General features: G+C 42.0%; 3 protein-coding genes and 2 non-coding genes across 14 annotated transcripts in view; 3 read left to right on the forward strand and 2 right to left on the reverse strand.

The window, feature by feature from the left end:
• The first annotated feature begins 16,738 nt into the window (after positions 1–16,738).
• LOC126416224 (sodium-dependent dopamine transporter) lies at positions 16,739–575,720 on the forward strand. 2 transcript variants are annotated; one of them, XM_050083832.1, is made up of 14 exons: positions 16,739–16,810; positions 250,545–250,723; positions 393,923–394,057; positions 430,823–430,977; positions 439,998–440,131; positions 443,992–444,130; positions 449,530–449,664; positions 476,123–476,226; positions 477,922–478,159; positions 495,873–496,001; positions 505,049–505,148; positions 543,227–543,327; positions 555,820–555,987; positions 573,548–575,720. In XM_050083832.1, exons 2-14 carry the CDS (start codon positions 250,570–250,572, stop codon positions 573,662–573,664), a joined length of 1,809 nt encoding a protein of 602 aa, XP_049939789.1. In that variant the 5' UTR covers positions 16,739–16,810; positions 250,545–250,569; the 3' UTR covers positions 573,665–575,720. The 2 variants fall into 2 exon arrangements, with proteins under 2 accessions (XP_049939789.1, XP_049939796.1); XM_050083839.1 differs by lacking the exons at positions 543,227–543,327; positions 573,548–575,720 and having other exon boundaries at positions 555,820–555,981.
• On the reverse strand, positions 102,894–102,967 carry Trnat-ugu (transfer RNA threonine (anticodon UGU)). Its single transcript has one exon. It is a non-coding gene; the product is annotated as a tRNA-Thr (tRNA).
• Positions 441,668–441,742, forward strand: Trnap-cgg (transfer RNA proline (anticodon CGG)). Its single transcript has one exon. It is a non-coding gene; the product is annotated as a tRNA-Pro (tRNA).
• A 13,074-nt stretch (positions 575,721–588,794) lies between the features above and the next one.
• On the forward strand, positions 588,795–673,130 carry LOC126455636 (MORN repeat-containing protein 3-like). The gene is made up of 6 exons (XM_050091404.1): positions 588,795–588,916; positions 592,458–592,606; positions 592,684–592,835; positions 610,088–610,247; positions 665,942–666,129; positions 672,906–673,130. Exons 1-6 carry the CDS (start codon positions 588,795–588,797, stop codon positions 673,128–673,130), a joined length of 996 nt encoding a protein of 331 aa, XP_049947361.1.
• Positions 673,131–691,909: 18,779 nt separating this feature from the next.
• Positions 691,910–1,153,433, reverse strand: part of LOC126416237 (calcium release-activated calcium channel protein 1-like) — a 563,134-nt gene continuing 101,610 nt past the window's right edge. The window contains exons 1-4 of one of the 9 annotated variants that reach the window (XM_050083901.1): positions 953,213–953,389; positions 838,718–838,848; positions 693,049–693,180; positions 691,910–692,684 (exon numbers count right to left, since the gene is read on the reverse strand). In XM_050083901.1, coding sequence (XP_049939858.1) covers positions 692,160–692,684; positions 693,049–693,180; positions 838,718–838,828 — 768 coding nt within the window. In that variant the 5' untranslated portion in view covers positions 838,829–838,848; positions 953,213–953,389 and the 3' untranslated portion in view covers positions 691,910–692,159. Of the gene's footprint in view, positions 692,685–693,048; positions 693,181–784,056; positions 784,084–784,393; positions 784,539–810,563; positions 813,611–818,927; positions 819,057–831,787; positions 831,899–838,717; positions 838,867–844,927; positions 845,139–953,212; positions 953,390–1,153,433 lie in introns of those variants that run through there. The other 8 variants (XM_050083886.1, XM_050083852.1, XM_050083870.1 and 5 more) reach the window with 8 other exon arrangements.

The following is a 1,153,433-nucleotide window of genomic DNA, read 5'->3' on the forward strand; positions in this document are numbered from 1 at the left end:
ACAACGGACGATCGAGAGAGACCTTATGACGACAACACGCAAGAAGCAACTGGGTGACAGAGACAACCGAACGAATCCAAGACGTCCACTAGTAATAAAAACAAAGAACGGTAAACACGCTGTCTGTTGTCGAGGCGATATGTCAAAACGCGCGCAACGATAAGACTCACTAGCTGAGCGAGAGGCAGGCGGTTTAATACACGATCAGGGGCGCCGCTATTGGCCGCTGGGACCACGTGTTCCACTGTGGCGCCCTAAGAATAAATGTGGGCCAGGCTTACGGCGCGATAGTGCAGACACCTCTAGTGGTCTTCGACATCCATGACGTCTGGCACGGATTCAAATTCTGCGGCGCGTGGTACCAGAGTATCAGTGTCGATAAGAGGCAAAAATCGTCGGGATTCTCGATTCCAGGAATAGATGAACCGTCTATATAAATAATTGGGTCGGTACGGAACCTCAGTGGGAAAGACCTACTCGCTCCTGGCCAGTTTTTGCTACACAGGCCTTATTTTATGAATGGATTCGTAAACAGTAAGACATATATCATTCTTCTCACACGAATTCTTCCTCGTCTTCAGGGTGAAGAGCCGCTAAGAACCAGAATGCTTATGTGGTGCCAACGTGATGAAAGTCCAATACATTATTCTTTGTGTGCACGTCATATTTTGGACCGAAGATATCCCGCCAACTGGATTAGTCGTGGAGGAACAGTAGAATGACCTACTCGGTGTTCGGAAAGCCATCTGGACCTTTTTCTTTGGGTATGCATGAAAGACGTCTGTATCACGATATTCCAACAACTCAGAGAACGAGCACGAACGTAGCGAACTTGCTTATAATTCAGCAGGTAACACTGGATTCAGCGGTGAATTCTTTGGTCCATCGCGTGGACCAGTGTATTGCTGTCTATGAACATCACTTTGAGCAACTTTGAATGTTCTACCCCTTTTTCGTTTCCACAGTGGATTCCAGTAATACAAGTGGTATTGAATATCCCCTTTTACGTTTGTTACTAAGTTGAATGTTGTTTTTGTGTGAATACGTGGCACGTTTTCTAATAGATACAGAAGAGAGGAAGTGGATTATCGAATAAAAAATATTGATTATTATTCAAAAAAGACTTCCTGCTGTTCAAAACTTCGTAACGAACAAAGACACAAGAAAGACTATCATGCTGGTTAATGTTCCCCTGTTAACCAAACAACACTTGTTTGACACCCTTTTTATTTTGCTTCTGGACCAAAAGCTATTTAGGGTGGTCAAGATAACTGTGAAAGGCCGTGTAGACAAGACGTCTTCTCGATGTATAAGGAAACGTCGCTGCAGAAAGTATAGGTAATTTGCAAAAAAAAAAATTATTCTTCCAATGTTTTGTTTGGCCAACGGTTTAATCAATAATTTACCTATTTATTCACTGCTAGCCAAAATTTTTTTCTGTAACGGGCTTAAAAACAACTTATCTTCATGTTTTCGTGTGTACTGCTAACGAAAATGTTAATTAAAATGCAAGATTAGCTCTCGTTTTGAAATTATGATAACTTCACGTTGTTGCTTACATTAGCTTATTCGAGTATTTAACCTGGAGTTATCCCTCGGAGAAATGTCACTGAAGGCGCGTTTGTAGTTTCCTGCTGGTGATTCCCTGATTAGTTTCCAAAGGTAATCTGCTAACACTGATGCACCCCACTTTCCCTGATATCACATTTCCCCGTCAGAAATTTGCTGGAGGAAACGTTCTCCGTGCTCGTCGGTTACAGCACGACAATTGTCAGGAGAGTAGTGCAAGTGGGAATTTAGGAAACGTGCAGTCTAAGAGATGATGCACCCCAGTCTATTGTGGCAGTGCAGATTTGCCATAAGGTCTTTTCTGCCCTCTTATTTCCTCAAAAGTTTGTTCACACTTGAATAAAGGCATCTCAAGCTAACTTTTCATCATCTGTCAGGATGATTTTGATATACTCATCTTTGTGCAACTTGCGTATCTCGGGACCCACGAAAATCTGTTCTTTTATTTCCGCTGCACTAAGACGTGGAAATTTTTCTCGCAAATAGAGAAATGCGTCCCCAGTTTTGTCCATGATCTTAGCGGAGTTTTTCGTTGAATCCAATTTTATATGAAGACCAAGGAGAATTATGATCTTGAATTCGACAGGTGTTTCGTGCATAACACTGTAAGATTCTGGTTCAGGTGATTGACGCTTAGACTAGTTTTTCTTTTTATAATGAAGTGCTTTGGCGTTACTGTTCCGGAGGTACCCGACACAATAGAATCTGGTGTAGCCGTGTTGTAGCCCAAGTAATATGCCTATGACTTTCAGATCCCCGGAAATCTGTCATTTGAACTTGCCATAGTTCAATCATAATAATTGCTTCATGCTATCATATGTTTTTTTCACGTAAGGTGTACACTAGTCGGAATCAGTGGTAATTCGTTCTCATTATGCAGCAGCACACACTTGAGACTTACTTCGCAGGAGTCGATGAACAACCGTAACTGATCACTTTTACAGTCAATGCCCTTAGCTGCCAATAGTCCCTGTACATCACTATATAACACCAAGTTCTTTTCACTTCCGTAAAATGGAAGAATGGGAAATGGTGGTTACGGAACGCAGTAGCGTTCTTACCAAGATAATTCCACTCTTTTAATTTTGACACCAACAACTCAGCTTTACCTTTCGGAAATTCCAGATCTCTCCCTAGGTCGTTAAGATCACACTTTGTTGGTCTGTGATTCTCTGTACATTCATCGTTACACAAATCCGGTTCTTTCGAAGAACTGAGTTTTGAAGACGATGGTGCAGCACTAGTTTCTCTTCCACATTCTTGAAACAATCCGAGCTTGTGCTCCGTCTCTAATGAACTCGTTGTCGACTGGGCGTCAAATCTTCCTTCCTTCCTTTCCTCAGTCTGTCGGTGAGCGCCGGCTATAATGTTTCGGCTCATCAATGTATGTGCATGCTATTAACGAACGTAATTTGGATGTGAAAAGCCGTAATATTTCAGCTTATATAGGGTCAGTCAGGGGGGAAAGGTACATGCTCTGGAGGGGGTGGTAGTATTAGTGATACTAAACAAAAATGTTCCTACGTGCATATGGCCTATCCCGCATTGTTTCCGAGATAGAACACATTTAATATCACTTTTGCACGTTTTTATTGAATAACTCGAAAACGGCATCCTCCAACGAAAACATGCCGCAGAACAAAATTAAACTACATTAAATTTCCTATAAAAATTGCTATTCATTTACTCTCCAGTATTAATATTTTGCACAAAGAGGATATCGAAAATCTCGCGCGACGCTCATGAGCCGTAGCTTAGGCAGTTTTTGTAGGGCAATTTGAGGTAGTTACCCCACTTGATAGACCACAAGTGTCTTGTATCAAATTGTTTGTCTCAGCTTCATCTACACTAGTGTGGTACGTTGTAAAGAATGACAATGTTTAATAATATAGAGAAGAAATAACATCATACATTAAATGTGGTCTTTCTCGGAAACCATGCAGTATAGGGCATATACGTCCATATGAAGTTTTTTGTTCAGAATCACTAATGCTATCACTCATCAAGGCTTGTACCTTGTCTCCAGGCTCACTCTGTATTTAAACGAGCGAGGTGGCGCAGTGGTTAGCACACTGGACACGCATTCGGGAGGACGACGGTTCAAACCCGCGTCCGGCCATCGGGATTTAGGTTTTCCGTGATTTCCCTAAATCCCTTCAGGCAAATGCCAGGATGGTTCCTTTGAAAGGGCACGCCAGACTTCCTTCCCTATCCTTCACTAATCCGATGGAACCGATGACATTGCTGGTTGGTCCCCTACCCCGAATCAACCAACCAACCCAACAACAGTGCCAACCTCAGCTGTATTGCAGCAGCACTGACGACAGACGAGCGCGGTATATAATAATTCAACAAGGCATACTCAGTGTTCGAGGCGGGTTAGCTTACTGAAACAGCGAACTCGGTGGTGCTGCACAGATTAGTGCAGCCAGGGGCATTGCAGATTTCCACACTGACAGTGGTGGTGGTGTTTTAGGGCATGTGACTGGTAGTGGCACACATGCACAACAAGCGCGCCGTCATTGTAAATGAATTATTCTTAGTCTCGCAGCTATGCCAGGACGATGTGGCTGTGCTGGTCGAGGATGCCAGATGGGCTTGCCAGCGGAAGTCACCAGTTCAGGGCAGCACAGGGCAACAGCAGTACAAATTAATTCCCTACCCGGACTTAGTGCCGAGCCGCAGCTGGCCATTCCAGGTCATCTCCAGGAGCATGGCTGACTCCTGACCAGGGGGCACGCCAGCTGTTGTCCAACATCGATGGATGGGCGTCTCAGCGTGGTGGGCATCCCCCACTGCGACGCGGTTTGGTGTCTCCAGAACCCACTGCAGATACGCCATCATCGAGTACACGCTGCTGGCGCAGGGACTATACAGCCAGCTTATGTAACGAGACCACTGGAATTCGTAGCTGCATCACCATTTATGGGTGTGCAGGCAAACAGCTCAGCAGAATTCAGCGGCTAGCTGGCCACTGACCAAGTGTATCGATCAGTGCTCATGCGACAGTAAAGAACTTGTTACATTCACAGTCTCTTTTCTCTGGAACCTCCTTGGCTCCCACCTCGTCTACACACCTGCTCACATGGTCCTGGCCCATAGCCACCCCACCCCTCACTAGGGGGCCTATAGTACGTTCCATTGATAGAAAGCACACATGAGAACACCCCAGACACCCAACGGTATGATGACAGTGAACCATCATCACTGGTTCAGCTGGGCATGGCGGTGATTGCTGGCGGCCACATCATGGAACCACACATTGCCTCACTGGCTAGGTCTTGTTGCACTTTCTGTGGACGACCCTGACTCCGTTGCTGGAAAACATGCCGTTGGTGCTATCAAGGGTTATGTGGCTAATATATTATGGTTCTCCAACTCACTTTCACATTTCCGTGCAGAGGCATCTTGATTACCCTGGTCGATGAATTGAACTAGGTGGTCTGGTTGCATGACACGCCCAATCTCAACTCTCTAGGTTTCCGTCTATGGGGCATCTGAAAGAAGTTGCGTAAGCGTAACCAATACTGGACACGCAGACTGCAACAACACATCCATTCTGACTGTGAAGCCATTCGATTGCAGGATGGCACATTTGAACATGAGCATCAGTCGCTGATGCATCATGTTCATGCATGCTTAGAGGCCCATGAGGATCACTTCGAACATATTGCGTCATAGAGTGGAAAAAGCACGTTGGGGAGTGTAGAGCAATATCAAGAAAGACAGATATTGTGAACATGCATTTGAAAGTGGACCAATGAGATAGTAGAATGCCACCTACGTCACATTCACGCCGTCTCCTTTCAGTGTTGCTGCTCGGGAGACGCCACATTGGCGTTCAGTTGAAGCCCACGTTTGGTGGGTTTCATTTTGTAACTTACGTGCCGGCCGATGTGGCCGTGCGGTTCTAGGCGCTTCAGTCTGGAACCGCGTGACCGCTACGGTCGCAGGTTCGAACCCTGCCTGGGGCATGGATGTGTGTGATGTCCTTAGGTTAGTTAGGTTTAAGTAGTTCTAAGTTCTAGGGGACTGATGACCTCAGATGTTAAGTCCCATAGTGCTCAGAGCCATTTGAACCATTTTTTTGTAGCTTACGTCCTATCAAGATATGTCGTTTCAAAGCACCAGAAAATGGAGGATCTCTCGAAACCGTCGTTTACTGGTAAGATTTCAAGTAATAACATGACGAGAAACGACATATTGGTTGTTAAAGAATTTCCGAACTGTAGCTTGCGTGTTGTGAATGTATGCATCTTCAAGGCAAAAACACATTGATGATCTATCAAACACATACTGCTCTTCGTGCGATTTGCTATAATTAAATGTCAGTTAATGACACATCTGCGACTGAAGCCTTCAGAAAACGGTAACACACAAGACAAGGTCATATACAGCAGCAGTGCAGCATAGCGTAAAGAATAGAGTAGCTGAGTTACAAAGGGAACTGTGATGTGTAGCTGGTTCGCGTTTTACGAAACCCAATTTTTTTACTCACCTTCGCCCTTTCTTATAGGTTCTGAGACTTTATTATTAATTTAATAGAAGCATATTATAGTATTTGATGTTTAATGTAAATCAAGTACGCTCTCTCTCTAGAGCGTGTTTGCTCGCTGGACTTGGCCTACAAGAGAACATTATCGGCTTACAGTAAGATTTTTGCACCTTCGTGTTTAACGTCTTGTATTTCACATGTTCTAAGCATTCTACTACTGAACGGAAACGGTGATGAAGTTCGTGTGACCTTAGGGTATTACTAAAAAGTGACAATGATGAAATATTTTTTATCTTATGTGGAGGACTATTTTAAATTTGTAGCACACTAATTGTAAAGGAACTTATAGAAACATATGTCGTTACTGGCTGGATATGGAACACTACATATAGAACAACATAACCAGAATGTGAATAATGGAGAATATGTGCAGTTCAATAGAGGTAACACAGGAATTTTACGCCCGTCCATTTCGTAAATGAAATGTGTGGCAGCTGCCGCTGGAGTGCTCAACGATCACATATACCATGTGAAGCCACACGTACCGTATGCACCGGTCGGGTCATTTCTGAGCCTCCAGCAGTGTGGTGGAGATGAAATCAGCGCGGTGCACGTTGAATACCATGGCTCTTGTAACGACGGTCTTATGCAGTCCTCACACAGAACGTGTTTCTTAATGCTAAGCACACCAGACTCGGTGTCAGTCGTGGTTGCTGCACGCTCTGAATCGATCTGCTACATCTCACGGAACGTGCTTCTCATCGTGAGTTGCGGCCTCAGCGCTCACCATCAGCAGTTCTCGGCTGCATATGGCGCAACAATCACGGAGTTCCTTAACGAAAATGGACGCGCATGAAATACCCACGTTAACTCAGTTAACAATTGTTGAAGAAGAGCGAAGAAAATCGCGAAGAAGATTCTGGACTCTTTGATGGCTTGAACAGCGAATTGCTGGTAGAGGAGACCACATAGTTCTACACAACGATCTGAGATACATACTAGTAGAAATTACTCCTTAACTCAACTGCGTCTTCATCCCATTTTCAGTTTTTAATAGAATATAGTTACAGTGTCAGTTTGCACTTGCATAATATCCATATTCTGGATGCTGCATTCATTACCGTTACTTCGAAGTAACTACTTCATCACATAGATTTAAGATCGAGATTAGTTTCGTAATTTCATTTGAATGGAAGAGATTTTTTTGAAGGTGCTCACCATCATTGAAAAAGATATTTAACAGCAAGATAGAAACATTAGGCAGTCCATAAAACCAAGAGGCAGGTATACATACAGAGTGTTTCCGTAAGAGCGTGAAAAAATGTGACAGGACATAGAAAATGCTCCACTGAACAATTTCAGGTACGGAACCTGGGGCCCGAGAAGCCAGCTTAAGAACATATGGAAGTAAGCTTGTCTATCGTTTTGTCTAGCATTATATTTTCTAGCTTATTTACAACTAACTTGCGCTCAAGTTTACACGAACAGTGCTGTTTATTTACATGTACATTCCTAATTTCTAGGAAACAAGGAGGACGAGCCTGATTACTAATAAGTCATGATGCAGGTTTTGTTTGCTTTACCATTCTATAAGGTGTCTCTGTTGTATCGTATTCCACGCAGACGTCCGCCACCTCGCCCCCTGCAGCTATGCAGACGGTGGCGCCCATGGAGGCTGAAGACGTGACGCCTGGGCCGCCCCCCCACTGCGGGGACAGCCGCAAGCACACGTGCTACGGCACCGTCCGGCTCCTCTCACGTTGAGAAGCCACCAAGGAAGAAGAGACGGTGCCTCCAACTCCCAGGAGTGCGTGACCTGTAGCCCGCCCTCAAGGCGACTGCGGCGGCTCTGCAGGATGGGTCCTGGGCCATCTTAGACAACCCGTACCCCTTTACCCCACCGGACCAGCCTAAGCCTTCCCTCCCCCACCGCCGGTACCGCTTCGGCCACTGGCTTTCCATCTGGGAGGAGGTGGTCACCCCGAAGGAACTAGCCATCATCAACTCCCACCCCGTGTACACGCCCCGCGACTGGGATGCACTGCCCGCCGTCGCAGAAGCTTGGCTACAGGAAGAGTACCGTTATGGAAGGAAGCAGGAAGACGCCGAGGCCAGGGCAGCCAGGGAAGAAATCGCACGCCAAAAACGCCAACGTTCCCAACACCAGTAGCGCATCTACGAGAAACATCCCGAGACGGGGCGGGACTCCTTGTCGACACCCACCGGCCAGCCACTTAGGGCGTTCGTTTTCCTCTTCTCTTACTGTCTCCTCTGACTATCCTTTCATCTTTCCTCTAAAAAAAAAAATTGCATATGTACACCGCCATGCCATTCCATACCGCCAACACTCCACTCGCCACACCGGCATGAGGAAGGCGAAGCGCACCAGCGCTAGAACTTCCTGATCACGTCGAGGGTCCACCCTCGCCTGTGCAGCGTCAGCGTCAGCGTCAGCACTTGCACAATTTCGCGGAAATCACCGACACGCATCTTGTGTACGGGGAAGTACGTTGCAATACTCTCGCTGAAAGACTGTACAGGGAGGCATCATACGTCACGACGGGAGTTTATTTCTCTCGAGGGATGAATGCGGGAGGTTGGTTTATTGGACAGAAGAAACGAGGAAGTTGGCAACACGAGCACCAATCGATTTTGAGGAAGAGGTGCTGGAACGTGTTGCAGCAGACCCCACTACAGGTACTACTCGCACTGCACGTGAAATGAGCGCAGAACATACTAGCGTGTGGCGAGTACTCTACGAACAACAATTACACCCATATCACCCACGAGTCAGTGCAATGCTTGTGTCAGTGGTTGCTCCAGCAATGGATTGATGGACGAGATTTCCTCCAAATCTTGCTGTTTACTGACAAGCCTCATTTGATCGTGATGGTATTTGGAACTCTAGGAACAGTCTTGTGTGGGATGAGGAAAACCCTCACGATGTAGCAGAGTCACACCATGAAATACGTTTTGCTATGAATATCTGGGCCGCTATTGCACGCGACAATCTCATTGGACCATATATTTCATCTGGACTTCTGAAAGGTCACCTGTAATTTAGATTCATGGAAAGAGTTGTTGGAGAACGTACCCTTGGCTGTTCGTGAGAGGATGTGAATACAATATGACGAAGCACATTTTGTAAGGTACAGTAAAAGTGGTACATTTACTGTGTCAGTGATGGTATTTGCAGTTAACTGTAACTAATGTGAATAAAAAAGTATACAATAATGTGATTTTATTCCTATTGTCTCCTTAAGCTGGCTTCTCCGAGCCCAGGTTCCCTACCTCAAATTGTTCAGTGCAGCATCCTCTATATCCTGTTAAATTTTTGCACACAAAGTTTCGTAGCAGCAAAAACTTTCAGTGTATAAGTTGTGTTTACTTTTTGACATAGACTGGCAATGACGTTAAGATTTCTGGCCACTGAGGAAACATTCCAGTCGTTGGCCTTCGCAGCAAGAATAACAGCAAATACGAGGGCAGTTCAATAAGTAATGCAACACATTTTTTCTCGGCCAATTTTGGTTGAAAAAACCGGAAATTTCTTGTGGAATATTTTCAAACATTCCCGCTTCGTCTCGTATAGTTTCATTGACTTCCGACAGGTGGCAGCGCTGTACGGAGCTGTTAAAATGGCGTCTGTAACGGATGTGCGTTACAAACAACGGGCAGTGATCGAGTTTCTTTTGGCGGAAAACCAGGGCATCTCAGATATTCATAGGCGCTTGCAGAATGTCTACGGTGATCTGGCAGTGGACAAAAGCACGGTGAGTCGTTGGGCAAAGCGTGTGTCATCATCGCCGCAAGGTCAAGCAAGACTGTCTGATCTCCCGCGTGCGGGCCGGTCGTGCACAGCTGTGACTCCTGCAATGGCGGAGCGTGCGAACACACTCGTTCGAGATGATCGACGGATCTCCATCAAACAACTCAGTGCTCAACTTGACATCTCTGTTGGTAGTGCTGTCATAATTGTTCACCAGTTGGGATATTCAAAGGTTTGTTCCCGCTGGGTCCCTCGTTGTCTAACCGAACACCATAAAGAGCAAAGGAGAACCATCTTTGCGGAATTGCTTGCTCGTCATGTGGCTGAGGGTGACAATTTCTTGTCAAAGATTGTTACAGGCGATGAAACATGGGTTCATCACTTCGAACCTGAAACAAAACGGCAATCAATGGAGTGGCGCCACACCCACTTCCCTACCAAGAAAAAGTTTAAAGCCATACCCTCAGCTGGTAAAGTCATGGTTGCAGTCTTCTGGGACGCTGAAGGGGTTATTCTGTTCGATGTCCTTCCCCATGGTCAAACGATCAACTCTGAAGTGTATTGTGCTACTCTTCAGAAATTGAAGAAACGACTTCAGCGTGTTCGTAGGCACAAAAATCTGAACGAACTTCTCCTTCTTCATGACAACGCAAGACCTCACACAAGTCTTCGCACCCGAGAGGAGCTCACAAAACTTCAGTGGACTGTTCTTCCTCATGCACCTTACAGCCCCGATCTCGCACCGTCCGATTTCCATATGTTTGGCCCAATGAAGGACGCAATCCGTGGGAGGCACTACGCGGATGATGAAGAAGTTATTGATGCAGTACGACGTTGGCTCCGACATTGACCAGTGGAATGGTACCGTGCAGGCATACAGGCCCTCATTTCAAGGTGGCGTAAGGCCGTAGCATTGAATGGAGATTACGTTGAAAAATAGTGTTGTGTAGCTAAGAGATTGGGGAATAACCTGGTGTATTTCAATGCTGAATAAAACAACCCCTGTTTCAGAAAAAAAATGTGTTGCATTACTTATTGAACTGCCCTCGTACATTATTTATAATAAATGACATCGACTATTCCAGTTAATACTTCTATTAAATTAATAAGCAGGACCCAGAATTTTTCACAAATCAAAAGACGAATAAAGAAAATTGGAAAGGAGATGGACGTAAACCACATCCCTCTCTCTTTAGAGCTCAGGACACTATCAGCCACGCTACGGCTTCCACACGGCAGCCAGGCTTCAGTATATGAATACAGTGAGGTGACAGAAGCCATGGGACAGCGATATGCACATATACAGACGACAGCAGTATCGTGTACAGAAGACATAAAAGGCAGTACATTGGCGGAGCTGTCCTTTGTACTCAGGTGATTCGTGTGAAAAAGTCTCCGACGTGATTTTTGGCCGTACGACGGGAATGACAGATTTTGATAGCGGAATGGTAGTTGTATCTGGACGCATGGGGCATTCCATTTCGGAAATCGTTAGGGAATTCAATATTCCAAGAACTAAAGAGGCAAGAGTGTGCCGAGGGTACCAAATTTCAGGCATTGCCTCTCACCATGTACAACGCAACGGTCGACGGCCTTTACTTAACGCCCAAGACCAGTGGCGTTTGCATAGAGGTCAATGCTAACAGACAAGCAACACTACGTGAAATAACCGCAGAAATCAATGTGGCACGTACGACGAACGAATCCGTTTGGATAGTGCAACGAAATTTGGCGTTAATAGGTTTTTGCAGCAGACGACTGACGCGAGTGCCTTTGCGAACAGCGTAACATCCCTGCTACGCCTCTCCTGGGCTCGTGACCATGTCGGTTGTATTTTAGACGACTGGGAAATCGTGGCCGGGTTAGATGGGTCCCTATTTCAGTTGGTAAGAGCTGGTAATAGATTTCGAGTGTGGCGCAGACCCCCAAAAAGCCATAGAGCCCAGGTGTCAACAACGCACTGTGAAAGCTGGTGGCGGCTCCATCATGGGGTGGGCTGTGTTTACGTGTATTGAACTGGGTACTGTGGGCCATCTGAACCGATCAGTGACTGGAAATAGTTATGCTGAGGTACTTGGAGATCATTTGCAGGCGAACGACGATGGCATTTTTATGGATGACAATGTGACATGTCTGGTTGTTCTTTGAAGAACATTCTGGCAATTCGCACTAATGCGATCTAGATAGTCCAACGTGAATCCCATCGAACAGGATGGAGAGGTCAGTTCGTGTACAAAGAGGAATACTTTCGCAATTATGGTCGGTTATAGAGGCAGTATGGCTCTAGGCCCTCTGTTGTTCTTGATCTACACTCCTGGAAATGGAAAAAAGAACACATTGACACCGGTGTGTCAGACCCACCATACTTGCTCCGGACACTGCGAGAGGGCTGTACAAGCAATGATCACACGCACGGCACAGCGGACACACCAGGAACCGCGGTGTTGGCCGTCGAATGGCGCTAGCTGCGCAGCATTTGTGCACCGCCGCCGTCAGTGTCAGCCAGTTTGCCGTGGCATACGGAGCTCCATCGCAGTCTTTAACACTGGTAGCATGCCGCGACAGCGTGGACGTGAACCGTATGTGCAGTTGACGGACTTTGAGCGAAGGCGTATAGTGGGTATGCGGGAGGCCGGGTGGACGTACCGCCGAATTGCTCAACACGTGGGGCGTGAGGTCTCCACAGTACATCGATGTTGTCGCCAGTGGTCGGCGGAAGGTGCACGTGCCCGTCGACCTGGGACCGGACCGCAGCGACGCACGGATGCACGCCAAGACCGTAGGATCCTACGCAGTGCCGTAGGGGACCGCACCGCCACTTCCCAGCAAATTAGGGACACTGTTGCTCCTGGGGTATCGGCGAGGACCATTCGCAACCGTCTCCATGAAGCTGGGCTACGGTCCCGCACACCGTTAGGCCGTCTTCCGCTCACGCCCCAACATCGTGCAGCCCGCCTCCAGTGGTGTCGCGACAGGCGTGAATGGAGGGACGAATGGAGACGTGTCGTGTTCAGCGATGAGAGTCGCTTCTGCCTTGGTGCCAATGATGGTCGTACGCGTGTTTGGCGCCGTGCAGGTGAGCGCCACAATCAGGACTGCATACGACCGAGGCACACAGGGCCAACACCCGGCATCATGGTGTGGGGAGCGATCTCCTACACTGGCCGTACACCACTGGTGATCGTCGAGGGGACACTGAATAGTGCACGGTACATCCAAACCGTCATCGAACCCATCGTTCTACCATTCCTAGACCGGCAAGGGAACTTGCTGTTCCAACAGGACAATGCACGTCCGCATGTATCCCGTGCCACCCAACGTGCTCTAGAAGGTGTAAGTCAACTACCCTGGCCAGCAAGATCTCCGGATCTGTCCCCCATTGAGCATGTTTGGGACTGGATGAAGCGTCGTCTCACGCGGTCTGCACGTCCAGCACGAACGCTGGTCCAACTGAGGCGCCAGGTGGAAATGGCATGGCAAGCCGTTCCACAGGACTACATCCAGCATCTCTACGATCGTCTCCATGGGAGAATAGCAGCCTGCATTGCTGCGAAAGGTGGATATACACTGTACTAGTGCCGACATTGTGCATGCTCTGTTGCCTGTGTCTATATGCCTGTGGTTCTGTCAGTGTGATCATGTGATGTATCTGACCCCAGGAATGTGTCAATAAAGTTTCCCCTTCCTGGGACAATGAATTCACGGTGTTCTTATTTCAATTTCCAGGAGTGTATATTAACGACATAGGAGACAATCTTAGTAGCCGTCTTAGACTGTTTGCAGATGATGCTGTCATTTACGGTCTTGTTAAGTCCAGATGATCAAAACGACTTGCAAAATGATTTACATAAGATATTTGTATGGTGCGAAAAGTGGCAATTGACCCTGAATTGTGAAGTTATTCACATGAGTACTAAAAGAAATCAGCTAAATTTCGATTACGCGGTAAGTCACACAAATCTGAAGGCTGTAAATTCAACTAAATACTTAGGGATTACGCGGGAGACGTGCCAGAGATAAATCCCTGCAGTCGCGCTATCCTCTGGGGATTACGCGGGAGGCGTGCCAGAGATAAATCCCTGCAGTCGCGCTATCCTCTGTGTCCTCTTTGGCTCAGATGGATAGAACGTCTGCCATGCAAGCAGGAGATCCCGGGTCCGAGTCCCATTTTAATCTGTCCGCGTTGACTTATGTCAACGTCTGTAAGCAGCTAAGGGTGTACATTTCATTGTAATTTCATGGTATCTGTTCTTTCGGACATGTCTGAAAGAACAGATACCATCTTAATAAATACAAATAACCTAAATTGGAACGGTCAAATGGTTGAAACGGCTCTGAGCACTATGGGACTGAACTTCTGAGGTCATCAGTCCCCTAGAACTTAGAATTACTTAAACCTAACTAACCTAAGGACATCACACACATCCATGCCCCAGGCAGGATTCGAACCTGCGACCGTAGCGGTCGCGCGGTTCCAGACTGTAGTGCTTAGAACCGCTCGGCTACTCCGGTCGGCTGGAACGGTCACATAGATAATAATGTGGGTAGAGCAAACCAAAGACTGCGATTCATTGGAAGAACACTTAGAAGGTGCAACTACTAAAGAGATTGCTTACACCACGCTTGTCCGCCCTATTCTGGAGTATTGCTATGCGGTGTGGGATCCGCATCAGGTGGGACTGACGGATGACACAGAAGAAGTACAAAGAAGGGCAGCTTGTTTTGTATAATCGCGAAATAGGCGAGATAGTGTCACAGACATGATACGTGAATTGGAGTGACAATCATTAAAACAAAGGCGTTTTTCGTCGGGACGGGATTTTCTCATGAAATTTCAATCACCAGTCTTCTCCTCTGTTTGCGAAAACATTCTGTTGGCACCCACCTACATAGGGAGAAATGATCATCACGATAAAATAAGAGAAATCAGGGCTCGCACAGGAAAATTTAAGTGCTCTTTTTTCCTGCGTGCCGTTCAAGAGTGCAACGGTAGAGAGACAGGTTGAAGGTGGTTCATTGAACCCTCTGCCAGGCACTTTATTGTGAATAGCAAAACTCTACCACCTGGTGAGCAAGATGTATGAGACAGGCGAAATACCCTCAGACTTCAAGAAGAATATAGTAATTCCAATCCCAAAGAAAGCAGGTGTTGACATATGTGAAAATTACCGAACAATCAGTTTAATAAGTTACAGCTGCAAAATACTAACGCGAATTCTTTACAGACGAATGGAAAAACTTGTAGAAGCCGACCTCGGGGAAGATCAGTTTGGATTCCGTAGAAATGTTGGAACACGTGAGGCATTACTGACCCTTCGACTTATCTTAGAAGCTAGATTAAGGAAAGGCAAACCTACGTTTCTAGCATTTGTAGACTTAGAGAAAGCTTTTGACAATGTTGAGTGGAAAACTCTCTTTCAAATTCTGAAGGTGGCAGCGTAAAATACAGGGAGCGAAAGGCTATTTACAATTTGTACAGAAACCAGATGGCAGTTATAAGAGTCGTGGGACATGAAAGGGAAGCAGTGGTTGGGAAGGGAGTGAGACAGGTTTGTAGCCTCTCCCCGATGTTATTCAATCTGTATATTGAGCAAGCAGTGAAGGAAACAAAAGAAAAATTCGGAGTAGGTATTCGGAGAATAAATAAAAACTTTAAGGTTCGCCGATGACATTGTTATTCTGTCAGACTTGGAAGAGCAACTGAACGGAATGGACAGTGTCATGAGAGGAGGATATAAGATGAACACCAACAAAAGCAAAACGAGGATAATGGAATATAGTCTAATTAAGTCGGGTGATGCTGAGGGAATTAGATTAGGAAATGAGACACTTAAAGTAGTAAAGGAATTTTGCTGTTTGGGGAGCAAAATAACTGATGATGTTCGAAGTAGAGAAGACACAAACTGTAGACTGACAATGGCAAGTAAAGCGTTTCTGAAGAAGAGAAATTTGTTAACATCGAGTATAGATTTAAGTGACAGGAAGTCGTTTCTGAAAGTATTTGTATGGAGTGTAGCCATGTATAGAAGTGAGACATGGACGACAACTAGTTTGGACAAGAAGAGAATAGAAGCTTTCGAAATGTGGTGCTACAGAAGAATGCTGAAGATTAGATGGGTAGATCATATAACTATTGAGGAGGTATTGAACAGGATTGGGGAGAAGAGAAGTTTGTGGCAAAACTTGACTAGAAGAAGGGATCGGTTGGTAGGACAAGTTCCGAGGCATCAAGGGATCACCAATTTAGTACTGGAAGGCAGCGTGGAAGGTAAAAACGTAGAGGGAGACCAAGAGATGAATACACTAAACAGATTCAGAAGGCTGTAGGTTGCAGTAGGTATTTGGAGATGAAGAATCTTGCACAGGATAGAGTAGCATGGAGAGCTGCATCAAACCAGTTTCAGGACTGAAGACCACAACAACAACAACAGCAGAGTAATTCACGTAGACGTCACGTTGATGTAGAATACTTCGTCAGGGGCTTCGAACGGTGAGTCCATGCTAAGTAGATATGTTGCTCTACGCCGGGCAAAAGTAGAGGTGTCCCGTGACTCGTGTCACCTCAGTGTGCAACACATATGGAAAGGGAAGTGGAGCAGCAGCTGAGCTGCGACACAGGAGGATGCCTTGGAGCGTAACGAGGCGCGCGTGTCCACGGTAACGAGCCGGCGGAAGGCGGAGGGCTTCCGGCGCCGGAGCCGTGGGGCTGTCGGGGGCGGCGCCGGAGGCTGCGCCGTGAGGCGGCGCGTGCGCGGGGCGGCGGCGGCGCGTGTATAGGGCGCGCGGCCGCGGCGGCAGCCCTCACACGGCGGCGAGCGGCCAGGCAGCGGGCAGCGGCAGCCGGAGAGCAGGACAGGCCAGCATGCGCGCTGGCGCCGCCCCCGGCCAGTCCGACTCCAGCTTCAGCCTGCTCATCACGCTCTGGCGCGCCATGCCGCCCCTCCTCCAGTAGCCGCACCGCCGCGCTCCACGCTCAGGTCAGTCGCCGCGAAACCGCAACAGAAAGAAAAACAAACTGGCCTGCTGCGAGCGGGGCTAGCACACTGAGGGTTCCGTACAAACTTTATTATATACATAAATATATAATTCTTACATTCCGGCACTCGAGAACCTCGGCCATTTTTGCCTGTTACCCACACTGGTACCGGCAAGATATCGATCCAGGCGATTCCAAGATTTTGTCGAACATTTTAATTTCAATAATATAAATGTGACTTTAAGTCATGCAGGTGGCAAGCGACCATTACTATAATAATCTGTAGTTCTCCGTTCAGGCTGACTGGGTAGCAATGGCAAAAGTAAAACATCAGGCAAGAAATGATTTTATTGCTCATATGACGCGTTTCGGAATTTAGCCATCATCAGATACCCACGAACGATTACTTCAAGTTTTATGTCTGCAAACGTTTGTTTCACAAACAACTTGAAACGCCATACCCATGTGCAATAATCGCTCCTGGGTATCTGAAGATGGATAAATTCCGAAACGTTTCGTATGAACAACGAAGTCATTCCTTGCAGGATGTTTCACATTTACCATTGCCACGCAGTCAGCCTGAATGCTGAACTACTGACTGTTTCAATTTCAAGTTTGACATCGTATAACAAATGACAAAAAACATTTCGGAATTTAGCCGTCATCAGATACCCAGGAACGATTACTGCAAGTTTTATGTCTGCAAACGTTTGTTCCACAAACAAATTGAAACGCCATATCCACGTGCAATAATCGCTCCTAGATATCTGAAGATGGATAAGTTTCCAAACGCTTCTTATGAACAACGAAGTTATTCCTTGCCTGGTGTTTGACTTTTACCATTGCGACGCAGTCAGCCAGAATGCAGAACTACTGACTGTTTCAATTTCAAGTTTGACATCGTATAACAAATGACAAAAAAACATTTTTTCGTGTCATATTATTACAAATTTACAGTTTTTGGATTTTTTCCTTTGGTTGTGCTGTGAAATCTTGATTCCTGCCAGATTTCATGATTGTAGTCCAAACGAAGTGTCCTATAGGACATCCTTGCAGGATGTTTGACTTTTACAATTGCGACGCAGTCAGCCTGAATGCAGAAATACTGACTGTTTCAATTTCAAGTTTGACATCGTATAACAAATGACAAAAAACGTTTCGGAATTTAGCCGTCATCAGATACACAGGAACGATTACTTCAAGTTTTATGTCTGCAAACGTTTGTTTCACAAACAACTTGAAACGCCATACCCATGTGCAATAATCGCTCCTGGGTATCTGAAGATGGATAAATTCCGAAACACTTCATATGAACAACGAAGTCATTCCTTGCAGGATGTTTCACTTTTACCATTGCCACGCAGTCAGCCTGAATGCTGAACTACTGACCGTTTCAATTCCAACTTCAACATCGTATAAAAAAAATGACAAAAAATATTTTTGTGTCTCATATTATTACAAATTTACAGTTTTTGGATTTTTTCCTTTGGTAGTACTGTGAAATCTTGATTCCTGCCAAATTTCATGATTGTAGTCCAAAGGAAGTGTCCTATAGGATTTGATGAGTAACTTTCCGAGTATCAAAATATGTGACATAAATGGCCGTACCTTTTAATTGCATTGACATAGAAGCTTCAATTTTCTTACACAACCGAATTATCACAAATTTACAGTTTTTGGATTGTTTCCTTTGGCTGTACTGTGAAATCTTGATTACTGCCAATTTTCACGATTATAGTTCTAAGGAAGTTCCTATAGGATTTGATAAGTAACTTTCCGAGTGTCAAAATAAATGACGTAAATGGCCGTATCTTTTAATTGCATTGACATAGAAGCTTCAATTTTCTTACACAACAAAGGAAAAGTAGGCCTTAGTGTGTGTCAAAAATTCCAACTTGATACATCTGGCCGTTCCTAAGGAAAATGAGTCTTTACAGACAGATGAACAGACAGAGTCAGTTCAGAAATCACAAAAATACTTTTTTTGGCGGCATATAATTATAAATTTACAGTTTTCAGATTTTTCTTTTGGTTGCATTGTGAAACCTTGCTCCTTTCCAAATTTTATGATTATAGTCTAACGGGAAGTACCATATAAGTTTCAATGAGTAAGTTTCCAACTATCAAAGCATATCACATTATTGACCGCATCTTTTAACTGCTTTGACTTAGAAGCTTCAATTCTTTTACATAGCCAAGGGACCATGGATTTTAGTATGTAACAAAAATTTCAACTTCGTATGTCTACCCATTCCTAAAAAATAAGGGACTTAATAGACGGACGAACAGACTGTGTGTCAGATAAGAAATGACGAAAACATTTTTCTGGTGTGATAATTACAGATTTACAGTTCTCAGATTTTTTCTTTTTTGCCAAATTTCGTGATTCTAGGCAAGGGGAAGTTCCCTATAGGTTTGGATGAGTGAGTTTACGAGTATTAAAATATGCCATAAATGGCCTTATCTTTTGATTTCATTGAATTAGCTTACATTCATTACACCGCCAAGAGACCGTAGGCCGCACTATGTGCCGTAAATTTCAATTTCATACGTCAACCCGTTCCTTGGGAAAAGAGATTTTAACAGTCGGACGGACGAACAGACAGACAGACGGACAACACACTGATACTATAAGTATTCTGCTTTTAGCGATTGAGTTAAGACTGGAAATGTTAAACGATCTATCGGCAATTTTTTCACAAAACGCCTTTTCAGTGCTGTTTTGTTTTCGCTACCTGCATGACCCTACACTTATTCCTACTGCCGAATCGTGGAGAATATCTTTCGGACATTCATTATTACGGAACTCGCCCAAATTTATGGTATATGCAGGGCTTGATCAGAAATGAAAGTGGCAGAAGTGGGAACTCCAGATGGCCGAACGTTTAGAAGAAAATTGTCCAAAAGCGAGTAGGTCTCTCACACTGACGGTACCATCCGAACTTAAAAATGTATATGTATAGTTAATCTAGCCTGAGAATCAAGAATCTTAACGATTTTTGCCTGTTATTGAAATCGATGTTGGCATCATATTGGCCTCAGGGATTCCGTGAACGTACCAAAATCTCTACAGCTACTCAGACTAGTGCGCACTTACAAAAAGAAGCGAACAGGGAACTTCAGCTTACGATCTAGAGGGAGAAGATTTAATAAAATATTTTTTGTTTGCGTACTAAAACATGACTACAACTTACGTTTTATGTTGGCATGCAATAATGTTCTTCTAGGCTTCTGACGGATGATGGATGGAATGCATCTTCAAAAGACAAAAAGATATTTTTATATGGTGTAACTATAATTTAACAAGTATCAGATTTTTTGCTTTACTTGCACTGCTAAATCCTTTTTCCTGCCGAATTTCATGATTGTAGGTCAACGGGAAATACCGTACAGGTTTTGATGAGTGAGTTTTCGATTATCAAAATGTGTGACAAAATGGCGTATCTTTTGATTGCTTTGACTTAGAATCTCAGAATTTTTATATCGCCATGAGAGCATAGATCTTAACATGCAACATAAATTAGAACTCGGAACATCTATTCATTCGTGAGAAAAAGGATTCTTAACAGTCGATTACACAGACAGACGGACACACAGACAACAAAGCGATACTGTAAGGCTTCCGTTTTTACGGATGTTATATATTGAGGGACGGAACCCTAAATACAGAAATTTTGGTACGGGTCGGGCAATATATGAACCATTTAAGTTAGCGTGGTGTCCACGCAGCGCTAGGCACAATGGAAAGGGAATGGAGCGATAATCCGAAGGTCGTGGGGTCGACTCTCTATGCGGAAGCTTTACTTTTGTTTTCAGGTTTTAAGTGACTTATACCGAAAATAAACAGAAATAATCGTCAGTATATTGCATTTATTAATATTTTCATGAAAGTTATTGAAACGAAAGGTAAAGGAAAAATTTGAAGTTGGTAATAAATTTCCAGGGACGGTTTGTAAAGGGTACACGAGAATTATTTTAATTTGGGGTGATATTTATGGTAAAGAAGGGGAAACAGTAATTTTCTCAGCATCGTACACACGTTACACATGGAACATTTTCACAACTACATGGGTGTTTTAAAGTTGATACAGAAAAACAAACGTGGTTTACATTCGTAAAAGATTCCCTCTCTTCGGAGAGATGGCAGCAAACCAGGTCGAAGTAAGTCCTGCATGGTTGAATTACAATCCCTAGTTGGGAAATTATTTGGAGAGCCTCGTGTACGCCGTAAGTATAATCCCTTCCTGGAAATTTTCCTTTGCCTTTCCTTTCCAGGTATTTTATGAAAATATTAATAAACACAATATACTGAGCATTACTTTGGTTTATATGCAGTGTTGAGAGTAAAAAAATGTTTCTGCACACGGACTCGACCCCACGACCCTCGGATTACCGTTCTCTACTCTTTCGGCTGCGCCAATCGCTGCCTGAAAATTACGCTAACATAAATAGCTTATGTCCGCCCAATCCGAGCGGAAAATGCTATATTTTTTCTAAATGCTTGGCCATCTGGTGCTCCTTCTACTGTCACTTTCATTTCTGGTCAAGCCCTGCGCATTCCATAAATTTGGATAAAATCGTCGATGACTAGTAGATGCCGTCCCGTTGTTAGTGCCAAGCAGTAACCTCTGCAGTTCGGAGTGCCATTCGTTACACTCTCCTCCGTTTTAGCTGATGGACAGTTCGTGTGGCAAGAACAATACATGTAGGCTTCTTTTGTATCAGTGAAACACCTCTTTAATGAAGGAGGTAATTTGGGTTCTGAAAATACTAAAAGCGGTTGGAGAAATGAACAGACAAAACAACTTGTGTCTGGAAAACGTTACGAATACCCATTTCTTCTTCAACAGCACAGGGAGTTCGACAGCAAACTGTGCAACATGAGATCCAAGAATGGAGTTGTGTTAGAAACGAAAGTCAATACTGAATTATATTTCCCTGGAATCAGTCTTATTATTCTTTTGTAAAAAATTTAAAATATTTGGTTTTCTGACGGTTGTAGTATTTGAAATATTACTGCTCAGATTCTGTACTTTATTATTACAAATAAAATCTAGTGTATGACTTGAAACAGAAGTTTTCTTATTGGCACTTCCAACGTTTTTAATAAATTATTTATTTTATGTTTGCCTGATCATTTTCTTCAGTGATGACGAGAGCATCATAATTCTGTGGTATCAGAATATCTTCTCAGTTTTTTAGATACAAATATGTTATAAAGAAAAGGAGGTACACTGGTTTTTGATTCTCCTTACAAATGTGAGATTAGGCACTTACTGTGTTTAACGTATCTACATCTACATTTATACTCCGCAAGCCACCCAACGGTGTGTGGCGGAGGGCACTTTACGTGCCACTATCATTACCTCCCTTTCCTGTTCCAGTCGCGTATGGTTCGCGGGAAGAACGACTGCCGGAAAGCCTCCGTGCGTGCTCGAATCTCTCTAATTTTACATTCGTGATCTCCTCGGGAGGTTTAAGTAGGGGGAAGCAATATATTCGATACCTCATCCAGAAACGCACGCTCTCGAAATCTGGACAGCAAGCTACACCGCGATGCAGAGCGCCTCTCTTGCAGACTCTGCCACTTGATTCCTACAGAGTTCAAAATGGTTCAAATGGCTCTGAGCACTATGGGACTTAACATCTTAGGTCATCAGTCCCCTAGAACTTAGAACTACTTAAACCTAACTAACCTAAGGACATCACACACATCCATGCCCGAGGCAGGATTCGAACCTGCGACCGTAGCAGTCCCGCGGTTCCGGACTGCAGCGCCTAGAACCGCACGGCCACCGCGGCCGGCCCTACAGAGTAGATTCTGGGTTTCCAGAAATGACATGATACACGAGCAAAAAACATGTTCTAAAATTCTACAACAGATCGATGTTAGAGATATAGGCCTATAGTTTTGCGCATCTGTTCGGCGACCCTTCTTGAAAACTGGAACTACCTGTGCTCTTTTCCAATCATTTGGAACCTTCCGTTCCTCTAGAGACTTGCGGTACACGTCTGTTAGAAGGGAGGCAAGTTCTTTCGCGTACTCTGTGTAGAATCGAATTGGTATCCCGTCAGGCCCAGTGGACTTTCCTCTGTTAAGTGATTTCTGTTGCTTTTCTATTCCTTGGACACTTACTTCGATGTCAGCCATTTTTTCGTTCGTGCGAGGATTTAGAGAAGGAACTGCTTATGTCTGAGCATTTTAAATAAATTGTTTCGTAACGGTTGCCATAACTAGAAATTTATTAAAAAACAAATCCATTTTCCACCGGGCTGGACGTTCAGCTAGGTATCCATTCTTAATGAATGGATACCTATGACGCTTAGAATCATATTGGCGTGACGGGGTGACGAAAATTGATGGAATGTGACGGCATGCCACCAAATATGAAACAGTCTGTCGTGGAGCTTATCGTTAAACTGGCTATCCTTTATGGCGCAGCTGCAGATAGTGTGATAATATGTTTTATATACTCGGAAGAAACAAACATCGCCGGCCGAAGTGGCCGCGCGGTTCTGGCGCTGCAGTCTGGAACCGCGAGACCGCTACGGTCGCAGGTTTGAATCCTGCCTCGGGCATGGATGTGTGTGATGTCCTTAGGTTAGTTAGGTTTAACTAGTTCTAAGTTCTAGGGGACTAATGACCTCAGCAGTTGAGTCCCATAGTGCTCAGAGCCATTTGAACCATTTTTTGAAAACAAACATCCAGGGGCTGAATTGGTCCAGTGGTTCCATGTGTTATCAATTCCAATGTCACGCACACGAGGAAGAATCGTAGAGGGCAGAGCACCTCCATCTTTTCACAGCACAATAAGTAACTTTCCAGCCAATTTACCATCCGGAGTAACAGTCGGCATAATTGTATATGAATGCGGTAAGATATTGGTGTTAGTTAATCTTGATACAACTCTCTTGGTACCTCTAATTTCCAGGGTTCCTTACATATGCATTTCCTCTTCAAGTCCCGGTTGTTCAGAGTTGAAACCAAATTCCTTACTGAACGGTGGGATAAGTTTGTTTATCTAACTACAAATTTTCTGGCCGATTCCGCATTTTGTTGTGCAGCGTCAAGGTGACACATTGTTTGAAATTTCGTTATCTTACATCGTCCATATCTGTAACACTGTATGAGTTCTATACAACCTTCCACTGCTTCCCTTGAAATCACTGTATTCTATGTCGCGCACAATATGATGTGCATAACGCAGTAGGTCACTGTCAGTCACGTCCTGTAAATTGAATCGAGTATCATTGAGACTTGGAAACAGAAGTTTTTGTAACAAGTTCGCCTTGTCCTCCCTTGAATATCCATAATTTTTGTTATGCACTATACGGTCATATTGCTGCGAACGTATTCGAAATCTGTTCATAATTATTTTTACTATGCTGCGGATGATCTTTCATGTACGTAATTATGTTTAGCACCCTCTCCTTGAACAAGCAGTGCCCTTTAATACGTTTCACTGGAGTCAGGATTTGTGGCTCCCTGTCGGACAATGATGATGGACTGCATGGCTCCGCACCTGCTTCAGTATCTCTTTCATTTATTAAGCACGTATCGCCATCATTGTATTCCTCATATTCGTTGACCGCACAGTCGAGCTATACGGCACCACATAGTCCACTCATTTTGCTGGAAAGCTAATATTTCTTCTGCGACTTCTTTCTCACTCTGAGAAATTCCTTGGGCTCCTTTCTGACGAAATGTCAACATTTCAACCACGGCAACTGTTGTTGTAGATATAATGCAGTGTTTGCTTTGTTCATAATTGCCATTGCCTGCTTCGTATCAACGCCGCTAACATTGCAGCACTGTTGTGATTTACTCGTCGGCTAAGCAGTTTCATCTGCGCTCCGTAGCCTCGTACTTTGCTCACCATTAGACATCTGCAATCCCGGCCCCTTTTGCCATTGGTAGCCAATATTGTGGCTGAACGGTAGACAATATGTGGGGCGTCGAACGCCGTGAACATCATTGGCCTATTGCGACCTCGCACTCAAGCGGTCCCTTATTAGTTCTCTAGGAAGATATGAGTTGCAGTGCGTCATTATAAATAGTGCATTATGTGTTTTATTCGGTAATCCACTTTCTCTGCTCAAGACCTGTACAAAAGCCTTATCACAGCGTGACATACTCGTGAACTCCACATCTACACTCCTGCAAATTGAAATAAGAACACCGTGAATTCATTGTCCCAGAGGGGAAACTTTATTGACACATTCCTGGGGTCAGATACATCACATGATCACACTGACAGAACCACAGGCACATAGACACAGGCAACAGAGCATGCACAATGTCGGCACTAGTACAGTGTATATCCACCTTTCGCAGCAATGCAGGCTGCTATTCTCCCATGGAGACGATCGTAGAGATGCTGGATGTAGTCCTGTGGAACGGCTTGCCATGCCATTTCCACCTGGCGCCTCAGTTGGACCAGCGTTCGTGCTGGACGTGCAGACCGCGTGAGACGACGCTTCATCCAGTCCCAAACATGCTCAATGGGGGACAGATCCGGAGATCTTGCTGGCCAGGGTAGTTGACTTACACCTTCTAGAGCACGTTGGGTGGCACGGGATACATGTACATGCGGACGAGCATTGTCCTGTTGGAACAGCAAGTTCCCTTGCCGGTCTAGGAATGGTAGAACGATGGGTTCGATGACGGTTTGGATGTACCGTGTATTCAGTGTCCCCTCGACGATCACCAGTGGTGTACGGCCAGTGTAGGAGATCGCTCCCCACACCATGATGCCGGGTGTTGGCCCTGTGTGCCTCGGTCGTATGCAGTCCTGATTGTGGCGCTCACCTGCACGGCGCCAAACACGCATACGACCATCATTGGCACCAAGGCAGAAGCGACTCTCATCGCTGAAGACGACACGTCTCCATTCGTCCCTCCATTCACGCCTGTCGCGACACCACTGGAGGCGGGCTGCACGATGTTGGGGCGTGAGCGGAAGACGGCCTAACGGTGTGCGGGACCGTAGCCCAGCTTCATGGAGACGGTTGCGAATGGTCCTCGCCGATACCCCAGGAGCAACAGTGTCCCTAATTTGCTGGGGCGTGGCGGTGCGGTCCCCTACGGCACTGCGTAGGATCCTACGGTCTTGGCGTGCATCCGTGCGTCGCTGCAGTCCGGTCCCAGGTCGACGGGCACGTGCACCTTTCGCCGACCACTGGCGACAACATCGATGTACTGTGGAGACCTCACGCCCCACGTGTTGAGCAATTCGGCGGTACGTCCACCCGGCCTCCCGCATGCCCACTATACGCCCTCGCTCAAAGTCCGTCAACTGCACATACGGTTCACGTCCACGCTGTCGCGGCATGCTACCAGTGTTAAAGACTGCGATGGAGCTCCGTATGCCACGGCAGACTGGCTGACACTGACGGCGGCGGTGCACAAATGCTGCGCAGCTAGCGCCATTCGACGGCCAACACCGCGGTTCCTGGTGTGTCCGCTGTGCCGTGCGTGTGATCATTGCTTGTACAGCCCTCTCGCAGTGTCCGGAGCAAGTATGGTGGGTCTGACACGCCGGTGTCAATGTGTTCTTTTCTCCATTTCCAGGAGTGTATATCTGTACAACGTAAGTCACCTTGCGGTTTGTGATGGAGAGTGTTATTGCTTCACCATTTCCCTGTTCCATTCACGAATGGACAGCGGGAAGAAAGACTGTCGGTGAGCATCCACACCCGCAACATTAATTTCTCTGTGAATTTTAAAATTTTCCCGGTAAATTGACTGTTCAAACTAATTTCGGGCTTGCAACCGGTCGTCGTTCAATACTTCGCACGATATTTCAACTGGGCACCTGCCAGTCATCTTCAGGTGAGCCGTCGCAGACTGGCGAAAACGTCCTCCGTTCCGCAATATATAGCGTACTGTAAGTATTCTGCGCATGCGTCGAAAACTTGATAGTTGAACCACGCTGCCGCTATATATTGCGGAACGGAGAACGTTTTCGCCAGTTTGCGACGGCTCACCTAAAGACGACTGGCAGGTGCCCAGTTGAAATATCGTGCGAAGTATTGAACGACGACCGGCTGCAAGCCCGAAATTTGTTTGAACATTAATTTCTCTATTTCTACCGTCGCGCTCGATTCGCGAGGCGTATTGTGCTAAGGTAGTAATATGCTGCCTGACCATTCTTCACACTTACTCTCTGGCAAAGTTAACAATAAACCACTCCGCGATCCACAACCACTCTCTTGGAGTGTCTGCCATTGAAGTTTGTTGAGCGAGAGTTTTTCCTTCTCCTCCATTAATCTTTAACTTGTAAGAGTCCCAGAATGTACTCAAGAATCGGTCGAAAGAGGATTTGATAAGCTACTTTTTTCATGGGTATATTACATTTCCTTGCAATTCTTTCAATGAATATCAGTCTGGTACCTGCTTTTCCTGCGCCTATTTTTACGCGCTCGTTCCACTTTAAATAGCTCCGAACGCTTACTCCTGGATATTAAGGGGGGATATAATGGATTTTCGTCCAAAAAATCGATTTTTCAAAAATATTATCTTCTTGATCTATACAATTTAATCTATGTCGTGTGTGAATTTTATCGTGATAGCAGCTTTAGAAATGCCTTTAAATTGTTAAACTGATTAACTCTGCACTGGCGGCCACTACCACCTTTTCCGACGTTTGGGAAACTGCTTGCTTCAGCGGAATTTCTGTCAGTATGAAGACTATTTTTTTCGATATCTTTGCCTGACATCTATGCCTTTGGCTGACATCTATATCTTTGCCTGAAAACTTTCTTGCCTGTGGTTTATTTACGTTTCTTTCTGACACATACTAGTAGGTGGAAGGTTGAATTCGCAAACTTTTAAGTGGAAGTCAAGATTTAGGAATATTGGGTGGTGGAAAAACTGTGTTTAGGAAAATGGAGGTTTCATGGAAATCGGTTCACCAACAAAAAAGAGGAATCATCTCGAAAGAAGCTTCAGCATCGAAATTTGGGACAACAAAATTGTACAGGTGCGTGAATGATGTTGATATGGATTCCACTGGATTCAGACTTATTGATTTAGAGCTTCTCTGCCAGGCTATAAAGCTTTCATGTTCATCTGTTAGCTGTAAAAATACGGAATGCATGGTTGTTGTTGAAGAAAGAGGAGTGGGAATAGCTTGTGATTTTAAATTAATTTATATTTCCTGTAGCTATGAATTGTCATTTGCCTCCTCCAAAAAAACTGACACTGGTGCCTATGAAAGCAATTATAGGTTAGCATATGCTCTGAGATTCCTTGGACAGGGCAGGGAAGGAGGTAATTTATTGTGTGGTTTTTTGGTTTTCTGAGCATGGCTCCACCTTGTGCAAGGTTTGAAAAAATAAATAAAGAAACGTCTGATGCTGTATGCCATACTGCCAAAGTTTCTTTGAAAAAAACAGTGGAGGAATTGTTGGAAATAAACGAAAAAGAAATAGATCCTTGGGTAGATATTCATGACAGTGAATCTCCTACAAATGTTACTGACCTGTGTGTGTCTGTAGATGGGACCTGGATAAGAGGGGTCACACATCTCTGTATCGAGTTGCATCTGTTATTGGTATTGACTCAGGTAAAATTTTAGATGTAGAAATTACGGCTAAATACTGCCAACAGTGTGCAACAAGGAAAACGTCCAACAATGAAGACAGTGACAAACTGTGCATGAAAAGCATGCAGTAGTATGCTCTAAAAATTATAGTGGCTCAAGTGGGGGCTTGGAGGCTGCTACAGTTGCGAGGATGTTCTCCAGATCTAAGGATCAGTATGGTGTTAAGACATACTAAATACCTTGGTGATGCGGACGCCTCTTCGTTAAAGCTGTAACAGATAAAAATCCGTAGAATACAACAATGGATAAGTTGGAATGAGTTAGCCACATCGAAAAGAGGCTTGGTGGTGGGCTCCCTCGCTTGCTGAAAGAGATGAAAGGTGAAGTACTTGAGGATGGAAAACCACTAGGACGAACAGACAGGCTTACTCTGAAAGAAGTTGATTCTCTTCAGTTATTTTATGGGAGAGCTATCAGGCAAAATATACATAATTTAGAGGCAATGAGGCGTGTTGTGTGGGCATTTTTTTTCCACAAACGTGTTGTGTGGGCAATTTTATTCCGCAAACAATCCACTGACCAAACATCAGCCGGCCGTTGAGGCCGTGCGGTTCTAGGCGCTACAGTCTGGAACCGAGCGACCGCTATGGTCGCAGGTTCGAATCCTGCCTCGGGCATGGATGTGTGTGATGTCCTTAGGTTAGTTAGGTTTAAGTAGTTCTAAGTTCTAGGCGACTGATGACCTCAGAAGTTAAGTCGCATAGTGCTCAGAGCCATTTTTGAACCAAACATCAATGCACAATCTGTGGACGGTGGTGTAAGTTCAACAACAGAAATGAAACTTATTCACATAAACACTCACTACCAGAACCTGTTATCAGTTCAATTAAGCCCACGTTCAGGTTTCTTGCAAACACAAAAAGTGTCTTCACGGAAAGACACAAAATGTAAATGAAAGCCTCAATAATTAAATTTGGATTAGATGCTCAAAAAGGACATTCTGTAGACTTGAAGTGCTCGAAATAGGCGTCTATGAAGCAGTTTTATGTTACAATAACGGAAATAATGGCAGTATTAAAGTACTGAAGAGAGTTGGTATAGATCCTGGTGTGTTTACAGCAGAAGCTTTTTACACCATCGACGAGAGCAGGGTCAAGAAAACTAACAGAACAGTACCTTACCTGCAAATACAGGCCAGGCAGATTCGAAGAGGAGAGAAGAGAAACCTGGAGGATGAGGAGTATCAGTATGGAGGATTTTAAAATTGAGGTACGTTTATTACATGTAGAAATATGAGAAGAAAATCTTTGAACCGCATTTTCTCTGTTTCACATTTTTTACTTTATTAGAAGTCTTTTCTCAAAAAGTATATGCGCTAATGCTATGAAATTATCAGGAACTGTTCGTAACGTGTTGCTGTCTTGCTGGAACTAAAAAATAAGAAATCCTGCAATTAAAACCTGATTTTTAGATGATTGTATGTAGAAAAAAGTTAATTTTGGATGAGCAAAATTAAAAACTCTGTCAATGATATAATTTGTACCATAAATTAAAAACTGTAGTTCAGTGGTCTTATAACATTCTCAGGTGACTACAATAAAATTCTCAGATTAATTGCATGATTAGAATTTGAGTTATGGCTTTTTATAAAAAAGACAATAACAAAATTGAAAATTCAAATTTCTGGCAAAATATTAATCCTGCATATTAAATATACGAAGTTAATTTGACATCTGACAAATTCCCCGTCTGCTAGTGACCCCTGAATCCAATCAAAAAACCTGGTCTGGTATTCCGTAAGCTCGTCTTTCGTACACTAGGCAACAATACAAAACTGTACTGAATACCTTCTGCAAGTCACGGAATACAGCATCAAGCTGGGTGTCATGGAATAATAAAGCTAACTGTTTACAAAAATCCATGCCGTTTCCTACAGTGAAGATTTTCGCTTTCCGGTAAGGTTAGGTTATAATGACCAGAACTGTGTCGAGCCGCCACCAAAAGACTACACACAACGCGTAAAAGAAGGCCACACCCGTGACTCCAACCCACGACCAAATGGTTGACGAAATCTCTCCGAGAACGGCGTGGCGAGAACGGCTAAATGAGGGCGCCGCAATGGTTAACGATTTTTATTGACTTTCCATCTCTTAACTGTTTGCTTATATCTGCTTTATAACGCTAATTTCTTTACCTGTTACTTGAGAATAATTTCAGAACAAGATGAAAAACTTTCTGACAGCAAATTATTAATTTTGGAGCAGACTTGTAGTACTTAGCAATACTTTACAATATACTCTGATGGATATGCTTCAACACTCTGCGTATCTCGAAAATATTAATTTTCATTGCCTGTGCACGTAACACCACAACAAAACATGTTATCCTAGCTTTCTGGACAGTAAAAGCAAAGAGACAGCATTTCAAGCAGAAACTAAATGCTAATGTCACAACTAAATGTGTTTATTGTTCAAAGAAGTATTAGCAATACGTATAAAAGAGTCTATTGTAAATCTGAAGTGAAAAAGTTAAGTTCTTACTAATGTTGAACTGAAATGAAAAAAATTAGACTTTTAAACTGGCATTAAGAACGCAAAAATACATTCAGCGCTGTTTTGTCTCCCATGTAAATTTAATGTCAGTTAATTGTAAAGAACGTACACATCAGGAAGGAGAAAAAAACAAACCTTGTTGTTTACATCAGCCGCGCGGGATTAGCCGAGCCGTCTAGGGCGCTGCAGTCATGGGCTGTGCGGCTGGTTCCGGCGGAGGTTCGAGTCCTTCCTCGGGCATGGGTGTGTGTGTTTGTCTTTAGGATAATTTAGGTTAAGTAGTGTGTAAGCTTAGGGACTGATGACCTTAGCAGTTAAGTTCTACGAGATTTCACATACATTTGAACATTTTTTTGTTTACATTAGTTACTGATTAAGGAAAGGTTAGACAACATATTGATTGACACGTTTGGCCTTATTCGCCAAGGCGAGTCGTCGGTAATCAAAGGGTAAACGGTCTTATGCCACTGGTGACATTAGTTTTCTGTGCATGGTTCGTCTACATTATGACCCGCTTTGTCTTTTAGTGATAGTTATGTGTGATCGCGACCATACACACAAAGAGATCAGCCGTTCTGTCACTGGCTAGTGAAGTGTTGAGGTACCTCGTGGCCGGCACTGGATCACTGCAGAGTTTCGCCGTTCAAGGCGTCAACGTCAACACTTTAAACTGCCTGCAGGATGAACACTGCTCTGGACTAAGTAGCATGATGTGGAAAACTTTGAGTCACGAAATTCTGGAAACGTTTTTAAACTAGCTATTGAGAACTGCTTACAGTTATTTACTAGATACGTCAAGTACGTCTCGACCTAAGGCTATGGACACTTGACTCAAACCTGTGGCGTGGAATTTGTTACAATTCTTCATCAGTTTTCTTTTTTTAAAGGGGTAAGGGGGGTATAGTAAGGACTTTTTAACAGCACACTCACACACACTGAAAGTAACGTCGTTGTTCCATTAGCCGCCTCTGTTCAAGAAATTCACACCATGACGACGCTTTCGAATGACGACACAAATAAATAATTACAAAATGTTGTGTGTGTATTCCAACAAACATTGCTACCATTGGACACATCAAGTTAAAATTTCCTTATCGCAAATTATAATGCATTTCTCTACATCTTAGACCCCAAGCGTTCCATATCAGATTATTTCCTCCACAGTCGCATAAAACGTTAGGAGCAGGTGTAAACAGTATTTTCATGCCTAAAACTACGGCACATCAACGACTTAATTCTCTCTTTGCTGTATTGAAATGTATGTTTTGCTTCTCTGTCCTGGAAAATTTTTCTCGGTTGTGTCGCTCGTGTGCAAATAACTGTGTGTTAACAGAGTTTATGTCTCTACCTCTTGCAATATTACAGAGAATGCTGTAAGCTTCCAATATCTGAAAATAAAATAAGCAGGAAGTTCTGATTAATTTTCAGATCATACATATCCTTCCAATGGCACAATTTGCGTCCAATGAAATCCGACTACCGTGTTCCTCTTAGCTTGCTCATTTCATACTATCAGTTCCCACTGTGTGACACAAACTGCCTCATGTCAGGAGCAATCTGCCACCTCAGCTACAAGAAAGAAATACATTTTTCCTAATTTGTTCTGCCTCAGAGTCATGATTATTTATAATATTAGAATGTGCGAAATCTGACTTTGTGATTAAAGATTAGTTTTAGTTGAGAGGAAAATGAAAAAAAAAGTATTTTTTCCGCATCCGTAAAGTTATACAAACATGCAGTTATGTGTATTTAAAAATATGCGTTATAAATACCATTATTATTTACGGAAGGATTCCTGGTTAGTAGTCAACACATTATTAGCAGTATTTTAATTTTAGCTATAAAATTTCAGCTGTGTATGCAGAGTTTTTTATATAATAAGAATTGACGATTATTAAAACTGTTTTAAAAATCAGTTTTTGTTTTGTAACCTACACCTGAAATGTTGGTCTATGAATACAAAATAAATATACTCCTGAGACTAATAAAACATTAAAATTAGAGAATGAAATTTTCACCCGGCAGCGGAGTGTGCGCTGATAAGAAACTTCCTGGCAGATTAAAACTGTGTACCGGACCGGTAGAGCACTTGCCCGCGAAAGTCAAAGGTCCCGAGTTAGAGTCTCGGTCCGGCACACAGTTTTCATCTGCCAGGAAGTTTAATAAAATTGGACGTTTTATGCGTCAAATTTTATCCTAATTGAGAATTATGTTTCAATTTGCACACAAGAATACCACCATTCAAAAATAGTTTTTTTAATTTTTTTATTTATAGTTATCACTCATCCCGCTAGTGTTATGGCGTCATCTACCTCACTCTACCTCATGTAAATCTTCGGATTGTTAAACAACTTTCACAACTAAGATCCGCAATATTCCATTTCAAATATTTCAATGTTTTAGGGACTGGTTTATTACTTGACCTGTTTAGAGTCGCTGCGGGAATAGTTTTGAGCACATTTCTATAAAATAGCAGCAGCGGGACTCGCAGGATACAGATTTAAATAGAATAAAGTATTACGTATTTAAATCACTCAAACGAATTTGGTCTCTATGTCATTCTGTATCACAACAGTTCAGTTATTTCCAATTCAGTCTTCAACAGTTTTGCCACAATCTGTGTTTCACTTTTACATAACGCTGTGCTCCAGACACCAACACATTCCTAAACTTCAGGCCAGTATATGGCGTAACCAGGTGTATATTCCTAATAAAGCGTCCTTTGCCTGTTAGCTTCATTGCTACGACAAGCTGAAAGAATGTTAACTTACTGATTTTACTCTATCCAAAAATTGCAATAACACGAAGTGCAGCAGTGACTGAAATGACCTATTTAAGAAGCCCTGAAACGAGTTTTTTCGAGTTTAAATTCTCATAAATACATACACCAAAAATTCAGTTGTGTTGTTTCTTGTTTAACTATATTCCATACATATTTAATTCAGTCATCCAAATTATTAATTTCTGACGTGGTGTGCATACATGTTATAAACAACTTGGGGCGATGTTTGTAGTATGCAACATTGCTTGTTCTTGTTAACATATTTCGTTTGCAAGATACTCTAGTCCCATTAGTGACGCATAGTTTCTGGAACTGCATTTTAACACTATTTGTAGTTACTTTCCTGTAAAAACTATTTTAAAATAATGACAAAAAGTTTTCCTTCATCTGAAATGTCAGCACCCCTCGCGGTTGACTGTGATTGTAAATTCCAAATTCTGTAAATGAATTGAAAGTTTTAAACAGTGTGCTTCATTAACCTAGTCGTTGAATTTCCGACGTTCTATCAATGAGAGGATACGTGGCTACCAAGGGAATCTCCGTCAGTTTATTATTGATAATTGTCGCGTTCCAGCAGCAATTCATTACTTATAGAAGATGCCAGCGACATCTTTGTCTACTTGAGTTTCCTTCTACCGACCTTTATTGGAAAGCTTCCTAACCAAAGCATAGAGTAGACGTCGGAATTACTTTCTCAAAGTTTTATCACCTGAGAAAGACAATATGAAAATGTTGTTAGTATTTACAGCCATTCTTCCTCAGTTGTTGCTTCAGTTTTGTTTATCACAAATATCGTCTTTTTCAAATGAAAATTTATTTTGTTTCTACACAAATACAAACATTGAGTTGCAATAGACGGAATTTTTCTTAACTCCCTGATAAACAGAAGTGACAATATGAGAACTTGCCTTTTACTCAAAAATTATTTTCTCAGATCGTCACCTATTATGCTGTCTCTCTTGGAGCACCCTTTAACTGCACGTTGACATCCCCTATCTGCGTTTTAGCACTCCCGCCTCGCTGCCACGCAACAGAAATGAGAGAGCCATCGTTTTGTAAAATTTCTTGTTTCTTTTCTGCTGTTCCTGTCCAGCGTCCTACATATTGTGCCATACATTGTTTTTTATTGAAAAATGCAACCTTTTGTGCAGACTTTCCTTCACACCTGTGTCTGACATTATGTCCAAGACATTCGAAGTGTATGGCTGTTCCAAAATCACCTCAGTGCTAATGCAGTCTTTCTACAGAAACGTCATGGTCTTGATTTTTGGAATTATATCTTTCAGAAATTTTGTTTAGCAGATGAGCGACCGTTTTATGAGACTGCTAAAACTGCCAAGTCATATCCGACTAACACGACATTCACTGTTTCTGCTGACTTAGCTGAATCCCGGTAGGAACTGTTGATTTACGTTCTCGAAGCATTTAGTCAATTTATAGAGTGAACGATACTGTTTACAGATGCCCAACTTGCCTAACTCTCTAGTTTACTGTGAGTATATTTGCTATACATGACTTGGAAAGCCATGGCGAAAAGCATTTTGCACAGATTTTGTCTTATGACTCTATCGGACGTTTTATGTAGTCAATGAATGGGATGTGTGTTTCCAAATTATATTGTCAGCGATTCTCAATCATATGTTTTATATTGTATACAGGGTCGACACACGAACCATCTTTGCGGAATCCGTTTTGATCTTCGTCCAACAGTACATCCGCAGCTTTTCTGTCTCGCATTGTAATCATTTTGGTATAGAGAAAATATCCCGTGTTCAGTAAACTGGTTTGTAGTTCTTCGGACTCATTTCACCGATTGAGAGTTCACCAAAAATTTCGTTAGCAGCTTCTGTACAAGTGCGAACAATATATGCACCGCATTGGGGAACTGCACTTCCGTCGTTGATAATGCTAGGCGAAGTGAGAACATCTCGTGGCTCATGTATAACACCATAGGCTTCCAAACACTGACGTCTTAAATAACGTGCCCAATCACTTGAGCAGGTATCATACGGTTCTCCGACGCATGCTCTTGTCTGCACTATGTGTATAACTAGACCCGTATTTACGCTCTATAGGACCTCTAGGCTGAGCCTATAGTGCGGGCCCTGCAACGGAATAACAAACCCGCAAAAATATCATTTTAGATCACTTATGTTTATAACTAGCTCTATCCTCGTGGTTCCGCCCGTTTGCGCATACTTCACATATATTTCATACACGCATTTATATTTCACATATATTTAACGTATTTCTCAGATATTTATTGATTATTTCCTCTGTATCTGTAGCGAATTTCGCTGTGCGTTTTCTTCTGACACTGAGGAAGCTTATAATTTGCCTGGGTAATAAATATGAAAAAATGGGTGTACAATGGTAAATCTTTTTAGGTTTGAAAATGGAACCAACATTTTTTACATTTATTATTTCCTCTCATTTCTTGACATTTTTTAACAGGATTTTCCATAATATTTGCATGCACCACTCCTCATCCCCCCCCCCCCATCCTCCAGGGTAGTATTGGTGTTTTACTCGAAAGAACTTTTACACAAATAATGAGTGATGCATACACCAAATTTTGATGTCTTTTTCCAGACGTGCCTGAGCTATGCTTTTACGTCACCACTTTTTACGTCAATAGTGAGTCATTAGTGTGTTAATAGTGCTCTACTCCCAAAGTGATTTTTTTCAGGATAGCAGATGATACATGTCCCAAGTTTAATGGAAACTGCTTCAGGCATTACAGAGATGCACTATGTGATTAAAAGTATCCGAATACCTGGCTTAAAATGACTTGCAAGTTCGTGGCGCCCTCCATCGGCGCTGCTGGAATTCAGTATGGTGTTGGCCCACCGTTAGCCTTGATGACAGCTTACACTCTCGCAGGCATACGTTCAATCAGGTGCTGGGAATAGCAGCCCATTCTTCACGGAGTGCTGCACTGAGGGGAGGTATCGATGTCGGTCGGTGAGGCCTGGCACGAAGTCGCCGTTCCAAAACATCCCAAAGGCGTTCTATAGGATTCAGGTCAGGACTCTGTGCAGACCAGTCCATTAGATAGATGTTATTGTCGTGTAACCACTCCGCCACAGACCGTGCATTATGAACAGGTGCTCGATCGTGTTGAAAGTTGCAATTGCTCTTCAACAGTGGGAAGCAAGAAGGTGCTTAAAACATCATTGTAGGCCTGTGCTGTGATAGTGCCATGCAAGACAATAAGGGGTGCTAGCCCCTCGATGAAAAATACGACCACACCATAACACCACAGCCTCCGAATTTTACTGTTGGCATTCGCCATGCTCAAACTCTGTCATCGGATCGCCACATTGTGTACCGTGATTCGTCACTCCACACAACGGTTTTCCGCTGTTCAATCGACCAATGTTTACGCTCCTTACACAAAGCGAGGCGTCGTTTGGCATTTACCGAAGTGGTGTGTGGCTTATGAGTAGCCGTTCGAACATGAAATCCAAGTTTTCTCACCTCCTGGGTAACTGTCATAGTACTTGCAGAGGATCCTGATGCAGTTTAGAATTCCTATGTGATGGTCTGGATAGATGTTTGCCTATTACACATTACGACCCGCTTCAACTGTCGGCGGTCTCTGTCAGTCAACAGACGAGGTCGGCCTGTACGCTTTTGTACTGTACGTGTCCCTTCACGTTTCCACTTGACTGTCACATCGTAAACAGTGGACCTAGGAATGACTAGGAGTGTGGAAATCTCGCGTACAGACATATGTCACAAGTGGACTCAATCACCTGACCACTTCCGAAATCCACGAGTTCCGCGGAACGCCCCATTCTGCTCTCTCACAGTAATTGGCAGCACAATGCACCTAATATCAAAAATGTTTGTTTTTGGGGGTGTCTGGATACTTTTGATCACATAGTGTATACTGATATCAAGTACTTTTACATTCACAGCTTATGACCCCCAATCCCCCTCCCGGGGGTGATAGGTCTGTTTTAGCCCCCCCCCCCCACAGTATTTTTATGCACATTATTATACAAATAACGAAAGTAATGAGTTGCGTATAATGTATATAAAAATTTGGTTTAAATTGCTCCAGCAGACGTTCCTGAGCTAAGCTTTTACGTCCCCCCCCCCCCCCCCCCCACTTTCATTCCCACCCATACTCCTATGGGATGCAGATGCTTCTTATTCCCACAACGCTTCTTTCCAGATAGTAAATGATGTGTATTTCAAGTTTCGTTGAAGTCGATCCAGTGGTTTAGAAGGAGACGTGAAATGCACATACATACACGCGCAACTGATACAGATTTCATAAAAATTTTCCATGCAATTGTGTGACTTAAGGAATTGATGAGATTAAAAAATAAAAAGAACTGAAGTCATTATGCTTTATTAACGTTACTATGAAGAATTATGTATTAAAAAAGGAGCAAAAAGTTGAATTTCACGTCCACGCAAAATCGGTATTTTAGTTTTAAAAAATGTCACGTTGTGAGAATAAACAATCGGCAACAGTGTAATTATTACGACTAAAATATTGTTTAGTAGAAATTATTCGTATTTTTATAAAAACGCTTTTGTTTGTTTGCTCTTAACACAGTATCTTGTTAGGGAATAGCTTTACCTCAACACGGATTTCCCCAGCTCCAGGAGTTAAAGAATTAGCATCTTTCAGCAGGAAGTAAAATATTTTGTGGGTCTTGATTTGTAAAAATGAGGTATGGAGGAAATTACCTTTTCACAAAATCGAAATCACTTCAAACGGCGAGGAAGCGCGGAGTTTGAGAGGGGAATGCTGAACTGTCCACTGCAATATTCAGCCGCATAAGCTCAAACAAAATAATCACGCACACGTCTTAAATGAATCTGACAAGGAGAGGTATCCAGGGATGGGATCAAGTTTTTGAGCCCCTCTATATGGTAATGTAAGTCAGGGTCCCACGTATCTCACCATGCAGCCTTTCACGCTGGTGGGCGCTCGTTTATTTGTAAACGGCGAAAAAAAAGGTATAATAATTTTGAGTGTTTGCTACAGCCGTAAAATTCATGGTAAATGGTGGCGTTGTAGCGTAGTGGCTTGACGTGCAATGGTCACGGGTTCGAAACCTCTCAGATGCTTTGAAACTTGTCTTGTATATTTATTGAAATGACTTTTATCATTATTTTTGTTCAATTACTTGGTTTAAATGTATTTTTTTTTAAATTTCTATTCCTTTGTTAAGTCACTTTAATTATCGAAGTAACTTTTAGATTTGCTCTTATTTTTTGTTCCTATCTTTTTCTATATTTGGAATCTTTATGCATGTGATTTCCATTATTTTTTTGTATTAATTTCGACTTAATTTCTTCCGTTTGATCATCTTACATTTTCGTCCATGTTATTACATTCATATGCGATTGCAGGGTTCCTCGGCGTCTTTCAGCTATGAGATCTTCACGAGTTATCACGGCTGATAACCCGTGAAGATTTCATTATTACATTCATTATTTCAATTTCTCATTTCGATTTTTAATCCTTTCTTTCGTTTAAATCTTCATCTGTCTCATTTTGTCCATAGCGCAACAGAAATTTATTTTTTTACCTCAATTTTTCGAATTTGTCGGCTAATGACTCTGTAAACTGAGAACTGCTCAACAATTTATCTCTGTGAAACAAACATACTGTGTCAGTAACATTTACAAAAACAAGTCATTGTAAGTACACCAAAGAAGAACACCTTCAGCCGACTGCTGCAAGAAGAAGTGTCCTAACGAATAACACATCGGATTATTTCTCTGATAAGTAGTCTTCACGCCACAGTTGATCAAAACAGACATCAACAAATTCAACGGCTAGATTTTTATGATATCTATCGAATAAATAAACTGATGATCGAACAGTTTAAAACAAGATCTAGTAACACATTTTACGGCCACAAGTAGTACTCATGCTGACGTGCTGAAAAAGGTTTCAAATGACAGATGAAAGGGGCATAGAGAGTAAACTTCCTCTTTAAGGAAGGAGAGCGGAATAATCCTAGCATTACTGAGATCTAGCCTTCCACCTACAGCATATAAATCATACGGTAAAATTATAAATAAAAGAGTAGGAACAGACTATGATTCTGTTTTAACTTAGGAACAATCACGAAACCGGGCGTTCTTATGGTATTCAGTGTAAAACAAACAACAAAAAAAGAGGAAATTTAATCTCAAGACTCGATTAAAATTTATAAATTTGGCAAAAAAATCCACTGTGTAGGCAGAAAGAAGCTGACGACCATCCAGAGAGCCTATACTAACACCATGATTATTGTATGGAGCGGAAGAAAGATGCAACCTGAGATACAGACAAATCAGGGAGCAAGATAAGGGTGTAGTAATCTTCAGTGATAGTTAACATCTAGTTTATACTAAATTAGAACAAAAGTAGGTCCCCCCTGTATACAAAAATTTGAAAACACACACACTACATGATCAAAATCAAGTAATGACAGAAAAAGTGAGGATAATCTGCAAATGAGTGTGTACAAACTACATCTCTTAACGTCCCAATAGAATTTAAAAATTTCAAACTAAAGTAATTACGCTCTTAGGAAAACCTTGGAGGAAGTAACACATTTCCAGTATCTTGAGCGTGGTATAATTAATGAGGGACAGATATACATAATTAATAAGACTAGAATATAAGCCGTACTCTCACAGAAGAAGCAAGGAAAGAGACTTAAATGAAATTTTGGCAGCTCCTACGTTATAATGTGGGCCGAGGAAGAAATACGAAATACAAACGTCCGAAATGATGTTCCGCAGACTGGTAAATGGAAAAATCAGTAATATCTCTATCGGGAAACGAGAAGAAATGCAACCGACAACAGAAAAGAAACAGTAAAGACAATAGAGGAAAAAAATGAAATGTGCATGTATTCTGAATGCCGGAATCAAGGATTTCAAAGGAAATCTTGCATTTAAATCCTGAGGAAGAAGGTAATATGTGGGTAGACCTAGATGACGAAGCCTGAACAGTCTATCGCAGCCTAAACCAGACAGGTAAGGTGAAAAAAAAGAAGTCAGTGACAGGCTGCATCATGAAACATAACTTGTAACAGTTCTGTAATATTTCAGAAACGGATCAATATTGAAATATTTCAGTTTATCGTTAGTAACGGCAAATACGTCAACTTACTTTAATTTCAGCGTAGCCTACATCTTCTTACTTTATACTAAAAAAATCACGTGTAATAGCAAAACTTTGTTAAAATTTTATTACAAAGGTGACTTTTCCAATATCCCGTGTCTAAAGAAACGTTGTAAAGGACGATCGTTGTCCAAGGCGCGGGTACCAAACATAATTACGGACATGGAAGATCATCCGCAGAATATAAAAAGAAAGCTGATTTCGAACAAGTCCTCAGCAATTTTACCGTATAGAGAATACGAAAAACTTCGGTTATTCAAGGAAGGAAGAAGTGCACTTCTTAATGAAACTGAGTTTACGTGTTTCAAGGCTGCTCGACTCAACGTACAGGATGTGCGCGACACAGATTACAGTGATTTCAACGTAAGCACTGGATGGTTGCATAACTTCAGACTGTACTGCGGAACTGGAAGACGTAAGATAACGAGATTTCAAACAATGCGTCAACTTGACGATGCACAGCAAAGTGCGGAATCGGTTCGACAATTTGTAGATGAGATAAACGAACTTATCTCGTCGTTCAGTAAGGAACTTGTTTTCTACTCCGAACAGTCGGGATTTGAAGAGGAAATGCATACAAAAGCAACTCTGGAAATTAGAGGTACCAAGAGTTGTATCAAGATCAACTAATATCAGTGCCTTAACGTACTCGTATACAATTATGGCGAATGTTAATTTGGATGGTAAATTGGCTGGAAAGTTATTTATTGTGCTGAAAGGAATTGGAGATGCTCTGCCCCCTACGATTCTTCCTTGTGTGCGTGATCGTGCAAGGGCAGATGGGAATATTTATGTCACAGCGAGCAAGAGTGGAGAGAAATACAACTATGGTATGAGCTGTGCTTTTGGCAATTACTTTTTCAAAATAACTTGCTTTTGCTTGATTCCTTGTCTGCATATAAAAATCCTCCTCCTCTAGAGCAAGCTATCCCTCAGGAAAAGTGTATGATATTGTAATTTCTACCACCTTGAACCATTGGAGAAATTCAGCCTCTGGATGCTTGCTTTTTTCCGTGCCTAGAAAACATAGTATCGCACTACCTGCAGCTACGCCTTAAAGGACAGCCAATTTCACGATAAGCTCCAAGACGAACTGTTTCGCATCCGGTTGCATGCCATCACATTCCATCAGTTTTCATCACCCCGTTACACCAGTATGATTCTATATGCATTCTTTAGGAGTGGATACCTAGCTGAACGTTCTGAACGATTTGTGTTCGCCTTCGATCTTGATGGTGCGAACCTTTGTGATAACTGTCAGCCGGCCGCAGTGGCCGAGCGGTTCTAGGCGCTACAGTCTGGAACCGCACGACCACTACGGTCGCAGGTTCGAATCCTGCCTCGGGCATGGATGTGTGTGATGTCCTTAGGTTAGTTAGGTTTAAGTAGTTCTAAGTTCTAGGGGACTTATGACCACAGCAGTTGAGTCCCATAGTGCTCAGAGCCATTTGAACCATTTTTGATAACTGTCACGCGGCATTTTTCATTCGTTAATGGTGCAAGTTAATGGATTGTTTTGAACTTTTTTAAATGTCTTCGATGTCCATTTTGTGAAGTGTAGGACACACATCCCATAGAAGGCTGATCTCTGCACCTCCAGGACTCTCAGTTTCTGTCGCCCTCCTGATGTATATGATGAGTCATCAGCAGCTAATATTTTTCCTATCATAATTTTCCAAGGAGTCTTACTACAGTTTGTACTCTCGACCTCGCACCCAAGGATTTTTTTGTTGCTAAAATGTTAAATTTGACTTTTATTGATCTAAATGTTGGACAACAGGTATTTATGGAAATTAGCGGTACAATTACGTCCACATCACTTAATAAAAAGGGGGAAGTCGATTTATTTATGAAATTTTTGAAAGGAAGCAATGCATAAAGCTACATTACATTTAGTAAAAACGTGAAAGTATTACGTGAACAATTTTGGAATTGTCATTTTCTCTTTTTCTAATAAAGTGACCCATCCAATCAAACCGTCACTATCCAGAACTTTCTTCCTAGAGGTCTGCGACAGTACTGATCTGCTAATGTTGCTTCTTGCATCGTGTCCAGTTTTCAGATATGACGTGGCAATGTACCTTCGAATATCTTTGATACTCCTAGCCTCCCGAGATGCTTTGCTGTAGAATACATTCGTGTTTATCACTGGCATTTGGCCAATACCATTTTTCCCACGAGCTAAGATTGTAAGATTTTCCGCCCATGGTGATCTGCGCGACACATATAATTGTTGTACTGACTCACCAAATAAGGCTGTTTGGGGACCCAAATTTGTTTTCACCGTTTCACAGGTGATGTCATAACATTCTATCGAGGTGATGTGATTGTGTCAAAATAGAAATAATAATATCCTCGGTCTTTCATTACTGAAATCTTGTCTGATTCAAACGGGAAATGAGCAGTCCCATTTGGTCTTGTAGTGCCTGTGGCACTGAATCGCACTAAAAAAATTATGAAAATATGTAGCATGGGTGTTCGGGTCAACGATAGAGTCTATAATTCCTATTCTAACTCAAGTTCTAAAACTTGAGAATCTTCTGTGACATCCCTCCGACAGTAAAGATCAAAGTTATAATAGTAGCCACCACTTCCACCAAATCCCAAAATTTACACCCAAATACTATGTGTTTCCCTTTTAGAAATTGCTTCAGGTAATGGCGACCATAATACTTGAGTTCATTTCATCCATGGAAAGATTTGGAAAAATATTCCATACTTCTGGATTTTTTATTCTAGAGGAAATCAGGTATCTGGCTTAGAACTCGCGATCACTTTACTGGCATTGGCTTCATTACTATCTACAAAATTAAGCATTGTTTTTAGCACTATTTATTTATTACGTGGCATGCCACTTTTTATAAGCAGTAACATCATGATGTCATTTTCCGATCAATAATCTCTGTGGTTGGGCAATGTGTGGTACCTTGATAAAATTATCAAACTAATAAAGATTATCATTTACTCAGGTAGAATAATGTTTTTTCGCAGTTTTACATACTTTACAGCCGTTTTCATAGCACTATACAGCAACTCATAACTAAGAGACTCTACGAAAGAGTTCACTGGGGTGTAATTTTGTAGGTCGTTCACAATATATTTCACGTTATTTTGTGCCAGAGTACCTGAAAATAGGATCTGTCTTAGATAAAGTATATTGCTGTTGTCTCATAGTTTTTCTGTTTGGACGATTGAATTGCGTTGGGAGTGAACTTCGTTTTCTTTGTCACTAGAGAATGATCCTCCGCAATGGCTTGGACTGTCGTCCTCTCGTACGTTGATTTCTACTCTCCCCGGGATACCCAGGTCCATAGGTCATCCTATTTCATCTGTCAGTTCTTATTGGGTGATGAAGACGTTATATCATGTCTCTCCACTCAACACAAGTATTCTGCAGCCTCCTCGATCAATTTGTAAGTTTTCTCGCGATATATATTACGATTTCGGAAAGAAAAGGAAATAGGACTCAGGTATTATAATAGCCCAGGGTCCGATTTAGATGACACTATTTCCAATTTGATCTTTTAGCACTAAGTTACGGGTTTTCACTGGGAATTTTTTGCAGCTGCCATGACTTTCAACATTTAAATATAAAATAATGTAATTTACTTACTCTCCTATTTCTCGCAAAGCGGGAAGTAAATCATGTTCACTGGTACAGATCACTGATATTGTCATGAAGCGTAATAAACATGGAACAAGAAGTTTAGTCTCGGAATAGACTGTAGTTACAGATGGAAGTGAGAGAGTACCAATGAATGAAGAGTTTTACTATGAAGCGTTCATTGTTGCATAATTCAACAATGAAAGCCACTGTACAAATAGGACGCAGGGCTCTATTGGACCATATATAATTGACACGTTTCCGTGGGCTACCAAGTTTTAACGCGTTTTCGTAGTCTCATGCGGCCTTCTACTAGCTGCAACCTTTCAGACGCTAGCCAAGGTCGGCGCCGCTCTCGCTGCTGTGGCCATGGAGCGGATACCGATAGAAACCGCATTTCTCACGGCTTTCGTAGCACGGGACTGTTCGGCTTGGACAGGTCCGTTGAGGCCACATTAGCCGCCCACACAGCGCGTAAAGTTAACGATAATGTAGCACCCGCTAAGTTAGCCACTAGGAGTAAGAACAATACATCTCTTAGCTCCATTTATGACATTCAGTTGCATACTGGGTAATCCAAAGGGGAAAGAAAAATTGACATTATTTAAAAATATGCCAGTAAAGCTATACGCTCACACAGCAGTGTACAAACGTTCATGGGATTTTAACACAGGACGTAGAAACTGCTGGGATTCAAATCCAGCTTTTAAAGGAAATCGGCAAACAAACTGGACTGCAGAAATCATTAAAAAAACAGAAGCAATGGCTAATACCAAAGGTGCCCCGCAGAACCCCGGACGAAATGTGGAGACTTTATCAGAGAAGAAAAAATATAAGTTTTGCGATATATTGATAATTTGTACCCTGGGCTGTCTAATTACAATTGAATGCAACACAAGTTTTGTGCCATACGCGTTTCGCCTCTCTTCACTGCAGAGCGTCTCCAGTGGCCTGGGATGTGTCACTGACGACGCCTTGTACAGAATAAATGCGTAACGAGTATGCTCGTAAAATTGCGTTTAATTCAGTTGTGATTAGAACTACCCAAATCAAAAGTTATCAACGTATCGTAATTTTATACGCAACTGACGACGAGAGGACTATAAAAGTCGAAAAAAACTTACGTTCCTGCTTGAAGTCATTGTGAAAGACAGGGCAAAGAAGCACTTCAGAAACGAAGATTTAAACTACAAATTGCCTATCAACTTCGTCCACGACCTACAAGAGAAAAATACTGCACAAAACAATAAGATACATCACTATGAAATAGTTCTGAAACAAGTAGTTATATATGCAATTGGAACCTTCTCTCTAAATGCAAATAAAGGCCTCCTCGACCAACGGGAGAAAGAAGAGCGCAGAATGAGAAGAAAGATCCAACAAGCGAAACTATGGCGAAATGGAGAAAATTACAAACACAATCCACATAAGACCTTTATGAACGCGCGGACAGCTAAAAATGGACGGCAACAGATTGACCCAGAAGATATTATACTTTCGTTATTCAAACCCGAAAGCCAGAATGCCCTGGTTTAGAAATACCAAAGAAGGCTTCCAGCTCTTGCAAATCAAACCTGAGGACGTCTGTGCGAACGATCTGTTCCGCAAGAAGATATTGATGAAAGGGCTACACCGAGACGAGCAAGCAAAAACAAGACACGCTGCTCCTGGGACTGAACTAAGCAAGCTCACTCAAAAAGAATGAAGAAGAAACCTGGGTTCAAAGAAAACAAAAGTTCACTGCCAAATGTAACAAGCCCTAACGTAGTCCTAGACAGTCCCAGCAAAATAAAGAAATAATAATAATAATAATAACAATAAAATATAACAACGGTATGTCACAATGAATATATGGAATTTAAGGAATGACAGTCTCATTAACATTGTGTGAAGCAATTTTCTCACTAGGCTCTTGTCGAATGTGAGTAACGACATCTAACAGAAATGAATGGCAGCTGTACAGCATGAATCAATGTGTAGAAGAAGTTGACTGATCAAAAGAAGAGCGAGAAATACCAGTGTAAGATTAGCAGATGAGATGGTAGGAAGAAAGATACAAAAATTGATGGGTTTACTGTGTGACCGAGGTAATGGTACCATGGCGGACAGAAGACAGGCAGCTGGGCTATGCCGAGAGGGAAGCTGCGACGATGATGACATACAGAGTTGTTATACTGTAATTAAACTTTCGCTACTTGAGCGACTGTAGACGGAAAACTATTTACCATATGGATACCCAACTTTACAAGAATGATGTTCAGATTGTGAGCTAGTGTTAGTGTCATGACTTACCATTATGCACCAGTACTGGTACGACGACGTAGCGAGGACTCACAGTCAGACTCCAAGGACCAAGGACATTCAGCGTTAGTGTGATCTGCTTCGCCAACATGTGATCCCTGTTCCACGGGAGAGAAATGCTTTGGACTCAGCTGTTGTCATGCACGATGGAGCCCACCTCACATTGCTCGTGAGGTCACTCGGTTACTCAGTAACTCATTTGGAGAAGCATTGGCCGATCGTTCCAAACTGTGCGGCGACCAAGATCACCAGATCTGAACCCGTGTGATTCTGGCTGTGGGTTACCTAAGAGACAGGATCTATCAACGGGACACTAACCCATGTGTAGGCTGAAGATGAGCATAGCGAGGAGGGTAGCCAACATTACACCTGAGATATTTCGGGCAACCGTAGAGCAATCTCTAGTGTGATTCCGGGTTGCCGTGGATGCAGATGGTCGGCACACTGGGCAACATTTGTAACCTGGAACGTTAACATGGTACGCAGTTAACAAATCTTACCCTCTCATGTGGAAATTAAAGTGTGTTTCTTTCAATGGTTTATTCATTATTTCTCTTCCGTATGTCAAAAAGGTTCAAATGGCTCTGAGCACTGTGGGATTTAACTTCTGAGGTCATCAGTCCCCTAGAACTTAGAACTACTTAAACCTAACTAACCTAAGGACATCACACACATCCATGTCAGAGGCAGGATTCGAACCTGCGACCGTAACGGTCGCGCGGTTCCAGACTGAAGCGCCTATAACCGCTCGGTCACAACACCGGCTTCCGTATGTCCTTACACAGTTTCGTTGTCCTACGATCACTAGTTTTTAACGGAGGTCCTCTTAACTAGCGAAAGTTTACTTATAACCACCCCGTATAAAGCCTTAATCTCCTCTCGAACACAGAATCGCTATTGATGAATCATAGTTTACAGCGTAAATTGTTCCAGAGCCGGTTGGCTGGAATGGAGGAGCAGATGGAGGAAGATTCGGTATTATTCAAAGTTACAGCATACAAGATGCTGAACGTGTCCGACCTTTTATTGCAGTTACTGAATGACGATAATAGTTTGATATATGAAGGAACATATTGAGGACACTAGTGACTAAGAAGTCTATGAAGAAAGCAGATTGTGTGAAAATCACGTCACCTGTCTAGCTACATCTCTTAAAAGTGAGTATAGGAATGAATGACGTGACCAAACAACCGAACGTTGCACACAGTCACTTATGAGACAATCACTAATGAACCAAAAAATTGTGACTACTATCCACCGCGAGACTGAATGCAGCCTGGTGTCACTGCGAGCACTTAACGCGGTAAGGAAAGTATAGACGGGGAGCAGAGGTGAATGAGAAATCTTTCTAGTGACGATATTGATCGCATATGGGGAAGTCCACTGCCGTAAGCAGCTTTGACGGAGGATCACGACATGGGAACAAACATCTCGGAAAAGACAAAGGTTGTCTTCCGTCGCGATGTACTGTTGTGAGCATCTATGGAAAATGGCTGAAGCACTCTGAAACCAGGAGTACCTGACAGTGTGTTGCACACCCACGCCCCATCACAGAGCATGGGGGTCAGAGACTTGACCGCTCTGTAAAGTAGCATAGGAGGCGATCTGTGGCAGATCTGACGTCAGAGGACAATGATGGTCCAGATAAGTTTTTCTGGGCATGCCATTCGCTGCACACGGTGAACACAGGGGCTCCGTAGCAGACGTCCCTCACATGTACCCACGTTAATCCAACGATATCGTCAATTACGACTGGCATGGGTTGGGATCATCAAGATTGGACCATGGATCAATGGAAATGTGGCACCTGGATAGATGAACTTCTTGTTACACCAGGTCAATGGTAATGTTTCGCGCCACTGACGCAGATTGAGGGGGGGCGGTATTATGCTATGGGGGACACTCACCTGGGCTTCGATAGGACTTGGGAAGTAAGCGAAGGCACCATGGTAATTGTTGACTACGTGAACATGTGCTCACCTGCATCCCTTCGTACTTGATGTCTCCCCCGACGGCAATGGCATTTTTCAGCAGGTAGCAATCTGTGCCAGAAGGCCAGAATATTTCGACAATGATTTGAGGAGCATGTTGGTGAAGTCATGTTGACGCTTTGGTCACCAAAGTCGCAAAATCTGAACGCAATGGAACACATCTGAAACGCTGTCGGGCGCCAGCTTCGAGCCTAGAAACCATCGGCCCCTTGATTTACGGGCACTGCGTGACCTGTACACATCTCTGGAAACGTACCAGGGATCCGCCGAATGCCACGCTAAATCCTACTGTACTGCGTATTCTCTTCCTTCCTTCTTTCTAAATATTTAATTTCGTTTTGTTTATTAATATCTCACTTGATTTTGTATTAGTTGTAAGTTTTTCTAATGCTGCTCAAAAAAAAGATATCAAATGGATCTAAACAAATAGAGCCCGCCTCCACGTGGCGGGACACGGGCAACGGTGTGAGTGGGGACGGGAGCCGGTGTGGTGTTACTTTCAGTCACACCGGACCCCGGACCCAGTCACAGCGGGTAAGTGGCAACATACGACCCACCATAAGAAATTAGACGGTGGGTCATAAAATATAAGCAGCTAGTGAAAAAAAAAAAAACCAAGAAAGTGTACTGCGTACTGAAGGTCGACCAACACACTAATAAGCATGTGTCATAAAGTTGCATCTCAGGCACTCATTCATAGCCAGATGGAATCGTCGGGAGTGTCCAGTATTTGTACTGTGTTGAACTACGTTTTGAGCTAAAGACTGGATTAAAGTATGTTTAATCTGAGATGTTAATATTTTTGAAAATTTTTGCTTTGCATCTAGGCAAGAGAAATTTGCTACATATTGCAACAGAGTGCTCTTCCCAATTTATATGTTCATCTAAGATTTTTGACAGAATACGCAGTTTCCATCGTTAACGCACGCTTATACAGTGGTGCCCTTTTCCGCTGTAAACAATTCGAATTATGGCAGTGAAACAAATTTTCGATACCAGGGTGTGGTCTGTAAGGGACGGACGGGGTGGAGGCTTAAGTGTTCTCTTCAGAAGAATCAGTACCTATGTGCTGCATTATGTTCCAAACTTCTCCTCCAGAGTATCACATTGAGTGAGCGTAAAGATGCAGGTAAGCTAGAGCTCTGCGTTCTGGGCCTAACCCAGTCAATCCGGCCAGGCCGATCGTCCTGGGCCTGCCGGAGTGGCCGTGCGTTCTAGGCGCTACAGTCTGGAGCCGAACGACCGCTATGGTCGCAGGTTCGAATCCTGCCTGGGGCATGGATGTGTGTGATGTCCTTAGGTTAGTTAGGTTTAAGTAGTTCTAAGTTCTAGGCGACTGATGACCTCAGAAGTTGAGTCGCATAGTGCTCAGAGCCATTTGAACCATTGATCGTCCTCTCATTCCCTGATAATAGCGTCACTGGATGCTGTACGGAGGGGCATAAGGTCAGTACTCCGCTCTCCCAGTCGTCGGGTATCTTGACTTTGAAACCGCCCCTAATCGTAAGTCCATCTTTGTAAAAGATGCTGGTTGAAATGTCGGTTGGTCAGTTTGAAGGAAACAGCGGTACACCTTAAGCCGTAAATTTCTAACTTTTTATTAAGCTACTGGTTTCGATATTACATTACGAGTCATCAGGCTCCTTGACAAAAGTAGACTGGATAAAATCCAACTGCATGTAGTCTTTGTAGGAGCCACAATAAGATAACCGGTGTCCACGATCTTTATATCACATTTCTGCAGAAGACGGTTATCTTATTGTGGCTCCTACAAATACTACACACAAATGGATCTTATGCGATGTAGTTTCGTTAAGGGCTCTAATAGCAATGTAATGTAATATCGAAACCGGCAGCGTAATAGAGTCCGAAATTTACGGCTAAAGGTGTACTGCTGTTTACTTCGGTACTAATCGGTCGAGTAGCTCCTCAGCTGGTCTCACAAGGCTGAGTGCACCCCATACCAGGCCTCCCATCAAGCAAACATCCGAAGCAATAACGGGAATGGAATGCGTGTCCTCCACATAGCATTCAGACACGATGACCACAGAGCTACGGACGTGGTCGGGAGTGGCGGTATAGAGCACTATTTGTGGTGGTCCGTACACCAGAGGGCGACGTTAAGGTCGATGGCTCCCTCGATGTTTTCTTTTATTTATTTTTATTTTTTTATTTTATTGAAGAGAAGGGTATATTTCAGGACTGGGTTTCAGCATCTTCCTTCTCTCATCTCATGCATTCTTCACTGACATAATTAGTCGAAGCAAGCAAGCTCGCCAAGTGAAGGCAACTGCTTTGTTGGCCAAACCATGCAGGGTCTCAGAGTCGCCGCATGAGTAATGCCCGAAAGGACAGACGCGGCCATGCAGGAAAGTACAATCATATCGTGTACCTGAGTCAGGAAATGGGCCTGTTAGCCGCAGGACAAGTTTCCGCACGGGTTGTGCGACGACGCCTGGAGCTGCTGATTTCTCTGACAGGAGACAGAACATCTATTGTCACGTCGGTCTGTCATACCCACAACTACAGAAACGAGCAACGGCGTTTCGGTAATCGAATTCTCCAACCTAATAGATGATTCCCCATGGACGATGGTTGTTAAATTAATGGTTAATACTTTTTAGTGGAAGCAGTTATTCGGACACTCCGTTCTTACGCCTTTTCCCCCTACTGGACAGGAATTATCGTTATTTTTGGGTCCCTCGTCATGTACTGAGGTATCGAGTTGCGTTTCTCAGGACCGATGTTTTCAGAATCCACGCTGGTTGCACTGTACATGGTGATAACGCTTCAGGTACGTAATTTACTTATAGACTTGACAATGAACTTTAAAATACACTTTAATGAGGACTAGTCTGTTAAACATCCTATGGACAGAAGAGACACATCCTTCATTTAATGTGGACTAGTGTCCCAATTGAAGCAGCACCAGTCAGCGAAAAATGTAGGTAATTCGGTAACAGACATTTCATTATTAAATAAAATCCCATGACCTACTAGGATTTTGTGAGGAAAGGAGTCAGTCTACGAGCAATTTTGTTTTCAAAATATTGAATTTTTTACGCTTTATGTTAGTTTTGATTCTACTATGTTGGGCCACCCTTCCATCAGAAGTGAAGGCAAACGCAGCTGGAAGTTGTTCGTATGGATATGGAATAACTACTAAATCAATCCTCAGTCTGCCCAGGTAATATCACGCATTTCTTTTTCTCTGCCTGAGACGATTTTTGTAGGTGTTGCTACTATGTATGGACGAATACTTAATACGTATTAATGAATCTATTGCATAGTTTTTTTTTATGTGATTACAGTCTTATTTACAATTTGCTGAACTTTATTTAGTATGGAATAAACAAATTTTCATAAGTAAATAATTTTTATGTGTACATATAACGAATTTTCCTCCACGAATCGACCAACAGCTAATGTTTTTCCACCGACCAATCTTACTGTAAACGAAGAGCCAAAGAATACTCAATTACCTATTGTCTCACGGAATATATGGAGCTACAGATAGCATAAAAGACAAAGTTTAATTTCTTTAACGGTGGGTACTTGCAGATGAAATGTTTTGTGGTTTGCAGTTTTAGCAGAAGCATTACTCGCTTTTTTATCATTTTTATTTGGCGGTATACACTAAATATCTTCTTACTGTAAAAACTAGTAACCGACCTCAATCGATTATTTAAAGAGTTAAACTGCCATTCTATATCACACCCTTTTAACAAATCTCAGTGTTTATGACGTCATACCTCCTCAACTATACCTCGTGCAATGACATAATTTTGCAGGTAATTTCAGTAGTATATGTGGATACTTTTGCAAAATGTATTTGCAAATAGATTTAGTAGTAAAGAAGTTATAAATTCAAATGTCATGCTGACGCTTTAATGCATGAACGGTGATAATATAGTACATCTATATCTATATGACTACTCTGAAACACAATAAACGCCCTGGCAGAGTGTTCTTCGAGCCATCTTCAAGCTGTTTCTCTACCGTTCCATTTTCGAAATGTGCAAGGGAAAAACGAACACCTAAATCTTTCCGTGACAGACCTGATTTCTTTTTTTAAAATGATCATTTCTTCCTATTTAGGTAGGAGCCAACAAAGAAAGCTGGTGATTGAAATTTAATGACAAGATCCTGTAGCAATAAAGAATGCCTTTGTTGTAATGATTGCCATCCCAATATGCGTATCATATCCGTCGGACTCTCTTTTTCGCGATAATACACAATGAACTGTCCTTCTTTGGACTTTTTAGATGTACTCCGTCAATCTTATCTAATGCGGATCCCACACCACACCCCAGTGGTGCTCCAGAAGAGGACGAACAAGCGTAGTGTAGGCAGTCTCTTTAGTAACCATTCGCATCTTCTCTGTGTTCTGCCAATAAATCGTAGTCTTAGGTTCGCTTTCCCCACAACATTATCTATACGAAATTTGTAAATTTGTCGTAAGGTTTTATGAGACCAAACTGCTGAGGTCGTCGGTCCCTAAGCTTACGCAGTACTTAATGTAACTTAAACTAACTTACACTAAGGACGACACACACACCCATGCCCGAGGGAGGACTGGACCTTCGACGGGCAGAGCCGCGTGGAACGTGACATGGCGCCTCAGACCGCTCGGCTACCGCACACGGCATCTATATGACTGTCTCAATTTAAACTATGTGTAATTGTAACCCCTAAGGATTTATTTAAATTAGTAGCCTTTGGATTTGTGCCATTTATCGCGTCACCGAAATTTAGTGGATTCTCTTTAGTACTCATGTGGATGACTTCACACTTTTCTTTAAACAGTCAAGTGTCACTTTTCGCACCTACATATACCGAGACTAAAACATTTTGCAACTGGTTTTGATCATCTGATGACTTAATGGGTCGGTAAATGACATCATCTACAAAAAAATCTAAGAGGGGTGCTCAGACTGTCTCCTAAATCGTTTATGCAGATCAGGAACAGCAGAAGCCTATAACACTTGCTTGGGGAACGCCACGTTATCACTTCTGTTTTACTCGATGGCGTCCCGTCAGTTACTACGAACCGTGACCTTTCTGACAAGAAATCACGATTCTTGTCCCCAATACCACATAGGCACGCAACTTGATTAGAAGTCGCTTGTGAGCAACAGTGTCCAAAGCCTTCTGGAAATCTAAAATATGGAATCAATTTGACATTTATTGGTTATTTGTTTGGTTATTTGTCAATAAGCCGTTTTCTTCGAAGTAATTCATAATGTTCGAACACAGAGTATGTTCCAAAATGCTACTGCAAATCGACATTAGTGTTATGTGACAAACCGTTCTTCTTTAATTATTTTGTAAGGGTGTCATGGAGAAAAAGCTTCGAAAAGATTTGAAATTATGTTGAAGTTTGTTGGGAAGTCACTGCCTTTTTGTGGACTTCCAAAAATATATGATAGTGTCAATAGACAAGCAATATAGCAAGAACTCGAAAGGGCTCAAGTTCCCAGAAAACTTATAAAACTGACACAGATATGCACCCAGGAGACAACATGTATGGTGAAAGTAAATGGAAACATATCAAAGACGTTCAAGGTGAGAACTAGAGTGCGACAAGGAGACTGCCTGTCCCCTCTCCTGTTTAACCTGGTACTGAAGAGAGACCAGAGAAAGGTAGCAAGCCTAGAGGCAGGAATATAGCTGGGAAGAAGGATCAACACCCTGTCCTAAGCGGATGATGTAGTTTTAATAGCAGAGAAAGAGCAAGACCTGGTTCAGCTGACAAGAACATTAATGGAAGAGGCAATGAGAGCAGGCCTGTAGTTGAATATGGATAAGACAAAATACCTCGTAGTCAGCAGAGAAAATGATGACAGATCCCTGAAAGTGGAGAACAAAGTCTTTGAAAGAGCAAAAGACTTTAAATATCTTGAGGGCTATACTCAATGAACTATCAGTTTAATAAGTCACGGCTGCAAAATACTAATGCGAATTCTTTACAGACGAATGTAAAACTGGTAGAAGCCGACCTCGGGGAAGATCAGTTTGGATTCCGTAGAAATGTTGGAACACGTGAGGCAATACTGACCCTACGGCTTATCTTAAAAGCTAGATTAAGAAAAGGCAAACCCATGTTTCTAGCATTTGTAGACTTAGAGAAAGCTTTTGACAATGTTGACTGGAATACTCTCTTTCAAATTCTGAAGGTGGCAAGGGTAAAACACAGGGAGCGAAAGGCTTTTTACAATTTGTACAGGAACCAGATGGCAGTTATAAGAGTCGAGGGACGTGAAAGAGAAGCAGTGGTTGGGAATGGAGTGAGACAGAATTGTAGCCTCTCCCCGATGTTATTCAACCTGTATACTGAGCAAGCAGTAAAGGAAACAAAAGAAAAATTCGGAGTAGGTATTAAAATCCATGGAGAAGAAATAAAAACTTTAAGGTTCGCCGATGACATTGTATTTTTGTCAGAGACAGCAAAGGACTTGAAAGAGCAGTTGAACGGAATGGACAGTGTATTGAAAGGAGGATATAAGATGAACGTCAACAAAAGAAAACGAGGATAATGGAATGTAGTCGAGTTAACTCGGGCGATGCTGAGGGAATTAGATTAGGAAATGAAACACTTAAAGTAGTAAAGGAGTTTTGCTATTTGGGGAGCAAAATAACTCATGATGGTCGAAGTAGAGAGGATATAAAATGTAGACTGGCAATGGCAAGGAAAGCGTTTAAGAAGAAGAGAAATTTGTTAACATCGAGTATAGATTAAAGTGTCAGGAAGTCGTTTCTGAAAGTACGAGTATTTGTATGGAGTGTAGCCATGTATGGAAGTGAAACATGGAAGATAAATAGTTTGGACAAGAAGAGAATAGAAGCTTTTGTGGTGCTACAGAAGAATGCTGAAATTAGATGGGTAGATCACATAACTAATGAGGAGGTATTGAATAGAATTGGGGAGAAGAGGAGTTTGTGGCACAACTTGACTAGAAGAAGGGATCGGTTGGTAGGACATGTTCTGAGACATCAAGGGATCACCAATTTAGTATTGGAGGGCAGCGTGGAGGGTAAAAATCGTAGAGGGGGACCAAGAGATGAATACACTAAGCAGATTCAGAAGGATGTCGGCTGCAGTAAGTACTGGGAGATGAAGCAGCTTGCACAGGACCGAGTAGCATGGAGAGCTGCATCAAACCAGTTTCAGGACTGAAGACAACAACAACAACATACTCAATGAAAGGAACGAGATAGACCAGAAAATTACCGCACGAATACAAGCAGGAAACAGGTCACGGTTTGCTCTGGGAAAGCTGTTAAAGTGCCGACTTCTATCCTCAAAGACCAAGATATACAAGACAATAATACAACGTGTAGTCTTACATGGAACAGAGACCTGGACCCTCACCAAAAAGATGGAAAGAAAACTCCTGACAATTGAGAATGCCATCCTCAGACAGATTTTTGGGCCAGTGAAGGATGGAGACGATTTGAGGAAAAGAAATAACTGTGAATTGCAGTAGCTGTACAAGTCGATGGACATCGTGGCAGTGATCAAAGAAAGAAGACTGAAGTGGTATGGACACGTAATGCGTCGAGAAGGCCAGATCATCAGGCAGGTAGTGGAGGAAGATATTAGAGGCAAAAGACCACGGGGAAGGCCACGACTCCGGTGGATTTATCAGGTAGGAGAGGACATGAGTACGCTGGGGCTGTCTGAAGAAGAATACATGGACCGAGGACGCCGGAGGAGGCTGATTGGTGAGGCCAAAGACCGACTGCGGTTTGTGTGGCCAACGCAGTAAGTAAGTAAGTTTGTTGGAAGTCGCTAAGTGCTCTCATTCTCAAATATTGGAGGGACATAATCTGGGTATTTAAAGTTTTAATCCGCCAGGAAGTTTCATAATCTGGGTAATTTGCAAGCCGTGAGTTATGCTGGCTGATGGCATATATGTATCCTCTAACTTTAATACTTGACTTACTGTGTTAAGCCTTTAATGTAAGATTTTACCTCTTAAGGAGCTGATTATGATAGCATTTTAAATTTTTAAATTCGGTCAATAATTATATGAAATAGTGTAATAATACTATAATTTTTTTTACCAATTCGATGCAATCTATACTCATTTGTTATTCGAGCTACCCATCTAATCTTCAAAATCCTTCTACAGTACCACAGTTCACAAGCTCCTACGCATTTTCTTCCTGTCTGAACTGCTTATTATCCACGTTTCACTTCCATGCGAGACTACACTCCAGACAAATACCGAAGAAAAGATTTCGTAACACTTAAACTGACATTAGATGCTAACAAATTCCTCTGCTTCAGAGATGCTTTTCTTGCTATTGTCAGTCAGCATTTTATTTGCTCTCTACTTCGGCCATAATCAGTTAGTTTACTGCTCATAAAAGCAAAAATCACCTACTGCTGTAATCTGATTCCCTCAACATCACTTGATTTAATTCTACTACATTCCATTACCCTTGTTTTGCTTTTGTTGATTTTCATCTCCCATTCTCTTTTTAAGAGACTGTCCATTCCATTCATCTGCTCTTCCAAGTCCTTTGCCACCTTTGAAAGAATTGCAGTGTCATTGCGGTACATGCAAGTTTTTATTTCTTCACAATGAAGATTAATTCCGTTTCCAAATTTCGCCTCGGTATTCTTCACAGCTCGCCCAATGCACAGACTGAATAGCATTGTCTGCCTGCCTTACCGACTTCTATCAACTACAGCTTCCTTTTCATGTCCGTCGACTGTTGTAACTGCAGTCTGGTTTCTGTACAACCTGCAAATTATCTTTCGCTCCCTGTATTTTATCTCTGCTACCTTCAAGTTTTCAAAGAGTGTAGTCCAGTCAGCATTGCAAGAAGCTTTTTCTAAATCTACAAATGCTATCTTCTAGGATAAGTCGTACGGTCAGTATAGCCTCGCGTGTTCTTCCATTTCTCCAGAACTCAAAATGATCTCCCCCGATGTCGACTTCTACCAGTTTTGCTATTTCTGTAAATAATTCGTGGTAATATTTTGAAACCACGACTTATTAAACTGAAACTTCTGTAGCATTCACACCTGTCAGCACCTACCTTCTTTGGAATAAAACACTTCCTGAAGTGTGAGGGTATTTCGTTTGTCTGAAGTATCTCGGACATCAGGTGGAATGATTTTGTCATGGCTGGCCGTCCCTAGAATCTTAATAATTCCGATGGAATCTTCAGGAGCATTGTTTCCAATTGGGTCTATCAGTGCTCTGCCAAATTCTTCTAGCAGTATCATATATGTAAATTTATTTTCACCTTCTTCCTCATCTCATTCTATAATACTGCTTTAAATTCATTTCCCATATACAGACCATCAAATTTAGTGCTTCCACCTTTCAGCTTACCCGTCTTTGCTCAATATTGGCTGAGCTCTTATGTCCATACAGCTAGTTCTCTTTTCTCCAAATGTCTCTTTAATTCTCCTTTAGGTCGCATTTATCTTTCCCCTAGTCGAGACTGCTTCCACAGCCTTTCATTTATCCCCTAGACGTTCTTGCTTAGCTACTTTGCACTTTCTGCCAAGCTACATTGTTAGACGTCTGTATTGCCTTTCGCCTGCTTTATTTGATGCCTTTATAATATTTTCTCCTTTCATAAGTTAAATTCAATGTATCTTGTGTTATCCAAGGATTTCTACTAGGCCTTGGCTTTTTACCTATGTGATTCTCTGTTGCCTTCAATATTCCACCTCTCAAAGCTATTTATTCATCTACTGTTGTATTCCTTTCCCCTGTTTCAGTCCAACGTTTCCTAATGCTTCCTTTGAAACTCTCAACAACCTCTGGTTCCTTCAAATTATCCAGGTCCTACCTCCTTAATTTCCCATCTTTTTGCAGTTTTTTCTCTTTTAATCAACAATTCATAACCAACGGCCAGGGTCCACAATTAACCTCGGCAATGTCTTGCAATTAAAATTTGGTTTCGAAAAGTCATTATGTCAACTTCAAAATTCCCAACGTCTCTTTTATGTGCATGACCTTCCTTCTTTGCTGAGTCTTAAACCAAGAGTTAGCGATGATTAAATTTCTCCGTGTGTAAAATTCTGTCACTTGGCTTCTTCTTTTATTACTTTACCCCTGTGTATGTTCTACTACTACTTATCCTTCCGTTTCTCTTTCTACTATCGGATTCCAATCACCCATCAAACTTAAATATTTGTCTCTCTTAGCTATCAGAACAATTTCCTTTATCTTATCTTGCGTTCTTTCATGCTCTTCGTAAACTGCGGAGCTAGTTGGCATACAAACCACCATACAGTACAGTACATCACAATATTGATATGGTGGCTTTTGGCTTCGTGTCTTTCTTGGCTACGATATTGCGTTCACTATATTGTCCACAGTAGCTTACTCGCGTTCCTATTTTTCTATTCATTATTAGGCTCACACTTGTATTACCCCTACATGATTTTGTGTTGATAATGCCGCAGTCACCTGACACGTAGGGCCGTTCTTCCAGCCATGGCACTTCAATACTTCCCACTACATACAGCGTCAATCTATCCGTTTCCTTTTTTCAAATTTTCTAACCTACCTGCAGGACTACGTGATGTAACATTGCAAGCTTCGACCCACAGAGTGCCAATCACCAATACGGCCTACCTGGCCTACTTACTGGTCGCGTGTATCTTGATTTCCTTACAACACAATCTATTGTACCCTTTATTGTGAAAGGGTACGTATTTTGTACCAATGATGGTTCACTTATTTGATGATGTAAACCAACGTAAGTTTCTGTGTTGTTTCCTTCGTACTGTAAGGCGCTTACCATTTTTTCTGTTACGTAATATTCGTTCTATCTTCTTACTTTCTATGTTTAAAATGTTTTGATGTTTATTCACTAGAAAATTTTATCTTTATTATATCTTCCATTCCGGAGTTACTCTCCTTCGATGCATTAGCACATTGTGCTTATCTTCCATATTTTGGTAAGTGATCTTCATCGGTTTCCGCCCTCGTCTCTAATTTGGTACTATATCTCACCACTCCAATTCTCTCACCTGTAGCATCATATATCATATGTTTTTTTCGGATTGCTAATTAATGAGGAAACATTTTCATGTGCTTGTCAGAGAATCTGTAGAACGAATCTTCAAATGGCTCTGAGCACTATGGGACTCAACTGCTGAGGTCATTAGTCCCCTAGAACTTAGAACTAGTTAAATCTAACTAACCTAAGGACATCACAAACATCCATGCCCGAGGCAGGATTCGAACCTGCGACCGTAGCGGTCTTGCGGTTCCAGACTGCAGCGCCTTTAACCGCACGGCCACTTCGGCCGGCAACGAATCTTCGACAAGTGTATTGTGTTTGTGTTTGTGTGCTTTTGTGTGTGTGTGTGTGTGTGTGTGTGTGCGCGCGCGCGCGCGCGCATGGATATTAAAAACCTTTGATGTATTCCAGCTCTGCTGATAGTGTCGATGAACTTCGGGAGCGCATTGTGGATCGCTGTCAATGTATTCAGAATGGCTAGAATTTTTGAACGTGTACGGTAATCGAAGAGGAGGCATGCTGAATCCTCCCTTGACATGAACGGTGGCCATTGGAGCACTCGTTGTAATGTGTTTGTCCTCAAGCTCATGTCTGCAGTTTGGATACTCTTTGTAAGGTGTTCATGTACTCAGTACTAATAAACCCCATCCGGTAAACCAATCGTTTCCGTACCAAGGTTTATTACTCGTAGGATGATCTGCATACATACATACATACATACGTACATCAGTCCTTGATCCATAGATCATGAAAACGACATTTCGTAATGATATGGAACGTGTCACTTTAACATAAGTTTTCTTTACACAAATTAATTAATCAATTAATTAATTTTGTTTTTACAGTTACTACTTCATTTCTAAGAATTCATCTATTGAGTAGACGGTGTTGCCATTCAGAAATTCTTGTAATTTGCTTTTAAATGTTGGTTGGCTATCTGTCAGAATTTTAATACTATTTGGCAAATGACCAAAGATTTTTGTGGCGGCATAATTCACCCCTTTCTGTGCCAAAGTGAGATTTAACCCAGAATAGTGAATATCATCCTTTCTTCTAGTGTTGTAGCTATGCACTTTGCTGTTATTTTTGAACTGGGATGGGTTATTAATGACAAATTTCATAAGTGAATATATCTATTGCGAAGGTGCTGTAGATATCCCGAGTTCCTTAAATAAATGTCTGCAATGTGATCTTGGGTGGGCTCCAGCTGTTATTATGAATATACGCTTTTGTGCAGTGAATACTTCCTCTCTTAATGACGAATTGCCCCAAAATATGATGCCATATGAAAGCAGTGAATGAAAATAGGCATAGTAGGTTAATTTACTGATATGTTTATCATCAAAATTTTAAATAACCCTAATAGTATAAGTACTGAACCTAACCCTTTCAGCAGATCATCGATGTGTTTCTTCCAATTCAATTTCTCATCAATGCACACACCCAGAAATTTTGAGTATTCTGCCTTAGCAATAGCTCCTTTCTTAGTCCTCTATTCGTTCCTTTCGTTTGTATTTATAATGGTCACGCAACCTACATGAATTCTTTAAAATACGAACACATTTTGTGCTTAAGCATCAAGGGACGCTAGTAAAGTTTCATTGAAACCAAGCCAAAACGTTTCTCAGTATCTCAGACACAGTAGTAATTCATTCTCGTTAGTTTATCCTGTTATTTAGTTCACCATTTGTAAATCCTCCATTGTGCTATATCTATTTCGAAGATCGGTTTAGTTGTTTGGACGATTAATATGTCTTGCTTTTTCTGTTAGGTTGGTGTTAATTTTAGGGAATATCTTTTAATTACTGGTGGAGGGTTATAGGTCTATAGTTTTTATGTCTTGTCTCTCTACTTTCTAGTTAAATAGAACAATTACAGTATTGCCCAGTGTTTGGCAATTGTCTTCCTCTCTAGACATTCTGTAAGAATATTTTAAGTTCTTATTTTATTACATTTCCTCCACCTTTAATTATTCATATTAAAACACTTTTAAGTCCATGCACATACTCTTTCTTAATACTCCAGTAGGTTTATACATCTCAACTGGTATTATTTCTGGAATGTCATTATTAATTATCTCTATTTCTGATTTATATGTTGGACTATACAACCATTGAAATGAATCACGGAATGTGCTGACATTTTCGTTTCAGTTGTTAGTTACTGTGTCATCTGCCAACTTATTTGATGATGTAAACCAGCGTAAGTTTCTGTGTTGTTTCCTTCGTACTGTAAGGCGCTTACCATTTTTTATGTTACGTAATATTCGTTCTATCTTCTTACTTTCTATGTTTAAAATGTTTTGATGTTTATTCACTAGAAAATTTTTTCTTTATAATATCTTCCATTCTGGAGTTACTCTCCTTCGATGCATTAGCACATTGTGCTTATCTTCCATATTTTGGTAAGTGATCTTCATCGGTTTCCGCCCTCATCTCTAATTTGGTACTATTTCTCACCACTCCAATTCTCTCACCTGTAGCATCATGTATCATATGTTTTTTCGGCTTGCTAATTAATGAGGAAACATTTAAATATTTCCATGAAACTACCCAGTCTTCTGAAGTCAGCTTTTAAAAATTAGTAGATTTTCCATAGAACTATCAAGTGTAGAGATCCCCACTGGGAAATTTTGAACTGTTTATGAGGAATCTGGATTCCTTACTGTGCTACCTGTCAGACAACAGCAAGCAGTTAATGGTTTGTGGTGCCTTCAACGTAGATTTTCTGAAGGGTTCTGACAGGAAAAATGATCAGAAACCTTATTTGGATCCTATAATTTGATCTCAGTAATTAACTTTCCAACATAAGTAGATAAAGACAGTAGGACTCTAATTGATAATGTTTTCTATGATGAATATCAAAGCAAGAAAATAACTGCTTATCCAGTAACAAACGTTCTCCCTGATCATGATGCACAGTTAGTTAGGATAAATAAAACAGTACCTCACGTTATGGATACTCCTGACTAGAAATCAGTTAGAATAACTGAAGACTCCAGGACAAATGTTTTTAAGAATAGCTTACAGGAGATGAGCTGGGGTGAAATTTATAATTAACCAAATGCTAATATAAAATTTAATCTATTCCATGATAAATTCATATATTTTTTTAAATAGATTTCAGCACAAGTTAATCAGAGAGAACGCTAAACAGCCATCTAAAAAACCATGGATCACTGGGGGATTAAGAATTTTGCGAAAGGAAAAGGGAAATGTATCTTCTGGCAAGAACAAGCAGGGTTCCTGTAGTAGCTGCGTGATACAAAAACTACTCGAAAGTGTTACAAAAGGTTATTAAATATCAAGGAACATGCACATGATGTCAGAAATCAATAATTCCGACAACAGACTTCAGGCTAAATGGAATGTAGTGAAACGAGAGACAGGATCACCAACTTCCTCTTATGAAATTAGGAAAATTATACATTCTCTCAAAAATAAAAGCTCATGTGGCTTTGATGGTGTTTCCAATAGAGCACTAAGGATTTGCTTCCATATCATAAGCACAGTCCTACCCGAAATATGTAATGTATCACTAACTCAAAGTATTTTCCAGAGAGATTGAAATATGTAGATAACAATCCCCTCTTTAAGAAAAATGATAAGAGAGATATCAGTAACTACCGACCTGTTCCACTGCTCACAAGATTTTCCAAAACTTTTGAGAAGGTGATATATTCTAGAACAGTATCTCACCTTAGCAACAACAATATCTTCAGCAGATCACAGTTTGGTTTTCAGAAGAGTTACTCTACTGAGAATGCCATTTACATGTTCACTTACCAGGTTTTACAAACATTAAATAATAAAATAGTGCTGGTTGGTATTTTATGTGAACCATCTATGACATTTGACTGTGTGAATTCTAGTGTATTCTAGTGGATAAATTGAAATTTTGTGAGATTGGTGGTACAGCCAATCAATGGATATTATCATAGCTAACAAAAAGAATGCAGAAATTTGTACTTAGTAATTTAGCGAATAAAATCTGGGGACATAGTTCTGACTGGGGAGAAATCGCTTATGAGGTTCCCCAAGGCTCAATCTTAGGTCCACTATCGTCCCTTATATATGTAAACGTTCTTCTGTCTAATATACAACAAACAGAATTAGTTGTTTTTGTACATGTCAGTAGTATTGTAATCAATCCAAGCATATGTACAGATACATAAGAAATGATAAACAAAGTTCTTAAAAGTATCATTGACTGGTTTTCTGTAAATGGTGTCATCCTCAATTTTAAAAAGACACATATTCAATTTTGCACATATAGAGGTACTACACCAATGATGAGTATAACACACGGTGAGGAAATAACAAATAGCTTGGAAACTTCAAAATTTTTATGTGTCCATACTGATGAGAATTTAAAGCTCCTTTTGGAACTCATAGAACAATTTAGTTGAGACACATTTGTTCTTACAATTATTGCAAATCTGGAGAAGAGACAAATCAATACGTTGACATATTATGCATATTTCCATTCAATAATTTCATATATTCATGTTCCGAGGTAAATCATCTTTAAGAAATAAAGTCTCCGTTGCGCAAAGACGTGCAGTAAGAATAATATGTGGTGCTCATTCACAGTATGTTTATTCTCTCATGATGTTTTTTTCTAAGTAATCCACTGCAGTTCAAAAGTAACAGTGATGTTCATAATTACAATACCAGAAGGAAAACTGACATTCATTACTCCACGTTAAGGTTGCCTTTAACACAAAAAGCGGGTGCACAACACTACAACAAAAATTTTTCATTACTTGCTGAATGATATAAAATGTGTGACAGACAGTAAAGTAAAATTGGAAAATAAACTGAGAGAGTTTCTCCTTGACAGCGCCTTCCATTCTGCAGAAGAACTTCTATTAGTGTAATGTGTAAAGAGTGGTGTGTAGGAATTAATAACTCACATCTGTATATATATTCAGAATGTAACCATATGTACAAATTAATTTGCGAAGTGAATGACTGGTTCCACATCGTTACGATGTATCGTGCAAAATAATCCATGGAACATGTAAATAACGAACTAATTAACTCCTGATATTGCCTGTTCGCTACTCTATTTGAATCTGCATTAAGTTGTACGAAGTTTTGAAACAATTACCTGAAAAAAAAAGACAACTGGCTTTAACGGGGGTGAAGCAATGGCTAAAAGTGAACGCTCTCATATATTTTACTTCAAATCAAAATAACACCGCTTGAATGCAACGAGCAAAACAGCGCGAACAGTTCGGGCGCGCCCAATACCGATAAACAAATAGTCATACAGATTTATGTCGCTATGTTTCGACGTTTTCGTGATAATGTGCGAGGAAATAGCTGACGAACGTGTTCGAGGTTTATGACCAAAGGTCCTTCCCCTTCCATACTTTATCAATCGTAACACTTTACGTTATCGTCATTTGCATAAGCGAAATAATAACAGTCATGGTAATCGCTGCACTTTCCAACAAAATACGCTCTAGAAATATTAACTTCCAAATGGGCAAAAACATTTGCAAGCGTTATATATGACTATAAACGTGAGCTGCTTAATGACGCAGCTTTATATTTAGAAAAGGTTTTTAATCAAATTCACACTGATCGAGGGAGCCTACGAACGGGTTCCTGCTTGGTAGGCTGTCATCTGGTAACAACTGATTAATGCCCACAAAACGCAGAAAAAACGAAACCTTGAAAACTAAATATATTATCGAGGCACAGAATTCTGATTCCCAGGAAAAAACCTATGTCCGGAAATTAATGGTTTGATCTCTGTGGTTGTAAGACGATATTCTATATTTCGCTCAGAAACCCACTAAGAGCGGCACACAGTAGAACGTAAGGAAACGGGTTCGAAACTGAGACCTTCAACTTTGCAGAGTATTCATCAGTGTTATATAGACTGGCGTACATGGTGAGAGACGGGGTCAAAAATATGGAAACATAGCGAGAGTCGTAGGCTTTAACATATATGCAGATGCTAGGTAAGCCCGCATGTTGTGCTGTCGTATTTGACCACAAGCAGTACCTGTGCAATGTCCTCGACAAGCAGCAAGTGTCAGTAGTGGACAGAACATCTACATCTACGTGATTACTCTGCTATTCACAATCAAGTGCCTGGCAGGGGGTTCAGTGAACCACCTTCAAGCTGTCTGTCTACCGTTCCACACTCGAACGGCGCGCGGGAAAAACGAGCATTTAAATTTTTCTGTGCGAGCCCTGATTTCTCTTATTTTATCGTGATGATCATTTCTCCCTACGTAGGTGGATGCCAACAGAATGTTTTCGCAATCGGAGGACAAAACTGGTGATTGAAATTTCTTAAGAAGATCCCGTCGCAACGAAAAACGCCAATGTTTTAACGATTGCCACTCCAATTCACGTATCATATCTGTGGCACTACCTCTCCTACTTCGCAATAATACAAAACTAGCTGTCCTTCTTTGAACTTTTTCAATGTCATCCGTCAGCCCCACCTGATGCGGATCCCACACCACACAGCAACACTCCAGAATAGGGCGGACAAGCGTGGTGTAAGCAGTCTCTTTGGTAGACCTGTTGCACCTTCTAAGTGTTCTGCCAGTGAATCGCAGTCTTTGGTTTGCTCCACCCGCAACACTATCTATGTGATCGTTCCAATTTAGGTTATTTGTAATTGTAATCCCTAAGTATTTTGTTCAATTTACAGCCTTCAGCTGTCACACAAGTGACTTATCGCGTAATCGAAATTTAGTGGGATTATTTTAGTACACTTCTCTTTATTCACGGTCCATTACTACTTTTCGCATCATACAGATATCTTATCTAAATCATTCTGCAATTCGTTTTGGTCATCTTGACTTAACAAGATCGTAAATGACAGTATCATCTGCAAAGAATCTAAGAGCACTATTCAGATTGTCTCCTATGTCGTTAATATAGATCAGGAACAACAGAGGGCCTATAATACTTCCTTGGGGAATGCCGGATATTACTTCTGTTTTACTCGAGGACTTTCCGTCTATTACTACGAACAGTGACCATTCTGACAGGAAATCACGAATCAAGTCGCACAGGTGAGGCGATATTCCATAGACACGCAGTTTGGTTAGAAGACACTTGTGAGGAACGGTGACGAATGCCTTCTGGAAATCTAAAAATATGGAATCAATTTATCCCCTATCGATAGCACTCATTACTTCATGAGTATAAAGAGCTAGTTGTGTTTCACAAGAACGATATTTTCTGAATCCTGCTGACTATGTGCCAATAAATCGTTTTCTTCGAAGTAATTCATAATATTCGAACACAGTATATGTTCCAAAACCCCACTGCAAATCGACGTTAGTGATATGGGTCTATAATTCAGCGGATTACTCCTACTTCCCTTTTTGGGTATTTTTGTGATTGGAGCACTCATCAGTGCGGATCTTTCTGTGAGCGAGCGGTTGAACATAATTACTAAATATGGAGCTATTGTATCAGCATACTCTGAAAGGAACCTGACTGGTGTGAGAACAGTGTTCTTCGTAGAAGTGAGTGCATTCTGTCGGAGCTCAGTGCATTCGAGAATGGAGAAACTGTTGGTGCTCGCATGACGGGTGCTTACATAATTAACGAAGCTGAAGTGTCTAATGTTTCAAGAGGTCTCACATCGAAGGTTTGTACCACATACAGGGAAAGCGGAGAAACATCATCGACTAAGACACAACGCCGACCAAAGTGTGTGTTGAGTGGCTGTGAGGGACGTCCATTGAAGTGGATTGCGACGAAAAATAAGAGATAAAACAGCTGCAGAAGTCATTGCAGAATTGAACGTCCCACTTGTGAACCCTGTCAGAACCAAAACAACACGAATGGAGCTCCACAAAAAGGGAATTACAGCACGAGTTGGAATTCCTAAACCACTCATCAGTGTTGTAAATGTCCGTAACAGGGAAACGTGGTGCCGATGCCATAAAACCTGGACAGTGGAACAGTGGAAGAACTCATTTGGTGGGACGAGTCTTATTGCACAGTGTTTCCCAATTCTGGCCGAGTTTGCGTCCAAAAGTGAAAAATGGCGAGGGTTCAGCGATGATTTGGACAGCCGTATCGCGGTATTCCATGGCATCCATGGTTACTCTGCAAGATCTCATTGCTACCAAGGATCATACGACAATTTTAGATGATCAGGTCCATCCCGTGGTGAAAATTTTGCACCCCATTGGTGAAGCTGTGTTCCAAGGCGACAGAGGCCACGTTCACGCAGCTCACGTCACTCAGGACTGGTTTTGTGAGTACGAGGAAGAGCTGTCGCATTTCCCCTGGCCACCACAGTTACCAGACCTAAATATTATTGAGCCTTTGTTGTCTACTTTGGCTAGAAAAATGGTTCAAATGGCTCTGAGCACTATGGGACTTAACATCTGAGGTCATCCGTCCCCTAGAACTTAGAACTACTTAAACCTAACTAACCTAAGGACATCACACACATCCATGCCCGAGGCACGATTCGAACCTGCGACCGTAGCGGTCGCGCGGTTTCAGACTGAAGTGGCAAGAACCGCTTGGCCACACCAGCCGGCTTTGGGCTAGAAGTGTGCATGATTGCTATCCACCTCCATCATCATTACCTGAAGGTGGTGCTATCTTACAGGAAGAATGGTATAAGATTCGCTTGAAAAACCATAAGAGATCTGTATTTATCCATTCCGAGACGACTGGAAGTTGTTTTGAATGTCATCGCGTTTCCTACACAGTATTTAACACGGTAATGTGTTGAGTTTGTGCTGTTTTCATATGTTTGTCCACCCCCTGTAAGTACGACTGTGCGTTAAATATTTCAGTCGCAGCGTAGATTTACTCGATAAGGCACTCTTCTGATGTTACTGGAGTGACATTCGCAAATGGCTTCATAATACCCGATATGAATAGTCAATAGGTGTAACATCTGGTAACCGCGTTTGGTATGGAACTTGTCTCCAAGCTCCACGCCGTCAGATTTCGATAAAAAAGTGGATTTTTTTCGTTTTACAACAACCTCATCTTCCAAATCGTAATGGCATTTCATCTCTGAGGAAAATGAGATAAATCCGCTCCATTGGTCTGGCTGGTATCAGATGCAGTCCAGTAATGTGATCGCAAGTTATTCCAGACCACACGTTTGCAATGAAACTGTGTTGATTTATTATTACGACTGTCATATCAAATGGTCAAAATGTTGACCTTGAGCACAAATACGCGCTACCAGTCGTTACCGTATAGACAATACTGAACACTGAATTTCTTAAGGACCTACCGCATCACTGGCTCGTGTCATGCTGGTAATATACTATCTGTCTTTGGAGTCACCGGCGTTTCCTTGTAGACCTCTTGTTTTAATTTTTCCCGCGGATAAAAGTCCGGATGTGTTGCGTCTGGGGGCTTCTCCCGAATGACCAATCCAACGATCTCCGAATATGCTGCAAGAATGACCTGTAATTGTTCGTACGGATGTGCGGCGTATCCGTCAAGTTGATAGCACACAGATTTACTTACGTCCATTGGGATGTTTTTCAATAACAGAAGCAGCATATTTGTTAGGAACTTTAGATATCTGTAGCTACTTAGAGTCCTGTCAATAAAACATGGACCAACAACGAAGCAATACTTTAAAAGTTCACACCGCGCGTAAACAAACGTAGAGGGAGAGAGAGAGAGAGAGAGAGAGAGAGAGAAAGGTCTAGATGGCTGTAGCTATTTAGAGTCCTATCGATAAAACAGGGGCGAACGATGCGATACTTTAAAAGTCCGTACCACACGTAGACAAACGTAGAGAGAGAGAGACAGAAAGAGAGAGAAAGAAAGAGAGAGAGAGACAGAGACAGAGAGAGGTCTCTCAGCCATCTTGAATTTTCGACAGACGAGTAGTGAGCATTGCGGAGATTGATTTCCCCATGATTTGTAAATGATGGTACATCCGTAAACCAAATCTTGCGTAGAAACGTCGCATCGCTTTGCAGTTGTAGACATCATTCCAAGAACTGGAACTCTTTTTAAGAGTTATTGCTTAAGAGGTATTGATGAAGCGAAGTACGTGATGAAATGTGTTGGTCTGTTGTATCTGGAGAATTGGTCTTCGGCTGATCCAACTCGTACCTTGAAGCTGTCTCGATGTGGAATGTGGACTGTGTGTTACCGCAGCTAAGATGTTAGTTATATTTCAGTTATAAACAACTGTTGTTTTTGTTTTCGTCTTACATTCTTCACGCTTTCAGTTTACTGAAATTTTTTATTATTTTTTGAAAGACGTATCGTGTGGGTTTGACACGAGCAGGGTACTTTTCAACATACAACAGTACCGCTGCTCTGATAATTTTCGTAAACAACCACTTTTTCGATTGCATTTGCACTGTGAAAGTTTGAGAGTCTTTCGAGTAAGTTGTCCGATCGCTGCAGTAGTAAAACACAAAGTGATGGGCATCAAGCGCAGAGGTAAACACGCGAACAGAACCTAAGTTACATGTGGGAGAGTAAGGCAGACCTTTCTGGAACCTCGTCTCCTTACGGTGTGACAGTGATTTATGACCCTGTTAACTTGTTACTATTTGATCCAGTTCCCACACATGATATATTACTGAAGTCCTGCCCCAAGGTTTTTTCCGAAGCCGCAGAAAAAGTATGTAAGAGTAGCTACATTGAAAAATAAATAAATAAACAAATAAATCGGTGTCGTTATTCGACATCAATAAACGTACGTAAGTAGAACTGAAAGTTAAAAAATAGCGGAAACCATAATCCGATGCTGAGTATGGATATGTTTTGAGTGACGTGGTTTAGTATGAGAGGACTATATTACTCATCTTTTTGCAGACAAAACAGCGCAGAATGAAACTATTGTGGTAAACTAACAGGTCCACGAATTACAAAAGAAGAAATTAAGAATGCTATTTTCCCAATGAAAATTAGTTAGACAAGTGGCCCAGAGGATGTTGCAGTAGAGTTGTTCAATCATTTTGATGAACAAAAAGCATTACTATCCTCTAAACAATATTCAGTATTAGATTATTATATTAGCCAAGCAGGAAGGAATTTTGAGAATGAGATTTTCCGTCTGCTGCGGAGTATGTACTGATATGAAACTTCCTGGCAGATTAAAACTGTGTGCCGGACCGAGACTCGAACTCGGGACCTTTGCCTTTCGCTAGCAAGTGTTCTAAGAAATTTTAATGTGAGACTTAAAGAACGCATTAGAGAGAGCGATTATAATCATTTAAGCTTGTTGCTACACACGAAAAATCCAAAATCATACTGCTAATACGATCGAAAATGCACTGCAGATTCTGCACAAAATACCAAAAGGTTTTGCAATGAACATTCTTGAAGAATTAGAAATCTATATGTACACGAGAAAATACACACAAGAAATATTAAAAGAACATTCAGAATTTAGATACAAATACTAACTCAAAAACTTTATAAAATGGGTAAATCTTAAGTAACGTATGCAACAACCAAAGAAATCGTAAAAAAATTTTAGTTAATGAAATAATGTCGCTGTCCTTTTGCACAAATTTGTAAACTTATAGCATCGTAAGAGTGGAACTGTCAAACTGCTGTCACGTCGCAATCAACATTTTATTTTCAATATCTTGACATCATTTACCATCTTACTGAACCACTGAAAACTATAAAACAGTGCACTAACGACGCAATATCGACGTCACTTCAATCAAGACCTGAGTAAAATACAGCTACTTTAATATAAATGACATTGGCACCTATACCTGTTCTCACCAAAATTGTAATTGTAGGTACCTAAAAAAGCCGATCAAGCCGAAACACTCTGTCGTAAATAAAGATTACTTACTATATGCAGCTATCTGGTGCATCCACTCTAATAATCATGTAGTTATCAGACCTATATTATGCTGCTGGCCCTAAATAAGAAAAAAAACTTTAATATGATTTTAGTTAGTTAGTGAGCGATTTTCTAAGAGTTCTCTAAGAATATTTCTCAAAATTATTCACCATATATTGTTTGATAAATGTGAAAATATTCTCAGTGACTCAGTTTGGCTTTACGTAAAAGTCAGGCACAAGCGAGTTTATAGTTACGACACGGTTGCCGGTGCAAAGTTTACTTGATAAGAACGTAGGCACGTGTCTGCGTTTTATTGATCGCTAAAAATCTTTGATAGAGTACAGTATAACTGAAAATCTTAAGAAAATGGACATTGATCCGAAACATCTTAGGTGCATAAAAATTAATACTGGAAACCAGAAGTCTGTATTAACAACATTCGATGTTCCGATGATACTTTGCTGATCGCAAACAGTACACAAGTTCTAGGAATAGTACTATACACTGTGGCTGAATGTAGCGAAAACTGTAGTCTGCCTATCAATGTTATGAAAAAAATACATGCTAATGATAAGAGAACCTAAAACATTTATAGGAACTGATGACCTAAGCAGTTTGGTCCCTTAGAAATTCACGCACATTTGAATATTTTAAAACATTTAATAACGCCACAATGTCAATTAATACTCTGCATATCGAACGAGTAAGAAAGTTTAAGCATCTTCGTACACGATCTTCTGATGACTGGACATCGGATATCGAAGAGAGGCCGTCCGCAATACGTTTATGATACTTCATCAAGTTAATAACAGGGCTGCAACCTAATTATGTTCAGTATTGGAATTTCACAAATTTTTAGAGTTCGATTCATAAAATGTTATGTCTGGTCAGCGCTGTTGTACGGAATGGAAGGCAGGATGTTAAAAGCCCCCTCCATGAAAGACATAGAGGCGTTTGAAATGTGGACCTATAGCTATTCCCCCAAAATTCCGTGGTAACCCGACTGCCAAAGGAAGACATTCTGCGTCAACTAAAAAAAATCTGTTTTTAATTATATCGAAAAGAACAAAAACTGCTTATTTGGGTCACCTAATGAGAAATTTAAAGCAACAATTACTGCAACGGCTCATTGAAGGGATAATAGAAGCCCGATGTGGAAGTGGATGCTATAACGATGGTATGGATTACCGTGTAAATGCCAGGAATGAGTTTCAGAAAGTGGAAATGGCATTTCCCGCAGCATATGTCATTGTACGAACTGCGCTTGAGTTCGTTTTGGTCGCATTTAATTTTATCAGAGCATGATTCGCCGAAGACAAATCTGCTCTGTAGAAACGGTTTTAGTGGAATTTTAATTCAATGAATTTTTAAAGCCATAGAAACAGGAGCTAAATCGCTGTGCTGCACACTAGTTAAATTGCCAACAATCTGTTCCGCACCGTTTAAGAATCCGTGTAGTTGCACACGTAATGTGAAGATATAACTTTGAAACATGAGGGGTTTCCATGAAATAAACGCCCTCATTAGCAATGTATTAAAATGATGAAAGGATCTCTGGTGTGTTCATATCCAGCAGATGCTCGTAAAAATCGTGGACTGAACCTGAATGGACCTTATTAATCTAACTCGGAACCAGTTTTCGTCTGTTTAACAACAGCATTTCATTGTTGTGAATGTCCTTCACCTCTCGCTATTGTTTGCAACGGCATTTTGTGTTATTTGTCATGCTCAGTGGTACTTAATTCAATGGCAGATTATAGAACAAGGAAATAAGATTAGAGTCTACCTTCCTGTTGATGACGCGGTCATTAGAGACGGAACACTAGCTCTGATTGGGGAAGAAATTAAATGAACCAAAGAAACAACGGCATTTATCTTAAGCTATTTGGGAAAACCAACGGAAAACTGAAATGGGTGGGAATTTGAAGCCTACCCTCCTGACGTGAGTCCACATCGCTAAGTTTGAGGAAATCTGTACCGGATTCCCTGCTCTGAAACCGACTAGATATTCGATACTGTTCATCTCGAGTACGTGAGGGGATCAGAGTGGTAATGAAGTTCATTCACATGATCGTGATACTATGCTCGAACAGAACGACCAATTCTAAATAAGAACACTATACCGCTTAGACCGTTTTAGAGATTGTTATCCATTCCATAGTACTTTCTTTTCTTGGGTCACCAATCTTCTGACTGGTTTGATGCGGGCCGCCACGGATCACTCGTACTCTCTTGTACCAACGTCACCTCAATCTAGTACTTCGAACCGACATCCGTAATTATTTGTTGGATGTATTCCGGTCTCCGTCTTCCCCTACAGTTTTACACTCTGCGGCTCCCTTAAGTACCAGACAACTTAACACATCTCCTATCATCCTGCCCCATCTTTTTGGTAATGTTTTCTACATGTTCTTTTCCTCGCCGATTCTGCAGAGTACCGCCTCATTTCTTATCCTCCTATAGCGACAGATGTCAAATTCTTTGATTCCCTTCATTTTCGGTTCTCCCACAGTCCACGATTCAATTCCATACGATACTGTGATCGAACGTACGTTCTCAGATATTTCTTTCTCAAATTAAGGCCGATATTAGTACGAGGCATGTTCAGAAAGTAGCTGTACTGTGATCATAACGGCCTGGGGTTTTTTTTTCTTGAGTGTTGGCAACACTGGGTAGTAGAGGGGGATCACATTACCAGAGCGAGCATCGCAGGAACACGGTAGTACGTAAATTCAAGTGCGAGCCACGTCTTGTGTTCCTCTTTTTACTACTGCAAGAATAACACCTACCGAAATATCTTGGTGCAAAAATTCGAGGAAACTATTATGAAGATGGCCGATTGACAGTGGATGAAATGTCTGCAATGTTTTCATACCTATCCAGAACTCTGTTACACGAGGCACTCACTGAATCTCTGGAATGCCGGAAACTGTGCGAAAGACGGGTCCCAAAACAACTGACAGAGTAGCGCATGAAAAATCGGGTCGGTAGTGCCCGCAAGTTTCTTGAATGACTCGAATTGGAAGAAGAGGTTTTTCTGAGGTTTATTGTGACTGGAGATGAAATGTGGGTGCCTCACGTCTGAGACAAAGAAACAGTCGTCACACCAATTCATCTACATCTACATTTATACTCCGCAAGCCACCCAACGGTGTGTGACGGAGGGCACTTTACTTGCCACTGTCGATACCTCCCTTTCCTGTTCCAGTCGTGTATGGTTCGCGGGAAGAACGACTGCCGGAAAGCCTCAGTGCGCGCTCGAATCTCTCTGATTTTACATTCGTGATCTCCTCGGGAGGTACAAGTAGGAGGAAGCAATATATTCGATACTTCATCCAGAAACGCACCCTCTCGAAACCTGGACAGCAAGCTACACCGCGATGCAGAGCGCCTCTCTTGCAGAGTCTGCCACTTGAGTTTGCTAAACATCTCCGTAACGCTATCACACTTACCGAATAACGCTGTGACGAAACGCGCCGCTCTTCTTTGGATCTTCTCTATCTCCTCTGTCAACCCGACCTGGTACGGATCCCACACTGATGATCAATACTCAAGTATAGGCCGAACGAGTGTTTTGTAAACCACCTCCTTTGTTGATAGACTACATTTTCTAAGGACTCTCCCAATGAATCTCAACCTGGCACCCGCCTTACCAACAATTAATTTTATATGATCATTCCACTTCAAATCGTTCCGCACGCATTCTCCTAGATATTTTACAGAAGTAACTGCTACCAGTGTTTGTTCCGCTATCATATAATCATACAATAAAGGATCCTTCTTTCTATGTATTCGCAATACATTACATTTGACTATGTTAAGGGTCAATTGCCACTCCCTGCACGAAGTGCCTATCTGCTACAGATCTTCCTGCATTTCGCTGCAATTTTCTAATGCTGCAACTTCTCTGTATACTACAGCATCATCTGCGAAAAACCGCATGTAACTTCCGACACTATGTACTAGGTCATTTATATATACTGTAAAAAGCAATGGTCCCATAACACTCCCCTGTGGCACGCCAGAGGTTACTTTAACGTCTGTAGACGTCTCTCCAAGGAGAACAACGTGCTGTGTTCTGTTTGATAAAAACTCTTCAATCCAGCCACACAGCTGGTCTGATATTCCGTAGGCTCTTACTTTGTTTATCAGGCGACAGTGCGGAACTGTATCGAACGCCTTCCGGAAGTCAAGGAAAATGGCATCTACCTGGGAACCTGCGTCTAATATTTTCTGGGTCTCATGAACAAAAAAAGCGACTTCGGTCTCATACGATCGCTTCCGGGATCCACGTTGATTCATACAGAGTAGATTCTGGGTTTCCAGAAATGACATGATACGCGATCAAAAAACATGTTCTAAAATTCTACAACAGATCGATGTCAGAGATATAGGTCTACAGTTTTGCGCATCTGCTCGACGACCCTTCTTGAAGATGGGACTACCTGTGCTCTTTTTCAATCATTTGGAACCTGCCGTCCCTATAGAAACTTGCGGTACACGGCTGTTAGAGAGGGGGGGGGGGCGGGGGGGGGGGGGCGCAAGTTATTTCGCGTGCTCTGTGTAGAATCGAATTGGTATCCCGTCAGGTCCAGTGGACTTTCCTCTGTTGAGTGGCTTCAGTAACTTTTCTATTCCCCATTGTCAAAAAATTGAAAACCATAATTGCGCGCAAATAAAGGACTCATTGTTTTGGGGCCGAAAAGGCATCTTTCTCTAATTTCTGCCTAAGGGGGGGGGGGAGACCATCAATGCACAACGATATTGTGAGACCTAAAAAACTAAAAAGGAGCATTTGAAACAAAATGAGGGCAATGCTGACGAGAGGAGAGTGCTCATTGCACGACAACGCCCGACCTCACACAGCCTTAGCCACCGAGCCGCTCTTGGAATTCATTTGGCCGGGATGTTTTGAACCACTTCCCAATTCTCCTGATTTTGCGCCTTCAGATTCATCTTCAGAGCTTCTGAGGTAAGGGAAGTAGCTGCCGGGAGAGTTCTTCGAGGAGGGCATAAAGAAGCTTGTGCCATGGCTCACCACATGCGCTGAACGGGATGGCGATTATGCGGAAAAGTACTCAGCAATATCCAGTAATTTTTTCAAATACACTTTTTATAAAAAAAATATAAAAATCTGGTGCAGTTACTTTCTGAACATGCCTCGTAGATACCAGCAGACTCTTTTTGGATCGAAATGCCCTTTTTAGCTTTGCTAGTCTGCTTATTATGTTCTCCTTGCTTCAACGGTCATATGTAGTTTTGGTTCAATTCTTGTATTGCGTGGTCTCCAGTTTTGATAAGTTCATCGCTAATCCGATTTCTGATGTTCTCCACTACTTTCGCCTTTCTTCGGTTTTCTCTTAATCCGTAGTAAGGTGGCGATTGGTGGGCGCCACCGGTCCTCTGTAAGTGTGGCCTTCGTTCATGCTAAAGCGATCAGCGTGTGAGGTGCTAGTGATACAGGGTATGTCACAGGAAATGGGGTTTTAGTATCTATAATTACTCGTGGTATGTCTATGCAGCCTACATCACTTACGAATCCTCCTATTGTTCTGTTGGTCTGTTGGGTAATAACTCCATTCTAAAATACAAGGCACGTCGTTGGTTGGTTGATTTAGGGGAGGGGCCCAAACAGCGAGCTCATTGGTCCCATTGGACTAGGGAAGGACGGGGAAGGAAGTCTGCCATGCCTTCTCAATAGAACCGTCCAGGCATTTGGCAAGGTACCTCGTGTGGCTAGTCCACCACGAAAGTCGTGAAATGCTGGAGTCAATAACCTTGGTAAAATATAAAATTCGATTGTAAATTAATTTATTTATTGTCATTAAATCGAAGGAAGGAACTTCTGAAAAACTGTCGCCTTTCTGCTTTTAGTAAAGCATTAGAGGATCACAAGGGTCACAATAATCTTTAGAAAGAGCTATGTAAGTAAGCAGTTAAACGCTAGGTTCTTAAGAGAATGTACTATAATTACTGAGACATACGACACCCTAAGTGAGTTTATATTAAACGGGTAGTTAGCAGCAGGAAATTATTGTACTTAGAAAAACGGTGTATATCGCAGATCACATTTATCGGTGACTGGTTTCAGCCCAAAGGCGGACCATCTTCAGACTGTATTCCAAAGCTAATGTGTGAACACGGATCCACGGAGCAGGGACTCCAGAGGACTGAAGTCTGAAGACAACATCTAGAGACTTTTGCAGTCCCTGTTCCGTGGAGCTGTCTCCGCACATCAGCTTTCGAGTACGATCTGATGAAGATGGTCCGCCTTTGGACTGAAACCGGTCACCATTAAACGAGATTTGTGCGCTCTACTTATGTAGCTACACGTGAATGCTAACTCTATATGCCATTCTGTGAATCTGTCTATGCCAGTGGAGACTGCCCTCGGTTAAGAGTTCTTTGTTCTGTTTTAGTATCAAAATATATCTCTTTGTGCTAATTTCTAAATCTCTTACTTGTGATGCGATTTATACCACCTTCAGCCAGTATCCATTCAATCAGAAGCTCGCTGCAAGTAGGGCTTTAGTCCATGCCTTCCCAAGATCTGATACTGGGTAGAATAATAACACGAGACCCCGATGGCCTATTAATATTTGTCTCTAGGGAAAGTTCATTCATGACACCTGGGATTCGAAAACTACAATTGTCAATTTAGATGTGTATACAGAATACAGGAAGAATAAATTATTAAATTTGTAAGTGATTTGGGGAGTATACAGGGTGTGAAATTTCTTCTGACAGGAACAATAATAGTAATTAGACTGGTCAACAAATCGAACTGAGCTTGATGGCAGACACAGCTATACCTTTCCATGTTGTTTCAGCACTATGCCAGGTAATTAGTAGTAATGGTTGGTGGATGGCGGATTGCTGATCCTTCGACAAACCACGACCAGATGTTTCCAGAGGGTGAGGGATCTGGAAAACATGCTGGTCAAGGTAACATTCGAAGACACACTATATAGCGAGGCAGGTCAAGATGTGGCGGGCAAACCGCGGTCTTGTCTTATTTTGTTGAAAGATAGCGTCAAGAAGACCTCGTAAGGAAGGCACAATATCCGACCATAACACGTCAGAAGTGTCGTTTATTTTGAATGAAATCGGATACAAATCAGAGCGCGCTTCTGACTTGTATCCTCTCTAAAGGACAGCTACAGGACAAGAATAACATTTTTGTTTTTATTTTATGATCGTAAGTCAATGACAAACAGAAGGGACTCGGCAGCAAAGATATATTTTGCTCAAGTGAGTGCCTAATTGGTTTCCAAAAGACATTAAAAAATAGAATAACGCTCCGAATAAACAGAAAATGCCAAATTCTTCAGTAACTATGGACATAGGAAAGACAACGAATTAATTTGCGTAGTAATTGCTAAACGATCCAGACAATAAACTTGCTTACATTCATGCAGAAGCTAAGAAGAGCTCCGGTAAGTTTATCTCTGACAAATTCAGGATCTCATTTAGATGTCCGTTTGAGAAGGTAAGGTTTCAAGCAATTTGCATTTTAAAGCAAGTCATTATTGACAGCTGTGCTTCAACAAACGTTTCGCTTTTGATTACAGGCAGGCGGTAATCTAAGGTCCGTTAGCGTATTTTTCTTTCTGATTCGCGTATCTCACTATCTATGCAGTTGCGTTTTTATACATACCATATCTTAAAGAATAGCAAGCAAGATACTACCTTTTCATATTTATTTGAGTAACACTATTTTAGTGTGTGTTGCACAAAGAAAATGTACTAGATTATATCTGTGATGCACTACAAAGGATAAAACTACTCTGACGTACAATAACTGAATGGGAAGATCTATTTGTATAAAGTTATGTAGGAATTTTATTGTTTTCATCGTGCAGGTTACCTATCCTAGAGCTTTCAGCTTGAAGGTGCTTGCAATACGATTCGGATGTCAGTGACCACACGTATATGCAATCATTACAGCCACAACCCCCAATTGATATACATAATAAGTAGCCAAATATTCGCCGAACAAAGAAAGTTTCGGACTCACAGAGCAATTAACCACTCTGTCATCTGTTTTGTCTCGTTTTTCCGACGATCAAACTTTTTATGAACGAAGCATTAGTTCTGGCGACTAAAAACTTGTAAACTACTAATGGTAACTTCACTTAGTGCTGCTATTGATGTTCACGTCTTGTTACAATAAAATATTTTACTCGTCATTCATTATATAGGTTAGTAATCACAGTTAATCGAAATAAATCTTTTATCCCAATATACTTTCTGTTCAATATTTTGTGATACACTTTCGTCCTAAGTAGAATGTATATGAAAAGAAAGGAATTAACTATCGAGGAGCTACACAGATCGTAATTTGTCATTCTTTCTTTCTTTTATTCGCATGTTTAAACCTATAGTCCAGAGTTACTCAATCCGGAGAGCAGGATAAAAGATGTAGGGGGCTTCAGAAAAGTTCATATGATTTCGCAAGACTATATTTTCTTCCTGAATGGAGAAAGGAACTTCGTGTAAATTTTAAATTACGCATCGAAATTCGAAGTTTGCCTTTGTGCGAGTCGTAAGTCGTCGGTTGTTTGTTGTGGTTGCCTCTAGAGCAGATAACTGGCTCGCTCGTTCATTGCCTGCTATGTGTCAAGTCGAGATGGAACAGCAATAATAATAATAATAATAAATAAAAAACAAAGGCCGTTCTCCATTTCAACAGGTGCAGTTCATTTAGAACTGTGCTGCGTGATTTTCGTGGAGAGTACGGCTCTGCACCTCCTAAGCCCAATGCATTCGGCGATGCCACCATCATTTTCAAGATTGTGGTTGTTTATGTGAGGGAAATTGACATGTCACCACCGTCTGCACATTCATGTCGCAGTGGACATTCAACTCACAGGGCGACCGCGCCCACTCGTCATCACTGATTTCGCTCAAGTTTATAGTATGTGTAGGGGTTGTCCAGAAATGAAAGAGACAGACACGGGAGCTCCAGATGCGAAGCGTTTAGAAAAAAATAGCATTTTTGACACGGGGCGGGGAAGGCATGAGCCATCTATTTTAGTGTATTTTCCAGGCAGCTGTTGGCGCTCTAGAAATAGTCCAGAAGGATAACCTGAAGGTCGTGGGGTCCAGCCATATGCGGAAACTCCTTTTAGTTTTAATTTTTACGTTACTTACACTGCAAATAAACCGAAATATCAACACAATAACCCACTCGTATTCAACGCATTCCGTTATAACCCTTTCTGGAAAATTACTGCCAACAGTTTACGTATACCTACAAGAGATTACTGGCTTTTTTAGACAGCAGATTCAAAGAACGGGGATGAGAACTCGTCAAGGTGCTGGACTGTCGTCATTACTTCCTCAAAATCTGGGAAACTCACAACATGCTTATTCAAAAAATTTTTAATTGGTGTAATGAAGCCTTGCGTACAGGAGAAGACATTTCTTCTGTTAATTGACTCGAAGAGGTGACAAACAAACCCACATTATATGATAAGATTTTTCAGTATGAAGAAGGATTGCCATAATGTATTATTAAACTGGTTCTCACCAAGTGCTCTCCGCTATTGCAACCCTGCGATATCTGCTTTTATCATCAGCTAAGGAATTTGATCGCAAGGCGTCAAAACTGCTGTTATCCATTCGAGAGAGAAAAACAAACAAACATCCCGAGAAGACTGATCAAAACAGTTCCGTTGTACATCACCAACTATCCTGCCCATTAATCGGTGAAATTCATGTCTTATCGTGTTCATGGTCATTCCAGTATTACAGGAATCACAACACGTTTTAAGTATTACAAATGTTCCATAAACTGTGCGATGAGAGCGAACCTTTTATGTAGTTGAGTGTACATTTATAGCTTTCCAAAAGGTTTTTGAGACCATTCCTCACAAGCGTCTTCTAATTAAATTGCGTGCGTATGAAGGATTATGTCAGTTGTGCGAATGGACTTGTGATTTGCTATAAGGAAGGCCACAGTTCGTAGTAATTAATTGTAAATCGTCGAGTAAACCAAAAGTGATATCAGGCATTCTCCAAGGAAGTGTTGCAGGCTCTCTATTGTTCCTAAACAATTGAGAAACAATCTGAGCACGGTATTAGATCGTTTTCAGATGTTGCTGTAGTTTCCCGTCTAGTTAAGTCATCAGAATATCAAAGCAAATTGCATAACTATTCAGACGAGTTAACTGCATACTGCGAAAGATCCTCTATAATAAAACTAAAAAAAAAATCATTAAATTTCGGTTGTATAGTAAATGACACAAATTTAAATGTTAATGATTCACTTAAATCCTTAGGGGTTAAGATTATGAGGAAATTAAACTGGGACTATCAAACAGAAAATATTATGGGAAAAGTTTTACTGGCGGAACACTATACTATAAATTTAGTAAAGATATTGTCTACACTTACGCTTGTCCGTCCTCTTCTCGAGTACTGTTGAGCGGACAGCATCCTTTCCACAAGGGATTGACAGAGAGCACCGAAAAATCCAAGAAAGGCATTTCATATGGTATTACCATGAAATAAGGGAGAGAGTCTCACGGAAATGATAAACGAGTTGGGGTGGCAATCATTAAAACAAAGGCACTAAAATATTTCGTGACTCCCATCTACATAGTAAGAAATGAAAATAGCAATAAAACGAAAGAAATAAGGGAAACGAGTGCTCGTGTGGAAAGATTTATGTGCTCATTTTTCTGACATGCTATTTGAGTGTGGAACGGTCGAGAAATGGTCTTAAAATGGTTGTATGAAACCACATAACAAATGCGGCAGAGAACGGCTTCGTAACATATGGTTTATCACTCTTTGTTCTGCCTGAAAAGAGTCAGCAGTCTCTGTTAGTGCAGTTTCCACGGTAGCAGCTAATATAAGAATGGAAAGTTTTACTTTGACCTCATCATAGCGAAGTCCGCCGGAAACATCAACAAGACTTTTGAACCTACACACTACATGAACGAAATATATTTTTTAAATGTTTGATATAGCGATAACACACTTGTGTGTGAGCGGCGTGGGTGTTCATCAGCTGTCATTGATAAAAGCGAGTTACGGGTGCTGATAGTGTACGGTACTGTAAGAACGCAGAGGTGGCGGTGGAGCTATTTATTTAACCATTTTCTAGCCCCTAAGAGTGTGAAAAATGTACTGTGGCTGGACCACTTCCACTGTCGAGAATGATAACTCATTCATTTGCGATAATATTTTTATGTGGGATTATTAATCAACAAAAAGGAGTAAAGCTGGTATTGGTCTTTCACGGAAATAAAAATTTGCCTTGGTTGAACAATTCCTTCACTTGAAATGAACTTGAATAATTTTGAAATAATATGGTCGCCATTCTAACTACACAAACTTTACCCACAATCAGTTGATTACGGGACTGGTGTATGTGGTTTACAATATAGCGTGAACACTTCGATTACATAATTTTGTTATCTTGCCTTGTGATATAAATAACTCTGCGATTACTGAATGTATCATGACTGAATCACCCTACTTACTAACTTTTATGCAACATTTGTAATACTTAAAACGTGTTGTGATTCCTGTAATACTGGAATGACCATGAACACGATAATACATGAATGCTGCAGCACATTAATGCTACTCTTCACAAATGTATTTTTAGAGAATTAAGCACAACAGAAATAATACTTCCAAACTACTGAAACTCACGATGGAAAGTCAATTGCTGGAACAACGCTGAAATACTGCTCACCAAGCGAACAAGACATAGAAATTTAGAAACAAAAGCAGCCAGCCTTCAAATAAAACGAAATAATTACCTCCAAATGAAAGAGTACTAAGATGGGTTGTTACTATGAAAATTTAGATTTACTCATGTGTTTTTCAAAGAAACTATACTTGATATAATTCTATCACATTCTGCTTCACGTTTGTGGTACTCGGTTATGCCAACAGTAACCTTGGCATCAGCAACCTTTACCGGGTAACAGTGTTATGGGTCAGTAATGTAGTCTACCACACAGTGTACACTGACACAAAAATTATATAATAGAAAAAATACTGTTTTCAGAAGAGTCACTGGGATCTACAGTTTAAATTATTGATCATTCTAAGCGTCAGTTTTGTGGTCTCGTAATGTTGGTGTTATCGAACAAAAACTTTATACGAACTGATTGGGCAATGCAACTCCCAAAACTAATAAAGAAATACCGTCACCGCAAAATACATTCAGCCCCTTAGGCACTGAATCCTCTGGCCCTGTTCAAAGCTGATAGTCTTGGTCCCTGTGCACATAACAAATAATTTAAATTGTCTTACCTCTAAAGCAGCAACGGTGGAACGCCATATGTTCTGGTCTCTCATAAAAAAAAAAAAAATGCTAGCTACAGGCTCAGCAGTGCGCAATGCGGGCCATTTTACTTGAAATGCACATGAAATTCTTTTGGTTGATAAACGAAAACACTTAAGAAAAATCCAACTTCTTTGAAAAGCGTATGACCTGGACAGGGAGGTGGTACTGATTATGGTGAATTACTAACTCTGAGGTTTTTAGCAAAATTATATTGCAAGGCCGGCCGGAGTGGCCGAGCGGTTCTAGGCGCTACAGTCTGGAACCGTGCGACCGCTACGGTCGCACGTTCGAATCCTGCCTCGGGCATGGATGTGTGTGATGTCCTTAGGTTAGTTCGGTTTAAGTAGCTCTAAGTTCTATGGGACTGATGACCTTAGAAGTTAAGTCCCATAGTGCTCAGAGCCATTTGAACCATTTTTTTTAATATTGCAAGTTAAGTTCGTATTTTCAAAAAACATCTGACAATTGAAGTTACATTGGTCAAAAAAGTATATCATATTTACTAACTGATTCACGAACAACGAGATTTCTACAGCAAGTATTATCTAACCTCATTAAACCAGCATAAATGCAGATCATCAAATTACATATAGCTCTGTTAACAAATCTTAGAAACAATACAAAAGTGAAATATCTAGTTAGCCTTTTTACCAAATCAGTTTACGTACATTCTGGGGTTACTGAACAATTACAAATTATCAGCCAACTCTTCTATACTAACACGCTGGCAAAAAAAATCATAGTTATTTAACATCTTTACCTTGCTTGCATGAAGACTCTGCTTCCCTGTTCAAGAATCTTGACATACCTACATAATCTAACTCTTGGTGGCTTCACAGAGCACACCACAAAAACTACCTACTTCATCCACTTTCACTCACAGATAGCTACCTACAATTACGAGCCAAGCGCTCTCTTACTGCAACACTACCATCTCAGACCACAAACACTATCTTTGGCTGTGCGGTTGTTCACAGTCAGCGATCTGCTTTATAAAACCTATCAGAGATATACATCGTTTATAATGTTATTATCATATTCGGGTGCCACATAAAAGTATGCCCCAGTAGACTCCTTTCACAACCCTCCAGCGGGGTTTAACAAATTGGCACATACTTGGAAGTACCTTGCACAACAAATGTGTGGTAAATTTATCTCATTACTGATAAGTAGAAATCTTGAGTAGTATAGAACAATTACAGTGTAGACCTAAAGACCATTATCAAGTAAAATGTTATGATTGTACAAAAAATCAAACTGTATAAAATCATTAAACTTGAAAAATTTGAGAGTGCTCAGGTGCACTGGTACGAATCATAATCTCGTTATATTATGAGTAAATTGTCTCGTAAACAAGGTTGCTGACAAATAAATCATGTAAGGCACAATCAGTGTACAAACATAATCGTCAAGATAATGGTATAGGGTTGGGCAAGGGAAAGGAAGAGTCTTGGCTGAAGCCTATGAGCATGTTGAAGTGACTGCATCATAAAGCCATTTTCATTTCTTTTTGCGGGTTCAACAATTCGGTAGTCACCAATGTGGATTGCATTCAGTGTACCAAGACATCTAACTCCTTATTAAGTTCTTCAGTCATGTGCAGAGATACAATAGGTACTCGGCAACAAACTACCAACAACCATAGTTTGCAATTATTGCATCATAATGTCAGTAACGTGATGACCTGTATCATCACTGCTCCATAATAGAGATTCTTCTGAGATCCAATGACATGTATAGTCACTTATGCTGAAGGATGAATACCAGTAATAAATTGCTCCAATACCATGAAAAGAGATAGGAAACTGGATAATGGAAGGTATGAAAAGGTAGCAAAGGTAAGGTAGTGGAACATAAACCATTTCTAGCTATGTCAACATCGAGTAATCTATCTGATCAGAAAATGTTCAGGATCCTAATGAAATTACAGACTGGCAGTAGCAACAATGCTTTATATCAAATTGAATAGGCAAAATTGAAAGTGAACTCTGAATAAGACAAAATCAATAAGTGTGGCATCAGGCTGCCAACTAGACATAGAACAGCCTAACATGACAGAGAACATCACTGGCTCATAACATTATTCTGCGGCTCTCAGTGGCCTTGTATATGCAATATTGTGACGCAATTACTTAAGAAAACCTAACTGTTAAATCAAGAATTGAATGGTTCCTGGTGGTCTTGTTCTTGGAATACATGTAAATCTTTATATTTAAAACAACTGTATATAAATATCAATCAGAGGCTCAAAGTGGCTTTTCTGCATTCATGAATGCTGATCTTAATAGGTATAAAATGATTGGGACTCCAAGTGGTATAGTACATGAAACACACGAAAGTCTTAATGTCTAAAACAACTGAATAGAAAATATCAATAGAGGCTCCAAGTGGCATTTCTGCATACATAAATGCTGATCTTAGTAGCTAAAAAATTGTTACATAAATCGTATTTGTGGCTCAAAGTGCCCTGTTTTTACATGAAATGAATGCTGACTTTAATAACTAAAAATGTGACAGAAAACATCTCTGTGGCTCAATGTGGCCCAATTTTAAATAGCATAAACATCAAAGCTGCGAAAGTATCGTAAAATATAATTTACTTATAACTTTAAATGGCACTCAGAGGCCTATGCATAATTCATAATGAGAATATGTAACTCGACATGGCTTTTACAAGACCGAAGTGCATAAACAGCAGTATTAAATAAAAGTATTTCTCTGTATGGCCTGTAGGAGTACATATTAGAGAACTAGAATCATAGAATCAATGTATGGCATAGTGTGAGTAAAGACACGATATTTATAGGTTGTGTAGCACCCTCGGGGCTTCATAAACTTTAGTTGCAAAAATGACTGCGTGGGCGCTGTGGCCTATTCTACACCTTATTTTAGATCTATGTGACGATGCTGTGCTGAATATATTTATATGTTTTGACGATGCCATTACGGCCTTATCACTTTAGGAACGTGGTGTAGAAAAAGATCTGAGGATGGTCATTACTGACTGGTCATCGTCAAAAGAATTGATATTGTGATCAAAGACTGGAATAAAAACATTTAACCTAACATTGTATAGATATCATACATATGTCATTTTGAAGAGAAACCCTGAAATTTTTTTTCTTGTATACCGCCACAGCGTAGTTTGGTAACTTGCCGATAGCCAGCGGTAGTTGCAAACATGGCCAGTTCAGACGCGGAGAGAGCTGTTACATGAAATGCCCTGCTCGATCACCAGATCTTACTCCGTGTGTCTTTATTCTGTGGGGACACATTAATGAGCGTGCGAAGACCGTGACCCGTTTCTCTGGCATGTCTTCTTATTCGTAGTACGTAAACATGTGAGGTACTGTTGTACATACTTCTTTTTTTGCCTTTACCTCCTTCCCCCCTCTCTGGACGGAATTTGTGTACACCAACAGTCTGTGTGTAATGTTATCCATGTGAAAGTGTGCGAATGTTTTCTGAACGTTCGCTAATCGTGTAAAAAAGGTAGGACGTGTGTACCAACCCGGTATTCATCTAGCAAGACGCGGGAAACCACCCACAAACCGCATCCATGCTGGTCGGTAGACCGATCCCCGTCGTTAATCAGCCAGGTGGATTTCATCCATATCCATCGCGCCTGTCCGAATCCCGGAAACGGCGTGAGAACACGCGCAATTTTCCCCAGGAGGGTATTGTAAAAAATGTTTGAATGTGTGTGAATTCCTAAGGGACCAAACTGCTGAGGTCATTGGTCCCTAGACTTACATGCTACTTAAACTAACTTTGAACTAACTTATGCGAAGAACAACACACACCCAAGCCCGAGGGAGGACTCGAACCTCCTGCGGGAGGTTCAGCGCAATCCGTGACGTGGCGCGCCTCTAACCGCCACTCCGCGCGGCTAGGGTATTATAAATACCTGTATATGTCAGGGTGTCAGCTTCAAACTACAGACTCTTTTGATTCAGAGAATGAAAAAAACGAGTGACGCAGACTTAGCGTGCACCGGAATTGTACTAGTTTCTTCAAACGGTTGTATGTATCTTCATAACACAAGGAATTGGACACATTAACTGAAAAGTCTGTACAACCGACTCCTAGAACTTGCAAATCCGTATGAAGCGCCCTGTAGGCTAATCAACCAAAACTCTCGTTTCGAAGCTACAAAACAACTCGAGTAACATAGGTAAGAAAAACAATGAGAAATCTATTGAGTTGAACTAGGAGCTTCTGCAGCTTCTCTGAGTCTCACGATGTCCAGAATGGAAACATCCGCCAGGCTGTGGCTAAGCCATGTCTCCGAAATATGCCAGGAGTGCTAGTCTGCAAGGTTCACAGAAGAGCTTCTGTGAAATTTGCAAGGTGGGAGACGAGGTACTGTCAGAATTGGAGCTGTGGGGACGGGTGATGAGACGTGCTTGGGTAGCTCAGTTGGTGGAGCACTTGCCTGCGAAAGGCAAAGGTCCCGAATTCGAGTCTCGGTCCGGAACACAGTTTTAATCTGCCAGGAAGTTTTACTCACGAAGTCTTTCGGAAGACGGATTATATTCTCAGTACTGTGGACTAATGTTTTGAAAGAATGATTGAATTCCCACCGAAGAAACTGTCAAAGCCGACAGACTTTTACGTAAGGAGCATTAAATAAATCAGTATTACCGCACTGGAAAAATGTGCAGCATCAAATGGCATCAATATTTGTTGACAAAAATTTCTTTGCTCCGGCACTGGGTTATCAGAGTATCATTAAACATTAGATATTTTTTCCAATAATTTTAAAAGAGAAATAAGACATTTTTCCTGCTGTTATCGAAGAAATGTAGTTGTTATGCCATCCGTGCAGTTATGACACGTCAGTTTCTTCAGTCAGGACAATCTCCGCTACAAAGATGTTAGGCGGACAGAGTACCACTGAACATAAGCAACTCGAACTTTCCCGACAGCCGAGGTACAGATAAATTGCCAGAAAGGCGTGGCAACACGTCACTATTATTAATGAGAATGAAAGTCACTCTGTTTACCATACAGTATACCGTGGGAATGTGATAACAGTCTGTTTTATCTGTAGGCACTCTCGCGTTTGCGATAACATTGTGTAATTATTTATCAGCAAACAGGTCAGCACACCGCTATGAATCAGTGCAACAACATTTCCTTTTGCTCGAAAAAACAACAAGGCTGGCTTGTGTTACACACAACAGCAACAGTTTTTCATCAGTCCTTTATTTCGAAATTCAAGACACAGAGAACAAAAACTGGCTCTGGGGCGTGTATATATATTCATTTGTGTCCAGATCATCACAATCAAAATTGTGTACCGACCAAATCTTCTGTTTCCCGTGGGGGGAGCAGGTTTCACAGCGCTTTTGACCAACGTCAACATGTGTGGAACGTTCCCTTAATCGGATTCAGGCACAGGAAGAACGTACATACAGGATCCATCGGTATAACAGTTGTAAATTGTCGCAGCTGTGTTGGGAAAGTACCACAGCTCCAAGCGCTAATAGAAAGCACTGATGCTCAAATCGTTATAGGCGCTGGGAGCTGGCTAAAGCCGGAGATAAGTTCAACCGAAATTTTTGCAAAAAATCTAACAGTGTTCCGAAAGGGTAGGCTAAACACAGTTGGCAGTGGCGTGTTTGTTGCTGTTAGAAGTAGTTTACCTTGTACCAAAATTGAAGTAGATAGTTCCTGTGAGTTACTATTGGCAGAGGTCATTCTTGGCAACCGGAATAAAATAATAACTGGATCCCTTTACCGACCTCCCAATTCAGATGCTACAATTGCTGAAAGGTTCAAAGAAAACTTTAGTTTAATTTCAAACACATACTCGACTCATACAATTATATTTGGTGGTGACTTTAATTTAACCTCCATATGCAGGCGAAAATACATGTTTAAATCTGGAGGTTACACATAAAACATCATCCGAAATCGCGCTAAATATATTCTCCGAAAGTTATTTCGAGCAGTTAGTTCATGAGTCCACGCGAATAGTAAACGGCTGTAAAACCATACTTGACGTCTTAGCAATAAATAATCCTGAGTTAATAACAAGTGGATACCGGGTTTAGTGCACACAGTGTTGTCGTAGCGAGACTGAATACTGTAACCCCCAAATCCTCCAAAAATAAACGAAAAACATACCTATTCAAAAAAGCAGATAAAAATTCACTTGACGCCTTCCTGAGATACAATCTCCACTCCTTCCAAATTAACAGTGTAATTCTGGACCAAATGTGGCTTGAATTCAAAGAAACAGTATCGGCAGAAATTGAGACATTTATACCAAATAAATTAACAAACGACGGAGCTGATCGCCTATGGTACACAAAATGGATCAGAACACTGTCGCAGAAACAACGAATTTAAACGGGCGAAAAATCTCCGAGATTGGCGACCTTTCACAGAAGCTCGAAATTTAGCGCGGATTTCAATGCGAGATGGTTATAATAGTTTCCACAACCAAACTTTAACTTGAAACCTGGCAGAAAACCCAAAGAGATTCTGGTCGTATGTGAAGTATGCTGGTTGCAAGACACAATTAATGCCTCCTCTGCGTAATAGCAATGGAAATACTATCGAAGACAGTGCTGCCAAAGCAGAGTTACTAAACACAGCCTTCCGAAATTCATTCACCAAAGAAGACGATGTAAGTATTCCAGAATTCGAATCAAGAACAGCTGCCAACTTGACCAACGTAGAATTAGATATCCTCGGATTAGTGTAGCAACTCAAATCACTCAACAGAAAAGGTCTTCCGGTCCAGACTGTATATGAGTTAGGTTCCTTTCAGAGTATGCTGATACAATAGCCCAGATCACGTGATCTGGGATAATAGCTCCATACTTAACCATATTATACAACTTTTAGCTCGACGAAGACTGGAAAGTTGCACAGGTCAAACCAATATTCAAGAAAGGTAGTAGGGGTAATCCACTAAATTACAGGCCCATATCATTAACGTCGATTTGCAGCGGGATTTTGGAACATGGATTGTTTTCGAATATTATGAATTACTTTGAAGAGAACGGTCTATTGACACACAGTCAACACGGATTTAGAAAACATCGTTCTCGTGAAACACAACCAGTTCTTTACTCGCATGAAGTGTTGAGTGCTATTGATAAGGGATTTCAAATTGATTCCGTATTTCTAGAAGGCTTTTCACACTGTATCACACAAGCGGTTTGCAGTGAAACTGGGTGCTTACGGAATATCGTCTCAGTTACGTAACTGGATTCGTGATTGCCTGTCAGAGAGGTCACAAAAATGGTTCAAATGGTTCTGAGCACTATGGGACTTAACATCTGAGGTCATCAGTCCCCTAGAACTTAGAACTAAGTAAACCTAACTAACCTAAAGACATCACACACATCCATGCCCGAGGCACGATTCGAACCTGCGACCGTAGCGGTCGCGCGGTTCCAGACTGAAGCGCCTAGAACCGCTCGGCCACACCGGCCGGCAGAAAGGTCACAGTTCGTAGTAATTAAATGAATGTCATCGAGTAAAACAGATGTGATTTCTGGTGTTCCCCAAGGCAGTGTTATAGGCTCTTTGCTGTTCCTTATCTATACGAGGGTGAGTCAAATGAAAACCTTAAATTTTTTTTAAGTATTATTTATTGGTCTGAAGTGGTACAAAGCTGTATCACTTTTCAACATAATCTCCCCCACGCAATACGCAAGTCCTCCAGCGCTTACAAAGTGCATAAATTCCTTTAGAAAAAAATTCTTTTCGTAGTCCGCGCAACCACTCATGCACCGCGTGGCGTACCTCTTCATCAGAACGAAACTTCTTTCCTCCCATTGCGTCTTTGAGTGGTCCAAACATACGGAAATCACTTGGTGATGAGGAATGGCGACATTCCTTGCTCGCTCTCTTCGTTTCCGGTTGGTGGAAGAGAACCCATGTTTCGTCCCCAGTAACGATTCTTGCAAGGAAGCCATCACCTTCTCGTTCAAAGCGCCGAAGAAGTTCTTCACAAGCATCAAAACTTCGTTCTCTCATTTCAGGAGTCAGCTGCCGTAGCACCCATCTTCCAGACACTGTGTGAAACTGGAGCACATCATGCACAATGTGGTGTGCTGACCCATGAGTAATCTGTAAACATGTTGCAGTGTCATTCAGTGTCATTCGGCGGTTTTCCTGCACTATGGCTTCAACTGCTGCATTGTTCTGTGGAGTCACAACTCGTTGTACCTGACCTGGACGAGGAGCATCTTCCACTGAAGTCACGCCATTTGCAAACTTCCTACTCCATTCGTAGACTTGCTGCTGTGTCAAACATGCATCACCATACTGAACCTTCATTCGTCGATGAATTTCAGTAGGTTTCACACCTTCACTACGCAAAAACCGAAGAACAGAACGCTGTTCTTCCCTGGTGCAAATAGCAAGTGGGGCGGCCATCTTTATACAGATACTGCGACGATATGTGTGCATCTGCACTATGCTGCCACCTACAGGCCATTCTGCACGCTGTTTGTAGCACGCTTACCAACTTACAGGATAACGGCGCGAAATTTCGATTTGTTATTACAAATTTAAGGTTTTCATTTGACTCAACCTCGTATAAACGATTTAGGGGACAATCTGAGCAGCCGTCTTAGCTTGTTTGCAGATTATACTGTCGTTTATCAACTAGAAAACACATCAGAAGCTCAAAACAAATTACAAAACAATTTAGAAAAGATATCTATATGGTACAAAAATTGGCAGTTGATCCTAAATAACGGAAAGTGTGAGATCATCCACATGAGTGCTAAAAGGAATCTGTTAAACTTCGGTTACACCATAAATCAGTCAAATCTAAAGGCCGTAAATTCAACTAAATATCTAGGAATTACAATTCGAACAACTTAAATTGGAAGGAACACATAGAAAATGTAGTGGGGAAGGCTAACCAAAGACTGCGGTTTATTGGCAAGACACTTAGATAACGTAACAGATCTACTAAGGAGACTGTCTACACTACGCTTGCCCGTCCTCTTTTAGACTACTGTTGTGCGGTGTAGGGTCCTTACCAGACAGTATTGACGGAGTACATCGAGAAAGTTCAGAGAAGGTCAGCACGTTTTGTACTATCGCGAAATAGGAAAGAGAGTGTCACTGAAATGATACAGGATTTGGGGCGGACATCATTAAAACAAAGGCGTTTTTCATTTCGGCGTAATCTTCTCACAAAATTTGAATTACCAATTTTTTTCTCCGAATGCAAAGATATTTTGTTGACGTCGACCTACATAGGGAGAATCGATCATCATAGTAAAATACGGAGCTCGCACGGAAAGGTATAGGTGTTCGTTTTTTTCGCGCGCTATATTAGATTGGAGTAATAGAGAATTGTTGTGAAGGTGGTTCGTAGAATCCTCTGCCAATCGCTTACATGTCATTTGCAGAGTATCCATGTAGATGTAGATGAATCCGTCAGGGCATACCACTGATGAGATGAATAAGCCAATCCAGATCCAAACTGTCAAACTCTTCAATGGCGATTCTGCGTAAGTTGCGCAGAGTATGTGGTCGTCGTCGACGCCCAAAAACAGCTCGTTTCAATCAGTCCTCCGCATGTTTAATTGGGGCCATATCCGAGGAAGAGGCAGGTCACTCCATTCTGGGATCCTAGCAAACTGAAGGAACATATTCACGGGCACAGCGCGATGTGCACTCTTGTTATCATCCAACAAGATGAAATCAACACCAATGTTGGCAATACGGTGCCACTATTTGTTGCAGAGTCTCGTCCCTATACCATAGAGCAGTGACACTGTTCACAACAACGACGATAGGTGTACGGTGCCTCCATGTACTGCCATCCGAGAACGTCATTCCACCACTACTCGTTGTTCGACATGTGAGACGTAGCCTGGAGCCGTTAGATATTACCAGGTTGTCTCCAAATACGTTGAGATTATCGGGGTAAAAACTGATCCGAGTTTCGTCCATAAATAACACTAGGCGTCGAGTCTGTGTGACTTTTTGCCCATCGGTAATGGAGCCCGAGGTGTTGTGGTGCACGACATCGCGCTCGCCATGGTCGTCGGAACTGGAGATTTGCAGCATGCAATCGTCTCCTAACAGTTTGATGAGATACATGACATTCTGCAGCCTCTTTGTATGCCGAAATCAGTTCTGGAGCACTCAGCTCACGATTCCTTTGACTCAAAAGTAGTAGTTATCGTTCATCCGGTGCAACTGCTAAATGTTGACGGCCCGTGCGGTGTAAGTCTTCAACACTACGTGTCAATTGGAACTGATTCAATGTACGTACCATATCAGTTTGACTCCGGTGCACACGTCGAGCAAATTTGCTTCTTGCACGTAATGTGATGATGGTGACCCAGTCACTCGTTGCTATTGTTGTTCTTGGGATTATGGATGTTCCATTTTCCAAGACTGTCCCACATGTCAAACAACGTAGTGGTGGAGTGCCATGGGAGAAGAGACAGAGGAAGACCGCGACAGATATGGGTAGCGTAACAGGCAATTCCTTCCTAATGCTTGAAGAGAAGATGAAAATGAAGTTATGGATGTTCACTTTACACTTCCATGGACGTGTCTAATGAGACCCTACTGCTGATTTATTTTCAACTGACAGGCTGGAATCCTTTCGAGTGTGGCGTTCTGTCCGTAGGTAGCACTCAACGTAACTGTGTGTATGTTTACAAACAACGTCAGGGGTGACCTTCCGATCGATAAATGAACTGTCAAAATAACAACACACATGCACGACGTATCTGGGTGATGCAAAACTTTTTGTCGATGTGTGTTCTTAGGATTATCGGGGATAACTCATTATCTTTTTCGTCAGCTTATTTTCTCATGAGATGGAGTAGATTATTTTACGTGTACGAAGTACAAGCTATCAAATTGGCAGTCTTCAAATTTGATCTTTTGCACTCGATTATTCTATTTTTGTATGCACCAGCAAGCTTTTTAAGAGTAAAGGCGTCTAGATCGCTTAATACACATCGCTGACCCAAAACATTATGCTCACTGTCCATAGCGAGATGGAATGTCGTCCAGTGGCGTTGGGGACATGACATGGTAATGAAAGTGCAGTGTATAAGCGAATCGGAGACGGATGGGGAATTTTCCTAGTGTCGATACAAACTGCAAATGAGGAAATCCACTGACAAAATCAGGTTTCTCAAGGTTCAGATTGTTATATCGACTGGCAACGAACATCTTGGAAGTCGTGAAGGTGCCCTACTATTGTAAGCATCTACTTACGGTGGCTGAAGGACGATGAAACCACGAGTAGGCGACAAAGTTTTGGACGTCCACGCCTTATCACAGATCGCTGAGGCCATAAACTTGCCCGTTCTGTAAAGCAGGGCAGGCGGCGATCTGTGTCAGACCAGAGTAAAATGCTGGTGGCGGCACAAGTGTCTCGGACCACTTTGTTAAACATGGAGCACCGCAGCAGGCGATCTCTGCACTGAGGTGGCAAAAGCCGTGGGGCAGCGATATGCACACTAACAGATAGCGGTAATATTGTGTGCGCAAGGTATAAGAGAGCAGCGCATTGACGAAGCTGTCATCTGTACTCAGGTGATTCACTTGAAAAGGTTTCCAACGTGGTTGTGACCACATAACGGTGATTGACAGACTATGAACGCAGAATGGGAATTGGATCTAGAAGCATGGGACTATGCCTGATGACATAATACTTTTGAGATACATTTTCTGTGTGGATTATATATTGAGATATACGTTTTGTGTTTGTTAGGATGTGAATTAAAGACCGCCCGGTTAGCCGATCCGTCTAATGCACGGCTTTCCGGAGCGGGAAGGAGCGCCTGGTCCCCGGCACGAATCCTCCTGGCGGACTTGTGTCGAGGTCCGGTGAGCCGGCCAGTCTGTGGATGGCTTTTAGGCGGTTTTCCATCTGCCTCGGCGAATGCGGGCTGGTTCCCCTTATTCCGCCTCAGCTACACTATGTCGGCAATTGCTGCGCAAACAAGTTATCCACGGACGCGTACACCACCATTACTCTACCACGCAAACATAGGGGTTACAATCGTCAGGTGTGAGACGTTCCCTGGGGGGGGGGGGGGGGGGGGGGGAGTCCACCGTGGGCCGAACCGCGCAATAACCCTGGGTTCGGTGTGGGGTGTCGGAGAGGTGGACTGCGGCAATCGTCGTGGGGTTGTGGACCACTGCGGCTGCGGCTGGGACGGAGCCTCTCCGTCGTTTCTAGGTCCCCGGTTTACATACAATACAATACAATGTGAATTAATAAGTTTATCTTGTTTATAGAACTTAATAATGGGAACTTAATAATGCGATCATGTCTATCTGAAACATATTGTGCGTTTATAATTAAATAAATCTGACAGCGCATTACAGTTGCACTATAGTTTCGTAACAGTTAAACATTGTTAATATTGATCATTGTAGCATTTCTCCTGTTCATTAACTGGGGCGTCTTATTTCGGTATCACGCTTTTTTTTCCCCATGCTATATAGTCCTTTAATGTTAATGGAATATCAGTTTGTCGTAATGTTCATGGTTCACTCACACGCACTATGAAGTGTTTTAAACAGTACATGGAGAGTAGTCGAGCTTTTTACTCAGACTTTTCCGTAAACTTCCAGGAACAGCACGATGACACTACAGCACCCACTGAGTGAAGCTGCAGTCTCGGAACAACGCAAATTCCTCAGAGAATACTCCCCTTTGAAATCCTGCTGATAGCGGCGCGTACAACGAAGAGGCCCAAAACTTCTTAGATTCCTCGGTCAAAGGAATGCGGATTTCTTATTTGTAGAACTTCGAAATTTGTGAAAAATGCTTTCCGGCTGAATATTCTTCAAAAGTCCTTGTTTTACTTTGTCACTCACCAGAAAGACCGCAGTCAGTGGCTAATGTAATCGGCAATAACCACAACATACATATTTATAACGAGTAACGCTTCTCAACAACCTACAAAAGTATTGTAACTTCAGAATATACGTATTCTATTCCTGTTCCTAACTTCGCATCCTTTTTCACACATAGCGCTGAGTAACGATATGAGCGTGTGCTTTTACTTCAACAGCAGTTTTTTTAACAAATAAGTGTAAGTGTGAGCAGTATAATTCTTGTGGAAATACTACAATAAGTCAGAAAATAAATTTTTCTCTCTCGACGTGTCGCTAAATATTCACACGTTGTACTTATTTTTCGGAGTACTCGCATTTCAGGTCAGTGTACTTTTTACAGCGATTCTGCAGTGAGATAAGATTGATTCTCATCCTTCATGCCTTTTTGTGCATTGCCATGATCCCTTAAGCACTACTCTGATGAAAGTTTTTTTTCTTGAGTGAGTAGATGGACCATCGTCTCAGACGCAACAACAAATCACCACAAACAGAGATGGATTCTCTTTAATATAATTCAGACATGGCTTATCAATTCGTTATTTTGCCATCATTCTCAAATATGGTGCCCATTTTGTAAAAAGTTTTTTTCGTAATTCATTTTTCATATAAAATATACATTATTTTATTATACCTGCCTATGTAATTAGTTACACAAATTTTCATTGCGGACCATCTAGTACTGTACTGAGCATTTTTTGATGTTTTCTTCTGGGATGAATGTTTTGGAATGTCCTTTACGTGGATCATCTCAAACAGTAGCGCAGTCACATCTGAAGCCAACCGCCCATTTACCGACCTTCAGAAATGAAGATGCAGATTGTTGATAAACGCTCATCAGTATCTAACTATCCGGTAATGGTAACCACTCTAAAGCAAAGAATTTTGTGACAGTAGGATGTTCCACTTCATCTTCTTAAAAAAAACGTGTAATCATACCTTCAGTATAAATCAAATTGACACGTGACTTACCTTATTGTGCAACATGACAAAAACAATATGTCATTGGTAACATGTGCAATGACGAGAAATTTTAGCTTTCCCGTAATACGCTAAATCATTTTAAAGGGTAATGTCATTTACACACTCAAACATCTCGGACAGATTACAGAGTATACGAGTTGCTTGTAATTTATTGGCTAATAACTTAAATACGTTCTCGTTGCATGTGTAAATATCCTTCCAAATATCGGAACTATTTAGAAATCCAAACTGTGATTTTGATAATATATTATTTGTAGTAAGATTTTTAGAAAACCCACCTCTATATTATCTTTACTACAGTTTTCGAGAATGATAGCAAAAGTGGCTCTTTGATATTTCTTTAGCTTCTTTCTCATGCGATTCTGCAGTGAGATAAGACTGATTCTCATCCTTCATGCCTTTCAGTGTTTTTCGGCCAGTTGGAAAATAATCCAGTGACGGATGACACAAATAACTTAATGTTACTAAATTCAGAAGAACACACTTTAATTGCCTCTATTGGTTTTTTATCGTAAACACTGGAATTTTTTGATTTTAAAGATTTTATGGTGGACATTATTTCATCTGGTGTAGTGGGAGATAATATTAATGTTCTTCAAATTATTTGTTACGACTAGCCTGAGATATTCCGTCTACTGAACTAACGAACCTATCGCTTCGGTAACAGTGATAAAATGTTTGTTAACAAGTTTTACGGCACAGGACACATCTCCTACTCATCTCTGGTTCCTCCAGTCTGTTCCCTTAGTATATTCCGTAGTGCCTGTATTTTGTAACTAACCTGATGTGACTACCTTCTTTTCACAATGCACTTCGTTTGCTGTCTGCATTATTATCTTCAATAGTTTGCAGAATTTCTTGTAAAGAGGTGCAATGTCAACATCAGAGCTATTCTTGACTGACAGGCACAGTGTCCTTTTTATCCTAATAGATGCCTTTGTTCCTTGACTAACCTATGGCCTTTTCTTACACAGTCTAATCTGGATTATTTTTGAGTGTAAATATTTTTCAAATAAAGTAAATAAGGCAATTAATAAATACGTTGTCATTTTCATTAGTATCATGAGCACTGTTCACAGCATTCTAGCTCATTTCTTTGCGGAGATTCGTAAAATAATCAATTTTTGGCTTACTGGATATCCTCTTGAACTCAGAGATTTAATAGATTTTGTGTCCTGATCAGCAGAGTATTTCACATAAGATAATGTATGTATTTGATCTGCCAGACCATTGACTGCTGGATTTGTAATATAATTTAGTTCATCAAAAGTTTGCTATAAATATATTATAATGACTGTTTTTCAGCAATTAGTTACGATAATTGACGGTATTCAGTAGGATTTAAACTGAAACGTAAAATAAGTGACTACATTAAATACTTTATGGAAGAGTCTCCAAGGATAGATATACTAATTTCTTTAGCGTCTTGCAGTTAAAAAGATCAATAAAGCTTCAAAATGCTTTATGAACAGATTACAGTTTCCTACTGGTGCTCGATATACACTTACTATTATAAAGAATTTGTAATGAAATCCTGCTTCTGTCGTACATGCTTCCACATGATGGTACAGGCTGCATTTATTTGTGCCCATATTCTTAAATTTGAAAAATCATGATAGACGTGGCAAATCCTCCTTCCTCCGTTTCTGCTCTAAAGAAGTAAGATGCTAATCCACATCGTAAAACACTGAACACAAGGTGTTCGGAGAGACTATTTTCATAAATGCAAATAAATAGTTCATTAACATTAATATTTTCTTGTTGAAACATCTAATGCAACAAAGGCCAATTTGTAACTGGGTAGAAATAAAATTCCTGGTGATTTTTGAAAATTTTTAGTTAATAGCTGTTTATGGGGATGTGGTATGCTAAAATTATCATGTGTAGTTTCTTTATCAAAAACTATTTGCTTAGATCTTGGTGTCTCTTAAAACTTTGTTTCTCTCTTTGTCCTTTCTGTCCCAAAAATCACACTGCTCTGGCACCTGTAACAACCCCTCTACCCCCCTCCGCCCTCCCGCTGCTATTAGCTAGGACAGTTTAGCCTTCCATTTCCTGTTGAGGTGACTACCATGTATAAAATTGTCACACCTACTGATGAAACGAACAGGAACCACACCCCGACATAAGCAGCCGATCCAACTCCAAAAGAACTTCTGAAAAAGGAACTCAAATGAAGTCAGTGATTACGCCCCAAAACAGATAAAAATTCAACACCAGGAGGTCTCTATGCTGACGCTATCTCTACACTGTGCTCAAGATCTCTGTCATACTATTGTCTGGCCAACCTACTACACTCAAGATATTTTCTTTGGTGAATTATTTAAAATTTGAGCCTAAATCCTCTTTCATCTGACCCAGACCACCACTTTTTTTTTTTAATGTAATCTGATATTCTGATCGTAGTTCATTCTGCAACAGTTAGCCTACACCCCTAGGATGAAAACCATCTAACGATGAAAGTATCTGTCTCTTAACTAACTTTGTTGCATTCTTATTGTACTTTTCAATTTCTAGGTGGAAGTTTGTTGTGTCCTGTCTAAACTTTCAACTACCTGAGGCACATCCGTTTCTAACTGAAGCAACAGGTCAAACTTATTTTTCACATTTACCACAAAGCTGTCAGGAGAAGTCCTATGCCTTTCTTTCCACTACCCGTTGCTAATTCCCATCTTTCTTTGCCCTTCTCCCTACTCAACCTGCGCAGATCGTTCAGACACCTATGTGTTTAAGCCTGAAGTACAGCAATTTCCCTTCCTGTTCTGCTATCTCCTTGCCTCTACTGCATGTCCTGCAAAAGCAATGACGAGCCTCATTTACTACCCCAATTCCTAGGTCACTACAATCACCCCACTGGAGAAAGACAAATAGTCATCACTCTGTCGTCTGGAACTAATAAATCTAAGCAAGACAAGCACTTTCCACTCAGGACAAATAATCATTTGACAATAACATATTAATTAAATTAATGAGAAATGAAAAACACATTTACAAAAATTTGGCTTACACGCAACTGTATGTAATGAAACAACTTGTGCTAATTTGCAGAATCAAACAAATTAATAGGTTGCACGAAACAAACACTAATACAACTATTAACTGTATGTACTGAACAGACTGAGATACCTGTTCACTGTTAAGACCTATATGTCAAGAATGTAAATACGTCTTACACTGATAGAGTAAACAGGGCTCTTGCAAAGTATTAGGTAGGTATATCAGGCATGTTTGGTGTGACCTTGTGTAAGGATAATATTCATCATTTTGCTTTGCAGCTCCTTGTATTGGCCGTGTTAGCAGTTAAAATTGTTGGATGTGAGGTCCAACAGTTATGCAAAACACCGTTTTTTCTCAGTACCCAAACATGTTTCGGCACCACAGTGCCATCATCAGTGGGTTTTCGTTTTTATTTATGCTGCAATGTGAACAAATGAACACTGACTGGGCTGGAACACACAACAAACCTCAATCACACTGCGTTTTGGTGAAGTGAAAGGTGTTTTACTATTATTTGTGCAAAATACTTATTATAGTTACGTGTGCATTACAACACCTCAGCATAATGCGGAGAATGGAAGTGCTTGCCACACGAAAACGTATGTAAAAACGAATATAGGCGCGAAAACATCGAGACAAACTAAATTACATTCTAGAAGGTAGGTTAACTCCCAGCAAAGAACTTTCTCATCAACATCGTTTGTTTGCAGATGACAAGCTACCTGTAGTAATTAACACACAAGTGATCCAGAAAATTCATGCACACCAAATGTAAAGGTATTTACAAAAAGAAACGGTGTGTTGTTTGAACTAAAGATATACATAATTTTATAATCATTTAACAAAAATGTTCACACTGCAGAATAAATAAAAACAAAAACCCACTGATGATGGCACAGTGGTGCCGAAACATGTTTGGGTGCTGAGAAAAATGGTGTTCTGCATAACTGGCGGACCTCACATCCAACAATAGTAAGAATAATGGTTGAATAAATATTAAAAGTTTATTGAATAGTAGACTAAAACGTTTGTGTTTCTCTACTTTCCCAATGCAAACATCCCCTCCAGAGAGCTACATTTCCGCTTTGTTTCCAATCTCGAAGGTTGTCCACAGACACACATGAAAGCTCACGCAATAAGATTTGTGAAACAGACTAAACTTCGTCGCGAAACAGGCAGCTGCCGCAGCCCTTTGGCTCGTCACGCGTTTTAAGGAAGCCAATATCGCGGTGCCTTGCTTCCGGAAATTGGTTAAGTCTCGGGAGAGACGCATTAAAGACTTGAGGCTACATCGAGCGCTTGAAGTTCCCGCGGAATCACTTAGGTCGCGCTGTTTACCGCGGCCGCCGCGACGCTTGCTCCTAATGCTCGCGGCACGTTTCGGGTTCCAGCTCCGTCCCTGAGGACGACCGGCATCGGGAGTGCATTAGTAACCGCTTCTCAAACAAGTGTGCCCCTAACAGCGTTTGGCAGACATAATAGCGCGAGATCTGCGACGAACAGCTAAGATTTCAATAAACACCATTCTGAGATGGACAGTTTCTACAATTCAACTTCGGTGACGCACGTTGCCGATTGTCTGTACAGTGTTCTTTGATCATTAAGACTTACGATAATAATTGCGGGTCTCTGTTTACGAGCCGCCACTGGCTTCAGTATGAAACCAGAAAACTCCGATTCTTTAAAGAATCGAACTCCCACACATAGAACAACTTCAAACGTCTGATTTTTTAACATACCCGTTAATGTGTTAAATATTTGCCTTTAAGAATGTAAGCGATAAAGTTTAGGAACTTAATGTATGAATGCAGAGTCTCGCGGCGATAACATTGAATAAAATGTTCTCGGGTTTCCAACCGCATTAATTGCTTAAACTACACGAGCTTTCGGCCAAGGAGTGCTTGGCCGAAAGCTCGAGTAGTTTTAAGAAATTGACGCGGTTGGATACCCGAGAACATTTAATTCAAGTTTAGGAACGGTTTGAAATTAGGCTTAAAGTTTGCTGGAAGTCAGTAAGTGTTGTCATTATGAAACACTGGAGGGATGCGAGGGGCATCCATAAAGCAATACAGCAGTTATATACGAAGACAGTAACTTGTTCTCGAAAGAACAGTTACTGTTGATGACCGTGCAGCTTTTCCCTGGAATAAATGATGACTATTTGAAAACCTCAGCTGCCGACAGGTGTTGTTGATATACCTCAATGTGGACAGCTGAAAATGTGTGCCCCGACCGGGACTCGAACCCAGGATCTCCTGCTTACATGGCAGACGCTCTATCCAGCTGAGCCACCGAGGACACAGATGAATAGCGCGACTGCAGGGACTTATCCCTTGCACGTTTCCCGTGAATAATGAGTGGGTGGGCAAATGTCTATAAGGTACAATACATATGTAGAATTGTGGACAGTTGGGAATGTGTCTCACGGGAAGCGTGCAAGGGATAAGTCCCTGCATTCTCGCTATTCGTCTGTGTCCTCGGTGGCTCAGATGGATGGAGCGCCTGCCATGTGAGCAGGAGATCCCGGGTTCGAGTACCGGTCGGGGCACACATTTTCAGCTGTCCACATCGAGGTATGTCAACAACACCTGTCGGCAGCTGAGGTTTTCAGTTAGTCATCATTTAATACAACAGTTGTTAAAAATCGAAAAATGAATAGATTTTAATGAAATTTACATGGTATGTGTCAAAATATTATTTCTCCACATAATCACTGCTGAGATCTTTGCACCTTTGAAGCCTGGGTACCACTTTTCGTATACGCTCATCGTATACCGTCTGCTCCAATTCCTGATGTCACTTACAGTCTTCGTGACCTCCACATCGTTCAAAAAGCGCTGTTCTCCAGATCAAGAATGTAGTGAAAAGATGGTAATCCGAAGGGGTCAGGTCGGGGGAGTAGGTGGGTGAGTGAGAAAGTTTCATCCAAACGACACAATCTGCTCATGAGTGACCTGGACGATATGGGGTCTGGTGATTTCACGAAGGAGTGGCACGTCACGATTCAGCATTCCCCTCCTTTTGTCTTTTTTTTCGTAGCTTTTGTAGGGTCTCAAACATGTAGTAGCGTTAATGGTGGTCCGTTTGGGAATGAAATCGACCAACAAGAACCCTTTCCGGTTCTAAAACATGGGCGCCACGGTTTTCCTCTGTGAAAATTGAACTTCGAAATTTTTAGAGGATGGAGGATGGGTATGCGTATGGCGCCACTGCAGAGACTGCCCTTTTGACTGAGGAGTGTGGTGACATATGAAGTTTCGTCCCCAGTCGCAATTGAGTCGGTATAAGATTCACCGTCATTTTGAAAATGTTTCAGAAATTCGCGTGCAACGGACACGCGATTTTCGCGTTGTTCCGGAGTCAACATTTTTGGCACCCCCCTCAGACACAACTTCTTAAACTCAAGTCTTTTTGACACGATTTCACCTAGGATACTTCGTGAAACTTGTGAAAACTTTATTTTAGGGACGTTATTTAAGGGACTTTATTTTAGGGACTCAAGAGTAATACGACGATCGTAGCGAACTTTTTCTTCAACGTGCTGCACAAGCTCTTCCGGAATGAAAGACGGTCCTTCTTTGTCGTGGGTGTTGAAGCATCCCCAACTCTCTTGTGGTTCACTTTTTAGGTACTCCACGTCGATGTCTGCTCGTAGATACGTATCGTCGGTAGGTTTTCCGGCTTTACTCCCCGACGTGACAGCGACGACTCTCCGATGAGGTGCGGGCCTTGTGTTTTGCTATTACTGCGAGTCTTGTAAATATCGCTTTTATTTAGTAATTTGCCCGGGTAAAACTCTCCACTTTTATGATTAAGACAGCCTGCTCCACCTTTCGGAGGGAGTTGGGACGTCAAAGAGTCACAAAAGTTCATATTAAGCAGTCCGTAAAACACGTAAACGTTCACTTCAGTAGTGTGTTAGTTAATGCCCACGCTTTCCACTAGATGGTGCTGACTTACTGCTGAATAGCTTTGGTTCCGTAAAACCTTCACTGATTAGTACTAGGTAAATGAAATAAGTACAACACTCTATATTCAAGGATTAAGATGGTGATGGATGATGGTCTATTTAAAAGGTTCCTAGCCTGTAGGAATCTAAATAGTCCGCAAATGCCGATATGCACGCGCTTTACGTCCAGATTCTCAACTAACGGCACACGACACTTTCAAAAGTCCACACGTTAATATCTGAATACCGGTATCTCTGAATTCACTCGCATCAGCAGATAATTTGAGTTTCTGTCGTCTATGTGTTCGTAAAGTTCCAATCCAGTCAGAGATCGTACACTACATCACTTTTAATATCCGTAATATTCTAACAGTTTATCGCGAATCGTAACGCGATAAAGTCCAATCTAATTATTGTCTCGCTGACTGACACGGGTTCCCCGCCCTTTAACGAAACAATCAAGGAAAAAAGGCGGCAATAATGATGATCAGGCCTTTTTATAGGTTTTTCATCTCAAGAGTTTAACGTCATTGCCTTCTCCATGACAGAGCTTCCGTGGCTTTGCTGTACTTAGACGTTAAACTACTTGCTGATATACTATAATTTTCATCTGCAATTACCGAACTCTGATTCTACACTATTTTCCCCTCTAAAAATTCTATTCTTAATTTTAAATTATTCTTTCTATAGCTTTTAACACTGTAAACTGAACCGAGGTGTTACAATGTCGGTACGGCCTTGCTTAAACAGCCTAACCCTTGGTAACATTATGATGATCTATTACCTCGGATTAGTTGTTTTTGTCAAGCTTTCGATGGATATTAGCCGCCTATTAGTTACGCAAGGTGAGGAACTAAATGACTGAAAGAATCACGCACCTTCTGTACACGAAACAAACGAAGGGCACATTGTATGACGTGTTATGCTGCTGAGACATTTAATAACTGACAGAGGCGCTCGATTGCTTCATTCGTCTGTTGCGAACCCCTGTACACCTCACGGTTTCAGCTCTGTAAGAGAAGTCCTTGTGTCTTGCACAACCCTTGTGTTGTTATTTTCCGGATGCACTTAGTATAATGTGGGTAATTTATTCTCTACTTTAAGAAAAAACTAGTTTTTCAAGCATCTCATTGTTTTGTTGCGAATACAGTTAGTAGCAAAAAAGTAATAAATTTATGTCCGATGATAAAGTTTGACTGCATGAATAGCGAAAATGTAATAAGCAATAAACTTATTTTCCTTTTTTTGTGGAGGGGGGGGGGGGGGGGCGTCAGCGAGGAAAATGTCCAAAAAGGTTTGAAATTATGTTTAAGGGTTGTTGGAAGTCGCAGACTGCTCTCATTTCAAATAATGGATGAAGGAAGTCGATGTATTTGCGCGCCGCCATTTACCCTGCCTAAGGACAAACACGTAACTTCCTACTGTAATACTTACGTTAGTGTACTAAACTTTTAACATAACGTTACACCTCTTAATGATTAGTTTATGACAGCATTTTAAATTTTTAGATTCGATCAATATTTTTTTGTGGAGGGGGGTGGGGAGTGGGGTGTTCAGGGGGATCATTAGTCTGAGTAGTCTGATGCGATCTGCTGCGAAATTCTCTCTTGTGTCAGCCTCATCATCTTCGAGCATCATTGGCACCGAATATCTTCAGTTATTCGCTGGACGTATTCACCTCTCTATCTTTCCCTACAGTTTTCACCCTCTGCAGCTTTCTCTAGTGCCACAGAAGTTATTCCAGATGTCTTAACACATGTAATACCATCATCCTGTCCCTTCTTCTTCTTAATGCTTTCCACAATTTGCTCTCCTCGCCGATTCTGCACAGGGCCTTTTCATTTCTTATCATTTTACTTAATTTTCAACATATTTCCAAATCACCACATCTCAAGACGCTGCGATTCACTTCTTTTCCAGTTTTCCCACAGTCCATGTTTCACTGCCATAAAATGCTGTGGTCTAATGTACACTCTCAAAAATTCCTTCCTCAAATTAAGGCCGATGTTTGACACTAGTAGACTTTTTTTGGAAGAAATGTCCTCTTTCCCAGCGCTCGTCTGCTTATTGTGCCCCATTGCTTCGACCGTCATGTGTTATTTTGTTTCCAATGTACCAATATTCCTTCACTTTGTATACTTGTTGGTCTCCAATTTTGATATTAAGTTTAGCGTTAACATGATTTCGGGTACTGCTCATTAGTTTCGCCTTTTTTTTAGGTTTACTCTCGAGTCACAGCGTGTGTTCATTAGACCAATCCATTGGACAAGTCCTGCCACTTTCTTCGTCATTTTCGCTGAGCTGTAGGTAAATATTCTAAAGTCACACAGCTCCATGTTCTCTGGGTCAGGAAAAGTGATACATTTAAAAGACAGAATTATTATCGTATTTATCATACTTGATTTATGGCACAGAAAGCTATGTAGATGTAACTTATACCGAATTTAATAGAAAGACATCACTCCTATTCAGTGCGACATACGATGACCAAACATGCATTGGTCGTTAGTTATGAAATAACCAGTTAATATCAATTGAATAACTTACCTGTTTACTTAATTATAGACTTTCTTACGGAACTTCTCTTACGAAATTCATACGCTGGGGCACTGTGCTTAATCAGTAGACGACAGGGTAATACAAAGAAACATTTAGATAGCAAAAAGTCAGTCTGAACGCTACAGGAATCAAATGTGAGACAGGCAATGTAAGCATTTCCCAGTCGAAAGTATCAAGTGGACGAAAAAGCTTGAAGACAGATTACCATACAATAATACACACTGAGAAGTTGAATGGAATGCATGGTATCTTGAAAAAGGTTATAAGATGAACATAAACATAACTAAAACAAGGTTAATGGAATGTAGTCAGCGAAATCAGGTAGCGTTGAGGAAATTAGATTAGTAAATTATACACTAAAATTGGTAGACCTGATTAGCTGCTATTTGGGCAGCAAAATAACTGACGATGCCCGAGGTAGACAGCATATAAAACGTACACTGGAAATAGTAAGAAAAGCATTTATATAAAAGAGGAATTCGTTAACTTCTAATATCAATTTGAGTATTAGGAAATCTGTTTGGAAGCCATTTGCTTGGAGTGGAGCTTTGTATGGAAGAGGGACGTGGACGATAAGCAGTTTAGAGAAGAAGTCTTGATTCTATAGAAGAATGTTGAAGATGGGATGAGAGGATGGGAGGAGGTTCTGCATCGAATTAAGGAAAGAAAAAATTTATGGGAGGACACGTCCTGAGACTTGAAGGAATCGTCAGTTTCGCAGTGGTGGGAAGTGTGGTAGATAAAAATTGTTGAGCGAGACCAAGAGATGAACCCAGAAAACTGGTTCAAATGGATGTAGGTTGTAATAGTTATTCGAAGATGGAGAAGCTCGCACCGAATACAGCAGCGTGAAGAGCTTTATCGAAACACTCTTCGGACTGAGGGTCACAACACAACACGACACTGTCAAGGAATTGTAAGTCAATCCACTGCCCAGGAGTACAATCTCTCGCTAAGCAATTTTCTCTGCTTCGTAGTACCTAACTTAATTGTTATTACCAACGCATTGGAGGTGTGTGACGCTGTGGTGTTAATACTGGACTCTCACTCAGGTGGAGTGGTGGTCAAATACCCATTCGACCATCCACCAGGTTTCTCGTGACGTCCAGAAACCAATTATGCAAATACGTAGTAAAGTGAAACACCTGCAGCCGTCGTTTTGATATTATTTTATTATATTGCAACCAGTTTCAGTGACTCAGTACATCATCTTCAGGGCTTAACTAACGCTGAGGGGATGAACTCCAATCGTATACACGATCCTATCAGTGGCCAACATCTATGAACTGGCTTCAGTAGAATACTGTAACAGCGATGTTTTGTTGATGGTTGTAGACACGCCATGGCTGTTACAGTATTCTACGGAAGCCGGTTTATAGATGTTGGCCTCTGAAGGAATCTTGCACACGTTTGGAGTTCACCCCCTCAACGTGAGTTAAGATCCAAAGATTATGTATTGGGTCACCGAAACTGGTTGCAATGTAATAAAATAACATCAAAACGACAGCTGCAGGTGTTTTATTTTATTACCTAAGTGAACGGCCGAAGTCCCGCAAGCCGACAGTCAGAAGAATAGACATAAAAAAATTATACAAATGCTAGAATGATTCCTCTATAAAAAACACAGCCGATTTCAAAAAAATGGTTCAAATGGCTCTGAGCACTATGGGACTCTACTGCTGTGGTCATAAGTCCCCTAGAACTTAGAACTACTTAAACCTAACTAACCTAAGGACATCACACACAGCCATGCCCGAGGCAGGATTCGAACCTGCGACCGTAGCGGTCGTGCGGTTCCAGACTGTAACGCCTTTAACCGCTCAGCCACTCCGGCCGGCGGCCGATTTCATTCATCATTCCGAGATTTTCCTGGATATCTACACTACTGGCCATTAAAATTGCTACACCTAGAAGAAATGCAGATGATAAACGGGTATTCATTGGATAAATATATTATACTAGAACTGACATGTGATTACATTTTCACGCAATTTGGGTGCATAGATCCTGAGAAATCAGTACCCAGAACAACCACTTCTGGTCGTAATAACGGCCTTGATACGCCTGGTCATTGAGTCAAACAGAACTTGGATGGCGTGTACAGGTACAGCTGACCATGCAGCTTCAACACGATGCCACAGTTCATCAAGAGTAGTGACTGGCGTATTGTGAAGAGCCAGTTGCTCGGCCACCATTGACCAGACGTTTTCAGTTCGTGGGAGATCTGGAGAATGTGCTGGTCAGGGCAGCAGTCGAACATTTTCTGTATCCAGAAAGGCCCGTACAGGAGCTGCAACGTGCGATCGTGCATTATCCTGCTGAAATGCAGGGTTTCGCAGGGATCGAATGAAGGGTAGAGCCACGGGTCGTAACACATCTGAAATGTAACGTGCACTGTTCAAATTGCCCTCAATGCGAACGAGAGGTGACCGAGACGTGTAACCGATGGCACCCCATACCATCACGCGGGGTGATACGCCAGTATGGCGATGACGAATACACGCTTCCAATGTGCGTTCATCGTGATGTCGCCAAACATGGATGCGACCATCATGATACTGTAAACAGAACCTGGATGCATCCAAAAAAATGAAGTTTTGCCATTCGTGCACCCAGGTTCGTCGTTGAGTACACCATCGCAGGCGCTCCTGTCTGTGATGCAGCGTCAAGGATAACAGCAGCCACGGTCTCCGAGGTGATAGTCCATGCTGCTGCAAACGTCGTCGAACTGTACGTGCAGATCGTTGTTGTCTTGCAAACGTTCCCATTTGTTGACTCAGGGATCGAGACGTGTCTGTACGATCCGTTACCGCCATGCGGATAAGATGCCTGTCATCCCGGCTGCTAGTGATACCAGGCCGTTGGGATCCAGCACGGCGTTCCGTATAACCCTCTTAAACCCACCGATTCCATATTCTGCTGACAGTCATTGGATATCGACCAACGCGAGCAGCAATGTCGCGATACGATTAACCCCAATCGCGATAGGCTACAATCCGACCTTTATCAAAGTCGGAAGCGGGATGGTACGCATTTCTCCACCGTACGCGAGGCACCACAACAACGTTTCACCAGGCAACGCCGGTCAACTGCTGTTTGTGTATGAGAAATCGGTTGGAAACTTTCCTCATGTCAGCACGTTGTAGGTGTCGCCACCGGCGCCAACCTGGTGTGAATGCTCTGAAAAGCTAATCATTTTCATATCACAGCATCTTCTTCCTGCCGGTTAAGTTTCGCGTCTGTAGCACGTCATCCTCGTGGTGTAGCAATTTTAATGGCCAGTAGTGTATTGACCCCATCGTCCACAGGATGTTAAACCCTAATCTTCTGTTCTTTGGCACCGTGACTCGATTTGTCTGTAGACAGTCGCACCGAAAACTGATGTCGACCAGGTTTGTTTACTTCGTATTATACAGTTTCCGGGAACGTGTATCATCTGTTTGCTCTTCCTGCTTCAGTTCGTGGTTTTTAAGGGTTTTTGTGCCAGCAACACTGGCACTAAGTTAGTGTGAGCGCTGAGCTCGAGTGTACGTGCGACCGGAGTGTGTCCGCTGACACAGTGGCTGAGGAGCCGCCGCCGTCATTTCCCGTTTACGGATAGCGCCAGGCCTCATCAGCCGGATTAGCCGCGCTAATAGCGCTGCCCGCCGGCGACGAGGTGGGCGATGGGTGGAAGGAGGGGGCAGAGTAAGCGGAGGGGGGTGGGTGCGTGCCGGAGGAGGAGGTGGATCCGCTGGACGACGTGTAGCGACATACTTCCAGAGTTGAGGTATCTCTCCTGAAAAAGAATCATTTAGGCAAGGTTACTAATACACTGCCTGACATAAAAAGCACGGCACCTACGAGGAGAGGAAGAAACAAAATGAAACTTCACTGTCTGAGAGGGGATGTGATGTTATTTGAGTGATAACGAAACCGATTTGAATTTACACGAAACTTTTCAGTACGAGCCTGCTTATCGGTTTGGCTTGGATCCATGCACTGATTCGTTTGTATCCTCTACTGAGGGAAGCTGGCCCACAACTTTTGTAATTGGTCCTACATACGCCGGATACTGGAACTAGGGTGGAGCTGATGCCCGAGCTGGGTCCACACATGCTCTGTTGGTACAGGTTCAAATGGCTCTGAGCACTATGGGACTTAACGTCCATCAGTCCCCTAGAACTACTTAAGCTTAACTAACCTAAGGACATCACACACATCCATGCCCGAGGCAGGATTCGAACCAGCGACCGTAGCAGTCGCGCGGTTCCAGACTGAAGCGCCTAGAACCGCCCGGCCACTCCGGCCGGCTGGTACAGGGAGTAGAAAGTTCATACACATACACTACTGGCCATTAAAATTGCTTCACCATGAAGATGACGTGCTACAGACGCGAAATTTAACCGAAAGGAAGAAGATGCTGTGATATGCGAATGATTAGCTTTTCAGAGCATTCACACCAGGTTGGCTCCGGTAGCGATACCTACAACTTGCTGACATGAGGAAAGTTTCCAACCCATTTCTCATAAGCAAACAGCAGTTAACCCGCGTTGCCTGGTGAAACGTTGTTGTGATGCCTCGTGTAAAGAGGAGAAATGCGTACCATCACGTTTCCGACTTTGATAAAGGTCGGATTGTAGCCTATCGCGATTGCGGTTTATCTTATCGCGATATAGCTGCTCGCGTTGGTCGAGATCCAATGACTGTTAGCAGAATATGGAATCGGTGGGATCTGGAGGGTAATACGGAACGCCCTGCTGGATCCCAACGGCCTCGTATCAGTAGCAGTCGAGATGACAGGCATCTCCTCCGTACGGCTGTTACGGATCGTGCAGCCACGTCTCGATCCCTGAGTCAACAGATGGGGACGTTTGCAAGTCAACAACCATCTGCACGAACAGTTCGACGACGTTTGCAGCAGCATGGACTATCAGTTCGGAGACCAAGGCTGCGGTTACCATAGAGGCTGCGTCACCGACAGGAGCACCTGCGATGGTGTACTCAACGACGAACTTGGATGCACGAATGGCAAAACGTCATTTTTTCGGATGAATCCAGGTTCTGTTTACAGCATCATTATGGTCGCATTCGTGTTTGGCGACATCGCTGTGAACGCACACTGGAAGCGTGTATTCGTCATCGCCTTACTGGCGTAACATGCGGCATGATGATATGGGGTGCCATTGGTTACATGTCTCGGTCACCTGTTGTTCGCACTGAGGGCAATTTGAACAGTGGACGTTACATTTCAGATGTGTTACGACCCGTGGCTCTACCCCTTATTCGATCCCCGCGAAACCCTACATTTCAGCAGGATAGAGCACGACCACATGTTGCAGGTCCTGTACGGGCCTTTCTGGATACAGAAAATGTTCGACTGCTGCCCTGGCCAGCACATTCTCCAGATCTCTCACCAATTGAAAACGTCTGGTCAATGGTGGCCGAATGGTTCAAATGGTTCAAATGGCTCTGAGCACTATGGGGCTTAACATCTTTGGTCATCAGTCCCCTAGAACTTAGAACTACTTAAACCTAACTAACCTACGGACACCACACACATCCATGCCCGAGGCAGGATTCGAACCTGCGACCGTAGCAGTCGCGGGGTTGCGGACTGAGCGCCTAGAGCCGCTAGACCACAGCGGCCGGAAATGGTGGCCGAACAACTGGCTCGTCACAATACGCCAGTCACTACTCTTGATGAACCGTGGTATCGAGTTGAAGCTGCATGGGCAGCTGTACCTGTGCACGGCATCCAAGCTCTTGTTGACTCAATACCCAGGCGCATCAAGGCCGTTATTACAGCCAGAGGTGGTTGTTCTGGGTACTGATTTCTCAGGGTCTATTGCGTGAAAATGTAATCACATGTCAGTTCTAGTATAATATATTTGTCCAATGAATACCATTTAATCATCTGCATTTCTTCTTGGTGTAGCAATCTTAATGGCCAGTAGTGTATGTGTCATGTTTGAGGCGAGCTTTGTGCTGTTGAAAAATTGCACAACTAACCGTCGCATGAGAGGTACAACACGAGGGCACAGGTGCTGCGATGTACAGTTTTACTGTCAGAGTTCTCTCAACCAAGCATGACTTGAAGTTCTACCCGAAGGCTCCCCACACCACGATGGCAGGAGTAACACCGCTGTGCCTCTCCAATACATTGGAGGAATGGGACCTCTCCCTGGGTCGCCACTATCCTACCCGACGATGGTCATCTGGGATAGAACACAAACATAGTTCATCACTGATACAATGCGACGCCATTCATCAGAAGCCGATGCTCCCTGGTGACGGCACCACTCTAAACACAGCTATTTGTGTTGTGGTGTTAATGGCAGCCTGGGATGGTGATTCCCTAGTCTGGCTACTGATTGTCTCCAACCAATTCTGTGGGATAACTCCTTCTCGGATAGTAGGCGTAGACGTGAAGAGCTACGATGCCTACCGTCACGTTACCATGCACTCCAACATCGGTCCCACAAATCTGCATATTGCGCTATTCCACTTGCTGGTCAAATGGATCCTACGGCGCTCACGCCCCTTATATACCCTATAAGGCCTGGTAACGACACAAAATACAAACAACACTACTGCACTGTGGCGGGCGTTCTACCTGTAACTCTAATGATTTATGTACTTGACAATGGTGCATACGTGATTTTCAAAGTCACCCTGATGTCCGACCATGTATCCTGGACGTGAAGTTTGATGCTGTAGTGTGATACGCATAGTTCTGCACTGTCTTTTTCAGTAAAATGGTTCAAATGGCTCTGAGCACTATGGGACCGAGGTCATCAGTCCCCTAGAACTTAGAACTACTTAAGCCTAACTAACCTAAGGACATCACACACATCCATGCCCGAGGCAGGATTCAAACCTGCGACCCTAGCACTCGCGCGGTTCCGGACTGAAGTGCCTAGAACCGCTCGGCCACCGCGGCCGGCGCTCAGTCAGTATCCGATGGTGTTCACGCCTCTTATATACCCCACCAGGCCTGGTAACAACACTAAATACGAACAAAGTACTGCACTGTGGCGGTCGTTCTGTCTGTCACTCTATGTTGTTGTTGTGGTCCTCAGTCCTGAGACTGGTTTGATGCAGCTCTCCATGCTACTCTATCCTGTGCAAGCTTCTTCATCTTCCAGTACCTACTGCAACCTGCATCCTTCTGTATCTGCTTAGTGTATTCATCTCTTGGTCTCCCTCTACGATTTTTACCCTCCACGCTACCCTCCAATACTAAACTGCTGATCCCTTGATGCCTCAGAACCTGTCCTACCAACCGATCCCTTCTTCTAGTTAAGTTGTGCCACAAACTTCTCTTCTCCCCAATCCTATTCAATACCTCCTCATTAGTTATATGATCTACCCATTTAATCTTCAGCATTCTTCTGTAGCACCACATTTCGAAAGCTTCTATTCTCTTCTTGTCCAAACTATTTATCCTCCATGTTTCACTTCCATACATGGCTACACTCCATACAATACTTTCAGAAACGACTTCCTGACACTTAAATCTATACTCGATGCTATCAAATTTCTCTTCTTCAGAAACGCTTTCCTTGTGATTGCCAGTCTACATTTTATATCCTCTCTACTTCGACCTTCATCAGTTATTTTGCTCCCCTAATGGCAAAACTCCTTTACTACTTTAAGTGTCTCATTTCCTAATCTAATTCATTCAGCATCACCCGATTTAATTCGACTACATTCCACTATATTCGTTTTGCTTTTGTTGATGTTAATCTTATATCCTCCTTTCAAGACACTATCCATTTCGTTCAACTGCTCTTCCAAATTCTTTGCTGTCTCTGACAGAATTACAATGTCATCGACAAACCTCAATTTTTTTATTTCTTCCTCATGGATTTTAATACCTACTCCGAATTTTTCTTTTGTTTCCTTCGCTGCTTGCTTAATATACAGATTGAATAACATCGGGGAGAGGCTACAACCCTGTCTCACTCCCTTCCCAACTACTGCTTCCCTTTCACGTCCCTCAACTCTTATAACTGCCATCTGGTTTCTGTACAAATTGTAAGTAGCCTTTCGCTCCCTGTATCGTCCCTAGTCTGGCTACTGATTGTCTCCAACCAATTCTGTGGGATAACTCCTTCTCGGATAGTAGGCGTAGACCTTCACGTTACCATGCACTCCAACATCGGTCCCACAAATCTGCATATTGCGCTATTCCACTTGCTGGTCAAATGGATCCTACGGCGCTCACGCTCAGTATACAGAATTTGAAAGAGAGTATTCCAGTCATCGTTGACAAAAGCTTTCTCTAAGTCTACAAATGCTAGAAACGTAGGTTTGCCTTTCCTGAATCTAGCTTATAAGATAAGTCGTAGAGTTAGTATTGCCTCACGTATTCCAATATTTCTACGAATCCAAACTGATCTTCCCCGAGGTCGGCTTCTACCAGTTTTACCATTCGTCTGTAAAGAATTCACGTTAATATTTTGCTTCCGTGACTTATTAAACTGATTGTTAGGTAATTTTCACATATATCAGCACCTGCTTTGTTTGGGATTGGAATTATTATATTCTTCTTGAAGTCTGAGGGTATTTCGCCTGTCTCATACATCTTGCTCACCAGGTGGTAGAGTTTTGTCAGGGCTGGCTCTCCCAAGGCCGTCAGTAGTTCTGATGGAATGTTGTCTACTCCCGGGGCCTTGTTTCGACTCAGGTCTTTCAGTGCTCTATCAAACTCTTCACGCAGTATCGTATCTCCCATTTCATCTTAATCTACATTCTCTTCCATTTCCATAATATTGTCCTCAAGTACATCGCCCTTGTATAGACCCTCTATATACTCCTTCCACCTTTCTGCTTTCCCTTCTTTGCTTGTAACTGGGTTTCCATCTGAGCTCTTGATATTCATACAAGTGATTCTCTTTTCTCCAAAGGTCTCTTTAGTTTTCCTGTAGGCGGTATCTATCTTACCCCTAGTGAGGTAAGCCTCTACATCCTTACATTTGTCCTCTAGCCATCCCTGCTTAGCCATTTTGCACTTCCTGCTAATCTCATTTTTGAGTCTTTTTTATTCCTTTTAAGCCTGCTTCATTTACTGCATTTTTATATTTTCTCCTTTCATCAATTAAATTCAATATCTCTTCTGTTACCCAAGGATTTCTACTAGCCCTCGTATTTTTACCTACTTGATCCTCTGCTGCCTTCACTACTTCATCTCTCAAAGCTACCCATTCTTCTTCTAGTGTATTTCTTTCCCCCATTCCTATCAATTGTTCCCTTATGCTCTCCCTGAGACTCTGTACAGCCTCTGGTTTAGTCAGTTTATTCAGGTCCCATCTCCTTAAATTCCTACCTTTTGCAGTTTCTTCAGTTTTAATCTACAGTTCATAACCAATAGATTGTGGTCAGAGTCCACATCTGCCCATGGAAATGTCTTACAATTTAAAACCTGGTTTCTAAATCTCTGTCTTGCCATTATATAATCTATCTGAAACCTGTCACTCTAATCATTTACATATCCGCCAGTGGTGGGTGCATGCACAAAGTTACACCGACTTCCGACCGTGTATCCTGGGTGGTAGGACGCTGAAAACATTATCATCGTTTGCTTTGTGCGCCATTGACATAATCACATTGCACATGCTCTTATTCACAAACAAATGCACCTATACATACATAGATATTCATATTTGTTGATCTAGGGGATATTGTTCCAGAACTTGATTATAAATACTACTCATTGGTCCGGTTTTTACCAAGGTTTCCAGAGGTTTTCCTTGATTGATGCTGGATCTGGCAATTCCCTACTGGATAATCCCCATTGGGACTCCATGTGTTCTATTAAAGTTGATCTGTATCATCCATGAGGCTGGAGATATACCACCAAAAAAATCCCGGAAAAATATCACATACACATTTTCAAACATCTGGAGGACAGATACTTGCTAGAACTGCCGCACAATCAGCTTAACTTCTCAAACATCCAAGTCGTTGGCAAGAATAATATACAAAGGAACGGTAAGGAAAATGAGAATCTCTTAGATAACCATCAGTTTACCTTTAGAGAATCTACAAATCACCAGAGAGGCAATTCTCACGTTGCCTTTGGCAACGGAAGCACGACGTAAGAAAAACAGAGACACGTACATAGGATTTGATGAACTAGAAAAAGCGTTCGACAATATAAAATGTTGCAGAATGTTCTTAATTCTTAACTCTCAGGAGAAACGATGTAAACTATAGGGATAGAAGTTTAACATACAACATGTACTAGTACTTAGAGGGAACATTAAGAATAAGAGACCAAGATCGAAGTGCTAGGATTACAAAGGATGAAACAGATATGCAGTCTTTCACCCTTGGTGTTCGATCTGTGCGTGGAAGAAGCAGTGAAGGAAATACAAGACTGGGATTAAAATGCACGATGAAAGGATGCTAATGATGAGATTCGCTGATGACATGGCAATCTTCAGTGAAAGTGAGAAAGAATTGCAGGCATTGACGAGAAATTTCGTGAAATGTACATTTTGAACACAGCATTTTGTGGAGCACTGCGTTTGAGACGTGATGCTATAGAAGGATGATTAATATTAAGTAGACTGATAAGATGAGAAGTATCGACGCCGGCCGCGGTGGTCTAGCGGTTCTAGGCGCTCAGTCCGGAACCGCGCGACTGCTACGGTCGCAGGTTCGAATCCTGCCTCGGGCATGGATGAGTGTGGTGTCCTTAGGTTAGTTAGGTTTAAGTAGTTCTAAGTTCTGATGACCACAGATGTTAAGTCCCATAGTGCTCAGAGCCATTTTTTGAAGTAACGAGGCTCTCCGCAGAAATGGCAACGGAAGATACGCGAGGAAAACATTGAAAAGAATATACTTGAGAAAGCTGTAGAGGGTAAATACGGTAGTGAAAGACAGAGATGGGAATATATACAAAAAATAATTGAGGACGTTGGGCGCAAGCACTACTATGAGATGAAGACGACACGGAAGAAAAAGTATTGCCGGACCGCATAACTCCATTCATAAGACTTGTTGCATTCTTTATAATTTTCCGTAGTGCTTAAATTATTGCCTGAACTGGGAATGGATACAAAACTGGAGTTATCGTGTACCCTGTTGTAACTGGAACTGGTGTGCTTACTCTGTGTTATTGTCACCAAAACTTTATAGGAACTGATTGGGCAATGTAAGTCCCAGTATCAATAAAGAAATACAGTCACTACAAAATACATTCAGCCCATTAGGTACTGAATCCTCTGGCCCTGTCCAATACTACCAACTTTGGTCTCCGTGCATAAGAAATAAATAAAATTGTCTTACCTATAAAGCAGCAACGGTGGATCACGTTATATTCTGCTCTTTCACGAAGAAGAATGAAATTTACTAGTTACAGGCTCAGCGGTGTGCAATTCTGGCCGTAATTCTTTAAAATATACATGAAATTATTTTGGCTGGTGAATGAAAACATTTAAGAAAAATTCAATATCTTCAGAATACATATGACCTGGACATGCAGCGGAATTGCTTCGGGTGAATTACCAACACTGACTTTTGCAATAGTGAAGTTGTATTCGAAGTTAAGTTTAGCTTTTCAAAACATCTGACAACTGAAGTTACATTACTCAGAAAAATTAAATCCTTTTTTTACTAAATGAAAACTTTTCTTTGCTGACTTAGTCACAAACAATGAGATTTGTACAGATGTGTCATCACTAAGAAGCATAACGACAAATTATCAAACTACGTATGCCTGTGTTAGCAAACCTAAGAATCACTACAAAAGCAATATCTTTGGCTCTGCTGTTGTGCAAAGTCAGTCATCCGCGTTGTAGAGCCCATGAGAGACATATTCTTACATTATATTTTAAAATAGTATCATTAAAATATTCGGGTACCACATATAAGTGTACCCCACTAGACTCCTTTCAGACTAATGTCCGAAACGCAAACACACACAAACAAAAATAAGGGAAAAACCGATAACCGCTCCAGACACATTCTTCATTCTTCGATGGATGTCTATCGGTATTTGTCCTTTAGCTGTCAAGAAAAGAGTAACAGCACGTTGGTCTCGTTTGGGAGCATTTGGTAATAACGTCGCCATAACTCATGTTTACGTATCTACCACACGCATGTCGGAATGACACGAATGCCACGCTAATCCCTTACTTACATGCCGGCGCTACGTTGCATAAACACTGCAGCAAGGCCCTAGATGCAAGAAGTACGATGATGTCAAAACAATGAAAGTCGATAAGGCATGTTTCATTAGCAAATATTTCCTCTTCTTTTTCCCAGTTTAGAGATCTGAAATTTTCCATCACAGTGAATGGGTACACATGGCTGAAATGTCAGCAGCCATGTTCGGTTTATTCGGTTGTCTCAAAACACATTTATTCCGACATATTAAGCGTTTTATTAAGTCATAAAGCTCAGCATTCGCTTGCCTCTCCGTTTGTGGATGTGTGTGTGTGTGTGTGTGTGTGTGTGTGTGTGTGTGTGTGTGTGTGTGTGTGTATGTGTCTGTGTGTGAGTGGGAGTGTGTGTGTGTATGTGTGTGTGTGTATGTATGTGTGTTTGTTTGTGGATGTGTGTGTACATGTTACTACGCCGTATTTAATTAGGTCTTTTATAACACACACATGAGGCCCGTTATCGCTGCACCCAGCCTCTCTGGTTTAAGAGCAGCCTTGTGTGTAGGAAGGGGCAGCGAACCTAAATGCGGCGCCGCGCGCTGAGGATTCCTTAATCCTGATTTAATTTGTATTATTCTGGGAGCCCGAAGAGAACGTCACGTTACACTTCCATTTCAGAATAAGAATTTAGGCGCTGTTTGCTTTTTTTAGTAGCTGGGGCAAAGAGTCATCTTGGTAGCTGTACAAAGAGAAAATGTAAAGGATAGACTGATTCCCAGTAAGCTATAAAATGAATACTGACACTCATTTAACCGTCCATTTCACCCACAGAAAACGGCTGAAGATATAGTACAAAGACAACCCTGAAACTTTGTAGCAGACTTCAGATCGCCGGCCGGTGTGGCCGAGCGGTTCTACGCGCTACAGTCTGGAACTGCGCGACCGCCACGGTCGCAGGTTCGAATCCTGCCTGGGGAATGGATGTGTGTAATGTCCTTAGGTTAGTTAGGTTTAAGTAGTTCTAAGTCTAGGGGACTGATGACCTCATAAGTTAAGTCCCATAGTGCTCAAAGCCATTTGAACCACTAGATTTCAGAACAGCGCACTCTCCGCTGCTGATTGAAAATTGATTCTGAAATGACGACTGAAGCTGTAGTATTTATGCATATGGAGTCCCCCCGTCGGCAGCAACCCCTTTTAAAATATGTACTGCTGGAACATCGACAAGCTATGTTATGCCACTGACGCCTGCTTAGCTCAGCAGAACTCAGTACAGCTTTCTCAGTTGAGAGACACCATAAAGAACCGTCGGGCACATCTCCGGGAAATGTGAGAGGATCGTTCCAACTGACGCTTTTGAATAAAGTCGATAACTTTCCGAGACTGTTCACACGCCAAAAAGTCGTGTAGAGCATATTGCGAAAACTGCTGCCAACTGTACTTCACAAAATGTCACTGGCTTATATATCAGGACCCAAAGCTTGTGCTTAGATTTGTTTTGGATAAGAATGTAATCGGCCATGACTTCCATTGCTCAAAGACTGACAGCCGATAAAATGCCAAAAACGTAATAAATGTAAGAAACTCTGGGAAATACTCGATACGTTTAAATTATATCACACCCGATCAACAATTTGAATCAATTGTAACTATCAAATACACTACTGACAAAAATTAACCGGGAACCTGCTAGTGGACGCTGTTGTGGTATGTGTCCACTCTTCGCCTTCATAAAGGGTTGAATTCTGCAGGGGACACTTTCAATGAAGTGTCTGATTGTATGTGGAGGAATGGCAGTCCATTCTTCCTCAAGAACCGAAACCAGAGCAGGTAGTAATGTTGGATGCTGGGGTCTGGAGCGAAGTCGACCTTCTAACCGATCACAAAGGTGTCGGGACTGTGGGCAGGACGGTCCGTTTCAGAAAAGTTATTGTCCACAAACCTTGACTCACAGACGCTGCTTTAAGACACGGTGCATTGTCATGCTAATACAATCATCGCTTCCGAAATTTTTCTCTGCCGTGCACAATACACATAGCTGTAAAATATGTTCATAACCTTCCGCGTTTAGCGTTTTCTTAAACGCAGTTGGGATCACACCCTGACGAGGAGCAAACCCATACCGTAACACCACCTCTTTCGTACTTCGCTGTTGGCACTACACATGATGGCAGGTAACGTTCTCCAGGCATTTTCCAAGTCCAAACCTTTCTACCTGATTTTTACAGGGTACAGCATGATTAATCACCCCAAATCATTCGTTTCCAGTCATCTACTGTCCATTAGCGTCGCTCTTGCTACCACCTTAAGCGTCATTCCAAAAACGTGTGGCTTATGAGGAGCTGCTCTACCACTGTGTCCCATTATTTTTTAACTCCCTGCTCACAGTAATTGTGCTCGCTGGACTGTTGGTAGCGCTTCGGAACTCACGAGTGATCCTTCCGATGGTTTCATGCGAGACTTTACAACCAGCGTCCACAATGTTCGACGGTCCCTGTTCGTCAGAACATGAGGCCTGATTGATCTTGATTTAACTGTGGTTCTTCCTTCGCTTATCCACCACACATTCACATCATCAACAGTAGACGTGGGCAGCTTTCGAAGCGCTGAAATGTCGCTGATTGATATGTTACTCCTGTGACACGCAGTGACTAATTCTAAGTCACTGAACTCTCCCCAATGATCCATTCTGCTGTAACTGCTTCTCCCTCTTTCTTTTATATCCGTAGGGCCACCTGTCTTGATGTCTAGTGGCCAATTCTATACTAATGGGGGTGTCGTTTGATCATATAGTCTACCTAAGGGCATTATTCAGGCGTGACATATGGATTTCGTCTTCGCCCACGTTTGTTTAATGATTTTTCTGCCGTTTCGCCGGGAGTGACATGGCTTTCGTCTTGGCACACGTTTGTTTAATGATTTTTCTGAGATTTCGCCTGCATGAATGGTTGGTTTCTCAAAGGTTCGTCCTCTATCGCTGGTGGCGAAACGTGACAAAAGTCATTAAACAAATGGTATCCGGGCCGGCCGGTGTGGCCGTGCGGTTAAAGGCGCTTCAGTCTGGAACCGCGTGACCGCTCCGGTCGCAGGTTCGAATCCTGCCTCGGGCATGGATGTGTGTGATGTCCTTAGGTTAGTTAGGTTTAAGCAGTTCTAAGTTCTAGGGGACTGATGACCACAGATGTTAAGTCCCATAGTGCTCAGAGCCATTTGAAATGGTATCCGAGACGAATACCAACAGGCAAAACAACCTAAAGTGAACGCAAAAGCCTCAACAGTTATGCTGTGACGCTCTTGTTGGGTACCTTAACGGAAAGTGGAACGTACGGATCACTGTATCTGAAACGTTTTCAATCTTTGACGCCCCACAGACCCAAACCATGAATTCCCAAACACTGCATTGTAAAGCGCCAGTTTATAGTCGCGCTCAAGATACCGAGCAGATACAGTACGTTTACAACAATAAGGTTGCCACACAACGGTAGCCTATTAGGCATGAGTCCTTTTTGCCTTGGTCCAAATTAGGGGGAATCTACTGAAGAAACACGCTAAGCAGCACCATCAGACCGCAGTGATCTGTGACCACGAAATGTGAAATCTTCACAGTAAACGACTGTGGCTATAAACGACGAGGAATTCATTGATTTAGCTACCACTGCTATTGTCGTTTATGTGGATGAAAGAAAACAGTAAGAAAGTGGCAGAGAAGACAGCTTTCAACTGGACAGCAGCTGAGTACTTTATAGCTTGTCCAAGAACTCTTGCTCGAAACTGGTGAGTGACGAAATTTTTTTAAATAAATGAGTCTACATACAGTACACTGCCCCATATGGCCACCTCAATGATTAGAAGACAGGACACAAAGAAGAGGCAGGCAAAACTCCGCGCAAGCGATTGACTGCTGCTCATCTTAACACTGCAGGTGGGTGTTCTTATGAGGAAATTAAATTCCTTACAGATATTTTACGCCGGCCGCTGTGGTTGAGCGGTTCTAGGTGCTTCATTCCGGAACCACGTGACTCTACGGTCGCAGGTTCGAATCCTGTGTCGAACATGGATGTGTGTGATGTCCTTAGGTTAGTTAGGTTTACATAGTTTTAAGTCTAGGGGACTGATGACCTCAGATGTTAAGTCCCATAGTTCTTAGAGCCATCTGAACCATCAGATATTTTACTTTTCTTTGAGGTAGATAAATCGTGCGCCCTGTCAAGTGCACTTTTGCAATATACAAAACATAGGAATATACACTGAAGAGCCAAAGAAACTGGTACACCTGCCTCATATGACGTAGGGCCCCCGCGAGCACGCAGACGTGCCGCAACACGACGTGACATGGACTCGACTAATGTCTGAAGTAGTGCTGGAGGGAACTGACACCATGAATCCTGCAGGGCTGTCAATAAATCCGTAAGGGTGCGAGGTGATGGAGATCTCTTCTGAACAGCACGTGCACTGCATCCCAGATACACTCAATAATGTTGATGTCTGGAGAGTTTGATGGCCAGGGGAAGTGTTTAAACTCAGAAGAGTGTTCCTGGAGCCACTCTGTAGCACTCTGGACGTGTGGGGTATCGGTGTTACATAGTCCTGCTGGGATTTCGCAAGTCCGTCGGAATGCACAATGGACATGAATGGATGCAGATGATCGGACACAATACTTACGTACGTGTCACCTGTCAGAGTCGTATCTAGAGGTAGCAGGGTTCGCATATCACTCCAACTGCACCTTTCTCACAGCATTACAGAGCGTCCATCAGCATGAACATTCCCCTGCTGACACGCAGGATCCATGGATTCATGAGATTGTCTCCTTACCCGAATACGTCCATCCACTCGATACAATTTGAAACGAGACTCGCCCGACCAGGCAACATGTTTCCAGTCATCAACAGTCCGGGTGGGGCGTAAAGCTTTGTGTCGTGCGGTCATCAAGGATACACTAGTGGGCCTTCGGCTCCGAAAGCCCATATCGATGATGTTTCGTCGAATGGTTCGCACGCTGACACTTGCTGATGGCCCAGTATTGAAATCTGCAGCAATTTGCGGAAGGGTTGCACTTGTGTCACGTTGAGCGATTCTCTTCGGTCGTCTGTTTCCAGCCGTAGATTTGATATTTTACTGGATTCCTGAAATTCGCGGTACACTGGTGAAATGGTCGTACGGAAAAACCCCACTTCATCGCTACCTCGGAGATGCTGTGTCCCATCGCTCGTGCGCCGACTAAGAAACCTCGTTCAAACTCACTTAAATCTTGATAACGTGCCACTGTACCAGCACTAACCGATGTGACAACTGCGCCAGACACTTGTTGTCTAATACAGGCTTTGCCGATCGCAGCGCCGTATTCTGCCTGTCTACATATATCTGTATTTGAATAAGCATGCCTAATCCAGTTTCTTTGGTGCTTCAGTGTATCAAAACTGTTTTTGTAATAACATATTAAATGTAGTTAAATAGTACAAAATTGATATAAATAACACAATTTCGAAATAATTATTAGGCAACAATAATGCCTCATCAACTGTGCAGATGAGACCTAGGCATACGCACAGCTAGCAAAGAAGTTCAAATTGCTCTGAGCACTATGCGACTTAACTTCTGAGGTCATCAGTCGCCTAGAACTTAGAACTAATTAAACCTGACTAACGTAAGGACATCACACACATCCATGCCCGAGGCAGGATTCGAACCTGCGACCGTAGCGGTCACGCGGTTCCAGACTGAAGCGCCTTTAACCGCACGGCCACACCGGCCGGCAGCAAAGAAGTAATGGTGCTTACGTAGACGTTATGGGTTTTACTTATTAAATTAATCTCGTGACGTCACCAGATTACAGCTTCTCTACAATACAGCAGCGCGAATGCCGCATTGCATATAAATGGCTGAGTGGGGGTTTAGGGGTGGGGTTTGGTGGCACAGAGGGTGGGGGGACGGTCGTTCAAGGGAGGCTGAGGCGAGATTCGGCACACGATGGCCAGGGGAGTGCGGCGGCTTTGGTGATAAAAAAGTACTTGTACTGATGACAGTGAAATATAATAAAGGCAGTTGCCTGAGATCTGGATATCAAGACCATAAAGATAAGAAAGTGCTGTTCCTGCAACGACATCCTTTGTTCCTAATCTGTCCTTCGCTACTTACTAATATGTGTGAAAGGTGCTTGCTTTTTGTTAATTTTCCTATTCGCTATTAATGTCAACTGAATCTACGAATGTGTAAAATGCAGCCGTGATTGTTTCCTCATTTGCGGTTGATGGAACAGCAGTTATCTGGTCAGTAAATATCCTAGAGGAGATGTTAAGATAGTGCATCTCTGTCACGAAAACTGCGTCACTTATTATTCCAGTAAGGGACCATAGAAGTTGGCAGCGATTGAAGTTTCTCTGCCCCATGTTCGCCAGTAGCATCATATGATAGTTTTTACAGACGGTGTGGAGTTGAAGACAGATTGTTTCAATCGGCTGACTATCTTTTTAACAGCTGATCTGCTTTTTCTAATGTGCCTTAGAAAGTTGTTGACTTTTACAGGAAGAATGGTTATCGACTGTACTCGGCTGATGGTCATGAAATGGATACCTATGTCCACATGATTACTCTCCAATTCACAATTAAATGCCTGGCAGAGGGTTCATCGAACCAACTTAAAGCTATTACCCTACCGTTCACTCTCGAGCAGCGCGCGCGAAAAACGAACACTTAAATCTTTGCGTGCGAACTCTGATTTGTGTATCACATCCGTGGCACTCTCTCCCTTATTTCGCGATAATACAAAACGAGCTGCCCTTAACTGTTTCGATGTCCTCTGTCAATCTTATCTTATCCGGATCCCATACCACAAAGCAATACTTCAGAAAAGGGCGGAAAGGTGTGGTGTAAGCAGTCTCTTTCGTAAGCCCGTTACACTTTCTAAGTGTTCTGTCAATAAATCTCAGTCTCTGGTGTCCTAAAAACAAGAGTAATTCCAAAATACAACCCACAACACAGTAAATACTATAGTTATTAACATACATCACATATTTGTTAGGCGACTGAGATTGTTACTTTAAGCGACGGTATTCCAATAATTAAACACCAATTCCAGTCACCTTTTCTATTTACTCATTTATATCCTGGGCCTTTTTAGAGTCGGGTCCCAGTTTTTGGCGAGCAGAGATTAAATTTTTTATCAGACTATGATTGAAATGGAAGAGATCGTTAATTTTACAGCAAATGGGACAGTTTGTGGTTCTTAGGAGAAAAATTAATACTTTGTACTTTGTTTTGATGAACTTTGTCTGTACACCTCCCATGGTTGTGTAATGTCTGTGTGTGTGTGTGTGCGTGTGTGTGTGTGTGTGTGTGTGTGTGCGTGTGTGTGTGTGTGTATGTGTATGCGTGTGTGTGTGTGAGTCTGCAAATGAGAGAGAGAGAGAGAGAGAAAAGCTGGTTATTGCAGTGTCTGTGTTGTTCAGAATTATGATGAAACGTTGCTCCGGGAAGTTCACATTCATTCCATGTCTATAAAACTCGTAGCCATTTTCAGGAAGTTCTTCCCATCAATGAATATTAAAACTTTACTTGTGACTGGTTCTGTCCGTCCACGACTGATCCTTCCATCCCATAAAATACACTCCTGGTCATTAAAATTGCTACACCACGAAGATGACGTGCTATAGACGCGAAATATAACCGACAGGAAGAAGATGCTGTGATATGAAAATGATTAGCTTTTCAGAGCATTCACACATGGTTGGCGCCGGTGGCGACACCTACAACGTGCTGAGATGAGGAAAGTTTCCAACCGATTTCTCGTACACAAACAGCAGTTGACCGGCGTTGCCTTGTGAAACGTTGTTGTGATGCCTCGTGTAACGAGGAAAAGTGCGTACCATCACGTTTCCGACTTTGATAAAGGTCGGATTGTAGTCAATCGCGATTGCGGTTTATCGTATCGCGACATTGCTGCTCACGTTGGTCGAGATCCAATGCCTGTTAGCAGAATATGGAATCGGTGGGTTCAGGAGGGTTATACGGAACGCCGTGCTGGATCCCAACGGCCTCGTATCACTAGCAGTCGAGATGACGGGCATCTTATCCGCATGGCTGTAACGGATCGTGCAGCCACGTCTCAACCCCTGTGTTTACAGATGGGGACGTTTGCAAGACAACAACCAACTGCACGAACAGTTCGACGACCTTTGTAGCAGAATGGACTATCAGCTCGGAGACCGTGGCTGCGGTTACCCTTGACTCTGCATCACAGACAGGAGCGCCTCCGATGGTGTACTCAACGACGATGGTCGCATCCGTGTTTGGCGACATCGCGGAGAACACACATTGGAAGCGTGTATTCTTCATCGCCATACTGGCGTATCACCAGGCGTGATGGTATGGGGTGCCATTGGTTACACGTTTCGGTCACCTCTTGTTCGCATTGACGGCGCTTTGAACAGCGGACGTTACATTTCAGATGTGTTACGACCCGTGGCTCTACCCTTTCATTCGATCCCTGTGAAACCCTACATTTCAGCAGGATAATGCACGACCGCATGTTGCAGGTCTTGTACGAGCCTTTCTGGATACAGAAAATGTTCGACTGCTGCCCTGGCCAGCATATTCTCCAGATCGCTCACCAATTGAAAACGTCTGGTCAATGGTGGCCGAGCAACTGGCTCGTCTCAATACGCCGGTCACTACTCTTGATGAACTGTGGTATAATACTGAAGCTGTATGGGCAGCTGTACCTGTACACGCCATCCAAGCTCTGTTTGACTCAATGCCCAGGTGTATCAAGGCCGTTATTACGGCCAGAGGTGGTTGTTGTGATTACTGAGTTCTCAGGATATATGCACCCAAATTGCGGGAAAATGGAATCACATATCAGTTCTAGTAAAATATATTTGTCCAATGAATACCCGTTTATCATCTGCATTTCTTCTTGGTGTAGCTATTAATGGCCTGTAGTGTATTAACTAACAGCATATGGAAACATGATAATTAAAAGCGTAACATTTTCTTGAAGACAAAACTGAATTAATGTAATGGATAGCCACAAATAAGAGACATTTTCCATCCCTTAATCACTTACCTTGTGTGAGAGGAATCTCAGATGGAGCGGCGCGCCTCGACGCAATGGATGCCCCTCATACGGGGAAGGTGAGCCTTCGCTTGATGGATTCTGGAGCAGCCGGAAATCCAGCTGGGCCGACGGAGTCACACCAATCGAGTTTTGACTCGGTACGAGACCTTTTGGTCTGCTGAACCGTTCATGTGTGCCAGCCTTTATGCTGATGGCTAGTGCGTTGTATAATTACTTACGATGCCAAACACAATCGGAAGAAAATGTGCCGCCACGTAAAGCCCAAATTATTCATTTACGAGCAGGATTTCCTCTTGAAAAATGGCCAGTTTGTCATCCGTTATGTGCTCTACCACGCCTGATAACTATGCTAAACACGAAGAACACTAATGCACTGAGGTGGCCGTTCTACCTGTCGCAGAGAATAGTGACGGTAATTACTTACATACCCACTGGTGGTGTGTATGTGCGCGAACTTAACATTGACATCCGAACACGTTTTGCGGGTGCTTCAGTTTTTTGGTCAGACAGTATAAATAGTAATTCTGGGAGTATTTGCACTACCTGTTACGTCATTAGGCAACTATCGTTCTCGCAAACAACAGGAAAATTAAAAAAAAAAAAAGCCGCGCTGGATTAGCCGAGCGGGCTAAGGCGCTGCAGTGATGGACTGTGCGGCTGGTCCCGGCGGAGGTTCGAGTCCTCCCTCGGGTATGGGTGTGTGTGTTTTTTTCCTTAGGATAATTTAGGTTAAATAGTGTGTAAGCTTAGGGGCTGATGACCTTAGCATTTAAGTCCCATAAGATTTCACACACATTAAAAAAAAAAAAAAACACTCAGGGACAGCAGGTGGAAGCACTAGCAGTGGAGTATATAAAGCATGTACTCTTTGTGGGGCATTCACAGCTGTCCTTAAAATTTTTCATGCTGAATAAACGCGCGCAAGTTGAACTTGACAAAGCCTTTATTTGGATAAAATCGTGTGCTTCACTCGTGATTCAGGATGTAAATCCCATATTCAGGTGCAAAAAAAAAAAAAAAAAAATATATATATATATATATATATATATACCAAATTACTTAACATTAAAAGTGACCAAACAAACGTGAACATCAGGTTACACCTTGATTACGCACGAGAAATTCGTACGAGTCATGCAAAAATCCAGCTAATTTATCAAGTAGTATGCGAGATCCCGTACGCGTGAGGCATGAAACAGTTATCTGAGTCAACCAGTACCACACCGGGTAAACAGGGAATAACCGAAGAAACACGAGTGTAACAGCAAATAAGCACACATTGACAGCCTAATGTAGCCTATGTACCAACTGCGAACGACTAGACACGTGGCATGGGCTTAAGAAATAAAAATGAAGGCGCAAAAGCAGTATGGTGGGTCTGACACACCGGTGTCAATGTGTTCTTTTTTCCATTTCCAGGAGTGTGTATATATATATATATATATATATATATATATATATATATATATATATATGAATATAATAGAGGGAAACATTCCACGTGGGAAAAATATATCTAAAAACAAAGATGATGAGACTTACCAAACAAAAGCGCTGGCAGGTCGATAGACACACAAACAAACACAAACATACACACAAAATTCAAGCTTTCGCAACAAACGGTTGCTTCATCGGGAAAGAGGGAAGGAGAGGGAAAGACGAAAGGATGTGGATTTTAAGGGAGAGGGTAAGGAGTCATTCCAATCCAGGGAGCGGAAAGACTTACCTTAGGGGGAAAAAAGGACAGGTATACACTCGCACACACACACATATCCATCCGCACATACACAGACACAAGCAGACATTTGTAAAGGCAAAGAGTTTGGGCAGAGATGTCAGTTGAGGCGGAAGTAAAGATGCAAAGATGTTGTTGAAAGACAGGTGAGGTATGAGTGGCGGCAACTTGAAATTAGCGGAGATCGAGGCCTGGCGTATAACGAGAAGAGAGGATATACTGAAGGGCAAGTTCCTATCTCCGGAGTTCTGACAGGTTGGTGTTAGTGGGAAGTATCCAGATAACCTGGACGGTGTAACACTGTGCCAAGATGTGCTGGCTGTGCACCAAGACATGTTTAGCCACAGGGTGATCCTCATTACCAACAAATGCATGTTGAATGTCTGACATTTCGTCTCCAGTATTTTCCTGAACATTATGAGTAATTCATGTCTTTGTTATTATGTTCTGATTTAAAATTTCAATAATTTATCTGGAAAAATACACTTTATAAACTCTTTGCAAATTTTGTGGTTTATGATCTTTTAATCTATTTAACAAAGAACCAAGAATAACTTGACCTCAAATTTAAGCAGAAATAGCACATCGCAAGGTATCAGCCCTATAAATCGATACGGCACGAAAATTTGGGCCATTATTCCTGATCCTATTGTGTGTTACGTTCTTTGGATTTTAAAGCTGCCGCTGTTGTATATTTGTAGAGATTCGTTCTTCTTCAACGTGACTGGCATGATTAAATTGTAAATCAAAAATAATTAACTGCATTTCATAATAATTCTTCAGTTGCTTACGTTATGATTTTGAGATGTACATATAGTTTCAGAATACCAAATTGAGACTGCTGTTAAAATAATATTAAATGTATGTATGTATGAGGTTGACATTTTCTTCTTCTACTTCTTCTTTTTCTTGTGCTTCTGTCCCACCTCGGCACTGGGTCGGTATGGTTAGTAACGGATTCGGCATGTTTAGTTTAAGGCAGAGATTACCCAAACTTTTCCTCTGATGGAACAATTTCAGAAACTTGCTACTTTGATGGAACACATTGCTTATTTTGAAAGCTATTAAAATTTTTAAAAATGATAATTTGTTTTATCTAGTGATTACTTCAATTTAAAATCATAATTAAATAACATGAGTCATAACAAAATTTTAAAAATTAATTAGTATCATCAAAATGCCGGAAGAAACCGCCATGTTATTAATGCTGTTTCACGGAGCACTTATTCACTTTCTGATGAACGCCAGTGTTTCGTGGAACACAGTTTGGGAAACTGTAAATCAAGAAATGGCCCGACACTCTTCTCGTCGCCACCCATTTACCCCTCGCGGTTGAATATGGAATATGTATATCCCAACTGCCTGCGCGTAGAGCTATTTAAGTGAAAGCGAGCGAAAGTTATCTGAATTTTTGGGAGTCACGTGACTGAGGGGGGACTCTGGTACCAATGCGATATTGACTTAAAGGGATATAGAAAACCGAATAAAAACTCGTATATCTTGGCTGGCCGGCACCCTAAAACTCGTCGTTAATTCGCCAGGTGGATTCTATTGGGGATCTACGTCTACATTTACATATGCATGGATACTCTGCAAATCACATTTAAGTGCCTGGGAGAGGGTTTATCAAACCACTTTGACAATTCTCTATTGTTCCTATCTCGTACAGCGCGCGGGAAGAACAAACCCCTATATCTTTCCGTACGAGCTCTGATTTCCCTTATTTTTATCATGGTGATCTATTCTCTCTATGTAGGTCGGTGTCAATAAAATATTCGGAGGAGGAAGTTGGCGACTGGAATTTCTTGAGAAGATTCCGCCTCAACGAAAAACGCCTTTGTTTTAATGATGTCCACCCGAAACTCTGTAGCATTTTAGTGACACTCTCTCCCCTATTTCGCGATGATACAAAACGTGCTGCCCTTCTTTGAACTCTTTCGATGTACTGCGTAGGTCCTATCTGGTAACGATCCCACAGCGCGCAGCAGTATTCTCAAAGAGGACGGACAAGCGTACTGTAGGCAGTCTCCTTAGTAGATCTGTTACATTTTTTAATTGTCCTGCAAGTAAAACACAGTCTTTGGTTAGCCTTTCCCACAACATTTTCTGTGTGTTCCTTCCAATTTAAGTTGTTCATAATTGTAATTCCTAGGTATTTAGTTGAATTTACGGCATTTAGATTTGACTGAGTTATCGTGTAGCCGAAGTTTAATGAATTTCTTTTAGCACTCATGTGGATGACCTCACAATTTGCGCACCATACAGATATCGTTTCTAAATCGTTTTGCAATTTGTTTTGATCTTCTGATGACCTTATTGGTCGATAAACGACGGCGTCATCTGTAAAAAGCCTAAGAAGGCTGCTCAGAGTGTCTCCCATATCTTTTATATAGATAAGGAACAGCAAAGGGCCTATAACACTACCTTGAGGAACGCCAGAAATCGCATCTGTTTTACTCGATGACTTTCCGTCAGTTACTACGAACTGTGACCACTCTGACATGAAATCACGAATCCAGTCACATAACTGAGACGATATTTCATAAGCAAGCAATTTCACTACAAGCCGCTTGTGTGTCACAGTGTCAAAAGCCTTCTGGAAATCCACACTTCCCGGTCCTGGAAACGGCACTTTATCACGCGCGGTTATTCGCACGGGTGAGTTTGGCGTATTAGGTACTCATATTAATCACTATTTTTCACATAGAATAACGCATTCTCAAACAATATTTCAAAAGTCGGGAATGAGATTTTCACTTTGCAGCGGAGTGTGCGCTGATATGAAACTTCCTGGCAGATTAAAACTGTGTGCCGGACCGAGACTCGAACTCGGGACCTTTGCCTTTCGCGGGCAAGTGCTCTACCAACTGAGCTACCCAAGCACGACTCACGCCCCGTTCCTCACAGCTTTACTTCCGCCAGTCGTTGGGCAGATGGGTCCACCTCCCCATCTAGCCTTCCATTGGCGTTAACATGCAGCGAATAGGGGGGCCTGGTTGGCACTCCGCTGTACAGTACTTCGCGTTCGGGCATCAGGCGGCTGCAGTGGGATGGAGCGAGTGACAAACAGCCGGTGAGCGAGAAAGTTTAAAAGTTGTACTTTCAGAAAGTCATAAAGGAATTATTGCCCAAATTTTCAAGCTGTGTCGATTGATGGGGCTGAAATCTAGCCTTAAAATATGAGGTTAAGTTGGTGACGTTTCCTTGTAATAGATGTCGCGGAAAAGAGTTTGATTATACAGCGTAGTTTTGATGTTCTCTTCTATCTTTCAGTTGTAGTTACAGTTGTAATACAGTACATTGTTCATTATTAGTCCCACGTTTTCCAGATGTTTTTACGAACATCAAATGGTTCAAATGGCTCTGAGCACTATGGGACTCAACTGCTGAGGTCATTAGTCCCCTAGAACTTAGAACTAGTTAAACCTAACTAACCTAAGGACATCACAAACATCCATGCCCGAGGCAGGATTCGAACCTGCGACCGTAGCGGTCTTGCGGTTCCAGACTGCAGCGCCTTTAACCGCACGGCCACTTCGGCCGGCTTTGACGAACATCATTCTGTTTGAAAAATCAAAATGATCAGATACACTTAATTAATTTTAAGCACTATTTCTTGACACTTTTTCATCAAAAGTATGCTTTCATTAACTTTACCCTCTTAGGTGCAGTATAATGTCATCATGTTTAAGTTATCTATCTCTGTTTTAATGGCTACTGTCACAGATACCAATATTGGACTTAAATGTTCATAATCGTTAAACGTTTCATTCATTTGATATGATCTCATATTTTATTTTCAGTAAATGCTGCAAATACTATTCCTTGCTGATTGAATGTGTTTAAAATTTGTTATTCTTTGTGATAATTCTTGTGAAACTGCAAGTTTCCAACTTAATTTTGTTTCAAATTCACTTATGTCTCTCCTTTTCGTATTGAGCGTGTGTAGTCCTCATGAATGTATTTTTGTTTTTATTTGCTTCTGAAGCAAATTTGTGAACTGCAAGTAATTGTAGTTTTACGAAAATTGCCTACCAGCCACCAATGTGGAGGTCAAGGATTTGTGATTGTAATTTACTCCCTCTAGAGGGTTGGTTTCGTATTGCTTGAAGAAAATCTTTAAGCTATGGGACACATTTTGTTTGGTTCTACCTATAAGGCCTGTCAGATTTCACTGTGCCTTCTTTATTACATTATTTTTTCTTTGCTGATATGTAATGTACATACCATATAGCCTTATTACATAAATAACACACCTGATGACTACAATATTTGTGTAAGGACACACAGAGAACATATCAGATAACAGACATACTAACATGTGTTGGTACTTTTAGATTATGAAGAAAGAATGCTAAATAATTCTCAATTTTTGCGGATTTGTTTTGGCACAGTAAATGTACCTTATGTTCACAATGATTTCATCTAAATAAATTTGATTTGTAGATTATTGAGGTTGAGTTAGTTATTGCCAAGATTTCTAAAGAAGCCCACTTTCTGAAGTAAACATTTAACATTTACATTTATTCCCATATGGGGTCCACATCCAACTGTGAAGCCTTCTAACATGCTCACTTTGTTAATTCCGTTTCCGTTTAAGTAGATCAAAGTTCACCTTTCAGTAATCTCTGTGATATAAAATATTTTTCTTTTTGGATTACATATGTTGTTAAACAATTCAGTCCAAAATGTAACTGCTGATACTCCACACACTGCTTTCGTTTTCCTAATATTTGTCGGTGTGTTTAAATATATCCAATAACAACTTGCAGACTAACCTTGGAGCTCTGTTGATTTATTTTAATTAAATGTTTATTACTTTATTCATTAATATTGTTGATTTGTAAAGAATTTAAAACAATTTGAAAAGAAAAATAGATTTGTTAATACTGCTTCTGAGACACACCCGAAACAAGCGTAGAAAAAAAAGACATACAAACTAGATCTTATAGTTTCTCATCATGAAAGAATGAATGTGATTAACTTGGATGTGCTTTGGAAACGTGCCTTGCAGCTGCATTAAAGAAATATGTGCGGCAACTAATGCGCCCCCTCACCTCCTCCCTCCCCCCATTACACAGAATATGACCATAAAACGTCAATACACACCAAAGTGCACTGTTTGTAAAATGGAAGGATAGCATGATGTACTTTTGAAATAAATACTGAAGAGTGCTTGCTGAAGTAATTATTTCACATCGATGATACCCGCTCTGTTTGGAAGCGTCCCTATGGCTGCATTTTTCCCGAGACTGTTGTTGGAACTCATTGAATAATACTGGATTTAGTACTAACGGGTTTGGGAGATGACTAAAACAAACAGATCAGAAAATAACACCAGATACTGCACAGTTGCTGGTGGAAAGAAAAGGCGCCGCTTTATACAGAAATACGTTAACACAAGAACGCGAACCAAGAAACGCAGACGCTATGACGCAGCAGTGATTATTGTCTACTGCCGTCTGTGTTATATGGACAGTAAATTTATATTTTTAGAGACAAATAAATAAACACGTACAGTGTAGGGCCAGTATGTTGTGTGGCTGTGTCACATTTCCGTATCTCGGCAGGAAGCAGAGCCGTTATTGTTACAGAGTATACGCACCGCTTCCAGCAATCTACATTTGTCAATATATTGATACTGCTGAATAAATGAAACAATGCGACGCTTGTCGACACGGTTCATATTTCATCCGCCGCCCGGACGATTAAAAATTCATGGACAGGTAATGGTAACCTGTAAATTATTGTCTGTCAAACAGCAAGTGGTCTGCAGCTACCAAATGAAGCTAAGTTTTTCAGTGGTGCAGGTATGTAAAATTGTACGCCGTTCCAAACGCGTGAAAACAAAACAAAAGCAAAAACAGGCTCGGTCAAAATAGATTCAAATAACAGCAAATCTTCCGGAAGCATCGGCTGACTAGCTGAGTGTGAACTAGATTCAGAATACTATTGCGATCCCTTGTTTTTGAAGCCGTTAGCGAGTAGCACCAAATAAATTTACATATCCAGAACGAGGGCCGAGGTAAGGTAGATTAACTTGTCTGACAGGCACGTAAAATGACGACTTATTCGAGTTGCAAAGTGCGATGGTAAGCTGGTACCTGCTAGAGGTGGGAACGTTTTTGATGCTGCACCGATTATGGTCTTTGGCGTATGTGGTCGTTATCTGACAAATAACACCATTCTGAATAACAGATACGGGAACAGTAGAGAAGCAAGTGCCTTTGATATGAGACGCAGACATCAGCAGTAGAGGCGAATGAGAAAAGAGTGACACATTGTCAACATGGCAACAAAATGAATACATCAGCAATAGACGTGAATGACAATAGAGTAATACATTTCCAACAAAATGAATCGCGTAACAGTCAGGTTTGTGTCTTCATTAATTGTCACCATTTTATTTATAGACTCCCCTGCGTGAGCTAAAAACAACCATTTTCGCACTGATAACGACAATGACTTGTGGGAAAATTACTCATCAAGACGACGGAAGTATTACTAAGCCTTGCTGGTCTATAATCACTCAGCAGTCGTACAACACTCAGGAGATTTATCCGCCCATGTTTATGGCGGTTGCCTTGCTCTCGACGGGATACGGCTTTCAATAGGATTTGAGAATGTTGTCTTTTATAACAGGGGCAATCGGGTTTTACTGCTGTGAAGATATGTGTTGATAGCATCCTCTGTGTACGCCAGATGTGTCAGAAAATTATCGGAAAAATTCAAGATCTTCATTTGATGTTTCTTGATATACAAAATGCCTATGATTCTGTGCCAAGGAAATTACTATGGGCAGCACTGAAAAGGTTGGAGTGGATGCTGCTGGTATAGTAGGAACCGTAGGAAGTGGTAATGTGCCGGGTTAACATTGATTCTGACATGTTCTTAAAACATATTTATTGACAATAAATTCCTACACAATGTTTACAAAAAACACATGTTGTGGAAACTCTTTAAATGGTAACCATTACAACACCCTTGATTAAATATTAACCTTGATCCAATACTGATGACAAATAGCGGCGACACAATGATGTCAAATTTAAGCTTAAGACTATAACAACAACATCAATTAAAAGTTTCAGCCTAAACTAGGTAACTGTTTGACATTATATATGAAGATAGTAACCGTGCTCGAAATAACAGATACCATTAATGATCGTACAGCTTCTCTAGAATAAATGATAGTTAGTTGGAACCCTCAGCTGCCGACAGGTGTCGTTGATATACCTCGATGGGAACATCTGAAAATGTGTGCCCCGAAAGGGACTCGAACCCGGGATCTCCTGCTTACATGGCAGACGCTCTACCCCTCCCCCCTTTTCTTTTTAGTAGATCTCATTTTGTTCTATAATGTTCGTTGAATTTGCTATGGGTGGACGTCCGATGACACCCGTTCAGGTTCTTCGTTGATCCGTTCATTCTGTTTTTTTTATTACAGAGGGTAGCTAACCCTCTGACCAAAAAAAAAAAAGTGGGGGTAGAGCGTCTGCCATGTAAGCAGGAGATCCCGGGTTCGAGTCCTGGTCGGGGTACACATTTTCAGCTGTCCCCACCGAGGTATATCAACAGCACCTGTCGGCAGCAGAGGGTTTCAACTAACCGTCATTAACTGACATTAAAATTTAAATCTCCAAATCCATCTTACAATGCGCACAGTAAACCCTTAAACAAAATTTATAATGATAAAATTTCTTCAATTAAAATTTCAAAACAGTCTTCAGATAAAATCAATTTAACAACATAACTTAAAATAGGCAATAACAATTCAAGCGGGCCCCCGCTCACAAGTTTTACGCATACCAGTTTCGCTCGTGGCACAATTTAAGATTTGCTCAAGAAGTGTGCCGAAGTACCACACAATTTCAAAACAAGCTTAGGCGCAGATCGCCTTCAGATGAACGCCAAATAAGGAGACACGAATTGTTCAATTACAAAAGGTGGTTACTTAACTCGAAGATTGGTCTGCAGAATCAGAATTCATCCACGGCTACCACAGTGGGTTTACAGTGGCGTAAGCTTGCAATCATATTTTATTTCACACTTCATACCTGTGTACCCTTCTTGGCGACACATTATACACATAATTAAACTGGCTTGATAAAACCTGAAACATAAATCAGTTACCACCGGTCCCACACATATACACAACACAAAATAGCAGAACAACTCAGCTTCCTTGGATCGAAAGAGTACTTGTCCATAAATGCAACCAAGGTACAGCGATAGTGTTGTGAAGTCTGTATAGACTTTCTAGTTTTACTTTGGCCGACGGTCTCTTCCGGACAACGGATACAGGATACGAAAGCGTATACACCGTTCACTGCCAACACGTCTAAGAACACCAGTACTGTGTGACCAGCGAATACTTGAATCCAGGAATGGTGTCTTTTTTATTTTATTTTTAATGGCCCTCAACCCCAACGAGGCCGCGCTGTCACTCCAGGTGCAGACAAAACGTTTTCCGACAAAAACGTGGATCTGTTCCCAGCACCGGCCCGGCTCGCCACATTCCAGGTGCCGCTGCTAACCCAGAAATTCTTCGTTAACCCGCACGCGCCGCCTAGCGGACCACGTTCTCATGACATGTTACTCCCTGGCAAAGGGAATCTATACAACCACCGACTCCACCAGAGGGGCACAAATTCGGGAAAATACAGAATAACTTTCGGGAGAGTTGGTGAATAGGATATACCACCAATGCAAGGCAGCTGTGATGGTAAGATATCAGGAGGTTTTGAAACAAGTGAAGGATTAACACAAGGATTTCTATGTCACCAACCCTATTTAAGATGTATTTGTCGTCCGCGATGGTCTAGCGGTTCTAGGCGCGCAGTCGGGAACCGCGCGACTGCTACGGTCGCAGGTTCGAATCCTGTCTCGGGCATGGATGTGTGTGATGTCCTTAGGTTAGTTAGGGTTAAGTAGTTCTAAGTTCTAGGGGACTGATGACCAAAGATGTTAAGTCCCATAGTGCTCAGAGCCATGTGAACCATGTAAGATGTATTTCGAAGTTGTTCTTGGTTACTGAAATAGACAGTGCAGAAGTTTACGTATCACACTAAAGCATCAAACTTCACGTTGGTTACTGTTTGTCGACGAACAAACACTTATGACTCCAGATAAGAATGATGCCATTTTATCAACTTAACTATTTAAAGCCGTTTTTCAAAACTTTTCGCAGAGGAAAATCGCACTGCAATACCTCCTTTAAATAGTCACAGGAACGACAAAACGGCTGAAATCGAAATAAGTTATCATGGAATCGAAAAGCGAATGAAATCGCTCAACAGAGAAAAGACCACTGGACCTCATGGGATGGCAATACGATTCTACACAGGGTTTTTCTGCTGACTGGAAAAAAACACAGGTCATTCCCGTTTTCAGGAAGGGTCGTCGAACAGGATCACAACACTACAGGCCTGTATCTCTGACGTCGAACAGCTGTAGTTTTTGGAACGTGTTTTATGATCATGTATTAGGACATTTCTGGTGACCGAAAATCTTGTCTGTGGGAATCAACATGGCTTCCAAAAAAAAAAAAAAAAAACCGATCGTGTGAACTCCAGTTCGCTCTGTTCGTTCACGAGACCCAGAAAGCAGTAGTTACATGCGCCCAGATAGATACTGTGACCCTTGATTTCTGGAAGGCGTTCGATGCACTTCCGCACTGGCGCCTAATGAACAAAATGCGATCTTACGGGGTATCAGACCAACTGTGTGACTGGACTGAAGAGATTCTAACAAACGTAACCCAGCGTGTGATTCTGAATGGTGAGAAGTCATCAGACGTAAAAGTAACTCCGGGTTTATCCCAAGGGGGTATTGTATGACTATTACCTTTCACAATATATATAAATGACATAGTAGAGTACGTCGGAAGCTATGTGAGGCTTTTCGTGTATGATGCTGTCGTATAGAGAGAAGTCGTAACGGCAGAAAACTGTAGCGAAACGTCCCCGATAGAACTTGTGTAGCAACAGCTCAGATGTCAAGGCCGTCCTTTTCCTTTTTCCAAAATATCAGTTACAACAGTTGTACGCAAGCTTCCCTCAGGAGAGAACACAAAGGCTTTATGGCAGCCTTCCCAAACGAATCAGAGCATGCATCCATGAAAAGGAGGTTTAACGTAATGTTGCTAAGATCTTTGTAAATTTCACTTGATATTGTAATCACTGCAATAATGATAGGTACCATCTCAATCGTGATTTCACTTGATACTGTAATCACTGCAATAATGTTAGGTACCCTCTCAATAGTGAAATTTCATTTATTTTCCTCCTTCCCTCATGCTGACACAATAGCTCCATACTTAGCAATCATATACAAACGATCACACTTCGAAAGATCCGTACCTAAAGACTGGGAAATTGCACAGGTCACACCCATGCCAAGAAAGGAAATACAAGTAAACCGCTGAATTACAGACATGTATCACTAATGTCGACGTGCAGTAGAATTTTGGGACATTTATTTTGTTCGAACATTATGAATTACCTATTGGAATAGGGTTTCATTGATAAATAGTCATCATGGATTCAGAAAATATTGTTCTCGTGAAACACAACTAGTTCTTTATTCTCGCGAAGTAATGAATGCTATTGACAAGGGATGTGAAATTGATTCCATATTTTTAGATTTCCAAAAGGCTTTCGACATCGTTCCTCACAAGTGTCTTCTTATCAAATTGTGTGCCTATGAAGTATCGCCTCAGTTGTGTGAGTTAATTCGTGGTTTCCTGTCAGAAAGGTCTCAGTTCGTAGTGATTGGCGGAAAGTCATCGAGTAAAATAGAAGTAGTACCTGACGTTCCACAGGGAAGTGTTATAGGCCCTCTGCTGTTCCTGATCTACATAAACGATTTAGGAAACAATCTGTGCAGCCCTCTTGGATTGTTTGCAAATGATGCAGTTACCAGCTTTTAAAGTTGTCAGATGATGAAAACCAATTGCAAAATGATTTAAACAACACATTTGTATGGTGCTAAAAGTGGGGCCGGCCGAAGTGGCCGTGCGGTTAAAGGCGCTGCAGTCTGGAACCGCAAGACCGCTACGGTCGCAGGTTCGAATCCTGCCTCGGGCATGGATGTTTGTGATGTCCTTAGGTTAGTTAGGTTTAACTAGTTCTAAGTTCTAGGGGACTAATGACCTCAGCAGTTGAGTCCCATAGTGCTCAGAGCCATTTGAACCATTTTTTTGCTAAAAGTGGCCATTGGCTCTAAATAATGAAAAGTGTGAAGTCATCCATCTCACCGATAAAAGGAAGCCGCTAAATTTTGGTTACACGATAAACCACACAAATCTAAAGGCTGTAAATTCAGTTAAATAGTTAGCGATTAGGATTACGATAATTTAAATTGGAACGGTCGCATAGATAATGTTGTGGGTGAAGCAAGCCGAAGACTGAGATTTATTGGCTGAATAGTTAGAAAATGCAACAGTGCTACTAAAGAGACTGCTTACATTACGCTTGTCCGCTCTCTTCTGGAGTATTGCTCTGCGTTGTAGGATCCGCGTCAACTAGTACTGACGGAGGAGGTTGAAAAATATCAAAGAAGGGCAGCACGTTATGTAGCATCGCGTAATAGGGGAGACAGTGCCACAGATACGATATGTGAAATGGGGTGGCATCATTAAAATGTAGGCGTTTTTTGTTGCGGCAGAATCTTCTCATGGAATTTCAGTCACCAATTTTCTCCTTCGATTGCGAAAATATACTGTTGACGCCCATCTACATAGGGGAAATGATGATCATGATAAAATAAAAGAAATCAGAGCTCGCACAGAAAGACTTAAATGCTCGTTTTTCGTGCGCGCCGTTCGAGAGTGGAACGATAGGGCAATAGCTTGACGTTGGTTGGGTGAGCTCTCTGCCGGACACTTAATTGTGAATTACAAAGTAATTATGTAATGTAAATTTGGATATAATGGGGTGATTCGCCTTTTTCTGTCGTGCAGTGTAATACCAGCTCCTTACGAATGCAGTCTGTGACACTCGTACAATAACAATGAGAAAGTGTCGAAATTGTCTGAAGCGACGCTGCAAAGCTTAGCAGCGCCATACGTAAGAAGCGCCAGCCGCAGCCGCAGCCGTCCCCAAGACGGAGCACGTGACCCGTGAAACGGCACGTGAGCGTCCCGCCTTAACAGCCTAAGCGCGGCTGCCGGCTGGCTCTTTTCACGGGGCCGCCCGACCACTCAGGGCGATTTGCGGAGCCGAGGGCCATCGCCGCCGCCACAGACGTTGCCGCCGCCTCAGCGCCGGCGCCTGTGAGTACGAAAGTGGCCGCCGCTGAAAGAGTGTTCCGATTATTGCTCAAGACGCGCCCACAGCTGATTGCCGACGGTCACCGCACGTCGTTGCCCGCGAGTATTAGTAAAGGCCACCTTTCATCTACGGTGCGGTGTTTCATATGTAAAGTCCCCCTGCAAGATCAAACCATTTGTCAAACTTTATTATATCTGTCAAGTATTTGACCTTGTAACGTGCTGTTTGAAGTGTTTTCCAGAAAATTTTGACAAGATGGCCGACATTGTTTGTCTCGATGTTTCATCGCATATGTTTAGCGAAAAATTATTTTATTACATTGTATCGTGCGTTTCCAGAACGATGATCAAGGATAAAAACAAAATGGCATTGGCAATTGCTAAAACGGTAGTGGCGTCGCATCTTCACAGCCAAACACTGAGGTGACAAAAGTCACGGGATACCTCCTAGTATCGTGTCGAACCTCCGTTTGCCTGACGTAGTGCAGCAATTCGACAGGTAATAATTTTTTTTCATAATGTGGAGCCACAGTCTTAATATATATCTTTAAAGTCAGTACAGCCATTACACTGTTTTTTATTTGCCGTGTTACATTTCTGCTTCAAAGCGCCATTATCAAGTGTCTAATAGCGTATTTTAAATACGACAGTACGCCATGTCAGGCACTGTATAACACTTAAAAGACTTGATAATGGCACTTTGAAGCCGAAATCATGATCGTGTAAATGTAACACTACAAATAAAAAACAGTCTAATGGCTTTTCTGACTTTAAAGAAACTCGACAGTGGCACGGGTTCAACAAGCCGTTGGAAATCCCCTGCAGAAATACTAAGCCATACTGCCTCTGCAGCCGTCTATAATTGCGAAATTATTGCCGGTGCAAGATTTTGTGCACGAACTGACCCCTGGATTCTATCCCATAAATGTTCACGTTCGGCGATCTGAGTGGCCAAATCATTCGCTCGAATTGTGCTGAATGTTCGTCAGACCAATCACGAATCACTGTGCCTTGGTGACATGGCGCATTGTCATCCATAAAAATTCCATAGTTGTTTGGGAACATGAAGTCCATGAATGGCTGCATATGGTCTCAAAGCAGCCGGACACAACCATTTCCAGTCAATGATCGGTCCAGCTGAACCAGAGGACCCAGTTCATTCCATGTAAACTCAGACCACACAGCGTCCAGCCTTCACCAGCTTGCACAGTGCCTTGTTGCCAACTTGGGTCCATGGCTTCGAGGGATCAGCGCCACTCTCTAACTCTACCATCAACTGTAACCAACTGAAATTAGGACTTACTGACCATGCCAAGGCTTTCCAGTCGTGTAGGGTCCAAATGTTATCGTCACTAGCGTAAGAGAGGCCCTGCAGTAGATGTAGTGCTGTTAGCAAAGGCACTGTCGCCGGTCGTCTTCTGCCATGCGAGGGGCGTTTGAAAAGTCCATGCAAAAATAAACACTACTTACGTGTTTGGGGTAAGCCTTTTTTATTTTTCGACATAGTCTCCTTTTAGACTTATATACTTCGTCCAACGCTGTTCTAGTTTGTTGATCCCTTCCGACTAATAAGGATTGTCCAAGTCTGCAAAATAGCTATTAGTTGCTGCAATCACCTCCTTGTTTGAATAAAATCTTTGTCCTGCTAGCCATTTCTTCAAAAATGGTTCAAATGGCTCTGAGCACTATGGGACTTAACATCTATGGTCATCAGTCCCCTAGAACTTAGAACTACTTAAACCTAACTAACCTAAGGACAGCACACAACACCCAGTCATCACGAGGCAGAGAAAATCCCTGACCCCGCCGGGAATCGAACCCGGGAACCCGGGCGCGGGAAGCGAGAACGCTACCGCACGACCACGAGCTGCGGACTTTCTTCAAATTGGGGAAGAAATAGTAGTCCGAGGGAGCCAAGTCTGGAGAATAGGGGGGATGTGAAACGAGTTGGAATCCTCTTTCCATTAATTTTGCGACCACAACTGCTGATGTGTGTGCTGGTGCATTGTCGTGGTGGAAAAGGACTTTTCTGCGGTCCAAACCCCGGCGTTTTCCTTGCAACTCGGTTTTCAGACAGTCCCATAACTATCAATAATATGCACCTGTAATAGTTTTACCCTTTTCCAGATAGTCGATGAGGGTTATCCCTTGCGAACCCCAACCTTTCCGGCCGAAGGACTGGTCTTCGCATTTTTTGGTACAGATTTTCCCTTGATTACCGATTGTTTAGATTGTTGTTTGATCTCAGGAGTACAGTAATGTATCCATGTTTCATCCACAGTGACGAAACGATGCTTTAAGTCCTGCGGATTCTTCCTGAACAGCTGCAAACCATCCTTGCAACACGTCACACGATTCTGTTTTTAGTCAAGCGTGAGCAATCGCGGAACCCCTCGTAGCCCATTAACGCCAAATTTGACCGCACTCTCCTAACGGATACCTTCGTCATACACCCCACATTGATTTTATTTCACGCAATGTTGCTTGTCTGTTAGCAATAAAAGCCCTACCCAAACGCCGCTTCTTTCGATCGAAGGCCGTCGGTCACTGCGTTATCCGTGGTGAGAGGTAATGTCTGAAATTTAGTGCTCTCGGCACACTCTTCACACGTCACTCTGGGAATATCGAATTCCCTAACGATTTTTGAAACGGAATGTCACATGCATCTAGCTACAACTAACATTCCGCGTTCACATCCTGTTAATAACCGTCGTGGGGCCATTATCACGTCTGAAATCTTTTCACATGAATCTCCTGAGTACAAATGACAGCTCAGTCAACACACTGCCGTTTTATACTTGTGTGCGCAATGCTACCGCCTGCTGTATATGTGCATATCGCTATCCTACGACTTTTGAGCTCAATGTACGATCAAGGATGAACGCAGAATATCACTGGCAATTACCAAAACGGTAGCGGTGTCGCATCTATCCCAGCCATATATTACGCAGGAAGAGATAAAAAGAAAATCAGTAATCTACTCATAGCATACAAGGGGGAGTGCAATGAAATAAAAAAAATCGAAGTTCTCCGGTTCTTCCATTAGAGGATGTGGGCTATATATTTTCACGTTGTGGTATTTTAATGAACTGTCATTAGAGGACCAAGCAGAAGAGAGTAAATTTTCGTATACTTGTATCTTCAGTTTCAATGTGAGAGCGAAGTACCGCTAGACAAAGCAAGTTACTGAAAGTTTCACTGTCCATCCTTGGAAAGTTGAGGTAATCATCAGGTTCTGAATCTAACATTTCCTTTAACGGGTTTCATGGTATATTTCTCTCTCATTTTAAACCATTCCCAGTACCAGCGTCTTGCTTTCTTCTTCCACTTTAAACACAGTGCCACAGTCAATATTAGAAAAACTTTATCTGCATTTGTTGTCATTAAGAAGACAACAAACACGAAAAGCGTCTGCTTCAAAAGTAATGTTAAATTGACAAATTTTGTTGTATATGTATGGGCTTGTTTGCCACATCCTTTACTAGATAGGAGGGAACTTGGAAAACAAGTTTGCTCTTTTGCGAAAGCCTTAAGAAATTATAAAAAGTTTCCTTGACCAGGCGAAGAAAATTGATGTAATCTCCTTAAGAAGATTTTCATGGATAAATGTGTATCACTTTAAGCCATTGCCTGGGTTACCGTCTTGTTTGCTTCTTTAACAGTGCGAGAGTCATCGCCAGAAATGCTTTGTCTGCAACTGAGGTCATTCTCACTACTGTCAAAATACGAACACGGACAACATCCTCTTCAAAGTCAGATTAAACCGGCAAACTTACTTTGTACGTGTGCGGCCTTGTTTGACAAATTCACAGCTATATAAGAGTGAATTTGACCAATAAGTTTGCTCGTTTAGGGGTCCTTAACTTTCGTGTCAGTTATTTGTCGGAAAAAATATCCGGAGCAGTCTTTTGTATGCACGGATCCACAACCACAATGAATTTCTTGAAGAAAGTCGTTTTCCTGCATGGGATGTTACTTGATTTTGAAATAAACACTTTATTTCATAGTTTAGCATATAGCTAATTTCTCCCCCTTGGCCATTATCAACCTAACTAGTAGTAAAACAATGCCAAGACAAGTCAGTTTGGAGAAGAAACGCGGTAGTTCTAATAGAAGTCAACTTCAGCCCTGAGAGCCTCCATTGTAACGTCCACAAACGTTGTATGAGTATAAGAAAATCGTGTTGGTATACTGTATATCTTCCGCTGCAGAGCTTACGGTGGTTTGCAAAACGTAACTGTAGACGAAAACACCGAAATAAGCGATGAGCAGGCAGGAAAAGGAGCGGCGTGACCTCGTAGTTGGATATTACACCATAAGTGTAACAGGCCAACGAGTTTGCAGACTGCTACACTGTGAGTGCAAACTGACCAGAAAGCAGCCACCACTAAGCACCATCAACGCGAGATAGCCTCCTGAAATAACAGTACTTAGGTCATTTCCAGGGTACTTGGGAATAGATGCTGCTATTGTGTAAGTACATGCCTTACTGTCATGTAAGTTGAGCCATCGTAACCTAGTTGTCACTTCCTTACGTTTTACTTTCTTATGTAACATTTTCCTTCTTTTCTTGCTTTCTTTGCGTGTATGCTTCAGTTTTATTTGGTCTGCCCACATTCGTTCCTTTTAATGTGTGTCAGGCCGCTGATGACCTCGACGTTGAGCGCCCATAAGCCCCAACACACACACACACACACACACACACACACACACACACACACACACCTAGTTGTCACGCCACAATAACTAATCACTTTATTACACACATTCATATAACAGTCACAGGGGAAACGGTATATTATGAACGCTTCTCACGCATAACTGAACTGGAAGTACGATCAGTGAAGCGTCAGTTTTCAAATGAACAATGCTACAGCAAAACAGATTATATCAGGTAAATATCTATCAGTACTAATGTATTCATAAATGAAAATCTGATAAGATAAATAAGTCCAAACTGTCTTTTCTAGCGTATTTCTCATCTCGCGGGTCCTCTGATTTCTCTTTTCGTTAATTTGTTGTTATTGTTAGGTGTTCTTGGACTCAATCGGATCACACAAACCTGCAACGTTTCAATCTTCGGACTTTCCAAGTAGCTCTCATTTTTTGTATGTGGATTCTTTTCCTTTCTCGCCAGCGGCTGTGGCCGAGAGGTTCTAGGCGCTTCAGTCTGGAACCGCGCTACTGCTACGGTCGCAGGTTCGAATCCTGCCTCGGGCATGGATGTGTGTAATGTCCTTAGGTTATTTAGGTTGAAGTAGTTCTAAGTCTAGGGGACTGATGATCTCACATTTTAAGTCCCATAGTGCTCACACCCATTTGAACCATTTGAATTTCCTTTCTCCAGTCCACTTTGTCCCTGGTCTGGCTATGACTATATTCTCTGGCAGTACTTCCTTTTCGCTAATTTTTTTTCTGTATTTGTTTCTGTTGAAAACATCTGATGGCCTTAAATGAGCCTTTTGTAATTCCTTTTTGACTTGTTGTATCCAGTGGGTGGTTTTGAGCTGTTTTATGTATGTCACAGTTTTGTGAGTGGGTCTTCTTGTTGGAGTCTGTGGCTAGGCCCATAAAATTTTGATCTTATTTTTAGAATGTCTGCAGTGACATTCGACACTTTTTCGAGGCTGTAGTTCGCTTCCATCTTCTGTTCTTTTAGGGCCCAGTATTTTCAGGCTTGATAACTGTGTTACGTGGCCTGTTTTTCGAGTGTATGGACACACATTTTTGGTTGTAGATATTGTAGCTTTGTTACAGGGCCTGAATTTTGTGTGTATGGACACACATTTTTTGTTGTAGATACTGTAGTTTTCATTTTAAGCTTTCTCAAGTTTTAACATCCGATTTTTCTACCCCGTTTCCTCTCTCCCAGTAGGTTCAAGAATTTCGCCTAAATACTTGAAGTATGAAAGTCTGTCTATTTGTCCATATTTTTTGATCAGTTTTTGAACAGGTTGTTTTGAACAAATGTAGGCCTATTTGATTTTATGGACGGATGATTCCTTTAGAGTTTCTATTTATTTGATTGCTGTCATCTCGTATCTGTTAGTATTGCCAGATCGCCCGTGAAAGCTAGGCAAGAAATTTGGATGTCAGTTTTGCGTACCTCAAGTCGTGTGGGTTTCCAATAGTTTTGTTTGTAAGGTCTTTTTCCCTCTCTCGGATCCCATTCTCAAAAACCAATTAAAGAGGACTGGAGACAAACCGTCGCCCAGCCGTACACTGGTTTTGATCAGACATGCTTTTGACATCTCACCCATGACTTTTACTTTGGAGGTTGTGTTGGTGAGTGTTTGTATGACGAGTTTTAGCATTTTCGGGCCGAGTTTTTATTCTTCGAGGATGATAAAGAGGGATTGGCGATCGATTGAATCATTCGTCTTCTTAAACTCCAAAAAGGAGCATGTGATCGGGCTGAACCTGAGCGCTTTGTATTTAACGGAGTTTTTAAATTGAATGTTTGTTGTATACAATCTCGACCAGTGCGGGAGACGGCTCGGTATTCACCAAATTTGTGAACGAGTTTTCCTGAACTCTTTGGCGGAGGAATACTAACAGAATTTTGTATATAATTGGAAGAAGGGAGGTTGGTCGACAGTTGTTTAATCTATTTTATTGCCCTTTTTATGCAGTTGGTGAATGAAGGCGCATTTCCAAATTTCAGGAAGTTTTTCAGTCTGCCAAATGTCTGTCATGATTTGTGTGAGTTATCTGAGGGAATTTTTCAGCAATTCAACTACCGAAGCTATGTTATTTTTAAGTTTGAGGATATGCCTGTGAATCATTTTTTGTGAGGACGGTGGGGATTCGGTGTGGGTGTAAGTGAAGATTTCCTTAGGGAATGTTGAGGGAGTCAGGGGCAGCTGAGGAGTTCAGAAGAATGTCGTGCGAGTTCCTGATACAGTTTTCATGATTGTTCCAGGTTAGCCTTCGGTCTGGTTTGGCTATCTATTTTTATTTTAGGGGAGATTGGAACGCCCTACTTTGACAATGTTAAATTTTGTTACCCGTATTTCAGAAACCACTGTAGCAGTGGCCATGAAAATTTTACAGGACGTTACACGTTGTGTTCTAGATGTGTGGAACTACGACCACTGCATTTCAACTAGTGGTTTGTGAAATACAATTTTTAAGTATACGGTTTAAATATTGCATAATTTTTTGTACTTTCTACAATTGTACCAAACATTATGTTTTGAGTTTAGTTCAGTAAACTCGGCTTATCTGTGTTGCAACTCCCTGAAAATTTGAGTATTCTTCTTCAAGCGGTTCCTGAGATTTAGGGAAAAATGCAGCTGAAAATGTAAATTTTCAGAAGTAGCTACTAAAGTTAGAAACCACTAAAACTTACTTCATTTATATTTCATGGTTCATTTTTACCCACTCAGAAGCACCCTGGAAAACTTTGTGTTTCATCCTCTTCATAGTTTTCCAGGGATATCGTTTTCTTCTTCCTCCTGGAATGCTTAATGGCTTTATCGATGCGAAACTTATCCGTCAGTTTGAAGATCTCTGACGCAGTTTGCTCCAGGAATAATTTCCATAAGCTGTAGCTCTAATGCTGCCATCATTAAAAGCAGTAACAGAATTACAGACTCCATCCCATTTTAGTACCTTTCTGCCCCCACTCCCTCCCCCCAAAAAATGGATATGGCGTGTCCAAATCAGATCGTTGAAAGATTCATTTGGATTCTGAGTCTGCTGATTTAGATATTTCAACAAGTTAGGATGTGTCAGTTCTCTGTAAATAGGGTGTATGACTTCCATGACTGTTTCTGGTATGGAATGTTTCTAGCTGTATGAAGTGTTCGAGTATTGGGCTTTCCGTTACTTACAACATTAATCTGCACTAGGAGCGCAAAGTTGATGTATTAGGTTGTCACCTATTGACGGTTTGCGGAAGAAGGTGGCCCGTACTGCCTGCCATATTCTGAACAAATCATCATTCTTATTCCTAATGGCCAACCCATTAGCATTGCTGCAATTTATCAATAATTTTCTGTGCCTGCCTACCTCTTATGGTTTTACCATCAGAAGGTTTCTTATTTCTCAGGCTTAATTTCAACCTCCTCAGCCTGGTGCCTATCTTCTTCTGGACTTGACCCACACGTTCCTGTTTTGTGATAATCTTATCACCACAAAAAAATGGTTCAAATGGCTCTGAGCACTGTGGGACTCAACATCTGAGGTCATCAGTCCCCTAGAACTTAGAACTACGTAAACCTAACTATCCTAAGGACATCACACACATCCATGCCCGAGGCAGGATTCGAACCTGCGACCGTAGCAGTCACGCGGTTCCGGACTGAAGTGCCTAGAACCGCACGGCCACCGCGGCCGGCTATCACCACAAGGCCGAACTGCTACCACACTATTGTATGCTATTCAGTCCGTATCACCTAAGAACATACAGTAACAAACAACTGTTACAATTCCATTGTCTAGAAATTTCAATAGCTGCTTAGGCCTCCATTCTACCATTTGGTCCTACATAGTTCCCAACACAGATGTGATCTGCCTGGTTCACTGATTTACATGTAAAACAATGTTTTATCATGATCTGAAATTCGATTACCTTTCCGGTATCCTTACTGGTGACCACAGAAACAGAATTATTAGAATTTCTAAATATTACGAGGCGTGTTTTTTAACTAAGTACCGTTTTGAAATTAAAAAAAGACGTGCTAAGATACCTCAATAATTTTATTTTTACATGAAAGCCTGTACCTCAATCTACACACTGACGCCATTACAGTCTGATTCTTCCTTGTTTACGTTGTGTACTGAGTGTTTAAGATGCCTCCGATAGTCGTGAGTCCCGCCGACTGTGAAGTACGGACTGTTATAAGATTTCTTAGTGCTAAAGGCCTAAAAGCGATCGATATTCATCGTGAGATCTGTGCAGTTTACGGAGAAAACATTATGAGTGATGGAATGGTAAGAGAGTGGGTGAGAGCATTTAAAGATGGCCGCACAAATGTGCATGATAAACAACGGAGTGGGCGTCCTTCGGTCGCTAATGAACGTTTGGTGCAGGAAGTGGACAATAAGGTGAGAGAAAACAGACGCTTTACGATTTCCTCTTTGCGGGATGACTTTCCTAATGTTTCTCGCAGTGTTTTGAATGGCATTGTGACCGAGTACTTGAATTACCGAAAACTGTGCGCACGTTGGGTACCGAAAATGTTGAAGGATGTGCACAAAACCAAACGTTTAGACAGTGCATTGACTTTCTTTGAGCGGTACCACAACGACGGTGACGATTTCTTAAGCCAAATTGTTACGGGCGATGAAACATGGGTGGCCTACGTCACACCAGAATCAAAGCAACAGTCCATGGAAGTTGAGCAAGGGCATCGTTTTGCTGCAAGACAATACCTGTCCGCGTGTGGCGAATCAGACCAAAGATCTCATCAAATCTTTTCGATGGGAAACTCTAGATCATCGCCGTGCAGCCCTGATCTTGCGCCCAGTGACTACCATCTGTTCCTGCACTTGAAGAAACACATGGGCTGTCAGCGTCTTCAAGACGATGACGAAGTCAAAACAGTGGTGATGCAGTGGTTAACAAGTCAGGCGGCAGACTTCTATGAGGAGGGTATTCAAAAACTGGTACAACATTATGACAAGTTCCTCAATATTGACGGAAATTATGTAGAAAAGTAGATTAAGGTACAGGCTTTCATGTAAAAATAAAATTATTGAGCTATGTTAGTGCGTCTTTTTTTAATTTCAAAGCAGTACTTACTTAAAAAACACGCCTCGTACATAGGTTTATATTATGAAAAGCGACTATATTGTTTATTACAGTGGTACCAATAGAATCCAGTCACATTAATGTGACCGCCTGTCAAAAGCCTGAATAACTATCTTTAGCAGCGCGGACCGTTGCAAGACGTGCAGGAAGAGAGTCAGTGAGGTTCTAGAAGGTACCGACAGAGGTATGGGGCCATGCCGATTCCAGTGCTGTGGCCATCTGCACAATGTTTCTCGGCTGATGATCCATGAAGCAAACAGTGCGATCAATGTGCTCCCACAGTTTCTCGATTGGGTTTAAATCCAGGGAGTTTGGTGGCAGAGAATTTACAGTACACTTATCGTGGTGCTCTTGGAATCATGCACGTACACGTTGCATTGTACTGCTGGTAGCTGCCGTCGTACCGAGGAAAAAGAAATAGCATGTAGGGGTCAACATGGTGACCAAGGGTAGATCATACTTGTTTTGATTCATTGTGCCCTCCAGAATAAAGAGATCACCTATAGAATGCCACGAAAACATTCCCAGACCATATCGTTTCCTTCTCTGGCCAGACAGTTCTGATGATTGTTGCAAGTTATTTGCTTTCAATCGTTTTACTCCGATGGAGCATGAAACGTGATTGTTCGGAAATGGCCAACTGTTGCCACTCAGTGGACAACGAGTTGGGGTATTCCAGCCTTCGTCACTGATGAACAGCAATCAGCATGAGTTCGTGAACGACGCTCCTGCTGCAGAGGCCTGTATACAGCAACGTTCACTGAACGGTCGCTGGAGAGACAGTGCTGGTACCACGTGGTTCATCTGGGCAGTCACTTGCTCAACAGATGCACGCCTATTCGCCCGCGCGCATCTGTGCAGCTCTCATTCACCCTTGTCACCCGCCGGCCGGAGTGGCCGAGCGGTTCTAGCACTACAGTCTGGAACCGCACGACCGCTACGGTCGAAGGTTCGAATCCTGCCTTGGGCATGGATGTGTGTGATGTCCTTAGGTTAGTTAGGTTTAAGTAGTTCAAAGTTCTAGGGGACTGATGACCACAGAAGTTAAGTCCCTTAGTGCTCAGAGCCATTTGAACCATTTGAACCTTGTCACCCACGGCCCGTGGTGCACCACAATTGCCTCGACGCCGGTTTTAGATAGCACCATTTTGCCTAGCACGCTCTACTTTAACTACGGTGGCATGCGAACGGTTTACAGACTTAGCTATTTCGGAAATGCTTAGACGCTTGCCCCAAAAACCAATGATCATGCCCTTTTGGATCTCAGAAAAGTTGCTCCGTTTTCGCGTAACAACGACGACTGCACTGTTTTCCGCGCCCCCCGGACACGCTTTATACACGCTCCACTGCCAGTGCTCCCACATGCCGTCTGTGACTGGTTATTGCACGCTGATGTCGAACATAGATGATGTCACGTTAATGTAACTTGACCGTGTAGTTTCGCCTTTGTCATAGTGTACTGCACAGTCTTCTACTCGTATATAAAAAGTTACCGACTTTAATTTATCTTGAAATAACGCGTGTAAAATGTCTAACTTTTTAAACAGTTGTAGACGATATTTAAAAAAGAACGAATAGAATACTTCCCATTCGAATTTGTAAGTGATTTATATACCATTTTATTAAGGAAACCGCAAATGTTTTGATCTCTCTATATATATGGCAAAACACCGACTGAATGACTCACCCACTCACTCACTCATCATCGCCCAGTCAAAGCCACTAATGATGATGATGATGATGTTTGGTTTGTGGGGCGCTCAACAGCGCGGTCATTAGCGCCCGTACAAATTTCCAGGTTTTTCTCAGCCCAATCTCGCCACTTCCACGAATGATGATGAAATGATGAGCACAACACAAACACCCAGTCATCTCGAGGCAAAACCACTAAGGACAGAAACTTGAAATTTGCAGAGGGTGTTGATCTTATACTGCAGACGTCGTTTAAGAAGGGTCTTTTCGGTATTCCATCCGTAAGGGAGTGAAATAGAGCATGAGAGATTTTTTAAAATTATGTCACTATTAAGGCAGTTTAGAAGCCAGACCTACAAAAACTGGTATTTGGTTCCTCGATCAGAAATGAAGAAATACGTGTTCCACTATTTCTGGAAGTTTAACCTCCATGTGAGTGAAATAGTTGGTGAAGTCTTTTTTTGTTTTGTTTTTAAGTGCGTCATTACTAAAGAACTACTAAAGTATTTTTAAAGCTGCACCTGAAAATTGCTGTTTGACTTCTCGCTTACAAATAAACTGATACATGTTTCAATATTTTTTTTCGAAATTCCACGCCTAATGAAGTGAAATAGGAGATGAAATATTTTATTGTGAAAGCATTTTTAAAGTTAAATAATTGAAAATTGGTATTTGGCTTCTCAGTTGGAAATCAAAAAGTACGTGTTTCACCAGTTTTCGAAATTCAATTCCAAAGGGAGCGAAATAGGTCCAGACTGATTCACTGTTTCATCATCACCCAGCCCAAACCGTTAAGTAGAGAAACTTGAAATTTGGAGAAGATTTGTATCTTGCGCTGTAGGCATAATTTAAGAAGGGATTGTTCGAATTTCAACTCCAAAGGTTTTCTGCAAATACGTCGCTATTATGGCAATTTTGAAGCTAGAAATACGAAAATTTGTATTTGGTTTCTCGGTCAGAAATAAAAAGTACGTAATCCAGCAATATTGAAATTCAACCACCAAGGGGGTAAAATAATGGGTGAAAGTTTTTTTGAAACTGAATCTTTATAAAAGAACCACATCTGATACTATTGGTATCAGACAACTTACTTTCAGAATTTTTGGAAATTCAACTTCCAACTGGAGTGAAATAGGGGATGAAAAGTTTTGTGAAATTATTTCATTATGAAAGCATTTTCAAAGTTAAATCTATGAAAATTTGTGTTTGGCTTCTCTGTTAGAAATTAAAAAAAAAACGTGTTTCACTGTTTTTAGAAATTCAATCCCTAAGGGGCTGAAGCAGGGGATGAAAAATTGTAAGAAAATATTTAGTTGTACTGAAAATTTTTTAACGCTAAATCTATAAAAATTGGTATTTTACATCTCGATTAGACATAAAGAAATAAATGTTACGGGAAGAAAGTTTCCACGGAAATATGACCACAAGAGCGCAAAAGGCAGGAACAGAACATTGGACTCCAGTTGCCAGAATCACATTTTGGTCAGAAGTACATTCGGAAAAGACCATACCTCAACGGCCTTAAATAGCGTGAAAAATTTAAAAAGTATTGTAGTTTGTGAACAACATAAAAATTCTATTCAAGAAACCATGCAGTTTATGCGAGCAAAGCAGTGGCGCTAAGCTGGTAATGGTATAAAACTCCTAAAATGATTCCCTTACTTTTGCGGCCATATATATGTGTGTGTGTGTGTGTGTGTGTTGCATGTTTTATTGTGTTTTCTGAGGCCAGGATATTGGACCAGCTCATCATTTGCCAAAATGCACGTAGAAATCTGACTACAAACCACATTCAAGCCAGCCAGTATACCAAAATAATGGGCGCTATCCACCATGGTGGTTCGATCCAGTTCTGGCTTGTTTTCTTGTCTCGCATGCTAACACCCCCCGCATTAAAATATAAGCTTACAAATATTTTCAAACTGTATAACAACGAAACAAAACTGAAGATCGTGTTGCGTAGACGTCGTAGCTTCGTACGCTACTTTTGTATAAGCGTTTTCTCTGTACTTCGTTTGTCTAAAAAGTTATATCCTTTTCTTTTTCACTGAAAGCTATTACTGTACATGCTTTCTTTGGATTTAGAAGGTACTCTGTTTCTGTTCTGAACATTAACTGCTAGAACAGTAATAGTTCGAACCACAATTCACCGAATCTTCCGGGTTACTTTTTCTTTGCTCTGTTGTATGTTCTGTAAACTGCTAGCACTCGGCGACGAGTCGCGGTATTGACTTTGGACGACCGTTAGCAGACTAATTAGAAAATACAGTTTCAGTCGCTATGGAGCAATGGTACACAGAGCATCGTATGTTCGCGACAGTGCAGTTCTATAGAACCAAGATTCTGTGGTCGCGGTTCAACGTCTTTCTTGTGGAAAGTTTAATGCGTCGAGATGCTGTCCCGGATCGAAACAGTATACGCCAATGGGTTGCAGCGTTTAGAAGTACTGAACCTGGTCCTCTCCGTTCAGTTCGAATCCTAAACAATAGCTAGGTGACAGGCTTTGTCACTGGGTATGTCACGCTGTTCGCTTCATCACACCTTACGTGATGAGCTCGAATTTAATACGAACAAAATAGTCATTGTCCAGCAACTAAGTGAAACGGATTTTGTGCAGCAGATAGAATTTTGTGATATAATGGACGCTATTCTTACGAAAGATGCAGATGTTCCAGTACGCATGAGTGACGAAGCCCATTTTTATCTGAATGGTTATGTTAACGTACAGAACTGTAGGTACTGGGCATCGGAGAACCCACCTGAACTACGCCAAAAACCTCTCCACAGCTCGTAAGTGACAGTGTGGTGCGGGATCTCCAAGACAGGAATTAATGTGATTCTTCAGTTTCTCCCGGCATATTTGTAGATCGAAAGTTAATCTGACTGACATGGTGCTGAGTGACGATGTGGTTTCAGTTCGGCAGAAGGGACTTAACTTTGCTCGCATCCCTAAGTGCACAGCGGTTGCGGACATCGTCAGCGCAGTTGAACAAGTTGCGACGCGACTACCGCTTGCAGCAGTGGAAGAAGTACGTCGCGAAACCTGCCGTGCTCTGACGAGAACTAAGCCTACAAAGTCAAGCATTGCCAGCAGAGAGCGGGTCGCGATTCGGGATCTGAGAGAGTGCCCTGAGATAGTTGTCTTACCTGCTGACAAAGGCAACGCTACTGATATTCTTTCCCACAAGAACTACATTGAGAAGATGCAGAGACTGTTAGATGACGACTCCTACAGGAAGATCAACGCTGACCCCACAAAGAACGTGGAGAACAAGACTAGGGCTCTTCTCAAGGACATGCATTTACCAGGAAACTGTTACTTGAAGTACTTGTACCGCCACCACTTTATGGTCTCCCTGAAGTTCACAAAGATGGGGCGCCGTGCGTCCCATTGTCAGCGATATTAGTGGACATACCTACTAGATGGCAAAATACCTGACGGAAATACTAAGCCCTTACGTGGGTAAATGCACTATCATATTCGCCATTCTGTGGATTTCGTAAAAAGCCTCGACAACTTCAGGATGAAAGAATCAGATATCCTGGCGAGTTTTGACGTCGTTTCGTTATTCTCCAGGCTACCTCTACGAAGTTCAAATGGCTCTGAGCACTATGGGACTTAACATCTGTGGTCATCTGTCCCCTAGAACTTAGAACTACTTAAACCTAACTAACCTAAGGACATCACACACATCCATGCCCGAGGCCGGATTCGAACCTGCGACCGTAGCAGTCGCGCGGTTCCGGACTGAGCGCCTGAACCGCTAGACCACCGCGGCCGGCACTACCTCTACGAGGGCAACTAGTGCTTATTGGTAAGGAAGTTGACGAGAAGACCGCCGAGCTTTACAGGCACGTTCTGACCTCCACGTATTTTCTGTTTAATGGAGAATATTAAGAACAAATGGAAGGGGTCGCAATGGGCGGTCCGCTCTCGCCTGTGGCCGCGAATTTCTATGCGGAGTACTTCGAGGAGGAAGCTCTGGCGTCATTCAAACGGAAACCCACCTTTTTTTCCATTACGTGGATGAGACGTTCGTCATCTGGCCCCTTGGAATGCATAGTCTCCTTGACGTCCTCACACCTTTGAACTCCATACGTCCTAACACGAGATTCACTATGGAGAGCGAAGCAGAGGGAAAGTTACCATTTCTGCACGCCGTGGTCAAGAGAAGACCTGATGGCACCCTAGGCCATGGTGTGTATCCGAAAAAAATGTACACTGACCTGTATTTGCAAGCAGAGAGCTGCCACTACCCTTCACAGAGGAATGGTGTACTAAAAACACTAATACAAAGAGTGAGCACCATTTCAGATGCAGGGAGTCTGCCTCAGGAGTTGGAACACCTCAGAACTGTACCCTGAAAAAACGGATACCCAGAATGACAGATTAGGAGCGCTCTCTGCCCCATCACAACGGTGCAATCTGTGGAGACGGAAGAAGCCAGGGAGAAAGAGGCAGCCACTGCTTTTATGCCGTTCACTGGCGCACTATCGGAAAAAATCGGACCATATTGAAGAAGCACCGAGTAAAAACCGTCTTTTCCCCGTACAATAGAACACGAGCATTATTTGGAGTATCAAAGACGACCTCTGTTTGCGGAAGGCCAGCGTATACCAGACTCCATGTCAGTGTGGGAAGACATATATTGGACAGACAGTACGCACCGTCGAAGATCGTTGCCGAGAGCACCAGAGGCACACTCAACTGATGTATTCCAACAAGTCAGCGGTCGCAGAGGAGACTTCCAAATACTGGGAGAGCGTCATTAGAGAGGCCATAGAAATTCGTATCAGGGTATATTTCATCAACTAAGATTGCGGCTGTAATCTTAGCTAGGCTTGGGTACCAGCACTGAGTTCAGTTAGGAAGACTCTCAGCAAACAAAACGATATGCTTACCAGGGCGGACAAGATAAGGTTTGTTTGGTCTTACTCTTTTTAAGAGAGAGGAACTTTAAATGCGAACATTTTAGGTTAGAATTTACCGTGACTATTATTGACATTAAATGAAACAACAAGTTCACTGTTACCAGTCACTGTTTATTTATCTCTACGACGCGAATGGCTCTGAGCTCTATGGGACTTAACATCTGTGGTCATCAGTCCCCTAGAACTTAGAACTGCTTAAACCTAACTAACCTAAGGACACCACACACATCCATGCCCGAGGCAGGATTCGAACCTGCGACCGTAGCAGTCGCGCGGTTCCGGACTGAGCGCCTACAACCGCTAGACCACCGCGGCCGGCTCTACGACGCGTTTCAAAGGTTTAAACCTCTTTAATCAGGTGAATTTAATTTTGTTACTATCACATTTGTGTGTGCGTTGTGTTACGATGTTTTGGAGAAACTTGTAGCACTGTCTAGTGGAGAAACCAAACACTATTTCAGAACATGGTTTTGGGTTTCTTTTGACAAAAAATTAAACGTCTATGTAACGGCAAACATAAAATAAGTAAAATAAAGTACTTCCAGTGGTCACAGGTTCCTTTCACAATCGTAAAACATCACATGTATACTGTCATATTTTGTAAAAAAATATGGCGTCGGAATCTATTGGGTGCACGGATCGTATAGCAGAAGAGAAGACATTGTCACTAAGTCCAAAGAATATATGTCCTAACGACATTATTACAGAATAATTTTTTTAAAGGATTTGGAGATGTTGTTTGAGGTGTTGAATACATTCGTTGAAATAAATACTCCAGGTGGTATATACAGGGTGTTACAAAAAGGTACAGCCAAACTTTCAGGAAACATTCCTCACACACAAATAAAAAAAAGACGTTATGTGGACATGTGTCCAGAAACGCTTAATTTCCATGTTATACCTCATTTTAGTTTCGTCAGTATGTGCTGTACTTCCTCGATTCACCGCCAGTTGGCCCAATTGAAGGAAGGTAATGTTGACTTCGGTGCTTGTGTTGGCATGCGACTCATTGCTCTACAGTACTACCATCAAGCACATCAGTACGTAGCATCAACAGGTTAGTGTTCATCACGAACGTGGTTTTGCAGTCAGTGCAAAGTTTACAAATGCGGAGTTGGCAGATGCCCATTTGATGTATGGATTAGCACGGGGCAATAGCCGTGGCGCGGTACATTTGTATCGAGACAGATTTCCAGAACGAAGGTGTCCCGACAGGAAGACGTTCGAAGCAACTGATCGGCGTCTTAGGGAGCACGGAACATTCCAGCCTATGACTCGTGACTGGGGAAGACCTAGAACGACGAGGACACCTGCAATGGACGAGGCAATTCTTCGTGCAGTTGACGATAACCCTAATGTCAGCGCCAGAGAAGTTGCTGCTGTACAAGGTAACGTTGACCACGTCACTGTATGGAGAGTGCTGCGGGAGAACCAGTTGTTTCCGTACCATGTACAGCGTGTGCAGGCACTATCAGCAGCTGACTGGCCTCCACGGGTACACTTCTGCGAATGGTTCATCCAACAATGTGTCAATCCTCATTTCAGTGCAAATGTTCTCTTTACGGATGAGGCTTCATTCCAACGTGATCAAATTGTAAAGTTTCACAATCAACATGTCTGGGCTGGCGAGAATCCGCACGCAATTGTGCAATCACGTCATCAACACAGATTTTCTGTGAACCTTTGGGCAGGCATTGTTGGTGATGTCTTGATTGGGCCCCATGTTCTTCCACCTACGGTCAATGGTGCACGTTATCATGATTTCATACGGGATACTCTACCTGTGCTCCTAGAACATGTGCATTTACAAGTACGACACAACATGTGATGGAGCTCCTGCACGTTTCAGTCGAAGTGTTCGTACGCTTCTCAACAACAGATTCGGTGACCGATGGATTGGTAGAAGCGGACCAATTCCATGGCCTCCACGCTCTCCTGACCTCAACCCTCTTGACTTTCATTTATGGGGGCATTTGAAAGCTCTTGTCTACGCAACCCCGGTACCAAATGTAGAGACTCTTCGTGCTCGTATTGTGGACGGCTGTGATACAATACGCTATTCTCCAGGGCTGCATCAGCGCATCAGGGATTCCATGCGACGGAGGGTGGATGCATGTATCCTCGCTGACGGAGGACATTTCCTGTAACAAAGTGTCTGAAGTCACGCTGGTACGTTCTGTTGCTGTGTGTTTCCATTCCATGATTAATGTGATTTGAAGAGAAGTAATAAAATGAGCTCTAACATGGAAAGTAAGCGTTTCCGGACACATGTCCACATAACATGTTTTCTTTCTTTGTGTGTGAGGAATGTTTCCTGAAAGTTTGGCCGTACCTTTTTGTAACACCCTGTAAATCCGATTTTGACAAGATAAAATAGCTTAAACTTCTTACTCATTTATACAATCAGGTGAAGTGTTAGAAACTTTAAGTACAATAATCATATTGGCTACAGTGGTAAAATTATACACAAATAACAACTTTGGTTGGGATTCGTAGATAGATATGAGAGGCTGGAGGCAGAGGGGGAGGAGGAGAAAGAGAAAGTGAGAGGGAGGGAGAGGATAGAAGAAGTGATTGTATGAGAGCAAACTTTACAAGGCAAGGGGTCTTAAGATTATATCTGTTACATGTAATAACTGCCTAAAGTTTGCGGTAATACATTGGTTAATGCTTAAAAATATGCAGATGAATGTGCAATTTGTGCCAGTAGTTGTACACATAGTTTCAAGCTGACAAGGGGTACAAGCTGTTGGTGTGATGATATATCTATAAATGAGGTCTATCTCTAGTACACTCGGGGGCTGTTGTGGTAACATAACTAAATATTTATGGTAAATATTAAGATCTGTGTGTGTGTGTGTGTGTGTGTGTGTGTGTGTGTGTGTTCTTTGCAATTTTTAATGACGCAGCCAGTTGCTGAAAACAGAGATGATACTATTGTAAATATTATCATTTTTGTCATTTAAGATGGAGGAACTGCTGTTACTGTGACATCAGCGCGCTGCGTCAGAATGTTAAAACAACTTTCTTCGTCCAGAAACATGAAAGACGTCGAGTGAACATGAAAGAAATGTGTTTCCAAGAGGCTGGTATCACAGCTCACACGACGAGAGCATCCGAGGAAGTGGTTCGACAAATGTTCCTAGGACATGTCATTCCACGATATGGTGAGCCTGCTTGGCACCCACGCTCACCCAGTCAATCGATCAGTGATTTATTTTGTGGAACTACTTGAAATAAAGACTGTACGTGAGCAACCCCCGCACAATCGGTGACCTCAAGACTTCCATCCGTCAGGAAATTGAAGCTGTGCCGAATGTAATGTTGGAGAGAGCCGTCCGTAACTTTCAGGAGAGGATTCAAATTTGCGTCCGGCAAGAAGGACATCATTTCAACGACATTATATTCCAAACCCAATTAAGTTACGTTGATTTCAAAAGTGCAATAAAAGTACTACTACGGAACGCAAGATTTTTTTCTCTTTAATAAAAACCGGAATTCAGTTATACAATAGTGAGAAACATACATTTTCTCTGTTCCACCCTGTATAAAACTTCCATGTTTTCTTTGTGCTGGGCGTTGCAACTGCTGCTGCCCCGTTACTCGAAAATAGCTAGATGGGGAAGCCACAGAAAAGAGACTCAGGCTCTGTCTAGCTCTAAGCACTATGGGACTTAACATCCGAGGTCATCAGTTCCCTAAACGTAGAACTACTTAAACCTAACTAACGTAAGGACTTCACACACCTCCATGCCCGAGGCAGGATTCGAACCTGCGACCGTAGCACCAGCGCAGTTCCGTACTGAAGCGCCTAGAACCGCTCGGTCACAACGGCCGGCTGCGACTCAGGCTCTATTTCTGCAGTGTTCTACAAGGATTCGTCTTTCGTCTTCGCCATGTCTCAAAAACAGCACCGAAACTCCGTCGCGTCACAGAAATGGCATTATTTAGTTTCAATATGCTGATTGACAGCTAGACTAACTCAAGCAAACCGTGCTTAAAGCCCCTGTGGTTCCCACTGCTTCGGCAATGCTTCATCAACCTTTTTGTAGACACACAGGCAATAATCATAAGAACATTCGAGGGTTCTATAACTAATAACAAAACAACTTCTAAAGTTGATGACGCGATATCGACTGAGAATTGACTGCATCGATCGATTAATGATAACCGAACAATTTTCATCAACCTATATGTGGTTCGCAAACACACTTTTCCTATATATCGAGGAAAAAAACTTTTTCGGTTGCCATTTATGTACCCATAAGGTAAGAGCTGTTCAACGAAAGCACCGCTGATGAAGCAACCAAGAAATCTGGCTGCAAAGCGGAAAACTGTGTTCGAGTCCCAGTTGCATTTTTTGTGGTAAGTTCCTGTGGGACCAAACTGCTGAAGTCATCGGTCCCTAGGCTTACACACTACTTCATTTAACTTACGCTAAGGACAACACGCACACCCGTGCCCGAGGGAGGACTCGAACCTCCGATGGGGATAATCAGTTGCATTCCGCAGGCTCTTTTTTTCGTTTTGAAATTGGTTGGAATAGGAGGGCTAATAAGGTAAATAAAGTAAAAGAGATTAACGACAAGGTAGGAAAATAAGTTGCTCAAACGATTTGTATTAGTAAAGAATTACAAATTTTGTTCTGGTCGCCTTACAATGACCCTTCCACTCTTTGTGTTACATGTCTTCAAATTTCACCATAATTCTGCCCAATGCTACCGTGGACGAGTCACGTGATGGGAAGGTCATCGAATCCATTCCAAGCTAGATTTCATCCCTTCTTTTTGACGCCTCCGCGGTGGAGGTCGCAGTTTTCTGAGTGGCCGAGGAAATCGTTGCAGACACACCGCAGCTCAGAATCTACACGAAAATGTCTCAGGGGGTGGAATAAAGGGCGTCAATAAAAACACGTTGATTCCCCCACGTCTGGTGGTTGAAAACGACAGTTTGCACTGCGATCAGCAATAAGACGACTTTCTTGACAATCTTCGACAGTGCTGATAGCCTACGGACGAATTAATCCTTCTCTATGGACATCGTGGGCTAGCAACCACACCCGTTGGGAGTTTAGTACGACCCGAATTTTTGCTGTGGTGTGATTTGTGGAACCACAAAGAACCGTTCAAAACCATTCGACGAAATTTGAGGTCGATCCGAAGCAGAAAAGGATGCTTGTTTTACCGTCACCACTTTTAATTTGAGTTTTACAATCTGTCTTTAATTGTGATTTAATTAATTCAGATTTCAACTGGCACGTAAAATACCATTGCACGCCATTTACTTCACTTGGGGCAACGATAAAAGTAATACTGGATCTCAAATGACACGTAACATGCCATTGCATGCTATTTACTTCACTTGCGGCAACGATAAACGTAATAACTGGAGCTCAAAAATTATCTTTGGCTTGGTCACTGAATTCTGCCTTTAATAAAATTGTTAAACTGTTGAAAAATTTCAAATAGTTCTTTACTAATTACTTTCCGAATAGCGACGGCCTACAGTTTACTTGAAAACAATCCGTTTGGTTTAATTCTCTGACTGCATTAATATTGACTTTAACTGCACGGTTCTCAAAGTTCGGAAAGAGACCAGATTTCTGAACAAATGAAAGTGATCGCAGGTTCTGTCGTATTTAATGAATGAAAGTTAATACTGTCGTAATTGGCAATTGGAATTAAACACTACACCCACTCGAAAAGCTCCATATTTAACTATCTTACATTTTGTAGTAGTTCTGAACTTTCATCTACACACAACTACAAAAGAATTCTGAAGGATAAAATCAGGTTTCACTTTCATTGTTTTACACAACTATCTACAAAATATAGTGCGATATTTCCCACTAAATCTCATGAGATAAACATATGCGAATGAAAATGGAATGGCCGATTTCGCAATCGTTTCTTCCTTTCATAACAGAGGACACATAAAGATCTTTGTTCTCTTTCTTTTACTTCAAAGTGATCGAAGTGCTATATTTATGATTGTCACCTTTTTATACAGACAATAAATATTTCACATTTTAATTATTATTTAACTTCATTCTAGTTACAATAGTGATGACTTGAATAGAAAAAGGGGAGAAAATGTCTTTAAATGGGTTGGCATAAAGGGCGTCAGTGACACCGCCTCTTCCCTTGAGGTGTCGATTCCCACATATTCAGCGACTGTAAACGACATTTCACAGCAAGACGACGTTCTTAACAATCTGACAGCCTACGGACGCTTCAACCTTCCTATAAGGACATCGTGGGCTAGCAAACATACTGAACATGATCGCACTACTTGGGAGTGCAGTGCCACCGCAATTTCTACTGTGTGGTACGGTATACAACAACAAACGACCGTTCAAAACCACTCGACAAAATTAGGAAGCGATCCGAAGCAGCAAAGCGTTCTTATGCTTTTTCAGTACTCCTATTTTGCGTGATCCTGTGGCATAATCACTGAGGGCCGCGACATTGACGCATACTTGAATAAAATTCAAATGATCCTTCTAAAACCCCACAGTTTGGCAGTAGTGTCAGTGCCACATGCTCGCGTTTATTGAGCACTTCACAGAAAAGTTCTTGAGAGAATCCTGGTCACTGGGATGGAGAGGTGTCGAGTGGTTGCCTACCTGCAGGCGTCTAGGACTCTCGTATGTGGATATAGAGATCGACTGTGATAGAAGCAAAGACGTGTTTCATCGTTACACGCCGATGAGTTGGCGTGACTTGTAGAGACTGATGGTATGTTGCGAACACATTGTCTCCTTTCAATTCGAAATGTCTCTCTAGGAATTTCTGACTTGGTATCACCACTGGCACTGCAGCGAGGAACTCGCAATTCGGCTTTAGGAATAATTCGATCCCGTGCCTCGGATTTCCTCTCCAGATCGCTCTCCACTTTTTTATTTTTGGACTCCGCCCTGCGCGGCGCGGGGTAGCGCGGTGTGGCGTGCGGGCGATCGAGCTATTTAGGTGCGGTGTGGTGGCAACAGTGGGTGGCAGTGACGCGCATGTGACGCCGACAATGGCGGGCTGCGGCGCGCGACAGCTGGCGGTGACGAGCGCATTGTGCGGCCGAGGCGAGGGCCCTCGGTCAGCGCACCGGCCGCCCGCCGCCCACGCGCCTCTGCCGCGCTGCGCCGGTCGCGCCACCTGCCCTGGGCTGCCCGCCGCCCACCACCGCCGCCCACCGGCCTATTCGGCGCGAAAACTCTTGAGCGGCCGCTGGAGAGGTGGCGGCCGTGTCAGCCACAGAGGCCGCTGGCTGCGCCCACGCGGGCCAGCTTCCCCCACCTGCCGCAGGCGCCGGCGCCGCCACGCGTCTTCATCGGACGAGACCGACTAGTGGCTCCCTCGTGGCGAGGCGTCGTTCAACTACCGAGTAACTGCAGCACCTATCGAGAAAACAATTTAAGGTCAATTCACACTGGACCTCATGTAGCTGAAATGCAGGGCCGTATTTAGGATGTACAGGCTTCTAGGCTGCATCTGTGCCGTTTGTGCCGCCAGTGGAAATTTTGCGACAACTACTCTGTGGAGAAGTTTTAGAATTAAAACTCTACAAGGTGAAAAGTATTTAAACCGACAAACTCTGGGAGGTTGTAGGGGACTACAAAACAAATATTTCTCCCTAATGTCGTTTTTTCCTATGAGGATTATTTAAACCGGTGGGGACCGTATTACGCTCTTCAGTTGTAGGCAACTGCTGTCCACCAGTGCAGTAGGATCCCTCTAAAACCCCACAGTTTCGCAGTAGTGTCAGTGCCACATGCTCACGTTTATTGAGCACTTTAAAAAGTACCTTCACAGAAAAACCCGTGAGAGAATCCTGGTCGCTGGGTTGGAGAGGTGTCGAGTGGTTGTCTGCCTGTAGGCGCCTAGGACTCTCGTGGATATAGAGATCGACTGTGAGAGAAGTGTTTCATTGTTACACGTCGATGAGTTAGCGTAACTTGTAGAGACTGATGGTATGATGCGAACATGTGGTCTCCTTTCAATTCGAAATATCTCTCTAGGAATTTCTGACTTGGTATCACCACTGGCAGTGCAGCGAGAAACTCGCAATTCGGCTTTAGGAATAATTCGATCCCGTGCATCATACGACCTTTGCTGCTGTGTACCAACGTCTGCGTGAGACCGGGTCATTTAGCAGATTACCTGGACAGGGACGCCGTCGCACGGTAAGAACGCTGCAATTTGAATAAGTTGTCTTGCATCATGTGGAGCGGGATCCTTCAATCAGCACTCGTGCAATTGCACGTAACATAGGGACGAATCAGACGAATGTAAGAACAGTCCTTCGAGAGCAATTGTTACGTCCATTTCGCTTACAGCGTGTCCAAAACCTGGAACCAGTTGATTATCCACCCAGAGCACAGTTTTCGCAGTGGTACCTGGAACAGTGTGAAATGCATCCTACGTTTCAGTCCTCTGTGTTGTTTACCGATGAAGCAACGTTCGGGAGTGATGGAGTCTTCAACACGCACAATTCGCATGTTTGGAGTGAGGATAACCTAGAGGCCACAGTTACTAGCGCTCATCAAGTGCGGTTCTTCGTCAATGTGTAAGTCGGTGTTGTTGGGGACTGTTTAATTGGGCCGTATCTGCTACCTAGGCCACTAAATGGCAGGCACTATTACAATTTTCTCGCCAGAGCATTGCCAGAATTGCTGGAAGACGTCCCGCTCCCTACAAAACAACGCATGTGGTTCCAACATGACGAGGCACCGGCACATTTTAGTCATCGTATGCGTCGATTCCTGAACCGACGGTTGCCAGAAACGTGGATTGGCAGAGGTGGTCCTGTACCATGGCCTGCTCGATCCCCAGATATGTCCCCTCTGGACTTTTCTGTGTTGGGAGAGATGCGCAACCTTGTTCACTCAACTCTTTTTGCATCAGAAGAGGATCTGGTTGCCCGGATAGTAGCAGCAGCAGGAACAATTTAGGATACTCCTGGGGTTTTTACCCGTGTCAGGCAGAACATGATCCGATGGTGTAACCTTTGCTTACGTGTCAACGGAGGAATTTTTGAAAATCTCCTGTAACTGAAATTGGGTTGTGTTAATGTGTTGTCTCTTGGTCATAAAAAAATGGAAAAGTGTTTGTTGGTTTAATTAATTTGCCACCAGAGAAATCTTCCTCTACCGGTTTAAATACTCCTTATAGGAAAAAATGACATTAGGGAAAAATATTTGCTTCGATGTCCCCTACAACCTCCCAGAGTTTGTCGGTTTAAATACTTTTCACCCTGTATAATGTGGCATTTAAGGTTTATTGCTCTACCGTATAACTTTTCCAAAAGCATTAATCGTAACAATCTGCATTGCAGTTAGTCACACTCTTAACTAGATAACATGTACAGCGCAACAGAGTTAAAGGATCAATTTTTCGAAAACTCGTGATTCCCAACCACTGCGACGCACGAGTTTGAAATTGGCTCAAAAGTGTCTGCAGCTTTCCTCTGTGATGGTACAAAAGCCCTTGGGTTCGACGAAGCTTCAAACAGCAAGCTGTCGACACACGAGGAAAAAAAGACCACAGTTCAGAAGTTCATGTGATGTGTAATGTGCGTTGATGGTGACACATTGGCATGAAAGTTAACCAACATTCTGCCCAACGCCACTGTGGGCGTGTCACACGATGGAAAGGTTGTCGCACCTCCTGTTACCCAATTTTCATCCCTTCTTTGGACGCCTCTTCAACAGAGGTCAGAACCGCGACCCACAGCGTTGAAATCACGCGATTTTCGAGAAAAACCGCCACTCAGAACCGACGCGAAAAGAACTCAGAGCCTCAATGAAACCACTCCTTTCGCTGGGGCGTTGATTCTCATACATTTCTCAGTCGAAAACGACAGTGAGCAATAGGAAGACGTTCTTCATGACCTTGGACATTGCTGACACCATCGGACGTTACAACCCTTGTTGTTGTTGTGGTCTTCAGTCCTGAGACTGGTTTGATGCAGCTCTCCATGCTACTCTATCCTGTGCAAGCTTCTTCATCTCCCAGTACCCACTGCAACCAACATCCTTCTGAATCTGCTTAGTGTATTCATCTCTTGGTCTCCCTCTACGATTTTTACCCTCCAGGCTGCCCTCCAACGCTAAATTTGTGATCCCTTGATGCCTCAAAACATGTACTACCAACCGATCCCTTCTTCTAGTCAAGTTGTGCCACAAACTTCTCTTCTCCCCAATCCTATTCAATACTTCCTCATTAGTTACGTGATCTACCCACCTTATCTTCAGCATTCTTCTGTAGCACCACATTTCGAAAGCTTCTATTCTCTTCTTGTCCAAACTGGTTATCGTCCATGTTTCACTTCCATACATGGCTACACTCCATACAAATACTTTCAGAAACGACTTCCTGACACTTAAATCTATACTCGATGTTAACAAATTTCTCTTCTTCAGAAACGATTTCCTTGCCATTGCCAGTCTACATTTTATATCCTCTCTACTTCGACCAGCGTCAGTTATTTTGCTCCCCAAATAGCAAAACTCCTTTACTACTTTAAGTGTATCATTTCCTAATCTAATCCCCTCAGCATCACCCGATTTAATTTGACTACATTCCATTATCCTCGTTTTGCTTTTGTTGATGTTCATCTTATATCCACCTTCCAAGACACTGTCCATTCCGTTCAACTGCTCTTCCAAGCCCTTTGCTGTCTCTGACAAAATTAGAATGTCATCGGCGAACCTCAAAGTTTTTACTTCTTCTCCATGAATTTTAATACCTACTCCGAATTTTTCTTTTGTTTCCTTTACTGCTTGCTCAATATACAGATTGAATAACATTGGGGAGAGGCTACAACCCTGTCTCACTCCCTTCCCAACCACTGCTTCCCTTTCATGCCCCTCGACTCTTATAACTGCCATCTGGTTTCTGTACAAATTGTAAATAGCCTTTCGCTCCCTGTATTTTACCTCTGCCACCTTCAGAATTTGAAGAGAGTATTCCAGTTAACGTTGTCAAAAGCTTTCTCTAAGTCTACAAATGCTAGAAACGTAGGTTTGCCTTTTCTTAATCTTTCTTCTAAGATAAGTCGTAAGGTTAGTATTGCCTAACGTGTTCCAACATTTCTACGGAATCCAAACTGATCTTCCCCGAGGTCCGCTTCTACCGGTTTTTCCTCTTTTTTTTCTTTTTTCCCTTCTCTAAGGAAATTATGGGGCTGCACCCTCAATGTCCGCAGCTCGTGGTAGTGCGGTAGCGTTCTCGCTTCGCGCGCCCGGGTTCCCGGGTTCGATTCCCGGAGGGGTCAGGGATTTTCTCTGCCTCGTGATGACTGGGTGTTGTGTGATGCCCTTAGGTTAGTTAGGTTTAACTAGTTCTAAGGTCTAGGGGACTGATGACTATAGCTCTTAAGTCCCATAGTGCTCAGAGTCATTTGAACCATTTTTTGCGCCCTCAATGACCACTCTGGGATGCAGCGCAACCGTTATTTTTGCTCTTTTGTGGAGGTTGGAGCCACTAGGGACTGTTCAACACAATTCGGCGATATCCGAAAGTGAACCAAAGCAGCAAAGCGTACTTATGCTTTTCCACCCTCCTATCTCGCGTTCTGTGGTGTGGTAATTGGGGGGACAATGAAACATGTAAGAATAAAATGGCAAAGGTTTCTGTAACAATCCTCAGTTTGAAAAACCCTCAGTCACATCCAAAAATGGTTCAAATGGTATGAAGATTGTAAATGTTCTCGAAAGAACAGATATAATTGATGACCGTGCAGTTTTTCTAGAATAAAAGATAATTAATTGAAACCCTGAGCTGCCGACAGGTGTTGTTGATATACCTCGATGGGGACAGCTGAAAATGTGTGTCCCGACCGGAACTCGAACCCGGGATCTCCTGCTTACATGGCAGACGCTCTATCCAATAGGAAAGCGTGCAAGGGGTAAGTCCCTGCAGTCGCGCTATTCATCTGTGTCCTCGGTGGCTCAGAAGGATAGAGGATCTGCCATGTAAGCACGAGATCCCGGGTTCGAGTCCCGATCGGGGCACACATTTTCAGCTGTCCCAATCGAGGTATATCAACAGCACCTGTCGGCAGCTAAGGGTTTCAATTAATTATCATTGGTTCAAATGGCTATAAGCGCTATGGGACTTAACATCTGAGGTCATCAGTCCCCTAGACTTAGAACTACTTAAACCTAACTAACTAACCTAAGGACATCACACACATCTATGTCCGAGGCAGGATTCGAACCTGAGACCGTAGCAGTAGCGCGGTTCCGGACTGAAGCGTCTAGAACTGCTGGGCCACAGCGGCTGGCTCAGTCGCATCCGCCCACCTTTCTTGAGCACCAGTCAAGTGCTCTTTCGCTGCTACACTACCGCCCTTGCGCCTGATATTACGCCATCCATAATCAGAGAGTGTCAGAGGGGTTACCAGTCTGCAAGTACCTAAGCATTCGTCACGGGTTCTGCCTGTACTGGTACATTTTTAAAGCTGTCAACAAAGGAGGGCAGGCGCCACCGAGTGTTTTGCAGAACTAGGGGGTCATAGAGGGACCCTTTGCTGTTTTATTCGTGCGTGTGTCAATGTCGCATCCCCAATGATCACGCCACAGGAGGACACAAAATATAAGCAGAGAAAAAAACATAAGCACCCTTAGCTGCTTCGGATCATGTTCAAATTTCGTCAAATGGTTATGAACAGTCTCTACTTCGATAGGGATGTAGCCCAACAGTGTCCTTAGAGAAGGGTTGAAACGAGCGAGGATGGTAGCTCGTCGCACTGTGAACCGTCGTTGGGAAGGGGTGCTTTCATTGATGCTCTTTATGCCACCTCCTGCGACCGTTTCGAACTGATTCTGAATGGAGATGTGTCTGGAATGTTTTCCTCGTCCTGCCATAAGAAACGGTGCGATTAGTGTTGGGCGTTGCGGTTCCGACCTCCATCGCACAGACGTCAAAGGAAGGGGTAAAATTTGGGTAAGCGGGCCTGTGACGACCTTCCCGTTGTGTGACACATCCACCGTGGCATTTAGCAGAATTGTGGTGAAATTTGGTGCCAATGTCACATGATTAACTCACACGAACTTCTGAGCTTTGGCCTCTTTCTCACATGTGTCGACACCTTGCCGTTTGAAGCGCCGTCGAGCCCGACGCATACCACGCTTTTACATCGTTACAGAGGAAGATTGTACGTACCTTTGAGCCAAATTTCAAATCCAAGTGTAGCAATAGGTGGAAATTACGGGGTTTCGAAAACGTGATCCTCTAATTAGGGGACACTTGGATGATGTCGTCCAGGATACCGAGCAGCATACATAGCACACGCCCGCTGGGCATTTTGATCACAATAGCCGTACATCAAAACGATATCGACCTTTTCCGCAATTGGTAAACGGTCCATTTTAACACGGGTAATGTATCACGATGCAAATACCGTCCAAACTGGCGGAATGTTACGTGATACCACGTACTTATACGTTTGTGACTATTACAGCGCCATCTATCACAAAGCGAAAAAAGTGGTCCAACTAAAACATTCATATTTCCTTACGCACTAGACGATTATGTAATAAAAAAATGGGGGTTCCTCTTTGAAAAAACGCAGTTGATACCCGTTTGACCTATGGCAGCGCCATCTAGCGAGCCAGCCATAGCGCCATCTGGTTTCCCCCTTCAAACTAGACGAGTTTCGTTCTTCGTAGTTTTTTCGTTTGATGCTTATTTCGTGAGATATTTGGCCCGGTCACTACCAATGGACCTCCCTGTATAAGAATGGACTGCTGATGAATAACGTCGCAATGTGTTTAGCGATGAATCGCGTTACTATACTATACCGGATGACTATCGTCGGTGAGTATGGTTGCGACAAGGTGAGAGACTCCATTCTTCAAATTTTTTGGAGAAGAACATCCATGTTACTCGTGGTGTCATGGTATCAGGCAGATAATGGCTGGTAGTGGTTGAGGGGACCCTGACGGCGCAACGGTGCGTCACAGATGTCCTCCAAGCGTGACGTTACCGTGGTGCCATTTTTCAACAAGATAATGCTCGTCCACACACTGCAAGTATCTCTAAGAACTATCTGCGTGATTCTGAGGTACTCCCGTGGGCAGCAACATCCCCAGATCTGCCCCGTATAGAACATTGGTGGGAACAGCTCGGATCTCAATTCTGTGGCAGGGTCAGTACCAGGGGTATCAAGGACCAGCTACAAAAGTTGTGGACCAGCTTGCCTCAGAAGATGATACAAATGCTTTATAACACCCTTGCCAACCGAATCACTATGTATCTAGGCCAGATAGGGTGCAATGTCATACTGGTAACTGGACTGGACAATTTGATTCAACTTTGTAATCGCCGAGCGATTCTAGGCGCTACAGTCTGGAACCGCGTGACCGCTACGGTCGCAGGTTCGAATCCTGCCTTGGGTATGGATGTGTGCGATGGCCTTAGGTTTAATTAGTTTTAAGTTCTAGGGGACTTCGGATAGCCTCGATAGTAAGTTTTCCGTATTAGACTTTGTCGTATACAATTTCCCATTTTAAATAATGTGACATTTGCTAGGGTGAAGTTTATTGCAGCATACTTTGAAATGCGTGTGACCTGTTCTGGTCGTATTGTGCTACCCTCTGCTGTCCTAGGCTGTATAAGTAAAAGAGCCACTCTTTCCATGATTTTTTTAGCAGACTTCATCTATCAATTTCACGTTTCAGTCACAAGTCTTCTGATTGGTTTGATGCTGTCTTTCATCTTTCCTATCCTGTGCTAATCTTTTCATCTTTTTATTTGAGTTTAATCCATTAATATTTTCTTCAAGCACAGGAACGGAGCTTGAAACTCAAGCAGAGGGTAGCACAATACGACCAGAACAGGTCACACGCATTTCAAAGTATGCTGCAATAAACTTCATCCTAGAAAATGTCACATTATTTAAAAAAATGCTTCAAATGGCTCTGAGCACTATGGGACTCAACTTCTGAGGTCATTAGTCCCCTAGAACTTAGAACTAGTTAAACCTAACTAACCTAAGGACATCACACACATCCATGCCCAAGGCAGGATTCGAACCTGCGACCGTAGCGGTCTCGCGGTTCCAGACTGCAGCGCCTGGAACCGCACGGCCACACATTATTTAAAATGGGAAATTGTATACTACAAAGTCTAATACGAAAAACTTACTATCGAGGCTATCCGCTCAGACAGTATCAACACCTTGTTCAAATGATGACGGTTTATCACGCTGGGTGTTATTATATGAAGTTCATATTTTTATTGTTTTTGCATTTGAATTTGTAATCGGTCTCGTCTGTTAAAACTAGATATAAATATCAGCGTAATGTAGTAAAAAGCTAAACAAGGACAAGCTGCGTTATTAAATCTCCACAAAACAGCACTTACATAACGCACAAATGAACCTTGCGTCCTTGCTTTATTCAGAATCAAAATTCCAAGTAAGTTACATTTACAACAGTGTAACTGTTAGGGCTTTACTTGATTGGCAATAAAAATTTGTAGGGGGATCAGGCGTCAATGGAAATCTGCACACCTTTCCTTGGTGTTTGCTGTGCTCGACCACAACTGGCAAGATATTTTTGGATTTCATCTTTTAAAGTGTACCAATTACGCTACTCTCTGCCCGTTTCCGGCCGTTGTGACCGAGCGGTTCTAGGCGCTTCAGTCCGGAACAGTGCTGCTGCTACAGTCGCAGATTCGAATCCTGCCTCGGGCATGGTTGTGTGTGATGTCTTTAAGTTAGCTAGGTTTAAGTAGTTCTACGTCTAGGGGACTGATCACCTCAGATGTTAAGTCCCACGGTGCTTAGAGCCATTTTTGTGCCCCTTTGTTCATAGCTTTCTCCATTAAACAGAAAATAAAGTAGTGGTCGAGACATAAACTGTTGAACTCGATGGTCTTCAAGTAAAATTTCTGACCAACGAGTTCCAGTAACTCTCTTAGCGGCTCCATGGTGAATGGCGAAACGACATCGAACCTCACCAGGATGTGTGAGTCCTTGAGCCGGAAGTTGTTGACGCCTTTTCATAAAGTCCACAGAATTTCGACGTGAAGCGGGCATTTACCCACACAAGCATTGGGTCTAATGAAGAAGACACTCAGCGATCACATGGGGGTGACGGGTGGAGCGGACAGAGCGCTTACACCCACGATGGTGCGGCCGGGTTGCGCCGATGGGAGTTGCCGGCCACGCTGACGCAATCACTCGTCGCCCGCCGACGCGCACGCTCGGGAGCGAACCGCGTATGGAGGGCACATAAGTCGACAGTACGCACCCAGGACATCAGCTGAATAAGAAATTACTCCACAACCAAACGTTAAATATCTAGGAATCTATCTAGATGAACTTCTAAATTGGAGGAAAAGCGCATCTGAAAAGATTAAACAAGCCGAAAGCTGACTTAACGTAATACATCTCATGAAATACCGAACACGTGGAATGGAACAACCAGTTGCCCTTCTTACATACAGGACATTTGTCCACCCCATTCTGGATTATGAATCTCATGCATGGATTACGTCATCTAACCGAACTAACAAAATTCTGTCTGCTGATCGGAGAATGCTCGGAGCAGCTGGAGATCTACGCTGTGACTTCCCTTGAAAAAATTCCTTTACGAAACGCATAAAACCCAAAATATGCTAGACACAATAAAAGAACAAATCACTAGATTGTACAATGGACTTTCAAAATCACTCTTGCAGCATGATCCTACAGGTTTTAATTTTCCGAAATACAAATATTTTTTTCCTCCCTACATTATTTTCCAAGTAGTGTCGAATTCACTCCAACAGAGTCCTCTGCAAAACGAAGAAATCAACAGATTGTCAACATATCAAGAATACCAACAAGGATTTGGGATTATGTATGCGGCCTGATATAGAAAGAACAAGCAATTAGTTCTCTACAATGACCAAATTTTCAAGTTATTCATCTTCTACAGAATTAGACAAAAATTTTCTACATAAACAAAATTCCAAGTTCACGATGTCACATTGTCGAGAGCACTGAGATAATATGAAAGTATATAAGCCTGAACAACAGGCAAACAATCCCAGCTGTGGTTTTTTCGGCCGAGAATTTTCTCTCAGCCGTAAGGCGAATATCGGGATTTGGAATCAAGAAAACTTAAGTAACAACACCTTCCTACCAATTGTCCATTTATGTACAATTAAAAATCCTACAAAATTAAATAAGCCTCCAAACACCCTTTGAAATGTTGCCACATCAGAACAAACTACAAATACTGTCTGAAATGGGCCATGCTCCCCTACAGTAGCCCACCATCTCCCTAAGAGATGAAATAGAAGATTTAAAACAAAATTTTAAAAAATAATGTTCATCAGCGCGCCGGAAGACGGCGCAATGTCTGATTGCCGAATATTGTGTCCGCTGGAAGCACAAACCGGAAGTGTTCGATCAACAAAATGCGGTTTTAGAAACTCGGTACGTAATTACATCGAAGACGTCTTATCGAACAGATTTCAGAAAGTCCCGAAACCACTATCCTATGCTGCGGTAAACCTCTATTATGACAACTTTTTGATTATCGTATACCATCAGGCACGAGAAGCTTTTGAACTATGATAATGATATATATACAGACATGAATATGAGGCGTACTCTAAATAACGTCAAAAACGCAAACTGAGAGATCTGATGATTGTTCAGTAAATTTTTTGTCCTTAATAACACAGCTCTACAAAATAAAATTTTTTTTTCGTTGCCAGGGAAGTTTGAACGAAAATGGGATATTGTTATGATACTCATTCCGAGTATATTTGTACTTTTTCCAAATTGGCTCTGGTTTTTGAGATATAGGTTATTTGTGGAAATGAGAGTTTCATGTGGATAATATCGACTGCAGGGTCCATATATGGTGTAATGTATTTGCTACCTGTTTTTTAATTAGTGATATTGTACTATCTTTATTAAACAATTGTGCTCAGGGAGCGCATCTGTGTGGTAGAGGATTACATCATGCAAACATCACACTGTCAGCATGTGTTCAGTCCTGTTGTGCGGTGCGTGTGTTGAAGATATTGAGGGTTGTGCAGATTTGAATTCGGCGTTACTCGACATTCATTTGTTGGCCGAGGTAATCCCCGCAACAGCCGATAGGTAGCGTTCAGTGTAAACATGAAAAATGGCGATGGTCGAAAGTCACACACATGTGCAGTGCAGCTTCAAGGAGATAGAACCTTTTCATCGTGACGTAGCAAATAAGAGGTGAGTATTCATTTCACACAAAACAATTAATGATGTTTGTTGGATGTGATTGACATGCAAATACAAGAAAGTTCTGCATAATATGTAGTATTTGTGCAATTTTGTTTTAGGAAAACATGAGTTCTTCACGCCGTCTTTGCGTGAACCATCCAGATGAGTTCTGATACATTTGTGGTGAATACGTTCTTCAAAAGAACAGGAAGAATATCACTCCTTTTGTGAAGGAAGCGTATCTGGCATATTTCGGAATTAAACTTGGAGATCAAGACAAGGCGTGGGCACCCCATAAAGTTTGTAAATGCTGTGTGGAGTGCTTACGGCAGTGGACAAAACGAAAAAGGAAAAGCTTAAACTTCGGAGTGCCTATGGTATGGCGAGAGCAGAAGAACCATACAGATGATTGCTATTTTTGCATTGTTAATGTGAAAGGTTTTAATAGGTTCAAAAAACGAAAGTGGGAATATCCCGATTTGGAGTCAGCAAGAAGACCGGTGGTGCACAGCAACGATGTTCCTGTACCAACCTTCACAACATTACCCACGCTAACACCATCAGATGACGATGTGCACGGCGAGTAATGTACAAGTAGTGGTTCGGAATACGAAGGACTTGAGACACAACCCCAGCAGTTCGACCAGAAGGAGCTCAGTGACTTGATACGAGAACTCAATCTTTCAAAGCAAGCATCAGAACTCTTAGCATCCAGGCTTAAGGAAAAGAACTGTCTTCATCCAAGTGTTAAAATAACAGCTTACCGGACGAGAGAAGAAAACCTTCTTCCATACTTCAACCAAGAAGAGGTTATAGTGTATTGCAGCAATATACCTGGACTTTTACTTGAATTGGGGCTGCCGGAATATAGACCAGAGGACTGGCGTCTCTTCATAGACAGTTCCACTAGAAGTTTAAAATGTGTTCTCCTACACAATGGCAATCGTTACGCATCTATTCCAACTGACCACTCAACAAAACTTTGTGAAGCATATGCTAACATCAAGATGGTTCTGCAGAAAATTCAGTATATGCAGCACCAGTGATTGATTTGTGTTGATTTGAAAATGGTGAACTTCTTGCTTGGACAACAAAGTGGATACACAAAGCACCCATGTTTTATCTGCATGTGGGATAGTAGGGCAAAGCACGAACATTGGAAGCAGAAAACATGGCCTCCAAGGGAACATATGGCTGTTGGTGAAGCAAACATCATTAATGAACCTCTGGTTAGTAGGGACAAGATTGTTCTTCCACCATTACATATTAAGTTAGGACTAATGAAGCAATTCACCAAAGCTTTAGACAGAAATGGTAATTGCTTCACATACATCTGCAATACGTTCCCTGGACTCAGTAGTGAAAAACTTAAGGCAGGAATATTTGATGGTCCTCAAATTCGCAGGCTCATCAACGATACCAATTTTACAAGTGTCATGACTGTCACTGAACCATCGGCCTGGAACAGTTTTGTCGCTGTTGTAAAATGTTTTTTGGGCAATCATAAAGCTCCCAATTACGAGGAACTGGTCAAAAACATGCTCACTAACTTTCAAAACTTAGGAGCTAACATGAGCATAAAATTGCACTTCCTTCACAGCCACTTGGATCGATTTCCTCGTAATCTAGGTGATTTCAGTGAGGAACAAGGAGAGCGGTTCCATCAAGATATGCAAGGAATAGAGGAAAGATATAAAGGAAGATGGGACAGGCATATGATGGCAGATTATTGCTGGAATCTGCAACGTGACTGTTCTGAAGAGACCTATAAAAGGAAAGCGTGCAGGAAGCGGTTCGTCATGGACGGAAAATGATATACTTATAGAGAAACTTTTCAATTATGTTTTATACGTGGACAAATGCCTATCAGGTTTTCATAGAAGCTATTTATAAAGATTATTTTCTTTTTTCATTGTAGTTTGTAGCGCTCGAGTTCAGTATTAGCAATTTTTTCTAATTTTTTGAATAAATCATGCATTATCTCAAAAACTAGAGCCAAACTGCATAAATGGTTGCTATATTCGTCCTCAGCACCACTAACCCATCCTAAAGCCACTCAAATATCCTTGGCAAGAAAATGAGTGTTGACCAGTGTAATAAAGCAGTATAGCGCACTCAACTTCAGAATTCATGTGTAGCGTTGGAACACATAGCTGTTAGACGTCTGAGCCACGACTTTCCATGGCACGGTTCGGGCAGGCCGATATTCATCATCGACGTCAGCGGACGCAATATCTGTATTTTAGTTCGAAAGGTTCCGAATAATCGCTGGCCGGAAAATGTGTTTGCGTTCGATGACGTTTCGATTCGTAGGGTTTCAACAGTTCTGCTTCATCCGATACGTGCTATGTTAGTGGTACTCATCCCACTGCCTCGATTTCCATTGTCCATAACAACAAACGCTTCAAACTGCAGTGATCAAGGCCATGCTGAGTATTTTCGAATATCAACTGGTACTCTGTTGATAACAGCACAGTTGTTGGACACTGAGGTGACGGCAGTTTAGCGGACAGATTCCAACAAGATGCTATAATGTAAAAGACGAAACGCTTCTGGAGCAAATAAAATACATTGCAGCAAGATCAAAACTTTTCAATTTATAAAGCGAATATCCAACGAAGTGTGTTGATTAGGAACACCATACAAAACAAAATGTGATTAAGACATCAGCGTACTGCTTCAGTACCAATCTCAACAACAACAGCTACAAGAGGAGAATTTACAGAGGGAGGTACAGATCCTCCTTCACCCTGCTGCAGATTCCTAATTTCACCTGGAGAATGCCAGAACATGTGCAGTAAGGAAACGAAAGCCTCCTTCGATAAACGATGTTTACCACATCCGCGTTCTTCGCGTTCGCCTGAAATTTCTGCCACCGTATATGTCTGTGTCGCGGTCCACCAGCAACCACTACTGACGCTTTGTGTATTCGCTTACATAACACTCGTAGCAACGATTCTTTAGTGTTGTTCGTCAGTGTGGAAGCCTTAGAAAGTTGGATAACTGGAGAGAGTCACAGAAAAAGAGACAGATAGATAGATAAAGATAGATAGATAGATAGTTAGAGAGAGAGAGAGAGAGAGAGAGAGAGAGAAAGAAGATTTTTAGACATCCAAGGCTCATCATGGTATGTTTAGTCAGCTGAATGCATATAAGACAGCTCGACAATCGGCAGTAGGAAAAACAACAGAGAGTCTTGTGCGCAACTTGAAAACTGACAGTTGCAGTTCCGTGAGGGTAAGTGCCAAGACATGTTAACAAATACGTCATCGTCTCCTATCGGCGTCCCAGGTAATGACGACGACCACTAAATTGGAAAAACTTGATGGGGTTCAGTCAATCATTCTTTATGAGTAGACATGCTGAATTACTGCCCGGAAAGGAAAAATGTAAAATAATTACTGATTAACTTCTCATCAAGGGCGCCCATATCCGGGGGCAACAAGGGCCTCCTGCCCCCGCGCCTGCCCCCCCCCCCTAATTCTCAGGCAAAGAAAAAAATGTAGTGTAGTCAGATGTTTTTCTTACGAGGAAATGATTTAAAAGCCGGTATTATGCAGGCTTTTAACAAGATCAGAACTGGAATTTTTTGTGGCTGCTAATAAGTCGCCATAAAAATATTAAAAATATTCCATATCCCAATGTGAAAATACCGAACTATCAGTTTAATAAGTCATGGCTGCAAAATACTAACGCGAATTCTTTACAGACGAATGGAAAAACTGATAGAAGCTGACCTCGGGGAAGGTCAGTTTGGATTCCGTGGAAATGTTGGAACACGTGAGGCAATACTGACCCTACGACTTATCTTAGAAGCTAGATTAAGGAAAGGCAAACCTACGTTTCTAGCATTTGTAGACTTAGAGAAAGCTTTTGACAATGTTGACTGGAATACTCTCTTTCAAATTCTGAAGGTGGCAGGGGTAAAATACCGGGAGCGAAAAGCTATTTACAATTTGTACAGAAACCAGATGGCAGTTATAAGAGTAGAGGGACATGAAAGGGAAGCAGTGGTTGGGAAGGGGGTGAGACAGGGTTGTAGCCTCTCCCCGATGTTATTCAATCTGTATATTGAGCAACCAGTGAAGGAAACAAAAGAAAAATTCGGAGTAGGTATTAAAATCCATGGAGAAGAAATAAAAACTTTGAGGTTCGCCGATGACATTGTAATTCTATCAGAGACAGCAAAGGACTTGGAAGAGCAGTTGAACGGAATAGACAGTGTCTTGAAAGGAGGGTATAAGATGAACATCAACAAAAGCAAAACAAGGATAATGGAATGCAGTCGAATTAAGTCGGGTGATGCTGAAGGAATTAGATTAGGAAATGAGACACTTAAAGTAGTAAAGGAGTTTTGCTATTTGGGGAGCAAAATAACTGATGATGGTCGAAGTAGAGAGGATATAAAATGTAGACTGACAATGGCAAGGAAAGCATTTCTTAAGAAGAGAAATTTGTTAACATCGAGTATTGATTTAAGTGTCAGGAAGTAGTTTCTGAAAGTATTTGTATGGAGTGTAGCCATGTATGGAAGTGAAACATGGACGATAAATAGTTTGGACAAAAAGAGAATAGAAGCTTTCGAAATGTGGTGCTACAGAAGAATGCTTGAGATTAGATGGGTAGATCACATAACTAATGAGGAAGTACTGAATAGGATTGGGGAGAAGAGAAGTTTGTGGCACAACTTGACTAGAAGAAGGGATCGGTTGGTAGGACATGTTCTGAGGCATCAAGGGATCACAAATTTAGTATTGGAGGGCAGCGTGGAGGGTAAAAATCGTAGAGGGAGACCAAGAGATGAATACACTAAGCAGATTCAGAAGGATGTAGGTTGCAGTAGGTACTGGGAGATGAAGAAGCTTGCACAGGATAGAGTAGCACGGAGGGCTTCATCAAACCAGTCTCAGGACTGAAGACCACAACAACAATCCCCAAGTCTAGATCCCCCCCCCCTTTCCCTCCCGGTACAAATTACCGCATTGGTACCCTTTCTTCTCATGGATGGGATTCTCAGCCATGTGATATACCGCAAAAAAGAAATGACAGTAACGATCTGTGAATGTACCTCCGAGCCAACTGCCTCGCATGTAAACAGTAGTTTACTGGGATTAGTGTTAAGGATGTTAACATAGTTAAAAGTCTCAGATGCGATCATGACATGAAGTAAGAATTTTAAAGTTTGACATGTCCTGAAGCACGGTCGTTGGCAGTATACCACATGACAATGGCCTCAAGGCCGAAATTGAAATTGTGAAAATAAATACTTTCTACAGTCAATGGCGAATATGATGTCTTTTAAAATAATACTGGTATATCACACATCTTTTGTCTTGCTTTACTTGTAGACTAATTTGTGCTGCTTCCTCCCATGGACTTCGACGCCTGACGACATTTCACGTTATCGAAGCTTTTCCCAGCATCGCACGTGCTACGAAGTGACTTTCTGCCTTTTTTTTATTTCCATTTCTTAGCGTGAAACCAGACTTGCTTCCAGCCACCTTGCCTGAAACCCAGCGTCGGCGAAGGGTGGCCTGTGCCTGGAATCAGAGCTCACCTGTATTGTCGCTCTTCCAGCTGGTGAGCGCGGGAGTCATTTGAGGCTGAGGACAATCGTGTTACCGCAGGCGCCATCAAAGCGGTTCCCATCCAGCGTGCCGTAATGCAGGGCTCGGGCGTCCCAGCGAAATGCCCCGTCCCTCAGCAGCTTCGGCCCCGAGCGACAGATCGAAAATTTCGGCCGTCCTCGGCCACGTTTATTGCGTGCTAACGCCGCTCACTTCCGCATCTCGTCGCTGAGTTTTTGAAGGGGCAAGGCTGTTAACAGCCAAGATGAATCTGAGATAAATTCCACGAAATACGCCCCGTTTTAATTTTCTTAGTGTAGTAACTACTACAGCAAGGCGTACCCTTATTATTTATCAATCGAAACACGAACTGTGAATGTTCTGTACTATGTATTTATCTTGTTAATCGCGTTAGGATTAAGAGGGCCGCGTCACACAGTTTCTTACAATAGCCTCTAATACGGTAGCATGTTGGGTGTACAGAGATTAGATTAGACCAAATTCCGTAGATCAATAATGAATTGATCTTCGAACATCGGGAATATTTAGGAAAAAATACATAATACATATTTACAGCGTAGTTGGAATGTTAATGGTTGTTCCACAAAGCCTAAATGAAATGTTAAAAACAGTAAAAGAATTCCGAATAATTTCATTTAAAAATAATACAAATTTCAACATAACAATTGATACATGCATAACACCGTCAAAAGAAATAATTTTACATTCACTAATTACACATGTCCTATTACTGAACAGAAGATGTGCACAGGTCAGAAGTTACACAGCACTTAAGTTTACACTAAGGTGACAAACGTCATGAGATACCTGCTAATATCGTGTCCTACCTCCTTATGCCCGGTTAGTGCAGCAACTCAACGTAGCATGGATTCTATAACTAGTTGGAAGTCACCTGAAGAAATATTGAACCATGTTGCCTCTACAAAATGTTCAAATGTGTGTGAAATCTTATGGGACTTTAACTGCTAAGGTCATCAGTCCCTAAGCTTACACACTACTTAACCTAAATTATCCTACGGACAAACACACACACCCATGACCGAAGGAGGACTCGAACCTCCGCCGGGACCAGCCGCACAATCCACGACTGCAGCGGCTTGGACCGCTCGGCTAATCCCGCGCGGCTTGCCTCTACAGCCAACCATAACTGCGAATGTGTTGCCGGTGCAGGATTTTGTTCTGTAACTGACCCCCGCCGCTATGTCGGGCGATTTGGGTGGCCAAATCTTTCGCTCAAACTGTCCAGAATGAGTCTCAAACCATTCACGAACAATGGTCCGGTGACATGTCGCACTGTCTATCATCATTTGAGAACATGAAGTCCATGAATCGCTGGAGATTGTCTTCCGGGCATTCAAATACGAATAAATGATGTGATGTGGTGACTCTCAACTACGTACCCTCAGACTCAAAGTAGAAATGTTAAAAGTTTTGGCTGATTTCGTTGGCTAGGGGCTGAGATACGTAGTTGCCGCATTACAAGTCAAATACTGCTGAGTCCACAGTATATAATGTGAATATACACTTGTACCGAATGGTCAAAGATTCCTATCACTCGGCTATTGCGAATGTAACGTAGAAATTTATGAATGAAAGATTGCAATGAAGTAGAATCTGGAGGTACAATCTTAACGACTTTAAATGATGAGTACGATAGTAAAAGTATTTTTGAGGATGCGGTATCTTTCTGCAAAACACTTATTGGTGTCGATGGTCCAGCAATTAAATAAAATATGAGTTGAACAACAGGGAAACAATAGATTCCTACTTCACGTAATTAGTTTCAAAAATGGTTCAAATGGCTCTGAGCACTATGGGACTTAACTTCTGAGGTCATCAGTCCCCTAGAACTTAGAACTACTTAAACCTAACTAACCTAAGGACATCACACGCATCCATGCCCGAGGCAGGATTCGAACCTGCGACCGTAGCGGTCACGCGGTTCCAGACTGTAGCGCCTGGAACCGCTCGGCCACCTCGGCCGGCTACGTAATTAGTTACGAGCAACAACATAGCGCGCGAGATATTCACTTCCAAACGCATACTACGTCTGCACTGCATAAACCACGAAAATCTCACATGTGCACAAGTCGGCACTATGAAATATTTATATCTCCCGCGGCCACGCGCAAACTGCTCCACACTCGAAGCCTATTCCGCGACTATCCGTCCAGCACCGTACTGTCCAGCACCTCCTGTGTCGTGTGCCGCACTGTTCAGAGCTCCTCGTGTCCTGTGCGACTGTCCCTCGCGCCACATTGTTCCAAACTGCCCCTCCATTTACTTCGGTAGTCGCCTCCCTTAGTAACGAGCGCTGTGGTTGGCTAGAGCGCTCCCTCCATGTCTCCAAGCCAATGTTCACTCACAAATGTATTGAAACACATATGAAATACTGGATTTACATTTAAATAACTTAAAATTAAATAAATATTCCTACGGCTGGACCATAAACACGTTCTAACACACATCATTAAATACATAAACAAATTAAATAAACGTATATCAAAGGAATAGAACAAAAGGTAGGGCAGTAGCCTAATGTCCATGTGCTTTCTAAAACACAGTAAATATTTAACCAATTTCTTCATGGATAGTATATATCGGATATAAACAAAGACATAGATGAATAAATATATTTATAAGCATTCTGCTGCCGTTTTTTTGTGCCACTGTGGAGTACTTATGGCCTGACGTGATTAATAGTAGTCGGACACTTTGACCTCCAATAACTCATGTACTATTCAAGTTACATGCCATAATTCATACCAATTTAGGTTTACACTAATATCTTTCTAAAGACACGTCGATTGACAAAATCGGATGAACCGTTTAGATTTTGGAAATTCGTTGCAGGGTATTACTTGTATAATTTATCAGCAATACTAAACTTTAATAAAGACATTGAAAATCTGATAACACCATCAGAATCGTCGTTCAAATAATGGTAATGTACATGTTTCTTTTTGAGGAATCATGATTCATCTGGCTACTATTAATTTCTGTACGAACTGTGAAATATCTGCCATTAAGGTTTCACAAAGTCCGCCATCTTTGGCACTCTCGGCGTACAAGTCTATTTCATCGACACAGCTTCACCAAGGAATTCCCAGCCACGTGGTCGATGGACCACACGCTGGGGATACCTCTCACGTTCAGCCAACATTCGGCACCATGTGGTTGCTGCGGGGTCGCGGTCCGCCGAGAAGCCCCCACGCAGCCACACCAACTCCGAACTTAGAATATTTCCAGGACGCCACAACTCGCCTGTTACCTCACACGCCTCCACTTATTAACATTCTGGCTTGCCAGAATATTCAGAAGAGGCACCCTTCAGTTCATACAAGTACATATAAAACAAATTCAAGAAACAGAATTTAATGATTAAAACGCCAGGCCAATAGTGTTCACAAATTTTTTGTAGTGGTGTGGGAGCAGCATGAATTTCGAAATAAACTTAAACTAACACAAATTATGAACGAAATGGCATATTAAATAAATATGTAGCCTTCAAAATTGCGTCTGCAACGGAAGTACGTTTCAAACAGAGAGCTGTCATTTAGTTTCTTTTGCGAAAAAGCAGGCATTTGCACAATGTTTACCTGGCAGTGAGCAAAAGCATGGTGAGTCGCTGGATGAGGCGACTGCCATTATCGCAACAAGGTCGCGCAGATCTGTTCGATCTCCCTCGAGACGGACGGCTGCACACAGTTGTGACTCCTGCAATGTTGGAACGTGCTGACACTCTCTTTTGAGGTGATTGACAGATCACAATGAAACACGTCGCCACTCAAGTGGACGTCTCTGTTGGTAGTGCATACGTTGTGTAGTTGTCCACCAGTTGGGATATTCCGAGGTGTGTGCTCGCTGGGTTCCTGGCCATCTAACAGAAGACCATAAGGAGCAACGAAGGGCCATCTGTGCGGAGTTGCTTTCGTGTTACGAGGTTGATTGTGACAATTGTTAGCCGAATATCATCACAGGCGATGAGACACGGGTTCATTGATGGGACTATCGGACTTAACATCTGAGGTCATCACTTCCCTAGACTTAGAACTACTTAAACCTAACTTACCTAAGGTCATCACACACATCCATGCCCCAGGCAGGATTCGAACCGACCTTAGCAGCAGCGCGGTCCCGGACTGAAGCTCCTAGAACTGCTCGGCCACAGCGGCCGGCTCACGGGTTCATTACTTCGAACCAGAACATATGGAGTGGCGCCTACCTCCTCTCCTCCGAAGGAAAAATTCAAAGGCACAATGTCTGCTGGTCAAGTCGGGGGCAACGGCTTTCTGGTAGTTCTAAGGGGTTATTCTGTTCGATGTCCTCCCTCGTGGCGCGACGATAAACTCTGAAGTGTATTGTGTTACCCTCAGGAAATTGAAGAAACGACTTCAGCGTGTTCGTCGCCACAAAGATGCAAAAGAACTGCTTCTTCTCCATGACAATTCAAGGCCTGATACAAGTCTGCGGACCCGAGGGGAGCTCACAAAAGTTCATTGGACTGTTCTTCCTCATCCACCTTACAGCCCAGGTCTCGCTCCTTCCAAGTTCCATCTGTTTGGCCCAATGAAGGATGAACTCAGCAGGAAACATTACGAAGATGATGGGGAGGTTACTAATGCAGCAAGACGTTGGCTCCGACTTCGATCAGTAGAATAGTACCATGCGGGCATACAGCCCCTCACAGTAAGGTGGCGTAAGGGCGCCACATTGAACGGAGATTATGTTGAAAATCGAGTTTTCTAGCCAAAAGAGTTGGGAGTAATATAGAGTAGTGGAGTCCTGAAGAAAACCAACCTCCTCTCGTACAGGCCATGATGTCCTCCGCGCGCAAACTATCTTGTTATTAAAAGCGAGTTGTGTGAGCGATGGAATCATCAGAAAAGAATTTTACGACCCTAACGTAAGATATCGATGCCACTTGTGCGTATAAAAACTGCAAAATGAGACAAGCGATTTTTGGCCGGAAGTTGTCAAACCACATAAAGATCAAGCTGAGGCAGAAAGAAAGATGATAAATTGTTTACCTCTTTCATTCAGGCATGTGCGAAACTAAAATGGCACAAGCTTTGGGATTTCATTTTGTAAAAGGAACAGTATAATACTTATCCTTAAAAGTAAACAAATATGAATAGGTACCTATTATATCGACCAGTGTAACATTAAGAATATACCAAAGACCTCATCATTCTTGTGGCTTACATTTAAGGTAGTTCTAATGACTTCACAGATGTGTGGCTATTATTTTAGTAGCTTTTCGAATAATTACCAAATAAATAAAAACCATGTTGCCCTCAATTCTCTCTCTCGCCACCAACAAATGGTTCAAATGGCTCTGAGAACTACGAGACTTAACATCTATGGTCATCAGTCCCCTAGAACTTAGAACTACTTAAACCTAACTAACCTAAGGACATCACACAACACCCAGTCATCACGAGGCAGAGAAAATCCCTGACCCCGCCGGGAATCGCCACCAACAAACTACACTACAAATTTTATCAGTTACCCCACATGGCACATCAACTGGACACTTTTACAATACACTAATGTCACTTTATCGACATTATATCTGTTACCCTTCGTTTGATAAAATCTCTGAGTACATATCAGAAACTAAGATATAACACCTGCTGAAATGTGCAATAAGTTAAAAACTGAAATACGCAAAATTAACGTTCCACAATAATATTTAATTTTTGTTTTGTTGCGAACTGGCTTTCGGCTTTCTAGCTCATCATTAGAAAACTTAAATCTCAACAAAAAACTCCACACATTAGGGGGAGCTCCTAGCTGGTTCTCAATGTTTTAGACTCTAAAAATATATCAGTCCCTAAACTCAGTCTGACTGCCTTAACATATTGTACTACATACGTCATATCTCGTCGAGGCAAAGATTTTCGTGACGGAATAATCCATGGAGTGTCTTCTGGAGGTAAAATGCTCGGCTGTGGCTGACTTAGTGGGCTGCTAAAGACGAGTGCGGCAATCATTTTTAACACACCTTTTACGTACTGTCCACGTTGTTTGACGATTGTAGGCTTTGCCACACAGGGAAAGTATCCTGTAGATTCCAGCACTCTGCAATACCAGATCGTTCTTTGCAGAAACGAAAAGACCACAAGTCTTTGTAAGTGGGCTGAGGACTATTTGACATACTGTTTCCTCAAGATTCTGCCTAATTTTTCGACGAAAAGTTGCCGAAGTGCAGGACAAACGCCCTGGGCTTGAACCGCTCCTTCTTCTCTTGATCTTGTTGGTGGTCACGTTGCTTCTTCCTTAAAGCGGCGCTGATCTGATGTGAAGGATATGTAGTATCTTTGAAGACAGATTGTAGGTATTCCAGCTGCTTTGAAAGACTGTCTCCATTAGACAGAACAAGTGCCCATTGCACCAACGTTCGAAGGACAGTCAGAGTTTGTGATGAGCGGTGGCGGGTCTGTATGTGTGGGCTTACGGTAAACGGAATAACCCAATGACTCATCCATCTTCTGACTGACTAAGACGTCGAGAAATGCAGACAGACTTCAGATGCTGCAAAAAGCGTGACAGTTGATCGCCGAGGGGCCACACTACAGAAGTATCATCGACATATCGCCAGAAGATTTTTCGTTTCAGTTCTGCGTAGTAAAGTGTCCTCTGCTCAAAGTCTCCCATGGGGAAGAAGACTACCCATGGCAACATAGTCAGTTTGCTCAAAATATTCATCTGTAAAGAAGATCATACAGGTCGCTAGTGCTACCTATTCTTGAATACTGCTCGAGCGTTTGGGATCCGTACCAGTTCGGATTGAAGGATGACATCAGAGCAATTCAAAGGCGCGTGCTAGATTTGTTAACGGTAGTTTCGAACAACACCTGAGTGTTACAGGGGTGCTTCGGGAACTCAAATGGGAATCTTGGAGAGAAGGCGACGTTCTTTCAGTGGAACACTATTGACAAAACTTAGAGAACCAGTATTTGAAGCTGACTGCCGAATGATTCACCTGCCACCAACATATATTGCGCCTAAGGACCACGAAGACAAGATACGAGAAATCTAGGCTCATACACAGGCATATAGACAGTCGTTTTCCCTCGCTAAAGGAAAGGAAATGACTAATAGTGGTACAGGGTATCTTATATCATATTCCAGATATCCACTTATTTTCTTACGTCAGTATGCTTGCTTTGTCACCAACGGCAGGCTTGCCCTACAAAATAATCCCAGCTGAATATCATAATTTTACATTACTACCATTTCTTGAGTTACATCGAATGAAACCTATGTGCCGACGACGCAGGCGCAATAAAAAATAAATAAAAAGATCGCGGCGTTTCTCGTATTCCCAAGCTTCGATGGTGGATCTCCCACGTATATTCTTTTCATTCTAGCGTGAAAGCTTGTAAACAGGCGTATATGAACGACAGTGAACACTTGTTAATTGCTCCGTGAATACTCGTTCGAGTGTGTCCGTTTCCATTCGTTTCGGTGTAATCCAGACATTGTGTGTTCTATGCTTACCAAGTATGAGTAGTCCGTAGAAAATCAACAGAACGGATGTATGACGGTCACCATTGGTCAGCGCTCCGGAATCCATACGCGCAAGCTTGTCAAGTTCTTTGTTAACGTCATTAAAGTCAGAGAACTCAGACAAAGACAAATGCGAGATTAGAAATCGCAGGAAGCGTGTGACGTGATACCTGCACTTGACACTGTCACATTGCAGAAGAAATTATCAAAAACCGGCCGGTAATCCACGTGCGATAACACGCTGCTTCCGGGTTTCGGGAGGCGCACCGGACGCGGACCAGCTCAGTTACACAATTCACGAACACTTATAGATCGGTCGCACACTTTCACACGAAGTAACATTAGAGCAGACAGTTGTGGTATACAAATTCTATCCTGGGTAGGGGGCGTGGGGTAGAGGATGGGAGGGGGGAGGGGGACTGGCTACAGGAAGGGTATCTGGCCACCCTCTGCCAATAAAATTGCCAAATACAGTAACTAACATGACGATCCCCTGAAAATAATGGATAATGTCAGCAAAAAGCAGAAGAGATTGACGAGATTACTACAAAATCACTCGCTGTGGTGCTTAAGTAACATATGGCGTAAGAATTCCATTAAAAGTCCACCTTCAGTCACAGACCGTTTTTTTTCAAGATGCACAATGCATATCATGTCCTCTCTTTCTAAGTCTTTCCATCAGTTTTTCTTCTATCACTGTAGCAGCAGTTTTCATTGGTCCTATTACATGTACCTGGGTTATTTACTACCCCTCACAGAAACAAGTAACTGACATCACGTAGTAATGCTATTGTAGGTTACTGTAGTTTTATTACTCGTGTTAGTAGTTTGTCATTGCACACATTTTCAAATATAAATGAACCATTGAGTACCAGCATACAAATACTCTGACAAAAAAAGTCACAACACCAAAAAATAAATAATGTATAGTAATGAAATTTCAGGAATGTATTTGTTTAGGCAATATAATTTAGTGATTAACGTTCCAAAATCACAGGGTAATGTACGTGAGAGATAAGCCATAGCAAATGTGAAATGTTGGTACATTAAGAAGCAGTGTAACCGCCAGAGCGTTGAATGCAAGCATGCAAAAATGGATGCGTTGTGTTGTACAGGGCGCGGTTGTCAGTTTCTGGGATGGCTTTCCGTGCCAGCTGCACTTAGTTGGGCAATACAGGGACGAAACATCCTGGCAGATTAAAACTGTGTGCCCGACCGAGACTCGAACTCGGGACCCTTGCCTTTCGCGGGCAAGTGCTCCACCAACTGAGCCACCGAAGCACGACCCACGCCCGGCACTCACAGCTTTACTTCTGCCAGTACCTCGTCTCTTACCCTCCAAACTTTACAGAAGCTCTCCTGCGAACCTTGCAGTTTCATATCAGCGCACACTCCGCTGCAGAGTGAAAATCTCATTCTGGAAATACAGGGACGGTTAATGCTGGGGTTGTCCGATGACGTCCCATATGAGCTTTATTGGAGACAGATCTGGTGATCGAGCAGGCCAAGGCAACATTTCGAGATTCTGTAGAGCATGTTATGGTTACAACAGCGGTATGTGGGCGAGAGTTATCCTGTTGGAAAACATCCCCTAGATTGCTGTTCATGAATGGTAGCACAACAGGTCGAATCACCAGATTGACTTACAAATTTGTAGTCAGGGTTCGTAACATAACCATGAGCGTACTCGTGCTGTCAACGAAATAGCACACCAGACTATAACTCCTGGAGTAGGTCCAGTGTGTCTGGCAAGCAGACAGGTTCGTTAAAAGCCCTCAACTGACCTCCTTCTAAACAACGCACAGTCATCACTGGCACCGAAGCAGAACCAACTTTCATCAGAAAACACAACAGATCACCACTCTGCCTTCCAATGAGCTCGTGCTTGACACTGCTGAAGTAGCAAATGGCAGTGGTTTTGGGTCAGCGAAATGCATGTTACAGGGCTTCTGGCTCGAAGCTGTCCTTGAAGTAATCGATTTGTGACAGTTCGTTGTGTTATTGTGGTGCCTACAGCTGTTCAGATCGCTGCTACATATTTACGTCAAGGATGGCTCCGAGCCAGACGCCCTGTAGTCTTCATTCCACTGACTGCAAACCACCACCATTTGTGACGTCGGTGGTGTCAAGCGAGAGCTCACTGGAGGGCAGGGTGGAGGTCTGTTGTGTTTACTGATGAAAGCTAGTTCTGCCTCTGTGCCACTTGTGGTAATGTGTTGGTTAGAAGGAGACCACTTGAGACCTTGCAACCAATCTGTCTTTGTACCAGTCACATTGGATCTACACCTGGAGTTATGGTCTGTGTTCTGATTTCAGCCCACTTTAACGATTAATTAATTACAGCCTAAGTCCGTATTTACTTATGAGCATAGTTTTTAGAAGGGAACGTAGTTCCATAGCTTTAGCTTGACCATGATAAAATCTAGCTATTACGTTTTTGTGTGTTCCAACTTTTGTGAAATGTAAGTTCTTTACTTTTTATTTTCGAAGAATGTGTTTTACTACTTTAAAATTATCGGATAACTTCAGAATTCAAACCCAATTTGAAATCATTTTCCGAGGCCCTCATTCTCGATAGTTCTACAAACAATCCTGTTGGAAGAACATCGGCAACTGAGCATTGTAGCAGAGGTTGAAAATACCGCTACAGTAATTTGCAACTGAAGCGGTATTTTTAACCTATGCTCGATAGTTCTGTCTTCTTTTTCCTTCGTATACAAGCTGTTTAATAACGATTAGATTTCTATTTCTTTTTACCGTTTTAATTTCTCAACTATTTATCATTGTTTGGAGAGCTAAAATAGAAAAATATTTCAACGGGTTTCTCGTCAATTTGAATTTAACCAGTGGTATCAGGAAACATACCCACTTCCGTAGCCAACGTCACTAACACTCGTTTGTGCCGTGGCGCTCGACCCGGAGGTAAGCCGGTTCGAATCCTGGTGGTGAATGAAATTTTCATTGCCAGTATTTGCCCGGTGAAGGAAGGAGAGCTGGTGGCGTAAATTTCCTAGTGACCAGTATTTGCACCAATGTGTTGGATTAAATTTCAAACCTGCCTGCAGTGTCTCATGAAGTGAAGGCACGTGACACTGTTGACGGTGATCGTCCGTCGGATGGGAATGTTCGAGAGAAGTAGGTTATGTGCCAGCACCGGGTTTACCCTCTCCTTTCCTTCCATCCATTACAACACAAACTCAACATTGCACTGTACAAGCACTCATAACAGTCAGCCACACGACACAGATACATGCTTTACACTTCATCAGAGGTCGGAGGAATGCAACGGCAAACCACCTCCACTAAGATCTCGCCGTGAGCGGCGATGTTGTGTTCCTGCATCTATTCCCTTACACTTATATCCTGAGTATGGGACTATTTATTATATTATAACAGAAAATATATCAATGACCTTTTAGAGACAGGGGTAAAATTTCATGGTGCATAAGAAGTGAAAATTGTTACTTCTCATATTTCCGTGGAAGTTGAATAGATAAAATACTGAAACTATGTTAGCACCCAGAAACTGATTTTGTTTTCATTAGTGGAAAGAATTTGCTGAATGAGCAAGAAATGATTAGATATAGTGAACCTCACACGGGCTGAGATTGAACGTAGTGATTTTTTCAGAAGTAAATTGGATTAAAATATAATCTTACACTCCAGGTGAGACGTAAGTACCTAGAGCGATTTGTTGCTGGAGTCTTATGCAACAGTTGTTTTGTGTCGCAGAAAGGGGGAGCCTGTAAATTATAACTATAATGAAAGCATGCAGAAACAGTTCAAGTTTGTGAGACATATTAGTACGCAATAACCAAAAACCTACATAAAAATGTCACTTTTGCAGAATTTCAATTGATTGGTTTTTGGGTTGTGAAGATTCAGCCATCTCATTATTAATGTCAGTTATGACGCTACGAAAGTAAGGGCAACACAACACCCAGTCCCCGAGTGGAGAAACTTTCCGACCTGGCCGGAAATCGAAACCGTACCCCTTCGTTTAGCAATCCGCCGCGCTAAACACACCCCTACCGAGGTGGACTTTAGTACAAAGTTCACATAACTGAGGATAACGAATAGGTCATCTCCTGGGAATTCTCTTTAATTATTATTCTTCATTTTGTTCCTGATTATTTCTCGTCATTAAATCTGTCCGGACGTCACAGGATATCCCTTCTGGTTCATCGTTGAATATTTGACTCAGTGTTATTTATATTACAAAGCGTAGCCAGCCCTCTGACAGAATACGCTGAGTGTCCGTGCCAGTGGTAGTTTGAAAGCCCGCAAAATTACCTCACATGTTGTTTTTGCCGATATCGAGGCAGTTTGCACCATACAGAGTGTTGTGCACATAACCAACCGACAACCTCATTCATGTAGTTAAACTCTTATTAAATGATGATATTACGGGATCGACAAAACTTAACACGGGCTTCCAGTGCTAAAGTGGCGTTTATTTAGTTCTGAAAACAACGATTTCACGTAGTGATACGGTGACGGAAGTGGAGAGAGTTATATTTATCAAACTTTGAGGGGATGTTTTTCACAGAACGAGTATTAATTGATTAAAGTTTCATTTCATTTGGAACCGATGAAAATCATCATCTAAATAGGAGGTGTCACTCAATGAGCGTGAATATCGTCTGTATTCGTTGTAGCACTGAATCAAAGAGCCCCCAGCGACACTTCAAGGAACCTCTTGTCATTACTGAAACACACGCCATGTTACTACAGATAGGTGAAGACTGTCTGCTGGAGGCTGACGAAAGAAAATCGCAACATCAGGAAGGAGTTGTGCGACATAAACGAAAGTTGGTAGGCGTCTTTCTACACTCATGCTCGTAAATTAAGGATAATTTCAGAATGTGGTGCCACACAATGTGGCACTAATGGCATAGGCACATAGGGAACACACACGACACAGATTTGAAAGTCCACGGTATTGGTGATAAGTTGAGAAAACAGCCCCGAAACACATGTGCTACAAAACGCCACTGTTTCCTGCGCATGTACCCCGACATCAATACAGGAAATGATCACCATGCACACGTACAAAGGCCGCACAACGGGTTGGCATACTCTGGATCAGGTATTCGAGCAGCTGCTGTGGTATAGCCTCCTATTATTGCATCAGTGCCTGTCGGAGCTCCTGAAGTGTTGTAGGGGTTTGAAGACGTGCAGCGATACGTCGACCGAGAGCATCCCAGACGTGCTCAATGGGGTTTAGGTCTGGAGAACAGGCAGGCCACTCCATTCGCCTGATATCTTCTGTTTCAAGATACTCCTCCACAATGGCAGCTGCGTGGGGCTGTGCGTTATCATCCATGAGGAGGAAGATGGGATCCACTACACCCCTGAAAAGGCGGACATACTGGTGCAAAATGACGTCCCGATTCACCTGACCTGTTACAGTTCCTCTGTCAAAGACATGTAGGGGTGTACGTGCACCAATCATAATCCCAACCTACACCATCAAACCACGACCTCCATAGAGGTCCCTTTCAAGGACATTAAGGGGTTGGTATCTGGTTCCTGGTTCACGCCAGATGAAAATCCGGCGAGAATCACCTGGACACGTCCGTGAACGTAACCTGGGACCACTGTTCCAATGACCATGTACTGTGTTCTTGACACCAGGCTTTACGGGCTGTACTGTGACCAGGGGTCAGTGGAATGCACCTTGCAGGTCTCCGGGTGAATAAACCATGTCAGTTCAGTCGTCTGTAGACTGTGTGTCTGGCGACAACTGTTTCAGTGGCTGCGGTAAGGTCCCGAGCAAGGCTACCTGCAGTACTCCGTGGCCGTCGGTGAGTATTGATGGTGAGATATCGGTCTTCTTGTGGTATTGTACACTGGTCGTCCCGTACTGTAGCGCCTGGACCCGTTTCCTGTCTGCTGGAATCGTTGCCATAATCTTCTGATCACACTTTGTGGCACACGGAGGACCAGTGCTACGACCTGCTGTGTTTGACCAGCCTCCAGTCGCCCTAGTATTCTACCCCCAATAACGTCAGCAATATGTGTTCTTTGAGCCATTTTCAACACACAGTCACCAATAGCACGTCTGAAAACGTCTACACACTTACTCGCTGCACCGTACTCTGACATGCACCAACACACCTCTGCGTATGTGGACTGCTGCCAGCGCCACTGCGCGACGACCGAAGGCCAAATGCACCGGATGGTCATACCCCGAGGATATTTAAACCCGCAAACCGCCCACCAGAGCGTTGTTTCACCATGTATCAGCATTATCTTTAATTTATGAGCATGAGTGTACATCTGGAAGATGATATCTGTTCAGAAGCCGCGCCAGTCGCATAACAGTGGCGCTAGTAGCTGTCACAAATGGTTTCCTTCGAGGACAGCTCAGGGCCTGACGCCCTGTTGCGTGCATTCCACTGACCCCAAAATACCGCCATTTACGACTTCAGTGGTATCAAGCGTGAGCTCGTTGGAGGCAGGTTGGAGGTCTGTTGTGTTTTCTGATGAAAGCCGGTTCTGCCTCGGTGCCAATGATGGCCATGTGGAGCATAGAAGGCCAGCCGAGAGCCTGCAACTAACCTGTCTGCTTGTAACACACCTACACCTACACCAGAAGTTATGGTCTGGTGTGCGATATCCTATGACAACAGGAGCACTCCCGTGGTTATCCTACGCGCCCTTGTTGCAAATTTGTACGTCAGTCTGGTGTTGTGCCGCCATTCATGAACAGCATTCCAGGGGATCTTTTCCAACAGGATAACGTTCGCCCACAAACCGCTGTTGTAGCGCAACATGCTCTGCACAGTGTCGACGTGTAGCCTTGGCCTGCTCAGTCACCAGATCCATCTCCAATCGAGCACATATGGGACGTCATAGAGCGACAACTCTGGCGTCATCCACAACCAACAGTAACCGTCGGTGTATTGACCGGCCAATTACAACAGGCATGGAACTCCATCCTACAAACTGACATCCGGGACCTGTACAAGATAATGCATGCTCGTTTGCATGCTTGCATTTGACATCCTGATGGTCACATTGGTTATTAAAGTACCGGCACTTCATATTTGCAATGGCTTATCTCGCACTTACGTTAACCTGTGATCTTGCAGTGTTAATCACTCAAATATATTACTTAGGCAAATGTATTCTCTAAATTTCATTACTCTGAATTAATTATCTTTTGATATTGTGTTTTTCCCCGTCGTTCAGAATAATGTTCCGGAGTAGTTCATTTTTTAAAAAGAAAGTTTTCCTTGCTCAGAATTGTAGTGTAAGAATAAATTGTGGTGCCGACCCACGATCATGCTGCAGAGATCTGTCTACTGGTTCACAGCAAATTTATGCCCTCATGGTGCTAGTTGTAAACAACCCCTACAGTTCAAAAGGGACAGTGACGTATTATCATGGTCAAAGTATTCGAACGATCTGAATTGTGTTCCTCCTGATTGTCATGCAGCCCACAATGCATTGCTGCATTACAGGTCCTCTAATCGCTATACGTTACAGGTTTGACTATACAAAATGGTTACCGTTACCACAAGAGACACTAGAGAACATTGCTCTTTATGGCAATCAGTCCACAAGTAAATTAATCAATATTTCATATATTTGAAAACACAATATTGGAAATGAGACAGTACTTAATGTTTGTAAATTCGACTTATTACAATGAGTGACATTTCAAAAGTATTTCCGCACTTATTAATATCCGAGACAAATACTACAACTGACTCCTTCACATAAATCGTTCAGTATTCCTGCCAAAACTAAATATTTCTATTAATAAGAGATTTCTAATGAATATCTGGACTCCGAAAGTTCTATGACTATTCGAAGTATTTTTGCTCTCAACCACATACTAACCATCGTTCGTGTAGCGAGTGGTTTTACCTAAACTGGTTAATGAACTAATAAGTTAAAAACGCGATTAACAGCGTCAAGGGCCCTATGGAAACTTCAGTATAATTTCACGCTACTCAGCGATACGTGGATCTATGTGCAGTACGAATATCACATATCGCCGGTCTAACGTTACACAAAGTGACGCTAAATATCTAAGGTATTCATTTGCATATACTTGGGTACATGTTTGAACTTTCAATGACATGATTTTTTTTGTTCTGGATCTGGACACAAACTCAGGACCCACAGCCATTGCTAATGAAGCAAAGCTTTCGTATCTCACCGAGACTAGATCATGGCAACAATCGTCATTACTGACTAGGCACCAAGAGACGTGAAATATCCAAGATTTCACTAGTATCACTTATCAACTCTGAACTTGGCGAAAAGTTTCGCACTGCACTGGAAATCCCACTAAGCACGTATCGTCCCTGAAATGACGACAATTCTTTCTCCTGAGTGGGATTCGAGCCCGGTACCTACCATCTTTGTTTTCTAGCCACGAACAGGCGTTAAATATCGATTGTTTTTCATCAGTCTCGAGATGCACATATGTTAAGTGTTTGCGATGAAGTGATCCATATTTTAGTGTCGGGTCAGGATTCGGGTCTTGGACTCCTAAGGTGTTGGCAACCTTGGGGGAAAACAACGAAATTATGGAATTATATAGTCCCTAGAGGGTCAAACCCACGAAAGAGGAGGTCTGAATTCGAATCTCACGAGGAGAACACGGTAAGTATCATAAACCGATTTCCGAGAAATTTCGCACAGTGGAAGAGGAGCCAAAACAAGCAAACACGTTTCTCGGCTTTTCCGTACATACTTGGCAGTTTCTGAGAAAACGACTGGCAAAGTTTTCGCGTAATTTAGATGCTTTTTATCGCGCGGGGTGTTCGGCCCAACTGGTGACTTAGTGGCTAGTGTCGCGGTTTCCCACTTTTGCATCCAGTGTTCGAAACCAGGTTGATGTTTTTACTTTATTTTATTTTTTTATTTATCTGCCCATGTCAATAAAATGCCGCGACACGAATATTTATTATCAACTTAAGAGGTACAAGTGGGTTATATTCTCAAATTACAGCTGGCTTTCACAATAAATGTCATACATGTGTAACACATGTGTGTATGTTATTTAAGCCGTTACGTTGTTTTTAGATCATCATATTTTTATATTTGATTCTTATATCAATTCTTAATTCTTATATTTTATTCGTACGTTTGTTTTTCAGGAAGATTTGGTGCACTTCCTCTGATGGAACCTATCGTAGAATCATTCGAAACATAGAAATTCCGAACACCACGAGTATCGCACGAAGGCACGTTTGTCACAGCGACATCTCTTCATATGAACCTCACTATGGAAAGAAACGTTGTTAACATTGCTGAAGAGTTCATGTATTGGCAATAATTTCGTAGCAAACCACGAATAATGGATCACTTTTCCGAAAACTAGCGCTTGCAACTGATGATAATAAATCAAAGATACGTTACGGGACGCCGGCCGCGGTGGTCTAGCGGTTCTAGGCGCTCAGTCCGGAACCGCGAGACTGCTACGGTCGCAGGTTCGAATCCTGCCTCGGGCATGGATGTGTGTGATGTCCTTAGGTTAGTTAGGTTTAAGTAGTTCTAAGTTCTAGGGGACTGATGACCACAGATGTTAAGTCCCATAGTGCTCAGAGCCATTGGCACATTGGTACGTTACGGGAACTTCACCGACAACAATTTCAAATAAATTTTCCATTCATTTATTTTTTTTCTTTTATTAAAATCATTCACCAGACATACAATTAGCCGATGAATAAGGAATTGTTATTTCAGTATACACTGGAAAACATTTGCCTACTAATCTTCTACAGACGTGGGTAGCTACTCGTAAATGAACAACAAAAATAAAAATAATAATCGGGTTTCGAATGCGGGGCGCAGAAGTGTGAGGCCGTGAGCTTACCCACTGTGTTAGCGCTTCGGTTGGACCGTTTCCTCGGTAAAATGCACATAAATTACCTAGAAGACAGTTGTTTTCTCAGAAAAGGTCGAATATCTACGAATAAGCTGAGACACGTGTTCCCTTATTTTGACCCCTCTTCCACTGAGCGAAGTTTCTGAGAAATCGGGTTGTGACACTTGCTCCTCGTCAGAGCAGCAACAAAATTTTCGACATCTCAAGATCGAATAAAATAAGAAATAAGTGCCCTGTGATATTACAGGACGATTATTACATTAAATAAAATTAAATTTCGAGCGTAAGAAATCTTACTGGTAGACTGTTTCTGTTTGCTGCAACTTCCACCTCCCTCAAGAGGTGCTCCAGTCGCTGACGAAGGAGGTCGAATTTATGTGGATTTCGAAAGACTGTGCAGTTCGACGTTTTTCACTTGGCGTTACAAGAGATGCAGGAAATCTGTTCCTGTGTGTGAAAAATGGGTGCCTGAAGCAGGAACCGAACCCTTACCTGACGCATAACAAACTAGTATCAGTCTACCAGATCACTGTAGTCCACAGTTGCAAGGCCGTTATTGTGCTGTATTGGAAGATGCACCACACGGTAAGAGAGTTCTTCCTCTCGGACTCTCCGGAGGTTTGTTCCAGCCTGTTCAATACACTCATTCCTGGCTGTGTTTTAGTTTTGTTCGACCACATCGTCATTCACCAGCTGTCTCACTTATTCATGCCTAACACATTCACAAATCCCACAATGCAATGATATTTTGTATCATATTGAAATAAGCGCTAAACCAATTTAAATGCGGATTCAACCGCTAATCGATTACGGTTAGTTTCTGACACTAGCACTGAAAAGAGCTTCCATGTTAGCCGTGACGAAGCCTCATCGACACTGTGAACGAGTGAACTATCAGCGAGCTTTTGACACGGACGTTATGCTGGTCTCGTGTTAATGGAATATAAAGACGCTTCTTGCCATCATACCTACGATTCGGAGTCGTTTGGAAATTTTCACTATTTCAACAAATTTCTTTCTTGGAAATTTTCATTCCTTCAACAAATTTCGGAAAAAGCCACAGCAGAGTATGAACTTGCCAGATAATTCGATTATTACTGTCATTATTAATATTATTTTCTTAATTCGGCTGCTGCGCAGATGAGCCTGCAAGAAGCATTTGATGGTTTTTAGTCATTTTTAGAAACCGTTGCCCGAAAACGTAATTATTTAGTTCTTTCCATATACAGGGAATAATTCTGATGTTAACACCAGACATCTACAATTATTCATAGCTCACACCAAAACTAAACGCAGTGTTGCAGGTGATGCGTGATAAAAAAAAAAAAATAAAAAAATAAAAAAAATGGTTTCAACGGCTCTGAACTCTATGGGACTCAACATCTGAGGTCATCAGTACCCTAGAACATAGAATTACTTAAACCTAACTAACCTAAGGACATCACACATATCCATGCCCGAGGCAGGATTCGAACCTGCGACCGCAGCAGTCGCGCGGTTCCGGACTGAAGCTCCTAGAACCGCTCGGCCACAGCGGCCGGCGTGATAACAGAAACAGTATTTATTAACTTCATTTTTTGCGCTTAGTAAAGACGCTTATAGAATGGTAAAAGTCGGAAGATCTTAATGTCTTCCATTAAATGTCATAGTCATTCTGTCCAGATAACTTGTTGGATTTTATGGACATCACCTATTCCAAATAGTATAGGAGGAAAATATTACAAAAGATCCCCTGTTTTCGTGGAAATAAACTCAAATTCAGGCCTTGAACGTAGTCCAAGTTCGCAATTTCGCAGTATTAGCTGAAACTGAGTGTCGACTTCAACTATGTAAAATATTTTTGTCCAACTGGAAACCACACATCTGACTCAGTGGGCTTAGAGTTAGTTGCCAACCAAAAATCTAGCTATGGAGAGCTCCAGGTTCAAACTGTGGTTTGCAGTGCGCTTTCCCTCAGAGAAGTACGAGGTTGACTTACTGGGCTCCATAGCTACACTATGAAAGTAATTTCGCCTGACAGCAGTAAATAAGTATTTTGTCCAACAGTTACCACTAGCTGTGTATCTATAGTTGTGGAACTCACTCATTAAAACCATGTTTGACCCGTAAGGTTATCCTAAAACATACGGGAGCGATTGTCAATCGAAGGTAGAGTCCATCCTCAAACTGATTCGTATTTACAATACTGAAGTTAGTTTAGACTGATTGTCGTTACCTTCCTCCGGCGAGCGTTCGAAGCTTACGTAAATCTACGTAACACTACGAATACTTTTGACTTTGCATTCCTGAAGTAAAATTTCACTGTTTAAAGAGATTAAAAATTTCAAGTACTGATAGTATTTGAACTCAGTATCTACGCTATTCTAGGACCCATGTACCCTGAAATGATGCGATACGATTTGTGATTCCACACCTTTGCATAGACACACAAAATAGCCAAAGGAACATAGTATGGATCGCCACGTGAGTCTAAATTTCGCTTGTAAAATTATCACTCCGAGATAATTCGAAACAGTGCCGTTTTTCACGAAAACATGAAGCTTACGGGCAGCCTCGGCAGCTGCCAAGACCCAACCTATTCGTTAGGTGGCAACAGACATAACTCTCCTCAGAGTTGTATGTCTGGCAGTCGACACAAACTAGTCACACTGCAGAATGCGGCAGTTGGTAGAGGAATGTTATCATCTGATAGTAAAGAAGCGCGTAGAAGTCTACTCATTATCCGCATTTCCTCTGTATACTAACATTATTGGGTTGGTATAGAAGTTCTTAGCGCTTTTCCGTAAGTTTAATAAACACAACAGATACACATAACGGAGATTATAGTCATAAATAGCATAATTCTCCTTCACGATTTACAACAGCCTGCTAACTCCGTGGTAACTTTTCCATTCCGCGACTGCAGAAATCAGGTGGTTTCGAGGCGAACGACTCTCGAGCAGTGTTCGGAACGCATCTTCATTCGGAAAGGAAGTTCCTAGAAGGTTGCTCGATAGAGAGCGGAAAAAATGATACCGTGACGGCGCAAGACCAGGTGACTAAGGTGGGTGCGGAATGACTTACCAACCCAACTCCTGTAAATGGTTTTTTATCAGTCTAGCAGAATGCGGACGGTTCACGCAGTCTTCCTGGTCGTTGTACTTGTATTACGTCTGCAAGACGTCTCAGTAATTGACAATTAATGTCAGCAGTGATGGTTACACCTCGGGGAAGCAATTTGTAGTGCACCAAACCGTCGGGTGCAGCTCCGAAATCTACCGCGGTCAGAAAAATGGTACCGAATCCTCCCAAGCTCGCATGCGTCTGATAAACGATGGGACCGAATCCTACCGTTTCAAGCAGGTAGAAGTTCTAAAAGTTATGAATACTCCAAGCAGGCAAAGGAAAGCATATGAAGTTACAGCAGAAGATGTAAAAATTTTTCGCGTGTATTGTGAGTATGTTTAAAAGTTTTATCTTTTATATTATTGAGATAAAGTCCAGCCAGCACAGTCCCGCTCAAGGTCACGCGCAAAGCGTGCACAAGTGAATCAATATTTTTTGTTTAAAACATGGGAGGTGTAGGAGAAGGAGATAAGGAACATGGCAGAGAGAATTATATTACTGTCTATAATACAACATACAATGTGTCAGTATGAGAGGATTCGGTCCTGTTACCTGCTTACCTGCCTGGTTTCGGGAGGATTCGGAGCTGCTGCCAAACCGTCGCTGTTTCACTAGATGCATAACGTCATCTATATCTACATGAACACTTTCAAATCACACTTAAGTGCCCCTCATACAGATACGCACAGGTCTTTGTACGGGGAGTTGCTGCTTTGTTTGGGCTCAACTCTTTTTTCTCTTCCTTATGTCAGCATAAGTACACAATTTCTGGTCTACAGTAACGACACAGGATTGGAATGGTCGGTGTAGTTCAGTAGCCAATTGATGCGAGCAAGCGGAGATGTAAAAATGGCCACCCGCCGATTTTTGTGCTTTTGGCTTAGAGCATGCGGTAACCACGCACCTGCTATTTGAACATTCCCCATTGCATGCAAATGTCACGTGATGGTGGAGTGATGACTGTTTATCACATCTGCCAGTGCCCGAGTACGCTGATGTGTGTCATTGTGGATTGTTGTGTTTAAACGATCTTCATCAAACCCTATAGGACTTTCTGAACGTGGAGTGTCACTCTGTCCAACGGCACTATCCACTTTATGGCTGCCTCCGCTGCTGTCACCCTTCTACTAAACCGAAATAGAAAATACTTCAGCCTGCCAGTGTGGCCGAGCGGTTCTAGGCGCTTCAGTCCGGAACCGCGCTACCGCTGCGGTCGCAGGTTCGGATCGTGCCTCAGGCATGGGTGTGTGTGATGTCCTTAGGTTAGTTAGGTTTAAGTAGTTCTAAGTTCTAGGGGACTGATGACCTCAGACGTTGTCCCATAGTGCTCAGAGCCATTTGAACCATTTGAAAAATATTTCGTAAATGTTCCGTTTCTCCACATGACATTCCATTTTCTGTCGTCCGCAACTCCACTCATTATCTCCAAATGACAAAAGAACGATATGTTAACTCAGATTTCAACAGTTAACTACAAATAAAAAACAACACTCGATAAATAAACGTATAGCAACCGGAATAGCAACATGCAAAACAAAATCTCTACGAACTAATGTATCAACCTATTATTTGTTTAAATGGATACCATCATTATTTCAAATTATATAGCGCCACTAATATCAGTCTACTGCAAAAATATTTTCGCGGCAGAGCTCTAGGCTAGATACGTACTAGTGAACGCTTTAGTGCTCCAGAGTCCGCCCCTGAAACGGCGGCCCCAGCCATTGGCTACGGCGATCCGCCGCTAACCTACGTCTTTTTGAACCTACTTAAGTCATCTCTTGGTTTCCCTCTACAATTTTGATCCACTCCCCCTCACACACACTTCCCTCCAGTACTAAATTGGCGATCTCTTGATGTCACTAATGTGTCCTATCAACCGATCCTTTCTTAAGTCAAGCTGCGTCATAAACTTCTGTTATCCCAAACTTTTATCAGTCTACGTGTTATATCCTCTCTACTTCGGCCACCATCAGTTATTTTACTACTCAAATACTAAAAATCGTCGACTACTTTTAGGTATCGTTTTCTATTCTAATTCCCTCAGCTTCGTCTGATTTAGTTCGACTTCATTCGTTTACCTTTATTTTGCTTTTGGTGATGTTAATCTTTTATTCTCTTTTCAAGACACTATCCATTCCGTTCAGCTACTCTTCGAAGTCCTTTGCTATCACTGACAGAAATACAATTTCATAAGCAAACTTCAAAGTTGTTTTTTCTTCTCTCTGAACTTTCATTCCTTTACCAAATTTTTCTTTGGTTCCCTTTACTTCTTGCTCAATGCACAGATTCAATGACGTCGGAGACAGGCTGTAACTCTGCCTTGCTCCCTTTTTATCCAATGCTTCGCTTTCATGCTCCTCGACTCTTATAACTCTACAAGTTGTAAATAGCCTTTCATTCCCTATAATTTTACTCCTTATAGCTTCCGAAATTCAAAGAATATATTCCATTCAACATTGTCTAAAGATTTCTCTAAGTCTACAAAAGTTATACACGTAGGTTTGCCTTTCTTTAACCTCTCTTCTAAGATAACAACGCCAAGCGTGTTCCATTATTTCTCGAGAACCCAAATTGATCTTCCCTGAGGTCGGCCTCCACCAGCCATTCTTCTGCAAATAATTCGTGTTAGTGTTTTACAACCATGCCGTATTAAGCTGGTAATTCAATAATATTTATCGTCAGAACCTGCCTTCTTTCTAATCTTTATTATTACATTCTTCTTGAAGTATGAGGATTTTTCGACCATCAGTAGAATCCTGCCAGTTTACTTCACAGTGGTAAAAAGTAATTCCTGTGTTCACACTGTAGAATCTTTTACCATATTAGTAATGTGAGACACTTCTTCTGTCCGATGCTACCCCTCAGCTATAATTCTTCTCTTCCATTAATTGTTCTAAAAACAAAATGGTCTACTTCAAATGCAGCGATATTGCTTCGTTTTTTTTTTAATACTCAGAAGTATCTCGAAAAAGTGGTTCTGGTGTATAGCGCTCTCTGATATATTCAGTCAGCTGCCTTTGTTTGTTATATGGTTATCTTTCTTCAAATACATGTAACAGATAAGAATAATTAATTTTTTTTCTGATAGTGTATTCACATTCCACAATGGATGCTGAGGGAATTAGATTAGGAAATGAGACACTTAAAGTAGTAAAGGCGTTTTGCTATTTGGGGAGCAGAGTAACTGATGATGGTCGAAGTAGTGAGGATATAAAATGTAGACTGGCAGTGGCAAGGAAAGCATTTCTGAAGAAGAGAAATTTTTTAACATCGTGTATGGATTTAAGTGTCAGGAAGTCATTTCTGAAAGTATTTGTATGGAGTGTAACCATGTATGGAAGTGAAACATGGACGATAAATAGTTTGGACAAGAAGAGACTAGAAGCTTTCGAAATGAGATGCTACAGAAGAATGCTGAAGGTTAGATGGGTAGATCAGATAACTAATGAGGAAGTATTGAATAGGATTGGGGAGAAGAGAAGTTTGTGGCACAACTTGACCAGAAGAAGGGATCGGTTGGCAGGACATGTTCTGAGGCATCAAGGGATCACCAGTTTAGTATTGGAGGGCAGCGTGGAGGGTAAAAATCGTAGAGGGAGACCAAGAGATGAATATACCAAGCAGATTCAGAAGGATGTAGGTTGCAATAGGTACTGGGAGATGAAGAAGCTTGCACAGGATAGAGTAGCATGGACAGCTGCATCAAACCAGTCTCAGGACTGAAGATCACAACAACAACAACAAGATTATTTTTGTGGTTGCTGCCCTTTTATTTCATCGAAGAACAGCTGACACAGATCGGAATTAATCGGTGTAGCATCGTCACAATGGATAAGTGCAACGTATTTTAAGTTTCATATATGTGTACATTAATCTATGAAAATTGCAGAGCGCAAACACTTCTGCAAGATTGAGAAGGCCAGATTCTCAGTTGAATGCCTGATTGTTCATGTTCGGTTCAGCGGGCTAGTCTGAGAAGGACTACTAGAACAACAGACACATAGACACGTCATGAAATTTGGAAGGATCGTCTCTAATCTGCTAAAGCAACACCTAAAATTGCAGATAATTTCTTAGCTGAGATAGGAAAAATACGAGTACATAGTGTTAATCATAAGTAAGTTATTGAAGTATTTATTTTTAGGACTAAAGGAATATTCATAATATTCAAGCACTTCAGAAATGGTTCGAATATCAACAAAAAAACTTATGATTTCGTCTAACGGTAGACTAAATAACACTGAGGATCTCTAGATGAACGTTGAAATAGATAGATGATGAGCCTACGCTATTGACGGATTTAGCATCATCCAAGCACGGACCACTTCCAGCTATCTTACTGAATGAATATAGATAGATTAACTATTAACACTAATGTAATTATTTGTCTAGTTACATAATTTATAACTGTTGATGTAGGATATGTGGTATGCGATATTTCCTGCTAGGCGTTGGAAGATGCTTTAAGGCAGCTCTCTGGTTGTGAAGAACTTTCAGTCTACTTTACATTGTTTTCACGCTTGCAGAAAACATGGAAATATCTGTTTGTGACCAGCTACCGTATAAGTGAAAGGTCATCTAATTGTCGAGTGGCTGCCTCCTTTCTTTTGTAGTACTAATCGGAACTGAGGACTACCGTTTTTGACACCTGGGAAGCGTTCTCAGACTACTAAATCCACGTACGTCGGTGCAATCTTTTGTTCCTTGAACTTCTTATCTTCAAAATGGTGGTAGTATCCCTTCTTTATATGTGAGAGAAATCATCTTTTTCGAATTACAAGAAGAATCAGACACAAAGAAGTTTGAAACTTTCTGGCAGATTAAAACTGTGTGCTCGACCGAGACTCGAACTCGGGACCTTTGCCTTTCGTGGGCAAGTGCTTTACCAACTGAGCTACCGAAGCACGACTCACGCCCGGTCTCACAGCTTCAATTCTGCCAGTATCTCGTCTCCTACCTTCCAAACTTTACAGAAGCTCTCCTGCGAACCTTGCAGAACTAGCACTCCTGAAAGAAAGGAGTGAAAGCTGTGAGACTGGGCGTGAATCGTGCTTCGGTAGCTCAGTTGGTAGAGCACTTGCCCGCGAAAGGCAAAGGTCCCGAGTTCGAGTCTCGGTCGGGCACACAGTTTTAATCTGCCAGGAAGTTTCATATCAGCGCACACTCCGCTGCAGAGTGAAAATCTCATGCTGGAAACAAAGAAGTTTGTTGTCTCATGATTGGGTCTGAATATAACGAGAGTATGGTGATAGAAATAAGAAAATTTCAAACAGATTCGTGTCCAATAAAGTATTTTAACGGAATATTGACGACTTACTTGAGCAACAGACGCTCTTGACACTCACTGTCGATGAGTAGTGTAATTAACCCGTGCAAAAGATGACATGATGTGTTTGCGTCCACTGATCAAGGAATGTGATGGAAACGAATAGATAGGGAGTGTGTGTTCGGAGATCTGAAGTAATGAGTGAAAGTCGACACTGTATAAGCAGGTCTAATAGATTATCCACTTAAATTTCTACCCCAAGATAAAAGATAGCCTCCCAGAGATACTATGACATACTAAAAAAATGAACGAATTATAGAAAAAGAATTCAGGAGCTATTTGAAAGAAAAAGGTCACCGTTGCTAAAAGGGTTTACTGATATGTGTTTAACTAGCTTCCTCCTCTTATGAAATAAAACTTGTTCCGCAACGTTTCAGAAAATACACATTTTCAGGATTCTGCAGCTTTAGATCCTTATGGTAGAATATTGGAGTTATACATCTTACCGACAACGAGTTTATTAGTGATGGAGTACAAGCTTAGACTGACAGACAATGGAAAAGGAAATCTGTCGTGTTTCATTTAACTGACAACCAGCGCAACACTTGGTGAAATTTATTGTTCTAGGCAGCAGTCAGAACACTTCGTAATTCATTCAGTAAGCCGCTTGACAGGTAGACAAATTAAAATGGCAATTGCCCACCAAGCAATTCGTTACATACTAGTATTGTAAGTACAACTTGATTACTCCCATATTATTTCACACTGACGAATACTTTTAAGCATAATAATTCAGGGTAAGTAGTGGCTGTTGAGTGAGAATATGAAACTGTAGTATCCTTAAACCGAAAGAAAATAGTTGTAACCACTGCTGCATAGAAGGCTCCTGCTCTTAATTTATGGTGTAGCTTGGGAGAGTTGTCGAAAACGATATTCCTTTCTACGGTTTACACTCTTAGTCTAGTTACTGAGGTGGTAATAAGACACGGAGCGAAGTTCATCCAGCTGCTTCGCACCATCGCGGCGCATGACCATTTATCAGTTTTGTTCAGGACTGACCTGGGCTAGCTCAGCTCACAACCCCCTAGGATTACTTCACGAAAAAGACTCTGAAAAGACTTAAAGAGATCATTGACGATAATAATTTGTGACTTGTTTGCATTTAGGGAAAAGTTATGGAAGCAATGAAGACAATAAGTAGAGTTTTTCAATAGTACGTGAAAAACGTATGGAAGGAAAAAAACGCGCGCTTGTTCATCATTTCATTTTTGAGCCTGTGTCAGAAGATATACATATATTTTTCTTGCGAATACACGTTTTAGTAACTGCTTGTTTATCGATTTTCCTTATGTCTCTACTTCCAACACTATGTTTCACAATATTGCGTGAGTCCTGAAATGCTATCAGTATGTGACACCGGATCACGCAGTCATTGTTGATGTTGGGTGAGTTTATTCTGCAGTCCTTTCTCTTTATAAGGGCAGACAGAATGCCCTTTTCTATTTTAATGTTATGGCAACCATAAGTACGACAAATGTGACGGATTCCATTGAAAAAAAAACACGTACAGATGTGAATATGGGCTCCAGCGGCCGAAAACGGCGACAGCAGGAGGGGAAAAAAAAACAAAAAAACAAAAAACGAACATCACCATCGAGATGCAAACACAAACTGCCATCACGTCAAATTTTCCAGAGATTAGGCACCCAACAGCAGTAAACGCACTGAAACAGAAAACCAAAGCAATGCTTCAAGAAAGCTGAGCAAAGCCACGTGGCTTTTGCACATTTGTTACACGGTTTACAAGAAGAAATATAATCAGAAATAGAGTAATGAAAAGTCATACAAAGAAGCACCAAATACAATAAAAAGAAAATTAGAATTGATTCCGAGATTTTAGATAGACTTCCTTCAGTAACGACAGGATCCATATCAACCGCCTACGCAGAGATAAATTACTAACAGAAGTAGAACATAAGATTTAGCAATAGGAAGAAGGATCCTACCCAACATGCGAGAAAACGGAATGTCAACAGTATATCGTAAGGTAGAACAAAGCACCAAAGAGTTACATTATTAACGCATTTCAACTAACTGACAGATAAAAAATAATGTGTGTTTTCACCTAGGAAGTTGAAGTAGCATTTTTGTGAATAGCACGTTCAACTTCCATGTTTCTCCTCCTTTTTCATGTAAATTTGGCGTTCCCACTGCAGACGGTGGCAAGTGATGATCGACACACATGGGCTGATCACAGGGAATAATACCACCTTAAAGAATGCACCTGCTCGCTCTTCTCGGTCATATGCCCCATCCCGTGGCTACAGCAGATGCACGCCGTAGATGGAATGTGGTTGACGTTCAATTCCTTCGCCGGCCGGTGTGGCCGAGCAGTTTTAGGCGCTTCAATCTGGAACCGCGCGATCGCTACGGTCGCAGGTTCGAATTCTGCCTCGGGCATGGATGCGTGTGATGTCCTTAGGTTCGTTAGTTTTAAGTAGTTCTAAGTTCTAGGGGACTGATGACCTCAGATGGTAAGTACCATAGTGCTCAGAGCCATTTGAACCCTTTGGACCAATTCCTTCGAATGTGTAATAGCAGAAGTCTGTTGTCAGTAGCCCTCTAGTAATCTTGTTTAAATACATTGGTTACAGCATCCATGACTAAAAGTTTTTGCTACAGTCTGTGAACAACACAAAGCTGGACATTTATGCATCTGGTCATCCCTGTCTGAGTTTGACCCATCTCTAATTTTCCAATGGCCATCCATTGCTGCTCGTCTGGCAAAATAAACCACTACGCCAATGGACCAAGTTATCAATGAAGGCTATTCGGAAAGTAAGATCCGATTGGGCGCCGAATGGAAATCACAGTGAAAATCTGATGAAGCTTCGCACAGATATGTTGGACAGTGTCTCTAGTAAACCCATCGATCGCATCACCTAGCTATTTTCAGTTCTGAATATACAGTATGCACGTAAAGATGCCTAGGTAATCAGTGTCTCCCGCAAAGCATGAAGACCTGGTGAGAGATTTCCTCTGATGTCATGCAGCCCACATAATATTACTGTCATGCGTTTCCTTCTTGATGAAAATTCTCGCCCGCATGCTGCAGGGGCAATGAAGATGCTCCAACATCGTTTTCGATGGGAGGTGTTTGATCACCCACGACACAGTCTGTAGCTGGCTCCCCCTGAGTTTCCTCTCTGCTCACATGAACCGCTGGCAATGAAGACAACATTTTCGCACAGGCAACGACCTATAAACCAACGTATAGAACTGTCGGAAATACAGGACCTGCCTTCTATGACAAGGATTCTGGGAAATTCGTACAACGCTACGACAAATGTCTAAGTCGGAGCGGCGACTATGTAGAGAAGTAGCTGGAAAGTACAGCTGACTGTTGTAAATAAAACTTTTTTTAAAATTTTCACAGTGGTTCCCATTTCGCGACCTATTGTACCTTACTTTCCGAATAGCCCTCGTACATCTACGTCTACATCTACAAACATATTCCACAAACCACCGCACTGTGCGTGGCGGAGGGTACCCTGTACCTCTACTAATCATTTCCTTTCCTGCTCCACTCGAAAGTACAGCGAGAGAAAAACAACTATTTGTCTCCGTATGAACCCAAATTTCTCGTATCTTGCCTTCGTGATCCCTACGCGAAATGTCTGTTTGCGGCAGCAGAATCGTTCTAGAGTCAACTACAGAGGCTGTTTCTCTAAATTTTCTCAATAGTGTCTCGAAAAGAACGTCTCCTTCCCTCTAGGGATTCTCATCTTACTATATTCCAGTGCCTGAATAGTTAAGAACAATGATGAAAAGTTCCTTCAGACACGCATGCATGTCCGAAGGAGCAGGCAATGTGGTGACTACAGCTGGTATGAAATACATTTAATCTGTTCGCAGTTGAGGATACGAACAATCATCAGCTGTATAAGGGAATGACGACATCGAAAATTTGTGCCGGACCGGCGCTCGAACCCGGATTTCCCGCTTTGCGCTAGCTGTCCCCTTAACCGCTTTGGTTATCCTGCACGATTCACGGCCACACCCAAACTTCCATACGTCGTCGTTCCTGTGTCCCAGCCAGTACTCGTAAACACATTATGTAATTCCTGTACAGGGGAGGACATTTTAACTGAAAGTTAATGCCTGGAATCTGCGGATAGATACGATATTGTAGTGCTTGTGTTGTTAAGAAGGATGATGTAATGTTCGTTCAGACATGCATGCGGGAAATACGGGTTCGAGTACCGGTCGGGCACAAATTGTCGTTATTCCCTCATACAGCTTGTGGTTGTTCGCATTCGTAACTGCGAATACATTTCATGTATTAATTCCCGAAGCATCTCCGTAACACTTACGTGTTGTTCGAACGTACCGGTAACAAATCTAGCAGCCCGCTTCTTGATTGCTTTGCTGTCTTCCTTTAATCCGACCTGGTACGGATCCCAAACATTGGAGTAGTACTCAAGAACAGGTCGAACAAGCGTCCTATAACTGGTCTCCTTTACTGATGCACCGCACTTTCCTAAAAAATTCTCCCAATACACCGAAGTCGACCTTCCGCCTTCCCTACTATTACCTACTACAATCCTCACATGCCCGTTCCATTTCATATCGCTTTGAAACCTTACGCCCAGATATTTAAACGACATGAGAGTGTGAAGCAGGCACTACTAATGCTGTATTCGAACATTACGGTTTTTTTTCTACTCGTCCGCATTAACTTTCATTTTTCCACATTTAGAGCTAGCTGCCATTAATGACAACAACTAGAAATTTTGTCTAAGTCATCTTGTGTCCTTCTACAGTCACTCAAGCTCTTCCCGTACACCACAGCATCATCAACAGAGAACTGCAGATTGCCGCCCACACCGCCAGCCATATCATGTAGCAGCGGTCCTGTCACACTTGCCTGGGACACTCCTGACGATACCCTCGTCTCGATGAAAACTCGCCGTCGAGGACGACGTACTGCCTTCTATTACTTAAGACGTCTTCGAGCCACTCACATTTCTGTGAACTTTTTCCTCATGCTCATACCTTCGTTAACAGTCAGCAGTGGAGCACCGTGTCAAATACTTTCCGGAAATCTAGAAATATGGACTCTGCCTGTTGCGCTCCATGCTTAGTTCGGAGTATATTATGTGAGAAAAGGGCAAACTGAGTTTCTTACGAATGATGCTCTGTGAAACCGTGATGATTCGTGGACCTAAGCCTCTTGGTTTCAAGATAATTTATTATATTCCAACTGAGAAAATGTTCAACGATTCTCGTGCAAACCAATGTTAGGGATATTGATGTGTAACTGTTCGGGTCCACTTTTTTACCATTGTTATATATCAGCATTTTTTTCCAGTGGCTTGAGATTTTGCGCTGGGCGAGAGATTGTCGATAAATGAAAGCTAAGTAAGACGCCTAGCTCTTCTTTGTGAAATCGAACTGGAATTCCATCCGGACCTGACGACTTATTTGTTATCAACTCTTTCAGTTGTTTCTCCACGACAGGGATCTATACTACGGTGTCGTTCGTACTGAACTCTGTGTGATGATCAAACGATGGTATGTTTCTACGATTCTTCTGCGTTAACGACTTCTTAAACGCGAAATTTAAGACTTCGGCTTTCGTTTTGCTATCTTCAACTGCCACAACAGATTGGTCAACGAGTGACTGGACGGAAGCCTTAGACCCGCTTAGAGTTTGTACAGAGGAGCAGAATTTTCTCGGGTTCTTGGCCAGATGTTTTGCTACGGTATGACTGTGTTAGTTGCTGTATGCTTCACACACCTAACTCTACTAACCTTTAACTGTCCTCATCTAACTGTCTTCATTCATTTCCCAGGACCAAGTGCCTTCCTAATGTAAGCCTTGTGTACAGAAATAAACTGCAGCGGCCCTAGTTGTTTACATTTGTTGAGCACAACACTACTCTGCTACCCATTTCAATTTGGTATCAATGACTCCACGCTCGTGGGAATATTTTAATTTTCTGTTAATCTGCGGAAACGAGGGCGTATACTGCAGTTTAGTAACTTTTAGGTGTATCTGTTTCAAAATACATTTTTTATTTTATTTTGCTGCCGATACAGAGACCCTTTACCTCTTTGAGTACCAGTGGTTTCTCCCTGAAACCACTATTTTATTTATTTATTGAGTACCCCTGCCTTCCGCATGGCACCACCGATGCTACTGCAAGGCAGAGACATCTAGTAGTACATATAATGAGATACTTCAACGAGTATAGTTGCACTGTAGCAGTCACATACAGCTTTCAAAGTAACAGTCTATGTGGAGATTTTGTTCCGTGATTGTCGGTGTTGCGACATGTGTTTTTTTTTTTTTTTTTTTTACAGTAATCATTTGAAGTAGATCGTTGATAGTGAAAGTAGGTATTTATAAGGTTACAGTAACGTAAATCTGAGTTTGTACTACCGCTATTATGAGTAGGTTCGAAACGAAACTGCTGGAGCAGCATGTACTTCTGATGTAAATTTATTAAATTTTAGACTCATTTACATGTTATATACGACAATGATTTGTTTTAGCGTTTCTGAGTTCATAGAAGTGACGAGACGTCGAACTGTGTCTAGTAAAATCACGCAATTTCTTTCGTATATAGGAGTGGTTCAAAACTGTATGTCCCATTGGTTCCGATACCACAACTTTAAAACAATTGATGTTTACTTTTTGCCTATTTCTTCTTGTATTCATTGCTTTCTATGATAATAAAGGTTAATTTTGTGAGAATTTTTAAATTTTTAAATTACATTCCAAAGTGAAACCACTGTCTTAAAATAAATGTTTACTATTGGCCAACTTCTTATATTCGTTGCTTCCTATAAAGATGAAGGCTAATTATGTGAGATGTAGCTGTATGATCAAGAGCTCAGATGACGAATTAATACTGAGCAGAGAAGGGAAAGCTGAAAGGTGGAAGGAATACATAAACAAACCTACGAACTATACTATAGCATTAAAAGGGGAAGTAGTTGAAGATGAGATGCGAGGTGTTATACTGCAAGAATAATCTGACAGAACACTGGAAGATGTAAGTGGAAATAAGATCTATGGAACTGACGAAATTCACTCAGATATTAGATATCCTTGGGAGAGCGAGGCATAAGAAAACTATTTCACCTTGTGAGCAAGATTCATGAGAAGGATACAATAGCTTCAGACCTGAAGAATAATCCAAAACTCCTGTTATCAAGAGGGAAGGTGCTGACAGATATGAATACTGTCGAAGCATTAGTTTAATAAGCCACGGTCGGGAGTTATTTACACGCTAGCTGCGCCCTGTGGTCTTACCGGCGGATAAACACTTATTTTTAAAGAAATGTTAGTGCCGAAACTAACTCACTACCCACGCGTATGTGACGTCAAAAATTTATCTCATGGATGTACTGAGGCGCGAGCCACTTGTGGGCCAGCTGACCACGCGACATTCAAAAAGCAAATTTTGAGACGACGGTAGAAGCTGACAGAATACGTACCGCTCACAACTTACCTGTTTCCGTAAGGAAAAAACTAATCCCTACGCTGAACTTGTTGCATCCATTTGGTAGTTAACTTCCACTGATGAGCTTTTCAGTCACGTTACGCATCCCACAGGAACAGTAGTCACGTTGAACATCCCATGCCAACAGTGATTTTTTTTTTTTTCGAAATAAAAGGTAGCCTAAATGCTGATTCAGGGTATAGACTGTCTCCATTTCAGAGTACATCCAAGTCCGTCTAGCCGCTTCTGCGTGAAAGAGTAACAAAGACTAACACGACGAAGAAAGAAAACAAGCAATTTCTAGTTCGGTGCAGCGCAAATTTTGTAATACAGTATTTGTACGTGCAAAGTCACCTGTCCTAACGTGCGTGCCCATTACCAGCGGATACGTTCGCATATCATAATCAACTCCAGCCTCACTAAATACCTACCACGTTTTACATGTAAAGGCACGGTGTTTCTCTGTCGTACAGCCTTTAAATTACACCGTAGTTGTGAGTCTTCAAGCGTCTCAGAAGGTGTAAGATATGCCTGACGCTCAGCGGCTAAAATGTAACGGGTTTATATGGAAGTATGGAGGATTGTATAAGGATTGTATGCATTACGTTGAATCGTATTGTGTAGCGTATATGAAACAATGAAAGTATTTTTGCAAATACGATACAGTTCAAAAGACAAAGAGTAAATAGCTTTTTCTGAGAGTAATTATTGCTCCACATTTCGCGTCATATTCTTCAAATCAGTAAATATATTGTACTGCACACTTTCTAAAGCAGCCTATGAGTTAATTCAGGGTATAAGCTAATCCCATTCCAAATTTCTTCCAAATCTGTCCAGCCGTTCCAGCGTAAAGAAGTAACAAACATACAAATTTTCGCATTTATAATGTATACGGGCAGAATGAAAAACCTCTAGAAGCCGACCACGGAAAAGATCAATTTGAGTTCCAGAGGCCGGCCGGTGTGGCCGTGCGGTTCTAGGCGCTTCAGTCTGGAACCGCGTGACCGCTACGGTCGCAGGTTCGAATCCTGCCTCGGGCATGGATGTGTGTGATGTCCTTAGGTTAGTTAGGTTTAAGTAGTTCTAAGTTCTAGGGGACTGATGACCACAGATGTTAAGTCTCATAGTGCTGAGAGCTATTTGAACCATTTTTTTGAGTTCCAGAGAAATGTGGGAATACGCGAGGCCATGCTGACACTAATTTTTATCAAGGAAGACGGGCTGAAGGAAGGCAAATTTGTTAGTTTAGAGAAAGCTTTTGACAATGTTGGCTTCGAAATTTTGAAACCAGGAGAGATAACATACGGGGAGTAAAAATTTATTTACAACTGAACTTACTAGAGCTGAAGAGCATGAAAAGAAAGTAGTAATTAAGAAGGGAGTGACGCGGGGTGGTAGCCTATCTCCTATGTTATTCAATCTGTACATTCATTAAGCACATTGTAAGTAAACCAACGTAAAATTTCGAAAGGGGATTAAGGTTCAAGGAGATGAAAGTTTTATGTCAATGACATTGTAATTCTGTCAGAGACGGCAGTTGAACGGGATGGATAGCGTCAGTAGGACGTTATACTATAAGTATCAACAAAAATAAAACAAAGGTAATGGAACGCGGTACAGTTAAACCGGGCGATGCTGAGGGAATTCGTAAATGAGACACTAAAGTAGTAGATGAGCTTTTTTTTCTATTTGGGCAGCCAAATAACACGATGGCCGAAGTAGAGGAAATATAAAATGATTACCGACGATAGCAAGAAAAGCATTTCTGAAAAAAGAGAGATCTGTTAACATCTAATATAATCAGAAGTTGAATTATGAAATAATTTCTACAGCTTCATTCACGTTTTACTCAAATTTAGTAAGTATGACGCGTTCCACCAGTCTTTTTCTGAAGGTGTTTGGAGTTAAGGCTTGTACAGAAGTGAAACGTGGGCGATAAGCAGTTCAGCAAGAAGAGAGTAGAAACTTTTGAAATTTGTTGCTACACAAGAATTGTGAAGACTAGCCTAGTAGAACGAATACCTATTGTTGTACTGAAGCAAATTGGGGAGAAAAGAAATTTATGGCTCAACATGAGTAAAAGAAGGGGTCGTTTAATGGGCCACGCTCTGAGGCGTCAACGAATTATCAGTTTGGTAATGGAGGGTAGCGTGACGTAGGGACGGGGAAAACCGAACGGTTTAAACCGATACCGGTATTTTATTTCTGAAAAACTGTTATTTTTCGGTATTTGTTTGATCTCGGTTATAACAGGTGTTTTTATTTTTTACTAATAACCGAGTAAAAAAACGAAATATCAATTAGCCACAGCAGCAATGTTAAATTTTTCGTTTTTTAATAAACTGTTTTGAAAGAACGAGTAATTTTTATCCGCCAAATTTGCATTGCGTGAAATATTACACTATTATTGAAAATGGTCAAAGCGACCAGTGTTATTATAATAACAATGCCGACAGAAACGAGCAACAAATATATGGTACAAGAATTGCCACAGCGTTGCTGAGACAAGAATGTGGCGTGGTCTGTTAGAAGGTACCCTCGCACATGCAGTGTGCAAGAGTTGCCCCAGACTTATCTGCAGTGGTAGTTTCTCCCTGTCGTTGTCGGACGTCAGTTGTATTACAGAATGGCATCATCCCTAGTCTGGAAATATTTTACGAAGTGTGGTATCAGTGAAGTGCAATGTCCCATTTACTTTAAAATATTAAAAAATGGGAGGTGCCACAACTAACTTGGGACATAAAGTCAGGAGGAAACTTAAAACTTAACGGTTCATTCAGAGTTTACCGTAAAAAAAGAAGGCAGCTGATCTGCTACGCCGGCCGCGGTGGCCGAGCGGTTCTAGGCTCTTCAGTCCGGAACCGCGCTACTGCTACGGTCGCAGGTTCGAATCCTGCCTCGGGCATGGATGTGTGTGATGTCCTTAAGTTAGTTAGGTTTAAGTTGTTCTAAGTTCTAGGGGACTGATTACCTCAGATGTTAAGTCCCGTATTGCTCAGAGCCATTTCAACCTTTTTTTGATCTGCTACACAGCATGTCTTTATCTGCTTTTAGCTCCTGAAAACGGACAAATTTACACGAAAAATGGAGATCTTCAACCTCATATTTCACCTTTTCGCACTGACTAATCGTAATGTCCAACTAGCGGTATGATCTCCGATTACAACATGATTTTTTACAGAGTTTAAAAAAAATTATAATCAATAGAAGAATACTGCTGACTTTTTGTAGTAGTCAAGCACTTATCACTTTTCGAGGAAAGCAGCGAACAGTGGACGGATTAAGTTTTTTATTTGCATATTTAATTTAATACTTTGATGTTACTTATCTTGAAACTCTTTGCTCGATTTCTACGTTTATTGCAGGTAATCATAAGAATAAAGAACCAAAAATCGTTTATCTCAGAAACCAGTTATTTTGAGTGGTTTTAACAGTCCGATTAAATTGGCGTTGAAAAGAAACCGATATGACCGAAAACTTTTTTTCAGCGGTTATTCCAACGGATAAATGGCATAAGCAGGTTCAAATATATGCAGGTTACAGTAGTTATTCTGAGATAAAGAGACCTGTACAGGATCAACTAACGTGAAACTTTTCACCAAACCAATCTTCGTATTGAGGACCACAACAACAACAATCCCTACAATGCCGATGAATTCAGTGCTAAAACACTTTTCTAAAACAAAGACCTGGAGTTGACAGAGTCACTATCAACTGATCGTTGGGGAGGCAACTAAGCTTGGGCTCGTTCCGTCAGCTAGCTTAAAGAAGCGTCCGAGACAGTTGCCCCAGAAGACTGATACACAGATCGACCCCTGCGGACACCACTTGAAAATACGTTATCCAGCTGCAGATACTCATTTTTGGTGTCAACAGGTCCTTATTTCCCAAAAACGTTTTTTTGACTTCTCATTTAACTTATGGAAGCCAGATGTGCTAACAAGGGGAGGCCACGACATTGGGATTTACTTCAAACTTTGTACACTTTTAGTAGGCCATTAAAACAACATAATGTGCAATAGTAAGATGCACTACTATTGAATTTGGGAGGAAATCACAAGAGAAGTTCTGCGTGTCCATTATGTAAGTGTTGTATCTACGCTAAGGTGCCGTCCGCAAAAAGTCATGTTAGACAACTGGCAAGCGTTCACGCTGTGCGAGAGGATCGTGAACGAGGCGACGATTCGAATTACCGCTGACGTTTGTTTTTTAATCTATGTTTTTTTTTCATCACTACCAACGGCCTTGCCGCAGTGGTAACACCGGTTCCCGTCAGATCACCGACGTTAAGTGCTGTCGGGCTGGGCTAGCACTTGGATGGGTGACCATCTGCCGAGCGCTGTTGGCAGGCGGGGTGCACTCAGCCCTTGTGAGGCAAACTGAGGAGCTACTTGACTGAGAAGTAGCGGTGTGCTGACCACATGCCCCTCCATATCCGCATCCAGTGACGCCTGTAGGCTGAGGATGACACGGCGGCCGGTCGGTGCCGTTGGGCCTTCCTAGGCCTGTTCGGACGGAGTATACTTTAGTTTTTTTTCATCACTGATCACTTATAATTTCATATGAGGTTCGAGAGTTAATACACTCCTGGAAATGGAAAAAAGAACACATTGACACCGGTGTGTCAGACCCACCATACTTGCTCCGGACACTGCGAGAGGGCTGTACAAGCAATGATCACACGCACGGCACAGCGGACACACCAGGAACCGCGGTGTTGGCCGTCGAATGGCGCTAGCTGCGCAGCATTTGTGCACCGCCGCCGTCAGTGTCAGCCAGTTTGCCGTGGCATACGGAGCTCCATCGCAGTCTTTAACACTGGTAGCATGCCGCGACAGCGTGGACGTGAACCGTATGTGCAGTTGACGGACTTTGAGCGAGGGCGTATAGTGGCATGCGGGAGGCCGGGTGGACGTACCGCCGAATTGCTCAACACGTGGGGCGTGAGGTCTCCACAGTACATCGATGTTGTCGCCAGTGGTCGGCGGAAGGTGCACGTGCCCGTCGACCTGGGACCGGACCGCAGCGACGCACGGATGCACGCCAAGACCGTAGGATCCTACGCAGTGCCGTAGGGGACCGCACCGCCACTTCCCAGCAAATTAGGGACACTGTTGCTCCTGGGGTATCGGCGAGGACCATTCGCAACCGTCTCCATGAAGCTGGGCTACGGTCCCGCACACCGTTAGGCCGTCTTCCGCTCACGCCCCAACATCGTGCAGCCCACCTCCAGCGGTGTCGCGGCAGGCGTGAATGGAGGGACGAATGGAGACGTGTCGTCTTCAGCGATGAGAGTCGCCTCTGCCTTGGTGCCAATGATGGTCGTATGCGTGTTTGGCGCCGTGCAGGTGAGCGCCACAATCAGGATTGCATACGACCGAGGCACACAGGGCCGACACCCGGCATCATGGTGTGGGGAGCGATCTCCTACACTGGCCGTACACCACTGGTGATCGTCGAGGGGACACTGAATAGTGCACGGTACATCCAAACCGTCATCGAACCCATCGTTCTACCATTCCTAGACCGGCAAGGGAACTTGCTGTTCCAACAGGACAATGCACGTCCGCTGTATCCCGTGCCACCCAACGTGCTCTAGAAGGTGTAAGTCAACTACCCTGGCCAGCAAGATCTCCGGATCTGTCCCCCATTGAGGATGTTTGGGACTGGATGAAGCGTCGTCTCACGCGGTCTGCACGTCCAGCACGAACGCTGGTCCAACTGAGGCGCCAGGTGGAAATGGCATGGCAAGCCGTTCCACAGGACTACATCCAGCATCTCTACGATCGTCTCCATGGGAGAATAGCAGCCTGCATTGCTGCGAAAGGTGGATATACACTGTACTAGTGCCGACATTGTGCATGCTCTGTTGCCTGTGTCTATGTGTCTGTGGTTCTGTCAGTGTGATCATGTGATGTATCTGACCCCAGGAATGTGTCAATAAAGTTTCCCCTTCCTGGGACAATGAATTCACGGTGTTCTTATTTCAATTTCCAGGAGTGTATAATTGAAAAAAACCAGGTGCATTTCCATGAAGTTGTGGATTTCATATTTTATTTGACTGTTTACTACTCGCAATTAAATTTTCAAGGACGAGGGACAGGCTTCGAAAGCCCAAGTCAAAACTCGATGAATAATGACGCGAATGGCATTATTCACAATCAATAATACAGTAACCACAAGGTGCCAGATCACAAGAGTAATGTACGAGGGTTGACTGAAAAGTAATGCCTCCAGCTTCGTAACCCTTCAACAGTTCGCAACATTGGTATGCGGCAGGTACTGGATTGTTCCGTAGCATCTTCTCTACAGCTCCAGTTGGTGGGAAGCCTTAGTATTGATCGGTTGTGTTGTTACAGTGTAAAGTATGGAACCCTGCGCAGACGTTCGGTCAATGCGATTTAAGCAACGTGCTGTCATTGAATTCTTGACAGCAGAAGGTGTCACCCCAAAGGAGATTCATCAGAGAATGAATTCAAAGATGTTGAGGTGGAAACATCTGACCTGCGTGACAAACAAAGAGTTGGTCGTCCTGTGACAGCAACCACAGAGTTGCACAAGCAAAATGTTGACAGATTGATTAAGAACGATCATATCACTCAGAGAGGAATTGCAAGCACAATCGGTATTTCACAAGAACGTGTGGGTCACATTATTGCTTTGTTTGGCCATCAGAAGATCTGTCCACTATGGGTACCCCGGATGCTGACTGCTAAAATGAAAGCGCACACACTTGTAATTTGCCAGGAACTTCTCTCGCATTACGAGAATGAAGGTGAAGGCTTTCTCTGTTCAATTGTGACAGGAGACGAAACGTAGGTACACCATTACGACCCGGAGACGAAACGTCAGTCTATGGAATATCGACACAAAGACTCGCTCCAGAAAAAAGAAATTAAAGACGCAGTTGGAAGAATCATGGCCACGGTGTTCTGGGACGCAGATGGCGTTATCCATGTTGATTTCCTTGATCGTGGAACAACAATAAATTCAGAGCGTTACATCACAACGCTGCGAACCCTGAAACGACGGTTAACAAGGGTCCGAAAGGAAAAGGGAAATTTTTCCTGCAGCATGACGATACGATACCACACACTTCACGTGCCACCACAGCAGAACTTCAGAGACTGAATCCCACCACGGTATGGCATCCTCCATACAGTCCAGATTTAGCACCGTCTGAAAAATATGGCCCTGAGCACTATGGGACTTAACATCTGAGGTCATCAGTCCCCTAGAACGTAGAACTACTTAAACCTAACTAACCTAAGGACATCACACACACCCATGCCCGAGGCAGGATTCGAACCTGCGACCGTAGCGGTCGCGCGGTTCCAGACTGAAGCGCCAAGAACCGCTCGGCCACATCGGCCGGCTAGAACCGTCTGACTTCCATCTGTTCCCGATAATGAAAGATGATGTGCGAGGACATCATTATGCATCTGATGAAGACGTTGAGAGAACTGTGAGACTGTGGCTGCAGAAACAGAGTGTGACCTTCTTCCGTGACGGCTTCAGAAAGTTTGTTGATCGTTGACAAAAATGTATTCAATTGGCTTGTGATTCTGTGGAAAAGTGAATATTGGTAATTAAAGATCACATTCTAAGGATTATTTCTGCGTTCGATTTATTAAAATATTCCCATTCAAAATCAATTAACGAAGATGAGGCATTACTTTTCATTCAACCCTAGTTCAATTACTCTTCGGATGTGCTTTCGACATCACACGCTGCAGGATGGTATTTGTCATACAGACATGGAAAACATAGATTAAAACTTCATGCAAATACATGTGGCTTTTTTCATTATATTACATCTCAAATGTCATATTAATTAAATAATGTGACCAGCGATGAAAAAATAGATTAATGAGGAATTTTGAATAAGTTTCGAACTGCCGCGTCGTACACATTCGTCTTATGAAGCTCGAATGACAGTCACCTGACTTCCAAGAGCTCTAACGTCCGGCACCTTCGCACAGATACATAAGGCACATGACAGACACGTAAAACTACTCAGAGTAGTTTATCTTACTACTTGCATACTAAGTTGTTTTAATGGCCTACTAAAGGTCTACAAAATCTGAAGTAAATCCGTGATGCTGACCTTGTAAGATTCTTGCAAAATACTCGTATATCTCTGCTCAAAATTCAGCACTATGCTCCGCCTTCATGGCCGTTAGCTGTGAAGTGAACTCAGAATAAAATCGTTAAAATACGAGTACAATTCCCGAAGTCGTTAGCTGCGAATATACACTACCGGCCATTAAAATTGCTACACTACGAAGATGACGTGCTAAAGATGCGAAATTTAACGGACAGGAAGAAGATGCTGTGATATGCAAATGATTAGCTTTTCAGAAAATTGACACAAGGTTGGCACCGGTGGCGACACCTACAACGTGCTGACATAAGGAAAGTTTCCAAATGATTTCTCATACGCAAACAGCAGTAGACCGGCGTTGCCTGGTGTAACGTTGTTGTGATGGCTCGTGTAAGGAGGAGAAATGCGTACTATCACGTTACGTATTGTAGCAAAAAAATGGCTCTGAGCACTACGGGACTTAACTGCTGAGGTCATTAGTCCCCTAGAACTTAGAACTAGTTAAACATAACTAACCTAAGGACATCACAAACATCCATGCCCGAGGCAGGATTCGAACCTGCGACCGTAGCGGTCTTGCGGCTCCAGACTGCAGCACCTTTAACCGCACGGCCACTTCGGCCGGCCCGTATTGTAGCCTTTCGCGATTGCGGTTTATCGTATCGCGACATTCCTGCTCGCGTTGGTCGAGATCCAATGACTGTTAGCAGAATATGGAATCGGTGGGTTCAGGAGGGTAATACGGAACACCGTGCTGGATCCCAACGGCCTCGTATCACTAGCAGCTGAGATGACAGGCATCTTATCCGCATGGCTGTAACGGATCGTGCAGCCACGTCTCGATCCCTGGGTCAACAGATGAGGAAGTTTGCAAGACAACAACCATCTGCACGAACAGTCTGACTATGTTTGCAGCAGCATAGACTATCAGCTCGGAGATCATGGCTGCGGTTACCCTTGACGTTGCATCACAGACAGGAGCGCCTGCGATGGTGTACTCAACGACGAACCTGACTGCACGAATGGCAAAACGTCATTTTTTCGGATGAATCCAGGTTCTGGTTACAGCATCATGATGGTCGCATCCGTGTTTGGCGACATCGCGGTGAACGCACATTGGAAGCGTGTATTCGTTATCGCCATACTGGCGTATCATCCGGCGTGATGGTATGGTGTGCCATTGGTTACACGTCTCGATCATCTCTTGTTCGCATTGACGGCACTTTGAACAGTGGACGTTACATTTCAGATGTGACACGACCAGTGGCTCTACCCTTCATTCGATCCCTGCGAAATCCTACATTTCAGCAGGATAATGCACGACCGCATCTTGCAGTTCCTGTACGGGCCTTTCTGGATACAGAAAATGTTCGACTGCTGCCCTGGCCAGCACATTCTGCAGATCTCTCACCAATTGAAGACGTCTGGTCAATGGTGGCCGAGCAACTGTCTCATCACAATACGCCAGTCACTACTCTTGATGATGTGTGGTATCGTGTTGAAGCTGCATGGGCAGCTGTACCTGTACACGCCATCCAAGCTCTGTTTGACTCAATGCCCAGGCGTATCGAGGCCGTTATTCCTGCGAGAGGTGGTTGTTCTGGGTAATGATTTCTGAGGATCTATGCATCCAAATCGCGTGAAAATGTAATCACATGTCAGTTCTAGTATAATATATTTGTCCAATGAATACCCGTTTCTCATCTGCATTTCTTCTTGGTGTAGCAATTTTCATGGCCAGTAGTGTATGTGGCTTTTCTGAGTGATGGGGGAAAGGTTTGGCCGCAGTTCGCCGCAGGGCGGAGGTAGCGCGGCGGGCACTGGATGGAGTGCAACGACGGCAGCGCCCGACCACGGCAGTGCCGGCACTCGGCACTCGCCAGAAATTGCATTGGCGCAGCGGCGCAGGTATTGAGTTAGGGCCGATCAAAGACGCGCCACATCCGGGAGGCCCCGTAATGGCAGCTGACCGCCTCGTAAACACCGCCTTCCTTAACTTTGCCGCCGCATCCGGGCCTCGCTGCCACACTCCGGAAATCCTCGCTCGGGCGCTCCTGACACTCCACCAATAGGCAGATAGTCGTTTTGTTTCAGTATTTTATACTTATTAAAATCCTGAGACGCCGTCGTTTGCAACACACGCAGCAGCTAGACGAGCTAGAACTGGCTGTCAGATGTCGACGAGTTTCTAGAAAGATGCTGCCTGTCCCGCTTCCCGCAGCTTTTAAGGTACGCCTGGAGGAGGATTCATGCCGCAATTGTAGACCTACAGTTATTCAAGCTGAGTAATTTGAAAACCTAATAGTTACACCAAGTACACTGAGGTGACAAGAATCATGGGATACTTCATAATATCGTGTGCGACCTCCTTTTGCTCGGTGTAGCACAACTACCGAGCGAGGTGGCGCAATGGCTAGCACACTGGACCCGCATTCAGGAGGACGACTGTTCAGTCCCCCGTCTGGCCAGCCTGATTTAGGTTTTCCGTGATTTCCCTAAATCGCTCCAGGTAAATTCCGGGATGGTTCCTTTGAAAGGGCACGGCCGACTTCCTTCCCCGTCCTTCCCTAATTCGATGAGACCGATGACATCGCTGTTTGGCCTCCTCCCCCAAAAAACCCAACCAACCCTCACAACAACTCGACGTGGGATGGGCTCAACAAGTCGTTGAACGAACCCTGCAGAAATATTTTGCCATGCTGCCTGTATAGCCGTCCGTAATTTGGAAACTTTGCCGCTGCAGGATTTTGTGCACAAACTGAGCTCTCCAATACGTCACATAAATGTTCGATGGGATTATGTTGGGCGATCTGGCTGGCCAAATCATTCTCTCGAACAGCCCAGAATATTCTTCAAATCAGTCGCGATCAACTGTGGCCAGGTGGCATGACATCGTTGTTTTGGAGCGTGAAGTCCATGAATGGCTGCAAATGATCTCCAAGAAGCCGAACATAACCATTTCCAGTCAATGATGGTTCAGTTAGACCATAGCATGCAGTACATTATGTGTAAACACTACCAAACGATCATGGAGCCACCTTCAGTTTGCACTAAGCCCTGCTGATAACTTTGCTCCGTGTCTTCGTGGGGTCCGCGCCACACTCGAAGTCTGTCAGCTCTTATGAGTTGAAATCGGGACTCGTATAACCACGCCATGGTTGTCCAGTCGTCTTGAGTCCAGGAGAGACGCTGCAGGGGATGTTAGCAAAGGCGCTGCCGTCGGTCGTCCTCTGCAACAACCCATTACTGCCAAATTTCCTCGCACTGTCCTAAAGGATACGTTCGCCATACGTCCCTTATTGATTTCTGTGGCTATTTCACGCGATGTTGCTTGTCTGTTAGGACTGACAACTCTACGCAAAAGCCACTGCTGGTAGTTGTTCAGTGAAGATCGTCGACCACTGCGTTATCTGTGATGAGGGGAAATGCCTGAAATTTGGCATTTACAGCAGTCCCTTGACACTGTTGATCTCGGAATATCGAATTCCCCAACGATTTTTGGAGGAAAAAAAAAAAAGATTCAAATGGCTCTAATCACTATGGTACTTAACACCTGAGGTCATCAGTCCCCTAGACTTAGAACTACTTATACCTAACTAACCTAAGGACATCACACACATTCATGCCCGAGGCAGGATTCGAATCTGCGACGGTAGCTGCAGCGCGGTTCCGGATTGAAGTGTCTAGAACCGCTCGGTCACAGCGGCCGGCGATTTCTGAAATGGAATGTGCCATGCATCTAGCTTCTACTACCATTCCGTGTTCGCAGTCTGCTAATTCTCGTCGTGCGGCCATAATAACGTTCGAAACCTTTTCACTGGAATCACATGAGTAAAAATGACAACTCTGACAATGCGCTGCTCTTTTACGCCTTGTGTAAGCGATGCCACCAACTGCATATGTGCATACCGCAATCCCATGCCTTTTGTCGTGTTGGTGTATAGATCAGGCCAAACAGCGGTATGTTGGGGCATTTACCGCAGGAACACTCCCGCATTATATTAGTCGTATTCCAGGAATCACACAGAGAGTGGTCTCTAGGATGTCGAAAGTAGTCGAAGATATACATTTTATTACATTCAAATATAACACATCACAAAAGACTACCTTATTACACTGCGATTTCTAATTATGAAATAACTTAAACATACTTTTTCAGTGTAGTAGACGGAGCTGTCCAAAAGAAATTTCTCCAATTCACTCTTAAATTCCACCACGTTATCAGAATAACGTTGAATGTTATCTGTCAAATTGTTAAATACATGTGTACCTATGCAGCTGACTCCTTTTTGTACGAATGTTAATCCACTGAAGTCTTTGTCGAGTTTGATTATGTCCCTACTCTTATATTAAAGCTTTTCACTTACTTTTGAGATATGAGAAATGATGATGATGACGATGATGTTTGGTTTGTGCGGCGATCAACTGCGCAGTTATCATAGCCAATACAAATTCCCAACCTTTGCTCAGTCCAATCTCGTCATCTTCATGAATGAAGATGAAATGATTAGGACAACACAAACACCCAGTCATCTCGAGGCAGGTAAAAATTCCTGACCCCGCCAGGAACGAACGAGGAACTCCGTGCTCGGAAAGCGATAACGCGAGACTACGAGCTGCGGACGAAGTGAGAAATATTGGTTACGACAGTGGACATTAATGGATAAATATATTGTGAAATGTGTATCAAACTACCAAATTTTATGAAGAGGTTTCTGCCGAATGTTCTCGAATTAACACCAGGTATAATGCTTACAACACGCTTCTGCACACTGAAAATACTGTCCCTGTAAATACTACAGACGCAGCAGAATTAAGATGCTTGAGTAACTCTGGGTGCCAGCCGCTGTGGCCGAGCGGTTTTAGGCGCTTCAGTCTTAGGTATAAGTAGTTCTAAGTTCTAGGGGACTGATGACCTCAGATGTTAAGTCCCATAGTGCTCAGAGCCAATGCTGGGCAGTGCGTTTTCCAATTAAGGTTGTGAGTTATCTGTAGCCGCAAAACTTTCTACTTCTTTTATGTCATTGTTTGAAGAAACTTAGTTTTTGTAGCTTGGGGAGTTCTGTGAGAACTATTGAGCTGTGTGTACGAGGGGCGTTCAGAAAGTAATGCCGGCCGGTGTGGCCGAGCGGTTCTAGGCGCTTCAGTCTAGAACCGCGCGACCGCTACGGTCCCAGGTTCGAATCCTGTCGCGGGCATGGCTGTGTGTGATGTCCTTAGATTAGTTAGGTTTAAGTAGTTCCAAGTTCTAGGGGACTGATGACCTCAGATGTTTAGTCCCATAGTGCTCAGAGCCATTTTCAGAAAGCAATGCAACACATTTTTTTTTCTCAAAGCAGGTTGCTTTTATTAAGGATTCCAGTACACAATATTATTCCCCATTCTTTTGGTTACAAAACCCCAGTTTTCAACATAATGCCCGTTAAATACGTCGGTCATACGCCAACTTACTGGTAGGGCCTGCATGCACGCATGGAACCACTCTACTGGTCGTCGTCGGGGCCAACATCTTGCTGCAGCAATAGCTCAGTTGCCAGTTGTGCAGCGCGGCATTTGACTGTGATCCGTCGCGCTGCGAATGAGAGTGTCCGCAGGATCCAATGCAGCACGTGGGAGACAGGACAAGTTTGCGCAATCTTTTTGCGATGATGACAGACACCTCTCCGAACGACTTTTATTCACTGCCAAGTCTCCATACATACTCTTCAAGGGTCTTTGAATATCGCGATACTGTGGTCTTCCACCAAAAGAAACTCATTGACAGCTCTCTGCTTGAAACGCGCCATCAGTTACAGACGCGTTTTTGAAGACTACGTACAGCGTAGCCACTCATCGGAACTTTATGATTCTATAAGTGCTGAAGCGGGAATATTCCACGATGTTCCACAACAAATTCCGCAATTTGTCAACCGAAATTGGACGAGAAAAAAGTTTATAGCATTACTTATTGAACGCCCCTCGTTCTTAGTCAGAATTGAGTGATAAGCCATTTTTCTTGAACCATCAGTTGATATTTTCGATTATTTCATTAGCTGCATTTTCAGTAAGGGGACTAGTACTACTTTTATTCATACACTATAGAAAATTTGCATCAATATGTAAGAAACTATCAGCCTCGATTGCGGTAATGAGACCAACCTTTACCTAGGTTTTAGCCAAAATAATTGAGACTTCTTCAGAAGACATACCTGACTCTATAATTTGTCCAAGAGGGCATGGTCTAGAATTAAAACTAAAACAGCCTGAACGGGTGTAGTCACATTTTAAAAATGCAGTCCATAAGTACTAAGTCATCACCAACACTTTACTTAAGCTCTGGCGTGCGCCTCGTCTCCATGGACGCCTTGCGGTGGGCCTCGGAAGCTCACGTGAAACTAAGTAGGACTAGATGACGCGCCGCAAATCAACGTGGTGGGGAACATTGCGCATGTCTAACTGAGACCATGACTGTCATAGATAAAAGACCAACACAGTTATATCTTAAAACAAATAACTTATAGAAAGGTTGAAAATCTTAAACATAATGCCTCTGCACCAGGTTATGGCTAAATGTAACGAACTATGCATAGATTTATATAAGTTCGAACACACTAACTCGAGTTACACTATTAGAATATATCGGCCCTTTCACAACGAATGCTGCATAGCGAACTCATCGTTATTAATGAAAGATGACATAGGACATAAAACAGCGAAACTGTAAGGCAATAATCTCGGTTAACCTGTACACAGATAGTCGAGTAGGTGTTTTTATCAGTTGACGCAGTTATACTTCTTATTGCTGACACGCACTGAATGAAGAATATTGTCAAGATTAATTTTTTAACTTATTACTAAAAATTATATTAGGAAATGAGACACTTAAAGTAGTAAAGGAGTCTTGCTATTTGGGCAGCAAAATCACTGATGATGGTCGAAGTAGAGAGGATATAAAATGTAGACTGGCAATGGCAAGGAAAGCGTTTCTGAAGAAGAGAAATTTGTTATCATCGAGCATAGATTTAAGTGTCAAGAAGTCGTTTCTGAAAGTATTTGTATGGAGTGTAGCCATGTATGGAAGTGAAACATGGACGATAAATAGTTTGGACAAGAAGAGAATAGAAGCTTTCGATATGTGGTGCTACAGAAGACTGCTGAAGATTAGATCACATAACTAATGAGGAGGTATTGAATAGAACTGGGGAGAAGAGGAGTTTGTGGCACAACTTGACAAGAAGAAGGGACCGGTTGGTAGGACATGTTCTGAGGTATCAAGGGATCACAAATTTAGCATTGGAGGGCAGCGTGGAGGGTAAAAATCGTAGAGGGAGACCAAGAGATGAATACACTAAGCAGATTCATAAGGATGTAGGTTGCAGTAAGTACTGGGAGATAAAGAAGTTTGTACAGGATAGAGTAGCATGGAGAGCTGCATCAAACCAGCCTCAGGACTGAAGACAACAACAACAACAACAACAACATTACTAAAAATAACACGATAACACGTGAGCGAACGAACAACGCCACTTCATCGCCATATAATAGAAATGACCAGAATAAGTCAAATTATGTTTTGAAAAAAATATGGTAATTTGCAGCGCGTTATATTGTCCTACTTAGTTTTCACGTGAGCTCCCGATGCCTACCGCACAGCGTCCATGGAGACGAGGCGCACGCCAGAGCTTAAAAGTTAAGTCTTGGTGTTGACTTGGTACTTATGTACCGCATTTTTAAAATGTGACTACGCCTATTCAGGCTGTTTTAGTTTTATTTCTAGACCATTTCCTCTTAGACAAATTATAGTTTGAGGTATATCTTCTGAAGATGGCTCAATTATTTGGGCTGAAACCTAGGTAAAGGTTGGCTTCATTACCGCAATCGAGGCTGATAGTTTCTTATATATTAGATTATCACGATTGCTGACTGGGCTGCAGAGTTGAAAGTGCAAAAATTTGCATCTTCTGAAGCAGAAAGTCGAACGTCATTTACGAGTATGTGTGTCAGTAACGCGGTTGGAACACTTGTACGGAATGAAGTTTCTGCGGAGAGACATTTCTACGGAGCCTGCGGCTCTTGCTAGGATAATCTGCTTTTCGCAGGTACGGGTACACTGAGAAGTGTACCAGTGTAGCACAGCGCGCTGTATTCTATGATACTATGCGATGATTCCCTAGAGGAGACATGGTCTTTGAGATAGTCTTTTCGGTCGTCATTAGCGAATAGTTTACAAATTTCAAGAGACATTTAGGTGACTTTGTGACGTTTCCAGGGAGCATCGGGAGGATGGGTATTCAAAGAACTGTGACCGACGCACGAACAACAGGGAACTAACATGCATCGAGATTAAGAAATAGTGCCTTGATAATGGCTAGGCACTAGCCGAAATCTGGATTTGCGTAATAAAACCTGCAACAAAAAAAGGCGTGCATTACATTACTTTTTAACATTTGCATCATTTCCAACGGTTGTGACGCTTTCTTCTTCACTATAATTCTTGTCTTTACGCCACACATGTTAGAAATGTTTCTAAGTTGCAGTACATTTGGAGTCGCTTTAACGCCTCTGCAATAGTCTCATCTGTCTTAACAACTGTCTTCTTTCCCCATCTAAATTTAAAATCAATCGATCAAACCGGTGGTCCTGGTATTTTGCGTCTCCTCGAAGATCTTATTGCTGACCAGTAAACAGTTTGACAGTTCCATCCTCCTGAGATATTAATGCGATGCCACCTTCCACTGCAGTTCCACGTATCTCTTGGAATGTGCCTGTTATCGAGCTACTGGTCCATAAAATATTCATAAAAGTCCTGAAGCTTTTTGGTTTTCAAGCGTTCTCTCCTGTATAGATAGCCAACCATCGTTCAACATTTGCAGGGAAAGATGCTCTAGAAGTGGAAACATTTTTATGTGACAGCATATTTTTTCGTATACCTTCGCGAACAAGGCCGCAACGCTGAAGTTGTTTCCATGAAAGTTGATTAAAATGATAACTTCAACCCATAATCTCTATTTAAAGAAGCAAACTTCTGGTTGATGGACAATAGCAATTTCGATGTCCATCGTGCGAGACGCAGGGAACCATCCAAAGTCTTTAGTTTTAATAGCTTGAAAAATCGACCATATCTCATAATACGTGAAAAAACAGCTACCATACACTAGTGTATAAACGGTTTTGTTCAGCATATTTTATGTATCCATGCTATTACAGCTTTCGAATTTACAGAATGAAGTGCTAATCAGAAGTGGTTGTTTTGATTGCCGTGGAGCCCTACCGTGAGAATATATTAAGTGATAAATTTTCATTAAGGGAACTTGGAAACTGCATAATGCCTGTCCAGAACCTGTGTACGCGACGTGTCTTGATATTTTGAAGGCTTGAGTTTTTGTTATTTTCTGTGTACCATACAGTTGTATCATGGTAAACGTGACCCAGTATTATAAGCACATTCACCATATCACAAAGTAAGAGTTGCGTCATCATTAGCACGAATGGGTACGTGGGCACGTTTGCCTGATACAGCTGCATATGTTTTTTAAGTCATCTGTCTTATGAGTGGTTTGATGCGGCCCACCACGAATTCCTCTCCTGTGCCAACCTCTTCGTCTCAGAGTAGCACTTGCTGCTTACGTCCTCAATTATTTGCTGGTTGTATTCCAATCTCTGTCTTCTTCTACAGTTTTTGCCCTCTACAGCTCCCTCTAGTACCATAGAAGTGATTTCCTGATGTCTTAACAGATGTTCTATCATCCTGTCGCTTCTCCTACTCCCTTCGTCTCCCATTTTGCGCAGAACCTCCTCATTCCTTACCTTATCAGTCCACCTAATTTTCAACATTCGTCCGTGGCACCACATCTAAAATGCTTCGATTCTCCTACTTTCCGGATTTCTCATATCCACCTTTCACTACCTTACAGTGCTGTGCTCCAAACGTACATTCTCAGAAATTTATTCCTCAAATTAAGCCTACTTTTGATACCAACGGACTTTTCTTGGTCAGGAATGCCCTCTTTACCAATGCTAGTCTGCTTTTGATGTCCTCCTTGCTCCATCCGTCATTGGTTATTTTGCTGCCTTGGTAGTAATGTTCCTTAACTTCATCCGCTTTGTGACCATCAACTGTAATGTTAAGTTTCCAGCTGTTCTCATTTCTGCTACTTCTCATTACTTTCGTCTTTCTCCGATTTACGCACAATCCATATTCTGCATTCTTTAGACTGTTCATTCCATTCAGCAGATCATGTAATTCTTCTTCACTTTCACTCAGGATAGCAATGTTATTAACAAATCGTATCACTGATACCCTTCACTGATACCCTTTCTGAACCTTTCTTTTATTTCCATAATTGCTTCTTCGACGTAAAGATTGAACAGTAGGGGAGAAAGATGGTTCAAATGGCTCTGAGCACTATGGGACTCAACTGCTGAGGTCATTAGTCCCCTAGAACTTAGAACTAGTTAAACCTAACTAACCTAAGGACATCACAAACATCCATGCCCGAGGCAGGATTCGAACCCGCGACCGTAGCGGTCTTGCGGTTCCAGACTGCAGCGCCTTTAACCGCACGGCCACTTCGGCCGGCTGGGGAGAAAGACTACATCACTGTCTTGCACCCTTCTTAATCCGAGCACTTCGTTCTTGGTCTTCCACTCTTTTTATTCCCTCTTGGCTCTTGTACATATTCCATGTTACCCGTCTCTCCCTGTAGCTTATCCCTATTTTCCTCAGAATTTCAAACACCTTGCACCACTGTATATTGTAGAACATTTTTCCCAGGTCGACAAATCCTATAAACATGTCTTGATTTTTCTTTAGTCTTGCATCCATTATCAACCGCAACGTCAGTATTGCCTCTCTGGTGCTTTTACCTTTCCTAAAGCCGCCGGCCAGTGTGGCCACGCGGTTAAAGGCGCTTCAGTCTGGAACCGCGCGACCGCTACGGTCGCAGGTTCGAATCCTGCCTCGGGCATGGACGTGTGTGATGTCCTTAAGTTAGTTCGGTTTAAGTAGTTCTAAGTTCTAGGGAACTCATGACCTCAGATGTTAAGTCCCATAGTGCTAAGAGCCATTTGAACCATTTTTTCCTAAAGCCAAACTGATTTTCATCTAACACATCCTCAGTTTTCTTTTCCATTCTTCTGTGCATTATTCTTGACACAAACTTGGTGGCATGAGCTGTTAAGCTGATTGTGCGATAATTCTCGCACTTGTCAGCTCTTGCAGTCTTCGGTATTCTGTGGATGATATTTCTCGGAAAGTCAGATAGCATGTCACCAGACTCTTATATTCTACACACCAATGTGAATAGTTGTTTTGTTGCCACTTCCCTCATACATCTGCGTGGTACACGGAAACTAACAGAAAATCAAGCTTTCAAAGCTGTCAAGAGACTTTCACTGTAAGTATTGCTGCTTATCATCCATTATGCATTTTCCAAACTTGATTTACCTTAATTTCCGTTACGAGTATGTTTCAACAAATTTTCAAGATAGGGCTCCAAAGCCATCACAACAATTAACGTCCGATTAGCAGTTCATCCTGTAATGCAACGATTTGACGACGAAGAAAAGTTAGAAACCGGTAATGGCACTGAAAAATAAAACGTGTTGATGAAAAGCGTCTGCATATTAATGCATGGTAGCTGTTTTTGTAACATATTTGATAACACAACCACGGAACCCTCACAACGTCAGTTACTGACAAAATAGTAAACGACCGAATCTTTCTGGTTTGTCGTTCTGTAGGAAAGCGTTTATAGCTGGAGTAGCGTTTGTTTCCCCCCAAGAAATTGTAGGATCGGCATGGGGCATAAACAGCTCTCCAAATTGGTTGTTCTAACTTTTGAATTTTCCACCCACAAAGAATGACGCAAAGCTGGCCGACACCAATATTCTCGCATTCAATCTCCTGTTGTCATCTGAAAGGAAAAAAAATTGCTGCCATCATTCATCAGTACTTTATTTTCTTGAAAGAACAGAATCCGTCGCATCTTGTGTGGTTCCCATATAGTTTTGCCTAATGCGTTGCAGCGATTGTTTCGCATATCTATGTCATGATAACGATGATACTAAGTCGTAGCTTTGGTTGGAGAGCTGTCCTATTTCTTCATTGTTAACTGATGAATTTGCACATTTTTTTGCACTTACAAATGTTTTCGCACTTCCTGTGCCGCTTCAAATGGCTCAAATGGCTCTGGGCACTACGGGACTGCCCGAGGCAGGATTCGAACCTGCGACCGTAGCGGTCGCGCGGTTCCAGACTGTAGCGCGTAGAACCGCTCGGCCACTTCGGCCGGCTGTGCCGCTTCATCTGGGATACAAACATTACTATCTTCACCAAAAACTGTGTTATTTTTAGTGTATAGTCTTCCTTTGCATTCATCTGTATATATAAGGAAAAATGTCCATTTGTTAATTTTTAATTCATACAAATCTACATTTGTTTGTATGTAATTCATACAAATATACATTTTTTTAATACTGATCTTTATGAAATTTTGCACACTTTGCCGTCAAGACAAGAGGAAGGTCACTATCCACATCAGATTTCGTACTCTGACTTGAAACATACATGTACATAATGTACTTTTTTCCTTTATTGTAATTTCATGCCTCAGCTGAGGCGGGCCGGCAGCGGCTATATAATGTATAAAGGAGAAAGGTTGTTACCAAAAATCTTTAAACTTTCTTGTCCGATTTACTTCAAATTTCTTCATGATTCTACTATGAACATTTGGAAGCATATACGCTATGTATTTTTTAATACACACTATATATTGTTACGAAACTTCTCGAAAAGCACTTTACCGATTTACTACAAAGTCCTTGGTCGATTTACTTCAAGTTTCTGCATTCACATGAAACAATGAAGAAAATTAAGGACATATTAAATGCCTAACATACGAAATATATCGCGTTAAACTGACTGTAAATCCTCTCGTGAGAATAAATCACAGCGGCAATACCCGTGTTGGAGATACTACCATTAGATGTCACTGGATCGCCGGACTAGCGAAAGTTGGAGAATTTGGCAGAGAAATGATTGTAAACTCTTATTAATTGATTAGTTGCCGTTGTTACATATGGCACATATCCTAGAAGATATTTTAGTCTGTGTTTCAAAGTTATTTTTATCATTAAAATCCACAGTGCCACAGAGACGCTAAAGCAGGTAGTCTATACAGTACCAACAAAAGTCACCAGACCGCGGGACAATCAAAATAAGACCACATCTGATTTCTTCACCCACACTTGCCGAACTGGAATTCGAACGTGTGGTTTACCAACAATGACCTCGATATCAATCGGAATTTTCCTCTTCTGTCTGATGTCCATCCACACTATGAAGCAGACAGTAAGACTCGTTGGAGGATCAGCAACAATCCAGTTCCGATAGTGTCGAGTAAAGTCACGCCTTTGTAATTTTTAGATGGATGCCAACAACATCCTTTCATTGGCCTAAAATGCAGCAAACTTCTGTGAACGGTTTAACTGTGTAATGTGTGATTGGACTCCTGTTTATTTGGATGCTGAGTCATTTTTATATACCATACCCGTCGGTCTTCAAATTCTGCCAGTCTGTAACAAGATAGCAGTTCTTGCACAACAACGATAACGCCTACTTCCTGTTCTTTGTATTGATATTTCTTACAAGATTGTAATAGCCCTAATGATATCGGTAACTGAATTCTTAAACAAGCTCTTCGTCAATACACTACTGGCCATTAAAATTGCTACACCACGAAGATGACGTGCTACAGATGCGAAATTTAACCGACAGGAAGAAGATGCTGTGATATGCAAATGATTAGTTTTTCAGAGCATTCACACAAGGTTGGCGCCGGTGGCGACACCTGCAACGTGCTGACATGGGGAAAGTTTCCAACCGATTTCTCATACACAAACAGCAGTTGACCGGCGTTGCCTGGTGAAACGTTGTTGTGATGCCTCGTGTAAGGAGGAGAAATGCGTACCATCAAGTTTCGCGCCTTTGATAAAGGTCGGATTGTACACTATAGCGATTGCAGTTTATCGTATCGCGACATGGCTGCTCGCGTTGGTCGAGATCCAATGACTGTTAGCAGAATATGGAATCCGTGGGTTCAGGAGGGTAATACGGAACGCCGTGCTGGATCCCAACGGCCTCGTATCGCTAGCAGTCGAGATGACAGGCATCTTATCCGCATGGCTGTAACGGATGGTGCAGCCACGTCTCGATCCCTGAGTCAACAGATGGGGACGTTTGCAAGACAACAACCATCTGCACGAACAGTTCGACGACGTTTGCAGCTCGTGACCATGGCTGCGGTTACCCTTGACGCTGCATCACAGACAGGAGCGCCTGCAATGGTGTACTCAGCGACGAACCTGGGTGCACGAATGGCAAAACGTCATTTTTCGGATGAATCCGGATTCTGTTTAGAGCATCATGATGGTCGCATCCGTGTTTGGCGACATCGCAGTGAACGCACATTGGAAGCATGTATTCGTTATCGCTATACTGGCGTATCACCCGGCGTGATGGTATGGGGTGCCATTGGTTACACGTCTCGGTCACCTCTTGTTGGCATTGACGGCACTTTGAACAACGGACGTTACATTTCCGATGTGTTACGATCCGTGGCTCTACCCTTCATTCGATGCCTGCGAAACCCTACATTTCAGCAGGATAATGCACGACCGCATGTTGCAGGTCCTGTGCGGGCCTTTCTGGATACAGAAAATGTTGGACTGCTGCCCTGGCCACCACATTCTCCAGATCTCTCACCAATTGAAGACGTCTGGTCAATGGTGGCCGAGCAACTGGCTCGTCGCAATACGCCAGTCACTACTCTTGATGAACTGTGGTATCGTGTTGGAACTGCATGGGCAGCTGTACCTGTACACGCCATCCAAGCTCTGTTTGACTCAATGCCCAGGCGTATCAAGGCCGTTATCACGGCCGAAGGTGGTTGTTCTGGGTACTGATTTCTCAGGATCTATGCACCCAAATTGCGTGAAAATGTAATCACATGTCAGTTCTAGTATAATATATTTGTCCAATGAATACATGTTTATCATCTGCATTACTTCTTGGTGTAGCTATTTTAATAGCCAGTAGTCTATATCTAGCAAGAGCACACAGTTGTTTAGGCACTGCACCCACATTCGGAACTAAAGGGGTTCAGTTGCAGTACTGGGTTTTCCGTGAGTTCTGTAAGCCACTAATACAAATACTCGGCTGTTCCTTGGAAACAGACACGGGCGATTTCTTTTTCTGTCCTTGTCCAACCCCATCTTGTGTTCCCTCTCCATTGATCTCGATGTCAAGGGTATCTTGGAAACACACCATTCTTCCTTGCTTTTTGTCATTGTGTCGGGTCATGATGAATAACTAGCACTGCCAAAAACCAAATGCGTAATGGTGCTGGTTTTATCCGGACCATGGATGGGAATGGGTCACTTAGCGCAGTCTGACATACGGACCGCGAAAATTGAATTAATAAGTCTGAGCGTTTGCAAGTGATGTGTGAGGACGTAGTTCGCACGCCGACGGAAGACATCAGACGTCCGGGGGCGGCCGCAATGTCGCCTGCCTGGCAGACCGGCTCCCGTCTTAACGCGCTTAGCCAGGTTGTCGGCGACTCCGGCAACGTAATTTGCTGTCGCAACACCTTGCCCTCTAGATATGGCGAGCCAAGGTGACGCTCCCCGCTGCTTGCCTGACTGACAACAGAACGGTGTCCTGCAAGAGGGCGGCTATTACTATTCAAGCTTCATATCTCAGAAGCATAAGGCAGCAGGTCGTCGAAGGTTAATATCCAGCAAGACAGTGTAATCTCTGGACTACAGTCTTCGGAGACTGGTAATGATATTTGACAATATTTACTTCTAAGCCACAAAGCATGTCTACATACACTGACGGAAAAAAAGTCCTAACTCAAAGAAGAAATTGTGCGGCATAAACGAAAGTTGGTGAGCACGGTTCTACATCCGAAAGATGATGCCTATTTAGATTTCACGGCAATAGCATAAGAGTGGCGCTAGTAATGCCAGTATGAGGGTGCATCTACATCTACATCTACATCTACACCTGACGGTGTGTGGCGGAGGGTACTTTCAGTACCTTTATCAGTTCTCCCTCCTATTCCAGTCTCGTATTGTTCGTGGAAAGAAAGATTGTCGGTATGCCTCTGTGTGGGCTCTAATCTCTCTGATTTTATCCTCATGGTCTCTTCGCGTGATATACGTAGGGGGGAGCAATATACTGCTTGATTCCTCGGTGAAGGTACGTTCTCGAAACTTCAACAAAAAGCCCGTACCGAGCTACTGAGCGTCTCTCCTGCAAAGTCTTCCACTGGAGTTTATCTATCATCTCCGTGACGCTTTCGCGATTACTAAATGATCTTGTAACGAAGCGCGCTTCTCTCCGTTGGATCTTCTCTATCTCTTCTATCAACCCTATCTGGTACGGATCCCACACTGGTGAGCAGTATTCAAGCAGTGGGCAAACAAGTGTACTGTAACTTACTTCCTTTGTTTTCGGATTGCATTTCCTTAGGATTCTTTCAATGAATCTCAGTCTGACATCTGCTTTACCGACGATCAACTTCATATGATCATTCCATTTTAAATCACTCCTAATGCCTACTCCCAGATAATTTATGGAATTAACTGCTTCCTGTTGCTGACCTGCTATATTGTAGCTAAATGATAAAGGATCTTTCTTTCTATGTATTCGCAGCACATTATAATTGTCTACATTGAGATTCAATTGCCATTCCCTGCACCATGCGTCAATTCGTTGCAGATCCTCGTGCATTTCAGTAAAATTTTCCATTGTTAGAACCTCTCGATATACCACAGCATCATCCGCAAAAAGCCTCAGTGAACTTCCGATGTTATCCACAAGGTTGTTTATGTATATTGTGAATAGCAACGGTCCTACGACACTCCCCTGCGGCACACCTGAAATCACTCTTACTTCGGAAGACTTCTCTCCATTGAGAATGAAATGCTCCGTTCTGTTATCTAGGAACTCTTCAATCCAATAGCCCATATGTTCTTACTTTGTTCATTAAACGACTGTGGGGAATTGTATCGAACGCCTTGCGGAAGTCAAGAAACACGGCATCTACCTGGGAACCCGTGTCAATGGCCCTCTGTGTCTCGTGGACGAGTAGCGCGAGCTGGGTTTCACACGATCGTCTTTTTCGAAACCCATGCTGATTTCTACAGAGTAGATATCTAGTCTCCAGGAAAGTCATTATACTCGAACATAATACGTGTTCCAAAATTCTAAAACTGATCGACGTTAGAGATATAGGTTTATATTTCTGCACATCTGTTCGACGTCCCTTCTTGAGAACGGGAATGACCTGTGCCCTTTTCCAATCCTTTGGAACGCTACGCTCTTCTAGAGACCTACGGTACACCGCTGCAAGAAGGGGGGCAAGTTCCTTCGCATACTCAGGTTTGTTCTAAATATACGCAGCAACGGACGTGACTGTCAGTTACCTTAGAGAGACGCTGGCGAATCGATATCAGTAAGAATGCCTTTAAGGCGACAAAGATGTCATTATTAACACCTCACTGATTTGAGCGTGGTCGTGCAATAGAGCTACGAGAAGCTGGATGTTCCTTCTGCGATGTTACAGAAAGACTTGACTGGAATGTAGCCTAGATGATTGCTGGCAGCGGTGCCACGAGAATGTACGTTCGTAAGAACAGTGGGCTCCGGACGACCACGTGGCACAACCGAGAGGGAAGACAGTCGTGTTCGGCTTATGGCCCTGGCGCATCTTACTGCATCTGCAGCAGCAATCTGACCGTTACTTCTAGGACAGCTCCGAGCCACACGCACTTGTAGCGTGCATTCGACTGACCCCAAACAACCGCCATTTGCGACTTCAGTGGTGTCAAGCGTGAGCTCATTGGAATGCAAGGTGGAGGTCTCTTGTGTTTCTGATGCCATGTTCTGCCTCGTTGCAAGTGATGCTCTTGTGTTGGTTAAAAGCACGCCAGTTTAGGGTCTGCAACCCACCTGTCTGCGTGCTGGACACACTTATCCTACATCTGGAGTTACTGTCTGCGATGCGAATTTGTATGACAGCAGAAGCACTCTCGTGGTTGTCCCACGAACCCTGACTCCATCTGGTGAGTCTACCTGTTGTGCTGCCATTCATGAACAGCATTAAAAAAAATGGCTCTGAGCACTATGGGACTTAACATCTATGGTCATCAGTCCCCTAGAACTTAGAACTACTTAAACCTAACTAGCCTAAGGACATCACACAACACCCAGCCATCACGAGGCAGAGAAAATCCCTGACCCCGCCGGGAATCGAACCCGGGAACCCGGGCGTGGAAAGAGAGAACGCTACCGCACGACCACGAGATGCTGGCGTCGGGCAGGTGTGGCCGTGCGGTTCTAGGCGCTACAGCCTGGAACTGCGTGACCGCTACGGTCGCAGGTTCGAATCCTGCCTCGGGCATGGATGTGAGTGATGTCCTTAGGTTAGTTACGTTGAAGTAGTTCTAAGTTCTAGGGGACTGATGACCTCAGAAGTTAAGTACCATAGTGCTCAGAGCCATTTGAACCCTGTAGTATATTACATTTTCGTACTGAATACAGGACTGCAGTGAGGAACCCACAACATACACTCCTGGAAATTGAAATAAGAACACCGTGAATTCATTGTCCCAGGAAGGGGAAACTTTATTGACACATTCCTGGGGTCAGATACATCACATGATCACACTGACAGAACCACAGGCACATAGACACAGGCAACAGAGCATGCACAATGTCGGCACTAGTACAGTGTATATCCACCTTTCGCAGCAATGCAGGCTGCTATTCTCCCATGGAGACGATCGTAGAGATGCTGGATGTAGTCCTGTGGAACGGCTTGCCATGCCATTTCCACCTGGCGCCTCAGTTGGACCAGCGTTCGTGCTGGACGTGCAGACCGCGTGAGACGACGCTTCATCCAGTCCCAAACATGCTCAATGGGGGACAGATCCGGAGATCTTGCTGGCCAGGGTAGTTGACTTACACCTTCTAGAGCACGTTGGGTGGCACGGGATACATGCGGACGTGCATTGTCCTTTAGGAACAGCAAGTTCCCTTGCCGGTCTAGGAATGGTAGAACGATGGGTTCGATGACGGTTTGGATGTACCGTGCACTATTCAGTGTCCCCTCGACGATCACCAGTGGTGTACGGCCAGTGTAGGAGATCGCTCCCCACACCATGATGCCGGGTGTTGGCCCTGTGTGCCTCGGTCGTATGCAGTCCTGATTGTGGCGCTCACCTGCACGGCGCCAAACACGCATACGACCATCATTGGCACCAAGGCAGAAGCGACTCTCATCGCTGAAGACGACACGTCTCCATTCGTCCCTCCATTCACGCCTGTCGCGACACCACTGGAGGCGGGCTGCACGATGTTGGGGCGTGAGCGGAAGACGGCCTAACGGTGTGCGGGACCGTAGCCCAGCTTCATGGAGACGGTTGCGAATGGTCCTCGCCGATACCCCAGGAGCAACAGTGTCCCTAATTTGCTGGGAAGTGGCGGTGCGGTCCCCTACGGCACTGCGTAGGATCCTACGGTCTTGGCGTGCATCCGTGCGTCGCTGCGGTCCGGTCCCAGGTCGACGGGCACGTGCACCTTCCACCGACCACTGGCGACAACATCGATGTACTGTGGAGACCTCACGCCCCACGTGTTGAGCAATTCGGCGGTACGTCCACCCGGCCTCCCGCATGCCCACTATACGCCCTCGCTCAAAGTCCGTCAACTGCACATACGGTTCACGTCCACGCTGTCGCGGCATGCTACCAGTGTTAAAGACTGCGATGGAGCTCCGTATGCCACGGCAAACTGGCTGACACTGACGGCGGCGGTGCACAAATGCTGCGCAGCTAGCGCCATTCGACGGCCAACACCGCGGTTCCTGGTGTGTCCGTTGTGCTGTGCGTGTGATCATTGCTTGTACAGCCCTCTCGCAGTGTCCGGAGCAAGTATGGTGGGTCTGACACACCGGTGTCAATGTGTTCTTTTTTCCATTTCCAGGAGTGTATTTGGAGCTGTAAACGTGTTACGGCTTCCTCGCTCGACTTGTGACACTGTCTGCTCAGTGGAACGTCTCTGCACTTGGCACTTGGCACTGTAAATTGTGACTGAAGGAACAAACGCGTTACAGCCACGAGCTACATCCACGAAGGTTACTATAAAGGGAGATGACGTTACATTTGCACAGGCATTGACTGACGCCAAGGGGAGTGGCAGCCCACCAGCTTTTCGTGATCAAAACAAGGATATCTCCCTTAAAACCTTGTGTGAAACTTGCCCTCTTTACTTAAAACCACTGAAATGACAGTCAGATCTGATTATACTTCCGTGGAGGAATACTCATAATCAGGCAGAAATTAATTTGTTGATGCGAAATTTCATTCGCTAAGCATTCGCTAAGCATTGACTATTTTAATTTAAGTTGGACTAATAGCTGTAAAGCTTAATAGTACAAACGGCACAAGACCATTCCGATCCTTTCACTATCAAAATATAAGATTTTCAGAATGTAGGCACTGCTAACAAGAATAATACACAGAAGAATAGAAAAGAAAATTGAGCATCCATTAGTTGACATTCAGTTTGGCTTTAGGAAAGGCAAGGCCACCAGAGCGTCAGTTCTGAATTTGCCGTCGATAAAGAAAGACTGAGGAAAAATCAAGACACGCTCATAGGATTTGTCGACCTGGAAAACGCCTTCGACAATGTAAAATGGTGCAAGATATTCGAAATTCTGAGAAAAATAGGAGTAAGCTTTAGGGAAAGACGGGTAATATACAGTATGAACGAGAACCAAGAGATAACAGTAAGACAGGAAGACCAAAAACGAAGTGCTTGGATTAAAAAGGGTGTAAGACAGAGCTGTAGTCTTTCGCCCCTACTGTTCAAACTATACATCGAAGATGCAATGACGGAAATAAAGCAAATGTTCAAGAGTGGGATTAAAATTCATGGTGAAAGGATGTCAATGGTAAGATTCGCTGATGACACTGCTATCCTCAGTGAAAGTGAAGAATAATTACAGGATCTGTTTAATGGAGTGAACAGTCTAGTATAGAACATAGATTGAGAGGAAATCAGAGAAAGACGAAAGTAATGAAAAGTAGCAGAAATGAGAACATTGAGAAACTTAACATCAGAACTGGGATCACGAAGTAGACGAAGTTAAGGAATTTTGCTACCTACGCAGCAAAAAATTCTGCCACCTACGCAGCAAAACCCATGACGAACGGAGCAAGGAGGACATAAGAAGCAGACAACCACTGGCATAAGAGGCATTCCTGGCCTAGAGGAGTCTGCTTTTGTCAAACATAGGCCTCAATTTTAGGAAGAAGTTTCGAATACGATACGTTTGGAGAACAGCACTGTAATGAAACGTGGACTGTGGGAAAACCGGAACAGAAGAGAACTGAAGTATTTGAGAGGTGGTGTTAGAAAAGTATTTTGAAAATCAGTTGGACTGATCAGATAAGGGATCCGAAGAATCAGCGTCGAAAGGAATGTATTGAAAACGGTAGGACAGCTGTTAAGACATCAGGGAATAACTTTAATGGTACTAGAGGGAGCTGTAGAGGGAAAAAGCTGTAGAGGAAGGCAGAGACTGCAACACATCCAGCAAATAATTGAGGATGTAGGTTGAAAGTGCAACTCTGAGATCAAAAGGTTGGTACTGGATAGGAATTCGTTGCGGGCCACGTCAAAGCAGTTAGAAAACATTACAATCATCAGTGCACATGTATTAAGCTATCATGTCTGTGAAAAGTAATTTCAACAACAAATGAGTTATACTCAATCACTAGTGCACATTTATTAAGCTATTATGTCTGTGAAAAGTAATTTCAACAACAAATTAGTTATACACTTAAATGTTCATTTTATATGCAACAAAACGATACTCCAGTGCTCCGTGAAAGTAAATCTTTATTTTACTTTCACAAACAAAACAAGCTTGCAAATTATCAACAGTGTAGTTTATGTCAAATCTAGTTTACTGTATTTCAAAAATAATTAGGTTTATGTATTTGCGCTTACTGTTGTTTCTGTGAGAAACGACTTTCAGCAGTCTCACTCCAATTGACACTTGGTAAGGAACAACTGCCAATTGCTACAGAACAGCCGGCAATTGCTACGGAACATCTGAGCAATGATAGTAAAATGAAATTTAGAGGGCGGGACGAGTTAACTGAAGCAAAACCTGTGCACGATCGCTCTGTGTGCAGTGGACAGTCCATGCAGTACGGTGTTTGACGAAGGTTGTGGAACCGATTAGTGTGACATTCCGTGTGGTGCGGAAACATGTCTGCAAGACGTCATTTGAGTGCTTACGATCGTGGATGAGTAGTTGGACGGATCGAAGCTGGTCAACGTGTCACTACAGTGCCTAAAGTAATGGGTGTGTCCAAAAGTGTCATCCAGCGGTGAAAAAGGTGGAAATGCTAGGCCAAAGCGCGCCGGTGGCTATACACGGACTGCCACGCCGCAAGAGATTATATTGGATTAGATTAGTTTTTCGTTCCATAGATCCGTGCTGAGGAGATCCTCGTGGATGTGGAACATGTCATTTTTTAAAGCTGAAATAACAATACTAATTGTATGAATATATACAATACATCATTTGTTTCTATTAAACAATTCGTCAATGGAGTAGAAGGAGTTGGCCACTAGTAAGTATTTCAAGCTCCTTTTAAACTGATCTTTATTTGTAACTGAAGAGCATCCATACATAGGTTTACTGGCGAAAAGGAACATACATCTCACTCCTAGGCAGATCGCTGCAAACCTTGCAATTGCTACTGGGCACACGTATCTCTGACAGAACCATTTCACGACGCACTTCAAATACGCTATCGTTGAGAAGAGGTCGTTGGTGTAGGAGCATATTGGCTAGGTTTCGCATCAATTGTCCAGAGTAATGTCCCCCGACGAACCCCGCTTCATTGTGACTAGTGTGTAGTAAGTTCAGCTCTCAGGCTTAATATTTTGAGGACAAAGCATGAATGGTAGTGGTAGATTTAATATTACTGAAATTATTACAACAAAAAGAAAATCATTGTAATAAAAACTGAATAGTTCTCATTGAAAACCAAAAACGAGATGAATCGTTGTTGAATTCTACCCTTTTAGAATAGGTACGAATCGGCAACAGTGTTATTTTAATCTTACTAACTACGATTGAAGTTTGTAATGGGGTCTTCATCCTTAACGTTCAATGATATGTTTTCAAAACAGACTTGGATTATTTATTTCAAGTGAGTTGCATCGAACCCATCATCGACATCTACTGTTATAAAATATTATTTTGTCGTTATTTCGTTAGTGGTCTGGTTCTCTTCTGTGGGATATGGTACTGGTCTCGAATCCTATTTTCGATACGAAGAAGCGTTAACTGGCGAAAGAACTGTGTTATTCGTGTGACTTCGATTATTGAAAGAAATAAAGTTTCTGAACTCTGAAACAGCTATATTCACTAATAGTCGTACGCACTGAAATATGAGCGCTAAATAGTTCTGCCTTCAGAAGTATTCTAAAGACACATCAGCTCGATTTACAATAGCTCTTCTGCGAAGAGTGTCCATTTACAGCTGCTCTTCCGCCAAGGCTGTCCATTTTCAACTAATCTCCCGCCAATACTCCGCACAACGAAGAGCGGAGATATAATATAAAATCAAAGAGTTTACAACTTTTTCGATGATAATCGCTGGTACAGCTTTGTAATAGTAAAACTGAATTTTAAAGAAATTTAAATGAAATGCTTCAACGTTAATACAGATGTGTATAATATGAATGTTTAAATATGAAACAACTATTTTCTTATGAATATGTGTATATGTCAAGTTATTTGTATTAAACTTTAGATATCGATACTCAGTGGTATCGTACATTACTTACTCACTCACTGGTCATACCGGACTCGAGAGTCCATTACCGCAGCAACGTATTTTCGCCATCTGTCCCTGTCTTGGGCTAGTTCCTTCCATTCCCCTTCAATACCTAGGCTCCTCAAATCAGCCTTCACATTGTCCTCCCATCTACGCCTCGGTCTCCCCACTGGACGTTTTCCCTCTAAGTGCCCGACCAGTACTCTGCGCGCTGCCCTGCTCTCATCCATTCGAGCTACGTGACCTGCCCATCGCAGCCTACGTGATTTAGTAATACTGATTATGTCAGGGCTTGAATAGAGCTCGTGAACCTCTTCGTTATGCAGTTTTCGCCACTTTCCGCTAATGTCATCCCTTTTTGTTCCGAAAATTTTCCTAAAAATTTTGTTTTCAAATACTCGAAACGGCTTTTCATTTTGCACAGTGAGAGACCAAGTCTCACACCCATACAGCATAACTGGTAGAATAATAGTTTTGTATATTGTAATCTTTAAATTCCTAGACAATATCCGTGATGAAAGTAATCTATTCAGTGAGAAGTAGCACGCATTTCCCGCTCGTAATCTCTTCTTCAGTTCGGATTCAATCTCATTTCTCGAAGTGATGTCCACGCCTAGATAGTTAAATGTGTTCACTTTTTCAAACTGCATGTATCCAACTCTTAACATTTCCTGATCTACTGCTGTTGGCATTCTAGTAATAACCGGGTATTTAGTTTTGTCTTCACTTATATCCTTAGACCTACACCTTCACTAGTCCTGATTAACGCATTCGCATTTGCTGTTACAAATTCTTTCCTATTGCTAATGATGTTTAGATCCTCTGCATACCCTAATATCTTAATATTTCCATTTAACTCCACACTCTCTGAATTATCTGCTCCCATTCGTACAATATATTCTAGGACTAAATTAAAAAGTAGCGGAGACAGGGCATCTCCCTGCTTAAGTCCGTTCTTTATTACAAATTCTTTTGACTCCAATTTCCCCACGCGTACTCTACCTTTTGTGTTTTTCAAACTCGCTTCTATAAGTCTAACATACTTCTTTGGTGTTCCATGTTCCAAAAGAATTCTGTACAATTTTGATTGTAATACTGAATGACATGCTTTTGTCGTACTTTTCTTATTGTGTTATTGACTTGATTTCATTAAAAGTGCAGATTGTGATCCATAACAGAGTTGTATATGAGGAACTGAGACTGTTGTGACCGAGAGTACTGTGATTAACTGTGAATATTCTGCATTGTCTGTCCCTGGCGTAAGAAAGTCTCACTTTCGTTTTTCCATCTTTCCCTTTTTTTGTTTCCCTTCGCCTCTCGTTCCTCCGCTTCGGCGTTGCGTTTGAGGTTCTTCTTTTTCTTCTTCCTCCCTGCGCGTTCCTGAAGGCCAGCGCACGCATCTGATGCGTGACAGGTGACTGGGTAACGCGTAATTCTCAGTCCCAGATCACCAGGTAGGGTTAGCGTGTACCCCCTGGTACAGGCCAGGCTCAGGGAGGGGTGATTGCCTGAGCTGCAACCTTCCCAAATTGCCGATCGGTCCCTCTGTCAGGTGTTCAGGAGGTGTGACCTGAGGTGTAAACGATCACCTAAGGCGGGTGTGCCCCCTTGTAAAGGGAGGCCCCAGTTGGAAGGAGCACATCACCAGAGACGCTGGCAATCATGGGGGATTTTCTCGCAATGAATCACTCGTCTTCCCAGTCCACATCTACAAAACGTAATGAGGCTAGCGATTCAAAAACCCTTCCCGCTGCACCGCTGTTCCTCATGGTCTCACTTGCTGAAAACAGTCAGTCCTTCACCACGGTCAATCCATTTATTATTCAGAAAGATGTTGATGCAGTTGCTGGCCTTGTGAAACCCTACTCTCGTTTATGGAATCTCATTTTGCTTAGAGACTGCTTCTGATTCTCAAGCACAACTACTATTTGACACCTCACTTCTTAATGGCTACCCTGTTTGTGTCGAGGCCCATATAATTTTGAATTCTTCTCGTGGTGTAATTTTCACCAGGCTACTCAATGATCTAACCAAGGACCGAAATCCAGTCTTACTTCTCTGAACAGGGTTTCATTGCCGTCCACCATGTAATGTAAAAGCTAGATTCCTCACCTTTGATAGAGTGGTGCTGCCATCCAAGATCAAAGCAGCCTATGAAATTATCACAGTCTGGCCGTACATTCCGAACCTGATGCGCTGCTACCAGTTTCATCGTTTCAACCACACTAGAACGTCTTGTCGACACCCAACCAAATGTGTAACTTATGGTATGGATGCACACAAGGACAATTGTCTGCCTCCTCCTCCGCACTGTATCAAGAGATAGAGAAGATCCAACGGAGAGCAGCGCGCTTCGTTACAGGATCATTTAGTAATCGCGAAAGCGTTACGGAGATGATAGATAAACTCCAGTGGAAGACTCTGCAGGAGAGACGCTCAGTAGCTCGGTACGGGCTTTTGTTAAAGTTTCGAGAACATACCTTCACCGAGGAGTCAAGCAGTATATTGCTCCCAACTACGTATATCTCACGAAGAGACCGTGAGGATAAAATCAGAGAGATTAGAGCCCACACAGAGGCATACCGACAATCCTTCTTTCCACGAACAATACGAGACTGGAATAGAAGGGAGAACCGATAGAGGTACTCAAGGTACCCTGCGCCACACACCGTCAGGTGGCTTGCGGAGTATGGATGTAGATGTAGTTGTAGATGTAGAACTGGGGCTGCTGTGTGCTCACCACGTGACGTGTGTGTTTGCAGCGCGCGGCCGCGGGTGCTGCCCGCCATGGAGCCCAAGAGCAGGTCGGCGGTGTCTGGGGAGGAGGACGGGCGCGAGACGTGGGGCAAGAAGGTCGACTTCCTGCTCTCCGTCATCGGGTTCGCCGTCGACCTCGCCAACGTCTGGCGCTTCCCCTACCTCTGCTACAAGAACGGCGGCGGTAAGTACACCTCACCGATGCCCGGCTCCACTCTGTCCGATGACGAGCAGAACGCGCTGGACCGTACCAAGTAATGGTCACTACACTACCCCCATAAAGAACTTAACCATTCATTTGGAGACAGTACTGATCGCTTGTGAATATTCTATGTGTATATGAAACCCGGGAGTTCTGCTACCATGCTGTGGAGTGTCGCTGTCCGAACACGTCTCCAATCGCTAAACCACACACAAACCTGTGGACTCCAATGAAAGACAAAGACATTAAAAGAGTCCGCGGCCGTAATGGCATTAGACAACATAATTATCCATCCCATCGCTTTTTTTGTATACACTTTGTAAGTAGGCTGTTTAGGTTTTTATGTTGGTAACGCCACGTAGCGCTCTATATGAAAATCACTGACTGTGCTGTGTGAAGGCTGTGGTTGGTTTGCATCGTTGGAGTATATGCTATTGTAGTGTTGGGCAGTTGGCTGTTAACGGCGCGTAGCGTTGCGCAGTTGGAGGTGAGCCGCCAGCAGTGGTGAATGTGGGGAGAGAGATGGCGGAATTTTGAGAGCGGACGATCAGGACGTGTGTCCATCAGAAAGAGTAAATTTGTAATATTGGATATCATGGACTGATATATATATTATGACTTTTGAACACTACTAAGGTAAATACATTGCTTGTTCTCTATCAAGGTCTTTCATTTGCTAACTATGCCTATCAGTAGTTAGTCCCTTCAGTAGTTTGAATCTTTTATTTAGCTGGCAGTAGTGGCGCTCGCTGCATTGCAGTAGTTAAAGTAACGAAGATTTTTGTGAGGTAAGTGATTTGTGAAACGTATAGGTTAATGTTAGTCGGCGCCATTCTTTTGTAGGGATTATTGAAAGTCAGATTGCGTTGCGCTAAAAATATTGGCTGTCAGTTTAGTGTTGATCAGAATACGTAAAGAGCGAAATGTCTGGGTACGTTCGGTTCTGCTCAGCTGTTTGGAAATCAAATAATGTAAGAGGTTTATCAGCACAGTAATTCATTAATTTTTCTAAGGGGAGGTTTCAACTTTACAGTTATATGCGTTCCACCTTTATGCAATCTTCAGACACAAATGAGAAACAGTTATCTTACAGAGCAAAAAGTATTAAATATTTTCAGGGTGAATATTAATAGAACTAACGAAGTGCAGGGACGGGTTCTTGACTGGAAATGGGGGAAAAAGATCCTATGAACATGTGTCCGGAAATGCACCGTCACCACGGTAGATAGCGCTGATGAATGGAAGTTCCTCTGACTACATACCGTGTACTCCTTGTGTGTTGCAGGCTGTGTGATTGATGCGGCATACTGTAAGCAGCAGAATGGTCCGGTATTCGTGCCGGGAACAAGCCGAGATGGTGTTTGTGTACGGTCAAGCGCATGGAAACGGTCGAGAGACAGGACTGCTGTACCAAAACAAGTACCCTCACAGACAGCAAACACATCGCACAACATTTCAAGCCCTTTTTGGGCGTTTGTATGATCATTGGTCATTTCAGACAAACGAATGCGCGTGGAGGCGGCGGACTGTGCGTACACTAGATTTTGAAGACCAGGTTCTACAGATTTTGAGACGAAGCCTAATACAAGCTTCAGGCAAGTGGCTTGCCAGTATGATGTAAGCCAAAGTACGATTATGTTGTAATCAGAGATCATACCACTATTTGGACATTACGAGTAGTCGGTGATAAAGAATGAAATACGAGTTTGAAGAATACTATTTGTCTAGTTAATTTGTCCGTTTTCAAGGGCTAGAAACAGAAAAAGACATGTTCTTTACAGGCAGCTGATCAACTATGAATGAACTGTTAATTTTTAAGTTTCCTCCTTTATTAGGTCACAAGTGTATTGTGCCTCCTCCCGTTTCTAATCTTTTAACTCAAATGGAGCACTGTACTTCATTGATACTGCACTTCCTAAACACTTCCAGACTAGGAATGGTGCCATTCTGTAATACAATTGATGTCCGAGGACGACACAGAAATTACCATATAGACCAGATCAGCCAATTCTTGCACACCCCATGTACACACGTCATAGGCCATACCACATGGTAACACGTTTCAGCAATGCCGTTCCAATTCTTATGCCATGTGTTTGTTGCTCGTTTCTGTCGGAATTGTTATTAAAATAGCACTGATCGCTTTTTCCATTTTCTATAATGAAGCAATAATTCAAAGCAAAGCAAATGTTACGAATAAAAATTACTCGTTGTGTAAAGAAGATATCTTTAAAAACCAAAAATTTAAGCATTGCTGTAATGACTAACTGATATTTCAGTTTTTTACCACATTATTAGTACAAAACTAAACCACCTGTTATATCCGAAAGCAAACACATACCGAAAAATGTTTATCGGTTTTTCAGATCCCTACGAAGAGCATGGCGGCGACATGGAGATATGTCCCATTTTCCCAGTGTTTGAAGAGGCACAGCGGTGTTACCCTTTGCGTCGTGGCATGAATAGCCATTCGGTATGACTTCATGTCACGGCTGGTACAGATTGAGGAAACTCTGACGCCACAACGATACATCACGGACTTTCCCCTGCATCCTCTCATGCGACAGCATCGTGCTGCCATTCGTGGTTCCATTTTTCAGGAGGACAACGTTCTATGGTCAGCAAAATTCCGGGATCTGTCCCCAACAGGAAATGTTCGGCCCAGCTCGATGTCAACTACCGTGCGAGGGGGCGCACTGGTTAGTTAGTGAGATGAACGTTCCAAGGATCATTTGAGCGATTCTGTTGTCGAAGTGACGTGGAACGTGTCAGTTTACAGGAAATGTGTACATGATTAGTGCTAACATCAATGAAGACATTATTTTTTAATCCTACTCATGCAACTGCATTTAAAACATGGTGCCACCATTAGTCTGGCTACTAATTCCTAAGTAGAAATTCGTCAACGGAATAGAAGGAGTTGCGCAGAAGATATGATTAAAAGTTATATTTAAAAATTGCCTTCCTACTTGTCAAACGTTTACTTATTGGGCAAAAGACAACAAAGATCTTTATTCCCTCTAGTGTAATAGACGTGGATATCACTGTTCTCAAATTGTGATGGATTATTTACTACCAATTTTAATAGTGATTGTATATATTGAGAAGGCGGAGTTAAAATGTCTAGCTCCTTGAAGAGTTACCTACATGAGTTTGTGGGTGAACACCACATATTGTTCTTGCTGCCCGCTTTTGTTCTATCACTACTTTCTTTCTATCAAATGAATTTCCCCAGAAAATTATTCCATAAGACATTGTTGAGTGGAAATAAGCAAAATATGTCAGGAGGTACATTCGTTTATTTCCAAGATTAGCAATTATGCCAAGAGTAAAAGTAGCTGAAGTTCATTGTTTGAGAAGCTCAGTAAAATGCCCCTTCCAGTTCATCTTTTCGTCAGTATGTGAACCCAAAAATTTGGAGTATTCTATTATTCTATCCTAATTACCGACTCCTGCTCATGTACTAATACAATTGTTAATATGGTGTACAAAATTGAATATAGCGTTTTTTTTTCAAAATTTAAGGAAAGTCCGTTTTCTGAGAACCACTTCATAATTCTTTGGAAAATATCATTTACCACCTCGTCTGTTACTTTCTCTCTAATGGGATTTATTAAGACACTACAATCGTCTGCACACTGGGCTTGCATTCGGGAGAACGTCGGTTCAGTTCCGCGTCCAGCCATCCAGATTTAGGTTTTCCGCGGTTTCGCTAAATCAGGTTTCATTGAAAGGACACGGCCGATATCCTGGCCCATCCTTGAAACATACTGCACTTGTGCTCCGTCTCTAATGATCTCGACGTGGACGGGACGTTAAACCCTATTCTTCCTTCCATCCTTTCGGATGTGTCATCATAGACGGTATCAACGACCAGTTACAACAGTTGTGGGCCAGCTTGCTTCAGGAGAGAATAAAACGATCCTATGAGACCCTTTCAAACGTGCGTCCAAGTCGAAGGGGAGCAACGTTATGTAGGTAAGCGGGCTGATACTGCCGAGTTATTTACAAAATTTGACTCGTTTTTGTTATCACTGAAATAACGTCACCTACCCTTGTGCCCATGAAGTTTCTTTGCGTTTCCTGCTCCCTTTCCAGGAGCTTCCCTTTTTTTTTTGTTAAGGAGTGTATTACAGTCGTTAATGGGCTTGGGGAGTGTATTACAGTCGTTAATGGACTTGGGTAGTGTATTACAGTCGTTAATGGGCTTGGGGAGGGTATTACAGTCGTTAATGGGCTTGGGGAGGGTATTACAGTTGTTAATGGGCTTGGGCTGGGAAATCGAATATGCCGATCACATCTCAACAAGAGGTTAGGTACAGTGTACAGTTCTCATGCCATAATTTATCTCAATCAATTAGAGAAGAGCGAAATCCTGTGATCTGTAGATGGTACATTGACTGCGAGGATTACTTTGTAGAGAAGTCACGATGTAGTTAAGAGAGAGTAAGGATGTACCTCCAGTGGCTCTGATAATTTCGCTAACACGTCCAGGAATGCATTTTATTGAGGAACAGTGTGACAGAGGACGGTATAAAGTGGATGTTGTCAATAATGTTCGATCTGGATGATTCTTCCGAGAGTTTTGTTAGAGTGAGAACTTATTTTCTTATGACACATTGTAACACTACATTATACAGACTTCCCGCAAAGGAGCTAGTTGAGGAAGTATGAAATATTTTGGCGAGCAAAACTAATCACTGAGTACTGTGCAAAGATTTGACTGCTTGTAAATTGATGCTGTCAGTATTTCTAATCGCAAGGTCGTTGGGTCCATATGGATGATGACTTTAAACGATAGTGTTTAGTATAAGTGAACTGAAGTAGCGCTCGTTGTACTTTCACTCGCAGCGCAAATTACGGTACAGCAAGCAATTGTGTAGCGTATAAGCAGCGAAAGATCCCGACGATTCCAGCTAACTGTGAAAATTGTCTACAACATTTGCTGGAACGGAAACGTACGTCTCTGGGTAGTTAAACAATTGTATACTCATGAATGAGACACACTAATTGTGAAAGCTCAATGGTGTGAAACATTCGCTGCTTTGTTTGCACTTTAGGCCCCACAGTCCAATATTTATTAGAAGACCTTTCCATTTTCCATTTCGGACGCTTTTATTGGTAACGTTGATTCTGTTCGTGTGATTTTAGTTATCGGCGCCAGTCAGTTCAGTTAATATACACTGAAGAGCCAAAACAACTGGTACACCTGCCTAATATCGTGTTCGGCCCCCGCAAGCACGCGGAAGTGCCGCAACACGACGTAGCATGGACTGAACTAATATATGAAGTAGTGCTGGAGCGACTTGACACCATGAATACTGCAGGACTGTCCATAAATCCGTAAGAGTAAGAGGGAGTGGAGATCTGTTCTCAACAGCAAGTTGCAAGGCATCCCAGATATGCTCAATAATGCTCACTTCTGGGGAGTTTGGTGGCCAGGGGAAGTGTTTAAAGTCACAAGAGTGTTCCTGGAGCCACTCTGTAGCAATTCTGGACGTGTGGGGTATCGCATTGTTCTGCTGGAATTACCCAAGTCCGTCGGAATGCATCATGGCCATGAATGGATGCTTATGTATGTGCCACCTGTCAGAGTCGTATCTAGACGTATCAGGCGTCCCATATCACTCCAACTGCACACACTCCCACACCATTACAAAGCGTGCACCAGCTTGAACAGTCCCCTGCTGACATGCAGGGTCCATGAATTCATGGGCCGGCCGCGGTGGTCTAGCGGTTCTAGGCGCGCAGTCCGGAACCGCGCGACTGCTACGGTCGCAGGTTCGAATCCTGCCTCGGGAATGGATGTGCGTGATGTCCTTAGGTTAGTTAGGTTTAAGTAGTTCTAAGTTCTAGGGGACTGATGACCACAGATGTTAAGTCCCATAGTGCTCAGAGCCATTTGAACCATGAATTCATGAGGTTGTCTCCATACGCGTACACGTCCACGCGCTCGATACAATTTGAAACGAGACTCGTCCGATCACGTAACACGTTTCCAGTCATTCGCAGTCCAATGTCGGTGTTGAGGGGCCCAGGCGAGGCTTAAAGCTTTCTGTCGTCCAGTCATCAAGGGTACACGAGTGGACCTTCGACTCCGAAAGCCCATATCGATGATGTTTCGTTGAATGTTTCGCACGCTGACACTTGTTAATGGCCCGGCATTGAAATCTGCAGCAGTTTGTGGAAGAGTTGCACTTCTCTCACATTGAACGATTCTCTTCAGTTGTCGTTGGTCAAGTTCTTGCAGGATCTTTTTACAGCCACAACGATGTCGGAGGTTTGATGTCTTACCGGATTCCTGATATTCACGGTACAATCGTGACATCCTCGTACGGGAAAGTCCCCACATCATCGCTACCTCGGAGACGCTGTGTCCCATCGCTCGTGCGCCGACGATAACACCACGTTCAAACTCACTTAAATCTTGATAACCTGCCACTGTAGCAGCAGTAACCGACCCAACGATTGCGCCAGACACTAGTTGTCTTACATAGGTGTTGCCGACCGCAGCGCTGTATTCTGTCTGTTTACATATCTTTCTATTTGAATACGCATGCCTACCGGTTTCTTTGGCGCTTCAGTGCATTTTGCGACGTAGTTAGTTACTTGGAAGTGAAGGATAAGTGTAATACATCACAATAAAATGTGTACAATAGAAAGGAGAAGTACCTTCGGAGTTTCTCTCTATTGTAATTAAGAGCTTGTATTTGGCACAAAAAGAACTGAGGGCTAATATTGCCAGCACCAATCAAATGCCTGCAGTTTATACCAAAATCAGCCTTGCTTCAATAGGAGGATCAGAAATGAATGCGAAAATAAACCATACGGGTTATTAGAACCACCAAGAAAGAGCGCTAAGAAATTTGGGAAGAAATCCATCGCTGTAAACAGCTTTCAAAAATCGGTAATTCTAAAAACGTCGGGGGACTTTTACATTGATTAAAAGACAGTTGCAACGGATAGTTTCGGCGTTACCCAAATTACTTATTGCTGTAAAACGGAAAATCCATTATCTCTGGCAGAAAGATATTTTGCACAAGACGGTGCGTGAAATGGGATTTACCTGAAAGTAAAAGGAATAATGTGGTAGAGGGAACTGATGTAATTAACTGATGACGCAAGTATTCGATACAAGTAAGGAAATTAAGAGAGTAAGACGGTAAGTTCTTTTAGATCAATAAAACTTGGCTGGACAACAAAGAACGGCGTTGAAACTGTAAGTAGAACTCCGTCAGATGCGGCACCGTAACAGACTGCCGCTGACAGGATGAGCTGCGATTGCGTTGCAGGCGCCTTGATGGGGAGGCAACCTGCAGCGTTCAATTGCGTGGCTTGTGGCTGCAGAGTAAGCAGCAGCCAAGACGCCATACCCTTCTCCCCTACGAAGGAGATGACAAAGCGGCTGTGACACAGTCGACGCCCAAGGATGCAGCAGAAATCACACGTGAGAACACACCAAGAAAGTGGGAATGTTTTGTCTGTATTAGTGTTTTAGCTCCACACCCAACAGAATAGTGAGCTGGAAAACCACTATGTTCTGACCACACTACCCTTCGTACCACCAAAGACACGTTTTCTAGATGGGGACGCAGGAAGTGCAGATATACCTCGCCTGTGAGATGTTGTGGAAGGATAACCTGTCCCATGAGACTGTCGCCTATCATCCTCGCCCCTACATTTATGCTGAATTGGTGCTGATAGTTGGCTGCCAGAATACCATCGGAATTCTCCATAATCTGCAGGGGTGTTGTGAAGATTGATGACACCGTCCATCATAGTCATGGTGGACTGAGCGACGAACGAGCGACAAAACTGTCGCTGTGGAGCAAGTCCTTAGATGAGAACGCCTGCACACGTTGGAAGTGGTATGGATAGTGACAGTTGTCGCACGTTTGCGAGTCTCCTGCCTGGTACTGATACCTGGGTCAGTGTGAAAGATCTGTCCCTTAGAAGTCATTTCTTGCCATATGCCCATATGCAAATTTTTACTCCTTATCCTCTCAAGGATCGTTTCTTGCAGTGTGTCCCAATTTAGCAAAACAGCCGAGTACTAAAAGCAAAACTTACCATATGAAAGGAAATCGATATACAGTATCTCGTCGAAAATACGAGTTTACAAGAGTACCACGCACTAGCGCTACATTTAGTGGCATAGTCTGCTTAAACAACGAGCTGTGGCCGTTAGGTATCGTTATAGTTGAAACGCTTTCGAGTCAAAAGCAAATTGTTCTCCTTAGTTATTTGAGCTTTCATTATCCAGTTTGTGCTGTAATTGATGAGTAAGCTTCTGGTTGATAAGCATACCTGTTCCTGAACCCATTCCGTCGTCTGATTTCCTTCCATCCGTGTATACTTCAACAGAATATTACTTACAAAATTGTCAAGGCTTTCGTGAGCACTTGTCGACAAATTGCCTGTTTGCTTCTGTCTGCCGGCCGGTGTGGCCGTGCGGTTCTAGGCGCTTCAGTCTGGAACCGCGTGACCTCTACGGTCGCAGATTTGAATCCTGCCTCGGGCATGGATGTGTGTGACGTCCTTAGGTTAGTTCGGTTTAAGTAGTTCCAAGTTCTAGGGGACTGATGACCACAGATGTTAAGTCCCATAGTGCACAGAGCCATTTGAATCATTTTGCTTCTGTCTCGGGTTCTTCGGACAACGTATGTTTGATGATTTTCTGACGTTTCGCTAGCACAAGCAGCTAGCGTTCTCAAAGCTTTATCCTCCATTGCTGGTGGTGGAATGGAGTCAAGCTCGTGGCCGCAGGTTATATGTACCTTGCGTAATAACATCCAAGGGCTTTTCCTTGGTCATTTCCGCTGCGGTTCTCCCCTTGCTAAGTGGAACGGTCCTTCTATGCAGCACGGGAACCAATGTTGCGTTTACTTTGAGGCTTTCTTCTTTCTTGTTATTGTCATGTTTGTGTATTTCTATGGCTTCCCTGAACAAGAGGATATAACAGCTCTTCTCTACAACCAGAATTTCCATGTCGGGGAATTTCAATATGTGGTCGGTCTCACATAGCGTGTGCTCCACCCTGCCCGATTTCTCTACCTGCCCCAACCTGCAATGCCGCTTATGTTCGGTGACCCTGGTGTTGATTGATCGTCCAGTCATTCCACATGCTCATGGTAGTCGCTATATTCCCTACATTACAAATGGGTCTCTTTTCACTTTTGCTGATTTGAGACACTCTTTGAACTTCTTTGTCGATTTATAAATACTCTTTACGCCGCGTTTGCGTAATATGCAGCCGATTCTGTCCGTATGAGGGAAAGGCCGTACCTGCCATTTCTTATCCCTATGTGTCACTTCGCTGAATGTTTGCTTCTGTGACACTTCTTATGTAACTGGTAGAGTACTCATTGCTCCTCAGAACGTTTCCTAGGTGTTGCATCTTGCGTCTGAGGTGCCGCGGCTGACATATTCGTCTTGCTCGGTTACGAACGTGTTAATCTGGCTCTTTCCTGGCTCGGGTGGTGATTTGATAGTTTGTGCAGGTATCGGATCATGCGTGTCGGATTTCGATACACGCTGTGTCCCAGCGTGACCAGCGCATCTAGAGAGGGTAGCTGTTAATCCTCTTCTACCTCCATGGTAAGTTTTGGCGTCGAGAATGTTCAGGTGTCTTAGGAAGTCACCGAGTTGTTCCTTACCATGACTCCACACAATGAAAGTATCATCGGCGTGTCTGTGCTACACCTTAGGCTTACAAGGTGCGAAGTCCAGCGTTTGTGCTTCGAATATTCCATGAAGAAGTTGGCCACCACTAGAGTAAGTGGACTTCCCACGGTGACACCTTCCATTGCTCATAGATGTTGCCATTCCACATGAAACAGCTCGTGTTGAGACGTGCATGCAAGATCGCGGTAATGTCTTGAGGAAAAATGAAACCAATATACTCGAGAATCACGGAATGGCACTTAAACAAACAAAGAAACAACATCAAAGCAGACTAGGACATCGTTTGGTTCAAGTTTTAGCTTCTTCAACTTCACAATGTATACATCGGTCTTTTCTACGTGCTGCTGGAGCAGAGAGGCCAAGTGTTTCGCCAGTTTATACGTCGGTGAGCCAGGGGCGCTGACAATCGGTCTTAATGGAACATTATTGTTATGGATCTTTGTTACACCATACATACAACCGAGATGACTATTTATGAACCGACAAAGAAGATCAAAGATGCTCTCAGATCGGCAAAAGAGAAAAGAGACCCATTTGCAATGCCGGGAATATATCGAATACCTTGTACATGTCGAAAAGTCTATGATAAATAAATGGACGATCAATCAGCAGCAGGATCACCGAACATAAGCGGCACTGCAGGTTGAGACAGGTAGAGAAATCGGGCTTGGTGGAGCACGCGCTATGTGATTCCGACCACATATTGAAATCCGCCGACATGGAACTTCTGGCTTTAGAGAAGAGCTGTTATATCCACTTGTCCAGGGAAGCTATAGAAATTCACAAAATGACAATAGCTTCAACAAGAAAGAAGAAAGCCTCGAAATTAGCGGTACCTGGGTTCCCGTGCTGCAGAGAAGGACCGTTCCAGGCAACAAGCGGAGAACCGCAGCGGAGATAACAACGGAAAAGCCCTTGGACGTTACTGCGCAAGGTACATATAATCTGCGGCCACGAGCTAAACTCTAGTACACCATCAGCAATCGAGGGCGCAGCTTTGACAACGTAAGAAAAATCATCAAACAAACATCATCCGAAGAACCCGAGACAGAAGCTTATAGGCAATTTGTTAGAACAGTACTTATTTTCTTCTTTTCCAGTTACTCTTGAAAAGTCTGCTGGGTGTGGGCAGCGTCTGTACCCTATGGCCATGTCTGTAGTCTGCCTGGACTGTTTAGATATCGCTGTGTCATAACATTTGGCTGTTTCTCGAATCTCAAAAGTTAGGGCTGTGAGGTCTGCTGACACACAAAGCGGTTCATTCATAGCGCCTGTACCGTGTGATTTCCATTCTGGCGGCAGTTTGAAAGAAAGAACCTCTGGAGGGGGGGGGGGGGGGGGGGGGGAGGAGGATGTTCACACAGTGGATCTAGAATGATACCGTGACCAAGGAACTGATTTTTACCGGCGAGAAATTGAACGATTGGTAGAACGATCCCACCGTTTTTGACAAAGACTTGGTGACTATGTTGAAAAACAGACATGTATCTGTGTCACTTTGAAGTGTAGCGTAGCATTCTATGAAAGTTAGTTGGGCTGGCACAATAATGTGTAATTTACTTCTTGAAGTCCCCTCGTGGACTTCACTCTTTTAATACACACTGTGGCTTCGTCCTTCTTCGTTATATCCTGGCAAAGAAACTACACAATATTTTCTTCTCCAGTCGTGTCCCTCTGCTTGGAGCCCTCAAAAATAGGATCCAAGTCATTAAACTTGCCGTATTAGCCCTTTCTTTATTTTCTTGCCCACCCTGCCATAACTGATAATAAAAATAGTCACAATGAAGTACATGAAAGTATCGACTTTGCCCACTAAAGTGGTTCTCTTCTTGAGAATGCTGATTTAAAATTATAATAGACCTCATATTCTAATTAATTTACTTGGAGACTGAACATATTAAACTTTGATTCAAACAGTAATTGTAAGGTTATATACCAATTAGATATTCCGATGTGGCACACTCTGCGTATTTGAGCTTTAACTCCCTCTTCATTGTCAGGTCACATACAAGTTCTAAAGGCTAATGCCGTGTCGATGCAACCACTCTCCTCTGTCAATGGCTGTTCGTTTTAGTTCCACGTAGTTATAACATGTTACAGGATGTGAGTCAATTATCTTCCCATTTTTCCTTTCCATTCTGCCCCCTAGTGGATCCACTGTCAATCAAACTTCACGAATTAGTGACAAGATAAACTTCCGTGACGTCACAGTAAGTTTTACGAGTAAAGATCGGATCAAGAGCTACACTGAAACTTTTGCAAAGTAATGACTGTGGAGTACAAGACTTCTAGGGTACAGCACTATGTTCGAATGTGGGAAAAATGAAATCGCCTCCTCAAAAAATGTGCTATAGTAGCTTACAAGGAAAGTGTTCCGACTCCCTAGCGGTTTGGATTTTATTCCAAAAATCACGCTAATGCTCGCTCTCGTCAATATGCCCACGGCATTCACCCGGGTCATATAGTCATTCCTCCGACAGCACATCTAGACTTTGTAGTGATGCGTATGGACTGAGGTGGTGTTGGGTAGTCTGTGAAGTGAGAAGTTATTGTTTCCAACGTAATCTAAGTGATCTCAAGAATGGACGTCGAATGTTCGGTACTGGACCGTGCTTATTTTATATTTAAAATCTCAAAAATTGTTGCGAAAACACAAGAAGAAAAAAAAATAGTTTGAAAACAGCTTCGACGAAAATACTGAAGATGCTTGGCTTTCAGATTAATTCTAGAGCTCTGTTCTTGAAAATTCATTAATTTCAGCTTCAATAGGAAAAAAATATCATGAGATTGCAGGTAAATTTGAAAAAAACACAAACTTTAAATCAAAATTAAATTTCTTGGGGACGACAAATTACATCCTAATTCAGCCAAAGAGGGTAGGCTGATTTCCTAAAATATTGCGTGAGTAACCCTGGTTAGTATAGGAAACACGCTAAACCAAAAACAACGTTTTTTATTGGTTCAAATGGCTCTGAGCACTATGGGACTTAACTTCTGGGGTCATCAGTCCCCTAGAACTTAGAAATACTTAAACCTAACTAACCTAAGGACATCACACACATCCATACCCGAGGAACGATTCGAACCTGCGACCGTAGCGGTCGAGCGGTTCCAGACTGTAGCGACTAGAACCGCTCGGCCACTCCGGCCGGCACGTTTTTTATTATTTTGCACCAAAAGTAAAATATTCAAAGAAACTCACTTGAAAAACGGATGTATAAAAGTTTTTTTTTGAGGCGCTCAGATGACATTAGGGTCGCAGATACGCTAGATTACATATCCCAAAAGCGAGAACTTCGCGGTTTCGGCCGGCCGTATATGATGCCGATAGTAGTTAGATGGTAATCGCTAAAAGTTCTCGTTTCTCAGATACGTATTCCATTCCTTTTGGTTCTCAAGAGCCGAGTTGTCGATTCCTTACTGTCTTTCCTAGTCTGAGGAGCACCAGTATCGCAAACCATAACGGACGTGGCGCGCACCATCCGTACGTTGTGGTAGCGGCGGCAGAAAGCAGCGTGGCAGCGTGGCAGGCCCACGGGCAGAGCCGTGGCTGGCTTTTACCGCCGCTGTCGTGGTTCCGGTCGTAGCCTTTCTGATTGATAGCGCCGCGGCCGGTCGATGTCTGTGCCGCCATATCGCATGCACACATATCAATCATTGTTCCTCTGCCTCCTCATCGTAATTAATATTACTTGCCGTACTTCATTCTGTAAAAAAAGAAACACTTAAGTACACCTTTATCATTAAAAAGGAATCTTGATACTGTCCAAGTCACTTGGTAAATGAGTTCGGTTAAATCATCTCGAAACCAAAATGTCCATGGTGAGGTGACAGCGCTGGCAGCGTTTATGAAGTAATACTAGCGCCTTAGCCGGCCGCTGTGGCCGAGCGGTTCTAGGCGCTTCAGTCCGGAACCGCGCCGCTGCCACGGTCGCAGGTTCGAATCCTGCCTCGGGCATGGATGTGTGGGGTGTCCTTAGGTTAGTTAGGTTTCCGTAGTTCTAAGTCTAGGGCACTGATGACCTCAGATGTAAAGTTCAAAATGGTTCAAATGACTCTGAGCACTATGGGACTTAACATCTGTGGTCATCAGTCCCCTAGAACTTAGAACTACTTAAACCTAACTATCCTAAGGACGTCACACACATCCATGCCCGAAGCAGGATTCGAACCTGCGACCGTAGCGGTCGCGCGGTTCCAGACTGAAGCGCCTATAACCGCTTGTCCACCACGGCCGGCTCAGATGTTGAGTCCCATAATGCTTAGAGTCATTTGGAGCCATGTTAATCATGGACTGTGCGGCTGGTCCCGGCGGAGGTTCGAGTCCCCCCTCGGGCATGGGTGTGTGTGTTTGTCCTTAGGATACTTTAGGTTAAGTAGTGTGTAAGCTTAGGGACTGATGATCTTAGCAGTTAAGTCCCATAAGATTTCACACACATTTGAACATTTTTTTCAAATGGCTCTGAGCACTATGGGACTTAACATCTGAGGTCATCAGTCCCCTAGAACTTAGAACTACTTAAACCTAACTAACCTAAGGACATCACACACATCCATGCCCGAGACAGGATTCGAACCTGCGACCGTAGCGGTCGCGCGGTTTCAGACTGAAGCGTCTAGAACCGCTCGGCCACACCGGCCGGCAAAATTTTTTTTTTTTTTTGAGCCATGTTAAGTCCCATAGTGCTTAGAGCCATTTGAACCATTTTGAACCAGTTGCTTGTACGAACACGTTATCTACTTGTTGTTTGCTTTACGCAGTTGACTGTGTTAGTCACTAGTTGACTGGTACCTCGTGTGCGCTACTACTTTATCGATCCCGTGAGTGCCTAAGGTGTGAGAATGTTTTCTTCGCATGCAGTAGCCATGTTCAGATAACAACGCACTTTAGAAAAGAAGTAATTACTTTTTATTTTTCTGGCAGGTGTATTGCCAAATGTGACTCCATAGCAACGGTCGCTAACGCATGGTTGTGCTATAGAGTTAAGCCTGGAGGAATGGGTACGAATCCTGATGGTGTAATAAACTTCTCCAGTTTATCATTGGCGTGGTAGAAGTGTACACTTCTCCATCACTAGACTGTGCACAAATGTGTTACACCAAATTCTAAACCTGTCCTCAGTGTTTCATCTGAGAACGTTGGCCCCAAACAGTGTTACTGAGAGATGCGGGTCCTAGCTTCTTGTCGGTAATCGTCCAGAACATCACAAACACCATCGGCACTACCACTAAGCGAGGCCGGACCTCACTACCTGAGTAACGCCCACGGATCCCATAAAGATGTGGTCCAAGTTCAAATTTGAGTTAGTTACTGGGCTCAAAACAAGCCAATACCATTTTGCGTTACTTTCTCTCTACACTTAAAACTGAATGTTTGTGCAGCTTCAAGAAATCACTATAGTTGCATCAGTTTGTCCACAGATGCAGGGTTAATAAGAGCAGAGCCAAGAAATATTTATCATAATAGAGTTTGTGACTACTTTTTATATTTTTGACATATTTAACATATATTTTATATTTAATAATTATATTTTTATTTCGTAATACCTTATTAGCAATTTTATAGTGTTAACAAATGTTTGATACTGTTTTCATGTGTGTTTTATTCGTATATTAGTAAAATTTTCAATTCTTTTTTCTCAGTGTAGATAACGGCATTTTGCAACTCTCGCTTAAATAATGACTCAAAGCCTTAGTCGCGGCTAGTGGGTGGATTTTAAGGCTGATTCGCGAAGAAAATAGGAGATACTTAAGGAAGTAACGAAAAAGGAGGCGGAATGACGCAGAATCTAAAACATATCTCTTTTTTTCGCTCGCATTTTACAATTTTTTTGGTTGCATTCCGGTAGGAAGTTAATTAACGAAAACCCGGTATCAATTATATGATTAAATAATGAAATATGTGTTCCTAATTAAGCACATGTCCGCCCCTGGTAGCTCAGTGGTCAGCGCGACGAAATGTCATACCTAACGGCCCGGGTTCGATTCCCGGCTGGGTCGGAGATTTTCTCAGCTCGGGGACTGGGTGTTGTGTTGTCCTTATGATCATAATTTCATCCCCATCGACACTCATGTCGCCGAAGTGGCGTCAGCTCGAAAGACTTGCACCAGGCGAACGATCTACGAGACGGGGGGCCCTAGGCACACGGCATTTCGATTAAGCACATAACCTGTGTAGTATCTTCCCTTTAAGAAAATTTCGGCCTGATTTCGCTGAACAAATTTATTTCATCCGAACGAAACTCAACATTCGGAAGAAACAGCTTGCCGCTTCTAAGACCGGGATTCAATAGCCCCAACAGTACTCTAGCCAACCTATGAAACGAAATTTCTTAACTCCGAACTTCTTTTTTATTTACCGTCACTTTTTCGGGATTTTGACCCAATGCGCTGCACCCTCGCCCGCCTCCCCCACTCCTACAGTCACGCTGCTGATGAATTCCGACAGGTGCTGGTAAATGTTTTTTCTTGTTACACAAGGTGTGACACCACATTCTCACATACAACAGACATACAGATGCGGTTTTTGAATGAGGAACTCTGTGCATAATCTTTCCTTACATACAGAATGGCACCCCTGAGCGGGTGAAATGAGGAATGAAAGGTTTTCTGAAAATTTGTTGCTAAAAGGCAAATTTGAAGCTAGACCTACGAAACTAGTATTTGGTTTCTCAGTCAGAAGTAAAAAACACATGTTTCAGCATTTTTGGAAATTCAACCACGAAGGGGGGAAAATAGTGTTTGAAAGATTTTGGAAAATAAATTCTTATTAAAGAAATACTAAAAATTTTTTAAAGCTACATAAATGGAAATTGGTATTTGACTTCTCAGTTAGAAATTTAAAAAAAGTGTTTCAGTGTTTTTGGTAATTGAACATCCTAAGGGAGTGATATAAGGGATGGAAAGTTTAATGAAATTATTTAATTATGAAAATGTTCTAAAAGCTAAATCTATGAAAATTTGTATTTGGATTCTCTGTTAGAAATTAAAGAATAGGTGTTTGACTGTTTTTGGAAATACAATCGCTAAGGTGGTGAAAGAGGAGTTGACAGTTTTTAAGAAAATATTTCGTTTTGAAGCTAAATCTGTGAAAATTGGTATTTCACTTCTAATTTAGAAATAAAAAAATGTATGTTAGGGGATGAAAGTTTCTATGGAAATATCACTACAAGAACGCGAAAGGTGTGATTAACAGAAACCTTGGACTCCAGCTACCAAAATCGCTTTCTGGTCAGAAGTACATTCGGACAGTACAATGACAGCTGCTAGATTGGATTGGATAAAAATTGGACTCAGTAAAAATTTGGGCTTTGTACGGGCGCTGATGACCGCGCAGTTGAGCGCCCCACAACTCAATCATCATCATCGGACAGTACAATGCTTCTCTGGCCTTAATTAGCCTGAAAAGTTTGGAAAGTGATGCAATTTGTGAACAACATAAGGCTGGCCCGTGTGACCGAGCGGTTCTAGGCACTTGAGCCCGGAACCGCGCGACCGCTACGGTCGCAGGTTCGAATCCTGCCTCGGTCATGGATGTATGTGATGTCCTTAGGTCGGTTAGGTTTAAGTAGTTCTACGTTCTAGGGGACTGATGACCTCAGATGTTGAGTCCCATAGTGCTCAGAGCCATTTGAACCATTTGAACAACATAAAAATTCGATCAAAGAAAAATGAATAAAATCTGTGCAGACCATACTCGTATAGTCTTCGCAAGCTAGTCCTTTACTTATTGAATCATGTGGTATACACCATGTCAGATTTACTTTTTCCGCATGCCGTCTTTACGGTGTTGCTAAGTTAGTGATCAGCTGTGTATAACACAAGAGAATGCTGAAAATAAGAAGACAGTGAGCCCCGCGACAGGGTGTATTCCTGGAGCGCGTGTGTCCTGTGTGGATGACGCCTACGCGGGGGGCGCTATTTGAGGGCTTGCACTTGCTCATCACGTGAGGGGGCCGGCGGCGTCTGTGAGGCGGGCGTGGCCCTTGTGGCGGTCAGTCGCCGGCCGCCCTCAGCGACGGCAATCGAGTTATCGCGGCCCAACTTCCTGGCCACACGGCTGCTCTTTGTGCCGGGCCACCGCGCCGCGCCGCGCCGTGTCCTCTGCCGCCGCGCCTACTCTCCCTGCTCCTGCCGTTTCGCCCCGGCGCGTTTCGAAACTCACACCACATACTTCTCTCTCTACTTTTTTATTCAGTTGTGTTGATTTACCAATCCTACAGGCTGTTTCCATGATGATAATACATGGTCTCATAAATTATCTTTACAAATGGTTCAAATGGCTCTAAGCACTATGGGACTTACCATCTGAGGTCATCAGTCCCCTAGACTTAGAACTACTTAAACCTATCTAACCTAAGGACATTACACAGCCATGCCCGAGGCAGGATTCGAACCTGCGACTGTAGCAGCATCGCGGTTCCGGACTGAAGCGCCTAGAACCGATTGGCCACAGCGGCCGGCAATCTTTACATCTCTACACTTTAACAACATTAAAACAGTATTAATTTTTAAGAACTGGGTTCCAAAATATGACACGAAGTGGATAAAGCTTTGTTTCCTCCATCCTGATTTAGGTTTTCCGTGATTTCCCTAAATCGCTCCAGGCAAATACCGGGATAGTTCCTTTGAAATGGGCACGGCCGACTTCCTTTCCCATCCTTCCCTAATCCGATGAGACCGATGACCTCGCTGTCTGGTCTCCTTGCCCAAACAACCCAAACCCAAACCCTTTGTTTCCTCATAAGTACTGGGTGATCAAAAAGTTAGTATAAATTTGAAAACTTAATAAACCACGGAATAATATACATAGAGAGGTAAAAATTGACACACGTGCTTGGAATGACATGGGGTTTTATTTCATTTCTTATAAAAGTGCGGGAAAATATTTCATAGACGTTGCTTAGGGATCGTCAGAAAACAAATGCTGCCTGCCACACCGATAGTTCGTCTTCTGCTTCTACGGATGCGGTGAATTACGACTGACAGTGCAACAAAAGCATGCATTCACCAAATAACTGTAATCCTGACGTTTGTGAAAAGAATTGTCAATACATTTCAAATGGCCACGTGTAATAGCAATAACCATCGCATTATTATTACGATTTTCGGAAAAAGTAGTTTACTTGTACTAGCACATGACGTATAATAACAATACAAGTCATTTTATTGTCAAAATCTATGCTTGATTTCAGGTATAAATGCGAAATACTGTCAGCTTCACTTCGCATAGCGCGTAATGACAAAGACTCGGATTGCTGAAACGAGCTTAGCTTGCTGCTCCGAGTCACGTGACTTAGATATTGGTTTCAAACATAAATACGGCAGAGATTGGTGCGTGCGCGGTCTACGTTGTTTATGCTCTATGGCCGAATGACTGACTCCCCAGTACTCGCGCATCGGCACCACTGCGCATGCGGCCGCAGATATACACAAGACGCTATATTCGTTGATTGGCGGCAAAGAGGTACAACACTTGCTGTGGCTCCGCCATCTGTCCACGCTGGAATATCGATGTATCACTGCGAGTTGTACTGTGACCACGGCTTTGTAAGTTTATTACAGAAAGTGTCGGAATCCATGATTTATCCAAGCTGAAGCTGCTATCTCTATTAATTAAATTCGTCGCCAATCGAATTTCAATTACTTCTTTCACTACTGAGTCCCATAAATTTGAAGTCCAGGCTAAAATTTCGACGTTTTCGTAGAGCATAGAGTACAGTGCTCTGCCACAACCGATTTATTAGGGTGTTACAGCCCGCTGTACCAGCGGTGTTCTGTGCACCTCTCATGGACTGTAGGTGTCGTGTGTTCGGCGTGTAAAAAGCCACACTCATAGGGAATCATGTAAACCGTAGGCTTCCGAAGCTCGAAATCACATTTAGTGGACTTCAGTCATTACGATGCAAAATCATGAAGATGGTATTCAATATTTCTCCATACACGCTCCAGGAATTCAATGGTGACATGCTCGAATGCAATGCGAATGCCTGCCTGACTTCAAGTCATTTGGGTCTGTAACGCTTTTTAGGAACATATAATCCTTTTTTTTTAATTGAGATATAGCAACAAGTCTAGTGGTTTGAAATTAGGTGATTGTCGCACCCACTGGATTGGACCGTCTCGTTCAACCCACCTCTCCAGAAACCTTTAATCCAGACTTTGAGGGACATTTAGGGACCACTGAGGCGATGTCCTACATTACTAGAATATTACGCCAGCTGCAGGAGTTCCATTTGTAATACAGGAAACTCTTATAACTTGTCCAGATAAACATCGCTGTTGACAGGAAACTCGCTGAAAGAGAACGGGCCAACGATGCAGTTACGCATAAAACCACACCACATACTGACCTCGTTACTGTCTGAATGCTGCGAAAAATGGCAGTTGTTTCTTAATATGAGTACAAAAAGAAATCCGTTAAATTTTTCACACGATAAGTCACACAAATTTAAAAGCTGTCAATTCGATGAATACCTAGAAACTACAATTACAGACAACTTAAGTTGGAAGGATCAGATAGATAATGTTGTGGGGAACGCAAACCAAAGACTGCGTTTTACTGGCAGAACACTAAGAAGATGCAATACGTCTTCTAAAGAGTATGCCCACACTACGCTTGTTCGTCCTCTACAGGGCTTTGTCGTACTGTATGGGGTCTTTATCAGATAGGACTGATGGAGGACATCGAAAAAGTTCAGAGAAGGGCAACTCGTTTTGTATTATCGCGAAATACAGGAGTGAGTGTCATGGGCATTATAAGTGAGTTGGGATGAGAAATCACAAGAAAGGTCTTTTTTGATGCGGCGAAACCTTTTCACAAAAGTTCAGTCACGAAAATATTTTACTGTCGTCAACCAACATAGGGAGAGATGATCACCATAAAAAAATAAGAGCAATCAATGCTCGTACAGAAAGATTTAAAATGTTCATTTTTCCCACGCGCTGTAAGAGAGAGAACGATAAAGAAATAGTTTGGAGGTGGTTCGAAGAACCCTCTGCCCGGCACTTCAGTGTGGATTGCAGGGTGATCATTTAGATATAGGTTAGGTGTATCTCTTTCTATTTCATTTGTAACTAGAGGACACTCTGAACCCCATATACGAACGTTATGACGGTTCTATTTGCCGGATATGCCGGCCGCGGTGGTCTAGCGGTTCAGGCGCTCAGTCCGGAACCGCGGGACTGCTACGGTCGCAGGTTCGAATCCTGCCTCGGGCGTGGATGTGTGTGATGTCCTGAGGTTAGTTAGGTTTAAGTAGTTCTAAGTTCTAGGGGACTGATGACCTCAGATGTTAAGTCCCATAGTGCTCAGAGCCATTTGAACCATTTAGTTTATCCTTTACGAATATGGAACACTGTGTATAAAGTATTCCAGAAATAACCGCAATTAATCGTCTTTTCCGATGCTTCAATTTTTGTATACAATATGCTGACTTCGCCGTGGCATCCTATGTCATGCGGCGTCATGCGGATGCAGTGTGGAGGGTCATGAGTCCAGCGCACCACTCTCCTGGTTGTCGTTGACATATAGACCTTGGGGCCACTATTACTCGGTCGAGTAGCACCTTAATTAGTATCACGTGGCTGAATGCACACCATTCTAGATCTCCTAGCAAGGAAAAAATCCCTGGCAATACAGGGAATGGAACGCAGGTCCTCCGCAGAGCAGACAGACGTGCTGACCATTCGGCTATACAAGCAGACTAGCTAGATCAGAGGCGATCAAAAGTTTCCGTTTGAGGACGTTTCTGCAGTGTACATGTACCGTAGCGTGACTCCGATGCGGATATACAGGGTGGTCCATTGATAGTGACTGGGCCAAATATTTCACGTAATAAGCGTCAAATGAAAAAACTACAAAGAACGAAAGAAACTCGTCTAGCTTGAAGGGGGAAACCAGATGGCGCTATGGTTTGCCCGCTAGATGGCGCTGCCACAGGTCAAACGGATATCAATTGAGTTTTTTTAAAAAATAAGAACCCCCATTTTTATTACATATTCGTGTAGTACGTAAAGAAATATGAATGTTTTAGTCGGACCACTTTTTTCGTTTTGTGATAGATGGCGCTGTAATAGTCACAAAAGTATAAGTGCGTGGTATCGCGTTGCATTCCGCCAGTGCGGACCGTATTTGCTTCGTGATACATTACCCGTGTTAAAATGGACTGTTTACCAATTGTGGAAAAGGTCGACATATTGTTGATGTATTGGTATTGTGATCAAAATGCCCAACGGGCGTGTGCTACGTATGCTGCTCGGTATTCTGGACGACATCATCCAAGTGTCCGGACCGTTCGCCAAATAGTTACGTTATTTAGGGAAACAGGAAGTGCTCAGCCACTTGTGAAACGTCAACCACGACCTGCAACAAATGACAAGGCCCAAGTAGGAGTTTTAGCTGCTGTCGCGGCTAATCCGCACATCAGTAGCAGACAAATTGCGCGAGAATCTGGAATCTCAAAAACGTCGGTGTTGAGAATGCTACATCAACATCGATTGCACCCGTACCATATTTCTATACTCCAGGAATTGCGTGGCGACGACTTTGAACGTCGTGTACAGTTCTGCCACTGGGCACAAGAGAAATTACGGGACGATAACAGATTTTTTGCACATGTTCTATTTAGCGACGAAGCGTCATTCACCAACAGCGGTAACGTAAACCGGCATAATATGCACTATTGGGCAACGGAAAATCCACGATGGCTGCGACAAGTGGAACATCAGCGACCTTTGCGGGTTAATGTATGGTGCGGCATTATGGGAGGAAGAGTAATTGGCCCCCATTTTATCGATGGCTCTCTAAATGGTGCAATGTATGCTGATTTCCTACGTAATGTTCTACCGATGTTACTACAAGATGTTTCACTGCATGACAGGATGGCGATGTATTTCCAGCATGATGGATGTCCAGCACATACCTCGCGTGCGCTTGAAGCGGTATTAAATAGCATATTTCATGACAGGTGGATTGGTCGTCGAAGCACCATATCATGGCCCGCACGTTCACTGGATCTGACGTCCCCGGATTTCTTTCTGTGGGGAAAGTTGAAGGATATTTGCTATCGTGATTCACCGACAACGCCTGACAACATGCGTCAGCGCATTGTCAATGCATGTGCGAACATTATGGAAGGCGAACTACTCGCTGTTGAGAGGAATGTCGTTACACGTATTGCCAAATGCATTGAGGTTGTCGGACATCATTTTGAGCATTTATTGCATTAATGTGGTATTTACAGGTAATCACGCTGTAACAGCATGCGTTCTCACAAATGATAAGTTCACAAAGGTACATGTATCACATTGGAACAACCGAAATAAAATGTTCAAACGTACCTACGTTCTGTATTTTAATTTAAAAAATCTACCTGCTTCCAACTGTTCGTATAAAATTGTGAGCCATATATTTGTGACTATTACATCGCCATGTATCACAAAGCGAAAAAAGTGGTCCAACTAAAACATTCATATTTCTTTACGTACTACTGGAATATGTAATAAAAAATGCGGGTTCCTATTTAAAAAAACGCAGTTGATATCCGTTTGACCTGTGGCAGCGCCATCTAGCGGGCTAACCATAGCGCCATTCGGTTTCCCCCTTCAAGCTGAACAAGTTTCGTTCTTTGTAGTTTTTTCGTGAGATATTTGGACCTGTCACGATCAATGGACCACCCTGTGTAAGCACAGACATGCAGGCAAGGTATTAGTGTGGCATTCGAATCTTTCCGATGTCCGCGCGATAAATGTAGAAAAATCAACTATAGCGTAGTTGTTCGTCCAAGCTGGGCCAACGTGATGTTATTCTTTCCTTGGCTGCCCAAGGAAGACTCCGGTAGACACCTATCGGAGAATGAAGAATGTGTATGACTGTCGAAAACCACCATTGTGGAACGGTGCGCCAAGTCCTGTGCTGATCCGGATTCGACACAAGACGCCGGTCGATCTGGGAAGGTAGCCTTATCCATTACGCAAACTCAAGTGGAAGACACTCGATCAGCAGCCCTCAATCCTGATATCTCGCTCTGCTATTACCATACTTTCTGTCCCTTAAAAAAGGCCTTGAAAGGTCGACGATTCGTATCGGACGAGAATGTGTAGCAGCCAGTTACGGACTTTTTCACACAGCAGGAGACGGTGTTTTACAAAACGGGTATATTCAACCTGGTGCGTCAGTGGGATGATTTCCACAATGCTCACGGCGATTTAGCCTTATTGGCATAACGATTCTGGAATGTACGACCTCCGAACGGAAACTTTTTGATTGCCAGTTGTAAAATGATGGTAACTGAAACGCGTTGCGAAGTTAGCAGGATCTATTTGTTGCAAGACGGGGCACATTCGCACACGCCTTAAGCTGTGGTGACCGAATTGGTGCTCCAGATGTCCCAGTTGATCGACCATCCTCCCTATTCACTTGAAACGCCCGTTTCAAAATACTATTTGTATCCTTACTAGTAAAACGCCTGAAGGGCAGGGAGAGCGATGTGTCCGATCGGCGTCAAGCCAGTCTACGTAGGAGACATTCAGAACGGACATGGCCTTCCTGGCCGCGACCTGAACAAGTGCGCGGCTGTCCTTCGTACGTGACGACAGCTCTGCAGCCGGCAGTTACCAAGTAGGAAAGCACGTGCTTCGACAGTTCAATTTTTATCTGCCAGACATCACGGAGGACACGGTACGTATCGAACGTCTTCCAGTTTTCAGCAACCTGACTGGCGACGTTGCCGTAAGGTTTATTGGAGGCCACGACAACCCGCAATGTTCGGAGGCCAAAACCAGCGTGATCAAACACGACAGCTCCCTTATGGCCGTCAGAGTATCGGAACTTGAGATCGCTAGTAGCATGGCGCAGCACAATGTCGGGGCACAGCTCTTCATTCGCCAGCTTTTTGTACACAATAGTATTAAGGACCGAATAATTAATTCCGAAAACATCTTTCGGCGGGAGATGCATTTATTCACGTTCAACTGCGTACGCTTTGAGTCGTTCATGATTCGAAGGAAACGTTAATTTAGTCGTGCCTTGGCGATAGGAAAATGTCACGATCGTCGGTCAATTGGGAGTCAAAGATAAGCCGCTAAGCGGAACTAAACAAACAGCGCCACAGGCAAGGCGCAAACAAGGCGTGCTCCCTCGCCATTGCCGAAAGCAGACTACCCCCAAATAACCGGTGCACTCGGCGGCAAAATACTAGAGATGAAAATTTCTTTCACCACCAGTATTAGAATCGGCCACCTGAGTCGAAAATCGCTGCAAAAATGTGCATTAGCGACGTCAACAACGGGTGCTGGTTTTGGAGGGGGTGGGGGGTTAATTGAATAAATGCAAACTGCAGAACTCTGGCTCTATTCGTTGTGTGCAAAACCAGCAACTTTTCTAATCCTCTCTTGTAAAATGTACCTGTCCACTATTCACCATTTACGTCCTTTGATGCCCAAGAGCAATCAGACAGGTTTTTGCTTCCGAATGGAGCCCTCTTCTAGACTGAAGAGTCAGAGAAACTGGTACACCTGTCTAATATCCTGTAGGGCCCCCGCGAGCACGCAGAAGTGCCGCAACAAGTATAATGTCTGAAGTAGTGCTGGAAGAAATTGACACCGTGAATCCTGTAAGGCTGTCCATAAATCCGTAAGAGCACGAGGGGATACAGATATCTTCTGAACAGTACGTTGCAACGGATCCCAGATATGCCCAATAATGTTCATGTCTGGGGAGTATGGTGGCCGGCGGAAGTGTGGATAGCAATGTGCGGGTGTTTGCTGATGATGCTGTGGTGTACGGGAAGGTGTCGTCGTTGAGTGACTGTAGGAGGATACAAGATGGCTTGGACAGGATTTGTGATTGGTGTAAAGAATGGCAGCTAACTCTAAATATAGATAAATGTAAATTAATGCAGATGAATAGGAAAAACAATCCCGCAATGTTTGAATACTCCATTAGTAGTGTAGCGCTTGACACAGTCACGTCGATTAAATATTTGGGAGTAACATTGCAGAGCGATATGAAGTGGGACAAGCATGTAATGGCAGTTATGGGGAATGCGGATAGTCGTCTTCGGTTCATTGGTAGAATTTTGGGAAGATGTGGTTCATCTGTAAAGGAGACTAATACGACCTCTTCTTGAGTACTACTCGAGCGTTTGGGATCCCTATCAGGTCGGAATGAGGGAGGACATAGAAGCAATTCAGAGGCGGGCTGCTAGATTTGTTACTGGTAGGTTTGATCCTCACGCGAGTGTTACGGAAATGCTTCAGGAACTCGGGTGGGAGTCTCTGGAGGAAAAGAGGCGCCCTTTTCGTGAATCGCTACTGAGGAAATTTAGAGAACCAACATTTGAGGCTGACTGCAGTACAATTTTACTGCCGCCAACTTACATTTCGCGGAAAGACCACAAAGATAAGATAAGAGGGATTAGGGCTCGTACAGAGGCATATAGGCAGTCATTTTTCCCTCGTTCTGTTTGGGAGTGGAACAGGGACGGAAGATGCTAGTTGTGGTACGAGGTACCCTCCGCCACCCACCGTATGGTGGATTTCGGAGTATGTATGTAGATGTAGATGGAACTCAGAAGAGCGTTCTTGGAGCCATTCTGTAGCAATTCTGGACGAGTGGGGAGTTGCAGTGTCCTACTGGGACTGCCCAAGTCCGTCGGAATGCACAACAGACACGAATAGATGCAGGTGATCAGACAGGACGCTTACGTACGTGTCGCCTGCCAGAGTCGTATCCAACCGCATCAGGGTTCCCATATCACTCCAACTTCACGCGCCCCGCACCATTACAGAGCGTCCACCAGCTTGAACAGTCCCCTACTGACATGCAGCGTCCATGGCTTCATGAGGTTGTTTCTATACCCGTACACGTCCATCCGCTCGATACAATTTGAAACGAGACTCGTCCGACCAGGCAACATGTTTCCACTCATCAACAGTCCAATGCCGGTGTTGACGGCTCCAAGCGAGGCGTAAAGCTTTGTGTCGTGCAGTCACCAAGGGTGCAAGAGTGGACCTTCGGCTCCGAAAGCCAATGTCGATCATGTTCCGCGATTTCGAAGGTCTTATGTGCTACCGCATTCATGATATTCACGGTACACTCGTGAAATGGTCATACAGGAAAATACACACTTTATCGCTGCCTCTGAGACGCTGTGTCCCGTCGCTCATGTGGCGACTCTAATAGCACGTCCAAACTCACTAAAATCTCGATAACCTACCATTATAGAAGCAGTAACGGATCTAACAATTGCGGTAGACACTTGTTGTCTTATATAGGCGTTGCCGACCGCAGCGCCGTATTCTGCCTGTTTATATACCTCTGTATTTGAATGTCTATGCCTGTACCCGTTTCTTTGGCGCTTCAGTGTATATCGCGTGGGTGTTACTTGTCCAACCTCTGCAGTAGTCTCCCAAGGTGCAGCGCGAAATGTGGGACAGCCAGTAAATCACTTTCTTCGGCGAGCAGCCGGGAAGCGAGATGGCGCCTCGTGCCGCGCTCCTTGGCGTCGTGATCGCAGAGAACGGCGCCAAAAATAGCTCGTTCGGCGAGTGCGGCAGGGTGTGACGGCACGGCCGGGCGGTAATTGTGCGCGCTAACAGCGTTACGCCGCCTGATTGCCGCACTGATAGCTCATTGAAACTTGCCGCCCCGCCCCCTACCGGCGCCGCTACCGCCCCCACGCACCGCCCCCACTGTGCCGCCGACACCTCGCCGCATCGGAAGATTAGCGGTGCCTGAAGACCTGGTGGTACAGAGTGCCGCCACAGTATCCTACATGTTCGCGATGTCCTGTCTCACTGCCAACAGCCAAACGTAGCAGTGCTACGTTCCCGCTTCCTTTCCGCACTCGAGGCAAGCGCACGGCACAAAGTGTTGCTTAGTCTCTTAAAAAAGCACAGTTGTGGAATCAGGGCGGCCGGCCGCGGTGGCCGAGCGGTTCTAGGCGGTCAATCCGGAACCGCGCGGCTGCTACGGTCGCAGGTTCGAATCCTGCCTCGGGCATGGATGTGTGTGATGTCCTTAGGTTAGTTAGGTTTAAGTAGTTCTAAGTTCTAGGGGACTGATGACCTCAGATGTTAAGTGCCATAGTGCTCAGAGCCATTTGAACCATTTGAATCAGAGCGCTATAGCGACTCCTGTGCGCAGTATAGGGATGGCGGTTACCGCTGAAACAACCTGTTTTCGGTTACACGGGTTCTTTTCGACGTCAGTTCAACCTGACTGTTAAAACCGCTCAAGATAACCTGTTTCTGAAATAACTGACGTTCGATTTTTGTCACTAAGTCCAGTAAAAAGCATAGACAGAGATTGAAAAAATCTAATGTGAAGTAGTCGGAGATCACGATCGTTATGTGGTTGAGGCTGCGGCAGAAATCGCTCTCACTGTCTCCAGACTGCGAAGATTAAGAAGACGGGTGGGGAGACAGCGAGACCGAAAGGTCACAAATTGCGTCACTTTTGACTGGCGTCATTTTCTCATCCAGAAGCAACCACAAAATTCTAGATACAAGATGTACAACTTTGCTTCCGCCGTTTTCTCCCCAACATTTGAGGCTTTAATAAAACATGTATCATTCAAAGTATTTTCCATCGTTGGCCACTACTTTCTCCCATCTTTCAGGCAGTGTACGATTACCGCGTCGAAGAAATTGTTCGTCTTTTGAAGCGATGCACGAATCGACCCAAATTGTAACTTCTTCAGGAGATCGGAAGTGTTGGTCAGCCAGGCCATGCGCCATTGATCTAAACAGGTGATACAGGGAGCTATGTCTGGCGAATACGGCGGATGGGGTAGGACTTCCCATTTTAATGTTTCCAAGTACGTTTTGACCTCATTGGCAACGCGGGGTCGAGTGTTGTTGTGCTGCAAAATCACTTTATTCGTCCCTCTCGCTGTACTGTGGCCGGTTGTCGTTTAATGCTCTGCTCAAACGCTTTAATTGTGTTCGATAACGAGCACCTGTGATTGTTTTACTTAGTTTCAACATCTCATAGTACACGACGCCGAGCTGGTCCCACCAAATGCAGAGTGTGATCTTGGAGCCATGAATATTGGATTTGGCCGTCGTCGTGCAAGCATGGCCGGGATATCCCCACGATTTCTTGCGTTTAGGGTTATCGTAATGAACCCATTCTTCGTCCCCGGTCACAATGTGATGCAGAAATCCCTTCCGTTTTTGACTCTGAAGCAACTGTTCACAAACACACAAACGCCGTTCAACGTCTCTTGGTTTCAGCTCACAGGGGGCCCAAGTTCCTTCTTTCTCAATCATGCCCATAGCCTTGAGACGTTTTGAAATGGCTTGCTGTGTCACTCACACTAATCGTGCCAATTCTTCTTGAGTTTGACGCGAGTCTTCACTCAGCAATGTCTCCAATTCCGCGTCTTCGAAAAAATTCTCTCTTCCACCACTATGGCGGTCTACGAAGTTAAAATCAGCATTCTTGAGGCGTTGAAACCACTCACGACAAGTTCTTTCACTAATAACATTCTTGCCATACGTACTGGAGAGCATTCGATGAAACTCAGCCGCTGTTTTCTTCATATTGAAACAAAACTGTAACACCTCCCGCAAATGACGAGAATGAGGCTCGCAAACTGACATTTTCAATCAAGAACAACTTAATGATCCAGACACAAATCGCCTAATGTTTGAATGAGGTTATGTCGACCGAAGTCCAAGCTAACTGTCTGACGTCTGCGATCTGTTTCTTTCGACCGCTACTTACCGTTGTCGCCACCTATCGGCAAACGGCGGAAGCAAAGTTGTACACCTTCTATATCAATCAAATTTACCTCCCTTTCCAAGGAATATTTTGGATGTTTTCTCCTCATATGATGTCGTACGTTTATTATGCTTTCTCTGGTATTTAGTCTCTTAAAGCAAATGAAGCGTTGTATTTCATTGCTGCCGCAGTTTGAAAGTATTTTTTAGGGATGGTATCGTTCTGCAATAAAAACTGATGCTCGAGGACGACAGCGAAAAACTGCCGTACAGACCAGGAGGGGGCAAGTCTTGCACCCTGCCAGCCAGGAACGGTGTCGCCAAACGTGTCCTTCGTTTGGTTTCCTAAAATCGGAGAGCGATCCACAAATTGGACATGGGGCGGTAGTAAGAATCGAACCAGAACCAAAGGATGAGCAGTCTCCTGCGCTACAAATTATGTTAAGAGAACAAATGATACTAGTAGTATCTGATGGATCGCTTGAATTTGTGCGCACAACGTCCATATTGCCTAACTTCATTTCTAATTAATTCGGGAACAGCGCAAAGAGCGAATTTTTTTCTTATCTATTATTTCTCAACACATCCTACCCTGTAACACCCTTACAAGCTTTTCAGACCTTTTCTGTCTACCCTCTATATGCCTTACATTACCCCTTCCTTCTCATATCACTATTTTCACAGCGACATAATGGGTTTTGTGGGGGATAACTTCCATGAATTAATCCCACGGAGCCAAGTGTGAGAATAATGCTCAACTTACTTTTCAAAACTCTTGAGAAAAAGTGTTGTGAAGTAACTGAGCTACCACAGTCGACGTATTACTTCAGAATACCTATATACAGGTAACTCGCTTCAACTGAATGACAATGATATAATTAATAGTACTTTATTAAGGAATCGATACAATTTGCATTGTTAAAATCTGAGTCCAGGTGCAATTTTCTCGCATATAAATAAACATTGGAAGTGGAAAACGCCCTAAGCGCCATATCCCACATCTGTCACGAGCATCAGAAAACGATGTATCTCTTTTTGTACATAACTTATTTGTATACAAAAATTGAAAATATATTTTGATACCACAGAATTATGCTTCACACCTCACATCTGCAAGAAATAATGAGACAAATCAGAAAATAAATGATTTATTGGGAAAGTTGTAAGTGCCGTGCTAGGAAAGGGAATGACTAGTAGTGGTGCAAGGTAGGCTCCGTCATGAACCACATGCGTAGTGTGTAAGTAGATGTAGATGTGGTGTAGGTCGTGAACCGCCACTGCTAATTTAAGTCTTGTCAGCGAAGTGGTGGTTATTCACCAGTCTTCTCCTAGTCTCCTTGTTAGCCTTGAAGTCCAGTTCTGTGAGACAAAAACTCTGAATTTTTTGCAAAATTGCTATGTATTTACGTTGTTCATAATATCGCAGAAACTACCGCTTAACAACACACTTATCCGTATCGTTAATGGTATATTTAATGTGCCCCCTTCTTCTTCTTTGGGGTATAACTTATAAACTATCTGTTCAAAAGTATCCGCATACCCATTAGTGGACATTAATGTGGGTGTATCCAGCGTTCGTCTTTCTGACGGCTTAAACTCGGCTGAGGACATTTTCAGTGAGGTGTCTGAACGTATGTGGAGGAACGGCAGCCCATTATTCCTCAAAAGCCGAAGCCAGAGGAGATAATTGATGTCGGATGCTGGGATCTGTAGCGAAGTTGACGTTCTGATACTTCCGAAATGGGTTACATTGGAGTTGAGGAGGGGACGAAGGGCAGGCCACTCCATTTCAGGAATATTATTATGCACAAACCATTGCGTCACAGATGCTGCGTTATGACATGTTGCATTATCACGCTGATACATTGTCTCAGAACAGTTCCGTTGCTGTAAACAGTACACAATGCTGTAAGCCGTGTTCATATCTTTTCGTACTGAGCGTTTTCTTAGGCGCAATTAGGGGTCCGCACCCCAAGGACGAAAACCCCCCATACTGTAACACCACCTCCTCCGTATTTCACTGCTGACACTACACGTGATAGCAGGTAACGTTCTCCAGGAATTCGGCAAACTCACACCTTCCATAGGATTGCAACAGGGTATTTTAACGCGATTCCAAATAACTCGTTTCACGTCATCCACCGTCGCGTGGCGTCGCTCTTCACACCACCTCAACCGTCGCTTACCATTGACTAGACAAACATGTGGCTTATGAGGAACTGTTCCACCATTGCACCACATTCTTTTCAACTCCCTACGCACAGTTATTCTGCTAGCTTGACTGCTAGGAGCACGTTGGAATTCACGACTGATACCCCAGCCCTGCCTGGTCTTGGTTTAGTTGTGGTTGTTCCTTCGCGTTTCCACTTCACAATCACATCACCAACAGTTGACCTGGGCGTCTTTAAAAGTGTTGAAATGTCCCTGATGGATTTGTTACCCGGATGATATCCAATGACTACTCCACATTTTAAGTTAGTGAGCTCTCCTGAGCAACACAGTCTGCTGTTATTGCTTCTCTACTGGCAACTTTTATATTGGCGGGTCCGCCCCTGCCGGCCGATGTGGCCGTGCGGTTCTAGGCGCTTCAGTCTGGAACCGCGTGACCGCTACGGTCGCAGGTTCGAATCCTGCCTCGGGCATGGATATGTGTGATGTCCTTAGGTTAGCTAGGTTTAAGTAGTTCTAAGTTCTAGGGGACTAATAACCTCAGATGTTGAGTCCCGTAGCGCACAGAGCCATTTTTGGTCCGCCTCTCATGTCGTCTAGCATACAACTCCGCTTTACATAGGGGTTTCTGGATACTTTGGATCGGATAGTTTATTTATATTAAGATGTAATCTTCGTCTCTGAATTATTATTAGCTTGTTCATAATATCTGTTGGTGATAATATGGTACTCAACTTCCCCCCTCAATCGTGTTAGTGCAGTCTCTGTTGGGCCCTGCTGTTTCATACACACATATCAAAAAAAGTTTTGCATCACCTCGGTTCCGAGAGTTTCGGAACCTGCACAGAAAATTGGAATAGAGATCAACATAAACATCATTTCCGCCCTTTTTATTGCTCATGAAAACCACACATTTCATGTTGTACTACCATACAGCGAGACCTTCAGAGGCGGTGGTCCAGATAACTGTACACACCAGTACCTCTAATACTCTTACACTTATGCATGCCTGTATTCGTCATGGCATACTACCCAAAAGTTGCCGGCCGCTGTGGCCCAGCGGTTCTAGGCGCTTCACTCCGGAACCGCGCTGCTGCTACGGTCGCAGGTTCGAATCCTGTCTCGGGCATGGATGTGTGTGGTGTCCTTAGATTAGTTAGGCTTAAGTAGTTCTAAGTCTACGGGTCTGATGACCTCAGATGTTACGTCCCATAGTGACTAGAGCCATTTGAACCATTTTTGAACCCAAAAGTTCATCAAGGCACTGTTGGTCAAGATTGTCCCACTCCTCAACGGCGATTCGGCGTAGATCCCTCAGAGTTGTTGATGGATCACGTCGTCCATAAAGAGTACGCGAAAGAGCTTGCCCCCCTTCTAACAGCCGTGTACCGCAAGTCTCTAGAGGAACGGAGGGTTCCAAATGATTGGAAAAGAGCACAGGTAGTCCCAGTCTTCAAGAAGGGTCGTCGAGCAGATGCGCAAAACTATAGACCTATATCTCTGATGTCGATCTGTTGTAGAATTTTAGAACATGTTTTTTGCTCGAGTATCATGTCGTTTTTGGAAACCCGGAATCTACTATGTAGGAATCAACATGGATTCCGGAAACAGCGATCGTGTGAGACCCAACTCGCTTTATTTGTTCATGAGGCCCAGAAAATATTAGATACAGGCTCCCAGGTAGATGCTATTTTTCTTGACTTCCGGAAGGCGTTCAGTACAGTTCCGCACTGTCGCCTGATAAACAAAGTAAGAGCCTACGGAATATCAGACCAGCTGTGTGGCTGGATTGAAGAGTTTTTAGCAAACAGAACACAGCATGTTGTTATCAATGGAGAGACGTCTACAGACGTTAAAGTAACCTCTGGCGGGCCACAGGGGAGTGTTATGGGACCATTGCTTTTCACAATATATATAAATGACCTAGTAGATAGTGTCGGAAGTTCCATGCGGCTTTTCGCGGATCATGCTGTAGTATACAGAGAAGTTGCAGCATTAGAAAATTGTAGCGAAATGCAGGAAGATCTGCAGCGGATAGGCACTTGGTGCAGGGAGTGGCAACTGTCCCTTAACATAGACAAATGTAATGTATTGCGAATGCATAGAAAGAAGGATCCTTTATTGTATGATTATATGATAGCGGAACAAACACTGGTAGCAGTTACTTCTGTAAAATATCTGGGAGTATGCGTGCGGAACGATTTGAAGTGGAATGATCATATAAAATTAATTGTTGGTAAGGCGGGTACCAGGTTGAGATTCATTGGGAGAGTGCATAGAAAATGTAGTCCATCAACAAAGGAGGTGGCTTACAAAACACTCGTTTGACCTATACTTGAGTATTGCTCATCAGTGTGGGATCCGTACCAGATCGGTTTGACGGAGGAGATAGAGAAGATCCAAAGAAGAGCGACGCGTTTTGTCACAGGGTTATTTGGTAACCGTGATAGCGTTACGGAGATGTTTAATAAACTCAAGTGGCAGACTCTGCAAGAGAGGCGCTCTGCATCGCGGTGTAGCTTGCTCGCCAGGTTTCGAGAGGGTGCGGATGAGGTATCGAACATATTGCTTCCCCCTACTTATACCTCCCGAGGAGATCACGAATGTAAAATTAGGGAGATTCGAGCGCGCACGGAGGCTTTCAGACAGTCGTTCTTCCCGCGAGCCATACGCGACTGGAACAGGAAAGGGAGGTAATGACAGTGGCACGTAAAGTGCCCTCCGCGACACACCGTTGGGTGGCTTGCGGAGTATAAATGTAGATGTAGATGTAGAGCCCTATTCAATCTATCCCAGGCATGTTCGATAGGGTTCATATCCGGAGAACATGCTGGCCACTCTAGTCGGGCGATTTCTTTATCCTGAAGGAAGTCATTCACAAGATGTGAACGATGCGGGCGCGAATTGTCGTCCATGAAGACGAATGCCTCACCTCTATGCTGCTGATATGGTTGCACTATCGGTCGGAGGATGGCATTTACGTATCGTACAGCCGTTACGCCGCCTTCCATGACCACCAGCGGCGTACGTCAGTGCCACATAATGTCACCCCAAAACAACAGTGAACCTCCACCTTGCTGCACTCGCTGGACAGTGTGTCTAAGGCGTTCAGCCTGACCGGATTGCCTCCAAACACGTCTCCGACGATTGTCTGGTTGAAGGCGTATGCGACACTCATCGGTGAAGAGAACGTGATGCCAATCCTGAGCGGCCCATTCGGCATGTTGTTGGACCCAACTGTACCACACTGCATGGTGTCGTGGTTGCAAAGATGGACTTCGCCATGGACGTCGGGAGTGAAGTTGTGCATCATGCAGCCTATTGCGCTCAGTTTGAGTCGTAACACGACGTCCTGTGGCTGCACGAAAAGCATTATTCATCATAATGGAGTTGCTGTCAGGGTTCCTCCGAGCCATAATCCATAGGTAGCGGTCATCCACTGCAGTAGTAGCCCTTGGGAGGCCTGAGCGAGGCGTGTCATCGACAGTTACTGTCTCTCTGTATCTCCTCCATATCCCAAAAACATCGCTTTGGTTCACTCCGAGACGACTGGACGCTTCCCTTGTTAAGAGCCCTTCCTGGCACAAATTAACAATTCGGGCGCGATCGAACGTGATATTGACCGTCTAGGCATGATTGAACTACAGACAACACGAGCAGTGCGCCTTGTTCCTGGTGGAATGACTGGAACTGACCGGCCTTCGGAACCCCTCTGTCTATTAGGCGCTGCTCACGCATGGTTGTTTACATCTTTGGGCGGGTTTACTGACATCTTTGAACAGTCAAAGGGAGTGTGTCTGTGACACACAGTCAACGTCTGTCTTCAGGAGTTATGGGAATCGGGGTGATGAAAAACTTTTTTTTGATATGTTTATAATGTTAGTGGATGTTCAGAAGTCCGGTCTAAGTATACTTCTGAGTAGGTGTCGTTCTTGTCTTCCTGGACATTCTTATCTTGTAACTTTTGAGAGCATTTCTCGTGGAGAAAGAGTCGTCTGACTAAAAGTAGTTTGACACTGGATTAAAAACAGTTTCGACAGCAATAAAATATTTATTTACAATGGTTACCGGTTTCGGTCAGAATGTGACCATCTTCAGACGCACAACATTGTGGTAGGGGGTATCGGTGGGTGGAGCAGATTTTATGACTACAATTGACGTTCTTGGAGTCGTAACACCTGCTCCGTCCACTGCCACCACCTACCATCATGGTATAAAAGGTCTGAAGATGGTCACGAGCAGTTGACGTTCATAGGATCATGATACTTGTCCGTCCATCGCCACCGCCTACCGTCATGGTGTAGAAGATCTGAAGATGGTCATAGCAGTTGACGTTCCTGGAGTCAGAACAGCTGCTCTGCCCACTGTCACTGTGTACCATCATGGTGTAGAACGTCTGAAGACGGTCATAGCAGTTGATGTTCGTAAAGTCATAGGACCTGCTCCATCACCGCCACCGCCTACAATCTGGGTGTAGAAGATATGCACATGGTCACGAGCGGCTGATGTTAGTGAAGCCGTAACACGTGCTCCGTCCACCACGACTGCCTACCATCATGATGTAAAAGGTCTGAAGTCATAGCAGCTGATGTTCGTGGAGTCATAACATCTGCTTCTTCCACTGCCACCAGCTACCATCATGGGGTAGAACGTCTTAAGAAAGTCAAATTCTGGCCGAAACTGGTAACCAATGTAATATTTTATCGAAGTCGAGACTGTATTTAATTCATTTTTGAAATTATTATCTTGACCACATGGCTGGATTTCGTGGTTCCCCATCTCCATCTGCCGACTCCCCTTCACAGAGCATGTAAAGAGGGTAATCTGTCAGGAAGTCTGACATTGTTTCTACTTTGCAAGAAGAAGAGGAGATGAAACCTCACACATGTAGCAGCAATAATTTGATGAATGCTGCTCCTGGGCGCACCTACAAATGGAGCATCAGAGCGACAAACATTGAGCAGCAAAACCCGACGGGTACATTTTTTTCTAATCAGTATGCCTCATAAAACCTGTCCGGACAAGTAGTGGACAATTTATCTAACTGAATTCCCAATTAAAAATCAGCGCTGCGCAAACACGGTTAAAACGAGCGTGGCGGTCACGTAATTATCTTCTGCGTGCGGGAGCGCCTGTCACGTGTGCTGCGGCGCAGCGCGCACGACGCATAATCACAGGCGTGCAGCCACTGCGCTGGCGGCAGCCGACGCCCCAAACGAACGTCGTTAGTGTTCCGCTGAAGCCAACCTGTTAGCGTGTTCTCCCTCTGCCAACTCCGCGTGTTGCTGTAGTGGTACGAAACTTAAACGATTATGAGACTTACGTCTGCTACAAGAATTTTCGGGAGAGCATCTTGAGAAATTAAACGGTTCTGATAATTTTACGGTGCAAGCTACGCCAACGACTGGGACTTCTGATGTTTTGTGTACGACGTAAAACATTGTCATCAATCACGATCGTATCTAGAACAACGGCCAATATGATTAACTCAGAAGTACTTTCCCCATTGTTGCGAAGCAGCTTCACCCTGCTATTTTCCTAGGGCCAGTACGACCCGAAAATAAATTAATCTTTCTGCTACTAATTTATATGTAATGTCTGGTGCTTGTAAATTTATGTATTTCTTTCTATTCATAATCACTTTCAATTTCTTCTTTTCAACAATAGACACTATCTTGCTGAAAATGTAAATGTTGGAGAGTAAGAAACTGGTTCCGTCCCATCGACTGTTGAAGGAAGACGTTATATTTTTGGCTCTTGCAATAAGTAGCGGTTTACTGTTATCATGGCAAAATAATGGCAAACAGAACATTAATTACAGGTAATAGGCAATGCATCTGATAGTGGGGAGGATATTTCAGAAGAAGGAAATCATAATAGTGAAGACAGCATTCACCCTATGTCAGAATCGGAAAACAATGCTTCAGATAATGAGGTTAGAGGTGGTGTGGGGCGGTGGGTAGAAAATTTACTGTTGTATAAATGTTTGAATGTTGAAACACTTCACGGCCGATTAACCATATGTGGGGCGGCGGGTGGAATTAGTTGTTATATATAAGTGTTCCTATTATTTATGCTGTTGTTTTGCAGTTCTCAACACTGGCTCTCTAACTACAATATTGGCAACCAGAAAGTGATTAGCAAAACGTGAAGCCTGTAATTAGAATTCCCAGTGCCCACTTCATCTGAGAAACACACTTATAGCTGCAGCTTATAGCTCTGAGGAATTAGGAGATTGTCTGGGATTCATAATCAAAAACGATTTTCTAAAATAGTTGAGTATATTCTGAAAGTCACAGATGAAAAAAAAAGAGAATCCACACAATCTGACTAACAGAGCAGTTCAGAGTCTAATGCGCTGATGCAACTATAACTGTCCAAATTAAATATTTAAATGAATGCTCGCCATAATTTGATGATAATGTTCATCAAACGCCACGCTAAATAATGGTAGAATGTCTGTCCCGCGACGGCACGTGAAAATACGACATACGCGAACTGAAGATATATCATTAAAGTCATCCCAGAATTAACACTTCACTCGAAAACGATTTCATGGTTACGCGTATCCCGAGTAACTTATTACGGCATCCGAGGCTGTTTATAGCAATGATACCGACGCGACGCGACTCCTGACACAGATGGTGTGCTATTCAGCGTCTGGAGAGAACTGGGGCCTTTCTTCCTCTCGCAGCGTTCTTATATATAAAGCCGCGAGCCGGCCGAAGTGGCCGTGCGGTTAAAGGCGCTGCAGTCTGGAACCGCAAGACCGCTACAGTCGCAGGTTCGAATCCTGCCTCGGGCATGGATGTTTGTGATGTCCTTAGGTTAGTTAGGTTTAACTAGTTCTAAGTTCTAGGGGACTAATGACCTCAGCAGTTGAATCCCATAGTGCTCAGAGCCATTTTTTTTTATAAAGCCGCGGTGCGGACGGCTAAGGGAACGCCTGATCAAATCGGCTCTCCCGACTAGCCGCTGGGCTAGTAATGCACCACTTTAAGTTATTGAATAAATCATAGCTTCTTTTGCTGATGGCCGATGAAGCTCTCAATTTAAATGTGCATTCAGCACACATGTAAGTAATCATAATAAAAGTTTAACGTGGCTAAGTTAAATATTTTGGGCGAGAGAATTAATTTAATTACACTACACGCAGTAGACGAGCTCTGAACTTGCTTTTTGGAGATACGCTATCACTATAGTTTTATAGTTATTCAAATGAAACTTCTCACATCTTTATGGTAATAGCGGATCTCCATTCTACTTAAATATAAACATCCTAGCCTTATTTATTAGCCTACTTAATCTATCTTGCTTCCTTAATTTTTAAGCCAAAAACCAGAAAATCATGAATTTCAATTAAAATCTTAATTTGTGAGATCCAGAAGACTGTTTCCATAATAATTATGAAAAAGGAATCTTTCTGTTGCGCCAATGATTTTTACAGAAAAACGTCCAAATTTCGAAAAGTTAAAGTTATCGAACTGATATTCAACACATATTGATTTAGTATTACTCCTGACATGCTAGAACCGTTTAAGGTTTTGCTTGATTTTTAAAGTATTGCGCAACATTTATGATGTCAGAGCTAGTTACAGCGGACTAGGCTGGCACACAATGGAAAAACTGATGTGAATTTACTACAGCGTGAGTAGGCTGCTTCCCTACAGTGGCACTACGCAAACTTAGAAGTAGTCCAACCGAAACTTTAACATACAAAAAACACCTTTCTAACTTGGTTCAAAAATGGTTCAAATGGCTCTGAGCACTATAGGACTTAACTTCTAAGGTTATCAGTCCCCAAGAACTAAGAACTACTTAAACCTAACTAACCTAAGGACACCACAAACATCCATGCCCGAGGCAGGATTCGAACCTGCGGCCGTAGCGGTCGCCCAGTTCTAACTTGGCCAAGAAGATACAAACACGAGTGAACCTTGTGAGAAAGCTGACAGGCAGTATATGGGGAGCAACCACATCAGTCCTCCGAGGAGCATCCCTTGCACTGGTATACTCTGCAGCAGAATACTGTGCACCAGTTTGGCTCCGAAGCGCCCACATAGTGAAAGTAGACGTCCAACTGAACTCAGTTACGAGAGTAATTAGTGGCACAGTCCGGTCTACGCCTTCTTGCTGGCTACCAGTGCTTTCAAACGTCTGTCCACCAGACCTCCGTCGAAAGGCTGCTCTATCACTGCCCAGGAAACGCCTCAAATCTAGAAGACCAGCATATCAAATGGGAGTCCAAATGCTATCCACAGGATTCGACCAGGACGCAGAGTGGAAACGTGAGTGGCAAGCTACAAGAACCCGAAACCACGAACTTGTAGACAATCCAACAGTTCCAGGTCCTGGCTTCCACCAACCAAGGGAGATGTGGGTGCAGTTAAACAGATATCGGACTGAAGAGGGTAGGTGCAAATACAACATGCACAAGTGGGGCGTTTCAAGTGACAGTGTGTGTGACTGCGGTGACACCCAAACAATGAGCCACATTGTGAATGAATGTCCAATCAGACGCTTCCCTCGTGGCATTGAGAAGCTCCATCAAGCATCCCACGAGGCACTCCGCTGGACCGAGTCCATCAGCATCTGAGTGTAGTCTGAGCCGTTTTAATACTTGTGTAATGTATATAATTTCACATGTTCATTTTTATACATATTTCTTTGTTTTGCTAAATGTGCATTACTGTAATTGATGCATACGATGATAATAATAATAACCGAAAGATAAGAACAGATTCAGCAACAACGAGGAGGTCAAAGAATTTGATGGGAATGTGGCTCAAATAACAAGATAAAGACCTCTTTGCATCAGGTATAAAAATATTGTTTCATTTTTGGGACAAATGTATTAGTATTGGGTATCACGTCGCGATAAAGTGAAAGTCTCATTTTGTAAAAATCGAGATTTATTGTGTATCAGTTTGTCTCTTTAATTATTGAATGTCTCTCATAGTTGAGTGCAACACTCATTGAACAGTACCAGCATCTAGACTTGCAAGTTGTTCCCCAAATAGCACGTTGAGGAATAAATGGATTAAGACAGTAAATGATTTTGCTATTTGTCTTCTAAGCTGAGTGGTGAGCGTGTCTGACTGCTGAACCTGTGTTGAATTCCTGGCACTACCAGCGATTTTTCATTGGTGGAAGGCTTCAGCTGGGGTGCACTCAGCTTCGTGACGGCAAGTGATGAGTTAACTAAATGATAATTAGCGTTGCGCAGGCCGGGAAAGCTGACAACGGCCAAGACAGCGGTGTGTAGACAAACTGTCTCTCGACGCCGCATCTAAATTATGCCATTGACAGAGAATGACGCGGCAGCTGGTCGGCGCTTTGTGAACCTTAGGACCGGAATGTGGAGTATGTAATAAAAAATATAAAACATTTTACTGACATCCGCACTGGTTGTTGCTACGTACGGGATAAAAGTCAGACTATTAACAAACAATCCGAACCGAACATCCCATTGAAACCAGCATGGATTCCGAAAACAGTAAGCATTCGAAATCATCAGATGAAGAAGTCGGGAGAACACAAATGGAACGCTGTAGGGTCGTTATTCACCACGATGTATATAAGCGATCTGGAAAATAACGTCGGAAACTGCGAAAGTTCAAATGGTTCAAATGGCTCTAAGCACTATGGGACTTAACATCTTAGGTCATCAGTCCCCTAGACTTAGAACTACGTAAACCTAACTAACCTAAGGACATCACACACATTCATGCCCGACGCAGGATTCGAACCTGCGACTATAGCAGCAGCGCGATTCCGGACTGAAGCGCCTAGAACCGCTCGGCCACAACGGCCGGCAAATGCTAAGGGTGTTCGCTGATATTGCTGTCGCATACGGGAAAGGCGCATCGCCAGAATAGTTTTGCGAAATGCGGGAAGCGTCGGTATCACGAACAAGGACTGACACTTAATTCTCAGTATAAATAAATGTTACATACACTGAGGCGCAGAAGTTCTGAGATAGCGATATGCACGTATACAAATCTCGGTGGCATCGCGTGGATGAGGTATAAAAGGGAAGACCATTGGCAGAACTGTCATTTGTCCTCAGGTGACTCATGTGTAAAGGTGTACGACGTGATTATGGTCGCTCAGCAGGAATTAACAGACTTTGAATGCGGAGTGGTAGTTGGAACTAGACGCGTGGGACGTGCCATTTCGGATATCGTTCGTGAATTCAATCTTCCTAGAACCACAGTGTCAAGAGTATGCCGAGAAGACCAAAATTTCATGCATTACTTCCCACACGAACAACGCAGTAGCCGACGGAGTTCACTTAACGACCGCGAGCAGCGACGTTTGTGTAGAGTTGTCTGTGCTAACAGACAAGCAAAGCTGCTCTTCCGGGCTTGTGATCATATCAGCTGTACCTAGACGATTGGAAAACCATGGCCGTGTCAGAAGAGTCCCGATGTCAGTTGGTAACAGCTAAAAGAAGGATTCGAGTGTGGCGCAGGCCCCACGAAGCCATAGACCGAAGTTGTCGACTAGGCATTGTGCAAGCTGGTAGTGGATCCACATTGGTGTAGGCTGTGTTATATGGAATGGACTGGTCCTCTCGTGCAACTAAACCGAAGACTGACTGGAAATGGTTATGTTCGGCTACCTGCAGACCATTTGCAGTCATTCACAGAGATGGTCCCAAACAATTACATCATGTCGTCGTGCCACAGTTGTTCGCAATTGTTTTGAAGAACATTCTGGGCAATTCGAGCGAATGCTTTGGCCACCAGACCACTCGGCATGAATCCTACCCACCGTTTATACGACGTAATAGCGAGGTCAGTTCGTGTACAACATCCCTCACCGGCAACAATTTATGGACGGCTATAGGGACAGCAAGGCTCAATATTCCTGCAGGGGAATTCCAACGACTTGCCATGTCGAGTTTCGGCACTACGCCGGGCAAAATACGGTCCGACAGGGTATCATAAGGTTTCCCGTGAGTTTCGACACCTCATTGTATTTGACTAACAGGCGAAAAGATTCATTATTGTTCTTTTACACTTTGTCGATAAATTCGTAGAAACCGCAACAACCATAAAATATCTATTAACGACCACATAAAAATTAGTTGTAGGAAAAGCAGATGTTCGCTTGTATTTCGTTGGAAGCATCCTAAAAAAATAAAATTCACCTACGAAACAAGCAAGTCACAGAATCCCCGTTTCACAGATTCTGTAGTGCTGCTATTCAGTTTGGGATCCTTCATAGAAGATCCAAAGCAGAGTAGCACGTTACTCCGCGGGTTCGCGTGGCAAGCACGAGTCCCAGGGTACTCATCGAACTCCTTTGGTAGACGCTACAAGAGACATGTCATGCAGCGAAAGGAGGTTTCCTGTTAAAATTCCGAGAGTAAGGTTCAGGAAGCACTATTACTGCCATAGATGATGCATTTATCTATGAAGAAGTGCTAGCTGATAACAATAGTCGTAGCATCCAAGTTTGGCAACGTACGTACAGCTTCATGCAGTGACTCGTGACTATCTTTCAAGGGCGAGGAATGTAAATTTGTGCAAAACACAAAACAGAGAAATTTATTAATTTTCACTAAATAACCAGGTTTACAAATTATTTTTCATCACTTTACGTTACTCTAATGTTTTTGATATCCTAAGTTCAGAAATGTTAAGGATTTCACTCTATCACGTAAGGTTTTTCACAAAGTAATGGTGAAGATCCATAAAATTTGTACAAAACCATTCAAAAAACTTTATTAAAAAACATGATAAAATACCTCACTCCTAATATTATAATGAAGTATTATACTCTTCAGGGCTAATCCAAAAGCAAAGATTTCAATGTTTCTTCTTTTCCCCCTCTCAAATTTCCATTGCGGTTTCTTCTGTGTCCAGAATGAAGCAGTAGTCAGCCAGCATGCTAACTTCCTCTCGGTCCTGACACTCCAATCCGTTTGCTGAATGTCTTAATGGAACCTTTCTCCCCGCTCCTCATTCACAGCACCTACATTTTCTAGAAAGTAGCTGACACGGGACTGCAGAAAGTGCAGCTTCAACCTCACTGAGGCATACAATACTTTGAGGTTATCCTGCAGTCTTCTTATGAATGCCCGTAATCAAGGTCTTTGCAGGTGCCAAGAAACCTGTTGACAACTTGTTTAAACCATATCCAAGATGGTCTTTAAATTTATTCATTTTGTCATCAAATGCTTTGTCTTTCATTAGTTTGTGAACGTCAGAGCAAACGAAAACCACTTTCTTTCATCTTAGCTACTGATAGCCGCCATATCTTATTTCCTGCATACTTGAATGTGTCACATCTTCTGGTAACGCTGCAATAAATTGTTTCATAATGCCATGTTTTATATAAAATAGAGGAAGAAGTTATGTTTTTGAGTCCATCTTTGAAACGAATAGTACGTTTTTCCCTCCAACTTCTGGCATTTTAACCGGTCAGATCTCTTGAGACCAGTGTTTATCTTTTATATGAACGTCCCATTTGCACAGGAACACTCGATGTGGTACCCATACTTGTTCTATTCTCCAGTATTCACGCCAAAGTAAGTAAACGACACTTCTCTGTCAAAGTCTAGGACAGTCAGCTACTGCTTTTTCACTACATGTTTGCCACAGATGTCAGAAGTGGTCCGGAGAATTAATATAACCTCTTGAAGCCATGGAATTCGAAAAGTAGGCACGAGTCAATTTATGCCCGTTGCTGGTTTGTGTGAAAGACGATACGAAAAACAAAATATACACGCTTCTACATTACAATTTCATTTAAATGTATGGGTAGCCGTATTATTGATTATAAAATTAAACACCTTTTTTGTATCGGATTACAGAGTAGACTTTCACAAAGCAAAAATGTCCATATTATAACGATTAAATACATTTTGCATACCTCACAGAAATTCTGAATTTGTTTGACTGAATATTCTAAAGACTTTAACTGAAACCAATATCCAAAAAATAAACCAAAATAAACCTTTACCAAAGAAAAACTTTCATTGTCTGTCAGGTGTAATCTACTACTCACTATTAGTCATATCCTGTAAATACCTTAGCTGAACAATAGCTAAGTCTCAGTTGTAGATAAGGTAAATGTCAGGATTCATTCATTGATAGCATTTTGGAAACTTATTTGCGATTGCTATGAGTGTAATGGTAATGGCGAAATTTTTAAATACCACGGACTCTTAAGTAAGATGTCAACATTACTACATTTTCCAATCACCAACGCTCTTCTTAAATCGCACTCAAGCATGACCACATCCAAACTGCTACTACTGATGCGTCTGAGCAAGCCACATCCCGCTACCTATTCCCCATTCCGATCTCCACTCTCTCCTCTCGCCCCCCCCCCCCCCTCACCACAAGAATGATCCCGTGTGCAGAGATCGAAGGTTCGAGTCCTCCGTCGGGCATGTGTGTGTGTGTGTGTGTGTGTGTGTGTGTGTGTGTGTGTGTGTGTGTTTCCCTTAAGTTTAGGTTAGTTTAAGTTAGATTAAGTAGTGTGTAAGCTTAGGGACCGATGACTTCAGCAGTTTGGTCTCATAAAACCTTACCACAAATTTTTCCGTGCAGTGTTAATTGGTCCCGATTTGATGCAGCTGCAGGACTCCGTATAAACAGTTTATTGCCCTTCTACTCAGCGGCGGATACTTAGGCATCGCCGTCGTTAATAGACTTACATGAACTACCCACATCACAACAAACAAATTACAATAATCTTTACAGATTCATACAGATTGTTTCAAGATGCTGTTCTATGGACAACAACGAATCAAATATATATCAAAACATATATAAATTTCAGGAGTTAAAGGTACAGTCGTTTAAAGTTGTCTCAGACTGTCATCCTAGAGCAATAGAATAGATAACTAAAATAATCGCTCTTGTCTCATTAAGTCCCTCTTTGTACAAGGTGGTTGAGGGGCTTCGGCTGTTCAATATAAAATGTAAAATAAAAACACCTTCAGCCGTCGCTAGCATAAATAAATTGCTCTCAAAATATAAAATGACGGAAAAAATCGAACACCAACAAATAGTTAATGTAGAGCAATGAAATTTCGGGAATAAATTTGCCTAGGCAACATATTTAAGTGATTAAAATTGCAAGTTCAAACGTCAATGTAAGCATGAAATAAGCCATTGCAAATGTGAAATGCTGATATGTTAACAACCGGCGTAACCGTCAGAATGTAAAATGCAAGTATGCAAACATGCATGCATTGTGTTTTACAAGTGCCGTACGTCAGTTAATAGTATGGAGTTCCATGCATGTTGCACCTGGTCGGTCAATATAAGGACAGCTAATGCTGTTTGTGGGTGACGCTGGTGTTCTCGTCCGATGATGTCCCATATGTGCTCGACTGGTGATCGAGCAGTCCAAGGCAACATGTCGACACTCTGCGGGAGCTTGTTGGTTTACAAAAGCGATATGTGGGCGAGCGTTATTCTGTTGGAAAACACTCTCGGGGAATGGTGTTCATGAATGAATGGCAGCACAACAGGTCGAATCACCAAACCGACGCACAAAGTTGCGGCCAGGGTGCGTGGGATAACCAGGAGAGCGCTCCTGTTGTGCAGATCATAGCTCCATGTGTAGGTCCAGTGTGTCTAGCACGCAGACAGGTTGTTTCTAGGTCCGCAATTGGCCTCCTAGCCAATAAACGGCCATCAATGACATTGAGACAGAACTAGGTTCCATCAGAGAATATAACACACCTCCACCCTGCCCACCAATGAGCTCTTGCTCGACACCACTGAAGTCGCAAATGGCGGTGGTTTGGGATCAGTGGAATGCAAGATACAGGGTGTCTGGCACGGAGCTATCCTTGAAGTTACGGATTTTTAGCAGTGCGGTGTGTGACTAGGGTGCCAAATGTTGTTTAAATTGCTGCTGCAGATGCAGTATGATGCGCCAGAGCCATACGCCAAACACGATGGCCGTCCGCAGTCGGATCTTCTTGTGACCGTACATTCTGCTGACACCGCTGCCGGTAATCATGTACAGTGGCTACATTCCTGCCCCAGTATCTCAGAAGGAACATCTAGCTTCTCGTAGCCCTGTTACACGACCTCGTTCAAAGTCATTGGCGTGGTGATAACGGCGTCTTTGTCGCATTAAAGGCAGTCATGACTAACATCAACTCACAACGTCCAATCTCAAAGGTAACTAATGCTCACGACCGTTTCAGCGTGTATTTAGACCTGATTTGCATCCGTAAAGTGGAGCTACTACCGCCATTCACATGCGACTGGCGAGACAATTGAACAGATATCATTTTATGTCTAACAGCTCTTTCTTGGTGTTGTGATTTTTTTTCCGTCACTTTATTACTTCCTGTCACAGATGACACAGTTATCTATGATCTGATAACAATAGTCGTAACATCCAGGTTGACATTCGCAATCTACAGTTTGATATCTGCATCAGTGAATGACTGACTCACACGGCGCATTCTAAGGATGTTTGAACGGTAAACACCCGAAATATTAGACGAAGTGAATTTTAGGTGGCTGCACAACCGAAACTTCATGGAGCACAAATTATAAAAAAAAAAAAAAAAAAATCTTCACTACACAGTTATCGACTCACTGGCAGTCAGTCATGTCCAGTGAATACCTGGACGTAATATTCTGTGTAAATATGCCACTGAATAATCGCTTAGTGTCAGTTGTAGGTAAGGGAAATGCCAGGCTTCTATTTATTTATTCCTGAAAACTACACCTGATTAAAACAGAGACTGTGGATGAAATACGTGTAAATCCCATCTTAAACCCTGCAGAGGTAGAAGGGACCCATATCAGGACAAAACAGCGAATGCGACCAGGAGGGTCATATACGAATAACGTAGCGTCATTTAGTTGAGGACTTCACAAGTCTAATGGTAATGGTGAAGTTTTTAAAAGCTCGGAGGATCTTATTAAAGACATCCACATTAACGCCTACTTAGGTCACCACCGCCCCTCTTAAGTCACACTCAAGCACGTCCATGCCCACATTCCCAGCACCACGTGGATGCCCTATAGAGTCAGTAGATTTGATGCATCAGCGTTATCCCGTAAAAACAGTCCGCCCCCGGTAGCTGAGTGGTCAGCGCTACAGAATGTCAATCCTAAGGGCCCGGGCTCGATTCCCGCCTGGGTCGAGATTTCCTCCTCTCAGGAACTGGGTGTTATGTTGTCCAAATCATCATCATTTCATCCCCATCGACGCGCAAGTCGCCGAAGTGGCGTCAGATCGAAAGACTTGCACCTGGCGAACGGTCTACCCGGCGGGAGGCCTTAGTCACATTACATTTATAGCAGTTTGATCCCATACGAACTTTCTACCACCACTACGACATCGACCTGGTTAACGGTCTTAAACGCAGCACTCACTTCACAACTGAAGGAAGTACAATAATATTTAAAACTTCAAAAGAATGTTTCAGGATGCAGCTATATAGGAAATTTCAGGTCAAATGTATTACAAAACACACCTAAATTTTAGGGGACTAAAGGTAGGACTGTTTGAACCTGTCTCATACCATCATCCTGGAACACTGGGAAAGGTAACTACACGTACTTTTTTCGGGTGTTGAGTTGTCTTGAATAATGAAACCAAAAACTTCTGATGAGGACTAATTCAAGAGGAATCGGTAACATCTATACAAAAATCAGTGATTGGGCTCTAAGGTAATAAAATACTCCATTAGAACGTAAATCGCGTTCGAAAATATAGAATAAGCGTCGCATTAGTTCCACGCCAAACGACAAAAAATTGCGATCAGTAAGTCCGTGTCTGTGATTTCTGCAAACTGTTAAATCCTATTTGAAGTGATCTATTGTATATCAGTTGTGGCAACTACACCAAATATAAATTCAGCTTTTCCACAGGCACAATGCGTAATTTAACGCCATAAGAATAATTTTTTAGAGGTTGCCTTAATTAAAAAATACGGCAACGGCCTTGCCGCAGTGGTTACAGCTGTTCCCGTGAGATCACCGAAGTTAAGCGCTGTCGCGCATGGTCGGCGCTTGGATGGATGACCATCCAGGCCGCCATGCGCTGTTGCCATTTTTCGGGGTGCACTCAGCCTCGAGATGCCAATTGAGGAGCTACTCGACCGAATAGTAGTGGCTTCGATCAAGAATACCGTCATAACGACCGGGAGAGCGGTGTGCTGATCCCATGCCCCTCCTATCCGCATCCTCCACGGAGGATGACACGGCGGTCGGATGGTCCCGCTAGGCCACTCGTGGTCTGAAGACGGACTGCTTAATTAAAATAAATGTAAATGTCGTGTGACTAGGGCCTTCCGTCGAGTGGACCGTTCGCCGGGTGCAAGTCTTTCGATTTGACGCCACTTCGGTGACTTGTGCGTCGATGTGGATGAAAGGTAATGATTAAGACAACACAACACCCAGTCCCTAAGCGAAGAAAATCTCCGACCCAGCCGGGAATCGAACCCGGGCCCTTAGGATTGACATTCAGTCGCGCTGACCACTTTTTTTCTTTTGTTCGATATTATTCGTTGCGTTTGGTCTGGACGGACGTTACAAGACATCCGTTCAAGTTGATCGTTGATTCCTTTGTTCAGTTTTTTTTATTACAGAGGGCGAGCAACCCTCTGACCGAACACGCTGAGCTACCGTGCTGGCTACCACTCAGCTACCGGGGGCGGTCGCCTTAATTAATTATTGCCAATAGTTTTACAAACATGTGTTTAGATTTATTTCCGTTCACGTTTCATCTAGCACTCTGTAATGTAATCACATATATTATTTTAAGAAATAATATACATGTTACACCAGCGACACTCATCTGTCACCGCCTGGCAGACTAGCGGCGCCCTGCCTGTTATGATACGCTCTGCTATGAGTGACGTAAGACAGATATATGTGACGAATAACTGTGTTTATATAACTGTTTTAATTCTGACATACTGATTTGTCAGTCTTCTAGTCTGTTATGTACCAGCAAATTCATGAGAATGATTACTTGTACTGCTATTTTAAGAAAGATGCAACAACCTGCCTGTCGAGGTATTGAAAGTTGCGAGCTCTATCTTCTTGTCTCGTGTTTTCTACTGAAAATCTCGTGCTTGTACTCTTGTTAACTTTACTATTACAGAGATCGCCTAAACTTTATTTTTTTTTTATTCGTCCTGTGCGCGACAAATAACTTACTTCATGATGCAATTTTGTCATATGATGACGTGATGGAGACCGTGGCTGTTGTTTGAAGACAAATGTTGATGGTGTTAGGACAGCAACCAGCCACAAATTTAATTTGAGTTCCTTTATTCAAAGGAACTCAAAGTAAATTTGTGGCTGGTTGGTGTCCTAACACCATCAACATTTACTTGGTCTTTCTACTGCCACTGCTTGATCTGCTGCATTCCATTATTTAACAAAAAACATTAAAAAACCTATTATTCATGCTGAGTGCAATGCATGTTCTGTATGGCGGCTCCTGCTGTTTCTGCGGCTGCTGCTGCTTACTACAACTGCATATAATTCAAGAAAAAGGGTTTGGTCAAATCTAAACTCGATAAATGATAACCCAAACAAAAACTATATTCTGAAAGCGATTCTTTCTCATTCAATTAACAAAAAGCTAGAAGCTCTTTGAACAATTGCTTCGTTTGTAAAACTGCCTCCAGTGGCATTAAAGCAATATTACAAATTAATCAAACTCTTGAGACAGACTGAAATACTTCTCAATTGAATACATAGTGAAACAATTCCTTGACAATTACAAAAGAAATCAATGACAAAAATCAACACTTAATCTAACAATGGTTTCCCCCTAAGAATTCAACTCCTATCACTATGAAAATTACCAGCTGCTGCTACGCACATACGCAAACCCTTTTCTTTAAATTAATAAGCGCGCTGCAAATTATAAAAAAATATCAACTAAATACCAAATCCTGTGTCGCTGCTGGCGGACACGGCAGTACGGCAGCTCGGCGACGACCCCTCGCCCAACATACGTGCGCACAACAGCAGGTGGGCTCCTACACTGGCTTCAAAACTGCCGCAAGTTAATCCGTGCGCTTCGAGGCGCGGCAACAATATCTTAGATTCCAGAGCTTGTGTATGCGCGCTGCAGCCAACCTTTACATCCTAAGAGAGTATTGCCAACTCTCATAACCCCCAACCTCATTTTGGTCGCCAGGTGAAAGTCGCGAGCTCTATCTTCTTATCTCGTGTTTTCTACTGAAAATCTCGTGCTTGTACTCTTGTTAACTTTACTATTACAGAGATCGCCAAAACTTTATTCTTTTTTTATTCGTCCTGTGCGCAACAAATAACTTTCTTGGTCTTTCTGCTGCCACTGTTTGATCTGCTGCGTTCCATTATTTAACAAAAACATAAATAAACCTATTATTCATGCTGAGTGCAATGCATGTTCTGTATGGCGGCTCCTTTAATTTTGCGGAGAAAGTATTGCCAACTCTCAGTATGTTGTACTTCTCATTTTTTTCCTTTTATGTTGTACCTGATACTGTATATTCCTGTATAAGTGCTTTACAGATATGAAGATTACCGAAACCGGTTATCGTAAATAAAGGTTATTATTAGCGATCTTGGCAGAAGTTTTTTTTCTCTAACGTATTATCACAGGTCGCCCCTTGCAACTCAAAATGAGTTAATTAAAAGATGGTAGCTATGTAGGTTTCATCTGGTACAGCGGCAAGCATCCAGTGCAACACTGCGCTAGACTAAACCGCACAGGACGTGGATCAGGTCGCTAATGAGAGGCCAGGCCGCGCACGGCAGCGGCGGCGTATGTGGCTGCCCCTGGCTCTTATGCCTCCCGCACAGCCTCTTTGCTGCACCGCCAGCAGCACACGCACGAGCGGTTAGCTGATGACGCCCTATGGAGTGCGCTAATAAGGTGCATTCACTTCACGGTATCGATCCCGCGGTCAGAGCTCAGCCGTCCAGCTCTGGCAGTAAACTATTAACATTCCTTTTCTTTCTCTTTTACAACAAATCAATTGTGCTTTTTTGTTGTGATCGACTTGTCAGAATATATAAGGTACCGACTGCAAACAAGGCTGACGGTGACAGGCGTGAATATTACCTAAACATCGATTTAATATGTCCTGGTTGCAAAATACAGGGTGGCGCACGAAATGTGTTACCAATTGTTTCTTTCACAACTTACGACGCTCATTAGATATCCAGCTGGGATCTCTACAGAAGTACCAGCAGAGCTTGGAAAAACAAATGAGTTACGAAATGACGTGTAATTTACGATACTGCCACTAGGAGAGTAGTAAGCGGCAATGGCTGACAATGGAAGACTGACGACACAACAACGATCGGCAATTGTGTTACTTTTTCATGAAACGAAAAGCCTTGTTGTGACTCAGAGGCGTTTTCGACAACAATTTAACACACGATGGGTCCCTTGCAAGAAGACCATCCACAGGTTGTACGATAAATTTCTACAGGAAGGAACAGTATTGAAAGCGACCTCGGCCTAAGCCTGTTTGTTCGCCGGAGAATATTGAAGCGGTTCGAGTTGCTGTACAGAGAAGTCCAGGGAAATCGTGTAGAAAGGCAGCAGTGCAACTGGGAATATCCAGTGTGCACAGAAGCTCACTGAAGAACAGAAGCAGCAGAGACTGTTTGCTCAGTGGGCGGAGGATAGGGAAGAAACTCTCAACAACGTTTGGTTTTCAGACGAGGCGCATTTTCATGTAGACGGTGTGGTTAACAAACAAAATGTACGCTTTTGGGCCACTGAAAACCCACAAGTGCTTCATGAACGACAACTTTATGCTCCGAGAATTATAGCGTGGGCAGCAATTTCCAGTCACGGACTTATTGGACCCTTTTTCTTTGAAGAAACTGTGAACAGCGAGCGTTATTTGAGCATGCTTCGCAATAGCTTCATTCCACAGCTTCTTGCTACTGCCTTGCCCTTCAACACGCAGTGGTTCATGCAAGATGGAGCAAGGCCACGTACTGCAAACACTGTGTTGGAGTTTTTACACGAGTATTTCGACATGCGGATCATTTCACTCAGGTGTCAAGGTCGCTTCAATGACGGACAAAATTGGCCCCCCAATAGTCCAGACCTCAACCCATGTGAATTTTTTTCTTTGGGGGTACCTAAAGGAAAACATCTTCCCGAAACGTCCACGTGATTTAATGGAGCTCCGAAGACTTATTCTTCAATCTTGCAGTGAAATTACGGAAGACATGTGCCGTAGGGTAATCACTAACTTCAGTATTCGTTTGAAGGAAGTTAGGAAACGAAATGGTGGACATATTAAGAATGTGCTGAGTTAGAACAAATCTCCCTGGACGGCTCTTCATTGTAGTATATGTTCCTTTCCGACTGTATTGACAATAAAGTTTATATTCAAAAACAAAATGGTAACACATTTCGTGCGCCACGCTGTACTATCACGAATTATTTACAAAAGAATGAAAAAACCGTTAGAAGCCGACGTCGAGAAGGATCAGTTGATGTTTCAGAGAAAGTTTGGAACACATGAGGTATGCTGACCCCACGATTTCCTTTACAAAACAGTTGAAGAAAGGCAAACCTGCATTTACGGTAAGAATTTTAAAATTTTTGTATCGTATTCTAAAGAAGAACTGCGAAATCTTCGACTGGATGCTGATATAGTGGTACTGAAGGCTAACAATGGCAATGGAACAGTACTGGTACCTAGTAGTCTGTATGTGAATAAAACGTATAATCTATTAAGTGATTCTACCTATAGTGTAGTCATCGACCAAAACAGAAGTAATATTGGGGTTGCACCAAGGATGTGTTATAAGCCCCCTGCTGTTCCTCTATATCTACATCTACATGGGTACTCCGCAAATCGCATTTAAATACCTGGCAGTGGGTTCATCGAACCACCTTCACATTTCTCTCTTATTCCAATCCCGCACAGCACGCGGAAAAACGAACACCTATATCTTTCCGCGCGAGCTCTGATTTCCATTATTTTATTATGGTGATCGTTTCTCCCTATGTAGGTCGGCGTCAACAAAATATTTTAGCATTCGGAGGAGAAAGTTGATGATTGAAATTTAGTGAGAAGATTCCGCCACAAAGAAAAACGTCTTTGTTTTAATGATGTCCACCCCAAATCCTGTATCATTTCAGAGACACCCTCTCCCCTATTTTGCGATAATACAAAAAGTCGTGCTCTTCTTTGAACTTTTTCGATGTACTCCGTCAATCATAGCTGGTAAGGATCCTGATTCGCTGATGACATTGCTGTCCCGAGTAAAAGTGAAGAAGAATTACATGATTTTCTACATGGAATGAACAATCTAATGAATACAGAATAAGGACTGAGAGTAAATCGAAGAAAGACGAAAGCAACGAAAGTAATGAGAAGTAGGAAAAATGAGAACAGCGAGTAAATTAACGTCAGAATTGATGGTCACGAAGGAGATGAAATTAAGGAAGTCTGCTACCTAGGCAGCAAAATAACCAATGACGGACGGAGCAAGGAGGAAATCGAAAGCAAACTAGTACTGGCCAAACGGGCATTCCTGGCCAAGAGAAGTCAACTAGTATCAAACATACGCTTTAACCTCAGTAAGAAATTTCTGAGAATGTGCGTTTGGAGCATTGTATGGTAGTGAAATACGGACTGTGGAAAACCGGAACAGAAGACAATCGAAGCATTTGAGATGTGGTGCCAGAGAAGAATTTTGAAAATTAGGTGGACTGCTAAGGTAAGGAATGAGGAGGTTCTGCGCAGAATCGGAGGAAAGAAATATTTGGAAAACACTGACAAGGAGAAGGGACAGGATGATATGTCATCTGTTAAGACATCAAGGACTGACTTCCATGGTACTAGAGGCAGCTGCAGAGGATAATAACTGTAGAGGAAGACAGAGATTGGAATACATTCAACAAATAATTGAGGACTTAGGTTGCAAGTGCTGCTCTGAGATGAAGAGGTTGGCACAGAAGAGGAATTCGTGGCGGGCCGCATCAAAGCAGTCAGGAGACGGATGAGCAAAAAAATAAATAAATAAATAAATAAAAATAAAAAAAACTAATGTGGCCCTATCAGTTAAAGCCAAAAACCAGGAAGTGGATACAGGAGAGAGCCCGTAGGCAAAATCCCAAGATTTTCTTCCCTTCGCTGGCAATATTTCATTGAAGATAGTCAGAATCCGCCAGAAATGTCTGGTTTAATTGGTTTACCACCCACGATCTAGAATTTCAGACGTTCTGGGATCAGTGAAGGACGATTTGCTATTACGCAAAACTGGAATTTTGAAAAAAACGTCGCCAGTGTATGGCGTACAAAGGCCACACCGCGTGAACCGTGGAAGAACGGTGTACTGAACATCAGCGCTGCCCTTGCCTTTTTGCAATCAATTAAGTATGCTTCTGTTGAACATTGAACCTTCACTACACATTGATTAGAATACCATAAAACAATTATTATAGCCACAACAACGTTTTTTGTGACTCCCTTGTTAAAGAATCCGTGGCAGTACTCATGGCGGAAAAAATGATGAACCGTGATAATGGCAACCAGTTCGGTAATAGGTGGAACCGGAATATCTCGATGACTTTTTTCAAAGGAAGGCGACAGAGTGAGCCGACTGCAATGGAGTTCAGTAATTTACTGGCAGAGCTGTACAGCTGAGCTTTGACCAATGGATCGATATTGTGAACTGAATGCAGCTTATTAGCACACGCCACAGCTCAGTTTCGCAGTTCCACCGGCGAGGGCGCTGTCCGCCGGGTCATGTGGTCAGTATGTCAGCAGGATCTTAACACATGCGCCGAATATACATAGCGCGCTAATAAATTGTGGGACAGAGGATGTCTTCACGTGAAGATGACCAGCAGGTGCCCTGTCGAAATATCGTGGAGTGTAGCAACGTACTTGTAGATTCAAAGAAAACTTGAAATTACAAAGTAAGTAGGAATAAAATACAGGAAGCAATGATTATCAACAACTTTTACAGAAATAAGATCGTAATAGGAGATGAAAATGAAGCGGTAGTTCAGATGGGGTTGAGACAGGTTTTGAGCCCAGCCCCGATTAGTTCAGTTTGTACAGATTAAGCGGTACGGAAACCAAGAAGAAATTTTAAAGGAAATGAAAGTTTAGGATTAATGAAATAAAAATTTTAAGGTTTTGCGCTATATTTTTGTCAGATACTCCACAGGGATTCGAATATCATTTGAAGGGAATAGATAGTGAGTCGTGCTTGTGTAGCTCAGTCGGTAGAGCACTTGCCCGCGAAAGGCAAAGGCCTCGAGTTCGAGTCTCGGTCCAGCACACAGTTTTAATCTGCCAGGAAGTTCCATATCAGCGCACACTCCGCTGCAGAGTGAAAATTTTATTCTGGAAACATCCCCAAGCTGTGGCTAAGCCTTGTCTCCACAATATCCTTTTTTCCAGGAGTGCTAGTTCTGCAATATTCGCAGAAGAGTTTCTGTGAAGTTTGGAAGGTAGGAGACGAGGTACTGGCAGAATTGAAGCTGTGGGGACGGGTCGGGAGTCGTGCTTGGGTAGCTCAGTCGGTAGAGCACTTGCCCGCGAAAGGCAAAGGCCCCGAGTTCGAGTCTCGGTCCAGCACACAGTTTTAATCTGCAAGGAAGTTCCATATCAGCGCACACTCCGCTGCAGAGTGAAAATCTCATTCCGGAAACCTTTTCTTTTTTTTAATTGACTAGTCATGCATTTATCGGTTTTACATCTTTGACCACTCTTTGAGTAAGTAAATTGTTGCAGGTTGTAACTATGCAGCCTAAAATTACTTTTAAGACAGAGCCCAATGGGAATAAAAGAAAAAAGGAAGAAGCAAGACTTGCATTATTCACAGCCATGCGTGCTAGTATACGTGTAGCCGACCATTTGAGAGAGGTAATTAATCACAGTCATGAAAAAGATATCGAAAAAGTTCAATTGCACCGACCTAAGTGCACCTTAGTTATAAAAAACGAGTTAGCGCCGCATTTCACTGACGTTCTAAAACAAAATTACAAAGACAACTATTTAGCTTATTAATTGATGAATCTACTGATATTGCTGTACATAAATACTTGGGATTGATTATAGTTTATTACAGTAAATTACGCCAAAAAATAGTATCTACGTAGCTTAATCTTGCTGAACTGGACGAGTGTAATGCTGAAGCTATTGTCTCTGCTATAAAGAAAACACTTCAGCGATTCGATTTGCGACTTGAAAATTTAATGGGTATTGGTAAAGATACTTCTTCCGACATGGAGTAAATAACGGAGTGTTTACGAAATTGAAAGAAGAGGTACCACCTAGTTTTAGTACGTTGCTTGTGACATTACTTGCAACAGGCGGTTTCAGCTGCTGAAAAAGAATTTTTACCGAGAAATTTGGAGTCCTTTATTAAAGAGATATTTGATTGGTTTAGTCGCTCCTCTTCCAGACGCAGTCATGGATTGTGCGGCTGGTCCCGGCGGAGGTTCAAGTCCTCCCTTGGGCATGGGTGTGTGTGTTTGTCCTTAGGGTAATTTAGATTAAGTCCCATAAGATTTCACGCACATTTGAACATTATTCCAGACAATCTCTTTATAAGGAGCTATACAAAACCATTAACGGTGGATAGACACCGTTAAATATAGTTCAAATCTGCCACAGAAGGTGGTTATCAATAGAATCCGCTATATTAAGAATATACACGCAATGGTCAGAGCTAAAAACACATTTTTCCGTATCTGAAGTGCGCGAAAAGTGTCACATGGCAGAGTTATTGCGCGCTACGTATGCGAACGAGATTAATTACGCATATATTTCATTTTTATATCCAATATTAACTGAAATAAACGCGGTCAATAAAATGGTAGAGTCGAAAGATACAGATCACACCAAGCTCTTGGATTAGTTGACCAACCTGATAGGTATACTTGTCAGCAAAATTACGTTACCTGCAAATAAACTTAATATTTTTACTCAAAGTATTCGTGATTTCTTCGATCGATGATGTTACCTTGGGATTCCGTTTTGAAAAGCAGTTGCTTGAAATGGGAGAAAAAGGATTACCACTGGAAGACGAAGAAATGTTGCGTAATCGGTGCATAACATTTATAGTAAGTCTGATTGAAGAAGTAAAAAACAGGTTAGCAGAAAATTTGACGTTGATGAAAAAATTTCCAGGGTAAGCGTTGAACGAGCACAACAAAGAAAATCTAATTGATATAATGGTTCCGTTCAATAAAAGTGTGTAATTTATAGCAAGAGTGGATTATCAGTGGCGAAAAATTCATTTATTTAACTGGAACAAGACCAAAGATACAAAAAAATTTTGGAATGAAGTACTGCATTTCAAAGATGCTCGGGGAATCCAGATTTGAGGAATTAGCGACTTTTGCGATTACTCTCCTAATACTGCCTCATTCCCACACCGATGTTGAGAGACTGTTTAGCAGTATAAATGTAATAAAAAACGAACAGAGGAATAGAATGGAGTTTTTAACTGCTATATTAAGAATACGCTGTGGTTTGAAGTTGGCAGGAAAATGCCGCAACAAATATGATATTCCAATAAACGTTGTAAATCAAATCGGTACCAGAGAATCGTTTCAGTCTGAAACCGACGACGACGACGATGATGATGATGATGCAGACAAAAATGATTCATCTGAAGAAGACGAATTCATTTAAATAATTAGCTGCTATTACAGGACTTTCTGTATCTTCCTGACCATGACTGATTTATTTATTGTATGTTCATTTAATGATTGTGAATATTTTATTACTTAACAATAAAGGAAATTAATTACTAATATACTTATTGTTTTCTTTTATAATAATGAAAAACTAGTGGAAATCTTAGCGAGTGTGAGGGTAGGCGCATTTTTTAGTGGTTTTCTGGTGGTTTTTGCACTTAAAACTGATGGGGAGCTTACTTTAACTGTTGACAATACTGCTCCTGACTGTCGGTTAGTATTGCGGGTAACAGTCAGGCTGGTATCCCACCACTATCCGGGCCGTTTCCAGTAACCACTTTGCTGGTTCAGAAGTACGAAGCAGAGTTCCCGCATACATACTTCTGAACAACACAGGCATTGCCATATCGTTTACGTCGCCAAAGGAGGAAGTCTAACGACGTCAGACCGGGCGAGCACCGACCGTGCTCCATATCTGTGAATAGGAGCAATTTCCAAACCTCCAGTTAATTGCAAATTCCGAATCATGTTTTTCAAAACCGGTTCGAAAAGAAGACCTCTCCGTATTCCTTCAACGCGTCGATACTCGCGAAAAGCAGCAGTGCTGTTGCTGTTGTTTTGATAAAACAGCTTTACGAGTAAAGCCCTGTTCAAGTTGTCCAGACCAACGTTGACTCCCTGGAACTGTAATTATGCTTGCGTTTCAACCCTACGTCGCCGTACCAGCGCCGGCGCCTTACGGCAAGTCGTGACACTAACACTACTAACAACGCAAATATTGCAGCGCACAGTCTGAGCATCGTTCCTAGAAAGTTAGGTACCCATATGGCAAATAGGTTTTCGCCTACGCTGGCCCAAGTAGCGAAAGTTTACTTATAGCCGCTCTGTATCTCTTGCTACTAAAGAATTACGGCTAGAACATCAAACGTGTTGGAACATCATCATTTGACGTTTTCTCCACGGGAACAATTTCTTATAACTAGGGCGAAGTATTTATCAAAAAACGTGTGTGCTTTTTCTCGTTCAACATATTATCAACGAATTGAAGACCGATCACGTGCTGTCCAGTTATGCCGTTTATGGCACACCACACATTCTTATTCAACTCTCGTTGGTTCAAAAATGGTTCAAATGGCTCTGAGCATTATGGGACTTAACATCTGAGGTCATCAGTCCCATAGACTTAGAACTACTTAGCCTAACTAACCTAAGGACATCACACACATCCATGCCCGAGGCAGGATTCGTACCTGTGACCGTAGCAGCAGCGCGGTTCCGGACTGAAGCGCCTAGAACCGCTCGGCCACAACGGCCGGCCTCTCGTTGGTTAAATACCTGAGAAAGCCAAAGGGATTTTCCATTGACCAGTAATGCATATTTCTCTAATTTACATTTCCATGATTTTCAAGCATGGTCTCGTCAATAAACAATACTTTCTCCACAAAATTATTGTCTTTCTTGAGAACCCTCTGACAGTATTCGAAACGACATTGAAAATCAATGCTCTGTAGCTCTTAGCGTAGAGAAATATGGAACGGGTGATATTTATACCTATGTAGAATACGCAGAACGAGTTTTTGACTGACATCTACCTCTGTTTGTACTTGAAAACTGTAATGCGAATTCACTGCAGCATCTGCAAGATCGCTACTTTTACAGTTTGATTGATATTAGTCTTTCGCAGTATGCATTTTCTTGGGGCAAACTTCCAGTCTCGCGGAGTCTTTTGATGGTTTCAACAAGAGTGGGACGAGATGGATGTCATCTACCTGGGAAAACGTTCCGCATACTGCTCTGCTGACCTTGACGTATGTTGATAACATTCAACCATGTCGACCAATTCTTCATTAATACCACTGCGCTCCAGAATACAGTTTATAGATTATAATTATTCGTCAATCTGAATGTTCTACGTAGAGAGTGATCCCCCGGCACATAACTCGTCTGAAGGGCAACACACAACTGACAATGTCTCTCTTGTATCGACGACAATGGTTTCCATCGAGAGTAACTTAAATATCACTTACCTATTGCTTCGGCGGCGCTGGTTACCGTAGAGTGCGAAGTAAATGTCCGCCTGGCGAAACATTCGACGGGCGTAACAACAGCACAAAAATTCCTATCGTCAATGAAGTTTTAGTGCGTGATTTCTTGTTAGAACTATAAAAGTGTTGTATCACTAAATTGACCTCATCGAGATGTGCCATTCTGGAGGAAAAAATATCATAGCTCTGTCCTCAAAAAAAAGTTGTTATCTGTTTCTCGGTTACTGATGGAGTTGTGAGACTGCATTGCTGTTTGTTTCATGAGGCCCTTGTCCCTACTCGTCGAGGTACAACTGATTACAAATGTCTTTAACGGGTCAAAGACAACTACAGGATAATACATTCGGCGCTTTATCCTGTATAATAAATAAGCGTGCCATGAATTTTCAATAAATAATTATTGATCGGGTTTACAGCATAAAACTTTATTAAACTAAAATTGCATTTTTCCAGACTAAATCTTATCTGCTACGTTGTTAATGTGCAATACGAATAATAGAGTGGCATGACACTGTACGGAAACAAACTTCGTGCTAGGGTATATAATCTGCAGCGGTATACTGACCTATATCTGCCAAACAATGAATAGGGTAGCTATATAGCTGGGCAGATATTTCTTAATGATTTGTGATAGTCGCAGCAGATAATTCTGGAAGACTTTTTAATAAACACGTTCTCCAACTGGAACTTGCAGGGTTAGACCTTCTCAAGTATTTAGTTCGAATCCCATAAAATGTTTAACAAACGTGCTCTCATTTCTCGAACGACATTGCACTTACGTAAGCACGATACGGTTTTGCGCAAACAAATCGTTTCCCTCGAGCTTCTCTGAAATTGCAAAATGGATTTTCCGTAATAGTTCGTTATTATTTTGCTTTGGTTTTCTGGGACAGCGTCTTCATTCGCCTACAGTAAGATGCCCGGGGAGCACCCTCCAGTTCACCGGAAGCGAAGCATTATTTTGAGCCCCGCGATTAAAATGTAATTTCCTGTGCTTCGGCTGCGCGTAGGGAGCGCCTCATTAGTTGTGGGATAAGCATAAGATCAGGTTCTCTGGCGTAAGTTTCCAATCTCTACAGTTAGGAGCTCGGGATTACCTAGATGCAAATACGGTAAAGTGAAACCTGTTTTGTTCATCAATTTAGGACTCCAGTTCTCTTAGGCTTGATATGCGTTTGTATTGTTTTTATCTGGTGCCGCAATAGACCGAGGTCATTCACTACTTATTATTTAAAGTGTTGTGATTGTAAACATCGTTGAACTTAGCAAATCTGCAAAATGATTTTTGTATTTGTGAGATAATGAAAGCGCAATATCAAGTAAAGAAAACGTACAATTTCGATGTTGCACATTATACGCTTAGTGGAGGAAGAAATACAGCCGAAATAGATAGCAACATTTGTGTTTTCTACAGGAAGATGGTTTCGATATCCAGTGGGCAGAGTGTGGAAGAAAATTTGGTGATCTAGTATAATGTATGGTTAATGCACAGCACAGGGAATATCTATGTCAAACGATCCAGCGCCTCTGTTGTCTCTTCGTGACTTCGTCACAGCCATGTACTTGCAGTTGTCAACAGTGCTGATGGTTACAGTGCTGAATTCGCCGATACGAATCGATGCTGGATTATGGACGTATCCGACAAATAATTTTCGTTCATTCCCATAGTGAAACAACGTCGTGAAACCTATTGTATCATCGGAATGATCACTACTAAAATGTCGTCAATAAGCAACAGCACATCTAACATGTCGCAGTACTTCTCAATAAAAATAACCAGCCAGCCAGTGGTTAGTGACGAATGTTTCGCCTAGGATAAATGTGTAATTGTCGTACGGCATTGTTCGCTGGGATATCCATGAGAACAGTAACCTTCAAACGTTTCTGCTCGAGAGCTGCTTATGTACCTACCTTGCTATTAATTGGTAATCTACATATATAAGTATGCTATAACCCCCAAATAGAAAAGCAATAGTAAGGGTGCGATAAGTTGACCGCCAGCCCCCGAGTACTGATCGGCAAAAGTCGTCGCCATTCGGAACACTTCGCGTCACTGCTCCCTGTTTCAGATTGCTGCCCGCCCACAGCGACACCAGAGTTGTGACACTGTAATTGCCTGACGATGTGTTGTGTCGTCTGTGTGAGCAGATGATTAATTGATTAATAACAGTAATTGTAGTGATATTTAAAGGCTTCATACAATATGAGAGACTATCACAAATTTTTACTAAACTTTTTGAATGTCATTTTTCTTCTTCTCAATGCGTTCTATTTCAACAGCCTTAATTTTGAGTTTACATTTCTTGCTGCATATTTGTGCCACATTTGAAGATGACCGTTACGATAATGATCATTTACGAATCCATGGTGCTACCGTTATACATTCACACCACAACAGGTGAATGATACGAGGCTAGGGTGACGAAACATCCCAGAAAACTGGGAGTCTCCCTGTTTCTCATTATACATATGGTGTCCCGAAAAAAAGTTTCGGAAGACTCAAAAACAGCAGAATTCAATTTCTAAAATATTTCATGAAACTATACAAAATTTTAGAGATTCTGATTGATTAAACGGAATACGACACAATAAATTAATACATTTCACCTCATTTCTCTAACCTCCATAGTCCCCCAGTAATCACAGTACCAATATTAACACAGCGAAACAATTTATTTTGAGCGGCCATGTGGCTAGAGAGTAGTAGTTGTATTGCTGTAACAGTTCCAGGTGCTACAACTCGAGAAGAGTTATGAAACCAGTCTCATTATCAAGCCTCTTGCCACTAACATTGTCAGAATAGTGTAGTTGTTGATGTCTGTCAAACAAGCCGTACCGGTGGCTTTTCGTATTAGTCGTTTTTGTTTGCAAAAAAAAAAAAGGTTCAAATGGCTCTGAGCACTATGGGACTTAACTGCTGTGGTCATGAGTCCCCTAGAAAAATGGTTCAAATGGCTCTGAGCTCTATGGGACTTAACTGTTGAGGTCATCAGTCCCCTAGCACTTAGAACTACTTAAACCTAACTAACCTAAGGACAACACACACATCCATGCCTGAGGCAGGATTCGAACCTGCGACCGTAGCGGTCGCGTGGTTCCAGACTGAAGCGCCTCGAACCGCTCGGCCACCCAGGCCGGTTTTTGTTTGCAACATCAGCCCATAACGCCAATATAGAAGAGTATTTTCGTTCATGAATATCCAATGAAGTAATGAAACGAACACAATGGACATGAACTCTCTTGAAGCACTCCTGCAGACCCTGTGCAACTACAAAATCGACGTACAGAAATCAAGAAGGCTGGAAGCAGTGAAAAATGCCCTTTTCTTCAAGGACAATCAACACCATCGAACAAGGGCTCAGTAATATTTAAAGCTTATGTTACTGCTATTTTATTAAAAGCTCGATAGTTATAATATTTTGAAAAATCTGTTATATAAATTTCTTTCTTGTTATATACGTTAAATATCATTAATTAAACAGATATTGTAGAAATAAATCCGATTACATTTGTTTTTATCCTTTTTACTAATAGTAAATAGAATATCATCGTGTTGGCAAAAATCTGTTAACAAAAGATTAATATTAAAAATTAAAAACACTGTTTGCATTTTTTCGGGGGGGCGACGGAGGAGGATGGGAGTCATTGGAGCCCTACTGGTTTGTTGTTGTGTTCTGGTTTTCTCCGAAAATGATTTGGTCACCCTGTACGAGGCACATGCGCCCTGGAGTTGTCACCTCTGAAAAACAAACAAGAAGATATTCCCCCTATCACCTCCCCTCACCCCGCGACGACATATCTATCTGTCCCTGCACCCAGCTTCGCCTATGAAGTGACCGGCCAACTTCTCGCGCGCCTACAATTAATATTCCTACAGTATATTTTTGATTTGACGAAGAAGTCAGAAACAGCCAACAGTTGCAAGTGGTAAGTACTTATACTCAACTGGATTGTGACGTATGTAAGTTATCCTTCTTCAGAACTGCAACATTTTAACACCTGTTATAAATGGAAATATATATTCGAAACCAGTAAAGAATAAATTTTTACCATTCACAAATGTTGGCTCTACCTGACTCCGTCTAATAAAATTATTGTGCAACTGCTGACAATGATCAGTCATGTTTTGTGATATTGAAATCCTCCAGTACAGAAATTTAAATTACCACACTCTCGGTTAACAACAGTATTGGATTTCGATGGATTTCTTCACTGAAGTCGAGTGCTGGTATTCGCGGTTTTGACAACAATTAGATTTTTAGCAATGTATTGTCGGGAACTGAGTATTGGTGTTTAATTCAATAATCGTTGTGGTAGCGTCGACCAACGACGGGATTCGCAACTGACAGAATATCTCAGAATGAGTGCCACCGTGTTTCCGAGAGTAGAAAAGAACATAAAATGCTGCTGATCAGTCTTTCAAAAACGAAAAGAAAGAATACGGTGGGCCTATCTAACTGGGTCCAGTTCATCTATGGAATTAAATTTCACCTGTCGTGTGTCGTCTTATAATATTCATGTCGCCTGACAGGAGCAAGAAAGAAAGGGATTCATTAGTAATTTGATCATTTTGAGTCACTATCAAAAATGAGTCTGGTATCAGCTTATTTTGTCTCTGGAGTTGATTTGAAAGATGAAGTAGTTGTAACATTAAAAAATCACGTTACATAACTCAAATTGCCACATAAAATACAGGGTGATTCAAAAAGAATACCACAACTTTAGGAATTTAAAACTCTGCAACGACAAAAGGCAGAGCTAAGCACTATCTGTCGGCGAATTAAGGGAGCTATAAAGTTTCATTTAGTAGTACATTTGTTCGCTTGAGGCGCTGTTGACTAGGCGTCAGCGTCAGTTGATGCTAAGATGGCGACCGCTCAACAGAAAGCTTTTTGTGTTATTGAGGACGGCAGAAGTGAATCGACGACAGATGTTCAGCGTGCATTTCGAACGAAGTATGGTGTTAAACCTCCTGATAGGTGGTGTATTAAACGTTGGTATAAACAGTTTACAGAGAATGGGTGTTTGTGCAAAGGGAAAAGTTCTGGACGGCCGAGAACGAGTGATGAAAATGTAGCACGCATCCAGCAAGCATTTGTTCGCAGCCCAGAAAAATCGACTCGCAGAGCTAGCAGAGAGCTGCAAGTTCCACAATCAACTGTATGGAGAGTGGCACTTATCTGTCCGTAACTACGAGGGTCAGTCAAAAAGTAATGCCTCCTTTTTTTTTCTACGTTTAATTGTCAGGAAATTTAAATGCAATTACATAGGTTGAAAACCACAACATTGAGGATCATTTTGTCATTTTTCAATGTAATCTCCGCCCATCTCTACAGTTTTGGTCCATCTTTGAACAAGGGCATGTATCCCAGCACGGTAAAAATCACAGCTCTGCTTCCTAAGCCATTGACGCACGGATGTTTTGACGGCCTCCTCATCTTCAAAATGAATCCCACGATGAGCTTCTTTTAGTGGCCCGAACAGATGGAAGTCTGATGGTGCCAGATCAGGGCTGTATGGGGGATGAGGCAAAACTTCCCATCCAATTTTGACAATCTCGTCAGAGGTGTGACGACTGGTGTGTGGTCTTGCATTGTCATGCAAAAGAAGAACATCTGCCATTGATTTTGTTGGGCGAACTCGCTGAAGACGTGCTTTAAGTTTGTTGAGGGTTGTGACGTATTGAACAGAATTTATTGTGCATCCCTGCTCCAAAAAATCAACCAGAATCACACCCTCTGTATCCCAGAAAACTGTTGCCATAACTTTCCCTGCCGATCGCACAGTTTTGAATTTTTTCTTCCTCGGCGAGCTTGTGTGACGCCACTCCATTGACCTCCTCTTTGATTCGGGTTCAAAAAAATGCACCCATGTTTCGTCCCCGGTCACAATTTTTTTCAGAAACTCATCTCCCTCCAAACGGAAGCGCTTCAAGTGTTGGGAGGCTATTGTTTTCCTTGCCTCTTTATTCTGATCGGTTAACATTCTTGGAACCCACCGTGCACAAACTTTTGAGTACCCCAATTGTTTAATAATCGTGATCACACTGCCTTTACTAAGAGAAATAATGCGACACACTTCATCTGCAGTCACCCGACGGTCACCACGAATGATGTCATCAACTTGCTGAATGTTGTGTGGAGTCACTGCACTCACCGGCCTGCCGCTCCGCTTTTCGTCAGTCAATGGTGTTTGCCCTTCAGCTTCCTTACAACGACGAACCCATCGTCTAACAGTGCTGACATCCACTGTCACAACACCATACACCTTCTTCAGTCTTTCATGAATGCGTATGGGCGTTTCACCTTCTGCATTCAAGAATTCAATCACACAACGGTGTCTCAAACGAACATCGATGTCGGCCATCTTACAAACTTCTGCTGTGCTGCCACCTGTTGACACAGAAAGTTACTACTGCAGTGGATTGCAGAAGAAGGTTTGAGGAATGGCGCCAAATTCAAATTTTTCACTTAACTTAATTTCTTTAAGTAGAAAAAAAATGGGAGGCATTACTTTTTGACCGACCCTCGTACTTGAACGTCAACTACCCGAGGCGATGGATCGGCCGCCAGGCAGCCCGTGACAGAGCACTTCATCACTGGCCTCCAAGAAGCCCTGATCTTACCCCCTGCGATTTTTTCTTATGGGGGTATGTTAAGGATATGGTGTTTCGGCCACCTCTCCCAGCCACCATTGATGATTTGAAACGAGAAATAACAGCAGCTATCCAAACTGTTATGCCTGATATGCTACAGAGAGTGTGGAACGAGTTGGAGTATCGGGTTGATATTGCTCGAGTGTCTGGAGGGGGCCATATTGAACATCTCTGAACTTGTTTTTGAGTGAAAAAAACCTTTTTAAATACTCTTTGTAATGATGTATAACAGAAGGTTATATTATGTTTCTTTCATTAAATACACATTTTTAAAATTGTGGTATTCTTTTTGAATCACCCTGTATTTTCTAATGACAAAAAGTCGATGAGCTCTTTCATTTCTTCTACCCCTCACATTCTGAAGGCTGTATAACAAAATACAGTTTTGTTATTAAATTTGGATTTTTTATTCATTGCTGCTGCAAAGCAAACTTAAATATAAAAATGAAAATGTTAATTAATGTCTCTTGAGATATACTTGTCGTCTATTTTTGCGTCGTTTCCACTGCATACGAGCCTCGCAGCATCTTGTAAATGACTGGACAATCGATTACGATATTTATTTTGCAAGTAATTCATTTTGGAAAAAGGAGCTTCACGAATATACGTTGAATGGAAACAATCAGTGCACAGTGTCAAACATTTTTATAATTGCTGCAGATAAGTACCGTATTTGAGGATGTCGGTCTCTGTAATGTACATTAACTAATCCATGTTACTTCCGTGACAAAATTTATACCATAGGAGCTTATCGGTACGAGACGCGCCGGCTGTTGTGGCCGAGCGGTTCTAGGCGCTACAATCAGGAACCACACTGCTGCTACGGTAGCAGGTTCGAATCCTGCCTCGGGCATGGATGTGTGTGATGTCCTTAGGTTATTTAGGTTTAAGTAGTTCTAACTTCTAGGGGACTGATGACCTCAGAAGTTAAGTCCCATAGTGCTCAGAGCCATTTGAACCATTTTTGGTACGAGTCGCGCACGCCCTTGAGTTGTCCGTACCGGAAGACAAACAATAAAACATACACCCTCTGACATCCTCTTACCTCCTAGTGGACACGTTGCTTACTCTCCTGCCCCGCCGGCCGAAGTGGCCGTGCGGTTAAAGGCGCTGCAGTCCGGAACCGCAAGACCGCTACGGTCGCAGGTTCGAATCCTGCCTCGGGCATGGATGTTCGTGATGTCCTTAGGTTAGTTAGGTTTAACTAGTTCTAAGTTCTAGGGGACTAATGACCTCAGCAGTTGAGTCCCATAGTGCTCAGAGCCATTTTTTCTCCTGCCCCTGAGGAAAACAGCCAGCTTATCTCAGCTCACAGCTATCAATTAAAATTAAGCACGTCTTAAAACGTTGCTGTCGCTGTAAGTATTTTTGTTTGTTATTGAGTAGGAAAACCACATATAAAGGAGCTTTCACCGTTGGTTGACATTTCTGGACTGAGCTGTTAGTTGTTAGATGGATATCATTATAAAACACGGTTGAGAACTGCGAACCGCAAGAATACAGGTATTTTTATCCAGCTAAAATAACTGGAATCCAATTACTAAAATTATGCGGTCACAAAGGAATCGACAAGCTCAGTCGATACTCAGTGATTAGATTGTTCTTACTTCGCCACTGAGGGCAGCACATACAACTTGGTTGCTTCGCGCATGTTACCTCCTAACGCATATGGCGTAAACCGTCAGTACGATTCGCATGCGCGGAATTCGCTATAGAGGATTGTCCATTGATCGTGACCGGGCCAAATATCTCACGAAATAACCGTCAAACGAAAGAACTACAAAGAACGAAACTTGTCTAGTTTGAAGGGGGAAACCAGATGGCGCTATGGTTGGCCCGCTAGATGGCGCTGCCATAGGTCAAACGGATATCAACTGCGTTTTTAAAAATAGGAGCCCAATTTTTATTACATATTCGTGTAGTACGTAAAGAAATATGAATGTTTTAGTTGGACCACTTTTTTCTCTTTGTGGTAGATGGCGCTGTAATGGTCACAAACATATGGCTCACAATTTTAGACAAACAGTTGGTAACAGGTAGGTTTTTCAAATTAAAATACAGAACGTAGGTACGTTTGAACATTTTATTTCTGTTTTTCCAATGTGATACATCAACCTTTGTGAAGTTATCATATCTGAGAAGGCATGCTGTTACAGCGTGATTACCTGTAAATACCACATTAATCCAATAAATGCTCAAAGTGATGTCCCTCAACCTCAATGCATTTGGCAATACGTGTAACGACATTCCTCTCAACAGCGAGTAGTTCGCCTTTCGTAATGTTCGCACATGCATTGACAAAGCGCTGACGCATGTTGTCAGGCGTTGTCGGTGGATCACGGTAGCAAATATCCTTCAACTTTCCCCACAGAAAGAAATCCGGTGACATCAGATTCGGTGAACGTGCTTCGACGACCAGTCCACCTGTCGTGAAATCAGCATATATTGCACCATTTAGAGAGCCATCGATAAAATGGGGGCCAATTATCCTTCCTCCCATAATGCCGCACCATACATTAACCCGCAAAGGTCGCTGATGTTCCACTTGCCACAGCCATCGTGGATTTTCCGTTGCCCAATAGTGCATATTATGCCGGTTTACGTTACCGCTGTTGGTGAATGACGCTTCGTCGCTAAATAGAACATGTGCAAAAAATCTGTTATCGTCCCGTAATTTCTCTTGTGCCCAGTGGCAGAACTGTACACGACGTTCAAAGTCGTCGCCACGCAATTCCTGGAGTATAGAAATATGGTACGGGTGCACCGACGTTTTTGAGATTCCAGATTCTCGCGCAATTTGTCTGCTACTGATGTGCGGATTAGCCGCGACAGCAGCTAAAACATCTACTTGGGCATCATCATTTGTTGCAGGCCGTGGTTGACGTTTCACATGTGGCTGAACACTTCCCGTTTACTTAAATAACGTAAATATCCGGCGAACGGTCCTGACACTTGGATGATGTCGTCCAGGATACCGAGCAGGATACATAGCACACAATAGCCATACATCAACACGATATCGACCTTTCCCGCGATTAGTAAACGGTCCATATTAACACGGGTAATGTATCACGAAGCAAATACTGTCCGCACTGGCGGAATGTTACGTGATACCACGTACTTATACGTTTGTGACTACTACAGCGCCATCTATCACAATGCGAAAAAAGTGGTCCAACTAAAACATTCATATTTCTTTACGTACTACGAGAATATATAATATAAATGGGGGTTCCTATTTAAAAAAACAAAAAACAAAAAAAAACGCAGTTGATATCCGTTTGACCTATTGTAGCACCATCTAGCGGGCCATCCATGGCGCCCTTTAAGCTAGACGAGTTTCGTTCTTTGTAGTTTTTTCGTTTGACGCTTATTTCGTGAGATATTTGGCCCGGTCACTATCAATGGACCAGCCTGTATATACCATGACTGGATCAGGTCTCTTCAGTGCTGCGAACAGAAACCAGACTGTCGCTGTGTTGCCGGCCGGTGTGGCCGTGCGGTTCTAAGCGCGTCAGTTTGGAACCGCGTGACCGCTACGGTCGCAGGTTCAAATCCTGCCTCGGGCATGGATGTGTGTGATGTCCTTAGGTTAGTTAGGTTTAAGTAGTTCTAAGTTCTAGGGGACTGATGACCTCAGTAGTTAAGTCCCATAGTGCTCAGAGCCATTTGTCGCTGTGTTGTTTAATTGTGCTTGTCTATTTCGTACGTGTTTTTATTCAGAAATACTGACCTCTTTGTTTTTCATGTTTCCTTCACAACTTATTCGCCATGTACCAGTTTTTAAAAGTCATTGTTTTATCACCTCTCTACTGTTCAATCTCCTCATTACGTTTTTTTTAACTATATCTGTAGGCTGCAGAGCGACGTATTACGCTGCTGCCTGCCCGCGCCCCCTCCGAGGGGGGGGGGGGGGAAATCGTAATACAATAAAAAAAAAGACAGATTTCTTCAGTCCTTCGTCCACTCACCTGAGGATGGCCGGATGTCTCTGGGCCGAAATATTGTGGCAGAATTTTGATGGGATCCGGTGACAAACCCGAAAATTACTTTAAGAAGAAATACCCTGGGAAAATTTCAGAAGTTATTAAAAGTTGGTAATATTTTTACCTGTAAATCTAATATGTGAACAGGGTGCGAAATGCTCATTTTCAATGCACTTGGTAAATCATTAACGTGTCTAATAACCGAATGAAATATTGTAGCGGAATCAGAATCAGGTAACATTTTTTGAAGGACGACATTTTCATCTTTCACTTTAAGCTTTACTTAAAAATCACTGTAAATGTTTATGTATCCTTACATACTGTATCGGAACTTGTATTAAGAATTTTTAAATTACCACGGAGATTATACACTCCTGGAAATTGAAATTCATTGTCCCAGGAAGGGGAAACTTTATTGACACATTCCTGGGGTCAGATACATCACATGATCACACTGACAGAACCACAGGCACATAGACACAGGCAGCAGAGCATGCACAATGTCGGCACTAGTACAGTGTATATCCACCTTTCGCAGCAATGCAGGCTGCTATTCTCCCATGGAGACGATCGTACAGATGCTGGATGTAGTCCTGTGGAACGGCTTGCCATGCCATTTCCACCTGGCGCCTCAGTTGGACCAGCGTTCGTGCTGGACGTGCAGACCGCGTGAGACGACGCTTCATCCAGTCCCAAACATGCTCAATGGGGGACAGATCCGGAGATCTTGCTGGCCAGGGTAGTTGACTTACACCTTCTAGAGCACGTTGGGTGGCACGGGATACATGCGGACGTGCATTGTCCTGTTGGAACAGCAAGTTCCCTTGCCGGTCTAGGAATGGTAGAACGATGGGTTCGATGACGGTTTGGATGTACCGTGCACTATTCAGTGTCCCCTCGACGATCACCAGTGGTGTACGGCCAGTGTAGGAGATCGCTCCCCACACCATGATGCCGGGTGTTGGCCCTGTGTGCCTCGGTCGTATGCAGTCCTGATTGTGGCGCTCACCTGCACGGCGCCAAACACGCATACGACCATAATTGGCACCAAGGCAGAAGCGACTCTCATCGCTGAAGACGACACGTCTCCATTCGTCCCTCCATTCACGCCTGTCGCGACACCACTGGAGGCGGGCTGCACGATGTTGGGGCGTGAGCGGAAGACGGCCTAACGGTGTGCGGGACCGTAGCCCAGCTTCATGGAGACGGTTGCGAATGGTCCTCGCCGATACCCCAGGAGCAACAGTGTCCCTAATTTGCTGGGAAGTGGCGGTGCGGTCCCCTACGGCACTGCGTAGGATCCTACGGTCTTGGCGTGCATCCGTGCGTCGCTGCGGTCCGGTCCCAGGTCGACGGGCACGTGCACCTTCCGCCGACCACTGGCGACAACATCGATGTACTGTGGACACCTCACGCCCCACGTGTTGAGCAATTCGGCGGTACGTCCACCCGGCCTCCCGCATGGCCACTATACGCCCTCGCTCAAAGTCCGTCAACTGCACATACGGTTCACGTCCACGCTGTCGCGGCATGCTACCAGTGTTAAAGACTGCGATGGAGCTCCGTATGCCACGGCAAACTGGCCGACACTGACGGCGGCGGTGCACAAATGCTGCGCAGCTAGCGCCATTCGACGGCCAACACCGCGGTTCCTGGTGTGTCCGCTGTGCCGTGCGTGTGATCATTGCGTGTACAGCCCTCTCGCAGTGTCCGGAGCAAGTATGGTGGGTCTGACACACCGGTGTCAACGTGTTCTTTTTTCCATTTCCAGGAGTGTATGTGATATTTCCTTCAGTGTTGCAACAAACTATCAGATTTCAAGTAGAGTTACAGTGTGCTGTTGTGCGTCCCTCGTAGTTTCTTGTACATCACTCGCTCTTGCACCGCATAAATCAAATGTCACATGGTGTCTGAGCAGCGCTTAGTAATGTATCCGAACTCTGTTGCGTATCGGGAACCTCGATCCCCTTCTAAAGCCATCATCGTTTGCCCAGATCTACTGATGATGATGACGACGATGATGACTATAATCCTATAGATTATCAGGCCACTGAAGACAACGACGTTAACAGTTCTTTTCTGATAGGCAGACGATTGGAACCTAATGACCAATTAGGATTCATTTGTAAGTTGCAGGTAAAAGTACTGATGACATATGAGAGTGCTAACAAGACTTCTGGGAATTTGCAGTCGCTATTTAGTTACGTGAGAATTTTAACCCTAGGACGCCTAAGGAGGGGGGGGGGGGTTCGTTGAACCCACAATTTTTTTATGTCCCCTGCTTTTGCCCAAGTAACTTTCATATTACATATACCCTTTGAGTTATTGTTTGTTGGCTATTTTATGAAACGCTAGTGTCAATATATTTTATAGAGAATTCCTGCTTTGAAAGAAAAAATAAATAAACTTATTATGGGTGCAACAAACCCCACCTTAGGCTTCCATGCTATAGAAAATTTCCCTTAGTAGGATTTCGTATTTCTCATCTCTACAACAATGCAACTTAGTTTCTTGTTGGTTGGTATTCTTGATATTCACAACAATCAGTTTACTTTCAGAGGAAGTGATTGTTGATTCAGTCAGCTGTTATTTATCTTGTAAACTTTCAGTGAGTTAGTGCAGTTCCCTACTGTTAACACACAGACTTAGAAATGACTAAAAGAATACGTGACTCGTCTTAAGAAAGAGATCTGAATGAAATTTCACATGAAGATTGTGACTCGGGGAGTGAAAGTGAATATGAGGATGGTGTTATGGAGTAAGATTCAGATCGGGAAAATGATGTGGATGTTAGAGAAGATGAAGATAGCGCAGCTTCAGGCAGTGACCATCAGGGTGTTATTGTGGCCAAGTCTGGAAGAAGGTACGTAACCACACAGCCTAGAATTCCTCGAAGGTCTGTTGCTAATATAGTAAGAGAGCAAGCAGGAGTAACTCCAGCTGGTGTTTGCCATTCACCTGGAGAAACCTTGAAGTTACTTCTTACGCCTGACATCATGGATGTTATAGTAAAACATTCAAATGAAGAGGAAGTTAGGTGAGATGTTACTTTGACTAATGAGAAAGAATTGTATGCCTTTATGGGAATCCTGATGCTTATGGGGGCAAATAAGGACAATTCTGTCAGTGTACACGATCTTTGGTCAGACCTAATGCGTCGGCCAGTTTACAAGGGTATTATGGCAAGAGAACGTTTCAAGGAGCTTATTGCAATCATAAGGTTTGATGACAAAAGTACCCGCCAGCTAAGAAGGGAAGCAGACAGGTTCACAGCAATCCGTGATGTTTTCAACAAATTGAATGATAGGTTTCCACTAATGCATAAACCAAGGGTCCACCTCACCATTGACGAGATGCTCAGATTGTTTAGAGGGCATGCCCCTTCAAAGTAATTATGAAGGATAAACTGGGCAAGTATGGCATCCTTATACGCATGATGTCCGATTCAGTTGACAGATATGTCTTGAATATGGAACCCTATGCAGGTAATGTTCAGAATTTGTCGAAACAAGAACGGGGTTCAGCAACTGTCGTCAAACGTCTGGTAGCACCTGTGAAAAATACTGGTCGAAATATTACTACAGACCGATACTACACATCGGTGGATTTGGCGGAAGAGTTATACCAAGACTACAAAGTTACTACAGTAGGAACTCTCCAGTCATGCAGGAAACATATTCCAGACATAATGAAGAACACATCAAATCGAGAGCTATATTCATCAATGTTCTTGTTCACAGACCCATCAACAAGTAGGCCTCCAGTAACTTTGGTGTCCTACATAGCAAAAACGAAACCAAGTAAAAACTTACTGATGTTGTCAACAATGCACCAAGATAAAGGCACTGTTGGAGGAGAGAAGAATAAAACTGAGATAAATGCATATTATAATTCCACTAAAGGTGGAATTGATACCATTGATCAAATGGCGCGTATGTACACGTGCAAGAGGGGAACAAAGAGGTGGTCTCTATCTGTATTTTACTCTCTCATCGACATTTGTGCTATCAATGCAACCACCATATTCATCCAGCAACATCCAAGATGGAATGAAAAGAAACACGAGAAACGGAAACTTTATCTTCTGTAAGCTGGGATGGAACTAGTGAAATTGCAGGTGGAAAAAAGAAGTGCCAATGCAAGAGGGTTATCTAACCAAATTGTTCAATCAATGGAGACTATTCTACAAAAGAAAATCAAAGAAGTGACAACAGAAGCACATCAGCCTCCTGCAGGGAAAGGTCGGTGCCATATATGTGTAAGAAAAGCTAAAACAAAGAAGCAGAAGTACAACAATCTAAGTAAACCCAAACAGTATTGTGGACAGTGTCATAAACATGTGTGTAACACACATACAGAAAAAATTGTGAAGTGTGTCCCTTGCCTTGAAGTTGAGGACGCAGAGTAGTCTATTGTATATGAAGAATCTGTATTTTGTATTGTAATATGTCAATTTTTTATTCACTCAATCCGATATTTATAACAATTAATAACATTTATAAACTGATGCCTTAGTTAAAATACATAAACCATTTTGAAAGTTGTAATTTTTCGTCAGTAAACTTATTTAATACCTGTGGGCTCGCCGAAACCCCCCCCCCCCTGCCCACCCTGAGGCATCCAAGTTAGAAAAAAAGGCTTGGGCGTCCTAGGGTTAAGTCGCACTACGAAGCGCGACAAAAAAAAAAGATGTTCAACTGGGCGGTGTTGCCGCCAGCAGCGGTATGGATCGGCCACGCGACTTTCCCCTCGGCTGCCGGGCAGGGGGTGAGGGGACACGCCCCCTAATTGCAGGTCCATTACGCTCTCCGGCGCCCAAGAACAATGTCGCTCACCTCGTCAGCCCACTCCTGACGCTCCTCAAAAGGTACGAATTTTTCAAAGGCGGTCTCGCCCTGCGGCTTCCGCGCGAACAGATAAATTGCCAGCGTCGAATTATGCCCTCTACCGTGTTATTAGTCATTTCGACCACATTCACGCATTCATCCTCCTTGCCGATATATAGGGTCGGTGTGTAAGTCCGCGATGTTCTTTGTTGTGTTGGCACCACTGCATTGTTAAGTCTTCATTTATCGTTATTCAATTGTTTTTCTTCAGTCTAGAGTTCTATTGTTGCGAACAGGGGCTTACATGTTGTTATCAGCTCGCTTTGGCCATTTTCAAGGCTAATTAGTATGACGTGTCAAGTAGAGGAAAATGAACCTACAATTTTACTCTTCGACTTTAATCGACGATCTAGTGCAGCAGAAGGCACGAGAGGCATTTGTGGTGACTACGCGAGGGATACATCTGATGAGGGGACGGGGCTGAAAATATATCTATTTAAAACAGCAGATAAAAATTCGCTTGATGCCTTGCTAAGAGACAGTCCCCATTCCTTCCAAGCTAATTACGTAAATGTAGACCAGATATGGCTCAAATTCAAAGATACACTATCGACAGCAATAGACAGATTCATACGGCATAATTTAATAAGAGACGGGACTGATCCACCACGGTACACAAAACACGTCAGAACACTGTTGCAGAACCAACGAAATAGAGTGCCAAATTCAGAAAAACGCAAAATCCCCAAGACTGACTAAGTTTCACGGAGGCTCGAAATTTAGTGCCGACGTCAATGCGACATGCTTTTAATAGTTTCGCCGGTCGTTGTGACCGAGCGATTCTACGCGCTTCAGCCCAGAACCGCGGTGCTGCTACGGTCGCAGGTTCGAATCCTGTCTCGGGCGTGGATGTGTGTGATGTCCTTACGTTAGTTAGGTTTAAGTAGTAATAAGTCTAGGGGACTGATGACCTCAGATGTTAAGTCCCGTAGTGCTTAGAGCCATTTATTTAATAGCTTCCACAATGAAACATTGTCTCAAAATCTGGTAGAAAACCCTAAGAGATTCTGGTCGTATGTAAAGTACACCAGTGGCAAAAAACGTCACTGCGCGATACGATGGAAATGTTACCGATGATGATACCACTAAAGCGGAGTTACTAAATACAGTTTTCCGTAATTCCTTCGCGAAAGAAGTCGAAGTAAATATTCCACAATTCGAAACCAGAACAGCTGTTAGCATAAGTGACATAAAAGTATATATCTTAGGTGTTGCGAAACAACTCAAATCACTTACGAAAGGCAAGTCTTCCGGTCCAGATAGTATACCAATCAAGTTCCTTTCAGAGTATGCACACCCAATAGCGCCTTTATTAGCAACCATATACAAACGCTCACTTGACGAAAGGTCTGTTCCTAAAGACTGGAAACTAGCACAGGTCACACCAATGTTCAAGAAAGGAAATAGAACCCATTGAATTACAGACCCCTATCACTGACCTCAATTTGCAGTAGGATTCTGGAGCATATACTGTACTCGAACATTATGAATCACCTTGAAAAAAATGACTTATTGATATATTGATTCAGAAAATATCGTTCTTGTGCTGTCGACAAGGGATCTCAGACCGATTCCATATTCCTAGATTTCCAGAAGGCTTTTGATACCGTTCTTCACAAGCGACTGTTAATCAAATTGCGTGCATATGGAGTATCGTTTCAGTTGTGTCACTGGATTCGTGATTTCCTCTCAGACAGGTCAGAGTTCGTAGTGATAGGCGGTAAATCATCGAGTAGAACAGAAGTGATATCTGGCGTTCCGCAAGGTAGTGTCATAGGCCCTCTGCTGTTCCTGATTTACATAAATGATCTAGGTGATAATCTGAGCAGCCCCCTTAGATTGTTTGCAGATGACGCTGTAATTTATCGTCTAGTAAAATCATCAGACGACCAATTCCAATTGCAAAATGATCTAGAGAGAATATCTGTATGGTGCGAAAAGTGGCAATTGGCACTAAACAAAGAAAAGTGCGAGGTCATCCAAATGGGTACTAAAAGAAATCCTATAGATTTAGGGCATACAATAAACCGCAAAAATCTAATAGCTGTCAATTCGACTAAAAACCTAGCAGTTACAAATACGAGCAACTTAAATTGGAAAGACCACATAGATAATATTGTGGGTAAGGCGAAACAAATTCTGCGCTTTGTTGGCAGAACACTTAGAGGATGCGACAAATCCACTAAAGAGACAGCCTACATTACACTTGTCCGTCCTCTGCTGGAATATTGCTGCAGGGTGTGGGATCCTTAACAGGTAGGATTGACGGAGGACATCGAAAAAGTGCAAAGAAGGGCAGTTCGTTTCGTGTTATCTCGCAATAGGGGTGTGCATGTCACTGATATGACACGCGAGTTGGGGTGGCAGTCACTGAAACAAAGGCGGTTTGCTTTGCGGCGAGATCTATTTACGAAATTTCAATCACCAACTTTCTCTACCGAATGCGAAAATATTTTGTTGACACCCACCTACGTAGGGAGAAATGATCATCATAATAAAATAAGAGAAATCAGAGCTCGAACGGAAATATTTAGGTGTTCCTTTTTCCCACGCGCCATTCGACAGTGGAATGGCAGAGAAGTAGTATGGAAATGGTTCGATGAACCCTCTGCCAGGCACTTAAGTGTGAATTCCAGAGTAACCACGTAGATGTAGAATAGCTTTTCCATTTTCGAGAAGGAAAATTAGACTTGTGTGATGAATCAAATTCTGGAAGACCGTCTCTTTTTAATGAAAATCGCCTAAACCAGTTGGTTCACAATGATCCTTGGCAGACAACGTGCGAATTGGTACGAATTATGGTTTGCGATCTCATGGTCATTGTGCCCCATTTTCATTCATGGATAAGGTGCAAAAATTGGATACATATGTACTATATATTTTAAGCCACTAACAAACATATGCGGAAAACCATATGTTTGTCTTTGCTCGTCTGAACGTTTGGCTTGTCGTAGGAACAGCATCTTCCTTGCGATCACCGTTACAGGTGGCGAAAAATGGAGCCTCTACCTGTACTTAAAGAAGCACCGAATGTGAATGATGATGTACACCCTCAATAAATCATGTTGTGTGTTTGGTGGAACCAAACATACTTGTACATTCTTCATCATGAACAGCTACTAAGCAATGGAAAAATAGAAGCTGCTTCTTATGAGAACACCTAAGATGAATTTGTGTTGCTACGAAAACAAAACACTTGGTAAACATGGCGTTGTTTCTACACGACAATGCATGGCATCATACGGCCATAATCACCACAGATGTGATTGCTGAACTTGGTTGAAAATCATTTTCCTCACCCTCCATATTCACCACACTTAGCCTCTTCTGATTATCTTTTCCGGACCCTCTAGCAACATTCAGGAACAAGTGTTGCGTGATGAAGCTTCTCGTGGTAACTGCTTGACAAATTTCTTCATCTCTAAACCACAGCAGTTCTATAGGAGAGGCATAGATTCCTATCTGAACGCTGACAGTCCGTCGCTGACAAAGATGGTGATTACTTAATTCAGTGGTCTTCTTGTTGCGTATTGTAATGTAGTGTATTTTATACTAGTAAAGTAAGATCATGAGGTTGTAAAACTTGAACGAAGTTATGCAGCGACGCAAGACAACTCTTGAGACCTCCCCACTATACCAACTGTAACCCCAAATGAAGGTACCACTGCATATTCTGTCAGGCTAATTGAAATCCTTTCATCTTCAAATTTCTACATTACAGCTATCAGTTTCGTTCCCCATATAGAACCCACATTCTACTTTATATCACGTCTTGTCCAATACCTTCTTCACCACCATCATTAACATCATCGAGCAGAGAAACACACATCACCGACTTCAAGTCACGTGTCTTTACTATTTTATAACCATTGATTTTATTTTTGTATTCATTTTATTTGTAACCAAAGCCTGATGGGCGGTTTGTTGGCCACTGCCAGATAACTTCCCAAGAGGGAAAATGTAAACAACAAACAAATGAAAAATACTTATTTTGCGATACCATGGACAATGCAAGTAACTAATAATGCAAAAATTTCACAGCTCTTGGCGTGTATACTGCATTTCAACGATAACAAAGCAACTCTGGAAAAAATTAGTCTCTACGTGGGATCAGCTTTAAACAGATATTATGAAAAGTGAACGATCATGTACAAATCCAAAGATGCGAAGGGATCACAGATTCATAAAACAAATAAAGCGTTGGAATTAAAAGGTGAAACTTCTTTATTTAAATGTGTGTGTCTGTACTTAAATTGCTGAATGATTGAGAAGACGAAACTTCCACGTTATTTGATTCTGAAACAGCTGAGAAAAACTGAACGTACTGAGCCTACTTTCTTTTTACATTTTCTTACCATGTCAACACTGACCCACAATATTCTAACGCAACACAATCTGACTGCTCAAAAAAAATTACAACCTGACTTCAAATAATTAATTCAAAAGAATGGCCCTCACTAAAAAGAAATCTTAACAATAACCTACACATTTCATTAAGCACTTACCTCACAAAAATATTCATTACGCGAACTACTGCAATACAGCGAGCGTCAATACTGCCAACCAAATAAAAGATTCTAACTACTAAAGCCACTAACTACTAATAGCCAAGTTAGCGAAGGAAAGATTTTGTTGCAAACCAAATAATGTATTTTTTACCTTAATAATGTGACATTCAGTTCAAACACGAATTTAAATCGTCATTGACATCCAGTATAAAGATATATAATCATGAATAATTTTCAATCTCCAAGTCGGATACTTCCAGATCGTTAGCCTACACTAACACTTCAGACCTCTACCCTCCATCAATGCTAACTTCTCACATCCATCACTGCTGGCTGTTCACCTCCAACTGCCCAACAGTACTTCCATCACTACTGGCGACTAACTTCCATCTGCCCTACACTATTGGCGATTATCTTCCATAACGAGTCCAACCAGCCAAACAGTCTCTTACAAAGAAAGCGCAGTCAGAGACCCAATGCAAAGCGTTACACAGCGCTGCCAACACAGAAGAAGCCCACTTACAAGCTGTCCACCTATAAGACGACTGGAGCATACACTGACACCATCACCATCCATCCCTTTGTTTCGCGACAGCCCTGTCACCCTACCCACGGCCTATGCTGGACTTGTCGTGCAGTAAGTGGTTCTTACTGTTACTTTTAAGGATTCTGTCCAAAAAGCTTCAGAAAGTAGTTCTACCTGTGACTTTTTACGTACGGATATTCTTATCGAAATTACTGTATTTCGCGTTAGTAACTAATGGCAAGGGAGGCCATTTCAGTTTTGCTCATCTTTATTTGTTGCGTAATGGAACTAAAGTTACATTGGAAACATTTATAGCGACGCTGTAGGCACTTTCGGTGCACTAAAGAATATCGATCTTGGGTCGGTAACCCGATAATTTAATACTTACCCAAGGTGAATATAAATGTCTTTAATTTATTTTTCTCCTTTTATTTATCACCTATCTCTCTTCCATGTTACATCAAGACTAGTACAGAATCTGTAAAAAGCATTGGATTCCACGCTTCAACGACGAACGCCAGTACTAATTTCTTTCGTGCTATTATGTGTTCGTTCCCCCCCCCCCACCCCACCCCCCCCCACCCCCTCCATGAACCATGGACCTTGCCGTTGGTGGGGAGATTTGCGAGCCTCAGCGATACAGAGCAGCCTTTTCAGTAGTTGCAGGGGCAACAGTCTGGATGATTGACTGATGTGGCATTGTAACACTAACCGAAACGGCCTTGTTGTGCTGGTGCTGCGACCGGCTGAAAGCAAGGGGAAACTACAGCCGTAATTTTTTCCGAGGGCATGCAGCTTTACTGTATGGTTAAATGATGATGGCGTCCTCTTGGGTAAAATATTTCGGAGGTAAAATAGTCCCCCATTCGGATCTCCGGGCGGGGACTACTCAGCAGGACATCGTTATCAGAAGAAAGAAAACTGGCGTTCTACGGATAGGAGCGTGGAATGTCAGATTCCTTAATCGGGCAGGTAGGTTAGAAAACTTAAAAACGGAAATGGACAGGTTAAAGTTAGATATAGTAGTAAATGGTGAACTTCGGTGGCAGGAGGTTCAAAATGGTTCAAATGGCTCTGAGCACTATGGCACTTAACATCTGAGGTCATCATTCCCCTAGAACTTAGAACTACTTAAACCTAACTAACCTAAGGACATCACACACATCCATGCCCGAGGCACGATTCGAGCCTGCGACCGTAGCAGTAGCGCGGTTCAGGACTGAAGCGCCTAGAACCGCTCGGCCATCGCGGCCGGCGGTGGCAGGAGGAACAAGACTTTTGGTCAGATGAGTATAGGGTTATAAATACAAAATCAGGTAGGGGTAATGCAGGAGCAGATATAATAATGAATAAAAAAATAGGAGTGCATGTAAGCTACTACCAAACAGCATAGTGAACGCATTATTGTGGCCAAGATAGACACAAAGCCCACGCCTACCACAGTAGTACAAGTTTATATGACAACTAGCTCCGCAGATGACGAAGAAATTGATGAAATGTATGACGAGATAAAAGAAATTATTCAGATAGTGAAGGGAGACGAAAATTTAATAGTCATGGGTGACTGGTATTCGATAGTAGGAAAAGAAAGAGAAGGAAACGTAGTAGCTGAATATGGAATGAGGGTAAGAAATGAAACAGGAAGCCGCCTGGTAGAATTTTGCACAGAGCATAACTTAATCATAGCTAACACATGGTTCAAGAATCATAAAAGAGGGTTGTATACATGGAAGAGGCCTGGTGATACTCTAAGGCTGCAGATAGAGTATATAATGGTAAGAGATTTGGGAACCAGGTTTTAAACTGTAAGATATTTCCAGGGGCAGATGTGGACTCTGACCACAATCTATTGGTTATGAACTGTAGATTAAAACTGAAGAAACTGCAAAAAGGTGGGAATTTAAGGAGATGGGATGTGGACAAACTGACAGAACCAGAGGTTGTAGAGAGTTTCAAGGAGTGCATTAGGGAACGATTGACAGGAATGAGGGAAAGAAATACAGTAGAAGAAGAACGGGTAGCTTTGAGGGATGAAATAGTGAAGGCAGCAGAGGGTCAAGTAGGCAAAAAGACGATGGCTAGTAGAAATCCTTGGGTAACAGAAGAAATATTGAATTTAACTGATGAAAGGAGAAAATATAAAAATGCAGTCAATGAAGCAGGCAAAAAGGAATTCAAACTTCGCAAAAATGAGATCGACAGGAAGTTCAAAATGGCTAAGCAGGGATGGCTAGAGGACGAATGTAAGGATGTAGAGGCTTATCTCACGAGGGGTAAGATAGACACTGCCTATAGGAAAATTAAAGAGACCTTTGGAGAAAAGAGAACCACTTGCATGAATTTCAAGAGCTCAGATGGAAACCCAGTTCTAAGCAAAGAAGGGAAAGCAGAAAAGTGGATGGAGTATATAGAGGGTCTATACAAGGGCGATGTACTTGAGGACAATATTATGGAAATGGAAGAGGATGTAGATGAAGATGAAATGGGAGATACTATACTGCGTGAAGAGTTTGACAGAGCACTGAAAGACCTAAGTCGAAACAAGGCCTCGGGAGTAGACAACATTCCATTAGAGCTACTGATAGCCTTCGGAGAACCAGCCCTGACAAAACTCTACTATCTGGTGAGCAAGATGTATGAGATAGGTGAAATACCCTAGGGCTTCAAGAAGAATATAATAATTCCAATCTCAAAGAAAGCAAGTGTTCTCAGCAACTGAAATCGGGATTCATTTGAGCAGACCACATTTTTACACTCGACTGGTGTCCAACCTACTGATCACCTGTGAAGGAGTGGCGTTGCAGGCGATGTCGTGTTGATACCAAAGGCCCTCGCTTTGGTCGTCTGTTGACATAATCCATTAAAGCCTAATTTCGCCGCACTGTCCTAACGGATACGTTCGTCGTACATCCCATATTGACTGCGTTTATTTCATACAGTGGTGCTTTTCTATTAGCATTGACAACTCTACGCAAGCGCTGGTGCTACTGGTCGTTAAGTGAAGGCCTTCGGCCAAGGTGTTATCCGTGGTGAGAGGTAAAGCCTGAAATTTGGTATGATCGCGTCACTCTTGACATTGTTGATCTCTGAATATTGAATTCGCTAATGATCTCCGAAACAGAATGTCCCATGCGACTAGCTCCAACTATCATTCCGCGTTCAAAGTCTGTTAATCACAGGTGTGCGGCCTTAAGCACGCCGGAAACTTTTCATATGAATCAGCTGAGTACAAATGCCGCCAATGTACAGCCCTTTGAAACCTTGTATAAGTGATACTACCGTCATCCGTATATGTGCATATGACTATCCCATGTCTTTTGTCACTTCATTGTAGACAGACCAATAATCATTTGAATTTAAAAAAATTGAGCTCACCAAATTGTGAGACATTGAGGCAGATGTGGATGGAGAAAACAAAACTCATAAAACTGGGCAAATCTGTAAGAAAGCTATAACCGTGTGTCATAACAACAGCACGTTGTCAGCTCATTATTGTGATAGATGAATTTAACACTACTTTCTCTACCTTGGACTTCATGTCACAACGTTATCCTGAGCTGGGGGTAGGCGTAATTTTGTGACAATATTGCAAATACCGAATATCTCTTTGCGCATAAAAACTTTACAGATACATAAACACTTTATTGCTATCACAATTATAAAGGATAGCGATAATCAGATTCCATATACGTCGAAATTAAAAGCCGCTGTATATATTTACATAAGTTCAGGCTACAAGAAGTGTTAAATGTGTCAAAAAGCTGTCCTGTTTTTAGAGTATGGAAAATTCATATTTTTATTTGTCTGTCACTTTATATTCCTCCTCCCTCCAATTAGATTCCAAATGTCGTTATCCAAGGAAGATGAAGCACTTTTCCGAAGAAACACAGGACCGAAAGCGTTTTTGATTGGTTGGTTGATTTGTCAGGAGGGGGGGGGGGGGGGGGGGGGACCAAATGCGAGGTTCAAATGGTTCAAAAGGCTCTGAGCACTATGGCACTTAACATCTGAGGCCATCAGTCCCCTAGAACTTAGAACTACTTAAACCTAACTAACCTAAGGACATCAAACACATCCATGCCGGAGGTAGGATTCGAACCTGCGACCGTAGCGGTCGCGCGGTTCTGAAGCGCCTAGAACCGCTCAAACAGCGAAGTCTTCGGTCCCATCGGATGAGGGAAGGGTGGGGAAGGAAATCGTTTGCGCCCTTTCCAAGAAACCATCATGGCATTTGCCTGAAGCGATTTAGTGAACTTACGGAAAATCTGAATCAGAATGACCGAACAAGGGTTTCAACCGTCGTCCTCCCGAATGTGAGTCCAGTGTGCTAACCAATGAGCCACGTTGCTCGGTACGAAAGCGTTATTAAGCCCTTGCGAATATGACTGCACTGTCTTAATGATGGTTTCCCTTGTCGGTTTGCTAACTGGTATGTATGAGAGCCGATTTTCCTTAGAATGTTGGTGCTGATGCAGAGTGTTTTAATGTGCCCTGGCCACTACAGTGACGTCCTGCCGTGCAACGAGATTTCCGTGGACAGCGGCCGCCCAACTGCAGCAGCACACCACGAAATGCAGACATTGGCCCGTGGGCGTTTGCAGAAGCGGCTCTGCCGCGGAATCCTCTGCCAATCAGATGCGGATTGGCATGCGGAGCCTCTGGGAGGCGTCAGCAGCACGGCCGCTGCCGGGAGGAAACAGATCCTCGCCTCGAGGAACACCGCCGATTCCAAGGGCTGAACTCGGCTCAAGGCCGAGTGTTTCAGGCTGACGGGTCGCATGAACTAGATACTTACACGTTGTAGCCTCCCAACAGATAAATTCCGTATGCCAAGTGTAACCTCCCAACAGATAAATTCCGTAACCTCGCAATAATAAGGTGACTAACCTCTCAATAAAAATGTGACTCAAATATTACCTTTCAACAAAAATCTCGTAATATAATCTTTCAATAATTTACTGACTTTGAATCTAAACTGGTAAATCTGGACGTCAGCAGTGCTGCGTCATGCCCCTGAAAAATCATTCTGAATAAACTGAAAATTCTTACCTCAATGATGTCGCCAGATAACGAGTATGTATCTGCTCCTATCTACATCTACATCTACATCTACATGATTACTCTGCAATTCACATTTATGTGCTTGGCAGACGGTTCATCGAACCACAATCATACTATCTCCCTATCATTCCACTCCCGAACAGCGCGGGGGAAAAACGAACACCTAAACCTTTCTGTTCGAGCTCGATTTCTCTTATTTTATTTTGGTGATCATTCCTACCTATGTAGGTTGGTCTCAACAAAATATTTTCGCATTCGGAAGAGAAAGTTGGTGACTGAAATTTCGTAAATAGATCTCGCCGCGACGAAAAACGTCTTTGCTTTAATGACTTCCATCCCAACTCGCGTATCATATCTACCACACTCTCTTCCCTATTACGTGATAATACAAAACGAGCTGCCCTTTTTTGCACCCTTTCGATGTCCTCCGTCAATCCCACCCGGTAAGGATCCCACACCGCGCAGCAATATTCTAACAGAGGACGAACGAGTGTAGTGTAAGTTGTCTCTTTAGTGGACTTGTTGCATATTCTAAGTGTCCTCGCAATGAAACGCAACCTTTGGCTCGCCTTCCCCACAATATTATCTATGTGGTCTTTCCAACTGAAGTTGTTCGTAATTTTTACACCCAGGTACTTAGTTGAATTGACAGCCTTGAGAATTGTACTATTTATCGAGTAATCGAATTGCAACGGATTTCTTTTGGAACTCATGTGGATTACCTCACACTTTTCGTTATTTAGCGTCAACTGCCACCTGCCACACCATACAGCAATCTTTTCTAAATCGCTTTGCAACTGATACTGGTCTTCGGATGACCTTACTAGACGGTAAATTACAGCATCATCTGCGAACAACCTAAGAGAACTGCTCAGATTGTCACCCAGGTCATTTATATAGATCAGGAACAGCAGAGGTCCCAGGACGCTTCCCTGGGGAACACCTGATATCACTTCAGTTTTACTTGATGATTTGCCGTCTATTGCTACGAACTGCGACCTTCCTGATAGGAAATCACGAATCCAGTCGCACAACTGAGACGATACCCGATAGGCCCGCAGCTGGATTAGAAGTCGCTTGTGAGGAACGGTGTCAAAAGCTTCCCGGAAATCTGGAAATACGGAATCAACTTGAGATCCCCTGTCGATAGCGGCCATTACTTCGTGCGAATAAAGAGCTAGCTGCGTTGCACAAGAACGATGTTTTCTGAAACCATGCTGATTACGTATCAATAGATCGTTCCCTTCGTGGTGATTCATAATGTCTGAATACAGTATATGCTCCAAAACCCTACTGCGAACCGACGTCAATGATATAGGTCTGTAGTTCAATGGATTACTCCTACTACCCTTCTTAAACACTGGTACGACCTGCGCAATTTTCCAATCTGTAGGTACAGGTCTATCGGTGAGCGAGCGGTTGTATATGATTGTTAAGTAGGGAGCTATTGTATCAGCGTAATCTGAAAGGAACCTAATCGGTATACAATCTGGATCTGAAGACTTGCCCGTATCAAGCGATTTGAGTTGCTTCGCAACCCCTAAGGTATCTACTTCTAAGAAACTTATGCTAGCAGCTGTTCGTGTTTCAAATTCTGGAATATTCCATTCGTCTTCCATGGTGAAGGACTTTCGGAAAACTGCGTTTAGTAACTCCGCTTTAGCGGCACAGTCGTCGGTAACAGTACCATCGGCACTGCGCAGCGAAGGTATTGACTGCGTCTTGCCGCTTGTGTACTTTACATACGACCAGAATTTCTTCGGATTTTCTACCAAATTTCGAGACAATGTTTCGTTGTGGAACCTATTAAAGGCATCTCGCATTGAACTCCGTGCCAAATTTCGCGCGTCTGTAAATTTTAGCCAATCTATAAGAAATTTTTCTGACACAGCCCAGTGGAATGCTGGCCACTAGATTTTGTTATGTATGAAAAACAACTGATTTTATTTACTATAATTGGCATGACTATGGATGGGAGAAATTAGTAAAAACTTTAAATTCAGATGAATGACTGTCAAAAGTTATCTTTATAAGAAAGATTATTATTCAAGGATTTTTGAAAAACATTTACATGTGACTTTGATATAACAGTAGTACAAAATTAGTTGTAGCAATTAACATATGCGCGCGGCAATAAACAATAATATTTTGCTTTTACCTTACGCTACATCGCTCAGCCACTGCCACTGTTCTCCACGACTGGCCTTGGTAATTCCATAATTCTGTTGCTCTTCTCGAGCTACAGACATCACTACTGACAACTCGACAACTGCTCTCTACGAGCGACCTGACCCAACCGCCCGACCGCGAGCTACAACCACTACTGCTGCCTTCACTGCTCTTTGGTCTGCGATTCTATTGTAGCTTACATATCGCAGGCAGCGCGTGAGCAATCCATCGAAGTTAAATCTGCTCGAGTGCGCTAGTAATAAAGTCCTTAGTCATGGACCCCTTAAAACGTAACAAATCACTATGAGGCTCCGAAATTTTTATCGAATCCTAGTGAGACCCAAGTTTCTCGCGCGACGACATACTTGCATAAAGTACACTGTCGGAAAAAAACGTTAACACCAAGAAAGAGTTTTGCGATAAAAACGAAAGTTGGTAGACATGTTTCTACATCTTAAAGACGAAGTCTATCCAAATCACGCGCCAATCGCGTAAGAGTGCCGCTGGTAGCGCCACCATGAGGGTGCAAATCAGGTTTGCTTTAAATGCATGTTGTAACGGTCGTGAGCGTCAGTTACCTTTGAGATTGGACGCGGTGAATGATGTTACAATGCCTTTAAAGCTTCAAATACGCCATTATCATCACCTCACTGAGTTTGAACGAGGTCGTGTAATAGGGCAACGAGCAGCTGCGTGTTCCTTCCAAAATATTGCATGAAGACTTGGCAGGAATAGAAATGCCATGTGGCTAGGGCCTCCCGTCAGGTAGACCGTTCGCCTGGTGCAAGTCTTTCGAGCTGACGCCACTTCGGCGACTTGCGTGTCGATGGGGATGAAATAATGATGATAAGGGCAACACAATACCCAGTCCCTGAGCGGAGAAAATCTCCGAACCAGCCGGGAATCGAACCCGGGTCGTTAGGTATGATATTCCGTCGCGCTGATCACTCAGCTACCATGGGCGGACTTGGCAGGAATGTAGCCACTGAACATGATTCCCAGCAGTGGTGGCCACGAGAATGTAACGGTCGCAAGAAGACCGGGCTCCGATGGAAGCTGGTTCTGCCTCTGTACCATTGATGGCTTTGTGTCGATTTGAAGGAGGTCAGTTGAGGCCCTTCGAGCAACCTATCTGCGTGCCAGACACACTGAACCTGCACCTGGAGTTCTAGTCTGGGGTGCGATTTCCTATCACAGCAGGAGCAATCTCGTGGTTATCACACGCACCATGACTGCCTTGACCTGCTCGATCACCAGATCCGTCTCCAATCGAGCACATGTTGTACATCGACTCCAGCGACATCCACAAACAGCATGAACCCTTCCTGTATTGACCGACCAAATGCAACAGGCATCCGTTACCTGTGCAACACAATACGTACACGCTGCGTGCTTGCATTCAACAGTGTGGCTATTACACGGGTTATTAATGTACCATCATTTCACATTTGCAATGGCTTATCTCTGGCTAACATTAACCCGTAATCTTGCCATGTTAATCACTTGGATATGTTACCTGGACAAATGTATTGCAAAAATCTCATTACTCTACATTAATTATTTTTTGATGTTGCTATTTTATACTATCAGTGTACTTTGTCTTCTTCTTCCATCGAATTAGAGTAAAAACTCTTACACTTCACTGCATCAAGAATACAAATAGAAATGCATTAGATGAAACAAATATATTGCCCCACTCATCAATCAGTTGGGAATTGGTCTCAAAGAGATTACTCATGTTAAAATGTGAAGCAGTAACTACAGTTCTGGATAACAGCTATCAAGCAGCATATTGACGCGTGTGCTCTCGTCGTTAAGATATTACAGACGTACTCGCCGTCTTGTTCAGAATCAAACGGACGTGGAAGTGTCATTAGCATCGCAGTCGTCGAACGTCACCATAACGAAGATCGTCCAATCACAGGAACCATTATTCGTCACACAGGCAATAACAGCAAAAGATGCGATTGTCAGTCGTTCTTGGCGAAGACGAAACCTAACGTTCTTACTCTAATTTGACGCAGGGAGAAGACTAATAGTACAGGGTGGCTGTAATTAAACTTCCGCTATTTGAGCCGGCGTGGATGGAAAACCATTTAATTTACGGATACCGTAAACAGGGTATGCTTTGACCGCCATGGTTACTTTGACCAGTCATACACCAAAGGTTTTACAGCTCTCTGCTTACTCTTAGTTCGGTGTTTAATGTATACTGTTTGGTGGTAAAATTTCATTAATATACGCTAAATGGCACCACGTAGTGCCGATTTTCTTGCACTGCGGTTGGTGAACATCTTGCGACTTATAATTATATACGAAAAATTATCTTAAAATATGTGCACAATCTAGAGATACCATTTAACTCCAAAGCGATCGGAGTTTTCAACCGTATCTTGTACGTTACTCGATCAATTCTCAAAACAGATCCCTGATTAGTTTTTCGTTCAAATGTATATATATGTCACTATGTTACGAATTCTCAGTTCACGTGCATGAATTCTCTTTTTCGGGGTTGCTCTGCTGGTCATTGTTACCACATGTTCACAGATACACGATTTGTTAAACAGTGCTGATGTCAATGACAGTGTGGAAATAATGAATGCATACATTAATCATTGTTCTACACAAGAAGACTCATTTGTAATTGTTAGTGTGCCTACAACGAGGAAAAACACGCCAGTCGCATACTACTCGAACTGCAAACCGTTGCGGTTCAGGCAATGATTCAAAAATAAAATATAATGTCAAATGCCTCCGGAAACAAGGAATGAAATTTATTTAACGACAAATACCAGGTACTGTTCGATAAATGAATGACAAATAACCGTAACTGTAACTCCAGTGGATGTTTCGCAAAGATGGTTTGTATCTAAGATGGATGAAATTGAAGCTATTATGCTCAGGTAAATTTGTAACTATGTGTGTACTAATCCATCCTAGTACTTCTCATTATATTCGTCATTTTGATGAAGGATGACACTGTTTGGTTTATGTTCTGCACTAGGTTTTTTTCTTTTATGGGACTTAATGAAGCACTTAAGAAAACTTTAGAGCAATGTATTTATTTGTGGACGGTGACAGTTCAAAAATGGTTCAAATGGCTCTGAGGACTATGTGACTTAACTTCTGAGGTCATCAGTCGCCTAGAACTTAGAACTAATTAAACCTAACTAACCTAAGGACATCACACACATCCATGCCCGAGGATTCGAACCTGCGACCGTAGCGGTCGCTCGGTTCCAGACTGTAGCGCCTAGAACCGCACGGCCACTCCGGCCGGCGGACGTATTTTTAAGTATTGACCACAAATAGAATGGTAGCTGACAGCTGTGGTGGAAGTACGGGTCGGTCAATGTATTGTCAAATCCATACAAACTTTGATTACCTACATTTTTTCCACTACTTCCTGTGCATTTTAGAAAATGTATTGCACTAATTCATATGTATCGTTTCACAGAAGCACATATGTTCATTAACGCAAATTTCACGGAAGTTACAAAACAGTAATCACATTTTAATCTGAAAATCGGTCAAAGTACATCCGTTTTATGGTACCCAACTGTATAGGAATGCTGTTTAGATTGTGCACTGCAGAATTTGCGTTGTTAGCAGTGCTCGTGCCATGACTTGCCGTAAGGCGCCGGTACTCATACAGTGCGCAGGGTTGAAACTAACATCAGTGTGAATTACAGTGGCAGCCAGTCAACACAGCTCTAGACAAAGTGTGCAGGGCTTTAGACGTAAAGCAGTTTTATCACAACAACAGCGATAGTGCTGTTGCTATTCGCGGGTATCGACACTTTGAAGAAACGAAGTTAGATCCTCTTTCCGTACCGGGATTGAAGAACATGATTCGGAAGTTGGAAATAGCTGGCGTCTTATTTTAATGTACATACACTGCGGTGACAAAAGTCATGGGATTCGTGAGGAGCGATCTGGGTGGCTAAATCATTCGCCCGAAAAAATTCCATCGCTGTTTGGGAACAAGAAGTCCATAAATGAGTGCAAATGGTCTCCAAGTAGCCAACTCCAATGTTACTTAAAATACATTGAATATACTGAGATGACAAAAGTCATCTGTTACCTACTAATATTGTGTCGGACCACCTTTTGCCCAGGGTAGTGCAAACAACTCAACGTGACATGGATTCAACAATTCGTCGGAAGTTCACTGCAAAAATATTGAGCCATGCTGCCCCTATAGCCGTCCATAGTTTGAAAGTGTTGCCAGTGTAGGGTTTTGTGTCATCAGTCCCCTAGAACTTAGAACTACTTAAACCTAACTAACCTAAGGACATCACACACATCCATGCCCGAGGCAGGATTCGAACCTGCGATCGTAGCGGTCGCGTGGTTCCAGACTGTAGCGCCTAGAACCCCTCGGCCACTCCGGCCGGCTGGTAAGGTCTGATCAACGTTAGCACTCCAACTAGTAAACACTGATTGCAGTCTACAACAGTGCAGACAGTGTACACCAGGCCTGCTCACGTCAATACATGGTTTCTGCATTGCATTACTGCACAAACAGACGTCTCCATTATGTCCCATTAATGTTCGATGGGATTCACGTCGCGCGATATGGGTGGCAAAATCATTTGCTCGAACAGTCCAGAATTTCTTCAAGCCAATCGCGAATAATTGTGGCCCAGTGACATGACTCTGTTGTTTAGGAACGTGAAGTCCTTGAATGGCTGCAGAGGGTCTCCAAGTAGCCAAACATAACCAATTCCAGTCAATGATCTTTTCAGCTGGACCAGAGGACCCAGTCCATTTCATGTAAACAAAGCCCATATCATTATGGAATCACCAGCAATTTGCACAGTGCCTTGTTGACAACGTGAGTCGATGGCTTCGTGGGAGGGGGGTCTGCGCCACGCTCGAACCTTACTATCAGCTCAGATCTGGACTCATCTGGACGGTTTTCCCTAGGGTCCAACCGGTATGGTCAGAAGCCCTGGAGAGATGCTGCAGGCGATATCGTGCTCTTAGCAAAGACACTCGACGTGGTCATCTGCTGCCGTAGCTCATTAACGCAATATTTCGCCACGCTATTCTAACAGATACGTTCGTCGTACGTCACACATTGATTTCTGCGGTTATTTCATGCAGTGTTACTTCTCTTTTAGCAGTGACAACTCTGCGCAAGCGCCACTGCCCTTGGTCGTTAAGTGAAGGCCGTGGCCATTGCATTGTGCATGGTAAAGCCTGAAATTAGGTATTCTCGGCAAGCTCTTGACACGGTGGATCTCGGAATGCTGAATCTCCTAACGGTTTCTGACGTGAACTGTCCCGTACGCCTAGCTCCAACTCCCGTTCCGCGTACAAAGTCTGTTAACACTTTGCCGTCCGCACGTCTCGTACAAATTGTAAGTAGGCTGTTTAGGTTTTCTTATTGGTAACGCCACGTAGCGCTCTGTATGAAAATCACTGGCTGTGCTGTGTGCAGTCTGTGGCTAGTTTGCATTGTTGTCTGCCATTGTAGTGTTGGGCAGCTGGATGTGAACAGCGCGTAGCGTTGCGCAGTTGGAGGTGAGCCGCCAGCAGTGGTGGATGTGGGGAGAGAGATGGCGGAATTTTGAGAGCGGATGATCTGGACGTGTGTCCATCAGAGACAGTAAATTTGTAAGACTGGATGTCATGAACTGATATATATATATATATATATATATATATATATATATATATATATATATATATATATATAATGACTTTTGAACACTATTAAGGTAAATACATTGTTTGTTCTTTATCAAAATCTTTCATTTGCTAACTATGCCTATCAGTAGTTAGTGCCTTCAGCAGTTTGAATCTTTTATTTAGCTGGCAGTAGTGACGCTCGCGGTATTGCAGTAGCTTGAGTAACGAAGATTTTTGTGAGGTAAGTGATTTGTGAAAGGTATAGTTTAATGTTAGTCAGGGCCATTCTTTTGTAGGGATTATTGAAAGTCAGATTGGGTTGCGCTAATAATATTGTGTGTCATTTTTGTGTTGATCAGAATAGGTAAAGAGCGAAATGCGAAATGTCTGAGTACGTTCAGTTCTGCTCAGCTGTTTGAAAATCAAATAACGTAGGGGCTTACCAGCACAGTAATTCATTAATTTTTCTAAGGGGACGTTACAAAATTTATTCGCTTGGCGCCGGCAGCGCTAAGACGGATTACTTGTCTTGTCGCCGGCCGCTTGTCACCTTCCCGTTGATGACAAGCTTCAAACACATTGACGTTTGCGCGCTTAAATTTTCCGGAAATCCACTGTTTTCCGTATCGTTCCACAAACTCGAATTTTCTTTTCCAATATCTTCTCTGCAAGTTCTACACTGGTATAATAATTATCCATGCAGAGGTGATGCCACTTTACATCAGAAGGTGTCAATAGTTCCGCCACTGTTTTTGCTAAAAGCTATCCAGCACTGGGATATACGAGGGTCACTCCAAAAGAAATGCACACTATTTTTTTTTCAATCCATCTTTTCTTCTGCATGTTTGAAAGTTTTACAGTGTGTAGATACATCCTTTAGGAACAATATTTTCATTTCTCCTCATAATTTTCATCCCTCTCAACTGCCTTAAGCCATCTTGGAACCAGTGCCTGTATGCCCGCGCGGTAAAATTCTGGACCAACCTGTTGGAGCCACTGTTTGGCAGCGTGCACAAGGGAGTCATCGTCTTCAAACCTTGTTCCACGAAGAGAGTCTTTCAGTTTCCCAGGGAGATGATAGTCACATGGAGCCGGGTCAGGACTGTAAGACGGGTGCTGTGTTGTCCATCCGAGTTTTGTGATCGCTTCCACGGTTTTTTGACTGACACGTGGCTGTACGTTGTCGTGTAACAGCAAAACATCCTGCTTTTGCCGATGTGGTCGAACACGACTCAGTCGAGCTTGAAGTTTCTTCAGTGTCGTCACATATGCATCAGAATTTATGGTGGTTCCACTTGGCACGATGTCCACAAGCAAGAGTCCTTCGGAATCGAAAAACACCATAGCCATAACTTTTCCAGCAGAAGGTGTGGTTTTGAATTTTTTTTCTTGGGTGAATTTCCATGATGCCATTCCATTGATTGCCTCTTCGTCTCTGGTGAAAAGCGATGGAGACATGTTTCATCACCTGTCACAATTCTTCCAAGAAATTCATCTTCACCATTCTTGTACTGTTCCAAAAGTTCGCTGCATTCCGTTTTTCTTGTTTCTTTGTGAGCCACTGTCAACATCCTGGGAACCCACCTGGCACAAACCTTTTTTAACGCCAACACTTTCAGTATTCTGCAAACACTTCACATAGCGTGACAATTCGTTCACTGTAATGCGTCTGTCAGCAGTCAGCAAGTCGTTAACTCTCTGCACATTGCCTGGAGTGTGTGCAATATGAGGCCTGCCGTTGCGAGGACAATCCTCAAAACTGCCGTGCCCACTTTCATCACGTAAGCTGCTTGCCCACCGACTAACTGTACTGTGATCGACAGCAGCACCTCCGTACACCTTTTTCAACCTCTTGTGGATGCTTCCCACTGTCTCGTTTTCACAGCACAGGAATCCTATGACAGCACGTTGCTTCTGACGAACGTCAAGTGTAGCAGCCATCTTGAAGACACGCTGTGATGGCGCCACTGGGAACAGGTTGAACTAAGTTTGAAAACAAGTAGGAAGAATGTGTCTACACACCGTAAAACTTTTACACATGCAGAATTAAAGCTGTATATTTACAAAAATAATGTACATTTCTTTTGGAGTAACCCTCGTATCTTGAATGAGGAAATGTATCCCATACTCGAAACACACAGCATCCGAATGAGTATGCTGTGTTTCGTAATTATCGACGGATTGTGAACTTTAAAATTTAACCGTCTACGCCACGGTATCATTCCCGCATCAATTGAGATGTTTTGACTTAAATGTTTCTTTAAACTTTTTGGAAAAATAATCAATTAAGAATTGCACTTTGACAAGCAGGTCAGCATTATACGGTTAATTGTTGCTGTCGGAAAAATGTAAAAATGACAATATTTGTCTGAATCGGTTGCGGGACATCGTTTTGCGAAATATCGGTGTGTCTGTCAACGGATTCGTTGACCAATAATCATCGACCCTTACTTTTTTTTACAATTTCCATAAGGATAGCAAGCCCAAACCATTTTCTATGTTCGTGTCCCGTAACGCCGACAAATTTGGCATTTTTAAAAATCCAGTTTCCTTCAATTGCAATTTTGACTGTAGTACTTGTTGGTTTCATTGATAATATATTCAAATAGCTCGTTCCCAATACATAATTCTACAATATCCTCGATGCTCTGTGTATCTTTGGGAAATACGAGGTGCATTCAAGTTCTAAGGCCTCCGATGTTTTTTCTCCGGACTGGAAAGAGATAGAAACATGCGCATTGTTTTAAAATGAGGCCGCGTTCATTGTCAATACGTCCCAGAGATGGCAGCACCGTATGGCAGATGGAATTTTACCGCCAGCGGCGAGAATGAGAACTGTTTTAAATACTTAAAATGGCGACGTTTTCCTTACTTGAACAGCATGCAATCATTCGTTTTCTGAATTTGCGTGGTGTGAAACCAATTGAAATTCATCGACAGTTGAAGGAGACATGTGGTGATGGAGTTATGGATGTGTCGAAAGTGCGTTCGTGGGTGCGACAGTTTAATGAAGGCAGAACATCGTGTGACAACACACCGAAACAACCTCGGGCTCGCACAAGCCGGTCTTACGACATGATCGAGAAAGTGGAGGTAATTGTTTTGGGGGATCGCCGAATGACTGTTGAACAGATCGCCTCCAGAGTTGGCATTTCTGTGGGTTCTGTGCACACAGTCCTGCATGACGACATGAAAATGCGAAAAGTGTCATCCAGGTGGGTGCCACGAATGCTGACGGCGACCACATGGCTGCCCGTGTGGCATGTTGCCAAGCAATGTTGGCGCGCAACGACAGCATGAATGGGACTTTCTTTTCGTCGGTTGTGACAATGGATGAGATGTGGATGCCATTTTTCAATCCAGAAACAAAGCGCCATCAGCTCAATGGAAGCACACAGATTCACCGCCACCAAAAAAATTTCGGGTAACCGCCAGTGCTGAAAAAATGATGGTGTCCATGTTCTGGGACAGCGAGGGCGTAATCCTTACCCATTGCGTTCCAAAGGGCACTACGGTGACAGGTGCATCCTACGAAAATGTTTTGAAGAACAAATTCCTTCCTGCACTGCAACAAAAACGTCCGGGAAGGACTGCGCGTGTGCTGTTTCACCAAGACAACGCACCCGCACATCGAGCTAACGTTACGCTACAGTTTCTTCGTGATAACAACTTTGAAGTGATTCCTCATGCTCCCTACTCACCTGACCTGGCTCCTAGTGACTTTTGGCTTTTTTCAACAATGAAAGACACTCTCCGAGGCCGCACATTCACCAGCCGTGCTGCTATTGCCTCAGCGATTTTCCAGTGGTCAAAACAGACTCCTAAAGAAGCCTTCGCCACTGCCATGGAATCATGGCGTCAGCGTTGTGAAAAATGTGTACGTCTGCAGGGCGATTACGTCGAGAAGTAACGCCAGTTTCATCGATTTCGGGTGAGTAGTTAATTAGAAAAAAAAATCGGTGGCCTTAGAACTTGAATGCACCTCGTATGTTTGGATCCAGGGAACCTTCAAATTTATTATTGGTTCTCGGTAAATCAAAGTCTGACCACTGTGCACTGTCTTCTTCGTCTGATTCAGCCGAATCTGTTGGCAATCGTAGCGTTCGCCGAATTCTTCTTGGACGTATTTCACTATCTTCCTACGATTCTTCTTAACGGGGGTAGGACGTCAAACGGGCCGACTTGGAGCAGGAGAGGTACCACAGGACATTTTAATTCCTACTGTCTATACTTCTACAAAGAAATTCATAAAACTTTCTCAGCATGACCAGAAAGGATTCAGGATTCACACTCGTTCCAGTGGGAGTTCAAAAACATAACAAAATAAATTTTTTTCACATGTCAAATTGCATCATTTTTTCACTTACTATTGCCAGCATGTGTTGCTATAGGTACATTTTTCTTCATAAGTAAGACAGATTCTTCGATGAATTTTGCACAGCACACAAACCATACTCTCAAGTGTATTAAACACTAGAACTTTCCAAATATATTAAAAACTGCGGTAAATATTCAGATGATAAACTGTAGAATTTGAGTTTTTTCAAAACATGAAGTTTAAAAAATAACAGCTCATTCATTTTTTCGTAAAGTAAAGAAATTCTAGAGTTTCATACCCCTGTAAGTATGGTTTGTATGCTGTGCAAAATTCGTCGAATAATCTCTACTATTTATGAAGAAAAGTGTACCTATAGTAACAAATGCAGCCAATAGTAAGTGAAAAAAATGATGAAATTTTAAACATAATAAAAACAAATTGTTACGTTTTTGAACTTCCACTGCCAAGAGTGTGAATCCTGAATCCTTTCTGGTCATGCTGATAAAGTTTTATGAATTTGTTTGTAAAAGTATAGACAGTAGAAGTTAAAATGTCCTGTGGTGCCTCTCCTGTTCCATGTTGGTCCGTTTGACGTCCTACCCCCCTTAACTTACATTTTTTTTATATTCAATGTCTTCTTCCGAATCGGCCAAGCCGTCCGGAACGTCAGACAAGACGTCCGCGCATTCTTCGTAAATAATCCTATTGTCTCTTTCGTCCGCCATGATGAAAGGGCACAAGTACTTATAAAAACAAAACACTTGTAGACGTGTTTAACTTATTGTTACCTAATCAAAACACCAACATAATGCAAAAGATACTAAAGTGCTGTCGCCGGACACTGCGCGATACTATGCTCACGACACCACTCTGGTGTCGCTGGCCACTGAGCGATACTATGCAGACGACACCACTGTGTTGTCGCCGGCCGTTGAGCACTATTTCGCGCATGACACTACTGTGGTGTCGCCGGGCCGCATAGTGTTAATTCCCGTTTGGCAACAATAATGACGTCTGAAAACTTTTCACGTGAATCACCTGAGTTCAAATGGCAGTTCCGCCAATGCGTTGCCCTTTTATACCTCTTGTACGTGATACTACCACTTTCTTATGTGCAAATTTTTTATTTTTTTATTTATTTATTGTTCCGTGGGACCAAATTAAGGAGAAGTCTCCATGGTCATGGAACGAGTCAATACATGAAATTATAACACGATAGTAGAAACAGATAAAATGAAATATAAAAAACATATTCAGGCGACAAGTCGTAAATTTAAATAAAGAAAATCGACAACGTAACACTGGAATTTGCTTAATTTTTGGCTCTTCCAGGAGCTCCTCGACAGAATAGAAGGAGTGAGCCATGAGGAAACTCTTCAGTTTGGGCTACTGCTAAGATTTTTGATTTCTTGTGGTAGCTTATTGAAAATGGATGCAGCTGAATACTGCACTCCTTTCTGCACAAGAGTCAAGGAAGTGCATTCCACATGCAGATTTGATTTCTGCCTAGTATTAACTGAGTGAAAGCTGCTAACTCTTGGGAATAGGCTAATATTGGTAACAACAAACGACATAAAAGAAAATATATACTGTGAGGGCAATGTCAGAATTTCCAGACTATTGAATAGGGGTCGACAAGAGATTCTCGAACGTACACCACATATAGCTCGAACAGCCCGTTTTTGAGCCAAAAATACCCTTTTTGAATCAGAAGAATTACCTCAAAAAATAATACCATAGAACATAAGCATACGAAAATATGCGAAGTAGACTACTTTTCGTGTTGAACTGTCACTTATTTCAGATACTGTTCTAATGGTAAATAAAGCAGCATTTAGTTTCTGAACAAGATCCTGGACATGGGCTTTCCACAACAGCTTACTATCTATCCGAACGCCTAGGAACTTGAACTGCTTCGTCTCGCTTATAATATGCCCATTCTGTCTGATGAAAATATCGGTTCTTGTTGAATTGTGAGTTAGAAACTATAAAAACTGAGTCTTACTGTGATTTAGCATCAAATTATTTTTCACAAGCCACTAACGTATTTCATGAACTAAATTATTTGATAATGTTTCAATATTACACACAAGACCCTTCACTACCAAGCTGGTGTCATCAGCAAACATAAATATTTTTGAATCACCTGTAATACTAGAAGGCATATCATTTATATAAATAAGAAACAGCAGTGGCCCCAGCACCGACCCTTGGGGAATGCCCGACTTAACAGTGCCCCATTGGGACTGAACATCACTACCACTCTCAATATTGCGGAGAATTACCTTCTGCTTTCTGTTCTTAAAGTAAGAGGCGAACCAATTGTAAGCTACACCCCTTACTCCATAATGGTTCAACTTCTGCAGTAATATTTTGAGGTCAACACAGTCAAAAGCTTTCGTTAAATCAAAGAAAACACCTAGTGTTCGCAACCTTTTATGTAATCCGTCCAAAACCTCACAGAGAAAAGAGAATATAGCATTTTCAATTGTTAAACCATTTCTAAAACCAAACTGTACATTTGACAGCAAATTATCCCATGGGTTTTGTCACCTCACTCTACATGCTGCGAGCATCAAACGCGTTAAAGCTGTTCACAACGCTTTGGGGACGCCATTAATCACTCCAGTGTACCGAGCTCCTGTTCAGAGCAAAGCTACAGTACTACGAATGACAACAAAAGGGTACACACGTCAGAGGCAGCACAGATTGGCTCCGGTCCTTTCACTGTGCGCTGAACGGATAGATGTGTTTCGTTAACGTACACCGGGACAACGAAACGCTTAACGCAGCCGTACCGGGCAGCGCGGTGTCGGCTGGCAGCAGATTATGCAGGCGCCACTGTGCCGTTAGAAAGCGGGTCCGCGCCGGAGGGACAGGGATCGCTGCGGCGGGCGCATTGTTCGGCGGGGGGTCGCGGCGCGCAAATTGCCCGGTAATTGAGCTCTTTGACTTGAGTGAGGCAAAGGCGCTACGCGGAGAGCCTGCCAGCGGCGCGCCCGGCAAATGGGGTGGTGCGCGGGCGCGCCGCTGGGGGCAGCACCGCCGCCTAAAAGCCGCGACACCCCACGCCGACACTCTTATTGTTATTGGATTTGATTCTTTCAGTTAAGAAAAAAAGACATCGAGGGAATACACAGAAAGGAGAAAGGAGGAAAAAAAAAGAGCCGACCGCGAATAACGCTTTTTCGGAGTGCTCGTATAGCTGCCGCGTTAAAGGCATCGATTTTACAACCCTCGTCTTAAGAGCGGAACACACTTCGCCTCTTAAAGACATTTCGTATTCATCGCGAGCAGAAGTCAGACACAACTTCTCCTGCGGCTCCGGTCTTAACTCCTACCCGCAATCGGCACATAAACCGGGGCGAAGGAGTGCTGCCCTCGAAGAAGGGTGGCCAAGGCCTCAGAGAGTCACGAATGCGTGAGCTAAACCGAACCCGTCTTCAAGGTTTCTGCCTCGAACGTTCGCTTGACAGATGCCGGTCTGCCATAACCCTTTCAGACAACATGGGCTTCCGTTTAAAACCACCTAGAATCTCTCATTTCGTGGCATATGCACAGTAGTTACATCTGTAGCCATCATTTACGTCTTCAGTAGATGCTGCACCTTGAACAACTTCGTATATTTTGAATTTTAGCAGTTATACGACCAAATATAGGAGCCATTTTTGTCTGTAGTGCACGATTATCTTTGTTTTCATATTGTTATTGTATCTTTCTCTATAAGGCTTGTGTTGCGCAGAGATTAGGTGCAGAAAAGTGTCCTGTTCAGATTTATACACTGTGTATTGCGGCAAAAATGATATTTATGTATTTATTTTCGTAATTATTGCGGTGGTTTTTTGAAACCACTGCATGTAAAACTGTTGCTCCTGTTAAAAACATACGACGGAAGCAAAGCATCACCAGTATATGGCACCTCAAGGAATTGTATACACTGTGGCATAAAGAAGGAACATGACGCAGATAGGAGTGTGCTCTCTGTCAAGTAGCCCTACGGCTAACTGCAGAAAGGAACTGGGTTTTGCCTCATCACCAAAAGTAACGACATTTCATGCACAGTTCATATGGTTCAAATGGTTCTGAACACTATGGGACTCAACATCTGAGGTCATCAGTCCCCTAGAACTTAGAACTACTTAAACCTAACTAACCTAAGGACATCACACACATCCATGCCCGAGGCAGGATTCGAACATGCGACCGTAGCGGTCGCACTGTTCCAGACTGTAGCGCCTAGAACCGCTCGGCCACCCTGTCCGGCGGTTCCATTTAAAACCACCCCATGTGTGTTCAATTAACGTATGTAACATATGTTTTTCACATTGGTCTGTCACAAAATATGTCTACTAATCCAATGAAAAAAGAAATTAAAAAAAATGATATTTTTATTCCGGATCTGAAAGGGTTAACGGGTTACGACAGCCACTACTTTTCTACGGAGCTATTTTTTAGATTGCCTAATTACGCACCACGCTCCACTACATACAAGACTCGCAAACTGGAAGACAAATGGAACCTCTAAAGCAGATAACTACATCTGGTTTGTGTATGAGATCTGGACATTGTGATCTCAACCAAGCTGCAGTATTGGGTAACGCGTTGAACTCCAGTCTGTCGGACGAAGGCGTAACCCATACTGGAATCGCATACTTCATGACAGTTGGCTTTATAGACCAGCCGTTCTGGCTGTGGTTTTATGTCGGCTTTCCAAAATCTGCAAATGGCAATCTATTTCTATGTCTTGGCCTCAGAAGTACAGCGTACTTTAAATTAAAACATGAAAACTCACAAAACGAGTTTACACGGTTCACAAATATATGGAGATTATTATCATATTGTTTCGTGTGAAAGGCTGTCGGCTAAAGAAAGACTGACTACATCAACAATGGAGGAACGTTGCAACGAAAACTGGAAGTATTTAAAAAAGCAGTTCTCCAATATGTTTGTCGCCTATTTATTGCGTTACACATGCTCCTAAGCCACTATTGCAAAGGTCGACACTAGTCCCACAGCTCAGACATCAGCTAACAAGGAACCCCTTGAGTGCGAGGTCGCAAGTTCAGTCATTAGTAAGGCTCACTTGAAAGTGCTCTGTTAACAATTATGTCAGGAAAAATATTAGCTGCTAATGACTCACCACGTGCATCAGGAGGTCGATAGAAAGTGAGTGTCCGCGGGGTGCAGAGATCCGCATTCTGTGGGGTGTATACAGAGTGTTACAAAAAGGTACGGCCAAACTTTCAGGAAACATTCCTCACACGCAAAGAAAGAAAATATGTTATGTGGACATGTGTCCGGAAACGCTTACTTTTCATGTTAGAGCTCATTTTATTACTTCTCTTCAAATCACATTAATCATGGAATGGAAACACACAGCAACAGAACGTACCAGCATGACTTCAAACACTTTGTTACAGGAAATGTTCAAAATGTCCTCCGTTAGCGAGGATACATGCATCCACCCTCCGTCGCATGGAATCCCTGATGCGCTGATGCAGCCCTGGAGAATGGCGTATTGTATCACAGCCGTCCACAATACGAGCACGAAGAGTCTCTACATTTGGTACCAGGGTTGCGCAGACAAGAGCTTTCAAATGCCCCCATAAATGAAAGTCAAGAGGGTTGACGTCAGAAGAGCGTGGAGGCCATGGAATTGGTCCGCCTCTGCCAATCCATCGGTCACCGAATCTGTTGTTGAGAAGCGTACGAACAAAAAATGGTTCAAATGGCTCTGAGCACTATGGGACTTAACAGCTATGGTCATCAGTCCCCTAGAACTTAGAACTACTTAAACCTAACTAACCTAGGGACATCACACAACACCCAGTCATCACGAGGCAGAGAAAATTCCTGCGTACGAACACTTCGACTGAAATGTGCAGGAGGTCCATCGTGCATGAACCACATGTTGTGTCGTACTTGTATAGGCACATGTTCTAGCAGCACAGGTAGAGTATCCCGTATGAAATCATGATAACGTGCTCCATTGAGCGTAGGTGGAAGAAACTAAAATGAGCTCTGACATGGAAATTAAGCGTTTCCGTACACATGTCCACGTAACATCTTTTCTTTATTTGTGTGAGGAATGTTTCCTGAAAGTTTGGCCGTACCTTTTTGTAACGCCCTGCATATTGCACTTCACAAAATGGACATCGTCGACATTCAAGAAATGTTCAAAACAAACCAAGAACAAAAAACGCGCCGGCCGGTGTGGCCGTGCGGTTCTGAGCGCTTCAGTCTGGAACCGCGTGACTGCTACGGTCGCAGGTTCGAATCCTGCCTCGGGCATGGATGTGTGTGATGTCCTTAGGTTAGTTAGGTTTAATTACTTCTAAGTTCTAGGCGACTGATGACCTCAGAAGTTAAGTCCCATAGTGCTCAGAGCCTTTTGAACCATTTGAGCAAAAAACGAAAAATGATGCGGCTCAGTGATCAAAAATGTTCGCACCATCAAGATCGAAGGCGAACTCCTTGAGAGTTACAAACCATCCAGGACGTTCAGCTATGTATACACTCTTAAAGAATGCGTATAGAATCGTCTTGGTGTAACGGAGTGATGAGAACTGATGGACTTTGATGGCATGCAACCGAATGCGGTACTGTCAATTTGTCGTCGAGCTTCTCGTGAAACTGGCTATCCTTTAAGGAGTAGCTGCAGATAGTGCGATAATATGTTTTATAGGCACGGAAAACACAAACTACCAGAGCCTGAATTCGTCCAGTGTTTCCACGTGGTACGAATTACAATGCCACACATTTTCAGGAGCGACATTTTGCTCTGAAGGACTATGATTTTTATACTTAGACCACGAATCAAGCAAAAGCAAGTTATTTTGGCCAGCCATTGGCCAAAAGCAGTGCTCATACGATGGTTGTAGTTCTCTTACGCCCATCTTCCCGCTCTTACTTGCTGTCATATAAATATTCAATACAGCCCTTGCAAGATCACTCACACGAGAAAGAATCGTAGGGGGTAGAGCACCTCCAACTTCTCCAGCACAGTAAATCACTTTCCAGCCAATTTACCATCTAGGGGGAACAGTCGACGTAATTGTGTACGGTTGCCCAAGGCACTGATCTTAGTTGATCTTGATACAACTCTCTTGATACCTCTACTTTCCAGCGTTCCTTTCATATGTATTTCATCTTCAAATTCCGATTGCTCTGAATTGATAAATTCCCTAATGAACGATAGGGTAAGTTTTTTTATCTCGTCTACAAATTTGTTGGCTGATTCCGCAGTTTGTGATGCATCGTCAAGTTGACGCTTTGTTTGAAATTTCATTATCTTACGTCTTCCAGTTCTGTAGCACTGTTCGATCTTACGCTGCTTCCCATGAAATCACTGTAATCTATGCCGCGTGCAATTTGCTGTGAATAAGTAGTAGGTCACTATCATGCACATCCAGTAAATTGTATCGAGCGGCCTTGAATCGCGCAGATACCCTTGAATATCCGTTGTCTACACGGTAATATTTCTGAGGACTTATTCGAAATCTGTTCGTAATTGTTTTTTACTATGCAGTGAATGCTCTTCCATACACTTAATTAAGTTTAGTACCCGCTCCTTGGGTAACGATTGTTCTTTACTATTTTCCACTGACTCGGGATTTGTGGCTCCCTGTCCGACAAGGATGATGAACAGCGTGGCTCGACACCTGTTTCAGTATCATTTTCACTTGTTAAACACGTATCGTCATCGTTGTACTCTGTAACGTCACCGGTTTTTCTATTTGGTAGTTGATTGATTAGTATTGATAGGCCCTGGCTAAAACTCGGCAATAGTCGGTAGAGCGATGACACTGTTATTAGGTAAAGAGGACGTTACAAAAAACAGTGCTGAACTGAACTCTCGACGTGTGCGTGATATTTACTTCACCAATTGTGACCAATATTACGCCACTCATCGTAATTAATTCGTTTATATTCGATGGTTTAACAGTTGCTATTAAAATGTTGTTGTTGTGTTGTTGTGGTCTTCAGTCCTGAGACTGGTTTGATGCAGCTCTCCATGCTACTCTATCCTGTGTATTCATCTCTTGGTCTCCCTCTACGATTTTTACCCTCCACGCTGCCCTCCAATACTAAATTTGTGATCCCTTGATACCTCAGAACATGTTCTACCAACCGATCCCTTCTTCTTGTCAAGTTGTGCCACAAACTTCTCTTCTCCCCAATCCTATTCAATACTTCCTCATTAGTTATGTGATCTAACCATCTAATCTTTAGCATTCTTCTGTAGCACCACATTTCGAAAGCTTCTATTCTCTTTTTGTCCAAACTAGTTATCGTCCATGTTTCACTTCCATACATGGCTACACTCCATAAAATACTTTCAGAAATGACTTCCTGACACTTAAACCTATACTCGATGTTAACAAATTTATCTTCTTCAGAAAAGCTTTCCTTTCCATTGCCAGTCTACATTTTATATCCTCTCTACTTCGACCATCATCAGTTATTTTGCTCCCCAAATAGCAAAACACTTTTACTACTTTAAGTGTCTCATTTCCTAATCTGATTCCCTCAGCATCATCCGACTTAATTCGACTACATTCCATTATCCTCGTTTTGCTTTTGTTGATGTTCATCTTATATCCTCCTTTCAAGACACTGTCCATTCCGTTCAACTGCTCTTCCAAGTCCTTTGCTGTCTCTGACAGAATTACAATGTCATCGGCGAACCTCAAAGTTTTTATTTCTTCTCCATGGATTTTAATACCTACTCCGAATTTTTCTTTCGTTTCCTTTACTGCTTGCTCAATAAACAGATTGAACAACATCGGGGAGAGGCTACAACCCTGTCTTACTCCCTTCCCAACCACTGCTTCCCTTTCATGTCCCTCGACTCTTATAACTGCCATCTGGTTTCTGTACAAATTGTAAATAGCCTTTCGCTCCCTGTATTTTACCCCTGCCACCTTTAGATTTTGAAAGAGAGTATTCCAGTCAGCATTGTCAAAAGCTTTCTCTAAGTCTACAAATGCTAGAAACGTAGGTTTGCCTTTCCTTAAACTTTCTTCTAAGATAAGTCGTAAGGTCAGTGTTGCCTCACGTGTTCCAGTGTTTCTACGGAATCCAAACTGATCTTCCCCGAGGTTGGCTTCTACTAGTTTTTCCATTGGTCTGTAAAGAATTCGTGTTAGTATTTTGCAGCTGTGACTTATTAAACTGATAGTTCGGTAATTTTCACATCTGTCAACACCTGCTTTCTTTGGGATTGGAATTATTATATTCTTCTTGAAGTCTGATGGTATTTCGCCTGTTTCATACATCTTGCTCACCAGATGGTAGAGTTTTGTCAGGACTGGCTCTCCCAGGGCCGTCAGTAGTTCCAATGGAATGTTGTCTACTCCCGGGGCCTTGTTTCGACTCAGGTCTTTCAGTGCTCTGTCAAACTCTTCACGCAGTATCGTATCTCCCATTTCATCTTCATCTACATCCTCTTCCATTTCCATAATATTGTCCTCAAATACATCGCCCTTGTATAGACCCTCTATATACTCCTTCCACCTTTCTGCTTTCACTTCTTTGGTTAGAACTAGGTTTCCATCTGAGCTCTTGATATTCATACAAGTCGTTCTCGTATCTCCTAAGGTCTCTTTAATTTTCCTGTAGGCAGTGTCTATCTTACCCCTAGTGAGATAAGTCTCTACATCCTTACATTTGTCCTCTAGCCATCCCTGCTTAGCCATTTTGCACTTCCTGTCGATCTCATTTTTGAGACGTTTGTATTCCTTTTTGCCTGCTTCATTTACTGCATTTTTATATTTTCTCCTTCATCAATTAAATTCAATATTTCTTCTGTTACCCAAGGATTTCTAGTAGCCCTCGTCTTTTTACCTACTTGATCCTCTGCTGCCTTCACTACTTCATCCCTCAAAGCTACCCATTCTTCTTCTACTGTATTTCTTTCCCCCATTCCTGTCAATTGTTCCCTTATGCTCTCTCTGAAACTCTGTACAATCTCTGGTTCTTTCAGTTTATTCAGGTCCCGTCTCCTTAAATTCCCACCTTTTTGCAGTTTCTTCAATTTTAATCTACAGTTCATAACCAATAGATTGTGGTCAGAGTCCACATCTGCCCCTGGAAATCTCTTACAATTTAAAACCTGGTTTCTAAATCTCTGTCTTACCATTATATAATCTATCTGATACTTTTTAGTATCTCCAGGGTTCTTCCATGTATACAACCTTCTTTCATGATTCTTAAACCAAGTGTTAGCTATGATTATGTTGTGCTCTGTTCAAAATTCTACCAGACGGCTTCCTCTTTCATTTCTTAGCCCCAATCCATATTCACCTACTACGTTTCCTTCTCTCCCTTTTCCTACTCTCGAATTCCAGTCACCCATGACTATTAAATTTTCGTCTCGCTTCGCTATCTGAATAATTTCTTTTATTTCATCATACATTTCTTCAATTTCTTCGTCATCTGAAGAGCTACTTGGCATATAAACTTGTACTACTATAGTAGGTGTGGGCTTCGTATCTATCTTGGCCACAATAATGCGTTCAGTATGCTGTTTGTAGTAGCTTACCCGCATACCTATTTTTCTATTCATTATTAAACCTACTCCTGCTTTACCCCTATTTGATTTTGTATTTATAACCCTGTAGTCACCTGGCCAGAAGTCTTGTTCCTCCTGCCACCGAACTTCACTAATTCCCACTATATCTAATTTTAACCTATCCATTTCCCTTTTTAAATTTTCTAACCTACCTGCCCGATTAAGGGATCTGACATTCCACGCTCCGATCCGTAGAATGCCAGTTTTCTTTCTCCTGATAACGACATCCTCTTGAGTAGTCCCCGCCCGTAGATCCGAATGGGGGACTATTTTACCTCCGGAATATTTTACCCAAGAGGACGCCATCATCATTTAATCATACAGTAAAGCTGCATGCCCTCGGGAAAAATTACGGCTGTAGTTTCCCCTTGCTTTCAACCGTTCGCAGTACCAGCACAGCAAGGCCGTTTTGGTTATTGTTACAAGGCCAGATTAGTCAATCATCCAGACTGTTGCCCTTGCAACTACTGAAAAGGCTGCTGCCCCTCTTCAGGAACCACACGTTTGTCTGGCCTCTCAACAGATACCCCTCCGTTGTGGTTGCACCTACGGTACAGCTATCTGTATCGCTGAGGCACGCAAGCCCCCCCACCAACGGCAAGGTCCATGGTGCATAAAATATTAATGATAAATTGAATTGAGTTCCACCGACACCAACTTCCCCATAGTTTGGTTGTAATTTCAAATTTCTAATAAGTCGTAACATTGCGATTGCTTCCCAACGTCAAAGAGTTTCTATATATGCGCCGAGCGCTTCAGTCAAATATTATCGCAGCACGCCAAAGATCACAGTTATGTCTCTAAACAATTTTGTAATTTGGAATCACCAATGCGTAAATTGGCACGAAAGGGTGGTTTATTTCACAATAACAATCACTTCCTAAGAAGGCCGTGAGGAAGAAGCTTTCCCAAGTGGTGGTAGTGGTGGTGGGGTGGGGGATTTATAAATTATCTGCTTTAAAACTATTGCCAAGTTCCAGATTCCATTTGCAATTACGAATGAAATTAATTGTCTATCATTGTTCAATGCGTAACTAGTGTTGAGTTCGAGTTATCCAATAAAAAAGGTTCATTTCGGTCTAATATCAGGTAGTCCTCTATCTGAATTCTAAACGATGTTGTAGTTGAAGTCAATGCATTGTTTCACTGCGTCATAGTAAATAACAATTATCAATCCTCGAAAACCAATCGAACCGCGCCTACATGTACGAGTTGTCAAACAAGTCTGACCAGCTTCGGCTAACACTCGTAACGTAGTGACAATGGAGCCATTACTCACGATTCTCAAAGAGTACTCACACGAAGTATTCTTTGAGATCGTTGGCTCTACTTCGCTAATTTTAATTAAAATGATTTTGCGATTTACTATGATTTTGAGTTTGAGTTTACGGAGATTCTATCTTTCTTTTGTAAGTTGATAAATTACTAAAAATAAGGTTCTTGTTTCAATTACTGGTTATTATCCAGATAATACTGTTAAATGGAACTTTAGTTACTTTTTCACTTTTCACGGAATTTGGAACTTGTTTTGGGGAAATTTTTGGGGTATTGGTTGCTAATTTTTCTTTTTTCATTTTTCGTCCGAGGAAGTGGCATTACAACTCATCATGTACATTGACAGCACAGTCGAGCATATACGACACCACACATCCCACTAACTCATTTTGCAGAAACGCTGACATTTCATCTGCCACTTGTTTCCCACACTGCGAAATTACTTGTGTTCCTTTCAGACAAAAGGTCAACTTCGACAACTGTTGTTGTAGATATAATGCAATGTTTGCTTCGTTTATCGTTGCCGTTGCTCTGCCTTGTATCTACACCACTGTCACTGTAGCACTGTTGAGAGTTTCTCGTCAACTAGGCAGTCCAACTACGCTCCGTAGCCTCATGCTGTCCTCCCCACTGGATACCTCCTGTCCCGCCTCCTGTTGCCATTGGCAGCCAATATTATGGTTTTATGATAGACAATATGTGAGGTGTCAAATGCCGTGAACATCATTGGTCTTTCGCTACCTCGCACTCAAGAGGTTCCTTGTAAGATTTTGACACAGCTCCAGCTAATGTAACAGAAAACCATACAGACGTTTCCTTCAACCACTAGAGGTAACTGAATAATTGTGGAACACGTTTTACACTCGCATGGTACAGCCTTTTTTGAAGGCCGAAGATCGACTCTATTAGAGTCAGAATGGCTTTGGCCAAGAGACATCTTTTGAAAACCAGCTTGTTCTGGTCGTAGAAAAAATCGAGAAGGCTATAGTTCATAACTGCCCAAACCACGGCTCACAACTATCGTCGTCCACAGAGGTTTTCGGGAACGTAATTTGAAACAGAGATTTTTTCTCGAAATCTGAAATTTTATCTAACCCAAGTAGTTGAGATCTTCAACTTTCATTTACTGGCGGGACTTAGGAGTGTCGGCAGATTCCTTTTTATGTAAGTCAACAGCCCATTAGACCTGTAGCGTCCAAAAGGTCCCATTATATGTACGAGGGCAGTTCAATAAGTAATGCAACACATTTTTTTTCTCGGCCAATTTTGGTTGAAAAAACCGGAAATTTCTTGTGGAATATTTTCAAACATTCCCGCTTCGTCTCGTATAGTTTCATTGACTTCCGACAGGTGACAGCGCTGTACGGAGCTGTTAAAATGGCGTCTGTAACGGATGTGCGTTGCAAACAATGGGCAGTGATCGAGTTTCTTTTGGCGAAAAACCAAGGCATCTCAGATATTCATAGGTGCTTGCAGAATGTCTACGGTGATCTGGCAGTGGACAAAAGCACGGTGAGTCGTTGGGCAAAGCGTTTGTCATCATCGCCGCAAGGTCAAGCAAGACTGTCTGATCTCCCGCGTGCGGGCCGGCCGTGCACAGCTGTGACTCCTGCAATGGCGGAGCGTGCGAACACACTCGTTCGAGATGATCGACGGATCACCATCAAACAACTCAGTGCTCAACTTGACATCTCTGTTGGTAGTGCTGTCACAATTGTTCACCAGTTGGGATATTCAAAGGTTTGTTCCCGCTGGGTCCCTCGTTGTCTAACCGAACACCATAAAGAGCAAAGGAGAACCATCTGTGCGGAATTGCTTGCTCGTCATGTGGCTGAGGGTGACAATTTCTTGTCAAAGATTGTTACAGGCGATGAAACATGGGTTCATCACTTCGAACCAGAAACAAAACGGCAGTCAATGGAGTGGCGCCACACCCACTCCCCTACCAAGAAAAAGTTTAAAGCCATACCCTCAGCCGGTAAAGTCATGGTTACAGTCTTCTGGGACGCTGAAGGGGTTATTCTGTTCGATGTCCTTCCCCATGGTCAAACGATCAACTATGAAGTGTATTGTGCTACTCTTCAGAAATTGAAGAAATGACTTCAGCATGTTCGTAGGCACAAAAATCTGAACGAACTTCTCCTTCATGACAACGCAAGACCTCACACAAGTCTTCGCACCCGAGAGGAGCTCACAAAACTTCATTGGACTGTTCTTCCTCATGCACCCTACAGCCCCGATCTCGCACCGTCGGATTTCCATATGTTTGGCCCAATGAAGGACGCAATCCGTGGGAGGCACTACGCGGATGATGAAGAAGTTATTGATGCAGTACGACGTTGGCTCCGACATCGACCAGTGGAATGGTACCGTGCAGGCATACAGGCCCTCATTTCAAGGTGGCGTAAGGCCGTAGCATTGAATGGAGATTACGTTGAAAAATAGTGTTGTGTAGCTAAAAGATTGGGGAATAACCTGGTGTATTTCAATGCTGAATAAAACAACCCCTGTTTCAGAAAAAAAATGTGTTGCATTACTCATTGAACTGCCCTCGTAGTTTGTGCTTCCTACGTTGCATGTCAGCACAGCCTGTACGCCATTCCAAAGCCTGTACATCAGCCTGGAATGTAAACAGCTGTACTGCAGATGCCTGCGTAGTGTGTGAAACAATGCTGCGAGGTTAATGTTACTTAAATGAAAGTAAGGTTTATATGTGAACTGAGGTGAGCGACAGTTTTTATGGAGTTACCTTTACACATACTAATGTTAGTTGGATAAAATATCAATACAGTTCTCTTGTAATATTCAATGATAACCAAAATATAACTGGAACTTAGCAGCACCCTCAAATTCAGAGAAGTGACACTTAGCAGCCCACTCAGATCCATAGAAGTGATTTCTCTTTCTTCCAAATTATCATGGAAGTGCAATACGCAGTGTATCTAAAAACTAGAAAGATGGAACAAAGGCTGAAATGGGGGCACTGATAGTTGTACAAGATTATAATGAACGCATGGGTGACGTAGATAAAAGCTGAAATGTTGAGGTCTCTTTGTGAAATTGGCAGAAACCGAAAAAAGTATTAGTACAATCTGTTTTATGCAGTGGTGGAAATGACCCTTATGAATTCCTATATTTCATAGTGAGACGTAAAAGGAACACTTCTATTGATTGAATTCAAACGTAGAACTACGCTTGATCAACCCATACGTGGAAAGTAAACGTCTAAAAAACGGGGAAGGGCCAAAACGGACCAAAATTCTCCTCTTTCAATTCCGAAGAGAAAAAATACAGCATTTTCCGTACCAAAAGATGTGCGTTTTCGGATTACAGGGTCTCACTGGCCAACATTAGTCAAGGCAGATGTTACCTTTGCTCATCTAAAAAGGTAGAATCGAGACCCCATTCAAAGTGTTTAGTGCGCAATATTTTTTGTGTGTTAATGATAAAAACTGTTTCATGAGTATCATCACAAGCAATAATCCTAACCCTATGATTCCTTTGGGACTTCTCAGTCCCTACTGTACGTCACCTGTAAAATTCTGTCGGGACTTGCAAGTGCTCTGAATACTGTACGCATTCTAAAGACTTTGTATCACTTTTAAATAAAATAATTTGCTATTAATTCAATAACAGTTCATCATCTACTAAAATAAAAATTTTGATTCCTCATTTTACATTTTTTACAATTACTGTAAATAAAGTGTTAAATTATGAACTGTTATAAATGAGACACTATGCGTCTGCTGATACATATGTTCTTTGTTGTTAATCTGTGCACGTTCTTTATTCTTGTTTCTGATATGTACGTTCTGTATATTCTGTGTGTGTTTTAGCGTAATAAAATATTTTTCGTGTGTTATTTCACATCGTGATCGCTTAACTGAAAATTAAAATAAAAATAACAACTTAAAGGCCCGTTAAATGCAGTTTCCTGATAGTTACGAAGCAAAGAAAAAATAATGAAAATAACGAAGTTCAGCAATGTATTCGAAACTGTAATCGTGGCATGAAATTCATTACTGAAAGGAAGAGAAAACTACAGTAGCTGTCGTTTTGTAATGAAAACATTTCGTCAACATGAAAAGTTGTGGGAATGCGCCTCGGGCGAAATAAAGGACGAGGCGAAAGTGTGTGATGCTAGAGCAAAAATAACACCGTCAGTTGCTCCAGCAATTTACGTGTACCTGTAGAACACAACGACAAATGAGGGCTGGGACACATTAAAACAGATACATAAGAATCAACACTTTACGGTAGAATTGTTTTACCGACTATGATTCTGACAACTCGCATGGAGAACTGTTCAGTAGAAGAATAACTATATAAAGCAATTTCCGCTTCTAGTGAGTTAAACGCTTTGAATTTTGAAGGGAAGGATGAGTGGGTAGGATAGATTTTATTGGCAAAAGTACCGAATGGCTAAAAACCAACACTTATGGGCCAAGACAATTTCAATATAGCTATAACCGGAGACTCTATAAAAACTAAATTGTTTATCGGGAGCGAAGTACGAAAATTGTTGGCATTCTATGAACAGTGACGTAGCTCATCAAATGAACAAGAAAGACAACAGAAACTTTGCACACAATTCCTCCCAAGGACCTAGATGCTATAATTGTTATAAGTGTGGTCATACTGCACGAAACTGTCGCAGCAAAACCAAAGGAAGTAGCAAGTCATTGGAAGAAACTTCAAATTACAAGACATTACTCACTAACGAAGGTAAAGCTATAAATAATGACTGGTGTAATCACTCTGAGCTTCAGCATACAATTCTAAATTCCTGTGTTCAATGAATTCATATGGATCGATGTTAACTTCATGAGTGGTAGCGACAAATGATGAGGATTTACCTCTTGAAGGAATTGGTGACATACATATTGAATCACTGGCCAGGAGAGAGAAAAGAGAGAAATTAAAGTAACAGATGTTCTTTGCGTGTCACAATTAAGTACGCATTTACTTTCTGTATGTAAGATAGAGGAAAAGGAACATTCCATCACCTTTGATTAACGAGGGTCTCGCATTTACAATAATGAAAGGAATCTATTTGCAGCAGCAACGCTTGATAATGGCATGTACAAACTGGACGAACCAGACAATTATTTAGTTAAAGCAAAGCTCATATCACTAATAAATGACGCGAACTTGTGGCTTGAGGTTTAGGACATTTGAGCCCTAACGGAATAAAAACTTTGCAGAAAAGTACCCCAAATTACACCACATATATTGGATATATTGCTTTTCCATGCTTGCTTTCTGAGATTCTTAGACGAGAGTAAGAGCCAGCCTTCAATTAATACATTCTGACTTCTGTCGTCCGGGGGAAACAAGGTCGAGTGGAGGTCTAGATATTTCCTGACAATAATAGACGACTATTCGACAAAGATATGTTTGCACACGCTTAGTGTAAAAAGTCAAGTACCAGAAATTATCAGAGATTTCAAGGGGCTGGCGAACAAAAAAGACTGTTAATAAAACTCGCGCTTTGCTCACCGACAGTGGAAAAGAATATATGAACCGAGAACTAGCACATTTCTTAAAGAATGAATGAATAATTACTCAAACAACAGTACCTTGCACACAGGAATAAAATGGAGTGGCGGAAAGGTGTAATAGAACATTAGTAGAAAAAGGAAGATGTTTATTATTTGATGCACGAATACCAAAAATATACTAGTCATTACGGCCGCTTACCTCATTAATAGATCGCCTACAAAATCCTTAAAAGGCATGACACCAGAACAAACACTTGTTGGGAAAAGCCCAGACTTTTGGTATGTAAAAATATTTGATAGCTAGGCCTTCCTTCCTCCACCTAATGCAAACAATGTAAGTGCGATGAGAAGAACATACTGGCAGGATATTGTGAACAGAGCAAGGCATACAAGCTGTTTCAGCCCAACCAACGAAAATTAATAAAGGCAAGAGACATGATAGGGTTCAAATGGTTCAAATGGCTCTAAGCACTATGGGACTTAACATCTGAGGTCATCAGTCCCCTACGACTTAGAACTACTTAAACCTAACTAACCTAAGGACATCACACACATCCATGTCCGAGACAGAATTCGCACCTGCGACCGTAACAGCAGCTCAGTTCCGGAATGAAGCGCCTAGAACCGCTCGGCCACAGCAGACATGATATATTGTTCAGAAAACTGATGATGTAATATTGCCTAAAAAATTCTCAGCGAGCGGAAAAGTTATTTATTCACAAGAGACGAAAGATACGAAATGATGCGAGATGACAGAAATAGTTGATCTGAGCCTATTACTAATAAAAATAACGAAGATTCTAGATATATTGTACACCATCGAGGTCAAATACCTGAAGGTCATCAAGAATTCCGAAACTAATAAAGGTGAATGATTAAGTGCCCTATTACTCTACAGACGCGCAAAATTCAGATCCTTCATTATTAAAAGAAGCTTTACAACGCAAAGTATCGCACAAATTGCTTCAGGCAGTTAAAGAACGGTTGCAGTCACACGCTGAAAATCACACACGAGGAAAGTCACTTTTGCCCTCAGATAAAAAGCTAACAAGCTCCAAATGGATTTTCAAAACTAAAAAGAATCTCCAAGAACACATTCGTAGATGCCAAGCACGGCCATCAGTTAAAGGATGTGCACAAATAAAGGTTTTAAACTATGAATAGACAAATGTTCCAGTAATCCTCTATAATCCCAGTTTATCTACTAAATATGACCTAGACACAGATCACGTAGAAGTCGTTATAGAACTCCTGCAAGTCGATCTGGAACAGGAAATTTATCTCAGAATCCTAGAGATTGGTTTTAGCACTAAAAACTGTTAAGGAAAAATGTATTATGGGGCTAAGGAAAGCAGTTTACAAACTAAAACAGGTTGTCGTAACTGGAGTATTAAGCTCAAAGAAGCACTCTTAAACTTGATCTTTTTTTTACTTACAGCATTCCCATATGTTTATCAGATGAATGATAGAAACAACAAATTAATTGTTACAGCATGTTGTTGACGGCATATTAATTTTCGGTAATAACCCACAAGGGAAGGAAAGCTTTAAAAAGAAATTCAACGCGCAATTTAAGTTGAAAGAGCTAGGGGAAGTATCAAATTGCTTGAGCAGCAGAATCACAAGAGATCTCGAAAGGAGATTATTATGGATGGATCAGTCTCATTACATAAAAAAATCCTAAGTACGAGTAAATACGACATTAAGGACTGCAATCCAGTGTCGACACCCCTGAACAGCAATCAAGTTAATATATGATATGAGCTCCAAGACATATGAAGAGAGAACACCCACGAAAATTGTCCCTACAGAGAGTCTGTAGATAGTTTGACGTGTGCGCGATTGAGAATAAAACCTGATCTCGCATGTGCAATCGCAGTCCCAAGTCGCTTCAGTAATGATCCAAGCAGAAAGTTAAAAGGGTTATGAGATGGTTTAGAGGAACTTAATCAGCAGTTTTCTAGGGAAGACAACCACAATGTCACTGGGTACAGTTATGCACCAGGCAGGAGACAAACAGTAAGTGAGACACTGGTTTCTGTTTCAATCGCAAGGAGCTGTTATTTCCTATTGCAGCAAGAAACAGCCTACAGTGGCTCTATCAACTACTAAAGCTTGTCAAGAGGCACTCTAACTACAAAGGTTAAAAAAAAAAGAAACTCTCTCTTTGCCCTGAAAGTAGCCCAATGTTGATGTTATAGTGATAACACAGGTGCGACTGACTTATCCAAAACAAATGGTTACAGTGGAAGAACCAAACAAACCGATATCAGACATCATTTTATTAGAGAAAAATAGACTCAGATCAAATTATAGTACAACAAATACCGACTGAAAAGACGCTCTCTAATGTCTTAAAAAAGACGCTCTCTAATGTCTTAACTAAGTCACTCTCGAGAACAAATCACCAATGACTAAGGAATTTGGACTGATAATATGAAGTTTCTGCAGACATTGATTCTAGTGGGAGTGTTGTAAGTGAGAAGTTATGCCTCTACTTTGTCGTTAATTCTAGGAAAGTTCTCTATTCTTGTTTCAGATGTGTGTGTTCTGTATATTCTGTGTGTGCATTAGTGTTACGAATTCTCGCGGGTTACTTCAGACCGTGGTCACTTTACTGAAAATTGAAGTAAAACCTACAAAGGAAAACTATATGCTTCTGGAGCCACATATTATAAGATTCAAAGAAGAATTGCACATTACGTCATGGGTTCGTCTGGTCCGCGAAAGAAAGCCAGGAATATGCTCAACCAACTGCAATTGTAAATCGTGCAAGACAGCGGATGGGCTTCATGAAGAGCCTTACCGCGCAAATTCCAAGAGTACACGTTCCAAAAACAATAAAGCAATGTGGTACTTCTTCCCAAAATGTCTTACTTAATGACTGTGAGGGCGTAACCTGAATAAATTTGAACTTTTACACTCAGGGAAGAATGGTAGTGATGCACGATTTGACTTCCACCACACGCAAGTTTCTTTTGCGATTTTTACTATTTGCGTAGCACCGATGTAATGAAATAGCACTGTAAGAGCAATTGCGATTATCTGATTTCCTTTCCGAAAACAACATGCAGATTAACGAGCAACATGCGCAGTTCATTAGAAAGGTTAGAGTTTCAAGTCTCGCAAACGATGAAGGTATAAAAGACGGAGCAGGAATACGTAGTCGAGGCAGATAACTCAAAAAAGGCACAGACTGTTTAAGTGACCATTGTAACATTAGTCTCTATTTCCTATACAATGTTTCTTCAGACTTCTGGTATACAGTAACCATTTACTTAACAGAGGAAATGTAAAGCTGTTTTGCAACTACTCTGTAATTCATATACACATAACACCAAGCCATTTGGTGTAATGTTTATAAAAAAATATAGCACTTAATAATTATCTAGAAATAATGAGAAAACTTTGTTTTCGATGGATTCCACATTAAATGACTCTCGATCAAAAACGACAGCACACTCATTGCTGCAGAGAAACTCTGGAAAAATTCCAAGGCGGCACACAAATTTGGTTTGGAATATCTTTACTGATAATGAATCTTGGGTTGATTCATATGATCCTGAAAACAAATGTCAATCGACTCAATGGGTTTTTCGTACAGAACCTAATCCTAATAAAAGTCTGACGAACTCACGGTGCTGTTATGAAGATGGTTGTTAGTTCTTTTTTTTAAAACTGGCCGTATTTTTACTATGGCATTAGAAGATAGACGTACCGTTACTGCCGGTTTGTACACAAATGTCTGTTGATCGGCCCAATACAGACAGAAGTGAAAAAAAAATTATTATGGATAACAGCAGGCTAATTTAGGAGTATTGCTTCCTATTGTAACATTTCCCCAACTGACTATGGTAAATCTACTTAAAATTTTTATTTAAGTGGTCAGTGAACGAGTCACTCGCTCGATAATTCGGTTATAGAATCAGATTTGTGCCTAACGGCTCATACATTCGATCGTGGAAGTACGCGTATCATGCGCTCCTCTACCTGAGTATGTCATTAAGGGAAAGTTATGATAGTGCCTAAGATTGTCTCAATTTGCTAGAAAAAATTCTTACCTCTCTGCGGCACTCGGACGTCCCCTCCTTCAATCTAGAAGTTCCATCACATTTCTTGATCTCTCCACATGGTTTGACATCAGAATTTTGATTCACTGTGAGTTGGAATATAGTGTAGTGCTGTATTCTCTGTAGAGAGTTGGAACAACTGAACTACATACTTATTAATTTTAAAAAAAATTGAAACTCTTTATGTTATCTGAAAATAGGTAAAAGTCATCCGGTAATTTCCATGATTTTCGTACTATAGCTACCACGTTCTTCGTCTAAATGCACTGCGTTTCTTTTTCACTGCGCGTAAAATTTACAACATCTCGGAAAAAATGGGAATACAGCAGTTTTTCTGGTAAGTGTGAATGCTACTTGTTACATATTGTAGATCTGAACAACCATGTACCATACGCTTTACGTTCAGAGAGCTAACAAGGCCGTCACCCTACGTCTTTTGAGTCCTCAGTCGATAACCGAAGAACTCGGATCGCTTCCAGACGGCCCAAGCTCTGCGGCCCGTCCGCTGCACAGCTCCTTTGACATAAACCGCTGCGGCCGAACACTGCCGATCAAAGGCTGACAACTCAATAGCTTTTGTCAAGACCGCGCCGACCACATCACTGCCATATGCGGCAAAATTCGCTGGCCTTTGACAGTGAAAGAGAGCCGTCGACGAGTTCTCTTCTGATTCACCTGATACCACACAAATTATTTCAATAATCCGGCTGAAGGATTCTCCTAAAGCGAAATTTAAGTCAAATATTCTTCATAGAAGCAACTGTTGTTTCCATAATTAACGATATTTCATTATTTCCAACAACGTGTGTATAGGCTTGCAGCTACAAGCTCCCGCCTACTTGTCACGTATGTTATTCTTCGTCTTCCTCGTGGCGGCTTGCTACCTAACGTCAGCGAGAGGTGCCGCGGCCTATAGTTGTGATGAGCGACCGTCCATGCGAGGCTGTGGACGGAGATGTGTAAATCCATCACATCTGAATCCCATTACCCTTGCTTCTTCAGAGATGCCCTTTCCCTGCAGTGGAAGCGCTCTGTCGCGGTCTCGAGCATAAGTGACAGGTGTAGCGCTGTAACGCAATATTTAGAGGAAATCCATAACTATTTCGCCGGCCGCGGTGGCCGAGCGGTTATAGGCGCTCAGTCCGGAACCGCGCGACTGCTACGGTCGCAGGTTCGAATCCTGCCTCGGGCATGGATGTGTGTGATGTCCTTAGGTTAGTTATGTTCAAGTAGTTCTAAGTTCTAGAGGACTGATGACCTCAGATGTTAAGTCCCATAGTGCTAAGAGCCATTTTTTAACTACTTCGCTTGCTTTAAAGAGCACACTTTAACTTTTTTAAGGGACTCCATTTAGTGATTCATGTGGTTTTTCACATCACATTTGACTGTACACTTAATACACTGCACAATATTATTTTTCAATGCTATTCTGCAATTGTGGGCAGATCTTTAATTACTTCCAATGCACATACGCGACCGCACTATAGCCCGCGTCAATGCAATCATAAACAATGTTTTTAATGTTATATCTTAACAATTAACGGAAATCACTACACTTTCTCCCACCCCTGCCCCCCGCTGCAGGACAGCTTTTATAATGCAACAATAAACATAACTCTCAGGAACCGGCACCGATATGTCTGTTCCTGCCGACATAAGGGAGCCTCTGCGTCACTCGTTCCAGCCAATTCCAGCCCAGGAATTTTTATTTACTATGTGTATTGGAGCCTTACTCAGCCAATAGTAAGCTTCTGAGATGGGTGACGCCATGACACCAGGCCACATCACTCAGGTGCCATGCTGGTGCTTCCATTCCGGCGCCATATCATCCCTCATGCAGACAATACGCTTCATGTGGTACTGCACAATCTTATAACGTCGTAGATACCTGATATCTAACACAAATGTCACAATTTGCGGAGAGATGTGGCACAATGTTTGTGACATTGGACTGTTACTTGGAGGAACACGAAACACAATGTAAATTCGAAGGCTTCAACGGCCGGTAATATTTTGAATAAAATAATTTTAGGCGTTGGGCCGCGTTATTGTAAAGTACTGAAACAGCTAAACTGCCAACGTGTCGACCGACTTGTTGCGGTCTTCTTCAGGGCGGCTCACCGTCCCCAAGAGGACGGCAGCAAGTCGGCCGACACGTAGACAGTTTAGCCAGTTTAGCTGGATTAGTATTTAACAATGACGCGGCCCAATACCCAAAGTTATTTTATTCACAGTGATCCACAATGGGTTGGCCACACAGGTGCCCGTCTGTGACTACCGATACGTTACTACTTAAAAATAGGCAATTTTTATAGGGAAAAATGAGTCGAGCATATTTTATAACTATGTACGTTCCTTCAGTTGAGTAATTAATGATATCGGATTAAGTGTTCGACATTTAAATTATCAGAAAGTAGTGTCATACGTAGTAGGCTGTGTTTTGCCGGTAATATACACTGTCAAATATCAATTAATTCCGTGATAAATGGTGTTTAAAAGTCATTGTCAATAAGTTAATTAACATATACTGCAGTTAAGTGAGTGCTGAGGATTTGTTTAAGTGGTAATATCACATAACTGAAACCCTAAGGCGAAGATCTAAGTTTTTCACTTCGTAATTATCGAAAATTGGTGTGGTGTAAAGTGTTTTAAGTGATTTAATTCCAGTTTTAAGCTTTTATTCTGTATTGTAATCCGTGGTAAGTGTGGTTGTTGCGGTAGAGTAGTCAGACACGGAGTGGCATGTGAAGATTGTAAGTAGGAGTTCCTTGCGGTGACTTTAGTGGAGAACTGAATGAGTAAGTCGATGAAGATACTTCATAGAAGAGTAGGCTCTGCAAAAGGGATGGGACAACTACTGAACAGGAAGCAAAACTTTGTGCCCTCCAGGCTAACTTAGATCACGCAAAAAGCTGAAAGGGGAAAACACTGGTAAAACTAATAAGTAACGGGCTAAAGGTGAACAGCTCTTCAACTTCATCTATATTTGATCTTCCAGTAGCCAATAAGTTTGACCTTTTACTTGAAGTAGGAGAGGAAGAAAATGGAAATTTGTGGTAAGGTCTTATGGGACCAAACTGCTGAGGACATCGGTCCCTAAGCTTACACACTATCTGACTTAAACTAACTAATGCTAAGGACGACACACACACCCATGCCCGAGGGAGGACTCGACTGGGGGAGCCGCGCGGACCGTGACACGACCCCCCAAGACCGCGCGGCTACCCCGCGCGGCTAGGAGAGGAAGAGCCCCATTCAGCTGTAGGTTACAGCAGGATGCAGTGACTGAGGATAGATCAGTAAGAAAATAAATTAGAATGAAAAGAGTCTTACTACTAGGCATATGACATGTTAGGATTGCAAACCAGATTGTAGTGAAACAACAGCTGTAACGTTTGTGAGATACAGAGGCGAGCGATTGTGCCGCGGGATTTACCCCATTTCACTGCTAGTAGCGCCACGTCACCATAACGCGGCTGCGGATAGCGCTCAAGTATTTCACCATAATTAAGAATAAAATTAAAAGTTAAATTGCTTTCTCAAGGTTTGCCAACATATACTTTAATGTAATAATGTTTTAAATGTCAAGTCTTAGAGTGATTAAATCAGTGGTTTTCATAAACACACTATGTGATCAAAAGTATCCAGACACCCCAGAAACATAGTTCTTGATATTTGGTGCACTGTGCAGCCACCTACTGCCACGTATTCCATATCACCGACCTCAGCAGTCATTAGACACCGTGAGAGAGTAGACTGGGGCACTCCGCGGAACTCACGGGCTTCCAACGTGGTCAGGTGATTGGGTGTCACTTGTGTCATACGTCTGTACGTGAGATTTCCACACTCCTAAACATCCCTAGGTCCACTGTTTTCGATGTGATAGTGAAGTGGAAACGTAAGGGAGACGTCCAGCACAAAAGCGTACAGGCCGACCTAGTCTGTTGACTGACACAGACCGTCAACAGTTGAAGAGGGTAGTAATGTGTAATAAGCAGACATCTATCCAGACACAGGAATTCCAAACTGCATCACGATCCACAGCAAGTGCTATGACAGTCAGACGGGAGGTGAGAAAACTTGGATTTCATGGTCGAGCGGCTGCTCATAAGCCACACATCACGCCGGTGAATGCCAAACGACACCTCGCTTGGTGTAAGGACCGTAAACATTGGACGATTGAACAGTGGAAAAACGTTGTGTGGAGTGACGAATAACGGTACACAATGTGGCGATCCGATGGGAGGGTGTGGATATGGCGAATGCCCGGTGAACGTCATCTGCCAGCCTGTGTAGTGTCAACAGTAAAATTCGGAGGCGGTGGTGTTATGCTGTGGTCCTGTTCTTCGTGAAGGGGAGCTTGCACCCTTGTTGTTTTGCGTGGCACTACCACAGCACAGGCCTGCATTGATGTTTTAAGCATCTTCTTGTTTCCCACTGTTGAAGCGCAATTCGGGGATGGTGATTGCATCTTTCAACACGATCGAGCACCTGTTCATAATGCACGGCCTGTGGAGGAGTGGTTCCACCACAGTCATTTAATAATACTGATTATGTCAGGGTTTGAATAGAGTTCGTGAACCTCTTAGTTATGCAGTTTTCGCCACTCTCCGCTAATGTCATCCCTTTTTGCTCCGAAAATTTTCCTCAAAATTTTGTTTTCAAATACTCGAAACGGCTTTCATTTTGCACAGTGAGAGGCCAAGTCTCACACCCATACAGCATAACTGGTAGAATAATAGTTTTGTATATTCTAATCTTTAAATTCCTAGACAATATCGGTGATGAAAGTAATCTATTCAGTGAGAAGGAGCACCCATTTCCCGCTCGTAATCCCTTCTTCAGTTCGGATTCAATGTCATTTCTCGAAGTGATGTCCATGCCTAGATACTTAAATGTGTTCAGTTTTTCAAACTGCATGTCTCCAACTCTTAACATTTCCTGATCTACTGATGTTGGCATTCTACTAGTAACAAGGTATTTAGTTTGTCTTCACTTATCCTTAGACCTACATCTTCACTAGTCTTGATTAACGCATTCGCATTTGCTGTTACAGATTCTTTCCTATCGCTAATGATGTTTAGATCATCTGCATACCCTAATATCTTAATATTTCCATTTAAATCCACACCCTCTGAATTATCTGCTGCCATTCGTACAATATATTCTAGGACTAAATTAAAAAGTAGCGGAGACAGCGCATCTCCCTGCTTAAGTCCGTTCGTTATTACATATTCTTCTGACTCCAATTTCCCCACGCGTACTCTACCTTTTGTGTTTTTCAAACTCGCTTCTATAAGTCTAACATACTTCTTTGGTATTCGAAGTTCCAAAAGAATTCTGTACAATTTTGATTGCAGTACTGAATCATATGCTTTGGTAAAATCAATGAAAAGATTATGAACTGGTTTATTGTATTCCCATTTATTTTCCAAAATTTGACGCAGGGCGAATATTTGGTCTATAGTTGATCTGTTCCTCCGAAAGCCGGCTTGGTAATCCCCCACAATGTCATCTGCATATGGTGTAAGCCTGCTTAGCAGAATATTTGATAAATTTTGGAACATACTGGTAACAGCGATATCCATCTACAATTACTACAATCCATTTTGTCTCCTTTCTTAAAAATTGGGATCAGAATAAACTCCTGCCGCTCTTCAGGTATCATCTCTGAGTTTCACACATTAGTTATCACTTTGTGAACTACTTCCACCAATTTCTATCCCCCATTTTTAACTAATTCTGCAGTTATACAATCTGATCCTGGTGCTTTATGGTTTTTCAATTTGTTGATTGCATATCTTACTTCCTTTAACGTTGGCTCAGGTATCTGGGGTTCTGCTGTATGTATTTCGTACGCCTGCTCATTTCCTGCTTCCTGGTGTACATTTAATAGATGCTCAAAATACGCCCTCCATTTACTTAATATAGCACTGTGGTCTGTCAGTATTCCCCCAGCATCCCCTCGAAGTGCATTTGGCCTAGCCTTGAAGCCCTTCCTATACCCATTTATGTCTAGGTAAAGTTCCCTGATGTTTTTTGTTTTACTGTTTGTTTCCATTTTTGTAATTTGATTGTTCAAATAATCCCTCTTCTTTGCCCGTAGCCTACGACCAACTTCCATTCTCAAGTTCAAGAACTTCTCTCGTTTTCTGTCTCCCATTCTATCGCAATCTAATCGCGCTTTTCTCCTTTCCTCTGCCAATTTCTTGCATTCCTGATCAAACCACTGTTTCCTCCTGTTCTTCTTAATTGTACAAACAGCCATGTAAAAAACAATGGCGCACTAGGGTGACTGAAGTATCTGTTGGTAAGGGAAAGCAAAGGTCCTGCAGTAGATGCCCACTGGGAAAATTACTCAAAATTATTACGAAAACTCATTAAAAAGTCAAGGAACGTACACATTATGTCAGAAATCAGCGATTATAACAATAGGCTAAAGTCTGTGTGGAATGTAGTGAAACAAGAGACAGGGCAACATGTCGCAGAACAGGATACCATCACTTCTTATTTAAATGGAAGGACTATAAATCTTCAGCATGTTTAACTATCATTTCTTAAACGTAATAGAAAATATAGAGACAAGCCGTTCTAGAGAAAAATCAAAGCAGAATACTGAAAACCAACTTAAATAAAATTCAATCACGTATATGTTTCACCCACTTCTCCTTTTGAAATTAAGAAAATTATACATTCTCTCACAAATAAGAGTTCATCTGTATTTGACGGTGTTTCTAATAGTGGACTGAAGAGTTGATCCCTTATAATAAGTGAATGGTTTTCAGCAAATGGTCGCTCTCTCAATTTCAAAAAGACGCAACAAAACTCAGTTCCGAATATCTAGAAGTAATACACCAATGATAATTAACACATATTGTCAAGAAAGGTGTCCAGCATGGAAGCCGCAAACTTCTCAGGTGTCCATATTAATGGGAATTTAAACTGGAAAAAACACATTCTTAAACTTCTAAAACAGGTCAGTTAAGCCACATTTGCTCTTCGAATCACTGCAAATCTTGGAGAAAGACAAACCAGTAATTTAATATATTTTGATTTTTTCATTCAATAACATCATCTAATTAACACATATTGTCAAGAAAGGTGTCCAGCATGGAAACTGCAAACTTCTCAGGTGTCCATATTAATGGGAATTTAAACTGGAAAAAACACATTCTTAAACTTCCAAAACAGGTCAGTTAAGCCACATTTGCTCTTCGAATCACTGCAAATCTTGGAGAAAGACAAACCAGTAATTTAATATATTTTGATTTTTTCATTCAATAACATCATCTAGAACAATGTTCTGGGGTCACTCATCTTTAAGAAAGAAAGTTTTCATTCCTCGAAAACTTGCTGCAAAAACAACATGTCGTGTTCGCCCACAGTTAACTTGTAGATACCTGTTTAAGGAGTTAGGTATTAGACTATTGCTTCGCAACATACATATTCCCTTATTAAAATTTGTTGAAAATTACTAACTACTGTTCGAAAGTAATACTGACGTACATAATTAAAATAAAAGAAGAAAAAATGACATTCCGCATCCTACACTAAGGTTGTATCTAGCACAAAAAGGGGTTATCAGTTCTGCCACTTCAATTTTTTGTCATTTATCTAATGATTTAAAATGTATAGCAGAAAAGAAAGCTAAATTTGAAAACGAACTGAGAAAGTTTCTCCTTGACGACTTCTATTTCCTAGAAGAATTTATATTTACGTATGTAATATGTAAAGGTTGTTCGTGGGAGTTACTAAGTCTCATCTGTATTTTAAAAAAAAACTGTGTGGTGCGTGTCCTGACGATTTCTTCAGCACACAACTCCTAATTTACTGTCAGCGCCTCATACAGCTGCTCGAGAGCTCCTTCTCTAAGATCTCACAAAACGAGATACTTTGATGGGTCCAACAATGTATTCGCATTTGGGAGAATGAAGCCTTAAATTCTCTATCCGTAAACTAATTTTCTTTGATGCTTCTAAATTGTTTGAGCCGAATTTCGGGAAAGTTCCTGAGATGCATAAACACTGATTTTGTCTACATCGCAATGTGTTCCTAAATTCTTATGATGCGTCCTAGCCGTAGTCATAATATAAAAATTATACCAGAAGTACTGATACAGTGTATCACATCAGCAACTATTTATAGTGTTCATAACTGGCTTAAGTGTCATATTAAGCGTTCTAGTGCTTATGAAAAAGTTTCTATAAGTATATCTCTTTCACTCACTGCACACCACTGATTGTAGCAATCGGATTACCTTTAACTAGATTCCTCTCCAAAAATAATACGTTCCAAACATCTCTAAATAATACAGGGTGCGTCAGTAACTATTGCCATCTAGAATATCTCCGAAACTATGATAGCGGCTGAAAAGTTTGTGGGACAGATGTTGCATGGGACAACGGGGACATAATACGACGTCGGTTTTTTGTAGCTAGGTGGGGTCGTGTCACAGATATGAAGGTCAATTTTGTTTTTTTATGTGATGTTACAATTTGGTACTTATTTTCTGATAGCACCTATCGAGACGAAGGCAATCATGTTTAACAGTAAGGTTAACGAAGGTCAGAAAGGAGGCATGAACGTCCATTTACAGAAGATGTTCGAAGTGAAGCGGTTCTAGGCGCTTCAGTCCAGAACCGCGCTGCTGCTGTGGTCGCAGGTTCGAATCCTGCCTCGGGCGTGAATGTGTGTGATGACCTTAGGTTAGTTAGGTTTAAATAGTTCTAAGTTCTAGGGGACTGATGACCTCAGAAGTTAAGTCCCATAGTATTAGAGCCATTTGAACCATTGGTATCAATGCAGTGCTGCAATCTTCTTATCATGGATTGAGTGGTACTCCTTATCACTTCGGCACTTATCGAAGCACATGCTCTGACAATTCTCTCTCGTATATCGTGCAAATAGTAAATATTCGCCGAATACGGCGTATCCATCTAACGTACCATTGACATGTAAACACCATTCGACGGTTCCGCAGTACAACACTGATAGGAACGGTAATTCTAGTATCGTCGAATCAAGCTAATGTGAATGATGTATTTCTTCGAAGAACAAGTTGATAGGCTTCTCATTTGCGGAGAATGTCAACGAAATTCAGTGAGAGCTAGAGACTTGTACACTGAACGACATCCTCATCGTACTCACCCCTACGCGTCGTACATTTAAATATGTGTATGAGAAATTGAGAAGAACTGTATCTTTAACGCATCGGAAACATATCCAGCAAAGGAAAGTTACTAACGAGGAAACGGAAACTGGTATTCTTTCCACTGTGGTTCGAGATCCTTGTGTTAGTTCGCGTCAAATCGCAAGGGAATCTGGCATGAGCCAGAGTAATGTTGCTCGTGTTGTGTATCGCCATAAATATCTTCCTTATCATATCAGTCTCCACCAAGAATTAACTAGTACGGATTATAGGCGTCGCATTGAATTCTGCCGATGGGTTAAACTTCAGATTCAGAGGAATGACTCATTTATTAATTTGATTTTATTTACTGACGAGGCTACATTCATGATCCCTGGAAATGTTAATTTGCATAGCACGTGTTACTGGGCAACCGAAAATCCATGTTGGCTCCAGCAAGTTGCACACCAGAAACCGTGGTCAGGGAATGTATGGTGTGGGATTCTGGAGGACAGAATTATAGGCCTCTATTTCATCGATGGAAATCGTAGTGGTAGGAAGTACACCACATTCCTACAAGAAACATTAGGACTGTTATTGGAAGAAATACCTTTAGGAACAAGGAACAGAATGTGGTATCAATACGAAGGGTGTCCGGCACATTTTTCGCTGATGGATGGAAATGAGTTGCAGAGACAATTCCCAAATCGATGGATTGAACGCGGAGGAATGTGTCGCGGCCGGCTGGTTCGCCAGGCTTGACGCCTCTGAATTTTTTCTTTTGGGGATTCCTAAAAGACATTGTTTATAAAGACGTTCCAACTACACCTGAAGATACGCGAGAGAGAATTGTCAGAGCATGTGCTTCGATAAGTGCCAATGTGATAAGTGTGGTGTCACCGCCAGACACCACACTTGCTAGGTGGTAGCCTTTAAATCGGCCGCGGTCCGTTAGTATACGTCGGACCCGCGTGTCGCCACTATCAGTGATTGCAGACCGAGCGCCGCCACACGGCAGGTCTAGAGGGACTTCCTAGCACTCGCCCAGTTGTACAGCCGACTTTGCTAGCGATGGTTCACTGACAAATTACGCTCTCATTTGCCGAGACGATAGTTAGCATAGCCTTCAGCTACGTCATTTGCTACGACCTAGCAAGGCGCCATTAACAATTGCTATTTATCTTGTGATGCATGTACCGTCAGACCGATGTTCACCAATTATGGATTCAAGTTAAGTATTCCAGAAGCCACGTACTTTTTTTACTAGACTCAACTCCTTTAACTGTTCCAGACCTCACGCCAGCCTGCGTGAGCTTAAACGCGTGCCTTTCGGCTATCTCATAGTGGCTTGGCTGTCTTGCCAAGTCACAACAATAAGGAATACCACTCAATCCATGATAAGAAGATTACAGCATTGCATTCATACCAATGGTCATCACTTCGAACACCTTCTGTGAATGGATGTTCATGCAATCTTTGTCACCTTCGTTGACCTTGAAAGACCTTACTGTTACACATCTTTGGATTCGTCTCGATAGCCGCTGTCAGAAAATAAGTACCAAACTATAGCAACCCATTTTTAAAAAAAGCTGACTTTCATATCTCTGGCCCGACCTCACCTAGCAACAAAAAACAACGTCATATTATGGCCCCCGTTGTCCCACGCAACTTTTGTCCCACAAACTTTTCAGCTCCTATCATAATTTCCGAGTTATTCTAGGTAGCAACAGTTAGTGACTCATCCAGTATAATGCCTTCTGTACTATCCCTGTTAAGACGAGCAGAAATTATTGCCTTTTGCATTTCGTGAGGGTTAGCAGCCAAATCTATGGTTTCACGAGTTCCAAGAACGCTATTGTAAAAGTCTAATAATTAAGAAGTTTATCCAATCAATGCTGTCGCTACACACTGACCAGCAGTTGCCTCAGTCATCCGCGTTCCCATTGGTCCTACGCTTTCTTCCTTTACCTGCAATCCTCCTGGCAGGACCTCATATTCACAGATATTCCATGATGTCAAGAGAAAACATCTCACTACTTTAACATACTCAGAAAGCCCTTAGAAAAGTATTCTTTGGCGCTTGAAACCTCCAGAACTCAACTCAAATTGACTTAGGGAAACGCTAGCCCGTCAGGTTACAGGTCGCAGAAAAAGTAAGTGTCTCACAGGAATGGCTTGATGGTGCTACTTCCGCAAGGATGTAAATCCACGGTACGTCAAGTGGGTTCAGAGTTGAGGAACTTATGCGTATATCGTGGTGATCTTTTGTGCCACATTTCATGTTCGAAAAGCCCCTGTCCGATCGAAAAATCTGGGTTGAATAACGTACTGCCATGAAAAACTGTCAGTCCACGACCAGAAAATATATATTAGAAACCATAAAATACATATAATTGAACATTATACTCCCGCTTCAATTATTCACCACATACGTTGCCTTCTAAAGTGGCCGGCAGGTGAAAGGCTAAATGGCTAAAATGGCTCTGAGCACGATGGGACTTAACATCTGAGGTCATCAGTCCCCTACAACTTAGAACTACTTAAACTTAACTAACCTAAGGACATCACACACATCGATGCCCGTGGAAGGATTCGAACCTGCGACCGTAGCGGTCGCGCGGTTCCAGACTGAAGCACCTAGAACCTCTCGGCCACACCCGCCGGCTGGTGAAAGTGCGTAGTAATGGCGTTGCATAGGATATGACCAAGACTAACACTGTTTCTTGTTTTCCACTACTTTTTCGTTAACCAACAAAAAGAAAGCTTTCAATTAATTCAGATGTCATCCTACCGTTTACTTACACTTACTGTGTCCGCCTCGGTAGCGTGGCGCGAATTCGCTCAAAGGGTTAGCTGCCCTCTTTAATAAAAAAAAACTGAGTGAACGGATCAACAAATATCCTGAACGGGTGTCATCAGACATCCGCCCCGAACGAATTCAACGTATTATATAGAACAAAATGAGATAAAAAAAGTGGCCAGTGTGGAAGAATGCTGTGCAACGGGGCTCGGGTTCGATTCCCGGCTGGGTTGGAGGTTTTTTAATATTATCCTTCATGGTTAAGGCCCAAGGGTAGGACACAATTGTGAGCTTAATTTCTTATGTTTCTATTACACCCTTAACTATTTTATTACACTGCAGAGTGGTACACACCTTGTTGTTCCCAGGTGGCTAGGCGACCAGAAAAGCCTGGTAATGGTTGTCGGCTGGTATTAAGTGATATCGAACTTCTCCCATTTTCAGTAATTAGTCACCGATGTTTCTTGAAAGTACATCAATCTGCAGACGATTTTGCAAAGATTTTTCTGTGTAACTTTCTAAGAGCTGATGGGGGGGGGGGGGGGGGGGAGGGGAGGGGGGGATTCCAAATGTATATGGATTACGTTTAAAAGGGCGTATAGTTCATGTAGTTTTACTTAGAAATCACTCAATCAAAAAACTGTGTATTACACGGGATAGTCGACACAAGAATGATATCAGAAGTAGACTGGCGCAGAAGAAGAAAGATAATTTCAGTAAAATAGCTGCACTGGTAGTAGATATTGATATGGGACTGAAATAGTTCTTGAAAGTATACAGCTAGAGCACAGTATAGTTTGGAAGTGAAACTTGAACCATTGAAAATCAAGCCAAGAAGAAACAGATAAAAGTTTAAAAGTGCTATAAATAATAAATGAGGATTGAAATTCTATGGACACTTACCATAAGAAGGAATATTCAGTGGCACACCCGCTACGGCATCCAGAAATAGTTCACGTTGGGTGAAAGAAGAAGTAGGAGGAGGGTGGGTGGGTGGGGGGGGGGGGGGACAGGCCTAGTACATGCAAAACAGAATACAATAGACGTTGGGCGTAACAGGTAGGCTATGCGGACATGAGAAGATGGAGGTAGACGCCAAACCATTCGAAAGACTGGAGAGAGAGAGAAAATTTATCATCTTTGCAAGTAATTCTGCAAACCTTCCAATATTTGCCAGTATTTCACAAAATATTGTTCAAATAAAATTACCCTCCCTACTACCTGAGTAAGTAAAGCTATCGCTATGCTATACACAGCACCGCATACTTGGAGAAAACTGCGTACTATCCAATTAGGTTTTCCGTATTTCGTCCCCGATGGAAGCAAACTGCAGAGAAATTATTATCTATGCGTCTTACTACATATTTGATCCAAACACGTGTCACGCAGAGAGATCAACTATATGAAATTTACTACACAAAATCACATTACGAAATTGTGAAGTATGGTTATGTGAGAAAAGCATTTCTTCTCCTCTGGGGTTTTGCACTGGTCGTCTTAGTGACACGCTTCTGCAGACAATGCTTCGAATTTTCCACCTTAGTCGGAGACAAGGTCGTGATTGTGAAATATTAGTAAAATATTAAAATCTGGCTCAACCACATGAAGTTCGTCATAAAAAAGCATGCTTCATCTTCGGATATCTTGTATCGCATGTTCTGCTGTGTGTTTACACGGGAGCGCCAGGATGATGATCAAGGTCTCCCAGTAAATAAGCAGCAGAATATGGGTTACGTGGTGGTAGTGCCAGCCGATGGAAGAAGACGATTTGAAGAAGGAAACATGCGCGCGTGTTTAACGGTACCAGCAGAATATGAAGAGATGTGAATGTAAAGTATGACAGAGAGTGGTTTGTCTGACGATTTTATTGGCATTTTAGTAATTTTTAAAAGGTGCTTGCATATCTTACCTGAATATGAGAGCCTACATTCGAATCAAGTAGTATGTCTTGTGAACTTGCCGCATAATTTAATATTTTACTACGTTGTCCTCATACAAATCTAGTAACTTGTCTTTGATGGAGTTTGGTCTGCTTCGTCACTTGGACTTCCTAGAAACTGTAGGTTCCTCCCCCCTCCCCCCCTGTGTGGAACTCAATGAATGAGAATGCATCCCTCCCTGGACATCACAGACAACAAGCAGGGTTAATTTTTCATGAAAATAGGTCGGGCTAATATTCAACATTGTAAGTTATTGTCTCGTTCTTGGCAGGGATGGTCGCACATCTTTACATTTATGCCCTTTAACTATACTTGCAGAAACGAAGAAGATTTATTAGTGAATCTTGTGGTCAAACTGCTTTACATTAGGCAGGTCTGCGAATCATAAATAAAAGAGAAACTGAAACACGACGGATTATTAATGGTAGCCAAATATCGTGACGCGTGATAAATGAATCATTGATTTATTTTTAACAGTTCTGAAGAAACAGACACTGGTGATGATCTTGCAGCTGTACTAAATTTACGATTTTTTTTCGCAACTGCGGAATCTTTTTTCCACTAGCTGCGTTAGGTATGAAGATATTACAAGAGAAATTGTACCGTACGAGAAGTCGAACTCAGATTTCCCACTTGGCGTTACGGTATACTACTTTGATTTCTTTAAAGTTTTCCTCATTTATTCATGTTATCCACTTAGATTTTTCACTTTTACGTTTTCTCGCGACTAAGACCGAGAGAGATAATGCCGCGGTTACGTCACTGGACCCGCTACCGGGATGAGTGTCGTTCGTGCCCTGTCCAGCAATCCAGACTCAGGTAACCCGCAGTATTCCTGACACCAATTAGGATGAAAACAGGGACGGTTCCTCTAAACGGGTGTGGCCTGTTTCTTTCACCATTCTTGCCCAAGACAAGAGTGTATTGCGACAATGATAACCTCATCAGTGACGGAACGTATTCCCTGATAATCCTTCTCTACATGAATGAGATTTTATTTCGAGTGCTATAGTGCTTTACTAGAACTCACGCTCCTGGAAGACAAAGGAACTAATTCACCCTATCAATTACAACAGGACTTGCAGCTCAACGTGAAATCCAATCAAGAAGGCCTTTAGCATTTAGGACTATAATTTATAAGAAATCTTCCCTTTACAAGTATTACCACTATTCCCACGGAACTGGCCCCATTCGATCATTCCTACTGAGATTGCCGTACGTCTGGGAGTCGCAGTTGGATCTTAATGCGTCAAAGAAGATCGCAAAGTTCTGTAAATTTTACTGACCTGGTATCTTCACTCCATATAGTGCACCGAAAGTCAAGGTGTCGGATCTTGATCAGGAACTGTTAGCTGAAATGAATTGCTAGTAACTGTGGCTAGGTGTAACCTGGTTGGTAGGTACTCAGAGAGCGCACATGATAAGGTGATGATTGTGGATGGGGACATAAACAGTTACTGTGAGTTGCACAATCAAACACACAACTTTATTTTTCTAAGAACCACTCATTTACACATTGCTTTAAAAGATCACAACTAAACAATACGGTTGAAGGCCTAGTTAAGGAACTTGAGATGCTTTCTGGGCTGAAGGCCCAAAACCACACCAAAAACAAGAAGGGCTGAAGGCCTGGCTTAGAAATAAAAAGCAATTAAAAATACAAGGTAATTTTTTTCCTTTAACAGAAAAAACATGCAATTGAAAACAATTAGTAGCTGAAGACCTACACTACACGTCTGAAGGACAACTATAATTAAAACACATTAATAAACAATTCTTCCAACCAAGAAATTTCTTTTTAAACTTACAACAGAACGGCTGAAAGCCTAATTAAAGAAATATTAACTTATTGCACTGCTGAAGGCCACAAACAAATTTGAAACAACGGCTGGAGGCCTGAACAACAAATCAGACAAACTATTTAAAATAAACCCTTTCCTCCTTATAAAAAATTTTCCTTTAAAGAATACACACAGCTGAAGGCCTTATTAAAAGGGGTTCACATAAATCCTCGGCTGAAGGCCACACATAACACATCGAACAACTAATGGCTTAGGGCCTGGATTACAAACAATTTCATATAGAACGAATTTTAAGGAAAACATTTTTTTCTTTTTTAAAATAAAATCAATCTTCAAAATTTTAATTTAACGTGGATGAAGGCCTTTCTGTAAAATTTAAAAAGAACTGAAATAATACACGGCCGATGGCCTCGCACAATACTTCAAACTAAAATGAAAATCACAATCTAAAACAAACAGATCAAGTGGTGCTCAGAAGTGTTCCAAGGGTCGGCCTGAGACGGTAGCTCAAACATAACGTGAGGTGAGACAGGCAGCCAAGAGTTGAAGTTAAACAATCGGATGGCAACCCAAACTAGGGATGGCCCAAGGACCGACCAACAGTTTAATCAATTCCCTTCCGTCCGACCAATGGCACAATGATGGAAAATTTCGGCCTAGGACGAGGATTACGTCTTCAGAAATTGGCGTTTAAAGAACGGCCCAGGGAGCAACAACCCGCAAATGAAGAAAGAGATGTCACAATAGTTGAGGCTTCATAACAGGTTAACTGATCACTCAACCCAGTGCCCCGGTTCGGTGGGCAATGGACTTCGTAGCTCTCGCAGCTAGCGCTTCGCAATCCAACAGCGCGTGCACGCCACCAGCGGTCCTGGTCTGGCCACGCGCCATGGAGATTTCCTCGCTGCTCCGCCCCAACCGACTGAACCAATCCAGCACGGAGATAGCATTAAATTAACTGCTCAGTCAAAACCACACAAGCTACACACAGTTCCGTGAAACACTTCCACAAGCAACTCGAACAATACTAAAACCAGACTGTGGAACAACAAGGACGAATCACAAGTCGACACACACAGAGAACCCAGAAGCGGTCGGCGACCAAATACATGTCGTCCGATGAGACTACCAACTGAACGACCAACCAAGGTCGTCCCCACTCAAGTCATGTGTGTCGACTACGGTCCGCCGAGTCATGGCTGTCCAACCCTCACTACTGCTCCGTGCCAACCGAACTCCCGACACACGACAAGCCGGAAATACTAGTGGTCGCTCCAAAGATAGTACGACAGTGCTCTTATCGATAAGTGCTGCTGCTGCCAAGCCAGCAACTTAGTGACGCCAGTAAATCGAATAAGAAACGGGACGGCAGTACCGCAAAGACAAGATGTCAACCAATAAACGGCTCGGCTCACTAGGTTATTCAGATTTAGTCAGAGTAATAAGTAACGCAGTCGAAATTTCACAAGGGATGTCAGTTATGTTATTCATGACATTGGCATTGCTCAAAGTAGCAAAACTACAGCGGGTCACAAAGTAGTGCGCTCACAACGATAAATGACCTACAGTTCACATGCAAAAATAATTCATGTATGTTACAAATACACTTTTCATGCACAAACAATAATAAAAAACTTTCCTAATAAGTATTGGCATTGCTTGCAGACTTACGACAACACCCGACTTCACTGCTGTCGGCAAGGCTGGCACACTGCGACTACCACCAGCTCAAATTAGTTCCTTGGGGTATTACTCATGTCAATCCGACAACGCACTACATGATTTGCGCTATTAATAACTTTTCTTTTATTCAAATGTTATTGTCAGATTATTTTTGCAGCCCACTGATCACATAGAACATTATGACCATCGACCTACTATCGATATTAACCCGTCCAGGCGACAGTGGCGTCACCTGGTGAGGAATGACTGCTGGACACGCGCACTGTTCATGTAGCATCAGCGAGAGTGCTGTCCGTAAGTAGGACGGGGAAGGCGCGCGAGCTATCTGAGTTCGACCGACGGCATATCGAGATATCCCGGAGGCTCGGCACGAGCATTTCGGAAACTACACGAGTTGTCGGATGTTCAGGGAATTCTGTGGTGAGTATCTTCAGCACATGGCGAAACCAAGGTGTAATCACGCCCAAACGTCGTAGGGTTGGGCGGCCTTCCACCATTAAAGATGTCGGACTGGTAAAATAGCACAGATGGCGAACTGTAGCGGAAATCACGTCAGACTTTAATGCTGGACAGAGTACAAGACTGCCTGAACACCAGTGCGCCGAAAACTCCTGACGACGAGCCTCCACAGCCGGCGACCCATGCATGTTCCCATGTTAACACGACGACATCGGCAACTACGACTGAAATGGGCAAGTGACAATCGGCACTGGACGTTGGTGCAGTGGTAGAGCATCGCACGGTCTGATGAATCCCGGTACCTTCTTCATCGTGCCGATGGGAGGACGCGAATCCGTCGTCTTCCAGGGGTACAGCTCTTCGACACCTGAACTGCGGGACGGAGAGAAGCTGACGGCGGCTCCATTATACCCTGGAGAACATTCACGGGGTCATCCATGGGTCCAGTGGAGCTCATGCAAGGCACCATGACGGCGAAGGAGTATCGTATACTAGTAGCAGACCACGTATGCTCCTTCATGGCGATCATGTTTCCCAACGGCAGTGGCATTTTTCAAGAAGATAATGTGCCATGTCACAAAGCCGGGAGTGTGATGGAGTGGTTCGAAAAACAGACGCGCATTCCAATTGATGTGGCCCCGCCAGCTCGCCAGATTTGAACCCGATCGAACACATCTGGGATGTGATTGAAAGTGGTATCAAAATTCATTGCCCACCTCTCCGGAAATTACGGGAATTACGAGGGTAATCCCAAAAGTAAGGTCTCCTATTTTTTATAAGTACATAGACCTGTTTATTTCTACAATGGTTTACATCAGTTTACAGCTTGAATATTTAGCTATTTTTCGACATAATCACCATTTCTGTCGAGTCATTTTTGTAGACGCTGTGGCAGTTTTGTATGCCCATGTCATAACAGCTCGCCGCCATGCTCTTCAGAATGTTATGAACCTGTTCTTTCACCTAGTTGTCAGAGCTGAATCGCTAGAACCACAATTAACGCTGACAGGTACTGTGAGACTCTGAAAAAACTCAAACCGCCAATTCAGAACAGAAGAGGAATGTTGACCAAGGGCGTTCACATTCTCCATGACAACGCTCGTCCACACGTCGCTCGGCAAACCGTTGCTCTCCTGCAGCAGTTTCAGTGGAGCATAATCACCCACCCACCGTACAGTCCTGACTTGGCGCCCAGTGACTATCACCCGTTCCCTGGGTTAAAAGAACACTTGACCGGAAAGCATGGGCATACAAAAACTGCCACAGCGTCTACAAAAATGCATCGACAGAAACGGTCATTATGTCGAAAAATAGCTAAATGTTCAAGCTGTAAACTGATGTAAACCATTGTAGAAATAAACAGGTCTATGTACTTATAAAAAATAGGAGACCTTACTTTTGGGATTACCCCCGTAGTTGACTTGTGTGTGCCGATGTGGTGCCAACTCCCTCCGGCGACCTACCAAGGTCTCATTGCTTACATGCCACGACGCGTCCAGGTGACTATCATACATGGTAGGGACTTCAGTGTAATCAAGACACGAAGGAATTAAAGACATTAGATACTAGTGGGCGTGATCTACATCAGCGAGACAAGCTTAAAATTTGTGCCACACCTGGATTCGAACCAGAGTCTCCTGCTTATTAGGCAGATGCGCTGACCACCGGACACAGTGGTCATCATAGCTGAACGGACTACCTTTAGCACGCTTCCCATCAGCCTAATTTCTCAACACACTACTCATGTAGATGCCTACTCATTAGCCTCATTACTCAAAGCAACTCGCTGACCCTCATAAGAGTTCGGGTTTGGTTGTATCGGCATGGAGAGATCATTGCCCGTCGTCACCTTAATTATATATGTGGTCCCTGATCTTTCGGACATGTCTGAAAGGACAGGTATCACATACGTGTTCAGCATAATTGTCACATGGATCCAACTAACACATGCTTTTTGTGTTACGTCTAAAAAAAGGCTGAAGGAACGTGCTGTTCTATGTCACGGTAACACTTGTGTTAGCAGTGTCATCTAACCACACCTATAAAAGTGCTATTTCTGTTCGTCTCTCATTGCGTATTTTCGCCCTTGAGTTTTGTACATCAAGAATTGCTGTTTGCGGCCTTGTTCAACTAATAGAAAGTACTGAGGTTATAAGTCTGAGCGCGCATACCAGATCGAAGTAGCCGAACAGGGCGTAGCGTTGCTCCACCGGTTCCAAGTCAGCTAAATGAAGGAGTTCACGGAACGATGGTGTCGTGTGCGTCCCTTGGTCGCATACACTGATCAATACTTCCTTATAATGCCAGCTGCCTGCTGTAACACGTAAGATGCTGTGAATGACAACAATATAAACATGGATGCAAGAGCCGTAAATGTTACGCATTTCTCACATATACATAGCATTTTCGGACATGTGAGTCGCGTTTAATACTAGAAACGTACATAAGATAAGCCTTGTAGCAGAACCTGTGTCATCTCTGTGTTATAGAAGTAAAAGTCTCGTTACTACATCTCTTCTACCCTCGACTTTTGAATTCAAAAGAATTTGGTAATATTTATTCGCCAACATCTCTTACAATATTACTCTGCAGCACGATTTTTCACATGGATCCAGCCAACACATGCTTTTTGTGACAAAGATATTACACCCAAACAAAGGACTGAAGGAGCGTACTGTTCTACACTACTGGCCATTAAAATTGCTACACCGAGAAGAAATGCAGATGATAAACGGGTATTCATTGGACAAATATATTATACTAGAACTGACATGTGATAACATTTTCACGCAATTTGGGTGCATAGATCCTGAGAAATCAGTACCCAGAACAACCACCTCTCGCCGTAATAACGGCCTTGATACGCCTGGGTACTGAGTCAAACAGAGCTTGGATGGAGTGTACAGGTACAGCTGCCCATGAAGCGTCAACACGATTCCACAGTTCATCAAGAGTAGTGACTGGCGTATTGTGACGTGCCAGTTGCCCGGCCACCATTGACCAGACGTTTTCAATTGGTGAGAGATCTGGAGAACGTGCTGGCCAGGGCAGCAGTCGAACATTTTCTGTATCCAGAAAAGCCCGTACAGGACATGCAACATGCGGTCATGCATTATCCTGCTGAAAGGTAGGGTTGCGCAGGGATCGAATGAAGGGTAGAGCCACGGGTCGTAACACATCTGAAATGTAACGTCCACTGTTCAAAGTGCCGTCAATGCGAACAAGAGGTGACCGAGACGTGTAACCAGTGGCACCCCATACCATCACGCTGGGTGATACGCCAGTATGGCGATGACGCATACACGCTTCCAATGTGCGTTCCTCGCGATGTCGCCAAAGACGGGTGCGACCATCATAATGTTGTAAACAGAACCTGGATTCATCCGAAAAAATGACTTTTTGCCATGCGTGCACCAAGGTTCGTCGTCGAGTACACCATCGCAGGCGCTCCTGTCAGTGATGCAGCGTCAAGGGTAACCGCGGCCACGGTCTCCGAGCTAATAGTCCATGCTGTTGCAAACGTCGTCGAACTGTTCGTGCAGATGGTTGTTGTCTTGAAAATGTCCCCATCTGTTGACTCGGGGATCGAGACGTGGCTGCACGATCCGTTACAGCCATGCGGATAAGATGCCTGTCATCGCGACACTAGTGATACGAGGCCGTTGGAATTCAGCACGGCGTTCCGTATTACCCTCCTGAAACCATCCATTTCATGTTCTGCTAACAGTCATTGGATCTCGACCAACGCCAGCAGCAATGTCGCGATACGATAAACCGCAATCGCGATAGGCTACAATCCCAACTTTATCAAAGTCGGAAACGTGATGGTACGCATTTCTCCTCCTTACACGAGGCATCACTACAACGTTTCTTCCCGCAACGTCGGTCAACTGCTGTTTGTGTATGAGAAATTGGTTGGAAACTTTCCTCATGTCAGCACGTTGTAAGTGTCGCCACCGGCGCCAACCTTGTGTGAATGCTCTGAAAAGCTAATCATTTGCATATCACAGCATCTTCAGCCTGTCGGTTAAATTTCGCGTCTGTAGCACATCATCTTCGTGGTGTAGCAATTTTAATGGCCGGTGGTGCGTGTGCGTGCCTCTTCTTTCGGATATATCCGAAAGGACAGATATCACATACGTATTCAGCATAACTGTCACATGGATCCAGCTAACACATGCTTTTTGTGTTACGTCTAAAAAAAGACTGAAGGAACGTGCTGTTCTATGTCACGGTAACACTTGTGTTACTAGTGTCGTCTAATCACACCCATAAAAGTGTTATTTCTGTTCGTGTCTCATTGTGTATTTTTGCCATTGAGTTTTGTACATCAAAAATTGCAGTTTGCGGCCTTGTTCAACTAATTAAAAGTACCGAGGTTGTAAGTCTGAGCGCTCGTACCAGATCCCAGTAGCCAAACAGGGCGTAGCCTTGCTCCACTAGTTCCACGTCAGCTAAATGAAGGAGTTTACCGAAGGATGGTGTCGTGTGCATTCCTTGGTCGCATACACTGATCAATACTTCCTTATAATGCCAGCTGTGTACTGTAACACGTACGATGCTCTGAATGACAACAATATAAACATGGATGCAATAGCCATAAATGTTACGCATTTCTCACGTATACGTAGCATTTTCGGACATATGAGTTGCGTTTAATACTACAAAAGTACATAAGATAAGCCTTGTAGCAGAACCTGTCATCTCTGTGTTATAGAATTAAAGACTCGTTGCTCCATCTCATCTACCCTCGACTTTTGAATTCAAAAGGATTTGGTAATATTTTTTTGGGCAACATCTCTTCCAATATTACTCTGCAGCACGATTTTTCACATGGACCCAGCCAACACATGCTTTTTGTGCCAAAGATGTTACACCTAAACAAAGGACTGAAGGAGCGTACTGTTCTACACTACTGGCCATTAAAATTGCTACACCAAGAAGAAATGCAGATGATAAACGGGTATTCATTGGACAAATAAATTATACTAGAACTGACATGTGATAACATTTTCACGCAATTTGGGTGCATAGATCCTGAGAAATCAGTACCCAGAACAACCACCTCTAGCCGTAATAACAGTTTGATACGCCTGGGCATTGAGTCAAACAGAGCTTGGATGGAGTGTACAGGTACAGCTGCCCATGCAGCTTCAACACGATACCGCAGTTCATCAAGAGCAGTGACTGGTGTATTGTGACGAGCCAGTTGCTCGGCCACCATTGACCAGACGTTTTCAATTGGTGAGAGATCTGGAGAATGTGTTGGCCAGGGCAGCAGTCGAACATTTTCTGTATCCAGAAAAGCCCGTACAGGACCTGCAACATGCGGTCGTGCCTTACCCTGCTGAAATGTAGGGTTTCGCAGGGATCGAATGAAGGGTAGAGCCACGGGTCGTAACACCGCTGAAATATAGCGTCCACTGTTCAAAGTGTCGTCAATGCGAACAAGAGCTGATCGAGACATGTAACCAATGGCACCCCATACCATCACGCCGGGTGATACACCAGTATGGCGATGACGAATACACTCTTCCAATGTGCGATCACCGCGATGTCGCCAAACACGGATGCGACCATCATGATGCTGTAAACAGAACCTGGATTCATCCGAAAAAATGACTTTTTGCCATTCGTGCACCCAGGTTCGTCGTTGAGTACACCATCGCAGACGCTCCTGTCTGTGAAGCAGCGTCGGTTTAATTTCGCGTCTGTAGCACTCATCTTCGTGGTGTAGCAATTTTAATGGCCAGTAGTGTATATCAAGATAACACTTGTATTTGCAGTGTCAGCTGACCACACCCATGATTTGTGATTTAAATATATAAATAAATAAAACTAAAAATAAAACACGTCTGGGGAGTGACAAAACTGAAGAGGAAGAAAATGACCCGACAAACGACATTTTAAAGCAGTTGCTTAATAGCTGATGTGGCCTGTTGCAGGTGCTTTCCTGGTGCCGTACTGCGTGATGTTGTTCGTGGGCGGCATCCCGCTGTTCTACATGGAGCTGGCACTGGGGCAGTTCCACCGCAAGGGCGCCATCACCTGCTGGGGGCGCATCGTGCCGCTGCTCAAAGGTACGTCACGTCCCCACCACGTCCGGCTCCTTTTAAACCCTTAAGACTGTTGACGAAGTGAGACACGACGTCAGGTAACATTAAGCTGTAATACTAACAAGTAGCCCTTACTGGGCTGTACGCTAAAAAGTCTCATGAAGATGAAAAATAAGTGATGTACAGCTTTAGTACACTCTTGTCGAAAAATACAGGCCAAACTCGAACTTCAGCACAAAATTTCGAAGGCTGTTACGAGAAACAGTGGGGCAACGGTCTTGCCGGAATGGATACATCGGTTCCCGTGAGATCACCGAAGTTAAGCGCTGTCGGGTGTGGTCGGCACTTGGATGGGTGACCATCCAGGCTGCCATGCACTGTTGCCATTTTTCGAGGTGCACTCAGCCTCGAGATGCCAATTGAGGAGCTACTCGACCGAATAGTAGCGGCTTCGGTCAAGAATACCATCATAACGACCGGGAGAGCGGTGTGCTGACCACACGCCCCTCCTATCCGCAGCCTCCACTGAGGATGACATGGCGGTCGGATGGTCCCGGTAGGCCGCTCGTGGCCTGAAGACGGAGTGATAACCTCCTCAGTCCCGAGCTTACAAGGCAATGATCCAAATCTCCTCAGTCCCGAGCTTACAAGGAAATGATCCAATTCGACATGTCGAAACCCACTGTGAAATTTTTCACACAGGAAGAATACGCAGAAAAAAATGCGCTGTCATAGGCACACTGCAAGTACTTTTTAAAAAAATTTACTCATTTTTGGCGCACAAAAACTGCTTATAAGGACGATTTGTACAGCCCTTCCTGCCTAGGGCGTAATTGGCGAATAAGCAGACGCAGCCGTAACATGAGAATGTAGCACCGCGTAGCGCGGAGTCTGAAGTGCGCATGGGTGAATTTTTAGCACTGAAACCACACTTAACCCGTCTCAAATCATTATTTTTTTTAATAACTGCAGTTCATATCGACAGCTAAATTGTTGCAGATGTAATTGTCTCACAAGTGACAAACAGAAGAAAGAAAATCAAGACAGTTACATTACAGACGACTTTCATCAATCGGGACTTTAATTTGTTGACATTAAGTATTTTATAACGATTCCTGCAGCAGTGTTCTTACGACAATTTTTCAATAATGCAAGTTTTGCTAACAATGAAACAGTTCCTTTTTTGTACCCTATAATTATCACAAAATTGCAACGTGTCTATTGGGGGACAAAAAGAAATATTTTCCTTACACCAAGCACAAAATATTAATGCACTCAGGCACTTCACAGTAATTACTAGTCTTATTTATACAGAATTGGAATGGAGTAAGAAATGGTCGTGGCTGTCATTCTGCATATTGTGCTGCGTACCAGGTGTATTTGATCAAATTCGTTAAATGTGGTGATGCAAACTGACAAAGCACAAAGGACTGAATTTTAACAAAACTGTTCATCTGATAAACCTGAAATGACAAAGAGATATTGGAAATTATATTGTGTGACAATTTTCTGAAAAATGCTTTATACTGTTGAAAACATTTTTTACCGAGAGGCTGAATCAGGATATTAGTTCCGGGTCGAATTCGAATTGTATTAACAGTGTTTGCGCCGTTCTCCTCGAATGAAACACTGAAAATTACTCTCTTACATTTTTCCAAATTTTGTAACATTGTTTGCAAGATTTTTGCTAGTAAACTGCCCTTTTTTTAATTTTAGTCCTAATTTGCCTTGATGTTCCTGAAGACAAAGACAAAGTTGCGGAAGCAGTAATCTACTGTTACTTATCACCGAAAGTGCTGTATTCGAATGTGTCATAGCTTTCACCGACTGCACAAGCGACTCTCTTTTTTTCCGCTCGAAATGATAAACTGCGGTGTGCACGAAACTGGACTGATTGGCTTTATATGCATATTTTAGGAGATAACAAGAAGCTTCATCTTTACGTCAGCTACGAATTTCTCTATAGTGTTATCTATTAATGACATCTCCTCTGCAAGTTTACTTGAGGTAAACTGCGTAATTTTGCGACTTGCTTTTCCATATAATTTCCTGAATATGTCTAACGATGTCGAAGAAGCCTGGTAATCAGCTACGTTCATTTCAAGTATAGTTCAGAGCGCCCAGTCTCGTAGATCTCCCTTGGTAACAGTGCACTGTAGTTGTAAATCTATTGAGCAGTGTTTCTTTCAGACACTTTCGAGTTTTATTTTGACGCATATTTTGTACTTCGTGTAAGTCTTTCTTCATTCATATACTGATGTTCAGATATTACGGAAGAAAACCTACTTTGCACATTACCTAAGTTTAAGCGTTTTCTCCCACTTCGTCTAACCAAAAGATATGCAGCGTTTGCTTTGTCACATGTTTTCTTTGGCCTTGGAAGGTAGTCTGTTATCGTTGTGGACGTTAATCAGCGCAACAATCATTGTACGAATTGCAGTTCACGGAATCGCCTGAGTTATTTCTTGTTTTTTTTTCCCCCTAAAACTCGAATTTCCACAATTTCTAACGAAATGTCGACATTCTTCGAATGAATGTCCAAGAAATTAACCAATAAATAACATATGTATGTCTTCAGGAGAAGTAGATGATTTCATCTGCACACCACATTCTTCATATTTCATCTTTGCAAAGTTAAAAACATTAATTGGATTCTACATTTTTGTGAAACTCTGGAACTGCACAAAGACACATGCTATTAGCAATCACTGTTATTTGTTATGTTATTTTAAATGAGTTGCACATTCGAGCTGATAGTAACTCTGAACAATTGTGTCAGGGAAACTGTCAATGGAAAGTGAAATTCGCGTTACAAATTAAGATCCCGTTGTACCGTGTTATTTGCATACCGATGTGTCATCGACCAAGGATATGTGCCTGCCGTGTTGCGCATGCACTGTATACTACAGCTACTATAGGGATGTACATTTCTCGCTTAGCGAACTACGAATTTGGCAGTTTTAAAAATTCTTTGAAAAATACTTGCTGTATGTCTTAGCAGCTAAAATTTTGACATTGTGTTCCTTTCGGTGCATTCTTCCCTACAAAAGATTTCGGGGCAGGTTTCAACATGTTGGACTGGACCATTCTCTTGTTAGATTTCATGACTGAAAAGTCCATTGCTCTGGGTCAAAATGAGATTCAAATAACTAAATATAAAATGGGTGTGATACACTAAAATTTTAGAACGTGTTCTATATGGATACTATTTCTGTTAGAAAAGCCGGCTGTAGTGGCCGAGCGGTTCTAGGCACTTCAGTGCGGAACCACGCTGCTGCTACGGTTGCAGGTTCGAATCCTGCCTTGGGCATGGATGTGTGTGATGTCCTTAGGTTAGTTAGGTTTAAGTAGTTCTAAGTCTAGAGGTCTGATGACCTCAGATGTTAAGTCCCATAGTGCTCAGAGCCATTTGAACCATTTTTTATGTTAGAAAATAACTGAAATAGTGCAATATTCAGGAAACCTCCACCCCAGTGGAAACACGAGAGCTTTTCATCACTAGCACACTCTGGGAAACTCTACATTTACATGTACTCAGAAAAAAAAATTAAATAAAAAAATATGAATACAGTGCCACTTGACTGTGAAAGTATGGGTCGTGTAGTCCCACCATTTCAGCGACAAAACTATGTCGCTGTAATGTTGGGATGAAATAAGCAATCATTTATTCCATAATGTACGGCACTGTTTCTCACGGCCGTGTCTCAACACATTGGTGTGTCACGAGAATTTTAATGTCCTCTAACCTTCTGCAGATAAAATATCTAGAACATAAAAAATTTATCGCCAAATCGTTTCTTGGAGTAGCCCAGTTTGCAAGAAATCGCCCGTCATTATACGTGATTACACGCATAATAGCAATAAATGTATTGCGTGTACTTTATGTGCGTGGTTTTTAGCATCTAGAAAACAGTCACATGCAGGTGTGTCGTGAAAGTGTGAAACGTACGTTGGTGAGCCCCAAAGGAAAGAAAGGTCGAGGGACGCGAGTGTAGGGTTTATTAAATATTACTGCATGTTCTAAACACATTCTAGTCCAAAATTACTAAAGATAAAAAGAAATTATATTTATTTCTGGCATACGTGCCGACACTGCGATAAACAGCTTTTTTAAGCACATGCTGCCGCCTACTGGGAATATGCAGAAACCAAAACAGGTAATGCACTAAAATCACATAGTGTAATGTACAGCTAGAGTCAGAACACCGTGTTTGGTTTATTCTCTGAGCTAGGAAAAAATAAAATTTGGATGCAGCAGTTACATCGTCAATTCAAAAAGTTTCGAGACTGATTTTATTCCTGCCGTATAAGTGGCGTCAGCGCAGTAACATGACAGCTTCAACCAAGAACAGTAAGCAACAGATGTGCATTCCACCAGTCACTTGTAAGTAGTGGACTTGCGACCGTTTGTTGTATCACAAATCGCATGGAGCAATGTTCTAAACATCTCTAAATCAAGTGTTCAAGACATTCTGCTGAATGATATTATGAAGAAAAGAAAAAGTGTTTGCTAAGTTCGTCGTGCACATCTTGACTGCCGAATAAAAGCAACGACGCATGGACGCCTGCCGCAAATTGATTGAAACGCAAAACGCAGACAAATATTTTCTGGGAAACATCATCACGGTTGACGATACTTGTTTTTATCAGTGCGAACTTACCACAAAACGACAAAGTACAGAAAAATGGGTCTCTGATCTTTCGCCAAGGCCAAAGGTGTTAATATGACGCTTGAGTTGAACTACATCCCAAACAGAGACTTTTCTGAAGTTTCACATAGCAATATGAACGTTCTGTGCTCTGTATTCAAGTAAGGGTAGACGATTTGGAACACATGAAGCATTAAACCTATTATAACTTTCATCAATTTTTTATGAATCCAGTCTGGAAACTTTTTGGACTGAGGAGGATAAGGGGCCTGTGGTCTCTGGTAATAATGTAATAATTTATTCGGTTTTTTACTCTATTTACCTTCATTTCAGTGAAAATACCTTTACAAAATGCCCTGTGTCTGTAATATGCATTTACCAAAACCTACAACACAAAATACAGGGAAATGCAACAACGCTTAGACGCAAATGTACGCACTGCTGGGAGCAACTCAGCATAGCTTCGTCGTGCCATTCTTCCACTGCATTCAGTTCAACTCTTCACCAGCAAACCTACACAAACATCCCTGTATCATTGTTAACGCACAACTAACACCGCCTGGAAAACCAAACGGAGAGAGATTCCGCAAAAAAAAAAACAACGAAATTTTGTCAGTGGAGCGGGGGTTCATTCTGTATAGCCGAATCAGGAAAACTGGGATATGGATGCAGAAAAGAAATGAAAGCAATAGGTATTGGTATCGGCACAAGAATACGACGTCTAACAATTTCGTGACAAAGTTCGCGTTTGTGTCCTGAAGGTCATGTTGTTAAACGGCGAGCGTAATCTTGATAACAGCATACCTAAATTTCAGTCTTCTGCTCACAGTAAGAGAACTGTTTCCAGAATGAGATTTTCACTCTGCAGCGGAGTGTGCGCTGATATGAATAATAATGTAATAATGTAATAATTTATTCGGTTTTTTACTCTATTTACCTTCATTTCAGTGAAAATACCTTTACAAAATGCCCTGTGTCTGTAATATGCATTTACCAAAACCTACAACACAAAATACAGGGAAATATCAGCGCACACTCCGCTGCAGAGTGAAAATCTCATTCTGGAAACATCCTCCAGGCTGTGGCAAAGCCATGTCTCCGCAATATCCTTTCTTTCAGGAGTGCTAGTTCTGCAAGGTTCGCAGGAGAGCTTCTGTAAAGTTCGGAAGGTAGGAGACGAGGTACTGGCAGAAGTAAAGCTGTGAGTACCGGGCGTGAGTCGTGCTTCGGTAGCTCAGTTGGTAGAGCACTTGCCCGCGAAAGGCAAAGGTCCCGAGTTCGAGTCTCGGTCGGGCACACAGTTTTAATCTGCCAGGAAGTTTCAAGAGAACTGTTGCTAGTACTGTGAAAGATGTTGGTCTGAAAATACCACTAGAGGCTGTGTCACAAGTTCCCATTCGTCAGAGACGTCCAGTATCAACGCACAACATGATGGCCAAAGGTCTCGACATCCCGACAGGACTAATTTTTGTTATCAGTGGCAAGACGTAATCGCAAATATCTGACGTTCAGTTGGCGTCAGGACTGTGACAGCAGCAGTGACGCTCATTTCAAGGCTAACATTGTCAGCCGCTCCAGACGGCTGGAATCTATGCAAGATAACTTGCATTTGTGTGCCGCTCTCCTTTGTACAGTGCCAGATATTGCTTTGGAAAAACTTGAAACACGATCACTTTAGTCATGCAAACATTATCCAAAGTGCCATGCGATCGCCCTCGATGTCCAGATTTATGGTATATGCAGGGCTTGACCAGAAATGAAAGTGTCAGAGGGAGTTCCAGATGGCCAAGTGCTTGGAAAAAACAGCATTTTTGGCACGAGTAGTGACAGACATGAGCCTTTTGTATTGCACTAGTTTCTAGGCAGCAATTGGCATAAGGCAAAGTTTTCGGAATTGTATTCCGAGCGTGGCGAGTTCGAGTCCCTATGCGACTTTTTTATTTGCATTTCTTATATCAGTTGTACTTCAAATCAAGCGAAGTAATGCTGAATATGTTGTAGCTATTAATATTTTCTTTAAAGGTATGAAACGCAAAGTAAAATGGAAAATTGTGATCGCAAATAAATTTCCAGGTGTACGCGAGAAGTTCATATATAATATTAAATTACTTTGTTCTTTTACAGTTGGTGATTTACACGTGCTGGGGTTATATTACACGCAAAAACTGGGGAACCTATCGTTTGCAGCTGCCAAGGGCTGCTCGAAGGCCAAAATAAAAGTAAGGAATATGAAGTAGTGTACGTTTCAATTTCTGTCCCTTTGTGGAAAGTTATAAGAAGAACCCATTCATCGAAATTATTTGCAATTGACAATTTCTTTTGCTTTTCATTTTCATGCCTTTTATGAAGGTCAATAAATGCAGCATATTGAGCATTATTTCGGTTTGTTTGCATCGTAACTTAAAAACTGAAAATACTGTCTGGAAACTAAGCTAACATATCTGGCTGATGCCTCGCTAGATCTGCGCCAAAAATGCTATATTTTCTAATCGCTTGCTATCTTCCGTCGCTTTCATTTCTAATCAAACCCTACATATACCATAAATTTGGACGAAATCGGTGATGACGAATAAGCGCGATCCTCTTGTTAGAGGCACATTGTGATGATGTAAGGAGACATAAACACCCTAACTGAAAGCAAGCCTGCGTTAAGTTTTAGGATTGCTCATATGCCATGCTAATGCTCAGTAAGCACTGCAGACTTAGGCTTATCCTTCAGCCTTATTTTCACAAGTAATGATCACTTTAGTTCATTTCCTATTAAATTCCACTTTCTCGACTAAGTTATTTTTGTTTAGTTTGTCTTCAGCTGCTCTGCTGAATGAAATCAGATGTCACCAATGTCACTTTAGTCTAACAAACCTCTATTCCGATTTTTCTCTCGATAAATCCACACACACATTTTTGCAAGCATGGTGAAATGGGTCTCAAATTATTCTTTTGTTTGTAAATGCTCCAATTTCGCTCCCCATATGAAATCAGTATTAATTAATTGCCAGAGTATAGAGATTATAAAAACACAATCTAAAGCAACTTCTCCTTACTCCAATTGTATACTGAGATTAATAATCCAATATAAAAAATTCTTCCCTATCACAGGTAAATATACACAAATATTCTGGTACCGGGAATAAGGAGTAAGAGTTGATGCTAGGAAACAAGTTACGGCAGGGCAAATTAACTAGTCCAATGTGAGCATATAACTCCAGTGACACACTAGAGCTCTGAGCTGACGCGGATATGACTAGAATAGGATGTATGATAACAATTTAGTAGTAATCTCAGAAGTCGACCCGTAGTTCAGTGGACCATAGAGGTATAATGCAGACATAGCTTTGAGAAAACCATATTATAGCCTATGAGTATTAACACTGTTGTATGATTTCTCATATTTTATTACCATGACTTGCTTCATATGTAGGAATAGAAACAGAAATAGTAGAATTAATTATCTTACATTTTTACACTATTGTTACAGAACACTTGCATACTTGAATTACACTTTGTATAGACACAGTTGGCGCTGATACAAGGGCTCTTCAGAAAATACTTAGCATGGAGAAACTCTCGTTCATGTTTCTTGTGCGGTGGGCTTTTTTTACGGATAGATGGGAATTCCTCGAGTCTTAAAGGACGTAGCGAGTTCTTCTTCACCTCAGTAATCATCCCGATATTACTGGATTAGAGCCAGCAATCGGAAAATCCACCATAAATGCCACGTGTCAGATAGTAAGAGTGATGGGTAACACCCTAAAATTCCATTTGACTCGTAGACGTACTCGAATTTTCATTCAACGAACCTCGGGATTGCACGTGCCCTTATCCTGGTACATACTTTCCAGAAGATAAAAGAGGGGTGGATAGAGTGGAAAGCGAGGTCTTCAGTTCCTGATCTCAAGAAGAACAACACCCCACATGAGTGAAGCATCGCTGACGTGTTGCCATTGTCCCCAGCCGCGTTTTGCTATTCAAACACGTCCGTCGCCTCCACCATTCGCGTACACCTGGTTGAAGTATCATGCATATTACCTGCTCGATGTCTCCTCAATTGAACCAAACCGACCGTTATGAAACGAATTATGCGGGCTCGAGCATAGCAGCTCATCTCTACCATAACACCTACCCTGAAATCAGGCCTGAGCTTGTTCCGCACAATGGGACAGTCCTCCTCACTTAATTTGTCGTGTTCATAACAGAAATAATCCCATCCTCTCATGAATGAAGTCATATGGTTTATTTGGTTCTAAGCTATTGTTTACTTAGCTCTAAGTTAGTTGCGCTAATTACTACCATTATTCATACAGATCAAAACTCCTTTATGGTGAAGAAATAACCTAAAATGAGCGGTATCAGTGATTTACAAGACACTGAGAGTCCTTCTGTAATATTTCTAGACTCGCTTTCATCCTGTATTTCTCATTGTTAGTCATTTCAAATACAATTCAACATCAAATTTACAAATGTTCGCAAATTACTCAAAAGCAAGTTTATTTTTATGTACGATTTTCATATCATCTTATAGCTATCGAAGGACGCATTAAGCTGATGTTTTCTCACGCATCAACTCCTCAGTTGGCGTTTCCACACTACACCGGTCCAACAAAAGTGATGGCGATACAAGAGACCCAGCCGCGGAGTTTCACATCTTACCCAATTGCACAAAGCAATGCTTCGCAGCATACCTATGTTATCGTTCTTAGATCTCACTCTTTGATAATCTTCATCGTACCCAAACCATCAATGTTCATGATGTGATTCACTCAGGCATAAAGCTATATATTTCCGCAGAGTTCATGATACCAGTCTCTTAAAGTGGAAACGTGAACCAAATTACAAGTCGCCCGTTCTAAAAAAATTGCAACACATTTATTTCTTACGAACTTGTCTTGGCTGGTGGCCGGATTCCATTAGTGTCATCTCATATCACGAGACCTCTTGGTTCCAGAGCCGATTGGTCCGTGGCTTTTTTGTGACGCATGACCTTCACCCCTTGTCTTGTTTTGCTGGAGGGCATAGCGACAAGCCTCAAAGCAGAACTTGAATACCTCGTTAAGCAGACTGTTTGCCCATAACTGACTGATAAGACAGTCGGAGACCTTTACCAGGGACATGCATGGGAAAAGATTGTGATCTTCTGACCAAAATTCGTGTTGATCACTACGTTAGTTTTCAGCTTTGTTGCGTTATTCTGACAATTTTTCTAGTATGGTGAATGAAAGAGGAAAGTTTTAAGTCTCGCGGCATTACTTATCCTTCCAAAATGAAACTTTCAACCTAGCGTTAGCTGAAACATCTCTAACAATTAAACTGTGTGGGGAATCAGGATTCTGATGCGATAGTATATCAGGAGCCACGAGAAAGGACTTTCCGAGCTTGAATCTCGGCCTGATGTATAAAGAATTGTATGAACATGTTGGATCATATCCGATGACAACGTCAGTTTGTCCACATGTTGTTAAGAACGTTTTTCTGACTTCTTCGTGCTACTAAAGAGAAGTTTTGCTACAAAAGAGTTTCTGTGTGGCTTAAAATAACAGTATTTTTGTCTCTGAGAGTATTCCATGATCTGATATTCTACATTCATTTTTAGTTGTTTGGATTTAAAATTTTTCTCCAATGAATTTGTCTTAATTACGTCTGAGTTAAAAGAGACGCAATATCTCTCCGTTACTGTTTCGACCTGGAATTATGACACAGTGTCCGTAAAAAAAAATCCATTAAATTTATACTGAACAGGGTGATACAATCTATAAATACGATTCCCGTTGCCGTAGTCTCAGGTTAAGACACCGTAACAGCAACAGGTGCGAATGCAACAAGTGAGGTGTCGTCTCACATCCGCCTCGCGACAACCTGTGGATGAGAGGATACGTTCTGCATTCAGAATAACTTGTTGCACAGTTGTAGGTTTTCGTTTTGCCCGCAAGCAATTACCCCAAACAAGAAAACGGATAACCAAAAGTTTCAAGAGCTAAGTCTGGCGAACGAGCCGGTCACGGCACATGTCCTCCGCGTCCAATCCAACGATTTGGAAATTGCCTCTGCAACTCATTTCTAGCCATCAGCGAAAAATATACCAGACACTCATCGTGTTAATACCATATTCTGTTCCTTGTTCCTAAGCATATTTCTTCCAATAACAGACCTAATGTCTCTTGCAGGAGTTAGGTGTACTTCCTACCATTAAGATTTCCTTCTATGAAATAGAGGCCTATAGTTCTGTCCTCCAGAATTCCACACCATACATTCAAACACCATGGTTTCTGGTGTGCAACTTGCTGCAGCCAACATGGATTTTCTGTTGCCCAGTAATGCATGTTATGCAAATTAACATTTCAATGGTTCGTGAATGTAGCCTCGTCAGCAAATAAAATCAAATTAATAAATGTGTCGTCCCTGTGAATCTGAAGTTGTGCCCATCGACAGAATTCAATGAGACGCATAGAATCCGTGCCAGTTAATTCTTGGTGGAGACTAATATGGTAAGGATGATATTTTTGGCGATGTAGAACACGAACAACATTGCTCTGGCTCAGGCCAGATTCCCTTGCGATTTTGCAATTTTGTCATATGATGACGTGGATGGAGACCGTGGCTGTTATTTGAAGGTAATTGTTGATGGTGTTGAGACAGCAACCAGCCACAAATTTATTTTAAGTTTCTTTATTCAAAAAGTACTGTTACCGGTTTCGAATCATTACAATTCATCGTCAGACGGCTGTCATGCTTTCATTAGAACATGTTCTGTGTTTTATTTACTGGTTAGTTATCTAAAATATAAATAATACATAATAATTATCAAGTCACACAGAAGGTTGAGTTACAGATTTGCATTGGGATGCAACTCATGTGCGACTTGACGCGAACTAACACAAGGATCTCGAACTACAGTGTCAAGGGTACCAATTTCCGGTCGGGCGCGGTGGTCTCGCGGTTCTAGGCGCTCAGTCCGGAACCGCGCGGCTGCTGCGGTCGCAGGTTCGAATCCTGCCTCGGGCATGGATGTGTGTGGTGTCCTTAGGTTAGTTAGGTTTAAGTAGTTCTAAGTTCTAGGGGGCTGATGACCACAGATGTTAAGTCCCATAGTGCTCAGAGCCATTTGAACCATTTTTGAACCAATTTCCGTTTCCTCGTTAGTAACCTTCCTTTGCCGGATATGCTTCCGATGCGTTAAAGATCTCGTTGCCCTCAATTTATCATACACATATTTAAATGTACGACGCGTAGAGTGAGTACGCTGAGGGTATCTTTCAGCGTATAAGTCTCCAGCTCTTACTAAATTTCGTTGGCACTCTCTGTAAATGAGAAGCATATCGACTTCTTCTTCGAAGCAATACATCATTCACATTCGCTTGATTCGACGATACTAGTCTTACCGTTCCAAGTAGTGTTGTACTGCGAAACGGTCGAATGCTGTCTGCATGTCAATGGCACGTTAGATGGATACGCCGTATTCGGCGAATATTTACTATTTGCACGATATACTAGAGAGAATTGTCAGAGCATGTGCTTCCATAAGTGCCGAAGTGAAAAGGAATACCACTCAATCCTTGATAAGATGATTGCAGCACTACATTGATACCAATGGTCATCACTTCGAACACCTTCTGTAAATGGACGTTCATGCCACATTTGTGACCTTCGTTGACCTTCAAAGACCTTACTGTTACACTGATAGGACTCGTCTTGATAGCCTCTATCAGAAAGTAAGTACCAAACTATAGCATCCCATTTACAAAAACAATTGGACCTTCATATCTCTGACGCAACCCCACCTAGCAACAAAAATCCAACGTCATTTTACGGCTCCCGTTGTCCCATGCAACATTTGTTCCACAAACTTTTCAGCTACTATCATACTTTCTAGGTGGCAATGGTTAGTGACTCGCCCTGTACATTCGGAACAGCGAAGGCTAAATCAATGAACGGTTCGACTGAAATGGGATGATACTATACACTGAAGAGCCAGAGAAACGGTGCACCTGCCTAATATCGTGTATGGCCCCCGTAAGCACACAGAAGTGCCGCAACACGACATGGCATGAACTCGTCTAATGTCTGAAGTACTGCTGGAGGGAACTGATACCATGAATCTTGCAGGGCTGTCCATAAATCCGTAAGAGTATTAGGGGGTGGAGATCTTTTCTGAACAGCACGTCGCAAGGGATTACAGATATGCTTAATAATGTTCATGTCTGGAGAGTTTGGTGCCCAGCCGTAGTGTTTAAACTCAGAAGAGTGTTCTTGGAGCTACTCTGTAGCGATTCTGGACGTGTGGAGTGTCGCAGTGTCCTGCTGGAATTGCCCAAGTCTTTCGGAATACACAATGGACACGAATGGATGCAGGTGATCAGACAGGATGCTTACGTACGTGATACCTGTCAGAGTCGTATCTAGACGTATCAGGGGTCCCGTATCACTCCAACGGCACGCGCTCCACACCATTACTGAGCCTCCACCAGCTTGAATAGTCCCCTGGTGACATGCAGGATCCATGGACTCATGAGGTTGTCTCTATACCCGTACACCTCCATCTGCTCGATACAATTTGAAACAAGACTCAAAATGGCTCTGAGCACTATGGGACTTAACATGTGAGGTCATCAGTCCCCTAGAACTTAGAACTACTTAAACCTAACTAACCTAAGGACATCACAAACACCCATGCCCGAGGCAGGATTCGAACCTGCGACCGTAGCGCCTAGAACCGCTCGACCACACCGGCCGGCTTGAAACAAGACTCGTCCGACCAGGGAACTGTTTCCAGTCATCAACAGTCCAATGTCGGTGTTGACGGGCTCAGGCGAGGCTTAAAGCTTTGTGTCGTACAGCCACCAAGGATGAACGAATGGGCCTTCGGCTCCGAAAGCCCATAGTGATGATGTTTCGTTGAATGCTTCACACGCTGACACTTGTTAATAGCCCAGCACTGAAATCTGCAGCAATTTGTGGAAGGGTTGCGCTTCTGTCACATTGAACGATTCTCTTTAGTCGTCGTTGGTCCCGTTCCTGCAGGATCTTTTGTCGGCTGCAGCGATGTCTGAGATTTGATGTTTTAGCGTATTCCTGATATTCACGGTACACTCGTAAATGGTCATACGGCAAAATCCCCACTTGATAGCTACCTCGGAGATGCTGTGTCCCATCGCTCTCACTTAAATCTTGATAACCTGCCATCGTGCGCCAGAAACTTGTCTTATATAGGCGTTGCCGACTGCACTACCGTATTCTGCCTGTTTACATATCTCTGTATTTGAATACGCATGCCTATACCAGTTTCTTCGGCGCTTCAGTGTAATAATATAATGTTAAACTGTCAGACCCTGCAGTTTTCCCAACCTGGAACTTACAATCTTGGATTTCTCTCCCTTTTACATGGCATGTCAGTATTTAAATGTAATATAGAAAATTAATTTTTTATTACTAGTGTTAAACAATATCGAAAGAGAAAAGTATTCAAAGAATGAATTTTCTTTTAAAAATAGTGCACATATAGCATCACGTATGAAATGTCTGATTTCATGCCGCTCGCCGCGAATTCCTCTCCTCTGCCAATTTCTTCATCCGCACTTGAACCTAACGTCCTCGATAATTACCTCTTGTATGCATTCCAATTCTGTCTTTCCCCACAGCTTGCCGCGCGGGGTAGCCGCGCTGTCTGAGGCGTCTTGTCACGGTCCGCGCGGTTGACCCCGTTGGAGGTTCGAGTTTTCCCTCGGGCATGGGTGTGTCTGTCGTCCTTAGTTTAAGTTAGATTAAGTAGTGTGTAAGCTTAGGAACCGACGACCTCAGCAGTTTGGTCCCATAAGACCTTACCACAAATTTCCAATTTTCCCCACCGCTTTTTACTATATGCAGCGCCCTCTAATATCATGAAACATATTCCCTGAAGTCTTAGTACATGCCCTACTTCTTGTAAATGTTTTCCACATGTGCCTCTCCTCCCCCATTCTGTGGACAGCCTCCTCATTTCTCGTCTTGTCAGTGCACCTAATTTTCAACAACCTTCTATACCATCGCGTCACAAATGCTTCGACTTTTTTCTTTTCTTGATTTTCCATAGCTTGTGATTTACTTCCATACAATGCTGTCTCCAGACAAATATTCTCAGAAATTTCTTCCACAAAGTAAGGCCAATGTTTGATACTAGAACAGTCCTTTTGGTCAGAAATTCCCTCTTTGGCTGTGCTAGTCTGCTTTTTATGTCTCCATGCTTCGTCCATCATATGTTATTTTGCTTGCAAGGTAGTTGAATTCCTTCACTTCGTCTACATCGCGGTCCAAAGACTGATATCAATTTTACCACTAATCTCACATTATCTGATACTCATTACCAACGTCTTCCTTCGGTTTATTCCCTGTCCACATTCCGTTCTCATTAGACTGTTCATTCTTTTCAGTACAGCCTGTAATTCTTCCACGCTTTGACTGAGGATAGCAATTTTGACAGCGAATTTCATCAGTAATATCCTTTTCTCCTGAATTCTAATCCAAATCCTGAAAGTTTTCTTGTCGACAAGTGATGATTGAAGGGATCGCCGTGTTAAGAAGAAATCTACGGATACCAGTCATTGGATGCTGGACCCTGTTTTGACTGCACCACAGATGAAATTCGTCCTACATGTCGGTCAGGGGGGCTCAAGATGGCGTAATGAACTGGAAACTTAGACGGCTGAAGACGTTTTGATTCGAAATTTTACATTTCTTCTATTTCCGCCATTGCTTCTTCGATGTAGAGACTGAACAGTAAAGGATAAAGACTTCAGCCCTGTCTTACAGCCTTTACCATGCGAGCACTTTGTTCTCGGTCTTCCATTCCTATTGTTCCATCTTGATTCTCACAACTATTGTGTGTTCCCTTTCTTTTCCTATAGCTTGCACAAAAGTTTCTCAGAATTTCGGACATCTTACACCATATCACACTATCGGGCGCTTTTTCTATGTCGACATATCCTATGAACGTGTCTTCATTTTTCTTATACCTTCCTTATATTACCAGACGCAACGTCAGAACTGCTTCTCTGGTGCCTTTACCTTTCCTAAGGCCAAGCTCATTGTCATCTAACAGACCTCCAGTTTTCTTTTCTATTCTTACGTACATTATTCTTGTCAGTAACTTAGATGCATGAGCTGTTAAGCTGACTGTGCGATAGTTCTCGCACTTATCTGCGCTTCCTATCATCGGGATGGTGTGGATGATATTTTTTCGAAAGTTTGATAATACACCTTCAGACTCATACATTCTTCATGTTGTTGTTGTAGTCTTCACCCAATTCCTCTAATTTCCGGGGAGGTGGGCGATGAACTCTGATGCCATGTTCAATCACATCCCAGAAGTGTTCGTTTGGGTTCATATCAGGCGAGTTGGAGGACTAGCACAGCAACTGAAACTCTCCACTGTCTTCCCTGGAACCACTCAGTCTCACTCCAGGCCTTGCGACATGGCGCATTGTCGTGATGAAAAATGTCACTGGCATCGGGAAACATGGTCGTCACGATGGAGTGTACGTGGTCTGCACCAGTGTAGGATACTCCTTGCCGTCATGGTGCTTTGCATGAGCTCCGCTGGAGCCATTGATGCCCACGTGAATGTTCCACAGAGCATAATGGAGCAGCTGCCAGCTTGTCTCCGTCCCGCAGTACCCGTGTCAAGGAGGTGTTCCCCTGCAAAAAGATGATATCACGTCCTCCCACCGACACGATGAAGAACGCATCGGGATTCATCAGACCATGCAACACTCTGCCAATGCGCCAACGTCCAGCGCCGATTGTCACGTGCAGATTTCAGTCGTAGTTGCCGATGTGGTGTTAGCATTGACGTATGCATGGGTTATTGGCTGCGGAGGTCCATCGTTAGAAGCGTTCGGTGCACTGTGTGTTCAGGCACACTCGTACTCTGCCCAGCATTAAAGTCTGATGTTAGCCTGTTTTACTAGTCTGCCCAGCATACGACGTCCGACATTTGTAATGAGGGCCGGCCGCCCTATCGCACGACGTCTGGACGTTGTTTCACCACATGTTGAAGATACTCATCGAACACCCGACAAGTTGTGCAGTTTCCGAAATGCTCGTGCTGAGCCCCCAGGCCATCACAATCTGCCCTCGGTCAAACTCAGATACATCGCGTGCCTTCCCCATTCTATACGCAGACAGCACAGCACGCTCACTGATACTCTCTGTACGAGCGTGAGTTTTTCTAGCAGCCATTCTTCGCCAGGTGACGCTGTTATCAACTGGACATGTTTACACTGACATTGGGTCGGTGGTCATTAGTGTTCTGACTGATCAATGTAGATATGAGTGATGTCTGTTCTGTCGGATATATCTCACACAACAGACACCACTCATACCTGTAATTCTATAGGTCGTGGTCATAATGTTCTGACTAATCGATGTAGATATGAATGGTGTCTGTTCTGTCGGATGTATCTGGCAGATCAGACACCACTCATATCTGGCCCGCATCTCGTGGTCGTGCGGTAGCGTTCTCGCTTCCCACGCCCGGGTTCCCGGGTTCGATTCCCGGCGGGGTCAGGGATTTTCTCTGCCTCGTGATGGCTGGGTGTTGTGTGCTGTCCTTAGGTTAGTTAGGTTTAAGTAGTTCTAAGTTCTAGGGGACTTATGACCACAGCAGTTGAGTCCCATAGTGCTCAGAGCCATTTGAACCACTCATATCTATAATTCTATGGGCGCGACGGCTGTTTCATGATAAAGTTTCAGTGCGGAGGCACAACCAATTTCTGAGTAGGGAGTTAATAGAAGGGGGGAGGGGTTCGTTGCGGTGCGGCGAGCGGCAAGATCGAAATTTGGGTCCGACGGAAATAGTGTCCTGATGGCCGATGCGGTTAAGGCAACCGTTGTAGAGAAACAGAGCATCCTGGTTAGAGTCCGGGTCTTACACCAATTTCCAGCTCTTGCTGTTGCACTGCCGCAATGTCCTGTGTTGCTGAAATTCCTTACTTCCTCCCTATCTCTTTCCCATTCCGTTTCCTTTCAGTTCCATTCACTCCAGGTTATTTATATTTTGCTTATGTGACACATAATCTCACAAAGTTTTTATGTCATTCAATCAGTTTCAAAATGTGCGTCTTTGGCGGCATGCACAAGATCCAGTCTGTATTCAGGCTCTGCCTACACTCGGCGCAACACATCTGGTGCTATAGTGCCAGTGGCAACAACGATTTGGTTTTTTAAATCGTTTATGTGACCACATCGTTGCTATACCCTCACAGAAAGAAGTCCAGCGTGGTGATGTCGTGACGCAGGAGACAAGGGAATTGGAACATCCCTGCCAATCCAGCGATCTGGACGCACCTGGTCTAGAACAGTTCCCACAATCTGAGCCCAGCGTGGTGATGCATCATCATGTTGGAAAGCGACTGTGTTTTGGCGCTCAGCCGGTTGTGGTAACGGAAACAGCTCCAGTATATCAAGGCGGTTGTTAGAATTAACTCTTTTTTCCTGAGAAAAAATGGTCCTGCGACGCGATCAACCATCAAACAACACCACACATTCACTTTCGGTCTGTCACCGTACATCTTCCATCACAATATGCCGATTGGTTGTGCTCGAGATGAGAACATCGTGTTTGTTTACCTTACCACAAACGTAGAAAGTTGCTTCGTCAGAAAATACTGTGTTGTTCGGAAAATATCTCTCGTTCTCTAAACGGTGAATAAAGTACACAGTGAATTGTATACGTTGTGGTTGTCGTCTGGTTTCATGTGTGCAACAGTTGCAATCGATATGGATACATCTGAAAATTCCCGGCGCACAGTCACCCTCGGGTACTTCTGCGGTGAGCACTGAAAAGCCAATTGTATCCGTTCTGTGTTTGCTTCACTTGTTTCAGGTCGTCCAGTACGATACTTCACATCAGCGCTCTGTACCACCTGCGCATTGACATCCACGATGGTGATTGCTTTCTATGCTGTGTTTGAAAACTCCTTTGAACCTGCGTGTCCGTTTTGGTCTGAATACGTCATTACACACATAGGGCCTTTTCTTGAACGGTTGTCATTGGTATTCACTCACGATAACCTGGAGCTCACACAAATTAAACATTTTGAGTTTATCTGTCACGTAGGCCAAATAGTGTGTATCTTAATTAGATTGGGTGCCATAACACACTGTAGCAGCAGTATATTCGTAGCTTTTCAGACACCCTGTATTTTTTCCACCTCTTCGTCTTCGGCTTGTGACACAGGCATATATCTCTTCACTATTGCTGTTAACGTTGGTCTGTTGTCGATTCTGATGAAAATAATTCTGTCTCCCAACTGTTCATAGTAACTGAGTCTCTGCCCTACATTTCTATTCATGAAGAAGGCTGCACCCGTTAAGGCACTCTCTGCTGCTGTTGATATTACCATGTATTCGTCTGGCCAGACATCCTTATCTTCTTTCCATTTAATTTCACTAATCTCATTACATCTGTACTGAGCCTTTGCATTTCCTTTTACAGGCTTTATAGCCTCGCTACAACATTATCACTTCTGACATTCCGCAATACGTCTCGTAGAATGTTACCCTTTCGTTGGTTATGCAACCAACTTTATTGTCACGACCCATTTCGCAGTCTCCCTCCCTGAAATCCGAATGAGGGACTAATCTAAAAACTTTTGCCAATGGAGAGACCAACATAACTCTTTTTCTGTTTGCATGTACTGTGGATACATATTGTGTGTCGTTAATTGTAGTAATTTTCATTGCCCTCTCTATCCTCTTGACGTTGATCATTCTTCCGCATTTTAGGGTCAGTTTTCTATCCCAGGGGCAAGAGGGTGCCCCCAAATCTCCATCCGCTTCTTCGCCCTATTTGGCAAGGCCGTTGGGAGAACAAGGGTGACTCCCTAAGTCAGAAGCCTTCGGCTGGCGTTGCTGATGATTTTTATTCAAAAGCAATGGCTGGGTCCGATCCTCGGACCCAGAACGTTTTGATCAGTAGTCAAAGACGCTATCCTTACCACGGTGAATTCGTTATAGTGTTCTAAAAGAAGACAATTTTCTGAAAATCCTGAAATTTTCTAATTCAGTTTTGTTCTTTACTATAAATTCATTCTTCCGTCGTGTCGGGTGAGGATGGTATGACAATGATATATTAGCCGTTGTTCTGCCAAACTCAATTTAAAAATCACCATACAATCTCAAAATATTTAAATAAATAGCTATTTCGGTATTTTTAAGTTATTAATAAATGCAGTTGTAGGGTTAAAAACTATTTGTTGCGTTTTCATAGAACAACTGATGATGGGAATCTTTATGATGAATATGAAACTCTTCGATGCACTGCATTAAACGAGTAGAACCTGCACCACCAGGACATAAATGTGAGAAAGGGTGGCAATGCAATTTGTGAGATGTTAAGTGGGGATGTACTAGAATATGGGAAAGTGCTAGAAAAAATTTGGGATTTTGGTTAAGCGTACTAAGATGGATGCCATGCAATGGTTATGGAAAGGAGAGAAAAGAAGAGGATTGGAAAGGAACACACAACCCTGGTGTAAGAAAGAATAGAGAGAGTGGACTGGAATTGACCAGAAGGATAGATGTAAGTGTGGATTTCGTTGACCGAGAGAATGAGGCTCTCAAGTTGAGAAAAGATAGAGAGTGCATGCTGGTGTAGGCTCGGTGAGTCTCATTAGTCCTAATTTGGCTTTATACCAGGATTGGGAACTAGAGAGGAAACGACAGTTTTCTTGGAATTGAATTTAAATGGCGTACAGGACAATCACCTTGTGAATGTTGCAGCTCTTATTTCCTCACTTGCTAAGAAAAACGGGAGAGGAATTCCGCCAAAAATCACTAGCCCAAAGAGAAAAAGTACTAAACGAATACATATTGTTCAAGAAGACCATCTTTCCCAAAATAGAAGAACTATATAAATAACCCCCACCCCAAAACTACACATGGTCACCCTCTAAAATTACATTACCTTCCCCATACTCCACATCATTCACTTTGTAACTCCCTCACGTTCTCTCTCTCTCTCTCTCTCTCTCTCTCTCTCTCTCTCTCTCTCTCTCCCTCCCTCTCTCTATCTGCCTCACACGCGCGCACCCACACACACACACACACACACACACACACACACACACACACACACAAAACTATACATGACAACTTCGGCAATCCTTTAGATTCACGCATAACATCCCAAAGAGGCAAGCCACGAAACAGATTAACACCAGATGTATCTTAAATGAACAACACATAATACCTCAATTCAGTGTTATATGTGTCAACTCTATAATGTATGCAAACTAATGTAAAATATTTGACTCTTAATAATAGCTCTTTTTACAAAAGCAAATGTTTCGTACCAAAAGTTCGTGTAAACCACACAAGAGGATAACATGTAAGTACAATTTTTCTGGAAGGAAATAAATAAATAAGCCCACTAAAGGTAGCACAAAAAGTTTAGAAACGTCTGTGGGTCAAAAATATACTATAAAACGGTATCTTGCATAACGCGGAATTCCTCGCCAGATAACGGATACCAAGAGATGTTCAGTACAGACAAAGACTGAGAGATATTTGTTGAGTCGATAAAGAATTCGATTAGGGGTTGGGAAGTGGATGTGGTAAGCGAGGCAGAGTGCATAGAGTTCATTGATTTGCAGGTACTCGTGGAAACTGGTGATGCAAATATCCAGGCGATCTTTTTTTTCTCCTTCATTGTAATTCATGCCCCTGTCCCATATGTGTGGCAGTGGCACAGTCCTCCGCTCTTCAGCTGAGTGGCTTTACAAAAAAATATAACAAGGAGAACTCATACATAAAAAGGGCGAAGAAAGTGGGATATAAAAACACAGTGAAGGGAGATAATGGAAGTTAAAATATATAGCAACATGGGGACATTCACTGGAGACACCAGACGATGCTGTCGGATCAAGGCTTTATACATGTGGAGCATGATGTTGTTGCTGTTGTCTTCAGTCCTGAGACTGGTTTGATGCAGCTCTCCATGCTACTCTATCCTGTGCAAGCTTCTTCATCTCGCAGTACTTACTGCAACCTACATCCTTCTGAATCTGCTTAGCGTATTCATCTCTTGGTCTCCCTCTACAATTTTTACCCTCCACGCTGCCCTCCAATGCTAAATTTGTGATCCCTCGATGCCTCAGAACATGTCCTACCAACTGGTCCCTCCTTCTTGTCAAATTGTGCCACAAACTCCTCTTCTCCCCAATTCTGTTCAATACTTCCTCATTAGTTACGTGATCCACCCATCTAATCTTCAGCATTCTTCTGTAACACCACATTTCGAAAGCTTCTATTCTCTTCCTGTCCAAACTATTTATCGTCCATGTTTCACTTCCATACGTGGCTACACTCCATACATATACTTTCAGAAACGACTTCCTGACACTTAAATCTATACTCGATGTTAACAAATTTTTCTTCTTCAGAAACGCTTTCCTTGCCATTGCCAGTCTACATTTTATATCCTCTTTACTTCGACCATCATCAGTTATTTTGCTCCCCAAATAGCAAAACTCCTTTACTACTTTAAGTGTCTCATTTCCTAATCTAATTCCCTCAGCATCACCCGACTTAATTCGACTACATTCCATTATCCTCGTTTTGCTTTTGTTGATGTTCATCTTATATCCTCCTTTCAAGACACTGTCCATTCCATTCAACTGCTCTTCCAAGTCCTTTGCTGTTTCTGACAAAATTACAATGTCATCGGCGAACCTCAACGTTTTTATTTCTTCTCCATGGACTTTGATACCTACTCCGAATTTTTCTTTCTTTTCCTTTACTGCTTGCTCAATATACAGATTGAATAACATCGGGGAGAGGCTACAACCCTGTCTCACTCCCTTCCCAACCGCTGCTTCCCTTTCAGGCCCCTCGACTCTAATAGCTGCCATCTGGTTTCTGTACAAATTGTAAATAGCCTTTCGCTCCCTGTATTTTACCCCTGCCACCGTTAGAATTTGAAAGAGAGTATCCCAGTCAACAGTGTCAAAAGCTTTCTCAAATTCCACAAACGCTAGAAATGTAGGTTTGCCTTTCCTTAATCTATTTTTGATGGAGGGATACAATGTCCATGTTCTGTGGGTCAGTAGTTTTAACCTGTCATGTCTATTAGATAGTTGCTGGGTGAGGTTTCTTCATTTTAGTTTGAGTTGTAAAGACGACGTCGATTTTGAACCGATGAGGGCACATGTGACATGTGGGGGAATGCTGATGTACTGATAATGGTTTCAACGTCTTCTGCTAACAGATAGCGTAGTGGTATAGATACCAGAGCGCCATCTGCATATACCCTTTAATAGGGAATGCTCACAGCCAGAAGGCTGAGTGTTGTCAGTTCACGACACGTGCTAGTCCACGTAAGAAGGACCGTTGCACGCACGCTGCTGAGGCGGCTGCAGGAGTTGACCAATCGCCTTCTGGTGGCGTTTGCCCCGCTGGGGGCCCTGTCGCTCACTCTGTTTATGACGACCCACCTAATGAAGGCGGCCATTTGAGTACGACGACCTGGGCTATGGAGGCAGGTCTACCAAGTATGATGCATCACGCCATGACAGCAGGACATTCGGTGGTGACAACCCAGGCTTTGGATTTGGCACATCCTGTTATGGCAACAACGAAGACTGACGGAGGGCCTGGGCTCCGGCTGCGGTCGACCATCTCACGCCCACCCACACCACGATTGAAGTCGGGCACCAGGTACAGCTCAGCAGACTAAGATCATACGATCACCGAAGGAGACAGGAAGATGAGGTATCAAAAGGCCAGAGACTTAGCCGCCCAGTGCAGCTTGGAAACAATTTATTACGATAAAGAGGAATCTTCTGAAGAACATAGCAAACACAGCCTGAGACCGGTGACTGAGCCAAACACTATGCAGTCAAACGATGGCGGTGATGACGACCAGGGTTTTCGAATTTTCAACCCTGGAAAGTTGTGACTGAAGAGAAAGAAAGTTCTCAAGATCTCAATCAAGTCTCCAGAAGGAAACAACCACTGCCGACCTCGAACAAATTCGACTCGTTTCCTGTCGAGGGCGACCAAATGGACTTGTTGACGACACACCTAACCACCGCTGCCTCAAGCACGATTCCACGTAGAAAATTACAAGCAACAAAAACACTGACTATGAAAATTCTGCCCATCACAATCCGGTATACAGGGGATATCAGACCCGAAACACGGAGTTGAAGAAATATGTCACTGAGTCCATCAGAACTGTCTATAAGGGTCACACAATTAAATATCATTTCGAGTCCTTGACCGACCAACGACTAGTATTGCGATTCTTCCAACAATCCAAGATTCCTTTCTTCACACACCAGTTGCCTGTGGACGAGGCTCTCGAGGTGGTCATAAAATACTGATCTGCCCAAATCACAGCCAAAGAAGTTGAAGCAGAACTCTGCACCAGGGGCTTCTCCCAAGCTGCCATTCATCAATTTAAGTCCAGAGACGACAAAACCTACAACCTTGTAGCACAGCCTGTCTACGGCGTCTCCCTGCCTGCAGGTCCAACTAACGACTCCATCTATGACATACCGGTATGTCACATAATTGATACGGTATAAGAATTAAAGTTGAAACCTACTGTGAAAAGCAGGGTCCCCCACCGAGTAAACGCTGTTTGAGATTCTTCCACACTGCCAACTGCTGTACCTTACCCCACAGATGTGCCAGGTGTGAGGGCATACTCCAGTCAAAGAGCTGTGAACAACCACCCACTCAAGAAGCAAAGAGCGCAGATTATGAAGGTGATCGTCCAGCTGCATAACATGGCTGCACCACGTTTCAGCGAGCTATAGGGTCTACACAGCACAGGGATAAGCGATCAGGGCATGAGAACAGGGAGGCAAAAAACTTGCGGCACAACAGATATCTCAAATCTAAAGGATTTCCCAACAATGCCAACTCGCCATGCTCGGGCCATGACGTCAACTAAATAAAACGTCTCACCGAGGGGATGGTCAAACCCGACCACTTCAAATAACGGACAACCAGCATTCGACTTCTCAGAACTTCAGGGAATATTTAGTAGCTTCAAGGACTTCATCACGTCACTGCAAACTGGGAACACCTTCACCAACATCAAAGATACTTTCGCAAATTTCAGGCTGCATCTACAACCTCAAGAACATGACCGGATACAGGACAGACTGAACGCACGGTCGTAGGGGAAGCACAGCAATCTTTCTCGAGAAATCCGTCACTCATGCACCAGCCACCCTCCCGCCGCTATCTACTTTGGAAGCCACAGCGGTCACCGTATCGACTTCCTACCGGATCTTCACATTGGTTGCTACATACCTTAACCCCCAGCGGACGTTTGAAGAGGATGATTTGCAAGCACTCTTCAACCATTATCCGAAGGTGCCATTGTGTTGTTATCTTAAGCTGGCTGCTGTGGCCGAGCGGATCTAGGCGCTTCAATGCGGAACCGCGCTGCTGCTACTGCCGCAGGCTCGAATGCTGCCTCGGGCGTGGATGTGTGTGATGTCCTTAGTTTAGTTAGGTTTAAGTAGTTCTAAGTCTAGGGGACTGATGACCTCAGATGTTAAGTCCCATAGTGCTTAGAACCATTTGAACCATTTGTTGTGATGTTAATGTCAAACGCTATACTTGGAACTCATCTTCACAATTAGAGGAACATCTGGAAGCGGTAACATTTGACCCAGGCGACCCACATTCCACAATCCAGATTTTTCGATCTTGCAGTGTTAAAGAACTTGAGGCTAAATCTCCTTTTACAAACTTGAAACGATTTGATGTCTGACCACCATCCTGTGGTTGGTGTGATATCAGAGGCTCGCTTCCATCTGCCTACCCCATCATCAACTCTAATCTACTGGAAACGATTTGATCGATGGCTTAGTAATAATGTTAATCATACTGAAGATGTCTCTCCAACCGAACAGATAGCTGATGCCACCTCTACTCTCTCAATAAAAACACAACACTCTTCCCAGCTGGTGTATGTCACAGTGGAACGACATACAACATAACGCAACAGCAGTTCATCACTGTGGCGAGAGTTGAAAGCACTCAAGAACAGAGTGAAGAGACGCTGACAACGGCTTCGAAATCCGGCTGACCGGAGAGAGGTAAAGAGACTCACGCAAGAAGTGCACAGACGGCAGTGGAATTACGGGAAGATATGATGGTTACCCTTGAGCTTCAGTCATGCGATTATTGGTGCTTGGTCCACTATCTTCGACATCTTAAATCACCTTCGAGGGCTCTTCAAGGTCCAACAGTCTCGTCTTTGACCTACTGGGGAAAGAAGAAATCTTTGCTTCCACCTTTGAAGCTCAAAACACACTAGACGACTTGAAAACGATGTGGATGCTGAACAGATTAGTCAGTGAGTTCAATAAATTCGGGAAGCGGACCAGCATGTGGATCCGGACCTCACAATGCGTGCAGATCTCTGGAAGGTCAGCAGACACTTGGGATCTCATTCTGCCCCTGTGCCAGACGTAAGTACAAACGCTCAATTTAAGCACATCCCACAGAAGCCTCTTGTACTCATCACAATGATCTATAATGGTTGTACGAGGATTGGCTACTACTCAGAATCCCTGGAAGATCCCCTATGTCATTCCACTCCCAAGCCAGGGAAAGGCCCAAGCCATCCCGCCAGTTACCAGCTGGTTAGCCTCTCACCGACGTCATCAAAAATGTTAGGACTCATCTTGATCCACTTACTACCTATCATCATGGACCACGATGTTATCAGAATGGATCACTTGCTTTTCAACCTTCTCTGTCGGCGGAACTCCAGTGCTTATGAGTCATGGAATACATCACATACAACCTCAACATCTCCAGCTATATGGCTGTCGTGTTTCTGGGCGTTGAGAAGGCTTTTTACTGTGTCTGGAGGCATAACCTGCTCCTAAAACTTAATTATCTACAACATTTCCCAGGCTACTGCATACGATTAATCAGCAGCTTTTTACAGAATTGGCTGATTATTGTTAAACTTAACACACAGCAGTCGAATTACAAACCTTCAGGAAGACCTTCCTCAAGGATTGGTCTTGTCATCAACTCTCTTCCTTGTGTACGTTAATGACTCACATGTGCTATCTCAAGTCATCTTAGCCGAGTTTTCAGATGACACTGCTCTGGTAACTAGCGGTAGACAGATAACTGCGGCAATCGGTCGACTGCAACGACAACTAGTGCTAACAGAAAAATGGGCCACAACCAACCACATTTGTCTCAAGACTGAAAAGATCACAGCAATCATTTTTACTCGCCAAAGGCCGAACCTGTGAGATGGACTCGTACTCTGGAACCAAGAACTCACATGGCCCATCAGAGTAAAGGACTTAGGGGTTACCCTTGATCATAATTTACTCTTTAAACTACACACCCAGTTCAACTTCTTCATGTATTGCACCAGCTATATCCTATTCTAGCCAGTGGGCAAATGAATGTCTGCACAAAAAGCAAGCTTTACAATGCAATGATCCTACCTGCGCTGTTATTTGGCTGTTCAACATGCGGTATTACCAGTCCCGCAAATCTGAGGCTCCTCCGGATAACTCAAAATCGGTGTTTACGATTTGTCTTTTGTGCTCCGTGATGAGTCCAGATCCACGACTTCCAACTTCAACTAGCGATGATCAGAGGACAAATCGAGAAGTCGATGCGGAAACTCTATACAAAAATCGATGCGTTACACCCTACAGCTCACCACCTCGACTACACTGCCTCGGTAGTTCCTGCATTGTGCCATCATATAAAGGTGCCTCGTGCCATTGTGGAGGAACTCCAATAACTACCAAACTGTTGTAAAAACGATCTTTGCAGGGCTCAAGGACCCTGAGCCCAAGTCCCTGCTTAAGCTTAAATAAAGTTTACCTAGACCCCCTAATCCTGTTCACCCTAGAAGTCCAGCCTCAAGGAAGGTAGCACTTTGGAAACACTAAACAGACATTAAAATAAAGGCTCAATAGGTTGCAAATGTGCAGAGCAAGCAGGCAACCAGGACACATAGATGCACTGTGGTTGCTATAACAAGCTGGGCGAATTTGAACAGGTTAAATTGTGGCCCTCAGAGAGGCGGGATGATTCCTTTGGAGAATTACCACACAAGTTGGACGTGCTGCTCAGTTGTGCAACGACGCTGGTATCAGTGGTCATGTGAACATTTCCACACGTGTAGAAGAAGTTCTGGATATCAATGTAGCACAGACGCCCGCCAGGTTCGTCGTAATATAAGGGCAGATCGTACAGCTACCACAACACAGATAAGACGGCTTGTGAGCCCAGACTTGTCAACACGAACGGTTACGAACCGGTTATTAGCAGTGGGACTATGGGCACACACAGCTCTCGTCCGTCTACTGCTTACACCACAGCATCGACGTACACGGCTCGATTGGTGACATCATTGGTTCACTTGAAAGTCGAAATGGTGCACCTTTGTCCTCAGCAATGAAAGCATATGCGGCCTGCACGCAAGTGATGGTTGTTCGTGCATATGACGTAGACCTGCTGAGCGCTGTCTCGTAGAGTGCATTCATCCAAGATGGCCTGGTCCCACCCCAGGGTCCCACCCCAGGCCTCATGATCTGGAGTGCGATAACCTACAACTCTCGTTTACCTTTGGTGTTTCTGGAGGGGACGCCAACCAGTACTCGGTACATGCAGAATGGTGTCAGATCCATTCTTTTGCCTTTCTTGTAACAAGAACATGATGTTCGCTCCAACAGGAAAATACTTGCCCACACACTGCCCGTGATACTCAACATGATTTGCAAGACGTGCAGGAACTTCCCTGGCCAGCTCCAGCTCGATATCCAGACAAATGGAGTATGTGTGGGTTGTGATGGGACGAGAAGTGACTCGTGTGACTCGTCAACCAACAACTCTTGCAGAACTACGAGGGGCGTTTGAAAAGTCCGTGCAAAGTCCGAGAGATGGCACCACTGGCGCGTATCGAGGTCATGTCTAGTTAGTAGCATCTTTGGAAAGAACGCACACCAAGTTTCAGTCATATTGGTCTATTTTTTGTGTTTGGCATACGTGTGAATCAAGGAAGTCGAGTGACTGTCAAAAATGGATGAAAAAGAATTTCGTGTGGTGATTAAACATTACTTTATGAAAGGCAAAACTCCTCAGGGGACTAAATAGAAGCTTCATAAACATTACAATGACTCTGCGCCTTCGATTAGAGCAGTTTATAAGTGGTTTCAAAATTTTTGGAGTGTCCAAATGGGCACAAGTGATGCTGAACGTTCTGGGCGCCCTGTGGAGATTACAACTCCAGAAATCATTGATAAAATCCATGATGTGGTGATGGATGACAGAAGAGTTAAGGTGCGTGAGATTGATAGTGCTGTGGGCATCTCGAATGAATGGGTACATAATATTTTGCATAAACATTTGGACATGAGAAGGCTGTCTACAAGATGGGTTCTGCGATTGTTCACGCTTGACCAAAAACGGAATCGTGTGAAATATTGCAAGGATGGTTTGCAGCTGTTCAGGACGAATCCGCAGGACTTTAATCGTCGTTTCTTCACTGTGAATGAAACATGGATACATTACTATACTCCTGAGGCAAAAGAACAATCTAAACAATGGGTTACCAAGGGAGAATCTGCACCAAAAAAGGCGAAGACCATTTTTTCGGCCGGAAAGGTTATGGCGACTGTCTTTTGGGATTCGCAAGGGATAATCCTCATCGACTATCTGGAAAAGAGTAAAACTATTACAGGTGCATATTATTCATCGTTATTGGACCGTCTGAAAACCGAGATGCAAGAAAAACGCCGGCGATTGGACTGCAAAAAAGTCCTTTTCCATCACGACAATGCAGCAGCACACGCAGTTGTGGTCGCAAAATTAATGGAAATAGGATTCCAACTCGTTTCACATCCCCCCTATTCTCCAGACTTGGCTCCCTCGGACTACTATTTGTTTCCCAATTTGAAGAAATGACTGGCGGGACAAAGATTTGATTGCAGCAACTAATAGCTGTTTTACAGACATGGACAATTCCTATCATTCGGAAGGGATCAACAAATTAGAACAGCGTTGGACCAAGTGTATAAGTCTAAAAGGAGACTATGTCGAAAAATAGAAAAGGTTTACCCCAAACACGTAAGTTGTTTTTATTTTTGCACGGACTTTTCAAACGCCCCGCGTACGTGAACAGGTCGAGCAGCGTGTGGCATAATGTATCCCAGGACAATATTCGCCATCTGTATGACCGACTGGATGCTGGAATCAGCGCTGGCACTGCTGCCCACACATTAATATGAGTGTTTCCGCATAGGTCGATACCTGATACCTTAGAACCGATTGTGCTATTGATCTGTAAATGTAGTCATTTCATGTACTCCACATGCACTGTTGCAGCAATAAACCTTGATTGAATTGGAAACTTCTAAAAGGGTGTATTAGTTTTTTCCGACAGTATGTTTTAGCTTACTAATACACTGCTGGCCACCGAAAATGCAACACCAAGAAAGACAAGAGGTAGCACAACAAAATTTATTTTGTAGATAACATGTTGACCAAGTATCAAATGATTACGTTTATAGACGTCTGTCACATGTGGTTCCTGCCAGAATCAGTAGCCAGAGTAGCCGCCATTGTTGGAGATCACCGCTGCCACACGTCTCGGCATTGAGTCAAAGAGACGTTGGATGTGTTCCTGGGGTACAGCAGCCCAAGCAGCTTCCACACGTTGTCAAAGATCATCTGGTGTGGCAGCTGGGGATGTAATCTGGGTCACTCGTTGAGCAACCATGGACCACATGTTTTCTATCGGCGAAAGATCCGGAGAGCGAGCCGGCCAGGGAAGCACTTCAATCTGGTTATTGACGAAGAACCTTTGGACAATGCGTGCCACGTGTGGTCGCGCATTATCCTGTTGAAATATGGCTGTGGCCGAGCCCTGAAGGTAAGGAAGGACAACTGGCTCCAGCACCTCGGATATGTAGCGCCGGCTATTTAAAGTACCGGCAATGCGTACTAGAGGCGTGCGAGAGTAATATCCAATACCCCCCCCCCCCCCCATACCACAATACCCGGTGCAAGACCAGTGTGGCGGTGCATAATGCAGCTGTCCAGCATCCTCTCTCCACGGTGTCTCCACACTCGAATCCGACCATCGTGGTGCTGCAGACAGAAGCGTGCCTCGTCAGTAAAGACAACGTCATTCCATTCTGCCGTCCACATCCGTCTGTCATCACACCATTGGCGACGGAGACGTCTGTGGTTCTGCGTCAATGGTAGACGAAGCAATGGACGTCTTGCGGACAGACCACTCTGCTGTAAACGGCGTCGAATGGTACGCGCAGACACTGGATGATGCGTTACAGACGCAATGCGCTGTGCTATGGTTCGGGATGTCACTGAGCGATCCGTCACTGCCATGCGCACAATTTGCCTATCAGCACGTGCAGTGGTGCACCGAGGTGAATGCGATCGACCACGTCGGTCCGTCGTACCCTCCTGCATCCAACGGTCACATATCCGCATTACAGTTGTTTGATTTCGTCCAACACGACTAGCGATTTCTCTGTATGATAATCCACAATCTCGGTAAGCCACTATCCTTCCTCTGTCGAACTCGGATACTTGATCAAACGATGTTCGCTGTTGTCTACGAGGCATAACTGATCGTCTTGTGAAACAACCACAAGGTAAACACACGTGCCGAACGTACACTCGTCGAAATCGCCAAGCCTTAAATGGCGTTATGAGGTGGCGCCACAGGCGCGCGTGATGTGCGTCTGCACTGAAATTCTAATCAGTTGCATATCTCATCGCTGCAAACCCATGGTGTAAATTTCACTTGATTCGGATGCTTCCTTCAGGGTGTTGCATTTACGGTGGCCAGCAGTGTAAATTAGATAGGATAGTCGTAAATTGTTAGATATGTTCCAGGTACGCATTTTGCCATATAACATCTAAGTATATTTTCATGAGATTTATCAAATTTCTTCTATTGACGGACAGTTTCGATTTTGGGATTTCCATAACATTTTCCCCAGAATCAAACATGCCTGTAGTTATTTGTGCTACCCATCTTTGCCTACTCTGGATGCCTCCTGTTATTCCAACCTGACACGGCAACACCACTCTCAGGCAGTGCTATAGAAAGTCTGTACACATGTTTTGAAACAACATCTTACATAGACATTTGTAGTCTCACAGTAGCCTTGAATACAGAATGAGATGTAAAACTTTGAACATAGCTGCTAAGGTTCAGTGACCGTGTCGGAATTACATTAGAACAAATAAGCCCTCGGTCACAAATATTAAGTCAGAATTGACCAGGTCATAGCTGACGTTTTCTTACGTTACAAAATGTATCTCTGTTTAAAGCAGATAAATATGTAACTTCATCCTATTATTATTAGTGCTTACGTTATGCCTGAATCAGCTTCATCACAATGTCATGTGTCTAATTTTGGATGTACAGTAGCCTAGTTGTTTCTGCGGTTACTAGATGGCGCTCGTAGCAACACCATGTTTACTTGCCCACACTTTCTAACGTGGGCACCTCAGTCTTGTTGCAACCCTTGTTCACTCAAGTACGAGCAGCCCTTAGCGGCTCGCCATCTTATTTACAACTATTCATGACGTCGCCTTTCCGTCTTAGATTTTTTTAAAAATGTGACTTGTAAGTACTGCATCTCTTTCCAGTCAGTACAAACTGTAATTTTATTAATGTATTATATACCTAATATGTTTTAGAACAGTTAATTTAATTCTGAAGACGACGCTCGTAGTAGCGTCGAAACCTGGTCAATTTTGACTTAATATTTGTGACCGAGGGCTTACTTGTTCTAATATTACAGAATGAGATGGTTCATTGGTCTTTTTGTGATCACTTTGAGCGCATTTCTTTAGATGTGTCCTTTTCCACTTTTCTGTGAGTGTGCTACCATTGCGTTTCTAATGAACTTACAGTGGACTCCTGTCTTCCTTCACTCGCGTTCACTAAAAAGCTCCGAGCATTAAGACACCAAAAATAGTTATCACGCAGTATTAATACCACTGAGGTGACGTCCTGAGAACCTCCTCTCGGGGACGGCCGTGCGGGCGGATGGCAGGACTGAGAGAGAGTGCGCGAGGAGAAAGAAGAAGTTTATCCGCGAGTTCCGGCCAGATGAATCCGCGTCCCGCGGGGCCGCTAAGGCGCTTTAGCTGCTCGGGCCAATTACGCGCGTGCCGGAACGGGAAGCGGGGCCGCGGCGCCGGCCATTACGGGCCGGAAACGGCCTCGCGGATCGCTGCAGACGCTGAATTATGGAGGGCAGAGGGCGACGCGACAGAAAGCAGGTTGCCGGGGCCACCCACCGAGAACGCAACCGCTCTCGGCAATAATGCACCGGCAGCGCGCTTCGTGAGATACTCTCGATACCTTCTTCGACTTTCCTCTTCCCTCAGCGTCACCGAGCGAGGTGGCGCAGTGGTTAGCACACTGGACTCGCATTCGGGAGGACGACGGTTCAATCCCGTCTCCGGCCATCCTGGTTTAGGTTTTCCGTGATTTCCCTAAATCGCTTCAGGCAAATGCCGGGATGGTTCCTTTGAAAGGGCACGGCCGATTTCCTTCCCCATCCTTCCCTCACCCGAGCTTGCGCTCCGTCTCTAATGACCTCGTTGTCGACGGGACGATAAACACTAATCTCCTCCTCCTCCTCCCTCAGCGTCGACGGTGTGGAAAATACGCCGGTACCAGACGACATCTCTCAAGTTCTGTACCGAATATGCGTACCACTAGCGAGCGTTGATTCTTCTAAGACCTCACGAAACAAGTGGTGGAGTTGGGCCCAATAGATGAAGGTTCAGAATCAGAGGTTCAGTGTCATTATGGGAAACGAGGAGGAAACGGAAGAGGCGGTAATTTAATCAAAGACAACGGACCGACGTCGACAGAGTGTGTTCTAACACACAGATGAGCCAAAACGTTATGACCACCGCCCACCGCGTAGCATGTCATTTCTGGAAACTCAGAATCTACTCTGTAGGAATCAACATGGACTCGGGAAACAGCGATCGTGATTTATTTGTTCATGAGACCCAGAAAATATTAGATACAGGCTCCCAGGTAGATGCCATTTTCCTTGTCTTCCGGAAGGCGTTCTATCAGTTCCGCATTGTCGCCTGGTAAACAGAGTAAGAGCCTACGGAATATCAGATCAGCTGTGTGGCTGGATTGAAGAGTTTTTAGCAAACAGAACACAGCATGTTGTTCTCAATGGAGGGGCGTCTACGGACATTAGAGTAACCTCTGGCGTGCCACAGGGGAGTGTTATGGGACCATTGCTTTTCACAATATATATAAATGACCTAGTGGATAGTGTCGGAAGTTCCATGCGCATATTCGCGGATGATGCTGTAGTATACAGAGAAGTTGCAGCATTAGAAAATTGCAGCGAAATGCAGGAAGATCTGCAGCGGATAGGCACTTGGTGCAGGGAGTGGCAACTGACCCTTAACATAGACAAATGTAATGTATTGCGAATACATAGAAAGAAGGATCCTTTATTGTATGATTATATGATAGCGGAACGAACACTGGTAGCAGTTACTTCTGTAAAATATCTGGGAGTATGCGTACGGAACGATTTGAAGTGGAATGATCATATAAAATTAATTGTTGGTGAGGTGGGTGCCAGGTGAGATTCATTGGGAGAGCCCTTAGAAAATGTAGTCCATCAACAAAGGAGGTGGCTTACAAAACACTCGTTCGACCTACACATGAGTATTGCTCATCAGTGTAGGATCCGTACCAGGTCGGGTTGACAGAGGAGATAGAGAAGATCCAAAGAAGAGCGGCGTGTTTCGTCACAGGGTTATTTGGTAAGTGTGATAGCGCTACGGAGATGTTTATCAAACTCAAGTGGCAGACTCTGCAAGAGAGGCGCTCTGCATCGCGGTGTCCAGGTTTCCAGAGGGTGCGTTTCTGGATGAGGTATCGAATGTATTGCTTCCCCCTACTTATACCTCCCGAAGAGATCACGAATGTAAAATTAGAGAGATTCGAGCGGGTACGGAGGCTTTCCGGCAGTCATTCTTCCCGCGAACCATACGCGACTGGAACAGGAAATGAAGGTAATGACAGTGGCACGTTAAGTGCCCTCCGCCACACACCGTTGGGTGGCTTGCGGAGTATAAATGTTGATGTAGACTGAATGCAACCTGGTAGCGTTGTGGGCCGGCTAAGTGGAAAGGAAAGTGTATAAGATGAATGGGGAACCATTCTAGCTACGATATGGGCCGCAACTTGGGAAATCCATTGACATAAGTGACTTTGACGAAGGGCAGGTTGTTATGGTCTGGCGTACTGGAACAAGCATCTCGTAAATGGCGAAGCTGGTCAGCTGTTCCCGTGATACTGTCATAAGCACCCATGGACTGTGACTGAAAGGCCGTGAAACCACGAGGTGGTACCACAGTTTGCCGGCTGGTGTGGCCGTGCGGTTCTAGGCGCTTCAGTCTGGACCCGCGTGACCGCTGCGGTCGCAGGTTCGAATCCTGCCTCTGGCATGGATGTGTGTGATCTCCTTAGGTTAGTTCTAGGGGACTGATGACCACAGATGTTAAGTCCCATAGTGCTCAGAGCCATTTGCACCATTTTTTTTGGTACCACAGTTTTAGACGTCCACGTAGTATCACAGAAGGTGGAGGGCGGAGGATTGCCCACTCTGTAAAGAAGGATAAGCGGCCATCTGTGAGAAATCTGACAAAGTAGTGCAATCCTGGTGCAGGCACGTTTCAGAGCACACTGTTCAATGCACGTTGTTGAACATTGGCTCCACAGCAGAAGACCCTTACGTGTTCCCATGTTGACCCAACGACATCATCAAATACGAGTGCATTGGGCACGGGATCATCGAGATTAGACAGTGAATCAATGGAAACCTGTTGCCTTGTCGGATGAATGACGTTTCTTGTTAAATCAAGTCAGTGGTCTTGCCCTTGCAGGCGAGTGGCTTCTCGAAACACGCACCTTATCACAGGCGCAGGATGGTGGGACAGTGTATGTTATGGTGTATGGTGGACATTCACTGGACTCCCATGGTACTGAAGGCACCACTACAGCTGTGGGCTACACGACCGTTAATGTATATCATCTGTAACCCTTGATGTTTGATGTCTTCCTCAATCTTCCCCAACGGCGACGGTATCCCCCGTGTCACAAGATCAAGCGGTTCAAATGAAGGACTATAGGACTTAACATCTAAGGTCATCAGTCCCCTAGACTTATAACTACTTAATCCTAACTAACCTAAGGACATCACACACATCCATGCCCGAGGGAGGATTCGAACCTGCGACCATAGCAGCCTCGTGGTTCCGGACTGAAGCGCCTAGAGCCGCTCGGCCACAGCGGCCGGCCACAAGGTCAAAATCATGCTGGAGTGATCTAAGAAGCATGATAGTGAAATCACGTTTATATTTTGACCACCAAATCGCCATGATCTGCACCCAAAAGAGCACATTTGGCACTCTTTCTGGCTCCAGCTCTGCGCCATCGAAGCACCAACCCATAATTCACAGGAATTGTGTGACTGGTGCTTAGATATGTAGTACTACATTCGTTTGGAAAACTATCAAGAAATTCTGGAATCCAGGCTGCGCATAATAGTTGCTGTTTTACGTTCCAAGCGTGAACCAACAAGCTGTCAGCAGAAAAGCTCCAGCAAGCATGAGCGAAGACTGCCAGCGTATCCGTTCACACTATATGTATACCAGTAGTGGGGTCCGCATAACCCCTAGGCAAACATGGGCTGCATAGCCCCTACGCAAACACTTACTCGCTTTCATTGGTAAATCTGAACATTATTCGTGGCCTGGCTAGGGTAGTCTTACACTCCCAGTAGGAAGGAAGGAAGTTTAGAGTTTAACACCCTGTCATCAGCACAATCATTAGACATACAGTAGACGCTCGGACTACTAAACGATGGGGAAGGAAATAGGCCGTGCCATTTGCAAAGGAAAATCACGGAAAACTTAAGCCTGGATGGCTTGACAGGTATCTGAACTGTCGTCCTCTCGAATGCGAGTCCATTGTGCTAACCACCGCACCATCTCTCTCGCGAACACTCCCAGGGCTGAAACTAACTTCAGCAGTGAGACAGTTTTTTTCTGCAGGTGCTTCGCTGTGTGTCCCCAGGTATAGGATACGCAGTGGTCCTGATCGCCTTCTACGTGGACTTCTACTACAACGTCATCATCGCTTGGGCCCTACGCTACTTCTTCGCCTCCTTCACCAGCCTGCTGCCTTGGACCACTTGTGACAATGCCTGGAACACTCCCTACTGCCGACCAGTGAGTACTAGTAAACCACCAGTTCTTTAAAGAATCTAATTTACACGTATAAAACAGCTTCAGATTTCTGATTACTTTACAAACGAGTTAACGTATTAAACATTTGACGTTGAGCATGTAAAAGAGAAAAAGTTTAGTCAAGATTTGAAATTATGTTTATAATTTGTTCGAAGACGCTAAGTACTCTAATTATCAAGCACTTGATGCCTATACACTGGCTAAGTTCCAATCCGTTTTAAGGAAAACTAGTTTTTCACGCATCTCTTTGTTTATGATGTCATATCTTCTGACCTATCTGTCGTACAATGATATAATTTTGCAGTTAGATTCAGTAATATATGTGTACACTGTCTGTAAAATGTGTTGCGAATAGAGCTAGCAGTAAAATAATAATAAATCAAAACGTCGTCCCCAAAGCTGACGTTTGACTGCATAAACAGTGAAATTGTATTAACTGATAAACTTCTCTCCTTTCGTCGTTTTGTGGAAAGTGTCAAAGAGAAGACGTTTCGTAATGGTTTGAAATTAGGTGTTTAGGTGTTGGTATATTGGAAGGGAAGTCGCCAAATGCTGTCATTCTAAAATGTTTTATGAATAGAGTCCGAATATTTGCGTATCGTGAGATATGCTGTCTCAAAACGTATACACAGTTTCTAACTGTAATACTTGTCTTACTGTATTAAACCCGTAACACAAAATCATATCGCTTAATGAGTAGATTATTACAGCATTTTAAATTTTTAAATTTGGTCAATAGTTAGCCGAAATATTAAAAATCAAACTTTTTTTGCCCCTGGAAGCCATTAGTCAGACAGCCTGCAACTACGAGCAGTTACCGTGCCGCGTGTTGGTCACATCGTAATATGGATATACCCTTAAAGCTCAGTTTTTTATAGTAACAATCATCGTACGCAGAACTGGCTAGCTGTTCTTGTCGGTGCTGTTACATAAACCGGTTTGCTACATGCAACAGCGGTGTCGATACTCGAGTGGTGACATCAAAGTTGCACTGGAAAAACCACGATTCCGGTGGTAACTCATTTCATATTTGTGACACCATTGGCCATCCCCAGCACAAGTTAACGTCGTCCGACTGACAAGAGGCTGCATTTCGGAATATCGTCAGCCTAATTCTGACATTTTATTACCTCAAATAGATCACCTTCTTCCCTTGCCTCAACTGCTTTTCTGTGTCAATTTTTTCCAAGTAATACATTTCTTAATATAAGATGTTGTGTCTTATAGGCAAAAAAGTATTGTTTTCCTTTTTTATTAGTTTCTATGAGGTTTCTTCGCTCAAAATATATTCATTGGATTTCCTTTCTGCCCCGTTGGTCCCTGTTAGCGTCCTCCAAAGCCACATTTTCGTCGGTACTAAACGCTTTCTGTTTTCCTTCGACATCGCGTAGCTTTTACAGCGGTGTTGGAGCACACTCAAGATGATTTCATTTTGAGGTTGTTTTTTTTTGCCATTCTTCCGCACTTAACGTTTTGTGAACAGAATGAGATTTTCACTCTGTAGCGAAGTGTGCGTTGATATGAAATTCCTGGCAGATTAAAACTGTGTGTCGGATCGAGACTCGAACACAGGACCTTTGCCTTTCGCGAGCAAGTGCTGCACCATCTGAGCTACCCAAGCACGAGTCTCGGTCCGGCACTCAGTTTTAATCCACCAGGAAGTTTCTTAACGTTTGGTTCTCGAATAAGTCTCTCATTTCCTTGAAAGCACGCTTTGCTGTTATAATTCTTTTTCTGAGTTCCATTTAGCGTCTTCTTCCTTCTGTAATTCAGACGTGTTAAAAGCAAAATTTATTACTTGTTATTATTCTGTTACTTCCGCTTTTGATGTAAATGTTCTTCTCATCCTTACTTTTTCAGCTTTGTTACTAATTTAGATAGTCTGTTATGTGTACGTTTTTCACCCTCAATTGTTAGGGTAACATTATCCACAAGTCTTATGTGATGAATGGGAATCTGTTCACGCTATCCCTTTTTTTTTAAGATTTTTATAGCTTTTCCGGTGACAATGAACAACCTTGTCTTACCTCTCCTTTAATTTTGGCACTATGCTCTCCAAGTTTTTAATCTGTGTTCTCATGCTGCGGTATTTGCATATGTTTATGCAATGGCTTTCACCTTTCCCATCTAGGTGTGTAACTCTCGATATCATGAAGAGTCTCTTCCACTTAGCGCTGTGAACAGCCTTTTCTAGATCAATGAAGGCTACACAAATCCTCTTCTCCTTCATCGTCCCGTAAAGTACAGGGTCTCCTTCTTTAGGATTTGGAATTTTTTAAAATTTTGTTGTAAAATTTTTGATAGGATGCCCTCAATGGTGCCACAGTCGTCAAGGTAAGCTAAAGTAGGAAAATCGGTGCGATATCTGTCTGTGAATCATGTAAACTTTGTTCTGTGTCTTATCATGTTTTAATGATTTGTGTATCATATTCTCAGAGGCGGAATTAGGGATCAGCACAGAATTTCTCTAAACGAGCGTGATAAATCGCATAAAACCACACTCATAGAGTGGCCGGCGGACCAGCTCACGTAGATAATCTGCCGCGCCTCTGCATCGCCCCTGCCTCGCTAGCTAGCAAGCTACGCCTTAAAATACACTGAACGAGTAGGTAATGAAGGTTACGTAAGTATCCTAGTTTAACTCTAGCTTGCTAGCAACTTTTGAGTTTCATGATGGCCTATTTCTAGTTATTTTTGCAGCCTGTGTAATTAGGCTTCTCATTCTGTAGTTATAGCTGTCTACTGTAGCCCCATTTCATGAAAACTATTGTCTTCCCTTCTATAAAATAATTCGGAGGGGCCCGCATTCATAACAGCACTTTATAATTTTGAAAAGTTGTTCTATAATTTTTCCTCCATAATTCTGCCAGAGGTCAGCTGGAAGCTCCTCTGAACGTGGAGGTTTCCTTGGTCTTCAGTACTGCTTTAAATTGATCTTCTATTTATATGTATTATTATACCATCGTGATGTCTTTCTTTTATAACGTTCTGCAAAATACTTCTTGAATCTGGTTACTGTTTCATCCGGATTCATTGGTAGACTTCCTAGTTTATGTCTGACAACACATTTCCTTGTTTTGAAATGTAACTTTTAAATCTGTGTGTATGATTAGTTGATTACGTATCCGGGTGTCTTTCCATATCCCAGCATATACCATTTATCCACAGTTCTCCAGCTTCTCTGCAGTATTGTGTATTTACCTTTCTTATTAATGTGTTTATTACCTTCCATGTAGTTTTTCTGAATTTAATCTCTTCCTCATAATGCTTAACGTACTGTCAAGCATCCACAGTTTCCCATTTGTTTTTCCCAGTATATCGTCATCTGTTCTTCCTAAAAGCCCTTTATTTTATTCCAAGATGTTAAGGTGTTACTGCTATTGTTTAGGATGTAGATACGAGTGCCATAAAACACGTTACAGAATGATTTACTGGGAACAGCTTGTAACTTAAATTTGAAGCAGTCAGTTTTCAACATTAGAATAAGAATAAATTACAGTTCTAAACAAAAAATCTCGTTACTGTTTTATTTTATTTATTAGAATTTATTAAAATACGAATGAGGTAATTTTTGCCAGGTGGACAAATATTTCATTTGTTGTTATTTGTAATCGTAACCAATATGAGTACGTGAAAATGTGAGCATTTTATGTTCAATGGCCGGCTGGGGTGGCCGAGCGGTTCTAGGCGCTACAGTCTAGAACCGCGTGACCGCTACGGTCGCAGGTTCGAATCCTGCCTCGGGCATGAATGTGTGTGATGTCCTTAGGTTAGTTAGGTTTAAGTAGGGCTAAGTTCTACGGGACTGATGACCTCAGCAGTTAACTCCCATAGTGCTCAGAGCCATCTGAACCATTTTTTTATGTTCAATGATAAAATCCCAGCAATCATAATAACTAAATGATATAGCATATTCTTGTATTTTTCTGCTACCAGTCTTTCGCTCATGCATACAAATGTTACTTAAAGATAAAATGTCTTAGTTTAAATTAACCTGAAACTGTTTTGATCACTTGTGCTGCTGCTAGAAAGATTACTGGGGTATTCGGGGACAGGGGGAGGGCAGTGGGTAGCCAGAAATCGATGTCCTATGTAGTCTTCTGCTGGTGTGGAACTATGCTTCGTCGTTGTGACTGTTACCACAGCCTGTGCACCGTAATAATCGTGTGATATAGTGGCGTCCTTTACAAAAATAACGTCCTTTAAAAGAAATTTTAGGTATGTCGGTCGTCCACTTACGACTTTGCCGCCCCAAAGCTTCATATACATTGTTGGTACACTGACAGACCTGTTCTTCACTTTTACACTGCTTATTTTAGCACAGTTTTATAATGCATTCTTACTGCTCAACGTTTCTCCATAGATGTAAGCAGACTGCGTTAAATGCAATACAGTGGCCTTGTGGCACGTGGATACGTGTCGACTATCGTTTGTTTCATAAACATTCGCGATACTGACGGTCTGGTAGTCCCACTACTTGAAAAAATACCTCCATGATAGAGGCAGGCGACCATTCAGATATGACACAACTTGGAAATATGGAAAAGTCTTGATTGCACAATTAATTATCATACTTTTTTCTTAGTCGATAGTATTCTAACTGGTTTGATGCAGAACACCACAATTTCCTCTCCTCTCCTAAGGAATTCAGCGTTGAGCGTTTCAAAATTTCACCATCAGACAGACGCTGTTGAATAAAGTGTACAAAGAAATTAATGATGACAAATATATATATATATATATATATATATATATATATATATTATATATATATACTAACGTAAGCGATGTAATATATTAAAAGATATCTTTGTATAAAAAGAAAAAAAAATTGAAACTTTTTGACAAATTAAAACTCTGTGCCGGACTGAGACTCGAACTCGGGACCTTTCCTTTCGTGGGCAAGTACTCTACCATCTGAGCTACCCAAACATGACTCACGCCCCCTCCTCACAGCTTTACTTCTGCCAGTACCTCGTCTCCTACTTTCCAAACTTTACATAAGCTCTCCTGCGAACCTTGCAGAACTAGCACTCTTGTAAGAAAGGAGTAGCTCAGATGGTAGAGCACTTGCCCGCAAAAGGCAAAGGTCCCGAGCTCGAGTCTCGGTCCGGTACACAGTTTTAATTTGCCAGGAAGTTTCATATCAGCGCACACTCCGCTGCAGGGTGAAAACCTCATTCTGGAAACATCCGCAATATCCTTTCTTTCAGGAGTGCTAGTTCTGCAAGGTTCGCAGAAGAGCTTCTGTAAAGTTAGGAAAGTAGGAGACGAGGCACTGGCAGAAGTAAAGCTATGAGGACAGGGTGTGAGTCGTGCTTGGGTAGCTCACATGGTAGAGCACATGCCCGCGAAAGGCAAAGGTACCGAGTCCGAGTCTTGGTCCGCTAAACAGTTTTAATTTGCTACGAAGTTTCATATCAGCGCACACTCAGCTGCAGAGTGAAAATCTCATTCAAGAAAAACTTTTGTTGACAATCGATATTTTGTTATACATCGTGGACGGCTTGACGATATCTTATGCTATTTTTAAGGAGAAGAAACTCATATGTTGACGGTAGAAAAAATTTACATAGCGTGAAATGTGCATTGTTGGGGAACTACATGTACAATGTAACAGATATACTCGTTAGTCATTGATTTTAACAGAAGACGTGTTTTCAGCCATTAACTGGTATAGTATAAAGTACATGTAAAACCGATATAAATTGCAAAATAAAGATAAAGTATAACTGGTAAAGGATTGAGTTTGTAATCATCACAAGCTAGAACGTTACATGATTATGACCAAATATACTCACATTACAGTAATCAAACATATAATTAATTACATACAGCAGAACCATTTAGGTTAGCCTAGATGAGTAGCAACAACTTGAGATAAAGTAGAAGCTGATATTAACATTAAAATTTTATTAAAACAGCTTAAGGATACAGGGTAATTTTCCAGTTCAATATTATGTAAAAAATCAACATCTATTTCTTTCAGTCACTGTTTATAATGTATTTTACAGATTTTTGGTTGATATCATGTAATGCAGCACACTTTCTAAACAAATTAGAAGTATTCTGAATGTTTTTTGAACCTGCTTAGGGTTATTAAAACATTACAAAGAAATTGATGCAGTTTTTTTCCAAAATGCTTCCTCAAATTGAGGTACCATTTAATCCAATGTTATACATTTGAAGGAGACCAAATTTTTACCAGATATGCATGACATGATGACTGAGGTACTAGACCTATTTAATCCCACATATCATGTATATTACAAGGACAAAAAAATGTCACATCTTACGTCTTAATTTTTATAATTTTTTCCTAATAAAAATGTTATTTTTTCTATAATTTTGTTGATTCTGCAACAAAGCTTAGGTCTGCTACACAAGTACGGACTATTGAAAGTTACATAAAAAAATAGAGCAATGTTTTATAAACTTTAGGAAATATTTGTACCTGAATTCTGAAAAATACAACTTGCGGGAAATTGCGAATAAAGATATGAGTCCAATTGAACTGTGCCTCAGAACATTCCTGGAGCATAGTCTTCATCCTGCAGCATTTATTCATCTTCAAGCTTCCTCTTGGCGTTCCTTTTAGCACTTCTTGCTTCTTTGGTAACTTGAAGAGCGAATCTTTCAGCTTCATGCACCTGTCGTTTGTCACACGCAAGCAATAGATCTTCCATATTAGAGCCACATTTTATGCCTAAATTTCTCAGGACTTCCAACCTTCCTATCAGTCTATCATGGCAACATATCACTGGATCTAGTACACCAGCTTTTAATGTATTTAGTTCTACAAAAACATTCTTGGGTAATCTTTCCCATATGCAATGATTCAAACTTTAATTTGTATTCTGAGTGCCCCCATGAAGACATTAACTAAGCAAAAAAGGGTCACTCAGGTCTCTAAAAACTGGTTTTATTTCATTCATAACAGGTTCAGGAAGAGAATGCTTATGATGGTGTATTTGACCACTTTCTTTTGCTTTTTGGTAACCACACCAAGAATCCGCTCTTTTAAGACAAAGTCCGTGAACAGGGTGGTCACCTGTGGACAACTTATGAAAGTAGGTGACCTATACAGCTTTTCTCATTACTGTAACGTCATTCAGAGATGAAGTTCGTTTAATAGCCAGTCCATAATAATTCTGAAGAAGGTCTATTTCAGTTTCTGTTAATCTGCCTCGGCCAGACAGAGATTTTCCAGCAGATAGCAACTTTTCTTTCATTTCTCTTCGTCGCTTCCTAAATCTAGCACCCATCCTCTTTTGCACATGTCAACAACACTCCAGTTTTATTAACAAGGTATCACCATAAACATTGAACTCATTAGCTTTATTCAAAGCTTTAGAGTTCCCATCGCCTAGGTACTTCGTATATCTAACTTTATAAACTGGCACCGACTTCTGAACTGTTTTTAGAGCTCCATCACATTCCATACCTCCACTTTAATCATCATAATTCTTAGAACACTGGTCTTCAATGTGTCCTTCAGTGTTACCATGGCAGGTGTGGCAGCACTTACATAAGCACTCAACATCAACAACTTTTCCATTCTCCAGAGAAGTAGCACTTATATTGGACAGACAGTGCGCACCATCGAAGATCGTTGCCGAGAACATTAGAGGCACACTCGACTTGGGTACCCCAACACGTCGGCTGTCGCAGAGCACTATTTGTCCGAAAAATCACGAAATGGGCTGCCAACATACCAGGGTCTGGGCACAGACATCTAAATATTGGGACAGCGTCGTTAGAGAGGCTATCGAAATTCGTACCAGTGTCGAACTCATCAACCGAGATTGTGGCCACAACCTCAGCAGGGCACGGGAACCAGCATTGAGTCTAATTAAAAAGACGATCAGCAAAGGAAACGAACGGACGACTAGGGAGGACGAGGCAATTACACCGACGCCACCACAGACGCCGACGCCAGCGTCTCACCGACCACTGACGTGCGGGCGCAGACCGCGGAGAGAACGCCTCACGAGGGGAGGGGATTTAAGACGGCCGCCAGCCCTCAGGAGTTCAGTTCGTCAGCGCACCTGACGATGGCGACATGTCTGATCGCCGAAATATTGTGCCCGTTGGACACTATGGACCGGCAGTCCACCCGTGGTCTCTTCGAGCAATACATAACTTGTGTTTACAACAAGCCGTCGCAAGCGATGGGCGACATGCAGTAAGTCAGAGTCCTTTGCTATATACAATGTTCATGCAAGTTTGTCACACAGTTTGTGGATCACTAATAACTACAATCGTAGCACTCTCTGCTACGCCTGTCCGAATACTGAGCGGCTGAGGTTGCAGGAGCGGCGCTTCTGGTAGAGGGCGCTCTTGCCGTGGTGCGGTCCTAATCAGCGCACCATTGGGCAACGTCCTTTCACCGCCTTCTTTGCTCTTGCTATCTTCGTCTTCGTCCCGGCGCTTATGGCTACGCCAGAACAATCTTCTAACAAAGAAACAGCACTCAAATGTGATTTCTTAATGATAAATCCGATGCATTATTTTCCTTGTGTACGGAACGTAGATGGCGTTATTCCCATCGACTTTCTGCAATTGCCCTGAATAGCTGATCACATGCATATCGAAGGATGTAATACGCTTAATGTCAATATTACACGTGTTGAATACTGTCTGCGTGGCGTTGAAATTTTAGACACCAGCAAAGTAGCTAGAAAACTGCAATCAACATTTGAAAAATTTCCCTGTCCTCCATTGCCCCTGATGAAGAGGTCTGGGACAACCTAATTCGCCACCTTCACTGTGTTATTCCTCTGATAGGCATCCTTCCACAGTTGTGGAAAATACTGCAGATGGAATGGCTCCAGTCTCTCAATGGGACCCATTATGGACTCGGCGAATCACTTATAGCTCTGCTGGCTGCTGTGCGTGACGCATATGGCGTTTCCTTGAAATACTAGCATGTGGTCTAATACTAGGACTGCAAAGTAGAGATGCTGCCCAGTGCAGTGAAATGACGGCGCCTGTGCCCACAGCTGGACCTGAACGCGCTGCCCGAGCACAACTCCAGCCACGCCCTGCCTTTCCGAGAGGACGCCGCAGATTCCAGCAACGGCAGCGCGACCATCACCGGCATTAGGTACACCTCCGCCGCATCTGAGTACTTCAAGTGAGTATCCAGCAACCTCGCAGACGTACTATACACGGCGAAATGCATGTTATTTTCGCTACTAGTACACGTAATCCGTTGCAGAACCTCTGGTAGTAGTGTTCTAAAATCGTAGTTGTAAACAACAGTGACGACGAAAATTTAAGTCTGGCATGAAGGCAGGCTAAGACAGACAAACTGTTACACAAATTGAAAGACACAATAGAACATAGACAGTCAAGCCACGAAACACCGACGATAAGTAAATGGGCGGAAGAAAAAAAATCTGTTACAATGAGCCCAGTTTCTCACACAATACCCATGGATGATACACCATCCGATCAAAAGTATACAAAAAACCCCATGTGATGCATAACTGACCACTAAATGTCAGAAGAGGTGAGCCCACCAGTATAAAAAGAGGCCAGGAGCATTGTGTTATCAGAAGAGAAGCAGTAACAGCCAAATGGGTCGATAAGGAGAACTCACTGACTTCGTACGTGGACTAGTCTTTGGATGTCTACATCATCGTTCATAATCCACAAGCCTCCGTATGGCGCAAGTCGGAGGGTACCTTATACCTCTGATAATCCTTTCCTTTCCTGTTTCACTCGCAAATACAGCGAGACAAAAACAACTGTCCATATGTTCTGACCGCCAATTCGCAGTTTTTCACAAAACACATCTTTTATTGATATAAGCTCACAAGGTTGACGATTGAACAACAAACGAAAGGTAACAATATCGATGTCAGTAAAAGTCTCCTAATGGAGGCAAACAAAAGTGCACTTCTAATTTTACACAAAGGTTCGTGCTAACACACACACACACACACACACACACACACACACACACACACACACACACACTAGTAACAGTCCAATACAGAGACGAAGACGTAATCTTCAACGGTCGCAGTACAGGAGGTCGGCATCCGGCGTGAACTGAACTTTGGGGCTGGTTCTAACCCCTAAATATCTGTCTCCAGCCAATCAGGTTTTGGCGTAGTGATACTTCCTGCAGGCCGTGGCTCGAGCTCCCCCTGCAGGAAGTAGTGCTCGGAATGTCTGTTTCCATTATCTTGTATGTAAATAGTCGTTGCTTAGCATGGTGCTTTTGTTATGCCTTGGCAATAGACAACCTCGTCCTCTGTAGCGTAATACGGGTTGCCAGCCCTCAGGGTCTACCTAGGCTCTGACATAACAATATTCTTCTTCAAGAACCCGAATTTCTGTTATCTTCGTGGTCCTCGAAATCTACTTTGGTGGCAGTAGACCCGTCTGCAGACAATTTCCTGGCAAAGGTCCCGAGTTCGAGTCTCGGTCGGGCACACAGTTTTAATCTGCCAGGAAGTTTCATATCAGCGCACACTCCGCTGCAGAGTGAAAATCTCATTCTGGAAACATCCCCCAGGCTGTGGCTAAGCCATGTCTCCGCTATATCCTTTCTTTCAGGAGTGCTAGTTCTGCAAAGTTCACGGGAGAGCTTCTGTAAAGTTTGGAAGGTAGGAGACGAGATACTGCCAGAAGTAAAGCTGTGGGTACCGGCCGTGAGTCGTGCTTCGGTAGCTCAGTTGGTAGAGCACTTGCCCGCGGAAGGCAAAGGTCCCGAGTTCGAGTCTCGGTCGGGCACACAGTTTTAATCTGTCAGGAAGTTTCATATCAGCGCACACTCCGCTGCAGAGTGAAAATCTCATTCTGGAATTTCTGTATGGTGCGAAAGGTGGCAATTGGCACTAAAGAAAGAAAAGTGCGAGGTCATCCACATGGATACTAAAAGAAATCGGATAAATTTTGGGTATACGATAAATCTCACGAATCTGAGGGCTTTCATTTGGACTAAATACCTAGGAATTACAATTACGAGCAACTTAAATTGGAAAGACCACATAGATAATATTTGGGGAAGGCAAAACGAAGACTGCGCTTTGTTGACAGAACACTTAGAAGATGAGACAAACCCACTAAAGAGACAGCCTACACTACACTTGTGCGTCCTCTGCTGGAATATTGCTGCGCGGTGTGGGATCCTTACCAGGTAGGTTTGTCGGAGGACATCGAAAAAGTGCAAAGTAGGGCAGCTCGTTTCGTGTTATGGCGCAATAGGGGTGACAGTGTCACTGAAATGATACGCGAGTTGGGGTGGCAGTCACTGAAACAAAGGCGGTTGTCTTAGCGGCGAGATCTATTTACGAAATTTCAATCACCAACTTTCTCTTCCGGATGCGTAAATATTTTGTTGACATCCACCTGCGTAGAGAGAAATGATCATCATAATAGCCGGTCGGAGTGGCCGAGCGGTTCTAGGCGCTTCAGTTTGGAACCGCTACGGTCGCAGGTTCGAATCCTGCCTCGGGCATGGATGTGTGGGATGTCCTTAGATTAGTTATGTTCAAGTAGTTCTAAGTTCTAGTGGACTGACGACCTCAGATGTTAAGGCCCATAGTGCTCAGAGCCATTTGAACCATTCAAATTTGGCGCCAAACTCACTGGTGAACATATGAACACTGACTGGGCTGGAACACGCAATAACCACCATTACAATGTGCTTTGGTCAAGTGTAAAGAGCTTTATATGACCAAATTTCTGAAAATATCAGGATGCTGAGAAAAAAGGTCTTTACACAAAAAACGTAATTAAAAACGAATATATGCCAGAAATATCGCGACATACTAATTTACGTTTAAAGCATAAAATGATAGGTTAACTCCCAACAAAGTTTCTCATCAACATCGTTTGGGTGCAGATGACAAGCAACCAGTACGAAATAACACACAAGTGGTCCTGCAAAACCATGCAGATCGAATGTAAAGGTGTTAACCAACAGAAACAATTAGTTGTTATAAGAAATTATTTCCATAGTTTTGTAATCATTTAGTAAAAATATTCACATTACAAGTTAAATAAAACAGAAACCGACGAATGATGGCACAGAGGTGCTGAAATATGTTTGGAAACTTCGAAAAAAATGGTGTTTTGCATAACTGGCGGATCTTACATCCAACAATTTTAACTGCAAACACGAAGGATACAAGAGCTACAAATCCAGATGATGAATATTTGGCGTTTGTGTACGATGTATGTGCTATCACAAATAAATTCTTTCGTTTGATGAAGTGTTAAGATTCAATTCCAGAACTATCGACATTTTAAGTACAAGAATTGTCTTTGAGCTCCTAATTTGCAGAATAAAACTGGATACTTACAATTAGTTGAAAGTTGCATAAACAAGAAATAGAAGTCAGATTAAACTTCATACAAAAGAATCATATGAACTTACCAATCAGCCATTACACACAACCTGCGGGTAGAAAACACGACTGTGGTATCGAGTATGCTAGTTGACTGCATGTCGATCAACAAAATTAGCGTTATCCCACTCTGCCATGTTATAGCGAGTGACAGGTAGAAGACGTACTCTCACATTTTCGATACTGAAATATGCATATGTTAACAATATACATTATTATTATTATTATTTATAAAATGAGCATGCTTGCTATTATTGGAATTTAATTGTATAATATTTTATTTATAAAAAAATGTGAAAATCTTTGAACAGTCTGTTGTTGATAAGCAAGTAACATGGGCTCGAGTCGCGGTATGGCACGAACTGGCAGCTGTCAAAACATTTTTATGTTTTGTATCCGGTTAGTGGTTACATTTAGTGCCTGGCCTTGTTGAGAATATGTTATACAGTTTTCAATCAACGCCAGTCATTTATTATGAAGCATCAGTGTGACCATAAGCTACATTCAGAAGTTGTGCAAATGGCATCATTGATAGTTTATAGTTACTTGGCAGCCTGTTACATCAAGTAACTTTGCAACTGTGGCGGTAGCTATAAACAGCGCTAATAAACTATCTTTGATTTTGTTGCAGTCGCGCCATTCTAGAACTGCACGAGAGCGGAGGACTGCATGACCTGGGACAGATCAAGTGGGACATCGCGCTCTGCCTGCTCGCTGTGTACTTCATCTGCTACCTGAGTCTCTGGAAGGGCATCTCCACGTCAGGCAAGGTAAGGAGGCCACAGCGGCACTGTGTCATTTACTTTTAACCTGCATGTGGCAGTGATGATCACGGTTATTACAAAATATAGTGTGCTATAGTCGAACTGTCAATGTGGCACTTCTTGTTGACGTGCAAAGTTGTATTTGAATCCAGTTAATATACATTGTAAGTAGGCTGTTTAGGTTTTTATGTTGGTAACGCTATGTAGTGCTATGTACGAAAATCGCTGACTGCGCTGTGTGCAGTCTGTGGCTGGTTGCACTCATTGTTGGATTATTCGATAGTGTAGCGCTGGGCAGTTGGATGTGAACAGCGCGTAGTGTTGGGCAGTTGGAAGTGAGCCGCCAGCAGTGGCGGATGTGGGGGGAGAGATGCCAGAGTTTTGAGAGGTTACTATGAGCGGACGATCTGGACGTGTGTCCGTCAGAAAAAGGAAATTTATGCAATTAGATGTCACAGTCATATATATATATATATATATATATATATATATATATATATATATATATATATATATATATAATGACTTTTGAACGCTATTAAGGTCAGTACATTGTTTGTTCTCTATCAATCTTTCATTTGCTAACTATGCCTATCAGTAGTTAGTTAGTGCCTTCAGTAGTTAGAATCTTTTATTTAGCTGGCAGTATTGGCGCTGGCTGTATTGCAGTGGTTAGAGTAACGAAGATTTTTGTGAGGTATGTGATTCATGAAAGGTATAAGTTATTGGTAGTCAGGGCCATTCTTCTGTAGGGATTATTGAAAGTCAGATTGCGTTGCGCTAAAAATATTGTGTCAGTCTAGTGGTGATCAGAATAAGTAAAGAGAAAACTGTCTGAGTACGTTGAGTTTTGCTCAGCTGTTTGAAAATCAAATAACGTAAGAGTTTTTCCAACACTGTCATTCTCTATATACGAAGGGGAAGTTTGAATATTTTTGTTTCTGCCACTTGCCTAAATTATAGGCAAAATATACACTGTCTTCCACGTACGATAAATCTCCACATAAAACTAAAATGTACAAATTTAATGCTCCAGGACTCTGAGAACTAAACTACAGGTTTAGGCATCAACAAGCTGACATTGCGGGTACGGGGCGAGGCAACTAAAACAAGCAACACCAAACATACGCAGATGCGTTTTTCGCAATATTACAGCTCAGGCCTATGATGTAAGAAATTTTCTGACATCCGAAAGTAAATGTTAACGTTTATTGGTCATGAATTATGATCTCGATTTTATCTTTAAAGAAACTGTATTTTTTCTGTGCCACAGAAAAGAGCCTTCGGAGACTTCATCGAAGTAACATTTATAGAATTTGATCAAATAGTAACAAGAGGACAGCATCGGAAAGCATTGTTCCGCGGTCAGGAGCAGAAGTCCCACGAGCGTCGCCCAGGGGCACCACAATGTAAGCAAATATACAAATATAATGCACCAGGAATCCGAGAATTAAACTGCAGGCTTAGGCATCAACAAGCTGGCATTGCAGGTACGAGGCGATCCAAAGGATAACTCGAATGTGATGCGATTTAGACTTTCACAACGTTAGGACAGTCAAAAAGTCTATATACTTTCCGCTTATAGCGAAAGTCTACAAACTATTAGAGCAGCGCTGAGATTTTATGCTGAAAGAGCTATCGAGGAGGACTTCAGCAACATAAAATCTTTGCAAATATTATTAAAAAATTTTAAGAAACTGGAAGTGAGAGGGATAAAATACGTCAATGAAAAACAACTGGAAGCTATGACAGAAATGAAAGTAACATGTCGCTACGAGGCAACCTGAATGAGCGAGTGAAGTCTAACAGAGGAATGTTCTGCGAACATTGCATTCCAAACCATTTAATTTTTTCCATATTTCGCTTCGTAACAGTTTAATGGCAATTACTTTCAAAGTCGGTTACTGTCCTCCAAATGGTGTCTACGAAAACAGTAGATTGCTGTGGCGTGCCTATGTAAGACTTTGTTAACAGATGAACATCGTTTACAAAGAAGGGGCGAACGAATCTTTGCAAAATGCACTACTGCTCAGGCGAATATCCACGCTTGATGAGAGAAGTGGGTAAACAAGAACCTTTGTCTGCTGATGAATGGAGTGCGCTTTCTATTGATGGCATGATTCGTCCCTGTTTTATTGATGGAACTCTAAAAGTGCAACTATTTACAGTTTCAAAGAGGCGCACTATATGGTCAAAAATATCTGGACATCTGTTAATGGACATTAATATGAGCCGTGTCCACCTTTCGCCTTTATAACGGCTTGAACTCTGCTGGGTACACAAGTTTTTATCTTCTGCATTGTCGTTCTGGAATAGTATTATCAACAAGGCCGCATGCGTCCATACAGGAGACAATCTTATCAACAGTCATCCTGAATTTCAAGTAAAGCTTCTCTTGAATCCGGCTGTGGCTGCGATTAAATTAGACGGGAGAAACAAGAACTTTCGATCTCGAACTCGACGCAGTGCATTGCAGAGAGTTAATTCAGCTTTTAGCCACACAGAGTCCAGCGGCACTGTCATTGCCCTCAGTGCATGCGAGTAAGGCCTCTCTTCGAATCCCGGCGGGGTCACTGTGAACGCTACTTCCGTCCCCGTGTATTCGTAATTTCTGCTTGTGGTTCCAGTTCGACGTCGCTGTGAGAGTATCACTATTGCATTTTGCAGCAGTGACGACAGCAACTATCGCCATGCTGGACAGATGTTTCGACCAAATATTAAGGGACTTGCAGAATGTTACCTGGCAGAAAACATGAGAAATGTATTTGCACCTTCAGACATGGTTAGCTTGTTAAACTAGTACATAAAACATAAAAATTAAAGCCGAGATAGGCACAGTCAAAACTTGGACAACAAAACAGAACTGTTTGATAAACAAAGACAAACGATCCAAAGATTGTTAAGATCTTGTAAACTGGATCACTTTGTTCTTCACTGTGATAATGTCACAGTGGGTCCTAGCTCTCAGTCTCGTACTACAGACAAGCACATAAAAAATGTACGCCATTATAGTGCATACGTTGAGACTGACGGTCGTCTCTTCGAACAATTGTTTAGGCGGTTAGTGTAACGTGTAAGTTGTTCGTCTGAATAAAAAAACTAAATATTCATTGACGAATAGTAGTGCCTTATATCAAAGTACTGTTTCTTTTAAATTCTGTCCACTATAAATCGATTTTTGAAAGCCTGCGACACACATCGAAAACATTACGAAAGAATGGCATAATACAAAGAAATACACACTTGAAAATGGGAATCACACGCGTCGTGTGAACGTAAATAAAAAAATCAATACTGGTAGCAGAAAGTTATTTATGAACAACCCAAATTACTGTCTCTTTTGAAACCTGTACAATATGTATAATTTTTGCCCTAAAAGTTTGGGATATATTCTAGTATTATAGTGCTACTGTTAATTGTACTATAGCGTGCTATATTAATTTTAAGAGTTTTTGTGAAGAAACACACCACTAAGGCAACAACACAGACGACTGTCAACTGTTTTTAAAGGCAACGCCACTAACGTCGATGCAGAAACTTGTTTATAAACACATGCCTCGTACCCACTGGCCGTTCTAGACATCGTGCCACCCGAAAAATTCGTACACATTCAAGACCGTTGATTACTTGTCTGCTGCGCGGGATTAGCCGAGCGCTCTGTGGCGCTGCAGTCATGGACTGTGCGGCTGGTCCCGGCGGAGGTTCGAATCCTTCCTCGGGCATGAGTGTGTGTGTTTGTCCTTAGGATAATTTAGGTTAAGCAGTGTGTACGCTTAGGGACTGGTGACCTTAGCAGTTAAGTCCCATAAGATTTCACACCCATTTGCACATTTTTTTGTTACTTGTCTCAAATTAGTTAGTTAAGCATCCTCTACCGTCAGTGTAATTTTGATTCTAAATCTTTAGGACATCCTTGAAAGGTCTTTCAGAAGGTTAAGTCATTTCATAAGATTGTATCTAAATAAAATCCTCATCCTCAATGTGCTCGTATATCCAAGAGACCCATCACCGCTAAATCCTTTGAATATGACTCACGTAATTTAAAATAATGAATCGATGGTTCTCTGCAGCCGTAGGTCGTTCAGCGAATTTTGGCCCCCTTAGTAGTCTATTTCGACTGCTGTGGGTAGTAAACATTTCTGTGGCTCATGCGCAGTTTTTGCACAGGCTATACAGGGTGTTACAAAAAGGTACGGCCAAACTTTCAGGAAACATTCCTCACACACAAAGAAAGAAAATATGTTATGTGGACATGTGTCCGGAAATGCTTACTTTCCATGTTAGAGCTCATTTTATTACTTCTCTTCAAATCACATTAATCATGGAATGGAAACACACAGCAACAGAACGTACAGCGTGACTTCAAACACTTTGTTACAGAAAATGTTCAAAATGTCCTCCGTTATCGAGGATACATGCATCCACCCTCCGTCACATGGAATCCCTGATGCGCTGATGCAGCCCTGGAGAATTGTATCACAGCCGTCCACAATACGAGCACGAAGAGTCTCTACATTTGGTACCGGGGTTGCGTAGACAAGAGCTTTCAAATGCCCCCATAAATGAAAGTCAAGATGGTTGAGGTCAGGAGAGCGTGGAGACCATGGAATTGGTTCGCCTCTACCAATCCATCGGTCACCGAATCTGTTGTTGAGAAGCGTACGAACACCTCGACTGAAATGTGCAGGAGCTCCATCGTGCATGAACCACACGTTGTGTCGTACTTGTAAAGGCACATGTTCTAGCAGCACAAGTAGAGTATCCCGTATGAAATCATGGCGGTGAATCGAGGAAGTACAGTACATACAGACGAAAATAAATAAGCTCTAACATGGAAATTAAGCGTTTCCGGACACATGTCCACATAACATCTTTTCTTTGTTCGTGTGAGGAATGTTTCCTAAAAATTTGGCTGTACCTTTTTGTAACACCCTGTATAACTGCTTGGGTGATGCAAAAAAAACACCACATTTCCAGTTTACCACTGATGACGATGTAGCAGAGTGTTTAATGGTTCAAATGGCTCCGAGCACTATGGGACTTAACATCTTAGGTCATCAGTCCCCGAGAACTTAGAACTACTTAAACCTAACTAACCTAAGGACATCACACACATCCATGCCCGAGGCAGGATTCGAACCTGCGACCGTAGCAGTCGCGCGGTTCCAGACTGAAGCGCATAGAACCGCTGGGCCACTGCGGCCGGCTGTGTGTTTAATGTGTCGCACTTTCTATTGTCGCCTTCTCCTTTTCTTATTAATGAACATACGAAGACAGTTTCACAGATGGTATTATTTGCTTGTGTTGAATGTCTCAGAAAGCGTTACGTGTGCGGACGGTAATACTGCCCTTCAACACGCCATTTCTAGGAAGTGAAACACCCGAAACATTGTTCTGCGTTGCAGGTGGTGTGGTTCACAGCGCTGTTCCCGTACGCCGTGCTGCTGATCCTGTTAGTGCGAGGTGTGACGCTGCCAGGGTCAGCCGAGGGCATCCGCTACTACCTCAGCCCCAACTTCGCAGCTATCAGAAGCGCCGAGGTGAGTGCGAGCTCTGGCCTCTGCTTCCAGCTGCACTATTCTCTACCACCTGCACTTACCAGCTATCATCTCGACATCATCATCGCAGTCATTAGCAACCCCGAGGCGACAACCGACTCTGACCTTGCATTCCCGTTACGTACACACCACTACCTCAGTCCTAACTTCACAGCTATCACAAGCAACACTACTCTGTATCCCCTGTGCTTACCCACTACATCAGCATCAATATCGCAGCCATTAGAAACACCTAGGTGATAGCCAGCTCTGACATCTTCTTATGTATGCACTACCACCTCAGCCCCAACTTCACAGCTCTACACTCCCCTTTCCAACATCGCTATGCTGTATCACTTGATTTTGCCTACACCTAAGCCCCAACCCCACAGTCAACAGAAGTGTTGAGGTACATACCAGACTAAATCTCTCCATTCCACCATCACTATTCGAGGATTACCAGCTACCATTTCAGTCCCAGCTTCACATCATAAGTATCAATATTCTGTGTTACCTAGGTGTACTCGCTACCACCTTAGTTTAAACTTTGCAGCTGTCAGAATTGCTCAGGTATGTTCTAGCTCTGGCCTCTCCTTACCAGAACCAGTACTGTGTACCGCCGGGGCTTACCTGCTACCAACTCGTCCCCAACTTCGCAGTCATCAGGAGTGCTGACCACTCTTTACCAGCGCCACTATTCTGTACCGACTAAGTTTATCCCCTGTTACTTCAGCCTTGGCTGCCCAAACATCAAAATACTGAACAGTAGGGATGCAAATTTTAAAAAAATATTGATACATGTTGTGTCGATATATATTATGAATATCGATATTTTTGCAATAAGAATATATGTATATTAATATAAAGATTTTTTCGCGGCATAAGCGAGAGGAATCTTGGGAGTGAAACACTTCTGATATGTTCCCGAAACTTTGTACTTACCACATAAATTTCAGACAACAAGATTCCATTTTCCATTAAATAGCCGTGCAGTATTGCGCATGAATTTTGTACCGACTCTACGTTACTTTCACAGTGAGTCTATCTTTTCTTGATCCAGGCGCTCAGAGAGTAAGGAGAGCGCACTTTCTGCCTCATAGGTATGAGCGTGGTAATTTGCAACATTCACGTACAGTTCTGTCACTAAAGGTCTACCTCTCGCACCTCGTACCTATCATTTGCAATGGTAGAAATGACAAATGGAAGTAACAGACTTTCATGAATAGTCAGTATAGATACATTCATCCCAAATCTGGTGCTCATTTGCAAAACTGCATATGAAATTAAATTAAGTAAGTAGTATACTGTTACAGTTCAAAGATTGGTAGTTGCAGGTTGGGGAAGAAATCTGCCAGTAAGAACCTAGTGCCTAAGAGTCAAGAAAAGACAGATAAAAAATATCACTTTCAATATCTAGTTTCTAGTATCGATTAAAGGACATATCGACAATACGGATATCGACGGAATATTTGCAATACCTATGTAAAAGCATCGATATTTTGATATATCGACATTTTAACAGAATCCCTACTTAACAGCTCAGGGCTCTCCTTCCCAGCATCAATATTCTGCAACATCGGGACCTAGCGCCGGTATCAGTTTCTGCCACAACAACAATGTTGTTCAGACAGGAAGCACTAATACAAATTATTTGAGAGGTATTTTAGTTATGACCACAGAAAACGATAAGTCTGTGACAAATGAGCATTCTCAAGGCAAAAGTGGGCCTATCTGAGGCAGCTGAAAAGATTTATTTAGGTATTAGATTTTGCTCAGCGGAAGAGGAGAAGGTGAGTAAGTGGACCTTCAGAGATAGTCGACCACGATAGATACTGATCACTTATTTAGGTTCGTTAAGAATGTAAACATTCTAAACATCTAATAAATCCCTGATTGTACAGTAGGTCATTACTAGAACAGCCCGTTCGATCTAGAGAATGAAATAGAAATATGGAAGATCCCACTGACATCAAAGTTATTAAAAACAGAATACGAGGTCAGTTGCTCAGGGTGACAAAGAAAATCGAAAAACAACGGTATTGAACTTTTTCAGGAACCATCTATGCCTGCCTGAAATCCATACGTATTATAAAAATGGATATATGTTTGTGTGTATGTATGTATGTATTTCCACGTTTTCTCCTAAACCACTGGACAGATATCAACCACACCTAGTACACATATCCTTTAATGTCAGGCAACAAATGCTGCGTGGATAAGAACCACCTACGTGTCAAAGTTCAGGAGAAATGACTTCATAAACAATGAGATTAGTGAGAAACTGCCGCATCATGCACGACGATTAATTATATTACTTCTGTGCTAATAACTGTATTTGCAAACACATTTCGCTGACAGTATCCACATATGCCGCTGAAGTGCGGATAGGGACTTGGTGCAGGGAGTGGCAACTGACCCTTAACATAGACAAATGTAATGTATTGCGAATACATAGAAAGAAGGATCCTTTATTGTATGATTATATGATAGCGGAACAAACACTGGTAGCAGTTACTTCTGTAAAATATCTGGGAGTATGCGTGCGGAACGATTTGAAGTGGAATGATCATATAAATTTAATTGTTGGTAAGGCGGGTACCAGGTTGAGATTCATTGGGAGAGTCCTTAGAAAATGTAGTCCATCAACAAAGGAGGTGGCTTACAAAACACTCGTTCTACCTATACTTGAGTATTGCTCATCAGTGTGGGATCCGTACCAGATCGGGTTGACGGAGGAGATAGAGAAGATCCAAAGAAGAGCGGCGCGTTTCGTCACAGGGTTATTTGGTAACCATGATAGCGTTACGGAGATGTTTAACAGACTCAAGTGGCAGACTCTGCAAGAGAGGCGTTCTGCATCGCGGTGTAGCTTGCTGTCCAGGTTTCGAGAGGGTGCGTTTCTGGATGAGGTATCGAATATATTGCTTCCCCCTACTTATACCTCCTGAGGAGATCACGAATGTAAAATTAGAGAGATTAGAGCGCGCACGGAGGCTTTCAGACAGTCGTTCTTCCCGCGAACCATACGCGGTTGGAACAGGAAAGGGAGGTAATGACAGTGGCACGTAAAGTGCCCTCCGCCACACACCGTTGGGTGGCTTGCGGAGTATAAATGTAGATGTAGATGTAGATGAATGTACCTATACAAAATACGCTGCCCGAAAAAAAATTAGTAGGCCTGGAAAGACGACGTCGATTTTGATCCGATGAAGGCATATGCCAGCTGGGGCATAGTAGAAGTACCGATAATGGTTTCAACGTCGTCCGGCGAAGTAGCGTAGCTACCAGAGCGCCATATGTGTCGACATTTTAAGAGGGAAATCACACAGCCAGAGGACTCAATGTGGTCCAGAAATGTGGAGCAAGCAGGCAGTCATGTGGAATCTCCTCGTGCTTCGTGCAGCCAACAAAGCGAGTTTGAAATGGGGTCAAATTGTGCCTTCCAAAAGGGGGGGATGGTCCTTTCGGAGAATTGCCATAGAAGTTGAACATGCTGCTCAGTTGTGGAACGACAATGGTATCAACAGTCACGTGAATGTTCTCATACCCGAAGACGAATTTCTGAACGTCCAAATAGCACAGACGACCACCAGGAATGTCGTATTATAAGGGCAGCAGTGACAGATCGTACAGTTACCACAGCACAGATACGAGGGCTTGTGATCCCAGATGTGTCAACAAGAATTGGTGCGAACGAGCTATTAGCAGTGGGGATGGTGGCAAGGACGCCTTTAGCTCGTCTCCCATTCATGCCGCAGCAACGACGTGCATGGCCTGACTGATACCTTCAGAGGATCACTTGGAAGATGGAATGACGCGCCGTAGTCTTCAGGGATGAAAGCAGATTCTTCCTGCATGCAAGTGATGGTTGTTTGCGCTTACGACGTAGGTCTGGTGACCGCTGTCTCGTAGAGCGCATTCGTCTGAGACACACTGGCCCCCCACCTCAGGCCATATGATCTGGGGTGCGATAAGCCACGTCTATCGTTCACCCTCGATGTCTCTGGAAGAGAGGCTAATCGGCGCTCCGACGTACAGAATTTTGTTACATCCATTCTTTTGCCGTTTCTGTAAGAGGAAGGTGATGTTTGTTCCAACAGGCTAACGCTCACCCACACAACGCCCGTGAAACTAAACGTTCTCTGCAAGACGTGTAGCAACTTCCCTGACTACCACTATCTCCGGGTTTGTCTTCAATCGAGCACGTATGGGATATAACTGGACGAGATGTGACTCGTATGACTCGTCAACCAACAACTCTTTCGAAACTACGTGAACAGGTCGAGCAGGCGTGGCATAACGTATCCCAGGACAATATTCGGCACATGTACGATCGACCGGATGCCAGAGTCAACGGCGGCACCCCTTGTAGCCTGCACCACGAACTAATGTGGGTGTTTCAGCATGGACTGGTAACTGGTACCTCAGAACCGCTTATGCTGTTGCTCTGTAATCATTTCATTAATTCTATGTGCGCTGTTGCAATTGAATAACTTGAATGTTTTGGAAACCTCTAAAAGGATGTACTATTTTTTTCCGGCTGTGTACATTATTGTACTACTCGTAGTCCAAGAGATATGACGTCATAAACACTGAGACACGAGAAAAATGCCGTATAATACATGAAGTTTTAATGCAGTTATTCTTTGGAAATTTGTAGTAAGGTCTTATGGGACCAAACTGCTTAGGTCATCGGTCCCTAAACCTACACACTACTTAATCTAACTTGAACTTAAGCTATGGACAACACACACTCATACCCGAAGGAGAACTCGAACGCCCGACGGGGCGAGCCACACGGACCGTGACAAGGCGCCTCAGAGCGCGCGGCTACCCCGCGCGGCAGATTATTCTTTACTACTGAGACACTCCTACATACGAATTAACTTAAGGAAATCCCTGACACCTGGCAGCGGTTTTGAGAGCTTTGTCAAGCGAAGCACAAACGGCTGTAGGAGAAACCGAGGGCCTTCTATGAAAAGAGATTGCAATAGAGACGTTAATAAAATCGCGTTGTAGACACGCGATGCAGCTCCGCCCGGCGTACAGAAAATGTCCGGACTCATGTTTCTTAGTATGGATACTGTATTATACATTTGCACTTTATTCAACTAAAAAACGAACGTTTGGCGTCATTGGCAGGGAGGCCCCTTGCGTGGCAGGTCCGGCCGTCTTGGTGCAGGCGTTATTACAGTCGACGCCACATTGGGCGACCTGCGCGCCGGATGAGGATGAAATGATGATGAAGGCAACACAACACCCAGTCGCTGAGCGGAGAAAAATCTCCGACACAGCCGGGAATCGAACCCGGGCCCGTAGGACGACAATCCGTCACGCTGACAACTCAGCTATCGGGGCGGACATTATGCAACTTTTCCGTACGAACTGTTTCATATTTTAAAGGTGTTTTCACGAATACATGGAAACGAAGTTTTTTCGATATTTCACTGCAAACACAGTTCATTTATTTGTTTTCCTTACTAATAGAAAACTGGCGAATTGATTACTCAGGCAACGCAGGTTTGTTCGCTAGAACATTACTACAACGTCAGACAACGTGAATCAGACTGACCGACAGAAGTTTTCAGTCTTGTCCAAAGCACAAGTCCAGTGTGGCAACCACCGCGCCCCCCTTCATTCATAATGAAATGCTGCGTGCTGAAGGTAGCACATGAAAAGGTGCCATAATATTTAAGTGAGTAGTATTTTAACTTTACGTGTAAGGATTTTTCTGCACTGGTGGTCGCAAAACTATCCCATCGACTGCCATGTGACTCGCTAGGACTGGGTCTCCCCAGGTCCGTTTCGTAACCCCTTAGTGTAGCACGTCAGTTATTTGTGACTGATATCAATATTCTGCTGTAGGCAACGTCAGACAAATTGACGTAAATATCACAGATATGAAATCTACCACATTTATCAGAATGTTACTTACACGTGAAACGCTTATTTTAACGGTTTGGAATCTTTGCCCAACCTCATTGTTGGCAAGAGAGCACTCACATTATTTGCTATGCCAGTTCACGGGCCAGGTTGAAGCTTTCAAGATTATTAGACAATAAGTGTCTTTCACGATGTCAGTCACGTAAGTCTAACGCGGCCATTCTAGGGAAGCATCACATTACAGCACAATGATGGTCGCTTATGACTACATGTCCTGTTAGTTATATTTACTGTTCTAAGATCGAAAGAAGGGTAAAATGCGAACATATCTACTTCTTACGAACAAGTTTCAGACTATATGCCAAATGGCCCCAGGATGATCTACTTCCACAACTCGTGAATCCACCGTAGAACATCTATCTGATGTGGCCTAGCACGAAAATACTGATGTCAGTTACATATGACTGATACGACAGTCAAAAGTGTTAAATATTCCGTTTACTGTTATGAGTAACCTAGACCGCTGTTGCTTCGAACCTCCCGTTTAAGAATGTTGTATGACTTCACCTCTAGATTCGCTCATAAAAGAAGGAAATCACCAGCAATATCGTTACTCATAACCTGACTGAGAATTCTGGAATAATATAACTTATCACAATAATTTTATTTTACATCTAAGGCATATGGTTAACAAAGACGTAACACACGAAGCTACAGAATAGTCAATAGCCCTAGCCAAAATGGAATTATTTCGACTAAGAGCCATAATATAATGCAGTCCCTCAAATTCGCAGCAAAAAAGTGTTATTGTGTCGGATATTCGGAAGACGTCACAATGCAAAGTCAATAATTAAGAATCAGAGTAACAACATCTGAACAAATTTACAAGCATCTCACACACAGAACTAGTCAGGGGACGCCGAATATCTCAACTGGTTTCCAACTGATTTTTCTCTGAAATTGTAAAACTGATGTTTGGCTTTTTAGCGTCGTTCATTATACTGTAAGGGTATGAAATAAACAAAATCAATTGCATAAATAAACTTGAATCGCCACAGTGATACATATACTACTGATGGACTAGCGCGTGGAAGCGTAGTTGTAACGCTACAGTCGTATCAAACAAATTTGTGGGGACGCTTAAGACAGACTTCTGGGAATTGTACTAAATTGTCTTAAGAAAGACTCAATAGATGAATATTTTATAGATTACTATTACAACGTACACATTTATGCTACCAGAACTGTTATTATCGCAGTGCCAGATGCTACACTTACAATTAGTTATCGTCCGTGAGAAGGAACTGATACCGTACTGCAAAGGAACTTGTTTTGCACCTTATTCAGATGTATTTATTTTAAAAATATATATTTCTTCTCTTACCTTGATCGTCATGATGCTCGACAGTGCTGACCGAATGAACAGTGAAATCTGGAGTGCTGAAAATAAAATTACTGACTGTGGAACTCTCTCGAATAAACACAATGTTAATGCGGTACATCAACACGTAATGCGGTGTTATGTGTTATTTATTTCACGGACCTAAAAGCCATCAACAACATACAGTTCGTGAAAATGGCGTCATTATTTACTCGTGAACAATAAAACGATTATGCCTCGATCTTTAAAAAAAAAAATAACGCCATTCGTCCGTGCTTAACCACGAACAACTAAAGACAGTTGTTCGTCAGAGATAAAACGCGATTTTCCGGTGCTCTAGAGATTCTGCAAAAGCTCCGGACGCAAGGGGTGAAAAAAGAAGGGAGATGGCACTACAGACTTGCTCCGTTGTTTTGAAGCCAGAGTGGGCGGGGATCCGCTGCCATCTTAAATAGCGCAAAACATTAGTTGACTACTGTCTACGATTGATTCTCGTTCATTATTTCTGTCATGTGCAAGCTACAACTGTTTTGGATACTAAAATTTGCAGCGTTTACGTGAATAACGTAATTTAAGGAAGGTAATTTCGAACCTTTCTCTGTTCTTCAATGCATACTTACTCTAGTAAGACGATACATTTGGCCTCGTTAATTCACCTTGTTTTTTGTTGATATATTTCGAATAACCAAGAAGATAAGGCCGTTATGGGAAAAGGATGCTTTCGTAATGCATTTTATTCCACTTTCTTTGTTTTTGTATCGACAGCAAATAAAGCTAGAGCTCCGAAATCAATGCTTATTTGCTTCCTGGTACAGCTTCATGTTATAACATTTTCAGCTTTCAGCTTGTGTGCACAACAATTTTAATGTTCACGTTTGCAAAAAAAAAAAAAAAAAAAAAAAAAAAAAAAGCTTCCTACATGTTTTTTTGCTAGCACATAAACGTGCGCAGTGAGGAAAGAAGCAAGGCGTGCCAGCGTATGTTGTACATGTCAACAAAGTGAATATTTGTTGACATGTTAAAGAAACAGAAGAGGTATACTACCATGCAATACAGAGTTCCTGTTTTATTAGACTGTCAGTGCATCTCCTCACTTTGAAATCTTACTTATGATGTGGTGTGTAGCCAATAAAGCAGTTTAGTGGATAAAAAAAGATACAATTTTTTTAAACATGTTCTAGCATTGACAGCTTTATAAATGTGACTAAGAGAATGTGTGAAACGCTTAAGACCTGTAACTTGTATGAAAGTCATTTTTAAGTAATGATAGCCTAGCCAGTGCAAAATGTAGACCTACCTTTCCAATATTAGGCTGTTTGCTTCTTTTTCTGGAATATTTCACGCCAATAACTGTCAGTTTTTCAGGAATAACCGAACAAATCACAAATGGAATGCACGTCTAATTTGATCACGTGTTTCATTTTACTTCTGAATTTCATTCGGTTATTTCCAAAGTATATAAGCATATATCACATTTTGTGATATAGCAATAATTAGTTAGTTAATGTTCCATGTATCATTTGCACATAAATCGTAATGATGTGGAGCGAGTCACTTTGTATTAACATTATTTATTTTTTGTAACCGTGCCTCCATGTTGAATACTTATTACTTTTGTTTTTGTTTTTAATAAAAGACAGACAGAAGGTTGTAATTCCTACCCTTCACCATTTACACTTTACAGAACTAGACAGTCTACCGCGGAGATGTCAAAAAGTAACGTTTTCAGTTTTGTTTCAAATCTTACTTTGCTGTCTGTCACGCATTTTATATTAATGGGTAAGCATTGTAAACCCCTGTTTGTGGTACAGACAACGGTAATGTGGCGTAATGAATGCCATTTTTTCTTCTGGCTTTGTAATTATGTACATTATTGTTCCTATTGAAGTGCAGCGGATTATTTACAACAAACTTCATGAGAGAATTGCTATACTGGGAAGCAGATGGATTGCTACTCACGCATCGAGCAGCAGACAGGCACGATGTAAAGAGTGTTCACATACGTTTTCAGCCAAATCCTTAAGAAAGGAAGCAAAGCACACACGCACATTCATACAATCATACACACAGAACTCACACACACGTAACCGCTGTCTCCGGCTGTTTTAGCTAGAACGTTTTAAAAGACGGAGGAAATGTGAACAATGAATTATTATCATCGGGAGGAACTTAGGGCACGAGATGCTGCACCAATAATCAGTACGGTTATGAAGGCGTGTGTTGAGGGGGTGCGAGACCGCTGATACAGTGTGACTCGGATGTCTGAGCGTTTGCGATTTTGGAAAGCAATAAAAAACAGAGGAAAGAAGAGGAAGAATGGACACTGAGTAAAGTAAAGCAAATCTAAAGTCAAATGACAGAAATAAAACTACTACAATAAAAGTAAAGAGCGCAACCATAATTCATGTAGACAAAAGAAAATATTGCTTGAACGGCTCTACTTATGAAAGAAATGTGAATCCTTTAAACTTTATAATACGACCGGATCGATTAATACACCCGTAAACGACACAAACTGGCATTTTTGATGAAACAACTACGTCTCCACACAATCAAAGCACCTAACACGGTCGAAACAGGGCACGGGCACGTCAAAATGGCGTCATGGGGAAGTATCACCACTCTGAACCATGGAGGTTGTTTGTTGTTGTGGTCTTCAGTCCTGAGACTGGTTTGATGCAGCTCTCCATGCTACTCTATCCTGTACAAGCTTCTTCATCTCCCAGTACCTACTGCAACGTACATCCTTCTGAATCTGCTTAATGTACTCATCTCTTCGTCTCCCTCTACGATTTTTACCCTCAACCCTGCCCTCCAATACTAAACTGGTGATCCCTTGATGCCTCAGAACATGTCCTACCAACCGATCCCTTCTTCTAGTCAAATTGTGCCACAAACTTCTCTTCTCCCCAATCCTATTCAATACCTCCTCATTAGTTATGTGATCTACCCATCTAATCTTCAGCATTCTTCTGTAGCACCACATTTCAAAAGCTTCTATTCTCTTCTTGTCCAAACTATTTATCGTACATGTTTCACTTCCACACATGGCTACACTCCATAGAAACACTTTCAGAAACGACTTCCTGACACTTAAATCTATACTCGATGTTAACAAATTTCTCTTCTTCAGAAACGCTTTCCTTGCCATTGCCAGTCTACATTTGATATCCTCTCTACTTCCACCATCATCAGTTATTTTGCTCCCCAAATAGCGAAACTCATTTACTACTTTAAGTGTCTTATTTCCTAATCTAATTCCCTCAGCATCACCCGACTTAATTCGACTACATTCCATTATCCTCGTTTTGCTTTTGTTGATGTTCATCTTATATCCTCCTTTCAAGACACTGTCCATTCCCTTCAACTGCTCTTCCAGGTCCTGTACTGTCTCTGACAGAATTACAGTGTCATCGGCGAACCTCAAAGTTTTTATTTCTTCTCCATGGATTTTATTACCTACTCCAAATTTTTCTTTTGTTTCCTTCACTGCTTGCTCAATATACAGATTGAATAACATCGGGGATAGGCTACAACCCTGTCTCATTCCCTTTCCAACCACTGCTTCCCTTTCATGTCCCTCAACTCTTGTAACTGCCATCTGGTTTCTGTACAAATTGTAAATAGCCTTTCGCTCCCGGTATTTTACCCTACCACCTTCAGAATTTCAAAAAGAGTATTCCAGTCAACATTGTCAGAAGCTTTCCCTAAGTCTACAAATGCTAGAAACGTAGGTGTGCCTTTTCTTAATCTATCTTCTAAGATAATTCGTAGGTCAGTATTGCCTCATTTGTTCCAGTATTTCTATGGAATCTAAACTGATCTTCCCCGAGGTCGGCTTCTACCAGTTTTTCCATTCGGCTGTAAAGAATTCGTGTTAGTATTTTGCAGCTGTTGCTTATTAAATTGGTAGTTCGGTAATTTTTACATCTGTCAACACCTGTTTTCTTTGGGATTAGAATTATTATCTTTTTCATGAAGTCTGAGGGTATTTCACCTGTCTCGTACATCTTGCTCACCACATGGCAGAGTTTTGTCAAGGCTGGCTTTCCCAAGGCTATCAGTAGTTCTAATGGAATCTTCTATACTACTGGGGGCCATGTTTCGACTCAGGTCTTTCAGTGCTCCGTCAAATTCACAACGCAATATCATATCTCCCATTTCATCTTTATCTGCGTCCTCCTCCATTTCCATAATATTGCCCTCAAGTACATCGCCCTTGTATAGACCCTTTATATACTTCTTCCACCTTCCTGCTTTCCCTTCTTTGCTTGGAACTGGTTTTTCAGCTGAGCTCTTGATATTCATAAAAGCGGTTCTCTTTTCTCTAAAGGTCTCTTTAATTTTCCTGTAGGCAGTATCTATCTTACCCCTAGTGATATATGCCTCTACAGCCTTACATTTGTCCTCTGTCCATCACTGCTTAGCCATTTTGCACTTCCTGTCGATCTCATTTTTGAGACCTTTGTATTCCTTTTTGCCTACTTCATTTACTGCATTTTCATATTTTCTCCTTTCATCAATAAAATTCAACATCTCTTCTGTTACCCAAGGATTTCTACTAGCCCTCGTCTTTTTACCTACTTTATCCTCTGCTGCCTTAACTATTTCATCTCTCAAAGCCACCCATTCTTCCCGTACTGTATTTCGTTCCCCCATTCTTGTCAATCGTTCCTTAATGCTCTCCCTGAAACTCTCCACAACCTCTGGTTCTTTCAGTTTATCCAGGTCCCACCTCCTTAAATTCACACCTTTTTGCAGTTTCTTCAACTTCAATCTACAGTTCATAACCAATAGATTATGGTCAGAGTCCACATCTGCCCCCTGTAGATGTCTTACAATTTAAAACCTGGTTCGTAAATCTCTGTCTTCCCATTTTATAATCTATCTGAAACCTTCCAGTAAATCCAGGCCTCTTCCACGTATACAACCTTCTTTCATGATTCTTACACCAAGTGTTAGCTATGATTAAGAATTTCTCTGTGTAAAATTCTACCAGGCGGCTTCCTCTTTCCTTCCTTACCCCCATTCCATATTCACCTACAACTTTTCCCTCTCTTCCTTTTCCTACTATCGAATTCCAGTCCCACATGATTATTAAATTTTTGTCTCCCTTCACTATCTGATTAAAGTTCGCATTTAAAGAATGAATAATTTCTTTATCTCATCATACATTTCTTCAATATCTTCGTCATCTGCGGAGCTAGTTGGGCTATAAACTTGTACTACTGCGGTAGGCGTCGGCTTCGTGTCTATCTTGGCTACAATAATGCGTTCACTATGCTGTTCGTTGCACCTTAACCTACTCCTGCATTACATCTATTTGATTTTGTATTTATAACCCTGTATTCACCTGACCAGAAGTCTTGTTCCTCTTGCCACGGAACTTCATTATTTTCGAGAATATCTAACTTTAACGTATCCATTTCCCATTTTAAATTTCCTAAACTACCTACCCGATGAAGGGGTCTCACATTCCACGCTCCGATCCGTAGAATACCAGTTTTGTTTCTCCTGATGACGACGCCCTGTAATGATTAATTTTAAGGAAATAATATGTTATTCTACAAGAAAAACTAAAGAAAAAGTTCATATAAACATAAGTCCGCATATGTTTAGTTACGGAGTTACGGCTAATAACAGATTTTGCCTGAAATTTAGCAACTTCGCTAATATGAATCCATCGCAAAACTGTACGATGTTAAAGTAAAGCATGATTTCCATTTATTTTGTTGTTACTGGTCTGGTGAATTTAATAAAACATGTCCCAGACGTGTATCTGCAATAGTTTTTCGGAACATCCAGAGAAGCAAAGATTATTATACAAGTAAATTTGTTTATTTTCCAATAAGAATGTAGAAACGTTTATGTCATTGCTGGCAACCGTTAGCGAGTTGTTTCAGTCGTTCCTTAACCTTGAAACGAGTGAGTTTTCTGTATTGTTCAGTGAAATAACATAATAATAACAGGGTATTTAAGTGAAACCACATAGTAACTGTTGTAGTTTGTAGATTATTTATGAAATAGGAATGCCTTTCAAATTTACGACAGAGGTATACGCCGATATGGTGTTTGTTTATAGCAAATGTGATGGTAACGCTACGGTTGCAGTTAACGAATATCGCGAATATCGCGAACATTATCCAACTCGGGGGATTCCGATTGCACGAACCATTAGTGGAGTATTTCGAAAGTTACCATTTTATTTACTGATGAGATACAGTTTACTCGAGATGATACGAACAATTTACGAAACTAGTACGTATGCTCTTTTATCGTACTCCGTAAATAAATATTTGCGGACCTATGTTTATATGAACTTTTTTCTTTAGTTTTACTTGTAGAATAACATATTAAAATATTTGCCTATCTTCGCGAATCACCCTATATATACATCGTACCAAATATAAAGCGAAGAGTATAAATAAAAATATGCACATATTCTGGGCCATTGAAGATGCCTTGCAAAGAATAAAGACGAAACGAGTGTGGCACAAAAAGTTGTGTTTCATTCAGTTGTAATTAGATGGTCCAAAAGAAAAATCAACATAACACAATATCTAATCATTTTTTATGAAAAATGCAGTATTCTTGTTTTTAATTAAACGCTGCACGCGGAATTCCAGTTTTCATCGCAAATTTAAATTCTTGATTGTCTAAGACGGTCTGAATTAAGAAAACATAAATTAAATTTTAGGCCAAAATGAAAAATCGAATACTATTTATTTAGACTACATCCATTGTTTTATACCACAGATGTGATCTCACACGAACCAAAGTGATAAGCATTGTAGAAACATGGGAAACAATAATTTTCACGGCATTGAGCACCTGGTATATCTTCGTGAATCACCCTATATATATATCGTACCAAATATAAAGCGAATAGTATAAATAAAAATATGTACATATTCTGGGCCATTAAAGATACCTTTCAAAGAATAAAGACGAAACGAGTGTGGCACAAAAAATTGGGTTTCATTCAGTTGTAATTAGATGGTCCAAAAGAAAAATCAGCATACCACAATATCTAATCATTTTTATGAAAAATGCAGTATTCTTGTTATTAATTAAACGCTGCACGCGTAATTCCAGTTTTCATCGCAAATATAAATTTTTGATTGTCTAAGACTGTCTGAATTAAGAAAACATAAATTAAATGTTAGGCCAAAATCAAAAATCGAATACTATTTATTTAGACTACATCCATTGTTTTATACCACAGATGTGATCTCACACGAACCGAAGTGATACGCATTGTAGAAACATGGGAAACAATAATTTTCACGGCAACGAGCACCACTCAACTGCTGTATTCTTACAGCTGCCACCGTATCATTGCAATGTGAACCCAACAGAACTGATCTGGTACCAAGTTAAGCAATTTGTCACGAAAAACAAGACATTTAAGCAACCAGACGTACTCGAACTGATGCACGAAGCTTCGTCACACGTCAATGCTGAACGCTACCGAATATGGAACAGGACGTCATAAAAGGAGAAAATGTGGCGCTTGGATAGTTTCGTTGATTCTATTGCTGATCGACTTGTTATCAATGTGGCAGATGACAGTTCCTCTATTGATATGTACTTCTCGGATTCGGATATGTAAAGAGTTCAAAATTACCAGATCACTAACACTAAGTAGTTCCTCCAGTGGCTTCGGTATTTAGCTGTACGATGAAATCTATGCAATACGCTTTTGAGTCACACCGAGAGCGCGCAGAAAAAATACCCTGTGTTTAAGTTAGCAATTTTTATTACTCTTCTTTTTAATTACAGTACTACGTTAGCTAAGAACGAGAGTACGTTATGCTTTCCGTCTGGTCCCCTAAGAAACGTGAGAATTGGAATTTTGTCGAATATTATTTCATTCTGTTTAAAAATCAAATGACATTCGAAGCTATATAGCTTCCTCAGCTCGTCTCCTTTTACATTTTAACTGCAACTGCTCACTGTAGTTTATTTAGACCAGCTGGTTGGCCAGTGTTGTTCAAATTAAATGCTCTGGTAAAGGTGTTGCTCGGTATTATCTCTACGTCGATGTGTATATAAAGCGCAGCATAAAACTTACCCCTATTATTGTACTTGACTGTACTCGAGACAGCTCAAATTCCGCTCTACGTGTAAAGAAATCCAAAGAGATTTCAAGCAAACGCGGAAGAATACACGAGTTAATGTTTACATCGGGTTTATTCTTACGATGAACATAGTACAGTATCGGATACACAAGATTTAAAAGGGCAGTGCATTGGCGGAGCTATCATTTATACTCAAGTGACTCATGTGGAAACGTTTCCGACGTGATTGTGGCCACACGCCGAGTATTAACAGACTTTGAAAGCGGGATTGTAATTGAGCTAGATGCATGGGACATTCCATTTCGGAAATCGTTAGGGAATCCAATATTCTGAGACGCACAGCGTCAAGAGTGTGCTGATCATATCAAATCTCAGGCATCACCTCTCAGCCCGCATCTCGTGGTCGTGCGGTAGCGTTCTCGCTTCCCACGCCCGGGTTCCCGGGTTCGATTCCCGGCGAGGCCAGGGTTTTCTCTGCCTCGTGATGGCTGGGTGTTGTGTGATGTCCTTAGGTTAGTTAGGTTTAAGTAGTTCTAAGTTCTAGGGGACTGATGACCATAGATGTTAAGTCCCATAGTGCTCAGAGCCATTTGAACCATTTGAACCATTTGCATCACCTCTCACCATAGACAACGCAGTGACCGACGGCCTTCACTTAACGATCGAGAGCAGCGGCATTTGCGTAGAGTTGTGCTAACAGACAACCAACACTGTGTAAAATACCCACAGAAAACTAAGCTGGACGCACGATGAACGTATCCGCTAGTCCAGTGAGGCGAAATTTGCCGTTAATGGGCTGGGGCAGCAGACGACCTACGCGAGTGCCTTTGCGAGCAGCACGACATCGCCTGCAGCGTCTCTCCTGGGCTCGTGACCACATCGGTTGACGCTAGACGACTGGAAGACCTGGTCAGATGAGTCTCGATTTCAGTTAGTAGGAGCTGATGGTAGGGATCGAGAGCGCCGCAGACCTCACGAAGCCATGGACGCAAGTCGTCAACAAGGCACTGTGCAAGCTGGTGGTGGGCTGTGTTTACATGGAACGGACTGGATCCTCTAGTCCAACTGAACCGATCATTGACTGAAAATGGTTATGTTTGGCTATTTGGAAACCATTTTCAGCCATTCATGAACTTCACGTTCCCATACAATGATACACCGTGCCACTGGGCCACAGTTGTTCATATTTGGTTTGAAGAACATTCTGGACAATTCGAGCGAATGATTTGTTCGCCCAGATCTCCCGACATGAGTCCCATCAAACAGTTATGGGACATAATCGAGGTGTCAGTTCATGCACAAAATCCTACACCGGCAACGCTTTCGCAATCATGGACGCCTAGAGAGGCAGCATGGCTCAGCGTTGATGCAGAGGACTTCCAACGACTCGTTGAGTCCATGCCACATTGAGTTGCTGCTTTACGTCGGACAAAAGGTCTGGTAAGATATTAGGAGGTATCCAATGACTTTTGTTGCCTCAGTGTAATAGGTACGTATCCAGGTTACTTGTAAATAAGCCACTACCATTTCAATTCTTACACTTCATTCGACAACGGGATAATAGTCTGGAATATCATTTGCTTGTACTTCTGGAATGCTGATGCTCGGTTCAGTACTGTAAAATCTATTCCAAGTACCTATGCAGGGGCACCACGTGCAGGAATCAGCTTCAGCCTGGACACATGGAGAAAGGGGTCATCTAGAAGTCCTTGAACAGACTACGGACCGAAGTCGCAAGATCGAGGGACAATCTCCTTAAATGGAACTTCCAAATGCCAACACAACACTGTGCGAATGCGGTGGATTGCAGACAGCCTGGTATCTTTTCAAATGTAACTCATGCCCAACCACCTGTAGCATGAACGACTTAACGGCTGAAGTACCCAATGCTACCAAAGTTGCCCAATTCAGGGTGAATACTGTATAGTTTTCTTTGTATGTATTGTACATGTTTTCATTTTAGTGTATTTCTGACACGAATAAAGAAAGAAAGTCCGGAATATTTTAAAAACTGTAGAACAAATTATTTTCTACACATCCTTCAGTATCAATATCACTTGGAATCTTTGCATGGAATGTAAGCGTATTACTTCTTCTGCAAATATACGTGTTATATTTTCCTTTTTCTAACATGTTCCACAGCCTCGACAATCTGCTATCTATATTTTTACGGAACAAATGGCATATCGAGTCTAATCTGAATGTGTTTCTTCGAAGTAACGCTTATAGTTTCAGGTTATTGAGTTGATCCAGGACTCCTAGGTTTTCCAGAATGGGAATTCTTTTACATCGAACTGTCACTAGCTATAAATAATTATTTGCTTGCCAGGACGTGCATCAGCGCCACTTTGGCAAACGTGTGCAGTGCGAACGGGAGCTGCGCCCGCGGTCCGCTAGAGCATTCACATCACGTTCACGTCCAGCCCGGCACCAGTAATGGAAGAGTGTTGTTCCTCGGCGAGAGATGGTCCTGATTTATTGCGCAGCCAAATGCAAATAGCGTGCGTGTGTTAGTGGCTTGGCAGTGCCACTGCGGCCTCGCAGCCATCCTTGCCGTCAGTCACTAATGGTAGTAATCGCACACTGCCGCGGCGAGGCTTCATCTGTAGCTTCATTGACACACGACTCATTTGTCAGTAGTTTGTTTATGGTGCACGGCGATTCTCGCCCTTTGTTTACCACTTTTCTTGGCAACAATGGAATAACCGGCAGCTCCGCGGTTTATTCGACATCGACATACCTCACTCTAAAAATTATAAGGGAAATTCGGTCTTGTAACAGTACGCACTCGGGATTTTTCCGTGTTGCTCCACCTGGCGGGAAACAGACATCGTCTCACCATTAAGCAGCGCGCAACGATACTATAACCGTATGTTCGCTCTTGTTAATCTAGTCTTTCTTAATATTGAGATAAGAAAGCATTTTTGTTAGGACCTGAGTTATGCAACTAGTAATTTAAACGGTTTTAACCAAACAGTCACTGCAATTTAATTAATTGACTTAGCTGTCAAATCTGTACAGTATTGCTCCCTTGACCACATAACAGGAGCTAACGATACATGTGTCAACCATATTTTTCATCTTGTTGGTTACAACAGCCTATATTTGTTGAAAGACATTGTAAAGGTTCCATTTCGGTTGTTACTAATGAATGAAATTTTGTGTAGGAGTACTCACCACCGCCGCGGTTTATTTAGAAGTGCCTACTGATGGACAGCAACACTTGAGAAGGCAGCAGAAGCATTTGAAGTAAGGGGTATATTCCCATACAAGCCTAATGTCTGTTCAGAGAAAAATTTTGTTCCTTCGCGTGCTACTGCGAAAGTCGAAACTGCTGTTCACACGATAGGGTATAAAGACGCAACTGGAGATAGTGCTCCAGCGAAGTAAATACAGTCAGTAACTTCTACGGAAGCACTAGAATTCAGTGCTAGAACCGTGAAAGCTTGCTAGTTCATTTCTGACACGTCTTCTGCCAAAACTGTCGTCAGTTGACAGAAGGAAGCTGACTATCAGTGAAGAATGTTCTCGATCAGAAAAAGGAGACCGAAAACCGAAATGAGGAGAGGAAAAGTAAAAAGGTTCTTCTACAACAGGACAAACTCATTCTGCAAAATGTTAAGCGCTCACAGCTTTTTAAAATATATATGCCCGTGGTGCGGATGTGATTTCGATTATGTCTTGATACAGTGTGATAAACGTAATAAATGGTGGCATGATGAATTTACTGAGTACATAGGTGTTGTATCTTATCTCTGTGACCATTGCAAAAGTATTTCACCTGCGAATCCTTACTCAACTGAATGCGTACTCTTATCCACCTATGCAGGTAGAATATGCAGTTTGCTTTTGCACGCTCGCTCTTGTTGTGTCTGTCATAAGGCCATAAACGCATTTATTTTTATAAAGTTTCACTTGTAGAAGCTTAAATGACAGATTGGTAGATAAATAGATTACAGTAAAAGATTAAGTGCATCCTCGCATTTTTCCCTAACTAAGTAATTTCATCCCAACTTCGCTCAAGATAAATAATTTTTCCAAGACATTATTCTCATGTGGTACCACAGTCTTTCCACTTCATTATTAAGCTGTAATGTTTGTCATGGAACGCCGCGTCATCAACATTATCTCACATTTTTCGAAGACCTTTGCCTCCCCGATACAAACTACTGAACTACTGAGCGAGTCGACGCAGAGGTTAGACAATTTATTCCATTTGGGAGGACGGAAAGCAACGGTCCCAATACACTTTCCTCAGGGACAACTGAAGTTACTTCTACATCTATCGATGACTCGCCATCCAGGATAACATTCTGCGTACTCCTTATCAAGAAATTCTCAGTCCTGTCGCATATTTCATGTGATGCCCCATACGATCGTACTTTCGATAATAAGCGTAGGTGTGGTACTGAGTCAAATACTTTTCGTAAGTCGAGAAGTACCTCAGCTATCTGACTGCCTTGATCCGTGGCTTTCAGTACGTGTTTGTCATGTGAGATAAGTGCGAGCTTCGTTTGACATGTTTTCGGAATCCATGCTGGTAGTCATAGAGGAGATCATTTTGTACCAGAACCTCGTTACGTTTGAGTTCTTAATATCTGTTTATTGTAAAGATTTCATATTACATAGAAACGAACAATATCGACTGAAAGAGTAATACGTATGCGAGAATTTTCGAAACACGATTTAGCAAGTAATATGAAAAAGCAGTGATTAAGAACGTTAATGCATTGAAAGAAGTAGAACAAAGGATACTAAATGGCTATGAACAAATAGGCATGCAAATGATGTCTACAAGTGTCTGCAAGAAATATGGACTCTAACGAATTTTCAAACAGTGGCGGTTAAGTCATACTGAATGATGGCAAATATTTCACTATTCAGTACTTAATATCTTAAAATGTCATTTCAATAGCTTTTAAGGACGGGGAAGAGCAGAGTAAGGAGAGATAAAACTTTTCTCACAGACAGGCTCCCCAAAAGTTATGGGGGGGCTCAGGAAACTGGAGTCCGAAAGTTCAAAACTAAAATGTCAACTTTAGTAATCTACCATGTCACTTTCAGCCATTGATAATAACAAGGCAACTCGCTAATGGAAACGACGCTGTCGATTGTCGACTAGAAAAATCGTCAGTAGATCAAAACAAATTGCAAAATGATTTAAAAAAGATATCTGTATGATGCGAAAATTGGCAATTCACCCTAAATAACGAAATGTGTGAGGTCATCCACATGAGTGCTAAAAGGAATCTGTTAAACTTCGGTTACACGATAAATCAGTCAAATCTAAAGGCCGTAAATTCTACTAAATACCTAGGAATTACAATTACAAACAACTTAAATTGGAAGCAACACATAGAAAATGTTGTGGAAAGGCTAACTGAAGACTGCGTTTTATTGGCAGGGCACTTAGAAAATGTAACAGATCTGCTAAGGAGACTGCCTACACTACGCTGGCCGTCTTCTTTTAGATACTGCTGCGCGGTGTGGGATCCTTACCAGATAGGATAGGAGGAGTACATTGAAAAAGTTCAAAGAAAGGCAGCTCGTTTTGTATTATTGCGAAATAGGGAAGAGAGTGTCACTGACATGACACAGCCTTTGGGGAGGATATCATTAAAATAAAGGCATTTTTTGTTGCGGCAGAATCTTCTCACGAAATTCCAGTCACCAACTTTCTCCTCCGAATGCGAAAATATTTATTTGACGCAGATCTACATAGGAAGAAGTGATCGCCGTGATAAAATAAGGGGAATCAGAGCTCGTACGGGAAGATATAGGTGTACGTTCTTTCCACACGCTATACGAGATTGTAATAATTGAGAATTGTGAAGGTGGTTCGATGAACCTTCTGCCAGGCACTTAAATATGATTCGCAGAATATCCATGTACGTGTAGATGTAGACTCTGTTTTACTTTCTTGTGACGTCTGACTAATCAAATCACACACAACCATACACAATGTTGACCAGGAAATTTACATCATGAAATGGTATTCAATAAACGTCAAATTGGCATGCTTAGATATTTAAGTGACTAGCATATAGCGAAATTACGTGAAGCAGATAGGAGCAACACCATCTACATTCTGTGTCTAAGGAAATATCTGGTGTTTCAAAATAAAAATCTGGGTTTCAAGGCTTTAATTTTTACGTTCAGTTTACAATTAAAATTAATGTAGCAAGAGAAATATCAACTCAAACAGCCTTGTTTGTATACCCGTGTGCATGCATATGCACTGCTTCCTGTGTCTTACGTTATAAGGCGCTTGTAGTAAAGATGGCGATTACTGAATAGAAAGATTTTTGTGTTTTGCAGTTTGCAAGGACTGCATCTGTTGTTACTGCAACATGCATTCCACATTAAGTTCCACTGTAATCATTTTACTAAGGTTTGAAGCTCCTCTTTAATTACTTCCTCGTTTGCGATTTGAAAACTGGGTTGTTTTGAAAATTAGCCTGATGTAAACACAATTAGTTTATTTTTATATTTACCCAGACATGTTTCGACACCTATGTGTCATATTCTGTGGGTCAAATTTTTACTTCTTAAAATTACATCCCTAACTGAATTGTATTATTATACACTGGCTTTAGTGCTCGTTTTTGTTGTTCTTTTCGACAGCATGTCATCTGCAAAATTTTTCGTCCTGTTTTTCACTGGTTGGTGTCTCGATCAACCGCTATTTTGTGCATTGTTTTCACTCAGTTTTTCACAAATATCCGCTCACTACTTCACCTCACATGCACTTTCACAAAATGTGGAGAAACGTGATCTGAGCAAACGGTTCTAACAAAATACAACAGGAAAAAAGTTAACCCAAAGAAGATGACATGTAAATGTCGAAATATGTTTGGGTAAATATAAACTAATTGTGTTTACATAACGCTGATTTCCAAAACAACCCAGTTTCCATTGTAATCCTCCAAGTGGTAACAATATCCCTAGACTGTATCATCAGTTTGATGACATCGGCTATCTTTGTAAAGGGAAGAGTGCAGGACGACCAGGAATGACTGAATAACGTATTGAGCGAGTGAGACTCTTCCACACATAGCCTTAAGAAATCAATCCAGAAGGCTAGGTGTGAATTAACGGTTCCAGTGGCGTCTGTGTGGAGACTTTTAGGGAGATGGTTACAACTATGGCCTTATCGTTTGCAGCTGTTACAAGCTCTAAAGCCTACAGACTATGGTTTACGTGACAACTTCATAACCGAAATGTTGCTGCATGATGATGAAGTGGAAATGTGAACACACATAATGGGTGCATCTGGGGGTCAGCAAATCCCCACGAAATGCTAGACTCCCACAAACAGAATTTTTTTTGGTGCCATATTCCAGGGGAAAGTAAACGATCTTTGTCGGTGAAACAATTGTAGCCGGTATTTCTTGACCTACTAGAACTATGACTCTTTCCTCAGTTGGAAGAAGCTGAACCACAGAACTTTATTTGGCAGCAAGATGGTCTTAAAACCCCAATATCCATTTTGAAACACCTGATATAGCGCAGCGAGTTTTTCATACAGAAATCCCATTTGAATTTTGGTTATTTGTGAGGAGATCGTGTTATGCGTCGTGCTAGAAGGAAGAAAGTCTAACACCACGTGTTGGATTCCGCCTGTTTACCATTGCACTCCAACAGCCTTTTAGCTAAATCTATGTTTCGAGACTTTATATGTTTTACCTCCAAATAACCCCTATTAACTCTGCTTTCCAGAGTTATACCGTCATTATCAAATGTCACAAACATCACTCCATATGAAGCCATTATCAAACAACATTAAAAGCCGTTCGTATATAGAGAATATAAACCACATATGCGGTTCTACAAGACGATGCACATCGACATCAAAGAACAAATTACACAAGTCGTGGTAATAATGCAGATCAGTTGCGAAACATTTGAGCACATTAAAACGCACTATTATGTTTATTACTCGAAAATCTATAAACTGCTAATTTTATTTATATACCAGTAGTAATGATTCTACCATCAACCACAAGGACAGTTGTGCTCATCTGCTCGACTGCTGGACTGTATAATTAGCGCAGCTGACACTTGGATGTCAACATACACCAATATGAATATGGTTCGTACTCTCCTCTTAAATGTTACTGTGCTACAATGGTTTGAAATAATAGCTTCATAGCAAGTGATCTACAGTGATTGGACAAATATATGGAAACATCACGAGAAATGCATGCTTGAACATAAATTTAAATGCTAGCCAAGCTTCCAGATGGCATTGTTGTGCCACAAACAGCACCTGTGCAGTGTCCTCAATACGTTCCATATGGTGGGTGCTTCCTTAACCAAGGTAGCTGAAGTGTTTGGTGCTTCAAGGGGCACCTATACTGCATACAAGGGAATCAGAGAAACATCATCCGCTAAGTCACAATGCGTACCAAAGTGTGTGTTGAATTATTGTGATGGATAGTCATTTAAGAGGACTGTCACACCAAATAACATAATGACAACTGAAAACGTCACTGCAGAACTGAACATCGCACTCACAAACTCTGTCAGTACCAAAATAACACGAAGGATGCTCCATAAGGAGGGATTTACACGACATGCTGGAATTCCAAAACCACCCATCAGTGTTTCAAATGCCCATAATAGGAACACATGGTCCTGGAGTTACACAAATCAAAAAAGTTTTGCATCACCTAGGTTCCGACAGTTCTGGAACCTGTACAGAAAATTGGAATAGAAATCGACATAAATATCATTCCCGCCCTTTTTATTGCTCATGAAAACCACACATTGCATGTTGTACCAGCATATAGCAGGACCTTCGGAGGTGGTGGTCCAGATTGCTGTATACACCGGTACCTCCAGTAGCACGTCCGCTTGCATTGATGTATGTATGCCTATATTCGTCGTGACATACTATCCACTAGATCATCAAGCCACTGTTGGTCCAGATTGTCCAACTCCTCAACGGCGATTCGGCGTAGAGTGGTTGGTTGGTCACATCGTCCTTAAACAGCTCTTTTCAATCTACCCCAGGCATATTCGATAGGGTTCATGTCTGTAGAACATGCTGGCCACTCTAGCCAAGCGATATCGTTATCCTGAATGAAGTCATTCACAACATGTGCACGATGGGGGCGCGAATTGTCGTCCATGAAGACGAATGCCTCGCCAATATGCTGCCGATATGGTTGCACCATCGGTCGGAGGATGGCATTCACGTATCGCACAGCCGTTACGACACCTTCCATTACCACCAGCGTCGTATGTCGGCCCCACATAATGCAGGGAACCTCCACCTTGCTGCACTCGTTGGACAGTGTGTCTAAGGCACTCAGCCTGGCCGGATTGCCTGCAAACACGTCTCGACGATTGTCTGGTTGAAGGCATATGCGACACTCATCGGTGAAGAGAACATGATGAGCGGTCCATTCGGCATGTTGTTGGGCCCATCTGTATCGCGCTGCATGATGTCGTGATTGCAAAGATGGAATTCGCTGTGGACGTAGGGAGTGAAGTTGCGCGTCACGCAGCCTACTGCGCACAGTTTGAGTCGTAACACGACGTCCTGTGGCTGCACGAAAAGTATTATTCAACATGGTGGCGTTACTTCAGGGTTCCTCCAAGCCATAATCCGTAGTAGTCATCCACTGCAGTAGTAGCCCTCGGGCGGCCTGAGCGAGGCATGTCATCGACAGTTCCTGTCTCTCTGTATCTCCTCCATGTCCGAACAACATCGCTTTGGTTCACTCCGAGACGCCTGGACACTTCCCTTGTTGAGAGCCCTTCCTGGCACAAAGTAACAATGCGGACGCGATCGAACCGCGGTATTGACCGTCTAGGCATGGTTGAACTACAGACAACACGAGTCGCGTACCTCCTTCCTGGTCAAATAACTGGAGCTGATCGGCTGTCGGACCCCTTGCGTGTAATAGGTGCTGCTCATGCATGGTTGTTTACATCTTTGGGCGGATTTACTGACATCTCTGAACAATCAAAGGAACTGTGTCTGTGATACAATATCCACTGTCAACCTCAATCTTCAGGAGTTCTGGAAACCAGGGTGATGCAAAACTTTTTTTGATGTGTGTATAAAACCTGAACTATAAGGGACTAGAAGAAGTCATTTGGTTGGATGAGTCTTGTTTCACATTGTTTCCAACTTCTGGCCGAGTTTATGCCCCAAGAGTGAAACATGGCAGAGGTCCGGTGACGATTCGGGCAGTCATGTCGTGTTGGCTGATGAGGTCCATCCCAGCTCGCGTCATCCATAACTGGTTTTGTGAGCACAAAGGTAAATTGCCACATCTCCTCCGGCCAACACAGTCAACAGATCTCAATATTATTGCGCCTTTGTTCTCTACTTTGGGAGTAGGCTACATGATCGCTATCCACCTCCAATGTCGTTACCTGGAGTTGCCACTCTTTTGCAGAAAGAATGATAAAAGATTCCCTTGAAAACTATACAGGACCCGTATTTATCCATTCTGAGACGATTGGAAACTGTTTTGAATACCAATGATTATCTTACACCGTATTAAGCATGGGAATGTTTTGTGTCTGTTTCCATATTTTTGTCCACCCCCTGTATGTGACAAATTTAAATCAGAGTTGAACTCTGAAAACTATTTCATAAATAAAGGATTTAGGGGGGGGAGGGGTGTTTGAGCTAAATTCGTTTTAGATTTCCGCATTTAATCAAATCCATGTTTGATATCCGAGTTCATCTCCACGACGTAAAAGGTCCAGTAAAGTCTATTTGAGGAGAATTTCTGTGGTTTCCACTGCATGAGAAGGAGACTTTCCTTCAAACGGCTCTAGCTGCATATAGCGCAATACTACTATCAAGAGACATTTCATATAATGCATTGTATGGACGCCCACCATTGCACTAATTATACGTGCAGCTCTCTCCCAGCTTTCCATGCGTGCTACTGATCTACAAACCTTATGCTGGGCATCTTAGCTCCACTTACTATACTTACCATAACCCCCAATAAAGAGAGAGAGGACATTTCATACAAATCATCAAAGGTATTGAGACCTGAGGAATCCAATACTTAAATACGAAGAATACGTTTCTTAAAAGATTCAGATAATGAAACGTAAAGAGTTGAAATTGCTTCATTTGTTCTAGGTGTGGGTTGACGCCGCTACACAAGTGTTTTTCTCTCTCGGTCCTGGTTTTGGTGTCCTTCTCGCTTATGCATCATACAACAAGTACCACAACAATGTGTACAAGTAAGTATGAAATACAGAAGAAATATATTACTGAATTATTATTTTATGGGCTAAACTCAAGTTATTTTGCAACAGGTTATCAAATTTCTATATTGAATAAAAATAATTATCTTTACATAACACAGATTTTCACCGTACAATACGGGTATTCAAGAATGCTTTTGCAAAATTTAGGGCAGGTTCCTTACGCCAAAACAAAAATACAAGTTCACGTAAACATCTACCCGAAAATACTTCATTTTCGAGTTACTGATGAAAGTTACCGTTCAACAGCTTTCCAGGTACAACCCAACAACTTCACTTACCTATGCACCCGTTTGACTCATTGTATCCTAGACAGCATTGTGTTGCCAGGGAGACTTGTTTAATTCGTCATTCGTCTGTGTTTAACCTGTCCATTGTGTACATATACTACAGGTAGTACGTTAACTGGAACTGTTCTGTTGAAGCATGACAGAAATTCATTTCGTGAATGAGCAGACGTAATTTTTATGTATGGCCACCTGAATGGTAATGGAGGCGAGGCTACAGGGCTGTATCAGACAGTGTTTCCAGACCGAGGGCAGTCGAGTCGTCGAATTTTGGTGTTATGTATCGCCACGTCGCTGAGACAGGATCCATGGCATAACAGACCATTGAGGAAGGAAGAATTTCTCGTATGCCTGACCAGAAAGAGGGTGGTCTCTGGGCTGTCGAAGAATAGCCTGGTATCACCGCAGGGCAAGTGGCTCTGGCATGTGATACGTCGCCAAGTTCATCACGGAGGATACTTCATGAGCAATTCGTATATCCATATCATCTTCAACGTGTGCAAGACCTTACGCCTGCCAACCACCCACCAAGGGAGAACTTTTGCCGACTGTTTGTTGCACAAATTGCCAATCTGTTGTTTGTGTCTTTAGCTTTGTTTACAGACGAGGCAATGTTTGGAAGAGATGGAATAACAAAATTCCACAATCAACATATATGGGCCAGTCACAATTCGCATGCTACAGTAGAGGCATGCAGTTTAAGATTAATGTGTGGGCTGGACTATAGGTGACTGCCTGGTATGGCCATACGTTCTCCCAGTATGTCTTACAGGTGCTGTCTACAGGAACTTTATTCAGGAGACACTCCAAGCCCTACTAGAAGACGTGCCCTTGTATATAAGAACAAACGTATGTTGTATGGATGGTGGTGCCCCAGAACATTTCAGTCTCAGTGTTTGAGATGCACTGGATGGTGTCTACCATGACAGATGATATGTAAAGGAGGACCAGTCCCATGACCTGCACGTTCCCCTGACAACATCCTTTGGATTATTATCTCTGGGGCACATTAAGCAATTGGTCTATGCAGCAGACCACCTCCATGCAGGAACTCTCCATCAACATTCCTGGGGCACCGTCCAAAACCATTGGGGAGTATTTGAAAGGCTGCGACAGTCCATGATTCAATGAATGCATGCACATTTGAAACAAGAGGAGGGAATTTCGAGCATTAATAGTTTCTGTGTTGATGAGCTCGAATCACCTAAATTATAAACTTTCATTAATAACTCAAAACGAAGGATTTTCGGACCTGTATCTGGTTTATATGAATTTTTTTCTTGTTTTGGTGTAAGGAACCTATCCCCAAAGTGTTATAAGAGAAAATTTGCGTAGCCTTTATTAATTACGACTTTATGGGAAGATATTTTTTCTTATTTTACAGGGATGCTCTGCTCACCAGTCTGATCAACTCGTGCACAAGCTTCATAGCAGGTTTTGTTATCTTCTCAGTCCTAGGATATATGGCTCACGCATCAGGACGCCCCATACAGGACGTAGCCACTGAAGGTCCTGGTCTTGTATTCATCGTGTACCCAGCTGCCATCGCCACTATGCCAGGATCGATCTTCTGGGCCCTGATTTTTTTCATGATGTTGCTCACATTGGGTCTCGATAGTTCGGTATGTACTGTATTATTTTCTTAATGATTATCGTTCAGAGTTCAAGTAATCTTCCGAATTGATGCTGTTAACAGTTGAAAAATATTTTAACGGTAGATAAAACACGATTCATTCAGTCAGTAACACAATTTACTGTATAATAGGGTTGGTTTAAGATCGCACTGGGACTGTAGCAGTGCAAGAACATGGGATCCCCTACTCAGCAATATGTACTGATAGTTTTTAAACATATTATTTTGCTTCTTTATAATATGAGAAGGTAACCTTTAACAAAATTTTCATTACTAATTTAAGCACTAACAGATCCTGGGCACTTTGATTTTTGAAGTATTATCTGGCCAGGATAATAAATAGTCAAGACACTAAAACTACCCTGGTAATTTTTGTTTTTATGGGTCTTAGGCCGTGGTGAAGGCGTACTTCTCTGTGTAATGTTTCGGCTTCCAGCGGTGAAAACATCATTAGAAGCTGTAAAAATACAGTTAGAAAACAAATTTAAACAGGCTTACCAAGCTGTTTATGCAAGATGGAGAAAAATTGTGACATGATGCCAGTAGGAACCAAAATTACTAATATTGTGTAGGTCGACAACGCACCATTGTTAAACTACGGAAACTTGCACCACGCTCTCCGATTGGCCGTGGGATTGCCCTGTTGCCGTTCGTCGGTTGACGGGCAGTGCTATGGTTGTCGGGTCACACATGCAAACGTCTCTGGCAGGCAAAGCAATCGCTGTCATGCGTTGTCCAGACCATCTGGCAACATGGCAATACCGCAGCCAACCGGAGTGCATGGCGCCAAGTTTCCATGGTTAAAAATTTGCGTTGTCGACCTACACAACATTAGTAATTTTGGTTCCTACTGGCAACAGCTAACCAGGGTTAAAATTTCGTGACACAATTTTCTCCACCCTGTATATATCCATGCAAATGTCGATTTGTGCCGAAGATCGCAGAGTCGGCCGACTTGGGTCACACACGTAACTGCGTAGTGTAACTGTGTGCTTGACGAGCACCCATGCACAAGTGTGCTTAAGTGTGTATAGGGTAAATTTGCACAAGCATCAAACTGTATAAGCAGCTTGGTGCTTGATCGAATTACGTCATGCATGCTTGTGCCAGCATTCACGTGTGTGCAATCTTGAGTGTGTGTCCCAAGAATAAGGAGGCTTGTGCAAGCATCCGTCAGGGATTTAATTTTTGTGTGTTATTACCAAACTACACTCATGCTCATAAATTAAGGATAACTGCAGAATGTGGTGCCACACAACATGGCACTACGCAAAACTGGCGCTAATAGCATAGGCACATAGGGAACACACACGACACAGATTTGTAAGTCCACAGTATTGGTGACAAGTTGAGGAAACCGTCCCGAAACACATGTGCTACAAAACGCCACTGTTTCCTGCGCATGTACCCCGACATCAATACGGGATATGATCACCATGCACATGGACACAGACCGCATAACGGGTTGGCATACTCTGGATCAGGTTACCGAGCAGCACCTGGGTTATAGCCTCCCATTCTTGCACCAGTGGCTGTCGGAGCTCCTGAAGTGTCCTAGGGGTTTGAAGACGTGCAGCGATACGTCGACCGAGAGCATCCCAGACGTGCTCGATGGGGTTTAGGTCTGGGGAACAGGCAGGCCACTCCATTCGCCTGATATCTTCTGTTTCAAGGTACTCCTCTACGATGGCAGCTCAGTGGGGCCGTACGTTATCATCCATCAGGACGAAGGTGAGACCCACTGCATCCCTGAAAAGGCTGACATACTGGTGCAAAATGACGTCCCGATATACCTGACCTGTTACAGTTCCTCTGTCAAAGACATGCGGGGGTGTACGTGCACCAATCATAATCCTACCCCACACCATCAAACCACGACCTCCACACAGGTCCCTTTCAAGGACATTAAGGGGTCGGTATCTGGTTCCTGGTTCACGCCAGATGAAAACCCGGCGAGAATCACTGTTCAGACTATACCTGGACTCGTCCGTGAACATAACCTGGGATCACTGTTCTGATGACCATGTACTGTGCTCTTGACACTAGGCTTTACGGGCTCTCCTGTGACCAGGGGTCAGTGGAATGCACCTTGTAGGTCTCCAGGCGAATAAACCATATCTGTTCAGTCGTCTGTAGACTGTGTGTCTGGAGACAACTGTTCCAGTGGCTGTGGTAAGGTCCTGAGCAACGCTACCTGCAGTACTCAGTGGTTGTCTGTGGGCACTGATGGTGAGATATCGGTCTTCTTGTGGTGTTGTACACTGTGGACGCCCGGTACTGTAGCGCGCCTGGACACGTTTCCTGTCTGATGGAATCGTTGCCATAATCATGAGATCACAGTTTGTGGCACACGGAGGGTCCATGCTATGACCTGCTGTGTTTGACCAGCCTCCAGTCGCCCTAGTATTCTACCCCTCATAACGTCATCAATATGTGTTCTTTGAGCCATATTCAACGCGCAGTCATCATTAGCGCGTCTGAAAACGTGTGCACACTTACTCGCTGCACCGTACTCTGACATGCACCAACACACCTCTGCGTATGTGGACTGCTGCCAGCGCCACCGTGCGGCGACCGCAGGTCAAATGCACCGCATGGGCATACCCCGAGGTGATTTTAGCCCGCAAACCGCCCACAAAAGCGTTGTTTCACCATGTATCAGCAATATTCTTAATTTATGAGCACGAGTGTACATTCTGTACAAAGGTTGTGCTCTAATGCAGTGTAAGTCAAAGAATACAACATTATACGGAGAAGTGAAGAAATACGGGAATATTGTGAGTCAATTTCCATAGTGCAGATAGTTAATAGTAATATTTTCGTTCCCTTAACCACTCTTTACTCCACAAATCACATTCCGTCTTTTTTTCGTAACACAATCAAAAAGGCTGTCAAGGCCACTGTATCGTCGTCAGAGCTATACATTTTTTCATAAACAAACTGATGCTTGTACAAGCATGCATGAGCCGTATGGAGGCGCGCGAAGTGTGTGCATGATTCTGCAAGAATGCTTGCACATTTATGCGTGTCAAGAGCAGTTACATGTGTGGCCGCCTTTATGGAGCTTGTAGTGGGAAGGAGTTGACGATGTTTGCTTTAGGTTCGAGAGTGATCCCAAAAGTAAGGTCTCTAATTTTTTAAAGTATAAAGAAACATTTATTTACAGTAAATTGTACATAGTTTTGAAGATTGAATATTTTTATGTTTTTCCACATAATCGCCATTTAGATCGATAAATTTTTGTAAATGCTGTAGCAGTTTTTGTATGGCCATGTCATTCCAGCCCACTGTCTTGCTTATCGAAGAAGCGCTGGATCTCATCTTTCACCTCGTCGTTAGATGGTTCAAATCTCTTTACACAGTAGCCATCTTTCTCCTCTTGCATTTAAATTTCCGACTTAGCTGAAACCAAGTCAGAATTCATTAAGCATACCAAAGGATCCCAAATTCCTCAACTCAATCTCAAACGAAGTGTCTTTCATGTCATTAAAATTCTTCAATTTCTATAAGTGATCAAGAACTTCTTTTTAAATTAATATTTCAACAATCAACTTGAAACTTATAGTAACCAAAATTGTTTGTAAAACAAAACGAAATACACAAATATTAAAAGATGCAGTTTTGAGATCTTAATATTGATATTCACACATTGATTTCAACTACATTTGTAATGTATGCAACGGCACAAATGAGTTTCACTTTATCCATGATAAAATGGTTATACATTCTTTGTTGCTAACAAACTCCAGTGTGATTTACAATGTACGTTATCGTTTGTATAATGTTTATTTGCAAATATGTTAAAGACGTGACTTTTTGACACACTGTTCCAAGGTTATTACGAACAAGATATTTCACAGTTCAGCGTCTGTCTTACAGTAAAACTTGAAGACATGATACACCGCAGTCCGCAATTGTGTCATCTTTAAACACAGTTATAAAGTATAAAATGACCATCACTAGCTGCCTTCCAATGTAAATACCGCTGAACTATGCATATTGTCGAAATTTTACACTAACCAACATTTATATTAACATTTCAGAGACCATGCACTTGGAGGAATATTGGGCCTAGGAAACCAGCCGTTTCTGCCGTTACTTAAAGCGTTTCTGGCACGCATGTAATTGATGAATCTTATAGAGTAGTACATACTAAAAGGGAGCCAGGCATCAAGATTTATTTTTCATACTTACTTTAGTTCTTCGATAGGTCTCAAATTTTAAAATAATGGCAGAAAGTATAATAATTTCCCCCCCCCCCCCCCCCCCAAAAAAAAAAAAAAATTGAGGCGAGATTTTGAGCAAATTTCTTCCTCTTGAGCTTCCAAAATTACTTGCACACTCAACAAACGTGACGTATTTGTAGCAGAATTACAGAGAACTACGTATCCTATAGAGCACACGCAAAAAATTACGTCAGTAATCATATTGGCTCAGCATTAACGACAGTAGCTCTTACGTTAATTCTAGAAATGGACAAAACAAGGCAGCACCAGTCAAGAGGTGGGTTGCGAGACTTCCATACATTGTTGTTATATGAAATGATTCAAGTTTTAAAGTGACTGGTGACTCGCGCATCAATAAAATCGCGGCCCGACCTCTACTCGGGCGTGGTCTCTGTAGCACAGTCGCGGCCCGAGCTGTGTTCGGGCTTGGTCTTCAGAGTGTTAAATGCTGCCTGCCCGAGAAATAAATAACTATTCCACAAATGAAGATAATAACTGGTATAAAGGTAACAAATAAAATATTTTTATACAATTGTTTCTACAACTTAAGAAACATCGCATTTTGAAGATAATAATAGAACACCTGTAAACACTTCAGTCATCATAGTTTTACTAGAGCGTAACTAGATTATGGTCGAAAGGGCAGGGGTTGGGGGTGAGGGCGACGATGAAGGGCACAGCCGCCTCGGACGAATTGAAGCAGCCCCGCGAAAAAATCTTTTGGAAACGAACGAATTACAGAATATACAGCCATCACATACTCCTTCTGCTTTCCAGAAACCCAGACTGATTTCTGATTTCCATAGTTGAGTACCGCCTGGGCGACCAGATCGGGGCATATTTTTCCATTTGAATTACTAATGACAATTTTGAGCAAATTTTTAAAAGAAATGCAACTATCGCCGTTTGGGCGATATTTATGTTGATCAACACAAGTTGTGAGTGACATAGGCAAATCTTTATGCACTGATTTTAATTTAACCTTCCGATAGATGCGCGTATCTGTGAGATACGCGGCGACAATGTTCGTTTCCTTTCCTTGGAAAGCGGGAGGGAGGGAAATCCCCAGGGAGGGAAATCCCCCCTTTGTTCTAGCCTCCTCTTCAGTCCTTCCCGCTGCCTGCTGCGGTTAACAGCAAGCTAGTAACACGTGTTTCGTATCTTAGGAGTACGCGCGACCCTCGGTGTAAGTTTGTAACTTTTCATTATCCATTATTTATTGTTAAATGTTTAATGCTTATTAGTAATTTAAGGGGAGCCGGAGGTGGTCAAATCCAAAAAAATTACGGTTTTTTTTTTTTTTTTGCTACCGAAAATTAATTGGAACATTCCTCTTTAATGTAAGCTTTGAATTATTGTTCTACGCGCCCTAGAAGTGGAGTTATTACCATTTTCCCCCACGCCTGCCGAGGAAATGGGCGGCCGCTGAATGCATCTAACACCCTCTCGTGACTTCCTGGCGAACTGCTTGGGATTTTCTCGGCCTGTTACGCATACAGCGCCTTGTGTTACGCATACAGCGAGTGTGCAAGGGTTGGCTACATTGTATTCTGTGACAAATGAAGCGCTAAGATCGTATGGGTGCACGGCTTCGAAGGCTCAAACTAACTTTGGGTTCAAGTAAGCTCAGTGATGGAAAGACAGTAGGAGGGAGAGGCAGGCTTACTGATGAGGTGATTGAACGTCTACAGAGATACTATGGGTATGCTATAAGGCAAAATACTAGTAATGTTAGTGACATGCGAAATGCAGTGTGGCCATTGTTCCTTCATACTGCCTCTTCCAATGAATACCCTCAACACAGCCTGTGCCCAAAAGATTCCTGGTGCAAATGTAATGCAAAGAAGGACTATGATCACAAACATGGTTTGCCAGCAGCTGTGATAAATGCAATAAAACCAATTTTTCATGACTTAGCACAGCCAGAATTGTTACACAAGTGTCTACACGGAAAGACGCAGAATCCTAATGAAAGCGTAAACAATTTGATTTGGAAAGTGATTCCTAAAAGGGTGTTTGTAAGCATAAAAACACTGCACTTTGGCATTTATGATGCAATAGCAATCTACAACCAAGGGAACAGTGTGAAGTGTGAGGTTCTGAAGGCATTATGATTTACAGCTGGGGTGAACACTGTACGAGCACTAAGAAATATTGACAGAGAAAGGATAAGAGGAGCAGAAAGAAGAGAAAGGCCTATGAAGTATGATGGAACAACAGGCCAGAAAAGAAGACAGAAGAGGAAGCTTTTGGAGGATGAAGAAGAAGACCCTGATAATCCATCCTATAGTGCAGGAATGTATTGAGAAACTTTGATAGCCATTTCCCGTAAATTAGAATTTTTCTCAACAGACAGACACAAAAGAAATGAAAGCCTTATTCTGGCTTCTTTATCTCATTGGGGCGTACCACGCGAATCGTCTGAATCTCGTCAACTTATGGCGGGTGGATGACCTCCTAACGAACGAACGTGTGCCGGAACATCTTAAAAGGAGACGTGATAAAGTAACTGGACACCTCCGTATAAAAGTTTTAAATGTGTTCGCACACAGAAGATGAACACCAACAGCGACAAGGAAGAGGAGAAGAAGAGCAACCTCAGGAGCCTATGTAGAAAAGATGCAGGCCATGTTTAGTTGGTAAGAAAACGAGAATCACCCGTTTCAAATGTCGAATATATAGACGTATGTTTTGTTTATGTCATTCAAGAAGTGTTTGCATTGATTGTATGTCAACTTCTAAATAACTTTAGTATAATGAGAAACCAAAATTTCAAGCATAATCCCATATAAATTTGACACTCGTACACGGAAAGTAAGTATCAGTACCTCGAGAAGCTGTGGGAAGAAAATGTGTGTTTTGAAACATAACTTTATTTTTAATTAAATTTTTTTACCTGGCTTTTGTTTGTATAACCCATGAATAATATCTAATATTACTTTTATGATAAAAATTTAATGTTTAAATAGACATGGAGTTTATTAACAACAAATGGTATCTGCGAGATACGTGCAACTGCCCTTGTCCGACTACAAGGAGCGCCTGTCGGAAGGTTAATCTCATTTGTGGCTATGTTTACCACTCCGCTGCCTTGTGAAATACTGAAATATTGCAACTCCAAAGTTATACCAGTCTCCAAATGAAAACTCCAGTGCTAACTTTAAACTGCTGCAGATAGGTAATTAGGCTATTGTAGTAGCACATCCATATTTTTACAATAATACTAGTGTACGAATTAAAATTAGTTTTCCTCTTCTTTCATGTTACAAATTTACCTGTAATTAGGAACCATCACAATAGCACTTGGAACAAAAGCAATAAATGGCAGCACTTACATTACACTCAGCTGCAAGTAAGAAGTGAACTGATTAACAAAATGAAATAACTGAGCTCAAGTAAGGCCAAGAACGTGAAGCAGCAATGTCGATACATGGAAGAACTTTGTTGTGGTGTGTGCCACCAACACTGGCAGTACATGAGAGACTGATTGTGCGACATCCGGTAGACGAGCCATGAGGGGGGTGTGTTGACTGCTCCACCATTTCCACACATTGTTCATAGAGACGACAGCTGCCCGTGCCTGGACGTTAACCAGTCCCAGCCCTCCATCATGCAGGGGGAGGATGAGAGTGTAGTAAAACACTTTAAATACTTGTCCTGTGGATAGGTGACAACCAAAGTCTGTCTGAAGCCTACAACCTATCACTGCCAGCAGGGGGTGGGCTTGTGCAACCTGATTGAGTTTTGACGCCACATAGTGGCTCAGGTATTCCAAACGCTGCAGCTGTTTCAAGGCCTGGGTTAGGTTCTGGTGCATCAGCAAGTGTACGATCTGGAGTAATTGTCGATAGTTTGCCACAGTCATTCCACTCACATCCTTCATGAAAGTCTCTCCCAAATATCTGTGATCAGTAACTGGTGGGAGAGGGTGACAGCATCCAGCCCGAGACCATGTCCAGTATTCAATGCTGCCAACTTGTCGATGTTCAAAAGACTGCCTGCGACCTGTCTGTGCTGCTTGATCCATTTTATTATGCAGCGGACTACGTCGGTGGAACAAACCAGCAGTAGCAGGTCATTGGTGTACACCCTATGCAGAAGGTGATATCCTGCACTTTGACGCCAGATAGCCTGTGGTTGAGAACCTTGAGGAGCCTCATAAAGGTAGGTAGAAAGGGGCAAAATTGTCGTAGAGACCACTTAATGGGTACTGGACCAGCGTCTGTCCGTTGCCATGGATCTGAGAGGAAAACCCATATAGTCCATCACCTGGAGGAGAATGTTCTGGTGTGCTCTGTGGGAGGCCCGATCGAAACTGATGGAGATGAGCATCATTCTCACGCAGTACGCCAAGGTGATTGCTGCTAAGACCCTGCAGTCGCCAGTGGCCATTTGTATGCTGGCATCTCCTCACTGTAACATCTGTTCTGGGGCAAGGATCATTGGCAATGTCATATTATTGCATCCTGCCAAAAGCGTGGTGAAGATCTTGTAGTCAGCATTCAACATTGTAAGTGGCCAATAGCCATTGACCAATTGGCCTCCTGCCGGCTTGTGTACTGGTAGGAGAAGTTCTTCAACGAAACTAGGCAGTCCAATGCATTCCGGAGACCTGAGTTTGCAGAACATTATAAGGCAGCGGAGCGTCATGAATTTTGGAAGGTCTGGTAAAGTCCAATTAGTAATCCATCAGGCCCTACAGATTTTTTGATTGCACCATTGTCCAAGGGAACCCTCATCTCTTCAGCCAAGACTTCCTCTGTCAACGCTGTTACTGTTGCTGTGTTGATAGTCAGTGTAAGCTCACCTGGTTGCGACGTTTGGTGGTGCCTAACAGTGCATAAACATTAATGAATGATCCATAATGAGATTTTCACTCTGCAGCGGAGTGTGCACTGATATAAAACTTCCTGGCAGATTAAAACTGTGTGTCGGGCAGAGACTCAAACTCGGGACCTACGCCTTTCGCGGGCAAGTGCTCTACCATCTGAGCTACCTAAGCACAACTCACGACCTGTCCTCACAGCTTCAATTCTTCAGTACCTCGTCTCCAACCTTCCAAACTTCACAGAAACTCTTCTGCGAACCTTGCAGAATTAGTACTCCTGGAAGAAAGGATATCCTGTGATGGTGGGCAGAAGCATACATTGCAAGTGTCATAACATCACAACGAATGTGGCCCTTCCAGTGTTGTTCAGACCTCAGTAGGCCTAGGACTGGGTCCTGCCCAGTTTCGATGTCCTCAGCCCACAACACAGGCACAGAAATCTGTTCATGTTCCATAAGGTCCTATTGGTTGATAGGAGGGACTGAGCAGCTTCTCAGCCTGCACTGGAACCTTCCTGCTGACCACTGTTCACAGCAGAGGACTGGCAGTCAGATGCTGCCTTTACTGCCATGTGTTCCACAAGGGTGTAATCAGTATCAGTGGTGTCAGCCTCATGGTTGGCATCCTGCAGGATCAGTTCTTCTTCCTTCAGCGAGTTAGAGCTGTCGTGTTCCGACCCTGTCGTGTGACGTCACTTTTGGCGTTTAGATGAAAATTGTTTTCATGTGTAGCCTTCTGTGTCAGACAGTGGCATTGATTAACGCATCACTGGCACAGTGGCTTCAGTTGGTATGATAAGTGACTCAATTGCTATCCTGCTGTCAGCAGTGTCTACAGTGCTCACTGGTATCAAAGGCATCGTAGAGTGTTCTGCCACTAGCGAAGCTGACTGATCACCCAGGCACCAGTACGCGGCAGGTTGTTCCGGTACGGCAACATTGATCTGTTGTGTCTGGACAGTTGGAGATGTCGAGAGTGCCGCTATTAAATCACTGGGAGGATTGTCGGCATTGGTGGAGAACTTAGGTGACCTTCTTTGGTGTGTCTGCACTTAGCACACTCCACTGAGGACTGGGTCCACTTTTCTTGTACCCTGTCATATGGGTAGAGTGTCACCACATCTACAACTGCAACTTCAAGGGGTATACTGTCAAACATGTCAGTTTTCACTATTATGTGTGATCCACCTTGTGTATATAACAACTAAATTTTTGTTATTTTGTTCGTAGATAAATAACTAATAAATCTCATATGTCTCGCAAGTTGGTGCAAATATTTTAATCTGACACATGTCAGTTTAAATTGATGCTGTCACCTGTAATCGAATCCAGGTCCAATGCATGAGTTATCTTTTGTATTACACCCAAATTAATGTTTCCTTTGGATTATAAATATATCAGTTTTCAAGGTAAATTTTCTAAAACGTCGTACTTACTTACTGATTTCATCCCAGATGACTCCATTCATTTCACTTCAGTTACTTTAATTCAGCTCGTATATATTGCTTGTGGCAGGATAAGTCAGAGTTCTCCACTAAATATGTTCCCCCAGTGGTGCTATTCCCATATATCCTACCTTGTCGGTGAACCTCTTGTTGTATATCATAGGTGGAAACATCAGTGGGACATGGACATTTATGTTCAGCAGAGATAGGCAATATTTAACCTAATTATTAAAATAACGCTGTTACTGAGTAGTACCTAATAAACAAAAAATTCCGTGCCGGAACCTTATAGACTTTTAATAGGATAGGACTACCAACAAGAAAACAAGTTTTTGCCAGTTATCTAGTTTCTGGATACTCATACAAAGACTATTTTGTTCATAATAAAATGCTTTCTTTGTGCCATCAAATTTTCTATATTTTAAAACAAGATAAATAAACTGTTTATTATTTCAAAAGTGACTGCCATAACTGTTAATACATTTATCCCACTGTGATAGAAGATGGTCAGTGCCTTCATGGAAAAATATTTTGCAGCTGCCTACAGAATTATGATTGTACCAAGGCATGCACCTCTTTATCTGAAGCAAATCGCTGGCCATAAATGTCTTTCTTTAAGGCTGTTTTAAGTATGCTGCGGAAGTTTCGCTGGGAGGCCCTTACACATCCTCCATTATAATTCTGATCTGTTCCAATGTGATACCCATATTTTGGAGGCCTGAAGAAATACAGTTGTGCCCTTTTATTTCCGTCAGTTGAAGAGTTGCCTCTCTGGATACAATAATAGTTTCATAGGCAACCATGAGCTTTTCGTCCTGAAGGCAATGACCATTTTGTCTCACAGTGTGGTAATTTTACAGGGTGTTCCATTTAGCTGATGATCACTTGCATGGGGTTGCATTTTCTGGCCACTGAAGCTGCACAGTCTTGCATCTCCCTGTTAACACTGCATTACATGTAATTTAGGCCGGTGTCATTAGAACAGTGAAACAAACATCATGAGTGTAACAGTGAAGTCTCAACAAAGCTTCACGTTTTCCAACAGGATTTGGCAAGGGCTTTGGACACAATTCACAATGTGTTCCATGACAGAGTTATTAGCAACAATATCTGGCTCACTCAAAGTCCCAATTTAACCACCTGCAGTTTATGTTTGTTGGGAAAACTAAAGGATAAAGTGTACAAAACAAATCCACATACAGTACAGGAACTCAAGGATAATATCTGCGAGTCAGTTAATTCAGTTTCTCAAAGAGAATTACATTTTGTGATGAACAGTTTCTTGAGTAGATGTCAGAAATGCATGCAAAACCCTGGTAGGCTGTTCCAGCATCTCCATGCATAACATGGATTAATACAAAATTTATTTGCATATATTTTAAATTTGGTACTGCAGTAGTAGATGGGCAAAACAGCATCTGATTCACCAGGCAACAAAGCGCTCACTGCCCACCATCTACTGTGCTGTGCATGTGGTCATCAGATAATTGGAACACCCTGTATTAACAGTTATGGCAATTAGTTTTGAAACAATAAAAAATTTACTTACCTTTTTCCATATGTCTCATTTCCATTTGAGTTCCCCTTATAGAGCAAAGTAAAGCATAGCAATTTTACTTTCAATTTTGTGTACACCTATCAAAAAGATTTTGTTTTTAAATATGATTTCTTAGCAGTTGAAGGAAGCATTAATACATTATTTAGAATCTTAACTAAACCTTAAGTGGACCAAAATTAAAATGAGTTCCTCACATCTGCATCTACATAAACAACCACATAGAACCCTTGTAAAATATTGCTTCATTATTATGAAGTATTTCACTAGTTTGAAAGGGGGGCCTACTTCACTGCCATCTGCAACCTACAAACTGATTAACTGGTCCTGGAACCTGCTCCATAGTTGTAACTGGAACATTGGAATTATCACTTTTAATTAAGAGGTTACACTATCAATAGTGCTCTGATAGCCCAACAGTTAAGGTACTGCTCACAAAAAGCATGAAATCTGGGTTCGAGTCCTCCTGGGGCAAGGTTTTCACTTGCCACCACATTAGTCATTTTATTAATCTGTGCATCAACTGCAATCTCTGCAAGCCTATAGAAGCATGTGCAACATATGCTACTCAAGTATTTTCTACATTACTTCACTAAAAAAGATCAGAACACAGTTCCTACTTTCATATGGATTCGTTAATGACAGATAGTGGAAACAAGAAATGAAATGAAAAGGAACTATGAGTGCTCTATAGGAAAAGGGTCACTAAGATTGATGGCACACCAATTAGTCTACATCAGATATGCGGATGGACTGGGGCCTCTTCCAGTAACAGTCTGTGATAGGTCACCAAAATAATGGAACTTCTCAAGTATAAGAGAAGGGTGCAGGTTACATGAGTCTTCAAGAAGGATCAAAGAATAGACTAGCAGAACTACAGGCCCATCTCACTTATGTCACTCTGTTGGAGAGTTATGGAACACACACTGCATTACACAAAAAGTAAGCAATGAGAGGATGTGGTTGGATGTCAATGTAATTGTAGTGTCAGATGTTGGGTGATCACTGTTAAGGACATGGAGATGCCATGCACTTGTGTGAGACAACATCACCAGAATCTGATAGATTTTGAAAGAGATCTTGTTATTGGTCTCCATTTGTCCGGCTTGTCAAATTGTGAAATTTCCGCATTTGTAAGGCATTTGGATGTGACAGTGGGCAACTTGAGAGCAGGCTTACTTGTTGGCAAGGTTCAGTTCAAACACATCTGATCATGACAAGGTAGGACTGCTGTATCTTGTACCAAGTACATCATAAACACTTTACATATGTGCCTACCATCCAAGAACAAGTAATGGACTGACTGCAACAGTGTGTCATCTCACACCATTAGTTGGAGACTAACAGCAGCTGGACTAGGGAATTACTGCCCTATATGAGGGCTGCCATTAACACCACAAAACAATCAGCTGCATTTGGAATGGTGCATGACCAGGAATCATAGACTGCTGATGAATGGCATGGCATTGTGTTCTTCACATTCCAGTGCCAGTATCTTTTGCCTCAGGACAGAACTTTTCAACCAAATCAGGGCATGCATTCAAGCTGTGGGGAAGGGCAGCGGGAGGGGGGGGGGGGGGCGTTAGGGGGGAGGAGGGGGCGGGGAAGGTGCAACATCAGAATCGGAACCGTGTTCATACTGTCAAGTTCTTTGTAAATTTGACTTGATTCATCACACACACCATCGACCCATGAAGTTTCATTTTGTTTTCTTGTCAAACAATAAACTGGCAGCCAAGATTGCAGGAATTCTTTTTGTTCCCTGATTACCGGTTTCAGCGAAACTAAAGCCGCCATCATCGGATCTAGGGAGGACAGAAAACACTATAAAAGTGGGCTTGGATTCCACTTATATAACATGTATACATATAAATTTAGTTGCATACCTTATGCCAACTTACGTGATCGCAACGTACACTACAGAACAGGGTCTTTTACAACTACATAAGTACATAGTTGACATAAGGTGGCATAACTTTTTGATATTGGTTTTGTTAGATGACTGTGGTTCATTTACATGAGGCTGCCACACATTTATACTTCTTATATTAAGTGGTTCTTAAGACCAAAATCCGTAGTCTCACAAGCAGTGTGTATTTTATCAGTATGTTTTTTAATGTAAGACCAGACGGATGTGCATTTGTGTGATCCTGCAGTGTTCTTAAATTTGTAGATGACTTTTGGTAGGTTTTATATATGACCAGACAGATGTGCACTTGTGTAACTCGGCAGTCTCAGAAAATGTGCATTTCTTTTCGGTATGTTTTATATGTAACCAGGCAGATGTGCATTTGATATGACTGGAAAAATCTGCACTCATACGCAAGGTGTGTTTTATTGGTATTTTTATTTATGACCAGACAGATATGCACTGTGTAGCCCTGTAATGTTCTTAAAATTTGTATATACTCTCGATAGATTTTATATATCACCAGACTGATGTGCTGTGTATAACGCTGCAGATCCCATAAAATATTTATGTATGTTTGTATCTTATTATGTATAGGACCATTCAGATGTACATTTTGTAATTCTGCAGTTCTCATGAAGTTCGCATTTGCTTTTCGATATGTCATATATGTGACCAGGCAGATGTTCAATTGTGTAGATCTGCAGCTTTCATAAGTTTTGTATATGTTTATGTGATAAAGTAATCTCTAGAATTATGTACAAGCCCTAATGACGTAGTGTTACCACACATGCAGAGCCTATTACGATGCGAGCTGTGACATTCATTGGCACCTCTTCTGCTAGCACCATCTTGCGACACGGCCTGTAGTGTAAGAACAGAGCCGGAGTTGTGGTAGTACCAAGCTTATGCTTGTATGTGATGGAGACACTTAACATTTATAATGTCATCTCTCTTGGACGCCTATGTGCTACATATGACAATTTTGTAAGGCCTGCGTGTTATAGGCAACTATTAATATCATCATTGTTTGTCTTGATGTTGTAACCTGTAGGTGTCCTAAGGTATGCAACAAAATTTATATGTATACATGTTATATAAGTAGAATCCAAGCCCACTTTTACAGTGTTCTCTATCCTCCCTAGATCCGATGATGGCAGCTTTAGTTTCGCCGAAACTGGTAATCATGGAATAAAAAGAATTCCTGCGATTTTGGTTACCAGTTTATCATTTTACAAGCATCTAAATTGCTCCTACATGAACACAATGTGCTCCCTACATTTTGTTTTCTCCTCTCCGTCTTGATGCAAGACTTTCTTTGTCATACAGTGTATTTTGTGTCCACAATGAAGGCTTTTTTGGATTCCTAACAGTTCCTCTGTGGGAATCAGCACAAATTAGGAATCAGCATGGATTCTATAAGCACTTATCATATAAAACTTTCTTAAGCTTTTGGTGAAAAGGTAGCAAGGTCCAGTTTTATGTCATGTTTCTTGACTTCCAGAAAGACTTTGATACTATTCAGTAATGTTGAACAAATCAGAATGTCTAGGAATTGGGACATCCATTTTATTTTCTAGTAGAATACTAATTAAAGAAGAATCTAAGTAGCACACTTGGGCTTTCCATCAACAGGAAGCGATCATGTAAATGTCTGTCTCTAAATGATACGACATTTCACCGTGCAGTGCATCACAATGTCCAGGAAGAAAGAATACAAATGTTGTGCTTGAAAACTCAGACTGTTCTAGAAGAACAGACAATTTTAGAGACTGGGTAAAAGTCATGACGGAACCTGTACAACAAATAGAATAACAATAAAAATGAAGTAGCTCATGAAAAAGAGACAGCAAATAAAAATTTAGACTGGAAGAAAAATTCTACTGAGATCTTCAAACAACAAGTTCAGTAACTTTTGTCCTTCATATAACTGCTAGTTTTGAAAATATACAAATCACTCAACTTCTTAACATATTTTGCATGGCCTTTTTTTTAAATCTACTTAACCAACCGTTACTGGGTCTTGCTGGTAGGGTGGGTCTGTAAGCACTTAAAGGTATTGACCATCCTTATTTTTTTCCCATGGTTTGTGAGTGTTGTCTGAAGTGTATGTGTTGAGTGTAGGTGGCTGCAATCTGTGTGGGGGGGGGGGGGGGGGCGGGGCGGCAGGGGGCGGTGTCATGATGCTGACAATGATGGAAGAAATTGAGGATGAAGCACAGTGATGACCTCTCCTCTCCTTACCAGCCTAATGCAGTAAAACCTTAGTAATTCAGTCTAATTGTGGCGAGTTTCAGTTCAAATTATTGAAAGTCTGACTTGAAAATATTTATCTGAAGCTGTAATTAAGAATATAACATAAGTTGTATGTAATGACAATTTTTTTGAAAAGGATAGATTGTTACTCACTGTATAGTGGAGATGCTGAGTCACACACTGGCTCAACAAAAAGACTGCTAAACAAGTATTCTTTTGGCCAAAAGGCCTTCTTCTGAATTAGGCAAAACACACACACACATATTCATGCAAATGCTGCTTACATACACGACTTCTGTGTCTGGCTGCCAAGGGCAGGATCAGCAGCCAGAGACAGTGGTCATGTGTGTATGAGTTGCATTTGCGTGACTGTGTGTGTGTGTGTGTGTGTGTGTGTGTGTGTGTGTGTGTGTGTGTGTGTGTGTGTGTGTGTGTGTGTTGTCTAATTCAGATGAAGAAGGCATTTTGGCCAAAAGCTTACTTTTTTAGCAGTCTTTTTGTTGTGCCTGTCTGCCAATCGACATCTTCACTATATGGTGAGTAGTGGTCTATCCTTTTCATAAGGTTGTCGTTATTCCAAACAGGATTTTCCATTGTTTGGTATATGTAGTGAGTATGCTTTGAGTCTGTTACATGCATGTGGCCAACAATTCACTCACAGGTGAAGCAAATGGGAGGTAGGGAACAAAATTAACAGTTCAAAATAATGAGGTTGACATGAAGGATATCCACTTAAGCATTCAGCAGTTCACTTTGTGATAAAAAATCAGTATGAACTATCAAAAATTCCAAATTAGTGAAATCTGAATTAAGGAGGGTTTGCTGTGCTGGCGATGAACATTTTTCCCACCCAGAGTTTTTGAATCGGCTACCTCCATGTCGAGCACCATCACCTGTGCATAAGCTAGTGATGTTGGTTATGGAAGCAAGATACAGAATATGTGGAACAATCACTTAAGGTAGTTGTCAACAAACAGGTTGTTATTCTATTTCTCTAAACCTTTGATCAAAGCCATTATAAGGATAATTTTTATTGGCAGTCGCAATGCTTAACAAGGTCTACCAGACACAACAATCTGCTCTCATACTAGTGATGAATATTTCCTCCATTACCAGTAATCAAATTAGCTATCTCTAGGTCAAGTGACACCACATGTACATGTGTTAGCAACAGAAATATAGTCCAGATTCCTAAATATTTTTTTAGTATTTTTGAATTTATTGGACTTTGTGCATTATGTTATTATCTCAATCTAGAGGGCAGCCATTAATTATCAAAAGCAGTCTACTATTTCCTTTAAATGATGTAAGTAACTTACATCATTTAAACGAGAATTGCCCAAAATATCTACAGCTCACCAAACTGACTATGCGCAACTGGAGACATGTTAAATATTGGAGTTGTAGTTTAATTTTAGTGAAACAACTTATGAAGTGTTCCTAAAATGATCTGTTTGAATCTAAACTATTTGCTTTGGTTTCAGTTTGGAGGCTCTGAAGCAATAATTACTGCACTGAGTGATGAATTTCCCCTGATTGGGAACCACAGAGCAATTTTTGTAGCCTGCTTGTTCACTTTATATTTTATTGTTGGACTGGCTTCCTGTTCACAGGTACAATTTAATTATTTTATCTATCCTTTTCTTTGTCTCTGTTTCAATTTGTTGCTTAAAACATGATATTCAATACAAACTGTAAGAACAAAGAGTTTGCAAAAAGAATCCACCTCTGCACATGTTGTATTAATATCATGGAACTAACACAAAAGCCAACATATTCAACACAAGAACAATAGACTGGTGGTAGTCCACTATGCACAAGTCAGTTGACAGATGTTACTACAGTTTGTAGTGAATGTGTAGAATATTTATTTATTTTCTAACTTCTTCCCCAGCTCACACAGGTGGTACTAAGTATCTATGGCCAGTCAACTTATCTGATGTAGCACTAACAAATTATAAACACAAACCTTCCTCATGAATCTTTGGAACTATGTAGGCCTATGACTGTTTAATAGTAACCATTATAAAATTAGTAATGTACAACACTTTATTTTTGCACATAACACAATCATGCATGTGTTACCAAACCAAAAACATCGCAATGGAATGGGTGTCAAAGAGGTTCAGTCCGAAGAGGCAACTATCATGTATCAATAGACACCAAACAGCCCCCACCCCCTTACTACCAGCAGTGGAGCACAGAGAAATGACAGTCCGGTGGGGCTGAGGAGGCGACACCAAATTGTCAGACCTGTTGCGTGGAGGCTTGATCATTACGGCGGACACCATGAAATCATGGAGCCATCAAGGAGGATGAACAGGATGACCCGCTCTAGTAATGGACATAGAGTGTGGTTACGATGGAGTGGGGTTGGTGGAAGGATTCTCCAGAGAGCATGGGTGAGCGAGGAGGATGAACAGCAGACCATCTTGCAGTTGAAGAGAAGGATCATCCATGGGATATGCTGAGACATCGACAATGAATCTCATTATGCCCGAGTGGGTGGAAGAGGCAATGGTTCTCGAGGCACGGTGGCAGGCACACCCAAGGAGGCAGCAGTCAAGTGGGTTTCCACTTCAAAATGGGTGAATGGCACAGCACAAGACTCACTTTCACGGAGAGGTGAAGCACACAGCACTGCACACGCACCACTTTCACTGAGAGATGAAGCACATGGTGTCAGTTAGTTGGTACTATGGGATGGGGAATCTACACCAGATGAAGGCTCGGAAGAAGCTGACAGAGAGAGAACAGAATCATTCAGGATCCATGCTGGTTTAACACAGTTGACTGACACCATATGCCATTTGCCTTGAAGATAAATGTCAATAGTGTTCACAGCACTAACAATGACCTTGTAGGGGCCTGAATATGGAGGCTGAAGGGTGGGCTGAACAGAATCATCATGAAGCATAATGTACTCACAATGTGGTAGGTGTGGCACACAACGTGTAGGAAAACTCGAGGTGTAGAGTGACAACTAGGAGAAGATGGTCACATGTGGACCACGTGTGACCACACAGGCTCGACAGAGGTGGGCAACTCAGTCAAATAAGGAGGAATGCCATCTGCAACGAACTTGGATGGAAGAACAAGAGGTTACCCATAGACCTCAGCCAAAGAGGCACTTAGGTTGTCTTTGAAAGCAGTACCAATCCCTAAGAAGACCCACAGCAGGGCCTCCAACCAGGAGGCATCATGGCACAGAAGAGCAGTTTTTAGAGTCCTATACGAATGTTCCACCAAGCCATTGCTTTCAGGATGATGTACCATTGTGTGGAATTTGTTAGAGCCACACAAATCACCGTTCAGTGAAAAGTAACGACTCGTATTGCCGCCGCCGGTCAGTTGTGACAGAAGGACAGCCAAATCATGCGAGCCAGTTACTGATGTAACCTCACGCCACAGAGTCGGCCATAATATCAGGTAGAGGGACTGGTACAACCCACCTGATTGTGTGATTGATAAGGGATAGTATGTAGTGACAACTGCCTGAAGAGGGTAAGGGTCCAACGAGGTCAAGATGAACATGGCGAAATCTGTCCTTAAGGGTATCAAACTGGCCTAGTGACAGATGGGTGTGCCGAACAGTTTTGCTACATTGGCAAGGGAGGCAGGTCTGGGCCCAAGCATGGCACTCCTTGTTAATGCCCCATCATACAAAACACTCCAACCAAATAGTAGCTTTAATGCCAGGGTGTGTAAGGTTATGAAAGGCCAAAAAGACTTGAAAGTTAAGAGATGCAAGAACCAGATGTCTGGGAGTGCCTGTGGATACATCACACAAAATAAGAGATGTCGAGATGGGAAAATGACATGATTGTATGATCAGGAACAAGGAAGGGTCATTGATCATGTCCTGCACCTCTGCATCCAGAGGCTGTTGCCTTGCTAGTTCATTCAGGTCAATGGCAGAAGAGATAGCATACATGCACATGACATGTAGGCTCCCATGATATTGTCAGACCCTTTAATGTAACGGATATTGCTTGTATATTGACACACGATATCCATATGGCGGAAGCAGCGAAGGTGTATATCAGGCGAGGAGTTGCAAAGGGCATCAGCCAGTGGCCAGTGGTCTGTAAACACAGTGACTTCTCATCCCTCAATGTCCTCTCAGAAATAATGTATAGCCTTGTAAATGGCCAGGAGCTCCTTGTTGAAGGTGGACCATTTGCTCTGGGAGGCTGAAAGTTTTTTGGAGAAGAAACACAGAGGTCGAGAGAGATCGCCAATGTGCTGCCGTAAGACAGCTCTGATGGAGGTTTCACTCACATCAGTAGTGATGAATAGGCGAGCATCAGCAGTAAGATGTGCCAATGTGACTGCTTTTGTAAGAGCCATCTTGATGTCACGGAAAGAGAGCTACATGCCTTCAGGCCACTGAACCTTATGAGACCCAGAAGTGTCCTTTCTAGCCAAAGCATCAGTTAAAGAGCCTCAAAGAGAGGTGGCACGGGGAACATGACATTGAAAAAAGTTCATCATCCTGAGAAACCATCTCAGTTCCCAACAGGTTTCAGGGAGAAGGAGGTTATTGATGAAACTGATGTGATAAGATGTTGGGCTGATACACTTGGGTGACACAAAATGTGCGAGAAAGGACATGGGAGCACCAGAGCTGTGATTTTTTGTGTTTGATTTCCACACCATGGTCAGAAAGGACTTGTAGAACCTGTTCAAGATGACGTTCATGTTGCTCAACAGAGGGAGAAAAAATGAGGGTGGCATCCAGGTAAGTGAAGCAAAAGGGGAGCAAAAACAATAGATTGCTGCTAAATCTGAGCTGCGTTTTTAACACCATGCGGCATGAACCAGTATTCAAACAATCCAATGGTGGTAGCGATTGCTGTTTTCAGAATGTCATCCTCAAATATCAGGATCTGATGGTACTCTTTGGGGCAGTCCATCACGCTGAAAACTTGTGCACCATGAAGCTACTGTAGGAAGTCCTCAATGTGGGGAATAGGGTAACTGCTTAAAGATGTACAAGCTTTTGGTTTGTGGTAGTCCCCACACGGGCGGAAAGAACTGTCTTTTCTCGGCACCAGATGAATAGGGGATGGCCAGGTGCTATCGAAGGGGCATACAGTACCTACAGCTAACACTTCCTGTACCGCAGCCTTAGCATGACATAGCTTGGTAGTGTTAAGGCAGCGAGGTCCTGGGGTTATGCCTGTGATATGCAATTACTGTTAGTAATTGGGGCACTGTGACATGCAGACTCATTAGTCAAAAGAGCAGGCGATGTTGAGAGAGAAGTCTGAGGCAAGGAACACGAAACACAAGAAGCGTTAATGTCACTAACCTGAGAAATGGTGAAGGCGTCGAAGGCGAATGCACAGAAACCTCACTAGAGGGTGCCTTCAAAATAGAAAACTCTTCAATCATCTGGTGAGCTAGCTGCAATTTATCCATCATGTTGATGATCTGTCAGCGAGTGTTGTTGCTGGAGTGAAGAGCAGAAATGTCGCAATGCTGTGACACAATGACGGTGAAAACAGGTGCGAGAGACACAGCTAGGTGCATATATTTGGTAGATGCTCAAACCAGTGTCTCAGACAAATAGCCCAGAAAGGTCATGACAGGGAGCAGAAACAGTGGATAGTCTGGCATGATGATTAGTGCAGTAACACTGCCATTTGGGGGTCAAGAAAGAGGCCATGGCAGCAAAAGAAATCGATCCCGAGAGCCAGAACATCCAAATCAGCCACTTGAAAAGTCTAGCTAAGAAGCAAATCAGGCGAGAACTGCAGTTGTAGAGTCACAGTAGTGGGAGAGTGTTTAACAGTATGTAGAACCATCGATGATGGAGGAAGGTCTGTTGGAGCAAATAAACTTCAGAATCATGTTCAAATCGGCGCCAGTGTTGACCAGAAAGGAGGCCTGCGTAGTGAGATCCTGCATGTAAAGCCTACCAGAAGGCAGGTAATCCAGAGATAATGACTGATTTGAGAGGAGGCGCTGAGGAGAAACAGCGCGGAGTAGGGAACCTAAACTGAGCCACATGGCACATTTGGATCCCACACTCATGGAGGATGGCATTCCATGCTGTGTCAGCAAACGTGACGTGGAACCAGCATAGAGGATATCCTGGGTGCAATGCACAGTGGGATTCACATGCATCATCTGTTGTGCTGTGCTGGGTACCAGGAGTGGGAGGTTCTGTGGGAGGGGGAGCCAGCAATGCTCAAGTCTGGCCAATAGGTGGCAATGATGTTGCCTCATGCAGTGTGTGGCACCCTCATCTGTGAGGAGGAGCGGGTGTCGGTGAGGCAGGTGAGCCAATCATGTCAGACGAAGAGAGCTTGGTAGAGTGTAAGAGAAGCCAGTGGTGGATAATGTTGTATACCCTATCTGCAAAGCGGAGGCAAGCATCCAGGGGGGCAAGCATCCAGGGGGTCGGTTACGTGTGACGACAATTGCAACTGAAGGTCATGTGGTGGGAGCTTGACCATCCAGAAAGTCCACAGGGTGGAATCAGGCTGCACATCTGAATTGACAAGGGCATTCAGCTGCCTCCAATGTTTCAAAGGAGTTTTATCTTCTAATGCTTCCTCATAACTGACATAGGGCAAGGCATCTTGAGGAGAGTGAGAGAGACACTTCATGATAATCGACTTGGTGTTTCTGTACTTTTGGAAAGAAGATGGGGAGAGTATAGGTCACTGATTAGGTCAGTATATTCATGGAGATGCGATATAAGACACATGAATTTTGTGGCATCACTGTGCACATCTTTTATGTTGAGGGTGTTATCTAATAGCACGAACCAAGTCTTCAGGCAATCAAAGGAAGTGGCCAACTTGGGCCGATGTCACCACCAGAGCACCAAGGGTTGAATGGATGGGTGGCGGGGTAGTTAGCCAGTGCAGTGGAAAGTTGTCAGTGATCTGTGTGCCGTCCTCAAAGGAATCACGTGGGAGAACTGACACGGTGAGCACAAGCAGACCTAAAACAAAAGTAGGTGCAGTAGCAACCAGCACAGCAGACGAGCCGTAGCCTGAGGTCTGTGCGGAATCCATAAAAATGGGGTGCAAAAATCTCAACATGGCAGGTGTGCATGGATGAGAAGCTGGCAGATGCATGTAAAAGTGGGCAATGCATCAACTGACATAGGCACAAGAGACAGTGGTGCAGAAAGTGGTACGTCGCCCAAGGTCTCTGTGGTGGCCAACAGAGTGCAGCATAAAACAGTGTAGTGGTAGGAACAGATTCTGGCAAAGTTTCAATACTGTCAGCGTATAACAAACCAGTGCAGAAGGCTTGGGTAGCCCGGTAGGCAAGCAAATGGTAGCAATACTGGCACTGGGAAATGAGTAAGCATCACATGAACCGACTGTCACAGCTGTGGAATCCTCTTGCTTATCTGGTGGAGAATTGGGATATGGCCAAATCGATGCGTTGTATGGTCCAGTCGTCATAGTGTCACATTGCGGCAGTGTGACTTGGCCTTCGTGCCACAGAGCCATGTACACAGACAGCTTATAGGCAGCATTTGTGGGTCCAGAAGCATGAGTAGATCAGGTGTGACTGAAAATTCTACTGCAGGTAACAAACACAAAACTTGCAATATACCCAGTACACACAAATGGGAAGAAACAAAGCCTCTATTAGAATCCATTGTCTACAATGGTTATGTGAACATAACTGTGTAGATTGGTGAAGAAAATTTGAGAACCACATGTAGTTGGGGTCACCAATGTGTAACTATGTATGAATATTTAATAGTAACCAATATACAAATAGTAGTATACGACAATTTAGTTTTTCACTTAAAATACGATATAATACGATTATGCACATGTCATCAAACGAAAAACATCACAATGGGAAGAGCATTAAACAGTCCCAGTCCAAAGAGGCAACTATCATGTATTGATATTCACCACAAATCAATCTGTCTATTAGTAAAATCCGTATCGAAATCCCTATAGTAATTCCTGTGAGTAGCCTTCATGCACAGACAGAAAAATGTGGCAGGGGTCTATAATTTATAATATTTGTAGATTCTAGTCAAGCTTCATTGCTCTCTGGAATTGCTGCAGCTGTTTACTGCTTTTCCCACTAGGTGCCGCCTCAACCAGAGTGACCAGCTCGCAGCTCCCACCACTGCAATAAATGTCACTCCAGATGGCAACTAAATATGGAACAGACAACAATACATTTATTATATGCACATCATTAACATTTTTATAAATTATATACACAAACCTTGCCCGTGGATCAGTCTACCCATTAGTGAAAACCACTTCAAAATCACTACAGAAGTTCATGAGATTAGCTTTCACACACAGGCAGAAAACTCAATGGGGGACTTTAATTTATGATACATATAGATTTAATTACATTTTCTTCATTAAACTCCAATACAATTACTGTACAAACATCATACATTTGGCTCTTAGTGGTACAGGTAGTAATTACAACAATCAATAATACGCATCATAATTCAGTACAGTCTTTACACACATTACTGTTGCAATGATCATTAGTGAACCACATGCCATAAATCCTAATTTTTATGAAACTGTTTCACTTATTTATAAAACACTTGAAACATCACATGTATGGCTTGTATACATCTTATGTGCATTCTTATTATTTGCTGTTTTAAATTCATTGAATGAACACAGATAATTTTTAATTAAAAATTTTGTATTTGATTTGAGCAGTCTGTAGTTACTATCTTGACACTCTGGCAGATTATAATACCATATCAACCCATTAATGTATGGGCTGTTGTCCATCATTTTTAATTTTGTTCTTTGTCTGAAGTAGTTACACTTGTACCTGGTGTACCTCACTATATTTGCTTACTTAACTATGCTGACAGACAAAAAAGAAGTAATAAACTTACTAAGGTACAGGGAATAGATTGTGAAGTATTTGCACTGTATGAAAACTTCATGACAAGATGCTCTGGAGCCTAGTTCATGTATTATCCTTAATGCTTATATTTATAGCAGCAGAACTCTGTCAAGATGAGTGTCTGCAGCACAACTCCATTAGTAGCTGTAGATATTTCTAAATACAGCCACCTTAATTATACTGTCTATGTTCTCGAAACTAGTTATATCAGTAAATAATAATTACAAGATAAACAAATCTGTATGCACTGTAACTGTTCATTGCACATTTTGGACATGGTTTTCACATCTTCGGAAATACTATTTTTAACAATGTTTTGATGATTTGAAAACGGGTCTCAGCCCAAAATTAGTTATCGAGTGAATAAAAAAAATTAAATTGGCATCTTTGAACTGGTTGTTCATTGTACTAGAAAACTAGAGTTGTAAATTTGTGAAGCTCTTCTACTGCTTATCTTGTGCATTGGACTGTTATGTCTTTAAATATACCACTCTCGAAACAGGTAAAATGTGCTCCAAACTTAACAAATATTCAATGTGGATCTTTCTGAATAGTGAATTAAATAAATTTTCTTGAGATTTTTGTTTTGCATAAAATCAACAATGAAATCATTGTTAGTTGAATAGATTTGTTGTGAATCATTCAGATCTTTGTATATATTTTCTCCAAACAACCTTTCAAATAATTTTCTTTATTTTTGTTTATCAAAAAAGCTTTAAAGTTATTTGGTTTTGTACCTAACAATTTCAAGAAACAAGCTCATAATATTCTTATAATATTTATGAAGTTGAGATTGTCCCATCTTATACTGAAATGCATGTTTTCAGTTTTTACACTGAACGATAATTTGAGGAAACCCAAAAGTCACTGTCATGATACAACAGGAGGACCGTCTCTCAATCTTCAAAGTGAATTTGTCATTTTTGAAACATTCTCCACTTTTGTATGTGTGCACAAATATTAGTGGGAAATATTACACTGTTCAGTTACACACGACTTCATGTGCAGATATTCACCATTAAGGATAACAGTTAACAACATTTACTTGGTTATAGTCATGTGGATATGTCCTATCAGATAATAGACTCCAGTTTTTGGTTCTCAAACTGTTAAAAAGCTGTCTGACTCATTTCAGCTTCCATCTGAATTTCTTATCCTCCACATGAGAAAAAATGTTGCCTGCTCAAACATTACATCAATTGGTAGAGCTGAGACCTCATGTGCGATACTGTTTGAGCAGATGCAAACAAGTAGCAGATCCAACTAGGCAGCACCATCTCACAAATGATCTAAACGACTTCAATATAAAGTTAAGACTTACAAATTTTTATCTATGCAAGAAACTGACATTTGCAAACTGCTTGTCATTTCATTGCTATATTTGTTTGTGTGTCGGAAACATTGAAGAAAATTTCTTTGATTGCTGGAAAAAGGGGACAAATATTTCTGTACTCGTGGAGTCAATGTTCTGTCTGTTTCAAGTAATGGTAAACCAATGATTAAATTTTTCATAATAATATGGTGTAGAAGCGTCCAAACACCAATGCAATAGACTGCAACACTTACCAGCCATGCCTCAATTTGACTAGACCAAAAACCTGTATACGTACCAAACACTTAAGCTGCAACAATGAAATTAACTAGAGAAATCAATTATTACTTAACAGTGTATGAAACTAACAAATGTAGATTACTTATGAAGTTTTTGATAACATGTGAAATCTATTTTTACAACACATTAACCAAAGCATAACATTATCAAAAAAATATAATTTCATTTTAGGGAGGATTTTACTTCTTCCATCTACTTGATCGTTATGCTGCTGGTTATTCGATGTTGTTTGCTGTATTATTTGAATCAATTGCAGTCTCATGGATATATGGTAAGTAATTCTATTTCTCTATGTACTGTATAAGTTTATTGGCTTAATAAGTTATTGAAATTTGTTAATGTTAATTTGTTGTAAACTGACATTGTGAGACTGTTACTGTATAAAAAACAGGTTAATCCTTACAAGAAGTAAAACAAGCAAGTACTGCTATAATTCTGTTTATCTGATTAATAATTGTTACACAATATGTGACTATTATACAGGAAAGCCTGTTTAAAACTGAAACATTTACGGGTCTCCTTCATTAAGCTTGCAGTTCACATTCTTTTTTTTCTTCACATAAAGAATATAAAGCAATGCATTTGTTAACTGAAGACATAATTTTAAAAATTACAACATGAAAAATACAAAGGCACAAACAGCAGGGATACATAAGAAAGTGTGAGAGAAAATAAGCAGTGAGATATGTAGGAAAACAGAGGAGGTTCCCAAGAATAAATAATAGTAGAAAGTAACAAGAGAGGAGAGAACAATGGAGTACTGCACTGGAAGTCCAGTTGGATGATGAGATGCAGTATATATTGCTAAACTCTGTTTCATTTAAGAGGATTAAAATAGCTGGTACTAAATAAGATAATAGGGGAGAAGAAGTGGAGACATTTCAGTTAAGACAACAGTGTGAATAAAGGAAAACAGCGTTAAAGATAGCAAGTTATAACTTTACACAATGTAAGGTGAGAATGAAGAAAAACACAGTTAAAAATAGGTAGTTCAAGGGTGGCTAGAAGAGACTGTGATTAAGGTCCCATATTATTTCTTATCTATATAAGTGATACATACATGCAGATAGTGTAGCTAATGTTATGCTATTCGCACATAAATGTGGCAAAGCAGTTGCTGAGTAAAACTATTGATATAATCCTAAAGTATGTCCACTCTTGATTTAATGCAAAGAAATTCACATTTTTTAAAATGCAAATAAAACAAAATACAGGCAGTTTGGGAAAATAAGTCAAAATGTAACTCTAGATGTGCTCTTGAGTGACAAAGCCATAGAAAGTGTAACATATAGAAATTGCTGGGAATTCATGTTTATGAAAACTTAAATTCTAATGACAATGCAATAAAACTTGCACAGGAACTCAATTCAGTCAGTTATGTTCTTAGAATTATTGTAGATGATTGTACCTCTGAAGGTGCCAGAATGGCATACTTCAACAATTTTCAGTCTCTTGCAACATATAGAATAATATTTTGGTGTTCCACCACTTGTCGTCTAACTTACTTTACTGTTTCATGTCTGGAAAATTTCTTTTAAAGTTTTGCAATGCAATTTCTGGCCATGTCCAGTGCTTCTTTCTTGTTGAGTCATAGGTCACCAAGGGTACATCTCGTAGAGCAGTTGGGTCATTCTAAATGTTCCATGCCCTGGACTTCATCACAATTGCATTTTTTGTTTCCATCATTGTTAAGGCTTCATTTAATTTGATTTGTTTTGACTGGTGCTACATCTGTTCTGATGCGATACAAATCTTCCAGCTTGATAAGTTACCGCTGTGCATTTGTAATCTCCTCCCTCCTTCCTTCTTCCAACTATTGTCCACATTAAACAATGCTCAGTCCAAGTAATTAATAAGCAAAGTCTTTATGAAGATTTTGAGGGCAGCAAAGATTACAATAAACTTTCAAGTTTACTTAGCTTGTCATGTTGAGATGGCTCCAGTTCTTCTTGTCTATGGGTTTGATTCTTGAAGCTGAAAATCTCTCATCATGTCCTCATGGTTGGTTTGAACTAAATAAATTTGAAGATTGTTGTTGCAGAATTTTTTTTACGTAAATATATTTTCTCACACTTTAGTATATTATACAGTCTTCTAATTTGTCATATTAACAAAGCCGAGATTACATTGTTCATATCTATTATACAAAAATACATCCGATCACATCAGAGGCAAGCTTACAACTCTCTCACTCCATGGAAAGAACAATAATCCAAAGGGTTTACAATTTTTCTTAACAAATGAATTCCTAGTAGCTTTCATTACATTATTAATTTTGACTATTATTTCATAAATGAACTAGAAATAAACATAGTAAACACTACAGGTTTGCGTAATTAATAATAGAAATTTTAAGTGTGCAAATATTTTGCAATTTGGAAAGTTTCTACAAAAAAAAAAGTAATTTTAACTGTAGATTCAGAACTAGTACTTATCAATTATAACTTCAAAACTAAAATATTTTATAAAGTAATTTCTTTTCATATATTTTATCTTGAAACATAACATACTGCGTATAAGATAATATGGAAATTCTCCGAAAAGCAATTGAGATAATATTCACCTGTCCAAAATTCAAAAAATAATGATGGTATTGACAACTACTATTGAGGAAAAGTAAAGCTAGAGGAGGATGTCCCATTACGCCACCCACTGCCACATAAATGGAAACAATGTGTTTACAATATTTTGTGACCTACTATAAGGTTTGCTAGACGATGTAAAACTGATGCTAAAAGGTAGAATACCGGTTGTCAATGTTAGATTCCAAAATTACAAGAAAATTTTAGGTTGTATGATCATCACTTTCCTATGAACATAAGTATATGTTAGTTTACAAAAAACAGCAAAAGTTACAGAAGGAAATACAGAGCAGCTCACAAATTTCTGATTACAGCAAACAGAGTTCTTGCTTACAAGTTGTCTATAGTCCAAATTAGTGTGAAACCTGAGTAGTGAAATGGCAAAATTAACCTAGGGTGTCAATTTCCAAAATTATGAACAAAATTCACATGAAGTTGCTCAGAACGTAAGAAAAATATCTACTATACAAATCATAATCTGTACATATATGAGCACATGACATTCAAATTTTCAGATCTGTGTAACACTCTGTCCCAAGATAAATGATACAAACTCAAAACTGCAACATTACAACACTACACTGTAGAAATAAGTTTGAAGGCAATGTAAATTACTAGAATTACAAATTGCAAGTTTACATCTATGAAGTCACACCTTCAAACTGACCAAAAGGGAAGAAAAAATACAGACCATAAGTGTATGACAAGTGAGCCAACCAAAATACTCACGAATGATACTGACTAGAAGAATATACTCAGTCACAAGTAGAAGTATAGCACAAAATCAATCAGCCACATAACTGGAGTATGTAAGGATATGTTGACTCATGAAAAGAGAAAGTAATGAAAAAATATTAGGGCCTATGCTTACGATATGGGTACCGACCCATGAATACAAACCACACCGGGTACACACTAGCAGAAATGTTTCAAAACAACAAAATGAATAAAGTTCATAATCATATATCAATACATTCAACCATATGTAAAGAATAATTAGAGGAAGCATCTAGCCTCAACCAGTAGTTGCACGCTCTCCTTGAGTACATACACACAGTCTCGATGACTAGGGGCACCCAAAACAGAGTTAAGCATGAATTTGCACACAACTCAAGTTCCAATGAGATACAATAATGCAATACTCAGGATAAACATAGGTAAACAGTGTCATTAATAGCTTGGAATGATGACATAATTCGGTAGCATGAGGACCAAAATCAGTGTGTGAAATCAGAAATGTATACATCTTGTTATACAGTCTGTACACAATTTATGATCACAGTCATAAATGCCTTCCATACTTTTTGATAATTGTCATATAGATTAACCTATGTACATAAATACTTAGAAGAATCATTTACAATTGATAAAAAATACTTACTGAGTATTGAGGTAGGAAAATTAATTGAAATGTATGGCTACTAACCTAACAGTGCCTAATTTTTTTCAGATTCTGATAATTATTTAAAACATGGTTCATAGAACATATGCCTGAACTTTTTAAGTTTTCACATTTATATGCTGAACGTAACAAATCATCTGTCGTAGAACATCAATGTTCCACAGCATTATACACATGTCGAACCAGATTTAAAGTTACATAATGTATTGGGAAGTTGATCCCCTACCTTAAAAAAACATACATTTATGTGGAATAACACTGTCCATCACTTAACAAGTAGTAGATTAAAAGAAATTATGTACACAAGCAAGACAAGTTGGACTGAACTGACGCAGCATCCGAGAATCGCCTGCAAAATGAGGTATGGACCATAGTCCACGATGTACTGACATAAGAATTCTCTGTTTAACATACACATATGTTTGGTTTGCACATATTAAATTTCAAGATACTATTCTTAATATTTACAGTGTACAAAACGAGTTTTCACTCAATTTACCACAACACCCATGACTTTACCCAAAAGAGTCCGTGGCAATAAAATTAATCACTTTCTGCAGAGTACACAATAATAATAATAATATTTAACACTAATAGCATTCTAAAATAAGAAATCTATCACTAGATATTTAATGGCATTGTCACATTTCAAAATTGTAAAAGGATCTACCCATTTAGTCACATGGCATATATCTATCAAAATCTCATGGCATATATGTATCAAAGTCTAAAGTACAAATCTATTACATAACAGAATTATATAGTTGTATGAACCTGCAGATATACCATCATGTCTCTGCTTCTTCCTATTCCTTTGCGTTTTCATCATCTCACTAACACACTCTTCTCTTTCTTATGCTGACAGAATTTTACATGGTGGAAACTCAACATCACCAGAAATAAAGTTAGCTGGTCTGTGATTTAACATGATTTCAAACCTGTTGAAGAATGGCTGTTCATCCTCAGAATCACTTATATAATCTATTCAACTGGTATGATTCTTACTACAATATGTTTGCAACAGTCTTCCAATTTTTCTCCAGGGTTACTTGATGGATGGTACACAGAGGGTAGAATATGGCTTATTTTAGAAAGTCAACAAAGTCTTTCCAATTAGGAATACCCATCTGATGAAAATATGTGTTTTCAAACATAGAAATGATTTACTTACTGGTAGCTTTCTTAAGAGCAAACAGCCTTATGAACTTTAAAAATACATCACCCACTACAAAAACATAACAAAATACACTCCTGGAAATTGAAATTAGAACACCGTGAATTCATTGTCCCAGGAAGGGGAAACTTTATTGACACATTCCTGGGGTCAGATACATCACATGATCACACTGACAGAACCACAGGTACATAGACACAGGCAACAGAGCATGCACAATGTCGGCACTAGTACAGCGTATATCCACCTTTCGCAGCAATGCAGGCTGTTATTCTCCCATGGAGACGATCGTAGAGATGCTGGATGTAGTCCTGTGGAACGGCTTGCCATGCCATTTCCACCTGGCGCCTCAGTTGGACCAGCGTTCGTGCTGGACGTGCAGACCGCGTGAGACGACGCTTCATCCAGTCCCAAACATGCTCAATGGGGGACAGATCCGGAGATCTTGCTGGCCAGGGTAGTTGACTTACACCTTCTAGAGCACGTTGGGTGGCACGGGATACATGCGGACGTGCATTGTCCTGTTGGAACAGCAAGTTCCCTTGCCGGTCTAGGAATGGTAGAACGATGGGTTCGATGACGGTTTGGATGTACCGTGCACTATTCAGTGTCCCCTCGACGATCACCAGTGGTGTACGGCCAGTGTAGGAGATCGCTCCCCACACCATGATGCCGGGTGTTGGCCCTGTGTGCCTCGGTCGTATGCAGTCCTGATTGTGGCGCTCACCTGCACGGCGCCAAACACGCATACGACCATCATTGGCACCAAGGCAGAAGCGACTCTCATCGCTGAAGACGACACGTCTCCATTCGTCCCTCCATTCACGCCTGTCGCGACACCACTGGAGGCGGGCTGCACGATGTTGGGGCGTGAGACGAAGACGGCCTAACGGTGTGCGGGACCGTAGCCCAGCTTCATGGAGATGGTTGCGAATGGTCCTCGCCGATACCCCCGGAGCAACAGTGTCCCTAATTTGCTGGGAAGTGGCGGTGCGGTCCCCTACGGCACTGCGTAGGATCCTACGGTATTGGCGTGCATCCGTGCGTCGCTGCGGTCCGGTCCCTGGTCGACAGGCACGTGCACCTTCCGCCGACCACTGGCGACAACATTGATGTACTGTGGAGACCTCACGCCCCACGTGTTGAGCAATTCGGCGGTACGTCCACCCGGCCTCCCGCATGCCCACTATACGCCCTCGCTCAAAGTCCGTCAACTGCACATACGGTTCACGTCCACGCTGTCGTGGCATGCTACCAGTGTTAAAGACTGCGATGGAGCTCCATATGCCACGGCAAACTGGCTGACACTGACGGCGGCGGTGCACAAATGCTGCGCAGCTAGCGCCATTCGACGGCCAACACCGCGGTTCCTGGTGTGTCCGCTGTGCCGTGCGTGTGATCATTGCTTGTACAGCCCTCTCGCAGTGTCAGGAGCAAGTATGGTGGGTCTGACACACCGGTGTCAATGTGTTCTTTTTTCCATTTCCAGGAGTGTACATTCTTAGACATAGGCAAAGGTCCATAGATGTCCACAGACACAAGGTCTAGGTTACTATTAGGCAGTGTGTTTTGCATTTGACATTTACTTGTGTGGTTGTTGGTCGCTCTTTGCCATCTTCTATTTGACCCTCCTTCCTATGATATAAAAACAGATGTTTTCCTGAATCTATTGTGTACATTTGGTTGATCCACAATGACCAAAATTGTAATGTGTATAAGTTTTTAAACTATCAGTACATTGTTCTGGCTAATATAGTTTCCAATCATCGGAGTCAGTCTTATGTCTCCTGAATAAAATACCCTTGTGTACCTTATAATATTGTTCAATCTTTTCGCCTCCTTTCTTACCCAACATGCTCTTAACCAAGTTCCAATTTTGATACCTGTCCCAGCTAGCACTCAAGCTTATTTCAAGGTGGATATTGAGTTTAGGTTCAATTGAAAATTCAAGATTGAAAAATCAACCTGTTACACAGCTTGTTTCAAGGTGGGTATTGAGTTTAGGTTCAGTTGAAAATTCAAGATTGAAAAATCAACCTGTTACACAGTTTACATCAAGCTGTAAAAATTTAGCTTGAATTAAAATAATTTTCCCAAGCTTGAAATAAACTGTAATTTCCCTGGAAGGCTGTACAGCAGATGCGCGCGCGGCATAGCTTCCATAGACGTCCACGGGAAGCGCCACAAGCGTTTATAAGCCGTGACGTAAGGGTGTTGTCGTGTGTGACGTCATGACGGCACGGAGTTTGGTTTTAATGTGGCTGTCTCCAGTTCTGTTTTATCTTATTTTATTTACTTTTCTGAGCCTTGCTATGTTTACGGCCATTTTGCCTTTGTGACGCGCGTTAATGGTTGTGGTTTGTTGACAAGTTTGTTTTATACTAGAAAACAGTTCGGAACGTTAATGTTACAAATGTTAAATATTACGTAACGTAAAGTTACGTTTACGGCCATTTTACCTATGTGACGCGCATTAATGGTTATGGTTTGTTGACAAGTTTGTTTTATACTAGAAAACAGTTCGGTACGTTAATGTTACAAAAGGTTAAATATTACGTAACGTAAAGGAATACCATATTCTTTTACGTAGAAAAATTGAGCCTGGATAAAAGTGAAATGGATTACCAGCTAAGAATACATATTACAAGTTGTTGTGCAAAAAGAGGTCATTTTAAACTAACTCTCTAATACGTGGCACAAATAAATTAAAACTTCTTCATAATTTTTTCACACCATTTCCATTCTGATATTTATTTAATTAATTAGGTTCAATAAATTCAGATTAATATTTATATAGCTTAAAACAAGCTGTAAATACCTGGCTGTATTCCATGTGTGTAGATACAGCTGGAGCCAAGCTTGATAAGTCAAGCTTGAAATATAGCTTGAACTCTGCCAACTTTGATGTTTGTTTCAAGCTTGAATCCAGCTAACAGGCCTGAATATTCCAGCTTTGATCAAGCTTATATACTTGAACTTTACAGCTGGAAACAAGTTTGAAACCGGCTTACTGTGCTATCTGGGGTGGATATGTTTGCAAATTTTCAATCTTTTTCCTCTTTCACACCTCTCAAGCACATAATTTTAAACTCTTACTCTCCTTCTCCAAAGCTGTTAGATGAGTCACTCCCTAAAGATAGCCTAGACAAAGCATCAGCAACTACATTGCACCCTTAATGTTTCTGATTTCATAATTGAATTACTGTAAAAACAAGACCCTATGAGTAATTCTGTTATGGTACAGCTTACACTCCTGGAGATAACATATTGCTTTGTGTTCAGTATAGATGATGACTTTGTGATCTAGTAAACAATGTTTGCTACTTTCCCCCTTACTGCACATCATAAAAAAGTAGGAAATAAAGTGGATTACTGAACAAAAAAAAATCTCGAGTGCAAGAAAAAGACAGCTACAAAGGGAACTTAAACATAACAAAAGACCTGATTTTGTTACCTATGTAAAATATTACAAAAATATTTTTAAAAAATTGCAAAGGCAGCCAAAGAACTGGCAAATAATAGATTTATATCGGATAATGAGAACAAATCAAAGGCAATTTGGTCAGTGATAAAAGCTGAAACAGGTGCCGCAGGTAGAGGCCATGATATTTCTGAATTCAAGATAAAGGATAAACTATTGTAAACCCTGCTCAAATTTCTGAATTGTTTAATGAATTCTTTATAAACATAAACAAATCTATTGTCAATCTAGCAGAGTGCCCTGACAAGGTAAATTTCTGACTTTGACACAACTGTCCTTTGATCTCATCAAAAGCATCCTGACATTCCTCAGTCCAATCTCAGACAGTATTCTTCTTCAAAAGTACACACTTATATGAAGCAGCCAAAGCATGGCATCTACAAAATTTCCTATAGAACGCAGTTAACCCAAAAAAAAATGATTTAAGCTGTTGTTTTGTTGCGAGGAGTAGAAAAATTAGCAATAGCATTAAGTTTCCCTTTATCAGGTGCAATTCCTTTCTTAGATATAACATATTCTAAAAATTTATCTATTTTCAAAGTCATACCTCCTTATTCCAATTTTGAAAAACATCTGTTAACAGATCCAAATGTTGTTCCCAAGTCTTTTCAGTGACAAAAATGTCATCAACATACACAATTAATTTTGAACTCACTTCACTTCCCAAGACAGAATCCAGAGCTCTTATCAATTCAACTACAGATACATTTAGCCCAAATGGCACCATACAGTATTTAAAACACTTACCTCCATACAAAAATGCAGGATACTTTCAAGAGTTAATTTCACGTGGAATCTGGTGAAATCCAGAGGTCATGTCCAAACTGCTCATGAATTTTACATAATCTAATTTGTGCAACAGCTTGTCCATGTTCTCGTGATGGTCATTCTCTCTGATAAGAAAGTTATTTGAGATGTCTAGAGTCCAAAACAAGTATCACTCCACCATATCTCTTACTTACCACAACTAAAGGATCATTGTAAGCACTCCTACTTCTCTCAATTACTCCCCAAATTTCCATTTTCTGATTTCTTTCTCTACATTTTTCCTTTTTGAAAATGGTATACTATATGGCTTGAGACAGAAAGGTTAATGATATCTAAGGTAAAGCATGCTCTGATAGCCTTTCACTCTCCCTGGTCTTTCACTGAACACATTTCTAAGCTCCAATAATAAATTCCTAAGTTGTTCCTTTTGTTGGTCATTAAGAGTTTTAGCTTCCCTCACTTTAGAGCCTACTACACTTTCAAAATCCTGATCCTCAGTCTCATCACAATTTATATCATTGTAAATCATCTGGTACTCACCTTGTTTCACGATGTTTGCAGATAGTCACAACTTTTCTCACACTTTAAAATACAAAAATTAGTTTTCACATAAGTATTACCTTTAGGTTACAAAATAAACAATTCTTCAGCACTCCATCCAAAACAAGCCTCAACTTTCTCTGTCCAATCCATACCGAGAATCATACTTTCTTCCAAACTAGGGATCACTAAGCGTCCATGTTCAAAGGTCTGGTCTTCTACACTAAAAGTTAAAAGTACCTGAGATTTAACCAATTTGCTTTGATTACCAGTAGCTCCTCTTATCCTACAACTACAATGGGATACCACAAATTAGGCTACCTGATCAATCTTAATTTTAATGTAAGGTCACCCAAAATCTGATCATCTTCTCTGTAGTCAGACACGTCATGCAAAAGATCACTTTCAATTTCATCAAATTATCGGGTAAAGATTGAACACAATGAATAGATTCCATGACACAACTAACATCACTTGTTACAGAAGGAACACAAAACACATTACTGTCAAAATTACACTTCCTGCTTAGATTCTCTTTCACTTCATTCTATCAATTGGGATACAAATTCTGACTAACCACAGCTAACTTATTCCAGAATGCACCTTTATCTAATTTATCATTAATCTGGTCCCAAACAAACTTCAAAAATGTAGGCTTTCATGGCCGGTATTGTCTTCACTTAAAACTTCCGGGCTGATAGACCCGAGGAGAGTTTTATACGTCAACCACGGCCTATCAGCCCAGAAGTTTTAAATGAAAACTTCAATAAGTTTTCACCTTTATTCTCCAGGCTCACAGATACCTCACCTTTACTGTGTGGATCATTACTCTGCATGACATTAATGAAAAACTTTTTACTGGACTGGTATTCCATGGCCCTCACAACATCACATACCTTACCTGTATTGTCAATACCATTCACAAATAACTCTGAAACTTCATTATTCTTAAACACCACTAATACCTGATACAAATCATCATCATCATCATATTCCATCAAAATTGCTTCATCAATAACATCACTGACAGACAACTCTCATTTCCATCACAGTCACTTACCTCACTTACATTCATTTGCAATAAGCCACCAGCCTCAGCTTACCAACCTCAGTTACTTCACAGCTTTCATTCACATCTACATAAAAAATACCACCTAGTTCAGATCCAATACAGTCATCACCTGATTTACATACATCAACAATACTGTTTCCTGCCCAAGAGAAGAAATTCTTTGTGCATGCTACACCAAAATTCTCAATACTCTCACATTCTGGTTTGTGATTAGCACTTACATAATGATTATTGAACATAGTATCCCAAAACATTTGATCAAAACATAAATGAGAAATCTGATATTCCTTCTGTTCAATTTCAGATACCTGTGCCATGTCATTAACACTGTTATTATTGTCTAATTGCAAGTGTAACGTAGGGTTCTGTGCTTGTTATGTTTCCTCACCCCAAAACTGTGGACCTTCCTTGGGGTGAACTCCCCCAAGTAGTTACTTCTGTGATTGTTTCTTCTAATAAAATGCCCATGGTTACTCCCATTATTCCTATTCTGCTGCTGTTCAAAATTTGTCTCCCTATTGTCACTTTGATCTCAGTGGAGTAACCATTATCTCTGTTTCTGTGATTACTCCCATTGTGATTTCTGGCATTCCTATTATTATGGTACATACTTCTTTCTATTGCCATATCGTAAAAATTTTTCAAGACAGTCATCAGGTCTGTGTACCAAATTCCACTCCAATGTTCCTGGTAATTTCATCCATCCAATGGTTTGTCAATATATACTAATTTTTGAAGTTTATTCTTACAAATCTCTTTCAAAGTACTGTCCATATTCCTATGTTTAGGACTATTCAAAAATTCACTTCTGATTCTCCCCTGTTCTGCTTCCAACTAAAATTTATTTAAAAAACTTTTCTTGAGACTCTGATATGTTCCTCACTGACTTAAATTTAAATTCACCCATGACAGAGCTTCGCCATCAACAAATCTTTTAACAAATTTAATATTTTTATTGTCATTCTTGCCTGACGCAGAGCTATCTTTGCAGAGGTGCTGAAAATCCACTGGCTGTAAATTATTTGGTGGAAAACATTTGATAAGAGTCTTGGACCATGGACTACCATTGTTTGCACACAGATTTTTGCTAATGCAACTTTAATGAACTGCTGACATTTTTTGATCTAAAACAGTTACATTGTTTTATGCATTTAAAAATTTTTGGTTTAAATTGGTGACATTTTGTTGGGTGGTAGCTCCCAACTCACACAGATTTTCTGCTACATCCTTCTGTCCAACTCTGATGTCATCAACATTCTTTAATTGTTTTGCTACCTCAGCTACAAACTCATCAGTAACATCAAGTTTTTCATTTACACTTTTTAAACCCTCTGACAACTTATTTTTTAACTAAGGAACTCGATTACTAAGTTGACCTATCTGATCTTGTATGTTGTCCATTTTACTGTTGTTATCTGTTCATATTTTAGATAACTGATCATTAACTGCACTAAATTGGCTATTGTTATGTCTTCATTTCCTCTAGTTTTGCCAAAATTAACTGCTGCAAAACATCACTCTTTACTGTTTCTTTACTGTCACCGATTTAACTCAGCTCAAACATTTGTACCTTACTTTTGTTTTTGTCCCTAGTCTTTTTGTTAACAAACACGAGACCACAGTAAAACAAAATTCACAAATGGTTTGTACTTATCTTTCCTTTTTGATGTCCCTGGTTGTAGTTATAAAGTCCTCCTCACTTTCATTAGATCTGGTCCATCATTATTGGTAGTGCATCTTCACTGTTGGTGTAAAGAGCCTTGGTTGGGTAGTCTTCAGTTTTGCACCAGGTGATCGAAAATTTATTTGTACATAAATTTCAAAAATCAATGAAATAAAACAATTTCTGCAACAGACAAAACTTCATTATTAGTCAGTTAATCACAGACAATGCCCCCACTTGTAATCTTCCCCTCCCCCTTCCTTCTTCCAGCTATTGTCCACATTAAACAATGCCCAGTCCAAGTAATTAATAAGCAAAGTCTTTATGAAGATTTTGGGGGGAGCATAGATTACATAAACTTTCAAGTTTACTTAGCTTGTCATGTTTAGATGGCTCCAATTCTTCTTGTCTAGGGGTCTGATTCTTGAAGCTAAAAATCTCAGATCAGGTCCTCACAGTTGGTTTGAACGAAATAAATTTGAAGATTGTTCTTGCAGAATTTTTTTACATAAATACGTTTTTTTCACGTTATAGTATATCATACAGTCTCTTGATTTTTCACATTAACAAATCTGAAATTACATTGTGTGCACCTATTATACAAAAATATATCCAATCACATCAGAGGCAAACTTACGCCTCTCTCACTCCACGGAAAAACATTTTCCAAATGATTTACAAATGAATTCCTAGTAGCTTTCATTACATTATTAATTTTGATTATTATTTCATAACGAAATCCAGAAATAAACATAGTAAACAGTACAGGATTTTGTAATTAATAATAGAAATTTTAAGTGTGCAAATATTTTGTAATTTCAAATGTTTCTAAAAACAATAATTTTAACTGCACATTCAGAACTAGTACTTGTTGATTATAACATTGAGAATAAAATATTTTTAATATAATTCCTTCTCATAAATTTTAGCTTTAAATATAACATACTGTGTATAAAATTATATGAAAGTTTTCAGAAAAGCAACTGAGATTATTATTGACCTGTCCAAAATTTGAAAAATAATACTGATATTGACAACTACTGTTGAGGAAAAGTAATGCTAGAGGAGGATGTCCCATTACAATCTCTTGTGAGGCAGGGTAGTCCTTCAGGGGTTGTTTAGTTTGTTACTAAGGAATTTGTTGTGGGATTGAAGTCTGCTAGGTCTGCTTGAAGCACTGTGTAGGGGGTGGTGCTTGTCGAAGGTCTGTTTATATTTTTCTGTATGATCTTGTGCAATTCTTTTGGATTCAGGATCTAAGAATCTGGCTGCTTTAGGCAGGGTGTAACTAAATACCCTTTATAGATGTTGAGGACTTGTAGTGGGGACCAAGACACTTAAGGTTAGCATAGAAACTCATGTCCAGAAACATACCACTTCCCTGCTACATGCAGAATACCACAACACAAGTTCAAATCTCGTAAATTTTTGGGATCAGTGACTACAATATTATGTTTGTAATTCACTAATTACATGATGTCCTGTGCCTATTAGAGGTTTGTTTATAAGCCATTCAGTTGAGTTTCTGATCTGCCAAGAGAGGTTTGTATCTGCTGTTGTGCTTGTTCTTGTGGTCTTCATTCATGCTGTATTACTGTACCTGCCCAAAGAGATTCCTAGCCACTGTTGAACTTTGGCATGGGTTATGGGTGCCGTGGATGCTGGAGGACCAATTGATGATCATATGTACCGGAACATGATATGGAGGTACTGTGGTGGTCATCCCATCGAGCCCTATTTGTAAGCAGACCCTGATGACAAGCAGCAGGAGACAGAGAGCAACTTGTGTTGTGGTATTTTGCATGAAGTGGGAAAAAAGTATGTTTCCAGGCATAAGTCCCTATGCGAAACTTAACCATCTTGGTCCCCACTACAAGTCCTCACAGTCTGTAAAGGGAATTTAGTTACATCCTGTAAAGCTTCTAGAGTGGTGTGTGTTTCATCACTACCACCTAAACAGAAAGCTGTGCATGCTATTGTGATGTTATACAGAGTGAGCCAGGGTTGGCAAGGCCCTATGCTGACAGAACTGAGGCGCACACCCTGGAATCTTCCTCAAATGATTTTACAAAATCAATTTGGTAAAAAAACTTGATTTCTACATTACACTTAGATTTATATGTCAGCTTCATGGTGAATTGCCCATCATTTTGTTAAAGGACATAGTTAGTGTTATATTTCAAACAATGGAAAATCCAGGATGGAATGTAACAATATTGTGAAAAGGAAAGTTGTTACTCACCATACAGAGGAGATGCTGAGTCGTACATAGGCACAACAAAAATACTGTAACAAATATAGCTTTTGACCAGTAAGGCCTTTGTCAAAAGTAAACGACAAACACACACATACACCCTCTCTCAAACACAACTCACACGCACTACTGCAGTCTCAGGTGGTCTCAGATGCCTGAGATTGCAGTCATGCGTGTGTGAGTTGCATTTGCATGAGTGTGTATGTGTGTGTTTGTCGTCTAATTTTGACAAAGCTATATCTGCGACAGTCTTTTTGTTGTGCCTATCTGCGACTCGCTATCTCCGCTATATGACAAGTAGCAACTTTCCTTTTCACACAACTGTTAGTGTTATATTTCACATATAAGAACAAATTTTGAAAATATTGCAATGAGAAAAAGGGGTCACTATGAATTTTCGTTTGGTGTATATTAGACCATGTATTGCTGTGTGTGAAATGTAGCTAAGATTTTGAATTTTTCTTTAAACTTAGGAGGGAATAAAAATCTGCCTCCATTCATGATAAAATGGATTTTATGTAGCATGTTCCTTCCAAATGCATGGGTGCGAGAATGAAATGTTAATAAGATCCCTCTTATCTCATAAACCATTCAAGATATTGAAACAAGATTCTGGCAAATGGCAGCACACAAAGAGGAGAGTTGTTTGCCATGCGGTGAACATGCAGAGCTTTCCTGTCTACAGTGATATAGCAGAAGCTATATATATATATACTTACAGTAGAATATCTTTGGCTTCCCTCTGACAACCATGCCTCCATCCTTGCTACCCTCCCTGTTTACCTTTCCCTGTTGCTTCATAACCTGGGTTGCTTCATAACCTGGGTTGTGAGTAACTGAATCCACTTTCCCTTCTTCCCTTTTTTCCCCTCTCTCCTCCCTGATGAAGGAACAAAGTTCCGAAAGCTAGGAATGTAAATTTTCAGTTCTGTTTTATGTGTATCTATCGGCTGTACTGAGCTGAGGTAAGTACTGGCCAGCCCCTCTATCTCTTTGTTAGTATTTGTTTCATATCTTATATGAGATTTTCCATTAATCATTTATATATATACTTTTTCTCTCCAAACCATAGTCATTGACAGCTAGTGAAAAGAGAATGTCCTAGTATGCAAAACATCAAATTTCTTCACTTATTTACTGTAAACTGACATAATGAAACTTACCAAAGGATTTTCTTTCTACAATTCAGTGATCGTTGACATATGAAAATTACAGCAAATAGTAGACCATCTTCCCATTCCTAGCACTGTAAAGAGTGAGGGAGTGAATCGTTTTACTACAAGTTATCTCTTACCAAGTGTACCGGTATGAAATGAGCGTTGAGATACAAATGTGTCGATAGGGAACGTTTGTTGTGAACGATCCTTCATTTTTTTTTTTTTTTTTTTTAGTATGACATCTGTCAAAGATATTTAGTATACATCAAGTCATGGAACAAACAACATCATATGTTTTCATCGTGTTAACAATGTCAAATTTGAAAAAAGTGCTGCAGAATCGCATCAAATGCTTGTCAAGGCATAAGGTGATCATGCTCTATTAGAAGCGACGTGCAAAAGATGGTTTCAATGGTTCAGAAATAATGATTTTGATGTAAGAAATGAAGAACGTGGAAGACCACCAAAAAAGTTTGAAGAGACTGAATTGCAAGCAATATTGGATGAAGATGATACTTTGAGTCAGAAGCAAATGGCAGCAATGCTAAATGTTGCACAACAAACAATTTCTGACAGTTTGAAAGCTATGGGAAAGATCCACAAGTGTGGAAAATGGGTGCCACATGAATTGAATGAAAGACAGATGGAAAACCGAAAAACCATTTGTCAAATTTTGCTTCAAAGACATGAAAGAAAATCAATTTTGCATCGAATTGTTACTGGCGATGAAAAATGGATTTATTTTAAGAATCCTAAATGGGAAAGATCATTGGTTAATCCAAGACAACCACCAACATTGACTGCAAAACCAGATCGATTCGGTGGGATCAGAAAGGTGTGGTGTATCATGAGCTTCTAAAACCCAGTGAAACTGTGAATACTAATTGTTACAGACAACAAATGATCAATTTGAACTATGCATTGATCAAAAAAAGACCAGAATGGGCCAGAACACATGGCAAAGTAATTTTTTTACACAACAATGCCCCTGCACACAAAGCAAAACTGGTTCAGGATACAATCAAAACACTTGGCTGGGAGCTGCTACCCCATCCGCTGTATTCACCAAACTTGGCCCCTTCCGACTACCATTTATTTTCATCAATGGGACATGCATTGGCTGAGGAACACTTTGATTCCTACGAAGAAGTTGAAAATTGGGTGTCTGATTGGTTTGCTTCAAAAGACGAACATTTCTATTTGCGTGGTGTCCACAAATTGCCAGAAAGGTGGTCAAAATGTTTAGAAAGCAATGGTCAGTACTTTCAATAAAATGTTTTTACTTTTCAATTCAAAATTAGTGTTTCATTTTCACAAAAAAATGCTCATTTCATACCAGTACACCTGGTAATTCATCAGAGATATTAACTTTGGCAAATAGTTGGTAAGGTACTGCAATTTGTCAGTGTGTTCACAGCTTAAAAATTATAAAAGAGTTTTACTGAGTCTGTTCTAGACTGCAGCAAAAATGAAGAATTGTTGGGTTAGAAATAAATTTCATGTCTCTTTTTATGTGGTTAAGAATATTATAAAAACATTGTTAACAAGCTTACAAAAACATGACAGTAATTATTTTATGGACTGTTTGAGACAACTCATTAAGATTAAAATAGATTATAAGTATCTTTAACACATCAAAATATAAGTAAGGTAAAGATGTTCACCACTTAACTCTGAATGGGTATAGGAACAAAAAAATGTTACAGTATTTGCTATAAATTATTTTCAAACTTCTCAGGTGAAGAGCAAGAAGAAAATCCTTTGGTAAGTTTCAGTCCCAGCTGCCCACTATTGAAAATATGATGAGTTATGGGATTCTGCCAAAATTTCAGCAGATTCATAATTAATTTTTCTCTCATTTGAAGAAGCATCATCAATTATGAGTAATGGCTACATTTCTCTTGTTGACAGGTTTAATTTTGCATCATCAATTACGAGTAATGGCTACATTTCTCTTGTTGACAGGTTTAATTTTGCTTCTTCTGTGAAACAGTGCAATTTCCACAAACTCATATTGCAGTAGCTATTGCAACAGAATCCTGAAGCTGACTGCCTTACTAAACAAGAAATTGGCAACCAGAGAGGTCAATAGCTTCTAGTAAACCTCATTGTGTCCATTTACAGCTTCTGCTATGTCACCATAGATAAGGGTGTTAACCATATGGCAAAATACTCTCCTCTTTGTGTGCTATTCTTTGTCAAAATCTCATTTTAGTGTCACAAATGGTTTACAAGATATGAGAGATATTATGAATATCTCATTCTCATGTGGGTATGGTCAGAAGTGAACGTGCTACATATAATCCATTTTCTCAAGACTGGAGGCACATATTGATCCACTCCCAAATTCAAAGAAAAATTCAAAATGATGAAGGTGTCTCAGGTCTCCAGCCGGGTGGTAGCGTTGATATCTTGCAATGTTTCAGGAAGTGTCATACTACCCATCTTCGCCAGAAGATGGGTAGTATGACACTTCCCGAAACGTCACGAGATACCAACGCTACCACCCGGCTGGAGACCCGAGAAACCTTCATCAGTAGTTTACGCCGGGAAAGCCTACAGTCACATATAAAAATTCAAAATGTTAGCTACATTTCACACCTAGCAATATATGATCTAATATGCATCAAACACAAATTCATAGTGACCTCTATTTTTCATTGTAATGTTTTCAGATTTTTTGCTTGTATGTGAATCATCACAGTAACTATGAGCATTTCAAAATGAAGCTGATAGATAAAGTTAGAAGTAACATAGATTTTTTTTTTTCACAAACAGTTTCTGTAAAGTAGTCTGAGAAAGACTGCATGGTGTGCACCTCGATTCTGTCAACGCAACGTCTCACCATGGTGTATTCTATATGACATCATGTGAACATGCCACAGCCTTCTCTTTATGTGGTGGAGTTATCATGCATCATGTTGCTATTGTTCATAGGTCATGTAGGCTTTATTGACTTTTTTGGCATGTGTGGATTTGGACCATACAGGGTATGTTATTTCTGCTGTGGAAAAGCAGAGTGCTTGGGCAGTTCTTAATACATTTGGTCTGGCTCCTCATTTACTATTCACTAGTTTGCTCAGGATGTTGCTCCTAGTGGCATCCTTTGGCAGGTCTCTGTACATCAATAATCTGTCCAGAATGACATGCAGGTATGTTAATTTATCTGCGTTTTCCAGTTTGTTACCATTGCAGGTGAAGTTTAGCTTTCTGTTTGCCTGTTTTGAATGAAAGTGGAAAGTACTAACTTGTTGTTCTTGTCTTTGAGGGTTTGGTCTGAGGGCATAATTCATACATGTAGTTAAATGAGTTTTCCAATTTCCCTTCTTCTTTGTCAAAGCTCTTTCCTTGTGCAGTAATAGCCAAATTATCAGCATACACGAAATGGGTAGTATGGTCTGGTGCTGGTTCATCATTTGTGTACAGATTAAATGAAAGGGGGCCAGAAAAATGCACGGGGCAACAGCATTTCTTTTGTTGATGTCATTGACTTTTCCTACTATTTAGCATTACATAAAACAGGCAATTTAAGTAATGTCTGTCTGTAATGTCTATTTTGTAGAAGAGACAATACTTTTGTGAGCTGATGGCCTTTAAACGTGAGCATTCTGTGGCTACCAATGCTGTATGCAGAGCTCAGGTTTACCAGATACTGTTATTTGTTTGTTTTCAATCCTTTCCTCTGTGTATTTGCTTGGTGCATGATTTTCTAGGTCTGAATCCAGCTTGTTGGGGAATGAGCTTCTGCTCTGTAAATATTTGCTATGAAATTTAAGATCATTCAGTCGTATAGCTTCTGTTGATGGCTTAGGAGTACTATTTGACGATAGGCATTGAGTTGGTCTGTATCTTTCCCTTATTTCATTAGTCCTACTATCTTTTATTTGCTCCATATATTTGGGATCTTGCATGCTTTTAGGAAGTGGTTAAACAGTTGTAAAATCCATTGTTTGGCACTAGAACCAAGGTTTTTGAGCTGTTCCATCGCGTATCATTGACTCCAGTGCTTTCCCATTTTTCATCGACTTCTGTCAATTATTAAGTTCTTTTACAGTAAATGGTATTTTGAAAGTGTTTGGTTCTCAGCTCTGGCTTCTGATAATTTATATTTTCTTGTTAGATTTTCCATTTAATAGGAGTAGTTGGGCAATTTGGTTGGGTGTTATTGTAGGAAGTTGAATGATTATCCTCGGATCACAGTTACATTTTTTGGCTAGGTTCCAGGTCACTTCACTGCCATTTGTCTTGACTTGCTAATCATTTCCATTAATGTTTCTCCACACAGGGGTACCTCTTCACTGAAATGGCCCCATTCATAGTTACCCCAGGCTGTTCATTGGAGAGATCTGGGATAAAATGCTCTCTGAAACCTCATAGTATGTCTCTCCTAGAAGTCTTCTGAACTGTCTCTATGAAGGCATGGTAATTTTCCAGGATTGGGCAGAGATATTTTATTTCTGCACTCAGTTTCTCAGCTAACTCTATCCATTTAGCTTTTTAAAGTTGAACCTTTTGCAGAATGGTATTTTTATTGTTCTCACAGCAGCATATATTTGAATTACAAAAGGCCATTGTCGTGTTTTAGGAAAAGGTGCATATGGGCTTTCAAGCATTGGTCTTCAATGTTTGCACTTACAAGACAATTTTCAGGGCTAGCATCATGGTTCCAGAACTTTGTGCTGAAAGAGCATAGTAGCTTGGGTTCATGAAGAAAGATAAGTTAAAGGTGCACTGCCCTACTATATGCCTATTCCCACCTGTGTCTGTGTACCCTCTTGATGCACTGTGGCAATTAATGTCTGCTAAAATGAACTGCTCTCTGATTGCTGAATTTTGCTGGTAAGGTCAGGCTGAGCATATTTCCAGGGGGCTTTTACACTGCTGTTACAGTGAAACTGCTACATTTGACAGTCAGTAGTTCTTTGTTGTTGTTGATAGTTCTATTTGTTGATGGATGGCTATCTCTGGTTTTATGAAGATAGCATTGCCATATTTAGGATTTGGGATTTCTACAGTTTATTTCATTTCCTCTCTTTCTGATTCTATTGCCCATTCTTTTCCATGTGTTTCTTAGATACCCGGTATGTCCCATTTATGCATGCAGCAATTTTCTGCCAGAATTTGTTGTTTATTTTTGCTCATACACTCTATGTTTAGGTTTGCAGTCATCAGAATTGGCTCTGACGAGGAAACATTGCCAACTTGACCTCATATTTTAAGGATAAAAAAGCACACCTGCAAGGTATCAGCCCTAACAATTGATCCCACATGAAAAAGTGGGCCATAGTTATGATAATATGCAGATATATGATCTTCTGGAAGTACAACTTTTAAACTTTTGTGCACACCTTTTGTTTGTCACTGCAGCTGCTTAATGCCCAAATGCAGAGTACTGTACAGTGGAGTGAATAAGAGGTTTGTAAAATACTCTTTTGACACTGCTAACATGCTTTGTTTATTGTGTCAGTTTGAACGGTTTATAATATAGCTGGTGCCAGAGATGTCCTTGCTTTGAATGTTCTGATGGGCTATTCACAAATTCAGTGTAAATGATTGAAAAGAATGAGTGTGTCATTAAAAAAGTAGCATAGCAGTATTTATTTATTAACATCACTGCTATGCATTATTTTCTTTGGCATTCATAGCTCGCACATTTAAAGTGAAGTACATCTGCAGCAGATGTGCTATTGTTTAACATGACTGACAAAATTAAATTGTAAATCAAAAATCATTAACTTCATTTCATAAAATTTTTCATTTGCTTAGGCATATTCATTTTATGATTAAGGCATTTATATAGTTGCAGAATAATGATATGAGAATATTGTTAAAATAACACTGAAAGTATCTGCGCACGAGGTTGACACTTTGCTTACTTAAATTAGTATTTTTCACATAGAATAACGTGTTTGAACAGGATTTCAAAACGCATCCTGCAGATGTGTCCACCTTCCCACTCATCTTGTCTCACTTTCAACATAACGTGAATAGGAGAGTTCTGGTTGTGACTCCACTGTACGTTACCTCACATTCAGGGATTAGGCAGCTGTGGTGAGGTGGAGTGACTGACAAACAACTACTTATGTGGAAGTTTAAAAGCTGTACTTTCAGAAGGTCACACCCATGTACTGTCAAAATTATGGCCCAAAGTTTTGTGCAAGTTCAATAGGTGGGGCAAAAATTTTGAAAATGTGTTTTGTCACCTTAAAATGTGAGGTTGAGTTAGTGAAACTTGTGAGAAGCTTTTTTTCTTGCTTTTCTGGTGTTGGAAGGACTCACAATCACCTTTTATTGCAATGTTTTTAGGGGACACCAGCATTATCTCATAGATGTTTGTTGGTCTCTTACCTTAGATAGTGCACACACTCCTTCCTTGTCCCCATCTAAAACTAACTTTTATGCGACAGAAGAGGGCTAAACTACACAGTCCTCCACAGGCACACAGCAAACCCTTGTTAAAAAAGCTTAAAATACTAACAATACCTTCACTATAAATCTATAAACATATTTTATAGATCAGGGCCCACCTTAAAGATTTTCAGACGATGCTAACTCTCATAGCTACAGTACCTGAAATAGCATAGGATTCCAATGCCTGGTGAACACAGAGGCACATGAGCCATATCAGTATCAAACTTCACAACAGATTGCCAATCTATGTCAGAAATTATAAAGACAAAACTAAATTTATATCAACATTTTAAAACATTCTGCTCAAACAATGCTTTTACATGGTAAGTAACTATGCAGCCAGTTACATTTTTCTGGTAATGTTTATATTAAGCCAAAACCAGAAATTCTGTTTATGCCCCTTAACATTTTCACTATGTTTACACATGTGACTGACAGCTGTAGTCTGATGTAAAGCCTTTACCGAGCCAGTGTTGCGCATAAAAGGATTTTCTGACATGGGAAGATACAAGTAAACGCATGTGAAGAAGTGTCTACGATTTTTTATAACGGAAACAGTATAAAAAGTTTAACAATGGGAAGTCTGGGATGGAGTGAATAGCATTCTATCCTTTTCGTAATACTGTTATTACTATACATTGTATCACTTTGTATTATCTGTTAGTATTATTTAATGTATATATTTGTATGTTCCATTTCTGTGTAACAATTTCACATAGAATTTACAAATACATTTGAACAGTATCCATACAATATGTACTGTCTATGGATGGATAAATAGATAAAATAAACAAATGGAAGATAATAGGCCAAGTCCCTGGATTATATTTAACAGGTATTCAACAAAACATTGCATGTTGCCAGTGTAGGCTGTTTATGCAAGATCGCCTAGTTTTGGAGAGAGAGAAAGAAGGAAGTTCAGAGTTTAACATCACTCATGGAAATTCCTGGGTGGAGCAATACTTAGAATAAGGAAAAGGCAACCACTCACCTAGAGTGGACCAATACATGGAACATAGAAATATGTAACAGGACACAGCATTCATACTAGCTTACAAGCTGTTGCTCTTTTTCTAGCAATAGTACAAACATCTACACATACAACCTCACAGACATCCAAACATCTCTGTATAGTGGTGTGTGTGAATGTATGCAATCATGCTATATAAAAAAATACCTCGAAAGCTAGCATGAGTGCTGTTTCCTGTTATGTACTGTTGTGCTCAGCACACTGGCCCATTGTAGATAAGTGGTTGCCTTTCTCTTTTTAAAGGAACCATTGTGGTATTTGTATTAGATGATTCAGAGAAAAGGGAAAGCCAAATGTGGAAGATCGAATTCTAAAATGCAAATCAAGTTCTTTAACCGCTGTGCCTCTTTGCTAATTTTTCTGAGAATTTTCAGTCTATACATAAATATAAAACACTTATATTCATGGAATATAGCTCTTTGCTAAACTGTTGGCTTTTTCAACTAGTTGGCTGGGCTAGATAGTCAGTGTCATAGAACAGATTTTGTACAGTGAGAATTTATATAGGAATAGAACATAAGATAGTTAGCAGGGATGATGTATGCTGTGCCTCTTGATCAGTACATTACAGAAGCTAGGTGAGTGAAAGGCAGTTTTTTGAAGGAAGAGAAGTCTATTGGACATAGTGATTTTGATTTGAAAGCATGACACACAAAAACTCATACCCCATCATGATAGTTAGTTTGCACATTTTAAATATCTATACACCATGTCATTCACACCATTTTACTGATGCATCACTACTGCCCTTTTTCATTGCTCTTCAACATGTCCACCACTTGACAGTGAATGATGTCCATGGCAGTTCTACAGAAGAAGCAATGTATGGAAGAGCTCAGCATATATGACTCACCCCCTTACCAACAAGTATAAGTACTGCCTGAAATTGACAGTAGATCTTAGCCAGTGTGATATTCTTCTTCTGCTGGGAAGCCAGTATCATGTCAAAGCAAATGCAGAAGATGAGGACTCTAGTAGTCACTGGTAGTTCAGACGTATGGTGAATAATGGCACCCCTTAGAGAAATGGCAGCTAGCGATGAAGAGGAGAACCTGGTGCACTAAGGGTGTATGCCTGTTGAACAAATTCAACATATTGGGGAAGCCACCTCATCAGCATTTGAAGACACAAAGGGTACAAACAACTGCAAACTGTTGCCCATGTCATAGTGGTGTGACTTCGTAGAATTGTGACCAGGGATGCAATATATGCTAGTGGATACAACTGAAGTGGACTGTGAATGGCATACATATTTTTTTTTTTTAGCATGGATGGATCTCCAGCCAATCTGCAGAAAGCTTCAAAACACTCATATCAAACCTCTAGAAATGACCCACATAGATGAGAAAATAAAGATATTAATGGTAGATTTTAGAACGTTTTTCACAAAAATTTGCCATAGTTTGAAGCACTATTGAAAGCTTTGCAGACCATGTAATAGGGCCTCCTTGGCACTGAGAGCTGGCTAAAACCAGAAAGTTGTTGTAGTGAGATGTTTGAGGTATGCCTGAGAGTTCATCAAATATACAGGCTCTAGGGGAAGGAGAGGGGGAGGGGTGAAGTGTTTATACAGTGAACAAGACTCTTAAGTCAACTGAGATAGAAACCAAGTTTACATCTAAAATCGTTTGAGTAAGAATAATAATCAAAATGGGATTAAAGTAGTAGTTGAATCATTCTACAGAGGGCTCCTGCGTGAAGTCAGGATGGGGGAACCTCTGATGCATCAGCGACATCAGTAAAACATCATTTCCAATATTGACAAGTTCTCATTCTTCTGCAGCAGCTTTGGCTGTTGCTAATTCAGCTATGTGTTGGACTCTAGCTGATGTCCATCGAGTCATCTCTGTGTTTGAAGTCTCAGGAGGTGATGTCAGCAGCCCTGGCAGAGCAGTGGCTGCCAGCGAGTGGGGTGGCAGCTGCCCAGCAAGGTTCTCATGCTGACTGTGGAGTGTATGTACTCAATCCCAGTCCAAATTCTACAATGATCCTTGATGTCCCATCACAATGTACCTGGTGTCCGTAGTTGTGTGGTCAATTGATCCTCTTCCTACCCCTGGTAGTTTACAGCACCTGAAGGTGCCCGAGTGCTGGACAGGAAGGTAGACCCTAAGAAGCCCTGTTGGTGGCTTCTGTGTTGAAGTCTGGTATTAGCAGCACCCTGTGATGTGGTATTGTCAGAAAACAGTGAGTTTCTCCACAGTATATGGTAGACAGCGAGTAGTATGAAGTCCATCCAGTGAAGGCTATCATCTTGAGTACATCTTTGGCTATTTCATAGACTGTGCTGGAGCATCTAAGACACTGATCCACTACAGTATTGTAATTGTGGAATCGAGTGCTATTACTGTGAATGTCATTCATCCCAATGATCAATTCATGACAAGAGCTGTAGTATTTAAAGGGAGCTAATGTGAGGCTATGACACAAAGCTCAGTTTGTAATGACCAGATGTGTCCTCCTTATTCTGCCTCGTCCGCCGCTCATGGTCTCGCGGTAGCGTTCTCGCTTCCCGAGCACGGGGTCCCGGGTTCGATTCCCGGCGGGGTCAGGGATTTTCACCTGCCTCGAGATGACTGGGTGTTTGTGTTGTCCTCATCATTTCATCATCATCCAGGAAAGTGGTGAAATTGGACTGAGCAAAGATTGGATAATTGTACGGGCGCTGATAACCGCGCAGTTGAGCGCCCCACAAACCAAACATCATCATTATCATATTCTGCCTCATTGACTTAAGAGGCTGTTTACTGCTGTGTCAATTCCTGACTATGTTCTCTTATGAAATAGATAAAGTTCCTTGCAACATGCCTTATGAGCTAACAAATACATATGTCTCACTTCCTTTGGTTTTCCATCCTCTTTTGTGCTGAATGCTTATTCCTTACTTGGCACTCAATGTCATCAACTTGACTCACTTGTGACATAATGGCTTGCTTCCTGCTTAGGCCTCTGTCTCTGGCATGACTTGAATTTATCTGAGGCAGTGTGAGTGAGTTTTAATGATTTTTTTCTAATTTCTATTCTTCCTTACTTTTCTGTGCTGTAACAATTCTATCAACCACAAGATTGACCTGAAGAAGTATTTGGTAACTTCATTCCCTAGTATGTATGTTTCCTAGTCATACTGTAATTGTTGGAGGAGATTTTAATCACCCCAGCTGGTAAGGAAAATTACAACAGCATAAGTAGAAGATCACAGACAACTTCTTGCAAACCAATTACAAAAACTGTCTCATAAAATTCAGTGGTTCCTGGCATCAGGCATGATCTGCTACTTTTGATAATTGAGTTGCCCAGACAACAACTGCACTTGTTTTCTCTGAGTCGGGTGTTGATGCTTCATTTGGTATGCCCACTTACATTTGATGGCATTTGCATTTATCTGGTTCTTTTGCACCACACATTCTATATCCTTTATGATGTAAAAGAAATTAGACAATTTATGGGCCCAGCACTAAATACAGCAAACAGCACCAACTCTTCAACAGTGTGAGTTCCATAACACATATCGGTGCAAGTCTGCAATCTTTGGCAGTGATCAGATAATGTCATAACCTGACTGTTATGGGATTATGTATAAACAGTTCAGCTTGCTGAGCTTGGGTGAATTTGAAAATCAACTAATGAAGACTTTATAGCCTCTGGGGAAATGTTCAGCATCAGGAGGTGAAATGTTAGGACACAAACATGCCTTAGACTACAGCCTTATGTCTAAATAACTAAATTTATCAAATCTTGCTAGTCATACACAATATCCTCAGTGCCATGGCCAGAAAAAGTCAGTTTTTAATGCAGCAAGTTTGCTCGATGGAGTCATCTACAAACACTGATGTTATATCCAGTATGCTCCAGGAAAGTGTAATACAATCATTATTGTTCCTGTTATACAGAATTGGTGAATAATATCAGTTGCAATCTCAACTTTTTGCTTGTGTGGTATTTATCTGTGAGTAAATTCCATCTATTAAAAATTATAATTATTGGCAAACAAATATCAGTTTGAGGCAAACACTGGTAACTAGCTCTTAATGTAGGGAAATGTGCACATAACAAAACATACAATTTCACTATCTGTTGACTAAAGGATTAATATTGAGAAATCTCTTGACTAAAAGATTAATGTGAAATATGATGTGTGAATCATATTAGTCTCTGTCATGTCATAAAGATATTTAGGGGTAGCAAGTGTGGATCTGCGAAGTTGAATGACCACATTCGTTCCGTTGTAGGTAAATCAAATGGCAGACTTTTATTCATCAGTAGGATACCAGGAACCTACAGTTTATCTACAAAATGGATTGTAGGTGCAGAAGCCTCTAGTTTGGCATTCTTTTCCTGATATTGACATTGTTACCTCCATGTAAAACCCAAGGATTATCTTGAAACTGTATACCTTCACAAAGGAGTCAAGCAGTATATTGCTCCCTCCTACGTATATCTCACGAAGAGACCATGAGGATAAAATCAGTGAGATTAGAGCCTACACAGAGGCATACCAACAGTCTTTCTTTCCATGAACAATATGAGACTGGATGAGAAGGGAGAACCGATAGAGGTACTCAAGATACCCTCCGCCACACACCATCAGGTGGCTTGCGGAGTATGGATGTAGATGTAGATGAAGTGTTCTTTTTCAGACCAACCTTTTGCAACCCAGGGCTTGTGGCTTTTTCATGATCTATGCAATTGCATCTCACCCTTAGGGCAAAAACTACTGTGATTTACATAGCTGAAGCTGTTATTGAATGTACAGGCTATACTTTTCATACCTTAAAAAATAATTTATGTTAATGCACTGTGAGCTTCAATGTCACTTTCAGATAATAAACAGATATACAAACAGATGAAGGCTGTAAAAGTAGATTATCAATTTTACTGTTTCATTTCTTCCCAACCAACTGCATTTTTACTTTGTTAGCTTCTTTTTTGACACTTGTTGATAAATTACACTATATTGGTTTTTATTGTATTTTATTAGACTACAAATCATTCTAAGCATTACAGATGCCATAATTTTATAATACAGGACAACTCAATGAAGGGACATTATGGGTTATGCAATTTAATTGGATCGATCTGGTGATGCAGCATGTGTGGTCACTTGAGGAAGTAACCACAAAATATTTGAACATACTACATTTATCAATAAAATATAGTAAAATATTTCTAAATGTAACATTGCAATTAAACAATGAAAAATCCAAGATGAAATAATGACAATATTATGAAAAGGGTACTCACCATAATAGAGGAGATGTTGTCACTAACAGGCACAACAAAAAGGGCTAAACATGTGAGCTTTCTGCCAAAAGGCCTTCTGGCTTCAGTGGCCAGAGACAATGGTCATGTGTATGTGAGTTGTGCTTGTGCGAATCTGTGAGTGCTGCCTGTTTTAGAAGAAAGCCTTTTCAACAAAAGCTCTCACATTCAGCAGTCTTTTTGTTGTGCCTGTCTGCGACTCAATATCTCCTCTGTATGATGAGTAACAATATAATATTTTCATTTCCAATAAAATTAGACATTTTATTCACAAGAATTACATAGATACTTCACTCTTATAGAATATGACCACATGTATTTTAAATGTTCTATTTTTATTTTGTTTTATGATGCTCCACTTTTGCCTAAGTTTAAGTCACTAGCTTTGATTTTTATAAAACAGTTCCATAATATTCTTCTATAGTTTATAACCATTTTTATAGTGAGTTAATTTTACTCTGTTTTCTTCTTGCAATGTCAGAATAAACATCTTTATTAGAGAGGTACAAACTTCTTAGCTTTTCTTAATTAATAACCTTACTTCTGGAATGGAAATACTGGAAAATGGAAAAAATCAGTTTCCTAAATAAAGTTTTGCAACAGATTCTGCTTAATTTTCTCTTGTAATTTTCTTTCCGAGATTTGCTGACTAATGAATTTCCCCAGAAGACACCATGTCGCAGAAATGACTCTACTTCAGAAAAGTAATCGTTTTTACCATATTCTTTAATGTCAGTCTTAATAGAATTCTATCAACAACAGATACTATTTATTTGCAATTTTCACATTGTGCATGTTGGTTCCATTTTACATGTTCATAGATCCACATTCCAAGCAGTTTTGTAGCACATGTTTCCAAAATTTTATTGAATAGCCCTACAGTTTGTGCTAATGTGTGTCTAATCTGCACTGTATATTATGTCTCTGTGTTTGTGTCCTTATGATCAATTTGATTGCAGAAACACCATCTTCAGTGTGCAGGCTGCACTTTTCAATTTCACTCTTGAACTTTTTCAGCCAACATTCATATGATCAGAACATTGTTGGCATTTGCACATCTCTCTTATTCCAGTCACATAGGGAAGGCAGGAAGAATGATTGTTTAATTGCCTCTGTTTGTGCTGTAGTTAACCTAATCTTGTCCACATGAACACTATGGGAGCAATATGTAGGGAGCTGTAGTATATTCCTAGAGTCATCATTTAAAGCTGGTTCTTGAAACTTTATAACCAGGCTTTCTCAGGGTCGTTTCCATCTAACTTCAAGAGTCTGTCAGTTCAGTTTCTTCAGCATCTCTGTGACAATCTCCCATGGATCAAAAAAACCTGTTACCATTTATACTGCTGTTCTCTGTATCCATTCAATATTCCCTGTTAGTCCTGTTTAGTATGGGTCCCACATGCTTGAGCAATACTCTAGGATCTGCTGCACAAGTGATTTGTAAGCAACTTCCTCTATAGACTGACTACATTTCCCCAGTATTCTAACCATAAAGTGAAGTATATCACCTGCATTACCCACAACTGAGCATATGTGATCATTCCATTTAGTAGACCTATACCATATTACATCCATGTATTTGTATGAGTTAGCCAATTCCAACTATGACTCACTGATACTATAGTCATAGGATATTAACTTTTGTGAACTGTACAGTTGTACATTTCTGAACAATTAAAGCAAGTTGCCAATCTTTGGCCAACATTGAAATCTTATCAAGATCTGACTGAATATTTAGACAGCTTCTTTCAGACAGTACTTCATTATAGATAACTGCATCATCTACAAAAGTCTGGGGCTACTATTAATACTGTCCGCAAAGTCATTAGTATAAAACATGAATGGCAAGGGACCCTACACACTTCCCTGGGGCAGACCCAAAGTTACTTCTGTTTATGTCGATCACTCTCCAGTCATGGACATGTGTAGAAGTCACTGCAGGGGTGCCCCAGGAAAGTGCATTGGATCCATTGCTATTCATGTTATTATATTAATTACATTATATATATATATATATATATATATATATATATATATATATATATATATATATATATATAATAACCTCAGACTTTTGCAGATAGTGCAGCTATCTGTAATAAACCACTGTCTGAAAGATGCTGCATAAATATACAGTCAATTCTTGATAAGATTTAAAAGTGGGCAAAAGGCTGGCAACTTGCCTAAAGCTTTGCTCAGTTCAATGACTTCAGCTGTTTCTCAACGCCACTGACACTAATATATATTTCATTCATCTTTTCAGAGGTACAAAAATTAAACTGGGGCAGTTCTCCTGGTTTTCCTTTCCAAAGGAGCATTTCAAAATTGAATTAAACATTTCTGCTTTTGGTTTGCTACACTCAATTTCAGTTCCTGTCTCATCCATGAGTGTCTGGAAACTAGCTTTGATGCCACTAACAGCCTTTACATATGAGCAAGCTATGGTAGCCATTGATGGCACCACGTGTTTCTCCCTTGAAATTGACATGTGTTTCATTCAGAATCTTTCTGTCTATAGCACTAAGCTTTGTTTTGCAGCTATTATGAAGTAGTCTCTGTTTCTTTACAGTGACTATATATATCACAGAGAGTCCATCCCATTATGACTGTTTCACTGGGTACATATCTATTCAGTGCATGGTCAACTATTCTTTTGAACTTGAGCCATACCTCCTCTGCATGCTTCTGTTGTGTGCTAAAAGTTTCAAGTTCCTCATTGACATATGGCACTATTGATTTTTTTAATCTAGTTCACTGAAAATTTATATCTTTCTACTTGTTTTAGTTGCCCTTTGTATTTTAATAATAATTGTTGCTACAACTGTGTCATGGTCACTGATACCAGTTTCGATGTGGGCATCCTCAAAGAGGTCAGATCTATTTCTTGCCGTTAGTTCTAACATATTTCCATCATGAGGGGGTTCTGAAACATCTGTTCTAGGTAGTTTTCTCAAGGCAGGCACTTAGTAATGTTTCACAGGATGTCTTTTCAAACCTCTCACTAACAAAACTGTAGTTCTTCCAATTGATTGTTGGGTGATTAAAGTTGCTATAGCCCTGTATGTAATACCTGAATATGTGCTGTGGCAGCAGGACCCTGGCATGCAACACTTCGAATATACTGCCAATGGCATCTGCATGGGATGGCCACCAGAGGCTGCCCGCAGTAGGCCACATGACTTGTGCACATGGCATGGCATCTGCCGTGCCCTCTACTGCAGCTCTCCTCTTTATATGCACAGTGCAGCGGGCACTCATTCTCATATTGTGTTCATGCTTATTGTCAGCAACTGCTTGTATCAGTACCTGGATTGTTTCTATATTTATGTCTATGTTCTCAACTGTTATTTACTTATCTGTGAAAGAAGAATAAACTTTGGTTCAATGTGGCTGTGCTGTTGTTTGTGTCTTACAGCACAACACATTTGGCGAGGAATGTGGCGTTCACTTTCACATGCTCAGTCTATTTGGTTGTTCCTTCTGTTCTTTTGTCAATAGAGGCAGTGCTCCAATCTCTCCTCAACCAGCAGCTAGCACTTAACAATTCCTATCATGAACTTGCTAGCCACATTGACTATGTAGGCATGCTGTCAGCATGCCAGCTGTCCTTTCCCCATTACAATGATGTGACCAAATACTGAGAGGTTTATGAGAAGAGGCTTTGGCAACACTTCCTCACTAATGGTGTCACTGATGCAGACATGTGTGAGTCTTTGTTCCTTTGTCAGATTTCACCTCGGATCTACCATTTGTTGTGCCAGTTAGTCCTGTTTCAGGAAACTGCGTTGTTTTCATTCAATGATATGTGTAAGTTGTTCTTCAGTTACCACTGTAAATTCATGCATGTCACTGCAGCACGCCTAGAATCTATTGGTGTCATATACATCCCCATCAGTTCCACCAGGCTTGGGCAGCCAAACTCCCATAGCCTCAGTCGCAAGTGTTGGTTTGTGACTGGTGCTCATCATGATTCCTATGCTGATTCTGTGGTCCATGACACCATCATTCAGTTGGCATCTGACAAGGAGGTGCACCAATGTGTGAAAATCCATCATTGGCTGAAGTGTTAACTACAGCTCGATCTCTTGAAGTACCTCATACAGCTTTTGATCATATTAATGCTTGGTATGACATCATCACTGTGGCTCTTGTTCCTGACCATCAGGTGTTGCTCAGTTCTCAGGGGAGAAGGACAACATGGTAGCCATACAAACGCAGCCTCGGTGCTGCACTGGACAGTGACGTGGCAAACAACAACCACTTCAAAGGCAGAACTCCCATATTGACCATTCTGTTTTGCACACCATGAAAGGGCTGTGTGTCCTAAACACTGGATGACTTGCAACAACTGTAGGGAAAAAAGGATGTTTGGCATCTGTATGTTGTTCCCAATCCCCTCCTGCAGACATGGACATAGTTGTTGATTGTTTGTCTCCAGTGCTTACGAATCATAAGAAACTGTTTATTGAAGTGTGAGTAATGGACAAAGTTCTCAGACTACTAGTGGACATGGATGCAGCTGTGACTCTACTGAACTCACAAACTTGTGTGGATCTGGGATCTCTAGCATTTTCTCTGGTTACTTGACATTTGGTGAGTTACAACAAGCAGCTCATTCCAATTTTGGAACGATTTATGGCTCCCACTATGCTTAAATCTGTGGTTCAGTTTTGACTTTTGTGGTAGTGGGTGATATTGGTACTGCAACTTTGTTTGGTCTGGGTGCTTCCAATGCTTTTGGTTTTACCATTTTGGATACAGTGCACCTCATTTCCGAGCAGGTCTCATACCAGCTATTAAATTCTCTGTGTTCTGAGTTCTAGTCTCTCTTTTCGGATGGGTTAGGACGTGCCACTAATTTTGTGGCCCACATTACCCCAAAACCTAATATGTGGTCACACTGTTTCATTGCATGCCCTATTCCAATGGGTTTGCGTATCAAGTGAAATCAGAATTGGACAGGCTGATGTCGTAGGGGTCATACAGCCTATTACATCGAGTGAGTGGTCTACTCCCCTCACGATTGCTAAAAAACTGACTGGTCAGCTTCACCTCTGTGGTAACTTTAAAGTTTCAGTCGAAGCTCAATTTATCATTGACATGTATCCTTTGCCCTGCCATCCATTGTCTATTTGGGGTTTCAGGTTTCTCGGGATAGTGTTAAACCAGTACAACTTCATGTCACTATGGTCACAGGTCAGCCTCGCACTACAAATGTCAAAGGACTCCAAGCATCTTTAGGTAAAATTGCTTACTACCACAAATTTATTCCAAGTGTAGCCACGTTGGCATATACCCTCAATGAGTTGCTCCACAAGGATGTTCCTTTTCAATGGATGTCAGCCTGTGAGTACACTTTCATGCTTTTGAAATCTAAATTACATTCTGCTTCTTGTTTGGCTACTATCCTTCCTGGTCACCACCTGGTTTTGGCTGTGGATGCTTCTCATTATGGACTCAGGGCCATTCTTGCATATCAATATGAGGATGGCTCCAAACATCTGCTTCCAAGTTGAAAAGGAAGCACTTGCTATTGTCTACACCCTCAGAAATTATTGTCTGTTTGTGTATGGGTCCAAGTTCCATCTCTTTACTGACCCTAAGCCCTTGGTTTAATTTTTCAATCCTTCCTTTTCATTGCCCAACAAAGCAGCACATCACCTCCAGTTTTTGGCCTTGTTTCTGTCTTGGTACAACTATGAAATACATTTTCAGCCTGCCACATAACATGTCAACACTTGCACACTGTCCCAGCTTCCATTGGGGATATAGATCCTACTTTTCATAAGGATAAACTCCTTTGTATGGTGGAAGGGATTCCTATTATGGGCTTCCAGATCACAGCTGCTGTCACTGTTGATCCAGTTTTGTGTCAAGTTGTTCATCTTGTTCAGCAGGGTTGGCTAGACAGTTCTCTGGCCAGGGCTTTGATTCTTTGTGTAACTGTTTTGCTCTCTGTCACTGCACTTCGGAATTACATGGTGTTTTTCTCTTAGCTACATACAGATTGCTGCCTAGGGTTGTGATGCCAGCTCGCTACAGCAGGATATGCTTCAGCTCCTACATCAGGAATAGTGGGAGGTCTCATGTACCACGTTATTGGCCAGTGAGCTCTTGTATAGCCTGGCATTGACAGTGACATTGTACAGTTTGTTGCACCCTGCTCTCATTGTGCTACTCAACAGACAAAAGAGACATTCTCTGCATGGGTGACACTGCAGCATCCATGGAAATGTGTCCATGTTGATTTTGGAGGACCTTTCCTAAATTCTTACTGGTTGTTGGTTGTCCATGCTTTCTCTAATTTTCCATATGTTATCTGCTGTCTGTTGATGTCAGCAGCCACTATGATTAAGGCCCTCCCCAATTTTTTTCCATTGAATGATTGCCTTATACAGTTGTGATGGATGTGGTATACAGTTTGTGTCTCAGGCCTTCCATGATTTCTGCGCTTGCCACAGCATTTGCTACATGACTACTCCTCCTCTTGACCCCCAATCTAATAGCAAGGCGAAACATCTTGTCTGCACTTTCAAGGTGAAAATGAAAAAGCATGTTGCGGACTCCTCCAAAGATGATGATTTGGCACACTTCTTGAGTTATTCCACACGAGTGGGGGCTCCAAGTCCAGCTGAGTTGCTCCATGGTCACCAGCCACTCACCCTCCTTCATCTGCTCATGCCACCCCACCAATGCCTGTTAGTGCAGTTCTTGTCGTGGTTTCCTCCTGGCTCCCAGTCTGATCTGATGGGATTCTGGCCATGGTCCACAGCTGTGGCCACTGCCTCTGTATTGTGCACACGAATAATGGGCTGGCAGTGCATCAGTACTATCAGCTGTGTCCTCACACCACAGTGAGGGTGTCGGGTCCACTGCAGCCACCTCAGCCTCTTCCCTGAGCTCCTGTCCCAGTCTCAGAGGGTGTGGGGTGAACCTGCCCTCCCTGTAGACGTCACCACCTCCTGCTTCTCCTCCAAGACTCAGCCTTTGGATGCCTGCTGCCAGACCCTCCTGTGATCCTTCGCTGTCACTGATGAATCTGCTACCAACTGGGCCAGTAGCTTCAGGTCCTTCAACACTGGTATTCCGAGCACGCACGACAGAGCAGCTAGTGCCTTCATCATCAGCACTGTTACACCAGACACCAAGATGCTGCCAGCACCTTTGTCACTGGTGCTCTCTGGTGGAGGAGTAGCCGCCCATGTCCACGGCCATAGCTCACCAATTCTTACTCACCAGTTCCGGTCCAGAATCTCTTCCTGTCACCACCATCACTGCCTCAGGCATCTGTCACAGAGACCATGGATGTTTCAACAGTTGCTCCAATGCCTGCATCAGTGAAGCACCCTTTCCCCAAGGGAAGAAGTTTGCTGTAGCCCTGCATGTAATACTGGGACACATGATGTGGCACCAGGCCACTGGCACATTACACTATGAATATTCTGCCAATGCCATCCATGCAGGCTGGCCACAAGAGGCCACCTGCAGTGAGCCACATGACATTTGCTAATGATATGGCATCTGCCATGCCCTCTACCAGAGCCCTCCTCTTTATAAGTGTAGTGCATCAGGAACTCACCCTCATATTGCTTTCATACTTACTGTCAGCAACTGCTTGTATCAGTAGCTGGATCGTTTCTATGTTTGTGTCTGTATTCTTTCGACTGTTGCTTGCTTGTATTTGGAAGAAGAACAGACTTTTCTTCATTGTGGCTGTGCTGTTGTTTGTGTCCTACAGTATAATACAAACTTCTCAACTGATGATTAGAGAACTTAATTACAAGTGACTTGAGGTTTTCTTTAAAGGTTTCAGCTGCATCAGGAGGTGAGTCTGGTGGTCAATAGAAGGATCCAATTACAAGTTTATGCTCAGCCATGATACTGAGTCTTTCCCAAACAATCCTGAATGCAACTTCAATTTCTATCTTGGTAGATCTGAGTATCTTGTCTACTGTGACAAATACATAACCTCCATTTCCCATTAGCCAGTTCTTTCAGTATACACTTAAATTTTCCCCAGGAATCTCACTGCTATTGACATCAGGCTTTAAACAGCTTTGTTTACCTATTATTATATGAGCTTCACTGTGTTTCAAGAGCATTTCAAACTCTAGCACTTTGTTGCTAATGCTGTAGCATTTAACTACTAGAATTTTAATACTCTTGCCTGTGTGAGACATTCCTTTGGATCTACACTAATACTTCTTGGTCTCCTACAGCTGCCATTATCTGCACTGGATGGAGAGCTGCTTAATTTAAAAAACCCTTGTGAGCATGCATACACACATCAGCTACTTGGGCAACAGCCTTTGATGTGTAATGTACACTTGACTTACTAGGGGGACACTAAAGTTCTCAATCATATAGCGCAAGTCCAGGAAGTCAGAACTTATCTTATCACAGAACCTTCTAAGTCTCTGGTTCGAACTTTCAACTCTAGTCAGAATCAGGAGGCCACAATCAGTTTTGGGAACAATGCAAAGGTGGTGTTTTCAATGTTCTTTGCCTCAGAGCCCAGATGACAGGCACTGTTTGTTCCAGATAGTGCTGTAATCTGCAGTTAGTTGTGCTCTGTTCCCTCAATGGATGTCACAATAGCCTCTTCAGCATGTCAAATGAGGCCTTCATGCAGACACACTGAGTACAGCTGATGTTCCTTTCTGTCCCTTGGTGCCATTTCCCTAAGGAATCTATTATTCACCATATGTTTGAACTGCTGATGATAATAGATCCCTACCCTTTTGTGTTTGCCACCTCTTGATACAGGACAAAGCAGGTTTCCCAACAGGTGAAAGTCTCACTGGCTCAGTTTCCTGTTTCAGTGAAAGGCAACACATCAAACCTGATGATTATGTGGATCATTATAAGACCCCAAATCCTCCATGGTCCCTGTCTACCCTGTACAGACACCCAGACCTAACATGGACATGCCACTCACAGTCAAGTGGATGAGTAATGACAGATTCCATAGTTCCCACAGAGGAGGACGAATCCTCTGGAGAGATAGCAGTTGAGGCACCTGTGGTGCCATTGATACATGACTCTTGGGAGCTTTCCCAACACACCCACTCACAGCAGCAACCAATCATTTGACAGCAGTGTAGGTGGTTTCCAACTGCTTACAAACATCAATTAACTCATCCCATGTTTGAAAATCTGCATCCACTGACCATTTATTTGCTGTCTTACTTTCTCTACTACATATGATAATGATAATACTTCTATTGTTGCTAGCTTTATTAGAAATCCAGTATCCATTTTTTTAAAGTTCTGCATGTGGAGAACTGAAACAGCAATCTAACACAAAATGTTCTACAATAAAAACTGACAGATGCACAGACTGTAGTTGTTGCAGTGCCATATCAAATTGACTTCAGAAAGAAAAATAACTTGTTTGCTTCACAAACATCATATTAGTAAAATGTTATTGTGTGTTATTATTTTCTACATATAATTAATTCATAAATTTTATTATCATCTTCATTTGACAACACCTATGCAGATCTGAACCTGTTATTAATTATGTAAAATCAATTATTGTTGTAATTGTTTTAAGGAACACAGAGGTTTTGTGATGACATTCGAGATATGATTGGTTTCTCACCAGGACATTATTGGAGGATATGTTGGAGGTTTATGGCTCCAGTTTTTCTAATGGTAAGAAATAAATCAATGAAATAAACAAAGTCATAGATTTTATAGTGTCATACTGTAATGTAGTTTTCTTACAGTGTAATATATTGAGTTGCAGTTACTGATCAGATATACAAATGAAATTAAAGGAGACTGATGCCACACATTCTTGAGCATATTCATCAGATATATATTGTGGGATGAGAAGTGGATATGGCTCAGAGAGATGCATTATTGCTGACTACTGTCACTTATTCAGGTCTCAAGGCTTTGGGAAAATTCTGGATTCTACATTCAACAATGAGAAAACTAGTGATGAAATGTATGTCAGGGTGTTATAACATTCTACTGTCAGCCATAAATGCAAAAATTACTATTACTGGTATCACCAACATGTAACTGAGTCAAACCAGCAAATTTAAAAAGCACATCTATGTACTTCTGATTGGTGCTTGAACTGATGATGTGACAAACTTCATCAATAAATGTTTGAAACATATATTTATATAGTAAGTGATATCTTACAAACAAAGGGTCATGAAACAGAACTCAGTTGTAGTGGAGTCTAAAGTGAAGTAAAGACTGTTTCAGTTGGATGTATTTACATGTGGTGTATGCCTGTTAGTGGCTGGAGTGCACTGTTTCCATTGTGAGTTTTGCCGTAGTAGGTACTGTGATGTACAGTTGTTTTTCACAATTTAATCTTTATCAGTTAGTTTTGAGTTTGCAGACCACAAATGCTCAGGCCTCTGAGACCATAATTATGGCTACTCATGTTTCAGCAAGAGTTCAGAAATAAGGTTCACCATGTTCAACAGCAAATTGCTCATATTTGTAAAGCAAATATCATAACTAAAGGCTATGCCAGTCTGAGTCAATGAAAGATGCAGTCTCAACACAATTGAGGTTCTCTGCATTAAGTACAGAATCAGTAACAGCAAGATCATTGTAATGTCACTTAAATATCCCTTGTGTAGCAGCAAGTAAATATCTACCAGTATGTACTGCAATTTGGTGGAAAGTTTTCCTAGAAGTATATTTGGGTGGTGGCAGAGAAAGCTACACCTTTGTCTTATTGACACATCCTAAAACAGTCTCCTATGGATGTCTGTTCATTAATGGCAGTAAACATGCTTACAGTAGAAAGCTATTTCCTGCTCGCCATACGATTCTTGAATGGGAATGCTGATCTTATATGTCTACAGCTTTAACTACCACAAATAAAATAAAACTTTTTATGGGTTCTTAATTGTTTTTATAGTCTTCGATATAAACTTTTTGGTAGGATGCAAATTAAATGTGTGACTTGCTGGCTAAGTGTCAGATTACCAAATATCAACAATGGAAAATCCAGGATGGAATGGAACAATATTATACAAAGGATAGTTGCTACTCATCATACAGTGGAGATGCTGAATCACAGATAGGAACAACAAGAAGACTGTAAGAAAATGAGCTTTCGGCCAACAAGGCCTTCATAGGAGATAGAACACACACACAAACGCATATGACTGTACTCTGGTTGCTGAGGCATCAGCAGCCAGAGACTGCAGTCATGTGTGTGTGAGTTGCATTTATGTGTGTGTGTGTGTGTGTGTGTGTGTGTGTGTGTGTGTGTGTGCATCTTCAACGAAGGCCTTGTTGGCCAAAAGCTCGTTTTCTGACAGTCTTTTTGTTGTATCAGTCTGTGACTCAACATACCTGCTATATGGTGAGCAGCAACTATCCTTTTCATAAGATTACCAAATATGTCAGTCTGGAGTTCAATAATCAGTCAGTGCTAGGATTTTTTCTGTAACTTTATCACCTCTGGCAATGGTGGGTTAATGTGAAAAATGATAAGCTGCACAGTTGTTTGGAATCAATGTTAAAGGATATGCCCCCATAAATGGATGGATACATCACATCAAAGATCTGAGGAAGGTAATCGCACTTGCATTCGGGAGGACAACTGTTCAATCCTGCATCTGGCCATGCTGATTTAGGTCTTCCTTGATTTCCCTAAATCGCTTCAGGCAAAAGCCGAGATGGTTCCTTTGAAAGGGCATGGCTGACCTTCCTTCCCTATCCTTCCCTAATCCGATGAGACCGATGACCTCGCAGTTTGGTCTCCTCCCCCAAACCAACCCAACCCAAGGTAATGGCATACCATTTCCAGTAGGTCACAGTAGGTCATGCATAATAAAGCACTGCAGTTTTGAAACCAACCTTCAGGTTGAGAAACACTTTACTTTTATAGAATATTGAAAATAGTTCAGTTGTTCACTGACAATTAAAGCAACCAACAATCACCCAAAATACTGGCATGTGAATTTAATGTAGGTCCCTTTCATAAATGTTGGCTTCCTACCAATAAATTCCAACTAAAGTTTATCTGGCCTATGTTATGAATAACATAGGCTACACGCAACAGGTTTCTGTCCCTATCTCCCTCCTCTCATATATAAATTATAATGAAAATGAATGGAAGATACAGAAATGCACAAGGAAAAAAATCTTATATTACTATGGGTATGGAAAGGCAAAATATAAGTAATGGAAGGAGAAAAGGTAACAACTCACTACACAGTTGAGTCATTGGCTGGTACATGAAGAAGACAGAGAATGTTGTTCAGCTTTCGGCTGAATCCTGTTTCAGAGCTAATAAAATACATATTCACACACTGCAAGGTTACATTGCCTGGCTGGCAAAATTGTGCCAACACTGCAGCTTGACTGGGGGGAGGCATAGTGTTGGGTGGAGTCAACGAGAGCAAAAAGGAGCCCAAGCTAACAGTTTGAAGGCACAGGCAGAAAAATGGCTCCATCAAGCTTTCTTTGGTGTAGGCAGACGGAACTGTGCACAGCTTACTATAATGTGGAGGATTGTATTGAGTGGGAAAGATAAAACAGGGAAGAAGGTAAATGTGGTGCAGGTTCAGTGTAGAGGTAATGGGGGCTAGGGTAGAAGTGTGTGTGGGAGAGGAGCTAGCAGAGATTGAGGCCAGGAGGATTAAGAGACCGATGGATGTGTTGCATGGACAATTCCTATGGTAGAGGTGTGTGTGGGAGAGGAGCTAGCAGAGATTGAGGCCAGGAGGATTAAGAGACTGATGGATGTGTTGCATGGACAATTCTCACTTATGTAACAGCTACTGATGGGGAAGGATCCAGGTGCCATAGGTTGTAAAGCAGCTGGGGAAGATGAGCATGTTGTACTGAGCAGTATGTTCTGCCACTGGGTGGTCAATTCTGGTCAGTGCCACAGTTTGGCAACAGCCATTCATTTGGATGGGTAGCTGGTTGGTGTTCACATGTGCTAAAAAGCTGTGCAGAAGTTACAGCAGAGCTGATATATGATGTGACTGCTTTCACAGGTGGCCCTGCCTCTGATAGGATAGGACATGTCTGTGGCAGGAGTTGAGTAGGAAGTGATAGTTGTGTACTTAAGCTACTTGTCAATTTGTGCAAAAACCAATACATTTGATTACTTATCAAAAATCACACAGTGTACAATTAACCCATTCTTTAGCTAAAATATGGACGTGAAGCAAAAATGTACACAACGAAACACATCTGTAGTAAATTGTCAACACTTCAGCCTATATGGAGTAGCAGTGCATATTCTTCACACCACACATAAAACTCAAAAAAATTGCACAAAATACACTCCTGGAAATTGAAATAAGAACACCGTGAATTCATTGTCCCAGGAAGGGGAAACTTTATTGACACATTCCTGGGGTCAGATACATCACATGATCACACTGACAGAACCACAGGCACATAGACACAGGCAACAGAGCATGCACAATGTCGGCACTAGTACAGTGTATATCCACCTTTCACAGCAATGCAGGCTGCTATTCTCCCATGGAGACGATCGTAGAGATGCTGGATGTAGTCCTGTGGAACGGCTTGCCATGCCATTTCCACCTGGCGCCTCAGTTGGACCAGCGTTCGTGCTGGACGTGCAGACCGCGTGAGACGACGCTTCATCCAGTCCCAAACATGCTCAATGGGGGACAGATCCAGAGATCTTGCTGGCCAGGGTAGTTGACTTACACCTTCTAGAGCACGTTGGGTGGCACGGGATACATGCGGACGTGCATTGTCCTGTTGGAACAGCAAGTTCCCTTGCCGGTCTAGGAATGGTAGAACGATGGGTTCGATGACGGTTTGGATGTACCGTGCACTATTCAGTGTCCCCTCGACGATCACCAGTGGTGTACAGCCAGTGTAGGAGATCGCTCCCCACACCATGGTGCCAGGTGTTGGCCCTGTGTGCCTCGGTCGTATGCAGTCCTGATTGTGGCGCTCACCTGCACGGCGCCAAACATGCATACGACCATCATTGGCACCAAGGCAGAAGTGACTCTCATCGCTGAAGACGACACGTCTCCATTCGTCCCTCCATTCACGCCTGTCGCGACACCACTGGAGGCGGGCTACACGATGTTGGGGCGTGAGCGGAAGACGGCCTAACGGTGTGCGGGACCGTAGCCCAGCTTCATGGAGACGGTTGCGAATGGTCCTCGCCGATACCCCAGGAGCAACAGTGTCCCTAATTTGCTGGGAAGTGGCGGTGCGGTCCCCTACGGCACTGCGTAGGATCCTACGGTCTTGGCGTGCATCCGTGCATCGCTGCGGTCCGGTCCCAGGTCGACGGGCACGTGCACCTTCCGCCGACCACTGACGACAACATCGATGTACTGTGGAGACCTCACGCCCCACGTGTTGAGCAATTTGGCGCTACGTCCACCCGGCCTCCCGCATGCCCACTATACCCCCTCGCTCAAAGTCCGTCAACTGCACATACGGTTCACGTCCACGCTGTCGCGGCATGCTACCAGTGTTAAAGACTGCGATGGAGCTCCGTATGCCACGGCAAACTGGCTGACACTGACGGTGGCAGTGCACAAATGCTGCGCAGCTAGCGCCATTCGACGGCCAACACCGTGGTTCCTGGTGTGTCCGCTGTGCCGTGCGTGTGATCATTGCTTGTACAGCCCTCTCGCAGTGTCCGGAGCAAGTATGGTGGGTCTGACACACCGGTGTCAATGTGTTCTTTTTTCCATTTCCAGGAGTGTATATAGAAAAGTCACCTCAACAAGAACTGAAACTTAAATAAAAGATAACTGCATAAAAGAACATAAATGTGAGGACCACATCAGTGACAAATTGTTAACACCTATCACATGAAGACAACTATGCTCATTCCCCATCAACAATATTATGTAAGAACACAACATACTACCTCATGGGGTAACAGTGCTTTCAGACATGGAATATTGAAATGCTTGGGAATTCATGTAAGAGATACACCTATTGAATCTCACATCTGCATCAGAGTTACACTGTAGCTTTAACTTGCATGCATCACTGGAAAAATGTCAATACAGCCAAATATTAGTGACAATCTTAGGGCATCAATATGTATCATGTCTATTATACACCAGCCGGATGTACCAAGAATGGCCTGGCATGAAGTTTGTTGTTTGTCATCGAAGAAAATGTTAATACACCATACAGAAAGACAAAATAATAATATGTGGGAATATAGCAGGTGAATATTGCTTCAACAAAGCTGTCACAGATACTGCTTTATTTTATAACTTCATGTGAAGGAAAAGAAAGAATGCATTGAGCCTAAGAACAACACACCCAGAATATGGCTCGACATGGCAAGAGATGGAACAAACATCAAGCGGACAAGAAACTGCCATACGGGTGCATGATGGGGAAGAAGATAGGTGTGTGACATTGCTAAAACGCAATGCCAGCAAACATAAAAAATTTTGTTACAAATAAAGATCAGTTTAAAAGGAGCCTGAAAGACTTCCTAGTGGCCAACTCCTTCTACTCCATTGACGAATTTTTTAATTAAAACAAATGATGTATATATTCATACTATTAGTATTGTTATTTCAGCTTTAAAAAAATAAAAAATAAAAATAAATAAATAAAAAAAAGTGACATGCTCCACATCCACGAGGATCTCCTCAACACGGATCTATGGAACGAAAAGCTAATCTAATCTAATCTAATGGCTGCTCCAGAGTAGGTTGGTAAGGAAGGGGTACTTTTTGTAACACTATGTGTGAGTTCCATGGGAGGAAAAAGGAGTGGAAGGATAGAGGAGGTGCAGGAGCTGTGGGGAGACAAGAGGTACAGTGCTCCTGCAGAAGGTGGGTAGGAGGGGAGGCAAGGCTGGTGTGGAAGGGGGGTGAGAGGAGAGGGTAGGGTGGTGCACCCAGTGCTCACAGACATGTATGTGTCTGCCAAAAAAACAATGAAGAAACCGTGCACTTTATGGTACAATGCTAAATATGTATAAAACAGTGTGAGACAATGTTATTTGACAGAAAATCGACCATTTATGTTAACTTGTAGAGGCATACTTGAAGTTAGAACAGTATTAGTTGACATGAAATAATCAGCAGAGAAAAATTTTCCATCTTTACAATAAGGCAAAGAGTAACAGAATAAGCAGGCAAAACAGAGAGTATGAAGGCTTTGTTCAAATGGACAGTATGGACTTTATATCAGTTTGGAATGCAAATGATAGAAATAAGGTGGTAGAGTGTATCTCTACTTTAAGATTCTCATGTCAGCTTACCACATCCCTAAGTTGAATTTTGGCAAACATAAGTTTCCAGGAACATTGGCCACCTGTCTTAAGAATCTGTCATCTGCATGAAAGCCACAAAAAAGTCACACAGAGATGACAGAAATTTTGATATGAAGAGAACCGAAGTGAACAAAGAATACAGTAATTTAGATTTCAGATAAAATTATGATAATTAAAGTGAGTGAGGAGGGATAGAGTGCATATTAATATCACCAACCAAAGAGCAGGAAACTTTTATAAAGAAATGCAGAAGGAAAAGAGTTAGTTCACCTGACATAAAAATTAAAGAAAAGTACAAATATTTCTTAACCTTATGAATTATGCCTTGAAAGAAAAGAGCAGAAATAAATGCTTCCAAACAGGAGTTAAACTTATCTCATCTGTGGAGCAGTGCAACATTAGCTACAAAGAATTAATTGGAAATTCCAGCTATGAGAGTCCACATACGATCATAAAAATAAAAGCAAACAGAATAGACTTCACAGAAAGAGGGGCTGCAACTTCTAGGCATGTCCCCAAAGCATAACACTCAACAAAGTAAAATTCTAGGAGGTAGACTTGACACATTCTCTCTAATCTCAGGAACACACAAAAACTACTCAGATACGCTGGAACTCACTACATAGGAGCTAACCAATATTACTTCCTCATTGAATATGTATTTTGGTGTGCACTGGTTGCCAACAGCAGAACATACAGGTGCAATTTACAACAACTAATCATAAGTTTGAGTCACTTTACCCTCAGTACTCATCTTCACATTATACATCTCATACATACCTCGTCATGTTATTACCTCCAGTATTCCTCTCATCATAGTACCACATTAACTTCACGTCATAGCATTTGTATTCATTGTCTGGCATAAGATGTTGTATTCTAATACAATGTGTGCACTTCATCTTATGCTCACAACTTACAGGATGTCACAAGGTCAGTTCATCTATAACCTCTTGAAAACACATTATCACTGTGTGTGGAGTTGTCCAGTTTGAAAAGCAAACAAAAAAAGGAAAAAGATGACAACTATAGAAAAAATACGTAGGAAGAAACAGAGTAACTATGACCCAGGAAGTGGAGGGGGAGAATGTAATCCTTTAATACCACAATCTGCTAGGTCACACAGAATCCTATTGGCTTTGGTGAAACAGGTGATAATTGTACTTGGTGGTCGTATGGGCACCTGAGGCCTGAGTCATTTAATTTAGTGAGAAGAGGAAGGGGAGCCATAACCTTTCAAGCATTCACATCTCTTCAGTGGGCAAATATATGCTTCCCACTGGTCCAAATAACAGTGCCAGATAGGAATGATGGAAGAGGAGAGAAAAGAATGTGGCACAAAAGCAAAGTGGAAGAAAATATCTCTATGGTTACACCTTGCTAGCAGCGAGGTTCTGGAGATTAGTTGAAGACTCTCTCCTACAATCATTTTAAGAACATATCGTCTAAAGATTCACCAACAATTAATCTGTACAAAAAAATCAGACCACTATAAAGCAAATTAGATTCTTCCTCTTGTGCCATAGGGCTTCTATAGTTGCAGTCATGAATGATGGCAGTCAAATTTAGGTTTGTTCTGCGCACCTATTTCATGCATTCTCTGATAGCCAATGAGTATTCAGAAGTGTTATGTGCACTCTGCTGTGAGTGTTGTAGCCAGTGTGAATATTAAGCATGATTAATTTGTGGAGTTTTATGCTATTTATTGTAAACTGTCTTGGTAATGGTGATGGAAAGCAATAAATTCCATAAAGCAACGCAATTTGCAGGATACATGCTTTCTTTATGTGCAAAGCACACGAATGCATGTACCGCAACTGTCATTTGGAACTGACAACAATTCAAACCTCGTCTGTGCCTTGACCTGCATGGACCACCATCACTCACGAACTGGACTATAACAGAACTTTGCATAATACATGAAAGCTGTTTTCCTGAAAAACATTAATTTCCTAAATCTAAATAAATGCAAATCAGTTCTAGCATAATTATTATAGTTGACTTAACAATGGGTTCCCATTTTAATGTAATGGCATATGTATGTCCTGAACTGGGGAGCACTGTTAATTCATTTTCTCTCATAGATATCAAAATCAGACTTCAACAAATATCAGTTAGAAATAATGCTGTTTACAGGTAGTGTCCTTCCTACTTTGCCCTACATTACTTAACTAAAATAAGGTAGGTAGTACCATACTGTCATAACCATAAATTTTATAAAATACACTTGCATTTCTCAAGTTTCATCTCTAAGCACATACCCAAATACTCTTACTCAACAGATAAAATAGTTAATTCCCTAATGTCACTTCATTTATACTGCAGCCCACATTTTATCCATCCACCAAAATTATAGTTAAAATGTGACTGAAATTCTTAAGCAAAAATGCAGTTTGTTGTCGATGCAATGCCTCACTGGTTGAAGCACAAAGTGGTCACAACACTTAGTTTGATAGTCACAACATGATGTGATCAAATGGAGCATGGTGCATCACAACATGCATGCAGGCAGCTGGATGGTAGGCATGTGGCACTCACACAGGGTGGTATGGATCCAGCTGCAGCTGCTGGCTTCATGGCAGCAAGGAAGAGTAGCCGCAGCAGGACCCTTGGACTGAGAAGGTGGACTGCTTTGATGGGTACGCAGCAGGCTCTGAGTATTGCAGGTTGCACAACTGGGTGGCAGCATGACCAGTAGCAGGTGGCCACTAAGTTGACGAGAAAGCCACAGCTGCAGCTCAATGGTGAGTCAATAGAACCCCAGAAAGGACAGCACGTAAGACTATGGCATGGGGGCCCCATGGCTACAGGTTGCTGTGCGTTGGTGTGGCCCTGGAGAAGGCAGCACAATGCTGCTAACAGATAGACCGTGGCATGAGATTGGCAGCAGCAAATGAGCCTTGTGAATAAGTTGTAGTAAGCAGAATGGCTTGTGGCACAGACAATTTGCCCAGGAGGGCCAGGCAGCATGGCTGGCATGTTATGCCACACACCAGTAAACAAGCAGCATCAGTGGGTGACAGGCAGCTAGTGGATGATGCCTTTGGATGGCGGTGGCAGGTGAGCCATGCCAACCATACACAGCTAGCTCATGCTCTCTGCCCTCAGAGGCAGATGCTGGCAAGCATGGAATGCATAGTGTGCTGCAGCACGGAGGGGGCTCATCGGACTTGTATCAAGAGTCTGACTGCATTGTGTGCATGCCCACCCACCCATTCACACACACACACACACACACACACACACACACACACACACACACACACAGTCTTAGCTACATTGTTCTAGACACTGCAGCTTGACTGAGGTGAGGGCTATTTTGGTTGGAGAGGATGAGGTGGAAAGGAGGCTGCTAGTGGGAGGCAGAGTTTGGAAAGGTTAGCCGATGGCTAGAAGGGAGAAGCAGCAGGAGCATATGGTATGTATGTGACCCTGACACCAGGAAACTAATGCTGTGCACAAGCATGGGGAGCTGTGCACAGTGCATGATGACACAGAAGAGTATATTCATAAGGGAAAACAGAACAGAGGAAGAGAGACTGCCAAGAAGTGGATGTGGGTGCAACATGAGTGAAGCTAGGGTCCTGCAGCAGGGGTGGAGTTGCTTCCTGCAACAGGGTTGAGTTGGATGTGGAGCAGGGGCTTTGATCTCATAATTCTCGTGGCCTCAATCTCCATTTCAAAAAGTGTCTCTGTACATCTATTATTATGTACAAGTGGTGAAGCCTATTTCATCATACCCAATCTATGGAAAGTAAAGATTCTTGAAAGTTTCACTCCATCTCTTATGAAGATTCCAGCAGCACCATTCAGTCTCAGTCTACACAGAATCTTTTCTGTGCCATCTCCATCAAGAATAAATATATTTAATTGGAGTTTTGTCAGCAAGTATTCAAATATTCATGTAACACCACTTCAAACATCACTTAGCACTGGCTACAGAAATATGTGGCTTATGAGGAGCTCATGAGTGTTTTCTTCCACTGATTTCATGCAGGGTTTTACAACCACACTCTGCAATGCTCAATGGTCCCTTTCCATTCATACATGATGTTGCCTAGCCTTGGTTTTGCTGTGGTTGTTCCTTCACATTTGCACTTCACAATCACATCACAAACAGTTGACTTGGGCCCATGCTGCTGTTATTGCTCCTCTTCTGACAACAGAATGCTTCCTACTTCCTTTGATACTGGTGTACTGTGATACTCTTGTGACACCTAGTGGTCAGTTCCCTGTGTCCAGAGACTTTTGATCAGATATCATGTATAAGTACTTTGTAGCTCTGAAAAAAGATTTGTCCAAAACCTAGCAAAGTTCTTAATTTCGTTTATGTAGTTTTTGATGACTCAGTGCCTTCATTATTCAATGAGTTTGTGACATTCGCCTGCTTTATTTCTTCGTTGACAGTCCATGGTGTCGACGTACTGCATTGTTATATTGGCTCAAAAAATGGGGGGGAGGGAGGGATGGAAGTTCAGCACTGACTACTGTAAATGAAGTAGCCAACGGTTGGACAATTGTGTTTCACAGTTCTTTACCTTAACCATTCACAATCCCCCAGTATTACACAAATTATATAGCCAGTTCACTATCAGTAAATGTTGGCAAGCCTCATTAATAGGTTGCAGGCAACATCAGCCTACTGCTACAATAGTTTGTTGAACATCTATGAACAGTAAAATCGAACCACACAGTTCACATTTCCTGCAGTATAATGTGGTACGAGTGACACTATTTTTCAAATAAATTAAACAGACATTGTCATTAATTGTTCTAACACACAGCCTATTTGTGTTACACTTATTCCACTCTTAAGTTGATGCATTGTTGTTAATCTAACCAATACATGTTTCACACCAAAATTGGCCGCGGACTGACTTGTGATCAAAAATCAGTTCTTTATATATCCTCACAATAATAGGCACCAAATCTATACATTGTTCAGTGTTTAAGTTTTAGAAATTACAATTAAAACATAACTGATTCAATTAACTGAATACATTGAAAAATTCCTTCTTTTTAACACTTCCTTCTATCACAAAGGTTAGGCTGAATTATTTGTTTAAATAGCGAATTTAAAAGATATAGTTACATAAACAATACTTTTGACAAACCTGGTAATTATTTTGGAAATAGTTAAGGGCTGGCTTCACTCATATATTTTCGAATGGAACCAAATAAATACATGGTTCTTCCAAATGTTTATAGTTAGTACAGAATTTATATTTCTTTATAAGTCAACAATAGAATCTAAGTCATGAAACAATTACTGATTTCACCCCATAGCAAGAGATATTGACTAGGAATGGTCAACATAAATTACAAAATTAATTATATACTCAAAATTAGACCTGGTGCTATATTCCTTAAGACTGAGGGCCAACTGTTCTCTTTTATGAAAATTTGGGTTATACATGTTAATGGTAATTAGGCAAAAATGAAAATAAAATGAATTTAAGGACGCAGATGGCAAAACAAGAGAGGAAGTAAAGAGATCCCAGCTTGTTTCATCACAAGTTGTTGCCTTTACTCCTTACATTATTTACATTTCACCAAGAATTGCCATTATTATATTCATTAAATAAATGTTATGTTTGAACACATTTAACTGAAAACATGTAATATAAGGTTAAAACTGCCCATTTTCATTAATTTGTTTCTAGTATTTCTTAATTACTGTATGTGTTTTGATATAACAGTGAAAAGGCTTACGCTGACCAAATCTTACCTTTTCCTCTTGTAGAGTAATACAGTGTTTTACATACAAAATTTCCCTTTTGCAAAATGTTAAATACTGATAAAAATTGTAAGATTTTATTGCAATATGTTAATAGGAGATGGATGACATGACACTGTTCACAATTTTATAATGGCATACTATAGTTTAATTGTTACTACTTTTGCAGTTCATCATTGTTTATGGACTTATAGACTATGAACCTCTGACTTATGATGACTATGTGTATCCAACATGGGCAAATGTATTAGGTTGGATCATTGCTGGCTCTAGCATTTCCATGATTCCTGGAATGGCTGTCTACAAAATTATTACTACACCAGGTACCATTCTCCAGGTAAGTAACATTTTATACTTACATTCATAAATAAAGTCTACTATTTCATTAACACTCATTTAAGTTTGTTTCTCCATGTATCTCGGACTAGGCAAAAAATGTATAATTTTTAATAAACATTTTCTTCAGTTAAGTGCTGGTTTTAGAAAATAAAAGCAAGTCAAATCAGAAGTAACAATAATCTGAATATAAAGAGTAAAGTTAGTAAAAGAACAACTTACAGAAGCCTTTTGAAGGAACTTGCTATTCTTATACACATTATTTTCATGTGCCACTGCATGTATTCCTTAATGACATTCGTGGTTACTAATAAGAATGACTAGGAATGTACTGTTAAGTTCACAATGACAGTACTATAAATAATAGTAATTTTACAAACTCTGCATTGCTGTCAAGGATACAGAAAGAATTTTTTTCATTCTCATGCAAATACCTGTGATTGTTTGCTGCCATACATATGGTATGAAATAAGATTTCCCAGATATTAAAAAAAAATACTAAAAGATACCTTATTACCTATTCCATGTACAATGTATCAGAATATTTTGATTCAGCATGTACATTCCAATTAACAGTAATATTCATATAAAGAGATTTTAACTTTTCCAGTAGACAGATAGCTAATAACATACTCTGAGTCAGTAAAATTACAGACATGGTCATCTCAAAATAGTAAATATAAACACAGCATAGTAGCTTAAGAGCCAGAGCAGCCCCCCACCCCTGACCCCCCTTCTCCATTGTAGCTGATACTATGCCAGTACATGTAATACCCTGATTTATAATGCTATTAAAAAGAAAAAGAGAATAATGAAGAATGAATATATTTCTTCTTCCCACTTTTCCTAGTGTCACTGCCTCAGCAGTTAGTGGCGACAGTGTTAACATTGATATTTCCTTGCCACTGGAAACTACTGAGTCACTAGCAGATCTCTGGTTTTGAAATCCTATTGAGTAGGCATCATGATGTCAAATTCTTCCTTAGTGTATTTGAAGTAACTGGATTGGAAACTATTTCCGTAAAGTCAAAGTTCATATGCTTTGTATAAGGACAGGTTCCATGTACCTGGCTATGTTGCAGTGTGGTTTGTGCAACAACTGGCTGCTGGCTTCTTGACTTTAGTACACACTGGTTTGGGTGATTTTCCTCTGTTGCCATGCTCCCCCCGCCTTCCAGGTCACCAGCTCTCACAATGCCAACAACACTGCAAAAACTGCAGGAAAGAGTCATTGCTACTATGACGGACATTGACGGAAATATGCTAGTGAACACTTGGATGGAACTGGATTACAGTCTGGTTGTGTGCCAGCTGACCAAGGCACACACATCTAACATTTGTAGATTGTACCAGAAAGTTGATGAGCATATCCATCTTTTCATGTTCCACCCATTTTTGTACGTCATATACTTGTAAAAAAACAGTGCTTTGAAACCTAATGAATCAATCGCACTAACCTGATATTATGTACATAAAATACTATCTTTGTCATATTATCATTATGTAGCTAGGATACCCTATTTGTGAACTGAATGAATTCATGAACTGCATATACCTAATGAAGCAGCAATCCTTAAGTGCTTTAAGTCATTTTGAATATACTGTTTGTTCCAAGATCTTTGCTTGAATTGCAGTTTTCTGTTGGCCCAACATACAAGGAATTTTAGAAACATTAACACTTGTTCTAATGAGGAATGGGTCCAAGCAGTAGTTTTATTATTGAATGTAGCCATTCCACGTATGGCTGTAAGAAATATTTAATATGACTGCAGTTTTGATAACTTGGTATTGTAAGCATCGTGGGATATTACAGCTTGACTACAATGTTAATTTGTGACATGCTTGAATACAGTTCAGGTAGCTGGGCACTATGATCCAGCATATCACAACTTAGCATTATAGAATGCGCTTTAACATCCCACATTGTTTGACAATAGCAAAATGTCAAAACTGTAATAACAATAAATATTTCTAACAGCCATACACAAAATGATTTGAGTCAATAAATACTTATGTGTCAAATTTTGGTGTGTTTCATTGGGCACTCTCATTGCAAGATACATTTCTGTATAAATAATTTCCTCTACTGGGCACATCATGTCATTTTTTTCTCCTCTCAGCAGTAGGGTATCTTAACATGTTGTAATTATTACTTTTTGTATAACCCCAGTTATCAGTCACCATGTGGGCATCAACAAATTAGCATTTTTATTGTCTTTTTTCTTGTTAAGATTTTACATTCAGTATCCAGTCATTCTAGCTGGGTACAAGCTTGAGTTCTGAGCTGATGAAACAGAGTCCAAGGGCAGTACTGAATCCAGACTAAGGTAGTTTGTTATCTAGTTAGTGTTCCATAGATCATCTGAATGGTTTTCTTTTATCAGAATTAAGTGGAACAAGTCAGTACACAGGATACTTATACATGACTATCTTAGTACTTGGCACTGCATTTATTTCAGTTCTATTAGTCCCTCTCCTCCTTCCCCTTCTCTCTGTCCATCTCCTCCACCCCCTTCTCTGTCAATCTCCTTCTCCCCCATCTCTCTGTTTACATCCTCCATACCCCAGCTCTTTGTCCATCTCCTCCCATTCTCTTCCTCTGTCCATCTCCTGCTACCCTCGTAACTCCTGAACTATGTGTCATAGAATGATACAATTCTACAGATACATTCAACAGGATTTGTAGATACTGTCTGCTAAATGTGTTGTGAATAGATTTAGTAACAAAGAAGCAATAAATGTAAATGTCATGTTGTCTTGCCTGATGCAACAGTTTTACTGCATGTACAATGAAAATGTAGAAAGAGATATACGTTTTTCCCTTTCATAATATTGTGGAGGTTGTCAGTGAGAAAAAAGTTTCATAAAGCTCTGAAATTACACATAAAGTTTGTTGCAAGACACTAAATTCTCTTATTCTCAAATACTTGATAGTGTGCATAATAGCTACACATTACGCAAATTTTACATTATATAACAAATATTGCAGAAGTATGGATTAAACACAGTGAAAATTGTATAAATTTTATATAAATTACTTTGAATCGTATCATGTAGTACATGTTGTTGTTGTTGTTATTGTTGTTGTTGTGTTCTTCAGTCCTGAGACTGGTTTGATGCAGCTCTCCATGCTACTCTATCCTGTGCAAGCTTCTTCATCTCCCAGTACCTACTGCAACCTACATCTTTCTGAATCTGTTTAGTGTATTCGTCTCTTGATTCCCTCTACGATTTTTACCCTCCACACTGCCCTCCAATACTAAACTGGTGATCCCTTGATGCCTCAGAATATGCCCCACTAACTGATCCCGTGTCCTAGTCAAGTTGTGCCACAAATTTCTCTTCTCTCCAATTCTATTCAATACCTCCTCATTAGTTATGTGATCTACCCATCTAATCTTCAGCATTCTTCTGTAGCACCACATTTTGAAAGCTTCTTGTATAAACTATTTATCGTCGACGTTTCACTTCCATACGTCGCTACAATCCATACAAATACTTTCAGAAACGACTTCCTGACACTTAAATCTATACTCAATTTTAACAAACTCCTCTTCTTCAGAAACGCTTTCCTTGCCATTGCCAGTCTACATTTTATATCCTCTCTACTTCGAACATCATCAGTTATTTTGCTCCCCAAATAGCAAAACTCCTTTACTACTTTAAGTGTCTCATTTCCTAATCTAATTCCTGCAGCATCACCCGATTTAATTTGACTACATTCCATTATCCTTGTTTTGCTTCTGTTGATGTTCATCCTATATCCTCCTTTCAAGACATTGTCCATTCTGTTCAGCTGTTCTTCCAACTCCTTTGCTGTCTCTGACAGAATTACAATGTCATCGGCGAACCTCAAAGTTTTTATTTCTTCTCCTTAGATTTTAATTCCTACTCCAAATTTTTCTTTTGTTTCCTTTACTGACAGATTGAATAACATCGGGGATAGGCTACAACTCCGTCTCACTCCTTCCCTTTCATGCCCCTCGACTCATAACTGCCATCTGGTTGCTGTACAAATTGTAAATAGCCAAATAGCCTTTTGCGCCCTGTATTTTACCCCTGCCACCTACAGAATTTGAAAGAGAGTATTCCAGTCAACATTGTCAAAAGCTTCCTCTAAGTCTACAAATGCTAGAAACATAGGTTTGCCTTTCCTTAATCTATTTTCTAAGATAAGTCATAGGGTCAGTATTGCCTCATGTGTTCCCATATTTCTACAGAATCCAAACTGATCTTCTTCGAGGTTGGCTTCTACCAGTTTTTCCATTCGTCTGTAAAGAATTCGTGTTAGTATTTTGCGGCCGTGGCTTATTAAACTGACAGTTCGGTAATTTTCACATCTGTCAACACGTGCTTTCTTTGGGATTGGAATTATTATATTCTTCTTGGAGTCTGAGGGTATTTCGCCTGTCTCATACATCTTGCTCACTAGATGGTAGAGTTTTGTCACGGCTGGCTCTCCCAAGGCTATCATTATTTCTAATGGAATGTTGTGTACTCCCGGGGCTTTGTTTCGGCTTAGGTCTTTCAGTGCTCTGTCAAACTCTTCACGCAGTATCATATCGCTCATTTCACCTTCATCTACATTCTCTTCCATTTCTATAATATTGTCCTTAAGAACATTGCCCTTGCATGGACCCTCTATATACTCCTTCTACCTTTCTGCTTTCCCTTCTTTGCTTAGAACTGGGTTTCCATCTCTTGATATTCATGGAAGTGGTTCTCTTTTCTCCAAAGGTCTCTTTAATTTTTCTGTAGGCAGTATCTATCCTCCCCGTAGTGATATGTCCCCTTACATCCTTACATTTGTCCTCTAGCCATCCCTGCTTAGCCATTTTGCACTTCCTGTCGATCTCATTTTTGAGATGTTTGTATTCCTTTTTGCCTGCTTCATTTACTGCATTTTTATATTTTCTCCTTTCATCAATTAAATTCAATATCTCTTCTGTTACCCAAGGATTTCTACTAGCCCTCATCTTTTTACCTACTTGATCCTCTGCTACCTTCACTATTTTGTCTCTCAAAGCTACCCATTCTTCTTCTACTGTGTTTCATTCCCCCATTCTTGTCAATAATTCCCTAATGCTCTCCCTGAAGCTCTCTACAACCTCTGGTTCTTTCAGTTTATCCAGGTTCCATCTCCTCGAATTCCCAACTTTTTGCAGTTTCTTCAGTTTTAATCTACAGTTCATAACCAATAGATTGTGGTCAGAGTCCACATCTGCCCCTGGAAATGCCTTACAGTCTAAAACCTGGTTCCTGAATCTCTGTCTTACCATTATACAATCTATCTGAGACATTCCAGTATCTCCAGGCTTCTTCCATGTATTCAACCTTCTTCATTCCTTAATCCCATTCCATATTCACCTACTACATTTCCTTCTCTTCCTTTTCCTACTATCGAGTTCCAGTCACCCATGACAATTAGATTTTTGTCTCCCTTCACTATTTGAATAATTTCTATCATCTCATTACACATTTCATCAATCTCTTTGTCATCTGCGGAGCTAGTTGGCATATAAACTTGTACTACTACTACTGTAGTAGGCATGGGCTTTGTGTCTATCTTGGCCACAATAATGCGTTCACTATGCTGTTTGTAGTAGCTTACCCGCATTCATAATTTCCTATTCATTATTAAACCTACTCCTGCATTACCCCTATTTGATTTTGTGTTTATAACCCTGTAGTCACCCGACCAGAAGTCTTGTTCCTCCTGCCACCGAACTTCACTAATTCCCACTATATCCAACTTTAACCTATCCATTTCCCATTTTAAATTTTCTAACCTAGCTGCCCGATTAAGGGATCTGACATCCCACACTCCGACCTTTAGAACGCCAATTTTCTTTCTCCTGATAACAACATCCCCACCCGGAGGTCCGAATGGGGGACTATTTTACCCCCAGAATATTTTACCCAAGAGGATGCCATCATCATTTAATCATACAGTAAAGCTGCATGCCCTCAGGAAAAATTATGGCTGTAGTTTTCAGCCGTTCGCAGTACCAGCACAGCAAGGCCGTTTTGGTTGGTGTTACAAGGCCATGTCAGTCAATCATCCAGACTGTTGCTCCTACAACTACTGAAAAGGCTGCAGCCCCTCTTCAGGAACTACACATTTGTCTGGCCTCTCAACAGATACCACTCCATTGTGGTTGCACCTACGGTATGGCTATCTGTATCGCTGAGGCATGCAAGCCTCCCCATGGTTCATGGGGAGAATGCAGTACATATCAACCCTCCTCCCCCCCCCCCCCCCCCCCCCCACCCTGAACCATGGTTCGGTCCCCCATTCGGATCTCCGGGTGGGGAACTACTCAGGAGGACATCGTTATCAGGAGAAAGAAAAGTGGCGTTCTACGGATCAGAGTGTGGAATGTCAGATCCCTTAATTGGGCAGGTAGATTAGAAAATTTTAAAAGGGAAATGGATAGGTTAAAGTTAGATATAGTGGGAATTAGTGAAGTTCGGTGGCAGGAGGAACAAGACTTTTGGTCAGGTGAATACAGGGCTATAAATACAAAATCAAATAGGGGTAATGCAGGAGTAGGTTTAATAATGAATAAAAAAATAGGAGAGCGGGTAAGCTACTACAAACAGCATAGTGAACGCATTATTGTGACCAAGATAGACACGAAGCCCATGCCTACTACAGTAGTACAAGTTTATATGCCAACTAGCTCTGCAGTTGATGAAGAAATTGATGAAATGTATGATGAGATAAAAGAAATTATTCAGGTAGTGAAGGGAGACGAAAATTTAATAGTCATGGGTGACTGGAATTCGGTAGTAGGAAAAGGGAGAGAAGGAAACGTAGTGGGTGAATATGGATTGGAGGTAAGAAATGAAAGAGGAAGCCACCTGGTAGAATTTTGTGCAGAGCATAGCTTAATCATAGCTAACACTTGGTTCAAGAATCATGAAAGAAGGTTATATACATGGAAGAACCCTGGAGATACTAAAAGGTATCAGATAGATTATATAATGGTAAGACAGAGATTTAGGAACCAGGTTTTAAATTGTAAGACATTTCCAGGGGCAGATGTGGACACTGACCACAATCTATTGTTTATGAACTGTAGAGTAAAACTGAAGAAACTGCAAAAAGGTGGGAATTCGAGGAGATTGAACCTGGATAAACTGAAAGAACCAGAGGTTGTAGAGAGTTTCAGGGAGAGCATAAGGGAATAATTGACAGGAATGGGGGAAAGAAATACAGTAGAAGAAGAATGGGTAGCTTTGAGGGATGAAATAGTGAAGGCAGCAGACGATCAAGTAGGTAAAAAGACGAGAGCTGGTAGAAATCCTTGGGTAACAGAAGAAATACTGAATTTAATTGATGAAAGGAGAAAATATAAAAATGCAGTAAATGAAGCAGGCAAAAAGGAAAACAAACGTCTCAAAAATGAGATCGACAGGAAGTGCAAAATGGCTAAGCAGGGATGGCTAGAGGACAAATGTAAGGATGCAGACTCTTATCTCACAGATAGATACTGCCTACAGGAAAATTAAAGAGACCTTTGGAGAAAAGAGAACCACTTCCATGAATATCAAGAGCTCAGATGGAAACCCAGTTCTAAGCAAAGAAGGGAAAGCAGAAAGGTGGAAGGAATATATAGAGGGTCTATACAGGGGCGATGTATTTGAGGACAATATTATGGAAATGGAAGAGGATGTAGATGGAGATGAAATGGGAGATACGATACTGCGTGAAGAGTTTGACAGAGCACTGAAAGACCTAAGTTGAAACAAGGCCCCGGGAGTAGACAACATTACATTAGAACTACTGACGGCCTTGGGAGAGACAGTCCTGACAAAACTCTACCATCTGGTGAGCAAGATGTATGAGACAGCCGAAATACCCTCAGACTTCAAGCAGAATATAATAATTACAATCCCAAAGAAATCAGGTGTTGACAGATGTGAAAATTACCGAACTATCAGTTTAATAATTCACGGCTGCAAAATACTAACGCGAATTCTTTACAGACGAATGGAAAAAGTGGTAGATGTTGACCTCGGGGAAGATCAGTTTGGATTCCGTAGAAATGTTGGAACACGTGAGGCAATACTGACCTTACGCCTTATCTTAGAAGAAAGATTAAGGAAAGGCAAACCTACATTTCTAGCATTTATAGACTTAGAGAAAGCTTTTGACAATGTTGACTGGAATATTCTCTTTCAAATTCTGTAGGTGGCAGGGGTAAAATACAGGGAGCGAAAGGCTATTTACAATTTGTAGCCTCTCCCTGATGTTATTCAATCTGTATATTGAGCAAGCAGTAAAGGAAACAAAAGAAAAATTTGGAGTAGGTATTAAAATCCATGGAGAAGAAATAAAAACTTTAAGGTTCGCCGATGACATTGTAATTCTGTCAGAGACAGCAAGGACCTGGAAGAGCAGTTGAACGGAATGGACAGTGTCTTGAAAGGAGGATATAAGATGAACATCAACAAAAGCAAAACGAGGATCATGGAATGTAGTCGAATTAAGTTGGGTGATGCTGAGGGAATTAGATTAGGAAATGAGACACTTAAAGTAGTAAAGGAGTTTTGCTATTTGGGGAGCAAAATAACTGATGATGGACGAAGTAGAGAGGATATAAAATGTAGACTGGCAATGGCAAGGAAAGCGTTTCTGAAGAAGCGAAATTTGCTAACATCGAGTATAGATTTAAGTGTCAGGAAGTTATTTCTGAAAGTATTTGTATGGAGTGTAGCCATGTATGGAAGTGAAACATGGACGATAAGTGGTTTGTACAAGAAGAGAATAGAAGCTGTCAAAATGTGGTGCTACAGAAGAATGCTGAAGATTACATGGATAGATCACATAACTAGTGAGGAGGTACTGAATAGAATTGGGGGGAAGAGAAATTTGTGGCACAACTTGACTAGAAGAATGGATCGGCTGGTAGGACATGTTCTGAGGCATCAAGGGATCACCAATTTAGTATTGGAGGGCAGCGTGGAGGGTAATAATCACAGAGGAAGATCAAGAGATGAATACACTAAGCAGATTCAGAAGGATGTAGGTTGCAGTAGGTACTGGGAGATGAAGAAGTTTGCAGAGGATAGAGCAGCATGTAGAGCTGCATCAAACCAGTCTTTGGACTGAAGAACACAACAACAACAACAACAGGGTTTGAACTATTGTGCTACATGTTAGACAAATGGTTATTTTTTACCTATATTAAACTTGTCTCCGAGCCAATGATAGCTTTAATAATCAGCAATAAAGGTAATTTTTCTTGGACATCACAACTCTTCACTATTGGTGATGGATTATTTATGATAAATTTTATTAGCAAATATATATGTATGTATTTGGTGAAGGTGTAGCTAAAATGCCTGACTCCTTGAAGAGGTGCCTGCAAGATGGTTGCAGGTAAACATCCCATATCATTCTCACTGCTTGCTTTTGTGCAATCAACAGTTTCTTTTTATGGGATGAGTTTCTACAGAAAATTATTCCATAATGCAAAAGCATTACTGAGTGAAAATATGCAAAATATGTTAGGAGCTTAATTTGTTTGTTTGGAAGACTAGCAATTATATTAAGATCAAAAGTCTGTGAGCTTCATTATTTGATCAACTCAGTAATACACTTCTTCCAGTTCAAGTTTTCATCAAAATTTTGAGCATACTACCCTGTTTACTCACTCACACATTCATGTGCATCAACAACTGTTGGTTTTGTGTGGACATTATATTGTGGCAGTTTTAGATGGGGGGGTGTTTTGAACTATGGTTGTGTGAGATAACAGTAAAGGATAGGGCTGCACTACCACTGCCAATCACAGCAAACAACTGCTGCTTAACCACTACCACATGCTTTGTGTACTCCAGATTTTTTGTGTTGTGGATTGCTCATTTTTAAAGGTTCCGAACCTCAGTCAGTAGAAACAGAACCCTTATAGGATCCTTTTGTTTTCCCTTTGTCTGCCTGTCCACCTGACAACACACCTTGCTGTAAGGAACGGATTGAAGTATCAAGTTGAAATTTATATCACATTGTAAAGTCTATGGTCCCTCAGTGCTGTAAAAGATTTTAGCTTCTAAGTCAATCTAATCAAAAGATACGGCCATTTATGTCACACACTTCGATATTTGCAAACTCACTGATCAAAATGTATAGGATACTTCCCATTGACCTAGAATCATGAAATTTGATGCAAGGTTTTTCAATACAAATAAAGGGTAAAAGTCCAAAATTGTTCATCTGTGACTGCATCACATAAAAAATATTTTTTACCATTTGTTGTCTATCTACAAAGACCCCTTTTTCTTGGGAACTGGTAGAGATATAAAATAGAAATTTATGTAAACTATCAAGGCCCCTCAGCAGTGTAAGTAACTTAAGCTTCAAAGCCAATGCAGTCAAAAGTTATGGCCACATAAGTTACGTACTTTGATACTCGCAAACTCATTTGCCAAAAGTCGAACATCGCTGACACTGTAGCTGAGCATATGTGGACAGTGTGCTGGGTGCCCTCTGTAATAACAAAAGCTGCATGAATTATTCAGTGATAAACGTGAAGGGATGTCATGTGATGTCTGCCCAGACAAATTCTGACAACAATAACAGGGAAATAAAAAACAACAAAGAGAGTGCAACAAAACAGGTAAAGTGGGAGAAAATCTTGGCCAGACCATGGATTTTTCAGTCTTCATTTTAACCCAGCCTTCACCTTTCAACAGTGTGAGGAACAACACGTGATTTGGATTCCACATCAAACTGCAGGTCCACTTTCCCCAGTTGTGTAATTGGGTTAGGTTAGGGTCACACAAGTTGCAAAATTGGCATCCAATAAAAATACTTGCATGAGACCACTGAGCTACATGAAATTATCTGCATACATAATTAAGTTTGTACACCTAGAGTGCAAGTCCTATTTGCAATCATACATGATGCCTTTTTTTTTTTTTTTTTTTTTTTTTTTTTTTTTTTTTTTTTTTTTTTTTTTTTTTTTTTTTTTTTTACAGAGTACTCATGGTGCATAGAACATTTCGAGTGCAACACTAACCACACAAGAGATGAACATTGATCCCAATGACTGTTATGTCAGTTCTGCTTTTGTAGATGCACAGAATGTGTGTATAAGCTGGCAGCTATGTGAGATGGAGGCCAGAATTGTTCCCCTGCACTGCTCCTCCCCCTCAGGCAGTCTAAGTTCTTGTTTGTTTCCACTTGCTGCCGACTGCCATGACATACTTCCATGTAATATGACTTCATTTGTTGTACAGAACTTAATATAGTGAGTTTTCTCAAAATTTAGGGAGAGTCAGTTAAAGAACCACTTGATCATTTTCTGTTACTTTATCTCTGATGTAGTTAATTACAATGCCAACATCATCTACAAAAACTACCACTTCTGCTTGATGAATGTTAAGTGGAAGGTCATTCTCACACATATATGGAATAGGAATGGACTCAAATTTGAACCCATGGGACTCCCATTGTGATTTCTCCCCAGTCACTAAAATTTATCCTCTTACAACATTTTTTTAATTATTCCATACAACATTTTGCATTCTGTTTGTTAAGTATGATTCAAACCAGTTGTTTGTAAAGCCATCAAACCCATAAAACTTCTACGCTATCTAATGCATTCAAAAGAAAACAAAAAAATACTAACTGGGGTACTTTATTATATAAGCCATATAATGTTTAGGGAGTGAATGTATAAATAGCATCCTCTATCAAGCAGTTGTTCTGGAATCCAAATTGTGATGTGCTAAGCAAAGTAAATTTGTTCATACTAAAGTGATTATTATTTGGGTCTTGTAAAGGTTCTACCAGACTTGAGTATGGAAGCTTTATATAGAGAATATGCTTTGTTACAAAATGAACCTGGTCATGTGCCTAGTATGAACACTTTCCAAATGTTAAAGTATTTATAACTGCATAGGCTTCCATGGCCATAGTCAATTGCCTTAAAAGTTTTCTGAGTATCATACCACATCATAAAGTAAATAAACTATACTGGAGACACCAACGTTTCAGCATCGGTTAATGTGGCCTTCTTCTGGGTCTACTAATGACTGATCATTGGTTTCTCCAGCACAGTTTTTATTTCATTATGATATGGTATCATACTCATATAGTTGAAAATTGGAAAATATCACTTTAAAATATCAACAGTGCAAGTCATATTACTCTGTTTTATTGTCGCTTTAGCATGTAACACACTTCCCAAACAATGCCTAAGCTCATCCAGTATCACATTAACAATTATTCTTGTTTCACATTCACACTGAAGTAACCACTCCTATGCTGCATTTCCACATTGATTAAACACTTAATCATTTATTTGAGAAGCCTTTTCATTTTTGTTCTATCATCTACATGTTTCTCCATGAAAATTACTGATCCACAAACACATTACTGTTTCAACCATAAAGCTCACAACTAACATCATGAGCTTTTGCATGAAATGACTGGATTACTCAAACACTTTTCTCCTATGAACCAGATGTACAACTTTATACAACTTTCCAATCTTAATTATACTTTCTACCAATTTCTACATACTGCTTATCTGTGTTGTGGCTGTGCATGACTGCTCCTTGTAGGAGCTCAACAATGAATCTTCTGCACACACCAACATGGCATGTGACCGCTGCTACAGTGCTCCCTGGAGAAAAGGCATGATCAACTTCAAAAGTTCCAGAAACCAGTGATAAGTACAGAGTACAATTTCAGTACATTACAATCACTCTTCAGAATTCTGTTTTATTCCATAAACACGACAGAAACTTTTATTTTGGGAACTTTATGACCATATTAATTTTGGTGGATGATGTTGGCGCTTCTTCTAGTTGCTTAAAGTTTTGTGGAAGGACATTTTTGATATATTCTCTTGCTTCTTCAACTGAACCACTTATCAGTAGAAAGCCTCAGTGCTTTGTATGAGCATGCCTCATACCTTCAAGATGCTGTACTGTTCATTTCCATTAATTGCACACCCTGATCAGTCGGTCCAGTAACAATTGGATACATATTAACTGTTTCAGCCTGAGCCCTGTCTATAAGAATTTTATCAGTCAAGGTAATGATACATTGCTCTACACAAGTAGGAAAATGCACTACTCAAATCAGACTGAACCAGCCAAATAATGATTCCAATTCATTTCTCCTGTCAGAATCTTTTAAGAAATCTACATGGAAATCTCCACAAGCTACTAACTGATCCATCTTACCTGACAGACAGCTCAGCAATGAATTTGTGTGCAATAACAACTCACAAGCACATGCTTCTGGGTTCTGATCTGCACAGAAACTGCTTTTTCCAGTGTTTTTAACTCTATGTCCAATTTTTACATATGTTGCAACTCCCTTTTTCCATAATAAATTAAAAGCACCAGTTCGCTTTTGTTCCGTTTTCCATGTTAACCCTGCATAAAAATGATACTATTCAGTAATCCCTGACATTCATCTTCTCTATCACTGTCATTACACAGTGTTGAGAGAAGCACAGGACACCTGTCACTTCAGAATTTTCCACATTTCTAGATACACAAGAAGCTCACCTACCTCTAAGATGCAGCATAGCCCAGCATCCTTTGAATAACCAATCAGGAGGCATGGAGGAGAGGTCAACTGACTGCCTTCTGCATCTGTCTGGAGAGAGATATAAATGAATTTCATTCTCCTGTACATTAGCTCAGCTACCAGGCAGATGGTTCAAAGCACTGGCGCTCTCCTATTTAGTATACTCTCCGCAGCAGATGGCTCTGACCATATGCCATTGCTCTCTTGTTGCTTGTGTCTGCCTCAGTCTCTTTCCATTATTCCACATTCACTCTGAAATATTACTATTCCTTTCTAGTATCTTTTAATTTTTGCCCACCCACCTCTATTGGCCATTGCAATTGGCATATGGTATAACTACATGCTTCCTTGTGGAGGGAGGAGGGGAGATGCTACTGTAAACCCTAATTTGCAATAAATATGGACTTTTTAGTATATGGCTTATACTAGTGGTAGCAAATATCTATTTACAGAATCTCAGCTAGAATATCTAATGTGCTGTTTTTAACATATTCTATTACATTGTTGTATTATTTTATTAACATCTTTTTTAATCTGGTGTCCAAGGCTGTAATGATGATGCAAGTAAAAATTATTATTATTATTATTCAAAGGCTTTCCAATTTTCCATGTATCCCCTTGATCAAACATTACAAACTGACAAACCAAAAGTCAGTTCTTAAGTTTTATCTGTTCCTTTACCCATAAGTACTGCTACAGATATATGGATTTGCAGCCTCTAAAACTTGTTCATTTTTGGGAAAATGATGGATCAGTTTTGATATCTCGTAAATCTTATGAGTTAAACATGGAAGTAGGCACAGATAAAAAAGTTAGCTTTTGCATTCAGAGATTCATTCATCTGAAATATGAAAGGAGGAACTTGGAGAAAAAAGGCAGGAGTTTGTGAACACACTATGCAGAACTATAAAGGGATAAGACAGGAGTGCAATAAGTAGTTAAATGCTAGTAGAAGACAAGATCTGGAATCCAAAAAAGTTAATTAAGAGTGGCAATCAACAAATCAGAAATACAGTAATGGCAGACTGAATCTGGAAGCATAGATTACACAAAATTAAGCGTCTACAGAAAAAAGGAAAGCAGAAAAAATGATGGAGGAAAAAAAGTCAAAGGACACAAAAGACAACAATATAAACAGTAAAGAAGTTGAAATGGAAAGAAAATGTCAGAAACAGGAAGGAGGAATATGAGGAGAGAAAAGGAAGTAGGCAACAACTAAAGTGATTTGTGTAACCTGAGGCCTGTTACATGATTAGAACAAAGTGCATGGTGTGTAACAAGTTCCCAAAATATTCTCATATTCTGCTAAGGATAGTCTATCTCCTGTATCTGCTGCTCTCTTGTATCATAGTTTCATTTTAGACACATTTCTCTTTATAGAAATTAAGTTTCCCTCTATCATTTCTTCTAAAACCCATTTCATAGTCTTCTAAATCAATGTGAACACAAATCTTATGGACAATAAAATCTTCTTGTATTTCTTTGCCACGGCAGTCTCCATAATAACTGTGAAATTTTTTAGGACCTGTACTCTCCTTCCCACTTCTGGTGAAATGCTGGTGTCTGTTCTACTTGGGAAGCAACATGTGCATGCTGTCTAGCAGTTACCAATTAAATCCAGAATGTTACCATTCCAATCATACTGCTTCCAATACACTGTTGCCAAGCTGCACTGAGGATAAAACATCTACCATGTTCATGAGATTTGAAGTCATACTTATTTTGAATGGCTCCTTAATAATACTGTTTCAGGAACCACTCTCTGAATAGATAAGATGTCTTCTTGAAATCAGATTTGTCTTTCCTCAATTAAGTTGTGCTCAGCCAGTGCCAATTTACTTACCTGATCAAGTCTTACATTCAGTGCAATATACAGAGACATAGTGCTATCTCTGTCCCCTGTAAAACTTGCTGCATTTGTAAGGAATGCAATAGATCTCAAATGTTTGAACCTTAGAGTATCTCTCACACTGCACAAAAGATCTGTTAATTTTACAGATGGTTCTTGTGGAGTAGGAAGAACAGTTAGACAGAGCCATTCCAGCATGTAGTAGGTATGCAATTCTCTGGTCTCTTTTTTTACTCTTTCCTTGATGTCTCAATGCTCTGAGTCTTCTTAATGACTTCCCGTCTATATCTGTTTGAGGAAAACATCTTTTTCCAGACAATCCAGCTCCATCTAAAGGTTGTCCTCATTATGCATATTCCTCGTTCTGCGTATCAGAAATTGTTTACATGATAATAAATGCCCTGGAGAATGTCATCTCATTGTTGGCAAATATCCTTCCTTATAAGTAAATTTTCTGTGTATCCCAAGTCCCAAAGTGGCAGCAGGTTTCTTCTTCATGTGGGTATCCAGGAAAGATTGGCAATTGTTCTTCTTCAACTCCATAGTGAATGTGATGTTTTTATGAATGCACAGTATTTAGGTGGTTGACGAATTTGTCAAGATTCTCCCTAAAAAGTTCACATATCGTTAACATAGTGTCTATGCATCTGGTGAAATGCTTTGGTGCGCATGACACTCACTTTAGTGTGATTTCTTCAGTTTACTTTACTTCGCTTTTTTGTGTCTGGAGCTGTCAATTTTTTTGCCTAGTGCTGGGCTAGGTCACAAGCTTCAGGTTTGCTTAGCCAGAGGTGGTCTAGAGAGCAATGTAAAGGACAATTTTGGCATGTTAGATGATGTTCCATGTTTAGTATTTCAGTCACACTTATTATCAGGTTCTAATAGGCTCCACACTGTCTCGATTTTAGTCTTTTTAATCCATAAAGGTTGATGTGTAGTGAATGGTGCTCATCAAATGTCTTTTTGAATTGCCCAGTATGTTCATGCAATTTGTGACTGCTGAAACGTGAAGCGTGGTAGGTCTTTTCCAGTGGAGTGGGTCTCATGCTTCCTGTAACTAGCCTAGAGATTTCATGAAGGCTTATGTTGATCTACTTTGCATGTGCCGATCTAGACCAGACAGGACACGAGTACTCAACTGTGGAAAAGCAAAGAGCCAAAGTGGTAGTTTAAGCACAATAGATTTGGCACCCTACTTACTACCAGTTAACTTGCAAAGGATATTGATCCTTGCAGCTACCTTACTTCAGGTTTTTCGCAGTGATGTTTGTGTGTGAGGGACCTGTCAAGAGTCACTCCAAGATATGTCAGCTGGTCTGTGGGCTCAAGGGTAGACCCATTCAGTCAATGTGCAGCTTTATATTTGCTAGGCTTGGGTGCAGGTGAAAAGTGCAAACTTTTGTTTTTAGTTCAATTTGGTTTGAGAGAGTTGTCATCATAATATGTTGACATGGATACTAGGGTATTCTCCTAAACTTTACATCTACTTCCTCAAAGGTTCTTCCTTGCTCTATGATACCCAATCATCAGTATAGAGAAAATGTCTTATATATTTGGGTACTGGCTGATTATTTGTGTGCATGTTGAACAGATGGGGGCTAGAACACTTCCCTGAGCAAGGCCACTTTTCTACATTCTCCAGAGACTTCTGTTGCCTACTAGGGTGACATAGAATTGTCAGTTCTGCAACAAGGATTCTATAATTTTTACTAACAGGCTTCTCCAAATTTCTCAATATATTATGTTCACCATGGCAGGTAATACAGGTGAGCCAATTTTGAGCCCCACGAACTTGCTTATAGTCGTTCCAACATGAATGAAGTATGTCATCATTAAGCAGTGACTTGAGGAAGTTTAACATATGATGTTAAAATTGTTGCTTCAATAAAGACAAAGTTTCTTGTGGATGAACCCTGGTGAAGTGTGAAATGACATCAAAACTGCTCAGTAAGCTATTGTGATATGAATTTATTGTTCTTAGGATGTCCACAAACTGTGATGAATGTATGTCTGTTGTAACTGCTGCATTATTTATCTAACTTTTTTTCATGAATGTTAACAAATTGTTTTACTCTTACAAGTACATGGAAATATAATGAGCTCCTATTGGAAGGCTTATTGAATACTGAACAAAATAAATTTGCCCGCTTGTTACAGAGACTGAAATTCCTGACAACTCCATGGCGAGATCAGCAGAGGATGGCAGTCAATGGCATACAGAGTGATCCTACACAAGTAAGGCTCACATCAAGCCCTGTTGCTGAAAATGTCTAAGTAAGTAGAGCAGTTTCATACAATATAGAAAAAATTGCCACTAATCATAGTTTATACATAATGTACATTAAAAATGGCTTCTTAAATATTTATCACTGAATTTATGTGATGTTACTACAGTCTTAAATACTGAAATTGCTCCAACATGACCATTAAGGTAGACCCTAGTTTACAGGTTATACGTATAATGTCCATGATCTATAAAAGATACTGATTATTTCCAGTAGTGTCATAAGCAAACAACACAAAACTGACCAATATATTTGGAAGTTATATGAAAAAAACTGTATTTCACTTTCACTGCATTCATGTAAATGTTACAACCCTCAACTAAAACTCATTTAACATGCTCTAATGCACTTTTACATCTAAAATCTGTGATCTGTCATAGCTTTGAATACTTCTGTTACTGGCTTCCAGTCGTTTGCATAACATTTTATTTGAGTCAGAACTTTGAGGAAATTTAGTATGTTGAAATCAGCATTCATTCAAATCAAATATGCTATCAATCAGATTATCTCATATCTCATATTCAACAATATAGCAAGGTTGTTAGCAGTGTATTAAAGACACTTACAAAAGAGTACTTTTGTCTTTTATCTAGTTCTTACAAGTATAAGAAACCCATAAATGGTTGTGATGTCCAGTAGTTTGTCTCCCATACATAATGCTGTAAACATTTTGTGGTGTAAAGTTTATAGCAAAATAAGTATTATATAATTGCCAGATTTACACTATCTTGCCAGTTAGTAAAAATGTAGCCAGTAACTATTGATAGTTATAGAGACTCAATAAAGATCTGAGAACCAAAGATAGTCAAACAGTGAGTACTTTGTAGAAAAACAATTTATCTGCTGTAATTAAATATATTGGTGTGGAAAGATCTTTAAATATGAGTGTAACAAAGGAAAATATTATGTGTGTACTAACCAGTATAAAAATAAATGTGATGTACAAACTTTAGGTCTTGCCAAACAGTTAGGTAACTTTAAAACAGTAGCATAATAGAGATTGGAAGATGATATTTTAGTGCACAATATACCATTGCTGTTAGTAGGTATAATTTTAGAAACAAAAATGACACCACAGTATTATAATCAAGTTACTGTAAGTGTGCTGTTATTGTAGTTGTACAGAATGTAAAAGGCTAATTTTTTAACAAAATGTAAACAGTGTGTGTTTTCATGTAAAATAACATAGAGTGACAAAATAAATGCTAATTTTTATAACAAAAAATGCCTGTGCAGTTCAAAAATAGCCAGAACAGCCATTGGATATTTTTGAATGTGTTTACTTGCAACACTTGTTCTCAAATTTGATACAGTTTATTATGGTGCAATGGAAAAAATTAATATGTACATAGTTTGTATAAATATGTACAAGAAAAGGAAATATGTAAAGCAAACATTAGATGTTGTTGTGAAGTTAGTAGTTAAATGCTGTAGAATAGATATCAACCAAAAGAGACTGTAATACCAGCAGGATTAACTTATTTGATATCTCAAATGCTTGTAAGGCAAGTAGTAGTTATATTTTTTGCAATGATGTGGCTATACTATTAGTTAAGAAGTTATAAGTACAATATTTTTATTTAGACTGATGTTTTACATGCAGTATTTTACAATGGAATTGCTCGGAGAAACAGGTATTTTGAGAAATACCCATCACACCATACAACCAATAGTATAGAAACAATATATGTAATAGATAAAGCTGTACAGGGAGCAATAAATTGTACAAAAAGATGTTACAGTGTGTAAAATTTGTTTAATGAGCTTTTAACGTTCTATTAGTTGGCATTTTTCTGTGAATAGTATTCAATAAATTATTGGAAGATGTAACATGTTTTGTAAATAAAGAAAAAATACAAATTAATGTTCCACATATTTTTTGTCACTCTGGTTCACTGCTGGAAGTACAGGATGTAATAATTATCTGCTGTCTATGATTTTTAATCATTTACACAGGCACAATGTAAAACACTAATGTACTACCATTCCATTCATGGTTGATGGAGAATCAACGTTCAACTACCTATGTTGAAAAATAAATGTCATGATCACTTTTATTGTTGTTAATTTTTAATTATTGCTTATGTTTTTAGTAACAAGTATGTGAAACTTTTTATTAACAAACAATAAAAAAGATTTATTTAAAGAAATTTTTACCATGACCTTCTCATTTTTTACTTATATTATTTAACATCCTGACCCACTGCACATATGGGCACTTCTTAAAAGTGTTCTGGTGTCATAACTTGCGGTACTTCCAACAGTGCTGTGAAGTGAAAAATGTTGAGCCATAACTAATACTGGTAATGGCTGACATGACATATCTGCATCTAACTACATACCCAGCAAAACCACTGTAAAGAGCATGCAAGAAAGTACTTACCATTTTATGTATTTAATGATCACTAAAAAGAGCATGGCAGGATGCAGACCAGATGGACTTCCTACAAAGAGGTGGTGGGGCCAACTAAAGAACACATAGGAAGGAGAGACGTGGGATACTGTGTTGAGGGAGGAAATCTACCAACACAGAAACACATGTTGGCAAATCATTTGAAAACATATAACTTGATGTTGACAATGGTGGTGATGATGCTGACTGATCACATTGTGGTAGTTCTCATTGTTTTAAATAAAACAACTGCTTGAAATGGATCATCTACCATCTACAAGATGGATCATCTAAAAAAAAAAAAAATGGATTTAACAATGTAAGAACAAGATAAACTGCTTCCTACTGTAAAGACTACATGTTAAGTTGCAGAGAGGCACAGCTAAAAGACACTTACACATCAGATTTTGGTCACAGCCTTCACCAGAAAGAGAAACACACACAAACATTCATTCATTCACACCAGCAAGCACACCTCACGCACAAATGACCATCGCCTCCAGCAGTTTGGAGCAGAATGCAGCTGTCACACAGAATGGAAGCAACAATCTGGATGGGTGGGGAAGGGGGAGGGATAGTGATGTACAGGCATGGCGAGAGAAGAACAGCTTCTGGCTGAGTATGCAGGGACTAGAAAGCCAAAAGGTGCAGTGTCTGGTAGCTGTGGTGCAGGGAGGTGCAGACAAAGAGGACAGACAGGGGATGAAAAAGGAGAGGAGTGGGGAAGAGGAAAGATGGGCAGGTGCACTGGCTGAGGGCAGCACACAGAGAGGGTGGCAGATGAGAATAGAGAAGAAATAATATGACAGACTGAATGGAAATTGTTGGTTGGAAGGTGTGGGGACAGTATGTTACTGAAGGGTGAGGCTGGGATAATTTCAGGAACAGAGATAACTCCTGTCTCCACAGTTCTGGAAAGCTGGTGTTGAAGGGGAGGATCCAGATGGCTTGGTTAGTGAAGCAGCCATTTAAATCAAGCATGCTATGTTGAGCCACAGGGTGGCCTACTTTGCTCTTCACCAGTTTGGCAGTGGCTGTTCACCCTGGTGGACAGATGGTTGGTAGTCACATCAACATAAAAATCTGTGCAATGATTTCAGCAGAGCTGGTAAATGACATGGTACTTTCACAGGTGGCCTAGCACCTGATGGAGTATGATAAGCCTGTGAGAGGACTGCCATAGGAAGTGCTGGGTGGGTCGATTGGGCACTGTTTTCCACAGGGTTATGATCCTTGTGGCTACGCAGATGCCATTGACTGTGCTACAGATTTGTTTGTTTATCTTCCCTTCAAAGGAGAATTAGTTGTGAGTTAGTATAAAGTCAGTAAGTTGTGTGATGAATGAGGTGTTGGTTTGGAGTCTGAAGGATGTTGGGAAAGGTAGTGTTCAACAGTGGTAAAGCCATGGGCATGAGGGATCTTAGTGTATAGGGAGACAGTGTCAACAGATCTTTGATCTGGGAGTCTAGATTATGGGCAATTGGTTGGAGGTGTTGGGCAGTGAGAGCCAAAATTCTTTCAGTGGAGGCACAATAAGCAGCCACAATGGGGTGTCCCAGATTGTTGGATTTGTGGATTATGTGGATCATGTAGAAGTTGAGTGTTCAGTGTGTCATAGGAGTGAGGAGAGAAATGAATTCAGGTTAGAGGTTCTGGGAAGGGCCTATGCCTGCCACCACTGAAAGAATTTTTGCCCTTGTCCAACACCTCCAAACAATTGCTTGCAATATAGCCTCCCACATTCAATTTATCTACATGATATAAATTAAATTCCAGCAAAAATACTTCCAAAATATGTCATTCAGTAGCAACATCTAATAATACCAGGCAGATAATGGTAGGTTTTAGAAATTCATCTTAGACTCATAAATCCGTTTTCTTAAAGAGACTGCAGCAAATTGGAGTTCATAAACTTTCACCACAGTTACAGAAAGGTGTTCAGATGAGTAATGTTTGCCTCCAAAAGAATCAGTGACTGAGAAAATAATATATTGTACAGAGAATAAAACCAAATCAACTTGGAATAACATAAAAAAGAAATGAAGTAAGTCAAACAAAGAAACAACATAAAGATAAAGGAAAGCAATAGCATAACAGATAACTAACAGAAATTAATAAATTTTAGAATTTACTCTTTTCCCTAATATTTTAGTTATAACACCTGAAAGGTATGTAAGTATAACAAGTTTGTTCCCCAGCATAGATTATTAAGTCATAAAAACAATAAAATACAAAACTTACAAGTTTAAAAGTCAGCAGGCCTAGATGAACAGCCATCTGTGTTATGAAAGAATGCATATACTGCACACAAGTTTCTTTAACATAATGAGAATTCAAGCAAAGTGTATTATCAGAATAATGTGCCTTCTCTAAAGATATACTCATATAAAATTATAGACCAATATCTCTGATGTCATCCATCTCTGGAAGATCAAAGGCCTTCTTGATAAGACAATGTTTGGATTTTTGTAAGACCAAAAATATGTCTGATGCATGTAAATGTACACACACTGTTCAAAATGCAGTTAAGCTCTAAATGAGTTTTACTTTGTGTTTACATAATAAACCTGCTTTCAGTGTCAAATGTTGGCTTTCATTGACAGGTAAGCTCTCACATTAGATAGACAATTCTCGTGACTACGTGACAAACTGTGGGACTTACTAGTTACTTCACATCAACAACACCATTATTCCATTTTGGCTCTGAAATAGTCATTAACTCTATAATCAGAATCCCAGGTACAAAAACACATAAGACCAATGGATACTGAAATGACAAACAGGCAGTTTCACATCAGGCTTCCAGCAGTATTTTTAGGAGACACTCATCAGGGTCAGATGAAATGTTAAAGAGGTTTGGCTGAATTACTAACTGCAACAAATACTATAGTATGATGTGTGGCATCAATACCTACTTTTACTTGGATGGTAAAGCTCAGCACTGGTTCAATAACAATGTAAACAAACTCAATAATTGGGGTAAATGAGAGGAGGAAATTAAGAAACCTTTTGGCCATAACCAGTGGCAAGTCGATTTGATGGAATAACAAGTAAAACACAGAGCTCAGTATCAAGGAAACGCTACATAATCACGTTTACAGAGGATTTTTAATATTTTGTCTCACAGTGAACCAAAATATGATGGAAGCAAATATATAAAGGCCAGTTAAATGAAAACCGAACAATTGTCACAACAGGACCACAGAATGTTTCTGTTCAAAAGTAATGACCACATACATGAAGACATTTATCCCATTGGGAGATGAGATGACAAATTCCTATCTTGTAGAATGCAGTCATCTGCTGACAGATCCACAACTGCACCCACTCTTTCACTTCCTTGTCCAAGTGAAACCAACATCTGCACATCTTTCTTCAGGTAACCAAAGATGTGAAATTACATGGTCGAAGATCAGTTGTGCAGAGGATGTTGCAGTGTTTCCCAACCCCTGCCTTCATCTGACTGGCAGTGTGGGGGTGGGTGTCATTGTGCAATAGGATGATTCTGTCTGACAGCATTCCCGGAGGTTTTGACTTTATGGCATGTCACAGTCCCTGCAAAGTGTCTTCATAGTGCTGTGCATCAATCGCAATTTTACACTCAAAGAACTTGATGATCAGAGGGCCCCTGCAGTCAAAGAAATAGGTCACCATGACACTACTAGAACTTGCATGAACAACTTTGGATTTGTTTGGTGGGTGAGGTGTGGCATGTTACCACTGTTGGCTTTGCCATCTGCCCTCAGGCTGACAAAATGCTGTTGGACAGAATCATCCTGTTGTGTGAGAATGCCTGCTATCACACTGCCATTTAGATGAAAGTATGCTTCAATGATATGGTTGGGCAACACTGCAACATCCTCCATACAGCCCAGATCTTTCACCATGTGGTTTTCACGTGTTTGCTGACCTGAAGAAAGACATGTGGACATCAGTTTCAGTTGGATGAGGATGTGCAAGAGTGAGTGCAGTTATGGATATGTCATCAGCCAAACACAATCTATGAAACACTAATTGATCACCTCATCTCCCAGTGGGATACACGTCTTAATGCATATGGTGATTACCTTTGAATTGAGCCATCCATGGTCCCATTGTCGTTGATGTTCAGTTTTAATTTTATTGCCCCTCATAGTTTCATCGATCATGAAATGCGTAGCAGAAAATGTGTATCTAGTACTCCTGCTAAAGAATGTTGCAACAACAGAGGACTAGTCAAGTGGTTCCATCATATTGCAGTAATGCCTCAAAAATAACACAATGAAAGAAGAGCTAACAACTCCCAGATAATATAATTATGGGAGCCACGGACGACTATCTGGATCTTGTGTTGCTCGTACAACACATACAAAGGAAAGAAGTACAGATCGTCTCTGATCACTATGAATGTTGTACCAAGCAGACAGTATCAACTACTGTTGAAGAGGAAGGACATAATTCTGACTCGGGAGAAAACATCTGTGGGGTACCTCAATGCTCGAACTTAGGTCTGCTATTGTTCTTCTTGTATGTAAACAATCTTGTGTCTAATGTACAACAAGCAGAATTAGTTATTTCTGCAGATGACACTGATGTTGTAATCAATCCAATAATACATACAGAAACAGAAGAAATGGTAAACAATGTTCTTAAAGGTATCATTGACTGGTTTTCCATGACTGGTCTAGCCCTAAATTTTAAAGACACAACATATTCAGTTCTGCCCACCTAAAGGTATTACACTAGTAAGAAGTGTAACACATGGCGAGAAAATAATAAATAGAATGTAAACTTCAAAATTCTAAGGTGTTCATACCGATTGGAATGCAAACTGGAGAAAGCATGTTTTGGAACTCCTAAAACAACTTAGTTCAGCTACATTTGCACTTAGAATCATTACAAATCTTGGGGACAGACAAATCAGTAACCTGACATATTTTGCATATTTTCATTCAGTAACGTCATACGGAATAATGTTCTGGAGTAACTCATCTTTAAGAAAGAAAGTTTTCGTTAGGCAAAAACATGCTGTGTGCTCGTCCATGGGGTGCTCGTCCATGATAATCTTGTAGACATCTGTTTAGAATTGCCCATACAGATTACTTCTTCACAGTATATTCATTCCCTTTTGAAGTTTGTTGTAAATAATCCATTACATTTCAAAAGGAACAATGATGTACACAATGGAAAATGACATTCATTACTCCAAATTAAGGTTGTGTTTAGCATAAGAAACTGTACACCATGCCGCAACAAAAAATTTTGATCACTTACCTAGTGATGTAAAATATCTAACAGACAACTACAGCATGTAGCCATCTTCACAAATTAATTTGTAATGTGAATGTAAAATGCTTCATTCCACATCATTATGATTTATCAGACAAAATGATCTGTGAGACATGTGAATAACTAATCAGCAATCTTTAACATCAAACTGTACAATCATGTGCAAGATTATTTTGAAGGATAAGATTGACCATTATGGCTTACACCACAGATAAGAAACAACCATCAACTTATCAACAGCCAAAATTCAACTGGTCTCGTCATAACATCAAACAACAAAGAATACAGCATTTATTTTGAGAATGGAAAAGAAGACACCTGCAATTTTCTAATGTGGATGCCCTGTGCATGTCATTCACTACCTCCAAGGAAGCAGAAGTGTATTCACTGAATATTATGCCATCCATATCTACAGCTACATCAATACTTTGCAAGTCATGGTCTTTGGGAGAGGGTATTCTCCCCTATTTCCTATTCTAGTTGCAAATGGTCCCTGGGAAGAATGATTCTCTGTAAGCCTGTGTCTGACTCGAATCTCTCTAATTTTACCCTCATGGTCCTTTTACAAGTTACTCATAGATGGAACCTACTCCACTTGATTCCTGATGGGGTACCAGTTTTTAACAGGCATAAACATACCCTCTTCACCTCGAGTAATGCAATGTCAAGAACAAAGGACTCTTTGATGGTTCCTGATCAACATTAAACATGTCCATTCGCTACTGACTGGAACAGAGTTGGATTAGTTTTGGCTGTCAGAGGCAGAATTTGCTGCTTACAGAATCTCTGTCTCTAGTAATCTTTCTTACACTAGCGATGTTATTTTAGTTCACCAACCAATCGACCTTAAATTCTTATTTTAAGTGTCCTTGAGATTTTGAAAATATTGGCACTGGTCTAGGATTCAGTCTCTGATTCCAATTTTTCTCTGTATTTCAATCCTTCGAGATGATACTGTTACATCATTTCACATTTTCTCACATTGCCAAACTCCTCCAAGTCTCTATGAATGGTGCAATCCTAACTACTAGTGAAAGAGAATTTGGTAGTTGACACCTCTTTGCGTGTGGTCAACAACGATGATATGCACAGGGTTGGAGTCCCAGGCTACATAGAATATTTGTTGTTTTACCTCTAGTCGAAAATCTGTACAGCTTGCTGCTGGTGAAGAAACAATAACTATTTCATGTCTGTTCATAGTTATAAGGCAGTAGTGAAAGATGCCAGGTTCGAAACCCTGCCAGGCTAAATTCATCTGTATCATCGTTTCAGGTTAAATTATCATGCAGTTGATGAATGTATTTAATATGTGACATCTGATTGTGCTTAGTTGACAATTCATATAGGTACTCTGTTCTAATCCCTGTCCATCACCACTACTTTATTTGATGGCATTTCACACCTGCTCATTGCACTTTATTGCATACCGTTCGTGGTTATTTCTCAGGAGCAATATAAGAGTCATGGGGTTCCCAGAGCAGTGCTAACCACATCATCATTCATTTCCAGCATCGGACATTTGGCCCTGAAAACTGATGTTGGTGAACACTTTGATATTTTAGGTCTCTTTATGCTTAGTCAAGTCTTGATCAGAAATGCAAGCTTTGTTTGGTTAACAGTGGGTTCAAATTCGGATCATGAACAACAACTTGTCATAGAATGAGATTTTCACTCTGCAGCAGAGTGTGCGCTGATATGAAACTTCCTGGCAGATTAAAACTGTGTGCTGGACCGAGACTGGAACTCGGGACCTTTGCCTTTCGCGGGCAAGTGTTCTACCAACTGAGCTACCCAAGCACGACGTGCGTGCTTGCGCGTTTGAGATGTGAGATGGAGACCGAACAAATAGTTACGTACACTGGTGTACAAAACTTAAGGATGAAAGTAACTTCCTCATGATGTGGCACTGTCAAGTTACGTAGCTCGCTAAAACTTTGACCACACATAGAAAGAACTGCTACAGTGTGGTACAGAAGGTAACTGAAAGAAAAACATAAATGGCACTTTTTTTCAAAGACAATAATTACTCTGATGTCACAACAATTCGTGATGGCTCCTGGACATTAGAAAAACTGGGACATGGTTCTAATATGATGTATGATTACTGTGGACAGCAATGCATGCTCTGCAATATATTCCCCTGGTGGCCATAAGGGTGATAAGGATTTCTAGTGGTAGGGCATTCCATTCCTCCACCAGTGCATTTGACAGCTGCTGGATGGCCATTGGTACATGTGGATGTGGTGCAATACATCTCCCCAATGAATCCCACATGTGCTCAAATGCAATTTAACTCAGAGAAATGGGCAGTCCAGTCCATTTGCCAAATATCTTCTCATTCCGAGAGCTGCTCCACTTGTGCCGTTCAGCGCAATCGTGCACTGTCATCATAAAAATTCATTCATTCATTCATTCATTTATTGGTCCATTTGATTCATTACATACTTAAACAGTGCATTGAATATAGGACAAGTCAAAATTGCGAAAGGAGCAGAAACACACACACACACACACACACACACACACACACACAAATGAAATCAGGGCAATTGAATTCCTGGAAAGACATACACACTCTCAGGTGAGAGGACCATGTTCAAAGATTCTGAGGTCAGTATGTCCATGCAACATTGTATCTCCCAACACCATACCACTTGGACAACCAAAACAATTTTGTTCGACATTGCTAGATGTACCCTCGTATAATGACAGGTGGGAACACATGATGCATCCAGGAATATTGACCACATTCTCTCCAGTCGCTAGCAGAAGTAAAAGAGTGTCTGGAAACTGGAGTGAAGTGGACCCAGGAAAGGCAAAACATACACAAGAGCAGAATGGGTGAATACTGGGCTAAGAAGAAAGCTTGCCAAACTTAAGAACTCCATAGTTTACTGTAGGCCTTAATGGAACACAATAATAATCAACAAAAGCAAAATTCACTTCCAGAAACCACAGAATTGCTGACACACACATTTAAAATAGAGAAAACTATTCCTAGCTTTTGGAAATAATAGTTCTTTTGTCAGGGAGGATAGAGGTATAAGTTTGGGAGGTTGGGAAAGAGTGGCAGATCATTTAGATCCCACTTCGAAAGGGCTCCATCTGTTGTTACAACAAGGGGAGACTAAAGATGAAGCGGGAGCATCACCTTTGGGAATGCTACAGCTTTTAGGTTGATACCGTGATGTCATGTTAATGACACAAATTATGTTCCCCACAATCAATGGTAAATCCAGAATGGAATGTAACAATATCATGAAAAGGAAAGTTGCTACTCACTGTATAGCAGAGATGCTGAGTTGCAGATAGGCACAATAAAAAGACTGTCACAAATAACGCACACACACACACATGACTTCAGTCTCAGGCAACTGTGGCCAAACTGTGAGCTGCAGTACCAGAGCATGTGGGAGTGGTGAGTGGTTAGGGATAAGGAGGAGGCTGGGATGTGGAGGGGGAGGGATAGTAGGGTAGGGATGGCGGACAGTACAGTGCTGCTGCAGAGTGCACGGGGATGAGGTGGAGGGAGTAGGGCAGCTATGTGCAGTTGGGAGATTAGACAGAGGCCAGAGGAGAAGTGGGGAGGCGGGAGAGGGGGGGGGGGGGGGCGGAAAAGGAGAAAAGTAGAAAGACTGGGTACAATGGTGGAACAAGGGCTGTATAGTACTGGAATGGAAAACGGGAGGCTGGACGGGTGAGGACAATGACTGACAAAGTTTGAGGCCAGGAGGGTTGTGGGAACATAGAATATACTGGATGGAAAGTTTCCACCCGCGCAATTCATAAAAGCTGGTGTTGGTGGGAAGGATCCACATGGCACAGGCTGTGAAGTAGTCATTGAAATGAAGGGCGTCGTGTTAACCGGGTGGTCCACTTGTTTCTTGGTCACAGTTTGTCGGTGGCCATTCATGCGGGCTGACAGCTTATTGGTTGTCATCCCCACATAGAATGCAGCACAGCGCTTGCAGTGTAGCTTGTAGATCACATGACTGGTTTCCAGTGGCAGCCACTGAGGCATTCCATTGGTGGTGACAAAAAAAACTTAGTCTTGGTAGCATCGAACATATTACGGAATTTTGTCGATAATTCATATATTTCACAAGATATTATGTCAAACAAAACTTATAGAGAAACATAAATAAACACTTATTACACGAGCGCCCTTCTTATGTGCAGTAGGAGATTGATATATTCCTTTAGAACATGACAGTAAGTGTTTGTACAAGAGAGAGAGAGAGAAGGGGGGGGGGGGGGGCGGGGGAGGTGGAGAGTGACAGAAGTTGCGTTAGCTATCTTTTTCGCATGTCTGCGTGATCGGGCCTGAACTACCACACAACGACACCACCAACCTCAGCTAACAATTGCACTCTATACGTTACCAAATGATATGTGTGCTCCACTTTGCTCTGAGTTGTGCTTGCTGGTTGTTTCCTTTGCTTATTTTGAAATGAGTGCAGAGGTCTTTTTTTGCCACAGGGTTCGAATACGACTCTCACAACAGCAGATGGAATCAGCGATCCATATTTACATGTTTACATCGCTCTGGCTTCCCAGGAGCACAGAACACGGACGTAGGCTGCCAGCCCTGTGAGAAGGAGGCGTGGCTTGTCCCCCCACTCTGCTCTTCTCCCCTTGACAGCCAGAACTAATCGTTTGTTTTACGTTCGCGGCCGACTACCAGAAAAGTGTCCGCTACAACTTGATAGCCAGTACGAGAAATAATATAGCATGTATAAATTATTCGAAGTTGTAATCTGGAATTTGGGAAGCAAATTTAATGAAATTACCAACATTTAAAACTAAAAGCGTTGTACTTACCATGACTTTCGGAAGACAGCTTCAAAATAATTAGTAGGAACGATATCGTAAAACGATTCGTCGCTCCTTCTTGCTGGAAATAAATCTGTGATCTCAGATTGAAATGTTCAATTTTACACACGAACGACTTTTCACGGGATAGCATTCCTAAGGCACTCATTTTTCTAACGCTTCAATGTTCTGGTTGTCTTGCGTTGCTGTGGACGGTTCGGTTATCTTCTTCTGAAGCTGATTAAAAAGTACTTCTGCATGAGGCATTTTCTTATAGAGAAATGTTAGACAGAAAATGACTTCGTTATCTTGCAGTCTTTATTTGTAGGAACCAGCTTTTTCAATAACAGGAGATAGTTTTGTGATCTCGCTTGTTTCCATGACTTCCATTACATCAATACGATTTTTCCCCGTTTTCAAAAACATCTTTTACTACTCGCGAATGGTAATTCTATTGCGTCACACAAACGAGGCAAGCATTTTTGAATAATGCTGTGCAACACTTTTATCTCTGTGGCGAGTTAGAAAAGAAAGAAGAATTACCAAAAAGGTGTGCAAAAAAGATGCGGGTTTTGTGATTAACAGTGGCTGCCGTAGACATAACGTTGAACTGATGCGCATAACAATGGATGTAGTTTGCATTTGGTTGTCTTTAATTTGTGGACTGCGTTCGACTTGCCACACATAACGGTTGCACCATCGTAACTCTAAGCTATTAGTTACGCTCGATCATCGCCAATTAATGGTTCAATTTCTTTCAGAGTACTCGCAGCTATAGAATAAGCATCCTGACTTTCTGGATTAAGAAAGTTCCAAAATATTGCAACAGGTTTTCTCTCAACAACATACGGCAAAACAATAACCAATTGAAATTCGCAAGACACATCTGTTATTACTGCAACATAATCAGTATGTTCTATTTCTTTACGAACTTCATCATGGTACGCAATGCATTGCAGTAGTTCGTTCTGAATAGTCTTAGAAATGTCTTCGAACACTTATGCTTGAATGAGATGAACTTCAAGATGTTTATCCAGTTCCGTGCTGAACTGAATTAGCTCGCGAAAAACCACCTTATTTTGAGAGGCATCAGATTCATCACGGCCCCCGAGAGTCAGTTAGTACAGCTACAGAATACGCTGCGCAGCCAGATACAAACCTCACAGAATGAAATAGCATGGCATGGAAATGCTTCGCCAGAACAAATTAATGATTTGCGCATCACAGGCTCCACAGTCGACAAAACTACGAGAAACAGTGATTCATCTAGAGGGTGTATGAAGGTGCACACGCCTCAGTTCCTGCCTGATAAACTGGAATTCTGGTTTTTGATGTTATAGGTGGTGTTCACCCATAACAAAGTAACAAATGATCAAGAAAAGTTCGCAATACCAATCAAGTCCGGACACCAAAGCACTAGTAAGCGACGAAATTAAGCATCCACCAACAACACAGCAATATACAAGTCTAAAGAGGATTTTGATAAACAAGCTTAGAAAACTGTTAACATAGCAAGCAACGAGGTGACAGATCCCCGTCAGAATTCTGATGGCAGTTACAGGGGTTCTGACAGAGGCAGAATTTTCGGATGTTACACTCCAGTAGGTTTGAACATCACAGCTTCCCACAGCAGTAAGAGTGGCAGTGGCTAGTATGGCTGCGACACGACCACTATTCTCCAGCTGGCTGACAGAATTTATGAAACAATGGAGACAGCAAGTACACTGAGCATCACAGATGCAGTAGTGAAGTCGGAAGTGTATCAGGTGGCGGAAATTCGCAAGGGTCAACAGATGGATACAACCACACAATTTCAGAAAATAAAGGAATATCTAGACAGGCTACGGAGACAAATCGAGGCTAGGAAGACCACTGGTTCGGGGGGACCTACGTAGCAGCCATAAGGTCATTCTGTCTGAATTCTGGATACTTTCTAGAATTTTATTACAAGTGTGAGTGAGTCATATGGAACATCACTGGTTCAGCAGCCGTTTTTGTAAACCAAAGTGTTCTATGGTTCTTACTAATGAAAGGGAATAATTTCCTTTCTAATAAGTATTGTAAGACACATTATATTAGCTTTTAAGGATTTTTAAGTAAAAAAAAACCAAACACGTGTACCCCTGGACTCTATTGTTATTTGCAAATATGTCCTATAACTCGTTAGCAATGTTGTAACACTGAATCAAATATAGTACCCTTCCTTGGTAAATATCTTAATTCTAGACGATTGTTGTGTTGGTTTGCAACATCAAGTACTGTTTGCAACATCAAATACTGCTTGCTACTTAGGAAGATACTGAGCGAGCTCCTCCCAGTTTCCACAATAATTTCCTACTTTTTGACAGAATTTTTATATATGCCCAGTGCCATTTCATTTGTAATACTATTTTGGGTTTAATCACAGCAATTAGAAGTGCTTCTGAAATTCCATCATCTCAAGTCTTCTCAAATTCTTGCAGTGGTATGCACTTGTGTGTGCCAGTTCCTTGCACTTCACTGAATTGATTATGTACATAATGCCATGTAGATCTGCTCACTAAACTGGCGTAGTTTTCTAGCATGTCATGCGTGTGCATTCTTAGAACTGTTTCTTGACATCTCTTACAAGTAAATAGTGAGATTTCATTGGGATCTATGGGCCAAGATGGAGGCATCATTGTTAATGATTTCTAGACTGTCATTACCCGATTATGCATCTTCTTTAGGAATTGGTGCAATCATGTTTGTGGACAGAATGGATGTTTCAGTTGCTACTCTAGTTACAAGGTATTTGCCTGGAGAGATCTTAGGTTACAGACTCAGTAGGCCTGCAGTATGTAAATCTGGGTGTAATGCGTGAGGAATGTTAGGAAAGGTTTCTGTGCTAAACTGAAATGAAAGTGAACAATAAACAGGGGCAAGAAGAGAATAGAAGCTTCTGAAATGCAGAGCTACAGACAAGGGAACCTATATGACGAAGTATATTTAATAATCTGAAAGACGAATGGTGATTTGTAAGTAGCCATAAAAAAGTTCCGGTTGAAATCCAGTTTAAAAAATCTATGTAATACCAACTTTAAAATCATTTTTCTTGGATGAAAAACACCTGACTACACTATATTTTGTCCTTTGCCTGAGAGCTAAGGGGTGTGTGGTTATGAATGGTACACTACAGGCCATTAAAATTGCTACACCAAGAAGAAATGCAGATGATAAACGGGTATTCATTGGACAAATATATTATACTAGAACTGACATGTGATTACATTTTCACGCCATTTGGGTGCGTAGATCCTGAGAAATCAGTACACAGAACAACCACCTCTGACCGTAATAACGGCCTTGATACACCTGGACATTGAGTCAAAGAGCTTGGATGGCGTGTATAGGTACAGCTGCCTATGAAGCTTCAACACGATACCACAGTTCATCAAGAGTAGTGACTGGCGTAATGTGATGAGCCAGTTGCTCGGCCACCATTGACCAGACGTTTTCAATTGGTAAGAGATCTGGATAATGTGGTGGCCAGAGCAGCAGTCGAACATTTTCTGTATCCAGAAAGGCCTGTACAGGACCTGCGGCCGTGCATTATCCTGCTGAAATGTAGGGTTTGGCAGGGATCGAATGAAGGATAGAGCTACAGGTCGTAACACATCTAAAATGTAACGTCCACTGCTCAAAGTGCCGTCAATGCGAACAAGAGGTGACAGAGACGTGTAACCAATGGCACCCCATACCATCACGCCGGGTGATATGCCAGTATGGCGATGACGAATACACGCTTCCAATGTGCGTTCACCGCGATGTCGCCAAACATGGATGCGACCATCATGATGCTGTAAACAGAACCTGGATTCAGCCGAAAAAATGACGTTTTGCCATTCGTGCACCCAGGTTTGTCGTTGACTACACAATCGCAGGCCTCCTGTCTGTGATGCAGCGTCAAGGGTAACCGCAGTCATGGTCTCCGAGTTGATAGTCCATGCTGCTGCAAACGTCGTCGAACTGTTCGTGCAAATGGTTGTTGTCTTGCAAACGTCCCCATCTGTTGACTCAGGGATCGAGACGTGGCTGCACGATCTGTTACAGCCATGCGGATAAGATGCCTGTCATCTCGACTGCTAGTGATACTAAGCCGTTGGGATCCAGCACGGCGTTCCGTATTACCCTCCTGAACCCACCGCTTCCATAGTCTGCTAACAGTCATTGGATCTCGACCAACGCGAGCAGCAATGTCGCGATACGATAAACCGCAATCGTGATAGGCTACAATCTGACCTTTATCAAAGTCGGAAACGTGATGGTACGCGTTTCTCCTCCTTACATGAGGCATCACAACAACGTTTCACCAGGCAATGCCGGTCAACTGCTGTTTGTGTATGAGAAATCGGTTGGAAACTTTCCTCAAGTGAGCACGTTGTATGTGTCGCCACCGGCGCCAACCTTGTGTGAATGCTCTGAAAAGCTAATCATTTGTATATCACAGCATCTTCTTCCTGTCGGTTAAATTTCGCGTTTGTAGCACATCATCTTTGTGGTGTAGCAATTTTAATGGCCAGTAGTGTATATCAAAGGCACAGGACAGACTGGGGTAAAAATAAATTTATGGCACAACTTGGCCAAAAGAAGTGTTCAGTTGATGATACACATTTTAAGGCGTCAAGGAATCATTAGTTTGGTAATGGACAGAAGTTTGAGGTAACAAATGTAAAGGGAAACCAAGACTTGAATACAGCAAACAGGTTGAAATGGATGTAGGTTGCCATAGGGATGTAGAGACTTCGAAAGGACTGACAATTGCACAGAGCTGCAACAAAAGTCAATGAAAAAGTAAAATGTAGAAACAACTGCAACATAAAATATCTTTGCCTTCACTCAGAGGTGGAAGCACATTCTGGGACAACTTACTGGCAGCATCCATTTGATATAAAGTTGATGCAATTCCCTACTCCCCTCATGGGCAAATATGTCAAGCTAGCAATAATTAGAATGGTGTCTACCGCATTATCACATTGTACATGGCTTATGTCCCTTGGATCCTACACAACGGTGTGTCTGGGACTTGTAAATAAGTCAAGGGTGTGGATTTTATTTAGGCGCAACATAATTAAATGCTATAAGATCATGCAATAAAACAGTATTACAGTGCTAATATCAATTACTGGTGCAAACCAATACATTGCCAGTATGTTATGTTAAGAGTTTCTATTCTTCAGTGGAATACCATACTGCAATGTATTGGGTTGCAACAGTAATTGATATCAGAACTGTAACACTGTTTTATTACATGATCTTCAAACATTTAATTATGTTGCACTTAAACAAAATCCACACCCTTGAATTACTTACATGTCCCAGACACACCGTTGTGTAGGATCCAAGGGACATAAGCCATGTACAATGTGATAATGTGGTAGATACCATTTTAATTGTTACTACCTTGAAAAATTGGCCCATGGAGGGAGTTGCATGAACTTTATATCAAGTGGATGCTGCCAAAAAGGTGTGACAGAATGTGCTTCCACCTTTGAATTAAGTGTTTAATATAATTCACTCTTAATAGGTTGTTAAAAACACGTGTATCGGCACTCGTGTACAATACTTCTCACTGTTCCATTGTTAAGCACTTAAGTATTTCTAGAGATCACTATAGGTCGTAGTATAATATTCATGTGTCACAGTATTTTTTTCGAAATAAAAAAACAAGACAGAAACACTGGTCAAGACGAAGGAAATTTATGAAAACCGGTTTATGTACCGGCAGCGTTAATGTGAAACGCTGATAAATTACGAAGATATCGTAGAAAAGAGGTCCCTGCAAGACGTTCTAGAACTAACAACAGATAATTACATGAAAATGAATATTCTAAAGATGCTAATTAGAGACGACTGCATTATCTTTGCTTCAAAATAAACGACACGTCTTCAAAATACTCCAATTTCTTCATTATTTACTCCCTTGCATTTACATCATAGTATCGTATTCGCAAGGCTTTCAAATAAATGATTAGCCTAGTCCTTTTCGTTTACTAATATGTCTTCTTAAAATAAATCGTTTGCACAGAATCAATTTAACAACAGAACTGTTGCTAACCCTTTGTGCCATGACGCAAGTAGCAGTAGCTCCGAGTCTTTCGTACCTACCATTCTATTCAGTACTGCACTACCAAGTACCAAGCGAACTCGATAATACCGCGCAGTGGATTCGATTGTTAATTGTGATGCTTATTTTATTGTCATGGAAACGTTCTCGTGCTTCTAAAGCTCTAATAGTAGGTAGGTTACATTCTTGCAGTTAACATCTCTTGAATCAAAATTCTCGTGCCAGTGGAATGCCATTTTTAAAAAGCACGGAGAAGAAACTCTCTGTTAGTCAACGACGGGAAATCGCGTCATACAAAAATGGTCTTCGCTGTAAAATTTTTAATATTTCCGGCAACACTTACAAGGGAGAGTGGAAGAATAACAAGAGACACGGTGAGCGTATTTTCGTATCTTACTGTAACGAAAATAGTAAACCTATAGATTTCACATCACCTTTAATTATTCTCCAGGCAAAGGAATATTCTTAGAGACATCGGGGAAACGATACGAGGGCGATTGGGAGCATGGACTTCGACATGGATATGGTATCCAGAGCCATATGGAACCCCATTGCTTACACGCAATAGAGTACACTGGCGAATGGTACGAAGGAAAACGACAGGTAAAATGTGACATGAGGGTGGGCTTTTAGTGTAAGAATCGTCTTTTTTTAAGATTCGCTTAGCAATATAATTTTTATCTCCATCAGTAAGTGACTGCGCTTAAGTCAGTATCATTTCACAGTATGCCCTCTGACGAAGCAAAGGATTAGTAGAAAAAAATTTCTCATTTTTTTTCTTCCGAAATCTGCTGAAGACCGTCATTGTATTTCTCTTACATAATCGGTATTTGCTTTATATTTTTTCATTTTTAATTTTCTTCGTGTCAGAATGACGGAAGATTGCTGCTGGTACTTTACAGGGTGACAATGGCGCTTTTCAGCCACGATAATGCTGTGTTTACATCTGTTTTGTTTTTTGGGAAAATATTCATATTTGTTTTGAACCGTCTTGTACCCCTTTTGAAGGGACAGAGAAGGAGACTACAGAGATCCCAGTCAGGGCAAATATTATATTGCACAGGTGCTGTATTGTTAGCAAGTGTCTCAGTTTCATTTTGTTTCGTTTTTACAGGCTTGTGAATGTCGTCTAAGATTAATAAATTTGGCGTATCTTGGAAATGTTTGTTTGAGCATTATGCTGGACGGCTACAAGTCTGCAGTATTCGTTTTGTTCGAGAATTAGACTACCAAATTTGTTTGTCGGAAAGTATTTTCATGAGGCCTCGCACTTGCATCCGTTACACTCCATTTTATTTGTTTAGTACTGAAATAATTTGCTAGAGAGAGCGATGGTTTGATTGCGAATTAATAATGTTTTGCAGAACAAGAAATTGTGTCCTGATTATTTTTAGCACTGAGCCTGCGTATTGATATTCTACTTGTTGGATGTTTTTAGAATGGGGTGCAAGAAGTGAGAGAGACAAGCTCAACCTTACAGATAGACTTCCCTAGAGAGAGAAATAGTGCGGAGGGAATAAACTTAGCCACCGTTGCGGAGTGTTGCCTGTATATGTATCGTTTATTTTGTGTGTTATGGTCAGTTGGAGTAATTTGGGGTAACGAAACAGCATTTTTAAGCTTAATGTCTTTATGTCTTATTAACATGATACAATTTTCCAGTCAATTCTTCATTTGTTAGTAATGTGACCTTGTAGAATGATTCTATTATATTTTCAAGTTTGGTGATCCTGTGTTATCGTAGTGTTGTCCCTGAGTTGAACTATATACAGTTTACCCCATGGATGGGGAAATGGATATTAAATGTAAGGTTCAAGTAAAACATATTTTGGGTCCAAGTGTTCTAATGTCCTACAATTATCCCAACCATTGATACGAGTAGAACAGGAAACCCGCAAAAAAGTAGAAATAAGTCTCCAAAAAGTTTAATTTTTTTATTTATTTTTATTTTATTTATTTTTTTTTTTTATTATTGATCCAGGCAATCATAGTATTGTACAGCTGTACATGTGATATTGGATAGGTCAAGAGAGCTATTTACAAGTAATTTTTACAAATTGATTTTTACATTATTTTGTAGCAAGGAAATTATCTATCTTTAACAAAACAGTTAATACAAATTATAGAATTGTAAGGTTGTACATGCGATATTGGACAGGTCAAGGGAACATATTTGCAAGTAATATTTAATAAATTGATTTTACATTATTTTGCAATGAGAAAGTTAGCTATCTTTAACAAAACAGTAAATACAAATGTTGTATGGTAAAATACAAACAGCCAATACAAATGTAATAGTAAAGTAGTCCAGTGTATTTCATAGACATGCACAGTATATAATAACCCAGTATATTTCATAGACATGCACAGTATATAATTTTCAGACCTAATTGAACATTTATCATATTGTTTACATTTTTAACCCCTTTCAAAAAAAATGATCAACTGCATAAAAGCAATGATCCAAGAGATATTTTTGTAACTTATGTGTGAAGGCTCTTGGGTTCTTTGTTGCGTTGATTTCATTGGGTAAATTATTATACATTTGTATCCCAACATTTAAAACACTTTTTTGGTAGCAGGTAGTTCTGGACTGAATCATATGTAGGTCAGATTGCTGCCTTGTTGCATAGTTATGAATATCTCCATTGAATTTTAGTGTGCAGTCATTGTTTAACAGGTATGACTTGACAAATGAGACGGTATTATAAATGTAAGCAGAGGGCAGTGTCATAATGCCATTTGTTTTGAAATGTTGTCTGCATGATTTGTTATGTCTTAGATTACATATTATGCGTATTGCCTTTTTTTGCATTTTGAAAATATATCTACCTCCAGGTGAGTTCCCCCAAAATATGATTCCATACTGTAATGTAGAATGGAAGTAAGCGTAATATACATGTATGAGAACAGATTTTGTGACTCATTTTTTGAGTATCCTTAAAATGTAACACACAGTTGAGAGCTTTTTTGAGATATAATTTGTGTGAGTTCCCCACTTAAGATTTCCTTCAAGCCATGTGCCAAGAAACTTGACAGAGTCCACACACATAAGCTCTTAGTTATTTAGAATCACATCAGGCATTTCTTGTTTTTGGGATGAGAGTCTGAAGTTGATGTACGTTGTTTTCTGTATGTTTATAATCAGTTTGTTCTCGTTGAACCATTTGCTGAGTGACGACATAAGTGGTTTAATTTTTTGGTTGTGGTCCTCTGTATCAGTACCCGTTATTAGTATACTTGTGTCATCGGCAAATAGTGTGGTATGTCCTGTAGCAAGTTTCGTGCTTATATCATCAGTGTCTAGCAGAAACAGTATGGGTCCCAGGATTGAGCCTTATGGCACACCATATCTAATGGGCATTGTGTCTGAGGAGTGGACAGTAGATCGATGGGTGGTTGTATTCTTTTTTCAAAATTAATTTCAACTTTTTGAAATCTGTTTGACAGGTAAGATTCTAACCATTTGTTTGCAATTCCTCTTATACCTTTATTTGCTAACTTCTTAAGGAGTATGGTATGGTCAATTACATAAAAGGCTTTGGATAAATCTAAAAAGATACCAGTAGTGACTTCCTTATTATCCAGTGCTTTTAAGGTTTTGTTGAGATACTCATAAATAGCTGTGGTAGTTGTCTTTTGCTTTCTAACACCATGCTGGTGTTTTGTCAATAAGGATAGTCTTCCAATCTGGTGTAAAATAATTTTTCAAATATTTTTGAGAATGAGCTGAGTTTTGTTATGGGCCTGTAATTGGCTACATCATTTTTAGAGCCCTTTTTGTGAAGTGGGGTAATTTTAGAAGTCTTTAGTAGGTCAGGGAAAACTCCATTTGTAAAGGATAATAATAATAATAATATAATAATAACAATAGCTTTACTCAACATCGAATGGTACACTGCACATGTACAAAGAAACAGTAATGATTAAAGTTATTTGTACAATACACAAGACACATTCTTCTGAATACGACATTAATTTACAACAAAATTTCAATAAGGTGTTTACTTATTTCTATTCACATAATTTCACAAAGCATTTGTTGTTCTTCATATAAGTATGGTACTCTTCTAATGTGTAGAAAGGGAGTTTTACTAAAAATTTCTTAAGCTGATGTTTCAGTTTATTTGTAGTAAGAGCCATGACTGCTCTAGGCAGTGCATTAGCTAATTTTATACCTGCATACTGAGGCCCCTTTACGTAAAGTGCTGTTCTGTGGCTGCCAATGTAAAATCTTTCTTTATTTCTAGTATTGTACTGGTGGAAATCTGAATAAGTTTTTGGGTGCAGTCTTTTCACAAGCAATATGGCTTTTAGAATGTATGAGTTTATAACTGTTAACACCTCTGTTTTTGGAAACAAGTTGCGACAAGATTCCCTATATTTTTCTCCACAGATTATTCTCACACCCCTTTTCTGAAGAATGAGTAGCTTACCGGTACTGGTATATTTCTCGGATAATAGAATAAAAATACATAATTTTATACAATAAATTGCAATAAGCAGTGTCATGCTACAGGACTGTTAGGTTTTGCTGTTTTGTGTATCATTAAAAGTAATGGCACTATAAACGGTATCAACTATATTTGTATAGTTGCTAACATTTCTTTTATTTGTTTCATTTGTTTAATTCTAACCACTGAAATTACACTGAGCAGATTATTGGAGCTTTCAAACACATTTTCTGCAGATTGTGTTTTTGCCTTTCTCACAGGTGCTGTTGGTTTTATTTTTTTTATTCTTTTGCCTTTTTATTTTTCCAGTCCAATAGCTACTTTTTCATTCAGTTGGATTTCTCACTTCCATCCCACTCTTTATTATTTCTCATTTGTAAGTTCATTTTCCAGCTGATGAATGAATGCCGTCCTCTTCAGGTAATTTTTTGTTATTTGATTGTAGATTATCTGAAAATTATTTACTCCCTATGTTGGATATTGTAAAAGGCATGCACCAGCCATCTCCTGCGAATAAACTTAGTTGAATGTTTGTGAACAAGTTGATCAACAATATCCACACCAAACTTTGTGGTGTTATGGAAGATAACTGTTTCTGATTTCTTCTTTCTTTCTTTGCACACTGCTACTTCAGGATGTAGTGTGCTGAGAATTGTGACATTCGTAGTCTTCTTCCCTGTCAGGGTGCACTCTGGTTTATCTGTCTTTCTCAAGTCAATGGTGAAATGTAATTCAGAATTGTTCTTCTGCACACAATTGGGGACTCTTGGCAGATCTTGTTCATTGTTCCCACCAAATAAAATTTCTTCCGTTGAAGTTTCTTGACAAAACTGAAGGGATGTGAAGAAGTTGTCTGTCGACACATTCTTCCTTGGTTTGGAAATGGTTTCATGAGATGAATAATGACATACTCTCCCAATGTCTCATTGATTTTCCTCCTTACCAAGGTATGTGCCATTGCAAATAGACTCAGCTGACATTATTGCAGTTATCCATAATTAGAGTCCATTTTTGTCAGGTTTGTTTTGAATAAATGGGGTAAAACTGCATCTTGCTTGCCTGGAAATAACTACTCATCACTTATGATATTTTCACTAACGCAATAATGGAAGAAGCAGCTTTACAAAAGCTTGCTCCATATTACAGAAATAAAAGCGAACTTGTCAGCAGGGATGGTTTGAGCTTGAGGTGATTTCTCATTGAACTTAAAGAATCTGATAAGTTCGTGGAACCTGACTCTTGTTATTTCATCTCTTTTAAAATTAGGATCCCAAGAATGTGACCAAAGGTCATCCAAGAAAATGCCTTTCCAACATACACGATACCAATTCCTCAAATTATGTGGTCCAAGTTATGTATGTGTGTTTTTACTGAAGTGTGAGCGTTTGATTCAGTGTGTTTTCTATATGATACATATGTCAATGAAAATAATCAGGTTTTAAAAATATAAGGAATTGGATAGATAAAAAAATCTAGTCACCAAATGATTGTAGGAGAACACAAATAAGAGATACTACAGTTTGCTAGCTTTTGGAGCCAATGGCTCCTGGCAGAAGGGTTGAAGGGGAAGGAAGAGGGGTGAGGGAAAAGGACTGGTGAGTTTCAGGAGAAGGGATAGAGTTGAGAAAAGTCGCCCAGAACCCCAGTCTGGAGAGACTTACCAGACGGGATGAGGAGGAAAGACCTTTCCTTCTCTTCAAACCTTCTGCCACATTAAGAAGCCACTGACTCTGAAAGCTAGCAGACTGTAATACCTTTTATTTGTGTGTTCTCCTTTGTTATAATAGCATCAATTCATCAAAAGAAGTTGGTAGGCAATGATGAGAGAGTCACCCAATGCCTCGTGGCAGGCATATGCATTGGGCTATCCTCTGTCCCTCAGGATGACAAAAGCAACCTTTCTTCCTGGCAATAGCATGTTGCTGACCTTCTGTTCTGTTCCTAGCTACGATCTTCATCGTTGTACCAGATTCCTGAATCTGTGGTGGAAAGAATTGAGATGAAGAGATGTCTAATTCAATGTCTGAGTTCTCCAGAATACGTTGAAATCTCTTCATTAGTAAGACCATGCTGGCATGACAATTGGTAATACCCCACTGCTCCAGGTATACTTCATAAAAGTTTCAATGAAATTTTCAAAAATCAGCTGTTAAAAGTAGAAGAAATGAGGAAGAGTCACAAAGTTTGGTTGTAAGGTGAATTTTTTATTTTGTAAATAAACCTGAAAAGCTTATTTTAAGCCCTTTTGCTGTTCTTCTGTTAATGACAATCTCCTCATCATGCACAAGGGCTGTCAGCTCACTTTGTCATGCAGTTCTGTTGTTAGTGGCAGGTATATGACAAGAGTGCACCTGGCAGTGGATGACACATAAACCACAACAAAACACATTAAGAATGTAATAACTCCCTCAAAAACAAAAACTCTCATTGAGTTGATAATATCTCAAATGAAGTACTAAACCTTGTTTCTTCACACATATGCACTGTATTCAACCACATATGCAATACATCACTACCATAGAGGATATTTATGGACAGACTGAAATTTTTTTGTTGTCATATCCCTTTATTAGAAAGGTAGGAAGACAGAAAATAATTACTCTGAGCAACAGTTATGTAAATTGCATGAGGCCAGTTAATTTCTACCAGTTCCATTGTGCTAATAATAAATACCACAAATAAAATAAACACTGAGCTCTGGTTTTTGTTTTATAAAGATCTTTTAAATCAATTCTTCTCTGAAAATTACCTAGAACAGATAGTGAGGGACCCCAATCATGATGGAAATATATTGAATATAATAGCAAAAAATAGACCTGATCTCTTTGAGGATGTCCTCACTAAAACTGGTATGTCCACATCAAAACTGGTAACACTGACCATGATGTGGTTGTGGTGAAGTGAGTACCAAAGTACAAATGACAACTAAAACAAGCAAAAAGATGTATATGTTCAGTAACTAGATAAAAAATCAGTCAATGAGGAACTTGAAACTTTCAACACAGGGCATGAGCATGTAGAGGGGCTACGGCAACCAAGTTGAAAAGAATAGTTGACCATTCACTGGTTAGATATGTGCCCAATAGAACAATTCATAATGGCGGGGACCCTCCATTACATACAGTCACTATAAGAAAACTTCTAAAGAAACAGAGGTTACTGCATAATAGGTGTGAAACAAAGCATAGGGGTATAGACAGAGAGATGCTGAATGAAACATATTTGGCTGTGAAGAGAGCAATGCATGAAGCCTTCAATGACTACCACAGCAGAATTTTGTCAAGTGATCTTTCACAGAACCCAAAGAAAATCTGGTTGTATGTGAAAGCTGTTATGGCACCACACCTAGTGTCAAATCTGGGACAGGAACAGAAATTGAGGGTAACAAAGCAAAAGCTGAAATGCTTAACTCTGTTTTCAAATGTTACTTTATTAAGGAAAATCCAGGAGAATTGCCCCAATTTAAACCTCATACCACTGAAAAGATGAATGAAGTAAGTATTATTGTCAGTGGTGCTGAGAAACAGCTAAAATCATTAAAATTGTACAAAGCTCCAGGCCCCAATGGAATCCCTGTCAGATTCTACAGTGAATTTGTGGCTGAGTTAGCCCCTCTTCTAACTGTAATCAGTCATAGATCCCTAGAACAAAAAACCATGCTCAGTTCTTGTGAAAGGCACAGGTCACACCCATCTACAAGAAGGGTAGGAGAAGAGATCCACAAAACTACTGTCCAATATCTTTGACATCGATTTGTTGTTTGAATATTAGAACATATTCTGAGCTCAAACATGATGAGGTATCTCGAACAGAATGACCTCCTCAATGCCAAACAGCATGGATTTTGAAAATCAATCATGTGAAACCCAACTTGCACTTTTCTCACATGAAATACTGAAAGCTTTGGATCAAGTCAACCAGATAAGTGCAGTATTTCTTGATTTCTGAAAAGCATTTGACTCAGTACCACACCTAAATTTATTGTCAAAAGTATAATCATATAGGGTATCAAGTGAAATTTGTGACTGGATTGAGGACTTTTTGGAAGGGAGGACACAGCATGTGATCTTGGATGGAGGGTCATTGTTAAATGTAGAAGCAACTTCAAGTGTGCCGTAGGGGACTGTGTTGGGACCCTTGCTGTTCATGTTGTATATTAATGACCTTACAGACAATATCAATAGTAAAATCAGGCCTTTTGCTGATGATACAGTTATCTATAATGAAATACTATTTGAAAGAAGCTATATAAATATTGAATCATGATAGGATTTCAAAGTGGTGTAGAGGTTGGCAATTTACTCTGTATGTTCAGAAATTTAAAATTTTGCACTTCACAAAATAAAAATAAAAAATTAGTATCCTGTGACTATAATATCAATGAGTCTGTTGGAATTGGCCAACTCATACAAATACCCAAATACCTGACTGTAACACTTTGTATGCATATGAAATGCGATGATCACATAGGTTCAAGCAGGTATAAGATTTTGGTTTATTGGTAGAATATTGGGGAAGTGCAGTCAGTCTACAAAGAAGATTGCTTAAAAATCACTTGTGTCACCAGTTCTAGAATATTGCTCAAGTGAGTGGGACCCATACTAGATAGGACTAATAGGGGTTATTGAATTTTTACAGAGAAGGGCAGCACAAATTCTCACAGGTTTCTTTAATCCATGGGAGAGTGGCACAAAGATACTGAAGGAACTGAATTGCAAGACTGTTGAAGTTAGATGTAAACTGTTATGAGAAAGTCTATTATCAAAGTTTCAAGACCGGCTTTAAATAATTACCCTTGGAATATACTACAATCCTGTATGCATTGCTCTCACAGCGATCTTGAGGATAAGATTAGAAATATTACTGCATGCACAGAGACATTCAGACAATCATTCTTTCTGCTCTCCATACATGAAGGTAACAGGAAGAAACCCTAATAATTGGTACAATGGGAGATACCATCTGTCATGCACCTCTTGGTGGTTTGCAGAGTATAGATGTAGATGTAGAACTATATGGTCATATGTTACCTGTACTCCTGTAATTATTTGCCAGGTTAAATGACCTTTCAAAGTTATTAAATGGTCTTTCTGAAACTATGTTTGACAGGGCCATACTGGTCAAGTGTGGAAAGTCAGCCATCAACCCTACAGGACATGTCAAAAACAGTCTCTGAGCTGGATGTACATTTTCACTGACAACCCATTAATGTTATGTATGTAGTGGGAGATGAACTGAAAAGGAGCAACATAAGTGGAAAAGGAACAGTGTTTTAAGGATATCAGCTCTTTTGCAATTACTGCTTTGTTCACCACTGTTTTGAAGCATGTATGTAGTATGCATGGAGCATCAGAAGCTTAAACATGATAGGGAAGCTAGAAAATTTGAAAAGGGAAATGGTAAGGCTCAATCTATATATAGTGGGGGTCAGTGAAGTGAAGTGGAAAGAAAGCAAGGATTTCTTGTCAGAAGAGTTGAGGGTAATAGCAGCAGCAGCAGAAAATGGTATAATGGAAGTAGGATTCATTATGAATGGGAAGGTAGGGCAGAGAATGTGTTACTGTCAACAGTGCAGTGATAGGCTTGTTCTCGTGAGAATCGACAGCAAACTAACACTGACAATGATAGTTCAGGTGTACCTGCTGAATTTGTACGCTGAAAAAAAAAAGAGGATATTGAATGGGTAATTCAGTACATAAAGGGAGATGAAAATCTAATTGTCATGGAGGACAGGAATGTAGTCGTCAGGAAAGGAGTAGGAGAAAGGGTTAAGGGAGAATGTGGGCTTGAATTGAATTTTATTTGATTCTGCAAGATTACATTGTGTACAGTAAATGTACGTGTAATATAGGACATGTCAAAGAATTAACATTCATTATCACTTATTTTTCTACACCTTTAGCTTACATTTTTACATCATTGATAATGAATAACAATATATACAAATTTAATGGCAAAGTATTCTGCAACACTATAAAACTCTTTTTCAATGAGATAGTTTTTAAGTTCCTTTGGAAAGTCATTGTGAAGTACACTATCTTGCAGGTTTTTAGGCAGACTTCTTAGTAGTCTGACACCAGAGTACTGGGGTCCTTTTTCTAGCATTGCTAGTCAGTGGGGTATGCTCCGTACTTCTTTCTTTCTTCTTGTATTGTGGGTGTGCACACTAGCATTTGTAATACAGTCCTCACCACCTTTTGTGATGTACATTATTGTTTTGTATATATACAACGATGAAAAAGTTAAGATACCTAAGTTCTTGAAACAGTTTCTGCATGCTTCAGAGGTCTTTCTTCTTAAAATGGTCCTAATTGCTTTTTTTTTTTTTTTTTTTAAATGTGAACACTCATTTTGTCTCTTGTTTGTTCCCCCACACAGTCACTCCATACTGTAAGTATGGTTCGAAAAGTCCATGATACACTGTACACAGAAGGTTCTTGTCTGAATACTGTGATAGCTACGTCATTAAGAAAATCACAGAGCTCAGTTTCTTACAGACATTATTAATATGTTTTTTTCCCATTTCAGTTGATTATCCACAAGAATACCTAAGAATCTAGCAGATTCTACTTCTTCCAGCCTTGTTCCATCAGCCTCTAAATCCATGTCTAAAGCCTTTTCCTTTTTTTAAACCCTGCATACATAGTCTTTTTTAGATTTATAACCAGTTCATTTTCCAACAGCCATTGAGCTGTGACATTTGCAGATATGTATGCCCTTCTCTCAAGCTGTTCCATATTTTGGTCACTATTTAGTATTGTCATGTCATCAGCATACAATATTTTCTTTTCTTCCTCCTCAATACCTATATCATTAACAAACACATTAAATAACAATGGCCCCATTACCGAACCCTACGGCACTCCATATTTGATGGGTTTGGTTTCTGATTGGTATGAGTTTCGTAATGATACATACTGCTTGCAGTTGCACAAGTATGATTTTATCCATTCACCTGGTTGCCCACAAATGCCATAGTTGCTTAATTTTTGTATCAGCATTTCATGGTCAACGGTGTCAAATACCTTTGAAAGATCCAGAAACATTGCAGAGGCAACCTTTTTCTCATCTAAGGACTGTAAAATGTATTCTGTTAGACTGGCAATTGCTGATTCTGTAGATTTACCCATTCTGAAACCATGTTGTGAGGGTATGAGAATGTTATGTTTGTCCAAATAGTTAACTAATCTGGTATATATAAGCATTTCTAGGATTTTTGAGAAACCTGATATCAGTGAAACTGGTTTGTAGTTGTTGGGATCATCCTTACACCCTTTCTTGTACACTGGCACTACCTTCGTTATCTTCAGTTCTTCTGGAAAAAATGCATCTCTGAAAGAACAGCTTGCTATGTTCAGCAGTGGTGTTATTATCTACTCACTTACCAGCTTTATTACATGATTTGATATTTCATCATCACCAGCTGATTTCTTGGACTTCAGTTTCTGTATAGTTTTCCGCAATTCATCTTCTGTGACTGGTCTTAAGAACATAGTACTGCATGATCTTTTTGGTACCTTAATGCCCTTCTGTTTTCGACTATTTCTTTCTATATAAATACAAAGATGAGGTGACTTACCGAACAAAAGCGCTGGCAGGTCGATAGACACACAAACAAACACAAACATACACACAAAATTCGAGCTTTCGCAACAAACTGTTGCCTCATCAGGAAAGAGGGAAGGAGAGGGGAAGACGAAAGGAAGTGGGTTTTAAGGGAGAGGGTAAGGAGTCATTCCAATCCCGGGAGCGGAAAGACTTACCTTAGGGGGAAAAAAGGACGGGTATACACTCGCACACGCACACATATCCATCCATCCAGACATGTCTGCTTGTGTCTGTACGTGTGGATGGATATATGCGTGTGTGCGAGTGTATACCTGTCCTTTTTTCCCCCTAAGGTAAGTCTTTCCGCTCCCGGGATTGGAATGACTCCTTACCCTCTCCCTTAAAACCCACTTCCTTTCGTCTTCCCCTCTCCTTCCCTCTTTCCTGATGAGGCAACAGTTTGTTGCGAAAGCTTGAATTTTGTGTGTATGTTTGTGTTTGTTTGGGTGTCTATCGACCTGCCAGCGCTTTTGTTCGGTAAGTCACCTCATCTTTGTTTTTATATATAATTTTTCCCACGTGGAACGTTTCCTTCCATTATATCGACTATTTCTTTCCAATTTTAAGTTTTCTACTACACTGATATTGTTATTATTCAGTATGTTTGCTATTTCTCTACCATCTGTGACCACTGTGTTGTCTATTTTAATTGACTTAATACCTTTTTCGTTGTTTGACCCATCTTTTTCCTTTCTTTCAGCATTGATTGCATTCGAATCTGCCTTTGCCTTGTTTTTTGAGTTCGTTACGGTGGTGTCAATTGCTCTTGCTTTGGCTTCTCGTATTTTTTTTCTATACTTCTTTTTTAACATTTTATAGTTTTCAGCTTCGCCCATCCATCTCACATCCTGAAGCTTCCTTCACTGTTCTAATATTTCACTGGTAATCCACTGTTCTTGATCTTGTTGCCTTTCTTGTCTATTTACTTTGGGAAATGCTACATAAAATGGTACTTAATTGTTGAAATAAATGCATCATATTTTTCATTTACACTCTGGGCCTGTAGGGTTTCATTCCAGATTTCCTTACTTAACATTGTTCTAAAGATGTTGATATTTTGTTCACTGATGATCCTAATTTCTTTGGTTGTTTGTTTTGGTTCTGATGCTGTGTCATTACTTCTGCAAAAGCTGATTAGTTGTCCATGATGATCAGATATTTCTGTATGAACTACATGTGATTCATAGTTACACATATTAGTAATTATGTTGTCAATAACTGTCTCACTTTGTGAAGTCATTCTTGTTGGTGCAGTTATTGTTACTTTCTTGTTATGCTGTATTAACAATTCTTAAAAATCCTGTCATATTTTTGTGTCTTTTCCCATGTCAATGTTGAAGTCTCCACATATAATAAGATTTCTCTTCACATTCATTCTCAGTAAGCTGGCAATGTTTTTCAGAAAGGTGCTAATACTGCCACATGGTGACCTGTGCACACAAAACACTCTAAAATTCTTGTCACTATACCAGTAACTTCAAAGTCTTTTTCTCTAGCTATGGGCAATGTAGCATCTTCACTGTTTACATTCTTTGATCGAGTACCTGTTTTAATATATACACAGACGCCACCACCCTTATATTTAGATCCGCAGAAGTAACTAGCTAGTTTGTAGTCCTTTATTGCAACATTATGTGTTTTACTTTTAGTTAGTCCATGTTCACTTATGCATAACATGTCTGGTCTTACTTCACTCAAGAGTACTTCTGCTTCTAAGTTTTTGTTTCTGAATATTTTGATGAAGTACTTTTATATAATTTTTCTTTTGTTGGTTTACATGTTGTGAGATGTATTCTGGGGCAAATTCTTTAGTATCGTCTATTTTTGTATGGTGCTTATATTTTCCTTTTCCAGGTAGAGTTCATGATTTTTCACCCCCTTCAGGGCATATTAGTTTCCCTTGCTTCTAATGATTTTGCAGACATCTGCAAAGATTCTGCTGAATGTTACAGACCCCAGTCTATTTAAATGCAAGCCATCCTTCTCTAGTGAGTTTTCACATAGGAATTTGTTTGGGTCTATAAAAATTGCCCCAAGACGATCACATTGTTCTTTAAGAGCACAGTTTATTTTGGTGATATATTTCTCACTCACCGACTTTCTGTTTATAATTCCGCTAAGTATCAGCCGAGATCCTGCATACATATTTCTTGCAGAACGAATCATGTTTCTTGTTTCGTTTGCCATTTCTTTCTCACTGCTGCTCCTTAACGAATTCGTTCCAATGTGTATAAACACCCCTTTATAATTATGTCTGGTTTCAGAATCTGGTTCTGTTGTATCTTGTCTTGCATTTACCATATTTTTAAAATGTTTACCGAGTTGTTGCGTTCTAATTCCAGGTCGTACGTCGATCTTGCAATTGGGGACAGCTATATTCTTCAGCAGCGAATTCCTTTTGTTGCGTATCTGTCGCCTTGTTTTTCCTTTTGCTGTATGTCACCACCTTCCATTTATATTTATCTTCCGGTTTTTGGCTTACTGAGTTTACCGAGACATCAACGGGAACACTTGAAATGTTGTTGTTTTTAAAGTCCGATCGGTCACTCGTATTTTCGCGATCTTCTTGCTTTTCCGTTTGATGGCTTTTCTTGTCTTACTGTATCGTTTTCTTTCTTGATGGAAGAAAGTTCGGTTTTTAATGCCTCATTGTCACTTTGTAGCAACTTTATAATTTCGTTTTTTGTATCAACTGCAGCTACAAGATCGGCCGTTTCGTCACGTAAACAACCGTGACGTGTCCACGGAAAATCCTCGCTGGTGAACTTTATATTTACTTTCGCGCACTTTTCGTGTAACCAGTAGTTGCATTTGATTCACAGAATACCCTTCATCACACGCTTTTTACATTCTCTACACGAAGAACTGTTCATTTTTTGCTTTTTTAACGAGAGAGAAGCGTCACTACACTTTCCTATCGGCGCCATCTGACAGTAATCTGGTACTAGGAATGAGAGAGAAGAAAGACTAATTGAGTTCTGCAATAAATTTCAGCTAATAATAACAAATATTCTGTTCCAGAATCACAAGAGGATGAGGTATACTTGGAAAAGACCACAAGATACTGGAAGGTTTCGGTTAGATTACATCATGGTCAGGCAGAGATTCCGAAATCGGGTATTGGATTTAAGGAATACACAGGACCAGATATAGAATCAGACCACAACATAGTAGTAAAATAAGAGTAGGCTGAAGTTGAAAATATTAGCCAGGAAGAATCAGTCTGCAAAGATGTGGGATGCAGAAATACTAAGGAATGAAGAGAGAAGCTTTAAGTCCTCTAAAGCTCTAGATACTGTTATAAGGAATAGTTCAGTTGGCAGCTCAGTTGAAGAGGAATGGGCATCTCTAAAAAGGACAATCACAGATGTTGGGAAAGAAAACATAGGTACATGGAAGGAAACTGTGAAGGAACCATGAGTAATAGAAGAAATACTTCAATTGATTGATGAAAGAATGAAGTACAAAAATGTTCAGGGAAATTCAGGAATACAGAAGCACAAGTCACTTAGGAATGAAATAAATAGGAAGTGCAGGGAAGCTAAGGCAAAATGGCTGCATGAAAATTGTGAAGAAATCGGAAAAGACATAATTGTTGGAAGGACTGACTCAGCATATAGCAAAGTCAAAACAACCTTAAGTGAAATGAAAAGCGAGGTTGGTAACATTAAGAGTGCAGTGGGAATTCCACTTTTAAATGCAGAAGAGGGAGCATATAGGTGGAAAGAGTACATTGAAGGCCTCTGTGAGGGAGAAGATTTGTCTGATGTGTAGAAGGAGGAACAGGAGTTGACATAGAAGAGATAGAAGTTCCAGTATTAGAATCAGAATTTAAAAGAGCTTAGGAAGACTTAAGACCAAATTAGGCAGTAGTGATTGAAAACATTTCATCAGAATTTCTAAAATCATTGGGAGAAATGGCAACAAAATGACTATTCACGTTGGTGTCTAGAATATATGAGTTTGGCACTATGCCATCTGAATTTCAGAAAAATATCATCCACTCAATTCCAAAGAGTGCAAGAGCTGACAAGTGAGATATTTATTGCACAATCAGCTTAACAGTCCATGCATCCAAATTGCTGACAAGAATAATAACAGAAGAATGGAAATGAAAACTGAAGATGTGTTAGATGGTGATCATTGTGGCTTTAGTAAAGGTGAAATACCAGAAAGGCAGTTCTGACAATGTGGTTGATATTGGAAGCCTGACTAAAGAGAAATCAAGACATGTTCATATGGTTTGTTGACCTGGAAATAGCATTCAACAATGTCAAATGGTACAAGATGTTCAGAATTATGGGGGTAAGCTGTAAGGAGAGGTGGGTAATATACAACAAGTATAAGAGTCAAAAGGGAACAATAAGACTGGAAGACAAATAATGAAGTGCTCAGTTTAAAAAGGGTGTTGGACAGGGATGTGATCTGTCACCCATAGTGTTCAGTCTATGCATTGAAGAAGCAATGATGGGAATTAAAGAAGGGTTTGAAAGTGGAATTAGAATTCAAGAGTGAAAGGATATTGATGCTAAGATTCACTGGTGACATAGCTATCCCCTGTGAAAGTGAGAAGGAATGACAGGATCTGCTGAATGTACTGAACAGTTTATTGAGCACAGAATATGAACTGAGAGTAAATCAAAGAAAAATGAAAGTAATGAAAAGTAGCAGAAATGAGAACAGTAAGAAACTTAACATCAGAATTGATGGTCTTAAAGAAGATAAAGTGATGGAATTGTGCTACCTGGGCATCAAAATAACCCATGACAGATGGAACAAGGAGGACATGAAAAGCAGACTAGCACTGGCAAAAAGGGCATTCCTGGCCAAGAGAAGTCTATTAGTATCAAACATAGACCATAATTTGAAGAAGAAATATCTGAGAATGTATATTTTGAGAACAGTATTGTATGGTAGTAAAATATGGACTGTGAGAAAACAAGAACAGAAGAGAATTGAAGCATCTGAAATGTGGTGCTACAGATGAATGTTGAAAATTGGATGGGCTTATAAGGTAAATAATGAGAGGGTTCTGCATAGAATCGGAGAGGAAACGAATATTTGGAAAACACTGACAAGAAGAAGGGGCAGGATGATAGGACATCTGTTAAGACATCAAGCAATGGCTTCCATGGTACTAGAGGGAGTTGCAGATGGTAAAATCTGTAGAGAAACACAGAGATTGGAATACACCCAGGAAATAATTGAGGACAATGACTGCATGACCTACTCTGAGGTGAAGAGTTTGATACAAGAGAGGATTTCCTGGTGGGCCACATCAAACCAGTCAGAACAATGATGACCCAAAAAGAAAATAAAACAAAATAGTAATATGCCTTACAGTCTTCGTTAGTAATATAACCAAACTAATATTATTGATTGTTAGGTGTTAGTATATCTTATATTTTATATTTATGATTGTTGCTTTTCTCTATTACCAAGCAGGGTGGTGGAGTGGTTAGCACACTGAACTCGCATTTGGGAGGACAACTGATCAAATCTTTGTTCACCATCCAGATTTAGGTTTTCTGTGATTTTCCTAAATTGTCTGAGGTAAATGCTGCCAGAATAGTTCCTGTAAAGAGGCACAACCAGTTTCCTTTCAGGAACAGTGGCAGAAGTAGTGAAAATAGTAATAGTGAAATAATTTTTGCCTTCAGATTGAAGGATGTAAAGCACAGTACTCATAAGGAATCAGAGTAATAATTACAGTTAACTAATGAAAGTAACTCTCTGGAAATTTTTGGTGATAATGCATAAATATTATAATATATTGTAAGTTGCTGGTTGCAGGGTCAGGGAATAAGTTATTATGCTGATGGGAGCTATTATGATGGTGCTTGGTTAGACAACAAACGCCATGGCCATGGGCGTATGTGGTTTGCCGATGGAACATTCTATGAAGGCGAATGGAAAAATGACCAATTTCATGGCCTTGGACTTTATGCCTATGGTAATTACATTTTGTTCTCTTTGATGATGTTTTATAAAGCTCCAAACATAATAAATTAACTAGATGAATCTTACATTTTTTAACTTCTATAATAAAACAATGTAACAAAACATTTTCCTTTACCAGAAAACTGGCACACTGAATCCAGAGAAATCTGCTTAGACAGTGACGTAGTTGGTAACTTACCAACCTGGTTCATATGGCTCTGTCTCATAAGTTTCCTAGAATTTCTAATTTATTCTTCTTCTTGTGGTTGATGATGGTGGTGAGCTGTTATTAAATGATTGATAAACAATTTAGTTTTAATTTCTCTTCACATTTATTGACACACAGTTTAGTTTGATGATCAGATTCGTTGACTACAGGGCATCTACGGTATATCGTAGTGCAGTTCAGTAAGCTACTCAAATTGAGAGAATGTTCAAAATGTTCACAAGTGGCAGAAATCAACAAAACAACTGTAATGTATTTTGTAGGGGAGTTCTGGTAGAATATATGTCCTATATATCAGTAGCATTGAGTCATCAACAGATACACGCAAAAAAAGAAAGAAAAGTGTTAGCTTACGGAGTAATACTCTTCGAACTAAAGTACAAATATGCACAGAAAAGACACACACACACACACACACACACACACACACACACACACACACACACCGTGCATACATATGCCTATGCCTCTACGTGGTACTGGCTGGACGCTGTGTTTTGGCAGGTGGACCATTGGTTTGGGAGTTGTGTCAGTGGGGTGGGTGGAAGGAGAGAGAGGAAGGGGACAGGAAGAGGGGTTGGGGATGGGTGGCTAGTAGCTTGGAGGGAGGCAGCCAGTGTACTGGCAAGGAATGTGGGAGGAAGAGGTGGCAGATGTATGGGGTAGGTATGTGATGCACAGATATCGGAGCTGGTGGGGAGTGGTGCACATTGGGAAGGAAATTAGGAGGGGGTGATAGGATGGAGGGAGGGGAACCTGTTGGGTGGAGGGTGTTTGGATAGTGGGTTACTGGAGATCAAAGCCAGTATAGTTACAGGACTGAAGGATGTGTTGCAAGGATAATTTCCACCTGCATAATTCACAGAAGCTAATGGGGGTGGGAAGGATCCAGAGGGACTGGATTGTGAAGCAGTCATTGAAATTGAGCGTGTTGTGGCACTGGGTGGTGAACTTTGTTCTTGACAACAGTTTAGTGTGATCATTAATTCTAGTGGACAGCTGGTTGGTAGTCATATTGAAATAACATGCTGTATAGTGTTTGCTACAGAGCTGGTACATGTCTTGGCTGCTTTAATAGGTGGCCCGATCTCACAAAGGCCGTCACAGATAGGTACTACCCCCAAACCTAGTCACACCCTCTATGCTCCCATCACCAACAAGAATCAGCTACAAAGGAGTGTCCCCCTTATCACCCAATACCACCCCGGACTGGAACAACTGAACCATATCCTTTGTCACGACTATGGTTATCTACCATCATGTTCTGAAATGAGGGACATCCTACCCAAGATTCTTCCCACCCCTCCTAAAGTGGTGTTCTATTGTGGACAACGACAAACCACAAGCCCCATGCTTCAGTGCCCTATGTGCTACAGTAAATTTGTATTTTCTGACTCGAGAATAAAAAATTGCCCACCCAACCTGCACAGCTTCTTAGTCCATCTCTGTGCCACTATTCCCCACTCCAATTCACTTCCCCACATCACCTTTAGTGTACAACATTCACCACCAGCTCTGACACCTGTGCATTGCGTGCCTATCCCATGCCACTGCTCTCCCTCCCTACTCATTCCTAGCATGCAAGTGTGAATATGCATGTGCAAGTTTGTCTGTGTGTGTATGTGTATGTTTGTTTTCTGCATATATTTGTAGTCTACCTTGAGAAAGGATTACTCCAAAAGCTGACAGGTTTCCTTTCTTTTATGTGTGTGCCTTTCAAAGATTTAAAAATGTCACTGCTTTTTGGTGAGTGGCCTCCTTTGCTCTCGAAGTATGTACATGTTATGAGATTCACTATGACAGACATGCATATAGATGCATATGTAGCCTACTGCACACTGATTGACTCACATAGATGTTTGCATTTTGACTGCCAAATGTGAATTGACTGGCCACACTGCTTATTTATAGACATGCATATTAAGAAGGTTACAAACTGGTAAAATACTAAGCAATTCCATTTTAGATATTAACACAAATGACAGGAAAATTAAAAGAGACAAAGATACAATTTTCAGTGAAGTTTGCTTAACTACTAGCTACATAATTAGAAAATGATTAGTACAGTTTAATCTGAAAGAGTTTCCAAAGTTCACCCAAATTAACAAACTAACTGATAATTTAATTAAAGGTATATATTTTTGGAAACATAAAAATCATTGTTATATAACTGTGGTTCTGGTTAAGGAAGAATATCAATTTAAAATTCTAGAAAATGAAAATTTTGAATACAATTAGCTTGTAAAATATTACATTTTCAGGAAAATACTATGTTTGGTGAAAAGAGAAGAATGAGGGCTTTTATATGAGCTGTGTCAATCTTAAAACAAACAATTTCTGGTATCATTGAGTTGTATCTGCCTGTTTACTGTTTTTTGATTTACCCTCTGCCATGCACTGTGCAGTGGTTTGCAGAGCAGGGACATGGATGTAGATGTAGTTGTGTCTTCCCCACACCACACTGCTAAAGGGACATGGATGAAGAGCTTTCATCAAAACAGATATTGTCTTTGTATGACCAAGGCTGTTTACCACAGAGTTATGTCACATTCACAGTGTCTGGGGACACCTACCTTGCCAATAGGCAGCGTGCTTGTCACAACAGAGAGCGCTGTCATCAGGGCACTATTTTCCTATGCTACACCACATGCCCTAGCAGCACCATCTGGTATCCATCTGTGCCTGACTATTTAGGCTACTGCTGGACCATGCTAAGATGGTTTGGCCCTATGCCTTAAGTTGGCGGTAGCAGAAGTTCACTTCCAGTACTACAAATCGGCAGTACCAGCAGTTTCTTCTCAATACGCCACATTGGCAGACCTGGCCCATTCCATCCTGGTCAACACCAGCAGCACATCAGCTGTCACACGCCAGCAGCACCAGCCCAATAATGTCCCAAGTCTTCATGCCATCGCCTTCTGGCGATTCATTGTATAGGCACATCACAGACATGTCACAGGAGAGATATTTCTGTTGTATGTAGTTGTGTGAATATTCATCCAAGGACATTGCAATTGAATTTCATATTGTCAATAAAGTTCCTCTTTTAAAAGTATCCTTGATCACTTCTCAGAATGAGAGTTCTTTATTGGTGATGAGGATTTTTTTTTTTCTGTATAGTGCTTTAGTGCCCATTGGATTGTTGTCGTTTTCTCCTCCTTTTGTACTTCATACACTATTGACCAGAGTTTGTCTGCGTGTGTGTTAAAGTACATTGTTAGTGTTGTGCTGTCTTCTCTTGTCGCCATTCTTCAATGGTGATACACTAAAACTGTGTTTTGATGTTATCGTCTCTCACAGGTATTGTATTTCAGTGTTCATTCAATCTGCATTTAGAGTTTTTCCATGTATCGGTTTGTTTATCAGAGCAGATTTTGTTTTTACATTGTTCATGGTGTGCTATTTAGTTTTGTTGGGGGCAGTGTTTTCCCGCATGTTCTGTTTCCTCAGTCAGTGGGCAGTTTTATTTGCATTAACAATACTTACACTTGGATATGGTTTTCATTCTAAGCAGCAAGTTTATTAGTTATTGTTGTCTTTTCTGCATAGTTCAGGTGTTTCGTTAATGTGTATACAACAGTACTGCTGCTGGTCTAAGTTGTTTTCAGTGTTGCAAGATTTAAGCTTTCATTTGCTGGCAGTGTTCTCACGCCAAGTTTACATTTTTAAGTGTATCACAATGTCTGTCTCATCATCAGAGCAGCTATTGCCTCAATTCATTCACTTGCAGGAGCAGCAAATCTGGTAGTTGTTACAGGGCATAACTCAGCTCTCTCAGGTTTTGGCTAATGTAGCCACATTTCGGCATGATGCAGACTGCTTCCGCATCTGTGCCACTTTTTCTTGTATTCAGTGGTCAGAAAAAGTACTGTCAATAGTTGGAGTTGCATTCTATGGTGTATGGCATCAAATGTACACGACACATTGCTTGTTTTCTTGCTGGTGTGGTTGCAGAAATTTTTGTTTATATTGCCAGTTTTCCCCCACCTTGTGCCTGGAGAGCTTAGACTATGATTTGTTAATGGAACAGTTAAGAGTGCATTTTCATTGTATTAGTAGCATCTGGCCCAGAAATACACATGCCATATCCTCAGTAAGTGTCGAATAGTCTTTTTCACAGTGTTTTAAGTGAGCTTGTTCATGAACAGAGTGAGACAGGCATCCCTAAGTTTTGTGTGTGGCAAGCCAGCCCCCATTCAGTCCAGTTGTTTACAAGGTTGTTGTTGTGCCATGCTGCATTATGTGTCTTGTTCTCAGAGTTGTACAGCAGCAGTTCCGCCGCTCTCAGTCCAGTCTTTGTGACACCATCAGATACTGCCTCTTTCATCTTTGGTGTCAGTCTTGTCAGCACTGGACGTGTTACAGCTTGTTGGTATCACTCTTTTTGGGCCATCCTTATCATGGGTCCCTAGTGTTGTTATCAAGTCTGTCTTTGGTGACATCAGCCTTGCTGTCAGACCGCACGTCGCCTCCCCTGTCCCGACTGACTCTCCTGTCATCGCCAAGTCTGTCTGCAATGACGTTAGTCTTGTTGTCAGTTTGCCCTTCCTTGGCCCTGTCCAGACCAGTCCTTGTGTTGTTGACCATCCTGTTGGTGCCGCTGCCAGCTATCTCGTCTGTTCTACCATCAGTGGCCCTGTCCCAACCAGCTGTACTGTCAACGCCAAGTCTGTCTGTGATGACGCCAGTCCTGTTGTTCATCCGTCTATCACCAGCCTTGTCCCAGCTGACTCTCGTGCTGTCACTGACCTTGTTCTGGCCAGCAGCTGTCTGGGATATTGTATGTCCGTTCTTCAGTCTTCTCGCCATCGGCCTGCTTGGGCTGGGGCTTCCATCCCTGTCAACGCCTACTCCAGCTGTCTTGTCAGTAAGTTCAACACAGGCTCTGGTGCAGCCAGTTCTCTTGCCACCGCCATTGTCCCTGGAGCCAGCCCAGACATCCAATACTTCTATTTCTTTGGAAATACACAGTTATTCTATCGGTTATTTCCATTGAAGTACATATAATGCATTGTGAATTATCTAAATCTACATCATATGCCATAAGCCTCCTAATGATGTGCAGCGGAGGTTACTTTGTGTACCATTGAGTCCTTCAACCGTGTTCCACTTGTGAGTAGCGCATGGGAAAAATGATTGTTGGTAAGCCTCTGTATTGGCTCCAATTTATCAAATTTCCCCGCATTGTCATTACTTGAGACATATAAGTAATAAGTCGTCCAACTCTTCCTGGAAAGTGCTCTCTCATAATTGGGCCATCCTTATCATTGGTCCCTGGTGTTATTATCAAGTCTGTCTGTGGTGACATCAGCCTTGCTGTCAGACCGCATGTCGCCTCCCCTGTCTTGACTGACTCTCCTGTCATTGCATCGCTGTGATGCACAATGCATCTTTTGTAACTTTTGCCAATGGAGTCTGTTGAACATCTCCGTAACACTCTCGTGCTGACTAAACGATCCCGTGACAAAATGTGCTGCTCTTCATTTGATCTTCTCTGTCTCCTCTATCAGTTCTATCTGGTAGGGATCCCAGATAGATGAACAACACACAAGAATTGGTCAAACAAGTGCCTTATAAGCCGCTTCCTTCATTTTTTTCCCTTAAGATTCTTCCTATGAATCTGGGTCTGGCTTCTGCTTTTCCCAGTATTTGTTTTATGGGGTCATTCTACTTAAGGTTGCTTGGGATAGTTACTCGTAGATATTTTATGGCAGTTACTGTTTCCAGCAATTTGTCATCAATAGTGTAGTTATACAGTAGTGGACTTATTTTCCTATGTGTGTGCAACATGTTACATTTATTTACATTCTGGGTCAACTGCCAGAGAGGCTGCACCATTCAACAATTATCTGGTGGTTATTCTGCAAATCCTTACTAACCTCTGGTGTTGCTACTTAGTTATAGACAACTGCATCAGCTGCAAACAGCCTTAGAGAGCATCTGATGTTTTATACTTCCTTGGGGTACTCTGTAAATTAGCTTTACATCTGTCAGTTTTGTTCTGTTAAGAGCAACTTGTTGAGTTATGTCTGCAAGGAAGTATTGAAGCCAGTCACAAATCTGCTCTGATACTCAATAAGATCACATTTTTTCCCCTAAATGGCAGTGCGGGACGTTGTCAAATGCCTTCCTGAAGTCAAGAAGCACAACATCAACATTCTTATCATGGAGGAACCGCACAGAATGAGTTTCTCAGGATATGGAATCCATGTTGATTTTTATAGAGGTGATTTTCCTCCTCCAAGAATGTCATAATTCTTGAGAATGAAATGCGTTCCAAAACTCTACAACAGATTGACGTCAGTGATATAGGACTATAATTGTGTGCATCTGTCCTACAACCCTTCTTAAAAATGGGAATGACCTGAGATTTCTGTCAGTCACTAGGCATCCTTCATTGCTTAAATGATCTATGATAAATTACTACTAGAAGGGGAGTAAGTTCTTTCGCATAATCTTTGTAGATTCTTATAGGTATCTCATCTGCTCCTGACGCCTTTCCACTGCTAAGCGATTGTAGTTGTTTTTCTATTCTCAATATCTGCCATTTTGATGTTTGTGCAATTGTTGAAAGGAGGGACCATGCTACAGTCTTCCACAGTCAAACAAGTTTGCTGAGATATTCAGTGATGCAGCAGATAATTTGCCATGGATACTGATGCTGCAAGGAAGGGGACATTTTATGCAGAATGTGTGACAGCTTAACAGCTGGTATTGTTGTTATTGATTGGTGTTATCTGGACAGAGGTTTGGTGATGGTCAACATCAAGGAAGTTGACTTTGGACTTGGAAAAGGTCCAGGTGAATATGAGTTAGGAAAAAAAGTTAAATTGTTGTAATAAGGAGTTCTCCTTCACCATGAGTCTTGACCACAAAGATGTCATTAATAAATCTGTATCAGGGAGCCCAGCATCTGGGTCTTGAGGAATGCCTCTTCCATTGTGACCTTGGAAAAGGTTAGCATAAGAAGAGGCCATTCTGGTTCCTATGTGTGGTTACGTGGCTGTGTGTATGTGGACTGTTTGTATAAAGTGAAGTAACATTGATGGTGACAATAATGGAGAGGGGTGAAAATGGATTTGATACATTCCAGGAATCACTGGTGTCTTATTTGTAGGATGAGAAGCTCTGTGTGATGGATACACATGGTATCTCAGCTCATGAAAATTTCCTCTCCAAATGGCCCCACCGTTGTTGCCCCTTTTACGGATGTGTGTGTGTGTGTGTGTGTGTGTGTGTGTGTGTGTGTGTGTGTGTGTGTGTGTGTGTGTACATGCACGTTTGTGGAGGGGGGCAGGCATTCATACACTTAATCAAGTTTAGAGAGACAGCATAAGCCTGAAAAATATTGCAATTTATGATTTGTTACATATGTTTTGTGCCACCTGTCAAATCATCTACTGCTGACTGGTTGCCTTATTTTTATTTGTTGTTGCAAGTAAGGTATAGCTTCTTTTAAGTCAGTCCAGTTTTCCTTACTCACAGCTCACTTTGTAAGACTGTTCCCTCTCTCTGTCCCATTGTAACATACTGAATGAATGTTTCAATACCTGGCTGAGGACTGCACACTTCTACACATTTGTATATGGATTTAATATCACTGGATAGACACCTTAACACATTTGCCTGTGGTAATTAGCATACTGTATGTGAGAATGTGTCCACAGCTCGTGGTTTTGCAGTAGTGTTCTTGCTTCCCACATACGGAGTCTCGGGTTCGATTCCTAGCGGGGTCAGGAATTTTCTGTGCCTCGAAAAGACTGGGTGTTGTTATGTTGTGTTCATCATCATCATTCATCCCCATTATGGTTGCAGGAAATCAATGGCAAACAACCTCTGCTAGGACCTTGCCTAGTACGGCAGTGCGGGTCGTGAGAATGTAAGTGTAATTAAGTGCAAAACCGAATTTTGAGGGCATGGATGATGTCAGTTTCTTGACTCATGGGTGGAGTTCCACACAAACAACGTCCTACTTAGATCATGATAGGAGCCACTGCCTATCAGGCAGTAATGAAATGCTGAAATACAGAAGGTTATCTGCCCATGGAAAACAGGTTGCACTGCTGTGCTACTCTTGTCAGCTTTTATGAACAAATCTTCTATGTCAAGCAATTTCTTATTCATATTTTTAATGATACTAAGCTCCTGGGTATTAGTACTGTTCATGCCTAACACTTTATGTAAAGCTCTGCTCACTTTCAGAGCTACTCCAGTTTCCTCATTTTTGATTAAATTGGCAGAATTATTTACTTAATATCTTTCTCGATTAAATGGTTCCTTAAGTTGTCCTGAAGTCTTTACTCCAATAAATCTACCACCTCCTCGTCAATTTGTAAATTTACATGCAGGTATTTGTCATGGAAAATATAGCCTGACCTTCAGACTTGACTACATGATTATTGTCAGAAATCCTGACAAGTTTCTTGTAGTGTGTAACACTACACTTGTTTGCCGCGTTTTTGACACTAGTATACACTTCACTTTCCACTAACATGTACTGTGTTGCACTTAATTCATTTTTATTTTGAAAATATAACTCATTTAAAAGGTCTTTAAGTAGTTGCTTGTGCTTGTGTGCACCTAGATTTCCTCTTTCATCCCACTTACTTCCACTGCCTGTTGATGTGATGTGCAATACAAGGAGTCTGTATTTTTGTATACTTTGGGATGATGCCAAGTTGTAGGCAGTCACGGTTAAGCTTGATCTTCATGGTGACCCACATTGGTTTCTACTTCAGTCTTAAATATTTGTGTTCAATTCATAAGGCCTGGCTAGGGCCAAATTTAGCAAGCACAGGCATCACCTGTGAGGGAACAGTGACCATCAGAAATTAAAACTGTAGAGTAGCCATGAGTTGTATGTAACTTCCTTTTGTTTACATGTTTCATTCAGCAGACTTGAGAATCTCTAGAACTGTGGAAATACAGTTACACACCTCCATAAAATGAAATAAAAAAACAGATCCAACATACAATATGATAGCTTACATTAAATAGTCAAGTGTGCTCCTCTTAGCTAGGCACCCCAAGTGACAGCTGGTGTTCCTTTGGGCCTTAAACTAGCCTTGTCTGCCTTGGTATTTTTCTCAATACTTTTGGAGCTACAATACTTCTGCAGTTAGAGGGTTGATTTACCACTGATGGTTCAGTCATAAAAGTCTTATGAAATCAGGTTTCATACATAGGTACTAACACATCCATGAACATTGCAGTGCTAGCAGAGGTAGAGGCACACGTTGTAGGACCAAAAGCAAAAGTGGTGGACATGGTACCAGCAGTAAATAGGGACAGCTGATTGCCAGTAGTACCTTTTGACAGAATACTCACAGACACAATGTTTAAAAATGGTGACACTTCATTTTCAAGTAGTCCTTTTGATTACTGGATGAAACTTATAAATGCTTTTCCTTTTGCAGCTATGCAGACCAAACATCCCTGTCAGTTTTTGTGTAAAATTTCCACATAATTGACCATTTTGGCATTTTGATCCAGGTACAATATTCTTTGTTAAGTAAACACGGCCAGAAAACTGTTACTATCGTTCTGATGTTTGCTTTTTATTTAGTGCCAGTAAGTAATTTTTAGTTATGTTTCATGGCTATGTTTATGAATAATGTCTTTACTTAATAAAGAACATTGTGCCGGGATGAAAATGCCAAAATGCTCTGTTGTCTGCAAATTTTACACAAAAAATGACAGATGTCATGGTCTGTAGAGTCTGCGAAAAGGAAATACATTTACATGATTCATCCAGTAACCCAAAGGATTACCTGAAAAGGAAGCAGTTCATAAACATTGTGACTGTGGGTGATCTGTCAGAAGGTGCTATTGGCAATCAAATTGCCCCATCCAATGCTGGCACCATGTCCACCTCTTCTGTTTCTGTCCCTAAAGTGTGTGCCTCTACCTTTGCTGGCACTGCTGTGTTCATGGATTTGGTAGGTACATCCAGTATGAAACGTTATTTCAAAATACTGTTATTCTTCTCCTGATGTTTGCATCTTATTTAGTGCCAATAAGTAATTTTTAGCTTAGTGATGAAATGTTCATACAGAGTGCGGTCAACAGTAATTATTTCCATTCAGAACTGAATGCACTGGGAGTCAGTAGAGTCTAATTGTCACTCCTAGGCTTCGAAAAGGGTGTGATCTTAGTTACAGATAGTTTACAGTGTTTACTGCACACAGGCTTAACTGTAAAACTGAAGTAACAGTGTGTGTATGTGGATAGTACTTATTCATACTCATGAGATACTATACCTGGTAATTTTCACAGGATGTGAATTGCAAACAAATTTGTGTGGATGGGTGTGAGTAGTATATACAAATCCAGTTATGTAATTTTCTATTCAAATTATTTACCTTCCACATAGGTGAATGGCTGAATATGTGTTTAAGAGCTAGATTCAAATGATTGTTAATTCATGGAGATCACCACACCTTCTGTGAATGGGTGTGAGTAGTACATACAAATCCAATTATGCAATTTTCTATTCAAAATATTTACCTTCCACATAAGTGAATGGCTGAATATGTGTTTAAGAGCTAGATTCAAATGACTGTTAATTCATGGTGATCACCACACCTTTTTAGTAAAATGCTATATGAACTGTTGCTAAGATGTGGTACTGTTTCATTTTACTTCATGTACTTCTAAGAGAACTTTATGCTCAAATTTCTAACCCTAATGATGTAGCAGCTTAATTAGTTATGTATTAATTGTACCTGCAACAGTTTAAACCATAGCATTATATAAATTAGATTTAAATGCTAAAAAGAAGAATTAATGTGTTCAGTACATAATTAAATGCACACTTATAGTGCTTATTTTAACAACTGGATGACCATCTGCAATCTTCTGGAAATCTTCTTGAAATACACAAGATGCTGCTTCAGTTGGTCCACATTTGGCCAGACATTCATGCCACTTGTAATTTCTAGCTTTCCTGGCATCATTATTATACTCGTCTGCTGCGAAATTGTATACAGACAAGTCTTCTTTTGAAGAAAATGGCCTTAGCTGCTATGTTTAGACAATACCTTACAGCTTCTATGTCAGATTCCAGTAAATGGCATTCTCCTGCTCGGACACACTCTTTCATATTTTTTGTATTTGCTTTTTATTTATTTATTATTATTATTATTTAGATTTTCTGTTTTCCTGTTTTCTTTTTAGTCATGGTCTTTCCTGCCTGTTGGCTTACTTTGGAGTGATTTTGAAAGCAATATCTGTGGCCGTATTCCTCTTTTCTAGGTACATGAAAAGCCTAGGTTAAACTCTGTATTTAATATTTCTCTGTAGAACCAATATTTTTCAGCAGTAAGCTGCTCTTAGCAAAATTTCTTATAGGCCTATAGTCCATGCATTATCTGTATGTTCAGATCTCCTGATAAGAACTGTCCCACAGTTCTCTTGTGGCAGGAATGCAATGGAACAGTAGGAAATGATTTTATATGGTCCTTATTCTCTCCCTTGCCTCATTGGATCTCCTTATACTTGGACAATGGTGAACTCTCTTGTTAGCAGTCAGAATCATGTTGCTGCTTTGTGTTTTCTCCTGTATGCATTGCACAAGTGTTCCTGATATCGTGTATGTGAGAAAAGTTTTGAGACTGATTTTTAATTTACCAAAGTTTTAATTTTTTTAAACAGCAATATTGTCCCCTTCAAGTAAGTCCTGCTTGCACACCATTAGTGCCCATGCTTTACCATGCTTCCAGACCTCTGGCATGGCCCTCCACATAGTAGTGGTTGGCATACCTACTGTGCTGCTGCCCAGCGACAGACAGTTTCTGCCAAAATGCAATGATTGGAGCTCTTGCACTGACTGGGCTTACTGCACATTATGTATTACCAAATACTATAATTTATTTGGATATTTTTTGTCAATAATTGATAGTTTTCATTGTCAAATACTATAATTTAATACACCTGAAAATGCGATTTTAAAATCTTGAAACCATTTGTGGTTTAAATAAATATTAGTATAACTGAAGCGGACCTCTCTAAATTAATTTCATGCCTCTCAGTTGCGGATGTTCCATATAGCAAATCTTGTTAAATCCTTTATGCATTACATCCCTACAGCCAAGAAAGCAAAACAGCATTGTTTTGATCTTTGATTTGCTCATTTGAGCTTTGAGGAGATGTCTCATTGTACCACTTCTCATTTGCCCACTTTGTTTCAGGATCATACTAAAAAAAATCCACAATTTATTGCCTGTGGTCACAAGCCTGAACCATTTGTGGTCATCGGCAACCCTCTGAAGAAGGTCAGCACACCTGTTTCTTCAGTTGTCCTTCTGCACATTTGTGAGGTTTTTTGGCATAATTTAGGCACAAGCCATTTGCATGTGCAAAACTTTGGTCAAAATTTGATGTACAGTGAAAGCGTTTAAGTTTAACAGGTCATCTATCATTCTATTGTTAAATGTTGGCCCCTTAAACATTCAACATTTTCAACGGTTTTAGAAGCTGGAGGTCTCCCTGAGTGAGGTTCATCTTCAATATGTTCTCGTCCTTCCAAAAATGATTTGTGCCTGTGGAAAACTTGTGCTCTTGATAAGGAGTGTTCCCCATAGGCCTGCTTCAACTTTTCGAAGGTCAAATTCGTGGATACTCCAAGTTTGACATGAAACTTGATGGCATAAGAGCACTCTAAATTCCACTGTTCCATTTTCATAACACACAACAAAAACAGAACTTAAGTGATGGTGCTCTCAAAAATCATCTGATGGCTGTATGGAGCTGAAACTTGGACTAAGCACCTGGAAAGTGTGAACACACTGGTCTACACAAGTAGATCAACACAGCATTGCCATATTGTTCACAGTGTTGTCAATCTGATTATTGTTCTCACACAGTTCATGCATTAACAGTGTTTCAGAAACACTCAAAACACACGTGAGCTTCACAATCATCTTTCAGGAAAACTGTGACGTGGCCTTGCTTTAGGTATCTCCATAATAAGTGAAGCTAAACACTGTCAATGCTTTTCTATATCTTTTATCATGTAGAATCCATGAATCATACTCCCACTTCAGTCTTGCTGATGGTCTCGCTACATTTTTTGGACATTTGGAAAAATTCTTATACTTCATTGTTCTGGCCTGCACTTCATTCTTAGCAGGCGATGTGTATGCAATTCCTGACTGACAATTCATTTTTATTATGTTCCTCCTCCGTTTGTCTGTGTTCTTTCTCCTTTTTCTTGTTTTCTTTTCCTTTTCAACTCCATTTCCTTTGTCAGACTGCCCAGATTCTTTATCATTATAATCACTTTGACTTACCTTTATGGGATGCTGAATTCCAGTCATTGTGGTGATTTTGATTTCTCTTGAAGTGATTTTCTGTCTAACAGAGAGTGAATACTAACATCAAGCTCTTCACAGTGATCCCTTCAAGAAACTAAACAAAATGTGACATGACAATGAAAACAATATGATCATGCCTGATGATGCTTACAAAGGACAGTCATTGTTGTGTCTAGCAGTTGTCCTCTCGCTGGTACTCACAGGGGAAATGTAGTAGTTTGAAATCAGGTGTATAAACTGTCCCGAGAGCTTACAGACAGACAAATGATTGAGCAGTGAGATCTGATGAGACATTTCCAGTTGACATTGCAAGACTTCTCATTAGCAACCTAGACAACATATACTTCTCTTTTGGTACAGAGGAAAATAGTGCAAAGTTCAGGAAAACAATATTATGCAAAACAAGGAAATAGTGGTCTGTGCTGGATTAAAACTTATTTCCAAATTTACTTCCCAAAATAAGGAGTTAGAAGAACACATTTTGCTGATCCCAAAACTGAGATGCACTTCCTCAAGACAAAAGAACACAAGTGCGAACACGTGTATCTTTCTTTCAAATTAACTCATGACCTTGAGATAAGCAGCACCTTATTCTTTCCAGGAGAAGAGATAGATATACCTTATTTTGACACAGCATAGAGCTGATTACACTGAGGACATATGTTAAAAAAGCTGAAAGTTGCGTTTTCGGAGATAAGTCCATGGATATCTTAGTACTGCTTTCAAGTAGCCATTTATATTTTCTGTGTACTTTTTTAATAGTATGAGATCAGTTTGGACACCACTTGGTGGCCTGTTCAATATCTGTGAATTGTAAATGATGCAATGTCTGATATTTTATCTAACTTTGCATATTTTTAGATTTATATCAAATGTTCATTTTCATTTATATGTTAACAAAACTTAATAATTTTTTGTCGAGCATATTACACTATATTTGTTTACAAATTATATACTGAAAAATTACAGGAATTGTTGCTGCTCACAGACAGGCACAACAAAAAGATGGCTAAACATTTAGGTTTTAAGCAAAAAGGCCATGTTCCAATGTAGAAAACGGGTGGATTCACACAAGCATAACTCTCACACACATGACTACTGCCTCCAGCCAGTGAGGCCAGACTACAGACTGCAACTGTGCCTGATGGGAGCAGCAATATGGTGAGGGTGGTGAGAGGAGGCATAGGGCAGGGAGGAGAAAGGATAGCTGAGTGGAGGTGGGGGAGGTTTAGTGCTGCTTACGGGAGCATGCAGGAATGTGTGTTGGGGTTGGAGTAAGGCTAATAGGTGCAATTGGGTGTTTTTTGGGGGGGGGGGGGGGGGTTACGTGGAGCGGGAAAGGAGAGAAATACAGAGCGGGAGCAAGACTAGTGGGTGCGTTGGTGGAATAGAAGGCAGTGTAGTGCTGGAGTTAAAGTAGAGAATGTGATAGATAGGTGAACGACAGGGCTTGGCTTCTCGTCTGGCTTCAGTCTTTGCTAGACTTGTCCTCCACCTATATGTACTCTCCCACGCTCCCACTTCTGACTATCACCACCCTCTTGTAGCCCAAAGTTGATTTATTAATTTTGAAGCAAGTTAATCATTTGGCCGGCTGGTCACATTTTCACAGCACCTGGCATACCGAGATAGTGACTCACTGCAGAGAGAGGTAGCAATGGTAGAATTTGAATAAACAGTTTTCATAAGCCGAATCTTTTATTCTGCTTCTTTGTTGTAAGTTATAGGCTTGTAGTTGATTCTGAAATGTAGCTTTTTATGCTGGTCCAGAGGATGCTTGGCTTCATTTTGTTAAATAATATGAACACTGGTGGACTTCGTGGTGTTGAACGCATATACAGCATTTTCAGTCATTTCTCTTCACAGTACAAATCATCGTCAACCTTGATGCTAACACAACACATACAACTTGTATTTCCTCCTCGCTTTTCAAACCTGTACTACTAACTACTCAAAAACAAAGACTTACCTCTAACAACATGTAGCAAAGAAAGTACTATCATATATCAATCTATTTGTGCAAACTCATCTTTGAAACATACATTTTAAAAATAAAGTACAAATAATTCTTTATCATTGCTTATCTTTCTAAGAAGTCCTTAATCATCATCATAATTACATTAAGTGTTTATAAATGTTCACATTTATATATTTTTGTATAGTTATATGGTAGTGGATTTCTCGGTTTTGAGTCTTCAACTTGGGAATCGGTCATTTCATATCATCCAAGATCGGATAGTACATTTATCTCACCATAACCAGTTTTATTACAGCTACCCCCTAAAAATTTTGAAAGCATAAAATGCGAGAAAAATTTTGATACAAAATAATAAAACTGGTAATGCCAACAAGATTTGGAGTAAAACAAATCAATATTCATAGGTTCTTCATTACATGATGTACAACATTTTTGGCAACCTTAGCATAATTATTTCATTCAAATGAGGAGAAGATCAGAATTTTCTTTACAGAGTTCTTTTCTCATAAATTTTCAAAACTACTACAAACTCGGACCTTTTACCTACTCTGCAGCTCTCAAATTACTACCAAATGTCATGTAAGATGAATGGACACAAAAAGATGGTGCACATAACAAATATTCCTCCTTGTGACTCTGTTTTTTAATATAAAACTACATTCATTGATTTTATCATAGTGGCATGACGGTAGAACCTGTATTTCATCAAAATGTCTGTAAGCATTTTGAGAAACGCAAAAATACTGTGATCAACAAATGTCTGTTAGTAACCACTACACAAAAACATTTTCTTTATACTCCTTTATATACCAACATTTATAAATCTGTCTTCAGTTAGAGAAGTATTATTGATTGGTAATGGCCTATGAACAAAACAAAACATTTTAGTCAACATAGAATTATTTAATTCAATAGGTAAAAAATCTACTCACCAAGCCATGGTAGAACATACACATAAAAGACTGTTGTTGTTGGCAAGCTTTCAGAGCCAGTGGCTTGTTCTTCAGGCAGAAGTGTTGAAGGGGAAGGAAGAAGGGTGAAGGAAAAGCACTGGAGAGGTCTAGGAAAAGGCGTAGGTTTTGGGAAGTCACCCAGAACCATGGGTCAGGGGAGGCTTACCATACGGGATGAGAAAGAAAGACTGATTGTTGGGGACTGCATCAGACAAAATTTGAAAACATGAGAGCTTAAAGGTGGAAGACAGGGTAATATCAAGACAGAAATTACTACTAAAACATCGTGCACAATAAGAGTGAAAAGCAAGTGCATTGCACGTAACAGAGGTGGTAGGGAGGTGGTGAAAAATACACTCCTGGAAATGGAAAAAAGAACACATTGACACCGGTGTGTCAGACCCACCATACTTGCTCCGGACACTGCGAGAGGGCTGTACAAGCAATGATCACACGCACGGCACAGCGGACACACCAGGAACCGCGGTGTTGGCCGTCGAATGGCGCTAGCTGCGCAGCATTTGTGCACCACCGCCATCAGTGTCAGCCAGTTTGCCGTGGCATACGGAGCTCCATCGCAGTCTTTAACACTGGTAGCATGCCGCGACAGCATGGACGTGAACCGTATGTGCAGTTGACGGACTTTGAGCGAGGGCGTATAGTGGGCATGCGGGAGGCCGGGTGGACGTACCGCCGAATTGCTCAACACGTGGGGCGTGAGGTCTCCACAGTACATCGATGTTGTCGCCAGTGGTCGGCGGAAGGTGCACGTGCCCGTCGACCTGGGACCGGACCGCAGCGACGCACGGATGCACGCCAAGACCGTAGGATCCTACGCAGTGCCGTAGGGGACCGCACCGCCACTTCCCAGCAAATTAGGGACACTGTTGCTCCTGGGGTATCGGCGAGGACCATTCGCAACCGTCTCCATGAAGCTGGGCTACGGTCCTGCACACTGTTAGGCCGTCTTCCGCTCATGCCCGAACATCGTGCAGCCCACCTCCAGTGGTGTCGCGACAGGCGTGAATGGAGGGACGAATGGAGACGTGTCGTCTTCAGCGATGAGAGTCGCTTCTGCCTTGGTGCCAATGATGGTCGTATGCGTGTTTGGCGCCGTGCAGGTGAGCGCCACAATCAGGACTGCATACGACCGAGGCACACAGGGCCAACACCCGGCATCATGGTGTGGGGAGCGATCTCCTACACTGGCCGTACACCACTGGTGATCGTCGAGGGGACACTGAATAGTGCACGGTACATCCAAACCGTCATCGAACCCATCGTTCTACCATTCCTAGACCGGCAAGGGAACTTGCTGTTCCAACAGGACAATGCACGTCCGCATGTATCCCGTGCCACCCAACGTGCTCTAGAAGGTGTAAGTCAACTACCCTGGCCAGCAAGATCTCCGGATCTGTCCCCCATTGAGCATGTTTGGGACTGGATGAAGCGTCGTCTCACGCGGTCTGCACGTCCAGCACGAATGCTGGTCCAACTGAGGCGCCAGGTGGAAATGGCATGGCAAGCCGTTCCACAGGACTACATCCAGCATCTCTACGATCGTCTCCATGGGAGAATAGCAGCCTGCATTGCTGCGAAAGGTGGATATACACTGTACTAGTGCCGACATTGTGCATGCTCTGTTGCCTGTGTCTATGTGCCTGTGGTTCTGTCAGTGTGATCATGTGATGTATCTGACCCCAGGAATATGTCAATAAAGTTTCCACTTCCTGGGACAATGAATTCACGGTGTTCTTATTTCAATTTCCAGGAGTGTAGATGGGAAAGACAATGAAAGATGTAGAAAACTAAAATGGAGTGAGCAAAGAGTAGTTACACTGAAAAAAAGCTGAGGTAGAAGAAATTAATGTAAATTAAGGCCAGGGGGGTGGCGAGAACCAAGGGCATTTTGTAGTGCTAGTTCCCACCCGCGGAGTTCTGAGAAACTGGTGTCTGGGGGCAGAATCCAGATGGCACATGTGGAAAACAGGTGCCGAGGTCATGAATGTCATGTTGTGGCACATGCTCTGCAACAGGATATTGTGAGTTGCCAGTATACACCCTCTGCCTATGCCCATTCATCCTAATTGATAATTTGATGGTAGTCATGCCAATGTAGAAGGTTGAACAGTGTTTACGTAACAGCTGGTATATGAAGTGTCGTTTCACAGGTGGCTCTCCCATTGATAGTATATATTTTGCCAGTTACAGGGTTATTATAGGTGATGGTAGGAGGATGCATAGGGCAAGTCTTGCAGCAGGGATGGTCACGGGGGTAGGAGCCGTAGGGTAGGGAGATGGGTGCAGGAGGAGCATAGGGTCTGACAAGAATATGGTGGAGATTGCATGGGCGACGGAAAGCTATTCTAAGTGTGGTGGGCAGAATGGATGTCAGACAGAATGGATTTCATTTCAGGACTTGATTTTAGGAAGTCATGGCCCTGTCGAAGTAGCTGATTGACACATTCCAGACCAGGATAATACCAAGTCACCAATGGTGTGCTGTGAAGCTGTTTTGTGGAGAGATCAGCAGTATCATGATTGGATGTGATAGCCTGGGATATCTGCTTTTTAACTAGGCTGTTGGGTAATTATGTGCAGTGAAGGCTGATGTGAGTACTGCTGTAAAGAGTCTGTATCCGAACAAATGCGTTTGCCTCAGATGCCAAGGCTGTGTGGGAGGGAACATTTGACATGGAAAGGATGGCAACTGTCAAAATGTAAGTACTGTTGTTTGTCGGTAGCTTTAACGTGGACGGAAGTGTGTAGCTGGTCTTCAGTGAGGACAAGATCAACATCGAGGAAAGCGGAATAGGACTATGTGAAATTTAATTCGGAGAAGGTATTCAGACATTCCAGGAATTTTAGCAGGTCAGCCTCACGATGAGTCCATATGGTAAAGATGTCATCAATGTATTGAAACCAGACCAGGGGCTGAAGACTTATGGATCCCAAGAAAGCCCCCTCCAAGTGATCAATGAAAAGGTTGGCATAGGAAGGAGCCATACTGGTTTCCATGGCCGTACCCCTGATCTGTTTGAATGTATGCCCCTCAAAGGTGAAGTAGTTGTTGGTAAGTATTAAGTTGATTAAGGTGAGTAGGAAGAATGTCATAGGTTTGGAATCAGGTGATCACTGGCTGAGGAAATGTTCAGCAGTAGACAGACCATGTATGTGGGGGATGTTGGTATAGAGGGAGGTGGCATCAATGGTGTTGATAAGCAAGGTGTGTGGTGGGAGTGGAACGGGTACGGTTTTCAGACAATCTAGGAAATGGTTGGATGTAAGTGGGGAGTCTTTGTACTGTGGGTTGCAGGTACTGATCAACTGAAGCAGATATACATTTGGTGGGTGCTTTGCAGCCAGCAACTATAGGACGGCCAGAATGATTGGGTTTGTGGATCTTAGGAAGAAGGTAAAAGCTAGGGGGTGTGTACTTTGCGTGGGGTGAGAAGTTCTATGCACTGAGGTGTTAGTCCTTGTGAGGGGCCTGAGGTTTTAAGGAGGGACTGCAGGTCAGTTTGAATCACAGGGATGGGATCTTGATGGCAGACACTGTATTTAGGGGTGTCAGACAGCTGTCATAGACCTTCCCTAACATACTCCTTTTGGTCAAGTACTACGATGGTAGATCCTTTGTCTGCTGGGAGGATAATGGTGAAGTCATCGGCTTTTAGGGAACATAGAGACTGGAGTTCTGCAGAGGACAGGTTAGGGTCTTGTTGTAGGGACCTGAGGAAGGATTGTGAAGCAATGCTGATTGTGCGGAAGTCTTGGAAGGCTTAGAAGGGATGATTTTGGAGTAATGATGGTGAGTCAGATGGGGATTGTGGCCTGAACTGTTGAAGACTGGTTTCAATGTTAGGTTTGCTGTTGGTATGGTTTTGGCATTGGGATGCAAAGTGATATTTCCAATGGATATTACGTGTAAAGGAAAGGAGGTCCCTCACAAAAGCAGCATGATCAAATGCAGGTTTAAGGCTGAAAGCAAGGCCCTTAGATAGTACAAATAATTCAGGAGGGGAGAATGCTTTAGATGACAGGTTAAGGACACTGTACTGTTGTGACAAACTTGGTTTGTAGGAGAAGAGTGGTGGCTGATTGTGTGGCGGTTTATGGAGCTGCAGAGGGGCAGGAAGGGGAATACCACTATTCAGGTAGTTTAGGAGAAGGTGGGATAGCGTTTTGAGATGAAGTCTGGCATGTTGTTGCAGTTTGAAGTTGGCTTGGCCGATGATACCTTTCAAGGAAACATGAGGAGCAGATAACTGCAGGATTTTGTTGAAGGAGGGAAGTGTGGCAGAGTGCAAATTTGCTGATGAGGCACATAGGTCACAGTTAAGCTGGCTAATATAACAATGGAAGCAGTCAATTATTGATAAAATTATTTAATTGGATTGATAAAAATCTACTCACTAAGCTGCGGCAGAACACACACATAAGACTGTTGTGTTTGGCAAGCTTTCGGAGCCAGTGGCTCTTTCTTCAGGCAGAAGAATAAATAATTTTATCAATAATTGATTGTTTTTGTTGTTATAGTAGCCCATGTGGCCATCATTCCTTCTTATTCAACCCTCTTGTCAGTCTTTGTTGTTGTCTGCCTTGTTCAAACTATCGTCTGTTTTCTACCTTATGTGCCAATCCATTCGTTTATTTATCTGTATCACTAAGATTAATGAACACATTGCTCTACATCTTTTCTAACACTGATTCCCGTGGTAGTAGATGGGTCCATTTTCATTTTTATTTGCATATAACAATTCCATTGTTATTAACAAATTTGCACACAACAATTTATAGTTCATTACACTACATGGCATTCTCCCGATCACCTTTCACTGATTTGTTTGCAAATTTGACAGCTATTTTCTTCTCCACCATCCACTTATCTTGTTTATTCGTAATTCTTCCATGTTTTTGTATGTTTGTTTTTCGGCAAACCATTCTGATTGACTTTTATTACCGTCTCTTACGTCACTTCAATTGCCAAGCTAATGGGGGAAAAAATTATAAAGTTTTTGAAACTTTGGGAAAACACTCTTAGGGGGTGAAGAAGTAAAAAACAGAAAAGTTCCCTCCCCTATCGGGGGAGCTTCCCCCTCCCCTACCTCTTAACGTAATTTATTTTCCTTTTTCCAAACGTAACGAAAAACGGTTCATTTAAAGAAGTTATCTATATGACAGAAAGTATTTCTCATGAAATTCTACTTGGAGAAGGTCAAATGCATGTTAAGTAAGGTAATTAGTTTACAAGTGCTAAAATTTGAAGGTGAAAGAAAGTGAAATTTCTTTCAAAACAGACTTTTATTTATAGGGAACAGTTTTGCTTTATAGTCTTTTACTTTTAGATTCATGCAACTTAAATTAGTGGATTGAAAATTAGTTTTCCTGAAAATTAAGAATTACTAGAAAACTAATCAGCAATTACTTTTGCTGTAATATATTTACAATCATACGTACAGCATGCAGACAATGAAAATACCACAATATCTATCAAATAAATTCTTGTAAATATTTTTTTTACATAACACCATCATCCAAATCTTCTGTGAAATCACTGTGAGGCACATAGGTCCATGACAGTTTTTGCATATTGTTGTGCAATCTAGGTCAGCCTTCATACATCAGCACTTTCTTCCACAGCCTTGAGTGCAGATGCATGAAATCAGTAGCAGTATTTTGTCTGGAGCAGGTGGTCATTTCAGGTAAATTGGGGAGAGGGATGAGTTTGATTTCCTTCAGCCCCCGTTTCTGGTATCCAAGTTGTTCTCCAGCCATAAACTCAGTAAGAGTGGAGGCGTCTTGCATCATTAGTGGGTGGTAAATGAGAGAGTATGACAGCATTGTTTGCCTTACCCACAAGTACATTATAACATTTAAATCAAATGGCATTTAAGTTATCATCAGGACTTTCTACTGTTTTTGTGTAGAGAGAGTGTATAAATTCCTCTCCTGCTTTTGCAATGGTATCAGGAGAGGAAGCAGGATTGTTGAATATCTGTGGAATATTATGAAGTTGGGGACACCGGTTGAATAGTTGGAAAGCTTGCAGCTTTCCTTTCCTTAACAAGGCTGAAGTGCTGTCACAACCACTTACTGCATGAAGAAACAGTATTGAATTCTTGCAGTTATGAACAAGTGAGGAGTTACACATATTTTTAAAACCGTAACACCTTGTGCTGATGCTATCTTTACCTTCCTTCATCAGGATTATGTCTGTGTCATCTGGAGCAAGAGCAATAAGTAGCACAAGAAGATCTACATCTTGACCCACTATAATCACTTGCTAGTAAAATTTTGAGGAATTTATTGCTTTTGCAACAATTTCAACACCTGAATCATCATCCGCAATCTTGGTTTTAGTACCAAAACTGTCTAGTTTTTGCACAAGCTGTATAATAAACATTTCCTTACCGCTGAGGTTACCTAGAAAGACAGACTGTGGTTCAACGCATAACGTCTTTGCATTAAAGAAAATTTCTTGTGATGTCCGCTTCATCGTTCACCTTTGGCGTTCAATAGTTTTTATGTTCAGAGAGCTTTCTGAATATCTGTAAAATACAACAGCAACATCATCTTTATAATATAGACTGTTAAGGTTTTATAAATGTCACCAAAAGTTCCATTCTCAGGCCACACGACGTGGTGGATAAGATACCCTCCACCTATAACAAAGAACTTTGATTCATTGTTGTCAATATTCCTTTCAGGTACTTGACTTAAGATTGTACAGTGACGATTTTTTTTCCCCCCCTCACCAATTCACTGCTGTCAAACAGAGACATTGGTACACTTGATAATTCGTATGTGAAGCAATCCTTTAAATCATCAGGTGAATGAAGTGTGCACAGTATTATCTGAAATAGCTAAGTTGTATCTACTTCAGTTATATTTTTTCAAGCCTAACAGTTGACACCCCCGTTCTCCTAACCATGCTGGATCACATAAGCTTCAGAGAACCAAATTTTGGCAAGACAGTAAGTGTTGTTCGAAGAGCTTCTTCACCAACAGACACAGCTTTGTAGCAGTTTACTTCCTGAGAAGCTACTAATTCAGATCCTAACGAATACATTTGCTCCTTATAAGCAAATGGAGTGTGTTGTTACAACCACAGCTGTAATCTTCTGTGAATTTTCTCATCAATTTCTATTGTCCCACTCCTCAGTTCGACATATTGATCACTCAAAACTGAATGTAAATTGCAGAACTGTTCCATAGCTTCACATATGAGATGGGCTATTGGTGGTATACCGAAAATCCATTGGTTCAACACACTATATGTGGAACCTCTTCCATGTGAAACACCTCCAACACTCTTCAGATTCTTCATAAGCATTTGTTGTATCGTCATGTTCGTCCATACTCCACACCGAACCGTGAAGAAGCTGTCCTTGGTGAATTTATCGAACTCCGTGGGTTTCATGGTTTGTTTCAGTTTTTCCATATCCTGGAGGTACAAATGACAAGCGTTAGTGTAAGGAACGTGTCCAGTTGCATGGAATATTGGGAGCATAGCTCTCACACAATCTATATGGAGCTCCCAATTCCCCATACGCTCTGCCTGGCTGAAATTCAGTTCCAAGATGACAAGCTGAATATATTGTATCCATAACTGGGAAGTTTTCCCTCTTTGCATAATATCATCCATTGTGTTGACAAATTTATTTTTCACCTTTTCAATCACTTGATCTTTTTCCAAATCACTGAAAGATGCACTGTTTCCACTCATATCAAAAATACAGTCTTTAATATGTTGCTTCTCCTCCTCCATGACTGCCATTTCCTCCAGCATCATGATGGAAAGGGCACACATGACTGCAGAGTGAAATATGCTCACTATTTTTATATACTTGAATTTAGCATATTTCGTGACAGTACTCACTGTTCCGTGGATGTTTATAAGATGATATTTGACTTTTTTGTGTTGGCTTCAGTCATCTAGTGAAAATACACTCCTGGAAATGGAAAAAAGAACACATTGACACCGGTGTGTCAGACCCACCATACTTGCTCCGGACACTGCGAGAGGGCTGTACAAGCAATGATCACACGCATGGCACAGCGGACACACCAGGAACCGCGGTGTTGGCCGTCGAATGGCGCTAGCTGCGCAGCATTTGTGCACCGCCGCCGTCAGTGTCAGCCAGTTTGCCGTGGCATACGGAGCTCCATCGCAGTCTTTAACACTGGTAGCATGCCGCGACAGTGTGGACGTGAACCATATGTGCAGTTGACGGACTTTGAGCGAGGGCGTATAGTGGGCATGCGGGAGGCCGGGTGGACGTACCACCGAATTGCTCAACACGTGCGGCGTGAGGTCTCCACAGTACATCGATGTTGTCGCCAGTGGTCGGTGGAAGGTGCACGTGCCCGTCGACCTGGGACCGGACCGCAGCGACGCACGGATGCACGCCAAGACCGTAGGATCCTACGCAGTGCCGTAGGGGACCGCACCACCACTTCCCAGCAAATTAGGGACACTGTTGCTCCTGGGGTATCGGCGAGGACCATTCGCAACCGTCTCCATGAAGCTGGGCTACGGTCCCGCACACCGTTAGGCCGTCTTCCGCTCACGCCCAAACATCATGCAGCCCGCCTCTAGTGGTGTCGCGACAGGCGTGAATGGAGGGACGAATGGAGACGTGTCGTCTTCAGCGATGAGAGTCGCTTCTGCCTTGGTGCCAATGATGGTCGTATGCGTGTTTGACGCCGTGCAGGTGAGCGCCACAATCAGGACTGCATACGACTGAGGCACACAGGGCCAACACCCGGCATCATGGTGTGGGGAGCGATCTCCTACACTGGCCGTACACCACTGGTGATCGTCGAGGGGACACTGAATAGTGCACGGTACATCCAAACCGTCATCGAACCCATCGTTCTACCATTCCTAGACCGGCAAGGGAACTTGCTGTTCCAACAGGACAATGCACGTCCGCATGTATCCCGTGCCACCTAACGTGCTCTAGAAGGTGTAAGTCAACTACCCTGGCCAGCAAGATCTCCGGATCTGTCCCCCATTGAGCATGTTTGGGACTGGATGAAGCGTCGTCTCACGCGGTCTGCACGTCCAGCACGAACGCTGGTCCAACTGAGGAGCCAGGTGGAAGTGGCATGGCAAGCCGTTCCACAGGACTACATCCAGATCTCTACGATCGTCTCCATGGGAGAATAGCAGCCTGCATTGCTGCGAAAGGTGGATATACACTGTACTAGTGCCGACATTGTGCATACTCTGTTGCCTGTGTCTATGTGCCTGTGGTTCTGTCAGTGTGATCATGTGATGTATCTGACCTCAGGAATGTGTCAATAAAGTTTCCCCTTCCTAGGACAATGAATTCACGGTGTTCTTATTTCAATTTCCAGGAGTGTATGATTGCAAAATGCTGTTTCGTCGGCTGCTGAAATGTCTACATCTACATCTACATCTACATTTATACTCCGCAAGCCACCCAACGGTGTGTGGCCACAAGCGTTAGTGTAAGGAAGCCACCTCCTTTGTTGATGGACTACATTTTCTAAGGACTCTCCCAATGAATCTCAACCTGGTACTCGCCTTACCAACAATTAATTTTATATGATCATTCCACTTCAAATCGTTCCGCACGCATACTCCCAGATATTTTACAGAAGTAACTGCTACCAGTGTTTGTTCCGCTATCATATAATCATACAATAAAGGATCCTTCTTTCTATGTTAAGGGTCAGTTGCCACTCCCTGCACCAAGTGCCTATCTGATGCAGATCTTCCTGCATTTCGCTACAATTTTCTCACCTTTTCAATCACTTGATCTTTTTCCAAATCGCTGAAAGATGCACTGTTTCCACTCATATCAGAAATACAGTCTTTAATGACTGGTTCAATGCATTTGCCTCATTTTTTGGTGCTTCAAATACCATTTTTTCAAATGTGCTTCCTTCTTGATGTTTATATAAAAAAGTAGTAGATTAACTCATTTTTTCTGGTTGCTTGCAAATTATTATAACGGGGACCTGTACATTGTTCCACCATCACACACCCAGTGTTCACTGCCGACTGACCACGGTCAAAGATGACTCCAGCGTCAAAGACATTTCACACAACACACAAGCTTCCACTTGTAACCAGTCTCTTTGATATTATTCGTCACATCTACTAACATTAATTAATATGCTGTCACTCTCGAACATATAAGCAAATTAGCATAAAATTGTCAAATTACAATTCACAAAAAATACTCTGACAAAAATATAAGAAAACGTTTACAACCTTCCTCATTAGATTTGGTATCGACAAATCGAGTAGAAAATAACATATCTCCCAGATCCATCACAAGAGTGAGCCTGAATTATCCTCATGTATGCACGACCAGAAAGTATATGGGGAACAGAAGCTGCAGCATATACAGTCTCCAAAAGTTGAGATTCCACTGTCTCTCATTAAGAATCCTATTGCTCCTAGAAAAGACATTGCCAAGTGGGAGCCTCCTAATCGAATAACTACATTAGTGAATAGCTCATTCCCTCCATTAGCCTCCACTGCAATGATATCTTTGGCTTTCATGTAGAGTGGTTGATCAAACGTCACAATACATATTTGCTGTGTGGTCTTCTTATGCTCTGTGATGGCATAAGTGAAAGTAGTGCTATAATCTGTGGGCAGATTGTTGATGAATGGAAGGGTTAATACATTTTGATAGTGTATAAGTTCTTTAGTAGTGAGTTTTTCCATAAAACCTTACCATGTAGGAATAGAAAGCTGCACAAACTTTCCGATCATCCAAGTAAAATCGTGATTGGTAGGCACTATTGCTTTAGTGAATGTTGGTTCTGAGTAGACATTATGCAGAACAATTTCTTCAATCCCAACTCTATTCTGCCTTTGGAATGTTAGCACACAAATTTTTTTTGGTACTTGTTGTTTCAGTAGAGCTTGGCATGACAGAGTTTTATTACTTTCTGATGTTCTATCGCTCTCCCTGGAGTCACACACCTGATTCCACCCATAGCATGGAATGTAACTTTGCCCTTCATTGTTGCAGTATTGAAGTGAGAATGAATCACTTGAAATATTTGGTTTCCAGAACTGAACGGCAGAAGCCTAAAATAAAGCCACAGTGCTATATGAAGAGCAGAAACCCATATTTGAGACAATTTCAACAATGTTTTTTCATCCCACTTTATGAAACAAGTACACTGCAAGACCCAAGTTGCAGTGGGGAGATAACTGAACGGGGCCTGGTAGCTGACACAATCGCAAGGGATATTGCTGTATATTTTTTAAAAGAGGACTGTTCACTGCCTTTCATTTTTGAGAAAACCACACCCTCACAAATTCATGTAAAGTGTCAGGAATGATAACTTCAGCATTCTCTGTCAAGTCATTGATATCTGGATAATTGGCAATACTGTAAGGAGTCATTCTTATATCTTCATGGACGATAGCTGCTGCTGCTTCTACTATTCTCTCTCTCTCATCTTTTTCATTAACAGCTCGTTCATTGCACCATTGATTCAAAAGTTTGTGGCCCCTGCCATGAAAACATACAACTGGGGGATTTTTTGGCATTGTGGCAAACAAGGCCCCATCACCGATGTGTTCAGTCAGTTTGTTTTTCAGAGTTTTTACAGTCATTGTATCTCCTTCTGGGAGACATTTATTAACTTTCTGCAACAAATCGAGCAGTAAAAATTGACATTCTTCTGAGCTATCTATAAATTTGCATAATTCTTGAAAAGGGGTATCAAAGTTTGGTATCTTGACGATGGCCTCTTTTTTAAACAGAGGAGGGGTTCAACACTAATTTAGCATGGCAGTCTTGATGATAACGGGCTTTTGCAGCTACTAAACACAAAACATAGTTGATGCGTTCAGCAACCTTTCTACAAAATCATCATCATGTTTCCCTGCTTTCTCAAGTAGTGTATGTTTCACAGTTAAAGAGCGAACTGCAGACACTCCATGGCGTTTTTGTAGTGTTTTTTTTTTTGTTTCCACCTTTATGTCACATTGCTCAGCACATACGAAACAGATTTTTTTTTCTTTAATTGAGTGGATAAGAGGAAGAGGATCTCAAACTTTTATCATCTGCTTGTGCACCATTCTGATTAATTAGTTTCCTTATATTTCATTCCTTAATATATTCACGCCGACATATAGTTATGCACTACAATCAGTCCAGCATTCTGTTGAAGATTGTGAGCCCCATCCTTCCATATCAGAGATTCCAAGCCCTTTGTCACTATTGATGTCTCTCCTGTTACCACAAATAAAACAAGTAGTGGTGTCCAGCATTAGTGTTTCCTTTGTCCAGACAAAAGAAATGAGACTAAGAAGAAGCACTTCGTAACACCACAAACTGATAAATACTGTCACAAAACAGAACTTTATGGCACTACTTTAACAGTTCACAACATTAACTCAACTGAACTGGACACTGGCTGGGAAGAAACGGCAGAGACAATAGTGGTAGGGGAGCGCTGAGTGAATGGGAAGGGGAATTTGACATTTTCATTGTTGGCATGTACTTTTGATTTCAACAATACTGATAGCAAAAGAAATATCATTAATTAGAATATATAGGCTACAAAATATTTCCATACACTTAATTACGCTTTTCATTTAAATACTTTGCTAAGCAACTAAAACTACAACCTATTACATTAACAGAATTCTGTTCCAACTCTTGTACCTCAAACCCCATTTGTATAAATGAAAAGATGCACAAGATGTTTTTGGTGTACAATTTTGCTAGGAATATATTTACTAATAAGAGCTCTGTTCAAAAAATGAGCCTTTTTGTGTATAAATTTAAAATATGGTACAAATTGACTTTTGGAGGGGATAAAAGGGGGACATGCTCTCCCTACAAAGGGGAAATTTTCTGTTTCTTATTACTAATACCCCACGACTCTTTTCCCGAAGTTTCAAAACTTTATAAATTTTTTTCCCCATTTGCTGATTTTCTTACTAATTTGCATGCGGTATAAGTAGTTTACATTTTCTCCCATGACTTTCACTTTCTGTTTACCCAGTTTCTCAAATTTTGACTGTTTTCACGACTTCATTGGTCGATTTGTCCTCTTTATCATTTTTCCTATCAATATAGATCATCCACTCATTACCTCCTATTAACGATTTCCATACAAATTAAAACAATTTTTTCTGACTTTTTTCCTTTTTATTTTTTCCACTTTCTGGGTATTTATTCTTTTGCCATTCTCACGATTTATAACACTCCAAACTGTCCTCTCTCGCCATGATAAATCCCATCTCATATTACATACGTTCTTTTTGAAAACATGCCTTTGCACTATCAAAACTGAGGTCCCACATTCTGTTTCTTGAAACCTGCTTGTTCCTTGGAGTTACTCCAAAAGGTCTAACATTGAAAGTCCCCATTTCTGTATGCAATCCTACCCTACATCAGGCTCTTTTACAGTTTCAAATACAGCAATCTCTTGCTCTTACCTGGCTCAGCTGTGACCTACATGCTTCATCAGCAAATTCCCACTCTACCAGACTTATCTCCTTCTACAAAATCCTGCAGTTATCGCCCCTCATGTTTCCTTGAATGGTATCACCTGCCAAGCCAACTTCAAACTGCACAACATGCCAGACTTCAACTCAAAAAGCTATCCTACCTTATCTTAAACTACCTGAATAGTGGTATTCCCCTTCTTGCCCCTCTAAACAGCCACACCATCAACCACCACTCCTCTCCTACAAACCGAGTTTGGCCAACCTCCTTAACATCTCACAGCCTTCACCACTGCCTCCCAGACCAAGAATAACCCATAACCCCAAGAACCAATCACAACAGTGCAATGTCCTTAACCTGTCATCTAAAGCACTCTCCCCTGACCCACAGTTCTGGATGACTTCCCTAAACCTGCCCCTTTCCCTATACCTCTCCAGTCCTTTTCCTTCACCCTTCTTCCTTCCCCTTCAACCCTTCTGCCTGAAGAACAAGCCACTGGCTCTGAAAGCTTGCCACTTACAACAGTCTTTTATGTGTGTGTTCTGCCACTGCTTGGTGAGTAAATTTTTTACCTATCCAAATGAATAATTATATCGATAATTGATTGTTTTTGTTGTTAGTCCTTATGGAGTCATTTTAAGTGCTTTAAGGAAAACAGCAAAATACTGTAGATCGCAGAACAAAATTATTGTACTTAGTCAGAAACTTACTCCTTTTGCTTAAAACACAAATGAAATGTTTTGGAAACAACGTTTTACAATGTCTTTTACATTGTTCAATAATCTCTACATGGCCTTCATAATACCTTACATCATCACCAGGTATGTCACTTTGGAAAATAGTATTCATCAGATTTCAAGCCCATTTCTGAATTTTTTTCTGTCCAGTTACTAGGATCCAATTCTCTCCCCATCTCACTTCCACACATACTTACTTACTGCCGTCTCCACACAAACTGCAGTCGGTCTTTGGCCTCACCAATCGGCCTCCTCCAGCGTCCTTGGTCCATGTATTCTTATTCTTCTTCAGACAGCCCCAGCTTACTCATATCCTCTCTGACATGATCAGTCCATCGGAGTCGTGGTCTTCCCCGTGGTCTTTTGCCTCTATTATCTTCCTCCACTACCTGTCTGATGATCTGGCCTTCTTGGCGCATTGTGTGTCCATACCACTTTAATCTTCTTTCTTTGATCACTGCCACAATGTCCATCGACTTGTACAGCTCCTGCAATTCACAGTTCTTTCTTTTTCTCCATTCATATCCATGCTTCACTGGTCCAAAAATCTGCCTGAGGATGGCATTCTCAAATGTCAGCAGCTTTCTTTCCATCTTTTGGGTGGTGGTCCAGGCCTCTAATATAAGACTACAGGTTGTATTATTGTCCTGTAGATCCTGGTCTATGAGGATCTCGATAGAAGCCGGGACTAACAGCTTTCCCAGAGCAAACTTTGATCTGTTTTCTGCTTGCATTCGTGCGATAATTTCCTGGTCCACCTTGTTCCTTTCATTGAGTATAGCCCCAAGATATTTAAAGTATTTCACCCTTTCAAAGACGTGGTCCCCCACTTTCAGGGGTCTGTCATGATTTTCTCTGCTAACTACAAGGTATTTTGTCTTATCCATATTCAACTTCAGGCCTGCTCTCATTGCCTTTTCCATTAATGTTCTTGTCATTTGAACCAGGTCTTGCTCTATCTCTGCTATTAAAATTACATCATCCACTTAGGACAGGGTGTTGATCCTTCTTCCCAGATGTATTCCTGTCTCTAGGCTTGCTACCTCTCTCAGGGCTCTCTCCAATACCAGGTTGAACAGAAGAGGGGAGAGGCAGTCTCCTTATCGCACTCCAGTCCTCAACTTGAAATTCTTTTATATGTTTCCATTTGCTTTCACCATGCATGTTGTGTCCTGGGTGCATATCTGTGTCAGTTTTATGAGATTTCTGGGAACTTGAGCACTTTCAAGTTCTTGCCATATTGCTTGTCTGTTCACACTATCGTATGCTATTCGGAAGTCCACAAAAAGGCAGTGAACATTTTTGCAGAATTCCCAGCTCTTTGCTAGCATTTATCGTATTGTTTGTAAATGGTCTACAGTTGATTTTCCCTTTCTGAAACCTGCTTGTTGGAATCCCAGTACCTTCTTGACATGTGGTGTTAGTCGCTTCAGTAACAACATGCTCAAGATCTTATAAACTGTGCATAGTAGTGTGATTCCTGTATAGTTGCTACAGCTCATCGGGTCTCCTTTCTTTAGTGTAGAGCAGATGACAGAATCCTTCCATTCTTCTGGGATCCTTTCCTTCCTCCAAATTATGCAGATTAAATGGTATAGTCTCACTTGTAGAGTAGCTCTTCCCTCCTTCAGCATCTCTGCTGGTATACCATCTATTCCTGGTGCCTTTCCCCTCTTCAGCAGTTTTATGGTCGCTTTTACCTCTTCCATGCTTGGTAGTTCATACTCCCCCAATGGTACAGTATCTCTGTTTTCTCTACATGTTTCTTCTTCTTCATTTTCTTTTGTAGCACTCATGGTGTTTACATCCACATTCAGGAGGTTTTCGAAGTAGTTTTTTGGTGTTTACATCCACATTCAGGAGGTTTTCGAAGTAGTTTTTCCATTCCTCCATAGCTTTCATTTCATCTGTGATTATCTGTCCTTCTCGATCTCTGATCACGTCAATCCTTAGATTGTATTCTTTCTTGAAAAACCTGACTGTCCTGTAAAAGTCTCTTGTATTTCCTACTGTCCGGTCTTCTTCTGCCAGTTTTATTTTATTGTTTATGAACTCTTACTTTTCTGTTCGAAGGACTTGTCTTGCTTCTCTAGCTGTTTCCTTGTATCCAAACCTTGTTCTTTCATCCTGTTCATTTGTCAGCCATAACAGTTTCACTGCTTTTCTCTTGGTGACTGCATTTCTACACCTATCATTAAACCGTCCTATGCTCTTTCTCCTTTTCTCCATTGGTTTCAGCACCTCACTTGCAGCACCTTTTAAACCTATCTTGATTTTCAACCAAAACTTTTCAATATCATCTTCGTCTTCTTCTTCTATGGAAGCAAGCCTGTTTCCAGTTTCAAGTGCATATATTTTCTTAACGTGGTCCTCTTTCAGTAGGTCAGCATTTATTTTCTGGTCTGAATCTCTTCTCATGCTGTTACAGCTTTCTATCCTCTCCTGTATGATTGTCACCACAAGGTAATGGTCTGATCCTATTTCTGCACCTCTTTGAGATTTTACATTCTGGATAGCACTTCTGTGTCTGGCACCCACAAGTTTGTGGTCTGTTTGGTCCCGAGTCTCTTGGCCAGGTGACTTCCACGTTATCTCGTGGATGTCTTTGCGAGGAGAGTAGACATTCATAATTCTTAAGTTTTTTGAAGCTGCCAGATTGACTAATCTCATTCCATTGTTGTTAGAGGAGTCGTGCAGACTGTGAAGGCCAGCCTAAGGTCTTAAAATATCTTGTCTTCCTACCTTAGCATTGGCATCACCGAGGAAGACCTTTACATCGTACGATGGTGCATCTTCATACACTGTCATTTTTATCTTCTGTAGGTGCATGGAATGAAACTGGAGTTATGTTGTAGAATTTTCTTTTTATTATTATTCAGCATATTTTTTCATTAACAGCCTTGAAGTCCATGATATTTTCCCTTAATCTGTTGGCTACTGCAATGCCCACTCCAAACTGATGTTTACCTTCTTTATTTCCACTGTAGGTGTAGCTGTACCACTTTTCTTTATTTATTCCCTCTCAAGGCCATCTAATTTCTTGCAGTGCCACTGTGTCTTGCCTGTTCCTATTCAGTTCTTCATCAAGGACCTTCAAATTTCCAGGTGAGAATAGCGTTTTTACGAGGGGCGTTTGAAAAGTCCATGCAAAGTCTGAGAGATGGTACCACCGGCACATATCGAGGTCATGTTTAGATAGTAGCATCTTTGGAAAGAACGCACACCAAGTTTCAACCCTGTTGGTCTATTTCTTTGCGTTTGGCATTTGTGTGAATCAAGGAAGTCGAGTGATTGTCAAAAAATGGACGAAAAAGAATTTAGTGTGGTGATTAAACATTACTTTATGAAAGGCAAAATGCATCAGAGAAACTTGATAAACATTACAGTGACTCTGCATCTTTGATTAGAACAGTTTATAAGTGGTTTCAAAATTTTTAGAGTGGCCATATGGGCACAAGTGACGCTGAACATTCTGGATGCCCTGTGGAGGTTACGACTCCGTAAATCGTTGATAAAATCCATGATATTTGGTGATGGATGGCAAAAGAGTTAAGGTGCATGAGATTGCTAGTGCTGTGGGCATCTCGAATGAATGGGTACATAATATTTTGCATAAACATTTAGACGTGAGAAAGCTATCCGCAAGATGTGTTCCGCGATTGCTCAGGCTTGATGAAAAATGGAGCCATCTGAAGTGTTGCAAGCATGGTTTGCAGCTGTTCAGGAAGAATCTGCAGGATTTTAAGCATCATTTTGTCACTGTGGATGAAACATGGATACATTACTATACTCCTGAGACCAAACAACAACCTAAACAATGGGTTACCAAGGGAGAATCTGCACCAAAAAAGACGAAGACCATTCCTTCGGAGAAAGGTTATGGCGACTGTCTTTTGGGATTCGCAAGGGATAATCCTCATCAACTATCTGGAAAAGGGTAAAACTATTACAGGTACATATTATTCATCGTTATTGGACCATTTGGGAACCGAGCTGCAAGATATACGTTGGTGATTGGACCACAAAAAAGTCCTTTTCCATCACGACAATGCACCAGCACACACCTCAGCAGTTGTGATTGCAAAATTAATGGAAATAGGATCCCAACTCGTTTCACATCCCCCCTGTTCTCCAGACTTGGCTCCCTCAGACTACTATTTGTTTCCCAATTTGAAGAAATGGCTGGCGGGAAAAAGATTTTATTCAAACAAAGAGGTCATTGCAGCAACTAATAGCTATTTTGCAGACTTGGACAATTCCTATTATTGGGAAGGGATCAACAAATTAGAACAGCTTTGGATGAAGTGCATAAGTCTAAAAGGAGACTATGTCAAAAAATAAAGAAGGTTTACCCCATACTCGTAAGTAGTTTTTATTTTTGCACAGACTTTTCAAACACCACTCGTACATTCCAAGTGCCACACTTCACTCTATATTTGTTCTGTGATCTCCTGGCATTAACCTTTGACTTGCTGGGGTCATTTCCATTGTTCCGTACTGAATCCGAGTCTATTTCTTGGTGTTTTGTAACAATCATCTATTTTACAGTGTAGCGGTGTTGGCCCCATGCCCAACCCCCAACCTGGAGGACCAGGGTGTCCCATTTAGTCTGGATCATCACCTTTGACCTATCTGGTATGGGAGACCCTACTAGTAGCAAAGCTACCCCCAGCCTAGCTCTCAGGATCATTTGACCACGCAAACCCCACCACCATGACAAGGTAAGGGCCCCGGGAGGAGGGGGGGGGGGGGGGGGGGATCACTTTCACACATGATTTAACAAAATAAATGTGCCTGCTCAACACACTTACATTCATGCCACATGCAACAGAAATGACGTCATTAAGCTACATTTTATCACGTACAGCTTCAGCTGTCATAACAACATCAACACCTTTTCTGCCACATAAACCTTTCTTATTTCCTCAAAGTAAGCACCCTTTTGTGCTTTACCATTTCAACCACAACATATGACACAGGAACCACTGCCTGTTCATTGTAAATTTTCATCTCTTTATCGGAGTCAACACTCCTTTTTGTGTGTTACTACATATAAAAACACCAACTTCAGGTCCTCACTGACTTTCACTGAAGCAAACGTCTTCAATATTGTTACAGTTGCCCATTATTAACCACCTGTCACCACAGTACACATTCATTTTACCCACCTCCACAGTTGACTTTAATTTATCATCCAGATAGGATACTAGAACCTTCTTACTTTAAAATTTAACTTTCATACAGAACATAGAACCCTCAGTGCATAAAAATAATCTACAACAAAAATTATTTCTTGCCCTACTTTGCAAGAATTTTTTATGCACAAAATGGCAGATGCTTCAAGTGTAGGATTGTCAGATCACTTCATCCACAGAAGTTGTGGCCACATAAAATAGGATAGACCCTGAATAGAAGAGAGTAAAAAAAAATAGTCAGTAGACCCCCTACCTTAATTCAATGTGCAAGGCCGTCAATTTTAACACTCATCTTGTCCTTTAGCCTCTGATTGCTACAAACAATTTGTATTAATTAGTTTTCATGTCACTTTAATAGATTACACAATATCATATGAAAATTTGCTTTTCAAGTCTTTCAAATTATGTTACAGGATGGGACAACTAGCTTATTGTTCAAAATTTTCCTGAAAACTGAGTGATTTAATTACTTATGTAAAAATAAAATAAAATTGGCCATAAATTATGCCAAAAATGTCAACAACACTGAAATTTGTTGTTAAGTGCTTTTCATTAACTATTTGTCACTGTCATATTTAAGATCTTCTTTCACATCTACATAAAGCACACTGATTGAATGGAGCAACATGAAACTTCAATACATTTTCAGAAATAATATTTAACATAAGAAAAAAAAATATTTGCTGTAGTTAACACAAGTAAATTGCATACAGTTCAAGAAGTTGCTGTTTGTGAAAAAAGTTGTGGTGATTGATTGATTGATTAATTTTATTTCATGTTCCATAGGTTCAACTGTTGGATTCACAAGGATGTGGAATGAGTCAGTTTTTTACAAATACATTATGATAATCTTACAGCATATACAGGCATTTAGTACATAATTATATAAAAATTTATACAGTAATTTCTTTGAGCAGAAATACAGAAAAAAGACGATACATATTTTCTTAGAATCATTAAAGCACTACAGAAAAACAGATACAAAGCACAAGTGGATACAGAGCTCAAGTTAAATAACATTCTTAGTGGCAGTATGTCAACTTATATTACATAATATTAAAATTTTACAATTTATCTATTTAAAAATTCATCTAGACTGTAAAAAGCTTTTTCTAACAGAAATATTGTTAATGCGTTCTTAAACTTACTCTTGTTATGAATCTCTGTCTTTATTTCAGGAGGAGGAGCATTGAAGAGTTTAGTTCCAGTGTAGTGGGCACCCTTTTGCACCAAGCTCAGATTTCTGTGCTCGCTGTGTATGTCATTCTTCCTCCATGTGTAACGCTCATGATAATTACTGTTTGGTTGAAACATCTCTATATTTTTACAGACAAAACACATGAGAGAAAAAATGTATTGGCATGTAGTTGTGTATATTTTAAGTTTTCGAAAGCCATTTCTACATGAGTCTCTTTGGTGCACTCTCCATGTAACTCTTAAAGCTCTCTTCTGAGCAGTGAACAGTTTCCTTGCTAATGATTGGTTGCCCCAAGAAATAATGCCGTATTCAATGAGTGAATGAAAATAGCCATAGTATGCCACTTTTGCAGTGTTAGGTTCAACACATCTTGTGACAACCCGTAAAGCATACATAGCAGACCTAAGCCTCTTACAGAGATCTATAATATGTGAAGACAAGTTCATTTTCTTGTCAGTGTGCACTCCAAGAAATTAGGTTGTTTCTGTTCTTCCTATTGGCTGATAACCACATGTCACACTTGTCCCTCTCTCTCTATTTCTGTTTTTGGGTGGAACTGAATAAAGCTGAACCAATTAACCACATCTGAGAGTATGTGATTAATGGATTCCTCAAGATTACTGTATGTTCTGATGCTCATAAAAATTGTGGTATCATCAGCGAATAATGTAAATTTACATGGCAATCTTGTACATGATGGTAGATCATTTATAAAAAGAAGGAATAATAGTGGCCCAAGAATTGAACCCTGAGGCACTCCACATGTAATGGAAGTCCATTCAGAATGTGCAGAAACATCACATACTCCATCTGAGATATTCAAGACAACTTTTTGTTTTCTGTCTTGGAGATATGGCTGTAGCCAATTACCTGCTACACCGTCTGCCCCCGGTAGCTGAGTGATGCAGACCAACGATGAACTGAAATGGCTGCCTTTGACGTCCGCCCCGAGCAGATACAATGAACAAAATTACATAAAATTAAAAAAAAAAAAATTAAAAAAAAAAAAAAAAAATTGGTCAACGTGACGGAATGTCAATCTTAAGGGCCCGGGTTCGATTCCCGGCTGGGCCGGAGATTTTCTCTGCTCTGGGAGTCGGTGTTGTGTTGTCCTAATCATCATCATTTCATTCCCCATCGACACTCAAGTCGCCGAAGTGGCGTCAAATCGAAAGACTTGCACCAGGCGAACAGTCTACCCGACGGAAGGCCCTCATCACACGACATTGTTATTATTATTATTATTACCTGCTACACCACTTACAGTACATAATCTAATGCCCTTGTAATTCAAGTACAAATGAGTTCAAACCAAAAGGTACTACACAGTGTTGGTAACATCTACCACTGTAAAGAAAGGCAATTTATTTACATGATTCTGAAGGTAAAGGCACCTAATAAAATTCAGAAGTTAAATCCAAACTAGACATAAACTGAATGTTTTTAAATATGTGTAAAAGCTCATTAGTGTTTTCAGGGTGATCTGTTTCTCTGTACAAATGCTTGCTCAAATGCCTAGTGGGTTGTTACACAGGCTAACACTTCTCTCAGTGATTATCACACACTTCCACCTTATGCAATTCCTCCTGAGCTGCAGCTCTTTAGCTATAGGTACACAATATAGCTTTATGAAAAATAGTTGGTGTAGTTCTAGGTGTAAAGTACACTGATATCCTCTCACTCTACCTGGAATATTACTGAACACATCACTTTACTCCCACAACAAAAATTTCAGTGCCTGTTTCTGATTATCAGGTAACCCTTTTGCTTCTGAAATCTTAGTGCCTACAAGTTCTTTAAATTCTGCTACATCTGTATCTAATTCTGGCATATCTTTGACTACAAATCCACTGTCTTTTAAAAATTGTATACTATTTATTTTATCCTCCTCATAAGATTTAGTTTGCTTTATAAAATTAGTACAAATACAATCTCCATCGGGTGCACTGATAATCAACTTCTGCCGTCCCCAATCAAAACCTGCATTCACACTAACTATCCATTCCCACTGAGGATAAGATCCTCACTGAGATCTTGCATTATTAAACATCCATGTATAAAAGTTAGTCCCTTAATTGTAAAAGTTATTAATCCCTGACTTTTAACCACTTTACTATGTTTTCCAGTTCTACCTTTAATCTGTACTCCAATTACAAGTAATTCTACATACTCTTCATTATATTTTAATTTTTTACCTAAGGATTCAGACACTCCTGAAATTTGGCTGCCTTTGTCACAAGACACATACCTTCTCACAATCCTGTTATGACTGCAATGAATGAAGAACAAACATCAGTACATGTATCAATCTTTATGTCCTCATATGACAGGTCATCTTCTATATCTTAAAAACCAAAATCTACAAAATCGCTGTTGTTCTTACCATTTTCATTGCCTTGGCACACTTTCATTAAATTAACACAGACCCCATTATCACTGTCACTGAGAATTTCATCAATCCATGTACACTTTTGTTTCACGTAGATCAGCACTTACCTTAAAGTTTTTTTTTTTTTTTTTATGCCATCAGTCCGGATATAGAGTTAAACATCGATTTTTTTATCATGATTCTAAAGCTTTCATATTTCTCAATAGCATCACTATTTAACAACATATTATGTAAAAAAGATTTATCCTCATTCATAACATTAAGCATCTTACTGTCACTGTCACAACTGGTAACTGAATTTGTATGATCATTTATACATGCTCCCTAAAAATTTAGCACTTTCAAGTACTCTTACATCTAGCTCTTGCAAATTTGTCAGTTCAATTGTTTTTCTTATATTGTTCCTAAGTAGGATTGCATTAGTTTTCTCATAATTGAGAATTAACCTATTCACTTCAGGAAAGTGGATGATCATCTCAACTGTTTGATTACTTTTACTTATGGCCTCCTGTAAGCTTGGTCTCACAGTTATGCTTGTTACTTCCTGCATGGCAATAGTCAGTGCAAAATTTCTCCACATACTTTGTGTAGTTTGAGGGGAAAAACTGGAAATTTTTTAAAAAAGTAAATGCTGCAACTGAAGTTTGTCATTTGGATTGTATTACTTCACACAAAAATAATAACAGTAATAATAATAACAGAAAGCATCTTATTTTCAACATATCACTGTCATGTTTCCGTAGATGTCACAGAAGGTATGTATCTTAATTGGAAAAAAATTAATAACTATTCTTACGGGGAATATAAAATATGTGCTTAAGCTTTTGTGGCCCAAACAATGATTTTTAAATATGTAAAACACTTTATGATAGCTGACACAAGATTTATTTTAATTGAAACTGCGATATTATGCAAAAAAAAAAAAAAAAAAAAAAAAAAAAAAGCATCCTGAGTTTTGATAGACATTGGATGTTCATTTAACATATATCACGTCATTGTTCAGAAGATCATTCAAACCATATTATGTAAACTGACAACCACTATTAAGGCTGCCTCATCAAAGTACAGAACCAAAAGGTATAAATTTAATTGAAACATTTTCATTACACAGGTTAACTTTATTTAGGGTGTCAAATTAGCATCTTTAGACAATAATTATTCTTGCCACATTAATGTTAATTTAAAATGTACATGTTCAACATTGAAGATCCTTGAAACTATCAATGGAACTCCTTAAGAGCATCTCTGTTTTTAATGCACCGTGACAAATTATATTCTGTTAACATCATATCTTTTTCATTAAAGTAATACTTTCTGCCTAATGATGTTGGTTTAGGTACACCAACAGCACATGAAATGTTTTCCAAAGGCACAAAACAAGAGTCTTTCTTCTCAGGCCAAAAGAATGACACTGCTGGTCCAGGAGTGTGGAGAAAAAGTAGTTCAACATCTCCTTTGTCGGAAATGTCCGTGATGAAGAAGGCAAATTACCACCTGTCATCATATACTGCAGCTACAAAAGAAATTAGTTGAGGACGAATGCATGTCCATTGTGGGGCATTTTCATTGAATGAAAAAATCAAGGAAGGCTTTTCAGAAGAAGCTAAAGAATCACAAGAAAGTGGTTAGTAATGGCGAAAATTCCTGGTACAAGGTATTTTGCAGGCTGTAAAAATCTATTCTCGAGGTTCTTGCATAGGAAATCTGCATTGACTTTCTCTATGAAGTGGAAAAAAAAAAAACATTTGACAATATTAGCTTTGCAGAAATCATAAACATCAGATCCAGTTGATATTTGTGCATCATCCACTAGCTCTTCTCAATATATATTTTATACACTCCTGGAAATTGAAATAAGAACACCGTGAATTCAATGTCCCAGGAAGGGGAAACTTTATTGACACATTCCTGAGGTCAGATACATCACATGATCACACTGACAGAACCACAGGCACATAGACACAGGCAACAGAGCATGCACAATGTCGGCACTAGTACAGTGTATATCCACCTTTCGCAGCAATGCAGGCTGCTATTCTCCCATGGAGACGATCGTAGAGATGCTGGATGTAGTCCTGTGGAGCGGCTTGCCATGCCATTTCCACCTGGCGCCTCAGTTGGACCAGCATTCGTGCTGGACGTGGAGACCGCGTGAGACGACGCTTCATCCAGTCCCAAACACGCTCAATGGGGGGCAGATCCGGAGATCTTGCTGGCCTGGGTAGTTGACTTACACCTTCTAGAGCACGTTGGGTGGCACGGGATACATGCGGATGTGCATTGTCCTGTTGGAACAGCAAGTTCCCTTGCCGGTCTAGGAATGGTAGAACGATGGGTTCGATGACGGTTTGGATGTACCGTGCACTATTCAGTGTCCCCCCGACGATCACCGGTGGTGTACGGCCAGTGTAGGAGATCGCTCCCCACACCACGATGCCGGGTGTTGGCCCTGTGTGCCTCGGTCGTATGCAGTCCTGATTGTGGCGCTCACCTGCACGGCGCCAAACACGCATACGACCATCATTGGCACCAAGGCAGAAGCGACTCTCATCGCTGAAGACGACACGTCTCCATTCGTCCCTCCATTCACGCCTGTCGCGACACCAGTGGAGGCGGGCTGCACGATGTTGGGGCGTGAGCGGAAGACGGCCTAACGGTGTGCGGGACCGTAGCCCAGCTTCATGGAGACGGTTGCGAATGGTCCTCGCCGATACCCCAGGAGCAACAGTGTCCCTAATTTGCTGGGAAGTGGCGGTGCGGTCCCCTACAGCACTGCGTAGGATCCTACGGTCTTGGCGTGCATCCGTGCGTCGCTGCGGTCCGGTCCCAGGTCGACGGGCACGTGCACCTTCCGCCGACCACTGGCGACAACATCGATGTACTGTGGAGACCTCACGCCCCACGTGTTGAGCAATTCGGCGGTACGTCCACCCGGCCTCCCGCATGCCCACTATACGCCCTCGCTCAAAGTCCGTCAACTGCACATACGGTTCACGTCCACGCTGTCGCGGCATGCTACCAGTGTTAAAGACTGCGATGGAGCTCCGTATGCCACGGCAAACTGGCTGACACTGACGGCGGCGGTGCACAAATGCTGCGCAGCTAGCGCCATTCGACGGCCAACACCGCAGTTCCTGGTGTGTCCGCTGTGCCGTGCGTGTGATCATTGCTTGTACAGCCCTCTCGCAGTGTCCGGAACAAGTATGGTGGGTCTGACACATCGGTGTCAATGTGTTCTTTTTTCCATTTCCAGGAGTGTAGTTCATCCCAAACCATTGCACACAGATTTACCATGGCTAGTAGCAAAAAAGGAATGTTCAGCATCAATAGAAAAATCATTTTTTTGCTCAGACAAAATTTTAAAGCTTTTTCTATTCTTATATTGAGCAGCACATCCATCAGTGAAATAATACACTTTCTTCACTTGTGGATAATGCTCTGCCACCACTTAACCATTTCTTTCTGGACAACATTTACAAATCCTACATCATGTTCTGTATCATCACTTATAAAGCAGTGATGCACTATTACCAATTTACTTTCTTCATTTACCACATAAACTCACACGGGATGGATTGTGCAACTGCTTCTCGTCCAGTGGTAACTCTGAATTTCATTCTGAATTACAAAACTTTAGTTTTTGGCAAAGTCCATTAACAGAATTGCTTTTTCCGGGTGTAGATTTTCTGTCAATTTTTTCAGTGATTTTGACTGACACTGAGATATAAATGAGTGTGGTTTAAGCGCCTGTAATTTTGTTACCAATGAGTCTGTGTGTTCACCAACAGTTGCAAACTGCTGTACCAGCTATACCCAATGATCTGTGTATATACCCTGGCTGAACTCAATTTCATTATCAGCATCTTTGTAAGCTAATTTCTGTTTTAATAATTCTGACAGTTTGTCATCACTGGGGCAATAAACAGAGTGATTAAGCATGCAGTCATAGTTTTCAGAATCACATAAAGAAATTTTATAAGTTCTTTTTATGTTACCTGAAAGTGTTCTGCATCCAAAAGAAGTTTTACATTTTGGTGGTGCGCGCGCGCGCACACACACACACACACACACACACACACACACACACACACACACACACTGAATGAGTGCCTGCAGCACCAGCTAAAATACACCACTTCAGCCTTGGCAAACACAATTTAGAAAGACCATTGTTAATGTTTGGTTTCCCCATTTAAAGCAAGAATACAGTTATCTTGAGTTGCAAAGGATGAGTCTTTTTTGCATACACACTTTCATCTGAATGCTAATGAGGAGGATTACCGGGTTGGTTGCACCAATAATCACACATACAGTGTCATCTAGGAGCATGATGTACTCGCAATTGTCCAGAGATTTCGGGACGTGAACCTTAGGGTGGGAATGGCTGGCGGGTGGAGGGATATGGAGGTGGATGACGTGGCGTCTGACGTGGTCCACGTAGGAAGGTAAGTCAGACTTAGAGAGAGATGCGGAAGGGCTCACACGTTTGCCAGGGAGAACAATGTTCTGGCCGTATACGAACTCGGCTATTGTGCCTTTGAGGTCTTCCTTATAAATCCCACAAATGCCGAGTAGCACAAGGGGAAGGGCCTCCATCCATAGAGAGTCGTGGCATCGAAGAGCTGCCTTGAAAGTGTGGTGCCAGCACTTGACTGGCCCGTTACTTTGCAGGTGATATGCTGTGGTACGGATGCGCCGGATGCCGCAAATGTTATAAATCCCATTGAACAGGGCTCTGGTCAGTCGTGATGATAGCTGGTCATCCGAAAGGCGGTACCCATGACTCCATGAACACTCGAGCAACAGTTTCTGCCGTAATATTGGGGAGGGGGACAGCCTCGACCCAGCGAGTTGTACAGTCGATAGACGAGAGAACATAACAAAAGCTGTTAGAGGGGGAGAGAGGGCCGACAATGTCAATATGAATATGCTGGAAATGCCCAGGAGGGATCGAAAAGGCACTGAGGGGGGGCGAAATGTGCTTGTGTACTTTGCAGCATTGGCACGCGATGCAGGGGCGTGCCCATTGCTGGCAGTCCTTGATGACATTTCTCCACACAAAGTGCTCCGCTACGAGGCCGGTGGATGCACAAACACCGAGGTGGGCTAAATTATGCAATGCATTGAAGGCAGCTCAATGGAGCGTGGTTGGGATGAGGGGGCGTAACGTGCCCGTACTGTCGTCACACCAGATCTCACCAGAAATGCCAGGGAAGGTGGTGCAGACGAAGTGTAGTGAAGAGGTAGAGTCTGAAATCAGTTTTTGTGTTTCTTCATCAGCGGGTTGGAGGTTAGGCAGTTCAGAGAGGTCTAACAGTGAATGGACAGCATCGACTCGTGAAAGGAAATCAGCAACTATATTATCAGCACCCTTTATGTGTCTGACATCAGTGGTGAACTGAGATATGAAGTCCATGTACCTGAAGCAGCAAGGAGGCGGGTCAGCTGGTGGGATTGTAATGGCCGCAGCCAGGGGTTTGTGGTCCATTAAAACATAGAAAGGGCGTCCCTCAATGTCAGTCTTAAAATGCTTAATTGCTTCGTAGACCGTGAGCAACTCCCCGTCAAATGCGGAATATTTCTGTTGTGCATTGGTGAACTTGCACGAGAGGAACTGCAGAGGCAAAGTGTCGATTGTCTGGCTAAGGACAGCGCCAATGGCAGTATCACTCATGTCTGTGGTGATGAAAAGCTGCGCATTGGGATGAGGGTGCGCAGTGGTGCAGGGCTCGGCAAGAAGAATTTTGAGGGCAGTGAAAGAGTCAGTCATAGCAGGGGTCCATGGAACGGGCCGAGATCCAGAAGTGTTGGTGCCTGCCAAGGCGTCTGTCAGTGGAGCCTGAATCTCCACAGCCCGAGGTAGATGTCAGAGATAATAATTAACCGTCCCCAGAAAGTGCTGGAGCTCTTTGAATGACAAAGGTCTGGGTAGGTTTAGTACTGTTTGTACTTTCTCAGGGGTCGGTGAAAAGCCGTCGGCAGAGATCCGAAAACCAAGAAAAGTGACAGCGAGTTGATGTAGCTGCAATTTGTCCTGGTTGGTCCCGATGCCTGCTGCCACGAGAGTGTTGCGTTTTTCAGACTGAAGGCCATGAATCGAAACTGAAATAACCTGATCAGGATGGTGATTACTGTCTTCTCGATGTGTTCAGGTGCCATGAGGATCTGGTGGTAGGCCCGTTTGCAATCAGTGACAGAGAACATGGTCACACCTGCGAGGGTACTGGTGAAGTCGGCAATGTTAGGTATGGGGTAGGTGTCCATAATTGTTCGTGCGTTTAGTCAACGGCAGTCTCCGCACATGCACTAGGACCCGTCTTTCTTGGGTGTCATATGTATGGGCGTAGACCAGCTACTGACAGAGGGTTCAATGACGCCGGAGCTTAAGGTCAGAGAGGCGCTTGGGACAAAGTCGACGTGGTTTACTGGAGAACGGGGGACCTGGTGTGAGGCGAAGCTTGTGAGCCGTGCCGCCATTGGTGACGACAGAAATGTTGCTGGTGGCACGGGAGGCGGTTTGTTTACAATGTGTGGCGGGCGGGGTAGGTGAGGCATGGTCGTGGTGTTCGGAGCCCCTCAGCAAATCTGACGGGAGTCGAGATGGCAAAGTGTCCCAGGAGTCAACGCGACAAGATGGTCGCTGGCCCGAAGCAGTGGCACCGTGGTCGGGTGAGCTCGGTAGAGCTCGTGAGCTGTTAGTGAGTCCATTGTCCAAGGGCACGGCCTGTGGCAACACGGTCGCGGGCAAAACGCTTGGCGTGAGAGCACTGTTTGTGTTGTCAGTGGCGGTCGCACGGCGGCATACAGGAGCCGAAGTTGGAAAGTTTGAGGTGCTGTCCGTGAGGGGAGGTGTAGGAGCTGTCAGTTCGGGAAGACGTGACGCTCGTCGCACATGCGCCCTTGTGTCCGGCCGAGTGTCAAATGCTGCCGTGTTAGGAGGGTGTGGCCCTGCGGAACTGTCACTACACGTTATGGCAGTCGTGATAGCACAGTTGCAAGGGGAAACAGGAGGTAAACACACAGAGGCTCGATTGCTGGGATTGCAAGTAGATTTGGCACACTTACCTTGCTTTGTCCTTGCCATAGTGTCTGTAATTCCTTTACTGCATCGGAGAGCTGGAGCTGTGTTTCGTGGAGCCGGAGGGAGAGCTCGAAGTTCTCCTTGCGTAGGTGAGCGACGTGTTCAAGCTCGTCAAGGCACTTGTGCGTGGTTTCTTGTAACGTCGTTGACAGAGACGAGCATGTACGGATGAGATGAGCCTGGACCGATGTTTCACAGGGGGGATTGCTCGATGGAGCAGAGGGGAAGTGAGTCTTGGACGGATGATGTGGAACATGGTGTTTTTCACTAGGTCCGGTGAAAGTTTGAGGTGTCGCAAGAAGTCAATGCCTGGTATAGGTTTGCCAATTTCGCACACTAAAAAAGTCCACTCGAGTTTGCAGTTTGCAGAGAGTGAGACGACTTGGGAAATTGAACCAGAGCATTGTAGTTTAGTTAAATTCATGGCTTGCAGTGAAGTAAGATGAGGGTGGATGTTCGACGACGCTAAGGATGTAGGCAGCAGCGAAACATTGGCGCCAGTGTCCGCTAGGAAAAGGTACCCGACGAAATGTCTTTAATGTAAAGTCGTCCACAATTATCCGGTCGTTCCCTGATAGAATGGAGCACTGGGTGGTGCCTGTCATGTTGTGCGCAGGAGGTGGCACCTGGACCTACCTGCGATTGGCATTTGGGAAGTAGCGGGGTGGTCTGTAGTTCCATGCCGCCTCACCAAACCGTGTGTGGAAGTACAGTACAGGTAGTGCGGTTGCATTTCCTACGGAAAGTTCGTTGCCAGTGGCAGTGGCCGAAGTTCAGTGGCCACAGCAGGTTCGGTTGCAGGAGGGGGCGTGACTGTGAGCGGAGCCGGTGATGGCCCAGTTGCTTGTTTACTGCTTCCCGGACCGAGTGGAACAGCTGGCATAGTTCCCCCCGGCCGCAGGGCGATGAGCCTGAACCTGAGACTTGTCAGGTAGGCAGTGGCTGGCGAAATAGAGCAATGATGCATCGTGTAGCTTGTCAGCAATTGTCATTCTTTGCTCGACATGTTCAGGAGACCTTTGAGCCAGAGCAAAGCAGATGTGAGGAGATAGTTTATCGGACCAGATGGCGAGGAGAACTGTGTCAGAGAGCCGTCTCCAGAGCTGAGAAGGTTTGTTGTTGCCTAGTTGCTTGACGTGGAGCACTTGCCGTATTGCTGCCTCAGTTGAGCGTGCAAGCTGACGTAGAACTGTCTTTTTGGCTAGAGTGTACTGGGTAAATGAGTACGGGGCATCGACCAGGTCAGCAATCAAGTCCTCCTGCTCGTGCAGGTGGGTGATGAGGCACAGAAACCTGGTTGACTTGTCGAGTTTGTAATGGTCGAACACTTTGTCCACGATTTTGAACCAGATTGTTGCTCTGTCAGGATTAAATGGTGGCAGCATTGGTAAGCGTTGTAGAATGTTCGGAAGAACAGGTTGAGTTGAGTTCGTCGGGGCACTGCCTGAATTGAGTTGTTGTTGCTAGTATTCAAGGAGAGTTTGCCTCCAGGGGATGTGGCAACGACGGCTGTTCGGGTGGCAGTGTGAAGGTGACACGTTGTGGTTGAGCGCGATCCATCACGGCACGGATGGCCGACGCGGGTGAGACCCCGTAATGTGTCAATTGCAATTATGGAAGCTCAACACGTTGAGGGTGTGTTCAGATTGATGCGTCGCGTAAGACCGATGCAGATGAGGCACTGAAATGTGCTGAGAATGGTAGCAGAAGCTGGACTGGAGCCGGTGTGCGGGCGAAAGGTGAGAAAAATTTCAAAGTTTTGAGAACGCATGTTAGTCCGCAGAAAGCTCAACGTATGATCAGAGCCGGGGCCACCTGTGATGCAGGGAGGCTGTGGAGGTGCGGGCTGTCCAGAAGCACAGTGTGGGAAATGATGTCGAATGTGGGACGGAATGTGTGAATGTTCATTGTTCATAGTCACTCCACTCAAAACGGTGTGCGGATAAGGTGAATGTTGTGGCACAAAATACTGAGGCATAGCAGTGGGACAGAGGTGGAGGTCAGGAACAGATAACAAGTTATTGTTCCTGTTGCAGGCCGAGGTATCGAAGTAGGAAGGCATGTGCTGATGCTGAACCGAGGCAGGCGCGGGTGTGGTCGAATGCTGAGGAGGTAGACCTGTGAACGAAGCAGTTCCGGCCACATGGCAGGTATCCACATGATACTGCACAGTTTGTGGTGTGGCAAATCGTTGTCCTGGTGGTTGTAGGTTGTCCGAGGAAGCATTTGCAGAAATCGGCATTGGTCCCGCACTGCACAGAGATCCTTAAGGGAGAACTGCACAGTTGATGAGGGAGGGCACATGTGGCGGGAACAAAGGTGTTTCATAGCTGGAGTCATGCGCACTCCTAACCTCACTTATGTTGCAGGCTCAAAAACATCTGGCGAAATCGGCAGAATCATCGAGTGGGAGGCATCGTGTTGCAGTCCTGGCGGGTGTACATCGCTCACAACACGATGCATGTCGATCACAAAATCCGGCGTTAGGTGCTGGGCCAAAGTCATTGTTCGAATGCTGTGTCGATGTAATACATGTGAAAATAACTGATGCGGAGGTCGCAGACCCAGTAAAACGACGAAAACGGAAGACGTTACAACTCGGGGTCACTAGTGAGGAGGATTACCGGGTTGGTTGCACTAGTAATCACACCCATTTAGCAATAGTTCATTTATTAACCTTAACACATACAAGGATCACAAGGAACTGAACTGCACATGGCGCAACAGCCAAAGATAATGTTTAGAGTCTGAAGATGAATGCATATCGATGTTGGTGTCGATTTCATCGGCGCCACACTAACTTTGTTCAAATGGCTCTGAGCACTATGGGACTTAACATCTATGGTCATCAGTCCCCTAGAACTTAGAATTACTTAAACCTAACTAACCTAAGGACATCACACAACACCCAGTCATCACGAGGCAGAGAAAATCCCTGACCCCACCGGGAATCGAACCCAGGAACCCGGGGGTGGGAAGGGAGAATGCTACCGCACGACCACGAGCTGCGGACTCACTAACTTTGTCTTTTGCTCCTGCTAACATTCGGATATATTCATCATTCCCTCTTTTTGGTTTAAGAATTGATAAAATACCCTTTCCCATTTTCAATAAAATACCCTTTCCTGTTTTCAGTTTCCTCACTTGTCGAACTACATATTCAATAACATTCAGTTCTGACATTATGTTTTCTTTTGACCAAGAGGGTGGAGCTAAAGTTAAAATTTGAATTTTTTCAGGTATTCTTAGACTAGCCACTTTCTCTTTTATTAACAATATCATGGCATCAAAATCTTTGGCTTTCTTAACAATTTCATCATCAAATTTTTCTTCTCTATGGTAAAAATTTTCAATACCACAATCTAATGCCCGGCACACTTTGCTTTCCAAAACATGTTTCACTTTTTCAAGCTTCTTTTTATCATATGAAACCTTGCTGTGATTTAAAATAGAGTGAAGTTTTAAGGGAGAGAACCCCAAATCATGTAAAGTTTTAATTGAATCCTCAGTACTTTGACTTTTTACTACTGATTCATGAAGTATTACTTCCAGATCATCTGCAATACTTTCATTTCTATCACTGATGTCAGTTTTCTGTTCACAAATCTTATGACATGTTGTGCACAGTTTTTCACCCTGCTTTTACATAGATTTTTTTTTAGCACTTAATCTTTTAGACAAAGACAATCAAACCAACCTCTTTTTAACTGTTTGTCTGTGTTTTTTGGAAAGATCACAACAAGTTCTTTGATGACTTTCAGAAACTTTTAAGTAATAATATCTGTGATGTCCACACATAGTAGCACTTTCTTGATGTTGTGGAAAGCATATATTACATTGTAGCAGTATTAAATCTCATTGGCCTTCACTCAGCTCTTCTATTTTTTGTAGAGTTTTACTAAGGTATAGGTTGCCAAATGACATGGTGTTTTTAGTAATTTTCCAATGCTTGAATTTACACTTTCCATTGAAATTAACTGAGCACTAATTCACTTAAAACGTACTTTATACGAGTGGAATGATAGGGTCACACCACAAGCAGATATGACCTGTCCCACACAAAGACAAAGAGCAACTAAGGCCAAATAGAGTAATTGTTGCATGTCAGCTATTTTCAACAATGAATTTCAGCAATTGTTGCATTGTTTTCATGCCTATAAAGGTTTCAAACTAGCTACTGCTGTCAAAGAACACTTTTTATCACTGTGAGCAGATGATTGGTTGAACAGGTAAATCATATACAGGGTGTACATAAAGTCCAGGAACACTTTCAATTATTTATTACACAAGAACCAAACATTGTATAGATATAATACATATGTCATTTTGAAGAGAAGCCCTGAAAGTTTTTTTTTCATGTATACTGTCACAGTGTAGTTTGGTAATTTGCCGACAGTCATCGCTAGTCGCAAACATGGTGAGTTCAGGTGCGGAGCAAGCTTTCTGTGTGTTGGAATTCGACAAAAACAAGTGTGCTACAGCTGTTCGGTGGATGTTTAGAGCCAAGTATGGTAAGAATCCACCAACAAGGAAGGCCATTTACCACTGCCACAATAAATTCGTTACAACAGGTTGCTTGTGCCCGGCAAAGAGAAGTGAACGTCCCAGTGTGAGTGAAGTGAATGTGGAGCACGTACGAGGGACATTCGTAAAGAGTCCAAAGAAATCAGTGCATCGTGCATCCCATGAACTCTCTGTTCATCTTTCATCGTGAAGTTCATGGGTACCTGAACACTACAGAAGGGGACAGCTGTTTCATGAAATGGCTTCCCCCATCACTGGATCTCATTCCATGTAACTTTCTTCTGTGGGGACACATTAAAGATCTGGTGTATGTACCACCTCTACCACATGATGTAGCAGAGGTCTGGGAGACAATACGGGAAGTGACTGCCACAGTCGACGATGCGATGCTGGGATGGGCATGGCAAGAATTCGACTACATATTGACATCTGCCGGGTCACTTGCATATCGAATGTTTGTAACAAAACAAAGGGGGGGGGGGAGAGAGAGAGAGAGAGAGAGAGAGAGAGAGAGAGAGAGAGAGAGAGAGAGAGAGAGAAAAGCTTTCATAATTTCTCTTCAAAATACTATAGGTATGACATCTGTACAATGTTTAGTTCTTGTGCAATAAATAATTGAAAGTGTTTCTGGACTTTATGTACCCCCTGTATATTATAGTCTTCAAAAAAATAACTGAATTAGTCAAATGACAGGAAATAAATTTTCACACTTAAAGTTAACTTGCCTGCATAGAATGAGTTATATTTAAAGAGTTATATTTAAATATGCTAATTTGATAACCTTAATTTTTCCAAAACTGTTTCATGCTAATATGCCCTTCACTGTAAGTTGGTCCATTGAGAAATTCACTTTTCATTCTAATGTTCAGTCACTGTCCAAAGTGTATCTAAAAATCCTTTCCCAGAATCTTCATAGGTTATGCCATCATTATGTAATGGCTCTGGGAGATGTGTTATTTTCTACCAGATTTGTCGATACCAAATCTAATGAGGGAAGTTATAAATGTTTTCTTATATTTTTGTCAGAATATTCTTTTTGTGAATTGTAATTTGCCTTATTTTATGCTAATTTACTTATATTTTTGAGAGTGACAGCATATTGATTAATATTAGTAGATGTGATGAAGAATATCAAAGAGACTGGTTACAAGTGGAAGGTTGTGTGTTGTGTAAAATGTCTTTGACGCTGGAGCCGTCTTTGACCGTAGTCAGTCAGCAGTGAACTCTCGGTGTGTGTGACATTGGAACAATGTGCAGGTCGCCGTTATAAATATTTGCTAATGAACAGGAAAAGTGAATTATGTTACTACTTTCTTTTATATAAACATCAAGAAGAAACCACATTCAAAGAAATGGTATTTGAAACACCAAAAATGAGGCAAACGCATTGAACCAGGTCATTTCTGCATCCGACGAAACTGCATTGTGGAATCATACTTTCACTAGGCGACTGAAGCCAACAAAGAGAGACAAATATCATCTTGTAAACATTTCACGGAAAAGGTACTGTCACAAAATATGCTAAATACAGTATATAAAAATAGTGAGCATATCTCAATTAGTACACTGATTAGCCCAGTTTAATGCTTCACCTTCCAGAAACTTCTTAACAAACTTGATTTTCATAATATCAGTCATATTAGACACAAAATTATCCCTGCAGTGCTGCAGAAAATCTACGTGATGGAAACTACCTTCAACTGAGAAATTCTTTACGGGAGTGTTGCAAAGCATGATACCAGCATCATTTATAAGATTTCTATTAACTACATCATTGGACAATTGTTCAACCTTTTTGCACAGAACAGGGACACTGCTTTCTAGGGCACTGGTTTTGTTGTTACTTAATAATACATTTTCTGTGAATTTGCTGTCTACTGTCTTCACCTGTTTAACAAAACTGCTTTCTGCAAATGCCAATGTGGTATCAACATTAGTTCCTAAAGTCGATATTCAACCATTTACATTTTTGTCAACAGTACTTATTTCCTCATGCACTTTTTCAAAAGCAGTTTTGTTTTCTTGTTCTCCTGTCTTCAGTGATCTCATTTTGACATTTTTGACTTCAGTGTTAAATTTAAGTTCAATTTCTTTCGTTTTAGTCTCAACAGACTCTTACTTGAACATCTAATCTATCAATTTTTTGATTGATATTGTTCAGTTGAGCTGTATTTTTACGTATACAATCAAATAACACTCCTATGGAATGACAAAATTCTGTGAACTCTTTCTTACTTTTCTTGTTTAGGATTTTCAAGTTGCTCATTAATTTTTACAAACTGGTCATTACTCAGTTTTATAAACTGATCCTTATTACCATTGCTCATTTTTATTAAGAATGCCAACATGGAACTTATGTCATTATTATCATTTGTTTTACTAATTTACTTGATTTATCAGCATCTTTTTTCTGTTCTACTGCTTCATCCATAAAGTTTTTCTGTTCTTTTTTCACAACATTACCTAAGTTTCCCATATCTTTGTTACTCCCCACTGTTTCAGTACTTAACTTTGTTGTTGGAGGTCGATGTTGTTAATTGTTCACCTAACTTTTTATTTTTCAAACTTTTCTTCTCCTTGTTTGCGAGCTCCTTTTGGTACTGTTGTCGCTGTTTCATAGCTGTGGTTCGTATTTTTCCAATCGTTCACATAAAATTTTCACACAAAAAAAAAAAATGTACACACACACACACACACACACACACACACACACACACACACACACACACACACACTTTTAGTGTGCAACAACAAGAAAAATAGCCCAACACAGTATTCACATTTCACTTTCAGAAAATGGTGGGTGAGCCCCCATATTCTGTCACCACCCTCTTGTAGCCCAAAGTTGGTTTATTAATTTTGAAGTAAATTAATAATTTGGGCAGCTGGTTACATTTTCAAAGCATTTGGCATGCTGAGATAGTGACACACTGCAGGGAGAGGTAGCAATGGTAGAATCTGAATAAACAATTTTCATTATATTCCCCTTTTATTCTTGTTGTTTGTTATAAGTTGTAGGCTTGTAGTCCATTCTGAAATGTAACTTTTTATACTGGTCCAGAGGATACTCGGCTTCATTTTGTTAAATAATGTGAACACAACTGGTGTTGAACACACATATTTTCAGTCATTTGACTTTACAATACAAATCAACATCAACCACGATGCTAACATAACACACATAACTTGTAGTCCCTCTTCGCACTTCAGAAACATACTATTAACTACTCAAAGACAAAGATTTACCTCTAACAACACATAACAAAAAAAATATTATCATATATCAACCTGTTTGTGCAAAATCATCTTTGAAACATACATTTCAAAAATGAAGTACAAATAATTGTTTATCATTGCTTATCTTTTTAAGAAGTCCATAATCATCATTGTAATTACATTAAGTGTTTCCATATGTTGATGTTTATACATTTTCATATAGCTATATGGCAGTGGATTTCTGGGTTTTGAGTCTTCAACTTGGGAATCAATCATTTCATATGATCCAAGATTGGTTAATACACTTACCACAGGATAACCTGTTTTATTACGCACTCCAGAACTACACAGCAATCTGTTTGGTGAATGCACCTGGTAGCGATTTCCCCTTCCCTGCTTCTCTCCATTTCTGCTCCCCTCTCCTGCCCCCCCCCCCCCCCTCCAAAACCTGCCGATTGCACCTAACAGCCCTACCCTGTCCCCACCATGTATCTGCACTCTCCTGCAAGCAGCACTACACCTTCCCCCACCACTACCCTGCTATCCCACCCCCTCCCCACCCTATGCCTCGTCCTTAACCCCACCACCCGAGCTAGATTGCTGCTCCCATCAAGTGCACTGCCGTCCAGTCTGGAGACAGTGGTCATATGTTTGTGAGGTGTGTGTGTGTGTGTGCTTTCTACTTCTTAAAAAGGCCCTATGGCTGAAAGCTTAAGTGTATAGCAGTCTTTTCAATGTGCCTATCTGTGACTTAAGGTCTGTATATGGTGTGTAGCAATCTTTTCTTTCCATAATTTTGTTCATACTGGAAATCTTATAAACCAAGTGGGCTGCATGAAGGTAAAGAAAGAAGCTGACAGTTTAATGTGCTGTCAGCAACACAGACATTAGAGGCTGAACTCAAACTCAGATTGTGGAAGGAAACCATCTGTCCACTTACTTTATAAACCATATAGAGAAATTATGGAAAACTTAAGTCTGTGTGTCCAGATGGGGATTTGAACTGCCATCTTCCCGAATGCAAGTCCAGCATTGTACTAGAGCATCACCTTGTTTGGCGAGTGCGGAAGAGACATTATGAATAAGGGGTTGGTAGTGGAAGGTGGGAAGGCCAGGTGACATCACAGTTAATAGTACTAAATATGCATGTGTGTGCACATACACACTTGCATACTGTATGTGAGCTCAACATGTGTGTATACATATGCAGAGTTTCCAGTGGCAGCAAGCAACTCTTTCTCATAACACCATTCAGCAATATACTGGAACCACTACTTGAAGAGCACACACAAAAATTTGTAATCTAGGTTATTGTTAAATCACAGTTGTTATAAATAATAAAAATATAAACTGAGTTACTTTTATATTGCATTTTTTTTTTCATTGAAGAGAAATGGTGAAATATTGTACTCATTAAAAAATATGTGTGTGTTCAAGCCAATGGAAATCGCTATGAAGGAGAATGGAAATGTGGTCTTAAGAATGGATGTGGTCGATACTATCATTTGGACAGTGGACAGTTGCAAGAAGGAGTGTGGGTTAATGGAAACTGTTCCTGTAGTACCATGACCGATATATACTATCGGCAAGCAGCTAAGGATCCAACACAGTATCCCATTCCAGAGGTAACTTTTTACTCCTAAACATCCATTTGTGCCATTGTTGTACTAGCTTCATGCTCTTACACTCATTCATTTTTGCCACTGCAGAAAGATTGCTTATGATGTAATTTACCTATGTTGTCCACTGATCTGCTAACACACTGCTGCAGTGGCTATGAAAATCAATTCCTGGCAGTATTAAGCAAAACAAAACCGATGTACATGTGTTGCCCTTATCCAGAAACACATCAGCTACTTAAGTTGAGTTCTCTGCAGTTATATTCTCATGACCTGATCTCTCTTGTAACCCCTGCAAATAGGAACTGATATTTGACTATGTAACAATAGTTAAGTGAACTAATGAAAGTTATCTAGTTGACTAATGTGTTTTGTCAGAATGGTTACAGCGAAGCACACATTAGACGTGCATTGAAGAAGAAACAGAGTGACACAGCCATCCACAAAGAAGTGGAAGAGGAAAAGAAACTCGCCTTTATCCCCTACATTGGCCCCCTGTCAGCCAAAATTGCAAGAATAATGGGGGAAAAACAACATCAAAGCAATTTTATGACCACCTCCAAAAATGAAAGAGTTACTGGGCTCGGTGAAGGACAAAAATTGCAGCTTGAAGTTACTGGTATATGTAGTACACCGTGCGAGTGTGGGCTCCAACACATTGGTCAAACACAACACTGCATCTCGCAACGCTGCCAGGAACACATTGGGTGCGTGCTGCTGGGGCACAAGGACAAATCAGCTGTGGCAGAACACAGCTTTGATGAGGGACACACCTTCCAATTTGAAGAAACGAAAATGCTTTGCCGAGCCAGTGGCTTCTGGGAGAGCGTCATCAAGGAATCATTCGAAATAAGGTTATACGACAATCTCATCAACAGAGATGAGGGCTACCATTTATGTTCAGTGTGTAACTCTGCAATAGCAGCTATATGCTGGGACCATGCTCAGTTGCTAATGCTCCACAATTCTAAGCTAGACTACCGCGGCAGGTGGCCGGCATCGCCCGGCCATGCGTGGCTTCCCCCCACCACCACCACCGGCCCTGCGCTGGTAGGAGGGGTGGGGAGGGACGGCTGCCGCGTGCCGCTGACCAACTATGTATAGGAGATGGCCACGGTCCATTGACACTTCGACAGAAGATGATAGAATGACACTCATTGAAACGTCGCAAATTTTCGATGCATCTACCTGGATGGAAGCCCGTGAAGATTTCATCAGCAGTATATACCGGGAAAGCCTACATTCACATATGAAGCACCTCTACATTGAGAAAGTGCTCTGCAGATTCAGACAGCTGCAGAAACAATGTATCGGGAAGGCTAAGCTACTCAACACACTGTCCTTTCTCCAACGGTGTTGAGATAAGGGCGTCGTACCACATTTTGTGGAATTGCAGCATCCAATTACATCAAAGAAGGTGGACCAGATTTTGCGACGAGCGAGTGAGGCAATCGTTAGAGAACGCATTCACTTCACACGAAGAAAATTGGAAGAATGCAAGGACCCTACTCGCCTGCCACTTACTTCTTGCTGGTACTCTATCAAAATATGTCTGGGAATGGGTAGATTGCAGCTCATTTTCTGACAGCAATGTAAAAAGCCAGTAAGCTAATGCAAGACAACACGGAAAATTCAAGAGGCTGTCGGGAGCTCTGAGCAGGACACAGGGTATCAATGAATGCAGAACAATTATCAACCTGACACAGAAAGAAATTGATGCTGCTACAACCTCGTCCCTGTCCAAAGGGTGGAATTTCACTCCTATTCTGAAGACAATACCAAAACAGGACATTATCGTTGGCGTGGAAGAAGCTATCTGTGGCCTGCCCACAGAGAGAGCGGAAGAAATCGGGCATGAAACATGCAGAGTAATTGATAAATCCAGACTTCCGAAACCGAGTATGATGTTAACAGAACAGAAAGCACTAAGAGATGATGAAAACTTCATAGCCCTTTCTGCTGACAAACGAAATGCTACAGTTCTATTGCCTGCTGACGATTGTCACCAGTATATAAATACTTTGCTGCAGGATTCAGCCTACAAGAAGCTGAAGAAAGATCCAACGCCGAAGATAACGAGGACACTGATCGGATCTAACTAAAGAAGATGTGAGATGACTCTATCCCCAGGGTCCCAGCACCTCCACGGCTATATGGACTGCGCAAGGTTCACAAGGATGGGGTGCCTCTTCACCCTATAGTGAGAAACATTAATGCAACTACATACGGAGTAGCCAAGCATCTGACCTTGCTCCTAAAACCTGTAGTGGGCCACTGGAGTCATCAGGTGAAGAATTCAGTCAAATTCGTAACCTCGCTGAAGCATATGCGGCTGCAGAAAGAAAATCTAATTGTGAGCTTTGATGTAACATCCCTCCTTACATATGTACCACTTCAGGTTGCCTTGGTACTCTTGGCAGATCATTTCGAGCCCAAGATAGCAAAATTATTTGAACATGTGCTCACCACAACCTATTTCAAATACGAAGGAGAATTTTATGAACAGGTTGATGAGGTAACCATGGGTTCACCACTTGCTCCAGGGATTGCCAATCTCTATATGGAGCACTTTGAGAAGTTGGCAATAGAAACGGCACGTCTTAAACCTAAACACTTCTTCTGTTATGTTGATGACACATTCATTGTGTGGGAACATGGAAGAGAAGCCCTGAATGAATTCCATGAACACCTGAACAGCATTCACAAAAACATGCAGTTCATAATGGAGTTATAACAAGATGGATGTCTTCCATTTTTGGATATCCTTATAAGGAGAAAAGCAGACGGCATGCTAGGACATGCAGTGTACAGAAATAAGACCCACATGGACCTATATCTCCATGCTTCAAGCTGCCATCACCCAGTGCAGCGGCACACCTTTCTAACGATGCTGGTTCACAGAGCAAGAGCTCTGTGACAAAATCAGCCTTCCAGCTGAGCTGCAGCACTTTAAGGATGTGTTTCGTCAGAATGTTTACAGCAAAGCACATATTAGACGTGCATTGAGGAAGAAAAAGAGTGACACAGCCATCCACAAAGAAGAGGAAGAGGAAAAGAAACTCGCCCTTACCCCCTACATTGGGCCCCCGAAAGCCAAAATTGCGAGAATAATGGGGAAAAACAACATCAAAGCAATTTTTCGACCACCTCCAAAAACGAAAGTGAAGGACAAATTGCAGCTACAAGTTCGCAGTCTATATAGTATACCGTGCAAGTGTGGGCTCCAGTACATTGGTCAAACACAACACCGCACCTCGCAACGCTGCCAGGAACACATTAGATGCATGCGGCTGGGGCACAAGGACAAATCGGCTGTGTCAGAACACAGTTTCGATGAGGGACGCACCTTCCAACTTGAAGAAATGAAAATGCTTTGCCAAGCCAGTGGCCTCTGGGGGAGTGTCATCAAGGAATCAGTCAAAATAAGATTATGTGACAATCTCGTCAACAGGGATGAGGGCTACCATTTAAGTTCAGCGTGTAACCCTGCATTAGCAGCTATACGCCGGGACCGTGCTCAGCTGCTAACGCTACGTGATTCTAAGGTAGACTAATGCAGCAGGCGCCCGGTGTTGCCCAGACCTGCGTGGCTCCCCCCCCTCCCCCCTCCCCCCCCCTCCCGCCCCCTCCCTCCCCTGCGCCGGTAGGATGGGTGGGGAAGGATGGCCACCGCGTGACACTGACAAGCTTTATATAGAGGACAACTGCAGTCCATCGACACTTCACCAGAAGATGGTGAGAATGACACTCATCGAAACATCACGGATTTTCGACACTGCTACCCGGATGGAAGCCTGAGAAGATTTCATCAGCAGTATACACCAGGAAAGCCTACATTCACATAAATAGATACAAATGTGTACATAGTTATGATACATATAAATGCATAAATATATTTGAGAATGGCACTCATGACAAGTGTAAGCAAAGTTCATGTAACATTGTACTCCTACTATAAAAAGTGCAAACAATGTTTATGTAACTTTATACCTCTGCTTTAAATTTTTTAGGCTTTTTAAGCTTTTCTGGCAACTTGCAGTGCTTAATCAGAATTAATTTATAATCAGATAGGCTAATGAGGGTAAAAATAATTTAATTAACATTTTGGTAAGATTATTTGATTAATTAAATAGCTTAAATAGTTTATAGCATGGTATATCTTGTACTTACCAGATTTATAATGATGAAAGACATTTTTTGCATGTTGTTTTGAGTGTGTGATTTCAACAATCTCATTACCTGAATGTAGGTAATTAAATTATTCGCACTCAGTCAAAAAGTCATTAAAGCCATGTCAGTATTAAATTAAGTAATGGTACATCGGTGTCAGATGGCTTCCCTTGAGGAAAAAATCAAACTAAAAATCAACCAGTAAATTTTATTCAATCAGTCTCGTGGTTAGTCAGTCAGTGATCTCCATGGTAAAAACGAACTGTGGTGTTACAAGATGTACCACATAGATTGATAAATCATTAGGTCCACTCTTGTTCTTACTGCATATAAATTATGTGCAATCATGTTGATAAGAAGCTGAAATAGTTTTCTTGCAAATTACTATGACACATCAGAAAATCTATAAATGAAACAGAATTTTATAAAATCTTGCATGTTGATATTTCTAAGAACCTCCTCTAGAAATCAGGTTAAAGTTCTTGTTGAATACCGAAGTCAATCAACTTTTGCATTATCAGTAAGAGGACACTTTGGAGATGAAAATGCAAAATGGTGTCTTAATTTTGTTGCTCACTGATACTTATAGCATCATTTGTTGGGTAACTCTCCATTTAGTGAGAGAGTGTTTATTTCACAGAATTTTTTAACGGGGTAATATTTTGTTTGGACCTTAGAACGTCTGGTATTTCATTCTTTAAATAGTTAGGCCTTCTAACTGCAACTTCACAGTACATTTACTCTCATATACAGTTTGTAATGAACATTCAGTTATATGTCAGTAGCAATAATACGTGTAATAGTAGAAAGAGAAATGACACGAGTCTGTCATTTAGCTTTCATGTGGCATAGAAATGAGTGAAGTATTTCATCATAAAAAATTTTAACCACTTACCCTAGTGATATAAAGAGCCTAACAGATAAAAAATACTGCAAACTTAAAGTAAACTTTTGCATGTGTGATTTGATAGGTATTAGTGCATGTATTTGTGTGTCTGTGATTGTACATTGAGTAAAATGTAGTTTAAAAAATAAAAATATAAAGGTTAAGATTAATGTCAAAGCCAGTTGTGTAAATGGTCAGCCTGTAGTGGTATGAAATTAACAATTGAATGTAACACTTAAACAGGAGCTAATCATTTGTCATTTGTTAATTTATAATTGTGTCTATCTTACAGTGCTGTATGCAGGAATCTGACAGTTTGTATCAGAGCTGGAAAGAGTCCCTACTTTAAAAACGTTAGCTGTGATGGTAAGACAATAATACACATAGAAGAAGTAGCAGCAGATGGAGCACTTGCACACTGGAGCTGTTCTGTGAAGGTACAGAGGCCATTAATTGTCTTGGACACTTCATAAATGAAGCAACATACTTGATTCTGATTACACTAATGATGTCTCGGAGTGAAGACCATTGTTGCTCCTAAGGGCCATAGTTATTTTGTATGTGTGAGAAGTAGGTAACAAATATAAATATTGGGGAGATCCATTTGATTTAAATGTATAAGTGAATGACATTTTGTCTTAGTGGTGTTCATTTTTGTATGTCAGAGAAACATAAATTAAAGTGTTATTAATTTTTTGAAGCAAGAGATATGCAGTAAGTAATATTTGTGGTACTGTTGTGTGGTGTGATATAAATTTTAAGTTGTGTCAGATATTATGGGATTTAAGGCAAGAATTTTTGTATTAACCTTGTGATACATCTTGTCATTGTAGCTGAAACACTATCATTCTTGTAAACATATTATAAATAGTGGGTATCTGATAAGTTTTACTATTGTTACCAGTTACTACTATGTAAACCCAATAAATATCATTGTTTTCTTTCACAAAATTACTCACGATTAAAGAAGTATAATTTTAGTCATCTACAAATGGCTCTGGTTTATTATCTTCATTGATAGGTGTAATTGTATATTTAGAGTTTGACACAATAAGGCAAGTAGTACAACTGGAAGCTGTGTGTTTGTCTTGAGGCAGTATAAATAATGGTGTGCAAATACTTAGACTATTCATTCAGTAGTTGAGAATGAGAATCCATAGCAATTTCCAATGAACTTTACATATAATTTCAAAACTTTATGAGTCAGCTGATGAAATCTTCTCGGGCTTCTATCCGGGTAGCTGCGTCGAATATCCGCAATGTTTCGATGGGTGTCATTCTCATTATCTTCTGGCGAAGTCGATAGCCCGGGGTCGTTCTCTTTATATAGCTGGTCAAGTGGCGCACGGTGGCTGTCCCTTCCCACCCCTCCTATCAGTGCTAGGCCGCTGGGGAGGGGGGGGGGGGGTGAGACTGCGTGGGGCCGGTCAACGCCGACACCTGCCACTGTTCGAGGGCCGCCACACGCACGCGCCATTCTGCTCTGCACAGCCCGCAGCAAGCAACTTTGCCACGTTTCAGCACTCTTTTGGTTGCGTAGTGCTTTATTCAGGAATAAAACACTGCGCACCTGATAGATGGGGACTTCGAAAAGCCAGGGCCTCCTTCACATGGGTCAAGCCCGCGCTTGCAGAGGCCAAGGCTAGCTTTCCTTCTTCTATGCCCGAACTTTGACACTTCCATTGGCGTTATGGATGATGCATGAATTGCATCTCACTCGTCCGAGGCTGCAGAGAAGAAGCAAGAACGCAACGCCACGAGAGTCACTGACCTGCATCAGGCAGGCATTTCAACGTCCCTCAATGCCACAATGGATCCAAATGAAAGCGTGAAGCTTCTCACTGGCTTAATGCCAACTGCTACCATGTGTTCCAAGCCAACAGAAGAACGTCCTGGGCCTGCCAGGAGGAAAAAGACGAACGAGACAACTCTGAACTCGTCAGCTATCTAAAATCGACACAAAAAGTCCCGCCCAATTCCAGATGAGGAGGGATTCATCTCAGCCATCCAGACAGTTCCTGCCCACAAGATCATGAGCACTGCTCCGATATCAACAAATAACTCTTTCACGGCGGTGGATGCCGACCCAACCGACCAAAATGACACCACTGCCCACATTACTACAAAGTCACAGAAACCTCCTCCCATGATCATAGAATTCAAGGAGGCGTACAAAATCCTCTTGCAAACTATCAAGGGCCTTCCCAGTAACCCTTTCACTTTCAGAACAGCTGGTAAAGATCTTTACAAGCTTCAGACCAGAACTACTGCAGATTTCATGAAAGTCACAGAGGAAATCTCAAAAAGGCTATGGGGATTCTACACCTATTCGCCTGACAAACCCATAAATAAAGGCATCTGAGGGTTCCCCTTCAGTTTCTTGTGCGATGATCTGAGGGAATAACTCGAAGCCATTGGAATTGTCCCCAGGTCAATCTCCAGAGTACAATCGCCTAAAACACACAAAGGCACTCCTCATCTTTATGGTAGTGCTTACCAATACACCAGACAATCGAAAATTGCTGACACTGAAGACCATAGCGAACATGGACGTCACAATTGAGGAACCTTGGGGCAAATGTGGCCCCACCATCTGTGAAATGCAGCGAAGAACATACCTCCAAAGAATGCCCCAAGGATAAAGACAATCCCCCCACATGTGTCCGATGCAACAGATCTCACCCTGGCAGTTACCTCAGTTGTGAAGTCATCAAAGCCTACAGGACCAGAGAAAAGGCAACCACAAACCAGAGTCTCACCTATGCTGCTATTGCAGCTGGCAGAAGAAACACAAATGTCGCAGCAACCAACACCAACACTGCCCCATCTTCTAAGGCCAATGCCCTCCTTGCAGGTATATAGAGAACCAACCCCCACCACCACAGGCATGCTCAGTTCATTCCCCATCGTCCAGCTCCACCCACTTCGACCATTGCTGCGCCCCAGCAGCACACAATAGATTTCTGCTGCAGTTCAAGTTGCCTTACAGGCCATTCCAAAGCCAACCTCTAACACCCAATATGGCAGCTAGATTTGGACTAACTGTGTGCAAGTGGAACGCCAATGGAATCTGCACTCCAGTAGGCAAGTTTCGCCAATTCCTTCAAGATGAAAGAATCGACGTGTGCCTTGTCACCGAGACACACCTGAAACCTGATATCCGTGTACGAGTCGCTAACTACAGCTGTTTCCGGACGGACCAGCCAACTGCTGGTGGAGGAACAGCAGTCTACGTAAGAAACTCCCTGGTGCATCATCAACTGCCACTCCCAGCACTAGCCACAGTAGGAGCCACATTGTTTGCAGTCCAAACATCAAGAGGCCGCATACAATTCATTGCAGTCTACAGCCCCACCCCCACCCCCATGGCCATCTAGAAGAAGCAGACTTCAAGTAGTTACTGTCACAACAGGGAAACCTTTTTGTTGCAGGTGACCTTAATGCAAAAAACACCAACTGGAATAGCCACATCACGAATATCAGTGGATGCCGTCTCCTATGAGCCGCAGAATGAAACCATGCCATCATCATGGGACCATATGACCCCACATGCTTTCCAAACAGAGGCCAGAGCGATGTACTGGATATATCCATCATTAAGGGATTCCCCAATGATGTTACTGCCACCACCAGAAGGGCTTTTACCTCAGATCATGAACCGGTCATCTTTGATGCCAACCTTGTCCGCATCAATAAACCGCCTAGACACCACCTCGATATCTGAGGAATCAGCTGGGAAACATACCACCAACTGCTCGAAAGAGACTTTCCGGACACACCAGACCCAGAGAGAGCAGGAGCAGAAGCCACACTTCTATACATAAGATCCAAAGCACTGAACACTGCAACAGAAGCCACACCACTGAGACGACATACACAGCCAAAAACTCACCAACTGCCTCCACCCATTACAGCAGCCATCAGAGAAAAAAACCGTGCATTCAGAGAATGGCAGGCAATGCACAACCCAGTCACAAAGTGCCGAGTAAACTGAATGCAATGAGAAATAAGGGTACCAGTAGAAAAACACAAGAACCAAGTTTGAGCAGGTAAGATTGTGCTGCTACAGCAACAAGAACAATCAGCCTGGAAGGGACAGAAGTTACCTCCACTAAACGTGGGCAACAATATTGTCAGCAAACCAGATGCCAAAGCTAATGCCCTGGCAGATGCATTCGCAAAAAATTTCTCTCCGATGAACGACCCTTCTGAGGCAGCCCACATTGGCCTAGTTAACGAGCACCTTCCAAGATTCCTCGCCAGCCAAGTTGAAGACAACCACATCCAACCGATTTCCACAGCAGAAGTAACAAAACAGCTCGAAGAACTAAATGGAAAAAAAAGCAGGAGGACCAGATCTAACAAATGAGCTTCTCAAGCAACTACCACCCACCGCAGCACCACTAATAGTGGCGGCTTTCAATGAAATATTGGCAACAGGCGTCTTACCCCCTCACATGGAAACATGCTGGGGTCGTCACCATATTGAAGAGAGGAAAGGACCCTCGATTGCCAGCAAGCTACAGACCAGTCAGTCTCTTACCTGCTCTATCAAAACTCTTTGAACGTCTGTATATAAAGAGACTTCAGCAACATGTGGAAGCAGAGCACCTGATACCAGACGTCCAGTTTGGCTTTTGCCGAGGCCACTCCACCACCCAGCAGCTACTACACCTAATTGAGGAAGCATTCAGCGCCATGGAAAGGAAGGAATTCTTCAGGGCTGTGTTCCTGGATGTCTCATGTGCTTTTGATTTCGTGTGGCATGAGGGCCTCCTGTATAAACTTCTAGATAGGGGGGTCCCCGTGACACACGCGACACTCCTGAAAAGCTACCTCAAAAACTGGACATTTCATGTCCGCACTCAAGATGGTACATCGTCCACCAGACTCATCAAAGCAGGAGTACCTCAGGGCAGTGTATTGGGACCACTGTTATACACATCTAACCTACCATCGACAGCCAGAACATACCTGTCTCTATATGCCGATGATACGGCCATCTACTCCCGAAGGTGAATGGTGCACACCTCCAGGCAAGACTGCAACAAGCCTGTAATACGCTGAGTGAATGGGCGTCAAAATGGTGATTGTCTTTCAAAGCCATGAAGATGCAGGCAATAGCTATTTGCAGAAGACATTTTCCACCAAACATCCAGCCCATCGAGATAAGGGGCACTCCAGTCACATGGTCAAAAACCGCGAAATACCTGGGTGTGACGCTTGACAGGCATCTGAAATGGTGCCCTCATACAGAAAACATACGAGAGAAAGCCAGGAGAACAATGGTAGTGCTTTACCCACTACTAAATCCATCATCAATACTACCATCAAGACTGGGGGTGATATTGTTCCTTACATTGGTCCGGCCAATCCTAGACTATGCTGCTGTTGTGTGGAGCAATGCTGCTCCAACCCACATACAGCGACTACAAAGAATTCAAAATCATGCTCTGAAAAGGGCACTCCACCTGTCACACCAGTTTCCAACGAATGATATGTGTTTACTGTAAGAGGTATAAATGTGTGCAATGTATGTACGTGTGAATGTGTCAGCAAATGGGGGGAGGGGGGGGGGGGGACATCTAGCCAGTGTCTTGAAATCATTTTAATGCAGGAAAAAAAAATAAGCCTACCAAAAAGCCAATGTTTTATTTCCAATATATGTTGTTATTGAAGGCATAGCCGCAAGGCTTGTACTTCTGTCTTTCATACTGGGCAATCCAAGATGATCCAACAACTCTGCAGCGCAGCCGCCTCCTGCCACATTAGTCTAGCTTAGAATCGCGGGGCGTTAGCAGCTGAGCACGGTCCTGTCGTATAGCTGCCATTGAAGGGTTCCATGCTGAACTTAAATGATAGCCCTCGTCCCTGTTGACGAGATTGTCATGTAATTTCATTTCGACTGATTCCTTGATGATGCTCTCCCAGAAGCCACTGGCTCCACAAAGCATTTTCGTTTCTTCAAATGGTGTGTCTAACATCAAGGCTGTGTTCTGCCATTCCGAGAGCATCATCAAGGAATCAGTCGAAATAAGATCACATGACAGTCTCGTCAACAGGGACGAGGGCTACCATTTAAGTTTCTGGTATTTCAGCAACATTGGCAGCCCAAAAACCACACTGAAAAGCTTACTACCAGGTAGGAGTCTGCTTCATTGCAAATCTGGACATACAAACGTGTGCTTCAACCTGAATTATGCATTTTAGTATGGTCAACAAAATTCCGATGCTCTTGGAGTATTCTGATGTTTCTTTTATGACATAATGTAACATCTCTTAATGCTGCATGTGTAACAGACATATGTAAATGTTCATGTCAAGATGTTTAAGCTTGCAGATTTGGTCAGAAGTATTGAATGTAATGTTTCATTTAAAATATTTTGACAACTTTAGCAGAATTTTACAAATTTGCCTTCCGTGAAACACAAACACAATGTTTTTTGATCACAAGATATTTTAATTATTTATTTATTTGCAGAGACAACAAATGTGATGACTTTTGCTAACCTCAGTGTTGTTTCACATCATTTTAAGAATTTCTTTTAAAATGCAAACGAAATTGATAGTTGACATAAATTAACAAAATTGCAATACAAGCACAGAAAAGCTTCAAAAGTAGGTATATAGTTAAAATACGACTAATGTCTGATAAAAACTGTTAGATCACATGTTTTCAGCTGAAAATTCAGAAAGTGAGAATAAACATTTCTTTGTCAGGAATAACTTAAGTTTTTTGAAGGCATTTCCATTATGCACACAAGAGTCTTTCAGCAGTTTGTTGAACCAGATGTTTCAACACTTGTGTGGTATCTCCTGTAGGCTTGACGTCATTTCTTAATTTGTGTTGTTTAAATCTTAAATTTACAGAACACCGTTGTTTGGTAAATTACAGACTGGCAGCACACCGTGTTATCATTGTAACTCCCCACATGGTGTTGTATTTACTCCTGTCATAGAATAGAAACTGCCAGTTATACAGTTTTTTGGCTTCACAGATAACCTTGAGAATGTCATGAAAAACTTATTGTTCTTAATTGTGGCATATACCAACAACTGCTTTTTTATTTTTGCAAGAAATTTGTATTCCTTCCTACTGGATTTTTGCAATGCTGTGTGAATGTAAACCTTATTGGAAATTCTACCTGGAAGTGTTCCAAACAGAAATGCGACCAACAAAAGGTATTGAGTAGAGCAAACACCAAGCACAGGCTTCATACATCGTCATAGTTGTGCATGCACAATAATGCCTGTTATCTGCCATTCTCAGCAAATCCTTTTACATAAGAAGAATTAGGTTACGTGTGAGAATGTGTGATGAATTTCTTATATTGCATAGCATTTAACTCTCATTCAAAACTTTGAGGACCAGTTACCTAGAAAAGTTTCAGCCCAGGAAGATCAGCCATTTATGTGATTTAAAATTTTACTGGCGCATTTGTATTTCATGTATCTGAAAGGGTAACACACACAACAAAGATCAATATTGTATGTGAAAGCTTAGCTTTGCTTGTAGCTATAATATACGTATATTAATTTAAACCATCAACTTTTCCTATTTGTATGTTCACATTATGATTACATCATATGACATGAGCTGTGATTGGCTAACAAAAGTGCATCACAATCTTGACTTCAGTGCTTTGGAACCCAATGTGCTCTATTTGGCAGAGTTCATATTTATACTTTCGTAAAAAGAAAATATACAGTGTACATGTTGCTGCATGTCAAAGAGCTTTCCAAAACATGTTTTTTGCTGTATTTTGTTTCCTAAATCACTGGCAAGTTCTGTGCCAGTGTATAAAATCTCCGCCATTCATAGGATTGATAAGTTTTATAGCTATAAGGGAAAGTATGCTGTTACTTAATACCAAAAAAGTGTATTTTGATCCAGGAAAAAGAGTATTTTTACCCAGGAAAAAGTGTATTTTTAACTGGGAAATCCGCAGAAAAATCTGGGATTATTTCTTCTTGTCCACGTATACACTGTGATAAAATGTAATCAGCTGGAATTGTTTGTGATACATCTAAAGCATTTGATGTGTGGATCACAAAATTCTACTTCCAAAGGCTGAGCACTATGGCTTATGTGGTAAGGTAGGCATGTGGCTTGAATCATTCTAGATCACAGAAGGCAGAAGGTAGTATTGAATAAATCTGCAGTGGTACCTGCCTGCTCTGACTAGGACACAGTGAAATGTGGAGTACCACAGTACTTTGTGCTTGGTCCCTTATTTTTCCCAATTTTTGACAATGATATGCTTTGGTGTATAACACAAAAAGCACACTTTTGTAGATGACACAACCGCAAAGTGAAGTCTAGAGAAATCTGCCACCACTCTATTCAAAGAAACTCTAGATTGGCTCACTTCAAATGGTCTGTCCCTCAATGTCATCAAGAATCAATTCATTCATTTTCCCACAGCAAACAAAAAACTGGAAAATATTGAAATAAAATGTGGTGACAGAGAAATATTGAGAGCTGAGTCTTCCAAATTCCTGGGATTGCACATTAGCAACACTATAAACTGGCCACTTACACATCATCAACCTATGTAAAAGATTGAATTCAGCAACATTTGCCATTCCCTCATTTTCACCTGTTTGTGACTTTGGAAACAATCAAAGTTTTAGATATTTCCATTCACTTATGACATATGGGATTATTTTCTGGGGCAACAAATCATGAGCAAATAAAGTCTTTACTGTACAGAAGAGTCATCAGAATTATTGGTAGAGTGCACCCTAGATGGTCTTTGCAGAAATTTATTCAAACAACTGGGGAGCCTCATCATGCCATGCCGGAACATTTTTCCATTAATGTGCTTTTTGATGGGCAATCATATAGTTTACAGATTAATGGTGAATGTCATGATCATGACACAAAAAGTAAGCGTGATCTTCACAAAGATATAACAAACCTCAACATTTTACAGAAAGGAGTACTTTATTCAAGCATAAAAGTACACAATAAACTTCCAGTTCATGGTAACCAGTCATTGGGTATAAGAATAAATTCAAACAACAGCTAAACTTTATCTTTTGAATAGTTCATTCAGTTCTTTACAGGAGGTCTTTGATAATGTGTGATTATTAGTGAAATATGCTTAATTTTAAGCATTTCTATAAGAAATGACAATGTAGCACTGGTATGTCAATTGTTAGCAGATTTCTTCTTATATGAAGTCGAATGTAAGCCTTATAATTTGTTTGTGTAACCATCATTACTACAGTAATCTGTGGCGTGCGAACATGTGAACCTCATGTACTGTTTACATATGATTTATATTCTAGGCTTCATGACCATTTACATATGGTTATTACTGTAATAATCTTACATGTTCTACATCCTAGTAGTACACTTGCATCAAGGATCCATAGCACTCTGTCTTCAGGCCACAAGTAGCCCATTGGGACCATCCGACCATTGTGTAATCCTCAGCTGAGGATGCGGATAGGAGGGGCGTGTGGTCAACACACTGCTCTCCCGGTCATTATGATGGTTTTCTGTGACCGGAGCCACTACTATTCAGTCAAGTAGCTCCTCAATCAGCATCATGAGGCTGAGTGCACCCCAAAAAATGGCAGCAGCGCATGGTGTCCCGGATAGTCACCCTCCAACTGCCAGCCACGCCCAACAGTGCTTAACTTCGTTTATCTGATGGAAACCAACGTATCCACTGTGGCAAGGCCATTGCCATCAAGGATCCAATGAACTCAAAAATTAATAAAGAAAAATGAATTCTATTCAAACAATTTGTAGACAGTTCCCACATATTCTATTGAGTGTTCCTGCAAAATTATATCATTGTATGGCACACAGTTCTGGAGATATGACATCATAAACATTGAGATGCATGAAAAACTAGCTTTTGCTAGCCAGACTATATTCATCTAGTGTTTCATATTTCAGCCACTTCATACCTTTTTTTTTAAAAAAAACTTCAAGAATAATTTCAAACATTTCTTTAAACTTTCTCTCACTTACATGCTTGATGTCAAATATTTAACTCATCAAGTCATTTGGAAAGTAATCAGGTGTTCAAAGTTGTTTTGTACTTTGAGAGTTCAATTCTCTAAAGAATTTGGGGCTTACTGGTGTCACCACAATCTAGTATACAACCACCTTGTATTATTTGTCCATTCCTTGATTATGAAGTTAACTTGGATTATTCAGTTCCCATGTACACATAATGCAGATTATCAATAGTAATGCCTGTTTATAAATTGTACTTACATCTTCATAGAGTCATTGTCTCATTTGTAGGAGAGATTATGGCTCTCTCCATGAACCCAGCAAAAGATTTTATTACTTTTCTCTACACACCTATAGTAGGAAAAGTAATGGTTTTAACACCAATGTTTCTTAATATTTTCCATGGTCTACTTATTTAACAGATATCATTTTCTTACTGAAGGAAAAAGAGAAACAGAAAATACTGTCAGCATAAGATGACCCTGGGGATGGAAATGTCAGTGAAGTGATGTAAAAACAATAAAAAACACAAACAGTATTGGCATTAATACTAAATTCTTGGTTATTAGTTTGCTGATCGGTGATAGTCTTGATGATTTTTAAGATAAGTTAGTTGAATATAGCAAACAAAACACTGTAGAGCTTCACAATATTTTAGAAATGTTTTCCATTGTTTTCATGTTCTGAGAAATTCATCTTCCTATACATATTCATACTTATGCCTACATTTAAATATGGAGATTGTAGTGGACATGAGGAAAGGGTTATAGTCAGATGGTGCAGTTAGTTTGTAGTTCCAAGCATTCCAGAGCTACGGTATAACACACATACACATTTTCATCACAAAAAAAATTATTTTTTCTTCCTCCAGAAGGAGATAAAGACATTGTTTACAGTCAGATTTTGTGTTGCAAAAATGTTACAAGTATTTTGGAAATGATTTTGATTTATAATTTTACAATGTACTTTTAAAGCAAATACATAAAATTACTTTCTATCGTATGGTAAATATGGGTTTCAAAATTGTCATTGTATTGTAAAATGCAGTTTATTTTACTAGTATTCTATTACTATACTACTGTTTAGTTCTTTATTCCAATAACCCAGGTATTTACTTGATTTTCTGAATTAATAGGCAGTAAACTGCTAGAGAGTGTAAAGAAACACCAAGAAGGAATTTAAGAAATTTGTGCCACATCCATTGCAAATCAAAGATCATAGTTTCAGAGTAGCACAGCCATTAACATTGCCTTTTTTCTGCTGTTTCTCAAAAGATATCAAGACAGTGAAGATATCTCCAACAGATGTTACAAGAGCTAATTAGTGGTACCAACAAGACTATTAGTGTCTGTTTGCTTTGCTTCATATTGAAGATGTACCATTGGCTGTGATTAATAGGTAATTACCATTTCAATGTTTCATTCAGTTGAAAAAGTTTCCCCCCCCCCCCCCCCCCCCCCTGAGGTGAGCCTCATGGCTGAACTGTTCCTAACATTCTTCTTCACTTGAAACACAGCACAATAGATAAAGTGCAGTGTGCCATTGTAGTTGCTAATGTGTTGTTATATAATTGGCACAAGCTGAGGCAATTGCAGGGCTTACATGTCTGTCTAAAATTTTGTGATTTCTACCAATTCAAGAGCAGGAATAAAAGTACCAAAGAATGAATAGTGAATATATCTTGATCCTGTCTACTTCAACAAATTACCTGAAAATGCCTGCACAGTGCCAGTAAATAAATTTAAAACTAGTCTTTTGAGGTTGATCAAAAATAAAGTAATTTACTCTGTTTAAGAGTTCCTTGAGTATGTGACAAATGACCCATTTTCCTTATGAGAATGAACTATAAGACAAACTGTAAACTATACATATGTCATACTGTGCAACTATTTTATTACTGGTTCATGTACTTATTATTAATTATCTGTTTCATTATTTATTTGTCATTTACTGAACTATGTAGTTCATTTATCTTGTAATTGATCTATTTGGAAACTTCTTGTTATTTACATTTGCACAAATATGTATTGCATCCATCCTGGATTATTATATTGTAGTTAATAACATTTGTAATGTCAAAGTTTATATTATTATTATTATTGTGTAAACACTGACAACACCAATTGCATGTAAATATGCTCAGTGGCGGAATAAAACATTTGTATTTGTAAAAAATCTGGTATTCCAGAATCTCATACCTATTTGAAGGAATGTCTTTACGTCTAGTCATTAAAACAGAGAAATATTTGATATGTTTTTGAGGTACCAAACAATGAGCAGGTCATGGCAGAAATGATCTGTGTTGTATTGTGTAGAAACATTTTTTATTCCAGGAAATGAGGCAGTACACTGTCTTGTTGGACTGTGGAATAATTAGTTTGCCAAAGTAAACACATATGTGTCATCAATTTTTTGATACAGTACTGAAGTACTTGTTACGGGCTACATTCACAGTACTCACCATGATTCTTGTTTGTATAGTTTAATCCTCTGAAACATATGCAGAATCACTGCAACCATTTGCCACATTCGGTAGTACAATTGTAACCTACAGAAAGGTGCAATGTGGCCTGTTTTCCCCCCTTTTGTCATTGGCCATATTCATAAACACATTGTTGCCTTTGGTGCTATCAGTCAGGTACGATATCCTGGTGTGTGTTTTGAAATATCATACAGGTTAAAAATATGTAGAATGCTGTAGGCCACGATACAAGGGTTGAATGAAAATTAATGCCTCCACCTTCATTAATTAGGTTTGGATGGGAATATTTTAAGAAGTCAGATGTAGAAATAATCCTTAGAATGTGATCTTTAATTACCAATATTTGCTTTTCCACATAATCACCAGCCAATTGGATACATTTATGCCAACAATGAACAACTTTGCTGAAGTCGTCATGGATGAAGTTGACACTGTTTCCGCAAACACAGTCTCTCAGTTCTCTCAACCTCTTCATCAGAAGCATAATGATGTCCCCACAGATTGTCTTTCATTATCAGGAACAGGTGGAAGTCAGATGGTGCTAAATCTGGACTGTATGGAGGATGCCGTACAGTGGTGAGATTCAGTCTCTGAAGTTATCCTGTGGTGGCACATGAAATGTGTGGTTTGGTATTCTACACAGGCATGCTTTGCAGACACAAAGATAAATACTGATGCCAAAACCTCTGAATCAGTAAATAAATTAAAAGAAAAGGTAGAAGAATGTAAAAATTATTCCATGTATTCTTTCGTGTTTGCTGCTATCTCATTTAAATCCTATCTGCCTAATAAACTATGAAACTAGAGTGAGACAACAGCAAACGTGGAAGAATATACATATCATGTCATGTTTATATTCGTATTATTTTTTTGCTGCATAGTGATACAGTCTACAAGATAATTAGCAATTGAATAAGCAGTTGGCTGAATAAGCAGTGGGGTAACTTTTGTATGTGGCAACAGAGTGATACAATGAAAGTTTATTTTATTATTGTTTAGTTGAACAGTGGCTTAACTCATATAATGTAAGTTCATTTTGTCGTTAAATCAAACAGTGGAAAATCCAGGATGGAATGTAAGAATATTATGAGAAGGAAAGTTGCTAATGACCGTATAGTGGAGATGCTGAGTTGCAGATAGGCACAACAAAAAGACTCGCACAATTAAAGCTTTCGGCCATTGGCCTTCATCAACAATAGACACACATACGCACACAAACACACACACACACACACACACACACACACACACACACACACACACACAACTCACACACACGACTGCAGTCTCAGGCAACTGAAACCACACTGTGGTTGTGTAATTGTGAGAGCATTTTTGTTGTGCCTATCTGCGACCTAGCATCTCTGCTATGTGGTGAGTAGCAACGTTCCTTCTCATAATATTTATTTTATCATTGTTGAATTGAACTAAGATTAAACTGTGATATTGTTCACACACATTTGCATGGGTAACATAAAGACAGCTATTCTTTAAATGTGGATGAATACGCCACACGCCAGCACGCGTTATAAAAAATGGCACGCCTGATTGAGGGTTAAATGCAGAAGAAAGAACACACTGATGGAAGGAGTACATCAACAATCTATATGCTGGAGATGAATTCTCCTAAAATGCTATAGTAGAGGAGGAAGCAGTTGATCTGGAAGAAAAGATGATCCAGTAATGTGGTCAGAATTTGAGAATTCACTGAATGATACGGGATCAAACAAGTCAGCAGGGATCAATGATGTACCTTTAAAGTTATAGAAATCTGTGAGAGTTGTAGGAATTAGATGGTAATTTGAGGTGAAACACATGACTTACCACCAGATACCCGTGTAATATTATCATCACATTACCAAAAACAGCAATTACTGGTAAATATAAACATTATCAGATATTTAATCCAAAAGCTAAGATATTTCTGTGTATTTTTATACAAGTCTATCAGAAGTGCACAATATTTCACCTCCTGGACATAACTATTGGCCAGCTACTCGGTCTCATAACTTTATAGACGTAATGAGAAAGAAATGAGACTAGTTACTTGCTTAACATCAAAATTAGGACTGACACAGTAGCTGAAGAAGTGAATGAATTATTCTGTTTAGGTAACAAAATTACATATGATAGCAAAAGGAAGAAATAGATCAAGAGTAGACTGGCACAGGCAAAGAAACCTTTTGTCAGTAGAGGGTTCTGCTGAAGTTGATACAGATGTGGAACTGAGGAAGAAGTTCCTGTAAGTTTATGTCTCGAAGCAAAATGTGGACCATTGGAAATTCAGTGAAGACAAAACTGTAAGCATTTGATATGTGGTGCTATGGAAGAATGTTAAAAAATTACCTGGACAGATTGAGGTTTGAAATGAAGTAATAAAAAGAATAGTTAAGTATAGAAGTCTGTGAAAGATATTTACCACACTGGAAGAAAAGCTAGGTTAGTGAGACATCTGCTACAGCATTCAGGAATAGTTAGTCTGGTGTTGGAAGGAGCAGTAGAGGGGAAAAACAGAAGATGCAGACAACAGTTTATAGATGATGATGTGTGAAGTAGTTATGTAGAAATTACAAGATTGGCATATGACACAAATAGCTTATGGATAGCATCAAACTAGTCAAAAGACTGGTGACTTAAAAAAGAGAGACCAGTTGCATTCATTTGATAACTGGATGATAATCTGGATTCTAATGTAGGGGTAATTTTACTACATAAAGGAAAACACTTGTGTGGAATTTATACTGTGAACGACCACCTCTTTATTGTACCGCACAAACACACTTGATACATACGTTAACGCGGGAAAAACGAACACTCCCGTGTCCTCCAAAGAACCCCGCTCGTAAAGAGAATCTCTCAGTGTCTTGTCGACTATCGACTTGTCACTCCCACACAGCCCCCCCCCCCCCCTGAAGTGCGGAGCACCCGGTATGGTGGGGTACTTAAACTTCACCTCTCGGCCTGCCCGAGTGCGGATAGTGCGGGTGTGGGTGCTGCTTGCTGATTCTGTTGCTGCATTAGGCCCCCTGGTGTGGGGCTCATGTGGGACACAGCTGTCTGGTTCTGCGGAAGGTGTGGGTTCGTTGCAAGTTGTGTCTGAAGTCGTCTGTGAGACTGTCGTCGGTGCTGTCATTGTCCAAGCGGGTTTTACTCGCTCAATGGAAACTTTGGTCGACTTTCCCTGGAGGAGGATATCCATTGTGTGTGTGTCCCGTCCTAGCACTTGGTATGGTCCAGTGTACGGTGGCTGTAATGAATGACGTACCAGGTCTGTGCGGAGCATGATGTGGGAACAAGTATCGAGGGACTTGTGTATGAACACTGGATGCGTGCCATGCTGAGACGTCGGGGCTGCACGTAGTGTCTCTGCCTGCTTCCTCATTTGTTGCAAGAGGTGGGGTAGTTGTGTGTCATCTGGGAGAGGAACTGGTGCAAGGAATTCTGCTGGAACTCGGAGTGGTTCTCCATATACCAACTCTGCCGAGGAACAATTGATGTCTGTTTTTAATGCGGTCCGTAACCCCAACAAAACCAATGGCAACGCTAGAGTCCATGAGTCCTCGTGGCACATCAGGGCAGCCTTTAAGGTCCGGTGCCACCTTTCCACCAAATCATTGCTGGCCGGGTGGTAGCTAGTAGTACGGTTTCGTTGGAAACCACAGAGTTTTGACAGTTGTTGGAACAGTGTTGACTCGAACTGGCGTCCTTGGTCGGTGGTAACGAAAAATGGGCACCCAAAACGAGCCATCCAAGAATGCGCGTGCAGTAGTCTCTGCAGAAATGTCCCTGATTGGTGTAGCCTCTGCCCACCGCGTGCAACGATCCACTGCCGTAAACAAGTACCTGTAACCTTCTGAAGGGGGGAGGGGTCCAACCAAGTCAATGTGTACATGCCCAAAACGTGCCGTTGGGTTTGGGAATTGTCCTACTGGAGCGTGAACATGGCGTCCCACTTTGCTACGTTGACACTGATAGCAGCTGCGGGCCCACTCCCGTGTATCTTTCTTGATTGAAGGCCACACAAAACGGTCCATCACTAATTTCACTGAGGCATTGGTTCCCAGGTGCGCCAGGTTGTGAATGCTGTCGAATACCTTTCGTCGGAACTGGGGGGTGATGTATGGGCGTGGTCTAACCGTGGAGGTGTCGCACCATACCTTACATGGGCTGCAGGGGACGTCCACGAGTTGTAAACGTAGGCCAGTGGACGGGTCCATCAACAAGGATTGCAGCTGCGTATCTGAAGCCTGAGCCCTTGCCAATTCAGAATAATCTAACATTGGACTTATCCCATTAATACGTGAGAAATAGTCTGCCACAATGTTTTCGGCACCATGGATGTGACGCACGTCTGTTGAAAACTGGCATATAAACTCTATATGGCGGGCCTGGCGGGGGGAACATGAATCACTGACTTTGTAGAAAGCTGCCACGAGAGGTTTGTGGTCGGTGTATATGGTGAATTGCCTGCCCTCAACTAAGGGGCGGAAGTGCCTGACGCTTTCATACATTGCGAGGAGTTCCCTGTCATATGCACTCCAACGAGTTTGACTCATCTGTAGTTTTTGTGAGAAGAAACTTAGTGGCTGCCAATGACCCTTCACTCTCTGGTGCAGTGCTGCCCCGATTGCGACTTGGCTTGCGTCCACTACTGTGGCTAGCTGAGCTCCTGGTGCAGGTTGTGCAAGTCCCACTGCATTGTGAAGGCTGTTTTGCAGTGCCTTGAAAGCCGAGTCCATCTCGGGTGTCCATGGGAGTGGGCGCTTGCCAATTTTGTTGTGTCCGGCCAAGGCATTGTTCAGTGGCGTCTGGATTGCTGCTGTTCCGGGGAGGTGGCGACGATAGAAATTTATCATCCCAAGGAACCGTCGGAGATCGTGGTAGGTTTGAGGCCGTGGTAGGGTACGCAACAACTCCAGCTTCTCTGGCAGTGGGAAAATGCCCTGAGCTGACACTTTATAACCCAGGAAGGTTACAACGGGTTCCCCAAACACGCACTTGTCCTTGTTAAGTGTAATTCCATGAGCACTAAGCCTGCTTTGCACCTCGCTTACGTGTTTCTGATGGTCAGAAACATTCTCCGAAAACACCAGAATATCGTCTAAATAAGCGAAACAATATGGTAGTCCTCTTAGTATGCTGTCTAGGAACCGTTGCCATGTCTGGGCCGCATTTTTCAGCCCAAATGGCATCACCAAAAATTCAAACAGCCCGAATGGGGTTGTCACTGCAGTCTTTAGTATGACCTGCTCTGCCATTGGGATCTGATTATAAGCTTTACGGCAATCCAAAACACTGAATATGGATGCCCCGGCCAGTGAATGGGTGAAATCCTGTATATGTGGCACAGGGTATCTGTCTGGAACAGTTCGGGCGTTCAAAGCTCGATAATCACCGCACGGGCGCCATGACCCATTCTTTTTACGGGCGAGATGCAGAGGGGAGGACCACGGACTGTTGGATGGCTGTATAGTTCCTTCCTGTAGCATCTCGTTGAAAATGGCCTTGGTTCCCCGCAAGCGATCAGGTGCAAGCCTGCGAACACGTGAGGAGACTGGTGGGCCTGGAGTTGTACGGATGTGGTGCACCGTCTCATGCTTCGCCCTGGTCTTTCTTGTTCCCTGTTGTGGTTTGGGTGTCGCCTTTGTGGTTGAAACAGCAGGAGCCTGTTGTTGTGTCGTTAACCGTTTTGATGTCATTTGAGCCATGTGCCGGTCAGCTTCCTTCGTTCCTATGGTGTCCTCCCAGGTGGGTGCACTGAGGTTATCTACCCTTTGGCATGCATGAGAAGTCGGACGTCCTTGTATTCCCGGAATAACAAATCCATTGACAGAATGGACGAGTTGTGACTTGTGTAAATCCACGAACAATGCATGTTTTGCCAGGAAATCAGCACCTAGTATAGGTTGGTCGATATCGGCCATAACGAAGGTCCAGTTGCATTCTTCTGGTAGCCCTATGTCCACTGGCAGTGTTTTCTGTCCATATGTGTGGATGACTGAGTCGTTGACTGCTTTCAAAGTGGTCTCTTCAGTGCGTTTGTCTGAAGGGAAGAAATTTACAGGCAGAGTGCTGACATCTGAGCCGGTGTCAACCAAGAACATCTATCCTGTAGAGCGATCAGGAACGAAAAGTCTTTGTGAAGCAGCGTACCTTACAGCTGTGGGAGAAGTCGATCCACATAACGTAGGCTCGTGCTGAAATGGGGGCGTTCCCCTTCCATGCGTCTGTGAGTTTAGGCGCAGTTGCTTGTTGTCACGGTCGGCTGCGCCTAAAGCAGGCCGTGGGATGCGTTTGGGTGCGAGCACGGTGTCTTACACTTCGTAGCTTGCGCGCCGAAGCGCTGGTGGAACCAGCAATAACCGGTGCCATTGTTTGCATGACGCGGCGGTCGCGTCGGCTGGCGACGACGCGTGTGTGTGTCAGCTGCCGCAACGTCGCGTGGCTCTAGCCGCTGCAGCTGGGCGGTCAGCTGATCGATGGCAGCGCGGAGAGATCGGAAATCTTCGGTCGCGTCCGGCGCTCGTCGTGCGGTCGTGGCAGCACAAGCTGGAGGCGCCGCGTCGACCGGCTCCGGCCGTGCTCGGCTGGTGTCGTTGGCCAAGGTGGTTGCGGCGGCGGCCACTGTGGCGCGCGAGTCGAACAGGGAGTGCGCTCTATCGGCTACTTGCAGCAACTCGCATAATGGCCGGCCCTCGTAAGCAATTAAGGTTAAGCCCACATGCGGAGGTAACTGCTGTTGCCATATGTGCAAAAGTAATGTGTCTGAGAACATGTAAGGGCCCACCATAGCACGTAAATGCCGGTAAAAGTCTGAAGGCGACCTGTCACCGCGTTTCTCGTGGTACAGGAGCTGTAATATCCGCTGATCCACAGGTTTTGTACAACGCGAAATTAAAGCCGTCTTGAGAGTGGCGTAGGCTTGTTGTGGTGGGGGTTGCATAATTATATCCGATACCACTGACGACGCACGTTGGTCCAGGTTGCATATCACTAGCGTGAACTGTTCAAAATCGTTGACTATTTGTTGCTGCACGAAAATGTTCTCCATAATAGCGAACCAAATTTCCGGACGCTCGGGAACGAGAGGTGGGGGTCGAATTTGTAACCGCGACACGGGTGGCCCACGATCACTGGCAAACGGAAAGTGCGAAACTCGTGGGAGCGGTACCGACGCGGGTGATGAAAACGGGAGCACTTTGGGTCTGATATCGGCGTGTCCTGCGCGCTGGTTGTGCGAGGCAATGTCCTGTGGCGGCGGCGCGGGACCCGCCGGCACACACGGCGCAGTTGGAAACGTAACGTCGTGGGCGAAGTCGGTTTGAGATGTAGGCGTCCGTGGCACTGTGAACTGAGGGTTTTGCTGCATCGTGTCGAGCTCCTTTTTGATGTTTTGGATGACGCCGTCGATGTCGCGGAAGACGTTCTGTGCAGACGACATGTCGATACGAGACGTAGCAGAAAATATCTCTAGAAACTTGCCTACTGTCACACTGCTTAGTTACGGGGTCACCACTTATGTAGGGGTAATTTCACTACATAAAGGAAAACACTTGTGTGAAATTTATACTGTGAACGACCACCTTTATTGTACCGCACAAACACACTTGATACATACGTTAACGCGGGAAAAACGAACACTCCCGTGTCCTGCAAAGAACCCCGCTCGTAAAGAGAATCTCTCAGTGTCTTGTCGACTATCGACTTGTCACTCCCACACTAATTATTCACCAATATGTTCATAATTACCATTAATCATTTAGTGCAACAGTTGTAGCATAAATTCTACTAGAGCTTTCTTTGTGTTGTAATTTCTGGTCAGGTTCACTTCATCTTTCACTACCTTTTTTAAAAGAATTTCCAGTTTTACAACACTTTTAATAGTGGAAAATTTAATGAAAATGCCTCTCAATTTCATTATATTTCTCACATACCTCTACAATAGGTTCAGTAAAACAGCGACACTGTCATTTTAAGAGCTTTTAAATGCTATTACAAAAGGTATTCGACTCAATTACATATATTTACTTGTTTATTTTTCATTATTGTAAGAGTTACAAGTATTAACCATGAAACAAAATTATGTGCCATCTGCATACCATCATTTGCCAAAAAACTAGTTTCAAAATGTGGAACTGTTTTTGAAATAATTGTGTAGCTCACTGTCTCTGTTGCAACATACAATTTTACCTGTGGAATAAAAGAATACCTGTGAAGAACTAGATGTGTAAGGGAATTAAATTTGGAAGTTCTAAACAATTGACAGTATAAAAGTGTTTGAAATGAAATTTTATTATAACTGCCATTACATTTCTTTATTTTCACAATTACATAGGATTTTTATTACATTCCAGTGCTGTCACTATAATAAAATGCACCATATTAGTTGTGTCATGTAATTTACAATATATAACTTATAAGACTTTTTACCTGATTTTATGACAGGTACTATTTTTTTAGCAATATTTGCTTCATTTCCCATTTTGAAAATGATGGGCATTTGCTCTAGGCTACACATATTATTATATAATCTGTATCCCTCCATATATTCCTGTTTTGTCACTTCTTCCCTCAGGATCACTAGCTTCTATTTGCTCTTTCAGTAGCTCTAATTCTCTGATGCCAGATACTGTTACCTCATATTTGTGCATAACAAGTGTATGGTAAAAATGAACTGCAAACGCAACAAAAATAATCATTACTGGTATCATAATAATTGAAGTTGTCCAAGCTGCTGCTGTAGATAACAGATAAAATTTTACCCAACAAATAATAGCCACTTCACATAGGAAGAGGAGCAAACCCAAGAGAGTAGAAAAAAACCATGCTATTTCAATGTACCAATGAAGGCGTTCATGTGGAGATTCTTGAACTATAGTTGTGGACTTGATGTCACTGCTGCAGATGGTTTCAATATGAGGAAGAATGCATGTGCTAATCATAAGGGCCAACAAATGAACAGATACAAGGAGTGTTGTGCACACAGTAAAAACAATCAGCAAATTTTTAGGTGTCTTTTCATCCAGTTGAAGTTCAACCATTGCCACCTGAAAAATAAAAGTGTCAGTTATAAAATTGTAACACATCTCACATTGTTTGTTTTTTATTTTAGTGAAAGATTCAACCAGATGCAAAATAACTGAAAAGGCTGACAATTTTAAACACAAAATTATTTAACTGTAACAATGGTTTTCCCTTTGTATTACCACATGTTTATAGTTGCATCAGATATGCAATGAATTTAGGAAACTTGTGCCAATGTACCTCCACTGCAGGATTTCCCAATACTTTTTTTGACATTGAATTTTAGAAGTACTAATATGGTTAAATTTTGAGAAACTATATATATCTCAACAAAATACACGAGACTGTGGCAATAAGCCTAACCACAAAGAAAAATTGTTGTCTCACCATTGCAAACCCTGACAAAAGAGCAGAAGTTTTGCTTGATGCTTTGAGTTTAGCTCTGCTCAGCTGTATTTTTCTCCATGTCAAAAAATTAGCAGTATGCAGACATTCATCATTCGTTGACGACATTTTTTCCTGTAACATTAAATAAAGAATTAAGAGTGGATTTCAGCTAGAGTTACAACTTCAGTACGAAACAGAAATTACATTTACAACTGGTCAGTAAGTAGTTTATTGTTTTTCTTCTGCACAAAGAATAAAAAAAATATTTGAAGAACTTTATTTACATAGGGTGAAATTCTAATTGCTAATGAAATATAATATTAACAAGAGAATGGTTAAAACTGTATATGAAACCTTCTCTGTATTATTTTGTAATGTATAGGCTTCAACCAGAAGGCAGTGCAAAAAGAAAATTTATAATTCTTATTTAATATCATAGGCCACAAACATACTTTGTTTCAGGCAATATGTTTCCACAGGGTGATCCCATTTGCACACACAAAAAGTGACTAATTATCTTTGTCAGGTGCTGTCAGCCATGGAACAAGGAGGAGTCCTAATTCCCTAATACTGGTACAATAGGAAGTGTCCTCTACCATGAACATCACAGTGGTTTGCTGTCAACCATGGAACAGGAAGAAGCACCAGTAACTGGGGCAGTTGCAAGTACACCATTGCATGTCACAGTGTTTTGCCTAAGTATAGATGTAGATGAATGCTCACTGCCTGAACTCTAACCAGACAATGAGTTGTAGTTGGTGTTACACTACTGTTAATATGTGAATTTGACTCCCTGTACATAGTATACTGTCTTATGAACATCCTTTTTTCAGATGAAAACACTGAATTTTGTAGGAGATGTATCCCCTTGAAGCTTTAGATTCATTTAGATCAGATAGACACCAAAATCTTAATCAAATGAGAAGTAGACCCTGTCAGGCTTAGTTTAAGTCTTTATTTTTGTTTGCTCAGTTTCCTGACAGATTTATTTTAATGGACATCTTAACTACACTGCCTCAGATACTTGTGGCATATGACAGTCTTTGATCTTCTTGTATCTCATTTTATTCTTACATATGAACTTAACCCTTGCAGTATCCCAGCCAGCAGTGCCATAAAACTCTTTCTGTTTTGTCTATTCAGAAGGCGTTTGCATTGTTGCATTTTTGTATGTTTCTTGGCATGTGCACCAGGTAGGTACGTCAGTCAGTTGTGATCCCATACATTTTCCCAGTGTCTTATATGACTAAGCACTTCACGGGTGTGCTGCCGGATACGATTGTCTTCAAGACACGATATTTTGGCAATCCATCTGGCCACCATCTTCAGTTGCGATCGCTGAGACATAATCACACCGGAACTGAATGAACATCAGAAATGGCGGCTCCTTTATACCCCGGGTTCAGGCCACTGCGCCTGTGTGAGAAGCAGAAGAGCTGCCCCCAGTGAAGTGAAAAATTGCAGCGCTGCCAGCGGTAGAAACTGGCAAAAGTGATAAATCACAAATTAAAATGTAGCAGGTCGAAAACCAGACCATTGTCATTTTATGTCAGATAATAGGGTTCCATATCTTGCTTAAAGGAAAACCTCTATCTCTATTAATAATGTCATTGGATAATTGTATTTCGATGGATACCTTGAGCACACAATCCCAGTAATGTGAAGCTGGAGCAACAATTTGCGTCTCTTTAAATGACATATTATGCCCTTTGTTGAGACAATGGTCGGCAATGGCAGATTTTTCAGGCTGGAGAAAATGTATGTGACACTGATGTTCCACACATTGGTCATGAACTGTGCGAATAGTCTGTCCAATATTGGCCTTGCCACAATGACAGGGAATTAAACTCCAGGCTTTCTCAGCCTAAAATGATCTTCGACAGATCCAAACAGGGCTCTAGTCTTGGGGAAAAAAAAACTGATTCACTGGTATCCGGCACTGTTTCATCTGATGGTCCAAACTGAAAAGCACGATAAATTTGGTGATCGGTATATCCATTGAGATGTGTCAAATTTTCTGAATCAGAAATGGCATAAGCTCTCTTGACCAATGTACGTAGAACTCCCATGTGCTGATGTGGTGGGTGACAGCTCATAGAATGAAGATAACGGTCCATATGTGTGGGTTTATAATATACGCCATGTCCCAAGGTACCATTTTTTTGTGTACTAAAATATCCAAAAAAGGTAATTTGCCATCTTTTCAATTTTCATCAAAAATTTGATGCATGGATGAAGACAGTTAAAATGATCTAAAAACTGATTAAGAGCTTCCATTCCATGTGGCCAAACAATGAAAATTTTAGCTGTCTTCATCCACACATCAAATTCTTAATGAAATTGAAAAACATGGAAAATTACCTTTTTTGGATGTTTTAGTACACAAAATGGTACCTTGGCACATGGCGTTTATTATAAACCCACACATACAGACCACTATCTTCATTCTACAAACTGTCATCCACCACATCAGGGCATGGGAGTTCTATGTACATTGGTCAAGAGGGATTATGCCATTTCTGATTCAGAAAATTTGACACAGCTCAGTGGATATACCGATCATCACATTAATCGTGCTTTTCAGTTTGGACCATCATGTGGACCAGTGCCGATTACTAGTAAATAAGTTGCTTTACTACCCTTTGTTGGAAGTATTTCTTTAAAAATTTCTAGAATTCTCAGGAAATATGATATTAAAAGTGTTTTTTTTTTTTTTTTTTTTTTTTCCTTTGGCCAAGACTAGAGCCCTGCTTGGATCTGTTAAAGATGATTTGGGATTGAGAAAGCCTGGAGTTTATAACATTCTCTGTCATTGTGGAAAGGCCTATATTGGACAGACTATTTGCACTGTTCATGACCGATGTGTGGAACATCAGCATCACGTACATTTGCTACAGCCTGAAAAATTTTCCGTCGCTCAACATTGTATCAATGAAGGGCATAACATGTCATTTAAAGAGATACAAATTGTTCCTCTGGCTTCTCGTTACTGGGATTGTGTGCTCAAGGAATTCCTCGAAATGTGATTATCCAATGACATTATTAATAGAGATAGAGGTTTTCCTTTAAGCATAATATGGAACCCTATTTTATCTGATAGAAAACAACAATGGTCTGGTTTTCGACCCGCTACATTTTAATTTGCGATTTATCACTTTCGCCAGTTTCTACCGCCGGCGGTGCTGCAATTCTTCATTTCACAGGGGGCAGCCCTTCTGCTTCTCTCGCAGGCTGTAATATCTCTTTATATTCGATGAATTATTCAGATACAATTTTACCCTTGAATGACGTTTACTAATTTTCTATCTTCATACTCGCAGAATCCATGCGAAAAGTAGTTCATACAATAGCTATGCCATGAGCGCATAAGTATTCTTTGTAGTACTCTCTCTGGTGGTTGTTAGAAAAAAAAGAAAGGGAGCTGAAAGCAAAAGCTGTAGAAGCTGGCCAGACAGGCACCCCAATGGCTGCTACAATCTGTGTTAGACAAGGGTGACATTATATTGCAAATTTAGTGTAAAAAGTTCCATATTGTCTGAATTTGTCCTATACTGACAGGACATTCTAGTCCAGTCGATTTTCTTATCTGCAAAAGTACACTAGACAATACCAGTGGTACAAAGGTAGTGCCAAATTACAAACTATCCAGTAACAACAGAAGTATTGCTGGACAATGTACAGTAAATAACATGTAATAACCTTCAACCTGGTTTGAAGAAATAGAACAGCATTTGGAAAGAGAGTAACATTTTGAAAATAACAAATGACACAAGTAGAGTTTTCAGTTCTTATGAAAGCTCGCTTACGTTTTCTTTTTTTTCTTCTTCCTCTCTCTTCTCCATTCTCAAGGGAAAAATGTGATAAAATAAAAGTGCAAGAAAGTTGTGTACAATGTTGGAACTGATGAAAAAGAAAATCTCACTATGCTTTTAACAGCATATGCTGCTGTAAAGCTTGCTCCTCCTAAGAACATGATTTTCTCCCATCTCTCTCTCTCTCTCTCTCTCTCTCTCTCTCTCTCTCTCTCTCACTCCTCCTAAGAACATGATTTTCTCCCATCTCTCTCTCTCTCCCTCCCCCCCCCCCCCTCTCCCTCACTCCCTCCCTCCCTCCTCCATGTGAAGAGTATTCCTGTAATTATAGCTAATAGCATACCATGAACATGAGGGTGTCACAGTGGAGATTTGTTTTCTGATACAGAAGTCTGATGCAACTATTCCACAGCAAAACACCACTTACAGCGTAAACTGTACAGCAACTACAATGTTTTGTGAGCAAGTAATACCAGTCAGTATCTTTAATTTTAACACAAGTCTTGACTCCCTTAATTACCTGCTTATACATGTGCTTGTACTACAGGTTATTGGTAAAGCAAATACTTATTGAATAGGTCTTCACACTTTTAATACTTAGCAGAAATTCTGAAAAAAGTAAATTCTTTTATTACTGTATCACCTCTATGGTGAATTAAGAGGTACTGACTGGTTTCGTTGAACATTTAATAGAAGCCTTTATTTTACCTGCTATTGATAAAGATCCATTCCAAGTTCGGTACATTACAATCTCTCGCATTTTTCATGAGGTTTGTTATTCTTTACAATGTTGACATTGTCGGCATTAAAGGTAATTCATGAAATAAATTATATTTAAACCAGAAAATTAAAGGTTCCACATGACACATGAAAAGTACCTTGTTACACACATGTATGTACAGATTCCAAAATGTCTGTGAATTTGAGTTAAACTTTTTTAAATAGAAATATGAAGATCACAATACTTTGGGTCTGCAATAAGTCAAACGTAAAATACTTTAGTTCCCTATGGGAAACTTTGTTCTTTACGTGACTCGTGCAACTGCTTTCACTCTTAATGGAAAACTAAATGGTTTGTGTTAAAGTTAACTTGCAAAAAGTGTAACCATTGTTACATAATTTCTGTGAAGTAAGATTCCTTAATGTTAATTCCTTCCTTTGTCATTGTAACTTGATAATTTCAGTTCCATATGGGACATATGACCTAAAAAAAAAAAATGAAATGCTTTTATTACTATGACCAAACAAATACTTTTTAACATGTAGTACACAGTTCAAATCAGCAAAAAGTGTAACTGTATAATTAAGGTAAATGTTGATGAAAATTAGGCATGTAACATGAATACTGAAATTTCCTAATCCGCAACTTGTGGTCATGTGGTAGCATTCTCGCTTCCCGCGCCCGGGTTCGGTTCCCGGCGGGGTCAGGGATTTTCTCTGCCTCGTGATGACTGGGTGTTGTGTGATGTCCTTAGGTTAGTTGGGTTTAAGTAGTTCTAAGTTCTAGGGGACTAATGACCATAGATGTTAAGTCCCATAGTGCTCAGAGCCATTTGAACCATTTTTTGAAATTTCCTAGATTTCCAAGTGTAACTGTAATCACTGTATTCAGTACTTTGTAGTGCTAGAAAGATAATTCTATATGATTATTTGCATTCTCTTCCCCTCCCCCCTCCCTCAACACAGGAAAATATAATAGAAAGATCTCCTAGCAAAATAAAGACAAAATTAAGAAAATTAGGTTTTGCCTGAATCAGGCCCCCTTATTCTAGAATGGTTCTAAAGTAATAAGAATGCTTACGATCAACTGGAACATTGTGTTCATTCTAAGAAGTATTAAAACAAGAATTAAGAGAGTAACAATTTTATTGCTCTTATGTTGCAGAGTATCCACAAACATTACTGTTTGACACATAGGGCCACTGCATACTCCATTAGATCACACCCATTCTGTGATTAAACTGCTTTCTTAAAGTGAAAAATTCAAGTTAACATAGTTATTGAGGGAAATATTTTCTCACACTGAAAGCTATCTGTCAAATAAGTCTCAGAACTTTTTTTTTCATTAATTTCACACAAATCACCTGTTTTTAATGCAAGTGTATATTTTGTAACACCTAACATCTTAAAATAAGCTTATATAATAAATAATTATAATTTTGTTACAATATCTACACAGGATGTAAAGAGTTAATTTTACTTCAATGTGATTCATCGTTTGAAGTTCATCATTATACAACAACAAATCTATGGACAAAATAGTTTTAAAAAATCTGTCAAAATGTCACACCCATCTGCATAAAATGTCCCAATACATAATCTTTTCCAATTTGAGCACTATACATGATTAAACAATATGAGTTTATTTAACTGCTGTGTTCGGATGCAGGCTGAGTTGGCATCCCTTCGCTCCCAGCTTCAGGCAGTGTTGGCTTCGGTCACACAGCTTGAGGTTGTTGCCAATGGGCATCACTGTGGGGGTCCGGATGGGGGTTTGTCGGGGACGGCCAACTCGTCCCACACATCCCCTGATCGGACTACGACTGTGGTTGCCCGGGATACTGCCCGCATTGAGGCTGATCCCTCACCTGTGGTAGAGTGGGAGGTCGTTTCAAGGTGTGGCAGGGGGCGAAAGACATTCCGGAGGGCTGAACGGAAAGCCTCTCCAGTTTGTCTGACGAACCGGTTTCAGGCTCTGTCTCAGGCTGATACTGATCTTCAGCCTGACATGGCTGCTTGTCCTGTTCCAGAGGTTGCCCCTCAGTCTGCAAGATCCGGGCGGTCGCAGAGGGTGGGCTTACTGGTAGTTGGGAGCTCCAACGTCAGGCGCGTAATGGGGCCCCTTAGGGAAATGGCAGCAAGAGAGGGGAAGAAAACCAATGTGCACTCCGTGTGCATACCGGGGGGAGTCATTCCAGATGTGGAAAGGGTCCTTCCGGATGCCATGAAGGGTACAGGGTGCACCCATCTGCAGGTGATCGCTCATGTCGGCACCAATGATGTGTGTCGCTATGGATCGGAGGAAATCCTCTCTGGCTTCCGGCAGCTATCTGATTTGGTGAAGACTGCCAGTCTCACTAGCGGGATGAAAGCAGAGCTCACCATCTGCAGCATCGTCGACAGGACTGACTGCGGACCTTTGGTACAGAGCCGAGTGGAGGGTCTGAATCAGAGGCTGAGACGGTTCTGCAACCGTGTGGGCTGCAGATTCCTCGACTTGCGCCATAGGGTGGTGGGGTTTCGGGTTCCGCTGGATAGGTCAGGAGTCCACTACACGCAACAAGCGGCTACACGGGTAGCAGGGGTTGTGTGGCGTGGGCTGGGCGGTTTTTTAGGTTAGATGGCCTTGGGCAAGTACAGAAAGGGCAACAGCCTCAACGGGTGCGGGGCAAAGTCAGGACATGCAGGGACCAAGCAGCAATCGGTATTGTAATTGTCAACTGTCGAAGCTGCGTTGGTAAAGTACCGGAACTTCAAGCGCTGATAGAAAGCACCGAAGCTGAAATCGTTATAGGTACAGAAAGCTGGCTTAAGCCAGAGATAAATTCTGCCGAAATTTTTACAAAGGTACAGACGGTGTTTAGAAAGGATAGATTGCATGCAACCGGTGGTGGAGTGTTCGTCGCTGTTAGTAGTAGTTTATCCTGTAGTGAAGTAGAAGTGGATAGTTCCTGTGAATTATTATGGGTGGAGGTTACACTAAACAACCGAACTAGGTTAATAATTGGCTCCTTTTACCGACCTCCCGACTCAGCAGCATTAGTGGCAGAACAACTGAGAGAAAATTTAGAATACATTTCACATAAATTTTCTCAGCATGTTATAGTCTTAGGTGGAGATTTCAATTTACCAGATATAGACTGGGACACTCAGATGTTTAGGACGGGTGGTAGGGACAGAGCATCGAGTGACATTATACTGAGTGCACTATCCGAAAATTACCTCGAGCAATTAAACAGAGAACCGACTCGTGGAGATAACATCTTGGACCTACTGATAACAAACAGACCCGAACTTTTCGACTCTGTATGTACAGAACAGGGAATCAGTGATCATAAGGCCGTTGCAGCATCCCTGAATATGGAAGTTAATAGGAATATAAAAAAAGGGAGGAAGGTTTATCTGTTTAGCAAGAGTAATAGAAGGCAGATTTCAGACTACCTAACAGATCAAAACGAAAATTTCTCTTCCGACACTGACAATGTTGAGTGTTTATGGAAAAAGTTCAAGGCAATCGTAAAATGTGTTTTAGACAGGTACGTGCCGAGTAAAACTGTGAGGGACGGGAAAAACCCACCGTGGTACAACAACAAAGTTAGGAAACTACTGCGAAAGCAAAGAGAGCTCCACTCCAAGTTTAAATGCAGCCAAAACCTCTCAGACAAACAGAAGCTAAACGATGTCAAAGTTAGCGTAAGGAGGGCTATGCGGGAAGCGTTCATTGAATTCGAAAGTAAAATTCTATGTACCGACTTGACAGAAAATCCTAGGAAGTTCTGGTCTTACGTTAAATCAGTAAGTGGCTCAAAACAGCATATCCAGACACTCCGGGATGATGATGGCATTGAAACAGAGGATGACACGCGTAAAGCTGAAATACTAAACACCTTTTTCCAAAGCTGTTTCACAGAGGAAGACCGCACTGCAGTTCCTTCTCTAAATCCTCGCACAAACGAAAAAATGGCTGACATCGAAATAAGTGTCCAAGGAATAGAAAAGCAACTGGAATCACTCAATAGAGGAAAGTCCACTGGACCTGACGGGATACCAATTCGATTCTACACAGAGTACGCGAAAGAACTTGCCCCCCTTCTAACAGCCGTGTACCGCAAGTCTCTAGAGGAACGGAGGGTTCCAAATGATTGGAAAAGAGCACAGGTAGTCCCAGTCTTCAAGAAGGGTCGTCGAGCAGATGCGCAGAACTATAGACCTATATCTCTGACGTCGATCTCTTGTAGAATTTTAGAACATGTTTTTTGCTCGCGTATCATGTCATTTCTGGAAACCCAGAATCTACTATGTAGGAATCAACATGGATTCCGGAAACAGCGATCGTGTGAGACCCAACTCGCTTTATTTGTCCATGAGACCCAGAAAATATTAGATACAGGCTCCCAGGTAGATGCTATTTTTCTTGACTTCCGGAAGGCGTTCGATACAGTTCCGCACTGTCGCCTGATAAACAAAGTAAGAGCCTACGGAATATCAGACCAGCTGTGTGGCTGGATTGAAGAGTTTTTAGCAAACAGAACACAGCATGTTGTTATCAATGGAGAGACGTCTACAGACGTTAAAGTAACCTCTGGCATGCCACAGGGGAGTGTTATGGGACCATTGCTTTTCACAATATATATAAATGACCTAGTAGATAGTGTCGGAAGTTCCATGCGGCTTTTCGCGGATGATGCTGTAGTATACAGAGAAGTTGCAGCATTAGAAAATTGTAGCGAAATGCAGGAAGATCTGCAGCGGATAGGCACTTGGTGCAGGGAGTGGCAACTGACCCTTAACATAGACAAATGTAATGTATTGCGAATACATAGAAAGAAGGATCCTTTATTGTATGATTATATGATAGCGGAACAAACACTGGTAGCAGTTACTTCTGTAAAATATCTGGGAGTATGCGTGCGGAATGATTTGAAGTGGAATGATCATATAAAATTAATTGTTGGTAAGGCGGGTACCAGGTTGAGATTCATTGGGAGAGTGCTTAGAAAATGTAGTCCATCAACAAAGGAGGTGGTTTACAAAACACTCGTTTGACCTATACTTGAGTATTGCTCATCGGTGTGGGATCCGTACCAGATCGGTCTGACGGAGGAGATAGAGAAGATCCAAAGAAGAGCGGCGCGTTTCGTCACAGGGTTATTTGGTAACCGTGATAGCGTTACGGAGATGTTTAATAAACTCAAGTGGCAGACTCTGCAAGAGAGGCGCTCTGCATCGCGGTGTAGCTTGCTCGCCAGGTTTCGAGAGGGTGCGTTTCTGGATGAGGTATCGAATATATTGCTTCCCCCTACTTATACCTCCCGAGGAGATCACGAATGTAAAATTAGAGAGATTAGAGCGCGCACGGAGGCCTTCAGGCAGTCGTTCTTCCCACGAACCATACGCGACTGGAACAGGAAAGGGAGGTAATGACAGTGGCACGTGAAGTGCCCTCCGCCACACACCGTTGGGTGGCTTGCGGAGTATCAATGTAGATGTAGATGTAGATATGTGATTTGTTGTTTAAAATTTTCTCAGCGGGCTTTTTTTTCCATATGTTTTTAAGCATGTGCAGGAGTACAGGGATGCAATCTTACAAACAAGTTGAGTCTGATGTAAATCCTCAATCCCAATTTCATAATGGTAATCAGGAGCAGGAAATGGGTAATCTACGAATTTAATTTTAACACACTGCAAAACCTTGGCCTGTGTATATTTCTGTCGCATATCCCCAGCAATCACAAACATCTGAAACAGTTTCTGAGTATTCTACAACAGAGTACACGCAGTCACTTGTTTTAAACAGTTTTTCCCAGTTAACAAAATTTACAAATTCATTTTTATTGGCCATATTGGGAAAAGCATAGAGATAAATACATTCTAATGCAGATTTAACATTTCTTGCATGGAGCAGCAATGGAACACCAATGATTTTTAAGCTTTTGATATAATTGTCAGTGTCTGAAAATACCAAGCCAATAAGATTTGTTGTCAAGTCTCAGGGGGCTCTTATACCCTTTACCTAATGGATTTCTAGAGTTCAGTATACCAAAAATCCTATCAATATAATACAAAAATTCTACTGTTGCTTCACTTCCTTTAAAATTTGGATCACAAACCCTCCTCAAAAACTCTATACTATCTGCCACGCTAGAACTCAAAGTCTGTGCAGCTAATGAAACATTCATTTTTCTATTTACACTACTTATATGTTGTCCTGATAGTTTGTTGGCAAATGTCATACCTTCTTCTTGTTGTACCTTGTTGAATTGCTCAATGAAACGCCATCTAATAATGCCAGTTGGAGACTCAATAGCAGATACTTCTGCTAGAGCATTTCTGGCAAACTTAATCATATGGCACATGTCCAAGATACACTAAACATTGTATTTTTCCACAGGATGAGGAAAGTAGCTTTTAAAATCACCCTTATAAAAATTTAAAGTACAGCCAAGTGAACGTAAAGTGCTTATATTTACCTTACAGCCATCACATGTAACACACCAAACCCTAATGCCAGAACTATGCAGCCTCTCTAAAGCAGATTTTATCAGTGTGGCCTGATTATTTGCCTGTACACCGTTGATAAAGAAATATGCAATCAGGCATTTAAATTTGCCTTTAATAGAGACAAGCATGAAAACCAGAGCCTCAGATGGCTCTATTACTTCTTTTACTGAGGCACTTCCCCACCAAAGTCTAAAAAACCTGTGTACTGCTTAGTTCCTTGGTCCCAAACTACTTGCTTCCTAATTGCCACACTGTCTACAATTAGACATGAATCGCTGAACTGGTCCCTTACAATGTACTTGAAAACATCTTTTAAGAAGCCAGGTTCACAGTCTACACTTGCCACCCATTTTGAAATCAATGGGGCAGAGGCATTAATTTTTTCAGGTATTCAGATGCTGCTGGTGAATAAAAGTACACAGTCATCGCAAACATTTTCACATTTGTTGTGTATCTATTACCCTTTGATGAGAGAGAGTTGTTCACTAAATTGCACACTAATTCCACTTGTGTTCCTTTCTGATGATTGAGGAAGTTATGTAACTTCTCAGGAAGATGCCCCTTCTCCTTCAATGAACTTATGATGTCATCCACAGAAAACACTTTCTAATTCGAATTTTTTCACGGACACACTTCAGTTTACGTTTTAATTCGTGCACAATGTCTGAGAGAAAAAAAAAAAAAATGCAAGTTTCGGTCGCCTTGTCTTCCATTTATACTTTCGACTGTATACCACAATCAATTACTGAAGAACCAACTGCACTCTAAATAAGAAAATAATTTCGTTATATACGATTGAAATAACTCAAGGTTTGATGAAAAAATATTATAAGAAAACGTTGGTGGTGTGAAAACATCCTTATACTAACGCTTTCGACACAATTCGCAGCTTCTGCATTGGATAAGTGGGACATGCTTTCCACGGAAGAATTCTCATTGACAATATTCTCCACGCAATCAGTAGCGTCTGCAATGGGCAAATCGAGCACGGATTCCATGACAGAACGCTAAAAACAAAAATATGGACCTGTATTACAACATTGCTTAGACCTATGTAGCGTACGAAATAAATTCACAAAAGTTAAAAGCGCACACACAGCAAGGAAAGTAATTAGCTACCTCAAATGTAGAATCATCGTTGTCACTCAAAATCCTAACAACATGTCGTCGTGGCTGTTTATTTGGTGCATCAAATGTGTCGGAAACTGATGGCACTGCTTCGGGTTTGAAACGATTCTTCCACGTTCCAGGGCTCACTACGTAATCATCTTGACGGAAACTGTTTCCGCAAAGAAAACTGCAAGACGTAGGATTAAAATCTTTCTGCTTCACGGAAGTAATCCACGTCTTTGGTAGCTCTGGGTGCTTTAGAGGAAACCTGTTCAAAAACATCGAATTAGCAAACGCACTAAGTCTGTATTTTTATCGTATTGCATCGGTAGTCGTATTACCTGTGAAATGGTAAGTCACTCTCCTTACTCCATCGCTTCGTACAATTGAAAGCGGAACAAGAAATCACCATTTCGATAATCCGTAATTCCTTATACACCGTACAGACCGAGAGAAACTTCTTGCCAAATTCGAATATGGCGGGTAATACAGACGACAGTAATCAGCTGGTAGAGCCATCTATCGGTAGGTCCGGTAGTTGAGCATCCCTCATTTCGCTAGCTGTAGAAGCAGAGGCCACGGATAGCAATTCTGAGACTGTTGTGGCTAGCGGTAGCAATATAAATAATCCCGCTGGTTCAGAAAACATTCATACAACAGCTGATCAGAGGGTTGTTGACACATTAGTTGTTATTATGCAACAATTGTCTCTATTAGCCGAAGGACAAGCGGAGGTAAAACGAGACTTATCCGTTATACAAAATGAACTCCAAAATCAATTAGCCGAAAATCAAACAGAATTACAAAATCAGTTAAGAGCAACCTTTACCGAATTAGATCAGAGATTAAATACCCAGACACAGGAAATAAAGGAACAGGCAGAAAGGACCGAACAGAATCTTATTGCTCGAATTGAGCAGGTCCACCAACAATGCCAAGAAAACAATAGTAAATTAAAAGCGGAACTAACCGAATATGTATCCGTCAAAATTGACACGATACAAAAACAAGTAGAACTGGTTCCTCAAGTAATACAAGCTCAAAAGGACATACAGTGTTCCGTAGCTATGATACCAGAAATAACAGAATCCCAAGATAATCTAAAGAAGCAATTTGACGAAGTGAAGGAAAAACAGGAGATAGTGGAACATAGAATGAATGTACTTGGGGGAAAGTTTTCAGAAATGACATTAGAGCGGCAAAATTCTCCTTCGGAAACGATAGAAGAAACTGTGAAAGTAGCTTTACAGTCAATTTCAGGGAGTTCCGAGGATAATTTTTTTAACAAAGGGTTAAAGGAAGTTCGAGAACAACTTGGCGAAGATTTCTCGCTTTGGAAAGAAAATATCGAAAGATCACTAAATCTCTCGCCGGAGGATTTAGAAACAGCGAGAAGTAGGAAACAACATTCTCAATCTGCGCGTGAAATTCCGTCCACGTCAAGATCCGATGTAGACAGAACTGGTACGTCACAGGTTAGATTCGATATAACGGATAGCCACAGGGAAGAGTACGAACAGGATGATTTTTGGAATCGTAGTACCGTTGAGGAAAAGATGATTAAACAGAGACAATTTCAAATCTTTAACCCTGACAAAAAGAATGTTCATCCTGTAGTCTTTATTCGAAGTTTCAGAGGTCTATTTCCACGATCTTGGACAGAATGGCAAAAGATTAGTTTTGTATCTGGATATATACAAGGAACAGGAGCATTGTGGGCATCCGAACAAACATCTTCTTGTAAATGTTACAAAGAATTTGAGCAGGCTTTTCTAGCAAAATATTGGTCTGCTGGAATACAAGAAAGACTTAGGCAGGAAGTATTATATCCTGAGCCTTTCTCATTTTCTAGAGGATCTCTAAAGAGATATTTTGAGAAATACATTAATAAATCTTTGTATTGGGATGTACCGATTCCTTTGTCGGATATACTTAGAATACTCAAGTCCAGACTACCCACCAGTATAAGGAATTAGCTGTTATATGTAAATGATAAGGATATAGACTCATTTATGACTACGCTTGATCGTATTGATATAATTGAGGAGGACAACAAAAGGGCAAGAGAAATGTCATATCAAAGAAGAGCAATAGAAGCGAATCCGAGCTGCAACTCGAGTGGTAATGGCAGTAATGGTAGCAGTAACAATAACCATAACCAACTACACTCTCCAAGGAGACTTAGCAATGGACAAAATGCAAACAATAATTATTACCATAATGGAAACTTTAGTAATGGTGCAGCGAGGGGCTATTTTAGGAACAGTAGGAATTTTAATCGATATAATCCAATGTATGGCAACACAGGACAGTTCTACCAACACCAGCAGAACAACAACAATAATTACATGAATCAAGCAAGACAACATAGACAGAATTCACCACAACAACCGATAATCACTGAAGTAGCTGAAGAGACAAATACCAATCGGACCAATAATCAGTCAAACTAAACATGACCGCATCGTGACCCGGAGGAGCGGTCAGGGGATCTGTTAGGGGCGAAACAGTAAAATTACAATTGTTAAGATATAATGATGGTGAGCTGTTGACTGAAGAGTTAACAAAGGATTTAATAACGTGTCATAATGACAGGTCGAGTGTTCCGGTATCGGAAGTATTTGTTGAAATAGAGGAAGTTCCAACGAATGTGGTATTAGACACCGCTGCTTCCGCCAATGTCATCTCAGGTGCTCTTTTTCGGAGAATTATTAGGAAGAAGAAGGTACCAATTTTGCCAGTACAGAACTGCAAAATCATCGGAGCTGTTAGAGCACGCTCTCCCAATGTCAAAATACAAACACAATTAGAGATGAAAATGGGAAATGTAGCAATAAAATGCACGTTCCTTGTAGTGGAGAAGTTATTAGTGGACTGTATTCTTGGTATTGGGAGTATGCAGGAGTACGATTGTCAGATTGATTTTTTGGAAGGAATAGTTAAATTTAGATTAAATGGAGAAGAGATAGCACTGGATTTAAATAGAAAGGAAACTGTGCATGAGAAATACTGTCGCGGTGCCATAATTCAATTAATTGACACTACAAACGGTCGTTGGAAGGCGCTTTCAAAGGATTTGATACAACAGGAAGACTTTAACCAAACAACAATGATAAAAGCTAGTGAATCAAATTAGCTTACCAGAGAACAAAGGCAGCAGCTTCATTATTTGTTAGAGGCATATGAAGAGATTTTTGATGAGAAATCAGGAATTATTAAAGGGCATATTTGTCACCTACAAGTGAAGCCACATCAGACTTACTGTTACACGCACTATCCGATCCCCTGGCGTTTAAAACAATCCGTTCAAAGGGAGATAAATAGAATGTTGGAATGGAACTTGATTGAGCCATCAACTAGTCCATATTGTTCGCCGCTCTAAGTCGTTCCAAAACCTGGAGGCAATGTAAGAAAAGTATGAAGACCAGAATTTAAAATGGGAGGAAAAGATTCGACTCGCACTTGTCAATTTAACTAAAAAGGCAATACAACGGAAATTGACATATGATAACCGGATTCAGACATTTCATCTTGGAGAAAAGGTTTTATTGAGGTGACACATCCATTCCTCGACACTGATGAAGAACATAAAGAAATGGAATCTTATTTATACCGGACCATATGTTATTGTAAATATACCAAATCCTGGATCATACTTGTTGGCATATCCCGAATCGAAAAGAATAAAGGGATTATTCCCGCATAATGATATTAAGAAATTTTTTGAAGGATCGTATATCTGTGATACCAAATATGGAGAAGAATTTAGAGTGGAATTTGACTATGAGTCGAATGTGTATATAAATATCAAGAAGTTTATGTTGTCTAGAGGTTAAGAGACAGTGAGATTACTCCTGTGATAGGTTAAGAGACAGTGATATTGCTCCTGTGATACGTTAAGAGACAGTGAGATTACTCCTGTGAGAGGTTAAGAGACAGTGAGATTACTCCTGTGATAGGTTAAGAGACAGTGAGATTACTCCTGTGACAGTTTAGCACAAAAATTTTAAGATAGGTAGAAGAATTTGTTAATTACTAGTGTTTGTAAGTGTGGACTATGAGCAGAAGCCACAGTGATATACAATGAAAGTGCATCTACATTTCCTCAAGACACGGCACTTATGTGAGAATTGCGTGTGAAACTTGAACAGTGTGGGATATGTAAGTAAATACGCTGTGTGTATGATGTGCGCTGTTCGCGCAAGAAAACAAATGAACTGTGAAATGAACCAACAGTCGATAATGTCACTGTTGCAAAAAATTGAAGAAACTCTCTGGTTGCGCGAGAGAAAATTATTATAATTTTTAGATTTTTTAATTATGCCTTCTTTACCAGGAGAATTAATTTAAGAATTTTAACTAACATTTTAAGAATAGCAGTTTGTGTGTTTCATATTATGGACATAACTGTTGAAATATATTTCCATAAATGTTCATGAGAGGATGAAGAAGATTCTGCGATTGGATGATTTGTTAAATGAACATACGTCATCATTAATGATATTTATTTGGAAGTGGATCTATAAATCAATTAATTATAAGAATAATGAAAATTTTTCAAATTATTCCTTTTGTGGAGTCAGTGTCATATGCCTATGTTTAAAATTTTTCATCAGGTGTAAACTTAAATTTTATCCTTAATTTCGTAATTGAAAGCAAACCTCGGACAGATTCAATGCTCTACTTCCACCTGCACTATAACAAAACGAAGATTAGATTAAAAATTTTTTTGAGAGGAATACATTCGATATGAGCTACAACAAAATTTAATTGCCCACAGTCTATTTGGCAATGTTTTGGACAATCAGCAGTTGTAATGCAAAACAACTTTGGTATTGAGGACTACAAAAAAATTCGTGATTGTCAGGACTGATGGATATTTCAGTCTAGTACAGATGAAAGAATATAAGAATCCACTCCGATTTTGAGTTCAACGATGAAATATGGACTTCGTTGCCTTAATCCACTCTCTTCCAGGGATTTATTCAGTCAGAACCTTTTCTTATTCCACTTTAAACCTGTTTCATGTTCACGTCCCTGACCATCTGTTCCTGAGATCATCTTCCTGTTTCTACGGCACGTTACCAGCTTCTATCCTGTACCATAAGCCATCGCCTGTCCTCCGTGCCGCCTACACCAAACGCTGTACGTCGCCTACCCGGTGTCCGTACCCAGTGTTCCTGTTCCATCGACTTCACAATGAGATCGCCAGCTACATCGTCGAAAGAAGAATTTTGAAAATTTTTTTTTGAGCAATATCGTAAAATTTTTTTTGGCTATGAGACACTTTTCCTTCGATCTAATCTATAGAGCTTCTATATATTTCAAAATTACTGGATTTAGGCTTTCCTATCTTCTTTAATACCTGATCTGGGGTCTATTCTTCCGGGTTTTCCAGGGTTTCCCTGTGAAGGCCAGTTCCCAAATGGGTAGACTTTTTCGTAATTACACCAATCTACATCTTCCCTGATTATGTACTTGGGATGCGGGTATACCCCGGTACATGTAAAAGCTACAGCTTAGGTATTCTCGTAACTTATTGTCTTAACATGTTACCCATACTCTCTATAGTAAAATTCTACTAATTCAAAATATTCCTCTTTTGAATAAACAACCCAACAAATTTTTTCTGTTAGCTCGCAAAGTGTATTATCATTAACTTTGCTCGCTGCGAGGGGCAATTGTAATATCTCTTTATATTCGATGAATTATTCAGATACAATTTTACCCTTGAATGACGTTTACTAATTTTCTATCTTCATACTCGCAGAATCCATGCGAAAAGTAGTTCATACAATAGCTATGCCATGAGCGCATAAGTATTCTTTGTAGTACTCTCTCTGGTGGTTGTTAGAAAAAAAAAGAAAGGGAGCTTCCGAGATTGTCTTCGTGCCGATTAGCCTGAGCTTGGTTTGGATGAACTGTAATCTGATTATTGAGATTTATCACAGAAGATAACTGAGACGAAACTCTACGATTAAAAAGGAAATATATATAGATTGCTCCTTCAAATAAAAGGTGTGTATTGGAAATTTGAGAATTAATGATATTTATCGATATATTGCGTAGTTGTTAATCAGAAGGGAACTTCCGAAAGACTGGATACGAACCTGTATTTAATAATCCAAGAGCTCCATTACTTCTTTGGAAGGTTAAACTTCATCAAAGCCAAATATCCGCTTGATATGAGGTTTCCCGACTGATTATACAACGCTCCCAAAATTACGAGGCATTTTATTTGTACAGATTAGCAGACTGCCGCAAAGCACGAGCCTGCAGAGAAGAAGAATCATCGCCTGATTTCAGAGTCATTTTGAGTGACTGAGCTATGACTGTGTTTCCTATCATGAATGATTGATTGCTCGAACGAATTGAGAGCTACAGAATTACGTAGAAAAGATAGGAGGAGCACACCTGAAGATGGCGGCCAGATGGATTGCAAAATACTGTGTATTGAAGAGGTCACTTCTGGCAGCATACCCATGAAGAGCATAATCAAGTTAGTCAGTCGGCTAAAATTTTTAAGTTGGTGACACAGGACACCAGCTGACTTCACAAATCTAGAATTTCTGGAGCAAGTAGCTAAGAACTTCTTCACTTATTTATCAAATTTTACATATACACTTGTACTGATACACTGTCAGTTTTTGCTGTGTTTTAGGTTACTAATTGTGCAGTGGTGCTTGACTCGGAGATAGGCAGTTTGAATCCTCTGGTGGTGAAAAAATTTTCACTACAAGTATTGGCCAGCAAGGGGAGGAGAGGAGGTTGTGTGAAGTTCCTCATCACCAGACTTTCCATCAGTGTTCTGCATTAAATTCCAAATCTCACTGCAGTGTTTCACACAGTGAAGGGACATTATAACGTTGATGCTGATCAGTCCGTCAGATGGTAACACTGAGCTTGATGACTCCTCACTATTCAAGAGAAGAGGGACAGGCTATGTGTCAGAACCAGGCTTTCCCCTCTCCCTTCTATCATCATCATACAACACAAGTAGTCACTTACATTCAACAGATACATTTAGGTTGCGACTCTCACACATTGCAAGGAAAGGGGTCATTGTGTATGGAGGAAGAAAACCCTTCCCATTTAGGTTGTCTGAACCTCCAACTGAACACACAAAAAGAGTCATATCACACAGTTGTTTGGGAGACCCTCAAGGTATGCGATGGTCACCATCTGACCTCTGATATCTAGAAGTTTTTGAACATATGGGCTGAGGACCTTTCTGTTGTATCTTGATTGTCACTATTTTCAGAGCAACATTGAGCTGAGATTTCAACAGCAGCTGTGCCAGAGCATTCACAGTCTTCTGTGGAAATCTTTTTTATACAAGGTGGAAACTCATCAGATGATAAAGTTTAATTATGCCCTCTATGACATGAGTAAAACAGTTTGTTTAACTGGAGAAGATGAATGAGAAGTGTGAATAAGAGTTTGATTTTGAAAGTACATGTTCGGTGTTGGCGTTACAAGTAACCGCACATTCCAGGAGCTGCACAATACTGTGAGTGAGCAGTGTGGGAAGCAATGTCTTCAGAATAACGCACCTAGTGTATTTTATTGTGCTTTAGACAGCAGATGCATATTAGTGTCTTATGTTCACTTACTCGCATTGCAGTTTTGACAGTTCTGTGTTCATTTGCGAATCGCTTGTTGTGTTAATTAATCATGTTGTTGTTGTTGTGGTCTTCAGTCCTGAGACTGGTTTGATGCAGCTCTCCATGCTACCCTATCCTGTGCAAGTTTCTTCATCTCCCAGTACCTACTGCAACCTACATCCTTCTGAATCTGCTTAGTGTATTCATCTCTTGGTCTCCCTCTACGATTTTTACCCTCCACGCTGCCCTCCGATGCTAAATTTGTGATCCCTTGAGGCCTCAGAATATGTCCTATCAACCAGTTCCTTCTTCTCGTCAAGTTCTGCCACAAACTCCTCTTCTCCCCAATCATGCATAATAAAATGTGTTGAATTCAGAAGTGTTCATTCATTGTTCTAATGACATAGAATGAAATGGAGGATATCTACAAATCTGTAGTGCAGTTTTCTACTTTTAATGGAAAGGTAAATACTTTATACACTGTTTTGTCTTGCAACACCCAATGTTTACATATTTTTGTGGATGAGTGCTACTCTGTTTCATCGTTGCAGCTATCATATGTGATCTCCATTATACAGGTCTCGCATAACTGATAATATTATATTCCGTTTCATGATATCTTCGTATCCGTAGACTGTATTCTTCAACATGTCATCAGCACTTTTTAGTTGATCATGTGTTGCCTAATGGTACAATATGTAATGACAGGAAGTTGGTCAAATGATGACAGCAAGATTATTCAAGTCATCACTTAATCTGTCAGTTCTGGTAAATATATAATATAGTGGTTTCCTGATGAAGGCAGTGGGCTCACAATACCTATATGTACTTGGGAGAACCAGCCTGTTGCCTTTGGAAACTCTTCCACCAGCTTGTGTACATGTCTTATCACTTTACATTGCTGACACAGTATGCAGGTTCTTATCCACTGGTGACTATCTGTCATTGTGCTGGGCCCAAGAACCTTACTGTCAAAAGCTTAATGCTTATTTTTGTGTAGGGTGGGCTAGGTTATGAATACTATAAAAAAACCACTTTGCATAACTTTTTTGGTACAAAAGATCTGGGGCTGGTTTTTAAAATATCGTACAAAATCATATGCTTAGTCCATAATAGCCACACAGGCTTAAGCTGTAGCCCAGTTGATTCCTGCAACTGTTTATCACTAGCTTGTGCTCTGCCAAATTGTATGTAATCAATTGTGCACAATATAGCTGCAATTCATGAGAAAAATTCAGGTGCTACATTCTTCACCCCTTTTATGTGCCTTATGTCCTTGGTGAATTGGCCAGTAAACTCAAGCTGGCATAATTCTTGTGTGGATCAGCTATCCTTGCATTTGCTAAAGGCAAGTGTGATAGATTTATGGTCCATAAACATTGCAAAAAGCCTGGCCTCCACATAAAGATGAAAGTGTTTCACTGTTTTGTAAATAGCTAATACACTCCTGGAAATTGAAATAAGAACACCGTGAATTCATTGTCCCAGGAAGGGGAAACTTTATTGACACATTCCTGGGGTCAGATACATCACATGATCACACTGACAGAACCACAGGCACATAGACACAGGCAACAGAGCATGCACAATGTCGGCACTAGTACAGTGTATATCCACCTTTCGCAGCAATGCAGGCTGCTATTCTCCCATGGAGACGATCGTAGAGATGCTGGATGTAGTCCTGTGGAACGGCTTGCCATGCCATTTCCACCTGGCGCCTCAGTTGGACCAGCGTTCGTGCTGGACGTGCAGACCGCGTGAGACGACGCTTCATCCAGTCCCAAACATGCTCAATGGGGGACAGATCCAGAGATCTTGCTGGCCAGGGTAGTTGACTTACACCTTCTAGAGCACGCTGGGTGGCACGGGATACATGCGGACGTACATTGTCCTGTTGGAACAGCAAGTTCCCTTGCCGGTCTAGGAATGGTAGAACGATGGGTTCGATGACGGTTTGGATGTACCGTGCACTATTCAGTGTCCCCTCGACGATCACCAGTGGTGTACGGCCAGTGTAGGAGATCGCTCCCCACACCATGATGCCGGGTGTTGGCCCTGTGTGCCTCGGTCGTATGCAGTCCTGATTGTGGCGCTCACCTGCACGGCGCCAAACACGCATACGACCATCATTGGCACCAAGGCAGAAGCGACTCTCATCGCTGAAGACGACACGTCTCCATTCGTCCCTCCATTCACGCCTGTCGCGACACCACTGGAGGCGGGCTGCATGATGTTGGGGCGTGAGCGGAAGACGGCCTAACGGTGTGCGGGACCGTAGCCGAGCTTCATGGAGACGGTTGCGAATGGTCCTCGCTGATACCCCAGGAGCAACAGTGTCCCTAATTTGCTGGGAAGTGGCGGTGCGGTCCCCTACGGCACTGCGTAGGATCCTACGGTCTTGGCGTGCATCCGTGCGTCGCTGCGGTCCGGTCCCAGGTCGACGGGCACGTGCACCTTCCGCCGACCACTGGCGACAACATCGATGTACTGTGGAGACCTCACGCCCCACGTGTTGAGCAATTCGGCGGTACGTCCACCCGGCCTCCCGCATGCCCACTATACGCCCTCGCTCAAAGTCCGTCAACTGCACATACGGTTCACGTCCACGTTGTCGCGGCATGCTACCAGTGTTAAAGACTGCGATGGAGCTCCGTATGCCACGGCAAACTGGCTGACACTGACGGCGGCGGTGCACAAATGCTGCACAGCTAGCGCCATTCGATGGACAACACCGCGGTTCCTGGTGTGTCCGCTGTGCCGTGCGTGTGATCATTGCTTGTACAGCCCTCTCGCAGTGTCCGGAGCAAGTATGGTGGGTCTGACACACCGGTGTCAATGTGTTCTTTTTTCCATTTCCAGGAGTGTAGCTCCCAGGCGTATACACTCCACTTGGTTTGAGCCTCTGTCAGTTCATGAGAGAGAAAACCCAAGGGCTGCCAAAGTCTCCTGTATACTGATGGAGAATTATGCTGATTGCCTGCTGGCTATCATCTACCACTGTCACTTACAATGTGTCCTGAACTGGATGGGCCAAAAAAACTGCTGTTTCCAAACTTTCTTTTACCCTTTCAAAGGCTCATAGCATTTCCAGTGTCCATGGCAGAGGGTTGTACCTCATTGTTACCTGACTGTGTTGCTATCAGTGGTGCTCAAATCTCTGCTGCTCCTAGTAGGTGTTAACAGAAAAAGTTGTGATTCCCAGGAATCATCTTAACTGTTGAAACTGCTTTGGGTGTGGTATGTCCCTGATGATGTCCTGAGTGTCCTAAGACATGTCAAGTGCTTCTGTTGCAGAGTACACTTTGCTTTGTTGACTATTACACTATAGTTGCATATCTTCATGTATTGTTGTCATCTTGGAAAATACCAGAATATCATTGAGATAAACAAAGCAGAAATTGAGTCCTCTTAAGACTTCGTCTATGAAACACTGCCATCTCTGTGCAGCGTTCTTGAAACTAAATAGCATATGCAAATATTCAAAAAGACCAAATGGGGTTACCTCTGTGGTCTTGGGTATGTCTTTTCCCTCTACCAGTATTTGACTGCAAGCCTTCTTAAAATCAATCATGCTGAAGGTCGTAGCTCCCACTTGTACAATTATGAAATCCTTAATATTCAGTACCGGGTAATGGTCTGGAAGGGTGAGTGCATGTAATATGCAGTAATATCTGCAGGACCTCCAGGTGCCATCTTTCTTCTTGACCAGATGCAGTGATGAAGACCGTTGGCTGTCTGATCTGTGTGTAACCCCTGTTTGCAGCATTTCTTCAAGCTCTGTTTTTGCAATGGCAAAGCAGTCAGCTGCTAATGTTCTTGGTCACTGAAAGACTGGCTGAGCAGGTGAGTTTAATATGATAAACTGTTATCATGTAAAACATATTTGTATGCTATAGTGTAACCAGGAGCCTCACGTGCCAAAATTAAAAAAAGGACTGCATCTGCAGAGGTAAAAAATGTGCACAATAAAGACTTTGTTGAACTTCTCGAAGGGGCAAACGATGTCTACAAAATGAAACCATGAGTGCTATGCACAATCTTAAATAGTGTCTGAGGAACCTCACTCATACAATATGTAGTAATTATCAATACTCTGCATTGCTATGATCTTGTAAGATGGTCATGTGTTAATACGGAAATAAAAAGTGCCAACAACCAGATTGTAAAAATTTGCAGACATTTTAAAAATGTGAAATGTGTTGATATAAGCAATATTGGATGTAGATTCCACACACAACATGGACTTCATTTGAATGCCTTGGGGAAAGAATATCTGGCAAACCTGATAACCAAGGAAATAAAAAACCAAAATAAAATCAAAACCAAAATGATCATTGCATTTCCATTGCCAGACTCCATAACAAAAGCATTTCAAAAAGAGGTAAAATCATTAGAACTGTCATCAACACCAGCAAAGCATGTAAAAAAAGGTGAAGTGTTAACAGAAAGAACAGTAGACAGTGATTTGAATGACAAGAGAACTACAGTTCATCATCCAAATATTTTTTTAGACAAAAACAAGAAAAACGGGAAGACTCCAAGTCTACAAGAAAGCACAGCAGTAGTAGCAGAACCAACATTTGAAGTGTCAGAAACAACATCACCATCATCAACAACAACAACAGAAATGGCAGTATTAATTACATTAGTGGCAGCAACAAGCAACTCACCACAGCCTAATGTACATGTACAGCCTAAGAGGTGCAGGAAACCTGTCTTTCTCAGGGATTTTTGGTATCTCACCAGGACACAGGAACAAATATGACACCACAAAACATAAATAAAACTGTAACCAGTTTTCATCCTAGTCATTTGCAGATTTTAAGCCTAAATATTCAGTGCCTTAGAAATAAATTACTAGAACTTGAGGTAGCAACAAATGGTGCAAACATTGACTGCATGTGCATCATGGAGCATTGTTGCAGAAGTTTTGAACTAAATACTATTAATATTCATCCATATAAGCTGGCAAGTCAGTACTGTAGAAAAAAATGCCAAAAATGGAGGTCCTTACTACATCAAGTATCAGGTATAAAAGAAGGTGTGAAACTGTATTGTATTGTATATTTATTGGTCCTGTGTATCATACACTGTACAGGGGTACATAATGATATAGGACAAGTCAAATAATTTGCAATAAAGTTTAACAGAAAAACTGTTGTATGGTTTTCAGTATATAGAAATATAACTCTAACATATGGGAATAACATTTCACAAATACACAAATAAATTTTTCACGCACACATTTCATACTTTCAGCCTTGATTATACAGACACACACATATATGTAATAGACCACATATAATACACAGATAAATCTACATGTACACATTTCTTATTTTGGCCTTAATTGTATAAACTATTTAAATTTTTCACATATTTACATTGTAGATAAAAATTCATCAACACTGTAGTAGCAATTCTGTAGCAAGTAGTCACTCACTGCAGTTTTGAATTTATGCATGCCAGTTGTTGTCTTAATTTTTTTAGGTAGTTTGTTATACAGTTTTTTCCTGCTTGCAAGGGTCCTTTTTGTTTTAGTGTTGTATGTGAAAACTGCTTGTGTAAATCTTGATTACTCCTTGTGTTGTAGGAATGGATATTTTGGTTTTTTGGAGCAATCTTGCTATTTCCATCTACGATTTTCCTTATAAACATTATTGTTTCTAGGATATATAGGCATGGTAATGGAAGAATATGAAGCTTTTTAAATGAGGGTTTGCATGAAGATTGAGGTGCTGAGCATTCCATGGCTCTTATAATTCGTTTTTATGCAATAAATCAGCTTTTTCTGGGTGGTGAATTTCCCCAGCAAATTAAACCATATCTTAGTAGTGATTCTGCTTGGGCATAGTACACATTTTTTATGGCTTGCATTGATGAGCATCCAGCGAGAATTTTATACTATAACGAATGGTATTTAATTTACTACATGGGTGTTGTGTGAGTTTCTGCCATCTTAGGTCATCTTGGATCGAAACTTCCAAAAATTTCGTGCTATTTACAATTTCAAGTCTTTTGCCTAACAGTTCTATGGTTGCAGTTAAAGGCTGCAGTTAAAGGCTGAATCACTGAGTGTGGAATATCATGTTGAATCAGCAGCTATACAGTTGTATGAGATACAGGGAAAAGTCATAGTCATAGCAATATACAGACCACCTACTGGGGATACAGACATATTCATTAATCAATTAGAAACACTGCTTAACATTGTTTTTACTGAAAGAGTCACTGTAGCTGCCTGTGGGGATTTCAACATAAATCTTATGAATGAAAGAGGCTAAAAAATCAACTTGTGAATCTATTATGTAGTTTCAATCTCTTTCCACACATACACAAACCCACAAGAATAACATACAGGGTGCGTCAAAAAAATGTATACACGCTTTGAACTGTCACAGACAATTTATTTCCCGTTCTACAAGGTTAAATATCTGTGAGAAAGTAATGTTATGTTTCTTCAACAGGTGGCAGCAGTGGCAAGGAAGTAACTGCAACATGGCGGATGTGTGTTTGAGCTTTGAAGCGCAGAAGCAGATAATTAAGTGGTACTGGAAGTTTGAGAATTGAGAATGTAGCTGTGGTTCGAAGACAATGGAGAAGTGAGTATGGTACAGAACCACCTTCAAGGTTAACAATTACATGTCTACGAGACAAATTCGAAATTAATGGAACAGTGTGTGATGTGCATATGGCCGATCAGGGCGACCTCGTACAGCTACAAGTGATGAGTCCACAACTGCGGTCTTGGAACTGTTTCAGTGTTTGCCTCAAAAATCTTCAAGGCAAGCGGCACATGAGGGTAATGTAAGTGCTAGTAGTGTGCTACGCATTCTGAAGAAAGGCAAGTTTCGTGTGTACATTCCAAGGCTGGTGCAACAGCTAAGCGACGACGATCCAGATCGAAGGTTAGAATTTTGTGAATGAGTTCAGGAGATGGTGAGACGTGAACCAGGATTTATGGGTAGCATAATTTGGTCGGATGAAGCCCAATTCAAACTCAATGGAACTGTCAATAGGAACAATTGTGTGTACTGGGCTGAAGATAATCCTCACATTACAGTTGAAAAAGCTGTGAATTTGCCTGGTGTAAATGTGTGCTGTGGTTTGTCTGCAAGGAGACTCATTGGGCCTTTCCGCTTTGAAGGTACTGTTACTGGAGAAACATACCTAACAATGCTTACTGACTCCATATTCCCTGCCATTCATGCATTATACAGTAATGATGAGTTTTATTTCCAACAAGATGGCGCCCTGCCGCACTATCATAGGGACGTATGAGCATATCTGGATCACAATGTGCCAGGCCAGTGGATAGGACACAGGGGACCAATCGACAGTTTCCTGCATGCTCTCCAGACCTCACGCCGCTGGATTTCTTCTTATGGGGCACAGTAAAAGATGAGGTGTACAAATGTAAACCACGTAACGTGGACACACTTTGGAATGAGATTCAGGCGGTGTGCGCAGAAATCTCATTGGACACTTTAGTACAATGTACAGAATCAGTGGTGACTCATACTCAGAAATGTATTGATGCTGAAGGCCACCGGTTTGAACATTAATCACATTTGCAAAGTACTTTTGTTTTTCCAATTGGACTTTAAGCTTTCCATTTCCAGACATTTAACGTTGTAGAACGGGAAATAAATTTCTATGACGCTTCAAAGTGTGTATACATTTTTTTGACGCACCCAGTATAATACAAACAGTCTTATAGATAATATGTTTTCAAATGTATAATCCATAGAAGCAGAAGTAACAAATACTGATTTGGGATTATTAGACCATAATGCTATTGTCCTCAAAATTCCTTCAATGCCCCTGCAAGAAAAAAAGTGTACTTCATGTATAAAAGAAAAGGCAAAATTTATTAGTAATGACAACTTAAGACAGTCTGATAACAAATCAAAATCCATAAGGGGTGTTGTGAAAACAAACAGGAAAGAGATGCGAAGATGAGGATATCATTCTCAAAAACACAGAAAATGTCAATATTAAAAAACGAGATTTGCCCAAATTATATCAACAATTGATAACTAATTGAAACCCTCAGCTGCCGACAGGTGTTGTTGATATACCTTAATGGGGACAGCCGAAAATGTGGGCCCTGACTAGGATTCAAACCCGGGATCTCCTGCTTACATGGCAGATGCTCTATCCATCTGAGCCACTAAGGACACACATGAATAGCACTACTGCAGGGACTTATCCCTTGCACACTTCCCATGAGACCCACATTCCCAAACTATCCACACTCTACATACGTAATGTATCCACTCATTACTCACTCACACTAAGGTGACGATTCTCGTAAGGAATAATTACAAGCAGTTTGATCAAACAATGAGAGATGGAAGCGATGTGATGTTTGAATGGATGACAGAATGAAACAATAGTGCATTGGACAAAATAAGATAGAGTTAAAGGGTCCAGACAAAGCCTGCTCTGAAGCAGAACCAAAAGAGTAGCATTTAATGTGACTAATTACAGGGAAACAGGACCAGGAATAGAAAAAAAGAGAGAGATGTGTTCATCAACATAAAAGTGGAAACACAAGTACTGGAGACAGAAGAAATAGAAAAAAATCAGCAGTGTATCTTCAGGAAGATACTGATAAACCAAACTCCTGAGAAGAGCTTGGCAAGCTACAGTAAGTGGTTCAATAAATTGATTTTTGAGTTAGGAAACTGTTTTATGAGATCGGGAATGTCAAATAAAATTAAGAGAATAATCACACAATTAGTTGGACCAGCAATTGTGGTACAGAAGTCAGAACAGATTGCAATGTGGCAAATTATTATGAGTTGTCATCTTGCATTGAAAGTGTAGCTTTCTGTGGAGCCAGGAAGACAGCAGATTGTGGTTCCATTCTCGCACAGCTGACGCTGACTGCTGAGCCAAGCAAGCGGTGTACTTGCTTAATGCTGTCTGTTATATGTTACACATATTCTCTGTGAATCTGAAGAAGTACTATTAAATATTAATTGATCTTTTTCATACTTTGTATATCAAATTCTATGGATAACACAACCATATTGTTAAAATTTAAACCAATAACTTCAATACTTTCAGAGACATAAATTTTTATCTAAAACACATAATAACTGTGCTACCATTGTGAAACTGAGTTAGGGCCAGTAATGTATTCATCTATAGTATCAACTGGAACTACAACCAAGAGGATAGGTTCATATAATCTAATTTTCTGGAATTTTCTTTAATTTCATTATCACATATTTCTCACTTAATTACACGGACAGTGGAAAATTATTATTTCATTGTGTTTTGGTTGTGTGAGTGTTTTGGAGAGACTGAGAGAGTGCATGGACGACATACGTAAAGTAAGAATGTGATAATTTATTAAATCTGAGTAAATGTAAGCATGAGAAAGTTGTGTAATAGGGGAATTTGTGATGTATGTCCGAGTGAGTTTGATGTCGTGAAAAGTACCCAGAAGGGGCTTTGAGTATTAAATTTATTAGTATTTTATTTTGTGGATAGAAATCCCACTTTTTCATTAAATTATACTTAGTTTTGGAATTATGAGATTTCTGGTCTAAATTACTTGTGCTTATCTGATTGGCTGACATTAGGAACACCACAAGTATAGAAGTGAGTGGGGCTTTGTGCCTCAGGTCTATGAGTTGATGTAATAACTCAGGAGCCGCCTTCTGGTGAACACCTACGTTAAACCACGCTGATCAAATTTGTACCAAATGAATCAATTCATGCAGTTGATCAGGTTTCGTGTTGTTGACAAAAAGCGACTACAATATTGAGTATTTGGTGGAAGTCAAGCATTGTGAGTGGTTTATTTTATGAGATATTTTCGGGTGAACTTTCATGTCATATATAAACTCTGCATGGCATGTTTCATGCAGATTATGAATCATTATGGCAAGCACTTATTTATAAGAAGCCTACTGAACAACTGAATGTATTAACTCACAAGTGGTTGTGGGTCAGTGACTGTTTAGAACATTCAAAATATCAGGACAGACTAAATATCATTTTGATTGAATATGGTGCCCAAACGAAAAGACACCATTGGTGATCTTGCAGCTTTCGAAGAATGAAATTACAGTGAAATCCAGACCTTTGTAGCTGCTTACACGTGTTGGGAAATATCAACAGGGACAGTGATCTTCTGCAGTGCGGATGCACTCACATTGCTCAAAACTCTTACGGGATTCGGTAGATTGAATGCTTTAAGTAATGAGTATAGTGGGCAAGGGCACTAAAAATGTAAAGTGTGGCCAATAAGTTGGAAACGTGGGTCTCGCAGCAAGAGTGCCAGAGATAAGTCCCTGCAGTCGCACTATCCTCTGTGTCCTTGATGGCTCAGTCAGATAGAGCGTCTGCCTTATAAGCAGGAGATCCCAGGTCCAAGTCCCAGTTGAGGTACACGTTTTCAACTGTTCTCGCTGCTATTTATCTTTTGGCTGCTTTCAGGTGTGAACTTGTAACAGGGACAGACAGTAACACTGTGTAATTAACGTTAGGATATTAAATATGGACTTGATATCCATTATTTGTGTTTTAAAGACAATAAACCAACTTAAAGGGAATTTTAGACTTTTTTTTTAACTGGTCATGCAAGAATTCCAAATGCTTGATAGTTTAAGTAACTTTCAGCTATTATACGTGGACTGGAGTTATGTGGCCTTTGTGTGGTAGGTATTTAGTTGAACTTTCATCAACGCTGCTTTTGTCGGCTAAACCTGTATCTACCATTTCAGAGAGAAGGGGCAGACAACCTGAGGCCTATCCAGGTAGGTGGACAGATTGTTTAAAGGATAGTGAGAGTGCAACCCACCTCGCTGCAAGACATTTAGATAAAGTAGCAATAAAGAGGTAACTGATAAACGGATGTTTTGATTTTGCTGAAAGCTAAATACAAGAATAGATAGATAAACAGAATAGTGACAAAGCACTGGAAGAATTTATTGAAACCAAAGATGAGAACAACAACTCCATATGGCAAAGATAGTGACAACTACACAACATGGTGTTCAATGATAGTGAGTCTGTGCAGTAAAGTATCAAATGAGAGAGTTATACTCCTATTATGGACCATTTTGCTGCTAGGCGTGTTAATACGAGATTGGAGTCATTTATGTTAACGCGAGAGATCAGTCCAGACTAAGCTACAGCCATAGACACGTAACAACCACTGACTGTCAAGACACAAGCACAGCCACTTGATATCACCACGCTGTCTTTTCGATGTCCAGTAATGGATAATTACTGATGCCCAGGAGTGTGACTCTGAGATAACTATTAATACAGTGAGCAGTGACATTGTTTATTAAGACATTAATAGTTTCAGAATAAACTATGTGAAGAGTGACTAAGCTATTTGGTCCTGGTCCAAAACAAATGTGTTCTGTAGTACCAGTAGTCAAAGTTATTATAAACCATGTCAATTAATCCTGCAGCCAGTGCACCTAATCATTTTATTTGGTGCTAGTCGCAAATGTTTGATGATTGTTAACATAGTAAAATACATCACAACGCAGTTAACTTCCAGAGTGGACCTGATAAAAAATTTACTACATTCAGCAGGTAGATACTGTGGGATAGCAACAAATTAAACTGTAGTGTTAAAAGTGTATCTAATTGCTTGACTTTCTGAAAAATGCTAGAATATTTCATTTTTTCACTCCTTGCTCTGTAATGAGTTAGCATACAATAAAAATTTGTTGGGAAGTTGTCAATGGTACTATACGAACCAAAACCAAATGTGTCTCACCCGAATAGCTCCAGCTAAATGGAACAAAAATTTCTGATGCAAAACAGATTAGTGAACTTTTTAACTTGTGTTTCTTATAGATTGCCAATAATCTAGTATCAAGAATCACTATGTCAGCAGTATCAAGCAAACCTATGTTCCCAGCATCAGACAAGTCAATTTTTTTCTGACATCAGTAATCAAACGAAAGGTATTAAAAATCACATGAACCACAAAATAATCATTTTCATGTGAAGTTGATGACATCCCAGATTACGTATTGAAGAACATATGTGTAGAAATTGTCCCACTGCTATGAAACGTGATCAGTGGCTCAATAAACAGATAATGCTTCGCAGAAGAGCTAATGACCTCAAAGGAAATGCCTTTCTTGATAAAGGGGGGCAGTCATGATGTGAACAATTATCATCCTATTTCTGTACTCCCAGCTACGTCCAAGATATTTGAGAAAGTCATATTCAATAGAATCACAGCATTTCCAGAAAAAAACTGAATCATTAACCAAACACCAATTTGGATTTAGGAAAACCAGGACTGTTTATGATGCACCCTCCAATTTCACTGACCAGATTCTTAAAGCCTTCAATCAAAAGGAATTTTCTTCTGGACTTTAAGGCTTTGGACCTCACTAATCATTCACTGTTGCTTCAGAAGCTAGAATCATGTGACATCAGAGGTACAACAAATAATTGGCTCAAATTCCATCTCACCAACTGAAACAAATGATAGAAACACAAGCCCTGAATCTATAAAAATTCTTCTGATCTAGTCCTGATAAGCTGTGGAGCCCCTGAAGGCACAGTACTGGGCCTTGTCCTCTTCTTACACTTTATCAATGACCTTCCTTTAAATCTCCCTAATACTTCTGCTGTATTGTTTGCAGGTGACACAAATGTGGTCTTCCAGTCAGACTCGGCTCTTAAATTGAAGCTCAAAATTAACGACACAACTGAAACACTCCTCCTGTGCCGCCACTACAATAAATTACTGTTGAACACAAACAATACAGTTCATATGCTTTTCTATCCATCCCAAAACCATCCTGCTTATATGTAATACTTGTACATTGATGGCAAAGAAATTGAACTAGTAATGGAAACAAAGTGTTGAAGTCTGGATTGCCAGATCACTCCAGTGGGACCACCAACAGGGTAAAACTGTTAAACAGCTTCGCCATGCTTTCAGAATTCTCAGGCAATCATGTGATATAAACACACTAAAAGTTGTTTATCATGGTTGTGCACTCATTAATAACATATGGCATCCCTTTCTGGAGGCTACTCACAGAAAAATTATCCTGTTACAAAAACGAGTAATAAAAATAATGGAGTACCAATATGACCTGCCACCTAATCTATTTTCAAAGAGCTCATTCTGCTGCCTGTCTCCTGTATTTACATTATAGAGACAGTTTCTTCTGTTAGAAAAAATCCTTGATCTCTTTGCAACAAATGGAGAAATCTATAGCCATGACACAAGAAGAAAGCTACAGCCATGACACAAGAATGAAGGCAAACATTCATCTGGTGGTACAAGGATTAAGCAAACGTCACAGTGGGATGAGAAATATAGGCAGCTTGCTTTTCAACAAATTACACCTATCAATTAGAAACAAAAACAATACCTTCAGTAATAAAGTTAAGGATTCGCTAATGAAATATACTTTTCATTCAGTCAATGAGTACCTGAAGGCACTAACTAATTGACCTCAGCCTCACCCACACAGTGGTTATAATTACTTTTTATGCTTGCCTCCGACATAAGGCAGAACTTCTATTTGCCACCATTTTGTAGACTTCTATAGAAATAATATGCTTGCACTCATCTTACATGCCAGCATGTTATTAACAGAAAAGATGAATCTCAGTTTCAAATGAACTTTGACAGTTATAACCACAATACAAATATAAAAATAACTTGAATAATTTGATTCCGTAGTCCTGTCTATGGGGCTGAATGGAATTCTTCAGATGCAATTTTTTAGCAAGTTACCTATAGTCACATGACAAGAAGCAGTATAAATTAAAAAATATATGTATATTTTAGTAGCAACACCTTCTAGAAATTTTCCAAATTTTGGAATTTTCATTTTGTAAACTTATTTTAGTACTGTAATACAAAATGATGTTTGTAACTGAGGTGCTTCAATGTAACTTTTATATTTCGAAGGTGACCATTATAATTCCAGTGTAAAAATGGTTGATTCTTTACACAGCTGAGTGTTACTTCTATCTGTTAACATATACCTAGATACAGTGCAATTCTTTGAAGGTTTTTCTTCATGAGGGATCTATGGAACAAGATGAATGAATGGATTGTTAAGTAAACCAACACCAAGGAAAGATGTAGATTAAAACTGTCAGTTGGACTGGGACTTGAACCAGAAACTTTGCCTTTCATGGGAAATGCTCTTACTTGCTGAGATATCCAAGTATGAATCATGAGCTATCCTCACAGCTTCAGTCGTGCCTACTTCTCTACTTTGCAAACATCACAGGAGTTTTCCTGGGTTCTGTAAGGATACTAAGATTGATTTCCTTCCCAGCAGTCTTCCAAGCAGCATGCACTAGTTGGCCAGACTTCGTTTCCAGATCTTTCTATCACTTCATGACTTTTCCAGCAAACAGAGCTTTATCATTTTGCAGTGACAATGTTAGCCAGTAATGAGAGCACAAAGAGCATAGTTGGGAGGAGTCACTCAAATTTGCCTCTGGTGAAAGAGTCAGGAGGCAGAAAGATGTGAAGTCAAAGTGGAAATTTCATGATAGTGTGTTGAGGGGTGTATTTAACTGGAGTAGGAATACTGGACAGTCTGTTGCTGTTTGGAATGAATGAATCTGGATTTGTTAGTTTCATCAACAGGAATGAATGAAATACAATTAGATGTGTTTCCATTGTTGGAAGTTGGATAAACTGTGTAAAGGACATAATTTTTTGTTGCAGGTTACCCTTAACCTCATTTATGATTAATTTTTATGGTAAATAATTATAGACGCACCAAGCACAGTTAGGCTGCAGATTATTTTTCATATCAGTCATGTTTTGATGTAAGCCTCTCCAATAGAAGTTCAAAGCTGCGGAAAAATTGTCAGCTTAGTTATGATTACTGAGGAAGTGCTTGCAAGGGATGTACCTTGTCAAGATTCACTTTTCAGATTTGATAATCACAGAAAGGAACTGTACTGAACTGTGAAAAGCAACAACAGGGAATTTACCTTGCGCACAAATGGCAATGGTAATTGACACATGTGGAAGAAGTGTTATATGTGTGAAGCAGCAGAAAAGAAGATGGGTTGCAGTGGTATGAGACCCCAACATCAGTACAAATCAATGGCAGGAATACAGCAAACTAAGTCATCAATCAGAAATATGTGTAAGAGTCACAAAAGCTTTACTTGCATAGTTGGTTGCATATGGCTTGCTACTGTAAGCATTATTGAGTAGAAAACTGAGGATGGAGTGTAACAATACTGTGAAAAGGGAAGTTGCTACTCTCCATATAACTGAGACACGGAGTCGCAGATAGGCACAACAAAAAGACTGTCACAGATAATAGCTTTTGGACAGTAAGGCCTTTGTCAGAATTAGATGGAAAACACAGATACACTCTAGTGCAAACACAACTCACACACATGTGACTGCAGTCTCAGGCAACTGAGGCCGCACTGCAAGCAGCATCATCTGTGCACAATGGGTGGGGGTAAGGAGGAGGCTGGGGCGGGGAGGGGGAGGGATAGCAAGGTAGGCATGGCGGACAGTGATGTGCTGTCGGGGAGCACGGAGGGACGAGGTGGAAATATCCCTTATGCCCATGGCCTTCCTGCTATTGAACACTACCTTTCCCAACACCCAACAGATTACAAACCAACTATCTCCTTCCTAGTCATCATGACCAACTATATCTTCACTCACAATTACTTCTCCTTTGAAGGCATTATCTACAAACAAATCTGTGGTATGACTATGGGCACCCTCATGGCACCACCTATTCATGGGCCATCTAGAGGAATCCTTCCTAAACATACAGAATCCTAAACCACTCACCTGGTTCAGATTCATTGATGACATCTTTGCGATTTGGATTGAGGGTGAGGACACCCTATCCACATTCCTCCAGAACCTCAACAACTTCTCCTCCCTTTGCTTCACCTGGTCCTACTCAATCCAACAAGCCACCTTCCTAGATTTTGATGACATTCCCTGCTTTATTTCTTCATTGATTGTCCTCGGTGTCAACGTACTGGCTGAAAAAATGGGGAGGGGGGTGGGGGGGGGGGGGAGTGCAACTACTGTCTACTGTAAATGATGTAGCTGACAGATGTACACACCGAGCGAGGTGGCGCAGTGGTTAGACACTGGACTCGCATTCGGAAGGACGACGGTTCAATCCCGCGTCCGGCCATCCTGATTTAGGTTTTCTGTGATTTCCCTAAATCACTCCAGGCAAATGCCGGGATGGTTCCTCTGAAAGGGCACGGCCGACTTCCTTCCCCATCCTTCCCTAATCCGACGAGACCGATGACCACGCTGTCTGGTCTCCTTCCCCAAACCAACCAACCAACCAACAGATGTACAGTTGTGTTTCACAGTCTTTTACTTTCACTGTTCACAATCCCCCAATAATACACAATTATACATGTTGAACATCTACGAGCAGTAAAAGCATAACCACACAGTTCACAGTCTTTCAAGTAAATTGAACAGACACTGTCATTGCTTTAACACATGACCTATTGGTGTAACACTTATTTCACTCCTATGTTGATGCATTGTTGTCATTCTAACCAACACAGGTTCCTCGTCTGAAACTTTGCTGTGGACTGACTGTCCCAGGACCAAAAACTGGGCCCTTATATATCCTCACAATAATAGGTACTGCAACTTCACATTGTTTGATGTTTAATTTACAGAAATCACAATTAAAACTTAACTCATTAAAACTTAATATATCGAAAAATTGGTTCTTTTTAACAGTTTCTTCTAGTACAAGAGTTAGGCCAAATTATTTGTTTAAATGATGAAATTAACATATATCATTACGCAAACAATACTTTTGACAAAAAGTTAATTACTTAGGAATTAATTAAGGGCTGGCTTTGCTAACGTATTTTCGAACAGAGCCAAGTAGATACTTTAATATTACTAGCATTTAATCTTCCAAATGTTTACAATTATTACAAAATTTATAGTTGTTTATAAGTCAACAATAGAATTTAAGTTAGGAAACAATTACTGATTTCACCCTATAACAAGAGATACTATCTGGGAATAGTCAAAAGAAATTAGAAAATCAATTACATACCTAAAACTACACAAAATTAGATCTGTTGTTATATTCTTTAAAACTGAAGGCCAGGCTTTCTCTTTTATCAAAATGGTCATTAGTTAAAAGTGTAAAAACGAATTTAAGGAGGCAGATGGCAAAACAAGAGGGGAAGTAAAATTATCCCAGATTGCTTTGTCACTAGATTTTGACCTCCACCTCAAAGATGGCTACATCAGTACCTCCGTCCATATCAAACCTATTAACCACAAACAGTACCTCCACTTTGACAGCTGCCACCCATTTCATACCAAGAAGTCCCTTCCATACAGCCTAACAACCCATGATCTTCTCATCTGCAGTGACATGCAGGCCCTCTCGAAATATACTGAGGATCTCACTGTACACTTTCAGTATATGAAAGAGTTGGAGCATTGTCTTATTGAAGTATATTGTAAAGCTGTAATTGAGGGTTGAATCACAGATGTTGGTAAGGTGTATTGATTTTATGGTTTTCCTTTATCCAGATGGGGTGTTTGTAAATTTCTTGGGTTTTGAATTCTCATTTTTTCCAAAATTTGCATTTTGCAAAACAATTAAGGATTTGGATGTAAGGATACCATATCGATATCCTTACCAGCAATCTGCCTAGCAGAATGCACTATTTGCCATCCTTAGCTGCCAGAATTTTCTATTGTTTAGCACCTTTTCTGGGGAAATGGGCATTGTCGTGTTGTGCTGACAGTGCTAATCAGTATCAAGCATGCGAAGAGAGTAGTGAGATGGAGTCAGTCAAATGTGCATCTGGTGAAACAGTCAGGAGGTAGAAATATGTGAAATTAAAGTGGAAAGTTTTTTAAAGTGTATTGAGGGGCATATTTAACTGAAATATGAATACTGAACAGTCTGTGGCTGTGGTGTTGCAGTTCAGCATTTGTTAGTTTTGTCAACAGGAATGAGTGAGATGTGTTTCTGCTGTTAGAAGTTGAATGTAAAGGACATCATCTTTTATTGCAGAAGACCCTCACCATAATTTATGATTAATTATGGACAAGTCGTGCACAGTTAGGCTGCCAATTTATTTTCCATCATTGGTCATAGTCTGGCATAAGTCTCTCCCTGAAAGGTACAATAGCCAAAGCCTTAGGAACACTGTCAATTTAGTTCGAATTACTGAGGAAGAGCTTGATGCCATGCAAGACTAGCACTCCTGGAGGAAGGCATATTGCAGAGAAATAGCTTAGCTGCAGATTTGGGGGTTGTCAAGATGATGGGGCTGTGCTGGACATACCCACAGAAGTCATTGATCAAATGCCTCCTGGCTTAGTGCGACTGGCCACACCAGATCATCTCCAGCAGTATGGCCAACTTCTGCCCAGGGGACAGTGGGCTGCACACCATGCACATCAGCCATCATCCACCATTGCTGGATGGGTGTCTCCATGTGGTGGGTGTTTCCCATGCAGATGGAGACATGTATCACAGGGTCCATAGCAGACAGCCCATCATCAAGAACACACAGTTGATGGGGACACCGCACAGCTGGCTTATGTAACAAGGCTGCCTGCACGGTGGAGTGCTGTGTCAGCATCACTGGGTATGCAGGCAGGTAGGCCGGCAGAATTCAACAGCCAATCAGCCAAGCAGTTCAAATACATCAATAAAAGAACTTGCTACATTTGAAGCTGCTTTTCTCTGGAGCCTCTTGGGCTCCTATCTCACCTCCACCACCTGCTCACACCATCCTGGCTAGTAACTGCCCCACCCTGCTCCGGGGGTTGCTATAGTTTGGTGTCAGAAATGGGACCTTTGAGCCTATTGCCATGCCATTTGGTGACAGGACAGGGAGCAGTAACAGTTTAGTCGACACAAGGTGGGGTGAATGCGGTCTTCTCTCTCTCTCTCTCTCTCTCTCTCTCTCTCTCTCCAAGCTCCTCCTCTGTTCTTTAAACTCTCCACTCATCAGGTCTTTATACGGTTGTTTTATCTATCTTCATGTTGCCATTGGATTACTGTGGTGTAATCTGCTTAGGCTCCAACGGCCATTTTGTTCTAGATATCTATGTGCACTATTTTGATTCATTGACATACCACCATTTTGTGGTTTATTAGTTTGGTCTGACAATGAATGTTTGGTTCCATGTTCCAGGATGTTATGACTTAATTAAGTGAGTATAGTTTTCTCTGTCTTACATGTTTGTAAAAATTCTTTAATTATTGTCTATTAGTGGATAATTTAGGGTCTGTTACTCTTTAATGATTCATTGTTATGCAGATGTCATCTGAGGGTGTGGTTTCCAGTTCCATAAAACTAGTTGTGATATGATAATAAAAATATTAAATACAGCTGAAGCAGCTTCTTAAACCCCAAATTCAAAGTATATACACTGTTCTAGCTGGAACTAATATTTCATTCCTCAGGGAGGAGAGACGGACGTTTTGAGAAAGGTAAAAAAGAAGGGCTTGTCACTAAGACTTGCAGGATGAGAGAGACCCATCTTTCATAGGAAAGAGAGGTGATAAAGATGAAGGAGTTGGGGGGAGGAGGGAGGGGCTGGGTGAGACTGGTTCAAAGAGAGGATATTGATACCTAACTGGTGTAATATTATTTTATTCTTTGAAAAACCTATTTTCCCATAATATTAATTATGTATTTTTGTTATTGTGCCTTCTCCTATTGTCCTTGCTACATAACTCTTAACTGTAATTATTAGTCGGCAGGGGTGTCTGAGCGGTTCTAGGTGCTACAGTCTGGAAACGCGCGACCGCTAAGATCACAGGTTCAAATCCTGCCTCGGGCATGGATGTGTGTGATGTCCTTACTTAGTTAGGTTTAAGTAGTTCTAAGTTTTAGGGGACTGGTGACCTTAGAAGTTAAGTCCCATATTGCTCAGAGCCATTGGAACCATTTTTTTGTGATTATTACTAATGCCTCTAATTGTTTTTCTTTTGCTCTTCAAATCCCTATTTGTTTGTAATAGAAGCACTGTGGTTCCTGCTATTTTTGTAGATTACATTTCTCATGCATCTTATTGATTATGTCTGTACATAATTCCTAATTAGAAAAATTACAACCAAAGTCATCACAGAAATTTTTAAACTGAATTGTGGCTTTGCCTGCTGATCTTGACGTCATTAAATTTATTTTTTCATGCAGGCAGCATCAGCTCTGCAAATCATTCCATTTCTATCCATGCTGAACTGTGAAAGGTACTGCTAATTATTCTATCTACTCCCTCACTGTTACTATTTAAAGACAGAGGGTTAATTGTTTCAAACTTGTCCCTACTCTACCAAATTGCTCCTCTAGTCACAAACCTTAGTAATTTCAGACAATCAAAACGCAGCTCAGCTGGTAGGGGAAAATTTGTCAAACTACCTGAAGCAAGCCCCCTAAACCTATGCGTCAGACAAGTTAGTGGTGCATTTAATTTCCAGCCCTTGTGTAAACATTGTGAAGAACTGAACCTTCTTTCCATAAACTAACGTGTTACTCTGTCTGTAACACTTGGATACATGCCAAAGCACCAGGCCACAGGTGTCCTACACTTCAAATTTTCTACCAATGGCATCTGTGTGGGACAGCAACCACAGGCCAACTGTGTTGGGCCACATGACTTGTGCACATGGCATGGCACCTACTCCACCATCTATTAGTGCCCTCCTCTTTATAAGCACTGTTCAGCAAGCACTCGCTCCCTTGCTTTTTTCTTACTTATTGTCAGCAGCTGCTTGTATCAGGATCAGGATTGTTTCTGTGTGTGTCTCCATGTTCTCAACTGTTGTTCGCTTGTATTGGGAAGAAGAAAACTAAGCTTTGGTTTATTGTGACCATGCCATTGTTTGTGTCTTACATTATGACACTAACCTCTTGTGCAATTCTCTTGTCTGAAACAAGGCTAAGGCCACACATAATCTCTCCATCTGTTGACCTCCAAGGGCTGCCAGGCCATAGAAACATGGTGGGAATATTGGAACCAATATACAATCTGACCACAAACCCTAAATCTTAATCAAGTTAAACATTATTAAAGAAGGCAGGCAGAATTCATGGTTCATTGAATTATGTCAACACAGCCATAAGTGATTAACCAGTGTCATCTATTAGCTACCAAAAATAAACACACTGGGAGCCTTCCACCTGGACTACCATTCACTTCAGTGTCAACATGAACACATCATCATAATGGCAGTCCTGAACATAGGTTTGTCGAGAGATACTCCCCACACAATAAACTGAAGAAGCTTTTAGGTGCAACAAGGTGAGTATTCTTCCATGAAATCCTGAAGACCACATAGCACACAATCATAACAAAGAATATCGACAAAAGAAATATCAGGCAGATTATGGTTCAAGGCCTCTTAGCACATGGTATCTTGTCAGTAGTCCATTTTCTACAATACATACAGCTCTATCGTATGGTTTAATTATGATGGCACAATCTTAGGAAAAATGTTCCAGAGATATCCATATCTGGGCAAGGACTTCTCAGAAGGATGCTGTCATTAGAAAAACAAATCTGTCACTCTATGGAGCAGAGCACATTATATTTAATCCCTTAATTGGATACATAGGTTAGAGAATTTGAAAAGGGAGATGGATAGGTTAAAGTGGTAGACTTCAGTTTATTGGTAGAATACTGGGGAAATGCAGTCAATGTACAAAGGAGATTGATTACAAATCACTTGTGTGACTGGTTCTAGAATATCGCTCAAGTGTTGGGAGCTGTACCAGATAGGCCTAACAGGGGATACTGAACATATAGAGAGAAGGACAGCACGAAAAGTCACATGTTTTTTTAATCCATGTGAGAGTGTCACAGATCTACTGAAGAAACTGAACTGGAAGGCTCTTGAAGATAGACTTAGTCTATCTCAAGAAAGTCTATTAACACTGTTTCAAGAACCAGCTTTATGCAGTTTCTCTAGGAATATACTGCAACCCCCTACATATCACTCACATAGGGATCATGAAGATAAGATTAGAATAATTACTGCATGCATAGAAACATTCAAACAAGCATTCTTCCTGCAGTCCATATGTGAATGGAACAGGAAGAAACCCTAATAACTGGTAAATGGGACATATTCTGTGCTATGTGCCTCACTGTGTTTTGTGGAGTATAGATGTAGATAGAGTGGGAATTATGAGGGGCATCAAATGCAAACTGAACACCTGCCACAATTGGACCATGGAATAGTTTGATTCAAAAGTAATCACCACATTTGTTAAGACATATATCCCACTAGGAGATGAAATGATCAATCCCTGTTTTGTTGAGTGCAGTCAACCACTGAAAGATCCACAACTGCACTTGCTCTTGCACTTTCTCTGAAACGAATGTCCATGCATATCTACCTTCAGGTTGCCGAAGATGTGAAAGTCACATGGTGAAAGACATGGGCTGTATGGAGGATGTTGCAGTTTTCCCAACCAAATCACTGAAATTTAGCCTTCGTCTGATTGGAAATGGGGGGTCAGGCTTCATCGTGCAAGGGGATGATTCTATCCAACAGCATTCTGACAACCTGAGGGGAAAGGACAAAGCCGACAGTGAAAACACCTTGCATCTCCCCCATCGAAGAAATCCAAATCTGTTCAAACAAGTTCTGGTAAGGTCATGATGAACTCATTCTACAACTGCAGGAGCCCTCTGTTTGCCAAGTTCCTCATTTGTGAAACCATGATCAGTGTACAGTGCTATGAAGATATTTTGAAGGACTATGGAGCACAATAAAGTCAAAACACCCAGGAATGTTGTTGGACGATATCATCCTGTAGTACAATAACATTGCCCCCTTCGCCCCCACCCCCTCCCATTGCCACTCGGACGAAGACTTCGCTTCAGTGATTTCACTGGGAAACATTGCAACATTCTCTATACAGCCCAGATCTTTCACCACATAATTTTGACATATTTGATGACCTAAAGGAAGATATTCACAGTTGTTAGTTTCAGTCAGTCAGGGAAGTGCAAGAGGAGTTGTGGTTGTGGATCTGTCAGCAGCCGTCCACATTCTATTAAACAGGGATCAATCGTCTCATCTTCCAGTGGGATAAATGTCATAAACCATGTGATGATTACTTTTAAATGGAACCATTCCATGCTCTTGTTTTGGCAAGTGTTTTGGTTTCATTTGACTGCCCAAACAATAATGTGTATTATTTCTGGTGAGGAGAGTATAGGATTATCAGTATAAAATCAAATAGGAGGAATGCAAGAATAGGACTAATAATGAATCAAAAATTAGCAATGTGAGTGAACTGCTATGAACAGTATAGTGAAGCATCACTGGAGCCAAGATAGACATAAATGTGCTATGGTCAAAATCCTATTCAGTAGCTTGCCCTTTCATTCTTTTACTTCCAGTCGATATTATCATCTGTACTTAATAATACAAACGTACATTCAGCTAACTCTGCACATGCTGAAGAGATTAAAAAAAAAATGTGATGAAATAACAGAAATTACTCTGTTTGTTAAGGGAGTTGTTGTTGTTGTTGTTGTTGTGGCCTTCAGTCCAAAGACTGGTTTGATGCATCTCTTCACACTATTCTATCCTGCGCAAGCCTCTTCATCTCCGAGCAACTACTGCAACCTACATCCTTCTCAATCTGCATATTCATCTCTTGGTTTCTCTCTATGATTTTTACCCTCTATGCTTCCCTTCAATACTAAACTTGTGATCCCTTGATGCCTCAGAATGAGTCTTACCAACTGATCCCTTCTTCTAGTCAAATTGTACCACAAATTCCCTTCTCCCCAATCCTATTCAGTACCTCCTCATTAGTTATGTGATCTACCCATCTAATCTTCAGCATTCTTCTGTAATACCACATTTCAAAAACTGTTATTCTCTTCTTGTCTAAACTGTGTCTAAACTGTTTATTGTCCATGTTTCATTCCATACAGGGTTACACCCCATACAAATACTTTCAAGAAAGACTTTCTCACACTTATAGCTATAAGTGATGTTAACAAATTTCTCTTCTTCAGGAATGCTTTCCATGTTGTTGTCAGTTTGCATTCCATATCTTCCCTACTTTGACCATCATCAGTTATTTTGTTTCCCAAATAGCAAAACTCATCTACTACTTTAAATGTCTCATTTCCTAACATAATTCCCTCAGCACCACCTGATTTAATTTGATTACATTCCATTACCCTTGTTTTGCTTTTGTTGATGTTCATCTCATATCTTCCTTTGAAGAGACTGTCCATTCCATTCAGCTACTCTTCCAAGTCCTTTGCTGTCTCTGACAGAATCACAATATGATCAGCAAACATTAAGGTTTTTATTTCTTCTCCCTGCATTTTAATACACACTCCAAATTTTTCTTTTGTTTCCTTTACTTCTTGCTTAATATACAGATTGAATAACATCAGGGATAGGCTACAACCCAGTCTCACTCCCTTCTCAACCACTGCTTTCCTTTCGTGCCTCTCAACTTCTATAACTGTCATCTGGTTTCTGTACAAATTATAAGTAGCCTTTCTCTCAATGTATTTTACTCCTGCCATCTTCAGAATTTAAAATAGAGTATTCCATTCAACATTGTTAAAAGCTTTCTCTAAGTCTACAAATGCTATAAATGTAGGTTTGCCTTTCCTTACCTATCTTCTAAGATAAGTCAGAGGGTCAGTATTTCTTTGTGTTTCTTACATTTCTGTGGAATCCAAACTGGTCTTTCCCAAGGTCAGCTTCTACCATTTTTTTTCCATTTGTCTGTAAGGAATTTGTGTTAGTATTGTGCATCTGTGACCCATTAGAGTGATAGTTTGGTAATTTTCACACTGGTCACCACCTGCTTTCTTTGGAATTCAAATTATTATATTCTACTTGAAGTCTGAGGGTATTTCGCCTGTCTCATACATCTTGCTCACCATATGGAAGAGTTTTGTCATGGCTAGCTCTCCCACGGCTGTCAGTAGTTCTAACAGAATGTTGTTTACTCTTGAGACCTTGTTTTGATGTAGGTCTTTCAGTACTCTGTCAAATTCCTCATGCAGTATCATATCTCTTATCTCACCTTCATCTATGTCCTCTCCCATTTCCATATTCCTCTCAAGTATATCACCCTTGTATAGACACTTTATATACTCCTTCCACCTTTCAGTGTTCCCTTCTTTGCTTAGGAGTGGTTTTCCATCTGAGCTCTTGATATTTGCACAGGTAGTTCTTTCCTCCAAAGGCCTCTTTAATTTTTCTGTAGGCAGCATCTATCTTAACCCTGGTGATATAAGCTTCTACATCCTTACATTGTCCTCTACATATGTTATGGGAGATGAAAATTTAATTGCAATGGAGGACTGGAATTCGAATTTAGGAGAAAGAAGAGATGGAAAAATGATAGGAGAACATGGACTGGAGGAAAGAAATGAAAAGGGAAGCAACTAAGTAGAATTTTATTAGTAGTACAATTTAATCTTTGCAAACGCTTTGTTTAAGAAAGAAGGAATAAGGTTTTATATGTGGCTCATGGACCGTGTAAAAAGTAGAAAAGAAGAAAACCAAAGTGTTTGACATGTGGTGTCACCGAAGGATGTTGAAAATAAGATTGACTGATACGAGAGGAAACGAGAAGTCAGTTCTAGTGTGTGATTCCAGTTCTCAGCTTTGAGCCATGATGACATGAGTTTACGATGTGAAGGATGTAAGTGGCCTATTATTAAATGTTATCTGTGGTTATCTTAGTATCTGGTATAAACTATGCTGTTTATTCTAAATACGTCACATTTCTGAGAGTGTCATTAGGCAGGAAACTAAAGGAACAGCTTAAATTGCTGCCACTGAAATGAGCAGCAATCATGTATACAATGTTGGTTCTCACAAATATTTGACTGTTTTTTTTTTTTTCTGACTGTAGCATAATTTCCAAGGGTGAGGTTAGGCAGGAACCCAAGAGCACAGCTTATATTGCTGCAAGTGAAGCAAGCATCAATCACATTTATAAAATTGGTTCTCACAAATATTTGGCTGGTTTTTTTTCAAAATATGGCTTCATTTCTTATAGTTTTTTTCTGTTTTGTCAACTTTAGCTATGTTACTCAATTCAAGTTGTTGTTGATTCCATGTTTTGTGTGATTTCGTTTAGGATTTAATTTATTTGGTATCACTCTGCGTACTTGAACTACATAACTTAATCCTAGTTGTCAACACCACATTTAACTATTTTTCATTAGGAGTGTAGTGTGACTTCTTTTAGGATTTAATTTTTTGTGTGTGTTGCTCTGTCTGCTTGAGCTCCACACCTCGGTTCTAGTTGTCAATTCCACGTTTAGTTATTTGTGATGATTTTCCGTTAGGTGTATAAGCAATTTCTTTTAGAAATTAATGTTTTTGGTCTCACTCCATGTATGTAAGCTATATAGCTCAATTCTAGTTGATTCCAAATTTTGCAATTTTTTATGATTTTTCATTGGGTGTGTAGTGCGATTTGTTTGAGGATATAATTTTTTTTTTTTTTTCTTTTGGTATCGCTCCATGTACTTAAGCTCAAAAGCCCAGTCCTAGTTGTCAATTCCACATTTCATTATTTTTCATGATTTTTACCTGTATCTTGTTCCTGTCTGTTGCGATTGCTATGTTTTACGATTTTCTGAAGTTCTTACAGTAGATGTTAGTTTCACCACATCCAGAAATCCATTTTCCTGACATTGTTCCATTAGTTTCTATATTTGTTATTTAGAATTTTCTATGATTTTATAATTCATGATTACTTTTTGTGCAATAAAAACATTTACAAATATTGGTCATCATATTGAAATCTTGTGTGTGTTGCATCTTTGAGTCTGGTATGATATCACTGGTCAAAGCTAATTGGTAGATTCGTATGCTAGAATTTATCCAAAATGAGAAGGGTTTCTGCAGAATCTGAGAGGAAAGAAATATGTGGAAAACACTGACAATATGAGGGACAGGATGATAAAACATGTGTTAAGACATCAGAGACTAATTTCTATGGCACTAGAGGAAGTTATATTGGTTAAGAGCTTAAGGGGGAGACAAGACTGGAGCACATCCAATAGGTAATTGAGTTAAGATTATTTATTTAAAACATACTACAAAAGATTTGCAAATGCTTGGTTCCTCAGAAGCACACAAACAACAACAAAGTATCAAACAATTTCAGTTTTACCAGTACATAGATTCCATTGAACTTGCATAACAAAGACATGAAAAATCACTTTATACAGCTTTGACAATACACTTCATATTTTCCTCATCAATGTTAACATCTCCTCCAAAGAAAAATATAAAAGTGAGTACTACATCAATGGAAATATCTGGATGGAAAAATGTGTAGATAAACAAAAGGCAACCACTTAGCTGTAGCTAATTGATGTGTGTCACACAGAATCATAAAACAGAAAACTATTTATTCTAGCTTTTAAGATATTGCTCTTTCTCTAGTAGAAGTACACACGTTTACAGACTCAACCACACAGATTTCCAAATGCACACACCTGTGGCCATGGCAAGACTGACTGTTGATTATCGATAGCAATTGCCTGGGCAGATGGAGGTGGGGAGAGCGTAGGGAAGGATGCATGAGATGAGGAGGGCGTAGTGGGATAGTATGATGCAGGTCTTTACATAAATTATTCAGCAACATGTAATGGAATAGTTCAATACATCTCTTTTTCTTCAAGAATTGGAGAATCTGATACACTATAATTCAGAACATGGCCCAAAGAGATCAGAGTTGCAAATTGTACATTTTCTATAACTTTGTTGTAAATGTAGCATTGATGAAGTATATAGATGATATAAGATTAACTATTTTATGAGAAACATAATTATTTTTTATTTCTAATGTATTTGACAGTTTTGTTCTTTTGTGAGGTTGAAAGTATTTAGATTTGGTATTATAATCATACTTATCGTTTTCCATAATTGTTCTAAAAGATGAAATCGATAGAAGACTGTTTTTCTTTTTGCTTTTGTAAAATATTAATAAAACTGTAATTCCTTGGTCAAGGACATGTAAACATATTTGCGTACCACAATACAGCTGGAAGTCAGCAGTTCTTTGGAAAAAGTGTGTTAAATTGTGCAAAGTGTGAAATAAATTAATTTTGAAGAAAAAATAGGTTCCTGCTTTATGATATTATTGACGTTGGACACCTCTCTGCAGTATTTAGCAATGACTATGCCAAAAGAAAGAGAAGAACTGACAATGAGTGACAACAAATTAGTTGAGTGCAAAATATTTTTTTACTGGTTCTCTCACTCTCTACTTTATACTTTTAATAATGGATGACTTATAATCTCCTATACACACACACAGTAATTTTGTAAAACTGGATTAGTTAATAAAATTTTAGTTAAATTTTTATGGTTCTAAAGAGAGTGGAAGGGTCAGGAGCTGCCCAAGATAAAAGATTTCAGAGGGTAGAACATGTAACAGGGAAATTGCAACAAGTAACAGGGAAATTGCAATACAGAGATCTAAAAACTGAGACTGACAGGTAGAGCAAAATGGCAAAGCAGGGATGGTCAGATGAGAAACACAAAGTTATAGAAACATGCTTGATTATGGGAAAGATAAATGGTCTATAAGAAAATTAAAGAAACCTTTGGAAAAAATGGTTCATATTGCAAGCCAGTACTAGATAAATAAGGCAAGGCTGAATAGTGGAAGGAATACATATAACGGCTATATAAAGAAAGAAATTTGAAGTGAGTATTACAGGAAGGAAGGAGAAAGTGGATGAAGAGAAGAAGAGGGATGTGATACTGCAAGAAGAATTTGACAATGCACTGAAAGACAAACTGTAAGATGAAACAAGGCATCTGGAGATCCATAGCAGAGCCAACCATGACAAAAGTATTCCAACTGGTAAACAAGGTGAATGATACATGCAAAAAAATCTCAAACTTCAGGAAGAATGTGATAACCCCAATCCCAAAGAAGGTAGGTAGTGACAGATGTGAAAGTTATCGAAAACAGACAAAACAAATGACAAATCTACATTAAAGCATCTGTAGATTCTGACCTTAGAACACACTTTTTGGAATTTTGAATGTAGCATGAATAAAATAAAGGAAGTTAAAAGTTATCTATAAGTTGTACAGAAATCAGACTGCAATTATAAGGGCAGAGGACATGAAAGGGAGGTAGTAGTTAAAAAGAGAATGACAAAGAGTTGTTACATATCTCCCAAATCATTCACTCTGTACATTAAGAATGCAGTAAAGGAGTTCAAGAGATTTCTGAAAGGTGAATTAAAGTTCAGGAAGTAAAAAATAAAATCTTTGAGGCTTGCCTTGACATAATTTTGACAGACAGAGAAAATATCAGTTGAACAGAGTAAATAGTGTTGAAAAGAGGTTAAAAAATGAGCATAATTAAAAATAAAACACAAGTAATGGAATGTACTGAGATTAAATTAGGTGATGCTGAAGAAATTTAGATTAGGAAATTAGACATTGCAAATAAAAGACAAGTTTTGGTATTTGGGGTGTAAAATAAGGGTGATGGCAGAAATAAGGAGGATATAAAATGCAGACTTCAATAACAAGAAAAATGCTTCTTAAGAAGAGAGATGTTTTAACATCTAATATAATTTCGTGAAGTATTTTCTGAAAGTATTTGTCTGTGGTGTTGCCTTATGTAGAAGTGAAACATGGAGAACAAACAGTATAGAAAAAAGTGAACAGAAGTTCTGGAAATTTCATGATACAAAATAATGCTGAAAATTAGATGGGTGGATCACATAATTAATGCAGAGGAACTGAATCAAATTCAGACAGAAATGAACCACAATTGTCATATTAAATACTGACTGCTGCTACAATGGATAGTTATTTGGAGCTCCTGGAAAGTCCAGATGGTGTTAGGCTGTGGAATGAGTAATCATTAGAGTATAGTGTTTTCTCATATAGTAGACATGCAGGGAAGAAACTATATAAATGATGCAAACTGTCCCTGAATTGGTTTCAATAAAGTGATTATTGATGACAATGGCTTCTTTCAATAAAATAATGGATGGAGGAAGTCTAGTAAGACTAATCTTCTTCTTCTTTGCCTTTTTCCTGTGTCTCTTTGGAGATGATATTGTTTGTGGGTTTTGATGATATCACTCACATTTGGGGCTGGATGCCCTTCCTGACATCACCACTTCCCCCAGTACAGAATCTGTGCATCCCATCTGCCTGCATCTAATATGAATTTGATGCTCAAATGTGAGGACTTTTCTAAATGTTTGTGTTGCATGTATCTGAAGGGCGAGATAGACGACAGCCTAGTATTTACCTAGTTTTGGTGAGCATTTAAAAACTGCATCCAGTGTGGCTGGCCCAGCATTCCTCATCATTAATCCATGAGGTGGATACAATCCGGAACTGACTTGCCTCACTGAATCCAAGAAATCATACATTAATGAGCTCGGCTATCCAGTTGAGAAGTAACTCAAATTATCCTTATAAATTAATTTATCACGTGAAACTTGTTAAACATTTTTGCTTCATTTATTTGCTTTATACTTACAATTGTTTGATTTTGCACATGTTGATTCAGTTTTAACAAACTCGTACAATATTCATTCATTCTATGTTTAGTTGGCTAGAGCAGATGGATAACATTTCTCTCAATTAATTTCACAATTTTATCATTATCTTTCACTTTTTTGTAGGCTGTATGGTGCTGATGACTGCAGCAATGTAAATATACTTCTTCCTTTCATCTGACTGAGATTAAGCTTCTAATTAAGAACAAAACAGTCCTCCATCAAACTAGATGGCAGAGAAACTGGCTTTGTGGAAGAGGACCAATTTAGTGTTAATTAATTAAGAATGATCACAGGGCCAAACCTACACTGCCTGACAAAAAAAGTAAAGCACTCAAATGACACAATCAAATGTCAATGTGGGTTCATCTGTTTATTGGCAGGTATGTAAATGATTAAAGTTGCAATTCTCAGTGGGAGACAGAATGGCCACTAGAGTGGATTAATGTTCTTCATGTTTAGTGTTAGGTTGCATAAAGGGCATGAAGAGCATCAAGATGTTGAGTACTCACTGTGAAGGACATGGAGATGTCACATACTCACATGAGACAGCATTATCAGCACCTGAGAGGGTTTGAAACAGTCCACAGTCTCCATTTGGCCAGCCGGTCAAATAATGCAATATCCACAATTGTGGGGCATTCAGATGTGACATGGAAGCATGGTGGCTGGCATCTTGTTGTCAAGGGTCCAGTCAACCCTTACTGACCACCACAAGGGATCGTCACTATATTGTGTACCAAGCAAGCTTCACATCTGTGCCTGTCACCTCAGAACATGTAATGGACTCCCTTCAACAACATGTGTCATCCCATGTGACAACTTGGGAGAGGTCCCAATCTTCCAATATTTTGGAGAGACAGAGCAATGTTTGTTCTGGTGTCATTGATTACATTTATTGTTTCTCAAGTCTCTGGGATGTGGAAAGAGTCAAATTCTTTTATATATATATATATATATATATATATATATATATATATATATATATATATATATATATATAGAGTGTTACAAAAAGGTACGGCCAAACTTTCAGGAAACATTCCTCACACACAAATAAAGAAAAGATGTTATGTGGGCATGTGTCCGGAAACGCTTAATTTTCATGTTAGAGCTCATTTTAGTTTCGTCAGTATGTACTGTACTTCCTCTATTCACCACCAGTTGGCCCAATTGAAGGAAGGTAATGTTGACTTTGGTGCTTGTGTTGACATGCGACTCTTTGCTCTACAGTACTTGCATCAAGCACATCAGTACGTAGCATCAACAGGTTAGTGTTCATCACGAACGTGGTTTTGCAGTCAGTGCAATGTTTACAAATGCGGAGTTGGCAGATGCCCATTTGATGTATGGATTAGCATGGGGCAATAGCTGTGGCGTGGTACATTTGTATCAGGACAGATTTCCAGAATGAAGGTGTTCTGACAGGAAGACATTTGAAGCAATTGATCAGCATCTTAGGGAGCATGGAACATTCCAGCTTATGACTCGCAACTGGGGAAGACCTAGAACGACGAGGACACCTGCAATGGACGAGGCAATTCTTCGTGCAGTTGACGATAACCCTAAATCAGCTTCAGAGAAGTTGCTTCTGTACAAGGTAAGGTTGACCACGTCACTGTATGGAGAGTGCCACGGGAGAACCAGTTGTTTCTGTGCCATGTACAGCGTGTGCAGGCACTATCAGCAGCTGATTGGCCTCCACGGGTGCACTTCTGCAAATGGTTCATCCAACAATGTGTCAATCCTCATTTCAGTGCAAATGTTCTCTTTATGGATGAGGCTTCATTCCAACATGATCAAATTGTAAATTTTCACAATCAACATGTGTGGGCTGACGAGAATCCTCACGCAATTATGCAATCACGTCATCAACACACATTTTCTGTGAACGTTTGGGCAGGCACTGCTGGTGATGTCTTGATTGGGCTCATGTTCTTCCACCTACGCTGAATGGAGCACGTTATCATGATTTCATATGGGACACTCTACCTGTGCTGCTAGAATATGTGCCTTTACAAGTACGACACAACATGTGGTTCTTGCACGATGGAGCTCCTGCACATTTCAGTCGAAGTGTTCGTACACTTCTCAACAACAGATTCAGTGACCGATGGATTGGTAGAGGCGGACCAATTCCATGGCCTCCACGCTCTCCTGACCTGAACCCTCTTGACTTTCATTTATGGGGGCATTTGAAAGGTCTTGTCTACGCAACTCCGGTACCAAATGTAGAGACTCTTCGTGCTCGTATTGTGGATGGCTGTGATACAATACGCCATTCTCCAGGGCTGCATCAGGGATTCCATGTGATGGAGGGTGGATGCATGTATCCTCGCTAATGGAGGACATTTTGAACATTTCCTGTAACAAAGTGTTTGAAGTCACTCTGGTACGTTCTGTTGCTGTGTGTTTCCATTCCATGATTAATGTGATTTGAAGAGAAGTAATAAAATGAGCTCTAACGTGGAAAGTAAGCATTTCCAGACACATGTCCACATAACATATTTTCTTTCTTTGTGTGTAGGAATGTTTCCTGAAAGTTTGGTCGTATCTTTTTGTAACACCCTGTATATCTTATGTAACTTACCAAATGAAAGTGTTGGTACATTGATAGAGACAATAACAAACACAAACACACACACAAAATTCAACGCTTTCATTTGGTAAGTTACATCATCTTTGTTTTAGATATATTTTTCCCATGTGGAATGTTTCCTGTTGGAAAAATATATCTAAAAACAAAGATGCTGTAACGTACCAAACGAAAGCGTTGGTATGTTGATAGAGACAAAAATACACAAACACACACAAATTACAAGCTTTTGCAACCCACAGTTGCTTCATCAGGAAAGAGGGAAGGAGAGGGAAAGACGAAAGGATGTGGGTTTTAAGGGAGACAGTAAGAAGTCATTCCAATCCCGGGAGCGAAATGACTTACCTTAGGGGAAAAAAGGACAGGTATACACTCGCGCGCACACACACACACACACACACACACACATATCCATCTGCACATGTCTGCCTGTGTCTGTATATGTGTGGATGGATACTCAGATAGATGGATATTGTACAATTCTAATGCAGACAGAGTTATGACCTATAATTCTTGTGAAGATATTCACTGATGGAGTATGGAGTAGAAGGAGTTGGCCAACAGGAAGTTCTTTAATTCACTCTCAAAAACTGATCTTTATCACTTACAAGACATTTGATATGCTCTGATAAGTTATTGGATATATGAGTACCCATGTATCTGACTCCTTTTTGTACTAATGTTAAGCTTTTATAGTCCGTATACAGATTGTTTTTGGTTCTGGAATTATAATCATGTTTTGCACCATTTTGTGTAAAAAGAGACATGTTGAAAATGACAAAGGACATCAATGAGTATATGTGCTAAGAAGTAGTAGTTAGAATATCAAGTTTCTTAAAGAGATCTCTGCATGATGATCTAGGACTGACACCAGATATAATTCTAATGACTCTCTTCTGAATTTTGAAAATGTTCTCTTTGTGAGAGGAGTTTCCCCAAAAGATGATTCCATAACTCATTAGTGAATGGAAGTAGGCCAAATAAACTAACTTCTTCATTTTTAAATCACCTATTTCTGCTATCATGTGTACTGCAAATGTAGCTGAACTAAGGCATTTCATTAAGTCCAGAGTGTGAGTTTTCCAAATTAGGTTTTGGCCAACTTGTAGCCCCAAAAATTTGACACTGTCTACAGCTTTAATTTCATTGTTTGAATACATTATACCTTTGTGAGGTACTAAACTGCATGTATTGGATCTTGTCAAAATTCAGTGACAATCCATTTGCTGTGAACCACCCACTGATACTTCCAAATATTTCATTAGCTGATTGCTCAGTGAAATCACGGGTACTGTTTTTTATACCAGTACTTGTATCATCTGCAAATAAGACAAAATTTGCATTTTGTGAGACTGCATATGGAAGGTCATTAATAGGAACAACAAGGGACCTAAAATAGAGCCTTGGGGCACCCTTTGTCTGATGGTTTCATATTTTGAATGACTATTGTTATGTCGTAAGCCTGATACAAACACACACTGTTTTCTATTAAAAAGATAGGATGAGAACCATGAGCCTGCTACTCCTGTTATCCCATAATATTTTAACTTTTGTATAAGGATATAATGCTTAACACAATCAAAATCTTTAGCCAGATCACAGAATATTCCAAGTGGTAATAACTTTTGATTTATTGATTCTAATACATCATCTGTAAAAGTGAATATAGGTTGATCATTGAGAATCCTTTCCAAAATCAAAACTGATTGTGAATGAGAATATTTTTCTGTAGTTAAGTGTTTATAAAGTCTATTGTACGTAACCCTTTCAAACACTTTTGTAAATATTACCAATAATGAAATGGGACGGAAGTTTTCCACTGATGATTTGTCTCCTTTTTTGTGTAATGGTTTGACAATAACATATTTAAGCCTATCTGGAAAAGTACCACTGTGGAGGAATTCATTACATAAGTAACTCAGTACGTCACAAAGTTCTGAGGAGCAACATTTAATTATGGTAGTGCTGATTTCATCATAATCACTGGAACATTTGTTTTTAAGAGAGCTAATAATGTCAGAAATCTCTTTTGGTGATGTAGGATATAGTTGAATTTTGTCAGACCTATGCAGAAATGCATTTTTTAAATATTTTAAGCGTTCTTCTGAGGAACTATTCAAACCTAAGTTGTCTGCTACTGAAAGGAAAAAGTTGTTGAAAGTGTCTGCAATTTTGGAGGTATCTCTAATCAACTCATTATTTACATTTAACATAATTTCCTCATTTGCCTGATTAGTTTTTCCTGTTTCACTTTTTACTGTGTTCCATATAGTTTTTATCTTGTTATTAGAGGCATTTATTTTTTCTTGAAAATAAATTCATTTTGCGGCTCTTATTCCTTTGTTTAGAATTTTACAAAATAATTTGTAATGTGATTTTGCTCTGTAGTCATCGTTTTCCCTTGACATTAAGTACAGTCTTCTTCTTGTTTTGCAAGATACTTTTATTCCATTTGTAATCCAAGGTTTTGATACATTTAATCTATTTGCTTTGATTACTTTCTTAGGGCAGCAGTTTTCAATGTGACCTACGACCGTATTAGAGAAATAATTATATTTTTCATTTATCCCTGGCGAATTGTATATATCTTTCCAGTCTGTATTCTTCAAACAGTTTATTATACCTTCAATTCCTGTTTCATTTATTATTTGTATAGTTTCCCACTTCCTGTTATTAGTTGAATGTGATATGGGGAACCATCTGCTGTGGCTTCAGGTTATGACTGGTAGTGGTTGAGGGAACTGTGCTATCACACCGGTACATCACACACATCCTGTGAACTTGTGTTACCTTTCATGTTGTTCTGGCATAACCGCAAGTGCCAGAATGAAGACGAAGAACGCAACACCAGAGAAGGTGGTGAAACAATGTCGGCCAATGGTGGGCGGAATAGGACCACAACACGACAGAAGCACCCTCAAACCAAAATGAATATAATCACCGCTCCTGTCAGCCTTCGCCGCTTAGATCAGGTCCGTATATGGAGATTAGTGGACAGTATAGGTACAGTTGTAGACTGGCACTCACAGATCAGTTCTTAGAGACTTGTGTCAACTTGCAGGAACACTGCACAGCCAAAGAATATTACTGTTTGTATGTTGCCCATCATTTACGGCTACTACTTGTAAATCTACAAGTTAAATATTGTCAATCTGCTTTATAAAAATAAAACTATTAATGTTATTTGTTTGAATTATTGTACAGCATTCCGAGAATGCAGCATCCCTTAGGCACCCTATACGAGATTAGTGGGCAAGACCCAACAACTGGTGATGACATGTTACAAACAAATCCAATGGCTGACGGCAATGGCATTTTGTGTATATTGTGCTGGCGCCTTAATTCTCTCTTGCCTTTACTTTTCAGGCCTGCTCGCTTTGCTTTAACAGTTTCTTGTCATTATTGCTAATAAGTGTTTTCAGGTGGGTGTTGCAGAACATTTCTTTGATTTTGTCATTATTTAGATTGCTTGCCTTATATATTTTGTGCATTTATCTCTTCCTATATGACCCCCTGCCCCCCCCCCCCCCTCCCACCTGTCCCACCCCTTGCTCAGGCACCACAGCCCACACATGTTAGATGCCACACAGCTAATGCAGATGTTTCAGTTTCAGACACAGCAAATATCACCATTACTCAACATGCTGCAGCAGCTACTTAACAACACTGTGTGCCCGACAGAACAAGTACCACCTACTGCAGCTGCTATACCACCTTTTCAACAGTTTTGTGAACAAAAAGAAGAGTGAATCAAGTGGTTATAACAGTTCTATGCACATATACTCGCACACAATGTGTGATACTTCCATATTTATAATCAACAGTAGGAACTGCAGTGTTCAGATTAATTCAAAAACTCTCCTAATTCCACTCCAAAGTGAACTGTCATACAACCAAGTAGTACAGTCTCTAACAAACTATTATGACCAACAAGTGAATGTGGTAGCAGCTAGGTATCAATTCTTTAACTGCAAAAAACGGTCAGAGCAAACATATCACAAGTGGGTAACAGATTTGCAAGGTACGACAAAATGTAAATTCAAATGTGCTTGTGGTGCTTTTTACATGTTATGTTGCATGATGTTATTGTGTACAATGAACCTGATGTTAAACTCAGAGAACAAATTTTGAAACAGTCCGATCCATCATTTCAGCAGGTAGTGCAAATACTAGATCAGTACAACTCCTGTGCCTTGTTGTGATCACCCCATTCTGCACCGTGCTGAGTAAACAATGTTCCATGCCACACAAGCAGTTCGCTGCACAGGCGAACAGAATTAACTCTTGCCCTATGTGTTATTCACAGCACAGACGCCAAGACTGCCTCTCCCGACAAGCTCAGTGTTAAGCTTGTGGTAGGAAAGGACATGTATAATCTGTATGATTGCAACGGAACAAACATAAGCATGCAGCCCAGTCACAAAACTCTCGTCACAAGGCCCATGTCATTAATGCAATATATTCCAAGACTGCAAGTAGCAAGCATGCAGTTTCTTCAGTGGTACATCAGTTAAACAAACTTTTTGTTCAATTGCTTTTTTGTGAAACATGTGAAATTTCAGTTGTACATGGGTGTCTCTGTCACCATTGCTCAATCGTCAGATGTATGCACTGTTAGGCTTGCCAAGCCTGTCTAAAACTAGCACGGAACTAGATGACTTATGGCAGACAAGACATTCCCATTCTCAGAACATGTACTTTGCCTGCTATGTATTGCTCACATATGTGAACAGTGACTTTTACAGTGCTAGAATCATGTGAGTGTGAGAACATATTTGGTCTTGATTCCTATCGTTTATTTGGCTTTAACATTCAGGACAATGTCTTGTCAGTGTCTGCATTTAACACAAAAGACAGAGTAGCTAACTTGCTAAAAGAATTCCAAGAACTCCTTTCTGAACGTTTAGGAAAGCTAACAATTTTGTTGCACATATTACTCTGAAAGACAATGCTCAGCTAAAATTTTGTTGGGCCAGAACTGTTCCCATTGCATTAAGGGACAAAGTCGCTGCTGAACTTAAAGAATTGCAAGATAACAGAGCTGCAGTGCCCATATCAGCTAGTTAATGGGCAAGTCCACTGGTTTTGCTCCCCAAACCTTCAGGTCGTATTCACCTCTGTGTTCACTTTAAGTCTGTAATTGACACTTATCCATTGCCATGCCCAGAGGATCTCATGGACAAATTAGGCGCTGGACACTACTTTTCAAAAATTGATTTACGCGACACATATCTTCAAATACCGCTCGATGAAGACTCTTAAAAAGTGTGTGTAGTAAATACTCATTTGGGCTTGTTTGAATATTTGCATTTGCCTTTTAGCAGTGCTTCCACACCCACCATTTTCCAATGGTATTTGGAACAGCTGACTGCACAAGTGCCAAACTGTTCAGACTATTTGGGCAATATTGTAGTAGCAGGTCAAACACCTGAAGAACATATTGCAAATTTACAAGCTTTGTTTCATGTGTTATCTGATGCAGCATTAAAGTGTAGACTGGACAAGTGTGATTTTTTTAAAACCTGAGTTGCATAATCTTAGTCACATTTGTTAGCCATTTCCTTGCAATATCATAGAATAGCAGTCAGTCTTAGGGAAAACGAACTATTACTTTCAGTTCACACCGAATGCTGCACAAATAGCGGCTCCATTGCACCGATTGCATCCCAAGAACTTCCCCTTCGTTTGGAAAGATGAGTGCCAAGTAACTTTTCAAAAACTTAAAGATGCATGGCTCAGTGATCAATGCTTAGTTCACTTTGATCCTGACAAACGAGTGGTATTGCAAGTTGACACTTCCTCTTACAGAATCGGTGCAGTGCTTTCACGCAGAATTGGTGATAAAGACAGACCTATAGCTTTTGCATCAAAAGTGTTGTCCAAAGCTATTTACAAATTGAAAAAGAGGCTTTGGCTATTTTGTATGGTGTCACCGAATTCCGCCACTATTTGTATGGCAGAAAATTCTACTTAGTAACGGATCACAAACCTTTGCAGTCCTTGTTTCATCCGATGAAACCAGTTTCTGTACAAACTGCCCAAAAATTGCAAAGATGGGCTTTGTTGTTGTCTCAATACCAGTATGAGATTGTGTGTCATCCGACAGCTCAACATCATTATGCGGACACACTTTCACGTCTTCTGATTGGCCTTGATACAGACTTTGACACTTCTGCTGCATCTTGTTGTCACATCAATGCTCAGAAGTCTGAATTGCTTCAGTCTTTCCCACTGAACTGTAGGGAAATTGCACAGGCCATGGAAACCGATTCAAATTTGAACATTTTGCTCAACTACATTTGCACATCTTGGCCTCACCCATTGAACAGCATAAAGAACTCTGTAGTGTTCCAATACTTTGAACATCAGCATGGTCTTGCTGTACAGAAAGGTGTGATTCTTGTTCAAAATGACAGTGGACAGTCACGTGTGTTGATCCCTAAGGCATTGCAAAATGAGGTGTTGCAGTTACTTCACCAAGGTCACTGGGGGATTGTTCATACGAAGCAGTTAGTGCATCGAGACTGTACTTGGCAGGGTATGGACGCCCAAAAAGGACAGATGACGTCACAGTGTCACGCATGTGCAGAAAATCAGTCCGCTCCACCACAAAAGTTCTCTGCTTGGCATAAGTAGCAATCGTCATGGCAACATGTGCACATAGATTTTGCAGGACCTTTTTGGAACACTAGTTGATTGATTGTGGTTGACTCATATAGCAAGTTTCCTTTTACTGTCCCCCGTGAACTCAACAATGTCACATAGCACAGTTCAGGTCTTGTCATCGATTTTTTGCCTAGAAGGTTTACCTGAATTAATAGTGTCAGACAATGGATCTCAGTTCATGTCAAATGGATTCAAAACATTCTGTGTACGCAATGGCATACAGCACCTGAGTAGTGCACCATTACCTCCACAGCCAAACGGCGAAGCAGAATGTTTTGTCAGAACATTCAAGAGGCAGATGGCCAAACTTCACTCCACACACACCAGGGATCAAGCATTGCAACTGTTTCTTGCCTCATATCATTAATACCCATGAGAGGGAGCATCACCGGCGGAATTGCTTCACAGCCGCTGCCATCGGACACTGCTCCACCTGCTCCACCCTCCCCAGCATCCGGCGCCACAGGAAGGCTGCAAGTATTGCTTCACACCACATGATATTGCCTTTGACAGGATTTTTGGTGGCAGCAGATGGTGGACGCTAGGCAGTATTGTTCATCGACCTGGCACTTGCATGTATCTGATTTCAGGTTCTGATGGCTTGCAGTGCCAACATCAGAATCAGTTTCACCTCTGTCATGTACATGTACATGATGATCTTTCAGTCTCTCTTCCCCCAGATTCACAGGTCCAGAGGACAGCGTGGCCACAGCAGCTGCCAGAGGGTGTCATCACAACATTGTGGGATGACGCCATGGAGACGGAGCCTTCGTCTCCTCCGCCTCCTCTCGTCTTACCAATGGAGCTGGACCTACTCCCACCACAGCAGTTGCCATCTTCTTCATCTGGTTCATGGCAGTGGGAGGTGGATGTGTCTTTCTGGTCATTTTTCAGGGGAAGTTTCCACCAGAATGCAAGCTGGATGGCAGGGTACGGCCGGAAGGTTGACGTCCCCTGCAGCCACAGCTTCTGGTCCAACATTGCGCCCCCATTCCTGGATCCCCTGCCATGGTTGCACTCGTTACACAATGTTTGTCCATTCTCTTGGGGGGAGGAATGTTCTGGCATAACCACTAGTACCAGAACAAAGATGAACGCAAGACGAGAGAAGGCGGTGACACGTCAGTGGAATAGGACTGCACCGTGACAGGAGCACCCTCAAACTGAAGTGAATATAAGCACTGCTTCTGCCAGTCTCGACCACTCAGATCAGCTCCACATATGGACATTTGTGGACGGTATAAGCACAGTTGTAGACCGGCAGTTGCAGATCAGTTCTTAGAGAAGTGTGTCAACTCGCAGGAACACTGCACAGCCAAGAATATTACTGTTTGCAAGTCACCCATTGTTTACAACTACTCCTTGTAAATCTCCAAGTTAAGTATTGTCAATCTGCTTTACAGAAATAAAACTACCAGTGTTATTTGCTTGAATTGTTGTATAGCATTCCGAGGATGCAGCATCCCGTAGGCACCCTATACAAGATGAGTGGGCAAGATCCTACACATGTGATGGTATTATACTGCCATTCTTCAACATAATAATGCTTGTCCACACATGGCAAATGTGTCTGTGAGCTGTCTGCATGATGTGGAGGTACTCCTGTGGACAGCAAGATCCCCAGATCTATCCACTATAGAATGTGTGGGACCGGCTCAGATGTTCCAGAGCCAGTATCCAGGATATCATGGACCAGATAAAACAGTTGTGTGCAGCTTGCCTCAGGAGGGGATACTTTATAACACCCTTCCCTAACAAATCAGTGCATGCATCCAGACCAGAATGGGTGTAATATCATACTGATAAGTGGACTCATACTGCCAAGTTCTTTATAAATTTGACTTGATTTTGATCCACACAGCGTAGCCACGCAGTCTGAGGCGTCTTGTTATGGTCCACATGGTTCCCCCCATTGGAGGTTTGAGTCGTCCCTCAGGCATGGGTGAGTATGTCATCCTTAGCGTAAGTTAGTTTAAGTTAGATTAAATAGTGTGTAAGCTTAGGGACCAATGACCTCAGCAGTTTGTTCCCATAAGTCCTTACCACAAATTTCCAAAATTTTTCCTTGATTTTGTAATCACTAAAATAACATCACATACCCTCTCCAACCATGAAATTTCATTTCCTTCTTCCCCTCTAGGTTCTTCAGTTCTTTTTTGTTTGTATTTTTTGATTTTTTCAATTCTGCCCACCAAGTCATGGGAGAGGCTAGGTTCTCAGGTGGTGTGGATTTCACACATGAGGATGGGCCAGAATGCAACTTTGCATAATTGAATGATTAAGAATGAGTTACACCAGGAGGGACACTAAATTCACATAGGATGGTTGTGAAAGCAAATTGAGCTGTGTCTTTGTTTTAGGCTATGCATGAGGACATTGACATTGATATATGCAGTATCTTGTTGAAGTAAACAGAGTAGTGTTGTAACACAACAGACCTGATAATTCGGTTATTATACATGCTAGTTCAAGGCCAAAGTAGAGAATGTCTAAAGAGTAAGGCCTTAGAACCCAGAGTTAGTGGCCATGCATGTGTAAGCTATTATTTTGTGAATGTATGAGGAATCTACTTCTCTAAAAGGCCTTTGTCCGAAAGCTGAAAATATTTCTAGTGTTTTTTAACTGTGCTGTCTGCAACTCAGTGCCTCCTCCATGTGGTGAGTAGCAATCTATCCTTTTTATATTGTTATTCTGTCTTGGACTTTCCATTATTTGTATGTCAGTATGATATTAGTGGTGTTATCCACAGAAGATAGGTAAGTCAGCAGAATAAACAGGAGCACTAGGGAACAACACAATTCAATATTCATTGACCCAAATAAGTTTTTAAATGATAAATGTGTGAGGAAAAATGCCCTATCCTTCAATTGCATAGGCTCTATGAACTTCAGGAAAATGTTCACAGACATTTGTAAAATCCTGAAAAGCAAGGGAAACAGATACATTCTGATGGTGGGGGACAAGGCAAATAAAAAGTATAGATACCAAAGAAAAGATGCATATGAAATCATAGTCAACAACAAGAATTATCTACTAAAACACTGGAATATCAACTGAAATACTCTGAAATTGATCTATGTAAAATTCTGCATTCAGAATGTGTAAATTTCAAGATAATTAGCCTAAATGAACACTGGTTAACAGAAAATTGTATTCAGGTTTTAAATAGTGTTAATAATTTTAAGGCACCTAGCAGGTTTTGAAAGAGAAACAAATCTAGTGGTAGCTACTGCATTCTTGTTGATTCTTCAGTGAGTCATAAAGTGAGAGAAAATTTTAGTTATTTAAATGAAGAGAACGTGATATAGAGTTGCTCTGTAATGTTTTTTGAACTGAATGCAGCACTTATAGGCATCTGTAGAATTCCTGGATGCACTGTAAAAAAGAGTGTTCCTAGCCAAATTCCAGTGGCTCCTAGAAAAATTTCAGAAAGAAAGAAAGAAAAAGTTGTGTCTGCAGCAGACTTCAGCTTAAATGTATAAGTTGAAAGCAGTGGTACCACAAAGTTTTGTGATTTAATTCAGAAACCTGGTTTCAAGTTAAATTTTTCTGAAGGCACTAGAGAAAACAATAGATCAGTGATCTACATTGATAATACTTCTACAAACTACCAGTTTGAAAATGCAAATGATTACTGCTTAAAACTAGGTATCTCAGATAACTCAGCTCTGTTTAGTGAGCTCCCAAAAGCAGTAAAATGAAGCCTACACAAATAAATATAAGAAAGGAATTTCATCAAATTAATGTGGATTTATTCTGCAGCAAACGAAGTAGTGTAAGCTGGCCTGTAGACCACTACAGTTCAAGCCCCAAAGTATTGCAAATTCTTACTTTGTTTCTTAGATGTGTTTGATAAATCTTTTCTTCATAGATCTTACTGTAAGAAAATAAGCAGTAACCTTAAATAGATTAAACAAAGAACAATAGTTTCTAGTACTAGAAAAAGAGAGCTCCACAGTAAGTTCATATCAAACAGAAATTCTGATTTTTTTATGTCAAATGCTATAAAGCTATATTCAGTAAAGTTGAATGGCAGCTAAAAAAATGCCCTATAATACATTCATCTTCAGCCAGAGAATTAAGATAAAAGAAATGTTGTCAGCTGTTTAGTCAGAATTAGGAGCCAAGGTCAAATGTCACAAGATTCTGAAAATTAAATTAGAAATTGATATAGTAAACCCTGTTTAGATGTCAAATTGATACAGTGAATTTTTCTTAAATGTAATGAGGTAAGATGTAGATGTGGCAGCCAATCAAGAAAAGTTCAAAACAACCAGAACACATTTTCTAAGTAATTAAAAAAAAAAAAATCACCCAAAGGAATGTGGAAAATGAAATACTGTCTTTAAAAAACAAAACTTCATCTGTTTGGCATAAATACCCACATCTGTAATCAAGGGTGTGTATGATATCATTTCGCGACCACTGTCAGTTATTACAAAACAATATTTTGAGCAGAGATGTTTTCTGGATGTACTAAAATAAAACCATTTTTCAAAAGGTTATTGACAGAAGATATGAGGAGTTGCTGTACTATCTCTCTTCAGCTGGTGTTCTTTAAAGTGTTCGAAAAGATTACAGCCAAACAGTTCAAAAATTTCTTTCTACAAATGACAAAATTTTTAAAAACCAGTTTGGATTTCAACACAGAAAAAGCACAGTAACAGCATCATTGCATTTACTCAAAAAATATGCTCCACATTACATTATGGTAAAAAGGTCACAGGAATATTCTGTGATCTGACAAAAGCATTTGATCCGGTGAACCACTCCTTACTTCTCCACAAACTAGAGATACATGGAATCAGGGACAGCTATAAAATGGTTCAATGAATATGTACCAGATAGGAAACAAAGAGTAATTGTAACCTCAAATTCAAGCAGTTACTTCTAAAACTGGAAAACCATGTTGCACGGAGTCCCACAAGAATTGATATTGGATCCATATTCCTTTTCTACATAAATGACCTACCACTTTCTATTGATGTTCATTAAGTTCTATTGAAAATTGAAAATTAGGTGCCTTTAGAAAATTTCAAATTTTGGTTCCATCAAAATGGACTAAACCTAATTGTAACTCAAAGAAAAATAATGCAATTACAAACCAAATCATTGAGCATCTACATTGATACTCTCCAAAGCACCATGAGATTCAGGGCAGAGGGTATGTTCCATTGTACCTGTTATTAGGGTTTCTTCCCACTCCATTTGTGTATCGAGCACAGGAAGAGTGATTGTTTGAATGCATCTGTGCATGCAGTAATTATTCTAATCTTATCCTCACAATACCGATGTGAGCAATATGTTGAGGATTGTAATATATTCCTAGAGTCATCACTTAAAGCACATTCTGGAAACTTTGTTGATAGCCTTCTCGAGATAGTTTACATCTGTCTTCAAGAGTCTTCCAGTTCAGTTCCTGCAGTATGTCTATGACATTCGCCCATGGATTAAACAAACCTGTGACCAGAATGAGATTTTCATTCCGCAGCGGAGTGTGCGCTGATATGAAACTTCCTGGCAGATTAAAATTGTGTGCCGGACCGAGACTAGAACTCGGGACCTTTGCCTTTCGCGGGCAAGTGCATTATCAACTGAGCTACCCAAGCACAACTCACGCCCCATCCTCACAGCTTTACTTCTGCCAGTACTTCACCTCCTACCTTCCAAACTTTACAGAAGCTCTCCTGGTAGAGCACTTGCCTGCGAAACGCAAAGGTCCCGAGTACGAGTCTCAGTCCGGCACACAGTTTTAATCTGACAGGAAGTTTCAAACCTGTGACAATTTGTGCTGCCGTTCTCTGTACACATTCAGTATTGCCAGTTAATTCTACCTGGTATGAGTCTCATGAACTTGAGCAGTATTCTAGAACCAGTGATTTGTAAGCAATCTCCTTTGTAGACTGAGTGCACTCCTCCAGGATTCTACCAATAAACCAAAATCTACAACCTGCTTTACCCAAGACTGAACCAATGTGATCATTCCATTTTGTATCCCAACAAAGTGTTACACCCAGGTATTTGCATGAGTTGGCCAATTCCAACAGTGACACATTGATATAACAGTCATACGATACTACATTTTTTTCATTTTGTGAAATGCATAATTTTACATTTCTGTACATTTAAAGTCACATTTAAACACTGCATCTACCTTAGTGCCTTGATTCAAAGCTTTCAGTATGTCATGTGAGAAGAGCACAAGTTGGGTTTCACATGATGGATGTTTTCGGAATCCATGCTGGTTCACATTGAGGAGAGCATTCTGTTCAAGATAACTGATTGAGCTTGTACTCAGAATATGTTGTAAGATTCTCCAGCAAATCGATGTCAAGGATATTGGATGGTAGTCTGCGGATCACTTCCACTGCCCTTCTTGTAGTTTGGTGTGACCTGTGCCTTTTTCCAAGAGCTGGGCATGGTTTTCCATTCAAGGGATGTATGATAGATTATACTTATAAGAGGGGCTAATGCAGCCACAAATGCAGTACAGAATCTGACAGGGGTCCGTTGGGCACTGGAGCTTTGTGCAGTTTTAATGATTTCAGCTGTTTCTCAACACCACTGATAGTAATACTTACTTCATTCATCTTCTCAGTGTATGAGGATTAAACTGAGGCAATTTTCCTGAGGTTTCCATTGTAAAGGAACAGTTGAAAATGGAGTTAAGCATTTCAGTTTTTGCTTTGTTACCATCATAACCCAGATGGCCCTGTGTTGGTGGGAGGTTCAGTAACTGGAAGCGAGGGACAACCAGACAGTGACACTACCACTCAATTATGGCTTAACTCTTCTCATCACTGTGAGCTAAAGAAGTAGCTATCACAAGATTAAGAATAAGACATTGTCCCTAGACTCAAGCCTATCTCTCACAGTAGGGCGCTGCACCATTGTATCAAAGATGCAAAAAACAGGCTGCATATTTTAACTGAGTGTGTTTTATGTGGTGACCTGAGGGTAGGCTTGAGTCTCCCACAGGATCTGCTCTCTCTTTTAAGAGTAGATGATGGCGAAATCACAAAAAAAAATCACATTTTTGCATTTGGTTTTCTGAAATTAAATTTAATTAAGATTGTTATCCCAAAATTTTTCTTTGAAATTCGAACTAAAAAAAAAAAAAAAAAAAAAAAAAAAAAAACTGTAAGCAGTGTAATACCCCATGCCCACTTCGCAAGGTATCCAGTGGAGGAAAAATTTTCTTTCTCAATTTTGCCTGTGTACATGGAAAATGTAGCTTTAGAAGGCTGTGATTTTTTTGTATACAGCCTTGTTCTATAGAAGGCTGTGGAGCCATTTTGTGGTCCAAGCAGTGTGGTATAGAAGGCTGTGGAGCTTTGTAAACAAGTTTTGTGCTGTTTAGTGCAATTTGAGTGAAGTTAGATTTATTGTGTCATTCTTTGTAAAAGGTTGAATATATTTTACAATGGATAGGCCTGGTAAAGAATTTAAAAATATAGTAAATCCCATATTTCCAATATAAAGCGAAAAACTGATGTTGAGGTTAGGGTTGGGGCTGCAGATTGAAACATTAGGTTGTCTCCAACTGCATATAAACTAAAACTTGGGAAAGGTATTGTGTCAGAAGAAATAAATCATGGCAGAAATACAGGTTTGAGAATTGTGGATCTGGAGTTGGTGGCAGAGGCACTTACAAAAGGTCTTTTGTGGAGGAAATGTGAACTTGGTGGATGGTGGAAAGAGAGAAGCTTTGGTTTGCACATTGCACATTTTAGGTCATGACCTATGTTCTAACAAATGGTGCAAATTTCTGAAAAGCAAGGAAAGAAGGGAACCTTACAGCCATAAAAATAACCTCCTTTATGAGGTTGCAATGGCTTTACTGTATGGTTAAATGATGATGGCGTCCTCTCCGGGCGGGGACTACTCAGGAGGACATCGTTTTCAGGAGAAAGAAAACTGGCGTTCTATGGATGAGAGCATGGAATGTCAGATCCCTTAATCAGGCAGGTAGGTTAGAAAATTTAAAAAGGGAAATGGGTAGGTTAAAGTTAGATATAGTGGGAATTAGTAAAATTCGGTGGCAGGAGGAACAAGACTTCTGGTCAGGTGAATACAGGGTTATAAATACAAAATCAAATAGGGATAATGCAGGAGTAGGTATAATAATGAATAAAAAAATAAGAGTGCGGGTAAGCTATTACAAACAGCATAGTCAATGCATATTGTGGCCAAGATAGACATGAAGCCCACACCTACCACAGTAGTACAAGTTTATATTACAACTAGCTCCGCAGATCATGAAAAGATTGATGAAATGTAAGATGAGATAAAAGAAATTATTCAGATAGTGGAGGGAGATGAGAATTTAATAGTCATGGGGGATTGGAATTTGATAGTAGGAAAAGGAAGAGAAAGAAACATAGTAGGTGAATATGGAATGGGGGTAAGAAATGAAAGAGGAAGCCACCTGCTATAATTTTGCACAGAGCATAACTTAATCATAGCTAACACTTGATTCAAGAATCATAAAAGAAGGTTGTATACATGGAAGAGGCCTGGAGATACTCAAAGGTTTCAGACAGATTATATAATATAAGACAGAAATTTAGGAACCAGGTTTTAAATTGTAAGACATTTCCAGGGGCAGATATGGACTCTGGCCACAATCTATTGGTTATGAACTGTAGATTAAAACTGAAGAAACTGCAAAAAGGCGGGAATTTAAGGAGCTGGGACCCGGAGAAACCAACAGAACCAGAGGTTGTAGAGAGTTTCAGGGAGAACATTAGGGAACGATTGACTGGAATGGGGGAAAGAAATACAGTAGAAGAAGAATGGGTAGCTTTGAGGGATGAAATAGTGAAGGCAGTAGAGGATCAAGTAGGTAAAAAGACAAGGGCTAGTAGAAATCCTTGGGTAACAGAAGGTATATTGAATTTAATTGATGAAAGCAGAGAATATAAAAATGCAGTAAGTGAAACGGGCAAAAAGGAATACAAACGTCTAAAAATATGCCATTGACAGGAAGTGCAAAATGTCTAAGTAGAGATGGCTAGAGGACAAATGTAAAGATATAGAGGCATATCTCACTATGGGTAAGAGAGATAATGCCTACAGGAAAATTAAAGACACTTTTGGAGAAAAGAGAACCACTTGTATGAATATCAAGAGCTCAGATGGAAACCCAGTTCTAAGCAAAGAAGAGAGAGCAGGAAGGTGGAAGAAGTATATAGAGGGTCTGTACAAGGGTGATGTACTTGAGGACAATATTATGGAAATGGAAGAGCTTGCAGATGAAGATGAAATGAGAGATACGATATTGCGTGAAGAGTTTGACAGAGCACTGAAAAACCTAAGCCAAAAGAAGGCCCCGCGAGTAGACAACATTCCATTAGGACTACTGATAGCCTTGATTGACTGGCCCTGACAAAACTCTACCATCTGGTGAGCAAGATGTATGAGACAGGCGAAATACTCTCATACTTCAAGAAGAATATAATAATTCCAACCCCAAAGAAAGCAGATGTTGACAGATGTGAAAACTACCAAACTATTAGTTTAATAAGCCACGGCTGCAAAATACTAACAGGAATTCTTTACAGACGAATGGAAAAACTGATAGAAGCTGACCTCAGGGAAGATCAGTTTGGATTCCGTAGAAATGTTGGAACATGTGAGGCAATGCTGACCCTATGACTTATCTTAGAAAATAGATTAAGGAAAAGCAAACCTACTTTGCTAGCATTAGTTGACTTCGTTGACTGGAATACTCTCTTGCAAATTCTGAAGGTGGCAGGGGTAAAATACAGGGAGCAAAAGGCTAGTTACAATTTGTACAGAAACCAAATGGCAGTTATAAAGAGTCTAGGGGCATGAAAGGGAATCAGTGTTTGGGAAGGGAGTGAGACAGGGTTGTAACCTATCCCTGAAGTTATTCATTCTGTATATTGAGCAAGCAGTAAAGGAAACAAAAGAAAAATTCAGAGTACGAATTAAAATCCATGGAGAAGAAATAAAAACTTTGAGATTTGCTGATGACATTGTAATTCTGTCAGAGACAGCAAAGGACCTGGAAGAGCAGCTGAACAGAATGGACAGTGTGTTGAAAGGAGCATATAAGATGAACATCAACTAAAGCTAAATGAGGATAATTGAATGTAGTTGAATTAAATTGGGTGATGCTGAGGGAATTAGATTAGGAAATGAGACGCTTAAAGTAGTAAATACGTTTTGCTGTTTGGAAAGCAAAGATGATGGTCAAAGTAGTGAGGATATAAAATGTAGACTGGCAATGGCAAGGAAAGCATTTATGAAGAAGAGAAATTTGTTAACATCGAGTAGAGATTTAAGTGTCAGGAAGTCTTTTCTGAAAGTATTTGTATGGAGTGTGGCCATGTATGGAAGTGAAACGTGGACGATAAATAGTCTGGACAAGAAGAGAATAGAAGCTTTTGAAATGTGGAGTTACAGAAGAATGCTGAAGACTAGATGGGAAGATTAAATTTAGATTAGATTAGATTAATACTTGTTCCATAGATCATGAATACGACACTACGTAATGATGTGGAACATGTCAGCTTAATAAAAGATGTCTGTACAAGATATTATATTACACAAAATATTGCATGACACTAATGTTTAAGTTGTTTTTTTCCCCCTTAATTTATATCTAAAAATTCAGCCAATGAGTGGAAGGAGTTGTCATCTAGAAATTCTTTTAATTTATTTTTAAATGTTTGTTGGCTATCTGTCAGGCTTTTGATGCTGTTTGGTAGGTGACCAAAGACTTTTGTGGCAGCATAATTTACCCCTTTCTGTGCCAAAGTCAGAATTAACGCTGCATAGTGAAGATCATCCTTTCTCCTGGTGTTATAGCTATGCACACTGCTATTACTTTTGAACTGGGTTGGATTATTAACAACAAATTTCATAAGTGAATATATATATACTGTGAGGTTACTGTGAGGATCCCTAGATCCTTAAATAGATGTCTGCAGGATGACCGTGGGTGGGCTCCAGCAATTATTCTGATTACACGTTTTTGAGCAATGAATACTTTTCTACTCAACGATGAATTACCCCAGAATATGATGCCATACAAAAGCAGTGAATCGAAGTAGGCATAGTAAGCTAATTTACTGAGATTCTTATCACCAAAATTTGCAATAACCCTAATAGCATACGTAGCTGAACTCAGACGTTTCAGCAGACCATCAGTGTGTTGCTTCCAGTTTAACCTCTCATCAATGGACACACCTAAAAATTTTGAAAATTCTACCTTAGCTACAGACTTCTGTTCAAAGTCTATATTTATTACTGGAGTTGTGCCATTTACTGTATGGAACTGTATATACTGTGTTTTATCAAAATTTAAAGAGAGTCCATTTGCTGAGATCACATAACTAATGAGGAGGTATTGAATAGAATTAGGGAGAAGAGAAATCTGTGGCATGCCTTGACTAGAAGAAGGGATAGGTTGGTAGTACATGTTTTGAGGCATCAAGGGATCACCAATTTAGTATTGGAGGGCATCATGGAGGGTAAAAATCGTAGAGGGAGACCAAGAGATGAATACACTAAGCAGATTCAGAAGGATGTAGGTTGCAGTAGGTACTGGAGATGACCACAACATAAACAACAACATGGCCATTAACCCAACTTTTTGAGCACTTCACCAGAACTGCTATAAAAATGTCTGCATGGTAAATCACAGAACCCAAATTAAAGCTTCATTGCTCTTATTTGGAAGAGATGTCCAAAGAGAGAGTTTGTTTCCAATTTGGTAGTGAAGGTTTCTGCTTTGGAAGCCGCAGCAGTGTTTAACGATGGGAAAGTGGCAATACTTCACATCCTCAGCAAGTTGCGCTTCATACCAGGAGTCTTCACTGAACAGATACTACGGTCATCGATGAGCAAGAAATCATGAAACCAGACACTTTGCTATAGAATACAGAAAAAATTGCTAGGGAAAGAAGCAGAGGAGGTAAAAGTGCTGCAGAGGATGATGAGGAAGAACTGTAATATGGATATGGGTGGTTCTAGCTATGGTATGATTTAAAAAAATTTTAAAACATTATATCCAAACTTTAAAATTATTTTTCTGCAACATAAGATTTTCTCCTTTCAGGAACACTTACATCAGAAACTATTGGAAGGATTTTGATGAAATTTGGCACATCTATTCTTTTACATGGGAGCAATATTTAAGTTGAACAAAATTTTAATCTAGACATTATAAACAATTTTGTGGTTAATAATATATGGAAAATTTGACTGTAAAAAATGTTCAAATCCAAAATATCACAGAAAATAATAGAAATAATTCACCAAAAAGTTACTGCACTTAATTGTACATTTATGAGTGTAGATTACTTCACGATAGAAAAAATTTACCAAATTTGCTTGGACATAATAAAAAATTGTACCTTAAAATAAAAATGTAACCAAAAATTCAAAATTCTCTCACAGCATTAAAATTTTATTAACAATTCTATAAAAATTATTTGCAACATATTGGATCCCTACACATAAGTGTGCAAAATTTCAGTGACATTGATCAAAAAATTACAGAGATACAGATTTACAAAGATATCATTGCAAGACTCCCATCGTCTCCCCTTAAATGACAATGAGACAGATCTGGTATTTTTCATTAAAGTTTTATGTCTAGTCAGGGATCCTATCAAAAATGCTGGCTGTGATATTCTAATGTGTTGTAGAGTGGCTGTGTTGTGACAGTGCCATGACATTTAACAGTGCCGCCACGACAGTACGCGCAAACGGCGATAGAGGAGCTCCGCAACTCGGCTGAGCGTGGGAGCTACGAACGGCGCCGGTCGCATGTCACGGCATGGCAGACGAATGAGAGATACTGAGTTGTTATCGTGTAACCAGCTATTGTTTCTAAGTGAGTGTGTTTGAATATCCACGCAATTATTGGTGATTAAAGGTTTTTGGCGACGAGGTCAGATATTTTCACTGCGATGTGGATTTGTGTGTTCGTGACTGGGCAGACATGGAACAGCTTATGCAAGCGCTCATTGAACAACAAACACAGCTGACGGCTGCTATTCAGGCACAACAAACACAGCTGACGGCTGCTATTCAGGCGTTGTCGACGTCGCTTACTCATCGTCTGTCTTCCTCTTCTCCGCCTCCATTCCCTCCTTATAACGAGGTCGCTGAAGACTGGGAGGATTATGAGAAGTGTTTGTGGCAACACTTCTTGGCTTTCAGCATTGTTGACGCTCCTATGTGTAAGTCGTTATTTCTATCTTGGATTTCCCCACGGATCTATCAGCTGCTATCTCAGTCAGCCCCATCAATCTTACCGGGCTTGGGCGGCGGAACTACACGGTCTGAGTAGGAAGTGTCAGTTTGTCACAGACACTCATCATGAGTCTTATGCTGATTCAATGGTTAGGGATGCTATTCTATGGCCTGCTCCTGATAAAGAAGTTCGGCAACGTGCCCTACAACCGCCAAACCCGTCGTTGTCGGAAGTTCTAAGCATCGCTCAATCCTTTGAAGTGTCTCATGCTGCTGGCGCGCAAATATATGCGTGGTGTGATGTAGGCGCTGTACAGTCAACTTTTGCCATGGTCAATTTGCCTGTTTCACAGGAGAATGAAGATGTGGCGGCGGTTCACTCGCATAAACAACGTTGCGTTGGGCCGCAACGCTCGCAGCGAAAACAGCAACCACAGAAGCAGGTTCGTTCGGCACTTCCTTCTTGTCCACGTTGTTTTGTACAGCATGACAGGGCCGCGTGTCCAAAACGTTGGGCCACGTGTAATTCATGTAGGAAAAAAGGCCACATTGCTTATGTGTGTCAGTCCCCTAAAGTTCCTGTCGACGAGGATGAGGCATCGGACATGGGTGTTAACTGTGTGCTTTCTCAAACAAATAAGTTGTTTGTTACTGTTTGTGTTCTGGATAAAGACATGTGCATGCAAGTGGACACTGGCTCTGCAGTAACTCTCATTAATTCCCGCACGTATTAGGAGTTGGGCTCCCCTCCCTTGTCTCCAGTTACGCAAAATCTGAGGACTTATAATAAACAGAAAATTCCTATCATTGGCCAGTTTGATGCTTCCACTGCCTACAAGTCTGTTGTTAGGCCCCTCACGTTTTATGTGGTGGATCATGCAGGCACTGAAAACCTGTTCGGTTATGATGCTTTCCAGTTGTTCGGGTTCTCCATCGATGATGATGTGCACCTCATATCTGAGGATATTCCGTATCAACAGCTGGATGGATTGTGTTCTGAATTTTTGTCCGTGTTCTCTGCTGGTCTGGGTCGTGCCAAGGATTTTGAAGCCCACATTACTCTTAAACCTACAGCTCGCCCTAAGTTTTTCCGGGCATGCCCTATTCCAGTGGCGTTGCGTGCACCTGTCAAGGCTGAGATAGACAGGTTAACAGCTTCAGGGATTCTCCTTCCTGTTACCTCCAGCGAATGGGCATCGCCCATCGTGGTGGTGTCTAAACCAAACAGGAGTCTGCGATTGTGTGGTGATTTTAAAGCCACCGTCAATGCTCAGAGCCTCATTGACACTTATCCTCTTCCCCGTCCTGAGGAGTTATTTACCAAGTTAGCTGGGGCCAGTTCTTTTCCAAACTTGACTTATCAGAGGCGTACCATCAGTTGGCGTTGGATGCTTCTTCCAAGGAATTTCTCGTCATCAACACTCCTTGTGGGTTGTATCAACACCAGCGGTTACCATTTGGAGTCGCTAGCGCGCCGGCCATTTTTCAGCGGCTTTTGGAACAGTTCACGGCTTCCGTTCCCGGCTGCATAAACTATCTGGATGGCATTGTTGTCACGGGGGCCTCCACTGAGGAGGACCTTTGCAATTTGCGTTCACTGTTTCGGGTTTTGCATTCAGCTGGGTTGAAGTGCAATCTGGACAAGTCACAGTTCTTCCAACCCTCCATTGTGTATCTTGGTTTCCACTTGTCCATTGAGGGTATACGTCCTCTACGTCAGCACGTTGGGGCCATTAACGCTCTACCCCGGCCGTCTACCATCAAAGAACTTCAGGCGTTTCTAGGCAAGATTGCTTACTATCACAAATTCATTCCATCCGCGGTGGCGGTAGCTCATCCTCTGCATCAGCTGTTACGCAAAAACGTCCCTTTCTGTTGGTCCGACGAGTGTGAGCAGGCTTTTGTCTGCCTGAAGGCTCATTTGCAGTCGGTGCCTTGTCTTGCCATATTCCGTCTGGGTCAGTACTTGCTTCTGGCGACTGACGTGTCACAGTATGGCCTAGGGGCTGTTCTCGGCCATCGGTATAAGGATGGGTCGGAACGACCCATCGCCTATGCTTCCAAGACCCTCAACGATGCGCAACGGCATTACTCTCAAATCGAAAAGGAAGCGCTCGCTGTCATTTATGCTCTAAAAAAGTTCAGCGTTTTTTTGTATGGTTCTAAGTTTCACCTCATCACCGACCACAAGCCGCTGGTCTCTCTGTTCAGCCCATTGGTGTCGCTTCTGGATAAGGCAGCTCACCACCTACAACGTTGGGCCTTATACTTGTCTCGTTTTCACTATGAGATTCACTATTGCCCCATGGCCCAGCACGCCAATGCTGACGCATTGTCGCGATTGACGATCGGCCCCGACCCGGTTTTTGATCGTGATGAACTACTCTGTTTCCACATTGATGAGAAAGAATGTCGTGCGGTTGAGGGTTTTCCACTTACAGGTTCGCAGGTCACGTTGGCTACTGCGCGGGACCCGGTCCTGCGTCAGGTGATCGGTTTTGTTCAACGGGGTTGGCCGGACAGGACCAAGGGCTGGGCATTGAATCCCCTTCGCAACTACCATGCCTGGCGCCTTCGTCTGTCTGTTCGTGATGGTGTTGTTCCTCTGGCCACGGATGGCGCATGTCCACAGGTCGTGGTGCCAGCCTCTCAAACTGTTGCATGAAGGCCATTGGGGGATTTCTCGGACTAAGCCCCTGGCCCGCAGGCACGTTTATTGGCCCGGTATTGATTCGGACATCGCCCACATGGTTGTTGCGTGATTCGGACATTGCCCACATGGTTGCTGATCGTGGTCAGTGTGCTCAACAACTGGCTGCACCTCATACAATGCCCTCTCCGTGGCCTGATCCGGTGCAGCCATGGGAACGGGTGCACGCTGACTTTGCCGGCCCCTTCCTCGGTACTTATTGGCTACTGTTGATTGACGCCTTCTTGAAGTTTCCATTTGTTGTTCGATGTCTGTCGCCCACCACTGTGGTGATGACGCTGGCTTTGTCCAAAATCTTTGCGCTAGAAGGTCTTCCATCCACGATCGTCATGGACAATGGCCCTCAGTTCTCTTCGCAGGCCTTCCGTGATTTTTGTACTGGACAAGGGATTCATCATGTTACAGCACCACCCTTCCATTCACAATCGAATGGGGAGGTCGAGCGCCTTGTCCGCTCTTTCAAAAGCCAGATGAAAAAATTCCTTAGTGATTTTTCCACAGATGACGCTCTGCTGCAATTTCTGAGTTCTTATCGCTTCACGCCTCTGGGTGATCGCAGCCCTGCTGAACTCTTGCATGGCCACCAACCGCGCACTCTACTGCACCTGCTTCACCCTGTCAGGCGTAGTGCGGGAATGGATCTTGCCCTAAATGGATTCCAGGGGTGGTCAAGGCTCTTCGCGGCCGCCGGCTTTGTGAAATACGTACGGACGAGGGCATGGTTGTTCGCCATTACGACCAGATGCGCCCACGAGTGGTGGCCACGCCGATGCCACCGCCCTTTCCTTCGCCTCCACCAGCCCGAGAAGCCAGTCCAGTCGCTGCTGCCGATCTAGCATATGTGTTGATGCAGCCGACGTCGCTACCGCTTCCGAGTACGCCAGAACCGGCCCCAGTTGCGACACCGCCTTCTCCGGGGCCCATCTCGCTGGAGCACACCCCCAGGTCCACGACACCTATGGATGCTGCTCCGGAGTTTTCACCCATCATCTCGTCCAGGAGGCACATTCCACGCACGAGCTTTCGTCCTGGACATTTTCGACCATACTCTCGTGTCTCTCTGTGGGATCTTCTCGAGGCCTCACAAGAGGCCATGGATGTCTCCATACTGTCCATGTCTCCAAGGAAGTGAGTGTTTTTTTTTTTTTTTTTCAAGGGGGGAAAAGTGTTGTGACAGTGCCATGACATTTAACAGTGCCGCCACGACAGTACGCGCAAACGGCGAAAGAGGCGCTCCGCAACTCGGCTGAGCACGGGAGCGCCACCTAGCTATGAACGGTGCTGGCTGCATGTCACGGCACGGCAGTCGAATCAGAGATACTGAGTTGTTATCATGTAACCGGCTATTGTTTCTGAGTGAGTGTGTTTGAATATCCACGCAATTACTGGTGATTAAAGGTTATAACAGGCTGCGTCACTCAAAATTTATAAATAGTCATTTAGCCCCAGTATCTGGATTCTTTTAAATGTCTCTGTCCTGGCATTTTATAAATGATTTTATCTACAGTAATTCTGCTGTGTTTTTATCTACATTACATGGATTTCTTTTATGTCCTCACATATGTAAATGTTCTATTTTAAATTCTTGTTTATTGTGCTGAGTTTGTTGATACAGTGTGATTTCAGAATTTATTGTTGTTTTAGTAGATTTCAACCACATTTGTTCTCCTTTTTCATGCAAGGGTGCTGATAACCTTTCATTTTAGCATCATGTAACACTAAGTGCTACCTACCTGCTGTGGCATGATCAAAATATGTACTCATGATGGTGGGTTATTATTCGGTTTCTAACCTTCTATCTATGAAAACACTTATAACAGTGAATCCTAAAATGTGGTATTTTCTTTCATCCATGAAAAAGATTTTTGGTTTGAAAGTGAATGTTGGTCCTTAATCTCATTCATTTTTCATGTGATTAAAAGAAGAACAGTATCCTACATTAGTATTTTTTCATAATATGTAAATCTTATAATCTATTTCTTCAACTCTTTCTATGTCCATGAATGTTATGTTTCATTTTGGAGTACAGATTTAATTTGTTTGCAGTAAATAGTTGCGGGTTCTCTGCTAGTCAGTGAATGAACTATCTTGTAATACTGGTACTGCAAATGTGGTTTTCATGTCTACTAAATCTTTAGCTCCAAAACACTTAAAGAGAGATGATTAGAAAATAACTGGAAGAGTTATGCTTAGTGTGTAACATTGTGGTGACCACTGATTGCCAATGACTCTGGAATGAGGAGCACTCTATCTTCAGATTCAATAAACTTTGGAATACATTTAGGCTTTGATTGTTTTTGCATGCTGTGCTTTATTTTTGTGTAATCCTGTGCAAATAAAGAGTGCTCGATTGTAAATGTTGATTATTTCAATACAGAAACTCATCATCATTGATAGAAAATCTACATCGGTGACACCACGTCTTGTGAACATGCTTCAGTTTGTGCATCACTTATTACTGGTTTCATACCAGCTCAAACGGTGAGTCAACCTCAAACCTTTCTCGCAGTGCATGACATTGCTACCATGTACTGGCTTTTGGTTGTGAAGCACAATGTTTTTCTGCAGATGCTACTAATACAATGAGGATGCTCATTTCTTCAGTGTTTAGTCCCTTGGAACAGACAACTCTAACCTCCTTTGTCATGCCAGGTGCAGCACACACCTCCACTGATGCCCGATACTGGAGTCTGTGTTCACCAGGAAGTTTCTTGTGCACGAGATTCTGGCTTCCTCTTTCTGGAGTTTCTACCTCACTCCACTATGGATCAATCAGCTGTACAGTTTCAGGGTCCACATGCATGGCTCCCCCTCATCAGTGTGGCCCACCATTAAATATGTCATACACCTTTGATGCCGACTTTCTCACCGATCGTGCTCTGCTGTTTAATGTACCCACTTCTGCACCAGCCAATGGGACACTCGAGTCAACTGCGTTGAGATACTCCTGCATCTACCTAATCTACCACACCGTGCAGAACTTGAGCAACATACCAGCCATGGTTCTGCCTCTCCGCTCAGGACTCAATCATGATTTTGACCTTCCTTCAAGAATCCATCGGCATTGTTGTCGATGCTTCCGCATTGGGTTTCACTTGTGGTCATGTGCTGCCCCCTGCTACACAGATATGACAGACCACTGACAGCACACCGTGGCACCACTGCTTTAGTTTCACCTGTCTTGTTGTACGATTCTTCCATGCCAGCCATGCTGTCTTCGTTATGTGGCCACATGGGACCCTTCACCACATGACCTGTGAGTGCTGGGCATCATATCGTGCCAACACAAGTGCTGGACTTTCGTCAGAATATTGGGCCTGTCACTTTGCATAGATGACACCAGTGGATGCTACTCTTCTGAACCCTTGTGTGTCCTGCACCCTACCGACTCTGCCACAAGCTCTGCCGCCAGGTCGTTTTCTGAAGCTGCCACCAATACAAATAGGTGACCCCATGACTTGGTTTATACCTTGGTATGGTATCATAGATGATGGCAATCATTTTGTTTGTTTGGTGAACTATTTGCTTGACCTAACCAATATTATTGGTGACTTGTTGCTAAATGCACCCAAGGATAACAAATGTGCTTCTGATTGTGCACTCCTCACTGAGCACCTTTCATGTACACCAGCAAATGCAATCCACGGCATCATCTGCGATGAGAGTTTAGGTGACAGAACATCTTCCCAACTGTAGCGATGTCTCCATGCTCAGGTCATGACAGAGGTCATGCCAGACTTAATGCTCTGGACATTGTGGTTAGTTAAACTGTCACAGGAATTACAATTACAGTTGCTTCCCCATACCTCATCATCATGCAAGGATAAAGTACTGTAGACTGACTAGGCATACACTATTACTCAACACTGCTGCCTACTTCCTTCACGCAGTGCAGCGTCTGCCACTGAGGTTAAGAGAAGTTGGTCGTGGGCTCACCTTGAGCAACACAATGAACTGCAGGCACCTAGTGGCCAGCAATGCAAACCACCAGCTGCTTCTCACCAAACTTCATCGATAACAGCTGAGCCAGCATAGTCATCCCCTCTGTCTCCTCTCCTACTGTTGTGGGAGGGGTAGTGTTCCCAGCTGACCCACACACAGTTCCCCCCACCCAGTATATCCATTGTGGTGGTTCCACACAATTTTTGGGGATGCTGCCAGCAACTGCCAACCGCCCTGTGCAGTAGGCGCCACGGCTCAAGACAGTGGCAAAGGGCACCTACAGACATTGCATTCTGTTCTATCCTCTACTCTACAAGGCTATCTGAATGCCTTGGATTTATGCAGATGTTACCATTTCCTTCTCAACACTGGAACTGATGTTGGTATTGTCCTACTCTCATTCATTGTATTGGATGTGAAACCAACCAAACTTTTCCTACAAGTGGCAAATAAATCAACACTTCGTGTTGATGCAATGGTTGTGTTATCTATTAAACACACCCCCATCAAACTGTTCACATGGTCCTTCCAAGTGGCTGATGTTCAAGAGCCAGTACTTGGAACTGATTTCCTTATTCACTTTGATCCATTGCCTGACCTCCTGTCATCTGCTTTAGTGCACTGTGCTTCAGGTACACATATTGCATGTTCAGTCACTGCCTCAGCTCCCTCTCCCCCTCAGCCCTCCAATGATACTGAATCAGTTCCCTTCAAATGCTCTTCTCTGGTGAGCTGCCTCACCACTAATCTCTCTTGACTCTAATCCAAATTCAGATGATGACCTTTGCGCTTGCAGCACAGAACTGAATGGCATGGCTAAGCATGCCCTTGCTGATTTGCAATGCCTATTAATATTCAGGCTTTTTCAGATGATGCAGTTATCCAAAATGAAGTAATATCTGACACAAATTGCATAAATACTCAGTCAGATCTTGATGAGATTTCAAAGTGGTGGAGAGATTGGCAACTTGCTTTAAATATTCAGAAACATAAAATTTTTCTGTCCATAAAACAAAAAAACATAATATCCTATGACTACAATATCAATGTTACTACTGGAATCTGGCATTCATACAAATACTTGGGTGTAACACTTTGTAGGAATATGAAATGGAATGATCACATAGTTTCGGTTGTAGGTAAAGCAGGTCGTAGACTTTGGTTCATTGGCATTATACTGAGGAAGTGCAACCAATCTACAAAGGAAATTGCTTACAAATCGCTTGTGAGACCAGTTCTAGAATACTGCTGAAGTGTGTGGGACCCATACAAGATAGCACTAACAGGAGATATTGAACATTTACAGAGAAGGGCAGCACAAATGGTCACGGGTTTGTTTGATCCATGGGAGAGTGTCACAGAGATACTGAAGGAACTGAACTGGAAGACTCTTGAAGATAGACGTAAACTATCCTGAGAAAGTCTATTAGCAAAGTTTCAAGAACTGGCTTTAAATGATTACTCTAAGAATATACTACAATCCCTTACATATTTCCTGCATGGGGATTGTGAGAATAAGATTTTAATCATTACTATACACACAGAGGCATTCAAACAGTCATTTTGCCTGCACGCCATACATGAATGGCACAGGAAGAAACCTTAAAACTGATACAATGGGACATACCCACTGCCAAGCACCTCACGGTAGTTTTGCAGAGTATAGATGTAGATGTCTACATTGCTGTATTTCAGCAACAGTGATCTGCCTCTTTCAACTCTGGTGAACCCGCCTCATCCGCACTGATTGCATCTCAGGTTAGTTACTCTTGTGTGCTACCAACTTCTGCTTGAGATGTCCCCTTGTCATGTTCATCAGTTCAAATGAACGTGATTACAAATAGGACAACACATAAAATTGTCATGACAGACGACCCCCAGTGCTTCATAAAGCACACCACCTCCCTCCACACAAGCTATGCCTTGTTAAGACTGCAGTGGATGGACTTCTGTGGGCAGGTACTGTTCCACTGTCAGACAGTAATTGGTTGTCCCCCATACACTTAGTTCCCAAGAAGGATGGCACAGTGTGGCTCTGTGGTGACAATTGTTATTTTAATTCATTTACCATAATAGACAAGTATCCTATCCCAAACATTCAAGGCTTTGCCCAACTATTTAGTAGAGCATGCATTTTCAGAGTTTTGTACTGCCCTGAGGCATATTTATAAATACCTGTGGAACAGAGTGACACACCAAAAAAGCCTTGATCACCCCTGTTGACCTTTACAAGTTTATATATATGTCTTATGACCTCAAAAACGTGGCACAAATTTGGCAATGCCACAAACTCACTTCTCTTTAACTGCTCTTACTGCTAGGCATACCTAAACAACATTCTCATTTTCTATGTGCATAATGTCTGTTCTTTCTGACATGTCCAAAAGAACCGACACCATGGTGAATCATGACAGCCGTGAAGAATGAAATTTCAAGGAATTATAAACATCAGCTGTGCATGGGACATTGATAGAAATCAATGGGGAGAGTTGAAAATGTGTGCCCAACCGGGATTCGAGCCCAGGATCTCCTGCTTACTTGGCAGGCACTTTAACCCCTGAGCCACTGAAGACACAGGAATTAGTGTGGCTGTGTGGACTTATCCCAAGCACACCCCCCAGCAGACCCACAGTCTCAACTTACTCCACACACTATGAAAGTAGTACTCCCTACCCATTAATCTCAATGCTTGTGGCAAGCCCCATTCCCACACGAGTTCGAGCATATGTGTGCCCCTGCACAGAAATGATCCTGGGCTTGTGATTGCCATAATTATATGTGTATGGTGTCTGTCCTTTTGAACATGTCTGAAAGAACAGACACCATGGTGGATTTGACAGCGGTGAAGAATGAAATTTCAATGAATTACAAACATCAGCTGTGCATGGGACGTTGATAGAAATCAACGGGGAGAGTTGAAAATGTGTCCTTCATCTGAGGGACAGTTTGCATGCATGAGGCCACACCCACCCACTTCACATCTAATGCACAGTCCCCATTCCAGATGAGGCGGATGCAGCTGGAATAACAGTGACAGTCAGCACCAACGGGATGCTCAAGATACATATGCCCCCTCTTTGCTGCTCCTCCAATACCGACACCTCCCGTGCTGGGCCAATTCACACATGTTCATTAACCAGTCCATCCTCCTTACTGGATTGCAGACTACACCTTCTCCAGTCCAGCTGGCATGGACCTCCCCAGCTTCACGACAAATGGTCCACCCGTGCCTTCCATCCAAGGCATGGTGGTCGTGCTACCTCACACAATCAACCAAGAACCATTGAGCGGCCTACAATACCCCTGTATTCGACAATGCCCATTTCCTCTCCTCTGTGCTCTGCACTCTCCAGGGGGAGGGGGTGGGTTTGGAATGAGGAGTGCTCTATCTTCAGATTCAGTGAGCTAATGTAAACGTCATTCCTTCTACCCCTTCCTCCTAGTCCCTTCTTTCCTCATTGTATTAGTAATATGTACTGATATATGGAGAGCTTAGCTGTTTCATGAGATTATGTGATATGTGCCTGTGATAGCAGATACTGATAATTGTTTGCAGTTTGCATAACATGTTAAAGGACTGTTCAGGATTCGATCTCACTGTGTAGACTTACATGAATGTTCACAAACAGAGCTAATTTTGATGTTTTTATAGTGCATTAACTTGTCTGAACATGACTGTACATTAACTTAGCATATCATTTATCATTTCCTCTTTGCCAACCCTTGCCCACTTACAAGCTATTGTGAGTCTTCAAATGTTGATTCTGTTCTTATAATCTGTAATTAGATACATTTTATGATACAAATGTGTTTTCAGAGACATGCATTATTGTAATCTGCACAGGTTATTACTATTTGGGTCAATAAATATGAATTCTCAGTGGAAAATGAGCAAACAAACCATTATGTAAAAGTACAGAAGTCATTACATAATAAGCTATAATTTTATGATTTTCTTAATTTTAATACTGAACTGATATTGTAATCATTAAGATAGTGTACTGATTTTGCCAGGAACAAGGAAAGGAATTCAACATAACATTGAAAGAATCCTTGAAAACATTCACTCAGATTAATTCAGAAATACAGCCTGAAATATAAACCAGTTAGTACTCCCAAAAAACATGAAAAGTATAAGAGGTTATTGAAGCACATCAAAAGCATATTGGTATACTGTTATGACAGCCATGGTATCTCTTTTAGAAACAGCACCCTTGCATGCACAGTTACATTATTCTTTTTTTCTTTACAAACATATGAGGGGGCAGTCGAATGAAAACCAAACCCTTGCCACAAAAGTAATCATCAAATGTGTTAAGACATTTATCCCACTGGGTTACAAGATGATCAATTCCTGTTTCACAGAACACAGTCGGCCACTGTTGGATCCACAACCACACCCACTCCCTCACTTCCTCGTCCGGCTGAAACCGAAGTCCATGGGTGTCTTTCTTCAGGTTGCCAAAGATGTTAAAATCACACAGTGAAAGATCTGAGCTGTACAGAAGGTGTGGTTCTGGATCTGTAAGTGGCTGACTATGTTTCATGAAACAGGAATTAATCATCTTGTCTCCCTCTGGGATAACTATCTTAATGTGTGTGGTAATTACTTTTGAATGGAATCATTCCACAGTCATGTTGTGGTGGGTGTTCGCATTTCATTTGACTGCCCTTATATATACAGAGCAAGAAAAAGCAACAAATAGTATCAAAGCCTTCAAAAATAAAAAAAAACACACAATATTTTATTTTAAAACATTTGATTTCACTCACTTCAAAAAAAGCCTAAGACAAGTAGCAACTACTTACATGCCTCATCAATTGAACCCCTATTTTCAGAGGGTTTCTCTACATCAAGAACTACAAATTGTTGCAATGTGTGTATTGGCAACGTGGAGCAGGGGGAGGGTTAGTGTATGTGTACACACATGTTTGTGATGATAAACAATCAAAGCATGCTTCAAGATTTCAGTGCTTCATTCCATATGTAACCAAGAAGTTGAGCAGGCAAGTCTGTCTGATAATTGACTGAGAAATGGGTTTATTTCTCAACAGAATTGGGTGAAAATATGATAGATAAAAATGCCACTCATCTGTAGTTAGTTGGTTGGTGGTGCATAGATGTGTATAACAGCTCAGAAAATAATTGTTCCAGCTTTTGAGCGACATTTTGTTCTTTGTCTAGTGTGAACATCATCTACACACACACACACACACACACACACACACACACACACACACAATCCAGTCATGATGACACTGATTTTTGAGACCTGCTACTATAGCATGTGGGTGTGGTGGGAGTGAAGAAGTTTAAGGCAGGTGGAAGGAGAGGAGCTGATGGGGTGGGAAGCAGGCAGGCAAATATGGAGTACGCAGGAGACAGGGAGACACGAGGCACTCAGCAGCAGCAGAAAATGCAGGATATTTGCAGTAGCATTCACAAAACTGTAGAAAGAGCTTGAAATAGAGAGAAACAGTGTGGGATATGAATATAATAGAGGCAAACATTCCACGTGGGAAATATATCTAAAAACAAAGATGATGTGACTTACCAAACGAAAGTGCTGGCAGGTCGATAGACACACAAACAAACACAAACATACACACAAAATTCAAGCTTTTGCAACAAATGGTTGCTTCATCAGGAAAGAGGGAAGGAGAGGGAAAGACAAAAGGATGTGGGTTTTAAGGGAGAGGATAAGGAGTCATTCCAATCCCGGGAGCAGAAAGACTTACCTTAGGGGGAAAAAATGACAGGTATACACTCGCACACACACACACACACACACACACACACATTTACATCCGCACATACACAGATACAAGCAGACATTTGTAAAGGCAAAGAGTTACATTTGTAAAGGCAAAGAGTTTGGGCAGAGATCTCTGCCCAAACTCTTTGCCTTTACAAATGTCTGCTTGTGTATGTGTGGATGGATATGTGTGTGTGCGAGTGTATACCTATCATTTTTTCCCCCTAAGGTAAGTCTTCCGCTCCTGGGATTGGAATGACTCCTTACCCTCTCCCTTAAAACCCACATCCTTTCGTCTTTCCCTCTCCTTCCCTCTTTCCTGATGAGGCAACAGTTTGTTGCAAAAGCTTGAATGTTGTGTGAATGTTCGTGTTTGTTTGTGTGTCTGTCGACCTGCCAGCACTATATATATATATATATATATATATATATATATATATATATATATATATATCCTTTCCTGACTATTCACCTCCCCCCCCCCCCCCCCCCTTCCCCAACCCATCTGTCCAGACAACTTCTCACAGTTAGTGCCACCAAGTCCGCATAGATACGTGTTTGTGTAGGTGTGTGTTTGGAGGGAGGTGTTATTTGTGTGTGTATGCTTACACTAATAAAAGAGTCATTATCATCGGCTGCAGCGGTAGTACAAGTTTGACGTAACTGCTGGATGAAGGCCTTATCTAAACTGTTCCGTACAGTCTAGTTTTCAGCTTTATATCTACATCCATCCATCTTCTTTAGGTTGTTATCTAGGTTTTTGTTACCTCTGGAACTCAAGCAATGTACTTCCTTAGTCCCCTTGCCCTCCATTCAACTGCCCAGCTCCATTTATTTTTTATTAGAGTTGTTGTTTTGTCAAAGGAAAATTTAACATTGAGATAACTAATACATTATGAGACAGAATTGCTGGGCACTACTAACCTTCAGGGAGAAAAATTATAAGTACTGCCTATAGAAACATATAAAAGTGACAACACTATCCTAGCTTTCAGAACTGCTGTTTCCTGCCTTGGGGGATGGAAAGGTTGGGATCTGAATGACCTGCCCTTTCTTTTTAACCTTCTGCAACCTGTCTCTCCCTCTCCTCCCTGAAAAAGGAACTAGCAGTTCTGAAAGCTAGGATAGTGTCATCACTTTTACTGTTATATTTGTGTATCAGCAGTGCTAAAAATTTTGTCTCCTGAACATCAGCATCTGTCTTATAATGTATATTTCATAGCTGTGTCTTCCCTTACCCACTTTTTCCTGTTCCTCCTGGAAATTCCAACATTTATTTCTCCATTGCTTACAGAGCAACCTCTAGTTTTTTAATGTCTTTTGCATTAGAAGCTCATGCCTAACTATTAAAAGTCAAAACTGAAAATACACACTGACTCTAAACTTTCCATTTCAGACACAATGTACTTTTTAACCTTTACAAAATATTCCAGATCATTTTTATTCTGTTATCAATTCATTTGTTTCCTCATCTGACTGACATACAGAAACTCAACAAGTGGTGCTATGTTATCATTGTTAATTTGAGCAATTTTGTTTTAGACGTACTGATTGTATATTTTGTGATCTTATTACAGTTGCCTTTCAGGTATACTTTTGTGCTTGCTTATAAAGTACCTCCATTAGTTGTTGGAGTTTTATCTGCTATAGGGGCAATCCATGTAATGTTATTAGCAAAGTTAAGGTGGTTCATATAACATATTCTCCAGGAGTAATGGATCGAGTAAACAACTGCCGCGTGTGTTACGTCTTGTACATGGAGCATCATTGAAGTTACTGTCAGTATCTAATTATCTGTGACTGTTTAGAGATGTGTACTTGTGTTGCTAGAAATAAAAAGTAATTCTGTATGCTTCAGTTTCTTGTATACTATTTTATGTGGTGTATAAGCCTTACCCGTATAATTGGTGACCCCGACAATGAAGAAATTAGTATAATTCTGGACAGTTTATTTTTTGAACATTTAAATATGATGCCACAGCAATAGAAGACTCCCACAAGCAGTTGTAAACCATCAATGATGAGATTCAGGAAATTCATTACAAAACTGAAGGTCTGGAGCTCTTCCTTTCCACAATGCAAAAAGTGGACAAAGTACAGTGCAAAGAATTGAATACTAAAACACTGCACAACTCCACATTGGTTTAATGAATGCAGACAGCAATGTCAACTGCACACCTCTATCCACTTGATCTTTCAGGTAGACCAGGAGGTGATGTTAAGGCAGATTTGACAATGTGGGCTGCTCTAGTGATTTCTTCTGTGTTGTGATCACACTCAGGAAGAATGAATAGTCTGTTTGTTGATTCAAGTGGTTCTTCCATACTGTGCTTGCTGTTTACGCCTGACCAATAACAAATTTGGTTCATGTTCACAGAAAATACTTTCATGCACCAGCAGATTACTTATGATTATGGCCAATTGACATGAATGACCAGCAATTTAGACCAGTGGATGACAGCACTGGTTTTGGACATTATTGTGCACCTGCTACAGCATCAGATTTACCTTGCTTTGAAAGCTGAATTAGTTGTTCGCTGCACGAAATTGCCACACTACAGGCTCAGAGAAGTGCTTTATCAAGAAAAAGGAGGTGATGAAATCCCTTTTGTATTTTGGTGGCATGTACGGGGTACAACAGTCCGCCTCTGTAGGTCAGTGGTTAGCTGCTACTGGCTGCTATGCAGAGGACCCAGGTTCAATTCCTGATACTACCAGGCATTTTTTCTTGGTGTGAGGACTGTAATGGGGTGCAATCAGGTACTTGATGCCAATTGAGGAGCTACTTGAGTGGGAATTAGCAGCTACAAAGTCATGAAATCTGACAACAGCCAGGAGAGTAGTTTTCTGACCCCACATCCCTGTGTACCGCATCCAATGTCTCCATTGGCATAGGATGATGTGGCTGGCAGTCAGTCCCAACTGGCCCATCAGGTCTAGAATTCAGAGCCTTTTTCCCCCAAGGTATGATAGACACTATTACAGTTTTGGATAACTTGTTGTTGCATATTTGGCAACACCGCTTACCATCACAAGTAGCATTGGTAGTGCATGATCAACTAGCAGACAAGTTGGTAAAAGTGTTCATCAAAATATACGCAAATTGGAGTTGCCAGCAACTGTTGCTTTGATGCCATCAGCAGATGACATGCAAACTGACTCCAACCAGTAGATGCAAAGTTGCCTAAAGAGACAACAGTTGACTGCTGCACCTTCATGCCACTCCTCTGACAGAGCATTTTTAAAGAGCTCCAGAGCATTTTTAAAGGGTTCCAGAGTTCATGTGCCACAGTTGAGATACTGGCTACATTGGTTCAAGTGCTGCAACAGCAGCAGGAAGGAGAAAGTAAACAGCTGTGATCCTCATGCACTACAATGATGTACTTCCAGCGATCTGGAGTCAACTTTGTTAATGTTTGTTGGTACCACAGGCAGCAGGCACTGAAATGCACATAAACTTGCATCCATTCAAATTATGACTGTGGTCTTGATGAGGCACAACAGATTGCATGTTGTACAAAAAGTGACACCCGTCATGGATGCAAGATAAACAACAGGTGGAACATCGGCATGAAACTGTAGACAAACTGCACCACAACAGTTGGTACGTCTACAGGAGTGGTACGATGTGTACACAAACTCCACAAATGCTACAGCTGCCAGCACACCCCATTGCACTTGTACGTATCAGACAGGCATATGGGATGACCTTCCTGATTGACAGCAGCTGAGATGTCAGCATGCTCCCAGCCTGGTGCCCACCTGACGGTAAGCCACTGAAAGCAGTGAAAAACTTGGTGATAGCCACCTATGGCCACTTAGGCTTCACCGTCATCTTCATGCAGATGTTCATTGTCATTGAACATATATTAGGTACCATCCTCCTTGCTTATTGTGCATTAATGGCAGATTTGAGGAAAACATGACTACAGACTACACGAGACAGCAGATGGGGGCACTCTGCCTACAGCATAACACAGAGAATAGAAAATACCAACTACAATAAACAACAGCGGAAATCTCTGACTGATTTGCAGACACCAGAAAAGTGTAATGACATCAAACATGTCCTTGTGCATCATGTCCTTGGCCAACCCATTTTACAGCATGCCCCCAGAATTGCCTCAGAGAAACCAAGGCTATATCTGAAGAAATGCTCCAAGTTGGGATAGGCTACTGTCTTGATAGCCCATGGTGTCTGCCTTTGCACGTTGTTCACAAGAAAGATGGTTTGTGGTGCACCTATGAAGATCACCATGGCGATGTGCCAGGACAGTTCCAGGCAGATGCCCAATACCAAAAATTCAAGATTTTACCTGTGCATTAGCCACTAGCAACAGTTTTTAGCGTCACAGGCTGTGGCCCCTTCCAGAATTCCAAAAAAATGGTAATTACACCCTTTTTCCTATCTGAATTTTTATTTATGGATCAAAAATGATACTCAGGCATGGATGAAGTCTTAAAGGAGTTTCTGTTTCCCTTTGTGTACCATTATGAAAGGCTAGTGTGCTCACCAAATGCCCAGCAACAAGAACAATGTGTGGGAATTGCATCATCAGCTGCACAACTATAGCATAGTATTGCATTAAGAGAACTGTGTCATTGGTAAAACAGAATTGATGTTCCTGGGATACACAGTTTTGGCAGATGCCATTCATCTGTTACCAGAGGAGATAGCAGCTCTACATGCCTTTCCAAAACCGACTGACTACCAGCACTCACAAAGTTTCCTGGGAATGGTCAACCTTTATTGCTGCAGCTTTTGAGCAATGGCAATTATACAAATGCCACTTACAGGTGAGCTCACAGGACATGACATCACAGGCTGATTCCCCCTCAACTGTCCCACAGAAATGAAAGAAGCTTTTCACAGTCTTCATATGAGCCTAACTAGCACAGTGGTCCTCATTCCCCGAGCTCTCTAGCAAGATTTGACCACACCCACATCAGTCTTGTAGGCCCTCTTGCACCTGTGGATGGCTACAGGCACCTTTTACAAACAGTGGACAGATGCGTTTGATGGGCAGAAACTACACCCTTTGTCGACACTTATTCCAAGATAACACCAAAGACCATCACTACCACCTACATAGCACAATTCACTTGCCCTCTCCATGTTACAACAGAACAGGGCCAACAATTCAAATCTAGTTTGTTCTAAGAATTGTCCAACTTATACAGCATCCAGCATCGTCATACAACAAGTCCAACCTTGCCAGCAGTGGAATGGTAGAAAGATGGCATGGCATCGGATTCTAAAGGCTGATCTCATTTTCAATTGCAAGAAGTGGACAGAGGCCCCTCCCTTGGTCCTTTTAGGTCTTCGTACAATCTACAAGCCCGACATCAAATCATCGTTAGCAGAAATGGTGTATGTGGAGCTGATACACGCTCTAGCAGTCTATTTTTACATCAGCACCACAGCCATCTGCAACACAACTGCCACAGTCGGTGTAACACGTCCAAGATCACTTAGGCAAAACATGTCGCCCTCCTGCTTCATGCCATGGTGAACACCATGTTTTTGTCTACAAATCTTTTGACATCACACACTCACACCATGCTCCGAACAAATCTCATTAAATCGCCACTCCAGCCACTGTACACTGGAATTGCAATGAGGAAACCATACCACTGAGATCTTGCAAATCAATCCAGCAACTGACTGTTGTGTGTGTTATTTCTGGTACAAGCAGTATCTTTGAAGTTACTCTCAGTGTTAAGTTATCTGTGTTTATTTGTGGATGTGGATGTCTATTGCTAGAAATAAAAAGTAATTCTGTAAGCTTTAATTCTGTGTACATTACTTTATGTGGAGTGCAAGCTTACCCACAGTTTCATTAACACATATTCCTTCTCCTTTTCCCCAGTTCATGAATTTGAAAACATCATTTAAGATGATAGCTTCTTCAAACTCTGGTGCATTTTCTGAGCTGTTAAGTGTGTCTATGTGCCACCAACCAATCAACTGTATTTGCATGGTTACACGTCCTCATTTTTACTAGTTGTTTTCATCCTGGAATTTTATGTTTTTGTATTATTTGATGAAAATATGCTGTGAGAAAGAAGTATTGAATAACATGAAATTCAATTTGAGTAGTACATTAATGGTGCATGCAGTTCATCTTCAACATCTGCCTGTCATAAACTAAAGGAAGGTACTCACATTATAAAGAGACCCTGTAAACCAGGGTGAATTGTTGTTGCCAGAATATTGCCTTGAGTAAAATGGGAAAAAAGTTGGAGCTGGCTTTTTCAGTATAGCAGAAGATGATTTGTCTGACATTGCAGCTCCTAGTTCACCCAGTCACCTGTAAACGTAAATCACAGGACCTATGGGAAACTTTGTCTTTCTAAAACAAATGAGTAAGTGGTTTGAAAAAGTACAATAAATATACATATAATTCAACAAGACTGAGATGTATATATTAGTAAGATGTTAAAAGTCATGGTATTACTTTACAGAAGTTCTAGTAATTGCTGAATACAATGATGTGCAAAATATACTATGAATCCTGAATTTATGGGAGAACTGGGCAGCAGCTGAACTAAATTGAATGTTTTTGGCTCTTTTTATTAGATATTTTACAGTAGACAACTGAAAAACGATTTCCATGTACTATTTGAGCCAACTTTTAAATATATAGTTACAAATATCATTTATAATTATGTTAAAACTTAAGTTCTTTCCATTTCTCTGTGGATACATATTTAACTGATAACATGACTAAGGATTTACAACTACTTTGACATCAGACTAAAGAAATAGTACTAGCTTCATGATGCTATTTGAGGTGACTGTGGGCCACTGTCATTTTGTGTTAATGACGTTTTGTGCACAGAAAACAAAGCATGTCATCACTTAATTTGAAGTGGTCCATTATTTGCATTCTGGATGTCATTCACCTCTTCTCACAGTTTCCTATGGTCTGTTAAATTCTGCATTGTTATGATTAGCTTTTCTTCTTCTCTTACAGATTCATTCCCTGTGACTGGAAACTGTGGTCATATCCCCCTTGCCTACCCTTAGTTTATCTGAATGTACTATTCTTAAAGACCAACTTCTGCCTATTTTAAATATCATCTATAAATATGCTTTAGGTATGTTATGACATGAATCTGATTTCATGTTTAAAAATTGCAAGTATGGCTATGACTGGCTAGGTCAATTGTTTCTCACATTGGAGAATTACAAGGATGTACTGCCTCTAATAGAACCGTACCTCATATGGCTGTGTGGTGTTGCAATTAACCTTTGGGTTGATAACTCATTTGTTTTTCTATGCCAACTACAGTAAGGTGTGTTTTGACAGAGGGCACGACATGTTATAGTTGTTCATTTTATATTCACAAATAAAGAATGGGATGAATGTATAGTCTCCTCTGTGCAAAGCTTGCCTTCTGGCTGAAGTATGTTAACTGACCCCACATAGGAAACCTGTGTTCAGAATTCTCAATTTTCCCAATAAATTATGTATTTTCCTTTTGAGTGTATGTGGACTCTTTAACCTTCCTTAGTGACCACAATGAACTGTAGAGATATGACTGTTTTCTCACCTTGAACTGTGTCTTTACACTGTAACAAGTGAACTGTTTCTTTACACTGTAACAAGTCTCATCAGAATCAATAAACTCAGCAGCAGTGGATGGGCAGCATACTACTGAAGTGTTCTGTTCTTCTGGAAGGTAGAAATGGGAGACTCCTTGCACAGAAAGTGATATGCAGAAATAATTTGAGTGTTGGAACAAATGAATGTAGATGTGTGGACTCAAATGGGTACTATTTTAAAGGGGAATGCTATCACATGAACATACTTGGTAAATGCACAAATTACTATGTAATATCTCTTTATATTCGATGACTTATTCTGATACAATTCTACCCTTGAATGACATTTACTAATTTTCTATCTTCATACTCGCAGAATCCATACGCAAAATAGTTTCATACAATAGCCATGCCATGAGCGCATAATTATTCTTTGTAGTACTCTCTCTGGTGGTTGTTTAAAAAAAAAAAAATAGCCTGAGCTTTGTTTGAAGAACTGTAATCTGATTATTGAGATTTATGACAGAAGATAACTGATACGAAATTGTACGATTAAAAGGGAAATATATATATTGCTCCTTCATACAAAAGATTAGCAGACTGCCGCAAAGCATGAGCCTGCAGAGAAGAAGAATCATCGCCTGATTTCATTCTAACAAGTAAAATTTCTGAATCATTTTGAGTGAATGAGCTATGACTGTGTTTCATATTATGAATGACTGATTGCTTGAACAAATTGAGAACTACATAATTATATAGAAAGGAGGAAACATTACAACTACATCATTCCATCCCACTTCTTTTGTGTAATATCTTATAAAAGACATATTCTGGTGAAGTGCAAGAACACATTTTTAATAATTTGCTCATCCACTGTCACTGAGCTCATACATTTTCACAAAACTTGGCACACTGTAAGAATACAGAAACTTGCCACGATATGAGAACACAGTTAAAGTTGAGAAAACAGTTATCTACTAATAGGCCATGACAAATAGCTCCTTAATAATAGAAGAAGACTTTCCATTTCTTTTGTGTTGAGGTTAAAGAAAGAGAATCAGTTATGTAGACAAAGCCAAAAGCATTTTTACATTTTACGAGGTGCAGAACTGTATATTCTGGTAGGTTTAGAGCTTACTGCACACCTTTAAAGCTTACCGCACTTCTTTGCACCCGCTTGATGGCAGGTTAAACTGTGAGTAAATATTACCATTACTTTTCCAAGATAACACTACTTCGAGATATTCATTGGCTACTGAATGTCTCAGATTGTAAGTGAGTCATCCACAAAGTCATTAATATGTGAGAATGCTTCATATCAACGTTAATAGTCGATAGGGGGAACAGCCAGACTGATATGACTTTGTTGAAAGCAGAAGGAGAGATATTTGTACTTGATCAAATGTCACTCAACGGGTGTATTGAGGGACTGTTTCAGGCATGTATCTAGCCAACCTGAGATATCAGTGCTCTTGCCCATCAGTTCCTCTCCTGTACTGTTAGCTTCATTCTGAGAAACTATTAAGGTCCATAGCATTACTACCACATATTTCCACACTGTGAAATTAAACTAATCCATATTTTAATTAATTATTTATTATTTTCAACCAATTTCCAAACTTGATTGTTTCTTTCCTTGTTGATTGTGGAGGTGAAGAATGTATGACAATAATTTATATCTTAGTTCATATGTGTTAGTGCCATTCTTGTATTCTTGTAGTTGGGCATAGCAACCAGGCTTATGAGATTTCTTCTTAATACCATCTATTTTCAGTATTTCAGTGAACCAATATTAAGCTTTTTTATGTTTCATATTTATTTAGAACACTTGTGTGCTGTTCACATTTCTCCTTTGTGCATGCATATCACAAGTTGCATTAAGAAAATAATTACCACCAATACACCCCATGCACTGCAGACTATGATTCTCTTAATCCAGATCCCCCTCCAGGAAACTCTGTACAGTTTTTTCACCATTTCATATTAATATTGCCAGTGTGTTAAATATCCATCACAAGATTAATTGCAAATAATATCTTTTTAAATGTACAAAGACAGGACAAAAGTTGATTCAACTAGTCAGTTGAAAATCTGTTAATAAATGCTGAGCTATATTATATCATTAGCTTGGTGTTTGTAGTTGAAGGATGCTTTATGCTAATACAAGACAAACATAGAGATCAAGCCGTTAATTTTTAAAAATCTTATTACTCATAGAACCTAATGTGGACACTGACCTGAGATCAGATGTACATCCAACTACTTTGAATCAATGATGGCTGCATGATGGGACATAAGGGATAATGAAGCATAATTTCATAATGGTAATCATCAGCTGACCTGTTTAGGAATTTCACTGTTTCCAGTTTATTCAACAAGAAATTCTTGTGAAATGTGCAGAAACATCTCTAATCAGTTGAATGACGTACTAATAATCTAGTACTAGGCATTCTGTAACTTGTGCTTGGAAAAATAATATATTTAATAGTGTTCTGTGCAAAAAGTGCCCCAATATAAGTGTACAAGGCTTTTGCAAGTGCAGTAAACATGAAAAGAAAAACTAAAAACTATGAATCCTGTAACAAAAAGGTCACAAAACAAGCATGTTACAAGTGGAGCAACAGACATGGTAACTGTATACAGTGCAACAACAGAAATATTAATTTTAAAGCATGGTGTTAATTATGAGAGCTAGTTAGTGAGAAAAGAAGACAGTGTGGTGGTTATCGACTGCAAGAGTCGACCGCCTAATCTTTGATAACGAACTTCTTTGAAAACTGTTGATCTCAGTGTGTTCTGAACTCTGTATTCGAGCGGATGTGTATGTACCGACATGATCAGAATAAAGTTAGTTCATTATAAACGAGCAAATACTTAAAGTTGGGTTCAATATTACCATACATAACATCTCAATCCCCACACTGGTGACCCCGACGTTCACAAACGCCGCTTACGATGCCAGAAATGTGTACTGGAACATCGCCATGGACAAAGAATGCAGCAACCCTTTGTCGGATTTCTACGTCCATCGACTTCGCATCTCGCCGCATCTGGATGCAGTGTACAGGAAGTGTAATTAGTGTGTAAATTCCCGACTCTTGTGTGAATTGTGCTTTTTGGTAACTTTCGTCACCTTCGCACACATAGACAATGCGACCGAGGTGCACACGTCATTCGTCGAAACCCACTCAACGCGTCGGTAATTTCACTTCTGGACAGTGCAGTGCTCCTTTGCTGATTAATTTGGACTATTTTGACTTGCTTTTGTGTAATGAATTAACTTTTTGCAATGCTTCAATATCGGACAATCATGCCAAACAATGGCCTGCAACAAATGGGGACTATGTTGTAAATCCCAGTCTGCACGAACTCCGAACTATGGCTAAATCGCATGCCTGGTTGAATTCACTGGAACAAGGACATGCTACTGATCAATGACAATGCACCAATTACACCAACGACAATGCTGGCTGTTTCTCAGTGCAACACTGGACGTGCCATGCCTCCCTCTACACAGCACCCGAGCTGCACCGACTCTGCTCAACCGCTACCGACAGCGATGTCACGGCCACCGCCTGCTGGCTCACTGACCTCGACCCAGTCAAAACAAAGAGCTGCACAACATACAATCCCACCATGCCTACCACATCTGCATTTTGTCAACAACTCACCGACACTATGCATGCTTACTGCTCGGCCGTTCACTACTGGATCACGCCCGCAACCTGTTCACCCACCCCAGAAGACGATTTCAGCCTTATCAATGCTTCATACAGCAGTGAACGTGTTCTCACTCCACCTCTGCCGAGTACTGAGTTTCACATTTGTGATCGCACACATGATCTCTTCTACTCGAACTGTTACATCAATACTGTACCGCCAACCTTGTCTTGTACGCCAGACAGATTCTGATTTCGACCCCATTTTACTCAGTGATACACAGCAGACTGCTTCATGACATATATTTTCACCTGAACAACTGCAACAGCTACGTGAGCAAATCGCAACATACAACTTGTTGGTACAAGATCAGTTACACATGCTGCAGCCAACACCGACCAAGCACGACATGCAACGATGTGCTCCTGTCATTTTTCCACCTCTGACTGCTTCATGACATACATTTTCGCCTGAACAACTGCTACAGCTACATGAGCAAATTGCGACATACAACTTGTTGGTACAAGATCAGTTACACATGCTGCAGCCAACACCAACCGAGCACAACATGCAACGAGATGCTCCTGTCATTGTTCCGCCTCCGACTGCTTCCGATCCTTCACTGTTACTACAAGCTACAACTAATACCCTGATGATCACACTACATGGATCTATGTCCCAGATGTCACAACTTTCATCATCACGCTGCCTCAAGTGGAAATTCTACGTTACTGATGTGATTGTTGTTGTTGTGGTCTTCAGTCCTGAGACTGGTCTGATGCAGCTCTCCATGCTACTCTATCCTGTGCAAGCTTTTTCATCTCCCAGTACCTACTGCAACCTACATCCTTCTGAATCTGCTTAGTGTATTCATCTCTTGGTCTCCCTCTACGATTTTTACCCTCCACGCTGCCCTCCAGTACTAAATTGGTGATCCCTTGATGCCTCAGAACATGTCCTACCAACCGATCCCTCCTTCTGGTCAAGTTGTGCCACAAACTTCTCTTCTCCCCAATCCTATTCAATACTTCCTCATTAGTTATGTGATCTACCCATCTAATCTTCTGCATTCTTCTGTAGCACCACATTTCGAAAGCTTCTATTCTCTTCTTGTCCAAACTATTTATCGTCCATGTTTCACTTCCATACACGGCTACACTCCATAAAAATACTTTCAGAAATGACTTCCTGACACTTAAATCTATACTCGATGTTAACAAATTTCTCTTCTTCAGAAACGCTTTCCTTGCCATTGCCAGTCTACATTTTATATCCTCTCTACTTCGACCATCATCAGTTATTTTGCTCCCCAAACAGCAAAACTCCTTTACTACTTTAAGTGTCTCATTTCCTAATCTAATTCCCTCAGCATCACCCGACTTAATTCGACTACATTCCATTATCCTTGTTTTGCTTTTGTTGATGTTCATCTTATATCCTCCTTTCAAAACGCTGTCCATTCCATTCAACTGCTCTTCCAAGTCCTTTGCTGTCTCTGACAGAATTACAATGTCATTGGCAAACCTCAACGTTTTTATTTCTTCTCCATGAATTTTAATACCTACTCCAAATTTTTCTTTTATTTCCTTTACTGCTTGCTCAATATACAGATTGAACAACATCGGGGAGAGGCTACAACCCTGTCTTACTCCCTTCCCAACCACTGCTTCCCTTTCATGTCCCTCGACTCTTATAACTGCCATCTGGTTTCTGTACAAATTGTAAATAGCCTTTCGCTCCCTGTATTTTACCCCTGCCACCATTAGAATTTGAAAGAGAGTGTCCCAGTCAACATTGTCAAAAGCTTTCTCTAAGTCTACAAATGCTAGAAACGTAGGTTTGCCTTTCCTTAATCTTTCTTCTAAGATAAGTCGTAAGGTCAGTATTGCCTCATGTGTTCCAGTGTTTCTACGGAATCCAAACTGATCTTCCCCGAGGTTGGCTTCTGCTAGTTTTTCCATTCGTCTGTAAAGAATTCGTGTTAGCATTTTGCAGCTGTGACTTATTAAACTGATAGTTCGGTAATTTTCACATCTGTCAACACCTGCTTTCTTTGGGATTGGAATTATTATATTCTTCTTGAAGTCTGAGGGTATTTCGCCTGTTTCATACATCTTGCTCACCAGATGGTAGAGTTTTGTCAGGACTGGCTCTCCCAAGGCCATCAGTAGTTCCAATGGAATGTTGTCTACTCCGGGGGCCTTGTTTCGACTCAGGTCTTTCAGTGCTCTGTCAAACTCTTCACACAGTATCATATCTCCCATTTCATCTTCATCTACATCCTCTTCCATTTCCATAATATTGTCCTCAAGTACATTGCCCTTGTATAGACCCTCTATATACTCCTTCCACCTTTCTGCTTTCCCTTCTTTGCTTAGAACTGGGTTTCCATCTGAGCTCTTGATATTCATACAAGTCGTTCTCTTATCTCCAAAGGTCTCTTTAATTTTCCTGTAGGCAGTATCTATCTTACCCCTAGTGTAGGCCTCTACATCCTTACATTTGTCCTCTAGCCATCCCTGCTTAGCCATTTTGCACTTCCTGTCGATCTCATTTTTGAGACGTTTGTATTCCTTTTTGCCTGCTTCATTTACTGCATTTTTATATTTTCTCCTTTCATCAATTAAACTCAATATTTCTTCTGTTACCCAAGGACTTCTACTAGCCCTCGTCTTTTTACCTACTTGATCCTCTGCTGCCTTCACTACTTCATCCCTCAAAGCTACCCATTCTTCTTCTACTGTATTTCTTTCCCCCATTCCTGTCAATTGTTCCCTTATGCTCTCCCTCAAACTCTGTACAACCTCTGGTTCTTTCAGTTTATCAGGTCCCATCTCCTTAAATTCCCACCTTTTTGCAGTTTCTTCAGTTTTAATCTACAGGTCATAACCAATACATTGTGGTCAGAGTTCACATCTGCCCCTGGAAATGTCTTACAATTTAAAACCTGGTTCCTAAATCTCTGTCTTACCATTATATAATCTATCTGATACCTTTTAGTATCTCCAGGGTACTTCCATGTATACAACCTTCTTTCATGATTCTTAAACCAAGTGTTAGCTATGATTATGTTGTGCTCTGTGCAAAATTCTACCAGGCGGCTTCCTCTTTCGTTTCTTAGCCCCAATCCATATTCACCTACTATGTTTCCTTCTCTCCCTTTTCCTACACTCGAATTCCAGTCACCCATGACTATTAAATTTTCGTCTCCCTTCACAATCTGAATAATTTCTTTTATTTCATCATACATTTCTTCAATTTCATCATCATCTGCAGAGCTAGTTGGCATATAAACTTGTACTACTGTAGTAGGTGAGGGCTTTGTATCTATCTTGGCCACAATAATGCGTTCACTATGCTGTTTGTAGTAGCTTACCCGCATTCCTATTTTCCTATTCATTATTAATAATGTGATACAAGCAACTTATTTACGCCGCTGCCACCTTTCCTTGGTAGTTCCAGACACTGTTTCTGTACTACGGCATAACCAGCCACATTCCAGTGCCACTTGCTTTGCCACCCTCTTCACTACCTCCGCAATGTACGACCAACACATCTGCCATTTCTGCTTCACTGAGTGAGCATCTTTCCGCTCCAACACACGACGTGCAGCAGTTTCATGCGAGCAGCTTGCAGCCTTACGACTCGATTGCAGCGCCGACAGCACACACGCAGCTCCAGTTCCAACTAACTGTGTCGCCTCTCCACCATGGACCAGTAGTTCATCTGCCAATTCGACTTCATCACGTTCACATTACATCTCATCGCCTTCCTGCTCTGACCATGGTTTCGCCAACCACGTCCGCCTTCCATCACCTCTCGCCATCACCATGCCTCTTGTACAGGGCTCATGGCCCGCCCCCCAACCTTCGATCACGGCTTTTTCGCACATCAAAACACTGACACTGTCAACTCCGCTTGGAACATCCTGCCATCTACCGCTGTAATGCACTCACTGTCCACGGACTCTGACGCTTCCATCTACACTAAAGTCATCTGCCACCAAGGTCAGTCATGTGCAGCTTGCTGTTTTCTCCCTTGCTGCGACATCAAGCGCCTCTATAACTCTGTCATTACCACATGTGTTGCTCATCCGGCATCTCTTACGCAAATTGTTAAGCCACAGCATGCTTGCTCCTTCATGTCATATGGCCAATAACAAACTGTTACTGGACACGTCGCACTTACCGCGGCACTTGCTGACAAATACTTTGGCAATACATTGCATTGCATCTTCGACGCATTCCGTGCCTTTGATCGGATCAAAGCACGCTGCACCGCACGGCCTCGGCACGACGATGTTCTCCCCATCGACACATCGCCGCCTTCTGCTTCCACTGTGCCATCAGCAGCATGGCACAGTGAACCTGTGGATGCCTTCCACACCTTCCCTCCGCTGGTCGCGCCTACCAAGACATCGAGAAATGGTCCGATCGCGCCTCGCACTAGTGCCTGCCACGATACGATTGGACACGCGCACCTGTGCCATCAGCCGGCTGCATGCATACACGCCTCTCATCACCCTTACAGTGCTCCACACTGCCGGTGAGGGCTCTGTGGTGGTTATCGACTGCAAGTGTCGACCGCCTCATCTTTGAGAATGAACTTCTTTGAAAACTGTTGATCTCAATGTGTTCCGAACTCTGTATTCAAGTGGATGTGTTTGTAGCGACATGATCAGGATAAAGTTAGTTCATTATAAACAAGCGAATACTTAATGTTGGGTTCGATATTACCGTACATAACACCTCAATCCCCACAACAGAAATATTCTTCTCCAACAAAAAGCCAAATAGTTAGGAAGAATAACATTTTTAGAAAACCATATCAGTGAGATTAAGAGAAACATGAAGGAAATGAAAAACACACAAATATTGAACCTTGTTAATAACCCTGAATGCAACAGCATTCAAAAATCTGATAAATAAAATGCAGAAACAAAGAGTGAAAGTGATATGACCATAAAAACAAATGAACTGACAGTGTCCAATATCATGTCTGTTATAAATACATTTGGCTGAAGTGAAATGGTCAGAAATGAGAAAAACAAAGTACTTATTTTAGCGTCCAGCCAGAGAAGAGAATGTAGATCATTTCTATAGGAGAGCACCATTAAAGGGAATCACAAAAAAAGTGTGGTAAACCTAACAAAAACTTTCATAATAGATGATAAATTAGTGGTAATAGAAGATACAAATGAGACTGATAATCCCTTTCAAAAGATTGAAAAGCATTTGTATGAAACATTAGAGAACGTACTGAAACTTAGTCATAAAACCAATATAATTATTCATCCTATCCCAAAACAACATGATGTACAACACCTACATTCAAAAATAGAAGCAAAAAATTGCCATTTGGTACAGACAGTCAATGAGTTAAGAAATTCAAAAAAGAAGAATTACTGTTAACTTTGGAATGGAAAGATTAATAGAAACAAATTTTCTGTACAAGGCTTCCACTTAAACAGAGAAGGAAAGAAACAGATATATGAAAGACTGGCTTTTCTTGTTAACAAGAATAAAGCAATAATCCCAAATGTTAATATCAAGCCCCAGAAAACCATGGGACAAGGAAATAAGAAAGGAGAAAGCAAAAGGCATCAGAAAGACAATGACTAAAACAGTACAAACTACAATTAATGAGTGGCTTTTGGGGAAAAATCGCAGAAAATGAAAAGAAAATAATCAGAACAGTGCAAACTACAACTGAAGAAGAAAGTAGATATCTGAGGAATAACAATGATCTAGACCAGAAAAACTATCCAGAAAAAAAGGAGAGAGCAAGATGTCAATCAGTACAACTATGAATCTGTTTCATTTGTCAAAACTGTTGTCCCAGTACTAAAAAATCGTGTGCTGTTGCAAGACCTGTAGTCTCAATGGAAACAACCACTCAAGCTTCAGAAGAAACTTCAACAGGATCTGCAACAACCTCACAAAGATCAACAACCACCTCACCAACAGCAACTACAACTACTTTAGCATCACCACCAAACACCCCGGCAGCATGCCCAATTAGAAATACCATGAGGCAGCCAAGTCATCTGAAGGGTTTTTTATTGCTGAAAGCAGCACCTACGGTAGTTATAAATAACCAGCATCTAAACTGAAGGTAAGGATACTGTAGATAGTCCCACAAATTCAGGAATGAAGATCTTTCACTAAAATGTCAGTCATACACAACAAAGCTGAAAATTTAAATGCATTAATAATGCATGAACTAAAAGATAGTTCTGTAATATGTGTTTCTGAGTAGTGGCTTGAAGAGACCTTAATAAATCTGTCTCCCTAAAAAATTTCTCTCTGATTGACTTCTATTGTAGACTGGGTAATAATTATGGGGGAGTAGTCATGTTCATCAAGCATGATACAGAAGTTATCAATGTAGCTAAAATGACTCACCAGAATCGTGAAAAAGACTTTGAGATAGTAGCAACAAAAGTTCCAAAATTAAATTTGATAATAGCCATAGTGTACCATTCCCTGTCAGAAAATTTTGAGGTATATCTAGCAAAAATTGAATGGTATATGCAGCAATATGTGAAGTTATAGTTTGTGGTGACTTTTAATGTAGGGTTTATCAGTAATTGTTAATGGGGAGCCGTTCTGGTCAGTCTCAGCTAATCACTTAATCTTACTGTCACAGCACGCCTTACAACAAGAATAACATCAACCAGTCAGGCAGCCTAGAATCAAAGTCTGACTGATAAAGAGAAATTTAAGCGGTCTGTAGAAGTATTCAATACAGGATTCAGTAGCATAAAGATTTAATAATGACCTTCACCACTGAAGGAGAACAGACAAACAACCTACTTAAGATTAAACACATGATCTTCCATCACGAAAGCATAAACATCTTTAATTCACTACCACAGTGAAAATTGGCCTGCCATCAATGAAACATAAAATTCAGATACAAAATTCAACATATTTCTAGAAAAAAGCATTTTGATACTGCCTTCCCTCTAAAAATGAGAAATATCAGAAATAATGCAAGAGGCAATGGCTGGATTACCAAAGGAATTACAACTTCCTTCCAGAAAAAAAGAGATCATCATCAAATCTGCAAAGAAAATAATGTCACAGTAGATATGCACAATAACTATAAAACATACACAAAAATTTCACAAAAGGTCATAATACAGGCAAAAAGAGCACGCAATGATAGGTGTATAAAAAAGTCTACAAACAAAGTAAAAGCTATGTGGGATATCATGAAAAAGGAAATGAGCAAGAATATGAAAACCAGTGAGAATATTGTCTTGTTACATGACAGTAAAAAGATGACAGAACCAAGTGAAACACCAAATGCAGTATTACTCAACAGGTACTTCACCGGAATGGTAGAAAATTTAATAAAAATGAAACAATGGAACTCCGGGTAGGAATATCAACAATCTAGGAAAAGATAGACTGCTACTTACCATAAAGAAGACACATCAAGTTGTAGACAGGCACATTAAAAGACACTTACATGTAGCTTTCAGCCACAACTTTCATCAGTAAAGACACACACACACACACACACACACACACACACACACACACACACACACACAAAAAAAAATCAAGCACACCTCACGCACACACAGATGTATGCTTGCTTTGTGTGTGTGTGTGTGTGTGTGTGTGTGTGTGTGTGTACTGATCTATCTTTTCCTACATTGTTAATAAAAACTAATTTTGTTGGAAATCAGCAACCAGCAGAAAACGAGATCAACAGCTGTAAATTATCTATGTTTGTGGATCATGGAATCAAGGTGGAAACAATAAAGGCTGTTACTAAACTAAAAACAACATACTGAGCAGGAGCTGATGGCATACCAAGCAGAATCTTACAACTCTCTCTCAAAAATATTATTGATCCGTTCACTCATATATGTAACTGCTCATTAGGAATGGCTGTATTTTCTAATCAGCCAAGAAGATCCGAAGTTATTTCAGTAATCAAAGTTGATGTCAAAGATAAGATATCCTGTATTTTCAAAAGTACTGGAAAACTAATGCACAATAAGTTAACAAAGATCATGAACAAAAATGGAATATTAGCCAGTCCTCAACATGGTTTCAGAAATAAGAAGTCAACCAAGACAGTAATCTATGAATGCATAACCACTGTTTTAAGAGCCATACACATACAATCATGTGGGCCAATCCCATTCCGGATGCATATTTCACAGTTACCACAAATGTGAATGACATTGCAACACGCACTGTTCTGCACAACTAGTGGCCAGGGAGATACAGCTCCTCTCATTCTTCTTGTGGAAACTTACATACTCTCAAGGCAAATGGTCAGCCTTTGACTGAGAACTCCTTGTTGTTTATTAGGCGGTGAGATACTTCCATGAAGATACTGACTGCCATCAAGTGATAGTGTTTACAGACCACAAACCACTAATCAATGCGATATTGCACCCACTGAAAGATGTCAACCTTGATGCTTCTGACACCTGGATATTATTGCTGAGTACACTACAGATGTATGACACCTGCACGGAAGTGACAGCCTCACTACCGACTACTTATCATGAGTCAATGTCATCTCCCTCCAATTTGATTATGAGAAGCTAGCCACCAACTAGTGTAAAGACACTAGCATCAAGGAATTGCGCAACCACAATACCGGCCTACAAATCAAACGACCCACTGTCCCAGGGACTGAAATGCCGATTCTCTGTGAAGTGTCCCTTAACGGGATTTGGCTGTCAATGCCACAAAAAATGCACCATGCAATTTTCAATCAACTCCACACCCTATCTGATCCAGGTGTCAGAACCACTGTCTCCAACTCCTCAAGGAACACTTTGTGTGGCCCAACACCAAAAAACAAGACTGTATATTATGCCAATGCAGTAAAGTCAGAAGCCATGCACAACCACAATTAGGTAAGTTTCAAATTCCAAAAACCCACTTCTGCCATATGCACATCTATTTTGTTGGCCATCTACCAGAGGCCTTCAAGTACTTACTGCTAATGATAGACAGAGCATTCCAATAGGTGGAAGCAGCTCCCGTCCTCCTCCCCCCCCCTCTCAAGGACATCGCAGCAGAGTCCACCGCCCACCTGTTTGTAGGAACATATTTCGGCATGCCAGACATGATAACTACTGATCAAAGCCACCAGTTCGAGTCAGCACTCTTCGGCACCCTGTGTAATTTCTGTCACACAAAACATAACTGCACTGTAATACGTTTTAGTCAAGCAGTGGCACAGGACTCTCAAAGCCACTATTACGTACCACATTAGATTGTGGACTGAAGCTTTGCCATGGGTACTATGCTGTGTCCAAACCATCTTCAAGGAGGACCAACAAGTGTCCCTCACTGAAATACTACACATGAAAACTGGTGCTTCCTACCGACTTTGTTTTAGCCGTCAAGAACCTGTTTGTATGGACCTACCGGTACTAGCTCATTGAGTGGAGGACTAAATTAGTCTTATCCACATGCCCCTTCCCACGAAGTACTTGTTGCCCATGGCCTTCATACATAAACTGCTCTTCCATTGTGAACATGTCATGCTATGGGACAACATGGTTTGATTGGCACTACAGCTGGTATTTACAAAATTCCCAGTGAGTGTGGTGTTGCATATATTGACCAGATGACACGAACTGTTCAGGAGCATTGTATAGAACATGAAATATACACCTGTCTGTAGCAAATGTTAAAATCAACAGTAGAAGAACACTGTATTTCCATGGTAAACTCAATGGAATACGTTGTTTTTGTGGTCTTCAGTCCCAAGACTGGTTTGATGCAGCTCTCCATGCTACTCTATCCTGTGCAAGATTTTTCATCTCCCAGTAAGTACTGCAACCTACATCCTTCTAAATCTCTTTAGTGTATTCATTTCCTGGTCTCTCTCTATGATTTTTACCCTCCACGCTGCCTTCCAACACTAAATTGGTGATCCCTTGATGCCTCAGAATATGCCCCACAAACCAATCCCTTCTTCTAGTCAAGTTATGCCACAAATTTCTCTTCTCTCCAATACCTCCTCATTAGTTATGTGATCTACCCATCTAATCTTCAGCATTCTCCTGTAGCACCACATTTCGAAAGCTTCTATTCTCTTCTTGTCCAAACTATTTATCGTCCATGTTTCACTTCCATACATGGCTACACTCCATACAAACACTTTCAGAAATGACTTCCTGACACTTAAATCTATACTCGATGTTAACAAATTTCTCTTCTTCAGAAACGCTTTCCTTGCCATTGCCAGTCTACATTTTATATCCTCTCTACTTCGACCATCATCAGTTATTTTACTCCCCAAATAGCAAAACTCCTTTACTACTTTAAGCATCTCATTTCCTAATCTAATTCCCACAGCATCACCCGACTTAATTCGACTACATTCCATTATCCTTGTTTTGCTTCTGTTGATTTTCATCTTATATCCTCCTTTCAAGACACTGTCCATTCCGTTCAACTGCTCTTCCAGGTCCTTTGCTGTCTCTGACAGAATTACAATGTCACTGGCGAACCTCAAAGTTTTTATTTCTTCTCCGTGGATTTTAATTCCTACTCCGAATTTTTCTTTTGTTTCCTTTACTGCTTGCTCAATATACAGATTGAATAACATCGGGGAGAGGCTACAACCCTGTCTCACTCCCTTCCCAACCACTACTTCCCTTTCATGTCCCTCGACTCTTATAACAGCCATCTAGTTTCTGTACAAATTGTAAATAGCCTTTCACTCTCTGTATTTTACCCCTGCCACCTTCAGAATTTGAAAGAGAGTATTCCACTCAACATTGTCAAAAGCTTTCTCTAAGTCTACAAATGCTAGAAGCGTAGGTTAGCCTTTCCTTAATCTATTTTCTAAGATAAGTCGTAGGGTCAGCATTGCCTCATGAGTTCCAACATGTCTACAGAATCCAAACTGATCTTCCCTGTGGTGGGCTTCTACCAGTTTTCCATTCGTCTGTAAAGAATTCGTGTTAGTATTTTGCAGCCATGGCTTATTAAACTGATAGTTCGGTAATTTTCACACCTGTCAACACCTGCTTTCTTTGGGATTGGAATTATTATATTCTTCTTGAAGTCTGAAGGTATTTCGCCTGTCTCATACATCTTGTTCACTAGATGGTGGAGTTTTGTTAGGCCTGGCTCTCCCAAGACTGTCAGTAGTTCTAATGGAATGTTGTCTACTCCTAGGGACTTGTTTCGACTTAGGTCTTCCAGTGCTCTGTCAAACTTTTCACGCAATACCATATCTCCTATTTTATCTTCAACTACATTCTCTTCCATTTCTATAATATTGTCCTCAAGAACATCGCCCTTGTATAGAACCTCTATATCAGGCACGGCTCGTAATTAAAGCCTCTGAGGCGGAGCCGCCCCAAAATATATGTTAAAGTAAATTTCGCAAGAACGTATTACATAATTTAAATTATCAGGACGAATTTCGCATATTTCCCATTCCGATTAAAATAATGACGGTCAACGTTTTTGGAACTGTTGGTATCGATAGATGTTTTCCGAATGGTTAGTGTTTAGGCTGCGCCTTGGAACGTCCGTAAGCTGCATGTAGTAGCGGTTTTGGGGGCGTCGCTTCCATAGAGTAAATATCTAAATATTTACTCTATGGTCGCTTCTGCAAAGTACTGCTCTAGTGCTCTTTATGGGCGACCCGAAGGCTCAGGGTGTCATACCAACCACCACACGTTTTTCACGTTCCACTATCTATGTTGAAGTGTTGGCAGAAGAGCCAACACCGTGTTGTTAGAGGAGGCCGAAATGCACGCTTTTAAAGCTCACGCAGTCTGGCGTGAGGTCTGGAACAGTTAAGGGAATTAATAGTAGCAAATAAAGTACGAAGATCTTGGAATATTTAACTTTAATCCATAATTGGAGAACATCGCTCTTGATGGTACATGTTTTATAATTTCAATATTAACTGGTAATGGCGCCTTGCTAGGTCGTAGCAAATGACGTAGCTGAAGGCTATGCTAACTATCGTCTCGGCAAATGAGAGCGTTATTTGTCAGTGAACCTTTCCTAGCAAAGTCGGCTGTACAACTGGGGCGAGTGCTAGTAAGTCTCTCTAGACCTGCCGTGTGGTGGCGCTCGGTCTGCAATCACTGACAGTGGCGACACGTGGGTCCGGCGTATACTAACGGACCGCGGCCGATTTAAAGGCTACCACCTAGCAAGTGTGGTGTCTGGCGGTGACACCACATATGTAATAAAGGAATGTAGAGTGGCCGAAACCTCGCTATCCAATCTCTGTCTCTGCACATCTCTACTACGCTTCGATGCGTCATTAATCGACGTTTAGTATTATTGTTTTGATAATGTTTTACATAGTTGTTTTGTTTCTGCCATTGGCTATTTTATCCACATTTAGAATAAGTTTGCAAATATCCCGCCTGAGTGCACTACACTACAGTAACGTAACAGTACTGCCATCTAGCGAGAGTTGCATAAGTTACACTCCTGGAAATTGAAATAAGAACACCGTGAATTCATTGTCCCAGGAAGGGGAAACTTTATTGACACATTCCTGGGGTCAGATACATCACATGATCACACTGACAGAACCACAGGCACATAGACACAGGCAACAGAGCATGCACAATGTCGGCACTAGTACAGTGTATATCCACCTTTCGCAGCAATGCAGGCTGCTGTTCTCCCATGGAGACGATCGTAGAGATGCTGGATGTAGTCCTGTGGAACGGCTTGCCATGCCATTTCCACCTGGCGCCTCAGTTGGACCAGCGTTCGTGCTGGACGTGCAGACCGCGTGAGACGACGCTTCATCCAGTCCCAAACATGCTCAATGGGGGACAGATCCAGAGATCTTGCTGGCCAGGGTAGTTGACTTACACCTTCTAGAGCACTTTGGGTGGCACGGGATACATGCGGACGTGCACTGTGCTGTTGGAACAGCAAGTTCCCTTGCCGGTCTAGGAATGGTAGAACGATGGGTTCGATGACGGTTTGGATGTACCGTGCACTATTCAGTGTCCCCTCGACGATCACCAGTGGTGTACGGCCAGTGTAGGAGATCGCTCCCCGCACCATGATGCCGGGTGTTGGCTCTGTGTGCCTCGGTCGTATGCAGTCCTGATTGTGGCGCTCACCTGCACGGCGCCAAACACGCATACGACCATCATTGGCACCAAGGCAGAAGCGACTCTCATCGCTGAAGACGACACGTCTCCATTCGTCCCTCCATTCACGCCTGTCGCGACACCACTGGAGGCGGGCTGCCCGATGTTGGGGGCGTGAGCGGAAGACGGCCTAACGGTGTGCGGGACCGTAGCCCAGCTTCATGGAGACGGTTGCGAATGGTCCTCGCCGATACCCCAGGAGCAACAGTGTCCCTAATTTGCTGGGAAGTGGCGGTGCGGTCCCCTACGGCACTGCGTAGGATCCTACGGTCTTGGCGTGCATCCGTGCGTCGCTGCGGTCCGGTCCCAGGTCGATGGGCACGTGCACCTTCTGCCGACCACTGGCGACAACATCGATGTACTGTGGAGACCTCACGCCCCATGTGTTGAGCAATTCGGCGGTACGTCCACCCGGACTCAGGCATGCCCACTATACGCCCTCGCTCAAAGTCCGTCAACTGCACATACGGTTCACGTCCACGCTGTCGCAGCATGCTACCAGTGTTAAAGACTGCGATGGAGCTCCGTATGCCACGCCAAACTGGCTGGCACTGACGGCGGCGGTGCACAAATGCTGCGCAGCTAGCGCCATTCGACGGCCAACACCGCGGTTCCTGGTGTGTCCGCTGTGCCATGCGTGTGATCATTGCTTGTACAGCCCTCTCGCAGTGTCTGGAGCAAGTATGGTGGGTCTGACACACCGGTGTCAATGTGTTCTTTTTTCCATTTCCAGGAGTGTATTAGAGGACTAAGCACACGAATTTATTCCGCCCCCCCCCCCCCCCCCCCACTGTGGCCACATCAGCTGTATGGATGTTTTTCATGCACTCTCCCTGTTTTGTTTTACTTTATGTGAAACAACTGACTGACACAAGTCCATGTCATTTATATCAGCTATATGAATGTTTTCATTCAGCCTGTGATTGTTTTGATTTCACTTACATACTAATTCAGCCTTTTTGGTTGAACACAGACCATGGCTGGGGTTCTCAGCTTTATTTAAAAAAAATTATCTTGTTTCAAAAAGAGATAAATACATCAGCTTAATGTAATAGGTACACTGTACCACTATTAGCCATTTCCTTTCCTATTCCACTTGCATACAGAGTGAGGGGAAAATGACTGTCTATATGCATCTGTATGAGCCCTAATTTCTCACATATTATCTTCATGGTCTTCACACAAAAATAATTAGGTGACAGTAGTATCGTTCAGCAGTCAGCTTCAAATGTAGGTTCTCTAAATTTTATCCATAGTATCCCTCAAAAAGACCATTGCTTTTCCTCCAGGGACTCCCATTTCAGTTCCTGAAGCATCTCCACAACTCTTCTCAAGATCATCACAATGTGTGTCCATTCTCAAGAGGCATATGAATGTCAGCATCCCACATCCACCCCTACAGGGTGGAACTTCAATGTATAAACCATAAACAGGATCATCAAAATTTTCTACCTTTAAAAAACTGCCTTACTGTAATCAAGTCAACATCAAATGCAAATCAAATCACTGCAGAAGCACAAGAATTTGAAAATACCTGAATGACTATCTTTTCAAGTTTTGGTTAGACCTTTTTATCAGATTATGCCTCGTGTTGAAATAATTTACAGTATAACCAACTGCAGTCTCTGACCACTGAAGCATAACCCATGACTGATAAAGAAAAGCTTGAAATTGAACTAATAGTATTCTATTTCAGGTTTGACATTCATAAATATTGCAAATTAATTGATCTACTGGAATCTATCTTGGAAAATAATCTGGATGATGATCTTCGTGAAATAACAAAACTGAAAAAAATTCTCTTGACAGTATGCATGACTACATCAGAAGAAAAATGCTGCTTTCAATACTGAAAACTTTTTTGAGAAGCACTATAAATATAGAAAGAGTAACTGCACTTACAGTGCTTTTAGTGGAGGAAAATTTCCTTGGTGGTTATCCAGAGATCAAGAAGAAAATTGTTAATAAATTAAGAAAAATGGATTTCATTTTTAGATGAATAGATCAGGCTTGAATTTAACAGTTTAGGTTAAAGTAAGTAAAAAAAAAAGTTTGATTTCGTTTTTTTAGGATTCTGTAAAGTTGATGGATAAATTGTTTCCTTTTACACAGTTTTAAACAAAGACTAAAATTTGTTTGGAGCATTGTTCCACTAATTTTAATTATGAGCTACCACTTTTCTCAAGACAGTGGCTGAATGTTCAAATTATGCCACTGTGATTCTGACTATTAACATGTAGTCCACATGATTTTCTGTCCTCCGTTGTGGTCAGACTTGCTGATATAGCCTGGAAACACATGTTCCCTTGTTGTGTTGGGTGTGATTACAACCTATTAAAATCATAGAAAGCTTTTTTGTAGAATTCGTGGCCACCATAGAAGTCCGCAGATTAAATTGTGGTGGTGGTGGTGGTGAGGTGGGGTGGGGGGGGGGGGGGGGGTGGAAGCTGATTAATGTTAAGAGCCCTTATGATGTAATTGGTCTGACCTGCTAGTTAATTATATATGATGGACTCATTATATTTCGTTCTTGCACTTGATGTTTATGAGAAAAAGTGTATGTAACAATGTTTATATAATTGGGAGTACAGTAAATGGTCTTTCCAAGATTTTTATTGAAGCAATTCTACAATTATAAATAATAGTTAATACTGTAAATAACTATAAGTTTTGGCTGTGGAGCCCACTTCTCAATAAAATTAGCTTCAAAGCTATATTTTACAACAATAAATATTGCATGTTCAAAATTTATTGAATGAAATAAAAAATTTATAATTCAGCAACCACAATTTGGACATGTTAATGTGTATTGGCAAAGTAAATTTAAAAATTTGTGTAATGGCCTAATTGACTTTGGGGGATATTTGGGTTATCAAATTAACATGTTAAAATTAGGCATTGTTAGGGAACCAGATGGCTTTGTTATGGTGTTTTATTAGATTATACAAAAGGCTAGTTTCTTGAAAGCTTTTGTTCAAATATATATTTGGAAGCAAATTGTGATGTTTGGGTATGATTTGCAACATCAAATTGTCAATTTTCATGCTTTATTAATATTAAAAACAATTTGTACTACAAGTTGGTGTCTTACAGCAAGAGATCTAATCAAAATACATTTGTAAAACTTTTATGCTGAATGTAAATTTGTATGTTTTAAAGTTTATTACTGAACACTACGCCAATAGAAAATCATTTGTTAGCTTGCAAAGGTCATATTGTGCCTGTAACTGCAAGGAAATATGTGTTGTAAAATGTTTCAATGTATAAAAAGTGTGCCACAAGTTTGTTTAAGGATTAGCAGATTTGTACCCACAGGCAGCTGAGTTGGAATGGAATAGCAGTCAGTAGTAGATGAATGTTAGACCTAGATGATACAATGATGAAACCTTTGCTGGCAACATTGTTATTGCCAAAAATATGTGTTGCAATTAATAATGACAAGAGCAGTGTATCAAATTTGCTTTCTTTCATGAAGAAAAATTATTGTTCTGAAATGAGTATTGTAGCTTTTTAAAAACCCACCTCTAGAACTGAAGCAATACTTAGATCCAATGATGCCAACTACTGAAATCAAAGCTGTGATACATAATTTTTAATCATATAATGTCATCCCATGTTCTTGAAGTAGGGCCTACCGATATGTGTTTTATGTATAATCTCACCTTGAGAGCGATAAGGTGCATTCGGGTACGACTCCCTGTTGAACAGTTTATATTAAGAGTAGAGTACAATTTATTCACTTTTAAACATTTTAAAATGTGTTATTGGTGTAAATATTTACATATAAAGCTAAAAGACATAAGGTAGCTAAGAGACATGAGATGCACAAAATTTCATGATATTTATGACAGTGATGCACAGTTATATACATATATAACGTGAAAAATATACATCTAGGAACCTTTTAAGCAACGATTTTGTACAATTTAGTGTATTAGCTTTATAAGCAAATGAAGAGAAAAAAAATGTACATTCTGGTTATCATGTTGATAACAGAAACCAGAGGAAAAAAACTTCAAACAAGAGATTTGCATGTGCACATGTAAGTACCACAGCTGCTGTATGGAACACCTGTACAGCAGAAAGTAAAAATGCTACAGGGAAGCCTTTCAACTTATTCACAGATTTTAAAACACAGGGTTTATCCTCACATTATTCAGTTAGACTGGAAACCTGCTTCAGCAGCTCATATCATAGAGGTGCGAATAATTTTTCTGTCTACCTTTCACTGAGTAAATGCTGCAGTTCCTTTTGAATTTGTCCATGTTATTTGACATAAATCCCATGAGAAAGTATACTAGAGATGCCTCAACAGCAGCCTATATGAAGATTGCTTACTGATCATGCATATCATTCTAACACCCTTTTCTGGGTTTCACCATAATGCTCAGTGGTGGACACTGAAGCTCTAATATGAGAGCTAGCAAAATTGACCAGCCCTCTACATACAGGTAAACATACCTGTACTCAGCTAAAACTAAAAAATTCCCTCAGGCGGTCATGGTTATGAATAACCCTGAGGGCACAGGTAGCTTTTTGGAAGAGCCTCAAATGCACTTCCTTTGAGATGGCTTACAGAGTAAAAGTTAAGGGAGGAGACCAATGTTGGCGAAAGAGTAGTTCAGTATTGAGTCAGGAGATAAATACAGTAGAATAAGACACTTGAGATAAGGGTTGAAAGTAGGGAAAGAAGGTGGACGGGGAGGGGAGGGGGAGGGGGGGGGGGGGGGTAGGCAGCTGAGGTTGGAAACTAGTGGAATTTATTGCCAGGAGGGCATGCAGAAACAAAGTATATAGTGTAGAAGAGGCAGTTCTGGGGGATACAAATAACATGGGTATTAAAACAGCTGCTGAAGACATTGATATAGCAGAGTGCAGCATACACGTCAACTGGGTGGTCAATTTTGCGGTTATGCACAGTATGATAGTAGGCCCCCATGCAAGTTGACAGCTGATCTGTTGTCATAACCACATAGGAAACTGTCACATATGACATGACTGAGTTCACATGAGTACCAAGTGCTTATCAATGGACAGCGGGAGGAGGTAATTTTGGTCCTGTATTGACTTGTCTGCAGTTACTGTCAATCTTAGCTGTCTGCATTAGCTTTTGTTAATTGCAATTTTATTTCACTGATATGTAATTTATAGCAATAAGTACCACTACTGAAATATTATTATTGAAGAAGTAAATAAATAAAGTGATTTCATAGAAGGATACAATACATGTACAGTATATATTGCCTGCACTGTGTGAGTGAAGCAGGGGGTGTTCCCACTATATCTTTTCTCTTCTTGTGGTGGTCTATATGCAAGTCATCTTTCCCTCTATTGAAAGTGCAATGTTATAGTGTACCCAATGGGACAAGTCAGCACCCAAGTCATCCACTTGTAAATGAAGTACACGGCACAACTAGTAGAAGGGGCAGAGTATCTTAGTTCATATGCATATCATTACTCTAATTAGTGTGACTATTACCTGAATTTGTCTTTATTTTGCTACTGCCATTCATGAACTACTCTCACACTCTCCTCCCGACCTGTACTTCAGTAACCCCTTATTAACTTCAATCTCTTCCCACTGAATTTTCTCTTCCACTATTGGAGCTACTTTCAACTGTTCTGTTCCACAGTGATTGGAGCTTTAGAAATTCACTATTTCATAACGTTCATTCCTGCTCCAGTAAAGCAACATTATATGTTGAAGAAAACAGAAGATGCTATCATCATCTGATTAGTGTGGGTTTAATGTATGTGATAAGTTATTCTTATTAGTTTTCATTATTACAGAGGTCTAATGTTTCTTTAAATAACTCATATATCCTGTTATGTTAGTTGCATGTCCGAACTTGCATAACTTTCTTGTAATTATGGATGGAAGTATGTAATTTTCTTATTTTATTTTGCGAGTTATATAAATGGAACTAATAGCGAATCTCATGCTCCATCACATCACAGCAACTTAGGTGAAATATGCACCATTAGAGTCATGTAGTAATGTAATAAACATGTAAAATAGTTTCAATATGGAAGTGCAAATATGGGGCTTTTTCACCAATTCAGAAGATGAAAATCACATGGTTGAATATAGGTAATATGTTACTAAACCTTATATTTCTATTTTTCTATCTTTATGTCATTAATCCTACCTGATGTACAATTTTTTCTCATTAATCACAAATGAAATTTCATTCGAATAGCAAGCCCGAGGCTGTGATAAATGAAGTCTCTCAAACCACAGAAACAGCATCTTAAAAATAATTTCTGCACACTTTTGACAGCTCTTAATTATTAATCAATTATCAGTGCTTACCTCATTATAACTAAAAACTATCATATAAAAAGTAAAGCCCTTACTAATCTTATCCTCCAGCTATCAATTGCCTCCACCAAGCATTACCTTCAACAGTTCCAGTCTGTAATTACAATTCTCTACCTCTCAGCCCCACAGTATGTAAGCTCACTTTGAATCACTCTCAGTGAAACTACCCTTAGATCTGGGAAAGAAACTGCCTCACAGTGTATGAGGAAGCTATCAACCACACTGGTGAAATGCTTCAAAAGTGGTGACACCTCCTCTAACCACCATGCACAACACCAATCTCTCCAACTCATAAGTAGTCCTCTTGTTCACCTGCAGCCTCAACTTGAAACACTGCTTCACCATCCAGTACCAGTCCACAAATAGAACAAGCATTAAATGCTTCATTTCCTTCACAGTTCCAGAAGGATCCTCCTCCTATCCCAAAAACCATCATCTAGAGGCATTCTACAAATTTCCCATTCCCAGCACTGCCTTCCAATCATTCCCGAAAACGTCTCCAAAACCTTACACCTTACTCCAGCACACATTCAGGTCATCCATGATCTAGAGGCAAAGGGTTCTATAATTATCTGTGTAGACAAAGGTTTCACTGCAGTGATAACTGAAAATGGGGAGGATGCAACAGAGTGGTTACGTAAACTCTCCAAATCTAACATGTATGTCTCATCACTCAAAAGGTAAATTTCAAAATTATCTCTCCTCCTACAGATTTATGAATGCTTGATTAACTCCTGCATATGTTATTATTTATCAAGAATATTCTATGAAAATATCATAAAAGCAGCTATTATTTTAAGTTACATTTTGTGTACACCATTCAAAATCTTAGTGGATCTAAGCAGTCTGCTTAATATTCCATGGCCAGAATAAAATTAAATGAATACTACAGAAGTATTAGCCATAAAAGCAAACATGGAGGCAGGTTTCAAGTACATAATTAAATTTCCCAGGGTAAGTATATTTGTATTTGGGTCACAACAGACTACACCGCATGTCAAAATTCCACTTGTATTAATTGAACGTCTCTTTGCGTAAATCTTGCAACATACAAAATGCAAGATAAAATCACGCGAAGAAGCTAGTGAGAACAAATAACTCCTATAAAATATACATGAAAGATTTATTGCAGTTACACTTCATTTAACTGTAATATCAGTCCCAAATCATTTTAGAAACAAAGTTTCCTTCTGATAGGGTACCCAAAGATTGTCCATGGGTGAGGAAGGAAAAACAGAACTAACTTTTGAGACGGTAGTGTCGTTGTAAAGAAAAGCAGTCAGAAGGATAATAGTTTTAATTACAAAGTGTTGGTCGGCAATGATTTTTTTTTTTTTTTCCAGACATATGAGAGTAGCAGTCCATCAGTAAATCATAAAGGCTGCAAGACATGATATACGACAAAAAAATTCATTTTATAGTGAAAGTGCTTGAAACCCACAAAAAAATTAACTTCAGTAAAAAGATGTGTGGAAACTGCTTCTCCCTAACCGGATAATTTGTCACACTTGATGTGAATAATGTTTAAAATGAAACAGAATAAAACATTAGAGATATGATCATGTTTGCAACAACTAAGTACAATTTCTACATGTCAAGTTGCATTTCCTTAGAAGTAAATTGTGACTTCTTGTCTTTAGGTCACTGTGGTCCTTTTACTTTTTTAAAATGAATTACACATACAAATATTTTATTTATTTTTCAAAACAATTATGAATGCCAAAATTTGACAAAAATTTCTGTACAGTGCACAATTATCATAACAAAAGGAACTTATCATTTTTCAAGTAGAAACATACAGCACACTAATTACAGGAATTATATACATGACATCAAGATTTTATATACAAATACAGTACACTTGACCACAAAATGCCACAAACCACAAAATTTGTACTTAAATATATCATGACATTTGAAAGACTGCATCTGCAGTGACACAAAATCACTTTTAAATAATTATAATTTAGCAAAAAATGACAGTTTTACTGTGTACATTCACACACAAAATACTAGAAGTATTTTTTGTATTACAGAATAATTTGAATGCAATCTCTAAACATAGAAGATAAATGGAATTTAACTACTTCAGAAAAAAAATCCAAGTATCTTTAAAATTTGGTATTTAGTTGCAGTTAAATACAACTGCGCACAATAAAAAAGAACATGTGGCACAGCATAATACATTTTGAGAATTTAGTACAAATAATTAACATTAAGGTACTGTATAGCTCTCAACCACTGATTCCACAGTTTACAATCAAGACACAGATGTCGCTGTCTCATACAATGATAACAATTCAGTCAAAGGATTGTGTAGAAAATAATGGAATGACAAAATGTTAATTTAGTAACCTTGTTATGAGGACTGGTAAGCTAACTTTATTATTTTATTGTATTTTAAAGACACTGTAAACATTAAAAGGTAGGTATAGAACTAATTCTTGATACATGCCACGATTTCAGGTACTTTGGTGTCCTAGGAGACTTGCTTAATTATTTTTGGGTAGAATTGTTTGCTGTTCTCCTCACACTTAAAGAGAGAAACTCAAAGATTATTAAATTTCTTTATGTAATATTCTAGAGTAACTGAAAAAGCATATTTTTCCATCATGCAACAATTGTCCATTCTATGAGAAATGTACAGCATACAAAGTACCAAATAATTTCAATTTTTCACATTTTCTGACAGAACTCAGGTGTGCCATGAAGATACATATACATTCCAAAATAGTCTTTCATGAAAACTGTGTTATAGGTTAAAAATGGTTTTCTTCATGGCTGCTCCCTTATGTACAAATGTCAACAAGTACACACAAATTGTAAGTCAAAACAGGAATGTCAGTGCATTTAATGGCATTGTGGAAGATACCTTCTCAAAATACACTTTCATCAAAACTATATTGCTGAAAACAGATTTCATTTCTTATTTTATAATTTAATCACAGCATGAGTATTTCCTGACATATCACTAACAAATTTACCATTCGTTCAACAAAAGTCTCTACAAAGTCTTCATGAAAAACAGATATTTTTACTGATTTAACAAGGTCTTCTACAATTGGCTTTAAAAAAAACTATAGATTTCAATACTTGTCACAAATCTAATGAGCAGTAATATATGGAAACTAAGGCAATAAATCTGACATTTTCATAAACACTTTCTTCTGGAATAGAGGAAAGGAAGAAAGAGAGAGCTGTGGAAAACTGGAAAGAACAAGTTATTAATCACAAAGAGGTGGAGAAAGTAGGCATTCAAAATGAGGAAAAATATATAGTAATATATGGTATTATGTATATTTCATTGGCTTCTGCAAAACTTTTCATACTTTGTCTTTCTTCCTTTTCTTTGGTACAATAATCTACAACTCAAAATCTTTCCTATTAACTGCTACATGCTACTGTTGCCTTGTTACCACATTTTAGACATAATTCCAGAAGTCACATGTGCCAATAAAAAGTTTTAGCTTTAATTCTTTATCGCCACTTTTCTGCTTTCTGTATATGGAACTTTCAGATACAGCACTTGAGCACACATAATATCTCTTCTTCTAGTTAGACAGTAACAAAAAATTGAAAACTGAATGGCAAACATAGTGTATAATATTTAACTCACATGTAATATGAGAAAGAATAAATTCAAAATACAACCACATATGAAACAGGCAAAATGAACTAAGCTCTTTCCACCCAAATGCAATAATTCTGAACAATTTCAACAATGCAGTCAAAACGAAAAGTAAACAATACACATTTCAAAACTATTAGAATTCTCTTGAAATTCATCACATTAAAGCTTTTAAAGCCTTCTCTCTCTCTCTCTCTCTCTCTCTCTCTCTCTCTCTCTCTCTCTCTCTCTCTCTCTCTCACACACACACACACACACACACACACACACACACAGAGGATGTGTCATTTTTTATGGTCATGATTGTAAATACTTCACAACTAACAGTAATCAACGCAGAATATAAACTATGAGGAAGACAAGAATGTGCGGCTACACTTCAAATTCAGTGTATCATAGAAATAATATTTACCTTGGCATTCTATTCGAGATACAACACACAAATAAGTAGCACAGCTCTTAAATACTCAGTAAGTTCGGTCACACATCATGTAACATTTTCCAGTTTAATGAAAATGATGCAAACAGTAGAAAGGTTATGGTCTCATACTAAAAATCAATAATGCATTACACAATCTGTGCATTATTGAACAACCCAATGCCATTTACTCTTCCCTCTGTATCACCTAGTTCAATCTGTTCCTTCAAAAGTTCTAGTTCTCTAATGCCAGACACTGTAACTTCATATTTGTGTGTGACAAGAGATCTATAGAAATGAACAGCAAATGCTAAGAAAATAACAAGAACTGGTATAAGAACAATACAAGCAGACCACGCGGCAAGTTTTGAAAAGTCATAAAATTTTACCCAGCACAATATTGCTATTTCACACAGAAACAAAAGAAGTCCCAGTAGTGTAGAAAATGCCCATGCAGTTTCTATATACCAGTGCAGACGTTCATGTGGTGATTCATGAACCAAGCTGATGGAATGTAGGTTACAAACGGCATCAATGTTGGGAAGGATGCATGTGCTGATCATTAATGCCAACATGTGAACTGCAACTAGCAACGTAGTGCAGATAGCAAATGCTATCAGCATTTCCTGAGGTACTTTAGATCGTTCATTGAGCTGCACTTCCACCATTGCTACCTGAAGCACAAACAAGTATTCTGAAATTATATTTAACTTTCACCTGGTGAACAGTAATATTCATTACACAAAACAAACATTATCTTGTTAATAATATAAAAAATATCAAATCATTCATGAAGAAGCAAGTACATGGAAGCATAAATTGTATACCATGTAAACACACATAAAAGTGCTACACAAGCAAAACTATAAACACAGAGAGAACAGTTTTAGTTTTTCTGGATATAGTGGGCTGGTATAAACAACTACAAAAGAAACTGACCATTTCTTGTCACATCAGTCAGAGTCCTTTTACTGCTTTGAATATTCTCTCTCTCTCTCTCTCTCTCTCTCTCTCTCTCTCTCTCTCTCTCTCTGTGTGTGTGTGTGTGTGTGTGTGTGTGTGTGTGTGTGTGTGTGTGTGTGTGTGTGTGTGTGTGTGGTCCCCCCCCCCCCCCCCCTCCTGCCATCACTTGTGCTTCCCAGTAATGCAATTAATACTGGGATTCCCTTCTGCAGATCAATTACAATTTTTTCTCATCCAATATAAGGAGAATGTGTAGGAGCTGGCAAATTAAGCTTCATAATAGAGGTGCACAGCACAGAAAAAGTTTAGTTCTAATTTATTTGCATTACATTTCCTCAACAGACATTATGACTCCTAAGGCACCGACATCAACATCTCCAATGTCAAACTTTGGTGCATGCAGTATGATGTAGTGGTTAGCATCACTGGTTGGTGTATTGTGTGTCGCCTGTTATTATTTCATATTTATCGTTTCTGGAAGGTTCTTGAAACATCTTAAGTTTGTGATGTTTGTATATCTGGAATAGTTAATGGTTGTATAAATACTAGAATTCTAAAATATTCAATGTCTGTTTAGTAACTGCATTCTATCTGAATGAAATCAGTCCTGTTCTGGCTATACATCAGTGTCAGTAATAACTGTGCTTTCAGTACTAAGTGTTGAACTTCACTGACAATCCTGCCTTCAGATTTGAACACTAGTCTAAACCAGACGTGACACTATTTGGTGGAGATGCTGGGTAATTCAGGACATCTACATTACTGTAGCTTCAATTAGGTAACATAAAACCTCTTGCCTATAAGGACAAGAACCGGAACACAAGCAATACACCATCCCTATGCACAAGACAGATGGATTACAAAACAGCGGTAAGTCAGCTTGCTTTCTGGAGACTGGTCAGGACCCGACAAAATAACTGACATAATTCAACCGAGTCACCAAATACACGAGGTGGGATGACATTATGTGTTTGGCCAATATGTACTTCTACTTGGACGGCAGTGGTTAGAGGACAATGAACAGAAGCTCAGTAGTTGGGACAAATTCCAGGAAGAACTGAAGAATTTTTTGAGGGCAATCAGCAGCACATCTGTTCATCTAAAGAACAATGGAAGAACAGGGACCAATGTCACGGTGAAAAAACACAGTTGTACATACAGAATGTTTTGGCCCTACGTCACATCGTTAATCCCGGTATGACAGAAGCCAATGAAATCTCACATCTGATGAAAAGCACAGCAAAAGACATGTACCAAGCTCTTCTGGTAAAGGCTATCACAACAACAGAGGAATTCATCAAATGGTGCCAGTGAACAGAGGAAATGCAACAGGAAAAGAGCGAATGAAAGAGGTATAAGTTAATGCCAAATGTCGTCCCTATGGCAGTTGTGGAAAACCGCCATGACCTTGCTTGTCTCACACACCAGACAGCATGAGAAAAGATACAGTAGTGTATGACAGCCAGAAATGTCACACTGAGTACATAAGACAATAAGGCATAGTGGCATTGAATGTCGACTTGATACGTTAGAAAGGAGCAACCAACCAATGCAGATACAATCAACTCTGCCAAGTTAACAAATGTTTGCAGGACGGAGGACAACATATCAGTCTTGTTTTCACTGTGGATACATTGTGCACTACTGCATAGAAAAATGACAAGTATTTGATGGCTATTATGCAGCAAATGTCAACCATCGCAACAGTCCTACTCACGTCAGTCGACTGCAGACAATTATAGTCTACCTGCAAGAGGCCACTCCACAACATGTTGTAGCCATTCCCCGTCACTGGCAGAGGTATCAACCGCTTACTCAGTCACTGAATTCAGGAAAACTAAGCAAGGCAACAATCTATGAAGATGAAGCTGCAACGTAGATGACAGGAAATCTCACTGATATCATCAACAGCTTACTAGTCCAGGTGGTAGTCAACTCCAACAATGTCAAATGCTAATCATCATCAGCAAAAGAAGATGATGTAGTGCAATATGAAAGTGATTATGCTGAAGGTCACAAATGGGAAATACATCCAGCTGACAGGAACATGTCTTGCAAGAAAAACTGTCAATGAAATAACACAGCTCTTAGAATTTGTCATTTTAACAGAGTTTAGTCACGATGTTATTCTTGGATGGGCCTTCTTGTAGGTATCACAAGCGATCATATGAGGGGGTTCAAAAGAAAAGGTATGAAACAACACTGAAAGTATAACTGAAGTTGTCGTTCGAAAGTAATCACCGAAGGACTGAGCACAATTATCTTGGCTGTTTCACAAGCCAAAGGATTCCCCGTTTCCAGAATCCCTGTGGCTGTGAAAGGAGCCAGTCCTCCACTGTGCCCTTCAGTTCATGATCCAAGCTGAAGCACTTCCCACTGAAATGTTTTTTCAGTGGACCAAAAACGCAGAGGTTGCAGGGCAACATGTTCAGGCTGAAGGGTTGATGCTCAAGCTGGTCCCACTTGAACCAGTTGATGTGACCTGGGAGACATTTGGACATGAATTATTGTGGAGCAGAATAAACTCCCTCCATTAGCAGCCTGTTAATAAAGACTGTGCTGGGTTCCAGTTGTCAACTAAGGTGCACAGTTAAAACTGTGAAGATTTCATTGATTGCAAAAAGTTACTTATGCTAACAAAAGAATCTCACATGCTAGTGATAGTCATAAATAAGGTACATGGCCAAAGAGAACTTTGCATCACTAATTCTCAAGTGCAGCCACAATTAATCCCTAAACACATGTGCACTGAGCAGCCAGTACAGTCCAGGAAGGTCAGCTTAGTGTCACTGAAGACAATACACAAGAGGAAGCAACTACCAAATTGCTAACACATGTATAAGTATTCAAAGAACTTTGACTGACAACCGAACTACAGGGACTTTACATGCATTGAGAATAGAAAATAGTGCATTGAGAATGGCTAGCAACTAGCCAAAATCTGGATTTGCGTAATGAAATCTAAAGAAAAACGACGACTGATTGCTGCACTCTATAATTTATATACATAAAAAAATCTGAAATATTCATGTTTTTATAAAAAACTGCACACACTGTACAAATCAGTTCTGATCTGGCTGTATGTTGGTGTTAGTAATGAATGTGCTTTCAGTACTTGGTTTTGAGCTTCACTGCTGACCCTGCCTTCATATTTGGACTTGATTCTGATTTAGATGTGACAATATGCATTGAGCTATAAGCACATAAGAGCATGATCAGAATCTATGCACTGCAATCCTGGTGCAAAAGTCAGTGTAAATATTCATATTTTGCTAAATATAATGAAATGTAATCTGCAAACAATCTGTCGAATTAGACAGATCACGCACTGACAATGGATACAAATGACAGTCAACACAGAACAATAGTAAAGGTGTGCAGCAAACATGTCTTGTTAATTTGAGTGCAACATTCATTACTTCATAGATGAACATACTCGACACTATACTTTTAATCAGCAACTAGTAGTATTAACCTTTAATACTGTTTGTTTTCCTAGAATACAACAGTCAAATACTATCTAAAAAAAACGTAATAGTGCAGGTAAGTCACTGAATTATCTGAAATTTCAACTATGTATTTTGTTTTAATCAATTTTATTTAAACGAATTCGAGGACAGAGTATCAATTGTAATAAAGATATAGACCATTGCTGAATCAATATGCAATTGTACAGAACACATGATAAGAGTAACTACAGAGAAAAAGAGGCTTACCAAATCTGTGTTCACATGTAATTTTTTCTGTTCATTCTCTCAGACATTGAGGATCTATTAGATGAAGGGCAGAATAAATTCTGAATTTAGTGCCCTATTAATACTGTACAAATTTTCAACTGTTCTGTTTTCCTTACCATTTTCTTCACCACATCATGGATGTACAATTTACACTGAGCATAGAATACTACTGATTAAAAAAAGGTTCAGAGATGTTGAAATATTTCATGATTTTTGTAACTTCTACATCATCAGCCAAAGGTCACAGTTGACACTAAAATACTGTACACTCACTCATTAGCTTAAACAACTATTTGTACCACCTCTGTGAATGTAGTACGGGAAAAATTACTGTATGTGTGCTTTGTACACAACCAATCTCACCATATCCCTTTCTTATGTTCCTTGCACAAGAAATGTGATGGAGGGAGTTTCCAGCCTGTCTGTAATACTGACTCTTTAATCTTACCAAAAAGCATTTCACAAAAAGAATGTCTGTCAGTCCAAACCCCCCTCCCCTCCCCACCATCCTTCCACAACAAAACACATCTCTATGATATTCTTTTACATAATGAATTTTCCATTCTGAAATCTGAAACTCTTCTGCTCGTCTCTGCATTACTTTGATGTCCTGCTGTAATTCTACAATCTTTTCTGGTCTTCTTTGCAGCTGAAACTTTCTAACAATTCTTCCAGCGAAGACAGATTGCTCTCTTTTGTGTGTGTGTGTGTGTGTGTGTGTGTGTGTGTGTGTGAGAGAGAGAGAGAGAGAGAGAGAGAGAGAGAGAGAGAGAGAGAGAGAGAGATAGAGAGAGAATACAAATAAATGCATATCATGTAAAAAGAAAAATCTGTTCACATAATTCACAGCTGATGTGCTGACCACCAGCAGAGCTACAGGTGTAGCTTCAAATATGCTTGACCACACTTCTTGCAGTTTGCTTTTAAACTCGTCCAGCTGCATACCAGCCCCATATGACCATTGTGCCACATACATGATTTAGATATGACTGAGTAGCATAAATACGTGGCACAACAGAAACATTTAACAACCATATGCAGGTAGCAAATGGAGCTCACACTTCTAAAAATACTACGATTTTGATGTTGATACTCCAATTGCTTGTAGGCTGCTCCAATATCTAACATTCTCCTTATTGTCTACAAAACCTACTGGTAAAAATGTGAAATTCATGTTAAGCTAGTATTGTGCTGAACCAATACTCTAACGGGCATAGGCGCTTGACAGATAGACTTATCAAGACTAAAACATCTGCAACAATTCTAGAAATATATGATCCACTACACTAACCATTGCAAACCCTGATAACAGGGCTGATGTTTTGCTTGATGCTTTCAGCTTTGCTCTACTTAGCTGTAGTTTCCTCCATGATAAATACCCCGGAGTATGCAGGCCATCACCTGCATGGGACATCTTCTCCTGCAATTTTTACACACCAATACATGTCAACTGTAACTACATGAAATTACACTAGCATTTATACAAAATATCACCAACTGCTCCTGTGCTGATAACATTTCAAACATACAGTAGAAGGGAGAATAATAACCTTTGTGAAGTGTTACTTTCAAAGAAATAAAATGAATAAAAACACAATAAAAGCAACAAAAGTACTTGCAGTTGAACAAATAAAGTTTAACACTATACCTGCAGATATAGCTGCACTAACACTTTCATCAGAAGTGACTATTGTAGTTCTAGATTGTTTACAAAGCACAGTAATATGTTCATGTCAAGTTTATTGCTCAACATTTTCATTGTTATTACTTCAAGAACACTGGTCTGAGCAAAACCCTCCCTAAACTGCAATACAATCTCCACAATGCTACAGTGGTATGCACGTAAGAAGGCAGCAGTATCATGCACAGAGGGACTCAATGACAGTGCCACTGTATTATCTGTCTTTGTCCCACATCACACTCTCCAGTTGTTGCCTATGTTGGTAACTGGCAATGCTGGAGAGGGGCAACACACTGGGCCCACTGTTTCTGCTTATTATTCTTGTTAGATAAATTTATAAGTTCAGAAAACCATTGCTGTTCCTTCTTAAGTTGTCCTGTTTGCTTTATGCCACCTTTAATGGACACTACTGAGAATCTTCACTACGCCCAAGTTACAATGAAAATCAACTCTAAATGTTCCATGTGCACCCCCAAAGGCAATGCTACAGTCGGAATATGGCAGAATAACTCTTGGCTGGAGCATCATGTGTTACATTGTCACTTTCCATTGTGCATCACCCACTGTCTTACATGCACACCACTATAGTATTTGTGAAAATAGGTCACACGAGAAAAAATGTAATACTAGTCAGATACGGTTACCAGGTTACCACCAAACGATCCATATGCATTAATGGAAACTTAAGATACAAATACATCTGTCAAACTGTGGAAAAGATATGCTGCACGAACATGTTTCAGTGTAAGTTATCAATATCTCTGAGCACATGTTGCTGTGTGCTACCATATTATTATTATGTCCGATTGGACCCATACGGATCACGCAAAGCTTTTCCGATTCAATTTTTTAATTCTCCAAACTTCTCTCATTCTTTCCCCATGAATTCTCTTTCTTTCCTCTGTCCATTTTGTCCCCTGTCTCTTGCAAACTTCATTCTCGGGTTGTACTTTCCAACTATTGATTTTTTGCCTGTATACATTTCTGTTCATAACTTCTGAAGAATTTATTTGTGCATTTGCTAGATCTGTTTTGGTTTCTTGTATCCAGGGTATGGTTTTCAATTTTTCAATGTATATTAAAATTTTGTGGGAGAGTCTGGGTGTTGGGAGTCTGTGGATATGACCGTAAAATTTTAGTCTTCTTTTCCGGATGTCTGCGGCGAGGTTAGATAATTTTTCTGTAGTTTTCCGAGACTGTAACCTGTATCCATCTTCCGTTCTTTTTGGGCCAAGAATCTTTCTGATAATTTTGCGTTCCTCTTTCAGGATGCCTTCCAGGTCGCCTTTTCTATGGAGTGTGAGTGTTTCGCTGGCATATAGTGCTTCGGGCTTGATTACTGTATTGTAGTGTCGTATTTTTGAGTGAATGGAGAGACACTTTTTATTGTAGATGTTGTGGGTTTTCCAGTATGCTCTTTTCAGTTTTTGCAGTTGAACTTTTTGTGCAGTTTTCTCTCCCCCTGTGGGTTCTAGGACCTCGCCTAAGTATTTAAATAGTGGAACTCTCTCAATTTGTCCATATTTTGTAGTCAGTTTTTGAGTTTCAAATTTTGAGCAGATGAATTTGGTTTTTTGGAAGAAAATTTGTAGCCCAACTTTTTCGGCGCATTCTTTGAGAATGTCTATCTGTTTAATTGCTGTGGTCTCGTTTTCTGCTAGAATGGCCACGTCATCTGCAAATGCCAAGCATGAAATTTTAATACCATCTTTAGATCTTCCTAGTTGTATAGGCTTCCAGTAATTTTGATTCTTCAGTTCTTTTTCCCATTCTCAGATGACTTTGTCTAAGACAAGGTTGAAGAGGAGTGGAGACAAGCCGTCACCTTGTCTGACGCCGGTTTTGATCAGGAAGGGCTCTGATATTTCACCTAGGAATTTTATCTTAGAAGTTGTGTTTGTGAGCGTTTCTTTGATAAGGTTTAGGGTTTTCGGATCGAGTCCTAGCTCCTCAAGGATAATAAAGAGAGATTGCCTATCGATTGAATCATAAGCCTTTGCGAAATCAACAAAGGAACAAATGATCGGACTGTTTCTGACTGCTTTGTATTTTAGTGTTGTCTTCAAATTGAAAATTTGTTCTGCACAGGATCGGCGAGGGCGAAAGCCAGCTTGGTATTCACCAATACTGTGTTCAAGTTGTTCTTGTGTTCGTTGAAGAAGACAAGCTGAGAGGATTTTATAAGTGACTTGGAGAAGGGAGATTCCTCCATAGTTGTTTATATCTGCCATGTCTCCCTTTTTATGCAGTGGATGAATTAGGGTGCATTTCCAATCTTCTGGTAGTTTTTCTGTCTGCCAAATGTCTGTGATGATTTGAGTGAGTTCTTTGAGGGAATTTGGTCCAAGATTTTTAAGTAGTTCTGCAGTGATACTATCTTCTCCGGTTGCCTTGTTGTTTTTCAGTCTATGAATATGTCTTTGGATCTCCTCTAGTGTAGGTGGCGGGGATTCTGGATTTGTGTAGATAGCAGTTTCTTGAGGGAATCTTGAAGAAGGTTCAGGGCAATTGAGGAGTCCGGAAAAGTATCTTGCCAGCTCCTCACAATTTTCCCAATTTGTGAGCGCTAGTTTTCCATCTGGTTTTCTGAAACATAGATTTCGTGAGCCGTATCCATTGATTCTCCCAGTAAAGGTCTTATAGAAGTCTCGTACATTATAGTTACGGAAATTTTCTTCAATAGACTCACACTGTTCCTTGAGGTACTTCCTCTTGACTTGTCTGATTGTTTTTGCCACTTGTCTTCTGGTGTTGTGGAAGTGATCTAGATTTTCAGGGGATTTTTTACTGTTATACTTCAGAAAGGCTTTCTTTCTTTCTTTCTTCCAGCGCTTTTTCACATCCAGAGTCCCACCAGGGGTGTTTTGTGTTCTTTTTCAATGGGATCAGTTCTTTTGCCTTCTTTGTAATTTTTGTTCGAAATTTTTCCCAAGAGTCAGCTGGTTCCTTTTCCCAGTCCTCCTTCAGATTGGTTTCTTTGATTGTTCGTGTGTCAAATTTCATCATGTGTGTTTTCTTCGGATAGAATTTTTTTGGGGTTAATTTCACTTTAATGCGTGTTAAGTAGTGGTCTGAGTCAATGTTCGCCCCTCTGCGGACTTGGACATCATGGATCTCTTTCTGTACGAAATAGGAGATGGCAATGTGGTCAATCTGATATTCGCCGATCTCTTGTATGGGGGACCTCCAGGTCTTTTGTTTTCTAGGTTTTTTTCTCAAAGATGTAGACATTATTTTTAGATTATTTTGTTGGCATAGTTCAATAAATCTCAGTCCGTTTCTGTTGGTGAATCTGTGTGCTGGATATTTTCCTACAGTTTTTTGGTGTTCTTTCTCTCTGCCAATTTGTGCACTGAAATTCCCATTAAGATTTTGATATCATCCCGGGGAATTTTGGCCATGACATCTTCAAGTTTAGTCCAGAATTTTTCAGTTTGTAGTTGGCGTTTTTTGTTGTCTATGTTTGTGGGTGCATGAGCATTTATCAATGTCTATTTCTTGTTGGCGCACTGGATACGCATGGTCATCAGGCGATTATTTATGGAAGAGACCTCTCTAATTGAGCCTAATATATTTCTGTGCACCGCAAATGCCATGCCCAGGAGTGGCGTACCATTGGCAATTCGTTTGTCAGTCTTGCTCTTGAAGATGTGATAGTTTCCATAGTCTATTGCACTTTCATCCGTGAATCTAGTTTCTTGTAACGCTAAGATCTTAATTTTTTGTTGGTCTAGCTCTGTTACTAAGTTGTGTAATTTTCCAGGTTGAATTAGGGTCTGAATGTTAAAGGTACCAATGTACATGGGAACCTTGGGACGAAGTTTGCTTGAGAACTCTGATCGTGATGGCCCGGGTTCCCCAGAATCCGAAAACCCAGTTGTCGTCTGTCGACGAGTGGATTGGTTACCGCCTGGGGTAATTCTGTCATTACTCTCACGAATCATGATAGCTTGTAAGTTTTGGTCCAGTGTTTCCACTGGGTGTTTAGAACCAGGGATTGTCAGTTCCTGGAGCATATAATACAGCCGCACCTACTAGATGGACAGACGCTGACCTCGCTGCCGCTCGACTCGAGTGCAGACCCATTGAGGATTTGGAATGTGAGATTTTTTTTTTCAAGGTTTTCTCCTATAGATCCGCCGTGTTCTGCGTTAACAGGGTCACCTCGTGTAGGATGTGGCTCTTTACCACGCACGGACGGTCTTGGACTGTGCTGTGTGCTACCATATTTATATCAGAGCTTCAGAAATCAGACTTGCCCCCTGACACATTTTACACAAATTACAGTCAGCTTCTGAACTGTGAATGCAAAACTAATAAATCAAAAGTTTAAAATGTTATTGAAAGGTATGAAAATATCTACGCTATTTTAGGAAGATTCTGGTGTAAGATAAGAGATGTGTTTTTTAATCCCTCCCACCTCTCCCCCAATCAATGAAAGTGGCATTTTTCTCCACTTTGACTGTATGTTTATGGAGATCTCTTCCCAGATGCACATTGGTTTCAATTCTTAAGGCCATTGCTGAGTGTTCAGCCAGATTGAGGTGCCATACATACGCAGCAAACTCACATCATGGTTTACATACCAAGCTGTCTGTGATGGTACGAGAGAGGTTCTGTGCATGTAAGGCAGAAAAATGCTTCATCCTACCTGAAGTGCACTCACTGGCTGACTGTCAAACTATCATAAACTGTACAACATGTAAATAACTGTAAGTGATAGTGCAACAATTTACTGCCACTTTCATGTGCTGCAGTTACCAACCATTTCCATTAGTTGTCAATAGTGTCACAATAAAACAGGTTCTTATATGTGTGCTGTAGGCCACATACATAAGGAAAAGACTTACAGAGCTTCTTTTCAACTGCACAGAACTCAGTACCTTGTTACTACAAGCTATTAGGAAGATTCTATACCTTGTGCTTTCACAAAAAATCTGTTGCTATCTTCTTCATCCTACAACATTTGCTGCGCATGCGTATGCGCGCCCACACACACACACACACACACACACACACACACACACACACGCCTTAGAATTTCTTTCTGCCTCTATTTTTCTTCTTATATTTTAAATTATTATATTACTGCTCTCTTACTACAATTCAGTGGAACAGCTAAAGAAGAAACAATATTTCAGTTTTATATTCAGAGCTAGTTGTGCACTCATCATCTAGAACATTATGACTACCAATCCATTATCGATATAAACCCGTCCATACGATAGCAGCATCACCTGATGAGGACTGACAGCTAGTCAGACACAGGCATGGTGCATGTATATCAGTGAGTGTGCTGTCCACGAGTAGAATGGGAAAGATACGCTATCTACCTCAGTTTGACAAAGGGCAGACTGTAATGGCCCAGAGACTTGACATGAGCATTTCAGAAATTACATGACCTGTAAGGTGTTTGAGGAGCGCTGTCGTGATCATCTTCAACACGTAGCACAACCAAGGTGAAACCACATTCTGACATAGTGGGGTTGGGCGGCCACCCCTCATTACAGATGTCGGACATAGTAGGTTGGGCAGACTGGTAAAACAGGATAGTGGACAAACTGAGCTGGAACTAACAACAGACTTTAATGCGGGGAAGAGTACAAGTGTGTCTGAACACACAGTGCACTGAATGCTGCTAATGAAGGACCTCTGTAGCCAACAATTCATGCATGTGCCAACGTTAACACAACAACATCAGCAATTACAACTAAAAAGGGCACACGATCATCGGCACTGAACATTGGCACAGTGGTAGAGGGTGACGTGGTCAGATGAATCCTGATACCTTCTTCATCGTACCAGTGGGAGGGCGTGAAACCATCATCTTCCAGGGGAACAGCCCCTTTACACCTGTACTGCAGGATGGAGGCAAGCTGGCAGTGGCTCCATTACACTCTGGGGAACATTCACGTGGGCATCCATAGGTCCAGTAGAGCCCGTGCAAGGCACGATGACAGCCAAGGAGTATCATACACTGGTTGCACACCATGTACACCCCTTCATGACGATCATGTTTTCCGACGGCAGTTACATTTTTCAACAAGATAATGCGCCACGTCACAAGGCCAGGAGTGGGATGGAGTGAGTAGAGGAACACAGTGGTAAGTTCCAATTGATGTGCTGGCCCCCTGAACTTGCCAGATCTGAACCTTATCAAACACACCTGGGATGCGACTGAACGTAGTGTCAGAGCTCACTGACCCCCCCCCCCCCTTCTTGGAATTTACAGGCATTAGGTTACTTGTATGTGCAGATGTAGGGTGAGCTCCCTCCAGGGATGCACCAATGCCTCACTGCTTCCATGGAACAATGTGTTGCCGCTGTTATCTGTGCCAAAGGTGGAAAGACTGGCTATTACATAGGTGGTCACGATGTTCTGGCTGATCAGTGTATACTAGAGTGTAATGTATGCCTTGTGATCATACATTTATAATATTTATGAAAACTTCAGTAGAACAAATGACTAATGGGAAAAGAAATTCTGACAGGATACAAATTAACAGCAAACATGCAGAGATGTTAAGCAGAAGCCTAAACTCTGTTACACTTCTCTGTTACACTCCTCCCCCCCCCCCCCCAAATACACACAAAGACACTAACAAGCACATGCCTCTGAACTGGATAACATTGTTCTTTCATGATATGGTTGTTATAGCGTACACAGAATCTTCTGTAATCATTCCTTTGCAGAGAGTATATTAGAGTAAAGCACAAGCACTTTAAAATATGCTTTATGATAATACTGGGAAGGTAAAGGGTCTATTTAGATGAATTTTTCTTTAATCCAGTCTATTTTTTTCTACCATCAATCTTCTGACTCTGATGCGGTCCTCCATGAATTCCTATCCTGTGTCAAACTCTTCATCCCAGAGCAGCACTTGTAAACTACGTCCTCAATTATTTTGTGGATTTATTACAATTTCTGTCTTCCTCTACAGTTTTTACCCTCTACAGCTCCCTCTAGCACCACGGATATTACTCCCTGATATTTTAACTTATGTCCTATCATCCTGCTCCTTCTTGTCAGTGGTTTCCATATCTTCCTTTTCCTTGCTAATTCTGTGGAGAACCTCCTCATTCCTTACCCTATTACACATCTCAAATGCTTCTACTTTCTTCTGTTCCAGTTTTCCCACAGTCAATGTTTTGCTACCACACAATACCGTACTCCAAAGGCACAGTCTCAGAAATTCCTTCCTCATATTAAGGAATATGTTTCATACTAGTTGACTTTCCTTGGCAAGGAATGCCCTTTTTGCTAGTGCTAGCCAACTTTTGATATCCTCTTTGCTCCATTCATCATGGATCATGGGTTATTTTACTGCCTAGGTAGCAGAATTTCTTAAGATTCATCTACTTCATGACCAGCAATCCTGATGTAAAGTTTCTCACTGTTCTCAGTTCTGCTACTTCTCATTAATTTCCTCTTTCTTCGATATACTCTCGGTTCATATTATGTACTCATTAGACTGTTCACTGCATTCAGTGAAGCCTGTAATTCTACTTCACTTTCACTCAAGATAGCAATGTCATCAGCGAATCGCATCTTTGATATCCTTTCGCCCTGGATTTTAATTCCACTCTTGAACCTTTCTTTTAATTCTGACATTGCTTCTTCAATGTACAGATGAACAGTAGGGATGAAAGACTACATCCCTGTCTTACACCCTTTTTAATCAGAGCACTTCGTACTTGGTCTTCCACTCTTATTATTTCCTTTGGTTTTTGTACATGTTGTATGTTACCCATCTCTCCCTATAGCTTACCCATACTTCTCAGAATTTTGAACATCTTGCATCATTTTACATTGTCGAATGCTTTTCAAGGTCCATAAATCCCATGAATCCACCTTGATTTTTCTTTAGTCGTGCTTCCATTATCAACTGCCTATCTGGTGCCTTCACCATTCCTAAAGCCAAACTAATCATCAGTTTATAATGATAGTCAAAAGTATTTTAGATGAAGCACAGGTAAATGCTTTACCACATATTTGTTTTTGTTATGTCATAACAGATGAATACGACGTGGATTGATGGTTTAGCAAGGAGTGTTTGGACCAAGTTAAGACAAATTCAAATTCAGAATTTAACCCTCAATAAATACTTCATTTTTTTCTAGTTCTTTGTTATTTTCACCGTTGTAAACACTTAGTGTAGGTGACATTCTTGTTTGGATTCCATGTTAAAATGTAAATTTTTGTAAGGATAAACATGTTTATAGGTTGGGAAAAGGAAAAGTTGTATCATTTCCAATAGGACCATGTCTAATAGGGATGTTTCACAAATCTTTGAGGAGAGGGCCATTTTCTTTTCAATAAATGAACAACAGCAGTAATGATATTGGTTGCCATTGGGTGTCTCAATGGCTGGTGGGTGTTCTCAACACCAATCACTCCCTGACAATAATTCCATTCTTCAGATCATTGCCACAAAACTTTTTCTGTGACAACATACATCTCAATACTTTTCTGGACATGTACACCTCACTGCTACACACCCATGACCCATAAGTTTACTAGACACACAATTGACAGAAAATGTACTTCCTCTGTCAATCAATACAAACTAACTGAGAATTTGAAATGATGCAGCACGGCAAGCAAAACCAAAGAAAAATTGGGCTAATTCCCTTCCATTCTCTCAGTTCTTATACTAAAACAGTCCATCCCCTTTGACTTTATTTCTTGTTAGCTCTCTTCAGTTCCCACCAAAATCTGAATACCACCAGAACTGTATCTAAGAAAGGTGGTTACATGGTATCAACATCTGGTAAATTTATTCAATTTCTTTCACTCAGTAACCTTATAGGGGCATAATAACCTTAGTGATACTCATGCATAGGCAATTTTTTTCTGCAGTCAAAAACTCTAATTTTTTAAGTATGCTCAATTTCTGGTTGATTTTCTGTACTACAGTACAATTTCAATGTTACACCTTTTCAAGTATGTAGACACATTTATTGACTGCAGTTAATAATTACATCTAGGTACTTGGAAAGCCAAAATTGTACAACACCAAACTCAAAATTGACAGCTGCAGGCAGTATGGAATCACTCAAAATTTCTAAGCAACTGTGGACACAGATTTAAAGACACTCATGAAATTTCTTGAATTTAAGTGGATTCACCCCTGCCACCACCCTTCAACACAAACAATTAATGTGGTCCCATCACTCATTTAGCTTAAGGTAGTTATTCAAAAACAGCTATTGACATTTGTTACTTTTTAAGTTCTCGCACCTTGTGTATCATCTAATCCAGAGTTTAGAGTGATCTTTCCTATTTCCAAAAAATTTTATAACCTACTCTGTTTTCCTATTTTCAGTATCTCCTTTCTCTCTATGAAGGAAATATTTTCTTGTCCTTTTTTCAGAAATGCCTGTAGTCCGTAATCCTATTGTTCTGGTTTCAGCAACTAGAAAGAGGATGCTCCTCTCCTGTCTGAAATATTGTTGTTAATTATTTTTGTCTTCCATTTGGATTGAGAACACTATTATACGGCAATTCAGAAAGAATGTCACATAACTTGTGTAGCGATTCTACATGTGAAAACAAATTGAAAAGTTTCTATGAACATGTATCTGATTTTCGATTGCTGTGAACCTGGAGCAGGTTGAAGACTTCACATGTGTATGAATGCATACGAAAGACAAGTGTGAATATTCCTTGCCGAAATGCTGTGTATATGCTGTGGTGGACAGATAATGGTGGGACAGACGACTGATCTATCCTATAAGAGGTATGGGGGTTCTCCAACAAATGGAAGCACAGCGACATGGCACTGACGCAATAGCTGCAAGCATACCCAGTGTGCAACTGTGGGATGTATCAGTGAGCAGTCATGAGGCCATATGCGTGTCATGCACAAGTGTTGTTTAACTGAGCAAGTCTACTGTGTTTGTGAAAAATCAACATATCACATACATTCATCCATAAAGAATATGCAGACATGCTGTTTGTACACAGGTACTGTAACGGCTGTGCCAGGGTACTTCCAAGGATTTTTCAAAGATTACGCGAATCCGGAACATTACCCAAAACACACATAATATCAGAATGTGAGGCTTCCCAGTCAGTTGTGGAAAGGGAAGACATTATTGCAATGGTACAATGGACTCCCACCACCAGTGCATGGTGCAATACCCATCAGTTCGATATTCTGTTAATGTGAGTACGATGTACGTTACATTCCAAGGGCTTCTACCCGCTCCATGTGCAGCCAATGCACCATCTGCATCCAGGTGGCTCAGTAAGCGGACAACGATTTTGTGAATTGTTAGCTTTACATAGAGCCAAATGCAATATATTTTATTTGCAGATGACACTACATTTACATGCAATGGTGTCCACACCCACAATTTGCATACACGGGCAATGGAGAAGCCACATGACACTATGGAAACAATATTCTAAGTTAGGTTCTCGGTGAACGTCTGATATGGTATGACTGATGACCCCGTGACACGACCTGCATTCCTGCCAAATCGCATGACAGCCGCAGCATAAGCACATATTCCAATAGAAGACCTTCCTGCACTTTTGGAAGACCTGACATTAAAGCACTGATGACAAATGTACTTGAAACATGCTGGATTACTGATTCACTGTACCAACAAGTATCTCAGTATCTGAATAATACATTTCCTCAGTGGTGGAGTGGCTGTGGCAGATCCATTAACTGGCCTGCTAGATCATCCAACCTAACCCCACTAGACTTCTGTTTATGGGACTGGTGAAATGGGGATGAGTACGCTAAGAAGGTGAATAAACATGAAGAACTTGTCGCACACATCACCGACGCTGCTGCCCTCATTAAAGCATGCCCAGATGATGTTCGATGTGCAACACAACACACCCTCCAACGCATTGACAAATGCATTGAGACTGGTGGGGGACTTTCTGAACACCTCTTGTAGGGTAGATCAGTCATCTTCACCACCATAGCACCTACACAGTATTTTGTTATGTCTTCATGATCATTCATGGATGTGTGTAGTTTTCAACCTGCTCCCGTTCCACAAAGACTGAAAATCAGAAACATGTTCATATGACTTTTTTGGCTTATTTTCACATTACAATCCCTTCACAAATTATGTGACTATTCCTTCTGAATCACCCTATTTAATTTGTAACATTTCCCTATGCAAACACATTCTATGGGCAACAGTGTCATGAGTAAATAGTCAGATTATAAATAGAAGATCCATTCACATGTCTGCATTTCCACACTGCTTCATTGGGTATAATATTTATAAAATTATAAAATTTCTGTTTCAGTTTAACGGCATCTTCATGTTACTGATATTTTATTTTTTTTACAGCTTTTACTATTATACCTGTTCTAGAATCACTGTTAACTTTAGATGTAATGTCACATTATGCATATAACAGTACTTGATTCTAATACACCATTACATTTCTGGTATTTTGACATACTAATATTGATGAGAATTATGTGGAACATGGTGTAGTATTAATTATATTTAAACCTGTCACATACTATTTCAAAGCACTACAAAGTAATCAATGGAACATGATCAAATTTCTCATTAAGATTTATTTCAACTCAAAATCAAGCATTATCATTCGAAATAAAAACGTGTATTAAATAGTTTATATTATCAGAGAAACTGATTTGGGATGAGTTTGGTTTCAAAATGGCACATGCAAGCATATTAAGGTAGCTTAAATGTTAATTTTTTCAAGTTCAAGGAAACAGAGATAAGAGGAATACTGTTACGTGGCCAATTTATAATACATTTAATTTCACATTTTATGTAAGCAACAAAATGATAATATAGCAAATAAAGCAATCTAACTTTTACTACATTGTAAATGAAGCATTGACCTTTATACATGCTTTCTGTTGACTCATTCACCTTTCAGTATGCTATATCCTACAGTAAAATAAGAGATACAGTACTACTGAAAATAAAATATTTCAGAATGCTTCTTATTCGCCAATTGAGGGAACTATATCAATACAAACATGAGCATAGCATCATAGTTGTGATTTTCTTGGCATGGTTGATAAATAGTATACTTCTGGGTGTTCTGCGAAGTAGTTTCCATTTTGTGCAGAAAATGGAAACAACTACTTTATAAAACACCTGGAAGTACACTAGTCAGTATCATAGTTCATTATTCCAGTCTTCTGCTACAAGTATTTCCTTACTCAGAAAGGAAGGGACAGTCACCATTAGATAAGACGACTCGAAATATTTGCATCACCTAGAGAAACTATAAATGTACTAAAAGAATAATGCTATGAAAATGTTTGTTGATTTTGTTAGATGTTCAATAATTTGATGGTGCAGTGCAGTCAGTAACCAGAGAGCATACAATCTCTGCTCCTACTTTTTTCATTTTTCGATTTTATACTGAACTATGTTACATTCTAATTATAAATTTCTGGTAAGTACGAAAAAATTACTGAAAAATATTCAAACTGAAAAAGAAGATCACCTACCCAATTCTTGACTTGTCTGCAAATTTGACCTCCGGTCACTGAGACTGAGAAGTACTTGGCTGCGATGTGCAATAATTACAGTAGCGTGGATATGAGGAATCTTGTGTAAGTCTAGCAAACGAAAACAAAATAGCGTTCAAGGAAAAGTGCAATTATTAATATACCACTCTCTAACTGTCCTACAAAATGAGTTATGCAGGTCCAAACATCTGAGACATGGCACTAACAAGCATGAACTGTCTGTTACATAAACAGCAAAGCCATGAAGCATGTTTTTGTAGTGTTGATATGAAGCAAAATCACAAATTATTACTTTAACTAAAAGGATGTAAAACAATATACTGTGTCAAGCTTCAATGTAAACCGAACTGTATGTATTACTTTACTGACGAGCTTTTCATACCAAAGTAGTGCAAACAAAATATAATTCTGATAATTACAACAGAGATTACTTTTGTATCCATGCAGCCACATAAAGAACTTCATGAAAACACTAAGAAGACTGGCAACATCATAAATAACAGATTCACAACACATTGTGTCAGTAAGAAGCAAAACACGAGAAGAAAAGCATACAGAACATTTTACCAATCTACTATTACTGTTCATAATGCAAAGCAAAAATGTGAGACAACTGTGGCACAGCAGAACATTTAACTGCATATTTAGTGTAAAATTACACTGCCATAAAGGGAGACACCACTTGCAAGTTATCAGCTAAACACAATATCACATTTAATAATTTCAACAGTCATAAACAAGCATTACGCACCATTTAAATAACTGATACATAGTTTATTCAACAATACAGCAAAGCACGCCTTAAAGCAGCAGTTTTTCAGGTTCAATGAAACACAAGCTACATCACAATTAGCTTGGATATAACGACCACTCCACTGTTGTCACATCTACAACGAATCATTCCCATCTAGAACTTAGCTCAAAAAATAAACAGACGACGGATAGGCGTGACCACACAATTTGAATCAGACTGTAAACTCAAATTTTGCCGATAATTGCCAAATGTAGTTACACTGAAAAATGTTTTATGTGGCTCTTGTAGACTTCTGAATAACATAACATATATATGTCTAAAAACAAAGATGATGTGACTTACCAAACAAAAGTGCTGGCAGGTCGATAGACACACAAACAAACACAAACATACACACAAAATTCAAGCTTTCGCAATAAACGGTTGCTTCATCAGGAAAGAGGGAAGGAGAGGGAAAGACGAAAGGATGTGGGTTTTAAGGGAGACGGTAAGGAGTCATTCCAATCCCGGGAGCGGAAAGACTTACCTTAGGGAGAAAAAAGGACAGGCACACACACACACACACACACACACACACACACACACACAGACATTTGTAAAGGCAAAGAGTTTGGGCAGAGATGTCAGTCGAGACGGAAGTAGAGGCAAAGATGTCGTTGAAAGACAGGTGAGGTATGAGCGGCGGCAAATTGGAATTAGCGGAGATTGAGGCCTGGCGGGTAACGAGAAGAGAGGATATACTGAAGGGCAAGTTCCCATCTCCAGAATTCTGACAGGTTGGTGTTAGTGGGAAGTATCCAGATAACCCGGACGGTGTAACACTGTGCCAAGATGTGCTGGCCGTGCACCGAGGCATGTTTAGCCACAGGGTGATCCTCATTACCAACAAACACTGTCTGCCTGTGTCCATTCATGCGAATGGACACTGTCATTCATTCGCATGAATGGACACAGGCAGACAGTGTTTGTTGGTAATGAGGATCACCCTGTGGCGAAACATGCCTTGGTGCACGGCCAGCACATCTTGGCACAGTGTTACATCGTCCGGGTTATCTGGATACTTCCCACTAACACCAACCTGTCAGAACTCCGAAGATGGGAACTTGCCCTTCAGTATATCCTCTCTTCTCGTTACCCGCCAGGCCTCAACCTCCGCTAATTTCAAGTTGCCGCCGCTCATACCTCACCTGTCATTCAACGGCATCTTTGTCTATGTACTTCTGCCTCGACTGACATCTCTGCCCAAACTCTTTGCCTTTACAAATGTCTGCTTGTGTCTGTGTATGTGCGGATGGATATGTGTGTGTATGCGAGTGTATACCTGTCCTTTTTTCCCCCTAAGGTAAGTCTTTCCGCTCCCAGGATTGGAGTGACTCCTTACCGTCTCCCTTAAAACCCACATCCTTTTGTCTTTCCCTCTCCTTCCCTCTTTGCTGATGAAGCAACCGTTTGTTGTGAAAGCTTGAAATTTGTGTGTATGTTTGTGTTTGTTTGTGTGTCTATCAACCTGCCAGCACTTTTGTTTGGTATGTCACATCATCTTTGTTTTTAGATATATTTTTTTCCCACGTGGAATGTTTCCCTCTATTATATTCATAACATATATATGTCATTATGTATGACAGAGCTACTCTGGTGTAGAAGAAAGACAAAAATGGAGTTATAATAATTCATGTATGTACTAGATCATCTATAATACAATATAGTGTACTGCTAATTTGATGGAGAATCATATAAATATCATCTGCAAGCAATCAACAGTTCCTATCAGTGTCAAGAAACTTGGCTGTAAAAACAAAAACTGTCAAATGAAAAAAAATGGCTCTGAGCACTATGGGACTTAACATCTGTGGTCATCAGTCCCCTAGAACTTAGAACTACTTAAACCTAACTAACCTAAGGACATCACACACATCCATGCCCGAGGCAGGATTCGAACCTGCGACCGTAGTAGTCGTGCGGTTCCGGACTGAGCGCCTGAACCGCTAGACCACCGCGGCTGGCACTGTCAAATGAGCCCTAAATGTGTGTGGCATGAAGCATTTATTGTGGAGTACCAACAGACCAAAATAGAATCTTCTTTTTTTTATGCAGTTCCGTCTACCTACACAGTTTGTAAGTATTTTTTAATTACTGCATTTATAATTTAGGAGTATTGTGAGATGCAGAAGATAAACACAACACACTCCTTAACATACATTGTCTATGTATCAATTTGAATTATCTATCTCTGAAGAAAGGCAGCAGTTCTAGCAGAGGCAGCTTGTTACACTTATCTTTCAAATTATCCTATGAATTTTCAAGCAATCCTGCTAAAAACGCATGATTAATGACAGAATGTTAAGAGTATTAGTTGGGAGGACCCAGAGCATCATAAACCCATCTCGGTAATGAAGCCATAATACTTCTACTATCTATGCTTTCCATTTCAAATGCAAACTATGCTTTTTTTTAAAAAAAAAAAAAAAAAGGAGAAGAAGATTGTTTGATTGTTCTACAGAGTGTGACTCTCAGGTGGGTCAGTGTGAGAAACTTGGTGCTAGTTCCCATGACAGTTGTGTTTAAGACTATTACTGGACACTAACAATTTATAGCATATTTAGCTTTTAGTATAAGAACATTTGCTGTAGCAAATTCCTAGGAATAGTAAATTTTTAGGTTCATGGAATCAACAGCAACTCAGTTTCTTCTAAGACAACCAGCATCCCATCTGTGAATGTTCGCCTTAGTTGATGCTTTTAACAGTCCTGAAAACAATTTGGATTTCAGGTTTTTGTTATTTTATTTTATGATAATAGACCTGATGATCAAAACCAAGACATATGGGATTGCAGTTTTTCTCGGCGTATTCCACTGATGAACTCTTCTTGGGTTATCAGCCAAGTGGTGGTGTCTCGTCGCAACATTTCGATGAGTTTCGTACCCATCATCTTCTAGCAAAGTCAGACTTCGCCAGAAGATGATGGGTACGAAACTCATTGAAACACTGTGACAAGACGACACCACCACTCGACTGATAACCCAAGAAGAATTCATCTCAGCAAAACCGAGACAGTTACTGATATGCTCATGCCAGTCCTCTAAATCATTTAAAGTATCTCCTAATATTTTGGTGATAATTTAAAATTTTGTTATGGAACCAAAAGACCATGGTAAAAAAGAGAGGTTACGCAGTGATCTGGGCAAAGGCTGGTTGGAATGCCATAGTGCTTTACTAGGCTTGGTCCTAGAGGTAATGGTATGCCTCTCTCCGGCGTTAGAAATGACTAGCCCAGCCAGTTATAAAAGGGCTGTCTAATCTTTGGCTTATTTTTGAGCCACTTTGAAAGGAGACAAATATTTTTGGGTTGCAAATAACATACTTACCATTAACAATAACTGCTGAAGAGAAGGGATGTGTGTGTGTGTGTGTGTGTGTGTGTGTGTGTGTGTGTGTGTGTGTGTGTGTGTGTGTGTGTGATGGGAAATTCAAATTGAAAACATTCAATTTATTGTAACTTACCATAAATCAAATTTCACAGATCATTCTTTTTAGTGATTCTGTGATAGATGCTCACTCCTTGGGCAGCACTGATACTTGACACTCCTGGCCTACAGTTTAATGTGGACTCCTAACCACAGTGCAACTTGGGTATTAACAAACATTGCCCGAGGTGAAAGAAGTTATAAGTGACAAATGGAAATAGTGGTAACAGATCATAAAATTGAAATTTTGCAAAGACAAATTAAACTCCCAACAGTAAACATCACTTGTAGTAGTAAGTACATGAGGAAGCAAAACACAAATCTCTGGGGGGGATGTACACATGGTACCACCTGCAACTATTTATTTACATCAAGTTTTTTGAGGTTCTTTCTGTATCTTACTTCATCAATTCTTGCTTTTTACCCTTCTACACCTCAGTGAATAAATCATCAAATGCTAATGTTCGAAAGAGTTTTAGTGTGTCTGTCTCCTGTTTAATTATACACTCCTGGAAATGGAAAAAAGAACACATTGAGACCGGTGTGTCAGACCCACCATACTTGCTCCGGACACTGCGAGAGGGCTGTACAAGCAATGATCACACGCACGGCCCAGCTGACACACCAGGAACCGCGGTGTTGGCCGTCGAATGGCGCTAGCTGCGCAGCATTTGTGCACCTCCGCCGTCAGTGTCAGCCAGTTTACCGTGGCATACGGAGCTCCTTCGCAGTCTTTAACACTGGTAGCATGCCGCGACAGCATGGACGTGAACCGTATGTGCAGTTGACGGACTTTGAGCGAGGGCGTATAGTGGGCATGCGGGAGGCCGGGTGGACGTACCGCCGAATTGCTCAACACGTGGGGCGTGAGGTCTCCACAGTACATCGATGTTGTCGCCAGTGGTCGGCGGAAGGTGCACGTACCCGTCGACCTGGGACCGGACCGCAGCGACGCACGGATGCACGCCAAGACCGTAGGATCCTACGCAGTGCCGTAGGGGACCGCACCGCCACTTCCCAGCAAATTAGAGACACTGTTGCTCCTGGGGTATCGGCGAGGACCATTCGCAACCGTCTCCATGAAGCTGGGCTACGGTCCCGCACACCGTTAGGCCGTCTTCAGCTCACGCCCCAACATCGTGCAGCCCGCCTCCAGTGGTGTCGCGACAGGCGTGAATGGAGGGACGAATGTAGAGGTGTCGTCTTCAGCGATGAAAGTCGCTTCTGCGTTGGTGCCAATGATGGTCGTATGCGTGTTTGGCGCCGTGCAGGTGAGCGCCACAATCAGGCTGCATACGACCGAGGCACACAGGGCCAACACCCGGCATCATGGTGTGGGGAGCGATCTCCTACACTGGCCGTACACCACTGGTGATCGTCGAGGGGACACTGAATAGTGCACGGTACATCCAAACCGTCATCGAACCCATCGTTCTACCATTCCTAGACCGGCAAGGGAACTTGCTGTTCCAACAGGACAATGCACGTCCGCACGTATCCCGTGCCACCCAACGTGCTCTAGAAGGTGTAAGTCAATTACCCTGGCCAGCAAGATCTCCGGATCTGTCCCCCATTGAGCATGTTTGGGACTGGATGAAGCGTCGTCTCACGCGGTCTGCACGTCCAGCCCAAACGCTGGTCCAACTGAGGCGCCAGGTGGAAATGGCATGGCAAGCCGTTCCACAGGACTACGTCCAGCATCTCTACGATCGTCTCCATGGGAGAATAGCAGCCTGCATTGCTGCGAAAGGTGGATATACACTGTACTAGTGCCGACATTGTGCATGCTCTGTTGCCTGTGTCTATGTGCCTGTGGTTCTGTCAGTGTGATCATGTGATGTATCTGACCCCAGGAATGTGTCAATAAAGTTTCCCCTTCCTGGGACAATGAATTCACGGTGTTCTTATTTCAATTTCCAGGAGTGTATTTTTCAGTCTTTCAAATACGGATCCTTCAATAAACTTCCTAACAAATTCAAAGGGTTTTATCTTAAGTAATCATTTTATTTTTCTGTGAAGTTTGGAAGGTAGGAGACAAGGTACTGGTGGAAGTAAAGCTATGAGGACGGGTCGTGAGTCATTCTTCGGTAGCTCAAGCTGGGGAAAGGCAAAGATCTTGAGTTAGAGTCTCAGTCTAGCACACAGTTTTAATCTGCCAGGAAGTTTCAATCATTTTGTCGTCTTAGTAATTTTCTGCCAGCACAATAACGAGAAGATAGGCTGAGAATAATAATATTAAGAAGCTGTACTTTGTTTACATTGTCTCAATACTGGGGCAGATAGATTGTTCATATCTTTCTTCTCGACAGTTACTGAAAATGGAACATAGGCACCCTGTACTAATATCAGCAAACAACTGACATCTTATGGACTTGCAGGCAGAACACTGCACAATAAGGATAATGCATTGTAAGAAGCATTTAATAAACAGAACATGGACAATCTACACAATATATAATTAGCTAACACGACGTGTAAGAATAGCTTACTATACAACGCACATGAAAAGAAGCGCACAAAATAAAACAGGCACACAAAGTAAAAATAAATAACATACATTCAATACTTTCAACTATCAATAATGAAATATCATGACGCATATGTAAATAAATTTATTTACTTTCAGCAGTGGCAAAGAAGAGATAATGTAGTTTTAAACTTTCTACAGCAGTAAATGCTTAGACCTGTACCTCTGGGGCGTATCCACTGCTACACGGGCAGGTAGTGGCACTGCTGTATGATTTGATGTAAGCTGGACTGATTATAGTCCTCCGTCCTGTGCTGCTTGACCACTCCGACATGAGGAATTTGCCAATGGTGTCTGTTGAAACACCAATCACTGTAACATAGTTGAAACAACTTCAGTCTTGTAATCACTGTAGGTCTATACATTTCCTAAAACCTTGCAAATACATAATACTGAAAAATATTTCTATTTATTTAAAATTCAGGTCTTAATTTACCAGACTCACCCCTTTCATTACACAAGTTCGGTAGTAATAGTAGCCGAACAAAACACTTATTTAGTGTGCATACATCTATATGTAAGCATCAATCAGGAATTAAGTTTGAATTATGTTATCATTACACATGTTAGCTGACCAATGTCAATTAGAAAGTATCATTCAATACACATCAATTATTGTTGTACTGTGCATACGCCACTAGTTTATCTCACATCAGATGCCGGCAAAAATTGGTCTGTAATGTTTCTGAGGAGTCCATAAAGTTTTTTTTTTTCCAGGAATAATTTGACCTTTTGATGTTTATCATGCACAATGTAACTACAGCAGAAGTATATTCATATCTGCATCTACACTGATATATCTTCACTCACTACATAGTGCTAATGCATCGCCAAATAAAAGTTGTGCTGAATATACTAGGCCTAAAAGTTCACCCATCAAAAACCAAACAAATCTGTCACCCAAGTGCCATTAAATAACCATTTCAGTGCCCCTGAAGAAAATAGAAATATTAAAAAAAAACTTTTGGTACTGTGCTGTCAAATAAAAGCGTGTCTATAAATATGTTCAGAAAGATAAAGCAAGAAATCCCCTAATGTAAACACACACTCAGAAAGTCATGGTTGTGGATTAGCAAAAATCTTACGTGAAGATCATGATGTCATTGTCTGCAGTTTTGTGAAACTTGGAGCACCAATGTACAAAACCGGAAAAACACAAAAAATATAAATGAATATACAGTAATTGGGGAGGGGGGGGGGGGGGGACACAACATTTACAAAACTTGACGATGATACTTAATTCTCGCAATAGTAAAGCAATGATCATCATGGGAATTCCACATTGACATGACCTTATATATGAATCACATGCAAACAAAGAAATAACCAAGGTTAATAAACAGTTTGAAGATATATGCAAACTGTATCTCAACACTCAGATTCTGTCTGTCGACTTCCTACAAAAAGACAGCTTCATGAGACATGGGTTGCACCTTAACAGAAAGGGCAAGAAACTACTCTGCAGCAAAACTGTGGAAATGCTGTCTGCAACTGCCAAAAAAAGAAGTGACTTGCCTAGAACAGTTCAGCCTTCAGTACCTCAGCAACCACCATCATATGCAGCAGCTCAACATTCCAAAATTGCTGCTACAACTCAACTCCAAACAATTGACCCACTATCAATAGTATCAGTAAATTCACCGTATCAGTGGATCCAACAGAGTCAGCACCTGTAGAAGCAACACCAGGATTAATTGCTGATACAACAGAGCCTTCACCAAGGGCAACAAAACCTGAATCAATTGAAGGACAATCACTCTCATCAGAAGCAGCTGCAACAGTAGTACAAACACCAACAACTGATATTGCGCCATTGGTTATTCAAGAAATTACTTCATTATCCAGAATAGATCTACCAACAATTTCAGAAGAAGGTCAGGGGATATCATCACTCTCACAAGCAGAAGAGGCTTCCCCAGCATCACCTCAGGAACATTTAATGATATCAAGGATAGTTCCGGAGCCAAAAGATGAAGAGCATCATTAGCACCCAGAGTATCAGTGGCTGCTGTGGCAGAACCATCCGAGCACTTGACACACAAGAATTCTTCACCATCTCAAGGAGAAGTGCCACCTGCAGGAAGGAGCAGCCAGAGGCCCAAAAAATCCGCAGTACGCAGTGAGAATTTTTTATGTTATCATCCCAAGGCAAGGAAAATTGTGTCATAACTACATCTTAAAGTAAGCCTAATGTCAATACTTTGAGAGAGACTAACCCAATTAACCACCTCAAATCTCCAGCCAGTGCTAATACATTCAGTTTTCCGTCAGAACATTCAAGGCTTATTAAGTAAACTAGATGAGCTATCCATTAACATTTTGGATGAGCACTGTACTAATAATGCTGATATTATCTATTTTAGTGAACACTTTATGGAACTTGGTTCTGATGTGCTGCAACTGAATAACTACAATCTAGCAGCTCTTTATGATAGACGTTCTTTAGATAAAGGTGGAGTGGTAATTTATGTTAAGAACAAAATAGCTTACAGATATTTAGACTTGAGTGAATTGTGTATTGATCTACTTGGTGAAGTCTGTACAGTTGTAATCTGTACAGACTTTTCTGAAATTACTGTCCTATCATTTTACAGGGTCCCTACAGGAAAAAATTGTATTTTCCTAAAACAGTTAGAATCTCTCTCTCTCTCTCTCTCTTTTTCTTCAGAAACAAAAGATTTGTAATTTTAGGTGATTTTAATGTTGCCTTTCTTACTAATAACATGGTAAAAAATGACTTATCACATTTAATGAACTCTTAATTTAACAGCTCTGGTATATTTTCCCACTAGAGTCACAGCTAATTCCATGAATCAAATTTACATCATCATCTTAAGACAGAAGCAGAAATCTGAACACAACTGTAAAATGTATATTAAATGGGCTCTCAGACCATGATGGTCAGTTACTTTTAATTGAAGGTGGTAGCCCTCTTAGTAAGAACAACTGCTGCAGTATAATTTTCAGAATAATTAACTTAAAATCTATCAATACCTTCTGTAATTCCCTACAAGAAGTTGACTAAGACCAGTTTGAGCTCTTTGACGATGTTAATGACAAGTATAATGCTTTTGTAAATGAATTTATCCACCTATTTGAAGGGGCCTTTCCTAAATAGACTGCCAAATTCAAATGTGAAACATATTCTAATAAAAACTGGTTAACTTTGGGTATCAAATTCTCCTGTAGAAATGAAAGGAATCTTCATGCCTCACTCAAATGCAGTTATAGCCCAGAAAAGGAAAAAAAAATTACAAACTACACTGCTCTATCCATAAAAGGTTCTAAGAAGGGCAAAGAGCATTTCTATAAAATCAGAAATTGATGTCTGTAATAACAAAATTAAAACCATCTGGGACATAATAAAAAGGGAAACATGTAATATCCCTGCTGCAGGAAACACCACAGTAATTAAAACAAATGATACCATCAATGAAAATGTCAAAATAATTACAGACATTTTTAAGAACCAAGTTTTGGCAACATTAGCCCAAACTGGAAAAACATGTTGTGTTAACGAAGCCATGTTATCCTTTCAAAAAGCTATTTTAAAAAACAGGCAGATTAAAGTGTCCCCTGTCACAGCACATGAAATTGAGAATATAATCAGGGAGATAAAAAGCAAGAATTCTGTTAGCATTGATGGTATCTCTTCAAGATTGCTAAAGGAATGCTGTAAGCCAATAACCAAAATACTGTGTCACATATTCAATGAAGCCATCCAGCACGAGATTGTTCCTGAGAGACCATGCTACTGTCAAACTTCTCTTTAAAAAAGATGATAAAACTGACATTACCAACTATTGGCCATCTCCCTTTTAACAACCTTATCCAAAATTCTTGAGAAATTGGCTCACAAAAGATCTACTGACCACCTCACTCATTATATGGTATTAAACAGTATCCAATTTGGATTTCAACAGAGTGTCAACAGAACAAGCCATTTTCTCCTTCACCCATCAAATCTTAAGAGTCTTTTAATAATAAATTATCTCCTGTTGGTATCTTCTGTGATCTTTCTAAGCCTTTGATAATGTTAACCATGAAATCCTCTTAGCAAAGGCTGAATATTATGGTGTAAGTGGATCAGCTGGCTCATGGATTAAATCTTACCTAACTGGAAGAAAGTAAGTTGTGTTGAACAAATCTGAAGGGCACTCTGTGACATCTAGCAGGGGCTCTATTGGCTCTGGTGTTCACCAGAGCTCTTTACTTGGGCCCCTTCTCTACCTCATCTTTATCAATGACCTTACCTTGTGTACTAGCTTTAAAACTCACTTTACTCATTTCGCTGATGACACTCCCATCCTCATCAACAAAATTCCCAACCACAATCTTGAGGAATTGGTCAATATTGTCTTTAATCAAATATTTAATTGGTTTAAAAATAATGGGTTATCACGAAATGTTGGCAAGATAAAGTTTGTTCATTTGGATGTAAGAAAGACTGAGACACCACAAAAACGGTTTATTTTAGATTACATTACATTCAGTTTTCATTCCATAGAACCAAAAAATGAGATGGTTCTCGTGGGTGTGGAACATGTCAGAAAGTGTAACATAAAACAATTGAATATAATACTTACTACCTTAATCATTTGTCAGGAGATAATCAAAACAGATTAATACGATGCAGTAAATTGGAACAGTTAATATTTACAGAATTAACATACTGTTAGAATGAAACACCGTTATGCACTATTAATAAATTTATCATACACAAAATACCTAATCTTGATTGTTGTGACCAAGTGTTGTCAAAACTGAAATCTAAAAGATATTTTAACTTAAGCAAGCATAACAGTCTCTGTTAAGATATTCATCTATGGAGTAGAAGGAGTTGCCTATCAAAAAGTCTTTCAAAATCTGTTTTATATGAAACCAAGTTTTTAATGGTTGCTGGCAATTTATTGAAAATGTATATTTCTGAGCATTGGACCCCTTTTTGAACCAAGGTAAGTGACTTTAGGTCTTTATGTAGATTGTTCTTATTCCTAGTTTTGATACTATGCATTGAGCTATTGGCTGGAAATAGAGATGTAGGCCTACTACCTGCAACAAATTTCATTAAGGAATAAATATACTGAGAAGCAGAGGTTAGAACACAAAGTTCTGTGAACAGGTTCCTACAAGATGTTCTTGGATTTACACCACAAATGATTCGTATCACACGCTTTTGCACCATAAAAACGTTTGCTTGGTTTGATGAGTTGCCCCAGAATATGATCCCATATGACATAAAAGAATGAAAGTAAGCAAAGTATTCAAGTGTTTTTTATATTTATATCGCCTACATCTGACATCATTCTCACGGCACATACAGACTTGTTTAGGCACTTAAGCAATTCTGTGGTATGACCTTCTCAACTGAATTTATTATTGAGTTGTAATCCCACATGCACTATTGTTGTATGCCATAGTTTTCTGCAGTAATCAGCCACATTCCAAAAAAATATTCATTGCTCAAAAGAGATTTATTAAGATAATGAGAGGTGTTCAGCCAAGACATTCTTGTGGAAACCTTTTTAGAAAATTAGGCATACTGACAACTGTGTGTCAATATATCTACTCCCTGTTATGTTTCATTGGTAAAAATGAGCAACTACACAAAACCAATGATTCATACCATACCCACAATGCCTGGAGGATGATGGACCTCCTTTATGAATTTAAAAAAAACATCAGTACTGTACAAAAAGGAGTCCATTACATGAGCTGCAAGGTGTTCGATGCTCTCCCAACATCACTGAAATCACCTGTCCACGAGGTTCCCAAATTTAAACAACAGGTCAAACACTAATAGGTTATTCATTTTATTCAGTCAAAGAATAATTAGATTGTGTTAACTCTAATTGATTTTTGTTTTAATTAAATCTGATGTACTCTTATGCATTACGATAGTTTGAATCACTGTTACGTCTTTTATGTAGATATTAAGATCTGCCCTTATTTTAACTTTTTTAAGTGTAATTTTGCCTATACCTATTAACTTGTATTTTTCTTATACCTAAATCTCCTCTTGCAAGTGTTTTTCACGTATTGCTTTTGTATAATTTGTATTAATCTGACAAGTCCTACATCCGTGGGAATGTCTCGCTGTATAGGATTTATGGAATCTAAATAAATAAATAAGTCAACGCACTGTACCTCTGCACACACTGCCGTTATTACTGAAAATGATATTACAGATAACATTTCTAGTTTTACTTTTAAGTAACGTCTGCAATCACAGTTGTTTTCCCTGTACTGCAGTATTTCCAAATATAGGTAATACAAATAATAAAATCATTACGCCACCACATGACATAAAACCGCAACATACAAATAAAACCAAGAACTGAATTTCACAGTAAACATTTTTTTTAATACAAACCTTCTCGCGTCGAAGATTTAAACTTTAGGATTCCGAATATAGGCATTGACACTGCAGACATGTACATTTCGCCATTTACCCGACAACATTACTAATATCCAACTGCTGTTATGCTGCTTCTGTGTACCATATTTTGCATATAATTATCCCTAACAGCTCGTAATAACCTTTCCGCTCCCTTTTAAAAATACTATTCCGCCATGTTTGTTTACTTCTCCTACCAGTTGTCACAACAGGGCAATCCCCACTCCTCACCATAGCCACTGAGCCACGTGTTACTGTGAGTGATTTCAGTTCAGATCTATGATGTGTAGAACGATTTAGAACTGTGAATTAAAAAGTTGGCGCATATCAATTAGAATATAGTTGTCAGTGAATACGAAATTAATTTCCTTGTAATTTAGCAAGTATTTTACATTCTGTCAACAATCAAATCCAGTGATTTGTTGATTAACAGATGGATTAAAGTTAACTTGACGTTAGCCTCGGGTAACTCTTTAGAAAGTTAAAAATGCCAGGTTGCGCCTTGATTCGAATTCGAAGCTACCATTTAATTTATACAATGTTGATCGAACGAAACTCTTCACAGGGAAGTCGGTATCAATAGCTATTTTCATACCGGTATAACGTTACACATCACGAACACTCGTTTTGTTTATCTGCTGCACACAGTTAAGTATCTGACAAGGCGTATAAACATCATTAGTGGCAACGTTAAACCAGTCCCGGTTCTAAAAATAATTAACAATGTGCCATATCATAGATTGCCACCAATGTCAGAAATCGAAATGATAGCACGTTTAAGTGCAAGAAAGAGTAGTTTGTACTGGTATGTGTTTCCCGAAGGTACGAGACCATTTTTTAAAAACAAAGTAAATTACCCATTATTTTCGAAGGCCAGGTAACTTTTACTGAAAGTGACACAGATACATAACGATAGTAACATACTGGTAGTTACAACGTCTCTGTGAACAACGATCGAAACGTTTTGCCAATCGCTCAATTCCGCGACGATAGGAATCCGCTCCTTGGTCAAGGAGAGAACCGTTGTGAGAATTTGCCCATCGCTGGAAAATCAGCTCCGTAATTGCCTGGACGTTGTCTTCTGTGGTCAATGTCGATGCCTTCACTATTTCATTCCTCAAAGTTACTCATTCTTCTTCTAATGTATTTCTTTCCCCCATTCCTGTCAAACTCTGTAGAAACTCTGGTCCTTTCAGTTTATCCAGATTCCATCTCCTTAAATTCCCACCTTTTTGCAGTTTCTTAGTTTTAGTCTACAGTTCATAACCAGTAGATTGTGTTCAGAGTCCACATCTGCCCCTGGAAATGTCTTACAATTTAAAATCTGGTTCCTGAATCTCTGTCTTATCATTATATAGTCTATCTGAAATCTTCTAGTATCTCCAGTGTTCTTCCATGTATACAACCTTCTTTCATGATTCTTGGACCAAGTGTTAACTATAATTAAGTTATGCTCTGTGCAAAATTCTACCAGGCGGCTTCCTCTTTCATTTCTTAGCCCCAATCCATATTCACCTACTATGTTTCCTTCTCTTCCTTTTCCTACTGTCGAGTTCCAGTCACCCATGACTATTAAATTTTCGTCTCCCTTCACTACCTGAATAATTTCTTTTATCTCATCATACATTTCATCAATTTTTTCATCATCTGCAGAGCTAGTTGGCATATAAACTTGTACTACTGTAGTAGGCGTGGGCTTCGTGTCTATCTTGGCCACAATAATGCGCTCACTATGCTGTTTGTAGTAGCTTACCTGCACTCCTTTTTTTATTCATTATTAAATCTACTCCTGCATTATCCCTATTTGATTTTGTATTTATAACCCTGTATTCACCTGACCAAAAGTCTTGTTCCTCCTGCCACACAACTTCACTAATTCCCACTATACCTAACTTTAAACTATCCATTTCCCTTCTTAAATTTTCTAACCTACCTGCCCGATTAAGGCATCTGACATTCCATGCTCCGATCCGTAGAACGCCAGTTTTCTTTCTCCTGATAACGACGTCCTCTTGAGTAGTCCGCGCCCGGAGATCCGAATGGGGGACTATTTTACCTCCTGAATATTTTGCCCAAGAGGACGCCATCATCATTTAATCATACAGTAAAGCTGCATGCCCTCGGGAAAAATTACGGCTGTAGTTTCCCCTTGCTTTCAGCCGTTCGCAGTACCAGCACAGTAAGGCCGTTTTGGTTAGTGTTACAGGTCCGGATCAGTCAATCATCCAGACTGTTGCCCCTGCAACTACTGAAAAGGCTGCTGCCCCTCTTCAGGAACCACATGTTTATCTGGCCTCTCAACAGATACCCCTCCGTTGTGGTTGCACCTACAGTTCGGCTATCTGTATCGTTGAGGCACGCAAGCCTCCCCACCAACGGCAAGGTCCATGGTTCATAGGGGGACAGCTCATATAAAAAATGTAAACCGTTGCATTATTAAAGACTGGAATTAAGTACAGCCTAAGGACTTTGTAAAAGAAAGTGAATTCATATATAAGCATTCACAAAGTTGAGATATATGGTATGTCCTTCACGGTCCCAAAGAGAATTTTACCAGAGTTTGCTCAACTACTAGCCAAATGTTTATCCATTGGTGTCCTCTCAGAATCGCTGAAACTGTAACGGGCAGTACCTGTCTACAATAAAAGTGACCCACGTGAAGTGTCCAGTCTTAGACCAACTTCAATAACTCCAAGTTTAGTTAAATTTATGAAGTCTGTAATTACTTTGAAGACAGTAAACTCTTCCAGGATACATAGCATCGCAAAGGAAAGTCAATTGTTACAGCAGCACTGGACTTAATTACAAAGATAAAGCAGGCGCTGAGGACAGAGAAAATGTGGCACTGACTTTCTCTGACCTTAGCGCAGCATTTGAAAGCATTTCGCACAAGATACCGCTCAATAAGTTAATTTTTATGGTATTGGAGATGATGTTCTGGCAACTCTTAAATCTTATCAATCTTAATTTGAAAACCGAAGGCAGGTAGCATCAACCATGGAGCGCTCCCAAGAAGAAAAATTGGATCATGCTGTGCCCAAGGAATCCGTCAAGAGACCTATCATGTATCTTATTTATGCCAATGATATAGGTTGTAACTACCACATGCTACAATTTGTTGATGACTCCGCCCTTTTTGCTAAAGAAAAAACTGGTGCACAAGCTCTAGAAGCAACAGTGATGATATTTGAAAACACCAAAAGGTGGTTCGTCAAAAATAAAACGAAATAAAAAGAAGCGCATCATCTGATAAACAGCCACAGCAACATTGTATGCCAGGATAATATGGAGGCTGTCAAACTGCTGAGCTTTATGACTGACAGCGAACTGTCAATAAATGAGCAAACAATGTATGTGTAACTTCCTGGCAGATTAAAACTGTGTGCCCGACCGAGACTCGAACTCGGGACCTTTGCCTTTCGCGGGCAAGTGCTCTACTAACTGAGCTACCGAAGCACGACTCACGCCCGGTACTCACAGCTTTACTTCTGCCAGTACCTCGTCTCCTACCTTCCAAACTTTACAGAAGCTCTCCTTCTGTAAAGTTTTGAAGGTAGGAGACGAGGTACTGGCAGAAGTAAAGCTGTGAGTACCGGGCGTGAGTCGTGCTTCGGTAGCTCAGTTGGTAGAGCACTTGCCCGCGAAAGGCAAAGGTCCCGAGTTCGAGTCTCGGTCGGGCACACAGTTTTAATCTGCCAGAAAGTTTCATATCAGCGCACACTCCGATGCAGAGCGAAAATCTCATTCTGGAATGTATGTGTACTACGAGCTCTCCCGTGTAATATATGTTCTGAAGGACCAAAGGATGTGCTAACTGACCAGTAGCTACAACGGTGTATTATGAACTATTTCATAGCTCCGTAAGTATGACATCCGTAGCCCGCCCGGCTAGCCGCGCAGTCTAACGCGCTGCTTCCCGAGTGGGAAAGAGTGCCAGCCCACGGCAGGAATCCGCACGGCGGGTTAGTGTCGAGGTCCGGTATGCTGAGGATGTTTTCTAAGGCGGTTTTCCATCTACCTCGGCGACTGCGGGCTGGTTTCCCTTATTACGCCTATGTCGGCGATTGCTGCGCAAACACTGTCTCCACGTAGGCGGACGCCATAATTACTCTACCACGCATTCACTTGGGGTTACATTCGTCTGGTATAAGATGTTCCCTGGGGGGTCCACTGGCGACCGAACTGCACAGTAACCCTGGGTCCGGTGTGGGGCGGTGGTGAGGTGGATGGACTGCTGTGGCCTGTTATGGAGTTGTGAACAACTGAGGGCTACGGCGCGACGATGCCTCTCTGTCGTTTCTAGGTCCCCAGTTTAATACACAATGATACCCTTCAGGTTGCAAGGACGTGTTAATATCATAAAACAATGCTGTCAGCATCACCACTACAAGCAAAAGGCTAGAGCTATGCGAGCCTATATTTAACCAGCTAGGAATAAGGGCCGTCTTCGGAGTGTGTGTGTTTCTGTGCCTCATCCGCAAGAGACAAGAAATACAGAAGTATGACACCCGCAACAAGAGGATCACTGGAATACCAAGCAGTCGACTGTCTGGAAGACAAAATAGTTTTCTAATGGTTGTTCTAAAGGTGTTCAACACACTGCATTGAGAAGTGCAGTACCTGCCGCCAGGAACATTCAAAAGATAAATTTCATACGACTTCAGACAGCACACTTTATACTCAGCTAAACAACTTCTCAACAGCGAGCAAAGTGATTGGACAGTCCTTATTGTGAACAATTTTCTTCACATGTTATATGGAAAATTGCAAACACTCATATGTATGTATATAATTTGGACGCAGTCCATCCAGTCGTGACTGGTAAATGACGCGGAATTAGTAATAAAGTAGTACTAGCTCCATTTTGCACACTGTGTGCTGTACCGGAGCATGGATCATACAATGCTATCTGAAAAACGTCCTGTAATAGTTGATCGGCACTGCTTCAATCACTGCAAAACGTTCTGGAATATTGCACAAGAGTCGCTTTCTGAGGGTTACGCTCAATTTCACTCTGTACGTTATCGATCTGGGACGCTTCATGTGCTGATGCAAGCCATGGGATAGTGCACATGGATTGCAACCAGTTCTTCACCGAGGAAGGTATATATGTGTGTGTCTGAATGGGGGTGGGGGTGGGGTTTGGGAGACTGAGTGTTATCTTGTTCTAAAATTCTCCCCGGGTGTGAGGCATAGATCTGTAGAGCAACTACTAGCATGCTGTCCACGTGTCTGGAATGCATAAGGAAGTAACTTAGCTTTGTAGGCAGCCGTGTCCCGTAACTTGACTCCACATCTTCGAGCAACAGGGCACTCAACAATAATTCCTTTCATTTGATAGTGACTAGGGTGCCTTCGTCATTCCTGCTTAAACAGAAGCAGAATATTCATTGCTGAATATCGTACGCACGTATCCTTGTTTGTCTATGATTCTCTGACATGACATCATTTTAATTTTAGATGACACTTGTCGGTGCCGAGAAGTGAAGACAGAACCTCATTCGTTTTTCTCTGCGAGTGCCGCCTGTTTTGGTCTGTCAGACCCTTCCCACGCGCGTGTACGAGTGCACGTGTGATTGATCCCAGTCTCTGTTTACAACATGTACCATGTGTTGCACGATGCGGGAAAGAACCTACCTTCTCCCCTCAAACGTTCAGCTGAAAAACCTATTTCGGCGCTGAAACCACAGCGTACGCTCCTTTTTAGATCGCCCTTCTAGACAGAAAGTAAGTACTCTGCTTGTGTGATGCACATCCATACATGGTGATTAGCTCGCTGGAATGCCTTCTAATGTGAAATCTACACGCCAACTCTGAAACAGTGTCACTGATCTTCACTTCTAACAATTTGTATCCCAAATATGTATTTTAGTGTAAATCGCTTAAGCAAATTAGAAATGAAAAGCAACATTTTACAATGAGTCAATTCCAATAGCTGCAATGTAATATTTATTTGCTTGTCTCTAGATATTTCTGCACAACAAGCTTTCCTGTTTCGGCTTACAACGCCATTTTCAAGTGCCGCGATCCTTTCTAATGCCGCAGAAGGAATTAAAGTACATGATAAGGGTTCTGACAGACGACCTGACCAAACTTACCCGAGGATAAATACAAAGGAACTTAAATTGATAGTTATAGATGAACTGGACCCAGTCATCAGATCAGACTAATTGAGTAAATTAATTCTATTGTTGAGGAGAACTGTAACCAATGACAATACGCCTTACAGCGGAATTTTTGTGGTCGAACCGGCCTATGTGACCGAGCGGTTCTAGGCGCTTCAGTCTGGAACCGCGCGACCGCTACGGTCGCAGGTTCGAATCCTGCATCGGGCATGGATGTATGTGATGTCCTTAGGTTAGTTAGGTTTAAGTAGTTCTAGGTTCTAGGGGACTGATGACCTGAGATGTTAAGTCCCATAGTGCTCAGAGCCATTTGAACCATTTTGTGGTCAAGCAAAACTTGGGATATGAAACTAATATACTAACAAACAATCATCTGGATATACTATAATCAAGGAAAAAATTTCCAAGAAGTTTGTTTGGAGCGTCTTAAGCTGCGTTAGTGATATTGGGAAATATAGAAACAGTGAAGAGGAGAGAGATGTCATATAAAGACAAATAACAAAAAAAGAAACATAATGAATCGAGGTAAAATCCAATGACAAGGTTTTATACGAAATTAGTGAAAAAGGACACAGATTAGCACCATACAAAAGAGATAAACCAAACTTGATGAAAATTAAATTCACGATAACAGCTTTCTCAAGGCATTTAAGGGAAACATTCTAGATAAAAAATGAGAACATCGCTTATAAACAGAGGGGTCAGTAAACGAATTATGGTAATTACAGCCAGCTGACAACAAAGGTAAGAGATAGAAATGCTACGTCAAGAAGGACTTAACTACCTACGTACTGTGATCACTAGCCTGCCTATGAAAGACAACAATAGGGTGTTCATTCATCGAACAGCCGTACGAAGTCGTGAGCATTGACTTTACTCGGTGGTACTGATCTGCGAAGCTTATAACCTAAAGCAGCAGCAACAACACAAAGAGTTCTCTGATGGCGCAGAGCAGCGGGTATTTACGGCAGCTACATCGGGCCGCACAGGGTCCAGATTTTTGCCTTTTATATATAGCTCGTTGTTGTCTGGCACCGCCGCCAATGTAGTCTTCCCCCCGTTCGTTACGACTTCTCGTTACGCAACTCTGAAACTCTGTTTCATACCGACTTAGTCACTTGCAAGACTATTTTAGGAAACCTCAATTTAATTTTTTGAGAGAGACAGAATACGACTACATTCTGTATTAGGTCAGAAATTTACTTCATTTGTGAACACATTATGGTTGCTGTCTTTACTAATTCGCGAATAACTGGAAACAAGGAAAGGCGCTGCAGAAGCTACGTGGAAAATCACCAGCAAAGAAAATTGTACTACGTAACTCCAGATGTACATTGTTACGAACGCCGAGAATCTAATATTTATTTTGAAAGAACATACCCGTTAATATTTAACCTGTTTTACATCTGTTCTGGTACTCTTGAAAAAAAAAAAGTACATTAGAACATTAGGAGAAAATTAGTATTATCAGGATAATCGCGTGAGGAGTAATTTCATATCAAACAGAAACGTGAAACAGGAATAGTAGAGAAAAACACTACAGCTTTTGACAAACAGCCTTACCTGACAGTGGGAGCAAACGACCTCTCGAACTATGGCATCATAAACATATAACCTCTAAAACTTTAGGCAATGGGTAGTATTTTACGTAATAATTAAAATACATAATCTTACAGTATAATTTACACAGTTAAAAACATGTTCGTTGCGCAACATAAATGAAGAGTGTTCAGTTTAACAGTTTCTCAGCCAGTGTCAAGACATCACAAAATTTAGCGTTATAACCATTTAACCTGTAATATTGTGTACCTCAATTACATTGAATTGCATAAACTTCAATCTCAACGTTAAGGAACAAGCTTCATGCACCATACTCTATGCAAGTGGATTGTATCTTTGGTTATAATGTTTGTTTACATATCCCCTTCAGACGATAGTTAGTTGTTTCCTCAAGATGGCCCAGTAAGCCGAAAACTAGTTTGAAATATACAAAAATCAATAGAATAAAAACAGTTTACTTGTTATTCAACATTAAAAAGAAAATATTGTGGATGGGCACAATAATTGGCGTAGAAGTACTGACGCGAAAGGAAATGAAATCTGATATGCGGAACACCTTAAATCCTACCTGCTTCGAGATAGACATGGATCGGCACATATTAGGACGTGTACCTATGATGAATACGATTTTAGAAGCGTCAATGGTAGGTAAAACATGAAGGGGACAACTACCGCTGAAATACATCGATCAGCTGATACAGGAAAAAGGCTGCAATAAATATAGGTTGAAGAGACTAGCTAATGACTAACACTGGGAAGGGTTATTGTAGAGCTGAAGAATTCGGGTATTCAAGCATCGACATGTAAGCAAAGAATTAATGTAATAGTCATCGTGTCTTTCCGATACGTGTGCTACGACATTATTACCAAATGCGTCCAAACAGGACCAACTTGCTATTATCTTTTCCTGGCTACCGAAGGACAAACATCGGAGAATGAAGAATGTGTGTGGGGCAGCATGTCTGTCGAAACCACGATTGTGGAATGGCGCGCTAAGTTCCGTCGAATATAGGGTGCTGCTGCTTCATGATAACACCCTCCCCAATATCAGAAATGTCGTAAAGCATAAATTACGTCAACTCAAGTGGGAGAGACTCGAGCACCCACCCTTTAGTCCTGCTCTCTTCTCATGTGGTTACCACGCTTTGGGTCCCTTGAAAAAGGCCTTGAACGGTGGACGATTCCTATCGGATGAGGATATGCAGCAAGCAGTTACGGATGGACTGCTTCCTGCAACAGCATACAGTGTTTTACCAGACGGATATCTCAACCTGATGCTTCGGTGGGATCATTGCCTCAGTGCTTACGGCGATTTTGTCTGATTGCCATACCGTTTCTGAACTGTATGGCCTTCGAACGGAAAGCTTTTGATCGTCCTTTGCATTTGTTTTACGTGGTTAGTCCTAGGCATTGTTATTGTTTCCAGCACAATACATGTTTTATAATTTTGCTACAGATTGACGTCAGCGATATAAACGTAAAAAAAGGGTTCAAATGGCTCTGAGCACTATGGGACTTAACATCTGAGGTCATCCCCTAGACTTAGAACTACTTAAACCTAACTAACCTAAGGACAGCACACATATCCATGTCCGAGGCAGGATACGAATCTGCGACCGTAGCAGCAGTGCGGTTCAGGAGTAAAGCGCCTAGGATGGCTCGGTCACAACAGCCGGCTGATATAAACGTATAATTGTGCCCATCTGTCCGATGTCCTTCTTGAAAATGGGAATGACTTTTACGTTTTCTTCCTATCGCTTGATATCCCTCACTGTTACAACGACCTATGATAAACTGTTGATCATTTCGGCGTTCGTGCGATTACTGCCATCATGGAAACTTCTGCTAATTTTTCGTTAGGCACGAACACTCAAATATCGATAAATACGAGGAGAACCCCTGCTCAACAAGTAAAAGCACATTACGTGGTTCCGAATCCACAGCGGCGCCTCGCAGTCACCTCGGCAAGCGGGACAAATTGAATTTTGCGGACTGGTTACGTAACTTCCGGAGCATCGGCGCCGCCAGTCGTGTGAAAACCACAAGTGCTCCCACAGTAGTGCCCCGAGTCTCGTTCGGTGTATAAATGCGTTGGAATCCAACGCCGCAGCTTCTTGCCAACGTCCCAAGTATCCTCCCGTTCAAGACAAGCAAACAGTATTCGCCTTACTCGCTTACCACATGCTGAGGAAGGCAGTTATCGTAAAACATTTTGTCAACTGCCTATATTCTTTGTAGCTTCTGTCACAAAATTTGCGAACACTGCTGTGTTTACTTCCGTTGCCAGTGATTGTTTATTCTCGGTTTATAGTTCAGTGTCGAAACTTGGCTTTAAACCAAAACAAAGTGAACAAAATATACTGTACAGGGTGTTCATAAATTATTTATACGAAAGTATCTTTTAGTTGTGAAAAGGTAAATAACTTGCAGAAATGTTTGATACAGCGCAGAATGAAGCAATCTTCAAGTTTTATTTACAAATGTTCAATGTAGCTACCTTTTGTAACACGGCAATGTCCCATCTGTCATGTTTCCTACCAAATCCTATGAAGCAAGTCTTGATGTTTGGTAGCAGCTCTGCATGTGCTATCCGTTGTCGCAGCTCGTCGACGTTCCTCGGAAGCGGAGGAACAAGCACTCTGTCTTTAATGTAGCCCCTTACACAGAAGTCCATTGGGCTTAAATCAGGTGGTTGTGATGGCCCGGATATTGTTGGCCGGCCGAAGTGGCCGTGCGGTTAAAGGCGCTGCAGTCTGGAACCGCAAGACCGCTACGGTCGCAGGTTCGACTCCTGCCTCGGGCATGGATGTTTGTGATGTCCTTAGGTTAGTTAGGTTTAACTAGTTCTAAGTTCTAGGGGACTAATGACCTCAGCAGTTGAGTCCCATAGTGCTCAGAGCCATTTGAACCATTTGATATTGTTGCACCACGTTCACGTCGGAATAACTCATTCGCGCATGCCACCTAGCGGGAACGTCGGGAACTAACAGTGTTAAGGCGGGAATAAGACTTTAAGACACACTGCACTCAGTGCGTATCATACATACTGTAAGTAATTTATCTTTTCACAATTAAAGGTTAATTTTGTATAATTTAGGTATAAACACCCTAACTAATTTATAAATACCCTGCACTTTGTAACCATAGTCCTAGCAGGATTGTTGCCAATACTCCACCAACCTGCCATGTACACTCATTTCTAAATTTGCTCTCTTTCGAAGTTTTTGCAAATATATATAAACTGATGGGGCAGAACATTATGACCACTGTCCACAGCGGGACTGAATGCCACTTAGCGGCGTTGTGCAGGCTCGTGATGCAGTCGGAAAGTAAATAAGCGGAGCAGAGACGAATAGGGAATCAGTCTACCAACGTTGTTGTTGTTATTGTTGTGGTCTTCAGTCCAGAGACTGGTTTGATGCAGCCCTCCATGCTACTCTATCCTGTGCAAGCTTCTTCATCTCCCAGTACCTACTGCAACCTACGTCCTTCTGAATCTGCTTAGTGTATTCATTTCTTGGTCTCCCTCTACAATTTTTACCCTCCACGCTTCCCTCCAATACTAAATTGGTGATCCCTTGATGCCTCAAAACATGTCTTACCAACTGATCCCTTCTTCTAGTCAAGTTGTGCGACAAATTTCTCTTCTCCCCAATTCTATTCAATACCTCCTCATTAGTTACGTGATATACCCATCTAATTTTCAGCATTCTTCTGTAGCACCACATTTCCATAGCTTCTATTCTCTTCTTGACCAAACTATTTATCGTCCGTGTTTCACTTCCATACATGGCTACACTCCATACAAATACTTTCAGAAATGACTTCCTGACACTTAAATCTATACTCGATGTTAACAAATTTCTCTTCTTCAGAAACGCTTTCCTTGCCATTGCCAGTCTACATTTTATATCCTCTCTACTTATACCACCATTAGTTATTTTTCTCCCCAAATAGCAAAACGCATTTACTACTTTGAGTTCACCGACGTTATGTGCCGCAAATTGTGGAATTCACTGATATTAGCGTCTTTGACAAAGGCTGGCTGTTATGACCCTGCGCCTAGAAACGAGCATATCGGGAACTGCGAAGCCGTTTGACTGCGTGCTACTGTCGTGACGATCTTTGAGTCATCAGTCTTCTGACTGGTTTGAAGCGGCCCGCCACGAATTCCTCTCCTGTGCCAACCTTTTCATCTCAGAGTAGCACTTGGAACCTACGTCCTCCACTATTTTCTGGAAGCATCCCAATCTCTGTCTTACTCTGCAGTTTTAGACCTCTACCGCTCCCTCTAGTACCATGGAAATTATTCCCGCATGTCTTAACATAACATATGTCCTATCATTCTGTCCCTTCTTCTTGTCACTGTTCTCCATACATTCCCTTCCTTCCCGATTCTGTGGAGAACTTCCTCATTCCTTACCTTACCAATCCATCTAATTTTCAGCATTCTTGTGTAACATCATATCTCAGCTGCTTCTATTCTCTTCTTTTCTGTTTTTCCCACAGTCCATGGTTCACTGCCATACAATGCTGTGCTCCAAAGGTACGTTCTCAGAAATTTCTTCCTCAAATTGAGGCCTATGTTTGATACTTTGCCAGGAATGCCCTTTTTGCGAGTGCTCGTTTGCTTTTCATGTCCTCCTTGCTCCATTCGTCATGGATTATTTTGATGCCTATGTAGCAAAATTCCTTAACTTCATCTTACTTCATGGTCACAGTGTGCGATTTGCAGGGGAGGATGGGGGGGGGGATTTCCCCCCCTCTGCATCAGACCGTCCCCTCCTCTGGATATAGTTTATGCATCCCAACCTGGGATGTTTATTTCCCTCGCACTGGAGTAAAACTTTACATATAATTTACATTTGTGGAGCCGAACACTGAAAGTTTTTAGTAAGTGTTACTATTAATACTACTAATATGTTTCAGTTTTCTAACATCAGAATAAGTACAGCTTTTCACAAATGTGCCTCTACTTTTTGAATTCCTCTCGTATACCTGTATGTAGATGATTTTGTAAAGAAGCCTTACCTATAATGTACTTTTAAAGATATAACAAGGGATGGCTTTTCTGATAGTGCATACGCGTGAATAGTGAGTTTCGCCATTAACATCTATTTATAAATAGCTGTTTAGCCATGCATAACGCCACGGTCCAAGCTAGTAACATATATAATTCTACTAACCCCCTAAGATATTCCCCCCCCCCCCCCCCCCCCCACTGGTAAAAGCACAAATCGCACCCTTCATGATCACCAATTGTGAAGCGCGCGGAGTGGCTGCGTGGTTTGAGGTGCCATCTACGGATTGTGCGGTCCCTCCTGTCGGGGGCGAGTCCTCCCTCGGGCATGGATGTGTGTGTTGTTCTTAGCATAAGTTAGTTTAAGTAGTGTGTAAGGCTAGCGACTGATGATATCAGCAGTTTGGTCCCTTAGGAATTCACACATATTTGAACCAATTATGATGTTAAGTTTCTCACTGTTCTCATTTCTGCTACGTCTCAATAGTTTCTTCTTTCTTCGATTTACTCTCAATTCATATTATATACTCATTAGACTGTTAATTCCATCCAACAGGTCCTGTAGTTCTTGTCCACTTTCACTGAGAATAGCAATGTCATTAGCGAATCTTACCATTGATATCTTTCACCTTGAATTTTAATAGCACTCCTGAACCTTTGTTTTATTTCCATCATTGCTTGTGCGACGTATAGACTTAAACAGCTGCGGCTACAGACTGCTGTCTTGAATTCTTTTTAATCTGTGCATTTCGTTCTTGGCCTTCCATTCTTATTGTTCTGTCTTGCTTCTTGGATATAATGTATACTGCCCATCTTTACCTATGCTTATCCCTATTTTTCTAGGGATTTCGAACATCTTGCACCATTTTGCTTTGACGAACGCTTTTTCCAGGTCGACAAATCTTACGAACTTATCTTGATTTTTCTTCAGTCTTGCTTCGTTTATCAGCCGCAACATCAAAACTGCCTATCTGGTGCCTTTAACTTTCCTAAAGCCAAACTGATCGTTATATAACAGATACTCAATTCTCTTTTCCATTCTTCTGTATTTTATTCTTGTCAGTCACTTAGATCATGAGCTGTTAAGCTGGTTGTACAGTAATTCTCGCACTTTGCAGTCTACGGAATTCTGTGGATCATGTTTTGCCGAAAGTCTGATGATATACCGCCAGTCTCACATTCTACACACCACCTTCAATAATCTTTCTGTTGCCACTTCCCTCAATGATTTTAGAAAATATTTAAAAAAATGTTCAAATGTGTGTGAAATCTTATGGGACTTAACTGCTAAGGTCATCAGTCCCTAAGCTTACACACTACTTAACCTAAATTATCCTAAGGACAAACACACACACCCATGCTGAGGGAGGACTCGAACCTCCGCCGGGACCAGCCGCACAGTCCATGACTGCAGTGCCTGAGACCGCTCGGCTAATCCCGCGCGGCGAAAATATTCAAATACGTGTGAATTCCTAAGGGACCAAACTGCGTAAGTCATCGGTCCCTAGACTTACACACTACTTAAACTAACTTATACTAAGAACAACACACACACCCATGTCCGAGGAAGGACTCGAACGTCCGGCGGGAGGGGCCGCGCAGTCTGTGACATGACGCCTCAAACCACGCGGCTAATGATTTTAGAAATTCAGATAGAATGTTATTTATCCCTTCTGCATTATCTGATTTTAAGTTTTCCAAATATCTTCTAAATTCTAATTCTAATACTGGATCCTATAACTCTACCCTATCGACTTTTGTTTCTACTTCTATCACGTCATCAGGTAAGTCGTCCACCTCACAGAGGTCTTCCACGTACTCGCTCCATCTATCCGCTCTCTCCTCCGCATTTAACGGTGTAATTCTCACTACACTCTTAATGTTACCGCCCTTGCTCTTAATTTCACCGAAGGTTGTTTTGACTTTGCTGGATGCTGAGTCAGTCCTTCCGAGAATCATTTCTTTTTCGGTTTCTTCACACTTTTCATGTAGCCATTTCGCCTTAGCTTCCCTGCACTTCCTGTGTATTTCATTCGTCTATGGAAAGTGACTGACGGCTGGCGAAACCAAGAATATGCGAGTAGCTGTTGGACTTCCACGCCTCAAGACAGGAGACTTCCCTGCTCTGCGACGACAAATGGCAGATGTGACAGCAGAGTACAATGGAGGTGTAGTCACACGTGTTTCGCAGCTACCGTTTAGCGCTCATTGTTGAATACGAGGCTCCACAGCAGACAACCTCTACGTGTTCCCATGTTGTCGCACCGACAGCGCCAGTGACGGCTGCCGCGAGCACGGACGGGATGATCGAGACTGGACCGTGGATAAATGGATAAGCGTTGCCTGGTCGGATAAATCACGTTCCTTGTTACACCAGGTCAGTGGTCGTGCCCCGACACGTCGTCATCCAGGCTGCCCGAAACATGCACATGGACGCAGACCAGTGGGGCAGTTTTATGATATGAGGGACATTTAGCTAGGCTTCCATGAGACTTGTGATAGTAATTAAAGGCATGCAACTTCACTCGGGCTTGTACACAAACTTTTACCATGACTCGTCTGCAAAAGGGGTTCAGTTGTTCACAGTTGCATTCGCGCCCTATGTCGAGTAAATAGCACTGAATGAATTCAAGTATTTGTCTAAATCATGATCGTTTACAAATGATTTACACCGACAACTGTTTAGAATGAAAACGTTTTCCATTTTTCTAAATCACATCCACAAAACAAACTGATGGCCACGTGATACTATGTCGGCGGCTCTTATCCGCACCGAGGGACTACGATCAAAAGACCTCGACCTTTGTCCCCTATCCTCCGTCCTGTGTCCGGTCACGTGACACTACATTAGTCAAATATATTATTTCTAAACATGGCCATTATGCATTTACAATGTTGCAATATTAAAATACGTAAAACTAAACACCATATAGTATTTTGTAGACAATCATCAGATTATTTACATATTTAAGGGCACTCAACTTTTTGGCAGTTTCACCCCTCTTCTTTTGTTTAATCACGTGTTTGCCTAAAAGGTGTGGCATACGAAATACTCATCTTGCTCTACATAGATCGAAAACTGAACAGTACCTTCACAATAAAAGACAATAACTTATTATGTAGAGGTTCTCAAACATCTTTACCACTTAATTTTTTTATAAAACATGTTCTTTAATGTCCAAAATATTATCCCTGCTACTATGCTTTAAATATGAGTTTTTAAATATTTTCAAGAGCTCTTATGTTTATGGAGTACTCGTATTTCAGTGATCAGATACCCAGCAAATCCAATGATTAGCAAGACAAGCACACCTTACATTATTAACACATGTACCAAGTTATGCACTGAGGCATAGACAATTATGTAACTAATAATTCAATGTGAAACTGTTACATGCTGCCTCCTCTCTTTATCCAGAAGGTGACTCCAAAAATATATTGCCGGCCGGAGTGGCCAAGCGGTTCTAGGCGTTACAGTCTGGAACCGCGCGACCGCTACGGTCGCAGGTTCGAATCCTGCCTCGGGCATGGATGTGTGTGATGTCCTTAGGTTAGTTAGGTTTAAGTAGTTCTAAGTTCTAGGGGACTGATGACCAAAGAAGTTAAGTCCCATAGTGCTCAGAGCCATTTGAACCATAAATATTTTGACTTGTGTTTGTTACACCCCAACTGTTCTTCCACAGTAAACATTACCACATCCAGCAAATTAGTTATACTATTACAGTATTCCTTGTAATCTCACAGGCATCATGACAGCTGTGGAATACATGAACATTATTTCTGACCACCTGCAGCACTTGATGTCTTCTCCAACTGCGAGGGCATCTTCCACCTAACAGTCCGTGTCAAAAGGCCAGTATTGTAATGCATTGGTTTGAGGAGCGTGGAGTGAACTCACGTTGACGTTTGGCCATCGAATTCTCCTGAACTGAACCCGACGGAACACATCAGGGTCACCATCGGGCGCTAGATCCACGCCGGCTGCGGTGGCCGAGCGTTTCTAGGCACTTCAGTCCGGAACCGCGCGACTGCTACGGTCGCAGGTTCGAATCCTGCCTTGGGCATGGATGTGTGTGATGTCCTTGGGTTAGTTAGGTTTAAGTAGTTCTAGGGGACTGATGACCTTAGATGTTAAGTCCCATAGTGCTCAGAGCCATTTGAGCCAGATCCACGCCCAAAAACCTCGGGCCCGTAATTTACGGGAATTGTATGACCTGTGCGTAGGCATCTGGTGTCGCATAGCTTCAGAAAACTCTCACGGTCTTGTCGAATCCATGCCACGCAGAATCGCGGTTGTATTGCTTGTCAAAGATGGACCAGCACTCTGTCAAACAGGTGATGACAATGTTTTGCCTTAGCGTCCACATTGTGAAACCATTATCATCTTCTCTCTCTCTTTCCTCCAGATTCTCTGTTCTATTAAATTATTGAAACTCTATTAAAGAAAATTATACTTCAGATTTTGCGAATGACTACCTCCGATAAATGAATATGTACGTAGATTGTAACTTAAATAGTGTTAACACTGCTGTGGAGAGACTATGCAATGGAATCTACTATTGTCGCTGATAGCACACGTTGTTCACATACCTACTTTACCTCCGAGCAAAAGGACTCGCCCGTCCCATATCACTGGCGTGCGCGCAATCGAGGGAAACACAGTCACTTGTTAGCGAGCGGTCTAACGTAACGGTGTCTCTATGTTTTCGAAACAGGAACAACGGAGTTGGATCAAGACTGAATGTGCCAGAGGTCATACAGCACGACAGTCTCATCAAGGTCTTCAAGAAGCGTGCGAGGAATCGGCATTGCCGTACAGAACAGTGGCACGTTGGGTAAAAGCCTTCAACGAAGGTCGGCAAACTGTGGCAGACATGCATCGGGCTGGTCGTCCTAGCGTCTCTGAAGAAGAAGAGCATGCTGTTTCCGCGTTAGTGGACAGTGATCGACGCTATACGATTCGTGAGATCGCTCACGAAACCGGATTAGCGCATACGACTGTGCTTCGCACCCTGAAGGAACGCCTGGGCATGCGAAAAATTGCATCATGATGGGTTCCGCATGACTGCTCGCATTTTCGAGCAGGCAACAGAATTAGCTGAGAATGGGTCGCGTATGCTCAAAGTCAGTCTTTTGCAAATAACATTTTGCGATTTACTAGCAGCGCATGAGCTCACATTGATAAACGGAGGCAAAAGGCGGTCATCTCTTGCAGCTGATATTAAGCCACTAAGCAGAAGCCTTAATCAGGGAAAGTGTGATGAACTTTAAAATAAATTAGTGTTAACTGGTAGTTGGGATGATGTCAATATTTTTTGAATTTGTACGTGAACCAGATAAATATAGTTATTTTTATGACAATGTGCGGAAAAATTCAGTGATATTGCTGCGTAGCAACTTAACTCCAAAACACAAAGGGCATTAAAAAGGACCAGGATTTTTCTCTCCATTATGTCCGTATTTAGAACAAAAAGTATAGCCATCTGCCAAAAATCAGAGTTCAGGAACTAAAATGAAGTACTATATTTAAAATTAGCCTTTGCTGTAAATATTCGTTTCTAGGAGAAAAGACACTTTGGAGGACGCTCTTCTATTTCCCTAGTAAATAACTTCATATGTTCCAGTCTCTTGATTATTCACATAACTTTTGTGATCGCGTGAAAAGCCTCAATACGTATGTGGTCTCCTTTGCCAACAGTTGGTCCTTTACAACTTGCTTAGTTTCATTCAGCAGCTTTCCAGATTATCTTCACACCAAGACGTCTGAACAATTCTCTGTGATCCTTGAAACTTTTAACACACTTTCAGACCGATATGGCGAGTCTTCCACGTGATCAAGGAGCACCCGCTCTCACGGCAAAGTGATGGTCAAAATGTTCTCACTAAATAATATATCGCGAGTTTCAAAATAAATATTGTGTTTTTAAGGGTTGTGGCATTTATTACATTCAGCTTGTAGTTATAAATAATACATCAAATGAAAGAGCGACTCATAGGTGTGTTTGTATACCTGTGAGCATGCATTGCTTCCTGTGTCTGTCGTTATAATACAACGTGCATAACTTCCATTGTAATCCTCCAAGTGATTGTTACATTCGTAGATGGAATGATCAGTTTGGACTCAGCTGCCGTCTTTGTAAAGGAAAGAGTACGGGATGACCTAGAGTGACTGAAGAACGTGTTGAACGAGGGAGAGAGCCTTTGACGTAGAAGCCCCTAGGAATCAGTTCGGAAGGCTAATCGTGAATTAGTAATTACAGTGGTGTCTGTGTGAAGACTTGTAAGGAGACTCTTACAACTATTCCTTATGCTTTGCAACTTTTACAAGCGCTAAAGCCTACAGATTACGGTTTAGGCTCGAACTTTGCAAACGAAATGTTACTGCATGACGATGAAGATTTTCTGGATCGTGTTGTCTTCAGAGACGAATCGACATTTCACTCAAGCGCAAATGTGCGCATCTGGGGGCCAGCAAATCACCATGAGATGGAACAGTTGCAAAGAGACTTCCCTAAATTGAATGTTCTTTTACTTACTAAGATTGGATCTGTTCTTTCGGACATGTAATGAGTATAATGGGCGGGGGCACTACGAATGTAGTGCAGGATAATACGTTGAGAATGTGGGTTTCGCGAGAGGCGTGCCAGAGATAAATCCCTGCAGTCGCGCTATCCTCTGTGTCCTCGGTGGCTCAGATTGCCGGCACGGTAGCTCAGCGTGTTCGGTCAGAGGGTTAGCAGCCCTCTGTAATAAAAAAAAAAAAAACTGAGTTAACCGATCAAAGACGAACTTTAACGGATGTCTTACGACGTCCGCCCCGAGCACACACAACGAACGAAAACGAACAAAATGAGAATAATAATAAAAAAAGCGTGTTCGGTCAGAGGGTTAGCAGCCCTCTGTAATAAAAAGAACTGAGTTAACCGATTAAAGACGAGCTTAAACGGATGTCTTACGACGTACGCTCCGAGCACATACAACGAACGAAAACGAAAAAAAAGATGGATAGAGTGTCTGCCATGTAAGTAGGAGATCCCGGGTTCGAGTCCCGGTCGGGGCACACATTTTCATCTGTCCCCGTTGACGTATGTCAACGCCTGTAAGCAGCTAAGGGTGTTCATTTCATTGTAATGAATGTTTTTTGTGTCATATCACGACGGTAATTTTATGGGCCTTTCTTTTTCGGTAAAGCAACCGTAACCGGTGTTTCTTATCTTGATGCGCTAGAACTGTGGCTCTTCTCTCAATCGGAGAAAGTTGAATCACAGAACTTTATTTGCCAGCAAGATGGTGCGCCGCCTCACTGCCATAACTCAGTACGCGACTGGTTAAGCGATGTCGTTCACGACCGCTCGCTTGGCCGCAAGAGGCCGAATGACAGACGTTCACCCGATGCATTCGATTTTTATCTTTGGAGGTTCATGTGTGTGTGCATCAGCTGTCAGCTGATCTACCCGACTTAGAAACGGGATTAAATCGGTTGTTGCGACGATTACTCCAGACACACTGATCAAGGTATGGGAAGAACTCACATATCGACTTAATGTGTGCCGCGTGACGAATGGTGCTCACATTAAACACTTGTTACAGAAACTGTTTGCGTTGCTCTTCATTTTAAGTATTATTTAGAACTGTAAACTGAATGTTACAAACGCTACAAAGCCTTACAACCGCGATATTCATTTGGAACACCCGGCACTTGGTCGATAAACAACGGATGTGATTGCCGTTGTAAGCTGCCATGAACGACAGCAGCACTCTTCTACTCCTATGCTCTTCGCTGTTGTGGCCTGACTGTCGTGTTAGTCGATTGAATGTTCCACAGTGGTTAACTGACAGCTTGTGAGGAGAAAAAGACATGCTAGGGCGCAAGCAGCACATTGCTGAAGTTTTGTTTGGGAGAAGCTGACTAATCTGTGCAAATGTTTGTGCAGCGAACGACCGCCTGCTTAAATAGTTTGTGTTACAGGATTTACTGTTCTTTGGAAAGTCAGATAACGCTAAAATGAGCGCACAAGGTTCGTTACAGACTAAATCGGTCTGGCAGAAAGTCACGCTTTATGGAATAGGCGACTGTATTTTTCAGTTGTACACACTGTATTTTTCAGTTGTACACACTGGTAAAGTATTCTCCATCTGAGATCAAGCATTGGATCACAATTAATTTTTTTATACAGAACATGAAAGTCTTACACAGTTCTTCACTGTTCGAAACGAAATGTTTGCATAATTTAGTTTTTATTTGTGTTATTTATTTATTTATTGAATAATTGCAACAATGGATGACGAGTCTTCATTCGTCCTCTTAGATATTGAACAGCCCTTGTTTCACCTCTTCGGAAAAAAAACCGGTTTCAGTTTTGATTCTTAATAAACCTTACCGAAAAGGATAGGAATTGCAAATTGGTCACGCACTTTCTTCGAAGACTTGATCATTCTGGAAGACTCGGCGCTTGGTATATGCTGGAGACAAAGCTAACAGATGGTGTGTACGGAAAACGAAAGAAAGATAGATGTTGCCAAATACAGTAAATTGTTTGAATGTTTCCTATGATTATGAAACACAAGAAGCTTGCCTACATTAGGCAGATTTGAACTTTCAAGACAAAATTTCAGAGTTTTATTAATGATTGTTTACCTATTAGTTTCATATGAGGAATCCGTAATTTCTTTGGTCCATTACTGAGTAATTCTGTCGTCGTTTATTGGGAATGCAATGTTTAGTACTATGAAGGTGGATTCTGATATTAAAAAGTAAATCGATATCCATCCATTTTTCAAAAATTGGAGGGGGCGTAAAATTCAGTAGTAAAGTGAAAGCTGAGTTCGGTCATGGATGGTCACTGAACAGATCACGCACCAGCATCGTGCGTTCATAAGCTGTCTTATGGGCATCCTTGTCAGATGTTCGAAGCTGATTTTTGTATGAAGATATATGGAAAGTTACTGGCGGATGAGAAACACGGGGATGGTTAGGACATACACTGTCGCGTCGTAGGTATCCGGACACCCCTTTATAATGTGGAATTGACCACTAGATGTCACGAGAGACGAACTCGTCAGTGTGAAAGGAACCGGGCGAGGTGGGTGTGTGTGTGGGGGGGGGGGGGGGGGGGGAGGGGGGAGGTACTATCAGTAGACAAGCAGTAACAGTAAAATGGATTGTTTTGGAGAGCTCAGTGACTTCGAACGTGGACTAGTCGTTGGAGGTCAACTGCATAACATATCCATCAGGGACATTTCAGCCCTTCTAAAGCTGCTCAAGTCTACGGTTGGCGATAGAATGATAGTGAAGTGGAAACGTGAACGAACACCCACAGCTAAGCCAAGAACAGGACAATGGTCCTGGAGCTTTGTGGAAGGTAGTTGTACAAAAACGCATGGAATCAGAGGAAGGAATCACTCCAAAGCTCCAAAGTGCTGCCAGTAGTCCATCTACTACAGTGGATGTGCTAGGGAGTTAAAACGAATGGGGTAAAGTGGTCGAGCAGCTTCTCATAAGCCACACATTTCTGTCGTCGATGCTAAGCGATACTTGAAGTGGAGTGAAAAGCGACGTCACTGTAAAGTGGATGACTGGAAACGAATGATGTGTAGTGAGGAATCACGCTATACCCTATGGCAATCCGATAGAAGGGTTGGCTTTGGCGAATGCAGGGAGAACGTTACCTGCCACCACGTGTCAGTACCAACAGTGAAGAACGGAAGTCTTTCGTGTTAGGATGTGGTTCTATTATTGCGCTTAAGAAAACGCTAATTGCAGAAACATGCGATCAAATTTTACAGTATTGTGTACTGCTTGCAGTAGAGGAACAGTTCGGAGACGATAGTTGTTAGTATTAGCGTGACAATGTCATAAAGCAGCAGCTGTGAGGTGGTGGTTTGTGGAGCTTGCCATTTCTACAATGGACTGGCCTGCCCAGAGTCTCGACCTGAACCAAATGGAACATCTTTGGAGTGGATTCTACATCTACATCTACATCTACCTGATAACTCTGCTATTCACAATTAAGTGCCTGGCAGAGAGCTCAATGAACCACCTTCAAGCTGTCTCTCTACCGTTCCACTCTCGAACGGCTCGCGGGAAAAACGAGCACTTAAATTTTTCTGTGCGAGCCCTGATTTCTCTTATTTTATCGTGATGATCATTTCTCCCTATGTAGGTGGGTGCCAACAGAATGTTTTTGCAATCGGAGGAGAAAAATGGTGACTGAAATGTCATGAGAAGATCCCGTCGCAACGAAAAATGCCTTTGTTTTAATGATTGCCACTCCAATTCACGTATCGTGTCTGTGGCACTATTTCCCCTATTTCGCGATAATACAAAACGATCCGCCCTTCTTTGAACTTTTTCGATGTCATACGTCAGTCCCATCTGATGCGGATCCCACACCGCACAGCAATAACCCAGAATATGGCGGACAAGTGTAGTATAAACAGTCTCTTTAGTAGATCTGTTGCACCTTCGAAGTGTTCTGCCAATGAATCGCAGTCTTTCATTTGCTCTACCACAACATTATCTATGTGATCGTTCCAATTTAGGATATTCGTAATTGTAATCTCGAAGTATTTAGTTGAATTTACAGCCTTCAGAATTGTGTGACTTATCGTGTAATCGCAATTCAGCGGATTTCTTTTAGTACTCATGTGAATAACTTCACACTTCTCGTTATTCAGGGTTATTGCCACTTTTTGCACCACACAGATATCGTATCTAAATTATTTTGCAATTCGTTTTGGTCGTCTGATGACTTTATAAGACGGTAAATGACAGCATCATCTGCAAATAATCTAAGAAGGCTACTCAAATTGTTTCCTATGTCGTTAATATAGATCAGGAACAGTAGAGGGCCTATAACACTTCCTTGGGGAACGCCAGATATTACTTCTGTTTTACTCGATGGCTTTTCTTCTATTACTACGAACTGTTACCTTCCTGACAGGAAATCACGAATCCAGTCGCACAACTGAGGCGATATTCCATAGGCGCACAGTCAGTTTGGTTAGAAGACGCTTCTGAGGAACGGTGTCGAAAGCCTTCTGGAAATCTAAAAATATTGAATCAATTTGACATCCCCTGTCGATAGCACTCATTATTTCATGAGTATAAAGAGCTAGCTGTGTTTCGCAAGAACTGGACTACATTCCAGACCCCAGCGTCCAACATCACAACCTTCTCTGGGTTCAGCTCTTGAGGAAAAATGGACTGCCATTCCTCCACAGACCTTCAGATACCTCACTGAAAGTATCACCGGCAGAGTTCAAGGCTCGTAAAGATGACGGGTGGACACAACCCATGTTAATGACTACTAATAGGTGTCGGGATACATTTTATTATATAATCGTCATCAGTTTTCTGCTGTATTAGCAGGTCCTTTGCCTCTCCATTTTCTGTGATCCGTTGCTTCCTTCTTAAGGCTGCTGTATGTTGTACCGTCCATCACGTCATCCAGTGTCTGGAATCTCTTCCTTCCTCGCTTCCTTTTCCGTTCTACAGAACCTTCTAAAACTGTTTGTATCACTCCGTCATTCTTTCTGAATATTTGCCCAATCCAATTTCTTTTTATTCTTTTAATTACATCTAGTAACTGTCTTTTATCTCCCACTCTTCTCAGTACTTCATCATTTTTTACTCTGTCCATCAAACTTATTCTTTCTATCCCCCGCCATGCCCACATCTCAAAAGCCTTCAGCCTTTCTCTGTCTTTCTTCCTCAAAGTCCATATGCCTCTTTTGCCATTGCTAACCTTGTTTTAATTTTTGTGCTGCACTTCCAGTCGGTGTCTATCCTGCTTTCAAGATACTTAAAATTTTGCACCTGTTCTAATATTTCGCCATTCAGCATGATTTTTATTTCAATTATTTCCTCCTAGTTCCAATACTTTTGTTTTCTTTGTGTTAATTTTCATTCCATATTTTTTCCGTTAGCTTCAATGGTGTCTACTAAATCCTGTAATTCTTTTTATCCTGTGGCTAGAAGGACCACGTCATCAGCAAACCTCAGACACCCTACTCCTCTTCCTCCAATTTCTACTCCTTTGTCATCTAATGAGCATTGGTCAATCATATTTTCCAAGTAGAGGTTGAAGAGGGTAGGTGATAGACAGCATCCTTGTCTTACTCCTTTTCGTAGTCCGATCCAGTTTGTACTTTCTCATCTCAGTTTGAGTGAGGCTTTTTAATGCAGATATAATCAATTTACAAGTCTTCTGGTTTTCCAGTCCACTCTCTTTTCCCTCCTTATAGTCGCCTGCTTGTCCCAAGCCACATTGTCAAATGCCTTTTCTAGACCGATGAAGCGCATATAGAGGTCTCCTCCTTTTTCTGTAAACCTTTCTCCCAAGATTCGTAGGAGCCCTATTGCGTCTCTGGTGCCCGTATTTCGTCTGAAGCCAAACTGCTCCACGCCAAGTTCTCCTCCATTACTTTTTCAAGTCTCTTATTAATTATTCTTAACATTACTTTGGCGCCGGCCAGAGTGGCCGAGCGGTTCTAGGCGCTTCAGTCTGGAACCGCGCGACCGCTACGGTCGCAGGTTCGAATCCTGCCTCGGGCATGGATGTGTGTGATGTCCTTAGGTTAGTTAGGTTTAATTAGTTCCAAGTTCTAGGGGACTGATGACCTCAGAAGTTAAGTCCCATAGTGCTCAGAGCCATTTGAACCATTACTTTGGCTGGATGTGAAATGAGGCTAATTGTCCTGTGCTCATTGCATTTCTTGGTTCCTTGTTTATCGGTAATGGAATCATTACAGTTGTCAGAAAGTCCTCAGTCCATTCACCATTGTCATATTTTATAACATAGCCTCAATATTTCTCTTATTCCGTCATGGTTCAAGCATTTTAATATTTCTCCCATTATTGTATCTGTACCTACTGCTTTTCCATTTTTCACTGGAGCTGAGGCAGACTTTACTTCTTCCATTATCATGGTTGGTCCTTTCTCGTCATCACTTACACTGCTAAGCGATTCAAGTTCCAGACTTTCTGGTTTGCGATCTGTGTCATATAGCTCTTTTAGATATTCTTCCCATCTCTGGAGGACATAGTCACGATCTTTGTACACTACCTCTTCGTCTTTACTCAAAATTTCCGTAGTAGCACTTCCTGCTCTGTTTTGATCCCATGGCATAGTCTTTACCCTGTTGTACAGTAAGTCGTATCTTCCCTTCGTGTCCAGTTCTTCAGTTGCACCACATTCCTCTTTTGGCCATTTTCTCCTAGCCTGCTCTGTTTCTCTTCGCAGTTCATTATTTAACCTTCAGTACATCTTTCCGGCATCTTCAGTGTTGTTGTTTTTAAATTTTCTTCTCTCCTCCATTTTGGAAATAATTTCTTGTGTGACCCATGTTTTTTTGTCCTTTTCCCTTTTACATATCCTATATTTTGTTGTCCTGCTTTAATATTTTCAATGTTAATTTTATTACATTGTGTGTACTAAAAAGGACTGGTCCTGTTTGAGAAAGTGACACTCGACTCTATTATAACAAACTGAAGAAAGTGGAAGACCAAAAACATCTGTAAAGCACAACTGAAGAGCTATTATAAATGTATTAGGTGGAATATGAACCAGCAAATAATAAAAAAAAATTAAGTTGTTGCCTTTGTATAACAATATGGCAAATTTTAAATTTCTAGTGACACTGAAAAGTAGGCATCGATAGTCTGTCGACACATCTCTATGAGCGTTCCCATATTTTTATTGCGAAGTAAATTTTAAGATTAAAGATCCACAAAAAACATATTTTTCTTGCTACAATTTGTTGTAATTAAATGTCAGTTAATAGCGTATCTACGATTAAAGCCTTTGGGAGTTAGTGTCATAGAACATGGAAGCTCAGTGTAGCGTAACGAATAGAGATAAGGAGTTACAAAGTGACGCGTAATTGTTGCAGGTCCGCGTCCCACTGCCTTTGTTTGTAGATTCTGATAATTTATTTTCAATTCAATACAACTATATTCTATGGGATTCGATGTTATGTAAATATAAGTGTGCTCTTTCTCAGGAATGTGTGTGTTCGATTGGCTTTATCAAGAGAGCTTGCATTACATGCAGTAAGATATTATGCGCGTACTTGTTTAGTCTTGTATTTCACGCGTTCTGAACATTCTGCTACTGAACAGAAACAACGATCAAATAAAAATGACCTTATGGTTTTACTAAAAAGTGAGAACGATAAAATAATTTTTAATTTCTGTGGAAGACTCCTGCTAATTTGTATCGAACTATTAGTAGCGGGATTTTTATAAGCTGAAGTCCTTTTTGACTGTATATGACACTTTCCTTTTTGGCTTATAACGTATTCATGGATACCAAGTTTTTATTATGTATACTACAGGCAGAATGGCATGAATAGCTTACGGAAGATGGAGGCAATGTGCGTTTTAATAGAGATGACGTAGGAATTTTACGCCCGTCCATTTTGTAAACAAACTGTGAGATCTGCGAGCCAGATGCATCCGACGGTTGCCGCTGGAGCGCGCTGCTATCGCGTATACCACAATGAGACGCGCGTGCAGTATAGTGCAAACCGCCGCTTCGTTTCTGAGCTTTCAGCAGCACGGTGTACGCGGTACGCTGGGCGTTGGAGTGCACAGTCCGTGTTCAACGGCTCAACAGCAGCAACCTATTCCAGACGCCCGGCAGCTTACGACGCCGGTTCAGAGAGAGAGAGACAGAGAGAGAGAGCTCGCAGCGATGACGAGAGGCAGTGGGAAGTGACTCTGCCGCCACCAAGGCCGAGAGAAGGCCTCGGCTGCAACCGTATCCACGCCGTCTCCTGCACAACCGCGACCAAAGTGTCGTTCTGGAACAATCAGCAAACAACTTCCACAGCAATAGAAGAAAACATTACTCGTGAACTTTCCTGTTTTGGTGGAAGTACGTACTATACGCACAGTACACGGTGTGCTAAAATGTTTATCCGGATCCCAAACTACTATTACCACTTACTCTCACCATATGTCTACGATATCCTGTTTTTGGTGTATTGACAAACTCGTTAAGTTTCCAAACTGTGTGTTTCAGTTGGTTAACCTGTCGCTGGGAGTACTAGTATTAATTAAAGCGTAAAATTGCGGCACCTGTTCAGGTAAAGCATAACATACTGTGTGGATCACTGAGACGAACTCTCCGTCACGGTGCAACGAAAATTCAAAACAATTTAATCGGAGACTGTTACCATATGATTAGGCACAGAGGAATTTTTTTTTTTTTTTTTTTTTTTTTTTTTTTTTTTTTTTTTTTTTTTTATACGAGGAACGTTTGAAAAGTCCGTGCAAAGTCCGAGAGATGGCTGGTTCAAATGGCTCTGACCACTATGGGACTTAACTTCTGAGGTCATCAGTCCCCTAGAACTTAGAACTACTTAAACCTAACTAACCTAAGGACATCACACACATCCATGCCCGAGGCAGGATTCGAACCTGCGACCGTAGCAGTCGTGCGGTTCCAGATTGTAGCGCCTAGAACCGCTTCGCCACTCCAGCAGGCAAAGTCCGAGAGGTGGCACCACCGGCGCGTATCGAGGTCATGTTTACTTAGTAGCATCTTTGGAAAGAACGCACACCAAGTTTCAGGCATATTGGTCTATTTCTTTGTGTTTGGCATTCGTGTGAATCAAGGTAGTCGAGTGATTGTCAAAAAATGGACGAAAAAGAATTCCGTGTGGTGATTAAACATTACTTTATCAAAGGCAAAACGCCTCGGGATACTAAAGAGAAGCTGGCCGGTGTGGCCGTGCGGTTCTAGTCGGTTCAGTCTGGAACCGTGAGACTCCTACGGTCGCAGGTTCGAATCCTGTCTCGGGCATGGATGTGTGTGATGTCCTTAGGTTAGTTAGGTTTAAGTATTTCTAAGTTCCAGGGGACTGATGACCACAGATGTTAAGTCCCATAGTGCTCAGAGCCACTAAAGAGAAGATTGATAAACATTACGGTGACTCTGCACCTTCGATTAGAACAGTTTATAAGTGGTTTCTAAATTTTCTGAGTGGTTATATGGGCACAAGTGATGCTGAACGTTCTGGACGCCCTGTGGAGGTTACGTCTCCAGAAATCATTGATAAAATCAATGATATGGTGATGGATGACAGAAGAGTTAAAATGCGCGAGACTGCTAGTGCTGTGGGAATCTCGAATGAACGGATACATAATATTTTGCATAAACATTTGGACATGAGAAAGCTATCCGCAAGATGGGTTCCGCGATTGCTCACGCTTGACCAAAAACGGAATCGTGTGAAGTGTTGCAAGGATGGTTTGCAGCTGCTCAGGAAGAATCCGCAGGACTTAAAGTGTCGTCTCGTCACTGTGGATGAAACATGGATAAATTACTATTCTCCTGAGACCAAACAACAATATAAACAAAGGGTTACCAAGGGAGAATCTGCACCAAAAAAGGTGAAGTCCATTCCTTCAGCCGGAAAGGTTATGGCGACTGTGTTTTGGGATTCGCAAGGGATAATCCTCATTGACTATCTGGAAGAGGGTAAAACTATTACAAGTGCATATTATTCATCGTTACTGGACCGTTTGAAAACCGAGCTGCAAGAATAACACCGGCGATTGGACCGCAAAAAAGTCCTTTTCCATCACGACAATGCACCAGCACACACCTCAACAGTTCTGGTCGCAAAATTAATGGAATTAGGATTCCAACTCCTTTCAAATACGCCCTATTCTCCAGACTTGACTCCCTTGGACTACTATTTATTCCCCAATTTGAAGAAACGGCTGGCGGGACAAAGATTTTATTCAAACGAGGAGGTGATTCCAGCAACTAATAGCTATTTTGCAGACTTGGACAATTCCTATTATTCGGAATGGATCAACAAATTAGAACAGCGTTAGACGCTGTCTAAAAGAAGACTATGTCGAAAATAAAAAAAAAAGGTTTACCCCAAACACGTAAGTAGTTTTTATTTTTGCACGGACTTTTCAAACGCCCCTCGTAGATATGTGTACGGTTGAAAAGCAGAGCGTAGCGGGCGGCCTTCGACGTATGCAGAAGCTGTCGAAAACATTCGGACAGTGTTTACTCGATTACCATCCAAATGAATGAGACAAGCATCACGTCAGCTTCAGGCACCGAAGACAATGGTATACGGGTTTGGCAGCTGTACGCTTACGAAATTCATATTTTGCAATAACTGAAACCACGTAATTGTGAACGACGAGAGCACTTCGCGAGTAACCGTGCACCGCGCGCATAGTACGTACTTCTACCAAAACAGAAAAGTTTACGAGTAATGTTTTCTTCTATTGCTGTGGAAGTTGTTTGCTGGCTGTTCTGGAACGACACTTTGGACACGGTTGTGCAGGAGACTAGGCGTGGATACGACTGAAAATTTCTTACAGCAAACAGCGTTTTCTGATGAGGCAATGTTTCATTTTAATGGCATTGTAAACAGACATAACGTAAGTACTTGGGAGAAGGAGGAGGTTAATGTTTAACGTCCCGTCGACAGCGAGGTCATTAGAGACGGAGCACAAGTTCGGATTAGGGAAGGATGGAGAAGGAAATCGGCCGTTCCCTTTTAAAGGAATCGTCCCAGCATTTGTCTGAAGTGATTTAGGGAAATCACGGAAAACCTAAATCAGGAGGGCCGGAAGCAAGTTAGAACCGCCGACCTCCCGAATGCGAGTCCAGTGTGCCAATCACTGCGCCACCTCGGGCGGTCGTGAGTATTTGGGCCAATGCTTGTGAGGGAACACATGAGGGATAGCCCGCCGCGAAGCATCCGTTACTTGTACTGTGTCCTTGAATATTCTTCAGGATTGTGTTACACTCTGACGGTATGTTAAACTCAAACACCCTTTCCTTTCCTTATGTTCCACAAGTTTCAGACGGTTTTCCTGAGTGAGCTCACGAATAATTTAATGGTTCTTGGATTACGATCACTGCTAATGCCTTTCCCGAAATAAGTCACAGTGTAGAGAGAATGTACTTGTAGGTTCCCAACTACTGAGTATGCACCCTTGCGAGGAAAATAACTAGCTCGAACGACATAAACAAAAAAAAACATTAAAACACGAAAATGTGTCTTATACCACTCATCAAAGTCATTTATCTGTAAAACTCTGCATTTGTGTACCATCGATGGTTGAGGGTTAAGGCTCAATGGCTCTGAGCACTATGGGACTTAACAGCTATGGTCATCAGTCCCCTAGAACTTAGAACTACTTAAACCTAACTAACCTAAGGACATCACACAACACCCAGTCATCACGAGGCAGAGAAAATCCCTGACCCCGCCGGGAATCGAACCCGGGCGCGGGAAGCGAGACCGCTACCGCACGACCACGAGCTGCGGACGAGGGTTAAGGGATCTACAGAGTAAATAAGGATAAGTTGCTGAAGAAACAATACCTGCCTCGGGCATGGATGTGTGTGATGTCCTTAGGTTAGTTAGGTTTAAGTAGTTCTAAGTTCTAGGGGACTGATGACCATAGATGATAAGTCCAATAGTGCTCAGAGCTATTTGAAACAATACCGTGTAACAAACCATTACGACCAGCCGATTCACAAGAGTTTGATGGTTAACGTGTGTGTTCCATATCTCCTTCAAAACCACGTGACCGATTTCAACCAAATTTGATACACATATCTCTTACTATCAGGCAACAATCGTGTGGACTTAAGAACCACCTGTCTATCATAGTTCAGCAGATACGACTCATAAACAGTGAGATGCGTGAAAAACTCTCGCATCACGCATGACGTTTGAATTTATTACTTCTTTGCTACTAACTCTCTTGCAAAACATTTCACACACAGTATCCACATTTGCCGCTGAATGTACCTACACAAGACACATAGTTCAACAGATGTGAAGCCATAAACACTGAGATATATGAACAAAATGCAGAATCATGCGTGAAGTGTTAATATATTCATTCTTTATTACCAAGACACTTCCACAGTTGAGTCAACTTCAGGAAATCTCTGACACCTAGTAGAATTTTTGACAGCTTTCAACTGCGAAGCGCAATCAGCTATAGGCGAAAACAATAGCCGTCTATAGACGTTCGAACAGGCGTTGCTATAGAGACGTTTACAAATCGCGCTGTAAACACTCAAAGCAGCAGCGTCCAGCGTAGACACTTCCGGGGATTATCTCACACCGAGTCTACTGCAACAGTCCGCACGACGTTTCGTTTCTAATGAAAAATTGGGAAAATGAATATCCAGGCAATGCCGGGTTAGTCAACTAGCCTAAAGACTGAAGGAAGAATACCACTAAAATACAGTTATAACCTACACATTGTCCGCCCCCGGTAGCTGAGTACTTAGAAGAACTGTTAGAACTGTTGCTTTGTTTCAGCTTGTTCAATACAGATTATTATTAAAATAAAAAAAGCGGTAAAAAAGTGGTCAACGCGACAGAATGTCAATCCTAAGGGCCCGGGTTCGATTCCCGGCTGGATGGGAGATTTTCTCTGCTCAGGGACTGGGTGTTGTGTTGTCCCAATCATTATCATTTCAACCCTATCGACGGGCAAGTCGCCGAAGTGGCGTCAAATCGAAAGACTTGCACCCGGCGAGCGGTCTACTCGATGGGGGGCCCTAGTCACACGACTTTTACATTTACCTACACATTCACAAAAGTCACGAATGAGGTATTTGTGAAAAAGTAGAACTTTTGCTTGAAGCAATGTCGGATAACACACGTAGTACTTACAGCGTCATATTTCACAAAACAGAAATCGCAGATGATCTTAACCTGCGTTCCGCGCAGCGCGCTAGGTTGCGAAGACAGACAGGTGATCCAGACCCGACTGAATCCGCTTAACGAATTGACGACCGTGGGCTGGAACACAAGCCATCTTAAGCGTGGTTTTTAGGCGGTTTCCAACACTTGTTTTGGCAAATTCTGGGCTGGTCCCCAAATTCCGGCTCAGAGAATATGATGCACAAACCAAGTACGGTAAAGCACAGAACAAAGTTTACATGAATCACAGATGCGCACGACTTACCTCTCTTAGGTAAAATTAATGACTGTGACATCCGGCTACCAAGTTAAATAATAAAATAAAATCAGCTAAATCCTTAAAAAGAAGATCCCATACTAGACGGGATAAACGCTAGGGTTCAAATGGCTCTGAGCACTTTGGGACTTGACATCTGAGGTCATCAGTCCCCTAGCACTTAGAACCACTTAAGCCTAACTAATCTAAGGACATCACACACATCTATGCCCGAGGCAGGATTCGAACCTGCGACCGTAGCAGCAGCACGATTCTAGACTGAAGCACCTAGAACCGCTCGTCCACAGCGGCCGGTAATCGCTAGGGAAAAGAAGAAGAAATTTCTGTGTTGTTGTAATTTTCTTGCCTTACTCGTCATATAAGAGCAAATGTGGAGTTTCAGTGAAGTGATTAAGACACAGCGGTCTGGAACAGTCCATGGAAAATGTCTGGATAATGTGATCACAGTGGCTTTTGATACTGGACTTCTGCAGTGCGGGTACGATGTAAATGGTGTAAAATGTCCACTTGCTGCTCTTGTGAAGTGAGCATAGTGTTCTTTTCAGCTTTGTGCTAATCACACTGTTGAAACTACACATTTGCACTTACAAAAGGACTGCGCCTGCTCGTCATCATCGATTTCGTCTAATTTATAGTACACGCAAAGCTCGGCCAGATATGAAAGCGACGGAAGTGGAAGCTGCAGATGGCCAAGCAATTAGGAAAATAAAAGGAAAAACAGCATTTTGTGGCGATGGTCGGGCGAGACAGCTGCTGGCGGAGCGGAACCAGTGCAGATCGGTAATCCGAGGGTAGCTGGTTCGAGTCCCTATGCTGAAGCATTTATATTTTCGACACTGCAGTGGATGTGTTATTAAGAAGAACGATGCTATGTTTTTAAAAACACAGTCACTGCAATATAGTATTTATCCGCCAATATAGACTCTCTGTAAACTCAAGAGCGAGCAGCGCTTTTGGTGGGGGAAGTGGCCTTTCCCTGAAGAACGCTGCCACCGGCCTACAGGGGCACCCAAAATCTGTTTCCCGTTACCTGTGTAGCGGTGTAGATCGGCGTGCAGTGATAAATGTCGTTTCTGTTCGTGGGACCTCAGTTGTCAGCGTCAGTCAGTTAACTTTGTATACTTACTGATGTACTTCGATATCCGAAAGTGATGGATAATCGTCTAGCATTGTTATAAAATGTGCAGAATACGAGGAAGAGGAGGTAGGTATTTGCGGAGTAACGAGCGTTCGATCGTCTCTAATGTTATTGCAGCGTGTATTAAAGAGGCGACCCAAAAAAGAACTGTTGGCTAATATTACCACTCCCAGAAAAGGGCTGCAATTTATGCAAACGTCAGCCTCGTAGAATAGGACGCATACGGAAGGAACGTGAAAATACGCCGCATGGTTTAGTGGAATCGCCGCGAAGGAAAACTAATAATCTTGGGAGGAAACCGATCGTTATAGACAGTTTCAAAATCACGTAAAACCTCTGATGCTTATGGAACACTAAATCTCTGTCTCGGTCACTATTCACCTTATTCTGAGACATATTGCTTGAAATATGCGCACAATAGCTATTCTAAACTCTGCTGAAATTTTATTCGAAACATGTACATCGATTCTGGACTTCTAAGCAAAAAGATTGACATACGAGGAGCGTTCACATATTAATTTTTAGTTTTCGGTAAGAACTTTATTTGTTAATCTACGGCAATATTATCCTCATAAAAATATTCCCCATTACATACTATACACTTGCGCTGGTGCTTTTTCCAATTGCCGAAATTCTTTAGGAAGTGTGTCATCGGGATAGTTTATAGGTCTCTTAACTGTGCATTTTTAATCTCATCCATGATTGTAAAACCGCTGTCCTTTAAGGCCTGATTTGAAATGTTTATACCTCTTGTATGCCCTTGGTTCACTCAGAACAGAAAGCAATATTTAGCATTTCTAAAAATTTCATACACTTTATTCCATCCCTATAACAAAATTTAATACAGATTCTCTAATCTATTTTTATACAAAACAAATAACCGTTGATGCTACCAAAACACACGTAACCTTTTTTTACAGCTGACAACAGAGTAAATACCCAATATGCATAACATTGTACACATACTTTTGTGACATGTTTACGAAGACAGTGGCAAAAAAGAAGTGCAAATCGGACTAATACAACGCACAAAATCATAAATTTTTGCTTACTTTTAAGCACTCTTCGTGTTGCAAAAATTGTTAAGTTTCAATGCAGTCCTTCGAAGAAAACTTCTGCCTTTTAGTAGAAATACAAAGTAAGAGCAAGCCTTAAATTATACAGATTGATTGCATTATATGGGGTTCGTTTCACGAATAGCAATAGAGGAACATACAATACATTCACATGAACAGGCATTCGGTTCTATGTTTGTGGTATAATCCTGATTTCCATTCTTATCTTAATATTATTTACTCTTTAATGTTGTGTTTCGAAAGAAGCTATCGTGTATTGTATTCCTTAATGTCTTAATGCATTTGTCTAAAAATGAACGCAGCCAAGAGATATCTGTACACGGCGTCGCCTCAGATTTAAAGCGCGCGCCGCAGCACTGCCGGCACTGCGTTGTGGAACAGCCTGTAGAAGCGCCTTGCGATTTACGTGGGTAGGCAGAGTGGGGACTCGCTCGCTCGCTCTTGTTTACCGACAGACTATACCAGGCAGCGACTTTCAATTAAAATGTCCTGTCCTGTACGGGAATTACATGATGCGTGTACTAATAGAGGTTGTGTCACAGGAACGACGACATATGGAAATTTGGGCCTGGCCGTGATTCTTGCACGGATAGACAAAGCGGTTAAGGCGACCGCTCGCGCGAAGCGGGAAATCCGGGTTCGAGGCCTGGTTCGGCACAGACCTTCATTGTCGTCATTCCCTTACACAGCTGATGGTTGCACGTATTCGCATCTGCGAGTACACTTGTGTCATTTTTAATTTAATTTTTTTTACGTTATTTATACTTCAAATAAACCGAAATAAAGCTCAATATATTGTAGTTATTAATATTTTCATAAAAGGCAAGAACAGGAAAAGCAAAGGAAAATCTGGAATTTTAAATAAATTTCCCAGAAAGAACTGTACTTACAACATTCACGAGGACTCTGCAGATATCGTTCCAAGGGCTTCGAGCAGCACTCCACAACTGATGCAACCCTGCAATATCTATTTCTATCGTCAGGTATAGAATTTTATCAAAAAGCTGCTCGTATCTCATCTACAGAGAGGAAACAAATCACAGACAGGGCATCAAAATACATCCGATTGTACATTACCAGCTACTGCCGCCAGTATTTGGCGAAGTGATGTGTTGTTGTTGTGGTCTTCAGTTCTGAGACTGGTTTGATGCAGCTCTCCATGCTACTCTATCCTGTGCAAGCTTCTTCATCTCCCAGTACCTCCTGTAGCCTACATTCTTCTGAATCTGCTTAGTGTATTCATCTCTTGGTCTCCCTCTACGATTTTTACCCTCCACGCTGCCCTCCATTACCAAATTGGTGATCCCTTGATGCCTCAGAACATGTCCTACCAATCGATCCCTTCTTCTAGTCACGTTGTGCCACAAACACATCTTCTCCCCAATTCTATTCAATACCTCCTCATTAGTTATGTGATCTACCTATCTAATCTTCAGCATTCTTCTGTAGCACCATACTTCGAAAGCTTCTATTCTCTTCTTGTCTAAACTATTTATCGTCCATGTATCACTTCCATGCATGGCCACTCTCCATACAAATACTTTCAGAAACGACTTCCTGGCACTTAAATCAATACTCAATGTAGTGATATGTTATGCATAGTTTATTGCCAAACTGTGCGATGAGGGACTATTTTTTTATGGATGCAAACCAAGTTTGCTTTTCTGTAGGAATTTTATTGTAAAAATGCGGCGTTTATAACGCGTGCAAGATGCCTTGAAAATTACTGCTTCTCCTGTTTTTACGATGAAAATACCCCAACACATTTAAATCAACTGTGAAATAACAAAAGCATCTGATTCCACCTACGAAGTTCTCGTGTACTCCTTATAATCCCTTCCTGAAAATTTATTTGCAATCGCAGATTTTACTTTGCCTTTTCGTTTCATGCATTTTATGAAAATATTAATAAATAAAATATATTGGCCATTATTTCGGTTTATTTTCAGTGTGAATAACATAAAAATTGAAAATAAAAAGAAGTTTCAACATACTGACTCGGACCCACGCATTTCGGTTTACCGATGTGAACTACTTCTGTTACGCCAACAGCTGCCTCGAAACAACAATGATATAAATAGGTCATTTCTCGCCCGACCAGCGTCAAAAATGCTGTTTTTATTTGAAAAGTTTTACTTTCATCTCTGGACAAGTCGTGCATAAACAATAAATTTGGACGGAGTCGGTGGTGAAGCGTAGGCGCGGCCCCCTTTTTAGACGGCGAACGAGGGACGAAATACGACAATACAGCAACTTGTGTATAAGGTAAAATGGCGCTGTAAGTGCTAATTGTGTTATCGTACCTTGTTTCAAGCAAAAGTTTAGCTTTCTGCCATATAATACCTCCTTTATGACTTTTGTGAATATGTTGGTTATAACTGTCTGAAATCAACTATTGCATCAACATATCTGAAATGTCCAGAGACTTGCTAAAAGAACAACCGTGAAAAGGAAACGGCTTACTAGTGTAGGTCGCGACGCGTGGGAATTAGTGTACACAAGGCCGCCGGCTGTAGTCGCTGGGTCTGCTGTCTGCTACTAAGACACTGTTCTACATCTGCTGCCGACATCTGGGTGTATTTGCACGCGTGTGAGGTACTGCTTCTTACACTAAGGGCTACCGTAAAAAAAGAGGAAAGGAGGTCTCTGGAGGGGTAAACTATCTCTAAGTCATTCTGTCTGCACGTACATGAGTATGGCGATCGGGAGTCACATCTGTAGGAGTGTGTTTCAAACGCCATACAATACGCTACACTTTTCGAGTTCGGAACCAAGATTTTGTATGAAAAATGACGCGTAGCTGTGAGAGCTGCGTTTTAATTGGGAATCTAACGTGGTCATTGGAGGTAGGAAATTGGATTCGGACTATGGCGTGCCAGTTAATTAAGTATTCAGTTTCAAGATTAGTGTTTATTAACAAAACGTACAGTCGCGACTCTGAACCGATGCGTTAAAACATCTACATCAAGTAGAAACGAACTTTTAACGTATCTACTGAACTCTACTGTCAGTTCATCGTTCTTACTGTCGAAATGGGTATTACCTTCCGCTCGAAGCTCGTAGCCTTCAGCGTTGTTCAGACTAAACCTCCGTGCAAAGATATTGTCGCACTGTCGGCGGTAGCTCGGAGCCTTAAACTAGCTTTCGGCACCAACTATGCTCCATCATTGGCTACCAATATGCGGAGACCTCACAGTGTAACATTTGTTGAAATTCTTCTTCGTCCTAATTGTAGCTGCAACAGTATGTCGAAGGGAGTAAAATAATTATCTAGAGCTGTCTCATATTGAATCAAATGGTTCAAATGGCTCTGAGCACTATGGGACGTAACTTCTGAGGTCATCAATCCCCTAGACTTAGAACTACTTAAACCTAACTAACCTAAGGACATCACACATCCATGCTCGAGGCAGGATTCGAGCCTGCGACCGTAGTGGTCGCGCGGTTCCAGACTGTAGCGCCTAGAACCGCTCGGCCACACCGGCCGGCTATATGAAATCGAAGTACTTTTGCCGGCCGCTGTGGCCGAGCGGTTCTCAGTTTGGATCCGCGCGACCCCTACGGTCGCAGGTTCGAATCCTGCTTCGGGCGTGGATGTGTGTGATGTCCTTAGGTAGGTTAGATTTAAGTAGTTCTAAGTCTAGGGGACCGATGACCTCAGATGTTAAGTCCCATAGTGCTTAGAGGCATTTGTACCATTTTTTAAGTTCTTTTTTCATTCCTTTTCCCGGAATGGAGAAAGTTATGCGTGAAATCTCAATACAAATCGTGTAAAATTTGTTCTGTATGATTTCACGTGTAACTGTTCCTGGGCATTGTTTCCGAGGCGGAAGTGAATGAGTGTTGGGAAATGCTTAAAAATCTTTCACCGGCTGGCTGGAAGGCCAGATTAAGAATCGTCTGTGTGGTGTAGCTGTTGGACCCTGCTTGGCTCTACTTCCAGTCTCGAAATCTAGCTCTGCATGTGCTTGTGGTAAGAGTTTTGGTAATTTTGGTTGCAAGTTTCCGAATCTAAAATCATTACTGAACAGAAACATAAGAGTTGATACTTCAAATGACTAGTAGCGGTGTGTGTAAGAACGGAATGGTGTTGCATGAGTTTTCAAGTATAAGAGGCACTCAAATCAAAATTAGACATTTTTAATGCGATGGGGTCTGCAGGTGCGATTAATTTTTTTGAATGATTTCGTGATGACTTCAGCTGCCATTGTACAATTTCAGCCTTACGCCATTTTCAAGTATTTTATGGATGATTTTAGTAGTAAATTATGCCATATAAGAGGTTTGCAACAACTGCTCGAAAGTAATGCGCTCTTAAAAAAGCATAAAACCTCTCTAATTTATTTTATGAGCATAACATGAAGGCATAGGAGCAACGACATACATGGCATAATTTACTATTAAAAAATCACCCAAGAAATACTTGAAAATTGTCTAACGTCGAAACTGTACAATCCTATATGAAATAAACGGAATGGCAGCTGAAGGCATCACGAAATCATTCAGAAAATGAGATAGATGAAAGAAGTAAGTGAACTGTTTATTATTTCAAAAATAATCGCCATGACTGTTAATATATTTTGCCCATAGTGAGACTAGACGGCCAATGCATTCATGGAAAAAAATTTGCGGTTATTTACCGAACCATGACTGTAACAGCCATGCACCTCTTTGTCCGAAGCAAATCGACGACCATGAATACGTTTCTTGACGGCTCCAAAAAATATGTCCACGCGAACACTTTGCACAAAATGGAGCGCGACATTAAGTCCAAACGCCCATGAGTGTCAACGGACGGCATCATTCTCTTGCAGAATAATGCCCGCCCACATATTACCACGGTTGTTTTGAGTACGCTGCAGAAGTTTCGCTGGGAAGCCCTTACACGTCCTGCATACGGTCCATCTCTCCCTATTCCGTTTCCATATTTTTGGAGCCCTGAAGAAAGACAGGCCGTCAATTTACTTCGAACGAATAGGTGGACGCATGGGCACAATCGTGGTTCCGTAGACAACCGCAAATATTTTTCCATGAAGGTATTCATCATATTGTCTCACAGCGAGATAAATGGATTAACAGTTATGGCGATTACTTTTGAAATAATAAACAGCTTCGTTACGTTTTTTTTTTCATTTGTCTCGTTTTCAGTTGACTGCCCCTTATACACATCGAAAATTTCGGTACACGTGTAATTCCCCGGTGACCTTCTAGCTTGCTGAGAGAGCTGAGACGAGGGTGTAGGAACTGAAAGGCCTACGCCCTCAAATAGAATCGTGCTTAATTAACCCTTGATATTGATTTGTAGCTTTACTTGCATAGTATGTAAACGATTCAAGTTTCGAAAAGTACCACAAATCACTAACATATGATCAGCATTTCCTGAGGCTGCCGTGGGCTGAAGTATGGGGTGCTACACATTACGAAACTGAATTAGAGAGAGGCCTTTGATGTGTTCCTGAGGCGCTGCCTGTCAGGCTGCTTCGATGCTAGATCACAGTCCATTGCTACTGACGGCAGGGGGGAGGCAGACGGGCCAGTTGCAGAGAGAATAGAAGCCCTACATACCCAGACAATCTAGTAAGACAAGAAATAGAGTTCCCTTTAAGAGATCGTGTAGAGATTGAGAGTCATGTAATTTAGTACTGTCTAGTGTGGAATGAAGTGACAGAAGTGCTCCGAAAGGATGTTCAGACCATTCGTGTTTGGGCTTAGTTCGATCATAGATGATAATGCAGGTCACTTCTGACATTCGTTCCCTATGAGGCCACATCATCATGCTGAAACATCAAGCTGAACGGTCGATCTCACAGGGGCATCAGTACAGCCACTAGAGAAATGGTCGACAGTAAGTTGTCTTTGTCTGGCTATTTTCCCCTCTTTCTTCTTAGCTGCGTTCACTAGCGCAAGCTTGTCTGAGTCCCCCAACTCGGGGGTAACAGATACGAACAAAACACTAGCGTACGGAAGATCAAACCAGCTGTGTGATTGGATCTGATGGATTCCTGGTTAACGGACCACAGCATGTTATTATTAACGGAGAGGAACCTTCAGACGTAAAGTGACTTCGGACGTAACACAACGAAGTGTTGAAAGACCATTAATATTCACAATATATATAAATTACCTACTGAACAGAGTCGGAAGTTTCATGAGGCTTTTCGCGGATGATGCTGTTGTATACAGATAAGTTGCAACGCAAGAGGATTGTATCGAAACGCAGGAAAATTTACAGAGAATCGAAGCTCGGTGCGGGGTTTGGCAGTTAGCTCTCAACGTAAACAAGTATAAATGTATTGCGCATGAATAAGCACAAACGTCCATTATCATATGATTAAACGGTTGCGGAACAACTACTCGAAACGACCATCTCCATAAAATACACTGAACAGCCAAAGAAACTGGTATAAGCATGCGTATTCAAATACAGAGATATGAAAACAGGCAGAATACGACGCTGCGGTTGGCAACGCCTATATAAGACAACAGGTGTCCGGCGCAGTTGTTAGATCGGTAGCTGCAGCTACAATGGTAGTTTATCAAGATTTAAGTGTGTGTGGACGTGATATTATAGTCGGCGCAAGAGCGATAGAACGGAGCATCCCAGAGATAGTGATAAAGTGGGGATTCCCCTGTACGACCATTTCACGTGTGAATATCAGGAATCCGGGAAAACATCAAATCTCGGACATCGCTGTGGCCAGAAAATGATCCTGTAAGAACGAGACCAACGAAGACTGAAGAGAATTGTTCAATGTGACAGAAGTGCAACCTTTCCGAAAATTGCTGCAGATTTCAATGTTGGGCCATCAACAAGTGCCAGTGTGCGAACCGTTCAACGAAACAACATCGATGTGGGCTTTCAGAGACGAAGGCCCACTCGTGTACCCTCGATGACTGCACGACACAAAGCTTCACGCGTCGCCTGGGCCCATCGACATCGACATTGGACTGTTGACGACTGGAAACATGTTGCCTGGTCGGACGAGTCTCGTCCCTAATTGTATCGAGTGGATGGACGCGTACAGGTGTGGAGAAAACCTCATGAATCCATGGACCTTGCATGTCAGCAGCGGACTCTTCAAGCTGGTGGAGGCTCTGTAATAGTGTGGGGCGTGTGCAGTTGGAGTGATATGCGCTCCCTGATACGTCTAGATACGACTCTGGCAGGTGACATGTAAGCATCATGTCTGATCACCTGCATCCATTCATGTCCATCGTGCATTCCGACGGACTGGGGCAATTCCAGCAGGACAATGTGGCACCCACACGTCCATAATTTCTACAGAGTGAAAAATTCTTCTGAGTTTAAACACTTCCGCTGGCCACCAAATCCTCAAGACATGAACATTATTGAGCATAACTGGGATGCCTTGCAACGTGCTGTTCTGAAGGGATCTCCACCCCTTGTACTCATCGTGTCAGTTCCCTCCAGCATTATTTCAGACATTAGTTGAGTCCATGTCACGTCGTGCTGCGGCACGTCTGCGAGCTCACGTGGGCCCTACACGATATTAAGTAGGTGTACCAGTTTTTTTGGCTCTTCACTGTACGTAGGAGTATGCATACGAAGCGATTTAAAGTGGGACGAACACGTAAAACTAATAGCTGGTAAGACGGATACCACACTTAGATTCGTTGGAAGAATCCTCAAGAAATGTAATCTACCCACAGAATAGGTAGCCTACAAAACACACGTTATACCATTATTTGGATATTGCTCGTAAGTCTTGGATCCATTCCAGATAGGACTGATAGAGGAAACAAAGAAGATCCAAAGAAGAACAGCGCGTCTCGTTAAGAGTTCATTTCATAAGTGCCAAAGTGTCGCAGTCATGCTCAGCCAACACCACTGGCAGACGCTACATGAGAGGTGTTCCGCTTTACGGAACGGTTTACTGTTAATATTCCAGGAAAGTGTGTTGCTGGAAGAATCAGTCAATATGTTCATCCTTCCTATATATATATATATCTCGCGAAAAGATCACAAAGGCAAAATTAGTGTGTTTCGAGTTTACACAGAGGTTCACCAACAAACGTTCTTCCCGCGGAACTGGAACAAGGAACGGGTAAGTGACAGTGGTAGACAAAATAAGAAATAACCACCGCCAATATCTGACTGTCAAGGGGAGAAGAGATGGTGATGTGAAGTTCCTCATCATCAGATTTCGTGCCAATAACCTGTATTAAATTCCAAACATCTCCGCATTGTTTATGGAGTGAGTTGATGGTGGTTGATGGTGAGCGGCTTGTCAGATGACGATCTTAAGATCGCCGGGTTCGTTGCTGCCATTCGAAAAGAATAACTTACGACCTGTCAGTGGGTATTAAACACTCCCTTTAGGTTTATGTCCATCGAAAAGTAGCTGTGCAGCTGTTGGTAATCTGACGGCTGAGTTCCAGACAATAAATCGAGAGGTCAGGGGTACAATCTTCACTCGGTACGAGGATTTTTTATGTCATTTTCATAGCCTTAATGGACACTCTAAGAAAGAATGGTATCGACTGGAGGGATAGAAGGCTGATTAGGAACCTATACCTACAACAGAAAATACGAGTACAGATTGGGAATGAGATGAAAATTGGAAGGCGAGTGAGACAAGGCTGATATCTTTCCCCAGTACTATTTAACACGTATTTGGAACACATCATTCAGAAACGTTTGAAACGAAAACGAGGAGTGCAGGTTGGTGGTAGGAGAATATAATGTATTCGATTTGCGGATGATACGGTGTTATTTGCATAGAGCGAAAAAATTGTGACTGGAATGTAAAGAGAATGAAATAAGACCCGTGAGGAATTCGGATTGAGGATTAATAAGAAAAGGACAAAACGTATGGTGATAAATGCGAGAAAAATAAGAACAACTACAAAGTTAGGGCAGAAAGGTATACGACAAGTTAGTGCTTTCAAATATGTGGAAAGCATAGTTACGGATGACATGAGATGTAATGAGTAGGTGAAGACATGTGTAGCAATTACCAAAAAGCATGTACTAAGAAGATGAGGCTTCTATGTGGGTGCAAAGCCATCTGAGGAAGAGACTGGCGAAGTGTTTTATATGGAACGTGGCATTGTACGGAGCTGAGACATGGACACTGAGGAAAGAGGAAGAAAGAAGAATAGAAACATTAGAGACGTGGAATTGACGGAGGATGGAAGGGATACAATTGGTGGACAAAGCGAGAAATGAGGAGGTGCTGAGAAGAATGAGGAAGGAGAGAGGAATTTTCAAAGTAATCAAGAAGGGAAAACACAATTGGCTTGGACATTGGATGAGAAGAGATTGTTTACTCTGATGGATGCTGTGAAGGGAACGTAAGTGGCAGAAGAAGAAGACGCAGAAGGTACCAGATGGTGGATAGTATAAGAACAGGAAACAATCATGAGAAACCGAAGAGGGTAGCAAATGACAGGAGTGCATGCAAGTGAAGACCTACCCTAGAGCAGAACACTGATGACGATGGCACATCCTTCCACCTCCTCTTCGTAAGCCGGAGCGGTGCTCAAAGTGACCTTTGGGTTGAGGACAGATTTATTTTAATGTAGCTGTACTAATCCTATCTTCACTCGTTTATTCGTACTACAACTGACGTCGATTTTGTCGTGCTTCATTCAGCCAGCAGTGCATGCTACGTCACTATGCATACAATAATGAACAAAGAATCGCGACTTACAGCGGCCCGCGGCTCGGGCGGCGGGAGTTTGCAGCAGGCAGCGCCAGCGCGCTGCAGGGTCAAGTACCGTGAGTGTGCCTGCTCCTCGTGAGTTCAAGGCTAAAGCCGGCCGGCGGCAGAGATCCCAGGCTGCCTCCGGAATGTGGCTCCACCACCTCCAGCATGGCTCCTGGGTGCACGGAGGCGAACAAGGCTCTGTTGGGTTCCGAGGCTCAGACTTCTTACGAACGAACTGATGACATTTACAGCGACCAAAGTAATACCGCGACACAGTCCTTGCCTCCTGACGACAAACGAGCTATCCCAACCAACCAGTTAGAGGCCGAGGTAGATCGTAATGCGGAGTACAAACTAGGGAGGAAGTCTTTTTCCCTTTTCTTGGACATGAAGAGTGTCCCAGGAGAAATGATCAATATTCACGGATATGACAGGAACGATTATTCGAACCAAAGACGCCTAGTAAACGTGGGTCCTAAAATACAAGTCTTAGGAGTTATAAGCACTTCATCATCTTAGATACTGAGACACAAATCTCTTCCACTGGAAGCTATTTTATTTCCATATTTTGAGAGGTAGTAGTATGTGAAGTGGACTGACAAGGCAGCCAGTCCATAGTGATGGGTAGCCGAAAGAAAGGCACGCGTACACACACACGCCGACGGGCGTCAAGTACTGGAACAGGCTACGTAATTAATGCTATGAAGAAAAGTACGTAGCTGGATTAATACTTATCTTTAATCAATCATTGTGGTACATCGCTCTTGACTATACACAGGAGACTTTAATTACAATCACTGTAAGGCTAATGGTGCCTTGCTAGTTCGTAGCCATTAACTTAGCTGAAGGCTATTCTGTCTCTCGGCTAATGAGAGTGAAAGGCTTCGTACATCTAGTCGCTAGCTAGGTCGTCCGTCCAACTGGGGCGAGTGCTTGTTCGTATCACGAGACCTGCCTTGTGGTGGCGCTAGGTCTGCGATCACACAGTGGCGACACGCGGGTCCGACATGTACTAAATGGACCGCGGCCGATTTAATCTACCACCTAGCAAGTGTGGTGTCTGGCGGTGACACCACAGTATGGACCAAAACAGGAAAAAACTGTCTAGTAAATTTGGGCTTTAAAGTGGATACCTTAAGAGGCATGGGCCCACATCCACTTCTCTACTGTGAAACACGTCTCTTCTACGGAACAAGTGCTCACAGCTCTTAAGGTATGCATTTTACAGCCCATGTTTGCTATACTTTTTTACTTCGAATCATCGTTCCTGCTATATCCATGAATACTGACCATTTCTCCTGGCACACACTGTATACGAAATATGATAGAAAATATGACGAATAATTTTATTAGAACCAAAGTAATAAGCTACGTGAAATTTTATTTAATCTCCTTCGAAATAATAATCTTGGTTAGCAATGCACTTATTCAAACGTTGAATTCATAACTGGAAACATTTCTGGAAGGCTTACGTGGAAGGGCGTTCAGCTGCTCTGTCGTGGCCCTCTCGGTGTCAGGAATGGCGTCAAAACGTTTTCGTCTAAGCACGGTTTTAATTTTTGGGAACAGCTAGAAATCGCTTGATGCTGAATCTGGTGCATAAGGAGGATGTGGATATGCAGGAACACTTTTCCCGGCGAAAAACTGGCGAAACAAACTCGAGGTGTGGCACGGTGCATTGTCGTGTTGAAGAAGGAAACCATTGGCACATTTTTCTGTTCTCTTCCTGCGTACATCGTTTCGCGAAAGTTGCAGTACGCTCTTGTAAAATTTGGCGTCTACAGATGCCGCCGTTGGAGCGAAATCCCACCACGCCCCCTACACACGAAAAAAAAACCAACATGAGAATGACTTTGATAGTCGATTTAGACTAACGAACCTTTTTTGGGCGATGAGATTCACTGGTTTTCCAGTGGGAACTCTGAATTTTAGTCTCAAGGTCATATTCATCGACCCAAGTTCCATCTCTAGTTACAATTTTGGACATGAAGTTAGGATCTGAATAAAGACGATCCTCCAACTCCGTGTAAACTAATATTAATTTCTTTACGTTCATCACACTAAAGTCTGGGAACAAATTTTGCGCTCACTCATCTAATTTGCAAATTATCGGTTACAATGATTTGCGCGGACGCTAAGTTCTCGTATAGTTATTCCCCTGTTTGAACGAAAAGTTTTTGCCACTTTATGCACGTTTTCTACTGTTTTTTATGTTAATGGAAGCGCTGAACGTTGGTCGTCTTCTGCCATCTCATTTCCGTTTTTAAACCGCCCATACAACTTGTCAACAGTCTTCGCAGTTACAGCATTATCGCTATACACCTTTTTCAATATTTCATGAATTTATTTGGCACCATTTTACAACTTCAAACAGAATTTAATGTTTACGCGTTGTTCGAAATCCATGTAGCACGACAGACGATGAACACACCTCGCTCAAGCGTCTCTGGACGCTGACTGAGAAGTCAGAACGTGTTCCAACTTGACGCTACCTTTCTCAACGGGTCAGGCTATCGCAAAAGTCACATTAAATGATTGTAGAGTCAGTAATTGCCAATAAAAAATTCATACATCGTATTTTTTGATCACACTTCGTATGTAGCAAAGACACGCAAAAATAACTTTCTGAGATAAAGTGCTGCTATTCACTGGGGATCTCAATCCTAAAGCTTTCAATTTGTGAATCGGCACTTACTCTTTGAATCACGCAGTACTACGGCTTGCTTCTGTAAGTACTGCTTTCTATAAATCAAATCACGAAATATCGATGACTGAAATAGACACGCCGTGAAATTTGGACAAATTTAAAATTCTACCAAGGGATTTCCATCGAAGTCCACCCCATAAATGATGCCTCGATGCCTTTCTGCCAAATTAGCTCTGGCAGCTGGGTTCTCTCACTTGGCCCAGCACTGAATGTTGGCTTACTCTCAAGCCTTTAATTATCTGTCAAGTGCAGTGACAAAGTAAATTGCAGCACTTTGATGTGGCATTTTGACTATAACTATTGTCTTAACACATTTATACTACAATTGTTTTTGTCTTTTTTGTTACAAGTTGATGGAAGGTGCAGGGACATCAGCTGTTTAATATTTTCTTTCAGCTACATGCGTAATATGTTTTGTTTCCCAGAATTATTAACGTGTTTGAGTTTTATGGAAACAAATGTATAATAAGTTGACACCTAAGTCATTTGGGTTTCGCTTGATTCTCACGTTTCATACTAATGCCTTTGAAACCTTGTATTCAATATGTTGTATTGAGGTCGTAAACGAGCTTTTAATCTTGAAGTCGTAAAGATTATTTCTGTTAGTTCTGAGTTAAAGAAAAAATAGAGGTGGAAAAATTGAACTGTTCTCGTGTACTCAATTTTTTATTAATTTAACAGAGTCCAAGTGATGTCAGGCTGTCGGTTGCAATATTTACGCTACACTCTCGATCAAGTACAGCAAACCAGAAATCTGTAGTTTCAAGTATGGCCACTCCTTCAGACTTTGCCGGCTGGTGTGGCCGTGCGGTTCTAGGCGCTTCAGTCTGGAAGTCTGACCGCTACGGTCGCAGGTTCGAATCCTGCGTGGGGCATGGATGTGTGTGATGTCCTTAGGTTAGTTAGGTTTAAGTAGTTCTAAGTTCTAGGGGATTGATGACCTCAGATGTTAAGTCCCATAGTGCTCAGAGCCATTTGAACCTTCAGACTTTGATGAAGACCTAATCACTTTGATACCAACTGTCGAATGACGTATACATTGCAAGGACAAAGATAGAAAGTCTGGTATACAGCACGTTTTTTGTGTGAATGTATAAAAATCAGGGCATTAACATCTCTTTTTATCTGTTTACACTTTGTGAGTTGTCCTTTTGCCCATTCATGTTCTCCACAGAAAACTACACAACTATTTGTGAAAATTGCAACACTCTAAAATCGGAGGGTCTCTAGGACAGTGGAACCATAATAAGTGGTTAAGTCTGAAGAGAGATGGCGTGCATGTAGGCTCAAAAGCATCCACTTTCTGTGGTCGGTCAGGTCAGTGTTACAGTACACTCAGTCGGTGCAGAACCGTCAAACGAAGTGGTGACGTGCAAGCAAGTGCAGGTATGTCTCATCGACGTCAAAGGGGGCAATATAAGCTTGTGAAACAGTTCGACGGAGCAGAGTGTCTGGACTCTGGAAAACTGATTTGTCATACCGTGACATTGTGGGTCGTACAGGGCACGCCGCTATGACACTCAAGCGTTTGTGCAACCAGTGGATAGAAGAGAATCAGACACAGCAGCGAACGGATAAAGGATCTCACAATATGACCACAGAGCGGGATGACAAGCCATCTTATCCGCCTGGCCGTAACCAACACAACAAATTCGTCCACAGTTGGTGCACTGCAAGAGGTGTGGATATGTTTGGGTCGACGATTCGACGCCATCCATTGAGGACTGGATTGGCGGCACGCCTGTCTATGCGTCAGCTTCCATTGGTGAGAAACCAACAATGCTTCATACTGCAACGGTCACGTGAACGATGTCACTGGCGTGCCCAGTGGCTAAATGCAGTATTTTCGGACGAGTCCTGTTTCAACTTATGCTACTGTGATTGCTAAGTACGTGGCTGCTAGCGGGGTGAATTCAATGGGGCGGATTGCATTGTTGAGTGGCACAGCAGGCAAAAGGCATGTGTGATGGTTTGGAGCACCATTGGCCGTATTAACGAAAATCTGAACAGCAGCCGCAACGCCAAGGTTTTAGAGCCCTGTGCGCTGCCCTTCCCGCAGGCGTCTTCACGTCATCTTTCAACGAGACAATGCCCGGCCACTCGTGGCGAGGAATGTGCAACCCTTCTTCGAAGAAGCCACTGCTCCCCTCGCTTGCATGTACACTTACCACGTCACCTGTCGAACATGTTTGTGATAATGTCGGGTCGTCCTGCAACCACTGTCGGTGTTACAAACCACGTAGCAGCATATTCTCCAGAAGCATATGCAGGCGCTCTTTTTGTTCATGCCCCCCTTTGACTGCGGCACATGGTGGCTTCACTCCATACTGAATTCTCATGGTCAAAGTGCATGTACCGTTCTGTAATTCTAGTCATGTATGTACTGTCATGTCCCTAATCTATGAAATAAATTTCATTGCAATAATATATCTCCTCCTTCGCGTTGAAATTTTCACGAACAGTAGTGTATATTGTGTGTCTGGCGCGATTAAAAATAGCATCTTGTATCACATATTGTTCCTCGGGATTAAAACCACGGCTGCTGACATTTCAATACTTTTCTATTGCTGTTTTTTAAACTTTTCATCTTGTAAATGGAACGGGTTATTCCAGTAAAGACTCATGTGGAATCAGACCTTTCAGTGGGAATAGTCAGCCTCATACGCTTCCGGACGGGAAGGGGGCCTGGTCCCCGGCACGAATCCGCCCGGCGGATTTGTGTCGAGGTCCGGTGAACCGGCCAGTCTGTGGATGATTTTTAGGCGGTTTTCCATCTGCCTCGGCGAATGCGGGCTGGTTCCCCTTATTTCGCCTCAGTTACACTATGTCGGCGATTGCTGCGCAAACAAGTTCTCCACGTACACGTACACCACCATTACTCTACCACGCAAACATAGGAGCTACACTCGTCTGGTGTGAGACGTTCCCCGTGGGGTCCACCAGGGGCCGAACCGCACAATAACCCTGGGTTCGGTGTGGAGCGACAGAAGGGTGAAGTGGACTGCGGTAGTCGTCGTGGGGTTGTGGACCACTGCAGCTGCGGCGGGGACGGAGCCTCTCCGTCGTTTCTAGGTCCCCGGTTAACGTACAATACAATTCAATACAGCCTCATACGCTCCCAGTGCTCCGATGTAGTGCCGGCCCTGGAAATGAAGCTCTATGGTCCATTACTGCTATGCGGATGGCACCTTTGCCATCTCATCCTGATGTCGAATTTTGTGCTCTACTGCTGGCTTTAAAGTTTTCCACAATGCTCATACTCAATACTGTCTTCATTATAGCAGCACTCCGCCCAATACAAGATTGAAATGCACGAGACAACATATCGCTTTGAGAAAGCCTACTCCTACATTCCTTCTCCAGACTCCGCAAGCGGACTATCTTTTTTTGTTCTTGTTTTTGCAAGACAGAGTGATTAAAATTTACCCGGCGAATTGAATGTTGCAGCTGGTTGTCGTTTAATTTATCGCGCGATGTTTCGACTGGGCATGTGCCAGTCACTGTCAGGTGAGCCATGCATGGAATCCCAACATCTCCAAGATTTGTTCTAACCGAAGACAACAGAGTGCGTCAAAGACCGCGGTGATGCAGAAGACAGCTAAGTTCCGCGGTTCCACCTGAGAGGGCGCTGCCGCCGGAAAATGTGGTTTGTCTGTTTACTTGTTTTTGACGCATGCGCGGAATACTTGCAGCGCGCTATATGTTGTGGAACGGAGCAAGGCTTCAGGCTCGAGGTGGGTTTATAGTGTGTTGTTCTGGAGTGTGGCAAACGTTTAACCTGTGTGTGTGGCTTCAGTGTCTTTTTTGTGTTTTAAGTATCGCCAACTGTGTTTTTTAACTTTATGTCGACTTTTTTAACTGTGCCACCATGAACGTCCCCATGTCAGTGAATTTTTACCTCCATTATCTACCCTTACTCTGTTTTATGTTTCCCTTTTCTATCGCCTTATATGCAACATTTTATTCTTGTATTACTTGTCATGTCACTCAACTGAGGAGCGGCGAATAATGCCGCTGACAGCCCTCCCCTGCCCATATGGGGCAGGGGAATGAAATCACAATAAAGGGGAAAAAAGGCTTCATCGTCTTAGATGGCTCATATGAAGATGCCCAGTCGAAATAGAATGCGATGAATTAAACGACGGTCGGCGGCAAGCCCGAAATTTGTCTGAACAAGACAGAGTGATTTAACAGTGACTAGCAGCATTCTGCTCTCTTTTAAAGTCGATAGGCAAATTTTGGAGCGTATTCCTCACACGAATAAAAGAGTCTACCTAAAGAACATGTACTTTGGGACATACGTTTATATGGTCATTCTTGGTTGTTTTTTAAGGATGAATCTGGCCCAGTGTTCGTAAAAGTAATTCTGAAATATTTTGTGTACGCTGCTCACTTCACATACTCGCCATCACTCCGCTACTCTTTTTAATTTTCGAGCACAAGTGCCACCGCGCTGCTTATATCCTGTAAGTTTTACGTAATTCGTATCCTTCCTTCCTAGTTTCACAGCCTACACAGGAAGTTGTACATGGATACAATGCGTGCTTCTAGCCAGGCTTCTTGCTGTAGTTTTCCGAGGCGCTACCGACGGCTACAGAGTTCCAGGAACACGGAGCAGAGGCGGAATGGATGACGTAGGCCTCCAGCGCTCTCTCTGGACAAGTGATATCACGACTGGGTGCCGCTCACTTGGCGCCTTGTCCCCCGCTTTGACGAAGACCAACATGGACGTTGTAAACAAGACTGATGTTTAAAAAACAGTTTTTAGACCTCTCTAGACGATCAGTTATTAACGTTTCTCCTCTTCTTTGTAGCTACAAACGAGATGCTCAAAAGCGACACGAAACAAGATACGTAATCCGACCACCTGTTCTTTATAGATGCTCTATCTTTCGGTTTGACGAAGAACTTACCGGCACCTTTGACAAAAATCATTGTCAACACTGGTACAAAGTGCAAACAAATCGAATAAAAAAAATGGCTCTGAGCACTATGGGACTTAACATCTGACGTCATCAGTCCCCTAGAACTTAGAACTACTTAAACCTAACTAACCTCAGGACATCACGCACATCAATGCCCGAGGCAGGATTCTAACCTGCGACCGCAGCGGTTGCGCGGTTCCAGGCTGAAGCGCCTAGAACCGCTCGGCCACAACGGCCGACGCAAACGAATCGAATAAAAGGTTTTACAACTGTGAAGTTGACTACTATTCACAGGTTAGAGTAAATCCTAGACTCTAGAAGAGAGTGGCAACGCGAACATATGAGAAATGTTATCGTGACCAATCATGTGTTAACTATGTTGTCCACTACCTTACTTGGGAGAAGTATTGGAACTCTTAAAAATGTTGACAGATTTGACAGTAAACAATAAACAGCTCCCATTGTTATGTCAAGGAACTGAACCCCCCCCCCCCCATAAACCTCGCGTGAAGACACTAGACGCTAACAATGGAAACTAAGCAAGGTGGTGCAATGTTAAATCCTAGGGCTCACACACAGGAGCAGAGAACTTCAAATCTCCGTCTGGTAACCGTAATATAGGTCACCCATAGTTTGCCTAAATTACTTGAAGCAAACAACCGGTTGGTTTCATGAACGGAAACATCCGATTTCCGGTCTTGTCACTATCACTGTTTCTAATAACCTCGACGTCCACGTAACATAAGACAATAACCTTTCTTCCTTGTAATATTCCACCTACGCTTCAAAATAACATACATCTGGAAAAACAGCATAGCTGTGATACTGAAAGTCAACGGTTGCCAGATTTCATTAGCTTTAAGAAATTCTGTTCAACGGCACCAACCAACTGTCATGCATGCTCAAATAGTGTAAACAGGCACACTAAACAAAAAATAAAATAAAATAATCACCGATCAAGTGACAACACGCTAACACCTTGCAAAATCGCCTTGATAATGGCCTCAGTTCGGCTGGGAAGACAGTAGAAAAGTTCCTGCAGTTAAGCCATATCTTCTTGAAGCCACTCATTGATTGGATTCCACAGAGCTACAAAATTGCAGTTGTGGGTCTTCAAATAATTTCAGTTTGACAGAGTACCTCTCCCAATATAACAACGCAAGTTTCACCTACACCGACAAGTCGAAGACTGAAGGTGGACGTTGTTGTACTTACTGGAATAGAAGCTATCACATTGGAATGAAATTCAGGCTTCCTAAGGGACTCACGATGACGACGACTGTTGTTCGAGACCTTCAAAACGCCGAGAAGCAATTGGTTTTTGAGTTCATTATCCGTTCTGATTCCAGACCACCTCTGGAGTTATAAAGTCACTTGCACAGCGGAAGATCCAACCGTGCAATACCATATGACCTCATGAATCTGATGCTACGAGTCATAAATAGGAATAAGTAAGTTACGTGCTGGGTAAAGGCGCACCGTGGCATACCAGGCAATGGAGCAATAGATCAATTAGCCAAAGCAGCTGACTATGACGGAGCGTTGAGGACACATGGAATTACGAGCTGCAGATGTTTTAAACGTTGTCAGTTCAACAATCAGAGAGAAGAGGAAGACAAAATGGCAAAAAACTTCCAAATACAAGGGCAAAGATCATGCCGAAGTGAACCTGGTTCATAACTTCTGGCACGAGAAAAATCGATGCTCCTCAAGACGCACAAACACTACAAGGAGCCTCATGTTCTATCACGGCTGTTGCAGGAAGCATCTACATCCTACTAGTCTAATCACGACCACATTGTGCGACTACGGTGAAGAAATTGATTCCAGTCACATCTTTTAAGGCTGATCAAACAGAGACAATGCTACAAGCCATGTCCTACAATGTCTGGTCACCATCGGCTGCCGTATGCCGACCATGTGTCACTGTTCTGCTCTGCTTGAATGACTTGAGAATAAATTGCCTTCTACACTGAGGTGACCAAAGCCTTGAGATACCTCCTAATATCGTGTCGGACCTCCTTTCGGCCGGCATAATGCAGCAACTCGACGTGGCATGGAGTCAACAAGTCTTTGGAAGTCCACCGCAGAAATATTGAGCCATGCCACATCAATAGCCGTCCATAATTGTGGAAGTTCTGCCAGTGCAGAGTTTTATACACGGACTGACCTCTCGATTATGTCCCATGAACGATCGATGGGATTCATGTCAGACGATCTGGGTGGCCAAATCATTCGCTCGAATTGTTCAGAATGTTCTTCAAACCAGTCACCAACAACTTTGGGCCGGTGACATGTCGCATTGTCAGCCATAAAAATTCCATTGTTTTTTGACTGTGCGCTGCCCTTCCCGCAGGTGCCTTCACACGTCATCTATCAACGAGACAATGCCCGGCCTGTCGTGGCGAGGAATGTGCAAGTCTTCTTCGAAGAAGCCACTGCTCCCCTCGCCCGCACGTTCGCTTACCACTTCACCTGTCGAACATGTTTGTGATAACGTCGGGTCGTCCTGCAACCATTGTCGGTGCTACAAACCACGTAGCAGCGTATTCTCCAGCAGTATACGCAGGCGCTCATTTTATTCATGACCCCCTTCCACTGCAGCACATGGTGGCTTCACTCCGTACTGAATTCTCATGGTCGAAGTGCATGTACCGTTCTGTAATTCTAGTCATGTATGTACTGTCATGTCTCTAATCTGTGGAATAAATAGCATTGCAATAATATATCTCCTCCTTCGCGATGAAATTTTCACGAACAGTAGTGTATATTGTGTGTCTGGCGAGATTAAAAACAGCATCTTGTATCACAAATTGTTCCTCAGGATTAAAACCACGGCTGCTGACATTTCATTACTTTTCTAATGCTGTTTTTTACACTTTTCATCCTATAACTGGAATGGGTTGTTCCAGTAAAGACTCATGTGGACTCAGACCTTTCAGTGCTCCATCGTAGTGCCGGCCCTGGAAGTGAAGCTCTATGGTCCATTACTGCTATGCGGCTGGCAACTTTGCCATCTCATCATGATGTCGAATTTTGGTCTACTGCTGGCTTTAAAGTTTTCCGCAATGTTCATACTCAATACAGTTTTCATTATAGCAGCACTCTGCCCAATACAAGATTGAAATGCACGAGACAACATACCGCTTTGACAAAGCCTACTCCTACGCTCCTTCTCCAGACTCTGTAAGCAGACTATCTTTTTTGTTCTTGTTTTTGCAAGACAGAGTGATTAAAATTTTCCCGGCGAATTGAGTGTTGGAGACCGGACATTTTGTAACGGGTCAGAGAAAGGCAATGACAAAAGTGCTACTACTGGGAATTTGCACTTTTTGGTGAGTACAGTACTGACTTTCGCTTTCGTTATAAATAAAGTCTCTGAAAGAGAAGAAATAAGAGTAGGTACAGTGTAAGGTTGCTATCAATGGGCCGGCTACATCGATGGAATGGATCGATTTCTCTGTGGAAATCGACAATAGGAGCAGTCTAGCAGTCATTAAGTGTACCCCGTGTTCTTAAAGATCCGCCATATTAGCGGTGAGTATTAATTAATTGGACAATTACTTTACAACGATCTACTGAGTAACAGTTAATTGAATAACGATTAACTGAATAACAACAAGTAATACTTGATTTAATGAATTACATATTGTTTCATGTTGCTGCCTGGCTATTCGACAAAGCATATGGGCACACTGCAATAATAGGGGCCGCAATGAATGGCTCTGCAAAAACAGGAGTATGGCCAGTAAACACGATTTCTCTTTAAGATTACCATTTTGTAGCTGCGACGCAGTTTGAAACAAATGATGTTCCTGTAAGAGTAACAGCTGTCCTTGTCATTCAGCTAGTTCTGGAACCACATAGCCCTAGGCGCAACACAGTCTTCTCGGCATTTGGACATAAACATAGACCAGAATCTATTCCAGGTGGCACTGAAACAGTGGCATCAAAAGTTTTTCTTGGATGAAATCTCCATATCGGACAAACTCTCTCCAGGATGAAGTTTTAATACAGATCACAAAGCCATACTTGTCACGAGCAGCCGATACAAACAGAGAATGTAAGAGGCGGAAAACCAAAAAGCGTAAATAGGAAACAACAATTGTGCCTAAAAGACGACTACAGAATCAAGCAACCATGAATTCAGATACCATTCAACTCTCGCCATCTGTAGAAGTTTCAGAGAAATCTAGGGCGATGTCTCGGGAGGAGTCATGGTTTTGTGTCATTTGTGGCAATGACATAAAAGACATAATTGAGTGTTTGTTATGCAAACAATGAGTTCGTGAGGAATATGCTGCCTTTAGGAACTGTTCTACTGTGAAAACTGCAAATGAAGTCCGTGTGGCGAAAGACAAAAATGTAGGAATATGAAAGAGCTGTTTTATCTACACGTATGTCTAAGTTGGTTACTATGAACAAAATTTAAGTAATGGTTTTCACTGCATATTTTTGAATAGTTTGTAAGCGTTTTGGTAACCAGCCAAATGTGATTTTTCGCCTCTCAGTTTTCGAATACATGTTATTCGGTTTCAGATGTTAATGAAAACGCCTAAAAATAATAAATATGAGCTATATTGACATTTTTAGACGTCTGTAGTACTCGTATTGAACAGCTATTATACTGTATCTCATCCGTGGAAACTATCTGGCCCAATGACGGAAACCACTTCCCTTGACTGGGCCGATGACAAATGCTTTATTTTTCAGCTACTTCATTAACAGTGAATATTTATTACTTCAGTGTCTTCTATAGGGAAGTGCAAAAGATCAAGTTACACTGAAAAAGAATGCATGTTGTACGTATGTTAACCGGGAACCTAGAAACGACGGTGAGGTTCTGTCCCCGCCGCAGCCGCAGTGGTCCACAGTCCCACGACGACAACCGCAGTCCATTCACCCCTCAGCCGCCCCACACCGAACTCAGAGTTATTGTGTGGTTCGGCCCCCGGGGGTGGACCCCCCTCCCCAGGGAACGTCTCACACCAGACGAGTGTAACCCCTATGTTTGCGTGGTAGAGTAATAGTGATGTACGCGTACGTGGAGAACTTGTTTGCGCAGCAATCGCCGACATAGTGTAACTGAGGCGGAGTAAGGGGAACCAGCCCGCATTCGCCGAGGCAGATGGAAAACCGCTTAAAAACCGTCCACAGACTGGCCGGCTCACCGGACCTTGACAAAAGTCCGCCGGGCGGATTCGTGCCGGGGATCAGGCGCTCCTTCCAGCTCCGGAAAGCCGTGCGTTGGACCGCTCGGCTAACCGGGCGGACAAAAATAAAATACTTGTTACAGTATCAGAGGATTTTACCATACATTTTCCTTACATGGCTCACCGATGACTAACTTCCTCTACTGTTGGCGTGAGTGAGGAACCACTTCCGAATAAGTCCTAGGCCAAAACTCGATCTAGAAACGCAAATACCTGACATGATCGGCCGTCCTATCGTGTCGAGATTACAAATTAGTAAGAAAAGAGGTGCAATACATTCTTAGTAATGTTGATCGGTCTTTGGCTTGAGACGCGCCTCAGAGGCTTAAAGCAGAGGTCAGCAGTGTAGCCGGCCAGATGTAAATACGCTGACATCAGCTATCTCTCTCTCCCTGGTTTTCCTGTTTCTTCTCACAGTCTTCTCTTAATTATGGGAGCTGGGCATTTACAAAGCTTGCCTGTGGCTTGCAGTTTCGTAACGCGTATCGTGCCAGCTCTGGAGACGTCGCCTCGTGGCACCAACGCTTCAGGAATCTGATTACCATTCACTACATCTAAGGCTGCTTGCGCCCGTTGGATACATCAGACGTCATCCGGCATGAAACTAATAACCTTGCATTTAGCAGGCCTTTTAGTACAATTTATTCCACTTGAGACTGAAGCAATCTTTCGCCGATGCCGAAAGCTAACTTATTTTCTGAATTAACGGGCAATATTTCTTAACACATAATGCCAGTTAAAACAGCAACCCTGTTGGGCATCAATCATAAGAACAGCACGTATGATCTTTTTGCTACAATCCTTTGGTTAAAATTTAGATTGATCAACCTGTTCATTTACCTTAATACGCAGAGCGTTAGCCCATGAGTTTGGGTGAGACCGAAAAATTGACAATGAAGATTCACACTGTCGGTCTTGATACATAGGTTGGCCCTGACATGCTTTTCCGGACACCTGTTTAGACCAACATCAGAATCATTTTCCATTTCAGCCTTAAAAATACGATAGAAAAGCTGCTAAAGACGGCCAAGCGAGGTGAAGCATTGCTTAAAACACTGGATTCGATTTCGGAAGGTAAGTGCAAATCATCTTTAGACTAGAATGAGATTTTCACTCTGCAGCGGAGTGTGCGCTGATATGAAACTTCCTGGCAGATTAAAACTGTGTGCCCGACCGAGACTCGAACTCGGGACCTTTGCCTTTCGCGGGCAAGTGCTCTACCAACTGAGCTACCGAAGCACGACTCACGCCCGGTACTCACAGCTTTACTTCTGCCAGTACCTCGTCTCCTACCTTCCAAACTTTACAGAAGCTCTCCTTCGCAGGAGAGCTTCTGTAAAGTTTGGAAGGTAGGAGACGAGGTACTGGCAGAAGTACAGCTGTGAGTACCGGGCGTGAGTCGTGCTTCGGTAGCTCAGTTGGTAGAGCACTTGCCCGCGAAAGGCAAAGGTCCCGAGTTCGAGTCTCGGTCGGGCACACAGTTTTAATCTGCCAGGAAGTTTCATCTTTAGACTATCCTCAGATTTTCGGAGATTTCTTAAATCCGCCGGCGATTCCCTTCTTCATCTTCGTTCACCTTAGTAAGAGCGTCATCTTTGGCGACTTAGCGTCGGCGCGTCGCTAAAACGCTAGTCTCCAATGCCTGGTTGAACATGAAACTGCACGTGGACTGATTTTTACTATTTCAGATGAGATTGCTTGAATGACAGATCTCTCCTTAGATTATAGAGATTTTGTTGTTTCCGTATACGACTCACAAGACTCATTAAGGAAAGTCCAAGAACCGCGAGATATCGGCAGGAAGGAAAAAAATTGGACCTATGTAACCATTTGTCTATAACGAAATCATATTTTCAAACGCATCACGAGATGCTCACGAACTCCTGCACGATCCTGTGGAATTTCTTGTCAGTACTGACATGAAACTCTGATATACTAGGTAACTGCACCTCATCTATCTCCCATCGATGACGTGTCTGAGAAACGAAGCAGGAAAAACATCTAATGTCTTCGCCTACGACAACTAGCGTAAACCATATCAGACTTAACAAAACAAAACAACAAAATAAATGAATCATAAACACGGTTGATCAGCGGACATATTAATTATATTTCTTGAGAAGTTTGCTGCTCGAAGTGCCCTCACGGTTATTGTACTAAAAACACATTAAAGCATGTTCTAATCTCTCCTGATGTCAGCATGTAATGACACGAGATACGCTTTGGGGTATAGTGCGAAGCTTAAACACTAATAAGTTTTTTCGCTATTGCCGTTGCCATCGCTGTATCATAACGTAGTATTCATCGTGCGCATACGAAATAATTATCGATTTGGAGAAAGCCATGCTTAAAAACTGATTCTTCTTTCTTCTTTTATTAGACCTGACAACGACCACTGATTTTGTTTTCAAAATTTTGATCTCGTCTGTGTTCGCAATTATGTGTAGATCACAGCTGAAACCGGTCACTGTAAAAATAAAGCCAGTGATTGTCGTAATGTATAATAAAGGAAGAAAGAAGACTTGTTAGTGTTGGAGCTTTGCAAAGTATTCCCACTGGAGCATCTGATTTCAATAACAGCTGCTCAAATTCAGTAGTTCCTACCATAATTGGCAGTAGCCTCATAATATGCTAGTTTCAAGTAACATACTAAACTAAATTACACGTTACATAAATTACATGCTTTTCATATCATTTTTTCATTGCACTTCAAACCTCATAAGTATAATCGTTTGTTATGGTATACATTATATGGCGACGCACACATCCTACTGGTTTATAGGAAAAAGAACTTGATGTATTCGATTGATGTCACTAAAATTATCATATAAACGAATTTTGTATGTAACATATCAACGACGTGCTTATTATCAGGCAAATGTGGAAAAGAAAATCTACAGCACTGATAGCTGAACTTGACTGATCGAATCATCTAAGGAGTGGTTTCTACTTGGTGGCTGTGCGGTTCGACGTGACCTTTTCTTCATAGTACACTGTCAATTATTCGATGTGTTTAATGCTGCCATTTAACTCTTGGCGCTGATAGTAAATATCTGTATAAGCGATAAGAGCGCGCTTTACTGACTAGCCGATTGTGTGCAATATTTTGAGTGACTCGGCTTTGCCGTGTGACTCTTAAACTTTCTGATCATCTCGTTAATCGCGATACTTAAAAAAAGAAAATCATTCGTATTTCATCATACGCTTGCAACGACCTGCAGAACACAAGCTGTGTGGAAAAACTTTACGTTTCTGCGAAGTTGATCATAAACTAATTCAAGTGGCAATAGGCTGTTAAGTACCGCAATATCGCTAGCACTCCGGCAGAAAAGTTAACGTAAGTATCTGTGCATTTGTAGCCACATGTGATGAATTTAAGAGCGAAAAACCGATAAGAAGAATTTCTGCCTCAGTTATGGACTTCTGTGTAAGGTAATTCGGATAATGCACACAATACTTCCTTATTGCCGAATAAGAACTTAAATGCGTCTGCACAGTCATCGCTCAGGGAAAATACATGGGCATGTTTGCTGTGCTTTTATAGCAAGTAATATGATCCTTGGCCAAATGGCACTGCGTTTATCGCCCACACTCATTCGCTTCATATCGTATATTTTTCATCACGGGAGTTTCAAAGCAAAAGAGTAGCTCAAGTGTTGGGGTTTGGCTCCAGACTGAAAGTTCCCAACTTTGATTCAACCTGAGAATTTGGGATTTTTCAGTTTTTTTTTTCCGTCCGAATCCCTTCCAGGTGGGTGCTTCCTTGTCTCAGTATCTACACCGTACTCCAACAGATCTGGAGGTCAAACGGGATGTGCGGCTAGCATTACCACCGGAGTATTGTAGTTAAAGTGTTGCAAATTGGAGCACTTTGTTCTTTCACATACAAAGCATTCTCAGAACAATAAGATAAGGGCTGAAGGAAACTAACGTATCCTCACGAAACGCAATTTTAATGCTATCTATTTACACAGATACATTACTTTGATTTGTGTACAGTACAATATTCAACGAGCCCAAACATATCTCATTATGTCTCCAGTCTTACTTGTTTCCATATTCCTTCTCTAGCTTTTACAAATTTATATGGATCTCTTTGATTTGTGGCTCATTTATCGTGTTATGTCTAGAATTCTTAGTTGTATAAACTACGTGGTCATTAATCATTGCATTGGCGCATCCTGATCTTGCTGACTCAGTATGACTGGTATCATTGCTGACATTGCTATTCCCGGTACACTACTGACGATGGTTTCTATTTCTTCGACACAAATTATGACAGAAAAACAATTTTTCTGTACTCTCTGCTTTTTCATTACAGTCTTAACATGGCTTTCTTATGCAAATTTTCTATCCTTTGCGTATTCTTTACTCAACTGGCCCTACTATATCTTAACAACCTGGTACTTATTATTAAAAAATAGTTATTTCACGTTGCATCCTCACTAACTTTGATCACAGTGGTTTATATGTAACCCTTTTTCATAGCCCACTGGTCCCTCACTATTTGTAATCTTCTCCCAACATTTATGATTATAATTTCATCAATTTCTTTATGAGGACTGAACAAAGAAAGAAGACTATAAGGCAGGAGTACAGCCGCTGATGTTAGACACCACACCATTATTGCAGGTACAAATATTGCAGGTAGTGGAGGTTAAAGTCTAATTTCAAGTCAATATCGAGGTTATTAGTGACTGAGCTCTGGTTCAGTTGCGCAACGATGAAGAACAGAATTTAGTCATTCAGAAACTGCTGTTAATGCAGTAAAACCAATTAAGTCCATAGTATCCGCGGACTTCTGTTTCAGCCCTCGATTCCCTAGCCTTCCATCGGTGGAAGTCGGAAGCGTCTGGACCACCAGAATTTTGTCTCTGGTTGTTGCGAGCTTATAAGGTAAAGCAATACCATAGCGTGGAAGGCTGCTTTGACGAATTCTGTATTCAAATTTTATGCGAGAGTGAGTGACAAAGTGGTTTCTGGCCCATCAGGGGTAACACCTACGACTGCTTCTCGGATCAGTAAGCTCAAAATTCACATTTAAATGTTCTTTTCTTCAATGTATACTTTTATAGATGATCGTTATGACGCACTGGGCGTCATAGCCACATGAGGTAGGCGGAGCTTAATCCATCTGTACTTCTTTTCATTCGCGGCATTCATAATTATGTGATCGGTGTTTCCTTCCTCAGTTCGCTGTAACCACGTCAGAGATAGTGATAAAGGGAATGGAGTCTGTCAGTTGAGTATGGGTGATATTCGCTGATCAGCCAGAACATTATGACCACCGACCTACTATCAACATAAACTCGTCCAGGCGATAGCAGCGTCACCTGGCGAGGACTGATTGCTGGTGAGATACACACACGGTGCATGTAGTATTAATGAGCACGCTGTCCGTGTGTAGAATGGGGAAGGCGCGCGATCTGTCTGAAGTTGACCGAGGGCAGATTGTGATGGCCTAGAGGCTCGGCACGAGCATTTCGGAAACTGCACGACTTGTCGGGTGTTCGAGGACTGCTGTCCTAAGTGTCTTCAACACGTGGAAAAACCAAGATCAAACCACGTCCAGAAATCGTGGAATTGTGCGGCCACCCCTCATTACAGATGTTGGACGTCGTAGACAGGGCAGACTGGTCAAACAGGATAGGCGGCGAACTGTGGTGGAACTAACATCAGACTTCAGTGCCGGGCAGAGTACAAGTTGGGCTGAACACACAGAGTACCGAACGCTAACGACGGGCCTCCTCAGCCGACGACCCATGCATGTGCCATTGTTAATACGACATTGGCCACTAGGGCTCAAATGGGCACGTGGCCATCAGCAGAGCGTTGCATGGTCTGACGAATCCCGATACCTGCTTCATCATTCCCATCATTCCCAAGGAAACATGTATTGCGGGGCGGAGACAAGCTGGTGGCGGCTCCATTATGCTATGGGGAACATTGACGTGACCTCCACGGAGCCAGTGGAGCTCGTCTAAGGCACCATGATGAACAAGGAGTACTGTACACTGGTTGCAGACCATGTATACTCCTTCATGACGATCATGTTTCCCGACAGCAGTGGCATTTTTCAACAAGATAATGCGCCCTGTCTCAAGACCGGGATGTGATGGAGTGGTTCGAGGAACACAGTGGCGAGTTCCAGTTGATGTGCTCGTCTTTCTCCCCCTCCCCCCCCCCCCCCAACTCACCAGATTTCACAGATCAAAACCCGGTCGAACCCATCTGGGGTATGGTTGAACCTGGCGTCAGGGCTCATCGCCCATCTCCCCGCAATTTACGGGAATTAGATGACTTCTGCGTAAAGACGTGGTACCCACTCCCTCCAGCGACCTACCAAGGCCTCCTTGCTTTCATGCCAGGACGCCTCACTACTCTCACCTGTGCCGTAGCTGGACATACTGCCGGCTATTCTGTTGGTGGTCATAATATTCTGGCTGATCAGTGTATCTGCGAATCCACGATGTAACCTGTGGTGTCACCGCCAGACACTACACTTGCTAGGTGGTAGCCTTTAAATCGGCCGCTGTCCGTTAGTATACGTCGGACCCGCGTGTCGCCACTATCAGTGATTGCAGGCCGAGCGCCGCCACACGGCAGGTCTAGTCTAGAGAGACTCCCTAGCACTCGCCCCAGTTGTACAGCCGACTTTGCTAGCGATGGTTCACTGACTACTTACGCTCTCATTTGCCGAGACGACAGTTTAGCATAGCCTTCAGCTACGTCAATTGCTACGACCTAGCAAGGCGCCATATTCAGTTACTATTGATATTGATATTGTGAATCATGAACTGTCAAGAGCGACGTTCATCATTAATGGATTAAAGTTGAGTATCAAGCTAGCTACCTGCGCTTTCTGAATTCTAATTCCTTGTCATGTTCCAGACGTCACGTCAGTATAGTTCTTCCCTCCTCACGCCAGCCTGCGTGAGCTAAAACGCGTGCGTTTCGGCCTCCTCTAGTAACACGGTGTTGGCTCTTCTGCCAACACAACATAACCACTGTGATGCAACTACACATTCTTTGAGTCGGTATTTAGAAAACTAGTGACGACAGTTAAGAAAGGTAACTTACATATTTATTTCCGCAAAATGAGCTTACTAGCAACTCTGAAACTACGAAAAAAGGGAGTAATGCACTGAAATTTGGAAAATTTGGGTGATTACGAGCTGCTTACAAAATTTGTTTTCAAGGCAGCGTATTGTCCACCAAAGATAACGTCACTTCCTATTCGTTATCGGTCAGGTCTCCCTTAGTGGGTTTACCGCTTCCTTATCAGTACCGAGTTAAAAAAAATCTACAGTTGTTAACGAGTGAAGGACAGGGCCTAACTGCGCAGCGAAAGCAGTTCACTAACAAAGAAAATACTGCAGAAGTTTTCTGACAATCCTCACGTTCCTAGTGCGTAATGCAGCGCAACATTCGACGCTACAGCAATTTAAAAAATTACAATTCCTTCATTCAAAATACATTTGCCAATGTGCCATGCTTTTTTCGAAACTACAGCTGGAGAACAGTGCAAATCTGTCACGTAAAACTTCTTCGATGTAATCTCATTATGGTCCTTCTGGCTGTACTGCTGCATTATCTTATAAAATACTTTAAATGGTAAAAGAATTAAATAGCAGACCTTTCTGCTGTGTTGCAATGACTTTTTACATGACACGGCAGTACCCTCAGAAGGAGTTTAACAAGATTGACACCAGTCGCGCAAGTCTAGAGTCTAGACATTTATAACTTTGGTGTAATGTTTAGCTGCTTTTCTATTCTACACAAGTCGTATTCGTTAAGGTATAAGACTTGGGGCGAAAAAAGAGAAGAGAAAAGAGACCATCTAAAAAAAAAAAAATGCAACCCGACGCGCACACACTTCCATGAATCTGTTATGATATGTCAAATAAGATTTTCATTGAGCAAATGGACTTCATAGCCAGAGTACTCTTTATTGGCACTGTCTTCCCTAGAGCTTGACGGTAATAGTGTACGCTGTATTTCTGGAATACGTCGTTCATAATTTTCATCGAGCGTTCACATTCTACATTATGGGATTGCTCACGTCCTTCACGGATTAACTGACGAGACGTCTCAGATAAGAAAATATTCGAGCCGTATGTAATGTCGTTAATACGACTTCAGGAATACTTGGTGGAGCCCTTAAGAACGAATATTATAAATGTAACTTTTGTAGCCTGATTGTATTTTGAACATGTTATTTAGAAATAACATTCAGTCCGATGAGCATCTTAAAACCGTTATGTATATTACTTCGAAAAAGTCGACACAAACAAATGTTATACCTCTGGTTGATGCTCTTTCTATGCACCTCAAAGTTTGTGATAGAAATCAAGACAAAACATCGCTCGCTGTTCTTGTTCGCAAGTTCTGTTTTTCCAGATGTAATCGCAGTAGCCTCTATCAAAGTACTGACTGAACTCGGAAGTTTGACAACACAGGCGAAGAAATTACTTTTGCTCTTTGAGTAATGTTACACTACGACGTCGCCAGTGGCCAACAGGTCTAAGATATGCTAAACAACAGAAAATATTGCACATGGCATACATTACATACATTACATGCAACAGTAACTTCCAACTCTGAATCAGTCACAATACGATGATTCAAGGAATTTTTACTAGAAAAAAATACTCAAGAACTTGTCAAATGCCATTCGTATTATTCATTCCATTTGGATACCAGTTTCAGTTATTAAAATGGTATTTCGTAAAACACTCTCCAATCGCGGTGAGAAAAGTATGGAATTGTTCAGTCGAAGGCCGTAAACGCAGTATGAAGCGAAAATATTTACACTTCAAGAAATTAAGTACTCATTACAAACCAGACCTTATCTGGGACCTGCACTTTTTTACGAGTTTAAACACAGAGCGAACGCAAACCAGACCTTATCTGGGACCTGCACTTTTTTACGAGTTTAAACACAGAGCGAACGCTCTGAACTTGAAGGCAGCGGATCGTGCTTGTTCTGTTTTCCTTCAGCACAGACTGAATTCTGTAAGACACTCGGAAATGCGTTCTTGTAATTACGAAAAATTTCACTTTCAAACTGCCAGTGACAATGAGGTTATTAACCAGAGGAACATACGTTAGTTGATTTACAAATGCATAAATAAAATAGTCGCCCAATCTCATCGTGGATAGAGAGAAATGAAAACACAAAAGAATTGAGCATTCATTTGATTTTAATTTCTTAGGCGATGAGTAGCGTATGTTTCTATGTAATTTATTTGAAGCGAGTAACAGTTGTAAAAACTATGCATGCAAAAAAGCATATTACGTAATAGTAAATCGAAAGGTTAAAAGTCATGTGAATGCTATACTATCATCCACTTGTGTTCTTCGAGGGAAAATGATATCATAGGACGGACAGAAGAAATGGGGTACGCGTTGTTTACTTTCGGAAATGTACATCTTCAATGATGAGGTCCCCAGAAGAGTACCTTAGATCATAAAAGATGCTCTACGATTCCCTACCATTTTCGCGATCATAAGATTTCCACACGTAAACTCGATCTGTTGCTGGAAACAGCGTGAAGGATGGTTCGTTGGAGTAGATGACTGTTCTCTGTTGGTTGGCTGTCCATTATTTACGACTGTTACGTCATTCTCTCCTCCTTTTGTTACTGTTATGGCCCATCGGTGGTTTGGCAACGAATGTTATGTTTATTTAGTTCTTTCTTCATTGTTTATACTAGCGTGAGATTTGGAACATTTAAATTTAGCTCTGAAGTCACTTTTACTTCACCGCTTTTCTTATGACTGGTCACACAATCTCTCCTCCTTTTCCTCGAAATATGTCTTCTGAATGATCGAATGATATGATGCATCGGACTGCATCTTGCATTTTCCACGTTTTTCAGACGAGGTATTTTCTTTAATAATCTTGAATAAAATATTTCGCACTATTTGCTACAGTAGTTGATAGCTTGGCAGCGACAGTTTGGTTAAAACTGAATCCTTCAAGCTCGATGAAATTCTTGAGGCAGCTGTGCATTAAATTACCTGCTGCTACTGTTGCTGCTGCTAGTCTACGACTTGTCGCAGGTGCATTTTCTCACACATACCGATAAGGCTTGGGTTTTCCCTTAGGTTGTTTATTTGTATATGTCTACAAGGCAGATATTTTTACTCAATGAATTGTCTCAAGTATCTCCAGCTACAGCTTCCGCGTCATGCGCACTTACTCGTATTGTCGCATTCTAGCCACTCTCTTTCATTTAATAGGAGTAAATGCGATTTGCCTTTGCCAGATCCCTAGCAGCGGCGTTTACGTCTTATTATTCCGTGGAGAAATATCATAGATACTTTTGGAGATTAAGTGATGTTTCGTGGCGTTGGCGCCATATTATCATGTGGAGAAATGTCATAGGTTCTTTTGGAGATAAGTGATGTTTCGCATCATCACATTACCCTACACTTATACCATGTGCTCTTGCAGCGTTTGATTGACAGACTTGCGGATGATGAGCTGCAGATGCGGCGGGAACGTAAGCCTCGGGTCCAGGGTCGGGTGGAGCTCACGGAATAATCCCATCTCCTTGACGCCAAATTCTTCAAGACGCTAGCTCCTCGTCAGATGCCAGTCCAATGTGACTGCAAGGGTATCAGCTTTTGGTTCTCGGCATGGACGTTCCTAGAATTGTTGTTGCGACTATTACAGACCCGTTGTGAAGTATCAAGCGCTCTCATGGAGTTCATGGCAATCGGAAATACACTCATGTTCAGAAAAAAAACAGAACGCCTTCAGCTACTAGAGATAGGAAGTTCACATTCACAGGAGATATACATTAGTATTTCGGCAAAAAATGATTAGGATTACAGTCCTCTCCGTCCAGCATGTGTCCTGTTGTCTAGTAGTCACAGGGTCTGCCTTTGGCTCTGATAACTTGTTCCGTGCATGATGGCATCGACGCTTATAAGGCGCGAATGGCGTCCTGTGATATAGCCACCCATGTTGCATTCAGCTGGTTCCGAAGTTCATCTATGGTGGTTGGAATCGCGCCACAGCACTGTACCCGTCGTTTCACCATATCCATCACATTTTAGATTGATGACTAGTTCGGCGATCTGGTGGGCCAAGGAAAAGGCTCACATCCTGTTACACCAAGAAGGTATATGTTCGCGCAGGAACATGTGGTCGTGTATTGTTTTTTTATGAAGAATGGCGTCTGGGGTGTTGCGCAGAAAGAGTATGGCTTCGGGTCGCTGGATGTCATTCAGGTAGGTCACACTGGTCAAAGTGCCCTGGACACTCAACAACTGTAATTATGGCTGTATCCAATTGCATGCCATACCATAAGGCCTCGAGTTGGCGCTATATGTCTTGTGCGAATGCAGTCACTGTGATGCCGCTTACCCTGTCTGCCGCGAACCAAAATGCGACCATCATTTTCAGAAAAACAGAACCTGGATTCGTCCGAAAATACTATCTGATGCCATTACCGTCCCCTGTGACGTCGTTCCACACACCATTGCATGTTTCTGCACATTCGTCAAAGGTATGCGGAGAAGTGGACGACACGCAATTAACCCATGCCGTAATAAACGGCGACTGGCTGTCACCCCTGATGGTGTAGAAGAGTGGAAGAGTATTCCACTCTTGCGCCACAGCCGAGGAGGATGCAGATCTGTCCTGCAATGTCATTCGCATGAGCTGTCGATCTTCTCGAAGTGTGGTCCGTGTGGTACAACCTGCCTCGTCTCGTCGTGTTGTACGGCCTTTCGTGAACCATTCTGCATCCACCTGTTGCATTGCCGAAACACTTCATCTCAGACGAGCAGTAATTTCGCTGATGGATGCATCACGTTCTCTCATGCCAATAATGCGCCCTCTTTCAAACTCATTGACTTGACGGTACGGTTCGCGCATATACGAGGCATCTCGTATCTGCGGGGCATCCTGCACGCTGCTAAAGTCACACTGATCCACTACCGCCGGTCACTGTGGCCGAGCGGTTCTAGGCGCTTCAGTCTGGAACCGCAAGACAAAAAAATGGTTCAAATGGCTCTGAGCACTATGGGACTTGACAGCTCTGGTCATCAGTCCCGTAGAACTTAGAACTACTTAAACCTAACTAACCTAAGGACAGCACACAACACCCAGTCATCACGAGGCAGAGAAAATCCCTGACCCCGCCGGGAATCGAACCCGGGAAGAACCGCACGACAGTTACGGTCGCAGGTTCGAATCCTGCCTCGGGCATGGCTGTGCGTGATATCCTTAGGTTAGTTAGGTTTAAGTACGAGGGCAGTTCAATAAGTAATGCAACAAATTTTTAATCTCGGCCAATTTTGTTTGAAAAAGCCGGAAATTTCTTGTGGAATATTTTCAAACATTCCCGCTTCGTCTCGTATAGTTTCATTGACTTCCGGCAGGTCGCAGCGTTGTACGGAGCTGTTAAAATGGCGTCTGTAACGGATGTGCGTTGCAAACAACGGGCAGTGATCGAGTTTCTTTTGGCGGAAAACCAGGGCATCTCAGATATTCATAGGCGCTTGCAGAATGTCTACGGTGATCTGGCAGTGGACAAAAGCACGGTTAGTCGTTGGGCAAAGCGTGTGTCATCATCGCCGCAAGGTCAAGCAAGACTGTCCGATCTCCCGCGTGCGGGCCGGCTGTGCACAGCTGTGACTCCTGCAATGGCGGAGTGTGCGAACACACTCGTTCGAGATGATCGACGGATCACCATCAAACAACTCAGTGCTCAACTTGACATCTCTGTTGGTAGTGCTGTCACAATTGTTCACCAGTTGGGATATTCAAAGGTTTGTTCCCGCTGGGTCCCTTGTTGTCTAACCGAACACCATAAAGAGCAAAGGAGAATCATCTGTGCGGAATTGCTTGCTCGTCATGTGGCTGAGGGTGACAATTTCTTGTCAAAGATTGTTACAGGTGATGAAACATGGGTTCATCACTTCGAACCTGAAACAAAACGGCAATCAATGGAGTGGCGCCACACCCACTCCCCTACCAAGAAAAAGTTTAAAGCCATACCCTCAGCCGGAAAGTCATGGTTACAGTCTTCTGGGACGCTGAAGGGGTTATTCTGTTCGATGTCCTTCCCCATGGCAAACGATCAACTCTGAAGTGTATTGTGCTACTCTTCAGAAATTGAAGAAACGACTTCAGCGTGTTCGTAGGCACAAAAATCTGAACGAACTTCTCCTTCTTCATGACAACGCAAGACCTCACACAAGTCTTCGCACCCGAGAGGAGCTCACAAAACTTCAGTGGACTGTTCTTCCTCATGCATCCTACAGCCCCGATCTCGCACCGTCGGATTTCCATATGTTTGGCCCAATGAAGGACGCAATCCGTGGGAGGCACTACGCGGATGATGAAGAAGTTATTGATGCAGTACGACGTTGGCTCCGACATTGACCGGTGGAATGGTGCCGTGCAGGCATACAGGCCCTCATTTCAAGGTGGCGTAAGGCCGTAGCATTGAATGGAGATTACGTTGAAAAATAGTGTTGTGTAGCTAAAAGATTGGGGAATAACCTGGTGTATTTCAATGCTGAATAAAACAACCCCTGTTTCAGAAAAAAAATGTGTTGCATTACTTATTGAACTGCCCTCGTAGTTCTACGTTCTAGGGGACTGATGACCTCAAATGTTAAGGCCCATAGTGCTCAGAGCCATTTGAACCATTTTTTGATCCATTACCCTCTGTATGTAGCGCTAACGAGAGCCGCAGGCACATTTTACCGGAAGGTACTGTAGCGCCGCTATATCGACGTTGACCTTGAGGCCGTGGGCCGATATGGTTCAAATGTTTATCATTTCTGCAGGACGTACTAATGTACATGTCGTGTGAATATGAACGTCCTATCTCTAGGCGTTCAAGTCGTTCTTTTCTTTCTGAACATGAGTATAACTAGACACTCTCGAACTCCTTCCGGTTTTCCGGTTTTAGAACCAGTTTTAGCTTGTTAATATTGACGTATTTCCATATCAGCACTACTTCGCAAGCCACGGTGCGGCAAGTACGTAGAGGCGGGGACAGGTATAAAATAACCATTATCACTTCACCGTTTACGACCGTCTACGTGAAGGAAACTGTCGGTGTGCCTCCGTTAAGTACAAATTTCTTTAAATGCTACCATCATGATCACAACATGACGTATTTCTTGGAGGAAGTAAAATGTTTCTTGAAACACGTAAAAATTTGAACATTAAGCGCTCGTGCTGGAGCTTGTTGAGAATTCTTGTGACGCCCTCAAACTGACTTAACATCCCCATTATCACGTAACTCTTCTTTGACTCTTTCCTGTCTCTTCAATTACTTAAAATTGATAGGGGTCCAATAGGGATGAATAATACTTTGGAAATCGTCGCCCAGTAGTGTATAAACCTCGTGCGTCGGTGGAATGATTACCTCAAAGCTCACAGCGGTTTTTCCTGATTGGCATACCGATTCTGGAATGTGCAGCCTTCTAACGGAAACTTTTTTCCGTCGTATAATATGCTTAACGAGCGTGGGAAACCACCTAAAAGCCACACACTGGCTGGCCCTGCACCATACCAAAAATTGTTAATTCGATATATGTCCGGCTGACCTCTCTGCCTCGTAAGCTACTGCGATGCGAATTAAACAATAGGAGCAGCTCGACTAGATTTCTGCGGTCTTCTTCAACGTTCAATCGCACCGGATGGATGCTGGACGGGTGTGACAGGCTCCAGCCGCAGAGCACCGGGGACAGCAGGGGCCGCGTTGCGTCAGGAAGAGGCGGTGGTGTGATGGCCGGGGCACTGCACGCCGCGGCCGCCGCCTCCGCTCGGCTATTGTTGTCTGCCGGCCGTGGCGCTCGCAGGCGGACTCCCCCGTCCCGTGATACCTCCCAGTGGAATGAGCCGCGTTCGTTGCCAGGTTACTGATCTGCACCCGACATGCCATACCTTTGTGTCGCGACCGAGTGAGGTGGCATTCTGGCAGTGGCACAGCACTCGCTTTCGGAAAAGTGGGTGAGCAGAGACGTTCCGAAGCTACTGTTACAAACGCATGTAGGTTTTTTGTTGCGATGGATACGGTATCGATACTATGTCCTCGATTACGTAATAGTAGTGTAAAAAAGCAATCAGTCTAGCAAAACAACATACACTACTGGCCATTAAAATTGCAACACCAAGAAGAAATGCAGATTATAAACGGGTATTCATTGGACAAACATATTATACTAGAACTGACATGTGATTACATTTTCACGCAATTTGGGTGCATAGATCCTGAGAAATCAGTACCCCGCACAATCACGTCTGGCCGTAATACCGGCCTTGATACGCCTGGGCATTGAGTCAAACAGAACTTGGATGGCGTGTACAGGTACACCCGCCCATGCAGCTTCAACACGATACCACAGTTCATCAAGAGTAGTGACTGGTGCATTGTGACGAGCCAGTTGTTCGGCCACCATTGACCAGACTTTTTCCATTGGTGAGAGATCTGGAGAATGTGCTCGCCAGGGCAGCAATCGAACATTTACCGTATCCAGAAAGGCCCGTACAGGATCTGCAACATGCGGTTGTGCATTATCCTGCTGAAATGTAGGGTTTTGCAGGGATCGAATGAAGGGTAGAGCCACGGGTCGTAACACATCTGAAATGTAACGTTCTGTTCAAAGTGCCGTCAATGTGAACAAGAGGTGACCGAGACGTGTAACCAATGGCACCCCATACCGTCACGCCGGGTGATACGCCAGCATGGCGATGACGAGTACACGCTTCCAATGTGCGTTCACCGCGATGTCGCCAAACACGGATGCGACCATCATGATGCTGTAAAGAGAACCTGGATTCATCCGAAAAAATGACGTTTTGCCATTCGTGCACCCAGGTTCGTCGTTGAGTACACCATCGCAGGCGCTCCTGTCTGCGATGCAGCGTCATGGGTAGCCGCAGCCACCGCCTCCGAGCTGATAGTCTGTTCGTGCAGATGGTTGTTGTATTGCAAACGTCCCCATCTGTTGACTCAGTGATCGAGACGTGGCTGCACGATCCGTTACAGCCATGCGGATAAGATGCCTGTCATCTCGACTGCTAGTGATACGATACGATAAACCGCAATCACGATAGGCTACAATCCCACCTTTATCAAAGTCGGAAACGTGATGGTACGCATTTCTCCTCCTTACACGAGGCATCACAACAACGTTTCACCATGCAACGCCGGTCAACTGCTGTTTGTGTATGAGAAATCGGTTGGAAACTTTCCTCATGTCAGCACGTTGTAGGTGTCGCCACCGGCGCCAACCTTGTGTGAATGCTCTGAAAAGCTAATCATTTGCATATCACAGCATCATCTTCCTGTCGGTTAAATTTCGCGTCTGTAGCACGTTATCTTCGTGGTGTAGCAATTTTAATGGCCAGTAGTGTAGAATATTGCTCAGCATTTGGGCCCCGTACCAGATGGGACTGACAGGGGATATTGAACGTGTACAAAGAAGTGGGTCACTAATGTTCGACCAATAGATGAGCATCACGCAGAAGCAGAAAATAATAAACTGGCGCAGGCCGCGGTGGCCGTGCGGTTCTAGGCGCTGCAGTCCGGAACCGCGGGACTGCTACGGTCGCAGGTTCGAATCCTGCCTCGGGCATGGATGTGTGTGATGTCCTTAGGTTAGTTAGGTTTAAGTAGCTCTAAGTTCTAGGGGACTGATGACCTCAGAGGTTAAGTCCCATAGTGGTCAGAGCCATTTGAACCAATAAATTGGCAGGCGCTTGAAGACAAACGCAAACCATCCCGTTACAACTTACCCTGTTTCAATAACCAGATTTAAGAGAATGACCTAGGAATATATTACAGCCTACCGCGTATCGCTCCCGTAGAGGTAGCGGAGACAAGATGAAACTGATTACACAGAAGCGTTTTAGCAATCGTTCTCCCCGCGAACCATAAATTAATGGAACGAGAAAAATCCGTTTTAACTATCATGATCGTGGAAACCCAATGCCATGCTCTTCACAATGGTTTTCAGAATATATATGTATGTATCAGAGTATCACTTTCGGAAGTATGGACAGGTGCTAGAGGGTTAATAACTTTTCTTTACTATAATAGTAATTTATAATCAACAGTAAGGTCCGAAAATCTTGTCAGTCTCCTCTTTTTTGGTCATGATGTACATTTACACTACATATGTCTTTCCTTCCTTTCAGATGGCGTACACAAGTATCTACAGTTTGGAAGAATATGTTCTGTCAAGTACATGGCTCAGAAACATAAGCGATGTGCAACGGGATTTTGCGGCACGATTCGATAAAGAAGGTCCACTTAAGCGAACGATACTGCGATGGCAATAGAAGCTCTTCAGAACCGGATCCGCCTTGGATGGAAAGAGGACATTCCGGCTATCGACATGACATCAACCATGTGCAGTAGCGGCAGATTCTGTGACCACAACTCCCATAAAATCACCACAGGAAAGATCTGCTATAATTGGAATTCCACAAAAAGACTATACTGACACACGTGAAAAAAGATTAGGAATTAAAATCCTTTAGGCCAATGTTCGTAAAAGAGTCGCGTGATGAGGACAGGCAGCAAAGACATGAAGCTTGCTCAAGATTACTCGATGGGTGAATCTCCCATAGCGGAGCGAAGTTTTCTTCTAAGGCGAATGTGCCATTTTCGATCTTTTCGGAACAGGGGTATTTTCTTCTGGAGCAAAGAAAACTCATATTATTATGAAGAGTTGGAGAATAAACCCTCACATGTTACGATCTGGGCTGGAACCTCATAGGGCCTTATTTCTTTAACAGTACGGTGAATCAACATTCTTACTTGCAAATGTTGCGTAAATGGTTAATTCCAGAGCTGCGTAGACTGAACATTCTTCGTGACAGTTGGCTTTAATAAGATTTAGCTGCTGCCCACTTCGCTCTCCAAGTTCGAGAATTTTTGGGTGGAGTGCTACCCCAGAAGTGGGTAGGGAGAGAATCAGTGCATCAGCCAGCTCCAACCGAGTGGCCTCTGAGGAGTCGCGATCTGCCATCACGCGATAATTCCCTGCGGGGAATAGTTAAGCAGGCTGTTGTGTAACAACCGACGAATTGAAGCAAGCTCTTAGGGGGGCATTCAAGGAAATCACACTGCCTATGCTTCGGACCCCCCCGCCCATGGACCAAGGACCTTGCCGTTGGTGGGAGGCTTGCGTGCCTCAACGATACAGATAGCCGTACCGTAGGTGCAACCACAACGGAGGGGTATCTGTTGAGAGGCCAGACAAACGTGTGGTCGCTGAAGAGGGGCAGCAGCCTTTTCAGTAGTTGCAAGGGCAACAGTCTGGATGATTGACTGATCTGGCCTTGTAACACTAACCAAAACGGCCTTGCTGTGCTGGTACTGCGAACGGCTGAAAGCAAAGGAAAACTACAGCCATAATTTTTCCCGACGGCATGCAGCTTTACTGTATGGTTAAATGATGATGGCGTCCTCTTGGGTAAAATATTCCGGAGGTAAAATAGTCCCCCATTCGGATCTCCGGGTGGGGACTACTCAGGAGGATACTGTTATCAGGAGAAAGAAAACTGGCGTACTACGGGTCGGAGTGGGGAATGTCAGATCCCTTAATCGGGCAGGTAGGTTAGAAAATTTAAAAAGGGAAATGGATAGGTTAAAGTTAGATATAGTGGGAATTAGTGAAGTTCGGTGGCAGGAGGAACAAGACTTCTCGTCAGGTGAATACAGGGTTATAAATACAAAATCAAATAGGGGTAATGCAGGAGTAAGCTTAATAATGAATAAAAAAATAGGAATGCGGGTAAGCTACTACAAACAGCATAGTGAACGCATTATTGTGGCCAAGATAGATACGAAGTACAAGTTTATATACCGACTAGCTCCGCGGATGACGAAGAGAGTGATGAAATGTATGATGAGATAAAAGAAATTATTCAGATCGTGAAGGGAGACGAAAATTTAATAGTCATGGGTGACTGGAATTCGATAGTAGGAAAGGGAAGAGAAGGAAACGTAGTAGGTGAATATGGAATGGGGGTAAGGAATGAAAGAAGAAGCCGTCTGGTAGAATTTTGCACAGCTAACACCTGCTTCAAGAATCATAAAAGAAGGTTGTATGCATGGAAGAAGCCTGGAGATACTAACAGATTTCAGATAGATTATATAATGGTAAGACAGAGATTTAGGAACCAGGTTTTAAATTGTAAGACATTTCCAGGGGCAGATGTGGACTCTGACCACAATCTATTGGTTATGAACTGTTGATTAAAACTAAAGAAACTGCAAAAAGGTCGGATGAACTGACAGAACCAGAGGTTGTAGAGAGTTTCAGGGAGAGCATTAGGGAATGATTGACAAGAATGGGGAAAAGAAATACAGTAGAAGAAGGAAGGGTTGCTTTGAGAGATGAAATAGTGAAGGCAGCAGAGGATCAAGTAGATAAAAAGACGAGGGCTAATAGAAATCCTTGGGTAACAGAAGAGATACTGAATTTAATGAACGAAAGGAGAAAATACAAAAATGCAGTAAATGAAGCAGGCAAAAAGGAATACAAACATCTCAAAAATGAGATTGACAGGAGGTGGCTAGAGGACAAATGTAAGGATGTAGAGGCGCATATCACTAGGGGTAAGATAGATACTGCCTACAGGAAAATTGGATTGGATTGGATTGTTTGGGGGGGAAGAGACCAAGCAACGAGGTCATCGGTCTCATCGGATTAGGGAAGGACGGGGAAGGAAGTCGGCCGTGCCCTTTCAAAGGAACCATCCCGGCATTTGCCTGGAGTGATTTAGGGAAATCACGGAAAACCTAAATCAGGAAGGCCGGACGCGGGATTGAACCGTCGTCCTCCCGAATGCGAGTCCAGTGTGCTAACCACTGCGCCACCTCGCTCGGTACAGGGAAATTAAAGAGACCTTTGGAGAAAAGAGAACCACTTGCAAGAATATCAAGAGCTTAGTTCGAAACCCAGTTCTTAGCAAAGAAGCGAAAGCAGAAAGATGGAAGGAGTATATAGAGGGTCTATACAAGGGCGATGTTCTTGAGGACAATATTATGGAAATGGAAAGAGGCTGTAGATGAAGTGAAATGAGCGATATGATACTGCGTGAAGAGTTTGACAGAGCACTGAAAAACCTAAGTTGAAACAAGGCCCCGGGAGTAGACAACATTCCATTAGAAATAATGATAGCCTTGGTAGAGCCAGCCCTGACAAAACTCTACTATCTGGTGAGCAAGATGTATGAGACAGGTGAAATACCCTCAGACTTCAAGAAGAATATAATAATTCCGATCCCAAAGAAAGCAGGTGTTGACAGATGTGAAAATTACCGAACTATCAGTTTAATAAGTCACAGCTGCAAAATACTAACGCGAATTCTTTACAGACGAATGGAAAAACTGGAGAAGCCAACCTCGGGGAAGATCAGTTTGGATTCCGTAGAAATGTTGGAACACGTGAGCCAATACAGGCCCTACGACTTATCTTAGAAGAAAGATTAAGGAAAGGCAAACCTACGTTTCTAGCATTTGTAGATTTAGAGAAAGCTTTTGACAATGTTGACTGGAATACTCTTTCAAATTCTAAAGGTGGCAGGGGTAAAATACAGGGAGCGAAAGGCTATTTACAATTTGTACAGAAACCAGATGGCAGTTATAAGAGTCGAGGAGTATGAAAGGGAAGCAGTGGTTGGGAAGGGAGTGAGACAGGTTTGTAGCCTGTATATTGAGCAAGCAGTAAAGGAAACAAAAGAAAAATTCGGAGTAAGAATTAAAATCCATGGAGAAGAAATTAAAACTTTGAGGTCCGCCGATGACATTGTAATGCTATCAGAGACAGCAAAGGACCTGGAAGAGCAGCTGAACGGAATGGACAGTGTCTTGAAAGGAGGATATAAGATGAACATCAAAGAAAGCAAAACGAGGATAATGGAATGCTGTCGAATTAAATCGGGTGATGCTGAGGGTATTAGATTAGGAAATGAGACGCTTAAAGTAGTAAATGAGTTTTTCTATTTGGGGAGCAAAATAACTAATGATGATCGAAGTAGAGAGGATATAAAATGTAGACTGGCAATGGCAAGGAAAGCGTTTCTGAAGAAGAGAAATTTGTTAACATCGAGTATAGATTTAAGTGTCAGGAACTCTTTTCTGTAAGTATTTGTATGGAGGGTAGTCATGTATGGAAGTGAAACATGGACGGTAAATAGTTTAGACAAAGAGAGAATAGAGGCTTTCGAAATGTGGTTTTACAGAAGGATGCTGAAGATTAGATGGGTAGATCACATAACTAATGAGGAGGTACTGTATAGAATTGGGGAGAAGATAAATTTGTGCCACTACTTGACTAGAAGAAGGGATCGATTGGTAGGATATATTCTAAGGCATCAAGGGATCACCAATTTAGTATTGGAGGGCAGAGTGGAGGGTAAAAATCGTAGAGGTAGACCAAGAGATGAATACACTAAGCAGATTCCGAAGGATGTAGGTTGCAGTAGGTACTGGGAGATGAAGAAGCTTGCACAGGATGGAGTAGCATGGAGAGCTGCATCAAACCAGTCTCTGGACTGAAGACCACAACAACAAGAATGCTTCGCAAAATTTCACACAGGTCCTGGCGGTGCATCATTTTGTGCCGCTGCAATGATGGCGCCCATACTGATGTTCTAGATCAGTAAACAAGCTGGAACGTCAAGTGTCAACGTTTGTCACACATCTGCTATGACATGTTCGAAATAAATAAATAACGAAATACACATCATTATGAAAAAAAGAGGGGGCTGACAGACTTTTGGGACCAGACTGCATATCTATGTGTAAAAGGCTTCCGTGTATACGTACTGGCAGACAAACCATGACCACCCACTGCCACCCACTCGTGGTTGTGGTGGGAGATAGCCCTTGGTCTCATGCTGTTAGTAAGGGTGTTTTGTCGCGGTGCATGGCAGTAGGTGAGCGTCGCGAGCAAAAATCCGCGAAATATGGTGCAATATATAATCTTAAGAAAACAATATACTGTGTGACTTACGAACTGTAGCGTACAGGGAAAATTTCATTTATTGTTTCACTCGTCCGACAGACTGCGATGCTTGCGTGGTTCGCGATTCAGACTTTAATAACGGCGTGTAATATCAAATGGATCAGTTTTTAATATCTCAGCGCGTTTTCGTCAATCACCCTTTACCGACGATCGACAGGGACACAAAGAAAAAAAGTCAAAAATGTCAGGTAGACTCAAAGATAATGATACTCGCAACTAACTAATGAATAATCGAACGGTGTCATGTGACATCAAGGTTACAATAACCAACGCGTAGAAGGTTGCTGGAAATTCTTGCGAGCAGTGCATGGATCTATACAAGAACTTCTGCTGGTTGCTTTGACTAATTTCATTAGCTCGATAATCGCAATCCGTTAATAACTGAGACACACTTCCTTCTCCTGGGACTGTAATTACAATGAAGACCTCGTAATGCAAAGTTCCACATATCTCTGTTACGGTTGGTTGTACACAGTTTCATCACGTTCATCAACGTGTTTCTTGGATTGGGCAAAAAAGTTGTTTGCTGTATGCAATTCCTGGAAGAAGACATTGCCTTTTTCCGCAGTAGTTAAGCTTAATGATAAATCTTAATTTTAACAAGTGGCAGTTCAAAAATAAGCACTACGCAATATTCCGTGTTGACCCGGAAAACTCACAGCAGTAATTTCAACGCCAACGCTTGTTACAGTGAAATCGTGCTGTTTAGAAAGTGATAGAGGCGAGTCTGAGAAATGAAAAATTAATGTTTACTGACCAATAAAAGAATATCCTTTATCATTGAAGAAAAACAGACGAACTTTAAACAGTGGTTCTCCCTAACTTAAGCAACACAGCTGGGCTGTGGTATTTCCTTTTTGCAAGGCGCTGTTACGATAAGCGGTTTACTGCGCCATCCATGGCAGCTGTTACTTGTGTGAGTTCGTAGGAAAGGTTACCTAGCTTCTGAAGTTTTCGAAACCTTGCCTCGACAGCCCTCTTGCTTATGTCTGAACGATATTCAGAATACTCTAATGGAAAAAAATCGCAATGCCAAAAAATAATTAATGCAGAGTAATGAAATTTCTGTAATACATTTCCCTAGGTAAAAAAATGTACGTGATTAACTTTGCCAGATCACAGGGTAACGTATGCACTAGATAAGTCATCATTGTAGATGCGAAATGCTGATACATTAATAACGGGTATCGGGTGTAGCCGACAGAGTGTTGAATACAAGCACGCAAACACGCATACATTGTGTTCTACAGGTCCCGGATGTCAGTTTGTGGGATGCAGTTCCATGCCTGCTGCACTTGGTCGGTCAGTACAGGGACGACTAAAGCTGGTTGTGGATGACGCTGAAGTTGTTTCCCGATGATGCCCCATATGTGTTCGATCTCGATTGGAGGCAGATCTGGTGATCGATCAGTTGAAGGTAAAATGTCGATACTCTGTAGTGCATGTTGGGTTACAACAGCAGTATGCGGACGGGCATTATCCTGCTGGAAAACACCCCCTCGAACGCTGTTCATGAATGGCGGCACAACAGATCGAATCACCAGACGGACGTACAAATTTGCAGTCAAGGTGCGTGGGTTAGCAGTGAGAGCGCTCCTGCTGTCATACGAAATCGCACCGCAGACCATAACTCCCGGTCTGGGTCCAGTATGTCAAGCACGGAGACAGGTTGGTTGCACGACCTCAGATGGCCTCCTCCTAACAACCACACGGCCGTCACTGGCACCAAGGGTGAACCACCTTCCATCAGAAAACACAGCGGACCTCTACTCTGCCCCCCAATGGGCTCTCGCTAGACACCACTGAAGTCGCCAGTGGCGATGGTTTACGATCAGTGGAATGCACACTACAAGGCGTCTGGCTCGGATTTGTCCTTCAAATAAACGATTCGTAATAGTTCGTTGTGTCATTGTGGTGCCTACTGGTTCCCTAACTGCTGCTGCACATGCAGTACAGTGCCACAGAACCAGACGCTGAACACGATGATTTTCCTTCTCGGCAGCCCACGTGGTCTTCCAAAGCCCGGTCTTCTTGCGGCCATGCCTTCTCGTGACCACCGCTGCCAGTAATCACGTACAACAGCTACATTCCTGCCAAATCTCTCTGCAGTATTGCAGAAGGAACATCCAGCTCAGGAACAGTGAGATGATAATGGCGTCTTCGTCGCCTGAAAACCATTCTTGACTGACATCAACTCACCAAGTCCAATCTCAAAGGTAGCTCACGATCGTTACAACGTGTATTTGGAGCAAACTTGATTTGCATCCTCATAGCGGTGCCACTAGCCCACTGTTATCCGACTGGCGCGAAAGTTCAGTAGACATCATCTTTCAGATGTAGAAACACACCCACCAACTTCCATTTATGTCGCACAACTCCTTCTTCGTGCTGCTATTTTTTTCCGTCATTGTATTTGGAGATCCTGAATTTTTTTTTTAATGTGAGCAGCGCACGTCGCGACAACACGTTTCGTATGTGAGAACCGCCAAGTCATTTAGTGGTTCTAATTTCCATTAAAGAGTACTAAAATTCCAAACATTGTTTCTCAGTTAGGAGACAGGCAGAGGTACACCGTATTCACTAGCAGCATGTCTAAGGTAACACTGTGTTACAAACAGCCGGCGGCTGTGGTGGGGCGGTTCTAGGCGCTTCAGTCCGGAACCGCGTTGCTGCTCCGGTCGCAGGTTCGAATCCTGCCTCGGGCATGGCTGTGTGTGGTGTCCTTAGGTTAGTTAGGTTTAGGTAGTTCTAAGTCTAGGGGACTGATGACCTCAGATGTTAAGTCCCATAGTGCTTAGAGCTTTTTGAACCATTTATTTTTGTTATAAACACACGTCAAGATACCGACGAAGTTTTCCTATTATCTTACTAAGTCTCGCGCTCTACAGCTTTTTCATTGAGGAATGCAGGTTGTACGAGTACATGACGGAGATTATTCCATGGCAGTTTGGTGAGAAACTGAAGCGCTCGTAGTTGGATTAACGCTTCTCGTCAAAGATTTACGACAGAGTTTATTCAAAAAATGGCTCTGAGCACTATGGGACTAAACATCTGAGATCATCAGTCCCCTAGAACTTAGAACTACTTAAACCTAACCAACCTAAGGACATCACACACATCCACACCCGAGGCAGGATTCGAACCTGCGACCGTAGCGGTCGCGCGGTCGCGCGGTTCCAGACTAAAGCGCCTAGAACCGCTCGGCCACTCCGGCCGACCAGAGTTTATTTTCGTCATAATTAGTGATTCCATCCATTTAGAGCTATGACCTAACACCGATTCTTGCGTCAGTTATTTATTTTCTTTTACAACTATCGCTCCAATGAACAGAATCCCCTTACCAGGCTCTCAAATTGCCAATGAAGTTTTGAACTGTCAGTTGTTTCTCCAGTTTCCTACATCCACAAGAAAGCCTGTACTGTGTAACTATGTCTGCCCTTCTTATGTCGCATGTCGTGCTTTTATTTGTGATTAGCACCATTCACGATTTGAATGTCATAAGGTGCATACTTATTTTCTGTATCACTTGACAATTGCTCAGCAACGAAAACTGGCCAATAATATAAGGTTAATAAATGCTGGTGTCGGTAATTGCACGGTCTTGGCAGAACAATATTGTCATTAAAACTTGAGTATTTGAAATAAGTTGTCACGCGAGGTATTAAAATTAAGCAACAGATGATTTATGATCAGTTCATACTTTAAAGACAAGAAAAGAGAAAAGAAGTTTGTGAAAAATTTAGAGGGAAAAGGTTTAGGGTGATTACGTACTTAGGCACCAAGACAAAGGAAGAAGCGATAGACAGTCACTATTGTAGAAGAAGGTAATAACTACAACACGTAACACAGGTTACGAACTAAGTAAAGCTGTGTGGAAAGATTGACTATCAGACGACAAGAGTTAGTTTCAGTCGTGTGATGAACACGACGAATGATGTACATTCTCTTCCACTATCTCGATCACGAATGGTGTGCATGAAAAACAGCTTGTCCTAAGGGATCTGTGTAAGCTGATATTCACCTGAAGTTACTGGCCGTTTGTAAAAGAATTTAATATTTCCCTTGACCGTACTTGGAACGTGGAACTTCGGAATTTCAACAGTAAATTCGCGATGTACAGCGCCTCTCTTGTAGCAGTCTGCCGCTGCGCGGGGTTAGCAGAGTGGTCTCGGCGCTGCAGTCGTGGACTGTGCGGCTGGTCCCGGCGGAGGTTCGAGTCCTCCCTCGGGCATGGGTGTGTGTGTTTGTCCTTAGGATAATTTAGGTTAAGTAGTGTGTAAGCTTAGGGACTGGTGACCTTAGCAGTTAAGTCCCATAAGGTGTTTTTTTTTTGTTTTTTTTTTTTTTTTTTTTTTTTTTTTTTTTTTTTTTTTAGGTTTGCTACTCGAGCTTGCTGAGCATCTCCATGCGCTCTCTCTTTTACTAGACGAAACCGTTAACCCAGGTTGATGACGGTGTCAGACCGACGAACCGACGAATAATACTCAAGAATTTTCCGAACGTGGGTTTCCTAAGCTAGCACTTTCGTGCTGTAATTAAATTTTATTTTTTTAGAATTCTACGATGTCAGTCTAGTTTCCTTCTTGCAAACGCAAAGATTTATGTGGGCGTTCCACTTTCAGTGACGCATGCTGAGACTTTTAACGGTTGTGACTGTTTCACTGCGAAACATTAATCGGTCTCTCCGATTATTTGTATGCAATACGTTGTGCTACAACTTAGCATAATGGAAAGTTTTGCCCCTTTTCGATCAAATTCTGGCGGTAAAAATTTCTAACACTACTGAGATTCGAATTTATACCACCTGTTAGAACGCCAGCATACTTGCTTGCGTCGATGACCTCTGCTACAGACGCGGGTGGCGCAGATTATTATAGATTCTGAGAGCAGCATGTTCGCAGAGGTGGAGATATTAACACGAGACATATCATTTCGCGGATGATGCTGTAGTATACAGAGAAGTTGCAGCATTAGAAAATTGCAGCGAAATGCAGGAAGATCTGCAGCGGATAGGCACTTGGTGCAGGGAGTGGCAACTGACCCTTAACATAGACAAATGTAATGTATTGCGAATACATAGAAAGAAGGAGCCTTTATTGTTTGATTATATGATAGCGGAACAAACACTGGTAGCAGTTACTTCTGTAAAATATCTGGGAGTATGCGTACGGAACGATTTGAAGTGGAATGATCATATAAAATTAATTGTTGGTAAGGCGGGTGCCAGATTGAGATTCATTGGGAGAGTCCTTAGAAAATGTAGTCCTTCAACAAAGGAGGTGGGATACAAAACACTCGTTCGGCCTATACTTGAGTATTGCTCATCAGTGTGGGATCCGTACCAGGTCGGGCTGACAGAGGAGATAGAGAAGATCCAAAGAAGAGCGGCGCGTTTCGTCACAGGGTTATTTGGTAAGCGTGATAGCGTTACGGAGATGTTTAGCAAACTCAAATGGCAGACTCTGCAAGAAAGGCGCTCTGCATCGCGGTGTAGCTTCCTCGCCAGATTTCGAGAGGGTGTGTTTCTGGATGCGGTGTCGAATATATTGCTTCCCCCTATTTATACCTCCCGAGGAGATCACGAATGTAAAATTAGAGAGATTCGAGCGCGCACGGAGGCTTTCCGGCAGTCGTTCTTCCCGCGAACCATACGCGAGTGGAACTGGAAAGGGAGGTAATGACACTGGCACGTAAAGTGCCATCCGTCACACACCGTTGGGTGGCTTGTGGAGTATAAATTTAGATGTAGATCAAGCCATCAAGGATTTCTGCTGAATAATTCCTCCTCATAATGACTATTTGTTCTTAAAGAACTCCTGGATGCCGTCAGCAAAGGCGACGAGCTGCGCCAGTCTCATAACTTCCGCGTAATGGATGAAGACCGCAGTTGGCAGCGATGCGGACGGACAAGCAGAAACGCGTTTCGGCAGTCCCGGACGGGCTGCATCCTCAGGGGCTACAAGGGCGCTCGCCCACCTTGGCCCCGAGGCGGCGCGCCAGTCCACAGCCCAGTTGGCAGGCGTCGGACTGGCGTCACCTTGGCGGCCGCCGAGTGTTGAAAGAGTCGCTGCTGAGTGAGCACGTGCGTGTCTCCTCGGCGGCAGCGTCTTTGTCAGTTTACTGGTAGCCCCACGCTTCATACACTGAGTCACGGGATGTCCCCCAATATCGTGTCGGACCTCCTTTTGTCCAGCGTGGTGCAGCAACTCACCATGGCATGGACTCAACAACTACACTCATGCTCATAAATCATGGATAATGCCGATACATGGTGAAACAACTCTCTGGTGGGCGGTTTGCGGGTTTAAATCACCTCGGGGTATGACCATGCGGTGCATTTCACCTGGGGTCGCCGCACGGTGGCGCTGGCAGCAGTCCACATACGCAGAGGTGTGTTGGTGCACGTCAGAGTACGATGCAGCGAGTAAGTGTGCAGACGTTTTCAGACTTGGTAATGGTGACTGTGTGTTGAAAATGGCTCAAAGAATACATATTGATGACGTTATGAGGGGTAGAATACTAGGGCGATTGGAGGCTGGTCAAGCACAGCATGTCGTAGAACAGGCCCTCCGTGTGCCAGAAAGTGTGATCTCAAGATTATGGCAACCATTCCAGCAGACAGGAAACGTGTCCAGGCGCTACAGTACGGAACGTCCACGGTGTAAAACACCACAAGAAGAGTGATATCTCACCATCAGTGCCCACAGACAGCCACGGAGTACTGCAGGTAGCCTTGCTTGGGACCTTACCGCAGCCACTGGAACGGTTGTCTCCAGACACACAGTCTACAGACGACTGAACAGACACGGTTTATTCGCCCGGAGATCTGCAAGGTGCATTCTACTGACCCCTGGTCACAGGAGAGCCCGTAAAGCCAGGTGTCAAGAACACAGTACATGGTCATTGGAACAGAGATCCCAGGTTATGTTCACAGGCGAGTCCAGGTATAGTCTGAACAGTGATTCTCGTCGGGTTTTCATCTGGCGTGAACCAGGAACCAGATCCCAACCCCTTAATGTCCTTGAAAGGGACGTGTATGGAGGTTATGGTTTGATGGTGTGGGGTGGTATTATGATTGGTGTACGTACACCCCTGCAATGTCTTTGACAGAGGAACTGGAACAGGTCAGATGTATGGCACCAGATTCTGCAATTACCCTTAATTTATGAGCATGAGTGTAGTTGGAAGACCTCTGCAGAGATATTGATCCATGCTGCCCCTATAGCCCTCCACAATTACGAAAGCGCTGTCGGTGCAGAATTTTGTGCACGAAGATAACCTCTCGATTATATTCCAGAAATGTCCTATGGGATTCATCTTGGGCAATCTGGCTGGCCATATCATTCGCTCTAATTGTCCAGAATGTTCTTCATACCAGTCGCGAACAATTGCGGCCTAGTGACATGGCGCATTGTCATCCATAAAAGTTTCATCTTTGTTTGGGAACATGAATGGCTGCAAATGGTCTCCAAGTAGCCGAACATAGCCATTTCCAGTCAATGATCGGTTCAGCTGGACTAGAAGAATTAGTCCATTCCAAGCAAACACAGTTCACACTATTATGCAGCCACCATCAGCTTGCACAGCGTCTTGTTGACAACCAAGCTACAATATAGCAGGTCAGCAACTGGAGGCAGTTAAATCCATAAAATATCTATGAGTAGGCATTAGGAGTGATTTAAAATGGAATGATCATATAAAGTTGATCGTCGGTAAAGCAGATGCCAGACTGAGATTCATTGGAAGAATCCTAAGGAAATGCAGTCCGAAAACAAAGGAAGTAGGTTAAAGTACACTTTTTCGCCCACTGCTTGAATATTGCTCACCAGTGTGGGATCCGTACCAGATAGGGTTGATAGAAGAGATAGAGAAGATTCAACGGAGAGCAGCGCTCTTCGTTACAGGATCATTTAGTAATCGCGAAAGCGTTACGGAGATGATAGGTAAACTCCAGTGGAAGACTCTGCAGGACAGACGCTCAGTAGCTCGGTACGGGCTTTTGTTGAAGTTTAGAGAACATACCTTCACCGAGGAGTCAAGCAGTATATTGCTCCCTCCTACTTATATCTCGCAAAGAGACCATGAGGATAAAATCAGAGAGATTAGAGTCCACGCAGAGGCATACCGACAATCCATCTTTCCACGAACAATACGAGACTGGAATAGAAGGGAGAACCGATAGAGGTACTCAAAGTACCCTCCGCCACCCACCGTCAGGTGGTTTGCGTAGTATGGATGTAGATGTAGATGGCTTCGTGGGGTCTGCACTGCTTTGAACCCTATCATCAGCGCTTGACTACTGAAATCGGGACTCATCTGACGTTGCCACGGTTTTGCAGTCGTCTAGGATCCAAACGATATGGCTACGCTGCAGGCGATGAGCTGTTAGCAAAGGCACTCTCGTGTCGGTCGTCTGCTTCCATAGCCCATTAACGCCAAATTTCGCCGCACTGCCCTACCAGCTACCTTCATCGTATGTCCCACATTGCTTCCTGCGGTTATTTCGCACTGTGTTGTTTGTCTGTTAGCACTGACAGCTCGACGCAAACGCCGCTGCTCTCGGTTATTAAATGAAGACCGTCCGCCACTGCGTTGTCAGTGGGGAGAGGGAATACCTGATACCTGGAGTTTTGGCACAGTCTTGAAGCTGTACATCTCGGGATATTGAATTCGCTAACGATTACCGAAATGAAATGTCCCAGACGTCTAACTTCAACTGTAGTTTCGCGTTAATTCCCGAATAATAGCTGAATGGTCAACGTGACGGACTGCCGTCCTAAGGGGCCCGGCTTCGATTCCCGGCTGGGTCGGGGATTTTCTCCGCTCGGGGGCTGGTTGTTGTGTTGTCTTCATCATCCTTTCATACCCATCCGGCGCGCAGGTCACACAGTGTGGCGTCGAATGTAATGAGACCTGCACCAGGGCGGCCGGACCTGCCCCGTAAGGGGCCTCCCGGCCAACGACGCCAAACGCTCATTTCCATTTCCATCATGGTGGTGATAGTTTCATATGACTCACCCGAGTACAAACTACAGCTTCGCCAATGCACTGCTCTTTTGTGCATCGTATACGCGATACCACTGCCATCAGTATATGTGGATATCGCTATTCCATGACTTCTGCACCTCAGTGTAATTAGCATCATGGTTAGCATGGGAAATTCCTATGTTTCAGTAACCAAAAGAGGGAAAACGACTTACTGATTATAGTGTGCCTTCTTTAACTGACATAGAATGCGCTGAAAATAACATAAAACCAAAGACTTGCTACATGCTCTTCATTATAGTTCCATATACAGGGTGTTTCAAAAATGACCGGTATATTTGAAACGGCAATAAAAACTAAACGAGCAGCGATAGAAATACACCGTTTGTTGCAATATGCTTGGGACAACAGTACATTTTCAGGCGGACAAACTTTCGAAATTACAGTAGTTACAATTTTCAACAACAGATGGCGCTGCAAGTGATGTGAAAGATATAGAAGACAACGCAGTCTGTGGGTGCGCCATTCTGTACGTCGTCCTTCTGCTGTAAGCGTGTGCTGTTCACAACGTGCAAGTGTGCTGTAGACAACATGGTTTATTCCTTAGAACAGAGGATTTTTCTGGTGTTGGAATTCCACCGCCTAGAACACAGTGTTGTTGCAACAAGACGAAGTTTTCAACGGAGGTTTAATGTAACCAAAGGACCGAAAAGCGATACAATAAAGGATCTGTTTGAAAAATTTCAACGGACTGGGAACGTGACGGATGAACGTGCTGGAAAGGTAGGGCGACCGCGCACGGCAACCACAGAGGGCAACGCGCAGCTAGTGCAGCAGGTGATCCAACAGCGGCCTCGGGTTTCCGTTCGCCGTGTTGCAGCTGCCGTCCAAATGACGCCAACGTCCACATATCGTCTCATGCCCCAGAGTTTACACCTCTATCCATACAAAATTCAAACGCGGCAACCCCTCAGCGCCGCTACCATTGCTGCACGAGAGACATTCGCTAACGATATAGTGCACAGGATTGATGACGGCGATATGCATGTGGGCAGCATTTGGTTTACTGATGAAGCTTATTTTTACCTGGACGGCTTCGTCAATAAACAGAACTGTCGCATATGGGGAACCGAAAAGCCCCATGTTGCAGTCCCATCGTCCCTGCATCCTCAAAAAGTACTGGTCTGGGCCGCCATTTCTTCCAAAGGAATCCTTGGCCCATTTTTCAGATCCGAAACGATTACTGCATCACGCTATCTGGACATTCTTCGTGAATTTGTGGCGGTACAAACTGCCTTAGACGACACTGCGAACACCTCGTGGTTTATGCAAGATGGTGCCCGGCCACATCGCACGGCCGACGTCTTTAATTTCCTGAATGAATATTTCGATGATCGTGTGATTGCTTTGGGCTATCCGAAACATACAGGAGGCGGCGTGGATTGGCCTCCCTATTCGCCAGACATGAACCCCTGTGACTTCTTTCTGTGGGGACACTTGAAAGACCAGGTGTACCGCCAGAATCCAGAATCAATTGAACAGCTGAAGCAGTACATCTCATATGCATGTGAAGCCATTCCGCCAGACACGTTGTCAAAAGTTTCGGGTAATTTCATTCAGAGACTACGCCATATTATTGCTACGCATGGTGGATATGTGGAAAATATCGTACTATAGAGTTTCCCAGACCGCAGCGCTATCTGTTGTTGACAATTGTAACTACTGTAATTTCGAAAGTTTGTCTGCCTGAAAATGTACTGTTGTCCCAAGCATATTGCAACAAACGGTGTATTTCTATCGCTGCTCGTTTAGTTTTTATTTCCGTTTCAAATATACCGGTCACTTTTGAAACACCCTGTATGATGTGTCTCTGCTGTACCACTGAGTAGAAATATCACTGGAGTGAGCATTCAGATGCGCAGAATTGATTTCTGTTGTCAGAATACGTTTTCATCTTGGTTACGTGATCTCGGAACGGCATAGGTTTGTCCATAAAGCACCGTATAAACTTTGAATGTTGTCATATCGATAGTAGAAACAGATTCCCTACGTAGGTTCTGTGGATTTGGTATAGGCGTTTTGTAGAGACTATGACTATTTGTATTTGACACCTGGAGTAAACTGCGCTCTTAGTTTTGACGAACAAAATGAACGGGCATCACGTCGCGGCACCGTCACGTCAGCGTGTATTCACACTGTCCGTCACGCCATGTCACGTTAGTTCGCTTACCCCATGTCGGAATATAGTACCGGAACTGAGGTGCTAACAACGACGAACGTTATTGATAGCCAAAGCAAACTTTATAACTTACGTTCTCGATGCCCGCCCGGTTGGCAGTGCAGTATAACGCACAGCTTTCCGGGCGGGAAGGAGCGCTTGGTCCCCGGCACGAATCCGCCCGGCGGATTTGTGTCGAGGTCTGGTGAACCGGCCAGTCTGTGGATTGTTTTTAGGCGGTTTTCCATCTGCCTCGGCGAATGCGGGCTGGTTCCATTTATTCCGCCTCAGTTACACTATGTCGGCGATTGCTGCGCAAATAAGTTCTCCATGTACGCTTACACCACCATTACTCTACCACGCAAACATAGAGGTTACCCTCGTCAGGTGTGAGACGTTCCCTGGGGGGCCCACCGGGGGCCGAACAGCACAATAACCCTGCGAGAGTGGTTCGGTGTGGGGCAGCGGAGGGGTGAAGTGGACTGCGGTAGTCGTTGTGGGGTTGTGGACCACTGCGGCTGCGGCGGGGACGGAGCCTCTCCGTCGTTTCTAGGTCCCCGGTTAACATACAATACAATACAATATGTTCTCGATTAATTTTGTTTGCTAAAATGATGCAAAATTAAACAGCAGTTCGAAAGATCGACATTTATTTGGTAGGTGAAATATAGCTACACATATAGACATGTCAAACAATAGCTATAACGAAATAATTGGAGCCTGTTTCTATATCATTTTTTTTCTTACGTAACTAATAATGCCATAAAGAGCTATATTTTTCGCCTTCATTAAAGCTCACCATTTCACTTAAAACTTTATTTTATGGAAACTGCTTTCTCAGCTCATGTTCTCATTTACATACGTTGTAGGGTCAGCTCCGTTCTATTATTGTAGAACCTAAACACTTTTTCGCTTTCAGATATCTGACCTCACTCAATGGAAAAAAATATCCAAGTAGTCATGAAACATTTGTAATTTTCCACGAAAACCAAGCATAATAATGAAGATTACGAAGACACAAAACCGTAAAATCCACTACTATAAGTGAGCGCGGCGAAAATGGTTAACTAACGATGTTAGCAGACGACGACGCCGTCAAAACTTTCTTCCCAAGAAACCTACACGTGACGTGTCGTGACATGACATGACCTGACGTGACGGACCATTGACGAGCTGTGTGAATGCCACCACTTGAAATGCATTGTGGAATGTTCTGTACGTGATGTGACGACCAGTGTGAACTGGCTTTAAACAGACAGCGTCTTTCCGAGATCACGTGACAATTCCAGCTTAATGTTGACAACATGCACAGAACACAATGCTCACTCCAGAGATGTGTCTACTCTATGCACAGTACTTCCGAGGTAGGCTGCAACTCCTTCACACAAGCGTTCCTAGTACGAGCAACGCTGTGAGCGTCCTCGAGGCGCATGGGAGACCCACCGGCTGCACACAAATTACACGACTGTTTATAACATGTAGGCCGAGGTCAGTGCTCCCGGCAGTAGCGCGGCTGAAGGCCCAACTTGCGCGCGGCGCATTCTCTTTCCTGTTTCATTAGCTTCGCAGTTCTGAAAAATGGTTCAAATGGCTCTGAGCACTATGGGACTTAACATCTGAGGTCATCAGTCCCCCAGACCTTAGAACTACTTAAACCTAACTAACCTAAGGACATCACACACATCCATGTCCGGGGCAGGATTCGAACCTGCGACCATAGCGGTAGCGCGGTTCCGGACTGAAGCGCCTAGAACCGCTCGGCCACAGCGGCCGGCCAGATCTGAAAGATTAGGTAGACGTCTATTAGCCTAAGACGACTTAAGGAACCAAATATGCCGCTGGTGTAACATCTGTCGCCCACAGATTTTTTGTGGTACGGCATAACTGTCTTAATTTACTTTGGTGAAATGCTTGTGTTGTAGTACGTTACATACTGCAGTCAATTCACTATTCCTTTTCATTGCAAGTTATCATGAGCGGTTTAAGGACGCCGATAGGAATATCTGGTTCTTGGATGGCTAAACTCGATTAAAATGTTGTGTGAACCGACAACCTTGTAGAATTGTCTTCCAAAATTCGTGTATTAGGGTTGAAATAACGCGCACACACACATACACACACACACACACACACATACACACACAAACGTAAACGCGGACACGTCATCCTGGTCGCATTGCTAAGAAATGGTTTGTCGTGGCATGATGCACAATAGTCAGCGACAGTCATCGGTATTACACTGTGAAGCGAACTTGAGTGTAAGGAGAGCAATGAGGATACGTTCAACGACTTTGAAAGCAAAAGCTGAGTAAAAACCCTAAGAGATTTTATCTTACGGAAAATCAGCAATCGGTTCGAAATCATCTATTCATTCACTCTAGAGGCCACACTGCCAAGAAAACGGAAAATAACAGGAAGAATGCCGGAATACTGAATTCGAACTTCCAAAACTGTTACACCGCCGGAGATCGTAACACAGTCCCTCCTTTGAATCATCATAAGACCGTCGAAATGGTAGATACTAAGATAACCTTTCGCGGAGTAGAAAATCAACTACAATCACTTAGCAGAGGAAAGGCATCAGGACCAGATGAGATAGCTATGAGAGTCTACAAAGATTATGGGAAAGAACCTGCTCTCCTTCTAGCGGCAGTTAATCGTAGATCACTGGAGCAACGAAGGGCACCTAGCTACTGGAAAAAAGGCGGAGGTCACTCCCGTTTTCAAGAAAGGCTGCAGGACAGAGGCACACAATTATAGACTTATATCGTTGATGTCAGTCTCTTGTAGAATTATGGAACAGGCTAGACTTTTACGACAAATGAAATAGAAATCGACATGAGATCCGCAAACAGAGATCTTACGAAACTCAGCTCGCTCTGTTCCTCCTTGAGATCTATAGCGCTGTAGATAACGACTCTCGGGTTAATGCCGTGTTCCTTGAATTCAGGAAGGCATTTGACACCATCCCGCACTGCCAGTTAGTAAAAAAACTACGACCTTATCGAGTGTCGGGCCATTCCTCCCGCGCGCCATTTGCGAGTGGAATAGGGTGTAGGGGAAAGAGGGGGTGGGAATCAATTAATGGCACCAGAAGTACCATTAGGTGTCTCAGAGAGTATGATGTAGATGTACAAGTTTCTTCGTATTCGAGGAACACAGTCACCGTGGACGAGTACAAACGCTTGCATCGGTTTCCCCCACAGCTCAAAGCATTTCTGCGTGTTTTCTATAAACAGCGCTTCGAAGTTGCATCATGGAACCACCAGAAGTAGTTGTAATGAATATTTATTTTCGGACAACCAATCTGGGTCAAGCGATCGTGTTCAAGTCACGGATGAACACTACACCATGTTAAACGAAGGTTCCTTGACGCCAAGGACATAGTTCGCATGTCGTCGGACCTTGTAGAGGCCGCGACCTTGACGTTCGAGTACAGGTCAGGTAAGACGCGATATGTCAGAGCATTTGATCGCGACCAGATATGACATCCATCCCTGAGATCGACTGACAGTGGGCTTACCACGTGGCACCGTGCCAGGGTCTGTGGAGTTCCTCAAACTGGAAAAAGTCACCGCAGCCTGAGTCACTTCCCGTGGGCAACGACATTTCAGTGACAGTGGTCTCCATGACCTGTCTCTGATTGTAATAACGAGTAGTTGTGTGGCAGTGCAGAAAACTATTCGATAGTTCAATGCTGGACAATAAAAAGCGCTGAGAACCCATACTATGCAGAGCTATTTTCTTATTACTGGTTACAAAACCTACTGCACACGACAATCGATGAATGTATGTCCAAGGGCAGCACCATTAGACGCTCGATGCATAGGAAAAAATCATCGTACTGACTGGTCGTGGTACTCAATAACAGACGCCGGTGACGGGATACGAGCGAGTCGCAACACATGAAGCAATACATTAGCATGAAGAAGGTCATGGAATACCTCCTAATTTCGTGTCGAAGCTCCCTCCTTTTGCCCGGCGTAGTGCAGCAACACGACGTGGCATGGACTCAACAAGTCGCTGGAAGTCTCTGCGCAAATACTGAGCTCTGCTGCCTCTACATCTACATATATACTCGGCTAGCCACCAACCGGTGTGTGGCGGAGGGCACAATGCGCGCCAAAGTCATATTTCCCCCCCTCTGTTCCACTCACGGATCGCGCGAGGGAAAAACGACTGTCTTAACACCTCAGTACGAGCTCTTATTTCCCTTATCTTTGAATGGTGATCATTACGCGATTTGGAAGTTGGTGGTAATAATATATGCTCTACATCCTCGGTGAAGATCGGATTTCGGAATTTAGTGAGCAGCCCCTTCCGTTTAGCGCGTCGTCTACCTGCGAGTGTGTCCCACTTCAAACTTTCTATGAGATTTGTAACGCTCTCGCGAAGGCTAAATCTACCAGTCACGAATCTTGCCGCTCTTCTTTGGACCTTCTCAATCTCTTGAATCAGACCCAACTGGTAAGGGTCCCATACAGACGAACTAACGTATTGTAAGCTATTTCCTTTGTTGAAGGACTGCATCTCTTCAGGATTCTACCAATAAACCGCACTCTAGAGTTCGCCTTACCCGTTACTTGTGTAATCTGACCATTCCATTTGAGATCATTTCGAATAGTCACACCCAGATACTTGACTGATGTTACCGCTTCCAAAGACTGATCATTTATTTTGTACTCATACATTAATGGGGATTTTCGCCTTGTTATATCCAGTAGATTACACTTACTAATATTCTAATATTGAGAGATAACTGCCAGTCATTACACCACGCATTTATTTTCTACAAATCCTCATAGATTTGTTCACAACTTTCGTGTGATACTACTTTCCTGTAGAGTACAGCATCATCGGCAAACAGTCTAAGGCCGCTGTCAATACCATCAACCAGATCGTTTATGTAAATCGTAAAAAGCAGAGGACCTATTACGCTGCCCTGGGGCACACCTGAAGCTACTCTTGTTTCTGTTGAAGTTACCCCGTTCAGGACGACATACTGCTCTCTGTCTATTAGAAAACTTTCTATCCAACCACATATGTCATTGGATAGCGCACTTTTTGTAGCAAGCGACAGTGCGGAACTGAGTCGAATGCCTTTCGAAAGTCGAGAAATATGGCATCGACCTGGGAGCCGGTATCTAGAGCCTGTTGTATATCATACACAAAGAGGGCCCGCTGTGTCTCGCATGACCGCTTTTCCTAAAACCGTGCTGGTTTCTGCACATGAGCTTCTCAGAGTCTAGAAACGTCATTATGTCTGAACACAAAATATGTTCCATGATTCTACAACAAATTGATGTCAGTGAAATTGGCCGGTAATTATGTGCATCCGATTTTCTACCCTTTTTATAGATTGCTATGACCTGGACCTTCTTCCAGTCCCGTGAAACTTTCCTCCGTTCCAATGATCTCTGATAGATGACGGATAAGAATGGTGCTATATTTGTAGCATAGCTGCCCATAATTGTGGAAGTGTTCACGGTGCAGGATGTTGTAAACGAACTGACCTTTCTGTTACGCCCTAGAAATGTTCGATGGGATTCATGCCTAGCGATCTGGGTGGTTAAATCATCCGCTCGGATTGTGCAGAATGTCCTGATTGTAGTTTCCGTTAGTGAGCTGCGCTTTACGTCAATGGTCGGTGCGCAAGTGGTAATTGTGACGAGAAGAGAGCAGGACTCTCTAAGTGCTGCCCGCGCCGTTAAGATAACACTTGGAAGGGCTTGAACGGAATACTAAACCTGTGTCTGTTTCTCAATTTCTCTCCCTCCCTCTCTCTCTCTCTCTCTCTCTCTCTCTCTCTCTCTCTCTCTGTGCCGTTAGAAAAATGGTAAGCAGTGAACCTTAGGGCCCCGTCGACGACGAAGTCATTAAAGTAAGGAAAAGAAGATAAGATTTTAACGTCCCATCGACTACGTAGCGTAAGCGCTCATTAGACAAGGATGGGAAAGGAAATAGGCCTCGCCCTTTTAAAAGGAACCATTTCAACATTCGCCTTAGCTGATTTATGGAACGCAAGAGGTCATTAGATACAAACCACAAACTCAGATTGGACAAGAATAGAGAAAGAAAACGGCCACGTCCTTTCAATGGCGCTATTCAAGAGTCGTCCCATTTTGAGAAACAACATGGAAAGATAAATCTGCATAGCTGGATGGGCTTTTGAACTATAGCACCCCGCTCAGTAAAGACAACGGTTTTGCAGTAGCGTTTCACTAGATGGAAACAAACACTGAGGTCATTAGTTTATGTCGGCATAACTGTTCAGATGAATTACAGAAAAAAAATCATCGACAGAGAGACAAACTCGAAGTAGCACGACAGTTACTCTGATCATGTAGCTACCTGCAAGCTGTTACCTCTCGGCTAGAGATGATAGGCGAACGACATCCAGAAGTGTCTCACTTTCATCCACCCATTATATTATACTCTCGTGCTGCCGTAGTTTCGTCTGAGGACAGGGTCAACGGTCTGCAGAAAAGGAAAGATCTCAGGAAGAACGTCTGGTACCAGTTTCAATCCACGAGGGCAGCCAGAATTACCAACAGCTGTCTTTCGTGTTTATGAAAGCTGACGGAGCTTAAGCTGATAGGACCCCCCTTCCCCCCCTATACACACACACACAAATTGACAGCTGCTGCCTCCGACGCAGTCAGCGCAAATGTTATCAGGGTCACGGAACGAAAACAACGGAGCAACAGACCAGAGCCCCACACCATCTAGCAGCTGCGGTGCAATTTCCAGCTCTTTCGCCTCTGCTCCGAGAGGACACCGTCTCTCTCGTGACTAAGGCTTTTTCTTAGAGCGCGAAGAGTTTGACGGAGATGAGTGACGCTCCGCTTAAACGCTCAATAAATGTTATAGGCCGGGTCAGAGGTAGCGAGCGTGCGCCACATTCAGACGAGCCACGAGCCGTTCTCACGCGACTGCTGTGTCTGCAGTTTCTGGTTCAGGGTTCCTCCGTTAACTTTGCACCAGATCGTTAACGTCATCAGAGGCTTCCACGGTCGGAGATTACGTCGACGATGTCAGAATTTATGGAATTTACAAACAGGTTATTTGACGTTTCTGAAACTCATTTGTACACTAGCTTATTATGCTTAAGAGGGTTGGGTTGGGTTGTTTGGGGAAGGAGACCAGACAGCGAGGTCATCGGTCTTATGCTTAAGAGTGAAAAATCACAAAACTGTGAGCTTTTTAAAAATATTATGCGTGTTATAATGAGTTTATGATTTGACAGGTGATTTTCAAATCAATATGAATTTCAGTAAACCATTCTGCTGCCGCCCGTGGTGGTCGAACGGTTGTAGGCGCTACAGTCTGGCACCCCGCGACCGCTACGATCTCAGGTTCGAATCCTGCCTCGGGCATGGATGTGTGTGATGTCCTTAGGTTAGTTAGGTTTAAGTAGTTCTAAGTTATAGGGGACTGATGACGGTTATGACTGAATACAGAAGATGACTGTTGATAGCATAATCAATGGATATGGAGCTATGTAGTTCGCCCGCACCCATTACAGTGTGTAAAGTCTCAACAGTTAGCCTCTACACCAAACGTGGTAGCCTGCACGTGTGCCTGCACTTTGCAAAAAATGTTCAGTGCTGCAATCTGCAACGTTGTATAGTATTTCTGCTATGTAAGAGGATAAAGAAGAAAAGGAAGAGTCGACGATCAGGTCATTGGCGACGGAGGACAGGCTCGGATGATGAATAAAATCGGCCATGCCATTTCAAAGAAAGCAACGCGGCATTTGCCATGAGATCTTCAGGGAAACTACGGAAAACCTAATTCTGGTGGTCAGATGGGGACTGAAACACCACCGTTCTGAATGCAAGTCCCTGGTCTTAACTTTTTTTGAGGGTATTTTCGTTCTGTCGTTGCAGCTACAAAAAAAAAGTGTTTTTCTTTCACCAGACGCATGTTGTTAACGAACTGTTTTTCAGTCTTAAAGCAAGTCGAAATGTAAATAAATTACAGACCACTGATGATGCTTTATATCAATAAAGCGAAACGCGTAACATGTAAGCTTTCACGGCCCGCATCTTCATTAATTAAAGCTTTCGGGCTGAATTGCCGACTCACCCAGAAGATGTTGCCCGCAATACGCAAAGAAACATCGAGAAGGAGAAGAAGTTTTATATATGGACCACGGTAATTCAGCCTGGAACTTCTACTTAATAAAGCGAAACGCGTCTGGTGAAAAAATACGCACTTTTTGTAGTTGCAACGACAGAACGAAAATACCATCAAGAATTATAAAGCAGCTATGGGCAATACGGCCGCACAAACGAAGAACTTACTGACGCCTTGTCTTAACACTTCGTCATCTGGTTCGATACGTGAAAGGACAGGAGGACGGGCGAGATTTACTCAGATGCTTGACGGTGGCGCCAAGCACGTTTCAGATGGAATGGTCGCGAACTCTTGGCTGCCTTCGGAGGAACGACGGAATTTCCCACCTGGGCATCGCGGCTGGTGAAAGCGCAATTACAGTGACCGCCCGCACACGGCGTCCCGTTACCCGTGGCCTCTGTTGCTGTGCGCAAATATTCCTGCCATAGGGAGACGCCAACACATTCTCACAACACTGGCACACAGACGCTCAAGGGAACAGCAAGAAGCTAGCAGTGCGGCTACCATGACGCGGCCACAAAAGAACGTAATCCGCGAAGTGTAACGAATTGCCGGAAGCCTGGAATAACCGGCGGACGGGACGTACACAGAAACCTGCTGGCTGACAAGGGACTATCGCGTCCCAGAAGGTGCGCCGAAGTCCGGGCAAACTACTTCGAGACCTGAAATTTTGTAGATAATTTCGAGATTAAGTATTAATTATATTTATCAGAGTAAAGTTTGTTTTTTGTTACAGTTCTACTAAGGAACACATTAAGTTTCTGTACAGCTATGTCTCACTCAACACTTTCGCCACAAAGGGCGGTGTGTGAGCTACATCGTAAAAATGGCTACCCCAGGAGAAAGCTCACGTTGTGTGGTTATCAGAAACCAAATCAGCGATTTCTGTGCAGAGGAAGTTTTTATCCATTATGCAAAAAGAATGCACCTGCTGCCAGGTTAGTCACAACATGGATGGAAACTTTTTTGGCAACGAGGGCGGTTCAGAAACGGACAAGCAGTTCCGGAGGAGGCTGTGCAGGCGGTTCAAACCATATTCACGAGATAGCCACAGAAATCGGTCAGACAAGCTTCGCGGGAGCTTTATGTGCCAAAGAGGACAGTGTATAAAGTGGTTTGCTAACTTCTTAAATTGTAGGCGTACAAGGTCCAAATTGTTCAGACGTTACAAAAATGGTTCAAACGGCTCTGAGCAATATGGGACTTAAGAGCGGAGGTCTAGAACTACTTGAACCTAACTAACCTAAGGACATCACACACATCCATGCCCGAGGCAGGATTAGAACCGTATCGGTCGCGCGGTTCCAGACTGTAGAGCCTAGAACCGCTCGGCCACCCCGACCGGCTCAGACGTTACAACCAGGTGATCGTCCAAGACGTGAACAATTTATAACGGACGTGCTGAACCGTTTGGAATAGGACAATGATTTCTTGAAGCGTGTGCGTTATTTCGACGAGGCTACGTTTCATGTTCGTGGCTCAGTTAATCGCCGTAATGTCCGAATTTGAAGATCCAAAAAGCCTCATGTCGTACGAGAAGACATTGAGGACAGTCCAAAAGTTAATGTGTGGTGGGGGTTAATGTGTGATCGAGTGACTGGCCCATTTTGCTTCCTTGAAAGCAAAGTAAGTGGATATGTTTACCTAGCCATGTTGGTGAATTACACCCTTCCCCGACCACATACAAGACACTATAATCTTTCAGCAAGATTGTGTTCCCCCTCTAGACGTCCTCGATTTTCTCAATTAAACCTTTCCTAACAGTTGAACTGGGAGAGAAGGCCCAATTCCATGGTCCCCGAGATCACCTGGCATTATCCCTTACGTTTCTTTCTTTGGGAGTATATGAAAGATACTGTGGTGTACAAAACAGCAGTTAATGATATTTGCCACACTGTAACAACGCATCAGAGAAGCCACTGGCACAATCACACCACACATGTAGCAGAATGTCTGGCAAGAAACTGAACACCAGCTTGATATTTCGCGTGTTAACAGGTGTGCACATGTTGAAGTGATTTAAATGTTGAAGTGTATTACATGTATTAAATGCTTATGTAAGGCTCCAAATTTAATTACTGTATCCGACAAGGAGTTACTTTGTTTTGTTATCAGGGTAAACATTTATGGACACCTTCTATGTCTTGGGTGGTGTGGAGACGTGAAACAACAGTATCCTTATATTTCGATTAAAATAAAGGTTTCAGCGAGTCGAGCAGTGGGGGCCGCCGACAGCCAATCGTAGATCTTTCTTCTGCGCCACTTGTTCACTGTGTTGCCTGATTTGTTGGTAGATGCAGAACCCTGACATGCGCTAGAAGAATAGCCATCCCCCTCCTCCTCCTCCCCCCCCCCCTCCCTCCCAAACTGCAAATTTCAGTCACAAAGATATTTTATAACCTATGAATGGCGCAAAATAAAGGAATATTTTAATTTATTTCATTAGAGCGCTTCAGACATAGGTAACAAATAACTACTTTAATCGTTTCTGCATTCGGTCTCCTACAAATAATATTAAGCTGCCACAGTAGAACAAAACTAACTGAAATTGCTCAAAAACAGTATCACCAGCATGGGCGAGATATACTTTCAAACTAGACGTAAAAACCCAAACGCATTTCGTTAAATATCTTCTTGGGAAGCCCCGCGTCCCCAGCGTATTCATTTAATGTCAGACGTCAGTTATTTATTTATTTATTTATTTACACGTCACGTTCCGTATAAATTGAGGAGCAAGTCTCCAAGATCACGGAACGTGTCACTACATGAAATTACAACATAAAAGTAATGACAGATAATAATAAAATGTTTGTGAACCCGAAAAAAGTCAGTTCATAAGTTTACGCAAACGCAATTAACAATACAATAAGAATCAGCTTAATTTTTCAAGGAACTCCTCGACAGAATAGAAGGAGTGACCCATGCGGAAACTCTTCAGTTTCGATTTGAAAGCGGGTGGATTACTGCTAAGATTTTTGAATTCGAGTGGTAGCATATTGAAAATGGATGCAGCAATATACTGCATACCTTTTTGGACAAGAACCGCCAGTTTCTGAGCCAAAAATATCCTTTTAGAATGGGAAGAGTTACCACAAAATATAATACCATACGACATAAGCGAATGAAAATCAGCAAAGTAGACTAATTTTCGTGTCGAACGATCACTCACTTCCGATACCATCCGAATAGTAAAAATGGCAGTATTAAGTATTTGAACAAGATCCTGAACGTGGGCTTTCCACGACAGCTTACTATCTATCTGAACACCTAGAAATTCGAACTGTTCAGTCTCACTAATCATATGCCCGTTCTGTGAAATTAAAACGTCAGGTTTTGTTGAATCCAGGGGGTGTTTTGCAACAGGACAACGTTCGCCCATACACCGCTGCTGTAGCCCAACAAGCTCTATACAGTGCCAAATTGTTGCCCTGGTCTGCTCATTCACCAGATCTGTCTCCAATCGAGCACTTACTTGACATCACCAGACCGACAACTCCAGTGTCAACCATAACCAGCATTAACCGCACCGAGCGAGTTGATTTAGCTTTTCCGTGACTTCTCTAAATCACTTCAGGAAACCGAGCGAGATGGTGCAGTGGTTAGACACTGGACTCGCATTCGGGAGGATGACGGTTCAATCCCGCGTCCGGCCATCCTGATTTAGGTTTTCCGTGATTTCCCTAAATCACTCCAGGCAAATGCCGGGATGGTTCCTCTGAAAGGGCACGGCCACCTTCCTTCCCCATCCTTCCCTAATCCGACGAGACCGATGACCACACTGTCTGGTCTCCTTCCCCAAAACCAACCAACCAACCATCACTTCAGGTAAATGCCGGGATGGTTCCTTTGAAAGGGCACGGCCGATTTACTTCCCCATCCTTCCCCAATCCGATGGGACCGATGACCTCGCTGTTTGGTCTCCTCCTCCCACATCAACCAACCAGCCAGCATTAACCGCCCCTGTATTGGCCGACCAAGTGCACCAGGCGTGGAACTCGATTCCACAAGCTGACATCCGGCACCTGTACCACGCAATGCATGCACGTTTGCATGCTTGCATTCACAACATTCTGGCAGTTAAATCGGTTATTAATGTTCCACTATTTCACATTGCCAATGGCTTATCTCGCTCTTACATTAACCTGTGACCTTGCAATCTTAATCACTTACCTAGACAAATAGGTTCCCGGAATTTCAACACTTTACATTAATTTTTTTTTCGTGATGCAATTTTTCTCCGTCAGTGTGCACAGCAGGACAGTCAGAATGAACTTTGATTTATAAGATAATTTCAGAGAAAGCTGTATCACTAAGAGAAACCGATTGTTTCTGGGAGGCTTGTAGGAATATTATTCATGACCGATAACATCCGCTACAGTTGTACACACTTTATTTCCCAATAGCCGGCCGCAGTGGCCGAACGATTCTAGGCGCTACAGTCTAGAACCGCACAACCGCTACGGTCGCAGGTTCGAATCCTGCCTCAGGCATGGATGTGTGTGATGTCCTTAGGTTAGTTAGGTTTAAGTAGTTCTAAGTTCTAGGGGACTGATGACCTCAGAAGTTAAGTCCCATAGTGCTCAGAGCCATTTGAACCATTTTTATTTTCCAATAAACAGGAATATTCTTCAACCTCCAACATATCGTTTCTGTTGGGACAACGGAGATAAGCGTAGGGTAATAATGTTCCCACATTGGCATTTAGCTGGCAAGCTTCATCTGTAAATAGACAGAAGTAAATTTTGATACATAGTACATAGAAGTGCCACAAGACACCTGATTTACACTGAATGTGAACTACGGCAGGGTTTGACGTTCTTCTTTTTTCTTTTACTAGACGACTGACACTGGTTTTATTTTCATAGCGATCAGTTGCAGTTGTGAACTACAGTCATCTTCAGATTAGCGTTGCAGCATGTGAAAAATCTGAACACAAAGGAGCATGCGGTATCTTGCTGCACCACTGATCTGTAGATGCCTGTAGATTACAGCTGAAAGCAGTACTTTTAGAAATAAAACCAGTGATCGTCATCAGACACAATGACACAAAAAATCTGAATCACATCTTTTCCACATCGACAGTCACGTCCTGATACACAAAAAAGAAGTTATGTTTCGCCAATTACTAAAATTTGTGAGAAACGAAAGTTTTAACATCTCAGAAAAATCCTAGAACCAGCTGGCAATTACGAGGAAGGGAATTTCGCAAACGATGGCGCACTGCTGACGACAGCTCTCGGCTTCTACTGTAGAAATGCTGAACGAAACGATTTCCTTCTCATTTGTATGTACTGTACTACAGCGACGCATCATTTGGAGCCGATAGCGTGCTGAATTATCGTCTGCAATGTATTCCGAATGTCGACTCACACCTCTTGCTTTGGCCATGAGAAATCACACGGTCAAATGAACAGCGCTCATGCGGGAGGAGTCGACTCTCGTCACTGGCTGCCCGTCTGTAGGTCACTTAATACGCCTGTGGGGGAAATTTGGCCAATGCATTGATCATACGACCATATCGGGGTTGACAAGCTCCAGCAGTACTGTATACAAAACAAAGCTCAGTGTGTCTTGCTCTCTGTCCGCTGTACAGAAACGACACAAAGGCATTAGTTTAGACCAGCTTACGTCTGAATGCTACATGGCACAGCACATCAATATTAGTTCAGTGGCTTCCATGTTGTAAGCAGATACACGCAATGCAGATTGCCCTTTAAAAATTTGAAAAAAATATAGGCATTGCTTACACTAGGAAGTCAAACGCAATTTATTTTTGGAAATAAAATTAACTATGAGGCATATTAAAGTTTATTGAATTTCACTATATATATATATATATATATATATATATATATATATATATATATATATATTCTCCGCCAGTCTCTTGTCAACGTCATAAAACTTACTACTTCGTTATCTCAGGGTTTAGTAATTGTCCTGGTTCCGTATCTTTCACTAACGTAGAAGTTTCTTTGTTTCTATTGCGAAAACTATTTTATAATAATTGCAGTTTTTGCCAGTTACTGTCGGTACTAGCACACCGAAGATTATTACTGCTTATATCTCACTTACATACTGTGGTAAAAATATCTCCTTTTCTTTAAACTTTGTCGCTGTTTGGACCTTTCCGCCATCGTTCCTGTCCTGCGGATCTAACCTAGAGAAAACTTTTGAATAGACATTGTGAATATACAACGATTACTTTTAGTGTCCCAGTGATATTATTGTATATCAATCACCGAAACTTGTTATGATGAAACAATACAGTTCTCTGTGAAAGATCTATTGAGGTTTGAAACTGTCAGTGTGTACTGCTAGCTGGCAGTAGATGGGTAAGCCATCGTTCTTTACGTGCTTCGGCCTTGACGTAAAGAGGAAGAACACGTTGTGCATCTGCTAACGTAATATATGTTATGGTGATTTGTTAATCACAAATATGAACGCGGATGAGACATGAGTGTTCAAACTGCTTGAAGGGTGCTTGCTGCTGGTATCCTGAACACAGCGAAAAAAAGTAATGTTGTTATTGACTTGCCTTTCTTTTTCCTTCTTTATTAGTCGCAGCAGTGAGATATCTGCTCAGATTAATCCTAATCACTGAAGAATATTGGAGAAAGACATAAATATACAAGGGTTTATTAAAAAATTCTTTCATCAACAGTTTTGGCGTTACACACTCTCTGCTCAGGAATGCCAACGGAGGATTTCTGTCACGTGCTAGCCAAGGGTGTGGAAAAAATGTTGTACCATTAGATGGAAAAATAGTCTCTTACGTATATGTGATATGTGCTTCAATTAATTTAAATTTTAATTGTAAATAGTTACGTATCTCCATCCACTAGGCAGGGCAAACAGCCCACCATCTAGAAGATTGATTTGGATTCTCCAATGATGTTACGTTGTGTGGTTCAGCCGCACAAGTTCTCGTCCGAGCGAGAATAGCTTACCAGAGGGTTTACTGTCAAACTAAGGTATGATCCAAACCACATAACTCTCCCTCAAACTTTGTTGTTGAAATCCGGCGAGAATTTGGAAACGACTATAGCACTCATAAAAAATCACACGACGAACAGAATAGCTCCACTGATCACGATGTATCAAAACTGTGGCAAACTATGCAGTATTCATTCTGAGCCGTTGCCATATCTTTAGTTTTCAAGGCTTAACTTCTTGTGCACTAGTGTCTTCATGAATGCTAGTCAAGTCAGGTGTTGCGTGGTAACGATATAGGAAGCTGAAAACAGGCGAGGTGCAAATATTGGTGGATCAAATCTCGATTTCAATGTCAATAAAATTTTTCAGGGTGTGTGCTCTAAAATGCATAGCCTTTCTCAGGCACAAGACCCCGTCGAAGGCTACTTACAACAGTGGCCGGAACGTTGGAGAATTTTCCACTGGCAGTGCAGTAACATACCCTGATGAATTTTGTTGACAGAGACAACTGTCACAGGAGCCTACACTTACAAAAACGCCACTAATTTTGAAAATTGTTCTACACAAAGAGAGAAGGAAGGACACAATAACATGAACATTAAAAACATTCGAGTACTTTCGTAGACAGCTCTTCCACTTGATAAATTTAAACACAATGTAAATGCAGGAATGTGTATTTTTAATATAAACATAAATAACTCATGTAAACGGTAGGAAGCGACCGTTCACACACATTGCTCACGGGATGTATGCTACTCATGATCTGACCACAAAAATCACACTGGATATTCATATTAAAATATATTTCTTTTTTATGTACAAGGCAGTGAGATACGACCACACAGAAAGGTAAACAGTAGAAAAACACTGGAGTGGCCCATACTTAGATAAAGAAGGTGTAAAGAGAACATTTGTTGCATTCCTACAAATGGTTAGAGGTGACTTCAGACGTTGATTACCGGCATCCGTCTACAGGTAATATAATGGATACTATTATTTATTAATTGTGTCATTTTTTTAGATACACGGCAGCAGTGAGATACGAACTTACATTAGGCGAACAATAGAAAAAATAGTCGAGAAGAGCATACCTATACAGGTTTGGTGTCACCAGACGGTCTACCGAAGAAGATAGAAGTGGATACGACATTACATTAAGCTAAACAATAGAAAAGAAAAAACGGTGGAAAAAAGAATGCGAATAAAGGTTTGCTGTCATAAGATACTATGATGAAGAAAATAAAAGAAGGATCTTTGTCTAGAGGAAGAGGATATGCATTACTTTTGTAAAATGTTTGGAATTTTGCACTGCATAGCTATATATCTGTAGCATTTCTAAGCAATCACAGAATATGCGAATAACTTAGCAACACAAAACTGTTAAGGCTTTCGTGGCCACTTGTTAACAAACTACTTGTTGGCTTCTGTCTCGGTCTCTTCGGCTGACATTTGTTCGATGATTTTTTTTGCCACGCGGGGTAGCCGCGCGGTCTGAGGCTCCCCCATTGGAGCTTCGAGTGCTCCCTCGGGCGTGGGTGTGTATGTTGTCCATAGCGTAAGTTAGTTTAAGTTAGATTAAGTAGCGTGTAAGCTTAGGGACCGATGAAAATATTCAAATGTGTGTGAAATCTTATGGGACTTAACTGCTAAGGTCATCGGTCCCTAAGCTTACACACTACTTAACCTAAATTATCCTAAGGACTAACACACACACCCATGCGCGAGGGAGGACTCGAACCTCTGCCGGGACCAGCCGCACTGTGCATGAGGGGACCGATGACCTAAGCAGTTTGGTCCCATGAGATCTTACCACAAATTTACCAAAAAAAAAAAAAAAGGTTCAAATGGCTCTGAGCACTACGGGACTTAACATCTGATGTCATCAGTCCCCTAGAACTTAGAACTACTTAAACCTAACTAATCTAAGGACATACCACACATCCATGTCCGAGGCAGGATTCGAACCTGCGACCGTAGCGCAAATTTTCAAATTTTTTATGATTTTTCTGACGTTTCGCCAGTATGAGTGACTGGCATTGTCAAAGCTTCACCCTCCAGTCCACCACCAGCAATGGTTGGTGAAGCTTTGACAATGCCAATCATTCGTGCTAGCGAAACGTCAGAACAGTCATCAAACAGACGTCGGCCGAAGAACCCGAGACACAAGCCAACAGGTAGTTTGTCAACAAAGCAGCAATTTGATGTTTTTGACAAACACAAAGAAAAGACAGAAGTTGTACAAAGCATCAGATGAATGTCACAACACCAATAGAGGATGGAATATCAAATCATTTGGAACTGAGCATGACACTTTCTCACAGCACTTACACTGCGTCTAATGAGTTGCAAAAGAGAAGATTAGCGGACACAATTCACGAAAACAACAAAACGAACTTCGAGCAGAAGTGCGAAGGGAGGGAAGAGAGATCGGGAGCGACTAGCATTGCGACGACACTGAGGAAATTTACGTAGCAGCCGGTGCGCCGGTGACGGCCGGACGAAGCACTCTCGGCGCAGCTGAGCGGCGCCCTCGGCACTTACACCAGAGGCGCGGAGTGGCTGCGTGAGGTGTGGGGCGGCGCGCTGCTTGCCGGTCTGTTCCGTGCTGGCTGCCTGGCTGCGTGACGTGGCAGAAGCGGCGCCCACCAGCCTTGGCCCTCGACTGACGCGCCGCGTTCCCAGACAGCACAGAGGGCCGCAGCCAGGCAGCCAGCAGTGGCAGTGGCGGGGGGCGACAGGCAGCGGCGGCGGCGGCGGCGGAACCGCGAACAGCCGCGGCGTCCACAGGTCACACTTGCTTCAACGCCCGTCTCGTCCATCCAGACCACACTGGTGACCGATGCGTTACAAGCTGCCTCCGAGCCATCTGGATCGAAATTACGGTCGACTCACAAGGGGAGGCCACGACGTTTGGAACGCGGATTTACTAGAAACTTCGTACACTCGTAGTACTCCATGAGGAGTTCCCCACAGTCGTTTAATGAACAAAGTAAGAGCATATGGACTATCAGACCAATTGTATGATTGGATTGAAGAGTTCCTGGATAACAGAACGCAGCATGGCATTCTCAATGGAGAGAAGTCTTCCGAACTAAGAGTGATTTCAGGTGTGCCGCACGGGAGTATCATAGGACCGTTGCTATTCGCAATATACATAAATGACCTTGTGGATAACATCGGAAGTTCACTGAGGCTTTTTGCGGATGATGCTGTGGTATATCGAGAGGTTGTAACATTGGAAAATTGTACTGAAATGCAGGAGGATCTGCAGCGAATTGACGCATGGTGCAGGGAATGGCAATTGAATCTCAATGTAGACAAGTGTAATTTGCTGCGAATACATAGAAAGAAAGATCCCATATCATTTAGCTACAATATAGCAGGTCAGCAACTGGAAGCAGTTAATTCCATAAATTATCTGGGAGTACGCGTTAGGAGTGATTTAAAATGGAATGACCATATAAAGTTGATCGTCGGTAAAGCAGATGCCAGACTGAGATTCATTGGAAGAATCCTAAGGAAATGCAATCCGAAAACAAACGAAGTAGGTTACAGTACGCTTGTTCGCCCACTGCTTGAATACTGCTCAGCAGTGTGGGATCCGTACCAGATATGGTTGATAGAAGAGATAGAGAAGATCATACGGAGAGCAGCGCGCTCCGTTACAGGATCATTTAGTAATCGCGAAAGCGTTTCGGAGATGATAGATAAACTCCAGTGGAAGAATCTGCAGGAGAGACGCTCAGTAGCTCGGCACGAGCTCCTTCACCGAGGAGTCAAGCAGTATATTGATCCCTCCTACGCATCTCTCGCGAAGAGACCATGAGGATAAAATCAGAGAGATTAGAGCCCACACAGAGGCATACCGACAATCCTTCCTTCCACGAACAATACGAGACTGGAATAGAAGGGAGAACCGATAGAGGTACTCAAGGTAGCCTCCGCCACACACCGTCAGGTGGCTTGCGGAGTTTGGATGTAGATGTAGACAACAAAATGTGTAAGCAGTAGCGCCTACTTCTCAAGTGTTATTGAGAAAATTGCAAGATAATTTCGGTCGTCAAATACAGGGCTATTACAAATGACTGAAGCGATTTCATAAATTCACTGTAGCTCCATTCATTGACATATGGTCACGACACACTACAGATACCTTGAAAAACTCATAAAGTTTTGTTCGGCTGAAGCCGCACTTCAGGTTTCTGCCGCCAGAGCGCTCGAGAGCGCAGTGAGACAAAATGGCGACAGGAGCCGAGAAAGCGTAGGTCGTGCTTGAAATGCACTCACGTCAGTCAGTCATAACAGTGCAACGACACTTCAGAGCGAAGTTCAACAGAGATCCACCAACTGCTAACTCCATTCGGCGATGGTATGCGCAGTTTAAAGCTTCTGGATGCCTCTGTAAGGGGAAATCAACGGGTCGGCCTGCAGTGAGCGAGGAAACGGTTGAACGCGTGCGGGCAAGTTTCACGCGTAGCCCGCGGAAGTCGACGAATAAAGCAAGCAGGGAGCTAAACGTACCACAGCCGACGGTTTGGAAAATCTTACGGAAAAGGTAAAGCAGAAGCCTTACCGTTTACAATTGCTACAAGCCCTGACACCCGATGACAAAGCCAAACGCTTTGAATTTTCGGCGTGGTTGCAACAGCTCATGGAAGAGGATGCGTTCAGTGCGAAACTTGTTTTCAGTGATGAAGCAACATTTTTTCTTAATGGTGAAGTGAATGGACACAATGTGCGAATCTGGGCGGTAGAGAATCCTCACGCATTCGTGCAGGAAATTCCCAATTTACCAAAAGTTAACGTGTTTTGTGCAATCTCACGGTTTAAAGTTTACGGCCCCTTTTTCTTCTGAGAAAAAAACGTTACAGGACACGTGTATCTGGACATGCTGGAAAATTGGCTCATGCCACAACTGGAGACCGACAGCGCCGACTTCATCTTTCAACAGGATGGTGCTCCACCGCACTTCCATCATGATGTTCGGCATTTCTTAAACAGGAGATTGGAAAACCGATGGATCGGTCGTGGTGGAGATCATGATCAGCAATTCATGTCATGGCCTCCACGCTCTCCCGACTTAACCCCATGCGATTTCTTTCTGTGGGGTTATGTGAAAGATTTAGCGTTTAAATCTCCTCTGCCAAGAAACGTGCCAGAACTGCGAGCTCGCATCAACGATGTTTTCGAACTCATTGATGGGGACGTGCTGCGCCGAGTGTGGGAGGAACTTGATTATCGGCTTGATGTCTGCCGAATCACTAAAGGGGCACATATCGAACATTTGTGAATGCCTAAAAAAACTTTTTGAGTTTTTGTATGTGTGTGCAAAGCATTGCGAAAATATCTCAAATAATAAAGTTATTGTAGAGCTGTGAAATCGCTTCAATCATTTGTAATAACCCTGTATATACCCGTGCGTGGCCGTTTTTACCATGAAGCTGCGGCAGCCGAGTGGTTAGCGTTCAAATCCCGTAATCGCTGGATCAATCCCGTTCGTCAGTTTTATTTTCAACACAGTCATTTTCTTTACTATTTGTATTGCAATTGATATAATGGGAAAAATACGTGTAATCGGATGAACTTTTATTAAATTTACAATGTTATTTGGCTGTCTACAAATTTTTATTGTCACAAATAATAAAATATTCATAACTATCGACTATTAAACGACCAAACTCATAAAGTGATACTGAAAATGTATGCTTGTCCGTGACTTGAGAAATCCCTTATATCTGGAAGGAGCCCGAAACTACCTGTTACCTGCAAGTTTTGACCGGCACACGCGGCTTTCGAAAGAGGTACAATTAATCGTCGCTTTCGACATAACAAGTTACAGGATGGTATGTTTCGTCAAAACATGGAAAACATCAAGTTTTGAATATTATATTATTTGTGATAGCAAAAATTTGTAGACTGCCAAATAACATTTGCAAATTTAATGGTTCAAATGGCTCTGAGCACTATGGGACTCAACATCTTAGGTCATAAGTCCCCTAGAACTTAGAACTACTTAAACCTAACTAACCTAAGGACATCACACACACCCATGCCCGAGGCAGGATTCGAACCTGCGACCGTAGCAGTCCCACGGTTCCGGACTGCAGCGCCAGAACCGCTAGACCACCGCGGCCGGCTGCAAATTTAATAAAAGTTCATCCGATTACACATCTTTTCCCATTGTATCAATTGTAATATAAATAGTAAAGAAAATGACTGTGTTGAAAATAAAATAAAACTGACGAACGGGACTCGATTCATTGATCCAGCGATTACGGGGTTTGAACGCTAACCACTCAGCTGCCGCAGCTTCATGGTAAAAATGGCCAAGCACGGGTATATATCTGACGACCGAAATTATCTTGCGATTTTCTCAATAACGTTTGAGGAGTTGGCGCTACTGCTTACACATTTTGTTGTCCTCATGGAGTACTACGAGTGTACGAAGTTAGCTGTAAATCCGCGTTCCAAACGTCGTGGCCTCCCCTTGTCAGATTAACCTTTCCCATCACAGACACATCTAGAAAACGCGACTGTGTATTAATCTACACAAAATACCCTATTTGATCAAAAGTATCCGGACACCTGGCTGAAAATGACTTACAAGTTAATGGTGCCTTCCATCGGCAATGCTGGAATTCAATATGGTGCTGGCCGACTCTTAAGCCTTGATGACAGCTTACATTCTCGCAGGCATACATTCAATCAGGTGCTGGAAGGTTTCTTGGGCAATGGCAGCCCATTTTTCACGGAGTGCTGCACTGAGGAGGGTTATCGATGTCGGTCGGTGAGGCCTGGCACGAAGTCGGCAGTCCAAAACATCCCAAAGGTGCTCTATAGGATTCAGGTCAGTACTCTGTGGCGGCCAGTCCATTACAGGGATGTTATTGTCGTGTAACCACTTCGCCACAGGCCGTGCATTATGAACAGGTGCTCGGTCGTGTTGAAAGATGCAATCGCCATCCCAGAATTGCTCTTCAACAGTGGGAAGCGAGAAGGTGATTAAAACATCAATGTAGGCCTGTGCTGTGATAGTGCCACGCAAAACATCAAGGGGTGCACGCCCCCAAATTTTACTATTGGCACAACACAAGCTGGCAGATGAGGTTCATCGGGCATTCGCCATACCCACACCTTGCCATCGGATCGCCACATTGTGTACCGTGCTTCTTCACGCCACAAAACGTTTTCTCACTGTTCTTTCGTCCAGTGTTTACGCTCCTTACACCAAGCGAGGCGTCATTTGTCATTTACCGGCGTCACGTGTGGCTTATGAGCAGCCGCTCGACAATGAAATCCAAGTTCTCTCACCTCCCACCTACCTGTCATAGTACTTGCAGTGGATCCTGACGCAGTTTAGAATTCCTGTGTGATGATCTGGATAGACGTCTGTCTATTGCACATTACGACCCTCTTCAGCTGTCGGCGGTCTCTGTCAGTCAACAGAAGAGGTCGGCTTGTACGCTTTTGTGCTGTTATGTGTCCCTTCACGCTTCCACTTCACTATCACATTGGAGACAGTGGGCCTAGAGATGTGTAGGAGTGTGGCAATCTCGCATACAGACGTCTGACACAAGTGACACCCAATCACCTTACCACGTTCGAAGTGAATTCCGTGGAGCTCCCCATTCTGCTTTCTCTTGATGTCTAATGAGTACTGAGGTCGCTGATATGGAGTACCTGGCAGTAGCTGCAGCACAATGCACCTAATATGAAAAACGTATGTTTTTGGAGGTGTCCAGAATCTTTTGATCACATAGTGTAAAAATTAATTGCCTTATGTATGAAAGATCATCACCTGAGAACGGCTGATCATCACTTGAGAACGGTTTGGGCGAAATGGTTGATATTTTTTGTTGTGTTCGTTGTAGTCAAGACAAGGTTTGTACGAAAGAAAATTTTTGGGAAAACCACCTGTAAAGTCAGAACTTAAATCAATTGTGAAACAGCTAGACGGATCTGCTTGATATTTTCCCCTTTGTGTTCGTAATTGTGGTAGTAATGGTATTTTTGGTATTAAAAAGAAAAAAAATCGCCTTCAGTTTGGCAGGTTTCTGTCCTACGTTTTCATAGCAAAAAAACAATTTGACAGTTTTATGTATATAAAAAGGGGAACTGTTGTTACCAAAAATATCGAAAAGATCTTGACGGATTTGCTTCAAATTTTTTCACGATGCTCTACTGAACATTCAGGCGGATACTGACAGAGAGGGGAGGGAGGAGATGGACAGACAGAGGGAAAGGAGGCTATGCACACAGAGATGGGAGAGTAGGACATGTACGGAGAGAAACCAATTCATGGTCAAAGACGTCAGACCGGTTCACCAAGACGACCAAGATTTCCAGGATAAAGGGCATAATTGAAGACGCCCGTCTCTCCTAAAAGATGTACTCCAACTTCACCAAAGTGAGACTGCAGTTCGGTGATGAAGGACATGAAACATATAGCTGAATAGCACGCTGTAAATTCGATAGAGTTCCTGCAGAAAACGAGATATAAGTGTTGATTATTATTTTGTATCTGTAGCCAGTAACGCTTTTTATATCCTGTTGTAAGTTTGTATCATATTATGAACTTATTTAAAAAAATCTTTAAGAGTGATGTTAAAAACAAAATAAAAAACTTTTCTCTCCATTCGCCTGATGTACAAGAGTTTTCAGAATAGCAATTTCCGTTGCATTATTTTCTTTGATACTGTGTTCCTCTGCCGCATTTTAAAACAACAAATAACCGTCGGTGCCGTGGTGTTCTTAATACAGGCAATGAGCATCTTCATTTCTCTCCTGTCTCCATCAGTATGTTTAATTTTTTGCACTATCTTAATTAGCGAAGTATTCCTGAATTCTGTAAGCTTTCGTAACAGACATGCTCCTGACAGATATGCCAACGGATGGACGTGCTGAGCTAGTAGCGACAATTGCTCCCATCATTAAGTCTACGAAGCACGATATGCCTGTGGCTAAAAACAACACCACAACTACCATTTACACACTGGCAGTGCAGAACTCTCAGAAAGATGTTGTTTTACAAGGGACAGGAAAAGACACCGTTATAGCGTTCCTAATAAATCATAAAATAATTTGGTGTCTATATCACGGTGTTAGTCTTATTTTGTCCTCTCCTTGGTAAAGCACAATGGCTACCCAGTAATGGGTGGTTTAACCAATGTTCGTTTAAGATTTCACCTAGATGGCTTTTCATCTGCAGGGTGAGAATTATAGAAATATATGAAATAAAATCGTCGTTACTTCTGAACGATTTGCGTTGGACGTTCAAACTGCACGGTTGGCCGCGGGGTATGATGGGAATTAGTATGCGCATGCGCACGTGCCTTATTGTTGTTGGACATTTGCACCTGAAAATGTCACGGTACAACGTGCCAGAGCATAGAGTGCTTGTGAAAGCCTACTATGCGAGTTACAACAGCTCAACTACGGAGTGAAGGAAGCTTGCGACCCAGTTCAAGCTGCAGAAAACCGGTCCAAGTGTGTTAACAATCAAGAACTTGATTCGCAAGTTAGAGAGAACAGATAGTGTTTGTCACGACAGTGTTGGCAATGTCAGTCATCCAAAAAATATGAACGCCTCAAAACATCCAGAAGATGGGCACTGTGTTTCAAACCAGCCCCAGGAAATCGATTAGACGAGTTGCACAACAGGTGGGAATCAACCGGGAGACACTGCGACAAGTTGTTGTTGAAGACCTGCATCTCTTCCCATACAAAATTCCAACCCATCAGCCATTAAGCCCCAAGCCATGGAAAAGCGGTTCTGTTTCGCCAACACTTTTGTCGACAGAACTGACCAACAGGACTTCGATCTGAATACGATTTGGTCTAGCAACGAAGCGCACTTTCACTTGGATGGGTTCGTCAATAAACAAAATTGGCGTGTTTGGAAGGAGTGAGACTCCGCATTTCGCGATCGTGAAGTCTCTTCACCCTCAACCGGTGACAGTGTTCTGAGCAATGTCCAGTCTCAGAATAATCGGTGCGATTTTCCTTGATGGCACGGTTCCCAGCGAACGATACGTGAAGGTTTTGGAAGATTTCATCCCCATTATCCAAAGTGACCCTGATTTCGACAAGATGTGGTTCATGCAAGACGGCACTCGACCCCATGGAAGCTGGAGAGTATTTGATGTCCTGGAGGAGCACTTTGTGGACCGCATTCTGGCACTGGGGAACCCAGAGGCCACTGGCGTGGGCCTCGATTGGCCGCCAAATTCCCCGGATCCAAACACATGCGACTCGTTTTTGTGAGGCTATATTAAAGACAAGTGTACAGCAATAACCACAAAACCATTGCTGATATGAAAACAGCCATTCAGGAGGTCGTCGACACTTCAGCGGGTCACGCAGAATTTTGCTATTCGTCTGCGCCACATTATCGCCAACAATGGCAGACATATCGAACATGTCATAACCTAAATCCGAACATCTGTGGTAACGTTTACATGTTGAATAAAGAGTGTGCACGCCGTAGTTTTTAACTAATTTACGTTTTTTTATAGTTCAATAATTTTCACCCTGTACACACAACATACACTTGACACCTCATGAATAGAAACTGACGGAAACTTCAAACGCCTGCAGACGACTTGGAATGAGATGGAGTGGAGGGGGCAAGGAGGTGCAAATTACTTGGAAATTCTTTTCCGTTTGCAACTTACGTGGTAGAGATGGAGTGGCAAAAGCAGACAATAATTTTAGAGTTTACCAAGTCCCTTCCAGTTAAAGAAGTGCTGTATTTTACAGGGATATCTCGGGGCTGTCCCACTGACTTTGCAGCACTGGTACACATCCCGGTCTCATGGTAGAACTGCGGCCTTAAGACGACCATGGTGGCTGAAAATCACTTCTCTGCGAGGCAGAAATTGCTGCAATACGTCATTGCTTGTTCACTCCTGCGAGTTTCTGAATGCATAGCGTGTACACTTGTCAAACTGTATATGACAGAGAACACTGTCCAGTTCAACGCAGGAAGACTTCCAGTTCTGCGTGTATGGAGTGGTGGGAGCTGGGTGGAAAATTTGTTTTTCCAGAAAACATTTTAATTACGCGCCGACTGGCACCTCGGTTCTGATGAAACGTACTGGTATCTTGAATCAAAACGGGTTTTCTGCAGCTGGGTAACCATTTTTTGCCATTAATTCAGCTTCGTGGTGAATATCGCAGTACTGTTTGCCAGGTTTTCTGAAATGACAGTTTTAGTGGCGCGGCATGAGGAACACACAAAGACAACCGCACATCTGGACTGAATCGCAAAGGCATCGAATTTGAACCACAATAAAAATATCTGTGGCCGTCTGGAGGAAGGCATCAAACGTCATGAAGGCATGCACACAACTGCGACGGCTAGAATGGTTGCTGTAGCTGGAGTTGTTGAACATAGATCTTGCAGTCAAAACAAAAGAAACTGTGAATAACGCATTTCGAAGAACTATGCAACGGCTCTCTGAAAATGTACATTACTTAAACTCTGAAACAAAGTCAATCGTAATTTATTAATTTCTGGCTACCAAATAATATAACACCAAGTAGAAAAGTGCTTCATTGGAAGTTAGTATAAAGGATACAATGATTCAGAAAGTTGATCGTACATGACGAGGATGTGTACCGAAAGAAGTACGTAACTAAGCTTCTCTAGCAATAAAGTTCAGGTACTTACGCACTATACGTTAATGCTAAGCATTGAAGCATACAAATCTATTTGTCTGAACCGTAGAAATAAACAAATCAACCGATTCTGTACTCCAACTGACAACTGTGAGTGAGATGTAGAAACTATACTAAAAACCCGGAGTCGATATCATCTAACGTTAAGTTTAAGATCTGCGTTTTCTTGGTTGTAAATGTTCAAAAATGTTCAAATGTGTGTGAAATCTTTTTTGTTTTTTTTTTTTTTTTTTTGTTTTTTGACAAACACACACACCCATGCCCGAGGGAGGACTCGAACCTCCGCCGGGACCAGCCGCACAGTCCATAACTGCAGCGCCTGAGACCGCTCGGCTAATCCCGTGCGGCGGTTGTAAATGTATTTTCTTATTGGTTGAAGAGCAAGTGTTAGAACAATAGATGGGGGGTGCCGCGCGCATCTGCACTTTTGAACTTTGGTTTTAGAGGATTTTTCGCAGCGCATTCAGCCAGAGGGCTTCGATGCCAGCGTCTCTCGTGCCAAGCTGGAGGCACGGAGCGTAACAGACAACCGTGATTTGGTTTGTGACCAGCAGCAAAGGCGGAGTCAGCTGGAATCTGGTCTGCTGTGGAGCCGTCAGTCTATGGAGCCGAGCTGTTGTGGACATCAGCGTCATTTCCGTGTGGCCTAAGAAGACGACAACCACAGCCACAGGTTAGAATGGTTTTGTTATTACTGTACATACGAAGCACTAGTAGTAGCTCTGATTTCCTTTATTTTATCGTGCTGATCGTTCTTCTCTATGTAGGTCGGTGTCAACAAAATACTTTCGCATTCGGAGGAGAAAAATGGTGATTGGAATATCGTGATAAGATTCCGTCGCAACGAAAAACGCCTTTCTTTTAATGATGTCCAGCCCAAATCCTGTATCATTTCTGTGATACTCTCTCCCATATTTCGCTATAATACAAAGCGTGCTGCCTTTCTTTGAACTTTTTCGATGTACTCCATCAGTCCTATCTGGTAAGGATCCCACATCGCGCAGCAGTATTCTAAAAGGAGGACGGACAAGTGTATTGTAGGCAGTCTCCTTAGTAGGTCTGTTACATTTTCGAAGTGTTCTGCCAGTAAAACGGTCTTTTGTTAGTCTTCCCCAGAACATTTTCTATGTTTTCCTTCCAATTTAAGTTGCTCGTAATTGTAATGCCTAGGTATTTAGTTGGATTTACGGCTTTTACGTTAGACTGATCTATCGCGTAACCGAAGTTTAACGAATTTCTTTTAGCACTCATGTGGATGACCTCACACTTTTCGTTATTTGGGGTCAACTGCCGATTTTCGCACCATTCAGATACCTTTTCTAAATCGTTTTGCAGTTTGTTTTGATCTTCTGATGACTTTATTAGTCGATAAACGACAGCGTCATCTGCAAACAAGCTAAGACGGCTGCTCAGATTGTCTCCCAAATCGTTTATATAGTTAAGAAACAGCAAAGGGCCTATAACACTACCTTGGCGAACACCGGAAATCACTTCTGTTTTACTCGATGACTTTCCGTCAGTTTCTACGAACTGTGACCTCTCTGACAGGAAATCACAAATCCAGTCACATAACTCAGACGATATTCCATAAGCACGTAATTTCACTACGAGCCGCTTGTGTGGTACAGTGTCAATAGCCTTCCGGAAATCCAGAAATCCGAAATCGATCTGAAATCTCTTGTCAATAGCACTCAACACTTCATGTGAATAAAGAGTTAGTTGTGTTTCACAGGAACGATGTTTACTAAACCCATGTTGACTGTGTGTCAACAGACAGTTTTCTTCGAGGTAATTCATAATGTTCGAACACAACATACTTTCCAAAATCCTGCTGCATATCGACGTTAACGATATGGGCCTGTAATTTAGTGGATTACTCCTACTACCTTTCTTGAATATTGGTGTGACCTGTGCAGCTTTCCAGTCTTTGGGTACCGATCTTTCGTCGAGCGAACGGTTGTATATGATTGTTAAGTATGGAGCTAATGCATCAGCATACTGATTGGTATACAGTCTGGACCAGAAGACTTGCTTTTATTAAGTGATTTAAGTTGCTTCACTACTCTGAGGATATTTACTTCTACGTTACTCATGTTGGCAGCTGTTCTCGATTCGAATACTGGAATATTTACTTCGTCTTCTTTTGTGAAGGCATTTCGGAAGCCTGTGTTTAGTAACTCTGCTTTGGCAGCACTGTCTTCGATAGTATCTCCATTGCTATCGCTCAGAGAAGGCATTGATTGTTTCTTGCCGCTAACATACTTCTCTTTGGATAAACATTCTAAATTAGGATTTTCTTATTGAAAATGTAGAGGGCAACAGTTTCTCTTGTGGCCGGAAAATACTCTTAGCATATATTTATATGCTAATACTTCCTCATTTTTAATTCCACCGTAGCTTGCATTTTTGACTAATTTTGTATCATCGTCTGCACTCTATATTTTCTTCTGCGCTTCCATTGTTACTAACATACATCCCACCTGTAGTTCTAAACAGCGTACGAGCTGCTGCAGCACACATCTTTATTTTTAATTGCAACAACTTGCATAACAACTGTAACATGTGGCGCATTGTTCAGAGCAACATTACACTCTGATAAGCCAAAACCTTAAGACCACTACCCACTGCGTCGTTAGATTCCGCCTGGTGGTGTTGCGTGCACCTCACGCGGTAGCAAAAGTATGTAAGTGGAGCAGACACGGACGGGGGATCACCCTAGTGAAGATATGGGCTGCACATGGGGAAATACATTGAAATAAGCGACTTTGACAAAGGGCAGATTATTATTACGCAGGGCCTGTGAACGAATGTCTCGAAAACGGCGAAGCTGGTCGAATGTTCACGTGCTACTGTCGTGAGCATCAACGGAAAGATGTAGAAGAACAGTGAAATTACCACTAGGCGCTAAACGGTTGGACGTCCACGACTCTTCACAGAAGGTGGGGTTCGGAGGCTTGTCTGCTATTTAAAGGAGGATAGATGATCGTCTGTGGCAGAGATGCCGAAACAGCACAATGCAGGTGCACGCACAAGTGTTTCAGAGCACACCGTTGACCGTACGTTGTTGAACATGGAGCTCCACAGCAGATTCCTCCCCCCTTCCCCCCTCCTACGTGTTCAAATCAAAATTCAAATGGCTCCAAGCACTATGGGACTTAACATGTGAAGTCATCAGTCCCCTAGACTTAGAACTACTTAAACCTTACTAATCTAAGGACATCACACACATCCATGCCCGAGGCAGGATTCGAACCTGCGACCGTAGCAGCAGCGCGATTCCGGACTGAAGCGCCTAGAACCACTCGGCCACCGCGGCCGGCTCCTACGTGTTCACATGTTGACCCAACTACGTCGCCAATTACGATTGCAGTCGGCATGGGAGCATTTGGAATCGTCAGTCGAACAATGAAAATATGTTGGCTCTTCGGGTGAACCACAGTTTTGCTGCACTAGATCGCTGGTCATCTCCACAAACGCCGTCATCGAGATTAACAGCGCTCCACGGACGCAAGCTGGTGGGAGCAGTATTATGCTATGGAAGACATTCTCCTGCTCTTGCATTGGACCTGTGGTAGTAATCTAAGACACGCTGACAGCTGGAAACCACCTGCATCCCTTCATGCTTGATGTCTCCTCGGACCCAGAACTATACAAAAGTTTTTTGAGGAGCATTATAATGAATTCATGTTGATGTCTCGGCGACCAAATTCACCTGATCTAAATCCTATGGAACCCATCCGGATCGCTATCGGGCGCCATCACCGCGTGCGCAAATCAGCAGCCCGTTATTTAGGCGAATTACATGACCTGTGCGCAGATATCTAACGCTAAATATCTCCACAAACCTACCAAGAAACTGTCGGATTCCTGATACACAGAATCAGGGATGTATTTGGTTCCAAAGACGGATAAATAAACCATTAAACAGGTGGTCATTATGTTTTGGCTCATCAGTGTAGAGGTATGTGTGCTAAATGCTTCAAGTCTAGTGTGTTATAATTTCCTTGTTGCTTGTGTTTCTCAGATACTGCTAAGTAAACTCCGTCCGAACAGGCGCCGACCGAGGTGGCCGAGCGGTTCTAGTCGCTACAGTCTGGAACCGCGTGACCGCTACGGTCGCAGGTTCGAATCCTGCATCGGGCACGGATGTGTATGATGTCCTTAGGTTAGGTAGGTTTAAGTAGGTCTAAGTCTAGGGGACTGATGAGAAGTCAAGTCCCATAGTGCTCAGAGCCATTTGAACCATTTGAACCGAACAGGCCTCGGAAGGTCCAACGGTACCGATCGACCGCCGTGTCGTCCTTACAAATAGGCGTCACTGCGCACACGGAGGGGAATGTGGTCAGCACCCCACTCTCCCGGCCGTTGTCAGTTTTCGTGAACGGAGTCGCTACTTCTCAGTCACGTAGCTCCGCAGGTGGCAACGTCATTGGCCTCTCAAGTAATACTTTAGGCGAAAATGAAGAGCACGTCATTCTCTGCTGCCTGTCGACCTGAATGATGAAGGATATTTTTGAAGTCAATATCTTAATAACTGACGTTGGTCATGCTGTACAGGATTACGATTACTATTGCCAGTGAGTTGCTGGAGGTAACGCCCAACCTGGTGGGGACGGGACGAGGGGAAGTACCAGAGCCGAGATAGGCGTCCCAAGGACTTCTGAGTATCGACTACAGCTGCAGTACATTCTTACTGTGCGGAATGTCTCACCGCTAAAATAATAGTTCCACTCCTCCCACTACTTTTGCCGACTCTCTTTCCATGTACTGTCTCTTGTTTCGAGTCGAAATACACGAGACAAACACAAAAGTTAACTCATTATCAAACGCTTTACGCAGCTACTATATCAATGAAACAAACTTCCTTATATTACTTTGCAACCGAAGGTACTCTTTACCGCTTGAGTATTGAGCAGTAAATGCAACTACAGATAGACAAATACAATATCTGTGGCAGCGCTAAACGCCAGTAAAATTTTAATTAAGTTAGGATCGCTACTCATTGTGAAAATAAATGACATAAGCCGTTTAGGAACGTTATTGCCATCGGCAGATGTAGTATCAATATTCACAAAACATCATTATCGTATTTCACAGTGAAGTTAACTTACGTTTTGATAATATTGAATTCAAAACAGTTTTCTTTAAATTTGACGAAGCTTTATTTGTGATTATCTATATATCTGTCAATGGCGAAACAGCTAATGAGAATTTTTTATAATAATTAGCGATACTGACGCGATAAAAACTTTACTAGCGGTAAAGTTGGTCACTCTATCTTTCAGGTAATGGTATGTCAATATTTACGAAGTGCTAATACCTCGTAGCAATACATACTAACGGGCATTTTGTACACCACTCATAATCAGACAGGTAGGTGGCATATTTTGTCTTCTAAAGTGTCGAGACTATGAACTGATTTTTGCTAATATTTCTCTTCATTCACATCAACAACGTTGCCGCTATATAATACTGTTGAAGCGATCTCTTACTAGGTTTACTCTACTTTCTAGATACAATAAAAATGGCTCTGAGCACTATGCGACTTAACTTCTGAGGTCATCAGTCGCCTAGAACTTAGAACTAATTAAACCTAACTAACCTAAGGACATCACAAACATCCAAGCCCGAGGCAGGATTCGAACCTGCGACAGTAGCGGTCGCTCGGCTCCAGACTGTAGCGCCTAGAACCGCACGGCCTCTCCGGCCGGCCCAGATACAATAGATTAGCTTCTAATACAAGTAATTACTTATGAATTGTTTAGTTGAAATATTTTTGTATCAGTCCTTTTTAGAAATACCGGAGTAATAACTGCATCACTTTCCTTGGTGCGTGTCTTACCGTAAAGCACTACAGCATCTAGTGGAGGGTCTGAAACATCTTCAGTCCCTTTTCCTAAAAGCATTTGACCTATTTCACACTACTGAAAGTGAGACAACTGAAACTTTACCTACAGGCAACACGAACATAGCTGAAGGGTATTGTTGAATGCCAAACGTGCAACAATTTGGCCTTCCTTTCACTATTAGGCGACGAGAACAGAACAGGGAACTGCAGACGTTCTATAGATGTTTTGTAGTGGAGGCGGAAACTTTACAGCAAGGCCAGCTGGTTAAAAACGAGCCCAGAATGGAGACAACATGGCGTATTATTCAGAAGAAACTCTTTGTTGCTACAGGGTTTTCTAAAGTTTTTCTGTGTCATCTTTTTTCACTGCTCAATTCATATTGCTGTCCTACCAGTATACTCAAATTTCTGAACACCCACACACACAGACACCCACACACACAGACATCCACCCACCCACACACACACACACACACACACACACACACACACACACACACACACACACACAGACACACATACACACACACACACACACGCACACACTATGAACTAGGGTTAGGTTTTGAATACTGTACTACCTAGACGCTAACGAAATTTTTGATTTAATTACTGTATCTGACCGAAGATACTGGGGACGTAAAGAACGGTTGGGCCAAAGTTATTCCCCTCCACAAAGAGTCTGTAGAGCGAGACAGATGTTAAAATTCGGGGATGATCGGCTGGAGTACTGACAGAAGACTAGAAATATACGTGACGTTTATCGCGCCTCTTTCTAATACCACAGATTTGTCTAAGTAGAATGTAGGAACTCGCATAAAGGTTGTTTTCTATTTGAAAGGTTTATTGCTTCTCTCATCACGTGTGTGGGTATGAAGACCCTAACGTGACCTTAGTTTGTCTTGTGTAACGGTAGATGACTTATTATTTGGGTAAAACCATATTAATCCACCCTTATATAACCACTGGCAATGGCCTTGCCGCAGTGGATACACCGGTTCCCGTGAGATTACCGAAGTTAAGCGCTGTCGGACGTGGTCGGCACTTGGATGTGTGACCATCCAGCCGCCATGCGCTGTTGCCATTTTTCGGGGTGCACTCAGCCTCGTGATGCCAATTGAGGAGCTACTCGACCGAATAGTAGCGGCTCCGGTCAAAGAAAACCGTCATAACGACCGGGAGAGCGGTGTGCTGACCACACGCCCCTCCTATCCGCATCCTCAACTGGGGATCATACGGCGGTCGGATGGTCCCGATGGGCCACTTGTGGCCTGAAGACGGAGTGCTCCTCCTCCTATACTACTATTCTGTCTTTTGCTTGGGAAGATATAATGTGAGTTTGAGAGTCTCCCTAATGCTAAAGTGAATCTCTCTAAAACATCAGTAACTGTCTTACTTGTGCTTGAAATTCCTAGTCGGTTGGTTACTATTTTTAGACTTTATGTTTATTGTGTATATCTTGTAAGAAAACAAGGTAGGGCGATTTGGATTAAAATGTCACTGAAATATAATCCATTAAAGACATAGGATAAGATCAGTGTGGAAAGGATAGGAAATGGATTCGGCCGGTCTTTCTTAGGAAATTTACAGACATCTGAGTTAAATCATTTTCGGAGAAATAAACGGAAATTTAAATCTGGGTCATTTTCGGAGAAATAAACGGAAATTTAAATCTGGATAGGCTGCCGTTCTTCCAGTCCAGTCATTTGCCTTAATACGTAGGAATCCCTTTCCAAAACCTTGATCGGGATCAGCAAAATTGAAGCTATTTTTAGCATCAACACCTAGTGCAAGTATTTATGTGTCTCTCTATGACAGTGTGAAGTCGATGAGTTGCTTGACATACCTCTCATGACGTGCCCTTATGACTCTTCCTACTGTACCATGGGCAGTACATTGTTAGAGCCGTCGTTTTCACTACGGTGATTCATGTGAAAACATATCAGACGTGATTACGTCCGCACAACGAGAATTAACATACTTTGAACGCAGACTGGTAGTTGGAGCTAGACGCATGGGACATTCCATATTGAAAATCGTTAGGAAATTCAATACTCAGAGATCTACAGTGAGAAGAGTGTGCCTAAAACACGAAATTTCAGTCATTACCTCTCACCACGTACGACGCAATGACGCACGACCCTCACTGAACGACCGAGAGGAGGAAGTTCATGTAGAGTTGTCAGTCGTAACAGACAAGCTACTCTGCGTAAAATAATCGCAAAAATCAATGTGAGACGTACGACGAACCTATCCGTTAGGACAGTGTGGCGAAATTTGGTGTTAACGGGCTATGGCAGCAGACGACCGACGCGAGTGCCTTTGCTAACAGCACGACGTCGCCCGCAGCACCTCTCCTGGGCGTGAGACTGGAAAACAGTGTCCAGGTGAAACGAGTACCGATGTCAGTTCGTAACAATTGATGGTAGGCTTCGAGTGTGGCACAGACCCCACGAAGCCATGCACCATAGGACCAAGTTGCCAACAAGTCATTGAGCAAGCTGGTGGAGGATCCATAATGGTGTGGGCTGTGTTTACATGGAATGGATTGGGTGCTCTAGTCCAGCTGAACCGATCATTGACTGGAAATGGTAATCTTGGGCTTCTGGAAGACCATTTGCAGCCATTCATAGATTTCATGTTCCCAAAAACGAAGGAATTTTTATGCATCAGAACATTCTGGACAATTCCAGCTAATGAATTGACCAACCACATCGACCGACCTGATATCCGATCGAGCATTTAGGTGCCATAATAGAGAGTTCAGCTCGTGCACAACATCCTGTACCGGGTACGCTTTCACAATTATGGACGGCTATATAGACAGCATGGCCCGCCGGCCGAAGTGGCCGTGCGGTTAAAGGCGCTGCAGTCTGGAACCGCAAGACCGCTACGGTCGCAGGTTCGAATCCTGCCTCGGGCATGGATTTTTGTGATGTCCTTAGGTTAGTTGGGTTTAACTAGTTCTAAGTTCTAGGGGACTAATGACCTCAGCAGTTGAGTCCCATAGTGCTCAGAGCCATTTGAACCATTTTTGAACAGCATGGCCCAATAATTCTACAGGGGACTTACAACAACTTATTGAGTCCATGCCACGTCGAAATACTGCACTGTGCCTGGCAAACGGAAGCCCGACACCATATTACGAACCATCCCATGACTTCTGTCACCTCAATGTTGTTGTTGTTGTTGTGGTCTTCAGTCCTGAGACTGGTTTGATGCAGCTCTCCATGCTACTCTATCCTGTGCAAGCTTTTTCATCTCCCAGTACCTACTGCAACCTACATCCTTCTGAATCTGCTTAGTGTATTCATCTCTTGGTCTCCCTCTACGATTTTTACCCTCCACGCTGCCCTCCAATACTAAATTGGTGATCCCTTGATGCCTCAGAACATGTCCTACCAACCGATCCCTTCTTCTGGTCAAGTTGTGCCACAAACTTCTCTTCTCCCCAATCCTATTCAATACTTCCTCATTAGTTATGTGATCTACCCATCTAATCTTCAGCATTCTTCTGTAGCACCACATTTCGAAAGCTTCTATTCTCTTCTTGTCCAAACTATTTATCGTCCATGTTTCACTTCCATACATGGCTACACTCCATACGAATACTTTCAGAAATGACTTCCTGACACTTAAATCAATACTGGATGTTAACAAATTTCTCTTCTTCAGAAACGCTTTCCTTGCCATTGCCAGCCTACATTTTATATCCTCTCTACTTCGACCATCATCAGTTATTTTGCTCCCCAAATAGCAAAACTCATTTACTACTTTAAGTGCCTCATTTCCTAATCTAATTCCCTCAGCATCACCCGACTTAATTAGACTACATTCCATTATCCTTGTTTTGCTTTTGTTGATGTTCATCTTATATCCTCCTTTCAAGACACTGTCCATTCCATTCAACTGCTCTTCCAAGTCCTTTGCTGTCTCTGACAGAATTACAATGTCATCGGCGAACCTCAAAGTTTTTATTTCTTCTCCATGAATTTTAATACCTACTCCGAATTTTTCTTTTGTTTCCTTTACTGCTTGCTCAATATACAGATTGAACAACATCGGGGAGAGGCTACAACCCTGTCTTACTCTCTTCCCAACCACTGCTTCCCTTTCATGTCCCTCGACTCTTATAACTGCCATCTGGTTACTGTACAAATTGTAAATAGCCTTTCGCTCCCTGTATTTTACCCCTGCCACCTTTAGAATTTGAAAGAGAGTATTCCAGTCAACATTGTCAAAAGCTTTCTCTAAGTCTACAAATGCTAGAAACGTAGGTTTGCCTTTCCTTAATCTTTCTTCTAAGATAAGTCGTAAGGTCAGTATTGCCTCACGTGTTCCAGTGTTTCTACGGAATCCAAACTGATCTTCCCCGAGGTTGGCTTCTACTAGTTTTTCCATTCGTCTGTAAAGAATTCGTGTTAGTATTTTGCAGCTGTGACTTATTAAGCTGATAGTTCGGTAATTTTCACATCTGTCAACACCTTCTTTCTTTGGGATTGGAATTATTATATTCTTCTTGAAGTCTGAGGGTATTTCGCCTGTTTCATATGTAAGTAGGCTGTTTGGCTGTTTAGGTTTTTTTATTGGTAACGCCACCTCTGTATGAAAATCACTGGCTGTGCTGTGTGCAGTCTGTGGCTGCTTTGCATTGTTGTAATACTCGCCATTGTAGTGTTAGGCAGCTGGCTGTGAACAGCGCGTAGCGTTGCGCAGTTGGAGGTGAGCCGCCAGCAGTGGTGGATGTGGGGAGAGAGATGGCGGAGGTTTGTAATTTGTCATGAACTGATATATATATATATTATGACTTGTGATGATATTAAGGTAAATACATTGTTTGTTCTCTATTAATATCTTTCATTTGCTAACTATCCCTATCAGTAGTTAGTGCCTTCCATAGTTTGAATCTTTTATTTAGCTGGCAGTAGTGGCGCTCGCTGTATTGCAGTAGCTTGAGCAGCGAAGATTTTTGTGAGGTAAGTGATTTGTGAAAGGTATAGTTTAATGTTAGTCAGGGCCATTCTTTTGCAGGGATCTTTGATAGTCAGATTGCGTTGCGCTAAAAATATTTTATGTCAGTTTAAGCACAGTCATGTATAATTGTTCAAAGGGGACGTTTCATATGTCGACCCTTAGCCTAGGATACCTCACTGGAATCTTCTGATTTTTTCTTGTAGTTTGTGTATTTAGTGTAGCTTTTGTTTATTGCTAGCGCGTAATTGTAGAGAGAATCTCCTTTGTAGTTGCAGTCTTTCATTGTTGTACTGTAAAACAGTTGTGGCACGCATGTAGATTTGCACCAAGTATTTCGCAGCTGCGCTGGTAATTAACTAGATATTATTTTCAGTGCTATGTTAATGTGTTCTCTTATTTTTGATCTTCAAATTGTGTTTTTCTGTGTTGTGTGAAATACTGTGACAATAATGGCGTGTGAAAAACGTAATACTAGGCTCCAAAGTAAACTGAGAAATGACAGTGAAGACGAAAGCAGTGTGTTAACGCCACCATGTAATGAATTAACAAATATTCAAAGTAGTAATTTGGTAACTGTGCATAGGGAAATGGAGCGGGCGTCATATAATGGTGTAGACATTGAAACATGTAGAGAACAGGGAAGCATTATCGATCGATCGGTCGGCAACAGCTCGCCTCAGGAATCCGAAATGACAGGAAACAATCTCGCAAATACTGTAGATTCAGGTTTTGGATCCTCACCGTTTTCTCAAATAAGGCAAGACACATTTTCTGCTTGTCAAAATGTGAATGTTTCCGGTGCAAATTCACTGCCGAAAAGCACTGAGGAACATGTTCCAGACACCAGTGCATTGTTATTACAATTAATACAGCAAATGGGACAAACACAGCAAAAGCTTCAAAAGTTAGACACAATGGAACAAAATCTTCGAAAGTTAGATACAGTGGAACAAAATCTTAAAAAGTTAGACACAGTGGAACAAAATCTGAAGAAGTTAGACACAATGGAACAAAATCTTCAAAAGTTAGACACCACACTTGAACAAACACGTGAAGATTTAACTACTGAGTTACATAACATTGAATCGAAATGTCAAAAAGTCTGTAATGACGTAAAAACACAAATTTGTGAGCATTTTCAACCTATTTTTTCGCGGCATGAAAATGCATTACAGAATCGCGAAGCAGCCATAAAAGAACTGCGAGCCATTGTTCATGTAAATCATGAGACCTTGTGGGCTAAAATTGACTCAGTTGCATCTACCGATTCGGTTACGCAACTTGCAATAACTCAGGAAAACTTAAAGGACACAGTAGATTCGATTTCAACACAAATGGACACTCTGAAACTTGTTCAGAAAAACACACTGAGGAAATGTGTTCACTATCGGAGAAAGTAGCCGAACTTTCGGATCAGGTCACTAACTTATCTACAAAGGTAGATGATGATTTGAATGACACAAGACCTGTAGCCTTCACTGACACAGAAGAGTATGAACAAATAAGAAAATTCAAACAAAATCAGAATCAAATTAATACACAACACCAAAGAGAAATCCGGGAAGTACAAGATCAGCTGACACAGGTAATACAAGAATTACGTATTTCAGAGGACACTCGCGCTCCAACACGGGAAGAGGGACTTAGAAACACGGAAAAGCCGCAAAATAATAACACAGGGCATTTCGGAAATTATGAAAGAAATTGGCAATGTGCACCGAATTTTGAGATGGAACGGCCGACACGACCTAACAATGACCGATATGCGACTCGCCGACATGACGATTTTGACTATAAGCTGTTCATTACCACACGTAAAGTCAAAACATTTAAGAATTCTGGCAACGACATTCATCCACAAGCATGGCTCCATCAATTTTCTCATTGTTTTCCTCCCAACTGGTCATTGGAGCACAGATTAGAATTTATGTGTGGCTACTTAGAGAATGAACCAGCTGTAAGAATGCGATCGGTCATTCACGATTGCCACAGTGAAGGAGAATTTTACCATGCCTTCCTCTCAGCATATTGGTCTCAAGCTACACAAGACCGTGTAAAACATGGCATCATAATGATGAAACAGTTCGAACAATCTGAATTCTCCAGTCTTGTGAAATATTTTGAAGACATGTTGCACAAGAATCAGTACCTGTCAAACCCATACAGCCCCTCAGAACTCATCCGCATTTGCTTAATCAAATTACCTGAACATTTACGACATATTATTTTGGCAGGACGTTGCAAAGACGACATTGAAGCTTTTCAGGGACTGTTACAAGAACTGGAAAGTGACACTGACAATCGCGGAACGCAGGAGCACAACAATTACAGATCACATCAGTCGCAATTCCGCGATGAAAGAAATAATAACTGGACGCGACAAGGCTATTCTCACAACACAAATCGTGACCGAAACAGACACCACCCGTATTACAACCGTTGGCAGAGTAGTAATAATTACAGGGAAAGATCACCTCTCCGCGGTAATGACTATCACAGAGACAATCAGAGAAACAGACAATATGGGAACCAAAATAATTATTATCAAGGGAGACAGAATAATTTCAGACGCAACGGTCCAGCGCGCAGTTATGATTCAGGGAGAAATTCTCCACCACGTGACCGACAAGAAAGATACTATCGAATCTACCGACATGACGACAGACGATATGATCGTAACGACAGACCTGAATTGCATCAGAACTGGCGAGATTTAAACAGAGCAGAGCACTCTCGTCACGATGAATTTGTAGAAGTTAGGTCTCCAAATCCCAATAACGGCGCTCGCCAACAAAGAGGTAGCAGACAATGACTCGCACCGCAGGCACCCGCGTGCGCCGGCTGGCTCAGAGAAAAATAACATAGACGCTAACCTTGAGCAAAATTCCAGTATTCTTTACCGACGAATACCGAATGATAATTGCGTTGAATTTGAAACTCTGCGTACTAGGAAGAGTAAAGGTTTACACCACATTTCTCATGTAAAACCATTTATTGACAGATAATCTGCTTTTTAACTTAGTCTTTGCAATTTTCACTTCACGCTACTTGTACAATTTGTCACACTTAGAAACTGTTAACATGCAACAATGTGGGGGCTATGTAAGTAGGCTGTTTAGGTTTTTTTATTGGTAACGCCACCTCTGTATGAAAATCACTGGCTGTGCTGTGTGCAGTCTGTGGCTAGTTTGCATTGTTGTCTGCCATTGTAGTGTTGGGCAGCGGCAGCTGGATGTGAACAGCGCGTAGCGTTGCGCAGTTGGAGGTGAGCCGCCAGCAGTGGTGGATGTGGGGAGAGAGATGGCGGAGGTTTGTAATTTGTCATGAACTGATATATATATTATGACTTGTGATGATATTAAGGTAAATACATTGTTTGTTCTCTATTAATATCTTTCATTTGCTAACTATCCCTATCAGTAGTTAGTGCCTTCCATAGTTTGAATTTTTTATTTAGCTGGCAGTAGTGGCGCTCGCTGTATTGCAGTAGCTTGAGCAGCGAAGATTTTTGTGAGGTAAGTGATTTGTGAAAGGTATAGTTTAATGTTAGTCAGGGCCATTCTTTTGCAGGGATCTTTGATAGTCAGATTGCGTTGCGCTAAAAATATTTTATGTCAGTTTAAGCACAGTCATGTATAATTGTTCAAAGGGGACGTTTCACATACATCTTGCTCACCAGATGGTAGAGTTTTGTCAGGACTGGCTCTCCCACGGCCGTCAGTAGTTCCAATGGAATATTGTCTACTCCGGGGGCCTTGTTTCGACTCAGGTCTTTCAGTGCTCTGTCAAACTCTTCACGCAGTATCATATCTCCCATTTCATCTTCATCTACATTCTCTCCCATTTCCATAATATTGTCCTCAAGTACATCGCCCTTGTATAGACCCTCTATATACTCCTTCCACCTTTCTGCTTTCCCTTCTTTGCTTAGAACTGGGTTTCCATCTGAGCTCTTGATATTCATACAAGTCGTTCTCTTATCTCCAAAGGTCTCTTTAATTTTCCTGTAGGCGGTATCTATCTTACCCCTAGTGAGATAGGCCTCTACATCCTTACATTTGTCCTCTAGCCATCCCTGCTTAGCCATTTTGCACTTCCTGTCGATCTCATTTTTGAGACGTTTGTATTCCTTTTTGCCTGTTTCACTTACTGCATTTTTATATTTTCTCCTTTCATCAATTAAATTCAATATTTCTTCTGTTACCCAAGGATTTCTACTAGCCCTCGTCTTTTTACCTACTTGATCCTCTGCTGCCTTCACTACTTCATTCCTCAAAGCTACCCATTCTTCTTCTACTGTATTTATTTCCCCCATTCCTGTCAATTGCTCCCTTATGCTCTCCCTGAATCTCTGTACAACCTCTGCTTCTTTTAGTTTATCCAGGTCCCATCTCATTAAATTCCCACCTTTTTGCAGTTTCTTCAGTTTTAATCTACAGGTCATAACCAATAGATTGTGGTCAGAGTCCACATCTGCCCCTGGAAATGTCTTACAATTTAAAACCTGGTTCCTAAATCTCTGTCTTACCATTATATAATCTATCTGATACCTTTTAGTATCTCCAGGGTTCTTCCATGTATACAACCTTCTTTCATGATTCTTAAACCAAGTGTTAGTTATGATTATGTTGTGCTCTGTGCAAAATTCGACCAGGCGGCTTCCTCTTTCATTTCTGTCCCCCAATCCATATTCACCTACTATGTTTCCTTCTCTCCCTTTTCCTACACTCGAATTCCAGTCACCCATGACTATTAAATTTTCGTCTCCCTTCACAATCTGAATAATTTCTTTTATTTCATCATACATTTCTTCAATTTCTTCGTCATCTGCAGAGCTAGTTGGCATATAAACTTGTACTACTGTAGTAGGCGTGGGCTTCGTATCTACCTTGGCCACAATAATGCGTTCACTATGCTGTTTGTAGTATCTTACCCGCATTCCTATTTTCCTATTCATTATTAAACCTACTCCTGCATTACCCCTATTTGATTTTGTGTTTATAACCCTGTAGTCACCTGACCAGAAGTCTTGTTCCTCCTGCCACCGAAGTTCACTAATTCCCACTATATCTAACTTCAACCTATCCATTTCCCTTTTTAAATTTTCTAACCTACCTGCCCGATTAAGGGATCTGACATTCCACGCTCCGATCCGTAGAACGCCAGTTTTCTTTCTCCTGATAACGACATCCTCTTGAGTAGTCCCCGCCCGGAGATCCGAATGGGGGACTATTTTACCTCCGGAATATTTTACCCAAGAGGACGCCATCATCATGTAATCATACAGTAAAGCTGCATGCCCTCGGGAAAAATTACGGCTGTAGTTTCCCCTTGCTTTCAGCCGTTCGCAGTACCAGCACAGCAAGGCCGTTTTGGTTATTGTTACAAGGCCAGATTAGTCAATCACCCAGACTGTTGCCCTTGCAACTACTGAAAAGGCTGCTGCCCCTCTTCAGGAACCACACGTTTGTCTGGCCTCTCAACAGATACCCCTCCGTTGTGGTTGCACCTACGGTACGGCTATCTGTATCGCTGAGGCACGCAAGCCTCCCCACCAACGGCAAGGTCTATGGTTCATGGGGGGGCACCTCAATGTATCGTGGTAAAAAAAAGTATTCAAACACCCTTATTTTTCCTGTGATATTTATTTGTGCTACATTTATCGTGAAATTGTACTTGATGTTGAAAGCTACTCAAAACTGTGAAGAGCTGCACAACAAGAGCAGCAGTCCGAAATGCTGCTTCTTAGTGTTTTAAGTAAGAAGAACAGATAAGTTTCTCAATACGTTTTGCAGTATTTCAATTTGCATTGCATTGTAGTTCAATCTTTGCACAGAAAAGTAGAAATATGTAAACTGCTAAATAATAATAATAAAAAATAAGGTGAAGGGGAGAAGGAAACAAACTTCACAGTTGATGAGAGGGTATGTGATGTTGCAGAGATTACAAAATCGAGGGAAACTAATGAGGAACTTGGTAGTATGAGCCTCCTTATCAGTATGATGTTGCAACTCTTCTGGTCTGGGTGAACGCACTGATTCAGTTGGGAAGGGTCTCATAAGGCCGTTGTATGCTCGCCTGAAGCAAGCTGACTCACAGCTGTTGTAAGTGGTCCTCAGTATCATAGATAATGGGGCACTGGGGCGGAGTTGGTGACCGATTTGGTTCTGCACATGTTCTTTTGTGGACAGATCTGCGAATTTTGCTGGCCATGCAAGTACCTCAACATCAAGTAGACCAGGCTCGTCCAAACAGTGCCCCTGGGGAGCCAGCGCCCGCGATCGCCCGCGGCCAGCGCCCCGGGCGAATTCGTGTGTAGTCGCAGTGGCCGAGCCGTGCTGCTTAGCTGGCCCTGCGGACCGCCCGAACGCCAGCCGAGAGATACATTTGTTCGCCCGTTTTCCCTTCGGGCAGAGGACGTCTCACAAGTGCTTCAACTAGAGCTGATTGACCTACAGTGCCATATCCGCCTGAAGGACCGCTTTCTTATGTGTAACTTCCTAAAACTAAGAACCGTTCATTCCTTGGCGATAAAAATTTGACCAATTCTTTGAGGTTAGCAGTCTCACTGAGTATTGTACCAAGCCTAGACAAAATCGTTTCCTCGAAAAAGAAAAACGTGTAAAATGTTAATTGTCTTCTTTAACAACGTTGACTGTAAGAACAAAAGAGCTTTATAAACTTAATTCTATTTTAATAAGTTTTCAAACTTTGTCAGTTAAAATTACTACGTACAAAACAGCAAACTAAGGATCCGATTTCTAAACTCTGAAAAGGGATACAAAAAATTGTAGCACGAAGTATAACAAAAAATACTTACTTGTAACTACTAACAGTAAGAATGAGACTCTATATCCCTTACATAAAATTAACTCTAAAATAGAATATTTTGTTTACTTGAGATCTGACCGCGGGATAGTCCAGCGCAGAGCAGTGCTGTGCGGTCTCTCTCTCTCTCTCTCTCTCTCTCTCTCTCTCTCTCGCTCGCTCGCTCCTATGGCGACACTAGCGACACACGGTCGCGGACGGGGCGCTGTACTACACTGTCTTGCGCCCGCGGGGCGCAATTCTTGGATGAGCCTGAAGTAGACAGTGTGTGGAGATACGTGCCACGTGTAGACGAGCTTTGTCCTGTTGAAAAATGGCACCACGATACTATCAATAGAGAAGTAACGCATAACAACACAGGATGTATGCGAATATTGCTGGCCACGCGAGTACCTCAACATCACGTAGACAGTGCATGGAGATACGTGCCATGTGTAGACGAGCTTTGTCCTGTTGAAAAATGGCACCGCGATACTGTCACCTGAGAGATAACGCATAACGACACAGGATGTCTGTGACGTACCATGTGCTGTCGGAGTTCCTTCAATCACTACCCGCTGTGACCTGAAGTCGTACCCTATGGCATTCTACGCCATGAGGCCAACAGAAACACCGCTGTACCTCTCAAAAACGCTGACAGACTGGGAGCTCTCGCCAGGTTCTGCCATATTCGCCGACGATGGTCATCTGGGAGAGAGCAGAATCGTGATTCATCGCTGAACACAATGGGGCACCAGTCACCAGCACTCGTCCGCCCCCAGTAGCTGAATGGTCAGCATGATGGATTGTCAATCCTCTGGGCCCGGGTTCGATTCCGGGCTGGGTCGGGGAATTATCTCCACCCAGGGACTGGGTGTTGTGCTGTGCTCATCATCATCCTATCATTCTCATCGACTGCAGGTCGCCCCAGTGGCGTCACATTGAAAGACCGGCACCCGGCGAATGGTCTGCCTGACAGAGGGCCCTAGCCATACGATTAAATAAATAAAAACGAGCAGTCTATGCTTCCCGGTCACGGCGCCACTACAGACGCAGCCATTTGTTTTGTGGTGTTAACGCCACCAGTCTACGCATAGGACAGTCATTTCCTAGTCTGGCTGCTGTTCGTCTCCGATCAATTGTGTGGAATGACACGGAATGCTGCAGGGGGCCCATCAGTTGTTCTCGGTTGGCAGTTGCATATGTGAAGGGGTTTTGATGTGGTTGGTGCACAACATGGGTATCCTCCCTAGTTGTGGTCAGATATGGTCGACCAGTACCTTGATGGCGACTAAGTCTGCTCTCACGTTCCGTTTCCATGTAGTCCAACATCGGGCGAGTGTAACATCCCAATACTCCACATATCTGGATATTGCATGATTCGACCAGCTGATCAAATGCAGACCCACAATGAGGTCCACTTGAAACCTTGTCAGGTGCTGATAACGCTGTCTCACTCTAGTATGCTGCATATCCGTGATCTTTACGGTGATCACTCAACATCTTACGCTATTCACGCCCTGTATATGTCCTAATAGGCTTCGTAACAACACTAAACTTGAACAACACTCTTGCACTCTGCTGAGCATTCACAGCAGCTTCAGCCATTTACATGCTCGCCGATTCTGCACGCATGCACAAAATCTAACTATGTCTCCTGGCTGTTTGACTTTTTTGTCAGGAAGTGCACTTTCCTATCCGTATAATACTGAGGATTGCTTTTCAGAAGCTATGATCGTTGAAATCAGAATTACTTTTTAAAAACTATATATTCTCGAACTGTTTACAAAACAACCTTATCCTCTTCAAAATAATCTCCATTAGAACTAATAGGTGCCTCCGCTGTTCGAAAAATTTTTGGAGTCAGCTGTAGAAATGCCTGACAGCTTCTCCCTTCAAATGGTTCAAATGGCTCTGAGCACTATGGGACTTAACATCTGTGGTCATCAGTCCCCTAGAACTTAGAACTACTTAAACCTAACTAACATAAGGACATCACACACATCCATGCCCGAGGCAGGATTTGAACCTGCGACCGTAGCGGTCACGCGGTTCCAGACTGAAGCGCCCAGAACCGCACGGCCACACCGGCCGGCACAGCTTCTCCCTTGCTGTATTCTTCAATGTTGTCACACCGGTCGCATGGAGCCAGGTCAGGTGAGTAATGAGTGTCGGGCAGCGGACCCATGCCATTTTAGCCAAAAACTGTCTAACAGGGATGCTGTACGTGCAGGTGCGTTGTCATAGTGGAAGAACCAGTCTCCTGTCTGCCACAAATCGGGTCTTTTTTGACGAACACTGTTATGAAATCTTTTTAAAACTTCCAAATAAACGGTTTGATTTACGATCTGACCTGGGGGAACAATATTTTCGTCGATTCGGGCAGTGATGGACGTCCAGAACGAGTTTGTCATTAATCGACATGTCACCATTTTTAAATCGAGCAAATTACTCCTACACTTGAATTTTTCCCTTAGTGTCATCTTGGTAAGCTGTTTTCAGCATTAAAACAGTTTCAGCAGCATTTTTTACCGAGTAGAGAACAGAATTTCACAGCTGCAAGTTGTTCACTTAAACTCGCCATCATAAAAAAAACGACACAAGAACATAACAGCGTTAGCAAAAACAATCACTGCTGATGAACAGAACAAGCCAGGTTACAACACAGGCGGCGCTAAACTGGCAATATCTTTGCGCTATACACGCCTAGCGGCAGTATTGCATACTACACAAGCTCCGCCCCCTGCAATGTTATTCCGTTTTTTTTTTTTTTTTTTTTTTTTGTATCCCCTCGTACATAAAGGTAATTATATAGAGTCCTCTTTTTTTTTAATATGTGGAAGATTTTGTTCCATTTTCACCCTGTGTGTGAAAAACATTGTTAACGAGTTCATTCTGCTGTGGGATTCTGGAAAGCAGCTTTCGTCATTTGCTCTCGAGCACTGTTATTTGACTTCTAAGTGCCTGCGGCCCACTTCGTTATTATCGAAAGAAATTTCTGCCTGAATTGCAGGGAAGATTACACTTAGAACTATTCAGTAAACATGTGGGGGCTCTTATAAATAATTATACGTTTCTGAAGTGTAATTTTTTGACGTTGCGTGTCACTCACTCATTTTCTCCCTAATTGTTGGACTCGATACTACAGTAACCTGGGCGACATTCGCACACACCGTACTTAAGTATTTATTTATTCGTAAATAATATTTTTCTATCGCTAACTTAAGTAATATGTCTATTTGAGAATTTGTCTTTGCAACACACTTGTAATCTATGTATATATATATATATATATATATATATATATATATATATATATATATATACATAGATAGATTACATGTTTAAAGATTGGTGTGATTACTGCTTTTGTCCAGTCTGATGGAACCTGTCCCGACTCCCAGGCCATTTCAGTTATCCTGTGTAGCCATTTAAGACCTGACATTCCACTGTATTTGATGAGTTCCGACTTAATTTCATCCACCCCGCTGCTTTATTGCACTGCAATCTATTGACCATTTTCTCCACTTCCTCAAATGTGATCCTATTTCCATCATCATTCCTATCCCATTCTACCTCGAAATCTGAAACATTACTGATCGTATTTTCACCTACATTGAGCAACTCTTCAAAATATTCCCTCCATCTGCCCAAGGCATCCACTGGATTCACCAGCGGTTTTCCTGACCTGTCCAAAATACTTGTTATTTCCTTCTTACCTCCCTTTCGAAGACTGCTAATTACACTCCAGAATGGTTTTCCAGCAGCTTGACCCATAGTCTCCAACCTGTTTCCAAAGTCTTCCCAAGATTTCTTCTTGGACGCTGCAATTATCTGTTTGGCTTTGTTTCTTTCTTCAACATAACTTTCTCTGTCTACCTGAGTTCTAATATGTAGCCATTTTTGATACGCCTTCTTTTTCCTTTTACAGGCTGCCTTGACTGTGTCATTCCACCAAGCTGTTTTTTGCTTCATCCTACTTTTACACACTACTGTTCCAAGACATATATATATATATATATATATATATATATATATATATATATATATATATATATATATATATATGGAACCGCGCGACCGCTACAGTCGCAGATTCGAATCCTGCCTCGGGCATGGATGTGTGTGACGTCCTTAGGTTAGTTAGGTTTATGTAGTTCTAAGTTCTAGGGGACTGATGACCTCAGGAGTTAGGTCCCACAGTGCTCAGAGCCATTTGAACCATTGGAGGTAGCCGTTTCGAATCCTGATGGCCGGAAGGGGGAGGAGAAGTCATGTGATCAGTACCAGTATCAGAAACCATAATAGCAAGCAGTTGTAACAATTCCGCCAATGTCATTATTTGCACAGTATAAAACTGAAGCGTGCACTCATAGGATTTCACATAAAACATGCATAACAATCACTTTCATAATACTTTGCCCAGACCAGGTCGAATTACAGCCTCCAGACAAACGGAATCATTTAATGCAGAACCATGACAACATTGTGTTAGATTCTTAATTTGGCGTTTTCTAATGATTTTTGTTTCCTTTGCAAGCCTTTCAGCCCGATTAAAACAAATCATTATGAACATAGTTTGCATGCGAACAGAACCGGAAATTTGTGAGGGATTATTCTTGTCATATCGGTGCACGCGAAATTTAACCGACAGGAAGAAGATGCTGTCATATGCAAATGATTAGCTTTTCAGAGCATTCACACAAGGTTGGCGCCGGTGATGACACCTACAACCTGCTGACATGAGGAAAGTTTCCAACCGATTTCTCATACACAATCAGGAGTTGGCCGGCATTGCTTGGTGAAACGTTGTTGTGATGCCTCGTGTAAGGAGGAGAAATGCGTACCATCACGTTTCCGACTTTGTTAAAGGTCGGATTGTAGCCTATCGCGAATGCGGTTTATCGTATCGCAACATTACTGCTCGCGTTGGTCGAGGTCCAATGACTGCTAGCAGAATATGGAATCGATGGGTTCAAGAGGGTAATACGGAACGCCGTGCTGGATCCCAACGGCCTCGTATCACTAGCAGTGGAGATGACAGGCATCTTATCCGCATGGCTGTAACGGATCGTGCAGCCACGTCTCGATCCCTGAGTCAACAGATGGGGACGTTTGCAATACAACAACCATCTGCACGAACAGACTATCAGCTCGGAGACCATGGCTGCGGTTGCCCTTGCCGCTGCATCACAGACAGGAGCGCCTGCGATGGTGTACTCAACGACGAACTTGGGTGCACGAATGGCAGAACGTCATTTTTTCGGATGGATCCCGATTCTGTTTACAGCATCATGATGGTCGCATCCATATTTGGCGACATCTCGGTGAACGCACATTGGAAGCGTGTATTTGTCATCGCCATACTGGCGTATCACCCGGCGTGATGGTATGGGGTGCCATTGGTTCCACGTCTCGGTCACCTCTTGTTCGCATTGACGGTACTTTGAACAGTGGACGATACATTTCAGAAGTGTTACGACCCGTCGCTCTACACTTCATTCGATTCCTGCGAAACCCTACATTTCAGCAGGATAATGCACGACCGCATGTTGCAGGTCCTGTATGGGCCTTTCTGGATACATAAAATATTCGACTGCTGCCCTGGCCAGCACATTCTCCACATCTCTCACCAACTGAAAACGTCTTGTCAATGGTGGCCGAGCAACTGGCTCGTCACAATACGCCAGTCACTACTCTTGAGAACTGTGGTATCGTGTTGGAGCTGCATGGGCAACTGCACCTGAACACGCCATCCAAGCTCTGTTTGACTCAGTGCCCAGGCGTATCAAGGCCGTTATTACGGCCAGAGGTGGTTATTCTGGGTACTGATTTCTCAGGATCTGTGCACCCAAATTGCGTGAAAATGTAATCACATGTCAGTTCTAGTATAATATATTTGCCGAATGAATACCCGTTTATCATCTACATTTCTTCTTGGTGTAGGAGTTTTAATGGCGAGTAGTGTAGCTCCCATATAGTGCACTCACAACTACACGGAACACTGTTCTGACCACGGCTGACACCTGCAACGTACTGAGGACTTTGCAGAGGTGTCTTTCGTGGTCAAATACAACAGCGCAACATGCAAGCTTGGCTGGCATCTCCGTTTATGTTCACGCATGCGTTTCTGGTAGTATCTGCGAGTATGGCTTTGTGATCTTTTAACTAGGGGAAATACCATTTCTAGTACAATGTTCTTGGGGGAAAGGTGGACGGGGAGTCATGACCCTCCCCTCGGCCCCGCGTCTGTTCGAAAGGTGCAGGCTGTGTGCTGGAACAGGCTTCGCCCTTCCCCTCTACTCCCTTCTCTTAATCGCCGTACAACAAAGGCATGACACTACTCCGGTTCATACTAGAGAAATATCAGTTTTCTAAATGAAAACTACAAATTCATTCTCACATTAACATTGTAAGAATGCACAACAGGCTGTGGCGTCTGCAGGAGCTGTGTGGAGAGGATACAGGCTTAACGAAAAGCGAATGTGCTGGGCGAGTCACTGGCAGGCCCGCCTCACAGGATGGCTGGCTCACCTCGGCCACTCGCCCGCTGACGGCTGCATGCACCGAGTAAAAAACCAAACGTGTCACTGACCGCGCAGATGCCTCAAGCAGAAGCCCGAAAAACAGGTCGTCGTGAATTGCCAAGCACTCGGAGGTCATACGAAGGTGAATTTCGTTTTTCATCATCATCATCATCAACATCATCATTTAAGACTGATTATGCCTTTGAGCGTTCAGTCTGGAGCATAGTTCCCCTTACAAAATTCCTCCATGATCCCCTATTCAGTGCTAACATTGGAGCCTCTTCTGATGTTAAGCCTATTACTTCAAAATCATTCTTAACCGAATCCAGGTACCTTCTCCTTGGTCTACCCCGACTCCTCCTACCCTCTACTGCTGAACCCATGAGTCTCTTGGGTAACCTTGCTTCTCCCATGCGTATAACATGACCCCACCATCCAAGCCTGTTGGCCCTGACTGCTACATCTATAGAGTTCATTCCTAGTTTTTCTTTGATTTCCTCATTGTGGACACCCTCCTGCCATTGTTCCCATCTACTAGTACCTGCAATCATCCTGGCTACTTTCATATCCGTAACTTCAACCTTATTGATAAGGTAACCTGAATCCACCCAGCTTTCGCTCCCATACAACAAAGTTGGTCGAAAGATTGAACGGTGCACAGATAACTCAGTCTTGGTATGACTTCCTTCTTGCACAAGAGAGTAGATAGTAGCTGAGTGCTTACTGCATTAGCTTTCCTACACCTCGCTTCCAGTTCTTTCACTATGTTGTGAACCTGTGAGAATATGCATTCTAAGTACTTGAAACCGTCCACCTGTTCTAACTTTGTTCCTCCTATTTGGCACTCAATTCGTTTATATCTCTTTCCCACTGATATTATTTTCGTTTTGGAGATGCTAATCTTCATACCATAGTCCTTACATTTCTGATCTAGCTCTGAAATATTACTTTGCAAGCTTTCAATCGAATCTGCCATCACAACTAAGTCATCCGCATATGCGAGACTGCTTATTTTGTGTTCACGTATCTTAATCTCACCCAGCCAGTCTATTGTTTTCAACATATGACCCACAAATATCTTTTTTGGGACATTGTCTGAATCTGTTTAGGTTACACGAACATCCTCAGACAATGTGGGGCACGTGTAACGCCGGAAATGCATATCCTCCTATTTCCATCTATTGTACTATAAATTTGTTCCTTATTTTGTTACCTGAATATATGACATTTCTGTGCCTTTATATATTGTAATTTTTTTACTATTTGTATATATATTTATGCATCTATATCGATGTATAATTGGTTTGTTTTGTAAATATTATTTGTATTTTACGCTGGGTCTTGCCTAGGGAAAACTATGCTATCGAACGAATACATCGATAGGTCGTGTGGAGAACCAAAGTGTTTAGGATCTTTGGTAGTGTTAACTCTGTCGCGTGCAGCGCGGGCAGAAAGGGAGTCTGGCTGGAGTAGTGCAGTGGAGCAGGTGTGTTGTGTGACGCTCCCGCGAGTTGCCGCGCTTTCGGGGTTTGGCAGCATGTAATTGCGCTCGAATTGCTATGATAGTTTCTGACATGGTGTCGCGGACGGGAAGCGTTAGCCGGCAAACATCAAGAGCCCGTTTCGCCTGGTGACTGTGTCGAGAAGAAGGCGCGCCAACATCCAGCTTCTGCAACAGCGACGGCCGACAATGAGTGACTGTCGTCACCTGCTCGACCGACGACTGCAGACCTTCAGTCAACCAACAAGGAAGACTGGAAGCACGTAAAGTTTTAGAACTGTACGGCAGACCTCAGCTTTTAAAATTGTTGCATCACAAAATTACAGCAACATAGCATGAACCTCTGTTGCTCATTGTCCCAATTGCATTACCAAGCAGGGTCCCTTCCATTTCCGGAATGAACCCGAGTGTCGTTGAAATTCAAAAGCCAGCATTAAAGTAATATCATTCGATTTCACTGCTTTAATTTCAAAGTTCAGTTAAGGTATTCATAGCTGGCTACAATATTTAGATTACACAAGCACAAATTAAGAGTGCGAGTTTTGTTACCGTATTTTAGCTTACCTGTGACTGCAGTCAGCTTGGTACGTACGAAATTTTACTATTGTTAATTGTTCAGAATCATTTAATTCAAGTTCAAAGTTAAATCTCTTATTTCTAAATTGCGTAGATTCAAGTAGCTTTTGAAATGATTGTTGAGGTAGCCCAAGACTAACCGTAATTTCAGTCACTAAATTAACTTTAAATTTTCCGGTTTTATTAATTCTTTTGCTAAATTAAGTCAGAATGTAGTGAAATTTATTACTTCTGACAAACTTTCAGTTTTCACACTACACGTGTCAACCTTCAGTTGCCACGCTTCTAGTGCTAATTGTATGTGTAATAACCTTTCTTTTTCAGTTACTATAGCAATTGTCCATAGGACTGGCGACTGTAATTTCCCCCAAATCTCAAATATCTAATTACCGCTAGTTAATTGTTAACGTAACGGCCGCACATTTATTTTCTTTATTAACTTTACCACTTTTCAAAATTAATTTCCACCAGTTTCATTTGCATTTTTCCTTTCATTTAGATGTAACCCTTTCCTCCCTCTTTACCGACAGATTCAGAGTAATGAAGCTTACAAGCTTATAAACCAGAGTGACGAATGATTTTGTGTTAATCCATATTTGCGAAATAATTCTTGTGTTGTAGTCCTGCCTTCCGCTTAACGCAAAACCGTTTATCCGTTTTTCTGGTGACTGACATGTTTCAAACTTCGGTGACGATTGCTTTTCCCAAATTTCCATTAGGTACACGCGGTTTAAATTTTCACTGTCATTAAGGTCGATAAGTGAGGGGGGGGGGGTTACACGTGGCGACCTGGTGACAGGACAATCTTCAGATTCGAGGTTGTTCTGGACACGAATTTTGCATGGTGCAAATCTCGTAACAAAGTACTGGTTACGAACAGGCCGTTACCTCATCGAGAATAAGTAGTGGGAGTAATCCTAATTATATTTGAGATTTGGCATTTATATTGAAAATTATTAAAATGAGTGAAGGCAACTATTACCAAAATTTGGTAGACTTGGATACGGAACAATCGGTCGAACAGTGGGAAACGCGCACCGCGGTACCCATTGTTCAGGGGCAGGCGGCTAGCATGAAAGACGCGACCGCCGAAACGCAACAAAGAGCGGAAATGGAATTTCAAACTTTTTAAAATGTTTCGGAATCGGAAGTGAAAATCAAATCTGAACCCCATGATGACGAATATGGGGGGACAATTAAAGAGGAAGCCGCTACGGAAGTAAAACCGGTAGTTTCCGGGAATTTAACAGATTTATTGAATGTTTTGATTAACGAAATCAAGAGTCAATCGGCAGAAATTAAAGCACAGGCTACCAAGCAAGAAGCTCAGTCTGCCAAGCTAGAAGCTCAGTCTGAAAAAATTGAACGGAAGCTAGACAATCAGAACAAAGCTATTAATGTTGTTAACAACAACGTTGGAGTTGTTAACACAAAAGTTGATAAAATCAAAGAATATATTGTTGTGATTAATACCGAAATCGGTAATCTTAAACACGAAATGATAGGTGTTCAGGCGGAAATTGCGAGCATAAATACTTGTTTTTATTCCGAAATTAGCAGAATCGAGAAAAGTGTAGGAGAAGCAGTTGCTCCCATCATCGAGAATAAGGTGACGGAACAAATTCAATTAGTGAAAAAAGAGAATCAAAAGAAGGTGGAAACTTTAAAGGCTTTAGTATCCGAAGTAGATACCAAAGTGAGGAAGCAGGCTAATACCTGCGAAGAGAAAAAGAGGGAAGTGGAAACGCTTGCGACAACCACTTGCCAAGTAATTACGAGAGTTTCGGAATTAGAAAAGAAACTTGACGAAAAACAGAGCTATGTGCCAATCTGTGCACACTTCGGAATTGTTGACGAAAGAGGAGCGGTTCGACCCCTTGAAAAAAGGCGGTATACAAGCGACGGATTTCATTAAAAATTGTGAAAGAGTTTTACCCACATCATGGACTAATGAGAGAAAAATTAATGCGGTTATTGACGTGTTGGCTGGTGATGCCAAGCGTTGGGGCTTAAACCTCAACATTACGAACCTGACTTTTGACGAGTTTAAAAATTTGTTTCTGGCTGAATACTGGTCAGAGCAAAAACAGCAAAGTGTCTGGCGCGAATTTGTCGTATCGAGGCCTTTCGATGCGAATTCGCGCGGCTCGATGAAGGAGTTTTGTGAGGGCTGGATCCGCAAGTTTGAATATTTGCGTGATCGCCGCACGGAATCCGAAATAGTCTGGGAACTCTACAAGAAGCTTCCAGATGATACAAAACGCTACGTAGGAAGCAATTACAGGACAATCAATGATTTCCTGGAAAGAGTTGAGGACGAGGACAATTGGCGCAATAATCGCGACAGTGGTAGAGGCCGTGGTAACAACAATGTGTACCACAGCAACCACAACAATGATAACTTTGGGAATAATGCATACCGCAATCTTGGCAGCAATAACAATAGTGGTTCTGGCCGTAATGACAATCGGTACAATGCAAATAATAACTGGAATGACGGAAACCAGTATCATACTAACGTGATACGGGCTTCACAGAATAGTAATAACGCCAGAGGGTGTGATAAACCGCCTCAGCAGCATCTGGGGAGCAGATCTGCTGGGACGAGACAGGGAAACCATCAGCCGCGCCTGTGAGGGGCCGACCGGGCATGGAGAAATGTTGGCGGCCCAATAACAATAGAAAACCGAGGTGTCGTCGTTATGAAAATTCCGTATGGAATAATCAATGGCGGGAGGGTGTGGCAGTGTTAGGAGAAAGGAGTGCCCCCACAAGTAGTAGATCAGCTGTAGACACGGCAGCAGAAAATACATTCACTGTCAGTGAGAACAATTTAAGCAGTGTTCCGGAAATCGATTATAAAGTGGCAGCTGTAACACCCACAGCGGAACTGGAGATTGAGTTTAAGAATGATTCGCAAGTGTTGAGAGAAGATCAGATGTCGGATAAAACGTCCGTCATCGAGCGAGGGGATGCAGAGAGGGATGAGGTCTGGTCAAGGCAGTTCGGTCGCTTATACGACGAACTAAGAGATTATAGGGGCCTGTATGGGAGAAGTGTTTATGGGGAGCGCGTGCAGGATTTTCCGTGTCTCGTCCCGCAGGAAGATAGTGTTTGTGAAATGATATAAAGTTCTGGCTCTAACCGGCAGACTTTACCAGAAATAGTTGATGTTAATGGGGAGCACGAGCAAGATTCGTCGTGTTTCATGCCGCAAGAGTTGGATGTTGAAGTAGTAACGGAAAGTTCTGGCCCTGACCGGCAGACTTTACCGAAAGTTATAGTGTTAGAAGTGGCCGACCCATCCGACGCAAAACTCCAGTTTAAACATTGCGAAAGTATTGAGGAGAAAGATTACGAGAATTTTAGTGATAGCCGGACACGACTGGTAGAAAAGCACGTAGATTACAGCGTGTATGAGGTTAGAGCTGACGTTATACGGTCGGACGATAGCAGTACGGGTTGCGCAGATCCAGAGGAAGTAATTGCATATACTACTGGGCACGTTCCTCCAGGTAGATTGGCAGATGAGATCAATCTGACCAAAGAGGAATCAACGAAGGTGACAATTAGTGAATTGATAGCAAAGCAACACTCACTAGTTGACGAGTTACAGGAAAAGGTTTCGGAATTGGAGGCGAAGCTACAGACTAAGCCTCAGGACAAACGTGTTGAAATTAAAACTGTATGTGAATAGAGGCTGAAAAAGCCGCCAGATAAGCCGGATTTACGATCAAAGCCGGAAGGTTTTTTCTGGAATGACCTGGATATAGACGAGGATTTACTGTGGGAAAATAAAGAAACAGTCGAGGACAAGTGTAGACAGATAGTAGTGTCTGTTAATATGCACGACCTACAACTAAACGTGTTGATTGACACCGGTGCAGGATTGAGTGCTGTGTCTGGGAAAATATTTGAGTTACTGAAAGACAGACCTGGCATCGTAGTTATGCCAGTAACAGGAGTGAAAATTATCGGTGCTCCTGGGAAGGCCAGTAAACCGGTCACAAAACAGATTTTTGTCAACTTCGAGATATGTGGGGCACGATTTGAACAAGAGTTTGTCGTCGTGCCAGACTTAACTACGGAAGTAATTATCGGATTAGATTCGCTATTAAAGTACCGTGCAGTGATTAATTGCGAAAGCAAAACTTTGACATGTACATCATAAGATAAAACAATACTAGTTAGTTTTGACGAGGCAGGAGATGGGGTGCATAGGCAATACCAGCCTATACACATTGTTAACTGGCCGGATGCCATTGACGTAGGTATGAATTTGAGCTACTGTAACGTGAGGAATCTCGGCATTGACATTAGTATTGGTGTGAAAACAGATCGTTTGCGAGAAGTAATGAAGCTAAAAGCCGATTCTCGCATACGTCGTCATGGCGCTAAAGCGCGTTTTGCTAAGTTTGCAATCGGAGACTTAGTACTTGTAAAAGCTCATGAGAAATCGAGCGAGATAGACAATGAAATCTCTAAATTTAAGTTTGTTTATAATGGACCATATAAAGTCATTGATATACCTCACACAAATGCTTATTGTTTAGAGAATCCAAGCTCTGGAAAACTATTAGGTATACGGAACATTGTAGACTTGAAATTGTACCAACCAAGGATTGATTAATACCACAGAATGGGTAATTTGTACAGTATGTAAATATAGAGTGTAATGTTTAACGATTTGCTAGATCGCCATACTTTTGCCTGACCAAGAGGAGATTAAAGAAGTTGTAATTAATATGTAATTAATTTTGACTAAATGATTTAAGACTAACTGATTATTAATCAATTGAAAAATCCAAGCTGCTAGTTTAAGTTTTCAGCTGAGTCACAGTAGATTAAGGAATGTAAATATGATTTTGTAACTAGCTGTAAGATTTCATAAATATGTGATTTAATAGTCATTGCCGATGTACTTAGACGCTGTTTTAAGTTTCAGGCTAGTACATGCGTATGATGATGGACAGTGTTGAGTTTTCCACTGTGATAGTGTTAATGGACTCCTTGAGATTACTCGGGAGTGAGATTTTCCGAAAGAATTCAGTGAAACGGACGTTCTGGAAGTGCTGTTACAAGGGCGAGTGAGATCAAGCGTGCCGCACAGGCGGGCGCAACAATACTGGCGAGGCGGAGCCGCTGTCGGCTCTTGTGCCGCTGTCGGCATTCTTTGTACTTGCGGGTACGGAAGGCGGAGTTGTTTTCTTCCCGGACAGCCTATGTGAAAGAATTCTGCTGTCAATATTTATGTTTTTGTCGATCTGCTGTATATAATTTTCTTGTTTAGCGTTAAGTGGACTCTCATGGCGAGAGTATTAATTATGAAAAGATTATATAAAATGTGTATTCTATGTAATTAATTATTAATTTGCGTATTTTGATATACCTGTCTTTTATGCCATGTACTCTGATTAATTTTGTAAATAGTATTCCATTTCTTGATACTGTTAAGTATTGATTTTTTGGATAGCTAAACCATTTTCTATGTTTTCTATGAATTTTAATATGTTGTCAACCTGTTTTCTTTTGTGTAAGATGACAGAGTGGAATAAGATTAGGAGTGTCTCCACTCAATTACTATGGTCTAAAAATTGATTTATGGTTAATTAGACGAATGCTAAATTTTGTTGATGTTTCGAGCATATGCATTTCCGCTGTTTCTTTTTTGGGACATTTTCTAAGTCTGTTTAGGTTACACGAACATCCTCAGACAATGTGGGGCACGTGTAACGCCAGAAATGCATATCCTCCTATTTCCATCTATTGTACTATAAATTTGTTCCTTATTTTGTTACCTGAATATATGACATTTCTGTGCCTTTATATATTGTAATTTTTTTACTATTTGTATATATATTTATGCACCTATGTCGATGTATAATTGGTTTGTTTTGTAAAAATTATTTGTATTTTACGCTGGGTCTTGCCTAGGGAAAACTATGCTATCGAACGAATACATCGATAGGTCGTGTGGAGAACCAAAGTGTTTAGGATCTTTGGTAGTGTTAACTCTGTCGCGTGCAGCGCGGGCAGAAAGGGAGTCTGGCTGGAGTAGTGCAGTGGAGCAGGTGTGTTGTGTGACGCTCCCGCGAGTTGCCACGCTGTCGGGGTTTGGCAGCATGTAATTACGCTCGAATTGCTATGATAGTTTCTGACTTGGTGCCGCGGACGGGAAGCGTTAGCTGGCACACATCAAGAGCTCGTTTCGCCTGGTGACCGTGTCGAGAAGAAGGCGCGCCAACATCCAGCTTCTGCAACAGCGACGGCCGACAATGAGTGACTGTTGTCACCCACTCGACCGACGACTGCAGACCTTCAGTCAACCAACAAGGAAGATTGGAAGCACATAAAGTTTTAGAACTGTATGGCAGACCTCAGCTTTTAAAATTGTTGCATCACAAAATTACAGCAACGTAGCATGAACCTCTGTTGCTCATTGTCCCAATTGCATTACCAAGCAGGGTCCCTTCCATTTCCGGAATGAACCCGAGTGTCGTTGAAATTCAAAAGCCAGCATTAAAGTAATATCATTCGATTTCACTGCTTTGATTTCAAAGTTCAGTTAAGGTGTTCATAGCTGGCTACAATATTTAGATTACACAAGCACAAATTAAGAGTGCGAGTTTTGTTACCGTATTTTAGCTTACCTGTGACTGCAGTCAGCTTGGTACGTACTAAATTTTACTATTGTTAATTGTTCAGAATCATTTAATTCAAGTTCAAAGTTAAATCTCTTATTTCTAAATTGCCTAGATTCAAATAGCTTTTGAAATGATTGTTGAGGTAGCCCAAGACTAACCGTATTTTACTGAATTTCGATGTGCTTCAGAAACAAAGCTCACTATTAATTTCAGTCACTAAATTAACTTTAAATTTTCCGGTTTTATTAATTCTTTTGCTAAATTAAGTCAGAGTGTAGCGAAATTTATTACTTCTGACAAACTTTCAGTTTTCACACTACACATGTCAACCTTCAGCTGCCACACTTCTAGTGCTAATTATATGTGTAATAACCTTTCTTTTTCAGTTAGTATAGTAATTGTCCATAGGACTGGCGACTGTAATTTCCCCCAAATCTCAAATATCTAATTACCGCTAGTTAACTGTTAATGTAACGGCCGCACATTTACTTTCTTTATTAACTTTACCACTTTTCAAAATTAATTTCCACCAGTTTCATTTGCATTTTTCCTTTCATTTAGATGTAACCCTTTCCTCCCTGCCGGCCGCGGTGGTCTAGCGGTTCAGACGCTCAGTCCGGAACCGCGCGACTGCTACGATCTCAGGTTCGAACCCTGCCTCGGGCATGGATGTGTGTGATGTCCTTAGGTTAGTTAGGTTTAAGTAGTTCTAAGTTCTAGGGGACTGATGACCACAGATGTTAAGTCCCATAGTGCTCAGAGCCATTTTTTCCTCCCTCTTTACCGACAGATTAACTTCGGTGACTATTGCTTTTCCCAAATTTCCATTAGGTACATGCGGTTTAATTTTTCACTGTCACTGAGGTCGATAAGTGAGGGGGAGGTTACAAACGGTGTGTGGCGGAGGGCACTTTACGTGCCACTGTTATTACCTCCCATTTCTGTTCCAGTCGCGTATGGCTCGCGAGAAGAACGACTGCCGGAAAGCCTCCATGCGCGCTCGAATGTCTAATTTTACATTCGTGATCTCCTCGGGAGGTATAAATGGGGGAAGCAATATATTCGATACCTCATCCAGAAACGCACCCTCTCGAAATCTGGCGAGGAAGCTACACCGCGATGCAGAGCGCCTCTCTTGCAGAGTCTGCCACTTGAGTTTGCTAAACATCTCCGTAACGCTATCACGCTTACCAAATAACCCTGTGACTAATCGCGCCGCTCTTCTTTGGACCTTCTCTATCTCCTCCGTCAACCCGATCTGGTACGGATCCCACACTGATGAGCAATACTCAAGAAAAGTCGAACGAGTGTTTTGTAAGCCACCTCCTTTGTTGATGGAGGACATTTTCTAAGGACTCACCCAATGAATCTCAACATGGTACCCGCCTTACCAACAATTAATTTTATATGATCATTCCACTTCAAATAGTTCCGCACGCATACTCCCAGATATTTTACAGAAGTAACTGCTACCAGTGTTTGTTCCGCTATCATATAATCATACAATAAAGGATCCTTCTTTCTATGTATTCGCAGTTCAGCAGCGCGGTTCCGGACTGAAACGCCAAACGTGGAAGCATTTCTGAAACGGGTAAGTTTGTAAATTGTTCGCGTGCTCCCATGGTTAAAGTATACTGTGTTTGGCAAAATGGCGCAATCCAAAACTGGCGCAGAGGGTCTGTGGAGCACTCAGGCCGTTTATGACAAGGGTGAACGACGGCGTGTGCGTGCGAATCGAGGTGTGATTGTTGAGCAACTGACCGGCCAGGTGAGCCAACGTAGTACCAACAGTGTCTACTCAACGATCATTCAGGAAATGTTGCTGATTATAGGTCTCTGCAGCAGGCGCCTGGTTCACGCTCCCATGCTGCCCGTTATTCGTCGGCGACGATGGCTGGAATTTGCAAGTCAGTACTGCAGCTGGACGTCCAGTACATGGCGACAGGTGGCTTTTCAGACAAATCTCGTTTTATGCTTCTTTGGGCAGACGGCCGTTAACGTGCACGGCTTGGAACATCTGAAAGCAAATACCCTGCAGCTGTCTTCGGAAGGGTCAAGGCCGTGCGGCGGCGCGGTTCTTTTCGTCCCTTTACGACGAACCTGCACCTACCTGTGAACATTGTCTCAGCAGATCATCAGTAGCGAAGCCGAGCGAAACCTACTGTACTTCGACGTGAACCAGGCTGCAATTAAAGTCACTAATCTACGTATAAGGAGAAAGTTTTCACACGAAATGAAATGTTGAAAATTTTGTCCTCAGTTAATATATTCTGAAACTTAGGTGAACAAGTATCACTGCCAAACCCATGCTAGTCTTAACATAAGTCACTCACAATCCCATTCACTCACGTTAGCAAGTTTATGGTGTTGCATTTCCCGAAAACGTAATAGCTACAAAAATACTCATTGTTTTTTATTGATAATGCACGCCAAATATTAAGTCTGTCGGTACCAAATGCAGTCACAGTTTTTACCCACCGACCTGCTCAATACGCCACGCGGAATATAAGTCTTATCTCGTCACAAAATTCACTTAAAAATTCCGAAATTTCTACACGCCCATCGGAATAATTATGCCGTCACTTTACCACACTTTTGATGTATGAAACACTGCTGGATCGGGCAACTTAACGCTTCCATCGGAACTACTACTACACACGTCCGAACTGTTTCATGGCTAGGCTCCCATTCATCTCTAGAACACTCTAAGTCTTCTCTACCAGCAGAGAAAAGCGCGCGAAGTATATTGCTTTACCACTGGTCAGTTTACTCAACAGCCAATAGCAAAACAACACTCTCCCGCGTCAGTCCGCGCTTTTCATCAATAACCAATGGCAAAATAGTAAACCTAACGACTGCACTTTTTACCGACGTAATTATCTAATATGCTGAAGTTTTGCTTATGCATAAAGTTATTTACTATTGTTATTTATACCTGAATTAACTTTCCCTTTACCATAAACTTACTTTACAAATCTATTCTACAAAAGTCCCCTTTGTCCAAAGCCATACTTCTTCGAAATGTTCCCACACTAAATCCTACTATATAACTCGTTAAACAATTATCTTCATATTAACCTTAAACCACACTCACGCATCATTCATGCTGCTAAAACACATTTATAACATTCTGCATACATAAAAATACATGATAACACTTTATGAAAATACTAGAACAGTTTATGAAAAACATTCTATTACTTTAGTGCACTCTAGTGGGCACAATCGAAACTAAAATCACAGTCCCCCTATCCAAAACTGTCCTCTATCGGCTGATACATAAACTACGTGCGCGTCTAGTCTCGCGTCACCATCTGTCACTATCCAGCTCTGAGACTGAGACACATTTCCCACTTGACCGCCTCCAAGGCAGGATCGGTATACGGCGCTACGCCTCAGCCAGAGGGCATCCCTGGGTGATCTCCTCATTTTGGAAGGCACAATGGATCAACACAAGTATGCATCTACCCTCAGTGACCATGTGCACTCTCACGTGCAGTTTGTTTTCGGTCGGCACAATGGCATCTACCAACAGGACAACGCAACGTTTCACACAGCTTGCAGTGTACGTGCGTTTTTCGAAGAGCACCAAGACAAGCTTACCGTTCTTCCCGGCCACCAAGCTCCCCAGATTAAAACCCAGTCAAGAATCCGTGGGACCATCTCGATCGAGCTGTTCGTGCCAAGGATCCTCAGTCGAGAAATCTAGTGCAGGTACCCATGACACTGCAATCGGCATGGCTGCACAGTCCTGTCGCTACCTGCCAGAATCTCACTGACTCTTCCTGCACGTCTCGCAGCGGTTCGCACCGCAAAGGTGTTCATTCAGGCTTTCGACTCGTAGTCACACTAATGTGGGTGGACAGTCAGTATCTACTTGCTGACCACTTAAAGGTTCCAGAATGAAATTTTCACTCTGCAGCGGAGTGTGCGCTGATATGAAACTTCCTGGCAGATTAAAAGGAAAAGGTCCCGAGTTCGAGTCTCGGTCCGGCACACAGTTTTAATCTGCCTTGAAGTTTCATTTAAAGGTTTTTTTTCTCTGAAAATAACTAATTATTTGTATTCAATAATTCCTCTACGGTACAGAAGGAGTTTTTAAAGAGAAACATCTTTAATCTACATTTGAAAACTCTTCTGCCCTCTTCCAGACATTTTATTTCAGGCGTAAATTGTCATAGGGTTTCACCCCTTTATCTGCCAGAATTAGATTAATTATAGGGTAAAGCGGTTAATATTTCCTCCTATTGCTGTATGTGTGAATATCTCTGTTACCGTCAAATCCAGATGGGTTGTTGAGCCGGCCGCTGTGACCGAGCTGTTCTAGGCGCTTCAGTCTGGAACCGCGCGACCGCTGCGGTCGCAGTTTCGAATCGTGCCTCGGGTATGATTGTGTGTGATGTCCTTAGGATAGTTAGGTATAAGTAGTTCTAAGTTCTAGGGGACTGACGACCTCCGATGTTAAGTCCCATAGTGCTCAGAGCCATTTGAATCATTTTTTGGATTGTTGATTACGAATTTCGTAGGTGTATAGATATACCGTGGGCCTGTGGAGCTAACATTATCAATTGTGGTAAAGTCCATGATGTTGGGGAGCGCATGAAGCGCTGATTGGAGTATCTCCCTCAATTTCTTTTGTGTCAAATCGAATTAATTAAATCAGCGAAATGTGTACTCAGAAACTTGTATTCATAAATTTTGCCACACTAAAAGCGATACACGCCAAAAATGCAATATACGAGTATTACTTTCTTGTGTATGGGTGTAGCGTAATGTTCGCTATGAACCAGAAATAACACTGAAATGTTAACAATGGCCGGCCCGAGTGGCCATGCGGTTCTAGGCGCTACAGTCTGGAACCGCGCGACCGCTACGGTCGCAGGGTCGAATCCTGCCTCGGCCATGGATGTGTGTGATCTCCTTAGGTTAGTTAGGTTTAAGTAGTTCTAAGTTCTAGGGGACTGATGACCTCAGCAGTTAAGTCCCATAGTGCTCAGAGCCATTTTTGTTAACAATGTTTTGGTAGTATCTAACCGATGATGGTATTTGATACAGCAAGAAGCTTGTAAAAAGGCTGTAGAAAAAGGGATAAGACCAGGATAGAATCACAGTCTGCCGGAAAGTTTTCACTTGTAAAAATTTCCAGCCCACTCCGAATTTTGCCGTGAGTCTGCGCTCGTCCAAGGCACGATATGACTTGTCCCTGTCATATGAATCGATTGATGTCGGCAGTCTCACACTTTTTGTGGATTACATAACATTCCTGCCATTGTTATTTAAATTATAACACAGATCTTTCTTCCGTTTTGTTAAAAAATACATTAAATTCTCGTTGACATACAACTGCATATAGAAACATTGATATTTCTACGTCACGTGTATGAGGGGCAGTCAAATGAAAGCTAAATACCCACCACAACGGGACCGCCGCAAGCGTTAAGACATCTTGCAGTGAACACATAGTGTGTAGTGGGACGATCACTCTGTTGTAGAAATAATTCAAAAGCCAAATCGCTTAAATACTGTTTACTACATAACCGGTTTCAACACAAATGGTTCAAATGGCTGTGAGCACTACGGGACTTTAAATCTGAGGTCATCAGTCCCCTAGAACTTAGAAATACTTAAACCTAACTAACCTAAGGACATCACACACATTCATGCCCGAGGCAGGATTCGAACCTGCGACCGTAGCGGTCGCGCGGTTCCAGACTGAAGCGCCTAGAGCCGCTCGGCCACAATGGCTGGCGGTTTCAACACACTACAGGTGCCATCATCGGATCTGAATGTAACTTAACATTTATAAACCATTTGGATATAACGATACATGAGGCAGACAAGCTGATATAAATATTTATAATTTTATTTTTTATTTTTGTGACAATGATTTTATGTCAGCTGGTCTGCCTCATGTATCGTTATATCCAAATGGTTTATAAATGTTAAGCTACATTCAGATCCGATCATGGCACCTTTAGTGTGTTGAAACCGGTTATCCAGTAAAGAGTATTTAAGCGATCTTGGCTTTTGAAGTATTTCTAGTTGAGAGATATATTCCACTGAAGACGACACGACCAATTCCTGCTTCGTAGAAAGCCGTTTGCAGCCGAAGGATCCACGACCGCACACATTAGTACACTGTCTCGTCCATCTGAAACAGGCGTCCATGCACGTCTTTCTTCAAGTTGCCAAGGCTGCGAAAATCACACGGTGAAAGATCCGAGCTGAACGGATGTTGCAGTGTTTCCCAACTAAATGGTTGAAGCGTAGCTTTCGTCCAATTTTTGGCACGTCACAATTTCTGCAATGTGTCTTCATAGCGCGGCGCACTGATCGTGGTGCCATGTTCGAGGAACTGAACCAGCAGAGGAAGCATCCTGGTGCACGATAACAGTCGGCCTCACACTGCCAATCGGACAAAGGCTACACTTTGGCGATTTGCTTGGGAAACTCGGCGACATCCTCCGTACAACCCGGATCTTTTATTGTGAGATTTCCACATCTTTGACAGCCTGAAGAAAGACATACGCGGACGTCGGTTTCAGTCGGACGAGGAAGTGGAAGTGGAATAGTAGGTGCGTTTGAGGATCCTTCAGCGTCCGACCGCATTCTACGAAACAGGATTTGATCTTCCCGTCTCCCAGTGGAATAAATATCTTAACGCGTTTGGTGATTACTTGTGAATGGAACCATTCCATCGTCCCACTGTGGTGGGTGTTTGATTTTCATTTCACTGCTCCTTAATTAATTAATCTTAAGGAAACAAGTGTAACTGCGTCGCCAACTTCGCAGCAATAGAATTATGTACCTATTTAAACAGGAGCTTTACACGAAGTAACGACTTCTCAGCCACTAATTAATACTCTAATTTTACGGCATTTTTAAATATACATAGAGTGTGGCAAAAGCCTGAATAAATAACGTAAGCTGCTTAAAATGAAGTCAAATTGTTGAAGTAACCTTCAAATGTCGGTGCATCTCTAAGATAACGCCTACCATGACTCGTTCCATATTACTAGCACAAAGTTTTCACGCGGCTTAACTAGTGGGAGGTGAAAATTGACTTTTGGAAACTGACTGTCGCTGTCGTGCTTACAAGTTCAGCTTGTATGACACCTTTGCTAGCCCAATCAAATGTCGGTTTTATGAGTAGCAGTTGTTTCACACCAATGGCGTTTGTGAATCAGCTATCCCAGTTTCCGATTAGTTACATCGATAGATGTTTCTCCTCAATTAAATATCAAAGGTGGATAAGTTATTGGTCAGTCAGATATTTCTTCTTCTCTCCCTCTGCACAAAATGTCACTTCGTACAGATTAATTGACATTTTTAAAAGGAAGTAGGAACCTGACGACCCAATCACGATTCAAAAACAGTAGAACGCACAGGACACCAAAATATGAGAGGTGAAAGGCTGATGTTACAATACGGAAGCAGAGAAAACAGCAGTGAACTTTGAATACGTGAAAATAAGGCACGAAAATCCGTATTTTTTGATTCGAAATATGCGGGTTGGTTTTTCATTTATACTTTATGGGTGGGCCTAATAATTTAGTAGTAAAGTGTGTGCCTGGAAACCGAAAGGTTTTTGTAACCTTGCAAAGTAATATATCCGAGAAATCTCAATCAAAAGCTACGATTAACTTCTCATAGTCATGTAAAATTTTGTAATTGACGTCGTGGTCATTTATTGACTGTAAAATTATTTATTTGTAAAACCCAATATTAGAGTTATGATCGTGTGGTCATGTTCAGGTGGAAATATTTAGACCTCAGCCCACGCCAAAACGTCAAAATAGTGTGACATAGATGACGCAGAGTGGAATTGCATTGTAAATATATTGCTCGCATTCTGTTTTATTTTTTGTTCGCATCCATACTATTAGGTGGAGTAAATGATTACATATTTGTCTTCGTTTCATATAAAACAAAAGCTGGTTTCGTCCACAGTGTTTTATGGATCATGTTTATCAGTTTCTGCTTATGAATCCGTGTGTGAACTGCTCGATTTAAATGTATTGTAGGTGTATTGTTCGTATTCTTCTTTATTTTAGTTAGCACCTGTTTTTCTTACTTCCTTGTATTGGCTGGAGAACTCCATGTTAGCAGCTTTTTACAAAACTGACATTCAGTTTTATTACGTCTTGTCACACAATGAGTATATATTTCTGCTTTGAATGGCGCTGCTTCTTACTACTGAGTATGCTTTGTAGTCTTAATGACTGAGACATTCTTCATTGCAAATCCTAAAAACTAAACAGTAGTTACGCAAAGGTGTTCACACGTTATTAACAGGTACTACAAACAATACATTTTAGCGGAAATCAATGTATTACAATTATCCTCTCATCCCAAAGTAAATTTAAAACCAAATAATACCCATTCTCATGATTTTATCATTGGATCTAATAGTCAATTCTGTATAACTAGAGTTTACTAAATGCAGTAGCATTCAGTTCGGTGGAAGTACACTCACTATACCACGGATTCCTATGTACAACTATGTACTTCGATATAAAATATTTTTGCTGAATAATAGCATCTGGCACAATAACTGCATAGTCTGTCACTAATACGAAAAACCATACCCAGTGGCAAGAAGAAACAATAGTGAAAGCACAAATACATACTCCTTCCGTAACAAGATGTAAGACAGTTTAAGATCATTTCTATCACAAGTTGCTAAAATGGAGTTAACCATTAAGTGCGAGAAAGTACGAAAAACGGATGTAAAGTATAACAAATCAGAATATGGCCGGCCAGAGTGGCCGTGCGGTTCTAGACGCTACAGTCTGGAGCCGAGCGACCGCTCCGGTCGCAGGTTCGAATCCTGCCTCGGGCATGGATGTGTGTGATGTCCTTAGGTTAGTTAGGTTTAATTAGTTCTAAGTTCTAGGCGACTGATGACCTTAGAAGTTAAGTCGCATAGTGCTCAGAGCCATTTGAACCAGAATATGAACAATATACTAGCAACACTTTGGCATTGAGCAGTTCACTCTTGGATTTGAAGGCAGGAAAAAGTGTCTTCAGAACGCTATGCGATGAAACAACCTTGCGTTTTATATGAAACAAAACAAATATGGAATCATTTACACCACCAGATATTAAAAGTGCTTGCAAAAATCAAGCAGAATACGAGCAAAATATTCATAACGCAAGTCAAAGAGTGCAATACAAAGTTGGAATCGTAATCAGAAACACAATGCAATGAAACCACGTTCTGTTTTGATATAATTTAATTTTCATCTTTAATTTTCAACTTTATCTATGATAATGATGAAAACTGAAGGAATGAATTAAAATTTGTGCCGTGACTGGAACTTGAACACAGGTCTCCTTGCTTCCAAGAAATGAAGAAGTGAATTAAAATTTGTGCCACGGCCGAGACTAGTAAGCAAGGAGATCAGGGTTCAACTCCTGGCCGTGGTACAAATTTTAATTCATTTTTTCGGTTTCCGTGCCTAGTAAGTATGGAGACTTAGGTTCAAGTCCCAGACATGACACAAATTTTAATTCGTTTCTTCAGTTTCCATCATTATCGTAGATAAAGCTGAGACTCATATGTGTCAAGGAAAATTTTGTTATATCAGATCGATAATGAACTGTTTACATGACCGTCCAGAAGCAGTAACGAGAAACTGATTTTCTGAAAACCATATTTTGGAGTCTATTACTACGTTTACATGAGCCACAACTCCCTGAACCGAGCGAGGTGGCGCAGTGGTTAGACACTGGACTCGCATTCGGGAGGACGACGGTTCAATCCCGCGTCCGGCCATCCTGATTTCGGTTTTCTGTGATTTCCCTAAATCGCTCCAGGTAAATGCCGGGATGGTTCCTTTCAAAGGGCACAGCCGACTTCCTTTCCCATCCTTCCCTAATCCGATGAGACCAATGACCTCGCTGTCTGGTCTCCTTCCCCACAACAACCAACCAACCAACTAACAACTCCCTGAAAAAGGAAAATTAAATTTCGGAACCGTTTTCGCTGTCGTGTTTACATGTTAAGGCCGGAAGCAGTTTTGCTAGACCGGTCGAATAAATGTCGGTTTTCTCGATAGAAAAAGCAGATGCCAGACAGATTCGTAAGAAGAATCTTAAGGAAATGTAACTCATCCACGAAGGAAATGGCTTACAAGGCTCTTGTTCAACCAATTCTAGAATTTGTCAACTAATCTGGGACCCTTACCAGATAGTACTGATAGAAGCAATAGAGAAGATCCAACGAAGAGAGGCGCGTTTCGTCAAGGGATCGTTTAGTCGTCGCGAGAGCGTTACAGAGATGCTCAACAAACTCCAGCTGCAGACGTTACAAGAGAGGCGTTGTGCATCACAGAGAAGTTTGCAATTGAAATTACGAGAAAACCCTTTCCGGGAAATGACCACAATGAGAAAACTCGAGAAATTAGAGCCAATACAGAGGCTTACCGACAATCATTCTTCCCTCTGGTGATTCGCAAGTGGAACAGGGTACAGGGATCAGTTAGTGATATCAAAAGTACTCTTCGTCACACACCGGTAGGTGGCTTGCTGAGTATGATCTAACCGTAAAGCGGTATTGGGAAACCGGTTTAAAAAATTCCTTTTGGGAGCCTCACGTGAACGTAGTGTACTTGAACTTACCAGAAGCAGTATTGGGAAATACGTTTAATGAAGAACGGATAAGGGAGTCCAGGTAAATGCAGTCTTCTATGACGGTGGGCTCTCAGAAAACAGCGAAGATACGGGTGTCAGCGTCTGTCGGCTAGCGCAATGCAAGACGACAGGCAGGCTTGCGATGCTCTCTGTCGGTGGCCTTGCGAAGCTCAACGCGAAAGGTGAATCTCTCCGAGGCTACCGGAGGCCGTTTGCAGCGTGCAACGTAGTAACCGACCGCTCATAACTTCATATAGAATATACGCGGTGAGAAAAAGGTTGAATGTTGAACCCAATGTTGCACAAATATTGTACACTTGTCCTGCGATCTGTGCTAATATCGGTTCCATTAATAACGCTTCGATTGGTAGTAAGCCTATTAAGCCTAGTTTACACGACGACATTGGGTTGCGCCACTCGTTGCGTGGAATGAGTTGCACGCAAGTGGTTACGTATATGACTGTGGATACGGCGACACCAGTATACACTTCAGTTTCGTCGTTTTGTATGTACCTGAGTCGTCTCTGAAATGAAAGTTTTGGCAGCTGCACATAGCACGTGTTGTGATGGAGTTAAAGTTTGTTGCGTGGAATCGCTGCACAAAGAAAAAAATAAGAAACATGATTCGTGACTGCACGCAGAAAAGACGTCAGCTCGGTTGCTCAGCATCCTTGCTGAAACAATTTATAACGGAAGATCCAAGAAGTTCTTTTAATTATCTTAGAATGTCACCAGAACTGTTCACGTTTCTTCTAAATAGAGTTAATTATGCGATAAGGAAAAAAGGTACTGTAATGCATGAAGCACTGTCGCCAGAACTGAAATTACAGATCATATAGCGCGCAATACAATCGAGAACACTCAGCATGCTATAAGATACGGTTTCAGCTGCTGATGACGCCATTTCATTGACACCAATAATTATTAACATTAACAGTAATAATTATTAACATTAGCAAGAAGATAATGGTTTGCAAAATACTCTCTTGAAGAGAGATCTTTACAGTGGCAATATTTCAAAATTCTAACATAGGCAGTAACGGCAACTCTCCATTGTATCACATAGGGTGAGGTACCTTCTGCAACCGACTTTGCACTAAGTGACTGAAGCTGATTGGCAAACTATTGTTTCATCAGCGTCATAAGGGCTTGAATGTAACGTGGGATGGGAAACAGCAAGAGGTAGAGTCTTAATTCTCTATGTGAATGGGGAGCACTGCAGCGACGTTTTAAATAGATGAACATTGAATAAAGAACGCAGCTTCTTGAATTTGTATAGCCTTCCCTCCTGTCAACAATATTCCTTAACAAAGAGTTGGCCAACTCGAACGATGGGATTTTAGTCTTGTAGACGAGTGCATTTCCACAGCTAGAATTACACTTTCATGTATTTTTCTTAATTCAGTTGTATCTGTACTTCTAACTCAATAAATTTTGCCCTGCAGCTCAGATATTGTCAGGCCATCTATGTTATGATCGCACACGACGGTCTCAGCGGCAGCAATATGCTGCCTATTTTTGTGATCAGTATCACTGAAATCCCACAAACACTTATGCAAAGCATAGATATTCAAAAAGCGAACATTATTCTCCGTTCCTCACTTCATATTTCAGTTTGTCTACACTCTACGAACACACATAACCTCAAAACTCGTGCAACTAGTGTCGCCAAAGTTGAAACACGCTGAAAGTGTTTAGTTTCACCAACGAGTTGCGCAAACGCGTGGCGCGCATGCGCAGTGGCCGGTAGCGCAGTTGCCTGCAACCTAGTGTCGTCGTGTAAACTAGGCTTTAATTACATACACGAAGTCTAAAAAATGTAATATGTACATCAGCTATTTAACATTTGTACTTTCTTCCCAGGCACTTCACCTTCAACGTCCAGTCGAGCAAGACCAGTTAGGAGAACATTATTTCAATAGATGTGCGCAATTTTCTCACTCTTTTGGTGAAAGCATCACTGAATTACAATCAGACATTTTATGCATAATTGGTAGTTTACATGTGCTTCCAAATTCCGATTTTTGTTAACTTTTTTTTCCCCTACTCTGTTACTGTTTGGTCATGTAAACATTCCATACTGATTCCGGAAAAGCGATTCTGTGTTCCAGATTTCAGTATCTTTAAGGGACGCCAAATGAGAACAAGGCAGATGGAAAACAGTAAGTAAATTGTGTATTATTTCAAAAGTAATCGCCATTACTCTTAATACATTTATGCCACTGTGAGACAAGGCGGTCAGTACCTTAATGGACCAATGTTTTTGTTTTCCTAAGGAACCATGATTGCTAACAGGCGTGCACCTGTTCATCCATAGCAAATCGAAGGCTACTAATATCTTCCTTCGGGGCCCCAAAAACATGGAAATAGCGTAAGGAGAGATGAGGACTGTCTAGTGGATGTGTAAGGGCTTCCCAGCGAAACTTCTGCAGAGTAGTTGAAATAACTTGTAAGATGTCAAGAACTGTGCCCTTTACATGAAGTCATTAAAGATCACCTAACTCGCATTGAGCGAACAGTAGGGCTGAACAAAAATGACTGACAAGGCACAATGCATCTTGTAGAGGGTATAGTATGAACGTATTGGAATAATTAATGTCGGGTGATGTAAAGTAATTCACATGACATGAAAACTTTGTGGAAATGCGTCGATTTACTGGAGGCTAGTTTATCCCAGGGAAGTATTCAGAGTTGAACATTGCCGGCTGGGGAAGCGACAATAAGCAGCTTAGGGCATCTCAAGCTCTGAGAAAGTGGCTTGAATTAGGCGAAATTAATTTGTTGGATCACGTCGGCAAAGCTTCCACGAGGATTTCTTGGGCCATGTATTGGGGAATTCTTCTCGCACTTCGCATTACGCCTGGGTCAGTCGATAGGAATTAATTTTGATTCATCGCACTTTACTCCACGTAAACGTAATTTATTACCGCTGCCTGATAGGAGAGTCATGTAATGTGATGATGGAAGGTCGGGAGTTAGAATACATTTGTGCTAATCGACTGCATCTGTTTTCAATCAAGTAGTTGAAATCCCAAGTAATTTTCTTAATTAATTTTATGTTCAACATTTGCATCTGGTATTCAATAGCTGAATATAACATCAATGTGCACCCCTTTTTAATTAAAAGTGATCAATTCTGAATCAATTAATGTCAACACTGCCACAGCAGTTCAATCAGGAGTCACAGGGCTTTATTACTTTCTTTGTGTTATCCGATATTGCGGCAGTTTTGCACTCTCTGTTGATCTGTTAGTCAATTAGCTGGGGTGAACACACGCCAAAACCAGATAAGTGGTGGGTAGGGTGTTACAAACTTTGGCAGTATGTTTTCCAGAATGTACATGATTAGATGAATGTACTAGTAATAAAACAGTTATATTCCTGGCGTGATAAGATTTTTAATCTTCTTTTCTTGAAGAGATTTTAAATGTATTTTCATGAACAGTCTTCTCCTCCTCACCCTTAATAGTTCGTTGGATGGGAAATGAAGTCCCATGATTCTTGACAGAGCGTAGGGGAACGATGCGGGAGACCCGCACCGCCATATTAGGCAAGGTCTTAATGGAGGTGGTTTGCCGCTGCTTTCTTCCGACTGTAATGGGGATGAATGATGACGATGAAGACGACACAACAACACCCAATCATCTCGGGGCAGGTGAATCCCTGACGCCGCCGGGAATCGAACCTGTGACCCCGTGCTCGGTAAGCGGGAACGCTACCGCGAGACCAGGAGCGGCGAACTGTTAGTTCATTGACATCCATTAATAAATCGTTGCATCACTCTATTATAAATACTACGATCACTTCGTTGTGCTGACACCAGGACAGCTGATTAGCAAACGCAATTCTCGTAAAATAACTGACGCCCGGAAAACCGATATTTGATCACGCTAGAAAAATCAGTTCTTGTCTTACAAGTAAACGGTTTCCGGAATTCAGTTCTCGTTTGCGCAAATTGTTGTGTATGAGCGGGCGCTCCATCGTCCTGAAATTAAAGCTTTCATGGTTGTCAGTAAGCTTCATTATTCGTGGCATCACATCCATAGAGAGACTGAAGTTCCGCACGGGCTAAAGTCAAAACGCGTGACACAGTTCCCCCATATGATAAGACTGCTTCTCCGATTGTGCACTTGGGTTACTGGCTTTTGCTCCAAAATAACGTTAAGTAGAGTTAATGCCAATTTACCCAGCTTAATTGCTTGAGGGTGATTCGACCATACTGTCTTATGGAATCAATTGAGCTCAGAACTTTTCGATCTAAAAAAATATAGCTCACAAAATCGTTGTCTCCTTTGTGGATCATCATATAATAATCCACGCGACAAATTACGAATGTACACTTCTTAGTGACTGACGTGCTACGACGGAAAATTCTGCTTTCAACCGTCTTGTGCATTTGGACTGTGTGCTATTGCTAGACAAACTGAAGTTCCTCGAAACGTTTCCGCGGTTGCCCACTATGCTTCTTGTTGCTTCATACTTTTTTGTTATTAAACCTTGGACAGGAAAATGTGTAAATGGAAGAAACTTGACCAATCATGTCAAACAGTAATAACACCATTTTAGTTACTACTTTTTAATGTAAACGTTCAGTGTTTGGTTAACATTGAGTAAACAAATTTTTTGTGGCGTGGACTGCAAAACTGGCCATTGTCACTACAGTTACAGTCATTTCTCTACATCTACATCGTTACTCTGCAATTCACACTTAAGTGCCTGGCAGAGGGTTCATCGAACCGTTTTCATACTACTTCTCTACCATTTCACTCTCGACTGGCGCGTGGGAAAAAGGAACACCTAAATCTTTCCATTCGAGCTCTGATTTCTCTTATTTTATTATGATGATCATTTCTCCCTCCGTAGGTGGGTGTCAACAAAATATTTTCGCATTCGGAAGAGAAAGTTGGCGATTGAAATTTCGTAAGTAGATCTCGCCACAAAGAAAACCGTCTTTGTTTCAGTGACTGCCATCCGAACTCTGTATCATATCAGTGACACTCTCACCCCTGTTGCGTGGTAACACGAAACGAGCTGCCCTTCTTTGCACTGTTTCGATGTCCTCCCTCAATCCTACCTGGTAAGGAACCCATACCGCGCAGCAATATTCCAGCAGAGGACAGACAAGTGTAATGTAGGCTGTCTCTTTAGTGGGTTTGTCGCATCTTGTAAGTGTTCTCCCAACAAAGCGCAGTCTTCGTTTCGCCTTCCCCACAATATTATATCTGTGGTCTTTCCAATTTAAGTTGCTCATAGTTGTAATTCAGCCGGCCGCGGTGGCTGTGCGGTTCTAGGCGCTTCAGTCTGGAACTGCGCGACCGCTACGGTCGCAGGTTCGAATCCTGCCTCTGGCATGGATGTGTGTGATGTCCTTAGGTTAGTTAGGTTTAAGTAGTTCTAAGTTCTAGGGGACTGATGACCTCAGATGTTAAGTCCCATAGTGCTCAGAGCCATTTGAACCAATTGTAATTCAAATGGTTCAAATGGCTCTGAGCACTATGAGACTTAACTTAGGAGGTCATCAGTCCCCTAGAACGTAGCACTACTTAAACCTAACTAACCTAAGGACATCACACACATCGATGCCCACGGCAGGATTCGAACCTGCGACCGTAGCGGTCGCGCGGTTCCAGACTGTAGCTCCTAGAACCGCTCGGCCACTACGGCCGGCAATTGTAATTTCTAGGTTTTTAGTCGAATTGACAGCCCTTAGATTTGTGCGATTTATCGTATACCCAAAATTTATCGTATTTCTTTTAGTACCCATGTGGATGACCTCGCACTTTTCTTTGTTTAGTGCCAATTGCCAGTTTTCGAACCATACAGAAATTCTCTCTAGATCATTTGTTATTGGAATTGATCGTCTGATGATTTTACTAGACGGTAAATTACAGCGCCATCTACAAACGATCTAAGGGGGCTGCTCAGATTATCACCTAGATTATTTACGTAAATCAGGAACAGCAGACACAACCTTGCAGAACGCCAGATATCAATTCTGTTCTACTTGATGATTTACCACCTATCACTACGAACTGTGACCTCTCTGACAGGAAATCACGAATCCAGTCTCACAACTGAGACGATACTCCATATGCACGCAATTTGATTAATAGTCGCTTGTGAGGAACGGTGTCAAAAGCCTTCTGGAACTCTAGGGATATGAAATCGATCTGAGATCCCTTGCCAAATCAAAAAAAAATTGTTCAGATGTGTGTGAAATCTTATGGGACTTAACTGCTAAGGTCATCAGTCCCTAGGCTTACACACTAAATTATCCTAGGGACAAACACACACACACACACACACACACACACACACACTCTCACGCCCGAGGGAGGACTGGAACCTTCGCCAGGACCAGCCGCACAGTCCATGACTGCAGCGCCTTAGATCGCTCAGCTAATCCCGCGCGGGTGAGATCCCTTGTCGACAGCACTCATTACTTCATGGGAATAAAGAGCTAGCTGTGTTGCACAAGAACGATATTTTCTGAATCCGTGTTGGTTATATATCAATAAGTCATTTTCTTCAAGGTAACTGATAACGTTCGAGTACAGTATATACTCCGAAATCCTACTGCAAATTGAGGTCAGTGATATGGGTCTGTAATTCAATGGGTTACTCCTATTTTCTTTCTTGAATATTGGTGTGACCTGTGCTATTTTCCAGCCTTTAGGAACAGACCTTTCGTCAAGTGAGCGATTGTATACGATTGGTAAGAAAGGCGCTATTGTGTCTGCTTACTCTGAAAGGAACCTGATTGGTATACCATCTGGAGCGGAAGACTTGCCTTTCTTAAGTGATTTGAGTCAATGGTGCTGACATCATCATTATTTTATAAGGAAATATATTTTCTTTCGAGAATTTCTGAGTTTGGTACAAGTTCTGCTCCCGCCCACTTACAGTCTACAAAATCACGGCCACAGCTATTTATAGTGCAAAATATTGCTAATAGACTAAATTGAATGAAACCACAAACACTAGGAGCTTGGGGATCGTGTCCTCCCACCACGACACGTAACGTTGAACGAGAACGTTGTGCCTACATCTGTGGAGAGTGTCCCAGGAAAAGTGGTCACTACTCATGGATATGACAGAACCGATCATTCGAAGCAAAAACGTCTATAAGCAGTAAACATGGACTCTAAAATGCACACATTAAGAGCTGTGAACACTTCTTCATCGTCGATACTGTGAAAGAGACCTCTTCTACTGAAAACTCTTTGATTTCTACATTTTGAGGGGTGTTAGTAGGGACTAAAGCGGAAAAAAATTGTCTGGATAACGTGGGCTTTAAAATGCATACTGCGGTGTCACCGCCAGACACCACACTTGCTAGGTGGTAGCCTTTACATCGGCCGCGGTCCGTTAGTATACGTCCGACCCGCGTGTCGCCACTATCAGTGATTGCAGTCTCAGCGCCGCCACACTGCAGGTCTAGTCTAGAGACACTCCCTAGCACTCGCCCCAATTCTACAGCCGACTTTTCTAGCGATGGTTCACTGTCTACATACGCTCTCATTTGCAGAGACGACAGTTTAGCATAGCCTTCAGCTACGTCATTTGCTACGACCTAGCAAGGCGCCATATTCAGTTCCTATAATTACTTCAAGAATGTATTCTGAACAGATAATATTGTGAATCATGTACCGTCAAGAGCGACGTTCATCATTAATGGATTAAAGTTAAGTATCAAACTAATTATGTCTGCTTTCTGAATTCTCATTCCTTGTCATGTTCCAGTCCTCACGTCAGAATAGTTCTTCCCTCTTCACGCCAGCCTGCGTGAGCTAAAACGCGTGCATTTCGGCCTCCACTCGTAACACGGTGTTGGCTCTTCTGCTATCACAAAACATACCTTAAGAGCTGTTCAGCGGAAGAGATGTGTTTCACAGTAGCGAAGAGGAACGAGTACTCATATCTCTTGAGTGATGCATTTTAGAATCCATGGTTTTGTTAGACCTTTTTGCTTCGAATGGTCATTCCTGTCCTTTCTCTCAATATTGACCATTCCTCCTGGGACAATCTGTATTACTAGACAAATTCAGACCTTTATAGCATATGGCCTTTAACGACACTGAATGACCCATCCACTCATTCACATATCGTGTCCTATAGAGCCCGTGATGGAGGAGTAACGCCATGGGTGTGGAACATGTCAAGATTTACAGAAAGGGAGTAGTAGCTGTAATAAAATTACTTCTGTAGACTGTATTAGTAATCAACTATAATTGATTCGCTGCAGTCTTACTCTATCCGTGCCCAAGAAAACTGCGGATGAATGCAACAAAATTATCGGAAAATCTGGAGGCTAATTTACGATCAGCATTATTAACGAGTATTTCACTCCTGGAGTGACTAATCAGATAAATTTTAATTTCGCTTTGAATTAAAAAAAATAGATTCTTGCTTTGTGCCTCTCAGCAGCTTGTTTAAAGCACCGTACCGAAAAAAAGGGCCCTCTCGACAGGAAACCGTTTATTGTCTTGCGGTGTGATTGTTTAAATCACGGCTGATATGAAACCTATTTCTATTACCAGACGCAAATTCCATAAAAAAATAAATACGAGTATTTAGGAAGCAGAGTGCAAGAGTACCAAGAGCTTTGAAAAAGGCCTATGAAATATACGCAACATTCTCACTGCCACTTTTGCAAAGTAAATATTTTCTTGACTTTAGCTACATCATCGAAGAAGATAACTGTGTAGGACAACAGGGAACTAAATTGTGAAAAGTTAGTAACCTTGTCTCCAGTTCGTAAGATCGCATGCGCACCGCGACTCCAATGCCCTTATTCGATACCACTCCTGCTGTAGTTTGAAATCTGAAACTATTACAGTGATTTGCGTGATGGTAAAACTTCGCGAAGCAGACGATTTAAAATATTTACTGTCGATATTTTCGATGAGTCAAATAAATCTCTTCAGTGGTCCAGGCACAGAAAATCTCAAATGAGAAAATCAAGAGGCGCGTGGATGATTTATGCCTTACCCAAAAACTGCGCTCAGGTATAATACATCTTATCCAAAAGCACGAGGTCGTCTGAATTATTCAGTTGACTAAAAGCAGGCAACTAAACTTATCCGATACTTTACCGCAGCCACTGATTTCACGAAAATAAGACATTCCAACTCTCTCAATTAATACAACACTTAGCTATCCTGATGGAGGTAGACGGCCTAAAAATTCGCTTTTACTATGATATGATGCTCACGAACAGTTTCTTTCAACTCCATATTGTTTTGACCATCCTCAACAGTGGTAAGAGAGATATCTAGAGATGAAAATCCGAATCAATTTTCAAAATTGTATGGATATAGTGGTGTTTACTATTTGTTATACGTTTGACGAATGGACTTGTATGCTTTGTATGTTAAGGACTTCATGATGTTTTCTGTAGATTGCGGTGCAGACGATTAACAAAATTTAGTATCCCATAATAGAATTTGTTCTCATCAGCTTACTGTGGCAGTTAGAGATGTTTGCTATTCTTCTTGGTTCTCGAGCAACGTTGGACTTGGGCGTGCGATATTTGTACTTTGAAGTCCTTGCTATGTTAACTGTTCCGGGCATTTTAGTTACCTGAAAAGAAAGAAATATAACTTAATAAGTTTTCATTTAAATACTTAAGTCATCTTATAACACTAACAGTTAATTATATACAGTACAAAATTATAAGAATAAACTTTAGGCTACCAATTCTGACAAGAAAAAGAGCTAGTAACGCATACAGTCCTATGTCCTTGGTAGATTACAGTACTGTTATTCATTCTATTTGTAGGCAGACTGAGTCTGGAGAGAAAGCCAGCTGCAGCAGTATAATGCTGCGGGATTCATGTTTGTATGGTATACCACACGGAAATACAAAGGAACTGAAACTACAGGTTCAACGAAACATAGGGCACAAAATCTCGATACATCCTCCAGGCTAACTAAACACAGGCATGCTGTAAGCCGATGGATAGCGCTTTGCATGACAACTAACATTTCTTTCGTTAGTGAGTTGAGCAACGAGTATCACAAGAGCGGATTTTTTTCTACTCTAAAATAATTCGCTATTCTGGACTCTTTGTCGTGAATCTTCTTCAGTGATGAATTGCTCTTTGACGGGAACAAATTTATCGATGTACACATTCGTCGCACGTGGGCCAAGCAAACCCACATGAACTGTCTGTACGAATTTTAGTTTTAGCAGCGTTCGGTTTTTTTTTAAGTGTTATTAGTTAATGTATACGTGAGCGAACTGTTCTTTCACGATCCCTTAAAAGGCAAACCCCTCAGGATTGCTACACGCTGCCTCTTGTATTCGACGATGGGCCATTGTTGGTACTACAGGCCTTGCGGGTGATGCGTTTTGGAGCACCAGATCACTTGCACATTCTTTTTTCTTTCGTCACTATTTCAACAAAATCCTCCCCCGAAGATGGAGGGGACAAGGAGCTCCTGTTACGCGATCCAACAACTCATATTCAATTTTTTTTCCATTTCGGCATCTAGTCAAAATCAGCATAGTTAAACAGAGGCATTTGATAAAGGTCTGGTGCCTTACTACTGCGCTTCCTCACTCGGCAAAATCGTGGGAGACGGTGTTCTGACACAATTAATGAAGATGACATTTGGAGCCATCAGATACCGACGTTATAACGGAATTGGTCAGTGGACTTTCTTTCGCACACAACGTAGAATACGGTACACTGATAAATTTACAGCACCATCCAAGAGTATACAGACTATAATCATGCACTTAATGTAATATCGACAGCATAAACCAAATAGCCTTACATATTTATAAGCAGAAAACATGAATTCAACATAAAATTTATTATTTTTCAAAAAAACATAACTGTTTTTATATTTTCGATACATTTCAAAATTGTAATTGCATTTGAAGTTGCTGTAATTGTCATTATAATTGTATTTAATGTTTCAGTAATTTTTTGAAAAATAGCTTAAGGGGCTCCGGAAAGGCTCAAAATCATGAAAAGTTCAATTTTTACTTTTTGCGTTTTCTGAATCTGCAGATTATTACCTTTTAATAGATATATAATTTATTCAATTCCGAAGACTACAACTATTTTTAAATTTTTTTTGAAATGTGTTCTACATGGGCGTGACCCACTGTGGCGCTGTTAAACTGCTGTCAAATGGTGTTATTATTAACGTCCGTGTTCATCAGGTACATTTTAGTGATGTGAGATAAAGTATGTGTTGTGGCTAACCTGTGGTGGTTCAATATATATCGCTGGTGTTATTGTCGATTGTTTAATGTTTATTTACTCTGTCGTTATCTCGAAAATATTCGTAATTAATTCTGTTTCTTGAGTCTCTGTTTTGTTGAAGTATAATAATGAGTAAAAGTAAAGTTATTAGAAATCCTCTGAAGGCTTTTAAGAAAAGGAGAAATGCTGGAAAGCCAAAGGAATGTGTTATTACTGTAAACAATAAAGACGATAACCAAGTGAGTGAACCTAACCTCTCAAGTACACCTGCCCATAGCAGTCAAAGTGGGAAAGAAAATACTTCACAGAAGAAGTTTGGTTCAATGAGTGAAAACTACGAATGTTTTATGGGCGAATCGGATGTGAATGAAATATTTGATATGTCGGTTCTCAAAGGAATTTTTTCAAACTGTGTAAGATGTATTCATTGTAGTGAAGTTGGTCTGAAACTCTCCATAATAAAGCACGTAGGACTTGCTAGTGAAATACAACTGAAATGTGATAAGTGTTCATACATGACCACCTTTTGGAACAGTGTTGCAGTAACTGCAACTGAAGAAAATGGTAGCAAAATCTACGAACACAACAACGAGCGATGCTTGCTTTAGACAAGGAACGCCTTCGGGCTGCAGACAGGGCTGTAAAGAGTCGAGAAATACAAGCAAGAGTAAACAGGAGGAGGAACAAGAGGAAGCTGGAGGAGGAGTTTGCAGAGGATGAAGATAATCCATCCTATGGACCTGGAATGCACTAAAAAGTTAATCCAATCTTTGTCGCTCGATTCCCAAAACTTTTATTTTCTCATACTAATTACATGTTTTCTAAGGATCTTCCAAACATATTTGTTTCAAACTTTCAGTAAATGTTACACAGTACCTTCTGCATAATTTAACACAGCCTTTTTCGAAAAAACTGTATAATTTTGAATATATAAATAAAAAATTGCAAAAAAATGTTGTGAATTTTCATTACAATTGAAAAAAAATCATCTTTAATAACTGAAGTAAAATTTTGTAAAATCCCTGTGTCAAGTTGTAGCCCATATTCCAATAAATAATCTGTAAAAAGTTCAACTTCCTACCTCAAATACTTTGTGAGGAAAGATGTAATTTATAAGCGTTATTTTAACATTGCAAGTATAGGGCGTTCCGGAGCCCCTTAAAAGAGTTTTCATTTTTTAACACAAACTATATGCTTTTTTTTTTACATAAATCATATGTGTGTTTCTCTGGATGTTGAGAATCGATATTTAACTGTAGCATCCTTACGCGAGTATGCGAGTTGTATCGCTGGCCAACTTGGCTGTGAAATTTTGAGTTGTAAAGTTGTTGAGTTATCGCCCTAAGAACTGGTCAGTTGAAACATAGTAAATTGTGTTAGCTGGAAGAAGTGTAAATTATGTTTATTAAAAATTGATTTGAAGACAAAGTTGCCTGCAGTATCTATATTATTTCATTGTACATACTTCAAAATTAAAAGCTGACTTCTTCTTGCAAGAAGAGGAACTACGTTACTAGACAGAGAGCCAACTAACAATTCATCAATCTGCAAACGAACAGACCTACTTTGGTATTATACCTGCACTTGCTCTTTCTAATATGCATCTTTCACGCAAACATAAGCAAAGTAAAATTTTGCACAGTTTGAAAAGTATTAACGCACGAAAATTGTAGTCAACAGAGGGCGGAGTCAGGTTAAGTCATAAATCAAACACAAGTATCATGCTTTTTATTCGACTCATCGAAAATGTCAATAGTAAATATTTTAAATCGCCTGCTTCACGAAGTTTTACTGTCATGCAAATCAGTAAAAATGTTTCAGATTTCAGAATACAGCAGGAGTCGTATCGAACAAGGGCACTGGAATCGCAGTGCGAATGCGATCTTACGAACTGGAGACAAGGGTACGAACTTACTCTGTTAACTACGAGGGTGAGTCAAATGAAAACCTTAAATTTGTAATAACAAATCGAAATTTCGCACCGTTATCCTGTAAGTTTGTAAGCGTGCTACAAACAGCGTGCAGAATGGCCTGTAGGTGGTAGCATAGTGCCGATCCACACATACCGTCGCAGTATCAGTATTAATATGATCTCCCCACTTGCGACTTGCACCAGGGAGGCGTTCTGTTATTCGGTTTTTGCGTAGTGAAGATGTGAAACCTATTGAAATCATCGACGAATGAAGGTTCAGTACGGTGATGCATGTTTGTCACAGGCAGCAAGTCTACGAATGGAGTAGGAAGTTCGCAAATGGTGTGACTTCAGTGGAAGATGCTCCTCGTCCAGGTCAGGCACAACGAGTTGTGACTCCACAGAACATTGCAGCAGTTGAAGCCATAGTGAAGGAAAACCGCCGAGTGACACTGAATGACATTGCAGCATGTTTACAGATTAGACATGGGTCAGCACACCACATTGTGCATGATGTGCTCCAGTGTCTGCAAGATGGGTGCCACGGCAGCTGACTCCTGAAATGAGAGAACGAAGAGTTGATGATTGTGAAGAACTTCTTCGGCGCTTTGAACGAGAAGGTGATGGCTTCCTTGCAAGAATCGAGACTGGGGACGAAACCTGGGATCACTTCCACCAACTGGAAACGAAGAGAGCGAGCAAGGAATGGCGCTTTCCTCATCACCAAGTGATTTCCATATGTCTGGACCACTCAAAGACGCAATGGGAGGAAAGAAGTTCCTTTCTGATGAAGAGATACGCCACGCGGTGCATGAGTAGTTGTGCAGACTACCAAAAGAATTTCTTTCCGAAGGAATTTATGCACTTTGTAAGCGCTGGAGCACTTGCATTGAGCGGGGGGGAGATTATGTTGGAAAGCGACACAGCTTTGTACCACTTCTGCACAATAAATAATATTTTAAAAAATATTTATGGTTTTCGTATGACTCACCCTTGTATTACTAGGTATACTACTGGCCATTAAAATTGCAACACCAAGAAGAAATGCAGATGATAAATGGGTATTCATTGGACAAATATATTATACTAGAACTGACATGTGATTACATTTTCACGCAATTTGGATGTACAGATCCTGAGAAATCAGTACCCAGAACAACCAACTCTGGCTGTAATAATGGCCTTGATACGCCTGGTCATTGAGTCAAACAGAGCTTGGATGGCGTGTACAAGTTCAGCTGCCCATGCAGCTTCAACACGATACCACAGTTCATCAAGAGTAGTGACTGGCGTATTGTGACGAGCCAGTTGCTCGGCGACTATTGAGCAGATGTTCTCAATTGTTGAGAGATCTGGAGAATGTGCTGGCCAGGGCAGCAGTCGAACATTTTCTGTATCCAGAAAGGCCCGTACAGGACCTGCAACATGCGGTTGTGCATTATCCTGCTGAAATGTAGGGTTTCACAGGGATCGAATGAAGGGTAGCCATGGGTCGTAACACATCTGAAATGTAACGTCCACTGTTCAAAGTGCCGTCAATGCGAATAAGAGGTGACCGAGACGTGTAACCAATGACACCCCATACCATCACGCCGGGTGATACGTCAGTATGACGATGACGAATAGACGCTTCCAATGCGCATTCACCGCGATGTCGCCAAACACGGATGCAACCATCACGATGCTGTAAACAGAACTTGGATTCATCCGAAAAATTGACGTTTTGCCATTCGTGCACCCAAGTTCGTCGTTGAGTACACTATCGCAGGTGCTCCTGTCTGTGATGCAGCGTCAAGGGTAACCGCAGCCATGGCCTCCAAGCTGATTGTCCATGCTGCTGCAAACGTCATCGAACTGTTCGTGCAGACGGTTGTTGTCTTGCAAACGTCCCGATCTGTTGATTCAGGGATCGAGACGTAGGTGTATGATCCGTTACAGCCATGGAGATAAAATGCCTGTCATCTTGACTGCTAGTGATACGAGGCCGTTGGGATCCAGCAGGGAATTCCGTATTACCCTCCTGAACCCACCGATTCCATATTCTGCTAACAGTCATTGGATTTCGACCAACGCGAATAGCAATGTCGCGATACGATAAACCGCAATGGCGATAGGCTGCAATCCAACCTTTATCAAAGTCGGAAACGTGATGGTACGCTTTTCTCCTCCTCACACGAGGCATCACAACAACGTTTTACCAGGCAACGCCGGTCAACTGCTGTTTGTGTATGAGAAATCGGTTGGAAACTTTCCTCATGTCAGTACGTTGTAGGTGTCGCCACCGGCTCCGACCTTGTGTGAATGCTCTGAAAAGCTAATCAATTGCATATCACAGTATCTTCTTCCTGTTGGTTAAATTTCGCGTCTGTAGCACGTCATCTTCGTGGTGTAGCAATTTTAATGGCCAGTAGTGTATTTCTCTGCACGTAAGACTATAACTGAAAGTATGTTAATCGACGTCTTTGTTTGGTGTGAGTATATAACAGGTTTAATGAGATCCGTGCTATGTTATCTAAATTAATTTATAGTGCAGTTAAGGTTTCCAAAGTAGTATTTACATAGTACTCAGCAGAGCCCCCAGAATTCTTCTGAAAGGAACTGTCTAAGCAATCGCTTGAAGCGATGTAAGGATTCTACCAACGAACATAAATCAGAGTCACTGGACTGGGATTTGAATTTTTTTTTCCCTAGTAAACTGCGAGTCCAATACCTGGTATAGGTCAGCGCGGCAGAATGTCAATCCTGAGGGCCCGGGTTCGATTCCCGGCTAGGTCGGAGAATTTCTCCGTTCAGGGATTGGGTGCTGTGTTGCCCTAATCAACATTATTTCACCCTCATCGACGCGCAAGTCGCCGAATTAGTGTCAAACCGAAAGACTTGCAACCGGCGAACGGTCTACCCGACGGGAGGCCCTAGTCACACGACATTTACATTTAACAGTGTATTTAAGCTCTATCTGCCTGCCTTTCGTAAAACTTGCCCCAACTTTTTTTAAAATTTCGGCGAATAACCTGCTCTTTCTCTTCCCACCCATGTGTCGTAGAGGCTGCTGTTACGTCTTAGGCTCGTACGTATCTGCGCTGTCCAGAGACGGCTTTTGTATGGACAGGTTACATTTTTGTCCCCGCTGAAGACTACGGGGCTGATGTTTTCCACCACGAGAGCTGCAGCTGGCGCTGGCCGAGAGCCCGAGCCGCAGAGCCGTTCCAACAGATGGACGATGGGGCGGGACGGCGAGGCGGCAGGTGGCCTCTTGGCGCAGACCTGGACCTGGGCTACCTCACGGCTCAATTCCGCGACCGCCAGTAATAGGACAGCCTCGCACTGACCCACTCTTTCCTGGGGACCGGCGAGCAGGGTTCACTGTACTCCCTGCACCCCTCCCCCCCCCCCCCCCTTACTATGGGCACCGTTCCATGTCCGCAACTAAGTCACTCATCATTTCCACAGAGACTCCTCGAAAAGACGAGAAATCTTTTTTGCACACAAGATCTTTGGAACCAGGCTGGTGAGGGGAATTTTAATGACCTCTACAAGCTACAGAATTTCTGGATCATTATTTGCGTTGTAAGTGTTTTTCACTTACCAGCAGCAGACTTCCAACACAAGATTTAGTTAACCACGTGATTGGTAATTTCCACATCTACATCTACATATATACTCCGCTAGCCACCAAGCGGTGTGTGGCGTAAGACACAATTCGCGCCGAAGTCATATTTCTCCCCCTCTGTTCCACTCGCGGATCGCGCGAGGGAAAAACGACTGTCTGAACGCTTCAGTACGAGCTCTAGTTTCCATTATCTTTGAATGGTGATCATTGCGCGATTTGAAAGTTGGTGGTAATAATATATGCTCTAGATCCTCGGTGAAGATCGGATTTCGGAATTTAGTGAGCAGCCCCTTCCGTTTAGCGCGTCGTCTACTTGCGAGTGTGTCCCACTTCAAACTATCTATGAGATTTGTAACGCTCTCGTGATGGCTAAATCTACCAGTCACGAATCTTGCCGATCTTCTTTGGACCTTCTTAATCTCTTGAATCAGACCCATCTGGTAAGGGTCCCATACAGACGGAACAATATTCCCAGACTGGACGAACTAACGCATTGTAAGCTATTTCCTTTGTTGAAGTACTGCATCGCTTCAGGATTCTATCAATAAACCACAATCTAGATTTTGCCTTACCTTTTACTTGTGTAATCTGATCATTCAGTTTGAGATCATTTCGAATAGTCACATCCAGATGCTTGACGGACTTTATCGCTTCCGCATTTATTTTGTACTCTTACATTAGTGTGGATTTTCGCCTTGTTATACGGAGTAGGTTACACTTACTAATATTGAGAGTTAACTGCCAGTCATTACACCACGCATTAATTTTCTGCAAATCCTCATTGATTTGTTCACAACTTTCGTGTGGTACTACTTTCCTATAGACTACAGCATCATCGGCAAACAGTCTAATGCTGCTGTTAAAATACCATCAACCAGTTTATTTATGTAAATCGTAAAAAGAAGCGGACCTATTCCGTTACCCTGGGGCACACCTGAAGTTACTCTTGTTTCTGTTGAAGTCACCCCGTTCAGGGCGACATACTGCTCCCTGTCTGTTAGAAAACTTTCTTTCCAACCGCATATGTCATCGGATAGACCGTAAGGGCGCACTTTTTGGAGCAAGCGACAGTGCGGAACTGAGTCGAACGCCTTTCGAAAGTCGATAAATATGGCATCAACCTGGGAGCCGATATCTAGAGCCTGTTATATATCATGCACAGAGAGGACCAGCTGTGTCTCGCATGACCGCTATTTCCTAAAACCGTGTTGGTTTCTGCAGATGAGCTTCTCAGAGTCTAGAAAGGTCATTATGTATGAACACAAAATATGTTCCATGATTCTACAACAAATCGACGTCAGTGAAATTGGCCGGTAATTGTGTGCATCCGATTTTTTACCCTTTTTATAGATTGCCATGGCCTAGGCCTTCTTCCAGTCCCGTGGAACTTTCCGCTGTTTCAAAGATATCTGATAGATGATGGATGAGAAAGGTGCTATATTTGTAGCATAGTCAACATATAATCTTACGGGGATACCGTCTGGGCCAGATGCCTTCCTGGCGTCTAAGGATCTTAACTGTTTAACAATCCCAGATTCATTTAACACTATGTCAGCCATCCTTGCTTTTGTTCGATAATTGAAAGGGGGAGTGGTGCTGCAGTCCTCTACCGTAAACGAGTTTTTGAAAGCTAGATTTAGAATTTCGTCCTTCCGTTTATCATCATCAGTTACATTATCCGTACTGTCAGCAAGAGAAGGTGTAGAATTATTTGTAGCGTTCATAGATTTTACGTACGACCAAAATTTATTGGGGTTATTTTTAGAATCTGCAGATAAAATATTGCTTTCAAATTCGTTAAAAGAATCTCTCATTGTCCTTCTGACAGCTGCTTTCATTTCGTATAATTTCTGTTTGGCAGCGGGACAGTGACTACGTTTAAAAGGACTGTGCAAAATTCTCTGCTTTCTCAGCAACTTCCTAATGTGTTTGTTGTACCAAGGTGGATCCTTTCCCTCCCCTATCGACCAAAGATGCTCAATATCTTTGTGTTCCGCGGTGAATGCTTGGAGCTGACTATGAAGGTATTCATTAATGACACTTTTTTGCTTTCTCAAACAAGAAAATTCTACGCTGTTTCTTTGGGTTATTTTTGCAGCTTGCACTGACATAGAAGCCACAACGACATTATGCTCGCTAATACCTTCTTCTAGATTAACTTCCTCAAAAAGATCAGGTCTATTTGTCGCCAAGATATCTAATATGTTCCCATCTCGAGTTGGTTTTCTAACCAATTGCTCAAGGTTGTATGTTGAGAGCGCTCCTAGAATAATTTCACACGATCTTTGCTTCTGCCCCCTGTGATAAATGTGGAATTTTCCCAGTCAGTGGAAGCCAGATTAAAGTCTCCACCTATAACTATCGGATAATATGGATATTTATTTCCTATGCACTCAAGACTTTACCTGAAACGTTCTGCGACGTTTGTTGCGCATGCTGGTGGTCTATAAAAACATCCTAATACAATAGTCAATCCTTGTCTGATTGACATCTTTATCCAGACTATTTCACAGTCCGACCCAGTACCGATCTCAACTGCTTTTAAACAGCTTTTAACTGCAATGAACACACCACCTCCCATAGCATCAGTCCTATCCTTCCTAAACATTGTCCAATCCGAGTAATTTTAGTCTGTTTTAGCACTGACGTTACCAAAGTGGGAAAATTATGTCATAAACAGACATTAAATAACTGGGACTGTAGTCAACCTGACGTCTGGAGCATCAGAATGCTTCAGGGGGCGTTCTGCTTCTGGCGATGGGCTTTCTCCGACTTTTGGACTGGATTACCCTTGCTTGTTTTTAGAGGACCTACAGACTGACTACAGACTATCGTCTGCTCCTAACCACGGTATAACTTCTCAATTTTCACATATATAAGTAAATTCTAGTGACGAAAGAAGAGATAATTACCAAAAAACTGAAACTCGAAAATTCAATAGCCACAGTTGATGGACAATGTATGAAAAATAGCCTACCAACGATGACGAAAAGAGAAGAAAGCGGATTCGACCATCAGAATACATCAGCAGCCTTCAGCAGTTTTCTTATTTTCATGACAGAAACTTTAGCGTCAAATACGGACAATGACAGTAAAAGAGAAAGAACATGTACAAAAGTACAAAAACGCATCTGTCATCTCGAATAGTTTTCTATTTTTTAATGGTCAAATGATTGGACAATTGCCAGCAATGGCAACGGAAAAAAATACAGTCGTCAATTACATCACCAGTGCTTTGAACTAAGGTATTTGTTATCAAACTCTCGTTATTTCGCCACTCACTAGTCAGAAACGGTATCGAATATGTTTCATTTTCTAATTTATCTGCTAACAGTGTTACGCTCTTCTATAACGATAGAATGACATCTTAAAACTGATTACATGAGTTCTATATAACTATTTTGTTTGGTTGGAATGTCATCAGACACAAAGATTCGTTTGTATACAGACAGCATATAACGCCAACTAAAGCTACCAGCTAATCTGATCCTGAGAAGCCTTGTGGGGAGAAGTCATCAAAATCTGCTAAGCCGACGTTACTAGCTTCGGACTGGCGTCCGTTTTCAAGCGAACTTCTTTCATAAGGTGAACAAATGCCTGAAAACAAATCTAAAATTCTTTCACGACAGAAACTAAACTGTTAATTATGAAGGCAAATTGGTTAATTATAATGGCAAATAAATAAAAAAGAATCTCATTGCTAATAAATGTACTCGTATAAACATGTATGACGACTTAGGAGAATCTATAGCTCATAGCAGTAAAAATGGTGCTGAACAAAAATATAAGTTTTATTTTGTGAAATGGCTTTAAGCCGGAGAATTGTACAGGTAAGATGTAAAGCTTTGTAGGCAGAAAATAAAGGGACAGACATAAGATACGCGTAAGTAATAGTTGTAGAAATGTTTTGCGGCAGAGACGTCGGATGTCGTCGTGAAAGCCCACAATTAGTCATCAGTGCAACTGCCCGACATCTTCAGGTGCGACGAACACACTGCTGGGCTATGACTGATACCTCTTACTTACCCAGATCCAAGTAAGAAACGCGCACGTATGAGGGTGATTGTGATCGGTAGCGGGAATGACAGCTACGCAACCTGTCGGACGTGAACCAAGGACTTCGGCGCACGTGCAAAGGCTCGTTCATATGTGCGCCGCCGTCGGTTCATGCAGCGCTGCCGTGTGACCATCCGCGCTGTTGTCATCCGAATATTTAAATCGCCACCGAAGGGTCATTTCTTGAAAGCGTCATTCCTTAAATGATTAGCGGTTCCCTCTGTAGTTACTTCAAATCACTTTAATATTGCCAGCCAATGATCCAACACTATGTCAAGTTGGAAACCTTGTTCGCAAGATCTGTCGACTGGTGAAATTCCACCGCTTCTTTAATTATGCTGTCCTAGTAAGAAGACTTCGATGAAGAATTTTGGTATTTTTGTAGTTCGTATTGTGTCCAGTACTGAGACAATGCTCGATCACAGCAGACGCCTCTGGTTGCTCGAGTCGTGTGTGTTGTCAATGTTCGACGCGTCTGTCTTGTCCGATGTACGATTTCCCGCAGCTTCAACACCGGACCTTCTCAAACTAATACCGCCCTTCACTGAGCCTGGAAGAGATCCGAGTTTCGTTGCCAGACGGGAGACGCATTTGACTTTGTTTCCTCAGTAATCTTCCTATTTCCGAAGAAACGCCCACCGACCTATGGCAACACGACCGTATCGCTTTGTTCTTCACTTTCGTCTACTCCTCACATTGTCTAACACGTACCAGGTGTAATACACGATGAATCTCCCGTCTCGAATATCCATTTTATAGGAGTACGGTAGGGAGTGAGGCACAGGTGTCAGCATCCTTCTCAATGAAAGGACTTTGGTCCACAGAGCACGAGCCATATCGGATGAGCTACACCACCTCCGTACCATTTGTAGCAGTAAAGCAGCGAAGCATCTTCTTCAGCCTGATTGAGGTCCACTCACGATATACACGGCGAAACAGAACTTCCAGAGGAAACAATATGGATCAAAAACGAAAAAAATTTTCAGTAAACATGAGCAGTAACATGCATACCTTAAGAGCTGCAAGCCCTTATTCATCTTCGCTGCTGTGAAACACCTCTCTTTTGCTGAAGAAGTGCTCATACCTCGTAAGGTGTGCATTTCAGAGCCCATATTATTGCACATTTTTTTCTTGTTTTGGTGCCCATACCATTTCTCAAAATTCGGGAAGTAAAGCGCTTTTAGTAGAAGAGATGGGTGGCACGGTAGCGAAGATGAACAAGTACTCATAGCAATTAAAGCACGAATTTTAAAGCCCAGGTTTACTGATCCATACCACCACTTCTGAAAGTTTGTTAGTGAAGTTCTGGTTCACCCCGTACATCTTAGATTTTTCCCGCAACAGTATTTTTACGAATATGAAATAATTGCGTTATTCTACTATTACCTATCTCATATTGGCTTGAACATTCATTATCTATGGATTTCCATTTAAACTCTCATTATTTTCTTATATTCATTCCTTTCCAGCCTAGTGGGTCCATTTCGACCCATTGCAGGTTTTAGATATTTCTGCAATATTCACGAAAGTCCGTTGGTTTTACATTGCACCATTGCGTTTTACTGTGTGAACTAGATCTCTAGATGGCAGCATCAATAGGATAGTAAGTATTGGATCCATAAGGACCCATTACAAAAAACTGCGCTAATTAAAAAAATTGTAATCATGCTTAATGTTTTTCTAGAAGAATTCAAAAGTCAAAAATAATATTTTGCATTTTTTCATAACGCAACATAAAATTTGGGCTGGAAAGGGTCAATTATACTTCTGCTCCTGTTTTAACGATGTATTTTTCAACTTCTCTCACGTTAAAATTTTTATGATTTTATAAGTATTTTACATTGGGTAATTTCATATTGTTATATAGGGCTGCTTGAAGATAAAAAGTAGGCCAAAACAAAAAACTTCAACCCCAGGAATATATATATATATATATATATATATATATATATATATATATATATATATATATATATAGCACATGGTAAGAGGAATACATGATTAATTCTGTAGGTGATTTGGGATATATGAGAGCAAAGAGCGACAGTTAGTACACAAAAAATTGGAGATTTGTGGTAAGTTCCTATGGGATCAAACTGCTGAGGTCATCGGTCCCTAGGCTTGCACACTACTTAATATAATTTACTACGCTAAGGACAACACACACATCCATGCCCGAGCGATGACTCCAGCGTCCGACGAGAGGAGCCGCGCGAACCAAGGCGCCTAAGACCGCGAAGAAGCTACCCCGCGCGACTTAGTACACAAAACTGCCTACATTTTAACACGTTAAGTCGAATCACAAAACTACTTTATTTTACCATACTTACAAAGCATACTAAATACATACCAAAGTCAGCTTTGTTAAAGCGGAGTACAACATTGAACACCAGTGTACACTTCATGGTTAGATAACCATATTTAAAAACGTAATACTTGTACAACGATTTTTCAGCTGTGAAAGATTTCCTTTATGCTTTGATTGCGGTTTTTTATAGCTTTAATGTAAACAAAATTTTCTCCTACTTAAATATTCGCGGTACTATAAAGTAAACCAGTTAATGTGGTTACTTTTCATTTTATTTGGTGGATCTATTTAGCGGCTTTGAATGATGGTTAATACAACGGAGAGTAAAGAATTGTGACATTTGCTGTGGCCTTAACTTATGTCAACTCAGGCGAATTACGAATATACAGGACTCAAAGCAACATGTAAAATAATCGTCTTGTGCTTGAGCCAACACCTACTGAGAAGGTCTATGGCCCTGCTGGAGTGGCTCCAATCAACGTAAGAATAGAAGCGGCAGCATTTAAAGAAAAGAGAAGGAATGTGGAGTGAAACAGGGGTTACATTTCCCGCAGACTTGGGTCCTCTACGCGGAATCTCCGACCCCTTACTGTGTATTCTGAGGCGTCATCAAAGAAAGCTAGACTGTAACCATTTCGGAACAAAACATACGCAATGATGGTTTCCTTCGAGCAGAATCAGTATAACTTGGCGAAATTGACACTGATCACCTGTAAATCATGCAAAGATCGATAGGTGGTGTAAACACAGAACCCTCTACAAGAACCAAACAATCTCTCTGCACGTGAACAACTGTACACAACTGTCCTTTGACACAACTACCCTAAGCTTACAATGATACGCCTACTGGAGCATCCACTGTTTGCATACTATGATGCATACAAGAAACGAAATAACATTCTCAGATGGGCAAAGTTTGATGAATCCGCCCGGATAGCCGAACACGTTAATGCTCTGCTTCCAGGATTCGGGAAATGGACCCTTCCCCCGGAAATAATCCGCCTCGAGGATTAATGACGAAGGCTGCTGAGCCGGCCATTCTGGATGCGGTTTTTGGGCAGTTTCCCACATCTGATTGAGTGAATACCGGGATGGTACCCACGCTCCGCCTCAGATGCACGCTACGCACACATTTAAAAATGTTCCCACACTTGAAATGGCGTTTAGTCGTAGGGAAAGAAATGGAGTATCCAGGTACTGTCCCGTTGGAGGGAGTGGGGAGTGATGGCGTCACAAAGGTTACTCGGCCACAATTGTCACGAACATTGCCACAATCCATATAAGAATGGCGACCACGCAGAGAAACAAGGAAATGAGAGGAGGAGGAGGAGGAGGAGGAGGAGGAGGAAGAAGAAGAAGAAGAAGAAGAAGGAGAAGAGGGGCTAAATTTAATAGTGTTTTTTAATTCCCAGTCGCCATAGCCCTCTACAAAAAGGTCGACACCACACTGTTCTCGACTGTTCCTTTTGCAGCATACCATGTCCTGCATAGGTAGCAGTCCCTGCTCGTCAGAAGTCTTACACGAAATCTGACGTCTGTCTCGGTTCTTCTAGTCTTTGTTGTTGTAAACAAAAGTCTGTTTCCACAATTTTGTAATTTTTGGACTAGTAGTCAAGCAGAAATGAAATAATACGGCCACCATTTCACTATTTTTTTTATCTTTTCGAAGCTGTTGCAGTTCCGGCTCTATAATCATTTTTAGGAGAGTCATTATAGTGCCACGGTAGTAAGTCACATTGCATGCCGTAGCATATGTCGAAAATATCGCATATAAAGTAGTGTTTTGTTCAAGGAGGACTACCTCAAAAAAAAAATCTATTTGTAGGCAAACACGGACAACAGAAGAGCTTCGACCTCAAGATGAGCTACATAAGTTTATAAGACTGAATTATCAAAAAAAAAAAAAAAAAAAAAGACCAATTCCGAACTTTCCGTTGGGTGACTTGTCTAATATCAACTGAACTGCAAGAAAAGTGATTTCGCTAATCTCGGAAAGTTTCGGGTAACGCAGGATGTCATAACTATGTTAGAGTACTTTCTATTAACGCTTTTTCCAAAGTAGATTAACAATTTCAATACTGATCTTATATGGCGTGTTTTTATGGGCTTTTATTTTAACCATATACGTGAATGTGTTTTCCCTCTGGAGTATTTCAAGTGCATCGATAACATACTAGTTCCCAACTCTTTCCGTGGTCTAGCGACACTCCTCGGCAATACCCTCATAAATCTACAAACAACGACGTGTTCACAGGATCTGTTTGCTATTTAAACCAAGTGCCTCGTCTGATAGGTGTTTGGGACGCAAGGGAAGCTCTTCTGCCTTTGTCTCTAATTCCTGCTGTCGCTAATGCCGCTGAAGTGAAAGAAAGATATTTACAACATTAAAAGAAAAGAGTTTGGGTGCAAGTACTGATATCTACGTTCACCGTAGAAGACAGTGGGTTCAACAGCTTTAACGACCGAAAAAGTGTAAGTAAATGTGATCATGCATGACTTTCCTGTTTCTTAGGTCGTTTCAAACTAACGTAAGTAGATGTCCGAATCTCTGGAGCTGAAAATAGTACAAAGCTGAAGGGTGCAATGCAAATGTACACATTATGATCTCTCCTGCATGTGGTGCGCAACTTGAGTGTGTGAACATAAATTATTATGATATGTTAAACACTCAAAGGGTTGCTATTCCAGACGCACCGTACATTCTCAAGACGACTACGCGTGTTCAAGAAGGGCTCAGAATAAAGGACTGCCCGGTTATGCAGTGAAGCACGGTCACTGTGCTGCATACTGAACATGTTTATCTCAGTGTCTAACTATAAATCAGTATGACTACTCCTGCACTAAGAGAGCTTTGTGTGTGCCGTTAATTCTTAAGACGAACGAGCGTGCAGAATACTTAATACACCATTGAATTCAGGCAATAGGGAAGCACGGGCCGTCTATTTTTGTGTGACTCCTGGCTTGTTGCCTATAGAATGGGACAGGGTGATCACGCGGTGCAGCGTGTTCTGGCGGCGTGTTTCGTGCCGTACGCCTTAAAGACGGCAACTGTCTGTAGTACTACAGGAATATAGTGCACATATACTGGTTATTGATGTTAGCGCCACGAACCATATTGCATTTCGCAGACAGAAAATTCCATTACATCCAACTTTGCTACTACGTAGAATGTATGCATCTGGAACATTGTAGCTGGCATCTGAACAAATATCCCCATTATGTGACGTAACGAAAGCTGTGTAAGAGAAAAAAAGCGGGAGCATCAGTATCTTCGTTCTGTGTTTTACTGTATAATTGTTTCAACGACTTTGACTTATCGACTGAAGCAGTGCTCGTTTCATTATGTTAATTTTATTCTTTCCTTCTAATTTTCGAGCAGTCGAAAACTACCATTTGTTTGGCATGGAATCAAATTAGGGCAGTTACTGGATGACTGAACAGCACGAACTATTTATCAAAAGTAGTATATCATAGCTTAAAATGATCGAGAGTGAAAACAATGGTTCTTATGACATGACACTACCGTTATCTGCTACAAACAGAAAGCATTATAATTATTGGCGTAAACGCAAACAGCTGAAAGTACACGATATTAGAAGCAAAAAAGTCTCAGTAAACATAGGTCCGCAAATGAACCTTTAGCGAGATAACTGCAACTTCGTGGTTACCAGCCGCCACTGAATTTATTCTGTGTAAATCTCATCCTGTTAGGAAAAAATAACAACTCCATACAACATTAAGAAAAGTTCTTTGAGATACTTTGGTAGAACCGCAGGTGTTTTGAATGAACATGACAGCAGTTAGATGACTGTACTCGTACTTAAAGGTGTTCAAAGTGTCGTCCTTGTACCCGGATACAAGCCTGTACCTATTCGCCGCAATGAGTTTCGAATCCTTTCAAACATGCCAGGATCAGTTCGGAATTCTTGAGAAGCATTGACACGTCTCTGTTCCAGTTCTTCAACCGTTTTAACTGGAGTGGTGTTCACAACACATTTAAGGTCGCCCAAAACACAGAAATCCACGGGGCTAATACTACAATGACTTAGTACCCCTAATCACACAACCATCGAGAAACGTCGCTGATGTGGGGACTCATGCACAGCACGTGGGATGGAGTCTAAATGAATCGAAACGTGAGAATTGCGATAATGAAACGCACCATCACGAGTGAGTCTTGCTTAATCTGTAAATATCAATTGCCTAACTCCGCCCCTTATTATGACTGCGCGGCCAAATATCAATAACACGGAATGACTGACATAATTTACTAGAAGACACTACTTTCAAAGATGATCTACGGTGGTGAGGAACCTCAGTGGAAATACACTTACGTGATCACAGCTGTTTAGCTTTTATACCCCTAATAAGCCGAAGCAATTTGCGATATCACCGTATGTACTGCGTCCGGTGCGTCGAAGTGGTGGTTCTCGTACTCGTCTGCGACGATGGAAGAACTCCAGCCACAAACAAACTCTTTCAAACACAAGGCCGACAGAAGGCAGTCCTCTGACTAATATACTGTAATACTGTCTTCTCCGCTCTGTGTTCTACAGACGAGAAACGCGAACTTCCAACCAGAAGGATGGAGTTCAGATAACGTCTCAACGTAAGTACAGGCAGACTTAACGCTGCGTACTCAAGGACGACTTCCAACCCAGAGGTGAAGTCCAGAATCGTATAGGTTCGTAACAGTACAGTTCCTAACTGTTCTAACTATAAACTTTCCTAAGAGCAAAGACAGCAAGTCCGTCTGTACCAACAAAAGCTGATATCGAGCGACCGTCACACACGGGCGCTCACAACGGAAGACCACGTCTCTCCAGCGCTGGCTTCCCAGCAAGGCTTGGCTCCCCACCATCGTAATTCCGGAAACGAATCATATTCCCGAAACCAGGGGATATTCACCCTCTATAAAGAATTTACCGAACGCCGACCAACCATATTTTAGTCTTTTGTCGTCCAGCGCGGAAAGTTCGCGAGGAAAAACCTATACTCGTACAATGGTACGCCTCTGAGTAAAAATCCTTGGAAATAACCCAGCCTGCATGGTTTCCGAGCTGCCACTTCTTCGTTTCTCTCACCTGCGTCCAAGATTTTCAGCGTTCGAATGTATTATACGGTTATCCTTCCGGCCCTTACTACAATAGCGGCCAGCAGTCACCCTATTGTGCTCCAGAGCTCAGGTGCCACGACGTCCATCTAGCTACTTCCTGTCTTTAAGCAGGACCAACACCTGTGCGGGCCTTCCAACCAGAGCTTGAGTTCTGCCTGCCGTTTCATCTCCATTGGCGTTTCAACCTCTACTAGTATAGGCAATCATTCATTACGCCGTTTTTACAATAAAGACACTCCGTCACCTTTCATGCAATAAGCGTTAACAATTATTTACAAGGCGTACGTGACAATGTCAGTCTCCTTTATATATTCATATATACGATGTACAACCTATCACATGATACCTATTTGTGTTTGTAGATCACGGCAAAGTACGTGGACGAGTTCTTGTAAGGTGCGAAATTATAGCCACCTTACAAGTCCAACACCAAAGTCCGCCTAAGGTACTGAACTCGTTGGAGGTGGTACGGGTACATTGCATGACGATGCTCATTCCAGGAATTTGTGTGGCAAATCTCCTTGTCGATATTGTTGGAGAGTGTCTGACTATTTGCAGCATCATATCATCAAGCACAGATTTAATTTGTGCACACCCACCCATTCCCGCAGCACGTGCAAATCCCCCAGTTTCTCGGTGGCGTTGATGCACCCTTGTAAACGTTCGATTCTCGGGGTGCCTTCGGGAAGGGTATTTTCTTGATACAAGCGTGCACCCTCCTGTGCATTGGCGTTAGCCCTAAATACACGAAGTGCATATCCGCATATTCCTCATTACTGTAATTCTCCATGTTACTGCCAGCACTTGAACAACACAACAGACGCTCTGCAAACAGCTGACACGAGTGGCACTCTGACTGTGTGCTGTACCATCGTAACTAGTCTGTTTACTACTCCACGTTTCAAAAAACAAAGACCACACCACGGACCGGCAAGCTGTGTTTACTCAGAATCACGTCATTAGTGGCTGGTAACCGCAAAGTCGCAATTACACTCCTGGAAACTTGCTCCGGACACTGCGAGAGGGCTGTACAAGCAGTGATCACACGCACGGCACAGCGGACACACCAGGAACCGCGGTGTTGGCCGTCGAATGGCGCTAGCTGCGCAGCATTTGTGCACCGCCGCCGTCAGTGTCAGCCAGTTTGCCGTGGCATACGGAGCTCCATCGCAGTCTTTAACACTGGTAGCATGCCGCGACAGCGTGGACGTGAACCGTATGTGCAGTTGACGGACTTTGAGCGAGGGCGTATAGTGGGCATGCGGGAGGCCGGGTGGACGTACCGCCGAATTGCTCAACACGTGGGGCGTGAGGTCTCCACAGTACATCGATGTTGTCGCCAGTGGTCGGCGGAAGGTGCACGTGCCCGTCGACCTGGGACCGGACCGCAGCGACGCACGGATGCACGCCAAGACCGTAGGATCCTACGCAGTGCCGTAGGGGACCGCACCGCCACTTCCCAGCAAATTAGGGACACTGTTGCTCCTGGGGTATCGGCGAGGACCATTCGCAACCGTCTCCATGAAGCTGGGCTACGGTCCCGCACACCGTTAGGCCGTCTTCCGCTCACGCCCCAACATCGTGCAGCCCGCCTCCAGTGGTGTCGCGACTGGCGTGAATGGAGGGACGAATGGAGACGTGTCGTCTTCAGCGATGAGAGTCGCTTCTGCCTTGGTGCCATAGATGGTCGTATGCATGTTTGGCGCCGTGCAGGTGAGCGCCACAATCAGGACTGCATACGACCGAGGCACACAGGGCCAACACCCGGCATCATGGTGTGGGGAGCGATCTCCTACACTGGCCGTACACCACTGGTGATCGTCGAGGGGACACTGAATAGTGCACGGTACATCCAAACCGTAATCGAACCCATCGTTCTACCATTCCTAGACCGGCAAGGGAACTTGCTGTTCCAACAGGACAATGCACGTCCGCATGTATCCCGTGCCACCCAACGTGCTCTAGAAGGTGTACGTCAACTACCCTGGCCAGCAAGATCTCCGGATCTGTCCCCCATTGAGCATGTTTGGGACTGGATGAAGCGTCGTCTCACGCGGTCTGCACGTCCAGCACGAACGCTGGTCCAACTGAGGCGCCAGGTGGAAATGGCATGGCAAGCCGTTCCACAGGACTACATCCAGCATCTCTACGATCGTCTCCATGGGAGAATAGCAGCCTGCATTGCTGCGAAAGGTGGATATACACTGTACTAGTGCCGACATTGTGCATGCTCTGTTGCCTGTGTCTATGTGCCTGTGGTTCTGTCAGTGTGATCATGTGATGTATCTGACCCTAGGAATGTGTCAATAAAGTTTCCCCTTCCTGGGACAATGAATTCACGGTGTTCTTATTTCAATTTCCAGGAGTGTATATCACAAATGGTTCCTTTGTTTACTGAGACTTTTTTGCTCCTAGTACCGTGTACTTTTAACTGTATATGTTTACGCCATTAATTCTGGGAGATAAGAAAAACACTTTTGTCAAATTACATAAACGTCGCAGAAGCGCCGTTTTCCTGCTAGGGGTCCTTGAAGCGTTTGGCGCTGGACTTCCGTACAACGAATGTCCACAATTTCTTTGGCTGCTTCGTATGCAACACGTTGACATTGGAACCTGATTTCAAACACTGTTACATCTTATTGCTAGGAAGGGTAAGTTTTCATTACTAGTAGCAGTGTTCAAGTGCCGGCCGGAGTGGCCGAGCCGTTCTAGGCGCTACAGTCTGGAACCGCGCGACCGCTACGGTCGCAGGTTCGAATCCTGCTTCGGGCATGGATGTGTGTGATGTCCTTAGGTTAGTCAGGTTTAAGTAGTTCTAAGTTCCAGGGGACTGATTGCCTCAGCAGTTAAGTCCCATACTGCTCAGAGCCATTTGAACCATTGAGTGTTCAAGTATCTGGATAAACAATTATATTTTTATTGTCCGTTTACATAATGTTTCTATTAACGTTTACAGGTTCTCGATGTCTGGCTACACACTAACTGAGTTAGATGACGTGCATCTTATTTATGGGAATCCACGATGCAGCAGTTCAGCAACAAGGTCCTTGTGCGCAAAATGATTTTCAGGGAGAAGGATAGCAAACCATGTCATATTTCAAAGACCTGATGAACGTTTTCCTGAAACGGGATCCTTAGACCTGACAGACGGGAAACTGGTAGATCTCACAGTGAAACCTTTCTGTCAAAAACGTTTCATGTAGTCTTTCTGATTTTTATTTCCTCTTAGTATTGGCACCTCGAATTATCGATTCGTTTCTTGGCCCAGCCTGCGAGAAAACTGAGCAGTGGGGCATGCTTATCTCATTATAAATTAACTGAACGAGGCAGACAAACCGTGTTCTGCATCTCTCTAATGTATTTATACATGTATATTTATGTTCCGTGCAAGCCCTAAATATAATTTAAATGATATTCTGTACTTCCACCTTACTCCTACTTCCTTACTCTCTGTTCATGTTCCATCCAAGCCCTCAATACTGTATATATTTTGTGCTTCTCATTTCCCTTTCGTCCTCACATTCTGTGTGTAAGAGTGAGTGAATGTGCGTGTTTATATAGTATTTCAATATTAGTTAGTAGCGCAGCACTTTGCTGTCTGCTGTAGACATAGAAACTTAGTTGGTTCAGGTACAGAAAAGAGGTTTGTGCCCTTTAAGTAGCCCTTCGACTAACGTTGGGTTATGTTAAAAACGACGAAATTCCTCCAGCTGTATTAAGGTGTTGGTTTTATTGGCAACTAGTTTCGATGTTGTTACAACGTCATCTTCAGGCCCATACTTGTTGACAGCAACCGTATGTGTCTCACACTAGTAGACAGTGGTGAGATAGGCGTGTTCCATGCGGAAGGCAGGTAGTAACTCATGGAACACGCCTATATTAGGCGAATGTGTAGGCCTTCTTCGCAAAAGTACACCGTCCTCGCCATATGTGGCCGGACATTGTCATGCTGAAGCGCGCCACATGGAGTAGCCTAAAGACGAGTCAATATCTGAGACTAAGCGAACCCTTAATGGCTGGCGAGTCTTCCAGTTTGTATGGATGTGGTCCAGGAAACTTTTCAGTTCCTGAAATTTCGTCCAGAGCTGCGCTGGGCATCATCGGTGGTGCTCTTGGTGAGGCTGTCATGCCGACTGATGAGTCAGACGTCGGAGAGCGACATAAATACTGTGTAAAATGGGAGTGATCACGTTTACACGTGATCAGCAGACATAATCTTTGCCAGAGTTAAAACTTAACTATTGATCGTCGCCTGTCACTGTCTGTATATCACTTAGTTTCGAGACTTTTTCTTTTCTGCTCATCATGCTTAACTCGAGCACGATCATTTTACGAAGTATTTATGTCGCTTTCCGACGTCCGACTCGTGAGTCGGCAAGACTCAGTGTCGCCAGGAGCACCTCCGAAGATGTCCAGCGCAGCTATGGACGAAACGTTATGGACGAAAAGTTTTTTGGACATCGGTCATACAAACCGGATGACTCACTAGCAACTATGACATACGGTCGTGAAAGTCTTCACTGTACATCCCTTAATACGTAGGAGATGACAAGCCTCCGTAGCAGTAATGCTTGCCTGTGCGATAGCGTTCGACTAGGAAGTCGCCGGTTCAAGGTCTGGCGGTGGAAGAGCATCTCATCACCAGTATTTGGCCGACATGGGGAAGAGAGATTGTGGCCTTAAGTTCGCACCAAGTGAGGTGACGGAGGGGAATCGTTTTCGGGAGGATTTTTTCCCCCGTGGTTGCGAGTGTACTCGCGTTAGTGCGATAAAGAGCAGAGCGTAGGAATGAAAAGTTAATTAGTACCGGGGAGCAGCCCGTCACTCACAATTACGCTGTAACAGCAAAATGAGCCTCGTCTCGCGCCCGCTTCCGCTTCTTGGCAGCGACTTCTCTCTGGTCCACACGAGAGCTAACTGCTAACTGTGTGGGGCTCCGCCGGTAAAGTGGTGCATTTAGCCACCAGTCTCAAATCTCATGTTCTGTGACCACAGTTTCTTTATAGCCGGGACTCTTGAACTGGAACTGAGTGTTCGCCAAAGTTATAAAATACAGGGTGATTCAAAAAGAATACCACAACTTTAGAAATTTAAAACTCTGCAACGACAAAAGGCAGAGCTAAGCACTATCTGTCGGCGAATTAAGGGAGCTATAAAGTTTCATTTAGTTGTACATTTGTTCGCTTGAGGCGCTGTTGACTAGGCGTCAGCTCAAATGGAAACAGATGAATCTTTCGTTTCAAAGATTGTGTTTAGTGATGAAGCAACTTTCCACACTAACGGGAAAGTCAACCGTCACAATGTCTGTATATGGGGCACTGAGAATCCGCGGGAAACTCGCGGTGACTCGCCTAAGGTGAACGTTTTCTGTGCCATTTCAGCCAATAAAGTTTTTGGTCCCTTTTTCTTCGAAGGTGTAACTGGACTACAGTATCTGGAGATGTTAGAGAATTGGCTGTTCCCTCAGCTCGAACAAGAAGCACAACAATTCATATTTCAGCAGGATGGAGCGCCACCACATTGGCACTTATCTGTCCGTCAACTACCCGAGGCGATGGATCGGCCGCCAGGCAGCCCGTGACAGAGCACTTCATCACTGGCCTCCAAGAAGCCCTGATCTTACCCCCTGCGATTTTTTCTTATGGGGGTATGTTAAGGATATGGTGTTTCGGCCACCTCTCCCAGCCACCATTGTTGATTTGAAACGAGAAATAACAGCAGCTATCCAAACTGTTACGCCTGATATGCTACAGAGAGTGTGGAACGAGTTGGAGTATCGGGTTGATATTGCTCGTGTGTCTGGAGGGGGCCATATTGAACATCTCTGAACTTGTTTTTGAGTGAAAAAAAACCTTTTTAAATACTCTTTGTAATGATGTGTAACAGAAGGTTGTATTATGTTTCTTTCATTAAATACACATTTTTAAAGTTGTGGTATTCTTTTTGAATCACCCTGTAAATTATATAGTCCGGTTCAAAGAAGTTAGCCGTTGACAGCTAGTGAGATGAGCTGCGCCCACCAGCAACACACCAATGGCAGTCAGGGATTGTTGGCTTCACTAAGTTGCTATTTCAGCTGCGCAAACCTTTGTGCTTGCCACTTTTCAAGTAAGAAAGTTTTGAAGACTCTAAAATTTCTCCTGTTGCAGGGATAAATGTATCTATGGTCCTTATAGTAATTAAGAAGTAACCCAAGACATGTTTACAGACACTGTCGGGATTATACCAAACATGAGTTTCAAAATTTTCACGTGTTTTTTGCAGGAGGCAGAAACTCTAGACTTCATACTACTCCAAGATGCTACTGCAGGCGGGTGTTAAATGACTGTGCAAAGGAAAATAATAAACGCTAAAATGAAGATTTGGCGCTGTATGACTATCCCCTGAAGCAGATCTTAGGATCTCTTAATGCTCTTTAACACACAAATTCCAACCTAAACAGAAATGAATGATTAAGGGAACGAATTATACTAAATGATAAACGTTGTTCCTGCTTATTTATTTATTGTATATTAAAAACAATCTTTATTACAAATGTTTAAATTTCGTAACCAAAATTACTGATCCATCGAACAATTCTGCCCTTTTATTACGACTGCGCGATATAATATAAATAACGCCAAATGACTGACATCATCTGTGTACTTTTAAAGATGATCTACAATGGAGTGCAACGTCAGTGGAAATAAATCCAACGTGATCGCAGTTGTTTAGCCTTATAGCCCGTAGTAAGGCAAAGTAATTAGCAATATCACCTTATGTACTGCGTACGGTGCATCGGAGTGATGGTTCTCGTACACGTCTGCGACGATGGAAGAACTCCGCCACAAAATAAACTCTTTCAAAGAGTGGGATGGCTGAAGGCGGTCCTCTGACTACTATAATACTGTTTTCTCCTCTCTGTGTTCTAGAGACGACAAACGCGAACTCCCAGCCACAAGGACGGAGTTCAGATAACCTCTCAACGTAGTATAGGCAGAAGAAATACTCTGTCACTGAACGCTGCGTACTCAACGACGACTCCCAACCCGGGGGCGAAGTCCAGAATCGTATAAGTTCATAACAGTACAGTGTCTAACCGTTCTAACTATAAAATCTCGTAAGAGCAAAGACAGCAAGTTCGTCCGTACCAACAAGAAGCTGATACTGAGACACCGTCACACACGAGAGCTCAAAACAGAAGACTGCGTCTCTCCAGCTCTGGCTTCCCAGCAAGGCTCAGCTCCCCACCCTTGTAATTCCGGAAACGAATCATATTCCCAAAACCACGGAATATTCTCCCTCTCTACAGATTCGCCCGAACGCCGACCAACTTTTAGTCTTTTGTCGTCCAGCGCGGAAAGCTTGCGAGGAAAAACCTATACTCGTACAATGGTACGCTTCTGAGTAAAAATCCTTGGAAATAACCCAGGCTGCGTGGTTTCCGAGGTGCTGCTTCTTCGTTCCTCTCACCCGCGTACAAGATTTTCAGCGTTTGCGAAGTACAATCCTTCCGGTTCGGTTACAATATCGGCCGGTCGCGACTCTATTGTCCTTCAGCGCTAAGGTGCTACAACTTCCGTCTTGCTATTACCTGTGTTTAAGCATGATCAACACACCTGTGTGGGCCTTACACCCAGGGCTTCATTTCTGCTAGCCGTTTAATTTCCACTGGCGTTCCAATCTCTACCAGTATAAGCAATTCTTCATTACGCCGTTTTTTTAATAAAGGCACTGGTCACCTTTCACGCAATAAGCGTTAACAATTATTTACAAGACGTACGTGACAATGTCAGTCTCGTTTATATATTCATATATACGATGTACAACTTCTCACATGATACCTAATTGTGTTTGTAGATCACGGCAAAGTATGTGGATAAATGCTTGTAAGGTGCGAAGTTATAGCCACCTTACACTAGTAACGAATTAAGTAATTGCGAAAACCGTCGTTTCCGAAGATTGTACATTGCAAATGCAGCGCGATACTCAACTTTCGAAAGATGTGTTGCCGAGCGAAGTATTTTAGTAATCAAAGAAAGAAAGAAAAAAAAACTAAAATAACCTCAGGCTGTAGTTTTGGTGTTTTATTGCATTATCCACTTAGAAACTTCACACCTCATCCTCAGATACGCCTTTGCACACATCTTATCGAAGATTATGTGTTTATTACCGCAGCTCAAATAGGCTGTCAACAACCGAAATATCGGTAACCACGACTTACGTTCCGCAATGGCATGCAAGCGATACTGCACCGGTGGTTGTCTCTTGCCCACCCGTGTAGCGTCCCCTGCATGGAGTTGCGGACATACTGCGTGGTTACCGGTATTCCGGTTGTTGACAGCCTGTGTGAGCTGTGGAAATTGACATGTAATCTTCGATTAGGTGTGTATCTGAGTATGAGGCGTGAAGTCTCGAAATTTATCATCCAAGGAAACTTGTAGCACAGTAAATGCAGCCTGAGGTTATTTATTATTACTATATGCGACTGCGTTCCCACTATCCACTACGGTGGATAGGGGGCAAGGAACCCAGCGGGAACAAACTTTTGTGCATCCTGGCTGGTAGACGACTATGCCACCACTACCAACAGAAACGTCCAGTTATGCAGAGAGGTATTTGAGTGTGATCTGTCGAATACCTCGAATGATTATGTCCTCATGTTCCAACATCGCAGGAGTCACAGTTATGAGCGACCGACCAGATCGCTGCAAGGTCTCCGTAGACATTCTGAAAGCGCCTATGAATATCTGCGATGCTCTGGTTTTTCGCCGGCGGAATTCAATGACAGCTCTCTGGTTGGAGGGCACATCCGTTACAGACATCATTTTGAAGCTACATATAACATCGCAGCCTATCGGAACATCATGAAACTATAGGGGCTGAAGCGGGAATACCCCAAAAAATTCCGTATTTTTTCAACTGAAACTGGCCGCGAAAAACTTGTATTGCATTACTCACTGAACGTCCATCGTATATTTGTCAGTAATATGGGTTACATAGGGCCTTCAGAAATTTGATGTGAAAATCTATAGCTGTCGATTTTAGGTGCTAGTAGATCTGAATGAACGCTTCTGCACAAAATTCACGTAATTTATTACAGTTCACTTATTATTTCGCACAGAGAAGTAGGAACGATTCTGTTCCGTAACTATGCAAGAATTTGACTCTTTGGTTGTCTTTTACGTCTAGTTGACACACACACACACACACACACACACACACACATACACTCCTGGAAATTGAAATAAGAACACCGCGAATTCATTGTCCCAGGAAGGGGAAACTTTATTGACACATTCCTGGGGTCAGATACATCACATGATCACACTGACAGAACCACAGGCACATAGACACAGGCAACAGAGCATGCACAATGTCGGCACTAGTACAGTGTATATCCACCTTTCGCAGCAATGCAGGCTGCTATTCTCCCATGGAGACGATCGTAGAGATGCTGGATGTAGTCCTGTGGAACGGCTTGCCATGCCATTTCCACCTGGCGCCTCAGTTGGACCAGCGTTCGTGCTGGACGTGCAGACCGCGTGAGACGACGCTTCATCCAGTCCCAAACATGCTCAATGGGGGACAGATCCGGAGATCTTGCTGGCCAGGGTAGTTGACTTACACCTTCTAGAGCACGTTGGGTGGCACGGGATACATGCGGACGTGCATTGTCCTGTTGGAACAGCAAGTTCCCTTGCCGGTCTAGGAATGGTAGAACGATGGGTTCGATTACGGTTTGGATGTACCGTGCACTATTCAGTGTCCCCTCGACGATCACCAGTGGTGTACGGCCAGTGTAGGAGATCGCTCCCCACACCATGATGCCGGGTGTGGGCCCTGTGTGCCTCGGTCGTATGCAGTCCTGATTGTGGCGCTCACCTGCACGGCGCCAAACACGCATACGACCATCATTGGCACCAAGGCAGAAGCGACTCTCATCGCTGAAGATGACACGTCTCCATTCGTCCCTCCATTCACGCCTGTCGCGACACCACTGGAGGCGGGCTGCACGATGTTGGAGCGTGAGCGGAAGACGGCCTAACGGTGTGCGGGACCGTAGCCCAGCTTCATGGAGACGGTTGCGAATGGTCCTCGCCGATACCCCAGGAGCAACAGTGTCCCTAATTTGCTGGGAAGTGGCGGTGCGGTCCCCTACGGCACTGCGTAGGATCCTACGGTCTTGGCGTGCATCCGTGCGTCGCTGCGGTCCGGTCCCAGGTCGACGGGCACGTGCACCTTCCGCCGACCACTGGCGACAACATCGATGTACTGTGGAGACCTCACGCCCCACGTGTTGAGCAATTCGGCGGTACGTCCACCCGGCCTCCCGCATGCCCACTATACGCCCTCGCTCCAAGTCCGTCAACTGCACATACGGTTCACGTCCACGCTGTCGCGGCATGCTACCAGTGTTAAAGACTGCGATGGAGCTCCGTATGCCACGGCAAACTGGCTGACACTGACGGCAGCGGTGTACAAATGCTGCGCAGCTAACGCCATTCGACGGCCAACACCGCGGTTCCTGGTGTGTCCGCTGTGCCGTGCGTGTGATCATTGCTTGTACAGCCCTCTCGCAGTGTCCGGAGCAAGTATGGTGGGTCTGACACACCGGTGTCAATGTGTTCTTTTTTCCATTTCCAGGAGTATATATATATATATATATATATATATATATATATATATATATATAATGTCTGTGAGGGATGGTCTGGAATGCTACCTGTAACCTCTGGCTGCCGGCTGCACTGAGAATGATGCAATGGGGAAAACTTCGCGAACGTCAAAAGAAGGCGGTAGTCATAAAGCTTCAAAACAATCTAGCGGACTGCGCCTTCTGAAGAGCGAGCATTTTTCCACATTTGCTCGCCTTGTTGATAAAACATTTGTCTTCAGTTTTTCTCTGCGTAAAATTTGCCTCGTTTTAAGTTTCCAGCGAGCACAGTATTCCGCCAGTATACCGACTGCCCAATATCAGGTACTCTGATGAACCAACACCCTAAGAAAGCATCTATGTTTTTTAGTTTTCATGAAAAAGCTACCTAACTCTGGTCCACCTAATCTAAATTCAAGCGGCCTTCGTTGTCCTCAAAATAAAACACCATTTAAATCTGCGAATTGTTTTTCGATGGTTGAACGAAAGTAGTTCACGCGAAGAGACTCGGCAATAAACCTCGAAGTAGGACCAATGACTTTAGCGATCCGAGGGGACTAGTTTTAAGGCCGTGGTGCTTACTCCTGCTTGCGTTACTGTTGCAGGCTCCTGGGAAATCACTCTGCTTTGAAGACAAACGTCCGGTAAATTAAACTGGATTTCTTTTCTGTACATCTCAGAAAAGAAACTCGAGGAGCCGAAACGTCGACTTGTGATTGCGAATTTGCACTGGTGTGTGTGTGTGTGTGTGTGTGTGTGTGTGTGTGTGTGTGTGTGTGTGCAAACGCGCTATTTGCTTGCCCTTCACTTAAAGTATACTCTAGCAGCTTATCAGACTAATCAAACAATGAGGGTTTGCGATAGCAACGAATATTCTGCGTCTAAGGTTTACAGAGTCTATAAGATGCTCCAAAGTTAAGATTTTATTCCTGCTTACCTCGGCAATAATCTGATCTTCAGCATGATGACCATCATGTCTATCACTATCCGTGTTTCTGTATAAAAGGTGAAAAAGGCTGATCAAAGTTAATTTATTGAAGAAGTGGCTTCTGCGAGGCGCCGTCAATAAGTAAGGCAACTTATTTATTTCTCTCAGCTAATTTTGGTTGAAAAAACGTGGAATTGTTTGTGGGACATCGTGGAATATTGCCGCTTCGGTCCCTTTCCTGAAGTTATGATAGTTGAGGCCGGCCGGAGTGGCCGAGCGGTTAAAGGCGCTACAGTCTGGAACCGCACGACCGCAACGGTCGCAGGTTCGAATCCTGCCCCGGGCATAGATGTGTGTGATGTCCTTAGGTTAGTTAGGTTTAAGTAGTTCTAAGTTCTAGGGGACTTATGACCACAGCAGTTGAGTCCCATAGTGCTCAGAGCCATATGATAGTTGAGGCGCTACACGTAGCCTTTAATATGTCGTTTGCAACGGATGCGCGTTCCAACCAGAGAGCTGTCACTAAGTTTCTTTTGGCGGAAAACCAGAGCATCCTGTATGCTCATAGATGCTTGCAGAATTTTTATGGACACCTATCAGTGAACAAAATAATAATGTATGTGGCATGTCCGTTCAAAGGTTTATTTAGTTTATTAGAAGTATGTCGATCAAGAAGCATCAAAGATTTTTGCTAACAATCTTTCCCACTTATATAGTACACATCTACGTATACAACATACATATTTTTTTAAAAAAAGTGTAGCTTATATTCGTTTGAACGTTTATTAGAATATTGTGGAAAAATTTAAAATAAAACGAGCAAGAACTTTTCGAGATTTTTGGTAACAACTAAGATTTGTCTTTATATAGTAGTACAGATATACATGGTAGAAAGTAGTATGTTCTTTGACTGCTTTTTGAATGCGGGATCTCATAACTTTGTGATTATGGCTCTCCGCGACCCACAACCTATTTTATCTACTTCCTTTACGAGATGATCTTTAACATCAGGTAAGAATTACAAGACAACAGCAACATTTACAAACGCAAAACTAGTACCAGAAGTTACGTTATAAAGGCTTGACTATAGGACAGAAAGAGGTAAATAATTCAGTTATAACAGTTAACGACTTTCCAACTAATGAAGGTGATAATATGCAATAAAATTTGTTTGACAAAAGGGAGGCGAAATAGGTGGGTGGGGTGGGCAGAGGGGTGGAGGTACGCACTTTTGTGTGTTTCAAATAATAAAATAAAACATAGATTATGCAAATATAAATCTAACACCTGAAGTAAATGTTTCGCCTGTAGCCAATACAATGAAGCGACAAAAATCATAGGGTACCTCCTAATATAGTGTCTGACCTCCTTTTGCCCGGCGTACTGCACCAGCTCGACGTGACACCGACTCAACAAGGGGTTGTAAGTCCCCTGTGGATATACGGAGCCATGCTGTCTCCACAGCCGTCATAACTGCGAAGGTGTTGCCGGCAGAGAATTTTGTACACGAACTGACTTCTCGGTTATGTGCCATAGATGTTCGATGGCATTCATGTTGGGCGACTTGGGTGGCCAAATGATTCGCTCGGACTGTCCAGGATGTTCTTCAAACCAGTTGCGGACAATTGTGGCTCATTGACATGGCGCATTGTCATCCATAAAAATTCCACCGTTGTTTAGGAACACGAAGTCTATGAAAGATTGCAAATGGTCTCCAAGTTGTCGAACAAACCAGTTTTCAATGAACCAGTACATTCCACGTGAACACAGCCCAAAACATTGTGGAGCCACCACCAGCTTGCAAAGTGTCTTGTTGACAAGTGGGTCCATCTCTTCGTGGAGTCTGCGCCACATTCTAACCCTTCCAATGGCTCTTACGAACTGAAATCTGGACTCATCTAACCAGATCTCGATTTTCCAGTCCTCTAGGCTCCAACCGATATAGTCACGAGCCTAGGAGAGGCGCTGCAGGCGATGTCATGGTGTTAGCAAAGGGACTCATAAGTGCTTTTCTAAGGAATCTCCTAGAAAATAGAAGATTTTTTGTTGAATTACAAGGCAAGAGAAGCAGATGGAGATCACAGAAAAACGGATTACCCCAGGAAAATGTGCTTGCTCCAGCTTTGTTTAACATCTACACAAATGATCAACCACTACCTGAAGGAAAACCGAGCTTCATCTATGCAGATGATAGTGCTGTCACCGCCCACGCCCGCTGCTTAGAAACTGTTGAAGAGAATCTGTCCAAAGCATTGAGAGAACTGTCAGCTTACTACAGGGAAAACCAGTTGAGACCAAATCCTGGAAAAACACAGACTTGCGCTTTCCATCTTAAAAACCGGCACGCAGCTAGAGCCCTCAAAATCACCTGGGAAGAAACATCACTAGAACACTGTACTTATTCCAAATACCTAGTGGCCACCCTTGACCGTACATTAACATATAAGAGGCACTGCCTAAATACCAAGCAAAAAGTGGCAGCCAGGAACAATATCATCAGAAACATAACAGGCACAACGTGGGGAGCACACGCCAACACTGTGAGAACCTCTTCCCTTGCATTGTGTTACTCCGCCGGAGAATACGCAAGCCCAGTGTGGTTCAATTCTTGCCACGCCAAAACAGTAGATGTCGCTCTTAATAATACTTGTCATTCGCCGGGTGCCTGAAGCCTACTCCTCTGGATAAACTGTACAGCCTCGCGAGAATTGCACCCCCCAGACGTCCGCCGAGAGGTAGCAGCAAAAAGTGAGAAGAAAAAGTCAGAAACTTCTGAAGCTCACCTCCTATATGGCTATCAACCAGCAAATCCACGAGTAAAATCCAGAAAGAGCTTCTTCAGATCTACCGAGGCTCTAGTTGGAGCACCACAGCAATGCCGATTCGAACTATGTCGTGCAATGCTTAACAGTACTGTGGGATGGATTACACCAAGCGAAAGACTACCACGCGGCTACACAGGGAATTGGAGTACATGGAGATCCCTCAACAGACTATGCTCGGGTGTCACGAAATGTAAGAGCAATTTGACTAAATGGCGTTTCCTAGAGGAGCCGCCACTCTGTGAGTGTGGAGCAACGCAGACAACCTTCCACCTGCTCCAGTGTACCCAATGTCCAGGAACATGCACAACAGAAGACCTGCTACATGCAACACCAAATACGATAGAGGTCGCTAACTTCTGGGCGGCAAAAGTGTAAATAATTGTCTTGTAAATATATATATACACACGACATGTAAATATTGTACATTATTTTATACATCGTAAATTCTTCTGACACGAATAACTAAATAGCAAAGGGACTCGCGTCCGTTGTCTGCTGCCATAGCCCATTAACTCTGAATTTCGCCGCACTGTTCTAACGAATACGTTCGCCGTACGTCCCACATTGATTACTGTGGTTATTTCACGCAGCGTTGCCTGTCAGCATTGACAACTTTGCGCCAAGCGCCGCCGCTCTCTGTCGTTAAGTGAAGGCCGTCGGCAACTGCATTGTCCGTAGTGAGAGATAATTCCTGAGGTTTGGTATTCTCAGCACACGCTTGGCACTGTGGATCTCGGAACACTGAATTCCCCAATGATTTCCAAGATGGAGTGTCTCATGCGTCTAGCTCCATGTACTATTTCGCGTTCAAAGCCTGTTAATTCCCGTCGTCCGCCCATCATCATGTCTGAAATCTTTTCAGATGAATCACCTGGGTACAAATGACAGTTCCGCCAATGCACGGCAATTTTATATCTGTGTACGTGGTACTAGTGTCATCTGTATGTGTGCTTCTCGCTATCCCATGACTTTTGTTATCTCAGTGTATACTCACTGAGAAGCGTGTATTACTTCTCTACCGAGCGAATTGGCGCGTTGAGGCACTGAATTTTCATGCGGGAGATGCGAAGTTAAAACAACCCTCTTGCCATCCAGATTAGTTTTCAGTGGTTTCCCTACATCGATTATGGTAAATCCTTGAACTGTTTCTTTGAAAAGAACATGGAGAATTTTCTCCCTCGTCCTTGTCCTATCGAAGTCATGGCGGCTTCCTTAATGACCTCGTTGCCGACGGAATTTAAACCCTAATCGTCCACCTTTAGTGTCTACGAGTACCTATCAAAAGGGCTACAAACATCCGGACCCATTTGCAGTTTGCCTGTGTAACGGCATTTAGGGGCAACCAAAAAATTGGTGCCGGCCGAAGTGGCCGTGCGGTTAAAGGCGCTGCAGTCTGGAACCGCAAGACCGCTACGGTCGCAGGTTCGAATCCTGCCTCGGGCATGGATGTTTGTGATGTCCTTAGGTTAGTTAGGTTTAACTAGTTCTAAGTTCTAGGGGACTAATGACATCAGCAGTTGAGTCCCATAGTGCTCAGAGCCATTTGAACCAAAAAATTGGTTTTTAATGTTTGTCATACAATCGTTGACCGAAATGAAAAATTTAAAACGCTGTCATAATCTGCTCGTTACGAGGTATTATGTTACGTTAACGGCGCAATACATTAAATCACGTATTGAAGTTAGAAACTGTACCTCTGTCTTGAGCCAATGCAACTCACATTGTATGAATTACCCAGACTATCAGGTTACCTTCCATTCAGAAGGCTGTTGTACGCAGCGACTTTTATTGACTTATAAATAACAGATTTCAGCTATCAGTTGTCCTTGTAAAATTTTATTGGCAGATCTAGATTTCAGCTAGAAACTAGCTATTCTCAATGCACTATCATTTTTGATCAATGCATGTAATGCCTGTTGGTCGGGCTTCATCCACAGTTTACTGCATACGCGACAAAGTACTGTGGATGAAGCCCAACCAACAGCATTAAATGCATTGTTAAAAAATGATAGTGGATTGAGAATGGCTAGTTTCTAGCTGAAATCTAGATCTGCACATAAAATTTAAAAAGGTCGACTGATAGCTGAAATCTATTATTTACTACCCAGACTATATTCATCCAGTATAAACTTCCAACAAACCTTACGCATTATTTCAAATCTTTTCCAATTTTCTTTTCTCCCTGACACCCCGTACAAAATAATGAAAGGAAAAATGCTTCGCGCTTTCCACATTTCCGATTGTAACCTCCCCACAAAATAAAATAAATATTATTTGGTTAATGATTCTAATTTTTTTTTTTTTAGTGTAACCTCGGAACAAAATTGGTTCCCATTTATAACCTCCCTACAGAAATTCATTCACATTTAACCTCCACACAAAATTTGTTTCCCATTTAATGTACCCACAAACTTCTTTTCTCATTTAATGTAAGCTCGAAACAAAAAAATTCCTAAACCTCATAATAAAAAATAAATTCAGTAACCTCGTAAATTTTGGACGACAGCAGTGCTGTGTCATGGCCCTGTAAGATCATTCTGAATAAAAAGCAAAAATTCTTACCTCAATAAAGTCCCCAACTATCTGCTCTTACAATAACTTTTTCCGGCACAGCTCTGTGCAATGCTGGCCGATAGATTTGTTATTTATGAAAGGAAGCAACTCATTTTTCTTTTGCAACAATCGGTATGATCATGGATTGGAGAAATTAGTAAATTCTTTAAATTGAAATGAATGCTTGTTGGAAATTACTTTATATGACAAAGATTATTATTAGGACATTTTTAAAAGATTTACATGGGAGTTCACATAACATTACTAGATATGCGCGAGGCTGCTTTTTACCTTATACAATAATACTCAGGCTCCGGCATTGCTGCATCGCGATCGGCCCAGCCAACATGATACAGTATACCAGACCAGAGCAGATTCCACACCAGACTAGCGCAGACTAGCCACAACTTACTGCTACAGCTACACAGTTCGTACTGAGTCAACACTGCTCTCTGGTCAGCGATTCTCTTATACCTTGCATATCGCAGGCAGCGCATGAGCAATACATCGAAATTACATCTGCTCGGACCTCTTACATAAAATTACATCTGCATTACATCTGCTCGGGCCTCTTACATAAAATTACATCTGCTCGGACCTCTTACACGCTGTTGATGCAACAAAAGTCCAGCACCAGGCATGACGAGTTAACGTATTGCGTTTTTACAACTAACTATATTCGCACCAAATTTTGCAGATAGTACCCGCGTATACCCCTGAAAGTACCTGCAAAATTATATCATTGTATGAAACATAATTCAGAAGATATGACATTAACATTGATAGGTGTGAAAATTGAGATGCGTGAAAAATTAGCTTTTATTGAAAAAACATTTCTGAGAATGTACGTTTGGAGCATAGCATTTTATGGTAGTGAAACATGTATTGTGGGAAAACCAGAACAGAAGAGAATCGAAGCATTTGAAATGTGGGGCTACAGACAAATGTTGAAAATTACGTGGACGGATAAGGTAAGGATTAAGAGGTTCTGCGCAGAATCGGAGAGGAAAGGAATATCTGGAAAACACTGACAAGGAGAAGGGATAGGATGAAAGGACACGTATGAAGACATCAGGGAGTAATGTCCATGGTACTACAGGGAACTGTAGAGGGCAAAAACTGTGGAGGAAGACGTACTGGAATTTATTTATTTAATCGTATGGCTAGGGCCCCCCTTTGGGCAGGCCGTTCGCCGGGTGCCGGTCTTTCAATTTGACTCCACTTCGGCGACCTGCAGTCGATGAGGATGATAGGATGATGATGAGGACAGCACAACACCCAGTGTCTGGGAGGAGAAAATTCCCCGACCCAGCCGGGAATCGCCGGGCCCAGAGGATTGACAATCCGTCACAGGTTGCACGTGCTTCTCTGAGATGAAGAGATTGGCACAGGAGAGGAATTCGTGGCGGGCCGATTCAAACCAGTTCGAAGCCTGATGAAAAAAAAAAAAAAAAAAAACCCTAATTATAAGGATGAATAATACGAAATCAATAAAACAAACAATTCAGCCATAAAGGTTTTACACTCTTAACGTCAAATATTTAACGCATTAATTCATTTATAAAGTAGTCAGATGTTTGGAAGTAGTTGCCTAGTTCCTCTTTAGAGAGGGACATCGTGTAGCTGATCTGTGGGACATGAAACTGACGTACTGTGTCGCCTGCGGCATTCATTAGTCCGAAAAACGGTAACTGCTGCTTTTACACACAACGGCGAAGAGTGCTGCTATACGAGTATAGCAGCTGGTAAGTGCAGTTGGTACACAGAGGAACTTGCACACCTAGCTGCGCGGCACGTGTCGTATTACAGGCGACACACACTGCCGACGATGTGGCCACAATAACGTGGCTCAACTACTTACTGCCTGTTTACCAGTGCACTGACCTTCAGTAACTTCATAAGCGGCACGCCTGAGCCCTTGCTGCTCACCTTCGCCCAAGCAATTCGTAACCTCGAATTTTCTGACCATAGAGCGCGGCGAAGTAGTTAAGATTCTGGACTCGCAATCAGGAAGAAAAGGATTCGAATCCTCAACCACTGACCCTGATTTACGTTCCCGTAAATCACTCACAGTGGATGGCGGGATGTTTTCTGTGAAAAGCTCACATTTGATTTTCTTTCCCATCCTTGTCCAATCCGACCTTGTCCTGGATCTCTAATGACCTAGTTGTAGACTGGGCAATAAACTTTTACCGACCAAGTATTTTCAAAGTTCGTGTCCGTTGTTGCGGAAACGGCGAAAATATGACAGTAGTGATATTATCACTCGTATGGTGGTTACACACCACACTAGACAACAAATAAAATATGTAAATAATTTACCAATTATATAAGAACCTATCAGCCTCGATTGCGGTAATTAAACCAACCTTTACCTAGGTTTCAACCCAAGTAATTGAGCCTTCTTCAGAAGATACACCTGAATCTATAATATGTCTAAAAGGGCATGGCCTAGAAATAAAACTAAATAAAATTAAAAATATGACTACGCCTATTCAGGCTGTTTTAGTTTTGTTTGTAGACCATGCCCTATTAGACATATTATAGATTCAGGTTTATCTTCTGAAGGAGGCTCAATTACTTGGGCTGAAACCTAGGTAAAGGTTGGTTTCATTACCGCAATCGAGGCTGATAATTTCTTATGTATTAGATTATCACGATTGCTGACCGTACTGCAATGTTGAAAATAGAAAAATTTACCAATTTACAGACATGTAATTTACGTAATTTATCACATCTGCTGTGGTGTCTCAGAAGTCCGAGGAGTTTACAGGGTACGAATTTTGATGGCACTCTTCAGCAACATGTCCGACTATCTGTCTTGGAAAGCCAACGGTGCACTCCTTGTTGGTAATCATTCACCGTTGTATAATAGGTCACCGCATTTCCAGATACTATTGGGTGTACTTCATGTCATCTGGTTCGTTGTTGGCTTGGAGAAAACTATGAAACTCTGGTGGAATGCATTGAAACAAGCGTTCAGTTCATAGTGCTGTGGAAAGTGAAAAAAAAAACGCAAATTGGCATTCATAAGAAGAAGAACAACACCAAATATGCAACAGGAGCGTAATATGTAAGAAATTGTCCACGTAACCTGCCACTGATGATGCCTTGCAGAAAATAAAGGCGAAACGCGTATGGCACTAAAATTGTGTTTTATTCAGTTGCTGTCAGACGGTCAATAAGTACAAATTATCAATATACCGTAATATTACATGCAACTCAGGAAGACAGGACTACAAAAGTTGAAGCTGTTCTATAGGATTCAGGTCAGGACCCTGTGCAGGCCAGTCCATTACAGGGATGTTATTGTCGTGTAACCACTCCGCCATAGGCCGTGGATTATGAACTTATGAACGGTGCTCGATCGTGTTGAAATATGCAGTCGCCATCCCCGAATTGCTCTTCAACAGGGGAACCAAGAAGGTGCTTAAAACATCAATGTAGGCCAGTGCTGTGATACTGCCATTCAAAACAAAAAGGGGTGCAAGCTCCTTCACACCGTAACACCACCGCCTCGGAACTTTACTGTTGGCACTACGTACGCTGGCAGATGACGTTGAGCGGGAATTCGCCATACCCACACCCTGACATCAGATCACCACATTATGTACCGTCATTCGTCACTCCACACAACATTTTTCCGCTGTTCAATCGTCCAATGTTTATGCTCCTTACACGAAGCGAGGCGTCGTTTTGCATTTACCGGCTTGATGTGTGGCTTTATCGGCTTGATGTGTGGCTTTACCGGCTTGATGTGTGGCTTATGAGCAGCTGCTCGACCACAAAATCCAAGTTTCTTCAGCTCCCGCCTACCTGTCATAGTACTTGCAGTGGATCCTGATGCAGTTTCGAATTGCTGTGTAATGGTGTGGATAGATGTCTGGCTATTACACATTACGACCCTCTTTAACTGCCTGTGGTCTCTATCAGTCAACAGAGGAGTTCGGCCTGTACGCTCTGTGCTGTACGTGTCCCTTCAGGTTTCCTCTTCACTATCACATCATCAGAAACAGTGGACCTAGGGATGTTTAGGAGTGTAGAAATCTCGCATACAGGCGTATGACACAAGTGACATCCAATCACCTGACCACGTTCGAAGTTCTTGAGTTCCGCGGAGCGCCCCATTCTGCTCTCTCAAGATGTCTAATGACTACTGAGATCGCTGATATGGAGTACCTGGCAGTAGGTGGCGGCACAATGCACCTAATATGAAAAACGTATGTTTTAGGGGGTGTCCGGATACTTTTGATCATCCTGCATCCCTGTCTTGAGCCCTTATTCATCTCTCATCGTTATTGTTTCCTTCTGATCCCTGTACATATTGCATATTAAAAGAAGAGTCAAATGAAAACGAGACAGATGGAAAGAAAAACAAACTATTCACTGTTTCAAAAGCAACGCCATAACTGTTAATATAGGGGGGCGTTCAGTAAGCAATGCAACACAAATTTTTTCTTGGCCTATTTCGATTGAAAAAACTTGTGGTTTGTTGTGGGACATTGTGGAATATTCCCGCTTCAGTCACTGTAGTTTAATGACGTAGCCTCCAAAAACGGCGCCTTTAAGGGGGATGCGTTCCATATAGCGAGCTGCCATTGAATTTCTTTTGGCGGAAAACCAGAGCATCGCAGATATTCATAGGTGCTTGCAGAATGTGTACAGAGACCTGGCAGTAAACAAAAGCGCGGTGAACCGTTGGGCGAAATGTCTATCATCATCGCAACAAGGGTGCGCAAACCTGTCTGATTTCCCGTGTGGCAGTTTGTTGCACAAAGCCGTGGGACATAATCGAGAGGTTAGTTCGTGCACATAATCCTGTACCAGCAACACTTTCGCAATTATGGACGGCTATAGAGGCAGCATGGCTCAGTATTATCCTGCAGGGACTTGCAACGACATGTTGAGTCCATGCCACATCGATTTGTTGCACTATTCCGAGCAAAAGGAGCCCCGCCACGACATTAAGAGGTTTCCAACGACTTTTGTCACATCAGTGTATTGACGGGTGCACCTCTCGTTACGTCTAGTGGCCGATTTTCGCATTACATAGGTATGTCCGGTTACTTTTGATCAGATGGTGGAGATTAAAAGGACATGAGAGAGCTTCTAAGGTGATTCTCGTGTAATATGTCAGTCGATGCACCGTTGAACCGAACGTGCCTCCGAGTGTAGTGCCTTGCGACACAGCAGGTAGCAACCAGCCAGTGACCGCGTCCCACGCCGTGCGGTGTTGCCCTCTCGCGGTCCTGCCTCTGTATATTTGCGCTGCCGAGGCGTGATGGATGGTGCCAGCAGAAGCAGCAGCTGCTGACATCTACCGGAATACAACGCTTTCCACGCAGACGGCCTCGTGTCTGTCATCTGGAGCGCCAGGAACGACAGACACCTGCCAAACTGGTCTCTTTATTCTTTTTATCTTTTTGCGGAATTAGGAGTTACCACGCTCCTCAAATCAATAACAGTTCTGCGATTCCTCATAATTAATATTTTCTATCGGTTTAGCGCTGTTCTCCAGCCCTGTCAATTGACAGCTACACTCGTTATTTCAGCGAACTCCTGAATCCTTCAATATTAACGAAGTGCCTTCGGTACTCTTAGCTACTTGGGTTGGAGGATGACATCTGCAGTAGTCATCGCAGAACTGAGTGTCGTACCCGCGAGCCCTGTCAGTACCAAAACTACACGAAGAGAGCGCCATGAGCATGGAATTTCAAAACCACTCATCGGCGAAGCACGTACGCGAAAGAGTAAAATTGGGTGTCGAAGCCATAAAACTTGGACTATGGAGCAATAGAACATCTACATCTACATCTACATCTACGTGATTATTCGGCTGTTCACAATAAAGTGACTGGCAGCGGGTTCAATGAACCACCTTCAAGCTGTCTCTCTACCGTTCCACTCTCGAACGGCACGCGGGAAAAACGAGCACTTAAATATTCCTGTGCGAGCTCTGATTTCTCTTATTTTATCGTGATTATCATTTCTCCCTCTGTAGGTGGGTGGCAAGAGAACGTTTTTGCAATCGGAGGAGGAAACTGGTGATTTGAATTTCATGAGAAGATCCTGTTGCAACGAAAAACGCCTTTGTTTTAATGATTGCCACTCCCATTCACGTATCATGTCTGTGACACTATCTCCCCTATTTGGCGATAATACAAAACGAGCCGCCCTTCTTTGAACTTCTTCGAAGTTATCTTTCAGTCCCACCAGATGCGGATCCCACACCGCACAGCAATACTCCAGAACAGGGCGGACAAGCGTGGTGTAAGCAGTCTCTTTAGTAGACCTGTTGCATCATCTAAGTGTTTTGCCAATGAATCGCAGTCTTTGGTTTGCTCTACCCTCAACATTATCTATGTGATCGTTTCAAATTAGGTTATTTGTAATTGTAATCCCTAAGTATTTAGTTGAATTTACAGCCTTCAAATTTGTGTGACTTATCGCGTAATCGAAATTTAGCTGATTTCTTTTAGTACTCCTGTGAATAACTTCACACTTTTCCTTATTCAAGCCGGCCGAAGTGGCCGTGCGGTTAAAGGCGCTGCAGTCTGGAACCGCAAGACCGCTACGGTCGCAGGTTCGAATCCTGCCTCGGGCATGGATGTTTGTGATGTCCTTAGGTTAGTTAGGTTTAACTAGTTCTAAGTTCTAGGGGACTAATGACCTCAGCAGTTGAGTCCCATAGTGCTCAGAGCCATTTGAACCATTTTTTCCTTATTCAGGGTCAATTGCCACTTTTTGCACCATACAGATATCTTATCTAAATCATTTTGCAAGTCGTTTTGATCATCTGATGACTTTACAAGACGGTAAATGACAGCATCATCTGCAAACAATCTAAGACGGCTACTCAGATTGTCTCCTGTGTCGTCAACATAGATCAGGAACGATAGAGGGCCTATAACACTTCCTTGGGGAACGCCTGATATTGCTTATGTTTTACCCGATGACTTTCCGTCTATTACTACGAACTGTGACCTTTCTGACAGGAAATCACGAACCCAGTCGCACAACTGAAACTGAGGCGATACTCGGTTTGGTTTGAAGACGCTTGTGGGGAACGGTATCGAAAAGTTATTTGGTCGGATGAGTCTTGTTTTACATTGTTTCCAACGTTTGACCAAGTTTACATCCCATGAATGAAATATAGCGGGGTTTCGGTGATGATTTGGGTAGCCATGCCGCGGTATTCCGTAAACCACAGGCTTTGCGAGGTCGCATTACTGGCAAGCGTTATGTGACCATTTTGGCTGATCAGGTCCATCCCATGGTGCACTGCTTGTTCCGCAATGGTGATGCTATGTTCCAAGGCCCCTTTTCGTACCTCTCGCATCGTACAGGACTGGTTTTGAGAACACAAGGATGAATGTTACATCTTCCCAGGCCGCCACAGTCACAAGATCTCAATAATACTGATCCTGAACGCACCAGCATTTTTCAGGAAGAGTGGTATAAAATACCCTTTAAAACCATACTGAACCATTATTTACCCATTCTGAGACGACTGGAAGCTTTTTTAACTGCCAACAGCTTTCTGCTCAGTATTAGGCACGGTAATGTGCAGTGTTTTTGGGGTTTCCAGATTTTTGTCCTCCCCATGTATGTCTGCCTCTGCGATTCTTTCTTTACACGGGAGCTACACTCTGGCGTGCACTTCGCAGTTGTTTCCACAGTATGTGTGTAGATCTACACACAGTGGCTTTCAGAGTCCTTCCACCATCCAATCAACAATGGTTTCCCCCTGTCGTAATATGTGTCAAACTTTTCAGCCCGTTCTCTTCTTTTTTGTTTTTGTTATCTTCAGTCCCGTTTGTTGCAGCTACCCTACTGCAACCTAAATCCATATCAGCTCGTATGTTAGAGACAAGTCTCCGATTACCTCTATAATTTTTACTCCCCATACAACTATCCAATACCAAATCCATGATGGCCGACCGCGGTGGCCCAGCGGTTCTAGGCGCTTCAGTCCGGAATCGCGCTGCTGCTACGGTCGCAGGTTCGAATCCTGCCTCGGGCATGGATGTGTGTGATGTCCTTAGGTTAGCTAGGTTTAAATAGCCCCAAGTCTAGGTGACTGATGACCTCAGATGTTAAGTCCCAAAGTGCTCAGAGCCATTTGAACCAAATCGATGATTCTTTGATGCCTTAGGATGTGACCCATTAACCAATTATCACAGAATTCCAAAAACTGTGAAATAATCTTGTCAAACAATAACAATAATATAAGGTAAAGACAGATTGCTATTCACTGTAAAGATGACACGCTGAGTTGGAGATAGGGACAACGAAAAGACACTTACACGTTAGGTTTCGACGACGCCATTCGACAGAAAAGAGAAAAAAACACACATTCATACACACAAGTGGGCAAAGTTCATGCACACATGACCATCACATCCGTAGCTCGGACCGGAAAGCCAGTTCTCAAACCATGAAACACGAGAACTTTTTGGGATCACAGATAGATCACAAATTGGAAAATCCACTGCTTAGAATTAATGAAATGCCTTGATTCAGGAAATTTAAAAATTAAGAAACCAATTTCTTATGGATTTTTCCGTTCATTAATGAGTTATGGAATCGTTTTCTGCGGAAATTCCAGTTACAGGAATAGTATTTTCAGACTACAGAAGTCTGTTATAACAATTATATCTCATGTTAATTCCGATACCCCCCGCAGAGATTTCATCAAAAAATTTGTTATTTGTCCATTAATGCCCTTAGTCATTACTAATATTTCTCTTTCAACAGGAAATAATGAAAAGCATGATTATAACACTAGCAACAGAACAACTTCTACAAAGACATCTAGAGTTAACATTGGTTCAGAAAGGAATCACATTCATTGGTACACATATTTTCAACAACCTACGACAGCACATCAAATGTCATGTAGGAGATGCAGTGGAGTTTAAGACTGAAGTAAAGAACATTCTACCGACGATTCCTTCCGCTCACCGAATATAATCTTCACAGAAACTCTTACATTTAATGGTTTAGGTTAATGTGTAGTTAAAATTATCACTGTAATACAGTAATGTAGTGTTATTTCATTGTTTTGCACTTAAATTAAGTTAAATGACATCACGGACTCCCTTCCACATCCGAGACTTTTTTCTGTGGTATCCATGGAATATGAGTGACGCAATGTAAAGTGTGAGGCTTCGGTGTTTTCGGTGGAGACGAGCCGTAACTGGTATCTTCCAAGAAAGACACATCGTTACTTTTTGTTCCTTTTTTTTCTCTTTAGTCTTCTGACTGGTTTGATACGTCCTGCCACTAATTCCTCTCCTGTGCTAAACCTGCAGTTGCAACCTAGGTCCTCAATTATTTGCTGCCTGTATTTCAATCTCTGTCTCCCTCTACAGTTTTTAACCTCTAATACAAATCATAAACACAACACAGATTTCATCAGATAATTCGCGAAACAATATCGCTGTTGTGTGCAAAGGATTTTGATTCATACGAAATTAATTTTTCCTTCGGAGTGTCTCCTCTGCCCGAACAGTTACTCTAAAGCATTTCGCTGTTGTACTTAATGTCTTCTTCTTATGTGCAGTTCACATTCAGAAATAGCTTTCGCAGTGGATGTCGTCAACGCAAGCAGGTGCTCCTGCGTTCGAACCCTGATGCTGGAAGAAAATTTCAAGGTTGTGTTTGACCTCTAAGGTGAGGTGGATGAGGGCAGGGGGAATGGACTCTGGCACTCAATTTCTTATCGCTAGACCTCACGCCCATGTCCGCGGTACTAACACAGTGACGTCACGCGGAACTGAAGCTCTTTGGTACTACTCAGCATGGGGTGGACGATTTTCCGGCCTCAGGCTTCATCCTCTCATTTTTTTCATTCCATTCATTTTCATAACAAAGCACCAGCACACTACTTTGCCTTGAATGTCCCATGGGTTGTGACAGCGTAGTACAGACAAGGATGAAGGAAGGATGTTTCTACTGCAATAGTTTAGTGGTGCTCTGAAAAATTTCACATCAGGTTAGTGGCCGTCAAAACTTGTTATAGGCGTTCTGGGGACTTTATCGTCCACTGCTGAATAATCACAGATTAACCCTCGGCTTGTATCTTCTTTGTGTCAGAAATGGCTACAGCATACGAGGAAGCAAGTGATTGCGCCAGGCTGCGGTTCTGATAAGCCTTAGCCATTTGTTTTGACTGTTTCAGTCTGAAGGCACTGCCTGCCGCGTGTCGCAACTCTTCCGCCGCCAGAAACGTGACTCACTTCCAGTACCAGGGAGTCGCCCGCAGCCGGCGGTTCTTGCCTAATGAAGCGCTCAAACCGGAACTTTCGCTCGTCCTTGTTCGCTCCTTCTTCACCACAACAGTTTCAAGGCTGCTTAATTCGTTTTATCATCTCCTTCTCCTAGTAAATCATTCTATGTCTAAACCTATAAAATAAACGAGTAATGTATGACGTGTTGGACTCACCATCTGAGATTTTGATCTTCTTCCTTCGCCTAATACGAAGAGTAGTCTGTTTACGCATCTGGATTTACATTCCAATAAACACTACACACGTCATCGCCATTCAGAAAGTGGTAATTCACAAAGTATCTGCAAGTGGAAGGTACACGAGAAGATTTCTTAAGACATTGCAGAAGATAGAACGTTTCATGTGTAGATATCGCGACGAATAAAACAGGATATTTATGGGATGTGTGTATTTTTAACATCAAGAGTCAATAAAAGCCGAAATGATTTCCTACGTATGATAAAGAAGCAGGTAACTAGGATTATACGCACTGAGAAGGGAAAATTCGTGTTTAACACGATATAGAAAACAGAAGTAGCAACGAGAATGGCAGCGAGCACAGATGTTCCAGAATGTAAGGCAGCTAAGGAAGGGATACACAGGTGATCCACTAATAATTAATTGAAGTGGCGAATAGATGCTCTCATGTAAGAAGATATTTATTGGATAGATGAGGTGAATACGCTAGATAGTTATTAAATGCAAAGCGCTCACACATCAGTTTCTCAGATTTGGAGAATGGAAACGAGACTGAAGATTCAGCCACAGTAATTGGAAAAATGACGAATAGATAGGTTCCCGGTGATGACAGAACAACTGCGTTTGAGTTGAAAGTAGGAAAGTAAACAATGCAGCGTGAACTATACAATCAACGCGGAGACGCGAGAAAAATCTTATAAGATTGCAACTCCTTTGTGATTATCCTGATACACAAGAAGAATTACCAAAGACGTTGTAAGAACTGTAGCGATCTTTCGCTTCTGAGCAGTGATGTGGGAATACCCCGAAGAAAGATGTTCACTTGGAAGATCCAGGAAGCGACGAATGTACGAAAACATGAAATACACTACTGGCCAAAAAAAATTGCTACATCAAGAAAATGACGTGCTACAGACGCGAAATTTAACCGACTGGAAGAAGATGCTGTGATATGCAAATGATTAGCTTTTCAGAGCATTCACACAAGGTTGGCACCGGTGGCGACATCTTCATCGTGCTGACATGAGGAAAGTTTCCAGCCGATTTCTCATCCACAAACAGCAGTTGACCGGCGTTGCCTGGTGAAACGTCGTTGTGATGCCTCGTGTAAGGAGGAGAAATGCGTACCATCACGTTTCCGACTATTTGATAAAGGTCGTATTGTAGCCTATCGCGATTGCGGTTTATCGTATCGCGACATTGCTGCTCGCATTGGTCGAGACCCAATGACTGTTAGCAGCATATGGGATCGGTTGGTTCAGGGGGGTAATACGAAACGCCGTGCTGGATCCCAACGGCCTCTTATCACTAGCAGTCGAGGTGACAGGCATCTTATCCGCATGGCTGTAACGGATCGTGCAGCCACGTCTCGATCCCTGAGTCAAAAGATGGGGACGTTTTCAAGACAACCACCATCTGCACGAACAGTTCGACAACATTTGCAGGAGCATGGACTATCAGCTCGGATACAACGGCTGCGGTTACCCTTGACGCTGTATCACAGACAGGAGCGCCTGCGATGGTGTACTCAACGACGAACGTGGGTGCACGAATGGCAAAACGTCATTTTTTCGGATGAATGCAGGTTCTGCTTACAGCATCATGATGGTCGCATCCGTGTTTGACGACATCGCGGTGAACGCACATTGGAAGAGTGTATTCGTCATCGCCATGCTGGCGTATCACCCGGCGTAATCATATGGGGTGCCATCGGTTACACGTCTCGCTCACCTCTTGTTCGCATTGCCGGCACTTTGAACAGTGGACGCTACATTTCAGATGTGTTACGACCCGTGGCTCTACCCTTTATTCGATCCCTGCGAAACCCCACATTTCAGTAGGATAATGCACGACCGCATGTTGCAGGTCCTGTACGGGCCTTTCTGGATACAGAAAATGTTCGAGTGCTGCCCTGGCCAGCACATTCTCCAGATCTCTCACCAATTGAAAACGTCTGGTCAATGGTGGCCGAGCAACTGGCTCGACACAGTTCGCCAGTCACTACTCTTGATGAACTGTGGTATCGTGTTGAAGTTGGATGGGCAGCTGTACCTGTACACGCCATCCAAGCTCTGTTTGACTCAATGCCCAGGCGTATCAAGGCCGTTATTACGGCCAGAGGTGGTTGTTCTGGGTACTGATTCCTCAGGATCTATGCACCCAAATGGCGTGAAAATGTAATCACATGTCAGTTCTAGTATAATATATTTGTCCAATGAATACCCGTTTATCATCTGCATTTCTTCTTGGTGTAGCAATTTTAATGGCCAGTAGTGTACCTACGTGAGCCGTCAGCTGGGGACCGAATCAAATTCGATGCACCCAGCTCAAGAGCACAGTCGCTGGATGCTGATTTGAGGTCGACGATTCCTTCAAGGCCGGATAAACAAATAAGCGAGTGGGTTAGAATTTTTATTCTGTAGGGAGTGTGTGCTCTGGTGAAACTTGCTAGCAGATGAAAACTGTGTGTCAGAGTGGAACTCGATACCAGAACATTAGCTTTTACTGGTTGAGCTATCAAGGCACCACACATGACTCGCCCTCGTAGCTTCAGTTCTGGCAGTACCTCTCTCCTGCTTTTACAACTTCATGCTGTATACCTTATCGGACCAGCGATCTTGAAAAGAAGGATATTGCGGAGAAATGGTGTATCCGGAATCTGGGGATTGTTGCAGAACGAATCTTTCACTCTGCAGTGGCGAGTGCTCTTTTGAAACCTTCTGACAGATTAAAGTTGTGTGCTGGACCAGGATTCAAACCCAGAACCTTTTTATTTGATACGGCAGACTAAACAACGTCTCCGCATTGCTGTGAGCGCACGACGTGGCATTCAGATACGAATTCGAACGAAACTCAGTTGATCCTCCACTGTGAAAATGAGCGCAATTTGTGCATCAGATATTTAGCTTACAAGACCTGCGCACCCGTCACCGGCGTGGCGCAACACATCTTCGAATGCTACAATGCTACAGAGCATGGGTGTGTACTGATAGTGCCATGTTGCAAAGATGGCCTCCACGTGGCAACTTTATACAATGGCTGCGTTTGGCGGCCATCATGGAGCGTTGCATAACGCGGTGTTGACCCCAAATAGCTGCAGCTGCCAACATTATGGCCACACTCGCCTGCGATCTTGGAACGTTCGCTAGACCTTAAGGCCGAAAGCGCCAAAGAGTCAGAAACGATAACGATTTTCCTAATTAGTTTACCGCGTTTCTTACAGAAGGCAGTGTGTGCTTTCATACTACGCTAACTTCTAATGTGCAACAAAGAAGATTATATAAAAAAACACAGAAATAGGAGTAACGTCTCAACAGTTCTAGTGGAAAGAAATTACATTTCAGAGTCAAAGACCATCTTAACGCAAACGAGCAATTCTTGACAGTGTATCACTGAAAAATGGATGGCTTGTGGTGTTGGACAAACGCCCTCTGGAAGTCAGCAATATTCTGTGGTAGAGGAATAAATTCCTTAAGCCTAATATAAATACAGAAAATTGGAACCAGTCACTCTTCTCAAATAGTTACACTCCTGGAAATTGAAATAAGAACACCGTGAATTCATTGTCCCAGGAAGGGGAAACTTTATTGACACATTACTGGGGTCAGATACATCACATGATCACACTGACAGAACCACAGGCACATAGACACAGGCAACAGAGCATGCACAATGTCGGCACTAGTACAGTGTATATCCACCTTTCGCAGCAATGCAGGCTGCTATTCTCCCACGGAGACGATCGTAGAGATGCTGGATGTAGTCCTGTGGAACGGCTTGCCATGCCATTTCCACCTGGCGCCTCAGTTGGACCAGCGTTCGTGCTGGACGTGCAGACCGCGTGAGAGGACGCTTCATCCAGTCCCAAACATGCTCAATGGGGCACAGATCCGGAGATCTTGCTGGCCAGGGTAGTTGACTTACACCTTCTAGAGCACGTTGGGTGGCACGGGATACATGCGGACGTGCATTGTCCTGTTGGAACAGCAAGTTCCCTTGCCGGTCTAGGAATGGTAGAACGATGGGTTCGATGACGGTTTGGATGTACCGTGCACTATTCAGTGTCCCCTCGACGATCACCAGTGGTGTACGGCCAGTGTAGGAGATCGCTCCCCACACCATGATGCCGGGTGTTGGCCCTGTGTGCCTCGGTCGTATGCAGTCCTGATTGTGGCGCTCACCTGCACGGCGCCAAACACGCATACGACCATCATTGGCACCAAGGCAGAAGCGACTCTCATCGCTGAAGACGACACGTCTCCATTCGTCCCTCCATTCACGCCTGTCGCGACACCACTGGAGGCGGGCTGCACGATGTTGGGGCGTGAGCGGAAGACGGCCTAACGGTGTGCGGGACCGTAGCCCAGCTTCATGGAGACGGTTGCGAATGGTCCTCGCCGATACTCCAGGAGCAACAGTGTCCCTAATTTGCTGGGAAGTGGCGGTGCGGTCCCCTACGGCACTGCGTAGGATTCTACGGTCTTGGCGTGCATCTGTGCGTCGCTGTGGTCTGGTCCCAGGTCGACGGGCACGTGCACCTTCCGCCGACCACTGGCGACAACATCGATGTACTGTGGAGACCTCACGCCGCACGTGTTGAGCAATTCGGCGGTACGTCCACCCGGCCTCCCGCATGCCCACTATACGCCCTCGCTCAAAGTCCGTCAACTGCACATACGGTTCACGTCCACGCTGTCGCGGCATGCTACCAGCGTTAAAGACTGCGATGGAGCTCCGTATGCCACGGCAAACTGGCTGACACTGACGGCGGCGGTGCACAAATGCTGCGCAGCTAGCGCCATTCGACGGCCAACACCGCGGTTCCTGGTGTGTCCGCTGTGCCGTGCGTGTGATCATTGCTTGTACAGCCCTCTCGCAGTGTCCGGAGCAAGTATGGTGGGTCTGACACAGCGGTGTCAATGTGTTCTTTTTTCCATTTCCAGGAGTGTATTTATTCCGTGAACCGATTTTCGAACCATTTCAGGCTCATCTTCGGATGGTGTACAGGAAGTTACATAGCTATTTCAAAGTGTAATACTGGGTGCCGGCTCTATGTGAAGAAGATGGAACATGCTTTAATGCATGGCTTTGAGTATTGTTTATATGCCGATTTGGATCCAAAATTAAATATTGTGCTTACGGCGACAGTATGGGCGGCTTTTGTTGTTAATATCCATCTGTCTGCTTCCATTTTAAGTGACTGTTGGTACCATACCACCCGCTTTTACAGAATATGTATGCATATACACTGATCAGCCAGAACAATGTGACCACTGACCTACTATCTATAAAAACCCGTCCAGGCGACCGCAGCGTCACCTGGCGAAGAATGACTGCTCGTCAGACACACGCACGGTGCATGTAGTATCAGTGTGCGTGTTGTCCGTGTATCGAACTGGCAAGGCGCGAGATCTGAGTTTGACCAAGGCGGACTGAGATGGTCTGGAAGCTAGGCGCGAGCATTTAGGAAATGGCACAACTTGTCGGCTGTTCGAGAAGTGCTGTGCTGAGTGTCTTCAAAATGTGGTGAAGCCACAGCCAGACGTCGTAGGTTGGGCAGACTAATAGGACAGGCGGATTACTGTGGCGGAACTGACATCAGACTTCACTGCTGGGCAGACAGTGTATCCAGCACTCCTGGCGATTGGGCTCCGCAACGGACGACCTATGCATGTGCCAATGTTAACACCATGACGTTGGGAACTACGACTGAAATGGACATGTGGCCGGCCGTTGTGGCCGAGCGGTTCTAGGCGCTTCAGTCTGGAACCGCGCGACCGCTACGGTCGCAGGTTAGAATCCTGCCTCGGGCATGGATGTGTGTGATGTCCTTAGGTTAGTTAGGTTTAAGTAGTTCTAAGATCTAGGGGACTGATGACCTCAGACGTTAAGTCCTATAGTGCTCAGAGCCATTTGAACCATTTGAAATGGACATGTGACCATCGTTACTGGACATTGGCGCAGTGGCAGAGTGTTGCATGGTTTGATGAATCCCGACATCTTCTTCTTGATGCCGGTGGAAGGTCGCGAATCCGTCTTCTTCCAGGGGAACAGCTCCTCCGGCACCTATTCTGCAGGACGGAAACAAGCTGGCGGCGGCTCCATGATGCTCTGGGGAACATTAAAAGAGGATCCATGGGTCCAGTGGAGCTCGTGCAAGGCTCCATGATGGCCAAGGAGTATCGTACAGTGGTTACCGACTACGAACACCCCTTCGTGACCATCATGTTTCCCGACAGTAGTGGCATTTTTGAACAAGATAATGCATCATCTCTCAAGGCCAGGAATGTGATGGAGTGGTTCAAGAAACACAGTGCCGAGATCCGGTTGATGTGCTGGTCCCCCAACTCGGCAGATCTGAATCCGATCGAACACATCTGGGACGTGATTGAATATGGCGTCAGAGCTCATCGCCCCTCCCCAGAATTTAGGAGAATTAGGTGTCTTGTACATGCAGATATAAGTACCAACTCCCTCCAGAGACCTACCAAGGCCTCATTGCTTCCACGCCACAATGCGTCACCGCTGTTATCCATGTCAAAGGTGGACAAACAAGGTGTTAGGCAGTTGGTCATAACGTTCTGGCTGATCAGTGTAGACTGTAATAATAAAACTTCGGAGGCAACCAGCATGTGCTGCACAACTGTTGCTTGTTACAAAGGTTTTCACAATAAGATACGACATAGGCCCCCTTTGCTCAGGGATAATATTATTTTTTTACATGTATTATATGCAGTGACTTTGACAGATGTTGTTTTTCATATATTAAATTCGATGCATGTAATATATGCAAACAAAAACAAATAATATCTTGGAGCAAACTAGGCCTGTGTCATATGTTCATGTGAAAGTCTTTGTAACAAGCAATAGTTGTTCAGCAAATGCTAGATGCCAGCAATGCTTCATTATTACAGTGTATATGAGGTGTGTTAGAAATGTATTTGACGTTTGGCCAGGGGGAAAAAATCCTGGCATACCTCGAGCATTGGGCAACTGATCACCCTCAAAGTAGTTCCCTTGGGACTCCACACACTTCTCCCAGCGGTGCCATCCTTGTTGGGAACATGCCGAGAAAGCCTCTTTCCGAATTTAGGCTGTCGCTAATGGCATAATGTCGCCTCTTGTCTGAAATGAAGACACTTTCAATAGCCTCTTCAGTTTGAGGAACATCCAGAAATCATAGGGTGCCCTATCAGGAGAGTTAGGAGCCTGTTGAAGCACAGGTACCGGTTTTTCGCCAAAAAAGTCTGAATCAAGTGCGAGGAATGTGCTGCATCATTGTCGTGAATGAGGCGCCAATTTCTTGTTGACCGCAAGTCCAGTGTCCGCATACAAACAATACTGATGGCGATTCATTAAGCATGTTCCATCTTTTCGTCACAGAGCCAGCATCACATAGATGTGGGAGGACATCCCTGTAGTAGTCTTTGGCGATTGATTGATCCTGTGGTGTACTCGTGGTGTGCCATACCATGGGAGACAAAGGAAGCAGTCGGCATCACTTTGACGTTGCTGCGAACTTGGCGGGGTTTCTTTGGTCTTGGTGACGTGGAATGCTTCCACTGTGACGACTGGGACTAGGTTTCTGGGTCGCACCCACACACTCAAGACTCGTCACCAGTGATTATGGCGTTTGCGAAGTCTAGGTCACTGTTTGTGGAGTCCATCATGTCTTGTGAGACTCCACCACGAAGTTGCTTTTGATCCGGCACTACCAGCTTCGGCATGCATTTCGCCGACACACTCTTCATGGCTGAATTTTCGGTCACAATGGGATGTGCCGGTAAAGTCCTGATGTCCACCTTTTCCACAATTTCTCTTATAATCACACGACTGTCCTGCATCGCCACAGCATTTACTTTGTCAGTGACCTGATCATTTTGTCATGTTGATGGCCGAACGGAGGGTGCTCGCTTTCCACCGATTTGCAGCTGTCTTTACCTGGTTGTACCACATCTTAATCTGTGTGCTTCCCATAGCATCGTCACCGAAAGCCATCTGAATCTTTAGAACGGTGTCCACCTGGTTGTCGTCCAGTTTCTGGCAAAATTTGATGCAGTAGCGCTGTACTATAGTTCCGTCATTTCTTTTGAAATGAAAAACCGATGCGAGCACTACATACTACCTCACTTGACAGCTTCTTGCCGGCAACTGACGCTATCGACAGGCGGGAATAAATTCATGTATGTGCACGAAGGTTCAATGTAGGCTCACGCAAGCGTGCTAGGTTCAAAACCATCAGGTGTTCGAAAAAATAAGATCGGGTGCTTTTCTAACAGACCTCGCGTGCATATGTGCGCTGTAAGAGTAAGTGATTTGGTAACAACTGTCAATGAAAATGGAAGCAGACAGATGGATATTAACAACAAAAGTCGCCCGTACTGCCGCAATAAGTACAAAATTTAATTTTGGATCCAAATCGGCATATAAACAATACTCATGGCGATGCATTAAAGCATGTTCCATCTTCTTGTCACAAAGCTAGCATCCAGCATTACGCTTTGAAATAGGTATGTAACTTCCAGTACACTATCTGAAGATGAGCCTGAAAAGGTTCGAAAGTCGGTTCAGGGAGTACATAACTATTTCAAAAACGTGACAAGTTGCAGTTTTCTGTATCTATACTGAATAATCATGGGTTCTTAAATAACTGTAATGGATAAGCTTAACTTTCAACATAAAGCGTCCGTGCATGCTGAGCCGGATATAAATCCGGAAACGGCGATACAGTCTAATGGCGTGGCATATCTGTGGTGCAAGTAACCGTTCACCTGACTGTGCTGTCAGATATGATGATGCATAACCTATTTGCTCTCAGATGTGATGATGTATAAAACGAAAACCTGGCCCATTTGTAACACCGAAAAGGCGATCAAAGGATTGCAAGATGTCATTACAAATGACCGTGGCCACCACTGTACCTCTACGAAACATGTCAAGCAACGTACTGGTTCCTAACATGATGCCGCACCAATACATCTGTCGGATCCTTTTTCACGAAATTGGTTAGTTTGTAACACGTCACTGGATCGCACCTGGCGGACATACAAAGCATTAGGCGAACAGACAATGCTATAACCTCTCTACGCTAAACCGCTACACGTCCGTGATCAGTGTTCTACTCAGCTATTCATAGGGAATACAAACCTTGGTCGAGACACATTTATCGACCCACGAAGTTTATTTTGAGCGACGGCAAATGCTTCTGCTGGTCGTCGCGCCCATAATCTATCGAAGCGGACGATACGTAGTCACTGTGTTTACAAGTGACACAACTTACGGACGACGAAAATGGAATTTCCGACACAAATTTTCACTGGCGTATTTACATGAGAGTACTGAATGCATTTTTCCAACCTCAGTACATAACGATTTACCGAGCGTCAGTTGTTTTACACAGATGTTATTTGTAAATCAGCTGTTCCGATTTGATCATCACAATGAAATCGGCTTACCAGTACCTTCATAATTTATTAAAGAGAAATTTCGATTTCGTTAAGGATGTTAACGAATTCTTGTCCAGGAGAAGGGTGTAGTTCAAGAAGAGATATTTAAAAATCTTACCCACGTCGTTCAAAGTGTGCGAGAATGTTTGATTACACCCTCTTAGATTTCGCGCGTTGGGGCAAAAGTGCGAAGTCTACATCTACATTTACACTTATAATCCGCAAGCCACCCAACAGTGTGTGGCGGAGGGCATTTTACGTGCCACTGTCATTACCTCCCTTTTCTGTTCCAGTCGCGTATGGTTCGCGGGAAGAACGACTGTCGGAAAGCCTCCTCGCGTGTTCGAATCTCTCTAATTTTACATTCGTGATCTCCTCGGGAGTTATAAGTAGGGGGAAGCAATATATTTGATACCTCATCCAGAAACGCACCCTCTCGAAACCTGGACAGCAAGCTACACCGCGATGCACAGCGCCTCTTTCAGAGTCTGCCACATGAGTTTGCTAAACATCTCCGTAACGCTATCAGGCTTACCAAATAACCCTGTGACGAAACGCGCCGCCCTTCTTTGGATCTTCTCTATCTCCTCTGTCAACCCGACCTGGTATGGATCCTACACTGATGAGCAATACTCAAGTATAGGTCGAACGATTGTTTTGTAAGCCACCTCCTTTGTTGATGGACTACATTTTTAAGGACTCTCCCAATGAATCTCAACCTGGCACCCCTTACCAACAATTTCATATGATCATTCCACTTCAAATCGTTCCGTACGCATACTCCCAGATATTTTACAGAAGTAACTGCTACCAGTGTTTGTTCCGCTATCATATAATCAAACAATAAAGGCTCCTTCTTTCTATGTATTCGCAATACATTACATTTGTCTATGTTAAGGGTCAGTTGCCACTCCCTGCACCAAGTGCCTATCCGCTGCAGATCTTCCTGCATTTCGCTGCAATTTTCTAATGCTGCAACTTCTCTGTATACTACAGCATCATCCGCGAAAAGCCGCATGGAACTTCCGACACTATCTACTAGGTCATTTATATATAATGTGAAAAGAAATGGTCCCATAACACTCCCCTGTGGCACGCCAGAGGTTATTTCAACGTCTGTAGACGTCTCTCCATTCAGAACAACATGCTGTGTTCTGTTTGCTAAAAAGTCTTCAATCCAGCCACGCAGCTGGTCTCATATTCCGTAGGCTCTGTAAGTAGGCTGTTTAGGTTTTTATACTGGTAACTCCACGTAGCGCTCTGTATGAAAATCACTGGCTGTGCTGTGTGCAGTCTGTGGCTAGTTTGCATTGTTGTCTGCCATTGTAGTGTTGGGCAGCTGGATGTGAACAGCGTTTAGCGCTGTACAGTTGGAGGTGAGCCGCCAGCAGTGGTGGATTTGGGGAGAGAAATGGCGGAGTTTGGAAATTTGTAAGACTGGATGTCATGAACTGCTATGTATATTATGATTTTTCAACACTATTAAGGTAAATACATTGTTTGTTCTCTATTAAAATCTTTCATTTGCTAACTATGCCTATCAGTAGTTTGTGCCTTCCGTAGTTTGAATCTTTTATTTAGCTGGCAGTAGTAGCGCTCGCTGTATTGCAGTAGTTCGAGTAACGAAGATTTTTGCGAGGTAAGTGATTTGTGAAACGTATAGGTTAATTTAGTCAGGGCCATTCTCTTGTAGGGATTACTGAAAGTCAGATTGCGTTGCGCTAAAAAAATATTGTGTGTCAGTTTAAGCACAGTCACGTATAATTTTCCTAAGGGGACGTTTCAGCTCTTACTTTGTTTATCAGACGACAGTGCGGAACTGTATTCGCCGAATGTTCTCTCGTTCCTCCACTTGCACTGTTCGATGCGGTCGCACATTGTCACCCATAAGAATGAATTCAGGGCCGAACGCCCATGTAGAAGGATTACAGCGTTACAATAAGGATGACCGTTGAGTATACCGTGTGCAAAGACTTGGAGGTCAATACAATCCAACAACACTGTGCTTCCCCAGACCATAATACATGGACCACCGGAACGATCATGTTCTGCAATGCTGAACTTACTATCATATGGTGAGAAGCTAGGGACATGTTATGCACCTGGGAACGTTATTGAACGTGATCATTTTGTGGTCAAAATATTATGGTGCGGGGAGGCATAAAGTTGCATGGGTGCACAGTCCTATAAATCTTTAAACATGGTACACGCACTAGTCAACGTTATTGGGACGCTGTAGTCCTTCCCGATGTGCGTCTTATCCGGGGGCACTCGTCTCTGACTGCATTTTTTTGGACGACAATGCCCGACCGCGTCGGACACAACTGTTGGGGCAGCTCTCAGAAGGAGAGGATATTCTGCGAATGGACTGACCTGCCCGTTCCCTCAACTTCAGTCCCATGGAGCACATGTGGGAAGAGTTGGGGAGACGTCCTGGAGCACGTCCATACGCACCAGCGGCCATACAGCAGTTCTCAACCGCGCCGGAGAGGAATAGAACTACTTACCAGCTTTGTTGGTAGCATGGGAGCGCGTTGCACGACATCCATTGCTGTCTCTGGTGACTACAGATCCTGTTAAGAGACATGTTCCGCCTTTTGCAAATTTCAAGGGACCATCGTAAACCATTGTAATTAATGTCTTTGAATAAAAGCGTGATTTCTGTTCGTCTCACTGCGTATTTCTTTCAGTTACCTTCTGTGCTATACTGTTGCAAGTTCTTTCTAAGTATGGACCAGGTTCCATCGAGCTATGTCGCTTTGCAGTGATATGTTATGTGACAGCCACTTTCGTCTTAAAATTTTCCACAACACTGTGTTTATCAAATGACGCGACAGGAATATCAGCTTCGTGATCACATATTTTAAACGCACATATTAATATACCCTCCTGGAAATTGAAATAAGAACACCGTGAATTCATTGTCCCAGGAAGGGGAAACTTTATTGACACATTCCTGGGGTCAGATACATCACATGATCACACTGACAGAACCACAGGCACATAGACACAGGCAACAGAGCATGCACAATGTCGGCACTAGTACAGTGTATATCCACCTTTCGCAGCAATGCAGGCTGCTATTCTCCCATGGAGACGATCGTAGAGATGCTGGATGTAGTCCTGTGGAACGGCTTGCCATGCCATTTCCACCTGGCGCCTCAGTTGGACCAGCGTTCGTGCTGGACGTGCAGACCGCGTGAGACGACGCTTCATCCAGTCCCAAACATGCTCAATGGGGGACAGATCCGGAGATCTTGCTGGCCAGGGTAGTTGACTTACACCTTCTAGAGCACGTCGGGTGGCACGGGATACATGCGGACGTGCATTGTCCTGTTGGAACAGCAAGTTCCCTTGCCGATCTAGGAATGGTAGAACGATGGGTTCGATGACGGTTTGGATGTACCGTGCACTATTCAGTGTCCCCTCGACGATCACCAGTGGTGTACGGCCAGTGTAGGAGATCGCTCCCCACACCATGATGCCGGGTGTTGGCCCTGTGTGCCTCGGTCGTATGCAGTCCTGATTGTGGCGCTCACCTGCACGGCGCCAAACACGCATACGACCATCATTGGCACCAAGGCAGAAGCGACTCTCATCGCTGAAGACGACACGTCTCCATTCGTCCCTCCATTCACGCCTGTCGCGACACCACTGGAGGCGGGCTGCACGATGTTGGGGCGTGAGCGGAAGACGGCCTAACGGTGTGCGGGACCGTAGCCCAGCTTCATGGAGACGGTTGCGAATGGTCCTCGCCGATACCCCAGGAGCAACAGTGTCCCTAATTTGCTGGGAAGTGGCGGTGCGGTCCCCTACGGCACTGCGTAGGATCCTACGGTCTTGGCGTGCATCCGTGCGTCGCTGCGGTCCGGTCCCAGGTCGACGGGCACGTGCACCTTCCGCCGACCACTGGCGACAACATCGATGTACTGTGGAGACCTCACGCCGCACGTGTTGAGCAATTCGGCGGTACGTCCACTCGGCCTCCCGCATGCCCACTATACGCCCTCGCTCAAAGTCCGTCAACTGCACATACGGTTCACGTCCACGCTGTCGCGGCATGCTACCAGTGTTAAAGACTGCGATGGAGCTCCGTATGCCACGGCAAACTGGCTGACACTGACGGCGGCGGTGCACAAATGCTGCGCAGCTAGCGCCATTCAACGGCCAACACCGCGGTTCCTGGTGTGTCCGCTGTGCCGTGCGTGTGCTCATTGCTTGTACAGCCCTCTCGCAGTGTCCGGAGCAAGTATGGTGGGTCTGACACAGCGGTGTCAATGTGTTCTTTTTTCCATTTCCAGGAGTATAGCTCTATATCTAGATCCACAAAGTGGGCTGTCGCTAACAGGTTGAAGAGGGATTATGAGATATCGATCATGAATCGTTACCCTCTGTTTGTCAGTTTACAGAAGTACAAAATGAACAAGACTTCTAGCATACTGTTTATACTGTCTAAAAGATAGAATTCTGTGTTACACAGTATTTTTCTACAGCGATTTCTGTTACTATTTAAAGAGTCGTTTAACTACGATTATAAAAAAGCAAGGTATTACAGATAAATGACCTTGATGGAGGGTCGAACACCTTCATCTCCGTATTTTAAATTGCTTTTTATTCAGTTTTAGCCATTCCAGCCGGGGTACTTCTCGTACGAACTGTCCTGTAGTGGGATTCCATTTACGTCACATACACTACTGGCCATTAAAATTGCTACACCAAGAAGAAATGCAGATAATAAATGGTTATTCATTGGACAAATATAGATACTAGAACTGACATGTGATTACATTTTCACGCAATTTGGGTGCACAGATTCTGAGAAATCAGTACCCAGAACAACCACCTCTGGCCGTAATAACGGCCGTGATACGCCTGGGCATTGAGTCAAACAGAGCTTGGATGGCGTGTACAGGCACAGCTGCCCATGCAACTTCAACATGATACCACTGTTCATCAAGAGTAATGACTGGCGGATTGTGACGAGCCAGTTGCTCGGCCACCATTGCCAGACGTATTCAATTGGTGAGAGATCTGGAGAATGTGCTGGCCAGGGCAGCAGTCTAACATTTTCTGTATCCAGAAAGGCCCGTACAGGACCTGCAACATGCGGTCGCGGATTATCCAGCTCAAATGTAGGGTTTCGCAGGGATCGAATGAAGGGTAGAGCCACGGTCGTAACACATCTGAATTGTAACGTCCACTGTTCAAAGTGCCGTCAATGCGAACAAGAGGTGACCGAGACGTGTAACCAATGGCACCCCACACCATCACGCCGGGTGATACGCCAGTATGGCGATGACGAATACACGCTTCCGATGTGCGTTCACCATGATGTCGCCAAACACCGATGCGATCATCATGATGCTGTAAACGGATCCTGGATTCATCCTAAAAAATGATGTTTTGCCATTCGTGTACCCAGGTTCGTCGTTGAGTACACCATCGCAGGCGTTCCTCTCTGTGATGCAGCGTCAAGGGTAACCAAGCCATGGTCTCGGAGCTGACAGTCCGTGCTGTTGCAAACGTCGTCGAACTGTTCGTGCAGACGGTTGTTGTCTTGCAAACGTCCCCATCTGTTGACTCAGGGATCGAGACGTGGCTGCACGATCCGTTACAGGCATGCGGATAGGATGCCTGTCATCTCGACTACTAGTGATACGAGGCCGTTGGAATCCAGCACGGCGTTCCGTATTACCCTCCTGAACCCACCGATTCAACAGTCATTGGATCTCGACAAACGCGAGCAGCAATGTCGCGATACGATAAACTGCAATCTAGATACGCTAGAAAGACGGAAACGTGATGGTACGCATTTCTCCTCCTTACACGAGGCATCACAACAACGTTTCACCAGGCAACGCCGGGCAACTGCTTTTTGTGAATGAGAAATCGGTTGGAAACTTTCCTCATGTCAGCACGTTGTAGGTGTCGCCAACGGCGCCAACCTTGTGTGAATGCTCTGAAAAGCTAATCATTTGCATACCTCAGCATCTTGTTCCTGTCAGTTAAATTTAGCATCCTTAGAACGTAACCTTCGTGGTGTAGCAATTTTAGTGGCCAGTAATGGAATTGCAATGCTTACTACGTACTATCTTGACATTATGCAATGCTCTTCTGTAGATCCCGTAAATAATGGACATGACTGTATTATGGGCGGGGATACATTCAACTGGATCTTTGTGGGCACAGATGAATGCAAAAAAATTATTTAGGTTTTGCAGTACCTGGACAAAGTCAAAATATACACTGTGTATAGGTTAGATCCTAAGTAGATAAAAATTTATAATGAAAATTGTGTAAACAGTGAAAAGATCAGATCAGTTGAAGTAGGAAAAGAGTTTCAGATGTCATTTGGCACTTACAAAGAAAACTAGATACAAAGGATGAACTAAAATGGCGTTATGTCCTGCCTTCTGTGTTTTGTTTGATGGGATGTATGTACTTTCTCTAGCAAATGAATGGTGATTTTTTGTAATGTTTAAACGACACTTTCCCTCCTGTTTTTCAAGTTCGTGGCAGTGTGAAAGACTCATTAAACACCTTTTTCCAGAAGACTGACTAAGAGTTTAGGCTTGCTTATTAGTATACTTGTCTACTCCCACTGCTACTTCGTTAATGCTGTTACCATATTCCAACTTTTTCTAAGAAGGACGGCCCTCATACCCTCATTTTCACAGCTGACGGAGCACATTCAAATTTGGCGTTGACGTCCAAACACGTTCGACAAGCTGCCCCAGTAAGGGGATAATACTCCTGCAGGTGCACTGCGGTATGTCTGGATCAGAATAATGATAAATACAAAAGAGGTGTTGTTGACGGTTCGCTGAAACCGAATGCATCGCTGTAACCCGCGCGCTCGATATGGCAGCGGCAACTATAGCTGTGCAATTCAGTACTGAATGCATTCGTACGTTTTCGGTTAACATGAAGCATTGAGTACGTATTGCAGGCTTGTACTAGCCTGTTATCACTAAGCTGCTCACATTCGGTTATAAAAAGTATTAGCACAAACGAAAGAAGCACAGGACGAATGAGAATCATAAGAGTTATAGTATTTGTGGCCGTAATTGTCGTCCGCAGAGCTATATCACAATGGCACACAAAACAGAGGTCACCAATCTCGTTGGCTGTTGCTAAACTAGCTGTCAATCACTTTACTATTCCGAATCAAATTACCTCGAGAAGTCGATTGCGACAAGAAAGTCGCAAAAGGAAAACTGGCTTAAGACTCTACATCACGGATAAATTGGAGGTTCGAGTTTTAGGCTCAGCTCGCCACATCGTTCTACGCCTGGAAAGGGAGACGTTAGGCCCAGGCGCTGTACTTCTCCGTGAAGTCACTATGATGAGTACATGCCCAGTTTCGACCGTTTGGGATGTCTATTTACTTTCGTGGCCGTATCGAGTTCTGAGAAGTGGGAGAAGCCAACTGGAATTCGTCGTTTTAGTTGAAGCTCTTATTTGATAGGCTTTAAATTAGAACTTGCAATATATCCTATAAATGTATACTACTTCAGAGGATCTCTCCAAAAGGAGTCGTTAATGGTATGATGTGTTATAATTAAATGTAAGGCAAAGACATACTGGCAGTTAAGATTTTCAGAAAGCGTAAGTGAAAAAAAGAGACTCATAAAGATTACGGTTGCGAAGTAGATTGAGATGCAAGATTGTGAAGTAAGATGTAGCTGGTTTCATTGTCTATTTACAAATTACATTCGAAACACGGAGATGGCAGTATCTACTGAATACGTGTAATCACCTGGCAAAACAAACTCAGAGTAAAGAGCATAGAGAAGAAATGGTATATTTGAAAAAGAGCAACTTAGTCTCAGCCGTTTATAAAGGATAAAAGAAAATTTACAGGCTACTTATTTTAGGAGACTTTTTTCAAGCCGGCCGGTATGGCCGAGCGGTTCTAGGCGCTACAGTCTGGAACCGCACGACCGCTACGGTCGCAGGTTCGAATCCTGCCTCGGGAATGGATGTGTGTGATGTCCTTAGGTTAGTTAGGTTTAAGTAGTTCTCAGTTCTAAGGGACTGATGACCCCAGCAGTTAAGTCCCGTAGTGCTCAGAGCCATTTGAACCATTTTTTCCCAACGACAGAGTCTACAATTAAAGGGCGTATGCAGACGAAATATATTCTGATACCGGGACAGGAATGTTCCTGCTCTTCGATTTACTCGTTTCACTTACTTTCAATTGGAAAGTAAAAAGTTCGTTTTTCTCACAGGGAATTGTAAATTTTCGTACAAATTAGAACTTACTTCACACAATCAGTACACACTTTTACCACTGGGGAGCTTATTGTTAAGAATTTTTTATGATACATATGTAAATAGCGAGTGTGAAGTTGATAGGTTCTCACTTTCAAAGAAAGAAAAGGCAGCGTAGTATCCGAAGTTGCAATGAATGCACAAATCGAAGATATGCGTTGCTGCTTTAATTCGTGAACAAGAATGCCTACCACAGTCACAATAATACCCTATGTTTTCAGTATGTTTACGGTTTCAGAAGAGTGTTACTCTAATATAACCGTTACTCCGGAGAACAAAGCACTTATAAATTTGTATGTGTAACTAGACAACATCGATGAACGGATCTATAAAAATAAAATTAGTAAACAGATCAAATCTAATAATGTGAGGCAAGATCCGAATTATCCATTGGTGTGCAACCACTATCTACTTTTCCATTTGTTGATACTAATGAAGCACACACAATGACTGAGCATCTGCAGAAATTATTTCTGAAATGAACATAGCCCAGCCGATGTAGCCGAGCGGTTCTAGGTGCTTCAGTCCGGAACCGCGCTGCTGCTACAGTCGCACGTTCGAATCCTGCCTCGACCATGGATGTGTGTGATGTCCTTAGGTTAGTTAGGTTTAAGTAGTTCTAAGTCTAGGGGACTGATGACCTCAGATGTTGTCCCATAGTGCTTAGAGCCATTTGAACTTTTTTTTTTTTTTTTTTTTTTAAATGAACATGATCTGGTTAGCCACACATTACATTCATGCTCGGAAATGGTTATGTATTGAAAAAAGCAACGAGTCATATCATTAAGTTGCAGTAGCAAGTATACCAGATGGGAGCTTCGAACTTCGTACCACGGAGGCTGATCGCACTCAGACTCGACACGACCACGAAAGTCTATAGACCTTCCTAACGGTCGAAACGGAACGGATACGTCAAAGTGACGACACGCAGAGATATCACTGCAGTAAATATACTCTCCGCATCTTCTCAACATCAAACCTGTCTAGTCACGTGATTTTGGGATGACAATTTGCGGTAATTGAATTATCTGAATATAATAGTATTCGCCTTGTTTTGTATACGTTTCTGCACAGCTGTGGTGCAGTACTGTCGTTGCTACGGATGTAAAGAGAAGTATGTGAAAGGATGACCAGCTACTTTCCATACGTACGCACAAAAAATGTATAATTGTAAATGTCATATTGATGTGAGGCACTTGACTTATTGAAAAATATCAAGTCACGGTCTTATAAAAGTCTTCTATTGTAGAGATAATTACAGCGATGTTTATGAGCAAAGTGCTTGATAAATTTACAAGTGTGTCTGAGTAAGGTGCCAGTCAGGGTATACATACTGGCGCTGCGCTAATATGCAGATAAAATTTACAAATGACATTCTGATTAATTTTCTCCAATTTATGCAGGTTCTCAAACCCTTGCGTGTATCTAAGTATTTCTGCATGAGACAGTTTGAGACAGTTTCCTATACAGTGTTATTGTAACTCAGTTAATTAGAACAGATTAGACAGAACGAATCATCGCAATAGAATATATATATATATATATTGTTGGCTACTTTTCTGATGAGATGGCGAAAAGATGTTATAGATATTTTGCTTGTCTTTAAGAAGCAGAAGGGTAAATAAAGAAAACTTGAAATTAATAAAGGACAAGAACAAGGTGCGAATTGCTTACCGTATTTACTGTAACAATTTCATAGTTCCAAATGCGTTCTTCTTTCGTGATACTTCGGCGCCTTCTACACTGTCATTGTATCGTAATTAATTATAAGAAAGATTCGTCATTATGAATAACATCAATAGAAAGCGTAAAAAAAATATTGTTGGCTGTCAATTCTCAACCTGTTACCCGAAAACCGTAAATGAAGTAGAATCTGAGCTATGATACTGTGGCGAAAAATCAGAATACCATTGCACTTCACATCTTTATGCCAACATCAGTTCCTGTTATCAAATTGTTAAGAAGTCTGTAAAAGACGTATGAGAAGTTGGGCGGTACTTCGGGATGTGATCTATCTGTAGCTGCGAAGCAATAACGCTCAAAATCCGCTAATAGCTATACAGGCTAAAATGTGTCGTCCCAGAATCACGTGACTTGAGCTGCAGCAGATGTAGCGGATGGAATTCTCGTTCTGCGCATCCGAATGCTCACTCCATAGTAGAGATGGGCAAACTGAAACACGTAACTGTTTCGAAACAAATGATACGCTGTTTCGAAACAGTGAAACAATTTGTGTTTTGTAATCTAATAAACCTACACATTTTATCATCTTGACTGTCTACTGTATAAGTATGTCCATATAAACACAAATGAGGTGCGAGAGCGCTAATCATATCGCAGAAAGTATGAAACTATCACTTAGGCGTCTTGGCAGTTTCGTATTTCCTACAGCAAATGCACTGCTTTCGTGTCGTGTGACTTTCATACTTTTCAATTGGCTGAGGACAGCAATAGCTGAAGACAGAAGAACCACCACGAACCGAACTGGGGGTGGGAGCAAACTGCAGAAACAACTGATATGCTACTGGGGTTCCCACATTCCGTTAGTATGGGTCATATACCCATCCTGCTTATTTCCATGCACACAAAGCGAATCATTGAGGATAATAGGCACAGTCACTATAGACTCACAAATAACGCCAAATAATTCGAATAAATAACAAAATATAACAAAAAAGAATTTTGTCTTTCAAGGTGTTTCGAACCGTTACTATACATTCACCATGCTTCCTAGTCCTTCCCGTTCACCATTACACTATCAGTGATATGTCAAACAGATGCTTGCAATTATACCTACATCAAATTTATGTATATGTCTAATAACTGTCACTCTACGCCTTTTTTATTCAAAATGTGGCCGGCCGCGGTGGTCGTGCGGTTCTAGGCGCTCCAGTCCGGAGCCGCGCTGCTGCTACGGTCGCAGGTTCGAATCCTGCCTCGGGCATGGATGTGTGTGATGTCCTTAGGTTAGTTAGGTTTAATTAGTTCTAAGTTCTAGGGGACTGATGACCACAGCAGTTGAGTCCCATAGTGCTCAGAGCCATTTGAACCATTTTATTCAAAATGTTGTAGGCTTACTTGCATTTCTTAATATGATTAAGGTACATGAACAGAGAAGAATATGTTATAAAAAAGTGCAATTTAACTGAATGATTTTCACATATTTATTATTTTGAATGTGAATAGTATGCATTGTTTTATTGTTTGGTTAGTGTTTATAAAGCAGATGTTACGCAATTTCGGAATAGGACAGTCAGCCAGAATCGAAGCTTTATTTTCGGACATCTTAAGCTTCATGCTATTGCTTGTCAAAAAGATTTCGACACTCTTGAAAGTGTTTCACGAAGTGGTATGTTGTGTTTCAGTACCTGTGCCGAGCCCGAATCTCGTCCGACACAGAGCGGAATGAAACATCACTGTTTCGATACAATCAGTCCGTTCCAAGCACAGGTGGACTGAAACAGCCTTATTTTGAAACAACGATACAGTTTCTGTGTCCGGCTCGAGATCGAGACAAGGGCGGAACGAAACACCACTGTTTCGAAACAGTGAACCACAGCCGTTCCGAAACACTGAAACAGTTCCACGTATCGATACACTGTATCGAAACATAGAAACAGTGGCCAAGTCTACTCCATAGCTATTTGTACTCTGTGGGCGAACCTAACCTCTCTTGCCCGGGAAGAGCAAAGAACTTGGAACGCGATTTGGGAAGACGTGCAGAGAGCTGTACGAGCGCGGTCACCGCACGCACCTGGCGACAGGGTGGCGCCACTGCGGTAATGAAACTCGCGCAAAGATAGCCAGCCCTGGCGAGCCGCCCAAGGCAGGGCTGGGCGGGGTTTAGCCCGCTCACCTGTCGCGTCTGCGGAGGACGCGCTGCGTACTGCGGGTGGCCGTGGTTTGCTGGCTGCCCTCCAGCCCACACCTGCTTTCCACGGATACCGTTCCGGCGCTGGAGTCGCGCCCGCTACACCACCAATAATTATCTTACTCTGTCGGGAGGCCATACTGTGTTGGAGCGAGGTTACGGGCGCGCACACTGAGGCTGAAGAAAGGAAGGCTGTCTGTTGTTTGAATCCAGCGTCCAGTTCATGTGCAAAGCGCAGGTGCATTTGGTGCAACACCAACCAATACGGCTGGCCGGAGTGGCCGAGCGACTCTAGGCGCTACAGTCTGGAACCGAACGACCGCTACGGTCGCAGATTCGAATCCTGCCTCGGGCATGGATGTGTGTGATGTCCTTAGGTTAGTTAGGTTTAAGTAGTTCTAAGTTCTAGGGGACTGATGACCTCAGAAGTTCCGTAGTGCTCAGAGCCATTTTTTTTAAACCAACCAACACACAGCTCATTGTGTCTGTGGGTCTGTCTGTCTCTCTCCATCATACAATGAAGACTTTCACGACCGGATGTTTCAGCTGCCGAGAATTCTTCCGGGTTGTAGGGCCGTGGTCCATGGAACTCTTCTATACCTGACATTTCGTCCAAAGCTACGTTGGACATCTCCGGAGGTGCTCCTGGTTGTGCTGAGTCTTGCCGACTGACTAGTCGGACATGAAGAACGGCCTAAATACCGTAGAAAGTGGGCGTGGTCTGGATTTCACGTGATAGCAGAGATGAACCTTGTCAAGGATAAAGTATAACTATTGATCATAGTACGTCAAAGATAAAAACTTTTCATCGATTCTGTAGCGCCACTGTCCATACATCGCTGAGTTTCATAGCTTCTTCTTTTCTGTTAAAATTATCACCATGTTTATATATTTCATATATTAAAAAACTAGAAACCCGCCTCGATTACGAAAAAAGCACCTAGTGTTAACCTAGGTTTCGGCGTAGATAACTACACCTTCTACAGAACAATAAAACCCACAAGTGCCAAGAAGACCTTTGTCAATGATTAAAAGAACACCATAGCTATACATTTATAAACTAAGAAAAGGAAAACACAACAGTACATATGTACAAAGTCTAAACCACTACTTAACTTAATGGTGTAACCTCCACCTCACACTGGCCTATGTTCGATGGGCCATGACCCGCCATATGTATAGCTATGGTGTTCTTTTAATCATTGACAAAGGTCTTCTTAGGCACTTGTGGGTTTTATTGTTCTGAAGAAGGTGTAATTATCTACGCCCAAACCTAGGTTAATACTAGGTGCTTTTTTCGCAATCGAGGCGGGTTTCTAGTTTTTTAATATATTAACCAAAGATTGCTGACGCGCTACCATGTTGAAGGTTCTTTTATATATTTCGATGGCTTCTCTATATAGCCGTGGATAACAGTTCGTCATAGTACATAAAACTTCACTTTCCGAAAATTTCACTACGAGATCACCGGACTGAAGGGCATGTTCCGCCACGGCTGACTTGTCTGTTTTCCCTAGTCGGCAAAGACTTTTGTGTTCCTTCAACCGTGTATTCACACTTCTCTTCGCAGTTCCAATGTAGACCCTACCACAAGTACACGAAATCTTGTATACACCACTTACAGACAGAGGGGGACGTTTATCCTTAACAGAACGAAGTGCTTGGCCTATTTTCTTAGTCGATCTGAAAATCGGTCGAACGTTATGTTTCCTTAAAATCTTGCCGATTTGATCCGTTACTTTTTTGATGAAGGGTAGAGAAACGGTGTTCTTCCATCGCTGTGTACTATCGTTGTCCTTAGGCCTCCTGTTATTCAGTCGCAAAACTCTATTTCCTTACTAGAATACCCATTGTTCTCAAAAGCCTGCTTTAGATGTCTCTCTGCCTGCAAGTTAGACACAGGGCAGACAGTAGAAAGGCACAGCACGTAAAGTAAATAAATGGAACAAGTGGGAGTAGCACTGGTGCTTTGAGGGTTTCGTACAAACTTAGTTATGTGTATAGGTAGTTCATCTATAGCTTTTGATGACGGGGTTTACGAACATCAAAATAAGTGACGTAAATGCCGTATCTTTTCATTGCACTGACTTAGAAGCTTAAATTTCTTACACCGGCGAGAGACTACAGACCTTAATATTTGACATACATTTCAACTTGACATCACTACCCATTTCTGAGGAAAACCGGTATTCGCATACGGACAGCAATGTGATCCTATTCGACAGTTGCAGCTAGTTTCTTTCTGACATGTTCCGTAGCCTGAATGAGCCTTTCGAAGGTTTTGTGGCCAGTTGGAATTTCCGTTGTATGAAAGCATGATAGCAGAAGACATAATGTAGCTGCCGGACGCTTTGAGAATTTAGTGTGGAGAGGAAATTTAATTTGCTGAAAGCAGAAGTAGTTCATTCATAAATTTTATTTTGGCGTTTGAGCCGGAGTCATACAACCATCATCAAACATATAAACTATAATACATTGGAGAGCAACATACACATAGTGCTGAATATATTGTACATCAACATAAACATTAATTACTGTAGAATTAAATTAAAATCTGAACTCCTCGTCTAACAAAAAGGCATATAAAAGGCGATACATTCGCAGGTCTTTCAAGCATAATAGTACGATAACACATGTTGACGAGCAGTAACCCGCAGTGGCCGGATGTTGTGGTAGGTGACCTGTACCTTTGTAACTGTTCAGGCAGCCGAAAACGATGGGATTGAAATCCTTTTCTACATTTATCTTCAGAAAAGACAGAACACTTTGAACGAGTTGAGATAGGACGTTCATGTTCACAGGAACTATACATTACTATTTTCTGCAGAAATGTTTAGCTTTTTCAATCACCTCGGTTCATGTTGTCTAGCAGGTACAGGGTCCGCCATGGGTCCCGATAACTTGTTCCACGCGTAATGGCATCGGCGCTTATAAGGCGCGAGTGGCGTCCTGTGGTACAGCCCTCCATTCTGCATTCACTTGGTTCCACAGTTCATCTGAGATGGTTGGCGCTGCGTCACAGAGCTGCACCCGTCGTTTCACCACATTCCACACATCTTCGACTGGTGACAAATCTGGCGATCTGGCTGGTCAGGACAAAAGGCTGACATCCTGTGACACCAACAAGGCACATGTTCGTGTAGCAACATGTATCTAGCTGAAGAATGGCGTCTAAGGGTCGCCGGATGTCATTCACGTGGGTCACACTGGTCACAGTGCCCTGGACACACACCAACTGTGATTTGTGGTTGTAACCAATACAACCCCACACCATAAGGCCTAGAGGTGGCACTTTATGTCTTGTGTGAATAAAGTCACTGTGATGCCGCACCACATGTCTGCAGCCAACCAAAATGCGGCCTCATTTTCACACAAACAGAACCCGAATCCGTCTAAAAACACTATCTGATGCCGTTCCTGTTCCCAGTGATGTCGTTACATCCACCTTTGTCGTCTAGCAACTTTCCGCACATCCGTTAAATGTAGGAGGAGGAGTGAGCGACGCGCACGTAACCCATGCCGTAATAAACGGCGACGGACTGTCACCCCTGACAGTGAATAATTTGTTACACTGTTGCGCCAGAGCCGAGGAAGACTCAGACCTGCCGTGCAATGCCATTCAGACGAGGTGTCGATTTTCCCAGGGGATGGTCTGCGTTGTGCGACCTAACCCATATCGTCGTGTTCTACGGCTTTTCGTGAGCCATTCCGTACACACCCGTTGCACTGCTGAAACATTTCGTCCCACACGAGCAGCAATTTCCTGGATGGATGCATCACAATCTCTCATGCCAATAATGCACCCTCTTTCAAACACACTGATGTGACGGCACGGTTCGCACATACGTCTGTGAGGCATCCTGCACGTCTGCTGAAGTCGCACTCCTCCATTACTTTCGGTTTACAGCGACAATGGGAACCACAGGCACATTTCACCAGTAGGTAGTGTTGACCGGCGATATCAGCGTTGTCAGTGAACACGCTGGCCGACGTGGCTCAAATGCTAATCATTCATGCAGAACATACTCATGTACATGTCCTATGAATATGAACGTGATATCTCCAGTCGTTCAAGGTGTTCTGTTTCCTTTTCTGAACAAGAGGGTATTTCGTAGTTCCACAATGGGATACAGCCAGATCATTATGTTGTAGACTGGGACAAGGTGAGGCATCTTATAGCTTTCTTGAGTCTTCGAGAGCATCGATGTTTCTCATGCCAGAAGTTAGTAAGCAGCACTGGATTCACTCTGGCATAATTTATGCCTCTTTATTTGCAGGTCTCTTGTCATTTCACTTCTCTCTGATTAATAATTTGATAACGGTTGAGAGGTCTATAGCTGCTAACTGTCCGCAGCTCGTGGTCGTGCGGTAGCGTTATCGCTTCCCGCGCCCGGGTTCCCGGGCTCGATTCCCGGCGGGGTCAGGGATTTTTCTCTGCCTCGTGATGACTGGGTGTTGTGTGATGTCCTTAGGTTGGTTGGGTTTAAGTAGTTCTGAGTTCTAGGGGACTGATGACCATAGCTGCTAAGTCCCACAGTGCTCGGAGCCATTTGAACCATTTAGCTGCTAACTCCACGTATCTCCCCCCCCCCCCTCTCTCTCTCTCTCTCTGTTGTGGGTGCTTGGGTAGCCTGTGCGCTGTTTGACTGCCAGGAATGCGGTAGTGTCCTTTTACCCAGCACATGGTAACTTCCTGATTCACAGTTAAGAACTGTGACAATAGTTGCCATTTTTTTCTGAGGAAGTGTGAGAGTGTTAATCAAGACAAGCGTGCTCAGGGCAAAAGGTTACGAGGTACCATGGAGAAAACGAGCGGTGGTATATCAGGACAGAGACAAGAAACTAACGTTCCTGAAGCAGAGTTGGGGAGATTGGATCTAGTGTACCTAACCCACGGCGTAGGTTACGAAACGGGAAATACTTCAGTTTATCGCCCATAAAGTCTTATAACGCTTCCTAGCACTTGCTAACTATGAAAGAAAAACTATAAATCTAAAAAACGATAAAAAAGTGTCACGGTTCACTGGTTTCACAGGGTTAAAAGTGATGGGCTAAAGCTCGATGCCAATAACCTTAAAGTCCACGCAGCTAGTTGCGCAAAAAGAAAATCACTGTTAAAGCAAATACTTTCGTTTATTCCTGCCATGAGGGCACTCTAAGACCGCCCCCCTCCCACCCCCATCCCCTCCATCCATGAGTGACCCCTCCAAAAAAGAGCTGCTTGCGCCACTAGAAAATACAGAAAACAGTTACCCACCGACTGCAATAAATAAACAATTTTCACACACTCTGGTATTTTAAAAGTAATCATACACGCTACATTTACTTGTTCTTAATAAAATACAGTTGTTTTAATCTACTAATAGTGCAAGATTCTCCGCAATATGTGCCGTATGGATACAATAACGCTCACACTGCCTGAGAGCTCACAACTTCCGGTGGAGATAGCTGATGTTCGCAATTAATATATCTGAAAAAGAGATCTCCATAGGCTGTGGGGGTGCCGTCTGCTAGAAATTAAATACATGCTGTAATGTCTAAAGCCAGTGAGAAAAGGAAACCATACGTATAGTTCTATCGGTACAAAGAACTGCAGATACTCAACGACTGACATCTACCTTGTTGTCCCCACTGCTCAGTTCTTTATTATTTTCCCGTGCATCCTTGCACTTTCCGTCTTTCCTTCATAATTATTGTCATTACAACTATTATTATATCATTATTATTTTAGCACTTCCTTTACTGTACTAAGAGGATTCAGAAGTTTTGGTTCAGCACGTAGAGAAATCGATTGTCTTTCTTACACATGAAAAGAAACTAGAAAGTACAGCAAATCCCACAACAATTCTTCTTCCACAATTACATTTTACGACACAGCGTAACTGAAATTGCTTGGTAAATTTCTCGTGTGCATTGAGGTGAAAGTAAGCAACTAATTGTGGGAGATATTGCTGCCGAGACTGCCAGTGATATATCGGTCATGTGTGTGGCCCGTAGGGAATTTTGCCTGTCGTTCCGCTCCCAGCATTCCTCGCTCGCGAAGTGCCAAATTAGGCGTCTGTGTATTCCAAAGTAAAAAGCTTTGTTAGAATATTGTGAGCTATACTGATTACATTCGTAAAATAAAGAAGTTCGGCACACGCAAGCAGTTAATACTGAAAACAGCCTGAAAAATACATTAAAAGTCCTGAAATAGCTTTTGAAGTGACTAAAGATAGCTGCCACGGGGCTAGATTTGGCCACGCACTCAACCTTGTCTCATGTACCTCGTCATGGCTGTCACTTATTCGAAAGAGCTAAGCACACTTACGCAACAAAATATAAATAGCACTTTGAATCAGAAGTATGCACGCTCATTTGCAAATCGTGAGACGGTCGGTCTAATTCTGGCCCGATCCAGCTTTGTTCTTTTTTTTCTTTTCCACGTCTCGTTTCTGTCTCATTTTCTCTCTCTTTATATCTTTGTGTGACACCCCACCCCCCATACACACACACACACACACACACACACACAGCAAGAAAGTGGGAGTGAGAGAGAGTAGATGAAAAGACATGGAGGAACGCCAGACAATTACTGTATGATTCGTGGTATTTATATGCCAGCCAATATTGTACAGCGCTTAACCCACATTTTGACGGATCAAAATACTCACATCAGCACGCGACGATAAAAGCGCCAGGTTAGAAATAAATGCTAAGGAGAAACGAATGTTGGTTATAACTCCAACGAGCTATGATGTACTGAGAACTGGGCTTTATTCTTTTCGGTTTCTAGAAATATCTAGGAGTAAATTCGTTATTTCTGTTGTGCCTGCAGGTAGCAGATTAACCTAATACCGTGAGCGTTGATCACTGACATTAACTCATTTTTTCTTCATCGAGCTTTACTTACGAGTCACCTTGGAGACATTACGGTTCTGAGCATATGGCAGATGTCAACTGCAGAACCATATGTGTCGCTCATTCCTGCTATACATCTCTACCTCATTATGCTTTGATTTCTTTAGATATTTCTGAGGCACTCTTATTTCGATGGCTTTTTGCAAAGCATTTTCAGAATTCGTCTGGAAGATCAGGGGAGGCAGTGGCTTGAGGTCTTAATTAGCAAAGTAGGTGTCATGGTCAAGGATCAAATTCAAATCTCTTCTCAGTGAGTCGATCTGTGAAGGAACGTTACGATTTGCTGGTCAACCGGGAACATTAAGGTTGGCGGGATCACTGGTATTCTTTCACATGAGTTGACTATGCGTTACGCGTACACTTTCACTAAAACACAGAAAAACACTGAATCATTTCGTAGAGGCTCGTCACTGTCTCCTAAACGACACGGGTCTTCTCTGACAGGTCGGAAGAATTCAATGGGGTACCGCTTCGGCTAGAACATCATAGAATGTAATTCCAGTAATGCTCCCGAAGATCAGCACCGAGTATTTCGATTTTTACTAAGCATGAGAAATCTTTTTACACTTACGTACGTGATGCGCTGGAATATGTGTATCGAAACAGTGATACTCTGCTGATCAAATTGTTCAGTGGTGCTGAAATGAATATATATTTTAATGCCGATATACTAATGGAAAATGACAAATCAGTGCTCTAAAACGAGATTTATTTTCATATTATGCAGGCTGTAAACGACATGATAGTAATCAGGACAAATTGGCTTGGTCAATAATTTCAAGACCTTTATAGGCCCTCCGTCTTCAGACCAGTCGCGGCATCGTGTGGAGAGGCGTTGGATGTCAGCTCGAATAACAGTACATGTTACTTGTCTCCGTTGTTAGAATTGGTCGAGGGATACTGCGTGTTGGCTACACTGGTTTCGACACTTTTAGTCATTTTTAGTAGCCCACAGCCGATGAAAATGGAGCGCTGTGGGAGTGAGCATGTACTCAAGGCTGCTCCTAGAGGACAGTCCTGAACTGAGGAGTGTTCTGAACTGGGGATTATGCGTGGTAAGTTCTAGTACACATGTCGATTGTTTTTGAGCACTTAAATCTGCAGAATTTTTAAGTTAAGCCATAGTGAATGACCAACACACAGCATTTTCAAGGGTTTTGATGGGCAGAGGGTGGCGTGTCCCAATAAAACTGAGACCAAAAGCCGAAAACTGATTTCATTTGCGAATTCAGCTCCCACGACTTAGCAAAGTATACCATTCCCACAACTCACAGGAATGTAGCCAGGCACCGTCTTCGGCAGCCACTGATACTTAGACAGGTGCTCACCCCATCATTTTTAAGCCACAAATGTAACGAGAGCGCACTATGTAAAAAAATTTTAAACCTGGGTATGCGAGGTCCCGCCGACCACAAACCGTAATGCGGAAAATGCAGAAAAACACACAGCTAGCGCACCACGCAAGCGTCAGAAGTTATCGTCACTGAATGTTAACTACCAAAGGGTCAGCAGTTACCAATAACTCGGCTCTCTGGTGTCTGACTAGGTAGAGAGATGGATGTCAAGTAGAATTTGAGCAAGACGCAGGTTATCAACTTGTAATCCTGTTCTGTCCCTCATCAAATACATTCTAAAGGTTTGGCATTTCCCAACTTCAACGTAACAGCTGCAATGCTCTGCACTTAGGACAGACCAGAAGAACGTTGGAAATAAAAAACAAAAAGCATAAAACAACGTGGGTATGTAGCACCAATCATTCAACGTTCTCGTAACACCTCCGAAAACGAAAGTGCTACCCTATCACAATAGAAAAATACGCACAAGCACTGCAACAAATATGTCCGGAAAGCCCAAATACAGAACCACGGTTTGGGGATGGGGACGAGTCTTGGTGTACTGTTACTATTTGAGCTAGGAGCATGAGGTAAAACTTTTTGATTTAGCCCAGACCAACGGCCATTTGTATAGCCATTATATCATCTGTCTTACTGTAGCTATGTTGCAGTATACTGAACAAGGTTTGAACGACGAACTGGAGCTGGCGCTCAGGTAAATAGTGCGAATCGATTAATTTCTTTTGTAAAATATTTTAATTCGACTGAAATTAATGTTCAGCTAATGGCACCATTTGTATTTGTATTTTCGTGCAAAAACACGTTTTTCTGGGAGGTTTCAGAAACGCTATACATCCATACTTTTAACTTGTACGAACCGGTTCAAACTTTGCACGAAGGTAGGTAAATGAATAAAGTGAAAACGAAACATTTTATACAATAATCTTTATCCACTGACGGGGTACAATGGTTTAAAATTCAGGGAAATGTAGCAAGTAAAATTCGTTATTGTTGTTGTTGTTGAGGTCTTCAGTCCAAACACTGGTTTGATGCAGCTCTCCACGCAGCTCTATCCTGTGCAAGCCTCTTCGTCTCCGAGTAACTACTGCAACATACATACATCTGAATCTACATACTGTATTCATCTCTTGGTCTCCCAAGATCTGACACGCCCCCCACCTCCCCACCCCCACCCACCCACCCCCCCACCCCCGACGTTTCCCTTCAGTACTAAATTGGTGATCCATTGATGCCTCAGAAGGTGTACTAACAACCAATCCTTTCTTCTAGTCACGTTGTACCACAAATTTCTTCTCTCCTCAGTTCTGTTCAGTACCTTCTCATTAGTTACGTGATCTACCCCTCTAATCTTCAACATTCTTCTGTAGCACCACATTTCAAAAGCTTCTATTCTCTTCTTGTCTAAACCGTTTATCGTCCATGTTTCAGTTCCATACATGGCTACACTCCATACAAAAACTTCCCTCAGCATCACCTGATTTAATTCCACTATATTCCATTATCCTCGTTTTGCTTTTGTTGATGTTCATCTTATATCCTCCTTTCAAGATGCTGTCCATTTTGTTAATCTGCCCTTCCAAGTCCTTTGCTGTCTCTGACAGAATTACAATGTCATCGGCAAACCTCAAAGTTTTTATTTCTTCTCCTTGGACTTTAATTCCTACTCCAAATTTTTCTTGTTTCCTTTACTGCTTGCTCAATACACAGATTGAGTAACATCGGGGATAGGCTACAACCCTGCCTCACTGCCTTCTCAACCACTGCTTTCCTTCCGTGCCCCTTGGCTCTTATAACTGCCATATTGTTTCAGTACAAGTTATAAATTGCCTTTCGGTTCCTGATTTTATCCCCGCCACCTTCAGAATTTGAGAGAAAGTATTGCCGTCAACATTTTCAAAAGGTTTCCCTAAGTCCACAAATGCTATAAGCGTACGGTTGCCTTTCCTTAACCTGTCTTCTAATATAAATCGTATGGTTAGTACTGCCTCACTTATTCCTACATTTTTCCGGAATCCAAACTGATCTTCCCCGAGGTCGGCTTCTACCAGTTTTTCCATTCTTGTGTAAAGCATTCGTGTTAGTTTTTTTGCAGCCGTGACTTATTATTCTGATAGTTCGGTACTTTTCATACCTGACAGCGCCGCTTTCTTTGGAATTGGGATTACTATATTCTTATTGATGTCTGAGGGTTTCTCTCCTGTCTCATATATCTTGCTCACCAGATGGAAGAGTTTTGTCATGGCTGGCTCTCCCAAGGTTATCAGTAGCTTTCATTATGTGAATTGAATGCGTGGAAACTGTTTGAAGGTAATTAAATAGATTAAAATGGAGTCTTACGATAAAATTGAAGGCTGGTTTCAAAAATCTAGCTTCATTCCGATTTTAAGTGCAGAAAACATTTTCTGTGAGTTGTTTTTTTTTTCGCGCGCCGCATCTATGTTTCAGACTTGTGCAAATCGGGTCAAATTTTGTAAGAAGGTAGACAAATACATTTAATCAGTGGTAGTCCTGTTGTTTTTTGAAAGCTTCATCCGTTACCGTGTACAGGGAACATGGTCCGAAAGACGAAAAAGCCTATAACGATCTGATGTCGCCTAAGTCAACAAAAATCTACATCGGTTGTCAAGCTATGGCGGTCTACGTCAAAATTATGGTAGAGTAAAAGATGGAAACAAGAATGCTCCTATCATAACACAAAAAAGGCGAATATGTCCTCGGTAGAGTTACGGATATAAAAGAAGGGAGCCAGGTTTTTGACTTATATGGAAACTTCAAAGACATTTAAATCAAAACATTTTCACATATCGCGCTTTTTTACGAGTTAATCCTACTTTCCCAGTTTGGTGAGCTGCTTTAGACATACGATGTTCGATGAGGGTTATAAGAATGAAGGTTAGAAGAACAATTAGACACAAATTTTTGTGCTTCTAGAGAGTTCTGTGCATCTAAAATAGGAAGTATCCGTGAGCGTGGTTGCTTGTATAATAGGAAGTATCCCAGAGTAGGGATGCTTGCAGTTGTAAAGTTTCATGACGCTTTGTCTTATATTGCACAATATGACATGATGTATCATGTTACTTTACTTGACACGGTGCGTTATATTACATAACATGGGTACTAATACTAACAAGTAAAAAAGCGCGGATATGTCAAGATGTATTGATTTAAATGCTTTTGAAGCTATCGGATAGTTTCCTTCTTTTACATCCCTAACTGCCCAGGACATATTCACCTTTTTCTGTAATATGATAGGAGCATTTTTCATTGTGGTAACCCTCTGACCCGATAAAAACATTATCATACAGAGTAGGCAATGCACACGTTCAGGAACACCCACCCAAGTATCACAATAAACAGATTTAACAAAGTAATAACTGGCACACGCTCTCTCTCTTATTTTCTCTATCTTTTTCTCTCTCGACTTTGATACACAGAACACACAGACTTAAAAACCGATAAAAACCCAAAGATGAATAGCAGGTGCTGTAACAGACACATAAGCAAAAGAAAAGAAGATGATCGCATTCTGTGGTCTAGCGGTTCTAGGCGTCAGTCCGGAACCACGTGACTGCTACGGTCGCAGGTTCGAATCCTGCCTCGAGCATGGATGTGTGTGATGTCCATAGGTTAGGTAGGTTTAAGTAGTTCTAAGTTCTAGGGGACTGATGACTACAGATGTTAAGTCCCATAGTGCTCAGAGGCATTTGAACCATTTTGATCGCATTCTGCGCGACCATAACAAAATGCATGAAGCACACGAGACGAATGCGGTGTCATAAAAACATCAGAACGAAAGGATATTGTGTGTCAGTGTAGTGCGGTTACAGTGACACCTGAAGATGCTTTATTACATACGCAGAAGAGTCCACGTCTCCCATGTTACTTGTAATGTAGTTTTGTTTACTCTGAGGCTTGATTTATCTGTTTGTGTTTCTTAAACAATGTAGGTTGAATAAATAAAGACGTCTTGTATAAAGCATTTTTGTCATGCATGTGACGAAAATCTGTGACAGTCGATAGAGGCTAAAAGTAGGCATTGCTGAGGGTGCGAGTCGCGTGCCTAGGTACGCAGCTGTATGCAAGGCTCGCAGAGGCACTCCTGCGTTACGACATAATACAGAATTACTATTTACTGCGACACCACCCTCCTTCTCCCCCTTCATGAATCGCGCTATTCCACGGAAAAAAAATAGAAAAATGCGCTGCTAGCGATAACGGCACGTTAGACGCATCTTACGTAGCGGCAGTTACTAAAGAAGTAAGCAACTTAGGAATACTTTGTAACAGAGACACGTCTTTTTCGTACAGGTATGTACGGTTCTTAACTAAATTAGGAAGGAAGGAAGGAAGTAAGGAAGATTGGGTTTAATGTCTAGTTGGCATCTAGGTCATTAGAGACGGAGCACAAGCTCGGATTGTGTGGAGGATGGGGAAGGAAATCGGCCGTGCCCTTTCAAAGGAACCACCCTGGCATTTGCCTGCAGCGATTTAGGGGAATCACGGGAAACCTAAATCCGGATGGCCGGACGGAGGTTTGGACCGTCGTCCTCCCGAATGCGAGTCCAGTGTGCTAACCGCTGAATCACCTCGCTCGGTCCTAAATTTAATCGTCACTTTTGCTTCACTAGTGGAGATCATAAGAGACTGTTTAAGAAGTATGAGTGAAATGGAATCTTCAAGGAACCACTGCAGCACTGTTGTGAGTTGTTATTGTAGAAGGATCATGACAACCTTAACTAAGATGCTCGGACACACTATAAATTCTAGTCAAATGTCTTATCCACTGCACCCGTCAGGGTGTCTAAAAAAACTCCAACTTCACATCTTTAATCAATAAGATTAGTGAAGAGCTGTGAGCTGGTGCTTAATTTAGGACGTGTACTTGCATGTGCCATATGGTGCATATGATACCTGTGGCTACATGCACGGTGCTTTAACCTCGTAAACTTGCGAAATCCAGGACGGTGCATTTGCTTATTCGCAGCGCCGAATACACTCCTGAAAATACACACTGCCACGAAGGCGATTTAACGAGAAGAGGGGTATCATACCGAGTTGGTAAGGAACGGAGTACCGATATCTAGTACGCAGCTGCTCGCTGGGGAAATTACAGTACGAGAAAGCCCAGAGTGTAACCCTGCGTTCGGTGTGGGGCGGCGGTGGGGTGAGTGGACTGCTGTAGCCTGTTGTGGGGTTGTGTACCACTGAGGGCTACGGCAGGACGAAGCCTCTCCGTCGTTTCTGGGTCTCCACTTCAATACAATACAATACAATAAAATACAAGTCCAGAGTGAATGCCCAGATAGAAAGAATGAGTCTTGAGTCATCGTGCAATGTTGCAGACATAAGACTGAGTTACAGCCACCGACGTACTTTGCACGTGTCTTGATAGCTTGTACGTGACTATCTAGTTTACCCTTCCAATAGACTGTAACCGTACTAAAACACAAAAGCAATGATACGAACGCAGACTTAGTGTTTAGACAGCCAATTTTCGTTATCGACAACTTATCAGACGTAAGGAATATTGTTGTTATTAATACACTGTTTTTAGTCACAGTACTTCATTTTCCTGTCTACACCCAATCGTTTCAGAGCAACTACTGCATTTTAAAGGACTGTAACAGTGTTCATCGGGTGTTGTATCTGTGGATTTTTATTATCACTGTAAGTAGGCTGTTTATGTTTTCTCTATGTAAGTAGGCTGTTTATGTTTTCTTATTGGCAACGTTACGTAGCGCTCAATATGAAAATGAAATCACTGGCTGTGCTGTGTGCAGTCTGTGGCTGCTTTGCATTGTTGTAATACTCGCCATTGTAGTGTTGGGCAGCGGCAGCTGGATGTGAACAGCGCGTAGCGTTGCGCAGTTGGAGGTGAGCCGCCAGCAGTGGTGGATGTGGGGAGAGAGATGGCGGAGTTTTGTAATTTTTCATGAACTGCTATATTTATATATGATGATATCAAGGTAAATACATTGTTTGTTCTCTATTAATATCTTTCATTTGCTAACTACCCCTATCAGTAGTTAGTGCCCTCAGTAGTTTGAATCTTTTATTTAGCTGGCAGTAGTGGCGCTCGCTGTATTGCAGTAGCCTGAGCAGCGAAGATTTTTGTGAGGTAAGTGATTTGTGAAAGGTATAGTTTAATGTTAGTCAGGGCCATTCTTTTGTAGGGAATTTTGAAAGTCAGATTGCGTTGCGCTAACAAAATATTGTGTGTCAGGTTAAGGTCAGTCGTGTATAAATTGTTCAAAGGGGACGTTTCATCACCTTCATTTCGACAGGAAATATTCATATTCACAATCGGTAGAAACTTCCAAATATTCAGTGTGACGAAAAAAGAATCGCGAAACCAGGAATGTGTTGTGCGACATAAACGAAAGTTGGTGTGCGTGTTCCCATATCTGAAATACGATGTGTATTTAGATACAAGCTGTAATGATTGTGAGGGTGAGTTACATCTTGATTGGGCATGGTGAGTTGACGTTAGCGAAGAATGCCTTTAAGGCGAAAGAGACACCATTATCACCACCTCACTGAGTGTTAACGAGGAGGCTACAAGAAAATGGATGCGATACTGCACAGAGACTTGGCGGGAATGTAGTCACTGCAGAGGATTGCTGGCAGCGGTGGTCACGAGAATGTAGAGTCGCATGAAGACCGTGATCCGGACGCCCACGTGACACTGCTGAAAGGGAAGACCATCGTGTTCGGCCAATAGTTCTGGCGCATCGTATTGAGTCTGCAGCAGCAATCTGACCCGCAGTTGACGCCTCAGTGATACAAGGAACTGTTGCAACTCGGTTACTTCAAGGACAGCTCAGACGCCCTGTAGCGTGCATTGCGCTGACCCCAAACTACCGCCATTTGTGACTTCGATGGAGACAAGCGAAAGCTCATTGGAGGGCAGGGTGGAAATCTGTTGAGTTTTGTGATGAAAGCTGGTTCTGCCTCGGTGCCAGCGATAGCCGCGTGTTGGTTAGAAGCAAACCAGTCCAACCTGTCTGTGTACTACACACTCTGGACCTACACTTGGAGTTAGAGTCTGTGCGATTTCGTATGATAGCAGGAGCACTCTCGTGGTTATCCCACGCACCCTGACTTGAAATTTGTACGTCAGTCTGGTGATTCGACTTGTTGTGCTGCCATTCACGAACAGAATTGCAGGGAGTTTTTTCCAACAGGATAACGCTCGCTCACATACCACAGGGTGTAGACATGTTTCCTTGGCCTGTTCGATCATCAGATCTGTTTCCAATCAAGCACATATAGGACATCATTGGACGGCAACTCCAGCGTCATCCTCAACCAGCATTGAGTCTTCCTGTATTGGCCGACCAAGTGCAACAGGCATAGAACTCCATCCCACAGCCGGTACCAGTACAATGCATGCACGTTTGCGTAATCGGATTCAACATTCTGGCTGTTACACCGATTATTAATGTACCAGCATTTCACATTTGCAATGACTTATCTCGTGTCTACAATAACCTGTGAACTTGCAATGTTAATCAGTTAAATATGTTGCCTAGACAAATATATTCCCTAAATTTCATTACTCTATATTAATTACTTTTTGGTGATGCGATTTTTTCCGGTCAGCGTATGCGACGGTAAAAGCTGAAGTCTCATATCATGTCAATACCAATATATGAAGTGTAAGTCAAATGGCTTCCTGTCGAAAACTGCTAAGATGTATTTATGAGACGTATTCGAAAGAAATGGCACGGAAGAACACGGTGGGTATAATTGAAGTCTTTATCCATGAGTCATTACCAGAGGCCTGAGCACAACTCTCTCACCGTTTCATGAGCCGAAGGATTAGCTGTGGTTATTCCTGTGGTTATGACAGAAACTCGGCCTCCACTGCTCCACTGTGTCCATTGCGTCGCCCGAGTTCCCTTTTTCTTTCTCTCTGTTTTCCCTTTTTCTTTTTCTCTTTTCCCTTTCTCTTTTTCCTTTTCTGTCTATCTTTTTTTTTTCGCGGACCAAAACAATGGAAGTCGCTGGGCGACATGTCCAGACAATGGGGTGGATTCTCAAGCTGCTTCCATTTGATCTTGGGCATTACATTTTCTATGACCACTGACACGTGTGGACACGCTTTATCGTCCAGCAAAATCATTGTCACCGTGAGCAGCCCACGGCGTTTGTTCTTAATGGATTTGCGCAAGCTACGGAGTGTCTCACACCATACGTCACTGTTATCAGTTTTTCCGTCTTCGAGGAATTCGATGAGTATCGGACCTCGAAAGTCGAGAGACACGTTGAGCGTCTCTCTGCCTGCTAAAGTCACAGCTTTGAATTTTCAAGGGGAGGTAACGACACTACATCCGCATCCCCAGATCTTTCACTACGCTATCCCAAAGCGGCATATGCAAATTTCAACCGGTTGTGCTGCTACGATGTGAAAAATTTGAACACTGCTTATACACTACTGGCCATTAAAGTTGCTACACCACGAAGATGTCGTGCTATAGACGCGAAATTTAACCGACAGGAAGAAGATGCTGTGATATGCAAATAATTAGCTTTTCAGCGCATTCGCACAAGGTTGGCGCCGGTGGCGACACCTACAACGTGCTGACATGAGGAAAGTTTCCAACCCATTTCTCATACACAAACAGCAGTTGACCGGCGTTTCCTGGTGAAACGTTGTTACTGGGTGTTGTGTGATGTCCTTAGGTTAGTTAGGTTTAAGTAGTTCTAAGTTCTAGGGGACTGATGACCATAGATGTTAAGTCCCATAGTGCTCAGAGCCATTTGAACCATTTTTTGAAACGTTGTTGTCATGCCTCGTGTAAGGAGGAGAAATGCGTACCATCACGTTTCCGACTTTGATAAAGGTCGGAATGTAGCCTATCGCGATTGCGGTTTATCGCATGGCGACATTGGTGCTCGCGCTGGTCGAAATCCAATGACTGTCAGCAGAATATGGAATCGGTGGTTCAGGAGGGTAATACGGAACGCCGTGCTCGATCCCAACGGCCTCGTATCACTAGCAGTCGAAATGACAGGCATCTTATCCGCATGGCTGTAAAGGTTCGTGCAGCCACGTCTCGATCCCTGAGTCAACGGATGGGGACGTTTGCAAGACAACAAACATCTGCACGAACAGTTCGACGACGTTTGCAGCAGCATGGACTATCAGCTCGGAGACCATGGCTGCGGTTACCCTTGACGTTGCATCACAGACAGGAGCGCCCGCGATGGTGTACTCAACGAAGAACCTGGGCGCACGAATGACAAAACGTCATTTTTTCGGGTGTTTGGCGACATCTCGGTGAACGCACATTGGAAGTGTGTATTCGTCATCGCCATACTGGCGTATCACCCGGAGTGATTGTATGGGGTGCCATTGGTTACACATCTCGGTCACCTCTTGTTCGCATTGACGGCACTTTGAACAGTGGACGTTACATTTCAGATGTGTTACGACCCGTGGCTCTACCCTTCATTCGATCCCTGAGAAACCCTACATTTCAGCAGGATAATGCACTTCTGCATGTTGCTGAATACAGAAAATGTTCGACTGCTGCCCTGGCCAGCACATTCTCCAGATCTCTCACCAACTGAAAACGTCTGGTCGATGGTGGCCTAGCAACTGGCTCGTCACAATACGCCAGTCACTACTCTTGATGAACTGTGGTATCGTGTTGTGCATGGGCAGCTGTAGCTGTACACGCCATCCAAGCTCTGTTTGACTCAATGCCCAGGCGTATCAAGGCCGTTATTACGGCCAGAGGTGGTTGTTCTGGGTACTGATTTCTCAGGATCTATGCACCCAAATTGCGTGAAAATGTAATCAAATGTCAGCTCTAGTATAATATATTTGTCCAATGAATACCCGTTCATCATCTGCATTTCTTCTTTGTGTAGCAATTTTAATGGCCAATAGTGTAGTTAAGACGCTGCCGTCCATTCGGTTGAGCTTATCATGACGCTGCGTCCTTGCACATTACAACACTATTTATCTCTTCAGTCTGAAGATGGTTTGAAGTAGCTCTCCTCGCTGGTCTGCACGATATCTACATCTACAGCTACATAGATACTCCACAAACCACCGTACGGTGTTTGGCGGAGGGTACTGCGCAACCTTCTTCATCTCTGCATAACTATTCCAAACTGCGTCCACTTGGACCTGTTTACTTTATTCAAGCCTGAGTTTCCTCTCCAGTTCTTAATCCCCCTCCCCACATATTCGATTCCTTGACGCAGATAATGTGATCATTGGTACTTTAGTATGTACCCATTTCAGCGTGTTAGTTGCTTTTTGCTTTATGTATAACAGTCTTTCCGCATAACACGTCACATAATTTACCACCTGATGTCTTCCGCACGGTCGTAACCACACCACTAGGTTGACTCGTTGTTGCCACATGTACTTGGAGGTTCTACCCATCCTAAGAGCATACTACTCCTAACAGCTACAGTTATTAGTCTGCAAATAAAGTAAATACTGATGTAATATTGTTCAGTACGCTGTCGTCAGTTACCAAAGAAAATATCTGTACCAATCAGTCTTGTAGCGTAGAGTGCAAAGCTGTGATGGTTTAAAGAGTTGCAAGATAGACCCAGATCGGAACACGATGCAGATAAATTATTTAGAAAATACTTAACGCTTTTCTGTAATTTTTCTTAGAAGGATTTTTTTTCCACTGACTAACATTCACGCGTAATTTCCTCCAAACCCATGACCCACAATTGCCATTGTCTCCGTGTCAGTTATAGAAGTTGCAATGCAGCTAAAAGTGATGAAATATTTGAGAGTGACTGCATACTTCATTATTGTCTTCGCTACTGGAGATGGCCGGCCGAAGTGGCCGTGCGGTTCAAGGCGCTGCAGTCTGGAACCGCGAGACCGTTCGGTCGCAGGTTCGAATCCTGCCTCGGGCATGGATGTGTGTGATGTCCTTAGGTTAGTTAGGTTTAACTAGTTCTAAGTTCTAGGGGACTAATGACCTCAGCAGTTGAGTCCCATAGTGCTCAGAGCCATTTTTTTTTACTGGAGATGAAACAATATGAAACAATATTTTAATTTTTTGGGGCCCTAATAACATTTTGAGAGAACTTAGAATGCGGAAGCCATGGCCACGTGTTCGGAAAATTAACGTATAGGCTTCAGAAGTTAGTTTGTAATGTGTGTGGCTTTTGACCTTCCAGTTGATTAAGTGTTAGTAATAAACCTAAAAACAAAACGAAAAATAATAATGTATTTCATAACGGTTTCTGACAGTAAGAAGTCTGAAATAAAAATCCTCTTTCAGCCACTACTGCCTGTTGTTTTCTTTGCTTTATTCATTTTGAAAAACATGGCATCAGAAAATGCATTAGAATGTTAGACATTGCTGTTGTGATTTTCTTCTTCGAGTGAATGACTCCACAAAAAGCAGAGGATAATGACTGGGACGTTGCTCGTTGACGCTAACGTCACTTTATATTAAATTAATTTTTTTAGAGTCTATTCTGCATTGATGTAAGCATGGATTTAGGGAACACATTTGCTATTCATTTATTTATTTAATTAATCTGGTCTGATTAAGGGACATCAGGCCCTGTCTTAAGTCGGAAAAGAGTTTCAAACATACGGTACTATTTTTACATCATAGTTACCTAAAAATAGTAATTTTAATATGACAAATAGTATTAATATGGTTTGAGTGTCTGAAGCGGCAATGTGAGTAAAAAATGCTGACCAAGAAATAATAATAATAATGATAGTAATAGTGACAATAATAACAATAACAATAGTAACTGATATGAAAAGAATTTATAGGTGTACAAAACAGATTTCCTCTGATATAGCGATTTCGGGAGAAAGGAAATTTACTATATTAATCTCACAAACGTCCATACGTATCTAATTCTTAACAGCTTCAGCAGAGTAAATGCTAAGCACTGTTGATGTAAAAGTCATATAATTCGTGATAATCTCAGAAAAAAGTTCTGCATACAACATGCAAGTAATTTTATTTTATTCCGAAACTGGAGTTCATCTCATGTGATTTATGAAAGCAATTGTAAACCTAGATCGAGGTGAGAATTCGAGTGGATCTAACTAAGAGTACGAGTGCTGTGTTAGTATTGGCCCCCTCTAGCTTGGTGTCAGCCAAGCAACGGGTAAGGAAAATAGGTACACGTAGTATTGATCGGTAAAGTTATGAAAAAGAACAGTGCTTCCACAGGGAAATGAAGAGCTCTCAGGCAATTCTTTCCGGAAACTGTCCCATTGTATGAGATACTCAGCACGTCGAAATTAAAGGCTCACGGGAAAGTTGTTCGATTAGGAAAATGTTTGTTTCAGTCTTGTACTTTTATTGGAAGGAACTGGAGTGCGCAGCATTTGAATTTGTCATTGGATAGTTCGTCCTTCAGGAAACACAGATTTCCCTTCATGTGTGTTTGTTAAAGTGATAAATTTATCCATAAAAAATTTATCTGTAAGCAAATACGGACACGAGGGTGAGCTTGAACCTCAAGATGAATATCTTGATATCACTGTTTGTTGAGCGTGTTTCGTGCATCAGAAATGAGGAGAGGAGTAGACTGAAATGAGATAGAGTTGCTAACCAGTAGGAGCGTCGACTGTGTACTTCTATCCTCGATACAATGAATGGAATAGGAAGAGACGTAAAGGGCACTGCTTGCTGGCACACTCTACCGTGCACCTTGTGGTGCTCTTCTCGGGTGTTGGTTCTCTACGTTCCTTCAGTGGGTGTCATTTAAGAGGCAGGAAGGTTATCCGTACAGTAATGCGTAGTGTAATACTTGTTGCCTTCTCGTGAGTCAGCTGAAGTTACGTAACTTTACCTGGGTTACTATTCAAACACAGGTACCCCGTCCTTTGGAGAGACAATTTATGACATCAGTTCCAGGGACAATGCAAGACTGCTCGTTACATCATTTGTCACTCGCAAAGCTTTGTCTGGGAGAACATGAGAAAGCGGCGAAAACATGGAGGAAACTGAAATGCGATTCCACGGAATTCCTCGGAAGCTCTGCAGACCTCCTGTTCAGTCTGCCAGCAGCGAAATATTTTGCCTAAGATGTGTCAGCTAATGCGGAAAAGCTGTTAAACTCACCTGGCAAACAAAGGAACAGTGAAATCACAACCATGCCTGATATAAAATTGGCTACTAAAACCAAGAAGATCGATTCTTGGAAAATGTGTTAATTATGACGTAATGTCAGGTCTTTTAATGCGAAGCGGCCTATGGATCAAAAATTTTCATTAGTGATAGGCACACTGATGTACTGAAAGTTGGCGTCACTCACACTGATAACTGAGGACTGAACAATGATCACTTACTATCTTATTCTAAAGATTTGCCCTTCTCTTACATCTGTACTCCGTAGAACACTGCACCACTCCACGCTGTGTTGCAGCAGATATATGGTATATAATCATCCCTCCCCCTTCTGCCCCCTTGCCCGAATCCTCTATCCGTCCCCCTTGCATTCCTGCTCCATTCGCCAGGATTGTATGCAAACAGACTGTCCATTTGCCTCTGATACACCTTAATTTTTGCCTATTTGTCATTGAGCGAGCTATAACTTGGATGAAGTTATGTTCTTTGAATGATTTCTTGAAGCCTTCAACTGTCATTTTCTTTATTTTCTGTACGACTGTACAATTTCGGCCTTAGGTCATTTTCAAGCATCTAAAACGGAAGTTTCATACATTGGATACATCAGAGACACTTGTGATTTTGATGTAGGAACAAGTCATATCTGTAGATATACTAGACGCATTATAACTTACTTTACGGATGATTTTTTGGTTACAGATTATGTCATATGCGTCGTTGCTCCTATGACATCATGTCACGCTCATAAATTAGTTCGAAGTGTTCACGCTATTTTAGGAGCACGTTACTTTCGAGTAGTTGTTACAAAGCTCTTATATGTAACGTACTTAACCCTAGGAAGATTATAATTATCTTACAGAATTTTGCTACTTAACCTGCATGTGCTTTTGTTCTCAGTTATATTTAATTATCGTTTATCTTAGGTGTAAATATGACTGTATGTAATTTCTTGAAAATAACGTGTAAATATTTGTTCTGTTATTGTAGGGGCACATCCATGGACTCGAATTGGAACCTGCGGGCTCGCAAGTTAGAGGGTAAGGCCCTCCATATTGTACAGACCAATTCTAGTAGTCTCTTCCATTGAAGATTGTTGAGCATTTTTTTTACGCCTTCTGCTGACTAAACAAATGTGTGAAGAAGCATAGAAAGATGTGTGACGATGCATGGAAAGCAATCCCCTATGCTCTTGAGACTGTTTTGTTTTAACGCGTACTGTTTGTACAGTGTTTACCTGGGCTACGTGCCAAGTGGATGAGGACTGGCTCAGTACTGAAGATGGAATGTCCTGAGTTCCGGCTGAGCAGAAGGCGGTGTCTAACACCACTGTCTGTGTGGGCCGTAAAAGGCAGTGACATCACGACCCGGCTCGATGCTGTGTAGCGCGCGGCCTTAGCCCAGTAAAAACTCGCTGGCCGCGTACTGTTAGGACAGTTCTGTGCTCTTTCTATGGCGTCGTCTCTTGCTTGTAACAAAGGTCACTAGGTTCAACACCAGGTTCAGCCTTGATAATGGCGTGTTGGAAGTTAATTTTGGTGTTTCCTTCTGCCGACTTCATCTATACGTCCTGATTAAAAGTGTCGGACAATGCTATGTGTCATGAGAGGCAGACCGGCCAATATGAAAGGAGATGGAAAATATTATGTTGTCAGTAGCTGCCCGATTCCAATGTTGATGATGTTATTGTGAATCGGAAACGCCAAGGAACAACCACGTTAAATCAGTACCAGCAGACTTCATGTACTGACAGAGACAGTAGAGTGCTGTGCTGGGCGGCTGTAAAAAAGTCTCAGGCAGTATGCGGAATAGATCATTCGGGAATTCCAAAAATGCGACCAGCAGTCCAGCTAGCACAATGACTGTGCGCAGGTAGTTAAAAAGAATAGGGTACAATGGCGGAGCAGCTTCTCATAAACCACACGTTTGTCTGGTCAATGCCAAGCGACGATTGAGGTGGTGTCAAAAGCGACGCCACTGGACAGCCAGTGATTGGAAGGAGGGTTTTGGAGTGACGAATCACTCTGCACCCTATCGCAGTCCGATGGAAGAGTCTGGGACTGGCAAATGCCTGAAGAACGTTATCTGCCATCATGGGTAATGACTACTGTGAAGTACGGAGGTTCAAAAATGGTTCAAATGGCTCTGAACACTATGGGACTTAACATCTGTGGTCATCAGTCCCCTAGAACTTAGAACTACTTAAACCTAACTAACCTAAGGACATCACACACATCCATGCCCGAGGCAGGATTCGAACCTGCGACCGTAGCGGTCACGCGGTTCCAGACTGAAGCGCCTAGAACCGCACGGCCACACGGGCCGGCTACGGAGGAGGTGATATTACAGTATGTGGCCAACCTTCAATGTTTTCGGCTCTTGAGAAAGAATGGGATGACATTTCTCCACAGGCATTCTGACACGTAACAGAAAGTATCCCCAGCAGAATTCAAGCCATCATATGTAAAGACGAAGGGTGGAGACATCGCATATTAACGTCCACCAATAGGTGTCCGAATACTTCTGATCAGACAACTGTATATCTAGTCTCAATAACCAACTATACTCTGCATAATAGAGTGTACAATTGATAATTTGATAATTAATGATTTATCTTCTAATACTGACTTGACCTGCCGCCTCGCTGCTATAGCAACTCACATTACATCTGTCACAATTTCCAACATCTATTTTACATGTATTCTAGGCTCAAAGAAATTAGGATATAAACCAGCCATATTAAGTTAATGTGGTACCGCTAATATATCTCAGCTACATGTCTTACGACAATATACCATTACGTTAGTAATTCAGAATTATTAATTACATTTTAAACTACATAGGTGCATATCAAGTGATTTGTGCTCTGTTATACAGGGTGTCCCAGGAGGAATGGTCAGTGTTCAGGAATACGACAAGAACGATCATTCGGAGCAAAAAAAGTCTAATAAACATGGGCTCTACAAGGCATACTTAACAGTTACGAGCACTTATTCATCTTCGATACTGTGAGGCAAGTCTCTTCTTCTGAACAAGTGATCGTAGCTCTTAAGGTCACTATTGTAGAGCCCATGTATAGTGGAAATTTTTTCTTATTTTGGTCCATACTACATCCTCCAAAAATATGGAAAGCAAAGAGCTTGCGGTAGAAGAGATTTGTTTCACAGCTTCTAGGGTGAATTAAGTGCTCATAGCTTTTGATATATGCATTTTAGAGTCAATTTCTAATGGGATTTTTTTCTTCGAGTGATCGTTCTTGTCATACTCCTATTGATCATTCCTCCTTGAATACAGCGTGTGGATTTATGAGTTCATAACAAGTCTGTAGTAGTTATTGTCCAGTATCGACGTAACAGTACAAGGTATGTTCAAAAAAAATTCCGAAACTTTGTCCACAAAATATTTCCACGTTTACCTTTTACTTACTGTGCACGGTCTCCTTCAAAATACCGGGTGATCAAAAAGTCAGTACACATTTGAAAACTGAATAAATCACGGAATAATGTAGATACAGAGGTACAAATTGACACACATGCTTGGAGTGACATGGGGTTTTATTAGAACCAAAAAAATACAAAAGTTCAAAAAAGTGTCCGACAGATGGCGCTTCATCTGATCAGAATAGCAATAATTAGCATAACAAAGTAAGACAAAGCAAAGATGATGTTCTTTACAGGAAATTCTCAATATGTCCACCATCATTCCTCAACAATAGCTGTAGTCGAGGAATAATGTTGTGAACAGCACTGTAAAGCATGTCCGGAGTTATGGTGAGACATTGGCGTCGGATGTTGTCTTTCAGCATCCCTAGAGATGTCGGTCGATCACGATACACTTGCGACTTCAGGTAACCCCAAAGCCAATAATCGCACGGACTGAGGTCTGGGGACCTGGGAGGCCAAGCATGACGAAAGTGGCGGCTGAGCACACGATCATCACCAAACGACGCGCGCAAGAGATCTTTCACGCGTCTAGCAATATGGGGTGGTTCTAATAAAACCCCATGTCATTCGAAGCATGTGTGTCAATTTTTATCTCTCTATCTACATTATTCCGTGGTTTATTAAGTTTTCAAATTTACACTGACTTTTTGATCACCCGGTACTTTCCTCCATAAGACACCGCTGCCAACTCAGTATCCATGTATGGAAGAAATCTTAGTACGCCTCTTGCTAAATCGCGCAGAGCGACCTCTGTAAATTTTCTTTTGTCTCGTCTATCGTAGCAAACCTTCGTCAACGGGGGTTTCAACTTTGGAAATAATATGAAGTCCGCAGGGGCCAGGTCGGGAGATTACGGATGATTAGGCAGCACCGTCATTTCGTTTTTTGTGCAATAGTCACGCACCAACAGGGATGAACGTGCGGGTGCGTAATCGTGCAAGAGCTATGAATTGTCTCGCCACGATTCAGGCTGTGTCCTCACATTTCTCGCAGGCGTGGCAACACGTCCCAACAGTACCACACATTAACAGTTTGTCCCTGTGGTACGAATTCATGATGGACTAATCCTTCAAAGTCAAAGAAAGCCATCAGCATTACTTTGACCTGACCTGATGAGCGTTCTTTGGACTTCGAGAATCTTTCCCGACCCAATGTCAACAATGAATTTTGGTCTCAACATCATAACCGTAGACCCACGTCTCATCACCAGTTATGATTCTCTAAAGGAATGTCTCGTTCACTTTTGCGCGATCCAAAAGTTCTTCACATATTGTGAGGCGAAGGTCTTTCTGGTTTTGACTCATAAGCCGTGGGACGAACTTGGCGGCAAGACGATGCATTACAAGATGCAGTGTCAGGATTTCATGACATGATCCAAATGAAATGCTACATTCTTCTGCAATCCCTAGGACAGTCATTCTTAGATGGGCACGCAGAGTTTCGTTGACGTTCCTGACGTGACTGTCTTCGGTAGACGTCGAAGTGCGTCCTGAACGAGAGTCGTCTTATACTTCCGTCCGGCATTTTTGAAGCATGTTGTAACACCGCCGTTTATTTCGACCGACCTGATCTGATCGGATAGCAGCCCAATAATTATTATTAATGTGACCGTGTACCTAATGGGGCTGGCAATCGGAATTGACTGCTACGGAAGTTGTTACTTTCCAGTTTGTCCTTCTCAATACTGTAATAATGAAATGTCTGGTAACAAGAAAAACACCAACACAGTTTCACTGATTACGAACCTATATTCGTCTCAAAAACACAAAAAGGAGGAGACAGCCACTGCCTTCGTCATACATATCTAAATACGGTTAATCTCAGCACAGGCTTCTTCATTTTCCATTATCATCACACGCTAATCCATCACTGCATCCAACACTGCAATCCAACACTGCAATCCAAGGTGATGCCGGCGCGGTAGACGCGAAACCAAAATATCGGCACTAGAAATGTCACTGACCACTTCCGTAATTATACTTATTCACTTTCCCGGTATTATTCTAGTACAAAGGGGTATAACCACGGCGATGGCGACTCCCTTCACCGTTAAAGCCTTGTATTTCAACAAAGACCTCCACACACCTCTACCCGCAACATGGCACTCGCTCAACTCCACACTCGCTCTCGCAACACGACACAATCGATTGTTTGCCCTATCGACCTGCGGACCCCTTACAATGTGACAATACGTAAAACCGAGTACGGCTTACGCACTCATCACGGTAGGCCTCCTGTCCATTTGCTGTGTCTCTGTAAAGGTCTTCTTGGGTTTCACGCAAAATTTAATGCAGACGAGTTGCTCTAGAAATTCGCAAACTGTAAGACACGACATTCTACTCAATGCAGCACTGAACGATAACTAACAGACATACAACAATGAAACTTCCGACAGTTACAAAATAAACGCAGGCGTGTGCAGGGACGCCAACCGCATTTCGCTCCAACATACCAGTGGTCGGAAATTACGAATGTTTCGGAATTTTTTGAGCAGCCCTTGTATTTATGGAACCATGCCACCCGAACCCGCGGACCATGGAAAGGTATGCATGTGTTTTTACATGAGGCACTAATTTGCAGCCCCGACCTGTGTGACGTAGACCTTCCCTCTGACATTTACAACCAGTGCAGTTTGTTGTGCTGTTGCACTGAACTGTGAGGCCATCAGAGTCAATTATTTCCATCTACACTTGCTCTCCTTACCCAGTACACTCCCTTCATTAGCAGTTCGGCCGAAGCTTCCGCTCCGGACGACCATGGTCGAAATCTTCCTAGGGCTAAGAGAAAAGATCTCATACAATTATCTTTCGGCTGATCACGACCACAACGAGTCGACGCCTCAGATGACCTAGCTGTCTCCTGCAGGCTGTCCGCGCTGACTCTGTGTGTGTGTGTGTGTGTGTGTGTGTGTGTGTGTGTGTGGTGTGTGAAAACTTAAGTCCACAGTTCGTGGTCGTGCGGTAGCGTTCTCGCTTCCCACGCCCGGGTTCCCGGGTTCGATTCGCAGTGGGGTCAGGGATTTTCTCTGCCTAGTGATGACTAGGTGTTGTGTGATGTCCTTAGGTTAGTTAGGTTTAAGTAGTTCTAAGTTCTAGGGGACTGATGACCATAGATGTTAAGTCCCAGGGCCATTTGAACCATTTTTGTGAAATCTTATGGGACTTAACTGCTAAGGTCATCAGTCCCTAAGCTTACACACTACTTAACCTAAATCATCCTAAGGACAAACACACAAACCCATGCCCGAGGGAGGACTGGAACCTCCGCCGGGACCAGCCGCACAGTCAATGACTGCAGCGCCTGAGACCGCTCGGCTAATCCCTCCGCGCTGGCTGCAGGGTGTCTTTGCAATGGCTAGCATTCGAGTTTCCTGCCGCCGTCGGACATCGTTCTCTGTATCTTCATGCGTCAGTATGCCTGCATAGACAGTGACTCCGAATGAAACTATAACGCGTCAGGATATCTCGTGGTCGGCCGAAGTGGCCGTGCGGTTAAAGGCGCTGCAGCCTGGAACCGCAAGACCGCTGCGGTCGCAGGTTCGAATCCTGCCTCGGGCATGGATGTTTGTGATGTCCTTAGGTTAGTTAGGTTTAACTAGTTCTAAGTTCTAGGGGACTAATGACCTCAGCAGTTGAGTCCCATAGTGCTCAGAGCCATTTTGTTCTGTCACTTAAACAGTTGGGATGCGACGATTTTCATAACAGTCTACGAATAGAACTGCTGATATGAGAGAGGCTGTAAGCTGCGAGGAGCAGTTGTTAGCTACATTATGATCTCTAGCGACTGGCAGAAGTTAAGAGGACCTCAAATTCAATTCAAATGGTTCAAATGGCTCTGAGCACTATGGGACTTAACATCTAAGGTCATCAGTCCCCTAGAACTTAGAACTACTTAAACGTAACTAACCTAAGGACATCACACACATCCATGCCCGAGGCAGAATTCGAACCTGCGACCGCAGCGGTCGCGCGGTTCCAGACTGAAGCGCCTAGAACCGCTCGGCCACACTGGCCGGCTCAAATTCAGTGCTGTTTTATCCCTACAATAATTGATTGAAATGATTCCTGAAATCTGCAACGAAATTTATAATTGTCTAAGAAAATACATCATGATAAATCATGCGAAATGAAACAAAAGAATTTCATTTAAACATTATTAATTTATTTACGTATGGAGCACAGAAGTTGGCCCGTAAGATTAAGAACATAATTCTGTTTCGAAGAAGAAAGACATGGTAGTGGCGCAGATCATCTAATAAATACAATAAATACATAAAAAAGAAACATTTAGCAACTTTAGACACGTGCAAAAATTACTGTACTTTGCTCTTCATAGCAGAGGGCTTGGATACAGGGTGGAATTTTTAACAGTTACTGCAATGAAGCAAGAATTAACGTCAATTGAAGGCCGATAAATTGGTTTTAGATTGCATTTACGACAAATATCGGAAATAAAACCTAAAAATACAAATGGTCCCCGGACTTTTATTCTCTCTACGTGCCACACGAAACCATTGTGGATTCATTAGAAAAATGAAATACACGCTTCCTTTCTTCCATCTTTATTGCCGGACTCTTCGTACGACGTATCCCACAAACATCTACAGTCTCGAAATTTCTCCAGAAATTCTGTCCTTAAGGTTTCGTCCGGCACGCACTCTGTCGTGTATGTTAGAATAGCATTTATTTATTCCCGCGCGCAGGGACAAAAGATAGACTTCCGTCGGAGGGTTGGCACGATTGCTCTACACACAGAACAATTTGTTGCGTTGAGTGGTTGGAAGAGTGTGCGGTCGACTATCGGATGGTCTTACCCGCCCAAAAGCTCGACAAGCAATATTCGACGGTTGGTCGGTCAAAACACCTAAACATACCCAATTTGATCGTCAATCGGTTGGTCCGTCGGTTGTTGCATGTGTAGGCTCTTAACTTACGCCTTATTTTTGAGGGTCGTTCAGAGATCTTTAAAAGTCAGACTGTCGTCAAGATATCAGGAAAAGACTGAAGCTCAAAAATGGCTCTTGAGCACTATGGGACTTAACTTCTGAGGTCATCAGTCCCCTAGAACTTACAACTACTTAAACCTAACTAACCTAAGGACATCACACACATCCATGCCCGAGGCAGGATTCGAACCTGCGACCGTAGCGGTGGCGCGGTTCCAGACTGTAGCGCCTAGAACCGCTCGGCCACTAAGGCCGGCAAACACTGAAGCTGCTGTCTTTTTATCTCCAAGTTAATTAGGCTGAAAACTGGATTTTGTGTCCTAGACAATTTACATTTCAGGAGTGCTTAAGTTTGCTGTTTGTTTGTAGAAGAAACAGTTCTGGAATCCGCTGAAACAATAATGACGAGGTCGATGTATTGTCTGCTGGCTTTTGCCTCGGGATCTTCGGCCGACATCTAACAATTTTTTTTTTTTTTTTCGGCATCACGAGCAGCTGACATTGTCGAAGGTTCACTCTCCATTGCTGATGGCGAATTGGTGAAACATCAGGAAAATCATTAAACGGTTACGTCCATTATTTTTACGCCACGTAAAATACTTGCGAGCGCTACACTATTTGTAGATACGGTCGCGGTCCGCATTGATACACCAACAGGTCGGGCAACTTCATTCACTGGCTGTTAAGGGCAAGTTCAAACGCAATAGCTCCTTTACGCTATTCTGACACTTTTCGAAGTCGACCGGTCTCACTGCCCTGAGTCTGCACAACCGACTGGAACACACACACTACCTACTCAGTGCCTTAACTTACATGGGCGGTGAAACGCCGCTTGAGCGCCTCGTGTCATTTCTACACGATGTACAGATATCCAAAGCAACCAGTGTGAGTAACATTTTGTCTGGCGGGATTACATCCATAAAAAGTCAGAAAGATCTACGATTGCTTACACAGGCACTCAAAAAGTATCTATGTACTTTAAATGCAACTATTTTGTTCTGTCTGCACATGGTCCTCAGAAAAATTCGACCTTAAAACTTGGTAATCTTCTACATGCCGAAGATGATCTCAGTAGGTACTGAACCCCACCGACAGTTAAGACATGCTATTCGGAAGAGCGATTTCAAATTCCTGTCCGGCCATCCAGATTTAAATTTACTACTGTTTCTCTCGGTTCTTAAAGGTGAATTATGGAATGGTTTATTTGAAAAGAACATGACCTATTTCCTTCCAAATTCTTCCCCAAATCGTTCTTGTGCTCCATCTCTGATGAGTGTCTCTTCGACAACGTGCCAGATACAAAAAAAAAACTTTCCACTTTTTCTTGTCCTATATGAGATTGTATTTCGTCTTTAATGACGACCTGGACTTGGTCTTCCTTTCTTTCGAGCAATATGAAGCGAGCATCAAATGTTAGCATCGAAATGCTTTTCGGCAATAATAGTAACAAAATACTGCAGACCATAAAGTACAAAAAAAAGAGGCATCGCGAAATAATAATCCGAATGGGACGGAAATCATCCCACTGATGTACGTGTACTGACAAACAAATTATTATAATTTTAGAAATACTGGATGATTTATTCAAGAGAAAGAGCTTCAGAAACTGAGCAAGGCAGTAAGCATTGGTACACCTTTAGTCCTTATGCAAGCAGTTATTCGACTTGGCATTTATTGACGGAACTGTTGGATGTCATCCTGAGCGATATCGTGCCTAATTCTGTCCAACTGGAGCGTTAGATCGTCAAAATCCCGAGATGGTTGGAGGACAATAACCATAATGCTCCAAACGAAATTAGAATTATATTAATACCTTCAGCTGCTGATGGACGTTGACAGGTGAAAACGTGTGCCCCGACTGGGACTCGAACCCGGGATCTCCTGCTTACATAGCAGACGCTCTATCCATCTGAGCCACCGAGGGCACAGAGGATAGTGCGACTGCAGGGACTATCTCGCGCACGCCTCCCGCGAGACCCACATTCTCACCTTATATGTCCACACACTACATTCGTAGTGTCCCTACCCAACACACTCATTACTCGTGGAAGACATTCTTACCAAGTTGCGTAAGAGTTCGGGTAATATGTGTACATCCGCATAGAAGAAGAAGGTCATGGCCAGTATTACCAGAACTATATACTTACATGGATATGTGCGAAAGAACACACACCATATCCATATAAGCATATAATGCTCCAAACGTTCTCAATTTTGGAGAAATTCGGCTGGAAGATAGGGTTTGATAAGTACGAAGACAAGCATTAGAAACTCTCGCCGGTGCGGGAAGCCTATCTTACTGAAATGTAAGCCCAAGTTGGGTTGCCATGAAGGGCAACAAAATAGGGTGTACAATATCGTCAACGTACCGCTGTGCCGTAAGAATATCACAGACGACATCCAAAGGGGTCCTGATATGAAAACAAATGGCACCCCAGACCATCAATCCTGGTTGTCGGGACATATGGCTGGCGACAGTCGGTTTGGTATCCCATTGCTGTCCAGGGCCTCTCCAGACACATCTTTCCCGGTCATCGGGGCTTTACTCGAAGCGAGAGTCGTCATAAAAGGCTATTTTACTCCAGTCAATGAGATCCCAGGCCGAAGACGTGTCTGGAGATGCCCCAGACAGCGACGGGATACCAACCTGACTGTTGCCCATCATAAGGCCCAGCGACCAGGAGCTATGATGGTCTGGGGTGCCATTTCTTTTTTAAGAGGACCCCTCTGGTTGTCATCCGCGCAGTATGTTCTACGTCCCGTTTTATTGCTATCCATGGCTTACATTTCAGCAAGATAATGACCGCCCTCACACGACGAGAGTTACTACTGCTTTCTTCGTGCTTGCCAAACCCTTACTTGGCCAGCAAGGTCGCCAGATCTCTCCGCAATTAAGGATATTTGTCGCATTATGGGGAGAGCCCACCAACCAGCTCGGGATTTTAACGATCGAATGCGCCAACTAGATAGAATTTGACACGATATCCCTCAATATGACATCCAACAACTCTGGTTGCATAAAGGCCAGAGGTGGACCAGCAGGTTATTGACTGTCTCAGTTTGTATAGCTTTTTCTCTTGAATAAATCATCCAGTTTTTCTGAAATTGCAATCATTTTTTCGTCTGTACGTGTACGTCCCATCTACTGTCGTCAGTCCCATCCCGATTATTCCTTCGTAATGTGTTTTTCTTTGTCTTACAGTGCAGATTAACATATCTTATATTCTCAGTGACCTGAAACTGCTACCTTAATGCTGAGAGTCATTATAATAGCAAGTGTAAGTGAAATCGGCAGCGGTGGTGGATATAAGAAGTGTAACTCGATAAAACAGAAGTATTTACTATATGAGTATGTACGTAAGCGGATGGGGTACTTTCATTTCTGAGACTGACTTCATTCACAAGGGGACCGGCCACCATCGATTTCAGCCAAACTTAAGGTACATGCAGCGCTTGGCCAGAAACGAAAGTGACAGAAGTAGAAGTTCTAGATGGGCAAGATCTTAGGAAAAAAATCCAGCACATTTGGCGCGCGTCGGGTGAGACATGAGCCATTTATGTTTGCGTAGTTTTCAGGCATCGGTTGACGCAGAGTATAGAGCGGTAATCTGAGGGTCGTGAGGTCGACTACATTTAACGAAACTTTATTTTCAGTTTTTATGTTACATATACAAATTAACCGAAATATATCGTATTTATAAATATTTTCATTAAAGGCATGAAAATAAATGAAAAGTTTAGAATGCAAAGAAACTTTCAGGAAGGCATTGTAAGGTGTACGCGAGAACTTCGTATACAAAACTAAATACTTTTATTATTTTATAGTTGATGTTTTACATGTACTGGGGAATTTATTGTACGTGTGCAACTGCTGAGATATGCTCGAAGGTCAAAATGAAACTAATGGACGTCCTGCACGCCTTAATTACTATCCCTTTTTGGAGAGTTGTTTACAGAGTCCTGTCGACGCGGCAAGTACAATTCTTTCTTAGAAATTATTTGCGATCCATAATTTTCTTCTTTCTTTCCTCTTCACACCTTTTATGAAGACATTAATAAATACAATAGATCCAGCATTGTTTCGGTTTATTTGCAGTTTAAGTAACGCAAAAATTAAAAAACAAATTAAACCAGCGACTCGATCCCACGTCCCTCATATTGCTGTATTGTATCCTTTCGCTGCGCCACCCACTGGCTGGAAACTACGTTAACATGACTGGCTCCTGTCTCACACGACCCGCCCCAAAAGTGCTTTTTTTTCCCTCTGTAAACGCTTGCCCACCTGGAGCTTCCACTTCTCTCACTTTCGTTTCTGTACAATCTCTGAGTATATCATATATCTGGGCGAAATCAGTGATGGCGAATAGACGTTGCTCCCTTGTGAGATATACAACGAAAAATTCACTAAAAAGAAATTGTTTCAGGCAGTGTGTTATCTATTGGCATGCATATTAATACACGCATGCAACGTGTTAAAATGGAGTTAAAGCTGTCGTCATCTCGAAGGCTGACTTACTAGGTATGGTGCTATTGGAGGTGATATGACTGTGCCTTCCTTCAGTCTCTTAACTGACCTACCCATCCATTTGATGGGGACCTAAATCTTGGCGTGTTTCCCATCAGTGGTTCGATTGCTAGAGACTTTCCCCACTCGTTTAGGCAAACATTGAGCCGGTCTTCAGTTTCTGCCTCACAAAACACCATACGTAAACAGCTAAAATACAATAACTCACCGAATTCTAGTCATAGACACATAGCTCAAACAACTTCCCTCCTTTGAGCTAACTGATGACAGTGGCGACGATAAAAGCACCTGGCTATAAAATTAAATACTGACGGAGAGAAAATCGTAACACCAAGAAGGAACTGTGCGACATAAACGAAAGTTGGTAAGTGTGTTTCTACATCTGAAAGGTTATGGCTGCTAAAATTTCGAGCCAGTCGCATAAGAGTGGCCTTAGAAGCGCCACCATGAGGATGCAAACGAGGTTAGATTTAAACACACGTTGTAACGGTCGTCAGCGTTAGTTACCTTTGCCATTGGACGTGGTGAGTTAATTCAATCAATAACGCCTTCAAGGAGACAAAGACGCCATTATCAACATCTCACTGACTTTGAACGACGTCGCGTAATAGGCTACGAGAAGCTGGACGTTCCTTCTGCGGTATTGCAGAAAGACTTGGCAGGAATATAGCCACTGCACCTGATTGCTGGCAGCGGTGATCACGAAAATGTACGGCTGTAAGAAGACCGGGTTCCAGACGGCCACGCAACACTAGAGAGGGAAGATCATCGTGTCCGGCGTGTGGATGTGACGCATCCAACTACATTCGTAACATTATGAGCAGCAGTCGGCACCACAATGGCAAAGCGAACTGTTATAAATCGGTTATTTCAAGGATAGTAACGAGCCGGACACCATGTAGTCTGCATTCTACTGACCACAAACCACCGCTATTTGCGACCTTACTGGTGTCAAGTAAGAGCTCATTGGAGGACAGGGTGGAGGTCTATTGTGTTTCCTGATAAAAGCTCGTTCTGCTTCGGTGCTGGTGATGGCCGTGTGTCGGTCAGTTGAGGGCCTGCAACCAACTTGTCTGCGTGCTGAACACGTTGGATCTAAACTTTGAGTTAAGATCTGGGCTGCGATTTCGTATGACAGCAGGAGCACTCTCTTGGTTATCCCAAGCAACGTGACTGCAAATTTGTACGCCAGTCTGGTGAACCGACCTGTTGTGCTGCCATTCATGGAAAGCAACATACCGCTCGGACACAAACCACTGTTGTAACCCAGCATACTCTGCAGAATGTCGACATGCTACCTTGGCCTGATCGATCACCAGATCTGTCTCCAACAGAGCACATACGAGACATTATGGGACGACAACTCACCCGCATACAGCAATTACCGGTCCTGTACTGACCGATCGATTGCAACAGGCATGCAACTCCATTCCACAAAGTGACATCTAGCACCTGTACAACACACTACATGCAATTTTGCATGTTTGTATTCAATATTCTGGCGGTTACACCGTTTATTAATGTACTGGCATTTCACATTTGCAGTGGCTTATATCGCGCTTACATTGACGTGTGATACTGCAATGTGAATAACTTAAATATGTTACCGAGACAAATGTATTCGCGAAATTTCATTACTCTAATGGTTCAAATGGCTCTGAGCACTATGGGACTTAACTTCTGAGGTCATCAGTCCCCTAAACTTAGAACTACTTAAACCTAACTAACCTAAGGACATCACCCACATCCATGCCCGAGGTAGGATTCGAACCTGCGACCGTAGCAGCAGCGCAGTTCCGGACTGAAGCGCCTAGAACCGCTCGGCCACTCCGGCCGGCTTCATTACTCTACGTCAATTATTTTTTGGTATTGCGATTTTATTTTCCGTCAGCGCAAAATAAATATGCCAGATTATAGAAACACCAGACTCGCACACGGGATAAATGCTGCGAAAGAGAGAAGTCAGCGAGATCGGTCCGTATACTATGTAAGTGGGCTGCTTCTGTTATTGGCAGCGTTGTGTAGCTCTTTGCATTGGATCTGTGACTGCGCTTTCTTTGTAACGGACTGTGGCTGGTCGGACTCGTTGTTGGAAGTTAGTTAATCGCCAATACTGTTGGGCAGTTGGAAGTTAGTCGCGAGCAGTGATGGAAGTATCGTTGGGCAGTTGGCGGTGAACAGCCAGCAGTGATGGATGTTAGATGTGAGAAGTTAGCATCTGTACATGTTCGACTTGGAGATTGAATATTATTCATGATTATATTCCTTTGTACTAGAAGTGAATGACGATTTATATTCGTATTTGAACTAGATGTCACATTATTAAGGTAAAAAATGCATTATTTGGTTTGCAACAAAATCTTTCCTTTGCCAACCACATGCCTATTAGTAGTTAGTGGCTTTAGTAGTTAGAATCTTTTATTTAGCTGGCAGTATTGACGCTCGCTGTGGCTCTGAGCACTATGGGACTTAACATCTATGGTCATCAGTCCCCCGACGCTCGCTGTATTGCAGTAGTTCGCGTAATGAAGATTTTTATGAGGTAAGTGCTTAATTAAATGTATAGGTTATTGTTAAGATTTCTTTTTAGTCACGGCAATTCTTTTGAATTAATTATTTGAAGTCAGGTTGCAATTTTTTTGAGCAGTCAGATTGCTTTGCGCTAGAATATTGTGGGTCAGTGTTGACATGATAAGAAAAACTAAAGAGAAAGTACGCTCTGTACGTTCAGTTTTACTCAGCTGTTTCAGAATCAAATAACGTAGAAGTTTCATCTTCTCAGTCATTCTGCAATTTAAGTACAGACACAGTCATTTAAATAAAGAAGTTTCAATTATTGCCTCGCTCTGTAATAAAGACATTGTAATGGTACTCGAATTATGTAACCATAACGGCACCTCACCTCAACCTCTCGATACCAGCAATATTCTACTGTGTTCCTGTAAAATAGTTAACATATTCCTGTGACAACATTCAGATTTGATTTCATTAACGTAGAGGTACTTCGATACATCGATATGTATATATTGCAATGATATTATTCTTATTTTTATTCTTTCTTTTGTCACTATGATCTCTGACGTAGTTGTAACTCTGATTTTTCGGCGCGTAAGCGGTTCTTAAAGAGTCAAGTCTTGGTCGTCATGTTGAAAAGACGCAAATTGTATGCAGTTTATGAAATGTGAACTTTAACAGTGAGGAAGATATTTTCAAGTATGTTTTATATTGTGAAGTGATGGTACAACAAAAGTAATAAAAGAGAAGTGTAACTTAAATTCGGAGTGATGAATACTTTTTTTACATCACCATTGTCCAAACTTGCAAAAGTTTAATCTTCAAGAATGGTTTATGAAACACATCTATAACACTTTTGAATATCGCAGAATAACACCTAGGCCTCTTTGCATTCGAGCTTGGAATCATCACTACCTAGATTTTCGACGATTGAGCCATGAGTTCACAACGAGACCAGCATGGGAAACACGAAAAGATTAGTGCCTAGTTTATCCATAATTTCATGAAATGACTTTATCAACTGTGCTCTAATGACACCTGCCACATAATATAACTTTGTTGTTGCCCGAAAATGCAATATTTAGCAGCGTGAGCAACACTACAATCATAATTAAATTTTACCTTTGTTGTGGTAGGGTTGTTAGAACATGCTCTGATTTTCAGGATGTGGATCTAGCAGTACGTATAAGCTTACAGAGTTGCCTCGGTCTTTCCTGAAAGCCCTTTTTGTGGAAACGGTCAGATTTCAGAATACGCCGTACGCAGGGAGCACTCAAAATATCGGCAGACTCACCCGCTCTCGTTCAGGGAATATCGGCCTCGCCGCGGGATGGAGCGGTAAAAAATACCGCTCGTGCCCTGGCGGACTTCCGCAGCCCGGCAGCGCCGTGGCGTGAGCTGCCAAGAGAGACACGGGCGCGAGAAGCGAGCCTGCTCAGAGGCGGCTGGCGCTGGACCGGCTACACGGCACGCGACAACGATGGGCCGGGCCGCTGTGCTGCGCAGCTTAATATAGGGTTCGGCGGCTCCAAACTAGTGCCGGTGACTGTGCGAACCGCCGCCCACGAGCTGTGACCGCCACAGTGACTGCGGCGGCGCCGGACACGCCGTTACAGGGCCCGCGTCGCCCACAACGGCCACGGCTGGCGCCGCCCCAGCGCGCCTCTGTCCCCGATGTCGCATCTGGGCAAACCGCACCCACACTGCGAAAGTACACTACTGGCCATTAAAATTGCTACACCACGAAGATGACGTGCTACAGACGCGAAATTTAACCGACAGGAAGAAGAAGCTGTGATATGCAAATGATTAGCTTTTCAGAGCATTCACACAAGGTTGGCGCCGGTGGCGACACCTACAACCTGCTGACATGAGGAAAGTTTCCAACCGATTTCCCATACACAAACAGCAGTTGACGTAGTTGCCTGGTGAAACGTTGTTGTGACGCCTCGTGTAAGGAGGAGACATGCGTACCATCACGTTTCTGACTTTGATAAAGGTCGAATTGTAGCCTAACGCGATTGCGGTTTGTCGTATAGCGACATTGGTGCTCGCGTTGTTCGAGATCCAATGACTCTTAGCAGAATATGGAATCGGTGGTTCAGGAGGGTAATACGGAACGCCGTGCTCGATCCCAACAGCCTCGTATCACTAGTAGTCGAGATGACAGGCAAATTATCCGCATGGCTGTAAGAGATCGTGCAGCCACGTCTCGATCCGTGAGCCAACAGATGGGGACGTTTGCAAGACAACAACCATCTGCACGAACAGTTCGACGACGTTTGCAGCAGCACGGACTAGCAGCTCGGAGACCATGGCTGCGGTTACCCTTGACGCTGCATCACAGACAGGAGCGCGCGGTTGTGTACTCAACGAAGAATCTGGGCGCACGAATGACAAAACGTCATTTTTTCGGATGAATCCAGGTTCTGTTTACAGCGTCGTGATGGTCGCATACGTGTTTGGCGACATCGCGTGAACGCACATTGGAAGCGTATATTCGTCATCGCCATACTGGCGTATTACCCGGCGTGATGGTATGGGGTGCCATTGGTTACATGTCTCGGTCACCTCTTCTTCGCATTGACGGCACTTTGAACAGTGGACGTTACATTTCAGATGTGTTACGACCCGTGGCTCTACCCTTCAATCAATCCCTGTGAAACCATACATTTCAGCAGGACAATGCACGACTGCATGTTGCAGGTCCTGTACGGGCCTTTCTGGATGCAGAAAATGTTCGACTGCTGCCCTGGCCAGCACCTTCTCCAGATCTCTTACCAATTGAAAACGTCTGGTCAATGGTGGCCGAGCAACTGGCTCGTCACAATACGCCAGTCACTATTCCTGATGAACTGTGGTATTGTGTTGAAACTGCATGGGCAGCTGTACCTGTACACGCCATCCAAGCTCTGTTTCACTCAATGCCCAGGCGTATCAAGGCCGTAATTGCGGCCAGAGATGGTTGTTCTGCGTACCGATTTCTCAGGATCTATGCACTCAAATTGCGCGAAAATGTAATCACATGTCAGTTCTAGTATAATATATTTGTCCAGTGAATACCCGTTTATCATCTACATTTCTTCTTGGTGTACCAATTTTAATGGCCAGTACTGTAAGTGAAAACACGTCATCTCCTATCAGCATAGCTGAACTGCTGCTGGGTAGCAGCTAGTCGCAGCCAAATCGCTAAACTCTGCGACATGTTTAAAAGATGACGCGCTTCCCGACCTGCACTATATGGTCCAAGAAATTCGGGCATCTATTAGTGGACATTCTATGGAGTGCACTCACACGTTCCCTTTATAACGTCTTGAAATCTGTTGTGGACGTTATCAATGATATATGTCATTATGTTTGTGGAGAAATGCCACCCGGTTCTTCCTCATGAACCGAAACCGGAGAAGGTTCTAATGTCGGACGCTGCGATCTGGAGCGAAGTCTACGTTCTTACTCATCCCAAAGCTATTACATTGTCTTTAGGTCGCTACTGGACAGGCCAGTCCATTTCATGAATGTTACTATCCACAAACAGTTGCCTCGCACTCACAGATGCTGCTTTACACTGAGATCACAGAAGTCATGTGGTCTACATCTGCATGGATACTCTGCAGATCACATTTAAGTGCCTGGCAGAGGGTTCATCGAACCACCTTCACAGTTCTCTATTATTCCAATCTCGTATAGAGCGGGGATAGAATAAACACCTATATCTTTCCGTACGAGCTCTGATTTCCCTTACTTTATAGTGGTGATCGTTCCTCCCTATCTAGGTCGGTGTCAACAAAATATTTTCGCATTCGGAGGAAAAAGTTGGCGATTGGAATTTCGTGAGAAGATTCCGTCGCAACGGAAAACGCCTTTCTTTTCATGATTTCCAGTCCAAATCCTGTATCATTTCTGTACACTCTCTCCCATATTTCGCGATAATACGAAACGTGCTGCCTTTCTTTGAACTTTTTCGATGTACTCCGTCAGTCCTATCTGGTAAGGATCCCACACGGCTCAGCAGTATTCTAAAAGGGGACGGCCAAGCGTAGTGTCTCCTTAGTGGGTCTGTTCATTTTCTAAGTGTCTTGCCAATAAAATGCAGTCTTTTGTTAGCCTTCCCCACAACATTTTCTGTGTGTTCCTTCCAATTTTAGTTGTTCGTTATTGTAATACCTAGGTATTTAGTTGAATTTGCGGCTTTTAGATATGACTGATTTATCGTGTAACCGAAGATTAACTATTTCCTTTTAGCACTCATGTGGATGACTTCACACTTTTCGTTATTTAGGGTCAACTGCCACTATTCGCACCATTCAGATATCTTTTCTAAATCGTTTTGCAGTTAGTTTTGATCTTCTGATGACTTTATTAGTCGATAAACGACAGCGTCATCTGCAAACAAGCTGCTCAGATTGTCTCCCAAATCGTTTACATAGATAAGAAACAGCAAAGAGCCTATAACACTACCTTGGGGAACGCCTGAAACTACTTCTGTTTTACTTGGTGACTTTCCGTCAATTACTACGAACTGACCTCTCTGACAGGAAATAAAAAATCCAGTCACATAACTGAGACAATATTCCATAAGCACGCAATTTCACTACGAGCCGCTTGTGTGGTACAGTGTCAAAAGCCTTCCGGAAATCGAGAAATACGGAATCGATCTGAAATCCCTTGTCAATACCACTCAACACTTCATGTGAATAAAGAGCTAGTTGTGTTTCACAGAAACGATGTTTTCTAAACGCATGTTGACTGTGTGTCAATAGACCGTTTTCTTAGAGGTAATTCATAATGTTCAAACACAATATATGTTCTAAAATCCTGCTGCATATCGACGTTAACGATATGGGGCTGTAATTTAGTGGATTACTCCTACTGCCTTTCTTGAATATTGATGTGACCTCTGCAACTTTCCAGTCTTTGGGTACGGATCTTTCGTCGAGCGAACGGTTGTATATGATGATTAATTATGGAGACCCGTGGTCTAGGGGTAGCGTCTTTGATTCATAATCAAAACGTCTTCGTTCCCGGGTTCGATCCCCGCCACTGCCTAAATTTTGATAAATAATCAGCATTAGCGGCCGAAGACTTCCGGCATAAGAAGTCAGCCTCATTCTGCCAACGGCCTTGTCAAAGAGGGCGGAGGAGCGGATAGAGGTTCAGGGCACTCTCTTGTCCTAGGGGTGGGAAATTGCCCCTAAAGGCAGAAGAATCAGCAATGATCAACGACATGAGGATGCAGAAGGCTTTGGAAACCACTGCATTAAAGACACGTAACGTGTATCCACAGGACATGTGGCCTGTAATTGAAGAAGTGTCATGATGATCTCTCCATTGGCAAAAGATTCCGGAATAGTCCCCCATTCGGATCTCCGGGAGGGGACTGCCAAGGGGCAGGTTACCATGAGAAAAAGATTGAATAATCTACGAAAGGATAACGTTCTACGAGTCCGGGCGTGGAATGTCAGAAGCTTGAACGTGGTAGGGAAACAACCAGTTCGGCGCTAGCGGCCGTGCGAAGCGGAGGTCCGATACTTCCGCCTGTGCGGCGCGTGCGAGTGTTTGTTTACTTGTGGACTTAGTCTGCGCGCGAGCTAGTAACAACGATCATGGCGAACAAGTACAGGAAAACTACATTACGGTTCAATTTCTGCAAAGACTACGAACGACCAAAGGCTTTAGCAGTGGAACGATTCATTCGAGAGGACGTCAAGATACCGCCAAACGATATTGTTGGAATTCACCTGTCCATCGTTAGTCCCACGGTGTATGTTAAGATGGTAAATGACGCGGCGTGTGAGAGAATTCTACAGGCGACAAAAGCAGGTCTCCGATTTTGCCATAGTGACGGGAATGTCGGCACGGTAACTGTAGAACATGCTGGTCTGGGTATACGGACAATACGTGTTTTTGAGCTGCCATTTGAGCTCCCGGCTGACGAAGTTATCGAGGCTTTTAAGCCATACGGCACAGTACATGGTCACACAGCCGAACGCTGGACACAATTCGCCACATACCCCGTTCTTAACGGAGTGCGGCAGATCACTATTGATCTTCAGAAGCATGTACCGTCCTATCTGACAATTGGTGGTTGTCGGGCGGTGGTGATTTACGATGGTCAACCACGTACATGTTCTGGATGTGGCCAGGAGGGACACCTCAGGTCGAACTGTATGCAACGACGAATTACGCAACTGCCTTCAGTTGTGCGGGAGCCGTCGCCGGCGATGACAGTACTACCGATCACCTATGCCAAAGCCCTCACTGCGTCCGCTGATGACCGAAAGGGCACAGCCTCGGTGGAAGATCAAGATGGCACTCTCCGAAACCTTGTCGCAGACGTCGGGATGACAGAGCATGCTGCTCCGCCGAGCATACAATCTACGGCGACATCAGATGAGACCGAACTCCCACCCAGCACACCGATGGTACAAGAAGCAGTTCCAGCCACTACGGATGCTGTTCCGTCTGAAACGCACTCTGAGACGACATCATTAGTTTCGACCGAACTCCCACCAAGTTCAACGATGGGACTCGAAACACTTCCAGTTCCTACGGATGCTTTTCTGTCGGGCAGCCGTGATTCCCTGCAATCTGAGGACACGGACGGAAGATCACGCAAACAGCGTTCCCCGAAAAGAAGGAAACGGCGGCGTCGCACGACATCTCCTCGGGATGACTCCCCTTGCCCCGACGACGATGTGCCTGTGGACCAAGACGACACAACAGCCTCTACGAAACAGGATGAGGTACTGGGAACTGTTCGATCCGACCCACAGCGGTCAGTCACATTGACGGTACCGGGACGTGGTGATTCTGAAGAGAAATCACAGCCAGTTGGCTCTCCAGACGCAGATGCTGTGGCTATGGACACGAATATATCACAGCCTGAAAAGATGTGGTATGAGGATATTGAGGAGGCGCCGGACGTCATACAGAGGCAGCCGGCACTCACGAAGACGGACTAATAATTGCTGAAGGTGAAGGGAGAGGGGCGAGAGAACGTCTTCTAACTCAGCCCCCGGCGCCGGTGCAGGGAGATGTTGTTGCGCCTCGACAGAGTGGGATTCAACGCCATGCGAACCGTATTGCGACATTAAATATTAATGACGTGCGTTCCCCGGCCAAAATACACCTATTGAAGGAAACGGTTTGGGCATCTGATGTGGATATTGCTTTGCTGCAGGAAGTCCACATAGCTGCACTCCCATACATCGCAGGCTACCAATCCTATTCGTCACATGGAGATCACAATGGGAGTGGGGTGGCAGTTTACGTGCGAGATGGCTTCCCAGTGGAAAACGTGTGTTATCTTCCGTCGGCCAGGGGAATGGCTTTCACGACGTTTGGGACACGCATCATCAATCTTTATGCACCGTCGGGAAACAATCGGCGGCGGGAAAGGGCGCGATTTTATGCAGAAGACATTGCTCCACTATTCCATGGACGTTATGAATGTGTAATAATTGGTGGAGATTTCAACTGTGTTCTCAGCCAGAAAGACCAATGGCCGCAAGCAAACATCAGCCAGGAGTTGCGAATCGTTGTCAACGACCTTGTACTTAGTGACACGTGGGAATTACGACATGGAGCTGCACCGGGATACACCTATGTGTCAAGTCATTCGGCGAGCAGATTAAATCGCATTTATATCTCACGGGCTCATGCAAATGATGTCCAGGACGCGGAACGCTGGCCATTGGCGTTTTCCGATCACAGCGCTTACATCTGTACGGTGCTTCTTCCCCGTAGAGAGGTGTGGAACAGTAAGGCCCCGTGGAAACTAAACATTCAACATCTACATGATCCTGAATGCCGTCAACGGATCCTTGAGACATGGACGATGTGCGAGCGAAGGGTTGGAAGGTATGCGACGAAGCTTGATTGGTGGCTGACTTGTGCTAAACCGGCGCTTCGCCTTACGTTCATCTCATATAGCAGGGAAATGGCTGAATGGCGCCGCCGTACCACCGACTTTTATTTTGCAGCACTGCGCGACCTGGATGTTGGCCCGCCGGGACAGGACATCTGGATCGAACGCAAAAGGATAAAAGCTAAACTAGTGGCTTTAGCTCGGAAACATCTTCAGGGAACCATGGTGCGCGCCAGATGTCACGATACGATAAGGCACGAGATTCCTTCCATGCACCACGTCGTGAATGAACGAAAGCACCGACGACGCGTTTTGGTACGGGAGTTAATCACCCGCGAAGACCGAAGAGTGACGCGTCAAGCTGACATTGTCTCTGCATTCGTCGACCATTACCAACACATCTATCGGGAAGAAGCAGCCTCTTTCGATGACCTCGACCGTATAGCCACGTCCGTCTCCCGTACACTGACGGTGGAAGCCGCGGGCACCTTACTGGAAGCCATTAGCTGTGAGGAAGTACATGATGCGATCGCACAAGGTGCGTTGAATCGGTCCCCAGGCATTGATGGGCTTCCTGCTGAATTCTATCGCGAATTTTGCAACGAAATGGCACCGCGATGGACGGAAATGTACAACGAGATGTTAAATTCCGATGCGCCTATTCCACCGGCTTTTATGGAAGGCCTCCTGGTGCCAGTACATAAACCGAAGCCAGGAATTACGGTCACACATTATCGCCCCATCACCCTGCTTAATGCCGACTATAAGATCTTTGCACGGTTGCTAGCGTCCCGATGTCGTATGTTAATTCGTAGCGTTCTCTCTCCGGAACAGACGACACCGGGTGGATCGGTGAATGTGCAAACAGCTACTGGCGAATGCCGTGATGTGATAGCGCTGGCGGAGGAGTGCCGGCTTAAAGCGGCGATGGTGGCGGTTGATTTTGACAGTGCTTTTGATAAGGTGCGCCACAACTATCTGTATGCTGTACTGGAACAAATGGGTTTTCCAGACCGTTTTACTGGTCTCATTAGAAGGATTTACGGGGGCGCACAATCCTTGGTACAGGTTAATGGGCGTATAGCAGGGCCCATTCAAATTCGACGATCCATTCGCCAGGGCTGCCCTCTTTCGATGCTGCTGTTCGCGATAGCGTTGGAACCATTAATTGGGAGGCTCACCAATTCTCTTTCTGGGATGGAACTACGGGGCTACACCTTCAAATGTCGTGCCTATGCGGACGACCTCCTGCTGCTCGTTCGTTCTGAGGAAGAGGTGAAGACGGTCCTTGAACTGTTGTTGGACCACAGTGTGATCGCGGGTGGTGCAGTAAACATGAACAATTCGGCGGCAATGCCGGTGGGAAGGGGCCTTACGCCGGAAGAAATCAGTCCGTTTCCTTATGTGCAACGATTCCGCTATCTCGGCATAGACTTTACCTCATCTGTAAAACATAGTGCAGCAGTTAACTACCGACGTATTTTACAGACAACACGTACCATGGTCCGACAACATCTCCTACGGCGTCTTGATCCTTTGCAGCGAGTCGAGTACCTGAACACTTATGTGGTTTCTCGAATGGTGCATATTTCGCAGATCCTGCCCCTACCACTCACGCTCGGACGTCGCCTTCAATCAGCACTAGGCTATTTCGTGATGATTGGATCGCCCCTCAAGGTGCGATACGAAACGCTCACTCTCCCTACGGACAAGGGGGGACTCGGACTTACGAATGTTCACTGCCGTGCGACGGCGCTCCTTCTAGCCACAATGTATAAGCAATGGCGTAGCGGGCGTGATTCCCTTACATCCCGCCTACTGGATCTCCTGGTTCCAGCGTCCCTCACACCTCCGGTGGCGGTGGGCAACATTACGCCACATTTTGCGCATGTCTCAACATTTATCGTGGAACTTAGTTATATCAGAGACGAGCTTCCGCGCACGAGACCGCCATGCGCGAAGGATTTTTATGTTTGGCTGCTACGACGGATAAGTTGTAATGTAATTGAACTGAAACACCCCAGGTTGCATTGGCCGAAGATTTGGAGACATGTGCACCACAAATTCTTTCCTACCTTCGTTCGGGCACTGTGGTTCTCTGTCGCCAGTGGCAAGTTCAACACCCACCAACGGCTCCATGCAATTGGACTAGTGGACACTCCACTATGCCCGAAATGTCACCAAGTGGATGACGACCATCACCGCTTAACTTGTATCGCGGTGGAGGACGTCTGGCTCCTAGGAAGACAGATGGTGGCTTGCTACCTCCGTGTGACCCCGCAACATATTACACCTGCTTCCTTCTTACATCCAGAGAGTGACTACTTTCCGGCGACTAAATCACAGTCGATCATCTGGATCAAATGGTTGGACGATCGCGTACCTCTATGGGGATACTGCCACGTCGCGACTTGACTTTTGGTATTTCTTGCAGCAAGCCCACAGTGAGGTTCATAGATGGTCACACTATCGGAATACCTTTGCCAATTATCTTCAGGCAGTCTTCCTCGACCCCCCACGCAGTTGGGATGTGCCGGGTGCAGCCGGTGTGCACATTTGACAGCTGATGATGAACCTCACGCTTATCTCACCACTCACTATGTGATGCACATACCATACGATGAAATGGTCTATATGTTCCTTTTAACAGAGTGATCCTTATTGAAAATAAATAAATAAATAAAAACAACATCCCTGTTCCTTTCAATTTGTGATTTGTTTTAAAATATTTTGTTTTCTTTCTTTTTGGCAGAGGATGCATTTCATTTAGTGGTTTGCGTTCAAGTCCCGTAATCACCGGGTCGCTGGATCGACTCCCAATAGTCAGTTTTTTTTTTAATTTCTAACACAGTCATTTAAAAAAAAAAAAAAAAAAAAAAAAAAAAAAAAAAAAAATGGTAGCGTCTTTGATTCATAATCAAAACGTCTTCGTTCCCGGGTTCGATCCCCGCCACTGCCTAAATTTTGATAAATAATCAGCATTAGCGGCCGAAGACTTCCGGCATAAGAAGTCAGCCTCATTCTGCCAACGGCCTTGTCAAAGAGGGCGGAGGAGCGGATAGAGGTTCAGGGCACTCTCTTGTCCTAGGGGTGGGAAATTGCCCCTAAAGGCAGAAGAATCAGCAATGATCAACGACATGAGGATGCAGAAGGCTTTGGAAACCACTGCATTAAAGACACGTAACGTGTATCCACAGGACATGTGGCCTGTAATTGAAGAAGTGTCATGATGATCTCTCCATTGGCAAAAGATTCCGGAATAGTCCCCCATTCGGATCTCCGGGAGGGGACTGCCAAGGGGCAGGTTACCATGAGAAAAAGATTGAATAATCTACGAAAGGATAACGTTCTACGAGTCCGGGCGTGGAATGTCAGAAGCTTGAACGTGGTAGGGAAACTAGAAAATCTGAAAACGGAAATGCAAATGCTCAATCTAGATATAGTAGGGGTCAGTGAAGTGAAGTGGAAGGAAGACAAGGATTTCTGGTCAGATGAGTATCGAGTAATATCAACAGCAGCAGAAAATGGTATAACAGGTGTAGGATTCGTTATGAATAGGAAGGTAGGGCAGAGGGTGTGTTACTGTGAACAGTTCAGAGACCGGGTTGTTCTAATCAGAATCGACAGCAGACCAACACCGACAACGATAGTTCAGGTATACATGCCGACGTCGCAAGCTGAAGATGAACAGATAGAAAAAATGTATGAGGATATTGAAAGGGTGATGCAGTATGTAAAGGGGGACGAAAATCTAATAGTCATGGGCGACTGGAATGCAGTTGTAGGGGAATGAGTAGAAGAAAAGGTTACAGGAGAATATGGGCTTGGGACAAGGAATGAAAGAGGAGAAAGACTAATTGAGTTCTGTAACAATTTTCAGCTAGTAATAGCGAATACCGTGTTCAAGAATCACAAGAGGAGGAGGTATACTTGGAAAAGGCCGGGAGATACGGGAAGATTTCAATTAGATTACATCATGGTCAGACAGAGATTCCGAAATCAGATACTGGATTGTAAGGCGTACCCAGGAGCAGATATAGACTCAGATCACAATGTAGCAGTGTTGAAGAGTAGGCTGAAGTTCAAGACATTAGTCAGGAAGAATCAATATGCAAAGAAGTGGGAAACGGAAGTACTAAGGAATGACGAGGTACGTTTGAAGTTCTCTAACGCTATAGATACAGCAATAAAGAATAGCGCAGTAGGCAGTACAGTTGAAGAGGAATGGACATCTCTAAAAAGGGCCATCACAGAAGTTGGGAAGGAAAACATAGGTACAAAGAAGGTAGCTGCGAAGGAACCATGGGTAACAGAAGAAATACTTCAGTTGTTTGATGAAAGGAGGAAGTACAAACATGTTCCGGGAAAATCAGGAATACAGAAATACAAGTCGCTGAGGAATGAAATAAATAGGAAGTGCACGGAAGCTAAGACGAAATGGTTGCAGGAAAAATGTGAAGACATCGAAAAAGATATGATTGTCGGAAGGACAGACTCAGCATACAGGAAAGTCAAAACAACCTTTGGTGACATTAAAAGCAACGGTGGTAACATTAAGAGTGCAACGGGAATTCCACTGTTAAATGCAGAGGAGAGAGTAGATAGGTGGAAAGAATACATTGAAAGCCTCTATGAGGGTGAAGATTTGTCTGATGTGATAGAAGAAGAAACAGGAGTCGATTTAGAAGAGATAGGGGATCCAGTATTAGAATCGGAATTTAAAAGAGCTTAGGAGGACTTACGGTCAAATAAGGCATTCCATCAGAATTACTAAAATCATTGGGGGAAGTGGCAATAAAACGACTATTCACGTTTGTGTGTAGAATATATGAGTCTGGCGATATACCAATGACTTTCGGAAAAGCATCATCCACACAATTCCGAAGACGGTAAGAGCTGACAAGTGCGAGAATTATCGCACAATCAGCTTAACAGCTCATACATCGAAGCTGCTTACAAGAATAATATACAGAAGAATGGAAAATAAAATTGAGAATGCGCTAGGTGACGTTCAGTTTGGCTTTAGGAAAAGTAAAGGGACGAGAGAGGCAATTCTGACGTTACTGCTAATAATGGAAGCAAGGCTAAAGAAAAATCAAGACACTTTCATAGGATTTGTCGACCTGGAAAAAGCGTTCGACAATATAAAATGGTGCAAGCTGTTCGAGACTCTGAAAAAAGTAGGGGTAAGCTATAGGGAGAGACGGGTCATATACAATATGTACAACAACCAAGAGGGAATAATAAGAGTGGACGATCAAGAACGAAGTGCTCGTATTAAGAAGGTTGTAAGACAAGGCTGTAACCTTTCGCGCCTACTCTTCAATCTGTACATCGAGGAAGCAATGATGGAAATAAAAGACAGGTTCAGGAGTGGAATTAAAATACAAGGTGAAAGGATATCAATGATACGATTCGCTGATGACATTGCTATCCTGAGTGAAAGTGAAGAAGAATTAAATGATCTGCTGAACGGAATGAACAGTCTAATGAGTACACAATATGGTTTGAGAGTAAACCGGAGAAAGACGAAGGTAATGAGAAGTAGTAGAAATGAGAACAGCGAGAAACTTAACATCAGGATTGATGGTCACGAAGTCAATGAAGTTAAGGAATTCTGCTACCTAGGCAGTAAAATAACCAATGACGGACGGAACAAGGACATCAAAAGCAGACTCGCTTTGGCAAAAAAGGCATTTCTGGCCAAGAGAAGTCTACTAATATCAAATGCCGGCCTTAATTTGAGGAAGAAATTTCTGAGGACGTACGTCTGGAGTACAGCATTGTATGGTAGTGAAACATGGACTGTGGGAAAACCGGAACAGAGGAGAATCGAAGCATTTGAGATGTGGTGCTATAGACGAATGTTGAAAATTAGGTGGAATGATAAGGTAAGGAATGAGGAGGTTCTACGCAGAATCGGAGAGGAAAGTAATATGTGGAAAACACTGATAAGGAGAAGGGACAGGATGATAGGACATCTGCTAAGACACGAGGGAATGACTTCCATGGTACTAGAGGGAGCTGTAGAGGGCAAAAACTGTATAGGAAGACAGAGATTGAAATGCGTCAAGCAAATAATTGAGGACGTAGGTTGCAAGTGCTACTCTGAGATGAAGAGGTTAGCACAGGAAAGGAATTCGTGGCGGGCCGCATCAAACCAGTCAGTAGACAGATGACCAAAAAAAAAAGTATGGAGCTAATGCATCAGCATACTTCGAACGGAACCTAATTGGTATACAGTCTGGACCAGAAGACTTGCTTTTATTAAGTGATTTAAGTTGCTTCACTACTCCGAGGATATTTACTTCTACGTTACTCATGTTGGCAGCTGTTCTCGATTCGAATTCTGGAATACCTTCTAACACTGTGTCAGACCTTCTTTTGCTTGGCGTACTGCAGCAACTCGACGTGACGTGGACTCAAGAACTCGTTCCAAATCCCCTACAGAAATGTTGAGCCACACTGTCTCTACAGCCATCCACAATTGCGAAAGTATTGCCGGTGGAGGATTTGTGTACGAGTTGACCTCTCGATTATATCCTATAAATGTTCGATGGGATTCATATCGGGCGATCTGGGTGGCAAAATCATTCGGTCGTAATGTGCAGAATGTTCTTCAAACCAATGGCGAACAACTGTGGTCCAGTGACAGGCGCATTGTCATTCATAAAAACTCCATCGTTGTTTGCTGACATGAAGTCCACGAATGGCTGCGAATGGTCTCCAAGTAGCCGAACATAAACATTTCCCGTCAACGATCGGTTCAAATGGACCAGAGGACCCAGTCCATTCCACGTAAACACAGCCCAAACCATTATGGAGCCACCGCCAGCTTGCACAGTGCCTTATTGACAACTTCGGTCTATGGCTTCGTGAGGGCTCACTTGAATCCTACTATCAGCTCTCACCAACTGAAATCTAGACTCACCTGATCAGGCCACGATTTTACAGTCGTCTAGGTTCTAACCGATATGATCACGAACCCAGGAAAGGCGTTGGAGGCTAGGTCGCGCTGTTAGCAAAAGCCCACGTGTCTGACGAAGCGATGCTTGTCTGTTATCACTGACAACCCTACGCAAACGCCACTGCTCTCGGTCGTTAAGTGAACGCTGTCGGCCACTGCATTGCCCGTGGGGAGAAAATGGCTCTGAGCACTATGGGACTTAACTGCTGTGGTCATCAGTCCCCTAGAACTTAGAATTACTTAAACCTAACTAACCTAAGGACATCACACACATCCATGCCCGAGGCAGGATTCGAGCCTGCGACCGTAGCAGTCACGCGGTTCCAGACTGTAGCGCCTAGAACCGCACAGCCACTCCGGCCGGCGCCCGTGAGGAGAGGTAATTCCTCTATTTGGTATTCTCTGCACCCTCATGACACTGTGGATCTCAGAATATTGAATTCGCTAACGATTTGCGAAATGAATTGTCCCATCCGTCGAACTCCAACTACCATTTCGCGTTAAAGTCTGTTAATTCCCATCGTGCGCTCATAATCATGTCGGGCGTTAAAGTCTGTTAATTCCCATCGTGCGCTCATAATCATGTCGGAAAACTTTTCGCATGAATCACCTGAGTGCAAATTACAGCTCCGCCAATGGAATACCAGTTCCTTTTAAACCTTGTCTAAGCGATACTACCACTATCTGCAGATGTGGATATCGCTATCCCACCACACACTGTGTGACAGGATATATTGTCATGCTGATCTGAACAATCATCGTCCCCAAACTGTATCTCTACTGTACGCAGTACACAATGATGTAACTTGTGTTCATGTCCTTTCCTAAGAGCAATAATGGTAGCACAGCCTAACCATCAAAAACATCACCATAGCCTAACACCACCTGCGCACTTCATTGTTAGTGCTACACTCCATGATAGATAAGGTTCTACAGGCATTCGCCTAACCCAGACCCTTCCATCGGATTGATAACTTGATCCGTCACTCGAAAGCAATCGTTTCCAGTCATCCTCTGTCCAGTGGCATCGTTCTTTACACCAAACCATGTGTCGCTTAGCATTGAGCACAGAAATGTGGCCGGCCGGAGTGGCCGTGCCGTTCTAGGCGCTACAGTCTGGAACCGAGCGACCGCTACGGTCGCAGGTTCGAATCCTGCCTGGGGCATGGATGTGTGTGATGTCCTTAGGTTAGTTAGGTTTAATTAGTTCTAAGTTCTAGGCGACTGATGACCTCAGAAGTTAAGTCGCATAGTGCTCAGAGCCATTTGAACCATTCTTGAACAGAAATGTGTGGCTCATGCTTTACCATTGTGCCCCATTCTTTTCAACTCGCTACGTACAGTCCTTCTCCTAGCTGGGCTGTTCGTAGCACTTTCAAACTCGTAACTGACTAACTCCCCACATTTGGTGCGATATTTTACAACCATCCTCCACAACGCTCAGCGATCCCTGTCTCTTGGTACAAGAGGTCTTCCTGATCTCCGTACATCTGTGGTTGTTCCTTCGCGTTTCCACTTCGCAATCACATCACCCAAAGCCGACTTGTTCAGCTTTACGGGGGTTGAAATATACCACTTACGAATTTGTTACTTAGATAACATCCCATGACTAGTCCACGTTCCAAGTCACTCACCTTTCCTGATCGATCCTTTCTTCTGTTAGCGCTCTTCTACTGACAACACAACACTTCATGTCTTCATTTATACTGATGGTCCGCCTATCGAGGCATCTAGTGATCAATTCCGCATCTCACAGGGGTATCCGGATATTTCTGATTAGACAGTGCACACATCAGCACCGAGTACTTTGCCCTTGGGGCATTCCCCTTACTGGATCCTAATCGTTCTCTGTTATTTCTTTTCTTCACTGCCTTTTTAACTTTTCGTCTTCTTCTCTATCTCCTCAACCTCAGGTTGGTATGTACTGTTAACAACGTTGTAATTATGCACTAAAAGCCACCTAACGGTCTGCATCAGGGGGTATTTCTGATACAGTTCTCTGTTCGTCTCCTCCCTGTTCCATTCGCGAATGACGAGTGGGAAGGCTGACTGTTGATAAACGTCCGTATCAGCTCTTATTTCTCTGGTTTCTCTTGTAGTAGATATTTCGCAAGACTTATGTGGGAGGAAGTAACATGATGCCCCACTCTTCGTGGAACGTACGCCCTCGGAATTTCAGTAGTAAACTTCTCTTGTAGCCCCTTCCACTGGAGTTTGTTGGGCATCTCCATAACGCATAAACGATCTCGAGACAAATCATACTTCCGATCAATACAGGCGCTGCAGTATCGTATAGTTTTATAAATCTATCGTTCAGTTTTTGGTGTCTGTGGACCCTGTTGCAATTACAATATTGAAAGCAAGCTACTCGTATGGTGAGTGTGCAGAGAATACCTAATCTGAGGCATTACCGCTCACCACGGAAGACTCTACTTTGGCACAAAATTCACACTGATTGCAAAATGTAGTCGGAACAGACTTAAAATTTCTACAAAACGTATATGCTTTCACTACGAAGCAATGTGTAGGGAATATTCTGACATCTGTAAACACGTGTGTCCCCGGTACCCTCTGCTGTGCAGTACACATTTTATTTTTAAACCTTAGCCACCTCATTTCAAAAGCGTTCGAATAAATATAGTGTACGATTTTTCTAAAGAGACCGATCTTAAAGTCATCAAAGCCTCATCAACATTACAACCATTAACACTTGCAGCCTTCCACAATTCAAGAGATTTTCTTCTTTTTTACGATTTATGAACTCTGGCAGTACCAACGCTTAGAACGACCGAAAATATTTATAGTAGATAAGAGAGCATCCTCCATAAACCACAGACCTTGCCGTTGGTGGGGTGGCTTGCGCGCCTCAGCGAGACAGATAGCAACCAGAACGGATGGGTATCTGTTGAGAGGCCAGACAAACGTGTGGTTCCTGAAGAGGGGCAGCAGCCTTTTCAGGAAGTGCAGGGGCAAAAGTCTGAATGATTGACTCATCTGGCATTGTAACACTAACCAAAACGGCCTTGCTGTGCTGATACTGCGAACGGCTGAAAGCAAGGGGAAACTAAAGCAGTAATCTTTCCCGAGGGCACACAGCTTTACTGTATGGTTAAATATGATGGGGTCCTCTTGGGTAAAATATTCCTGAATTAAAATAGTTCCCCATTCTGATCTCCGGGCGGGACTACTCAGGAAGATATCGACATCAGCAGAAATAAAACCAACGTTGTAAGGATCGGAGCGTTATGTCTCTTAATCACGCAGGTAGGTTAGAAAAATTAAAAGGGGAAACAGATAGGTTGAAGTTCAATATAGTGGGAATTGTAGAGCTCGGTGGCAGGCGGAAGAGGACTCCTGGTCAGGTGAATATAAGGTTATAAATACAAAATCATATAAAGGTAATGCAAGAATGGGTTCAATAATATATTAGAAAATGGGAATGCGGGTAAATTACTGTGAACAGCATAGTGAACGCATTATAGGAGCCAAGATAGACACAAAACCCACACCCACTACAGTACAGGTTTATATGCCACCTAGCTCCGCAGATGATGAAAAGATTGAAGAAATGTATGATGAGATAAAAGAATTTATTCACATAGTTAAGGGAGACGAAAATTTAATTGTGATGGGGGACTGAAATTCCATAGTAGGAAAAAGAAGACAAGGATAAACTGTAGGTGAATATTGGCTGGGGAAAAGAATGAAAGAGGAAACAGCCTGGTATAGTTTTGCACAGACCATAAATTAACAATCGCTAACAATTGGTCCAAGAATCATGAAAGATTGTTGTATATGTGAAAGTCATGGAGACACCGGAAGGATTCAAACTGGTTACATAATGGCAAGATAGAGACTTCGAAACCAGATTATAAATTATAAGATATTTCCAACGGAATACGTGAACTCTGACCAGAACTGAAAAACTGGGCTTCACAGGTGATGGGCTAATGTAGGGAAGTATATTATCCGAGATTAAAATTAAGATCTCCGCGACAACTTCAGAAAAACAGCTATCATGTTAACTTAATCAGTAGCATTTTGTTAGCATAATAACTGTTTTGTTCAATATTTATGTCCGAAGGTGAACGCCAATTGTTCGAATCGCGCCGCTAGTAAAACCGTTAACAATAACAGACTGCAACTGGTTGCGGAATAAAGTTCATTCTAACGCAATCGCGACAAAGCAACGTTAACGATACAGCAAATGAGTTGGTGCTGTCGGATGTAAGAACGCATGGTGTACAACGTAGTTGGCGTCACGACAGGGGCAGTGCTGGTTGTTTAGTTACGTGCCTGAAGTGACGACGACGCTGTGGAGTTAGAGATTCATTTCCAATAGTAACTTCCGTTTTTCCATTATACAAGTCTAATGGTTTCCACCGTACCTTGAGTGGCCAGAAGAAATATTTCTCGAATAAATAAGGAATGTCTTTAGGGTGCACTATCTATAATGAATGAAACCGAAGAAGAATGTTACACAAGGGACCTCTGAACTGTTTGGTACGCCAGTTGACGAGGTAGAGAACACAATGACCACAATCAATAAATTCGAGGTGTCAACGATGAAGCATGGGCTGTTACGCCGCCTAACTGATATTCCGCAACATTATTATGATGATTTCCTGACTTGCAGAGTAATCGCCATTTGTAGCAAGCGCAGCTGGAATTGGTTGAATAAGATACTTATGGGTATCAGTTCTTATTTGCACTTAAGTCGTTTGACAGCTTCGTACAGCTCTAGTCGACAGAATTTAGAAGGATTCCTATAACAAAACGCAGCTACCGGAGTGGAATCTGGAGCCACTGAGTGAATTAGTCGATCGTATTTTATAGCCATTTGCGGATGCTCATAGTCGTGTAACAAGGCGATTTACCTTTTTACAATACACAATCCAACCCTATGTTATGCAAATGTTTATGTTATTTCCCCGAAAAAGTTGTAAGCAAATCGACCAAGAGTGCATTCCACACATACCTCTGCCTTATGTTTTTCTAACAAAGTTTAGATTTTTTCCTTCGTATTTCTCTACACATGCATCCCTTCTGTGTAGCAAAAGCTGTGACTCATCGGAGAGGGCTGTCTGGTTTCAATAGCGGTTGAGAGTCGTTGTTCAAGTTATTTCAAATCGTTACTATTGGTGTAGATACCGTCCACCTGCTTCTGAATGTCATTCACAATGAAAAGATCATGTTTTCAAATATATTACTCTGCTTTTCCGGAAAGCTACCAGGGCCATAGGACTGCAAGCTCCGCACCTATAAGATGGCAATAATACTTTAAATCGACGCAGTCTTCTATTATGATCCACTGTCCTCGTTGCTGGGGACTGGGGGAAAGGAACCACATTCGATTTCCCGTGACCATCACAGATCTCTCAATGGTGGGAAGTCTATTAAGGTTTAATTTCTTCACTAAAAAGTAATGATTGACACGCAGGTGGAATGAATGGTGTCAAGTTGAAAAACTTATGTAGGCAAGGGGAACCAAGACATTTTAGCTACATTCACGCTTCCTGGCAGCAAGGAAGTAATGCTGGCGGAATTACGAAATCGTGTGCGCAAAATATAGCAGTCGCGACAGTAGATAACGCTGTTACACAGATGCCAAAATCGACTCAACCAGTTCTTCGCCAAAACTGTTTAGTTTACAGGTCCACAAACTCGAACTAATCCCAGGACAGCAATTCGTTTCCCAAACGCGGGTTTGCTGTCATACTAGTGGTAGACGTCTGGTGAACGATAAGTCACTCAGACTACAGGTGCTACGACGATAAATCTTAACGCAACTCACAGTTCACGCTCTTTATAACGAAAGAATAATGTGGGAATTCAATTAGCGCTGTGTGAGTTTTTAAGAGCTGCGTGGTAGTTCACGTAGAACGTAAGAAGATAATGGAATGCAGAATGTAAAGGCCGTTTCAAAAAGAGGTAACAGCGTTTTAGTATTGAAGTTCAAGAATACATTGATCATCTGCGGTTTCTGAAAGTTATGTGAACGTTAACGTGGTTACTCGAATAATAGTAATGTTATTTAGTTAAAACGTTGTTAATAATAATAATAATAATAATATAAATCTCCTGTTACAGAGGTAAAGCACTTAAAAATGTAAGAAACGCGTATTGATGAGCACCGACCAAATCTTTTACCTCTGTTCTACATAGCGATTCCTTTCACCAGAAACTGGAAAGACTGTCACAGCAGGAACTCTTAGTTATTAGACCGTTAAAAAGTGATAGTTCCAATATTAACGCACATATGATCTTGGTCACTATCACTTTTCGTATCATTTTATTCTGCAAATCGAAAACCTGAACTACTTCGAATTCTTAGTCTTTCCTGCAATTATATCTTAAATACTGAAACTATCATAGGAAGGAAAGAGGTACATTACACTTATCATTCAGATTCCTCCTTCCTCAGTTGACCAAAACAAGGCCGGCCGGTGTGGCCGAGCGGTTCTAGGCGCTTCAGCCTGGAACCGCGCGACCGCTACGGTCGCAGGTTCGAATCCTGCCTTGGGTATGGATGTTTGTAATGTCCTTAGGTTAGTCAGGTTTAAGTAGTTCTAAGTTCTAGGGGACTGAAGACCTCAGGTGTTAAGTCCCATAGTGCTCAGAGCCATTTGAACCCATAGTGCTCAGGGCCATTTGAACCAAAACAGGAAAGCCCATAACAATAGCAACGTCATATATCTTAAACTAAAGTATATTAAGAATTTTCTAATTTATTACGTTCAGTGGTCAAGGATACAAACTTTAAAAATTTCAACAGTTGGTAGGTACTATAGATCACACACTCCTGAAAAAAGTTTGGAAAGAGGCAGTACTATAATAAAATTTTAGAATGTGATGTCAGTACCAGTTCCAGTGTAACGGTCAGAGACTTACGAGTAAACGTACTCAAGGGATACACTTCGACTTTGATCGGCTTTTAATATGTCTTAGTGTAGAGCAAAATAATAGACACACATTTTCTGTATCTACATCCATACTTTGCAACCCTCTGTGAGGTGCATGGCAGAGGGTACGTCCCACCGTACCAGTCATTGGGGTTTCTTCCTCTTGCATTCACGTATGGAGCGCAAGAAGAACGATTGTTTGGAAGCCTCCGTGCGTGCAGTAATTATTCTAAACTTATCCTCCTGATCCCCATGTGAGCGATACTTAAGTGTTGTTGTATATTCCTAGAGTAATCATTTTAAGTCTGTTCTTGAAACTTCGTTAGTAGACTCTCAGGATAGTTTACGTCTGTCTTCAAGAGTTTTCCAGTTCAGTTCCTTCAGTATCTCTGTGACCCTCCCACCGATTGAACAAACCTGTGACCATTCGTGCTGCCCTTCTCTGTATACTTTCAATATCCCCTGTTCTATTTGGTAAGGAACCCACACATTTGAGCAGTATTCCAGAATGGGTCGCATTAGCGATTTTTAAGCAATCTCCCTTGTAGACAGATCCCACTTCCCAAGTATTCGACCAGTAAACCGTAATCTGCCACCAGCTTTACCCACGACTGAAACTAAGTGATAATTCCATTTCATATCCCAACAAAATGTTACACCCAGGTATTTGTCTGAGTTGGCTGATTCCAACAGTGACTCATTGATATGATAGTCTTAGATACTAGGCTTTTCGTTTTGCGATGTAGGTACCAATATGGCCGATAAGGGGGTGAAACAGCCCTTTAAAAAACAATGCGTTTAATATTTCTGAATGAGTACTGTCCAAACGGTAACAGATATAAAAAAAAGCTTGAAATAAAAGTTGTATGATTTTTTGATGTAATTTACAACGTGCACCAAGATTTGTCGAAAAAGTTTTTTTTTCGCAATCCCCTCCCCAACTACTTTGTTTTTTCATTTTGACTTTTGACTAATAGCAAAACGAATAACATCGTTTATACCAAATTTAATCATATAGGGCGAAGAGGCATTACAAACGCGCATTTGTCAGAAATAAACTAGAAATATCTCTTTATCACTGTACGCACGCCCGATATGTGCCCGTTTCAATGTCAGTTGTCATGATGGGTTGTTTAACAAGTCTTTCCCAGATAATTGTATTCTAAATGTGTATTCTATGTGTGTACACACACACACACACACACACACACACACACACACACACACACACACACACACGCATATATTATGAAATATAAAATATCTCGTGTTGTATTTGTGTTTTCATTTTACATTTGGTGTATTTTTTCTTTTCGGGTTTTAACTTTTTCATACTTAATTATGTTATAATTGAAAATGTTTGTACATTATTGTAGTAACATTATTGTAAATCTGTACAATAATGAGGAAGCACAGAATTGTCCTCGTCAAAAAAGAAAGAAAAGGAAAAGAGATGTTGAATGCACTTTAGTTTTGCGTGCCAAGCACATCGGACAGTTGCAGTTTCATAACAGGAACAGGATAGAAGAGACGATTCCCTCTCTCTCTCTTCCCTGGCCGACCAACCTTAGCCAAGCCAGCGGAGCAAGAGCAAAGGGTCTGAGAGAAAGGCCGCGTGCTAAGACACTGTGATGCTCACACGCTGAGCGCTGGACGCGCAATCTACTGTATCTCTCAACTGTCTTCTTCGAAACTCTGAATATTTTGTTGCTCATATATCGAACGATTTAGCTGCCCATACCTACGGGTTTCATGCAACCCGCAACGTCTTCAAATACCATGTGCAAGATTTCGTTTTCCCTCGATTGCTACGTGAAACCTCTTAGTCCTACAGAAAAAATGAGCAGGACCTTTTAAATGAATTTTAATGTAGTTAGATTTTGTACCGGAATACGTTTTCGCTAGGGGCCGTAGTTTTCAAATTATTCAAGAAAAACGTAAGAAAATGAGATTCAAATGCGTTTTTCTTGACTAACTCGAAAACTTTGGTCTCCAGCGATAACATACCTCAGTACAAAATTTAGCTACATTAAATTTCCAAAAAAAAAGGTGCTTTTCAGTTTTTCTGTAAGACCAATATCTTGTGTGTGTTGAGCGAGAGAAAATGAAAGTCTCACATGGGGTTTCTGAAAGTGTTGCAGATTACGTAAGACACATATGTAGGGGCAGCTGAATCACTCGTATATATATATATATATATATATATATATATATATATATATATATATATATATATATATATGCAATTATGTATATAAGGAAAATGTCGATGAATCCAAGAAATATTTAGCGTTTGCAATTTACAAAGTTTGATCAGTTTTCAAACTGCCCTGAACAAAGCAGCACTGATAACGCCATCTGGAAGTCAAGAGGTGAGACTTACAAGCAAGGGATGATCGTAATTTAGCACAACATTTTTTCGTGGGTCCCTCAAAATGGAATCATAATTTTAAATTAAGACACCAGATTGTTTCAAGGAAGACCAATAAATTCGCCACTCAAATGCAAATAGCGGATAACGAGTCCGCTCCCTTAGCTGAGTAATCATTACGTCTGACTGCCATGCAGCAGGCCCGGGTTCGATTTACTGCTGGGTGCTGTTGTCCTGATCATCACATCATCATCATGGACACGCAAGTCGCAAATGTGCCGTTAACTGAAAAGACTTGCAACTATGCGGCCGAACTTCCCCCGAGTGGGAACTCCCGGCCATCGCTGCCATACGACCATTTCATTTAATTTCAGCGAATAATGAAGAATTGAGGGAAGAAGCTTACGGATTTTTGGAGTCTGTGAGATCAAAAATTTTATTAGCTGGAGAGGACAATGTATTAATCTGACTAGGCAGGTTTCAACTTGGAAATGCATGTAGGACAAACATTAACCTTCAAAGAAAAATCAAAGGTTGAAATTGTAGTAAAATCCTTCAGTGTCTTAACACGCAGTTATACGATGCAGCACATTATGTCTGCAAGCGGAAATTCGATGTCCCCCTTATTCATAGTTTTGAAAGAAAAATATGATAAGTTCGGACCAAAGTTGAAAAAAAACTTTATGTAAAGCAGAAAATATCCTTGTGTTCGCTTCTACGTCCGGTAAATTGAGATCGCAGCACGTAAGGAAATGGTTCGAACTGGTTTATATAGCCAATACGAATGAAAAATCTGTCTTGTGTTTTGATTAATGGACCGGGCAAATTGAAAAAATAAGTAATAACATTAATAAACATGTAAAAGATATGAATATTTTAACGATTCCTACCAGAAAGACCGGCATGATTCAGCAATTACGCGCATACACATTTTGGCCATGGAAAAATTACTTGAAACCTTTTTCAGACGTTATTACATAATAAATTATGGTACCTTTCATTTAAGAAATAATGTTCTAAAAATTAAATCCCTCATCCACGACCAGTTTTCTTTTCCCATATTTGTCAACCTGGGACAAGAGTGGTTACAATGAACAGCAACCATCTAAATGTGACACACCTGTTCAGTTTTGCTTCAAAAACATGCTGTTTGTGTCTACTGTCCTGAAACTGCAACTGTCCGGTGTGCTTGGTGCGCAGAATCAAAGAGCATTCGGCATTTTTTAAGGAGAACAACTCTGGGCTTCTCATTGTTGTACAGATTTACAATAACGTGAAGATAATTTCAAATATAACGTTACAATTTAAATTAAGTCGCCAGATGTAAAAAGAAAACACAAATAACACACGAGATATTTTATATTTCATAAAATAAAATAAATAAATATATATAGAATATACATTTGGAATAGATGAATCTGGTGAAGACTTATTAAATAACCTAACATGAGAACTGGTAATGAAGAGGACACACATCGGGCTCGTTTACAGCGATATAGTGGTATTTCTGGCTTATTTCTGACAAATGGGTTTTTTGGGAATACCTCTTCGTCGTATATAATAGAATTTGGTATTAACGATGCTATATATTTTGCTATTAGTCAAATGTCGAAATGAAAAATAAAGTAGTGGGCGTCAGGATTTTAAAAGAAATGACTATTTCTACAAATCTGGGTGTACCTCTGTAACGTACATTAAAAAAACCAAAGAACTTTTATTTGAAGCCTTTTATGTATCTGTTACCGTTTGGACGGTATTCATTCTAATATTAAACTCAGTTTGTTTCAAGGTGGTGTTGCACCTGGGCACGTATTAAAAATGACTCTTTTTCCCTCTACACTTCATCATACCCAAGACAGATCAAAATTTAAGTATCAGTTGCGTAGGTTTACTTCTTAGACTCTTAGCTGCCAGTCAACGGAGGAAGTTTGTAGCAGCACCAGATGAGGCTCCTAAGACCACTGCAAGCCGGTTACAAACTCGTTGAGCGGATGAAGAATAGTGAAATCAGAAATGAACTGCGCATCAAAAAATAGACGAATACACAAAGAAATGGCATGAACACATTCAATGGATGTCAGATCAATGAATGTGTAAATTATTATACAAATATACACCTCAAGGGAAAAGACGTACCGGTATTGAGCATTCAAAGAAAAGATGGAAAGATCAGCTAGAGTCTACTTGAAATTAGATCAGGCAAGAAAGCCAGTGCAAAACTGGACATGTTGATGAAATACTTTCAATATGAGTTGTTTTATTGTTAAGCAGAATAAGGATCTGATTACATGTTTTACATTAAATCAAGTAGTAATGACGATTTATGAGAATAATACTGTCCTACAAAATTCAACCAAATATCGCCTTGTCCGTTACTTATATCATGTCTGAAGAGAGCAGATGCCTCCAAGTAATCAATTTCTTTAATCACTAAACGTCTCATCAGAAAATTTCATCAGATGTTTAAACTGTGGTAATATGTAATATACAGGTTTTTTTTTTTAAAATGGAACCCCATTAGTTTTGTTAGCACATCTGAACATATAAACAAATATGTAATCAGTGCCATTTGTTGCATTGTAAAATGTTAATTACATCCGGAGATATTGTAACCTAAAGTTGACGCATGAAACCTCCGACGTTCAGTTGCGTGTTGTAACAAACACGGGCCACGGTCGGCGAGCAGCATCTGCAGGGACATGTTTACGATGACGACCGTGTTTACGACTGTGGCTGTAGTGCACTGTTGTGGTTTGGTCTAGCTGTCGCAGTGTGCGCATGTAGCGCTTGCTGCTATTGTTATTCTGCATTCGTCTCCGCACGCAGACCAACTGTAGTACACCGTGTTACCAGATGCCTATGATAGTGTAGTGTTGTAGGAACTGTGACCATGGTCTATTCGAACTCTGAAAAGGCGGAGATGATACTCATCTATGGCGAGTGTCGACGAAATGCTGCTGAAGCCTGCAGGGTGTATGCAGAACGGTACCCGGACAGAGAGCATCCAACGTGCCGCACATTGCAAAACATCTACTGCCAACTGTATGCAACAGGTATGGTCGTAGCACGCAAACGGGTCCTAACAGGCCCGTCACAGGAGAAGCGGATGCAGTTGGTGTGTTAGCTGCTGTTGCCATGAACCCACACATGAGTACACGGGACATTGCGAGAGCCGGTGGACTGAGTCAGAGTAGTGTCATGCGCATACTGCATCGTCACCGCTTTCACCCGTTTCATGTGTCGCTACATCAGCAATTACATGGTGATGACTTTAATCATCGAGTGCAATTCTGTCAATGGGCATTAACAGAGAATGCGTTGCAGTTCTACCTGTTTACCGATGAAGCGGGTTTCACAAAACACGGGGCAGTGAATCTACGGAACATGCATTACTGGTCCGTGGACAATCCTCGCTGGCTCAGACAGGTAGAGCGACAGCGACCGTGGACTGTAAATGTATGGTGCGGAATCATTGGCGACCACCTCATTGGTCCTCACTTCACTGCAGGGGCCCAAACAGCTGCAACATACATCGCGTTTCTACAGAATGATCTGCCAACGTTGCTCGAAAATGTCCCACTGGAAACGCGTCGACGTATGTGGTATCAGCATGATGGTGCACCTGCACATTCCGCAATTAACACTAGACTGACCCTTGACAGGATGATCGACGGGCGTTTCATAGGACGTGGAGGACGCATAAATTGGCCAACCCGTTCTCCTGATCTTACACCTCTGGACTTCTTTCTGTGGGGGTACGTTAAAGGAGAATGTGTACCGTGATGTGCCTACAAACCCAGAGGATATGAAACAACGTATTGTGGCAGCCTGCGGCGACGTTACACCAGATGTACTGCGGCGTGTACGACATTCATTACGCCAGAGACTGCAATTGTGTGCAGCAAATGATGGCCACCACATTGAACATCTATTGGCCTGACATGTCGGGACACACTCTATTCCACTCCGTAATCGAAAACGGAAATCACGTGTGTACGTGTACCTCACCCCTCATGGTAATGTACATGTGCGTCAGTGAAAAAGACCAATAAAAAGGTGTTAGCATCTGGACGTAATGTCTGTTCCAGTCTCTTCTGTACCTAAGGTCAATCACCGTTCCCTTTGGATCCCTACGTAATTCGGTGCTCTCCGACACACACGATCGAACAGCGGAGGAGTGGTACTCAAGCGTCAACTTTAGGTTACAATATCTCCGGATGTAATTAACATTTTACAATGCAACAAACGGCACTGATTACGTATTTGTTTATATGTACAGATGTGCTAACAAAACTAACGGGGTTCCATTTAAAAAAACGTAGGTTTGTGTTAAAAAACATACTTCCGTGCATTTTTTTATGGTTTGTATTAACCAATTACACTAGCCCCTCTCATCACGTTCGGTCTGTGGAATCGATTCGTCAGTATTTGATGTGGTTTACGAAATATATCCAGCGGTAATGTTAGGTGACTCACCCTGTATATTTCTGTTGCATGTTACGACGTGGTGAGGTTGAAATAATTTATCGGGTCTGAAAAAGAAATCCCACACTACAGAATCTGCTGTCATTTCCGACTTTCACAAAAGATTTCGTTTCCTACTTGGATCGAAGTCCCCTTTATAATTCTAACAAAAAGAGTCTCGGCTTTAATATAGAGAAAACTTCGTACCGTTTGTTATTTTGTTCGATGCAACTAATTTGTTGTCATTGCCCTTTCCAGAGATGTAGTGGAACTGCAAAGTCGTAGCTTCATGCGGTGTCCGCGTTGGTGGTTAACTCTGATACAAAAATCTCTGCGTCTTGTGTCCAATCATAAAAGATGGTAATCGACCACAGTGGATAACATCTCCTTATTATAGATTTATAACTTACCCAACTTAGATTTTAAACTTCCATACTGTAAGAGCGTTAATTCTTGCACTTAAACTTCGGATTTCTATAGCAACAGGAAGTATCACGAAGGGAGTTTTAACTCCGAAATGCAGACGAAATACTATGTAACAGACGTGCGCATTTATTACGTCTTACGTCACAAACAAAAGTTACGAAGGTTGTTACAATTTCTTTTGAAATGTTAGCCTGCTGTTACGGCGCTCCTAATCATTGATCGTTAGTTTCTTCTGTACTCCTATACCACAGTTCTGGAGATCACAATATGCAGTCAACCACTGTTCAATGCAGCTACATCACAGTTCGCACTTTTCACCTGCTCCTTCTACTGACTGACTTTCTTCTTCTGTCGCAGTGAATAGCCGCAATCTAAATCACTGCAGTCTGTCTCCTTTATTAACGGAACAGTCCGTTATTTGATTAACGATGCCTCACACTGAATAGGATTCCACAGGCTCCTAATCGACTCCATTCAGCAAAACACGTCCCCATCTTATCTTTCATGTCTTTCAAAACAATTCCCGGCTGATTTTCAGCCTTGATTTTAAATTACCGCTTAACCTGATTGAAGATTGCGGAACTGCCGCGTCCCCACGCCAGCACGGCTACACAAAAAACATTTTTTTTAACAAAGTAGTCTCCCGCTTTAGTAAAATCCTACATATATTAACGTGCCTGATTGAACAGCGTTTACATAAATATGTAATACACGGAATAAATGTTAACTTGTGAAGGCCTATGTCAGATCAACATATAAAACACTTAACACAATAAAACGAGAGCAAAAAATTACTTACTTATACTGTTCTAACATATTAAAAAAAAAGAAAAAGTACCAAAAAATGTTTAGTTGTAAGTGTTGTTGCATTACTGCCATATCTGTGATAGCAAGTCGTTAGTATCAAAGTTCACATCGCAGACAGCACGATGTCACAAGTATCTTTAATGTAATGACGCTACATACATACATACATACGTACATACTCATTTATTGCACATTTTCTATTCTTTTTAACGATATTCCATGTGAACAGTTTTTATGTTACTGACGCTGTGAGACACAAAAATGGGGAAATTTTATGTGGCTATATGCAGTACACTACATATACAGGGTGTTACAAAAAGGTACGGCCAAACTTTCAGGAAACATTCATTGCTTCGTCCATTGCAGGTGTCCTCGTCATTCTAGGTCTTCCCCAGTCACGAGTCATAGGCTGGAATGTTCCGTGCTCCCTAAGACGCCGATCAATTGCTTCGAACGTTTTCCTGTCGGGACACCTTCGTTCTGGAAATCTGTCTCGATACAAACGTACCGCGCCACGGCTATTGCCCCGTGCTAATCCATACATCAAATGGGCATCTGCCAACACCGCGTTTGTAAACATTGCACTGACTGCAAAACCACGTTCGTGATGAACTCTAACCTGTTGATGCTACGTACTGATGTGCTTGATGCTAGTACTATAGAGCAATGAGTCGCATGTCAGCACAAGCACCGAAGTCAACATTACCTTCCTTCAGTTGGCCCAACTGGCGGTGAACCGAGGAAGTACAGTACATTGTGACGAAACTAAAATGAGCTCTAACATGGAAAGTAAGCGTTTCCGGACACATGTCCACATAACATCTTTTCTTTATTTGTGTGTGAGGAATGTTTCCAGAAAGTTTGGCCGTACCTTTTTGTAACACCCTTTATTACTGCCTGTATTAATAATATTTGAATTTATTGTTTCTGTATTGTAAAAGAAACATTTGAATCCTTTATGACCTCTTAGAAGCTGATCATTTCCCGAGGGAGAAATTTCATTATATTTTGATAGTGATTATCTACCGCGAGATAGGGGGAGGACTAATGCTTTTGTTGCTTGAGGCCTTAGCACGTGCGGGGAGGGCTTAGTCGATCTTCGTTTACACACCTTCCAAGCCAGTCTGCTTCAACGGCTGCAGTGGTACGAAGCAATAAAAATCGAACACCGAATATCAAACTGCCTCGGATGGACGAATATGGAGGCAAGTAGGCAATACTGAAGCTCGTTCCACGATTGGATGAAAAGCCAAATTTAATACTGCGAGAATGGTATGAGTTGGAACTCACTGATTACTCGTGTTGAGCTATGGCATACTTTTGAACGGACTGAAGGTGCTGCAAACAGCTGAATGAAAGATGCACAAAATTTTTCTAGTATAATAAGGCAAAATCATTCATCATTCTTTCTGCTTTTCATGTTTCAAAATGGCGATACATGCGTTTACTGTAATCTAATAAGCGTGCCTGTGATCCACAGCTCTGTACTTGGAGCGCCCTCCGCCACCGCAGTACAGACCGGTAGCCATGGGCCCAGTCGTGCTTGGAGCATCCTCGTTTCAACACCACAGTTCGTGCTGTAGTGCAGGGACCCTCTTCCTTGTGTACACTGTGATAGCTGGACTCTTCATTGCTGCCGCGTTATTTGTAATGTGTCTTCGTCCGCTTGGAGAAATACAAGTTAAATAATTCTTCTGTTTACTGTGTTACTTGTACACTGATCATTTCTGCTCCTGTCTATAACAGTTGCTGCACCACTCTCTTTCCCACATCTCCTTATCGTTGTGTACGAAGTCGAGCACAACACCAAAAATAGAATTACTTGGCATTTTCATACTACTTTATTCTCCTGAAGTTAGCTGATAATTTTGGAAGTTGATAAATGTAAAAATATAAATCTACATCTACATCTACGTGATTACTCTGCTATTCACAATAAAGTGCCTGGCATAACGTTCGATGAACCACCTTCATGCAGTCTCTCTACCGTTCCACTCTCGAACGGCACGCGGGAAAAACGAGCACTTAAATTTTATTGTGCGAGGTCCGATTTCTCTTATTTTATCGTGATGGTCATTCCTCCCTATGTATGTGGGTGCCAACAGAATGTTTTCGCAGTCGGAGGAGAAAACTGGTGATTTAAATTTCATGAGAAGATCCCGTCGCAACGAAAAACGTCTTTGTTTTAATTATTGCCACTCCAATTCACATATCATGTCTGTGACACTATCTCTCCTATTTCGCGATAATACAAAACGAGCCGCCCTTATTTGTACTTCTTCGATGTCATCCGTCAGTTCCACCTGTTGCGGATCCCACACCGCACAGCAAAACTCCAGAATAGGGCGGACAAGCGTGATGTAAGCAGTGTCTTTAGTACACCTGTTGCACCTTCTAAGTGTTCTGCCAATGAATCGCAGTCTTTGGTTTGCTCTGCCCACAATATTCTCTATGTGATCCTTCCAATTTAGGTTATTTGTAATTGTAATCCCTAAGTATTTAGCTGAATTTACAGACTTCAGATTTGTGTGGCTTATCGCGTAATCGAAATTTAGCTAGTTCTTTTAGTACTCATGTGAATAACTTCACACTTTTCTTTATTCAGGGTCAGTTGCCACTTTTCGCACCATATAGATATCTTATCTAAATCATTTGCAAGTAGTTTTGCTCATCTGATGACTTTACAAGACGGCAAATGACAGCATTATCTGCAAACAATCTAAGACGGCTACTCAGATTATCTCCTATGTCGTTAATATAGATAAGGAACGATAGAGGGCCTATAACACTTCCTTGGGGAACGCCGGATATTACTTCTGTTTTACTCGATGACTTTCCGTCTATTACTACGAACTGTGACCTTTCTGACAGGAAATCACAAATCCAGGCGCACAACTGAGGCGATACTCCATAGGCACGCAGTTTGGTTAGAAGACGCTTGTGAGGAACGATTTCGAAAGCCTTCTCGAAATCTAAAAATATGGAATCAATTTGACATCCCCTGTCGGTAGCACTTATTACTTCATGAGTATAAAGAGCCAGTTGTGTTTCGCTAGAACGATATTTTCTGAATCCGTGCTGACTATGTGCCAATAAATCGGTTTCTTCGAGGTAGTTTATAATGTTCGAATACAGTATATGTTCTAAAACCCTACTGCAAATCGACGTTAGTGATACAGGCCTGTAATTCAGTGGATTACTGCTACCTCCCTTTTTGTGTATTGGTGTGTCTTCATCAATTTTCCAGTCTTTACGTACGGATCTTCCTGTGAGCGAGTAGTTGTATATAATTGCTAAATATGGAGCTATTTTATCAGCATACTCTCAGAGGAACCTGACTGGTATACAATCTGGACCGGAGGCCTTGCCTACATTGAGTGATTTAAGCTGCTTTGTTACACCGAGGATATCTACTTCTATGATTCTCATCTTGGCAGTTGTTCTTGATTGGAATTCAGGAATATTTATTTCATCTTCTTTGGTGAAGGAGTTTCGGAAAACCGTGTTTAATAACTCTGCTTTAGTGGCACTGCCATCAGTGACTTCACCGTTGTTATCGCGCAGTGAAGGTATTGATTGCGTCTTGCCACTGGTGTGCTTTATGTATGGCCAGAATCTCTTTGGGTTTTCTGCCAGATTTCGAGACATGCATCTACTTAAATGTTTTTGCTTTGGGGGAGTATCACAACCCCTATAACCGCCCCTCCCCACCCACCTCGACTCCCAGCCCTTTCGATCTGCGTCTGGTGTGAAGCTGGAAGCTCGTACGAAGTACCA

Source organism: Schistocerca serialis, chromosome 1 (genome assembly GCF_023864345.2).
Source record: "Schistocerca serialis cubense isolate TAMUIC-IGC-003099 chromosome 1, iqSchSeri2.2, whole genome shotgun sequence".
Taxonomy (NCBI): Eukaryota; Metazoa; Arthropoda; class Insecta; order Orthoptera; family Acrididae; genus Schistocerca; species Schistocerca serialis.

Coding starts and splice junctions, on each gene's coding strand:
- LOC126455636 (XM_050091404.1), top strand. CDS start 588,795: ATGGAGGCATCATTGTTAATGATTTCTAGACTGTCATTACCCGATTAT. Junction 588,917..592,457: donor GTTGCTACTCTAGTTACAAG/GTATTTGCCTGG, acceptor TTCTCGTGCCAG/TGGAATGCCATTTTTAAAAA. Junction 592,836..610,087: donor GGTACGAAGGAAAACGACAG/GTAAAATGTGAC, acceptor TGCTGGTTGCAG/GGTCAGGGAATAAGTTATTA.
- LOC126416224 (XM_050083832.1), top strand. CDS start 250,570: ATGGAGCCCAAGAGCAGGTCGGCGGTGTCTGGGGAGGAGGACGGGCGC. Junction 476,227..477,921: donor TACCACAACAATGTGTACAA/GTAAGTATGAAA, acceptor CTTATTTTACAG/GGATGCTCTGCTCACCAGTC. Junction 478,160..495,872: donor CATTGGGTCTCGATAGTTCG/GTATGTACTGTA, acceptor CTTTGGTTTCAG/TTTGGAGGCTCTGAAGCAAT.